This window comes from Ambystoma mexicanum, chromosome 1p (genome assembly GCF_040938575.1).
Source record: "Ambystoma mexicanum isolate Mex_15411 chromosome 1p, UKY_AmexF1_1, whole genome shotgun sequence".
Lineage (NCBI taxonomy): Eukaryota > Metazoa > Chordata > Amphibia > Caudata > Ambystomatidae > Ambystoma > Ambystoma mexicanum.
Window position 1 is genome coordinate 1,007,738,628 of NC_090921.1, and position 896,500 is coordinate 1,008,635,127.

The 896,500-nt window shown below is 47.3% G+C and overlaps 1 protein-coding gene across 1 annotated transcript; it reads left to right on the plus strand.

The window, feature by feature from the left end:
- The first annotated feature begins 121,372 nt into the window (after positions 1 to 121,372).
- Positions 121,373 to 873,243, plus strand: AARS1 (alanyl-tRNA synthetase 1). The gene is made up of 21 exons (XM_069655037.1): positions 121,373 to 121,495; positions 176,652 to 176,816; positions 244,401 to 244,589; positions 246,914 to 247,059; positions 315,155 to 315,346; positions 343,793 to 343,937; positions 361,471 to 361,616; positions 470,576 to 470,684; positions 523,521 to 523,671; positions 535,226 to 535,350; positions 599,816 to 599,960; positions 642,837 to 643,015; positions 644,129 to 644,242; positions 736,856 to 737,062; positions 776,237 to 776,421; positions 811,543 to 811,651; positions 812,370 to 812,483; positions 830,890 to 831,009; positions 831,580 to 831,666; positions 864,803 to 864,916; positions 872,102 to 873,243. Exons 2-21 carry the CDS (start codon positions 176,673 to 176,675, stop codon positions 872,285 to 872,287), a joined length of 2,907 nt encoding a protein of 968 aa, XP_069511138.1. The 5' UTR covers positions 121,373 to 121,495; positions 176,652 to 176,672; the 3' UTR covers positions 872,288 to 873,243.
- Positions 873,244 to 896,500: the final 23,257 nt, after the last annotated feature.

An 896,500-nucleotide genomic window follows, 5' to 3' on the forward strand; every position in this document is an offset into this window, starting at 1 on the left:
GAGACATACTGTAAAGCGACCATCTCGCATGGTGGCACAACCACACGGAAGCTGTGGTGGGCCTGGGCCTGTTAACTGATGCTGAGACCAGACCGCAGCGGAGATACCAGATCTCTGCAGGAGAAGTGCATTAGCTGCTGAGTCAGGCAGCGGAGGGGAAGCAAATGCTCTCATGGAGGGAACACTGCTGGGCGGGGCGAGCAAAGGTGTCGGAGACAGGGAATGCTACAAGGGTTATGGGAGACAAGAAAACCCAAACTGGCAGTTTCTCCACTGAGGCCCTGCTAAAGTAAACCTGTTAGAGGGCCAGATGACTTTGGGCAGCCCAGGAGACACAAAACATAACGAGCGGAACTGGTCACAGCAGAATCGGGAGAGTTCCAGAGCTTAAAAACAAAATGACACTTTCGATCACCATGTCAGAAATGGTAGAATTGTGTTAAGAATACTTTCTTCCTGTAAAGAGGGGACCTTATGGAATATATTTAAGGACTTAGGATTTGGCATATAGAACCTACAGAGGCTGAGGACTGTACTGTGAGTAACTGATGATGGTGTGTTTTTTAAAAATGTTTATTTATTTACAAGCCTGTTTACAAAACTGATCCAAGTAATTGGGCCAAGCAAGCTCAAGAACAGAGGCTATTGCTCCGGCCCCCTTTTTGTCATTTCTTCCTGTAGGGCCAATTAACTATTTAGATTATGACTAAGGACTATTTCTTTTGGACTTGTGATGAGCACCCTTAACTTTAAGTTTTTTAGGCAGTGAATCCCTATCATAGCGGTAGGGCTAGATGGGTGTTTTTCTTATATTATTGAAATAAATACTCATGAACACGTCACCACTTAGTCCAACTCTTTCTTCTGGTCGCCACAGTGCCTTAAGTACATGTGAGTTTTTTTTTTTTTCTGCTTTTGCATTCAGAGGCCGCAGCAAATTTTCTCAAAGAAAACAAATATACATGGGACGTAGAGATGGATATTCATTGGGATTTTGATGCGTCCTAGGGTTCATTTTCCAGAACCAGTTTGTATACATGAGACTTCAATTTGGCTAGTTTCAAGTTTGTTATTAAAGTAGCATTTATTATTTATGTTCTTGTCGCATCATCTTTGGGCTGAAGGGTGTCTGGGACACAGGATTGGTTTGTATTCTGACTACCGAGGTCTGACCTGTGCAGTAGGTTTGTTTATCTTAAGATGTCTGCCTTCAGAAGCTGTTTCATAAGTAGCGGGAAGCAGGACTCCTCAAAATTCCTTTTGTTCTTTGCTTTGTGCTTTATCCTCCTGCAAGGAATCTCAACTCTGGTTGCTCTAAGTCTAGGTCTAAAAACTCTTCTAGGGAAGAGTTGCTCATAGCTTCGATCCTTTATAGAACTGTAGCCTGGAGCATTGTTCCCAAGGGAAGCCTAGTTTTCTGTTACACACAAAGTCACTGAAGAAACCTTGACCGAATTCTGAAGCAGCTAGAGGGAACACATCCTCAAACCAACACATTCTTATGAAGAAAGATGGGCAAAAGGGGTTTAATCAAGAAACATTTAATATTTGGCTTACCAGAACGCAGTTTAGGGTAGTCCATTTTAGAGGGACAGCAACATGTAATCTGTTTTAATGTAAGCAACTTCTTTTTTCAAGGACAACATGGGCTCACGTGGCTGCTCATAAACTAAGATAACATGTTCTTGCTGGCTGACTGCCTCAGTAGGTCAATGGGGACTACAACTCACATGATCCTTCATAATGGACTATGCTTACACGGGCTAATGGGCGTTGTAGTTCAAAACATCTGGAGAGCCAAAGGTTTCAGAACCCTAATATGGGTAAACCTAGACTTTTCCAAACCCATGCCTCACACTGCAGCCTGCTATGCCACCTCTGTTATCTGAAAACAGCAGCTGCATTGGGATTGCACGGTCATTCATTGATGTTGGGTACAACCAAGAAGAATGCTGTACATGGTGTACTTTGGCTACAGTTCTTGAATTATTTTGCTGTATTACAGATTTGACCTCACCATGCATAGCAAGTTGCGTACCTGTGCCAACAATTACTAAAAGTAGATCATTATGTCACAAGATCTTTCGGATTGTGTCTTAAATTTAGTAGGGGCGTTTAGAGGTCTGTGTGCCTTGTTGGCTGTTGATGACATTATCTTGCATTCCTGGTACTTGTAGTCCTACATTTACAAATGGGAAATTAGCAATACAAGTACATTAAGGGCATGCTAAGAGGCAGGACCTGCAACAAAACTGCATGTATTCATGAGCTCTTTCAGCATTTTTTTTAATAGCTGTGAAATAAGCAAGGAATGATATTAATTAACAAAAGTGGGAATTGGCTTTCAACATTCATGTTTATTGGGCTACCACGTTTTCTCCCCTGTTGCATACATCTTTTGATTGACCACACAAAGCATGCAACACTGCCATGCCAATAGCGTGAATTTATCACAAGGGTCCAGTAACATTACCCTCCACCCCCATTCACTAAAACGGGCAGTATTGCATTGCTGTGGTTGTGTCCTCTGACATCACTTTCTGCAACGTTATTGTACATTACATATTCTAATTAATCCCGCCCCCACTTAGTGGTGTTGGACATGTGCCCTCCTTCCTCAAAGACGTGCATACATAAAGACTGCAGCTTTCATCCTGCTCCTAAACTTAAGCCAATGGGACTATGGCCAGGTGGACTCTGTGACCATGGGTACGGGGTAGAGGGATCCGTTTTTCCCCTGTGATGCTTGTAGGTCAGCAGGGGTCTTTTGTATTGTCTGTGAAAGGAGATTTTGGATATGTGAATGACCCATAACCATGTTGAAGCCTTGTGGCATTAATGCTCATATGGAGGTCGCGTCGCGCTAATTCAAACAATTTGTGTGACTGCAAGTCTCGTGTGGTTGGCTGGCATTTTAAGACTGTTTGTGCAAACAGTTTCAATGGAAAGTTAATTTCCACCCAAAATCTAGGAGAACACAATTTATAGGTAACTGGTGCAAACTGTAATACACCAATCAACACTTACTCTGTATAGTGGTGACAAAATCCTAAAACGTGAAGGCACTAAACTGTTTCTTTTATCCTATAATTAATAAATGTTTTCTCCAATATCTTTAAGATAAAACTGGTTGGAGTCTGGAAAAAGGGGCATGGTCAAATATGCTGAGGTGACAGTCCTACAAATGGTCCCACCTAGGGCAGAAGAAAGCCTAAACACATCACTGGTTGTGCTTTTTACAGAGTAAGATTGATGTACATATTATGGTCTAGATACCCCAATCTTTCATACTGGTTATGAAATCGGCACATTTCGCGGTGGACGAATCTGAGGACCTTATTTGAAGATTATTTTATTGCCCAAATATGAACATTTTGCCGTTATCAACTGCAGCAGCCTTGATTTGCATAAATCCCCTTTGCACCACCTCTAAACCATTAGTGTGTCATTAAAAGGCTACCAATGGACCCACTTGGGCCATCTGAAACTTTAAATGTCACCTGCAACATCAGCAAGTTTATCCTTTTTTTAATTTTTATTATTTTTTTTCTTCTTTTTCTTTTATCCGACTAAGTGACTTTTCTGAAGAACATACTTTTATTTACACGAGGGTCTTGGATTATGTATGGAATCATGGTCCTATTTGAAATCTCTTATCTAGAGTAAAAACTATTTGCAATATATCACCTCCAGACTGATGGTCTTGTAGATGGATTGAACAGAAACTTGTGGAAGATGGTACAAGCCAGTGCAAAGAACTTGCAAGGTGCTATTCATGGTGCACTCTCCCTTAGGGCTAGTGTGGCTGCGGGCCTTGGGATATGTTGAATATATTAAGGGAAACTGTGAGGATGCAAGCAACTATGCACAAAACGTGGTCAGTTATCTTTACAACAACCCGCGAGAATTTATCATGGCCATACTGATTTTGAAAAACACCTTTTGTGTTGCCCAACAGAAGAAGTGTAATCTTGTAACTGAAAATGAGCTTTTCCAGTTCTACAGTTGTTTTTTTTTTAAAGAATCAAACGTGAGAGCGATACCTGTTGCTGTCCTTTTTGTTCTGCAGTCGGTGGCAATATCTTTGAGAAAAAACAGTGTAATCTATTGACTACTCCACTCTGCAAGCAGGAGCATAGTCAGTTCGTTTTCATTTCAATGCAAAGAAATAACCAGACTAGTACGCTAGTCTGAAAAAGTGAAACCCAGGGAAAACAAAGCAGCCGCCCTTTCGTACTTTTTGGTACCTTTCAAGAAGATTTCATATCTTTGCTGATGTAAATAACTGTGTACATTTTTTTTTTATTGGTGGAGACCACAGTCTCCCGCTTACCCATCCTTGCTTCATCTGGTCACATGATAAAAATTACTTGATACTCTGTTCCCCATGTAGTGCTTTATGGGCCCTGCTTCTTCTAGTCTCAAAGCCTCGCAGCTTGCCAGCGGCATCAGACCTGGCTTCCTGCATAATGTGGTATAAATGGCTGTTCATGTGACATTCTGCTTCCACAAACACCCTGCATTTTGGGCCTTGGGCACAACCATCAATCAATTCACATCAAATGTCCTTATTTTACAGTGTTTACAACGTTGTTATTCTGTGATTGACGGGGTCAATGCGGGCCGCCCTACACACTGTTTTGCTAACACAATCCTAAATGGTTCTGTTCATCAATACATGAATTTCATCTTTAATGGCTGTATATATTTTTTGTTATCATGGAAGTTTTTCATTTTTTTATATTCGGGATGTTTTGCATTAGTCTAGCTACGCACATAGTTCAGTCTGTCAGTGTGCAACAACAATACAGCACAAAAAAGAACAAATGTTTCTGGGAAGTGTTTTTTGTGCCCCTTTGTCTCATTCACCTGCTGCTCACATTTAGCTTGGTGTGCACCGGTCAGGCCCTATGACTAACCGTGCAGGGAATGTGTGCCTCTTTTATTTTGTTACAGTAGAGCACACCCCACCTTCAGTGACATGCTGCAGGAACACATTGTCTCTTTTACTATTCTTTAAGGAACATCCCAGTTACTTTTTCGATTGTGTACTTCATAGGTCGGTGGCATAGAAAGTGTTTGTTTTTCTTTGTCTTTTTTTACCACAGTGATTCATTTTCGACTGCCTGATACTGAAAATGCCCATTCTTCATTGTACAAGAACTCGTTTTGTCTCCTCTTTAGGAGCCATCTGCCTTCTCGGGTTGGAAATTGACAAATTAGGGCATGCAATTTTATGGCATTCCAGTTTTGGGCTGCCTGTAGTACCCAAAGTATGTCCTGTTTCTGAGCAGATTGAGGCGTCAGGCTGTCCCTGATTGATTAGACAGCATTCACCTGTTTGTAAGTTGTAGTTCGAGGGGATTGGGTCCTCCGACGTATTCCATATCTATGACAGGTAATCACCACAGCTGTGCTGCTTCGGAAACTTTTTTCGGCATCTGCGTCCTGCGTCGATGACGTCGCTGCGCCGTCGTCGAGGACCTCCTCCGACGTCATCCGATGTGATAAGTAGGACGCACGACGCCCGTAGCCTCAGTTCCGTTTTTTCCACAAACGTGTTGCTTCGTGAATCTCGGTTAACGCCTCGACTCTTTGGAGTTCTGTTCTTCTCGGTTCTTCGAACCTGTTTGTTTTTGTGAGAAAATCCTTCGTGTGAAGATGTCTTCTACTTCGTCTTCGACCCCGCGTCCGGGCTTCAAGAAGTGTGGAGAGTGTGGGTCCAAGATGTCGGTGACGGACTCGCACGACGCCTGCCTCTGGTGCCTCGGGGAGGCCCACGACACGGATGACTGTATTGACTGCCAGTCGCTCATGTCCAAAGCCTTACGTGAACGTAAGAAGAAGTTGTCGGTAGGTCGGGTGTCCAAGCCCCGGAAGTTGAAGTCTGCGGGGCTTTCGACGGATGATTCTAGAGGTGACTCTCCGCGTCATCGTCGGAAGTCTCGTGGGTCTCCTTCTAGGAGTCGGTCTCGCCACTCCTCGGCCTCTTCGAGGCATTCTCGGAAGCGCCAACAGCGGTCGTCTTCCAGGTCCTCTTCTGAGGACTCTGCCCGGCACGTCGCTTACCCCTCCAGCCGTGTGACGCCGGAGGAATGGGCTTCCTTCGGGAAGAAAATGCTGGCGATTCTCGAGTCGCAGGGTACTAAGCCATCCGCGCCCCCGAGTGGGGTCGGCCGTGAGAGGTCGAGAAACACTGCTCGCAAGAGTCACGGGAGAGGTCCCGTTCGGACAAGGGGACTCGTTCTCGACGTCCCCGTTCCAGGTCCCGGTCCTCGACGCGTTCGAGACCGTGTGCACCTGTGATGTCTTCGAGGAAGACATCAACGTCTGAGGCGTCAAGGGTGTCGACAGGCTTTCTCGAGGCTCCGGCTCCGAGGAAGTCGTCGAAGCCGTCGACGCTCAGGTCGTCGAAGGACACGCTCGGAGCTCCGGCTTTGAGGACTGTGTCGATGCTGGCGGCGCTGCATCTGACGTCGACGCCGATCCTCTCTGCGCCGATGCCTGTTCTCTCGACGCCGATTCACTCAACGCCTTTCGAGGCCGGGGTGTCAGAGGTACCCCCTAGGAAGGCTCTGGTTAAGAGCAAGCACTCTCGGGTGCCTTCTTTTCGCCACCTGGAATATATTTCGGAGGTGGATGAGGATTCTGATGGCCTGGTTCCTAGTCAGGTTCCAGATGAAATGGTCTCGGGCCATGGTCAGTTTGACGATTTGAGGCAGTCACTGCATGATGCCAGTGGACTGGACACCTCTCCGGAGGTGGAGTTTTGTAGGCCTGAGCTTGGCTCTCATGCAGATTCCTCGTACCGGCGCCTTATGGCTAGGGTTTCCGAGTACTTGGGATGGTCTGCTCCCCCAGGGGAGTTTGTGCAGGATGATCTCACGGACATCCTTGATGTTGGTTCCCCGACTGACCTGGTACTGCCGTTTCATATGGCTCTACAGAGAAGGGTGGCGGCGGCTTGGACTGCTCCGGAGAGTCTTCAGGCGGTGGGCAGGTCCTTGTCGCGAAAATACCATCTGCCAGTAGCGACCCCTGCTACTTGACCAGGCACCCCACTCCGGAGAGTTTGGTGGTGCAGGCGGCCACGGCCCCGGCAAAGCAGGCGTCGTACCCTCCCATCCCGCCTGGCTGGGCGAAGAAAGTGTTTTCTTCTGGTGTGGCGTTTCAGGCGGCCAACTCAATTTGTGCCTTGTCTCGTTTCACACACACTCTGTGGAACTGTGTTGCGTTAGCGGCTGAACATATTCCCGAAGGGGACGAACGGGATGGTTTCCTTGCTATGGTCCAGGATGGTAAGGATGCCATGTGTGAGTCCGTTCAGTCGGGTTTGGACATAGCTGAATGCGTCAGCAGATCCATGGCGGCAAGCACCGTGATACGCAGGTTTGTGTGGTTGCGGAAGTCAGGGTTTGCTCCTGATGTGCAGTCGCGGCTCCTCAAAATGCCCTTTCATGGTGAACACCTTTTTGGCAGCAAGGCTGACGAGAGCCTTGAGAGGTTGCAGACCTCCAAAGCTGCAGCAAAGTCGTTGGGCGCTGCAGTTCGCCAACCTCCGCCTTTTCGTCCTAGGGGACAGCAATGGAGGGGTGGTTCCTTTCGCTATTACTCGTCCTTCAGTAAAGCGAGAGGAGCTGGCAGTCAAAGAGGCCAACGCAGGGGTACCAGAGGTGGACGACAGGGTACCCGTGGTGCCAAGGCCGCTCGGGCAGTTGCCTCTTTGCCCTCAGGTAACGCCACAGCTGCTACCTCTCAGTCATGAGGCCATGTCCCATGGTTCGCCGGTTGGGGGAAGGCTGGCGCAGCATCTTGTAGAGTGGCGTGCCATTACTTCAGATGTGTGGGTTCTGGAGATCATAACCCACGGCTACTGTCTTCCCTTTCGGCAGAGGCTTCACGACAATCCACCGGGGAACCTCTCTTTGCAGAGTCCGGATCCGCTCCTTGCGCAGGAAATTCAAGCCCTGCTGGAGAAAGGCGCCATAGAACTAGTGCCTGTAGCGGAGAGGAACAAGGGATGGTATTCCCCTTATTATTTGATTTCAAAGAAAGACGGGGGATTGAGACCCATCATGGACTTGCGCGGTTTGAACAAACTCCTCAGGAAGGACAAGTTCAAGATGGTTACTCTCTCTCAAGTCCTCCAGGCCCTTCAGCTTCAGGACTGGTTGGTGTCTCTCGACCTCAAGGATGCCTACTTCATGTGCCGATCCATCCCAAGCACAAGAAGTACCTGAGGTTTGCGGTTGGCGACTCGCACTTTCAGTTTCGGGTCCTGCCGTTCGGATTGACCTCCACCCGAGGGTTTTCACCAAGCTCATGGTGGTGGTGGCAGCGCATCTCTGGCAAGGGGGATTTACGTCTACCCCTACCTGGACGATTGGTTGGTCAGGGGGAGCTCTCCCGAGCAAGTCCTGGATCATCTGTCCGTCACCTGCCACTCCCTTCACAGGCTGGGCTTCTCCCTCAATTTAAAGAAGTCCCATTTGACGCCAACACAGCGGCTCCAGTACATCGGAACAGTGCTCGACACTTCCCTGGGGCAGTGTTTTCCTCCCCAGGTGAGGGCTCTTCACATTCAGCAGATGGTGCACAAGTTTCAGTATGCCCAGACGCTCCCAGCGTTCGAGTTCTTGAGGTTGCTCGGCCTCATGGCATCCTGCATTCTTCTGGTGCCAGAGGCTCGCCTGCGGATGAGATCTTTGCAGTGGTCACTCAAGACGCAATGGTTGCAGTCCTCCGGCAGGATGTCGGACCCGGTTCAGGTGCCGCCCTCGGTTGCCCGGGACCTTCTGTGGTGGGCCGTCGAAGGCAACTTGATGAAGGGGGCTCCATTTTGGCTTCCCTGGCCGGAGGTGACGATCGTGACGGATGCATCCCTCACGGGATGGGGAGCTCATGCCAACGAGCTGACAGTCAGCGGTCGTTGGTCTCCGTCAGAGTCCAGACTCCATATCAATCTGCTGGAGCTGAGGGCCGTCAGGCTATCCCTGAAGGCTTTTCTGCCGACTGCGAGGAAAGAATGTCCTGATCCTGACAGACAACACAGTGGCCATGCACTACCTCAACAAAAAGGGGGGGCAGGGTCACTTCCTCTGTGCAGGGAGGCGATGCAGCTCGAGTTCTGAGCCATCCAGCAGGAAGTTTCGATCTCGGCAGTTCATCTGGCCAGAGACGAAAACGTGACGGCGGATGCTCTGAGCAGGCAGAGCACGATCTCTCATGAGTGGGAGTTGGCTCAGGGGATTCTCCTGGAGATTATCGCCCTTTGGGGGACCCCCTCAAGTGGATCTCTTCGCCTCCAGTGTCAACCGGAAGTGCGAGAGGTTCTGCTCGCGGGAATTTCCTCCAAAAGGAGCCTTAGGAGACGCGTTCGTGGTGGAGTGGTCATTCCCGCTGCTGTACGCGTTTCCTCCAGTCCCCGTCATCCCGCAAGTGCTGCAGAGGTTACGGAAGTTCGGTTCCCGGATGATCCTCATTGCTCCGGCGTGGGCTCGGAGGACGTGGTACCCGGACCTTCTCGACTTGTCCATCTGCCCTCCACGTCGTCTTCCCTACCTAGACGATCTGCTCTCACGGGAGGGGGGGTCAGGTTCTCCATCCAGAGGTCAGATCCCTCAACCTTCACGCTTGGCTTCTGAAAGGTTGAGGTATAAGGATTTGGACCTCCCTGAAGACGTGATGGAGGTGTTGCTCTCGGCCCGACGGCCAGCAACAAAGTCTCTGTACCGTTGCCGTAAATTCTGCAACTGGTGCAGAGTTCGGAATGTGGATCCTTTTGCATGTGACATCCCCATGGTTCTGTCCTTTTTACTTTTTTTTGGTCCACAGGGGCTTGCAAGTGGGTACCATTAAAGGTTACCTGGCGGCGCTGTCCATCTTTAAGCGCTCGTCTGAAGAGTGTTCTTACTTTAAAATCCCTTTGATTTCACAGTTTCTGAAAGGACTCACTAATGTGTTCCCTCCGTCACCTTTCCTGGTGCCCGGTTGGGATTTAAACCTTGTTCTTAAGTTTCTTATGGGTGCTCCGTTTGAGCCTTTGCATTCTTGTCCTTTGAGGCTGTTAACTCTGAAAACTGTGTTTTTGGTTGTGGTTACTAGTTACAGGCACTTTCGGTTAAGCCACCCTTCTCTGTATTTCACAAGGACAGGGTTGTCCTTAGAGTTCGTCCTTCTTTTCTTCCGAAGGTGGTTTCAGAATTTAATTTGGCCCAGAAGGTTGTTCTTCCGGCATTCTATCCTCCTCCGCATCCTGGTAAGGAAGAGGAGAGGCTCCATAGGCTTGATCCTAGGAGAGCTTTAAGCTTTTATGTTTCACGCATGTCCGGGATCAGAGTGGACGATCAACTCTTTATTGATTACGCTGGAAAGCATTTGGGACAGGCTGTGACGAAACAGACTTTGTCTCGCTGGATTATTTTGGCCATCTCGGAGTGTTACCGCTTGGCGGGTAAGGAACCGCCGGCTGGCTTGCGGGTCCATTCTACCAGGGGTATGGCTGCATCTACTGCCCTGCAGAGGGGTGTTCCTATTCGCAACATCTGTGATGCAGCCACCTGGGCTTCTGTACATACATTTGTACGTCACTATTCCCTCGATTCCATCCGAGGACAGGATCTTGCCTTTGGCAAGGCGGTCCTTTGCTCTGCTATTTGATTGGCTATTCTAAATTTTGTTTCTAAATTCTTTCCCTCCTCCTTTCTCTGGTACTGCTTTGGGAGTCTGTCATAGATATGGAATACATCGGAGGACCCAATCCCCTCGAAGAACAAGTTACTTTCTTACCTGGTAACGTTCTTTCGATGGGATGGTCCGACGACGTATTCCATATCGCTCCCTCCCTGCCTTCCCCGCTGCAGAATTTCTTTTGCGATTGCAGCTTACGTTCCCGCAAGGCTTTGTGTCTGACTGGCAGTTGACTAATGTCCCACGTTCTGGGGGAAAAAACTACAACTGAGGCTATGGACGTCGTGCGTCCTACTTATCACATCGGATGACGTCGGACGTCGGAGGAGGTCCTCGATGACGGCGCATCAACGTCATCGACGCAGGGCGCAGACGCTGAAAAAAGTTTCCGAAGCAGCACCGCTGTGGTGATTACCTGTCATAGATATGGAATACGTCGTCGGACCATCCCATCGAAAGAACGTTAACAGGTAAGAAAGTAACTTGTTCGTCTCCTTCATAGGTGGGCTGCAGCAGCACACTACCCAACAAGATGCAAGTGTATATGAAGCCAAAGGACAGGACTTCCTGAGACACGCCGGAGGACTGCTTCAGTAACCAGCATTGGGCAAGCCAACTGGTGGAACTAACCAACCAGTCTGAAGCCCTATTCTGCATCCATCACTATACCAGGGTTGTCATCACCCGACTAAAGCTGGACTGCAGCTTTGCATGGACCCCCTAACTGCCTGATCACAGGGCAATCCTCCGCTCTGGCGGGACCTTTCAAACCTGCTGTTGCCATCCCACACCACAAGAAAGAGCCTGAAGAAAACGGAAGTCTCACTATGCTGCTCCTGAGGATCGCTGACCTGGTCCTGGATCACACCAGCATCCAAAACAGTATGTGGTTACTGAAGCCTCCTCTGCTGCTGGATCTGAATTTGAGTTGTTTTTGCTCTCTCCTGGTGTCTGCCTTAACCATTGCTGTAAATCCTGCTTTGCAAGACCTTGCTTAATAAGCATACCTGCTTGTAATAGACTGATCTATCACAAAGTGATCTCTTGACTTCTAAACTGTTGCTCTTATTGCTAAATTATGTATAGACCACTCAAGTCTTTTGCAACTGTTCTTAACCTTTTTCCCCTACTTTAGTCTTATTCAGTGTATATTGCCTATTAAATGAGTTGTGATCTAAAGTGGTAGGTAAGCCATTTTGGTGTTCCCAAACTGTGGTGTATATGCTTGATAGTGAATGTACTTCCCAGTAGTGTTCAGGTTTTGCTTATTGCTTGTATCTAGTAAATATTCTATTTTGAATGTACTTGTTTGGACCTCTGTTCTTCAACAAACCTTTTCTTGATAAATGTGCTTCACGCCAAGCCTGCTGCCTCCTAAGTCTAGGCCTTACTTCTCAGCTATGTGTAGAAAACATTAAACACTGGTCTTGAATGTTTGCAGAGGTTAATTTGTTAACTCTTTACTAGTGCTGGAGGGTGAACACAGGAACAGAGAGCCCACAATCCCCAAGCCACCCTTTAACAACTTCTTTAGGTTTTTGACACACTAGCTCCAATGGAAAGGATAACATATTCTAGGGCATATAATGCCTTCCAATGGACTTCATTGAGGAGGTCTTCCACAGACATTCTTATTGTCTTCAAGAGCTAACAAGACCAATGTGTATTCATAATACAATTAAAACTCAATATTTCTTGTAATTTGTTTGAAGCTACTCGGTTAGTAATCCACGTATGTACTTTTGGAAGGTAATGAATAAACGTGCAAAGGCAGCAGAAAGATGGCATGTGACTACTGCTTGTGTCACAAGTTAATTTGCTCCATGCTGGCTGCTAGCATATCATTCAAAATGGAATTTCTCTAATCTACGCTATGCTTGGGTGCTTAATATAGGGACATAGTCTCGCTTGGCTAAGTATACGCTTCTAATTTGTATTTGGTTTCACCTACAATGACATTTCACATCTACATTTTTTAGGCAGTCGTTTAAATGTATTTGCACCTTTATTCCACATGAATCCCCACTATAAGCCTCACACTTGTAAGCACTTTGAATGATAACACCAGAAACCAGAATCATTCTAAAGCACATACTCCATTTATTCATCAGGAGGGGCCTTTCTGGAACTTTCATAGCATTAACAATTTTCTTCAAACATTTGAAAAACGTATTTTTCAACAAATATATGCCATGAATTCACAAAAGGATAGCAGAAATCGGGATCCCATTGATTAAGACAACATAATAGGTTAGCCAGGACAAAAAGGGACCACCCTGTGTATGTATTCTCCTTTTGTAATTTCTAATGTGGGTAACCATGTCAGTAAGGTTATCTCCATAGTCTCAGATAAATGGCACATCATTATGATGCCACAAGAGCACACCCCTCTCCCTTTCATGATACACTAGTGTCTAAAGTCATTCACTTCTGCCAAATCAGAGTGCGTAACCTGACTGTGAGTAACCCATGAAAGGGAAATGGAGGTGTCACTTGCCAGCAGCAGGTATAATGGTCTCAGTAACTATTCCAGGTATTAAATAGCCCATGTCCTCAGTACATTTCTCAATCAGATTCTTTTGTTTCTTGGAGGTGTAGGGAGTTTAGGAATACCTAATAGGTGTCGTAAATCTCCCCCCGTCTCACCTGGGATCGCTTCTTGCTCTGTTCCGTGGGAGGATTCCTCTTGTGTTCGATCGGGTCTTGTATAGGCTCGCTCGAGTCTCGTCCGGCTGCAGAGCGTGTTCAGAGTTCCGGGAAGGCCGCTGTTCCAGGATGTCCAGGAAAAAGGTAGCGGTCGCTAGGAATGAGGATTCCGGGAGTAGATTAGAGGGAAGGGGTGAAAGGAAGGGAGGAGGAACCAGGAACTAGGAATAGTGGATTCGCTGAACAGCACACACACACACACGCACGTCAAGTCACTACCTAATGATAGCGTTGAGACGCGCGGGGCCGCGGGGGTGTGGCCAATTTATAGAACGTGCCGTGTGCGACGTGAAGGCTGGTGCGAGGCAAGGTGCTTGGCGCAGCCATGTTGGGAGTGACAAAGAATACAAGCCTCGTCGCGATAAGGACCAGGAAGTCCAGAAGGGGCAAGTTCTATGGGTCATGACAGCATGCCTCCTCTGAAGACCTGTTCCACCAGGTTTGCCCGGGTGTATGAGATGGAATCTTCTAAGCAATCGAGGGGTATTTAAGTTAGAAACTGGTTCCCAGGTTCTCTCGCTAGGAGGATATCCCTTCCATTCAACCAGGTATTGAAGTCGACCCCGTTTATACCTGGAATCACATATTCTGGACACTTCATATTCCAGCTGATCGTCCACAACAACAGGACTGGGTCTGCAGGATTTTCGGGTGGATTTGATGTAAGGTTTCAATAGGGAAGTGTGAAAGACTGGGTGTATTTTCTTCCAGGAATCAGGTAGCTTGAGTTGAAATGAGACAGGATTGATGATCTCCTTTATGGAAAATGGTCCATAGTAGCGAGGGGCCAATTTGTTTGGCCGTAGATGTCGTGGTAATAGTTTCGAGGACAACCAGACTTGATCACCAACAGAATAGGAAGGCGCTGGTCTTCTTTTGGAATCCGCATAAAGCTTAGTGCGTGTTTGGGCCTCTTTCAATTGTTCTTTGGCTTCCTTGTGTATGTTGATGAGAGTCTGTATCCATGAGTCGAGAGTAGGTACTGGAGTGGGATGTGGAAGAACAGAAGGTAAAACGGACGGGTGAAAACCTTGACTGCAATAGAAAGGGCTGACCTTGAGTGCTGAGTGATCGGAATTGTTACAGGCAAACTCGGCCAGGGGTATGAGGAGAGACCAGTCATCCTGAACCTTGGTGGCAAAACAACAAAGATATTGCTCCAGAGTTTGATTTACACGTTCCGTAGCTCCTTTGGTTTGTGGGTGATAACCTGATGAGGGAGCACGTTGGATCCCTAGAATACGACACAGATGTTTCCAGAATTGTGAGACGTATTGAGGTCCTCGGTCCGATATAATCTTGGAAGGAAGTCCAAGAAGACGGAAAATATGTTCCAGGAAGATTCCAGCAAGTTCTGAGGAGGATGGTAGTTTATACAAGGTTGTAAAATGAGCCATGTGAGTGAACAAGTCTATGGTTACCATGATGGTTGTGTATCCTCGGGAAGGTGGTAATTCCACAATGAAGTCTGTAGCAATAAACTCCCATGGTCTTGTTGGCAGAGATGGTTGCAGTAGAAGACCCGCCAGTCTCTTGTTATCATGTTTGTTTTGACTGCAGATAGCACAAGCCTTGACGTACTATTGTACGTCAGTCTTCATTCGAGGCCACCAAAACTGTCTTTGTATAAGACGGAGGGTGTTAGTTATACCACGATGACCGGAGTGAAGGGTATCCTGGCAGAGGTTTATTATCCTTTGTTGTAATTTCTGCTTAGGAATGACCAGTGCATTGTCCTTGAATAGATATTCTTCCTTAACTGTTAGATTCCATGGATTCTTCCGTGAAATATCCTTCCAGAGGTCAGAGGACTGGGTTTGCACTCGGATTTCTTCCAGGAGGTTGATTGCTTGAGCTACAAAGATAGTGTGGGGAAACATCTTAGGATAGGCCTTGTCCTCAGTGGTTAAGTAGTCAGGACGTCGAGATAGGGCGTCAGCAATCATGTTTTGTGATCCGGGAACATGAGTGAGCTGGAATTGGTACTGGGCAAGGAAGTAGGCCCAACGCACCTGACGACTGTTCCTGCACTCCAACGACTGTAGAATTTGGAGATTCCGATGGTCTGTGCGGACCTGAACTGGATATCTAGCACCCAGAAGTAGGTGTCGCCATTCAGAGAAGGCTTTGCGGATGGCCAGCAGTTCCTTCTCCAGGACGGAATAGTGTGTCTCCCTGGGAGTCAGGGTTTGTGAAAGGTAAGCAATGGGGTGTTCCAGTCCATCCTCAAGTTCCTGTTTCAAGACCGCCCCTATGGCGTAGTTGGAGGCATCCGTTTCCACTAGGAATGGGCCATTTATGTCGGGCAGGGTCAAGATGGGGTCTTGCGTGAACTCTGTCTTCAATCGTTGGAATGCTTTATCTTGCGGCGTAGACCAGATAAAGGGGGTGTCCTCCATCAATAGAGCAACGATCGGCTGAACGATCTCGGAAAAGGTAGAAATAAACTTCCGGTAGAAGTTGGCGAGCCCCAGGAAGGATTGAACTTGTTTCACAGATGTGGGAGCGGGCCAAGCCAGTATGGCCTTTACCTTTTTGAAGGGTCCATACCAATTCCTTCTGGGCTAAGGATGAATCCTAGGTAGTGAACAGAAGTAACGTGAAACAAGCATTTTTCGGGTTTGGCTAACAGTTAGTGTTCACGAAGTCGTTGTAGTACTGCCTTTACATGTTCTTCATGTTTTAGAGGATTCTTGGAAAAAAATCAATATATCATCCAAATAGACAATGACGAAGAGGAGCAACATATCAGAGAACACCCTATCCATAAAACGCTGAAAGTCCAAAGGGCATGACTAGGTATTCATAGTGACCAAAGGGTGTTCTAAAGGCTGTTTTCCACTCGTCTCCTTCCCGGACACGGATTAAGTGGTAGGCACCCCGGAGATCCAACTTCGTGAATATTACGGCGCCTCTCACAGCTTCCAGGATATCCGAGATCAGGGGCAGTGGATACCAATCTTTGAGGGTGCATTGATTTAAGCCTCGATAGTCGAGGCAAGGTCAGAGTTCCTTGGTATCCGTCTTGGGAACGAAGAACAATGAAGCACCTGCTGGAGATTTCGAGGGTCTTATGGTGCCGTTTTCAAGATTAGTGTCTAGGTATTCCCGAAGGGTCTTTTTCTCAGGTTTGGAAAGAATGAACATTCTGCTGAAGGGAATTACAGCTGAGGGATATGTATCTATGGCACAGTCTTCGGGCCTGTGAGGGGGTAAGGCTTGGACTATGGCAGTAGAAAATACATCAGCATATCCCTGATAGGCCTCTGGAACTTGTATGATATTGGAAACCATGAGTGGTTTTTCTTGGTCTCTTGGTGGTTCTTTAGGAGTTATCGAGGAGGGATCCAGGGATAGACAGTGGGACATACAGAACTCTAAGCCCAGGAATAATGATCCTGCTGTCCAATTGATATATGGATTGTGCTTTTGTAACCAGGGCATACCCAAAACCATGGGGTAATGGGCTGACTTAATGATGTCGAATGTAATCCGCTCTTGATGATGGTTTATGGAAAGTTGGATCTCTTTAGTCTGCTGGCTTATGGGTCCTGAAGAGAGGGGTCTTCCGTCAATTGCTTCCACCGGCTGCATGGTGTTTCGTGCCTCGTACGGAATATGATGACTAACAACCCAGTCTTGATCAATGAAAATTCCCATAGCTCCGCAGTCCACCAAGGCCAGAATGGGATAGGTCTTGTCTTTGGAGGGCGACAGGAAGGCCTGTAGTATCACCAAACTGTTTTGTCCAGGAGAGTTCAAGGATGGAATTGATGTGGAGCAAACATCTCTCTCCCGACACCTCGCTCCATCTAGGATCGGGAGCTGGCGTTTCCCGAACGCCGTGGAGGGGCTAGAGGGCATTCTCTAACAAGGTGTTTATCCGAGGCACAATACATGCACAGGCCTGTGTGGATCCTTCTCATCCTTTCTTGAGGGGAAATAGGCCCACGGAAGGCTCCTATTGCATGGGTTCCGGATCTATGTCAGGGGTTGGGGCAGAATCGGTGTTAACAGAGGTCTCATGGGAATTCTTTTGAAAGGGTGTCTTGGTCTTTCTTCTTTCAGCCTTTCTTTCCTGGATTCGGAAGTCTATTTGCATGGCTAAATCCATAAGAGCCTGGAATGAACTAGGACGAGCCACCCTGGCTAATTCATCCTTAATGTCCTTGTTTAGACCCCTGCGAAATAGAGTGAAACTTGCTTCTGAGGACCAATTCGCTTCCTTGGCCAGTTGTTTAAATCTAGTAACGTACGTTAGCATATCCTGAGTACCCTGTCGGAAATCAAGTAACCGTTCCTGAGCACTAAAAACCTGTTCTTGGCTGTTGAACATAGTCTTGAGTGCCTGAATGAATCCATCATAATCATCCAAGAGGGCATCCCCTGAGTTGACTAAGGCAGTGGCCCAGGTCAATGCGTTCCCTGTGAGGTGCGAGATTATGAAGCCCACCTTCGCCCTAGAAGTTGAAAAATAATAGGGCTTGAAAGTAAAATGCACCAAGCAGGAATCCAGGAATCCACGTAAGGATTTTGCCGAGCCATCATATTTGTCTACCACTCCACCTAGTAACACACTGTCCTTGTTAGCGGGGTCGCGAGACAAAACAAGCTGCCTTAACGCAGCATTCTCCGCCTTTAAGTTCTGTACTTCAGTTGTGAGCTCTTGCATGGCACATATAAGTTCCTGGACTGCTTTCTCCATAGCAGTATCAGTGTCGGTCGTTTGGTGTCTCAAACTGTCGTAAATCTCCCCCCGTCTCACCTGGGATCGCTTCTTGCTCTGTTCCGCGGGAGGATTACTCTTGTGGACGGATCAGGTCTTGTATAGGCTCGCTCGAGTCTCGTCCGGCTGCAGAGCGTGTTCAGAGTTCCGGGAAGGCCGCTGTTCCAGGATGTCCAGGAAAAAGGTAGCAGTCGCTAGGAATGAGGATTCCGGGAGTAGATCAGAGGGAAGGGGTGAAAGGAAGGAAGAAGGAACCAGGAACTAGGAATAGTGGATTCGCCGAACAGAACACACACGTCAAGTCACTACCTAATGATAGCGTTGAGACGCGCGGGGCCGCGGCCAATTTATAGAACGTGCCGTGTGCGACGTGAAGGCTGGTGCGAGGCAAGTCGCTTGGCGCAGCCATGTTTGGAGTGAAAAAGAATACAAGCCTCGTCACGATAAGGACCAGGAAGTCCAGAAGGGGCAAGTTCTATGGGTCATGACAATAGGCAAACAAAATCCCATATAACAACTTAGACGACAATCCTTAAGTAACCACCTGTATGCTGAGACGCCACAGATAAAATAGGTCCCATGTTAGGTGGCATAACCAGAGTTCGCAAAATAAAACCCTTTATCAGAAGAGAATCTGACATTGTTTATAATAAAACTAGTGTTGGTGCATAGAATATCTGCGTCTACTTCTTCCTATTAACAGGGAACCATGCTTAGTGTGGCAGAAAAGGCCTGTAACAGGGTAATAATTTAGTATGTGATATTTGTATTTTTATTTGATGTGTATATAGCGCCTAACACCTATGCACTTTACAAAGAAGTCAAAACGGTACAAAAGAAATGTATAATTGTTAAGTTGACCGCTAAGCAGAAAGAAAATGATCCTTAAAATGAGATTGAAAAAGGGAGAATGAGGATAGAGACTGCAAGAAAAGAGGGAGAACATTTCAGAGCTTAGGTGCAAGTAGAAAAAAGGAACAAAAATGAGAAGCAGCGTAAGGAGACCAGGGAACAGCTAAGAGAAAGAGGGACCAAGACCGAGGAGTGTGAGAAGGGGAATGGAAAAAAACGAGAAAACAAAGCTAATGAGGTGCTAAGCCATGAAGGCATTTGAGAACGAGACAGAGAAAAATATCCAGGCTTCAAAGGATAGCCACTGCAGTGAACGTAAAGCCGAAATGATGGCCACACAGGGAAAGAATACACAGAACACGAATTAAGGAATGATAGATTGAACAAAGGGGAGTGAGCTGATAGGAGAAAGACTAGCAATAGAACACGCGTGACAAGACGAAGGAGGAGATCAGAACCTTAGAGGCATCAAAAGAGTCGATGGGCCTTGTGAATATTGAAAAGTTGAAAGTGACCGGACCGAGAGATGATAGAAATGTGAGAGGTGAATGAGCGAGCGGTCATGAAGGTAACACCCAGATTATGGCTGGAAGTAGAGCTAGGAAGAAAAGCCAGGGGAATAAGATGGGAGGGGGGCAAAGGAGAAGGAATAGTAGAAACGTGAACACGTGAAAAAGAACCTCCGTCTTGGATGGATTAAGGTGTAAGTAGTGGGATGGCATCCAGGATTGGATAGAAAGCAAACAGGCTGAGAGAGCAGAATGAACAGTCAGAGAAAGAAGAAAACGAAAAAAGAATGAGATTCATCGGTGTAGAGGGGATCTGAGGAGCAGAAAGAAGAAATACCAGAAGCAAGAGGAGTAATGTAGAGAGAGAACAGTAAAGGGCCCAAGAGAGAACCTTGTAGTACCCTGTGAGATGGAGAGGGAGAACAGGAGATGAGTGGCAGGCCCAGGAGATGGAAAAAGTAGAATTACAAAGATGCAAGTGGAACTAGTCGAGCACAGAATCCTGAAAACCAGTTGAGAGAGGAAAGAAGGATTGAATGGTCGACTGTGTAAAACGGGGGTAACAAGTCAAGGAGAGCAAACAGGGAAGATCGATTAGAATAACGACAAGAATCAAAAATGGCAGGAAGGGCTGTTGTAGTTGAGTGGCGTGCACGATGGCTTGCTTCAATAAGTGCCCGGAACAATGACAACCCTGAGCAGTTGCTTGAGATGAGCACAAGCAAGGTTAAAACAATCAGTAGAAACGTAACAGGATCTTCACGTATTTTAGGAAATATTTGCACAATATTGAATAGGTCAACGGAGCGTCATGGTGCACATACAGTCACTACTGTATTACCTGCTCCAGGAAAATGTCTTGAAGGGTATGCTGCAGCATCGGCTTGATGGGATGTTCTAGTGAACACGTCAAAGAAAGCAGATACATGTATGCTACCAAAGAAATGGTCTGGAAGCAACTGTGATGTAGAGCGTCTCAGTGATTGTATAGGTGTAGATGGACTATGTGCCGGCCGTTAACAGAGAGATACATTTGGGCTTTGTAATTGAACCTTCCCACCGGGTGGGGATGTTGATTGGGGTTGATCTTGCACCTGATGAGGGTCAGTGTTCGATATATCAGGATTATACAAATGTCAAATCTTCTGGATTGCCTTTCGCTGGTGGTACTATTTGAAGTGCTAGATAGTCTACTGCAATCATTTCTATTTCTAGGGACCACCACATATGCTTGCTTGCTTTCAGTTTTTTTTAAGTGCTCTTGGAGATTCCCCTGGGCCTCGTTTTTACAGCTTTGTTCTTGGCTCTGAAAATACTTAATGGCCAGTCAAAGAAATAATCCCATTGCTTTTGATGAACCTTCTATCCCAGGGTCTGTAGAGTTCCTCTTACGCAATCCTAATAAGATCAAATGTACATTCTTCATGAAATGGCTTCATAGCATTACTATATATTAAATGGTGCCATTTGTCCAAACATGTACAAGTCTTGGGTGAATCATTTGTGTACATGACATAAGCTAGACTTCACTTACAGGGAAGTGGCACTTGCTTTGATTGGCCAGTTCCCATGCGCACAGAGATGAGAAAGATTGTCGGTCTGTGGCACTCTCCTCAATGCCCTGTGCTAAAGCGATGAGACGCGGCTGGACCCCACACTGCTCAGGCCTGACCACTCGGTAACCACATCTGGGACACTGTTTATATCCACCATTATTATTAATGCCATTTGCAGTGCAGAGGTGGGGTAGGGGACGAGGCGAGGTTACATGTGCATAAGTGTGGCAGTATAAGCCTCACCAAACTTCCTAACGGGGATAGAAAGAGCAGAGGTAAGTTCTCCCGAAAGCCACATTTGCCAGAGCCACAGGTCTTTGGCAGGACAAATTCGGGTCGTGCATGGACTGACAAAACACCTTCACACAGTCCCCTTTCTGCACCCATACGATATTCTCTGCCATTGGTCCCATGTCAAACTAGTTCCAGTTATGATGCCTGGCGGGATGACCAGTTTTGAATTGTGTGTGGACCTTTTTTAAAAAACGTTTTATATTCACGAGCCATTCAAACAAGAATACGGACTCCCTATGCTTAAGATTACCGCTTCTTGGACAGTGCATGGAAGCAAGTGCTTTTATGGGTCTGGGCAGGCTGTTCCCTGACCAGATGTGGTTTTTTGAGTGCTCTCTTTTTAACAGACCCAGAAAAACAGTTACCAGATACAAACACAAAAAACAAATGCAAACAAGAAAACAATTATAGTTTCAGATCTTTACTAAAATATCCTCTGAATAAACCGGCGTTCTTCCTGTGGTTAAAAAAAGCGAATTGGACCATGGGCTCTCCCCTCTGCAAGATCCCCCATTAATACAAAGTGTCCTAGCTGCGTCAGTGGGCCCAAGGTTTCACCAAGGAGTTTGTCCATGACTCCTCTGGTGTGCAATCTTGCCCAATTAATCTGAGGCCAAAGTCCCCACTAACTGTAAAAGAAATCGAAGGCTGGACTAGAACCTTTGATGAGGTTATTCCAGTAGATCTTTAATAGCAGCGGCCCTGCAGGGTACACACTGAAATGGACAGCACAGAATGCCAACACTTTTGGCCAGCCCCATAACCATAACATTATATGTTTTCGGCACAATAACTTCAATGTAACAGTTGGAACATCCTGCGACTTCACTGAGGAGGATACACCCCTTCCAGTTGGCACAATCTACTTCTAAGAAGAGACCGGCAATGTGAGGAAGGTTGTGAATAAACGTGCAAAGGCAAGAGAAAGCTAGTGTGTAAGCAAATACTGCTTCAATGTAGCAAGTTTCTTTTTTCCATTCCGACTGCAGGCATATAATTCGGAATTCAGTTTCTCTAAACCACATACACTAGGCCTCGGCGCTGAATATAGAGTCCTGGTATCTCTTTAATCGGTATACTCGTCTCATTTTCCTCTATAATTACATTTCCCACCTACGTTTATGAGGCAATCATTTACATATATCTGCATTTTTCTTCCATTCAGAGTTTGGTCTAGAATGTGTGTACGTAAATTGGCTTCCCAAAACACCCCGCTAGAACATGCTCTGAAAAATATTAGTAATGACACATTCATCGGCCAACGCCGAGGCTGACCGAGGGCTTTAGCTACAAAACACAGTATGTCAGTTTGCATAGGGTGCTAGTTTGGAATGCCGTCTGGAAAGCATGTTTCTCTGAGTAATATGTAGTTCGTTGCATATTTTGGAAATGCTGGATTACTAAGGCATGGAATGTTAAAGCTTATACTTGTCTATATTTTTTAGATTTAAAGAGCTCAGTAAATTGTGTGCTCTTTAAATTAGCTGTTCAGTTATTGATATTGATATTTTATTTCTATCGCGCTCGTACACAAGTGTTTTAGAGCGCGACAAGGCAAGGGAGCAGAACAGGGGAGAACAAAACATCGATCTTACTAGGCCCAGTGACATTGAGAATGCGCAAGTGCATTCCCCTCTCTTGCAGGTGCAAGAGAGGGGAAGGGGGGAAAGTGCATGGAAGGGGGGGAGAAGTGGAAAGTGCGAAGCAAAGGACAAACAGATAAATAACAATAAATAATAAAGGCAACAAGCATTTTTAGTGCAGCCAGCAATTTGCAAGTGCTAGGTTTAAAGCAGCAGACAGGGTAGGTCTGATAAGTGCAGGAATAAAAAGGGGTGGGGGGGCTGTATGGGTACAGATAGAGACCCAGTGCAAGGGGTGGCCCGGAGGCAGTGCAGGAGGATGGCAGGGTGAGCAGGTACCTGGGCCCGGAGGACAGAGGGTGGCCAGGTGCACGGTGCCAAGAGAGAACAGATCAGCAGGGGAGAGGGGGAGCGAAGGCAGAAGAAAAGAGGAAGGTCTTGAGGTGCTTCCGGAACCAGAGATGGGTCTCCTCAAGTTTTAGAGTGGCAGGGAGGCTGTTCCAGAGGGAGGCCCCAGCCGAAGACCGAGATCTACCCCCAGCTCGTTTCTTTGAAAAAACGACTGACCCTGAGGGAGTTGGGGGTAGAGGAACGAAGAGCTCGAGAGGGGAGGGATAGCTGAAGGTATTTTGGACCCAGACCCCAGAAAGCCTTGTGGACAATGCAGAGGGTTTTGAATTTAATCCTTGCATCCACTGGGCGCCAATGGAGAGATTCCAGAGCTGGAGAGATAAGATCCCAGGGCTTGAGGCCAAGGACAAGTCTCGCAGTCCTGTTCTGGATTAGTTGCAGAGGGCGGAGAGTAGAGGCAGGTATATTTAGAAAGAGGCTGTTACAATAGTCCAAGCTAGAGAGAACCAGAGCTTGGGATACCATGAGCTTCTGGGGGAAGGAGAGGAAAGGCATACTACTTCTGGGGAGGTGCAGTCGAAAATCTGACTTTTTAGAGACCTCAGAGATGTGGGCGGAGAAGGAAAGGGTGGAGTCAAAGATGACCCTGAGGTTCTTGGCCCTCCTCCTACCCTCGCCTGCGAGGCTAAGGGAGGCCGGCCAGAGAGTGAGGGGAAAGGATGGTGAAGGTGTGCCGATGAGGAGGATCTCTGCCTTGCTGACATTCAGGCAAAGATCATTGGCGGCACACCAATCTTGAATAGCAGTTAGGCAATCAGAGATGAGAGAGGGAGAGGCGGTGGCAGAGGGCAGCCTGAAAATGAGGTGTCTCATCAGCGTAGCACTGGAAATTTGAGCAGAAAGTGGCAATACAGTGGGCAAGAGTTGCCAGGTATTGGTTGAAAAGCCAGGGCGAGAGGTTAGACCCCTGGGGAACACCACAGGTAGAAAGGAAGATAGATGAAAGGAAGGACTGAAGTTGGACCTGGGAGGGTCAATCTGAGAGGAAAGAGGTCAGCTAGGCCAGAGCCTGATTAGTGATACCCAGGTTTTCACGGAGACGGTTGAGCAGGATGGTATGGCTGACCGTGTTGAAGGCAGAAGAGAGATCGAGGAGGATGAGGACAGAGGGAATGTTAGAGTCAAGGTTGGAGAGCAGATCTTCACGGATGTTCAGGAGAGCAGTTTCCGTGCTTCTGGCAGCTCTGAAGCCAGACTGGTGGTCATGGAGACAGCCAACAGATTTGGAATGAAGGTTAAGCTGAGAGATGGCCAACTTTGCCAAGAGTTTGCCAAGAAAGGGAGTAATGGAAATTGGGCGATAGTTAGCTGGACAAGAAGGATCAGCTGTGGGTTTCTTGAGAAGAGGATGCACAAAGGAGTGCTTCAGAGGGGAGTGGAAGGATCCCGAGGCAAAGGAGTGGTTTCAAAAATCAGCAAGGGCTGAAGCGAGGGTGTCAATGTGGTCCTTGATGGTTTTAGAGGAACAGGGATGAACCTGTTTTGACGAGGCTTTTATAGATCGGACCTGTCTAGCGACCTCGTCAGGGGAGAAAAGAGGAAAGGACGAGAAGGATGGTGGGGGGTGGCTAAAGGAGGGTCAGCAAGCACAGATGGGGAGGGGAGAGGAGTGGTGTGGGTGGAGAGGGTGGACAGGATGTCCTGGGTTTTTGAAATTAGGTGAGAGGCAAAGGCATTGCAAAGAGCCTGGGGGGCAACAGGAAGGGTAGAGACTGCAGCAGGGTTGGCCAGCTCCTTGCAGATTTTAAAGAGTTCGGCCGAGTTGTTAGATGCCGCAGAGACACAAGCTTGAATGTTGACTCTCTTCTTGGTGAGGACAGAGTCGGTATTGCCTTTGTAGCAGGCGACAGGCCAGTTTGTCAGAGGATGAACAGGAAGTCCTCCATTTCCTCTCAGCCACCCTACACTTACGTTTAAGTGTAGCTAGGGCAGAGTCATACCAGGAATTGCACTTGGCTTTGGATTTCAAACAGATCCTCATGACCGGGGCAAGAGCATCAAGCGTATCAGAAATTGAAGAGTAGAGCAGAGACAGGGCTGTGTCAGGATGTGAGACAGCCAAAGGTGGAGGTGGGGGGGAGAGAAAGTGGCGGCAAAAGCCTCAACTGATACACGCTTCATGGGCCGGATGTCCGAGAAGGTAGGTGGTGGTGTTGGGGTAGGCTTGGCTTAGGGGGAAGAGAGGGAGAGATAAAAGGAGAGGAGGGATTGATCACTCCAGGAGAGAGGAGTGGTCAGAGGGATGGAGAGGGGGAGGTCAGAGGAGATCAAGACATCGAGTGTGTGCCCTGCAGAGTGAGTCGGGCCAGAGGGGAGGATGGACAGGGAGAGGGAGTCGCAGAGGTCACGGAAGAATACAGAGGAGGAGCAAGGAGAGTCTAAATGTATATTGAGGTCACCAAGGAGGAGGAGGTGAGTGGTAGAGGCCAGGAGGGAGGAGGAGAGGTCTGCCCACTCAGAGAGAAATTAGGTGATTTGACCAGGAGGCCGGTAGATTGTAACTACAGTAAGAGAATGGGCAGGCGAGAGAGAAAGCCTACATACAAGGAATTCAAACGAGGAGTTGGTCTGAGTGGGAATGATAGAGGCAGGAATCCTTTGAAATACATGTGGTGTATAATGGTACCATTTACCGATATTCAGCTAGCGTTTGCACTGAATCCTTCCTTTCCATAGAATGAGAAACCCCTGCTTAGACCTTCCCATTGAACGTTCCTATCTAACCTAGACTAACTTAATCGTGCATTGCAACTGTGGAGGTTACAATCCCATCCGTTCCCTAGAGCTAACCTGACATCAGGACTTATCCTTCGGGCAATTCTGTTAATCTGTCTTGGTCCTCCAGGAGTCTTTACATCCCAACCACCACATTGAATGCCCCATTCCCATAGATATCCTGCCCAGAAGCCTGGTGGTAAGTGGGACCCACACCTGATTGAACTGCTCCATAAGCATCAAATGAGCATTGCATACTTGCACTGCCATCCAGACAACTTCTGGAGGGACTGATATTTATTTATTTTGCATTTTTAAAGCACTCACACAGCACGCAGGCATCGAGGCGCTGTTACAGAAATTTTGTTAGTTGCGTAATTGTTTTTTTCTTTCTTTCAGTTGCGTATTTATAACGCGCTTAAATACCCAGAGGTTTCTAAGAACGGACACTGGGATCGAACCTGTGATGCTTCGTGTCGTCTTGCTTCCACGGCGAACACGTTGCCGCTGAGCTATCCTCCAGGGGAATGACATCTCTTCCACTGGTGTCTCCAGCACAACTCCCATTTTGCAACCAAAAGAATACCTCCCTTCTCCTGGCATTGCTTGGCACAGTTCACAACAAGGCCAGGGAGAATGACTCCCGTCCCCTCGTGTCTTTAACACAACTCCTGGTTCACTTACAGGAGAATGATTCTCTTCTCCTGGTATTGTTTGGCACAGTTCTATCTTACTGCTTTCAGCTTGATGTACACTTTGCCACTTGGGTTTGTTATTAGCAAAGTCTTGTTTTAGGGGAGTGTGTGTACGTGTGTGTGTGTGTGTGTGTACACATATAAGGAAGATTTCCTCTTGTGCTCTCAGTATATGCTTTCAGGTCCCAGTTCTCTGGTTATACCAAGTAGCAGGCTTCGCACAGCGTCATAAACCAGCCTACCGTCTACCAGTTTGTCCGCTCCAGGTCTCTTGTACCTCCCATTGCCTTGATTGCTGTGTGTGAGATTGTGGTACGTCACCGTGGGAGTGTGGGTTTTTTTCTCTGGATCTGCTGGTTCAGTGCATTGACTCAGTTGGCTGTGCGGTGGTATTTTTGTCTGTTCCACAGCTACACTTTCTTGCTTGGTCTGCTGCCTGGGTTTGCACCTGCAGAAGCCGTGGGGGACTCCCATGGCACTTCACTTGTGTCCTCTTAAACTCTTACCTATGGACCTTCGGCAACGGATGGATCTCTCGCGCTGGATTGCCTCCACACCTGTTACCAGACCCAGTGGGGTTTGACACGGCTGTGATTGACACATTTGATAGTCCTTTGTTCCTTTTTATACATTGGATCCAGTTTTTCCTACGCGGATTGTAAAAGTCCTTCAAATCTGTTAACTTACTCCCCATGCCTCTTCAGGGCCACCTTGTACCAATACCTTTGGGTTTATCTCTTACTTTATAACGATACACAGGTTTGTTTTTAATGTAGTGGTTCTGAACAGTGGGGAGGTCTAGTGAATGTTGGGGAGTGACAACATTCAATGGGCTGTGCCTCAATTGATCGTCCTTGTCCAAAGAGGCACGAGTACCTCCCCATGAGGTCCTCCCACATTAAACCACCCCAACCAGGGACTATTAGGCTAGTGGGTGCACCTCCCTACCCTCATGGACAAGATCTCCCCCTTGGGGAGAAGTGATGATACCTTGTGAATCATCACAATACCCTTTCAGCAGAAGTGTCATTGTGTATTGGGTGTTACCAAAAAAAAAAAAAATCCCACACCTTCATCAGTTCCCCAATAACCAAGGACAGCTACCATATCCACGCATTCAATGACGAGAGTGGAAAGCGTAGTTTCTCTTGGCAGTGTTACTCTAGTTATGACAAAAACATTTCTTTCTACTGTACCACATGCCCCATTTCAACCAACGCTGCTACTGGTAAAGTAATAGTAAAATATAACATCAAGTGAGAGGGCCTAGGCAACCGTATTTAATCCGTGCAAACTATAGCAGTGTAAAGGTGTTAGTAGATGGGATGGACTTAAGCGGATTAAGTGCGATTTCAGAAAGCCTTTTTTAATGTGCATCAGAAACCCAATGGGGTGGGACATGTAGCATTCCAGGGGAATCTGTCCAAAACCACACACAGTTGCACCAAGAAGAAACTTCATATAATACGGTACGTCTCAATACATCAAAGCATTCCTAAAGTTATCATCTTGCCAAACAACTACTTTTTTGTTTTTGTTTAAGGTGTGTCCTTGCTCCTTGTAACACCATTTTAAAATAGTCACCTGCATTGTCCTCCAGTCACTTCACTTGGTCTAATGATGAAAAATAATTAAACAATATGCCCTGAGCGGCAGGGGCATTACCAACTCAGGTAATGCCCCGGGGCCCATAGTTATAGGCCTCAGGGCATTACCAGAGTCGATAATGCCCCCGCTGCGAGGGGCATATAGCTATTAGTACCCCGGCCCACAAGATCTGCGTGACTGGGGCACTAAAAGCATTTTTTTTGTCCCGAAACGCTGCAGCGTTTCGAGACAGGAAAAAAAAAACTATCAAGAAAATGGCCGCCCGGAAAGGGAAAACGGAGTCCGTTTTCCCCTTTCCGTGGTGGCCATCGGGAGCGGATGCACTGGGAACAGAAGCGTTCCCAGCGCGCCCGCTCCCGAAAAAAAAAAGAAGGTAAGTGGGGTTGGGAGGGCGGAAGGGGGGGGAACATACCTGAGTCCTGGCGGGGGGCAAAGGCAGCTACTCAGCCGTGGCGAGGCTCGGGGCAGGGATGGCCCCGCTTCGAGCATCATCATTGGCTGAGGGGCTGCCGTGCCCCCAACCGGGACAATGGCCGTGGAATCCCGGCCGGGTAATGCCTCGGCGAGGGCCAATCAGAATGGTTCTTTCATTTTGATTACTCCCTCGCCGGGTAATAATTATGCAAACAAAACAGTAGTGTAACGAATGTGGACGATTCGTCGCTTCTCCCCAGTGGGGAGCCTCCCCCCTTTTGAGGCTAGGGAGGTGAGACCGCTAAGCAAGAGCCTCTATAGTACAAGGAGTCCCATGCCTGTAAGGAACTCCCTGTCCAGAGTACATTGTCTGCCTACATAGGAATTGGACAGACTGTTTTGTACTCCCAAATAGTGACATTTCTTCAGTCTCTTTTGGCTTCAGGTAATGCTGATTCTAGCCCAGGTAATGCTGGATCTCGCCTGAACTCCACAGTCAAAGAGGAGCAACACACCCTTTTTGTTTGTGATGTACATAAAATTAACTTGCAATGGAGAATCCTACGCAGAGGCGAACCTCTGATGGGAGGATGTCCTGAAGGGGCACAGCCACGCTAGACCGTGGAGCCGGTGGTAGCGTGAGGAACGAGCTGATCGCTAGCAAGAGGCCAGAAGGCTGGTGTCCGTGGGTGGCAACCAAGGAGAAGTCGAGAGAGAGAGACTGAGATTGTGAAGAGATCGTCACGGATGGTGGTGCCTTGGGCCCATTTACAGATGCTGAGACAGACCGCAGCTGAGAGATCAGATCCCTAATTTCCACAGGGGAAGTGCACCAGCTGCCTAGTAGAGCCGAGCAAGGGAAGGGAGCGCTCTAGAAAGGAAGTAATGCTGCTGAGGGGGGCAAACAGCTGTATCCAAGGCTGGGAAAGTCTGAAAGGTTACGGGAGTCAGGAAAACCCGAACAGGCAGACACCCCACTAAAGTAAGCCGACCAGAGAGCCAAAGGACTTTGGGGAGTCCTAGAAAGAGAAACATTGTTATCGAAGGCTGGAAAAATCTGAACGGTTATGGGAGCCATAAAAACCCGAACAGGCAAACGCCCAACAAAGACCCTGCTAAAGCAGACCTAATTGAGGACCAGAGGGCTTTTGGGAGTCCTGGAAAGCTAAAATAAGACTGGGAACCGAGAGGACCAGGAGGGTTCACGTGCCCAAACCAAAGAAAAAAACATTTTCCAATATCAAGCCTGAATTTGTGGCATTGAAGTAAGGAGACCTTGTTTTCCAGGCAAAGAAGGGATTGTGGCAAATCTGTATAAAGATTTAAGACTGGACGTTTAAAGCCTCGAAGAGTGGCTGCAAGACCGCATTGTGAGAAATGTAAGACCTTTTAAAACCATCTCTTGGAAAGAGATCCCAGTAGCAGGGCTGAGCACAGCCCAAGGATAGAGGCTATTGCTCTGGTTCATATTTTTGGTATGTTTTTCTAAGTGGTAGGGCCCTATGGTATGTAGGATTTGGACTAAGGACTATTACATTTGTTTTTACATTTGATGAGCACCATTAGTTTTAGTTTGTTACGTAGAGAAGATGCCTCATAGTGGTAGGGCTAGATGGGTGTTTTCCCCCCATATTTTTAGAATAAACATCCTTGAATATGTTGCATCTTAGTTCGACTCCTCCTGGTTTATTACAGTAGTCAGAAAGTGGAGCATCCTTCAGATCCTCTGTTCTCTTGCATTGTGATGCAAGTATCCATGATGGTAGTCCTTAGCACTTGCAGCAGTGTTCATGGTCAGCAGAACCTAGAAGGGACACTTCCAGGGTGCTGGGGCAGTCTTTTTGATGATGCACATTTACACACACACCATGTCCAGGCTCTTTGTGACGCATGTTTATTCTGGGTTCTCCGGTAGCACTTGCGTGACCTATGAATTGATAGATTGATGATATAATGCTGAATTATTGCCAATGTGTCAGTTACGCAGGCCTCCCTGTTGCTCCCTGCTCTGCTCCACTGGTCCCTTTATACACCTGCAGCCCTTTGACAAGCTGCAGGTGTGTATCTCTAATGAGACTTGCCTAACCATCATTAAAGGGACATGCCTGACCCTCATGGCTCCTTGTAGGCATCTTCCTCATCCCAGTACTAGAGTGGAGGAAAGGGGTTAGTGTTCCTTATTCTTAGTTGCTTATTCTTTGTCCCAGTACTGCCAAGTGTCATGTGGGGAAATCAGCTTTATAATAACCACTAAAGGCCTGGGAAGGATCTGGTTGATTCTCAACAGGATTAGGGGGGATACTGTGTCTCTCTTAAGGGTACCACACTTTTAGTTACCCACCACCCAGGTGATCCTCCCTCGATTCCCAACCCCCAGGGTCAGGATCCAAGTGTGATGGCCTTTCCCTGGCCACCTGAGAAGAGGATACAGGCGTCCTAGGACTGAGAATACCCTCAGGTTTCTCACAATTCTTTAACCCTTCCATGCAGGCAAGGCACTCTTCTTCTGAACATTCACCTTCCAGAAGGACGGCCTCTTTGCCACTTTTGTCTTTCTGCCACAGCAGCAATCAAATGCCTTTAAGGATGCAATTCCAACTTTCCTCCTTTATGCTTTGGCAATGTGAGTTTTTATACCAGCTTCAATTCTCAAGCAACAATCACAACCAACAAGCTTTATCTTTGAAAATATTACTCTGCCCCTTCTCTTCCTGTTAGCCACAGTAGCTTAATTTTATTCTTTGCTGTTAGTCACTTTTGGCAATACTTGTACAACTTTGGACAATGCTCGCACCACTATTGGCTATGGGTAATGCTCGTTTGTTCCCAGGACCTCACAATCATTAAAGTTCAGTCGCTTCAATTCAATGCTACAATGTTGTCTTCTGCTTTAAAAATTATTCTTCAATTAGCCTTCACTTTAGAATCTTTTTTAGGTATAAACGATTAGAATTTCAGCTGTTTTCTTCAACTTAATATCCAAGGAGTATTATTCAAGCAACTCCTACGCGAGAGCTACTTTGTTAGTCATTGTCTGACAATCAATGGTGGGGTTTACAGCAATTTCACTCGAACGCAAGTGATTCTTCTTTGATAATATTGCGTGCCTTTGTCACATGCAAGGGATTAGAACACTCAGTAACACTCACCGGCTTCTGTCTTTGATCCCTCCACGTGCTGCAAGACTTCCACTGCTTTGGCTTCTTTCGAACTGACTCACTTTCTCACTTCCTCACTGAAGGTGCCTTTGTTCCTGCCAATTAAGTACAGAGCTCGGCTTACTCCCAAGACCCTCTTGTGCATACCAGCCCCAGCCACGATCTCCTGTACGTTACCTGCTGTGCAGTCTCTGCAATTCAGTTCACTTGGGGGAAAGCATTCTTCCTTCACGCTTTCTGCTGCGCAACATCTGTGCTTCAGATTTATGGGGAAAAGGACACTCGAGACCGGCAGCTGGAATCTGTCCTGCAGTGGTCCCGGCCCCCTCTCTTTCCTCCATATTCTGCTTGGACTGCCAACCACAGGCCTGTTGCTGCCATTACACATCCAACTCCAACTAATGGCCTTCACCTGAGGGGGGCCTTTAAAACCTCTGTGCCTCACTCAGGTCTGGGTCAATTCCCTTAACAAGCTGACCACTCCTGTGGTATAACTCTTGAGCCCTCTTCCTTGTTCCAGTGCTTAGGGAATTATGGGACTTGAAGTCCCCAACAACGGAATTAGGCTTTCTTCTTGTATTCTACAATAAGCCATTAGACATCTGGGATTTTGGGGAAAATCAAACAACGAGGTTTCCCAGTCTGCCTCACCTGCCCCTGCCCCAAATTCCCCTCCATGTGATCCTTCCGCAGAACACCACCTCTAGGGTCAGGAAGCATCTGCCCTTTCCTGGCCACATGAAAAGGGTCCCAGGCCAGGTTTTCTTGGGGAATCATCACTGATTCATCACATACCCTTTCGCTAATGGTGCTGGGCTTCTCAGGCTCTGGGGGAATTGAGAAAGGAAATCAACATTACTTTGTTCTTTATCTTGCCGATGTTCCACCGAGAAACGATAGGGCTTATATCTAAAAAAAACTGCACGTGACTCTAGCATTGGTATCCTTTCTTAAATTTACCATTTTAGAGGAGCATGATCAGTAATTAATATGAACGTACTACCTGTTAAATAGTATTTCAAGTATGTTACAGCCCATTTGGTGACGAGGGCTTCCAACTCTAGAATAGCAGAGCTGCTTTCCTGATTAAACAGTTTCCTACTAATAGAGGATAGGATGTTCTGTACCATCATGAGGTTGAGACAATACTGCCTCAAGTCCGATATGTGAAGCATCTGTTTGCAAAAGAAATGGTCTGTTGAAATCTGCCACCTTCAGAACCTGCTCGTTACACAATATATGTATCAATTTAACAAAACATTTCTGATCTTCTGGCTGCCATTTAAGTTTTTGTGGTGCTACATTCTTAAGTTTATCCGTAAAAGGGGCAGAAATAGAGGAAAAATGTGCAATAAATCTTCGATAATAACTCACAAAGCCCAAAAAAGCTTGTAATTTTTTGTTTGGTTTTTGGAGATGATGTTTTCATTACAGCTTTACCTTTGTCAGGTTGAACCAATCCATTCCCTACAAAGAATCCCAAATACGTTACTGCACATCTAGCCGATTGTTCCATGAGAATTGAAGCTGGTATAAAAACTCACATTGCCATGTTTGGGGTTGTGAATCTTTCAACCAATCCATCAGTCTGCGGAAGATAAATAGAAGTTCTTAGGGTTTTAATCTGAAGAATATCCTTCACCTCAGCCATGAGTTTACTCATAAAGGTAGACTCTTTATCAGTCAAAATGTATGGAAACCAAATTCTGGAAACAAATGGAAGTAAATGTTTCAAAATCTGTTGTGAAGTATTGTTCCGTAAGGCAAAGGCTTCAGGGTAACAGGTTGCATAATCCAGAATGACCAATATATACCTATTACCCAATTTTGATGTTTCTAATGGTTCTACTTTACACATCCTAATTTGGGAAAAAGGAATATCAACAACAGTTAACAGTTGTAAGGGAGCGGTAGGTGGCATTTTAGAACTGGACTTCTGACATAAATCACACATGCTTACGAATTTCTTGATATCAACATAAATACTTGGCCAATAGAATCTATTCTCAATTTGAGGTTGTGTTTTAGCTGTTCCTAAATTACCCTTGGTCAAATGAACATGGGTCGTTTCCAGTACAATATTTGTATGACTCCTTGGTATCACAACCTGTGTTCTTCATTTACCTGATGGCTACACAACCCCTTTATACAACAACCCATTCTTTTGGAGAGAAAGGGGCCACTTTTTCTCCTTCTCTCTTCCTCACGTGTTACCCGATTAAAGGTTTCTGCTAGCAAAGGATCATTATGCTGTGCAAAAGCTAAATCGGGGAAAATCTCTTCTTCTCGTTCTATATGACCTGGGACTTTTGGGTCAATATCGGCCTCTCCAAAACCCTGAGTTCCTCTTCCAGTTTGCTCACAATTCTTAACCTCTTCTGGTTTCAGAAACATAGTTTGTTCCAAAATTCGTTGTGCTACCCTTTCCCCAGCAAAAATTTGGTATACCTTCTTATCATTATTTTGCATTAACACCTTAACATTTTCTCTATAGTCCGGGTCAATCATTCCTGCCAACACATCCAGACCATAATGCCAGGCTAGACCTGACTTGGAGGCAAGGCAGACATAAGTACCCTTAGGGGGAATCAGAATCAAATCTATTGATTTCAAACCTCTTTTCCCCCGGTTGAATTAATTCTCCCCTACTGCTATATATATCAAACCCAACTGATTGTTCAGTAGCTATAGTGGGAGTAGAGGCTCTTTTGCTAAGTTTCTCAAACTTCAGGGCTCCCCAATTTGTATCAATTGATTTGGATCCCACCTCTGACACCATATGTGCGGGGTCAGAAATGTGAGGTTGACAACTTTTAGATGATTTCTCAATAAATCCCATTTTATTCAATCATGTGTTTCAATAAACGCCTCACTATCCCTATCTTGGTGAGGATTTCCATGCCTAAAACAAACTAAAGTAAACACTCAAAGGATATCTGGCCCTATAACTTGTACATAAAATACACAAGCAAAAATATATGGCCATTCACAACAACAATAACCACATAAGTAATGTTCAGTCTCTATAACCTGGATGAACTTCCCTGCCCGAGGTTTTAAGTTGGTCTCCATTCCAATGTTCAACAAAAAGAAACAAGGAAATCCCAGTTTGTAACACAGTTCTTTGCACCTTCAATTTGTCAAAAGAAAGTTCCAATACTTCAATGTCCAACAAAAGAGAGATTCCTCTTCTTCCTTGAATAGATATTTTTAGTCTATCAAATAGCATCAATCCATCAAATAGCATCCATGATATTCTTGGTCTGGATGATTTGCCACAACTTATAAGATTCAAAGAAACACAGCTCCTTGATATTAGCGTGCCTTTCAACACCATAAATCACAGTTTATAACTTTGTTAGGATAACTTCACAGCACTTCCACCTACTCTCATACCAGGCATGCTTCTACAAGGAAAGCAGTTTGCAGCTTTATGACTTTCAAAAACTGTTCAGAAAAGACAAGATTCACATTAGTGCTCTTTAACACTTCCATGCAGGCAAGTGTGGGACAGACATGGTATCAAGAGAGGCACAGACTCAAAAGCAACATTTCGAAAACATTTATTGAAGAACTTTGTTGGGTTGGTTTAATGCCCAACTGGTCCTAACTCTAAGGGGGTTGTTCCCTCAAGTGATGTTTCTAAGGGCTGTCGATGTTTGTAAATCCAAAACCAAAATCAGTGTGTCACAACCTATGCTTGCCCGCACTCTTAGACAAAATGTGTTCTAGGGTCTTCTTAAAGAAAAATGGTGACTCAAAAAGAAATGTAAATCGCTATTGGTTTCAGGTGGCCTTACCATTAGGTGTAGTTCTGCCAGTTTAAAAAAAAGATAGTTCAACACAAACAGGGTTGCCCTTGGTACCTTCCACGTAGGGCTCTTGCAGCAAATAAAGTTCACAAAGTCTTTGGGTCACCCAGGCTTCCCTTCCCCAAGCTTTACTCCTTCCAGAGTTCCAAATGAAAATAACACAGTTCTGGTCAGGCCTCTCAAGGTTCCCTTTCCCAAGTTTCGGCCTCTCCTACAAATGTTTAAAATGTCTCTGCGGGCCTCTTAGGCTTCCCTTCCCAAGCATAGGCTCCTCTGCTCTCAAACAAAAGGTCACACCGTTTTTTTTAAATAAAAACACTTTATTGGCATTTAATAGGCAAAACACAAACCTACATGTCTTCAATAAAGCTCAAATACATTCCATCGGGAGTTGACAAACAACATACTGTCCCACTTCTAGTGTACATTTCTCTCCCCTCCCCTCACCTCACACACCAGTCACTTCCTAAATTTCTCAGGTGGTATGCAATCTGCATGGACCTCAAGCCATGTCATGTCCCCCATCTTCCACGCCTCCAGTCATGTGTCCTAGGCCATCACTCGTCTCCATCAAGGACCTTCGTCTGACCCTGGGCCAGCAATTGCGTCTGCTGCAGCTGAGTTGTCCAAAGTGTCCAACAATCACTTCTCATTTCCCCCCTCAACAAACCTCCCTGCCCAGTCTTCCTCCTTTCTCTCCTCCCACTGTCTGTTCAGATGTCTACCAATATGTGCAGCCGTTATCACTAGATTAAGGAGGCAGTGCATCCGAGGGAGGAATCATCGCCTGAACCGATGCATCCCATGCAGTCACATCTGCACTCCCTTCCCTTGTTCCACTTTGCACTGCCCTACGTAAGGCTTCCGACTTGGCCAGGGTCCACTTGTTTAAATTCTCCTGCCATGCATCAATCCTTGGCCCCTCAGGTACCTTCCAGGCCATTGCAATCCTTTGCTTAGCTAAGATAAATATGAGGTCCTTCATTCAATTGATATGTTTTGTGTGTTGCCTGCTTCTAGGGTATAGACCCAGCAAGCATGCCTCAGGGGGCCAAGTTCGTAGAAATATCATTCCTCCAGCAGCACATGTCCCCACCTGCTGCCAAAATTGTCTGATAACCAGGCAGGACCAAAACATAAGAAAACAATCTGCGGTCTCTTTATTACATCTAGGCCAATTTAGAACTCCTGTGCTCTTACATTTTGAAACTTTGTGAGGGGTCAAGTAGGCATATATAATGCATACAGCTGGATCCGCTTAAACATGGAATTTCTTGACACCTGCTTGGTGTAACCCATTGCTCTCTGCCACTCCACATCAGTGAGCTCCTACCCAATATCTATCCCCAAGCTCTTGCGCACTTTACCTCCCAATGGCCCACGTGCAGACAGCAGTGCTTTGTATTTTCTGGAGACCGCATGTCCTCTCTCTGCACCATCATACAACGTACCCAACAATTGGTCTTCCTCCATGCCTTCCCTGAAATCTACCCACATCCTTTGTGCACTCCTGATCAGAGTTTGGTGCATTAGGAACTGTCCCCTGTGTATGCCAGACAAAGGTTCACACAGTACCTTCCATGGGGCAGTGTCAGAGACTTTCGAAAATGCCAGGTTTTTGCTCCATCACTGTGCGGCCATGCTGACTTCTAACCCCTCTCTTCTCATTTTGTATCTTTTATTCCGTCTTGTTCACTTCTTTCATTCCTTTCCACTGTGCAGTTAACTCCTACACCGTATTTCTCTTTACTGTGCTTCTTGCCCACTCCTCTTGCTGGTGGTCAGTGATAATCTCGAAAATAAAATGTCAAAAGACAAAAATGTCGAAAAAAAAAATGTCGAAAAAAAAAATGTCGAATTATTTTTTTTTCTATATTTTTTTTGGCTCTAGTATATATATAAAAAATAGGTAAAAACAAAAAAAAACAAAAAAGGGGGGGTTGGGGCGAACCCCCCCCATTTTCAAACAAAAAACGTCATAAAAAGAAATTCGACATTTTTTTTCCGACATTTTGACTTTCGAGATTTTGCCATTCGAGATTATCACTATGAACCCCTCTTGCTTTATTGTGCCCTTGGCACGCTCTTTCCACTTTACTGTGCAGCCTTGCACCACTCTTTCCACTTTGCCGTGCAGCCTTGCACCTTCTTTTATTACTTTCGCGACGCTCGCAGCTTCGCTTCTGCTTTCGGGTTGGTAGCAACCTCTCTCTGCTTCCTTTAACTTTCAAGTACACTTGTTCTGTCCTTCTTGTCGCTCGCAGCCTCTATTCTGCTTTCAGGTTGCTCGCTCCCTCTCTGCGGTCTTTTCCTCTCTTTGCGCACCTTGTTCTCCCTGCTTTCCTTTTCCCATGCCACTTTCCGTTTTCACATCTCTGCTCCTGTTCTAGCCACACGCACACCACTGGGTTTTTCTCTCTCCGCTGCTACAAAACTCACCCAGATAGCGCGGTACTTTCAAGCAGCTTCTTGGGATCTGTGGGCCGAGGTCAGGGTCTCACCACCTGCCCCTCAGACGGCCCTGGGACCGGCACACATCCCAGGGGAACAAGCACTGGCCTGGATACAGACAATAATTTGCAACTCGCCTCACACCAGCTCCATTGAAACATAGCTCCCTCGCCACACAGAGTCAGCGTCCCGTTCTCCTACGGACTACCAAGGATTCTTGTGCTGCAGCCTCCATGTACCAACCAGCAACCCCAGCGTGCTCATCTTCTCTAGCAGGGCAGAACCACACCTTTTATACCCTAACTGAGGGTTAAGCAGAGTCATGTGTGAATGGTTATGGTAAACTACCTGACCTTGCCTGACTCTATTAGTGGGACAGCCTAGTAGTGTAATGTGGTCGGCCTCTCTCTGCTTCTCACTGTTATGTCTATGGGTAATCTTCACTGCTTCCGGTTGCCTCTTCTTTGTCTCAGTACATGTTGCAAATGCGGAGGGAGGAGACAGGACAAGACAGGAACGGACATTTAGAGGTTGACATTTGATGAGTTGATCAGCAGAGGAGAGAGGGGAATCCCCTGGGCCTGTTATACAACAGGGTTGATTCCCCTTTTGTTAGGTTACTCCATATCTAACACATCCTACCATGAAAGCACTGGTCTTGATAATGCCCCCTCTGATCTGGACCAGGGGCAGACACAAATCTAGTTAGAGCCAAGTTCTTGTCTCATCTGGCCCTCCTCCTTGCCTGGTTTTGTTCTGGCCTCATATTTCCACCTTCTTCTTGGATCTGAACCGGGGCAATGGGACCTGCATATCCCATGAAGGCTTCCGGGACTTCTTCCTCCTTACCTTCTGTCATATTTGGATACCGCGTCTCACCTGTGCTATTCCCATGACGATGACCCCGGTCTCCCCAACCCAGGTGATCCTCCCCTTGCTCGTCCACCCCCAGTGTTGGGATCCAAAAGTAATGGCCCACCCCTGGCCACCTGAATAGAGGATTCTTGGGGTTTACATGAGAGAATACCCCATAGGTATCCTCACACAAGGCACTCTTCTTCTGAACATTCACCTTCCGGAAGGGCAGCCTCTTTGCCATTTTTGTCTTTCTGCTACAGCAGCAACCAAATACTTTTAAGGATGTAATTCTAATTTTCCTTCTTTTGGCTTTGGTAATGTGTGTTTTGATACCAGCTTCAATTCTTATGGAAAAATCACAATCAACAAGCTTCAATTTGAAAATATTGCACCTGCCCCTTCTCTTCTTTTTAGTCACAGTAGCTTAATTCTATGCCTTGCTGTTAGTCTCTTTGGCAATGCTTGTATAACTCTGGACTTTGCGCAATGTGTGTCCCGCTCCTGACTTTGGACAATGATTACACCACTCTTGGCTTGGGCAATGCGTGTTTGTTCCCTGGAACTCACAATCCTTAAAGTTCAGTCACTTAAATTTGATGCTGCAATGTTGTCTGCTGCATTACAAATGATTCTTCAATTAGCCTTCGTTTGTTACAGTCATTGTCCAACAATCAACAGTTGGGTTTACAGCAATTGTAAGCAAGTGATTCTTCTTAGCTACTGTTACCTGCCTTTTGTACGCGGAAGGGATTAGAATGCAATATTCACCGGTTTCTGTCTTTGATCCCTTCATGTGCTAAAGAACTTCCACTGCTTTGCCCTCTTCCGAACAGACACATGTCCTCGCAGAAGTTGCTTTCTTCCCAGCCAATTAAGTACAGAGCTCTGCTTTGTCCTGAGACCCTCTGCTGCATACCAACCCCCAGCCACGTTCTCCAGCATGTTTCCTGTTGGGCAGTCTCTGCAATTCCGTTCGCATGGGGGAAAGCCTTCTTCCTTCACGCTTCCTGCTGCGCAACCTCTGCACTTCAGATTTATGGGAGAAAGGACCCTCTCAGGACTGGCAGCCGGAATCTGCCCTGCAGTGGTCCCAACACACTCTTTCCTCCAACTTCTGATTGGACTGCCAACAACGAGCCTGCTGCTGCACTCTCCTTCTGCTACTGCTGCTACTCCATCTCCAACTAATGGGCAGCACCTAAGCCTCTCTGCCTCCCTCGGTTGTGGGTCATTTACCTTAACAAGCTGACGACTCCTGTGGTATAACTCTTGAACCCTCTTCCTCATCCCAGTACTTGAGGAATTATGAAACTTGAAGTACCCAACAACAGAATTAAGTTTCCATACTACTTCTATTCTCCAATAAGCCATTAGAAGTGCAGGAATTTGGGGGAAATTAAACAAGCGTGTATCCCAGTCTTCCTGGCCTGTAAGCTACCCCTACCCACCCCATGTGATCCTCATGCTGAACACCACCCCTAGGGTTGGGATCAGGAAGCGTCTGCTCTTTCCTGGCCACATGAAAAGGGTCACAGGCCAGGTGTTCAGGGGGAAATCATTACTGATTCATCACACGATGCAGGTAATAATTTCCATTGTTTGACTATCCTTCTTTGGGAAAATGATATCCGCTTTGTTTTATAGGTGTACCTCTTTGGCTTTGGTAATACTGGTTATCTTGTTTTCTGATTGTTTTTTTTTCCTTTCATATAAATCATAGTTACTTTGTTCAGTTATTATCCCCTTTAAGGCTTGGGCAATGTGTGTTAAAATATTCTTCTGCTCGATCTCTCCCTTCAGGGAAATTGCCTTCACTTTACATTAGTTTAAAGGTTCGGAATTCAAAGCGTGCATTTCTGCCCAGCTGTCTATGTCGGAGCGCCCCGGGGTTACCTCTATTAGTCCAACTCAACGGTGTTTCCTGGCGCCTCCTCTGGATCCGCTGCTTATGTCTCTTAGCTCTTCAGGACTTCCCTTGTGTGTAACAGCTCCAGTCAGCTTCCTGCTGCTTGTGCTGTCTAGCAATGGAGCTCATGCTGCTCCGCCCAAAATCTGCTGTAGTCATCACAATGGAGTGAGATGCAGGACACGGAGAGCGTTTCTCTGCTTCAGGACAGCTGGCCTCAACACTGCTTCCCGCTCTGCGTCCTCTGCATCTCCTGGGCACTACGACCTCCGCCACTTTCTCTGAATGGCTTCCCACTATTGGCAAAGCTGCATCTATTTTCTCCTGCTGCCTCTTCCCCATGGCCCGCACCTGAAGGGCCTTTAAATGTGTACATGTGGCCCAGAACATCTTTATTATTTGTTCCTTCATTGGGCCAAGCCTTGTACATCCCAGCGACCCACTCTTTGTGATATTTCATAATTTTCTCCCTATACAGCGGGAGCGCTGTACACATGTGTTCAAGTGGGGTAAAGGGAATTCAAAATTACGTCAAATTCATACTTACAACAGTCTTTCGCTTCCTAGACACTAATCCAGTTGCACCAGTCTCCCTGCCCCCTCCCTCTTCGCCACACACAGCACACACTTACCAAAACACACCTCTATCCAGACAATTCCATCACCATCACTCCACGCGACAATAACTACCAAAAACACCTTAAATCACAAATCAATACAATCTCAATTCATATACATAATGGTTTAGATCATTCCACAGTCTTCTCTTCAAAATCAGGGAATTTACCTCCTTATGCCCAGACCCGCCATATGATGGGCCCATACAACAAAATCACATTTATTTACAAATGGTGTAGACGCTTCCTCTATCCGCTTGCCTCAGGATGAGTGTATTTATCTCCTCACACTCCCTTTTGCCGAGTGGAGGTATTCTAGGTCCTCCATATACTGAACTGCACCTCTCATTTAATTCTGCAGCGCTCCCTTTACACCTGTTAAGGATTTCAATCAGGCACACATGAAATAACCACAGGGAAAAATAATCCAAAAAGTCAAATAAGGACTGCACCTCGTTGCAAGGGAAAACAAGGTTTGTTACATGCAAAAGGTCTCAGGCGGTCCTGTAGAACCGAACTGACAAGAGCTTTCTGATTTATTCAAAGTTTACATATTTTAAAGGCTGATAAGCCATAATTAACAATACCAATATAATAATGAGATACAGCATTAACCCTCCAACTTCATTGACTGCCACTTATATAACCTGCTAATGTCCCCCTATTTTCCTTGGATCGATTGGCCACATCTAATCTAATCCCATTCTGATGTACACATGGTCCCCTACATCGTCCCTTACAAATTCAGGTATGGGTTTGGTGGCTTAACCTTATTGATATATTCATGAATATTCATTGGAGGGTTAATGCAAGGTGGACAACTGTTTGATGATTTATCAAAACATGCCCTTTTATTCTCAAAATAAATGTAGTAAAATGCCTAAATATACCTACACTGATGAGGATTTCCCTGCCTAACCAAACATAAGGGAACACACTCTAACACGGGATATCTGGCCCTCACACTAAGCAACAAATACACAAAGAAAATGTATGACAATACAAAATAACATAACCAACATCCCACAGTATCTGAATAACCTTCCGGTGTCCTGTGTGCATTCCTTTCCCCAGGATTCAAGGTAAACTCTGCTAATGTTCAACCAAAGAAAGCAATGTCTCAGGTCAGTTCTTGATGTTTCAAAGTCAATCTAAGTTTGTTAACCAAAGTTCCAACAATAGCAAATCTCTTCTTCTTGGTGAAATAGCCACTTTCCACTTCCACCAAATAGCACCAATGGTAATCCCAACTACCAAGATTTGTCACCTCTTCAAGAAAACTTGCCACAGTTCAAAGGAAATGCAATATCCACAACTGTCAGTGATACACAGTTCTTGGTTAACAGTTAATATTTCCTTAGTTACCGGTTTTGAATTCTCAATGGCATATTTGTCAGGATGACTTCTCAGTGCTGCGGCTTCCACTTCAACAACTTCATGTCTACTTGATTCACTATGAGAAGAGACACCTTTGTCCCACAGTACTCTGCTTTGTTTAGGCTACTACAAAGCTGCATCTACGGACAACCAGACATACCACCACAGCCTCAGCACTTTGGACTACTACCACAACTTCAGTGATTTGTACTTCTAGATAGGCTTCAACAAGATGCACTTTAAAGTACTTCAACACCTTCAAGTAGGCAAGGCACTCTTCCTCTGAATATTTCTCTTCAAAAGGGGCAGCCTCTTTGCCCCGCTTGTCTGTCTGCCACAATAAGAACCTGTGTTTGACTTTAAGACTCACTTCTTTCTGTCTTCCACAGTCTTTGGCACTACCGGTTGTCTCAACTTCAAAATAGTCTTTACAAGCAGAATGTTTCCCTTCCCCAACTTTATCAGGCCAGGTAATTAGGCAGAAGCCAGGGTGCCACTCTCTTAGCTTCACCTAATGCTTGCACACATGTATCCCCTCCCAGGTCCAACTTAGGTCCTTCCTCTCTGCTATCTTTTTCTCAACCTGTGGTGTCCCCCAGGGGTCTAACCTCTCTCCCTGGCTGTTCAACCAATACCTGGCACTTCTTGCCCACCGCATTGCTGCTCTCTGCCCCAACTTTCAGTGCTATGCGGATGACACTCAGCTCATTTTCATGCTACCTTTGGCCACCTCTTCTCCGTCTCTCATCACTGATTGTCTGTCTGCTATTGTCACGGCCTTTGACCGCTGGCGGTTGTGGAGGAGGTGGAGGTTGGGCCACCATTAGACCGTGCCGCCACGTATTTCGTTACGTGTAGGCAGCGGTCTAGTGTTGCTTCCAAGATGGCCGCCGCCGGATAGTATTTACTATACGGCGGTAGGGCGGCTTGACGCGTTGCAACGAATTGTTTCCTCTCCGTTGCTTGCGCTCCTTAGTGCTCTCTCTGGGCGTCTGTTTTCACCTGTTTGCTTTCTTGCCTTCCTTTTGTTCCTCCCCGTTGGATTCTTTTCTTCCATTTCTTCCCCGCTTGCCCTTTCGTTTTTTTGGGTATTTTTGTTTCTGCTCCTATTCCCGCCTTCCTTGCTCCTCCTCCTTTCATTCTGCCTCTTCGGCACTCGAGGGGTTATTTTCACCGTTTGTCCTTGCCTGGGTTCTGTACCCTTAGTCTGCTCTCAGCTGCACACGGAGTATCTTGGAGTCCTTCGATGCTATTTCCTTCCGGTCCCGACCAGCCAGCATCCTTCTCATCAGTCATCGGTCTCTTCAGCAGTGTTTTCTGCGACCATTTCCATTCCAACCAGGGGTTTTTTCTGCCAAAGGCTTTTTCCCCCTGCTGGCTGTCACGGAGGAGGGTCACGGTGAGTCCCAGACTCTGGGTCACGGTGGCTTCTTTCCGATGCAGACCGTATCTGCATGAAAAGAAAAAGCCCACCTCCCAAAAACTTCAAAGAAGGAAGTCGGACATACCCACGTCACCAGGTGAGGAGGAGGAGGTGGAGGAAAGGTCGGGGGGATTGCTACATTCTAGCATTGAAGACGTTAGCACTGAAAGCCAGCTACCTAGCATTGATAGTTATCCAGGAGTGGTGTGCTGCCAATGACCTCTGCCTTAATGCCAGTAAGACTGAGATTCTCCTCATCAGCACACCCGCTCCCACCTTTCCTGTCGCTCTCTTGCCGGCCTCTCTTGGCCCTCTTCCTGTTCCCACCTGCAAGGCTAAAAACCTTGGGGTCATCTTCGACTCCACACTCTCCCCCTCTCCTCACATTTCTGACGTCTCTAAGAGGTCACACTACCAGCTGCACCTCCTCATGGGTATTCTTCCTTTCTTCTCCTTCCCCCAGAAGCTCACTGTCTCCAGAGCTCTGGTTCTCTCTAGGCTGGACTATGGCAACAGCCTCTTTCTAAATCTGCCTGCCTCTACTCTCTGCCCTCTGTTACTCATCCAGAACAGGACTGCGAGACTTGTCCTTGGCCTCAAGCCCAGGGATCGTATCTCTCCAGGACTGAAATCTCTGCACTGGCTCCCAGTGGCTGCGAGGATTAAGTTCAAAACCCTTTGCATTGTCAAAAAGGCCTTCTGGGGCCTGGGGCCTCCATACCTCCAACTCCCTCAGGTCAGTCGCTTCTCCAAGCAACGAGTTGGTGGTATATCTTTCTTCAGCTGGGGCCTCCCTCTGGAACAGCCTTCCTGCCTCCCTGAAACTTGAGGAGAACCATCTCCGGTTCCGGAAGCACCTCAAAACCTTTCTCTTTGCTTCTGCTTTTTCTCCTCCTCTCCCTTGCTGACCTCCTGGCTGAAACTGAAACTGCACTGGTTACCTTGCCACCCTCTGATCTCGGGCCCAGGTCCCTGCCCCGCCAGTCACACACACCTGCATTGCCTGTCTGGCAACCCCCGCACTTAGAGACTGTTTCTGTATCCCTACTGTCCCACTACCAGCACTTGACACCTGATGTCTGCACTTACCTTTGCACTTGCCACCTGTGGCCGTTACTTTTATTTATTGTTATTATTCTATTCCCTTGTACTGCACTGCCCCTTCCCCCTGACCCCCGCACTTACCCTCTTGCCCCATCCCATGCACTTGCACGATCTGAATGATACCTGTCCTAGTAGGATTGTTGTCTGTCCTCCCTTTGTCCCCCCTTGCCTCGTCGTGCCTTGAAACACTTGTGTATAGGTGCGTTATAAATGCCATGTCATATCGTAGGCCAGTCGAACAGTTATTAACTTTACAGTTACAGTTCGATTGCTTTTTAACGCTGAGAAATTCACTATGAATATAGGGAGGTTCTTGGCTTGGGCAATGCGTGGTCTCTTCTTCAATAGTAGATTGAGAAACCTGCGCCCCTTTCTGTCATCACCCAACTGCTCCTCGGTTGCTGGTGCTGTGATTCTATCTAGATTAGATTACGGCATTGCAGTGTTAGTCGGAGCCAATAAAAAAAAAACATTCAAGCTCTGCAAATCTTTCAAAATGATGCAGTCTGCATTATTGCGAAGAAATCTAGAGAGCATATCTTGGATAGCTGGTGAGATCATCATTGGCTCCATGTTACTGCTCATCTAGAATTCAAGGCTGCTGCAATAACCCACAGAGCGCTATTTGGCACTGCTCCAATCCATATTAAGGACCTGGTCTCTCTTTATGAGCCACCGATGAAACTACGCTCAACCACCTTGGCGTTGGTAAAAACTCCTAAATTCTCTCATGCCATTTGCTTGGGAAGAGCTTTCCCTATCAGGACTGCTAAAATCTGGAATGCCCTGCCCCTGGAGCTTAGGCTGATAAAGGAATACGATATCTTTTGTCGGAAAGTGAAGACTGCTCTATTCATCTAAAATCTTTTAAGTTCTACCTTGAACTAATGCTGTTTCCTTGACCCGCTAGTTCTTCCTGCGCTTTTGTCCTGTGCCTTTGTTTGTCCCCTGTGTTTTTGTTTGTGCACCCTGATGCCTGCGGGCTTCGGCGCCCTATAAATAAATATACACTTTAACTTCATATATATGAAAAGGAAAGCCACGTTAAAGTAAAGAATAGAGTTCAGTCTTTCTTTAGGAATCGCAATTAGGCACATGTGACCACTTTTTGATATAGTTTTCACAAGTTAAAGACTTCAACAATAGTTTTATCAAGGTTAGGTATTTGATAATGGCCTTGGGAACATTCGCTCTTCTTAATTAGTGACACGCGACCACTCCTTCAGGTAAATACAGTCTGTTAATGGTTTAACAATGGGTTTAAGCAGAGTTTGCTCTCATCTCGAGTAAAGGGACTGTTTGAATATATTAATAATAGGTACATTTACTTATCCCTAAGCAAATACATTTTATTGCGATCAAAAACACGTTTTCTTGCTATGTTCAAAAAGGGCTGCATTTGTCAAATTTGAAATGTATTCATGAACTTTTCCTTTAGTCATTACAAAAACATGTTATTGTGGGAAAAACTGGACTTGTGCAAAGGAATGTTTCAGTTTCTTGGCCTTTGCTGAGACAACGTACGTTAAATAAGATTAAAAGCAGTGCTCCCCATTTAGCAGAGGAGTGAAAACCTGTTTCAATATAGCCTCATTCTGTTGGTTAAGGCTGACAGCACTGAGCGAAGGTTAATTACACATTGAATCCCAGTTCTCAGCCTTTTCGTTCTTATCAGCCCATAAAAGGTCTCTTTGAAAGCTTGCTTAAATAGGATTACCATTGTTGGAACTACGGGCATACTGGGTTATGTTTAATGATATCAAACAAAAGTCATCGACCGTGAACTGGAGGAAAAAGTATACGATTGAGCCATAAGCAAAGTAAAGACTCTTGACATAGCAAGAACATCTGCCGAACACACCATTTGTCCTACACACTTGAGATTAGATAAGGATTGGTTGAATTATTGTGTATATAGTTTAAACATATTTGCATTATCTTTTGAAAAGGAATAACAAATGACCTATGCTGGTGCAGGCTCAGTTTTGTATAAAAGGTGACACCATGAACCATTCAGGTACTTCACTTCTCCACTCTCCATGAAATACTGGTCGTGGTTGAACCTGAAGCCCGCTCGAGTGTATTGTATGTGTATATTAAAATGTGCCTTGCAATACTGAAACTCTATCTCAGATGCTCTATTTTTGTTTGAATTATAGTGCTTATAAGTCTCAGGACTTTCCTAATATACCCAAGTGCTACTTTTCAATTGTTCATATATTATAACTTCAACAAAAAACTTCAACTTGCTTTAAATCACACGCGAGTAAATAGGAAACTGGACACTGCTGCCGGTAATGCTTGTGCAAGGTATTAGAATGCCAGGCTTCACTCATCCGCTTCTTTATCACTTGCTCTGCGGATCACACCACTTCCATGATTTCTGCCACAACTTCTACTGCTTCTGGCTTCTTGGGGACTTGCACCCTTCCTCTCTTAAGGTGCCTTCTGTCCGGCCACACGTTTATGGAGCCCCTCTCGCTGTGAGACCTATGGCTTGACAACTGTTTGCCGCCATGGTCTCCAACACGTTTGATTCACAGCAATCATGCTCACATGGGGAAAGACAGCTCTCCTGCGCGCTTTCCACTACGCAGCCTCTGCACTTCAGAGTTTTGGGGAACAGGACCCTGTCAGAACAAGCATGTGAAATCTGCTGTCTCCATGTTCCGATGTCCCTCTGCTTCTCCCACCTTTGCTTGGTTTGCCAGCTTTGTGTCTTCTTTCGGCTATAACTCACACTCCAGTCACAGTTCCAGCTCCTTCCAATTGCCAGCACCTGAGTGGTCTTTTATGCCTCTAAGGTTCCTTCAGGTGTGGGACGTTAAGCTTAATTGCCTTTCTACTGAAACTGCATGCCTCTTCAGCCCTCCTCCTCGTCCCAGTACTCCTGGCATTATGAGATATGTAGTCCCCTTCAACAAAGTTAAGTTCTTTTAACAATTGAGTTAATTTTAAGGGTAGATGCATTTCCCTTAAACTCATTAAAAGATGGACTCATAGAAGGTGTGGTTACAGAGGAAGATATTTGACGTAAGGCATTTTTGCCTGATCCATTTGCCTTATACCTTTGGGAGTAAGGAGGGTGTTCATCCTGAAACGCTTTAAAAGATCTTTCTTTTAAAAAAGCTTGTTCAGATTTAACAGACCTTCTACCCCAGGTCACAGATCTTATATGAGGGTCAGGGACATTATAATGACAATAGGGCATTACCTGTTTTGGCAACCGAGAAAGGCACTTCCTTTCAGAGGGCAAATACTGTGCCTCATCCCAAGGGATGTCCCCACCAACCTGGGTCCTGGCTCCTCCCAGGTGATCCTCCCGCAGTACACCACCCCCAAGGTCAGGATCAGGAAGAGTCTGCCTTTCCCTGGCCACCTGGGGGAGACTTTAGGCAGGGTTTCAGTGAGGGATCAATAGGATTCTTCACAACCCTCATGTGATGTGCACACCTCCGTTGCAGGCGAGATCCAAGTAAACTGGTGAGACCAACTCTGCTTTGATAAGACAAGAGACCTTCTCATTATACCACAAGTATGGCGCACACAAGTTGCCTCCCCGACTTTGTTCTTAATTTATTGGCATCACCTCTGCTCCTCCTATCCTAAATCACAGAACGTTCCATCCACGGCTTCCCCCCTTATCTCCTTGGAACCCCAGGTGCCTAGTAATGATGTGATTAGGGCACCGCTCTTGAGTCTGAATTTTAGAGCTATATTTGCTTTTGGTTGTGTGTCTAATTGTAAATCATATGGGACTAGAAGGTGTACACATGCTTTGCATGGAAATTCCTACTTCAATCCTAGTTTGAGGTTTATTTAATGAACTAAACCAATGCTTCTTTGTAGACAATATTGCTAGTCTTTCCTGTAGGAGCTAGTGTGAACAAATTAACTTGTTTCCAACTCTGGAGCAAGCCACATAAAGCTGACCATGAGAAAAGCATGAATCCCGTAAATTGGTTCCAGCTACTTTGAGTTGGAGCGTTGAGTTGTGCAGAAACGTTATTGGTGTCCCGATCTAGAGCCGAGGCAGCAACGACCTCAGCATAAATGCTGTACGTGTAGGGTTGAAGTATGTACTCTTAAAGTGCCGTGCATGTATGTGTGCGGCTGAAGCATGTAAGCTTCATACTGTTGAGATGGTATACATTCATCAACTTCAGTTGGAAATGAAGTTTCTGTAATGATCATGAGAGATTTGCCACAGTGTGATGGGCAATGGTGTTGCGGACACTATTGAAGAGACATGCACAGTTTCCTGTAAACCGCATCACTTCAAATGCACTGTATTGTGTCACCTGCATTACTTCAAAAGTGAGTGTCGTTAATGTCAGCTAGAATGCTGATAGTGTGGAAAATTTAGGAGCGATGAACGTAGAACTACGACAGAATTACGGCACAAAGAGCCATATGGCAGGGGTAAGCATTGCAGACTGCTTAAAAAATAAATAATCCAAAAAAGCTATATTTTATAATTGTAACATTTTTACCCACATGCCAAATATCAGGTTTGTAGCATGTTGGGAAGTATGCTGAATATTTCAAACAGACAGACAGACAGACAGACAGACAGACACACACACATACATATATATATATATAGATCCAAGCATTGCAGACCGCTTAAAGAAAACACTTAAAAAAAGAATTTGGACTGGCCACCAGGGGGCGCACGGACGATGTCAGCCTCCGTGTGAGCTCCCAAACCACGGGCCCCTAAAAGTGAATTGAGCCCCCACTTTGGCCCCCCCGAACCCAACAACGACAGACTGACCCACAAGAAACGCCTCCCCACCCCCTGAGCGAAAACCCGATCGAAATCGGACCCCTGGTCCCCGAGAAAACCACGAGAGGAATCGACCTCCCCCCGCCGGTGGAGACGCGGACACGGGAGAAGGCCGCGGCCAGCGGCGCCGGACTCCGCCCCCGGCCACCATCGAGGAATACCAGCGCGAGACCCGGGCTCCGGGGAGAGAGGCAGCGGTCCGCTCCGGATCGCGTGGGGGTCGGCCCCCCCCCCCGCGCTGCCGAAGAGCGGACCCTTCAAGCAACCGGCCCCACGCCACAAGGAATCGAAGTCGCGGAGGTAGGTGCCCAGCTGGGAGTGGGGGCCTCGGTCTGCGCCACCCCAGCGGGGGCTCGCTCCGCCCCCCCGGCCTGGAATAACCGAGTCACCAGGACTCCCCCCGCACCAGCAGGGGACCCGAATCTCCTGCAAACAAAGGAGACCTCCCAGGAGCCTGCCCCCCACGGCGCCCCCCCCTGACTGGAGCACAAAATCACCCGGAGGCCCTGGGTTGGTGGGGGTGCCGCAACCCCGGCGCAGCTCCCGCCGGCCGCACCAGCAGGCGAGAAAGGAAACTCCTGACACGCTGGGTGACCCATAACCGCAATCTACGGTCTCCCCCCACGCAGCGAATTTACTAAGCACCCGAAAGGGGAGGCGGAAGGTTGGGCCCCCACTCCTGGGGCGTGTGCCCTCTTCTGAAAAGGCCACAAGCAGAACGGAGACAGAACAAGAGACCCCACAAATTGAGGACAGTGCAGTACACAGTGACCCGCGGCCCCCCTCCAAGCATCTGCATCTTAAACCCTCGTCCTGAGACCTGCGCCCACACACCTCCAGCAGGGCCTGGCTACAGGACGCTATCGACACCTAATACCCCCCGAAAAGGCGTTGAATCCGACGAAGGACATAAGTGCGGAGGGTAGAGCCCCTGGAGACAGGGCGTGTGCCTCCTCCCACTCCCGCCAAAAGAACCCCCGCCACGAGGACAACCCCCCACGGACTCTTCAACACACTGGTTCCGAGGGTAAGGCCCCCGATCCAGGGGCGTGTGCCTCCTCGTTGGATACCCATCCATGAACATACCGAACAAGCTTGCCAAATACGCCTACAAACCAGCAGCTCTAGCTCCTGACCCTGGACCAACAATGTCGACAGAAACCACCGAAACGGGTGCAACTGCCACCAAGGGAGATATCGCCGCCCTTTTAGCCGAAATCCGAAATATGGGCGCCGATCTCGGTGGCAAAATGGATAAGATGACCCAAAGGATTGACAACATCGAGGAGAGACTGGAAGGGGTTGAGACTAACCAAGCCTCCATCGACACTCTAGAGGCCCAAATGGAGCTCAGAATACGAAACATAGAAAAGAAGGAGGATGAGATTCGCCTGAAGATAGACGATTTGGAAAATAGAGAGAGAAGAAATAACCTACGGTTTTTTGGAATTCCGGAGAAAGAAGGGGAGACAGAGGAAGACCTCAAGCAGACTATACGCGACATCGTCAAAATCCTAACTGCGGACGAGGACATCGATGAGCTCAGGACCGAGAGAATTCATAGAGCCGGTGGCCCCCCAGGAGGCCCGAGATCGGTCCTTGCCAGATTCCATAGGTATCAGGACAGAACAAAGATACTCGCCAAGGCCAGGTCTGGAGGCACTCTTACCCTCGGGGGAGCCCAGATTACTATTTACCAGGACCTCTCATCACTGACACTGGCATTGCGTCGCTTATGCGGCCCCCTCACGAGATGGCTAAAAGAGCAGGGCACGAGATACAGGTGGGGATACCCCTTCTCCCTCGCGTTTGAACATGGAACCAGAAAGTTCCTACTACGATCTGAAGAGGAAATTCGAGAATGTATTGCCGACCTCCTCGGACAGACCCCGGAGGGGGGCACTCAGGGAACACTAACGCAGGACAGATCACGCTGGGAACTTCAGGGCCAGAGAAGAAAACGGGTGAAAGGCTCCAGAAAGTACAGGCGGCCCAACGACACACCTGAACACAACTAATGACATAGTCGCTTCAAACTCTATATTCTGTCGACTCAGGATTTCATGATCCTGGCAGGGAACCCACTTACACAATGGATCATGGCACCCCCTAGTCCGCGGTTCCACCACACGAGATGGGAACTGCCAGTCCACCAAAAGGAGATACCGAGGAAGGATCATTCCCGAAACCGCATGTATCATAAAATATGTTACCTTGAAGTGGGAATCCTTGTTGTTTGACACACTGTTGTTTGATAAGTGATTTCACGAGCAGGGGGGCGGGGGCTCAAAAATGTTACCTTGATACTATTAGTTTACGGGGTCGTACGGTTACGACCCTCACTGGTGGTCCGACAGAAGACTGGTTGCTCACATCCGGTCCAACTCGGACGCCACCACGGACAATCACAAACCCTCATCACAGAATTAAAGATCGACGCGATAGTCCAGAGGGTGATGGGTATGCAGTCTAATACCCTATGGGGATGGGAGGGGGGAGGGAAACGGGGAATGACACAGTCTCAGATCAAGCCTCTGTCAGTTAGAGGCACACACAATGCTACTTCCAATATGGCAATTTCGTATAATGGGCTCCACGACGTTGCGAAGAAACCCCACGGACGCACTGATGTCACACAGACATGACAAACCAAATGACACGCAGGGTAACCTCAAAATTGGCACGCTCAATGTTAAGGGCCTTAATTCCCCCACCAAAAGGTCACTCGTGCTGAGAGAATTCAAGAGGGCTGAACTAGACATTCTTTTCTTACAAGAAACTCGATATAGCAGAGGGGAGGAGAGGAAGATTCTCTACGCTAAGCTAGGATCGGAACATTGGGGCTCTGGACCGCTGAAGAAGGCAGGAGTTGGCGTGCTAATCAACAGAAAAATCCAATTTGAACTCTTAAAGTCGTGGATGGACGTCAGTGGTAGAGCAATAGCCCTGGTGGGCAGCATACAGGGCACGGTTGTTACCCTTGTGGCAATATACGCCCCCAATACAGGCCAAGATAGATTCCTCCAGAGGATAATACCCAAAATCATGTGCGAAGCAGAAGGCGAAGTAATTATTGGAGGTGATCTAAACATGTGGATGGACCCGGAACAAGATAGACAATCAGGCCGCCTCACTACATCTCCACTCCCTGGTCCCAGACGCCCACTAGCTGCAGACATGATGACTGCCTACAACCTCACCGATGCATGGAGACATGCCAACCCCAACCGTACTGGCTTTACCTTTTTCTCAGCACCACATGCAACCTTCTCCAGAATAGACTATGTGTACCTGACCACAGACCTCATCACGGCGATGACTGAAGCTGTCATAAACCCGATCTCCTGGTCGGACCATGATATGGTCACGGTCACTCTCGACCAAATGGCCCTGCCCCGAAGATGCTCCAAATGGCGCTGTAATGAAACCCTCTTTAAGGATCCCACCTTTCGTGAGGAACTGGAACAGGACATTACCCGATACTTTGAGATCAACAATACAGGGGAAACTTCTATGAACACAGTTTGGGAGGCAGGCAAGGCAACCTGGAGAGGACTACTTATCCGAGAAGGAGCAGCCAAAAAAAGAGAGAGACAACTAATTGAGAACAAGATCCGGAATGAAATCACACAACTGGACCACATGGCACAAACGGCAGATCAGGATAGACCACAAAAGATTAGAGAGGCCAACGATAAGAGAGAGGAACTAAGACAACTAGAGGCGGGAAGCGTAGCGCGTAAACTACAGCACCTGAAGCAGAAGCATTATGAACATGGGGACAAAGCGGGCGCCCTCCTCGCCGCAAGACTACGAGGCCAACGCCAAGAGAGGTGGGTCCCCACGATTCAAACAGAAAAGAACTCTGACGAGCCAACTTCTCCCAATGTCCCGGAAGCTTTTGCCGAATTTTACGAAAAATTATATTCAGCGCGCCCCCCCTTGCACACGGAAGCCATAAATGAATACCTAGAGCGAGCACCCTTGCCCACCCTCCCAACGGACAGCGCACTCACACTGGAAGCCCCCATAACAGGAGAGGAAATTGAAGAAGCTATCAAAAGGCTCCCAACAGGGAAAGCCCCCGGAAACGATGGATACACGGCAGGGTTCTATAAAACTTTTAAAGATGCCCTTCTCCCATTCATGGTTCTCCTATTCAACAACATCCTAAACTCCGGAGAGGCACCCGACTCCTTCTCCGAGGCGCTGATAACAGTCATCCCCAAGGAGGGTAAGGACCCGAAACTGTGCGCCTCCTACCGCCCTATATCCCTATTAAACATTGACGCCAAAATCTACACGAGAATCCTGGCTGCAAGACTGGAATCATACATGCCGGCAATAATCCACAATGACCAGGTAGGCTTCATTTTAGGCAGACAAGGAGCAGACTCCACCCGGAAAACCCTACACTTAATCCATGAGGCCCAAACGTCACAGAACAATCCAACGCTGCTCTCAATTGATGCCGAGAAGGCATTCGATAGAGTAGACTGGCACTTCCTCGAGGCCACATTGCAAAAGATAGGCATAGGCCCCACACTCCGACGAGGAATTAAGGCAATCTATAAGTCTTCAAGAGCATCGGTCTCGGCGAACGCCCAATTTTCCCGATGGTTCCCCCTCAACAGGGGTACAAGACAAGGTTGCCCCCTATCGGCGATACTGTTCGCACTGTCCTTGGAACCTCTCGCCGTGATGCTACGAGCTGACCCCACAGTGGAGGGAATCCGGGTGAATGATAAAGAATATAAACTAGCCTTATATGCGGACGACATTCTGCTCCACCTGTCGAACCCAACGTCTTCCGTTCCGAGAGCGATCCAGCTAATAGAGGAGTACGGCGCGCTCTCAGGATTTAAAATCAACAAATCCAAATCTACTCTTTTTCCACTCCATGAACCATCGGCGGAACACCGGAACACCCTGGCGCAACTCGGGCTGATCGTCGGAGGCCCGACATTAAGATACTTGGGAATCAACTTGACACGACACCTCGACGGCCTCTACGAAGCCAACTTTCCTCACCTCCTCGAGGCTCTCAAGGCCGATCTTAAGAAATGGAAATCGCTAACGATATCCTGGATGGGACGCCTGAATGCGATCAAAATGGTGTCCCTCCCACGGTTTCTCTACCCCTTTCAGGTCCTGCCTATCACAATTCCGGATCACTTTTTCAAGCAAGTCAGAAAAGCCATCCTACACTTCTTGTGGAACGGAAAGAAACCCAGAATCTCCTATGAGGTCCTAATACTACCAAAAGAGCTAGGCGGGGTTGGCTTACCGGACATAGAACGCTATTATCAGGCCACACAGCTCAGGATCTTAATCCCACATCTCCGAGAAAGGAAAGACCTCCAATGGGTCCACCTAGACAACAACGTTCTATACAACGTGACTCTGGCAGAGTGGTTGTGGGTCCCCAGATCAAAGCTATCGAGGAAACTGCGCAGCCACCCAATACTGAGCACGCTGTGGAACATATGGAGGAAGGGAAGAGCAATGTCAGGAGTTACCACGTGGCCTTCACCACTAAGCCATCTTTGGTCCCCTGGAATCAGAGAGGAAATCCCGGAACATGCCAGATACCAATCTTGGTTTGATGCCGGCCTTGAGAGGGTCGGACAGCTGTGGAGAAAGGGGAAATTCATTTCGATAACGGAACTCGAGGAGGCCCTCCAAATCCGCCCGATACCAGTTTTCCTGTATCTACGTCTGAAAGGCGTCATATCCAGAAAAGAATGGAAGGAAACCACGCAGAGAGAACTAACACCCTTTGAGGCGATCCTAGACACAACTACTACCTCCAAATGCCTCATAGCGAGGATGTACAGAGCCCTAATTACCAAAGACAATGCACCCAACCATCGTCTAAAAGCAAAATGGGAACGAGACTTTGCTAGAGAGTTCGACCAGCAAGCCTGGAATAAAATATGTGAAACACCATCCAAAATATCAATTGCGGCCCAATATAAACTGCACGCCATAAAATTACTACATAGATGGCAATACGACCCACAAAGACTGTCCAAAATGTTCCAGACCTCCAGCCCGCGATGCTGGCGACAATGTGGGATGAACGCCGATTATTGGCACATGTGGTGGGCCTGCCCCAAGGTCCGCATCTACTGGCAGGAGGTCCTGGGATGGATCAAACAGCTGGAAGGCATAGATAGAGAACTGTCGCCCCTCCTGATCCTGTTTAGCCTCGAAGAAGAAGAGGACGAAATGACAAGAGTGAAAGGTCTGATATCCCCCCTCTTGCTTGCGGCAAGAGCTGCCCTTGTGATAAAATGGAAAGCTCCCCGCCTACCCAATAAGAGGGACTGGATACAGATCGCTAAAAACATTTACACTATGGAGAAAATAACAGCAATATTACATAACAGGGCTGTGCGACAGGAAGAACTCTGGTTCGATTTCATAACTAAATACATCTCGAGCCCGACCATGGAAAACTCAACTCAGCAGGGAAACTCCTCCCGATCCATGCTACCAACCACTGAAAGACCCCATGCTGACAACCCTTGCGTGTCATAAACCACACAGGAGAACAATGATCGTTGGATGCTCCAAGAAGCGCGTCACGTAGCCCACTACGACTTAGAATGCCAATGCCCTGAAGGAAGCGGACATGAGACATGGGGATAGGGAGAGGGGTGGGAAGGGGGGAGGGGAGGGGGGTTTTTCTTTTCTCTTCTTTATTCTCTTTTTCTTTCTTTTTTCTGCCTTCTCCTGGAATATGGAACGTTAATGTTGATAACTGTTGTTAAGATGGACATGGAGTTTCTACTGAAGTAGTTTGCTATGCACAATGTATATCCACCTGTATGTTCATATTCATTGTTAAAAACAATAAAAGCCAAATTTAAAAAAAAAAAAAAAAAAAAAAGAATTTGAAAAATGTATACGTTATACTTTTTCCATTGTCTACACCATGTAAACCTACCCACATGTCAGGTTTCAGGTTTGTGGCATGCTGGGAAGTATGCTGAACATTTTGAACAGATAGACACACACACACATATCCACACATTTCCCTTTTATATATAGAGAGATGACTACGCTTTGGGGAGGCCAGTGGTGCTCTAAATCTTCGTCTTGCCCACTGGCATCACAAATCCTTATGCCCTGTTCTCATGAGTTTGTCCTTCCAAGGGCACATCCCTACCAATTCTCCCTGCAGCTCACATTCTGTTCCAACTGTGATGAATCCGAGAGAATTCCCCCAGAAACTCAAACATAGGACCCCACTCATGTGGCCAGGGAAAGGCAGATGCTTCCTGATCCTGAGCTTGGGATTGGTCTACTGCAGGAGGATCACCAGGAAGGAGACAGTGCCCAGGGTGGTCAGGAGATTCTGTGGGATCAGACACAGTATTTTTCCTCTGGAAGGAAGAATCTTCCCAAAGTACCTAAAGCGGTCATGGCTTATTGTAATTATAATGTCCCTAACTCTCATGTTAGATCTCAAGTTGTGGACCTTAATGTTGTAGGATCTGAGCAATCTTTACCAAAAGAAAGATCCTTTTTGGTATCCCAAACTAAAGACCTTCCTCAAACCCAAGGGTACACTACAAAGGAATGTGGAAATGTTGTCTTCAATAAAGTAGCTTCCTCTGTGAAAGACTAATCATCATAGCCCCTCTCTTAATAACTTTAAGGGAATTAAAGTTACCCTTAAAGTAATTCAAATATGCTAAATTCTTACTTTGTTAATAGAAACGACCAGTTCCACAATCGTAGAGGGACTATGACATGGAAGAGGACTGAGGAGGCATGTAGTTGTCAAAGTCAGGCAATTAAGCATAGTAGCCATTGCAGTAGTCAGCAGTTGAGAGTAATAGCTGACACCTGAAAATGATCACTGAACCTGGGAGGCTAAAAGGCTCCTTCAGGGAGAGAAAGGAGGAAGGAGTGGAAGGAGCTGGAACTTTGGCTGGAGTGCAGGCTGTGGCTGTGGAAGCAGAAGGAAGACACAAGGCTGGTAAACCAAGCAGAGGTGGGAGAACAAGAGGGACACCGAACTGAGGAAACAGCAGATTTCACCTGTCCTGTCTTCCCAAACTGAAGAGCAGAGGCTGCACAGCGGAAGACATGTTGGAGAATTAGCTTTCCCCATGTGAGCCTGATAGCTGTGGTTGCCGAGCTGCTGGCAAATTGAACACTGAGGCAAGAAGCTATTGCCAAGTCGAATGTCTCAGGAGTAGAGAAAACTCCCAAGACTTGTGGCTGGAACAGCGACACCTGTTCAGGAGAAGGGTGTGGGTAGTGAGCCAGCCAGAAACAGTAGAAGTTGTAGTAGATGTCCGGAAAGCTAAGCGACCAGCAGAGAAAAAGCTTCAGAAGCCGATGAGTGAAGCACTGCGTTCTAAACATTGCGCAAGCCATTCCGGTAACAGTAACCAGCTCCTTTGCCACTCACATAAGATTATCAGCGAGTAGAAGTGGACCGATGTATTAAAAGATTCTATGAACAATGGAAATGTAATACAGACGCATTGAGGAAATGGATTCTTGCTCACGTAGGAGCTAACTCTGTTACAGCACTTGTTTAACTAATTAAAGACTATTAAGGTTCAAGGAGTGGTCACTTGTCCCTAGTTAAGAAAAGGGAATGCTGTAAAGACCATTGCAGAACACTTAACAGTGACAGTTTCCAAGTTACAACCTTTATTGTGGGAAAACTCAATTAACGAATGGTTACGCATGCCTTATTGTGATTCAGCAAGGAGGCCTGAACTCTATCCTTTAGTTCTATGGGAATGGAATTACACAACTACCATTAAAGCTTGGAAATTACATCAAAGAGTGGTCGCGTGTCCCTAATTGTGGTTTCTCCTGAAAGACTGAACCTTATACTTTGTATACAAGTGGCATACCTTTCATTTACAATAAAAGAAAAGACTGAAGAAGAAAACAATTGTGCCTAAGCCAAGAGGTACCTCATACTAAGAGTGAAACTGAACCAGACACGAAAGCAATCCAGCTGTATGGTGAAGTTACTAACAATCAAAAGGCCTGTGATACAAGGGCCCATGTATAACCTGAAGCTAAGAGAGTGGCACCAAGGCTTCTGGGTAGTTGTATGGGCTGATAGCTGGGAGAAAGACAAAGCTGAAGTTGGGAAAGAGGAATTGGCAGCTTGTAAACAATTATCCTGAAGCAGACTTAACCTGTAATGCCCAAGAAACTCACGGCCAGAGAAAAGTGAGTCCAGTCTGCCCTGTTTACCTGCTGTGCTTCCTGGTGAAATTGTGTTGTGGTCCTTGGATTTGCACTGTGCCTTTAACTGAAAGAACTTCCTACAAAAAGAACGCGTGGTGTGTAGAATCTGGCAGTGAGTCCAGTGTGCCCTGCTTACCTGCTGTGCTTCCTGGTGAAATTGTGCTGTGGTCCTTGGATTTGCACTGTGCCTTAAACTGAAAGAACTTCCTACAAAAAGAACACATGGTGCGTAGAGTCTGACAGTGAGTGCAATCTGCCCCAGTCAGCCCGAGCGACCGTGTGGGCAAGAAGTAGGTTTTGTTTGTTGGGTTCACAGGTTTGTGGAATCTTAACACCCTTTTTGTTCTGCCGCCTCTGTGCTGAGAAGCTGAGGCCATGCCGGACGTGACAGGACTATTAACACAGCAGCAACTGCTGCAGTGTCGCCTGGATGACGGCCCCTCGAGAAACTCGAGCAGGCGAGGTAAGTGATGTGATGGTGGTCGAGACAGTGATGTTTGGAAGTGACTGTATCTCTCTGGAAATTCTGGTACCCCCTCCCACCTCCTTATTAATTCCAACGCCCACTTCAAGCTCCCTTAAAACACCTGCTTTCCTGAAATCGCACGCACCCAGCACTGCACATATGAAACAGAGAGTCCCAACGCAGTGCAGTCTGCCTCTCAGAGCCAGAAATATGAATAGACAGTTGATATCACTGATGCAGAATTACTGGAAGCTGGGTTATCCAGTGATGGTGTAATGGAACCGGATAACTTGCCTGCTGACACACATGAAAACATCCCGCTGTCAGCAGGCAAAGCCCTATTGCTGGAGAAAGAGCCAGACATTGTTGGTGAGGCTGTAAATAATGCAGTAGATGCCGCAACACATATGTCCAACACAGAGAAAGGAACTGAACCGTTACAGAATACGCTACAGATCATGACTCCAAATTCCACTCTCAGGGAGCCGAAGTAGAGAATAAAAGTCAAAGTAAAAGACAGAAACAGCTCACTGACCAATGCAAGTAAACCCAGCGTGGATCCATCAAAGAACTTAATGCTGGTGGCGGGCGACCGTACCGTTGTTGTAGCTCAGCCTGGAAACAACAAACCTCACCCCACAAACTCAAGAGTGGGCAAGACTTAGAGCAATCAACGTTTCCCATAAAATCTTATCAGGACCTGGTTGGGAGAGAGGCCCGCTTAGCCGACAGTCTTAAGTTAGACTTTCAAAAGCTAAGAGAGAGACTAAACGAAAGTTGCAAAATTCCAAAATTCTGTGAGGAACCCAGGCTCAACTACGGTGCACCCATGCTGACATCAGGCACGAGTACTACTGACTTGATAGTGATGAAAGGAAGACGGTCCGATGAACAACGGCTACACAAGAAAATTACGAGTACCCCTGTAAATGGAAATAAGCCACAGTCAGCCTTAAATGGCAGAGAAGCCTTGCATCAGCTAAATTGTGACAATGACGCTCTAAGCAACGTAAATGGTGTGAAGCAAAAGAAAGCACGTACTCCATGCCTAGATTCTCCCTGTCGATCGAATGTGCCCAGCAGAATCTGACGAACCAGCATTAAATAACGAAAGTCAGCTCTCTATCACAGCGGGGACGCAGATTCATAATAATGTGATGGCAGCCACAAACATTTTGATGCCTCCATTTGTTTGTTTGCATGTTCATTTTATTTGTATGGCACACCAAACCCAGGGTAACTGGGTTCAAGCAGCAAGCAAGACACAAGAAAACTTTAGGCTTAGGTTACATAGTACAGGTGACAATGTAGGCATTTACAGAATTATATGATACATACGAGATAAATAGTACATAGATACAATCAGGGAGGTTATCGTCAGATAGTGATTCTGTTACATGTTACTAGAAAGATACAAAAGGTAAGATTGTTATCTAGTGCATATTGCAATATATAACGAAGTAATAAAAAGCAGCAACGTTAAATATCATTAGTTCTCAGCCAGTTCACAATGTTAAATTTTGAATGACACCCTGAAAGATCACGGAAAACGTCTTGCCGTGATAAACTCAAAACTCATATTCTTGGAAACATTCACGGAACAAATTCAAAGGAGGCTAGATGAAGAAGCCGAAACATCTGCAAAATGGCACAGTAGGCTAAGTGATCAGGCAAGAAAGGAGATGGCAGAAAACAGATCTAATGGAAGCAGTAATTGACTGTACCAAATGGATGTGTCACAACATCCACAAATTGATCCCCAATGCAGAGGCAAAAGACTGCCATTGCCAGTGCGCAAATAAGGGTGACAAGAAAGTGGCAGAGCGGAAGGGAGACTCCATCACAATCATAAAGGAGCCTATCAACCTGAGTGTCGACTCACCAGAGGAAAGTAGAGGTAAGACTCTGGCCAAGGCACTTGTTAAGTAAGGTCCTTAATCCTAGTCGTCCATCTGCTATGGTGAACGATCCATCAAAAAGAGTAGTACTGGACGGGACTAAAGTCAAAGCGTGACGACAATCCCTTAAGGAAGTGTAATGAAACCTCTACCAATGCGAGTGGCTTCGCTCCCAGTGCTGTAGCAACGAAACAAGTAGCAATTGCTGGAAACCGCAGTGATGACAGTAGACTACCTCAAATTCCTCCCCCCTCAAAGGCTATAAACGACACCCCGATCCTTGACATTTTCTCCAAGTCAGTAAAGTTCGGGTCAATGTGAGTGGCGAGCAAGAGGAACCATATTCAACATGAAACTGTTGTAAAAGGAAAGGAGGGCATGGCATGAGCGCTAAAGAAAGGGAAATCCAGTGGCTCGAGAGCCTTCATCAGAAATTTAACAACTCCACCTGCAGCAGTATTGTTCGAGCGTGTAGCACAAAAAAAAAACAAGACACGAAAAATCAGTCGCCGGTAAGTGGTAACTCACAGTATGATTCTCCAGAGTTGATGACCAATGTCAAAAAAAGGCTGAGAGTGGAACTTGAAGATCGAGAAGAAAGCCAGACAAATACCATACATGATCTGGCGAACTTATCAACTTACTCATAAATGACGAGGAATGGTACAACTCTCTACATGATCAAACACTGGACGAGGAGCCCGAAGGTATATCCAGGGAGAATCGATTTGGCAAAAAAAGAAACTAGAGAAGGTAAAAACACACCCTCATGGAAGAGTTGCTGGGAAAAGCAATCAAACTCTGAGATCAACAAATGGGTAAGAATCACGGGTTAAGCGCAGAAATTGAGCATGAAGGTGAAGGAGCGATCAAGTCTGTCCTCAAATTAGATCCAAAATTTACAGCGGCGCAAGTCCAAAAGGAAAGGCGAGAAACAGACAAATGTTAGTTCCTCAAGAATAGACAAAGCCTGCCCAGGAAATTACAACTGGAGAACATTTTATGTAAGGAAAATGAAGTCAAATTGAACAGATGAAACATAATGAAGTTCCTACATTGTGTGTCGTCTCTAAGAACAATAACATCGGAAGATATTGATATCGTGGAGTACGTGACAAAATCTCATTCTGATTGGGTAATCCTACACGTGTCCTCTAAACTGATAGAAAGTACCTTATTAAAAGCTGTTGGTGAATTACTCTCATGTGGATACGAGTTAAACAATCATCACCACCATGATAGCAAATATGGGGCGAAAGAACAAAACACAAAGTTAAACGAGAGGCACTTGATGGCTGTTAATACGGAGCTCTGAACTCTGACCTGGTGGGCAGAGGTTCAAAAGGCCAGCCTAGTTTCGTGGAACAGGGTAACCTTCTGGACAAGCCAGGCCAATCAAGGTAGCATTGGCGGCGGTCAAGACTAGGCCTCAGGAGGGGTGAGGGTGACTGAAAGACCTCAATGAGCACGCAGAGTAAAGAACACTTACAAATCACTCCCAGTCAGGTGTATATATTGTTATAATTTGGTTAACTTGGTAACAACAATTAATCTCAAAAGGGTCACTAACCTGATCTTACAGCGACTTCCCATAAAGATGCAAATGCAGAAATGAAAGTTCCCCCGGATAGCTCTACCCTCCCCTCTCTGGAAATGATAATATGCCAGAGCGGGAAGGAGCAAAACCCCCCAGGGAAACCCTCTGGGGAAGAAAACCCTGCACGATGTTGCTCGCGGGGAATCGGGGCGAGGTCTTCAGAGTAGCTGTCACTTGAATCGAAGATGAAGTCTGGGAGTTAGACACAAAACAGGTAAGAATTCAATAGAGAGGATTAGACTGAAATATTGTAGAAGGAGCAGTAGGCTGACACATACTGGAGGAGGTTTGATCAAGAAGGCCAGTTTCCAGTATTTAGGTCCAGAAAGTAGTTCCAGCCCACCTTTGGATGGGAATGTCGAGAGTGAGGCCAGCCAAAGTGGAAGTTGGAAGCGGGAGACTTGCCGAGGAAATACGGGATTCTGACCGAAACCGAGATGCAAGAGAAGAGGAGAGTCTGGATAGAAAGGAGAGCAAATAAGCAGAGATATTGCAGAAATAAGAATTCACATAGGTCAGAGAAGGGCAACCTAGTAGCGAAACTTACGGAGCGCCGGAATCAGCAGTAGCGAAGCGGCGGGTAGGCGTACTTCCTTCCCTAAATGGGATCACGTGAACAGCCATCTGCGTCTCTGGGGAACGTGCATAGTCTATCCCGTTGTCTGCAGTTACGGTGCGGACATCCACGGCCATCTTGGACAGGCTGGAGCATATAACTCCGCACAATCGGCGGCGCTGCCAAAGAGACCAGCGCCGTAACGGCGTGACATATATATATATATTAAAAATACAAATACACTTATTTCAAGGTCTTTGAGTTTCAACACACAAAATCACAGTAATACTTCTAAGCCAACACAATCCTATCAATATACATATATACAAGACCAATTGGGTCTAAAGGGTTAATGCACGAAATGGGTCCACAACCTAAAAGGGGAAGAAAACAGGCAGTGCAAATAGTCTTTAGTCCCTTCTGCATCAAACACAATCCTAACTGAAAGGCAGTCCAATCCCTAAGAAGAATGGAGCCTATTGCTCAAATGTACTTGCAATGCTGGCGAACACGGTAATGCAGATGGGCAAAATGTGGTCTCTTCAGGGGTCTATACCAGCTGAGGTCGGTGAGGTGATGGAGAATAGGTTCCCACTATTCGTTGAGGGTCTCCCAAACAGGGCAGAGCAGGTTCCAGAGTTCGGGAATAGTTTGCTAGTTCGCACTAGCAGTGGAAAGGAGAGGGGCCCTCAGGGGCCACTCATGTGGAAAAATTGATGGATGCGCTAGGGGCCACCGGTTAGGGTTGCAATTACTCACCGACCCCCGGTGCACTCCGGACCAAACTTCGGCAGTCGAGTCCACTTCAGTTGCAGGTTCAAATGCGGCAATCTCGCGGCTCTGCGGCTTTCAGCAACAAAGTTACAATGTTGATTCCCAAACGGGACAGTGGCGATTTCTCTGCTCCTGGTGGATGGATCAGGCCAGTTCCGCTGTAGCAGGCTTCAGGGCACAGGGGACCATAGCAAAGTTTGTCACCACGGCTGGGCGACACGGTAACCGCATGTACTCCGGTTCGGGCGCACTCACTTTACTCCAGACCTGGGAACGCCAAGTCTACGAAATTCGGTGTGAGAATGCTGTGAACACAGAGTTTATGGGGTACCAAGTTTCAAGGGCATCCTCAAAACAGCAGCGGTGACAGAGCAAAGGGCCTGCGTAAGCTGGTCAGCCCACTGGTTGGCCCAGGGACATCCGAGAAGGCTTACTTGCAGGTTCTGATGAAGGTGCCGAGAATAATTGGTCCCACTATTCCAATGGGTCGAAGCAGCTTCGCAGACCTTCTAAGACGACCAGATGCAGAGGAGTCCCTCGGGACAGCAGGGTCAGGGTGCCAAACCTTCCAGCGGGTCACCAGCGGTTCCTCAACTGGGCTTTGTAGTTTCAGGATACTTGGATCCTATCCTTCGTTCATGGTATGGTTGTTTAGAGCCTTCTCTTATCCAAAATCTCCTTTGCGCCAAAACAAAGAGGACCCAATGGGAGATCTGCTCACATACAGGCATACCATACGTGGACCAATCATGGACCATGGTGGTCCCAGGCATTCACAGCACACCAGACTATCTGGCACCCACAATGTGTATTGGAACTAGACAGTCCAGCCCACATCCTGGAAGCACACACACACACGATGCAGAAGCCTGTGAAAGCTTGGTGTTTCGTGTGAGAATGCATGCCCAAATAAGGACTGACCCCGGTCTGCTCGACCTGGGGAAGGTGAAGGGGCAAGATGGCTAAAGGACAGAACCAAGAACCTCATGGCATGGCCATTTTGGGAGCCAGGCCACCTATCCGTGCAAAACGCGGTAACCGTGGTTTACCTGGCAGGAAAGGGTTAAGAATACATGAAGACAAGCTGCCGCCAGCCCTGTCCAAGGCACATCTGCACTTCTCCTCAAAGATCCTTTGAGAGTATCTAGGGCCTTTAGAAATGACAGGAAGACCCAAGTGCACTGTACTGTAAGGTACTTTGTGCACTTGCAACATGTTGCAGAAAAGTTGCAACACTGACAAGGCCTAAGGGAAACAAAATCTCCCAGTACTGACTGCCTTTAAGGGCATGTCAGTTTCAACATAAGAAGTGAGAGAAAAGCCCACGGGAGTGCAGCGGAATGCTGTGCTCCTCTGGTAAAATCAGACTATGGTAATTAAACAAAGCAAAAATGTGGGGGTACACAACTGGAGGGAAAATTACACATGAAATGGAAATCTTTCATAACAAGGGCAATTGAACAAAGGAGAGAAACCCTTAAAGAAAGATGGGAAGGAAGAGAAATTGGTAGAGTCTCCAAAAAGAACCATGAAGATTCAATTAAACAAGGGATGGAATTGAAGGCAAGACGTTAGGACCAATATTAGCAAACAAACTTTAAATCACAAGACAAATGTTCATCAATATCTTGGAACACACAAGGTTTTATGCACTTGTTTCAGGAGGTGGGGTTAAACAAGGAGCATCACTCTGTAGTGTGTCTACAAGAAACGTGGTTTTTGTGAGGCACCTGTGTGTGATGGCTACTCTATTCTGCCCAATGCTGCAGGGAAGAATAGGTCCTGTCGACCCTTCTTGGGACTACTAACAATGGTCAAAAAAAATGTAGGCTGGAAATTTGTAAAAACAACAAACGCAAATTTATTCATCCAAGGAGCAACTCTATGGAACGCTTATGATAACAAAAACAATGTGGAATACCTGATGATAATCAATAACTATTGGAACCCAGCAATGATCTCTTCAGAGAAATTAATCTCTTCAGTAATGAAGATGATTGATGAGTGTGTCTTAGAATTTAAGAACCCACACATTATCGCCTGCGGAGATCTGAACATGTCAATGTTTGACACCCTCGGGAACATCAAAGAGGTGTCAGCAATTCAATCAGATCCAAAAGTTCAGCGTGGTAAACGTTGGACACAGGAGCTGGACCTAAGAAACTGCAAAATGTTAAATGGCCAGACCAGAGGAGACATTCCTGCGAATCCAACATGGTACAGGAATGGGTGCCAGAAGTCTCTAGACTACATTTGGTCATCAAAGAACTTTATGCACACCATCATAAATTTAAAAGTGAACAGGATGCAAAACAGCGATCATGATGCCTTAAACTTGACGTGGCAGAAGGAAACAAAATCACTCAGCGATCGATACATGAGCGATCTAAGAATAAAGCAAGGCCAAAACCAATTGAAAATAACCTGGAGAGAGAGATCAATGATCTGCCAAAGAAATTCAAATCTCTGAATCAACATGGGTTTGGAATTCTAAATTATGTACCTCTCCTATCAGGGTTTAAAACAATAAAATCCGGTTTTAGGTTTGACCATATGCAAACCAAATACCCATTTAGCCAGAAGGTGTCTGAGGAAAAGAGAAAAATTAGGAAAGATATGAAAGCCCTAAAGTCTCATGACATTTTGGAGTGGAGACTGGCAAAAAAGAAGCGGCGGCAAAGATACTGCAATTGGATTATCTCTTTTAAGTTGATCCGCGACCAAGAGCGAGCAGAAGCTATGTTAAAATTCATCTATGGCCATCATGGAAGAGACACATGGGCGATCATAAATGAAGGCTCACTAACTCAAAAAGCCAATCTGAGTAATAGTGTAAATGCAGATGAATGGGTGAAACACTTTTCAGAGGTCTTCACCAATTCCGCGCCATCCGCAGATGAAATATGGGTTGACCTAGATGTACCATAGGAGACATGTATCAACAAAGAGGAGCTCGAAGTCGCCATCTCAAAATTAAAGAATTTGGGTGCCGCTGGCCCCGACGGACTGTCTAATATTACTCTAAAAAAACAAAACAAAGATAAAATTGGTGGTAGTTGTTCCGATCTTTAAAAAAGGCGTCAGGGCTGACCCGAACATCTATCGTCCGATCGCTCTATTGGATGTCATCGGCAAATTGTTTACATCATTCTTGCAAAAGAGACTGTCCAAATGGGCTGAAGACTCAGGAATTCTAGATGTGAGGCAATCTGGTTTTACCAAAGGGGTGGGGACAGAATTAAACCTCCTATTTCTAAATTTGTTAAAGCTGGAAACGCTAAAAGGCAAAAGAAATCTGTTCTTGCCATTTATCGGCTTACGCCAGCCGTTCAACAGCATTAATAGAGCAAAAATTTTGAAGAAACTGATGAGGTGGAACTGTCCGGACCTATTACAAGCTATCAGAACTTCAATCCGAATCAGACTTAACATCAAAGGTGACCTCACAAATAAAGTAATGACAGAAAAAGGTGTCAAGCAAGGCTGCCCTTTAGCCGCCTTAATTTTCCAACTTCATTTAGCAAACTAACCAGCAGCTTTAACAAATCGAGACACCTTTCCGCCAAGAATAAATGGCCATCAGATAGCATGGGCGATATACGCCGATGACTTGGTGCTTCTGGACACAACTCAAATAGGCCTACAGAGACTGATTAATCACCTGGAAGAGTACTTGCAAAAACAAAAACGATCTGTTGATAAATGTAAAAAGTCCAAAATCATGACCTTTGGTTCAAACCTTGGGAAGAGAGGTAGACATTTCAAATGGAATGTAGCCAGTGAACAACTCAAAAGTATTGATTCGATCCGTTACTTGGGCATCCTCCTTAATAAATCTATTAGCGAATGTCAGTGGACACAAGATCTAAAAGTATGAATGAAATGTCTAGTTCTGCAAGGGGCAAAATTACATGCAGATTACATCAAATTTACTCTCAACCCAGTAATTGTGTTTTACAGGCAAAAGGTGACAGCCACTATAAGGTTTGGAAGCAAAGCTGGCCTAAATATAAGTCGGTCTATATGGGAGGTTCTGACGGGCTATTTTTGGCGTAAGGTTCTCCATCTGCCAAGATTTGTTTCAATCGTTGCAATCCATTATGAACTTGCGCTGCAGTCACTATATGCAAAGTTTCTCTGGAAATCGTTGGCTTTGCTGCGAAAAATGATAATGACTTTATCATATCCTGAATTCTTCTTCAGGTAAACATTATACTGGCCTGCTAAACGAATGGGACAGGAAGATCTGTGAACAATTGACTCATGCAGAGATTGCATTGGACACACTTATAAATAAATAATCCCTGTGCGGCAAAGAGAAAGCTCTCCTACTGCGATTGGATTGAAACACTCCGCCAAAGAGCCAAACTTGTCACCTTATTAGATCTGGGTTGTGAAGCGAGGGCAATCAACAACATCCCAAAATATTTGGAAAGGTTCCCGAGCCGATACCACCGAGATCATTTCCTGCAGCTATGCCTAAACCTATACCCAATTAAGGAAATGCTGTACATGAGACATCAAGTAGATACAGTGGATAACCATGGCCGATTCTGCAACAATGCTGTGGAGTCTTCGAAACACTTGGTAATTGAATGCACAGCATTAAACATTCAAAGAAGTTTCTTCTTAGAGAGACATGCACTGAAAACTGGGAACATGGAAGAGTGGTGGCAGGGAATTCTGTCTGGCAAGAATTACATGACTATCTGTGCAACGATAGACTATCTTAACAACATTTTGACTATCTCTGTGTGATGATGTAAGACGGAGACCAATTTTAATCATGCCGGCTAGCTACAGAAGTTGTTGATGCCGGGAATTACGGACCCCATGATGAGCATGTAAGTGAGAGAAATAAAATGTTAAAGTTTGTAATAAAGTAAATTTACAATAAAATAAAAAATGTAATAAGGTAAACCCAGGTTGTGGTCGTGGCAGTTAGACAAGAGAGGCAGAGAGGCTGCCCCTTTGAAGAAAGCTATTCAAAGGAAGAGTGGCTTGTCTACCTGAGGAGGTTGAAACATTTTGAAAATGCATCTTCTCGAAGTCTGTCTAAAAATCATTGAAGTTGTAGCAGTTTGTCTAAAAGTCATTGAAGCTGTGGCAGAAGTCCAAAGCCCTGGAACTAAAGAGGTATATCTGGTTGCCAGTAGATGCTGCATTGCAGTTGTTGAAGCCAAGGTGAAATACTGTGGGACAAGAGGTGTCTGTTCTCATCGTACAGTAAGTAAAAGAATCATTGTTGAAGTAGAAGCAATATTAAGAATACATCCTGATAAGCATACCCTTCTGAATGTCAAAAATATAATTCAGGAAGTCCTAATTGTTAAAAACTGTGTAACATGAACAGTGTGGACTTTGTCATTTTCTTTGAACTGTGGCAAATCTACCTTTGGCAGTGATAAAGCATTGTGGCCAAGATTACCATTGTGGCTATTTTTTCAAGAAGTGAAAAGTGGATGCCACTACCCAAATCAGGAGATTTGTTACCATTGAAACCTTTTGTTGATGGACTTTTGTTTTGACTTTAATAATCATCAAGAACTAACCTAAGACATTTATTTTCTTTCGATGATTAAACAGTTTTCATGAAGTGACTGGGGAAGGAAGATCACCCAGGACATAAGAAGGTGCTTGAATATTATTAATGTCCTGTTGAATTGCCATACTTTTTATTTGTATTTTGTTGTTTAGTATGAGGGCCAGTTATCCTATGTTGGAGTGTGTTCCTCTAGCTTTTAGAATAGGCAGGGAATTCCTCAATAGAGTAGGGAAAGTGAGGCATGTTGATACATTTTATTTTCAAATAAAATGCCATATTTTGAAAGATCTTAAAACAGTTGTCCGCCTCGCATTACTGACTCCTCACACCTTGTTGCTTTTGTATGTTTTCACAGTCTCTTGGCTTCTGGCAATGTGAGATATAAGCTTTCCCAAAAGTATATCTCTTATGAAGGGATTTATACCTTGGTTGCTTTATTGAGGCTGCCTCACAACTTCTTGGCTGATGGTAATGCTGGTTATGAGTGTTTCCCAGTCGTAGCCTTAGTAAGAGGCTTTCTTCACTGGTAGTTTTCTTAAAGTCTTGGCTGTGCATAATGCTGCTCATGCATTTTCCCCTCTATTAGTCCCTTATAAGGGAACTTTCTTCTTTGCCACTTTTTCTCAGCTTCTTTACTTATTTGATATTCAGGAAATGATTCCCGCTTCAATTCATTAATGGATCAGAATTCAATATTGTTATATTGTAGCAGTGTTCTTGTATAGAGCGCTCTGTGTTTAGCATTCACATTCAGCCAACTCACTGGTTCTCCTTGCCGGCTCCTTCTCGCTCTCAGGCTTTGCGGAGGACCTCCAGTGTTCAGCCTGCTCTCTCGCTAGCTTCTGTGAACCTCCGGTAGGCTGCGTGGTTCTCTTCTGTAGCTCTGGCAGCTCAATTGATCTTCTGCTGCTTCACTTGTCTGCTGTACGCTGCTTGGGGCTTACTTCTCCTCTTCAGCTGGGCTTCTTGTTCGTGCGTTGGCTGTGCATACTCTGCAATTCTGCTCACCTCCTCCCTTCGTGGTGGCCTCTGCTGGTGGGCCTCTTTCCGTGGCTGCTCCTGCACCTCGGATACCTTCAGCACGGCATTCAATAGTTCCTTGGCCTTCTTCCTCTGCTTCACCTAAATTCCACAGCTGTGCCTCATCTCAGGATTTAAATATCCCGGTCAAGTGCATTGGTCTGCAGCAACTAGACTGCACCTTTGATTATAAATCATTCTGAGTCCTGTAAAGGCATCATGAAGCAAGACACAGACAACAGATTCAATAGTCAACAAAAAGGTTTTATTAACTTAAATGTCAGGATGGTGTAAGGCCTAACTTGCCCTATACCAAGGTGGGTGTTCCCTACCTAAATAAAACTAAGGAAAGTCTGAGTAAAAGAGTTCAACTGAAGAATGTGTCTGTGTCCAAAACCTATACTTAGCCTCACAATTAATCTATACAATGTGTAGGGATGTCAGCAATCAAAAAATACAGTGCCGAACATAAAGTTCTGAGCCTCTTCCAGCTCACAGCTTCCTTTCAGCTCCCTTCCCCAAGTATAAAACAGTTGCAGCTACAAAATCTTAAATGTACCTCTCTTGAGTTGAGGTTGACACAGTTTTAACCAATACTCATGGTTCCCTTCCCCAAGTTCCAAGTAACACAGTTCCAAGCACCAAAGAGCCTTGAGATTCTGGTCTCAAGTCAATAAAAGTCTCAAGTCCTAGGGTTCCCTTTCCCAAGACATAATCCCAGTAGCACAAAAGGATCTCTTATTCTTTTAGAGTTCTTTGCCACTCTTGTATTTTCTTTTTATGGTAAGTATTCCATGCGCAAATTGTGACTGTGTTGGAATAATTTTCAAAGTTCAAGTAAATTCTGCTCTCCATGTAATTTCCTGTTAGATGCAGTTTTCATGTAGTCTGGTATTCAATATAACTGTCTTTGTTTCAATATTTAAAGTTCCATTTACTTTAGAATACAGCAGATATTGGTTTCACTTGATTGTAAAGTGTCATTCATTTTAGTATGCAGCATTTGATGGTTTATTCGAATTTTAAGTTCCCTTTTACTTCTTAACTTAGTATGTAACAGTTCTGCTCTTTTGGGAGGCTTTCCCTCAGTTCGATATATTCAAGAAACATGGGTTGTACTCAGTTCAGTATTCAATAAGCACGGGTTGCACTTGTTAAGTTTTTCATTCAAGTTCAGTATTCAAGAAACATGATTTGTACTCGGAACACCTTTCATTCAACCCGCGGAGTAATATTTCCTTAATTGTCTTTAAACGGAATGTACAACCTTCAGAGACTTTAGAAAATGTGTTTTCTCGCACACGCGACCACGCCAATACAAAGTATTCCAAGTCGTTCAATATTGGACAATGGATTGGATCGGAGACCTTAGAAAACGTGTTTCCTCAAACACACGACCACTCCAATACAAAGTATTCCTCGAACAACCAAGTTTAAACGCTTGTGGACCGGGTTTCCCAATGGCAAGAAACGCACTGGTAATTTTCAAAGGCTTCACAGTAGCATGGATCGTACAGCCTTCTGCTCCTTACTTCAGGGGTTCCAATCCTGCCTCTCAGGCACCCCTGTGTCGACGACCCAACACAGGGAACAAGCACCTTGAAAGCATATTAAAGGGACCGCCCCTCCACACTGCTTCGTTCTTAACATTTGCTTTGCTCCACGGAGCCCCAGCTCTCATGACACTCTTGCACCAGCCTTCCTGTTGCTGCTCCTGTCATTCCTCCTCGCACAGGTTTCCCTGATGCCTCTCCTGCTGCTAGGCTGGTCTGCTTTTACACACCTGTAGCCCCTTGACCGGATGCAGGTGTGGATAACCAATCGGCCCTGCCTGACCACAATCAACGGGACATGTCTGACCTTTACAGATATTAGCAGGCAAGTACAAGAGTTGTAAAAGTGTGTGGCCTTCATTGTTCTTAGTTGCCTCTTCTTCGTCCCAGTTCTGTCAAGTGTCAAATGGGGAAAAATGAGGGGAACTGGCTTATAACAGCCCATGAAAATCGGGGAAGGGTTGGGTTGGTCACTAATAGGGAAAGGGGGGTACCATGTCTCGTCCGAGGGCACCCCACTTCCAGTCCACAAGGACCCTCCACCCAGGTGATCCTCTCTCACTTCTCCACCCCCAAGGTCAGATCCAATAGCGATGGCCTTTCCCTGGACACCTGCATAGATGATCTAAGGGGTTTAGGAGTGAAAATACCCTCAGGTTTCTCACAGTCATCATTGCCTGTGAGCCCTTCTTCCTTGTTCCAGTACCTCTAGCATTATGGGAACTGAGGTCCATAGACAATTGTGTGACATTAGTTTGTCCTATGTTACTTTCAGCTAATTCAGACTGCTTTATGTACTGAGAGTTTTTAGAGTAAGGGGTTTTGTAACAAAGAGTTTGTAATTCCACATTAGATTGAGGATTTCTAATTAAGGCAGAATTATGACAATTCAAGGTTCTTACTTTCAATTCCTGAAGGCATCAACCGTATTCTGTTTAGACAACTTTTCATGATAGGTTCTTTGGGTATTTAGATGGGAGGGACTGTTACATCGATAACATGCCATTAAGTATTTGGGAATGATTTCACTTCCATCCTCAGAGGAAGGTGAATACTTGTTGTATGTTTATTTGTATAAGGCGTCAAACCCTCAGGATCTGGCCGCATTATTCCACTTACATTTGTACAAGATATAGATGCAGGTTACAAGGAAATTAGGTAAGAAACATTGAGAACAAATTTACAACATAGGCATTTTACAAGGGCAGGAAATAATACAAGACATTATGTACAAGCAGGAAGGGAAACGGCAAGTGGAACCTTTGTATTTAGTAGGTTTCACAGGTGGCAAGCCATTTTTAGCGCTTGTCCTGAATTGGGGGAGAGGAGGTACAGTTCTTATGGCAGTAGGTAAAGAGTTTCAAAGTTTGGAAGCTAATTCAGGGAAGCTGGTGCCTCCAGATTTCTGGCGGTTATACCTGGGGACTTGAAGGCAATGTAGTTGGGCCGATCTAGTGGGCCTGGTCAATTGGTTTTTGGTAAATCTGCAGATCAAGTAGTTTGGTGCTGAGTTTGTAAGGCACATATGTGTAAGGGTTAATGTTTTCAGAGAAATTCTGTTATTGATGGGCGGCCAGCGTGCGTTACACCTCATTTCAGATATGTGGTGGGATCGGGGTATGTTAAAGGCTGCTCTGATAGCGTTGTTTTGGAGGACCTGAAGTTTGTTTAGATTTCTTTTGCTAGTTCTGTGGTAGAGTGCCCTACAATAATCCAATTTGGATCGGATCAGCTAAGGTAGAACAGCTTGTGAGAGAGATAAATGGTCTGCAGGCATTTATTAATTTACAAGTATAGGCTGTGGCGGAGGCTACTGCGTTCACTTGTTTTGTCAGCGTTAGGGAGGAGTCAAGACAGACGGCTAAGGTCTTGACAACTTTGGAGACTGGGATGTTAATGCAGACAATGCAGAAGGAGTTGAAGGTGGTATCAGGTTTGTTTAGTTTGGCTTGTGAGCCGGTCAATAGGAGTTCCATCTTCTCATCACTGAGGCAGAGGCCATATGTGGCCATCCATGCATGAATGATGAGGTAGATTTTATTTAGTAATTTAGAGTAGGTGTCATGATTACCAGAAATTGGGATGAGGACTTGGGTGTCATCTGCATAAATAGTGTAGGTGACACCCAAGTGGTCTAGATCATCAAATAATGGCTTGGTGAATGTTATATAGTGTTGGTGACACGCAGGGATAGGGACAAGAACATTCTCGTCGTTCTGTTTTCTAAGAAGGATTGAATACACTCAGTGGCTTCTTCAGAGAAGTGGGCTGAAGAGGAGAGGTGGTTGTAGAGGACTTCGTGACTGACCATATCAAATGAGGCTGATAGATCTAGGAGAAGGAGGAGTGTTATATTACCTTTGTCTATTTGCTCATCAATATGTGTTTTTAGATCTATTAGCGCTGTTTGCATGCCGTGTCTGGGCCAGAATCCAGATTGCTGCAGGCCTAGAAGGATGTTTGTTTCCAAATAGGTCTGTATTTGGAGAAAGGCTGACCTATTGAGAATTTTCAATAGGAATTGCACTGTGGTGATAGGCCTATAGTTGGTAGGGACATTTGGATCAAGGTTGTTTTCTTTAGGAGGGGGATTACCCAGGCATCTTTCAAGTTAGTAGGCATGGTTTTTGATTCAAAGGGCGAGTTGATGAAGGCTGTGAAGGCCGGTGCCAGATCTTTTGCTGCTTCAATACTGTGTCTCCCTTAACAGAGTTACCACTTCCCCCTGATACCATCTCCTCCCATGTGATCTTTCCCCCCTGATACCACCCCCAGGGTTAGGATCAGGTAGCGGCTGCCTTCTCCTGGCCCTATGGGTGGAGACTTTAGGCTGGGGTTTGGTGATGACTCTGCAGGATTGATCACAGCTGCTTATCTGCTTATCTCCTCTCTTATCTTTTCGCGTCTCTTCCACTGCTGCTGCCTCCTCTTTGGACTCCCGGTCTCACATTTTGGTCCCGTAAGTCTCTTTTTAACTCTATCCATCTCCTGTCTTCTCTCTCCCCTTGGGACTCCATCCCTCCCGCTCTTTCTTCTCTTCAATTGTTACCTTTCTACTCCTGTCCGAATTTCAACTTTCTTTGCCTCGTCTTCAAATCCCTCTATAATCTTGCCACCCACTTATCTCTCTTTCTTGGTATCATTCTATTCTCCCTCCTGTACCCTTTGCTCCCAGTCTCTATTCCTCATAACAGTTCCCTGCCCACCTTTTACTCAGTCCAACTGCCATTTGTTTTCTCTCTTGGCTCCTCTTCATTGGAACATACTCCTGCTTTCTCTTTGCTCCATCTCTTCCTACCCCCTTTTCCACTCTGGCCTCAAAGACCTTTTGCTCTCTGTTTAATTTTGGTTCTGGATGTCATTATCCTTTTCATTTGTATTGTGTTGTAATAATATGCTCAGAGCTTTGGCATAAAGTGCTTCATAAATACAAATAAAATACAAAAAAATACAAATAAATACATCAGAGGTGGGGACTACATTAGAGAGGTTGTATGACTGCATCAATTCGGAGGAGGTGTCACAAACAACATTTGGAAACAGGAGAAGAACCAAGCAGTTAATTATTTTTCAAGATATTGGCAGTGTAGCCCACGTGTATTGGGTCACATTTACCCAGGTTGGGTGCCCCTGAAGTTTAACTTCACAATTTGATACTAGTAACACTTGTAGTGTGCCATCTTGAAACCAAAGCTGGCTTTCTCTTATGTATCTTCACAAGAACCAGATTGCCTGGTTGCAGTGAATGTCTGGGTACCAGTGGTTCTTTGAGCAATGCTACCAGTGGTTCTTTGAGCAATGCTGTCTTAACATGGTTGTGAACAGAACTGGCAGAAGAGATTAAGGACTTCACATACCCTACACATCTATCCTCACTCAGGTGTAGGTTGACCTGTAAAGCTTCACAGGTGGGGACAATTGTAAGTGCATAGGTCTGCACCTCATAGGGGCAGAAGCCTGTTTTTTCTGTTTACTGCGCATGCTAAATAGTATGAGGAGAAGGGCTTTGTGCCATCTCAACCCAGTCTCTTGGAAGAGTTTAGCCAATGTATTCTTGATTGCTCCATAACGTCTTTCCACCACTCCTGCTGATTAAGTATGGTTTGGGCAGTGCAAATTATGCTGTATATTAATGGTGGACAATATTTATTTCACCACACTGTTTTTACGAAATGCTATGCTGATCGCTGTTGATGCTAGCCGGCACTCCAAATCTGGGCACAAAGTCTCCCACAAGTATTTTCACAACTGTCACAGCATTGGCTCTTCTGAAGGGGTAAGTCTCCAGTCACCCAGAAAATACATCTAGGATAACAGCGAGATGTTGGGGCTCATTACGAGTTTGGCGGTGTGGGTAAAAAGTGGAGGTAATTCAGTTTACCTCCATTTTTGCTGCACTGCCAAACTACAGGTTTGCCAGTATTACCATTCCTTCTCTACCTACATGGGCGTGGCCATGGTACATCCTAACAAGATGCAATAGCAGTATTTTTTTTGCCACTAAGCAAACTTTATGAATCCTACACAGAACGTCATCATCTAATCGACAGACCTTTCTGATCCAATTGTCTTTCTCACTCGAGGGAGCATTTTCTTGCATCCGGGCCAAATCTTCTAGAGTCTGGTATGGGGAGGGGATGAAATGGTCTTGACAGGAAGGACTTATTCCTTTCCTGTGTGTAAGCTATTTTGGCAGTTGTAACGGCCATTGAAGCAACTGATCTTGTCATCTAAGGGTTAATGTGTGGGATACTTGATAATGGCTATTCATTCAGGTAACATGATAGCATCTAAAAGGGCCATCACATATTGGCTGGTTTAAATATGGGATTCTGTCAATGTCAAGAATCCCCTCTGCTTCCAGAGTTGACCAAAGTCGTGGGCTACCTGAAAGGCTGTAATGGGAGTCGATGTATATATGTTGGCAGATTGTTGTGCAGCTATATTGCATGCTCTCAGTGCTATGAGCTCTGCCAACTGTGTGGAGGTGTCCTGAAGCTACTTTCCATTGCATGTGACCCCAATCAATCTCCCATTCTGATCCCAGTTACAAGACCCATCAACAAAATGGGTCAGATCTACCTCAGGCAGGGTTACTTGGTCTAACAGTGCCAAGGGGAGCAGTGGGGATGTAAACTTGATCCTGTAGCCCAAACTAACCAGCTGGTTGGCCCAGGCTTTGCCAGAAAGCGGGTCAACTGGATCCAGAAGTGTCTCAGGCGACCCCCAACAAACCTGGCATCAGGATCTCTGCTGCCGGGGTGGCGACGATCATCTGTAGTGCCACTTTTGCCCCATCACAAGCCTCCACCGATGGCCAGGCCTTGCACCCCGGGATCTAATAGACTGTTGAGGCGGAGAGAGGCCCAGAGCCTGGCATCCAGTTTCCCTGCAGCTTCCCTACATGTTTGTCTGCCTTAAACATTTGGTGAACCTAATCTTCTAGGGAATCTCCAAACAGCATGCTTCCCACAAAAGGAATCTTCAAATCTGTGATCTTTTGGTGGGAGTCTGTTCTCCAACCCCTAATATGCAGGTGCCTTCGTCCAGCGATCACAGAGCCAATGGACATAGCTGCTGCTTTCACCCCATCATAAACAAGATCTGACATGAACTCTACTTGTAACCTCACAGCATGTAGCACTGGAATCTGATCTGAACCCCCTTTAGCCGCTTTGATAGCCGACTTTCTCCCCCCTAGTGCCGGCCTCTACAGTGTAGGAGGAGTAGGTGGCAGATCTAAGGGCTAGCTGTGCAGCACTGTATGCCTTCTTCACCTTCTTTTTTGTGAGGTCTGTGATGGTGTCCTCTACTGACATAGATGACCTCCCTGCCAGGCTCGGGAGGATCTCATCCACCTGGACTACTTGCGGCATCAAAGCCTCCTCTCCCCACAAAGGATACAGCTTCACCAAGAACCTGGGCACCAATGTCTTGTCTGGCTCAGTCCATTCTCTCAGGATTCCATGCTTCAACTCCATGAGGAGGGAAGACCAGTTTTCAACGTGCGCTTCAACTGGAGAAGAGGGCATCTCCTGGTGCCAGGGTGCACCGTAGGGGGCTCATAGTCTGGAAACCCCATGTAGTGGGCCACCTGGATAAGGACATTAGCAGTAGCTTCTTTATGAAGGTACTTCCCCTTGAAGCCCTTGCTCTGAAATGAGGGTGAGTCATCAGAGCTAGAGGACTCAGATGGCAAAGAGGGCAGTTGACACCCTGCCACTTTGGTGACCCCTGATGCCTTCCTTCTGGGCTCTTCTGAAGATCACCAGGAGCCTGTCCTCAGAGACCTTATCTCACCGTCTCCTCCTGGGTGGTTGAGATGGAGAAGAGGAGGAGGGTGTGGGAGGCCCAAGTTTCACGTGGTGCCTCTTTTCAGCATGCTTCCCCATGTGTCAAGTGCCGGAGCCTGCTCCGGCATCCGCTGCGCATCACAGGTAACTGGAAATTATATCTGTCATGCCTGCTGGACATATGTCTGGACCAGGAACGACCTCTCCATACAAATTAAGTTACGCCCATAGAACCACTAGACCATTCTATTCGAAATGGAGGTTGTTCGATGCATTGCCCGGAAAACGACGTCTGCATTTTTCACGTTGTTAAAATTCACGTGACTTAGTTCCGTCACGTGTATCACGGCAGTTCGTACATAAGCAGTGTGGAAACGTCGATCGCTGCTTCTGATTAATTCATTTTTGGCGTTTTGTAGCTGACCTCCGGACCTGCGTCCTCGCATTCCCTCCAGCAACATCTTTGGCCTTTTTTGAGCGTGTTTTCCTCCACACGCTAATTCCTGGAGCCGTGTATCCTGTTCGCGTGTCAAATCTCCACGCGGACGCTGTCTGCAAGCGCAGCTGTCCTGAGCTGTGTGTATCCTGGTTGTGTACCAAATCTCCACGCGGACGCTGTCTGCAAGAGCGGCTGTCCTGAGCTGCGTGTATCCTGGTTGCATACCAAATCTCCACGCGGACGCTGTCTGCAAGCGCGGCTGTCCTGAGCTGCGTGTATCCTGTTCATGTGCCAAATCTCCACGCGGACGCTGTCTGCAAGCGCGGCTGTCCTGAGCTGCGTGTATCCTGTTCGCGTGCCAAATCTTTACACGCGGACGCTGTCTGCAAGCGCGGCTGTCCTGAGCTGCGTGTATCCTGTTCGCGTACCAAATCTCTACACGCAGACGCTGTTTTCAAGCGCAGCTGTCCTGGGCTGCGTGTATCCTGTTCGCGTGCCAAATCTCCACACGCGGACGCTGTTTTCAAGCGCGGCTGTCCTGGGCTGCATGTATCCTGTTCACTTGCTAAATCTCCACGCAGAAACACTGTCTCCAAGCGCGGCTGGCCTGGCTGCGTGTACGCTGTCGCGTGCAATCCTGCACGTGGTTTTCTGAACTACTTTGAACCTTTGGTGCCTGTGACAGTTAACAGGTGAAAATCTAATTTTGTTCTTCGTGGGAAAGGAAGTATTTCATGAACTATTGGAAGGTGATTGTGCACAGTACTTTGGACGCTATCCTGTGGTGCACCAACCCGGTAAATAGCGTGAGCCTCGTGCCGTTCGGGATAAGTCTCCCTTACCAATCTTCCCCTCCTTTATCGTTGTTTCAACTCCTGGTTTTCTTCAAGAGACTTTCGTTGAATTCTTCAGTTTTGCCATAAGGTCAGTGTTTTGAATTAATGCTAATACTGTGCTATCATAGTGATTTGAGTTTGGGACAGTTTCTTATGATACTTTATCTATCCTAGGCATACTTACAATACAATACCCACGCCCTTTCCAGTGATCCATCTCTCTGCCTGTTTTATCAGTCAGAGAGTTGCATCATTTGGAAGGTCTAATTTGACCTACCTACAATCAAGTCGTCTGAAAACGGATCCGGAAGAGCCCTACCAATTGTATCCTTTTTTGGTTACTGTATCCTTTTCAATTGATACATTGGTGATTTATGACAGAATCAGAAGCCATGGAGGGTACGGATCCTTTAACTGTTTTGACTCAGTTAATCACTGACTTGAGAAATGAAATGATTACGGCACAGGACATGCTTCAGCATCGAATGGATGTTATGCAAGATGCCATGCATGCCACTCCTCAGGGAGCACAGGTTCCAGTAGCCACTGCATCTGGATCTGGGACTACGACACCATCATTATCACAGAAAACTCTTAAAGTGGTTATGCCCACACAGTTTCCCTTGGCTCCCCCGGAAAGGTTCACAGGTGATCCTAAAACCTATGGAACTTTTGTTAATCAGTGCCGACTTCATTTTCTTTGCCGGCCTAATTCGTTTCCCGATCTAACTACTACAGCAGCATTCGTGCTTTCCCATTTGGGGGGTACAGCTGCTGCTTGGGCAAATCCTTTATTGGAATCAAATAGCCCCTTGTTGTACGATTGCGATGATCTTCTGGCTGCTATGAACAAAGTGTTTGATATGTGCTACGCTACTCAAGCCACAGATCTGGAGTTGCTGAATCTACAACAAGGCACTCAACCTCTGTTGGCTTACATCGCACGATTCAACCAATTAACAGCCGAAACCCAATGGCCGGTTGTCTAGAGCAGAAAGAGAGAACCGAAGAAAAAATAATGTATGTATGTATTGCGGTTCATCTGAGCATTTACTGGCGGCATGTCCTAAAAAACCAGTTAAGCCTTCGGGAAACGCCAAAACTCGACAGTAGCAGGAGTCCCTGTGTCGAGTGTTACATCGGACTCCATTACATTTCCAGCGCACGCACCTATAGCTGTTGAGATTACTTTACATTTTGATGATCAAGAATTGGTTTCCAAGGCTATGGTTGATTCTGGAGCCACTAATAATTACATCGATATCACATATGCCAAGAAATGTTCTATACCCCTTGTAGACAAGAACAAACCTGAAACTGTTAATACTGTGGATGGATTGGTCTTGATTTCCAGTATGGTAACTCAGGAGAATGTACCTATTCAGATGACTTTATTAAATGGTCATTCGGAGGAAATAGTCTTCGATGTCATTGCGGCTCCTCAGTACAAAATATTACTTGGAGTTACTTGGTTGACTCTTCATAATCCCGCCATTGACTGGGTTACGGGATTGATTCAATATCCTTCCGTTTTTTGCTATGAACATTGCTTTACCAGTCAGGTGGTGTCAAATAAATCACATATTTTGGCCTCTATGGAGGGAATTCTCACTATTAGTGTGGTACATCAGAGCGGTACACATATACCAAGTGAATATACAGATTTTGCTGATGTGTTTGACAAAGGTCAGGCAGAACAGCTGCCTCCACATAGGCAGTATGATTGTCCAATTGAACTAATTCCTGGAGCTAAAATTCCTACTGGTCGAGTCTATTCTTTAACTCCCAAAGAAAATGTTTTCTTGAAAGAATACATCGATAAAGCTCTTGATATGGGATTTATACGGCCATCTCAATCGCCGGCTGCCTCTCCTTTATTCTTTGTTCCAAAGAAAGAAGGAGATCTAAGGCCTTGCATTGATTACATGGCTATTAATGACATCACCATAAAGAATCAGTACCCTTTACCACTGATTAATGTTCTGTTAGATCAATTAGGAACTTCCAAGTACTTCTCTAAATTGGACTTGCGCGGTGCTTACAATTTGGTTCGCATTCGCGAAGGAGACGAATGGAAGACCGCTTTTAAGACGCGGTATGGCCTTTATGAATATTTAGTGATGCCTTTTGGTCTTTGTAACGCTCCCGCCACATTTCAGTTCTTCATGAACGATATCTTCAGAGATATGATGGACCAATTCGTGGTGATTTACTTGGATGACATTTTGATATATTCATCGTCTTTTCCAGAACATGTTAAACACGTGTTAGCTGTCTTACAAAGACTGAGAGAGAACAAGCTTTTTGTTAAAGCCGAAAAATGTGTCTTTCATACACAAGAAGTGGAATTTCTGGGTTACGACATTACCAATCAAGGTGTTCGAATGAGTTGTTCCAAAGTGAAGGCCATATTGAATTGGCCTGTTCCACACAATGTCAAGTCATTATAGTCATTCCTAGTTTTTGCGAATTTTTATCGCAGATTTATTCGTTCTTTCTCCAAAACAGTGGCCCCATTGACAGCTTTAACTAGTTCCAAAGTTCCATTCTGTTGGAACCAGAATGCCCAAGCTTCTTTTGAGATGTTAAAGGAAGCATTTACCACTGCACCTGTACTTCAACATCCTGATCCGGATTGTCAGTTTATCGTTGAAGCAGATGCTTCCAGTGTCGCTACAGGAGCTGTACTTTCGCAAGTTTGTGCAGAAACCAAGGAGGAGCATCCAGTTGCTTTCTTCTCACGTAATCTTACTTCATATGAACAAAACTATACTGTCACTGAGCGTGAATTACTTGCAATCAAGGATGCTTTCCGAGAATGGCGACATCATCTTCTTGGGGCCAAACATCAGGTGCTGGTGTACTCGGATCATAGAAATCTTCAGGCATTCAAAACTATGAAATGTCTTACAGCTAGACAGGCCAGATGGCATGTCTTTTTTGCTCAATACGATTTCCGAATTACTTATCGCCCTGCCAGACAACATGTCAAGTCGGATGCTTTGTCTTGCATCGGTGAAGAGGTGAAGGAAGAACCATCGGTGCAAAATAAGTTGTTGGCAGATCACGTGATATGTAGTTGTTCTGCACAACCTTCCCTAAAAAACGAGTTACAGGAGTGGAGGAAACTAAATCCACAATTGATTCAGGAATTGAATATTCATATATACAATGGTTTGCCTTTCAAACAAGGAGTACTCTATCTACCAACTGGTACCACTCAGAACAAGGCCCTCAGTTGGGGTCATGATTCCTTGATTGCCGCCCATCCTGGACAGAAGAAGACCCTAGAGTTGCTGAAAAGATGGTGTTGGTGGCCGTCTATAACACAAGATGTTATAAATTATGTTTCAACATGTTCTGTATGCAGTCAATGCAAGAACACTCCTGGCAAACCAGTGGGTTTACTCCAGTCCCTACCTGTTCCTAAAAAACCATGGGACATGATATCAATGGATTTTGTGGTAGAACTTCCAAGAAATAAAGGCTACGATACCATATGGGTTCTGGTGGACTACTTTACAAAATTGGCGCTTTTTATCCCCTGTATTGGTGTACCAACAGCTGCTGGTCTGGCTGATCTATTCATCTGGCAAATATTCCAGTTTTTTGGCCTACCTTCAGTGATAATCACTGACAGGGGCTCACAATTTGCGTCACGTTTTTGGAGAGCACTAAATCCGGCATTACTAATTGATGATAGGTTGTCTAGTGCTTATCACCCTCAAACGGATGGACAGACAGAGAGTCAATAGCACTATGGAACAATATCTGTGATGTTTGTGCCTGCAGTTTCAGTCAGATTGGCTCAATGTCCTGCCGGCAGCGGAGTTCGCCTATAATAATTCCTACCATAGTGCGATAGGTACTTCGCCTTTCTATGCTCTGTATGGGCAACACCCCCGATCCATTCCTTTGGATTCCAGTTTGTCTTTGGATACTCCTGCAGCAGGACGTAATATTAGAGATCTAAAGAGTCTACAGACGAAAGTTAAGCAGCAATTGGAGCAAGCTAAAAAACGAGATAAGACCTATGCCGATGCTCATAGAATCCCTGCACCTGTCTACAAAGCAGGTATGAAGGTATGGCTGTCCACAAAAAACTTGAGGATACCCGGTAAAAAGAAATTGTTGCCTAAATACATCGGGCCATATGAAGTGCTCCACGTTATAAATCCGGCTGCTGTCCGTCTGGCATTGCCACAACGGTGGCGAGTGCATCCTGTATTCCACGTGTCACTCATCAAACCATGCTCTGATGCTACTAGATTGCCTATACGGCCTGTTGCTATTTCTGTGAAAGGGTCAGACGAATATGAAGTACAGGACATACTGGACATGAGGCTACGGTCTGGAAAACCGTATTATCTGGTGGATTGGAAAGGTTATGGTCCCGAGGATAGATCCTGGAAACCTGTGTATCCTGTTCGCGTGCCAAATCTCCACGCGGACGCTGTCTGCAAGCGTGGCTGTCCTGAGCTGCGTGTATCCTGTTCGCGTACCAAATCTTTACACGTGGACGCTGTCTACAAGCGCGGCTGTCCTGAGCTGCGTGTATCCGGTTCGCGTACCAAATCTCTACACGCGGACGCTGTTTTCAAGCACGGCTGTCCTGGGCTGCGTGTATCCTGTTCGCGTGCCAAATCTCCACACGCGGACGCTGTTTTCAAGCACGGCTGTCCTGGGCTGTGTGTATCCTGTTCGCTTGCTAAATCTCCACGCAGAAACGCTGTCTCCAAGCGCGGCTGGCCTGGCTGCATGTACGCTGTCGCGTGCAATCCTGCACGTGGTTTTCTGAACTACTTTGAACCTTTGGTGCCTGTGACAGTTAACAGGTGAAAATCTAATTTTGTTCTTCATGGGAAAGGAAGTATTTCATGAACTATTGGAAGGTGATTGTGCACAGTACTTTTGACGCTAACCTGTGGTGCACCAACCAGGTATCTAGCGTGAGCCTCGTGCCGTTCAGGATAAGTCTCCCTTACTAATCTTCCCCTCCTTTATCATTGTTTCAACTCCTGGTTTTCTTCAAGAGACTTTCGTTGAATTCTTCAGTTTTGCCATAAGGTCAGTGTTTTGAATTAATGCTAATAATAGTGGTATTAGCAAGATAAAAGAGTTACCTACAAATGTAACTCCATCAGAGATCCCCCAGGGACTGGTTCCCGTTGTGATAGAGCCCAACATTGTAAAGTCAGGTCTAAAAGATCCCGCCTCTATTATTGAAGGTGTAACTACTATAAGTGATGATGATAATGGAGCGTTCATTGAAAAAATATCGAAAAAAAAGGAGAAAAAAAATAGAAAAAAACAGGCAAAACAAGCGAAGGCTAGCCTCACCACATCTCGTAAATTTATGAGAACTCTTGATATACGAGAGGCTTGGCTAGATAAGAAAGATAATAATAACATTATTACAGTGGTGGCTGATAACAACACAGCAGAACCATCTCCCCCAGTACCATCAGTTAAACTGGCAGCCCCTCCACCGGTCGGTACACCAAATCCAGATAAATCAGAGTATACAGAAGGTACCTCTATGCTATCAGCGGTACTTAAAAACAAAATTACTTCTGAAAGGATTGATAGCAATCTCCGTGCCCTAGAAAGGGGGGTTCAAGACATTTTTGACATCTTTACGAATCCAAATGCCTTATCTAGACCAAATACTCCTACAATTATGGATTATACCCCCATTGCTTGCTCTACATCCCCAGTAGCACAAGCTAAAGAAATTATAATGGGTCATCAAATTGACAATGGGGGTGGTGGGGTCACCTCACGTGGTAATCCTAAAGAGAGCATGCTAAAGAATAAGTATCCCAGTCCCATTGTAAAAGATAAAACTCCTGAGTTCCCCCAAATAAAAAATGTTGAAAATATTACATCAAAAATGGACAAAACTATGAATCAGAATACAGGTACTATTGAAAACCCTAATTTATCTAGGGAAGTAGTCAGTAGCATTGTTGAAGATATTCTGAACCATAAATTAAGTGAAGCAAAAAAACTCCTCCCAAATTTAGCAGGCCTCTCCACAAGTAAACACGATAATCTCACTATGGAAAGTGGCGGAAGTAGAAACAACTGGTTGCCTGATGTTTAAAGACACACAGGAACGCTATCAAATTCAAGAATCTGATTATAATAGCAACAAGAGAAATGAGTCCCGTTACCTAAGACGTCCTGTGTATCCAAATGAACCAAGTTTGGTGCTTTATTATGTATTTGACGATGGTGGACCTTCGTCGTTAAATAGGCAGTACATTCTAAGTTTATTTAACGACATTGATGAATTACGACTAATAACATCTTCAGACATACAACTTGTAGATTTTGTCCATGAAGAGAGAAATGATTATGTCAGATTAATAATCAACTCTCCTTTGGTCAGATCACTCATATTAAAAGAAGCGGGTGCTCTCCAAAAAAGAGGATTTGATGTGATGGAATTTCAGGAGTCATATAATATCGACGGAAATCTGGGTTTAAATGCTGCCTACATGAAACATCCTTCTAATCAAGGTATTTATACACAAGAGGCTAGATGCTCCACCGATAAAGAAGGTGACAAACCAGTAATATTGGAAATTACACCTCAACTATCCGATATGCAAGAATGGAGATGGCTAGCCCTATCTCTTAGGGAATCCATAGATAAGTTGAAAACATTGAAGGATCCTCTTTAGCATAGATACAGCTTTTAACCTTGCATCATGGAATACTAGGGGATGCTCACATCTGACTGCTAATGCAAAAATTGTTGAAATGTTAACGTGCTATGACTTTGTTTTGTTGCAAGAGACCTGGGCCACAGGTAACCTATTATGGGATGGCTATGGTATAATTAACTTGAAGGCTTCTAAAGGTCTGCACGGCCGTCCTAGTGGTGGCCTTATATTGGCGTATCGTTCAGAGACTAATATAAAGATGGTTTCTGAACAGCAGGTCATGGACTGTGCAATTGTTGGAACTTTTAGTCTAGCTACAGATAAAGGCAATTTCTTCATCATGTTGTTAAATGTATACTGGAACTCCGCCTCACACACAAATACAGAGCTCCTAAAGCTATTTGCAATGCTTAATCAAATACTACATGACAGGCTGGATTCATACATGGGTAGTGCCTTGCTGCTTGCAGGAGATCTGAATGCAGATTGCAGCATGGATTATGAAGATGCAACCTGGATTCTCGCATCCACTGATTTGGAGGCTTTGGGGGCCCGTAACAAAGTGTACAGAGGTAGTATGTGGGTGGTTTTCATGTATAGTTGGGGAATGCATCCTCTGTTTAATACCACTCCAACATGGCAAGCACGGGGCCTTAGTTCCATATTGGATTACATCTTTGTAAGCAATAATTTTCAAAACTACTTTTGTTCATTAAAGGTGACTTGTCTGCTGGAAAGTGACCATGCAATGTTATCAACAGTTTTACCTTGGAGGAAGGCAAATATAGATGTAGTGCAAAATATGGGGAACATTAAAGTTAATGTTGCTGGTACTAAGGTAAAATGGACCCCTGTAAATATAACCAAGTTAAACACCTTGATGTTACATGATTACTTATCTTCGTCAATTGAGTGGAAACATGCAACTTATTCAGGAGACTGTTTCAAAATATATGTAGCACACATGCTGGTAAAAGGCAATATCATAAAACCAACTTCACAAATATCCAACACCAAATGTCTACATGTATTTGATATTGAAGTTCGAAATAGGAAGGCTTTGTTAAGAAAAGAACTACGTATATTAAAAAAGGTAACACCAAATCAGACAGATCGGATCTGCAAAACAAAACAGATCAAGCAGAAATATAAAAACTGGCTACTGTCTCACAGAGCAAATATGGCACAAAAGGATGGGGAAGCGATGATTAATGCCATAGATTATGGCGATTCTAGGGATATATGGTCTATAATCAATGGTACTGAAGTGTCTCAGCAACAACTGACAACAAATCCAATTGCTGGGCATATCTGGGTAGACCACTTTGAGAAGTTGTACCAACAATCAGATACCCAATTTTCAATCCAATATATTAATGACCGGTCATGGTCACTGAACATATCATTAAATAACATCTCTAGGCACATAAATAAAGTCAAATCTACATGCACCCCCGGTCCTAACAATCTTTCTTACATTACACTGAAAAATAATGTAAAACTATGGGCAGGTTTATTGAACTGTATGTTTAGTTCCATTATATACGAGAGGAAAATTCCTAAATCCTGGAAGTTGTCATATGTTATATTGATACACAAAAAGGGTAACCGCTTAAGTCCCTTGAATTATCGGCCAATCATGTTATCAGATGTAGAATCTAAGATTTTTGCAGCAATTGTTTTGGATGAGTTGAATCTATGGATAAAAAATAAGAACATATTAGATATAAAACAAATAGGTTTCAGAGAGGGGATGGGTACAGACTTGGGTGGATCAATAGTTGCTAATCTGTTGAGTACGGCTAAAATAAAAGACAAGCCGTCATTATACTTCGCTTCCATGGACTTATCCATGGCTTTCGACATGGTCGATAGGAAAACACTATGGACAACCTTACTTGATCTCGGCATTGAAAAAAATCTGTTAGATGTTATAATAGCCCTTTACTCGAATACTGTGCTTAGAGTGAGACTCAACAACAGTGGCCTACTATCTGATCAAATTTCTACCCATAATGGTCTAAAACAAGGCTGCAGACTGGCAGCAACACTGTTCAATCTTTACGTCTCAAAAGCAGGGAGCTTTTTAGATGATAGCAGTTTAGTCTCACCTAAATTAGGCAAAATAAGAATAAACTGGTTGGCTTATGCGGATGACTTTTTGTTGTTTGATGGGACTAAGGTGGGTTTGCAAAGGTTGATTGTAGCATTTGAGAAATTTATTTTGGATAGAAAGCTACTGATAAACCCTAATAAAACAATAATTTTCTACACTGGTGCGAAAAATATAAAACAGGACTCTTTTTCAATTATGTGTGGTGGTCTAAAATTAAAAAACAAATCAATGCTAAAATACCTAGGTTATATATACACATCTACTCATTCGATGGGATTTATAAAAAGACATCTTGGCTATTGCCAAACAGATATTAGCTGTGGAGAGAAGATATGGCAGGTTTACAATGATGCCCTGTATTATGTTTTATCGGTCTAAAGCTATCCCTCGATTGACATATGGTCTTGAGTTCTACTCTGAAGAACTGGTAGCTTATTTGAAAACAGTCGAAGCACAAGTATGGCGAAGGGTCTTAAGATATCTACCGAAATGTTTGCCTATGGAACTCCTCCGTTATGAGTTAGGTTTGTCCTCCTTAAAGTGTACAGTACATTGGAAAAAATTATCTTTATTACGTAAGTACATGATGTCCGAAGATAATACACTGTACTACTTCATGGGTGTAGATTTGACTGGAGTTTTCATTTGTGAGTTAAAAAAAGACTGTGTGAAAATTCTAAGCGATTTAGGCCTTACAATAGAAAACCTAAAGAGGAATCCTCTTAAAGTTAAAGAATTATTAAAAGCCTCTGACTGGTTGGAGAATAATGTGATAATCCTAAACTCCCCGATATATTCACAAGCTATTTCATTCTGGAAATGGAAATCTTGTCCTGAGAAATATCTAGAAAAATATCCATCCAGAGAATACAGAAACCAATTCATGAGATTTCGTTTTAATGTTTTAAATACTCATGAAATCCAGAATATAAGGTGCAGGAATGAGACAAAGAAATTCTGCAGACATTGTGCTGGTACTAGGGTTAACGAATCACTAATGCATTTGCTGTTGGTTTGTCCTGCCTTACTGAAACAAAGAATAGAATACTTTGCAATGTTTGTCCATGATACATCAAATGTAAATAGATGCAACTTGTGGTTTGAAATGCTTCATGGTAACTCGACGGTTTTAAAAATACGTATTAATGAATTTTTGAGAATTATTTGTGAATTAACATGAAAACCATTTAAATGTCTAAATACTCAGGAAGTTTTTAAGAAACAATGAGTTGAAACAATAGTCTATTAATAATGTTGTTAACTAGCAATAATTATGTATATAGAGAAGCATTAGACTTAAAGTGTTTTATATGAATTATCCGTTTTTAGCTGTCTTATGTATTGTTGGTTCGGTTTTGTATTAGACAAATGTCTTTTAAAAAGTGTAGTATAGTCTATTGGATCTTCCTCTTTTTTATGATGTATCTTTACGTAAACTTTTTCTACTATTCGATTGTATTATGAAAAGAATTTATTTTGTAAAGGTTTGTATAAACCAAAAACAATAAAGATAATAATAATAATAATTAATGCTAATACTGTGCTATCATAGTGATTTGAGTTTGGGACAGTTTCTTATGATACTTTATCTATCCTAGGCATACTTACGATACAATACCCACGCCCTTTCCAGTGATCCATCTCTCTGCCTGTTTTATCAGTCAGAGAGTTGTATCATTTGGAAGGTCTAATTTGACCTACCTACTATCAAGTCGTGTGAAAAAGGATCCGGAAGAGCCCTACCAATTGTATCCTTTTTTTGGTTACTGTATCCTTTTCAATTGATACATTGGTGATTTATGACAATATCCCTGCTGGCACTGGCACACATGTGTGGTACCCAGAGGGGGTCGTCACTATCACCTGTGGGAGTCTGGCCGTGCTCCCTCCTCCAAGGCATTGCTGACTGCCGCTGACTCTGGAATCACGGGGCAGACTTCCAATACGCCTGGTTCTCCATGCAGCAAGGTGCCGCCATCTATCTCACCATTCTCCTCTGACGGCATTGCGCTGCAGCGTAGCCCGTGACACAGGATTGGATCATTGGGGCTACGTTGCTTAGCAACGACCACAACAATACCTTGTTTTCACACACGGATATAGAACTCTGGGGAAAAAAACATTCAGTGTGGCTCAACGCTCTTGTTGCCATACACTCCATCTTGCTCCTCTGTTCTCTGTGTATCTCTGCTGGATGTTTCTTGCCTTATTGATTCATACCAGGCCCTGTGAACTTTTAATCTTATTTTTCCTTTATCTCGGTTTTCTTAACTCTGCCTAACCTGTACCCTTATTCTTGCTTGACTACAAAGCGTACTGTCACAATTTGCTTCCTTTCCCACCAATTGGGAGCCTGATTTGGGGTTTAGTTTCCTTCTGAACCTTATGCGACAGTGCTGTGGTGAATTGGGAGCGCAACATCCTTATTTTCCGTGTTACTTCCCTTCCGGATCCATTCCAGGTTTCTGTTTAATTAAAAAACTGTGCTTCACAGAATGCCTGGCTCACTGCTTCATCTCCACCCTTAACGGACAAGGTTGGGTGAAGGATAGGCAGCACCTGTGGCTGGCAGGTGCAGCAAGCAGCACACCTATGGTGTGTGCTCGTTAGCCAGCTTTAAACACCTCAGTTTGGTTCAGTTCAGTGCTGGTCATTGATTCAGTGTTCCTGTTTGTGACTGGTCCCTTGTTCCTGGTTCTTAGCTTAGTATATAGATCCTAGTTTCTAACTTCTTGTTCCCTTTTCCCTGGATTTAGAATTTAGTGTGCTTATTAGTCATTTCTGCTTCCTGGCTTCCCTTTTTGTCTGCCTCTCTTTTGCAGTCTGCACTTCTCAGTGCTTTCCTTTTTCTGTGCAGCCCAGTTTGTCTGTGTTTTGTATTCCTTTGACTTTGCCAAATTCAGCAGTGAAGCCATAGTCCTTTAGTCACTCCTCATCTATACAGTTAGTATTTTGTCCCAGTTTGCCTTTCCTTCCCTGGGTGGGTAGGGGTAGGTTTTGCCCTTGTAATTTACTTTTCCCTGCTCCTGTTCCTTTACTTTCTCTTGGAGTCTGTTCCAGGTTTTCCCTTGCACTTCTCCCTTTGTTCCCTATTGATTGTTAGGTGTAGTGCGCTGTTGTAGCCAGCTCCTGTGTGAATGCCTTTGTTCTCCTCACTATTCTGTAATCACTATTCCTACTTGTCCCTTGTCAGGAGTCTGATATATTAAGTTATCTTCCCTTTGCTGTTATAGCCTTACTGGGTCCCTGTTTGATCAACAGGGTTTATGGGCTTCGCTGACACTTCAGGTGGTATTTCTCGTCCTTATGAGTATTGTCCTTAAGTTACCATACACAATACCATCAAGAGTGTTAGCTCACAGATACTGGTGTTGCTTGGCCTGTATGTGGCCTTAGCGCTGACAGTACCTGTAACAGCAACTGTGGGTAAGGAACTTGCTGACTTGGTAAACATAATGAGCTTCTTAGTACTTAACCCACATCCTTTTACATATATTTGTAGTCTTATCACGCTCTACTTGCACATCCTGAGTTTAGTGTACATGTTTCTTGGTTCCTGAGTGCATGTTGTTTGACACAAAGCTATTCACTGTGTGATCTTGTGCACATTTCCCTTGCCATATTCACTGCCTTTGTCCTATCATGAAACGTAGTGCCCCAGTTTGGTGTTCCACACCATCCTTGTACCACGTTAATCTGGGGTACCTTCGTGTAGTACAGGGAGACCAGTCCTATATACTTTCCCCAAAGGATTACTTGTTCAAGGAACAGAGGTAGAGTGGTATTCTCATGTCACACTTACATCATACCCAGTGTTGAAGAGGACTTCAGGACTACACCGTGGCGTTCCCCACCAAGCGGCTTTCCACATCAGGGACACAACCATCATGATCTTCTGTTCTTGACACCCTGGCAGACTAAGAATTGGAGAGGACAGGTACAGGAGGCAGGCGACGCAATGGACTGATGTCATTTGCAGGCTGCACTGCAGTTAAGAGAATCCCCCTGCCCCACAGGGAGAGCAAGGTATCCCGGTTGCTAGCAACACCTGCATTCTTGCAGCCCCACTCGTGTCGGTGGGGCAACAGGCATGTTTATTTTTAATCCACTTTACCTGGGCATGGGGCACGACAGCCCTGGGTTGCTGCAGCTTCACCGACGCTCCGCTGTATGGTCCCGGGGGAGCAGCGTCCTCCCCTGGCCAAGAAGACCACCTCAACCGGTGCTATGCATGGGTGACGGGAGTCCCATGAACCTCAGGCCCTATACTCAACTGGGAACCCCTGCTCGGCTGGGATTCCAGCAGCAGCAACCGTGGGAAAGAGGTTGACTGTCCAGGAGGGGCATCCAGCCCGCAGTACATGGCCCCTCTGGCGGGCAAGACAGCGGCACCACCCAAGGAGTCCTTCCCAAAGGCAGGAACAGAAAAAACTGGAGCATTCAGGGGATGCGGATTGTTATGCCCATAGTGTGGGAGGAGGGGGCCAAAACAATAGAAATAAAAAAGGGGTTCCTGGTGGGAGGTGGGGAATCTCGCGTATTAATACTGGGACGAGGAAGAGGGTCATGGAGGTACTGCCTGTTATCTTACACAGTTACTACCAGTTCATTTGTTGCAATGTTTCCTTTGTTGGATGTTGGTCTTGATCTCTAAACTTACCACTTGTATCTCTGATCAAGCCGTTTGTCAACCGCTGATGCACAATTTGAAATTGCACTTTTTCGTAACTTCTATTGTCAATAAAATGAATACATTTGAAAACAATACAAAATGGCTACCCACTAATGCTGTGGCTGTATACATATTCACAAAAAATGAATAGATATAATTGCCAAAATAACTTGACCGAAATCCCCTCTGAACACTGTATAAAGTGATATGTAAAATTCTATGTCAAGACTCGGAGGCTCAGATTATGCTCACTCTTCTGTTTAATAAGTTGAGCAGCAATTCAAACAACAAACATGAAAAACAAATCACCAATAAGAACTACAAATCCCAACAAAACCATTGCTTTGTAGTCCATTTTTCATAGGTTGTTCCCAATCACGTGATTTCCTCATCCAATACACTTCTCCTGTCCTGTATAACACTAACTGCCCCCCTAGTCCTTCCTCTTTCTTTGCTGCTCGAGCAGCCGAGATAAGTGCTTTATTTATATCTTATACGTTTATGGTATATGTCAATGATTAATGTTCACATTATATGTGCGTGCGAGGTTAGGGTGCACAAGGCACGCAGCGCGTTAGGATTAGCTGGCGGAGCATATCCGCGGTAAGGGGACGCATCAGGACTTTGTTCAGGCGTAATTTCGCCTTTTTAGGAGGCACTACAGTAACGGATATTCGCAACGGCGCGTCAGGACTCTGTGGGTTCCGGCGCTGTTGCGAACTTAGAGTGTGAGGGTAGAGCAGCATTTTGTGTGCGTGGAAGAAGGAGCAGATTACCGATCCGTGTAATCTAGCAAACAGCAGCATTCTAACATTGCATTTTCAGAGAGAGGAGCGAGTAGCTCTGCTGGAGGAGCTGTGGGCGCCATCTAGTGGTGGAAAGTGATACCGCAGGCTGGAATAGACTGCCATAAAGAACGGGCCCAGCCCAGGTAAAGTGCAGTAGACCCCTCATTTTTCTGCCTGCTGGGGAGGAGGCATTAAGGAGATTGTTATTATCTCATTGACAGGCTCAGTCCCAAGTAAAACTGTGAATATATACCGAGACTCGCCAAGCTACAGTGAAGTATATATATATATTTTTTTTTTTTCCACGGGGGCAGCTGCAGATATATTAGAAGGCACTGCAAAAGATGAGTGATTACTGCGTATGAGCGAGGCAGTCCAAAGAATGGAGAGTGGCGAGAGGCCCCGTGGAGAGACGGGCATATTACGAGACCTGGTTGCCTTGTCGCAAGGCAAGGCACACAGGAAAAGAGGGGGAAGTAAACATAAAACCCGCAGGGACCGTAGCGCCCAGACCCCACCGGGTTCACCTCGCAGATCCAGAGCGGGGAAAAGGAAGGCGAGGTCTCGTGAGAGGCAAGTCACAAGCTCAAGTGAGTCTGATGACGAATACTGCAGGAGCAGTTCAAGTTCTGAGGAATTCAGTTCATCGGAACCTCAGACCTCCCCAGAAGAGGATGAAGGGCAGCCTAAAAGCAAAAGAGGCAGGAGGGAAGAGGAGGACCCACTCAAAGATGAGTTTGACCCTGACGACCTTGTGCATCCAAGGTCCAATGAGTGGGACCGTCCGGAAAAAATTGCGGAATACATCAGGAGACAGTTGAGGGCACCGCTGAGTAAGCAAGCAGGAAGAAAACTGAAAGCGGAGTGCCCGAGACCGATGGTTCCGGACTGGGTAGCTGAGACCCCTGAGTTCGATGACAGTATCCTCACGTTCCTGGGCAGATATGGCAGGGACGTGAAGAGGGGCATTGACAGGTCTTGGAGGTCCTGTCAAGATAAATTGCTGGACATGTTGGGGCCGATTACAAGAATCTGGCAGCTGGCAGAAGAGGCAAAAGCTAAGAAGGAGCGCATTGATCCGGACATTGTAGCTGGTTGGGCACAGAGGATCATCTGCCTGTTGGGTAATGCTAATACAGCGTTAGTCACTGAGAGGAGGAGGTCCATTCAAATGAAATTGGACACCAGGCTGGGTGAGATGGCGACATCAGAACAGGCGATGGCAGCAAAAGGCAAGCTGTTTGGGGACCTGTTTATTAAGGACATGGCGAAGTTCACCAGTACATATGTATCTATGGACAGAGCTCAATCTTCCTTGAAGAAAATATTTGGCCAAAAGGTTTTTGACAGGGCTGGAGGATGTAAGGGCCGCTCGTCCAGCCGTGGCAAGTATAGAGGCTCCTATAGAGACAGATCTAATTGGAAACAAGAAGATCAAAGATCCAACCCCTTCCTCCCTTCTAGGGGAAGAGGCAGGGGTAGAGGTTGGAGGAGCAATAACAGACAACAACACCAGAATAATTCAGGTGAGAGAAGTAAGAACAATAGAAAGGATGGTTTAGAGCATGGGTACACAACATACGGCCCGCGGGCCAGTTGCGGCCCGCCATGCTCTTTTGTCCGGCCCGCGAGGCACAAAAACTTTCCTAATGGAGGGCGGCCGTGGGCCGCCCTCCATTAGGAAAGTCTTTGTTGTCTTCTGGGCGGACAAAACACTGGCCCTCATTGGCTCAGCATACACACCCACCACGTCGCTCCTACGAGCCACGTAATGCGTGTGTGCTGCACCAATGGAGGGCCAGCACTACGGCTGGCGTGGTCCATAAGGCTTGATGCCGGAAGGCATTTCAGCCTTGGACCACGCCAGCCGTAGTACGATTCCAGCGTTCCAGCTTACCTGCCTTCCAGCACGTCTCCGGTAAGTGCTCTGTTTGTGTTTGTGTGTCGGGTTTGTTTTGCTTTATGTTTGTGTGTGTATGTTGAGATGCGGGGGTGGGGGGGTGTGTCAGATGTGTATGAATGTTTGAATTTGAATGTATTTTGTGTGTATGTTGAGATGCGGGGGTGGGGGGTGTGTTGGATGTGTATGAATGTTTGTATTTGAATGTATTTTGTGTGTATGTTGAGATGCGGGGGTGGGGGGTGTGTCGGATGTGTATGAATGTTTGTATTTGAATGTATTTTGTGTGTATGTTGAGATGCGGGGGGTGGGGGGGTGTCGGATGTGTATGAATGTTTGTATTTGAATGTATTTTGTGTGTATGTTGAGATGAAGGGGTGGGCGGTGTCGGATGTGTATGAATGTTTGCATTTGAATGTATTTTGTGTGTATGTTGAGATGCGGGGGTGGGGGGCGTGTGTCGGATGTGTATGAATGTTTGTATTTGAATGTATTTTGTGTGTATGTTGAGATGCGGGGGTGGGGGGGTGTCGGATGTGTATGAATGTTTGTATTTGAATGTATTTTGTGTGTATGTTGAGATGCGGGGGTGGGGGGTGTGTCGGATGTGTATGAATGTTTGTATTTGAATGTATTTTGTGTGTATGTTGAGATGCGGGGTGGGGGGGTGTCGGATGTGTATGAATGTTTGTATTTGAATGTATTTTGTGTGTATGTTGAGATGTGGGGGTGGGGGGGTGTCGGATGTGTATGAATGTTTGTATTTGAATGTATTTTGTGTGTATGTTGAGATGCAGGGGTGGGGGGTGTGTCGGATGTGTATGAATGTTTGTATTTGAATGTATTTTGTGTGTATGTTGAGATGCGGGGATGGGGTGGTGTTGGATGTGTATGAATGTTTGGATTTGAATGTTTTTTGTGTGTATGTTGAGATGCGAGGGTGGGGGGGTTGTCGGGTGTATATGAATGTTTGGATTTGAATGTTTTTTGTGTGCTGAGTTGGGGGGGGTTCGGGTCTGTATGGGTGCATGTTTGTGTGTGTGCTGAGTTGGGGGTAGGGGGTTCGGGTCTGTATGGGTGCATGCTTGAGAGTGTGTGCTGAGTTGGGGGGTGGGGGGTTTGGAGTTGGGGGGTGGGGGGTTCGGGTCTTTATGGGTGCATGTTTGTGTGTGTGCTGAGTTGGGGGGTGGGGGTTTGGGTCTGTATGGGTGCTTGTTTGAGAGTGTGCTGATTTGGGGGGTGGGGGGTTCGGGTCTGTATGGGTGCATGTTTGTGTGTGTGCTGAGTTTGGGGGTGGGGGGTTCGGGTCTGTATGGGTGCATGCTTGAAAGTGTGTGCTGAGTTGGGGAGTGGGGGTTTGGAGTTGGGGTGGGGGGTTCGGGTCTTTATGGGTGCATGTTTGTGTGTGTGCTGAGTTGGGGGGTGGGGGTTCGGGTCTGTATGGGTGCTTGTTTGAGAGTGTGCTGATTTGGGGGTTTGGGGTGTTCGGGTCTGTATGGGTGCATGTTTGTGTGTGTGCTGAGTTGGGGGGTGGGGGGTTCGGGCCTGTATGGGTGCATGCTTGAGAGTGTGTGTGCTGAGTTGGGGGGTGGGGGGTTTGGAGTTGGGGGGGTGGGGGGTTCGGGTCTTTATGGGTGCATGTTTGTGTGTGTGCTGAGTTGGGGGGTGGGGGTTCGGGTCTGTATTAGTGCTGGTTTGTGTGTGCTGATTTGGGGGGTGGGGGTTTGGTTGGGGGTGAGGGGGCCATGGGGTGGGGGGTTTGGTTGGGGGTGAGGAGGCCATGGGGCATAGTGTTTGGTTGGGGTGAGGGGGCCATGGGGCATAGTGTTTGGTTGGGAGTGAGGGGCACGGGGCATAGTGTTTGGTTGGGGGTGAGGGGGCCATGGGGCATAGTGTTTGGTTGGGGGTGAGGGGGCCATAGGGCATTGTGTTTGGTTTGGGTGTAAGGGGGCCATAGGGCATAGTGTTTGGTTGGGGGTGAGGGACATGGGGCATTGTGTTTGGTTGGGTGTAAGGGGGCCATGGGGCATAGTGTTTGGTTGGAGGTGAGGGGCATGGGGCATAGTGTTTGGTTGGGGGTGAGGGGGACATGGGGCATAGTGTTTGGTTGGGGGTGAGTGACATGGGGCATAGTGTTTGGTTGGGGGTGAGGGGGACGTGGGGCATAGTGTTTGGTTGGGGGTGAGTGACATGGGGCATAGTGTTTGGTTGGGGTGAGGGGGCCATGGGGCATAGTGTTTGGTTGGGGGTAAGGGGGCCCTGAGGCATAGTGTTTGGTTGGGGGTGAGGGGGCCATGGGGCATAGTGTTGCACTCCAAGAGTGAACCCAATAATAAAGCTAAAACAGGCACAGTTAGGAGATGTTCATCTTTGGCTTTTTGAGGAAACCTGACTCAACGAAGGCCATACTCCTCTTGGGCAACCCAAATAGCAAACTGTAGCAGTCCAAAATAACGGCATGTCCAATCTAGGGTCAATAAAATATATATAAGTTAATTAAACAGGCGAGATACAATAACTAAATAGAAATAGATTATAACAATGGAAAATGTGTAGTACAAAATGTAAGTTTGAAATGCAAATAAAAATTGTTACCCCTCAAAAACATTCTTTTTCCATGTGTTTAGTACAACTTGGGTGTTTAAAAAGCCTCCTGCCACGCCCCGCCTACCACCCCGCCCACATTTACTTTTCGGCCCACTATAGCCCTCATGTAAGGTACTTTCGGCCCTCTGTCAAAATCAGTTGTGCACCCCTGGATTAGAGTATTCCTCCATTAGGAGGGAGAGTGAAGCTGCATGTAGGAAAATGGGAGGAGTTGTCCTCAGATGCATGGGTGAGACAGACTGTGCAAGGTTTTCAGTTGGAGTTCTGGCGGGAACCATATCAGGTGATGATGCTGAGGCAAATAAGGTTCAGCAAAGAAGACGAGGAGCTTTTAGACAGAGAGGTAGAGTTACTTAGGGCAAAGAACGCAATAGGTCCAGCCTCAGAAGGTCTGGGAGGTTTTGTAAGCAATCTATTTTTAGTGAAAAGGAAAAATAAGGTAAGACCGGTGATAAACCTGAAGGGTTTGAATTACTTCCTAGTGTACAGGCACTTCAAGATGGAAGGGATTCATCTTTTAAGAGATGTCCTCCAGAAGGGAGATTGGTTGACAAGGATAGATCTCAGAGATGCATACTTAATGATTCCGATTCAGAGAGATCAGAGGAGGCTACTACAGTTCGTATGGAAAGGACAGAAGTGGTAGTTCAAATGTCTTCCGTTTGGACTGGCGTCAGCGCCATGGTGTTTCAACAAGCTATTGAAACCTGTGGTAAGATATCTGAGAGAGCAGGGGATCAGGATGATCATTTATCTGGACGATATCTGCCTGCTGTGTCAGGACAGGGAGATTCTAGTAGAACAGGTTTGGAAAACCACTGTTTTGTTGCAACAACTGGGGTTTTTGATAAACTGGGAGAAATCAGAATTAGAAACAAAGAAAAAAGAGAGAGAAAGCACAACCTTTCTTATATACGTTCTGTACAGAATAGTCAAATATATTATTTAATTTAGAGCTCCACTGGCTCTTACAATTTTTTTTGTTTTTATTGGGTGCCGGGGAGAAAGAGAACTGACTCCGCTATCAATAAGTCAACAAAGATATGAGAAAAACAAAGTTCCAATAGGTAATAGGAACTCCCGTCCCCTGCACACCATTCAATAGTGGAAAAGTGACTTTCCAAACAAATCTCAATATTTTTGCTAATTCAATATGTTTGCAATTTCTGAATATCAAAGTTTTTTTAGCTCGATTAGGAGTTCACAAAAACCAATTGCAGAAATTCATTCAAATTATTCAAAGTATTTTACTGATAATATTTTTCAGTGTTTTACAAAATAAACTTGTTTACATTAATTCCTTGAGTTCCATTCACTCAATAGATAAATTCAACTTCACAGATAAAAGTAACACTCTAAAACAGATATGTCCCCAAGGTTTTTCTTATTATATTGTAACAAACATTCCGTTGTGAAATCATGGAAACGTCATCTATTCTCGTGATCATAAGTTCATTGGTGGTGATCTGTGGATAATATGATATATGTGTTAGCAATATAGTGGACCAATGCATTTTCTGTTGTTTCTATCTCCCATGAGTTCAAAACTGTACCTGTATATTCATGTATTCATCAGTCTGAATAAGTATCCTGTTCCGAATGTCATAAGGGATTTCCAATCTATGGAGTCTTGGAAGTGGGTGGCCTAGAAAGGTAAGTATTCACAATATAGTTATCCGTGTTTCATGAACTTATATTAATCAATAGAAAAACTATCAGAAGAAGTCACCAATTGGCGCTTGGCATGGAGTCACTATCAGAATTTGAAAGTTTTTACCATGGTTGTTTCGAGATTTCCCCCTGTATCAATGATCATTTATATTAGCGCAATATTCTAAACTTTTTTCAGTCTTTGGTAAGTGTTAATATATACATTCTGCATTACCTGTATATTATAACGCTGCGACCGCTAGCGTATCTCTCCTACTTCTTGTTTTCTCGTGTAGCACGAGGTCACAATCAATGTGTGGAAGTTTGTTAAAGGTATCTCCCTATATCAATGTTAGTAGGTATTAGCGCGGTACTCTATGCTATTTGTGACTTTTAATTAATAAAAGAAGCATCACGCATTACCTGTGTGTAAAAGTGCGTCGACCGCAAACGTGTCTCTCCTCCTTCCTGTTTTCTCCTAGTAAACCCGTTTCCTAGCAACCTTGCAATATATAATCACGTGGTCTTGTCACGTGATATCTTAGGATTCTGGGAATCGTAGTTCCAATCCGTTAACTCACTGATTTACCATGTTCTCGTAAAGTTCTGACGTTATAGGAGTCAGAGTTCAAATTTTAACTAGTGTATTATTTCTCCGCCTGAATAACCCATATTGTATTGGCTTAAAGAAATTCACTTAGATGTTATTAACTGAATTAACTCAACCGTCATAGTAATGGAAACAGAAGCTATGCCAATCCATATTGTTTTCATGGTTTCTACACTATGTACAGATAATTCCATTATAACCCTATCATACTCTTGAATCAGATATTATTTACCCTAGTATGAAGAAATGCTCAGGTGGTAATGTGCCTATTGTTTTGATATATATGAAAAATTATTATATCAGTGTAGATCATCTTTCCATCAAGTCACAATGCAATTTACATTTACAATTGATTTAACAAAACATCCTTTTTTGCAAATGGTAAATGCATCTTTTGGTTAACACAGTTTGTACCTGTATGTTGAGTTAACAATCTTTAGCCCACTGATCCCCCTTTTCATAAAAATGCACTCAAACCGAATTCTTTGTTCATTCCTCTAGGCTCCAGAGCATCTAGCTTATGGACCCAAAACATCTCTCTGCGTGTTAATATCTGTTCTAGATTGCCTCCTCGTGCTGGTCGTGTTATTATCTCCAGAATCACACATTTTAATTGTGAAATTGTATGATGTTGCTCTTTAAAATGTCTAGTAACTTGCGATTTCATATTACCAGTTCTGATGTTAGATTTGTGTTCTGAGATACGATCTTTTGCACGTCTGATTGTTTGGACAACATAGTATTTGCCAGATGGACAAATCAGTCCATATATTACACATTTGCTGTCACATGTAGCATAATGTTGTAAATTAATTTTTTGGCCTGTGTACGGATGTCTAATCATTGGGCCTTTCTGTACATTGTTACATTGACTACAATTCAGGCAAGGGAAAGTTCCCTTTTTTGGCTTTGAAAGAAATCGTTGTTGCACTACGCTCATTCTTTCTACTTTCACTAGTGAATCACGTATGTTCCTTCCTCTATTATAGGCCATCAGTGGTGGTTTTGGAAAAAGGGTACAGAGTTGCGGGTCCAATCTTGTAATTTTGCAATTTTTCTGTAGTGACCTTTTGATCTGTGCACTTTTCGTAGAGTATTGTGATAAGTAAATCAACGGAGGGTTAGCTCTATCTTCTCTTGGTTGTTGTATTAGAAGTTCAGTCCTTTTCTTCAACTGACATTTTTCCTGGGCTTGAGATAAGATGGATTCTGGAAATCCTCTCTCTTGAAATCGTGCAATTTGTTCCTTCTCCATGTCCTTGTATGTATCCTCCTTAGAAATAATTTGTTTGATCCTTTGTAATTGACTCAATGGTAAATTATTTTTTAAGTGATGTGGGTGATGACTAGTAAAAAACAAACTGTTGTTAACATCCGTGGGTTTCCTAAAGACATTTGTATGTAATTTGCCTTGTTCCGGATAAATCTTCACATCTAAAAAATTGACCGAAGGGCTTCCTAGTTCTAAAGTGAACTTTATGCGGTTGTTGCATCCATTTAAGCATTCCAGCTCATGCTTGGTTCCTTTCCAAATTGCAAAAATGTCATCTATACAACGTCTCCACATGTCGAATTCTCCAGTATGTACAGAGTTTCAAAATGGAACATAAAATGTACCTGACGTCTGTAGGTAATATTTACCTTGAAACCTGAAGTAATTATTACAAAGTATAATTTTTGCTAATTCGATATTTTGTTGGACGGAAAAAATTCTTGTTTCAATAATATCCACTCAAGAGCTTCCAAACCTTCTTCATGTGGTATGGACGTGTAAAGCGATTGCACGTCTAATGTGAAGAGAATCCAGTTTTCCTCAATTTGATTGATTGTGCTGAGAACATTCAAAAAGTGTGTAGTGTCTCTTAAGTAAGTGCAAGTCGATTGAACAATTGGCTGGATTAATTTGTCTAAGTATCTTGAGAGCGGGTCAAAAACACTATACGTGGCTGCTACAATCGGCCTGAATGGAGGAATTCGTAAGATTTGTATGGACTTTTGGAAGCCCATAAAATTCTGGTAACATTGGATTTTTGTTAATTAGAAATTCTTTAGTCTTGTCCGTTATCCAGCCTTCGACTGCAGCGTTGTTCATTAGTTCTTCAATCATCATTTGGGTTTGGTTAGTTGAATCATGGTCTAGGAAGGATCATGTATGTGTTAGTATCTTCTAGCAGAGATAGGCAGCCTTGTTTGTATAGGTTCGAGTCCATTATAACGACTGCTCCTCCTTCATCTGCAGGCTTAATTCCAATCGTTCTATCCTCTGCTAGTTCTTTCAAAATTCTTTGTTGACAAACAAGGCTGCCTATCTCTGCTAGAAGATACTAACACATACCATCTCAGGAGAGGTCTATCTCGCGAACAGAAGGTAGTTATATCGCGGAAGGCGAAATCGGAACTGGAATGGTGGTACTACCACGTGGAGGCATGGAATGGCAGGGCGATATTTGGCTCATCCCCGACCTGGTTATAGAGTCGGATGCCAGTCGGTGGGGATGGGGAGCCAGATGTGGAGACCAATCGACAGGGGGGAGATGCTCGAGCGAGGAGTTGGGTCTGCACATCAATTGCTTGGAGCTTCTGGCGGGATCCTTCGCAGTCCGGTGTTGGACCCGGGAAGGAGTGAAAGGTGTGATTCTGTTGAAGATGGACAATGTTTCGGCAGTCAGATATATAAATCGACTGGGCGGAATGAGATCGAAGAGGCCGATGGAGATGGCCAAAGGGTTTTGGCAGATATGCCTCCAAAAAGGAATAAGCGTGAGAGCGGAGCATCTGCCAGGGGATCTCAATCTGGTAGCAGATTGGAATTCGAGATACTTGAGGGACTCCAGCGATTGGCAGCTTGACAACTCAGTATTTCAGGAGATAATGCATTGCAGGGGTCCGTGTCAGACAGATCTGTTTGCGTCCAGACTGAAAAGGAAGATCTCCAGGTTTTACAGCTGGAGACCGGATTTGGAAGCGACAGCGACAGATGCATTTCTCCAGGTCTGGGGACCAGCAAGAGAATACGCTTTCCCTCTGTTCGCCATGATAGCGCGTTCAGTGGCGCAAGTCAGGCAACAAGAAGCCACAGTGGTTCTAATAACACCAGACTGGAGAGGTCAGGCTTGGTTTCCAGACCGTCTGGAGTTGTTTTACGAGGCTCCAATTCGGTTACCAAGCAGAGAGGATATATTGTTAAATCCAGCAGAAGACACTCACCCTTTGGTGAGGTCGGGGAATCTGAACCTCATAGCTTGGGCGATTTCAGGAAAAATTGGTCTAAGCCAGGAATTTCACGGATGGCTCAAGAGTTTATTAGAGAGTCATGGGCCCCAGCTACAGGGTAGGCCTATAGAGTGGCATGGAGTAAGTGGAGTTATTGGTGTATGGAGAGATCGGTTGATCCCGTACGAACAGATGTAGTTCACATAGTGAATTTTTTAGCAGCACAAGCGGCGCAAGGCAAAGGCTTACAGGACTATTTATAATTATAGATCGGCAATATCGGCAGGTCATGTGTACATTGAGAGTAAGCCGGTAGGTGAGCACCCTCTGGTATGTAGGCTCCTGAAAGGGATCAGATGCATGAGACCACCCACACCTAAATATTCTCATTTGTGGGATGTGAGTGTGGTATTAAAGATGTTTGAGACTTAGCCAGACAATGAGTATTTGTCGTTACTGTTAGGCAGAAACCTGTGCAGTTCCCTCTGGGACCACTGCAAAAGATTTAGGACTACAGGTGTATGGCAGTAAACCCACTTGGTAGCAGTCTGTACCACACAGATTCACTTGGTAGCTGTGGTTGAGCAGTCAGACTTCCCTCAAGAAGAGTTAGGCAGTATACAGAGCATTCACAATAGGTCACAAGAACACAGTAGGACAAGTAAACACTGACCAGAGCTTGGTGTAAAAGAGATATAATTATTTATTTAAAACCACATCTAGAAAAACACACAGGCACTAATAGTAAGCAATTCAAAAACACGGTCACTAAAAGATATACACTCCCTTAAAAGAATATTAGACAAGTCTTAAGTAAAGCCCCACTTATTTTCAGACAGCGGTGAGCGCTTAACGTGGATGGCACTCTAATAATTCGTTTTAAAAAGGGAGAGAAAAGCAGAGAATCAATTGAAACAGATCCCAACACTTTTTCACGAACACAACAAGAGAGGCAGGCAAAGTAACACCGTGAATTAAGAGTCAGTAGGTCGGACCCGCTTTAAGAGGATCAAAATGAAATGTGTCCAAGGTCACATGGTTGCAGTGCACAAAAGTCCTGTAACGGTTCAAAAAGGAGTTGGACCAAAGAAAGGGACCAGTTAGAGGGTCAAGGCAGCCAGCCCAGACCAGAAGGTTAAGGGGTTATTATTACCTTGTAGCAATCTTTAGAAAGGGAGGCCTGGCGGACACAGTACCTTAAAGTGGTGAGAATACTCCAGCGGGGGCAGTTGTTCCTGGCAAAGGATGCAAGTCGGTGCTTCGTCCGGGGAAAGAGAGGATCTCGTCTGGGAGGAAGACAGGAGTCCGTTGCACTGCCAGGGAAGAAACCAGCCGCGGAGTTTCTCAGGTACAAGGAGCAGTCCGTTGGTTCGCGGTCCAGTGGTAAGTGGCTATCCGGCTGCCGGGGTGTTTGGCACGGGAATTTCTCCCACAGACCGGTCTGATGTGCGAAGAGAAGAAGGTAAACTGGTTGTGCCCACCAGTCAGGGGAAGAAGCCTCTCCAGCCGGGAGATCTTCTCTGTAGTCGGGAAGTGGTGAGTCGGTTCCGCAGGGCTCCACCAGTGGTGTCATCGTGTAGGTCGGCTCAGCTTCTCCCTCATTGGATTCTCAGGTCCTGTGGCGACTTCTGAAGTTCCAGTCCCCAAAGCCCTGCATTTATGCAGCATACCCCCATTCACTCAGCCTAGCTGTCAATCAAACATGCTACGTGGTGAGCCGGCCGGCTCCCAACTTGGGCCAATCACACAAGAGTGCGACTTGAGTTACCAGGGCAACTCAGTCCCGGGTGCCTAAACCCCCTCCCACACCCCCTGTGGTACCCAGACAGAGTGGCACCACTTTTGGAGGCTTCTGTGGAGAAGCCCGCCAAAAAGTGGAACAAAGGGCTCGACTTGGGTTGGAGTCACAGAAGAGAACACAAACACCATTTTAGAATCGAGTCCTGGCAAAAAAATACCAACCGGTGAATTAATATTAATTAAATAAACCAGCGGTATGTTCGAGGCTATGAGAATTAAATAATTAAAGTTGGTAGCCTCGAACAATGGGAAAATCCCATAGGAATATATTTGCGGTCGAATATAAAAAGTAGTATCCACTGCCCCCAGCCAAAACTCGATCAGGGGGGACGGAGACGTGCCCCCTCGACTAACAGACCCCGGGGCAATCGAATTGCCTCGACCAGTACGTCCACAATATGATGGTTTGTACTGATGTCTGTTAATAATTTGGGACTAGTAAAGCCAATGGTGACTTTACATGCCCTGGGAGACAGTAGTCAGTCCCAGGGTATGGAGTCTATGGTGGGGGGGTCACTATGACACCCCTGTGTTACTGCACGGAGGGTGCTGTGTAACACACATAGTAAAAACACATGTGTCCCTATGGAGTTAAGGACCCCATAGCCCATAAAACACATTAACAGTCAAAGGAACACCATAAATCATGTCCAAGAGTGGGAGAAAAAGAGTCTCACTCTTGGCAGGAAAAGAAAACGAACTCCAGAAATCCAGCAAAGCTGCTGGGGGACTCACTAGGTTAGGAAATTCAGCCTAAAGAGAGAATTCTCCCTAACACTCACCCCCCCCAGACTAAGGGACAGGAGGATTTAATCCACTCCTGGATGAATCTCATACCTCTAGTCAATGACATACATCCTAGAGAGACCATCAGCATTTTGGTGGTGACACCCTGACCTGTGCTCAATGGTGAAATCAAACCCTTGCAGGCAGATTGACCATCTCAATAGTTTTGGGTTTTCCCCTTTCATTTGCATTAACCATCTCAAGGGTTGGTGGTCAGTCTGAATGACAAAAGTAGAACCATACAGGTATGGCCTAAACTTCTTCAGAGCCCACACAATAACAAAACACTCTTGTTCAATGGTTGCCCACCTTGTTTCAGGATCCTTCAGTTTTCTACTGCTGAAGCAAATGGGGTGCTCCCTACCTTTCCCATCCAGTTGACTGAGGACTGCACCTATTCCTACATTTGAAGCATCTGTTTGCACAATGAAAGTTTGGTGATAGTCAGGAGCTCTTAGTACTGGGGCTTGGCAAAGAGCCTTTTTCAGGGTTTCAAAGGCCTGATTGCATTCCTCATTCCACCTAACCGTTTTAGGGAATTTAGGAGAGGAGATGACATTCAGTGGAGAAGCTATGGACCCATAGTTCTCAATGAAATTCCTGTAGTACCCAGTGAGGCCTAAGAAGGCTCTCACCTGGGTCTGAGTAGTAGGTGTTGTCCAATTTTGCACAGCTTCAATCTTACTGGGCAAAGGCCTGATTTCTCCACCTCCTACCTCATGTCCAAGGTAGACCACTCTACTCTGTCCAATCTGGCATTTACTTGTCTTTATGATCAGATTGGCCTTTCCAAGAGCCTGCAAAACATATCTCAGGTGGTCCACATGTTCTTCCCAGGAATTGCTGAACACTGCTATGTCATCCAAGTATGCCATGCAGAAGTCCCCCATCCCATTCAGAACCTGGTTTACCATCCTTTGAAAAGTAGCAGGTGCATTTTTCAATCCAAAAGGCATAACCTTAAACTGGTATAAGCCAACTGGGGTAGAAAATGCAGTTTTCTACTTGGCATGGTCTGTAAGGGCTATTTGCCAATAGCCTGACGTCAAGTCAAATGTGCTGAGGAACTTGGCTGCACCAAGTCTATCCACCAACTCATCTGTCCTTGGCAAAGGGTGGGCATCAGTCTTAGTGACTGCATTAAGAGCTCTGTAATCCACACAGAATCTAAGTTCTTTAGATCCTGCCTTTGGTACTAACACAACTGGGCTAGACCATGGACTAGTAGAGGGCTCTATTACCCCGAGATCAAGGATCTTGTTGACCTCACCTTTGATGTGGGTTCTTACATTTTCTGACATTGGATATCCCCTGCTTTTGACTGGCAGACAGTCACCAGTGAGTATGTCATGCTGTCCCCAAGGGGTCAAGCCTGGTGAAAGTGAGAACAGAGAGGCAAACTGATTTAACATAGACTTGCACTCTTCCTGTTGCTCAAGTGTCAGATTTGAAGAGAGATTTACTCCTTCAATTTTTTCGTCTAAAGGTAAGCCTCTGAGGGGATCAGGAAGAGCTTCACTCTCTTCTTCTTCCTCTGATGATGCTCGAAGCAAAGCTCCTACATCAGGTCTGGAGACATACGCTTTTAGTCTGTTGGTGAGGAAGACTGTTGGAGCCTCCTTGGGATTGCCCAAGTCCACCAGATAGTTGACCTCTCCAAGTTTACCCACAACTTTAAAGGGTCCCATCCATTTGTCTTGCAAGGCCCTCTGCCTTGTGGGGATCATAACGAGAGCTAGCTGGTCCTGAGTAAACTCAACCATGTTAGCCTTTTGGTCATGCCAGTGCTTGACCAATGCTTGTCCAGCTTTCAAGTTATCACTTGCTTCTGCCTTCATTTGTGACATTCTCCTTTGGAGACCTATCACGTAGTCAGTCACTCTGACTGGCTTGGGGGAAGGAGCACTCTCCAACCCCTCCTTGATCAGGGCCAATGGACTTCTGACCGGATGACCATAAAGAAGTTCAAAGGGAGAATAACCTACTCCCTCCTGAGGGACTTCTCTATAAGCAAAGAGAAGGCATGGCAGTAGAAGGTCCCACTTTCTTTTAAGGGGGTCCTCTAAAGCACCTATTATGCTCTTCATGGTTCTGTTGAACCTTTCAACCAGCCCATTTGTCTGAGGGTGGTATGCGGTTGAGAACTTGTAAGTAACTCCGCAGGTTTTCCACATGGCTTTCATGTAGTGGGACATAAAATTCGACCCCCTGTCAGAGATTACTTCCTTAGGAAACCCAACCCTGGTAAAAATACCAAGGAGGGCCTTAGCTACAGCCGGAGCTGTAACAGTCCTCATAGGAATTGCCCCAGGGTATCTAGTAGCATGGTCTACTACAACAAGTATAAACCTGTTGCCTGAGGAGGTTGGAGGATCAAGGGGACCAACAATGTCAATCCCTACTCTCTCAAATGGGACTCCCACTACAGGGAGAGGCACTAAAGGTGCCACATTCTTGGAGCCAACCTTACCAGAAGTCTGGCAGGTGTGGAAGCTCCTGCAGTATTTATCTACTTCAGCCCCCATCTTTGGCCAATAAAAGTAGAGTGAGAGCCTTTCTTTAGTCTTCTTGAAACTCAAGTGACCAGCCAAAGGAATCTCATGGGCTAACTGCAAGAACTGTGGTCTGTTCTCTTGGGGTACTACAAGTCGTTTGTTGTCCCCAGGTGCAGACTCTGTTGGTTCACTGTAGAAGAGGCCATCTTCCCAGTGCAACCTATACTTCCCAGGCTCTTGCCCTTCAGCCTGAGCATCTGCCTGGTGGCGAAGACCTTCCAGAGTTGGACATTCTCTCTGTCCCTTACTGAAGTCTGCCCTGTTGGGTCCACCTTCTGCCAGTAAAGACTGCAGCTCAGGATGGTCAACAGGATCCAGATCCCCAATGAGTTCCTGGCCTTCCACTAGCTCTTCTTCAGAGTCTAGTTCAACCGCACAGGGTTGTACCTCCCTCTCAGCCTCAGCTGGAGGGGGAGTTACTGGTGTAACTTTGGACAACCTAGGGGAAGTCCTTGTTGGCTGCACCGGGGTGCTGACTACTGGTTTCTTGTTAGAAGTCTTAGGTTTCCCCTTTGCTTCTTGTGGTTTAGAGACAGCAGCTGACATCTCCAGTGGAGCAGGAGTGATCTCTTTCTTCATCATCCCCTTGGGAGTACCTCTCATGGTTCTCTTCCTTGCAGGTCTGGTGAGCTCCTGTAACCTTTTACTAGGAGGTCTGGGGGTATGTGACACTACTCCAAGAGTTTCCAAATTATTACCCAGCAGAACCCTTCCTGGCACCTCACTTTGTATGCTGACAGGTATCTTCACAGTCATGTCATTGCACTGGATGAGAACTGGTAATTGGGGAAGCATCTGCACAGGCCCTCCAGCTAACTTGGTGAGGCGTTTGGGTGCCTTAGCAACATCCTCAGCCTGAAAAAACGATTTGTCCACCACAGTTATGCTGGCCCCAGTGTCCCGAATGGCAGGAGTCTCCTGACCATTCACCTGGACACTGTCCTTATAATGCTCTTTAGTATTATCTGGGATCGAATTATAGATATCTAAGTTCTGTTGTTCCCACAAACCCAGAGACACTAAAGAAACACTGGCTGAGACTCCAATGGGTTCATTAGCCAGTAATAGAAGGTTTCCACTTGCCATTTGTACTTCCTCCTCTAGAGCAAAGGCTAAGGAGACAAGCTGGACCCCTGAAGGTGTACCCTTACATCTGGGATCTCGTTTCACATGGTCAGTAGAGCCACAGACAAAGCATTTACCAAATGCTTTCTGGAATGGTGGCTTGTTCTGACCTCCTTCTGGTTTGGCACCAGGAGGTACACTAGCCTGATTTGGTTTCCCTTGTGGCTTACCCTTTTGGTTTGGTTTGGGGCCCTCTTTGGAATTCAAATTATTAGAATTCTCTTTGGAGTCCTTTTTTGGCTGTTTTCCCTCATCCTTTTTCTGAGTAGCCCCAGAATCCTTGTGAGTGGCCTGTTGGCAACCCACAAGTCAGCAGCCTTAGCTAACTTCCTGGAATCTAATTCCTTTGAATCAGCCAAGTGCTGTCTGAGCTCAGGAGAGCAGGCATCAGAAATTGACTCCAACATTACAAGATTCTTCATTCCGTCATAAGTGTTAACTCTGTAACCCTTAATCCATCCCTCTAAGTTTTTCAAACTTTCACTCACCCAGGTAGCCCAAGGGGTACCATCATGCTTTTTGAGGGTCCTAAACCTCTTAAGGTACTGGGAAGGGGTCTTCCCAAATCTAGCTATCAAAGCTAGTTTCACACATTCATAATCCTTCTTATCCACCTCCCCCAACTCCATTACCACATCAGTTGCAACAGGGGGAAGCCTAGAGAACAACCAGGGAAGTAACTCACTCCCTGTGATCTCCTGGAGCCCATGATTATATTCAAACATTTTCAACCAATCCAAACCATCCAACTTAGGTTCATACATACCCACTAATTCCTTAGGCATCTGGGTCTTTTGGGACTGGAACTCCTAGAAGAACCAGAGGAGAGAGAAGCATTTTCCACAGACAACTTTTTCATTTCTAGTTCATGATTAAGCTCTATTTTTCTCAGTCTTAACTCAGCTTGCTTCTGCTCAGCCTGGGCATTCATTCTTCTGAACTCTAGCTCTTGGTTTCTTTCAGATTGAGCAATAAAACGTTTGTACTCTAATTCAAGCTTCATTTTTTCAAGTTCAAAATAGGCATGGTTACATGTAGGACCTGGGATAGGCCCAGTAGGTACAGTAGGTAAGGCAGACAGAGGCTCAGAGTGGCTAACTTCATTAGGTTCACTTTCCTCTTCTGACTCATTATCAAGACTTTGATTCAGATCAATACCATATCTGTTTTCTACATTTGCTGGGGGGTAGATTCCTCAGTACCCCCAAGACTTTGGTTTTCTAACAATCTTTCTATAAGTTCCATTTTCTTGCCCTTCTCAGAGAGATTCTTATGTCTACACAATACTTTCAAGCAATCAGCAGTTTTGGCAGACAATGATTCTAGGGTATAACTCTCCATAGCAGACATAGTTAGAAAATCAGCTTTTTAGTGCTAAGCTCTGTGGTTAGTTGTCCTAAAGTGTTCAAAAAGCACTCTAAGGTGTATACTCAATACAAATCCCACCACTGCCACCAGTGTTAGGCAGAAACCTGTGCAGTTCCCTCTGGGACCACTGCAAAAGATTTAGGACTACAGGTGTTTGGCAGTAAACCCACTTGGTAGCAGTCTGTGCCACACAGATTCACTTGGTAGCTGTGGTTGAGCAGTCAGACTTCCCTCCCTCAAGAAGAGTTGAGCAGTATACAGAGTATTCACAATAGGTCATAAGAACACAGTAGGACAAGTAAACACTGACCAGAGCTTGGTGTAAAAGAGATATAATTATTTATTTAAAACCACATCTAGAAAAACACACAGGCACTAATAGTAAGCAATTCAAAAACACGGTCACTAAAAGATATACACTCCCTTAAAAGAATACTAGACAAGTCTTAAGTAAAGCCCCACTTATTTTCAGACAGCGGTGAGCGCTTAACGTAGATGGCACTCTAATTATTCGTTTTAAAAAGGGAGAGAAAAGCAGAGAATCAATTGAAACAGATCCCAACATTTTTTCACGAACACAACAAGAGAGGAAGGCAAAGTAACACCGTGAATTCAGAGTCAGTAGGCCGGACCCGCTTTAAGAGGATCAAAACGAAATGTGTCCAAGGTCACACGGTTGCAGTGCACAAAAGTCTTGTAACGGTTCAAAAAGGAGTTGGACCAAAGAAAGGGACCAGTTAGAGGGTCAAGGCGGCCAGCCCAGTCCAGAAGGTTAAGGGGTTATTATTACCTTGTAGCAATCTTTAGAAAGGGAGGCCTGGCGGACACGGTACCTTAAAGTGGCGAGAATACTCCAGCGGGGGCAGTTGTTCCTGGCAACGGATGCAAGTCGGTGCTTCGTCCGGGGGAAGAGAGGATCTCGTTGGGGAGGAAGACAGGAGTCCGTTGCACTGCCAGGGAAGAAACCAGCCGCGGAGTTTCTCAGGTACAAGGAGCGGTCTGTTGGTTCGCGGTCCAGTGGTAAGTGGCTATCCGGCTGCCGGGGTGCTTGGCACGGCAATTCGACCACAGACCGGTCTGGGGTGCGAAGAGAAGAAGGTAAACTGGTTGTGCCCACCAGTCAGGGGAAGAGGCCTCTCCAGCCGGGAGATCTTCTCTGTCGTCGGGAAGTGGTGAGTCGGTTCCGCAGGGCTCCACCGGTGGTGTCGTCGTGGTAGGTCGGCTCAGCTTCTCCCTCGTCGGATTCTCATGTCCTGTGGCGACTTCTGAAGTTCCAGTCCCCAAAGCCCTGCTTTTATGCAGCATACCCCCATTCACTCAGCCTAGCTGTCAATCAAACATGCTAAGTGGTGAGCCGGCCGGCTCACAACTTGGGCCAATCACACAAGAGTGCGACTTGAGTTACCTGGGCAACTCAGTCCAGGGTGCCTAAACCCCCTCCCACACCCGCTGTGGTACCCAGACAGAGTGGCACCACTTTTGGAGGCTTCTGTGGAGAATCCCGCCAAAAAGTGGAACAAAGGGCTCGACTTGGGTTGGAGTCACAGAAGAGAACACAAACACCATTTTAGAATCGAGTCCTGGCAAAAAAATACCAACCGGCAAATTAATATTAATTAAATAAACCGGCGGTATGTTCGAGGCTATGAGAATTAAGTAATTGAAGTTGGTAGCCTCGAACAATGGGAAAATCCCATAGGAATATATTCGCGGTCGAATATAAAAAGTAGTATCCACTGCCACCAGCCAAAACTCGATCAGGGGGGATGGAGACGTGCCCCCTCGACTAACAGACCCCGGGGCAATCGAATTGTCCTGACCAGTACGTACACAATATGATGGTTTGTACTGATGTCTGTTAATAATTTGGGACTAGTAAAGCCAATGGTGACTTTACATGCCCTGGGAGACAGTAGTCAGTCCCAGGGTATGGAGTCTATGGTGGGGGGGTCACTATGACACCCCTGTGTTACTGCACGGAGGGTGCTGTGTAACACACGTAGTAAAAACACATGAGACCCTATGGAGTAAAGGACCCCATAGCCCATAAAACACATTAACAGTAAAAGGAACACCATAAATCTTGTCCAAGAGTGGGAGAAGAAGAGTCTCACTCTTGGCAGGAGAAAAAAACAAACTCCAGAAATCCAGCAAAGCTGCTGGGGGACTCACTAGGATAGGAAATTCAGCCTAAAGAGAGAATTCTCCCTAACAGTTACAGAAAGTCATGATTCTATTAAAGACTCGGAGGGGAAAGATTATTCTACCCAATTTCAATCGCTACAATGATATGTGTATACATGACATTTGGAAATTAATGTGATGTAGTTGATATGGTGATGTTCTTGTTATGCGATTGCCCACTGTTATAATCTTAAAAGGTCCACTCCTTGATATGTATAATCACGTATCTTTATTGTAAGACCCCACAGCCTCCTCCTCAGCTCCGACCTCCAACCGCCACTCTGTGGAATGTTGATTCCCACGCATCAACATTCCACCAGTGTGCCTATGCACGAGCCCGTGCATATTACAACATATCCTCTTCCCTTGTATAACAATGTTAATACAACTCTGAACAATGAAACAATGAACAATAGAACAATGAACAAATGTTACGTGACTTGTTATAATCCACATGCATCCAGATATAAACAAAATTTAGTGCAATTTAATATGGTTGTACTTTTAACAAATATAGTCTCTAAATCTTATGGGAGGACCACAGCTTCTACCCACACGAACCCTGTTTTGTCTCTCATCATGTTGCTGATCCATAACATCCTGACATTCCACATCTACCTCTTGACCAACAGGATTTGGCATTGAAACAAACTCTTCTTGTTTAATCCTTATTCTTTGTGAATCCACAGGATCATAATCTAGTACTGTTTCTTGCAATTCCAAATTGGATCCCACACCTGGCCTAACCTTATTTTTACAGCCACTCACCACCACTCTTCTCTTACTCCAAACAGAGCCATCCTCCAAGTGCACATGTCCCTTTCCCACCTTGATAACTCTCCTTAGGGGCATGAAAGAACTGTGACCTTTGTAAACCATCCTAGGATTCTTAATGTACACTTCATCCCCGGGTTTAACATTCAACTCCTTCCTAGTTTTTTGTGAAGACATTATAGTCTGCTGACGCTCCAAAACACTGCGATGCACAGCTCGCAAATCCATATCGCATGGCCCACCACCCCCCATTACCAAGGTTCTCAATGTTGTACCTGCTTTCCTACCCCTCATCAGTTCAAATGGAGATCTTCCCGTCAGTATAGCAGGTGTTCTCCGATATGCAGCCAGGTATTGTGTTAACACATCCTTCCAATTCAACCCATTGGCCAAAGCCAATTGTATGGCTGCCTTAATAGTACCATTTGCTCTCTCAACCAATCCATTCGCAGACGGATTATATAAAGCTGTCCTACAATGTGAAATGGCATGCTGCTCCAAAAATTCCCTCATTGCTCTAGAAGTGAACTGCACCCCATTGTCAGTCACCAAAGTCGCAGGTAATCCTTCACGATCAAAAACTTTCCTTAAAAAATCAATAACAGAATTCGTTGTAACATTAGCACATGCCGCCACCTCAATCCACCTGGACGTATAGTCCACCAATACCAACATATATCTGGACTCAGGCTCTAAACAGTCAAATGGACCCATGATATCCAAAGCCAATTTCGACCATACCTGCTCTGGCACCTCTACAGGGTGTATAGGTTGTGGATGCAGTACCTTGCTCTTATCACTTACAGAACATGCCACACAATCTTTCACTACTTGCTCAACATCCTTGTCCATAGATGGCCACCAGTACTCTTCTCTCAATCTCCTTTTAGTTAAAGATCGTCCCAAATGACCGACATGTGCCAATTCCACTATTCTTCCCCTCAAACTTACAGGAGGTATCAATTTGTAACCCCTAGACACACCCCATGGACCCTCAGCCAATTCATCAATAACTTGAACATAAGCTTTCCCTTCCAACCTGTCCTTAACGGTGTGCCACCCCTTAAGCAAACCTTCCCTAATCCACCTCAACTCAAGATCCGTCTCGGACTCCCGATCCCACTCCGACTTCTCCACAGCTGAAGTCACCAAAGCAACCTGACAATCCTGTAAATCATCCTCTTGCACTATTCCTGCCTCACCCTCACCCTGTCCCACTGGCAAACGGGACAAACAGTCCGCAACAACATTCAACTTTCCTGGAAAATACTGCAAGGAAAAATTATAATCCTGCAATTGTACTGACCACTTTGCAATCCTTGGAGACACTGCCATGACCCCTTTGGTAGAAAATACCTGCACCAATGGTTTGTGGTCCGTTCTGACAATATACGGTATACCCCACAAAAATGACCTAAAGTGTTTTGAAGCCCATAACACTGCCAAGGTCTCTCTCTCAATTACAGAGTACCTCATTTCCACCTCTCTCAAGGTCCTTGAAGCAAAAGCCACTGGTACCCATTCATCTTTTATCCATTGCTCTAGCACTGCCCCCAGACCCACCTCACTTGCATCCACTGTCAAAACAGTTTTATTTTTCAGGTCAAATGACTTCAATGAAGGAGCATTCTCTACTTCCTTCTTGACCAACTCAAATTCTGCCGCACACTCCGCGGACCATACAAACCTTGCACACTTCTTCATGAGAGCTCTCATGGCCACCGTTTTTTCAGCATAATTAGGAACAAATTTAACATAATACTCCGCTAGACCAAGAAAAGCCCTTAGCTGATCCTTATTGCCCGGAGCTGGCGTATTTCTCAACATTTGTACCAACTCCTTTTTTGGACTCACACCTCGTGAACTCAAAGTGTGTCCCAAATGTGTGACCTCCTGCACACCCACCTGACACTTGGTCAACTTTACCGTCAAACCTCTCTCTTTAAGAATATGCATGACCTTCCTTACTCTGACATCATGTTGTTCCTTGCTGCTGCCCCAAACTAAAATGTCATCTTGAAAATAACTGACACCCTTCACACCACCAAACAACTGCTGCATCAACCGCTGAAACACAGCCGAAGCCGAAGCCAAACCAAAAGGCATGCGACAAAACCTGAAAGCCCCAAACGGAGTTACAAATGACGTAAGAGGTCTGGAATCCACATGCAGGTCAATTTGATGATAAGCGGTTGACAAATCAAACGTTGAAAAGTATTTAGCTTCCCCCAACGTCAACAACAACTCATTTATATTTGGCAAAGGATGCCGATCCACCCATATGTTGGAATTTAATTCTCGGAGGTCTACACACATTCTTATGTTGCCATCACTCTTCTTAACTAAAACTACCGGAAACAACCACTCCGAACACTCAATAGGCTCAATTATTCCTGCTGACTGTAACTTAGTCAGTTCCGCTTTAAATGCCTCCCTGGCTGCAACAGGCACTCCCCTCACCTTATGCACTCTCGGAATCGCCCCCTTCTTCAACACAATGCGATGTGTAAAACCTTTAAGTTTGCCAAGGGTATCTGAAAATACCTCAGGAAACTCACTCATGAGGAGTGTGGAAGTAACCGTTATGTTATTCTCTTCCCCTCCCTCCATGACACTTAAAACTGGTTCCTTTTCACCTGGATGAATTTGTATTTTTAGTGCAGCCTGCTCATCCCAACCCAATACGCTTGTGCCCTTTGAAGCCACATACAATTTACCCATAGTTTGCCTCCCCTTAAAAGAGAAATTTGACCAATTATAACCAAGCAGGTCAATGGATTGCTGTCCATAAGCATATGGTCTTATGTCCGGGGGCAACAAAGTAGACATTTCTTTACCCAGCACATCATGATATATTTCCGGAGACACCAAGGTATAAGGTGACCCCGAATCCACCAACATATCCATAGGATTCTGGTCCACTAATACCGACACCCATGGACCCTTCCGCCCACAACCCTCAACATGTAAAATGACACTCTGATCAGGGACACTCTGATTAGAACCACCACCCGATGCCCCGTCTAGTCCCATGGTGGCATCCTCTGTAATTACACTAGCAACCACCTGCCCCTTACACATACGTGCAAAATGACCCATACGTTTGCATTTCCTGCACTCAACATTGTTAGCAGGACATAACTTTGAACCAACATTGTGACTCAACCAGCCACAATTTTTGCATCCCTCTTTGACCCTAGATGCTCTATTGCCTTGTGTCACCATTTTATCACCAGCTTTTCTACTCCTTGGCACCACAGCATGTACCATCTCCCTATTCCCGTCCCTTTCAGTAACCACTTGTACACTCGCCTTTGACGCTTCAATTGCTCTGGCAATCTCCAAAACCTTATCAAGAGAAGGATTGTTCTCAATCCACAATCTCTCTCTAACTTTTTGATTGGATGTCTTCATCATGATCTGATCCCTTATGTGTTCCTCTCCATTCCCCGGGAACCCACACGTAGCCATGAGTGCCCGTAAAGCTGTAACATATGCATCTATGCTTTCCATAGAACCTTGTGCTCTCGAGAAAAACTTATATCGCTCTAAAACCACATTAATTCTTTTACCAAAACGTATTTGCAATTTTTTTAAAGCAGTCTCATATGCACTTACCACCATTTCCCCTTCACCTCCCCCTTGAACCATCACATTCTCTCCCGGCAAATGACGAAAAACCCTCAACCCCTCAGTACCAATGCAATTCAGTAAAGCAGCCTCCTTTTCATCATCATTAAACTTTGCCCCACCTGCAGCCCTCAAATATACCTTAAATGCATCTACCCACTGCTCCCAAGGAGCAACCGGCTCTCCCGGATTCGGGAGAAACGCAGGTGGAGGCCTAGCAGCTGTATGCAACATAGTTGTGTATGCACCCCTGTTTCTTATGTCCCCAAAAATAACTTGCTACCTAGAAGCAGCTAATCATTGATACTTTGTGCAGCTACTCCCCAAAAATACATACAGCCCCAAAGTGTTGTCACTGGTAATTCACCAACGATAAAAAAAACAGATCAGTATCTTCCACTGTTGCCTTGGTTACGTGCACCCACACGTAATGCAGTACAGCCCGATATGGTACTGGGTGAGTCTCAACTGCTGCTTAGAACACTTGCACCCACACTCATTGCAGTACAGCCATGTTCTGGCACTGGGTGAGTCTCCACAGTTAATCCAGCATTCCTTGACAGCCAATCCAGCCCAAGCAAATCCACTAACCTCCTGTTGTCGGCGCTTCAGATCTTCCCACCTTACCATCAACCACCTTTACCAGTAATTTGCAGCCCTTTCCACTTGCAAAGCTTCCGTTGTACTCCAGTACACCCACATTGGCTGTGAGTGCTGCTGCAGCCCCTCCTACGGCAACCCGGCACTGTGCACAGCCTTCGATCAAGACGCTGACGAGGGCGGGGCCAGCGGCCGGCACTTTATTACAGAGTGCCACCACAGCCCCCTCCTTCCCGGAGACTTACAGTCCCCGAAACACAGCGTAGGAAGCAGACGCTGCTGGAGGCGGGGCACTACGCCGGCCTCTGCTATACGCGCACACTCTCACGTGCGCCGGCCACCGTACAGATCCGCGGCAGCACTTCCTGCCAGCCCCCAACAGACTCCGAACTGCCCTCGATGGCCGGGCTAAAGCAGCCGACCCGTGAACTTCCTGGGTCTCCGCTGCCCACCGCAGAGCGGACACGCTGGCCTGTGCGGTGCCCCGACTGGACACGCTGGCCTGCGCGGTGCCCCGACTGGACACCCGAACCGCTCCTCCCTGCTCAACCAAGCAGACGCAGCCCGGCCCGTAACCGTGCCCGGGTAGGCACCCGGACAGCTCCTCCGCTTCACCACCAGGGCGCCAAAACACTCCTCCTTGCTCCCCGAACCAGCGCGGCCCGGCCCGCAACAATGCTCCGGCAGGGCAGCACCCTGACAGCTCCTGCGCTTGACCTCCGAATCCCCGACAACACCGAAGGTAAGGTGTAAGCCCGGACAGCTGCTCCGCGCACACGTTGCACACGTGGGATGGGGTCTCACACGTCCTCGTCGCCAATGTTATAATCTTAAAAGGTCCACTCCTTGATATGTATAATCACGTATCTTTATTGTAAGACCCCACAGCCTCCTCCTCAGCTCCGACCTCCAACCGCCACTCTGTGGAATGTTGATTCCCACGCATCAACATTCTACCAGTGTGCCTATGCACGAGCCCGTGCATATTACAACACCCACCCGTTCATGATGAGATTGGCAATGGTGTATATTTGTTTCAGGGACGGAGCAGAGAACAACGCCTTGAGAACGAAACCAGGGGAAGTTAAGTCGTCTACCGGTTGGGGCGCAAGTTTGGATTTCGTTCAGCAAAAGAAAGAGGAAGGACTATGGGGACAGTTAGTGTTATACAGGACAGGAGAAGTGTATTGGATGAGGAAATCACATGATTGGGACAACCTATGAAAACAGACTACGAATGCAATGGTTTTGTTGGGATTTGTAGTTCTTATTGGTGATTTGTTTTTCATGTTTGTTGTTTGAATTGCTGCTCGAGTTAGTAAAGATAAGAATGAGCATAATCTTTCACCTCCTAGTCTTTAATAGAATCATGACTTTCTGTAACAAATGTGTGGAAAATATGTATTGTATCAATTACTCAAAATGTAACATACCTAATGAAGTTTAAAATGCACTTAAGTATTCAAAACTGGTATATGAATGCAGGAGGTGGTGTATTCAAACACGTTTACGACAAGGGTGAACAGGAGAACCATAAATCGAACTCTTGTCTGGCAATATGGTCTACCCGACTGCTGCAGATCCTCGACCCTAATCCCTAGCAAGATTATTCATTCTGGAGGTTCGCCGAGATGCTTGCTGCTTTCTGCCCTGTGGCTTGTACAACTGATACTCGTGGTTGCTGCCGCCTTATTGGCGTGTGTCTCCGCCCCTTCACTTCTTTGGTTTTGGTGTTTCAGCACTCTGGAAACCAACATGGCCACCCCCATCACTCCCTGCCTCTACCTGTCACGTGACAATGGTTTCCACGGTGTTGCATCAGCCTTGTGGAGCCGTCGCAGCGAACTTGACAAACAGCAACGTGCACCAATCGCAAGCTCGAAGACAGACTTGTGACACAGTCAGCTTGTGAAGGGCGTTTCCAAAGCTGTGTAGAATTCTTTCTGTCAAGTTCCGTGCACGCGCTGCGGACCGGCAAAGGCAAGGTAAGGGTGCCGTGTGGAACTAGTGTAGGAGAGGGCGCATTTGGAGCATATTTGATTCTCGAGAAAGTTATAGAGCAGATTATTAGTTCTGGAAGTTCTGGACCAAGGCTTGATCGGAATGGAAATGTTGGTTTATAATTATGTTTTGGACGGAGTCAGCGGGAAACGTGCCATTTTTTTTTTTACTTACAAATTAGTGTGATGCGCAGGTTGGACCCACCAGGCGAGGGCACGTTGAGAGTTGGGTCAGAGGCAGCTGGGTCTAGGTTGTTGAAGAAAGAGTATTTGGGATAAAGAGTCTGTAAACCTAAAGTGTCCTGGTTAGTGGAGTTACTTTGCTGAAAATGTTGGGGGGGGACATGACATCCGAAGAAAAAATGCCCCAGCAAAATGAATGGGGACAAAATGGTGTGCCATTAAAGTGGGAGTGGGGGACACACCCACCTGCCCTCCTCCACCCCCTACAATTACGCCCATGGTCCCGGTTTAAAAAGAAAACCTCGTTCAGTTTCCAGTCGCACATTTCTGCTCGACCAACACCACTACTAGATACCGGAAACTTTTATGGACCGGGTCCGTACATTTGCACCTCCTAAGCACTCCAACCAAACAATATTAATGTGATCCCCTCCCCTCCTGTACACGCCATATGCCATTCGGAACATGCACCACCGTACCGTTCTATTTTTGCTTTGTATTCTGGGACTTTGCTTTGCCCTTTATAAAGCCAAGACTACAAGTCCCAGAATTCAAAGAAAAAGCAGGACTACGTGAGCATCTCCCTAATGACATGAGGTATGTATGCACTACTTCTCACGTGTTAAATATCTCCTCCCATCCTTTGCCTCCTTAAAATATTTCCTCACTTACATTTTGAATACTCTGCTATTCCATGTCTATTTACCCCTTCACTTTTTAACTCCTTCCTCTGCAGGTTATTTCGCCCCACCCCTCAGTTTTCGTTTGGCTGCAAATGTCTGCACCTCCATTTCATTCTTCTCACTTGGTCTTGATGGTACTAAAGACCCATAATCAACTGGGTCATCAGTAGAGCGACCTAAGAGCTGACTGAGGGGCTGATTCTGAGGTTTTGTTTTGTTTGATATTTATTATGCGCGCCAGACCTTAAGGTATCAGGGCGCAGGCAGAAGTAGGCGGTCATACAGCTTGGTACATATGTTACATTGGTTACAAAAGTATCAGAAAAACATCAGTGGTAGAGAGTATACAATAGTGGAGAATGTATAGACAATCTATATACAGGAAAATGTACAGTTATTTACAACTATGGTCACATTCTGCAGATTCATTTATCATTCTCTAGGAGCCATGTGATCAGATTTTGCCTACATTTGGTAAACGTATGGTCCATTCTAAGTGTGGTAGGTAGTGAGTTCCACAGTTGGGCTGCGTTGACTGGGAAACTGGTGCCCCCAATCTTTCTACCTTTCTATTAGATATCGTGGTGCTTTATTGTTTAGGCATTTATGGATGAGGGATACTGTTGATTTTCTCATGTGTGGATAGCCACTTGTACTTCCTTTTTGTTTCAGAAATATGATACTAAGTGCGGCTCTGAGGGCATTATTTTGGAATATCTGTATTTTGTTGATAATGTGTTTGGTCGCTTCAATATATAGGGCATTGCAATAATCTAGCTTGGATATAATGAGGGCTCTGCTCTGGCTACGATCATGCAACTGTTGAATGAGAGAAATTGTTTGCCAGCTCTAATTAATTTGCATGTATATGGTGTAGAGGAGGCTAGGGTGTTTACCTGTTTGGTGATTGTTAGGGTGGAATCTAAAGGTTTTTACTTCCTTGGCAACCTTAAAGTGCGTCCAAACGTAAGTGTTCTTCCATGAAGGAGGAACACTTTACCTACAAACACCATATTCATATAAAGAACATGTGGTACAGAGACATAACCGCCTTAGCTTTTGCATGTGCCTGACTTATCATCCCTATCATCCACCAGGAATACGGGGCAGCCACGTGGAGTGGATTCTCCTGGGAATGGACAAAAATATTGAATCTAAAATGCTGAATGCACGTTTAGTGTGCTTTCGGCATAGTAGATTAGATCGAAGCCCATAATACTGAACAGGGGAGTGGGGGTTGCAGGGGTGTCCCCCGCTCCTCCAGTTAGGTATTATGGGCTGCAGGGGTGTCCCCCACATACATTAAAGGCTGTGCGGGGAAAAAACAGGCGAAATCCCAAAAGATCGAATTACAAAATGCGGGCAAGTGGGCTTCGTAATTTTGTAATTCGATCTTTTGGAATGCTTTCTTTTAACGTACATCCGATTCTTCTCCCAGCAGCACTGGTTTAGCACGACGAGTTTTAAATACGGCCCATTTCAGGTGCCGTTAAACTCCACTGCACACTTTGTCACTTTATAAATAAGGCTTCCAGTTTTATGTTATTTATTTTTCTGCCATTTCCGGCTGTATTTATTCATATTTATTTTGTGGGCCTTTTTCTGTATTCATCCACATTTATTTTTTGTCATATAAAAAGATAATTCGCAACCAGTATTTTTCTGAATTTATTCTAATTAAAAATGTATTTATTAAAGCACACATGCAGCCATAATGAAAAGCAATGCAAGCTCATTTTTTAACAAACGGTTGCTCCTCTGATTGCTGCTGTCTGGATATATGATTTCAGCAATTTAAAGAACTGTAATGCTGTTTTAATACAGCTGGTACTCTCCATGCTGGCAATCTGCAATGCGATTGGCCTGCAATGTATGAGTGACATCATAAAGAGCCAGACAGAAAGACCTGTTTTTCCGTTTTTATGAACACAGACAGAAAGCAGATTGATTTCCGTCTGTATTTATGTGTAAAAACAGAAAACTGGAAGCCTTATTCATAAATCTAGCATTTCTTAGACTGCAGCACGACTTTTCTAGTTTAATGAAAGTTTAAGAAAATTCTTAAATTAGAAAAGTGGCAGTCTTTTAAGATATGCTTGCAATGCAACTGGAGCCACATGGGTTTTCCCCCACGTGTGATTTTAGCAGCTTTTACTGTTGGAAAGCATATCTCGCCTCCAATACTTCCACCCACTTCAGAATGATGGTGCTGGAATCTGGAGGGAAGAATGTCGTATTTCCACACTCTTTTCATCATGAGTTTAGAATCAGCCCCTGAGTGGAGTATAAGGTGCAAGGAGAGCTTCTTTTGTGTACATTGATCAAGCAGACGGAGCACTGTAATCTGTCTGTGAAGAGGTACGTTTTTTCAGTGATCTGGAGACCTGAAGATCAGCAAGAAATCCTGCAGACTAAGGCAAAAACGTGAGATTGGGCAGTTGCGATGTTAGGTACAGTAGGAGAGATGGTCTGTATGGTTATCTGTTGGAGGCATATACTATAATGGAAATAATATGATTTGTAGGCGGCTCTGTAAGGAACTTGTAGTCCGTAGAGGGAGTTGTAAGGGGTTTGCTGAGTAAGTTATCTAAAACTTCTTCTGTCGCACTGTTCTTATGGGCACCTCGGATGAAGCATTCCGATGGGCATGGTACCATTTTTTTTCTGGAGTTGGGTTTCAACGTTTTTTGGCACCTTCCCCTGACAATTTGGTCTGAGAAGCACGGTGCCTTTTTCTGGTGTCCCCCTGCTCTGTCCGCTCGGGTCATGACACATTTCCTATTGGCCCAGCAGTCTGGTGGAGGGTACTGTCCTTTCCCTTGTGTTGTGTTCAGAGGGTGCTGATTAGCCAAAAGAATTGTGGGTATTGGTTATGGATTCGTTTTTCCCCAATATGCTATATGGTGTGCCCATCTAAAACGGGAGAGTGCAGAGAGTTGGGAGCCAGCACTTTATTGTGTTTTTAATATCAACGGTAGCTGTATTTACTATGATTGCAGTGTCTTCAGCGAACTTGTTCTACTGCCCTACGTTTGCTGGATGCATCTGTCTCATCCCTTCTTGCATACCATACAATGTATCTTTTGCACTCTCAAATACCCCTTCACCAATCCTACACACACGTAGTAAGTATCCTTTATTTAATTGAATCTGTCAGGAGATTACAATGGCTCGCAATTGTTGTAGCCATGATTTAAATATGAGAAGCGTCAGCCTGTATCGTGCACTAAATCCAGGGGTAAAAATGTCAAGCTGCAAGCCAGGGTTAAAAAGCCACGACTTGCCCCCTCCATTCTCTATATGCACATCGTTTATTAGACATTAAGAGTCAATTATGACTTGCCAGTGGTTATTGGCGAGCACACATTTTGCAGCCTGCTAATTTCAGTCAATATTACCATTGTATCCATGGTAACACTAGAGTCTGTTAAACTATGCACAAGTGAGTAACTTTTTGTATTGCTGACTTAAATTATTTTTTCACAGTGATAACATTGTCAGCTATTTAGACACTGAAGACACAGTGGTGTAAAGTATTTACCCACAGTCACATCCGTTACGTTTTTCAAGAGTACAAGCTGGAACTTTAGCCCACGTTTCCTGGTTCTGCCGTTTTCCCTATACAGCTCCTCCTATCCCACCTTTAGGGTTAGATCCACATACGTTACTTTTTCCATAGCGTTCCTTCAAAAACGACACTAGAACCGTGTTCGCTAAGCATAACCACATGGTAAATAACATACTATAATCAAAACGTCTGAGCACGCGGAAAGTGCAGAAGGTAACAGAGAGAAAAGGCAACCCAGCAAAGTACATAGATTAAAATAATTCTGATTTTCTCCACGAAGCAAGGAAGGGAAATACTTTGTATAAGTGACCTACACCAGCTGAAGAGTTTCTAGACCTGGTGTAAAAGCCATACTTCCACATATCATTTAGTATTTGATTAGTGATGTTGTGTGTTAAGATGAATACAACCGTATATATCTTAACATGCAAAACAGTGAAAGCACCATAGCCCAGCCCTGCGAGACATGTCAGGGTGTAGCCATGATCTCCAAGTCATGGATTTGATTCTTGGCAGGGCAGACCTGGTGTTTTATCCTTCTGAGGTTAATACAGCAATTATCCGTCATACAACCATGCCGCTGTACCATACTCGTGCAAAAAGCTTACTTTACACAGAATTCTGTCTACTGGGCCAGTTCCCCTTTTGATCATGGGGAAACAAAGTAGGGGAGATCCCAGTCTACTGGGCTGCTTACGGCATATCCTAGCTAGATATGTTATGAGGGCGGTAGGTAGGAGGAGATTGCCCAACTTGCAATGAAAGTTTTACGTGCTTGTTATGTTGACACACTAATGGCAACCTTTTGTCATCTAACTTTTTAGTCTAATTTCTGAAAATATGCTGAACCAGATTTACTGTGTTGAAGTATAGCACATAAGAGCTTTTTCTGGCAGGCCTGTGTGTGATTTGTTTTTTTAATGTATTTTTAAATATATATATATATATATTTTTTTTTTTTAGCTCATGCCATTTTGCTTTCATACACAATAGTGGTTCATTTTTCCCAAGTATAAATGCAAATCTATAACTACTAGACTTGCAGGGTGATGCCAGAACTGGCGGAGTTTGTAACACTTGCCATTGGACAACCTAATCAATTGTTCCAATAAATAGTATTGCTAAGTGCCTCCATTTATGAAGTCTTACAAATTCATCTAGCCCTGGCTATTCGGTAAACAGTAGTTTGCATTCTCCAACCACTACGTAGATATTCTGTACTGCAATACTTTACTGTATTTAGTGGTTGGAGGATGGAGATATTTGCTCACACCATTTCCCTGCCTTGTTTCTTTACCTGTGCTGTATGCTCTTTCCTTTATGGGTCCAGAGCTACAGGCAACGGAATGCAAAGGAAACGGGCAACGTGGACTGCTGTTATTGACATTGAAGCCATTTGGTGGTGTCTGTATAATTTGCACATTAAGGTGCAGAGCACAATTAAAACGATGTGTGCATGTTTGAATAACTTGATTTGTGACTGCGGTGCCCCAAACAATGTTCTGAATTGAGAGTATTTTACACCGTTTTTGTAAACATTGGCAGTAAAACGAGTTTTTAGGGTTTAAAAATGTAAGTCCAATGCCTAATGGCACTACTTGATAAGTGAGTAGAAATATGTTTTAACTTGTAAAACAGAAGTGTTTCGTAACAAATATTTCTTTGCACCCTCCACAAAGATACATTTTTACCTCTTCAGATGAGGCAGCAATAATAGTTTCTTCCCGTGACACTACAGGTCCAAATCTATCCATGGAGCTGTCCAAACACATCTATGTGTCCATTTCTTATTTTTTGTTGGGAGTTTTTTTTACTTCCTATTTTTATTTTTGGGGAATATTTGTGCCTATTTTGTGGGAATGAAGTGGCTGACACCCCTCATCTTCAGTACTGTGTGTAAGCCACTAATTGCTCCATAGTCTCGAGATCTGAACCAGAAATCTAACTATGCTCTGACGGGTGCGAGTGGTGCACTCTTCGCTGTGTTTCTCTACATTCTGGTACTCCTAGTTTACTTTACAATAATGTGAAGCTGCAAGCGATGGAATACAATAAAAGGGGACAGGGTAGGTTGCGGTAGTCGCATGTTACACTGGGACAATGTCAGACAACTGTTTAGTCTGCTGTGGGTTGGTTCCATTATCAATCAAGATCACTGTTTTATTATTTGACACCTGCAGTTTGAAAAGTGTTTTTATTTTTGTTTTTTTTGTCTTTTTTTGCCTTTTTAAATGGACGTTAAAATGTTTAGTTTATATTTTCTTTCAGATATCAACTAATCAGCTATATGAGCTGTGGTAGGTACTTGGCTTTTCATATGGCCCATCATAGTTGCTAATTCCTGAATTGGCACGTTTCCTGAAGATTTTGAAGTTTTTATTTGAAAGGGTAGCCACCTGCACCCATGTGCCATTAATTGCTGCCTGCTGGGCAACCCTTAACTGGCAATAGGTTCTTAAATAACCGGTCCAGCGATTATCTGCCCTATCTTTGATCGAATGGGGCAGGCACAATTAAAAATAACCAGCACACAATATATTTTAAGTTAAGCCATAGTCAAGCCTCCAATCAAAAATGTCTTCCAACTTAATGGTTAGTCCTCAAATTTCACGTTTTGTGAATTTTATATGGAAACTCATGGGTAACAATTTTGTGTTTCCTTCAAATTTGCTCTATTTGCATATAGGTTAATTGGCTTATGCTGATGACCTAATCCTCTAGGAATCCACCCTTGTTGGTTTGCAAAGGAGCTTGGCTAGCTTCGGTGGATATGCTGCCTGCAATAATTGAAATTTAAATTCCATTGAAACAAAGGTTATCCATTTTAAAAGGGATAAAAAAGTAAGGATTTCCTGTGGTCTACCGTTCCTTATTAGAGTAAGTAAACCAAGTGACCTACTACTGGTTTTTAGTTGCCAATAAACATGTTCTGCTAATAAAAAATAAAAGAAATAAGCTGAGACTGAAAGTGGGATCTCTTCCAGCCCAAATCAAAATAATCAACCACAAATTTGGCCCATATTCAGTGAAGCCAGTGTTTGACTTTTTATAAGGCTGAAGTCAGTCTCCTTTATGTTTTAGAGGGATTGATTTTAAAAAAACTGGAATTGGTTAATCGCTTTGGAGGGTCTGGTGTAAATAGAATACGTTTAACCTTTTATATGAAGATTTGTTCTGCAACAGAACCTCATTTATCTGCAGAATTAAAAGGAATTGAGGGAACAGTCAAGTGCAGATGATGTTCATCACTTCATGAATCAGTGTGAGGATTATTTTAGGGAACTAAATCTTGACAGGAGAACAATTTATGAAAGAAAAGAGTTATGGCAGTTATATCTAACTTTGTAAAACATTCCAGCTCTCAGTGAGAAGTCTTGAGTGAACATGTTAAATATCCGCACTGATTAATTCTCATATGGTTTACTTGAGCAAATGTCCATGTCCCTCTCATAGGAATTGGTTTTTGAGATCTTGTTTTAACCATTTAGATACTTAGAAGTTGTGGGCCCAAGTAGGAATTTGAAACATGGTCAGCGGCTTTCTGGGATTTGTAACAATTATCCATAGACATTGAGACACGTGATTCTCTAGTTCGAGGGCACTCTGGGGAATAAGGCAAAGGTACGTTATGTCAATTTTATAGCCTCAGGTATTTTTTGCAGTAGGCTAATGTATGCTGAAAAAAAAAATGCTTTTACTTTAGTTTTACTTCAGTGCATTTTGGCCAGTTGGCCATGCTGCAACTCCCAGAATGCAATTTGTAGGGAAATGAAAGCCTAAGACTGGAGCATGGTGTCCCTATTATATGTGATAATCTGGCAATATATTTGTTTGTTTTTTTAAATTTATTTGAATGATTTTTTAAGTATACATTAGGAAGTCATTCTAGAACAAACCTATAACATGTCAACAGTTGTGCATTGTGGCATATTGTAAACTTTACTTAAACATTTTAACAGTCCGTTATCTATTCCCTCTCACTCCCACCCTCTCGTCTTGCCTGCTACATTTCTATCTCATAAGTGCTCCATCTATCAAACGGATGCTCCATACATGCTCGTCAAGGTCAATTCACCTCCGTATCATCTATAACTTACTTAGTGAACAGGGTTTGTCGCAAGACGTCCCATTGTGTCCTCTTCCTGGCCACGCCGCCCTTTTCCATGCCACATATTCCGCCTCCCCCCCCACCTATGCAAATCCTTCCACCTTTCCTCTACTCCCAGGCCCTTGGGTGATTTCCATGCCATGGCAATTCTTCGTTTTGCCAGGATATACGCCAGATCCTTTTAGTTTTCTGGCCTTTCGGGCGCGAAAAGCGGCTCAACAGGAAAGCCACCGGGGAAAGCGCATCCAATTCCACCCCCACATTTTGAAGTCTATTCGCCACCTCCCGCCACTATGACCCTGCTACTGGGCATGGCCAGAACATCTGTAGCATCCCTGAATTTGTCACCTTGCACTTGTGACAGTCCTGCACCGTTGGGCCCAGAAAACTGCAAAATCAATTAAGGCATCATATAAGCTCTATGTGTCACTAGTTGTATAAGCTGCAATTGCGCATTTCGCGACACTTGTGGTATCCCAGGATCCCCTCCCATTGTGCTTTGGTAAAGGCTGCCCCCATATCTTCTTCCCATTTGTTCCTCAACAACGAGAGGAGAGGCAGGCACATTAGACAGTAGGAGATCATATATTCGCGATATAGCATGTCCGCCCTCTGCAATATCATATAGGAATATATGAGCGCAGGCCTCCGGCATATGATCTCTCACTTAATAATAATGTGCAATATATATTGGCCTGAGTGGATGCCCGTCTGTTCGGTCAGTTCTGAGAAGGGTATGTATACGGTATCCTGTAGCAAATCTCCTATGGGGGCCACCCCGCTGGCCTCCTAGTACATGCAAACACCCACCCTTGCCTGCGTCAGGTGTGATACCACGGAGACCAGAGGAATCTATGTCGAGATTGGGTTAGTTAGCCCCATCACTGCCATGGCTCTGTCCCACACGGTCACTCCTAAGGACACTAGGTGTGACCATCTTCCTCCGCCACAGTAACTCTTTCAGATAGTGACTTTGCCCAGCGGGTTGCAACATTGTGTCTGGGATAGGGTCATCTGCAAGCCAATCCATATTACTATCTTGATATGGACCCAATCAGTGATGTAGTGTCTGGAAAGACTTGGGGGCACTTTGGTTGGGGGCGTACGTGTTAACCAGACATGTATCTACCTGTTCCATGGGCCTTGGACAAGCACCATGCCCTCGTTGTCTTACTTTACATGAGTGACCTTGAAGGGTACTGTGGGTGCTATCAGTACTCTGTGGACATATGCACAGTACGTGGAACCGAATACTTGCCCCAAGCATCTTCCTGCCAATAATGCATGTTTTTCATCTGTGAGGCGTGTTTCCTGAAGCATAGCAATGTCTTATAACGTGTATACTCTCTTCCTCTTTACATAGGCGTTCAAACCCCTTACATTCCAGGTAAGCACGCTTATAGTACCCGCCATTTACGTCTCTCTGTGTAAGCCTTCAGCTACCCCTGGCACCACTCCCGGCTTACCGTTCCTATCCCTTTGTAGCTCCACCCTGAATGACGAGCTGCTTTCTACTCCAAACATGCATGCAGGCGAATCAACCCCTACCCCCAGTGCTCCAGATAAGATTTTGAGGTGGGAGTATTTTACGCATGATTTTTCAAATAAGAGAGTAAATACAATTTCAAGAGAGTAAAAATGAGTTTTCTCCTCTGCAAGAGAGTAAAACTTATCCAACATACACCCAATGCATAGGTAAAATCAGACCCGTAAAATCGGACCCCTAGACCAAAAGAGTTGTATATCAAAGTTGTCTGGCTTGCCTTTGACCATTTTATTACACTTGTGGAAAATATTCTGCCATAAAATAACTTGTAAGTACGTGCTACATACACAGCTTCATTTTCAAAATTCGGGACGCTAGAAACTCTAAGTACTACTATAGATATAGACTAATGTATTGCTTCGAGAGGGAGTGCGAGTAAGCAAGTGTTAGCATATGATTTACTTACAGGAACTTGCACACATAATCTCAGCAACAGTCACAACCTGCTAAACTACCTTCCCTGCTGTCTGCTACAGGAAATTAATGTGGATCCCCAAATTGTGTACAAAACCAAAAACATGATTCTGGCAATTACAGTTGGGAAGAAATGCAGACAAGTGCATAAATTGCAGACTGGTCCCAAATCCCTGCTTCAACGCTAAAGTGTGTGATCCTGGGCAACTAATTTTGCCACTGTGCCTTTTTTGCAAAAACAGAAATGTCTAGATTTATTGCCAACTAGTTGCTACTCAAAAAAGCCTGACTGACCCCTTTTCCACTGTTTGAACTATACCATTAATAGTAGTGACAATTTATATAATGCACATGACAAAGGGCCTAATTCATTGAGCGTTTTCCAATGGGCTGTTGCCATTATAAAAGGTTTCTGTGAATTAGGCCCAAAGTGTATATGTCTCGTGGCTTACTCATTGCTGCTTCTTTAATATAAATTCACATTAACTCCTCGAGCATTAATAACTCGCCTGCACCTTCCCCCATCTTCTACTTCCATCATAGGTGAGCAGTCTTGATTGCCCAATTGGTTTCTTCCAAGATAGTCAAGAATCTGCATCTCTGGCATGACATGCATCACAGCCAATTTAGCCCGTAATTGCTAATCCCATCAGGGGGATTAAAGAGTGGTGGAAGTGGAAAAAAGGAACTACTGGTACTCTGGCTGCATCCAAAAAGGATGGAGTGGGGTGGCCAGACAGATGGGGCGGGTAGGCAAGGGGGGAGTGTGGGACGGGACCAGGATCACAAACCTTGCCTGAACTGTGTAGCAGGGATTTTAATCCACTCTGCAAATTTGACCACATAGCTTCCAAGGTTTACTTTGTACAAATAGTTTGGATTTCAAGGCCAACAGTAATGATGTCTTGTAGAGTTTACTTACAAAAAACACAAATTGCATAATAACGCCACATGACAACATGTAAATCCTTACAGCTACGTGTAAAGCCAAAAGAATATCGTTGTGGCTTTAATGTTCACGTCCTGAATGGTATACTCAGTGCGCCAGATAAGATTTTAAGGTGGGAGTATGTTACTCCCTGTATTCATAATTGAAGAGTAAATGCAATTTGAAGGGAGTAAAAATACATTTTCTCTTCCGCAAGCGAGTACAAATCATGTGACATGCATTGAACGCGTGTGTTAGGTTAAAAACATACAACAGATTCAAGATGGCCGCCGGCAGCGAGTAGACGTGCCGACGGCTGCTCCCGCATCCTGAGGCCCTCGATCGGGACCCACCACCCCCCGAGGGCACTCGGTAGCTGCAGAGGAATGGTGCTGCGCTGGGTGAGGCCGTGCGGCGTGAGACACCAGGTGCCGCGGACCCGGATCCCTTATAGCGGCGGCGGAGTGTGTCGGCTGCCGCGAGCGAGTGTCCCCGCCCGCGGCGAGGAGAGCCGGTGACCCGTCCTCGGTGGGCGAGAGGGCTCCCGGCGTGGGAGGAGAGGCGGGCCCGCCCTGATGTCTGCCCCCCCGGAGGGCGGTAGCGGCGACTGGAGGCGTCCCTGCGCGGGCAGAGCAGCCCGGCGCGGTCCCGGGGCCCGGGAGCACTCATTGGAGAGAGTGGGCTGCCTGAGACCCGGTCCACCATACGGAGAGGAGGGCTGCCGGATTCCCCGGCGGCTCAGAGGAACAGCGGCGAGGAGAGGCGCCGGAGTGGAGTACCAGGCGCCCGGGCAGGTGGGGAGCGGGCGAGCCTTCGGGGGGGGAGGATTGGAGGTGATTTCCCCCCCCCTTGCCTGCTCCAGACGGCAGGGGGCGGCCTGACAGGCTCGGCTGCCCTCAGGAAAGAACACAAGGTGGGAGAACAGACTTCTGGAGGCCCTGACCCGGTGTGAGAACTGAGGGGGGGGTGGCCCCGGGAGAGCTGCATGCCGGGCCCCTTCCCCACCCTGATGGCTGTGGAGTTCCCCTGGGGGATAGCGGCTCTGGCGGAGGAATTGTGCTGGGGTCTGGGATCCCCTGGCTGGGACTGCCGTTGGAGGGGGGGGGACCCTATTGATGCCGCTTGCAATAATTACTGGGGAGTTGGCTGTGGAGGTGAGTCTCTCACAGCGTCCTGAGAAGGACTTGTGGGGGAGGGGGGGGGTGTGCAGCGATCTGCTTGGGAGGGGGCGGACTTCCTTCTCCCACGTCGACGGGCCTCCAGGAGTGCGAAGGAGCTGATGCCCTCCAAGCCTAGGAGTAGAGCGCTGCGCTCCCCTCCATGTGGTCGGCGATGGAAGGCACAGGTAATGATGGAGTGGCTAATGGGCATCACAACATGCACACGGCTCATGAAGAGGCCGGGAGCCGGGAACCTCTGATGAGGGGGGACTTCAAGGGTGAGATGCATGCCCTAAGCGAGACTTTAGCTAAAACCTTCCAGGATCAGTTCCAGTTGCTGCGATCCGATCTGAATATGGCTCTGGGGGAGCTGAAACAGGAGGTGGCCCACTTGGGTGAAAGAACGGACACACTGGAGAGGGGCCTGCAGGAAGTGGAAAAGGATGGTACGGCCAACGGGGAGGCTATCGACCGCCTGGACCTATCGACTCGCAACCTAGAAATCCAACTGGAGGACCCTGAAAATAGGTCGAGACGGGTCAATGTTAGAGTTAAACTCTTGCCGGAGTCGGTAGCGGACAGGGACTTGAAGGGAGAAGTTCAGAGAATTTTCATGGACTTGCTGGGCGAAGAGGACCCTGAGGCAATAGAGCTGGATAGGGTGCACAGAGTGGGCCGGCTCATTCGCGGCCCTGACGCTAGACCCGGGATGGCTGCGTTTGCGCGGTACGCCCAAAAGGAGGCGATGCTGCGAGCTGCAAGGCGCCGTGAACCGGTCCAATAGAAGGGCCAGGAGATCACTCTGTTTCAGGATCTGGCAAATAGTACCCTACTTAAAAGGAGGGCCATGCGACCTGTCCTCAGAACTCGCTAGGAAAAACGTCAGGTACAGGTGGACTTTCCCGTTTGGGCTGGTGTTCGAGTGGGAGGGTGTTCAAAGGAGGGCCACTTCTCTGCAGGAGGCGGCTTCTGTCATCCACCTTGATCTTGAGGGAGAGGGGCGGCGCGGGGGGAGCCCACTCGACCCAGTCGATTCAAGGAGACCGGGTCAGACCTTGGGCTTGGTTGACGGTAGGGGATAAAGCAAGGAAGAAAATGGCCCAAAGGCATCCGCAGGAGGGAGGAGGGGAAGAGGAGAGGGAGCCCGGCCTAGGATGATTCTGGAGATATGAACTAGGATGGAATATTAAAAGGGGGCAGTGGGATGTTGGCTATTAGTGGAGATGAGATGGGAGGGGAGCGGAGGAGCATCTCTTGGATCATGCAAGGACAATTGAGTCCGGAGGAATGTGGGGGGGGGGCTTTCGGTCCGCCCTCCAAGTTGGGAGGGCGAAGGGTTGGGAAGGGGAAGGGTATTCTTTGGGCGAATGGGGAGGGGGGGGTACGAGGGTGGGGGAGTTTTGAACGGTGGTCACAGCACCCAACAGGGAAGCGATGCCCAGCAGTACCGGTAGCGGGGGAGTGGGCGAGTGTGGGGGAGGGACCGGGGTCCCGTTTAAGACCGAAAGGGGGGGGATAGTGGCCGGATGCCTTCCTGAGCCTCTGGAAGGTCGGCCGGTAACGGCACAATATGCCCGCTTGATACCTTTAAGTGGCAAACACATAATGTGAGGGGGCTCGACTCCCCCCTTAAGCGCACGAAGCTGGAACAATTTGTTAGGTCTCACAAACCAGATGTGTTGGCGCTGCAGGAGACTCACCTGAGGCGGCAGGATCAGGCTCGGCTGCGTCTTAAGGGTTATCCCCTGATATGGTTCGCGTCTGGCCCTATGAAGAGGGGGGGGGGGAGTAGCCCTCGCATTTGGAAGGAGTATGGACTTTAAGCCGCAGGAGGTTCTCAGAGATAGTAATGGGAGATACGTGGTAGTAAGGGGGACTATAATGGATTCTTGCTCCACCGTTGCGTCTATATACGCACCGAATGTGGGTCAAGACCAGTTCTTACGAGATACCCTGAGCACCATCGAGAATTTCGCCAGGGGCCAGGTGATTTTGATGGGGGACTTTAATTTGGCCTGGGATAGGGCTGGAGACCGCTCTGGACGCGAGAGAGGGGTGGGGGGGGGCAGTGTGGCCTCCCCCCCCCCCCAATTGAGGGAAAGATGGGCAGGGGCTGGCCTCCGCGACGTTTGGCGTTCACTGCGGGGAGGCGAGGAGGGCTTCACATTCCTGTCTGATGTTCACAAGACACAATCCCAAATTGATTATATTTGGATTTCTGCCAGTCTAATGGGAGGGGTGGAGTCGGTGGAGGTGGGCCCTCTAGGAATTGCCGATCACAGGGTGGTACAAATGAACCTGAGACTGGGGAGGCGCAGGCCCAGGGTGTGGGGGTGGAAATTCCCGGGGGAGCTTTTAAGGGAGCCGGTGATATGCAAAGAGCTGGACGACAAGATTCAGGGTTTCGTTGTGCGGAACACAGCCACGGACACGAGTTTGAGCACTAGGTGGGATGCTTTCAAGGCTACTCTGAGAGGCGACCTCATCGCCTTGAAGGCGGAGAGGAATAAAAGGTTGAGGGAACTGGAGATCCAGCTTGAGCGGGAGGTGGAGGCGGCTAGAGCCCAACTGCGGGAAACCCCCACGAGGAAGGTCTTTAAGGCGTATAGGCTGGCAGAGGGTCAACTAGGGATTTTGAGAAATGAGAAGGCGGAAGAAGCCATGCTGAGGGTGAGGCAAACCTTTTACGCTAAAGCTAATAAAGCAGGCTCTCTCCTAGCCCGCCTCTTGAGGGGACAAAGGGAACAGAGGGTAATCATGGCCCTTAGAGACCAAGGGGGTGGGCGACTTACTCGTGCTGAAGAGATAAAGGAGAGAGTAGTGGAGTTTTACGAGGCCCTTTACTCCTCTCAGGGACCGGCCCCTCTCCCGCAGAGGGAGTTCTTGGGGAACGTGCCCCTTCCGCGGGTTTCCAGGGAAGTGGCAGAGGAGCTGGGCCGTCCTATCACTGAGGATGAAGTGAGATCAATTATTGTCGCTCTCCCCCGGAATAAGGCTCAGGGCCCGGATGGCTACCCCGCCTCTTTTTATAAAGCATTTTCCCACCTTTTGGTCCCGCAACTGACGCAGTTATTCAACTCGTTTTGCACCGAGGGCGGAATCACACAGACGATGGAGGAGGCTAAGATCACCCTTATTCATAAGGTTGGGAAAGATCCGGAGGAATGCACCTCGTATCGCCCTCATCAATACAGAGGCAAAAATCTTCACAAAGATCTTGGCGAGGTGGTTAGAGAGGCACCTTCCCTTTCTGATCCACCAAGATCAGTCGGGTTTTGTAGTGGGACGGCAATCCGCTGATAACATTAGGAGGCTGGCTCATTTAGTAGAGAAGTCCCGTAAGACAGTCACCCCGGCGATCCTCTTGGCGCTAGACGCCGAGAAGGGGTTCGACCAGGTGGAGTGGTCGTTCCTATTCCAGGTGATGGAGAAAATGGTGCTTGGGGAGGGATTCATTAACCTGGTTGCTGCAAACTATAAAAATCCCGCATCCTAATTAATGGGGAGATGTCCCGGTCTTTTAGGCTTCGGAGGGTGACAAAACAGGGGTGCCCCCTTTCCCCGTTACTCTACGCCATCTACTTAGAACCACTTCTGTTGACGATACGCCAGTCAGCGGAAATCACTGGGATCCCCTTCGGAGGGGGGCAACATAAAGTAGCAGCTTTCGCCGAAGATATGCTGCTTACATTAACCAAGCCAAGAGAATCTCTCCCAGCTTGCGTAGCGCTGCTAACTACTTTTGGAGAAGTTTCGGGTTTGCCGGTTAACTTTCAGAAGTCTGAGCTGATGAATCTCTCTCTGGGTGGAGGGGAGGCGAGGGAGATAAAGGAGATGTCCCCATTCAAGTGGAGCCCCTCTGGGTTGCGGTACATGGGAGTGAGGATCACCCCCTCACTGGCCGGCTGGTACGGCGCAAATTACGAGCCGATGCTCTTAACCATTAAAAAGGATCTACAGAGGTGGGGTGCTTGCCCTATTTCATGACTGGGTAGGGGGGCTGTTCTTAGGCTGGTGATACTCCCCCGGTTGCTCTACCTTTTCCAGGCCATCCCGTTGAGGGTCCCGGAGAGCTTCTTTAAGAGGCTGGATAGGTTGACTAGGGTTTTTGTTTGGGGGGGGAGGGTATCGCGATTATCCAGACAGCTTCTAATGACCTCCAGGGAGAGAGGGGGCCTGGCCTTCCCGATTTTCGTCTCTACCATGACGCGGCACAGCTCAGGATAATGAAAGAATGGTTTTCGAAAGATTACCTGAAGCATTGGGTGAAGATGGATAGAGCAGTGGCTCGGCATCATCTGGGGGAGGTTCTCTGGCTCCCGCGACAGTTGCGACCTCCACACCTCTATCTGAGCGATATTACGAAAAGCGTAGCGGGTAGCTGGGATCGGGCTGCAGGGAGGTGGGGGACCACGACTTTTCCATCGCCGTTCACCCCTATTTTTCAGAATGGGGACTTCACTCCGGGAATGGAGGGTGGAGCGTTTCTGGTCTGGGAGGAGGGGGGATGTAAGACCTTGAGGGACATGTTCATTGGAGATAGAGTGAAAACATTTGAGGAATGCAAAAAAGAGTTCAGTTTGGGAGAGAGGGAGAGGCATCGGTATTTTCAAATTGGGCATTGGGTGATGTCTCCGGTCATAAGGCGGGCGGCGACTAGGGATCTAACCCACTTTGAAAAGTTCTTAACATCCCATGAGGGCTCTAAGGGGCTTATCTCAGACTTGTACAAGCAGTTAGCGAAAGGTCGTCCGTGCACTGGTTGGGCTTATATGGCGGACTGGGAGCAGCATTCGGGGGTCCGAATGGAGCAGACTGACTGGGAGAGACTGTGGGCACGGATCACCAGGATCGCAAAGGCCATCCAGGTGCGGGAGGTTTGGTATAAGTGCGTGATGGGATGGCATTACACCCCCGCCCGTCTTCATGCAATGTACCCTGCTACCCCGGGGGAGTGTTGGAGGGGGTGCGGGGAGAGGGGTACGGCCTCACATATCTGGTGGGATTGTCCCATCATTCTGGGACGGAATCAAACGGGCCACAGCCCAGGCTCTGGGGGGGGGGGTGCCATTCGGGATCCTCGGGAGATTTTGCTGGGGAAGAGTGGGCTGGAGGAGGAGGGCGTAGGAAACGGGCGCACCAAGGCGTCAGTGATATTCACTTTGGCGGCGATGTCCCTCATTGCGCAGAGGTGGAAGGGGCCACGATCCCCATGGAGCAAGATTGGCTGAGGAAAATGTGGGATATCGTTTCGCTAGAGTGGGCCACATATGCTGCGGATAATAAACTGGAGTCTTTCCGCGCAGACTGGGGAGAGACCTTGGAATACTTAAAGGGGGACTTCCGAAAACAATGGTGCCCGCAAAGACTTAAACTCCTGGACATCTTTGGTTGAGAACTGAATGGGGAAAGGCGGCTGCGAACTGAGGCCCTTGGGTGCTGTGTCACGGGGGGGTGGGGGGGGGTGGTTCGACTTATTTCCTTTTCTTCATGTTTATGTTCTCGTCAGTGTTGACTTGTACTTGTTTTTTCGTAGTTAACGCAATAATAATAAAAAAGAAGTTTAAAAAAAAAAACCCTACAACAACAAAACAGAGGTGTATATCAAAACCTGGCTCAAAACAAGGTGTGTAAATATAAAGAAGAGACAGATTAATACAATCTCCATAACAATATCATTATATGTTAAGGCTTCTCTCTCATCCTACTGCATAGTCCTAAAAAAATGGATTAGACTTTAATAAACTCATAATCCAATTTACTTTGTCAATATGACATATACCACAAAACCTATAATGCTGGTAAAAATTGTTAAGAACACCCAAAGAAATCATTAACCAATGAACAAAACCAAAAAGAAACAATACAATTATACGTTGCTTACAATACAACCCTTTTAACACTTCATCACAAAGACACAATGGGACAGAAATGACATTTCATTCCAAATAGTGTGTCTGAATTTCGTGATCCCAGCATGTTTCTGTCCTTAGCACCACGTCAGGGGATGTCCTAATTTGTTGATAATTTCTGGTACTTATGTTTTGGGTGAACTTTACATAAAATCATTCACTGCGCTGATTGAATACTGCTATTTACGCATGATGCACTCCTTCATAATTGTAGAAATATTTCCACGATTCTATTGACTTAGAACCAAACTTCGAACAAACATCCAACTGGTCTCTGAGCATCACTTCTTTAGACCCACAAGTGACCGCTACCAATCACATAATTTCTTCAAAAATGTCAAATTCCACTTCAAGTTCTGTGAGTTATTTCATAAACGCACTTTCAACCATGAAAGTGCATGCAGACAGCAGAGATGGATTGATCTCCGTAGGGGTCCATCTTGGGGTAGTGTTTGTTACCTGTATTATATATTCAAAACAAGGTGTAACGTGTGTTAAACATTTACCTACATAAGAACTTGCATACCACAAAGCTTCATCTTCATCTATGAAAGTAGCTGGATCCAAGTAGATGGGAGGGTGGGGGGGGGGGAGAAAGATGGCACCTTTGTGCCCTCCTGTTCCGCAACTGTTAGATTAATGTCTCTCCTGGTTGGGCTGGCAGAACATTGGATATTCTTGTTCTGTTCGTTATTACCACATATGTATACAGGCCAGGCCTCATTGCTAAAGAGAGAGGTCTATGTGGTGGCCTAAACTGGACATGACAAGTAAGACCTTTTCTTAGTTTAGTCTCAAACTCCATCTGAGTCACTGACTGCTATCAAAAATGACCCACAAGTTAGCATTGATTAATAAAAGAGCACACTACAGAGCTATCCAGAATTTAGCAGGCCTAGATTAAGGTCAAAGGAATGGTCAATCACCTTCAGAAAAAGGTCATTTTGTGACAGATCAATGGGCATTGGTATTTAATCAGTGACCTTGCACACCATCCTAGAACACCCACACCATTTATACCCGATGATCTGATAGCAGCTTTCTTGGTTACCTCCCCTGTTGACACTGTCTGTGCCTGCCTCACTGAATCCCAGCATGTCTGCTCTGTCTGTGTGTTATTAGAGAGATATAACCCTGTTTTACACTGTAACAGCATGCAGTAATGTGTATGCTACAGCACCATCTGAAACGCGTGCACACCCACCCATTAGTTGTCAAAAGCCTGAATTTACCTAAGATTTAATGACCTATTGCAGCCACTTTTCTTTACTCACATGAAGCCAGTAATAGCAAATGGGTGCACCCATGCATCAGTGGCTTACCCTGCTTACTGAAATAAAACATTTTTTGTGTCCTACATATCTCCAGGCCTACTTCTATTCTTCCCAGGCACCCACCACATCCCCTCCGCTCCCCTATGGGTCAGTAAGTTCTTCTCTGCAGCATGACCGCTCCTTGTTAATGCAGAGCTGTTGCTTTTGGAGTTCATGGTTTCCTGGTTTCCAGGTCCAATCTAAAATTGCCCCACAGCTCCAATAGTACATGGCCCTCTCCCGCCATGGGTCAACTTGCCCCCCCTCCCACCCCCCAAGCCAAGGATAAAATATTAAACCTAGCTCACGAAAATAGAGGGTACCAAGATGTGTGATGGCCTTCATCCATACAGTCCATTCATTTCTTAAACAAATGCTTAGATTACACTATTGCTCTTTGCCTTAGGCAGTTCTTTTCCCACATCTTCATGTGTGTCCGTTGGCGGTGAAGCAGCCAGAGAAGTAATTGGCGGAGCTATTCATGAGCATCTGACTTAACTCCAGAGGTCAAACCAGGGAAGTGCCAGCAGAATACCCATGCCTGAATGATTAGCAACACTAACCAAGCACAACCAATACCCTAAGGCGTCTTTGGGTGCTAACCACATTTTAGGCTGTAGGATGCTTTTCTTGGGTGTAGGACAGGAGGTGTGCATGCCTGGTATACTGCCTCCCCAGCTCCTATAGTATAAATGCCACGATATGTTCCAAGTAGAAGACCTTGTAAAGTGAAATAAAATGATTTTAAAGGATGCAAAACTTTAGTTAAGAGGTGAAGCCAGGAAATCGGCCCGTTTTGGACCGTAGACACTTGACCTCATATCTAGTTGGTACAAATGTATGTTACTGTTTGGCTTTAAATTTCTAAAATAACACGCTGTTCCATAGGGAAAACTTGAATAGTGGACAAATTACACTGTAGACCCATCTATTAATACACATTTAGCCAGTACGATAGCACAGTGAGTAGAGCGCGCGCTTTGACATCTGTGCAGAGATTGCTGATGCAGGTTCGAATCCCAGGAGGGCCAAACTCAGCCTTTCATCCTTCCGAGGTCGATAAATAAGCCCCACACACCGTGGGTATTAATAAGCTCAAATGCGTGAGGGTTTGTAGCAGTATATAAATGCCAATTATTATTATTTAACAAAAAAAGAATGATTGTATTTCTTCGTTTTCTCTCTGGAAAAGAAAACCGCAAGTACCAGAATGTAAAGTAATGTTAGTCACCCTTGACACAACGTTTCATTTTAGAAATCCAGATTCATGCTGATGACATTCAGCTAGTGGTTTGCATTGAATGCATTGTGGAGAGCCATTCTACCAACGGATCCCATGCACAGCTGTCTTGAGATATGCCCAAAGCTGGATGAAAAAAAAATTGGACTGCCCATAAGTAGGGAGACCCTAGGTACATGGTCACAGTGCACCTGGGAAATCATGTTCACCAGGCTAGAATTCTTTGCGGTGCCACCCATTGCAGTGATGCCTTCCTGCTCCATGTGCTTAACTGCTCTTGCTTCCTGCAACAGATTGGGAGGCATGCTGTGCTTGAAAAGATATGGTTAGCTCAAGAGCAACATGCTTGTCCCATTAAGGGTCCCAATCCCCAGTCGGGCCAACTCAGCCCTAAATCCAAGGTAGGTAAATCAAACACCATCAATAGGTACCATGACAAATAATTACAGTGCTTGTATGCAGTAAATGTACCTGAAGCGCTTTGTAATTCACCAACTTATAATTCTTTTTATAGGCTGTCAAAAAGGCAGGGATCTAGTGCACTGGTGCTTCTACATGAGGTGGGAGCACAGTTCCATCCTAGGCACACAGCTATGGAGGCAGCACTGTTATCTGATGACCATTCATCCTCTGATTTAGCTATCACACCATTGGGGACTATTTCAGAAATCGTACATAATAATTGCGCATGAAAATCAGCAAGATCGAATTTCCAAACAAACACATTAATTACTTTACCATCCCACCGCCCCTTTGAATGCACCTAAGATGAAAGCAAGTAGTCCCAAATAAAACCCAGGAGAAAACATTCAGTAACCTTACCCAGGAGCAGGCATGCCATTTTATTAAACTTTACAATGAGCAATGCAAGCAGTTTAACACTCTGGAGTCAAAGTGGAAGCAGGCAGGCACTTTAAATGAACAAACCGTGCAGATTTCAAGATAAAGGACGCTGATGTCTTTTTTTGGGCTTGTGATTTTAAAGCTAAAAAACCATGTGACTAAGTGCTGCCTGAAACTGCATATGTTGGGGTTTTGTGGCATGCTGATAGTACCAAGGCTGCTCAGGTCTTCTACACCTACCCATATGTATTCAACTCCGGCAGTCGTGCAACAGTCGGCAAAAGGCTTTGAATAAAACCTCAAGTTCCACGTCCTGGAGTGCTGCCCCCAGAGGCCGAAAGAGGTACAGGCTTCAAATCAAATGAGGCCTGCCTGCGTAAAGAATACACAGAAAGAAAAAACATGTGGCGTTTTTACAGCATTTCCATGCGTAAAAAGGGCAGATACGTCGCTTATCTGGAGGGCTGCCTGCCCCCTTGAACTTCCCCAACCAAAAACAGCCCAGCTTTGTTGCCCTTGCTCAGGCATGTCTGCTTCTCGCATCTGCCCCAAGCCGTCCTGCCTGGGGCCAGTGCCCAGCGGATGGGCAAACAAACCCCCAAGAAAATAAACTGTGAAGGTAGTGGCGGTCAGAGCCGTAAGCACTGTCTCCTCTTCTTTGTTATAAAACATGACTGTTAATAAAACCTGCCATATATAAAGAAAAAACATATCCAAGCGTCTTTGAACTGAGGTGTGGTAGATCAGCATATATTTCCATCCGGCTACATTGAGCCTACTCTTAGCCGCTGCAAACTGTGCTCTGTTCTGTATTTGGAAGGTATCATCTGGGTAGACCGCCAGGTCTGCTGAGGCTCTTTTCAGTTGTCCAACTTGCGTGGAACAGGCCAGTATTTTCTCCCTGACTTTGTAATTAAGAACTTTGGCAATAATTGGTCTTGGGGGGCGCTCTGGGGGACAAGGGGGAGGTGCCTAGCTAACGTTCTATGCTCCCTCTCGATCGTAAAGCCCTGTGTGAGGTTTCCGGGCCCAATTTCCAAGGTCAAGGGAACTTCCCTCCTTGCGATCCCCTGCTGTTTTGCTGTCTGTCTTCTCTCATTCAGCTGCTGTCTCGAAAATGCTGTGTCCTTGTGTGCTTTGCTCTCTGAGTGCGCTCTCGTGCTCCACCTTTTATTTGTGTGGGGAAGTGTAATGGAAGTCCGGTGTCAGTAATTGCCAGCAATTGCCTGACCATTGTATTGGGACACGTCAGGTATACTGCTCGGATGTTGGTCTGTTTTCTCCCATAGCGGGCTGTCCTTGTGAAGTGTTTGTGTTTTAAAAGGGGGCAGAGGGCGGTCGAGTACCTAAATATCCTACTTGGTAAGATGGGGTAAAGGTGCTATAGGGAAGGTGGTACCGCGTCCCACCATACAGTGTCATACTATCACTCCCCGAAGACCCCTCACACAGGTGATCCTCCTGCACTAGTCCACCCCCAGGGACTGGATCCAAAAGCGATGGCCGTGTCCTGGCCACCTGGATGACAGATTCCTGGGGACTAGTGGGTGAGACGCCTTCTGGTTTCTCACAATGGGTTCGAATGATTTTCATCAGTGGGCACATGTAGATATTGAAAAGCAGAGGAGAGAGGCTGGATCCCAGTGGGACTCGGCAGGTTATATTTCTGGTTTTTGAGGTGAATGGTGGTAGGTAGCCTGGGTTAAGAATGTTAACTAGCAGTCTATACAAAGATTTTACTGGGGGAAATATACCTTTTCATAATGGGCAAAATGCCACATTAAAAAAGAATAATAGTCTAATCACAATTGGTCCAAACTATTTTGGCTCAGAGCGTGATCATCAGCTATTCGTTTTTACCATCACACGTTTTGCTAGTATGGTTACCCAGATCATCGTAAGGTGGAATACAGCAACCAACACTTGCAGACATTTTGGATGGGTTTATGTGAGGCATGGCTTATGTGAGTCAATCTAGTACTCAATAACACAGCTCAAGCTTCGGTGTGCACTGGGCATTGTCTAGTGATAATTTCACTTTGTGCATAAGAAATGGTAGGCTAGATTTGTGGAGAATGGAGCAACGTTTTGGGCCTGGTTAATAGCTTAAAACCTGAACATTTTACACCTGATATAGTGAAAGAGGACTAACTTGTAATACAGGTATGCCTTCATCCACTCTCACTTGATAATGACTTTTGGAAGAACAGGTTTGCTGGCTCAAGGCGTGTTTCGTATATGAAAGCTGGCTGGAGAAATGCTGGAAATGCCCAAGATGCAACCTTTAAGAAATATGAACTGACCTATTAGATCATGAGCATATTAGCCTCTGTGATCCTATAGACAAAAGATTTTCCGCTATAGCAAAGGCGCCACCTCATACGCACAGTGGACAACCGACCCAGTATAGTGAGCATGCAGCAAACTGTCACCTTGAGTGTCTACATGAGATGGCAACAGCACTTTTGTCTCAACCAGCATTAAAAAAAAACTTGGATCATAGTGAGCACAGATCAGATGAACAGCCTTTAAAAAAAAAAGGTCAATGGCAAGATGAGAAAAAAACCCTCCTACTTGTACACCGGCAGTAACAATCAACTGCAAATGTATTTGCCTAAATCATACTTTTTAAAACCTTTTATTTTATTTGGTTTTATAGCTATAAAAATGACATTTTGACCAAAAATAAAGTTAAACAAGCCAACATATATAAAATACATCAAAGAAAATGTTCACCATGGAATACATTAAGTCCCTAAAGTTCAACCATTAGAAGATTCATCAGTAATGAGACAATTCGACCAATACATCCACATATATAATCAGTGCTGAGAAGAGGTACAATTAAAATACTATTAAAAATGCGCTCACAAGTTGTTGCACAGATAAAACCCATTACACAAATAAAGCGTCAAGATCCAAACTGTCTAAGAAGCCAACAAATGCAATTACTATCATCTAAGCAGGACCTCCAGACATCTAACCCCCAAACATCATAAAAATGTAGGTCCACCTAATATTTCTGAAAGAAGCAATACCATTTCACTTTCCAACGATGGGCAAAAAAAACAATGTCTAAGAGTTTCCAGAGGGCCATTTGGGCCATAAAAACAACAAAACAAATTGTCGGTAGAATCTTTTTGATAGTGAAGAAGCACCTCTTTTGTCAAAAACAGGTTAAATTTGAACTTCAAGAAATATCTCCTATAATGTAATGATGGTTTGGATGTCTCAAAAGGTAAGGAGCAACATCTCCTAATTTTGTATGCTTCTCAATCAAATGAGAAAGGGAGTAATGGGAGTGAAATTCGTCAGTAGTGCAAGACCAATCGTATCTGAACAATATTTATTTTTTACACGCCCCGGGTTCTGAATCAGATCACATTCAAACAAGTGCATTTTATGCAGGACTTCTGAACTGAAATTCGCCCAAGTTTTCCAAATATGGGATGTTCCGCAAAATCCTAATTTGACTCAGATCACAGAATAACAAGTCTTTTGGGGGGTCAATAATCTTTCGACAAAAAAGTTTGTCTCCACTGTGCCTCATCTTCAATTCAAACCTAACTCATATATAATTACAGAGATGGGAACAGATTTTTGAATGCACAATACTTTTTTCAAAATGAACCTTCCAACTTTTCAAAATTTGACAAATAATAAAAGCAAGGTTTCAATGCTATGTAAAAGCCTGAATATTAACTTTTCCTCAAACTTAATTAAGGATTTTGCGGATAACTTCCCATATTTAGAGTCAATCCTCTTTATTTCATTCAACATGGCAGCCCAATCCTTCATTTTCATCATACTTGGTTTCGCATAGATCGGAAAGCCCAATTAAACCAAGCTCTCCACCCTTACCAAGGCTGTCCACCCTTACCAAGGCTGTTCCACCCATTGCCCATGTATAAGCGGAAGCACAACATTTTAAGGTGCACTGCATAACCTTAGTTTTTTGAGAATTTATAACAAGGGGATTCTGTTTAGCGTAGCTGTTGAAAGCATTACGCAGATATTGTAGTCCTCGTTCAGTGCAGTCAAATTTCAAAAAGTCATCAGCATATCTGAGCCACGACACCTTGAGGTAGGCCACTTTAGGAGAGGAAAAGTCTACGTTTTGCAAATACTCACCAATGTCAGATGTGTATAGGTTGAAAAGACATGGGGTGAGAATTCAGCCTTGGCTTACCCCAACCCCACCCCCCGATTTACCTTAATCTGACGCCCCCTCCAGATTCAGTCAGACTTGCATCACTGAGTTCTCATGCAAGCTGATCAGCATCCCCAGCAAACAAGATGGCATACCCCAACCCTGTAATTTCCTCCACAATAATTCCCAGTTCACACTATCAAAAGCGACAGTAAGATCAATTGTCGTTATGCATATAGATCTTGGCCCATACAGATGGTTGAAGAAATTTCAATACGAAACCATTTAAAGTTGTGCCCGTGAGTTTCCTAAAGCCGATTTGCCACTCATGATGCAACAGTAAGGCAGCAAACCCTTTACTGTTGGCATCAAGAATCCAGATAGGGCGATCATTCTTTGGGTCGGATTTAGGGCCTGTTTATAAATTGGAATTACATAGGCAGTCTGCCCAGTGTCAGGGAAACAATTTGAGTCCATAATATTCTGAAATAAATAAGCCAAGATTTTAGCCGACATTACCAGGTCTCCACAAAATAATAAATTCAAGTTATTCGGTCCAGGAGCTCGCGATGTGCTTAATTTAATCAGAATATTAAAGATGGTTCCTTTGTCCACTTCCAATTACCAGAGCACTCAATCGGCAATAAACTCTTTTTTGGAATATCGCAAGTAAAAACCCTTTCAAAATGCGAAACCCATTCTGGTTCTGAGACTGCATTTAATTGCTTAAGAGGTTGCGGATGTAACCTACTATTGATAATACGCCGGAACGTGCTCCTTAAGACCTCCAGCATGTTATCGCAGTCTTGCTGAAAAAGGTGAAATAGTCTTCCTCTGATCCAGTTGCTAAATTTTATGCAATTTCTTAATCGCCAGGGCCACCGTACAAGGCTTTCCCCAATAGAGGTGTCATTTCAGCACAAAGTCTCTTTTTGCGGGCAGCCACATCATGATCGTATTTATGTAGAGGGTCGGGACCAGACGATTTGTCGCACCAATGTCGGAAGACTTTGGACAGGATGCTGTTGACGAACGGATTAAAAGATTCAACAGTTAAGGTACTAGCAATCCAGTCTCCAGCCGTAGTGTTGCAACATTCTTCGGAGACCACACTGGCGACTTTGAGCAGATTCCAGAAAACACGATTACAGGAGCCCCTAAATTCGATTCACCGCAGACCGCCTCCTATCGAGTTGCCCCATGTCAAATCATCTTTTAACAAGATTATGGATTGAATTGAGGCAATTGACAACCTGGTCGGTGCCCAGTTTGGTTTTAGGGAAGGGCTTGGGAGACCTTTCCAATGCCTTAATCTGTATTCAGCAGCTTCCAAATAAAGTACAGGGACGTGGGAACTCGCACCATCTAGCGTTCATGGCCTGTTAACAGCCTTTGTTGACTAGTGTCGTCTGTGGGAAATTATCCAATCTGGGTATGCCAAATGGAATTGCTGATTTATTGATCTTCACATGAACACCTCAGCCAGGGTCCGATATGGCCATCATGGAAAGTTATCTTCTAGTTTGTTTGTTCCAGCAGAGACATTCCCAAGGATTGTCCTAGCCCTTGTTAATTGTTTATTATTTATATTGCGCACAAAACCCAAAGGTATCAGGGCGCAAATATACGTGTTACATACATAGGTTACAATACGGCAAGGAGAGTTGATGATATCCATTACAGTGGACAAGGATTACAGCTCGTCAAATGTTAGATAGTTTCACCTCTTGGCATTGTAGTTAAGGCAACTTGTAGTAAGGTTGACCTATTCTTGAGTTACATATAATTGATAGTACAGATGCATATGCTGTGTGTGGCCAGGAGCTAATCCAAAAACATATTACGTTGTGGTAGGCCAAGCTTGGGTGTACAGGATTAAGGAGGTCAAGGTATCCGCAAGGTTTAATTCTGAGGCGTGGGTAACTCTTGCTCAGTTAGCCAGGATCTAAGTTTCTTACGAAAGGGCAGGTAGGCTGCCTCAACTCTGATGTCTGTGAGCAGTCCGTTCCACATTTTGGCTGCCAGGACTGTGAAACTCTTTCCCCCTGATTTTTCTAGTTTGTATCTTGGGATAGAGAGTTGATTCATTTGGGTGGATCTGGTGGGTCTCTCGGAGTGTTTGTTTTGTGAATTTACAGTTCAGATATTCTGGGGCAGAATAGCTAGGCACTTGTGTGTCAAGGAAAAGGTTTTGTAACCGATTCTGTCTTTTATAGCAAGCCAATGGAAGCCTTGTCGTGTGGCAGAAATATGATTGTCTTAGGGAATGTTCAGGGCTGCTCTGAGGGCGTTGTTTTGTAATACTTGAAGTTTGTTGAGGTTGCTCAGACTGGTTCCGTTGTAGAGGGTGTTGCAATAATCAAGCTTAGATAGGATAAGTGCTCTGGCCAGGATGATGCAACTGTTGGGTGAGAGGCATGGTTTGCAGGCGGTTATTAGTTTGGCTGTGTAAGCCATTGAGGAGGCCGTGGTGTTGATTTGTTTGGTGAGGCTGAGATTGCAGTCAAGGTATCTTCCAAGTGTTTCAACTGCTTTGCCGACTTGAATGTTGTCAATGGTGAAGGATTGGAACTCTGAGGGTAGTTTGTTTAGACGGTTTTGTGCTCCAATTAGAATGAGTTCGGTTTTGTCGTCATTCAAGCAGAGGCCATGTATGGCCATCCATGCTTTAATGACTTGGTAAATTTTGTTCAACAGTAAGGAGTCTGAGTGGTAGGAGCCTGAGAGGCAGGATGAGAATTTGGCTATCATCTGCATACTTGGTGTAGGTGATACCTAAACTGTTTTAAGTGATCGAACAGAGGCTTTGTAAAGATGGTATACAAAGTTGGGGAGACGCAGGACCCTTGTGGAACACCCCAGAGGACTGCTGCTGGGTCGGCAGTTGCTGAGGTGGAGAAGACTCTCATGGGCCTGTTGGAGGGGAAGGATTGAATCCAGGCGGTGGCTTCATTATGCATTAATTCTCTTGCAGCAACACTGGAAGATGTTATAACCAATGTTCCTCGTATAGGGCACTCTAGGCTCACTTTTCATATTTATGGTAATAACATGTTCCTGGTGGCTAGAACAGCATCAGCCTGAATGAAGCTGCTGACATCCTAATTAAATTGCATTCTGAAGGGTCTCGGCTCAAACATCTGCAAGTCCTTTGTAATACACCTGGGCAGGTTTTCACAAGCAGTGAGATGCATGCGTATAAAGGGTGTTCCCAAAGACCAATACCAAAATATTATTTATTAAGGTTTTCAAAGAACTTAGGTGGGCCTTACATATGTCTAGACCATCTGTGTTCAGGTCTCAAACTAATAGAGCATTCATGCATTGTGTATGGGGAAATTTGCTTTCCTAATAGAGTACTTTTTTTGTTATTTATTGTGGTACTGGTTTTTCATGCTCCAATTTACACAAAGTTAAACATGTCAGTGAATAAGCATATCAAATACATATATGCAAAGCAAATTCCCTATGAAACCAAGTTTAAAGACAGTTTAAAATTAAAGAAAAAAGAGAATGAAAGATTGCAAAATAAAAACATTACATCTTTCTGATGATGACATAGCATGTTTATCACAAACAATACTTAAAACATATAACAAATATATATTATCACCTTAACTTTATCAGACCTGCCTTGTGCAGGATTTTAATGACCACAGTGTTGCCCGTGGGTTCCTCACCACTAGAAATGTGTTCAACAAAGGCATTAAACAATACAAAATTATGTATGCCTCACCCCAATCATATAGTTCTAATTATTCCCAAGGCGGGGCACTTCAAAACAATATGCTCTGTGTTTTGTAGCACCTCTTGATCCTTGCATAGAACACAGCCAGTACCAATCTCCCTATTCTGAGATCTTATCTGACAGTTCTCACCAGTAGGGAGTAGGGTCAGTCTGTATCTCAAAATCTGGCTAGCCCAGCAAGAATTCTTGAATGTTTTGAAAATGTATACTGCAAAGGTGGTAACAATTGGCACCAACAGAATTGTGTATTGACATTCAGACAGGGAAAGAAAATACTTTTTTGATGTAATGGCTGGGTTCAATTCAATAACAACTAATAAAAAGCAGTTAATTTCCCTCAGGAGGGAGTATGATGCCAATTACAATCCCTCCTTTGCGAGAGTTAGTCCTCAGTGAAATCATGTTTACCGTTTGTCTGAGGTACTGAGACAAAGCATATTATTCCACTACTAGGGAAACGCAGATGTAAACTAAATCCTGCTTTGCCCTTTTCTTCTAATATTATTTAATGCTTTCACTTGTGTTTAATTGAGCAATCTCTGAAGCAGGCATTGTTGAGAAGGTCAAAAAAGCAATGTGCAAAGCTATAACTCGTGACGAATTGCAGATATTCGTCCCTGAGGCCGCTCCGCAAGATCCTCCCTACAGTTTGAAGCAAGTGGGACCTCACCGGGAGAGACTTCCCCTTTGGGGACAATGACTCTTGTTCCTGTGAAGATCTCCTTAAGTCAGCTACCATGGCTGCATATATAGTACTGTCTTCTGTGATGAAAAGTAGTATGGCAACTTTGTTTGGCTGGAGACAGCGCGAAAAGAAACATGTGGACGAAAAAGGGAAGATGTTTCTTTAACCAGAGAAGTGTATTTAACTGCGATGAGTCGGAGCAGAAAGAGAAAATGAGGGTTCTATGCACGGGGTAAGCCGCTGACAATACGCTGTGTGAAAGTGGAGTCAATCCAGGCCACGGAGCTGTGACTTTCAAAGAGCGAGAGAAACACAGTGGGAGATTCTCAAGGCCCGGCGTTTGTAACTGCAAAGGAAGCAGTACGAGAAGGAACTGAGAGTGGCTGGCGTTACTACGCTTGTAAACAGGTGGGCAGAGTGCCAAGGAACAGCCGAGAGACTGGAAGCCTGAATGGCATCCGATCGTCATCGTCTTTGGAAGGCCAACACCCAACGAGGAAATGGTAACCCGAGAAGATAGAGAAGCAGTACCTGAGCGTGATCCGAGCCCTGCAACCATTCCTCACACAACAAAAGGTACTGGGGTAATCTGGAATAGCGGGAGGCTGCCGCGGAATCCTTGCATGCAAGAAGAAACTTGTCCCAACAAAAATATGACATTGAATGAGTGGAACTATAAAAACATGAGCAAACAAATAACCCGGTCGGGGAAGACGGGTGTCGCTTGGAGAGAGACTCATTCTAGTTCTAAGGATGCAATAGCTCAAGAAAGTCATCCCAGTCCTGAGGATGAGATGGCATGGAAGAAAGTAGTTCACAAGGGATGTGACCCATGCATAAAGTTGATCAACTCTGCAGATCTAGGGTGGTTTTCCTTCCTCCCAGGGTTTTAGTTCCCAGTCTGTTGGCTCCCCGCCTGGTTTGAAGGCAGGAGAAAGGGCAACCCAAATACACATAACGAGAAAGTCGAGAGAAAGCTTGCTAGTGAACAAGATAAATGAGCAGACATATCTTGAATCTTGACCAGGAAAGCCTGAAGGGGAATCCAGGCAACTCCAGTTGGGAAAGCCTGAGCAAAGGGACTGTGAAAAACCTATGTGATACCAGAGTGTGAGGCGCTAATGGAAGGAGACTTGCTCCAAAGCTAGCGCCACAGAAAGCACAAGACCCAAGAGTCATTTTGATGAACTTCAAGACTTGATCAGAGAGTGTATCAAAGGAGAACGCTGAACATTATATAAGCCAACAAGAAACCTATATTTAAAATAAAGACTTTCCAAGAAGCAGAAAAAAACAGGGGAAGAAGAGACCTTCTCTTGACCTATTTACATTAGTTATGTTTAGTGGTAGGGTTTAGATTGTCAGTTTGGACAGAAGACCTATTTACTTTAGACTTTTATACATCTGATGAGCACTTTTTATTTTTATTTTGTTTTTTTATTTTTTTTAGTTCATTTAGTTAGGCAGGGTATTCCCTTTTAGCAGTAGGGGGGGAGAGGGAGGCATTATTCTTATAATTTACATTGACGTGAGCACAAAGTGTCTTCGAGTCCGACTCCTTCCAACTCACCACACACAGCTCTCATCAAATGTTTGAAGTAAGGGTGTGCGGCCTGGGCAAACTATAATTGGTTAGTTACCTTTAGTTATTGTTAGGTTTTCAGACTAATGATCTATGCTAATGTTAGGATTGTTATTTGATAGCTATGCACTGCATGTCAGCTATGCCGGTGATGGGGTAATATAAATGCTTATTTACATAAGATTTTTCGGTTTCAGTGGGTAATTATTTCTAATTATTTGTGTGTGAAATACTATTGTAACCAGAAGTAAAGATACATTTTTCTCTTTGTGTGGGCAGCTGCAATGTAGGATAACGCCTTTGCCACTCTGTGCTCCCAGTTGAGCTGGTTTGACCCTCTGATCATCGTGGGCCTTTTGAAATCTTGGGCCGTGATCTTGGTTGCCCCCAGGCCCTGCGTGCTGCCTCACTTCCCCGGCTCCTGATTATTCGCGTGTGCCCTCTATTATAGTACTGCGATTATTAGCCTGCACTTTGTAGGATAATACTGTGATTATTAGCTTGCGGTCTGTAGGATAATACTGTGATTATTAGCTTGTGACCTCTAAAATAATACTGTGATTATCAGCTTGCACCTCCTAGGATAGTACTGTGATTATTTGCTTGTTCCTTAGGATAATACTGTGATTGTTAGACTGCGCACTACCCTTAGAGATTAGCACACGTTGACCAGATTCACATCTAGAAAGCACCACTATCGAATAGCACTCTGATTATTAGCTTGTGCCCTCTAGGATAGTCCTGTGATTATTAGCTTGCACCTTCAAGGATGGTATTGTGATTATTGGTTTGTTCCTTAGGATAATAAGACGATTAGACTATGCCCGCCCTTAGAGTTCACCACTTACTGACTTGAACCACATCCAGAAAGCTTCACAATAGAATAATACTATGATGATTATTAGCCTCTGCCTTCTATGATAGTACTGTTATTATTAGACTGCGCCGCATCCTTTGAGTCTACCACTTAATAACTTAAATTGCACCTAGAAAGCAACACAATCAAGTAGTACTACAATTGACTTGTGCCTTCTAGGATAGTACTGTGATTATTGGCTTGTTCCTTTGGGATAGTACTGAGACTATTAGCTTGTGCCCTCTAGGATAGTACTGTGATTATCAGTCTGCACCCCACCCATAGTGATGAGCACTTATTGACCTGAATCATATATAGAATAGTACTGTGGTTATTGGCTTACTTTCTGTGATAGTACTGTCTATTAGCTTGAGCCTTCTGGACGTTACTTTGACTATTAGACTGCGCTGCACTCTTGGAGTCTACCACATACTGACTTGAATCACATCTAGAAAGCACTGCAACAGAATAGTAATGTGATTATTGGCTTTTTTGCCTTCCTAAGAAAATACTGTGATTATAAACACCGGGATAGTACCATGACTATTAGCCTGGACCACACTGGGATAGCTCTGTGAATACTGGCCTACGTCACACCACACCACTAGAGAACTGGCAAGAAAGCCTTTAAACCAGTTCTAGAGGGTGCTACATGGGGACACAGTTGTGAGTATTAGCCCTAGCGTGCCAAGATGGCACTGTGATCATTGGCCCTGACATTCTGAGATGGTGCTGTGAACAGTACCCTGCCTCACACCACAGAGATTTGTTTGTTGCTGTAAGTCTCTTCCACTGAGAGCCACATTAGAGACAGCCTTTGGAATACCCTAGCGATATAACCCTAGTAGACCTCCCCAACCAGACAACCCAAACTTGAGACAGCGACTGAACTACCCCAGCAATATCACCTGCCTAGACCACTCCAACAGACAGAGCCCAAGCTTGTATCTGACATCACCCCTTCCCCCCCACACCCAGTCCAACACCACAAAACCGCCAGACCAAAAGCACAAAGACCAACTCTACAACAGCGAACCGAAGGAAAAACCAACCAAAAGAACGCTCCAAAATGCCACACAAACTAATTGGACCAAAGGAAAGACAGAGGAGAAAGAACAAACCCAACTGAAACACCACCGAAGACTCGCAACTGCAGATCACACTTCCACAAACAAGAACGACAACTGAGCCAGTGCAGAGAGAAGAGAGAAATGCCTTTACCTAACTCCATACCTCGCAAATAACCACTCACGAGAGCGAGCCAACCCAACGTACAAATCAAGAACGACCAAACACAGCCACGCAGAAGAACGGACAAAGCTAGGAATAAAAAGAACATAATCGACGCCCTAACTCCTTACATCACTAAAACCCTCCGCTAGACAGCCACAAAATTTAGAAGAGAAGTCTGAAAACCAAAACCCAAGACTGAACCTAGAAGAGCTTTTCGACGAGACACAACTGTACCAACACCTCAACTAGAGATCGACCTGGAAGGAAACCTTAACACCAGTCGGAAGATAACGCCGACAATACCATACCTTTTTTAAAATCCACTGCAACCTAGTCATCGCAAGATCCATGTCAAAACACTCAAATGAGATCTTCAACCTTCTCAGCGACAACATCCTTTTTATCACAGAAACATGGCTGAATGACAACTACAAAATCACACTCCAAAGCTTCCTCCCCACTAACTTCAAATGCCTTCAGTTAAACATTAAAAATAAAAAAGGAGGCCTCGCAATAGCATTCAAAGAACACCTGAAACTAAAAACAGGCAAACCTCTTAACATAATCAACTGCAAAACCATGGTCATACACCTATCGGCGAATCCAAAAACAAACATCAAATTCATACTGGTTTACAGACCACCGACATACGATGCAACCTTCGTGGACAACTTGCATAGAAGCCATCACCAACATAGCCATCGAACACTAACATCTAATAATCCTGGGGGACTTCAACATTTGGGTTGAAGGAAAAACAAGACAACTCACTAATTGGGCAGCTAACGACCATAAAACTACAACAGTTGGTCAAAGGGGCAACACACTCAGCAGGACACACCCTTAACGCAATCTTTGCCAAAAAAAACTAATCACCACGGTACCACTGATACAAATACTTTGGAGCAACCATCTCATCATTCCATTTGTGATCACACTACCACCTCAAGTCGGCATCCAGCCCCTCAAGATCCCAACCACCACAAAAAGAAACTGGAAAACCGTCAAGGCAAGCAACCACAACTGGAGACGACCTGACCTTCAACAGCAGAACTGGAGAAGGCAGACCTAGATGGGGAAAGTGGAGCTACTCCACAAATGGATTACTGATCCAATCGAAAACCTTTTACCCGCTCAAGAAAAAGAGCAATGGCAAAATGGTTCACCCCACTACTAAGCACCATGAAAAAGAACAACCAGCTGGAATTGGAATTGAGGAAGGAATACAACCAAGATAAGAAAACACAGTTCCAGAATCAAATCCGATCATAAAAGAAGGAAATTCAAAAGGCAAAGAGATGGCATTATGATGCATGAATCACCAATGCCACCAACACACAAAAAGAAATGTTTAACCTTTTAACTGCCATGGCGCCCCCCCCCCCCTCCAGTGCCAAAGCCTTTTTTGGTGATTTTGGTATTTCACCATTCAGTGCCTTCTAACGTTTTCTGTTTGAAGGTATCTCGTCCTTGGCAACATAGAGGTAATCCCAAGGACGAGATGGCACTTAAGGGGTTAACATCATAAAATAAATGAGAAACCCACCAGGTTGCGACAACACTCCAACCCCCTCAGAGAAACTATGCAATGACTTGGCAGACCATTTCAAAAACAAAATCAACAACATCCGACAAATCATGCAAAACAGACCAGCCAACCCTAACACTCAACCAATTGGACCTGACCAGGAGCCACAGCACAAACTCCAAAACTTCCCGGAAATATCAGTAGAGCCATTCATTAAGCTGGTAAAAGACAACAAGAAAGCGGGATCACCCATGGATCGCTGCCCCCCTGACATCTACAAATCAATCCTAGCACAAGGAACACAATCGGAATACTACAGAAACCTCTTAAATCTGTCGCTCACAACAGGAACTGTACCACAATCCTTCGAATCCGCATACATTAAGCCACTTTTTAAAAAACACAAGTGGTGACGTGGAAGACCTCTCCAACTACAGACCCATCTCAAACATTCGCTAGCCGGCAAAACTCCTAGAAACATACGTATGCAAATGAACCCGAGAACATGTAGAAAAACACCACTTGCTAGACCACGCACAAGTCGGCTTCAGACCTGCAAGAGGAACAGAATCAGCACTACTATTCATCTGGGACGACCTAAAAACAAACGCAGACTCTAACACAACCTCGGCTCTGAATTTGCTCGACCTGTCCGCAGCCTTCGACACAGTAAGCCATGATACCTAATCAAAAGATTGAAAGATATAGGTATAACGGACATGGCACTACTCTGGATTAAATCATTCCTAGCAGACAGAACAGACTGTATGGATAAAACCCTTCAAATCTACTCCACAAGTTACCGACTGTGGATTACCACAACGATCCTCACTATCACCACTTTACTTCAACATCTACCAGACTCCAGTAATCAGGATTTTCAAAAAATACATTACATGCTACAACAACACAGACGACACTCAAATCATCTACAAAATCGAAGATACTCGAGCAAATTACTCAACCCTGATAGGATGTCTAAAAAGTATTTGACTGGATGAACGCCAACAACTTGACAATCAACCCAGGAAAGACAGAAATCATGATTACATCCAAAAACCAACACCTACATTCCCTGGCCTACGGAAATGGTAACCGCACCCACACCATCTAAGGTTGTAAAAAACCTGCGAGTCCTAATGGACAACGCCCTAACCTTAGGACCACAAGTAAACACAATAATTAAGAAATGCTTCTTCCTCCTTCACACAACAAGAAGAATCCTACCTTTCCTCTCCTTCACCCACAAAACGCTGACAATAGTTGCCCTCATCATGTCAAGTATCGACTACGCAAACAGCCTCTACCTCGGGATGCCAGAACAACTCCACCTCCATGTCCATGCTCAAACTCTTAGTGTCCTACAGGCAGTTTGGTACAGTGCTTGCACTTATTCAGTTGGATCCACCCAAGACCAATCACTCACACTCTCACCTTGCCCTCTTCTCGGCCTCCCCTCCCTGGACTCCTCCCCAACAACCTTTTGTCGCTCCACCTTCCTCTTTCCTCCACCTTTTCATATTCACATTCACTTTTCTTCTGCTCCCACTCTACTAATACCCCTCCTCCTACACTACTACTACTACCACTCACTGCTATTCTCATCCTCTCCCACATTTTTCACAACTACTCTTCTCCTTCCACTAAGCTCCTCCCAGTGCCCTAACGTTCCCTCCTGCACTCTACTTTGATACCACTACATGCATTGGGTATACCATTTGCGGGGATACGTATTGACATTGTTGGTCCCCTTAACCCTCTTACATCCTCTAGCATTAGGTGTGTCCTTGTAGTTGATTATGCCACTTGAAATCCAGAAGCCATCCATCGAAGGACAATAACTTTACCAGGGTTGGTTTTCCTAAAGAAGTTGTTGGACAGAGGCACAAACTTGATGTCCGATTTTATATGCAGGCGATGTGGAAGGAATGTGGGGTTTCTGACATGTTTTCTTTGGCACACCACCCACAAATTGTGGTCAGGACGCTCCTTGTTTCCTGACAACGCTGGAAGCTTCATTCACAGAAGCTGCTGACCTGTTGGCTCTCCTTAAGATCTGAAAACAGAAAAATTACTCTTCTGAGCCCTGGTTCTCTGATGAATTTAGGGCTGCAAAATTGTTAAGCAGACAAGCGGAGAGATGGTGGCGACCAAGCTATTCTCTTTAAGCAAAATCTGTTTTCCGCCACTCTGTCAGCTTATCAGAAAGCAATCATCCGTGCCATGACGACGCTTTACAGCTTAGGTTACACGCATCTATATAAGTATTGCACATTTGATTTAAGTATTAGAATATTAAAACTCATCAAAAATATATTTTTATTTTAAAACTGCTAACCCACATGTGTAGAACGCTCCTAGTGCGCAGTCAGGTGGAGCAGATCCAATATTTCAATTTTTGTAATGTTTTCATGTGCCCAGATGCGTGAGGGTTAGGTGCGCAATACAAATTTAATAATAAATAATCTTGTATCCAGTAGAAGCAATAATTATAGTGACCATTTTTGGTGGACAGTAGGCTGTTTAATAAAACTAGGAATGTTACCTAGCTCAATATCGTCAAGATTTAAAGTGAGTTTCACCCCTACAGCTGGTAGAAATGTTTGTGTTCTGCATGGTATGGGGGATATTCCAGGTCCTCCTCAAAGGTTTACTAGTATAGACTTTGTATCCAAGTGAATTCTGTTCGGTCATTAGCACATAACTGATGAGACCTCAAACTGTATTGTGTATGACTAACCAATAACTGCCGTTCTTTGTATGTTCAAGTGGATGCTGCAGTTTTGACAATTCTTCTTGGTCGTTTATTTCTCACTTTTGTCGTCATTGATTTTAAAATCTGATGCGCACCAAATAATATATCCTAAACACAACCTTATTTGGTTCTCTAGTGTGAGAGCCTTTTGGTTTCCAGAACATGTTTTGCAGGGTTGACTTGCATATAGATATATGTAATTTAGATTGTAATAAGCTCCAGGATACCAAGAGGCAGGATCTATATGTGCTTGTTTGGCAGAGTGAAGGATTTGCTGTCACATGTTAACATTTGTTTATCTTACCCAACTGGACCGTTTTGTAATAGATGAATCCTTGATTCTGCGTGTCTCCTTAAATGAGACTCGTGAGAACTTGTTAATATATGAATTTGTAGGATCTTAAAGAATCATTGTACATTTCTTTTTTTTTCTTTTCTTTTTTTTTTTAATTAAATGAGTCTGGCAGAACGTGCATACATACTTTGGTTTCCAGTACTCAAAACCTGCCCTGTCTCCATTCTGTGTTCTTTCCAAACCTGTCTAGTTGCACCTAACTTGGCATCATCCTCATCATTGCATGTTTTGTTGCTGCTATAAATTGCTTTACAAAAACGGCATATTCCTAAAAATAAAAATAGCGCAGAGTACAATTTTTCAATTGCTTCCTTATCAAGTAATCTTTAAGTTAAAACAATGCACTGTAATGCTACTTTCCTCCTACAAATTCCTCATCTTTTGACATGTTAGTTAATCTCAGACTGGTTCAAGATATATTTTTTACAAACAGTATTTCACAATGTGGCTTGTGGATACCGCCCACTTTAGTCATATAACATTGTTCCCGGCAGACTGCCATTGCATAACGGCAACCTGACTAGAATGAGCTCATGCGCTTATTGTACTTTTAAGGAGCAGGGTTCTGTAAGTAGTGCATAGGAATCCCAGGTAAGATGAGGGACCAGGGGTGACATAAGAGTGCTGTCGCGCTCTGAAACACTTGTGTACGAGCAAGATCGAAATAAAATATCAATAAGGGGGTGCGAGGCGGAAAAACAGCAAGGGGAAAGACCAGGAGAACAGTTGTAGCCGGGGTGTCGCCCACAGAGCGATACACAATGTATGGGGGGAGGAGAAGAGGGGGTACGCCCAGAAATATATTTTCCGGCATTGCTGAAACCAGCCTGGGAAAACTGGCTTTAGCAAAATCGCCCTGCAAGAACATCATAGACCCTCTCCGTGCCATGTGTCCTATCACCATCTCCAATTCAGAGGCTTCAAGACCTGTAAGGACTGCAGGAGGCAGATGTAGGTCTCGGCACCTTTGCTGTCAGTGTGTGGTGATTTGTCTAGGGCCACTATACAAAACTACTGGCTGTCTCCGAATTGGTCTTGCAAAAGCACTGTTCGGCTCCAAATGACCCAGTGTTCCTGTATTCTCGCCTTGCCTCACTCTGGAGAGCCTGAAGATGCAGACATTGACTTCAGGAGCCTATTTATGGAATTTCCCACCGACTTTTCTGATGGCAATTGAAATTGGATGCATGCAGCATAAGGCTTTTGTCTGTGTCCTTCTGTCAGTGCCACCTGAATAATAGCCCGTTCTACCCACATTTTGAGATGTGGCTAGTGAGGCGGCAAGGCATCGCCCACTGAACATATATGATCCCTTCCTTCGAATGGTTTGTGATGCGAAAGCTGTACCTGGGTTAGCAACACAGAACTTGTGGTTAGGTCCATTGCGTTTGTGGCTGTAATTGGGTGCCATTCCTGGATGTTTTGCCTGGGATGTGTGGGCAAAACTATTGTCTGTGACGTTTGATGGGACTAATCTCTCAGGGCCATGGTGAAACCTCTTGGCCTGTCTGCTCCCGCTACCTTTTGCTTCCTCTGGTATGGGTTGCTGCTGTTCATACTCTTTGTTTCCATGCGTCATTGGCTCAACCCAGGAGTGAGGTGAGGTGGAGTGCGGGAGGGGGGCAGAGGGGCAGGGCAGGTGCTACAGCAACAGAAGGAGGTGTTTTTTTTTTTTTTTGATTCCCTCCTGGAGAAAGTCCCCTTTCTCCATCCCAAAAGCACACCGACCACAAAACCTCTTTAAATGACCCTTTTTTAAACTCCTTTGGGGGCGAAGGGGGTGGTTTCATGTTCCCTGTAACACTGTGGGCCCTTCACCTGGCATTGTGTTCTTTCTTGCCATCAATTTGAGGGAAAACTCTCCAGGTGCTAATGGACAATATCACTGCCATGCATTATTTTTATATATATATTTCTGATGTTTGTTAATCTGCTTAGAATCACATGCTGTGCATAGTCCGACATCCAGTGGTCACTGCGGAGTATTGCATTTTGTTTTTTGTAGTGGAAAAGGGGACGTCGACAAGGCGTGTCTGTAACACTATCCCTATAGTGACGTGCAGTGTACCCACAATCCCTCACGCGTCGAGGTCCCTCAGATTGTTTTTTTCCACCCAGAGATTGGTCGCCTTTACGCTGAGCTCCTCGAGAGACATTACAAAAACTTTATTCGACCTTTGGTCGTTCTTAACTTATATTATTACTTACATCCCTCCTTCGGCGTCGTAGCTGTGAAGCTGTTCACCGCCGATCAAGATCTCCGACGGCGGTGCCTTCGACGGAGGAGGTTTTTCGGCGTTCGCCGAACACATGGCCTGGCCTTGACCTGCCAAATACAGTAGGGAGAGTGGGGTTGTGGGACATTTATTGTTTCTCTTTGAGAATGCCTTTCCCTTTCCTTCGGGGTTGTTGTCACATACAATCGGTTCCTCAGATATGGAGAGGACACCCTTTAGGTTTTGCCCGCGTTGCAAAGGCAAGTTTACCTGGAAAGACCAGCATAAACGGTGTAACCGTTGCTTGCCCCTCGACCACAAGGAAGACGGCTGTGCGGCTTGTGAGCTCCTTAAGCCGAAGACTTTAAAAGACCGCAGGGTCAAAAGGTGGGCAGCCTACGCCATGTCTAGGTCTGATTCATCACCCGCTGCCGCCGAAAGTGACGAGGAATGTGACAACCCGACTTCCGTTTCGGAAGTCGTAGACCTCTCTAAGGCGCGTTCACGCTCCTCGTCTGTCCCTGGCCCCGACAAGCTCGGCTCACGCCCTGCTTATGGGGATGAACACCCCAGCGACAAGGACACACACAGAAAACACTACCATAAACGCACGACCCACGGCTCTTCCTCTTCGAAGACGAAGAGAGCATTAGCGCCAACAGAGACGCAGGTCCTACCGGCAGCCTCCTCAGAACGTAAGAGTCTTAAGCCCCCCTCGCAACAGCAAACGCGACTAGCGACTGGGCTACCCCCAGATAAGGATGCTATCACTAAACCGCCAGACGATGCGCACCGTCAGAGAGCTCCCGTCGCCGTAGAGCAAGCGACGCCTGTAACGTCGACGCCGGAGGTACCCTCGACAGACAGTTTAGTTGTCGAGCCTGGTGCAGATTATTTCCACCGATAGCCAGAGACGGACGGCGAAAGAAACGTCTATCACTGCTCATAAGGCCCGGGAGATGCCGGAAAGGTCAGAAGGAAGGCAGGACCCGCCCCCTCCGACGAGAGGGACTCCTAGCCTACCAGAAAGTGAGGGGAACCTTTCTTCAACGTTATGGGATAGGTCAAAGCGTTTTCTAACGGAAGGCCCTCAAAACCCCCCCCCCCGACCGCTCTGGGGTACCTCACGAGACCCTAGAGAGACTCCAGTTCTGTACGGACAAAATGGAGAGGTTTATGGAGACTCAGAACAGTCCAACACCCAAGAGATCTAGAGAGGGACCTCAGGAGGATCCCATGGCCAAGTACCCTAGACTGTTTGATCCCCCCCCCCAAGAGGATGTAGATTTATATGACCTCACTGGTGAGGACCCCCACTTTCAGGAGGATGAATTCTTAGGCAATGAAGGGGAACAAAACCTAGAAGAGGAAGGTTTTGAAGAAAACCCGGATATGGGTGATCGGGCTTCGGCGAAGACCTAGAAGAAGGTGCTTCACAGCCCTGGCAGTCCCCATCAGCGTTTTCAGACCCTGACGCCATAAACCTGTCCCCACCCAAAGACTCAACGTATTAGGAATACGTCACCTATAGACAATCAACCTACCTTTTAATGCACTACTACGCAAGGCAGCAGCGCATTTCGAGATCGAGACCGGGAAAACTTCTCCTGACATCGACTTTGTAGAAAAGATCATTAAGGAGAAACCCCCTGTCAGCCAAACCATTCCCCTTCTCTGTATCGGGTAATATTTTCGCTAGCAAAAATCGCCATACATATGGTTGTCGGGAACGGCAATAGGTGATATTTTTGGTGGCGAAAATATTAAGTGCGGGGGTTGCGGGGGTGTCCCCTGCACATAAAAAAATGATGCGGAGGTGTCCCCGCAGGGTCCATGTGTTATTTTCGGCGCAAAAATATGGCGATATTTTTGCATCGCAATATTTTTGCGGCGATGGAACCCCCTTCTCGCCTCAGTAAAGAGACAATTATTCCTTCACTATCCACTCCCGCGTTGATCAGAGGGGTCAATCCGAGGATGGAAAAATGATTTAGTCCTTCTCCACCGGACCCGTTATACATCAGGGGCCACTCTGTACCAGACTCCTTAGTGGTGACAAATACTAGGAAGAGAGCAGACGTCCCGCTGTCAACTAGCGAGGCACCACCAGATAAAGAGGGTAAAGAATTGTATGCCCTAGGAAAGTTACGCAGATGCACAATGGAGCAAACTACGTAAGGACACTGAGGAGGTACCGGAACCCCTACGTACTCGGCTTCTAGCCACGGTGACTGAAGGGACCTTAGTCAAGCAAAGCATCATTAAAAATACTCTGGATGCTGCAGAAATTGCTGGCCGTTCCCTAGTCCAAGGAATCCTCCTCAAACGCCATGTTTGGCTACGTAATTCAGGCTTTAAACCTGAAACACAAGCATCTCTAATTAACAAACCTATAGAAGATGCAAACCTCTTTGGTAAGGCGGTGGATGAGGTACTAGAGACCACAAAGAAGGCATTTGACACCATCAAAACCCTAGACCAAATTTCAACGCCTCCCAACAAACGTGGTTATGGCAACAAACGCTTTTTTCGAGGCCAACACCAGCAGCAACAACAGCAGCAGCAATACTCTGCAGGTAACTGGTCCTCTAACCAAGGCATCAGTGGACAATACAACCAAAAAGGACAACGTTGTGGAAAGGGAAGAGGTCGGGGTCCCACCCCTAGAGGTTCCCAAGCCACCAACGCCAAATGACTCAAAGATTCGGGTCCCCTCCCATGCATCGCCGGTCGGGGGCCGGTTAACATCCTTTCTTTCAGCATGGGAGGGTATAACATCAGACCGCTGGGTACTATCAACCATAGCCCGCGGTTATTGTATAGAATTCAACAGTTCCCCTACGTACAGACCCCCAAGGGGACGACGCATGTCACCAGAACACCTCGCCATCCTTCTTCAAGAAGTGGACCAACTACTAGAAAAAAGGAGCTATAGAGGTTGTGCCTCTATCACAGGTAACGGAAGGTATTTATTCAGTGTACTTCCCTGTACCCAAAAAGGACTTAACCATGCACCCTGTACTAGATCTGCGCCCAGCGAACACATCCGTCAAACCTCAAAAGTTTCGTATGGTGACTCTACAGGAGGTAATCCCCCTGCTTTCACAGGGAGATTACATGACAACACTGGACATGAAAGATGCATACTTTCATATTTTAATGTTGCCAGCGCACAGGAAATACCTCAGGTTCATGATAGAGGGCAAACACTACCAGTTCAGAGTGCTACCCTTCGGCATAGCATCAGCGCCAAGAGTGTTCACGAAGGTACTGGCAGTGGCAGCGGCCCACCTGTGCAGGTTGTCCATCCCAGTATACCCTTACCTCGACAATTGGCTCATAACCGGGGATTCTTACGAAACATGCTTCTCAAATACCCAAAAGACTGTAGACCTTTTGTTTCAACTGGGCTTCTCCATCAACGAGAAGTAGTCCAGTTTAGACCCCAGCCAGATCAAACAATTCCTAGGGGCTCTAATTCGAACAAAGGACGGCCTTGTCTTCCCCTCCAACGAGAAGGTCCAAAACATGCTGTTTCGGATCCCTCAATATGTGGCCGGTCGAGAGGTGACGGTACGCAAAGCAATGCGCTTACTAGGAATGATGGCGTCATGTATTTATTTGGTACCTCACCTGCGCATGCGCCCAATGCAAGAGTGGCTCAACAGCCAGTGGTGTCAGGCCAGCGGACAATGGGATGATCTAGTGGTGTTCTCGCAGGCCTTGGTTCTCGCAGGCCACGGTGGTGGTCGAAGGAAAACCTGGTAATAGGGATACCATTTGCCAGGCCCGCAGTGGAAGCCACTCTAACCACAGACGCATCCCTCACAGGATGGGGGGCTCGCCTATCCCATCAGACTGCTCACGGAGTTTGGACTCCGAGCGTAGCATCCAATCACATAAACTTACTGGAGCTACTAGCTGTGTTCAAGGCACTGAAAGCCTTCCAGGCACACCTGCGAGGGAAGACAGTGATGGTCCTCACGGACAGCACCACAGCCATGTACTACCTCAAAAAGCAAAGGGGCACTCGCTCTCCAGGACTGTCCAAGCTGTCCCAGAACATCTGGAAGTGGGCTCTCAAACACATGTTCCTACTGTCACAACATGTACCAGGGGAACTCAATCTGCTAGCAGACGAACTCAGCAGAGACTTCCCTCTGCCCTCAGAGTACGAATGGCGGTTACACGAAGACATTGTCTTCGACGTCTTCACACAATGGGGATTCCCAGAAATAGATCTGTTCGCAACTCTGGAGATCTCCCAATGCCAAGATTACGCCTCCAGGTACCCCCAGAACCAATCCAAGGGGAACGGTCTATCAATACCATGGTCGGGGAAATTTGTTTACGCTTTTCCCCCGACTCCCCTTCTCAACAAGATAGTGTACAAGATGCACCAGGAACAAGTTGCCATGATACTGGTGGCCCCTATGTGGTGCCTTTGTTCGCTCACTTGATGGAGATGTCCCAATCTCCTCCAGTGAAACTTCCCTGCCCGTACAACATGCTGTCACAGGACAAGCAGGACACTACATCCATGACCATGAACTTAGCAGCCTGGCTCCTGAGATCATAGAATTTGGACATTTACAACTCCCGCAGAGATGCATGGACATTCGCAGGGAGGCTAGAAAGCCTAACACTTGTCACTGTTATTTTAGCAAATGGAAGATATTTGTCATCTGGTGTAGGGGAAGGAGCATCAACCCGGTTGACTGCTCTCCCACACAAATTGTTCTGTACCTGACTCACTTACTAGACTCAGGCTTGGTGTTTAACTCTATTAAAGTCCATTTAGCTGCACTTTCCGCATACACCACTTCCCAACTTAGTGTCATGGTGGAAAGTCCCAGTTATTAAAGCCTTCATGGAAGGAGTGAAGAGGATCCACCCTCCCATAGCTAATCCCGCTCCCGGATGGGACCTAAATGTGGTACTACCCAGGCTCATGGGGTCTCCCTTTTGAACCCATGCACAAAGCAACACTTAAAGACCTCACTCTTAAGACTGCTTTTCTAATAGCTATCACCTCCATTAGGAGAGTAAGTGAACTACAAGAACTCTCTGTATTAGACCCCTTTGTAACCGTTCACAAGGATAAGGTGGTTCTACGCACACATCCTAGGTTTGCACCAAAATGTATCTCTAAATTCCATGTCAACCAGTCTATAGAACTACCAACGTTCTTTCAAAATCCTTCAAACTTGGGTGAGAAGAGCCTGCATACACTGCATGTTCGCAGAGCCGTGATGTTTTATATGGAAAGAACTAGACCATTGAGAAAGACTAATCAGTTCTTTTGTCTCGGTGGCAGCAGGAAGAGAAGGAGATGCAGTTTCAAAATCCACTGTTTCTAGATGGATTGTACAATGCATCACTCTGTTACACTCTTGCAAAGAGAACTACCCTTCAAGCCAAGAGCACACTCCACTCGGGCACCGGGGCTTCCATAGCTTTCATTGCAAATGTCCCTCTTGAGTCCATTTGCAAGGTGGCAACCTGGAGTTCTGTTCACACCTTTACAAAACACTACTGTCTATATGCCCACTCTAGAGCTGATTCCCAGGTGGGACAAGCAGTATGAAGACCTCTTTTATTTCTACTGTTCCTTCTCACAACCCACCTCCAACTCCGGGTACTACTCGCTAGTCTATGCACAGCATGTGATTCTAAGCAGATTAACAAACATCAGAAGACAATGCATTACTTACTTATCTGATGGTTGTATCTGCTTAGATTCACATGCGCTGTTAGGTAAGATTTCCACAGGGCTGGTAAATCTTCCTTGCCTGGTTCAACTCCAGAACTTTTTGCTTTTCTAGTGAGATATTTTCCATTAATACCTCAGTGAGTGGGAACCTTTTTCCACACTCACCTGTCTTTAACTTTTTTTATGGGTGTCATTTTTAAGACTCTCCATAGTGTCTTTTTAAAGTTATCATGTCTAACAACTTATTGGCAATAAGTGCCTGTTGTTGCTGGGTTGCCCTAGGGGCTCCCCCTTTAACTTTCTTGTGCTAACCTTGAGTGAACTACAGTTCCCAAGGGTAGAAAGGATCTTCAGATCCCTTTTACATTTTATTCTGTGAAACCAGCACACCCCACCTTATGTGGAGTGCTGGGGAGATACAATGTATCCCCTTTCACATTTAAACTGTAACAATTCTGTTACAGTGACAAGCTTACCTTTAATGGCTGGTGGCAGTGATACCTTTTACTAATTTGGTGCACCTTTACCGCGTGCTGTACTCACAGCTGCAGTAAAGGCACCTAAGGGTGCTCATTTTTACCAAAATGGCCCCTGTCTTCTTTTTCTGCCATTTTAGTGTTTCTTGTCGTTTCTTGTTCCTTCCCCTGACATCCAGGGCGGGAAAATCCTTTGTTTGAGTTTTGTCTTTGGCGGGAGTCCCCTGGACACCCCGCCCAGGCTCCAGTCAGTCTGTAAGCACAGGAAGTGGGGGAGGGGTCCCAAACTTCCCCCTCCTTTGTCTTAGGTCTTCCTTCAACTGGGCCAAATCCCAGTGGGGGGTTGGCTGTCCTGATTGGACAGCCAGACGCCCCTTTCTTGTAAAATGCGGGGAGAGAATGCAGAGGTTGTGTTGCAGTTCCTGATAAATACTGGAAACCTGGAAGCTGAAGTCATGTCGACCACTGGAACCGAAAACCGAAGAGGATGACGAAGGAAAAGCGGCGGGAATGATTTCCAGCGGCCGGAGAGCCTGCTTTGTAACCGGAGCCTGCTGCAGCCCTTCCTTCCGATCGACCTGGGGTCTCCGAAAACGACGACCCGAACCCAGAGCCTGGTGAGACCCACTAGACTCAAGACGACCTGCATTTTGAGCTATCCCACGGGTTGCTGCGACCTTGCGTTCTTGCAATACCCCAATACCCTGGGACCTCCTGCCACTGTGCGGTGCACGGTCTTCCGAATTCCGAATCTCGCTGAAACTTCGTGGGCATCCTTGTCTATCTCCAGAGACACGAATCGAGTCCAAAAAGTCCCCTCACAAGAGTGCTGGACCTTTTAAACGACGAGAATTCAACCGCGATTTTCTGTCTTCTTCTGTGCTCCTTGAAAAGGCGCCAAACCCGCAGAACCGAGTTCAGCCGCGAGAGAAATCTTGCCTAGAGCGTTCTTCATCGATCCCTACTGCAAAGTCCCTTCTGAAGTCTTGTGTTCAGTCTCCAGGACAAGGAATCCAGTGACCGGGTATTTGGCTGCAGTCCCTGAAGTTCTCCTGCTACAATCTCTTCTTCATTGCTGAGGTACTGTGTTGGCTTGGGTATATACTTACCGTAAGCCTGTTGGGATTTCTGTGTAGTCCTGGGGTGTTTTCTGTGATTGGGAGGTCCCTCGTCCAGTACACCCAGTCCCACTGCTAGAATCCTGCTGGGGTGTCTTCTGTGAAGCCCCTGGACCCTCTTCTAACCCTAGAAGTAAAAGTACTCACTTGTTTGCCAGTTTTCCTCAGGAAACTGACTTTTGCTACTAAAGAACTTATTCTAACACTGCCTGTTGGTCACTAGTCCTTGTGACCCCCCCTTCTGCCACTGAGAACACTCATGCTCTAAGGGAAAAGACTTTGAAGGGATTGGGACTTCTGCCTAGAAAAGAAATCAAGTGTGTTTACTTACTTGTAAAGAGTTGGTTGGTAACTGTAATTCTAAGAGTGAACAGTTACAAAAGTTCTTACTGATCTTGGATATGTGATGCACTATTCTTAAAAGTATGGTTAACATCTTTCCTTCCTTAGCCACTGTTTTGCCAGTCTAAAAGAAAGTAGATGTGAAGGTATTTTACTCTCCTGTGATTAGGTTGTGCCTCTTTACAAAAGTAATGTGTTGGTTTCACCAGATTATTCCTGAAGGGTAATTGTATGAGTGTCCTCCAACTGTTGGTATCACCAGGTTAGGCCTGTTAGGATAACTGTATGAGTGTCCCCCAACTGGGTCTTGCTTCCCCTGACTTGCTGCTAGCCTGTCTTTAATAAGTCTACATTAGGTTGTTGCCAACCTAGAATATCTATTCAGTAAAGTGTGACATTGGGTTTTACTTTCCCCTTCATTGTGAAGTTAAAGTAAGTGGGTTTTACTTACCTTGTGTTAGCTGTGTGCCATCCAAAACAAGTTACAAGAGTTATTGCTTACCTCAATCTGGGGTTCCCTGATTTCCAAAGCATCTGTAATTGTACATTACATCCATAGGTATTACTCACCTGGTATAACTGTGTTATGACAAAAGTAGTTATAGGTTTTTACTGCACCTAGAATAAGTGTTTCACTATTCACCAAAAGTATATTGTCCAGTTGACTGCTTATGTGATTTGTTCCAAGAGTCACTGTACAACTGGAAGGGCCTACTGTCCTTGTATTACCAAAAGTAATCTAAAAGTAACCATTGGTCTTTTACTCCCAAAGAATAGGCTTGGCCTATACTAAATGTGTATAACAAGGTTTTGACTTCCCTAGAACTACTGTTAGGTGTTCCAAATAAGGTCTATACTTGGGTCTGTGTACTTTCAAGTATAGTGTTGTGTTTTATATTGTGATTTCATATAATGTTTCAGTATTTACTTAACCCCTAGATTTATCTGGGCCTACTTGTATTTAAATAAATCCTTTATTTTTATAATACATAGTGTTTCAGTGTTTCTTTGGATCAATTGTATTACAATTTTCACTTGTACTGTATCTACTGCCCTCTCTCCCTCCTAAGATAAGCCTGGCTGCTCTGCCTACGCTACCATGTACTCAGGTGGTACAGTCTTATACTAAGAGTGGAGTCTTGTACTGCCTCAGTTGAATGGTTTTACTAGGCCCTTAACTGGACTTCAGAAAAACTGTCCTAACATGCGCCCACCCTTCTTCCCCGCTCGGATGGAAGGAACATAGACTCACTCTATATCTCTCTTTTCTGTACTCACTCACGTCTAATAGGCTCCCTCAGGGCGGAAAAAATACAAACAGAGGGACCTCGATGCGTGAGGGATTGTGGGTACACTGCACGTCACTATAGGGATAGTGTTACAGACACGCCTTGTTGACGTCCCTTTTTCGACTACGAAAAACAAAATGCAATACTCCGCAGTGACCACTGGATGTCGGACTATGCACAGCATGTGAATCTAAGCAGATACAACCATCAGAAATGCTTTTAGGGTAAGTAATGCATTGTCATCTATCGCAGAAAGAGAGCGACGCACACGTAGGGCAACCATGTGCCCCTATTATGGGACAGAGACAACAAAGTGTCTATAACAGCAGCCTGATTGGTATGTAGTTGGATTCAATCAGCTGGTTTCTCCAGATTGGGGAATTCCCTAGTTCCACCTGATCGCTACCAGCTTAAATGAGAAGTGAGACTTTTTCCCCCAGGGGATGCCTTGTAGAGGTGGTCTGATGGATCCACTGGTGATGCCTTGGGAGTTTAGTTTGGTGCACGTATTCCTAGCATTCACGCTGTCCTTTGTTAAGGAATTTGATTTAGTAGAGGACAATGATGATCTTAATTGCTTGGGACTAAGCAGAGGGAGCTTGGTACTCTGCTCTATTGGGCAAACATTTGTGCCCTTTGTGCCCTTTGTGGTAGATCAATTATACAGAGACTGACAAGGTGGCATTGTGGTTACACCATACTTTATTCTAGATTGCATGCAAACTATACTGTCCCTAACGTTAAGATTCTTGGCCTTACTCTTTAACGGAAAATATAAAAAGGTGCTCATCAGGATGTCTGTTACAAAGTCCTCCGTCCAGAATCTTAAGCTTACATTAGGTCTGCCCCTACACTATAAACAAAACACATACATTTAACAAAAGTACAGTTTGGCCTTGATAACTGACTGGTGGTTGGCATTTGACCCCCAGCTTCTCAAAAGGGCCATCTGTCCTCGTGTGCAGTCTAAGCCGGTGAGCTGAATGACTCTCTCAGCTACTCTTGTGTGCATTTGTCATATTTGTCCCAATAATGTCTCTGCTTCTGTCCCTGGGGAAAGGGTTTGTTAACAACTGGCCTGTGCTTCCCCACCCTGACTATTATCCTGGTAGTCTCTCTCCCAAGAAAGATACTGGAGTTCATCGCCCCCTAGATGGTCTTGGTCCTTATCCCACTTTGGTATTTGGCTCCCACCCCCTTGGAGGGGGTTTTGTTTCTCTTACCCTGCCTTGGTGTCTTGGGTCTCTCCGCCAGCGTTGTGGCTTGGTTTCTCTCTTGCCTTGGGGACTCTTACCCCGAGATCCCAAGGCCAGGGATCTCTTCCCTGTCCTTGGGATCTCGGGGTATCTCTGCCCTGGCCTTGGGATCTCGGGGTATCTCTGCCCTGGCCTTGGGATCTCGGGGTATCTCTGCCCTGGCCTTGGGATCTCGGGCCTCTCCTTCTGCCTTGTGGTTTAGTTTTGCGTACCTCCCCTAGGGGATGTTTCTTGTACCCCACCTTGGGGTCTTGTGTCTCTCACTCCCCCTTGGACGTTTGTTGCTCGCTGTTCCCTTCCTTGGGGCCCTCCCATCTCACGGTTCCCTGGAGTGACTGCGTACCTCAGTGCGGTGCTCCTCCTGGTTAGGCGTTCCAGTAGGCCAACGCGGCTTCTCCCTTCCGGCTTCTTAACAGTGTTCCATGAATGGTGTAGCTGGTGCTCCCTTTCCACTATCTTCCTGCTGGGCTTTGGTGTCTCTTCCTTGTTGAGCTGCTTGTTCGCCTCTTGGGTGCTTTACACTGCTTGAGAGCTCCCGAACTAGGCTTCTCCGGTTCGTGCCTCGGCACGGTTCGATCCGCCATCCTTCCTTTTTGCAACACACCAGGAGGAGGGCTTACGGACTGCTCTCTTCCAATGCTGATTGGGTCTTTATCCTCCACACTGCTAGGGGGTGGGGCCTATCCCTCGCTCTCCTTTCTTGGATGTGGACGATCCCGAAAAAAGGATCATAAACCATAACAGTCAGTCTTACAGGAAGTTTAAAGTCCTCTTAAAACTTCAGTCTGTTCTTGCCAACAAAAACATTGGGATTTTGGGATTAGGGAGGAATACTGATATCCTCAGGGACAGGGAATCTGTTAAGCTTACCGGGGCCCCCAACCAGCGGGGGCACTGCAGGAGAACCCACTTAATGCACTAAAAAAACTTTTTTTTTAATTTGCACTACAATTAGTAGGCAGCCTTTTGCACCATTTGTGGATGCACAACTGTGCCCTGTGTGTGTTTTTAAAAAATAAAATAAAAAAATCTTTTGTGTTTGGCTGTCTTCCTCCCTTGTCAGGTAGGAAGTGGTCCTATTTGGTCATGGATTTTTGCAGGCTCCTTGCAAGAAGCATGAAAAGATGAGCACTGTGTTTGGAACTGGGTAGAGGGCTGCCTCTCCCCAATTAACCAGGTTGATGGTAATGTTGGGGCTTCTGGCTTTCTAAGATTGGACACCACCCCGTTTGAATGTTTCAGGACCTTGCATTGGTGGGCTACGATTTAACCCCACACATCCCACCCCTGAAATTATGATATTGGGAGTATCTTGAGTGATATATTTGGTCGCCCACAAGGGCCAAATATCCAAGACGGAGACTAAGAGGTATGCTCTGTTACTGGTGCTGAAACCTACATTGGCCAACCCAGTCTACCACTCTGCGAACCTCTCTGAATCTCCTACAACCCGGAAGGACCTCTAACTGGTGCTTTCCTCTTTGACTAGTGCAACCTACTAGTTGTAGGTCCTGCACTCCTGTCCTCCCCTACTGTAAGAGTTGCTGGATCCATGTCTGGTCTTCATCCACCAGAGAGGGGGCATCCTCCTTGTACAGCTGTCGGGTAACTTTGTGGGTACCTCCGTTATGGTACTGAATCTGCCTGATGCTGGTGCTTCATCATCCCCAAAGAGAGGAAGCCCCTTGCAGCAGGAGTTCACCGGCCCTGCCACATCGTGCCAGCTGGCCCTTGCCCAGAGTTCCTTCAACTTTATCCTTTGTCTGCTGCATTCTTAAAGTAGTGTCTCGCCACATAGATCTTTCTACGTTGGAATGCTGAGGTCCTGCCTGGTAGTACATCCAATAATCCGTTAATGTGACATTTGCAATGCCACACAGCGAGACCCAAACGTGGCACTAAAAGTGACCCCCTACAGTTGTGACATGGGGACCTGATCCGCCACTACAATGTGGGGACAGTTTCCCGTACTGCCCTTGCTTACGTCGTGTTGTTGGTTTCTTCATTCGTAGTATGATGCCCTGGGGTGCATAACTGTGCTGGTAGCCCCTGGTCTGGGTTGTCCTCTTTACACTACTGTCCACTTCTTCATCTGCATGGGCCTGACTGTTGGTGGTGATACTGTACTGTCGGCATCCCTCCCAGATTACCCTTGGTGCATTCAGAAAGGCAGATACCCCTTCTCTTCACAGGAAACCTACCTTCACTTAGTCTCTGGGACTGAGTCTAGCACGATTACTTGAATACAGCCCCTTTCTTTTTTGGAGCAGAGTAAGCACTGCTACCAAGTATCCTTTGTCTAACTTACCTTAAACTTTGGTGACCTTGAACCTAGGTTTGGATTGTACCAAGGTTGATTCCAACGTTTCGGTTTGCACTGTAAACCCTGTGTAAATTTGTAACTTCTTGTATGACCATTTCTTGATTTCTATAAGGAGAATCTTCTTTCTTTTTAATTGTCTTACCTCGCTCACCCTGTATCTTTTTGCTCCCGCTTCTTCCCCCCCCCTAAACTAACCCCCTGGATAGCCCCAACCCAGAAGAAACAGCACCAGCATTCTTGTGTTGAAGGCCACCCTCAAGCTTTATCTGCTCTCCCTGTAACGCCTGCGCTATCCTAGCTTATTTCCTCCCTCCTCACTCGCATCCATGTAAAATACATTTTGACTATCCATCTTGTCCCTATGGACTACCCCACTGTAGATGCTTCTTTTCTTTGGCCCTCTGCATCATTCCAATTGCTTGTTCCAACTGACTACCCTCCATGAACCCGCCCAAACTGGTTGAGTCCAAAAATTCGATCTACTGTAAGGTACCCACTGGTGGGTACTGCTCAGATCTTTTTAATGCAAAGCTTTACTATGTTGTACACATTGTGATTGAAACACCACAATTTTATTTTTTTCCGGCGCCTGGGAATGGGGAACTACCAGGGCATTACAGGAAAAAAGAAAATCCCCCATCCCATCGAGTCCTATTGGACACAATGGGGAGGACCCATGCACAGGCAATGTGTGCAACAGTGTCGCTGCATCCGTCAAGGTCTGCGAGCGGGTTCCGGTCCGCCCGCCAGTTCACACCTTTTGGGCTGAAAGGTACCTGCTCGCAGAACTCGTGGTTTGCTGGTCTGGATACAACGGTACCGGCATGCTTACCGGTACAGTTGTTTCCAGACCGGCAAACTCGTAATGAGGCCCCATGTCTTTCTGATAAAATACAATAAATAATTAATTTGAGGGTTGGAGCTTTCTTCCTTCAAATGGTCTCATTTTACTTTGAGGGAAAAAAAAAAATCTTCTAGTTTAACCTCATACATTGATGCCAGGTTTTCATAGGTGGAACCTCACAGGTCCTTATTTTCTGTGGTGTTTGTGTGCTGTGTTGCCAGACCAAGGGGTATTGTCTCAAACAATGAAATTGTTAGGTTTGCTGATCCTTTAACTGTAGGATTTAGAGCTGGATCGTCTTAATCAAAACCTGCTGTGAGTTGAGGGTCTCAAGCCAAAGCTGCCTACATTCGATACTTTATTTGACACCAATATCCATCATGTTTGGATTTTATCTGGTACAGCACTATGGCTTCAGCCCCCATAACAAAAGTGAGGTTGCGTTTGGTTGCTCTTTCTCAGAACCTGGTTGCTGTATTTGTTTTTTTAAATGAGGCGGAACCAGTTAGATTGATAACATGCTATTAAGTTGTAAGCCTGACAAATTAAAGCTAAAAGTAGCGCCTACGTATTCAGCATCCCTAAAAAGGACTTATCCCTGGGGAACAAGGAGCAAATGCATGGCAAGGTGTGTGTCTCTCTGTGTGTCTGTGTCTGTGTGTGTGTGTCTGTCTGTCTCTTAAGATTTTCACAGGGGCCACTCCTGTTTCAGGCTGGGTATAGAGTTGTCTTGTGTGAAGCCTAATCCTTGGTTTGTTTTTATCTCCCCTTTAGCACTGTACACGGTTTTTAACAATGGAGTCCGTACTCACAGCCAGCCAGATCCGACAGAAGTTTATTGATTTCTTCAAAGACAATGGCCACACTTATGTCCACTCTTCGGCAACCGTCCCCCTGGATGACCCCACTCTGCTTTTTGCCAATGCTGGAATGAACCAGGTACGGGTGACCTTTTTTTCTTCATATCCCAATACTCCCTCGTGTGTAGTTTGCGCTTTGCATTCATAGCAATAAAGCAAACCTGAGAATTTGTCAACCTAATATGATAGCCTTTACTGTGTACATGGCATTCAGGTTGGATCTTCATGGTTGTACAGTAAATCCATAGGACATGAAGACTCCAAAGTGAGACAGATAAGTGTAGATACAGGAGTATTTTCCGTTGCAGAGTAGCTCACCTACAAGTGCTGCAAATCTTAATCGAATCATGAAGTCTGTCCCTGTTTTTCGGTTGTGGGCTTTCCGGTAAGAAAAACGTTTTCTGATTTTAAAAACTTGGCCACACGCATGCTAATGGACATTCCACTTGACATGGAACAAGAGTAAGGGTACAAGCGCCTCCCCCAGCCTTTTATATGCCAGTGATATATTTTTTCTTTTTGTTAGTATGTTTTCATATAAAACCTTTCACATGGTCCAAAAACGTAGAATCAAGATGTCATAGTTTTCAGTGAATTTTACAACACAAGTTTAAATATCAAAACAAACGCGGCAGAGAAAGAGACGTGGAAGGACGGATAATTTTCAGGAGGGATTTAACCAGTGAAAGAGGTTTTCAATACAAAGGCCATAACATGAGAATTTAGAATGGTGCCCTGATTTGAAAAAGGAAATGTGTTTGCCGAAACACGTGTAATCGCAAAGGGCTAATACATATTAAACACGAATTGGCACAATCTTAATTTGGGAATCAGAACAGATCTTTATTTCTGGCGCATGTTTATATGTGGAGACAAGTTGCAATTGTATCAGACGGAGCTGAGGAACCTTTGTCTCCTGTCAATTCTTCATACATGCGACAACACTTTCAGACCTGGAGGCTATAAGGGCGTAGGGTTCATAAAATTGGTGTCCCCTAAGTAGTTCCTCAAAACTTTATCACAAGTTTAAATATCCATTTCAACACTTGAAATGATGTACTGTTTATGTTAGTAAGTCATTTTCTATAATACTGTTGACCTGATCATGGCTTCAAACCAGACCAAGCAGTTCTTACACTGGATGCCAGAAGCCAGTAACTGGTAAAGTTGGAAGCAATTGCCTACGATGCATCATACGATTCGAAGTCTGCTCTTTAACCTGGGTAAGATCATGTAGAAATCTGTTATATTCAGTGTGATGGGGTACATGCAACAAAGTCTGTTTTTTTTAATGTAAAAAAGTTTACCTTTTACAGTCGACATGTTGGTCTTTTGCAGTGCCCCATCTCATTTCAGTGCCTCCATAAACTTTAAACAGATTTTTACAAAATAACATGAGCAACCCTTCTGGATTTATCTTGGAAGAATTTAACATATGGGTGTATTTGCTTATACATGTAGGCAGTGTTATTTGCGTGACCTACAGAAAGTCGGTACCCATAACGGACCAGCCAAGGCTGAGCGCAAGGGGCGGGTGGGGAGATACTGGGTAAATTTAGACTGAAGGTACTCTGCCCATACAGCACCCGATGTACAATGCAGAGTGCCTTAAACGTGATCCGCTGCGTGACAGGAAGCCAATGAAGAGTACGCAACACAGGAGAGCTATGAGCCCCATATGGAGATCCTGTGGCCACCCGGGTGGCCAAGTTTTGAAGGCGTTGGATCATGCCTTTGGGCTATGCGAGATACAAGGAGTTACAGCACCAAGGCGGCAACCACCGGGGGGGATGAAGAGTAACCGGTAATATAGGAAGCACCTACTTTAATGTTTTGAGGTGAAAATGACCTGCTTTAGATACTGCAGACACTTGGTCATTCATAGAAAGAGAGAGGCTGAAAGTATTACTCTGAGATTCTTCACCTTGGTCACAGGAATAGGAAGAGCGCCAAGGTATGAAGGCCAGAAGGAAGATAACCAAAGAGTGGGGTGAGGAGGGGCTCCTACCACCATAACCTCTGTCTTGTCCCCATTCAACCTCAACCAATTGCGACTCATCCACAGCAGTCAGGCACTGATGAAGGCACGACGATACCTCAGTCCGATCAGGATCTGAGTGTCGTCAGCATAGAAATGGCACCTGACGCCGGGGGAGCGGATGAGACGGATCAAAGGCCAGATGTAAATGTTGACGAGAATGTGTGACAAGACGGAACTCCACAGGTAAGGTGGCATGCCGGCAGGAGTCCGAAAGTAAGCAATGGAAAGCACCTCAGTGCGATCGGCCAAAAAAGAGAAGAGAACCAGGCTAAAACCTGAAACGAGATGCCAATCTGAGTCAGGCGAGTAAGTAGGGTGGGGTGGTCTATGGTGTCGAACGCAGCGCACAGATCCAAAAGAATCAGGGTGCCCACCCCACCTGCATCAACCAATCTGGCCATGTCATCTAGGACCGAAACAAGTACACTTTCGGTGCCCCAACCAGGCCTAAAACCTGATTGGGCAGAATCAAGAAGTTTGGAGGATTCCAGAAAGGAAGACCGAAGAGGAGGGTGACCAAAGATTCCAACAACTTCATAGAAAAAGGAAGTGAAGAAATAGGACGGAAGTCGGAGAGAAGCAGTGGGTTCAATGAGGGTTTTTTCAGAAGGGGAATAATAGTGGCGATCTTCAATTCCGACGGAATAACCCCCGACTGTCATGAGGCATTTCTGGCCGATGTAAATTCCGTTAGAAGATCCCAGGAGATCTTTCATAATTACTAATGGTACCGCATCAAGAGGAGAGCCTGACTTGATGCGTTGTATGGCAGTAAATACCATATCCTCAGTGAAGAGTGGAAAGGAAGACCATTTTTCCAGTGTAGCTAGGTTACGCCTATCTGTTTCCTCTCAGGAGCAAATACTGACACTGATGCAAGAATATTATCTTGTATGGCTTTAATTTTAGACACAAAAAACGGAGTCACGTGTCTATTTCTCGAATTCATATATCCACTTCCCCGGCCCAGCTGGTTGTTAAAGGCGGGAGCGCTTTAAAATTATTTACATCCATTTGTGCCCAAGACACATACTGCGCCCTACCCACGTCCTTGTGTATCGGAAGCATTAGTTGAGCCCCTTCTCTTCCCCTGCTTTCTGGTACTTCCCTTTTTCCTTGCTACTGCCGTTCTGCCAAATTTGCTCTGTATTCCTTTGCCCCACAAACTAGCCACATAAGGTGTTATTTCAGGTGCCTGTTGTGCTGCCTCCTCCTCAGCATCATCCACCAATTCATCGACGGTACTCTACCTATCATCCCTCCTCCCCCCCACCCCCCCCGATCCATCTCTGGACCTCTATTGGACCTCACTGTCCCGTAACCAGCGCTGCCTGCCTTCCCTCGCCATCCTTCCTTCTCAGTATGCACATCCTTCATTGCTGTGCTGTCCAATCTAAACAAAATGTGTCCCGCCCTTCATTCGTCTAACCTGCCCCCACTGTGCTTTCCCTTCGCTCTGTGCTGCTTGTAGCCGCAGCAACCCTACCTGTGCTGATTCTAGTGCTACCTCTTACTCCTTCTGCCCTTTGCAATCTTGGGGCGGGGCGGTTACTGGGGTGGGTATGTATGGGGGTGCGGGGCTGTGGCTGGGGTAGGCACACAGGTTGAGTTAGTGTACTGGGCGAGCTTCCAATGGATATACTCCTATATTCTGTCCCGCCCCTCTGCCGGTGTATCCCCTTCATGGGTATTCCGCCCCCTCCCCGAATTGGTGTCTTCTACATCCTCAACCATTTACCACAACTCTACAGCTACTTGCTGCTAAGAATGTTGTCCTATGCTCCAAAATTCCATTACTATGGTTGCCCTGCTCTGGCCAGGTGCGGGGCATCCCCACCTCTTGTTTCTACCACCCACTGCTTATGGTATTTATCTTCACCCGCTACAAGGGCAAGGCCTTGTACATGTATTCTAGAGGGGTCTCTCCTCCCGTTATAGCAATGTGTGCACTCTAAAACGCAACTGATCGCGCGCTGGGCACATTGCAATTGTCAGTCAAAAAATCAGTCCACGATCTCCTCCTCCCTGTTAGCCCAAGTCAATTTTCCTTCCCTCCTTTTCACGCACACTTAATGTCACACAACACTCGCTCCAAAAAAACACCCCTCCTCTGGCCTTCACTGTATCCAAAAATAGTAACTCGTTTCAGCTTGTTATCTTAGCAACAACCACTAGTGTATCCAAGCCCCATTAAATATGCAGGGCTTCTACTCCTTTCAATTTCTTCTCTGTTACACAACACAACATAAGTGGTACCACCTTCTCCCCTCACTCGGGGAGGCTCCCTACACCCCTATTTTACTTTCTGTAATCTCATCCGGAGAAAAACAATAATAATGAAAATAAAAACCACAGCTACACCATACACAAACCCTACACCCCACACTTTTCCCCATATACTATTCCCGTACTTGCCATCACTTGCAAGGGTATACTCACATCTGCGTGTTCTCTCGAACTCCTCCGTTATGGGGTCCCAATACTAGCATGCACTCTTCCCCTGTGCTGCGCACCCACTCCAAAGAGCAGACAGGAATTCTGCTGCACACCACTTGGTAGTACGCGTTTCTTGGGACTGGTCACTGCAGGTGGGCGCGGCCCCTCCGGAGAAGCGTCCCGGAAGCCTCCGTGGGCACGGGCGTTGCTGGGATCACGTCTGGGTCACCAAATGAAGGTACGCCCCTGCACGCTCACACCAGAAAATATGCAACCCGCTCGGGGAAAAGGCCCAAGTCACCGTCTGCAAGGAGAACATGTATGTATTTCTACAAAATGAAAGTGCAGCACATTATAAGCACAACGGCATCACTGATGACGTAATTACATACAGTAAAATTGTACAACTTGGAGGAGTCATATACATGTCGTGCCTGCTCCATATGGGATGCCAGGCCATTGGTCCATCTCAATCTGTTTATCTTTCTCCACTTGGTTACTACTGGGCTCGTCATCCGCGGTTAGGATGGCCTAACAATTAGCTATTTGGAAAAAAAATGTTTTATTGTTGTAGCAGTGCACCTGGCAGTCAGATATGTCGACGATAGTTTTCCTTACCCCTGGAGACGCGCAGAGGGTCACATCGTATAATATCAGAGTGTTAAAGTGACATTTGTTTGATTATTATTTGAGATGGTAACACTGTTATCTTATGGTCCCAACGTATGCGAGTATGATGAATGTCTGTGTGAGTTATGAATGAATAGATTGTGGAGGGGTATTGCTTTGTGCATTGAGCCCATTTTATGAATTTCTGTGACTGTTTTCCGTATTTGTATAATAAATATGATGTTTTATTATTAGTTGAGAAAAAGTTAATCTGTCATCTTTGGTCTAGTTGGTCCACCCCTCTCTTTTTCTAATAGTCACAGAGATGGGCCCGGAGGAGAGCCGAGGTCACGCTAACTCGCACACTTCACTCACTCCCAGAAAAGTCTGCAAAATTCCAAGGTCTTCCACCTTCTTTTTAGGCTATAATTTGAAACCACCCTGCACCTCGCTGCACAAATCATGTGACCCACCTGTGAAGGCAAGATGGCCTTTCTTTCTGATCTTGGTGATTGATCGAGGGGTGTAACAGTTTTATGGTTGGTGGTCTGGGTTTGGATGGTATGGTGGTAAGTGGGAGTCTTAGGATAAAAGCATTGTTAAGGTGTATTTCTTGTGTGGGGGTCGTTTGGGGCAGGAGGACCTTGCTATGTGTTCCGTGGGATGGTAACTGCCAAGAGGCGCTCCGCCCCCTTCTCATGACCTTGCAGAGCACATTCTTCCCAGAGCATGAAGGCCTGTAACTCGTAAGACAATGAAGGGTTTATGAATCTGAGAAAATGGCAGCCACTAACTAAGATGGCGTTCACACTCGCATCTACTATGTAGCCTCCAAAGCATGCACCACTGTGATTGTGCACCGCCTTTCATGTGCACTCCCTACTCCCTCCATGTGCTCTCTAGCTTCTTTTTCTTGTTGGGTATCGCCTAGGGGAGTGGGAAGAACCTCTCTCCTTCCCAACAGTAATAATTTGAGTGCCAGCGGAACTGTCTACCATACCCTGTATTACTTCTCACCCATATCAGACCTTTGCTGCCTTCATTTTTGTTTCTCAAATATTCGTTTTACTGCCTCTGAGAGATTGCATATGTGCCATATTAATTTTGAATCAGGGTGGTGTTTAAAGAGTTGTCCGCTCTAAGTTTTGACCTCCTTATTTGTGCACAACTGGATTTAGAAGGTTCCTTGATGGAATGTCTCCTGTCTACAAGCCTTTTCTTTGTAACCCTCGTCATTGTTTTTAATGTACCGGTGGAAATGAGACGCCACGTAACTCACACAGATGAATCAATTTTGTTCTTAAATGCCTGCTCGTCCAAAAAGGTGTACTGATGAAGCATTTACACTGGTGTACTCGTTGAAAAGTAACTTGTATCTTTAGGCAAAACATTATCTAGAAGTGAGGCATCCAAGTTATTAAAAGGCACTACCAAGCATGCCTTCTTTGCAACCTTGATATGTTTCAGTGCCCCCTGACTTCAATACACATTTTTTAAATTGAAATATTTTGTTATATAGGGCTTTATGCCAGACTCCTCCAGTTTCTAAGTGTTGTAATAAAACCTATTGTTATCATCACCTTTTGAATGGTACTTGATTTATTGACCTTGGAAGGAAGAAAGGTTGTCACCGTTTGGGCCTTCAATGGAAAAATGCAATGTAAAAAGCATGTGTTTTGTAGACTATGTAAATGTGTTCTCTGAACACCCACACTACTAAATAACAATTTTTAAAACCCATTTATTACGTTTGGGCCATCCTGCTTTTTTAAAATTCAAATAAATCTGTAAACTAATACATTTGAGTTTGCTTTCTTGGTTTAAGTCTTTTTTTCTGGTTATGTTACTTTCAGTATAAAATTGGTATTTGTACCTTCATTTAAGTCTGGTTATTATTAACCATGTTATTATTCAATTATTAGATTAGCCCTATTGCCTGCTGGTGGGTTGACGTACATGCTTAATATTGATTTCAATCTTGTTTAAGTGGTGTCCTCCAATGTTTCAAAAATGTAAGGGATGAAGTTTTCCATGAAGGGGATCTCTGCACCTAGAGAAGTCCCACACACTAAACACTAGGAATCTTGGATGGTATTGCTCATACGAGTCGAGCAAGATTTTCATATTTCTCCAGCATGGGGTCTGACATGGATTCACATGTTCATGAATATTCCCCGTCGTCAGGCTGGGAACCCTCGGTAAAGAAAAAAAAAAATCGGTATCAGTTTCGTTTCTGATCTGTCTTTCTTAGTAGTATCCAATCACTGATCTCTGGGTCATACTGCCCCCAGCCAATGACTGACCTCTCCCTAAGCCCCTCCCCTGGCAGCCATCCTCAGATTTTTACCACACGTTCAAGTGTTGGGAGTCCTTGTGCTATAGCTCTCAAGCTTTTGCTGCGTTTTTGCGCTTTTTCAAGGAGATTTTCTAATTTTTCGGTTAAATCGAGCCTCGAGCTCCACCGTTTCTTCTTCCGATCAACGGGGACCCGTTTCATAATTTCCTACGCCCCTCAAGGGTGAAGTTTTCGTCGAGTGACGCTTCTTGGAGGATTCCAGAAGATCTGAGGCCTACCATGGACGCGGCCCAGGACAAGGGTAGCTCGACGCCCGGATCCAAGCTGTTCAGGAACTGCCCTGGATGCGGGTTACAGAATGTTTCAAGGAGGACGAGCATTCGAGATGTCTCTACTGCCTTCATGAGGACAAGACACACGTGGAGAAGGACTGTGCGTTCTGCAAGAACCTATTGGAACGGACCATGAAGGATCGTCGTTCCCGCCTCGTCAGCTGGCTGGAGAAGGGCCTAGCAGGTGAGAAGAAGAAAAGGTCAGAGCGGTCTTCTAAGTCCTGTGAGGGCGCCGCGGCGACGGGGGCCGAACAGAAGTCTTAAGCACTGCAAGTCTGCGGGCACCGGGAGCGCCGAACGGTCGGGCTCTTCGGCTGCCAGGCAGGGCGCACCTTCCCCGGCACCATCAACCACAAGCCAATGCTCTGTTTCGGGGAAGAGGAAATCCGAGAACCCGGGTAAGCTTCTGGAGAGGCCCAGGTCGATCTCGAAGGATTCAGCCATGGGGGAGCGAGGCGGTGACCCAACCCCCCCCCACCCTCCCCAAGGTGAAGGCATCAAGCACGCCCAAGGTGGTGAAGGCCTTGATTCACCCGGCTAAGGCCTCTATCGAGGGAGTCGCGGCGACCCTGGCGAAGCCTGTGGAGGCTACACCAGTGGAGGCGAACTCGGGGCCCAGAGTTTCCCTGCCACCGCGGAGGGAATCCTCTTTCCAGCCCATCGACAAGACCACGGTGGAAAAAGAGGGGGGGGCGGTGGCCATTACGGACATGGATTCAGCCTCTGAGGAGGAGCTGGTAGAGGCCATGAAGAGCCTCAACGAGAGGTTCGAGAAGGTACGATCCCACGGGAGAGATCCCGAAGAGGTGGTCGAAGATAGCGACGGTGGCGCCGACGAGGCCCCAGTGGAGGAGCAGCCAGCCCTCCCGTCGCAGCCATTGCCCGAGCCTCAGGACAACTCTGCGGCCATTTTGATGGCGATCCAAACCTTAAGCACGGAGATGAGGACGAGATTACCACGAACCCCCACGGATGATCCAGAACCGGGCCCGTCAGGAAGCCCTCTGAACAAGCGGAGGAGAGTTCACCCCACACCCCCCCCCCCCCCGCCCTTCATGCCCTCGCAGCCCGTGGAGCATTCATCCCCCTCTCCGGATCCCAGGGATGACACGCCGACGGACACGACGACGACGGATACGGATGACGAAGGTGGTGACGACAGGATGGATCTTCCATCACCACCCCCTTGGGCTTCCCCGCCCAATGAAATTGGTTCCTTTCACGCCATGATCACCAGGGCGTCCGAGCTATTCCAGCTCTGCCCTGAGGAACAGAAGGAAGGTTTTCTCTATCAACGGCGAGAGGCCAAGAGAAAGACGGTCCTCGCGGTACCGTTACTTGACGATATCTAGGACGAGGGACTTGCGTTCCTGAAGAACCCATCCACGACGCCTGCCAAGAGGGATCGGTACGAGAAGAAGTACCGGGTCCCCGACGCCGCCCCCTTGTGCCTCAGGGCTCAGCCGACGCCGGATTCGGTCGTCTCAGCATCGGCCATGAAGAAGGCGGCGGGGGCGACAGCTTCAACCTCCACTTCCCCACCTGACAGCGAGGGAAAGAAATTGGACGCCATGGGGCGACGGGTCATCTCGTCAGCGGCAATGACAATTAAAGCGGCCAACGCCTTAGCGATTGTGGCCCGTTACGACAGGGAGCTATGGTACAAGATAGCTTCCCTACTGGACTTCCTACCAGACAAGAGGGCGGGGGCCCTAGAGATTCTGCAGGAAGGTGAGGTGGCGTTGGACCACGCCATATCGGTGGCAACAGACATTGTCGACACCGGGTTTCGCCAGTTAGGCAACAGTGTTTGCCTTCAACGACGAGGCTGGCTCAGGACGACAGACTTCCGTCAGGACGTGCAGACCAGAGTGTTGGACATGCCGTTCGACGGCAACAACCTGTTTGGGAAAATGGTGGATGAGTTGCTGCAGGCCATCAAGGCCGACAAAGTGACGGCCGGAGCCCTGGGAGTCCTTCAGCAAAGACGGCCCTTTCGGAGCGCCGGAGGCAGACAGGGGGCCTCCAAGGGATCAGGCGGTGGTTCCTCTACGTACCGCCAGGCGGCCTGCTCCTTGTCCCAGGAGGCCTACAGAGGTTGCAGCAAATGAGGATGATCTCGGCACCAAGGCCGCCTCCAAGCAAGATTGAACCGGCTGTAGCGTCGGGCCCCCACCGAAGCACCCCGGTGGGAGGCCGGCTGGCGAAGTTCATCAGCGTGTGGGAGTCCATCTCCACCGACCGTTGGGTGCTGGATGCCCTGGCCCACAGGCGCACACTCGAATTCCAAAAGGAGTGTCCCGCGTTCCTCGACGCCCGCTGGATGCAAGCGGCGGGCAGCTTCGAAGACAAGATCCCGCTCAACAAGGTTTTCTGTCGGGCGATTCCGGGGTGGGGCACCCGTGCGCACCTCACGCCGGGCACATCAGGAGATGGTGACGACGGACGCCTCCCTGGAGGGATGGGGTGCGCACAGCGGAGATCTCCACGCAAGAGGCCTTTGGCTCCCGGAGGAGAGGTCTCTCCACATCAACATCTTGGAGCTCCGCGCCGTGTTCTGGAAGCTCAAGTCGTTCCTCCTGTCCCTCAAGGGCAAGGTCGTGAGGATCTTCACCGACAACACCACCACGATGTTATACATCCGGAAGCAGGAAGGCACCAGATCCCCAGCCCTCTCCGAGGAGGCCCAGGATCTATGGCACTGGGCCGTCGCCCAATGGGATGTTTCTGGTTCCCTTCCATTTGGCAGGAATAAAAAACACCATTGCCGACTCACTCAGCAGGGAGCTGCACTCGTGCCACGAGTGGGAACTACGCCAGGATCAAGTGGATCGGCTCTTCCAACGATGGGGCAAACCCCACATCGACGAACTCCAAGTGCCGGAGGTTCGCCAGCAGGTTTCCCCAGCCGAGGAGCATGGGCGATGCGTTCTCGTTCCCCTGGGACGGCCTGTTCTTGTATGCGTTTCCTCCGTTGCCACTGCTGCTTCGACTCATCAGCCAGCTCAAGAGGTCCCAGTGCAGGATGATCCTCGTCGCACCGGCGTGGCCGAGACAGATCTGGTTCCCAGACCTTCTGGACCTTTCAGCGTCCCCACCAGTCAAGCTGTCGACGGACGCAGATCTTCTCTCCTTAGAGGGAGGCGCCATTCTTCATCACGACCCGGAGTCACTGAACTTGCAGGCCTGGCTCCTGCAGCACTAGAGTTTGGAGGGTACGATATCCCGGCTGACTGCAGAGAGGTTCTTGCAAAGGCCAAGGCGTCTTCAACTCTCAAGTGCTACGGACATAAGTGGAAGAGGTTCTCTGTCTGGTGCCGTGCACACAAGATCAACCCTCTACGGATTACGGCACCTCAAGTGCTACCATACCTACTGTCGCTGGCCAAAGCTGGACTAGCTCACGCTTTCATCAAGATACATCTGGCAGCAATCTCCCGATACACCAGAACTACAGGACGGCCGTCCTTGTGGTCTCATCGACTGGTGAAGAAATTTATGAAGGGACTGTTCCGATCGTTCCCGCGGGTGAAGGCTCCAGCCCCGGCATGGGAACTCAACGTGGTGCTGACCAGGCTCATGGGGCTGCCATTCGAGCCTTTGCATTCGGCTCCGTTGAAGTTCCTGTCGTGGAAGACAGAATTCCTTGTGGCCATCACCTCCGCACGACTCATGGGAGAGCTTCAGGCCCTATCCTGCAAGCCTCCATACTTTTCACGATACAAGGGTGGTGCTGAGGACGCACCCCTCTTTCATGCCCAAGGTGCCGTCGGGCTTCCATTTTAACGAGCCCTTGGTGTTGCCAGTTTTCTTTCTGTCGCCTTTGTCGCCGGCCTAGCTGGCTGTAGCTAGAGTGCTTAAGTTCTACGTGGACCGAAGTTTTCGGAGGACATCACAGCTGTTTGCGAACTTTGGACCTGTGAACCAAGGGGAGGCTCTCTCGAAGGCTTACATTTCCAGATGGCTCTCCGGCTGCATCATGCACGGTCATCGGTTGGCCAACCAACCTTTGCCCGGCCGTCCGAGAGCCCATTCGACCAGAGCCATCGCTGCTACCACAGCGTTCTTGTCTGGTGTGCCCCTGCTGGACATCTGCAGGGCTGCTACGTGGAGGTCGACTCACACCTTCACGAGATTCTACTGCGTCGACCAGGATTCCAGGGAGGAGTCCAGAGTCGGCCAAGCAGTGCTGCGCAACCTGTTCGCCTGAAGGTGGGCCTGGTGAGGAGGTTAAAGTTGCTTAATGTTGAGTTTATGTAATGCTTCATGTTGAGCCTTTTGCCACCTCCCGTGGTTGTGCATGTGTACTGCTATTTATTCTTATATTCATGAGCATGTGAATCCATGCCAGACCCCATGCTGGAGAAGGAACAAGTTACTTACCTGTAACTGTTGTTCTCCAGCATGGGTCTGGCATGGATTCACATGCGAACCCACCCTCCTTCCCCTCTGCGGCTCTTCACTTGGTCATACTGCCACTTTACGTGCTACCAAATCTGAGGATCGCTGCCACCGGAGGGTCTTAGGGAGAGGGCAGTATGACCCAGAGATCAGCGATTGGTTACTATTAAGAAAGACAGATCAGAAACGAAACTGATACTGATTTTATTTTTTTATTTTTTCTTTACCGAGGATTCCCAGCCTGACGACGGGGAATATTCATGAGCATGTGAATCCATGCCAGACCCATGCTGGAGAACAGCAGTTACAGGTAAGTAACTTGTTCCTTATACAGGGAGGAACAATGTTCTTTTGATCACAATAGAACATACAATAGATAAGAAATCCAATTTGACAGAAAGCAGTGAGCTTCTTACAATGGGGTGAGGTTGAGTAACATTCTGACCTGGCTGGGGGAGTGATGCGAGTGGGAGTAAATGGAACAGTCGGTTTTATGTGATTTTACCAATGTGAGAACACCGAATTGTATATTTAACGGGACTGAAATAATTCCAATATTGACTACCCCTCCCCCTCACCCAAAAGCACAATATCTGCATGCAATCCGGATCTATAGGGCCCTTCTACTCATTTGAATCGTTTTTATTTTTGTGAAATGTTATCCCAATAACCAAAAATACATTCTACCTTCAATAGCCTAACAAATGCCTTTTTAATGGGGGATACCCTGCGAACCCAGTGGACTCTTCTACCCCTGTAGCCTCTATTTCCAACTCCCATGTATACATGATGCCGAAGCAATGATGTGGTTAGCACAGAGAAACCCAAGAGACTTTTGGGCTGCAATTAATGATCTAGAAAAACCGCAGGAGGCGAGTTTATGCAATATGGTTCTAGAGGCACATTGGATAGCCCATTTTACTAGATTATTCAACAAAACAGAATATGATATGTCCAACGACATATCCTGCCAATCGCCCTGGAACTTGATTATGGAGGATATTCTTGCTAGTATAAAGAAATTGAGCACCTCCCGCACACCTGGGCTGGATGGCTTGACTAATTACATCCTAAAACAAAACCCAGAAGAATGGGCTGACTGATACTAAGTGAGGGAAGAATTCCAAAAACATAGAAAAGAGCTATAATTGTTCCCATTTTCAAGAAGGGGTCTAGATTAGAACCAAACAACTATAGACCCATCGCACTCCTAGACATGGTGGGGAAGCTGTTTGCCACTCTTGCTGAACCAATTAACATCGTGGATAAAAACGTTGGAGTGGCGGACGCAAGGCAAACTGGCTTCTCAAGGGGAGTAGGCTCTAGCCTTGATTTGTTTATCTTGAATACCTTGAACATGGAAGCCATTAGGAATTGTTTTTCAATCTACATCGCATTCATCGATTTGGCTCATGCCTTCGATGGAGTTGACAGAGATGCTGTGGAGGAAAATGTCACCCAAAGGATGCCCATCCAGCTTAACTCTAGCAATTAAGGCCCTTTACACAAAGACTTCTGTACAAGTCCGTCTAGATCAAAAAGGGCACTTAACAGCTCCCATATATACTACGCGTGTGGTCAAGCAGGGCTGCCCCCTGGGAGCTACTCTCTTCAACTTTATCTCCGATGTTGGAGAAGCTGTGGATAATGTCAGTTCATTCCCTCCTAAGATCAACGGAGAACATATCAACATAATTCTCTACGCAGATGACATCTCAATCTTCGATTTGACACCAGTTGGTCTTCAAAGGAAGCTTACTGCCCTGAAGGACTATATTGGTGATAACAAACTTGTGATCAACATCCAGAAAACTGTGATTCTCATATTAAAGAACCTGCAAGGCTCTCGTAAGCAAACAAGGTGCCAAAAATTCAACTGGAAGTTGGGAAATGAAATTCTTAAAGTAGTCCCAGAAGCTAAATATATGGGTATCACAATAAGTGCAAGCATTTGCGATGAACCGATTGTGAAAGGGCTGGTCTCGAAATGTAATCAACTTGCTGCACAAGCTTCTAAACTGCAAACAAAGTACTGCAAATTTTCTATGCTTCCAGTCGTACGTTTTTATAGGCATAAAATCATTCCTGCTCTCATATATGGCACAGAGACTCTGGAATTTAACATGAATTCTGGACTAGATGTGAAAATGTAATATTGCGAAGGCTGCTCCAACTACCAAAGGGTTTCCCAACTGCCTGTACGAGGTACGAGCTAAGCCTATCATCGCTGAATGCAATTGTTCTATGGAACTCGTTAACCTTATACAGGAAAATCGATGGAGTGGGTGATATTGAACAATTCTAGCAAAAATCAAAGAAGGCTCAAACAAAGATCTCCTGAGCCATTGGAGAGCATCTTGTGAAATTAATTTTAGTTCAGCTAAGTACTGATAAGGATACTCTCCTGCAGAATCCAAATGCAGTGAATAAAAAGCTACTCGAACAGGATTGAATCGATACATTTGATAAAGAATGACACGCATGCATGAAAAACGCCCCTATGGAAGCAAAGAAATTGAATGAGCTCCCTAAGTATCTGACTAGATTCCCGTGCAATTGGAGGAGATTACTCTTTATTTACTTTAGATTAAATGCTTGGGATACTAAAGAGACATCGTATTGAGCCGATGGGAGCTGTTGGAAAGATTATTCTTGTTGCCCCTGCAATAGCGTTGATGAATCGCTGAACACTTAGTCCTATTCTGCCCAACGATGAAAACTTCAATAATTCGATGTTTGTGTGAGGAGATGGCTAAATACACCACACGGATGGTTGAAGAATGGTGGACCTTGATGCACAATGGTGCAAATAATAAAATAATATTTACACTGACTGCGTTTCTAGACATTATAGCCAATAGCCTGAAAGATGAGAACAATGTTCTGGAAAAGGAATGCAAATACCTCAATCTGAACAATCTTGCAGTGATCAAATGCAATTCACTCTACCCAATCAGTCCGTAGGATTGAATCTGATGAAATCCTCGTTTATAACTTTAAATATGCGATGCCTTTTTTCTGATGTGAAGGATGATGATCATGTTTCTTCTTTTTTTAAAGTTTGTAATAAACTTAAAAAAATAAATTAAAAAAACATTTCTTTTTTACTTTCCATATTATGCTTTGTTAAATTAATAAAACGTACACCTTTTAGTTCAATATTCCTTCCTGCAATTCGACAGTCATACCCCAAGTTGACATTTTATACCCTCTTTATTTACAAACATATTTTTCTTTGTTCTCTTGATGTTTTTTCCAGCAACAATATCACTGGCCACCAGAACAGTCACCGGGGACAATACACTGGAGGACATACATAGATAAAGGACAACCAACATTAGACATTTTAAGTGCAGGTAGGCCAGCTGTGTTAGGGATGTGACCATGATCGGTGGAGTGCTAGAGCAGAGGCACTACAAAGTGAGGGACATGGCAGAAGCAATGGCTTTTAGTTTGGGTTTGAACAAATCATTATGGACTGTTTCTCGGATGACTGGGGGAAGAGAATTCCATGTAAGTGGAGAAAGAAGAGGGAGAGGGCGCAAGCAAAGGTAGGGCAAGGTATTCCAGGAGGCAGAAGTTATGCGAAGGCCTGTGGAGTTGGGTAGAGGAGGATAGCTATGGTGGTGCTTTTCCGTGGATAGACTTGTGAACCAGAGCAGAAATGTAAATCTGGCCTGGTTTTACATAGTCAGCCATACAGCCTGGTGACGGTACAAGGAAGTAGGTATGAAGTGAGGGAGTTCAGAGAGTCATGGCAGCAAAGTTAATTATCTTGTCGAGATGATAAAGCATAGTTTGGGAGAACAAAGAGGATGCTGGCACAGTAGTCCAGTTTAGAAAAGACAAGAGTGGTTAAAAGATGTATAGCGGTGTTGAAAGGAAGGAGCTGCCTGATTTTCCTAATCTTTAGGAGGGTGAGGTGCCGTGCCGTTGCAGTTTTGGAGATGAAAGAGAAGGTGTGAGAAGGGTCATAGATGACACTGAGGTTTCTAGCTGAAGAAGAGTAGGGGGAGAGTTTCAGGTGGGAACTGGATAGGCAGGGGAAGAGGGGGCGAGTATTTTTCAGGGAAGAAGAGCACCTCTATATTGGTAGAGTTGAACATCCAAGAGTGCGAAGCTATCCAATATTTAATGGCAGAGAGACGGTTTGACATTTTGATAGATCAGAGCCGAGTTCTGGAAAAGAGAAGATGATTTGGATGTCATCCGTGAAGAGTTGGTGCGTAAATCCAAAGGAGGAGATTAGTGACCCAAGAGCAGAGTTTTAGAATGTAAAGAGCAGAGGAGCCAAGACACAGCCCTGTGGAACATCAACTATAGTAGGTTGACCTACTATCCCAGCACGAAGGACAAACAGTGCATCTTCAACCGAGCTCGATGAACTTGGCAGCATGGCTCCCGAAGTCATAATTTGGCCATCTCAATCTACCACAGAGATGCATGGATATCCTAAAAGAATCAAGGAAACCAAACATAAAACACTGTTACTTTGATGAATGGAAGAGATTTGTTATTTGGTGCCAGAATCAACAAATCAACCCGGTTGATTGCACTCCTTCCAATATTGTCACCTACATGCTCCACCTGCTGGACGCAGGGTTGGTATTTAATTCACTCAAGGTACACCTGGCGGCGCTGTCAGCCTACACCACCTCCCATAATAAGGTATCGTGGTGGAAAGTACCAGTGGTTAAGGCTTTTATGGAAGAGGTAAAGAGACTCCACCCTCCAATTTTGAACCCACCACCAGGATGGGACCTTAATGTGGTGCCTGCTAAACTCATGGGCTCCCCCTTTGAACCCATGCATTAAGCTAGTCTCAAACACCTGACTTATAAAACTGCCTTCTTAGTAGCCATTACGTCTATAAGAAGGGTCAGTGAAATTCAGGCTCTGTCAGTGCAGGATCCTTTCTTTACTGTTCATAAGGATAAACTGGTTCTACGAACTCACCCTAGGTTCTCACCGAAGTTAATTTCAAAATTCCATGTTAACCAGTCTATTGAGCTACCGGCCTTCTTCCAAGAACCCAAAAGCTCTGCTGAGGTGAAACTACACACACTAGATGTGCGAAGAGCGGTCCTCTACTACGTAGACAAGACCAGACCGCTAAGAAAGACAGATCAACTGTTCGTATCCGTAGCTACAGGCAGAGAAGGAGATCGCGTCTCTAAAGGTGCCATCTCTAAATGGATAGTCAAATGTATCCAGCTGTTACTCCCTTTCAGAAAAAAACACTACCCTTTTTTTTTTCTTTTTTTTGGTCATGTAAAAACGACCTTTCAACATTTACAGAAAGAAATAAATTACATTAATTTCAAAACAATTAGACTAAAAATAAAAAATTCATTACATTCATTTCTATCAATTCCATTTCATGTTTAAAACTATAAAATACAGATGATTATATATTTAACAATACTTCACCAGAGCCTTTTCATTTCCCTTTCAAATCTAAATGGTATAATAAGTTGAGTATTGCATACCGAACACTTTTCTTTGTTGCATGAAAAAGCAAAAACCACAATTTATCACTCGTTAAAATACATTGACCTTCAAACAAGGGTTTGAGGTGCAAAATTCTTTATGTACTTGTCATAACGCATTCTGTACATAGATGCTTAAGAGTTTCTGGAGCAGTATGACAAAACCGACATTGCACCTCATTAAATTCAATCAATTTTCTTTTTTCTTTAAAATTTCTCTGGTAGGCCACAAATTGAGTCTAAAGCGTAAAAAATCATTGCGAAGAAGTGAATTGGGAAATTTCATTAAATAACTTTCGGTGATATTGTAACGCTTTAAATCAAAAGGATTTCCAATACATTTTTTATAACGAGTGCATGCAGCCCTCGTTTTGATCCAATCATAGTTCCATAATTTCAATTTCGCTTTGTTGGGGTTTTCTAGTAGTAAGTCTACAGAAATATCTGATCCCTCAATCACCTTCTGGGCTCTTTGTCGCCAACTCTTAGGAAAAGGGTCAATAGAATTTAAGTAACCAGAGATGATAATCAATAAACCTATTGGTGTTTTACTTAATATGAATTTGCGGTAAAGTGAGCAGAGCTTCCATTTTGCCATGGTGCGCAGTGAAAAACACTGCCTTTTACGCCAAGGGCCCACTCTACAAGAGGCACGGGGGCCACTCTGGCTTTCATTGCAAATGTACCCCTTGACACCATTTGCAAAGCAGCTACACGGAGCTCTATTCACACCTTTACTCAGCACTACTGCATTGACACTCATTCCAAGACAGATACTCAAGTGGGACAAGCGGTTCTAAGACCTTTATTTGCTCATGACCCTACATCTCACCTCCTCCTTCTAACACTGCTCGCTAATCTATGCACAGCATGTGATCTAAGCAGATTCCACAAGCCTCAGAAGGGATACATTACTCACCGTAATCGTATTTCTGATGCTTGTATCTGCTTACATTCACATGCGCCCGCCCTACCTCCCCTCTGAGAGAAGGCACATGGATGCTTGTAGACTTATCTATCTTATCTGCTTGGATACTCTGTACTCGCGCTACTCCTCATGCTACCTCATGTCAGAAAAAATACAATCTGAGGGAGGGATCATGGGCACAGTGGACGTCGCACTAGGGATAGTATTACTGGCACGCCCTAGGTCGACGCCCATTTTCGAGTTTCGAAAAACCAAACTCTAATACTCTGCAGGTTCCACTAGATGTCGGCCTATGCACAGCATGTGAATCTAAGCAGATACAAGCATCAGAAATACGATTACGGTGATATTTTATTATTTTATTATTTTAAATGGGAACACATCGGGTGTTCGCTTTTAGTTCACCTGCATGCTTTTTTTTCTAGGAGGGTGGTACGTGGATATCTGAAAACAGAAATGGGCAGGGTGTATTCAGCAGGAATCCTCTTTAAAAAAAAAAGAGACATAGAAACTGGATTTCAAAGCGTTACTTAACTGGAAGCCAGTGATGTCGTGATAGATAAGATGAGATGTTGGAAGTAGGAGGAAGACCAAAAAGGCTTACTACAGAATCTAGGATAGATCGCAACAGAAGAATATCATGGTAACTTCCTCATCGCAACAGATGGAGGTACCGATTCCAAGTAATGTCGCTGACTCCCTGATGACACTGGCACTGGAAGAGCTGCTGGATATCAGACCAGTCTCTCCATTATTGGCTGAGTAATCCGGGCATGCTGTGTGGCTTAAGTCCTTCCAAGCTCATGCATGTGTAATATCTCAACAAGATGCCGATATTGTGAGCCTTTGCCATCTTGCTGTGTTTTAGTCTATGAAGCAGTCTTGCCAAGCCTCCTCAGTCTCAACTTCCAAACGGGACTTCTACATCCCTGCAATAAGTGTTTTATAGCTGAAGGGGTTTGCCATGATTTCTGTTCCGTTGTTGCTGATTTGGCCATAGTGGTCTGCAGGATTGGACTCTGCTGAGCCTGTGAAAGAGCTCCTCTTGTGGCTGCTGCAGGTGGCTAACGACGGGTTCGCAGGGCTGGGGCTGTTGACCCCTTCCTGATATCGGAGCCCTTTTTTTCCTCCCCTCTCTCTGGGTCTCCGGATTTGAGATTTTCCCTGATGTTTTTATTTTAATAAGCATGGGGAACCTGTTTAAAATTCTGCACCCAGCCTCTGCAGTTGTGCATTGGGCCATTCAGCAAAACCTCCTCCCCTCGCTTCTCGCCTCCTGGGTAAACTGAGCTCCTGAGTGAGCTACTACTGTACGAGGTGGAGAGAAGGACTTGCAGATGGACCTGAGGGTGCTTGCATGGGATTTGTTATGCATAGGTGTCACTGTATGATCCCAGATACTGTTCATTTTCAAATTGCTCAGAGGTCTACAGTATCTTCCCCTTTTCGAGAAGGCATCCCTGGCGCATGGATTAGTGAGAATGGATTTGGATCATCTTTTTTTTTCACCTTGCACAGAAGGTAAATTGGTAGGAACATCAGTTTAAACTGTGTAGTACATTTTTAGTTTTCGACTGTTCTAGGTGGTACTTCAGTGCTGTGCTGCCAGTGTCGGGCACAATGAATTTTATGCATGTGTGTAGATGGGGGGGTGGCATGTCTGGAGCCAATGTTTGGCTGCACGTCTTTGTGTCTTGGTTAGCAGCTGTTTTAGGATGTGTTTGTTCGTACTGGGGTCTTTTTTTTTTTTTGAGTGGGGTAGTGTGCCTGCCCTTGGTCAAGCTCCATCCCCAACCATAGGTTGCCATCCTTGCCCATTTCCAACCATCGCCTAGCAATGTCTTATTCGTTTTGGCTCAAAGGCGGTGCCTTAGAGACGCAATTTGTTTTGCAGCACATTGTTGCCACAATTTGTTGTGGCTCAAACGTTGCGCTTTAGCTTCTACTAAGGGTACACAGCTTTGGCACGTGCTTTAGCTCCACTATTGGTTTCTGCTCTCACAAGCAGTCACAGCAAGGGGTTTCCAGGGACTTTATCAGTGCATGGAACGTGCCATACAAAAAAACGAGACTCCACCCTGAAAATCACCAGGTCGGCAGTTTGGCTTGGGAGATTAATATGTTTCACTCCTCCCTTGGCGTTGCTCTATCCATTTAGGCGCCCAAGAATCTCCTAGTCTATTTGAAAGTCCTGGCATTGAGCAGCAAACTCTGAAATCCTTTAAGTGGTTAACGTTGTGAAGCCCTGTAGCAGCAGTTGGCTACCTCCCATCTAAACTGTCAGAAGCGTCAGCATTTGAGGTAAGATTTTCAGGCAATTGGTAGAATGTTCCAGAAAAACAGAAACCCACACTTTCAACCTCTACCAAAGAGTGATCAGAACAATGGATACTCTGCTCTTCAGCTAGAGTGTGTGCAATGTATGAATGTTGGGATGAGGGGAACACTAGCCCCCATCTGAGCAGGGTCCTGCACTTCTCTAACAGAAGCTTCTCCGAAAGTATGTGGGTTGCTGCGGTGGGGCTTGAATTGTGTGTGGTCATGCACAATCATTCAAGCTGAAACTTTGCTAAGCTCTGCAGCCGCACACCCCTACCTGCATCATGTTCTGGGCAGCAATGCACAGTCTGGTATCTTGCCCAGGGCTTTCGCTGCATAATTACCTGCATTCGTCACTTTGCTTCCCATGGTTAGGCCAAAAAGGACTTGTAGAGACTTGGACCTTACTGCGTGGTTAATTACATCTGAAAACAGATTGTTTTATCTATAAAATCTCTGAGGACTCTATATAACTTCCAAGGCTACTTCCGGATACTTAGTCTTCTGGCTATCAATAATAATCAAGGAGGACACTAGTCTCCTGCATGTGATCCCTGTACTTATCGTCCTGTTCTTGGCTGTACCAATCTGTGCTACGTGACCTTGTTTGACCGTAGTATACCCATCTGTCTGAATTTAGCGGACTGAGACAGCCCTGGGTTAAGAGAGTGGCTGAAGGATCATAGGCAGACTAGACAGACCGCTGTATCCTTTGAAATAATGCACACAAGTAGCTGTACACTAATACTGTAGTTCCCAGGGGCAAAATGATACTGACACTGTAGATGAAAATTCAAAAGGCAAGCATACTCGATGTGTCTAGCAATATGTGATGGATCTTTATCAGAACAGAAATCCATGAAGGTGTCCTGACTTCTTCCTGTATACCCTGTTCTCCCTAAAAGCATATGCTCACCACAGAACATTTGATTTCGCCATTCAAAACTCAACCCATTTATGCCCCTGTCTGATTTTAAAGCTGGTGGGAGTGCTTTGGCTGCCAATGGAGCTTTTAGACCAGGCTTGGATTGTGTGCTTGGATTTACGTGTTACTTCTGCATCCTTGTCCAAAACTAATCAGAATTATACTGAAGGTACACTGTCTACGGAAACGCTAATGGAGGTTGTCCCCCCCCCCCCCCCCACCAGACCCCTCTCGCAATTATCACATACTTGAAAAATGAGCCATTGAATTGTCTGTTAAAGAATGTTGATCTTTGTTTCTCACAATCATGTTTGCCAGGTAATGCTGTCCCTGCCAGATTTGTAAAAGGTTGCATGCACATTGTGCAAACATGTCCACCAAACTTCCTTTGAAGTTCATGCTTTGAGTCCGACTTATAAGTGATGATTTGTTGTTTAGGGACACCTTACTTACTAGAACGTGCGTGTTTGTACATGTTACTTGATTAATGGGTTTCGCTAAGATATTTCAATATGAGATTTGCATATGCGTATTTGATTTTTGTCTTGATTCTGGAGTGACCTCTCTGGGCTTTCAGGTGATTAAGTTAAATGTTACCTGTTGGACTGCAATGTGTATATTTGTGTGTAGGTGAGATAGGCAGATTTTGTTTTCCACCTTTGCGTTCAATAGAAGGTTGTAACACATGTAACATGAGTCCTATTACAATTTCAGTTGAAATGGGGACAAAGGCTTGCAGCTCCCAAACTAAACTCTACAGAAGTGCAAAGTCCTCTTGGAATCAAAAGGACAGCTCACAACTTTGAGAACTGGGTGGTAGTGGAGCTCAGGCCGGACATTCTGTCCAAGTTTGTTTCGATGTGTAATCCGTAAATAAATAGACTAACCTCTGATTGAGAAATGTATTGAGGCAGGGAATAGAGGTCAAGCTGACATTATCCCTGGTAAGAAGCTGGGACTAATGTCAAAGTTTTGACGTTGCCCAATTCTCTATTGAAGTTGGTTTCATTTGTATAGCCAGTACGTTGTTTGTGTGTCTGCTTAGTTGACGGGAGCAGTCTGTATTATCGCACTATGGTGCAGATCCTGTATGATGTCAACAGTCAGTGTAGCATTCTTTTTGTTTGTACTGTTAACTTTAAACGTGGCAAGCACTTTGCCGGTTATTCGCGTATTCTGTCCCACGTCTCATTACTGCAGATGTTTTGACCTACACTCACGAAACGGATGCATATTACTGTTGCCAAGATCCACTTTTGCCCCGTGTGGCACATCCTTTGTAATAATGCTTCAGATTGTCCACTGAAGCCTCTATTGAGCAGGAAACGTGCATTATGGTGCTTGGCAATTAAAATGGGAGCCTAATCGCATGGCCGACTCCTCTGCTGAGCTCTTAAGTTTAATTGTTCTATCTCATTGTGTTACTCTACTTGTTTTTCTGTTATCCAATTTAATCCCATGAGAAGGTCCGAAAATTCAATATGGTGCAAACTGTATTTAAAAGGAAGCAATCTGCTTTAATATTTAATGATGGACAAAATGACCGGATAGTTATTAATATAAATAAACCAAGCCAATTTTTGTGTGCAGGATCTGGGAATACCATATAAAATATACATGTAAATAATGGATGATCTTGCGCTACAGTTAAAAATTACAATATTTGTTCTGTTTTTTATTTCTTCCCTAATCATCTATTGGTTACTTCCACAAATTTATTTTTTGTCTGGGTGGGGGAGGATGGGCAGTGTTTTGAAACATGGAGGCTGGCTACCCCTCCCTTACTTTCATGAAGGGCACTGAATGCTTATCCTTCCCCGATTGCCTAACTATCACTCGCCTATTATTTCTCTTTCTGGTTTATCAGAAAGAGTAGCTCATATAACTCATTTGTTATTTGTTACAGAAACAGTTTTATTTGTAGGAAACATAAAAAAGCCTAAGAAACCGCTTTATCACTCAGTCAAAAAAAGGATATACAAAACAACGTGGACATTTCAAATGTTTTGACAACAGAAATGCTGAATAATACAACACAGCGTTTGTGCAGCAGAAAACATTTTCACATACAGAGAAAAGTTGTGACTGGGTGTTAGTATCAGTGGTATTTCTACTATTTTGTCAGCACGCATTGGTATACATGGTGTCTTTTCGGTATTACCCAAATTGTTCGTTTACATTTGTTCGAATGAACAATTGACCAAATTTAAAGGGTTACAATTGACCTTTTCATAATTGACCATATATATATATGTTTTGGGGGGTTTGGCGTTGGGTGGGGGGGTTTCCCCCCACATATGTTACAATTGACCTTCACAATTCGGTCAATTGTGAAAAGGTCAATTGTGATTCGAACAGTTGTAAAACGAACAATTCGTATACAACCGTCTTTTCTATTCTGAAGAGCACAGAATAAGTCAAATTGTCTTATTCAAGTTGTTGACACGTGTTTCAGCCTATGTTACACTGTACTCGTGTGCACACAGTTGATAAGTTAGGGATCCATCTTCAGGATATATAATTCATTTTAGTCCAGCAATAGTCAGAAACAACTTCCCTGTTGCTTATGCAACCTGTAATACAAAATGTAAAAACACGTGTTTGTCTAAAGTGTCTTAAAAACATCCGGTTTGGCTTTTTTATGTGTTAAGGCAAAACCAAGGAAGGAGACTACCTGCCAACAAGGCAGACGTGGTAGGGAGATATGTGGTGATTTCCAGTCCTAGCTACTCCGATGCCCAATTTCTTCTGAGTAAGTGCAACTGTGTCTTGCTACTGTACAGGGAGCAAAATAGACACATGAGTGGGGTTTCTCCCTTGTATTAATACTTTTGTGCGTGATTAAATACGTGTATTCCCGTAAATTCATACTTGTACCCGGAGGGGATTGTTACATCAAGTGGGTCCAGATCAGAAGAAATTTGGCATCGGAGTACCTAGGACCTGCCTTTTTGCAAGGTAGTCTCCCTTAACACATAAAAAAGCCAAACCTGATGTTTTTAAGAAACTGTAGACAAACACTAGTTTTTAATTTTTGTATTACAGGTTGCATAAGCAACGGGGGAAGTTGTTTCTGACTATTGCTGCACTAAAATGAATTGTATGTCCTGAAGATTGCCCCCTAACTTACCAACTGTGTACGCACTAGTACCGTGTAACATGGGGTGCATGGTCTTTACATCGAATCCCAACCATCGATAAGCAAATCCATCGAAAGAAATACAACGAAAATAAATGCCATCGAAACCTGTTCATCGAATATAGGAATGGACAAGGTTCGATTTATTTATTTTTTTTTAAACAATTTGTATTATTTCAAAAAACAAACATTACAACCTTTTAGGACGTTCATATTCCGTATCACATATCATATTACACAGAGATATTTACTGTCATCCCCCTCCCTCCCTCTAAACTCGAGCCATCACATCTGTGCCATCTACATGAGCATCTTCGGGAATCTTAGTGCTCGTCGACTCCGAGTCTACTGTTCCGTGATTGTCCTGGTGAGGGATCACCATTGAGGTCACCAATTGCCTCCAGGCTATCGGGGGGGGGGGGGGGGGCCTACTTCCTCCTCTCCTGGTAAGGTTCGATTGATATGTACTTTTAAATGTAAAAGATATCATTTCGATGCGTTTATTATTAATGTTAAAATATTACTTGGAGCTGTCCAGTCCTGAAATCTTTAAAGTATTTCGGCACTAGGCAGCTTCATGTAACATTTTCTTTATTGGGGGGTTCCCCCCCAAGCCCCAAGGGAACCCCCTAACCCCAACCCTAATCAAAATCCAACAACATATATTCAATGAAAGTGCATTTCGATGGAAATGACTTTCAATGAATACATTTCGTTGGATTTCAATTCGATGAATCCATTTTCGATGGATAGTCCAGATACCGTAACATAGACTGAGAGCTGAAACACATGTCGACAACTTGAATAAGACAATTTGACTTATTCTGTGCTCTTCAGAATAGAAAAGACACCATGTATACCAATGTGTCCTGACAAAATAAATCACTATGATACTAACACCCAGTCACAACTTTTTTCTGTATGTGAAAGTTTTCCGCTGCACAAATGCTGTGTTGTATTCAGCATTTCCGTTGTCAAAACATTTGAAACGTCTGTTTTCTATATCCTTTCTTTGAGTGATAAAGCTGTTTCTTAGGCTTTTTTATGTTTCCTACAAATAAAACTGTTTCTGTAACAAATAACAAATGAGTTATATGAGATACTCTTTCTGATAAACCAGAAGCAGAAATAATAGCTTATGGTTGGGCAACCGGGGAAGGATAAAGCATTCAGTGACCTTTATGTGAAAGTAAGGGAGAGGTAACCAGCCTCCACGTTTTTTGAACTTTAACTTCTTTTTTACCCTTACAACTAAATAAACAAGATCCACCACTACTTGAAAGGGATGCGATTTACAAATACTTCTCAAACTCTTGTTGATGTTTAGATGTATGTTTGTTGGCTAACAAAAACAGTTTAAAGTTTCAAAAAGAATGAAAAGGTTTTTTCCCCCAGTATCCAAACATGAAAACAATGCTTTACACAATCTTGTGTATATATGGGAAATTTGTGGATATGAGTGCGTGTGTGTTCGAAATGTTCAGCATACTTCCCAACATGCTACAAACCTGAAATTTGGCATGTGGGTAGGCTCCATGGTGTAGACAATGTAATCTAATTTCTTTTTTAAAACATTTTTAGTAGCAAATACCGTGCGAAGCACAGGTACAACTGCTAGTGTCTAATAAAGATCTCATCAAGCTATCTTATCAGGGTGTCAAGGTAGATTACCTGAAGAGTGGAGAAATGCATCTAACTTTGTTATACTAAAGTAGAACCTACTGAAGTACCTCCAATTCCAGACTTAGTTACTAAAACAATCTCATATTGGTATGGTGAAGGATTAATTATTAAAAAGGTTCGAGACCAATTAATAGGAAAGTATCCAATTACACTGTAAAGACTGGAGGGGGTATCGTATTTCTGCCCTCTATATGGCAGAGTAGAGGCACAGGGCACCCCCAGCCAAGGTTCTCTATGTGGTAGCTGTGGACAAGCCACCAAGGCCTAAGCTCTCAGGAGGTGATGCAGGCTGGTTCTTAAGTACAGTGCGTCCCCAAGTCCCCACAAAGGAATGTCCACACACTGTTATGTGCCACACAGTTCTTTATATAAAAATAAGGTTCAAGAGATATACACAATTCAATAACACACTTTGTACTCTGGTATTTCTAATATGGCAAATATATACAGTCTCTATGTGGTACCACACTTGGCTTTAGATTCCTTTAACATGCATCAACTGCTGAGCGTTAATATGTAGCATACAAATCATGCAGCAAGGTGTATCAACATAGGTCATAAGGAATGAAGGAAGGAAGGGAGGAAGGCAGGTTAGGGTTAAACAATAGCAGAATGCTTTCTCTAGCTACTGAGACACAATTATCAGTGAGGAACCCCCAACTGGGCAACCTGTAATAAAAGCATTAACAAGCCAAGTCCATAAATGTTTAATAAGTCTTGCTTCCTGGTCAAAAAGTTCAACCACCCAAATGTACCGGAGATGGAAGAGTTTCTTCGATGGTTCGTCGACGATGCCCTCGAGGGTGGACTCCCTTTAAAGCAGGAGCCACAGGGCGTTGAGATCCTTAAACGAAAAGTGGAACACTAGTGTCGATGTTGCAGCTATGACCTTCGCAGTGCTCTTCGACGATGGATTGGAAGTCCTGTGAAGATGAGGCGTGTGGTAACCTTAATGCAAAGTTTTCAGAACCGCAAAGAAGACTCTGTGATGGATGCAGGCTCAGCAGCGGGCATAGTGTGTCAGGAATCTCGTTCGGCAGTCCTCTGGCCTCTGTGTGCTGCAGCCGCAGTACGTACCTCGGGATAGCTTTGGCGATCAAGACCCTACCACGGGCTGGTCCTTGGATGTTCACTCAGTCAGTGTCCTCGGGACGCCTTTGTCCTTCTGGTGGCGGGAAACCCACCGGCTGACTTTCTGCGGTAGCCAGCGACCTGTACTTTCACCGGCGGGACAAAGTGGTCGACGGTGATGGCAAGGGAGCCCTTGTTCTTAGGTGATGCAGAGCTTTTCGGCTCCAGGTGTCGAGCAGCACAAATGTCCCAGCTTCTGGGCGACATGACTTGACTGGCCTCCAGTGGTCATGGAAATCTTGCAAACCCCGGTCGACAGCCATGCACTTCGATGTCCCGGTGCGTCTCTTCAGGATTCTCGGCGGACCCCTTCTCCGGACGTCGGACTCGCAGAACTGGCTTCCAGGGTGCTTCGATGAAGAATAGCTGTTTTTGCACGATGGCCCCTCTTAGCTCGGGAAGAGGTATCCTAGCCAGGTTATCTCTCCGTTCAGTGCTCGACAGATTCGACAGCTTTTAGATTTGATCGAAGGAAATGCAGCAGCAATCTACTTCTTCCAGCTGGGCTTCAAGGATGAGCTTCAGGTTTCAACCTTAGCTTCTGAACAAATTGTTAAGTGAGAGGTCCTCAGATATAAACATCTGTCCCTCATTCACACTTGCTGAACCAAGCTCAGTCAGCCAATCGCACAGAAGGGCATTCATGCAGGCAGGCAGCCAATCGGGCTCACAGGCATTCAGGCCATTCACTTCCACCCAGACACCCATAACAAGGAATGTGGATTGGGGCGAGCACCCAGCCTTTCAGCACACCACACTCCATGTCAGCTTCAGGCAGGGCTATCTCATTCATTGTCACACACAGAAACCAGACACCCATAACATAGAATGCATATTGGTCACACATTCAATTCACACAGGTCCCACCCCAAGGGTGTACCCATAACATACAATCACTGGGAAGGCTCCAGCCAGTCTGGCTGGACTAACCCTGCGATACCGTATATGGTGACCATAGTCGAACAATGTCTCCATGGGCAGGCTCCTGCCTCCCTGAAAGATCTCATTTCCCCTTATATACATGGCCGATCGTTGAGATCTGAATCTAGGGGGTCAGATTGCTTGCACAGCGTTTAAACGCTCAAGCGGTCTAGATGGATCCTTTCTGGTAAAAGCAGCCCAAGCATGGAATGGACTGCCGACTGTAGTCTGACTAGAGAGCAATTACCTGGCTTTTTGGAAGGCCCTGAAGACTGCCACCTTTAAATAGACATAGCAGATTCCTCTAGGTTGGACTAAGTAGCATCCGCTTGTCTCGTTACTTTGTATATTGTTCCTTGTCTAAATGTAGGCACCCTGATTCCCGCGGGCTTTGGCGCAATATAAACTAATACATACAAAATAAATGGTTCTTCCCAACAGCCAGTCGGGGAAGGGACAAAGTCGGGGCTTGGCAGGACTTTTGGAAAACAAGAAACCAATAGGCCAATAGGCCCCAGGGGCCATCTTGCCTTCTATCAGGAATTCGCTGATTCCTATGGCAAGGCCTGCGAATCCCAAAATGGAGGATACTCTGAGCTCCTGTCACATCCGCATGAAGCTGCCACCAGCCCATACCCTGCTCTGTGGGCAACATACAGGTGCCCAAAAACATACACTCTGGGTACAGGGTTGCACCCCCACCCATGGGTGCCTTAAGGGTATCCCAAGGGCCTCTGTTCACCACAACCAAAAAAGAGGAAGAGCTGCACTGCCAGGGGTCCCAACTGGACTCCTGTGCAGATAATAACAGATAAGGGATTACAGGACAAGGACATGGAGGCCTTGTCCCACCAATGAATTTCCAGCATCACATACACCTACGATATACTTTTTACCTAGTATTAAAAAATTGACCACTCTGTGTTTACACTCCGAGTACTAAACAGTTTACCAGCTGATATAGTAATATAAAGCCTAAAAAGGGTGAAATCAAGAATAGTAAAACGGGAAAATACTGATCTACTGATAAGTCATCACATTGCGTGTGAAACAAATTTTGAAAAGTTTATAACATCAATTTTTGAAGGGTAGCTGGTAAATGCGAACTAAAGGAAGATACAGATACTGCACACAGTCTCTTATGTTATGGCCCTGAAGTGTTTACATATTGTATCTATTATTCTGTAGTACAATTTTTCGGAAACCTGTGTTGGCCAGATAATGCAATGTAACCCTAAGGATAGTATAGTCCATTCATGCATTGTATTTTGAGTTATAAGTTAAAATAGATTTTTTTCTTTTTTTTTTTTTAAAAACCTTTTTGTTGGCCGAGATAACCAGACACCCATGAGAGTTTCAGCATTGGCTCTGGAAATATATAACTAAGGGAGCTCTTTTCAAAATAAAAGCCCAGCTGTCGTTGCTGTTTTTGTTTTTTAGTTCTACAATTTGCCAAACCATGTTAACCGTGCAAAATGCAGTGCAATCATAACCAGTTCCTGTTTCTATTTTGTCGTATAAGCACCTCCCACCAGAGCCTCTGCTTTCTTTGTCTGTTGTAGAAGCGTTTTCTTGTCTTCACCACCATAGCTTTTTTAAAACATTTTTTGTAAGTGGTGAAGATTAAAATAAACAGTTTTCTTTTTCCTCTCAGAATTTCCCCTCCTTTACTCCTCAGCCACTATGCCAGCACTTAGTTTGATAACCGTGCCAACTGTGGCACAAAATGTCAAGGATTGGTAACCATAAGCATACATTGCCTGTCTTCCTGTCAGTCGTCATACTCTTGGTTTGTCACGTATGTCAAAAATACTATAAAGAAGGATGGAAGACCGAGTAGAGAGCTACTTCCTGGAAAAGCCAAACAAAGGGCCAGGAGTGATCCTGTCACTTTTTTGGCCCCATTAGTCACTAAGAACACCACCGGCAACGCAAATGGCACAGAAACTTTTAGCATCCGCTTATCGCTAGGGTCAGTTCTCTCAATGTCTGTTTCTGTTATGATATGCTAAGGATTCCTGATGCTTTGAACAATACGTTCAGCCCAAGGCCAATATCAGAATGTGATTTTCAACATCACTTGTAGCTGCTGTGAAATGAGGGCCATGTGTCTTCTGACCCAAAGAAACCTAGTGGGACAAGCTCAAATCTGATTAAAACCAAATCTAATGGTTCAATCCCTCACTTTCTCAAGAAATATTGCTCCACTGATGTGGCTCACTCTACTAAGGGACAAGGGTGTATATTCCTGGGCATCGCCAGCATCCGTTGCATTGAGAGTTTCAACTCGGAAAACTTAATAACATTTACAAATGTGCATTAAGGTTGTAAGTTGCAAATGGCATGTCGGCATTGTTAATAACTTAAATACCTGGTAACCAAACAGGTGACTAGAAACACCTAGAGGGAAATCAGGTATATCTATAGGTTTAAAGGGAGCAAACCTGACACATCTCATTAGAAAACAAAGAACAAAGAGGCTCCCGTACCTAATAAAGGTTTGGCCACTCAATTCACTGGCTGGTTGGAATTTGTCACACTAGAACACAATTCAGGACAGTGACACATAGAAGTTCATGGAAAATACAACCTGACTTCATTGCTAAATCTGTTAAAATCAAATTTTAATACAAGGCATACAAAGTTAAACATGCGCATACAATCTAATAAGTAAAAAACTCACAAAGTGACCAGTGCTTCCAAAAAAGTTCTGTGTGCTAGTCACCAATTTGCTAATAAAGTGCAAAATACACAATTGAACTGTATCTCACTTTTGGATACATGATAGACTCCAAGTGTACATGTACTTATTTACAGAATTTGTGTAAAAACTTCAAGAAAATTCAACCTTTTGACTTGTTTTAGTAAACAAAAACCACATAAAATAACACCAATTGAGACCTTTCCTCATTCAATGTCTCTAAACACGGTGCCTTAGTCAGAGTATACCTAAAGTACACCATAGGGGATTTAATCCTTATTCCGGTACTTCATGTTAGTATCTGTAGTAGCCCTACATGTTTCGTTCCTGTAGTCCTTGGGATTGGTTTTAGGAACTTCTTCAGGGGAGTGTGGAGGCTGGGACAAGACCAGACCACAGCCTAAGTCGAGATGGTAGCTTGGCAGAACTTAACTCGTCGAAACTGTTGCGGCAGTGTAGAGTCCTTGATCGTATTCCTAGTGGGTAATTCTAAATGACCACAAACTCTTGTTCTTAGTACAAGGGGATAGAACTAGGCCAAACCGTCTCTTTAATATTGGTAAGTAATTCTTAGGTACTGCAAGGATTCTTAGTGTCACAGTCCTCAGAGTGGTCCTTCAGACATCATGTTAAAGCGGGTTGGTACTTCCTTAGTCTTGTAGTATAATAGTGATTTCAATGCAGTTAATGGATAGCTGAATTTGTAGTCTTACTCTGGGGTTCAGGATCGGAAAGGCTCCATGGCGGCAATGCTGCTCCTTCGTTCTGCGCAACAGTAAACTGACAGGTGACACCTGAGGTACTGGTTCGGTACGGAGCAATTTTTGGTTATGAAAACCCCTCTTCCAGACTCTAAGCATCTGTGTTAAAGAAGACATTTCCATCATCCTTGTTGTAGCATCATCAGTTTGCACAGATAGTGTAGTTGGATGGCTGTATGGAGGGGGATAGAATGTGTGCGCTATGTTTGGCAACATTAAGAGCTGGAAATGGAACTACTTTATAGGCAGTCATCTCTTGGGAGAATTTTAGGAGCCTGTAGAATACAAGTGATGGGAGAAGCCCTTCTTGGAGGAGCTAAAATAAAGACGAGTGGTTTCTAACTTTTATATCTTTATTCTATTGTGATGTGCCACATGCATAAAATACTTTAGGAGTGCAGTAGGCTAAGGGGGAGAGGGGTTGGTAGCGAAGAAAGAAGAATAAAAAGTTAAACAAGTCTAAGGTCTTGAACCAACAAAGAAGCGGCACTCTACCATATTAGTGAGATGACACATACTAAAGAAACCTGTGTTTCACACAACAGCTTTATCAAGGCATAGATCTTTACAGGGCTGCTTACAAAATAGCTAGATCACACCTTTAGTAAACGTGATCTTTCCTGATTTTGGGGCCGGGGTGAAAGATGGCGAGTGAGAGGGCGAACATAAATTACTGAATAAGTGCAGTAACAACGATTTATTTTGAGTGCATGCGAGGGCAATATGGCTGCTTCTGGAAAAGCATTTGTGAAACTGGGGCAGTAACGGGACCTACGAACGTTAACCCTGGTTAGACTCTTCAATCGAATGGTAAGGAAAGTCTCTAGGTCCAGACATGCCATTGCGGGGCACTGAATCTTTAGAGAAAGCTATCTGGAACAGCAAGCAGGTTATCTGGTTATCTGTGTAGCAAAGGATGTTGCAGAGTTTCCAGGCAGTGCCTTTGAGAAGATACTTCTGTGTTACTTGCAACAAAAGATCTTGGCACCCCACGCGTTCAGGGTTGGGGTGGGGGAAATGCGTCAGGAAGACTGGGAAGCCCCCTTGATTAACTTTCTCCGCAATCCTACACTTCTAATGGCTTATTGCCACACCAAGGAAATGAGAAAACCTAATTTTGCTGTTTGGGACTTTAATCCCATAAGTACTGGGACAAGGAAGAGCATTGAAGACCATTGTTGCAGAAGTAGTCGGGCAATTAAGCCCAACAACCAACACTTAAAGCAAGCTGGCATCCTTAAAAGCCCCCCTCAGGTGCATGCCATTAGATGGAGCTGTAGCTGGAGTTAGTGAAGCAGCAGTGGTAGCAGAAAGATTAGAGCAGAAGTGGGTGAACAGAAGAGACACCAGGACTTTGAACAAGCAGATTTCAGCTGCCTGACTTGAGGGGCTTGTTCCCCCAGACTGAGGTGCAGAGGGTGCGCAGTGGAAGGCGTGCTGAAGACCAAGCCTGAGGAGAGTTTTGCAGCCGAGGGTCCTAAGAGCAAGAGAAGCTTTGGGACTGCATGGCAGGGTCAGAGGCATCTTTACAGAAGAAGATTGTATTCCCCAGAGAAGCCTGAAGCAATTGGAGCCTTGCGTGACGTGAAGGGAGTAACACAGAAGCCGGTGAGTGAAACGGAGCGTTCTGAACCCTTGCACGAATACATACATGCAGGCAATAGTAGCCAGTAACGAACACTCTTGTATGAGTGAAAGCTGTTGTAACACGAACTTTGATGACTGAACAATGGGAAAGAGTGAAAAGTAGCACTTGCATGCAAGTAAAACTTTATTCCCTTTTCTCGCGGAAAAGTATAATGCGGAGAGAGACTTTAATTGAAAGCTTAAATGTTGGAAAACAGATGAAGGATTAGGAGGTAAAGGTTAGCCTCTGAGTCAATAAAGTAGTTGAAACAAAGTGAATAAAACACTAATAATTGTTGAGAAGAACCAGCATTGTGGCGATCGGTCGATACTAAGGCTGTAAGCACCCAAATAGTCAACGACTGTGCTTCTCAGAGGCCATTATCTCTAAAATCTCTCTCCCAATAATTTCTGACCGCTGCAGATCTATATGCCCCTCTTAAATTAATTCAAGGCCGTAGACCACTCCCTCAACCCTGCTTTACTGACCAGCTTAAATCTGCTCGTCTGAAACTCAGACAACTGGAGCGGAAGTGGCGCAACAGCTATAACCCAGTGCTTAGAGACTCCTACAAACTTGGACTCTCTAATTATCTGGCCGAGGTTAAGCTGGCTAAATCCTCCTTTTTTTTTTTTCTCAGAAAATTGAAGATGCTCTATGCCAGCCCAATGCCCTGTTCTCAATTGTACATTCATTCGCCTCCTCTGAGGCCCTTACTTCCAGGGTCAATCCCTCTCAAACGCTACGTGACGACCTTGCCTCTTTCTTTATCACCAAATTGAAGTGATTCGCTCAAATATCACAAAATCCTTTGCAACAATGACACCAGATGCTACTACACCTGGAACTGCCCCCCCCCCCCCCCCCCATTGACCAGTCAGCCAGCTGGTCCACTTTCCCCTTTTCAATGAGGAAGAGGTCTTAGCTGCCATCTTGAAAATGAAATCTTCGTCTCCTGAGGATGCTATTCCCGTCACTATTATAAAGAAGATTGCCCCAGATCTAATAACAGACATTACCGCGGCCATAAATGATTCATGCCAATCGGGCCTGGTTCTTCTTGGAGCTTAAATTGGCAAGGGTTATTCCCCTTCTTAAGCCCAGACTTGACCCCAGGGAACCTGCTAATTTTCATCCAATTTCCTTACTCCCCTTTCTGTCTAAGCTTTTGGAGTCTCCCATCACTCCCCTCCTGTCTTTTTTTTTTTTTTTTTTTTTGGAATCTTCCAAAATTCTTAACTCTGCTCAGGCTGGCTTTAGACCAGGGAGAGGTACGGAAAGTGTACTGGTGTCGGTACAAGACGATATGCCAGACTAGTTGACGCAGTTGGAGTAGGTGCCTTGATTCTGCTGGAACTGTCAGCCGCTTTCGATACGGTTGACCATCCAATTCTGCTCCCATGTCTGGCTCAGATTGGGATATCTGGGCAAGTTCTTGCTTGGTTTACTTCTCATCTTTCAGATCGCACCCAAACTGTGGCCATGCCCCCCTTCTCCCTGCTCTCTTACCTGTGGTGTCCCGCAGGGATCTTCACTTTCACCAATTTTGTTTAACATATACATTCGGGCACTGGTCTGCCTCATCCACTCTTACGGCCTCAATTGCTATTCTTATGCGGACGATACCCAAATCCTGATCCGCTTAGATCAAGACCAGGGTAGGGTTTTGTCATGTCTTCATGATTGCTTGAGAGCTGTAGGGGACTGGATGGACCAGAACTGGCTTAAACTTAATGGCGACAAAACCGAGCTAATGGTGGTGGGCTGCCCCCCGGACTCCTCACTGTGGACCTCAGCCTTTTGGCCCTCCTCTTTCTGCCCACTTCCGAGCCCAGTCGACAAAGTGAGCAATCTGGGCGGCATACTCTCCGCTACCCTCTCCATGTCCAATCAAGTGGCGGCTGTGTGCCAAGCCGCCCATCACCAGATTAGGCTCTTTAAGAGGGCCCTACCTATGATACCAGAAGCCTTCCCCCCCCTGTGGTGGCTGCGTTAGTGCTTTCACGTTTAGACTATTGTAACTCCGTGTTTGTCGCAGCCAATTGGTCTAATACAGCGACTACAGCGTATGCAAATCCTGGCGGCTAGGCTAGCCACGGGCACCCCTTATGGCGCCCACATTTCCCCAGTACTTTGCCAACTGCATTGGCTTCCGGTGGGCTAGCGGGTTCTTTTTGAGTCCTGTGTATTGTGCACAAGGCGGTCCATGGCCAAGGAGTTTTTGCAAGCGAAATGTACTCGCTATGTCGCTATACGGGCTCTGCGCTCCTCGACCACCAACCTCCGAGTTGTCTTTAAGTTCAACCGCGAAAGGATCGGGGGCAGAGCCTTTTCTATCGCTGCGGCTAGACTTTGGAACAACCTCCCCCCGACACTAAGAAGTGCCTCTAATCATCTTGGGTTCAGAAGAGCTCTTACGACCATCCTGTTCTAATTTTTCTCTTCCTGACCACCTTCTGTGGGACCAGCTCTACCTCCTCAGCGCCATGATGCCTCGGCGACCGTGCGCTTTATAAGCTTAATTAACATAACATTGTCCAAGCCAAGAATAAAGAATACCTTTCCCAAAGATGAGTTGTGCAAGCAATGTCCTAGGTTAAGAAGAATGCATGCACTGTCCAAGCCAAGAGTGTACCAGCATTCCCTAAGGCCAAAAGAGACTGACAAGTTCTATGACTAGACTACGCTGGTTGGAAAGTTACCAAGAGGCAAAGACAAGGTTGGGAAGAGGGAGGTTTACTGCTTGTGATTGTTCTGTACACATTGATATAACTCACTTTGCCAAAGCCAAGAGGTGAAGGGGTGAATTTCATTCTAAAGGCATTTTGGTTGTTGCAAGAGTGGCAAAGAGGCTGCCTTTCTGGAAAGGTAATGTCAGAAGAAGAGAGCCTTGCTTACTTTAAGGTGTTGTGGTGCCCCAAAGTGGATCTTGTCTTATCTGTTTAAAGTCACAAATTGTTGAAGCTGTGGTATTACTCTTGGTTGCCAGCGGAATTAAAACTTCAGAAGCACAGTAGAATGTGGAGCTCTAAGGGGCAGGCAAGTAGACCCACATAGTGAAATCTTAAAGTTAACCCGACATGAGACTTTAGAAGTGCTGTGAAGTCATCCTGACAAAGATATAAACTGTGTTTCAATAACCTAGCTTGCAGCTGTGTTTCATGAGCCTAACTTGAAGTAGTTTATCAAAACCTAATAAGGAACTGTGTTTGTTCTTTGACATGTTTAAGTTGCGACAAAGCAGCTTTGCCTGAAATGACATCGATGCTATTTGATGAATTGGACATTCATTGTTCAAGGAAGAAGTGACTTCCTTTCCCTAACCCTCCCCTCCTAACCTTGCTACACCTCATTTCCCCCATCCCCTCTCCTTCCCCTATGACCTTAAATTGGTAACAAATACTACTTAAGGGCAATGAGGACAACAGATCACTCCCCCTTCCCTTCCCCCTCCCTCAAATCCTACACCGTAAATCCCTTCACCTACCCCCTCCTCTACCCTCCCTCCTCCACACTCTTCCCCCCACTTGTAAATAGTTCTTATTATTCTAATGACCTGTTCATGTTTGTAAAGAAAGAAGTATCCACAAAATAAGTCTGGATGTTATGGCCGGGGTTTCCCTTCCCCATGTTTAAGCACAGGACAAGGCGGGACTCTTGAGTACAGCACACTCCTGGGCTTCTCCAGCACAGGGCTACAGTTCCTTGCAGGGATATCGGGACCTTTGGTGGTCAAGTCTTTTCTCTAAACAAAAAGTCTCTTGCTTCCGAGGGCCTGATGTGTCAGAATAGCCAAACTAAGTTCCTTTTCATATTCTTTTCTGTAGGGTGAGGACTCTTCACCCCTGGATCCCCCTCAACCGGGCTCTGATCCTCTCGTATGTTCACTACGGCCTTCCACTCAGAATAATTTCACTTTTCGTATTCACAAGTCTCAATGTCTTTTTAAGCAAACTCTCACCGTGGACATCCCTCAGCCGGGTTCACTCTTGTCAACACAATGTTTACAGGGTTATCGTGCTTTGCCCGGCTTTGCAGGTATCCGTCAGCCGGGTTCACATTTGCCAGCGACACAATTCACTTTGCTTTATCACAATGCAGGATTCACTTCTCTTAGCTTTTCTCTTGGTTTACGATAGCCTCCCTCGATCGGGCTCAGACCATCAAGTCACTGTGGACATCCCTCGGTCGGGTTCACGCTTTCCACAGTTCACGTTTCCTAAATCCCATCAGAAAGCGGGGGTTTCTTCCCTTAGCTTTGTCTTGGCATCCCTCCGTTGGGTTCACATTTGCCACAAAATCATTCTAGACCCCTTAGATTCTTCCTTTCATCTAGGTCCGGGTCTCAGCCCCCAGTCAGGCTTCTCTAAAGCCCCCAGTCAGGCTTTGCACAGTTCATTCACCACAATGTATGCGCAAGTGTCCCTCAGTCCGGTTCACATCTGCCTCCACAACGTGGCTAAACTTCTACAACATGTCAAGGACTTTCGGTTGTACAAGGGTTTTGGCTTGACCCTTGTATAACCACCTTGACACCTCACGCCAGCCTTTCTTATGGCCTCTTGGTACTCGTTTTTTCTCCTGGTTTGGGAGAGGGGGTACCAGCCAGAGACCTTTCATGGAGCGTCTATGTGGCGCCGGACCACTCCATCTTTGGTGCCAGTTTTCTTTCACAATGTTCTCAAGGGACTCCCTGTGCCGGGCTCGGACTCCCCTCACAAAGTTCACAATCTTCAAAAAGGGTTTTGGGACTTCCAGTCCCAGAAGGCACTGTCAAGATTTTGCTCCCACTTCTCAACTCCCAAAAACGCAATTTGCCATCGGAAGCTGCAGGAGCTAAAAGAGGATATTGTTGTCGGGTCGGGTCAGGTTCTCTTCTGCTGACCCTCAGAGACCTGGGTTTGCCTGACTGGCACAGGGGAGGAGTGTTGCTGTGGGTACTGCCAGGCTGCCCCTGGACTTGCCTTCTGGAGGTACAGCTCCCTCTGCATAGTGCAGTCTTCTCTGGACTCTCGGGGCGGTGTTCTCCTCCTCCAGGTCTCCGAAGCGCTTCTGGTCTAACCTGGGAGTGATGATTTGGTTCAGGTGTGTCTAGTTATAAGGGAATACCTGACTTCGCCTGTCCTAGTTAGCGGGACAAAATGGTGGTCGTACATAGGAGTCAATAGTCTAGGGATTCCTATGGGTAATCCTCATTCCACCTTGTTGCTTCCTCTTTGCAGTATTTGAAAGGCGGGATGAATAAAAGGGATTCTGGGAAATGGAGTGAGTTGCAGTTTTTGGAAGAAAGTTGACTGAATAATTATTGAAAGATTTGTCAACAGGAAAACTGGGATTATGGAGTTTGTAGTGTTCCACTGAAGAGGAGGGAAGGTTTATTGTCAGAAAGGGGGTGGGGGGGGCAAATGTGTCATAGTGGATAAAGGTGTTTTATCCTGCCTTTTAGTACTGGGGTAGGGTGGGACTGTGGTGGCAATATCCTATAAAGACGGAGTTGTTGCTTGGTAAGGGTGTATCGCAGGAAAGGGGATATTGCGTCTCGCCCGAGGGTGTTCCTTCCGCAGTTGCCAAGGGCCCTTGCCCAGGTGATTCTCCCTCGCTTGTCTGCCCTCAGGGTCGGGATCCCAGCACAATGGCCCTCCCCTGGCCACCTGAACAAAGGATCCCTGGGGTCTACCAGTGAGCACACCCTTGCGTTTCTCACAATAGTCATATATTCTTTGTGTATTTTATGTTTAAATGTGAGGGCCAGATATCCTGTATTAGTGTTTTCCTTTAGTTTTAATAGGAAGGGAAATCCTTGTCAGAGTAGGGATAGTGAGGCGTTTGATCAAACGTATGATTTAATAAAAAGGCGTATTTTGAGAGATCATCCAAAAGTTGCCACCTTACATTTCTGACCCCTCACACAAGACAGACTACAAATAACAGAAACCATCAGACTGATGGGACATCCCACTGAATGGGGCCTGTTGCATAGCAGCACAGAAGACCCGGCATGCTTGACATTGTAGTGAATGGCTGTGTTATCAGGTTCAACAATTCCCCACAAATGATCCTCCAAGAAAGGTGCACGATAGACAATTCTTGGACCGGCTGGTTTGATTTCTGTGTACTCATGAGTTGTGCTTTAGAGAGTTGCCATGTCCCAACTCGGCATGGTGATTTATTCCCACATCTTAATGTGAAAAAGTATGGATCATCAGTTCTAACACTTGAAGATGGCAAACAAGTGGATTGACCATTTTGCTGTCTTAGAACCTATATCTAGTCACATCACATCCTTTTAGCTTCTTTAAATTACTGAAGTCCCGGCAGTGAAAGGAAAAACTGGGAATCCTGGCATTCATATTATTGCACACCTGCCAGACGTAAGTGCATTATAGATGCCCATGATGCATACTTGTACTTCAGTTGTCAGAAGACAGTTTAACTTCCTGGAATTTATCATTACAGGTACGTGTGTGTGTGTGTTGTTGAGAGACTATGTATAATACCCATTGCCCCTCTTGCGCTGCAACCCGTAGAATACAGCAGAGGCCCAAGAAAAATGTGGTCCAGCTGTCACATAGCCACTGACATAGCAGCCAGACATAGCAACCATCTCTGCGCCTGAACACAATGCTCTGCATGATTTTTATAATGTTTTAAACCAGTCATCTCTGCTAGTATTTGAATAGTCACCTAATTCTATTTGCTATTCGCATGCAATGAAATGCTCATTTCCATGCTCGAGCACAGCCTGTGGTCTTCTGGCAGGCCTTCCACCCCACAGCGCTTCAAAGTCATAACCATGGCGGTAGGTGCTATACAAATAACACTTGTTTACCAAGTGCTGGAAATCTGAATTGGGAACAATAGCTTTTATTCGCCTTTATTTGCTCATGCTAGCCTAATAGAACCGACTCTTTCCAGAATGTGCACCAGTATTTTCAGTTTTCCTCTTGCGTTCTACTCAGCTTGGCACTCCAAGTGAACTTTGCCAAGTCAACACTCCATCAGTCGAAGCAAATCAATTCTTAGGTGGGAATCTTAAGACACAAAAAAATTCTAAAGTATATCTTCAGGAAAGATAATGCTGACTGTTTGCTTCTCTTAGGCGCAATAATGTCTGGCATCTTCATTATAGCTCATGAATGTCCACATATGAGGCCTGTCCAAGCTCCTTGTGGCCAAATGACTACTGCTCCGCAGGAGTGCAAGGATGAGTAGTGGCTAAGGCGCCTTCTTATCCCCACACTACTACTGAACTAGCAGTGATTCCAATCATAAAGGTGAAACGGGCGCATCCTGACATATATGCCTCTTTTGACTCTTTTGGTAATGAGGGCTGGCCGTACTCTTCAGGAGGAGTCGAGCTGATACAGTTTCATAACAATAAAAAATAGCAAGGTGGTACCAAAATATAATAATGTCCAACCAAGATTCTTTTAAAAAAAAAGGAACTTTAATTAAGAGTAACCATGCACTCCTTAAAAACCCTAAAGACCAACCCCTTCAAAGGAAACACAGAGAATGCAGTCTTTCAGAGCAAAGGTGACACTGAGTGAAGATGGGGGGTGTAGGCAATGTATCTAAACAGCAAAATTTACTTACGTACTTAAATGTCATGAAGGCAGAGTAGGGGGTTTGGTTACTAGGACCCTTTAAGGCAGACCAGGTGAGTACAGGGGTAGGATCACTGCAAATACCTTCTTCTTTCTCTCCTTGTTTTGTGCTTTTCTGTAGTCTAGACTGTCTAGTCTCATTAGTGGCCAGTTGGTGTTGAGTCGAGTTTGAGACGGGGTCTTTGTGTGAGGATGTTTTTTTTTTTGTCAGGACTCTGTGAAGCACTGGTTCCTGGTGGAAGGTTTCTGCCTTTGTCCGGGGGGGACAGCTTCCTGGCACTGTCACATGTGGTTGTTGGGGTAGACACCCAGGCTAGATGGCTAATGCACACTAGTCTTGTCATGACCGAGTCCACTCGCTAAGATGGCACTAAGCATTTTCAAATGCTGTGATTATTTAATTGCGTGATCCCAGTAGCCACCATGTCATAAGAAGAGATGGCTTATATTTATGGTTTAATGTGCCACCAGGCTGACTGAACACAGTTTACAAAATAGTGGTGCAGAAGGTTAAAAGGACACCCCTGCGTGTTGGAAATTTTGCAGCAGCTGTCAAGAATGCACATGTGACTTTTGAAACTGCCCTGCAGGGCAGTTGCTGGAGATGTCAGAAGACTATAACCGCAAAGGCACAGGAGTGTTATGATTTTGGTAAGGAGCATTATGAAAGGGGGGTCAGATTAGAAATCTTCGCTATACATGCATCATTTTATTTATGAATAATCTAAAGTTTAGTTTATCCCACCCTCACCAGATGGCATTCGGTCACACCCCTAAAACCGTTGGTTTTTGCCGAAATCTGATTCCTGGCACATTAAAGTGCATCTGTCTTAGACGCAGCTCTGTAGAAACCTATTGCAAAGATGTCTATTTTACAAACCACTTCTACCCCAGATGCTGCTCACATATGTTTCTATTGATGGGGCAAACTCATGATGGTGTGGTGATCAATGTACTAGGCATAGTAAATGTTTCGCTGAATACACGGACAGCCATGGCCATAAAAAACTAATTTGGTATGGGTGTTAAACCACCCACAAGCAAGGAGGCATGGCTTCGAGTCAGGCACACAGCAGCAGTCATATCTTCCAATTCAAATGTTTCAGAACCTGTAGAGTCGACACCGAGTTGTTTCCTGGTGATGACGTCCAACAAGCAATGGGGAACAAAGACAGACCTGAAGAAGCCTGTAAACTACATACCCCCGAGTTCTAGGTAGCTCCACTGGCATTTTCAAGTTATTTCTGGCTATTTAAGCCCTGCCTTACCCCCAGCACATGCTCAGCGTCTGCTTGAACTGACGTTTACCTCCTTGTACAGCAGCTCCAGTGATTTTTGTCTCTGCTTAAGTTCAAACCCATTGAGGATCCCATGTTTTGGATTTCAACTTTGCACTCGCCAAGGAACACTGCTCTACAAGAGAAGACAGGCCAGGTGCCGTTATGCAAACCCATCGAAGTATGTTTGGCTACTTCCTTGGCGCTATCTGTCATTTCTAGTCCATGCAATGCATTTGCCAGCTAGTGCAATGAAAGAAGACCTCCAACAAAGTTTAGAAACATACGAACTTCGGTTTCACCAATTACAGACTCAAGAACCTGCATACGGTCAGAGCAAACTTAACTTCTCTGCCTCCAAACGAGATCAGCCTCTTGGCTCCATGTAGCTGAGTTTTTCTCTAATAAAGACAGAACGAAGGAAGCAGCTGTCAATGGCCTTTGCCATGGGACAGAAACCAAACTTTTGACTAATCCACACTCAGCCTGCTCATTTGGGAATCCGCTGCAGCTGGACTACGCTGCTACGTCTGTGGTTAACTGATCTATGTTGTTCCCAATGTCTCCCATGCAACACAAGGTAAGACACTGGGTTAGGAAAGGAAATGGGAAATCTGCATACGTCGCAACTGTTCATCATGCAGCTTCTGAGGTTTTGTCATCCTGTTACAAGTAGCTATATTCCAAGTAGAATGGCCTTTCGGTGAACTGGCAAGACATTTATTTTCTACCGATGCAGCTCTGTTCGGAATGTGATGTTAAAACCGAGGTAGTTAAAGGCCATTATGGCCTATAGAGCTAGCCTCTCCAGTGATGCCTATCCATGCCTTGACCTGTCGCAAGAGCCAAACTGGAAATGGCCCAGCAGATTATAACTTTGCAGTTAAATTTAGCTAAGGCACACTGATGCCAGTAGTTTATCCTGGACCTGCAATTTGGACATCAGAAGCTGCTTCTGGACTTCATGAACATTTGGAAGGAAGCAAAAACTCATTTTTTAATTTTTTTTTATTTCTAGCACGAGATGAGCGTAATACATTTTTCCTAGCCAGATTAATGGAAATCTGTCACCTCGGGTAAAGCCATCCTTGGGTATTATACATTGTCCTGGTAAAGTTGATGGGTACATGGTTAAAGCCAATGCTTACATCTAACATGCATCACATCTCTTGGAATGTAGCTTTCCTAATGTCCTTTACGTGGACTAGGAGAGTGAGCAAGGTCCTTTGTGCCTTTTGTTATGGAACGTTGTGAAAATCCAAAACTGTGGTCTTTCTGCTGCATCCCACTTTTCTGGCAAAGATTACTCCTATTCCATCCAAACCGTTTTTAACTATTCTTTCCCAGTCCATCCTCTCCTGTTGATCACCGAGGAACACTCAAGTCTGAAAAACTAAGCCAATGCTTAATAACTAGCCGCAAATGTTTCCCTCGTAAAAACCATCCATTAACTAGTTTGCTGAATGAAGTTACCGAAAGGCTAGCAATGCGCTCAGGCTAACCTGAAGCTCACTTCACAGTGTAGAAGTTGGCTACAGGCTCTTTTCTTAGGGATGTGTCCCTATCTGAAATCAGGCTATACATTTTCCAATCTAAACGCCTCGGATTCCAGAGCGAGTGCTCAAGTAGGGCAATCCGACTCTCAAAATGCATTGGCTTGCTTTTCATATTCTTCAGCTTTTTACTTTGCATGGGACGGGCTTGCTTTTCCATTTATGGTTTGTGACTATTAATGAAGATGCCGCAATGAAGTGGTATGCATAATCCAGTTTCTAGAATTATGTATTTTCAACCACTGCTATCCCTATGGTGAGCATTCAAAGCTGGCTCTCAAGCGGGCAGCAGGGTAGACTGAATACACAGTAAACGAGCCTTACTTTCATAGAAGAATGTCGCACACAGGTTTTTGCAAAATAAACCTTTGTTTTCAATTGCAGCCATACTTATATGCAAGTAATCTGTAATTTGAAAGTCTCCAATCTAAATGGAGTGTTCTTTTCCCTGTTGGCTAACGTCCAGCGCAAGGTCAACTCGGGCCTGAGAATAAGAAGTTAAATATCTGGTGGTCTACTGAAGGACCTGCGCCTATTCAACCATTGGCAAGTTACGCATATGGAATGGTTAGAGAGGGAAAGGCTTTTTTGGTGAAGGAGGTGACTGGTCATCATGCTGTACACTTACCCAATCTGGATTATCCAGCCAACTTCACAATCAGTCTGGCACCTTTCAGAAGATGAGCACAGTTGATGTAGCCTTGTGGTCTGGCATGTTCTGCAGTATGTGATAATGCACTGGTGCAGAATAGGTCTACTTTCAGTTCCTGGCATTCTATTTGACCAGTGGTGGCATTGTAGCAGCTTTTGGAGGCAAGACCTGCCTTTACATCAATGCTATGCCATCGCTATGTCTCAGGATCAGTGTAAAGGCATGGGATATTTCTGTGTTCTTTTTTTATATCTATTTCTTTGGCCCAAAAAACAAATTGGAATGCAGGATAGTAAAATAAGAAGGAAGAGGTTAACAAACTGTGGTGGGGTGGTCCTCCCCTTCATTTACAAAAAAAAGACAATGTCTATGCACACATGTACAGTACTTGTTGATCCACATTTGTAATCTTGGCCAACACGCAATGTGCCCTTTGCTGCGATAGGATTGGTCCATATCACTCTCAAATCACTTGCTCTTAGTTTTCTCCATACGGAATGAGCTTCTACTTGTGGTGCAGTGATGGTCATCTTTGAATGGCAATTGCAGCCACTAGAACAGGGGTCTGCAACCTTTGGCTCTCCAGATGTTTTTGACTACAATATCCATCAGTCCTAGCCAGTATTGTCAATGGCGTGGGATCATGGGAGCTGTAGTCCAAAACATCTGGAGAGCCAAAAGTTGCAGACCCCTGCACTAGAACTAATGTTTTGTACATGCATCATATGCTGGAGTAATTCCTATCATCATTAACCAATTCCCTGATCATATGCACAATTATAACGTTTTGATATTGTCTGTGGTGTTTTGTTTTGTTATAATATATTGTGTATACATGTACAAGTGTTATAGTAAATATTTTGTTACTTCGAATAGAGTGCAGGCACGTGTTAATTCACTAAGTTTCTGAACATTTTTATGAATGAACCCAGATGTTTTTTTCTTTTCTAATTTCTCTATACTCTGCAATTGGATGTTGGCCTTCATGACGAGGGGCACTATAGTTCTGTACTTGATCATGGCTGTAATTGTCTTGGACATTTTTTGTCTGAAAATTCTCATCTTGACAAGCATTTTCGGAGTGGACAGGGATGGGTCTAGTGGGGTTAATGGTATATGTCTGAATGTTGCTCCAACACACAGTAATCTCATTAAAACCTCTGAGGTGCGTCAATCAGACCAGACCGCTGTGGTGCCACAAGAAGAGCTGCCATTTTTTAACGTTTGGAGTCCCATGCCTGTGCTTTCTCCTGCGTCTTAATTTATGTTTGAATCACAGTTACCATTTACAAGCTAGCCATAGTGGGTAGGGACACCCTTGGATCCAGCTGGTTGACACCTCCAGAAACTCAGCAAAGCTGCTGCCAACCACAAGAGCCTACAAAGATGGCCAGAAAACGGTGGCAGCTGGGTTCATGGACAATCCTGACCCTACAGTACTGAATAGTTTGTTGGAGGCACATAACGTTTCCATTTCTGAACTGGAATGCCTCGTGAAAATGGTGGAGAACAAAGAGTGTACACAGCTATCTGTGACTATATTTTCATTTTGATGCAAGAACAGCAAGCCTTCTAGAACGCCCTACTCTGACTGTGTACGTAAGGCCCTATTAAAAAAGTGATTTTATGCAAGGGTATTACATATTCTGTTTGCAGCAATCGGTTAGTAAGGAACTATTCTGAAGACTTGGATGTGCAGCAGAATTGTCCACGTACATAAGCAGGGTTCATGTACAGAGCCTAAAAATGATCACCTACTGGCAAGGCTTGATACCCAGCTAACGTTTTTACCAATGTATTACAAACGGAATTGACTTCATGGGTTACACAATTGCACATCTTTCCATTTAATCACAGGCATCTGGAATGGTTACTCTACGACTGAATTTAATGGCACTAATTACTGCAATTGAGCAGGCGAAGTGCACCTACAGTAGACTGGTCTATGCTACTTTTATGGATTACCTTGCAGTATTTGACAAAGTCAGACCTGGAGGCAAAAGTTGTACACCTGGGCTATACTGGCTAAAAACGATAATGGCACTGTATGACAGTACTTATGTAGGCCTTTGATTGGATAACACTGGGTGCTTTTGTAACCATATACACTTATTATTCTCAAACCAGGATGTCTAGTGCCCCCCTTCTTCCTTTTTTAACTTGTTCCTGGTTGACATTTCTCAGTTATTCAATATAAAAATTGGACTTCATCCACTTTTGGGATCCAGAAAGTTAGTGCAGGGCTTCAGCAATGTCTCCACTTTCCTGCAGTTTTCCAATCTGCATGGCCCTAAATAATTCAGATTTACAGGCCGAGAAAGTAAACAAGTATGTGTAGGTGGGTTTTGTCTTACAGATGGTAGGCTAACATGTAAAACGCACATTAATTCTCTGCTTATGAAAGCCTCACAATTGGTATATATCATCAAACTATTTTTGTGCCATTTTGGAGGTTTCAGCTTAAGACTCCTGATAGAAGTATATAAACTTAAGCTAGCAGCAGTTTTTTTTATGGCAGTGAGGTTTGGAGTGCCATGAATTTAGCAAGTCAATAAATTGGAGCGTACATGTTTGCAATCTCTCCTTGACTCACTGAGAAGCTTGCCTGTGGAAGTTCTGAGAGCTGAGCTGGGTCTTGAGATCCTTGAGATTTAGGGTGATGCAACAAATGGTCACATTTGACATCAAAGACTCTCGGGCTGTGAAGGGTACATTACTCTATCTGTTTTATTCAGGAGACGGTCACTTTGAAAGCAATGACGATTTCGAATAAAACCATGAAAATGTATCTGATGAATTGTGACCGCTTGATTACATCTTTAAACGCAATGCCACCTGGTGTCGCATTGAGGACCTAAAACGCCTAGTTTGGGAGTTAAGTTACTGGAGCTAAATCAAAAACCGAATCTAGAGAAGTTCCTTGGAATACATTTTCCGTCTCCATAGAGCAGGGAAACCTAGCTGTTTCTTAGGAATTGCAGACGATTATAGAAGCTAGTCATTATATGCATTAGTTCAGATTGCGGAGGAGAATGGTGTATTGTCTTTTCCACTGTACCTCGCCCTCAAAGCTATCTAGGGTTAAAAACAAAAGTGGCTGTTGGTGGTTGTAGGTCTGCAGGCAACACACTAAACACCTTTCCAGATGTTTTCTACTCTGCAGAAAGAATCTTTTAATTTACCTTTGTCCATAGCACTGACATGTGCATGGCATGGCTGAAATGTACAAATCTGTTGGCACCTGTTGCACATTACTTCACTCAGTCCGAAGTTGTGTTACTTGGAACCTACAGTAACCTCTCCAAAACCTACTGCCATTTTGTGCTATGCAGGGTTGGTATTTGGTGCTCTCACTGCGACTCGTGTAGTTTGAGTTTCACAGATTAGAATCTGAGCTGGATACCCAATTACAGGGGACCAGATTCAGCCACGAATATAATTCAGGAAGGGGTATTACTCAGTCGTTTGCTGCGCTGTGTTTCATTTGTGTGTTCTTTAAAACATTTCTTTTTCATTTGTTTATTGGTTTTACAAACACATAAAGCTCCACTTAAGAGTGTCTGAGAAAAGGAAGAGAAAATGCAGTTACAATAAAAGAAATAGCCCACAAACTGGTTTTATACATTCATCTATAAGCTTGGAACCATAGACCGTCAGAGGGCACTAGAGGGCCGACCAAGATGGCCGCTCTCCCGTGAGCTCCCGGCTGCCTCCCGCATGAATCCTGATTAATCGTGGGAATCCTGTGGCAAAACCACTAAATCTGCAAGAAATAATATATCCTAGCACGGCATCTCATCCCTGTCGAAAATTCGGAGTGAATCGAACTCGCCTTCCGTGAGAAACTCGCTGCGTAGTGCGGCCTGCACAACCACGACCTGCGTGTGGCCTAGGAGACCCGACCCGCCTGTCCAAAATCCTTCGTAGACGGACAAGAGCCACCCGTGGGACCTGCCGCGGCCACCTCCAGTAGAAAGCGGCACAGGGGGAATCGCTCGGAGTCGGGGCGCCCACAGCCAGCACTGGGACGGTGGCGGAGCGAGACACCTGCAGGTGGGGAGCGGGAGGCGCGCGGAGACCCACAGAAGCACACAAAACAGGCGAGATAGCGAGTCTACGCTTCGCCAGCAAATCGGGGTCGCTCCGCGGCGTCCCCGCCATTTTGGCCCCTAGCGTCAACCCACGCATCTGGGTCTCGGCCCCTCGCATGGCATCAAGCGGCCAAATCTGATCGCCTCGCCGGCGCCTTGGCTACACCCCAAAACCAGACGCTCCGACACCGTAGCCAAGTTCAGGATGAGGAAGCCGGAAAAGTCCCAGAAACGACTCAATTTTGATGCAGGCCCAGCACCTAAAACACCCAGGCCGGAACACCGCCCAGAATCCCCAAACAACCAGTCGGAGGCAGAGCTGCAGCAACAAACTGACATTAGGGAAATCTTGATGGAATTAAAAGCTGGGATAGGCGGCCTGGACAGCAAGATGGACTCGCTCTCGTCCAAGGTGGACCTGTTACAGCACGGGCTCGACAAACACAGCGACAGACTCGACTCTGTCGAACAGAGTGTCAGATCTGGACGACGGCACATCAGCACTCACTTCCCGGGTCTCCACGCTTGAGGGGCAAATAAACTGTACTCGCCAAAAACGAGGACTTGGAAGGCCGCTCCAGACGAAATAACATCAGGATAGTCGGAATCTGAGAAAGACAACTACCAGTCAGAATGGAAGAACACATCGAAAAATTATGCACAGAGCTTTTTGGTCCCACAGTCCTATCGCAATTGTTCGTAGTGGAAAGAGCTCACAGAATCCCTGCAACAAGACCGGCTCCGGGAGCCCCTGCCCGCCCGATCATTGCCACGCTTCTAAGATACAAGGACAGGGACTCCATCCTCAGAATGGCAAGGGAAAAGGGCAAACTACACTTCGACAGGGACGATATCCAGTTTTACTCAGACTTTTCGCCGTCAGTCCAAGCCCAAAGGAGATCGTTCACCCAGGTGAAACACAGACTACGCGCCAACCAGATTACGTACTCAATGCTCTTCCCGGCGAGGCTTCACATTCAACTGGAGGGAAATACCCACTTCTTCAACACCCCAGAAGAAGCCACACTATACCTCGACCGGCCCGGATGTAAATCCGCAAACCAAATGCCCGGAGCCTCAAACAGAGAAAGAGCAGAGAGAGTCCTGCCATGACAAACGCCTGCGCCACTGATCCAAAGCAAGCAGGAATCAAGCCATCAGGACAATCTTTGCAAACGGGAGGTTGGGGACTAAGCCTAGGAAGGCCACCTGCGCACAGCACGCATTATGTTCCAGTTGGGGGGGGGGTTCCAAACGGACGAGTTGGGGGTTGTCCGTGTAAGGAAATTTGTTTTATTGTTGTTGTTGTTGTTCGAAATGCGCTCAATGCGCCACCTCCTAACCGCGAGCCTCGCCCAGAGCCCCTCCGCCGCTCCTCTCGAGCCCTCCCGCCTGACGCTGCTCCCATGCAATCCAGCCGTCCCATGTGTCGGGACTCAGACTCCGATCTTTATGCAATCAGGTGTCATATAAAGCTTCACTGGTACATTCAAAGTAGCTACCTGGAACATTAGAGGGGGCAACATCCCGGGTAAGACACGCAAGATCCTGCAATTACTTAGATGCCACAAGGTCGAGGTGGCAATGATTCAGGAAACCCACCTTTTGCTGCAAAATGAGCACCTGTGGGCCCGCGGCTGGGGATGCCATCGCTACTTCTCTTCATATTCATCCTATGCCAGGGGAGTCGCTATTCTTCTTCACTCTTCACTGGGGTTTCGCCTGATCCAAACAGAAAGATAACGAGGCAAGGGCTCTTTTGGTTCGGGGCATAGTGGCGGGAGAGGAGGTGGTGTTTGTCAACTCCTACGCCCCCAACACAGAGAGCGCAAACAACTTTGACTGGGTGCTATCCCGCCTCTCGCAAGTGCGAAACCCTACCATAATCTGGGGAGGCGACCTGAATACTCATCTCGACCCACAAAAAGATAAATCAAAGTTAACAGCACACCCGTCCAAAGCCAGCCTACAAGTGCAGGAGATCTGCAGAGCTTTTGACCTATCGGACATTTGGAGGACCCAGAATTGGGAAGCCAGAGACTACACATACCACTCAAGTGTTCATAATACGAACTCTCGCATTGATTATCTGCTAGTCTCCGCTCACAGCAACTTGCAATGAGGCGCATGTCAAATACTCCCCAAAACCTTCTCAGACCACGCCACGGTAACACTCGAATGCCACCTGCCGACCACCAGGCCACGACCTCCACAATGGCGCTTCAAACCCAGATCCCTCGCTGATCTGACATTCGCCACCGAGCTAAGCGAGGAAATCAACACCTTTCTTGACATTAACCAAGGCACCGTCAACTCTGCCGGAGTGCTATGGGTATCTCTCAAATGCTACGTAAGGGGCATCTGCCTAGCCAAGGAAAATGGAATCCTGAAACTTATCAGACGCAAACTAGAGACCTGTGAAACGCACCTGAAGGAATTGGAAAAGCAGCAAGCCGCACACAATTCAGACCAAATCCAGGCGAGGTTGAAAGAAGAACTTCTGAACTTTAGAAAACTGGCTGAACGGGAGATTAAATTTCTGGGTCACAATCACAGAATTGGACAATACGGCGAAGGCCAGAAGCGTGGAGCCCTTCTTGCTCGTTTTATAGCAGCAGACAGGAGGCCGACAAGGGTGGACAGAATCCGGACACCGCAGGGAAATATGCTGCACAAAGAAGACATAGTCGAGGTATTCGGGGCTTTCTTCCAAGATCTATACAGCGCCGGGGGCCGAGCAGACTCTGATGCGATCCGGAACTACCTCAACGACACAGACCTTTACTGGGTGGAGGGGGAACTCCGTGAGCCACTGAATGCGCCCATAACGCTGGAAGAGATCCAAGAAGCCATCAAAAGTCTACTGCCTTCCAAAGCCCCGGGGCCCGACGGGCTAACTGGTGAGTTTTATAAACACTTCGCCCCTCTCATTGCCCCTCTCCTGCTAAATGTCTTTGAAGAAGCAATCAAATCCGGCATTCTCCCACAGACACTAAGAGAAGCCAACGTAATACTACTACACAAAAAAAGACAAGCCTCCCGAAGATTGTAAGTCCTACCGCCCCATATCATTAATCTGGACAACAAAATCCTGGCCAAGATCTTCGCTAATAGGCTTCTCCCATTAATGCCTGCACTGGTACTCGCCGACCAAGCGGGATTCGTACCTGGCCGAAACACCACATTCGGGATATGCAGAATGTTCGGGGTTCTGGCAGCACTTGACCCTGATCAGCAGGCAGTGGCGGTGCTGCTGGATGCCGAAAAGGCATTCGACTCTGTTGAGTGGCCCTTTATGTTCGCCGTGCTACAGCAGCTCGGACTTGGGAAACAGTTCAAGCTGGTCTCACTCCTCTATAATCAGCCCCTATCAGCAATCACGCTCGGGCCGACTCGCTCGGCACATATCAACCGCCAGCGTGGCACTAGGCAGGGATGCCCACTATCCGCCATGATATTCGCCCTTGTGATGGAGCCCTTAGCAGCGGGCCTAAGGGAACGTCATATCCAGAGTGGTCTTAAAATAGGACCTCACCGGCTAATATCACTCTATGCCGACGACATATTACTGTTCATGCAAAAACCCAGAGAAAATCTTAACACTATCATGCGAGAAATAATTAAGTTTAGGTTGGTATCAGGCTTGAAAATTAACCAATCTAAATCAATCGTCTTTCCCTTAAACACAAAAACCAAAATAGTCCAAGACGATTTTAACTTCCAGTGGGAGACGGCCCACGTCCGATATGTAGGAATTAGAAACCACCAAGACATATTCAAAGACAATTTACAAAAGCACACTGAAATCATTAAGAGACAAGGTAAACCGGTGGAAATCGCTACCGCTCACTCTCTGGGGGAGAGCCTCATTGGTAAAAATGGTAATCTTACCCAAACTCCTGTATCTTTTCGCCAACATCCCCATCCTGCTGTCCCAGCGCTTCCTGGGTAATCTGAGAAGCCTAGTTCTGGACCTCATATGGTCGGGCAAACCTGAAAGGGTGGCATACTCATCCCTCGTGCTTCCTGTCAATAAGGGTGGCCTAGCTCTACCCGATCTAGAAACGTACTACTGGGCGGCACAAGCTCAGTTTCTCAGTCACTGGTACGAACCCCAATTCGTAAGACCGCATGTACAGGTCGAACGGGCACTAGCCTCACCCAACTTGCTAAGGGCCGTGATTATCAGCAATCCAGCTGTGCCACACACAACGCTGAACATGGTGCAATCCACATTCGCAATATGGCGGAAAATGGCCCAAAAGTACAAGATTCAGCTTAGATACTCTCCTTCTACTAATGAAATTCATTCCCGGGATCCCACTCACCGCCGGGAAAGTGGATCTGATCTGATCTGGGCGGACAAGTGCAAAATAAAAACATTTGGCGACGTCTTCATACAAGACACCTTCATAACGCCCCAGCAGGCGAGGGAAAAGGGGGGGCACGTCCTCCCTTGCATCTTTTTGTACTTCAGAGTGCGGTACACCTTGCAGGCCCTCATCCCAACATTCCCACAACAACCTCCCACCTGGGAGCTACTGCATGGGACCATTTAGGCACAAGGGGAGGGCAAACTAGCCTCATCCATCTACAAAACCCTGCTCACGGACACTCTTCCCTCGAACCCCAAAACAAAGACAAGATGGGAAACCACGCTTCAAATCCCCATTCTTGATGAAGGAATGGAGCTATATCTTACAACAGACTCAAAGTGGCACTCAATTCCCGCTTCAAACAAATCCACTTTAACTATCTGCACCAAACCTATTCTACCCCTAAAAAGAGAAACCGACACCACCCTGGGTCCAATGCATCTTGCGACCGTTGCGGGTCCCCGGACGCTGACTTCCTGCACCTAGCGTGGAGCTGCCCACCAGTGTCTAAATTCTGGTCAGATGTGCTCGACGAAACTGATGCAATAATCGGCGAGAGAGTGGGACACTCGACACTGGTGGCGCTCCTCGGCCTAACGAGACCCCTGTCCTCACATGTCGGGAAACTGGCAAGCATGCTATTGGTTTTGGCACGTAGAAGAGTAGCCATGGCGTGGGGACGAGGCACACCCCCCCACTCTTGCGAACTGGAAGAGGGACATCACATACTGCCAAGAAACGGAAACAGAATTTATAAAGACACCTCCCCACCACGCAAGACCCCCAGATATATGGGGCCCGTACATCTCGCACCTCCCCTCTAGCGCAGCACCAACCGAGACAACTGATCAGCCACCACAGACTTCTCCTGTGTAAATGTAAATGCGTTATCTGCCTGTTGTGTGATGGGACTGTCGGAGGGTGGGAAGGTGGGCGTAGGGGGGGGCAACAGCGGCATGTTAGTAGCCCACTCTTTGGGCTTGTTGGTACACATGTTTACTAAAATGCAAAAATAAAGTTTAAAAAAAAAGCTTGGAACCATAGACAGGTCAATGCTAAATGAACAAAGTCCGTCGATCAGGCTTTACATCTTGTACAGTCCTTGGGGTCTTCGGATAGTATTTGTGTAGCTTGGCCAGAGTGTAGTATGTCTGATGCATAAGGTAGTGATTCATTTTGTACCCAGTATTAAGGGAGACTGCCTTGGTCTGACCCATCACATAGGCACATTCCTCCTCCCGTATTTCAGTGCCAAGTTCATTCTCCCACCTTCGTCTGGGGATATCACCCTTCCGAGGAATGTAGACATTAATCTATTATAGATCAGGGAGACCAGGTGACCCTCACCATGGGCCGATGTGATGTTGTGTAAGAGAGAGAATGTGGGAGGTTGTTACGGAAAGGAGGGGAAATCTAGCCCTAAAAGCATCCCTGATCCAGAAATACATTAATAGATCTAGATGCAAAGATCCACCTTTTTGCTTGAATGCCTCCAAGGTCACGAACAAACTGTCCACATAGTAATCCTCCATTGTAATTATGCCCATTTTTAGATGCCAGTTGGATGTAGACCTTTTCATTTGTTATTGCCAATCTGAGAACATATCTAACTAGTATGGATGGAGAATACAAAAATCAATCCTCAACTGCCCTGCTATCTCGTGCCACACCAAGCAGGTAGCAGTGACAACATTACTCCCTTTTGACACACATTTAGGATGTTCAAATATCACTGTCTGCAGAAGAGCAGTGGCAGCCAACGCCTTGCCTTCTCTATCTGTATATGCTTTCAGACAGACCTAGTTGCACAAGGCATACATTTGTTTTCAAAAACTGATTAGCAGTTTGCTAATTACATTTTTTGTGATTGGAAAACAAACCTCAGGCCACCAGGGGGCGCAGGCAAGATGGCCCCCTTAGCCGGGAGCTCCACACACAGCCCCAGAACTTCGGAGGGGAATCAACGGAGAAAGGGTTCCATCTTGCCAATGGAGGTGAAATGATGCTTTAGAAACCAACGACTTGCCACAAGAAGCAATCCCGAGGCGCAGAGGTGCCCCCCACACCTAGATACGCTGCCGAGTCTTTGGGGCCCTCCTCCCCCAGGGCCTCGCTCCATGCAGCAGAGAAAGATGGCAAGGCCACCCATCTCCCAGGCCTGACTGGAGGAGCGGAGTCAAGCCAAACCAGCGGAGCAGCGGAACGCCCGCATCCGGGACACGCAAGCAGAGGAGAGCGCTCGGCTTGGCGGGGCCGTCGTGCCCGAGGGACGCCTCTCCTTCTCGGGCGTGCCCCGTAAAACCGGTGGGAGGCAGCAAGGCCTCTTGCCCCGCGGCCTCACACGGACAAGCCATGAAGACCTGGGAGCTGTGGGGGAGAGGTACAACACCAGAGGTGTCCCCACCGCTTCCCCCCCCCCCCCACTGAGGAGAGCCCCCTGCGGATGCGGATGCAGTTGCCTGGGCTGACGCGGGAGCGCGCCCACACTGCTCCACATAGGAGCTGCCGCCTGAAGTGCTACATGCGAGGTGAGGAGGGGGCTGAGAGGACCCCCAGGAGGAGATTGGATAACCGTGGTCCCCACAGCCAACACGTGGGGGCCGACTAGACCACAAGTGGGCGGCTTCCACCCAGGGGAAGAGGAGCACGCCTGGAGCATTCGGGAACACCACAACCAAAAACCTGCACAGGGGGCCGCTGAGGACATGTCTGGGTCTGGGCCCTCAACCTTGGGGACCCCCGACACCCGCTCCTCACTGGCCGTGGGGCAGCTGAGCGGGCCCATCAACATTAACAGACCCTATATCCCCAGCAAAGTTCCATCGCGGGATGGTGCCCTTACTGTTGCTGGCTGGGGGAGCACAACCTGGGCCATACTCCGGGTGGGAAGGGCCTTCCAACAAGTCAGAACCCAACAAATAAACGCCTCTGGATTGGACCCAAAAGGGTGCGCCGTCTCGATTGAGGACAACCTCGCCCCAAGGTGCACTGTGGACTGCACCCCCTCCCACCTTGGTCGGAGCCCCCAACACCCATACCTGAGAATCCACTCTCGGAGTGAACACCCACAGGTGTGGCGTCCTAACTTCCAACACCACCGAAGCACCACCGAGGAGACGACCACAAACATGCAGGTGCCACTCTCGTCACCGGACACAGGGTAGTAATCTCACCTGACCTCGGCACGACTCCCATAAATTGGAAGGAAGCCCTCTCCAAATACCTGTTCCATGCCTCTGAGGGCGAGATGGCCTCCGGGGGCCTGCCCACCCCGCCCCCATATCTTGTTGCCATCCAGAATAACATCTAGATGATCCTAGAAGAAATACGGGGGATAAGAACGGACATGGGAGGTAAGTTGGCAGACCTCACAACGAAAGTGACCACCCTAGAAGACCGCATGGAGGGAGTCTAAAACAACCAACTCTCCACAGCACTCCTGGAAACTCAGATGGAGGCGAGGTTCATGGAGGTGCAACGCCGCGAGGAGGAACTACGATTCAAGGTAGACGACCTGGAAAACAGGGAGAGGAGAAATAACTTGCGCATCTTTGGCCTGGTGTAATCAGATGGTGAGAGCCCGCTTGGCCTAGAGGGCAAGGTACACGACATCAGACGGATTGTTTTGGAGGCAGATTCTGGGGAGATCAAATTGGACAGAGTTCACTGAGTTGGAGGGGGTGGCAAGGGCCCTCGCTCAGAATTGGCACGACTACACTATTATAGGGACAACGCCAAGATCCTGGAGAGGGCCAAGAGTCTGGGGAACATGCAATACGGGGATTCTAAGGTGGCCATTTTTCAGGACCTTTCGGCCCTCACCCTACTGATTAGAAAAGTGTGGCAATCTCACCAGATGGCTCCAGGAGAAGGGGGTCAGGTATCGCTGGGGTTACCCCTTCTACCTGGCCTTCGAGTGGAAGGGGGAGAAGCAATCATCTCGTGTCGAGGAAGATATTCAGAGGGTCACGGAGGACCTGTTGAGCAATCGGGCCGGCTTCTCAGGCGGCTGTGAGGGAGAGGCCCGGGTCACCATCCGCGGCCCAAGTAGCACAGACACACTCGGAGGAAAAGCAAAGGTGAAAGGGTCCCACAAGTTCCAAAAAACTAGACACCCCTCTTTGGCCTCTGATGGACCATTAAAGTGACTCTGAAATTATCTTCTAAGAATGGGGGCATTGTTGCTTTTGATTCGATGGCCCCGCACGAGTGCATCAAAGAATCTGAGGCCCCTAGGCACTGTGGGCAAACGCCATGTTGGCGACAGTTTCGCTCCTACGGTTGAGGAGCCAGTTGTTGATTCTAAATGGTTATCAAGGTGTTGAAGGACTCATGGCCCGGTTGGTATTCTGAATGAGGGCGGAGGGCTTGGGGGAAACCTGGGAGATCTTGTTTTGGGCTCCACTGACAAATCTAGAGCGAGTAGGATCCCGGCGTAAAGCTTGAGATAGGAACCCCGATAATTGAACAACCCGGGGCTGGGGGAGAGTCCCTGGTGGTTTGTTGAATAACCCCTGCGAGTGTTGGGGGGGATGAAGATGAACACCTTGAAAAGAGGGAAGGGAGGCAGGGAATTTGAAAGGGGGAGGGGGCGGGGGGAAGGGGAGACATTGGTTAGGATGGTGGGGTGGGAACAGCCAGATCGAGCCATGGCCCTATGCTCCACAACAGGCTCTGGATTGGAAACACATAGAGGTGTACAAAGAGAATGAGATCAGCGATGACAATGGTTGAAGGAAGGATAGGCACACTCAATGTCAAAGGCTTAGACTCTCAGAACAAGCGATCTTTGACTAGCAACATGTTCCGCAAGCAACAGTTAATGGTCCTTTTCCTACAAGAAACCCACTATAAACGGGGGAAGGAATCGATGATAAAGGGAAAGGAAATTGGAAGCAATTATTGGGCCTCACACAGAAGCACTAAGAAGGAAGGGGTGGGCATTCTCTTGAGCAAAGCTCTCCACCTCACGGAACTGGAGACCAAGAGGGGTTTCGGGGGATGATTCTTGGGGGGGGGGGGGGTTAAGGGCACCTGCAAGGGTGAACAGATTACACTGGCCACCCTATACGCACCCAACTCAGGCCAGATACGGTTTCTGACCCAGATCTTTAGGGTAATGGATGAATGGGCAGACGGAGCCATGATACTCGGTGGAGATTTTGACCTTATAATGGACCCCCAATTCAATTGGACCGGTGGTCAGCGAAGGGTGCGGGGACAAAGGGATGCATTAAAGACAACGTAGCCCTTCAGACTCTCCTAAGTGAACACTACTGGGTGGATGTATGGCGCAGAGCGTGGCCAGGTCCGGGAGGTTACACTTTCTTCCCGACCCCCCCCCCCCCACACGCACTATACGTACACGAGGATTGACCTGCTACTGATATCGGAGGAAGGGGGGGGGAGGGATGGCTGAGCTCCCAAGGGTGGAATCAGTAACGTGGTCCGATCATGAGCTATTAGTGGCAAACTGGTCGCTACCCGTGTCCCTGAGATCCTCCCGATGGAGCTGTAATGATACGCTCCTAAGGGACCCGGTCTTTAAGGATTTCCTAAGGAAGGAAATGATAGCCTATTTTGAAATTAATGACAACGGGGAAACTGACATGGTGATGGCGTGGGAAGCCTCGAAAGCCACCTTCCGGGGTCTCCTGATAGCCAAGGGCTCCATGCGGGAGCGGGGTCTCATTGAAAGTAGGATCCGAGAAGAACTGAGGGCCCTGCGTGCTAGACTCAGCCTCGACGGGGAGGACCGGGAAGCCCTCCTGGTGGAAATGCAAGAAAAAAAGACAGGCATTACATACGCTCCTCATAGGGGGAAGTGGTTAAGAAGTTGAGGTACACGTGTCAAAGATATTATGAACAGGGGGACAAAGTGGGGACTCTTCTGGCACGCAGGGCTAGGGGGATGCAGAACAGAAAGGATGTTGGGGCTCATTAGAGATGAAGGGAACAATGCATGTAATAAGAGGGAGCAAATAGTGAAATGCTTCACCTACTTCTGCAGGGAACTCTACACCTAACAAGGGGATGAATCTCTAGAAAAGATTCAGGCGAACTTGGCCGAACACCCTCCACCCCGACTGACTGAGCCAGAGCGTGAGGGCCTTGAGGGGGAAATATCGAAGGAAGAGGTGAACTGCGCCATCAAGAGGTTAAAAGCTGGAAAAGCCCCAGGGGGAGACGGGTACACAGCGTATTTCTATAAACGGTGCCAATCCATTTTGACGAAACCACTGGCTAAATTGTTCAACCAAATTAGAAATCAAGACCCCATCCCGCCGACGTTCCTGCAGGCCCTAATTACTGTAATACCCAAGCTGGGCAAGGACCAGGCAGATTGTGGCTCATATAGGCCTACGTCCCTTCTGAACCTAGATGCTCAGATCTTCGCCAGAATCCTGGCGACTCGGCTGGAGAGATGCCTCCCCCGCCTGATCCACCCAGATCAGGCGGGATTCGTCCTGAACAGACAAGGCTCCGATAACATGCGAAAGACCCATGTGCTGAACTCGAGGGTGGTCTGTGAGGAGGGAGCCCTCCTGCTGGCTCTCGATGCAGAAAAAGCCTTTGACAGGGTCAGCTAGGCTTTTATGGGGGAGGTTTTCTCTTCTCTGGGAATGGGACCAAGGTGGCTAGGTTGGATGTCGGCGTTCTATTCCACTCCCACTGCTAAGGTGGTTGTAAATGGGACGGAATCAAGGCCATGGAGAGGGGCACAAGGCAGGGGGTATCCCCTATGCCCCCTAATATATGCACTGATCATGGAGCCTTGGGCGATCTCTGTCCGAAAAGACGAGGCAATTAGTGGGTTACGGGTAGGAGACTCGCATTGCAAGATAGAGCAGTGCATCCTGGGCAAATATGCCTATCAAAAAACCATGCCAGACGGTCCCCCGGGTGCTTCAGGGCCTAACACGCTATGGAGAACTCTCCGGATTCAAGCTGAATCTGGAGAAATCGGTGGCGTTCATAGGGGGAAACCTGACAGACGCAGAGGTAGAATACGTGGGAGGGTTCCCCTTCCGGCTTCAGAGGGACAGGTTTCGCTATCTGGGTGTTCAAGTGACCTGCAATCCCGACGACCTCTTCCCCCGATAGCTTCCTCCCTCTCTGGTCAGAAGTCAAGAGGGATATAGAAAGATGGGCAAGGTCGGGACTCTCATGGATGGCGCATCTCAACCTGGTGAAAATGGGGATTCTCCCCAAATTCCTATTCCTGTTCCAAATGCTCCCTGTGCTGGTACCCAAGACTTTCCTAACGGAAGTAAAACAAGTCCTCCTGAGATTCCTCTGGGCGGGCAAGAAACGCAGGATCTCCTATGAGATACTGACCAGGCCCAAGGAAGATGGTGGGGACAGAAAAGCACTGAGTAGCGCTGGACAACAAGGTCCTTGCCCCGGTTACGTTGGATGAATGGCTATGTGTCCCCAGATACCGCATCTCCAGAGGGGTCTTGCACCATCCGGGGGGGGGGTTCTTGTGGTTGGTGTGGAGGGAAGGTGGTTACTATAGATGGCTTACAACCTGGCCTTCCCCATTGAGTTGCATCTGGGCCCCCCTGTTCATAGACAAGATAGCCGAACCAGCCGCATTCCAACAATGGTACGAGACCAGCGTTAGCAGGGCAGCCCAGCTCTGGGTGGAGGGCTCTTTTATACCCCTGAAAGATCTGGAGGAGGCTCTGGGGTTGGGCAGCCTGTCCCTGTTCTTTGAGCTGGAGATAGCAGGAGTACTTACCGAACCCTCATGGGGAGACACCCTCAGGAGGGACCTGACGGAATACGAGAGACTGCTTATCTCAATCCGGAGCTCCAAGGGAGTGATATCCCGTCTCTACAAACTACTCCTACTTTCGGGCCCCAGGGGATCCCCCGCCAGCGCGGACACAATGGCAAAGGGACCTAGGAGGGGTAATTGACGATAAAAGATGGTCCAAAAATGTGCACACGAGTCAACCGCTCCACGGCCTTGCTCCAATACCGACACCATGCTTTGAAGGTACTCCATAGGTGGCACTATCTCCCGCAGAGGATTGCAAGGATGAGGGTGGGATATGACCCGCACTGTTGGAAATGTCGGACGGTAAAAGGTGACTATATACACATGTGGTGGAGGTGCCCAGTGGTCCAGACATATTTGGGAGAGGTCTTATCCTGGCTTAAAGGGGTCGACAGAGTGGTGAGGGCCCTGTGCCCTTGGCTCCTCCTCTTGAGGGGGATGACCATGAGGGAACCCAAGGTCATATGATACAGATCATGCTGGTGGCGGCTATGTCTTGTCTGGCCCAGAAATGGAAAAGTCTGCATATGCCAGGAGAAAAAGAATGGGTCACTAAAGTCCGGGCTATTTACGATATGGAGTTCCTAACACAACTTATTGATGAATCCAAATCGAACATGGAGGAACTGTGGCTCCCCTTTTTCGAAAAGTATGGACGCCTAGGCTAAAGTGACAGCACCACACATGGGAACTACCTGTTGGGCAGAATCCTCTGCAGTTGTCTTAGGGAGCACTACAGAAGATTAAGACTATATGTGTGAGCAATAAATCCCCTTTGGTATCAGTCTGTACCACAAAGATTTAGTTGGTAGCTGTGGCTAAGCAGTCAGAGTTACCTCAAGAGGGAGATGAGCAGTATTCAGGGTTTACACAATAGGACTACAGTACTATGGTACAAGGAAACACTGACCAAAGCTTTGTATTAAAAAGAATATATTTTTATTTTGCACACTTCTAGTTAGATACATCAATCACAGTTCTTAAAGCAAGTTTAAATAAGTCAGAAAAAGTATACACAACTCCCTAGTAAATTGTAGACAAGTTTGAGCAAGAGTGAAAACTGAGCAAAACGGCACAGTGAAAACCAAACACAAATGGCACTCTTATCAATTTCTCACAAGGGAGGGAAAGAACAAGTTATATAGAAATATCCTCTTAGTCACCCTAGCAACACTTCCCAATAAGATTGTGAACAAGTTTAGGCAAGGCAGTACTTTAGCATGTAAACTTAGGTGAAAACCAAGCAAAATGGCATTTCACAAGTTTCAAAAGTGGGAAGGAAAAGTGGTTATAAGAGTTGGGTGCACCAACACATTTCTAGGTGAGAAACAATCCAGAGTCAATAGGCCTGTGCCAGTGTCAATGGTACAGGGCAGAGTGCCCAGGAGCAAAATGTTCTTGTAGCTGCAGTCAAGTCTTTGTTAAACGATTCGAAAAGGTGGTTGCAGAAGGTGAAGGACAATGTTAGAGTATGGGGGCGGCCAACCGAACGGGTAGGTAATGGATTTAAAACACCTTTAGTGCTACCAAACGAAGAGAGGCCTGGAGGAACACAGTACCTTTTTAAAATGTAGAAGAGGCTCCTGCGGTGGCAGTTGTTCCTGCAGTTCGGGAGAACCAGCAGAGGAAGAGAGGCTCTCATCGTGGAGGAAGGTTCGAATTACTGCACTGCCCAGGGATGAAAAATAAACCGGCGGTATGTTAGAGGCTGTCAGTAAATGTGGCAGCCTCGAACAATGGGAAAATCCCATAGGAAAATATTTGTGGTTGAATATTTTTGGTAGTAACCACTGCCACCAGCCAGAAACTTTTGAGAGAGGCACTGTATGGTACCCTCTCAAAATTGAACATAAGGGAAAACTATTAACCCTTTCCAGTACCTTCATAGTAACATGGGTCGGGCTGGTTTTGTTCATATAGAGTGACTTGTAAAGTCAATGGGGACTTTACATGCCCTGGGAGACAGTAGTCAGTCCCAGGGTATGGAGTCTGTTTGGGGGTCGCTACGACACCCCTGTGTCACTGCACAGAGGGTGCTGTGTAACACATGAGTAAAGATGGTTCCTATGAGCGTGAGAAAAACCCCATAGACATTAAACACAAAAAATAGCCTAGAATACACACAGCAAACCTGTCTAAGAGTGGGAAAAAAGTCTCACTCTTAGCAGGAGAAAAAAACAAACCCTTCAAATCCAGCAAAGCTGCTGGGGTACTCTGTAGGTAATGAGAATTAACCATAGAATGAGAATTCTCCCTAACACTACCCAAACATGAAAGCCCACCAGGAATGGCACTGTGCATAAATGGTGTGATACACGAGAGGTCTCATAGGGCCAACAAAGCTGAGCCCAAGACTCCAGTGTGCAAGGAAATTACTGATTATACCTTGAAATGTTCTCGGAGAGCTCGCTAGATGAACTGGATACCTGTGCTCGATCTATGGCAGGGGGTGGGGTGGGGTGGGGTGGGGTGGGGAAGGGTTATTGTTATAATTGTGTTAAGGAGAACAATGTCGATGTATAATGCTTGATGTTATAACCTAAAATGCCAATAAATCACGATTTTCAAAAAAGAAAACAAACCTATTTGATTAGCAATGTTGTACTAATGTTTTTAATATCACGAGAAGTTATTTGTACCCAAGATATGGTAATTAACTTCGGGTGGACAAAATGTTGTTTGCCTTTCATTGATATCAACTGTTTTCATTATAGCGTTAACTACCACTTTTATTGGAGGGCAGGGTAACACCCCTCCAGCCCGAACCAGGTAGGCACAAGTGCAGCATTACAGCCCTGCATGGCCATGGAAGTGGTATTTATTGTTATGAGCACTAGGAGTCCCCATCTGTGGTGCAGATACCTTTTTTTTTGTTTGTTTTAAGGGAACCAGGATATGCGCAATTCACGTTTCCCCTTCAATAGAAATTACACATGTTTGCGATTGGCAATAACTATTTCCAGGACCTGAATAAGAGCCAGGAGGTGCACAGGTAGAGTCGAGGTGTCGCACACCAGTGGGGATTCGGCCGGAGGCACTACCTCCATGGACAGGGAGATGGCTGGAGAGAGAGGCTCAGGGGGCCGGCATGAAAGGTGGGTGGCTGCTTGTAGCTTCTGGATTGGCCAGCTCTCTCCCGCAGGTGCTAAAATATAATGCAATCAATCGTAGAGCAAAGCAAGGTCTCGAGGCGAACTTCAGTGTATGATATTGCAGTAGATCTATAGATGTACAGACTGGATGAAAGTATTGATCACTACTTTGTGTAAAAATCTAGTTAGGTTTGTGTATTCATTATGTAAGAGGAAAGAAAGGAAGAGACTAAGCATAGTGGATGGCGTAGCAGACAGTGACCTGGTCAAACCAGATGGGATATTGTAATTTATGGCAATCTCGCTTTCAGAGTAGCTGGTATAAAGCAAGAGGGTGATAACATAAAATGTCAAGGAGTTGTATGATTCATGGAACCAGCAGGTCACAGAATTGTTTGCCATCAAAAGCATTTGGCGGTGCGATCATGTACATTTTCAAAAGTGTTCACTCGTCAATATGATGGATGCATTTACCCCAACAAAATGAAATCTAGTTGATACTGAGATTTTAGGCCCTCATTATGAATGAACCGGTCCGGAAAAAAGTGCAGGTAACAAGTCTATGGCACCTTTTCCAGACCGGGTCACTCCGCCTGCCGGTAGGGGCTGTGAACTACCAGCTGGTCTGACCTGCCGGTAATTAATGCACCTACCGGCAGACCATTCACTGAAGCATCAGCACCAACGTTGCCAGTGCTTCAGTGATTGCATTGACATGGAGTTTTATGGGATACCACGGGAATTGTAATTTACCGTTCTGCCGGCGCCTGTACTATCCCGGTATTATCGAAATATCAGGCAGTGGAAACGATAAGCCGAGGCTGCCGATAGGCCACCAGTAGTACCGACGGCCTACCGGCAACCTCGTAATGAGGGCATGAGATTCGATAACCTAACCTTTACTGAAAAACATGGAGAAAATGCAACCTTTTAGAGTAGCAGTAGTTTAATTGTGCATTGCAACAACTTACGTTGTGAAGAATGGAGTTGGAGTACTATCTTTAAAAAAAAAAAAAAGTTAACCCATACTGGTCTTTGTCAAAAAGCATTTAGATTGCTTAATAAAAGTATCATCCTGATTAATTCTGGTTTTCAACAGACTTTTCTTTTATTGCCTTTGGCACTTTTGGAATTGGAGGAGACGATTATTGCTTCACTCTTTAAACTTTCAGTGAACCGAGAAAGGAAGGTGGAGAGAGCCCTGAGGAATGCAGTGTGGTGTGCTTTCATTGAACAGGACCATTTAAACAGCTTGCTGTGCTGCACAAGGGCCAATTTAAGTAGCAAACCTACAGAATTCTTTAGCAAATTGCTATGCAACACTGCTTATTTTATGCCTCGTTGCATGCCAAAGGCTATAAAGTGAGCCTGGGCGGCCAGTTGTATCTTTCAAGGATGGGTGTGCCAGACCTCCATTCACGTAGGGCTGTGACAACGTGGCCCACTGTACCCTGGGCTGCTTTCTAGCCCAAAGGAATTCCAACAGGATGCTGTGAAAATGCACAAAAACTTATGCTGGCAGGAAGGTCAGGATATTCAAGAATAGATAAAGGAATCTAGGCACTATAGCCATCTTCATGACTGCCACACGACCTATCAGGGAGAATGGTAGATCCTGCCACCTCTACACCGTTCTTTAAGGGCGTCTATCGCTCTGCCATAGTTTTCACGGAAAGCTATATCCGGAACCTTCTCAATTTCAACTCTGAGGTACCTAGTATGTTCCCACTCGCATTTAAAACCAAAGTCCTCTGAAAAGGTTTGAGTGACCTGTCATGGGGATCAACCACTGATTTCCCATGGTTCATTTTCAAGCGTGAGAATTCCCCAAACCAAGGTACCTGTCTCCACAGGATTTTAGATTGTCCAGTGGTTCCTTTATAAATAATGCTATATCAGCTGCCTAGAGCGAAATAATAGATTTATGCGCATATAATTGTATCCCTCCAATGTAGGTGTTGCTCTCATAACAGGGCCGCTACCGGCTGCATGGCCACGACAAACATTAATGGGCGGGAAAAGGCACCCCCGCCTAGTCGTCCTCACCCATCTTCAGGGATTAAGATAGCTGCCCATTAATGGCTGTCCTGGCGATTGGAGCGTTATACAAAAGAGCCACTGCAGCAATAAAAGGTGACCCAGACCCATCTTTCTGAGCAGCAGAAACATGAAGGACCACTCGACCGGAGTCGCTGTGTATTTAAGATGTTTTATTTCTGTAGAGCAGAGGCTGTTCGGATGCGGAAGAGGAAGAGTGGGGGAAGGACTGGGATGCGAGAGAAATGGAGCACACTATAGGTGGTGTAGAACACCCTATTGAAAGCTTGGGGAAGATTTCAATTTCCATTCTACCTCTTGAGGCACTGGGTTTATCTGCGACACATCTCATTCTCCATAATTGCAATTGATCTTCATTCACCAGAAATTGTTCAGGTACCTGATGGTCACTTTTGTTTTTATCCCATGAACTCTGTCTCCAAGGCGTGTCTTTGGGATCCTCTTTCAACCACTGCGCAACATAATACCTCCTGAGAATTCTTGATGAAAGCCCGAAGGTGATATGCTGCTGCATAAGGAATAGGACGAAATATCTGTGGAAAAAAATTACCAACTCCACCAAAAGACCTAAAACACACACCACGAAATGTTCTAACTAGCAAAAGTTCAGACTTTGATGTGTTTAGGTGTTTTGGTGGGTTTGGTATGAAAACCTTTTTTTTTTTTTTTTTAAAGGCTGCAGGGGGCTGGGAGGGGGGGTGGTGCCCCCCCGCAACACCCCGTTCACTATAGTATACAGTATAGTGAACGGGGTGTTGCGGGAGACACCCCCACAGCACACCCGACAAAAGGGAAAAAAAACGAAAATGCAAATAAAAAAGAAGGGGGGGGGGTGGCTGCGCGGGTGTCCCCTGCAACACCCCGCTCATTAGACTACACAGTATACCTTTCAATATACTAGGAATATCCAGAGCACCATTTGGGTCTCTCAGAAAGCTGTGCAATAAATAAATCCACATGTAATTTATTTACATCCTATCCATTCTTGTGCTCGCAGATTTCTTTCCACTTCTGCTTTCCTCCTTTCCCTTCCTATCCTTTGTCTCATTCTTTGTTTTGCTATCCTTTCCTATTTGCCTTGTTTGTCTTTGTTTTCCTCCAGCAGACTATGATCTGGTGATCTTGAGCTGGGGGCACCATATGCCCTAAAGCTCAGACATGGGTAGAGGCCTTGAGGCCACTATGGTGGTGATTCAGCTCAATATAAAAGCTCATGAAAGCAAATAAAACTTGATTTGCCAGAGTAACAGACCTAGCAAATGCAACCTAAAACCCTGGTTATTGTAGTTCCGTGAAAAATGAACTCGCAGGTCCTGAATTTAGTAGATGCACTGGTTAGGAGTCTTTCGCAACACAGTAAATTCTAGGCATGCAGATGCAGATCAATAGGTTTTCCTTGATTGTCAGATGTGTTTTTTAATGTCTCCCTCAGTTCAAGCCTATTTTCCTGAACACAATCGACCCTTCTCATCCCATGGCCAAATTGACCCGTGCCGCTAACACCCAGAAGTGCATCCGTGCGGGAGGCAAGCACAATGATTTAGACGATGTGGGCAAAGACGTCTACCACCACACCTTCTTCGAGATGCTGGGATCATGGTCGTTCGGAGACTATTTCAAGGTGAGCATGGAAATAGTGCTGTCCTCATACAAATGTCTGAGGGAGACTGTTGAATGTACCATGGTGCTGGATACCTTGACCCCCAGGTCTTCCATTTTGGCACTAGCTGCCACCCCTGGGTTCAATCAATATCCAGGGTTTGATGTATTTAATGTTAGCTGCTGGCCCCACTGGTGGTTTCTGGTGCTGTACTGTGGTAGTTAAGAGGCATGATGTTGGCACTGATTGCAGCCATATGTGGGGCTCAGTATTCACGGTGGTACTGTACACTGTGAGTTCAACGGCTTGATGTTGGTGATATGCTGTCCTAGCCTTACAGCTGGTTGTTGGGATGTATACTGCTAGCCCTAAGATTGATGGTTGGCATTGCCCTTTAGACTAGATATTGACACTGTACAATACCACTCCACTAGAATGCTAGATCGTTGTTCTATGTTGCCATTGTTTACATGTAGCTCCAATTATGGATGTTGGTGCTCTGCTGCCTATTCTCCTGTGCTTGCTCGGCATATTTGTAGATTCAGTGCCTGTTTATGGCTTTGCAAGCTGTAGATTTCATGGTTCGATGTTGGCACTGTATACTGCCTATGTGTCCAGTGTTGCTGCTCATAACATCTCCAATTTCGTTGCAGGCCAAAATAATATGATGGCCTATTTAAATGGTCCACTCCACTTACATTTTGCCTTTTTGTAATGAGCACGTCTTGTTCAGCAGCTTTTGCCCTTCTGTTCCCACTTGAAAGCACTGAAGGTGGGGGGAGGTGGAAGCTAGGAGCCATAATCAAGATCATGTGTAGGTTTTTTCATTAGAGCCTTCATTTCAGCAATGCCACTTCAAAGCGCTCAAGGGGGAGTAGATAAAGGAAAAGGTGTGAAAGCATGACTGCAACAGGAATGTTTGGATGAACGTGGCAGAGAAACCTGCGGTGATAATGAAAGCAAGGATGTGGGAGACCCTCTAGTGAGAACGAACATGGATCAAATACCCAGTTCTATGGAATTTCTACCACTCGGGAGGCTCTACAAACACGTTTTTGCTCACTGCCACTTTCACAAAGGCAAAATAATAATTTGCATATCAGTTTGGTCCCACGCATAAGGACAGTCCAGCACCGAAATGCTAGGCAATTCTCCTCTGAAGCGCCATCAGCAACCCCAGACACGTATTTCGGCGTTGTTGGACCGCCTCAGTGAGGTAAAGCTGAGCCGCTGTCTGGCACAGTGAGCAAGGAGTCCATTTCTGGATTACCCTGGGTTACCTGGGTGAAACCCCAAGTTTTACAAATTTGCTTGACCTCACTGAGGAGGCCCAACCAGGCCGAAACGCGCGTCTGGGTTGTCTGATTGTACTCTTGTTCAGAGGAGAATTTCCTAGCATTTTGGTGCTGGACTACCTTTGTGGGTGGGACCAAACTGATATGCAAATGGGTATGTCTCCTCTGTGAATGGTGCAGTGAGCTAAAACCTAGTTGTATACCCCGAGTGAGAGAAATTCCATACAACAGGATATTTCACCCATGCAAGTTCTCAGTAGAGGGGCTCCCACACCTATGTTTGATCATTGAAGCAGACCAGGCCTGATGGTGAGTTGGAAATTAGGAAGCACAGTGAAGGAGGTATCGAGCCAAAGTGCTCCTAGGCAAACAAAGCGCTTGAATGCACTTTCACCCTCCTACTATTTGCCGATCAACCCTTTACCCCTCTGCACCACCCCCATGTGTTCTATTTAATACATTTGCATGAAAATCTCAGAGGTAAATTAAAGGTTGAAAACAGGCAGAGCCAGGGGACTGCCGGGAGACACACTGGCTAATGTCCCTGAACACAGAGCTTCTTGTAGGCTACAGGCACCCAGGATTTGGGGGATGCACTCGCTCTGCGCTGTGTGGGTATAATCTCTGCCAGTAACATAACCTGATATGTCCCTGTTTAGGCTTGCTAAGCTCCGGCCCCGATTTCCCGTTTCGTTTGAGAGTGTTTGTGATTTGTGGTGGGATCCAGGAAGTAATTTTTACCTATTCATTCTTTGTAGAACAGGTGGCAGAAGCAGCATGCCTCCAAATGCAATGGGGTTAAGAGTTTCAAGTGTTACTGAATCTGGCGGGGATAACTGCTGATGAGGTGGAAGTGGGAGATTACTTCTACCTTATTCAAGCTCACAGGTGCCAGTGGGATGTTCTTCTAGAGGCATGTACTTCAGTTGTTCAAGATGGACCTCTAGTATATGGGGATCTGCCCCACAGGTTTCTAGGATGAGAATCGTGCCTTTGACATTAACCCTTTTTGCTTGGTGCTTGTAAATGATATAACTGGTTATTTTGCAGGAACTGGCCTGTAAACTGGCTCTGGATCTGCTCACCAAGGAGTTCGGCATCGACATTGACAGGCTGTACGTCACCTACTTTGGAGGAAACGAGTCAGCAGGTCTGGAGCCCGATCTAGAGTGCAAACAAATCTGGCTTAATCTGGGGTAAGGACAGGTTTTATACATTAGTTTAAATATGCCATTAAGTGCTGTATCCACCCCTGCACCTTGCAATTGTTAATGTACTAAGCATGAGCTCCACGTACATGGCAGTCGTGAAATTGGAAGGCTATACAAGACCACTTTACATTACTACTTCATTACTACTGTATCCAAATATCCACCTTTCTCTGAGGCTCTGTTGTATGCGTATGGCACCCTACCTTAGTTATTAGTGTCTGTCTTCTCCTTTCTTGGCAGGTGCTACTGTGCACTACCAGCCCACTCCATCACAGATTCTACCTTATCCTAGTAGAAGTCATGTTCTTCCAAGTACTGCTGCATCCTGCTCGCTCTCTAGCGTGCAGTTATGGCCAAACCCTGCTACCAAACCGGTACTGCTGAGCCCTTCCAAGCCTCTTGGAGGTATTGCTCACCATTGCAGGCGTTCTTGCAGGTCTCCTTGATGGATCCTCTTGTTTACTGGAGGGTGGCTACCTCTCGCACATGAATGTGCTTTGCCTTCTCCCTCTCGCAAGCATGTCTCTTCCTTGCCAACCATCTACATCCATACACCACTTTGCCTTGGTGATCCTATGTTTTCATGTTGCTGCCCCGTCTCTCTCTCTCCCCCGCCCCCTCCCATTGGTGTAATTCCTTGCCTTTCTGTGGGGGACAGGTAGTACAGTGAGGGCATCATGATTTGCTTTATGACAGAAATCCTCCACATTTGGGTGCCCCTGTTATGTAAGGGTGTTGACGAAGGATGCTGACAGAGGTGTCATGGTCTTGGTTATAGACTTTCCTTTTTAAACAAAAATTATCCTTACTATCCCAAACTTCTAAGATGGGGTTTCCCTGCCTCGAAACTAATTCTAAAAGGCTGTCGAAACGTCTGTCAAAATAAATTCCACCATCCTGTGTCGAAAACCTCTGTCCCTCTCACTAGAACTAAAAAGGTAACTAACAGAACCTTTCTTCTTTTAGAATAATGGATCCCTTCCCCTGCTTCTTGGATGGGATTCTCCTCTTGACCACTGACACTAGTAAGAATCCCTTGTGAGTTTTTCTTCAGTCATGTTGGGGTCCCAGACCCTTCTGTTGTAACTAGTGGACTTCTCTCCTTCATTATAGTGAAAAAGACCTCCTCTATGCTTTGGTTTATTGTATAGGCTCCGGACCCTTCTTGTATGGCCAGTGGTCCCCTCTTTGCCACTGGTATGGTCAGGGTTCCGGACCCTTCCTTGGTGGCCAATGGGTTTACCTCTGCCACTGTCAGGAGGGTGACTCCCTCCAGAAATGTGCTTGGTGCTAGTTTGGGACCCAGACCCTTTTCTTGCTTGGATGCCAAACCCTCATCTCTCTCTCTCTCTCCCTCCCTCCCTCTTGTGCAAGTCCCACTTGGTTCACTCTCTTGCCAAGTGCTGCCATGAAGGAGATTACTAGCATCTTCCTAACTCGTTATTTCCATTTAACTTGCATTCATTCACCAATTGTATACCCCCTACCTGTTCCTGCGTTGCACCAGCTACCTTCATTGGCTCCAGGACGCTCTGTGGTTCTTCCTGGGATTGTGCTTCGCTTGGGAGTGTTGTGCAGGATTTCTTTGTCTCTGCGTGCCTCGTTACTGGTCTTTTGGCCAGCGGTGTAGGCGCAGCAGGACCACACGGTCCACCTTTCCTTTCAGAGGTCACGCCACCCTTCCCAGCCTCAAGCCACGTTCTCGACCAGCTCCAAACAACTGGGTCAAGGAGTCCAGCTGGCTGCTTCCTGTCTCCAGCAAAATGACTGCCTTCAGCTTCTTTGCGTCTCCTTTGGTTTTCCCAGGCCCTGCTGTCTCCCATGCTGCTTTCCTTCACTTGTCCAATCCAGTCCTTCTGTTTTTGTTAGTCAAGTGAACACTCCCCTGCGAAGCACTATAATGCTATAATGTTTCTTCCAGTTCCCTGGGCCACCTCTTCCCAGTATTTGCATTGGGAGTGATCTTGATGTCTCGGATGATCATCTTCGAAATTGACGTGATGTTACAAGAGCATGGATGTATCGGTCAGAGGGGATGAGGGGGGGGTGAAAGGGTTGATGTTCAGGCAGGTTTGGGTTCGGGTGTTGTGCTACCCATATGTGTTTAGCGATCACTTGTGGTGTTTTGTGGCCAGATCCACATGCTGATTTAAGCTGTAGTTGGTGTAGGATCTTTAGATACACCACCAGGAGACGCTTTGTAATGAAACCAATGGCTAGCCTTTTCCTGTGAACTTATTCTGCCAAGTAAAATCCATCCTGTTACACCCACCCCCTCACCATCATCGTGAACTGATCATGCTTCAAATGGAACTTGTATGTGCACTAAAAATGGCATGTCTTGCCAACCCAACAACTCCCCACCATCTTTTTTTTAAAAACAATTTTATTTGTTTTTCAAACAAACAATACAAACCAAACATGCAGTGCATTTGTCAACAATCCAATTATACTACATGTTGTACTGAACACTGCTCCCCTTATCCCGCCCCCCCATTCCAAGCCTATTACTTGCCGCCTTCCATTCCTGCATCTCGTGGTGGGGTCTCCCCTTCCATGGGTTCTGCCGGGTCTTGTATTGACCCAAACAATTCCGCTATTAAAAATGTCCAAGCCATCAGAGACTCTGTCTCCTCCTCCTCCCCTGCGCTGTTCACTTCTTGCCATACTATAGTTTCTGCATCCGCCCATTTCTGCAAGTCTTTCCACCACACCTCCACTCTTGGTTTGTGGCATGTCTTCCACCCCATAGCAATTCTCCTCTTTGCAAGCACATATGCTATGTCTTTTAGTTTATTCACATTCTGCGATCTAGGGACCCCCCCCCCCCGCCCCCAACAAACAAGCCCATACTGTATCCACCACAATCCTAACCCCCTTCTCTGCTAGTTTTTGTGCCACTTCGCTCCAGAAGCGCTCAATAACCGGGCATGACCAAAACATGTGCACCATACCAGCTTCCTCCTCATCACCTTTAGGGCATGCTTGCCATTCTGCGTTTGCAAACCTAGATATCCTCCGGGGTGTCATATACGCTCTATGTGTGATATACAGTTGTATCTGTTTCCACCAACGTCATTCTGTTCTTCCTTTTTCTTGTCTTCTTTATTTGGTTAATCTAGCCAGCGCCTTTGGATGCTAACCTAGATCTAACAGCTCCTTCCTATCTCTAAAAGTGTAAAAGAGTCTCCTGAAGACTTCGTCTACATAGACACAAAAGTCTTGAAACTGCCATATTTCCCGTCATTTGATAAATAAGAAAATTAGGTAAGGGCCTATCGACTTAACCTACCCATACATACAACACATTTCTTGCATAGCTGATAGACCATTATGGAAATAGTTCAGCATTACTCTTCGCCAAGGAGTACAGCAACTCAAACAAAATGTTGCTGCTTTTGCATTTGTCTTCTTTAATCCCTAATGTGCAATTAATCATATAGAATTGCAACATCTAGAGCAGTTTTCTCCACGCTCCACATTTGGAGTTGCCTTTTTCAGTCCATTATGGCACGGAGAGGGATGCAAACTGGCTTTCCTGCCAAGAGTAGGCAAACGACAGATGCTACTTGTTGGCATCAATATCTAACTAAATACATAAGCAAGATGCTTGCACCCCTAACTCTACGCAGCACAAACCAAACGCTAGTTATGGCAAAGGCAGCGAGTTTCACCAATGGCAATCTTGCACTTTATGCTCACTTTTTCATTATGAATCTGACTGTAGCACAATTTGATTTTTAAACTGACCTAAAATACTTTGATGTGGGGGGAGAAGTCTGACCTCAAATCCCTAAGTACTTGCACCTTTGGCACCTTTAGCAGCATTCCTCCAAAAAACAAGGCCACCACCACATCTAGGCGTACTTGGACAACTGACTGGTTTGAGGTTTCACCTATCAACAAGCCTTGTCTTCTCTTAGACAAACGCTGCTCCAACAATTGGGCTTTACAATAAATTATACAAAATCCTGCACTGTTCCCTCAAGGAATTTGGTTTTCCTCCACGCTCAATTCCTTATGGACCAGAGTCTTGTCAGTCCCTCATCGGAAAGAATGAAGAAATTAATAAAACTAGCGAACTCGTTAACGGAAAACAAGCTAGTCACGGTCCGCACATGCACGGCTCTCCTAGGGACCATGTTCTCCTGCAATTCCCCACTGCAGGCTGTACATGCGGCCAGTGCAATCATTTTTAGCTACCAGATGGTCTCAAATCTGGGGTTTCTTGTCAGACAGTTACCATCACTCGGACTCTATCGAACACACTGAAATATTGGACATACCCCTGGAACATCGCGAAGGAATGCCCCTGGTGGAACCAAATTACCATCTCACGATTGTGACCTATGCTTCCCATGTGGGATGGGGGGGGGGGCTAATTTGGACAAGCACCAAGTCAAAGGCCAATGGACCCCGAGGAAGCCGTCCTCCACATATATTTGCTGGAATTACGGGCAGTGCATTGGGCTCCAAAATACTTCCTCGCACTAATCAAGAATTGGTGGTTCGAGTCCTCACGGACAACACGAGCACAATGTTTTATCTGCAGAAAAAAGGGAGAACGCGGTCAAGCACCGTGTCCTAAGAAGCACAGACCATCTGGCATTGGGCCATCCAACATAATATTCTACTTCCAATCTTCCACTTGCTGGGGATACAGAGCAAGCAAGCACACACCCTCAGCAGGGATTCCTCGCAGTCCTACGAATGGCAACTGCACAACATCCAGATATCCAAGATGTTCTCAATGTGGGGTCACCCCTCCTCTAGACCTTTTTGCCACATCTGACAACAAGCCGTGCAAGAAATTTGCGAGCAGGATTCCTCATCCTGAGTCTCAAGGGGACGCATTCTCGTTCCCATGGAGCGACATGTTCGAATGCGCGTTCCCTGGATTTCCTTTCATCAGGAAAACGATACAGATGATACGCAAAGGTCACTGCAGAATTATCTTGGTAGCTCCGTACTGGCCCAGGCAGACCTGGTTCTCGGACCTCATACAGCTGACAGCAGACGATCCAATCCGTCTAGGATCTCATGACAATCTTCTATCCCAGAACAATGGGATGATTCTTCATCACGATCCAGGCTCAAGTTAACAGCGCGACTCCTGACCACGCCGACTTTGGTCATTTGAACATCCATCAGACTGTCGGCGCATTCTAGCAGCTGCTAGAGCCCCTTCTACCAACATTTCCTACAGCCAAAAAAGGAAAAGGGGAAAAAAAGCCGAAAAAGGAGAACACGTCATCAGATCCTTCCTTACCTGCTAAAGTCGGTCTAGAGATTTCTTCCATTAAAGTGCACTTATCAGCAATTTCTAGATTTACACGGAAAAGATTGTCCTTTGTCTGCAACACACATCAAATTTCTCATGTGGAAGGTGGCTTTCATAATTGCCATTACGTCGTCTAGACTCATTTCGGAGCTGCAAGCTTCAGTTGGTGGTACTTTCCCCTAATCCTCATTTCATCCCAAAAGTTCCATCAGAGTTTCATAAAAATGCAACCATAACGCTGCCCACATTCTTTCAAAATGCCACTTCACCAGCGGATAAAGCCCTTCTGACGTGAAAAGGGTATTGAAATACTATCTAGACCGGACAAAATCTTTCAGATCGACTAAGCAGCTGTTTGTCGCCTTTGGTCTATCTAACAAGGGAAAAACCATATCAAAACAGGGCATCTCAATATGGATTTCTTCTACAATCTCCTTCTGCCACTCGAAGGCTAATCGGCCATTGCAAACGGTGCGCAGAGCACACTCTACAAGCGCTACGGCTGCCTCTGCGGCTCTCTGTTCTGGAGTACCCATCAGAGACATTTGCCAGGCAGCAAAATGGGCAGTGCCCCATACATTTACCAGGCACTGCTGCTTACATCAGCAGCACACTGAAGACGTGCAGATGGGACGAGCAGTACTAAGGTATAAGCCCTGCAGCTTCCAGGTATGTTTCCATTATATACTTGCGTGTGTATTCTTCTCGCGTTCATGCAGAAAATTGGAAAGTGTCTAATCTGTGTTTGCCTGGTTTATCACCTCCTAACATGTATACTGTTATAACATCTATTCACAGCATGTGAATCCATGAAAGATCCAATGATGGCGAATGGAGTAGTTTCTTACCTGTAACTCCATTTCTCCAGAGTTTGTATCTTTCATGGTTTCACATGAGCCCTCAGCCATCCCCCTAAAGGCAAACATCCTCTGCAGGGGGATATCCTCTAGCTGGAGTGGTTAAAATCTGAGGGGAAGCTGCTGGGCGGAGCTATACACAACGTCACATTGGTGGGGACCAAAAGCACCCACAACGTCGTCTATGGGACACTCAAGGTGACCAGTTTTTCCATAGGGAAATTACTTAAGCAATATGCCCCGAGCCGCAGGGGCATTAGAGTCGGGTAATGCCCCGGGGCCCATAGTTAACGTTCATGTGAATCCATGAAAAATACCAACGCTGGCGAAATGGAGTTACAGGTAAGAAACTACTCCCTTCTAACAGTTCTCCTTGAATTCTGTCACTCTTCCCTTTTATGTCTCACATTGATATTCACATTTTTTAGGTCTGTTATGCCTTTATCTGAATTAGGGACCCCCTCTCCTGGGGTTTCTCTACAGGATTCCTTTTCTGGTTATTTGGTTTACTTGGTAGTCTTATTTCACAACACTTGTTACACTTTCTTAGGGAGTGTTCTCCCCATTCTTCAACAATTATTGCTGTTGGCTTTTTCTCCCCTTCCCAGGGTATTCGTTTGCACTTTGTTTCACATTTAACCTCATCACATTCTTTACTTGTTCCTCAGATATCAAGTGATGTTGGGTTACCGTTCGAATGTCGCCCTCATGGCTTTCACAAGTTTCTCTCTTCATAACACATTGTCCAGGTGGCCTCCAGCTTTTCCTTTTCACCCTGGTACCTTCGTTTGTTGAGGGAGAGCTCATGGTACTGCCGTGTGCATGCCACCACATCGGACAGTTCTCATTCTGTCCTTCCAATTGTTTCTCTGTCTGCTTTGCCGGGCCTCCGGCATCCCAGACTGGTGTTCTCCGACCTTCGAATTGCCACGAGCTCTGTGGCTTCTCTGTTGCACCTCTTTAAGTCATAATTTCGTCCGGGGACAGCCCCTGAAAACGGTACTCTTGCTCTATAGTCCACTTATGCTCTATAGCAGAGACTTCCCTTACCCATACAAATTTCTCGTTAAAGAGATCTTCCCTTTTACTGCAGATGGCGTGTTTGAAGCCAAAAAGGAGAAGGGGACAGTTTTCATTCTAGAAGGCAGTCCCATATAAACAGATAAGGTGGTTGGCTGAGGGAGATGCTTGTGGTAATGAGTCCTTGTCCCTTAAGGGGTAGTCTCTCCAAGTGGGGTCCTGCTTGCCCAGAACCCCAGGTAGGGTCCTGCGAAGTGGGTTCACCTCCCGAGCCTCAAAGGGGCGGCTCCCCCTTGAGGAGAAGGGACAAATACCCTTGATTCGTCACAGCTGTCAAGCAGGTTACTTGAATCGCTTATGCATTTCATTCACGCTCTGAAGTGACAAAACATGACCTGTAGCACAGTGCAAAGTCCAGTCAATAAATCAATATAAACCTATAAACCCGCCAGCTGGTGGTCTCCTCTCCTTATTTTAAGTCATTAAGACTATTGAAACGCACTACTCAAGGCTCAACCTATGTCTTTTGCATCGGGTCCAATTACTGCAAAATTCTGCGGCACGCTTGGCCACTAATACCTCTTGTGGGGCCCATATTTCCACGGTTTTGCGGACTCTCCACTGGCTGCCAGTGCAAAAACTGATTCTCTTTCAGTCCCTCTGCATTGTTCCCCGGGTCTGTTATGGCCAGGGAGCCGAAAATTTGGAGGAAAAATTCCGGCCTTATGTCCCGGCTCGCTCTCTTTAATATCCAGTCAAGCTTGTCTGCGGACTGTGCCTTGTGTTACTTTTGCCTGACTAGGTGGCCACTCGTTCTCTGTGGTGGTGGCCAGAATGTAGAATACCCTCCTGTTTGCCCTTTGGGCTACTGAAAAGTCATCTCAAGTTTTGGCAACTCTTGAAGAACCACCTGTTTTAGCCGTTTGTTCATCCTGTTGTATCCTTAGCACCATGATGCCTTTTTTTTGGCAACCGTTCTCTTGATAATAATTATAAAGACAGAACAGCGAGATTTTTAAAAAAGTATATATATTCTGCAGACCGGTTGTCCATTAATGTTTGTGGTTGATCAACACTCTTAACTCGGGGCACAAAATGTGCACTCACCTCTATCAATTGGCTAGTGATGATCGAATCTCGACGCGCAAATAATGGTGAGCGGTCTATGTGTAGAATTGAGGTGGTGAGTGACTATTTTATGGCTGGATTGTAGCTTCCAACTTGAAATTATGCACCCAGCTGTAACTTATAATGCACTAAAATAAACTTCCATTGCCTTTGCAAGAAATCCGGTCTGTGTCTCAAGGTATTGTAGTTGAGCCGTCTGAGATGTTGTCTCTTGACAACAGTGGCACCGTAAATCCCGCATTGACATACCAACAGACAAAATAATGCGTAATGTGACGAGGCCAATAACTGGGTGTCAAAGGGTGGGACAGGAACATTGTTTGTTTTTCCTGAACCACGATATTTCCTGCATGGCAAACCCACAAGGAGAAAGTGGGTGGGGCTAAGACCTGCATTTTTAGCATTTCTTCACATATACATGCCTGTGGGACGGGAAGGAGATTGGTTAGGGGCAGCTGGCGACCCTCATCAGGGAGGGATATACTAGCAAGGGGCAGGAAACTGGGTCTATACGGTGAGGTCAGAGGTGGAGGGTTACCATGAGACCAGTAGCATTTTGTAGCGAGTGTGGCACTGCCTTAGAAGTGATAGTAGTTCTGTAGTGTGAGTGTGCATGGTTGTGAGATGTCTGCCGAAAGGACAGTGTAAGGTGTGAATGTGAGAAGACCGGTACTGGGTGAAAGGAACATCACTGAGTATTAGTGTGGAGGAGGAGTACTGTAGGGGGATGAGTAGTAGGGGTAGTGTGAGAGGAGTGGTGTGGGTGGGTGGAGGAGGGAGGAAAGGAGTGCTGGGGGTGGGAGGAGGAGTAGTAGGAGTGGTAGTGGTTCGGGAGTAGTAGTGGTTTGGGTGGATGTAGCCGCAGCAGCAGGAGAAAAAAGGTTAACATAAGAGTGGAGGCAGGAGAGGGGCGTGGTGAAACATCGAAGGGGCAGGAACTTGGTGAATTTGTATTTTATTTTAAATTATAGAGTGCCTTTGCCAAGGCACTTAACAAAAGTGGTACAACAAATAAGGCAGTGATAGAATTATAAATTCACTGGAAACAATTTCACAACAAGAGTTAAGGAAGTGATAGCAAAGAAAGGAATCTGCGTGATTTTTCCATGACTGAAAGGTTTGCATGGGAAATGTACGCACCACCAAAGGTTTGTACATTTCCCATGCGAACAAATACTGCAAATCACTACATACCCACACCCCCAACATAAACAAACCCTACTTACCTTTTCTTCACGCTGTGTCCCTGCAGCGCCAGTTCCCTTTCACTTCCCTGATCGGGAACCATGCCGCAGGGTCATTTTTTTTTTTTTTAAATGGGCAACTGCCGGGGTTTTCCCCGCTCACTATACCACACCATAGTGAGCAGGGTGTTAAGGGGGACACCCCCGCAGCCCCCAGTTTTGTTTCTTTTCTTTTTTTTTTTTTTTTACTTACCTACTTGCCATCTAAGGTTTGAACTCTTGGTGTTCGGACCTTTGATGGTATGCATTTTCAGATTTTTTTTAGTCTGACCTTTTTTTTTCAGTCCGATCGTACAAAGATGCGCTTTTATACAGGAGTGAAGTATGTGAAGGAAGGTGGATGCATGGAAATCGGGTGGAAGAGCATTCCAAGACTTGGGAGGGGATTGGGGGGCAAGAAGGGAGAGAGCAAAAACGTGAGGAACACAGGTTTTAGGAATGGTGAGAAGATGCAGGTGTTAAGAGCAGAGAGCGCGTGTAGTAGAATATGGTGAGCTAAGAGAAGCGAAATAGAGGAGCAAGGCCATGGTAGCACTTGAAACCTACAAAGGAAATGAGAGGAGGCGAGAGTCATAAAGAAGGATAGAGGCAGAGCTAAGAGATGACCGAATAGAAGATCGATGACTAAGTAGAAAGAAGCAGATAACTGTGTTAAATACAGATCAAAGGAGTCCGATGTGAGGAGGGTAAACCAAAGAGTAAAGCAGAACAGTAGTCAAGTCGGGGGATGAGGGAGGAAATCGAGGAAGTAATACGTTTAGGAGCATGAATGTAAAGTGGGGGGCACCTTTTACATACATTACATTGAAGTAATGGACTGCTGTGGGCAGTCAGATGTATGTGAGGCAAAGGATAGTGAGAAGTTAATTGACCCCAAGATTGTGGGCAGAAGAGTGGAAAGCAGATACCAGAAGGAGATCTGGGGGGAGTGGGAGGGATGGGGAAAAATAGAGGATCTTTGTTTTTAAGGAGTTGAGATGAAAGTGGGAGTGCATCCAAGACAGAGGAATGAAGAGAATCAGAAAATATCAAGGTGAAAAAGATATGCCTAATTGCATGCATAGAAATGAGAGCAAAGTTTGAACGGTTCAATCCTAGAGAATAACAGCATAGTTTAGATAGTGTCATGATGCCTACTCCCAGGGACCCAGACCACGTCCAGCAACCCCGGAAGTAGGCATCAAGTTATCCTAAGCAAGCCCAACAACCCCTGCTAGGGGCTATTTGGGTCCAATCCTGGCGCCTATGGTGCCAGGCTCATATGGAGAGTCAGTCCTGGCGCCTATGGCGCCAGGCTCATAGTTTAAAACTCAACTGATGCAGACCATGCTGCAAACTTACTTGATGCAGACCATGCTGCAAGAGGTCCAAGCCAAAAGAGGCTTGGAAGGGACTACTTTACTTGGGGACTACTTTTTACTCTGGCTGAGCTGGGGAGGAATACTTACCTGGGACTACTTTTGGAGGCTATTTAAACCACGCCCGAAGAGCAGCACACACTTCGTGTTATTCTGCATCCAGCAGCGTAACGCTCACCGTGCCTGCAAGTCTGCATCCAGCCTTCTGCCACGCCTGCCTCGAGTTTGGAGCTTCTAGAAAAAGGGAGAAAGAAGGAGAAAAGGTTAGAACAAGAGCAATACCTTTTAATCCTTACCTGAATTCCCGATCCATCGCGCCTTCGAGCTGGAAGAAAGAAGTTATTTTATGGGCGTCGCCTCGCCTGCTGCAGCGCTGCGCTGAACTCACCGGCCTTCGCAGCATCTTCACATTCCACCGCATCCTCCTGTATGTTCCCGCCGCACTCCGGCACCTAAGGAGAAGACAAGAACAGCAAGGTGAGCCAAGGGAATACACAGAGGAATATTAGTTACCCTCCCATAGACTTACCTGATTTTACCACCAGGGGTACTATTCCTCTTCACGAGTCGGCGCAGCTTCCACTGCATCTTCGCCGAACCCCGGCCCCTAAGGGGAAACAAAAGGACAGCAAGGTGAAACAAAGGGACTAACAAGGGGAACCCTCCTCACCACAATAGACTTACCTGATTTTACCGCCAGAGGTATTATTCCCCAAGACTTTATACTTTCTCTCAGCGCCTGAATAAGGGAGAAAGCAACAGGTTACATATTGACATTATTTTATCGAACTGTGTTGGAAAATACAAATCCTTACCAGATTACTACCGGTTGCCACGAGGAACTCTTCATTAGGATCAAGCTGCAACCTGCAAGGAATAGGACAAGAGTGAAAGTCAGGCGTTTGAACTCTTACGAACTTTATACTTACGGCGTCTTGCCGGGAATCTCAGAGTCAATATTGTTCTGGAACTCACCAATTCCTTCGAGCCAGTGAAGCAACTGGTTATTAACGCGCCCCTGCGCTCAATGCAAGATGGAGAGCTCATCTTTTCAAACCATCAGAAGAATATTCCTACGGGCCAAGCAAACGAAGCTAGGTGGGCCAGTTCAGTCCGTCATCTCGGCCCTATGCGCCACATTGGTGGAGACCGCAGCTGTCCAGTTCCGATCGACGCCTCTGTGGGAGCCAGGTGAGCATAACATAGAGAGAATTAAATGATCCAGCAACGAACCTTGAGGGACAGCGTATTGGAGATGCTGGGGAAGGGAGGTTGCCCGCCCCAGGATACAGAGACGGAACTGTTGGAAAAAGAAGATCGAAACCATGGAATGAGAAGTAGACAGACCTAGTAAGGAAAGTAAAGTGGGGTGGTCAACCATATTAAAGGCAAAGGCTGCAGACAGGTCGAACGTTGCGATTAGATGAGGATTTAGTGTGGCTTGCAGAGAGGAGGGCATTAGCGGCATGGAGAGCTGTTTCAGTTGAATGGGCATGGCGGAAACCAGATGGGGTCACAGGAAGAAGAGAAGGAAGATTAAGATAGGCAGAGATTTGTGAGTATCCCGTACAATGACTTTTCGGAGGCAGGGAAGAAGTGAGATTGGGCGAGCGATGAGTTCAAAGAAGGCTTTTTCAGTTTAGGAAGAGTGCTTGAAAGGGGACGGAAAGGTGGGAGAGGAGAGCGACAGATTGAAAAGAGATGTTAAGGTATAATCAGAGGATAAACGGCAGGAAGAGGGAGGAGCGGCAATGGGGGAGAGCACTGTCAGTGAATAAGCTGTGTCTGAGTCAGTGAGAGGGGAAAAAAATAAGGTAAGAGCCGGGAGAGTTGGATGAGTCGATACAGGTGGGAGTGTAGGTTGTGAGGGTAGATGAGCGAGTGGTGAGTATAGGGTAGAGAACTTGGAAACAAGAATTTGGAAAAGTCAGAAGATGAGATGAAAGGATCAAAAGCAGTCGGACAGAGCATCTTGTTAATAACCTGGAAAAGGCGATGAGGGCAATGTGAGAGGGAGGAAGAAGAACAATTCTGCTTTTTAGCAGCAAGAACAGATGCATCCTAGGGAGAGGCCAGAAAGGGGCACAGGTTTTTTTTTCCAGAGGCCTTCTGCCTTCCGAAGGGCAGAATGGAGGCCAGGAGTCAGCCAGGGTTCTGGAGGCTTCAGAGAAAGGGAGAATGGGCTAAAGTAGGTAAAGAGTCGACGAAAGAGGTGTGAGGAGTAGTTGAAGCAGTGTCGATGGGAAGAGAGGAAAGAAGGGAGGTTTGAGAAAAAGCAAAGGTTGCGACGAGAAAAAAGTAGTAGTAAGAGGGCTTGGAAAAAGAGAAGGATAACAGATAATGATCAGTGGAGTATATTGGATATGATGAAATGGAGAGGTCAGCTGAGAGTGAAGAAACAATTTTAAGTAGAGCTGAAACTTCGAATAGGATTCAAGAAGTGGGATAAAGGGGGATGACTGATGAGTTGGTGAACGATGAAGGTTAAAATCACTTAGAAGAAACAAAAGGAGAATTAAAAGGAAGAAGAAAGGAAAGTAGTCAGTTTTCCTAAAAAGAGTGAGTAGCGCCAGGGAGACAGTAAGAAAACATTATGCGATTTGGAGAATGCCGAAAGATGATAGTCAAAGGGTAGATGGGGAGATTACCAAGAGGAGCTGAAAGAGTCCAGGAAGAGTGAAAAGGAGTTACCAGTGCCACCTCCATGACCAGTGGGGTGTGGCGAGTGTGTACACTTTGTGGAAGGAGTAGAAAGGGAGGCAGGCATTGGAAGTGTTATATGGCGCGAGCCATGTTTTGGTCAAACAGAGAAATTGTAAATTAAGCCTAACAAAATAGGTTGAGAATCGTGTGGGACTCGTTGCAGATCGAACAGGTGTTCAAGAGACTAACAGTGAGAATAGGAGCAGCAGAGGAGGATAGATTGGGATAAAACGTATTAGAAGGGAGTCTATAGTGGGAATGGACATGAGGAAAGCCTATGGATGATCTGAACAGGATGGGAAAAGACATGAGGAGAAGCTAAGAGAAGAACAGAGATGCTGGTCATCATTCATTCACGCCTGGAAGGTGATCACATCAGACCAGTGCGTGTTGACCATTACCCACGGCTACTTCATAGTTTCACGGACCACTTCGATACCACCCACTGAAAAGCAGACACCTATCACCAGATCACCAGCGCATCCTGCTGGAAGAGGTTCAAGTTCTTCTGGAAAAGGGCGCCATCTAAGTCGTCCCCATTTACCAGGTAAACAAGGATATTAAGTGAACTTCATTGTACCCAAAAAGGATCTCACCATGCGCCCTGTGTTAGACCTGCACCCAGCGAACAAGTATGTCAAACCTCAAAAATTCAGAATGACAACACTGCAGGAAGTAATCCCACTGCTGCTGCAGGGGGCTTACATGGCCTCATTGGATATGAAAGATGCATACTTTCATATTTCAATGTTGCCAGCTCACAGAAAGTACCTCCGGTTCATGATAGAAGAAACCCACTATCAGTTCAAGGTTCTCCCCTTCGGCATTGCCTCAGCTCCACAGGTGTTCACGAATGTACTGGCGGTAGTAGCTGCTCACCTGCGCAGGCAGCCCATCCCAGTTTATCCTTACCTCGATGACTGGCTCATAACCGGGGATTCGTACGGAACATGCCAAAAAAATACCCAGAAGACGGTAGATCTCTTCAACCTAGGTTTCTCGATGAACGAGAAAAAGTCCAGTCTAAACCCCAGACAAGTCAAACAGTTTCTGGGGGCTCTAATTTGGACCAAAGATGACCTCGTCTTTCCCTCCAACACGAGGGTTCTAAACATGCTGTTCCAGATCCCTCGCTATGTAGCCAGTCACAAAGTGACCGTATGCAAAGCCATGCGACTTTTAGGGATGATGGCCTCCTGCATCTACCCTTGTTCCATACGCTCGCGGTGGCCCATGCAAGAACGGCTCTCGATCAAATGGTGTAAAGCCAGTGGGATGATCTAGTGGTTGTCTCGGCCCTTGTTCAGTCTCTGCAGTGGTGGTCGGGGGGGGGAAAACCTTTACCACCCCGCAGTAGAAGCCACTCTCACCACAGACTCGTCTCTGACGGGGTGGGGCTCACCTCCTTCATCAGACGGCGCACGGACTGTGGTCCCCAGTGGTAGCATCCAATCACATAAACTTGTTGGAACTGCTAGCAATGTTCAGTGCCCTGAAGGCATTTCAAACACACCTCCAGGGGAAGACCGTTCTAGTGCTCACAGACAGTATTACGGCCATGTATTACTTAAACAAGGGGGTACTCGCACTCTAGGGCTGTCGAAACTGTCCCAGAACATATGAAAGTGGCCTCTCAAGCACAAGATGTTCCTTCTATCACATGTTCCAGGGGAACTCTATCTTCTGGCGGACGTACTCAGCAGAGACTTCCCTTTACCCATAGAGCACGAGTGGCGACTACAGGAGGACATTGTACTCCACGTCTTCACAGACTGGGACTTCCCAGAGGTTGACTTGTTCGCCACTCTGGGGTACGCCCAAAGTCCAGATTACGGTTCCAGGTACCCTCGGAACCACTCCAGGGCGAATGGTCTTGGGATAACATGGTCAGGGAAATTTGTCTACGCTCTTCCCCCTCCCCACCCCCCTGCACCCTGATTCCCCTGCTCAACACAATAGTACACAATATGCACAAAGAGCCAGTCCGGAAGTTTCTGATGGCCCCGATGTGGGCCCGCCAGCCTTGGTTCTCCCATCTCATGGCAATGTCAGTCTCCCCACCCAGGAAGCTACCATGTCCATACAGACATGCTTTCTCAAGTCCAGGGGGGGGAGCACTACATCCATGCCCTCAAACTCTCAATTTAGCAGCCTGGCTCCAGAGGTCATAGAGTTCGGGCACCTACAACTCCTTCAAAGATGTACGGACATGCTCAGTGAAGCACGGAAACCTAACAGGCATTGCTACTCCAGAAAATGGAAGCACTTTGTCATTTGGTGTAATGCCAAGGGCATCAATCCTTTTGAATGCACACCTAAACGTATTGTCCTGTTAGATTCAGGTCTGGTTTTCAATTCTCTAAAGGTACACTTAGCTGCGCTTTCGGCGTACACCACGTCCCAGAGCAAGGTTTCGTGGTGCAAGATTGCAGTAATTAAAGCATTTATGGAAGGGATATAGAGACTTCATCCCCAGATTTCTAACCAAGCTCCCGGATGGAACCAGAATGTTGTTTTTATCAGACTAATGGTGACTTAAACACTCGCCTACAAGACCGCCTTCCTGGTGGTGATCACCTCCATAAGGAGAGTTAGTGAACTGCAGGCCCTTTCAGTTCAGGACCCATTAGTCACCATTCACAAAGATAAGGTGGTTTTGCGCACACACCCATGCTTTGTGCCTAAATTTATCTCAAGGTTCTATGTAAACCAATCCATAGAACTACCCACCTTTTTCCAGAACTTAACTAACGTGGCGGAAAGAAGCCTCCCCACACTGGATGTGAGGAGAGTGGTTATTTACTATCTGGAAAAAACAAAGCCACTAAGGAAAACAAACCAGTTCTTGGTTTCAGTGGCAGCTGGCAGAGAAGGCACCCTGTCTCTAAATCTGCTATCTCAAAGTGGATCGTAAACTGCATCACACTGTGTTAGTCTTGCCAAGAGAGATCTACCATTCACGCCTAGAGTACACTCTACTCGGGGGCACAAGAGCTACAATAGCATTAATTGCAAATGTTCCTCTTGAGTCCATTTGCAAAGCAGCAACCTGGAGTTCTGTACACATCTTTACACAACACTACTGCCTAGACACACTTTAGGTCTGATTCTCAGGTGAGACAAGCAGAGCTAAAACATCTAGTTGGTACTGCTTGCTAGTCTATGCACAGCATGTGATTCTAAGCAGATTCACACGCACCAGAAGATATGCATTACTCACCGTAATTGCATTTCTGAGGATTGCATCTGCTTAGATTCACATGCGCCTCCCCTTGCTCCCCTAGTGGAGTAGAAGAAGCATAGGCCTCTTACACCTCTCTTCGGTACTCGCTCACGCTGACTATAAGGCTCCCTTGCGGTAGAAAAAAAACACAACCGACGGGATCTCGACGCGTTAGTGATTTTGAGTACACTGCAAGTCACGTTTGGGATAGTGTTACAGTCTCACCTATGTCGACGTCCCCTTTTGATCTTTGTAAGAAAGATGCAATACTCTGCGATTACCACTAGATGTCGGACTATATGCACAGCTTGTGAATCTAAGCAGATACAATCATCAGAAATGCTATTACGGTGATTAATGCATGTCATACTTTTCAGAGTGGCAACAAGCAACTCTGAGACCAGCAAGAACTCTGTGAAACTATTTTAGAAGAGCACTAAAGCAATTCAGGGAAAGCACAACCGAGTGTTCCAAGTTTTAGAAAGATGCAATATATTCCAAGGTAAGTCATTTAACCTTGTATACTTTTGAGAAGGGACTACAAGCAACTCAAAGACAAGTATTAACTCTAAGACTGTTTTAGAAATGCACTAAAGCAGATCGGGGAAAGCAAAACACAATAAACATTTCGAAGAGCACACCGCTAATCAAGATGGGTAAAGCCTATTTGAAGGCTTTTACACATTTATTTTAGAAATGATAAATGTATACCAATTCTTACTTTATAGAATTGTGAACCACAATTCAAAGCTAGTAAAATAACTTCTATACTTTTTAAAGGAGCAACAAGCAACTTAAAGGTAAGTATTAACTTTTAAACCCTTTGTGATTTATTCTGTTACATAGATAGTTACAACATGAACTAATTTACAAGTAAGTTCCTTTACATCAGTTATAATTTCCTTCCCTAGTCTCTAGCATGAGTTTTCTCAGAGGCGGAATAGGGCCCCAAGTGGTCTAGGAGCCTGCTGTAGGCAGGTCAGTCTAGGGTTCAGGTACATGAAAGCCAGAATTCCAGAGGATATCTTCAACAAGTATGTTTTAGCTTCAGAGTTAGTTAAGTGTTCAGGCACTTCACAGAAGACTCCCTATATGAGTACCAGCATTAGGCCTGGGCAATGGTATGGGCAAACTCCCAAACACCCAAATCACACATTCCGCCTCACATGATTCACGCAAGACTTAAAGGAAGTATTACCCAAGCCAACACAGTACCTCAGCAGAAAAAAAGAGCTTCTGAGTGAATGCCTTCAGGATGCAGCGGCACATGATCTGGTCCTCGGGTTCTTGGTCTGGTCTGGAGACAAAAAACTGGACACTGAAGGGAAACTGGTGGGGTACGCTTCCAACAAAAGATTCTTTGCAGCTTATCGTGGCTCCGTGGATTTGGTGCTCTTTTACAGGTACCTGATGAAGAACTAATATCGCTGGTCGTATTCTTTTCACTCTCTAGATCCTGCACTCTGGTCAGGTGATTTCAGGGTTTCGAATCATGTCTCTGGCTGTTCAGCAGGAGTCCACCAATGTTTCTGATGGAATCTGACTTCGGAAGACTGTGCACTGCAGTCAGGCTCATGGTCCCCTGGTATTGGTGTTTTGCAGCCCAGGAAGGTCACAGCATGTCGAGGGATGGCTCCTTTTGCAGGTCTTATGGAAACTAGCTCTCGCCAGCCTCTGGGTAGTAGTCGCATTTGGGACCCCAGGTCGATTTGAAGGAATGGTTACATCAGGCTCTGGTTACACATCCAGCTCTCCAGTTGCTGGAAATGGTTAAAGCCGTTGCTTCTTTATCTTCATCTTTGGATTTGGTTCCAGTGGTCGACTTCAGCAGCCTCCAGAATCAGGGTATTTATCAGGAACTACAGCACAACTTCTGCAAACTCTCCCTGCAGTTTAAAGAAGGGGTTGGCCTTGCTGTTCAATCGGGATAGCCAGCCCAACAGTGGGAACAGGTTCCTTTCAGGCAAGGTGAAAGACAAAGTGCTGCACTTTTTTGGACTCCTTCCTGCCTTCTCAAACTTTCTGGAACTTTGCGGGAATACAAAGGATTCCCACTGAAGACAAAACTTCTACCAAGAGCTTTCCCGCCTAGAAAGGCAGAAGACCTCAAACAACAAGCAATTGAGAAATGGTGAAAAAAGTAGGAGCCCACTATTCTAGAAGAATGGCGACCCTTGTGTGCATTACCGTGGTTGTCTGCTAATAATGATGAAGTCATAAAAGTAGCTTCACTGCCACCAGCCATTCAAGCTAACTTGTAACAAAAATGTTACCAGGTAAGTGAGAAAGGGGATACAGTGTATCTCCCCAGCACTCCGCATAAAGTGGGTGTGCTGGCTCACTATATAAAATGTAAAGGGGATTTAAATCCCACTTTACCCCTTAGGGACAGTAGTTCACCAAGGCAAATTCGAAGGGAAGCCCAAATGGGCAACCCAGCCGAAGCACAAAAGTTATAGGAAACTAAAACTCCAATCACACAATATGGAGAGACCTAAAAAGGTTGCCCAAAAAAAAAATTGTAGAAGACTAGGTGAGAGGGGTAAAAGATTCCCCTTCATCTAGGGACAAGTAAAATAATTACCAAGCCCACGAAAAATGTTCTGGGGTTGACACCGGTAAGGAAGATTATTCAAATGTATGAAAGTCTTACCCAACGGTCCCTGAGGGAGTTGGCGAACCTTCATTTCTCCAGCATGGGGTCTGGCATGGATTCACATGCTCATGAATATTCCCCGACGTCAGGCTGGGAATCCTCGGTAAAGAAAAAACCAGTATCAGTTTCGTTTCTGATCTGTCTTTCGTAGTAATAACCAATCACTGGTCTCTGCGTCATACTGACCACAGCCAATGACTGCCCTCTACCTAAGCACCGCCTCTGGCAGCCATCTTCAGATTTTTACCGCACGTTCATGTGTTGGGATCCTCGTGCTATTGCTCTCGAGCGTTAGTGCTATTTTTTCGCGCTTTTTACAAAAAACTTCGATTCTTTCGGTCAAAAGAGCCTCAAGCTCCACCGATCCTACATCCGATCAACGGGGACCCGTGTCGGATTCATCTGTGCCCCTCAAGGGTGAAGATTTCGTCGAGCTACACTTCGGAGGACTCCAGAAGCTTCTCAGGCCCTGTCTCGGAGATGGCCCAGGAGAAGGGAAGCTCGACGCCCGGAAAGCTGTTCAGGGTCTGCCCTGGATGCCAGCTGCAGAACGTCTTCAAGGAGGACGAACACTCTTTCTGCCTTTACTGCCTTCATGAGGACAAAACGCACGTGGAGAAGGACTGTGCGTTTTGCGGCAACATGTCGGAACGGACCATGAAGGACCGCCATCAACGTCTCGCCAACTGGCTGGAGGGTAAGAGCCCGTCTGGCGAGAAGAAGAAGAAATCCGAGCGGTCTTCTAAGACCTTTGAGGGCGCCCCGGCGACGGGGGCCCAACATAAGGCCAAGCACCGCGAGTCCGCTGGCACCGGGAGCGCCGAACGGTCGGGCTCTACGGGCGCCAGGCAGGGCGCACCCTCCCCGGCACCATCAACCACGAGCCAACGCTCTGGGTCGGGTAAGAGGAAGGCCGAGCACCCGGCGAAGCTCCTGGAGAGGCCCCGGTCGAGCTCTAAGGCAGAGGAGGAGCGTGGCAGTGCCCCCTCCCTCAAGGATAAGGCGGTGAGCGCACCTAAGGTGGTGAAGGCCTTGATCCATCCGACCAAGCCCTCTATCGAAACGGTCGCGGCGGCCCTGGCTCAGCCTGTGGTGGCTGCACCAGTGGTGGCGACCTCAGGGCCCAGAATCTCCCTGCCTCCTCGGAGGGAGTCTTCCTTTGTGCCCATCGATAGGACCCCCGTGAAACCCTCCGTGGGGAAGAAGGGGGGGCAGGGCGTCGTCGTAGAGTCGGCCTCAACCTCAGAAGAGGAGCTGATCGAGGTCTTAAGCCACGGCCTAGGCGTGGAAGAAGGCCAGCCCGTCGGAATGGACCCCGACGCAGGTGACGACGACGACATCGTCGAGGATACCGACGGGGCCCCTGCTCGCCCGTCGGATTCCCCTCGGCCAGCGCCGCAAGACAACTCGGCGGCCATTTTGTTGGCCATACAGTCCTTATGCTCCGAGATAAGGACGAGGCTACCGTTACCGACGGAGGAACCTCTCCCGTCGGGGGATCCAGAACCGGGACCTTCTGGTGTTCCCCCTACCAAGAAAAGAAGGATCCATCCACCACCTCCTTTTCAACCGTCGCGCCCCTTCCAGCCCTCCTCCCCGTCCACCCGAGGGGATGATACGGGGACTGACACGGCAGCGACGGGTACGGACGACGAGGCATACGACGAGGATTTTCCGTCGTCGCCTCCCACCAGGGCCTCTCCGCCCGACGAGATCGGATCTTTCCACTCCATGATCTCCAGGGCTTCCGAGCTTTTCCAACTCTGCCCTGAGGAGAAGAAAAAGGAAGGCTTCCTTTATCAGCGGCGCGAGGCCAAGAGGAAGACGGTCCTCGCAGTGCCTCTGTTGGACGACATTTGGGATGAGGGCCTTTCCCTCCTCAAGAACCCTTCCACGACGCCAGCTAGAAGAGACCGGTACGAGAAAAAGTACCGGGTCCCGGACACGGCCCCCCTATGCCTCCGGGCGCAGCCTACCCCGGACTCCGTCGTCTCCGCGGCAGCCAGGAAGAAAGCGGGGGGGGGGTGCGGCCTCCACATCGACTTCCCCGCCGGACGGCGAGGGAAAGAAATTGGATACTATGGGGCGTAGAGTCATCTCGTCGGCAGCGACGACGATTAAAGCGGCCAACGCCTTGGCTATCGTGGCCCGCTACGACAGGGAGCTCTGGTACAAGATGGCTCCCCTGCTGGATTTTCTGCCGGACGACAAGAGGGCGGAGGCCCTTGAGATCCTACAGGAAGGTGAGGTGGCCTCGGACCACGCCATCACCGTGGCGACGGACATCGCCGACACTGGATTCCGCCAGCTGGGCAACGGTGTTTGCCTTCGACGTCGTGGATGGCTCAAAGCTACGGACTTCCGGCAGGACGTCCAGACCAGAGTCCTGGACATGCCCTTCGACGGGAACAACCTGTTTGGGAAGACAGTGGACGATTCCCTTCAGGCCATCAAGGCGGATACTGAGACGGCCCGGGCCCTTGGAGTCCTGCAACGACGGACGCCCTTTCGGAGCGGCGGAGGCAAGGGCGCCTCCAAAGGTTCCGGCGGCGGTTTCGCTTCCTACCGTCAAGCGGCCCGCTCGTCGTCGCAAGAGGCCTACAGAGGACGAGGCAAGTCTAGCGGACCCCGCCGTCGTCGCCAAGGAGGTCAAGGCGGCAAGGCCGCGTCCAAGCAGGATTGAACCGGCCGTGGGGTCGGGCCCCCACCGAAGCACCCCGGTGGGAGGCCGGCTGGCGGGCTTCGTCAGCGTGTGGGAGTCCATCTCCACCGACCGTTGGGTGCTGGACGCCCTGGCCCGGGGCCACGCGCTCGAGTTTCAAAGAAGGTGCCCGCGCGTCCCCCCCGTGGCCAGGAAAGAACTTCACGTCCCTCAACTTCTCCTGGAGGTAAAGGCGATGCTCAGAAAGGGCGCCATCGAACTCGTCCCAAAGAGGCTTCGGGGCTCCGGAGTCTACTCGAGATACTTCCTCGTGAAGAAGAAGACGGGAGGATGGCGCCCCATCCTGGACCTGCGACGTCTGAACAAGTTCATCAAGGCGCAGAAGTTCCGGATGGTCACCCTCCAGCACGTCCTGGGTCAGCTGGAGGAAGGAGACTTCCTATCGTCGTTGGATTTGGAGGATGCCTACTTCCACATTCCCATCCTAAAGGGGCACCGCAAATTCCTCAGATTCGTGGTCCAAGGGCGTCATTACCAGTTCAAAGCCCTTCCCTTCGGACTACGGTCGGCACCCAGGGTATTCACCAAGTGCCTTGCACCGGTAGCGGCGCAGCTGCGCCGCGAGGGGATCCACGTCTACCCCTACCTGGACGACTGGCTCATCCGCGCCAAGACGAGGGAGCTCGCCGTGGTCCACACGGCAAGGACCGTCCAACTCCTCACGGACCTGGGATTCTCCGTGAACTACGCCAAATCCCACCTGGTGCCCGCGCAAGTCGCACTGTTTCTGGGAGCGAGGCTCGACACAGTGTCCCTTCTGGCCTCCCCGTCGGAGGAGAGGACCAGGACCATCTTGGGCAAGGTGCAACGGATGTTGGTGGCCGACGCGGCCAAAGTGAGGTCCATCAAGTCCCTCCTCGGGATGATGTCTTCCTGCATCTACCTCATTCCCATGTGCAGGCTCCGGATGCGCCCGTTGCAAGAATTCCTGGATGCGCGCTGGATCCAGACGACGGGCAGCTTCGAGGAAAGGATCAAGCTCGACGAGAGTTTCCGACGAGCGATACGGTGGTGGGGCACCCGCGCGCATCTGACGGCGGGCATGGACTTCCAGACCCCAGCCCACCAGGAGACTGTGACCACGGATGCCTCCCTGGAAGGGTGGGGAGCGCACACCGAAAATCTGCACGCAAGGGGACTCTGGCTCCCGACGGAGAAGTCCCTACATATCAACGTCCTGGAGCTCCGTGCAGTGTTTTGGGCCCTCAGGTCCTTCCTTCCGTCCCTCAAGGGCAAGGTGGTGAGGATCTTCACCGACAACACCACCACCATGTTTTACATCAGGAAACAGGGCGGAACCAGGTCCCCAGCGCTGTCCAAGGAGGCGCAGGACCTGTGGCATTGGGCCGTCGCCCAAGGGATTTTTCTGGTGCCGTTTCATCTGGCAGGGATAAAAAACACCATCGCCGACTCACTCAGCAGGGAGCTGCGCTCGTGCCACGAGTGGGAACTACGGCAGGATCTGGTGGACCGCCTCTTCCGACGGTGGGGCACACCCCAGATCGACCTGTTCGCGACGGCGACGAACACCAAGTGCCGGAGGTTCGCCAGCAGGTTTCCCCAGACGAGGAGCATGGGCGATGCTTTCTCGTTCCCCTGGGAGGGCCTGTTGCTCTACGCGTTCCCTCCCTTGCCTCTGCTAATCCGGCTCGTCAACCAGCTCAAGAGGTCACGGTGCAGGATGATCCTCGTCGCACCTGCGTGGCCGAGGCAGATATGGTTCCCGGACCTTCTGGACTTGTCAGCGTCCCCGCCGATCAAGCTGCCGGCGGACGCGGATCTACTCTCCAGGGAAGGAGGCGCCATCCTCCACCACGACCCGAAGTCGCTGAACTTGCAGGCCTGGCTCCTGCAGCACTAGAGTTTGGAGGATACGACATACCGGCCGATTGCAGAGAGGTTCTTGCAAAGGCCAGGGCGTCCTCGTCTCTTAAATGCTACGGACACAAATGGAAGAGGTTCTCTGTCTGGTGCCACGCACAGAAGATTAACCCTCTACGGATTACGGCTCCCCAAGTACTGCCGTACCTGCTGACGCTGGCCAAAGCTGGTCTGGCACATGCGTCCATCAAGATTCATCTTGCTGCGATCTCCCGATACACCAGAACCACGGGCCGGACGTCCTTGTGGTCTCATTGTCTGGTGAAAGAGTTCATGAAGGGACTGTTCAGATCGTTCCCGCCGGTGAAGGCTCCGGCCCCGGCGTGGGAGCTCAACGTGGTGCTGACCAAGCTCATGGGACCTCCGTTCGAGCCTCTGCACTCGGCCCCGTTGAAGTTTCTATCGTGGAAAACAGCTTTTCTTGTGGCCATCACCTCCGCACGACGAGTGGGAGAGATCCAGGCCCTTTCCTGCAAGGCCCCGTACTTGACTTTCCACGACACGAGGGTAGTGCTCAGGACGCACCCCTCCTTCATGCCCAAGGTACCGTCGGACTTCCATCTCAACGAACCCTTGGTGTTACCTGTGTTCTTCCCGTCGCCTTCGTCGCCGGCTGAGAGGACTTTGCACTCGCTGGATGTAGCTAGAGCGCTGAAGTTCTACGTGGACCGCACGAAGGGTTTTCGGAAGACGTCACAACTCTTTGTGAACTTTGGACCTGTCAATCAGGGGAAGGCTCTCTCGAAGGCTTCCATCTCCAGATGGCTCTCCGGCTGTATCATGTGCTGTCACCGGTTGGCAAACCGACCGCTGCCTGGCCGTCCGAGAGCCCATTCCACCAGAGCGATCGCAGCTACCACGGCGTTCCTATCTGGTGTGCCCCTGCTGGACATATGCAGGGCTGCTACGTGGAGGTCAACGCACACCTTCACGAAATTCTACTGCGTCGACCGGGATTCCAGGGAGGAGTCCAGGGTCGGCCAAGCAGTGCTGCGCAACCTGTTCGCCTGAGGTGAGCCTGGTGAGGAGGTAAGATGCTTAATGTTGAGTTGATGTGATGCTTAATGTTGAGCCTTTGCCACCTCCCGTGGTTGTGCATGTGTGTACTGCTATGTATTCTTTATTCATGAGCATGTGAATCCATGCCAGACCCCATGCTGGAGAAGGAACAAGTTACTTACCTGTAACTGTTGTTCTCCAGCATGGGTCTGGCATGGATTCACATGCGAACCCTCCCGCCTACCCCTCTGCGGCTCTTCACTTGGTCATACTGCCACTTCACGTGCTTCCAAATCTGAAGATGGCTGCCAGAGGCGGTGCTTAGGTAGAGGGCAGTCATTGGCTGTGGTCAGTATGACGCAGAGACCAGTGATTGGTTATTACTACGAAAGACAGATCAGAAACGAAACTGATACTGGTTTTTTCTTTACCGAGGATTCCCAGCCTGACGACGGGGAATATTCATGAGCATGTGAATCCATGCCAGACCCATGCTGGAGAACAACAGTTACAGGTAAGTAACTTGTTCCTTATGAGGGCACCTTTAGTATAAGGCAACTAACTATTGGACAGTAGAGGTCAGCAATTGGTAGAACTAACCAGCGGTTACGGATGGGTGCAGGGGAAGGACTAATATTCATGAGAGAAAATAAACTTTCTTTAACTACATCACCACTTGAAAGGTTTTTTGTGGTTTTTCTTTGCACTTCCTACCTTTCTAATTCTGACCTTGGTAACCAAAGATTTGGGTTTTGCAAAGTTGTATAGGGGTCTTACTGTGACCTTTTTATTAGAGGTTTTTTCTGCCATTATGGGGAAAGGTTTCTCCATCATGGGATCATCGTTAAATGTATAAAGGCTTATGAGCCAATTCACGAATATTTGGGATTGCAGAAAGGGGGGAAATGCAGAGTAAACTGCACCCATGTCGCTGCAGAAAATCAGGCTACTTGTACAAAAGAAGTTGGAGGCAACTTGCTTGCAGGAGGTGGTATTTGTTGAAGGCCCAACTTGAGCTGCAGCTTGCATTTCCGTTCAAGTATTGGCTTTGTTCAAGTAACTTGAACATGAGTTGGCCATCTGAAACGAAGGAGATTGAGGACTGGGGTGGGGAGCTTGAGGGGGGGGGGGTCTTAGCCTCCCCCCATGTAGGTGCATTGACTGAATTTGCAATCGCCGGCTTTATAGAACCCACTATGCAGATGCATTTTTAGTGTTTTTACACAGTGTCATTGTAAAAAATTGTATCCACTATGGTATGGGGAAATGGATGCAGAGACTGACATATCTCCAAATCTCAAAGTGCATCTGCAATGTGGTTTGAGATTGTGCAGCCCACTCTTGTAGCAAGGCCCTGCTTACAAAGTCTGCAGGTAGGTAGAAGTTGTTTTGTGGACTTCAGGTATTTCTCCTACAGTGTGTGATATTGGTCTTGCCTTTTGTGCACAATTGGTATGCACAAGCTGAGAAAGGTTTCTGGTTTGGACCCCGAATATCTGTGATCTAAGAACATTTTGGAGATTGCTGCATGGATCGGGTCTCCTATCCACTATGAATAGCGGAATGTGTGATCAGTTTGCCATTGTCAAACTTAACTGCATGGCACTTGAAGTCCTGCAGAATCGATGCTTCAATGCGTCCATAATAAGACTATCCAGAAAGAGGCAAGAATAACTTGGATCTTCCTTTGTTAGGAAAGGCTGTTCCTTTTTATTGTATTTTATACTCCATTTTGTGATCTCTTTCCCCAGCTTATATTTATGTGGGTTTTTTGTTTATTTATTTTTTCTTCGGCCTTTTGGCAAATTATATTTTTCCGCCCCATGGATCACTGCATCACAAGCACTGGTCTGGCTCAGACTGCTTGGGGTATGTAGGCACCCTGCCTTCCATTTCTACCTTTTTAGTGTAGCACTATTACCTCCCTTAAGAATACTAGTCCCCCCCCTTTCTCTTTTTTTTTTCAAGTGTATTTCTCACTTTTTGTTAGTGTGTCTCTGACAGGCTGGTGGCATATCTTCAAGCATCAACTTTTATACAATCCACTAGCCATTGGCAAGTGATTAACTTTTGGTGAGTAAGAAAGCATGTCCTGTGTTCATGTGACAAATTGAGGGGGTGGGGGAGTAGTGATTTATTAAGCATGACTAGTAGCTTGCAAGTTGACAATTTTACAACAGTATCTTCTTAAAATTATATATTTTACGGATTCAGTTATGTCCCTTTTTATTTTTATAGTAAAGGCACCTTTTGGCTTTTACTGCAATGGACATAGTTGTTAACCTAGCTGTTTAAGCACTGTTTTTGTACCACTGCCTTTGTTGGAATTCTACCTCCTGTTCAAGGGTAGGAAATTACCATATATTATGCCTGTTTTTGTGCACTGTTAAGAGCTCAAAGTCCAGCTGTATGCTTGGTACTAGTGCACACTGGGTTTAGGTCCAGACACCTTAGTCCACATCCTTCACTTGGTTGACATCAGGAGTGCCTCTGAGCTGGTTATCCAGGATTTCATAAACTGATTTTGAAGGGTGCATGGCCCTTTTTCAGCCAACCACTGGAACTTGTTTCCAGAGCACTTAGCGGTACTTGAAGGGACCAGATTGCTGTTGAAGCAAACATTGGACAAGCCTTCTCCTGTAAGGCGAAGCTCTGCATCTTTTGCCTCCTTTGATCAAGAGTCAATCGGGACAATTGTTTCTTATCTGTACCCTTTGTTTGGTGAGCTCCTGTGTTTCAAAGACACTGCTCTACTCAGTACAGGATATCGTCACATCTTTAGGTGACCTATCCTGAATCAGAATTCGGAACCGCTGTACCTATGGCTGCCTGTGCTGTTAGACCTCAACAAGCCACATCTTCATTGCTCTTCTGCAGCTTGTGGCCTCCATTAGATGAAGGGGGTCGTCTACCCACAGGAACTGAGGACTATATACTAAACGCGCAACTGTTCCTGTTACCATAAATGCATACAATTGTAAACTTAAAAACAGGTCCCACAAAGGACATCATCTGACAGAATAACACCTATAATGTTCCTTTATAACCATGTGTGAATAAGGTGCAAAGGCTAATCATTGAATCACATGACGTTCTACACAGAATTCTTTTGTCTGTATTGTTTTTTCAGTGTTTGAGAATGTTTTAATAAACCAGTCTTTCAAGCACGATTGCTGCTTTTATTACTTTCAATCATGCTAATAACAATTTGAAAGCGCATCTGACACTTTTACCGTGCAGTCCCTTTGCTTTTCAGGCTCCCTAATGTCAACGTAAGTATAATTATTAGTTTATTTCATTAGGTGCAATGTTTTGTTGTTTAACCTGCTGTTTTCTGGACCAAAATGTTCATGAACATCTAGCTATTTCACATAGAACAACTTGCTCTTTCTATTGTCTATGCAGATGGCTGCCCTCTGCAATTCACTGTGCTGAGAAGCATATTCGGGAAGTTTGCTAATGAGAATTTCAGATATTTCTCACAGACAAGGGCGAGTTCGGACACCACAATTTCATTACATAATGACAGGAAGCCTTATTCTTTATTAAATTAAACTAGCATATATCAAACCCGTATGTATTCCTTTCATTTATAGAATGGAATCTCTAAAAGGGAAAGGCAGAGGAAGAGAGTCCATATATGGCCATGGCTCTATGGTGCTTGGAGTTCCAGGTCTCCATCTGTGGCATAACCTTATTGGACTAGTTTGTGCATGGTGTATGGATTCTGCCCTGAATCCATGTCCACTGTTTGCCCAGGAAGAAACCTTGTGAGTTTGTGTGGTGGCTACCACAATGTTTAAATTAAGGGAGTGTTTGACTTGGGGCATGTGTCCCTTAACGGCACCAGTCCCAGTTCCTCATAAATGTAGAGTGTCTTCTTCAGCTAACTAGACCTTTTCGGGAGGGTTCCTGACCACATAAGACCTTGACCCGACTGTCCGATGCTAGGATACCCTGTGGCAGCTAGCTTCATTACAAGAACCTTTTTGATTTCTACCGCGCTGCCCAGTGACTGTAGAAAATTGAGTGAGCCCGAGGAGCATCCACCCCTTCCTTGACTTGGTTTGGTGGGGCCTTCCTTGTTGCTTTAAACCTTCTGCACTCAAAGCTTTGCTCTTCTGCTCCCTGTCCTGTCCTGACCTGATGCCGAAGAGGTGAGAACATCGTACCCAAACATTGGACATGTGCTATAGCCACAGGTCATCTGAACCAACACCCAAATTATCTGCACTTGGAAGAGTGTCCTTCCTTACCTGAATACAGTGGCTTGAGGCCTCTTGCACTCTTCTTGCCACTAGAGCTAAACCATCTCAAGACAAACATCCACCAGCTCTGGAACTATCCAGTGTGCGAGAAACCAGAAGGTGTCTCACCCGCTAATCTCTGTGGATCTCTCTCTCTCTCAGGTGGCCAGGGCATGGCCATCTCCTTTGGATTCAGACCCTGGGGTGGACCATTGCAGAAAACGTGGCATCTCTCTCTCTTCCCTGCAACACCTTTGCCCTCATCCTACCTGATGGGATATTTAGAAACTCAATTCCACCCCACCTCCTCCTTTCCTGCACAAACTCTTTTACATGGACAGCCTGCTCTGGGAGAAAACAGACTCACGCCTGAGCCGTGTACCTGACATATCCCAATACTATGGTCTGGCAATTGGCAATCACTCACACCTGACTTCCATTACACTTCCCCACACGGATGAGAGCACACTCTGAGCGAGGGAAAACACATGAAGGTACAGCAGTTTTGTGTCAGCAGTTGAACGAAAAGTGAAAGAAGGCCAGACACGAGAGGGTTGTGAGAGGGGCAACAGCCTTGACCTTTTTGGCAGGAAGCCATTACTCTCAAGAAACCTTCAAGGTAGAAAACGTAAGACCAGTAAACCAGGCTAAAGAATCCTGCATTGTGTGTCAGATGCAAGGTTCCTCCTGCGTAACTGACCAAAACGGGGAGGAGCAGCAGCAGACGCTGTGGTATCGTCCTTGGCAACAAGAAAAAGAAGCGACGGAGATCAACACAGCTGGTGAGTTGAAGAGACGGATGCCAGAACGGTCTGTTAAGGTTGCAAGCGGCAACATTGTGAAAACTAACATTATCAAACGTGTGTGATGAAAGACTCGGAGTGAAGCTAAATTGCTGGTGAATATTTGAACATTAAGAGATATGATACCGTTGACAGTGGTCCAGCACTGTGAATGTGCGGAGTTGAAAGTCTCTGTACTGTATCATGACAAGAGAAACGAAAGTAGAAGATTGATGTGAAGTGTAAATTATGTGAAGTGAAATATGTGGTCCTGCGACGAATTAAGAAAAACCCACCACGCATTTGAAAATTTTAGATTCTGGTATCAAAGGGGGTCTGAGCCCGAACGAGGAGGATCAATGGTCGGAGCCTAAAGGAGGGAGACCAATCTTGAAATTGTGAGAAAGAAAACCCTGACAAACGAAAGGGACTTTTGTGTTTTGTTTGTTACATCAGGCCCTCTGCAATACGAGACTGTCATTATGAGAGAGACTTTGGTGGAAGGCCCTGATGCTTATAGGTTGAACTGTTACTTCGTGGCCAAGAAGCCAAAATATGTTCAAAGCTTCCACAAGCCGCCTTGCCCCGTGCTGAAACGTGGGGAAGGGAAGTGTTGGAAAGGAAACCCAAGCGCTTTAGAGTTAGGCAAGACCTCTTTAAGGCGCTATAATGGTCTAGGGAGGAGGAGGGGCACTTGGAAGGCTCTCTCATGCAAACATCACAGACATGGGCAAGCACTGAAGGTAGTTATTGTCTAAATATAAGGCACAATTAACTATTAGTTGGATAGATTTGTAATGTCAGATCCCCTAGACATTTTAAAAGCTTAGCTAGTGCTGTAGATGAGTCAAACTCCCCCTCCTTCCTAGAAGGAATGTGGCCTGTGGGATTCAAAATAGACCACAAGCTTAGTGTGCAGTGTTCGTCAACATGGCCAGCAAGAACTGACTCAACAGGTGTCTACTGTCCATCAAGAGTACATGCGCGTTAAAAATGGGACTACCATGTTTTGTACGATAAAGGGCATTTAGAAATAAAAATTACGTCTAAATTGTGGAGGAAACTACAGGACCGAGATAAACGTGATCAGGATGAGTGGAATATGGGTAGAAGGACTGGAAAGTGTTTGAACATGGATAACAATATTTAGTTTTTCCTTGGGCTAGGCCTCAAGGGTTGTAAAAGTCTGCAGATCTGCAGTGTTTTTGCATAGTTAGCAAAATGGAGGAACGCATGAGCTACAGTGTGATTTGCATAGCTAGCAAAATGAAGAACAGCATGCTCTGAAAACACAGCTGACAATGAAGAAAGGCGGCTTTGGAGCATCCCTATTATGGAAAAAGGAAGGATTGGGATGAAGCCATGATCCAGCTCCAGTGACATCACCAGGGCAAGATAGGACTATATAAACCCCTGCTTGAAATCATTTTATCAGGAAGGAACTGGGAGAGGGACAGGAGAAGACCATTCAGGCAGTAGAGTCCTTTGCTACCATCATCATTTGTAAAGATTAAACTTGTTATCCCTACAAGATCGCCTTTTTGCCTTATTTCCCTAGAGGGGTGTATTGATTCTGGTGTGAACGTAATTAGGGACACCCTTACAAGTGGTTACTATCCCGAAAGTGATCTCAGTTCTCCCCGTACTTTGCAGAAGGCTCCAGGCCACTTCTTCAGGAAAAAGAGCCACGCCCACCTACAGCGACCGGACCCCCAAATAAAAAAAACACGCGTTTCCTGAGCGGTTTTAGGAGCCATTTTAATAGAAATCCTCTCTGCTCTCTGAAGCTGGGTGTGGCTCCGGAGAGGAGAGGAGAGGACAGGCCAGTATTCGACCCCGTAACGGAGGAAACTCTGGTGAACATGCACGTGTAAGTAGACTCTTGTAAGAGATAACAAGAAGGGGACGTGTGTGTGTGTGTGTGTGTGTGTGTGTGTGTGTGTGTGTGTGTGTGTTTGTGTATATAACAGTATGTGAGGTGTGAATGGATGAATTACGAGGTCAATGACATAAAGTGGATATGACTTTTGGCAATGTGTTACGGTATAGATTGAATAGGACCTTTGATGTGTTACGGTATAGATTGGATTTCAGGTGATGTGTTGAGGTATCGATTGGATAGGAGGTGGGTTATGTATTGACATTGTCGCGTTTTTCTACTTTTTATAACGGAAAAATGGAGCCTCAGCATGTAAAGACTGGGAAGAAAGGGAGCCTCAGCGTATAAAGACTGGGAGGTAATAGGCTGAGAAGGTAGTGCCACGCAGAATTATTTTATGACGATAAAAGCAATGGGATCTTCAGCACGTAAAAAAAGCTGAGAAGGTGGTACTACGAGGATATAAGGAAAAAAGTAGTGGCTCGGTATAAGGAATGGGCCTGGATTTTAGTCTATTATTTTAGTATTTTTTCTCTGTCTTTTGTGGTAAGAAGGAAGGTGGACGAGTCGCTGTGTGTGTGTGGGAAAACAAAGTGGGGAAAAAAGGGTGGGGAAAAAAGGGGGTTGATCTGTATTTTTGTGTAACAAGCAACAGCATTGCAGCATAGTCAAAGTAAAGCATAAGGGACACGCACAATATTATGGGGAAGAAACCCCAATAAGACACATGCACAGGGCTCTGCCACTGTACTGTGAAAGTATAGAAAAAATATCATAGACAATGGGTGTTGGAAACAAAGGATGGGTGGATGTCCTGCTCCTGACCAGAGCATGGCTCCCATAACAGAAACGCGCTAGAAAAAATGTCCATCTTTTTAGCAGCAAAATATAAGGGAAAGATTCCAAGATGGCCGCCGGGGTGACAAGTCGCAAATGAGTTGCGCTCCGCCTGGACCGTCAGACAATTCAGCATATTGAAGAAGCGGTTGTTGGCAGATATGGTGGATTGACCTCGTCGCCACTACAGTCCTCCCCCCCCCCCCCAGCGACAGCACCACCCACCCGACCCGCCGCTCGTGGAAACACCGGAGCGGAGGTACTACGAGAGCGGCTCATCCCCCGTGGCGGGAAACCGAACCCGGCAAGGAGAGAGCGGGGGGTAACGGGGGAGAGTGGAGGCACTGAAAGGGGTGCATGGACCCGGGTACCCCCTCCACCACCCCCACCAAGAGCACAAGAATCAGTGAGCCCCGCAATCCGGGGACAGCGCGGGCTCCGGCGCCCCTCCCCCTCCGTCAAGAGCTGCAGACGGCAGGAAGAGAGGAGTGTGGACCGCCCGTAATTGAGGCCGGGGGCGAGGAGGGCCCGCACAGGAAAGAGACGTAAGCCGACGGCAGGCGGGGCGGACCGCTTTAATCTTGGAGCGGGTGCCGCTCTGTATCCACCACAAGCACACACGAAGGAGGTGAGTCGGGTCGGGTGGAGTCTCAGAGCAGTCCCGGCGGAGGTGGAGGAGGGGCGTAGAGAACAGACGAGGCGGGCCCCCGGTGGGCTCCAATGCACCCAACCCCGAGGGGGGGGGAATCGCGCAAGAAGTTAATCAAGGTACACTATATAAAGCATGACAACCCTGGCCAACTCGCTGCATAAAGATCACTAGGGAAGACGGTCCATGCATCGAGGGTGGTGGGGGAACAGACGCACAAGCTGGGTGGCTCGCTACGAAATCAGATAACCCACCCCAATAACATAACAGGCAAGGAGGAACTCCGGAGTCGGGAGGATGAGCCCCCTCCCCCCACCCCCTCGGGAAAAGCACGATCAGGAACACCCCAGCGTATGCAGGCCTAAAAGATACGAGAAGACAAGTTGAAGTCCGAAAGGTCATGATTTGCAACCTGGGACTCCTAAGGGGGATAGGAAAGAACACCTCGCCCCGAGGGAACAAAACAGCGGACAGTTAATAAGTACCCACTGGTCAGCAGAAGGACCGGAAAACCCACGGGACGCCACAGACAGGCATTGAAATATGTGAAGAGCCAAGGGGAAAAGCAACGTCACGCAGCAAACATCAGTCCATTAAACAAGACGCAAATATCCTACAAATGTGGTCGACGGAAGGAGCGGCACAACATAAAGGAAGATCACAAGAGGACTCCCAAAGAGAGGGTGAAGAGCCCACCCACCACCAACAGCCTCTAACGAGAGAAGATATGCAGACATGGTTTCAGGACCTGCAGGAAAAGTTAATGTCCACGGTGCAGGAACAATTCACAACGATGAAGAATGACATGAAGCAGGCGGTGCAGGATATCAAAATAGACATGGCCAAGCTAGAGGAAAGAACGGATATTGTTGAGAGGACAATTCAGCAGGTCGAGGAAGAGGCGCTGCAGACTAGTGAAACACAAGAACACCTAGTGAGACTTATCCAAAACCTGGAAATACAATGTGAAGATCTAGAAAACCGCTCCAGACGGTCCAACATTCGCATTAAAAATATGGCAGAATCCGTTCTTGATAAAGACCTGAAGCAGGCAGTGAAGGAGGTCTTTAGAGATGTCCTGGGTGCTCAAGAGACGGAGGAAATTGGAATCGACAGGGTACATAGGGTAGGACCAAAAAGGACAGGAGCACCGGGAGAAAGACCAAGGGATGTCCTGGCGGCTCTCATATCCACAGAAAGAACAGATTCTGAGGAGGGCAAGAGAAATGGAGCACATCAGAATGAATGGACAAGCTATACAGCTCTATCAGGACCTGGCGCTGGTGACCCTACAAACGAGAAGAGCAATGGCCCCTCTGGTCAAAGCCCTGGTAGCGAAACAAATCCGCTATAAGTGGACCTTCCCATTTGGGCTGTTATTCACCTGGGAAGGAAAGCAGAGAAGGGTTACCACGTGGGAAGGCGGCCTCAGTACGATGGGACTACAAGAAGAGGAAGTGGACTCGGAGGAAGCTAATGCAAGGGGAGACCAATCGAGAAAGCTGATAGGCTGGGAAACGGTCAGACCGAGAAGAACAAAAGCAGGAAGGGAAGATCGTAGGAAACACTGATGACGGAATGTGATGTAAAGGACTAGAATGGACAAATATACATGAGGGCAATTCACGGTACCCGTAGAAGGTGAGCGGAGAGATACAGATCAGCCGCACACTACTTATTGATGGCGGTCCGGGAGGGATCCACCATCTTGGAATCGAGCAAGAAAGAATGGTAATGTGGGGTTTAGGATTCCCTACAAATTCTACCCCCGAGGGTAAAATGGGCAGGGAGCGACAGGCGCAACGCCCTAGCGACAATAGGAACCCTCGCCCAGCTCGGGGGCAAGTTGTTTGGTTTAATGTTTTTGGTTGGGGGGGGGGCGGACAGTTAATGAGGAGGAGAGGGAGGGATAGGGGCAGGAACCATACGTTCGGGGCAACCAGGGAGACTCGAAAGCTGTGCATGAACACGTAACAAATGGGAAAGATACGTATTCTGAGCTATAACATAAGGGGCATGAACCATCCAACGAAAAGGGTGAAGCTGGAGAAGCAGCTTAAAAGGGAGAAGGCAGATGTACTATTGCTTCAAGAAACCCATATTAGGACAAGGGGCAAGCAGAAAACACGCATCAGAGGGTATAAAATATGGGCACAGGCAACCTCAACAGAGAAAAAAGGGGGGGTGCTGATGGCAATACGGGAGGGGAGTGGGGCCAACCTGGTAGAGGCATGTACGGATCAAGAAGGGAGATACGCATTCATTAATGCAGAGTTTGCGGGATATCGCATTACCCTCGCATCGTTATATGCATCAAATTTGGGACAAGACGGCTTCCTCAGAGATGCATTGGGGAAACTTGAAAGCTTCGCTAAGGGGGAGTTGATGCTTGGAGGCGATCTCAACATGACTTGGAATCCTTTACTAGACAGAAGTGCAGGCAACGCCCAGGGCCAGGGTGCACCATCTAAACGCCTCAGACAACAGATGGATCACATGGCCCTTAATGATGTGTGGAGGGAACTGAAAGGGGAACAAAGGGGTTATACATACTTCTCGCAGGTTCATAATTCTATGTCAAGAATAGATTATTTCTGGGCATCAGTGGGCCTGTTGCGAAAGATTCAAGGGATACAACTGGGAACGATAGCGCTTTCAGACCATGGACTGCTTTGGCTTGATCTAACCCTACGGGGGAAAATAAACAATCTGTAGAGATGGAGATTACCCCTGGACGTAATCCAAGACCCGATTACAGGGGAGACCATAAAAGAAATGATGGAAGAATATTTCGCGCAAAACGATACTGGGGAGGTTTCCATGGCTACGATATGGGATGCTTTTAAAGCAGTTATGAGAGGGAAGATCATAGCATTAAAAATCACGAAGGAAAAACAAAGATATATGTGGGAAAAGGAACTGGAAAAATCTATAACAGAATTGCACGAGAAAATCTTGGCCCACCCCACTAAGGCATTAAAAAAAGCACTGAATAACACACAGGGCCAACTGGAGCTGTTACGCACAAAAGGAGCAGAAAGGAACTTGCTCTACCTCAGGCAGAGATATTACATAAAAGCAAATAAGGCGGACAGACCCCTAGTGAGACAACTCCGCTCAAAGCAGAAAGATATAACGATTAAGGCCATGCGAAACTCGAAAGGGGAATTACAGACGGGCACACAAGAGATGGGGGAGTCATTTGGAGAATACTACCAAAAGCTATACACCTCGGCCCTCCCAGATGTAGTAGCACAAGACACATATCTGAATGCCCTCCCCATCCCACGAATATCAGAAGAAGATGGACAAACCCTAGAGAACCCGATTAGGGAAGAGGAAGTTAAAAAAGCAATCGCAGAACTCCCGGTAAATAAAGCACCTGGGCCAGATGGCTTCACAGCCCCTTTCTGTAACAAGGATGCAGATCAGATAATCCCACCTCTCTCAAGGCTTCTAAATTCATTCAAAGATAGCGGCAACGTGACTCTTAGTCTTTCCTAAAGCAGGGAAGGATCCAACACTCCCTGAGGCATATAGGCCTATTTCCCTGATCAATTTGGATGCAAAAATATATACAAAGATCCTAGCAGCAAGACTATCCCCGCTCCTCCCAAAGCTAATTCACTTAGATCAATCAGGCTTCATCCCGGGAAGACAAACCCACGACAATCTTAGAAGGCTCATCCACTTAGTGGAAAAAATAGGTATAACACTCACCGCTGCGCTATTACTCTCAGTGGACACCGAGAAAGCGTTTGACCGGGTAGAATGGTCAATACTATTTAAAGTCCTACCTTGCATGGGATTTTGGGAACAATATATAGCCAGGATCGGGGCGAACTATAACTCCCCCTCTAGCAGGGTGGCCATCAATGGAGAAGTCAGACAAGATAACAATTTCCAGGGGTACGAAACAGGGTTTCCCGCTCTCCCCAATTTTGTACGCTATCTTTTTGGAACCTTTTTTAATAAAAATGAGGGAGGCTACCCACATTAAGGAGATCGAAATGGCAGGCACAAAGTAGTAGCGTACGCAGACGATATGCTGATAACCTTAGAAAACCCGGAGTCATCTCTACAGATGGGGGTTAGGGAATTAGAAGAGTTTGGGACCAGATCAGGACTGAAAATCAATAGGAAAAAGTCAGAAATTCTAATCCTGGCGGGCGATAGGGGACAGATAGAAAGGATAGCTAGTCTACTGGATTTTAAAATTGGTGGGAAGGGCATTAAATACCTGGGAATAAGAATAACCCAAAGGATAGAGCAGCTGTATGGGGGGAATTATCCGCAACTCTTAGCAGACGTACGTAAAGACCTAGAAAGATGGAACCCACTACTGATCTCCTGTTGGGGTAGAATACAATTGGTCAAGATGACCATTCTCCCAAAAGTTCTATATTTTTTCCAGACTCTCCCGGTGGGTGTCCCCCACACCTTCTTTAAAAAGTTATCTAAAACGATTTCCTCATTTATCTGGAGAGGAAAGACCCTGAGAATTGCTAGGGCTACCCTCACAGCTCCAACCAGGGAAGGGGGGATGGCGCTCCCCCATTTTAAGAAGTATTCCCAGGCGGCGCAACTCAAGGTCCTGCGGGAATGGATGGGGGAAGATCCACAGCCGATCTGGGCGAAACAAGATCGTGCAGTGGCAAGGACACCTTTGGTGGAACTACTCTGGAAACAGAAACAACATAGACACCCTAATATAGGCATAAGCGAAATTATGAGGACCACGTTGGAGGCATGGGACTCCCAAATATGGACAGGCATAATGACCACGGCGCTAGGCCCCTTCACACCCATATGCCGAAATCCCCAATTCCCACCAGGTATGGCGCAAGGGGCATATGAGAAATGGGAAGAGGCGGGCATAACGAAAATAGGGGAAATGTTTATAGACAATGAAATTAGATCACATGACTCATGCTATTCAACTGCATCTCGCTCCCGACGAGATAAATACAAATATGAGCAACTTAAACATTGGCTGAAATCCCCGGATATTACCAAAGCGGCAACGAGGGACCTCACGCCTTTTGAGACCTATGTTATCTCCAACACGGGGGCAAAAAAGTAGGTATCAACACTCTATTCATTTATAAACTCACAAGAGGAGGAAATAAAGTGGTCGTACATGATCAGATGGGGCAGAACGCTGGGGGACGAACCTACAAAATCCCAATGGGAGGACCTATGGAAATTAATCCCCAAGTTGACTCGCTCTGCACAGACTAGAGAAATGTGGACCACAATAGTAGTACAGTGGCACTACACTCCAGAATTGCAAACCATGTTCCCCAAAACGTCAAACAAATGCTGGAGAGGATGTGAGGAGGTGGGATCTTAGAGGCACATTTGGTGGGATTGTAAAGGAATAAAACCATTCTGGGAAGAAGTAAAGGGAGCGATGGGAAAGATGTTTCTGAATGTGGTGCTATTGGGAGATGGGGTGTGGCTATGCGGCATGAGATACCATACTGCAAAAAAAAAAATTCAAAAGCGCAGTGGAGAGGCTTCATGGGGCTCCTCATAGCGGCATGGGCAACCATCGCCCAGAATTGGAAAAATAAGGACACCCCATTGACTTTCACATGGTTGCAAAAGGTATGGGCCCAACTAACGATGGAAAAAGTCACCCACACGATTCAGGGCACGAGAGACATATTCGTAAAGGAATGGGAAGGGGTACTTGAATATCTCCAGTCGGACTTCATGGAACAATGGGGCCCCCAGAACATAAAAGTATTGTACATTTTCAATGCATAAAGCCCCCAAAAATTGGACATAAACGCCCCGATGGGGAGGGGGGGGGTGTTACTGTTCGTTTATGTTGATGTTTGACATGGAAATTTAATAAAAACAAGTTTAAAAAAAAAAAAAAAAAAAAATATATATATATATATATATATATATATATATATATGAAAGAAGTTGCAAAAAATAAACGATTTTAGTTCTCTGGCGATTATTCGAGGATATGGAAGATAAGAGAGCCAATGTAAGGAGATCTACCCTGTAATGCCTAAACCTGTAGTAGGGTATACAAATCCAGTCTATAAGCCTCCAGTGGTAGAGAAATTGTCGACAACAGTATAAGGATCAGCTCGGGGGACTCGAGAGCTTTTGCACCTCCCTCTCCATATAAGCCATCCACAAGCACTGACATGCCCATAGCATCAGTGTACCCAGGGGGTTCACAAGCAGATATGAACAGCGAGTTGAGAGCATTGCGGAAAAGGTTGGTCAGGTTAAAAGAACCCGGAGAAGTTCCACCAGAAATAAAGGTACCGGTGCAGAAAATAGGCGATTGAAAGTCAGGGGATTTTTTTTGGTTGGATTCAACTATAGGGCCATAAGAAATGTTTGTGTTGAAAAAGATGGGGAGAGGGTATGGACGGTTCTGGGGACAAGTCAAACCAGCAAGAGACAATGAATGGGAAGATCAAGCTGGCAGAAATAATGAAGAGGCATGGATTGAGGAGAATGTTAGGGAGAATTCTGTTTAGGCTGAATTTCCTAACCTAGTGAGTCCCCCAGCAGCTTTGCTGGATTTTTGGGGTTTATTTTTTTCTCCTGCCAAGAGTGAGACTCTTTTACCCTCACGCTTGGGCTTGATTTGAGTGTGTTTCTTTGACTCTAGATGTGTTTAATGGGCTATGGGGTCTTTTACTCCATAGGGCTTCATGTGTTTTTGTGTTGTGTGTTACACAGCACCCTCAGTGCAGTAACACAGGGGTGTCATAGTGACTCCCCAGTATAGACTCCGTACCCTGGGACTGACTACTGTCTCCCAGGGCATGTAAAGTCACCATTGACTTTACTAGTCTTGAATTCTGAACAGAACCAGTACAAACCATCATATTCGATTGCCCCGGGGTCTGTTATTCGAGGGGGCACGTCTCCGTCCCCCCCTGATTGAGTTTTGGCTGGTGGCAATGGATACTACTTTTTATATTCAACCGCAAATATTTCCCTATGGGATTTTCCCATTGTTCGAGGCTACTATCTTTATTTATTTAATTACGATAGCCTCGAACATACCGCCGGTTTATTTAATTATTATTAATTATCCGGTTGGTATTTTTTGCCAAAACTCTGTTCTAAAATGGCGTTTGTGTTCTTTTCTGTGACTCCAACCCAAGTCGAGCCCTTTGTTCCACTTCTTGGCGGGCTTCTCCACAGAAGCCCTCCAAAGTGGTGCCACTCTGTCTGGGGTACTTAGGAGGGGTGGAGGGGGATTTAGGCACCCTGGACTAAGTTGCCTAGGCAACTCAAGTCGCACTCCGTCCTGATTGGCCCAAGTGGTGAGCCGGCCAACTCACCACCTAGCATGTTTGAGTGACAGCTAGGCTGAGTGAATGTGGGTTTTCTGCATAAAAGCAGGGCTTTGGGGACTGGAACTTCAGAAGTCGCCACAGGACCTAAGAATCCGAAGAGGGAGAAGCTGAGCCGACCTGCCACGACGACACCACCGGTGGAGCCCTGCTGGACCCTCTCGCCACTTTTCCCAACGACAGAGGAGATCTCCCGCCGGAGAGTCTTCTTCCTTTGACTGGTGGGGATAACCAGTTACACCGTCTTTTCACCTTCCCGACGCATCTCGTGGCCGCCTTGCCTGTGCCAAGCACCCCGGCAACCGGAATACCACGTTTTACCACGACCGCGAAATAAAGGGTAATACCTTTAACCGGAAAACTCTGCGGCTGGTTTCTTCCCTGGCAGTGCAACGATCTTCATCTTTCCTCCAAGTCGAGATCTTCTCTTCCCCTGGACGACGACGAGACTTGCACCCGCTGCCAAGAACAACTGCCACCGCTGGAGGATCCTTCCCACTTAAGGTACCGTGTCCCGCCTGGCTTCCCTTGCCACCGACTGTACGGGGTAGATTTAGCCCCCGGATTTTGAACCTGGGTTAGCCTGGGACACCCTGGCTAAACTTTTCTGAGCGCCTCTAAACTCTTTTCGAACTCTCTGCAAGACTTTCTAAGCCTAGTGTAACTGTGTGATCTTGGGCACATTTGTGCTCTGCTTTCTCTAAGAGTGGGCCCAGCCTATGTACTTTGGCTCACAAGTGACTTTTGCTCTTCTGCCTTGATAATAGTGTTCCTAAATCTTAGAGTGGTGTATCTCTCCATATTCTGTCTTTTTCCCTCCCTTCTTCATGAACTTATTGGAGTGCCATCTATAGTTAAGCGCTCACCTCTGTATGAAAATAAGTGGGGTTAACTAATACTTATCTGATAAGGAATAAGGGTTGTATATATTATATAGTAACTGTGTTTAGAGTGTTTTACAATAAGAGTGCTGGAGTGTTTCAAACTGTTTTAAAATAAATAATTATATACTTTGATACCAAAGCTCTGGTCAGTGTTTGCTTGCGTTATTGTATCCGAGTGCCTATTTTGTATAGTTTGCATACTGCCTAACTCTTCTTGAGGAAAGTCTCACTGCTCAGCCACAGCTACCAGGTAAATCTGGGTGGTACAGACTGCTACCAAGTGGGTTTACTGCTAACACCTGTAGTCCTAAAACTTTTGCAGTGTTCCCAAAGGGAACTGCACAGGTTTCTGCCTAACAGAGAGCAAGCAGCTAGAAACCCATTCCCGCCACAGGAGGCAGTGGGAAGGACTGCGAAATCGACCAGATTTAATGGTGGTAGTAAAATAACAAAATAGACATGCAGATGCCCCTAATGCATAAAGGAGTAGGGATAACGCAGTATGGCACAAATGGACAAAAATAATTTGATAAAAGCTCTCCCCAGCTTAGAGTCGGAGCCAGTAAATGGATCTATGCATTTGAGAAACAAACGGCAGCGGTAGCCTTAGCACTAGGTGATTTTAAGAGGTTACTGGTCGCCATAGTTGGAGACTAACCTGGGGAGATATGGGTAAGGGCTGGGTACCCTGGGATAATTTTTGCAAATAACGAACATGATGGAGCAGCCTTTAATGAAGTAAGGGTAAGGGATGCCCTGCGAACAATGTACGCAGATACCCCTGGCGTGCATTCTTAAATGCAGTGCACAGCGGGTGATGATGAGGACCCAGTTAGGTTTATTCTTAAGTTACAGGACATGTGGAGAGTTGAGACAGGAGGGCAATGGGATCCTTCGGTACAATTTTTCTACTTTATCGTAAAGCGGGGATTACCAAAAGAGGTCCAGAAGGCACTAGATGAAATTGTGGGAGTTGAAGCCAAAGGGTGGGCGGAGATACAAAGTATAATAGTCTACCATGGTAAGAGAATCAAGGAGCGAGACGGGGAGACGGCCCAGAAGTGGCAGACAGACAAGGCAAAACTAGTGGAAAATAAAATAAATAAGTTTGTCGTCCAAGTAACAGGGGGGAAAGGACAGGAGATGCTGAACAGATTGCCACAATTGCGGCACTATGGGCCAAAGGATGGGGACAGTGGGGTGAGGGGGACAGTACCCCAACCCACAGTGGCAGTATGAAGGAGCACCATGGGGGTGAGGGGGATTTCGTTGAGCAAGAGCAGGCGGCTTTGGGGGGGGGGGATAGGGCCCCGGGGAGGAGGATTGGGAACATCACAGTGCTGATATTGCTGTAGATGGGGGCATTTTGCAAGAGAATGCAGGAACAGGCCTGGGATGGGATTTAATTGTGGCCCATCACCTCCAGGGCAGGGATTCCAAGGGCCTCAAGGAATGGGACACCTGCAATTTCGGCGAGGGGGGGGGGGGTTAAAATCAGTTCCCTTATGGGGCTGACAGGCAAGGGTGAGGGAACACAGTTTAACATGATGGCAGGGGGAACGGGCGCCCCGTTCCAAAGATTTACATTAGCGGGGTGGCTGCCCTTTTTCATTCCCTGGGAAAAATACATATTCTGATAAAGACAGCCCTCAGAGAGCACTTGCGTGTCCAATCCTATTGCCAACCGCACACCCTAAAGAGGAGCTCTTGGTGGAGGCAGAAATAGGAAACAAGCTATTTAATATTTATGGTAGATTCAGTGCAACTAAATCATGCATTATGGAGGGGATCTTTCCATTATCAGGTACAACTCTTGACATACAGGGATTCTCTGGGGCTATTTGTATGGTTCCATACACTGAGGAGCTGGATATAAAAGAGGGAGGAAAGGTAGTACGAGCCCCCTTCTTATATTCAGAGAGTTCCCCTGTTAACTTGTTGGGTAGGGATCTGCTCAGTAAACTAAATGTGACTATATCCTTCATAGATCAAGGGGTATGATAGGATATTTTATTTATATTGCGCTCATACACAGGTATTTCAGAGCGCGGCAAGGGAGGGGGAACAGGGGAGAACAAAACAACAATCTTACTAGGCCCAGAGACATTGAGAACGTGCAAGTGCATAGGAGAGGGGGAGGGGAAAAGTGCATGGAGGGGAGGGAGAAAGTGTAAAGTGCAGAGCAAAGGAGAGACGAGATAAATTATGATAAAAATAAATAATAAAATCAGCAAAAGTGGTAGTGCAGCAAAGTGGCAAGTGCTGGTTTAAGGCAGCAGATAAGGTGGCTCTGAAAAGTGCAGGAGGGGCAAAAAAAGACCCCAGTGCAAGGAGTAGCTCGGAGGCAGTGCGGTAGGGTGTCAGGGTGAGCAGGAACCTGGAACCAGAGGACAGGGTGTCCAGAAGCACGATGCCGAGAGAGAGCAGATTAGCAGGGGAGAGGAGCGGTGAAAGCAGAAGCAAAGCGGAAGGTCTTGAGGTGCTTCCGGAACCTGCGATGGTTTTTCTCAAGGTAATGTGTTCCAGTCCGGAGATGTGTGTAGCTTGAGCAATGGTAATAATCAATGCAATGGCAAGGGAGTCAGTAGTCCGTGGAGTTCCTGTGGTCCCAGACATATTTGTCTATGGCATCAAGGTACTGGCAAAAGAAGTGCCTCAGATTGCGACAAAATGTTGGCAAGTGCCCACAGACTTTATTTTCCGGCTGATGGTGCCACCTGAGGTGGTGGCGGGGACAATATTGGCATTAGATTTGCAAGAACTAGTAATGTCAGACAAGAGTAGTCCTGATTGGAACAGATCAGAACGGGTGCGAATGGCACACGGTACTATATGTGGACCCTGCAGTACAATTGAAGGAAATGACTATTGAGGAGTTATTTGGAGACCGTGAGCAAAATGGGGAGATCATTTTGGAAGTCTGCATCCCCTGTGATATCATGGTGCAGTATCGGAAGGTACAGTGCCCGCTGATGGCAATGATGACCCTGTCTTTATTTGTTGAGGAGATGCAATATGTGCCAGCACAATTATGGACTGTTAATCCGTATGATGTTTGGTTACTGAGAGATGTGACCCCAGTACAGAATACGTTTAAGTCAGGAGCAGTGCTCTCTAGGGTGCTGCAGTACCCGTTGTCAAGGGAAGCGGAGGAACCATCTGCAGATGTGCGACTCCAAATTACTTGAATCTGACAGTCCTTCTGGAGAAGCTCTAATGACCTTCCTAAGTGCCGAATTCTTGGCCGTTTTTGAGTAGCCAGTGCAGTCCCAACGCAAGTGATAGCTTTCCCTTTTTAACCTCGCAGAACTTGGAGCATATTGCGCTCCACCAATAAAGATACTTCTCTCCTCCCCAGCTTTATGCAAAGTGAGGCCTTCATTGTGGTAGAACAGATATTTTATATTCTGTTTTTAATCCTCATTAACCCTCTTTTCAGAATGGTGCATATACCAAGTGCGTGTACCAAGCCATAGTAAATCTTAGCCAAAGGTAAGCCTAAAGTTGATCAAATCCATTCAGACTTGTACTACCCAACGCTTCCACTGAAAGAAGCATTATGTTCTTGAGTTTACTATGCAATACTGTGGTAACTATTTGCCTATTTTGAACAGGATTCAATATATATGAAATCTACTTTTTAGTCCTTTTTAACTACCCAGTTACCTTCTCCCTTGGACTTCACTGCAACTTCAATAGTTGAGCCAAAGGAAGCCATCAAACCCATCTCCCTACCTTACTGTTGCCTGCTCTTGGCATGCGGGTGGGCTCCTGGAAAAGCTTCCGACAGGACCAAAGTATTGCTTACTGGTGCAAGATGCTGAAATCTCACTTCTATGTGCACTCTAAACCATATATGCGGAAGTGGTTCTGTTCGTACGGAGAAACCTTTGCAGACAATTGCAAATATATATGAAAATTCAATAAGAAATGTTGAGCTTGAATATTTTGATCAGGGACCCTGTCCTTTTTCAAGATTCTGGATATCCTTAAGGGGCGGCAAAGGAGGGACATTACCCTGTTAGAGCTTGAGGTGGTAACGAGTCCTGCAAACCTCTTTGTAGGATTCTAGATGCACTGAGTATGCTCCTTTTTGATGTCTTAAGGATGCTGACATGGGCGCTGTCTTGACTCACTGGGATGACATCTCTCGTCTGGAAAAAGAGGGCCTTCGCTTCTGAACAGAAGTTGCAGTTTACACAGAACGGCGGCAGGTATATGACCAAGAAGTGAGGTGAACGGCCTGGGGGTTCTCTCCACACTCTGTACTTATTGATTTTCCATAGCGCCTTACGCCAAGACGCTTTACAAAATGAATGAGTTGGTACAATAAATGTAAAGGTGACCACTTAATAACGGATGTAAGAAAAGAGAAGCAAAGAACAAAACACCAAAAAAGTGGGGAAAAAACATTGGTCGACCAGAACTGTAGAAAGAACATCAAGCAACTTAATGAAAAGGTTGCAAGACAAACAGGCCTCCCTCCACCACAATAATATTGGAGATAAGCCAAAAAAGTTCAAAGTCAAAATAAAACAAGGTCTTAAGTAAGACCTCGCACAAGTCAACACTGGCTGGCATAAAGTGTCAAACATAGTCCGCAAGATAGATGGAGAACAGGCAGGACGTCAACTAGGAAATTCTATGCTCACTGAAATGCAGTGCAGGGAAAGGGCCGGAACAATACGGAGCAGCGCTCCAGCAAAAAATGTCTTGCCTGAGGGCCGGTCCATCCCCTAGACCCAGAGGCCAACAAGTGACTCTCCCAGGTCCTGCGCCTCAACGAGCAGACCACTTTGAGAATACTCTGCACAAAGCGGTCTGCTCGTTACAATGCACACACGAGTAACCTGTTTTTCAACAAGCTTTCAGAAGACTCAGCACTGCAGGCAGAAACTGCCAAAGCCTCACTTAGTTTTGCAGTTGTCCAAACTAGTATATATGTCGTGCAATTTACAGACCCCTCTTTGTTAGTGTAAACATTGTGACCGATCAAAACAGAGGCCATTATTCATTTAAAAAGGCTCCTTACTGAATCACTATGACATGTTTAAAATTGTGGACATTTCTTTGCTTTCATGCAAATCGCTAGGATTGGGTTCGCTGAAGAATTACTGTGTTGCACAACCTGGCTGGGGGCCACGTCCCTTGGCCCTGCCCCCTCCTTCCCACAGCCCGTGACAGTTTGCCCAATCTATTTTTTTCATTTCCAGCACTGCTGCAATGAAAAAATACAGCAAAAACCACACATCAAGTTACCATGGCCACGCGCCACCTGACAAACCAGGCATAGCCCAACAGTTCAGTGGCCAATAATGACAAAGTCCGCACAGGACCAGACTGCATCCAAGCAGGACCCTGCACCGCCATGAAGCAAAAAGTTCCACCCAGCACACTGCCTGTTCAGCCAGCATTAAGGGATCCAGGCCAGACCCAACAATCCCTCGATCGCCTCACTCACTGCGTTCTATGCCATCTCAGAATAGCATAGCTGCGCTGGACCTACAACCTCACCCTGCCTACATCCACAGCAAGGGCACACAGACCGCCAGCAGCTCCAGTGTCCCCACCAGCAGACCCGGGCTGCACCACCAGACCAGACGAGCAGGTCACAATGCTTGCACGCACTCCATGCGCAATGTGGCTGCATAGAGGAAAGGACCAGACCATGTGCAAGCTCAGTGTACTGAACAGGGTTGTACACGTATTTCACTTCATGGGGGGGAAAAGATCAAAAGATAGATTCCTTCTTTCACTTTGGGAAAAGTCATGCCCCCATTGGATCTACTTTCGGACCTTTGCACCGGTGCCATGCTCCTTCACCTCTCCCTTACCATCGATCCAGGATCTTCTGCAATCTACTGGTTCTGAGGTATTCCTTCACTTTCAGGTCTACCTCTTGCAAAAGATTTCCAGTGCAGGTACAGCACAAGCTAGTGACAGTCCGAATGGCTCAGTTCAGTCTTCATGCAGGTATAACTCATGAAGGACCTGCAGGTGTGGCAGAATTTCATTGGGGTTTTTGAGTAATTCTCCTCTTTGCCCTTGTTAAGTTGTTAGTACATCGTACACTGCTCATTGGAGAAAGTACAGCTGAACAATATTTTAAGGTGTTGTCACTCCAGCAGGGTGACACCTTTTTGCATGTAGCAGGTAACCCTGCCAGGTAATCCATCCTAAATTGATTGAGGGCTCGATGGCCCTGAAGACTTTTATTTGTAATAATGTTTTTTAAACCCGAGATGCAAAACTTTAATAATTCCTTCTTCCTTTATACTATGTCACCCTATAGTAGATTACATGTGCAGTGCACATTTCACAGATACTGCAGCACACAATTGGAGACCACAGCTGAAACACACTCTCCACTTTAAAACAGCTTTCAAAGCACAGTGGTGCGTTTTACCCTGCCCTTACCTCATCCAAAACATGAATGCCCTTATTTTAACAATGATGTTGAACCCAATTGGGGGGGGGTTTACTTGTGTGCACGTGGGACTAGGATGGGCTCAGGCCATAAAATGGCCTTATAGACCAACTGCCATATCTTCTGTCAACAATGGACCCGCCTAAACATCCTGTCCACCCAACCCCTTCTTTAATTTACAGTTCCATAGGAAGGGGTTTCACAAATTTGACATCTTAGATAAATAGGAAGGCCTAATCTGAACTGTTTAAGACCTCTTAGACGGTACACATGCCCTGAAGGGGGTGCTGCAGAGGGTCATTCGCTATCAGGGGCCCTTCCTCAAGTCTCTTTGAGGTCTCCTTTCCCTTTCTGCTCCCATTGCAGAGGGTTCATGTTGCCACCTTTGCTGAGTGGTCGGCGGTCACCTCCAATGCATGGGTTTTGCAACTGCTTCAGAACACCTACTGCCTCTGCTTTCTACAGAAACCACCAGAGAGATCTCATTTGCTTCTTTTCTGCGATCTGCAGCCAGCATTGCTTTAACCCCAGGATACTGTGGAGATGGTTCCTACATCGGAGGAGGGATTGGTGTGGTACTCTCGGAATTTCCTGCTTCTGAAAAAGATGAGACCTGCTTCTCCAGCATGGGGTCTGGCATGGATTCACATGCACATGAATATTCCCGGTTGTTAGGCCAGGAATCCTTGGTAAAAGAAAAAAGTTTCACTTTCATTTATAAACAGTCTTTCTCCTATAAACCAATCACTGAGCTCTGGGTCATACTGCCCCAGCCAATGACTGCCCTCTCCCTAAGCCCCTCCTCTGGCAGCCATCTTCAGATTTTTACCCCACGTTCAAGTGTTGGAAGTCCGCGTGTTTCGCTCTTAGAGCTTTCTGCGTTTTTCTTGCTTTTTTGGCTACGAAGACCCTAGTTTTGTTCAGTCGAGCCAGTGTGCTCCATTGTTTCTTCATCCGATAAACAGGGATCCATTTTTTTTTTTTTTTTTTTTGGCATCTCATCGGATTCGTCAAGTGTTTGTTCTTCTCCAGATGGCCATCAGGCCTACACTGCGCCGGATCATGTCAGAGGAGAAGGACGTTGCTTCTATCTTCAAGCTCTACACCAGCTGCGGTTTGCGGAATGTTTTCATGGACGGCAAACATTCCCATTGCCTTTGCTTTCACCCGACGCACAAGGAAGAGGATTGCGAGATCTGTTGTGGCTTCTCAAAACGCACTATGAAGGAGTGGCACGTCAGACTGGCTGCGCGCCTCAAAGCCAAGGCTCCTGCCCCGTGTGGTTCACAGGGGCATGCCTCCTCCGGATCCAGCCAGCCAGAGCAGGCTTCTAAGTCCTTTGAGTGCGCTCCATCCATGGGGGTCCAAGACAAGGCCAAGCACTGCAAGTCTGGTTCCGTCAGGGTCGCCGCACAAATGGATCCCGCGTCGGCCAGGGCACGTTCATCTCCAGTGGCCTCAATCTCAAGCCATTGTTCCAACTCTTCGCCGAAGCGAAAGTCGGCTACGGGAGAAACTGGAGAAGACCAAGCAACATGAAAAGGTTGCTGACCTGCCATTGGAGGCCCTGGTGATACAGGCAAGTCGTCCACATCTATAGAGCTGGTGACAGCCTCCCTTTCGAAGGTGAAAGGGGCTGACCCGGTCCAGGGTACCCCTACGGCGGCCAGGGTGGCTCTTCCTCCCAGGCGGGAGGCTTCAGCTAAGCCAGTAGAAAAGACCCCAGTGAAAGAGGATGCCGTCTCTGAGCCCAAAGCCGACCCTTCAGGACCAAAAGAGTGGGTGTAGGGGGAAGTGGAAGAACTCCAGGGCACGGATCTCTCTTCTGACGTGGAGGACGAGGGTTCCGTCCACACCATCCCGAAGGATGTTGGAGACGACGACGGAAACGTTGAGGCGTTGCACACTGGAGGCGATGACCCGCCGGAGGCGGCTACCCAGGCACCTCAGAGATCTGTCTCCTGATACCCCCGCTCCACCGGCGACGACCCTGTTGACACCGGGGGCCACCACCACCGAAGAAGAGGCAGAGGCTCCCTACACCTCTGCTCCAACCGATGATGCCCACTTTCCCCTCGCCCCTTCCCCCCCCTAGGGATATGGGACGGACCAGGCAACGGCTCACACCGATGACAACTGCTTTGGCTATCCTGGCTAGGTATGACCGGGAGCTTTGGTACAAGATGGCTCAGATCCTGGATTTCCTCCCCGAGGACAAGCAGGGCGAGGCGATGGTGATCCTTCAGGAAGGCGGGTGGCGTCGGACCACGCCATTACCGTGGCCCTGGACATTGCGGACACAGGGTTCCGCCAGATGGGCAACAGGGTTTGCCTCCGTCGTCGTGGCTGGCTGAAATGCCATTCGACGGAGACAATCTCTCGGAAAAAGGCCATTGACCAATCTCTTCAGGCCATCAAGACCGACGCGGAAACGGCCCGTGACCTGGGCACGCTGCAACAGCTCCATCCTTTTGTTCCTTAGGAAGGGTTTCAGAGAATTTCGGCAGAGGATCGTCCTCTTACTGGCAACTCTCCTGTTCCATGACCCAGGAAGCCTACAGGGGTCGTTCCAAGGCTTTCGGAGGTGGTAGTTATCAAGGCTCCCTGGGCAGCGTGCCGGCCTCCAAGCAGGACTCAATCGGCCAAGACGTCGTGCCACTGCCCCTGGTGGGAGGCCAGCTGGCAACGTCAGCATGTGGGAAAACTTCTCCACTGATGATCGATGGGTGCTGGACGCTCTCGTCCACAGACACACTTTGGAGTTTCAGCGAGTGTCCCCAGATACCACTGGTGGCCCGGCAGGAACAACGCATCCCTCAGTGGCTGCAGGAGGTTCGGGCCATGTTAAATAGAGCTAGTTCTGAAGCGACTCCGGGGCTTTTGAGTTTACTCAAGATACTTTCTAGTAAGAAAGAATACCGGGGGCTGGAGGCCCATTCTCTATCTACGATCGCCAGAGCCATCCGAGAGACCTCTGCTGCTCCAGCCTTCTTTGCCAAGTGACGGGAAGCTTTACGGGATGGCTTTCTCCCTTAGACTGGTGGGACCAATCAGTCTAAAGACAACCTGCATTTTGGACCATCCCCCAACAAGCTGCGACATTCGGCTGCAATTCGCCAATGCCCTGGGACGTGTGACCACTGCGAGGTGCATCGTCTTCCGAAGATCGAATCCTCCCAAAACTTTGGAATCATTCCGGACCTCCAGAGGAAAGATTCCACTCACTGAAGTCCCCTTTTTGAAGTGCTGGATCAAGAGAGCAAGTTGAATGGACCGAGCGGTAACTGTTCTTCAATGGTGATTTTAAAAAGGGTGTAAAAAGCACAGAACCGAGAAGAATCTGTTGCCGAGAGCCTCTGAACTGGACAGCTGCTGCGAGGTCCATCCAGTGTCCCTTGTTCAGTCTGCCTGACCAAGAATCCAGTGACCGGGTCTGCTGCATCGTGGGGAGTGCTGCAACCTCTTCATGTTTAAGGTACTGTGAGGCTCTTGGTAAAACGTACCTAGAGTTGCTGAGCTTCTCATGTGTTGCTGGAGTGATGTTTTGTGTGTTTGGAAGTTTGACCATACACATTAGCCAGGCCTATCACCTGTGTGCCTACAGTGAGCCTTCTCTGAAGTCCCTGAATCCTCTTACCCTACAAAGAAGGGCACTTACTTGCTGCAAGTCTTCTTCTGGAAATCTGGACTACTGATGGTGCCTTGCTTATTTTGCTCCCCAATCTGACTCTTGAGACACTCAATCCTAGATGGGGATGGACTTCTGAAGCCCAAGGCCACTGTAATTTGAATCCAACTTGTTAGGGAGAATTCTCTGTAAAGGCTAATTTCCCAAACCTAGTGAGTCCCCCAGCAGCTTTGCTGGATTTTTGTGGTTTATTTTTTTCTCCTGCTAAGAGTGGGACTCTCTTCCTCCCACTCTTAGACATGATTTGAGGTGTACCTTTGACTTTGTATGTGTTTTATGGGCTATGGGGTCCTTTACCCCATGGGGCTTCATGTGTTTTTGGTATGTGGGTTACACAGCACCCTCTGTGCCGTAACCCAGGGGTGTTGCAGCGACCCCCAAACATAGACTCCATACCCTGGGACTGACTACTGTTCCCAGGGCATGTAAAGTCACCATTGGCTTTACTAGTCTCAAATTGTGAACAGAACCAGTTTAAACCAACCTATTGTAGACGTACTGGTCGGGGCAATTCCATTGCCCCGGGGTCTGTTGTTCGAGGGGGCACTGTCCAGTCTCCCCCGACCGAGTTTTGGCTGGTGGCAGTGGATACTACTTTTTATATTCGACCGCGAATATATTCCTATGGGATGTTCCCATTGTTCGAGGCTACCAACTTTATTTAATTCCTATAGCCTCGAACATACCGCCGGTTTATTTATTTAATATTAATTCTCCGGTTGGTATTGTTTGCCAGAACTCGGTTCTAAAATGGCGTTTGTGTTCGCTTCTGTGACGCCAACCCAAGTTGAGCCCTTTGTTCCACTTTTTGGCGGGCTTCTCCACAGAAGCCCTCCAAAGTGGTGCCACGCTGTCTGGGGTACTTAGGAGGGGTGGAGGGGGATTTAGGTACCCTGGACTGAGTTGCCTAGGCAACTCAAGTCGCACTCCGTCCTGATTGGCCCAAGTGGTGAGCCGGCCGGTTCACCACTTAGCATGTTTGAGTGACAGCTAGGCTGAGTGAATGGGGGTTTTCTGCATAAAAGCAGGGCTTTGGGGACTGTAACTTCAGAGGTCGCCACAGGACCTAAGAATCCGACGAGGGAGAAGCTGAGCCGACCTGCTATGACAACACCACCGGTGGAGCCCTGCTGAACCGTCTCACCACTTTTCGCAATGACAGAGATCTCCAGCCCGGAGAGTCTTCCTCCTTCGACTGGTGGGGATAACCAGTCTGCTTCCTTTTTCGCTTCCTGGAGCATCTCGTGGCCGCCTTGCCTGTGCCAAGCACCCCGGCAACCGCGATACCACGTTTTACCACTACCGCAAATCAAAGGGTAGTACCTTTAACCGGAAAACTCTGCGGATGGTTTCTTCCCTGGCAGTGCAACGACCTTCATCTTTCCTCCACATCGAGGTCTTCTCTTCCTCTGGACGACGCCGCGTTTTGCACCCCCTGCCAGGAACTGACCCGCTGGAGGATCCTTTCCACATAAGGTACCATGTTCCACCTGGCTTCCTTTGCAACCAACTGTACGGGGTAGATTGAGCCCCGGCTTGTTAGCCTGGGACACCCTGGCTAAACTTTTCTGAGCCTAACTAAAACCTTTCCGAACTCCCTGCAAGACTTGTTAAGCCTGTTGGCATTGTGTGATCTTGGGTGCATTTGTGCCCTGCTCTCTCCAAGAGTGGGCACGGCCTATGGTCTTTGGCTCACAAGTAACTTTTGACTTTCCTGCCTTGCTTAAGAGTTCCTAAGTATTAGTGTGGTGTATTTTCCTACATTCTGTCTTTTTCCCTCCCTTTTTCGTTAACTTATTGGAGTACCATCTATAGTTAAGCGCTCACCTCTGTCTGGAAATGTGGTGTTACCTAAGACTTGTCTGATAAGGAATAAGGCGTGTACATATAATAATAGTAACTGTGAGAGTGATTTACAATAATAGTGCTGGAGTGTTTCAATAAGTGTGTTTTTAAATAAATAATTATATACCTTGATACCAAAGCTCTGGTCAGTGTTTGCTTGTCCGATTGGATCTGAGTACCTATTGTGTATACTTTGCATACTGCCTAACTCTTCTTGAGGGAAGTCTGACTGCTCAGCCACAGCTACCAGGTACATCTGGGTGGTAGACTGCTACCAAGTGGGTTTACTGCCAACACCTGTAGTCCTAAATCTTTTGCAGTTGTCCCCAAGGGAACTGCACAGGTGTCTGCCTAACAAAGACTGTTCAAACAAGTAAGTAGTTCACTTTAAAGTTAGCTATGGTCCAGGGACTTCAGAGAAGACACCGTATGAGGATTCCAGCAGTGGGTCTGGTGGCACTCGATGAGTGGCCTCCTAATCACAGAAAACACCCCAAAAGCTTCACAGAAATCTCAAAGTATTAAGGTAAGTAAATAACCCAGCCAGCACTGTGCCTCAGCACAGAAGAAGAGTTGAAGCAAGAAGACTTCAGAATCTGCAGCTAAAAAACCAGTTGATGGATTCCTTTGTCAAGAAGACAGAAGACAGGATTTTGGAAGGTCTTTTGCAGCAGGGATCACGGGAGAAGGCTCCCTCGCAGCTGGATGCAGCTCTGTAGTTTTGGCACCCTTTTCAGGAGCCTGAAGAAGACCAAATATCGCTGGTCGGATTCCCGTAGTTTGCAAGGTCCAGCCCTCTGGTGAGGGGACTTTTTGGACTCTATTCACATCTCTGGAGGTCCAGCAGGATGCCCACAAAGTTTCAGTAGGATTCAGAATTCAAGACTGTGCACCGCCCAATTTTATTTATTTGGATTTATCAAGCGCCCAGTGGCCCGGAGGCATCGTGGCGCCGTTACAGAATATTCATCTTAGCATAAATTGGCAACAATGGCTCGAGGTCCTGTGGTATTGCATCTCTGCAAGGTTGCGGCATGACATGGGATGGCTCAAAATGCCAGTATTCTTGAGTCTAGTGAATGTCACCAGGCTCTGGGTTGGGTTCGTCATTTTCGGATTCCCCGGGTCTCTTAAAAGGAAGGGTAACATCACGCTACGGTTGCACAGCATGCTCTCCGGTCACTGGAAATCATCTCAGCCATGGTTTCTTCATCTTACTCTTTGGATTTGGTTCCAGTGGTCGACTACCTCTTGAGTTTCCAGGATCGGGCTTGCAGGAACACAGCCAATTAAAGAGCCATGCAACATTCAAACTTGAGGGGGGAGGGGCTGGCCCTCCTTTCAGTTTGAACTAGATTCTCGCAGTCAGGCTGGAAGACAAAGGGCTGCAGAGCTTTGGACTCCCTCGCTTCCTGCCTTCACAGACACTCTGGAGTCGAGGCGGGAGTGACCGAGGTCACAAAGGACTTTCCGAACCTGGAGATTAGTGAAAGGGACAAGAAAGGACAAGAAACACTGAAATGGGGAAAAAAAGACCTGGCCATTTTGATAAAATGAGCCCCCCTGGGTGACTTTACCAGTGCTGTGAAAACAACCTGCGGTAAAGGTGCACCTAATTTACTTAAAAGGTTCACTGCCATCAGCCATTAATGGTAAGCTTGTCCCTGTAACAGAAATGTTAGAATGACAAAGGGGATATCTTGTATCTCCCAGCACTCCCCATAAGGTGTGGGCCGGGTGGGGTGCTGGTCTCGCCTAATAAAATGTAAGAGGTATCCAGAGATCCTTTCTACCCTTGAACTGCAGTTCCCACAAGGTTAGCCAGAGAAAGTTAAAGGGCGAGCCCTAAGTGCAACCCAGCAACAATAGGCAGTAGGTGCCAAAAGTTGTCGGAGGATAACATTAAAAATCATTATGGAGAGTCTTAAGAACGACCCCCATACAAAAAGTAAAAGACTTTGCGAGTGTGGTAAAAGGTTCCCACTCACTGAGGTATATGGAAAAATAATCTAGTCCAGCAAAATGGTTTGGGGCTGACACAGGTTAGGAAGATTTATCATTGCCATGAAAATCTTACCTAACTGTGTTGCGCCCAAGCCCAGAGTCTTTCGGCCATCATGACTGGCAGTTGAGACGATTACATATGATGGCTGGGAGCTCAACGATGAGGTCATGAAGATGTTGCTGTATGCACGCAAGCCTGGTACAAGGTCTTTTTTTAATGCAGGCATGCAAAGAATGTTCATAGGATGGTGCAGGAGTTAAGACCCTTTGGCTTGCCACACCTCTTCGGTTTTGGAGTTTTTGGTGCTCCCTGGGGAGTTTGGGACTGTGAAGGGGTTACCTTGCCGCCATTTCCATTTTTAGGTGTGTCCAGCGCAAGGTGGTTTTTACAGTCCCCTTTGTTGCCCATTTTTTTTAAAGCGCTTGAAGAGTGTTTACACCAACGCAATGTGTGCTTCTTTCTTGGGACCCTGATTTGGTCCTTTCTCTTCTGATGACTTCTCCTGTGAAACCCATGCACTCGTGTTCTTTTGCTTCTTATGCTGAAACCTTTATGGTGGCTATCTGGGCGCATAATTCAAATATTCTTAAGCAGGTAAGTACTTTTGAACCCCCCGCCCCCAAATGCAAAGTAAATTAACCCTTTCCCAGCTAAATAAGTTATAGGATGTGTGATTTTTGTTGAGGGATAGTTAACGCATAAAGTCAGAGGTTAGAGTCTTAAAGGGAGTCAAGACAGCCAGTGTCAATTGGGCAAAGTCTAGGGGAGCTGAAGCACTTCTTGAAGGTAAGTAAAAAGTCTTGCACAATGTTTTGCAAGTCTTTGTAGAAAATGAAATCACTGTTGGGCCACACGCTGGGAGGCTTGTGAGGGGCAAAGCTGCAGGCAACTCTCCAAGAGCGACCAAGACTAGTCTCAACGGAGAGCTCGCAAGGCTACACGACAAGAAGCAAGTACCCCTTAGTTTACAGTAGCTTAGGTGTGAAGAAATTGGTTCCAGCTGGCTTCTGTGCCTGTTGTAGGTCCTGCAGATCCTGTTGTTCCTGGGCCTCGGTCGTCGGGACAAGAGGGAGGACATCCGAGTACTCTTGCACTAAGGTTTAAAGATCGGCAGCAGCAATGGGCAAACTTCAGATCAGCAGCACTTCGCAGTTTCATCTTCTTGCGAATAGCACCACTGCGGTTATTCGGGTACTTTATGGACTTTCCTCACATCTGGGGTCCAGCAATCTATTGAGGTGGCTCAGGCTTGGTCAGTCCTGCTTTATGGGACTCTGGAGGATCTTCCTGGAGCTCAGGTCCGACTTAAAGACAACACACTCGATTCTAGTGTTCCTCTCCCTGGCAATCTGTTCTTGCTGTAGCAGTGGAAGTACAGCCAGCTCCGAGAGGATTTCCAGAAGAATTTGCGTTGCGGTCGATTTGGTCCCACCAACCCAAAAGGACAAGTCGTCCTTTACAGGGCTTCTCTAGTCGAGGCGAATTCGAAGTTTCAGAAATGCAGCAGGGCTTCACCGGGCAAACTAACGGTCCAGGAGTTACATCGAGCGTCTCTTCCAAGTTCTTCTTTGGATTCCTTCATCCAGTGGTCGACTCTGCCTTCCAAGCAAAAGACCGACTTTTATGCAGGTTTCTCCCATTCATTCGTAGCCGTAGCATAGCCTAGCTGTCAATAACACAGCAGGGTGGCGGTCCTCCAAGGACAGCAAGCCGACCAATCACCCTTTGGGTGCATTCCTGTAACCAAGGAGACTAAGCATAGAGAGTTTCGGGCACCTCCTTTGCTTCCTGACGTGCCAGGCACGCTGGAGCCAGAGGCGGGCTTCACTGGTGAATCCCGCCAAAGACAAAACGAACAAAGGGACGAAACCTGGTTTGGAGCGCAGAGTAAATCTCAAGAAGGACCTTTCCAACAAGAAATGGCGAAAAACAAAGACTGTCCATTTTGACAAAATGGGCACCCATGGGTGCTTTACTGCAGCTGCAATTGCAGCCCAGGGTAGAAACGCACAATGGTTGGAAAATCTAAACCACTGCCACCATCCATTGATCGTAGAAAGGGAAACATAACAAATGTTACATGATAACCTAGACAAAGGGGATACTATGTAACCCCTCCAGCACTCTATTGTAAGATAGGGTGTGTTGGGTCTAGAAAGTTACAAATGTAAGTAAAGCCAATTTCACTTCACTGCTCTTGGAAACGGTAGATAAGAGAAGGTTTTTAAACCTTGGGGAAATCTGGAAGACTTCCCTGTGCCACTGCTATTAAGATGCTGTGTCACAGTGTAAAACGATGATGCCTATGGAGTTTGTCAGACTCAAACAGTGTTCAAAGCATTGAAAAATACATGAGTGAGTGGGATAAAAAGGTCTCACTATCTCCAGGATAGAACTGAAAAGTCCTAAAGTCGAACAAAAAGCTGGGGGGGTCTCTAAGGTAAAAGGGAATTGGCACATTTCTGCGAATTCTCCCTAACAGCAAGTAAGAAGTGGTGTGCTCTGTACGCATATAATTGAAGTAACTTTTAAGGCTGGCTTGTAGCTTGCAACTTTATTTTTTGCCCTCTAGTAGCTATTACGTCTGCATTAGGAGCTAATGAGTTGAAGGTCTTTTCATGCTACCTGCCTTTTCTTCACTTTGCGAAAAAGAAAGTCCATCTTCGAGTCAGGCCCTTGTTTGTACCAAAAGTTATATTGGAATTTCATGTTAACCAGAAAATTCAGTTACTAAACATTTTTCCTCATCCTCCCAAGGGTGAAGCGGAGGAGAGGTTGCGCAGGTTTGATCCCAAAAGTGTGATTTTGTGTGGCCAGGACAGCCCCCTTCTGTGAACACTTAACTTTTAGTTTCCTTCTTCCAGGCCTGGATGGCACAAAACAGACCCTGTCGCATTGGGTAGTGAGCTGTATTCTGGAATTCCATTTTTATTTTGTTAATGTGCGGACGTAGCTCGATGCAGCAGGGCGCTGTACAAGGATTGCATAGCCAACGTTTGGGATGGCATCGAACAGTAGCGCTTTCTTTGCATCCATTGGGATTACTCCACAAATAGGTGCTGTTGAAAAAGCCACCTTTTGAGAGATTTGCAAAATTGGAGATTGTGGGGGCATGTCGAGCGGATACCTGAAACCCGAATAGAGTTCCAGAGGCGTGGGTGCGTCGCAGGCGAAGGATTGTTTGCATGTCCTCTTTGCAGACTAGTTGTGATTCGAGCTGGTTGGTCGATTTGCTGCGCAAGGAGTGTTTCACCCGCTCTTTGGAGGCTAGCTCCCAGGTACGCTGGTGTGCTACTTGTGACTGCTTTGTAGATGATCCATACAGTCTTGAACATGATCCTGTCCTGGAGAGGACGTAGAGACACTTGACATCTAGGACTGAATGATGGTTTGATAATTGCAAAGACTGATGTCCTGTGGTTTTTTTTATACTAGTGTACAATGGAGTATCGTTGGCGTATTGGGGAATGGCTGTTTTGAAGGGATTGTGTCCTCCGACGTATTCCTTATCTTAGATAATTCGTCTCCAGCTTGCTGGCCTTGGAAATTTTTGCTCTGTAGAGGGCGCAGCACGTCGACGTCCGCCGAGTTGGTGTCCCTCGACAGCCACCGTATCGGCGCCAACGTCACCATGCCCATAAATGGCCACGCGTTGCGTCTGTTGCTCAGTTTCGTTTTTCCGCGCTTCGTGTGGCTTCGGAATATCGTTGCTCAGTTCAGTCAGATAAACCTCTTATATTTCCTCGATAAAACCAACTCGTACTCTATGGCTTCCTCATCTGAACCGACGACTCCGCGGTGCGGCTTAAAAAAATGTCTAGACTGCGGAAAGAAAATGTCGCTAACGGATCCTCACAGGATCTGTTTGTGGTGCTTGGGAGCCGAGCACCATTGTTCAGAGTGTGAGGACTGCATGTCCATGACGGCAAAAGCCTTGAAGGAGCGCAAAGGGAAGCTCGAGAGAGGTAAGTCGGTCAAAACCTCCTCGAAAGTTTCTTCGGTCGAGGCATTCGTCTCCTCGCCGTCAAAAGCATTCCCATTCTAGGTCTCGAAGTAGCTCCCACCACTCGTCGAGATCTAGACACTCAAAAAATAGACGTTGAAGATCTCCTTCCTCGTCATCTTCTGTTTCCCCAGAAAGGGTCTCCTGTCCCACAAAACACAGCTCTCGGGCTGAGTGGGAGGAATTCAGGAAAAAGATGCTAAGCGTCTTCGAGAAAGCGGCCTGGACCCCCTCGAAGACAGCTGAGGGTGAGACCCTGGGTGAAAAACCTAAAAAATCGAAACGCTGCGAGTCGTTGCACCCGGCGAAAGAGTCCACCGGAGAGCGCCACGGGTCATCGGGTAGGAAGGCATCATCTTCGACGCCGTCGTCAAAAAGTCCCTGCGACTCATGGATCGGCGCCATCAACGCTGTTATCGAAGGGTTCTTCGACGCATTGGTCGATCGAATCGACGCCATCGTCGACGCCAACATTGACGCCGATAAAAGAAAAAAACACGGCTACTTCACAGCCAACGGTTATACCCAGAGCCTCCAGCACGACGCTGAGAACGTCGTCGACATCCTCGAGCAGGATCCCAATCCTCTCGAGTTCTTCGAGGCCTCTTCCAGTTTTCTCGACGCCTTTCTCTGCGCCTTCGAAGCCTTTTACATCGGCGTCGACGACATCGACTTTTTCTCGGTCATTAATGACAAGTACCCCAGATTATCTTCAGTCTATGAAGAAGGGGAGGATTCTGATCAAGAAAGACCCTTCGGGCTGCAGAGGACCACACCACCTGTTTCAGAGGATTTTACCTCCTGAAGAAAGAAGGTTGAAAGACCTACAGGAATCATTACATGAGGCAAGTGGGTTGGACACTTCCCCAGAACTGGAATTTGTCAAACCAGACCCAGGGGAACATGCCGAAACCATCTATAGAACCCTGATGGCAAGAATTATTGAATTCATGGGTTGGTCTGCGCCGTCACCTGTTTTTCAACAGGATGACCTTACAGACATACTAGATAAAGGTCCACAGGAGGATCCTGTGGTCCCTTTCCATACAGCTTTACAAAGGAAGATTTCATCAAATTGGGGAAACTCCTGAGGTTATCCCTGCAGTCAATAAAAAATTGTCAGCCAAGTATAGGGTAGCTGTGGCTGACCCTGAATATTTATCAAAACACCCGACTCCAGAAAGCCTGGTGGTTCAAGCGGCAACTTCATCAAGCAGCAGATCCGCTTATCCTACTGTCCCACAGGGCAGAGATGGCAAAAGGTACGATTCTATGGCAAAAAAAAGTCTTTTCTGCTTGTAGTATGGCGTTGAAGTCCATCAACGCCACTTGTACGCTCGCCAGATTCAGTCACACACTGTGGGAGTGTGCTTCATCAGTGGCTGACTGCATACCGGAAGGAGATGAAAGGGAAGGCTTCCTTAACATCATTAAAGATGGCAAAGATGTCATGTGCGAATCTCTTGAAACTGGCATCGATTCCGCTGACAGTATCAGCAGGGCCGTGGTGGCAAGTACTACAATCCGCAGGCATGCGTGGTTACGAAAGTCTGGCTTTGCTCCAGATGTACAGGCCAGACTTTTGAATATGCCCTTTGGCGGCTCTTCTTTATTCGGTAAAAAGGCTGATGACAGTCTGGAAAAGTTGCAAACATCTAAAGCAGCAGCAAAATCTTTAGGAGCTGCAATCCACCAAACTCCTTTCCGCCCCTCAGGAACCTCTGGGAGAGGAAAGTCCTTTTGCTATTCTTCCGCATTCGGGAAAGGCAGAGGACAGCCGGCTCAAAGAGGCCAAAGGAGATCCACCCGAGGTGGACGGGTCAAAAGTACTAAGGCCGCAGCAGCAGCAGGTGCCTCTTTACCCTCGGCATCTGCATCAGCCGCCCCCAAACCACTCTGAGGTCTTTCCACACAAAACACTTGTAGGGGGCAGGTTAACTCGCCATCTGACGGAATGGCAGGCTATTACATCAGATGCTTGGGCATTGGAGACAGTGCCCAAGGTTACTGCCTACTCTTTCTACGCATCCCTCCGTCATCCACCGGGGCACAGCTCTCTAAAAGTTCCAGATCTGCTCCTCTTGCAGGAAATTGTAGACCTGCTAGAGAAAGGTGCCATAGAACCGGTACCTGTAGCGGAGAGGAACAAGGGCTGGTACTCCCCCTACTTTCTCATACCGAAGAAGGACGGAGGACTGAGACCCATCTTGGATTACCAGAATTGAACAAGTTCCTCAGGAAGGACAAGTTCAAGATGGTAACTCTCTCTCAGATCTTTCAGGCCCTCCAGATCCAGGACTGGCTGGTATCTCTGGACCTCCAGGATGCTTATTTCCATGTGCCAATCCATCTCAAACACAGGAGATACCTGAGGTTCGCAATTGGCGGCTCTCATTATCAATTTCGAGTTCTGCCATTTGGGCTGACCGCCCGAGGGTCTTCACCAAGCTAATGTCCGTAGTGGCTGCAAGTTTAAGGAGTTAAGGGATCCACGTCTACCCCTACCTGGACGATTGGCTAATCGGAGCTGTATCTTCGGAACAAGCTCAGATCCAGCTAGATTATGTCTGCCACTTCCATCACAAACTGGGCTTCTCCCTCAATTTAAAGAAGTCACAGATGATACCATCACAGAGACTCTAGTTCATCGGAGCGGTCCTGGACACTTCCCTGGGAAAAGCCTCGCCACCAGAGGTGAGGGCTCAAAATATTCTGCAGATGGTCAACAAGTTTCAAAATGCCCAACATCTCCCAGCCTTCGACTTTTTGCGATTGCTAGGCCTCATGACATCCTGCATCTTCCTTGTGCCAGAGGCTCGCCTGAGAATGAGATCTCTCCAGTGGGCACTAAGAACCCAGTGGTCACAATACTCAGGAAGAATGACAGATCTCCTCCGGATTCCGGACAAGGTAGCATGCGACCTTCAATGGTGGGCCTATCCAGAGAGCATCTTGAAAGGAGAACTGTTTTGGCAACCATGGCCGGAGATAACAGTAGTCGGACGCCTCACTCGCGGGGTGGGGAGCCCATGCCAACGACTTGACCATCAGCGGTCGTTGGTCCTCCATCGGAGTACAGACTACACATCAACCAATTAGAGCTGAGAGCGATCAGACTAGCGCTGAAAGCTTTCCTGCCATCAGTACAAGGGAGAAATGTCCTGATAATGACGGACAACACTGTGGCCATGCACTACCTCAACAAAAGAGGAGGCTTAGGCTCACTGCCACTGTGCAGAGAGGCAATGTAGCTCTGGTTCTGGGCAATTCAGGAAGGAATCTCTCTATCGGCAGTCCACCTAGCCGGAGAGAAGAACTTGACAGCGGACGCTCTGAGCAGGCAGAGCAGTCTCCCACGAGTGGGAGCTAGCTCAGGAAGTCCTTCAAGAGATCGCACTTTGGGGAACCCCTCAGGTGGATCTGTTCGCCACCAGCACCAACAGGAAGTGCGATCTGTTCTGTTCAAGGGAATTTCCCCTGAGAGGAGCTCTAGGGGACGCGTTCGTAGTGGACTGGGAGTTTCCACTCCTTTACGCGTTTCCACCAGTCCCTGTTATTCCTCAAATGATCAGGAGGTTGAGAAGATTCCGGAAAACCATGATCCTAATTGCCCCGGACTGGGCCAGGAGAACGTGGTACCCGGACCTTCTGGATATGTCCATCTGCCCTCCGATCCGTCTTCCACTCAAAGAGAATCTTCTCTCGCAGAAGGGAGGTCAGGTTCTCTATCCAGACATAAGAACCCTCAACCTTCACGCTTGGCTTCTGAAAGGTTGAGGTACAAGGATTGGGACCTTCCTGATGACGTCATGGAGGTGTTGCTTTCGGCCAGAAGGCCAGCAACCAAGTCTTTATACCGCTGCCGTTGGAACAAATTTTGCAGCTGGTGTAGAGAGGACAATATCGACCCTTTTTTCATGCAGTACACCAACGGTGTTATCTTTTCTACTCTACTTGCAAACTCAGGCTTTCAAGTTGGCACTGTAAAAGGCTATCTCGCGGCGCTATCAATCTTCAAGCGCACTGCGGTGGAACCATCGTATTTCAAACTACCCTTAGTAATACAATTTATCAAGGGATTAACTAATGTTTATCCTCCAAGACCATTCCAAGTTCCCTTATAGGACTTAAATTTAGTCTTACATTTCCCAATGGGTACTCCCTTCGAACCACTCCACTCTTGTTCGCTGAGATTTCTCACTCTTAAAACTGTCCTATTAGTAGCACTAACATCTGCTAGGTGGGTGCACGAATTACAAGCTCTATCTTGTAAACCCCCCCCCCCCATACAATTTTGCATAAGGACAAAGTTGCCCTACAGGTGAAGCCTAAGTTCCTCCCAAAGGTGGTTTCTGAATTTCACATCACTCAGAAAATTACCTTACCTTCGTTCTACCCTCCTCCCCATCCAGGGAAAGAGGAAGAAAGGCTACATAGGCTGGACCCAAGGCGAGCTCTAAACTTTTACCTCAGCAGACTGGCTAGGATTAGGCAAGCAGACCAACTGTTTGTAGGCTACTCAGGTCGCAAGTTGGGACTACCCATAACAAAACAGACCATTTCCAGGTGGATTATTTTGGCCATTCTGAAATGTTACAAACTGGCAGGGAAAGAGCCCCCCCAGAATCTTAGGGCTCATTCAACCAGGGGTATCGCAGCATCTTCGGCCCTCCAAAGAGGGGTACCGGTCCGAGACACATGTGCGGCTGCCACATGGTCGTCTGCACATACATTCACAAGATTTTACAACCTGGATTCCTCCGCTAGTCAAGAGACCATATTTGGCAAAGCCGTATTACATTCGGTTAATTCCTAAAAGGGATACATGACATTCTTACTCCCACCTCCAATTACATGCCACTGCTATGGGAGTCTATCTACGATAAGGAATACGTCGAAAGACACAATCACTTCGAAGAACAAGTTACTTCTTACCTGGTAACGTTCTTTCGATGGGATGTTCCTCCGACGTATTCCTTATCGCCCCTCCCATCCATCCCCGCAGTAATACTTCCCTTGTGGTTGCAGCTCACGCTTCTTCAAGGTCAATAGCCAATTCATGCAAGTCTTATCTTATGCTACAAAACGGAGCTAGCAACGGACGCCGCGCGTGGCTATTTATGGGCATGATGACGTCGGCGCCGATACAGTGGCTGTTGAAGGCGGACGTCGACGCACAGCGCCCTCTACAGAGAAAAAATTTCCGAGGCCAGCAAGCTGGAGACGAATTACCTAAGATGAGGAATACGTCGGAGGAACATCCCCTCGAAAGAACGTTACCAGGTAAGAAGTAACTTGTTCATCTGTATCGTTGAGACGTGTACCCTGATGCTCTATGTAAAGGTTTTAAAGGATCAGTGAAAGGATGGAGCCTTGGGGACTACGCTAGAGACTGGGATCTGTTACAATGCAACATGTTCATCTGCAAGGCCTTGTGTCTGCCTGGAAGTTAGGTTGTTAATCAATTCAGGACGTGTTGGAGAATCCCATCCTGTCGGCGAGGAGGGAGTGGAGGATGTATTGATCAACTGTGTCAAATGTAGTCGAAAGGTCAAGGATGCCGAGGAGGCATGAGTCGACCATATCTAGGATTTGGAGGGCATCATCCACCACCTGAATGGCAGCCGTTTCAATGCTACACTTGGGACGGAACCTCCCACTAATAATAGTTTAGAAGGTGTAGTTGATTCTGGCAAGTAGTTTTGTAGCGATTTTATGACCATGCGGTGCTGCCGCGTGTCACAATTCAGAGGAGTAGCAGCTTTATCTGTGCTGCAGAGGTGGTTGCCTCTGGTAGAGATTTGTGAAGGCACGCCCCTGCATGCTCACACCAGAAAAAATACAACCTGCCAGGGAAAAAGGCCCAAGTCGCCGCTTGCAAGGATAATTATTCATACACAAAAGAAGTGCATCAGCAAAGAACTCTGCTGCCGCTGAATGTTCTGGCAAATTGGGGATGTGCAGCAAGTTAAAAGGATGCCATTACATACAGTGAAAACCCACAAGGCTGGGTGGGGCGACGCTATACATGGGCGGCCCACTCCATGGGGGATGCTAGGCCAGTGATCCCAGCCTTCTCGTCCACCGTCGTCCACGTGGGTGCTGCTGGGCTCGTCATCCGCAGAAAAACAGGGCCGAACAAGCAAATAGTTACTTTGAAAACAATGCTACACTATCACTGTAATGGTGCACCTGGCCGACACAGAGATGGGCCCAGCGGGAGAGCCAACTTGCATACTTAACTCCCAGATGCGCCAGCAGCCTCCAAGATCCTCCACCCTCGTTCGAGCTATAATTTCATCCCTGGCACCTCGCAGCACAAATCACGTTAACCAAATGTGAAGGCAAGATAGCCTTGCTTTGTGATCTTTTTGATCGATTGTGGTCTTACAGCTTTATGGTTGGTGGTTTGGGCCTGGCTGGCACTGTGGTGGAGGTCTTAGGATAAAAGCATAGGAGTGCTGTAGTTCTGATGCAGAAGGGCTGTTGGGGCTAAGGGCCATGCTATCTGTATTGTGGAATGATGACTGCCAAGAGGCGCTCTGCCCTCTTCTCGTGGCATTGCAGAGCACATTCTTCCCGTGACGCAAAGATCTACAGCCTTTGAGACAATGAAAGGCTTTTAATTCTCTGAAGCTCACTTGTGGTGTGAATTAGGTGTGTCAATAATACAAGCCTAATACTAACACGTTTGGTGCTTTCACAGCGCTTGAGCCCATGTTCCAAAATGGCTGTCAATAACTAAGATGGCGTTTACACTCTCCTCTACTATGTAGCTCCAAATGTGTGCACTATGCAATTGTGCACTCCCTCCTCCACCCTGCTCTCTTGACTTGCGTTTTTCTTTTCTCATTCGAGATCGCCTGGGGAGGGAGGGAGGGAGGGAGGGGGCAGGGTTGGGAAGACCCTCTCCTTCCCAACATTTGCTAGGTGGCAGCTTGGCCCTCCCTCCATACATTTTCCAAACAGTACTGCTGTCTGGACATTTTAACTGGTAGAAGGCCCACTTTGGTTGAGTGGTCTTGCATTTTCTGCTATAGATGATACATTTTCAGCCCTCCTCAATCTTTGTAAAACTGTGGGAGTATATCTATAGAGAAGTTGGTGGCAGGATGCAATGCATTTAGAGGGAACATCACTTGCCAGTAACACCTTTCTATAGAGAATCTCACACACATTCCTCTTTGAGTGCAAAGAAAACCAGCCTCTCACTCTTCTGAAAGTACCATAAAAGGTGTGTTGGCAATGCTTTGCGTTTTGGGACTTTTTCACAAATGCTCTAAATTTTCCCTATGATTCTGATGACGGGGAGAAAAAAGGAAAACCATGTAATGGGGCGGCTCAGCATGCTCTATAAACCGGGTCGGACTGGGACAAGAAATAGGTCCGGTCATCCAAAAAAAAGTGGCCCACCCCTTGCCTCATGACCCTTGACCTCTGATGACATCACCGGAAGTGATGTCATTTGACACCAACCCAAAGTGACATCCCGGGAAGCGATAAAACATGACTTTTCATCCCTTGACAAAACTGGAAGTGGCATCAAAAACCATTGTTCCTAAGTACACTACAAAAAATATGGTTATGATTTCACTAATGTGATATAAATTTCATACAAGAATGGATCACCACATCTATCATTAATATCTGTGTGTATAGATCCATGGTGTCAAATTACTGTGAATGCAAGCAGACGTCCAAGGCCAAATGATAATATCTTCTACACTAACAAATATGCATACAATATGTGTTGGTATTAATTTATCGACCTAAGAAGGATGAAAGGCTTTTTGAAAAAAGACATTTGAAAAAGAAAATATTTTTTCTCCGTTTTTTTTTTTCAACCCGGCCCAGGCGTGGCCAGAAACTGGCCCCTACTTCCCAGGGCTGGGCCGAAAGGCCAATCCAGCCCTGTCTATAAATGCAGTGGTTACTTCATGTGTGCGGTCTAGGAAACTGAACATCTGAGATGGTGGTTGCCGAACTACGCTATTTCCTCATATGAAGGTTTCGGAGAACCGGTGGTGCTGGAGAACATCAAATTAGATGGGGTCTTTCTGGGAAGGGAATTTATGTAAGATTACTGGTTAGTAGTTTTCCCTTTTTCAACATGGTAAATCCTACAGCTCCATGGCATTTGTGTTTTATAAATTAATATTTCATTGTGTTCTGTGTAGGAGAAACATATATACTTTGGTTCTCATTCAGCCCTCACTTATTCGTGCAGGTGGCTGTGTGATATTTGGGAAATTCCTAGTCTGAAGAAACCAAATGAGAGTACAGGGGAGTTAAGTTATGAATTTAGATCTGATGAAAAGTAGCTGGTTGTGCATTCGCTGTACTGTGCGGGATGCACTAACCAACACAACTGCATTTAATGCATCTCAACTGTGCCCATGTTTTTGTGCTGATGCTTCTACAGGTTACCCGAGAGCAGAATCCTTCCTGGCAGCATGAAAGACAATTTCTGGGAAATGGGCGACACTGGTCCATGTGGGCCCTGCAGTGAGATGCACTTTGACCGGATTGGGGGCAGGGATGCAGCACACCTAGTCAACATGGATGATCCAAATGTGCTGGAGATATGGAATCTTGTGTTCATTCAGTACAACCGGTAAGCTGTTGTTCAATGTCGGGTTTTGTTCATAGCTGTCAGTCAACACATTTCCACATCACCACATAATTAATTGCGCAAAACCTGTTAATTCTGTGATGCTACCGTTGAGTTGCCCTGTCACACTGTTTCTGGTCAGCGTGATTGCTTGTTATGGAATCACCGTTAATGTGCATGGCTGAAGCATGTGATTGAGGGAGTTAATACTGGAAATGCATTATAAGGATTATTCTACCGCCTACTGAACTTTCAACCCTTCCTGCACCTCCATTTTGTAGTATGCAGTATTGTCACTTGTCACTGCAAATTGCTGCTGCTTGCTGTTATGACATGTTAAAATATATCTAGATTATTCCATTTTTGCCTGCTGTCATAGGTAGTATTGTTTGAAGAAGAGACCGTTTTTAAGTATTTGCTAACTAATGTCCTCCAGAACATTTTACTGCAGTGGGTAGCACACTGCACTGTTAGTGTTTTAAGACCCGAAATATGCACCCAACATTCAAGAAATGATAAAAATGATAATAAGCAGGCATTTATCATGTTTTATGATTCTTGAAAGAAAGTAGTAACTTGTTGCTTTCCATAAACATGCTCATTCATTGGCAAGGTGAATGGTCAATATGTATGACCTTTAATTACATTTTTGCCCACTCTGACCCAGTGGGGCTGTTACGTGGCTGGAGGAAAACATGGTTATCTGCCAACAGCTGAGTTAAAGCAGTGCTTCAGGAGATATTTGGTGAGGCCTGAATGTTCTGTAGGACTATAAACATTGATGAAATGCTAGGCTTTGAAAGATTCAAGCATTCAATGACTGGTGAATTTGCTCTTGATGAGTTGACATTTGAGCATTGTTGTGAAGATTTCAGCACAGCCTAATATTAAGGTTCCATTAATTTATTTTAGGCTACATGAACATAACATCCTTGTTTTTCACTTGCTTGTGCTTAAGGCTGTTCGTCTAGCTGTGAATGGCACACTTGTATCTTCTGAAGCAAGTTCAGTTTGATGAAGAGGTGAGGTGTAATTTCACAATTGTTTGTGTTGAAGTTGCGAGAAACCAGAAGGTGTCTCACCCACTTTTCCCCGGGGATCTGTCATCCAGGTGACCAGGACAGGTCCATCGCTTTTGGATCCAGCTCCTGGGTGTGGACCAGTGTGGGAGGATCACCTGGGTGAGGCATCTTTGGGGAGCGGGGCACCGGATGGTGAGACGTGATATCCCCTTCCTTGTAACACCTTTACCCCATCCTGCCTGGTAGGGTATTTAGGAACTCTTCCCTCTTGCCCCCTTTTACAACACAGACATTTACTCACTGACAGCCTGCTACAAGGGAAAACAGACTAACGCCTGAGCCGTGTACATGACATGTCCCAATACAATGCTAAGGCAATTATCGACAGTCACTCACACCTGACTTCCATTACACTTCCCCACACGGATAAAAGGCCGAGCATGAGAGCACACTCTGAGCGAGGCAAAACAAATGAGGAAACATCAGTTCCCAGATGGCAGTTTAGCGAGAGTAGGACGTCGAAACAGAAAGGGAAGGAACCGTTGCTTTAATGAGTCCTCGAGATTGGAAAACATAAGACCAGGAAAACCGGCTGAAGAATCCTGCATTGTATGTCTGAGATACCCGGAGCCCTTGTGCACCAATAATCAAGGTGGGGAGAAACACCAGCCACCGTGGTACTGTCCTTGGCTCCCAGAACAAAGCAGCGTCAGTGAAATCAACACAGCCGGTGAGTTGGGGAGAACGATACAAGACAGGTCTATGTTGAAGCCAAGGTGTCAAGCAGCACCATTGTATGGCGAGCGGTGGAACGAACATTGTTAAAACTCATGTGATAAGAGACGCGAGTGAAGTTAAACTGCTGATGAGTGATTGAACTTTAAAGCAAGCTACAACACCTTTGACAGAGTGGTCCGGCACCACGTGGGAGTTCAATCGAAGGTATCCAGCCGAGGAGTAACGGAAATAGATAAATTTGATCAGACGCCGACAGAGGGAGAATATTTGAAAGTGAATGAATAATTGGTCCAGTGACGGGATAAGCAAAATCCTGCGACAGTCGAAAGTCTTCGATTTTGATGAAATAGAGAAAGTTTGGAAAAATGCATGAATCTGGTCTGAGCCTGGTAGCGGGAGACCTGGGGTGAACCGTTAATCGCCCAAGAATGTTTTGTGTTAAAGTGGGTCTGAGTCCGGCCAAGGGGGCCCCGGGGTGAATCCAATCACCCAAGAAGTTGTACACGAGAATCCTGAGGAGAAAGGAACTTTTGAATGATTGTTTGTCGTATCAGGCCCTCTGAAGTAAAAGACTTTGAATGGCAAAGAGACTTTGGTACAGAAGGCCCTGATACTGAGATTTGAACTGCATCCTTGTGCTAGAGAAGACGGAGACTGTGCTAAGCGCGAGTGTGCCGCCTTGTCCCGTGCTGAAAACGTGGGCAAGGAAAGCCAACAGCTTGAATATCCTGACATATCATGAGCACTTCTTTTACATAATTTTGTTTCCCACACTATTTGTATTTAGAAGTAAGGATTGGCAATAGGTTTATTAGTATAGGCTCTTTTATTTTGACAAGACACCACTAGGACTGCGTTATTTATTGATGGCCGTAGCTTGCTCCCATTTTTAGATATAGGATTAGAAGGGTGTTTTTCAAACCCAGTTGAAGTTCAATAAACACCCTTGAACTGTGATCACTTGTGTCTGTCTTACTGTTTGATAGCATGCCTTCCTTACATAGTATAGTAGAAAGAATGCAGAAGTAAAAAATCAAATAAGAGCAATTGTAGATGGGGAAACAGTAAAACATTTAGGAGTGGGCAGAGCATTGAGACACTTTACTAAGAAAATATTGAAAAAGGAAGTGAATAATGGAATGCAGACTGTTGAGGTCCGATTTGAAATGAGGAGTTCAGCTACTCAGTATGCCGCTAACAAATTTGGTAGAGGCTGTCGCAGTGACAACTGTTCCACTTTTAAAGTGGTGGGGCATAAATACTGTTCTGAATCACACAAAATAAGCAGGACCTATTACGCTGCCTCTTCCTTACTGAGTTTTGCATTCAATTTCCAACCCAAAGGAAATATTGACATCTATACAGGAAGGGGGAGCTCACACATAGAATTTTATTTCACAATTTTCCAACAAATCTGGTCAAACAGTATGACTTTTAAAGGCAATTCTGAAAGGAAATTAATGAAATATTCCTTGACACCAAGGTCTGCCACGTGATATCTGCCCTCCCCAAAGAGACATTGGCCTGTAAGGCTTAGCTTTTGAAGGCTCTTTTGGAATGACTTGCATTCTATCACAATTCTGAATGTCAAGCAGTCCCACACCTACTCCTTCCTGCCATCAAAATCCTGTGCGAGCCTGTCTCAAGGTGTCGTTTCCCTGTGCGGCTGTTTCTAAAACACATACTTTAAAACAACACTGCCATTATCTCCCTGTAAGCCGATCACTGCCTCTGGGCATTGTCTTTACATTAGTCTCTCTACTGGCCCTCCTATCTTTGTATCCTACTTGCCCTTTGTTCCTTACTATACATTGTGCTCCCTTAGTCAACTTCCACCCCAACCCATATTGTTATTGACCAATGTTGAAATTCTCACAAACAGCAGGTATTTTATAGTTGGTTTATTCATGTACTATAGCTGCTGCCACCTCCTTCCCTTCTGTTCCCTCTCAATAACTGATTCACAATAACTTTTCAGCTATACTTGATCCCTCCACCAACATTCTACCTGCCTCTCACGGCAGGTTGCAACATTTCTTACCATTCACCGGACTGAAAATCTAAGGACCTGTAAAGAACAGTAACCAAAAACCGATCAATAATCACTGCACCTCTTTGCAAGGGAAAACGAGATTTATTACATGCTAAAGGTCTGACGATACCGTAGAACCGAACTGACCCGCAGATTGTCACACATTAGGAAGTTACAGGTTATAGTGCAGAGAATTGTGATTATGCATAATTACGTTACAAAGTCATCCCTCCAACCTTATTGACTACCACATATATAACATGCTAATGTCCCCCAATAGTCCCTTGACCGATTGACCACACAATTTCTAAGCTTATTCCCTTAGACCCGTTGTCTTCTACTTCTAAATTTGTTAAATTTAGGTATGGGATTGACAATTAAGCCTATTGACATATTAATGAATCCTGCCCCTCGCATGATGTGTACCCCTCTGATCCAGACACGTTCGAAGTAACTGGGGAGGCCAACTCTACTTGATAAGACAATGGGCCTTCTCATTATACCAGACGCTGTGGTGCACACATGCTGCACCACGGACCTTGTACTACATTTATTGGCTTCACCTCCACTCCTCCTATCCTAAATCACAGGTCGTTCCAGACACGGCGCCTCCCTTCTCTCCTTCAGACCTCAGATGGCCAGGATGACACAACTATGGCACCGCTCTGGAGACTGAATTTCAGGGATTTATTTCCTTTGGTTATGCATTTACTTGTTGTTCATATGGGATGACCGTTTTTTGCGTGAGGGCAGTAGTGCTCTAAATCTTCGCCTGGCCTCTTGATATCACAAAACCATATGCCCTATTTCCATGAATTGTCCTTCAAAGGGCACATCTCTACCTTCCCACCACACAACTAACATTCCGTTTCCACCACGTTCAATCCCTGCAGCTGGATACAATCAGCGGCTCTCTGCACACTGCAGGGTGCCCCTGACCTCGACTTTTCTCATGGGGAATTGGAAAGGGACTAAGCTAAACGGAGCGGCACACCACAACAGGGCCTGTGTTCTCTTCTATTCATTTTGTACTAGAGTTTGACATCCAATATGGTGACACTCCTGTTATGTTAAAATGCTGACCTCACTTCTACTACAGTACCTATCTGACTCCATCTTCTGCCTATTTCAGCTTATACTTAACATCTTTTGGAGCCAAAATGGCTTATACTATTTTTAAACACAGGCCTATATATATCACACTGCCTTATCTATAACCTCTGCATTGTGGCGTCAAAGCGTTTTTCATAGGTCCGACATCCAGTGGTCACTGCGGAGTATTGCATTTTGTTTTTCGTAGTCGAAAAGGGGATGTCGACAAGGCGTGTCTGTAACACTATCCCTATAGTGACGTGCGGTGTACCCACAATCCCTCACGCGTCGAGGACCCTCTGTTTGTATTTTTTCTGCCCTGAGGGAGCCTTCTAGACGTGAGTGAGTACAAAAAAGAGAGAGATATAAAAGGATGTCTATGTTCCTTCCATCCGAGCGGGGAGGAAGGGTAGGCGCATGTGAATCTAAGCAGATGCAACCATCAGAAATGCTTTTATGGTAAGTAATGCATTGTCTTCTGATGTTTGTTAATCTGCTTAGAATCACATGCTGTGCATAGCCTAGCGAGCAGTACCCGGATTTGGAGGTGGGTTGTGAGAAGGAACAGTAGAGAAAAGGTGTCTTAATACTGCTTGTCCCACCTGGGAATCGGCTCTAGAGTGGGCATCTTGTAAAGGTGTGTACAGAAAAGGTGTGTACAGAACTCCGGGTTGCCGCTTTGCAGATGGACTCAAGGGGAAAATTTGCAATGAATGCTATGGATGCCACAGTGCCACGAGTAGAGTGTGCTCTTGGCTTGAAGGGTAGTTCTCTCTTGCTAAGAGTATAACAGAGAGTGATGCATTGAACAATCCATCTAGATATAGTGGACTTTGATACTGCATCTCCTTCTCTTCCTGCTGCCACCGAGACAAAGAACTGATTAGTCTTTCTCAGTGGTCTAGTTCTTTCCATATAAAACATGACCGCTCGGCACACATTGTGTATGCAGGCTCTTTTCTCCTAGATTTGAGGGATTTTGAAAGAACGTTGGTAGTTCTATTGACTGGTTGACATGGAATTTCGAGATGAATTTCGGTGCAAACCTTGGGTGTGTGCGTAGAACCACCTTATCTCTGTGAACCGTTCCAAAGGGGTCTAGTACAGAAAGAGCTCAAAATCAACTACCAAAGACTTAATCACCACCATAGACCTAGATAAAACTCCTTCACTAACGCCTATACTCACTAACACTACGGAAAGGCCGTTTCTGGATCGAGAAAAGTGTGCCAGACAAACGGAGGGGCAAGAGGCAACGTTGGCACAAGGGGACAACAACGAAAATACACTCGTAGACATTGATAAAGATCCTCTGGAAAATGTGCAAAACAAGTTGGAGCAAAACTCAAAATTCAAGCATCGTTACTGACTAAATTGTCTCTTTTGGAAGCCTACATTATCGTGCAGGAAAACACCAAAGTAAGTGAAGCCCAAGCAAGGGCTTTGGGTTCAGTGGGGGCTCGGCCAGACCAGTACCCTAAAAGACCATCTAGCAAAGAAGCTGGTACCCAAACAGCACTCACTATTGATCTAACTGAGAGGTCTAATGTGCCGCCGAAAGCAGCAAAGGCCAATCCCAAATGGGAGCCAAAGTCTGAGACGAGTAAAATTACATCAACATTAGAGCCAGTATTTGTGCTAAACAAAACGAATAAAGGGACGTCAAAAGAAAATGAAAAGCCGAGAAACAAGCTAGGAAAAAAAACACCCTCGGTGGCACCAGCAGAAATAGCAATGACAATTGAAGTCGCGAGGACAAACAAGTCACCAAAGACAACAGAAGAATTCTTGCAGTCCGACGACTTGATAAACTTGAGTACTTACTCCGACGATGAAGTCCCGCAGAAAATAAGAGCTGAAAAAACAAGAAAGGGGTCAGTGACTGTAACTCCCCGACATCTAGAAAACCAAAGCCAACTCAACAAAAAAGAAGAAAAAGTTCTCGAAGTCCTGGAAAAAAGAAGAGCTGAGAAATCAAGAGAGGAGCCAATAACTACAACTCTTCGACATATAGAAACCTTAAGTAAACCCAATAAAGAAGTGGAAAAAGCTCATAGAGCGGAGAGTGGACACGAAAACAACAGACACGGAAATCGAAAAGGGCCTACAAACTCTACAAAATCAGAAAATGACACGATTACTCTGCGGAAGCAACACAAGAGGCCCGACAGATCATCTTCCCCCCAGAGAGCAACTAAAAGACACAAAACATCGCCAGAGCAAAGGGAAACATCAGACGGGCCTTTTAAACTCCACTATGTTTCTAAAACGGCAAAGTACAACAAAGTAAACATAAAAAAAAGACCATAAGATGGATTATGAAACTAGAACAGATCGAGGGCAACGACGACGAAATTACGTTAAACCCTGGGTCAGTGCTCGCTTTGTTCAGTTACATTCCGTCATTACACCAAATAAGGTCTGAAGACTTAATAATTGTTGACCCGAGTCACAAACGGGGAAAGGCATTGGCGTACTTGTACATTGCTTCCAAGAACATCAAAAGCCAGCTGGAAAAAGACTCCCAACAAACTGCTCAAAATGGGGTATGACCTAACAGTCAACAAGAGAGATTACTTCAAGGTCCGGTGCAGCTCCGCCTTTACGTAAGCGCGCCCCGAGCCAGAAACGAGACAGAGGCCACAAACCATTTTCAAGACCGAAGGGGGAAATCTAAGGACCACTTTAAGGAAATCATACACTACAGTCGAGCTGAAAACAGCCGATTGAAGAAATCTCCAGAGCGAGCGTCGGAAGAGCACTACCACAGGACACCGATGAGGAACAGAAAGTGCCATGAAAGAGATCACTCAGCCTCAGGGAGACCCTCCGTCAAGCCTCACCATGACTCGCTGAGGTTAAAAACTTGTGGACGAGAAGTGAAATCAGCCAAGACTGTGGCTTTCCCCAGCAATTCTCCGGCAAGAAACTTGTGGGCATGGCTCCTTAAAATGCAACAAAAACAACATAAAAGTTAGCAATCCTTGATCCCGGAGCAAGCCGACCAACTTCAACGTGACACAAAGCCAGCTACAGGCGGACTAAAGCTTTGCTCCTGGAACACAAGAGGCCACGGTCATCTCACGGCACCTAGTGATGTAAAACTAACAGAATCTGACGTCCTCTGTTTCCAGGAGACTTGGCTAACAGAGTCGCCATCCCTTGACGGGCACGAAATTTTTCTGGCCCCCGCCAAAAAAGGCCCGCTGGGGCGTCCTTCATCGGGAATCTTGACAGCGATTCGACATAACTGGTCTGTCCCATGCAAAAGTGTTGAGAAGCAATCAATTTTTACTTATGATCAGTGCAAAGCTGGCTGAGTCTAATACAAATGAAGCAAAAAACGCAAAATCGACAATAGTCATAATGAACATTTACTGGAATCCATCCGCCGTTGAAGCCAGTAACTTTTTGAGATCGATCGAACAAGCCATTGACACGGCTACCGCCACACATGCTGCTTCACACCTATTGCTGTGTGGTGACATCAACGCTTCTTGTGGTCAAGAAAAACAAAAAACACTCAGCTCAAAAAGCTTCATCTACAGTCTCAAGAGGGATGGCATGGACAAAACTGATGTCATCTAGAGAACTACATAACATGAGCGAGGTCCTACCTAAAGAAACCTTCTTCCCCACATGGGGAAAAAGGTTCAGCCAGCGCAACGATTGACTATATTTACGTATCCGACAGCCTGGCCAGATTAATCACGGAATTCGGGGTGACACGGACTAGCAAAAGCGATCATAATCTGTTGTATGTCACCTGGCCGATAAATCTGAGTCTAACTTCAAAGTCAACCACGCTCTTGGAAGCAAACACCAGAGGAACAAAAATAAAACTGTCGGCCAAAGCAATAATCGACCTCAAACAAAAGTACTGTGCACAAAACTCCGGCACTCTAGTAAACGAGATTGACTACCTGCCACTCCTAGAGATCTACAAAAAGAAGAGGGGACCTAACAACAACGTAGAATCCAGAAAGCATGTGTACGACAAACGTTTGGTGGAAAAAAGGAAAGTTCTAAGAAAAGTGAAGAGGACAGCCCTAGCCCGAGGCCCCATAAAAACAAACAAGACAGTTCTAGAGGCCACCAGGGTTTACAAATCATGGCTCAAACACCATCGGGCAACACTATACCAGTAAGACGCCGAGGAAATCCAAACAGCTATACGAGGGAACAAAAGCTGTGAATTCTGGTCGCTCTTAAATTCAACTACACCACAAGAGACATCAACCATAATCAACAATGTAGGAGAATCTGTCTGGGTGAACTTCTTCAGAACCCTCTTCGCCCCGCCAAAAACAACAAAGGCAACTAAGCAGAACACTGAACCAGCACAATGGATCACTCTGGATGGTCGCGAAGACATAAGCCGCCAGATCAGGTCACTCAAGAACTCCAGAGCTCCCGGCCCAGACGGGATCACTAACGTGGACCTAAAGACACACCCCGAAGAATGGACAGCGCTCCTGTGTGAAATCTTCCGCAGATGTGCCCAATCAAAATCAATCCCGCCTTCATGGAAATCAGCGACGGTGGTCCCCATCTTCAAAAAAGGGAACAAGAGTGATCTGGCAAACTATCGCCCAATCGCCTTGCTAGACTGCATAGGCAAAGTGTTTGGGTCCCGCCTTTTAAATGAATTTAAAGCGTGGGCAAAAACGGCTGCGAGGATCATTTACAATCAGGGTTTAAGAAAAACTTTGGTACATCGGCAAACATCCTGATAATGAACACCATGAAACAAAGTGCTCGAGGGAGGTCCTAGGATCTTCATCGTCTTTGTCGACCTTACCCAGGCCTTTGACCGTATAGACAGGGCACTGCTATGGGACAAGCTTGAGGCATGGAACTGTCCTATCTTAGAGCCTATCAAAGCGCTGTACTCGGACACCAACATGAGGGTGCGCTTGGTTCAACAAGGATCTTTATCCACTCTGATCCCCACGCAAAGGGGTGTTAAACAAGGATGCCCTCTGGCTCCGGCACTGTTCTTGGCATTCCTTGGAGACATCAAAATCATCTGAAGAAACCGTTCGTAGTTTTGCACCAAAAATCGGAAAATCACATGTGGGAAGGCTCCTGTACGCAGACAACGTGATACTCCTAGATTATACACCAATAGGACTAACGTCAGCTGAGCAACCTTCAGATATACATGGAAAGAAACAACCTGGAGATTAACGACAAGAAAACCAAACTTATGTCCTTGTCCAAAAACGCCAAAATCGACGCAAAAACGAAACTAGTGCTGAACAAGAACCAGATTGAAAATGTGGCGGAATTTAAATATCTGGGCGTTATCCTGGACAACTCCAAAAATGAGATAGCAATGCAAAATCTCCTAAAAGACAAAGCAAGAAAACACACGGCACAAGGCAAAGCCATTGATGGAAAGATTGGGCGATTTTCCTTGATCCCGGTGATCAATTTTTACAAAATGAAGGTGGTCCCAACCCTAGTTTACGGAGCAGACGCTATGCCCAACATTCCTTCATCGCTTTGGCCTACCCTAGAGGCAACGTTTTGGCTGGCTATCCTGGGGCTTCCAAAATGCGTGCCTATAGCTTGTATAAGACGACAACTCAGTTTACTTTCCCTCGAGGGATCAGTAAGATGCAACTCTATAATGCTGTACCGCAAATGCTAACTTGCGGAAAACCCTTCAGTATACCATCTGATCCTACAAGAAATAAATGACCAAAATTGCAAGATGTTAAACAGCTGGTCAAATCGGATCAAGGAAATCCTCCAAGAAGTTTCATCTGACGTAGAGACTCTCAATAAAAACCCAGTAAAAGTACTGAATAGAGTGAAGGAACTCGACTGGATTAAAACAGCTGAGAAAGCAGCCTCAAACAAGCTAACGAGACACTTGCCGGTGACCATTCACAAACTGAACGAGCTTCAACCGTTCATCAAACAGTTCCCATCCAAGCAAGTAAGGTCCCTGCTACTAAGAGCAAAATTGAACTTGTTACATACAAACGAGATCCTATTCATACGGGGGCGCGCAACAACTAACGCCTGCAGATTTTGTGGACAATCGGAAGTAACGGAAACTATCCGCCACTTGCTGCTGTCTTGTTCTGGAACCTCCAAGTTAAGATCACCTTATCTGAGACATATTTTCTCGGACTTCGTGCTGCAGGATGAAGCACTTTGCTGGGCAAGGCTAATAGCGGGTGACAAGACCCCATGGCTATTGGCAGCCTACAACATCTTACGCAGCTTACAAGAAACCTTTCAGGCCTCAACAGACTTAGTGGCGTCTTGTACCTTACCAACTTCCTTACCACAATAAACAAACTGCTCCGCTGACAGCTCCATAGAGACTCAAAGGAAGATAGACAAATACAGATAAACATAAAATCACCCTTTGTAAAAAATCTTAAAGATTAAAATACAAAAAAAAAATGTATCCCTTTTTTCGACTCTCTAGTAACATTTTGGATATTGTGATAGCTATATCTGTTTTAGGCTGGTGGCAGCGCTCCTTTTACACAACATTTTGTGAACGATCATGGCAGACTGTCTATGCAGCTGCAGTAGGGGATACAGGGGCACAATTTTCCCAAAAGGGTGGCTGTTCTTTTTAAATCCCTAAATCAGATGGCCTGCCCTTTCTTATGGTTTCTACCGGGCAAGCTGGGGTTTTTTTTTTTTTGGTCCCTTTGTCTTTGCTGGAAAGGACCCTTTGAGTGACTGGCAGGACAGGAAGTGGGGGAGGTAAACCAACCCCTAGCCCACCCCTCCCCCCCTGTCCTTTGTCCTGCATTGTGCCCGAGAGAAACCAGTTCAAACTGCAGACTGGCTGTGCCCATTGGAGCGCCATCCCCAAGTTTGAATGGTGCATGGGATACGATTGGTGGACTCAGCCAGGTTTCCTGCATAAATCCTGAGGTCCTGGAACTGAAACCCAGAGTAAACCACTGGAACAGAGGAATCCGAAGGACGACACCAGCAACTTCCAGCGACCACTGAGGAACTGCTTCAGTCCCGACCTCAACTAAGCGACAGCAAAGATCCGAAGACAACGACTTCCTGCTTGTACTGGTGGGCTTAACCAGTCCCAAGATGAACTGCATTTTGCGCCATTCCTTGAAGCGCTGCAGCCCCTACGGCCTGCAATTCGCCAATACCCTGGGACCTTGGCTGAATCACTGTGCATAGTCTCCTGAAGCACTGTTTCACCTGAAAGCCTGCAGTGACCTGATCAGCTCGCAAAGGTCCCCTCACCCGAGAAGAGGACAGAGAAACCAAGAGGAATTGCCTGCTGCGACAACCACCCTTCAGCCGAGCATGTAAAGGCACCAACAAGCCAGAACTGAGAAGACCCTTTGCTGGGCATCTGTCTGCATGAGAGCGGTCCCCACATCCACTGAGGTACTGTCCTACCCCTGGTACAAATTAACAGTGGGTTGCTTGCTTGATTCTGTGATCCTGGGTGCTGCAGATAGCTTTATCTTGCACCCCTCCTGGTCTCCCATGGTTACATTGGGGTGGGCCACTCATTGTACTCTAACCTTGCCTTAGAACACTTTATCCTTGGGGCAAACATACAAGGGAACACCCTGATTACTAACTTGACTTACCTGCAATACTAAAGACTCGTGTCAGACTCTGCCATACTGAACCTTTCACCCTGCTTTCCCTCCTTTCCTACTCCATCCCTGGCCACTGGTGGCGCAATGACCCATTTGAACTCTGAGAGACTCGCATAAGATGGGGTTGGTCTCTTTAAGACAGGCTGGGATACAAAAGTTATAAAAGTTTGGAACAGTTTGTATATATGTTTCAGATGGTTTTACTAAGTCATTTGTTACTACCAATGCTATGCTGAAGTTACTACAACTATGGTTTATTATCTAAAGAATACTCCAAAATGATTTTGTAGTATTTTACTGTTTTACAATAATCACCTCTGCATTAGTGTATATAATAAATGACAATTTTGTTATATAACTCAAGTTTATTAGACTATGTGTATGCTCACTACAGCCCTCCTCCTTACTTTGAACAAGCCTGGCTGCCACCATTCTACCAAACCATTGTGTCATTCAGGCCTAAACTAAGAATTGTAACCCTGTTCACCTACGGCAGACTTGCAACACCCCAACACCACGTGTTGTAATAGGAAATGTATATCGTGCATACCTCACACAGAGTAGTTCAGAGGAGACTTGTATCTGTGCACAGATATGACATTAAATGTCTTGAAAAAAGACTCCCTGAAAAAGGTTTTTGGCTGCTTTCTGAACACTAAAAGGTGATCTGTAGTACAAAGGTCCTGTGGAAGTTGGTTCCAGAGTTTAAGGCCTGCCACTTCAGTCTGTCTCCCCAAGAGTAAAATCGGGTATGAGGTACCACAAAAGATTCTTGTCCTCCGATCGAAGGAGTCTTGCCGGATGATGTTGCAAAACTTTCTTGCATAGATAACAGGGTGCAAGGTCTTGCAAGCTCTTAAACGTATATGGGAGAGTAATTTAAATGTAAACCTCTGTTTGACCAGCAGCCAATGAAGTTCTCTTCCATAAATAGAAAGATTTATGAACTTGGGAAGTTTTAAAAATTAGTGTTCATTGCTGGATTTTGAACACTCTGCAGCCAATATGACTCGTCTCTAGCAATATCCCGGAGTAGTGGGTAGGGTATGGTTTGATGAACGACCCCACCACCCGAGCATGTAAATCTGCTGGGACAAATTGGATAGTCATTTGAGTATCTACAGTCGATAAAAGGATGCACTGGCAACTTACATCTAGGAGAAGAGGTGATGGTGGGAATCTCTGTGGATCTTTAAGAAGATGGGCCTGGGGTGGACATTGCAGCATTACACCAGTTTTTGGAGGGTACTTTCATGTACAGCTGCATATCTGCATACACATGAAAATTTGTCTTATTGCTCTGCAGGATGGTCATCAAAAGCTGTTCATGAGCATTAGAGCAGGGGCGAGAGGGGAGAACCGTGTGGTACCCCCCAATTGGTGGGCAGCAATCCTGATGGTAATGGCCCATCTTTTGCCGTTTGCCTGCAAGAACATTTTTGAACCATGCTAGTTTGGACTCTTGCATCACCTTCAGGGATTCTAACCATGAGATGAAGATTGCATGGTTTACAGTATTGAAAGCCTCTGCCGACAGATCTATAATAATTACCAACATGGTGAGTTGGCCAGCATCAGATCTGCTCAAGGTATCCTCCCAAACCATTACCAGAGCAGACTCTGTCCCTTTATTTGAACGAAAGACTGATTGCATTTTGCCAAGAATACCATTGTTCTTCTCAGTAGGATCTTTTCAGGTCCAAGACTTCTGTATTTTCAGCACTTTGCCGAGCCATTGTGCCTGCACTGTAGGACGATAGTTATTTATAAGAGTATGATTGAGGGTTTTTTCAATAGAGGAGACATTAGTACAGCTTTCAAAAGTACAAAGTTCATGACCAAATCAGAGAGCGCGCTCAGCTATGAAGTCCTGGCAAAATGGCTGGGCAGCTATCAGTAGTTCGGTGGGTTTATATGCGACCAACCACTGTCGCCACATCAGAGGTGACCATAGAAAGTTTAAAATTCGCCTACATACTGATCAATGGGTCACTACAGCGTGAAGTCGGTCACTTCTTTTTGGAAATTATTCTGAATGATCGCTACTTTGACCAAAAAAAGTATTGAAATAATTTGCCAAGTGGTGGGTAGGAACCAAAGTTTGCCAAACACATTCCATGACATCAAGTTTTTAATTATCTTGGCATCTCTAGCGGTAAGTATTAGATTATGCAGGTATCCAGCTTTGGCTTTGAAAATCGTCTCTTTGTATACATTTTTCGACTGTTGAATATATAAGTGCTGGGCCGTATGGATATTTTCTTTGAAACCAACTTTTTTTGGTCTTTTCATACATCTTTTTTTAATTACTAAAAATTAGGGGAGTACCAATGTTTGGATTTATCTTTAGGAGTTACGTGTGGGGCAGAATGATCTGCAAGCAATTGATTTAGATAGAGGTCCCAATTAATCTCCCATGCAGGTTTGGGGAACACTGAATGCAGATGCTGTAGTGGAATATGGCATTTATGCCATGGCAGGGGGGTGGACATGGCCGGTAAGGTATCTGGTCAATCCATAGAACACCAAAGCATCTAATACCAAACCATTGAAATATATTCAACGAAATTCCATTCCATTGAGTAGCCATTTTGTTGAATATAAATTGATGGATCCATCGAAATTAGTGGGGTTAGATTAGGGTTAGGATTGGGGCTAGGGTGGGTTAGATTAAGGGTTACATTTGGGTTGGGGCTAGGGTTAGATTAAGGGTTACATTGGGGTTGGGGCTAGGGTTGGGGCTAGGGATAGGGTTGGGGCTAGGGTTAGATTAAGGGTTACATTGGGGGTGGGGCTAGATTTAGGGGTGGGGCTTGGGTTAGATTAAGGGTTACATTGGGGGTGGGGCTAGATTTAGGGGTGGGGCTTGGGTTAGATTAAGGTTTACGTTAGGGTTGGGGCTAGGGTTAGATTATGGGTTACAGTGGGGTTGGGGCTAGGGTTAGATTATGGGTTACAGTGGGGTTAGGGTTGGGGATAGGGTTAGGGTTGGGGCTAGTGTTAGGGTTGGGACTAGGGTTAGATTAAGGGTTACGTTAGGGTTGGGGCTAGGGTTAGATTATGGGTTACATTGGGGTTAGGGATAGGGTTAGGGCTAGTGTTAGATTAAGGGTTACGTTAGGGTTGGGGCTAGGGTTAGATTAAGGGTTACATTGGGGTTGGAGGGTTGGGGCTAGATTTTGGGTTGGGGCTAGGGTTAGATTAAGGGTTACATTGGGGCTGGGGCTAGGGCTAGATTAAGAGTTACATTGGGGCTAGGGTTGGGGGTTGGGGCTAGGGCTAGGGTTGGGGCTAGGGCTAGATTAAGGGTTACATTGGGGTTGGGGCTAGGCTTAGATTAAGGGTTACATTGGGGTTGGGGGCTAGGGTTAGGGTTATGGTTTGGGCTGGCGTTAGTTTATGGGTTATGTTGGAGTTAGGAGCGGTGTCCGTGGCGTTGGGGTTGGTGAGAACCCCCAGGTCCCAATATACATTTTTTTTTTTTTTTTTGCGAAATTTCAGCACTGGACAGTCCCATGTAAGGATTTAAAGTTACAAAAAAAGCATTGAAATGCTATCTTTTACATGTAAAAGTGCATTTCTATTGAAACCAGTCCATTTATATTTTCGATGGACTGGTTTAGATGTAAAGGCATTTTTCCATGTTAAAGATAGACTGTCGATGCTTTGGCATATGATGCATTTTTTTTTAGGTGCTTTGGTATGTCGATCCTTTTTTTTTTTTTTCGACAGAATGACCATAAACTGCCGGTAATGGCCCGATAGCGCGAGCAGGCCTGAGCGAAAGCCGGTCGTGAAAGCCATTTGCACCCCGAGGTTCATCTGGAGTGCGAATGGCTTTCCTTATAGGTTTTTTGTTTGGGGGTTGGGAAGCAAGAGAGGAGGCTCCCCGGTGCCTCCTCACATTAAAAGAACCAAAACAAATGGAGCCACCCAATGAAGGACCTTGGGTGACTGTAACAGCAGGCAGAGAACATATATTCTTGTCTGCTGTTCCCCACCTGATGGGCCAATGGCCCCTCCCCTGGCGCTAATACTTAATAGGGCTATCTTTGATCCGGTTTTAAAGGAATGGTTCGGTCAGAAATGTTTGTCCCTACGGGTCGGCCATGTGTTTTTAAGCCTAAATCGGTCGATATTAGAAAAATTTCCTATGGACCTTACCCGAGTTTTCGTCCATTAAACACACGCGAAAACAGGCAGAGTGCCGCCATTTTGTAATAATCTTATCACTTGCCGCATCGCCCTGTGTGACCTGCTTTTGCGGCACTAAATCATATCCCCCGCCCCTAAGCCTGTCATCAGAAGACTTGTACCGCCCATTTCACTACGCCAAAGCACATCTCATGTCAACATTCGCTGCGCTTCAGCTAATGACGTGTCGCCATGGAAATGGCAGGACGCCTCTTTACTTAATAAGTATAAACAGACCGTTTGACAACACACAGCAGCAGATTTTCAATTCCATTCCTCTCTGTTACTTTGAGTATTCTGTGACTCGTTTCTGTGCTCTGGTCAGCTACCTTCGCTGCTTGTACCCGTGTGAACAGATACCAGTACCATGGCTATAAATTATTTTAGTTTGTTTACCACACAATGGCTACAATAATGCCCTACATGTACGAGCCCGAGTATACAGAGGAGGAACTACTGCAAAGGGAAACATGCGAAAATGATGGGGCTTCGGACGGCAGTTGGCAGGACGAATCAACGGATGAAGACACTGGACCTAATCGGATGGACGGTGTTTCCACCTGGTGCACATGCAATTGGTGCAAGCTAATGCCAACCGAGGACGAGAACTGCTGCTGCTGCTGTGAAAACTCTGGATGCGTGGCCTACATTTCGGAAGTCGAGCCACAGGCGCAATGCATCACTAAGCTGCCAGACTTCAGGGCAGCCTGCCTCACACGGTCGCGCAACTGTTCGTCCTCGTAATCCGAGTAACGAGTAAGTATAATCTGCTTGTGATGCCACTACTATTTCATGGTCGTCTCCTATATCCAAAATTACATCTACATATCATTGTAACGCATGAAAGTTCACTAGTGTGCAGTGTCTAGATAGCATTTGTCCGAGCAGAATGCCATTAGTTACAAGAATTGTCATTGACAACAAAGGTTTAATAAACTTATCTTGGTCATTTAAAAACAGTTTGTATCATTCTTTTTCACAGGTGGTACAGGCTGGTGGCCTATCGTTCTTTTACATGGTGGCTTCACGGGAGGCTTGGACACCGCGTTCGAAGAGTAATACCCGCCTGTGCCGTTCGTGCCATAAAACAGTTTCCCCAGTGGCTGCGGTCAGTACAGGGGATTTTCCCTCGCTGTGCTGCAACCTGACCTTTACAATGTGTAAAGTTTTGTATTTTTGTGCCATCAAAATAAGAAACAAAATAAAACTCCACATATATTTTAACAACGGTTGTTTTTGATTTTTTAAATGAATCAAGAGTGTCTCCATTCAAGTCTTCCTGTGCCTTGTCTGCACGCCCCAGGCCCATCCATCCCACCCCCCTCTATCGAAGGCGGTTCGCATCATTGGATGCACGCTGCCATGGGGGATGTCGGCGGTGCAAACGGCCAAGGTATCCCACGCCCACGGGCCATTGCTCACATGGCCTCCTCAGCCCCCGTGTCTCCGGCCAGGATCACCCCCCCCCCAAGCTGGCCGTCCCCCGGCAAACCACGTAATACCACAACATATACATGTCATTCATTCACAAACACACCCCTGTTTCTAATACTTTATAAACCACTTGATATGTCTCATGAGAACATCTTTATGCTTTGCAAGTTAACTCCTGAACGTGCTACCTGAGAACCACTGAGATCGATGCTAATCTGCTCGTCGTCGTGCTATCTGTGAACTTCTGTGACCGCTTCGAGCAAACTCGTCAGTGTGCTAGCTGTGGCCATCTACCTGTTGTCCTGCCACAAACTACTGGGCTTGCTGAATCTAACTGTTTGTTGGTCAAGGTAAGGCCATGTATCGGTCATATTTCAGTCATTTTTTAATTTCTATCTATTTGCGAGTAGAGTACTCAATAGTGCTATGTTCATTGGTCTCATTGCTATTGACTGGAGTTTCAATTGTTATGCTATCAATAGATCTATTTATTTTCATCTGTCAATTTTCATCGAATTGCATCCTTCGCGGGTCCTTTCTATAATGTAAGCATGTTTCCTTCTCATGCAAGACAGTACATCCAAGGGACGAGTCACATGTTCAGAATTTAGTTCCATCATTTTTTAATTTGTGAAAGTAATGCAAATACTAAGCTGCACTTGATGAACTGGTATAGTTTCGGCGACCAAAACAAACCTTGCATTGAACATTGTATGGTTCATTTACTTTTTTATGACATTTTTATTCATCAAGATTTTATAATAATCTTGATATTTACTTTTCAGAATTTTCAACAATGCCTACCTGTTCGATTAGCGGTTGCCCTTCGAAGACCCATGCTAAATCTGAAGGCACTACAATGCATGTATTCTCTAAAACTGTTGATCGAATAAGAGAATGGGTCAGACATTGCGGATATCCACTGGAAGAGCTTGAAAGTAGAATCCAACAAGTCTTTGAGGACAAGAGGGGTGATCGAAACCGCATTTGCAGCCGGCACATTCCCTCGAACATGTACGCCACATCTTGGGTAACAAAGAAGAATAAATGGCGAACGACACAAAAATTGCTCGCAAACGCTATTCCCGCTCTATTCGTCCACATTCCGCCACTGGTGAGTCAAGTGTCCGGATTTAGCTTTTTGAATAATGACATTTATCAATAAATTATTTTTCGATTTTATAACCCTCAAAGGAAATCTATTTATGGGCACAGGGAACTGTGCTGTATTGCTAATTTTCAATAGCATTATTCTCAAGTATTCTGTTGCCTTATATGGCAATTTTTAATATTGGCATTTCATTATCAAACAATTTACCTTTACAACTGCTTGATTATCCACTGAATCTGAAGCAAGAACATTCTACATCCGTGACGTGCCCACAGTTATTGACCACTTCTAGCGCGTATCATGTAATCTTACTTGGCTATTACGCTACAGACTTGTTTAATGCATGTCAAGTAATAGTTTTTATGCATGTGTAATTATTTTACTGAATGTTTGGTTAGTGCTTTCCAATTGATATACACCTTAGTTGTCGCCCCCTGGTGTTTGTTTTCAGTTATAATTAGTGTTATCCATACTAATGCAAGTACTGTCTTTCAGGGAGATGCTGAAGGGTCCACCACATTGACAACATCCCTAGATGTTCTTCAGCAGCACGAGGTATGGATACTGACAGTGCCATCGAACGAGATCATCAGATCGTGTTTACTTGTAGCATGATTGTTCTACACAATGTTTCATTCGTGGTTAGCCATTGATATGTACCTGTGTGGTCGATCCCAAGTGTGTGTTATGTTTTCAGTATTGTAATCCTTACTAATACAAGTACTATGTTTCAGGCGGTAGATGGAGCGTCAACCCCTGCACTTGATGCGGAGCCTGACATTCAAGTAATTCCAGGGGATTTGGAAGCGGGACCATGCGTATACTATTCGGTGCAACAGCTTTCGGAAGTGTGCACTACATTTACAACATCCATAGATATTCTTCGGCAGCACGAGGTATGGATACTGACGGTTCCATCGAGCGTGTTCATATAACGTGATTCCATCAGAGCTCGAATACTTGTCGTTTGATTGTTCTACACAATGTTTAATTCGTGTTTAGCTATTGAGATGTACCTGTGTGGTCGTCCTCACGTGTGTTTTATGTTTTCAATATTGTGATACATAGTAATGAAAGTACTATATTTCAGGGAGTCGATGGAGCATCATTCTGTGCTGTCTATGCGGATCCAGAAAATATAGTCGTTGCAGCGCAAGAGGAAGGGAAGACATGCGGAAACGAATCGGAGCAACAGCGTGCAGATGTTGAAGTTCGAGTCAAGAAAGTTGCAAAGAAAAGAAACAAAAATAAGGTTAGTTACAAACAGTTCATATTTCTAGAAATTGTTTTGTGCTGGGGACTATGTTTTTTTTTGTCAATTGTATTATACTTTATCTTGTGTTTAAACTGATCATCCCTTTTCCAATCTGTCCTCTAGTTACCCGTGGGTGTACGAACTATACATAGACAGACAGTGAAGCAAATGAGAGATGTTGCTTGCCAGACCATTTACACTATGGAGGAACTATTAATTCAGGCATGGCGTGTTCAGACTCGAGATACGATTGTCCAATGGCCAGAACATGAATTGAATGTGTCCGGAGAATCCAGCAAAGTTTTATTGGACCATTGCTACAGTGCGACTGCACCACCACAAGAAGATGATACTGGATGTATTCACGATAGCTCTGAGGTAGTCGCAGATCAATTGACACAATCTACACCAGCAAAAAAAATGCCACCCAAAAAGATGTCGCCATTGTTGTGTTCTCCCATCAATGTTCAAGTAACAGATGTTGAAATGACAGAGAATGAACCAGCAGCACTATTCACTGATGCATCAGAACATGATATCAGCGATATTAGTTTCAATTCTGGTGATATGTACACAACGATACAGTCTGAAACAACTGTGATGCAGGATGACAGTCAAATGCAAGAGTGCAAATTCATAGTATTCGACAGTTGTTTGATGGATATTATAAGTATGCTGAAATGTGGGCATTCAGTTAGAGGGGTAGTATGTGGGAAGACATTGATTCATGTGACTCGTCAAACACAAGGCAGTAACGTCAAAATACATGCCGCCTGTACATTACATCATACGTTCTCATGGTCTGCACAACCGATGCTGGGGAAACTGCCAGCAGGCAAACTACTGTGTGCAGCTGCCTCACTTTTTAGTGGGTCCAGTTTTAAAAAGTTAGTCTTTCTTTCAGTTTGTGGGACTCCATTTCATTTCTAAAGCGCAATACTACAAATTCCAACATGATTATCTATTTCCGGCCATTAGTGATGTTTGGGAAATTGAACAATTGTCTCTAGAAAGTACATTCGAAGGCAAACGATTCAGGCTAGCCGGCGATGGACAGTGCGACAGCCCTGGATTTTCTGCCAAGTACTGCACCTACCACTTTCAGGACATGGATAGTAAGGAAATTGTGAGTTTGGTGGTCGTGCAGGTGTCCCAATTTAAATCCTCAGTGGCCATGGAGAAACTAGGATTTATAAAATGATTGGAATATCTACAATCGAGGGGGAATGCACATCGACCTCATAGCCACGGACAGACACGTTTCAATAGCCAAGACAATGAGAGAGCAGTTCCCACATATTAAACCTCAATTTGACGTATGGCATCTTGCTAAATCAATCAATAAGAAAATCTCGGCTGCAGGGAAAATAAAAAGGTTTGGAAAGTATTTCACAGTGGTCCCAGTCTATCAGCAACCATCTGTGGTGGAGCTCCAAAACTTGTGAAGGGTCAGTGGAAATCCTACTTGAAAAATGGCGTTCACTGATGCAACACTGTACCAACGTTCACTGCTGGACAGAAAACCAACATTTCCACCATTGTGAACATGGCCCTTTCTCCCCAGAGGAGGCACGGAAGAAGTGGTTGATTCCATCTTCACCTACACACAAAGCCATTGAGAAGATTGTTTTTGATAAAACTCTATCAAGAGATTTGAGGGGACTGACAGAATTCTGTCACACAGGAGGTTTGTAGGTGTTCCACAATATGTGCCTAAAGTACAGGCCAAAGCGATTGCATTTCGGCATACAGGGCTGAAACATAGGACTCTATTAGCGGTCTTGGCCCATAACGAGAATGTATGCCGTGAACAATCTAGGACTACAGAAAATGTAAGGATGCTTCGCTACACTACGGCCTTTGCAAAAAGAAGAAAGAAATGGCTGGTCAAACCAGTATATGAGGAAATGGAGTGCGACTTTGTTAAAGGTCTTATTGTTAATGTACTAGAGAAGCACACACATGGAATTTTGAGCGTTTCTGTGCAGAGCACAGATACATTGCCACCAAACATTGCCGCTGTGCCATGTCCACCCAAAGAAGAGCTTGTTGAGAAGTACAAATCCCGGTTTAAATCATTATAATCAGATTGTCTTGTTGAAAAAAATGTTATTGTACAGTGTACATACAAAGTATGCTAACCCCTCCCTTCACCATCCTGGGTGGTGAACAACCTGGGTGTCATCTTTGACTTCTCTCTCTATTCACCTCATATCGCTGACCTTGTCAATATGTGTATGTATATATTTTTGTTGTTGAAACTACGTTTCGCAATCTCATGTAAATGCTGCGCACTGTTACCTGAGGGGAGGCTTGCGCATTACAAATAATAAAACAAACAATAAATCTCACTTTCAACTCAACTCCTCGGGTACTTTATACTTTTCCTCACCTTCCCCCAAAAAGTCAATGTCTCCATAGTTATGGTTCTCTAGGGCTGCAAATCTTGTGGACAACAAGGACAAATTTGGGGGGGCCTTGGAACGCGCCAAGTGAGGCGTTGGAGATGGGAGAGAAGCCAGTTTGCATTAGCACAGTGAGGCCTAGTACAAAGATGGAGTCGAAAATTCAAGTTCTCACAGATGGCTTTACACGGGATGTTGCAAAGTAAGAATGTATGCTCATGCAGAGTGAAGGTCAGCAGCTTTGATTTTTTTTTTTGCTGGCAGGCTGGAGAGTCCCACGAATCTCACTGGTAGTATAAGGTTCTATTGTTTTTTGATCTTGAGAGATGGGGACCATGCCGAAAGGACTTCATTTGAAGGAGGGGTGCAATAACGTAAGAGTCGATAAGGCTGAAAATTCTGAAACTACACTGAGTTTCATGTTAGTTCAGTATATGAAAAATCGTTGCCACAAACAGAGTGGGATTTACGGACTGCATTACGCAGAGACAATGGAAATGGCAAATATAATGGCCCTCATTACACAGAATGTGGTAAGGGTTTACCGGTACCGGTAAGGGCACCAGTACCGGTAAACCCTTACCGCCTTATTACGAGGTCCCTTTGCGGGACCCGACCTCAACGGCTGATTTTACCAGCCCTTAAGGAACGGGCCCGCAAAGGGACCTTGGTGCTAATTACGGTACCGCAATTTGCGGTACCGTAATTAGCTCCTTCCCCATTCCCCTTGAGCCTTATGGGGGCAAAAATGGGAATGGGGAAGTGCCTTGGTGAATGGGGAATTACCGCCCCCGCTCACCTTGGAGTAGGGCGCTAATTCCACCATCCACCAAGGCAGACACAGTAAAATACCGGCGGCAACCATGGCGCTAATAGCGCCATGGTTACCGCATACCGTGTAATGAGGCCCAATGTAAGCAACTTTTTAGACGATTTTATACCGGAATATAACAATAGCGTTCAGTTAAAGATAGGTTAAGTTGTACTTGTTCGTTCTGTGTGGCATATTACAATGAAGAGCAAGTAAAACATTTGTGGGATCGTCTGTCTACCGGGCACATGGGCATGCATTTGCCCATTCGACACGCTTGTAGACAAACAATCGTTTCTCAGTGGTTCAACGTTAATAAATCATTACATTGTGTGTTAACCTCGATTTCTTTAGTCAGTTTTCGCATTGCTTTTAGAGCCGAACATACTCCATTGCACTATCCTCGCAGGCAAAAATTTTCACCTCGGCCTAATAAATAAAATGAATAATAGTAATAAAGATCGGCTGGAGAGACTAATTTCAATTTTTATGTTTTCAAAACAGGTACATCCTACCGTACTGCGACTGCCACCTATTCCAGACCCTGGACGACGGATTCTTCAATCGTCAGCTGCAGCTTCTTATAAACGACTGCACTACCTTGACTATTTTATGGGACGATCGCCAAGGGCCCATATGCCCTTACACAGTACTAGCGGCTAGAAGCAACATATCAACCTTCACGGTGGCCTAGTGCCTAGTTGATGGAACAACCTTGTGATTCACCGTGCGACCAAAGTGCTTCTTTTAACAAAAACCAACACCTGTACCATAAAAGAACAGCACGTGACTCACGATAAACTTTAGCGGATTTGCGGATCGAGAGCAAAGAAAAAAAATTCCTTTCCGATTTAATATGGCAATTGCTGAATATTCTCTAAACATTTAATGTCAAATAAATGTACTTTGCAGGAAGCAAAAATGAGTGGGCACCACTGGAACATTAATCTCCTCAATGTCCTTAATACTTGGTAAATGAAGTCTCTGATGTATAGTTCTCAATAGCAGGGTAGTTTACTATGTGCAGGAGCCGGCTGTAAAAGACTTGGAGACACCCAAGTCAAAAAAATAACAGTAGAAGCAAGAGACTAGGTGCAATACCCAGTCATACAGCCGCTCTCTGAATCCCAATCCGGGTTTTAATTTGTTGCAGTCTCAGACTCTCTCTGGGCTTCTGAGTCAGAACTGGAGGTATTATCTGATGCGTATTTAAACAGTTTCTTAGGTGCTACTGGACCATATCTGTCCATCCAGGTATATACCTCATCATTAATGTAGTCGTAAGTGTCGCGTTTGAATTTCTTAACCTTCTTCTGTTCGAGTTCCGACTTGTAATCTTCCAAGTTTTGTGTTAATTTCTACTAGTATGGAATCGTATTTTCCCTTCCAAAGCGTACTAACCAACTCCTTTTCTATCTCCTCAATTTCTGTACTGAGGGCTGTCAAGTTCTTAGATAATGCTTGGATAGTTAATACGATGAGATCCAATGAACATTTAAGAATGGCCTCCCATCTACGAACAAACTCTTTACTCTCCTTGCAAAGGGTTGCTCCGAGGCAGCGCGGTCAGTCTGCTACCGGCAGACGTAGAGAGAACCGCTCCGCTATACTCTCTGACGGTAAGCTTATTCTATACACTTTACCACGAACGTTGCGAATTGCAACGTTGTGAATCTCGTGGGATTCTAAACAATATGTGTCTATGTTTACAGAGACTGCTCTACATTGGATTCGGGGAGCGGTTCATTTTTCTGACGATTTCAGCCCCTTAATTGAGTTGCCACATTACATTTACTTTATTCAGGTAATTGACAACATTCCGTTTTATATGGCTATACTTTATAAAGGCATGACTTTTCACTGATTTATTGCTTTTATTCTTTTTTCAATTTCCGGTCCACCTTCTACTTCTACATACATTATTGCTGGGTATGTATTTTATTTTCATATGCTATTTAACTGGATGCTTATTCCAGTTCGACATATTTTCACGCATGTTTCACATAATTGTCATATCCTTGGATTTGTTTTATAATATTTACGGGACTGTTACTTTCAAATATATATGATATGATTATGTTGTTCAGACTTGCCCTGATGAAGGAATTTGTATTCCGAAATGCATTGGCACAATTTGATTCTGTTGAAAGAGTGACTTGTGGAAGAACTCTTCCTCACTAAAAATTATTAGTGACTACGCATTATTATTTTTTGCAATATGAACCTTGATTGGATAGATAAAATCATCACTGAAAAACAACACTACTTTTGAGTTTTTTCTAATCATTTTTATCTCTACATTAAGTGTTTACCAACATTGTAACGAATTAAAACCCGGAATGGGATTCAGAGAGCGGCTGTATGACTGGGTATTGCACCTAGTCTCTTGCTTCTACTAAATAAATGTACTTTACCAAATGTACAATCTTGCTGTTTGATTTTAAAGTACAGTTTCATATTCCGAATTGTGGTTGGCTGGGTTGTGAGTTGATCTGTGTTGGTTTCCGGGTTCTGTGTGAAGTCGCGTAGAGGATGACTGGGCGCGTTTGCCTACACAGCACAGTAACGTCATGGAGAGAGGCAGGGAATATGAATGTTTTGATAATGTCAGGCTCAGGGGCGGGGGTTGTGATTTAGTGCCGCAAAAGCAGGTCACACAGGGTGATGCGGCAAGTGATAAGATTATCACAAAATGGCGGCACCCTACTGCCTGTTTTCGCGTGTGTTTAATGGACGAAAACGTGGGTAAGGTCCATAGGAAATTTTTCTAATATCGACTGACTTAGGCTTAAAAACACATGGCCGACCCGTAGGGACAATAAAAATTTCTGATCGAATCATTCCTTTAACTTCTCTTGATGCTTTCAGAGTCCTGGATTTTACTGGCGGAGACACTGAATAACCTAACAAAACGATCATTCCACTTCACTGACTGTGCCATCACTCCATGAACCCTTAGCTATCTCAGGAGGTTAATCAGATCTAGTTAGTGTCCTACTTGATGTGAGGGGGTGGAGGCAGCGGAAGGGAGTTCATGACTGTGTAGTATATCCCAGGGCTGGACTTATTAAGTAATGGTGAACTGCTCTAGTGTTCTAAAGTGTTTCTGCTTTGATTGCTGCATCTGACTACTTGCATGTTTTGCACTGGTTTTGAATCCTAACAAGAATGAAGGTAGATGTGTATTTTGTAGTTAGTTTGACAATATTTGCCTAGAGGTTCCATAGCTTAGTGTGCATTTTAAAGATTTGTTTTACTTGATCGTCTAACTGGAATCATTGTGTTGCTTTGTGTGGACTCATTGTAGCCCTAGACAACTCTCACACTTCGCCCGAGTCTAGGCCTTGATGCTCTTCTACCTACATTGACTGGATTTGGCTATGCTTCAGTGTCTCTCCTCTTCACCATAATACATTGGCCTCCGGTGGATTTTGAAAATCCATCTTAACACTGAGTGAGACCATCATGACTCATCCAGTTGCACAACAAATTCATTAACCATTTCCGGGCCACACGTCACTCTGGGCTCCCTACTTCTGGACAGGGCCTTCCAGGGTGCACTGCATGTTTGGCTGTAAGGGCGCAGCGCTGGTTTCAAGCTTTGAAGCGGGACCAGAAGAGTCCGCCACCTGCCATATTTTGACTTTCCTCACTGGGTCATCGCTGCCCCATTCTCAAGGAGCTCCGGAGTGGCGCTTGGCCAGAGCACAGGCAGGGGAGTCATTCAGATGCTGTTCCATGGATTAGTTGTCATGCAATCAACCAACCCCCTACACACACACACACACACTTTGGTATATGTTCACTTTCTGCCAATCGGGGGGTGGGGAGGGCTTTGTGCTTGCAGCCGGGGCAGGTTTAATCTTTGGGGGGGGGGCTGTCGGCAACACCTCTTCCATTGGCTTACTGTGTTTTTGCTGGGTCCCAGCATAACCTACTGATGCTGCTGGAGTGGCACATGGCCACCATGAGTTATCTGATGGGGATCACTTGCAATGTTTTTTTCATAGCCGGTCCGATAGCACAGCGAGTAGAGCGCTCGCTTTGACATCTGTGCAGAACCTGCTGACGCAGGTTCGAATCACGGCAGGACCAAACTCAGCCTTTCATCCTTCTGAGGTTTATAAATGAGCACCACACACCGTGGGTAATAAGCAGCAAAGGGTTTGTAGTGCTATATAAATGCTAAATTATTAATTTTTTTATTATTATTATAATGTTGGTTAGCAATGAAACTCTTTAACCTGTGACCCTCAAGTTGCAAGTCTAGATTCCCCTTGCTGTCCCAAGTGTACTACAGGTTTGAGTTAGATGTGGTGTTTAGAGTGGGTTTGAATATTGATGGCTGCATATTTCAGAAGTCGAAAACTTGGGTAATTCATGTACTGCACAGGACGCAGACATACATGTTGTAACGTCATCTGCTAGAATTGCAGGCCTGCAATGTTGCAGTTTCTACTTTTTCAGTTTAGCCGGTCAGATAGCACAGTGAGCTAAGCGCTCGCCCCTGATATCTGTTCGCAGCCTGCTACAGCAGGCTCGAATCCCGACAGGGTCAACTGAAACTTTCATCTTTCCAAGATCGATAAATTGAGTACTACTCAATGGGATAATAATGTCTTGTGTTATTTCAGCGTTCTGAGACCTATGGGTGTGTTGTGCTATATAACTTATGATTATTACTACTACTACTAGAACTGTTAAAAACCATGTTTATTTAATCCTTCGTTTTCTGTTTACAGTGAGACAGATGGCACTTTGAAGCCCCTCCCCAAGAAGAGCATTGATACAGGGATGGGCCTGGAGCGGTTGGTCTCTGTCCTTCAGACCAAGATGTCTAATTATGACACTGACCTTTTCATTCCTTACTTTGAGGCCATTCAAAAGGTGAGGTTCTGCTGTGCTGCCTTCTCTCGCAGTGAATGGTGCTTTGAACAGCCCTTTATAGTAGCCACGCTCTTTCCTTACTGTAGCTTGCCTTTTGTCCTTCACATTACTGGTTTGAGCTGAACAATTAGAGGGCACTTCTAACGGTTCACTTTTTTGACTTTTTGACTTCAGGGAGCCATGAATGTCTGTCGGGTTTATGACCTTTTATTCTGTCTCCACGTAAGCTTGCTATCAATGAATTTCATTTTGTGTTTCTAATTTAGAATGCATCCGTTGCTTTCTCAAGTGATACTTTTTATTGACAACTATGGTTTGTTCTTGCCACATTTTATTCATTTTCGTTGTCTTGGTTGTCACCCTTACCTGGGTGCAACAAGTAGGTGGGTTCTGAATTACAGTTTCCAACTCTTTAACTCAGAGTTTTTTTTTATGTCTGGAGTCTAAACTTGGCCACCTCTGCCAGGAGGAATCACCTGAGGCCTCTGGTCAGGTCCCAACCTCACCACCCTGATCTAAGAAAGCCCTTTCATTTGATCGGGTCTTCACCAGTTGAATTGGACAGAAGCTGCTGAACTTCACAAAGTTCTGCACACAGCATATTTCGCACTTGATGCATTCATAACGTCATGAGGGTAAAAAGGATAAGTGGACAAAATAAAAAAATCTCTCGTCTCCCATGGAGGAGTCTGAGAACAATGATGAGGTCTTCCCTTGTACCTGGTTTTCTTCCCCCCCCGCCCCCGTCATTCAACCCATAGCTTGGTTCCTTCACGATTGGCATTCTTTAGATTGAGGACTAGAATCTGGTGCCTCTTGACCTATTCAGATCTTGTTTGTTATTATCTTGGCAAATGAACCAGTCTTTTCAGGTAGATTGGTAAGCAACTTCAATGGCAGTCAGCAAAGCAGCATACAGATGATCCACAAGACTGGGCACAAAACCAACAATAGAACTGTATACGGCGCTGCAACCCCCCCTTACCGAGCTTACAGGGTTTTGCTACGGGAAGGTACACGTTTCCTTTCATGGAAGGGCATGGCACATTAATCGTACAGTGGCAATGGTATACAGTATTTCACCATGCAAAACAAGCTGCTCACCATAGGGTATGCAGACACTTCATGTGCTTCTCACACCTTGGAGCATAAACGCTGCAACATGCAGCTGGGTTTGTTGCATTTCTCACAGCCCAGCAGTTTCTACTATGCCCACGGTTCTCATATGGCTCAGGCAGTGCCTGTCTGCCTAATGTTGCCAATTGTTCCTGCTGGAGCCGCCACGCCCAGTGAGGCGGTGAACTAAAACACACTTGCTAGTGCCAAACAGGAATTACGTCGGAAGAAAGTAATGTACTAGCGAGTTACATCTAGCAGAGCACTTGGGAGATATTTCAGTTAAGACCTGCTCCCAATGACATGCGACAATGCAATTGTAGGAAATAAGGCGCAGGATAACATGGCAGCCGCCTTTGCCTTCATAAGGGAAAGTTGGAGGAGTACATAAACTGATGCCCAAATTCAATTCTTGCCACCGCATTATATATATATCACAGATTACCCGAATACTCAGACTCTCCAGGAAAGTTCAAGAGTTTTTAATGCACCGATAACTGGTTTGGCATTTTTGGTAGGCTGAGGTGGGGGAAACTTTAAGGCAGTGGTCTTCAAACTATTTTATGCCATGCCCCCCCTTGAGTAAAAATATTGCTGCTGGGACCCCTCAGAGGCCATTTCTGCCTATATCTTCTATTGAAAGTAGTCACAGTGCGCCCTTTTGGAAGAGTGTTGCGCCCCCACTCCACCAGACACCCTTCTGGCCCCCTGGGGGGGGGGTGGGGGGGCGAGCCAATGCTTCCCTAATCCTCAGGGGTGACTAAACTTGAGATAGGTTACAACTACTATGCAAAAAACATGCTGACTAACGGTGAAGGCCTAAGGCAGAAGTCTTAGCTATATTTATCCCTCACAGACGGCCAAAGGATTCCCTAAACTTTCCTCAAATGTAAATGGAATTGTACGAATAACAGATGCCCTGGTCCGTTCTAGACTCATTCGCATTCTTCCACTTTCCCTGATCTTACTATTCTTCTTGCCTCCCTTTGCTTTCCTCCTTCCTGATGTTTTGCACCTTTCCTCTCTCCGCCTAGCACCTCTAGTCTCACCCCTCCTACACTCACTCACACTATTCTCAAACCTCACTTGCACTCTTCTCCGAATAAGCCTCAGTCTCCATGGCGTAGGCCGCCCACCTTTTTGTGCATTGATCTTTTAACATCTTTGGACGAAACAGTTTGCACGCTTGCCACAGACCTTTGCATGGTCTTGAGGGAGACAGTCGTGGCACATGTTATGTGGGTCTTTCCACAGAAATTTTCAGTTGCACGGGGGGGGGGGGGGAGGAGAGTTTAGTTTTCTCCACAACTGAGAATAAGGGCATCTAGATGGTAAGTATGAAAGTGAAGGGTATACAGAGACTTTCTTTAAGAGTAAGGCCGAAGCCAGGTGTAGGCTGAGGCCTGTGAAGAGATGTCGAATGCATTCTTTTATGAAAACTGCCTCCGAAGGCTGCTGAAACCGTTGAATGTTATCAATGCACTATGAAAAGATCATATATCTATAGATAATATCAAGCTAGCTGTAAAGCTATGGACTCCATGAAATGTGACCACCTATGATGGCGGAAGAAATCTGAGGACTTTGACTCGTTAAGGGACCATGGGTACAGTACACCTCATGCTATGGATAGTGTTACAGACAAGCCCTGTCGACGTCCCTTTTTAAAATTCGAAAACAAGCCATGCAATACTCTGCACCAACCAATAGATGTCGGCCTATGCAAAGCATGTGAATCTAAGCAGATACAAACATCAGAAAGACAATTAAAGGTTTTAATATGTGTCATATACATTCACCATTAGGATAATGAAACTGCATATGAATCCTTTACCAGTGCAATACCAGTGAGTAGTCTGATGGAAGGAGATATATGCAGAAATGTTATAAATCAACACCAGAACAGCTCCCTTCAGAAGTCTAACTGAAGATGGTTTGTGGCTTTGTGCCCAAAAGTCACCAGTTGCAAAGTATAACTTCTCCAGCATGGGGTCTGGCATGGATTCACATGCTCATGAATATTCCCCGTCGTCAGGCTGGGAATCCTCGGTAAAGAAAAAATCAGTTTCATTTTCGTTTCTGAACTGTCTTTCTACTAATAACCAATCACTGGTCTCTGGGTCATACTGCCCTCAGCCAATGACTGCCCTCTACCTAAGCCCCTCCACTGGCAGCCATCTTCAGATTTTTACCGCACGTTCAAGTGTTGGGAGTCCTCGTGCTATAGCTCTCGAGCTTTTACTGCATTTTGACTTTTAAGTTTTCTCTTATTTTTCGGTCAATTCGAGCCTCAAGCTCCACCGATTCTCTTTCTGATCAACGGGGACCTGTTTTGGAATTTTTCTACGCCCTTAATTTCCGTCGAGTTTCTCTTCTTGGAGGATCCCGGAAGATCTTTGAGGCCTACTCTGCGTGGACATGGCCCAGGACAAAGGAGACACAACGCCTACTGGATCCAAGCTGTTTAGGAACTGCCCTATATGTGGATTGCAGAACGTCTTTAAGGAGGATGAGCAGTCCCGGTGCCTCTACTGCCTTCATGACGACAAGTCCCACGTGGAGGAGGACTGCCCGTTCTGTAAGAACATTTCTGCCCAGACATTGAAGGACCGTCAGACTCGACTCACCAACTGGCTGGAAGGGAAGAGCCCAGCAGCAGGTGAGAAGTCTGAGCGGTCTTCTAAGACCTTTGAGGGCGCTCCGGCAATGGGGGCCCAACATAAGGCAAAGCACTGTGAGTCCGCGGGCACCAGGAGCGCCGTTGGTTCGGGTTCCTCGGTTCCTCGGATGCCGGGCAGGGCGCGAGGTCCCCGACGCCATCAACCAAGAGCCAAAGCTCTGGCTCGGGGGGAAAGGGAAGTCTGAGAAACCGGTAAGCTTTGGGAGAAGCCCTGGTCGATCCCGACGGAGAAAGCCAAGGAGGGGGCGAGGCGGTGACCCTCTCCCTAAGGTGGAGGCCGCAGACGCGGCCAAGGTCGTGAAGGCCCTGATTCACCCGGCGAAGGCCTCGATTGAAGGAGTCGTGGCAGCCCTGGCGAAGCCTGTGGAGGCTACCCCAGTGGAATTGACTTCTGGGCCTAGGGTTTCCCTGCCTCCCCGGAGGGAATAGTCTTTTCAACCCATCGAAGACCCCTGTGAAACCCCAGGACGAGAAAGAGGTGGGACTCGGATACCACCTCCAAAGATGAGCTGGCTAGCGTCAAAAAGATCCTGGATAAGAAGTTCGAGGAAGTCCGGTCATACAGGAGGGATCCCGATGGGGTGGACGTGGAGAACAATGTTGGAGCCGACGAGGAGCTGCGGGCCGTGGAGGAGCCGGAGGATCCCACGCCCTAGCCGTTGCTCCCGTCGCAACCGGTGCCTATGTCACAGGACAATTCAGGAGCGATCCAGACCCTGTGTACGGAGATGAGGACAAGATTGCCCTTACCCCCCAGCGGACGATCCAGTGGCGCCTGGACCGTCGGGGGGGCCCACCAAACAAGCAGAGGCAAATCCATCCTCCCCCTCCTTTCCAGCCTTCTCCTCCTTCCCCTCTACCGATGGATGACACGGGAACTGAGACGTTGGTGACGACGGGATGGATCTCCCATCACCCCCTGCCCGGACCTCCCCTCCCAACGAAATTGGCTCCTTTCATGCCATGATCGCCAGGGCATCAGAACTTTTCCAACTTTATCCAGAAGAACAGAAGGAGGGTTTACTCTACCAACGACGGGAGGCCAAGAGGAAGACAGTCCTCTCAGTCTTGTTACTGGACGACATCTGGGACGAAGGAATATCGCTTCTCAAGAACCCTTCCACAGCTTCTGCGAAGAGCGACCGGTATGAGAAGTAGTACCAGGTCACAGATTCCGCCCCGATGTGCCTCAGAGCTCAGCCGTCCCTGGATTCAGTGGTCTCCGCGGCACCCAAGAAGAAAACGGCAGCGGCGATGGCATCAACTTCCACTTCCCCACCGGACGTCGAGGGGAAGAAGCTGGACGCCATGGGACGACTAGTCATCTCGTCGGCGGTGACGACCATCAAAGCGGCCAACGCCCTTGCGATCGTGGCACGCTACGACAGGGAGCTGTGGTTCAAGATTGCTCCCCTCCTCGATTTCCTGCCAGACGACAAGAGAGCAGAGGCCCTTGAAATCCTACAGGAAGGCAAGGTGGTGTCCGAGCACGCCATCATGGTGGCCACAGACATCGCCGACACCGGTTTTTGCCAGATGGGCAACAGCGTTTGCCTTCGCCGGTGCGGTTGGCTCAAGGCCACTGACTTCAGTCAGGATGTTCAGACCAGGGTACTGGACATGCCCTTCGACGGGAACAACCTGGTCGGCAAGGCAGTGGACGTATCACTGCAGGCCATCAAGGCAGACACCGAGATGGCCCGTGCCTTGGGCTCTCCAACGACTGCCGCCTTTTCGGACCCCAGGAAGCAAGTCTCAAGGTGCATCCAAAGGATTTGGTGGCGGTTCTGCGTCGTACCGCCAAGTGGCCCGCCGCTCATCGTCGCAGAAGGCCTACAGAGGTCGCAGCAAGGCCGGAGGACATCAGCATCGTCGCCAAGGAGGCCAAGGTGGCAAGGCCTCGGCGAAGCAAGATTGAACCGCCCGTGACGTCTGGCCCCCACCCACGCACCCCGGTGGGAGGCCGGCTGGCGAAATTAGTCAGCGTGTGGGAGTCCATCTCCACTGACCGTTGGGTGCTAGATGCTCTGTCCCACGGGCACACTCTGGAATTCCAAAGAAAGTGTCCCCGTCTACCACCTGTGGCCAGGAAGGAAAACCATGTGTCACAGCTACTTCTAGAGGTACGATCAATGCTAAAAAAGGGTGCGATAGAACTCATCCCGAAGAGGCTCCGGGGCTCTGGAGTATACTCTCGGTACTTGCTCGTCCGAAAGAAGACCAGCGGTTGGCGACCCATCCTGGACCTTCTCCCCCTCAACAAATACATCTAGTCCAAGAAGTTCCGGATGGTCGCCCTTCAGCACGTGCTGGGACAGCTGGAGGAGGGCGACTTACTATCGTCGCTGGACTTGGAGGATGCCTACTTCCACATCGCAATACACAAAGGACATAGAAAATTCCTACGATTCGTAGTCCAAGGGCGACACTAGCAGTTAAAGACCCTACCCTTCGGTTTGAAGTCTGCGCTGAGGGTCTTCACCAAGTGTCTGGCACTGGTGCGGCTGCGCCTACAGGGGATCCACGTATACCCCTACCTGGACGATTGGCTCATCTCAGTAAAGTCAAGAGAACTCGCCGTCGATCACATGGCAAAGACCATCCAACTGCTCACCGATCTGGGATTCTTGCTCAACTTTGCGAAATCCCACTTGGTACCGTCTCAAGACGCCCTGTTCGTGGGAGCCAGACTCGACAGTGGCGCAATTGGCTTCACTGTCGGAGGAAAGGACGAAGGCCATCCTGGGCAAGGTACAACGGCTGGTGACCATGGACGTGGCCAGGGTGAGGTCCATCAAGTCCCTACTCGGCATGATGTCGTCTTGCATCTATCTCATGCGTCTATGCAGATTGCGGATGCTACCACTGCAGGAGTTCCTCGACGCCCGCTGGATGCAAGCAGCGGGCAGTTTCGAAGACGAGATTCCCCTCAACGAGCCGTTCCGCAAAGCGATCCGGTGGATATTTATGAACTTCCACACCCGACACATCAGGAAACGGTGACGACAGATGCCTCCCTGGAAGGATGGGGAGCGCACACTGGAGATCTCCACACAAGAGGCCTTTGGCTCCCGGAGGAGAGGTCACTGCACATCAACGTCCTGGAACTCCGAGCCGTGTTCTGGGCCCTCAGGTTGTTCCTCCCGTCCCTCAAGGGCAAGGTGGTGAGGGTCTTCACAGACAACACCACCATGATGTTCTATATACGGACGCAAGGGGACACCAGAACCCCAGCGTATCCAAGGAAGCGCAGGATCTGTGGCACCAGGGCGTTGACCAGGGGATTTTCCTGGTACCCTTCCACCTGGCAGGGGTAAAGAACACTGTTGCTGACTCACTCAGCAGGGAGCTGCGCTCGTGCCACAAGTGGGAACTCCGGCAGGATCAAGTGGATCTGCTATTCCGACGATGGGGCAATCCCCAGATAGATCTCTTTGCGACGGCAACAAACGCCAAGTGCCAGAGGTTTGCCAGCAGGTTTCCTCAGCCGGGGAGCATGGACGATGCATTCTCCTTCCCCTGGGACGGCCTGTTCCTATATGCGTTGCCATTGCTTCTGCGACTCATCAGTCAACTCAGACGGTCCTGGTGCAGGATGATCCTCGTCGCACCGGCGTGGCCGAGGCAGATATGGTTCCTGGACCTTCTGGACTGGTCAGCGTCCCCCGTCCCCAGTCAAACTGCCAACGGACGCAGATCTTCTCGCCAGGGAAGGAGGCGTAATCCTACATCACGACCCAGGATCACTGAACCTGCAGGCCTGGCTCCTGCAGCACTGGAGTTCGGAGGCTACGATATCCCGGTGGACTGCAAGGAGGTCCTTGCAAAGGCCAGGGCGTCCTCTGGGCATAAATGGAAGAGGTTCTCTGTCTGGTGCCGTGCACAGAAGATCAACCGTCTATGGATTACGGCCCCTCAAGTGCTGCCGTGTCGCTGGCCAAGGCGGGGCTGGCACATGCCTCCATCTGGTGACTATCTCCCGCTGCACCAGAACTCTGGGGCGGTCGTCGCTGTGGACTCCCCACCTGGTGAAGGAGTTCATGAAAGGGCTGTTCTTCTCGTTTCCGCCGGTGAAGGCTCCGGTCCCAGCGTGGGAGCTCACCGTGGTGCTGACCAGGCTCCTGGGGCTGCCATTCGAGCCTCTGCATTCGGCGCCACTGAAGTTCCTATCGTGGAAGACAGCGTTTCTTGTGACCATCACCTCCACACGACGAGTGGGAGAGATCCAGGCCCTCTCCTGTAAACCTCCATATCTGACATTCCACGAGACAAGGGTGGTGCTGAGGACGCACTCCTCCTTCATGCCTAAGGTGCCGTCTGACTTCCATCTCAACGAGCCCTTGGTGTTACCTATTTTCTTCCCGTCGCCTTTCGTCGCCGGCTGAGAGGACTTTGCACTCGTTGGATGTGGCTAGAGCGCTGAAGTTCTACGTGGACCGCATGAAGAGTTTTCAGAAGAAATCACAGCTGTTTGTGAACTTTGGACCTGTGAACCAAGGGAAGGCCCTCTCGAAGGCTTCCATTTCCAGATGGCTCTCCGGCTGCACTGTCACCGGTTGGCAAACTGACTGTCGCCCGGCCGTCCGAGAGCCCATTCGACCAGAGCGATCGCTGCTACTATGGCGTTCCTGTCTGGTGTGCCCCTGCTGGACATCTGCAGGGCAGCTACGTGGAGGTCGACACACACTTGACAAGATTCTACTGCATCGACCGGGATTCCAGGGAGGAGTCCAGAGTCGGCCAGGCAGTGCTGCGCAACCTGTTCGCTTGAAGGTGAGCCTGGTGAGGAGCTAAGAGATGCTTAATGTTGAGTTGTTGTAATGCTTAACGTTGAGCCTTGCCACCTCCCGTGGTTGTACATGTGTGTACTGCTATGTATTCTTGTATTCATGAGCATGTGAATCCATGCCAAACCCCATTCTGGAGAAGGAACAAGTTACTTAACTGTAGCTGTTGTTCTCCAGCATGGGTCTGGCATGGATTTGCATGCGAACCCTCAATCCGACCCCGCTGCAGCCGTTTCTTGGTCCTACTGTCACTTTATGTGCTACCAAATCTGAAGATGGCTGCCAGAGGAGGGGCTTAGGCAGAGGGCAGTCATTGGCTGGGGGCAGTATGACCCAGAGACCAGTGATTGGTCATTAGTAGAAAGACAGTTCAGAAACGAAACTGAAACTGATTTTCTTTTTCTTTACCGAGGATTCCCAGCCTGACGGGGAATATTCATAAGCATGTGAATTCATGCCAGACCCATGCTGGAGAACAGTTACAGGTAAGTAACTTGTTCCTCCTTTAGATACGTTTATATAGCAAAGAATGCAGTGAGAGGTGGTGGTGATTATAGCAGGTTCTCAAAGTTGCATCAAAGTTCTAAAGTACTCTGCTCAATCCAGCACACTGGGATAGACCTACAGAAGAAACTTCAAGGTCAAGATATCTCAAAAATGTTAAAGTTGAAAAAATATTGCCATTAATAAAAAATGACTTTAAAAAAATAAAATGATGTAAAATAAGTAGTAAAACTGCTGCAAGTCCTGCTTTTAGAGGACATTTTGTATGCAGAAACAGTATAATCTGTTTCTTTATTTCAATGCTCTCGCTGCAGTAATCAAGGCTAACCCTTCACTACTTGACCACACAACTCCCTTTGAAAGAGCAAGGCAAACGCGCCATCCTAAATAAACAAGACATTTCGAAGGGATTGTGTCCTCCGACGTATTCCTCATCTTAGATATCTCCTTCCAGCTCTGCTGGCCTCGGAATTTTTTTTTCTCTAGAGGGCGCTGCGCGTCGAAGTCCTCCGAGTCGACGTCCTTCGACAGCCGCCGTATCGACGTCGACGTCATCCTGCCTATAAAGGCCGCGCGCAGCGTCCGTTGCTCAGTTCCGTTTTTCCGCGCTTACTCAGTGCCTCGGAATACCGTTGCTCAGTTCTTAGTCAGATTAATCCTATTTACCTCGAGTTATTCGATCCGTACTCGATGGCTTCCTCGTCGGAACCGACAACTCCTCGATCCGGCTTCAAGAAATGTCGAGATTGTGGGAAAAAGATGTCGTTGACTGATCCTCACAGAATTTGTCTGTGGTGTTTGGGAGCTGAACACCATTGTTCGGAGTGCGAGGACTGTATGTCCATGACAGATAAGGCCCTGAAGGAGCGTAGGGGGAAGCTGGAGAAAGGTAAGACTTTTAAAGCTTCTTCTTCGTCGACGAAGTCGAGACATTCGTCTCCTCGTCACCAATCGCGCTCCAGGTCTCGGAGTGGGTCTCATCACTCCTCGAGATTGAAGCACTCGAAGAGGAGACGTCGAAGATCCCCTTCTCCGTCTTCCTCTTCCTCTGTTTCGCCAAGAAGAATCCCTTGCCCCACGAAACATAGTTCCCGGGCTGAATGGGAGGAATTCCGAAAAAATATGATGAGCGTCTTCGAGAAAGCGGCCTCGACCACCTCGAAGACTGCCGAGAGCGATGTTCTGGTCGAAAGACCCGAAGGTCAAAAACGCCGCGAGTCGCAGTACCCGGCGAAAGAAACCTCTCGAGCGCGTCTCGAACCCTCGAGCAGGACTATGACCTCCAAACCTTCCTCGAAGGTGCCGTCGACGTCGAGGTCGATGTCTTCGACGCCGTTGTCGAAGGGACCTTCGACACACGGGTCTGTCGACTTGACGCCGGCGTCGACGCCAAGAAAAGTCACGGTTACCACACATCCAGTGACTATCCCCAGGCCCTCGACGTCGATGGCTTCGATATTGTCGAGTAGAATTCCAATTCTGTCGGTCTTCGAGGCCTCCGCCTCTGTTTTCGACGCCACGCTCGAAGCCTTCGGCGTCGACGACATCGACGTTTTCAAGGCCAATAATGACAAGTTCGGCACCCTCTGCCTTGGAAATGGGATTTACTCCCTTTATGAGTTCAGAACAATTGAGCACTATATCCTCAATTTTAGAAGAGGGTGATTTGTCTGAACAGGAAGACACATTTGAGTTACAGGGACCTGTAACCCCAGTTAGAGAGGAATTTTCCTCTGAAGAGCGCAGATTAAAGGATCTTCATGATTCTTTACATGAGGCAAGTGGGTTAGACACTTCCCCTGAGGTGGAGTTTGCTAAACCAGACCCGGGGGATCATGCTGAAACCCCCTACAGAGCCTTAATGGCCAGGATTACAGAGTTCATGGGGTGGTCTGCACCTTCACAATCTTTCCAACAAGATGACCTCACGGATATTCTTGACAAAGGCCCACAGGAGGATCCTGTGGTGCCTTTTCATAAAGCTCTTCAGAGAAAGATCATGACAAACTGGGAAACCCCAGATGTAGTACCAGCAGTAAATAAAAAACTGTCTGCAAAGTACAGGGTATCTTCTACAGACCCAGAGTTTTTGTCTAAACACCCATCCCCAGAAAGTCTGGTGGTACAGGCAGCATCCTCTACCGATGTCAAGACGGCTTATCCTACCGTCCCACAGGACAGGGACGATAAAAAATATGATGCTATGGCAAAGAAAGTCTTTTCAGCATGTAGCATGGCGTTAAAATCTGTTAATACTACTTGCACCCTTGCTAGGTTCAGCCATACACTTTGGGAGTGTGCTTCTACAGCGGCTGACTGCATCCCGGAGGGAGAAGAAAGGGATGCGTTCCTGAATATTATACAGGACGGTAAAGACGCTATGTGCGAATCCCTCCAGACGGGCATTGATACGGCTGACAGTATCAGCAGAGCAATGGCGGCAAGTACATCAACCAGGAGATTCGCTTGGTTGAGAAAGTCGGGTTTTGCCCCAGATGTGCAAACCAGGCTCTTGAACATGCCATTCGATGGCTCTTCTTTGTTCGGGAAAAAGGCAGATGACAGTTTAGAGAAACTGCAAATTTCAAAAGCAGCAGCAAAATCCCTAGGAGCTGCAATCCGTCAGACTCCTTTTCGTCCCACAGGAACCTCTGCGAGGGGCAAGTCCTTTCGCTTCTACTCCGCATTCTGAAGAGGTAGAGGACGACCGGGTCAAAGAAGAACTACCCGAGGTGGACGGGGTAGATATTCAAAAGCCGCAGCAACAGCAGGTGCCTCTTTACCATCGGCATCTGCATCAGCCGCCCCAAAACCACTCTGAGGACTTCCCTCACAGGACACCTGTAGGAGGCAGGTTGACTCAACATCTGACGGTATGGCAGGCTATCACGTCAGATGCTTGGGCATTGGAAACAGTTGCCCAAGGTTACTGCCTGCCTTTCCTACGTATACCTCAGAGTCATCCACCGGGGATCAGCTCTCAGAAAGCTCCAGATCCGCTCCTCTTGCAGGAAATTTGGGACCTGCTAGAGAAAGGTGCCATAGAACCGGTACCTGTAGCGGAGAGGAACAAGGGCTGGTACTCCCCTTACTTTCTCATTCCAAAGAAAGACGGAGGAATGAGACCCATCTTGGACTTGCGGGAATTGAACAAATTCCTCAGAAAAGACAAATTCAAGATGGTCACTCTTTCTCAGATCCTCCAGGCCCTTCAGTTCCAGGACTGGTTGGTATCTCTGGACCTTCAGGACGCTTATTTCCATGTGCCTATCCATCTCAAACACAGGAAATACCTGAGGTTCGCAATTGGCAACTCTCACTATCAATTTCGAGTGCTGCCATTTGGGCTGACCTCCGCCCCGAGGGTCTTCACCAAGGTAATGTCGGTAGTGGCTGCAAGTCTATGGAGGGAAGGGATTCACGTCTACCCCTACCTGGACGATTGGTTGGCCAGGGCTGTTTCTCCGGAACAAGCTCAGATCCAGCTAAATCACGTGTGCCACTTCCTTCACAGACTGGGCTTCTCCCTCAATTTAAAGAAGTCACAAATGATACCATCGCAGAGACTCCAGTTCATAGGAGCGATCCTGGATACTTCCCTGGGAAAAGCCTCGCCACCAGAGGTGAGGGCTCAAGATATTCTACAGATGGTTACCAAGTTCCAGCATGCCCAACGTCTCCCAGCCTTCGACTTTTTGAGGTTGCTAGGCCTCATGGCATCCTGCATTTTCCTAGTGCCAGAGGCTCGTCTGAGAATGAGATCCCTCCAGTGGGCACTGAGGACTCAGTGGTCACAATTCTCAGGGAGAATGACAGATCTTCTTCAGGTTCCCGGCAGGGTGGCTCTAGACCTTCAGTGGTGGGCCTGTCAGGAGAACATTCTGAAAGGAGAACAGTTTTGGCAACCCTGGCCGGAGATAACAGTAGTCACGGATGCCTCACTCACGGGGTGGGGAGCCCACGCCAACGACTTGACCATCAGCGGTCGTTGGTCTCCATCGGAGTCCAGACTACACATCAACCTGTTAGAGCTGAGAGCCATCAGACTTGCGCTGAAGGCGTTCCTGCCAGCTGTACAAGGGAAGAACGTCCTGATAATGACAGACAACACGGTGGCCATGCATTACCTCAACAAAAGAGGAGGCGTAGGATCACTACCCCTGTGCAGAGAGGCGATGCAGCTCTGGTTTTGGGCAATCCAAGAAGGAATCTCTCTATCGGCAGTTCACCTAGCCGGAGAGAAGAACTTGACAGCGGACGCTCTGAGCAGGCAGAACACAGTCTCCCACGAGTGGGAGCTAGCTCAGGAAGTCCTTCAAGAGATCTTCGCCCTTTGGGGAACCCCTCAGGTAGATCTGTTTGCCACCAGCCTAAACAGGAAATGCGACCTGTTCAGCTCAAGGGAATTTCCCCCGAGAGGAGCTCTGGGAGACGCGTTCATAGTGGACTGGGAGTTTCCGCTTCTGTACGCGTTCCCACCGGTCCCTGTCATTCCTCAAATGATCAGGAGGTTGAGAAGATTCCGGCGAACCATGATCCTAATTGCCCCGGATTGGGCCAGGAGAACGTGGTACCCGGACCTCCTAGACTTGTCCATCTGCCCTCCAATTCGACTTCCACTCAGAGAGAACCTACTCTCACAGAAGGGAGGTCAGGTTCTCCATCCAGACATCAAAACCCTCAACCTTCACGCTTGGCTTCTGAAAGGCTGAGGTACAAAGATTGATGATGATGTTATGGAGGTGTTGCTTTCGGCAAGGAGGCCAGCAACAAAGTCTTTATACCGCTGCCGTTGGAACAGATTTTGCAGCTGGTGTAGAGAACAGAATATCGACCCTTTTTCATGTGGTACACCAATGGTTTTGTCCTTCCTACTATATTTGGCAAATTCAGGCCTTCAAGTTGGCACCATTAAGGGCTATCTCGCAGCGCTATCCATCTTTAAGCGTACTGCGGAAGAACCATCCTATTTCAAATTACCCTTGGTAATACAGTTTCTAAAGGGGTTAACCAATGTTTACCCCCGAAGACCATTCCAAGTTCCCCTATGGGATTTAAACTTAGTACTAACTTTCCTGATGGGTACACCTTTCGAACCTCTCCATTCTTGTTCGTTAAGATTCCTTACCCTTAAAACTGTTTTATTGACAGTACTTACATCTGCTAGAAGGGTGAGCGAATTACAAGCTCTTTCTTGTAAACCCCCTCACACAATATTTCCCAAAGACAAAGTTGTCCTGCAAGTGAAGCCTAATTTCCTCCCAAAGGTGGTTTCTGAATTCCATATCACTCAGAAGATTACCCTACCATCTTTCTATCCTCCTCCTCACCCGGGGAAAGAGGAAGAGAGGTTACACAGGCTAGACCCTAGGAGGGCTTTAAGTTTTTACATTAGTAGACTAGCCAGGATAAGACGGGCAGACCAGCTGTTTGTAGGTTACGCAGGTCACAAGCTGGGGTTACCAATAACTAAGCAGACCATTTCCAGATGGACCATTCTAGCCATTCTGGAATGTTATAAACTGGCAGGGAAGGAGCCCCCTCAAAACCTTAGGGCTCACTCGACTAGAGGTATTGCAGCTTCATCGGCCCTCAAAAGAGGCATGCCGGTTAAAGACATATGTGCGGCCGCTACATGGTCGTCTGTCCATACCTTTACACGTTTTTACAATCTGGATTCCTCCTCCAGTCAAGAGACTAGGTTTGGAAGGGCTGTACTGCATTCTATTCATCAATAGAAGACAGCGTGAAGTCGGTACTCCCTCCTCCGATAATAGAATACTGCTATGGGAGCCTATCTAAGATGAGGAATACGTCGGAGGACACAATCCCTTCGAAGAACAAGTTACTTCTTACCTTGTAACGTTCTTTCGACGGGATGTTCCTCCGACGTATTCCTCATCGACCCTCCCATCCATCCCCGCAGTTCTACTTCCCTTGTTGCAGCTTACGCTCCTTCAGGGTGATTCGTTAGTCCAGAAAGTATTATTGTGGGCTACAAAACGGAACTGAGCAACGGACGCTGCGCGCGGCCTTTATAGGCAGGATGACGTCGACGTCGATACGGCGGCTGTCGAAGGACATCGACTCGGAGGACGTCGACGCGCAGCGCCCTCTAGAGAAAAATCTTTTCCGAGGCCAGCAGAGCTGGAAGGAGATATCTAAGATGAGGAATACGTCGGAGGAACATCCCGTTGAAAGAACGTTACAAGGTAAGAAGTAACTTGTTCGTTTTCCTTGTTTGCTCTTTCATAGGACAGACTGTCCTATGAAAGCCCATCTTGATGCAGCAAACAAGCCCTTTTCGGCAAAATAATTCTGCATTTTTTTTTACTGTATTAGGATGGCATTCATAGAACTGCCTGTCCTGTGAAAGAGCGAACAAGGCAAACATGTCTTGTTTATTTAAGATGACATGTTGCTTTTTCAAAGGGATTTATGTGGTCCAGTAGTGAAGGGTTAGCCCCTTCAACCACTCGACCCAAGTTCGCATTCCAGCCTGCCTTTTTATTTAATTTTTTCTGGTGCATCAAATATTGTTTTTAAAACCAAATTTGATGCCCCAGAAAAGGACATGCTGGGATTCTAACTCTGGTCGAGTCTGGCTGAATGGGCTAACCTTTCACCACTGGACCACACAAGTATATATGAAAAGAGCAAGGCAAATGCGCCCTCTTATACAAACGGAATGTGTTTGCTTTGTTCACAGGACAGACAGACTTACAAATGCCATCCTAATAAAGTAAACACATGCTTTTCAGCCAAATTGTTTTGCTTGCTGTATTAGGATTGACATTCATAGGACTGCCTGTCCTGTGAACTTGTTTGAATTCTCTGCTCTCCGGCAGTAACCTCCTAGTAGGGGCTCCTGCTTTATTACTCCCGTTAGAGCATTGAATTCAAGAAACTGATTATACTGTTTCTGCATACAAAATGGGTGTCTCCAAGTCCATTAGACGTTAAAGCAGATTTGTTACCTATTTAACTTGGCAATTTTCTTTTTTTAAAGTCTATTTTTTCTTATGATACATTTTTGTAAATGTTAAATATTTTTAAAGAACTTCTCCTTTAACCCAGGTTCCACCACCAAATGGAAGGCTCCGTTCCGAGGCAGTGAGTAAGGGAGCTGAGAATTTGGGAAAACCAAGTGTTGTGCGAGTCTGGGACCTACACCCATAATCACATATGGTGAAAAGAATTTTCAAGGAAGCCTGATACCCTTTGAGAGTTTGTCCTGGCAGGAAAGTATACCAGGCGTTCTGCGAGTCAGAGATCCATAAGTTTAATAGTTGAAGTATACTATCTCAAGGAAGAACTATATCTTTAGAGATATTGTCCTGGCAGGGGAGTATACCAGGATGTATGAGTGAAATGGACATGGAAGCGCCTGGCAGAGTACATCACATGCTTTGCGAGGCTGGGCCCGCACACACATTGTATCAAGAAACTAGTGGTCATGTAAAGTTCCTAATGCTGTCCCTCTGACCTCCATGGATTCATACTCATTGGGAAGCTTTAAGAACTTTTATATGGACGATGGACAGTCCAGTTACTCAGTCACTCTATCAATGCAGTGTACTAAAACTTCTGATGCTCATTCAATCTCGCTGTTTATTTCCCTGGCCCCCACCTGCCTTCCCGCACTCCCAAATTTTGTATCTGGTCAAAACTGCCACCATGCTTGTGGCTGCTATGTTGCAGTGCAGCACAGTCACCTGAACACCTTTTGAAGGAGTAAGAGTTGTTGCTCCCTGCCTCTTTGCTCTCACTGAGAGTATCATTTGGAGGCGAGGACAGACCATAGTTTACATAACCATTTATTTTCTCTGTTGCACTTAGATTTCAGTTTTCATTTTCTTTTAATCCATGCCTCACTAGGGATGATATTTAGGGCATGAGAGTATTGTACAGCTCCATGCCCATTTAGTTGTTGACCTTTACAATGCAGCAACTCTTCCGAAGGGGGGGACTGAAGACAATACTGAATTAGTCCATACTTCTATCTTGCTTTGTATTACACTTTCACCTTTAGGGGTGAAACAGCCTATTCAGTCCATGGTCCTGTCTGGAAGGAGCAGTTCGCCCTGAGAATGGAGTTTAGTCTCATATCAGTTCATGACTTTGATAATCTTGCAATCCTATTCTTGTAGCCACTTGTAGATTTGTTTACAAGACTTGCTGGGTTGCCAAGGTCAAGAGTTGGGTAGAGGATGCAGAAAGACTGGTTCAGGGTACTTTTTGTTATGCTTTCAACCCCAATGCCTTCCATGTTTCAGAGCAACGTAATGAATTAATTGTACAAAATAAGTGGAACAATTTTTGACAGTTTATTTATTTTTCTTCGTTTTTGTTATTCGTTTTTTTAGTAGTAGCTGTTCTAGGACATGTTCTGTTATTTGTAACCGATTTACATACAAGGCTGAACACTACTTCCTTTGGCTTGCAGGGCACTGGTGCCAGGCCGTACACTGGAAAGGTGGGCGCTGAGGATGTTGATGGAATAGATATGGCTTACAGAGTGCTTGCCGACCATGCCCGCACCATCACAGTTGCGCTCTCTGACGGTGGGCGGCCCGACAACACCGGAAGAGGGTAAGTAGTCTTTGCATATTAAAGTAAGATGTGACGCGAGAGTTCCTCTTAACAAGACTTGAGAAGGCTTTGTAATGTTCTTTCTGTTTACATATAATTGTACTGTCCATTGGCAGTCTTTATGTTCACAGAACCTTATACAGTGGAAACCTTACACTTGATGGTTTTGAAATGCTTTACAAAGTGTGAGATATAAGTACAGTTCAGGTTAACATGCGAAAATTAATCCAGTTTGTGGTGTTTTAAAAGTAGGTGGATTTTAAAAGGCCTCTCCGCTTAGGTAGGTGTGGGGTATCCCAATCTCAATGTTTGCGAGGCCCAGCGAAAGAGGAGAACCTTTTATTCTTATTTTTTGTGATTTTAGCACCGTTTTTGGATCTGGCCAAGCCCATGGCTCGTCCTGTTTTTGTACTATATGCTTGTGCAGCATATTTTTCTAAATGTACCTCACACGTAGAGCTTGCACAATGGATTACTTTTTATCACCTCTTCAAAACATTGAATTAGTTTCCCAGTGCCTATTAAGTAAAACTAATAGCTGTTTTAACTGAAAAAAGACTGTTCTGCAAATGTGAAATGGTTTTATAAATAGTGTGGAACTATAAAAAAAACAAAATAATAATTCTATTAGTTCCTACGCACTTTGACCTCTGGTTAAACACCAACTCTAGTGTGGCTGGGCTTTCATGTCCCAATGCTGCAACCGCTTAACCGATTCATAAAAACTGCATCTCTCCGTATATGTGCTGGATTTCTGTGTGCTTTAACTGAGGTATAACGTATTTCTTGGCTTGACCAGTGTTAGGCAGAATCCTGTGCAGTGCCCTTAGGGACCACTAGACACAATTAAGACTACAAGTTGTAATACAAGTTTTACCTTTGGTACAAGCCTGTACTACTATGTTAAAGTGGTAGCAGTAGCGGAGCAGCTAGGCTTATCTCAAGAGTATATGAGCAGTAGCAGAGATTACACAAAGGGACCACAATTACTGTGACTCAAGCAAACACTGACTCAAGGTTTCAGGTAGAAAATATAAGTACATTTATTTTTAAACCATCAGTAAAACACAACACTTGTATAAATTCAAAAACCATACGTAAAATACACTACACACAACCGATTCTCTTGGCACAGAATATCCCAAGGTAAGTACCTTATGTTTTGGCGGACCGGTGTTGTGAAACAAAAGATGTTACTGGGAATGCATATGCGATCACTTTTTGACAGCTCGGTCGTATTAAAGAAACGCGTATCCGCGGTAAGAAATGTTACCGGGGCAAAAACACACTTAGCACCTGGGCTAACCAGAGAGAGTTGGGGGCAAAAATCATAGGCAATACTTTTGTCAAGGCAGACGGAATCAGAGAACACTCGTTGACGTAAATACAAAAGTCAATAGGCCGGGGCCGGTGTCAAGTGGAACCGGGTTCCTGTTCACACAGTCAGACAGTTCAAGATTCAACGTTCCCAGGAGTACTTGAATATTGTCAAAAGAGGAAGCAAAAGTTATAAGAAGGAGGGAAGACAAGGGCAAGCCTTGGATGAGGAAAAAAGGGATTCACCCTAGTTCCTCGAAGCAGAACACAGTACCTTATTCAAGGAGGAAGCTGGTGCCACGGCAGTTGTTCCTGGAAGTTTCCAGCAGACCCACGGTTCCTGGTGCTTCGGTCGTAGAGTTGAGAAGGACGTCTGAAGGGGTCTGCACCACACAGGGATGAAGCCAGCAGCAGCGACGGTGAATAAAAGGTGCGCTCCTTTAAAACAGGAGAGGCTCTTCAGATGGCTATCCGGACCACTACAGCAGTGTGCAGCGATTTCAACCACGAAGAGGATCCTCTGTGGAAGATGAGCTGGTTGACCCCACCAGGCTCAAGGGAAGAAGACTCCAGACTGGATCTTCTCTGGTCGTCGAAGGGTAGATAGCTCAGGACTACAGCAGGGCTTCACCGGGACGGGGTAGTTGCAGCAGTCATCTTCTCCACTTCTCTTCGGTTCCTTGTAGTTCCAGTGGCTACTTTGACTTCCAGCCCAAGATTCCTGCCTTTTATGCAAAAATCCCCCATTCACACAGCCTGGCTGTCAATCACGCAGCAGGGGGGTTGTCTGGCTCGGACAACCGGTATGACGACGTCATTTCATCGCCGGATGTTTTTTCGCTGGGTTTTTTACCACAGTTTCTTTTCCGAAAAAAATCATTGAATTTTTTCAGGGGGTTAAAATTATATAAATTGGGTGTGGGTGTACAGGATATAAAAAAATAAAGGGGATTGGGGATTTGGGGGGTCACCCCAAAAATAAAAAAGTAAAAAATGCGCTGATTTTTTTTCGGAAAAAAATCTGTGGTAAAAAACTCCATGAAAAAACATCCTGCGATAAAATGACATGGAACAGGACAACCACCTCACCCAATCATGACAAAGTGGGACTTGGGTTTCCTAGGATACCCTGTGCAGGGGGTGACTACACCCCTCCCTCACATTCAGTCCACCTAGACACGCAGGTGCCCAGAGGAGGGCTTCTTGGCAGAAGCCTGCCAAAAGACTGTGAACAAAGAAGGCAGACCTGGTTTGCCGTGCAAAGTAAAACACAAGAAGGACTTTAACAAAAAGAAATGGCGAATAACCTCGACCGGAGCCAAAAGAAAGGGTATTTGGTCCAGCGGGTTTATGTTCGAGGCTAATATAATAGCCTAAAACAATACCACATTTATATAGTATAATCGCGGTAGAAAAGTTAGGGTAGATACCACTGCCACCAGCCAAGTCTAAATGTTAAAAGAGCAAAACAATGCTCCAGGAGGGACAGAGACAAAGGGCAAAGGATTAACCCTTTCCAATACTCCATGTAAGATGGGGTCTACTGGATCTGTGGTTATTTGACTATGTAAAGTTCTTGGCAACTTTACCTGTTTCTGGGGGACAGTAGTCAGCCCCAGAAAAAGGAGTCATTGGGAAATCTTTGAGACAACCCTGTGTTACTGCACTGAAAGCTGCTGTGTAACACACACAAGAAGTTGGGCTCATGGAGTGGTGTGCTCCAGAGCCCAAGATCACACAAGTAGAAATGCACATGACAAAACGCAGGTAAGAGTGGGGGAAAAAGAGGCACAATCTTACCAATAACTGGAAAAAAATAAACTCCAGAAATCCAGCAAAGCTGCTGGGGGGACTCACTAGGTGAGGGAAATTAGCCATAGAATGAGAATCCTCCCCAACAACCAGACTACTTAAAAAACGAAAAACATATAGCAATTATTTGTCAGTTTTATAATAGTTTTTTTTTGCAAATAAAGAACCACCTCAATACAACTGGTTTAGCATTAATGCACAAACCCAACTAACCAAAGTAGTGAACCTAATAAGCATTTATGTTGTGAGCTTAGCACTATGCCAATGAATGTAATTGAAGTACTAATTAACTCCCTAGTGACATATTTCTGTGGAATGGTATGGAAGGAAACCACTTAAGTGCCCTCTCTGTACTACAACACAAACTACATCCTTCATTTCGAGTAAGCAGGTGTTGGGTGGGTGGGGGAATGAGGAGGGTGCAAAGAGAGGGGGACAAAAGGCTCTACTTGCCTGTGGAACAAACCAAAGATATTGTCTAAAACCCTTTGCTTAGTTGCATAACCATCAACCACCAGATGAACAGTATTAAGTCTCAGCAATCACTCATTCTGGCGCACACCCAGACCAGAGTTTAGCTATGAACCCTTTGAAATCTTCCCTCAATATGGAACCCAGAGTTTAATACACCAGCACCTGAACCCCACCATATCCAACAACTGCTTTTTGAAAGCCTCTAGCTCACAGTACATTTCTGAGAAGAAAGATATGCCACTCATAAACTGTTTTGACCTTGGAGGCGCAAAGAACCCTGCATTCTCGAGTCTCTGCTACTACCCCCATGAAATAACTGTACAGTGAAAAGTACATGCTGACCAGGGGAACTTTTTGTTTGTTGAACTTCGTAAAGAGGGGCCTAGACTTGGATAAGGGAACCCTGAGAGGCTTAACAGGAACTGTCTTTTTTTTTTGTTTATTTTTTTTGTTTTTTTTTTGGGAACTGGTAATCCCAAGAGACCTTGAACTCATAGACTTATGGCAAGTGGAAGGCTCCAAGGGCAACCCTTTTGAGTTGTACTATTTTCAACTGGCAGAACTACACCTATTGTTAAGACTACCTGAAACCATCTGTGGTTTATATTTCCTTTTTTTGAGTCTCCATTAAAATCCCCTATCACATCTGGCTTACGAGTGAGGGCAAGCATTGGTGTGGACACAGACAAACTTTGGTTTTAGACTTAGGACATCGACCCTAAGAAGCATCAGTTGAGGGAACATTCCCCTTAGTTAGGGCCAGGTAGGTATTACACCAACCCCACAAAGTGTGATCACGGTTTTCAAACTGCTACTTTTGAGTCCGTACTTCTTGATACCATGCCGGTCTCACATATGGTGTTAAGAGTGGGATGCAATTCAACCGAACATGTTGGGGGACCCTGAAATATAAGACATTTTGGAGAGCCTCCAAACCCACAGTGGCCACTAAAAAGGCTCTGTTGGGTTTGATCTTTTCTAGTAGCCGGTCAGAAACCATCCCACAAAAAAAGCCCCGAACCTATGTTAGGGAGAATTCTCAGAAATGTGCTAATTCCCCTTCTACCTTAGAGACCCCCAGCTCTTTTTGCTGGACTTTAGGACTTTTAATTTCCTTTCTTTTTTTAACTTTATTTATTCATTAACAGTCACGTCAGTGCTTGTACAATACAACAATACTTTCTGTGTTACAATACAGATGTAGAAGTATACATTTATACATATTGGAAGATCAAGGTATAGATGCTGGGGATAAATTATCTGATATCCTCTCACATAGATACCCTCTGAATGGAGCCCATATACCTTTGGGCGGTTCGTTACTGCCATTGATGACACATATTGCTCTTCACTCTCATTCACGAATGTCAATTTACAGAGGAAGTAGTTTCTCTGGGGGGCCTATGCGGCCTTCCAGCACTTTAGTATGCATCGTTTCGCTACAACACAGGATACATTAAATAATCTTCTAGTGGTTTGAACCACTTTGCCAATGTCCCCAAATAAATATCACAAGGGGGTAGGGGAGACCAGGATTTGTGTTATTTGTTCATGATTCTCATCAACATTGTTCCAAAACACAGCAATCTGCGGACATGTCCAATGCATGTGATAAGCATTTGCCTGCATGTCCCCACATTTCAAGCATTCCCCTGAACAGTGCTCTGTGAATTTGGCCATTTTGAACGGGGTGTAATGGAGTTGGTTTCATATTTTGAACTGGATCAGGCATAGTCCATCATTCAGCGATATTTTTTTTATAATCACTGTCATACCCAGGTCAGATTCCGAGGTTGTTTTAATATTGTTTAGGGACTTGGAATGTTTCTTTTTCAAGGCATACAAGTTGGAGACCCCCCCCCCCCCAATCTCCAGCAGATATGGCATGTATACATTTGTGTGTGGGATGTGCTTCTGTAAATATTAGCCATCGAGCATTGAAAGCTGCCCTCATGCAGTGATATTGGAGAAATTTTAGTGCCCCCCCCCTCACACTCATCCCCCCCCCCCCCCGTTAATATCTACAAACTCATCCAGGGTCACATATTTGCCCTCTGGGAACATGTCCCTCATCTTCAATATTTTGTCTGGATCCTTTGTTTTCTGTAAAGCGGCATCGAATATGGGGGAGATTCAGGGTAAGCGCCAGAGCGGGGCCTCAGGGTCGTAAGGTATCTTTACATTTATCCTCCTGTACTCCTGTATATCCTGGATCATGCATGGACTGTGATGCTTACTGGTCCCATCTACAGGAGTCCTTATAGCGGGTACTCCGTATTACCGATCTGAGATCAGTGGGAGATGCTGCATATCTTTATATAGGGATATGTGTGGCGGTATCTTCTGGGTCATGCCAGTGTTTGGCGAATTGGGCTTGTGCTGTCAAATAATAGAGCTCGAAATCCGGTGCACGAATAAGGTTCAATTAGTTTGTTCCATTTTATCCTTGCAGCTCCCCCACCCCATATGAACGTGGTAATGAGGGATTGCAGCCTATTGAAGAAACCTCTACCGGGCCTTAGGGTAATATTGCCAAAATAATATAGTACATTTGGGAGAACCACCATTTTCAGAAGTGCTATCCGGCCATATAGGGATCTAGGTAGTTTAGCCCACAGTTGAAGTTTCACAGCTAGCAGCTGTAGGTATGGCTCGTGGTTATCGGGGTATAGGGTTTGTCCTTAATAATGCCCAAGTAGCAGACCTGAACCGGAGCCCATTTGAATCCACTAGCATTTAATGGGCATTCAGTAGCTGGTGTAAGCGGAAATAGCTGATTTTTGCCCCATTAATTTTATACCCAGAGTACTGTGCAAACTCATTTGTCTTTCATGATAGGTACAAGATTTACCTCGGGTCTCGAATATAAAGGACGGTATCGTCTGCATAGAGCGAAATTATTTGAGGACGGCCAGTCATTCTGATGCCCCTATGTCCAAGGTACTTTCGAACATTGGTTCGATTGTTAGGGCAAACAATATAGGAGAGAAGGGGCACCCCTTTCTGGTACTCCTACCAAGGGGAAACCATGCAGACAGAGTGTGGTTAGTAAGGACTTTCGCCCCAGGGTTGGAGTAATACATTTTATAAAGTACAGACCTAGCCCGAAGCATTCAAGCACTGAGAACAGATGCACCAAGGAGACAGTCAAATGCCTTCTCAGTATCCAATGCAGCCACTGCTGCTTTTGTCTTCGGACTTATCTTTACCACTACCCCAAGCAGCCTACAGAGGTTAAGGGCAGTGGATTGAATTGGAATGAATCCAGATTGATCCGGATGTATTCATGTGGGGTAGAAGCCTGGTTGCAAAAATCCTGCCAAATATTTTCGCATCTACATTAATTAGGGAGAGAGGTCTGTATGAGGACATACCATGAGCAGGGCTTCAGGCTTTCAGTAGAACCTAGTCTGTAAGGGTGCCTCTATTCATGGCCTCCTCCCACGCTTCAAGCAAAATGGGGGCGAGCTTATGGTATTCTTCGTATAATTCAATCCACAGGCCGCCCGAAACAGCGGCCTTCCCCTATGCCAGAGTTTTAATGGAATTAGTTATTGGCACATCTAGCAAGGTTTTAGCCTCATTGGTTGGGGCAGGTTTGGGAGGAGAAGTGTCGGGGAGTCCGAGGTTACACGAATATTCAGACTTCAGACGTTTCCGCACCTGTTTTTACATTGCGGTTGGCGTATAGCTCTGTCGAATTGTGTAAATGCAGCGTTTACCTCCACCCCTCATTTACATCAGCTCCCCATTTGTTGCTTGTCTACTGGCAATGGGGGTTCGGTAGTTTTTTCAGCTTTCAACATGTTAGCCAATGATTTCTCTGCTTTGTCTCCCTCTCAATATCTACGTACCCTCACGGGGCCTCTATTTATTGTACCTCTTTGTCGACTAATTTATGAAATTCACTTAACAGTTTGTTAATATCAGTCAAGGTGCTCTGGCTGTGCGTTGTACTATAGCTTCTTTTGTGCTCCCTCAGGCGGGCTTCCACCAGATTCAATTCCCTCCTAACTTATTTAAGCAGGCCAGCGGTTTTAGCCATAATGATACCCCATATCCATACCTTAAAGGTTTCCCAAAGTATGGCTGGGCTGTCTATAGAGCCTTTGTTAATAAAGAATTCCTCAATCTCAATGTGTAGGGATTCAGAGACATTGGGATCCTTAAGGAGTGCAGATGGCATCCTCCAGCGCTGAACGCGCAGGGGTGTGTCACGTAGCTCGAGGCATAGGGAAACCGGGGAGTGGTCCGACAGTGTGCGCGAGTGAATGTCACAGCCTATCACTGCATCTGATAGCGACGCAGTCAGGAGCCAGTAGTCAATGCGAGACTCAGTTGTGCACCGAAGAATAATATGAATACTGTTTATCTAGCAGATGGAGTGTTCTCCAGGCATCTATGAGAGGTGCCTGTAACATTATCTGGTGAAGGGTAGTAGCTGCTCGGGGAGCATTCAGTGATCTGTCCAGTATGGTATTAAGCATCTTGGCCGGAAAAATCAATGCATATTTGATATGCCGAAGTTGCTTCTTGACTTGTTCATAAGACCTTCTATGGGCCTGTACTCCTGCCTTTAAATCAGGATAGATGTGTATGTTGTTGCCCTCGTATTGCAGTTATCCCACTTCCCTGGCCATCCAAAGTATCAAGTTTCTGTCTCTATAGTTGAGCAGTTTAGCGATTATGGTGCAGGGTGGAGCCCCGGGTTTAGGCACTGGTGCTAAGGTTCGGTGAGCTCTTTCGACCAGGAAATGGTCAGAGAACGCTGTCTCACCAAGTAGCGTTTCCAGGAGAGCCTCGACGTTCGCTTCCATGGGCCCCTTGCCAAAGGATTCTGCTACACCAACTATGCGGATGTTTTTCCTCCTGGACCTGGATTCCAGGTCGTTGCACTTGCTACGCATCGTGGCAACTTCACCCCTAGGTTGTGCAATGTTCGGCCATCGTGCCCAATTGTATCTTCGTTGGTGCTTATTCTGGCCTCGGCCTCCATCACTCTAGCACTTTTTGTCCAATCGGGCCTTAAGCGACCCTATAGTGGAAACAATATCATTGAGTTTTACATTCACGGATAGGAATCTATTTTGCATGGTAACGAGAAGATGATAGTCTCTAGGGTTGGCTGCGGATGTTGACAGGGCCTCGCCAGTCGCAGGCATTGGTGACGCTGCTGCCGGGGTCTGGGTGTTAGTAAAGGAGTCCATCGGGCCCTTGTTTTTTGCCCCAACGCCTTTTGTCATTGTCAACCGTTGCTTATGGTGAGGCTGCTCTACAGATCAATTGACAGGATATGGCAAATAGTATTATTGATTGGACTCTGCTATTCAATCAGTAGTTTTGTAAAATACATTTTTGCTGAATTGTATAGCTGGGACTCTCGCCGCTCTTTTGATGGATCTGGCTTGTTCACGGCAGATTACGTTGTCAATGACTGCGTGTTCAAGCGCTTGGCGGCCGCAGGCGTTATGTCTCTTGTGTTGCCGTGTCGCTCTGCGACGCAAAGCGCGACTCTCAGTCGAAGGTTGTGGATAGTTGCCACTAATGAGGTGGTACCCGGCCTGCACTGTCACAGTATATACCAAGTTGATATGAACCTTGTGTTCCGGCAAGGCCATTATGCAAGATTCAAGAAACCAATAAAGCTTGCCTCGGGGAGAGTATTGCAATGTTTCTTTCCATCCAGTTCAGGCTGGGTCAGTTACACAGCCTGTGGCGTATTGAAGCTTGCAGTTGTATGTCCGAGTAGCGGTTAGCCCCAGTTCACCAGGATATTCACAATGCAGCGCCCTTTGGTTGGCCGGATGGGTTGCGGTCTCCCACGTCTTGGGTGCGCTGTTTACTTCGTCGCGTGGGTGCTTCACAGCAATATTCCTGTATTATATGTTAGGATAATGTTCATTTGCGTTTCAGCACGTGAGGCACCCACCGTGCCGCAGCCTCCTCCACTCAGTCAGCAGCAACCCTTGTGGCTCAATTGCCCTAGTTCAAGCAGGTAATGTCAGCCGCGTGCGTTGTGTAAAATGCAGGTCTGGCTATCATTGGTTATGTGGCCAGGGCCTCGGAGCAGGGCACCAGTGTATTCAGCAGGCCCGGTTTCACTGTCTACTCGCAGCATTCTTAGCATTTGAAAGGGTCTCATGGGTGGTTTGCCTTGCTTTGATGTCTCAGCCTCAGTACCAATCCAGGGCCTCTGTTATGCTTCACCCCAGCCGTTTGGACTCGTTGCTGGAAGGATCATGTTATCAAGCTTCGGTGTTTAGGAAATATTCCTGGTACCCTCACTGTGGTATCACGGAGTGCTTCTTGGTGTTTCCGGCTTGGACTACGGAATGGATTGTATTCTCCCACGTTTCAGGAATTTGTGGTTATTGCGTCGGGTGTTCCATTTAAATATGGGCGTACTGTCCCATAGCAGCTCCCGTTTTCAGCAGTACTTATGACAAGTCTCCCTTTCAATCACCAGCGGATATACTCCTGTGCGGGTAGCAATGTTCTGGTAGGTTGTGTGAGCAGGGGGGTCGGCTACGATCGGTTACTCGAGCCACCGCTGTGGGCGTAGGGTGGGATGCAAGCGGTGCAGCTCTCGCTACATAGCCAGCTCCATACTTGCCTGTTAGTTGTCCGGTCCGTATATAAGGGTGAAAGTACAGCCTGGGGGGAGAGCGTCGCTCCTTGCTCATTGTGGCAGCAGGATTTGACTATACGGGGTTCAGTGAGCGGCCTTCTCTGTAGGGCATGGCTGCCGGACGGGGTCAGTGTTTTTCCGAGTGCTTAACGCCGTGTTGGCCTCCCACTGTGCACACTGTCTCGCCTTACTCTGTTCTCCGGTTCGGACGAGACAGTGGTGTTAGGCAAAGTTTGTATGCAGCGCCCTCTGGGACCACTACACACAACTCTGACTATAGGTATAGGAAACCCAACCTTTTGGTATAAGCTTGTACTACACAGTTTTGGTAGCATGTTGAGCAGCCAGGCTCATCTCAAGAGGGGTCAGTGTGAGCTGTAGTGGAGTTACACAGAGATTTACAGTTACAAATCTTCAAATAAACTCTTACACTCAAGGTTTCTGGTATAAACAATTATACATTTATCAGTCAGTTGGACTGTCTTCTTCAGAAGGGAGCAATATAATAACACTAAAATACACTCTTAATATCTCTAAATCAGTAGATACCCTTTCGGGATGGCCCACAGACACTACCTACACCCTCGAGTGACTTCAATTGCTAGGGTGCTGGGGACATTAATATATCTCTGTTGCATTTAGAATCGGATAGTAATAAGTCAAAGGAAAAGATTTAGAACATGCAAGAGACTACAAATCTTCTCAAGCGGGCAAATACTTTTGGATCCGCCCCAGAGAGAGTCATTCAGTACAATAGGTTAAGCAATAGTCAATGGGCCAAAGTCTTAAATGGGATGAAGCACCTCTGGTAGGTAAATGGAAAAGTCTTTGCACAAGTTCTTAGGAGTCTTTGATGAAAAGAAGAATCAAATGTAAGGCCACAAGCCGATTATACTTGAGTAGTAGAAGATGCAAGCAACTCTGCGGCAAGAAGTACGTTCTCTCAGACTATGTACAGTACTTTTAAAGATGAAGAAAAGATGGAGCAGATGACTCCTGTTCTCCAGCATGGGGTCTGGCATGGATTCACATGCTCATGAATATTCCCCGTCGTCAGGCTGGGAATCCTCGGTAAAGAAAAAATCAGTATCAGTTTCGTTTCTGATCTGTCTTTCTTAGTAGTAACCAATCACTGATCTCTGGGTCATACTGCCCCCAGCCAATGACTGCCCTCTCCCTAAGCTCCGCTTCTGGAAGCCATACTCAGATTTTTACCGCACGCTCAAGTGTTGGGAGTCCTCGTGTTTAGCTCTTGAGTTTTTTACCGCGTTTTCACGTTATTTGAGGAGATTTTCTAATTTTTTCGGTTTAATCGAGCCTCAAGCTCCACCGTTTCTACTTCAGAGAACGGGGACCCATTTCGGAATTCTTCTACGCCCCTCAAGGGTGAAGTTTTCGTCGAGTTTATACTTCTTGGAGGTTTCTGGAAGATCTGCGGCCTACCTCAGCGGACATGGCCCAGGACAAGGGAAGCTCGACGCCCGGATCCAAGCTGTTCAGGAGCTGCTCTGGATGCGGATTACAGAACGTTTTCAAGGAGGACGAGCATTTGCGATGTCTCTACTGCCTCCATGAGGACAAGACGCACGTGGAGAAAGACTGTGCGTTCTGCAAGAACCTTTCGGAACGGACCAAACAAGATCGTCGTTTCCGCCTTGCCGCCTGGCTGGAGAAGGGCACAGCAGGTGAGAAGGCGAGGAGGAAGTCTGGGCGGGCTTCTAAGTCCTCTGAGGGCGCCCCGGCGATGGGGGCCCAACAGAAGGCCAAGCACCGCGAGTCCGCGGGCACCGGGAGCGCCGAAAGGTCGGGCTCTTTGGTTGCCAAGCAGGGCGCTACTTCCGCGGCACGTTCGACCACGAGCCAGCGCTCTGGTTCGGGGAAGAGGAAGTCCGAGAACCCGGGTAGGCCGCTGGACCGGACCCGGTCGATCTCGAAGGGGGAGCAAGGCGCTGACCCTCCCCCCAAGGCGAAGGCCCAGGACGAACCTAAGGTGGTGAGGGCTTTGATCCACCCGGCAAAGGCCTCTACCGAAGTGGTCGCTGTGACCCTAGCGAAGCCAGCTGAGACTACGCCTGTGGAAACGCCTGCCGGGCCCAGAGTATCCCTACCACCGCGGAGGGATTCCTCTTTCCAGCCCATCGCTAAGACCCCCGTGAAGCCCCCGGATGAAAAAGAGGGGGGGGGGGCGGTGGCCATTACAGACTCGGAATCAGCCTCTGAGGAGGAACTAGTGGAAACCGAGAAGGGCCTCAGCGAGAGGTCCTTAGGCCTCAGCGAGAGGTTCATAGGCCTCAACGAGAGGTTCGAGAAGGTTCGATCCCAGGGGGCGGTCCCTGCTGACGTGATCGAAGATAGCAACGACGAACAGGGCCCAGTGGAACGGCCATCCCGTCCGTCGCAGCCATTTCCCGAGCCCCAGGATAGCTCGGCGGCCATTTTGTTGGCAATCCAATCCTTATGCACTGAGATAAGGACGAGATTACCACGGACCCCGACAGAGGATCCAGAACCAGGCCCGTCGGGGAAGCCCTCCGAACAAGCGGAGGAGAGTCCACCCCGCTCCGCCCTTCGTGCCTGCGAGACCAGTGGACCCCGCATCCCCCTCGCCGGACCCTAGAGAGGATACAGTGACAGATACGGGGATGGACGATGACGGCGGGGATGACACAGCAGACATCCCGTCGACACCCCCAGCCCCCTGCCCCCCCCGCCCCCCCCCCGCAGGCATTGACGAAATTGGCTCTTTCCACGCCATGATAACCAGGGCATCCGAGCTCTTCCAGCTCTGTCCTGAAGAACAGAAAAAGGAGGGGTTTCTGTACCAACGACGAGAGGCCAAGAGGAAGACTGTCCTCGCGGTGCCTTTACTCAACGACATCTGGGAGGAGGGGCTTGCTGTCCTCAAGAACCCTTCCACAACACCAGCCAAGAGGGACGGGTACGAGAAGAAGTACCGAGTCCCCGATGCCGCCCCCTTGTGCCTCAGGGCCCAGCCGAAGCCGGACTCTGTCGTCTCGGCAGCGGCTAAGAAGAAGGCAGCGGGTGCGGCGGCTTCAACTTCCACCTCCCCGCCGGACAGCGAGGGCAAGAAGTTGGACTCTATGGGACGACGAGGCATCTCGTCGGTGGCGGCGACGACGATTAAGGCGGCCAATGCCTTAGCGATCGTGGCCCGCTACGACAGGGAGCTCTGGTTCAAGATAGCTCCCCTGCTAGACTTCCTGCCTGATGACAAAAGGGCGGAGGCCCTACAAATTCTGCAGGAAGGCGAGGTGGCGTCGGATCACCACATAACGTTGGCAACGGACATTGCTGATACCAGATTTCGCCAACTGGGCAACAGACTTTGCCTCCGAGGACGAGGATGGCTCAAGGCGACAGACTTTTGCCAGGACGTCCAGACCAGGGTGTTGGACATGCCGTTCGATGGCAACAACCTTTTTGGTAAGGCGGTGGATGAGTCCCTACAGGCCATCAAGACTGACTCGGAGACGGCCCGGGCCCTGGGGGTACTTCAACAGCGGCGACCCTTTCGGAGCTCCGGAGGCAGACGGGGTGCCTCCAAAGGATCCAGCGGTGGCCCCTCCACTTACCGCCAGGCGGCCCGCTCCTCTTCCCAGGAGGCCTACAGAGGTTGCGGCAAGCAAGGGGGATCCCGCCGTCGTCGCCAGGGAGGCCAAGGCGGCAAGGCCGCCTCCAAGCAAGACTGACCCGGCTGTGTTGTCGGGCCCCCACCGAAGCACCCCGGTGGGAGGCCGGCTGACGAAGTTCGTCAGCGCGTGGGAGTCCATCTCCACCGACCGTTGGGTGTTGGACACCCTGGCCAACAGACACTCGCTGGAATTCCAAAAGAAGTGCCCTCGCATTCCTCCCGTGGCCAGGAAGGAGAATCGCGTCCCTTAGCTACTGTTGGAGGTAAAGGCGATGCTCAAGAAAGGTGCCATCGAGCTCGTCCCCAGAGGGCTCCGGGGCTCCGGAGTGTACTCAAGGTACTTCCTCGTCAAGAAGAAGACAGGCGGTTGGCGCCCCATCCTGGACCTGCGTCGCTTAAACAAGTACATCAAGGCGCAGAAATTCAGGATGGTCACCCTCCAGCACGTGCTGGGACAGCTGGAGGAAGGCGACTTCCTATCGTCTTTGGACCTGGAGGATGCTTACTTCCATAACCCTATTCTGAAAAGGCACAGGACGTTCCTCAGGTTTGTGGTTCAGGGATGCCACTACCAATTCAGGGCCCTACCGTTCGGATTAAAGTCGGCACCCAGGATTTTCACCAAGTGCCTGGCACCAGTGGCTGTGCGGCTGCGTCTGCAGGGGATCCACGTTTACCTCTACCTGGACGACTGGCTAATCCGGGCAAGGACAAGGGAACTCGCCGTTTAACACACGGTGAGGACCGTCTGGTTGCTCACGGAGCTGGGGTTCGCCATCAACTACCCCAAATCCCACCTGGTTCCATCGCAGATAGCACTGTTTCTGGGAGCGAAGCTCGATACAGTGGGACAATTGGCCTCCCCTTCAGAGGAGAGGACCAAGACCATCCTGGGCAAGGTGCGGCGCCTGCTGGCCACAGACGTGGCCAGGGTGAGGTCCATCAAGTCCCACCTCGGGATGATGTCCTCATGCATCTACCTTGTACCCCTTTGCAGACTTGGGATGCGTCCGCTACAGGAGTTTCTCGACGCCCGCTGGCTCCAAGTGAGGGGCTGTTTCGAGGACAGGATCCCTCTCGACGAGGAGTTCCGTCGGGGGATCTTATGGTGGGGCATCCGTGCTCACCTCATGACAGGCACGGAATTTCAAATCCCAGCGTTTCAGGAGACGGTGACAACGGACGCCTCTCTGGAGGGTTTGGGGGGGGGCCCACACCGGAGACCTCCACGCAAGAGGCCTTTGGCTCCCGGAGGAGAGGTCTCTCCACATCAACATTCTGTAGCTCCGAGCAGTGTTCTGGGCTCTCAAGTCGTTCCTTCCGTCCCTCAATGGCAAAGTGGTGAGGATCTTCACCGACAACACCACCACAATGTTCTATATACGGAAGCAAGGAGGCACCAGATCCCCAGCCCTATCCAAGGAGGCCCAGGATCTGTGGCAGTGAGGAAGCACTACACAGAAAGGTGCGTGGGTGAGCGAAAGTAAAAAATAGACTGCAATCCCGAGCGCGAGCATCGGGATGCAGCTGGAGCCCAGGCAACCTCCACCGAAGCCGGCTACAAGGAAACAACAAAGGCCAGATGTTAGGGAGAATTGTCTGTTAAGGCTAATTTCCCAAACCTAGTGAGTCCCCCGGCATCTTTGCTGGATTTTTGGGGTTTATTTTTTCTCCTGCTAAGAGTGAGACTCTTTTTCTCCCACTCTTAGACATGATTTGAGATATCCTTTGACTTTGTAATGTGTTTTATGGGCTATGGGGTATTTTACTCCATAGGGTTTCATGTGGTTTTTGGTAAGTGTTACACAGCACCCTCAGTGCAGTAACACAGGGGTGGTGGTTACCATGCGAAATATTCCTTAGGAATATTTACTATGGGATTTTTCCCATTCATTTTAAACGCACGCTTTTTGGTGCAATGTTAAAGATACCGCCCGGTTATTTATTTAATATTTATTCCCTGGTTGGGTCTTTTCGCCACGACTCGGTTTTTAAAATGGCGTTTGTGTTCGCCTCTGTAACTCCAGCCCAAGTCGAGCCCTTTGTTCCACTTTTTGGCAGGCTTCTACACAGAAGCCTCCAAAAGTGTTGCCACTCTGTCTGGGTCTACAGGATGTGTGGGAGTGGGGGGGGGGTTTAGGCACCATGGACTGATTTGCCTCAGCAACTCAAGTCGCACTCTTGTGTGATTGGCCTATTGGTGAGCCGCGCGGCTCACCACTTAGCATGTTTGAGTGACAGCTAGGACTGAGTGAATGGGGGTTTTCTGCATAAAAGCAGGGCTTTGGGGACTGGGACTTCAGGCGTCGCCACAGGACCAAAGAATCCGAAGAGGGAGAAGCTGAGCAGACCTGCAACGACGACACCAGCGGTGGAGCCCTGCTGAACCGACTCACCACTTCTTCCAACGACAGAGGAGATCTTCATCCCGAAGAGTCTTCTTCCTTTGACTGGTGGGGATAACCAGTTTGCCCTCCTTTTCGCCTTCCCGGATCATCTCGTGGCCGCCTTGCCTGTGCCAAGCAACCCGGCAACCAGGACAACACGTTTTACCACTACCGTGAATAAAAGGGTAGTACCTTTTAAACGGAGAACTCTGCAGCTGGTTTCTTCCCTGGCAGTGCAACGACCTTCAGTTTTCCTCAACGTCGAGATCTTCTCTTCCTCTGGACGACGTAGCGACTTGCACCCACTGCCAGGAACAACTGCCCCCGCTGGAGGATTCTCTCAACTTTCAAGGTACTCTGTCCGCCTGGCCTCCCTCGCAACGGTCTGTGTGGGGTGTCTCGCAAATCCTCAACTTACCACTTGGGTTGGCCCTAGGCTGGCTAACTGAACTTTTCTGAGCTGAACTAATTCCTTTTTAAACTCTCTGCAAGACTTTTCAAGCCTTTTAAACTGTGATCTTGGGCGCATTGGTGTTCTACTCTCTCTAAGAGGGAGCCGGGCCTCTGAACCTTTTGCTCACAACTAGACTTTGACTTTCCTGCCTTGCTGAGTGCTTCTAAAGTATTGTGTTGTGTGCTTTTCTAATTTCTGCCTTTTCCCTCCCTTTTTTGATAACTTATTGGAGTGCCATCTTTAGTTAAGCGCTCACCTGTCTGAAAATAAGTGGTGTTAACTAAGACTTGTCTAATAAGGGATGTATATATATATTAATAGTGACTGTTTTGAACTTGCTTACAATAATAGTGCTGGAGTGTGTCTAAGTGTGTCTTTAAATAATTATATACTTGATACCAAAGCTCTGGTCAGTGTTTGCTTGTGCTACTGTATTTTGGTACCTATCTTGTATACTCTATATACTGTCTAACTCTACTTGAGAGACGTCTGGCTGCTCAGCCACAGCTACCAGGTAAATCTGGGTGGTACAGACTGCTACCAATTGGGTTTACTGCCAACACCTGTAGTCCTAAGCCTTTTGCAGTGGTCCCCAAGGGAACTGCACAGGTTTCTGCCTAACACCAGACAAATGATAGGTGAAAATAAAACAAACATGTTTAAAATATATTAGCTACGCCCAACGCCTTGCCACAGTGTTATCTTGTTTCATAGGGGAAGAGTTGAATAATAACACTCAATTCCCTTTGATATTACTAACGCTCAACAACAAAATCTCCCTGAGTTGCTAGAACAATTCCCAGATGTTTTCTGTGAAGAGCCTGGCAGGCTGGCAGTAATATACCTTCATATCTAAAATTTGTACATTTTAAACCAGATGGACTACCTGAGGCCCATAGAAATATTGTCATCAAAGAGATGGCGCGAATGCTCCAGGCCAACATAATTGAACCATCTACCAGTCCCGGGTCCTTTCCCATTGTGCCAGTGGACAAACCAGACAAAGTTGGAGGTTCTGTATAGACTTCCGAAAAGGTGAACATCATCATAGCCTTCGACACCTACCCATCATAGCCTTCGACACCTACCCAATGCCTCCCATTGACAAGCTTATCGATTTAATTGTCTAATACAGTATATTTGTCCACCCTAGACTTAACCAAGGGTTATTGGCAAGTCCCACTACAAGGATTGGATAAAGAAAAGGCAGCCTTTGCCACCCTGATCGGTGTATAGCAGTTTAAATTCTTAACCTTCAGGTTATATGGTGCCCCAGCAACTTTCCAAAGGTGGATGGATAAGATTCTTCAGCCTTATTTTTGCGTGTCATACATTGACGACCTTGTAATCCACAAATCAACCTGGGAAGACCATTTATATACTGTAAAGAGCCTTAAGAAAAGCAGGATTAACAACCAACCCAAGAAAATGCAAGTTGGCCCAACCTGCTGTTAGACACACAGGGGTTTTTGTCAGAAACAGAAGCATTCAAAAGAGAAAAAGGTTAGAGCTGTCTTGGAGTCCCCTACACCCAAAACTAAAAAGAATTTAAGATCTTTCTTGGGGTTAATTTGGTATTCTCGTAGATTCATACCTAACTTCTCCAGTAAAACTGCCAGACTGACCAATTAACTACGAAACCCAGAAACGTAAATGGGATGAAGAGGACGAAGTATGCTATTGAGCCCTCAAACAAACAGTATGTCAAAGTCCTATTCTCAAGGTAGAGAACATTTCTAAAGACTTCATATTACAGTCTGACGCTTCTTTCACTGGTTTAGGTGCATTATTAGCTCAGAACCATGACTGGCTAGAACATCCAATTCTATATGCTAGTCAAACTGTTTCCCAGGGAAAAGAACTATTCAGTGATCGAATTAGAAGCTTTAGCGATCAAGTGGGCCATTATACATCTCAAATATTACTTATTATGCAGAAAGTTTAGATTGATCACTAACCACTCCCACCTAATATGGATCAGTCAAATGAAGGAGCCTAACCCAAGGGTTATGCAGTGGTTCTTGGAGTTGCAAACCTATTGCTTCTCAGTGGAACATCGGAAGGGCCGAGAACAAGGAAACGTGATTTCCTTTTGAGATTCCCATGTGAAGCGGTTCAGTCCAAATCGCATAGGGGAAGTGTTTGTGAGAAACTGGACGGTATTCTCCCACCTTCTGCCTGGGGATCTTCCATTCTGGTGGCCAGGGAAGGGTCTACCCGGGGGTGGACAAGCGAGGGAGGATCACCTGTGTGGAGGGTCGCTGGGGTTTGGGATGAGAATATCCAAGGGCGAGACATGGTATTTCCCCTTTCCCAATTATACACCAACCCACTCTCCCTCCACTTTAATGGGGTATTTCCAATCACACTCCATTTCCCCTCCCCATTTCCAATAAGTACTGGGACGAAGGAGAGGCGATCGGGAGCAATGCGGATTACCCATAGAAACTGAGGAATTCAAAGTGAGGCCTAACATGTAACACCTTTGAATTGTCCCACTAATAGTCGGGCACTTTTTCCCAACTGTGCACACCTGGCTCCAATTGACTTTCACCTGCAGTATAAAATGGGTGGTTCTGCCAGAATTAGAGCGAGCTGGGGATGCCGACTGGATCAGAGGAGCTAAGAAGCGGGGAGCTGCAGGAAGAGAAGCCTGGAGGATCCGGAGGAGAACGATGTGCCGAGAGGCTGGCCCCGGTGTTCGTGAGGGGCTGCAGCATGGCTAGGGAGCCGTGTCTCCAGAGAGCCAGAGCGAGGCCGCCGGTATCCTGCAGGTGGGGTTCAGGGAAATGCTTGTTCCCTTGGGATGTGTGCCGGTCCCAAGGGTATCTGAGGGGCAGATGGTGAGACCCTGACCTCGACCCAAACCCATTTGACCTGCTCACCCGGCGCCACGCTACTGTTGGTGAGTTTCATGAGACTGAGAGAAACTCTGTAGCTTGTGGATGACTGGATCGGGAGCAGGAGCGTTGTTGAAAGAGCCCAGTGAGCGAAAGCGGGATGAAAGCAATCGAAAGCTGGATAGCGGTGAAAGAAAGCAAAGGGGCGAAGCAAGAGAGCACAGTGAGAAACTTACGGTGAAAGAGTGCACAGTGAAAAGTAAGAAGCAGTGTTCAAGAGGCACAGAAAGGTGGAAAGAAGATGCAAATGTGTACAACAGAAAAAGGTGCACAGGAAGCACAGTAATGTGGAAAAAGATAGAGTGAAAGAGGCACAGAAGAGGAAAAGGTGCCGGAGAATAAGGAGAGGGGTTAGAGGTCAGAGTGGTCTGGGGAGGAGCAAAGAACCTGGTGTTCTCGTCTCTGATCTGATACTACCACCATGAAAGAACTGTACAGTGAAAATTACATCCTGAGAAGTTGAATTTTCTGTTTGTTTGAACTTCGTAGAGGGGCTTATGCTTGGGGAAGGGAACCCAAAGAGGCCCAATGAAGACATTGTTGAACTTTGTGAAGAGAGGCCTAGACTTGGGAAGGGTGGGAGGGGGGGACCCTGAGAGGCTTCTTTTTGTTTAGAACTGGAAGCATCGAAGCTCGGGGAAGGGGAACCCCAAGTGACCAGAGACATTTTGTGAACTCTATTGACTTATGGCAAGAGCCCTACATGGAAGGCTCCAAGGGCAACCTTTTTGAGTTGTACTATTTTGAACTGGCAGACGAACTACACCCATTGTTAAGACTACCTGAAACCCGCTGTGGTTTATATTTCCTTTTTTGAGTGGCCTTTTTTCATTTAAGAAAATACCCCATCACATTTGGTTTAAGAGTGAGGGCAAGCATAGGTCTGGACACAGACTAACTTGGTTTTGGACTTAAGAACATAGATGGCCAAAAGAAGCATCAGTTATTTTTTTGTAACTTTCTTTATTAATTTTACAACAATGAAATAGTGAGACATTACAAGACCGTGCACAAGACCCTTTATCCCCCCTCCCTCCCTCGGAACGATCCCCGCTTAATGTGGGGTTCAGTTTCATATCAGTTCTAGTGTTGTTGTTGTTCGGCACTCATGGCTGCTATTGAAGTGTCCGGTTGCTCGTAACAGTTTTGTATTGGAGGTGAAGACTGCGAACTCGAGTCATCATCTGCATTTAACAGGTATGCAATGTAGAGGCCCCAGATATCGGGGGGGGGGGGCGTGCGTGGAGGGGCAGAGTTCGTAAGTAGTTTGTTTCGGTATCCTGACAGTAGGTGGCATCTTGGAGCCATTGCTTTAGTTTGGGTGGCGCTCCTCTGCCCCAGTTGCAAGCTATTCGTCTGCGTGCCAGGACTAAAAGTAGGTTCGCCAGTTTTCTGGTATGTTCTGGTAGTTCGTTGGTTAGACCCAGCATGTTCTGGTAGTTGGTTGGTTAGACCCAGCATGGTCAGTGTTGGGTCAGGTTCTAGTTGCACTCCAATTATAGCTGAGGTTTTCTCTAGGACTGCTGTCCAGAACGCTCCTATTCGAAGGGATTGTGTCCTCTGACGTATTCCTTATCTTTGATAATACGTTTCCAGCTTGCTGGCCTCAGACTTTTTTTCTGTAGAGGGCGCTGCGCGTCGACGTCCGCCGAGTCGATGTCCCTCGACGGCCACCGTATCGGCGCCGACGTCACCATGCCCATAAATAGCCACGCGCAGCGTCTGTTGCTTCAGTTCTGTTTTTCCGCGCTTCGTGGGGCCTCGGAACATCGTTGCTCAGTTCATCTCAGATAATCTAATCTAATCTACATCTACTCGAAATATACCAGCTCGTCTCGATGGCATCTTCATCGAAACCGACAACGCCGCGATCCTGCTTCAAAAAATGTCGAGACTGCGGTAAAAATATTTCGATAACGGATCCACACAGGATCTGCCTGTGGTACTTGGGAGCCGAGCACCATTGTTCGGAGTGTGAGGACTGCATGTCAATGACGGCGAAAGCCTTGAAGGAGCGCAAGGGGAAGCTCGAGAGAGGTAAGTCAGTCAAAGCCTCCTCGAAAGTTTCTTCGGCCGAAGCATTCGTCTCCTCACCGTCAAACATTCCCATTCTAGATCTCGAAGTAGCTCCCACCATTCGTCGAGATCAAGACACTCAAAGAAGAGACGTCGAAGATCCCCTTCCTCGTCTTCTGTTTCCCCAGAAAGGGTCTCCTGCCCCACAAAACACAGCTCTCAGGCTTAGTGGGAGGAATTCAGGAAGAAAATGTTAAGCGTCTTCGAGAAAGCGGCCTCGTCCCCCTCGAAGACAGCTGAGGGTGATGCTCCGGGTGAAAAACCCAAAAAATCAAAACGCTGCGAGTCGCAGCACCCGGCAAAACATTCCACCCGAGAGCACCACGGGCCATCGGGTAAGAAGGCACCGTCTTCGCCGTCGTCGAAGATTCCTTCGACGCATGGATCGGCGCCATTGACAAAGGATTCTTCGACGCATCGATCGACTCGACGCCATCGTCGACATCGACGCCGATGAAGGAGAAGACCACGGCTACTCCACAGCCAATGGTGATTCCAAGAGCCTCCGGCACGATGCCGAGACCGTCGATGTCCTCGAGTAGGATCCCGATCCTCTCGAGTTCTTCGAGGCCTCTTCCGGTTTTCTCGACGCCGTTTTCGGCGCCTTCGAAGCCTGTCACATCGGCGTCGACTACATCAACGTTTTCTCGCCCAATAATGACAAATTTGGCTCCTTCTGCCTTAGAAATGGGTTTTATACCATTTCAAAGGTCAGAGTACCCTGGATTATCTTCAAGTTGTGAAGAAGGGGAAGATTCTGACCAGGAAACCTTCGAGTTGCAGAGGACCACACTACCTGTTTCAGAGGATTTCATCTCTGAGGAAAGAAGGTTGAAAGACCTACAGGAGTCATTACATGATGCAAGTGGGCTGGACATTCCCCAGAAGTGGATTCTGTTAAGCCAGACCCAGGGGAACATGCCGAAACACCCTATAGAACCCTGATGGCAAGAATTATTGAATTCATGGGTTGGTCTGCGCCTTCGCCTGTTTGTCAACAGGATGACCTGACAGACATATTAGACAAAGGTCCCCAGGAGGATCCTGTGGTCCCCTTCCATACAGCCTCAAAAAGAAAAATTGCATCTAACTGGGAAACTCCTGAAGTTATCCCTGCTGTCAACAAAAGATTATCAGCCAAGTATAGGGTAGCTGCTGCTGACCCTGAATACTTATCGAAACACCTGACTCCAGAGAGTCTGGTGGTCCAAGCGGAAACTTCATCAAGCAGCAGGACCGCTTACCCTACTGTCCCACAGGATAGAGATGACAAGAGGTACGATTCTATGGCAAAGAAAGTCTTCTCTGCTTGTAGTATGGCGTTGAAGTCCATCAACGCCACCTGTACGCTCGCCAGGTTCAGTCACACACTGTGGGAGTGTGCTTCATCAGCGACTGACTGCATACCCGAAGGAGAGGAAAAGGAAGCCTTCCTTAACATTATTAAAGATGGCAAGGATGCCATGTGCGAGTTACTCCAAACTGGCATCGATTCCGTTGACAGTATCAGCAGGGCCATGGCGGCAAGTACAACAATTCGCAGGCATGCATGGTTGTGAAAGTCTGGCTTTGCTCCAGATGTACAGGCCAGACTTTTGAACATGCCCTTTGACGGCTCCTCATTATTCGGAAAAAAGACTGATGACAGTCTGGAAAAGTTGCAGACATCTAAAGCAGCAGCAAAATCTTTAGGAGCTGCTATCCGCCAAACTCCTTTTCGCCCCTCAGGAACCTCTGGGAGAGGAAAATCCTTTCGCTATTATTCCGCATTCGGGAAAGGCAGAGGACAGCCGGCTCAAAGAGGCCAAAGGAGATCCCCCCCCCACCCCCCCGCCCCCCAAGGTGGACGGGTCAAAGGTACTAAGGCCGCAGCAGCAGCAGGTGCCTCTTTACCCTCGGCATCTGTATCAGCCACCCCCAAACCACTCTGAGGTCTTTCCACACAAGACACATGTAGGGGGCAGGTTAACTCACCATCTGACGGAATGGCAGGCTATAACGTCAGATGCTTGGGCATTGGAGACAGTTGTCCAGGGTTACTGCCTACCCTTTCTACACATTCCTCAGTCATCCACCGGGGAACAGCTCTCTAAGAGTTCCAGATCCGCTCCTCTTGCAGGAAATTATAGACCTGCTAGAGAAAGGTGCCATAGAACCGGTACCTGTAGCGGACAGGAACAAGGGCTGTTACTCTCCCCTACTTTCTCATACCAAAGAAGGACAGAGGACTGAGACCCATCCTGGACTTACAAGAATTGAACAAGTTCCTCAGGAAGGACAAGTTCAAGATGGTAACTCTCTCTCGGATCCTTCAGGCCCTCCTGCTCCAGGACTGGCTGGTATCTCTGGACCTTCAGGATGCTTATTTCCATGTTCCAATCCATCCCAAACACAGGAAATACCTGAGGTTCGCAATTGGCGACTCTCATTATCAATTTCGAGTTCTGCCATTTGGGCTGACCTCCGCCCGAGGGTCTTCACCAAGCTAATGTCGGTAGTGGCTGCGAGTCTAAGGAGTCAAGGGATCCACGTCTACCCCTACCTAGACGATTGGCTGATCAGGGCTGCATCTTCGGAACAAGCTCAGACCCAGCTAGATTATGTCTGCCACTCCCTTCACAAACTGGGCTTCTCCCTCAATTTAAAGAAGTCACAGATGATACCATCACAGAGACTCCAGTTCATTGGAGCGGTCCTGGACACTTCACTGGGAAAAGCCTCGCCACCAGAGGTGAGGGCTCAAGATATTCTGCAGATGGTCAACAAGTTTCAAAATGCCCAACGCCTCCCATCCTTCGACTTTTTGAGGTTGCTAGGCCTTATGGCATCCTGCATCTTCCTTGTGCCAGAGGCTCGCCTGAGAATGAGATCTCTTCAGTGGGCACTGAGAACTCAGTGGTCGCAATTCTCAGGGAGAATGACAGATCTCCTCCGGATTCCTGACAAAGTAGCCCACGACCTTCAATGGTGGGCCTATCCAGAGAACCTCTTAAAAGGAGAACTGTTTTGGCAACCATGGCCGGAGATGACAGTAGTCACAGACGCCTCACTCACGGGGTGGGGAGCCCATGCCAACGGCTTGACCATTATCGGTCGTTGTCTCCATCGGAGTCCAGACTACACATCAACCTATTGGAGCTGCGAGCGATCAGACTAGCGCTGAAAGCTTTCCTGCCATCAGTACAGGGGAGAAATGTCATGATAATGACGGACAACACGGTGGCCATGCACTACCTCAACAAAAGAGGAGGCGTAGGGTCACTGCCACTGTGCAAAGAGGCAATACAGCTCTGGTTTTAGGCAATTCGCGAAGGAATCTCTCTATCGGCAGTTCACCTAGCCGGAGAGAAGAACTTGACAGCGGACGCTCTGAGCAGGCACAGCACAGTCTCCCACGAGTGGGAGCTAGCTCAGGAAGTCCTTCAAGAGATCTTCGCCCTTTGGGGAACCCCTCAGGTGGATCTGTTTGCCACAAGCACCAACAGGAAGTGCGATCTGTTCTGTTCAAGGGAATTTCCCCCGAGAGGAGTTCTAGGGGACGCGTTCATAGTGGACTGGGAGTTTCCACTCCTTTACGCGTTTCCACCAGTCCCTGTTATTCCTCAAATGATCAGGAAGTTGAGAAGATTCCGGAACACGATGATCCTAATTGCCCCGGACTGGGCCAGGAGAACGTGGTACCTGGACCTTCTAGATATGTCCATCTGCCCTCCAATCCGTCTTCCACTCAAAGAGAATCTTCTTTCGCAGAAGGGAGGTCCGGTTCTCCATCCAGACATCAGAACCCTCAACCTTCACTCTTGGCTTCTGAAAGGGTGAGGTACAAGGATTGGGATCTCCCTGATGACGTCATGGAGGTGTTGCTTTCAGCTAGAAGGCCAGCAACAAAGTCTTTATACCGCTGCCGTTGGAACAAATTTTGCAGCTGGTGTAGAGAAGGGAATATCGACCCTTTTTCATGTGGTACACCAACGGTGTTATCCTTTCTACTCTACTTGGCAAACTCAGGCCTTCAAGTTGGCATTGTAAAAGGCTATCTAGCAGCGCTTTCAATCTTCAAGCGTACTGCGGAGGAACCATCATATTTCAAACTACCTCTAGTGATACAATTTCTCAAGGGATTAACTAATGTTTATCCTCCAAAACCATTCCAAGTTCCCTTATGGGACTTAAATTTAGTCTTAAACTTCCTAATGGGCACTCCATTCGAACCACTTCACTCTTGTTCGCTGAGATTTCTCACGCTTAAAACTGTCCTATTGGTAGCACTAACATCTGCTAGGAGGGTGAGCGAGCTACAAGCTCTCTCCTGTAAACCCCCACATACAATTTTCCACAAGGACAAAGTTGTCCTACAGGTGAAGCCTAATTTCCTCCCAAAGGTGGTTTCTGAATTTCATATTACTCAGAAAATTACCTTACCTTTGTTCTACCCTCCTCCCCATCCGGGGAAAGAGGAAGAGAGGCTACATAGACTGGACCCAAGGCGAGCTCTCAGCTTTTACATCAGCAGAATGGCTAGGATCAGGCAAGCAGACCAACTGTTTGTAGGATACTCAGGTCACAAGTTGGGACTACCCATAACAAAACAGACCATTTCCAGGTGGATTATTTTGGCCATTCTGGAATGTTACAAACTGGCAGGGAAAGAGCTACCCCAAAATCTAAGGGCTCATTCAACCAGGGGTATCGCAGCCTCTTCGGCTCTCCTAAGAGGGGTACCGGTCAGACATATGTGCGGCTGCCACATGGTCGTCCGCACATACATTCACAAAATTTTACAACCTGGATTCCTGCACTAGTCAAGAGACCAGATTTGGCAAGGCCGTATTACATTTGGTCCATCCCTAAAGGGATACATAACATTCTTACTCCCACCTCCAATTGCATGCCACTGCTATGGGAGTCTATCAAAGATAAGGAATACGTCGGAGGACACAATCCCTTCGAAGAACAAGTTACTTCTTACCTTGTAACGTTCTTTCGACGAGATGTTCCTCCGACATATTCCTTATCGCCCTTCCCATCCATCCCTGCAGTAATACTTCCCTTGTGGTTGCAGCTTACGCTCCTTCAAGGTCAATAACCAATTCAGGCATGACTTTTCTTATGCTACAAAACGGAACTGAGCAACGGACGCCGTGCGTGGCTATTTATGGGCATGGTGACGTCGGCGCCGATACGGTGGTCGTCGAGGGAAATCGACTCGGCGGACGTCGACACGCAGCGCCCTCTACAGAAAAAAATTCCGAGGCCAGCAAGCTGGAAACGTATTATCAAAGATAAGGAATACGTCGGAGGAACATCCCATCGAAAGAACATTACAAGGTAAGAAGTAACTTGTTCTTTCGGGGCACGACCATGCCAGGTGGACAAAGTCGGCTTCCGAGTGCCCACAGCGAGAGCAGGAGGCGGATATTGTCGTCCTCTGGGTGTGCAGTCTTGCTGGAGTGTGGTAGACCTGATGGACAAAGTTGAAGTGAATTTGTTTGTACCTTGTGTTTATTGCCACTTTCTTTGTGAGTCGTAGTATGTATGACCAGTCTTCGTCGAGTATCGTAGTGTTCAGAGCTTTTTCCCACCTTGTTTGGGCTTTTAAGCAGCGAGTGAGTTTTTCTGTTAGCAAGGCTTTATAGATATTTGACACCAGGCGGCCATCACCTTGGGCTTGAATCACTCCATGGAGCAGTGGCCAGGTCGGTGGTTGGAGCGGGAACGTGGCAAAGCTGGACTGCATGTTGTGTCGAGTTCGGTAGTACATGAAAACGTCGAAGGCGTTGTTTCCACCTTTTGTCTCGAGCTTCCTGAATCGAGAGGAACGAACCGTTCAGAAACAGGTCGCCCAATGAGTGGATTTGCAGTTTCTTGGTCCAGAGCTGGAAAACCTTTTCAGATGTTATGGGTATCCCAGGAATACTTCTCACCGGAAGGAGGGGAGAATATCTGGTTTGGATTCCATTTCTTTTGGCGATTTTCTTTTTTTCCAAATCGTGTGCGTCGTGACCATTGTGTTCATCGGCGTTGAGGGTGTCGGTGGTTCGTTAAGTATGACTGCGCGGAGAAGATAGGGTGTTGCCAGAGCTCTTTCGATTTGCACATGTGGCTGGATGAAGTCTGTTGCATACCAATGGCTCAGGAACTGTGCTTGCGCTGCCCAGTAGTAACTTTCTATATCAGGTAAAGCCAGTCCGCCTTGCGTTATGGGCAGGATCATAATGCTGTGTGCTATTCGGGCAACCTTGCCAGCCCAGATAAGGTCAAGAAGGTTGGACTTGATTCGCCGTAGGAATTTTTGCGTGAGTAGTAGGGGGATGTTTGTAAAGAGAGTGAGTGAGTAATTTAGGGAGGATCACCATTTTCGCTAGGGACACTCTGCCCCAAAGTGTGAGGGGAAGCGTTTCCATCTGTTCACTTTTGTTTGGATAGTGTCAAGTGTCTTCTCGTAGTTGTCTTGCATGATGTCGGTGCTGGTTCTGGACATGAGGATCCCCAGTTCTCCAGCATGGGGTCTGACATGGATTCACATGCTCATGAATATTCCCCGTCAGGCTGGGAATCCTCGGTAAAGAAAAAATCAGTATCAGTTTCGTTTCTGATCTGTCTTTCGTAGTAGGGGCCAGAAACTCTGCCCTTACCAATCCAGAGCCACCATGAGCAGGAGTTCCTTCCATCTACTGCTGGAGCTGCTGACACCAGGTATGTCACGAGTCCCTAGCTACAGCACGAGCGCGCATCTTGAAGGCAACACGCGGCAAATTATTTAGCAATATCCGCACTGCTCCTGCGTTGCCCAGTGCGGCCCCTCCTGCCAGGATCTGCCCCATTAATGCACTATAAGTGCATCCAGCCACCTATTGAAGCCCTGAGGTTCACACCATTTAAAGATGGCTGCCCGCCGCATCTTCACCCCTCCATCCGGCCCTGCTACCCTGCAAACATCGTGATTGGCCCCTCTCCTCTATTGGGAGCCAACCACAAGCCAGTAGGTTCCGAACCGGCCCACCTCGAAGGCACTGTGCACTGTGCCTATCTCTAGCCTGTACACACCACCGAGCATAGGGCTAGATCCCCCGCCCTTCTCCTTTGGGGTAACATACCGCCCCTTACTGCAACCTTTTTTCAACTGTTCCAGCCAGCAACCTGAACTGTTTCTAGCCTTCACTGAACCCTGTTCTCGCAGTACGGTATAACACAGACTACTGCTCACACTGGGTAGTGCCTTATGGTCGCTTAGAGACTACTGCGACATTGTGTAGTGCCTTATGGTCGCGTAGAGACCACTGTGACCACTTGTGTAGTGCATTATGGTCGCTTAGAGACCACTATAACATTGTGTAGTGCCTTATGGTCGCTTAGAGACCACTGTAACATTGTGTAGTGCCTTATGGTCGCTTAGAGACCACTGTAACATTGGGTAGTGCCTTATGGTCGCGTAGAGACCACTGTGACCACTTGTGTAGTGCATTATGGTCGCTTAGAGACCACTATAACATTGTGTAGTGCCTTATGGTCGCTTAGAGACTACTGTGACATTGTGTAGTGCCTTATGGTCGCTTAGAGACCACTATGACATTGAGTAGTGCCTTATGGTCGCTTAGAGACTACTGTGACACTGTGTAGTGCCTTATGGTCGCCTAGATTACACTGCGTATTAGTATTGAGTATCAGCACTGTGCACTAGCATTTCTCCGATTCTCTGCGCTAGTACCCGCACTGCAGCACCATTGCGTACCAACATTGCGCACTAGCTTCTCTCTGACGATTTTGTGCGTCAGTTCCCTCTAAACTCAGAAATGATAACCTGGACCTTCCTCATTATGTTCCCATTCTGCCTGGTCCCCCATGACACCCCTTGTACAGGGTCACACTTTCGCTTACACCCCAACGGCCTCAGCAGACTAGCCTGCCCCAGACATTATCCCATACCCTGCCCCACCCCCTTCCTACCTAACATCAACCCCTTCCAGCCTACCTCCTCCATTGACTCTCATCGCATAGCAGACACCCCCAGCCCCCAAGAAGCATCACAAACTACTCCCATCGGCCAACCCACTATCACGAACCTTACTATCAGCAGATCCTATCCCTGCTCAGGATTATCGAGATTCACCCGACTCAGATCCAGAACACACACACCCGCATCCTTCCCCAATCTAGGCAACAAACAAAACATAACCTTTACCAAATCTGCCCCTCACAGCACACGCCCTACACCCCCGACAGACCAGATATCACACGGCCTGATCGCACCCTCCCCCCGCACCCACATCAAAAAATCATGCATCACCACCGAAATCATTAAAGGTGCACTCATCAATGCGAGATCTGTAGTCGCCCATGCCTTAGACATTGCAGACATTATCACCGCTAATGATCTCGACTTCATAGCTATTACAGAGACCTGGCTCCACCCAGCATCTGGCCCCTCTCTATCACTTGCTATACCCAATGACTATACCATCTATCGTGCAGACAGACAAACAGCTAAAGGTGGTGGAGTAGCCGTTATTGCAAAAAGTTCCATCAACATTAGACACATACAAAACCAATCACCGACATCAGCGGAATTACTCACCCTCAAACTATCCACAACGCACACAAGCACTATCACCATCCACCTCATCTACAGACCGCCAGGCCCCATACTATCCTTTAATGACGACATAGCCCTTCTACTCTCTAACAATATCAAACCTAACTCTCGACTACTCATCCTAGGAGACTTTAATCTAGGTCTCAATGATGAGAAAGATGACAAAGCTCACACTATCGCCAACACTATTTCAGAATTAGGACTCACCCACCATATCGCACAACCCACACATAACAAAGGACGCATCCTTGACTGGATAGCTGACCTCAATTGCAACACTACCATCCTCTCCAACACTCCATGCGCCTGGACCGATCACCACCTTATTACCTTCACCATCAACAAAGGCACTCAAACACCAGGGCCCTCCTTCAATGCCCCACCCACACTCACAAGAAACAACAAAAATATCACACTAGAGAAACTCCTCCCGTTACTCCAACCCATTATCGACTTCTCACCCACCATGACCAACCCTAATGAATTAGTAGATCTATACAACACAACTATCCTTAAGGCCATAAATACCATAGCACCACTCAAGCTTCGGAAAGCCAAACCAAGAGCACACCTCAACTCCTGGTTCACCCCCAAACTAAAAACACTCCGCAAAGCCAAAAGACAAGCTGAATTAGCATGGAAACAGTCACCATCCACCATTAACAAGACATCCTACGCACTAGCATCGAACATCTATAAAACAGCCATCATCCAGTCTAAAAAAAACATGTACAATGAAAGAATCAGCAACGCCAAATCTAATACCAAAGAGCTCTTCAATATCCTGAGAGAACTCGAATCACCCTCCCCCATTCCAGACACCTGCAACAAAGACATCCACTGGTGCACGAACATCCAGGAAGCACTCCTAGGCAAAATTGCCACGCTACAAGCCAAAATCTTGACAAAGAAAGAAAGCCTCACCCTCTCCGATAACATCACCCCCTCTACACACACCCACACCACCCCCCAAAATGATGACAATAACCTCTTTGAGTTTTCCACCATAACCATTAAAGAGGTTGAAGAAATAATCTACTCCCTTAAACCGTCCAAATGCCAAGGCGACACTTGCCCAGCCCCTATCATTAAAGATGCTGCCAAACAACTTGCTCCCTTCATCACCACCCTCATCAACGCATCTTTCACCTCCAACATAGTGCCCAACAACCTCAAGGACTCCTGGGTTCTTCCTTTACTCAAGAAGCCCACCCTTGACCCTAATGTCCCCACCAACTACAGACCCATAACGACTGTACCCTTCCTACTAAAAATCCTCGACAGAGCTGCCTATCTCCAGATACAGAACCACCTCGAGAAAAATAACTTACTAGGACTCAGACAATCAGGATTCCGCCCCAAACATGGCACTGAGACCGCCCTGATTGACCTTAAGACACAGATGGACAACATTAAAGACAATGGTAAACTAGCCCTCCTTCTCCTCCTTGACTTATCGGCCGCCTTCGACCTGGTCAACCACGACATCCTCTGCAAACATCTATCCTCAGCAGCCAAATTCTCAGATAACGCCAACGCATGGATCCATTCCTTCCTTAACAACAGATCCATGAGAGTCTTCGCACCCACAGCCTCTGCCATCCCAGCCCCAGTCACTTGCGGTGTCCCCCAGGGCTCCTGCGTCTCCCCCACTCTATACAATGTATTCACGAAACCCCTCTTTGACATACTGGACCGCTTGGGTGTCATCTACACCAACTACGCAGATGACACCCAAATACTGATCCCTTTAACAGGCGTCTACTCCACCGACCTCACTGCTCTCAACAACATTTATTCCATTATACAAGAATGGATGGCCAAGCATGGCCTATGCCTTAATGACGACAAGACCGAGCTTCTCCTCCTAGGTTCCCAACCCAGACTTAATAAACTCGACAAACTCTATCAAGCATTCACCATAGACGGCAATAACATCACCGTCTCTAACAGCGTCAAAACCCTAGGAATCTACCTCGACTCCTCCCTCACACTGACAAGACAGATCAACTCCATCTCTTCAGCCACTGCTTACACTTGTAAACTTATCAATGCCAGCAGACCTTACCTCTCACCATCCAACTGCATCACCTTAGCCAGAGCGCTAGTCCTTTCCAAAGTTGACTACTGCAATGCGCTATACTTGGGAACCAGTCAGAAAAACATCAACAAACTACAAGTCATACAAAACAACGCCTTGCGAGCAGCCCTGAACATACCCAAACAAGAACACATCTCGGACGCCAGACGCACCTGCCATTGGTTATCCATACCACAAAGAATTGAATATAAAACCATCTCACTCACACACAAATGCCTAGCTAACCAAGCACCCAGATACCTATCCGACAACCTCAAGCACCACACCCCAGCGCGCCCTACCAGATCAGCTCAAACACACTGCTTAAATATCCCAAGATTTAAGCTCCAAAAAGCAGGTGGCTCCAGCTTCCCCGTGCTTGCCTCCAAACTTTGGAATTCACTTCCACTCGAGCTGAGATCAGAACCGTCCTTTCACAGATTTAGACACAACACCAAAACTTGGCTTCTATCCAAAGAAACTGCCTAGCCCTACCGCACTAACATGCACCAAGACTGTAAATTTGTAAATATGTAATCGATTTGTACATCTCTGCTGCATTATTCTTGTTGTATTCATTATTCTTGTTGTATTCATCGCAAGCGCCTGGATGCCCTAGGGCCAGGCGGCGCTATACAAATAATAAACTAAACTAAACTAAACTAGTAACCAATCACTGATCTCTGCGTCATACTGACCACAGCCAATGACTGCCCTTTACCTAAGCCCCGCCTCAGGCAGCCATCTTCAGATTTTTAAGTGTTGGGAGTCCTTGTGCTTAGCTCTCGAGCTTTTACTGCGTGTTTCGCGCTTTTTCAGGTGAATTTTCACATTTGTTCGGTTAATCGAGCCTCAAGCTCCACCGTTTCTACTCCCGTTAACGGCTACCCGTTACGGGATTTTCCTACGCCGCTCAAGGGTGAAGATTTCGTCAAATCAACTTCTTGGAGGATTCCAGAAGATTTGCGGCCTACTTCGAGATGGCCCAGGACGCGAGTTCGTCGCCCGGACCCAAGCTGTTTCGCAGCTGCCCTGGATGCGGGCTGTAGAATGTGTTTAAGGAAGACGAACATTTGCGATGCCTCTACTGTCTTCATGGGGACAAGACTCATGTAGGGAAGGACTGCCAGTTCTGCAAGAACTTGTCCTAGCGGACCATGAGGGACGGTCGATCCCGTCTCGCCAGCTGGTTGGAGAAGGGCTCAACGGGTGAGAAGAAGAAGAAAGGGTCCGAGAGGGCGCCCTGGCGACGGGGGCCCAACACCAGACCAAGCGCCGCGAGTCCGCTGGCTCCGGGAGCGCCGAAAGGTCGGGCTCTTCGGTCGCCAGGCAGGGCGCACCTTCCCCGGCACCGTCAACCACGAGCCAGCGCTCCGGTTCGGGGAAGAGGAAGTCCGAGACCCCGGGTAAGCTTCGGGAGAAGCCCCGTCCGATCTCGGAAGAGGGGGAGCGAGGCGTCGCCCCTCCCCCGAAGGAGAAGGCCCGGGAGGAACCTAAGGTGGTGAAGGCCCCTACCCAGCAGGCAAAGGCCTCTATCGAGGCGATCCCGGCGACTCTGGCCAAGCCGGCAGAGACCCCGCCAGCGGAGACTGCCTCCAGGACTAGAGTTTCCCTGCCGCCAAGGAGGGAATCCTCTTTTCAGCCCATCGTCGTGGCCACCATGATGGAAGAAGCGAGGGGGGGCACAGTAGCCTCCTCGAAGCTCCGAGTCAGCCTCGGAGGAGGAACTGACCGAGGCCGTGAGGAACCTCGAAGTCCAATTCGAGAAGGTTCGATCCCGTAAGGAAGATCTTCGGGAGATAACCGAGGAAGACGACGATGGCGAGGGAGAGCAGCCTTCCCTTCCGGCGCAGCCGGAACCTAGGCCTCAGGATGGCTCGGCGGCCATTTTGTCTGCAATCCAGTCCTTATGCTCTGAGATAAGGACTAGATTCCCATGGCCCAGGCCGGAGGACCCACAACCTGGCCCGTGGGGAAGTCCTCAGAACAAACGACGGAGGACCCAACCCTCTCCACTCGTCCCCGTAAGGCCTACAGTTCCCTCCTCATCCTCCCACGAGTCGGGAGATGAAGGTGCGATGGGCTCGACGACGGGTTCTGAGGGCGACGACGACGGAACGGGTCTCCCGTCGCACGGGCCTCGCCGCCCGACGACGGCTCATTCCACGCCATGATCGCCAGGGCATCCGATTTGTTCCAGCTCTGCCCGGAGGAGCAGAAAAAGGAGGGTTTCCTCTATCAGCGCCGGGAGGCCAAGAGGAAGACTGTCATTGCGGTGCCTCTAATCGATGACATCTGGGAGGAGGGCCTGTCGGTTCTCAAGAACCCCTCCACGGCACCAGCCAAACGGGACCGGTACGAGAAGTACCGGGTCCCCGAAACCACTCCCCTGTGCCTCAGGGCCCAGCCAACGCCAGACTCGGTCGTCTCGGCGGCGGCGAAGAAGAAAGCGGCGGGGTCAGGAGCCTCGACGTCGAATTCCCCGCCGGATGGCGAGGGAAAGAAGTTGGATGCCATGGGGCGGCGGGTCATTTCGTCGGCGGCGACGACGATCAAAGCGGCCAACGCCCTGGCGATCGGGGCCCGTTACGACGGGGAGCTCTGGTTTAAGCTGGCCCCCATATTGGACTTCCTGCCGGACGAGAAGAGGTCCGAGGCCCTGGAAATACTTCAAGAAGGAGAGGTGGCGTCAGACCACGCCATAACGGTGGCAACCGATATTGCCGATACCGGGTTCCGCCAGCTGGGCAACGGTGTTTGCCTACGACGGGGTTGGCTCCGGGCGACCGACTTCCATCAGGACGTCCAGACCAGGGTGTTGGACATGCTGTTCGACGGCAGCAACTTGTTCGGGACGGCGGTGGACGAATCCCTCCAAGCCATAAAAACGGAGACGGCCCGTGCCCTAGGAGCCCTTCAGCAACGACGGCCCTTTCGGAGCTCCAGAGGCAGACAGGGTGCCTCCAAGGGATCCAGCGGTGGATCGTCCTACCGCCAGGCGGCACGCTCCTCGTCTCAGGAGGCCTACAGGGGTCGCAGCAAGCAGGGAGCGCCTCGCTGCCGCCGGCAAGGTGGCCAGGGCGGCAAGGCCACCATCTCCAAGCAGGACTGAACCGGCCGTGGTCTCAGGCCCCCACTGAAGCACCCCGGTGGGAGGCCGGCTGACGAATTTTGTTGGCGTGTGGAAGTCTATCTCCACCGACCGTTGGGTGCTGGATACCCTGGCAAGAGGACACTCTTATCGAATTCCTAAAGAAGTGCCCTCACGTTCCACCTGTGGCCAGGAAGGAAAATCACGTCCCGCAACTGCTGTTGGAAGTACGGGCGATGCTCGGGAAAGGCGCCATCAAGCTTGTCCCGAAGAGGCTCCGGGGCTCTGGGGTGTACTCAAGGTACTTCCTCGTCAGGAAGAAGACGGGCGGCTGGCGCCCCATCCTGGACCTTCGTCGTTTGAACAAATACATCAGGTCACAAAAGTTCAGGATGGTCACCCTCCAGCACGTACTGGGGCAGCTGGAGGAAGGCGACTTTCTATCGTCGTTGGACCTGGAGGATGCATACTTCCACGTTCCCATCCTCAAAAGTCACCGAAAGTTCCTCAGGTTCGTCGTCCAGGAACGCCACTACCAATTCAGAGCACTGCCGTTCGGATTGAAGTCGGCCCCCAGGGTCTTTACCAAGTGCCTAGCACCTGTGGCGGCGCGGCTGCGCCTACAGGGGATTCACGTCTACCCCTACCTGGACGACTGGCTCATCCGCTCAAGGACGAGGGAACTCGCCATCGAACACACTGCGAGGACCGCCCAGCTACTCACAGACCTGGGATTCGCCATAAACTACCCAAAGTCCCACCTGGTGCCGTCGCAGATGGCCCTGTTTCTGGGAGCGAAGCTCGATACAGTGAGGCGCCTGGCGGCCCCGTCGTAAGAACGGACGAAGACCATTCTAGGCAAAGTGCACCGCCTGCTAGCCACGGACGTGGCCAGGGTGAGGTCCATCAAGTCCCTCCTAGGGATGATGTCCTCTTGCATCTACCTGGTGCGTCACTGCAGGCTACGGATGCGCCCTCTTCAAGAATTTCTCGACGCCCGTTGGATGCAGGCGACGGGCACCTTCGAAGACAGGGTCCCCTTCAACAAGGTGTTCCGGCGGGCGATTCAGTGGTGGTGCGTTCGAGCGCACCTCACGGCGGGCAAGGACTTTCAGACGCCGGCGTACCAGGAGACTGTGACGACGGACGCCTCCCTGGAAGGTTGGGGCGCCCACACCGGAGATCTCCACGCAAGAGGCCTCTGGCTCCCGGAGGAGAAGCTCCTGCACATCAACATCCTGGAACTCCGAGCCGTGTTCTGGGCTCTCAAATCGTTCCTCCCGTCGCTCAAGGGCAAGGTGGTGCGGATCTTCACGGACAACACCACGACAATGTTTTACATACGGAAGCCGGGAGGCACCAGATCCCCAGCCCTATCCAAGGAGGCACAGGATCTGTGGCACTGGGCGGTCGCCCAGGGGATGTTCCTGGTTCCCTTCCACCTGGCAGGAGAAAGAAACACCATCGCCGACTCGCTCAGCAGGGAGCTGCGCGCGAGTCACGAGTGGGAACTTCGCCAGGATCAGGTGGATCAACTCTTCCGACGATGGGGCAAACCCCAAATCGACCTGTTCGCAACAGCGACGAACTCGAAGTGCAAGAGGTTCGCCAGCAGGTTTCCCCAGCCGAGAAGCATGGGCGATGCGTTCTCGTTCCCCTGGGACGGCCTATACCTGTATGCGTTCCCTCCGTTGCTGCTTCGACTCATCAGCCAGCTCAAGAGGTCCCGGCGCAGGATGATCCTCGTCGCACCGGCGTGGCCGAGGCAGATCTGGTTCCCGGACCTTCTGGACTTGTCAACTTCCCCTCCCATCAAGCTGTCGGCGGACACGGACCTTCTCTCCAGAGAAGGAGGCGCCATCTGCCACCACGACCCGGCGTCGCTGAACCTGCAGGCTTGGCTCCTGCAGCGCTGGAGTTTGGAGGCTACGATATACCGGCCGATTACAGAGAGGTTCTTGCAAAGGCCAGGGCCTCCTCGACTCTCAAATGCTACGGTCATAAGTGGAAGAGGTTCTCTATCTGGTGCCGAGCACAGATCAACCCCCTACGGATTACGGCCCCTCAAGTGCTGCCGTACCTGCTGTCGCTGGCAAAGGTTGGGCTAGCCCATGCCTCCATTAAGATTCATCTGGCGGCGATCTCCAGATATACCAGAACCACAGGACGGACGTCCCTGTAGTCCCATCGCCTGTTAAGAGTTTATGAAAGGACTGTTCCGGTCGTTCCCGCCGGTGAAGGCCCCGGCCCCGGCGTGGGAACTTAACGTGGTGCTGACCAGGCTCATGGGGCCCCCATTCGAGCCGATGCACTCCGCACCGATGAAGTTTGTGTCGTGGAAGACTGCATTCCTGGTGGCCATTACCTCCACACGACGAGTGGGAGAGATCCAGGCCCTATCCTGCAAAGCACCGTACTTGACTTTCCATGCCTCAAGGGTGGTGCTTAGGACGCACCCCTCCTTTATGCCCAAGGTGCCGTCAGACTTCCATCTTAACAAGCCCTTGGTGTTACCTGTTTTCTTCCCGTCTCCTTCGTCGCCGGCGGAGAGGACTTTGCACTCGCTGGATGTGGCTAGAGCGCTGAAGTTCTACGTGGACCGCACGAAGAGTTTCCGGTGGACATCACAGCTGTTCGTGAACTTTGGACCTGTGAATCAAGGGAAGGCTCTCTCGAAGTCTTCTATTTCCAGATGGCTCTCCGGCTGCATCATGCACTGCCACCGGTTGGCTAACCGACCGCTGCCAGGCCGTCCGAGAGCCCATTCGACCAGAGCGATCACTGCTACTACGGCGTTCTTATCTGGTGTGCCCCTGCTGGACATCTGCAGGGCTGCTACGTGGAGGTCGACGCACACCTTCACGAGATTCTACTGCGTCGATCGTGATTCCAGGGAGGAGTCCGGGGTCAGCCAAGCAGTGCTGCGCAACCTGTTCGCTTAAGGTGAGCCTGGTGAGGAGGTAAGAGATGCTTAATGTTGAGTTTTTTGTATTGCTTAATGTTGAGCCTTTTGCCACCCCCCGTGGTTGTGCATGTGTGTACTCCTATTTATTCTTATATTCATGAGCATGTGAATCCATGCCAGACCCCATGCTGGAGAAGGAACAAGCTACTTTACCTGTAACTGTTGTTCTCCAGCATGGGTCTGGCATGGATTCACATGCAAACCCTCCCGCCTACCCCTCTGCGGCTCTTCACTTGGTCATACTGCCAGTTCACGTGCTACCAAATCTGAAGATGGCTGCCAGAGGCGGGGCTTAGGTAGAGGGCAGTCATTGGCTGTGGTCAGTATGACACAGAGATCAGTGATTGGTTGCTACTAAGAAAGACAGATCAGAAACGAAACTGATACTGATTTTTTCTTTACCGAGGATTCCCAGCCTGATGACGGGGAATATTCATGAGCATGTGAATCCATGCCAGACCCATGCTGGAGAACAACAGTTACAGGTAAGTAACTTGTTCCATATCGGACCTTCGAGTATTGCCAGTCGAAGCCGAAGTCGTCCTGAAATTCTTTGGTTGATTCTGTGAGAGGGAAAATTATCGATTTTGCATTATTGATTTTTAGTCCTGAAAAGTTGCCGAATTTAAGGACTGCTTGCATCACCGAATTCAGGTTGTCATACGGGTCGCGAAGGAAGAGTGCTATGTCGTCGGCGTAAAGTGAAACCACCATTTTGTGTGGGCCGAAGGCGAGACCTCTGTGCAGATGATAAAGCCTTAGGTCGGACGCAAGGGGTTCCATGACCAGGGCGAAGAGCAATGCTGACAGTGGACAGCCCTGTCTGGTCCCTCTGCGTAAGAGGATTTCGGAGGAGCATTTGTTTCCGAGTTTGATTTTAGATGTCGGGTATTTGTAGAGAAGGCCTATCATTTGGATGAATTGTTTGCCGAGGCCCATTTGTTCTAATATATTGCAAATAGGAAGGACCATTCCACAGAATCAAATGCCTTCTCGGCGTCGAGGTACTGCTACCGCTTGATTTTCTGGGTTGAGAGCCTCCATCGCTCCAAACATTATTCTGAGGCCGAATGATGTATTTCTACCTGGAACGAATCCTGCTTGATCCGCCAGAACCATTGCAGGCATGAGTGGCATCAACCTCAGTCAGGATCTTTGCAAAAATGTTGTTATCCAGATTAATTAGCGATATGGGCCTGTAGGAGGCGCAATCGTCCTTGGGTTTACCTGTTTTGTGTAGGAGAATGATATTCGCTGTGTAAAGAGTTGGTGGAAGTTGGTCTTTAGCTATGGCTTCGTCGAAGACTTGGAGCAGGAGTGGGGCAAGAATGTCTGCGAAAAATTTGTAAAATTCACCTGTTAGCCCGTCCGGTCCTGGGGCTTTGGTGCTCGGTAATTCTTTAATGACTTCTAGGATCTCCGCTGAGGTGATGGGTGCGTTCAACGGTTCGCGTAGCTCGGCACTCGTCCAATATAGTTCGGTTGTATTTAGGTATTCTGTTATTTCGGCGGGCTCACTGGAATAATTGGAGTTATCTAAATTTTGGTAAAATTTGCAGAATGTTTCCAGTATGTCGTCGTCAGAGTATACGAGGGTTCCCGACGTGTCCCGCACTGCCTCGACTGTTGTGGGTTTTTGTTCTGCGGTGATTAGTCTTGCAAGTAACGCACCGGGTCGTTGCCCCTCGCCATACTGGCGGATTTTGTGGTGGCTTGCTAGGAATTTGGCTTCTCTATCTGCTAGTGATCTGAAGGATTCCAATTCTGCCTTGAGAGCGGCTAGCGAGCCGGGAGTATTTGTGACTGTAGCTGATTGCTCAGGAGTTTTGAGGCGATTTTCGCATGTGTTTAGTTCTTCCATTAACCTGTTTAGGATTCCATTTTCTTTTGCTAGGCACACTCCTCTGATAAAACATTTCAGTGTCTCCCAGAGTGTTCCCGGCGAAGCTACCGTACCTTGGTTTGTCTCAAGAAATGCGCTCAGTTCGGAACGTAGTTCTTCGGCAAAGAGTTGATCTTGGAGGGCTCTGGGCTTGAATCTTCATTGGGACCTGGTGAAGTCGCTCCGAGATGTCGTGCGCACTAAGGTGACCGCTGAGTGGTCTGAGATGGACCTGGGTAGGATTTGGCATTCGCCCCATTGGAGTCTGCTATGTGCCGACACTAAGATGTAATGAAGTCTCAAGCTGGATTTGTGTACCCAGGAGTAAAAGGTGAACTCTTGAGTCAGTGTTTGCTTCTCCATATGTCGATGAGATCGTGTGCTTTGCATATTTCGGATATTTGCATACTCGCCTTGGAGCGAGGGGCGGTTGTTGTGTGTTTTGCCTGTACGAGGATCGAGCGGGGTGTTCTGATCGCCACTCCATATTATTGTGGCTTCCCTGTTTGATGCAATGTGGGTCTGGACCCAGTCGAAATTGTTGGAGCCATCGATGTTGGGGCCGTAGGAGTCGATCATGATTATTTCTTCCCCGTCTATGGTTCCGTGGACGAGCAGTGTTCTCCCTTCGGAGTCGCTCTGGGTCCGAATTAGTCTGAAGTTTGTTGATTTGCTGATGAGTATGGAGACTCCCCTTGCGTATGATAACGAGGCGAAGTATCTGTGGCATCCCCATGTTTTCGCCCAGTGTTTTCTGAGTTCGGTCGTAGATGCGTCTCTTGTATGAGAGCCACATCAATGTTGTGACGTTGGCGGTAGTGTAGCAACTTCCTAGTTTTGGAGGGCTGGTTGCCTCCTTTAATGTTCCATGTAGCTAGTTTGAATTTGCTTAGAGTTGCTGCGTTGTTTCTGCTGCTCTCACTGTTTGGTGGTTTTGAGTGCTTAAGGCCGCTTTTTTGAAGTGCATGTTGATCCGACAAGGATATTCGTATGTCCGAGGTGGAGACATTGTTCTCGGTCGGGTTCGGGTGGGGCTGGTTTTGGCCCCAGTCTGTGCACGTCTAAAACTCTTGGCTTGTTTCTTCTGGGAACACTTTCCCCAACGTGTGTCCCATCTCCCCTTTTTCCCCTCCCTGTCGGGCAACCCCCAACCCGCTCGAATGTGACCCCACCCCAAGTAACATTGTGAACAGTGCTGTGCACGGGGCGCTGGTGCCCTCCAAGAACACCCATCCCGAGGTGTATATAACTGACTTTTGCTCATTTCCTGATCTCCTAAATCGACCTGAATGTGGAGTGCTTTTCAGGGCAGATCGCCCCCGTTCCTCACTCTCCCTCGTGGTCTAGGCATTTCACGTAATGGGCGACATCCAATATTATCAAGAAAGATGTTGGCTTCTTCTGGTGACGTGAAGAATTGCGTTTTTTCAGCATGGAGGATGCGTAATTTGGCTGGGAAAAGCATTGAATTTTGAATTTGCTCCTCTCGGAGGCGACGTTTAACTCCACCAAAGGCTCTCCGGGACACTTGCACTGCTGGTGAAAAATCGGGATTTTGTCACCATTGAATTGAATGTCGCCTTTGTCCCTGGCTAACATGAGTATTAGATCGCGGTCTCTGAAATTCAGCAGTTTGGCGATTATGGGGCGAGGTGCCGTTCCTGGAATTGGGCGGTTGGTTGGGATCCTGTGAGCTCTTTCAACCACAAATAGTGGCGAGAAGGTGGTTGTTCCAAAGATTTCTTTGCATAGTCATTCCACGAAGTCTTCCATTTTTGCAGGATTTTATTGCTCTCTGATCCCCACCAGTCTAATGTTGTTGCGGCGGCTGCGCCCTTCTAAGTCTTCGTTTTTGGCGACAATTTCTTTTACTTGGCGCTCTAATGATGACACTTTGGAGGACAGGGACGTGGTGTTGTCTTCCAGATCGGAGACCCTCTGTTCACCGGTGTCGAGCCTCTCGCTGTGTTTATCAAGGCGGTGTTGTATTTGTTCGACTTTGGATGAGAGGGTGTCAATTTTGGCATCGAGGTTGCCTATGCCTGTTTTGAGATCGAGCAGTATTTCTCGTATGTCGAGAGATTGGGGGGGCATCGACTCGGTTTCCTGTTCCATGCTTGGTGATGGCGCTATCTCTCGATTCGACTGCTTGGGAGTTTTAGCTATGGCCCCGGTTTCAAACATCAATTTTCGTTGCGATTTGTCCATTTTACCCATGCTGGTATGGATTCCCGACTTTGTTGGGTGTTGCGGCAAAGGGCCCACTCGTCTGGCTTGGGTGACGGTTGCGTGGCGCTGTGGTCGTCGTGTCCCGTTGTCGGGTTTCAGAGTAACAGTAGAGGCCTTCCACGAGGTTGTCGCAGTGCGGTGTGGGCCCCACCGGCGAGTTTTCCCGCTATGTTCTTTGGTCGCTTCACCGTGCTCGGGGGCCCCCGCCGGCAGGGCGTTTTGGAGATGGTGGGGCCCAGGCTGTGTAGATTTAGGAGGCTGGAGAGTTCGTGAGTTTTAAAGTTCTTCCACGGCTGGGCCCGGAAGGCTCGGATGGGGCAGCCGCGAAGGCCTCTCGCCTGATCGTTCGCTGGAGATGGGGATGTGGTTGGGGCCGTTAGTATTTCAAGGAGTCGGAGGCCTGTGGAACGTCTCTCCCGCGGGATCGGGCAGCCGTGCGGGGATCTGTAGGCCGGGGATGAGACCCGGGGCGGCCGAGGCCAGGGGGGCGTCTCTCCTACCTGGTGCCGTTGGTGCATTCAGATACGTTCCGGCTGGGTCTGGAGGGCTCTGTAGGCTGGAGGCGAGCGGCAGCGCCCCGACCGACCGGAAGGCCGATGGCGCAGGTGGGCCGGGCGGGTTCTCGGCCGCCCCTGCTGTTCTCGGGCCGTGGATTTCTGGCCTGCCGTGGGCACCACCTCCAGGGGGCCCGGGCGCCGCTCACCCCGCCCGGCCCCCCGCTCCCTGATTGAATCTGGGGGTGGTCGCTCGGGTGAGGACGACGCTGGAGGGTCGAACACCCCGCTGCCGAAGCACCTGGCCTCCGCGGCCTCGCCCCTGCCGCTGCTGCGTTGACCAGGATAATGGCGGACGGCGATGAAATTGGTATCCGCCAGACGTTAGAGACTTGGGGTATGATATCGAGACCGATGGGGGGGGGGGGGATTCAGGGGAGAATTAAGCTATTTTATCAGGATCTTTCTCGGGATCGGTGCGGAGCTCTCTAGTGAGCAGCCATCTTGGACGGCTCTCTAGCGCCCTCTCAAAAGAAGCATCAGTTGAGGGAACAATCCCCTTAGAGTTAGGGCCAGGTAAGCTACACCAACCACAAAGTTTTTGATAACGGTTTTCAAACTGTAACTTTTGAGTCTGTGTCTCTCTTGATACCATGCATGTCTCACAACTCATGTGAGCTACCTAATTATGATCATTCTCATGATGGGGACCAGTGCTTTAACACCTCTTGGGTTGATTTGAAATCCGATAACATCTGAGACCACTCTTTTACTCCTGTTCAGTGTGGTAACACTTCCAGCTGTTGCAAGACTTTCAAGTCGCTCTTGGAGAGTCGAACCAATGGCACGCTCCTGAAAACATCAGAACCTGCCCTGAAATTCTTCCCCTGTTTTTCAATTTAGTGTGCACTGTCCTGCATTTTCATTCAAGCATTCAATGCCTGTTTAGCATTAGGAACTAATTAACTAAATTCCACCAGCTTGACTTTCAGTGCAGTAATCATATTGTCCAGCTCGTCCATTTTATGTGCAGTTCATTTATTCATTCATTGCTATCTGAGCACTTTCTTCTTTTTTAAGGCCCCACTGGTTCACCTTCCTCTGAGTCTCCAGCTTGGGTATTCTAAATAATTCTTCCCTGCCGTTAGGGGCATAATCTTCCATTCCTGCTCATTATCCCCCCACATATATTACACCCCCAGGCATTTTGCCTGTATCTCCTAGTAACTAATCTGTGCCGTGCCTCTGGACCTTTTAAAGGGAACACATGCATGGTTTCTGTAATCTGCTAAATGGGTTTACTGGTATACGCTTACCAGGACAACAATACATTCTTCAACCCTCCTCAATATCTACCTGTTGATAGAGTGGGAGAGCCGTTACTCTGCATGCCAGCCTTTAGCTCCCAGGATCCTGTGTATGGGCACACAGCTGTAAGGAGACCTCTTCTGGTTCTGGGTTTACCGTCGGCAACATGTTAATCTGCATCTTCATGAGCTTCATAATGCAACTAAGAGAAGCAGAACCAGGAACAATTCTCACCCACTTCACTGACCCCAGACTGAGCACCTCACTTTGCAAAGGATGGAAAAATAATCTTCTCTAGTTCAGAGTTTCTGGGCACATGCTATTCAGGGCGCAGAGTTAAGTGCAGCCTTTATTTGCGTGCTTTTGGCACCCAAAGCTGGCTGCCAAACTGGCCTCTGTCATAAGCAGTGTGCCTCTGCCATCTAGTAGTCCACTCTGCTGCTTTTTATCCAGGTTTAGGGGTGGGAACACTGAGGGTATTTGTTAGGAAAGATTGCTCTTTTTGCAATATTCCCTCCATAAAACACCCATTATTTTTGCTTGGTTATTAAATGTGTTCTGACTTTTTGAAGGGGAGTAAAGCCTTCAGCTTGGGGAAACTGATCAGTCCTTCAGACTATCAGTACTGGGAAACATTTCCCTTTTTAACTCTTGAACTTTTTCACACAGCACCTTGCAGCGCAATGGGGGTACTTTTGAATCACCCCAGCTTTTTACAAATGGGGTTTTGGTTACTTTTATATGTGCCTAAAGACACGCTGGTGGTAGCTGATGCATATTTTTTTTAACAATTTTTGCATTATTTTTAGTGTGCACATTCGCGTTTACCGCCTATGGCTATTAAATGGGGCTAGTGCCCTAAAATGGCTGTGCAACGAGATTTTCACTGGCTTCTTTGGCCATATTGTTGTTTGGCCTTCTTCCTGCCTTGCCAGGTCGGGAAAGTCCTTATAAGGTCATTGAATTGGCCGGGAAAGCTGCTGTTTTCGCAAGCTAGTGATTCTTGTGTGTGGCCTACGAAGGGATTTGGAACTGTCTAGTCCCACTCCACATCTCTGGTGCCAAGTCTAGGTGTGGCGCAAAAGTGAAACCAGTAATGCTTCCTAATTGGACAACTCCTCTTCCGTTAAGTCACGGAATAAATGTGCACAGTTATGCTTGCGCTGTAACCCTAGCAAGCTCTACCACTGCGATCTACTGCTACATTTTATGTTATGTTCACTCTCAAGTCTGCTGTAACAGCGCCACAATGCCTCAGGGTAGTTCTGCGCGCTTTATAAATGTAAATAAATAAACTACTGGCTGCTTAAATGGTGCAGATACTTGCCTCTGGTGGGCTTGGTCTTGGTTCCAGCTCTGATTTTGGATGGGAAGAGGACCTCTGCTGCCATTTCTTTCGATCATCGTTGAAACCAAGAATCCCTCAAAGAACAGCCTGCTGAAGATCTGAAGTTCCCCAGCATCCCTTCCTGTGATTTGATTACTTGCTTATAAAGTGCTGAAAGCCTGCAGGCATCGGGGCGCCTAAGATAAAACATGCAACATATATATTGAACCAGACGTATATACTCTGGCCTACACTAATTAGCAGAAACAAGAATCTAAAACAAAATTTCTAATTGAAGAGAAGGGTTTTAAGATTCTTTTTAACGGCAAGATAACATGGCGCCAGTCACAAGGTCAGGGGTAGATGGTTCCAGCATATGGCTGCCTTTACTGGGAAAGCTTCCAGTAGCTCGCTTGGATGGTGGCACTATAATCTTAGTAAATCTCAAAAAAGGAAAAGGGTATACATAAAATAACACACATTTCATATATACCAACAGAGATAAAGTGGGTACCTTGACACATTTTCCTTTGAAAATAAATTTTAGGGTGAATGTCTACAACTATCTTTCATATCAAGTTTAATCGAATATATTTTAAAGCAACAATATCATGACTTCATTCTAAAAAAAACATATAAAAGCATATGCACATGTTACAATACACAATACAAAACGCATAAAAATGTTTCACTTACAAACCCATACACAATTATTAGCACAGGAGGGAAACATAACAGAAAAAATTGTTGTTAGTTAACATGAATCCCATAATAGCCCGACTTATATAAGTTTCTGTCCTAGATGTATTCAATGACTGGACATTCCTCAGGGGCAGTCATGTATCTTGTGCTTAACCCTGGATGATTCTTTTCCACTTCTGATTCTAATTCTTTTACTTCCAATTTCAAAAAGGTACTCCAATATCTGTTGATAAACAAATATAAAAATGCATCTCACTATGCAGGCGTCAAAGGTTTAATAAAACCTCACCTCGCCAAGACCCCCAATACCAAAAGGGTAAGACAGATAGGAGAAAATAAATAATCTCTACCTGTATCGACAAATCCAAAGATATGAATATCTTCAGCAGTATTACAGTTGTAATTCTTGGTTGGATGTACGCAGATCATCATACCACACATATTCCATCAAGTCTATCTGCGCAGAAACAGAACAACACAAGCACATAGTCGTAAAGAAAGACAAATGCCACCTGATCCACACCGGGCACAAATCAACTATGATAAGTGCCACCAAGGAACACCAATGTGAGAAATAAAATAAAATGAACCTCACCTCAACAACAAAGAATCTCTATTCAAAATGTGAGAATAGGGCTGGCAATACAACTTCAAAAGTCCGGTAGTCTCCACCACTTTCAACAGTCTGCGTGTTGTATCACCCCAAAACAAAGGGATACGCTAAGGGTAGTATTCAGCAACTGTAGAAATCTGAATAGCAGAAACAAATATTCAGGCACTATAAGATAATGTAACACGGGTACCAGACAAACTTAGCCACCCGCATTATCCTTTAATACAAAGCGTTCAATTACCTTGATTCAATCACAGGTCCCGAAGCACCCAGTACTCGGCCAACAATATGATGCCGAAACGCCATGCAAAAGGAGTTGGATTCACAACAAAACGCTGTACAAACGGCCGAACATCGTCGGCGTCAATCACGTGACGTCCTCACGTGATCTTACAGTACGTCTCTGTTATTACGCGACTGCTCCCGCCTGTAGAAAACAGTCTGAAAACAAAATCACGTGGAGTCCTCACGTGCTCTTCCCACAAATCTCTGTTGCTACGCGACTGCACACGCCTATAAGAAACAGACTGTAACCACGTCACGAGCGGTAACTCTATGTATCGAATACCAGGTATTCTCAAAAACCTATGCGCATTGACCAGCCACGATCTTCTCACCACCTCAAATTACTGCGTGGATTTACTACATGATCAATAACACGGGGTGTATAACAAATGTAAAAAATGTACATCTAGATTCTACTGAGACTCGCACCATAGAGGTGGAAGGCCTACCAATCACACACGCCATACCCTAAACCATAATAAATGGCCCCGGAGGCGCAAACAACACAAAGTTAAAAAGAAAAAAGCAACACAGGCCACATATGCCCTGAGGTACAAACCAAAAAATTAAAAAAATTAAAAAAAATTAGCCCAACATCAAAGAAGTCCACGTGTATAAATACAATGATTACATATAACTGCAACCCATCATTGGAAGAAGCAATTTTCACGAAGTATCTTTCTTTGACAAGAACATCCATCTATATATGTGCATATTCCAGCAATTGCATAAATGATGCCCAATATATATATATATATATATATATATATATATATATATGATTCACAGCAGGAAGTGTACCGTCTAAGGCACTTAAAGAAGATTTATCTAACATTGTGCCATTCAATATTTTCATTCAGGCCTACAATATGGCTGTTTGTCAGGAAAATGAGTTTCTGTTCCAGATTCAATAATTTGATATTGATCAATTCTTGACACTTTCCTTTGACCTTTTTTAGAATGCACCATTCAAAATCATTTTCACCATGTCCCAAATCTCTGAAATGAGCTACCAAAGGAGCTTTATCGGTATGATTCCTCAGGCAGCTCCCGTGTTCGATCATGCAGGTTTTACACATCCTGCTCGTCTTCCCAATATACATACGGGCACATGGACATTTGATCATATAAATCACATTAGTTGCATTACAATTGGTATGTTCTTTCAAAATCCAATCATGGTTCAATCCCAAATTCAACACAGATACTTTTTTTCTTAAGGGGCACATAACAGTTTCCACACGGATGGTGGCCCGCAACTTGGGGTAGCCCCCATAAGGTGCTTTGTGTACAGCTCAAAACCTCTGTTCGTTGGACATCTTTTTTATCACCAAATTTCTGATATTGGTACTCTTCTTAAATGCTACCACAGGTGGAGGAGTATGCATACATTTTCTCCAATTCTTACAAATTATACCCTTCACTTTATAGGATAGATTGCTAAAAGTATTGACCAGTATCTTTACTCTTTTTCTCGAAGAGAGACTCATGATTATTATTAAAGGCCCGCTTTGCGGCTTGTTTAACAACCCTTACAGGATATCCTCGATTATTCAATTTTTTGATTAAGACATTAGCTCCTTCCTCATAATCCTCATTAGTACTACTATTGCGTTTTATCCGCAAAAATTGCCCAAACGGTAAATTGTCTCTAACATGTTTAGCATGATGGCTTTTATAGTGAAGGAGAGCATGTTTATCAGTGTCCTTCACATAGGGCTTGACCCGTAGTTTGTGGTCGCTATGATAGATAGTAAGATCCAAGTAGTTGACTTCTAGCACGCTGAAAGCAGCCGTGAATGTTAACTAACAACAATTTTTTTCTGTTATGTTTCCCTCCTGTGCTAAAAATTGTGTATGGGTTTGTAAGTGAAACATTTTTATGCGTTTTGTATTGTGTATTGTAACATGTGCATATGCTTATGTTTTTTTAGAATGAAGTCATGATATTGTTGCTTTAAAATATATTTGATTAAACTTGATATGAAAGATAGTTGTAGACATTCACCCTAAAATTTATTTTCAAAGGATGATGTGTCAAGGTACCCACTTTATCTCTGTTGGCATATATGAAATTTGTGTTATTTTATGTATACCCTTTTCCTTTTTTGAGATTTACTAATATTGTATCCCCACTTAGTACCTGTTGTGTGGGTGTTTACCCTATTTTGAAGATTGGGCACTATAATCTTACCTTGGATATCTTAAGATATGTTGGAGCGGTATCATATAGGCACCTGTGCACCAGTGTGAGAGCTTGAAAGAGGACCCTGGCTTCAATTTTGAGCCAGTGCAAAGCTCTCTGTTCCATGGGGACATGGTCACTTTTCTTCAGGCCCCTAATAATACTTACAGCATTGTTCTCCATAATCTGGCATCTCTCTATGCAATTTTTTGAAGCCCTGAAGCCCCGAGCATAAGAGTTGGCATAGTCCAGACAGGACAGTTGCCCTGGCAATAGTTGTCATTTTCCTCTCACTAAGAAAAGGGTGAATAGATCTTAATGAGTGGAGATGGTATGAATTATTTTTGTGAAGATAGAGAACCTGTGTGTCTGCTCCCAGGGATGCCTCCATAGTCATCCCCAGGGTTTTAACCTGCTCTGTCACCTGGATACGAGTGTCCTTGAGCTGGACATACTCGTAGTCTGACCCTAACTTAACTCTTGCTTGACGGCTACCAAAAATCATCAATTCAGTTGTTTTGCTGTTGAGGCACATCCAATTGCTCTCCATCCAGCGTTCGATGATATCGTATAGGGTTGCAATTTTGGCGCTGTCCTTACTGTAGTCTCCCTCCATTTCTACCACCAACTGGGTATCGTCAATGTAATTTGTAAAATAAAAAGGCACCAACGCTTTCCAGTAAATCGCACAGATCCCGCATGTACACATTGAAGAGGAGGGGGGATAGGCTGGCTCCTTGAGGAACCCCATATCTTATGTGCTCTGTCTTGGAAAATGTCCCTCCACCCCAATGGATTTTAGCCTCTCGATCGGACGGGAAAAATGTCAACCATGCCAATGCTTCCTTAGAGAAACCGGTCATTTTGTCCAGGACCTGTTGAAGTAATTTATGGTCTACCAAGTGAAATGCCGCACTCAAATCCAGAAGCGTCAGTACCCCCGTTTTGCCCTTGTCCAGAATGCTAAGCATTTGTGTCTGCAAGTCCAACATAGCAGTCTCCGTGCTGTGTACCACAGGGAATCCAGATTGTTAGTCATGCAAGATGGAGTTGGATTCAACATTCTTCTGGAGTTGGATGGTAGCCATTGTATCCAGGACCTTAAGAATAAAATTGCAATTTGGGATGGGATGCACGTTCCCGGGATCCTTAGGGTCTAGGCCTGGCTTCTTAACAAGGTGAGTAATGGTGACAGCTTTTATGCCTTTAGGCACTATTCCATCAATAACATACATTGGGGGTCATTCCGAGTAGGGCGGTAAGGGTTAACGGTCACCGGTAACGAGACCGGTGCCGTTAAACCCTTACCGCCCTATTCAGAGTTCCCTTTGCGGGTTGGTACTTAACGCCTGCTTTTTGCAGGCGTTAAAAAACCAACCCTCAAAGGGACCTAGGAGCTAATTACGGCACCGTAATTTACGGTGCCTTAATTAGCGCCTTCCCCATTCCCATTGAGCCCTATGGGGCAAAAATGGGAATGGGGAAGGGCCCATGGTGAATGGGGAATTACCGCCCCCGCCAACCTTGGAATGGGGCGGTAATTACGCCATTCACCATGGCGGAGTCGGAAAAATACTGGCGTCAACCAAGACGCTAACAGCGCCTTGGTTAATGCCAGGGGAATTGAATGAGGCCCATTGACTATTTTAGTCAGAACTGGGGCAAAAAGTTCCTTCTGTTCTAGTATAATCTTAGAAGGCATTATGTTCTTTGGGCAGGAGGCGGGCTTCATAGAGGCCAAAACTCGAACCTTCTCATTAAATGTGGGGTGGAAATGGAAGCTGGCTACTTCAGTCTGCCTCTGTTCCCCTACCGGTATGAAACCCCCCACCCCCTCCCTCCTTCTCTGCCTTTCCCCTTTTGTCTGCTGACGAGGTTTCTAGACGAGTCCGATCTATGAAAGTCTTGTCGAAACAGGTTCACCTCTGTTCCTCCAGCTATCGAGGACCATATGGACTCCCTGGCCCCCCTGCCCTGGCTGATTTCTGCAATCACTCCTTCGCCACTGGAGTCTTCCCATCCCCCTTGAAGCACTCCCTTGTGCACCCCCTCCTTAAGAAACCCTCTGCCGACCCTGCCTGGCTAACTATCGTCCCAATTTCCATTACTCCCTTCCTGGGCAAGCTCTTTGAGAAACTGGCCATCTCCCAGCTGAATCTCCACACAGAATCTGTTGGTTGTCTTCACGACCATCAGTCTGGCTTCAGAGTTGCCAGAAGCACTGAAACTGCTCTCCTGAACATCCCTGAAGACCTGCTCTCCAACACCCCATGTGTCCTCATCTTGCTTGATCTCTCTTCCACCTTCGATACGGTCAACCATGCCATCCTGCTCAACCGGCTCAGTGATAACCTGGGTATCACTGGCCAGGCTCTGGCGTGGCTGACCTCGTTCCTCTCCGAGAGGAAGGACCCCAGGTCCAACTGGGGCCTTCCTCGCTATCTTTTTTCTCTACCTGTGGTGTCCCCCAGGGATCTAACCCCACTCCCTGGCTGTTCAACCAATACCTGGCACTCCTAGCCCACCGCATCGCTGCTCTCTGCCCTAATTTTCAGTGCTATGCGGATGACACCGAGCTCATCTTCAGGCTACCCTTGGCCTCCTCCTCTCCTTCCCTCATCTCTGAATGTCTGTCTGCTATCCAGGAGTGGTGCGTCACCAATGACCTCTGCCTTAAAGCCAGTAAGACTGAGATTTTACTCATTGGCACACCCACTCCCTCCTTCCCTGCAGCTCTCTGGCCGGCCTCCCTTGGCCCTCTTCCTGCTCCCACCTGCAAGGCAAAAAACCTTGGTCACCTTCGACTCCACAATCTCCTTCTCTCCTCACATCTCCAACGTCTCTAAGTCGTCACACTACCAGCTACACCTCCTCAGAGGTATTTTTCCCTTCCTCTCCTTCCCCCAGAAGCTCACCGTCTCCAGAGCTCTGGTTCTCTCTAGACTGGACTATTGTAACAGCCTATATCTAAATCTGCCTGCCTCCACTCTCCGTCCTCTGCAACTTATCCAGAACAGGACTGCGAGACTTGTCCTTGGCCTCAAGCCCAGGGATCGTATCTCTCCAGGACTGAAATCTCTGCACTGGCTCCCAGTGGCTACAAGGATTAAGTTCAAAACCCTTTGCATTGTCCACAAGGCTTTCTGGGGCCTGGGGCCGCAATACCTTCAACACTCTCTTCCCAAATATCTCCCTATTCGAGCTCTTCGCTCATAAGCCTCCAACTCCCTCAGGGTCAGTCGTTTCTCCAAGAAACGAGTTGGTGGTAGATCTCTCTTCGGCAGGGGCCTCCCTCTGGAACAGCCTTCCTGCCTCCCTGACACTTGAGGAGAACCATCTCCGGTTCCGGAAGCACCTCAAAACCTTCCTCTTTGCTTCTGCTTTCTCTCCCTTCTCCCTTGCTGAATTCCTGTCTTAATTGCAAGAACAGAACAGTGGCTACCTGGCCACCCTTTCTGACTTCGGGCCCTGGCCCTGCCTTTTGCACACCTGCACTGCCTCCCTGGCAACCCCCGCCCCTGGGGACTGTTGCTCTGCATCCCCGCAGCCCCCTACCAGCACTTATGTCTGCTCTTACCTGCACTTGCCTTCATCCGGCCGTTCTATCATCTTATTCATTCTACTTTCCCATGTACTGCACTTTCCCTTCCCCCTTTCCCCCGCACTTATCCCTCTCCCCTTCCCATGCACTTGCGCGATCTAAATGACACCTGACCTAGTAGGATCGTTGTCTGTCCTCCTTCTCTCCCCCCTCCCTTGCCTCGTCGCGCCTTGAAACACTTGTGTATAGGCGAGTTACAAATGCCGTATCATATAGGCCTATTGGGTAGTTCTCTCGCCACAATAATTGTCTCTCTAGCCTTCTGTATTTTAGAAACAAAGGCTTTTTGTACCATCTCACAATCCTCCTGTGTAGGTTCAAACAGAGGCGATAGAACTTTTGGTTTCTCAATGGATTTGAGGATTTCAAATAATTTGCCTGTGTAATTGGGTACAGCCGCAATCAATTCATTAAAATAATTTGTCTTTGCTTCTCTGATACCCTTCCTGTAAAGTGACATACAGCTTTTCCATTTTTCTTTAGAGTCTGCTGTTGCGAGTTTAAGCAATTTTCTTTCCAATTCTCTTTTCTTTTTTGAGTTCAGATAACTCGCTATGAAACCATTTCTGGTGGTTGCTATTTTTCTTACCAGCTTAGATTTGAGAGGTGCATGATGTTCCACCAATTCTATGATGGAGTCAGAGTACTGCTGTATCATATCCTCACATGAGTCCCCTTCCTGAAAGTTATTCAATATCTTTTTTAAACATTGTTCTAATTGGATGGGCCCTAGGGAAACTTTCTACTTGGCACCTTTTCCTGAGGATTGATGGCTTTTTCCAGAGGATGGTTTTTTGAATCTCGAAGATGACCTTGAAATGGTTCGACCAGATACAAAGCAGTGTTGCAACCATGTATGCCTTGAGATTTTGTGTTACAATCCAGTCAAGCTGGTTACCCTTTGCTGTAGTTGGTTCATTATTTAATACCTTGAAATCCAAGTTTTTCTAAGAGCAGAGCCTCCTTATCTTGTGGATTTCCTCGCCACCTATTAAAATCACTGACTAGCAAAAATGCTGTTAGTTGATTTTAGATCACTTAACTGCTGTTAGTTGCTTACAGAAGTCTGAGCTAAGGGATGGTGTTCTGTAGATACTTAAAACATTTATACATTGGTTTTGTGTTGGTAAAAATTTAAGGAGTAATGTTTCACTTCGCCAGCATGGGGTCTGGAATGGATTCACATGCTCATGAATATTCCCTGACCTCAGGGTGGGAGTCCTCGGTAAATGACTGCCCTCTACCTAAGCCCCTCCTCTGGCAGCCATCTTCCGATTTTTACTGCACGTTCAAGTGTCCTTGTGCTATAGCTCTCGAGCTTTACTGCGTTTTGCAATTTTTTTTTCTTTTTTCTTTTTTCTAAGAGTTCTATTCTATTTTTGCAGTCAATCGAGCCTCATGCTCCATCATTGGGGTTTTTGGATTCTTCAGTGCCCCTTAAGCGCGGATTTGCATCGAGTTTTCTTCTTGGAGGATTCCAAAAGCTTCTTCGAGGCCTACACTGCGTGCCATGGTGGAGAGAAGAAGGATTTGACGCCTCTCTTCAAGGTTTGCCCCGGCTGCAACCTACGGAACGTCTTTTCGGACGATGTACATTGCCTGTGCCTCTACTGCCTGCATTCGGACCAGTCACATGTGGAGGACGAATGCGTGGCTTGTGGGGAAATGGTGCCACGCACGCGGGCTGACCGACGCAAGCGCCTCAATGAGTGGCTGCTGGCCAAGGCCCCTGCTCGGGGTGAGTCCTGGCAGCATGCCTCCCCTGCCCAGAAGAAGAAAGCTGAGCAGTCTTTTAAGACCTTTGAGGTCGTCCCTCCCGCGGGGGCCCAACATAAGGCTAAGCACCGCAAGTCCACTGCCTCCGGGAGCACCGTTGCGATGGGCTCCTCGGCGGCAAGGGCAAGTTCAGCGTCTCCAGCACCTTAGACCACGAGCCAACGCTCAAGTTCATCAAAGAGGAAGTCGGACCACCCGGGTAAGCTTCTGGAGAAGACCCAGACCGGCCCGACGGAGAAGGCCAAGGGGGAGTGGGGCCCCAACCCCCCCCCCACTCCCCTCCCCCAAGGTGAAGAAGGCTGCATACTCAGTCTTCGACTAGTCAATCAACTCAGACGGTCCCGGTGCAGGATGATCCTCGTCGCACCGGCGTGGCCGAGACAGATATGGTACCCGGACCTTCTGGACATGTCGGCGTCCCCTCCAGTCAAGCTTCCAGTGGTCGCAGATCATCTCGCCAGGGAAGGAGGCACGATTCTGCACCACGACTCAGGATCGCTGAACCTGAAGGCCTGGCTCGTACAGCACTAGAGTTTGGAGGCTACGATCTCACGGCAGATTGTAAGGAAGTGCTCGCCAAGGCCAGAGCTTTGTCTACTCTCAAATGCTATGGGCACAAGTGGAAGAGGTTTGCCGTTTGGTACCGTAATCAGAAGATCGACCCTCTACGAGTCACTGCTCCGCCGGTGCTCCCGTATTTGTTGTCGTTGGCCAAGGCAGGACTGGCCCATGCTTCCATCAAAGTTCATCTGGCGGCTATTTCCCGTTACACCAGATCTCCTGGACAATCATCTTTATGGTTGCATCGTTTGGTCAAGGAATTCGTCAAAGGACTATTTTGCTCGTTCCCGCCGGTGAAGTCTCCGGCCCTGGCGTGGGAGCTCAGTGTGGTGCTTACTAGGCTCATAGGTCCTCAGTTCGAGCCTATGCATTCAGCGCCACTGAAATGTTGGTTGTGGAAAACAGCTTTCCTTGTGTCCATCACCTCCGCACGACGAGTGGGAGAGATCCAGGCCTTTTCGGACGCACCCCTCCTTCATGCCCAAAGTGCTGTTGGACTTTCATCTAAATGAGCCCTTGGTGTTACCTGTATTCTTCCTGTTGCCTTCATCGCCAACTGAGCTCTTGGGATGTTGCCCTGGGGATAAAAGGGTATCTACACTACAGCTTGTTCTTTCAGTCTCCTTCATAACCATATTCTGAACAGAGACTATATGATGGTTGCCATCGTCACTGTCTGGCTCGGCTGGTACCGCTTCTCCTGTTCCAGCCTGGTGAAACCTTTTTTGACTACCTGATCTCCGAATGCCCCGAGTGGTGCTTCAGCCCTTGTGCTAGTGGGACCAACTAGTCTTAATATATTCTTGACTATCCTGCCCTTCGGAAGTGTCCCTGGACTGCCCGGTTGACTGACTAGCTCTCTCATGGGCTACCTCGCCAGAATTGTTTTGCATTCCATCCCGGAACTTCGGGGGTCGCCAACTAATGCCACAAGTTGCCTTCTCCCTGAATTTCAGTGTCCCAGTATCAAGGGATCCTGTCCTGTAGCAGCTTATGTGACTGTGGACTGCGGGTGTAAGGACTTCTGCCGCTTACTGTGTGCGAAGACCATTTTTGGAACTTTATGAAGTGACTTGAAGAGGTCTGCATCAATGTTTATTGCATTTCTTCAACAGAGGTTGCATCTTGCAGCTGCATCCGATGGGAAGAATCCTCAAACCCACAACTCCTTGGCACCTCTCACTGGAACCAATGGCAGAAAGGCGAGCCCCCAGACGATACATTAATTCATCTGGGAAATGGGTTGGATAATTAAACACAGTGCATCTGTCACCTGTTGTCCCATTTGTCCCCCCTCAACCCCTGCTCCCAAACCCCTTACTCGGTGTTATTGGGAAGAAGTGCCTTTGTCTCCTAAATTCCATTCCACTCCACTTTTGTTCAACGATCTTGGGTAGAGTAGCGTGACATAGAAGTAAACATTTACTTACTTACCTTTAGTGAAATTGTTGAACTTTAACTTTTCACCAACACAAGTAATTTACAAATTACCTGCAGCGTCACCATTCTGGTGAGAAACATTGTGGCTCCTGTGACTTTTGGGCACAGGGGCCATTCTTCTAAGGGTTTGGGCTGCTTAAATTAGGTTATTGACATGATTGGTGATCTGGCTCCATCCTTTATTGAATCTAATCTACTTGCCTGCTTTGCTGAATAAGTCATTTGATGTATATTTAAACCTATGATGAATGTATATATTTGTAACCTAGAGTATTGTGCAATAATACTACCTATTAGATTGATGTTCCAGGGTGTTCAAAAGGCCTAGAATAAATGACTTGCAGGAGAGGGTGCAAGAGGGCACAGTCGGTGGCAGTCGCTGAGCGGACCTTTTGCTTTTCTAGTGTATGTTGCTGGAGGAGCAGTTTTTATAATTGACACTCCTGTCTACAAAATCGGCTCCTAGCGCGCACCGCAGGAGAGGGTGCAAGAGAGCGCATTCAGTGGGAATCTGTGAGGAAGGCTTTGTGGCAGTTGTTTGATATCCGGCCGGTTGCCCTGACATGAACGGACCCCTGCTAGTGGTGAGACATATTTGTTTTTGTTCAAACTTTCTTTGAAATGTGTTTCTTACGGAGTCGCGTGTGGGAGCACCGGAGGGAAATGATACACCGCCCATTTTGTCTGCGAAATCCCAGGAGGTCTTGTGTGCTTTCAGAGAGTGTTTGAGGAGGGGACTCCACTTACTGTTTTGCACATATCACTGGACTGGAATTTGGAGGTAATTCAAAATCCGACTTTGTTTGTCCAAAGAGTGTAAGTATAGGAGACTTGCCTGCTGATCTTGAGTTGGGAATTCACCTCCCTCTTTTGGAAACCTAATTCTAAGTACTCGCAAGACGAGGAGGGTGGTAGGTTAGTAGAATTAAGGCAACAGCCACATGAGACGGATTTTGTGACTGAGATGAATAACTCTGTGGTTCACCTACGCTATCATTGCACCCCCTCATTATTTCAAGCAAAAAGCCCAGTGCCAGCTCCTCGCTGTAGTTTCTCCGGGCATTACAAAACAAGGAAGAGGAGGTGAATACACTGGCGATCTTACCTTTTTCAAATGAAAAGGTCCTTCCTGCAGTAAGATATTGGTCAAGAGGCCCAGACTGGCTGTACATAAAATACAGTAAAAAAGGGTAAAAAAAAACTATTGAAACAGGTCTAATGTTGAGAGTGGAAGCGAGTCCTGATCGAATGTCAGATGAAACCATGAAGGAAGTGGATTGTAGGGAGGACCAGAAATCTGGGACGGCTTCTGTTAGTCAATGTTAACAGAATGATTGGTGATGAAGGGGTTGCTTGTGCTTGCCAAACGGAGTCTCACTTAAGCGGTTGGGATGATCTATTTTCTGTAGTAGCCCCCTTGTCATGGTAAGAGAACACATGCTAAACACCTTTTGGACAAATTGAGTTATGATGGATTTGGACCCCTGGTCCAACTGGTCCTCTTAGTCATCATTCCACATAAACTGTCTACATCTCGCGCCCCCGCCCCCCACCCCCACCCCCATTTAGGTGGATTCAGTGTGGACCAGGTGTTAAGTCTGGAAGGTCGGTGTCAATGCCTACTGTGCAAGGACATGAGAGGGGCTCTGATTGGTACCGGCTGCCCGGAATGTTGTTTGAAGGGATCTCTAGTAGGGGAGTCTGTAGACTCTGATTTTAGCAGGCCAGATCTATGGCAGGTTAGTATCATGGAACTCTAGAGTATTACCCCACCTGTTACATAATGTTGCCCTCTGTAATTAAGTAAGGGATTTTGACCTAATTTGCCTTTCAGAAAAACTATTAAAGGACAAATTGTTCATGGATGGATATTATAGTACTACTCATCTGTGGAGGAACTGATCAGAGACCCGGGGTGGGGGTCAGATATTAATAGTAGTGAAATCATTGTGGGCACAAAATGTATATAACTTCGGTGGAATTACGGGAAGGTCTTCTAGTGGTACATTTGATACTGAAAGGAACAGATCAAAACCTGTTGGTCATCAATCAATATGCAATGGAAGGGGTTAAGTCCTTAGTTTTATTCAGTGTTTAATGAATGTCCTTTTTAAAATTGCAGGACTTATTTCTGGGGGAAGATGTTGTTTTAATGGGGGATCTGTTATGTGTGAAAGGAGGGAGTCACACACACGCTTGATGAGGAACTTGTCTTTTATTCACTGGTTTCCATCAAGGTTAGACAAGCTCAGTCACAGCTACCCCCAGACAGTGCGCCTCCCCTCCAGCTGACAGGCTGGAACCTGGAACCCTCCACTAGGCAAAGCCCCAGGTTGTTCTTGAGAAGACAGCAGCCTTTCACACTGGCAAGGGACCTATAACTATTTACATGTGAACAATGCCAGGTCATCAGGCGATCTAACCTCTAAAAACTATTTACATGGGGACAGTGCTTGCTCATGAAGCACTCCTAACAGGATCTAAATGCGAATTTTTCAGGGGATTGTAGTTTCTCTGTTGAAAAAACCCAGTTGGCAGCTAACTATTGGCTGCAGCAGAAACACAAGGGAGCAAGATGGAGGTGTTTAAGTCGAAAGAGGTTTCAATATTCTATCAATGGGAATGTTCAAGGGGATTTAGATGCCAAGTTTACATGGCAGAGAGGCTCTCAAAAATGCCTTATTGATTATGTTTTCACTACGCAGATTTTATTTGTTATTTCAGCATTTAGAAATTATTTCAGGAGAACCGAGTGATCATAATATGCTTGTAGCCAGCTTCACAGGAAGGATCAGTATCCCCATTCAGACTATGCCCTTTGAAGTAATGGCGACTTCAAAAAAGCATAGTTACTTGGCATCCGAGAAATGTTATTTTTTTTTATTTTTATATACTACTTTTTTTTTATTTGAGTAAAAAGATAAACAAAGAAAATAATATCAGTAGTTTTAATAAGATAAAGGCACGTCTGGGAGCCTCAACTTTGGATGGAAAAAGAATTGCTCTCCGCATCATTTTCCTGGTTTGTTAAGAGTTATAAAGGGGGTTCTGGGAGTCTCTCTACCAGCACGAACACAGCCCATTGACCTGTTCTTGGGTGGATGGCCCCTGGGAGAGACTCAACCAAGTCTTTAGCTCACTGTCCCTTTCACAGAGAATAAATATCCCTGCATATCATTTGCTGTTGGTACTCTTGTTCAGAGAGTTCAAGAACAGGTCAATGGGCTGTGTTCGTGCTGGTAGAGGGACTCCCAGAACCCCCCTTGTTTTGCATATTATGTAACTTTGGGTCTCACCCTTTAAGAGTTATATTGATGCGTGCCTCCATTTATAAGAAAGTGAGATCATTGGGGTCTCTATTGGTAATTAAAGCGTGTAAAACAAGCAAAAGGGATTAGTATTAAATGCATCTGTATTAATGAAGCGGATGCTAGTGTGATAAAAGAGAAGGGTAGAGGGATTAAACAAGGATATCAAAATAGGATTAAAGCTATTAAATCAAGTTGTTTCAAATGGAGGGAGATAAAATGCGACATTTTATTATTCAAATGGGGGATGCCAATTCTTGTGGCTTGGTTAAGAATCTGTGCAAATCTTCCCCAGTTGAGATGAGTGTATTGGACTGGACGGAGAGATTGAGCGGAAACATATATCACCCCTTTTATAAAGCATTGAGTTTTAACAACAGTACAACTAAATGTGCTTATGGAGTGATAGGTGAAGGATCTGGGAGAATTGGAGGAGGAGGAGGAATGGGGGGGGGGCATTACAATACCAAAGGAAAGGAGCAATCGCAGCCCGCCCGAGTATGATATAACTTAAATACCTTCATAGAATCTATCATTACAGAGATAGGTTAAATAGAATAGGGATGGGGGAGGATGATACTTGTCCTAAATGCAAAACCCACAGAGGGACGTAGATCCACATGATATGGCAATGCCCGAAGTTAGAGGTACTGGAGGGGCGGGGGGCGGGTGGGTACAACACGAAATAGAAGGTACCTCGGAGAGACCAATACGCTTGAACCCCCAGGGAAGCACTGCTTGGGATATGGTGGACAGATATGATGAGATCTTCCTTAACACAGCATGTATAGTGGTTAAATGTGCCATTGAAGAGAAGTGGATGAGCCCAGATGGCAAGACAATCGCAGCATGGAGGTCAGAAATGGATGTGATGGAGGTTGGACCATGTAGTGTACAAACACAGAGACTGGCCGTAGATGCATGGGTAGATCTGGGCAAAGTGGGGGTGAGTGGGGAAAGGGATAGGACAGGGTGGATTGGACGAGGACAGGGTAATAAAGTGGGGTTGGAGGGAAGAAGGCAACAAGCAATTAATTGCAATCAGGATGGGATAGAGTGGGGGGGAGAAGGGAGATGATGGAAGTCGAGGAATACATTTGTTGGTGCTTTGATGTTGAACTGATTGTTGCTGTTTTTTGATAAACCCATCTTTTTGCAAATACTAATAAAATAGTTTTTAAAAAGAATCTAGGTGAATCGCAAATATCCAAGAAAATCCCATTTTGGAGGATACATGGATCTCCAATTTCACTACTTTATTCGTATTAAAGGGGCAAGTTATGAATTGGGGAAGTGGAGTATATCCCTGGGAGTTGGACTTGGATATGGAATATTTTATATTGGCTATTAAGAATAGTTCAAATTCTCATGCCCCTGACCCTAATGGCCTGAGCTATTGTGGCTTAAAGCTAATCCACAAATGTAGGTGGTATATTTATCTGTTCTGTTTAAGGACATTTTAATAGGAAAGCTTATTCGGAGCTCATGGAAGTGCTCCCATATTGTACTTCTTTTCAATAAAGGGGCCAAGTTTAATCCTCGAATTACCGCCCCATCGATCTTTTGGACGTGTGCGCGAAGATCTTTAGTCCACTAGTTTTATGAGCTCTTACCTGGTGTGCTAATGAGAGGGACAGAATTCAGAAAGGGTTGTGGTTCCATTCTTCCAGGGGCCATTCTGGATTGCTTTCAACATTCAGTAGGGAATATGGGTGCCTCTCATGCTGTTGCGAGTATTGACCTATCGTTGACTTTCGATATGGTTAATAGGAACATTCTGTAGGGAAAATTGAAATCTTGGGGAATCCCAGCACGGCTTCTGGATATCCCGATTGGTTTGTATTCGGATTCAATGCCAAAAATCAGACTCAACCTGAAAGGCCAGCTCTCGCAACCAATCGGAACATACGGGGGCCTAAGGCAGGGTTGCTTTTTTGCCCCTCTTCTTTTTGATTTGTACTTGTCCGACTGACCTGCATGACTACTTGGCACCTGCTTCTTTGGTGTCTCCAAGTTTGTTTGGTAGAACGCTTTTTGGCTTACATATGCAGACAACCTCCTTCTCTTAGATCGTGCGAAAGTGGGTCTGCAAAGGCTATTAAATACTTTAAGTGAATATGATCTGATTATTAATGAGAACTAGTTTAGATTTACTAGAAGTAATAAACAGATTGGTAGGCATTGCTGATTGAATGTTCAGAGATTGGAGTTGGTTAGGGAACTCAAATTCTTGGGATTTACTATTTTTAGAGAGACCCAACAAAAAGAGGATGGTGGAGTTGATGCAACATAAAGCTAACTGTCTCGGTCATCAATTGAGGCCCTTTTTGACGCAGTATGGGACATTTTCTTTTATGCCAGCCATAAAAGTTTACAATAGTAAAGTTGTATGTACCTGTGCTATTATTGTATGGGCTGGAGACATCTCTTTCTGAGTTTGATTTAACTTCAGTTGAAGGTTTGGCGTGGAAATCTGTTTTGTGTTTGCAAAAGTCCTTCCCAACCCTGGTAAGTGGCTTTGAGCTTGGGCTAATCTTCCTAAATGCAAGACTGTTATGGAAGAGGATATTGATTTGTAAAAGGTTTGTGGTGCGACCTACAAATGAACCTAAAAGTTCAGAGAATGAGTTTGTAATATTTTTAAACAAGTTTAAAACGATGTAATTTAGTTTGTTTGAAGAATTATGAAACATGTTTGCCCTTCACACTTTAGATTGATGTGATACGTGCCAACTTTTAACAAAATACAAACTAACAGTAGACATAGCTGCATTTGCTAATAAAGTGGGTCAGATCCCCCTTTATTTGCAGCAATTTCCTTCTGAGGTCTAGTGTGATGCGCTTCCGCTTCAATCTTTTAAAAATGATGGATAACCTACAAATGTGGGGGAAATTGGGAAATTGTAACGTGCAGTGTCAGTTCTGTGAGGCAGAGCATGAATCTCTAAAGCATTTGGTATTATTTTGTCAATTGCTTTGAATATTACTTTGATAGAATTTGAATGGCTGATGGGATAGTGGGCTTAGTTTATGAATTCTTTTTTAGAACTGCATGTTGAATATTTTATGCTAGAAGATTATGGAGAACTTATTGTTTTATGGATTATGGTTTTAAGATGTTTGATGAAACCTAGTGTAACCTTTGTTTAGGATTAATTAAATCATTGTATAGTTTTCATGAGTTTAGGAATTTGCGTTTATGTACTTTTAATTTTAGTTTTAGTTCGAATTTGTGTAAAGTTTAATTTGAATAAATAACTGTTTCATACTTGCTGTTAAAATTGAACTATTCTGTGCCATAATAATCTGTAGACTCATTGAGGGCCACTAGCCCCACTCATTCTCTACTAAGAATAAGCCTCTACTGCTCATCCACGTACCTTGATGGGAGTTTTGGCTAACATCTCATAGTTCCCTGTTCACTATAACTAAGATGGCCTCCTAAAATCTATCTACTATGCCATATTCTAGAAATCCATCTCAACAGTATGGGATATGGGGCAACCCAAAGTAAAATATCAATCTGATACAGCGCAGTTGCCTGCTCTTTCCTGTCACCTCCTTTGTCTGCAAATCCAATCCCATCATGAGCCTGCACAGGTGAAGCCAGAGCATGGACAAATGGCAATTTATGGGCTCACTGACTGCCTCATAGAAGTCTATTGCATTAATTGGAAGGAGTGCCATCAGCCATACAGATAAGGGGTGTATCGGCCACTTTTACTCCCCATAAATATGCAAATACTCCCCAATTATTTTTATTGGGAGTGAATATTTACCCTCCCCAATGGGAAATGAACACATGACCTTGTGTCCCCGCTTCCACTCCCACAGCTACATAATTATGTTTGGACAAGCAGTGCACTTAGTACCACAGGATGAGACTGCTATTATTACTGCACGATCAGAAGTAAACCTGTACCGTTTTAATGTGTATGCAGAATTAGCTGCAAAGACATAATGATTACAAAAAGATTTCTGTTTCCCAGTTAAAGTTTTACCCGCTTATAAAATACTCACATTGGGAATTCGACTTACATTTTTACTCCCTAAAAAATTGGGAGTAAAATACTCCCACTTCAAAATCTTATCTGGAGCACTGTGCAATCCTCCCTAGTGAAGTCCTAAAATGTTCCCTCCCTTGCATTAGAATCGGTCTATCAACAAACCTTTCTGATGCTTGGTGATCTATTTAGAATCACATGCTGTGCATAGTCTGACATCTAGTGGTAATCGCTGAGTATTGCATCTTTCTTTCGAGGATCGAAAGGGGACGTTGACATGGGCGTGCCTGTAACACTATCCCTAACGTGACGTGTAGTGTACCCAAAATCCCTCACGCGTCCTGGTCCCTCAGATCGTTTTTTTCCACCCAACTAGTTGGTCACCCTATGTGGAGCTTAAGAGTTCTATTGCAAATTCATAATTTCTTTGTCCCACGACCGGTTGTCGTCTAGTCTTCAACTTTCATCTTCGACAGCTGCTTTATGAACCCCTTTGCTGAAGAAGTCTACGGCTTTTGGCGACTGGTGCTGTCATGGTCATGAAGTCAGGGGCACAGGCATGCAGGGTCGCACGCACAGGAGACCTGGGTGGACACTGTCCTGGCGCCTTTGGCACCAGGCTCATGAACAAAAGTAAACAAGAACATCCATTTGACCCCAAAAAGCTTTTATTATGGACATAGCACTTCAGATGCATTAACCTTAAACATTCCATTGATTAAGCAGCCCCAAGTGTATTCTTGGGTGTGGCTGCTAATGGATTCACAGCTATACAAGCTGCCCTGATCCTCAAGACAGACGCTTCGCGTTATTCTGCACTTACCAGCAGCGTAACGCTCACCGTCGCCTGAGGTCAGACCTGCTTACCTTTTGAAGACCCTGCTTCCAGGACATCCTGCTTCCTGCCAGTTTACTTACCAACTGGGGGAAGCTGTTCTTACCTGTACATTTCTTTGGTGAACCGAGCATTCATCTTTACACTTTGCGGAACGTCGAAATCTTCATCTTGGCACCGCAGCATGACACGCTCCATCGTCGACAGCAGCGCCTGCAAGGAAAAACAGAAGACCAGGTTAGACATTGAAAAAACAAGTTAGTTTAAGGTCGTGCTTCGCCATACTTCACGCTTTTCCTTAAACCATCAGTTACCTGCTGTCGAACGTTGCGGTAGCATCATTCTTCCATCCGGCCGCATCTCACAGCTGCATTGAGGCCACATTTCTATCTAAGGGAAAAAAACAGAAGAGACATTATTGCGGACATAAGGAGCAAAATATAAAGACATTAAACAGAATGAACAGAAGCTCAAGAGACACTTACCAATCATAAGGAGAAGCATAGTCGCAGCTGGACTGGACTAATCCTTATCAGGGATCAGTGAAGGAACTAGATCCCATTCAGTGCGCCCCTGTCAGAAGTAGGACGGAGAGCTTACCTTCCATATTTCACAGGTGAGCTTTAAGGGCTGGCGTATGCTCACAGAAACCGTACTTTGGGGTGAAGGATCCGTGAGGTACAACAATCACAGATTGGCGCACTCACACAGTTATATCCACGCAGTAGCAGTATCACCACGTACCACCGCTCTTCTACTGGGGGAGAGGCCTGAAAGGGGGTGAGTCAATTTCAGGGAGGGCTGCAACTGTGCCCCAACGCCTCCGCAGATACCAGGTGAGCGTAACAGAACGCAAAACCTCAAAAACTCTCTGCCTGGGTGTTATGGAAACTTCACAAACAAATCCGTTAGCCCTCTTACTAGGGGAATTACGGGCTGAAGTACATGCTTCAAGACAGGAAACCAATGCTTTATGGAGGGATCTTATTGTAACCTGAGAAAGAACTGATGAATTGGCAAGACAAATGCTAAAAGCACAATCGGGACTGGTTCCACTGCCTGGAGTAACACATTCTTCTCATTCTTCCACACCACAGCAATCAACAACGGTTTAGGTGGCTCTTCCTGGAGCAGTGCCTCTAGCCCCTCCTGAACGCTTCGTTGACACAAACAAGTTCGCTATATTTATGAACCAATGTCGCCTTAATTTCTTGTGCAGACCAGGAGCCTTTCCTAATGACCAAGCCAAAGTGGCGTTTGTACTCTCGTATTTAGGAGGTAGTGCGGTGGACTGGTCTATACCTTTGGTAAACCAAGATGACCCTTTACTCCGGAACTTTGGGAATTTCCAACATGAGATGGAGAAATCGTTTGCCCGTCATACTCGAGGACGAGCTCTGGATAACAAGTTGTTGTCACTCAGACAAGGGAGTCAAGATCTATTAACCTATATTGCAACCTTCAATCGTCTCGTAGCCCAGACCAACTGGCCAGAGGAGAAGAGGCCTACACTTTTTTACCAAGGGTTACGTGGAGAATTAAGGATGTGCTGGCGCAAGTGGTGAATCCCCCTGAGAGGTGTGCGGACTACATAGACTTGACGGTGCAACTTGATCATAGGTTGCAGAGTCGGAAAATGGATCGAGCTAGATCAGAGGGGCGGTCAGTTTACGTACGACCTCGTGAGAATCAGACTAAACCACATGAACAGTCTGAGCCAATGCAAATTGTGGATTATGAAGTCCCCTTATCAAAGCAGAAAGGTTAAAAAGAAGACAATAGCTTTGCTTATATTGTGGACAAGCAGGTCACTTCCTCCATGACTGCCCGGTAAAACCACCCAAGAAAACGGTTGGGGCAACAGACAAAACTGATGATGATGAAGAAGAAGAACAGAACTCGGGGAAACGCCAATGCCCGGCAAGTGTAGGGGTCCGCTTGTCGAGCATGAAAAAGGAATCTCTGCAGACCTCACATCTAGTCCTTCCAGTGCTTTTGGTGAATCACAAGCAACCATCAGAAATACATGCCTTGGAGGCATATATTGATCGTGGAGCTGTGGGTAAGTAACTACATTGACCAAGATTTGGCTCTCCGAATAGGCCTTCCTCTCTGACAGAAGCAGAAATTGTAAAATGTCACTGCTGTGGATGGTCCTCAGCTATCATCCGGCCCAGTGACACAATACACCGAGAAGGTCAAGCTTCTATGTCAGGACGGGCATCAAGAGGACACTACTTTCGATCTCATTGGTGCTCCTCAGTTCCAGGTGATGAATGCCCTGGCTGGGGACCCACAATCCTAGGATCGACTGGCAGAAACAAGTTCTGACATTTCATCATGATTGTGCCGACACATGTTACAAAAAAGATGACACCAATCTGAAACCGAAGAAAGGAATCGTGTTGGGCCTCATCAGCTCCTCACTGCTTGAATACCAAGATTACCAGGATGTCTTCAAAAAAGAGCAAGCCAACGTTCTGCCCCCGCACAGATCCTACGATTGTCAAATAATTTATCGTATACCCAGAGCCCAGATCCCTTGCAGCCGAATTTACGCTCTAACAGAACAGGAAAACCAGCATCTTAGAACTTATCTGGATCAGTACCTGGCCAACGGTTTCATTCGCCTGTCCAAGTCACCTGCCTCCTCGCCCTTATTCTTTGTGCCTAAAAAGGAGGGGGACTTAAGAACTTGCATCGACTATAGAGCCATCAATCAGATCCCTTACCACTTATACCAGAGCTCCTGGATCAAGTGAAACATGCTCAAATCTACACAAAACTGGATTTGAGAGGAGCGTACCATCTTGTAAGAGTAAAAGAAGACAAGTGGAAAACGGCCTTCCGCACGAAGTACGGCCTCTTTGAATATCAGGTCATGCCCTTCGGGCTATGTAATGCCCCCGTGGCGTTCTAAGTCTTTATGAACAATGTACTCTGTGAACTATTGGACGTTTGCGCTCTTGTTTACATTGACAACATTCTTATCTACTCAAATTCCATGGAAGAACATGTGGGCCATGTCCGGGCAGTCTCAGAGAAGCTTCGACAACACCAATTGTATGCCAAGTTGGAAAAATGTTTTTTCCATGTAACCGAGGTCGAGTTTCTCGGTTTCATGCTCACATCACAAGGCGTACATATGGACACACGAAAGGTGGATGCAATCCTCCAATGGACCTCACCAACTTCCACGAAAGGAGTTCAAAGTGTACTCTGATTCGCCAACCTTTACTGTCGGTTTATACCTGGGTTTTCACAAATTGTACATCCAATTACCTCCTTGTTAAAGAAAAATCAAAAGTTCCATTGGACGACAGAAGCTGAAGAGGCCTTCCAGAAGTTGAAACTAGCATTCACTACAGCACCAGTCCTTCGACACCCACAACCAGACCTACCTTACATAGTTGAGACAGATGCTTCAAAGCTAGCCATTGGAGCAGTCTTGTCACAATGAGACCCTGAAACAGGACAATTACACCCGTCGCATTCTGGTCCCGCACATTTTCAGCCCCCCGAGTTGAGCTATGCAATCACAGATGAGGAATTACTGGCGATTAAAGCAACATTCAAGGCCTGGAGACATTACCTTCTTGGGGCGAGACATACGGTCACTGTCATCACGGACCACCATAACTTGCAATACTTGAAAACCGCCAAAGTACAATCCTCGCGTCAACTTCGTTGGGCCCTCTTTTTCGCGGAATATGATTTCATGATCACTTATTGACCTGGAGTACGCAATGGGAAGGTAGATGCTCTACCACGCATGAGTGAAGAAAAAGAGGCTTTTAAAGCATGCAACCCCATGGCCGTAATTCCTGAGGAAAGGATTCAAACCAGAATAGCTGCCACCACGTGTGTGGATGACCAAAGAACCAGTTTGCAATCCCGATAGATCAATCAACACAACAGGAATGGCTTTTAATGGGTGACAAGTATATCATCGAAGACAATCGACCGTATTTCCAAGGACGATTATATGTCCAAGACCAATAACTGCAAAAGCAAATCATCACAAATTGCCACGATTCGTTAGTGGAAGGACACCCAGGAATAGCCAAAACTCAGGCTAATGTAAAACAAAACTACTGGTGGCCAACCTGGCGAAAAGACATTGCCCAATTTATTGAAACCTGCAGAGTCTGTGCACAACACAAGTCTCAGAAACAGAACCCCGCTGGCTTACTACATCCCCTAACAGTACCACCAGCACCTTGGCATACCTTATCGATTGACTTAATCACAGATCTTCCACCCTGCAATGGATACAACACCATATTAGTCGTTGTGGATTTATTCTCCAAAATGGCCAATTTCATCCCTCTGAAGGGACTCCTAACTGCGTCAACTCTCGCTTCTGTGTTCCTAGAGCAAATTGTTCGATTGCATGGATTTCCATCAATATTAGTATCTGATCGCGAAACTCAATTTGTTTATGCCTTTTGGAGAAAGTATTGTACGATTGCCAAAATCGAACTCCGGTTGTCCACAAGCCATCACGCTCTAACTGATGGGCAAACTGAACGAACCAACCAAACTTTAGAACAATATCTCATGTGTATGTTGCAACAGTCCGAGGATTCTTGGAAAAATATTCTGATTAGCTGAGTATGCATACAACAACTCAGTTCACACAAGCACAGGACAAACTCCATTCTACACTGTGCACGGAAGACATCCGAGGACATCAGTATTTGATCCGCCCGATACCCTGCAAATGCCAGCCATAAAAAAACTTTTATAAAACCATCACTCAGGTTCTTAAGGAGGCGACGGAGCATCTGACCAAACTGTTTGCTGATCGGCATCGGAAGGAAGCTCCCGCCTACCAGATTGGAGAAAAGGTGTGATTAGCATCCAAATATATTCCCCTGAAGGGGCCAAGAGCTTTCCGCCCAAGATACCTCGGCTCCTAAACTATAAAGTCCATAATCCTGTCACCATGAAATTGGAGTTACCATCTCACATGAAAATTCACCCCGTATTTCATGTCTCTCTGCTCAGACCACTGAAATCCAATACACGGGTTAGTTCTCCAACAGAGCCCGAAGTAATAGATGGAGAACCAGAATATGAAGTTAAATCCATCCTGGACTCCAAGGTTGTTCGATCAAAATTGTGTTACCTAATTGACTGGAAAGGTTACAGACCTCAAGACCGAACATGGGAACCCAGTGAACATGTCCATGAGACAGTTCCCTCGCAATAATCCCACCAAACCAGGACTGGGAGGAGAACCACCCTTGAGAGGGGCCTTGAGGGGGAGTGCTGTCATGGTCATGAAGTCAGGAGCACAGGCATGCAGGGGTCGCACGCACAGGAGACCTGGGTGGACACTGTCCTGGCGACTTTGGCGCCAGGCTCATGAACAAAAGTAAACAAGAACATCCATTTAACACCAAAAAGCTTTTATTCTGGACATAGCACTTCAGATGCATTAACCCTGACCATTCCATCCATTAAGCAGCCCCAAGTGTATTCTTGGGTGTGGCCGCTAATGGATTCACAGCTATATAAGCTGCCCTGATCCTCACAACAGACGCTTTGCGTTATTCTGCACTTACCAGCAGCATAATGCTCACTGTCGCCTGAGGTCGGACCTGCTAACCTTTTTGAAGACCCTGCTTCCTGGACATCCTGCTTCCTGCCAGCATACTTACCAACTGGGGGAAGCTGTTCTTACCTGTACATCTCTTCGGCGAACCGAGCATTCATCTTTACACTTTCCAGAACGCTGAAATCTTCATCTTGGCACCGCAGCACGACACGCTCCATCGCTGACAGCAGCGCCTGCAAGGAAAAACAGAAGACAAGGTTAGACATCGAAAAAAGTCAGTTTAAGGTTGCGCTTCACCATACTTCGTGCTTTTCCTTAAACCATCACTTACCTGCTGTCAAATGTTGCGGTAGTATTAATCTTCCATCCGGCCGCGTCTCACAGCTGCAATGAGGCCGCATTTCCATCTAAGGGAAGAAAACAGAAGAGAGATTATTGTGGGCATAAGGAGCAACATATAAAGACATTAAACAGAACAAACAGAATCACAAGAGCTCAAGAAAGACTTACCAATCATAAGGAGAAGCACAGTCGCAACTGGACTAATCCTTATCAGGGATCAGTGAAGGAACTAGATTCCATTCAACGCGCCCCTGACAGAAGTAGCAGGACGGACAGCTTACCTTACATAATTCACAGGTGCTTTATGGGTCGGTGTATGCTCACAGAAACCGTACTTTAGGGAGAAGGGTTCGAGAGTTACAACAATCACAGATTGGCGCACTCACACACTTATCTCCACGCAGGAGCAGAATCACCACGTACCACCGCTCACTGCTTTTCTACCAAGGGAGAGGCCTGAAAGGGGGTGAGCCAAGTTCAGGGAGGGCTGTAACCATGCCCCAACGCCTCCGCAGAGACCAGGTGAGCGTAACGGGTGCATCGGTCGAGGCTGTCGACCGCGTGGCCTCGGCCCTACAGCCATGCCTATACAGTAGGGAGAGTGGGGTACTGGGGTTTGATTATCTGAGAACGCATTTCCTTTTCCCCCTCTTTCCCTTTCTGGTCTGGCTGCTGCCGCCTACCTCTGCTATGGAGAGGACTACTTTTAAATGTTGTCTTTCTTATAACGGAAAATACCCTTGGAAGTACATTCATCGCAAGTGCAATAGTTGCTTACCTCACGATCATGAGAAGTATGCAAGTCTTGCAAATTTTTCTGTCCAAAGACGCTAAAGGATAGGCGGACAAGACGGTGGGTGGCCTGCGCAATGCAGGCTGAGTGTGGTTCCCCCGTAGGCGCCGTCACAGACAGCAAGGATTCTAGCCGGAGCCATGGCTCCGATGTGGAGGCCATAAACCTTTCCGCCGAGCCGTCCGGTTCCCAGTTGCCTGTCCCAGACAGGCAGGCAGGCTGCCGGCACTGCTTTGGGAAGATCACACCTCGGTGACAGGGGCCTGCCTGCACCATCGAAGGATGAGCATTCAACCCCACGGGCTCCCTCGACAGATATGTTGAGGAAGCATCAGACGACAGGAGGAACATCTTGTGTTTGAGAACCCATTTCCATATGTTCTGTGACAGTTTGGATTGCCCTGGAGAGTGCGTGCCCCCTTGCTTGTTCAGGTAATACATGGCCGTGGTACTGTCTGTGAGGACTAGGACTGTCTTTCCCTGGAGGTGTTTGAAAAGCCGTCAGCGCCTTGAACACTTCTAGCAGTTTTTTATGTGGTTGGATGCCACTGTAGGGGAACAAATGCTGTGCAGTCTGGTGAAGGAGTTGAGCCTCCTACCCCATCAGAGATGCGTCCGTGGTGAGAGTGGCTTCTACTGCGGGAGTGTTAAGTCTTCCCCTGCAAGGGGTTTTCCCTTGACCACTGTTAGGCAAGATTGTATGCAGTACCCTTTGGGTGCACTACAACAACCCTGACCTCCTGGCAATAGGAACCCAACCTTTGGTATAAGTCAGTACTACACAGGTTGGTATTGTGATTGAGCAGCCAGGCTCATCTCAAGGGGGGGTCAATGTGAGCTGTAAGTGAGTTACACAGAGATTCACAGTGACAAGTATTAAAATAAACTCTTACACACAAGGTTTCTTGAATAAACCATTATTCATTTATCAGTCAGAGTAAGCCTTCTTCAAAAGGGAGCAATATAACAGTAACACTCAAATATACCTCACAAAATACACACTCCTAATATCTCTAAATCAGTGAGTACCCTTTGGACATGGCCCACAGACACAAACTACTCCCTCAGGTGACTTCAATAGCTAGGGTGCTGGGGACTTTAATATATCACTGTTGCATTTAGATTAATTTTGGAGTAAGTCAAAGGAAAAGGTTATTAGAACATAGAAGAGACAACAAATATTCTTAAGCAGGCAAATACTTTCAGATCCACCGATAAGAGTCATTCAGTGGAACAGGCTAAGCCAAAGTCAATGGGCAAAAGTCTATATGAGCTCAAGCACTTCTTTGCAGGAGTAAGAAAAGTATTTGCACAATGTTTTAAAAAAGTCTTGAAGAACAAGAAGAATCAATGTAGGGCTACAAGCTGTTAGACTTGTGAGTAGTAGAAGATGCAAGCAACTCTACAGCAAGTTTCCTCAGACTTTTACAGTGCCTTTTTGTATTGAAGAAAAAGTGCAGCAGATGACTTATGTTCCTGAGCAGTTCTCCAGATCTCACTGTTCCTGGGCCTCAGTCGTGGGGACAAGAGGGAGGACTTCTGGGAACTCCTGCACTGCAATGGGACGGTCACCGCTCGCAGCCGGAAATCTTCAAACAAGTGGCTGTTTGGTGTTTCAGCTCCTCGCGTCTACCGCAAATAGCAACACCACGGTTCCTGGCTGTCGAGATGGGCTTTCCTTGCTTCTGGGGTCCCACACTCTGTTGAGGGGGCTCAGGCTCGGTCAGTCCTGCTCCTTGGGAGTTCGGAGGATCTTCCTGGAGCTCTTGGCCAGCTTAAAAGCTATGCACACAATCTGGTGTTCCTCTCCCTGGCAGTTCGGTTTCCAGCAGCAACTCTGTGGAAAGTCAACCAGCTCGGAGAGAATGTCCAGGTGGGTTACTTTGGAGTTGATTGGTCACACCAACCCAAGGGAAGAAGTCGTCCTTGCAGGGCTTCTCTGTCAATACGAATTTGGAGTTTCAGCACAGCAGCAGGGCTTCACCGGGCAAACCAACGGTACAGGTGTTGCAGCAAGCGTCCTCTTCAAGCTCTTCTTCTTCGGTTCCTTCATCCAGTGGTTGATTCTGCCTTCCAAGCCAAATGCCTGGCCTTTAATTCAGTTCTCTCCCATTCATTCCAGCCTAGCTGTCAGTCACCCACCAGGGTGCATTTGGGTCTCCTAGGAGACTAAGCACAGGGAGTTTCGGGCACCTCCCTCACTTCCTGCTCACCCCAGACACCTTGTAGCCAGAGGCGGGTTTCACTCGTGAAGCCCCCCAAAGACAAAACAAAGGGACCAAACTGGGTTTGGCGCGCAGAGTAAATCTCCACAAAGAAATGGCGAAAAAAGAAGACCGGGGCCATTTTGACAAAAATGGCATCCATGGGTGTTTTACCATGGCTGCGAACGCAGCCTGCTGTAAAATCACATAATGGTAGTAAAACGTAAACCACTGCCACCAGCCATTCATTGAGGAAAGGGTAACATTAAAATGCTACATGCGAAGCTAGACAAGGGGGATAGTAGATGACCCCTCCAGCACCCTATTGTAAAATAGTGTGTGCTGGGCTTAGAAAGTTACATATGTAAGTAAAGTCAATTTCACTTTACTACTCTGGGAAACAGTAGTTTATCCCAGAGAAGGTATTTAAATCTTGGCAAATCTGAAAGACTTCCCTGTGTCACTGCACTGAAGGTGCTGGGTGACGCAATGTAAAAGATGATGCATGCGTTTGTCAGACTCCACCTAAAAGAGAAACAGTGTACAAAATCACATTAAAATACATGAGGGAGTGGGGGAAAAAAGGGTCTCTCTCTCCAGGTTAAAAAAAAAATCAAGTCCTCAATCCAGAAAAGTTGCTGGGGGTCTTGAATTGAATTGGTAGAGGGAATTGGCACATTTCTGAGAATTCTCCCTGAGAGCCACTACTGCAGAGAGAGAATGAGGGCTGCTTGGACAACCCCTAGATCGTCCCATTGTCCGCTGGCCTGACACCACTGGCTCGAGAGCCACTCTTGCATGGAGTGCATGCGTAAACGTGCGTGTTGGACTAGATAAATGCAAGGTGCCATAATCCCTAATAGTGGCTTGGCTTTGTGTACGGTCACCTCGCAATTGGCTACATAGTGAGGGAACTGGAACAGCATGTTTTGAACCCTCTTGTTGGAGGGGAACACAATCCAGTCTTTGGTACAAATTAGAGCCCCCAGAAATTGTTGATTTGGCTGGGGGTCTAGGCTGGACTTTTTCTCGTTGATCGAGAATCGCAGACTGAAGAGATCTTCTGTCTTCTGGGTATTTGATAGGCCTGTGCCGTACTAATCACGTTATTAGCCAGTTGCCGAGGTAAGGATAGACTGGAATGGACCGCCTGCGCAGGTGAGCCGCTACTACCGCCAGTACCTTCGTAAACACCCTTGCGGCGGAGACAATGCCGAAGGGGGGAACCTTGAACTGATAGTGATTGTTCTCGATCATGAACCTTAGGTACTTTCTGTGCGCTGGCAACATTCAAATATGAAAGTATGCATCGTTCATATTTAGTGTTGTCATGTAATCCCCCCTCCGTCAGAGGGATTACTTCCTGCAATGTTGTATTTCGGAACTTTGTGGCTTGACAAATATTTTGCTGGTTGCAAGTCTAACAGCGGGCGGATGGTGAGATCCTTTTTAGGTACAAGGAAGTACACTGAATAAATGCCCTTGTTTACCTGATGAATGGGACGACTTCTATGGCGATAGGCGTCTTCGTCTTTGTGGATGGTATCAAAGTGGCTGGTGGAACTCAATACAATAACTGTGGGCGACGATCTTGAGCACCCACTGGTCTGAAGTGACCCCCTCCCATGCATTAAGAAAAGATGTTAACCGTTCCCCGACCGGGGAGGCCGGAGGCCGGGGAGCCTCTAGGGGTGGAATTTCTGCCCCTATCCTTGCCTCTTCGTTGTCCCCTCTGCTGGTATTGGCTGGTGCCAGCTGTGTTTGTGCAGAGGACCATGAGGTACCTCCTGTCCCATACTGGTTGTGTGGCGATCGAGAAAGACTGGCACCGAAAGGAACAGCGAGAGTTTACTCCCTGTTGTTGATAAGGTCTATCGGTGATCTGATTAAGAGACTGAAGAGTCTTGTGCTCTTTCTTCGCCATCTCCCAGGCATCAACAGCCTTGCCAAACAAATTTGTGCCTTCCACTGGTTTGTTTATTAAGGAGGTCTGCTTCTCCAGCTTAAACCTTGTGTTCTTAAGCCAGACGTGCCTTTTGAGAAGAGTGCCTTGGGCTAGAGTTCGCCCTGCTGTCTCTGCTGCATCCAATGCATTTTATTAGGATGTTGTGGGTTACCTGTTTCCCTTCGGAGACATTTGCCAGTAGGCGTGATTGCACCGTTTCAGGGACTACTTGAAGGCCTTCCTGAAGCAGGATCCACTGCACATCACCATAACTCGCAAGAAGGGTTGAATTATTAGAAATTCTTGTCGAATATGTTGCCGAAGTGGTGATGCAGTTGCCAAGGGCGTAACATTTTTTGTGGTCTGTCGGGGGGGTGCTTCTGCAGTATATAGTGGCACCCCAGCCCTCTTCCTGGTGGTAGTGACAACCAGGGAGTCTGGAGTGCCATGCCCTCAGATGTACAACGGGTCTGAACGAGAGGGGCTTAACAATTTCTCCACCCGAGGGTTGACGGCCCTTGTAAGTGAAGGGGACAGCAAAGATGGTGCGAGGCATTTTTTGATTGAATATAACAAGTGAATTGCCTGACTTGTGGGGGGTTTCTCCTTCAGAATGTCCTCAACCAAGTCAGTGTCTTGAACAGCTTCCTGCGTGGCAATTTGGAAATGGTCTGCATCCCTTTTCAGGATTGCATTAAAAGCCATCCGATTGTCAATAGGCGATGCCTGCCTCTGTGGAGGCGAGGAGGGAAGATCCAGACAAATGGTGTCTGGGTCAGGAGTATGAGTGGGGGAAAGCCAAGGTGCTTCCACTACAGGCTGATCTCGACCCCAATCTGGGCACTGGTCGGGTGTGTCCTGGCCAAAAGGATCGTCTTCCTGGTCATAGGGATCCTCAGACCTCTTCAGGTTCCCAGAGTTCAAATACTTCTTCGTGTGGAGTATGACTTAAAAGCTTCTGCACCTTTGGTAAACTAGGGCAGGTATCTTCTTCCCTAGGTCTCTTAGGGGTTATAAACCTTTCTGAGAAGTAAAAAACAGTGAACACGTTCCAGGGGAACTCCATCTTCTGGCGGACGTGCTCAGCAGAGACTTCCCACTACCCGGAGAGTACGAATGTCAATTACATGAAGACATTGTTCTTAACATCTTCGCAGACTGGTGCTTCCCAGAGATCAACTTGTTTGTAACGCTGCAGAACGCACAATGTCCAGATTACGCTCCAAAGGTACCCGCAGAACCGCTCCAATGGGAACGGTCTCTGGATAACATGGTCTGGGAGGTATCTAGATCCCGCCCCACCCCACCCCCCGACTCCACTACTCACCAAGATAGTTCACATAATATTATTATTATTTTTATTATCAGGAACCGGTCACGATGATTCTGGTGGCCATGATGTGGGCGCACCAACCCTGGTTCTCATCTGATGGCAATGTCAGTCTCACCTGCGAGTAAGCTGCCATGCCTGTACAACATGCTGTCGCAAGACTGGGGGGTGAGGGAGGACACTTCATCCTTGCCCGCAAACACTCAACTTGGCAGCCTGGCTCCTGAGGTCATAGTTCAGACACCTCCAACTTCCTCAAAGATGCATGGACATACTTAAAGAAGCACGGAAACCTAACACCAGACATCGCTACTCCAACAAATGGAAACACTTTGTCATCTGCTGCTGTACCAGGAGCATCAATGCTATTAACTGCTCACCAACACATATTGTCCTGTACCTAACTCCCCTACTAGATTCTGGCCTGGTTTTCAATTCATTGAAGGTCCACTTAGCTGCACTTTCTGCTTACACCACGTCCAAGAAGGTTTCGTGGTGGAAAATTCCAGGGATCATAGCTTTTATTGAAGGGGTTAAAATACTTAATTCACCTATCTCCAACACTGCTCCCGGATGGGACCTGAATGTTGTACTGACTAGACTAATGGGACCTCCCTTTGAACCTATGCATAAGGCTAGCCTTAAAGCATTCACTTACAAGACTGCCTTGCTGGTGAAAGCTAAATCAATAAGGAGAGTTAGTGAACTGCAGTCCCTTTCAGTTCAAGACCCATTTGTCACGATTCACAAGGATAAGGTGGTCCTGTGCACTCACCCACAGTTTGCGCCTACATTTATTTCAAAGTTCCATGTGAACCAATCAATAGAACTACCCACCTTTTTCCAGAACCCCACTAACGTGGCAGAAAGAAGCCTGCTCACCCTTGGATGTGAGGAGAGCAGTGATATATTACCTGGAGAAAACAAAACCACTAAACCAAACCTTGTCTCGGGAGGATTGCTCAGGGGCAATGTGCTCGCCTTGGAAACAAGACGACACGGAGCAACACGGATTCGATCTCCGTGTTTGTGCTTCATGGCAGAAAAAACACAATCGGAGGGACCGTGACACGTGGGGAATTTTGGGTACACTACACGTCATGTTAGGGATAGTTTTACATGCACACTCATCTCAAAGTCCCCTTTCATCCTCGAAAGAAAGATGCAATACTCTGCGATTACCAGTAGATATTGGACTATATGCACAGCATGTGAATCTAAGCAGATACAATCGTCAGAAATGCTATTCTGGTAAGTAATGCATGTCATATATACAAGTTGGTGGATAATGCCGGGGGAATGTAATGTTGGTATAGTTTGGGGAATGTATACTGTCTGCATCTGATAATGTACACAATTGATCAGTGCGTCCCGAATATACAACACTCTAGTGACTCTGACGGGTTTAATACAATTTTTTACTTATGAAGAATTCGCAGAAGAAATTAGTCATAACGAAATACATTGCCTAATACAAAAGGTTATCTTAGTTTCGGACAGTGGTCTAAATTTGATATTATCACAGGACAAAACCTATATATGATCTGGTGGGATCGGCAAAGACATCAATGCACAAATGGGAAAGAACAAAACATTTTTTACATAAGATGTTGTACAAAACAGGTAGGTTCCATTTAATTTATTGGCAGTTTAAATCGGCTAATGTAACTATTTTAACAGCTTCTAAATGACAGTGTTGACGTGCAGCGCTACTATTAAAAGATTTGCTGAACTAACCTCACCCAAGATTCAAGTCCAGAATTGTTTTTATTCTACATTAGTGACACTTGGTTAATTTACTGAAACCTTTGAGTAGGGGAGCATTTGTAAGCTTGTGGCAGTTTTAATGAAGACAAGATGGGACTTGTCCTTAGTACTAGTAGATGACTAATTTCCATGGTATTGTTCTATGCTGTGTCGGATTGATACATCATGGCAGACAACGAAGTTGAAATCACCAATATTTTTGGACTGATTTTAAGGTCTTATTTGAAAGATATATTTTTGGGCCTAAAAAGAGATCCTTGCAAAACATAATCTGATATTAATGGTGCCTTTTTAAAAAGGTTCAGGTTATGAAACCTCATGTCTTCATTCAACTGAATGTTTTACATGAATTAAAACCTATCAGTAGGAATTTGGAGCAATTGCTACTTTATTGTGGAATATGATTCAATACCGGGACTGAACAGTTGAACTTGCTAACCGTGAGATAACCTCATCGAATAACCTCCTTTAGTAGATCACTAATTGTGATCAACCTCATGTTTGCTGAAATCATATTTACTGTCGGTGTGCGAAGTTTGGCACAGGGTGAGAATCCTTTTTCACATGGTTTCCTCCACAGTCACAACTGTCTATAGAAAATGTATTTATAAAAGATTATCAACACAATGCAACACTCGTTTAGCTCACTTGTGTGTGTACAGTCATGTTAGTCTTCCTAGTGCTATAGCAACCCAATAACAGTATTGTTGCAAACAAATTTCTCCTGAGCCTAGCACTTTACACAGAATCTGTTGTTCATCCTTTTCAAGTTGCCCTGCACACTGTCTGCATAGAAACCATTTAATGATCCTGCAATTTCTACTTACTCTGTAGCTTACAGTGCTTATAGGGCACCCCTTATCTCTACACTGTTACGCTCACCTGGTATCCACGGGGACGCCACCCAGCCCTGGTTGGATGATTTGCACTCTCGAACCCTCTCCCGGTCCCTTGGTAAGGCCTCTGGTTAAAGATGGGTCTGCAATATAGGAGAGCTGGATTCAATACCAGATTGTCTTTGTTTCCCACCTCCCTTGGCCTCAACTCCTTCCTCCCACTTGGGCCCTCTCCTCACCTTAATATTGTAGAAGGTGTATTCTCCGTCCTGCTCCTCGTGGCAGAGGCGCGTAGATGTGGGGGGCGAGCAGCGACCAAGTTACTTCACTGGTGCAAGCCCCCCCTGTGGGAATCCAGGCCTGCTGCGACTCCGTAGGTTTGCTGCTTTACAGTCTTTATATGCAGTTCTTCTGTTCCTCTTAGTTCGAATAATAATGTGTTGCTTCTTTCCTTTTAGGTATGGAAAGGTATTTTGGAGTTGGCATGCAGTTTGAAGATGAGCATGGGTCGGTAGGCGAAAGCGTGGTGTACGCGATGCTGCTGGTGAGTAATGCGCGATGTGCAGCGCTGTTTTGGCTTTTATATTGCTAACCTGTGTCTTTTCTCTCTTTGCAGTTTGCGATGTTTCACGCCGAGCGCCATAATGTTCCAGCAATTATACTGACCAGGAGATGACTACCCAGGTAAGAATTGTGTGGCTTTCTTCATTTCGGAAGGAAAGGTGAGCAAACGCTTACTAAGGCTGTCTTTCTTTCTCCTCTTTCCAGGTTATGGTATTCCAGGATGAATGCGGTGCTGGATGATGGAGTTCGTATCTTCAGGTGAGTGGAACTGAAGTCGACGATGGATTGAAGATAGGATACTGTTCCAGGTAAGTTTCGTAGTGTTCTTTCTCCCTCTGCAGGTCCTAAGTTTCAGGTAAACTGGCATCAAAGAACTTGACACGGTGAGCGTTACACTGCCCACAGCAGAATAACGCAAAGCATGTTCTACTGTTTGGGTGTGGTTTAAATAGTCTTGGGTAAAGTAGTCCAGGTAAAATAGTCCCAGGCCTGCCACACCCAAAAGACTAGACCGCAAAGCTCAGTTCCTTGTAACTGAGCTGTGTGCCTCCATGTTGGCTGAACCGCCCCACTCCCCCCCCCCCCCCCAAGTTAAATAGTCCCAAGTAAATAGTCCCATTCTAATGTTGGTCTTCATGATTTCATGATGGTTATGAGCCTGGCGCCAAAGGCGCCCGGACTGACTCCAAGAGAGTCTTGGATGAGGTTTTAAGGCCTTTGACCTGGCCCTAACTGGAAGGCTGACTTGCCAGTGAGGGCCAGGGGCAAGGGTCATGACATACAAACTCTTGTCTCGGTTCAGCAACATCTGTCCACCGCTTCCCTCCAGATTAACTTTTTGCATGTTTTTCACGCCCCAATTATCGGCAATCTCTTTGCCATTGCCGTGCATATTAATAATTTACCTTATATGGGCAGGAGTCTCACCCCACAAATGCACATGCTTAGGGGTCCTTTCCAGTAGTCGAATGAGCGTCCTTGTGATTATTTTGAATACTTTTCTCCAGTAGTCTTGTCCTAATCCCACAATAAATTATAGGATTCAGTCTCCACCCCACATTGAAGACCTGCAGGATTGGCAAGCCGAACGTTAGGTCAACGTTGGGTCAAAACTCCCTCAAGTAGTAAACCTTAAGTAGTTTTTTAATTGAGTGAATCGGATTTTACTAGAAATATCTGCTTCCCTTTTGGACGCTAAGGTGTCCATTATTCTTCCTCAACTAAACCACCTAAATCGGACTCGCACTTAGTTGTTAATCTCAGAGGGGAAGGTGGAGAAGCAATAGTTGTAAAAACGTTTAAAAAAAATAAATGTATTGATATAGTAGTGACAGCATCAGGTGCCGTTACATTCCTGCAAATGCATTCGGTTTCACAGTATATCAAACATTACTAAAGTACTAAACATTCCAAGTCATACTCTGTGCGTAAACTATTCAACATACACCTTAAATGTTCTAGTCCATGGTGTGGCATTGAAGTATTTACACCTGTTCACTCCATGGGTGCATGCAGCCAGATTAATGGCAGTAATACAGATCAACGCCTCTGTATTTAGTCTAATTCCTACTGGGGACTAGCATCTGGTATTCAGCAAACCAATTCCCATGCAGTTCCCATCACGGTGGCCGTTAAGTCTGGAGTATTCATCATTTTGTTTAACATTTGTCCCCAATCCATACTACTATCCACGTCTGCCGGGGTCTGATCCCTGAGTAACTCCATCTCTGCCATCCCCCATCAATCTGCATCCTTCAGCCATAACTGAATCGATGGGCCCTTCGGGTTTTTCCAAGAGATCGCAATCCTACGTTTGGCTAGCATGAGTAAAAAAGCCACTATTTCCCTCTGGTGTGTCCACCTAGTTGGAAACTGTTTGCAGTTGGGTTGCTGTGTAATATACCTCATAATTTGGCAAAGTAAGTCATCACCCCACCCCCCTCTGTATGTGACCTTCACTGAGTGGTTAACGCCACCCTCCTCCTATTTGACCCCCAGAGCAGTTCCCCTATGTAGGTATCCAGCATTTTAAAGAATACTTTCTTGATCTTCTACGGGATGTTGATAAAATAACAGTAACCTGGCTAATTTCACCATCTTGCACAGGGCTATCTTCCCCATCACTGGGATCGGTAGGGATTTCCAGATATGGAGTCCCCTATGTTGGATAGTGCTCTCCCCGTGTTAAACTCTAAAGTCTCCACCAATTCATGGAAAATTGTGATTCCTAGGTAGCAGAAGGATTCCCGTTCCCAGCAAATCCCCCCCCATTGCTGAAATGATTCCACAGGTTGTGTGTGCATTGTTCCTAGAGGAAACACCAAGGATTTTTCCTCATTCACGCTATAGCCTGAAATTGGCTAGTACCTCTAATATTATCGGGACATTAACCCTGGGATTGCTCACATATATTAGCGCGTCTCATGCGTACAATGATCTAGTGTGCGTTATACCACAGACTCTAATCTCTGTCTCCTGAATATAATGCCTAAAGTATCCTGCCTGAGGTTTTAGTGCTAGGGAGAATAGTATCGGAGATGCCGGGCATCCTTGCCGGGTGCCCCTCTCTAGCGTTTATTTCCCAGATATCCAGTCGCACGTTTTGACCCTTGCCTGTGGGTTGGCGTCAGTAGTTGAATCCACTGTAGCATTTGGGGTCCCATCACTATCTTTCAAGACCTTAAATAGCCATTTCCACTCCACAGAATCAAAGGCCTTTGTTGCGTCTAAGGCCATCAAGGCTAGTTCCTCTTCTGAGTGTTGGACCTGCACCATTATAAAATGCAATCTCCTGATGTTCAGGGAGGTATTCCGCCCCGCCTATAAAGCCGCATGGGTCCGGGTGTACGATGTTAATGACGGTTTTCTCCAGTCTTAGTGCTATAATCTTCCCCCAATATTTTCGTATCGACATTTAAAAGCAATATGGGTCTGTATGAGCCGCAGTGAGCAGGGTCTTTTTGGGGGGTTTCAGAATAACTAATCGGTGCTTCTCTCATCAATTCGAGGAGAACCTCCTGAGTGAAGGCCTCCATAGACTCTCTGTAACATTGGAAGCAATATATCAGAATATTCTAAGTAGTATTCTACTGCAGGGCAGTCTGTCCCTGGGGATTTACCTTTGTGCATTGTTTTTAATGTCCACTCAATTTCCTCACCCTCTGTGGGTACTTCCAGCATTTCCCTCTGAGGTGCCGTCAATTTGGGCATGTGTACTATTTCTAGCCGATCTGAAGCCTCTTCTTCCGAGTATGTTCCCTTGCTCGAGTACAGGGACATGTAATATTCCTGGAAAACCCTGTTGATCTGTTACTGTGTGGCTACTCTGGATCCCCTGCTATCATTGACTTGCGTGATTGCTCCTCTTTGGTGCTCTTTCCGGATCAGCCACCCTAGTAGCAGACACGCTTTGTCCCCTTCACCAAGTATCCTTTTGGTGTAGTGGTTCCTGTCAAATTTGGATCGGGGCTTCTTGGTGTGAAGTTCGGGTTGTGATAGTCTTAGCCAGATCCTGCCCACCTTTTTCCCTTCCCCAAGTCGATCTCCAGACCCCTAATTACACTCAGTGGGGCATGGTCGGAGAGCACCTTCCATAGGTATTCTGTTTAAGAAAATCTGTGTGCGTCGTCTGCGCCCGTGAATAAGTAATCCAGGCAACAGTGTGTCCCGTGCACCAGTGAGTAGAATTAATATTTCCCTATTATCCCACTGTGAACCCCTCCATAATTCCCGTAAATCCAGTTCTTGCATCGTTCTATTAAAGGATAGTTGTAAGAACTTGATGCCGTTTAGAGGTGGGTATACTCACTATCTTCTCCGACATCATATCGACTTCCAGAGGGTTGCGATTTAGTAGATCTAATGCCCCTCCAATCTAAGACTTGATGGCTTGCCAGGATCTACGGTACAACTAAAAATCTCTATTCAAATCAGAACTTCTCTCTCAATTCCTGGAAAGGTAGCAGTTACCCATCTTCTATTACCCCTGCCACCATTATCCCAATTCCATGTTTGACTCAGTGTTGTATTGGACCTAGCTTCCTGATTTCTGGAGTGTCTGTGTTGACCCATTTTGGTGATGCATGGGTATCCCCTTCTCCCCCTGCGAACCCATGGACTTTGACACCCCATCTCACCTGTATGACCCTGATAGCTGCCTGGTAGCAGGTCTGATCACTTGGTCCTTCGTATAGAACCTGTTAGTGAAGTCATGCGTATTAGGGCAAGTATCAGGGTAAAATGTAGTATACCCTAATCTCTGTGTAGCCATTCATTTGCCACTCCAAGGTGAGAGGCCCAATAATACTTGTGAATTCCTGGGAGACTAATGCCACCTTCCCACACTGATCGTACAAGGTCCCTAATACCATCCAGGTTACTTTATCACCCTAGATTTTCCTCTGCATTCCTTGCATTTGATTAAATGCGACTCTTGGTATTTCCACCAGTGTATTCTGAAGAACATATCTGAAAGTCTTGGTAGGGACATGGTTTTAAATAGAGAAACCTGCCCTAGCCCTAGCCCTAGCCCTATCATTGATAGTGGGAGAGTAGACCAGTGGCTCGTAGTGTCCTACAATCTGTAAAGAACAGGGTCCAGATATTTCTCTCTGAACCCCATCTTCCCAGTGTTACATTTTTTTTTGGAAGGGAGGGGAATTCTGTAGGTCCTTAGTCCCCTTAATATTTTATTTGCCCCCCTTCCTTTTTCTTTGCATCGCGGACCTATTTTTGGTGGTCTGGGGGACTTCTAAGCCAGGGACTTTAGTAGCTGTTCCCTCGGCCACTGCAAACCTTTGGACGCACAGTATATAGTTCCATTGGTATCCAACGGGCACTTTGGGGGAGGGGGCTTTTTAAGCACCCAATTTTGGCCTTATGATGACTATCACCCTACATTGGTTTAAGGGACTAGGCTGGCAGATCTGTAATTTTAGTTTTGGTTTCACCAGTGCTAAAAGAAAATATTACCACATTGGTAGCTCAATGTAGCCTATTGGTAGCCATTTAAGTCCTTTTCTCGTCCATTGTTTTAGGGGGCTTCCTTTGGTCAGTGAAACCAGTAGGTAGGCCTAAAACGGCCATTGTGCACAATTGAATCTTTGGGGTGGTCTGAGGAGATTGGTGGATTTAGGGGCCAACCTGATTGGATGGCCACCTAACCCTTGCCTTTTAACCCATGAGTGTGATTGGCCGGTTTGCTTAGGCCAGCCCCTTTGTGTATGGGTATAGTTAAAGGAGGCACTGTGCCTGGACTTATTTATGCTGGCTTTTTCCTGGAAGGCAGGTAATGCCACCATTTCTGGGCCACTTCTATATTTTTAGGACCAGATCTGGACATACTGATTGGACCCAGTTTCCTGGGCTTATTACATTTTCCCATTTTTTGGCTGCTATTTGTCCTTCCTTCCATCCTCCTACAGTCCTCCCTCATTTCTGCTCCCGGCCCTCTGTATTCAGACAGTCACCTTGGTCGTTCCTCCTTAGTTTTGAAAGCTGCTGTCACCTAGAAGGGTATTGAAATCCAAATGCCCGGTCATCTTCTACTCTAGAAGGTCCATGTCTCAGCCACCTTAGTATTGTTCATAGGACTGATGCTGATGGGCACACTCCCTCTGCTTGTCAAATGTTGTCTTTTTTTTTTTTTTTTTTGCAGGGAGGGGATTCATCACCTTGCATGCCTAACTCTGGGCCCCAGGGGTGGTGAGTTATTTGTGATAATTACACCCAGTTCTCCCCGTGGCCTAAGCTTTTCGCAGGCAGTATTTAACTGCATTTCCTGTTAACTTGCATTGGGGCTGATCATACTGTTCTGCATCTCTTCAGAGTTGCTGGTTTTCAAACCTCCCTTTGGATCTCTTACTTAGGGTCTCCTCTGGCGTCCCTGGGGCTGGGCCACCAAATGTGCACCTGAGCAGCAGGTAGAAATATCGCACAATACCATATAAAAATAATCTATACATTCACCAGTAGGTTCACTTGCAATACATCGCTTAAAAACTAACCAGGTAAAACAAGTAAGCACTCAGCTGTAGGTACAATGATTGGAACCAGTCACTAGTACAATACCCTATACTTTTGAGGTCCAACCCTAAGATGTATAGAGCCTACTGGCCAAAATCATAGACTCTAACATAAGGTTTATCATAACTGTTTCAAACTATTTCAAAGTTCAGCAACATTTAGTCAGAAGGCTGGTCATCTCTCCTCTCTCTTCCAGACCTAAGGCTAATATAGGGGCAGGATACTTCAAGGCTTAAAATAAGCAGTGTCGCATAGCAACTTGATATGCAATACTTTAGGTTTGCTAATCAAATTGAAACTTGTCTAGCAAACCTAGCTATTTAATTGACCCTGTTCTATGAAAGCACAGCTCACTCTGCATTCCTCTTACCAATACGGCTCTCTCCCCATCTTTGCTCTGATCACTACAAGTTCAAAGGGGCTAATGGAGAGAGAGTGCAGCAGTAATCATCTCCTTCACTCTTAAGTGTCAAACACATCTGCAGGAGTGCTAGCACTATTTTGTTTTCTTTTTTGTTACTATTATTATTGTTATTTTGCATTTATATAGCGCCTTATATACCATTGGTATGGTCTGAAGGCATTGGTAGGTTGAACACCCTTGGGAACCGAAGTTCATATCAGTAGAGAGAGTCAAAAAAAGGGTGCGTGTGAGCACCGGGTATGTGTGCAGCTCGTGCAGTATCCGTGTAATAGCTGCTTTATAGCGGTAGGTGTGTTGGTTGGGAGGTCAGGAGTATGTGTTCGTTCTGGCAGGATTTATCCAGATCGGATGTGGCTGCGTTAGGCCTGAGGAGAACGCCTGGGTGGGGGTTTGAAACCAGCAGTGATTACTTAGAATGATGTGGAGTGAGCGGCGAGTTTTGGTATGAGAACAGTTATACCGAATGGTGTCATAGTATCACTATAATTGCAAACCAGAAGAAAATCGAGAATACTTTTATTAATCCAACTGTATCCTATCTGACCATTGTGTTAACTTGATCTACTTTTTTAAAAGACAGTCATGCAATTCCATTCCTAAAAATGCAAGTTGTTTTATAACGCATAATTACAGTATTGCTACTGTAAAACACTACATTGTCTTTGTTTTCCAGTAAAATTTAGGTTGGTGTAGCTAAATGTCATAGTGTGAAATATATTTCATGTTGCTGGGGAAGATGCATCCTATTGACGAGGGAACACTTTTAAAATGTACATAATCACACAGCCAAATGTCTTTCATGTCAAACCTAGTTCTGTAACCTGCTGGTTCATATATCTGTGAAACTGGTGATCAACCCATTCTATCATCATCCTGTAGCTTTATTTCTCCAGCATGGGGTCTGGCATGGATTCACATGCTCATGAATATTCCCCGTCGTCAGGCTGGGAATCCTCGGTAAAGAAAAAACCAGTATCAGTTTCGTTTCTGATCTGTCTTTCGTAGTAATAACCAATCACTGGTCTCTGCGTCATACTGACCACAGCCAATGACTGCCCTCCACCTAAGCACCGCCTCTGGCAGCCATCTTCAGATTTTTACCGCACGTTCATGTGTTGGGATCCTCGTGCTATTGCTCTCGAGCGTTAGTGCTATTTTTTCGCGCTTTTCACAAAAAACTTCGATTCTTTCGGTCAAAAGAGCCTCAAGCTCCACCGATCCTACATCCGATCAACGGGGACCCGTGTCGGATTCATCTGTGCCCCTCAAGGGTGAAGATTTCGTCGAGCTACACTTCGGAGGACTCCAGAAGCTTCTCAGGCCCGGTCTCGGAGATGGCCCAGGAGAAGGGAAGCTCGACGCCCGGAAAGCTGTTCAGGGTCTGCCCTGGATGCCAGCTGCAGAACGTCTTCAAGGAGGACGAACACTCTTTCTGCCTTTACTGCCTTCATGAGGACAAGACGCACGTGGAGAAGGACTGTGCGTTTTGCGGCACCATGTCGGAACGGACCATGAAGGACCGCCATCAACGTCTCGCCAACTGGCTGGAGGGTAAGAGCCCGTCTGGCGAGAAGAAGAAGAAATCCGAGCGGTCTTCTAAGACCTTTGAGGGCGCCCCGGCGACGGGGGCCCAACATAAGGCCAAGCACTGCGAGTCCGCTGGCACCGGGAGCGCCGAACGGTCGGGCTCTAGGGGCGCCAGGCAGGGCGCACCCTCCCCGGCACCATCAACCACGAGCCAACGCTCTGGGTCGGGTAAGAGGAAGGCCGAGCACCCGGCGAAGCTCCTGGAGAGGCCCCGGTCGAGCTCTAAGGCAGAGGAGGAGCGTGGCAGTGCCCCCTCCCTCAAGGATAAGGCGGTGAGCGCACCTAAGGTGGTGAAGGCCTTGATCCATCCGACCAAGCCCTCTATCGAAACGGTCGCGGCGGCCCTGGCTCAGCCTGTGGTGGCTGCACCAGTGGTGGCGACCTCAGGGCCCAGAATCTCCCTGCCTCCTCGGAGGGAGTCTTCCTTTGTGCCCATCGATAGGACCCCCGTGAAACCCTCCGTGGGGAAGAAGAAGGGGGGGCAGGGCGTCGTCGTAGAGTCGGCCTCAACCTCAGAAGAGGAGCTGATCGAGGTCTTAAGCCACGGCCTAGGCGTGGAAGAAGGCCAGCCCGTCGGAATGGACCCCGACGCAGGTGACGACAACGACATCGTCGAGGATACCGACGGGGCCCCTGCTCGCCCGTCGGATTCCCCTCTGCCAGCGCCGCAAGACAACTCGGCGGCCATTTTGTTGGCCATACAGTCCTTATGCTCCGAGATAAGGACGAGGCTACCGTTACCGACGGAGGAACCTCTCCCGTCGGGGGATCCAGAACCGGGACCTTCTGGTGTTTCCCCTACCAAGAAAAGAAGGATCCATCCACCACCTCCTTTTCAACCGTCGCGCCCCTTCCAGCCCTCCTCCCCGTCCACCCGAGGGGATGATACGGGGACTGACACGGCAGCGACGGGTACGGACGACGAGGCATACGACGAGGATTTTCCGTCGTCGCCTCCCACCAGGGCCTCTCCGCCCGACGAGATCGGATCTTTCCACTCCATGATCTCCAGGGCTTCCGAGCTTTTCCAACTCTGCCCTGAGGAGAAGAAAAAGGAAGGCTTCCTTTATCAGCGGCGCGAGGCCAAGAGGAAGACGGTCCTCGCAGTGCCTCTGTTGGACGACATTTGGGATGAGGGCCTTTCCCTCCTCAAGAACCCTTCCTTTCAGCTAGAAGAGACCGGTACGAGAAAAAGTACCGGGTCCCGGACACGGCCCCCCTATGCCTCCGGGCGCAGCCTACCCCGGACTCCGTCGTCTCCGCGGCAGCCAGGAAGAAAGCGGGGGGGGGGGTGCGGCCGCCACATCGACTTCCCCGCCGGACGGCGAGGGAAAGAAATTGGATACTATGGGACGTAGAGTCATCTCGTCGGCAGCGACGACGATTAAAGCGGCCAACGCCTTGGCTATCGTGGCCCGCTACGAAAGGGAGCTCTGGTACAAGATAGCTCCCCTGCTGGATTTTCTGCCGGACGACAAGAGGGCGGAGGCCCTTGAGATCCTGCAGGAAGGTGAGGTGGCCTCGGACCACGCCATCACCGTGGCGACGGACATCGCCGACACTGGGTTCCGCCAGCTGGGCAACGGCGTTTGCCTTCGACGTCGTGGATGGCTCAAAGCTACGGACTTCCGGCAGGACGTCCAGACCAGAGTCCTGGACATGCCCTTAGACGGGAACAACCTGTTTGGGAAGACAGTGGACGATTCCCTTCAGGCCATCAAGGCGGATACTGAGACGGCCCGGGCCCTTGGAGTCCTGCAACGACGGACGCCCTTTCGGAGCGGCGGAGGCAAGGGCGCCTCCAAAGGTTCCGGCGGCGGTTTCGCTTCCTACCGTCAAGCGGCCCGCTCGTCGTCGCAAGAGGCCTACAGAGGACGAGGCAAGTCTAGCGGACCCCGCCGTCGTCGCCAAGGAGGTCAAGGCGGCAAGGCCGCGTCCAAGCAGGATTGAACCGGCCGTGGGGTCGGGCCCCCACCGAAGCACCCCGGTGGGAGGCCGGCTGGCGGGCTTCGTCAGCGTGTGGGAGTCCATCTCCACCGACCGTTGGGTGCTGGACGCCCTGGCCCGGGGCCACGCGCTCGAGTTTCAAAGAAGGTGCCCGCGCGTCCCCCCCGTGGCCATGAAAGAACTTCACGTCCCTCAACTTCTCCTGGAGGTAAAGGCGATGCTCAGAAAGGGCGCCATCGAACTCGTCCCAAAGAGGCTTCGGGGCTCCGGAGTCTACTCGAGATACTTCCTCGTGAAGAAGAAGACGGGAGGATGGCGCCCCATCCTAGACCTGCGACGTCTGAACAAGTTCATCAAGGCGCAGAAGTTCCGGATGGTCACCCTCCAGCACGTCCTGGGTCAGCTGGAGGAAGGAGACTTCCTATCGTCGTTGGATTTGGAGGATGCCTACTTCCACATTCCCATCCTAAAGGGGCACCGCAAATTCCTCAGATTCGTGGTCCAAGGGCGTCATTACCAGTTCAAAGCCCTTCCCTTCGGACTACGGTCGGCACCCAGGGTATTCACCAAGTGCCTCGCACCGGTGGCGGCGCAGCTGCGCCGCGAGGGGATTCACGTCTACCCCTACCTGGACGACTGGCTCATCCGCGCCAAGACGAGGGAGCTCGCCGTGGTCCACACGGCAAGGACCGTCCAACTCCTCACGGACCTGGGATTCTCCGTGAACTACGCCAAATCCCACCTGGTGCCCGCGCAAGTCGCACTGTTTCTGGGAGCGAGGCTCGACACAGTGTCCCTTCTGGCCTCCCCGTCGGAGGAGAGGACCAGGACCATCTTGGGCAAGGTGCAACGGATGTTGGTGGCCGACGCGGCCAAAGTGAGGTCCATCAAGTCCCTCCTCGGGATGATGTCTTCCTGCATCTACCTCATTCCCATGTGCAGGCTCCGGATGCGCCCGTTGCAAGAATTCCTGGATGCGCGCTGGATCCAGACGACGGGCAGCTTCGAGGAAAGGATCAAGCTCGACGAGAGTTTCCGACGAGCGATACGGTGGTGGGGCACCCGCGCGCATCTGACGGCGGGCATGGACTTCCAGACCCCAGCCCACCAGGAGACTGTGACCACGGATGCCTCCCTGGAAGGGTGGGGAGCGCACACCGAAAATCTGCACGCAAGGGGACTCTGGCTCCCGACGGAGAAGTCCCTGCATATCAACGTCCTGGAGCTCCGTGCAGTGTTTTGGGCCCTCAGGTCCTTCCTTCCGTCCCTCAAGGGCAAGGTGGTGAGGATCTTCACCGACAACACCACCACCATGTTTTACATCAGGAAACAGGGCGGAACCAGGTCCCCAGCGCTGTCCAAGGAGGCGCAGGACCTGTGGCATTGGGCCGTCGCCCAAGGGATTTTTCTGGTGCCGTTTCATCTGGCAGGGATAAAAAACACCATCGCCGACTCACTCAGCAGGGAGCTGCGCTCGTGCCACGAGTGGGAACTACGGCAGGATCTGGTGGATCGCCTCTTCCGACGGTGGGGCACACCCCAGATCGACCTGTTCGCGACGGCGACGAACACCAAGTGCCGGAGGTTCGCCAGCAGGTTTCCCCAGACGAGGAGCATGGGCGATGCTTTCTCGTTCCCCTGGGAGGGCCTGTTCCTCTACGCGTTCCCTCCCTTGCCTCTGCTAATCCGGCTCGTCAACCAGCTCAAGAGGTCACGGTGCAGGATGATCCTCGTCGCACCTGCGTGGCCGAGGCAGATATGGTTCCCGGACCTTCTGGACTTGTCAGCGTCCCCGCCGATCAAGCTGCCGGCGGACGCGGATCTACTCTCCAGGGAAGGAGGCGCCATCCTCCACCACGACCCGAAGTCGCTGAACTTGCAGGCCTGGCTCCTGCAGCGCTAGAGTTTGGAGGATACGACATACCGGCCGATTGCAGAGAGGTTCTTGCAAAGGCCAGGGCGTCCTCGACTCTTAAATGCTACGGACACAAATGGAAGAGGTTCTCTGTCTGGTGCCACGCACAGAAGATTAACCCTCTACGGATTACGGCTCCCCAAGTACTGCCGTACCTGCTGACGCTGGCAAAGCTGGTCTGGCACACGCGTCCATCAAGATTCATCTTGCTGCGATCTCCCGATACACCAGAACCACGGGGCGGACGTCCTTGTGGTCTCATCGTCTGGTGAAAGAGTTCATGAAGGGACTGTTCAGATCGTTCCCGCCGGTGAAGGCTCCGGCCCCGGCGTGGGAGCTCAACGTGGTGCTGACCAAGCTCATGGGACCTCCGTTCGAGCCTCTGCACTCGGCCCCGTTGAAGTTTCTATCGTGGAAAACAGCTTTTCTTGTGGCCATCACCTCCGCACGACGAGTGGGAGAGATCCAGGCCCTTTCCTGCAAGGCCCCGTACTTGACTTTCCACGACACGAGGGTAGTGCTCAGGACGCACCCCTCCTTCATGCCCAAGGTACCGTCGGACTTCCATCTCAACGAACCCTTGGTGTTACCTGTGTTCTTCCCGTCGCCTTCGTCGCCAGCTGAGAGGACTTTGCACTCGCTGGATGTAGCTAGAGCGCTGAAGTTCTACGTGGACCGCACGAAGGGTTTTCGGAAGACGTCACAACTCTTTGTGAACTTTGGACCTGTCAATCAGGGGAAGGCTCTCTCGAAGGCTTCCATCTCCAGATGGCTCTCCGGCTGTATCATGTGCTGTCACCGGTTGGCAAACCGACCGCTGCCTGGCCGTCCGAGAGCCCATTCCACCAGAGCGATCGCAGCTACCACGGCGTTCCTATCTGGTGTGCCCCTGCTGGACATATGCAGGGCTGCTACGTGGAGGTCGACGCACACCTTCACGAAATTCTACTGCGTCGACCGGGATTCCAGGGAGGAGTCCAGGGTCGGCCAAGCAGTGCTGCGCAACCTGTTCGCCTGAGGTGAGCCTGGTGAGGAGGTAAGATGCTTAATGTTGAGTTGATGTGATGCTTAATGTTGAGCCTTTGCCACCTCCCGTGGTTGTGCATGTGTGTACTGCTATGTATTCTTTATTCATGAGCATGTGAATCCATGCCAGACCCCATGCTGGAGAAGGAACAAGTTACTTACCTGTAACTGTTGTTCTCCAGCATGGGTCTGGCATGGATTCACATGCGAACCCTCCCGCCTACCCCTCTGCGGCTCTTCACTTGGTCATACTGCCACTTCACGTGCTTCCAAATCTGAAGATGGCTGCCAGAGGCGGTGCTTAGGTAGAGGGCAGTCATTGGCTGTGGTCAGTATGACGCAGAGACCAGTGATTGGTTATTACTACGAAAGACAGATCAGAAACGAAACTGATACTGGTTTTTTCTTTACCGAGGATTCCCAGCCTGACGACGGGGAATATTCATGAGCATGTGAATCCATGCCAGACCCATGCTGGAGAACAACAGTTACAGGTAAGTAACTTGTTCCATCCACTACCCTGAAAGTAAGATGGACACAAACTACAATATTCTACCTAGTTTGCCCAGTTCACTGCCGGCTACGCCATCCACTCTGCTTATTCTCTTACTTTCTTTCCTCTTACTGCAATACCATACACTGTAGTTAGCCCCCAGAGCTCACTTTGCTCTGTGATTATGATTACATTCTATATTTGCACCTGCAGAGAGAGCTGGTCAAACTGTTTTCAGAGCCTTTTTTAATCCTATCTGTGTCCCCATTCATGCAGCTAACCTTTTATATTTTGCAGACGCTCATCCAGGGCTTGCAAAGTTTACTCGCCGACTTTCATTGTCAGGCAGAATTTATGTAGGGCGAGTACCATTTGCAGGCGATGTTTGAACTTTTAACCTTTACTTTGTTTTCAGTAAATGTCAAATAAAAGTTTCACTCTGCGTGGTTGGCCTTTGGGTTGCAGCAGTGTGCCAACCAAAGTGGGTATGTGGTGATATGCACCATTTTACAGAAAGCGCCTTTGCATTTTTTCATCCATTACCATGGGTCAATTGCATTTCTCTTAGGTGGAGTAGGTAAACTAAGTTACTCAACCTGCAGGTCTAGCAGAATTTGAAAGAATCTGTAAAGCCTGACTCCTCTCACCAATGTCTTATTTCAGGGGTGCACAAAAATCATGTCTTTCTCATTTTATGACTTGGGTACAAGTAACTTCTTATGACATTCAAAATATTAGTACAACATTGCTAATCAAATTGGTCTGTTTGCTAATCAAGAACATTTGAATTAGCGAACTCTGCTAATCAATTTCAAAGAACCAATCTATGCCTTGTACTTGACCCAGGTTCGACGCTTAAAGGATGATACTTGACCCAGGTTCGATGACCAAAAGGGAGATGTTAGACAAAGGGCTTTGCATCCAATGCTATTGTATGGAGGACAGGCCCAGGTATGCCTGCCTATGCCCCTGACTTGATTTGTCCAGCAATCACAATGGATTGTCGGGGTCGCTAGGAGCATGGTCTTCTGTCCTTAGTTCGGTTGAGAGGTGCCCTGGTGTGGCAGGTTTGAATGCTCTTACGGTCTGGTGCAACTACAGGATGCAAGCCCAGTCAATGAAGAAATGCAGCCTTTTGTGATGCAGACCCCTTCAGGACACATCATGGGATGGAGGAAGGTGAGTTTCAGTGACAGTGACAGATTGCAGGTGACGGCGGCATCCTTCCAGATGTGCTCAAAGATGCCGCTCCAGGACAGGGTTCCCTTGATGATGGGAAGCTGAAATTCATGAGTAGGCGACTTATGGCACAAGATGGTGACCACCAAAGTTCCGGGCTCGAATGCAGTCCGGCGACTATTCTGGTGAGGTAGCCCATGAGGGAGCTGGTCAGTCCAATGTGTAGTCAAGTGACACTTCCTAAGGCTCTTGGGGCATGTAACCTCGAGGGGTTGGGACTAATTGGTCCCACTAGTCCAAGGGCTGAAGCACTGACGATTGTCTTCGGAGATCAGGCAAAGCAGCAAGGCTTCACCGGGCCAATCACTGGAGGGGATGATGGCCCACTGCAGAAGTCGTCCTCTGGTGATCAATAGTCTGCTCTTCTTTTAAGGATTCTTGGTCTCAACATAGATCTGAGGAATGGCTGCAGGAGTCCTGCTCTTATCTGAAACTGGAGCTAAAAGCATGTCCAAGCCCACCAATGGAAAGGATCTGCACCTTTCAAACGGCCTGTAGTTTTCCAACCTGGGACAACTACAGGTTTCACATCTGCCCCAGAAGCACACTTTCTTGCACCCGGGATGTGGACTGGGACTAGACGGTCCTAGCCCCCTTCATGGGGCCACACCCACACACGTGTACACATACAAACGCAGCTGCTTTCCTGGGCAAGTGCATGGCATTCTAAGGGATTTCATGTCCTGGGAAAGCAGGAAGAGGGCCAAACTACAATATGCTCAAAATCTTGTGGCACAGCAATTTAGGGCACTAGCCCCGTTTAGTAGTCATACACTGTGTGTGGATGTGCGCATAAAAAGAAGGCAAAAACAGTGAAAATGTAACTGCGGCCACCAGTTTGCCTTTAGGCACCTAGAAAGGTAACCACAAATCTAATTTTTAAAAAGTACCCACAATGCACTGTAAGGTGCTGTCTGCAATGTAAACATACAATAATTCAAAAAGTAAATAAGTTTCCCAGTAGTGACAGTTTGAAGGACTAGTCGGTTTCCCCATAACAAATGAGGAAATGGGAAGTCGGATCAGAATCAAAAACAAAGCAAAAGGAATAAACTATATAGGGGAAAGTTTCAAAAACAAAAATCTTTCTTAACACCTTGTATTAAGTCGGCATTAGCTAGTACGTTGTACAGTCTCCTGAGGTTTATTCATGTTGCTCTACCAGAGATAAAGCAGCATTGGTACATAGGTAACACAGCTGTGATTACTGTAAGCAGCCAGTCTGCCTAAATATAGCCAAGAATCTTGGATTCCCGTTGAGGGTTGCTTATCTGGTGGTATTAGAAGCCTGGCTCGTGTCTCTCTTTTGTGACTGATTGTTGCCCACTTTTCCCTACTGGCATTATTCATGTTTAACAGGTTCATACTAATTTTCTGTCCCGATTAAGTTCAAATGGGTGGCCATTGGCACACAATAGCCCTTCTGTGCTTCTAGTGGCAGCACATATTAAGAGGAAAAGAGACTTGATCAGCAGACCTCAGCTGGTCCAATCTGAGCAAACAGTAAGGTGAGAGGGGCTTTTTGTCTTTCTTTTTTTGGTAGCTGGCTTAAGATGCTCTGTGAAACCTATTTAAAATGTGAAAGAAACTAAAAAGGGACAATATCAAGGCAAGTTAAGGCATGCAAAGAAATCAATTCCTTGAATGCCTGAGCTTTGCAAGTACATCCTTTGAGCAGGTCTTTCCGCTTGCATGTTTCTGTGAGTGTGTTTGTGATCGGAGTGAATGGGTGCATGTATTTTGTTTGGCATATAGTAGGGGCACACCAGTATAGAGAACATGAAATATAGTGGCAAGATTGTGACCACAGCTCCATGAAAATGGTGTAAATGCTGTTGTATATTGTGGATACAACATCAACAAAATGCTTTGCAATGGCAATGCAGGCATGTTGGGCACATCTCCTGTGTTATGTTGTTCTGAGAACAGATTGTAAATTGTGGGGCTTCTTACCCCAATTTTTCAATCCTAGCTTCTGCGGGTACGGTGGAGAGGAGTTTACACTTCTACTGAATGTTCAGCAGTCGCTGCTGCAGTTCGTGCCAGTGCTGCGCAGGAGGCACCAGCAGCATCCTCTTTTCTACAACCCCAAAAGCTGCCTCTCCCATGGGAATTGCCAGCCGTTTTCTTTTCTGGACTACCCTAGACAGTCTAAAATTCCAGAAACCGTTTACTTGTAGAAATACTCGCACTCGGATTGTGGAAATTAGGTGGTTGCAATGGTAATTCTATCACCCATACCTCTCCTTCCTTCCGGCTAGTCCTGTTTGGCTGCAGTCAATAGCGTCTGTGAATGAAAGGACACAAGATTCATCGACCTCTGACATGCATTTGAGGTACGGCACTTTGGGCAAAGAGGAGCTTTTATTTTGTTCAAATGTGATGGCAGTCTCTCAAGTGCATTTCTGAAGAATGTAAACAATTGTCGTTTATGGAACTGGATGTATGAACTCATTGGGGGTGGGGGCTTACAGAGAATGTTTCTGATAACTGCACAAACCTTTGGATTCTTAAACTTTAAACAGGTTTCAGTACCCTCTGTTTAATGGTTGGCCTTGCTGCAACCATCTGTTGGAAATAAAGTGTAAACAAACTTTCTTTGTTCTCTTGGGTTGTACTTATGGTATTAAGCCAGCATGTGTCTATTTTGCTTTTATTGGGGGGAGGAGGCAAGGTGGAGGGTGGAGGTGAAATTGATTTCCTTTTTTGGGTATGTCTCAAGCACCATATCACTTCCCCCAAATGAAAGGTGGCTTTAAATCCATCGGGCTAAAAGGTGAGCTACACAATAAAATGGCATTGGGTTATGGATTGTGAAGTGCTTGCTTCAATCATGGTGCTGAATAGTGTGTAGTTATGGTCCTTCACAGTAATTTGGCATCAATCTATTCCTATTACATTTTGTTTCTGGAAGCCATTTGTCTTTTCTAGATGTAGATTGTTAAATTGCAGAACATGAGTTCATGTTGATTATAATCCAGGCTTAGTTTACTTCAATTTAATGTTGAAATCAATGCGTAACTTCAGGGACCAAGTGTTAATGAATTGTGGCTTCAAATAAATTGATTATCCAATCAAATGGCTGGTATTGGATAGTGTAGCTAATCTGCTTTTTTTTAATTCTTTTTTATTTGTTCATGGTTTAACAAAACTGTTACAAAATGCTACGTATATACAATATTTGATACTTCTAAAACACAAGAAAAACAATACAACAATCTCTTTATATGTTCAGTTTAGGGAAATATAAAATTAAGTTAATTACATATAAATGCAAATATAAACAGTCTGGTTTACAATGTAGTCAATTCACAGGATATCAACCAAGTTATTGGCTGAGGAGTAAACAAGAATGCACATTACAACAGAACCTATATGTACTTGACAAACCCTAGGAAGGCCGTGACGGCACGCAACAGGATTTTTATATTTTTGTAACTCAGTAGTCATACTTTATCAATTGCTTTAATAATCTTACCAATGCAAATATCAAAGGTTTGTTTACCCAGCATCATCCTATTACATAGGAATTCAAGAGAATCCTCAATCAATTTTGACAAATCGCATTAATAGGATTGTTCTGGCAACCTAAATTGTGTGCATTCCAGCACAAAGTGCTTTAATGTTTCGCACCCCGCGAAATGACAGTTAACCTCTTGTTCGTTGCGCCTTTCTACATCCCAGTGCCTGATCCTTTCTTTGGTATAAAATTGATTCAATTTAAAACGTATAGTATGTGCGAGTGAAGTTAAAAGGAAACATAGCTACATAAGTATACAACAAAACCTTTTTTTGCGTTTACTTTGCGTATTCAGTGTACGTAGAGTAACTCTTGACTCCATCCAATGTGCGAATCCCATCTCTTTCAAATAACATTTTTTAACATATGCAGGTCTAAGACATAAATCAGTGGGCGTAACCTCCAATTCGTCTAGAATACCCTGCATCCTCCTATCGTACTGCATAATAGAACCTGTACCATTGCCCAGTAATATTGCATGATGAGAATTCCTGGGAGGATCAAGCATTTTAGCATAATTCGATAAAGCACGCCATTCCCCTCTCCACGACAATGACACTAGGCCAAACTCGTGCCTAATTATACAGTTATGAATGGCTAGAGAGAGATGCAGTGCTGATTTCACTAGACTCCCCTGCAATATATCAAGCTGTTTGTTAAAGTTATACAAGCACATATCTAGTGCATACAAGATCACTGGTTTTGCCTTAAGGTTTAAAAATTCCAACAACGGTACCAATGAGATTTTGCAATACTTAGAGAACATAACCTTCGTTTTGCACAGTAGAGATCTTGTTTTCAGATTCAGTAGATGAATCATTGGTCACAAAGTAGCCAAGATATAGTCTCGACAGATGGTGCAATCGAGACGCCATTAAGATTCCAACTTTCCTGCTTTAATTTTTTGCCTGAATTGAAGACCATCATCGTGGTCTTGGTCGCATTAGGCCTAAGGTTATGTGCGTATAGAAAATTCTCAAATAAGTGTAACTTCGTTTGTAACACCGACGGTGTGAGATCAAAAAGGATGATGTCAGCAAATGCTAACCAGTACAACCTCAAAGTACCAAATTGCACTGCGAACGCCCTTGAGTCTTTCCACTGGTCATATAAATCGCATAAAGATTAAATAAGGCTGCTGCTAGATTGCAGCCCTGCTTTAATCCAAGATGCGTTCTCACTGGTTTCATCATCGCGCCTTCTATTGTTAGTCTAACCCCATATGCAGTGTTTGTATGAAGCAGAGCAATCCAAAAAATCAACAACGCCGGGATGCCATCAGCATCTTACCCCGGTATCAAATGAATTAGACATATCAATACATGCCATATAGACAGGGCATGCTCCTTTAAGTTTAGTACCGGCTAGTATATGTGCTATGGAGGTAGCATTCAGCGCAGTACTCATCCCTCTTTGAAATCATGTTTGAAATTTGGAATAGACGTTATGAAGTGAGATGTGATTTTTCCATATCGTCCAAGATCAGATGGCAAAGACTTTTGCAGCTGCGTCATAAGAGAGAGAGGACGATAATTGTCAGGATGTACAGGATCACCTTTTTTGTAAATTGGTACAATTATAGATGTAACCCAAGTCTAAGGTATATTAAGTGTCTGCAGAATTAAGTAAAATTTTATTTTAAGGATTCCTGCCCATAGCGATGGATCGGCCTTATATGCACAGGGCGGAATGTCATCAGGTTCTGCTGCTTTGGAGTGGTTCAACCTACCAATAGCCCACTCTATATCCTGTGTTGACCAATTAAGTGCATGCATGTCAAGGCCTATGGGTCACTGATAGATACAATCTATGAAACGTGCTGGAAGTTGATACCTGTTTGCAATATGCGATTCCCAAACCTCTGTAGGAATTATATTTGCAGAGAAATCTTTAGTACGAGAGTCCGGCTGCCTAATTATTGACCAGATACGTCTCATGTCGTGCTTACAGATCGATCTTATGAGATCATTACTGAGAATTGCTTAGTTGGTCAGTTTTTAATATTCTCAAGGCCCTATTCCTTGCTCGTTTCAATAACTTAACGTTGTGGTCAGACGTATGCGTCGATACTTGCTGCCATGGTTTCTGCTTGGCAATCAGATGGGATAGAGCTGTGTTAACAATATTCAATACAATCGCCTCCTTCCGAGGGAAGGGAAGACCAGGATGTGAGATTAACTTGTCAACCTCCTCCAATTCACAGTAGACATGACTTTCTACGGGATTCCATCTAAGGGATATATTCGCCCCCGAGCAATTTCGAGTAATTGAAGTAGCTCATCCACTACATGCTCAGTAAGCGGAATTCCGATGGTGATATCTGTGATCCTAATGAGCTTTCAGTCAAACAAGACTTGTGTAATTATTTCAAGAGTAAACCAGGGTATAAATGATGTGAAATCTGTACCATAACAGTTAATTGTTTGTTCTCTTCATACCCTAGTTTTCAATTTGCTCTTTGGTCACAATGTATAATACCTAATGTGATAAAATCCTTAAATTCTAGTTTAAAGATGTTGGGGCTCGTTATGAATATGCCAGTAAATGGTAAAAGTGGTGGTAATTCCGGTTACCACCACTTTTACCGTACTGGCGAATCACGAGTCGTTAATACCTGCACAGGTGATACTTGGTGCTCAAGTCCTAAAATGGGATATCCGCCGACTGTATCACCAGTGCCGGTATTACCAGTGCATTTGAGATGGGAAATTACTATAATACCGGCAAAAGCAAGTCGGAGATGCCTCCACCTAAAAACGGGAGGTAAATCCATACCGGTGAGCCACAGGTGCACCCAATGCACTCATGAAGGGTACAAATGGGCCACACCTTCCCCAACCACACATCACAACACCACCATGCTGCCACTGGTGTGGGTGTGCGCATAGTCCTGCAGCTGCTCCAGCTGAACATTGAGCTGCAGTGGCTGGAGGACCAACACTGGGAACGTGTAGATGAGGAGGAGGAGGAGGAGAAGGTGGGTGAGGAGGAGACATCATGAAAGACAGGCGTCCATACCCCACGATGAGGGCTTCAACATGGACCCTAACAAAAAAGCCAGATACTCACCCTGTACAGACTGAACAGGGAGACAATCGCTGAGCTGCTGACCCTGATCCAGGAGGCAATTGGAAACTGGATCCACATCAGAACAGCCATACCACCGCTGGTGAAGCTGGTGTCTGTCCTGCACTTCCTTGCGATTGGCACATTGCAGCGCACTGTGGCCACACTGCATGGTATCTCCCAGCCTACATTGTCGAATGTGCTGTCACGTTCTGGAAGCATTCCTGTGCCATGAGTCACTGCATATTGCCCTTCCCACGACCCCAGCATGGGTGAAAGCTACAAAGGCACGGTTTAAACCTTGGCACACATGCCCAATATGCTAGCAGCCCTGGACTGTGTACCCATGTAGAGTTGGTGTTAGTGTAGTTTTCCTAAAGTCCCGCTTAAAGATTAGACTTTATTAAGCTATCCCAGTGGTCTGTAGATCCCCAACTCTTAGTATCAGTCTGTACTACTCAAGGACCTTTGTAGAGCAGTCAGGCTGATCTTAAGAGGAAGATGTGAGCTGTAGGTAAGTACACTGCATCTAGCTAGCAATGCACATCAAAAAACACTTACACATAAATGTATAATAAATATTGATTTATTATATGTAAACAAGAGTCACTGTTAAATACTTAGCACAATAAACCAACACACATAGGTATGTTTTACAATACTTTCAAGAGGTAATTTCTTAGTTGGTGGTTGTTGAACACATATAATTTTTACAGGAGTTTGACAGTTCTATCAGTAATAACGCGCACCCACAAAGTAATTTAGTCTGCATACAGAAATAATATAGTGATTATTGGGAAGGAAAATAATTGGTTAGTGTTATCCTATTGGAGCTTCAGATTCTAGAGGTGGTTTCTCTGCACAGCAAGTCTTTTAAAATCCAAAATGCAACCCTAGCTAAAAGGCAGTTCCGAGAGGCTTAAAGTCTTGAAAAAGCAGCAGAAGTCAAGTTCCTGTGATACTTTCTACTCTCTAACAAGAAAGATGCAAGAAAACATAACCAGGGTTGGAGACCCCATTAAAGGACTTGCTAAAGGGACACAAGCAGCGGCCTGGGTCAGAGGTAAGAGGGGGTTGCCCAGGACACCTCTAGGGGCACTCAAATCCACTGGAGTGACTTTCTGGAATCAGGTAAGCAATACATATTTGCCCACACTACCTTGGATTTGAAGAAAACGTTTGTGGTGGAGGCTCCAAGATGTTGTAGCTCTGGACCCGACCTCTAGATTCCTTGGTCTGATGATGAAAGGCAGGACTATGGGTGGGTTCTCTCGCCAGCAGTCTCGATGGAAGATCTCTGGCACGGCTTTCCTCAACTTCTTTGGTCACTCTGCATTTTTGGTGCCTTTTTTGCAGCACCAACAAAGGACGCACTTTGCCCGGTCAATCTTCTTCACTCTTACAGTCCCACACTCTGCTGAGGGGGTCTGTGCAATTTGGATCAGATCTCTGGAGTGTCCTTGAGGGCTCAGTAAAGATTTGGACGGATCCAGCCTTTCCACGACAATGCTCTTGAAATGGGCTGCAGTTCTCTTGGTATTGGGGTTCCGCAGCTCAGGAAACTCCCAGGACCTCGGGAGATGGATCAAAACAAAGTTCATCTTGGGACTGGTTGTACCCACCAGTTAAAGGGAAGGAATCGTTCACACAGAAAATGGGGTCCGGACAGCAGTGGTCTCTTCACGGTGTTGCAAAGAGTATGCAGGTGTCTCTGCTCGTCTTTTGTTAATTCACCTTCCAGTGGTCAACTTGCTTTTCACTCCAGGAGCCTCGCCTTTTTTACAGTTCCAGCACACACACACTCAGCAATTTACAGACTGGGGCGTTTAGCTGTCCAAACAAGACACCCAGATGCACCGTTTGAGCTGGTTTTAATCCGGCATTCTGGCAGACAAAGGCCGGGTGGGGGGGACGGGACTCCTCCCCTATATCCTGCCTGGTCAAACACTCTGGAGCCTAAGCAGGGACACCCAATGGTTCCCGACAAAGGCAAAATGCACACAGGCCTCCCCTTACCAGAATGGTACAAGAAGGATTAACCAAGAACAACCATGCTAGTAATGGCAAAAAAAGAAGGGAGGCCCCAAGTTGGTACTTGGTTGCCCCTATTGTACACTACTGAGGCTATGGACATAGCCTGCGGTACAGAAATTACCCAATAGTTGGTAGAACGCATCCACTGCCACCAGCCATAACTAGGAGATTGTCTGTGACTAAAAAGTCATAGGAGCAGAGAGAAGTGGGATACTAGGTATCCCTTTGGCACCCCACATAAGGTGTTTTGAGCCAATCTCTCGGACTATAATGTTTTTGGAAATACCAAGTACCTCTCCTTAAGAACTTTAGTTACTCTAAAATAAAGAAAAGAATCTCAAAGGAGGACGCTATGGGTCCCCAGCAACACCGCCCATAAGGAGCTGTGTGCTGCAATAGTAAAATACAGATGCCTTTAAGTATTATGGAGGAAAATATACTCCATTGTACAGGTAAAGTACAAAGAATAGAGTTCCAAAAGGCAGAGCCCTTAAGAATGAATGAGTGGAAAAAGGTTACACTCATTCAGGGTTTCAGGAAAAGTTGCAGAAATCCAGCAAAAAGTGCTGGTGGGTCTCGCTAGGAGAGGGGATGAAGCATAAAAATGATCAATCTCCCTAACAAGTGGCACCCGAGGCATCAGAGGTCTACCAGAATCGCAAGCAGTTCCACTCGCTCAATGTCCAGGTCACCTGTGATCCAGACCTCAGTCACTTGCTGCTGTGCCCGCTTCCCAGGATCGACCCATGCCGCCATGGTCCTGCGGAGCAGCACGCTGGCGGCATACATGGAGGGGCACAAAGGCCAATGGGCCTGGATATTGGGTGCATACAAGTACTGTCACACTAATCTTGCAGTACAGGTGACATGCAAGGTGAGGGGCATGGGGGTAACGCACATGGAGATCCTGTACATGCAGGATTCGCCCACACATGATAGACAGCAACCCACACTAGTAGGACATGACTTATGGTGCAGCAGTAAATGGCCAACAGGCCAGCTTCCCACACTGGACTACAGGTACCACAATGCAACATCACACATCCCACAACATATATGGGCTGTCCCACCTAGGGGTTTTCACAGTATTTCTGGAGGGGGTGGGCAAGATTCATGGAAAAAGGGCAAAGGCCACAGTTGGCAAAATCACCAATGACAAGATAACCGTCCAATCAAAGTAAAACCACACAGTGCAATATTACACAAGGAGAGTAGTTGCCCCAGCGACTCTGCAATTCTGAATAGCATAGCCACCCCCAGACTCCCTTGGTGCGTCCTGAGGGGGGCAGTGAATGACTAGGTGCCTGGCCCACACGCACCAATCAAGCTCATGGTGTGTCCGTCTTGTAAAGGTGTGGAGATCACTGGCATGCATGGAATGAGTGCAAATAAGCGAAAAAACACTGACAGTTGACATGCACTCAGGTCACCATGTATATGAATACATCATGGAATCCACACAGACAACCTGCAAATGTAACCCAGACTCCCATCAGGAATACTGCATAGGAGCAATGCACAGACCCTAACCACACACAATGGCATGCTACTTTGTCAATCACAGACCATGAAAGCAACACAGTTTGGCTATGAGGAGTGTGCAAGACATAGCATGACAGACTACTACTCCCCACCCCCACCCTCTGAGTAGTTGGCTCCACATCCAATGACTGGAATGTGAAATTGTGTTCTGCAATGAAACATATGCCATGCATGCAGAGACTGTATCGAGATGCTGTTGGAGGCAACGCATCCACAGATCATCCTGATTGGTTCCTTTGCCCTTGCAGGTGACTCTGGATACACTCACCTTCTGTCGCTAATGACTCCACTGAGGAATCCCCAGACGCCACAGAAGGTCGCATACATCCGGGCACACGTACGGAATAGGGTGTGTCAAGCTCACCTCTGGCCTGTTGAAGGCTCACTTGTGCTGTTTACACCTCTCGGGAGAGGCCCTTATGTATAGGCCCAATTCGGTGGGGACAGATTCTCCTTGCATCCGCAATGTTGCACTAAATCTGCATACAGTGGAATCTTCCCCTGCCCCCAGATGTGGATATGCCGCCCCCTGAGGAGGACGATACAGTGCCTGAGTGCTGTGCATGCACTCAATGAGCAGGTAGAGGCCTGTGGGTGTGGCGGTGCTTGGCTCGCCAGGAATTGATAGACTAATTGTTTCTGAGCACCATCTCATAGCACTTCCCTTGCACCTTTGTCAATTGTCAGTTCTCACATTAAAAACTTGCACCCAATAAGGAATGTCCTAGCATTGTTTGTGAAAATATTTTTATGTAAGAACATGAAACGTGTAACGACCTTCACCATAACAGCACCCCTCTCCCCAACTGTCCCCCTCGCCATCTGTCCAACTGTCACTTTTGGTGCCTCTTGGGCATGGAGCTCTTCACCGGCTCTTTGCCATTGAGGAGACGCTGTGAGTGGCACCTTGGGGTACCAGATAGCAAGCCCTCTATGGGGGGATCACAGAGATGGAGGGCTCTGTCTGACACCTGGGCTTGCATGAACTGCAGGCTAAGCTGCATACATTGGTGGAGGCGGCGGTATACTCTGTGTGCTCCTGCACACTCTGTCCCATTGCGGTCATGGCGGCGGTGGCATGCAGGAGTTACCGGGACATCCTGTGACTGCTACCCTGCATGCACTCGCGCATGGCCTGCATTTCCTGAAGCTGCTGGCCTGCCAGAGCCTTGATGGAACCCTGCTGCTCTTCAGTTGCGTGCACATATGGACAACACATTGGGCACGGGCAGAGGTGATGGGCTGTTTGTAGGGCCAGGGCTGAAGCATCGAGATGCACCTCCCATTTCGTGTTCCTGCTCATCACCCCCTCCTCCTCTGTGGTGTCCACATGGGCCCTGCCACGGTGGGCCAGTGGCTGCACTGTTCTTGATAGCGAGGACGACGTGCTGGAACCCCAGCATTTTCCGGGCACAGCAGAGAGCAGCATTGTCCCATGACAGCTACTGTCTGTGGCATAGTGGTGGCAGCTTTAGTGACAGCCGTGTCACGTGCCTGGCCGGTGTAGTGGCCACCGAGCGCTGCCATGGGGATTGTGTCATCCTCAGGACTTGCCAGTGTGGAGGTGGTGGCATTGATGTCCCGGCAGCCCTGCTCTGCTGTTTGCTCCCACTGGCAAGGGGTCGGGTCTATGCATGGGTGGGGGCAGATCTGCCTGCATTGGGGAGGGGGGGGGGCGTTCAGCCTTGACACTGTGTGTAGAATGTGTTCCCTGTGGGGAAAAGAATGACATGCTGTTAGTCATCTAGCGGATATGTCTGCGGGTTTGTATGACACTCATGGAACATTGTGCGTCTCCCAGAGATGCATATTTCATGTGCATGAGTGCTACTACTAGGTGGTGGTGGTAGACTGCTGAGGGTGTACATGGTGCATGCATGTGCACATTGCCAGTTGGCCTTCCAATGTGCCTTGTTGGTGCAGTGGGGCTTCATTTTCTGCCATGGACTATCTTGGCGCCCATGGGTGCTTATGTGTCCATGTGTTGGCATGCAGGTTTCAACCACAGTGTATGTGCATTGCTATGTTTACCTGCCTCCCCTGGTACGTGTGTGTGTGTGTGTGTGTGTGTGTGTGTGTGTGTGTGTGTGTGTGTATACACGCTCAGTGGCCATTTGCTGTGACTGCCATGTGTTTAACCATGCTCGTGCCCATTTTGTGCATCTCTGCTGGGTGACACATGCTTTTGGACACTGCATTCACATGTAAATGGTGTCAGATGTACTTACTGCAATTTCTGTGGGTCCCTGCTGCATCTTCCGTGCTCCCTATGCCTTCCATGTGCAGAAACCGAGCTGGCCATCTCCTCCCAGGGCGTGATTTGGAGGGGTTCCACTGTGTCTCCTTCTGTGCCGACACGCTCCCTCCTGTGACTGGCTATGAGGCTGCAGACCCTCGCCTTCAAGTCGTCCAAGGGTTTTTGGCAGTCCTTGGCGCTACGAGGTATGGTGCACACTGCCGTCATCCTTGCCGTTATGTCAGCCCATATGACAGTCTCTCTGTGCAGAGGTGTTTCTGTCTGCTGCTGAATAACACTTCAGCATGCTCCACCACTGCATCTGCCAATGCAGTTAGCTCATCTTCTGTGAATTTTGGCTTCCGGAGCCAGAGGTCTGGTAGACCGCCTTTCTGTTCTGTGCCATAATGTTGCCACAACTATGGGAACTGGATGCCAGCAGGAAATGGGTGATTTGGCGTGGATTGAGTTAGTAAAGATAGCTGCCACTGAGCTTCCCGTACCTGCGATCCCAATTCCAGGAACAGTAATACCAGCCTGTATGGTGACGGAAACATTACTGACTTGATTTGGCGGTATTACTGGCCGCTGCCACTGGAAATACTGCAAGCCGGTATTACCGTTTCTGCATGGGGGTGAGCATGCGTCCGATGAGTCGTAATACGGCGGTAATTCTGCTGGTCATCTCAGCGGTACAGTAATACCGTTGGGGCGAAAATACAGCCATATTACCAGGGTTCTCGTAATGACCTCCATTAACAGTAACAAGTCTTCAATATAAAAATACTTTTCCAATGCCATTTAAGAGTGGATTCAGAATATTAAAATGGTGCTACAGGTTTCGAAATTTAGGGGAACTGGGAGCTATTTAGCTCCTGCTGAAAGCCAACTGCTACCATTAGCTACGTTTCGCTCCCCGGGCCAAGTGACGTTGAACAAACACACCTATATGAATTTAACTCTGTGCCTGGGACAATATGTAAATAACCATTATGACACATCTATACAATATTTAAACCACAAGGGGTCATAAATAACGGGCAAAATGATATGTTTGCATCTTATGTGAAAGTTGGATTTGTGCAACGCTATGTACTAGCTCCTTGTCCCCCAGTGGTAGCTCCCGGTCACTGGTTAATGCTGGTTACGCAGAAGTTGCATTTAGTTTATCCAATCTTAATCCCTGCGCTAATCTGGTCTTCAAGATTAGTTTAAAATCCTGTTCAAATACAGTATGTTTTGTGAAATATGTTATGATGGATGGGATTCTGGTGTAATTTTACAGAGAATTAGTTGGGTATTGTATTAGCAGTGTTTGTTTTGGAAAACAATGAAATGATAGCTTCTAATTTGCTCAGTATTGCCTTTTTCAAAAAACATGGCTTCATACAGTCGTATACGACCACACTTTAAATCTCCGTAAACATTACATATAGTTTAAAAGTATAAGATGTGATGCCACCCATTCAAACTATTGGGCTTAAAACTACAAGATCCCTGAATGTATACTGGCAGCCCCCCTTTGATGTGAGGCATATATTAAGTACATTTAAATTTGGTTAATTCTTTTCTGTTCTGTGCAGCTACGTCTTGAGGAGGATCCTGAGGCGGGCAGTGCGATATTCCCATGAAAAGTTGAATGCTTCAAAAGGCTTCTTTGCCACCCTTGTCGATGTGGTGGTAAAGTCACTGGTATGTAATCCGCCTACCCGTTATGTTTTGAAGAATTGAGGCTTCTAGCTTTACATATTTTAATAGCTTCTAAAGGATCTGCATTAGGAGGGCACTTCTAATGGTTGTGTTATTAGAGGGCATGTTTAATTGTCGCATATATAGCAGGAATCCTGTAGGATGAAGATAGCTTCCCCTGAGGCTGTACTTAACAGTTTCAACTAGAAGGGAATTTGAAGTGGGATACGCGACTGGAGATCCAAGTAAAACTGCAAGCTGATGTGGTTGGACCCCTTCCCTTGTTTTTCTTTAGTGTGCCTCCATGTTTGTTTTCGTCGTTGTGCCAACTACAGATAGAGAATTCCCACATTAAGCACACTTTTTAATTCAACTGTGTTCCACCTTGTTTCACTTTTTGAAGATTTTCGGTATATACACTGCATGAATCTTTTTTTACACGCTTAATACCGGAAACTGGTCTCTAAGCGTGGATCGGTATGCAAACCTTTTACTCTGTGTTGCTTCCAGGATAAACACGTTGCCCCTGAGCTATCCTCACTGCCCTAAGGAGCCGCTTCCCCAAGATGCAAAAACCATCTGGAATGCCAGGTGATGGTAGGCCTAATTATCAACCGCAAAGGTTTTCTTTCTTTTTTTTTTTCTTAATCAGAACACAACAACTGGAGCAGGACGGACACTACCACAGGCTAGAAGGTTTAATAGTGAAAGGGTTAGTTAATGCCTCAGGTACTCCTCCCTTCCCCTTAAGAATCTTTAATCCGGCTAAAGCACTGATGCTAGCTTCTGTGAGTACTTTTGAAAAGGCAGGAGAGTGGCAATGTGTAGGGTTGACATACTGTAACTTTTTTGCTTCAGGTTCCAATACAAGGGATTCTGGTACTCTAGCATAGGTAGTGTGATGAATCTGGCGATGTCCCCACTTCTTTCTCTTGGAGGGGGCGCAGAGGGGCCTTCCCAATGTGGCCATGGGACGGCAGTCGCTACCTGATCCTAACCCTGGGGCGTGGCTATATGTGGGAGGACCACATGGGGGGTGGGGGGGTGACCCTCACGGGGATAACACGGCATCGTCAGACGAAGGCACATACCCCCCTTTCGATGTGCCTTTTTAGGGATGTGCTCTCTGTATCCCAAGCTTTCATGGCTTATTGTAAAAGTTCCCTTCCATTTCCGACAACCTGCTTAAGACCTCTTCCAGTAACATGTAGAAAGTAAACCTTGAAGCACTATATTTCCATACATATAAAAATGACCCGAGGTTCTTGGGTGGAATATGCATAGTTCCAGTTCATTCAAAATCAAAACCATGAAAGAAGGGGTCTAAAGGAACTATGATATAATCTTATTTCAAGAACCATGGTCATTAGAATGCTTAAAGCTCAATGGTTTATTAACTCTAGACCATGTAGCCATTAGAGGAGAACTTGGTCGGCCAGCAGGCAGGCTCTTAATTTCAGTACAAGCAACTACTGCAGCATCGCTAGAACTAATTCCCACCACCAAGCAAAGCCTGTTAGCCTCCCTTTTAACTTTTAAAAGGTTAAATTGTCCACAATTACTCATTGTTATCAATGTTTACTGGAACCCTGCCTACTCCATCGTAACCGATTTTTATTGACTCACTGTTCGATCTACTAGTAAGAGCGACCACTATGTACCCCGCAGCTGGGCTATTATTATCAAGTGATCTCAATTCACAATGTACTCATTTATTGACCCAACCCTTGCAACCTTTGGTCAAACAAGTAACTGCAAATGGGTAAGCTTCTTGCACAGCTGGAATCTAAAAATGCTTAATGGGAATGTAAAAGGAGACATTCCAGCAGCGTCCACTTGGTCTTGCGGATCATCCAGCTCTATTTTAGATGACCTCTTTCTTTATGATGACTTATCTATGTCTTGTAAATTTCTTCAGGTTCTAGACAATGGTTTGAGTGACCACGACAGACTTTCAGCTATAAGTACTTTAACAAGCTGTTCCAACAAACCTTATGAGAACTCCAATTTGTATGTCAATAACAAAGAACCCCCTGGTCAAATTAAAAAACGTCACTCTTAAATAAGGAATTAGTAATTAAGATGAATATGTCAGAAGATGCTTTGGTTGATCAATGCAGTCCTTTAAGTTTTGTGAACGTTTTATGGGAATTGTATCATCCCTCCCCAACTAATCTTATTAGAAAAAAGGCACATCCATTCTTTTGATGAAGAAACCTGGTTAAAACAAGGGCACATGACGAAAGCTATCGGACGTTTAAAGTCTAAAGTGAAAAATCAACATGAGTATGAGACGGAATCAAAAATACTGAGTAATAATTATAGTAATTGGTGACGTGCCCATCTCCGACACCAGAGGGGCGGAGAAATTATGCTGAAGGCATTAGTCACTAAACATTTATGGAAGCTAATTAACAATCAAAACGTGCCACAGATTAAGCTACAAAGCAATGTGATTTCTGATTCCGTCTTTTGCAAATATTTTGAAACAACATACTGCTATCCATCCTCCTCAAGAATCTAGCAATTTGGATGTAGAATGGCACATGACTTAAGACCAAGAAATGCTAGTAAATCTTTTAAGAAAAATCATCAAGAGCAGCAGGTCCAAATGGCCTCACCAATTCGATATTAAAATAGAATGCTGACCACTGGGCATCTCTTTTGAAGGTCGTTTTCGCAGAAGTCTTGAAATCATCCATAGTTCCTCCCTCCTGGAAGTCCGCTATTGCAATACTTATCTAGCAAAGGGGTGATCGGCTGATCCTGTTACTATCTCCTGATCGCCCGCTTAGATGTGGATGGAAAGATATTCGCAGAAGCAGTATTAAAAAATGTGGAAGATTGAATGATAAAAATCCAAATTGCAAATAGGTTTCCGAAGAGGCCTCTCTACCTCCCTTAATGGCCTAGTTATGTCAATTCTTTCACAGTCGGCAGCAAAAAAAGAGGGCTGCATACTTTACAGAGCTTGGCTTGATCTCTCCAGAGCCTTTGACATTAACAGCGAGTGGCTCTGACTTAAATTACACCTCTGGGGAATCCTGAGTGGCCTCTTAGCCATATTAACAGGCCTGAACACGGACACAAATCTCTTAGATTAAACATTCAAGGCGATTCGTCTGGAGCGGTGCCCACTAAAAGAGGCGTCACACAATAACATCATAAAAATGTATATGAGCATAAACCATTCTAAAAGCAGACCTTTAGTGCACTGTCAGGCATAGAAAATGCCATATTTGTGTCAAAGGCAGTGCTCACAGGGCAATAGATAAATGCTGATATAAAGTGATAAAGTGCTTAGTGCCGACTACAGGTATCTTGACCACATTTTTCAATTGTGAACACCAAGATATCTTTATTCAATGTAGTATCGACGAAAGTAGAAATCTAGTTCGTTCACAAGAACTGATAATAGTCTTCCTCAGGACACAGAAAATGGCTTCAAATGTTAGACAACCAAGTGAAAAAAATGCATGTAAACATAGCGTGTCATGAAGGTTTCATATATCACATTTCATGATTTTCCTGCTTGATTGAAGACCTAACCATCTGTGGAAATTGCACAAAAAAGGAAAAAACATAAAACATTAATTTTTTATTAATTAAAAACCTGCTGAGCCCATCAAACAGCACATGGAGTTCAAATTATGTGGACTACCAAATTCAAGTAGCAATGTTAACCTTGAAGGGTCCAAAAAGGGCGCGAGAGGCAATTTCTTCATGCTCACAGCCCAGTAGCACACAGATGGCAAAGAATATATCTGCAGAGACCAAGGTGAACTGGAATTAATACTATCCTTAGTTCTAACTAAAAACACAGAACCCTGAGCATAGGCGTACAAGAAGCCCCAACAAACCAGGAAAGGAAAGAACCAACCTCCTCAAAATGAAGCTCTAGAGTGTTCGACCCGGTAATGCTGCCACCCAGCTGCCTGTCAAATGTCACTGGCAGATAAACTCCAGTCACAAATTATTCAATATCAGTGGTCCCAAAAATGAAGAGAGAGAGAAGGATCACTTGAATGTAAAACATATTAAAAGAAAGGAAGAAGTAGAATGTCAGTAGTACTTAAGCTGTTACAAATAGGACGCTAACAATGTATTAAGCCCATAAAGAGGTAATGTGAAGATGCCCAAACACGTTAACCAATGTGGAGTACTATTAGTTCCTAGGTGTATGCACCAAGCACCCAAAATAATGTGCAGTAACAAAAGTGTTGAATAGCCAGTGCTGTAATGTATAGCTATGGGCTGAAGTATGCAGATTGGCAATACGGATATAAAGCCCATCGAAAGGTACTGCGAATTTGCCCAACAGTGCTAACCAATATGGAATACTGTTGGTTCCTAAGTGTATACAGCAAGCGCACAAAACAATGTAGAGCAACAGAAGTGTTGCCTAGCCTGCACTGTGATCTCTAGTAAACGTGCGTGCATAAATGCCGACCAGAGATAAAAAATGAATGAAACCAAACTGAGGAAGCATTTACCCGACGTAAATGGAAACACTAGCGAAGCGGGGAAACCGCACGACCTCAGCGTTCCCATCTGCAATGCTGCCGAATTCGAAAAAGCGTTGCATTTTCAATGCGGAAGCAAAGGTATACTTCCGTCATGTTGAAATGATGTGAAGTCTCATGGATATAGAAATGGGACTAATAGCAAACAGAAGCAAATGCTTGGATTAAACCCTGAATTGGGGCAAGACAATAAGGAAACGGATATGATAGTGAAAATATTCAATAGATGTAAAAACAAAATTTAAAAAATGCAAAATCAAATCGGTAACGTAACTGGCCCAAAGGGAAAAAAAGGGATTGAAGGGGACCACAAAAATGGCCGGAAGAAAAATAAGCGCAAAAGGGCACCCGATGGTGGATGTACATCACTGTGCCTCATGGGACACACCATTCCTCTTGTTGGTTAAGACCTACACAGAAGCTATGGGTGTTGTACATCCACCATTGTTCTCGTTGTGCCAATCTGGATGCTATATTGTTAGTCTACTCCTTTAACTCGTTCAAGAGCCCACCATTTGATATCATTACAACTATAGTGGTTCTCCCAAAAATGGGATGCCAACGGAGATGTTAAGACTTTAGTGCAGATTTTAGATTTGTGTTCACCAATTCTCAACTTTAAAGGTCTCAATGTTTTACCAATATATGATTTAAGGCAAGGGCAGATCATTACATAAATTACATTTTTAGTATTACATGTCGTATGTTGTTTAAGCTGCCAACTTTTACCATTAATGATAACTGATGTACAAGCAGTTGTAGATGCACATTGGCTGCAAAAACCACATGGAAAATGTCCAGTGATGGGTTTAGTGCCCTTGTTGCTAACTACTCTCCCAGGGGACTACAACGTCGTTAGGTAGAATTCTCAGAAATGTGCTAATTCCCTTCTACCTTAGAGACCCCCAGCTCTTTTGCTGGACTTTGACTTTTTAATTTTTATCCTGGAGAGAGCGAGACCTTTTTCCCTCTCATGTATTTTTATTTGATTTGAACCCTGTGTTTCTTTTGGTTTTGGAGTCTGACAAATTCCATAGGCATCATCTTTTTACATTGTGACACACAGCACCCTCATGAGAAATCCTTTGCATTTCAATTAAGGGTTTAAATACCTTCTCTTGGATAAACTGTTATCAAGAGTAGTAAAATGATGTTGACTTTAGTTGCCTTTTTCACTTTGTACACACAGCACACACTATCTTACATAGAGTGCTGGCGGGGTTACTTAGTATCCCCTTTGTCTACCTTCTCATGTAACATTTTTATGTTACCCTTTCTACAATTAATGGCTGATGGCAGTGGTTTACTTTTTCCTACCATTGTGCGTTTTTACCGCAGGATGCAGCTGCAGTATTACACCCATGGGTGCCCATTTTGTCACAATTGCCCGGTTTTCTTTTTTTGCCGTTTCTTGTTGGAAATTTCTTTCTTGAGATTTACTCTGTGCGCAAAACCAGGTTTTGTCCCTTTGGTCCCTTTGTTCGTTTTGTCTTTGGCGGGCTTCAGTGCTGAAACCCGCTTCTGGCTCCAGCGTGTCTGGCAGGGCAGGAAGTGAGGGAGGTCCCCGAAACTCCCTGTGCTTAGTCTCTTTGGTTACAGGAATGCACTCAAAAGTGATTGGCTGGCGGGCTGTCCTTGGAGGGCAGCCACCCTGCTGTGTGAGCGACAGCTAGGCTGCGAATGAATGGGAGAAACTTGTGTAAAAGGCGAGGTCTTTTGCAAGGAAGGCATAATCGACCACTGGACGAAGGAACTGAAGAAGAAACCGAAGAAGCTTGTTGTAATTTCCTGGACCGTTGGTTTGGCCGGTGAAGCTGTGCTGCATTGCTGAAGCGCTGAATTTCTAATCGACTAGAGAAGCCCTGCAAGGACGACTTCTCCCCTTGGGTTGGTGGGACCAATCGGCCCCAAGACAAACTCGACTGGCACCCCTCCCTTTGCTGGCTGTACTTCATTGCTGCTGCAGGAACCGAGTGCCAGGGGACAGGAACACCAGAATCGAGTGCATCGTTTTTAAGTCGGACCTGAGCTCCTGGAAGATCCTTCGGACTCCCTCTAAGCAGGACTAACCAAGCCTGAGCTACCTCAACAGTGCTGGACGCCAGAAGCAAAGAAAGTCCACAAGGTGTCCAAGAAACGCAGTGCTGCTATTTGCAAGTAGCTGAAACCGCAAAGTGCCGCTGATCTGAATTGCGCCCATTGCTGCTGCCTGTGATGCTGGAAATGTATCGGAGGGACAGGGCCTCCGTATCCTTGTCCTTTACTGCTTTTTATCGTGTGTTCTGTCGTGTTTTCCGCACAGGAGTTCATGTGGGACTCCTGGCGGTGCAGCTCTCTTTTGGTTTGGTGAATATACCCGTGGGATACTCTTATGGCACCCATGGGTGGGGGTACAACCCTGTGCCCCTAGTGTATGTTTTTGGGCACCTGTGGGTGGCCCACAGAGCAGGGTAGGGGCTGGTGGCAGCTCCATGCTGAATTCGACAGGTGCGCGGAGTATCCTCCATTTTGGGATAACCCGGCCCTGCCATTGGGATCAGTTGATTCCTGATGGAAAACAAGATGGCCTCTGTGGCCTCTTGCTTTCTATTACCCATTAACTTGTTTTCCCAAAGTCCTGGGAAGCCCTGACTCTGTCCCTTCCCCCTGACTGGCTGTTGGATGGAAATGCTATATATGGTGAAGGCCCGGTCAGACTAGCTGGAGCCTTCCCGGTGATGTATGTTGTGGGTACCGCCTGTGGGTGGGACCTGGGTGAATAGTGTGTGACTACTATGCATTCTGTGTTGTGGGTGTCTAGTATCTGGTGGTTGACACAATGACTGAGACAACCCTGCCCGAAACCGGTATGAATGCGGCTTGGAGTGTTGAATGGCTCGGTACTTGTCCCAATACACATAACTTGTTGTGAGTGTCTGGAGAGAAGTGAATGGCCTGAATACTTTGTGTGCCTGATTGCCTGCCTGCATGAATGCCCGTAGGCGTGATTGGATGCTTGAGTGTGACCCTGCGGAATGAATGGGAGATCAACAGTATATGTGGGGACCTCTTGCTGCTAGGAATCGTGTTCAGAAGCTAAAGTCCACTACGACGAGTAACTGGATTAACTGACGCTTGACCTTGAAGCCCTGCTGGACGAGAAGAATTGCTGTTGCTCTCCTTCACAATCTGAAAGCTGCTGTGTTTCCAAGGACTGACCCAGAGAGGACCTGGTAAGGCGCCCTCTTCCCGAGCTACGAGGGACCATCGTGCACAGCTGATCTTTGCCAAAGCTCCCTGGTAGACAGACCTTCAACAGGCTGCCGACCCGAGACGGGGACTGCTGCGGAACTCCAAGGAGAAGCACTCGGACTGTTGTCTGCCACTGTCGACAACCGCCGTCGCCGACCGGAGCCGCCGTGCTCCCGTTTGCCTAAGAACTTCAATTGATCAGCGGACGCTCTCGCCTGCATCGCCATCCTCTTTTCTCCTGCTGGAGAAGGCCCGACCGTCGACCCGCCGAGGAGCATCCACCGGTGGGTTTCCCGCCACCTAAAGACCACAGACGCCAACGACTCGACGCCCTTGCTGGACCACAGTTCTTCATCTCTTTGCGGTCCAGAACTATCGTCACTGAGGTGCCCCGCACGCCTCTTCCTTGCAGGACGCCTACACTCTGTCGTCGCCTAGCACCGCTAGGAAGGAAGCTGCCACTTCACGGCCGTAGTTCACGGACGTTCGACGACCTGTGACTCCCGCCTTAAAGGGAGGGCACTCGAGAAGGGCCATCGATTACCCGACACCGAACGCCAAGTTCCCCGACACCTCTCGACGATCCGTGGCTCCCGCCTGAAAGGGAGGCACTCAAGAAGGATTGGTCGACGCATCGTCAGAGAACTCTACTCCACCAGGTACATTGGGGGGGGGGGGGGTAAAACCTTAGTAGGAAGAAGTGAGACTATTGAACATATGGACTGGGCTTGTGCGATATATCCTTATTTTACAGGTTGCCCAGGTGGGGGGGGGATCTCCACACAAAACTGTGTCTAGGTAACGGGGCCAGCATTCTGCCTATTGTTTCAACCATTTTACGTTCCTGCCTATCTCTATTGCTGGTTTACTCGTTATTAATCTGTGTGACATTTTAACCGTACAGTTGATGCACTTTAATGAGATTCGATAACATTAGTGGTACCACTTTAGAATTGTATATATTTATCATTATTGACGTCTGAGTACAAAGTGCGTTATTGTGATCGTGTACATACCTTTGAATATTAATTATATAAAGACTGTTTTCAGTAATAATGTGTGGACATTCCTTTGTGGGGGTTCGGGGACTACACTGTAATTGAGAACCAGCCCGCATCACCTCCTGAGAAGCTAGGCCTTGATTGCTCGTCCATTGCTACCTTATAGAGAATCTTGGCTGGGGTCTCCTGTGCCTCTCCTCTACCATATAGAGAGCAGAAGTACAGACACCCCCTACCAGTCTTTACACCGCCGACCTTCGAATCGTAGTGCAGGAGTGTTACGAAGTGACTCCCAGCCTTCTTAGGTTGACTTGCCAGGTTTATCAGCTTCATAAGTATCTTTGTAGGCAGTCGTTTAAGTTACTTATAAGTTACATTAAGGACATATAAAACACTGGCAGCCCATCACCCAGGCAGGGGGCAGACCAACTGACCAGGTTAGAACATTCACCCATGCATTCCATCACTCAGGCATAAACACTCCACATGACATCACAACATTCCTTGTGCAAAGCCAAGCCATACACAACACATCTCCTCCCCTTACATTGCACATCACACACAGCAAAGCGTTACACAACACATCTCCTCTCTTTCGACAACAACGCAAAACATTACACAACACACCACCACACACACCAACATAAGACAATCGCACTGACTCACATCATCGGGGCTAGCACACGTCGCATGCTCTGACACTTTCACTCACCTCGTACCCGATACACTGGCCAGGCACACCAGGTCCAACACCTAATCTCATTGTCACACACCGGACCTTGATGAGGGTGAAAAGCGTCATGGAAGCGCACACAGTACAGCTAAACAGCCGCACGGCATGTGCAAGCAAATAGTAAGAGATCAAATTATTTGTGATAAGTAAACCACAAAGTCGGGGTAATGTTTGACCATGCTATGCCTAATACTACAGACATGCCCATACCAAAACCGGGGGCGCTACTACCCGTACTCACATACCCGTATACCTGCTGGGGGCGCCACCACCCAGATACCAACCAATCACTTTGCATGACTAACCTCAGTCACACTCCGACAATAGGTGGCGCTACCACCTCATACAGCATACGTGGAATAACCATGCACAACCCAGTTACAGTTACGCCCCGACAGAACTAGTGGAGCTACCACCGTTAACCCACATACACTGTTGAACCATGCACGCCCCTACCACAGACGCGCCCATACCTCACTGAATACATTGCTGAAAGTACCATCCAGCAACCGCATTTGGTAGGTCAAACATGCCAACGAGGCACACTCGCCATTAGCCAAACCACACTCATATCATCTATGTGGGCACCATCCACAACCAGGAATGAAGGCACTCATAACCCACCCATCCCCACCGGACCAAACCGTACATCATATAACACAATATGCAGTTCACATTGCAATGTTCTATACATCTGCGTATCCATGTACTATTTTTAAACACCATATATAATAAATATGGATGATGCCTTTCAATTGCATGAATTTATGTATACTAAAGTGTCATATTCACCATGAGACAATAGAAGACATAAGACCCTATCCAAGTCCCATCCTAAAAGTCCATGCCGCTATTTAGCGACCTAAATAATGCAAATGCTCAAAAGATTAATCCTAGACTGATCATCAATAGATGTCTTGAGCACATTTCCAAGTCCAATCCTAAAAGTCCATGTCGCTATAAAGAAACCTAAATGCTGAAAATCCTCAAAAGGTTACATCTAGTCTCTTGAACATTAGATGCCATGAACCTGACCCAAATCCAATTCTAAGAGTTCTTGTCCCAATTGAGCGACCTAAATGCTGAAATTCCTCCAAGAAGTCAAAAACTAGATACATCACGCATTAATATCCTGGGCAGCATACCTCTACTCATACCCATCCAGATCCATACCAGTATCACAACCACTCTTACATGCCCAAATGCTATGCGGTTAACACACTCCAAAACGCATCCCTGTTAGAATTCCTGCGAGTAATACAATCTTAAATCCCCAACAACACATTCCAATACTGCAATGCATACATATAAATGCCCAATCAGAAAATGGATACAATTGCACAATCACCAATATGCAGGCCCAACTTGTAAACCTCACTAGCACAACAAATAGGAAGCATTTATAGGTGCCGCTCCACATGATACACCAATGAGCAGTGACTGAGTTCTCACCAAAAACAGTGCGCTCTACGATGTTGCTAATAACGCACAGTACGCAGAATGCCGTACACTTTCTGATTGCGTGGAGACGTTTATGTGGTCCTTTATTCAAACCCAGCGACTGCGCCTTCCCCATCCAACGGACACCCACTGGACAGAGCGGGACGCATTCTACGCCTGGTGAGGAACAGTTGTGACGCTCGCCGCGAACGCCATAAAGTTAAAGCACTTGGAATTCACAGGCATTCCACCTATTCATCAACTCCCTTTGCAGGAATATGACATCACCACTCTTGCGGTATGAGCCTAACCGTTCATAGCTCCCCCTGCCCAAGCGTTGCTTCTGCCTGAAACAGCTGCCGTGCTGCCTCTTCTCAAATGCACAAACGCCTGAAATATCCAGCATGGGGCGACATCACCAGTTATATATATATATATATATATATACCACATACAAGGCGCATGTTGTCCTCGCCGCTAGGGCTAACCTCCAGCCCACGTATACCAGTGCATTGCTTATAGCAGTCCTGGATCCCTTCCATTTCTCTCCTCATGGGGAAACTTCACCCTTCACTTTGCACAGAGCATCCTTCATAATAAAGGTCTGCTTATGTCCACCCACTGGCCTCACTTGTTTCTCCAGCCAGCCAGCCCGTCTGCCTGGAACCAGCCCTGCCTCCAGGAAACTCCTTCTGAAAGGGGCTCTCTCCTCCCCCCCTTCCCCAGCCTGTGCCCTGGGTGATGGGCCTTACTTCATATGGGGGAAGTGTTATCCTTCTCGTCCTGCACCCCCCCGCAGCAGGCTCAACAGCTTTACCTCTGATTCTTGTGTAGGTTCTTGTTTAAATGACCAGCTCGTCACCAATGTTACGAAGTAACTCCCAGCCGTCTTAGGTTGACTTGCCAGGGTTATCAGCAGCTTCATAAGTATCTTTACAGGTAGTCGTTTAAGGTACTTTTAAGTTACATTAAGGACATATACCACACTGGCAGCCCATCACCTGGCAGGGGGCAGACCATCAGACCAGGTTAGAACATTCACCCATGCATTCCATCACTCAGGAATAAACACTCCACATGACATCACAACATTCCTTGTGCAAAGTCAAGCCATACACAAGGAGTCCCCAAACGTCCTCCCTCTTGTCCCCACGACTGAGGTCCAGGAACAACAGGATCTCCAGGGACTACAACAGGAACAGAAGCCAGCTGGAACCATTTCTTCAGACTTAAGGTACTGTGAACTAAGGGGTACCCAGCAAGTACATCAAGTACTGTTTGCTGTCTCGAAGGACTTCGTGGGTCTGCGCTGCGGTTTCCTGATTCACTTCCATTGGAGTACATTGGAGCTTGGAGCGTTGCGTTCGCCCACCGTGCTGCTGTTTGTCCACAAGGAGTACGTCTTTAACAGCAACACTCGATTGCCTGGCTCATAGAAACTGAAAAAGGTGACTGTTTAACTCTAACATGAGCTGCTAACACCGGTGGTTCTCACGAGCTGCTAACGAGAGTTGTGTAGTTGTGTTGGGCACATTGTCAACAGCGGGTTGTGAGGGGGTGTTACAAGCAAACTATCTGACAGTACGTAACACTTCCTTCTCTCTTGCTGTTTAAAGGTACTAACCCGCTGGCCCCGCCTCCTTGGCGCGCACACCACCAAATAAAATCACCTGCATTAGCGCACCCGCGTGCGCACCCAGCAAGTACATCAAGTGATGTTTGCTGTTCGCGGTGCGGGGTGCGGCCTGCGAGGTCTCTGAAAATAAGTGTGGTATCAAAGGTCAGACAATTATTTGATGCCTGCAATGATGGAGGTATGAATTGTAAATTGCAAATGTTAAGGTGCTAAGTGTCGAAAATAAGGCTGATTTGACTCATAAGCGGGAAATTGTATAAGGAGACTGTTGAGTGGCTGGGGGGACCATAACATACGATACCCACAGCATCACTGGAAAGCGTGGCGTTTAATTGATTGGGTGCGTACTTCGCAATATCTGCAATATCTGCAATTAATAGGTAGTTGCGATTTGAGGCGGTATAGCATGGTTAAAAAGTTAAACGAAAAAGGTGTCTTAACGGGTCTCCTATGCTAAGCGAAGGAAACATGTCAGAGGATGAGTTATCTCAGGACACTATAAATCAAACAAAGAAAAAAGGGAGAAGCACTAGTAAGACTTCAAGCGACAAGGAACTAGCCTCCATGCCTTCAAATATACCCACTTTAAATTTACCAGCGTTTGATCTGGCAAATTCCAATGACGCACCAAACAAAATAGATACACTTGCTCAAATACACATGGAGAATACGGATGGACTTACATATCCACCAAATCCTATATGTAATATACCCATCACTGATAACTCGTTGCTGGGTGCGGTAAGCGATGGACATAGCTTGTCTACTGATGATACTTCATTAGTAGCACCAGTGGTTCTGGCAGAACTACACAGCAGAACCGGTCTATCAAATGGTCCCTCGACCCCCGCAGCAAGCTCTCGGGGTTTGAGAGAACAAGTACACTTTCATGCAGCAATTGCGGCCAATCTCAATCAATTAAAAGAAACAAGAAAAAACGAGATGGCTTGGGGGGGGGGGGGAAAGAGAAAAAACAAAATGCAAGCTCACCTGCCCATGATTTGGTGAGCAATCCATCTGATCTAATGTATCCACAATCACCTGTGTTAGGGTCTGACCCACTTCTAGCTAAAAGACTCTGATTCAATACGCCAACCAAATTCATCACTACCACTCTTCCCACTTGAAGATACACTGGTTGATCTCAATCAACAGGAGCTACAAAATGTTCCTGTGTTGGCAAGGATCCTAAACTTGCTGGATAAGGGTCACGAGTATACCCACGGAGCAATTGGTGCCCTTAGCACAGCAACTTATGATATTGCCTCTAGATTGAGTAGAATTGAAGGCTATATGAAGGCACAGGAAAAATGCCATACATTCTGGGCTGAACAACTTCTTAGACGCACTACAAGAAATGACATCAATGTATTGGAAACGATAGGAGCGGTAAACAACTGTATTGACCATATGTTAAAATCACAATCTACCCAAACTAATTTGGGGAACACGACCAATACCTGGGTAGTAAATATAGACTCTTGCTCACTTGATAAAAACACAAACCAGCGCCCTCCGTATGCAGAAATTGCAAAACTCCAACATGAGAGAATTTTTGGTATTGGAACAAATTGTCCTAGTGGCAAATCTAGTTCCTGTTGCAGTTCCCTGTGGAGGTCTGGTTGTACATGGTGATAACTGTTTCTCTATCCCATAGAGGTCCCGATAGCCCTTCGGCTCTCACGGATCTGATTGTCTTAAATGAAGGAGCAAATATGAAGGCACACTGTCTTAAATGAAGGAGCAAATATGAAGGCACACGATCCTACTAAAATCGTATCTGAAGAGTCTAATGAACACCAAACACCATACTTTGTCTCGTAAAGCAAAAAAACTTCACGCTAGAACGAAAAAGAGACGAGCACAGACAGGAATACAAAATGGTAAAACACAAGTGGGGCTTACCCTGACGGAAAAAAATGGGAACAAAAAACAAAAAAAAATGTTGATGCTAGGAGAGACCTTTAAAAAAAAAATGTAAATAAAACAAAGGATGAAATGATCATTGACTTAACCCAATTAAACATGGAAAGCCAGGCACTTTTGGAGGTCAATGATTGTAATATAAAGGAGAAGTCTGTATCTGCATCTGTAAAGGGGTCTAATAAAACACCAGAACTGAGGTGTAGTGAAGACAACTTGGTAGTTGCTTAAGATGCTGCCAATATATCTTCACATCTACTCATACAAACACAGCTCCAACGTTTCTTTGAAAAGATGGATAAAAAAATTGATTTTCTAACTCAACCATCTCATGGTACTGTGATTAATACGGAAGACACGGCTCAGACCTTAGATGCATCGAATAGTAATGATACTAGTCATGCACAAAACGAGAAAAAAGAAATGGGGTTAACTAAGGCACCTGGGCCTGGTAATTCACAGGCACCTGGGCCTGGTAATTCACAGGCAAATACGAGACCACTAGATGCCCATGTCAAAGAGAAACCCAATATAGATACTACGACACAGGATGGACACGATCAAAATGGTATGAACAATCACAAACAAGTGTCACCTGAGATGAAATTGGTGATGGGCTGGACGGTAGACCCGTCAAAGGTCGATAAACCAAACTTAAATCGGGCTTCTCTGATGAAAGTGTTTCACCAAATTCCAAACTTGCGTAACCTCGTATCAAATGATATTGATTGGATTAGGCTACCATATGTTCCCAATGTTGTGTAAATATCAAAACATAATTGCTTCTTTAATATGGCAACATGTAAACGATTTTGAAATGCTGGGTTATGAACTATCGATGTATTACTCAATGGAAGATGCAAGTAATTTTGTTGAATATCAGGTGCCAATGTGCCAAAATGAACCTAATGCTAAGGTGAGAGAGAACGAATTTGTAAGCATGCATGAAAAAATAAGAGTACAATCCGAGGCAGTGGCTCAAATTGTCACAAGCCTTGCATGGCTTGAACCATTAATGAAAACTCTAATTGGGGAGTTGCCAGGAAAAGTAAATTTATAAAATGATGCATTGTTTATAAATTAATGGAATTGCTGTGGCCTGAAGAACTTGAATGCATGGTTCCAGAAACTACAACATTGTAAATTGCCTGCTATAATTATAGTACAGGAAACCATGGCACTCTAGATATTTATCTAGAAGGCTACATGGCATTTTGTGCACACGCAGTGAGAGGCGCAACTGGGCGTCCATCTGGTGGACTTGCAATTTTTGTAAAACATATATACTCGGTTAAGGCACGGCAAGTCCTTAGATCTGCTGACATACTCTCAATAGAAATTACATCAAGCACTATAATGTACCCACATATATTACTAATTTCTCTATATTGGAATCCAATGGCAACCACTCTAGATACTATAATGGAAAAACTAAATAATGTAATGACTGCAGCTGTAGAAGACCTAATGTCATGATCATTATAGGTGGTGACTTTAACTGCAATCTTTCCGCAAGTATTGTGGTCCGAGCAACATCTAACTATGGTTATGTTGCATCCTCCTTTGAAAGGGGACAAATATGGTCAAATTATTTTGATCAATGGGATATGCAAATAATACCATATCTAGATAAAGATCCATTATTCACTTGGTCTCGTGGTCTCAAAAATTCTACTATTGACTACATTGTGATGTCTGGACCTCTATCTAATACTGCATCTGTGTGTAATATCATAAACTCACATCTAAGTGATCACTGCATATTGGAGAGTTCTTTTGAATGCCATTGTGATCCCTATACACAAAAAAGGTCCACTTAACGATCCAGCAAACTTTAGACCGGTAGCTCTTATAGATGCAATAGAAAAAGTATTTGCTGCCCTAATCTTAAAAGATCTAAACACCTTTATTGTAAAACCGGAGATCCTCTCCCGATTCCAAACTGGTTTCAGGAAAGGACTGGGCACGTTACCATACTGGCTCATCTATTAAAGCTAATTAGGATGAAAGATCATGGACCGATTTATATGGCTCTGCTGGATATATCTGGAGCATTTGACTCAGTAATAAGACAAATTCTCTGGAGAAGAATGCAAGAGCTTAATATACCACCTCAAATTATAGCAATGATTGTACTACTTCATACCAACACGAACTACAGGATAAAAATAGATCGAAACGGTTCTCTTACTTCCCCAATTGACACATATATAGGACTTAAGCAGCGTTGCAACCTTGCAGCTACACTATTTAACCTGTATTTAACAGAGATTGGTGCAATATGGTCAAGTTGTAATTCCTTCGCGGTCAAATTGGGGGTATTGCGTCTGGATTGGATGGCCTTTGCGGACAATCTAATACTATTCGATCTTATTCCATTCGGACTGCAAAACAAATTGACATGTCTGGTTGAATTCTGTGACAATCACAACTTGAACCTAAATACAAAGAAATCGAATATTATGGTTCTTACCAACAAGAAAAAGATAATGCATTACAAATAGAATATCAAAGGGCTATCTATTCCACGGGCACTGGGCTTGATATATTTAGGGTACAACTTAACAAATGCTGATTCACTTGCGAAATGGCAGCTGGAAATTATTACTAAAGCTTCTCCACTAATTTCTCAAATTAAATTAATACATAAGAAGCTCTGTCAATTCTCACTAATTCCACTAATTGAATACTATACGCTTAAAGTGGAACCGATAATCATCTATGGGCTAGACTTATGTTCTCTTGAAATTGGTATAATTCTTAACAAAGTGCAAGGCAAAATATGGAAGCAAGTCTTGCATTTACCCATGTCACTGACAAATTCAATAATTATTCATGAATTGGGACTCACCTCGCTGGCTACGAAATATTTGTGGCGCAAAATGGCCAGTTATGCAAAAATGCTAGACCCAGTTTCAAACTCATTGTATGAAGATCTTGGAGACATGTTAAAACAGGGAACACCAAAATCTGTATATGATGCTGGACAACAATGATTGGGCAGTCACAACAGACACAATTGGGTCCTATACACTGTATAGGGAATATGCCAAATTTCGTCATAGTCAATAACCAGTACTTGAATAATTCAAGCAGGTACCCTGTCAAAAGATCCGCGAATTATATATTCGGTTTAAATTCAACATTTTCAGAACAGCAGCTTGGATCAAAAATTGGCAGCATAGCCTACTAATATGTGTAGAAGGTTGCAGATTTTGTAAATCATCACTAAATGAGACTATGAAACATCTGGTAATATACTGTCCCTTCTTTGCAAAAGATAGGCAAATTCATCTTGGTAAATATGTGGATGAAATTGCTATCTATGATTTTGAATCTCTGTGGCTACAATGTATGTGGGGACATAGGAAATCATTGATTATTGACCTGCATTATTTTTTAATTATTATTGAAAGCAAGATGGAAAAAGATCAATAATCATGGATTACCATTGAGAATGTGATGAAGCGACCAACAAAAGCTAAATTGTGACTGAATGGGATGCTCTAAAATCCATCTTGATATACAGGTTAAGGTTTGATCATGTAGTCGATAGATATGTCATAATTATGACTTAATGCTGTTTTGATACCTATCTTTATTTTCCTTTGTTATTATGTTTAGTACTACGAAATTATTGTAAACTGAGTAAGGAAAAGAAATAAGAATACTGGTTTTATGTTGTTTTTATGTTGATTTTTTAAAAATGTGTTAGTTGTAAAGATCTAATCGAAAAACAACAATAATAAAAAATAAAACTAAGGGGTACTTGCCTCTTGTTGTATGTAGCTTGCTTGCTCTCACTGGGGGCTTGCATTTGTTGCCCTTTGCAGAATTGCTTGCAGCTTTGCCCTTCACAAGCCTCCCAGCTTTTGACCCAACAGTGATTTCTTTTTACAACAAAACTCTTAACATTGTGCAAGATTTTTGCCTATCTTCAAGAAGTTCCTCAGCTCCCCTAGACTTTGCTAAATTGACATCGGCTGACCTGGCTCCCTGAAGACTCTTCTTAACCTCTGACCTTGTGTTGAACTGTCCCTCCAAAAAGTCATACATACCTTACTTGTATAGCTGGGAAAGGTTTAACCTACATTGTATTGGGGGGATTCTAAAGTGCTTACCTGTTTGAGAAGCTTGTTAACCATGGTTTCCTTCCCTAACCTTTTCCTTTTTGCCAGAACTTTAATATTACCATTTAAGTGTGAAAAGTGATGTCCACAGTGTCCTAACTATTGAAGTCACCCCTAGGTCTAGGAAGTCTGTGTGCCATCCCAAAAGGGTATCTACTTTATTGAACTGAAGGAGTGTGTTGTTTTGAAGTGTATTTTAAGTGTTGCATATTGCTCCCTTCTAAAGAAGGCTTATTTTAAAACTGACAAATTAAACAATTATTTTATCAAGAAACCTTGAACATAAGTGTTATTTGAATACTTGTCACTGTGAAACTCTATGTTGCAACCCTACAGCTCATAACGACAGCCTGGCTGTTCAGCCACTCTACCAACTAGTGTAGTATAGGCCTATACCAAAGGTTGGGTTACCTATTGCCAAGAGGACAGGGCGGGTGCAGTCTCCCACAGGGTTATTACATACAATCTTGCCTAACAAACGTCTCCTCTCAGCCTTTGGTACTTATGCAGAAGCCAATGATTTAACAGTGAATCACACCAAATCAAAAATGTGGTCTTTCAGGAGACCCTGTAAGAGTTCTATACCTTTTAAGTGCTTCCTCCAAGATCAGATTGTGCCCGTGGCCATGGAACTCGCTTACCTGGGGATTAAACTACGCTCAATTCACACAAAAAAAGTCTTTAGAACAAGATCTCGATCTCAAGATAATTACCCTCTTCCCACAGATGAAAAAGATCTGTAGCACCTTCTGTACATTTTCCATATGCCCGTTAATAAGTCTACAAAGCAAAGGTTATCCCAGCTTTGCTGTACGTCTTGGACACACTGCCCTTTTCTCAAACACTAAATTGGACCTGTCTCGAGGGTAGAATCTGGAAAACTATTTTCCATCTATCCCACACCATCATTGAGGTACAAACTGGGGCTGCACTCCTAAAACGTACCTCGACTGGAAGATATTAACACTCTGCAGGTCAATATGCACACCAGGTAAAGATTCCCTTTACACAGACATTGCAGCTGAGCTCAAAAGAGGAACTAGCCAGTTTCTTCAAGATTATTCACGCAGGCAAGACAAATGTTGGAACAATGTGATCGCTCCATTGACGATCTTTTCCAAAATCCCACTGGCGTGAAATGAGCTCTGCTACGAATGGACTGGATCCATACCATTGAGCAGATGCGCGATCAAACAACATTCTGCTCATTGTCCAGTTTTGACAAACCAAGTGGACATCTGCCAAACTACTTGGCAAGCTTTCCAAGCTCCAAACTCGGAACTGAATTCCTTAGAGTGAGACTCAACCTGGTTAGAACAGGAGAGATCCAGTCAATTTATGACAATGTCATACCCAAACCAGCAATTTGTTCCTTTTGTAAAGAAAATGTTTTACAGACCCTGCACCATCTATTCACGAGCTGTGATGGAACCAGGAACGCGCAGGAAAAACGTTTGGGTTGCTTTGTCGATGAAAAGAACTGGATCTCTACAAACTGTTTCTGGGAAAGATTAATAGCGGGCAATGAAAGTTATTTAACCATTGCCATCTTGAAGGCTCTGGGAAAAATTAGGTCTCATTGCATTGAAGTCATGTATTTACTTTGAATTGTTTTAAGTGTTTTATATTAATGCTCTTTACTGATTGTATTCCTTTTTCCCACAATTTGTGGCTAAAACGCACCAAAAAATGAAATATTGAGCTACTCCTTACTGATGAGGCCCAACAAGTTTGAAACCTAATTGGGAATTCTTGTGCAGAAGCTATGTGAGTAAGCAGTTCCAGATGGTGTGAAAAACCGAAGGGTATTCTCCCACTAGAACCTCAGGAATCCCTTATTCAGGTGGCCAGGACACCGCCATCGCTGTTGGATTCAGTTCCTGGGTGTGGACTAGTGGGGGATGATCACCTGGGTAGGGGAAATCCAGGGTTATGGTATGGGGAATGCCCAAGGGGAGACGCTGTATGTTACGGGGGAAGAGAACGAGGCAGTGAAATCCCTGAGACCTTTGTGGGCTATATCACATCTGGCCCCCTTTCGTCCATGAAATCTCCCGTATCAAAAGCTACACAGCAACCCCCCCGCTGCCTCCAACCTTTCGGTAAAACACCTAGGAGCACGAACCCTATTCGATTGGAAAATAACATCTCCCAGGACCCCTGTTCTCCCTCTGCTTTCTATCCGATCGCTTACAACCATTAGTCCATCCAATTATTCTTTTACGAACCCTCAATGCTCTGGTTCTTCATCCAAGAGAAAGTCTGATAACCAGGGTAAGCTGAGTGAGAACCCGGAGAAGGCCAAGCAGGGTACGGTGTCGGGCGTCCCCGCGACCGAGAAGGCCAAGGGAGACAAAGGGTCTGAATCGGCCCGAAGGAGAAGGCCTAACAGGACCAGGCTTCTGACACGGACGTGAAGGACAAAGCCAAGAAAGACCACGGGCACGGCCTATCCGTGAAGGCCCAGGTGCACCAGGCAAAATCGTCACCCTCCCTCGAGGTGGTGGTGGCGTCTCTTTCAAAGGCCGTAGCGGCGGACCCGCAGGGTGCCCCGGAGACGGCAAAAAGTGACCCTTCTTCCCAGGAGGGAGGCTTCAAACAAACCCGTTGAGAAGACCCCGGAGAAGAGGATGCTGGACCTCAGCCTGAGACCGACCCCTCTGGACCCGAAGAAGGGGAGGGGGGGGCTGTTGAAGGCCTTCAGGGAACTGACATTTCTTTGGCTGAGGATGAGATCATTTCTTTCCATGACGAGGGAGACACCAGGGTCTCGCCGCCAATGACTGAGATACCGTCGATGGAGGCGACAACTAGGGGCCACAGGAAGACTAGGGCCCAGGCCCTACCCCTATGCCCCAGATGCCACCTAGAGACCTGTCACTGGACATCCTCTCGTCCCTTCACACGCTGGTGTCTGAGATGCAGAGGAGGAGGCCGGCGACCCCGCTACCCATGCCTCCCTCGACGCCAGTGATGGTCGCCGCATTGACACCAGGGGAACCACCGGCTAAGAAGAGGAGGAGGCACCTGGTGCCAACATGCCCCCTTTTGTGCGTCCATCTCCACCGCTCCTCTCCCCACACCCCCAAGGGATACGGAATCGGACACTGCAACGACAGGCATGGATAACAATGGCGGGATGGGGGACCTCCCGTTGCCTCTGCCAAGAGCCTCACCTCCGAACGAGATAGGATCTTTCCATGCAACAATTGCCCAAGCATCGGATTTTCCAGTTCACACCGGAGGAAAAGAAGGAAGGCTTCTTATATCAGCGCCGGGAGGCGAAGAGGAGGACCATCCTTTCGGTCCCGCTCCTGGATGATGTTTGGGATGATGGGTGGCTCTGATGAAGAACCCCTCTACAGCCCCAGTGAAGAGTGACTGGCTGGAAAAGAAGTACAGGGTGCCAGACTCTGCACCGAGTGCTTGCGGTCTTAACTGTCACCGGACTCTGGTCTCAGTGGCTGCTAGGAAGAAATCATTGAGTTTGATGTCTTCTGCGTTGTCCACCCCTCCGGACAACGAGGGGAAGAAATTGGATTAAATGGGTAGAAAGGTTTTCTACTCAGTAGCGATGGTCAAGGCTGCCAACGCCCTCGCTATCGTGGCCAGATACGACGAGAGCTGTGGTTTAAGCTGGCTCCTGGACTTCCTCCCCGATGACAAGCGGGCATAGGCTTTGGAGATCCTTCAAGAACGCAAGGTGGCGTCGGACCAAGCCATCACGGTGGCCATGGACATTGTAGACGCGGGGTTCCGCCATATTGGAAACTGTGCCTGCTTTCGGCGTCGTGGCTGGCTCAAGACCACCAACCATGGGCAGGAGGCCTAGACAAGGGTTTTGGACATGCCCTTTGATGGGGACAACCTGTTCAGGAAAGCTGTAGATGAATCCCTCCAGGTAATCAAAACTGACAGACGGCACGTGCCCTAGGCATGCTAAAACGAAGGCCGTCCTTTCGTTCCTCAGGAGGGAAGTCTAGCGGCTCTTTGAGGGGTTTCGGTGGGGGCTCCTCCTCTTACCAGCAGCACTCACGCTCCTTGACCCAGGAAGCTAACAGGAGTGGCTCCAAGGCCTTCGGGTGCGGACATAGTCGGTGTCGGGAACCGCAAGGTAGCCCGTTGACCTCCAAGCAAGATTGATTGGTGGGAGGCCGGCTGGCGAACCTCGGCGTGTGGCAGAACATCTCCTTCGACCGTTGGGTGCGGACGCTCTCGCTAAGACACTCATTCCAACGGGTCCCCAAATACCACTGATGGCCCGGCAGGAAAACCACATCCCTCAGCTGCTGCTGGAGGTTCAGGCCATGTTAAAGAAAGGGGCGATAGAGCTAGTTCCAAAGCGGCTCCGGGGCTTCGGAGTTTATTCAAGGCACTTCTTCGTACAAAAGAAGGCCCGGGGGGATGGAGGCCCATTTTCGGCAAACTATGACTGAACAAATATATAAAGTCCCAGAAGTTCAGAATGGTCACGCATCAACACGTGCTCGGCCAGCTGTCAGGAGGGGCGTAAGGGTAGAGGCGTGCCCACTAAGCCAAAGGGAGAAAGGGCACCCAAGAAGCTGGACTACAAGGAGTCCTGTAGACAAGAAAGGATAGGCAACAGAGGCTGTGAACAAAAAGGGGCAGGGAATACAAAGATACAAACACGCTGGGTTCCCTCTTTGGGTGTACGCAGAAATGGGAAAGAGTATTCCACGGACCTTGGAAAACTCCAGCCTTCTGCACAGATTGCTATTACAGGGGCCCACTCTGAATGCTCATGGCTGCGAGCAACAGCAGTTAGGTGTCTGTACCTGAACCCTAAGGCACGAACAAGGTAACAGTACTCACAAGACTGAAGCCTTTACGGGTCCAGCAGGAAACTAACAATGACACGAAGTACAACACTGAAAACGCAACAAGGAAAGGGGCAGAGATTGCCTGCTGGGATCCAACAGTCAAACTCTGTACAAAGGATTTACATAAAACAAAAGTGAAGACAACCAATATCCAGGAAAAGGAAGTCGGAGAGCAAGGTTCAGAACCGAGATCCGGAAGAAAGGAAGGGCAGAACCTAGTATCTAAAAGCAGGGAATGGTCACCGGAAACTGTACACTGGAATAAAGAACAGTAACTCAGGGCTTGAAAGACAAGTTAAAGCTAGCAGAAGGAAATAAAGGAAACAGTATAACTGAAGTGGATAACCAAAGGGGAGGACTGAAGATTCAAGGATGACAAGGACAGGAATCATGAACAGAGGCTGCAGGCAAGGGTGAGAGCAAGGGAGCAGTAGCCAGGAAACCGAGGGCTTTAAATAAGAAAGGGAGCAAGGGGGCGGTAGCCAGGGAACAGAGGGCTGCAAACAAGGAAGCAGGGCTGCAGAGTGGAAGGCACAAAGGTGCAGGCAAAAGGCAGGGGAGAGAGGGCTGAGAAGTAGGGCACCAAGGCAGGAAGCACAGGGCTCTGGAACAAGAGCAGGAACTGGAAGCCACAGGACACAGCAAATATCCAAGGAACAGGGCAACAAAGGGCTGGTAGAAGGCTCAATGCAAGAGGCCTGTGCTCCTGCAGGCAGCTGCTTAAATACTGAGCTGCTCTATGCTGAAATAGGCTAATTAGCAGCCCCTGGGGCAGCACACCTGAATGTAATTGGCCTCTGCCCTTTCTAGTCCTGGGAAAGTGAAAGATGCACTGTTCTCTAAGGCTTCTCGGGATTGTAGTGCTAGAACTGCTGTATAGGAATAGCCAGGAAATGGGAACTGCCACAGGTGCATTATGGGACATGTAGTTTGTAAAAGTAAATACGAAAGTTCCAAAGCCTTGTAAATAGAAAATAAAGACAATAATATTAATAGGTGTTGTCCAGGGAGTATTACGGAAACAATTGAGTCCCAAATAGTCCACGATGGGTGCCAATTGGTGCGCCAGTGGCACAATCGTGACACCAGCTGGAGGAGAGAGACTTTGTCGTCGTTGGACCTAGAGGATTCTTACTTCCCCATCCCCAAAGGAAAACGCAGGTTTCTGTGCTTCGTCGTTCAAGGGAAGCATTACCAGTTCAAGGCTCTCCCCTTCGGGCTGAAGTCGGCACCCAGAGTCTTCACCAAGTTCCTGGAGCCGGTGGCGGCCCATCTACGACTGCCAGGGATCCACGTGTACCCTTACCTGGGCGACTGGCTCATCTGGGCCAGATCGAAGGACATTGCAGTCGACCACACGAGGACCGGCCGGCTGCTGGCCGAACTGGGGTTCTCTGTGAATTATGCAAAGTCCTGCTTGACACCATCGCAGCACACACTGTTCCTGGGTTCCAGACTTGACACAGTGTCCTGCCTGGTGTCTCCGTCGGAGGAGAGGATATTGGCCATCCTAGGCAAAGTGCAACGTCTGTTGGCACTCAGTCGCCACAGTGAGGACAGTAAAGTCTCTACTCGGCATGTTGTCGTCCTGCATATACCTGATCCGGCTCTGCAGGTTGCGGATGCGCCCTCTACAGGAGTTTCTCGACGGCCATTGGGTCCAGGTGTCCGGAGGCTTCCAGGACAGGATCGTGCTCAAAGAGGAGTACCGTCGAGCGATAAGGTGGTGGGGCCTGCGCTCCAACATCGCCGGAGGCATGGACTTCCAAAGCCCCCGGTACCAGGAGACGGTCACGACAGACGCTTCCCTGGAAAGATGAGGAGCCCACACCGGATGTCTTCATGCCAGAGGCATGTGGCTATCTGAGGAGAAGACTCTTCACATCCATGTCCTGGAGCTACGGCAGTGTTTTGGGCCCCTCAAGTCATTCCTGCCGTCCTTCAAGGGCAAGTGGACAACCTTTTCCTCAATTGGGGCAGTCACTGGATCAATCTATTTGTGACGGCGAAGAACACCAAGTGCCAGAGGTTCGCCAGCAGATTTCCCCCAGCCGGGAAGCATGGCGGACGCATTCTCATTCCCTTGGGAAGGCCTGTTTCTGTATGCGTTCCATCCGTTGCCGTTACTACTTCAAGTCATCAATCAACTCAAACAGTACCGGTGCAGGATGATCCTCGTTGCACCAGCGTGGCCGAGGCAGATCTGGTACCCGGACTTTCTCAACAAGTCGACGTCCCCTCCAGTCAAGCTGCCAGTGGTTGCAGATCTTCTCGCCAGGAAAGGAGGCGCTTTTCTGCACCACAACTCGGGGTCGCTGAACCTGAAGGCCTGGCTCCAGTAGCGTTAGAATTTGGTGACTACGATCTTCCGGCGGACTACAAAGAGATTCTCGCCAAGGCCAGGGCATCTTCTACCTTCCGTCCTACCTCCTGTCACATGCAGTCCTAGGCACTAAAAGGAGTCTTTTTGAGCGACTTTAAAAAGTAAAGTGTGAAAATGGTAACGTTCGAGTAGACTAGGCATTTGACGGGATATGCAGGATGATTCAGGCTCCACTATGATGACATCCTTATAGACTCATATGTGCAGGATGAGGATGCCTCTTTTGGGGACAATTACAATGTGCATGACCAGGCACTTGAACAGGCAGATCCTATGGACAATCGGGAAGACAGCGGCCAGGTTGATGCTGAACCTTGGGAGTCCCCTACGCCCACCCCAGAACCTGATGCCCTGTGCATGGATTCCCCCCTCCCCTCTCCTCCACTCCAGTCCGCCAAGCCTGCCCTGTGGAGGATCAAATGGCATTTAACACCATCTTGAAAATGCGGATGACCATTTTCAGATTGCCACACAAGAGGCCTTGCCAGATACTGATTTGGTTGAGGACATCCTCAAGGAAAAACCTCTGGCCAGTCATTCCATCCCTTTGTTGAACTCTATCAAGCGGAGAGTGGCACCTTCTTTGACGCCATCTCAAAACAGGGTAGTGAACACTAGGGTGGAGAAGTTGTTTCGTCCTTCTCCGACCTACCCTGCCTACATCAAGGGCCACTCTAGATTCTTTAGTAGTTACCACTACTAGGAAACAGGCTGGTGTCCCCCTGTCTACTTGAGAGGCACCATCCGATAGTCCCAATGAATGTATGCACTGGGGAAATGGATCACAACTGCTGCAGCATTCTCCACACGAATAGCCAATAACACCACACTATTGGCAAGCTATGCAGACGTCCAGTGGAACCCGCTGCAAGAAGGCCTTAAGGAAGCACCAGAACCTATGCTGGCTAAGTTGCTTGCCATTGTATCAGAAGGCAAGCAGGTCAATCAGAATGTGCTTAAGAACACACTACATGCTGCTGAGACAGCGGGAAGAACCTTGGCACAAGGTACCCTGCTCAAGCGACATGCCTGGCTGAGGAACTCCAGGTTGAAGCCGGAGACCCAGGCAGCCTTAATAAACAAACCCGTTGAGGAAACCAACTTGTTTGGCAAGGCAGTGGACGAAGCACTTGAAACAGCCAAGAAAGAGCATGAGACACTAAAGTCCCTTCAACAGAACACTCCACCTGAGCAGGATCTCACTGGTGGTGTCTGCGCTGCAGGAGCAGCTCTGAGTGCGTCGTCCCTTTGAGGATGGCAAGGTACGCTTGTAGGCACAATTACAGAGTGCCATCAAGCCCCTTCCCAGCACCCCCGATCCGACAGCTGTATATTCCAATTTCGTCACAATTATTGACAAGATCTCCTATGTGCATACTTGCATGCAATGCGATCCACAGACCTTGACATATTCTGTTTACAACAGCGATTCCATTTATGCAACAAAGCGTGTGCTTGTTGGAAAATGGCTGCCGCTTTGCACCGTGTTTAGCCTTTTACAGCCACAACCCCAGCCAAATGCCTGGAGTCCTCGGATTGGCTGCTGCATATTTCTTTGCCCAATCAACCTGCGCTGGTAGGCGAGCGCCGGCCTTCCGAAGTAAGGCCCCGAAAGAAGGCTCCTGTCCTGAGCCTGTCCAGAGTCGACAGAGGCCAGGGACAGGAACTCTGCCTGTTTACATTCACACAGATGCCTCACCTCCACATTGTTGAGGTTTACCTACTTATGCCCTTCCTGCTACTTGGTAAGCGACTTATCCGTGCACAAACATACGCGTGAACGATTAACTTGACTTTAATTTACTCCACCTACCGATACTTTGAAGTCCTAGCATCTTGCCGATTTCTACCCTTCAGTTTGCAAACCTTCTTCCAACCCTTCCACCTCTGGCCAGCATCCGCACCGCGCAGCCTAGTAGATCCGGCCTGTTGTCTAGGTATTTTACCCCTTTTGTATAATCACATTATGTCTACCAATATTAGCTACTTTACGTACCTCTATTAACATGCATCAGCATTTTATCTGCCCGTATTGTTGGCTGCTACCACTACTGCATGATTGCGTCTTGCACTTTTTCCCAGGCGTGATTAGGCTCATTGTGATTTAGACTTCATGAAGGCTTAGTTGATCAGCGTTCCATGGTTTCACGCTCCCTTTCCTTACAATCTGCTGCGCTCAGCCCTGGAGATTAAGCGCTGTTTAATGCCGTCCAACTCTCTACAGCGCTCATGTTTCACTTAGCACCCACTCCTAGTTTCCAATTTTAGAACTATGACGCTGCGCCTAGCACGATTTATTATTGCCACTACGCTGAAACATGTCTTTGTCACTGTTGCCACGGCACCAATCCGAATAGTCTTAACTGATTGATCGTACTTACGGTGCTATGTGTGCTATCTGAACAGACTCATCCGATTGTTACCTATGTTGCTATGCCAGCCTATAATTGCTTTGTATACCAGCCTATAATTGCTTGTCATACCTACCATAAAATACTATTGCGCCTTTAGTCAGTATCTCCCAGTTGTTACCAGCTTGCCTTCTGCGCTCTAGCAGACATCCCAGCACCCTTGGACTACCAAAATTGTATGTGCACTTCGCAATTGATGCCTCTTGTGATAATTGCATTGCGTTTTGACACCAACTGTCTTGCCCTACTGCATTGACTGCACCTCAGTATTTTCATGCATTACCTATCACGCCGCTCTATTCTGCTACTTTACAAGATAATATCCCTGGCATGGATATTCACCTACGACCACAGCGCCCTACCATGCCAGCCCACCTCCCCTGAGATACTTAACTTCACTATGTCGCATCCAGCCAGCTACTCAAGTTATTACTTGCCTTTATACCAGAGAGCACCCACTCCCAATCCTGTCTTTTCTCCTGGTCGGCAGCATAGCAGCAGCACCTTGTTGACTTCCACGACACCACCCACCAACACCTACCTGAACTCCCCCGCCCTATGGTTGGAACACTTTGCCACCAAACCCACCCCTAATCAACCATGCTCTCTGCACCTAAGGAACCTCAGACTTGGTTCCATATTCCCTCGCGCAGCCTGCCGTTCACACAACTTCAACATTACATCGAAATCGCCACCATCTCCGGTCACCTCTACATTCAGTCAGTTATCTTCTGGTACTAAAAATACCTCCCCCTCAGTCACTCCTAACCTCAATACGAGTACTTCTCACATCCCCAAAGAAAACTCGATTAAGGGTGCCTTGGTTAATGCTAGGTCCCTCCCTGCGCATTCGCTGGGCATCGCTGATTTCATCACAACTCCAGATCTAGACTTCCTTGCCATAACAGAGACTTGGTTACATGCAGCCTCTGGTCCACTACTCTCCCTCGCCATTCCCAGTGGCTATACTATCATTAGATGCGACCGTAACACAAATCAATTGAAAGGCGGTTTATTCACAAAAGCTCCATCGGCCTTAGTCATTCCCAATCAACAGATGCCATCAGCAGAGTTATTGTCAGTGAACCTACCCTTCTCATCTAACCAAACCACCACCTTGCATCTCATCTACAGGCCATCATGACCTGTCACCACCTTCGCCGACGACATTAGGGCCATCCTAGTAGATAAAACTAAGACTAAATCTCAAATTATCCTGCTTGGTGACTTCAACCTTGGCTCTTGGAAACCTAACAACCCTAATGCACTGGACATTGCCAGCATTCTAACTGACCTAGGCTTCTCCCATCGTATCCAGGAACCTACCCATAACAAGGGGAGAACACTTGATTGGTTGGCCGATTTTTAAAATGTAGCGTCAATCTACAGTCTAACCTACCTTGCGCTTTGTCAGACCACCATACAATCACCTTCAACATTAAAGCCAACGACCAATGCTCCAGACAGGATATTGCTCCCTCAATTTGCACGAGAAACAAGAGGGACATAACGAGTGAAAAAATGCTCCCCTCATCCTACCCATCTTAGACAAAGTCTCAACATCATGCACAGACCCCACAGTCCTAGTTGATGTTGATACTTTCAACCATACCATGCTCAAAGCAATGAATTCCATTGCCCCAATCAAATCAAGGAAACCCACACCGCATGCACACCTTAACTCGTGATTCATGCCACACTTGAGAGTGCTAGGTAAAGAAAAGCGAACCACGGAGCCTGCTGGAAAAGCCATCCCTCTGACGCTAACACGGACAGCCTCATTATAGCTTCCCTCAATTATAAAGAGGCCATCTTTTAAGCGATAAAAAGATACCTATAACAAGCACATTCTGCAAGCAGAATCTAATACAAAGAGCTTTTCAAGATACTGAAAGAACTTGAATCTCCTGCAACCCCTCCAGACACATGTAGCAAAGACAGCACATGGTGCTCGAATATACAAAAAGCGCTCCTTGACAAAATCTCTACACTCCAATCCAAAATCAATGCCAAAAAAAGTAGCCTACAGATTGAGCCGCAGCTCAATTCTCACACTGACAAAACTGTCCCCATCTCACATACCCATAAACCCTTTAGTTTCTCACCACTAACTATCTCGGAGGTTGAAGGCATCATCAACAAACTCAAACCCTCCAACTGCCAGGGCGACACGTGCCCAGCTCCTATTCTTAAGGAGGCCACACACAAATTAGCTCTTTATAAAGGCAGTGATTAAAACTTGTCCTTCAACTCCGGCATCGCCCCTGATAACCTTAAGGATGCTTGGGTCATCCCCCTTCTCAAAAAAACCTCCCTAGATCCGAGCATACCCACTAACTACCGGCCCATCACCACCATTCCTTTTCTGCTTAGAATATTGGACCAAGCTGCTTATCTGTAGATCCAGGATTACCTGGAATCTAATAAACTCCTTGGTTTAGACAATCTGACTTCCGGCCTAGGCACGAAACAAACTGCCCTCATTGATTTCAAAACTCAAATTGAGGATATGAAAGACAACGGGAAGCTGGCCCTTCTACTATTACTAGACGTATCGGCAGCTTTTGATTTGGTTAACCACCAAATCCTCTGCCGGCATCTCAATTCGGCTGCACATTTATCTGACAGTCACCACCTGGATCTGATCCTTCCTGGATAATAGGTCTATGCCGATCTTCTCCCCCTCTGCTTCCACTGAACCCTCACCGGTCCAGTGCGGTGTCCCACAAGGTTCTTGCGTTTCACCGACACTGTTCACGAAACCGCTCTTTGATATTCTCGACTATCTGGGTGTCACCTACACTAACTACGCCAATGACACCCAGATACTCATCCCAATCACTGGAAACCATACAGTGGACACGAAATCCTTTAATGTTGTCTAACAGATCATTCAGGCCTGGATGGCACAACATGAGCTCTGTCTCAATGATGACAAGACGGAGCTTCTCATCTTAGGTTCCCATCATCGACTTAATAGACTTGATCCTTCATTCAAATCGTTCATCGATGGCACTACCATCAAGGTATCCAACAATACTAAAACCTTAGGCATCTATCTTGACTCCACTTTATCACTCGCCAGACAAACTAATGCTATAATCTCCGCATCCGCCTACATGTGCAAACGTTTCACAGCCTGCCAACTTTTCCTTACTATTGCTAACTGCACCATCCTTGCCAGAACCCTTATTATGTCACAAATTGACTATTGTAATGCCCTCTACTTAGGAACAAGCCAACGAAACCTACGTAAGCTACAGGTCACCCAGAACCACGCCATCAGGACAGCTCTAAATTTTCTCAGGAATCAGCACATTTCTGACACCAGATGCAACTTACGTTGGCTCTCAGCCCAAAGAGTCTCCCTTAAAACCCTCGCCCTCATCCACAAATGTCTGACCAATCAGGCTCCATCTACTTGGCAAGCCGATTGACACCTCACGCCATCCGCAGAGAATAGCCCAAGCTCACTGTCTCTCCCTTCCTAGGTTCAAGCTTCAGAAAGCTGGCAGGGTTAGCTTCCCGGTCCTAGCCTCTAAACTGTGGAACTCACTTCCCAACCCTCTCAGATCGGAACCCTCCTGCTACTCCAAGAGCAAAGCCAAACTGCGGCTTATTGCTCAAGACACCCTTTAACTCCCACCTGCTATTTCGGCTATAAATCCTCCTTCAGAATGACCATGTACCATTGTTGCTGCCATTGTCCGGAGTGCACCCTGATTGTAAATACTTTATTTAGCCTGTAAGTAATTATTGATTGTATATATATTCTGTATCTTGTCCTACTGTTTTTGTTGTATATTGGGTCACTGTAACTGAAGGTATGCGCCCAGATGCCTTTGGGCCAGGCGCGCTATACAAATAAACAAATACAAAGAAACACTCTCCACAGAAAGGGGGCGGCTCTCGCTGGTCCTTTCGAGGGCAATCTCGTTTTCTCCAAAACCAGTATGGTGCTGGGAACAACTGGAATTCGGGACAAGTGCCTAATGCCTCCACCTCCTATCCACCCAGAGGACAGCAACATGGAAAGGGTAGAGGCTGAGGTTCCACCCTCGGAGGCGCCCTGGCCTCTGGTCAGAAATGACCTTCAGATTCAGGTCCTCACCCATGCCACCCCGGTCGGGGGGCGTATAACATCTTTCCTTACGGTATGGGAGGGGATTACTACAGACCAGTAGGTACTCCAGTCAGTCGCCCACGAGTCCTGCATAGACTTTTGCCGACCACCTAAATTCAGACTGCCAAAATCAAGACGCCTGACTCCGGAACACCTACGTATCCTACTGCAAGAGGTGGAGATCCTTCTAGGAAAGGGCACCATAGAAGTCGTCCCGATTCTACAGGTAAACAAGGGTATTTATTCAGTGTACTTCCTTGTACCCAAAAAGGATCTCACCATGCGCCCTGTGCTAGACTTGCGCCCAGCGAACAAGTTTGTCAAACCCCAAATGTTTCGTATGGTCACTTCACAGGAAGTAATCCCGCTGTTGAAACGGGGGGATTACATGGCAACACTGGACACGAAAGATGCATACTTTCATATTTGAATGTTGCCAACGCACAGAAAATACCCAAGGTTCATGAAGGAGGACAAGCACCATCAGTTCAAAGTACTCCCCTTCGGCATTGCCTCTCCAAGGACGTTTACGAAGGTACAGGCAGTAGCGGCAGCGCACCTGCGAAGACTCTCCGTCCCGTTTACCCATACCTCGATGACTGGCTCATAACAGGGGAGTCCTACGGAACATGCCTATTGAACACTCGGAAGACAATAGACCTTCAGTCTGGGATTCTCCAACAACGAGAAGAAATCCAGCTTAGACCCCAGTCAAGTCAAACAATTTCTAGGGGCTCTAATTCGGACAAAAGACGGCCTTGTCTTCCCCTCTAACGAGAGGGTTCAGAACATGCTGTTACAGATCCCTCAGTATGTAGCCAGTCGGGAAGTGACGGTATGCAAGGCCATGCGACTGTTAGGAATGATGGCATCCCGTATTTACTTAGTTCCTAACGCGCGTCTGCACATGCGTCCCATGCCAGAGTGGCTCAACAGCCCGTGGTGTCAGGCCAGCGGACAATGGGAAGATCTAGTAGTTGTCTCGCCAGCCCTCATTCTCTCTCTGCAGTGGTGATCGAGGGTAAACCTCTTGAAGGGGGAAGACCTTCACCACCCCCGCAGTAGAAGCCACTCTCACGACAGATGCATCTCTCACGTGGTGGGGGGGCTCACCTGCTTTAGCAGACAACGCACAGCGTGTGGTCCCAACAAGTAGCATCCAACCACATAAATCTGTTAGAGCTATTAGCAGTATTCAAAGCGCTGAAAGCCTTTCAGACAGTTACAGGGGAAGACAGTCCTATCTTGACAGACAGCACCACAGCCATGTATTACCTGAACAAACAAGGGGGCCCACGCTCTCCAGGGCTATCCAAGCTGTCCCAAAACATTTGGATATGGGCTCTCAAACACAAGATGTTCCTGTTGTCCCAACACGTTCCAGTGAAACTCCATTTTCTCACGGACGTGCTCAGCAGAGTCTTCCCACTGCCCGTAAAGTACGAATGGCGGCTACAAGAAGACATAATCTCCAACGTCTTTGCGCGATGGGGCTTTCTAGAGATCGACTTCGTCGCAACGCTGAAGAACGCCAAGATTACGCCTCCAGTTACCCCCAGAACATCTCCAAGGGGAACTGTCTCTAGATGGCATGGTCAGGGAAATTTGTTTACGCTTTTCCCCCCGACTCCCCTGCACACCAAGATTGTGCACAAGATGCACCAGGAAACAGTCCCCATGATATTGGTGGCCCCCATGTGGGCCCGCCAACCCTGGTTCTCTCACCTGATGGAGATGTCACTCGCTCCTCCTATGAAACCTGCCCTGCTCGTGCAACATGTTATCTCAGGACAGGGGAGAAACACTTCACCCATGCCCGCAAACTCTGAACCTAGCAGCCTGGCTCCTGAGGTCATAGAGTTCGGACACCTTCAACTTCCTCAGAGATGTATTGACATACTCAGGGAAGCAAGGAAACCCAACACCTGATACTGCTATTCCAGTAAATGGAAACGCTTTATCTGGTGTAATACCAAGGGTGTCCATCCCATTGACTGCTCTCCAACTCACATTGTATTGTATCAGACTTACTAGACTCGGGCCTGGTTTTTAATTCTCTGAAGATTCACTTACCTGCTCTCTCAGCCTACACTACCTCAGAACAAAAGGTGTTGTGGTGGAAAATACCAGTAATCAAGGCTTTCATGGAAGGGGTTAAGAGGATTCACCCCCCCCATTTCAAACCCGGCTTCCGGATGGGACCTAAATGTGGTTTTGACTAGACTGATGGGTCTCCCTTTGAACCTATGCATAAAGCAAGTCTCAAAGACCTTACCTATAAGACAGCCTTACTAGTGGCTATCACTTCTATAAGAAGGGTTGGTGAACTACAGGCCCTTTCAGTTCTAGGCGCTTTTGTTACATTTCAGAGATAAGGTGGTTCTGCGCACTCCCCCCTCGATTTGCACCCATATTTATTTCTAAGTTCCATGTGAACCAATCAATAGAACTGCCTACTTTCTTCCAGAACCCCACTAACGTGGCCGAAAGAAGCCTACACACATTAGATGTCCGCAGGGCAGTCTTTTTTTTACCTGGAAAGAACTAAACCACTGAGAAAGACTAACCAATTTTTCGTTTCATTGGCAGCTGGTAGAGAAGGGGATCCTGTCTCTAAATCAGCAATCTCAAGGTGGGTAGTCAAATGCATCACTCTCTGTTTCTCTCTTGCTAAGAGAGAACTGCCCTTCAAGCCTATAGCACATTCTACTCGAGGCACTTGGGCTTCCATAGCATTCATTGCAAATGTTCCCCTAGAGTCCATTTGCAAGGCGGCAACCTGGAGTTCTGTACACACCTTTACAAAACACTATTGCCTAGACACTCATTCTAGATCTGATTCCCAGGTGGGACAAGCAGTATTAAGACATCTTTTCACGACTGTTCCTTCTCACAACTCACCTCCTCTGGGTACTGCTTGCTAGTCTATGCATAGGATGTGATTTCTAAGCAGATCAACAAGCATCAGAAGACATGCATTACTCACCGTAATAGAATTTCTGATGGTTGTATCTGCTTAGATTCACATGTGCCCACCCTTCCTCCCCGCTCGAGTGGAAGGAACATCCCGCTCGAGTGGAAGGAACATGGACATCTTACTACTTTCTCTCTTTTATGTATTCGCTCACGATAGTCATTGGGCTCCCTAATGGCAGAAAAAATACAATCTGAGGGACCTCGGCGCGTGAGGGATTTTGGGTACACTACACGTCACTATAGGGATAGTGTTACAGACACGCCTATGCTGACGTCCCTTTCGAGCCTTGAAAGACAAGATACAATACTCTGCGGTTACCACTGGATGTCGGACCATATGCACAGCATGTGCATCCAAGCAGATGCAACCATCAGAAATGCTATTACGGTGAGTAATGCATGTCTTCCCCCACTGTTTGGCGGAATTAGGTCGTACCGCGGGTTGTTTGAGGTAACTCCGCTGGGCAGAATTACCGTTAACGCCATTGGCATGTATGCACGTCACCGCCAGGTCGTAATTAGGCAGAAATTCTACAGCAAAACACAGCAGTAATGCTAATTCCACCACGGCGGAGTTACCCCCAGAATACCACCATACTCTTAATAAGGCCCAATGTATTGTAAAAATAATGCTTTATTATAAATACATGTAGGCCAAGATAAATCTTGGGAAAGGTAAGTACTATTATTTTGCTTTGTATACATTATATCTAATCCAATAAGCAGTCGAGGTGAGTCAAAAACCTCATGTAACACCTTCAGAATGGCATAAAGCTATTCTTGGGGAGTAAAACCAAAATAGTTAACATTATAGAATTCCATAAATAATTCATGGGCAGCAGACCCTATTGGTCATAACATACAGAACATGTAGTATTATTCAACACCAATGTTACTTTTAAGAACACAGTTCAGCAGGATTAACTTAACTTTTGTATACTTTCTAGAGGGGCCTTGGGCTACTCATGGACAATTAAGAACCTAGTGAAACTATCTTAGAAGTTCACTAAAGTAATTTTGGGCAAGCCCAACACAATTACAGTTTTTAGAAGAGTGGATGCTATGCAAGGTCAGTAAACTCTATTGGTATATACACCTATCACACTATTTATATTATAGGAATAGACAGTTTAACGAAATCTACTCTTCAGGAGTGTATAACACAGTACTCTTAAGTCCCGTCCACTTTCCTACATACTGTATGGGCGTCCCTCGCAAGGGACGGGGGACTGAACCTTTTTCACCAGAAAAATCTTCTTTCCTTTTAAATTTCGAGGTGCGCGGGGCGTAGCCTTGGGAGCATGCGCTCTCCTGACTTTGCCCACCGGCGCCCCTCCTCAGTCCCCTTTTCCGCGTCGACGGGCTGAGGCGCTCTTCCCTTTATATTCTTCTATCTTTGTCTTTTCCTTTTCAATAGGTTCTTGGTCCTCTGACGCCACGCTCCTCCCTGGCGCATGTTAACTTCAGTGGGCTTCAGCAGGTGTCCAGCCTGCGAGGGTCTCTTCCCCACGTCCGAACCCCACACCCTTTGCCTCCGCTGCCTTGGCCCCGACCACGGCTGGAAAGGTTGCTCCGCGTGTGACGCGCTGACTCCACTTGCACTGAAGAACAGGCTAGTTAGGTGGAGGGAACTCATCCAGAGGTCACCTCCAGAGGACCTAAAGCACTTCGTCAAACATCGCTCAAGGCCAAAGGCAAGACCTCTATTTACCATCGCACCCTGTAAGGGCGACTCCTTTCCAAGGAAACACCCGGCCAGGTGGGAGGAACCTCTCGAGTTCTCATACCAGTTCTCATACCAGCACATGTACCGAGACTAGTCCAGCTACCGGCCTTAAGGCCGAGGGGGTCTCTGGATCCTTCCACTGCTAGTGCTGAGGGACCGCAAGGTTCTTTTACCGAGGTTATTCCTGAGGGGCAGTGCCCTACTACTGGCATGTCCGAGGGGGTTGCCTTCACGCAGCACTACCAGCAATTCAGCCGAGGGCAATATGCCTTCCAGGTCTAGGCCTGAGGCGCAAGATAGGCCTTATGTTCCAACACCAAGCGTCTACGGGGCTGGGTCCGATGAGCCAGGCACCACGACTTGGGCACGCAGCTCGACAAAATGGCAGAGTGGGTGGAAGAACGAGTCACAAGGTGGGACTGGTGTCAACTAGGTACGTGGCCTACAGTTTATCCATCAGCAGCGCAGGGCAGGTTTGCCCTGCAACCCAGACAGAGCATGCCCCAGCTCCAGCCACTCGCAGCCACCCCTTCAATATCACCTACCACCTCTTCAGCCTCTGAAGACAGGTTCTTCGAAAGGTTCCTAGAGCTGATGCGAAGCCCCCAGATGGGGGTCATCCTTCGGGATATTATCAGGGACATGCTCCCGCCGGCCCTCCCACTGGCACCCATAGTCATTCCTACATTGGCTCCTGTGCCTCGGGCCCCAGCGCATTTCACGCAGCCCTTGCAGGCTCCTCCGATTCAGGCACCCGGCAGGCAGTTCCACAACATTCCCCTCAGCAGCCACCGGCTCCATTCTCCACACCGCAGCCCAAGGCACCTGTACTCCTCCACCTGATCCGGATCCTCCAAGCACTCAGGTGGACACATACTAGGAGGAGGACTCGACACGCCATCTTCAGTCAAAGCCTTCCACGAAAGCCTGGCAGTGCTGGCAGAGTATTTGGGCCTTCCTCAGCCCAGGGTCAAACAGCCCGAGGAGCGGGTCTTGGCAGAAGTCCTCACCCTAAGACCCCCCCCTACCAAGACGGGGATCCCGATGCCGAAGGACGTCGTTGCCCTGGCCAAGAAGGGGTGGTTCAAGCCGCACTCGGCCCAGCCTGTCAATTGGCGCCTCGACGCCAAGTACAGGCAGATTGAATGGGATACACTCTTCTTGCTTTCGGCGCACCCTCAACCACATTCTTCAGTGATCGCTGCGGCGTCCCTCTACTCTAGGCTTCAGTCATCCTCAGCTTCCTCGTCCTTGACACTGCTAGGCTAGGAGGAGATGATCTTGGAGGCATATGGAAAAAGCTGTACTGCAACGCCTCCTTGCACCTGAGTCAAGCCAATGCTGATGCCGTGCTGGCAGCCATTAGTCAAAGGCTCTGGCGGGAAATTGCAGACTTCCTCCCAGAACTTCCGGCACGCAGCCAAGCTCGCTTCAAGGTGGGACTAGAAGCCAGGCTGGTAGTGCAGGACATCATGGAGTCCACAGTGGCCCATATCGAAACCTCTGGCTGGGCCATTTTAAAAAAAAAAGCTATCTTGCTTGAGCTCTCATTAAAGGTGAGAAATCGTAAAAAGTTGAATCTCCCGGATCTCACTGATTGGACCTCTACTCTTAATAGGAAGATTTGTATCAGACAATCTAGAAGAAATCTCCACTACATTCATGAATTCTCTAGGCGCAGCTACAGAGAAGTTTACGCCAGTCAAAAGTAAAATACAATTTTCTATGGCACGCAATCCTTGGTTCAATGAGGACCTTAAGGAACTTAAATCTAAAAAGATTCAACTCTTTTATGCTTGGCGCCAACTTAGAGAACCGTTTAGTCTCACAGCTTACAAAAAAGTATCAGCAGAATACAAATTGGCCATATATACTGCCAAAAAGAGTCTTTTAGTACAAGAATAATGAATGCCAAATCTGACAGTAGAGAACTCTTTAAAATCCTAAAGGAGCAATCTCATACACCTGGCCCTACGCAAGACATTCTTAAAAATTAGTCATGGTGCACGGAAGTTCAGCATGCCCTGTCTAATAAGCTGGAAAAAATTCGAGAGGTGAATGAGGAAAAAAAACTTGCCATGCCGAAACAAGTCCTGGAGGTTAATCTACACACTTCTGCAAATAATGTTGAGGACCAACCCACCTTCAGCATTCAGCCAATTTCAGAACAAGAATTGGCTAAGGTTATTACCCAGTTAAAAAGTACAAGCTGTAAAGGGGATCCTTGTTCATCCATCATTATAAAAGAATGTTCTCCCATTCTTATTCCCGCCTTGACTAAATTTGTCAACTCTTCTTTTGTCCTTAATAAGGTTCCAGACAATATTAAAAATGTGTGGATTAATCCACTTCTTAAGAAGCCTAATCTTTGTCCTCAGAATGCATCGAACTATAGACCGATCACAAATGCCACCTTCTTGTTGAAGATTTTGGACAGAGTAGCATACAACCAGATTTCTATCTTTCCGGAGCAGAATCATATTTTTCATGATTATCAGTCGGGTTTCAGAATGATCCATGCAACCGAGACTGCTTTGCTGGCTCTAAAGACCCATCTACTTCACAGGATGGATGGGGGTCACATGTCGCTTTTTATGATTCTCGACCTGTCGGCAGCTTTTGACCTGGTCGACCATTCCATCTTGTCCACCAGGTTAAAGAATAATGCACATTTCTCCCAAGCAGCCATGGACTGGACCACCTCCTTTCTGGAGGGGAGGCAAGTCAGAGTGACTAATGACAGCGCAGAAGCAAAACCCACCACTCTTATGTACGGCGTCCCACAGGGAGCCTGTGTGTCGTCCCGCTTTTACAACATCTTTATGATCCCTTTTTTCAGATGTTGGAAAAGGAAGGGATCATATTTGGAAAATATACGGACGACACTCCGTATATTTCATCAAACCATTCAGCACTGGATGGTGGCTAATGGCTTAGCCATTAATAGCTCCAAAACCGAGCTTCTATAAATTGGGTCAGAGACCAAACTTGAAAAGCTGGGACCCAGCTATAAGAATTTCATTATAGACAACTGTAAAATTGATGTCATGAGTAAAGTGAAAACCATGGGCATCTATTTAGATATAAATTTGAATATGAAAGCCCAGTTCAATAGCCTGATTTCCTTGGCATCTTATTTTATTAAATTGTTTCGCTGTCTCAGACCGTTTCTATCTGAAAACAATTCAGAAACCCTGGCAAGGACTATTATATGCTCCAAAATAGATAATTGTTGTAGCCTTCTGGTAGACCTGCCCCTATCAGATTTTCATCGTCTCTAGGTCATACAAAATGGAGCCGTAAGAGTTGTTAAACGTCTTACGAAAAGAGACCACCAGTTGGAAGCATGTAGAAGCCTGCATTGGCTTCTTATTCAGGTCAGTCTCTCCTTCAGGCTACTTCTTATTACACATAAATGTGTACAGGGAGTAATGCCTGCCTATCTTAAAGAAGTTATCAGCCTAAAGAAAAACACTAGAACTCTTAGATCAGATGAGTCGAATCTTCTTGCTATTCTCCGTTTTAAGACCAAGAAGTACAGGGATGCTGCCTTTGCATCCGCAGCTCCCCAGGCATGGAACACCCGTATGCCTCTGCTGAGGATTATTGCATCTACTGAGGTCTTTAAGAAAAAGTTGAAAACTGTTCTCTTTTCTTAATTTCTGTTCTTGCCTACCAATTTCATGGTCCTTCCGCCGGAGACTCTATGTTCCGCCACTTATTCCTTATTTCATTTGTATGTCTTTTTTTTCAGTATGATGTTTTTATGTTCGTGCCCTTCAGCCTTCGGGTACCTGGCGCGCTATATAAATAAAAAAATAAATAAAACATATTGGACATTCAATTCGAGAGTAGTGACCTTTTCCACTCCACCACGGATGAAGAATTAGATAAAAAGAACATCTCACAAACCGCAAAGTCTTGATCTATTCTTAAGAAGGCCTCGCCCAAGGCGTACGCCCAGTCACATCAACGCTTCAACAAGGGGCGGACATCTGGAGGGTTCCGGGGCTTCCAAGAACGGAGGTCCAGACAACCTGGCCGTTCCCTGAGTCAGCATGGGAGGAAACAACAAAAGGGGGGGGGCAAGGGCTCTTTCCAATCCCCCTCCTCCACAACAGCCTCAGAGGGAAAAGAGGCATGACAAGCCCCTTCGGGTACCCATTTCTCCAGTGGGTGGCAGGCTTGCCCTCCACGTGCAATTTGGGCGCCAAAGGTTTTCGGACCCCTGGATCCTCTCAGTAGTATCCACGGGGGTACCGCCTGCCTGACCCTTCCTCTCCTCCCTCTTTCTCTCCTCTCCAGATTGGGACAACAACTCTGTTGGCGGAGGTCTGCTCGCTCTTCGAGAGCCAGGCAGTGAAGGAAGTGCCAGCATCCCAGCAAGGTTTGGGCTTCTATTCCAGGATTTTCACCATACAGAAGAAGAACCAGGTTGGCCTGAGAGTTGTTGGACCTTTCCACCCTCAACCTCTCCCTTCCTCTACAAAAATTCAAGCTGGTTATGCCAGCACTCATTGCGGAGACACTGAACAGGGGAGACTGGATGTGCTCCCTGGATCTGAAGGACGCGTATCTACATATCCCTATTTAGCAGCCACATCGGTCCTTTCTGCGGTTCAGGATCATGGGCTGCTATTTCCAATACAAGGTGCTACCCTTCGGCCTCAACTCAGGCTCCAGGGTATTTACCAGGTTAATGAATGCAGTGGCAGCCCTCCTCTGGACCCAGGGCCACGACGTGTACCTATACCTGGACGACTGGCTTGTCCGGGCTTCAACGCAGGAGAGTGTTTTCCACACCTCCTCCGCACTTATGAGCACACTCCACGACTTGGGGTTTACGATCAATCTCAAGAAGTCTCAGCTGCAACCCACGCAGAGCCTAACCTTCCTGGGCCTCATCTGGGACACCAGCTCCGAGAGTGTCTTTCCGTCGGAGGACAAGATCACAGCTATCAAGAGAGCCGCTACTCACGTCCTCTCTAGGACAGTGACATCTGTCTGGTGGTTCCAGCACATGCTGGGTATTATGGCAGCAGTCCTGTTGGCCGTACCCCACACAAGACTCGAGATGAGGCTAGTACAGCTGCACTTCGCAGCCTCATGGAATCAGGAGAGGGGCTCACAAGCGGAGCCTGTCTACATTCCTGCATCTCTCCACCCAGACCTCACGTGGTCGTCTGCGGATTGCAACCTGCGGCAGGGAAAACCCTTCCGGCAGCCTCTCCTGCAGGTCACCGTCACTACGTACTCCTCCCTAGAAGGCTGGGGAGCCACGCTGGGTAGTCACATCGTCCATGGTGTCTGGGCTTGGCAGGAACAGGAGTCCCACATCAACTGGCTGGAATTGAGGGCCATATGGGTGGCCCATAGGGCCTTCCTCCCTCTAATAGAGGGCAAGATAGTACAACTCCACCAGTATGTACTTTAGCAATAAGCAGGGGGGTACCAGCATGTGGGAATGGGCTCTGGAGAACAACATCGTACTCGCTGCTGTCCTCCCGGGGGAATCCAACTGGTGGCGGACAGGCTCAGCAGGCTGGTGCCTGACAATTACGAGTGGCATTTGAACAACCGGGTCCTCATGGAGATCTTCATCAGGTGTGGGGGAACCCCATGTGGATCTGTTTGCTTCCTGGAAGAGGAAATGCCAACAATTTGCCTCTTGGCAGGGACAGGGCTTGGGCTCCCCTGGGCGATGCATTCCAGATACAATGGAACTACATGACGGCATACACCTTCCCTCCCACACCCCTGGTACAGAGGGTGATCTGCAGCATAAAGGAATCTGGTCACCTCAGCATCATTCTGATAGCTCCCTGGTGGCCGGCGAGAGCGTGGTTCTCCGAGCTGCTCAGCCTGTTGGACAGGCCCCCCATTCACCTACCACTGGGTCCAGCTCCGCTCCTGTCCCATCAGGGTGGCAGTGTACTCCACCCAGCTCCTCTCAAGCGATCCCTGGCAGCGTGGTTCCTGAGCAGGTCATACTGAAACACTTGCGCCTATCTCAGTCTAACGTGGAGCTCATCCAGGGCAGCAGAAGCAAAGCTACCAGGAGCAATATAGGAGCCAATGGTCCAGATTCTGTCATTAGGCCGACTGAGATCGACCCCCTTAAGTGCACGTTGAACAACATACTCTCCTTCTCGGCACACCTCGCCCACTCCAGAGAGCAGGTGGACACAAATGCCGCACCTATCTGGCAGCCATAGTAGCCTACAGAAATTTGGAGGAGGGCTTTTTTGTCCAGTAACCCGGTGGTCAAACGGCATCTGGCAGGCCTCCACAGGCTCTACACGCCTATAAAGAAGCTAAACCCTGTGTGGGACCTCAATGTTGTCCTGGGCACCTTGGCTCACAAAACGTTCAAGCCAATGGTGTCCGCGGACATCAGGCTGGTCACCCTAAAGACTGTGCTGCTCGTAGGCCTCACCTCCGCTCGTAGAGTTGGCGAAATCCAGGCTCTCGTGGAACCAGAGCCCTACACTACCTTTAAGGACAAGGTGGTCTTCCGGACGCACCCTGCGTTCCTACCCAAGATGACGTCCTCCTTCCATCTGAACAAGGAAAGTCTTTCCCACCTTCTTCGCCAACCCCAAGGATGACTCACAGAGGGTCTTGCACCGTCTGGATGTCAGACGCATGCCAAAATACTACCTTGACAGGACCAAGGATTTGCCCTCTTCATCACCTTTGGTGGTTCAAGGACCGGCTATCAGGCCTCCAAGGCCTCTGTAGCAAGGTGGATGGTCGCGGCCATCAAGGAGGCCTATGAGGGGCAGCACAAACCAGTGCCGGCGAATTTGCATGCCCATGCGGTCAGAGCCAAAGCCACGGCCATCGCGTTTCAACGGCATGTGCCGTGGCAGGTCATCAGCAGGGCGGCTACCTGGGCCACCCCTTTGGCTTCCTGTAAGCACTTCTGTCTGGACACCGCCTCCAGATCAGACGCAGCGTTTGGGCAGGCGGTTCTGAGAAACCTGTTTGCTTAAGGAGGGTCTCTCCTGGGGCTACGTTCAGTTGTAATCGCTCATACAGTATGGAGGAATGGGGACGGTACGTAAGAGTAATTAATAGTTACTCACCGTAGTGACTAACGTATTTAGTCCCTTTCCTCCATAAATCCCACCATCCCCCAATAATACTGGTGTCATTAGGCAATGCTAAATATTGTTGACGCGTCAATGGGGACTGAGGAGGGGCACCAGTGGGCAGAGTCAGGTGAGCGCATGCTCCCAGGGCTGCGTGCCACTCTAAATTTAAAGGGAAAGAAGATTTTTCTGGTGCAAAAGGTTCTGTCTCCCGTTCCCCGGCTAAGTACGTTAGTCACTACAGTGAGTAACAATTCATTTCTAAGGTAAGAACTCTTAGCAGATGTTTAAGAAGGCAATCAGCAATTTAACGTAAGTAAGAAACTATATACTTTTCAGAGGGGCTACAAGCAACTCAAAGATACTTCAAGACTGTTTTAGTAATGTATTGAAGCAGATCGGGGAAAGCAAAACCCAGTGGTACAGTTTAAGAAGAACAGTTATTCAAGGTAGGTAAACCCTATTGGTAAGCTTTTACACTCTTTCAGTTAAGAATAATATAACCGTACCAACACAATTACTTTTAAGAAGAGTGGAACACTATTCCAAGTAAGTAAACCAACTAATATACTTTTTAGAGGGGCAGAATGCAACTCCAACGTTAAGTAATAACTTTAAGACACTTTGTAACCTATTCAATTACAGAGATAGTTACAACACGAACTCATTCACAAGTAAGTACTTGTTATATTTTCAAGGCAAGCCTTATGTTTTATAGTCCTGCCCTATTCTATTGCATGATTTTTCTCAAAGGCAGAACAGGGACCCCAGCGGTCTAGCAGCCAGCTGTAGGCAGGTCAGGATAGTGTTCAGGCGCAGCAAAGTCAGAGTTCCAGAGGATATCTCTTCAAACAAGTATTAGCTTCAGAGTTGAAAGTGTTCAGGGGCTTCACAGAAGACTCTAGGAGTTCAGCGTTAGGCCAGGGCGAAGGGTATGGGCAAACTCGCAAACACCCCACTCAACCTCACAAGATCGACAAAAGACTGGAGTTTAGTATTACCCAAGCAAACGGCAGTACCTTAGCAGAAAAGAAGAACTCCTGGGTGGATGGCTTCACGCTGCAGCAGCACAGGACCTGGAATCTTGGTCTGGTGATGAAAGAAACTGGCACTAGATTGGAACTTACAGCGACAGTTGTCAGAAAAGGCCTCCAACAAGGATTCATCCAAGCTTCTTGCTGCTCTGTAGATTTGGCGCCCTATTAAAGGAAACCCATGAGGAACAAATATCACTGGTCGGATTCTCTTCACGCTCTCGGCCCAGCACTCCGGTGAGTGGGCTTCAGGGATTTGAATCGTGTCGCTGGAGGTCACGCAGGAATCCGCCAACGTTTGAGCAGGATTCGGACTTTGAAAGACATGGCACTGCACTTGGGCCCGAGGTCCCCTGGTATTGGTGGTTTGTAGCCCAGCAGGGTCACAGCACGTTGAGGGATGGCTTGTTTTGCATGTCTTCTTGAGACTGGTGGGTCTCGCAAGCCTCTGGTTAGGACCCGTCGTTTTTGGGACCCCTCAGGTCGGATTTAAGGAAAGGGTTACATCAGGCTCCGATTACAGAGTAGGCTCTCTGGTCGCTGGAAATAATTACAGCTGCCATGTCTTAATCTTCCTCCCCGGATTAAGCTCCAGTGGTTGATGTGTCAGCAGCTTCCAGGATCAGTCTCTATCAGTAACTATAGCATAACTTCTGCAAACTCTCCCTGCATTTTACAGAAAAGAGGTTGATGGCTATCCAATCGGAACAGCCAGCTCCCGAGTAGGAAATGGTTCCTTTCAGCCAAGGTGAAAGACAAAGGGCTACAGAGTTTTGGACTCCTCCCTTGCTTCCTGCCTTCAGACACTCTGGAGCCTCGCGTGTAACACAACGGACTCCTGCCGAAGACAAAACTACAACCAAGGTCTTTTCCGCCTAGGACGGTAGATGAAGACCTAAGAAAGAAGGATACTAAAAAATGGCAGAAAAGAAAGCGCCCATCATTCTAGCAGAATGGTGCCCTTCCTGTGCATTACTGCGGCTGATTTGACAGCCTGCGAGTAATGACTAAAACAACTGCAACCTGCCATTCAAGTTAACTTGTAATTGTAGCAAAAATGTTACCAGGTTAGTAAGCAAGGGAATACATTCGATCTCCCCAGCACTCCACATAAGATGGGTTGTGCTGGCTCACTAAAATAAATGTAACTGGGATGGGAATCCCACTTTACTTCTTGGGAACAGTAGTTCACCTGAGAAATAAGATAATTAAAAAGGGTTGCCCAAAGTGGCAACCCAGCCGAAGTCCAAAATGTATAGGGAACTCTAACTCCAATCCCACACTAACGAGAGACATAAGAAGGTCACCCATAAAAATAATAGAATACTAGTTGAGAGGGGGGAAAAGATTACCACTCACCTAGGGACAAGGGAAAATAATCACCAAGTCCAAGCAAATAGTTATGGGGTTGACACTGGTCAGGAAGATGTATCACTAATATTAAAATCTTACCTAACCTCGTTCTGTGGTTTAGAGGCAAAGCTGCCTTATGTGAGATGGTTTTGCAATTGCTGTCACAGCAGTGGTTCCGGTATCGTCCTAGATGCTGTCGGTGCTATGGAGTTCGTTTCCGGTGGTCAATTAATGCAGCATTTAAACAAAGTTGTTATCCAATCCTGGATATCCAGCTTACATGCATCTATGAGATCATTCAGTATATGGATGTTGTGAGAAACCTGAAGGTCTCACTCGCTAATCCCCAGGGAATCTGTCGTCCAAGTCGCCAAGACACGGCCATCGCTTTTGGATCCAGTTCCTGGAGGTGGACCAGTGCGGGAGGATCACCTGGATGGGGGGTCTTCGGGGAGTGTGGGACACTGGATGGTGAGACGCAGTATCCCCTTCCCTGTAACAACTTTGCCCCATCCTACCAGGTAGGAAACATAGGAACTCAAACCCTCCCCCCCCGCCCCTCGCCCCTGCCTGACCTACACCTACCTTTCCTGACACAAACACTTTCTCGCGACAGGTCACTGTGAGACAAAAACGGACTACACCCTAGCAGTATACCTGACATGTCCCAACACAATGGTCAGGCAGACTCTGGCAATTACTGATCATTACACTTTCCATCACACTTCCCCACACGGATAAAAGGCGGTGCATGAAAGCACATTCTGAGCAAGGCAAAGCCCATGAGAAAGCAGCAGTTCCAAGATGAGAAAGACTGCAAGAACAGAGAGGGTTGCAAGGAGGGAAGTGCCCTTGACCTTTTCAGAGAAACTTACTTTCACAAGCCTTCGAGAACAAGAAACATAAGACCTGGAATTGAAGCTGAATAAACCTGCATTGTGTGTCAGAGGTACCCAGGGCTTTCCTGCGTCGATAGCCAATGCGGGGAGGACCATTCGCTGCTGTGGTACTGTCCTTGGCTCCTACAAAAAAGCGCCAGTAAAGTGAGCACAGCCAATAAGTCGGGGAGACTGATAGCAGACCGGTCTGTGTTAGACCCAGGTTGCAAGTGCCAACATTGTATGGAGAAATCTGCAGAAAACAGTGTGTGAAGAGTATGTGACGAGAGATGAGCAAATAGGTGCGACTGATATTTTGAAGCCAAAATAGATACCGTATATAGAGTGGTCCGGCACCACGTGGTTGCTGGTTTGACGGTCTGTTAGGTATCCACCTGAGAGGCGGCAAATGTAAAAAGGATTTGTGAAATCAAAGTGGTCCTGCAGCGGGTCAAGCTAAACCCTGTGCACATTGAAAAGTCAAAACTGAAATTGGTCCGAGCCCGGCTGAGGGAGACCAATTGTGTAAGAGGAAGGATCTGAGCCCTGTTGAGGGGGATCCGAGGTGAACCGTGAGTCACCCGAGAACGAGTATTCTCTGAACATTTGAAAAAGGGATCGGAGCCCGGAAGAGGTGGTATCCAAAGTAACGAAAGTTGTATACAAGGGATGTGAGCCCGGCTGGGTGAGATCCAGGGTGAAGAGTGAATCACCGGATAGGAGTACTTGTAAGGGAAAGGTACTTTTTTGTTTGTTTCGGTACATCAGGCCCTCTGAATCAAGAGACTTTGAAAGGTAAAGAGACTTGGGTACAGAAAGCCCTGATATCAGAAATTGAACTGTATCCTCGTGTCGAAGAAGCCATAATGTGCTATCCTTGAGTGAACCGCCCTGTCCTGTGCTGAAAACCTGGCGAAGGGAGGCCAGTGGCCTGAACATCCTGACATGTCATTATTCTGAGCGTGTCTGTTTTTCATAAACACTACCCCACATTATTTGTATTTACAGGTAAGGATTGGCAATATTTTGTTTAAGTATAGGCCCTTTTATTTTGACAACACTACACTAGGACTGCTTTCTTATTATTTGATGGTCGTAGCTTGCTCCCATTTGTAGATTTAGGATTAGATAGGAGTTTATCACACTCTTGTTGAAGTTCAATAAACGGTTCCATGTCATTTTACTGACATCCGTTTTTACGAAGGTTGTTTTGCTGCGGGAGTTTTTCCACAAAAAAAACCCCTTCCTTGAACTATATTCCCCCCAACCATTTATTGCCGTCCCCCCCCCTCCCTGAAAAATGTCAATGGAGTTTTTCGGAAAAACTACTGCGGCATAACACCTGTTGTAAAAGCAGGTGTTGGTGAAAGGACATTATACCCAATAAACACCCTTGAACTGTGGTCACTTGTCTGGCTTACTGTTGATACCCTCCCTTCCTTAAAATCTGGATTAGGGCTTCTGGGAGCTCTATCCCATCGAAACCAGCTCCAAGCACACAGCTGCCCTTCCCTAGTCTTGTACAGATCCTGCAAAGCGGTAAGAACATATATGGCGGTCCTACTTTCTGAACAGGAAGCAAATGGCTAAACCATGCCAGGGGATCACAAAGGGGGGTTTACGCACAAGGTAAACATGTTGTCCACTGTGCTGGATAAAAGGCAGTCTTGCGACAAAAGTACAAAGTAGTGGACCTAGAATATAACACCTGTCCGGAACACACTGCAGAAAAAGAGATGTTGGTATAGGCCCCCTGTGCTAATGGCCATAGGGACCAGTAGTGCTATAAAGAAATGAAATCTGAGACAGTCACCCTGTGCCGACAGCCAAAAGGACTCTACAGTGTTGCCTAAAGAGTTGTAGTGACAAGTGTAGTAGAGCAAGCAATTTGCTTGTTAAAATGTCAGGAAAACAAATGAGTCAGTGTTGGGGAATGATTTTCTTTTTGCAACTTTCCCTCCATAGTTTCCTATGGAATGCCATTCTTGTTGCTATGTTTTTATCCTGACTTTTTGAAGCGAAGTAGAGCCTTCTGCTTCACTCCTGTTCAGTACTTCAGACCATCGGTAATGGGAAGACTTTATATGTTTACATTGGACAAAGCACCTTATAGCGCAGTGCAATGGATATATTTGTATCACCCTAGCATTTTTCAGAGAAGATTTTCGGTTACTTTTATATGTGCTAGGCGGGTTCAGAAGAACACTGACTCTGATTTTCCATCTCACTGCTGATATTTATTACGTGAAAAGTGCAAACTCCTATCTTTCTGTGATGCTGGAAATGCCTTTTGGAGGGACAGGTCCTTGTCCTACCATTTCTCTGTGTGTTTTCCTTATTATTTCTGCCACTGAGATACAGTGTGTGGACATTCCTTTGTGCAATAGCAGGAGCCACCATTCTTGGAATGCTTTCTTGATTGCCAACAAATCTTTTTCCAATACAGTGTAGTTTATTTTGGATGAAGAGAGCATGGTGGAAAGATGGGCTATGGGGGAAACTACCTTTTTCATCCTCTTGCTACAGGACAGCTCCAATGGCGCTATTGGAGGCATCAGTCTCTACAATGAACAACTTCTTTTTATCGGGTATGTGCAAAATGTGTGCGGTAGTGAAGGCTGTCTTCAAGGTATTAAAGGCTTTCTGAGCTTCCAAATTCCATACAAATCGTTCACCTTTCTTCAGAAGTGCCTTGGCTGGGGTGCTTTGTGCCCCTGTGTCAGTACATGGATGGCTTGATGGAAATGGGGTCTGCCACAGTAGGGTGTAATTGTTGAAAACTCGACTAGAGACAGTGCTTCTGAGGCTCAAATTAGAATGAGCAGAAACACTCTTTACTGTCTGGTCCACAACTGCATGATGTTGTTTCTAGAGGCTCCTGGTATGCAGGGTTGGTAAAATCAAGTTGAAATATATGACACAAGCATATGTATAAGAAGTGTGTTTTGGTAAACTTCCCTCCCTCCTTTCCCTTTTGATGGACAACCCCCAGTGGTTCTACTTATAATATGCAGTGTGAACCTAGCTGTGAAGCATCTTTGTATATAGCAGAGGCGGGTATAGCAGGTCAAGCAAAGGGAACATGAAATGGAGTTGGGTAAGGTATCTCGCTACAAGTCCTCTCGTAGGTCTGCATAAACTTTCCCTAACTAAATAACTTACTTGGTTTGCAGAAGCGTGGGGCGGGGTCACATGATACCGGCTTCCGAGGCAGTTGATCGGACACTTGTTCGTGTTGGGGAGATTTATCATTATGCTTCATCGCCTCTCCTAATGAGACTCCCAGCTCTTCAAGGCATCTGTATTCTCCTAATGTAGCACACAGCTCCTTATGGGCAATGTTGCTGGGGACCCTTTGGGGTCCTCCTTTTAGATGTGTTTCTATAACCTCAAGTAACTACAGTTGATACTTAGTATCTCTCCCAAAACTCCATAGCCTGAGAAATTGGCACACGCCACCTAATGTGGAGTGCCAAAGGGATCCCTAGGAACCCCCTTCTCTCTGCTCCTGTGACTTTTAAGTCACATAGACAATCTCCTAGTTATGGCTGGTGGCAGTGGACTGGTTCTAACAACTATTGTGTAATGTGTGTACCGCAGGCTATGTCCATAGCCTCATTAGTGCACAATAGGGTCATCCAAGTACCAACTTGGGGCCTCCCTTCTTTTTTCGCCATTACTAGCGTGGTTGTTCTCTGTTAGCCCTTCTTCTACCAACCTGCATGGGGCGGTCAGTGTGTGTGTTTTGCCTTTAGCGGAAACCCTTGGGTGTCCCCGCCTAGGCTCCAAGTGTCTGGGCAGGCAGGAAGTGGGGGAGGAGTTTTACACCCCCAGTCATCTGTCTGCCAGAAGGCCTGAACAGGACCAGCTCCCACTGGGGGGCTGGCTGTCATGATTGGACAGCCTAGCGCCCCTTTCTGTAAAATGCTGTAAAATGCTGAGAGAGATTACAGAGGCGTGTGTGCTGGAACTGTATAAAAGGTGAGGCTTCTGGAGTGAAAGGCAAGTCGACCACTGGAAGCTGAAGTAACTGAAGAAAACGACGACCAGAGTCGCATGCAGACCCTTTGCAAGACCTTGAAGCAACCACTGCTGTCCTGACCCAGTTTTCTGTGTGACAGGAGTCACCAAGAGGACTCCTACTTCCCTTTGGTTGGTGGGAACTTTGAATTGAGCCATCTCCCGAGGTCCTAGGAGTTTCCAGAGCTGCAGAACCCAGCTCTAGCAGGATACCAGGAGACCTGCTGTCCATTTCAAGTACATTGTTGTGGAAAGGCTGAATCCGTCCAAATCTTTGCTGAACCCGTAAGGACGCTCCAGAGATCCGATTCAACTCGCCCAGACCTCCTCACCAGAGTGTGGGACAGCAGGAAGCGAAGAAGATTGACTGTGCGATCCGTGTCCTTTGTTTGTGCTGCAGAAGAGGCACGAAAACCGCAGAGTGAACCAAGAAGTTGCTGAAAGTCATGCCCCAGGTCCTCCCTCGAGACTGCTGCTGAGGGATCCAGCCCATTGTCCTGCCTTCAGTCATCGGACCAAGGAATCCGGAGGTTGGATCCAGAGCTCCAACACCATGGAGCATCCAGCACAAACATTTTCTTGTAACCTAAGGTACTGTAGGGAGAAAGGTATTGCTTACCTGATTCCAGAAAGTCGTTCCAGAGCGTTGGAGTGCACGTAGAGGTGTCCAGGGTGACCCCCTCTTACCTCGGACTCAAGCCGCTGCTTGTGTTCCTTCATCGAGTCCTTAATAGGGTCGCCTTCGTTTTTTGTTAACTTGCTGCTTCTATGACACTAGAGACTTGAAGAAATCCACAGGAACTCTTCGTATTCTGCTGTTTATGAAGACTTTGAGCCCTCTCTGAACTGCCTTTCTGCCTCTCTCGCACGCGCTCTGCACCTCTTTCTTTTGGAGCATGGGATGCTACTTTTACTTGGCCTTCTCTGGGGTTTCTCAGCATCACTCCGTAGTGGCCTGAAAATAAAGACAAACACTGACCACTATACGGCTCATGAGGCAAGGCTGGAGGTAAGGGTCTGAAATGCAGCTATGGGGCTTGAGGGGGGGGGGGGAGTTGGGAATTGGGGCCCTTTCCTGTGTTTTTCCTTAGAGCCAGGGCTGGCTATGAACTCCCCCTTCATCTCCCGCAGAGAGGGGCTTTTAACTATTTTTGACAAGGTAAAGTCCCAGTAAGCAATTAGACTAAACCTATTTGAGCAGGTATCTCAAAGATGTGCTTCGAAGAGCAATAGAGGCAAAGATTCCAAACTTTTCGTCTGTATTGATGTCCTAATCAGGAGTGTTTTAGGGACTCTTTTCCAATGTCTTTATTTTCATGCATCACTCTAATGTTTTAAATGTTTACCCTTTTCATTAATCTCCTCCATATGTTTCCATTTCAGGGTGATGCATTTCCCGAATTGAAGAAGGACCCTGAAATGGTAAAGGACATCATTAATGAGGAGGAGACACAGTTTCTGAAAACCCTTACAAGAGGGCGCCGCATCTTGGATCGGAAGATCCAGAGCCTGGGAGATTGCAAAATTATTCCAGGTGAGGAGAAAAGGCATTGGTTTCTGGCCTCTTGGTAGTGATGAGGAGCTAGCAAACTAACAAACTAATCTGAGATGTTAAGTTATAGTTGTGACACATTAAAGAACTCAACTTGGTGGATAAATGCTGTGCTGTGTCATGACAGGTGTTAGGAAAGTTTTCTCTTGGAGCAACTTTTCCTTCATATTTTATGGACCCCCAAACATTTTGCTTTTGTTTTTTTCTCCTGTGATGAATCTAGCGATTTCGTCACTCCTTTCCCAGGGAAAGTGTCTTGTGATATACCCCAGGAAAGGCAGAAGCTACTTAATCCTGATCCTGGTGGACTCTATCTGAGGGAGGACCACATGAGGGGGAGACAACCCTCATGAGAGTGGGATAGACACGCTAGATCAAACATGGCATCCCACTGTTTCATTAGGACCTAACAACACGCCTTCACCTTCCCATTGTTGTATATCATATTGTAGAGTGGATAAAGAATCTGTCGTTTACTGATCACCAACCTTATATGCATACCTCCCCCTTTAATGCTGAGACGAGAAAGAGAGATGGAGGAACTAAGATCACTAGAAGCGGCATGCCCACACTGCGTTCCAGTCGGGGTAGGATGTTAACAAGTACTGGGACTTATGTACATTCCACCTCCTTTTATAGGACTGAGACGAGGAAGAGGGGATGTAGTGATGAAGATCACTAGAAGTGGCAAACCAATGCTGCATTCTAGTCATTGGAAGATGTTAACAGGTGCCGGGACATTCAAATATGGAACACTCAACAGAACAGGAGAATCTGCCCTCCCAATGCTGGTTGGGACTCCGGAGGAAAGGTCTCAGACTAGAGCGAAAATGCTGCCATCCCGAGGAGCAGGAGCTGCAGACCGAAGGAGGCGGCTATGTGGGAACAGAGAAGCCGACGAGACATGCTCCAAGGAAGCAGACAGACAGCGGTGGAAACTGTGAGGGACGCCGAAGCTGCCAGAGAAGACCGGTAAGCCCGGAGAAGGAGATTGGCACTTCAGGGTGGATGCCATGTCCCGTTAGTAAAAAGCAAAAACCCACAAAAGGGAGCTGAGACATTTAACACAGTTGAATGGTCGGTGGTCTGTGGCCCGTGGTCTGAAATAGGAAAGATAATTACCTGGATACAGAAGCGAGTGAAGGCTAATGGAGTGTGAACCTGGGATTTGCGTTTGAGTATTGAGGACTCAAAATGCCCTTGCAGGCGAGTAAATCAGTGATTGGAAAAACTGGGCAGAGACCCCCCCCCAGGAAGTGCTGAGAAAACAGGGGAAGAAACCCTCCCTCCCTTTTGAATTGTGGACCAAAAGTGAAGAACCATACCCCTTTTTTGAAAAAGGTAGCCTGTGTGCAGAGAAAGAACTGTTAAGTGTTGTGTAAATGGAGAACACTCGAGGGAAGAGCCATCCCCACTGGGATTGTGGAATATATGAGGTGACATTTTGAATAACCAGAAAGGTCCCTTCTTTATTGAAACTTTATTCATTTTTCTTTTCTGCACCTTAGAGGCTTGATATTTGGAACTTTGGAAGGAAGCTGCAGGTGTTCAGCCAAGAGACATCCCCCATTTCACGTTATATTAGTTTAGTGTGTGAGGGTCGGCTTTGGAATTTGGACACCGGACAGAGAATTCTTTTGCTTTAGACATCCTGACACACGTTCCTTAGTTTTGTTTAGTCAGGGAAACCCCTCAGAATTTGGGGATAGATAGTATTTCCCTTTTTTTATTTTGATAAGTCTTTATTCAATACAAAACACGTTACTGTGTCCGAGTCTTACTCTTGATCCCGCAAAGTCCTGAGTTTATGCAATGAAGTGAAGCCTTCAGCTTCACTCCACTTGCCTTTTGCTCAAATGTTATGGGGAAACCGACTAGTTCTTCAGACTTCCAATGCAGTGCAAAGGGGTTTCTTTTGTATGACTAGGTTACACTCAAAGGGATTTTTGTTTACTTTCAAATGTGCCTAAAGAAAAGGTGTTGGTAGCAGTTACTTTTTCACTATTTGTACTGTATTTTGTTTTAGCTTCATCACGTTTACCCGATTTGGCTACTAACTGTGGCTAGTGTTGTAACATGATATGGTATTTATAACGCGCCAGTACACAGTGTAGGGCCTGCAATGAGGTTTTTCACTTTTTGTTAGCCGATTTTGTCTTTCTGCCACCTTCTTGTTCTCTCAGGTCAGCAAAATCCTTTAATGGTCATGCCTTTGCCCAGGAAAGCCTTGTTTTTCGCAGGCTAGTGCATGTCATGCGTGTTTGGAAGCCAGGAAGTGGGTTGGAACTGGCTGGTCACAGGTCACAAACTGGTTTCATTATGTCTGGAGTGTAAACATCTGTTTCACCAACCGTGATCCTGATTGGACCACTGCTAGGGTGTGTGAGGGGCAGATCTTCATTGGTTGGGCTGAGTGTCTGTGGTCACCTGAGTTTTTTCATATGAAGAGCAGTCCTGCAGCCATTCCCCAGAGCTCCTGTGACGAGCCAAGTATCCTGCATAGCCGTGAATACTTCAGAAGACCTGTGGACCGATCCTGAGAAGGCCTTGCAACCAACTTTTGCTGCAGTCCCGGTGGAGCCCTGTCAGGCTAGTGATCTTACAAGACCTTCATCAGTGCTTCGACCAGTAGCAGTGGTGGGGACAACCATTCCCAACGACTTTGTATCTGTCGAACTTAGTCTTCAGAAGCGTTCCAGGGCCAGCGAAATTTCCGCGTCGTAGCATTGACATGGCCCGATATAGAGGGACGACTTCAACCAAGACATCTGTGTCCCCTTCCGTCACCGTGCATCAGTGACCGTGCCTGAAACCGGCGGGAAAGCTAGTAGACTGTGACTAAGCTCCCAGAGTTACCCTGTTTACTATAACTAGGTTGGCCTCCTAAACATCTGTCCACCAGGCCAGAGTTTAGAAATCCAGTCTAACAGGTTCAAAGTTTAGATTCTTATGCATTCTTGGAGCTGTTTTTGGGGCTCAGTACTGAATAGGTAACACTACTGAAGATCTGGATTCAGGGGCACTTATGGGGTCTCTTAGGGTGCTGGTACCAAAATGATCAGGTTTTTTGTCTGTTGGGCATAAAATGCATTGTCATAGCTTGTAGCAGGTCTGTAGAGTACATATACTGGAATGCTTGAAGGGTCTACAAGTGTAAGATGTAGTTACACGCTGTGATGAATCTGAGATGATTCCCATGTGGCCAGGGAAAGGCAGACGCTTCCTGATCCTGGGGATGGTGTTCTGTGGGAGGATCACAGGATGACCGGGGGGGCTTAGGTCTGGGAAAGGACCGGTGGAATGGGAAACTCCCATTAATAACTTTCCCAGAGACCCTACAAACTTAATGGCCTATTGTAAAGTTGAGACTGTAGAAGGAAAAGGTAATTTGAATATTGGCGACAAGTCCCACAATGCCCAAAGTACTGGGACGAAGAAGCGGGATTTAGAGTCATTAGACTGCAAGGTGCAGTCTAGTGAATCTAATGACCCACACTTGAGAGGTTCTGGTGAGTATAAAGGGCCCCTTAGGTGCACGCCATTAGAAGAAGCAGAAGGTGGAGTAATTGACGAGACTCCATGCTGCAGTGACAGAAGTTGAAGGGAAGCCGAGATGCCAAAGCCACTGCCATTTGTGAAGCGGATGCCTGTTTCGTGAGGATCTCTATTGACACTGTATGCAGAGGTTGCGCGGTGGGTAGTGTTCCAGAAAGCCTTCCCCATTGTGGCATTGTATACAGAGATTGCGTGGTGGGAGGCGTTAATGTAAGAAGTTTTCCCAAAGTAACTTGTATTCCGGTGGCAGGCGAGCAGGCTGCAGAAGCAGAAATAAGTAGCTTGCCGTGCAGCAGGAAGCAGAAGTGGCAGCAAAGCGAGCAGACGTGTATGCAGCACCCAGTAAGTACATTAGTATTGTGACCCCGGAACGCTCCTTAATCGCCCGCTGCCCACTATTGGAAATATTGAATACCAAACTAATGTAAAGAGACTACAGTGGCAGACGAAGACATATCAATCTGATACCAAACAGCTAAAGGGGCAGAATAAGAACCTTGGGAACAGACAAGAAGGTTATAATTGTAATAACAAAGGTTGGAGTAATTGCCAAAACCTAAAGAGAGCAATTTCAAAAGAAGGCAAAAAAACTACCATTGCCAAAGCCAAGAGGGAGCAATTAAGAAGCAAGCAATATTTAACCTCTGTTGCCAAAGAGAAGAGGCAATAGTTGATGGATCCAAACAAGCATTGTCTAAGACAAAGAAGAGCAAGTGTGACAAAAAGCCATTTTCAACAGTTGGTTGATGTAAGACTGGAAAATAAAGAGTGGCAGAACAGCTGCCCTCATGACATAAAGCATTCAGGAGGAGAGGAGCATAATCTGCATTGCATGTGGCATAAATGGCATCAATATGGCTCATGCCTTTTCAGAAGAAGTATGTATTGCTGATGTTGAAAGTCAAAAGACTTTGCTAAGTTGTTTGAAGTGAACTTTACCAAAAAAGTACTTGTCGTAGTGTTGGAAGCTTTTAGTCCTTGCAGGCGAGTATACCAGGGCAAGGTACTTTGCAGTGGTAGACCTGGCAGGTGAGTGGACCACGTAGAAGTTGTTGAAGTACTATGTTGACGTTTAAGCCCGTGAAGTAGTGGCCAAGACCACCACATTATCTTGTGAAATCATCCTGACAAAACATTGCTGTTGCTACAGATGAACGGTGGAAGTGTTTTTATTTCCTAAGAGGTTGTGTTGAACTCTTTGCTACAAGTGGAGAAACAGTTGTCATTTCTTTTAAACTGTTGGAAAGTCCAAGTGGCAGACTTTTGGAGCAAGAAGAACCTTATCACCAGAACGCGGTTGTAGAATGGATGTTTAATAATTTTGAACTGTTGATGCACATTCCTGATTTGAATCTGGGGAAGGGGACATTACCCAGGTTATAAGGAGAAACGGTTATTAAGTTGAGGTTGGCCAAGGGTGTAACTTTAGTTATATTTGAATTGCTATATATTACCTTCATATGCTTGTATGTATAAGTGTGAGTGGCAGATTCCTTTTGTTAGTGTTTCCTTTAGTTTATTTTGATAGGCAGGAAAATCGTCCTCGGGGTAGGCATAGTGAGGCGTTTAACAAACTCTTAAGTTAATAAAATTGCATCTTATGGAAAGCATTTACAAAGTTGTCCGCCTCACATTTCTGACCCCTCCCAAGGGTCTCAAGATTCCATGATTTATATGCAATGTTACAGCTGCCTAGTGTTCGATTAGCTTGCACTGCCATGTGACATGGCAAGTGTCATTGACTGAGAGCTCACTTTAAGCAAGTAAGGCGAAAGATTGATGTACCCATCGGCATTTCCTTTTGTTAAAAGTATTGTATTTCGAAGGGATTGTGTCCTCCGACGTATTCCTCATCTTAGATATCTCCTTCCAGCTCTGCTGGCCTCGGAAATATTTTTTCTCTAGAGGGCGCTGCGCGTCGACGTCCTCCGAGTCGATGTCCCTCGACAGCCGCCGTGTCGACGTCATCCTGCCTATAAAGGCCGCGCGCAGCGTCCGTTGCTCAGTTCCGTTTTTCCGCGCTTACTCAGTGCCTCGGAATAATGTTGCTCAGTTTTTGTCAGATTAAACCTATTTACCTCGAGTTATTCGATCCGTACTAATGCTGAGATTGTGGAAAAAAGATGTCGCTGACTGACCCTCACAGAGTGTCTGTGGTGTCTGGGAGCTGAACACCATTGTTCGGAGTGCGAGGACTGTATGTCTATGACAGCTAAGGCCCTGAAGGAGCGTAGGGGGAAGCTGGAGAAAGGTAAAACTTTTAAAGCTTCTTCTTCGTCGACGAAGTCGAGACATTCGTCTCCTCGTCGCCATTCGCGCTCCAGGTCTCGGAGTGGGTCCCATCACTCCTCGAGATCGAAGCACTCGAAGAGGAGACGTCGAAGATCCCCTTCTCCGTCTTCCTCTTCCTCTGTTTCGCCAAAAAGAATCCCTTGCCCCACGAAACATAGTTCCCGGGCTGAATGGGAGGAATTCCGCAAAAATATGATGAGCGTCGAAGACTGCCGAGAGCGATGCTCTGGTCGAAAGACCCGAAGGTCAAAAACGCCGCGAGTCGCAGTACCCGGCGAAGGAAACCTCTCGAGCGCGTCTCGAACCCTCGAGTAGGACTATGACCTCCAAACCTTCCTCGAAGGTACCGTCGACGAAGGTTCCGTCGACGCCGAGGTCGGTGTCTTCGACGCCGTTGTCGAAGGGACCTTCGACACACGGGTCTGTCGACTCGACGCCAGCTTCGACACCGGCATCGACGCCAAGAAAAGTCACGGTCACGACACACCCAGTGACTATCCCCAGGTCCTCGATGACGATGGCTTTGAGATTGTCGAGTAGAATCCCAATTCTGTCGAGGTCATCGAGGCCTCCGCCTTTGTTTTCGACGCCACGCTCGAAGCCTTCGTCGGCGTCGACGACATCGACATTTTCGAGGCCGATTATGACAAGTTCGGCACCCTCTGCCTTGGAAATGGGATTTACACCCTTTATGAGTTCAGAACAATTGAGAACTATGTCCTCAATTTTGGAAGAGGGTGAATTGTCTGAACAGGAAGACACATTTGAGTTGCAGGGACCTGTAACACCAATTAGAGAGGAATTTTCCTCTGAAGAACGCAGGTTAAAGGATCTTCATGATTCCTTACATGAGGCAAGTGGGTTAGACACTTCCCCTGAGGTGGAGTTTGCTAGGCCAGACCCGGGGGAGCATGCTGAAACCCCCTATAGAGCCTTAATGGCCAGGATCACAGAGTTTATGGGTTGGTCTGCACCTTCTCAATCTTTCCAACAAGATGACCTCACGGATATTCTTGATAAAGGCCTACAGGAGGATCCGGTGGTGCCTTTTCATAAAGCTCTTCAGAGGAAGATTATGACGAACTGGGAAACCCCAGATGTCGTCCCGGCAGTAAATAAAAAACTGTCTACAAAATACAGGGTATCCTCTACACACCCGGAGTTTTTGTCAAAACACCCATCCCCAGAAAGTCTGGTGGTACAGGCAGCATCTTCTACCGATGTCAAGGCGGCTTATCCTACCGTCCCACAGGACAGGGACGATAAAAAATATGATGCTGTGGCAAAGAAAGTTTTTTCAGCATGTAGCATGGCGTTAAAATCTGTGAATGCTACTTGCACCCTTGCTAGATTCAGCCATACACTTTGGGAGTGTGCTTCTACAGCGGCTGACTGCATCCCAGAGGGAGAAGAAAGGGAGGCGTTCCTGAATATCATACAGGACGGTAAAGACGCTATGTGCGAATCCCTCCAGACGGGCATTGATTCGGCTGACAGTATCAGCAGAGCAATGGCGGCAAGTACAACAACCAGGAGATTTGCTTGGTTGAGAAAGTCTGGTTTTGCCCCTGATGTGCAAGCCAGGCTCTTGAACATGCCATTCCATGGCTTTTCTTTGTTCGGGAAAAAGGCGGATGACAGTTTAGAGAAACTGCAAACTTCAAAAGCAGCAGCAAAATCCCTAGGCGCTGCAATCCGTCAGACACCTTCGTCCCACAGGAACCTCTGTGAGGGGCAAGTCCTTTCGCTTCTGCTCCGCATTCTGAAGAGGTAGAGGACGACCGGCTCAAAGGGGACAAAGAAGAACTACCCGAGGTGGAAGGGGTAGATATTCAAAAGCCGCAGCAACAGCAGGTGCCTCTTTACCATCAGCATCCGCATCAGCCGCCCCAAAACCACTCTGAGGACTTCCCTCACAGGACACCTGTAGGAGGCAGGTTGACTCAACATCTGGCGGAATGGCAGGCTATCGCGTCAGATGCTTGGGCATTGGAAACAGTTGCCCAAGGTTACTGCCTGCCTCTCCTACGCATACCTCAGTCATCCACCGGGGATCAGCTCTCAGAAAGCTCCAGATCCGCTCCTCTTGCAGGAAATTTTGGACCTGCTAGAGAAAGGTGCCACAGAACCGGTACCTGTAGCGGAGGGGAACAAGGGCTGGTACTCCCCTTATTTTCTCATTCCAAAGAAAGACGGAGGACTGAGACCCATCTTGGACTTGCGAGAATTGAACAAATTCCTCAGGAAAGACAAATTCAAGATGGTCACTCTTTCTCAGATCCTCCAGGCCCTTCAGTTTCAGGACTGGTTGGTATCTCTGGAGCTTCAGGACGCTTATTTCCATGTGCCTATCCATCTCAAACACAGGAAATACCGGAGGTTCGCAATTGGCAACTCTCACTATCAATTTCGAGTGCTGCCATTTGGGCTGACCTCCGCCCGAGGGTCTTCACCAAGTTAATGTCGGTAGTGGCGGCAAGTCTAAGGAGGGAAGGGATTCACGTCTACCCCTACCTGGACGATTGGTTGATCAGGGCTGTCTCTTTGGAACAAGCTCAGATCCAGCTAAATCACATGTGCCACTCCCTTCACAGACTGGGCTTCTCCCTCAATTTAAAGAAGTCACAAATGATACCATCGCAGAGACTCCAGTTCATAGGAGCGATCCTGGACACTTCCCTGGGAAAAGCCTCGCCACCAGAGGTGAGGGCTCAAGATATTCTACAGATGGTTACCAAGTTCCAAGATGCCCAACGTCTCCCAGCCTTCGACTTTTTGAGGTTGCTAGGCCTCATGGCATCCTGCATTTTCCTAGTGCCAGAGGCTCGCCTGAGAATGAGATCCCTCCAGTGGGCACTGAGGACTCAGTGGTCACAATTCTCAGGGAGAATGACAGATCTTCTTCAGGTTCCCGACAGGGTGGCTCGAGACCTTCAGTAGTGGGCCTGTCAGGAGAACATTCTGAAAGGAGAACATTTTTGGCAACCCTGGCTGGAGATAACAGTAGTCACGGATGCCTCACTCACGGGGTGGGGAGCCCACTCCAACGACTTGACCATCAGCGGTCGTTGGTCTCCATCGGAGTCCAGACTACATATCAACCTGTTAGAGCTGAGAGCCATCAGTCTTGCGCTGAAGACGTTCCTGCCAGCTGTTCAAGGGAAGAACGTCCTGATAATGACGGACAACATAGTGGCCATGCATTACCTCAACAAAAGAGGAGGCGTAGGATCACTACCCCTGTGCAGAGAGGCGATGCAGCTCTGGTTTTGGGCAATCCAAGAAGGAATCTCTCTATCGGCAGTTCACCTAGCCGGAGAGAAGAACTTGACAGCGGACGCTCTGAGCAGGCAGAGCACAGTCTCCCACGAGTGGGAACTAGCTCAGAAAGTCCTTCAAGAGATCTTCACCCTTTGGGGAACCCCTCAGGTGGATCTGTTTGCCACCAGCGTCAACAGGAAATGCGATCTGTTCTGCTCAAGGGAATTTCCCCCGAGAGGAGCTCTGGGAGACGCGTTCATAGTGGACTGGGAGTTTCCACTTCTGTACGCGTTCCCACCGGTCCCTGTCATTCCTCAAATGATCAGGCGGTTGAGAAGATTCCGGAGAACCATGATCCTAATTGCCCCGGATTGGGCCAGGAGAACGTGGTACCCGGGCCTTCTAGACTTGTCCATCTGCCCTACAATTCGACTTCCACTCAGAGAGAACCTACTCTCACAGAAGGGAGGTCAGGTTCTCCATCCAGACATCAAAACCCTCAACCTTCACGCTTGGCTTCTGAAAGGTTGAGGTACAAGGATTGGGACCTCCCTGATGATGTTATGGAGGTGTTGCTTTCGTCAAGGAGGCCAGCAAAAAAGTCTTCATACCGCTGCCGTTGGAACAGATTTTGCAGCTGGTGTAGAGAACAGAATATCGACCCTTTTTCATGTGGTACACCAATGGTTTTGTCCTTCCTTCTATATTTGGAGAATTCAGGCCTTCAAGTTGGCACCATTAAGGGCTATCTCGCAGCGCTATCCATCTTTAAGTGCACTGCGGAAGAACCATCCTATTTCAAATTACCCTTGGTAATATAGTTTCTAAAGGGGTTAACCAATGTTTATCCCCCAAGACCATTCCAAGTTCCCCTATGGGATTTAAACTTAGTACTAACTTTCCTGATGGGAACACCTTTCGAACCACTCCATTCTTGTTCGTTAAGATTCCTTACCCTTAAAACTGTTTTATTAATAGCACTTACATCTGCTAGAAGGGTGAGCGAATTACAAGCTCTTTCTTGTAAACCCCCTCACACAATATTTCCCAAAGACAAAGTTGTCCTGCAAGTGAAGCCTAATTTCCTCCCAAAGGTGGTTTCTGAATTCCATATCACTCAGAAGATTACCCTACCATCTTTCTATTCTCCTCCTCACCCGGGGAAAGAGGAAGAGAGGTTACACAGGCTAGACCCTAGAAGGGCTTTAAGTTTTTACATCAGTCGACTAGCCAGGATAAGACAGGCAGACCAGCTGTTTGTAGGTTACACAGGTCACAAGCTGGGGTTACCAATAACTAAGCAGACCATTTCCAGATGGTTCATTCTAGCCATTCTGGAATGTTATAAACTGGCAGGGAAAGAGCCCCCTCAAAACCTTAGGGCTCATTCGACCAGAGGTATTGCAGCTTCATCGGCCCTCAAAAGAGGCATGCCGGTTAAAGACATCTGTGCGGCCGCTACATGGTCGTCTGTCCATACCTTTACACGTTTTTACAATTTGGATTCCTCCTCCAGTCAAGAGACTAGGTTTGGAAGGGCTGTACTGCATTCTATTCATCAATAGAAGACAGCGTGAAGTCAGTACTCCCTCCTCCAATAATAGAATACTGCTATGGGAGCCTATCTAAGATGAGGAATACGTCGGAGGACACAATCCCTTCGAAGAACAAGTTACTAATTACCTTGTAACGTTCTTTCGACGGGATGTTCCTCCGACGTATTCCTCATCGACCCTCGCATCCATCCCCGCAGTTCTACTTCCCGTGTTGTTGCAGCTTACGCTCCTTCAGGGTGATTAGTCTAGTCCAGAAAGTATTATTGTGGGCTACAAAACGGAACTGAGCAACGGACGCTGCGCGCGGCCTTTATAGGCAGGATGACGTCGACACGGTGGCTGTCGAGGGACATCGACTCGGAGGACGTCGACGCGCTGCGCCCTCTAAAGAAAAAATTTTCCGAGGCCAGCAGAGCTGGAAGGAGATATCTAAGATGAGGAATACGTCGGAGGAACATCCCGTCGAAAGAACGTTACAAGGTAAGAAGTAACTTGTTCTTCTCTTTGAAATACAAATCGAGCAGACACATTTACAATGATATTAATACACTCAAGAGTCCATAATGCAAATTCCTGTGACTGGTTTTAAATAAATTGGGCCGAGGGAACACAAAATGACAAAAATATATTGGTTTTGGAGGGATTTAAATTGACCAGTTTAACGTGATTTGGAGGTCATCATTATTTGTAATTGCTTTTTAGTTGCCTGCTTTGTAACGTAATGTGCCTGTACCTCTTTTGTAAGGGGTTGCTGCATGCTGGGAAAGGTAGCCCTATTCTGTGTACTTGTGCATTGATTCTGCTGCACCTGATCAATTCTTTAAAACTGCTTTGCCTCTGACAACAAACGACATTTTGTTTTTGATCTCAAGGTGACACAGCTTGGTTGCTGTATGACACGTATGGGTTTCCTGTAGACCTGACTGGTCTGATCGCCGAAGAGCGAGGGCTTGTGGTAGACATGGAGAGCTTTGAGGACGAGCGAAAAGCAGCTCAGGTACCATCAGATGTAATGTGACTGTAGTGAATTTGAAAGACTATAAATTGATGAAACGTAGTTCACATTTAAAAGCTTGCTGTTCAGACCACTCACTAAACAGGGTCTAGTAAATATCCTTGTAGCCTCTCGTAGGTCTATTTTATCTCAAGCCATAATGTTATTTCCTCATTACTTGGGCTGGGCCTTGCCATAACCCACACAATGAGCACTCCACTGCTCCTTCAAACACTTGAAATGTGTTCTCTTTGGAAGCCCAACAATGTTCCTTTACATAACTAGGTGGGCTCTACCTGATGCGAGTGCTAAGTATTTGGGCCATGAGACCGCACAGATGACTAAATTCGCCGGCCCTTGATAACCACTCACTGTTTTGCTGAGCCCTTCTCAGCCCCTGAGCTGCCCACCTATTGGCCAGGCCACCTCTACTTCACCCAACCAGGTGTGCCAGCTGGCAGTAGCCGGCCCACACCCATAGGCCCACCCCAAACCCCTGTCTGTTCCCTGTCCACTGGTTGGACGCTTCTGGGTATATAGCTGCCCCACCTGTTGTATGCATGTGTCTAAACCCTGTATCTAGCTTCCCCTGCCTGTTGTATGCATGTGCCTGAACCCTGTATGTAGCTGCCCCCCGATGTATGCACATGCCTGAACCCTGTATCTCGCTGCTGCCCCTGTTGTATGCATGTGCCTGAACCCTGTAACTAGCTGTCCCCCTCCCGCCCCCCTGTTCCCGCTTGTCTTCACTGCATCTTTCTGTCTCAGCCGCCCTGCAACATGGGGTTAGGCCCCTCGAACGTGCCCACCTGGACCCTACTGCAACCTGTGACGTAGCCGCCTTGCAACATGGGCCTAGGCTACTCCACTGTGCCTCTCAATTGCACTTTTGGTATGTTATTACATCCTGTTTGTTTCTTCCTGTAACCTAACCCCTATAACCACCTTAACTTTAATTCTCTCCTCTGTGATGTTAATACTTCTAGTTCTTTCTTGCCTGTAACCATAAGCACTTTAGCCAATTTCTTAAGCATAAACGTCTAGCTACCACCGGGTTTTGCGTGCTTTATAAATAAATAAACCAATCATTCTCCCACTGCCGTGCAAATATTAGAGCAGTGTTTGGTCTGGTAAAAAGGCATTTATGACATTGCAATGGTTTACGCTTTTGGTCTTGTTTCCCCTTCCAAGCCCCACACCCCCTCCTACATGTTTTGTTGTGTCTTTATTGTCAAACGTGAACTGAGGGAACCCCAAAGTACATCTATACGAAGACTGTTTGAGAACATTTCACATCACAAGAGAAATGGGTCCCCAATACATTTTCATACATAGTTTGAAAGTCAGTTTATGTACACAATCAATTTTCTATCAAACTTGAATTTGAAGAAATTATATTATGTATATTGTGGCAGTATCTATTCTCTGGGAAAGTGCACTGCTGTGTTTTTGTTGTATAAAATCAGTTTGTATTGTGCAGTACATTTCTCAGGATAGAAATTCCCCTTTTGATTGTTTCGGCTCGCTTTTAAAGCACCATAGTAGTTCTTCTGACATGATTGATTGCATGAATCTTTTTGCCTAGCTGAATGTTTTTGGAGAATTAAAATTATGCGGACCTGACACTCCTGGCTTTAAGCTGTGCTGCTTTACTCCTCATCCTCTGAAGGTGTAGCTCGGTTTTGCAATGACTAGAAGAATTCAGTTTCAGTTGATTCTTCCCCTTGAACCAGCAGGAACAGATTGATACTGCAGCCTCTTTTTTTAAAAAAAAAATAATAATTTTTTGGAAACTTTATTTCAATTTCAAAAAATGACATAACAATCAAAGAATAACACCACAAAATGAAATAAAGCGAATCCCCACCCCAAAATTCCAACCTTAAAGCAGTCATATATTCTGGAGCCATCATATAAAACAAACAAGGTGTAAGTACTTTGCATTCAAGTCAGTGCACACCTATCCCCCGTGATGTGCTCAACCCTTATCCGAAGTTTCCTGGTTCTATTCGGCCTACCATCCTCCCCTCAAAGTGGGTTCCAGATTTTAATCTAGTACATTCTAGCTCTCATCCCCCTACATTCTATTCCCGAAGACACTCCAGGGCCTCCCAACACAGGCTATTTGCTCCTTTCCCTCCCCTCTTAGGACCTTACTTCTCACCATTTGGCTATGAATGGCCCCCATTCTTCCCTATGGGAGCCTATGTGGTCATTCACTATAGTGGTTAGCTTTTCCTTTATGAAAATATCCCACAGTTTCTGAATGCACTCATCCCTATTCGGGATCTTTGCATTATTCCAATTCAGGCTACTGCAAGTCTTTCTGCTCGAAACGTTGCTTCGCACATTCTCAGACATCTGTATCTATCACTATTTCTTGGGGGAATGCCTAATAACAGCCGTAGAGGATCTAGTGCAATCTGAGTACCAATTGCTACTTTCATCCAACTCGCCACCGGCCCAAATGATCTGGATTTTAGGGCAGAACCACCACATATGGGCAAGTGAACTTACTTGCACAAACGAGGACACATTAGGGACATGCCACTGTACATCTTTGAGCGCTTTAGGGGGTCATTGTGCCACCCGTGTAGTATTTTGAAATTGTGTTCCATCACCACCATGAATAAGTTGCCATGGAGCATAACCATGTAAACCTTTTCCCAGGTCTCCTCCAATATCTCATCCCAGCGAGATCTGTCCAATAGATTTTAAAACTAACTGCCCGAGATGTCAGTAATGATTAATGTTTTGTGCAATCTCGAGAGAATGCCTTGCCTCGAGTCAGCTGCGTTTAGGACTTTTTCAAATGGAGTGAGATCTTGTCCAGTGCGTACCCCATTTTGGGTCGGTAACTGATCATTTTCAAAAACAGATCTAGCTTCCTGCCCCAGCATCCCACGCGCTACTTCATATTCTTTAAAATCTCCTTCTGCAAACAAATGCCCCACCCTTTCTAGACCTCTGTCGGACCACCTTTGAGATTCATGGAAGCCTGCTCTCGTAAGGTCCAGGGGTGGTCCCCATAGCGAGTTCATTGGGGAAGGACAAGAAGTAAGTCTGTCATTCAAGCTCCCTTTCTGCCAAAGCAATTACAGTACCTCTAGGGTTGGGTGTTTCCTAATGTGTGGAGGAATTAGTTTGGGCAGAGACCAAAGCGTGACCCTCACATTTTTAGGGTGAGTTGCCATATCTTCGAAGTAAGACCCCGTGAGTTGCCATATCTTCGAAGTAAGACCCCATGTCATGTGTTTTAAGAAGACCCTCAACTGGGCGGTCTTGTAATAGTGTTGGAAATCTGGAAATCCTAATCCCCTGCATTTCTTCGGCAGGGTAAATTTCGATTTAAAAAATAAATAAAATAATTTTATTTTTTTTATTCTGTCTTTTGCGTTGCCATATACATGTATTCACCCTACAATTTAAGTCCTTAAATTAGTCCTGAAAGTTTAGCCGGGATAGCCCAGAACAGGTAGAGTAGGTGGAAGAGGACATTCATCTTCACCAAGCTTATCCTACTGTACCTTGAGAGGATGAGCTTGTCCCACCTCAAATCAGAACTGTTTCCATCTGGGGGGTGGGGGGGGGGATAAAAATAGTAACTAACAATACTAGTCATGTCTCTAGGTATTCAATGCCCAGATATGTAATTGCATTCTTGTTCACTGTCATACCCAGTCTCTCCTTCAGGTGGTCAAATTTAGGGTTGTGGCTGCATACTGGCATAATGCTGGCTTTAGCTATATTGATTTTCAAACCAGACAAGCATCCAAAACTAGCAATCGCCTCAGAAGTACAGAGAGGGACTGCCTGGAGTCTAACTTGTAGGCCTGGATATACTCTGCAAAGAGGGATAACTTAAAGTTTAACCCTCCACATCGTATACCTCTTCTTTCCGGATCCACTCACCGCTATCGCAAAGGGTTCCAACGCCATTGCATACAGCAGTGGCGACAGTTGCCAGCCCTGCTTAGTCCCAGTAGATGGTGGAAAAGGCAAAAATATTGCTTCATTGACCTGGACTCTAGTTGAAGGTCTTTTATATAATGCTGCAATCTATTTTCAGCAGTTCTCCCCGGAACCCATTATCTCAATTAGTTTGCTCATATATCTCCATTCCACCCAGTCGAAAACCTTCTCAGCAGGGGCGTCTCATCCATAATGGGTGAGGTTGGGTTGACCCACTGGGTCTTGGCCCCCTTCTAACCCATTATGGAGGAGCCAGCCCACTGAAATACGAGCACTCTCTCAGCTGTTTTTTTCAGCTGAGGGAGTGCTCTTAACTGTCAAAGGGAAACACTGTTTCTCTTTAACAAAGTTCCCTAGCCATGCAAGTTCAACGAGCCATGCAAGGCGTAGGGCATTTGCTTCCCCAGCCTTGCATGGTTAATTGGAAATGCTGGCTGGGGATCTGCGTGTTTTTATGTGCAAGAGGGCGCTCCTGCGCCTCCTCGCACATAAAGACAGCGCAGGCTGGACTGGGGCGTCCCGTCACCCACGGTCAGGCCCCTCTATGCATGAGCAGAAACCAGGAAGCCTCCTGATTCCTGTTCATGCTAGCAGGGGCCCGAGCGCTGGTGAGGAAAGACCTGTGGCAGAAGGTACGCTTGTTCTATTTGTTATTAATTTAAATTATGTGTATGGATGCGTGCATGCTTATGTGAATGTATGATGATCAATGCTGGTGTGCATGAGAGGTTGAATGCTGTGTGCATGTTGTCTAAATGTGTGCGTTTGTATGTTCATTTATTTAAATGTGTATGGATGCGCATCTGCTTGTGTTATGAGTGAGTGCATGATGGTGGTTCGTGACTGTGATTGAGACAGCAATATTTTGGCGAGTGGGGGTAGAAGGTTTGTACAAGAAAGGCATTTTAGAAATGCCTATGTAGCACAACCCACAACCCCTCCCCCCCTTGCCAAAATTAGCTCTCCGTCTGAGGTGCTGTGGGGCACAGGGATGGTATTTTCTTACTGGACATCTGATAGATTTCTAGTAAAATAAAATGCCATACCTGACCCCCAGTGCCTTGCATACTCGCATAATCACAATGCTTGTGTGTGTTTGGCGCTGTAGGGCCAAGGGGACAGGCATGGTATTTATTTACTGGATATCTATGATAGATGACCAGTAAAAAAAATACCATCCCCTCCTCCTGCATCCCCAGTGCCAGGCATGCACACATAACCACATTGATTGTGTGCATGTGTGAGGAGCTCGGGACACAGATGGCAGGCGTCCTTTTTTTCTACTGGGCATCTGAGAGATGTCCAATAAAAATAATCCTGCTTTACCTCAGTGTCCCCCTGCGCCTCGCATACACACAATCACATTCATTGTGTGCATGCGAAGCACTGCGGCCCAGGGGGCAGGAATGGCATTCTTTACTGAGTATGCACAGTAAAGAATGCCAAACCCATTCGGCTGGGATGCCTAGCGCCTCAGATGCAATGTAAAGCCTGACTACTAAGCCCCCCAGCGCCTCGCATGTACACACGATTGAATATCTGTGTATATGAGGTGCTGGAGTACAATGAGGGAAGGAATGGCATTTATTAATGGACTTCTGATAGATGCCCAGTAATACCATGGCTGGGCCCTCTATCACCTCGCATGCACACAATGAATGTGTGTCTGTCAGGCACTTAGGGCCTCGGGGTGGGCATGCAGATTTTCCTTGGCATCTATGCCCAATACAAAATGCCATGACTGTACCCTGGGACCCCAGCTCCTGACAGGCATGGTCCGCCAGCACCCAGCAATCACACATAATCACATTCATCATTAATGTGATTGTCTGACTGGGTTCCTAGTGATAGTTTCGAATAACATAGTTCCGAATGTCAGTGTCGAATAAAAATGAGTCGAAAAAAGGCATTTAAAAAAAAAGTTATGCGATGTGTCCCCCCCCCCCCAACCCCTGTTTATTTTTACCCATTAACCCCCATTTTCTATTACAAAAAAAAAACCTTTACCTTCAAAACAAATGCATTTTTTCGATGCATTTTTTTTCGAAACTGTTTTCAAAACAATGCCTGGATACCGTCTGACTGCACAGCGCTGGCATGCCATGGAGCAGGCATGGCATTTTTTACTGTGCATGGTTGATAAAGCAAGCATGATGAGTGTTATTATGTAGCTAGACTTTAATGTTAATGCAGCCAGTCTAGCAATTTCTTATTGTGGTATGACATTTTGTATTTGGCATCTTTGGTGAAGCAAGCATGATAAATGTTGTTAGGAAGCAAGACTGGCATTTCGTATGCAACCAGCCTGGCCATTTCTTACTGAGGCATGACATTTTGTATTGGGCATCTTTAGTAAAACCAGCATAAATGTTGGTATGTAGCTAGACTGGCATTTCAATGCTGCCAGTTTGGACATGTTTTCATACTTTGGCATGCATTTTTAATGGTAAAGCCAATTGGCGTATGTTCTTACGTGGGGATACTGCCATATATTTCCCGAACAATATGGGAATAATAGGGTATAATGGTCCAGTAGACATAGAAATATATGGAGATAGCCAGTGTGAAAATGTTTTATATTGGCACATATTTTTGGAAAAGGAATCATGAAATTGTGTTGGAGAAATTCTTGGATTTCTTTTCATGTGTTACCCTACAAAACCCAATTACAAACTGTTTGGCTTTTTACCCAATTTTTCTAAAAAGTGTGCTATAAAATGCACAATTTTCACCCATTATTTTAAAACAATTCTCCTGGGGGAGAACCTCCCTCAAGCCCCTGAGTGGTGCGGGCTCCCTCGCTATGGTCGGTCACTCTGGCATACATGGGACAAATATACGCCCCTCCAGTTAAAGAATTCACCAGCTGCCACTGCTTCAGAGTCCAGGGAGACCAGGCAGGTGTCTATATAGAGACCCTGAGTGTAATTAATCAAATCAGTGGTCTTTCGAATGTCATCTGAGCCTTGCCAACCCCTAATGAATCTCACCTAGTCCTCATGGACTAGCGTTTGAAGGATCCCCTCCACTCTCCCACCCAGTAATTTCGCTTAGATTTTTATGTCCGTGTTGAGAAGGGAGATCGGCCTAGAGGAGGAGCAGGAAGTGGGGTCTCGTCCCTCTTTAGGGATCACTACAATTATTTCCCCCAACATAGTCAGGCAAGTCAGCACCTGTCAGAACTACATTGAATACTCTAGCCAGGTGAGGTGCCAGTGAGGCTAGATACATTTTATAAAATCGTACCAAAAACCCATCGTCCCCTGGGGTGGCCCCCCCCCCCGGGTGGTCCCCCCTTTTATCTGTTTGATCATTTGAATGATTTCCTCATCTATTAAGGGGGAATCCAGGGTATCGGCCACCTCCCTTGAGATGCCTGGTATTGTAAATCCGTCTAGAAATTGTGTAATCTGGGAGCCATACCCCTCGTAGTCAGCCGTGAATTCCCCCCTATCGCATCAGTATTGTATATCCTCTGGCCTTTGTCCGTGCCCTTTTAGATGTACTATTTTCCCTTAACTGGCCTTCTCCACTTTCTCATGATATTTCTGTTTAAAAAAGAGTAGCTTCTCGGTATCCTTTCAGTAAATCCTTGTTTCCTAGCAGTGGATGGTGTGACATAGGTGTTCGAAGATCTGCCCGGCTCTATAGACTAATTTTGTTCCTAAGTGCTGCTTCCTGTTTTTGTCTTTCCCATTTTTCTGTGAGCTTATCCTAATCAACTCCCCTCTGATCATTTCTTTGAACGCTTCTCAGAATGGGGATCCCCACCGCACTATTGTCCTTCATCTCGAAGTATTCCTTAATGTTAGTGACCTTGCACAATTTCCTTGTCCTTCAACAGAAAATCGTTGGACCTCCATCTACTCCTTTGGGTTTCCCTGGCCCAGTCTCCCATCTTCACCAGCACCATATCATGATCTGACCATGGAACAGGAAACACGCCCATTTCCGCAACCCGTCCCTTTAAACCCACATCTCTCAGATGAGATCTATTTTGGAGAATGGCATGTGAATAAAATGTAAAGGGTTGGTAACCTCTCCCTGTATTGATATATGAGTCGGTCACCCCCATATTGTGGTTCATCTCTAAAGGGATGTGAATTTGCGTCTCTGGGAAGTGGGCTATTGTGTTCCTCTAGTCTTTCAGGGGATGAAGTACCATATTGGAGTGTCCCCCAATGACCACGGAAACAAAGTTTCAATTTCTCTGCAACTGACTCCCAAAAAGCACCTTGTGCAGAGTTTGGGCAATACACCAATCCTAGAGTTATTTTACCCGTTGCAACTACCCTTCAGAATTTCTTTTTCTACCTTTGTGATGATTGAATTCTTGTTCGACCACCAAACCCAGGCGTTCAGCTATAACAATCGCCACCCCTCTCTTTTTTGTGGGACTTGATGAGAGATAAACTGATTCCACAGGCTTGCATCTCAAAGGAGGCTCACTGCCCTGTAACCAGTGGGTTTCCCGCAAAAATAACAAATCCAAGTAGTTAAATTCTCAGAGGGCAAGAGTGTCAGGTCCTGGGGTAAGTGAAGGTGTCAGTTTAGGAATCATTACTAATTTTGTAGTTGTTTGTTTGGAAAAGACATTTCCACAATCTGATCATATCAGCCTGTAACAATTGCCCCAACACTTGGACTGGGACTACCTGATGCAGTTTGGAACCTCAGGAGAGGTTCTAAACTGCCTTTCATTCAAGATCTGTTCAAGGATGGTCACAGCGCTTAAGAGCTCCTGAAAAGCAGAAGAAACCTAAAGAAGAAAATGGGAAAATACCTGTAACCAATCATCTGAAAGAGCCTGAGTTGTGAAAGTTCAGATAAGTGACTGAAGTGATCACAAAAGCAAAGTTTAAAGAAAGTGTTTTCATGTTATCATATCATTTAAATCAAGCTCTGTCTGGAAAGTTTAGTTGCAGGCACTAAAGAAAAGTCAAAGACTATGTTCCAGCAACCAATGTAATTGAGATGTAGTGATGAGTAAAAACATTAGTGCAAATATAAATGAACGTTGTTCTTTGTGCGCGCGCCTGCATTGAGGCAGTGATTGCAATCGGCTTGCACGCGACTCTAGAAGGCTCTGCCGTGTAAGTAAAACTGTTTAGGAAAGCATCGCGTTTTGGCCGCGTTCGAGGAAAGTACCTAGTAGCGTGAGGCGGCGCGTCAAGGAAGTCATTTGCAGCCGCGTATCATGGATTCTGGTCGGATCGCTGAGCAGTGTCAGAGAGCAGCTGTGTGGGAAGAAGCAGCGGTCGCCTCAATCTGCACGATCCAGCGAAGGAGTGCACATTCGGGTAGTGTGAGTGTGCGAGTTCTAGTATAGTGAAAATAAGTTCAGCAACGTTCAAAGAAAAAATAATGTGCATGTAAATAGTTTCTAAAAAGATGTAAAGCATCCTAGTTTCAAGTTGCGTTCTGACAAGTCAACAGAGTACTATTAAGCACAGAGAGACTATGAAGATTCACCAGAGGAGAGTTTGTTGGTAAACCCAAGGTAAGACAATAGAACTTCAAGAGAGCACAGCAAGAGCTATATAGAATAAGCTGCGTTTAGTCCTATTTCATGTAAGCAGTTGAAGCATCACTAGATAAGGATAATAACCATACAGCTGAGTTCTGCAAGCACTCACTTGATGTTCAAGCGTTCTTATTTACAGAAGTAGTCCCGCAACGCACAAGTTATCCAGATAACCTAAGAGGAGTTTGAAGTCATTGAGAATTCTACAGAGAAAAGCAAAAGTAAACAATAAGGACAAAAACCTTTTCAAGAGTCTCTCAGTAAAGAAACAGAGGCTGTCTGGAACTAAAGGTGCAGGGAAGGTACATATTGGGAATGATTAGTGGGTTCCAGTAGAGAAGCTAACTATTGCTGTGTCATTTGCAGGTATCCTGAGTTCCAAGGCGTCTAGAAGTGAAGAACTCCAGTGTTATCCTGACCGTTTGTTAATTTCTCCACTTACCCTTTTTCCCTGGTCTGGTCAACTCAACTAGTAGTATAATTTACAGTTGGGTGCACCGGTTTGGGAGATCTGGAGGGCTATTCATCTGCTCCCGCAGGATTCCCGCAAAGATAACAAAGGCAAGTAGTTAAATTCTCAGAGGGCAGGAGACCTTAGTCAGGGAATTCAAATCCCTCACATTGAGGGAACCCACGGTCAGCTGCTCACCCCCATTGCCCATGTACCATATTAGTGTGAGGCTTCTGGGTCACACCGGGTATTGACTTCCTAAAATGAAACCTTTCAGCACTTGTACCTGTTAAATGTACCATCGGTTGCTCGAATAAATCCTGAAGAAAGATGACTGCAGAACTTCCTAAAAACCATTCCCCAGACCCCAACTTCCCCGCAAACCCGCCCCTCCCCCAGCGTCCATGTCCTTTGTAATTGTTGTAGCCAGCCCACAGGCCATTCTTCCATATTCTTGAGTCCCCTTGTACCACAACTATTTCCCCCGCTGCCATTTATCTCACCACTGCACATCCCCTCCTTTAGGCTAACAGTTGATTGCCCGTTTTCTTAAAGAGCCCCCTGTCTCTCGTTATCTCATAACACTTCAGTAGTAACCTACGCAAGGGCTAATGGCCACTGTCCCAATTAATTTACCCCTTAACTCCAGGTCTATCTCTACGATATGACATTGTAGTACAAGCCTTGAATCCACCTCCATGGTGATCACTTCATTCGGATCTATGTGATCACTGAGACCCCCATAATTCCGACGGCTGAAAATGCAGACTTTTTTTTTTAAACCCCTTTACACCACATATATATGCAGGGAGAGACAGCCCGCAGCCCCCCATATTACTATAATACCACATACCCCCCACATATATATATATATATGTATGTGTGGTGTAAAGGGGGGTGTTAAAAATAAAAAATCGGAATTTCGGCTGTCGGAATTATGAGGGCGACATTTTGGCCATTACCCTTCAGTCGAGTATTCATTCTCTTGAATTTTCTGGAGCCTGTAACTTGGTTTCTGATGATTGTTAATCTGCTTAGAATCGCATGCTGTGCATATAGTCCGACATCTAATGGTAACCGCCGAGTATTGCATCTTGTCTTTCGAGGATCGAAAGGGGACGCCGGTATGGGCGTGCCTGTAACACTATACCTAACGTGATGTGTAGTGTACCCAAAATCCCTCACGCAACAAGGTCCCTCAGATAGTTTTTTCCGCCCAGCTAGCTGGTTGCCTCTTCATAAAAATTGCGATGTTATTAATTCCTCGACCTCGGGTCGTTCTTTCCCTATTATCAGCCCATTCTCGATGGTTGATTCGTACCGCCGCCGAAGACTGGTAACAGACCTTCAACAGTTTGGATCCAGTCGGCGCTGCCGACCATGTGGCTGGGCCTTCTGGCCAGCCTCTACAGTAGACCGAGTGGGGTCTGGGTGGTCATATGTTTTTCAAGAATGTCTCCTTTTCCCCTCTTTGTTCCCTTGGTTTTGTCCCCACCGTCACATTCCTGAGCTATGGACAGGACTCATTTAGATTTTGTCCTTCCTGTAAGGCAAAATTCCTGTGGAAAGACAATCGCCGTCGGTGCAATAGGTGTCTTCCCCTCGGTCACAAAGAGGCTTCCTGTGTGGCCTGTAAGCTCCTATGTCCTAAGACTGTCAAGGAGTGTCGTTTAAAGGACATTAGTGACGACCAAGGCTCCACTTCGGAAGCCATTGACTTGAGTCCTGCTATGGGGACTGTACACCCCGGCAACAGGGACACACACAATCCCCACACAAAGCACACAACCCCCGGTTCTGCTTCGGCAGGTCAGTCGAAGCACTCCAAAGCGCCAATGGGTACGTCCGATAGTTTGGCGGTGCCCGCCGTTCCTGCGATTCGGCAGCCCTCCCCCCCAATCGCATCTGTGGCATGCGTCCAGACAGTCCAAGAATAAGGGCGCTAACACCAAAAGCCACACAGACAGCGAGACGCCTCAGAAGAAAGCGCCGACGCCGCACAAGGCCCCGGTTGCGCCGAAAACTACTGTGCAACTTTCTACACCATCTAAACACTTCCCTGTGACTCCGAGCATCGGCGATGGTATTGTGAAGATCGTTTCGGCGGTGAAACAGAAAGACACGTCGGAAGACAGGTCGAAACAGGCAGAAAAGGCTAAGGATGCTTCAAAAGACACGTCGGAAAGACAGAGATTACTCTGAGAGTCCTCAGTCTTTATCAAAGACTCTAGGGGAGAAATCTCGACCCTCTAGGGAAGAGGATCATCAGGAAGACACCTTTCCTCCTCTAGGCCCTTCTGGTTCCTCATGGACCAGAGAGATGTTTGAGGGGTGCATGAACAGACTAGAGTAGTTTTTTGGGTTTTCAGAAAGGGATGCTCCTAAAAGGCCTGGGGAAGAGAGCCCTTATACACCTGTGGCCAAGTTCCAGAGAACTTTTGATACTCCCTAGGATGAGGACGTTTATGACCTTACTGATGATGAAATCCCTATGAACCCATATTCACAGGATATTTATCCCTTTGATGACCCTACCGATCTTACGGATCCCATGAATGGGTAGCAAGACAACCCACTGGTTGATAACCAACCTTCGACGTTCCCTACCCCTTCCCCTGACACCTTAGGTATGGACTCCCCTCCCTCACCACCAGTCCGTCCGGCATCACCTGTTGACGACCAGATGGCGTTTAATGCTATTTTAAAGAAGGCAGCCGAACCCTTCCAAATTGCCACAAAGGAGGCAGTGCCAGATTCAGATTTTGTCGAAGACATATTAAAGGAAAAGCCTCCTGCCAGTCAGCCTATCCCCTTGTTGAATTCTATAAAGAGACGCCTTACTCCTTCATTGTTAACGCCGGCTCAGACCAGGGCTGTTAATCCAAGTGTGGAAAATCTTTTAATTACCTTCCCCCGCTGAACCCCTCTACATTAGGGGGCACGAACCAGGAAGAGGGCAGGTGTACCCCTGTCCACAGGTGAGGCACCACCTGATAAAGAATGTAAAAAGCTGTACGCAGTGAGAGGGCCCCAACTGCTGCGGCATACTCCACTCGCATAGCCAACAACACCACTCTGTTGGCTAGATACTTGGATGTTCAATGGAACCTGCTGCAGGAGGGTCTTCAAGAGGTCCCTGAAACTGTGCGGGCTCGCCTGCTTACGATTGTATCTGAGGGCAAGCAGGTGACCCACAACATTCTTAAAAATACTTTTAATGCTGCTGAAACAGCGGGAAGGACTTTAGCCCAGGGTACCCTGCTAAAACGGCACACCTGGCTCAGAAACTCTGGGTTCAAGCCAGAAACCCAGGCATCATTAATCAACAAGCAGGTGGAGGACTCCAACTTGTTCGGCAGTGCTGTGGACGAGGCACTAGAGACAGCAAAAAAGGAACACAAGACTCTCAAGACCTTGAACCAAATTACTCAAAGGCCTTCTCAACAGAGAGGGAGAGGGGGAGGGTGTTGCTGCTCCTTTCGCGGCCAGTCCTACAATCGCTCCCCTCACAACCAATATGGTTCGGGAAACAATTGGTCAGGGATCTACCTCAACCATCAGGACCCTCATAGAGGACAAGACCTTGGGAAGGGAAGGGGTCATAACTCCACCCCCAGAGGCCCCCCAGCCTCAGGTCAGAAATGACCTTCAGATCCAGGTCCCCACCCATGCCTCCCCGATCGGGGGACGTCTAACATCATTCCTGCATGCATGGGAGGGGATAACAGACCAGTGGGTGCTCAAGACCATCGACCACGGGTACTGCATCGAGTTCTGCCGACCACCTCGATTCAGACATCCGAGATCAAGGCGCCTCACACCAGAAAACCTACGTATCCTGCTGCAAGAGGTCGAGATCCTGCACGAAAAGGGTTGCTATAGAAGTCGTCCCTCTTCTAGAGGTAAATAAGGGTATGTATTCAGTGTACTTCCTTGTATCCAGAAATGATCTCACCATGCGGCCTGTGCTAGACTTGCGCCCAGCGAACAAATTTACAAAACCTCAGAAGTTTTGTATGGTCACACTGCAAGAAGTAATTCCGCTGCTGATACAGGGGGATTACATGGCAACATTGGACATGAAAGATGCATACTTTCATATTTCAATGTTGACGGCACACAGAAAATACCTAAAGTTCATGATGGAGAACAATCGCTATAAGTTCAAAGTACTTCCCTTTGGCATTGCCTCAGCACCAAGGGTATTTACAAAGGTACTGGCAGTTACAGCAGCACATCTGCGCCGGCAATCCATTCCAGTTTATCCTTACCTCGACGACTGGCTCATAACAGCAGACTCCTACGGAACATGCCCGTCGAACACTCAAAGGACGATGGACCCCTTTTTCAGTCTAGGATTCTCCATAAACGAGAAGAAATCCAGCTTAGACCCTAGTCAGGTCAAGCAGTTTCTGGGAGCTCTAATTCGGCCTCATCTTCCCCTAAAACGAGAGGCTTCAAAACATTCTATTTCAGATCCCTCAGTATGAAGCCATTCGAGTGGTGACAGTACGCAAGGCCATGCGACTGTTAGGAATTATGGCGTCCTGCATTTATTTGGTTCCCCATGCACGGTTGCGCATGCGTCCCATGCAAGAGTGGCTCAACAGCCAGTGGTGTCAGGCCAGCGGGCAATGGGACGATCTAGTGGTGGTCTCGGCAGTCCTCGTTCTCTCTCTGCAGTGGAAATCCCTTGAAGGGGAAATCCTTCAGCACCCCGCAGTAGAAGCCACTCTCAAGACAGACTCATATCTCACGGGGTTGGGGGCTCACCTGCTTCAGCAGACAGAGCACAGCGTTTGGTCTCCAGCAGTAGTATCCAGCCACATAAATCTCTTGGAGCTGTTAGTCGTATTCAAAGCACTAAGAGCATTTTAATGCCAAGATTACGTCTCCAGGTACCCCCAGAACCAATCTAAGGGGAACGGTCTCTGGATACAATGGTCAGGGAAATTTGTTTACGCTTCCCCCCCATTGCCCCTCCCCCGACTCCCCTACTCAACAAGATCGTGCACAAGATACACCAGGAACCAGTCACCATGATATTGGTGGCCCCAATGTGGGCCCGCCAGCCCTGGTTCTCATCTGATGGAGATGTCTCTCTCTCCTCCAATGAAACTGCCTTGCCCATGCAACATGTTCTCTCAGGACAAGGGAGAAACATTTCACCCATGCCCGGAAACTCTGAACTTGGCGGCCTGGCTCCTGAAGTCATAGAGGTCGGGCATCTGCAACTTAACTTCCTCAGAGATGCATGGACATACTTAGGGAGGCGAGAAAACCAAACGCCCGATATCGCTACTCTAGTAAATGGAAGCACTTTGTCATCTGGTGCAATTCCAAGAGCATCAATCCTATTGATTGCTCACCTACTCATATTGTGTTGTACCTGACTCACTCACTAGATTCAGGTTAGGTCTTTAACTCCCTGAAGGTTCACTTAGCTGCACTCTCAGCCTACACCACGTCCCAACAGAAGGTGTTGTGCTGGAAAATACCAGTTATTAAGGCTTTTATGGAATTGGTTAAAAGGATTCATCCCCCATTTGTAACCCGGCTCCCGGATGGGACCTAAATGTGGTATTGACTAGACTTATGGGGTCTCCTTTTAAGCCTATGCATACAGCGAGTCTCAAGGCTCTTATCTACAAGACTGCCTTCCTAGTCGCTATTACATCAATCAGAAGAGTCGGCGAACTGCAGGCCCTCTCAGTTCTAGACCCTTTTGTTAAAGTTAAGAGATAAGGTCGTTCTGCGCACTCACCCTCGATTTGCACCTAAATTCTTTTCAAAGTTCCTTGTGATCCAGTCTATAGAACTGCCAACTTTCTTCCAGAACCCCACTAACATGGTGGAAAGAAGCCTACACACACTAGATGTGCGCAGGGCAGTCATGTATTACCTGGAAGGAACTAAACCACTAAAAGACTAACAAGTTTTTCGTTTCTGTGGCAGCTGGTAGAGAAGGTGGTCCCGTCTCTAAATCGGCTACGTCAAGGTGGATTGTTCACTGCATCATAATCTGTTGCACCCTTGCTAAGAGAACTGCCCTTCAAGCCTAGAGCACACTCTACTCGAGGCACTGGGGCTTCCATAGCATTCATTGCAAATGTACCCCTCAAGTCCATTTGCAAAGCGGCAACTTGGAGTTCTGTACACACCTTTACATAACACTATTGCCTAGACACTCATTCTAGCTCTGATTTATCAGGTGGGACAAGCAGTACTAAGACATCTTTTCACGACTGTTCCTTCTCACATCCCACCTCCAACTCCGGGTACTGCTCGCTAGTCTATGCACAGCATATGGTTCTAAGCAGATTAACAAGCCTCAGAAAACATGCATTACTCACCGTAAAAGCATTTCTGATGATTGTTTCAGCTTAGTTTCGCATGTGCCCACCCCTCCTCCCCGCTCGGATGGAAGGAACATAGACGTCTTACTACTTTCTCTCTTATGTACTCACTCAAGGTAGTCCTAAGGCTCCCTCACGGCAGAAAAAATACAATCGGAGGGACCTCGACGCGTGAGGGATTTTGGATACACTGCACGTCACGTTAGGGATCGTGTTGGTCCCCTTTCGATCCTCGAAACACCAGATGCAATACTCTGTGGTTACCACTAGATGTCGGACTATATCCACAGCATGTGAATCTAAGCAGATACAATCCTCAGAAATGCTTTTACTGTAAGTAATGCATGTCCTCTTTAGATTTCTCCCTCCCCACAGGTTCCCTGCAAGCAATGCTGGGATCATGGTCCTTGGCCGGTCTCTTCCCCCATCAGTTCCATATAAACTCTCTGGATATCCTCTGTTACCAGCTTATTTTATTCTGTCCTCTTGGAAAGAGATTGAAAAAGGAAACCACCCAGCGGTATCTCACTCCTTTTTCATTAAGCCATTGCGTGAGGTGGAAGCACAGGCAACGCCTTGTCAGGGTGAATCTGGAGACGTTGACAGATTTCTAAAAGTCTCCATGTTCTACTTGCCCTTCCTTCCTGGCTTTCTCAAGTGTTGTGATTTTCTACGTGTAGTAGTGAAACCTTGTTTAACACAGACCTCTGGCCCCTCTGGCTCTGTGTGCCCGATCACTGGTACATTCCATGGTGTTACTGTTTCCAAACAGATTCTTGATGACCTTTTGAATGCCCTTAATGTCCAATGAGGATTGGTTGGCTTCCAATCCCTGCAATCGATCATCTATAGCCTCCACCTTTCTGTCTAGACCATCAAGTCTGTGACTGTCTGTTCTAATGCCCCGTTTTTCCACTAACAACGCCTCTGTCCTGTTTGAGACTGTTTCACTGGGCAATTCCTCTGGTAGATGTCCCATGGCACCCTGGTCCGATGGCGTTGCTGTCGGATTATTGAATTTCTGGAGTGATTCGATCCATTTCATCAGGGGATCTTTCTCAATGTATCACCAGGTATGTTATTGTAATGGTAACTCTTATGCCTCTTGATGCCTTAGTTTATCAGAGAGAATGTATCAGCCCCTGGTGGATTACAACAGCAAGAGTTCAAAATGCAGGGGTCCCGCCAGTGAGACATAATTTCGGACACTATCTCATTGTATCCCATCACATGGATCTGTGCGACCACATTCAATGTACGTCTGCTCTACTACCAGCCCATCTTGACCTTATTATTACTTGAATGTTGGGCCCCTGTCATAAGGAGGGTGTCCCGTGGTCACTTCTCCCCTCAGGGGCTGACTCAGATTGTTGTCTCAGGTTAAATGGTCAAGAGTAGGGTCCAGTGGGTGAGGGGGAGGGGTGAATGTCTCCCACCTGCGTTGTCGCTGGGGTCTCCCAATAGCCTGGAGGTGGGACCATGTTATGGCTCTGGACATGCTGGTGCCCAAAAAAAGGGGGGTATATACCAGTTTCTTCCCCCAGCTCACCTACAATGAGCCAATCTGGTTCGAGGAGGCCTAACCCTTCAGGTGCAACGTGGGTAACGCAACCCCATAATTGGAATGCAAAAATAACAATTGGTGTGCCAACTCTCTGATCGATAAGTCTTCAGTGGGGAGCACCCCGCCAGCAGCACTGCTCGTCGGTTGGTGCGGAGCTCACCTCAATGTCAGCCGTGCCCGGTTCCGCAATGCGTGGCACCAGTATGCCGATCGCTCCGTTCAAATGTTTTTTTCGGGTATTGCATGTCCCTGGCAGCAAGGATGGCACAATTGTTGGAGGGTGTGGGCCAGTACTCTCTCCTCTGGGGCTCGCCCGGTGGGGCGTGTGGGCCACAAGGTCTAAGATGTCTGCCGTCGCCAAACCCCTAGGACAGGTCATCCCCCTGTGGAGGTCACGCTGGGCTTGCTGCTGTCCTTGAGAGCACCAAATGTTTGGCTGCCCGTATGGTCCCAATGACTGTGCGTGTCAAACCTTCCCACGGAGGGTCAGCTTGTCATGAGGAGCCACCTATCCTCGACTCACACTGCCACAGAGGGAGAACAGGGGCGCAAGTCCTGTTAATAATCAGTTGGCTGTGTAGGGGATGCATGGTACCATAATGATGGCACTGATACAATGGGTATAATTTGTTAACCATTTTTTGAAAATGGTCGGGGTTGGAGAAACTCTGAATCTGCCCTATAACTAAGATGGGAGTAGTCTCGACAATCCAATAATAAATATTGCAGTCCAAGTGGAGTGTCAAAAAAAATGGCCAATGCTAACAAAATCTAATGCCTGCCCTGTCTCTTGTACAAAAAAGCGTAAAAAGGAGAAATGTATGCAGAAGGAAAAACCAGTGTTAAAAATGAATTAGTGTGGTTGACCCAGCTCTCCTCTCCACGTTAGACCTCTCGGGGCAAGGTTGTCCCTGTAGGTAGGATGACCCACTCTGGCTCAGCTTCCGACACAATAGAAAGTTCATCACGTACATTTAGGCCCGCCTGGCCGTCCACCTTTAATTCTCCTTTCTTGTACTTCAAAAGCAATGTTCCATCATGACAGTTTGCAAAAGGTCCCCCTCTCTCGGGCTCAGACCTTGTAGGACACAGTTCCCGTAGGTCCCCCTCTGCCAGGATCAGACCTCTCGAAATTAACATAAACAAGCAAAGGGGCTCCCTTCCCCAAGCTTATCTCAATTCGGTTCTCCCTCTACCGGGCTCAGACCACTTTCGGATGTCAAAGACTTTCGAATGTGCGCTGTATCCTTCGCAGACCACTTTGACTAAATGTTCACAGTTCAATATTCACTTTTCTCTTTCTCTGGGAGAACTTCTTTGCTTCACTTTCACATGCTTTATTGCTTTAAACAATTCACTTTTCATGCAGACTTTTGAGTGGGCTATTTCCTTTTACCGGTCCACTCTGTTACTTATTATTGCTGTCTTTGCAGCCGTCCTTTTACTTCAAAGCTCATTCAAGGGTCTGCTTTTCCTTGCGTTTCAATTACAGATGTGCAACCTCCACTTGTGATATACTGTTGCTACTTTAAAACTGTTAATACTCACTAGGCTTTCAAATCACTTTCCCACCTGCTGTGTGCGTCTCTTTACAATTCACAGTTCACAAGTCAAGGTTAGTACCACAGGCTTGACCTCTCCTCCCCAACTCTGCTGTTCACCGGGGAGGTTTGCTGGCTGTTGGGGAGAAATCTCAGAAATGTGCTAATTCCCTCCACCTTAGAGACCCCCAGGAATTGTGCTGGATTTTGAGGACTTGATTTTTTAACCTGGAGAGAGTGAGACCCTTTTCCCCACTCTCTCATGTATTTTAAAGTGATTTTGAACTCTATTTCTTTTGGTTGTGGAGTCTGACAAACTCCATAGGCATCATCTTTTACATTGTGTCACACAGCACCTTCAGTGCAGTGACGCAGGCAAGTCTTTCAGATTTCCCAAAGGTTTAAACACCTTCTCTTGGATAAACTACTGTTTCCAAGAGCAGTAAAGTGAAATTGACTTTGCTTACATTTGTAACTTTCTAGAACCAGCACACACTAGCTTACAATAGGGTGCTAGAGGGGTTACCTAGTATCACCTTGGTCTAGCTTCTCATGTAACATTGTTTATGTTACCCTTTTCTCACTGAATGGCTGGTGGCAGTGGTTTTATTTTAACTACCGTGGTGTGCATTTACCGCGGGCTGCGTTCGCAGCTGCAGTAAAGCACCCAAGTGTGCCATTTTTGTCAAAAGGGCCCCAGTCTTCCTTTTTCGCCATTGCTTTGTGGAAAGGTCCTTCTTGAGATTTACTCTGCGCGCCAAACCAGGTTTGGTCCCATTGTTTGCTTTGCCTTTGGCGGGGTTCACAAGTATAGCCCGCCTCTGGCTCCAGGTTGTCTGGGATAGGCAGGAAGTGAGGGAGATGCCCGAAACTCCCTGTGCTCAGTCTCCTAGGAGACCCAAATGCACTCTGTAGTGATTGGCCGGCTGACTGTCCGCCAAGGATAGCAACCCTGCTGGGTGACTGACAGCTAGGCTGGAATGAATGGGAGAGAACTGAATAAAAGGCAAGGCTTTTGGCTTGGAAGACGGTTGACCACTGGACGAAGGAACTGAAGAACAACTTGAAGAGGATGCCTGCTGCAACTTCTGGACCGTTGGTTTGCCCGGTGAAGCCCTGCTGCTGTCCTGAAACTCCAAATTCGTATCGACAGAGAAGTCCCTGCAATGACAACCTCTCCCCTTGAGTTGGTGGGACCAATCAACTCCAAAGTAAGCCACCTTCTCAGAGCTGGTTGAATTTGTAGAGTTGCTGCTGGAAACCGTATAACCAGTGAGAGGAGCACCAGATTGTGTGTTACTTTTAAGTTGACCAAGAGCTCCAGGAAGATCCTCTGAACTCCTAGGAAGCAGGAGTGACCGAGCCTGAGCCCCCTCAACAGAGTGCGGTACCCCAGAAGTGAGGAAAGTCCATCTCGACAGCCAGAAACCGCGCTGTTGCCATTTGCGGTAGTTCTGAGGAGCTGAAACACCGAAGTGCCACTTTTTGGAAAGATTGCTTGTTGCCAGTGGTGACCGTCCCCTTGCAGAGCAGGAGTCCCCCGAAGTCCTCCCTCTTGTCTCCACGACTGAGGCCCAGGAACAGTGAGATCTGCAGAGCTGCACAGGAACAGAAGTCATCTGCAGCACTTTTTTCTTCAATACAAAGGTACTGTAAAGTCTGAGAGAACTTGCCTCTCATTGTAGAGTTGCTTTCGTCTTCTACTGCTCACAAGTCTAATCAGCGTGTGGCCTTACATTTGATTCCTCTTTTCTTCAAAGACTTCTAAAACATTGTGCCAAGACTTTTCTACTTACCTACCAGAAGTGCTTCATCCTATATAAGACTTTTGCCCATTGACTTTGGCTTGGCCTGTTGTATTGAATGACTCTTCTTAGGGGAATCCAAAAGTATTTGCCTGCTTAAGAATATTTGTGGTCTCTTGTTGTTCTAATAACCTTTTCCTTTTACCAACTTATAACATTATTCTAAATGCTAGCAGTAAGATATCAATGTATGTCCCCAGCACCCTAGCTATTGAAGACACCTGAGGGTGTAGGTTGTCTGTGGGCCATCCCAAAAGGGTCTTCACTGATTTTAGAATATTAAGAGTGTGTGTTTTGAAGTATATTGGAGTTACTTTTATATTGCTTCCTTCTGAAGAAGGCTTATTCTAACTGACTGATAAATACATTAATAATAGTTTATTCAAGAAACCTTGTGTGTAAGAGTTTATTTGAATACTTCTCACTGTGAATCTGTGTAACTCCCATACAGCTCACATTGACCCCTCTTGAGATAAGCCTGGCTGCTCAACATGCTACCAAAACTGTGTAGTACAAGCTTATACCAAAGGTTGGGTTTCCTATACCTGTAGTCGGAGTTGTTTGTAGTGTTGCCAGAGGGTTCTTCATACAAACTTTGTCTAACATTGGCATCCTTGGCACACAATGCAATCTTCACTTGTGGGATCTGACCTTGGAAACGACCTCCAGTAAGTAACGCTTGAGGTTTCCAACCGGCTGCTCTCGTACCTTGGTCCATTTGTCAGTTGCTCTGCTCCAATAGGTTTGCCTTCTTCCCAGAAGCCTTGCTCTTTTTCGTGTTCTGCCTTTCTCAGTGTGTCTTTAGTTTCTGCCTTTTATCTGTGTGTGAGCTAATTGGTATCGGGTGTATGCAACTAGAGTTAAGTACCTGACTTTGTCTGACCCGATTAACGGGTCATGGCCAGTACAATGTATGTAAGTGAATGTTACTCTTGTCACCCTCTTCCTTGGCCCAGTGTTTGCGTAAAAAGAGGGTTTGGTGGGGGAGTTGGGACCTCGTAGCATCTTAAAACATAGTATGGGTTGGATAGACAAAATAAGGGGGAATACAGCGTCTCGCCATCAGCGGCCTCACCCCCACTCCCCGAAGACCTCCTCACCCAGGTGATCCTCCTGCACTGGTCCACTCCCAGGAGCTGGATCCAAAAGTGATGGCCGTGTCCTGGCCACCTGGTTGGCAAGTCCCTGAGGACTAGCGGGTGCGACACCCGTTGGTTTCTCACAACTGGGAGCCTGTAGATTAAGTTTCATTGCCTTTCCTCCCAGCAGTGGGATGTAGTAGTTTCTAACATTGCAACCTCAGCCTTATTTTACCTTCTTTCTAAGCAAAAGCCACGTCAGCAATTGTGCAAACATCCGTTTGATTATAATCTTAAAATGCTGAAACGAACAAAGAATAGGGATATGAGAACTCTTAAAATTGATCATTTATATAAATCCCAGTACCTCTATCTGAGAAAACGTAATTTATAAGAACAAAGGGAGAGGTATCAGGATCCTGACTTATAACAAAGTGAACTGCGATATGATTAGATCTGTCAACGTGACACTAGATCGATCTGGTTAGTAATTAAGCGGCCAGATTCTCGCAGTAGCGATAACTCTACTAATAGGATTCCGGCGGATGTTTGGAAAATACATATTGCAAAGAAGTACCAGCTTCCTGAAAGCTTTATCAGCTAACCCAAAGCTTTGCTATGCAATCCCTCAAGTGGTCCACCCAAGTTATTGAGTGGGCCATTAGTAGGCTGACCCATTCTAGAGCAGCTGGACCGGACAGCATCCCGCTGTGCGTTTATAAGGCTGATCCCTCGTTATGGGCTACCATTCTTAAGAACAAATTTGATCTAATCTTCTCGACCTTTTCTTTTCCGGAAACTTGGGTTACCTCCATTATAGTACAGATTTATAAAAAAGTTGATCCTGCAATCTCGGATAACTATCGTCCAATTTCTCTAATGGATGCTTCCGGGAAAGTCTTTTCCATTTTGATCTTACATGACCTAGAGAAACACATAGCTCTACACAATATATATTCCAAATATCAAACTGGATTCCGTAGAGGCCAGAGTACTGTGCTAAATGCAACTATTTTGGCACATATCCTAGCTGGTACTATAATAAAAGGCTCCACTGCAGTGTATATGGCCTTCATTGACATATCTGCTGCATTTGATACTATACTAAGGAACCTTTTATGGAATAAAATGGCAAACTTGGGTATCCCATCAGTTTTGATATATTGGATCGCATTGCTACACAGGAATACTGCTTACAGGGTCAGAATCACACGGGATGGTGCGTTGACGGAATCCGTGTTCACGTATCTTGTATTAAAGCAGCGCTATAATCTAGCAGCAACGCTGTTTTAACTTGTACTTATGCGATCTTTAGCACCAGTGGAAGGATTCAAACACTTTTGCCGTCAAACCTGGCGTTTTGCGTCTGCACTGGTTAGCATTTGCAGACGATGTAATTTTATTAGCTTTACTCCCTCTGGTCTCCAAAGGAAGCTACAACCATTTGGAAAATGTGCCTATTTGCACAAGCTTGGACTTCTACCAAGACCATGATGATGGTTTTTGATGCAGGTAAAAAGTTTAAACATTACAGACTGGAAATTGAGGGAGCTTTGATTTCCCAATGTTCAGATTTTATTTACCTTGGTTATCATATGAGCAATGCCTTGTCTATTAAACTCTGTAATAATAGGCTTAACCTGAAATCAAGACATTTGTTGTGCCAAATGAAGGTGATTTATTTCTAAGTTTTTCAAATTCTCTTTGGTCCCGTTGTTGGAATTATTTACACTGAAGGTGGAATGTGTTCTCTTATATACTCTTGACATGTGCTTGTTCGATCTTAATACGCACCTTAATATTGTGCAGGGGTGTTTGTTGAAAACCGCATTGCACCTTCCTTTATTTCAAACTGCGTGATACAACATGAGCTAGGTCCAATCTCATTGTCCTGTAGATGGGAATGACGAGTCTTGTCCAGTTATGCCAAAATTCTTGATCCACTTAGACTCTGTTTACCAAGATTTTCATGAAATGATATTGGGTAGTAGTTCCGGTTCCTTTATCCAATATCATAGGAGGATGCGAACATTACAAAGAACATGAGGTTACGACAAGCGAATTATGCTCTCCAGCTTACGTTAAAAAGAAGTTATTTGAAAGGGACTGGATTCTCACGATTGAGGCACTCAATAAGTACAGTACTTATAAGGAATATGCGAAGCACATCCGTAAAAAAGATGCGCGTTGGTCCTATTTAATTATGTTTCCTTGTAATTTTACCTGAATGTATTACATGCGCTTTAAATTTAATCAATTCTACACACGAGAGAGGATTAGGCATTGGGGAAGTGGAAAAGGCTGAACCTAAGGAATCACTTAAGCACTTAATACTTGAATGCCCACAATTTAAAGTGGTGAGAACTAACCTACTAATGAGATTTATTAGTATTGAATGTGAAGATTCCCTTGCCCTTGACTTTCTCTGGACTAGATTGATGTGGGGTAATCGCAAACCTCTCATCTTTGCATTGGTACAATTATTGAAGGTAATCAAAGCTGAATTTATTGAGTCACAAACTTATTACCCCATAATTAGGTCTTGATTTTCCTATGTGTTCGTTCATCAATATATCTGACAGCAATTCGTCCCATAGCCTTTTTCATTTTTTAATTATTCTCAATTGTCTTGGAGTTTTTTATACCCTGAATGATTGATGAAGTGTTTTAACTGTTCTTATTGTTTGTGTAATTTACGATTGTAATTTGTTAGTGGTCTCAGTCCCTTATTTTAACGGCACATTGCACTTTGAGGTGAAATACACAAAGTTAAGCTGAATGCTGATTCTACCTTAGTACAAATGGAATACACCTTATCAGATGGACTATATGGCATGTGCACTATCTTTTATCCTGCATTTAATTAATTTGTATAGTATCTTGTAATAGGTCTGATTGGTATATTTTATAATGCATTGTTTACATTGTTGATGTATATTTTGTTACTTTGTTTGAAGAATTTGGCTCAATGTTCTAAATTTAGCTGCCTTATATCAATCATGTTAATTCTATTTTATAGATGTCTTATATTTGAATCGTTTGTATTTTTATACGTAATTGTTTATTATATGTATAATGTTTTGTAAAGGTTTTCAATGAAACCATAAATTAATAAAACATTTTTAAAAAATGAAGCTTCCCTCATCCACGCACCCCCTGGTGGCCTCCCTCTGCAGCCTCTTATGTGCTCCTTCACTGAAGCTCTTGGAATGAGAAACTTCTCACGAAGGACCCCCCCTGTTGCCACCTGGATATTCAACAGCAGTTTATGTGCTGTTTTCGATTGCTGTTCTTTGGGCTCATTTATTCAAGGGATAGTTATTTATGTTTTCTATTGAAATGTTTCCTGCCAGAGCAGATCTGTACAGAAAGGGCAGCGTTGTGGATTGACCTGCAGGGCTTATATGAGGTGTCCAGCCAATTGGGGAGTTTGGAATCGAGGATTTACCTCATGGTATTGCCTGTTTTCTAAGCTCCCAAGCAACAAGAGTCTACCTACTTGCCTCCTGAGTCAAATCCCTAACGTTGATTGCCCCACTCCCTCTTTACCACATTAAACTCCTCCTAAACCCCCTACAAACCTCTCACTTAACTGCAGCCGCAGTGACCTCTCAACTATCGTTTCCCTTCCCCCTCAATGTCGATGGCCGTCATGAAAAGGGTGAAGGAACTATGTGGGGTTCCCTTCTCCCTTGTCCATGGCAACCATCTTGTTTTGTATTATTTTTTTAAGTTGACAAAATTGCAAGCTTTTTAACTTAAAAGCTATAAGCACCCCAAACTGCTACCATGTCCCACCAGGGTCAGGGGCAACTCTTGAATGGTTCTCCAATCTGGCATACCTTCTTTGTCCTGGTCTTCCAACTCTTGAAATGCTTCCTGCAGTCCTTCACCAGAACTGCATCTGCAAACTTTGTAAACTAGACACCGGAACCAGCCCCTGTAACAGGGTCCTTTGGGCTCCCTTCAACTGCCTCCAGGGTCCCGGTCACCATCTTGGAGGTCTTAATCTTCAAAATGTGCCGCTGGTGGCTATGTTCTGTACTTGTGGACTCTGTTTGCAGACCATCTTTACAGCTATCGCCACCGCAACTTAAAGGCCTCTTTTCTTGCATTGACTTCTGCTGCCTTATACCGTTTTTAAAAACCTGTGGTCGTTAAACATAGGCCAGGGCTTTCTTGCCGGTCGTTTCCAATCTTTGCAGGCTGAATGCTATCACCTCTGCTGCTCCCAAAAGACACTAGTAAAGTTTACCTACTTTTTGCCTATGTGATCAACCCATGGGCTTTGGCTTTTTAATACTGTAACAGAAGTAAGTAGACATGTACTTTTGTGAAATTGTTACTGTTCCGCATTGAGGTGTACTGTGGCATGAGGTTCTTGGGCAATGTTTTCTGGAGTGATACATTTCTTTCAGTGGGTTGAAAATGACTCTGAGGGAGATGGTTGGATTCCTAACACAAAATGGAGCGAGCATTTGCGGTGCCACCCTAGTCCAATGGTGAAGTGGAGAGATCACCCTGCTTTGTGGTGAAGATGGCCAATGTGTTTGCGGTTGATTTGGAACATGAAGTCCAGCACAGGATAGAAATGGTACTGCCTAGTGACCCCTTCGCTGATGGGGCTATCCCCCTTTTGAAGTTCTTTGGAAGAGAAAACTGTGTACTCAAGCTTGCTTTGGGTGGATGGGGTGTTCCCAAGTGGCCGAGTGGGAAGGTGCGCGGTTCAGCACGCAGGTAGACCGTAAGCGTTAGGCTTCCTAGGGGATGTGTGTTGGATGTTTGTCCTATAGTTTTCTTTCACTATTAAACAGCAATATACCTTTTAATTTATGCTCAATGTTATCTGCCCAGGGTGGCAAGTGCTGATGTTACTGTGCTCTCTCTGACCTTGGTGAAATCACTGTGTTTTTGCCACTAACCTTGTGAACCCTGATGTGGTGGTTTGGAACATGAAGTGGCCATGGTGGTGACAGTCGGTGAGCCAGTGTTGTCTCGTGGGAGGCGGGGAGAGGCCTCTGCATTTTCGTCATATCTTTAACTTCTACTAAATCATGGTCATTTTGTGGGGAAAGCACACACTATATACCTAAAGGTTGGCTTAATTACTGCCATGACCAGTTATTAAGATGGATTTCCAAAATCGACCCTGGGGGTGGATTTTGGGAGGCGAACCGATTATGGTAAACAGGAAAGACACTGAAGTATAGCGAAACCCCAATCAAGGCAGGTCGCAGAATAGCAAGGCTTAGACTCAGGAGGGGGTGTGAGAATGGTCTAGGGCTACTGGGAGCACTGCAATAATTCCAGTTAGACAGAGAAATACAAATAATTACAATGTTTTTTAGGCCTTTACACTAAGTAATGAAACCTCTAGGCAAATATCAACTGCTATGAAATAAATATGCATTCACTCTTTTTTAGAAGATAGAAAAGCATTTGATTCAAAACCAGTTCAATACATGTAAGTAATCAGATGGCTAAAACACAGTAAAACAATTATGTGCAACCTGAGAATAGTTCCCTACCACTTATGGGGCCTAGTGCCCCAGAGTCAAGCGTTTCAGAATATATACCTTTCAGGTAGGTTTACTATTTGATTTGACAATACCAGTGGTTGCGATTCAGAGTTCCAAAACTTAGGAAAAGTTCAGTTAAGTAGCTCTGTCCCATTACACAAAGTAAGGCTTGGGAGGGGATCCTAGACTAGACCACCACTGATCTGTGTCAGGCATGAGAGATAGAGCCAGGACTTGGCGGAGGGGGCGGACATGTATGTTAACTTACTCCACTGGCTCCTATTTCTCCAGAGAAAACTGCTGAGGTTCATTGATCAGTTGGAGACACAATCTTCTGTGCTTGGCCTGGTCGAGGAAGGCCCAGGGGTCGCTGCTGCAGAGGTCACTGTTGGGCACAGACAAAAAGGAGCCGGCCTGCCGGCTTCATTTGATTCCAAAAAAAAGGAGCCACTCTACCAAATAAGCACACTAAGGAAAGCAGTCTGGTTCAACCCACCTACAAAGATAACCTCCTGCTGTGTCCAATCAGTTCTATGCAGCTTCTCCACTGTGAATCTCTCAGCCAAGCTGGCATGCACAATCAACACCACCGTCTACTTCAACCTCATTTACCACCCTCCAGGCCCCATTCTCAATTTTGAAGACAACCTCAACCAACTCATATCCGCTTCTACATTAGCCAAATCCACATCAGCCTTAGGCTGCACCCAACACCTCCTCCAACCCCGACAAGACTACTAGCTGCGATTCCGTTGCCACCTATTTAGCTCGCAGCACCCGAAACCTCACCAGTGCCCTTGTCCACCCCTGCTCAGCCACCCTCTACCTACTATACAGGAGGTAGACACATTGGTTGACCACTACAATACCATCCTTACCGACGCTACCAACACTGTGGCTCCCCTCAAATCCTACAAGTCTATACCAACCAAACACCAGAATTCCTGGTACACCTCTGATCTCTGTGCCCTACGCACACTGAAAAGAGCATCTGAAACTGCCTGGCGGAAAATGCTGTCCACAACGAACAAAGCCTTGTTTACAGAAGTTGCAACGAATTACAGATGAAACATCCACGCTGCTAAAGCTGCTAGTTACAGCAATAGGATAGCCAATGCTGCCTCTACACTCGAACTATTAATCCTAAGGGAACTAGAAACTCCCATCCTCTAAAGTAACTAAAGACAACGCCTGGTGTGACACCGTCCAGAACACCCGCACAGGAGAAATCAGTCGGCTCCAAAATAAGATGAACACTAAGCATTCACTTGTAACAGCTCCCCTGTCACCGCCCACGTATACTGAACCATGCCTAGACATCCCACGCTTTCAATTCGAACCACAGACCTAAAGATTATCCTCGCCGGTCTTAAATAATCCTGCTGCAAAGGGGACACCGGCTAGCCTCCTTTGTCAAAGACTGTGCAGAACGACTACCCCCACTCATTACAGCCATCACAAAGTCATCCTTCACCACCTGTTCTGTGTCCACCGCCCTTAAAGATTCCTGGATCTCCCCTCTGCTAAATAAACCTGCCTTAGACCACACCATCCCCACTAACTAACGGCCCATCACAACTGTCCCCTTCCTGCTGAAAATCATTGACAGTTGCCTACCTCCAGATCCGGGACTTCCTAGAATCTCAAAACATCCTGGGCGCCAATCATGGCACTGAGGCAGCCCTCTGTGACTTAAGAAATCAATTGGACGACGCCATCGACACAGGCAAGCTCTCGCTCCTCCTCTTACTTGACCTATCGGCAGCGTTTGACTTGGTTGACCAAATCACCCTTTGCCATCACCTCACCACTTCAGCACACTTCTCCCCCGAAGCCACAAATGGATTGCATCTCTCCTGTCCAAGAGAACATCGAGTCTTTGTGGTGACGCACTAAACACTCCCACCCCTTGCTGTATACCCCAAGGCTTGTGTCTCTCTCACCTTGTATAATATTTATACGATGCCACTCTTCAACCTCCTCGGCACCTCTTACACAAATTACACTGACAACACCCAAATCCTCACCATCCCCCCCCCCCCCCCTATCTGGCAACCACTCCCAAGACACAGCCAAGGTAAGTGTCATCTACGAGACAGTTCAAATGTGGATGTCAATGCATAGCCTCTGTCTTTTAATCGTTCAAACAGAAATTTTGCTCATTAGCTAACCAGCACGTCTCGCCAAGCATGACAAGTCCTTCGACTCCTTCTCTATTGATGGCCACAACATCCCTGTTATAATCTGCTGTAAAAAATGTGGGGATCTACCTTGATTCCTCCCTCCTTGTTGTGGCAGGTGAATCACATTGCATCCACTTCTGCCTACGCTACTAAGCTGGTCAACACCAGCAAACCATTCCTTTCCTCCGATAACTGCACCAACCTCGCCTGCGCTCTCATTGGACCTAAATTGGACGACTGGACCTCCCTACTTTGTGGCACCTGTTAGGTAGAATTTTCATTTTGACCCGTCATGAGAGGAAATGGAGAGTTTCTTCGTCATCCTCTGACAAACTGGACTGCCGCCTGCTCCAAAGACAATACCGACTCTCTGGCCAAATTAAGAAGAGAGCCCACATCCAAGCCCGTGTCTCTGCAGCATCTAACAACTCGGCCAAACTCTTCAAAATCTGCAAGGAACTGGCCAACCCTGCATGTAGTCTCTACCTCTCCTGTCGCCTCCCAGGCCCTTTGCACAGCTCTTGCCTCTCACTTCATTTAAAAAAACCATGATATCCTGTCCGTCCTCTCGCCACTTCTCCCTTCTCCTTATGTGAACTTTGGCCCTCCTGCAGCCTCCCCTCACCCTCTTTCTCTTACTTTCCTCTTTTCTCCCCTGACCAGGTCTCTAGACAAGTCCGATCTATGAAAGTCTCGTCGAAACAGGTTCCTCCCTGTTCCTCCAAAACCATCAAGGACCACGTTGATGCACTTGCTCCTGCCCTGTTCGTTTTCGGCAACCTCTCCTTTGCCTCAGGAGCCTTCCCCTCCCCTCTGAAGCACTCTTGTGCACCCTCTTCTCAAGAAACCCACAGTGGACCCTTCTTGCCCGGCAAACTATCGCCCAATATCCATCACTCCTTTCCTGGGCAAACTCCTGGAAAAGTTGGCCATCTTGCAGCTTAACCTTCACTCTGATTCTGTGGTTTGTCTCCACGACCATCAGTCCGGCTTCTGAGCACCCAGAAGCACGGAAACTGCTCTCCTGAACATCCATGAAGATCTGCTCTCCAACCTTGACTCTAACATCCCCTCTGTCCTCATTCTACTAGATCTCTCTTCTGCCTTCGACACGGTCAACCATACCATCCTGCTCAACTGTCTCTGTGACAACCTGGGTATCACTAATTAGGCTCTGGCCTGGCGGACCTCTTTCCTCTTATCGACCCTCCCAGGTCCAACTTGGGTCCTTCCTTTCCTCCATCTCGCTTTCTACCTGCAGTGTTCCCAAGGGGTCTAACCGCTCACCCTGGCTTTTCAACGAATACCTGGCAACTCTCGCTCACCGCATTGCCGTTTTCTGCTCCAATTGTCAGTGCTATGCTAATGACGCACAACTCATCTTCAGTCTTTCCTCTGCCACCACTTCTCTTTCTCTCATCTGATTGCCTGTCTGCTATTCAGGAGTGGTGTGCCGCCAATGATCTCTGCCTGAATGCCAGCAAGACTGAGATCCTCCTCATTGGCACACCTTCACCCTCCTTGCCTGTCACTCTCTGGCTGTCCTCCCTTGGCTCTCCACGTACCTAAGAACTTCTGGGTCATCTTCCACTCCACGCTTTCCTTTTCTGCCCACATCTCTGTCTCTAAAAAGTCAAACTTCCAACTGCACCTCCTCAGAGGTATTCTACCTTTCCTCTCCTTCCCCCAGAAGCTTACTGTCTCTCAAGCCCTGGCTCTCTCTGTTGGATTATTGCAACAGCCTCTTTCTTAATCTACCTGCTTCTACTCTCCGCCCTTTGCAACTCATCCAGAACAGGACTGCGAGACTTGTCTTTGGCCTCAAGCCCTGGGATCATATCTCTTCAGCCCTGCAATCTCTTCATTGTCTCCCACTGGCTGCAAGGATTAAATTCCAGACCCTTTGCATTGTCCACAAGGCTTTCTGGGGCTTGGGTCCAACATACCTTCAACTCTCCCTCCGTAAAAACCTTCCGTCTCGAGCTCTTCGCTCCTACACCTCCTTCAGGGTCAGTCTTTTCTCAAAGAAACGAGTTGGGGGTAGATCGTTCTTCGGCTGGGGCCTCCCTATGGAACAGCCTCCCTGCCACTCTGAAACTTGAGGAGAACCATATCCGGTTCCGGAAACTCCTCAAGACCTTCCTCTTTGCGTCTGTCTTTGCTCCTCCTCTCCCCTGCTGATCTTTTCTGCTTCGGCATTGTGCACCTGTTTACCCTCTCATTTCGGACCCAGGTACTTGCTCACCCTCCCACGCACCCACCCTGCCTCCTGGCAACCCTTGCACTTGGGTCTGTATCTGTAACCCTACAGTAACCCACCCCCCCTCCGATGGTCCCCTTTTCTGCACTTACCAGACACCTAGCACTTACCACTTGCTGGCTGCACTACCACTGTTGTTTTTATTCCTTTGCTCAGCACTTTCCATCTCTTCCCTCTCCCCCCTGCACTTTCTCCCTTCCCTCTCCCCTGCACTTGCGCATTCTCAATGTCACTGGGCCTTGTAAGTTCGTTGTTTTTGTTCTCCCTTGTGCCCCTCCCTTGCCTAGTCACGCTCTGAAACACATGTGTATGAGCGTGATAAAAATAAAATATCAATATTTTAGTGCTAAATCTCCCTCACTTTTGAGACCCGCTCTCACCCCCTGAGAACTTTCTGCTGGACTTGTGGATTAGTTTCACCTGTTCCTTAGTGAGTGGGACTCTTTTCCGCCACTCACTTTCTTTTTATGGGTAATTTATTTGACTCCCCATAGTGTATTTTGATTTTATAGACTTTTTGCTAACTTTTTGGCATCCACATTTTATTTTTGCAGTACACAGCACTTTGGGTGCTGGGTTGCTCTTTGTGCTCCCCTTTTTAATTTTCTCTGGCTTTTCTTGTGTGAACAACTGTTCCCCAGGGTAGAAAGAATAATGTTTTCTGATGTTTGTTAATCTGCTTAGAATCACATGCTGTGCATAGGTCCGACATCCAGTGGTCACTGCGGAGTATTGCATTTTGTTTTTCGTAGTCGAAAAGGGGACGTCGACAAGGCGTGTCTGTAACACTATCCCTATAGTGACGTGCGTTGTACCCACAATCCCTCACGCGTCGAGGTCCCTCAGATTGTTTTTTTCCGCCCAGCTTCTGGTCGCCTTACGCGGAGCTCCTAGAGAGAGATTGCAAAATACTTACTACGGACCTCGGTCCTTAATTATACTTATTATATTGTTCAAGATCCCTCCACTCGACGTTAGCTGGGAAGCTGTTTCTCCGCCGAGCAAGTTTTGGACGGAGGGGAAGAGACGGAGGGGATCCTTCGGCGCTGCCGAACACGTGGCCTGGCCTCGCCGGCCAACATACAGTAGGGAGAGTGGGGGTTTGAACTTTTATCTTCTCTTTGAGAATGTCTTTCTTTCTCCCCTATCTTTCCCTTGGGGTTGTTATCACCAGTTATTATTGCCTCAGCTATGGAGAGGACACCTTTTAGGTTTTGCCCACGCGGTAGGGGCAAATACACTTGGAAGGATAAACACAAGCTCTATAATCGTTGCTTGCCCCTCGATCATAAGGAGGACAGCTGCGCGGCCTGTAAGCTCTTGAAACCAAGAACTCTTAAAGAACGGAAAGTTAAGAGGTGGGCACACTACGCTATGTCGAAGTCAGTTTCCTCACCCGCCGCCGCTGTTACAGAAAGTGACGAGGAGGGTGATAACTCGACGTCTTATGGAAGTCATTAACCCCCAAAAGGAGCGCTCGCGCTCCTCGACGTCCGTCCCCGGCCCGACGGGCTCGGCTCACGCCCTGCTTATGGGGATGAACACCCCGGCGACAAGGACGCACATAGACCCCATAGGCCTAAGCACACAACCCACGGCTCTTCTTCGTCGAAGACGAAGGATCCATCAGCGCCGAAGGGGACGCAGGGCACTCCGACGTCTACCTCAGACCGTAAGGGTCTCAAGCCCCACCCGCAAACGCAGCCGCGACCAGCGATTGGGCTTTCATCAAACACGGGCGCTACCTCAAAAACATCCGACGTAACGCTCCATAGAGCGGCCGTCGAGAAACAACGCGTAACGCAGGCAACGTCGACACCAGAGCCCTCTACTGACGAACTCGTTGTCGAGAGCCTGGCGAGAATTGTTTCCGAAGACAAACGTAAGCGGACGACGAAACAGACGTCGAATACCGCACCAAAAGCTATAGAAACGCCGAAAGAGCACAAGAGTAGCCAGGAACTGCCCCCTTCATCTAAGGGCACTTCTGAACTACCGGAGGGCTTTTCTGAGGGCGACGGAAACCTTTCTTCGACTTTGTGGGAGCGTTTTGAAGGTGAAGACACTGATTTCCCCCCTCTAGACTATTCAGGGGTCCCCCATGAGACCCTTGAAAGACTCCATTCTTGTATGGAGAAAATGGAAAGGTTTTTGGGAAGCCAAAACCCACCCACACCCAAAAGTCCAAGAGAATGGCCCTAGGGTCAAGATTCCTAGGCTGTTTCCCCCTTCTACAGACGTATATGACCTCACTGAAGAGGAGCTATACCTCCAGGAAGATGAGGAGGGTTTGGGTGGAGAGGAAGAGCATGAATAAGAGGGGTTTGAAGAAGATCCTTACACTAGTGCAGGAGTTTTTGAAGAAGATACAGCTACAATGGGCAATCCCCATCTGTGCACTCAGACCCTGATGCCTTTCACCCTTCTCCTCCCAAGGATTCACCTATTGGAAACACCTCTCCCATAGATGACCAACCTTCACTTAATGCACTATTGCGCAAGGCAGCAGCGCATTTTGAAATAGACACAGGGGAAACTCTTCCTGACATAGATTTTGTAGAAAAAGTTATTAAAGAAAAAGCCCCTGTTAGTCAGTCTATTCCGCTTCTGGCTTCTATAAAGAGGAGAATAACTCCTTCCCTTTCCAATCCTGCATTAGTCAGAGGGTCAACCCTCGGATAGAAAAGCTCTTCAACCCTTCGTCCTCTGACCCCTTGTACATCAGAGGACATTCTATTCCGGACTCCCTTGTAGTTACTAATACAAGAAAAAGAGCGGGGGTACCACTATCCACTAGTGAGGCACCACCTGAAAAAGAGGGCAAGAAGCTCTATGCACTTGGGAAGAGAATCACGACCTCCGCAGCCTTCTCAACTAGGATTGCAAATAACAATTCCCTACTAGCTAGCTACGCAGATGCACAGTGGAGCAAGCTGCGCAGCGAAGCAGAGGACGCACCAGAACCCCTGCGTTCACGCCTGTTAGCTATCATCTCAGAGGGAACTCTTGTAAACCAGGGCATCGTAAAGAACTCCTTAGATGCCGCAGAGACGGCTGGCCGTTCCCTGGTTCAGGGAATACTTCTCAAACGCCATGTCTGGGTGCGCAATTCGGGATTTAAGCCGGAAACCCAGGCTTCCCTGATAAATAAGCCCATAGAACAAACACATCTGTTTGGGAAAGCAGTTGATGAGGCCCTAGAACATGCGAAGAAGGAGTTTGATACCATCAAGACTCTTGACCAAATTTCTAGGCCCCCTAACAGACGCGGCTATGGCAATAGACGCTCCTTTCGTGGCCAACGCCAGCAAAACCAACAGCAATTTTACTCTGCTACCAACTGGCCCTCTAACCAGGGTAACAACCAGTTCAGTCAAAGAGGCCAACGCCGTGGCAAAGGACGAGGTAGCGGCACCAGCCCCAAAGGTTCCACGCCCAATACCAACAAATGTCCCAAAGATTCGGGTCCCCTCCCATGCATCACCGGTCAGGGGCCGGCTAACATCGTTCCTATCAGCATGGGAGGAAATATCGTCAGACCGCTGGGTTTTATCCACCATAGCCCACGGATACTGCATCGAATTCAACGGTTCCCCGAAGTACGGTTCCCCACGGAACCAACGCACGACACCGGAACACCTCACCATTCTTCTTCAAAAAGTAGAAGAGCTACTGAAAAAAGAAGCTATAGAGGCTGTCCCCCTATCTCAGGTAACAGAAGGTATTTATTCAGTGTACTTCCTTGTACCCAAAAAGGACTTAACCATGCACCCTGTATTAGATCTGCGCCCAGCGAACAAGTTTGTCAAACCCCAAAAGTTTCGTATGGTGACCTTGCAGGAAGTAATCCCACTGTTATCACAAGGGGATTACATGACAACACTAGACATGAAAGATGCATACTTTCATATTTTAATGTTGCCAGCGCACAGAAAATACCTCAGGTTCAAGATAGAGAACAAGCATTACCAGTTCAGAGTACTAACCTTCGGGATAGCATCTGCACCAAGGGTATTCACGAAAGTACTGGCAGTGGCAGCGGCCCACCTACGCAGGTTATCCATCCCGGTATACCCTTACCTCGATGACTGGCTCATAACAGGGGATTCTTACGAAACCTGCTTCTCCAATACCCAAAAGACCGTAGACCTTTTGTCCCAACTGGGCTTCTCCATCAACGAAAAGGAGTCCATCTTAGACCCCAGCCAAATCAAACAATTCCTAGGGGCTCTAATTCGAACAAAAGACAGCCTCGTCTTCCCCTCCAACGAGAGGGTCCAAAACATGCTGTTTCAGATCCCCCATAATGTGGCAGGTCGAGAGGTGACGGTACGCAAAGCAATGCGCTTGCTAGGGATGATGGCGTCATGTATTTATTTGGTACCTCACGCGCGCCTGCGCATGCGCCCAATGCAAGAGTGGCTCTACAGCCAGTGGTGTCAGGCCAGCGGACAATGGGACGATCTAGTGGTGGTCTCGCAGGCCTTGGTTCTCTCGCTACGGTGGTGGACAAAAGAAAACCTGTTATTAGGGAAAACTTTTGCCACACCCGCAGTGGAAGCCACTCTAACCACAGACGCATCCCTTACAGGATGGGGGGCTCACCTATCCCATCAGACTGCTCACGGAGCGTGGACTCCGAGCTTAGCATCCAAGCATATAAACCTGCTGGAACTACTAGCGGTGTTCAAAGCACTGAAAGCCTTTCAGGAACACCTACAAGGAAAGACAGTGATGGTCCTCACAGACAGCACCACAGCCATGTACTACCTCAACAAGCAAGGGGGCACTCACTCTCCAGGACTGTCCAAGCTGTCCTAGAATATATGGAAGTGGGCTCTCAAACACTATCCTATCACAACATGTACCACGGGAACTCAATCTGCTAGCAGACAAACTCAGCAGAGACTTCCCCCTGCCCGAAGAGTACGAATGGCAATTGCACGAAGACATTGTCTTAGACGTCTTCACGCAATGGGGGTTCCCGGAAATAGACCTGTTCGCAACTCTGGAGAACTCACAATGCCAAAGTTACGCCTCCAGGTACCCCCAGAACCAGTCCAAGGGGAACGGTCTGTCGATTCAATGGTCAGGGAAATTTGTTTACGCCTTTCCCCCGACTCCCCTTCTCAACAAAGTGGTGCACAAGATGCACCAGGAGCAGGTTACCATGATACTAGTGGCCCCAATGTGGGCCCGGCAGCCATGGTTCGCTCACTTCATGGAGATGTCCCTATCTCCCCCAGTGAAACTTCCCTGGCCGTACAACATGCTGTCACAGGACAAGGGCAGGACACTGCATCCATGCCCTCAGACCATGAACTTAGCAGCCTGGCTCCTGAGATCATAGAATTTGGACATTTACAACTCCCGCAGAGATGTATGGACATCCTCAGGGAAGCCAGAAAACCTAATACTCGCCACTGCTATTCTAGCAAGTGGAAAAGATTTGTCATCTGGTGTACAGGTAAGAGCATCAACCCGGTTGACTGCTCTCCCACTAACATTGTTCTGTACTTGACCCATTTACTGGATTCAGGTCTAGTCTTCAATTCCATTAAAGTCCACCTAGCGGCACTTTCTGCATACACCACTTCCCAACTTAGTGTTGTGGTGGAAGATACCTGTTATCAAGGCCTTCATGGAGGGGGTAAAGAGAATACACCCTCCGATAGCTAACCCAGCTCCCGGATGGGACTTAAATGTGGTACTTTCTAGACTCATGGGCCTTCCTTTCGAACCCATGCATAAGGCAACTCTTAAAGACCTCACTCTTAAGACTGCTTTCCTAATAGCTATCACCTCCATTAGGAGAGTAAGTGAACTACAGGCTCTTTCTGTACTAGACCCCTTCGTAACAGTTCACAAGGATAAGGTGGTTCTACGCACACACCCAAGGTTTGCACCAAAATTCATCTCGAAATTTCATGTAAACCAGTCAATAGAACTACCAACGTTCTTTCAAAACCCTTCCAGCTTGGGAGAAAAAAGTCTGCATACACTAGATGTACGCAGAGCTGTCATGTTCTACATGGAAAGAACCAGACCACTGAGAAAGACTAATCAGTTATTTGTCTCTGTGGCAGCAGGAAGAGAAGGAGATGCAGTTTCAAAGTCCACTATATCCAGATGGATTGTTCAATGCATCACTCTCTGTTACACTCTTGCTAAGAGAAAACTACCCTTCAAGCCAAGAGCACATTCCACTCGAAGCACTGGGGCTTCCATAGCGTTCATTGCAAATGTTCCCCTTGAGTCCATCTGCAAAGCGGCTACCTGGAGTTCTGTGCACACCTTTACAAAACACTACTGTCTAGATGCACACTCTAGATCTGACTCCCAGGTGGGACAGGCAGTATTAAGACATCTTTTCTCTACTGTTCCTTCTCTTAACCCACCGCCAACTCCGGGTACTGCTCGCTAGTCTATGCACAGCATGTGATTCTAAGCAGATTAACAAACATCAGAAGACAATGCATTACTTACCGTAAAAGCATTTCTGATGGTTGTATCTGCTTAGATTCACATGCGCCCACCCTTCCTCCCCGCTCGGATGGAAGGAACATAGACATCCTTTTCTATATTTCTCTTTTCTGTACTCACTCACGTCTAGAAGGCTCCCTCAGGGCAGAAAAATACAAACAGAGGGACCTCGACGCGTGAGGGATTGTGGGTACAACGCACGTCACTATAGGGATAGTGTTACAGACACGCCTTGTCGACGTCCCCTTTTCCACTACGAAAAACAAAATGCAATACTCCGCAGTGACCACTGGATGTCGCACCTATGCACAGCATGTGAATCTAAGCAGATACAACCATCAGAAATGCTTTTACGGTAAGTAATGCATTGTCATCCTCTTTATTTTATATTGTGAGACCAGCACACCCCACCTATTGTGGAGTGCTGGAGAGATGTATTGTATCCCCTTTCTCACTGCTCCTGTAAGATTTCCGTTACATGGTGGAAGTTAATTCTTTTTTCCCAATTCTGTGCAACTTGCTCGCAGGCTGTTTCCACAGCTGCGGTAAGGCACCATTGGGTGCATGTTTTCCCAAAATGGCCCTTATCTTTATTTTGAAATTTTTCGTTTGCTTGTTCTTTCTTGGTCCTTCCCCTACCGTTCGGAAAGGCCTTTGTGTGATTTTTGTCTTCGGCGGGAGACCTTGGGCAAGCGTACCCAGTGTCCAGAGTGTCAAGAAGACAGGAAATGTGGGAGGACTCAAACTCTTCAGGCCTTTTGTCTTCTGGCATGCCTGCCTGGAACCGCGTGCAGCCTTGAAGAAACTCTTGCCTGGAGTCTTCCCCATTGATCCCTGCTGCAAGTTCCCATCCAGTTTCCTATAGTCACCACCACCAGGAATCCAAGGGCCGGGTCCTCTACTGTTATATCTTTAAGACGCCCATCTGCATACTACTCTTCTCTGCTGACGTACTGTGTCGGGTTGGCTATTACTTATCTTAAGCCTTGTGCAATTCCTGTGAAGCATTGGGGGTGATTCGTGTGACTGGGAGTTCACTCCAGTTTGCCATGGCTTAATGCTGGAATCCCTCTACGGTGTCTTCTCTGAAGTCCCTGGGCCCTTTCTGCCACTCTGAAGTAAAGTACTGACTTGTTTGAAGAGCTTTCCTCAGGAAATCTGACCTTTCCTGCATCTGTGCCTATCCTGACCTGCTTGTTGGCCACTAGACCACCAGTGACCCCCTTCTGCCACGGAGAACACTCATGCTCCAAGATTAGGGAAGAACGTACAATGTCTGTGCCTTTGCCCGGAAATTCATAACAGCAGGTGAATATTAACGAAAAAGAATGATGGATCTTGACTACTTTATGTACATATAGAGTAAGGTTCCGTATGGATTTTCACAATAAGTTTCTGATGCTTGTGAAAATATTATTTTATATAAAAAAATATATCGGGTGTTACCGCATTTTTTAGAGCAATTGTAAATGTTGATTTATAAGTGGGATAAGGAGTTACTATGTAACCCCCAGCAATCCACATAGGGTGGTGTGTGCTGGATCCACAAAATAAAAAGGTAAATAAGACAAAAGTCCTCTTAATATTCTTGGGAACAGTAGTTCACAAAAGAAAAAGTATTTAAACAAGCGACTTCTCAGTGGCACTGCATAAAAGGTGCTGTGTGTCACATGCAAAAAACCAGATGCCTATGCTATGGAGTTTACCAGACGCTATTAAAAAGTAAGAAACCAAACATCCTAGTCAGAATAACACATGGGGGAATGGGGGATAAAGTCCCACTCACTCGGAGTGAAAATTAAAAAGCCAGGAGTCTAGCGAAAGAGCTGGGGGTCTCTAATGTTAAAGGGAATTTGCACAGAAATGAACGTTCTCCCGAACACGCCCCCCCCCCCTACCCTCCTCCTAGATTAAGGCACAGGAGGAATTAATCCACTCCTGCATGAATCCCTTGTTCCAGTCGTTCATACTTCTGGAGAGGCAATCAGCATTTTGGTGAATGCATCCTGACCTATGCTCAATGGTAAAATAAAACCCTTGCAGGCTGCTGGACCATCTAAGTAATTTAGTATTTTCACCCTTCATTTGCATTAACCATCTCAAGGGGTTGGTGGTCTGTTTGAATGAGGAAAGTAGAACCTTACAAGTATGGCCTAAATTTCTTCAACGACCACACAATGGCAAAACACTCAAGCTTTGATTGGCCACCTTGTTTCGCTGTCTTTCAGGCAAATAGGGTGCTCCCTGCTTCGCTCATCCAGTTGGCCTAAGACTGTACCTATTCCTGTATTTGAAGCATCTGTCTGTACAATAAAGGATTGGGTATAATAACGAGCTCTTAAGACTGAAGCTTTGCAGTGGGACTTTTTCAGCCTTTCAAAGGCCTTGGCACACTCCTCATTCCATCTGAACTTCTTAGTAAATTTGGGAGAGGAGATGACATTTAAGGGTGAAGCTATGCTCCCATAATTTTCAAGGAAATTCCGGTAGTACCCAGTGAGACCTAGAAAGGCTCTCACCTGGGTTTGAGTAGTGGGGGTGTGCCAGTCCTGTACAAGGGCCTAATCTCACCTCCTGCCACCTCATGGCCAAGGTAGACCACTTTGCTCTGATCAATACTCCTACGTCCCATCCGCTTTCCTCCATACTGTATGTGCGTCCCTCGCTAAGGACGGGAGTCGGAACCTTTTTCACCAGAAAACTCATCTTCCCCTTTAAATTTAGAGGCACGCTGGGGCGCGGCCCTGGGTGCATGCGTTCCCCTGACTCTGCCCAGCGCCGCTACTCCCCAATCCTCTTTTCCACGTGGACGGGAACAGACCGCTTTCACCAGCGCTCCTGGGTTAGGCCTCTGGCCTAGTAATTCCATGTGCTCTTTCCCGGAGAAGTATTCTTGTCGTCTTTTCAATAATTAGGTACTGCTTTGCCCTCGGGTGCCACGTTCTTCCCCGGCGCATGTCGACTGCGGGCTTAAAGCAGGTGTCCAGCCTGCGAGGGTCCCTTCCCAACAGACCCCCCTCCCGCCCCCCACACCCTCTGCCTTCGGTGCCTTGGCCCAGGCCACGGCTGGGACAGCTGTACCGCGTGCAACGCCTTGACTCCGCGTGTGCTCAAGAACCAACTAGCCAGGTGAGGGGGGAGCTCTTCGGAAGATCCCCTCCAGAGGACCTCAAAGCATTTGTGGGGCAGAAGGCCAGGCCCAAGGTAGGTGTCCTATTCTACTCCGCACCCCGCAGCGGTCACGCCTTCCCAAGGAAGCGCCCGAGCTGCAGGGACCTATCGATTCCTAAGACCAGCAACGACGCTGCGGCTTCCCCAGTTACCGGCCACCAGGCCGAGGGGGGTCGCAAGATCCTATCGGTGCTACCGCAAGGCTCTATTACCGGGTCCCAACCCGAGGGGCTACACCTTAACCCCGGTCCCATGTCTGAGGGGGCGCCTGCATGCAGCACTACCGGCACCACAGCCATGGGCACTCCGCCTACCAGGCCCCGATCTGATGTGCAGAGTAGGCCTCAACCACCACCACCGCTCCTCGTACTGGTGGAAGCCATTCCCAGCTCGGCAAGCTCCATGACGCAGGCACGGTCCATGGAGCAAAACAAAATGGCCGCCTGGTCAGACAAAATGGCAGCTCACCCGACGCCTTTTCCCTTTGGAGACCAGGCAGAGGAAAGAGCTTCCACGTGGATTGGTCAACACCTGTCACTTGGTCCACATCCTATCCATCCACTACACAGGGCAGGTATACTTCGACCTATGCAGCGAGACAGGGCACACCCAGTAGACAGCAGCCTCAGCGCCCAACCCCTATGCCTATAATACTAATAATAATAATTTAGCATTTATATAGCGCTATGAACCCTCGGGTATCTGAGCGCTGCTTATTACCCGCGGGGTGTGGTGCTCATTTATCGACCTCAGAAGGATGAAAGGCTGAGTTTGACCCTGCCGGGATTCGAACCTGCATCAGCAGGCTCTGCACAGATGTCAAAGCGAGCGCTCTACTCGCTGTGCTATCGGACCGGCATACGATCATACCATACCATCAGGCACTCCTCTGGCCTGTGAAGGCAGGTTCTTCGAGAAGTTCCTCACACTCATGAGATCACTGCAGATGGGTACTATCTTCAGGGACGTGATCAGAGACATGCTCCCGCCTGCTCAGCCGCAAGCACCCATGGCCACACTGCCACTGGGTCCAGCTCAGCCCGCCGGCTCCTATGCCCGTACCAGTCAAGGCAGCCCTGGCCCCCATCTGTACCAGTCAAGGTAGCTCCACCTCTGCCACCTCAAGCACTGATAATCAGCACACCACAGCTGCCTGTACCCAGCACTCCTCTGGCTACCCAGGAACTCGCAGGACACAACAGTGGACACAGACGAGGGGGAGGGCCTGGACACTCAACAGTCAGCCAAAGCTTTTCACGAGTGGCTGGCAGGCCTGGCTGAGTACCTAGGAATCCCGCAGCCACAGGTGGAACAACCTGAGGCGGGGGTACTGGCTGAAGTTCTCACGCTACCCCTTATTGCTAGAACGGGAATCCCACTTCAGAAAAACATAGTAGCGCTTGCCAAAAAGGGTGGCTCAAGCCACACACTACCCAGCATACCAACAGGCATGTCGACACTAAATACAGGCAAAAGGAACGGGACCCCCCCCTCTTATTGTCGGTGCACCCCCAACCACATTCCTCTGTGATAGCGGCAGCATCACTGTACTCCAAGCCACAATCTTCTTTGGCGACTTCTGCCTTGGCACTCCTGGACAAGGAGGAAAAGATTTTGGAGGCGTTTGGGAAGAAAATGTAGTCCAGCGCCACTCTTAATCTGCGCTAGGCCAATGCGGATGCGATGTTGGTGGCTGTCAACTAGAAGTTATGGCGCAAGATTGCAGATTTTCTCCCCGAGTTCCCTACCCACAGCCAGGCTCGATTCAAATCTGGGCTGGCTGAGGCCAAAATCGTGGCACAAGACGTAATGTAGTTCACGGTGGCCCACATTAACACTTCAGGTCAGGCCATTTGCATTGCCATGGACATGAGAAGAATGGCTTGGCTAAGGGAGACAAAATTCAATCCAGATGTGCAGGAACGCATACTAGACCTGCCTTTTGAGAGGGGTGGGGGGGGCCTGTTCCATTCGCTAACTGATGAGGAACTCTATAAGATAGCTCGCGGACAGCGAAATCTTTATCGATCCTCACCAAGTCCACTCCTAAGACCTACATCCAAAAGCACCAACGCTCGGACAAGGGTCGGTACTTCGGAGGCTTCAGAGGCTTTCAGGAGAGATGGTCCAGGCAACCGGACAGATCCCTTAGCCAGCACAAGGCAGCAAACGAGGGGGTTTTTCCAGTCCCACTCCTCAGCCTCAGAAATGGTGACGGGCCCATCCGGATCCACAAGTCTCTGGTGGGGGGGGACAGTCTTGCCCTTCCCACACACCGCTGGCAGACAAGGTTCACGGACCTGTGGATCTTCTCGGTGGTATCCATGGGCTTCTGGCTCCCCATTCCTCCTTTTCCTCCTTCCTCCCCTCCCACAGATTGGTACAACATCTCTGTTGGCGGAAATGCACTTGCTAGTTGTGAGCCAGGCTATGGAGGAAGGCCCAGCCTCACAGCGGGGCACAGGCCTCTAGTCACAGATTTTCGCCATACACAAAAAGAACAAGGCTCCCCCTAGAGTTGTTAGACCTTTACACCTTGAACCTTTCCCTTGCCCTCCAAAAGTTCAAGATGGCTACCTCAGCCTTAGTAGTGGAGATATTGTGTGCGGCAGACTGCATGTGCTCCCTGGATCTGAAGGATGCCTACCTACATGTCCTAATTTGGGAACCCCATCGGTCCTTCCTGAGGTTCTGGATCATGGGTTTTCACTTTCAATAGAGGGTTCTACCCTTTTGACTCAATTCAGCCCCCAGGGTCTTTACAAGGCTAATGAACGCAGTGGCAGCCTTACTCAGGGCGCAGGGCCATCATACCTACCCATATCTAGACGACTGGCTAGTCAGGGTGAGATCTCCGGAGGCGGTCCAACATACGGCATCCGCCCTCCTGGATACACTATACGGCCTGGGATTTTCCATCAATCTCAAAAAGTCAGAGTTGGGGCCCACGCAGAGCCTCACCTTCCTGGGCCTTATCTGGGACACAAACTCCAAGAGGATCTTCCCCTCTGAGGACAAGATCACGGCCATCAAGAAGGCCACTGGGCATTTTCTCAGCAGAGCAGCGACCTCGGCATGGTGGTACTAACACCTGTTAGGAGTTATGGCCGAATGCCTTCTTGCAGTGCCACATACGAGGCTCAAAATGAGGCGGCTGCAGCTATATTTCTCAGCCTCCTGGAACCAGGAGAAGGGTTTGCAGGCGGAGCAGGTCAGCATACCACAACATCCCCACCAGGATCTGGTCTGGTGGGGTACGGACAGCAACCTGCTGATGGGCAGGCCCTTCCGGCAACCAACACCTCAGGTCCCCATTACCACAGACTCATTCCCAGAGGGATGAGGAGCTACCCTGGGCAGCCACAGCGTCCATGGAGTATGGTCCCGGCAGGAGCAGCTGGCGCTCATTAACTGGCTCGAGATGATGGCCATCTGGCTTGCTCTCAAAGCCTTTCTACCTATAATCACTGGCAAGGCGATTCTCATTTAAACAGACAGCTCCACCTGCATGTATTTCATCAACAAGCATTGTGGCACCCGCTCCCTTTCCCTCTGCAGACGACATTTGGGAGTGGGCTCTGGTTAACAACATGCACCTACCTAACACTAAATACCTAGAACGTAAATGGCGAAAGACAAAACCCAGGAGAGAAGGGCCACCTTGGCCCGACACCTTTATCAGTACAAGGCCGAAATCCGGAAAGCAAAAAAAGCCCACTACAACTCCCGAATCCTAAACTGCTAAAACCCAAGCAAAGAACTCCACAAAATCATCTCCGAATTAACCAAACCGGCTTGCACCACGACCGTCCCGACCCCCTCACAATCACTGTGCAACTCTTTCTCCCTCCACTTTTACACCTCGGCTCTCGAAAGAACAAATACTCTAGCCACCAAACTGGCTCTTACATCCACCAGGCAATTCTCCCCCCATACCGGCCAGCCCACCAGCTGCGACCACTACGCAACCAACGTTCGAATCCTTTAGTCTAATATCACCAGAGCAATTTCTCAAACTTCTATCTGCCCGCAAACCATCTGGCTCGCCGCTGGACCCTTGCCCAGCCGCAACCCTCAAAGAAATGTTTGCTTCCACCTGCGCAGGAGAACACGCAAGATCCATCATAAATGCCTCCCTTTCCTCTGGATCTTTCCCGACGCATTCAAAATAGTTCATGTCAAACCTCTAATTAAAAAACCTTCCCTCGAGCCCAAAAACTACCGCCCCATCTCCAACACCAGGTCCCCTGCCAAACTCATTGACCGAACCGCCTACTCCCAGCTAAATGCCTTTGTCGAAGCCAACAATCTCCTAGACCCCACCCAATCAGGTTTCAGAGCCCGTCACGGAACTGAAACCACCCTAACCTCAATCTGGGATGACCTTAAAATGACGGCAGACTCCGCGGGATGCGCCGCACTAATCCTTCTTGACGTATCCGCCGCCTTTGACATAATCAATCACGCAATCCTCCTAGACCGCCTCCACTCCCTAGGAATTTGTGGAACCGCTCTTAAATGGATAGCTTCATTCCTCAAAGACAGGTACCAAATAACGATACTCTCCACCTATACCTCCCAAGCCCGACCAGTCGACACGGGAGTCCCACAAGGAGCATGCCTATCCGCCCTCCTGTTCAATCTCTACTTGATCGCCCTCCCACCAATAATTCCTTCACACAACATCCTGTGTTACAACTACGCCGATGACACTCAACTAATTCTAAAACTCCTGAACTCAAAACCCAACTCCCGTCCTGACCTGGCCTCCTGCCTCCTTTACTTAGAACTCTGAATGACCCAAAGCCACCTCCTGTTAAGCCCCTCCAAAACAGAAATCGTGGTATGTGGCAACTCCAAACTTCTTCCACACCCGCTACCCTGGCCATCCGCCATGGACAACTCACAGACCCCCCCCTCCCCCCCTCCAACTCAGTGAAAAATCTTGGATGCACCCTTGACTCTGACCTAACACTCTCACGCCAAGTCAACAACGTCTCAAAGTCCGGCCACTACCACCTTAAAACCCTTAGGCAGATCTTTCCATATCTCTCCTTTCGCAACAGACTCTCCGCGGTGCAATCAATCGTTACATCAAGACTGGACTACACAAACCCTCTATACCTCGGACTCCACGCGTACCAACTGAATAAACTCCAAAGGGCACAAAACGCGGCAGCCAAAATGCTACTTGTGCTCGGCCCAAGAGACCACATCTCCCCAGCCCTTAAGACGCTGCACTGGCTTACAGTAGCCCAAAGGGTGACTTTCAAAACCTTATGCATCTCCCATCGAGCACTGCATAAAACCGGACCTCAATATCTTCAAGACAAGCTAAAACCCTATCACCCCCCCACGCACCCTAAGATCAAGCTCAGCCGGCCCCCTAGTCATACCGAAGACAAACTCAGTCAGGTTAGGCAGATCATCATTCTCAGCCTTGGCCCCCACACTATGGAACTCGCTCCCTCCCCACAGCCACCTAACTGAGGATTTAACGTCTTTCCGCAAACTGCTGAAAACCTGGCTCTTCCCCTGAAACCAACCCTTACCAAACTAACCCAAACAGACTAACAGCATCTCAATGACACAAATCCAACAAACTACCTGATGCAAGAAATTGACAGCTAATAACCCCTAATATAAACTAGAAGGACAAACAGAATTAAACAAGTAAAGTAGATCAAAGCAGTGAAGTGGTTAATAAGAGTAAATCATACAGAAACAGTAAAGGGATTTAAACTCCTGAAATGGGCATAATGCATGAGGAGTGAACGAAGTGAATGGTGTGGATGAAATAGTTAGAATGGATGAAGCGTGTGGAACAGATGAATGCACTGAGTGTAAGAATGCATGAGTGGAAGAACAGATGACTATATAGATCGAATGAGTGTGTAAATCGAATGAGTATGTAGATCGGATTAGTGTATAGAATGGATGAACATGTTGAGCGGCTGGGTGTGTAGAACGAACGAGCGTGTAGAGCGGATGAGCGTGTAGAGCGGATGAGTGCGTAAATACAGAGAAGCGAGTAGAACGCAGGAGTGCGTAGAACAGATGAATGTGCAGAACGGATGAGCGTAGAGCGCATGAGTGTGTAGAGCGCATGAGTGTGTAGAGCGCATGAGTACGGAAGTGCGGAGAGTGTAGATCGCTGGAGCAGATGAATGTGCAGACCTGGCGAGTGTACAGAGCGGATGAGTGGACAGCAGATGAATATATAGAATAGGATTACTGCGTATTAGCAAATGACTTCATAAGGCTGATGGGTGCATATTGCTGTTGAATGCGTGGAAAGCACGAGTGCATAAAGCGGTTGAGTGCGGGGAGCTGGTGAAGATGTAGTGCATGCGAGGGGATAAATCGGACAAATGCCTAGAGCGGATGAGATACATAGAGTGCGGGGAACAGATGGATGAGCGGAGCGGGATGGATGAGCTGAGCAGAAGAATGTGTAGAGTGGAGGACTGCATAGAACAGACTAGTGAGTAGGGCCGGCAAGTATATAGAGCAGACGAGTGCATATGAAAAAAGGGGTGCGTAGACGGGATGAGTGAGCAAAACAGATGAATGCATAGTACGTGTGAGGGCATAAAGCAAATGAGTGCCTGGAGCTGAACAGACGTGTTGCGTAGAGCGGATGAGTACATAGAACTGCTGAATGCGTAGAGCAGACGGAACGAGTGAAGTATGTAAATGGAGTCTATATGGATAGAACAAATTATATATGTGAATGGAATTGATCATATATATGGATGGAACGTGTGACGTACGTTGATGGAACGCCTGACATATGTGGATAGATCGGGTGCCGTATGTGGATGGATCGGGTGCCGTATGTGGATGAAACTGGTGACTTGATGAAACGTGTGAAATAGGTGGATGGAAAGGATGAAGGATGAAGTATGAAGATGTTACGGGCGAAATATGTGGACGGAGTGCATAAAACAACTTAGAATACACAGAATGGTACAGGTGAAATATGTGGATGGAATGCATAAAACAACTTAGAATACACAAAACGGATTGGAGTAAATGGAGCGCATTTGAGTGCGTGTGGCGGACAGGAGTGTGTGCGTGTGGCGGACAGGAGTGTGTGCGTGTGGCGGACAGGAGTGTGTGCGTGTGGCGGACAGGAGTGTGTGCGTGTGGCGGACAGGAGTGTGTGCGTGTGGCGGACAGGAGTGCATGAGTGCGTCGAGCGGACCGGAGTGTGTGGAGCAGACTGGGGTGCATGGAGTGGATAGGAGTGCATGGAACGGACTGGAGCGCATAGAATTGCGTGACGTATATAGTATGGTTTGGAATGCAGAGAACGTTTGAAAGAGCATATAACCCATCTTATCACACAACCACGCTTACTCTCTCCTTTACACCACCACTCAACTAGAACACAGAGATACTATGACACCATTCGGTATAACTGTTCTCATACCATCATCCGCCGCACACTCCACATCATTCTAAGTAAACACTGCTGGTTACACACCCCCCAGCCAGGCGTTCTCCTCAGGCCTAACGCAGCCACATTCGGTCTGGATAAATCCTGCCAGAACGAACACATACTCCTGATCTCTCAACCACCACACCTACCGCTAAGAAGCAGCTATTACACGAATACCGCACCAGCTGCACACATACCCGGTGCTCACATGCACCTTTGACTCCCTCTACTGATCTGAACTTCGGTTCCCAAGGGCGTTCAACCTACCAGCGCCTTCAGACCATACCAATGGTATATAAGGCGCTATATAAATGCAAAATAACGTAACGTAACATAACACCTGTCAGCAGTCCACCTCCCAGGGGAGTCCAACCTAGAGGCGGACATGCTGAGCAGGCTGGGCGCGGATAACTACGAATGGCTGTTGAACAAGTAGGTCCTTCAGGGGGATCTTCAACAGGTGGGGTCATCTGCAGGTGGATCTCTTCGCCACTAGTACCAACAGGAGGTGCCTCCAGTTTGTCTCCTAGCAGGGGCAAGGCAGGGGTTTGCTGGGCAATGCAATGCAGATCCCATGGAACATGACCGCTTACGCTACCCCCCTCCCCGCCACTCCCCTGGTTCACAGGGTCCATATGCAGGTTCAGGGAGTCAAGGGCCTTCGGATCATCCGGATAGCACCATGGTGGCCAGCAAGACCCTGGTTCTCGGAACTGCTCAGCCTGTTGGACCAGGCCCCTGTGCACCTCCTGCTGGGCACAGCACACCTTTTCTCTCAGCAGGGGGGCCCAGTCATTCACCCCTCCCCACAGAAGTTAGCCGTTGCAGCGTGGTTCCTGAATAGTTCTCCCTGATGCGTCTGCACCTGTCACAGGCTAACCTATCCATTATACAAGGGGCTAGGAGTGACGCCACCAGGAGCCAGTACAAAAGCAAGTGGACCAGGTTACGTCACTGGGCAGACTCAAAAGGAATTGTTCCTATGATGTGCACATTGGACGACGTGCTATTCTTCTCTGCACACCTCGCACACTCAGCCGTGCAAGTAGACACACGCTGCACTTTTCTGGCAGCCATTGGAGCTTACAAGAACTCTCCGGAGAATGTATTCTCATCCTCGAATCCGGTGGTTAAGTGGCACTTAGCGGGCCTGACTAGACTATATCGCCTATCAAAAAACTGCACCCAGTCTGGGACCTCAATGGGGTTGTGGGCGCCCTGGCGCATAAACTATCCAAGCACATGGCGTCCGCGGACATGAGGCTAGTAACCATTAAGACGGCCCTCCTAGTGGGCCTTATCTCGGCACGCCGAATCGGTGAGATCCAGGCGCAAGTGGCTTCAGAGCCTTTTACTACATTTCAAGAAGAAGGTGGTGCTCAGAACACACCCTGCATTCTTACCTAAGGTCGTCTCCTCTTTTCACCTTAATGAGGAGATGGTGTTACCAACTTTCTCTGCGGACCCTCGTCGTTAGGCAGAATCCTGTGCAGTTCCCTTGGGGAACACTGCAAAAAGATTAAGACTACAGGAGTAAGCGGTAAACCCAATTGGTAGCAATCTGCACCACCCAGATTTACCTGGTAGATGTGGCTGAGCAGTCAGACTTCCCTCAAGAAGAGTAAGGCAGTATGTAAGAGTATAAACAATAGGGCTAAAAACACAGTAGAGCAAACAAACACTGACCAGAGCTTTGTATAAAAAGTATATAATTTATTTAAAACACTTTAGGCAATATACTAGCACTCTAAATCAAAAGCAAGATAAAACAGTCAGGTAAAGTATACACACCTCCCTTAATAACTATTAGACAATTCAGAGTTGAAACACCACGATTTGTTAAACAGATGTGAGCGCATAACCTGATGGCACTCCAATAGTTCAGTTAAAGGGAGAGAAAAAGGCAGAGCATAGAAATAAAACAGGTCCCAACACTTTCAGGAGTTCTCAGCAAGGGAATAAAAGGCGGTATATACTGTAGAGCCAAAGTTCATAGGCCAGGCCCACTTTAAATGGAGCAAAGCAAAATGTGCCCAGGATCACACGGTTTAAAATGCACTAAAAGTCTTTGCAGAATGTTCAAAAGAGGTTGGGGCGATTCAAGAAGGTAAAGTTAGAAGGTCTAGGGCCAACCCAGTTGGAAAGCCAAGGATTTAAAGGTCAGCTTGGGCAAACCGAAGAAAGGGAGGTCAGGCAGGACACAGTACCTTAAAGAGAGAGGAAGCTCCAGCTGTGGCAGTTGTTCCTGGCAGTGGTTACAGTTTGTTGTTTCGACCAGGGGAAGAGAGGATCTCGTTGAGGAGGGATGAAACCAGCCGCGGAGTTAGTCTATAAAAGGTGCGTTCCTTTTATTTGCGGTCAAAGTGGTGAAGCTTGGCTTTCTGGCCGCCGGGGTGCATGGCATGGGTGATTCGACCAAGAGACATCTTTGGAAGGTGAAAAGGGTGAACTGGTTGGTCCCACCAGCTCAGAGGAAGAAGACTCTTCCAGCAGAAGATCTCTTGTCGGGAAAGTGGTGAGGTCGTTGCAGCAGGGCTCCACCGGTGGTGTCGTCGTTGCAGATGGCTCAGCTTCTTCTCTCTTCGGATTCTTAGGTCCTGTGGCGACTTCTGAAGTTCCAGTCCCAAAGGCCCAGCTTTTATGCAGAAAAAACCCCATTCAACAGCCTAGCTGTCACTCAGACATGCTAATTGGTGAGCCGGGCGGCTCACCACTGGCCCAATAGGAACAGAGTGCGACTTGAGTTGCTGAGGCAACGCAGTTCAGGGTGCCAATTCCCCTCCCCACCCATCCTGTGGAACCCAGACAGAGTGGCACCGTTTGGAGGGTTTCTGTGGAGAAGCCTGCGAAAAAGTGGAACAAAGGGCTCGACCTTGGTCAGAGTTACAGAGACGGACACAAACGCCATTTTAGAAAAGAGTTCTGGAAAAAAGACCCAACGGTTGGTTTAATATTAAATAAATAAACCAGCGGTATCTTTAACATTGCACCAAAAAGTGGTGTGTTTAAAATCAATGGGAAAATCCCATATAGAATATTCCAGTGGAATATTTTGCGTGGTAACCACTGCCACCAGCCAGAAACTCGACAAGGGGGGACTGGACAGTGCCCCCTTGAAAACAGACCCAGGGGCAATATAATTGACCCCTCCCAGTACTTCCACAATATGATGGTTTGTACTGGTTCTGTTCATAATTTAAGACTAGTAAAGTCAATGGTGACTTTACATGCCCTGGGAGACAGTAGTCCGTCCCAGGGTTATGGAGTTGTTTGGGAGTCACTATGACACCGCTGTGTTACTGCACTGAGGGTGCTGTGTAACACATACACAAAAGACAGATGATACCCTATGGAGTAAAAGACCCCATGGCCCAAAAGCACATAAATAGTCAAGAGACATATTTCAAATCATGCCTAAGAATGGGAGTAAAAGAGTCTCCCTCTTAGCAGGAGAAAAAAACAAATCCCAAAAATCCAGCAACGCTGCTGGGGGGTTTGGGAAAATAGCCTTATAAGAGAATTCTCCGTGACACTAGTGATGACGCTCTGAGGGTACTACACTGACGTCAGACGGGCGCTAAGGTTCTACCTGGACAGAGCCAAGAGCTTCCGCACATTCGTCACCTTTGGGGGATCAAATCCAGGCTGTCGGGCCTCCAAGGCTTCCATAGCAAGGTGGATGGTTATGGCCATCAAGGAGGCGTATGAGGGGCAGTACAGGCCATTGCCAGCAAACATGCATGCCCGCGCCATCAGAGCTAAAGCCACAGTGGCAGCTTTCCAAAGGCACGTTCCGTGTCAGGTTATCAGCAAAGCTGCTGTGTGGGCTACTCCCTCAGACTTCTGCAAGCACTACTGTTTGGATGCCAGCGCCAAGTCGGACGCGGTATTTGATCAGGCAGTGTTAAGGAACTTGTCTTCTTAAGAGGGGCAACTATCCACCCTGGGCTACATTCAGTTGTAATCGCCCATACAGTATGGAGGGAAGGCCCGGGACGTAGCAGTAATTATAAGTTACTCACCATAGTGACTAACGAACTCCTAGTCCATAGCCCCCTTTCCGCCATACGTCCGACCATCCGCCCATCTAATAAAACTGGTGTCATTAGGCAATGTTAATATTGTCGATGCGTCAAGGGGGACTGAGGAGTGGCGCTGATGGGCGGCGTCAAGGGAGCACATGCTCCTAGGGCCGATGAAAAGGGTTCGGTCTCCTGTCCCTAGGTATGGATGCCCATACATTATGGAGGAAAGGGGACTATGGACTAGGAGTACTTTAGTCAGTACAGTGAGTCATTTTTAATTTTGACACTTACTTGCCTTTATGGTCAGATGGGCCAGTTCAAGAGCCTGCAGTACATATCCTAGGTGGTAAAGATGTTCTTCCCAAGTGGGGCTGAACACTGCAATGTCATCCAAGTATGCCATGCAGAAGTCCTCTAACCCGTTTAGGACCACGTTCACCATCCTTTGGAATGTAGCAGGGGCATTCTTTAGTCTGAAAGGCATAACCCTGAACTGGTATAAGCCTCATGGGAAGGAAAATGCATTTTTCTGCTTGGCATAGTGTCTCAGTGCTATTCGCCAATAGCCTAAGGTCAAGTCAAATGTACAGAGGAACTTGGCAGCTCCTAGTTTATCCACCAGCTCATCTGTTCTTGGTAACGGATGGGCATCAGTCTTGGTGACTGCATTCAGAGCCCTATAGTCCACACAGAACCATAACTCACTGATTCCTGCTTTGGGTACTTGCCCAACTGGACTAGCCCAGGGACTGGTAGATGGCTCTATAACCCCAAGTTCAAGCATCCTGTTGACCTTTTTCTTTATGCGAGTTCTGACATGATCAGACATTCTGTAGCCCCTGCTTTTGATGGACTGTCACCAGTGAGTATATCATGCTGGCCCAAAGGGGTCAAGCCTGGTGTCTGTGAGAACAGGGAGGCAAACTGAGTCAACGGAGCATTGCACTCCTTCTGTTGCTGCAGAGTCAAATCTGAAGAGAGTTCAACTCCTTCAATTGTCTCATCTGAAGGGTATCCCCTGAGAAAAGGGAGATGCTTGCGTTCCTCCTCCTGATCAGAGGCCAGAAGCAAAGCTCCTAGTTCTGGTCTAGAGACATAGGCTTTCAAACGATTGGTGTGAAAGGCCCTACAGGCCTTCTTGGGGTTACCCAAGTCCACCAAATAATTAACCTCTCCATGTTTGCCTACAACTTTGAAGGGTCCAATCCATTTGTCCTATAAGGCTCTCTGCCTTGCAGGAACCATAGCTAGTACTAACTGGTCTGGAGTAAGCTGCACCATGTTTGACAAGACCCCGACCAGCTTTCAAGTTTTCAGATGCTTCAATCATCAAGAGTGCCATCCTCCTCCTGAGGCATAGTACATAGTCAGTGACACGGACTGACCTTAGGGATGGAACACTCTCCAAACCCTCTTTGATCAGGGCCAAACTGCCTCTGACAGGATGACTATAGAGGAGCTCAAAGGGGCTGAAACCCACTCCAGCTTGAGGCGCTGATCTATAAGCACATGGAAGGCATGGCAGTAGAAGGTCCAACTTTCTTCTCAGGGGTTCCTCTAAGGCACCTTTCATGCTCTTCATGGTCCAGTTAAACCTCTCTACCAGCCCATTTATTTGTGGGTGATAGGCAGTTGAGCACTTGTAAGTTACTCCACAGTTTCTCCACATGGTCTGCATGTAGCGGGACATAAAATGTTACCCCCTGTCAGAGTTAACTTCCTTAGGTAGCACAACCCTGGTAAAAATACCAAGTAGGGTTGTAGCCACTGCTTGGGCAGTAACAGTTCTCATAGCTATTGCCTCAGGATATCTGGTAGCATGGTATACCACAACCAGTATAAATCGGTTGCCTAAGGAGTTTGGAGGGTCTAGGGAACCAACAATGTCAATCCCCGCCCTCTCAAAAGGAACTCCCACCACTGGAAGGGGCACTAAAGGTGCCACATTCTTGGAATCTATTTTGCCAGAGGTGTGGCAGCTCCTACAATGTTTATCAACATCTGCACCTATCTTGGGCCAGTAATAGTACAGAGAAAGCCTCTCTTTGGTCTTCTCTGAGCTCATGTGATCAGCCAGAGGGATCTCCTGCCTGTGCTAGTTGTAGGGGCTTGACGTCTAACCTCCTGGGGAACTATCAGTCGCATGAAGTCCCCTGGGGTAGATTCTGTAGGTTCACTATAGAGTAGACCATGCTCCCAGTAGAGCCTATGCTTCCCTGGCTCTTGGCCTTCCAGCTGGGAAGCGGTCTTCGGTCTAAGACCTTCTAGAGAGGGACACTCTTTGTCCTCTGCTGAAATATGCCCTCGAGGGTCCACCGTCTGCAAGCAAAGTCTGCAGCTCAGGATGGTCTCTAGGATCCAGATATTCCAAGCAGGGAAGGACCTCCTCCAGCTCTGTTTCACCAGTAGCTAGCTCTCAGGAGTTGGTTCATCCACCCACTCAGCCTCAGTTGGGGATGGGGTCACTGGGGTGACCTGGGACTGTCCTCTGGAAGTCCTAGTTTTCAGAGCAGGTTTGGGTTCAAGACCCTTTTTCTTACCAGAGACTCTGGATTTCTCCTTGGTCTTTCTTCTTTTTGGAAGTGGAAGGTGGTTGGTCTGCCTGTTGGTTTGAAATTCTGGATTCCTCCTTGATCTCAAACTGAGAGTCTCGCAAGGTTGCCTCTCTGGCCAATCTTCTCAGCTCCTGTTTCTTTTTGCTCGGAGGCCTGGGGGTACATGAAACTACTGAGTTTTTAAGTCACTATTTATTTATGCATTTGTTGCAGCGCACAAAATCCTTGGGTTTCTCGGCACTAGTTACATTGGGGCGCATTGGTTAAGTATATTAGTTACACTGGGTTGTAAGGTTACAGGTTATATTATGTGAAAAGAGGTGCATTCCATGACTGGGAAGCTCTTGCCCCCTACTGGGAGGTGGTTGAACTTGGAGGTCTTCAGGGGGTGAGAGTTGGAAGATCTCGGAGAGCGGGTGGGGGTTTTTCTCTGCACATCGTGACAGGTAGGTCAGGCAGTGTTCGAGACAACGGTGGACCAGGGATAATGTTTTGAATTTAATCAATTCCCGGACGGGCAGCCAATGTTCAGCTCGCCTGTCTTCCGAGATGTGGCCCGATTTGGAGAGGACAATGGCCGCTCGAAGGGCATTGTTCTGGATCGTCTGGAGTTTACTTGGGTTGCATTCGGATGTGCTGGTAAATAAGCGTTATAAGAATCGAGCTTGGCTCCAGTGATAGCTCTTGCTATTGTAAGGTTAGGAGTGCAGAGAAAGGGCCTGCTGGCATGAAGCAGTTTGGCTGGGTAGGCCGCCGCTGAGGCGAGTTCACCTGCTGTGAGAAGTTGAAGTTGGCATCCAGGTAAACCCCCAGAGTTTTGGCAGTGGTGACGGTGGTGATGCGGTTACCATCGATGGTGAATTCTTTGTAAACTGGATCAATTTTACGCAGTGTGGGGTTTGAGCCGACGATGATGTCCGTTTTGTCATCGTTGAGACAAAGTTGGTAGTAGGCCATCCAATTTTGAATTAGCTCATAGACTGCGTTTATGGTTGCGGAGTCCTGGGCGTAGGATCCCGAGAGTGGGATAAGGAGCTGCGTATCGACAGCATAGTTTGTATATAAGATGCCTAGTAGGTCAAGGTGGTTGAAGAGGAGTTTAGTGTAAATATTGTAGAGAGTAGGGGAGAGACAGGAGCCTTGGGGGACTCCACAAGTGCCTGGAGTAGGTTTGGCAGAGAAGTTGTTCATGAAGACATGGGAGGATCTGTCGGCTAAGATGGATCTCACCCGGTTGGAGGCTGCTGGCAAGAAGTTAGTAGTTGAAGTAAGTTGAGATCACAGGATTTGGTGGTTTATCAAATCGAATGCTGCGGAGAGGTCTAGTATCATCAGGAGGGCCGGTTTGCCAGTTTCTTTGATGTCATCTATTTGTATTTTCAGATCTAGTAGGGCATTTTCAGTTCCATACTTGGGGCGGAATCCTGATTGGCGAGTGCCCAGAATATGGTTTTCCTGTAGATGCTGTTAGAGCTGGATGTAGGCAGCACGATCTCGGATCTTCAGGAGGTAGGGAACTGTGGTAATGGGGTGGTAGCTGGTTGGGATGGATGGGTCTAGGGAGGGTTTTTGAAGGAGCGGTAGGACCCATGCTTCGTTCAGGGAAGTTGGCACTGAGTTGGTGGAGAAGGATGCATTGATGATGGCTGTGAATAGTGGTTCCGAGTGTCTAGGCGCAGTCTTTGATGATGGGTGCTGGACAGGAGTCTCCTTTACAGTGTGATGGTTTGAGACGCTTGAGGATCCTGGAGACGTCCATGTCTGAGACGAGGTGGAAGCTGAACAGGGTGCTGGAGTGGGACACTGATGAGATCTATGCTGTGGGCGGTGGTGGTTTGGTGAGCATGGTCAGTTGCTTGGCAGTGATTTTTTTCTTTGAGGGAAATGACCTTTGCAGTTATGGAGTCTTGGACCTTTTCACACCAGGTACTGTCAAGTCTGGCTGGGGTGGTGGTGGAGGAGGTCGAGATTCTAGTTCTCTGAGGATGGTGAACAGTTTCCAGGCGTTGGGTGAGGCATTACTAATTCTAGAAGTGTAGCTGTTTTCATTGGCGGCGTGGACTTCCTTTTTGTAGTTATTGGCAAGGGAGTGGAAAAGGGCTTTGGAAGCAGGGGAGGATTATTTTATCCATGCTACCTCGGCGGCTCGCTTCTTGGCACGGATTTCAAGGCGCTAAGGAGTAAACCAGGTGTTTTTTAGAGAGGGTTTGGGTTTCCTGAGTTTAAGAGGGGCGAGCGTGTTGACTGCTTGTGACAGATAGCATGTAGAGGTCAACCAGTGTTACTCGGTCCGTTACGGAAGGCGATGGGTGCGCTAAGGTAGCAAGTAGCAGTGCAATGTTGTTCATGTTGAGGTTTTCGGTGCACCAGGCCATGCATTCAGGTTTGGCAGGGTGAGCTGGTCTGGGGCGTTCTGAGTGGGGGTTTTCGAATGCTATGATGCGTTGGTCCTACCATGGGCAGGGGGAGGTGACTGGGGTGGGGATGTTGCAGTTGAGGTTGCTTAACCAATCTAAGGTGCGGCCTTGGTCATGGGTGGGCTCGAGAGAGCGTTGTGCGAAGCCGTCATGGTTAAGTGCCAAGGTTCCGTTGGTGGCCATGGTGTCAGCTGGGAGCTTGAGGCCTAGGTTGAGGTACCTAAGGATTATGATTTTGGACTTGGGTTTGATGGAGGTGAAGATACTCTGCATTAAGTGGTCTTCAAAGGTGGGGCTGGGGCCAGGTGGACGATGGACAAGGAGCAGTGGGATGGAGTCCGTAGGTGACATGGAGATCTTAGTGAGTAGGGATTCACAATTGGGGATGAAATTAGTTTGCGTGACTCTGATGGTGAGGGTGTTTTTAAAGATGAGGTTGACGGCGCTTGCTCTTTTTGAGGATCTTATCACATCCTGGGGTGGTAAAACCGGCGGGGGGGGGGGGTGGCAATGGAAAGGGCTGGGCCAGCAGCGGGATGGAGCCACGTTTCCGTGATGGCAACCAGGTCAAAGTCGTTGAATGTTATGAGGTCAAGGATATCTACGGTGTGGGCCGGGACTGATCTTGCGTTGATGAGCGCGCAGTTAATGGCTTTGCAGTTGGGACTGGCGGGATTGCATTTTTGCAGATTTCCCAGTGCTCGGGCAGTGTGGAGAGGGAAGCGTGGGATGAACTGGGTGCGTAATCTGAGGATTCTGTTCCTTGTGAAAGTCGGAGGGGGGCGAGGTGGTAGTCGTGTTAGTGATTTCGGGTAGCGTCGGGCCTAGTCCGTGGATTTGAGGTGGGCTGATTGATTGCAATGCAAGGTGTGGTACGCGTGTAGAGTTTAGTGGGCAGCCTGAGGAGGCTGTTCCTCGTAGTGATCGGTGGGTGCCTTGCAATGGCTGAGTCGAGGAGTTTGGGTTGTGAGGGGTCAGGACTGAGTTTTTGCATCTGGCAGAATGATTGCGTTGCGCGGTGTGGTACACATGTAGAGTATAGTGTACAGCCTGAGGAGGCTGTTCCTTGTACGGATTCGGGGGAGAATGATGATGGCGGAGACAGGGGTGTCAAGCTGATGGAGGAGTGGGAGGGTTGGCCTTGGGGATCGTGAGAGAACATACCCTGCCAGGTACTTCGGATTGCACACTAACAGACATTCTCAGTCATGTTATTGTACTGGATAAGGGCTTGCAAAATGGGGACCATTTGGATAGGCTGTCCAGCAAGTTTAGTGGGACCTTTGGGTGCCTGAGCCACATCCTTGGGTTTGAAGAAACTTTCATTAACCACTGTAATGCTGGCCCCTGTGTTTCTGATGGCAGGAGTCTCATGGCCATCTACAAGTACACTGTCCTTGTAATAGTCTGTGTTTTCAGGTATGGTATCATACACATCTATATTCTGTTGTTCCCACAGACCCAGGAACACTAAAGAAACACTAGCTTGAACTCCAATGGGTTCTTCAGCTAGTAGGTGAAGTGAGCACTTGTCGTTGGAGCTTCATTCTCAGGAGCGGAGGCTAAGGAGACAGTGTGGACGCCTGAAGGTTTACCCTTGCATCTGGCATCCCTTTTCACATGGTCGCTAGACCAACAAACCACACATTTACCAAAGCTTTTCTGGAATGGGGGTTTCTGGTAACCACCCTCTGGTTTGGCCCCAGAGGTTTCACTAGACCTGTATGGCGTCCCTTGGTATTTATCCTTATGTTTTGTGTGGCCCTCTTATGGTGGGGGAAAATTTAGAATTTTCATTACGATCTTTCTTGTGCTTCTTCCTTATGAGTGACCCTGTTGGTTAACCATGAATCAGCAGCTTGAGCTAGCCGCTTGGGATCAAGTTCCTTTGAGTCAGCCAGGGCTGTCTCAGCTCATGGGAGCAGGCATCAACAATATTCTCTAGTAAAAATAAATTTCTCATTCGTTCAGAGGAGTTCACTTTGTAACCCTTAACCCAACCATCTAAGATTTTCAGGCCTTCACACACCCAAGCAGCCCAAGGGGTACCATCCTTCTTTTTATGGTCTCTGAATTGTTAAAGGGATTGAGAAGGAGTCCTGCTCCATGCAACAAAATCATTCCCACAAATATTCTGCAAACCATAGGTGAATTCAAATGTACCAATCCAACACATGAAGCTTAAGATCATACATACTTACAGCCTCTTTTGGTAGGCGAGGTCCCTTTTAACTAGTAGACCGAGAAGACTCTGTAAAGGAAGCAGAATCAAGGGACATCTTTTTCATAGCATACTCATGCTGCATTTCCCTTTCTCTGAGCCTTCTCTACTTGTCTTTGTCCTCCTGATTGCACTGCATGTTTCTTGAATTCTAGTTCCAGTCCAATTCTTTCAAGTGAGAGATATTCCGGGCTGACATTGTGACCCACATGGGTCATGATAGGATGTTGTTGTGGTACAGGAGAAGGCTGTGGGGGGGTGGGGGGGGTTGCTCATCCCTTGAGGATCCTCCTCTCTTTATTACTGATTTGGCAGATTGGAACTAAGCTCTGAACTATCATTCTTCTCAATTTCCTCCAATTGAATGTTGGAAGTAGGGGTTATGGGCCTACTTCCAGGATTTTGGTGATTTAACTACTTTGTAATCAACACATTTTTTCTTCCCTTTAAACACCGTCCCCTAGTTCTACATACATATTGCAATTGTTCCATTGTAAGTGCAGTAAAGGACTGCTCATTAAAATAACAATTTCTTGCATTTTTGTTACAAGTTATCTTACTTTTTGGTGGAGCAAGCCTTGTGCATGGTTTATTTGGGCACCAGTACAACCAATCACTGTAATCCACTCAACACCAATCCCACCGCCTGCCACCCGTATTGGGTAAGAATCTGTAGAGTCCAACTGCTGTGGGACTTTGCAAGACTGATCTCTTGGTATTAGGTAACCCACCTTTTAAGGTAGGCCTGTAATAACACAAGTTGGTAGTGTGACTTACCAGCCAGACTTATCTTAAGAGGGGTAATGTGAGCTGTAGAGCTGTCCAATGAAATTATTAAATGCAGGTATCCTGCTTTGAGTCTAGGGAGGTGAGCCCACTAAGCAAGACCTCCTTAGGGGGTCAGGGAAAGCGGGACCTCACTGGAAATGACACCCCTATAGGGAACAAGGACTCCCATTGCTACAAGGAACCCCTTATGAAGAGTGCTCTGTCTGCATATATGGGTATGGAAGAGACTGATGTTGCTTCTGTTTTACATCCAACAAATACTGACATTGCGTATAGCATTGGCTCAAGTTAATATTGGCATTCCCTTAAACACAGCAATTGTTGAAAAACAACATGCGCCTTTGAAGAACGGCGGCGAGAATAAAGGGACAAGGCACCTTGAAAGGAGGAGGAGCATGTGAGACCTACAGCCGTCTTGGAGGTGCAGAGCTGCGCTATACTGCAGTGGTGTGAAGAGATGGCAGAGATGCCAGAAGGCTGGCGCCAAGAAAGGCGATACATCCAAGTAAGAGACTGGGACAGAAGGACCGTTTTACCTGGTGGCGTGGCAACACTGCAGACGTGGTGGGACTGGGAAACTATGGCGAGGCCAGGACAGAATCGGTGGAACGACTCCTCCCATTGGAACATATGGGCCACAGAGACTGACAAAGCAGGTAGAAGTAGAGATGCAAGAGACTGAGATGTAAGGCTTGTTTTACCTGGTGGCGTTGCCACGCTGCAGCTGTGGTGAGTCCTAGGAACTGGAGAAATAAAAAGAAATTAGGCCAGGACCGACCAGCGGGACGAATCCTCCACTTGGCACGCGAGGACCATGGAGACTGACAAATCGGGCAGAGGAGAAGCTGACACTTATGTGCTGGCGATGCTGTGTGAAGGGCAACATCCCCGCTAGGACACCACACCTCTGGAACACCCCCGAAAGCATAATTATAATTGTTCTTTTATAACACACTTAATACCAATGAGTGGTTTCTAAGTGCCAGAATGGGATTCAAACCTGTGTTGTGCTGCGTTGTCTTCCTTCCAAGACAAAGCTGTTGCTCCTGGGCTATCCTTCCGCACAAGGTACCATGGTTGCCCACGGTGGAGGGAGACTAGTGGAAACACACAGAGAAAAAAAATTGACAAGGTTCACGCGAGCCCAAGAAACAGTATTGAATAATAATAATAAGCCAAGAAGTACATGTACAACCAGAGAGGTGAAGGAAACTTGAAAGCCAGAGGGGCCTTGAGATTCCTCGAGAAATAAGTAACGTTGATAATGTAAGGAAGGCATCAATGGCAGACAGACACAATGGATATAAGTTTTGAAAACCTTTATTTGGCCATTTGGTTGGGTTTGGTAGAAATCCTAACTAGCCCTAACTCTAGAATGGGAGTAATCGCGACCATTAAATAAATAACACAGTCCCAGTCAGTCTAGTCGTCATAAAATGTCCTATACTAAGAAACCCTAACCTTGCCCTCCTTCTCAAAATGACAAACATGTTTAGGGAATTCAAACAGAAAATAGTGTCTCAAAAGAAATGTCAGAATGGCTTTAAATAACTCCCTTCCCCATGTTCAGCACCACAGGGTCTAGAGTTTCCTAAAAAGTATAGGTGGATGGCACAGTTCTTGTTATTATTTCACTCCTGCACACTTTGGCTTAGTGATACAATTTAGCAGTTCATGCTTGAGCCTCAAGCTTCTGGTAGTTCATTCACTTCCTTAGGCTTCGTCCGCCTTGTCATAAATAAACAGTTCCACTTTTGACCTTTACTGCACAGGCTTCTCTCTGCCAGGTTGGAGCCATTATTTCAGCTTTCACTTCATGGGGGTTCCCTTCCCCACATTTTGACTCTGGTATCTTTTCACTGTCGAAGACTTTTGTTCGAAACTCCAAGGATTTCACATAGACCCCTGCATAACCACTTCTTCCTCTCTTTCGATCTCTTTCAATAATTCTACAATCCATAATCTTCCTCCTCCTTACAACACCAATGCCTCTTGGTACTTCTAGTTTTCTATTCTCTTCGGTTTGCCTTGTTGGCGTTTTTCAAAATTCATATGTAACTCTAATACTTCTTGGTATTTGTAGTTTTTTAGTTTGCCTTCTTGGCCTCTTTCAAAGTTCAGATATTTTGCCCTTTTTGGCACACATACTTTGCCTTTCATTCCATTTTCTTTCGGGATCGTGATTGCTTTCTTGCCTTTTATTCCCAATCAACTCAGAACACTTCAGAACCTTTTGGATGTGAGATTTCCCCTGACAGGACCACTGTGTTATTTTGTATCCATTCCTCTCTCAATTCAACAATTGTCCTTTCCATTATGCGTTTCATCGGCGTACGCACAACCTTCAACTTTGGAGTTAGTTACTTTTGCTTTCAACACAAACAGGACTTTTGTTGCCTTCGATAACTCACCGGTTGTGTTCATCAGCCTTCTCGCATCAACGCTGTTCATGCCACAGTCCAGGCCTTTTCCAACACCTCAACTGCTCCTCCCCAACTCTGTCGTTCATCCGTTAAGGTTGCAGGCTGCTTTGAAGTACCTTGAATGTTTCTTTCTTTTGCTCACTCGTTTTCAGTCTTGAAATGCTTACGGCTTCCCCAAAGTGGGAGATTCTCACCTGGCTCTCTCGATCTTTGTAACTGCAGTTCAGCCCCTTGGCGTTCCGACTTCATTGCCTAGTTCGCATCAGCCCTGAAAGGGCTGTTCCTTCTCGTACCCAGCCTCGCTCAGTGTGCCTCAGTGCCCCACCTTTTATTCACCTGAACGTGAGTGTTAAACAGTGGCAGGTGTATATAGTTAGAATTATGTGCCTGACTCTGCCTGGCCTCATTACAGGGACATAGTCCGTGAAAGACAGGGGAGGTAATCTGCCTGACCTTATTTCTCATCTTCCTCGGCTCAGTAGTGTTGCCAATGTAACGTGGGGCAGAATTATGGGAGTTGTAGTTCCCCATAAAATGAGCAGCAATAGGGTGTGATGGTTTGTGGAAATAGGCGCATAACATGACTCGCCATCAGGTGTTGCTCCCCCACTCACTGCATGTTCTTTGTAATGTAGATATGTGGTGCTAAAGCAATGATTTATATCTGTTTTGTTTTCTGTTGCCAGCTGAAATCTCATGGAAAGGGTGCCGGTGGTGAGGACTCGCTCATGCTGGATATATACGCCATTGAAGAGCTGCGTGCCCGCGGATTCGAAGCTACTGATGATTCTCCCAAGTACAACTACAAGTCTGATGGCCATGGCAATTATGGTATTTTTATAGACTTCATTTGTGCTGGGCAACTTGACAATTTAAGTGCATTAAAATCTTGTAGTGCTTTCTTTTTTTTAATGCTTTTATTTTCATTTTTATACTACTAACCAAATGAAGTGAAGCTTCTTGCGGAGAGCCCTTAAATTTCAAATGGAAAAGAAAAAAAACATGTATACAGCAATCTAGCAGGCTAAATGATTTCAAGTGAGGAAGGAATTTGGATAGGTCATATCTGTGATCTAAATGATTGCATTGGTATGTTATTGTCCTAAGTTCATTCAGCATACAAAGCACTTTACTTCCTTGCCTCAGGAGTGGTGATCAGTATGATAGAAAATAAAATCATATCTGTCCGAGTTCAGTCCTGAAACCTGCTTAAATGCTATAAATTTGTCCAAACTGTTACCCATTTGGGAAATTGATATGTGATTAAAGCAGTGATATGCTTCATTGCTTCAAAGTTTCACAGATGATCTCACCAGCTGTTAATAGTCCCCTGTGGGGATTTTCAATCTTCAATGGGAATGAAGTGGACTGGGCTATATAGATTTGCTGAGAGTTGGTCTATTTTATTTTGTTTCTGGTGAGGAATTCTTTACAATATGCTTATGCTTGAGGGCAGAGCTGCCACTTGTGCATTCGACCCATTCTATTCACAGTCCCTCCGATGTAACAGGGTGCTATCTGTTTAAATTCTAACCTATAGCCAGTGTGTACGTTCTCAGTGAAAGCGTGTTGGCATTTTGTTAAGGAGATTTGTCTTCGGTTCTATTTCCAGGTCGCAGATGTACCAACCTACAAGGCTTGTAGGGTGTTAGAATTATCCTGTGTGACCGATTCACCTCCTGTGAGACCATAAGGGCAGTGCACTCTGAGGTCCAAGGGAAGCCACTCACCTAGTGATGCAACCCCTGGAGAAGGTATATAGAGGTTCCTCCAGAGCTCCCTCATTCTTCCTGCACGCCTGCCTGCAGCCATCTTCACAAGTAAAGCTCCCTAGAGTAACCCCATCTCCCACCAGGAGATGTATTTTGTGAGAATGAGGAAATGTGCCCGCTAGTCTCACATTCAGAACACGTGTATATATATTTCTGGGGCTTGTGGATCTGCTTAGATCACATACTATGCATAGGCCGACATCTAGTGGTAGCTGCAGAGTATTACATTTTTTCTTTTCGAAACTCAAAGGGGCATCGACAGAGCGTGCCAGTAATATTACCCTAGTGTGATGTCTCCTGTACCCATGGCCCTTCGCACGTCGAGGTCCCTCAGATCATTTCTTTCCACCATCATAGTCCAACGCAAGTTGTGGCGTTCCTTATTCTGTCAAATGGCGTTACTTATACGAAGTTTAAATTTAGACTTTCTCTCTATCTTTTTGAAGGCCGTACACCGCAAGATCTCTGGCGACAGCTTTCGAGGACACGACCATTTGTCGATGACAACGACTCAACCGTCTCGACGAACTTGGTCTGCGGCCTACCTAGGCCCCAACGTGCCTCGCCCTGCACAGTAGGGAGAGGGGGGGGTGGGAGGTCATAATTAATCTCATTTAGAGAATTCCCATTTCTCCAGCATTGGATCTTTCATGGATTTACATGCTGTGAATATTTCCCGTCAGGCTGGGAAACCTCGATAACTTTAACATAGCGTTTTCCTATGGAAAACATTGACACTTGGTGTCCTATCGACATCTTTTTGTGTGCTTTAGCCTCCACCAATAGGACGTCTGGTATAAATAGCCCCCCACCTGCGGCTTCCCTTCAGATTTCAACCGTCTCCAAACTGTTGGGATCACCTAGTTTTTGCTCTCAAGTGCATTACTCTTTGTGTTCTACATGTACTTTCGATTCTGGGCCATCATGTCCTCTGTGTGCCAGAAAAAAATCGTTCTTTAGGCCTTGAGACCTGCAGACTGAAGAACGTCTACGAAGGGGATGGGCATGCGGATTGTCTGTATTGCCTCTATCCCAATCATTCCGCAGACAACTGTTCCATCTGTCAAGGCTTTTCGTAGAAAACGCTGAAGGACCGTAACTGCCGGTTGATCTGTTGGTTCAACGAAGGTACTTACCCAGGTTTAGAGGTGGGTTTGACCTGTGGGAGAAAGTCCTCTGCTACGGCGGTGAAAGTGTCGTCTTCGCACTCCAGGTCCCAGTCGGCGGAACCTCCCAAGAATCCGCGCACAGGGGTGCCTACGTCGGAGGTGCGAGGAGGCAGTGGGGCCTCTGGATCCAGGTTGCATCAGTCTAAAGGGGCGGGTGGCTCCTCTCTGGATAAGCCAACATTACCGGACAAGTCAAAGGATGCGAGTGCTAGGCCCGAGAAGATCGCCATTGGTCATCCTCAGGCCATGAGTCTTCTAAACATTGTTCCGTCACTTCGCTCAAGAGGTCTGCTTCGCAGGAGAAGGCCTGGCCGGTGATTGCTTTGGTTCCGTCTACGAAGGGTTTGTTGACGGAAGTGCCTCTGTCGACGGTAGTGGTGCTGACTTCTGTTCCTTCATCGGCGGTTGTGACGTCGGCTCTGTCGACGGCCGTCGCTGGTGATGATCTGTGCCTACGGTGGTGCCGTGGCAGTTCGGGGGCAGACTTTGGGCCTTTACTCCCACTGGATATTCTTCAGCGGGACCAGACGCCATAACCTGTGGACTCCAGTCCGGAAGATGAACATGTGCCGGTGTTCGATCTGTCTGTGTTGGAACTGCAGCCGGCACGGCAGTCTACGCCGGAGGGGGTTGGGGCTGGCCCGCCACAGTATCCAATGGTCGATCCACATTCTATGCTGTCCATGCAGGTGCTCAGCACACTATATAGTCGCTGTTGGGACAATTGGATGCAAGGCTTCCTGTGGCTCTGGGCGTGGTGCCTCGACCCAAAGAAGGGGTGGATGCCCCTCGGCCTGGAATCCCGAGGAGGTCGCAAGTTCGGCCGCTGGTGCTGTCGCCGGTTGGTCTCGATCCTCCCAGCAGCCACCCGGAGGAAGGGGAACTTGTTGATTCCGATCCTGATAGCGTTCCTCGGAACACGCTGTCGACAATGTCCTCGTCGCCCAGCAGGCCTGATACGTGGGATACAGACCCTGAAGTGGATCCTCCTAGTGGCCTGGCACAGCCGTCTCCGCCGGATGATGTCGGTACCCTTCACGCGATGACTAAGGCTTGTCAAGAATTTGGCATTGCCCCTGAAGAACGAAAGGACTGTTTTCTCTTTGATCACATGGGGAAGCGACGGAAGGTGTTCTTCTCCGTCCCGATATTGGACCACGTGTGGCAGGAGAGTCTGCACACGATGCGCCATTCTTTCTCGCAACCAGCGGTGAAAGGGTGCCTGGATAAGAAGTTTAAAGCGCCGGAATCTTCCCCCAAATGCCTCACGTTGCAACCCACGCCAGGGTCGTTGGTGTCTGCGGCGGCTGGTCGGAAGTCAAGAAGTCAGCACAAATGTGCTATGTCCCCAGAAAGTGAAGGCCGGAAACGGGATGCGTTCGGCAAGAAGGTGCTTGCAGTGGGCGCTACGACAGTCAAGGCAACTTACTCTTTGACCATTATGGCCTGCAATGAGAGGGCGATGTGGCACCGGTTGGCTCCACTCTTGGACCATCTCCCTGAGCAGCAACGCAAGGAGGCTATGCTGCAGGTTCGGGAGGGGGAGGAAGCCTCCGACCACAGCATTAGCATTGCTGTGTACCTGGCGGAATCCAGATTCGAACAAATCAACAATGGAGTGGTGCTCCGGAGGCAGGCATGGCTGCGCTGCACTGACTTTCGACCAGAGGTCCAACTTAAAGTGGTCGATATGCCATGTGAAGGTGAGCAGTTGTTTGGCGAAATAATGACGAGGCATTGAAGGGGATGACGGAGGACTACAGCAAGGTCCTTGGGTACGCTGCAGAGTGGCTGTTCTTTTCGGCCCTTTTCGCAGGGCCTCTGGAAATGCCAGGTTTGCTGCTTCCCGAGACAAGGGTTACGGTCACCCCAGTTATTCATCCCAAGGGTTGCGGCTTTCGTTCCAATCCACGCAAAAGAACACGGACTATCAGGTGCAGCGGAAGAGGGGTCCAGCCACCTCAGATGCTCGAGGCCGGCAGTCCAAGCATCAGCAATGACTGCCATATGGGCACTCATCTAGGGGGAAGGGTGGCGCAATACGTCGATGAGTGGCGTTTAATTACAACATACCGTTGGTTGCTGGATGCAGTGCAACATGGCCACTCATTAGTGTTGTCCGCAACTCCCTATTCCTCCTGTAAAGGTGGCACAGCCGCATCTCCAAATCTTGCGGCAAGAGTTCTCATGCTGGCGAAAGGGGCGATAGAACAAGTCCTGGTTTCGGAACGAAGCGAGGGGGTGAGGGGCGATAGAACCAGGCCAGGTTTCGGAACGAGGTCAGGGGGGGTATACTTCCTTTTTTTTTTAATTTTATTTTTTATCAAAAAGCCAAATGGAAAGTGGTGTCCTATTCCCGACCTTCGGCCGTTGAACAAGAATCTGCAATGCCTGAAGTTCAAGATGCTCACGTTGCAGGACGTCATTCTCTCTGTGCAACAGGGGGAATTCTTGGCATCATTGGACCTAGAGGGCGCTTACTTCCACATCCCGATGCTGCAAAAACATTGCAAGTTCTTGTGCTTTGTGGTTGGCTACAAGCATTTCCAGTTTCGGGTGCTCCCTTTTGGGCTCAAGTCGGCTCCAAGCACGTTCACCAAGTGCCTGGCTCCAGTGGCTGCTTTCCTCCACAGGGAAGGGCATCATGTGTATTTGTACCAGGACGACTGGTTGGTCAGGGGAACGTCTCCACAAAGGACATCGGAATCTCTCAGACATCAATACTCCTGTTATAATGGTTGGGCTTTGCCGTCAACTTCGCCAAATCCTGTCTGACTCCATCCAGGGATTTGGTTTTTCTCAGCGATCAGTTTCATACGCAGAGAAATCTGGTGCAGCCGTCTGTCGAAAGAGTGTGGAAGTTGCCATCCAAGGTTGACGAGTGGGGCCCGGGAACTACGGTCTTGGTCCGGAGTTACATGTCTCTTCTCAGGTCCATGGCGTCCTGCATTCCGCTCATCCCCAATTGTCGACTGTTCATGAGGCCCGTGCAGGAGTTTCTAGCATCCAGGTGGTCTTAGTCGGGGATCGGTGGTCGGACAAGGTGGTCATCTCCCGGGTTCTGGTGGAGGCCCCGAGTTGATGGACGTGCTCAGAGAACCTTGTGCGGGGCATGCCCCTGGTGGAGCAAGACTTTCAGTTCATGATGGGGGTGGACACTTCCCAGGTAGGTTGGGGGGTGTGCCTCGACCAATTTCAGGTTCAGGACCTATGGTCCCTACAAGAAGCATTGTTGCACATCAACATGTTGGAGTTGAGGGTGGTGCATTGGGCTCTGAAGTCTTTTATACCCCTCATTCAGGGTGCAGTGGTTCGTATTTTGGTTCGTATTTTGACAGACAACACCACCACAATGTTTTATCTGTGCAAGCAAGGTGGCACACACTGCGGGCCACTGTCTCGAGAAGCTCAGGCGGTCTGGCATTGGGCCATTGCTTCTGGGATTCAGATCACTGCATTCCATTTACCAGGGGTTCAGATTGTGCAGACGGATGCTCTCAGCAGAGACACAGGTCAGTTGCACGAATGAAAGCTGAAGGAGGCGCATGTGGCACGGATCTTCAAGAAATGGATGGGTGGGGGGCTCAACTGCTGGACTTTTTCGCCATGCTGGACAACAAGCAGTACCCTCTCTTTGCCAGCAGGGTGGCTCATCCGGAATCAAAAGGGGATGCCTTTTCGTTCCCATGGACGGGCCTGTTCACGTACGTGTTTCCTCCTTTTCCTCTGATTCGGAGAACAATCCAGTTGGTGTGCAAGTACCAGTGCAGAATGAACCTGGTGGCCCCTGTCTGGCACAGGCAGACTTGGTTGTCGGATCTACTTCACCTCGCAGTGGAAGGACTGCTTCATCTGGGGTCTGAGCCGGATCAGCTATCACTGGATGACGGAAAGGTGTGGCATCACGACCCAGCGTCACTCAGCCTGGCAACGTGGCTTCTGACCACTCCGAGTTTGGACATCTAGGAATCCCACAGGATTGTCGTCTGATCCTAGTGGAGGCAAGGGCGCCATCTATCAATGTCTTACAGTAGAAAATGGTCCAGGTTCTGTGCCTAGTCCAAGGAGCAGCCGGACATACATCCGTTGGAGGCGTCTCCAGCCCAGATTCTCCTGTATCTTCTGCTACTGGCGAAGGGGGGGGCCTGCCGTTGTCGTCGATCAAGGTGCCTTTGGCTGCCATCTCCAAGTTCACGAGAAGGCGCAACTCTACTCCTTTGTTAGTGACCGGTTGGTCAAACATTTCCTTAAAGGACTTTTTAGGACATTTCCACCAGAGAAGAGGTTCGCTTCAGTATGGAGTCTCAATGTGGTACTCTCAGCTCTCATGAAGCCGCCGTTTGAACCTATGTCGACGGCGTTGTTGAAGATCCTCTCATGAAAAGTCGCTTTTCTTGTGACTATTACTTCTGCCAGGAGGATGTCGGAACTTCATGCTCTGGTCATTGACCCGCCGTATCTGCGATTCATGAGGGACAAAGTTCTCCTGTCTACTAATCCTCACTTTATCCCTAAAGTTCCGTCAGAGTTTCACAAAAATTCTACTATTGCCTTGACCACTTTCTTCACTAAGGCTACCACTCCAGCGGAAAGAGCGCTACATTGCTTGGACGTCAAGAGAACGTTGAAGTTTTATCTCGACCGTACTCAAGTCTTAAGGATGTCGAGACAGCTGTTTGTGGCTTTTGGTCCCTCCAACAAGGGGCATTCCATTTCCAAGCAAGGACTTTTCCCGTGGGTCTCTGCTACAATTTCCTTTTGCCACGGGAAGGCTGACAAGCCTTTGAGGGGCACTCCTAAGGCCCACTCTACGAGATCCACAGCGTCGTCTGCGGCGCTGTGGGCCGGTATACCGCTCGGTGACATTTGCCAAGCTGCATCTTGGGCGGTGCTGCATACCATCACCAGACACTGTCTGGGACAGCAGCTTGTGGAAGATGTGCAGGTGGGACGGGCGGTCCTCCAACGCCTGTTTCAATAAGGTAGGTCCCGCAGCTTCTGGGTATTTTTTTGCTCTCTCATGCTGGTTTTGTTATCATGCATATTGTTGGATGATGATCATTGTGTTACTGATTGTGGCCTGGAGCAGGGGGTTGGTTTGCCTGTCATGCACCTCCAGGTTGTCATACTGCTATGTGATCTATTCACAGCATGTGAATCCATAAAAGATCCAATGTTGGAGAAGGGAGTAGTTTCTTAACTGTAACTCCATTTCTCCAGTGTTGGCATCTTTCATGGATTCACATGCGCCCGCTGGCCGCCCCTGCAGGCAAACCTTGGTTCGGGTTTCCTCTACTTTTGATGAGAACATCTGAAGGGAAGCTGTGGGGGTGGGGTTATTTGGACGTCCTATTGATGTGGGCTAAAGCACCCAAAAAGACATCGATAGGACACTAAGTGTCAAAGTTTTCCATAGGAAAACGCTATGTTAAAGTTACTGAGGTTTCCCAACCTGACTGGAAATATTCACAGCATTTGAATCCATGAAAGATACCAACGCTGGAGAAATGGAGTTACAGGTAAGCAACTACTCCCTTCCCTATTCTTCCTTTTACATTGCCAAGTTGCTATCTCTTCATGCTATGGAAAACACACCATTTGTATGCTGTCCTCCCTGGAAGGATTCACACAGGGTGTGTAATCTCTGCCCTCCTAGGGACCATTCTTAAAAAAACAGTGCAAGTCCTGCAAACTGTTTCGTCCCAAGACACTAAGGACCAGAAGACTAAACGCTGGGCCCACCACGTCCTGCAGGGTGAGGCTGCCATGGATGTTGAGGGAGTCTCCAGTGATGGCAGCATTGTGACGCTGAGGGCATCGGGACCCGACGGATTCCCACATGCGAGCCTCCCGACTCCAACAGGCAGTCGGCGGCTCGAACACCCACACTGCACGCCACACTAAACACCCCCTCCGCCCCCGTGGCGGACAGTTGACTGAGTCGTCGACCGATAAGCCACACGCGGTGTCAAAGGGAAGGTCCGAAAAATCCCTGTCCTCGGTTCACCACATGACAGGCCCCTAAAACCGACACTGGCACCACAATCAAATCAGTCAAGTCCTCGGGTACCAACAGCCCTTGCTAATAATTCAAAAATGAGAACTCTAAGACACATCCCAGACACTCTCCTCAAATCCAAATCTTCGCCCCTAACCTCAAAATCGCTGGTTACAAAGGATAAAGAACACTGCCCCTAGTCACACCCTCTCAGGAGCACTGCACCACAAACGGCCCCCTGCACCAGAGCCTTTCCCTACCCCTGATCCCACAGTTTTACCAAGCTCCACTTAATGGACCCCGGAATAGTTTGATAGATTAATGAGGCGAATGTCTCGCTTTAACATTTCTGATCAACACCATGATCAACTTAACAACCTCCAGGGGCTCTCTCAAGGCGAAGCAGCTAATAAGCAGCCTGACGCCAAAAGACCCCCCACCTAGCCGTGACACAGCCTAGTACCTCTACCTATCAAAACATATCTGACGACCTATACTATTTTGACACTACAGGTTCGCAGGACTCTGGCTCAATAGCAGATCAATGGGACATGGAGAATAAAGACCAATATGATGATGATGATGATGTATACATCATTCAATCTCCAGACCATATTGACCACCCTGTGGCTGATTTCCCCTCTGGATAACCAGCGGCAGTATAATCTTCATTTAAAAACTGCAGAACATTTTAAAATAGGTAACCAGGAAGCAGCTGCCTTCTAACCAAGCTCACAGCAAATGCAGGCTTTCACTGTGGTCTGGAAGTGAATGTCAAAATGGGCGTGCATCGGCGCCATGTTTTAGCTCCTTTTTTCGAACGAGCACTACAATCCACCCTTGGACATTTTGCTTCCGTAGCCCAGCGAAACCAATGATGGTTTCTGCACCAGGCGGAACCTCAATAATAAATTAAGAATACACGAAATGATACAACCGCAAACAATCAATAATAAAAATGCAAACAAAAACATAACGCAATGCATCAGGAATCTAAGAAAATAATTGATCCCACCAGCTCCCGCTTTGATCCTGAGTGATTTGTGAAATTGGGTCATTTAAATTGCAAATATCCTCTTCAATAGAACGGGAACGTCACGCAGGTCAAAACACATCCCTTCCCCCAGCATTGCACCATAAATTATGCTTCAGAAGCAAATAATCAACAGCCGCTTTATACTGCAAAAGAGCCTTTTGTACATTTCTGCTATCTAAAAGCAATTCTGATAAAGCCTGAGAGGTTTCATTAAGCCCCTTAACAACCAAATAAGCTAATCTAATCAAAGTTCTATAACCACCAAACTCCACACCCCCACTAAGGAAAATGCAAGTGCTAACACCTCGGGTTCAGATAACAAATGCACATGAGTCACAGTCTGCTGAAAGGCCAATATGATCGACAGAATTAACGTTTAACTCGAGGAATCGCAGTCCAAGCTGCGTCAAAGCACACAGTTAACCAGAAATGTTAGCAGGAATGTAGGTGTATGTAATGTTCCCACAGGAGAATAGCCAACCCCTCGGAAGCTTCACATGTCTAAGATGGCTGCCCGATATCACAGTAAAATTACAGGCCATCCTATTCGAACCATCAGTACATGCGCTATTTGATTGCGCACACAAGGGTTTTTTCAAAACCTGTTTCATTCCTCTCCATCGTCAAGTTCAATTGTTGACACTTGCCATTGCGACAAGGATCACAAGTCATTTCAAAGCACACGTCAGCAGGCACAATATTGTAGGTGACAATCTGCATCATATTTCTCCATTTGCGATCAGTTTCATGACCGACTCTGCAATACTCGTAAACATAAAAAGAACTCCTCACGTCCGAGTACACAACCATGGAATCATTATGCAGGATTCCAAAAACGTGTCCCAGCACAGGAGCTGGCGTCGGCATGGCCACAAGACGCGTGGATATCCGATTAGACGCATCATGAATGTCAGCTAAGCAAGTGTGAAATATTCAACACACGGCGGGGCAATAAAAGCCCACATGTTCAGATTGCATAACAATAGATGAATAACCATGTCGAAGAAAAGAAACATCCGTTGCAGAAGATATCACGCCCATGTCCACAACGTCTCCTCAAACGTTTGGTATCGCGCTGCTGCCCTGCTCCTGAGCAATGTTGTGACGTCATAGCCACTGGTCATCATCCGGATCGCCGGAGTCAGTCACTCAAAAGAGACAATTGCCACTTTTCTTAGCATGTCCCCGAACCCTCCCGAACTGACTCGTACAACCCCACAAATGCACCAACCGCACAGAGGGTCTGGAAATGTAGTTATCTTTTTTTCTCAGAAAAAAGATTTACGCTACCCTATCACCTTTTGTAAATTGGCCACATTTTGTCACTATTGATTAAAATTACTTTAATCTCTCCTTGGTAGTCTGCATCCACTATACCTCCCAGCACCTGGATCCCCTTTAATGCTTACCCAGATCTAGGGGCAATCAATCCCATATGCTCTGATGGAATTTGCACTCCAATTCCTTTGTCAATAACACTGATCCCTCTAGGATCAAGCCTGATCTCTTCATTAGAATGCACATCTAGTCCTCCTGCTTCTGGGGTCGTTCGATAAGGAGCTAGAGCCCCAGGCAATTTTTCCCAGTACAATAAAGTGTCTACTGCAATGTTTGGGTTCAGTTGTAAAGCTAGTGTTACCATACGCATCAGAGGCGTCTCGTTGTTAGTGATTGGTCTGTTGTTCAACACTTTCACTGCATCAAGAATGTGTTCACACCACCCTTTCTTACCCTCTTCTGTCTTTCACAACTGTGTTTCAACAATCCATTAATTCTCTCAATCAACCCCGAAGCCTCGGGATAAGGTACATTAAATATTCACTCAATGCCCTTTTCCTGACAATATTACTGAATCAATGAGACCCATTGTCGCTCTGAATTTGTAAAGGTACTCTGTAGTACACTGCAACTAGATTTAACACTTTACTGGTGTTCACTTGTGTATCTCTTTTGCATGGTAACACCATCAGGTATCCTGAATGTGTCCACCATCGTACATGCATATTCAGCTCCTTTTCTGATTGGCATCGGACTAATATAATCGATCTGCCAAATTTGCCCTGGTAATTTACCTCTCTTCAATGTGCTCTGAACTACATGTGGAATCGATCTATGTCTCTGATGTTGACACACTGGACATTGTAAAATTACTATTTTCACTACCTCTAAAGGAACATTAATTCCCCGAGCTTGTGCCCACCTGACAGGAGCTTTTTCTCTGAGATGCCCACTCTTCTGGTGTGCCCACATTGCAAGCCCTTCCAGATAATCTTCCTCAGCCCTCGTGTCCACAGACGAAGTCTTATGTTCGAGGGGATTGGGTCTTCTGACGTATTCCATATCTATGACAGGTAATCACCACAGCTGTGCTGCTTCAGAAATGTTTCTGCGTCGATGACGTCGATACACTGTCCTCGAGGGCCTCCGTCGAGCCGACGTCACTGGATGTTATAAGTAGGACGCACGACGCCCGTAGCCTCCAGTTCCGTTTTTTCCACTAACGTGTTTGCTTCGGAGATCTCAGCGTGCCTCGGTTCTTCTGAGTCCTGTTCTTTCGGTTCCTCGAACCTGTTCGTTTGTGAAGATTATCCATGATTTCTTCGTCTTCTACCCCGCGGCCGGGTTTTAAGAAGTGTCAGGACTGCGGGTCCAAGATGTCGTTGACTGACTCGCACGACGCCTGCCTCTGGGGCCTCGGTGAGGACCACGACACGGATGTCTGTGTAGACTGCCAGTCGCTTACGTCGAAGGCCTTGCGGGAGTGTAAGAAGAAGCTTTCTCTAGGTAAGGTGGCCAAGCCCCGGAAGTCGAAATCCACTGGGCTTTCGACTGACGATTTGAGGGCCGACTCTCCGCATCGTCGGCGTAAATCTGGGGGGGGGGGGGGTTCGGTCCCGGAGTAGGTCCCGTCATTCCTCTGCCTCTTCGAGGCACTCACAGAAGCGCCGTCACCGGTCACCTTCCCGTCCTCATCCGAGGACTCCGCCCGTTGGCGGGTTGCTTGTCCCAACAAGCTTTCCACTCCTGCGGAATGGGATTAATTTCGTAAGGAGATGATGCTGATTTTTCAGTCGCAGGGCTCTGCTCCATCCGTGCTGTCGAAAGACGCCGGTAGGGACCGTGCTAGTGACACCGTTGGCACGCCTTTGGGCTCGAGCGGTCGTCTCGATCACCGGGTGCCTTCGAGGTCCCGGTCGGACAGGGATGGTCACTCTAGCCATGCCCGTTCCAGGTCCTGTTCCTCAACGCCCTCAAGACCATCTGAGCCTGTGAGGTCTTCGAAGAAGACATCGGCGGCGAGGCCGTCGAAGGACTCTCTTGAGGCTCTGCCTCTGAGGAAGCCGTCGACGCCATTGGCGCCCAGGCTGTTGGACACGCTCGGGGCTCTGCCCTCGAGGCCTGTGTCGAAGCTATCTGCGCCTTGATCGACATCGATACCGATTCCATCGACGCCTTTCGAGGAGGCTTTATCGGAAGTGCCCCAGAGACCGGTGGAAACCCCGAAGAAGGCCCTGCAGAAGTCAGCTAGGCCTGTTTTTTAGCCTTTTTCTTTGCCCTCTTCCAGGGATTTATTACAGCCTCTTCAGTATATTTCTGAGGTGGATAAAGGGTCTGAGTAAGGTATGGTTCGTGATGGAGTTCCTGACGAACTCATGTCTGGTCATGTTCATGGTGGGGTTCCTGACAAACTCATGGCTGGTCATAGCCAGCTAGAAGACCTGCGTCAGTCTTTGCACGACGCCAGTGGTCTGGACACCTCTCCGGAGGTCGAGTTCGGTAGGCCTGACCCTGGCACGCACGCCGAGTCCTCGTACCGGCGCCTTATGTCGAGGGTGACGGACTACTTGGGGTGGTCTGCGCCACCAGTGGATTTTCTGCAGGATGACCTGACGGATATCCTTGACCAAGGTCCACCAACTGACCCGGTACTGCCATTCCATATGGCCTTGCGAAGAAGGGTGGCAGTGGCTGGGACTGCTCCGGAGAGTCTCCCGGCAGTGAGCAAGTCTTTGCCGCGAAAAAACCGCCCAGCCAGTAGCAACCCCTGCTACCTGATCATGCAACCTAGTCCGGAGACTTTGGTGGTGCAGGCGGCTATGGCCCCAGCAAAGCAGGCGTCGTACCCTACCATCCCTCCTGATAGGGACGACAAGCGTTTTGATGGCTGGGCAAAGAAAGTGTTTTCTTCAGGGGTATGGCTGTACAGGCAGCCAACTCCGTGTGTGCCTTGTCATGCTTCACACACACTCTGTGGAACTGTATTTCGTTAGCAGCTGAACATATTCCCGAAGGGGAGGAATGGGATGGTTTTCTTGCTATTGTGCAGGATGGCAAGGATGCCATGTGAGCCTGTTCAGTCGGGTCTGGACATTGCAGATTGTGTCAGCCGGTCCATGGCGGCGAGCACCGTAATGCGCAGGTTTGCGTGGTTGCGGAAGTCGGGGTTTGCTCCTGATGTGCAAGCCCGGCTCCTCAGCATGCCCTTTGATGGTGAACATCTTTTTGGCAGCAAGGCTTGAGAGGTTGCAGACCTCCAAAGCTGCAACAAAGTCGTTGAGCGCTGCAGTTTGCCAACCTCCGCCTTTTCATCCTAGGGGACAGCAATGGAGCTGAGGTTCCTTTCGATATTACTCATCCTTTGGTAGATCGAGAGGAGCTGCAAGTCAAGGGGGCCACCGTAGGAGTACCAGAGGTGGAAACAAGGTACTCGAGGTGCCAAGGCCGCTCGGGCAGTTGCCTCTTTGCCCTCAGGCACTGCCGCTTCAGCTCAGTCATCATGGTTCGCCGGTTGGGGGAAGGCTGGCGCAGCATCTTGTAGAATGGCGTGCCATTACTTCAGATGTGTGGGTTCTGGAGATCATAGCCCACGGCTACTGTCTTCCTTTCCGGCAGAAGCCTCACGACAATCCACCAGGGGACCTCTTTGAAGAGTCCGGATCCGCTCCTTGCGCAGGAAATTCAATCCTTGCTGGAGAAAGGCGCCATAGAACTGGGGTGCCTGTAGCGGAGAGGAACAAGGGATGGTATTCCCCTTATTTTTTGATTTCGAAGAAAGATGGAGGAGTGAGACCCATCATGGACTTGCGCGGTTTGAACAAGCTCCTCAGGAAGGACAAGTTCAAGATGGTTACTCTTTCTCAAGTCCTCCAGGCCCTTCAACTGCAGGACTGGTTGGTGTCTCTCGACCTCAAGGACGCTTACTTTCATGTGCGGATCCATCTCAAGCACAAGAAGTACCTGAGGTTCGCGGTTGGCGACTCGCACTTTCAGTTTCGGGTCCTGCCGTTCGGATTGACCTCCGCCCCGAGGGTTTTCACCAAGCTCATGGTGGTGGTGGCAGCATATCTCAGGAAAGGGGATTCATGTCTACCCCTACCTGGACGATTGGTTGGATTAGCATATGGGGTGTTGGGAGGCTCTTACCCCAGTTGCCCAGTCTTGAACATTGCCCACCTGTTTTCCAGGCAGAACGTCTCTGCTGATTATACCTGGGAGCGGCTGAGAAGGGTACCAGAGTCCCCACAGCTAGGTGACGTCCCCGTGGATCCCAGGTGAGCATAACAAATCCACTGGGTATGCTCTCTTTGAAACGTCCAGATCTGCTCCTTGTGCAAGAAATCCTATTCCTGCTGGAGAAAGGCACCATAGAACTGGTGCCTGTAGCGGAGAGGAACAAGGTATTCCCCTTATTTTTTGATCCCGAAAAAGGACGGGGGATTGAGACCCATCATGGACTTGCGTTGGTTGAACAAGCTCCTCAGGAAGCACAAGTTTAAGATGGTCACTCTTTCTCAAGTCCTCCAGGCCCTTCAACTTCAGGATTGGTTGGTGTCTCTCGACCTCAACGATGCTTACTTTCATGTGCCGATCCATCCCAAGCACAGGAAGTACCTGAGGTTCGCGGTTGGCCACTTGCATTTTCAGTTTCCGGTCCTGCCGTTTGGATTGACCTCCGCCCAAGGGTCTCACCAAGCTGATGGTGATGGTGGCAGCATATCTCAGGAAAGGGGGGATTCACGTCTACCCCTACCTGGACGATTGGTTGATCAGGGCGCGCTCTCCCAAGCAAATCCTGGATCATCTGTCCGTCACCTGCCACTCCCTTCACAAGCTGGGCTTCTCCCTCAACTTGAAGAAGTCCCACTTGATCGTGATGGACGCATCCCTCAGGGGATGGGGAGCTCATGCCAATGAGTTGACAGCGGTCGTTGGTCTCTGTTGGAGTCCTGACTCCATATCAATCTGTTGGAGCTGAGGGCCGTCAGGCTTGCCCTGAAGGCTTTTCTGCCGACTGTGCGAGGCAAAAATGTCCTCATTCTGACGGACAACACAGTGGCCATGCACTACCTCAACAAAAAAGGGGGGGCAGGGTCACTTCCTCTGTGCAGGGAGGCGATGCAGCTCTGGTTCTGGGCCATCAAGCAAAAAATGTCGATCCCTGCAGTTTATCTAGCCGGAGACGAAAACGAGACGGCGGGCGCTCTGAGCAAGCAGAGTGCGATCTCTCCCGAGTGGGAGCTGGCTCAGGAGATTCTCCTGGAGATCTTCGCCCTTTGGGGGACCCCACAAGTGGATATCTTCGCCTCCAGTGTCAACCGGAAGTGCGAAAGGTTCTGCTTGTGGGAATTTCCTCCAAGAGGAGCCTTAGGGGATGCGTTAGTGGTGGAGTGGTCCTTCCGACTGCTGTACGCGTTTCCTCCAGTCCCCGTCATCCCGCAAGTGTTGCGGAGGTTACAGAGGTTCGGTTCCCGGATGATCCTCATTGCTCCCGCATGGGCCCGGAGGACGTGGTACCCGGACCTTCTCGACTTGTCCATCTGCCCTACACGTAGTCTTCCCTACCGAGACGATCTGCTCTCACGGGAGGGGTGTCCGGTTCTCCATCCAGTGGTCAGATACCTCAACCTTCACGCTTGGCTTCTGAAAGGTTGAGCTATAAGGATTGGGATCTCCCTGAAGACGTGATGGAGGTGGAGGTGTTGCTTTCGGCCAGACGGCCTGCAACAAAGTCCCTGTACCGTTGCCCTTGGAGAAAGTTCTGCGATTGCTACAGGGTTAAGAATGTGGATCCTTTTTCATGTGACATTCCTGTGGTTCTGTATTTTTTGCTTTCTTTAGCCCACAAGGGCCTGCAAGTGGGTACCATTAACGGTTACCTGGTGGCACTGTCCATATTTAAGCGCTCTTCTGAGGAGTGTTCTTATTTCAAAATTGGGATTTGAACCTTGTTCTAAAATTCCTAACGGGTGCTCCATTTGAGCCTTTACATTCTTGTCCTTTGAGACTGTTAACCCTTAAAACTGTATTTTTAGTTGCAGTTACTTCCGCTCGCAGAGTGAGTGAGTTGCAGGCCCTTTTTGTTAAACCACCCTTCACTGTGTTTCATAAGGACAGGGTTGTCCTTCGGGTTCGTCCTTCATTTCTTCCGAAAGTGGCGTCGGAATTTCATTTAAGCCAGGTCATTCTTCCGTCATCCTATCCTCCTCTGCATCCTGGTGCCTTTTTTCGCCCCCTGGATCGTCTCGTGGTCGAATCGCCTGTGCCAAGCACCCCGGCAGCCGGATAGCCACGCTTCACCCCTACCGCGAATAAAAGGGTAGTACCTTTTAACCGGGAAACTCTGCGGCTGGTTTCTTCCCTGGCAGTGCAAAGACCTCCAGCTTTCCTCCACGTCGAGATCTTCTCTTCCCCTGGACGAAGCCCCAACTTGCACCCGCTGCCAGGAACAACTGCCCCCGCTGGAGCTTTCTCACCATTTCAGGTACTGTGTCCCGCCTGGTCTCCCTTGCAACACACTGTCCAAGGTGTCCAGTAAATCCTTGACTCTCTATCCTGGGGTGACCTCAGACCTGTTAACATTACCTTTCTAACTTGTTCGAACCTCTTTTTGACTTTCCTGCAAAGACTTTGAGTGCATTTCCACTGTGTGATCTTGGGCACATTCCGCCTTGCTCTCCAAGGGCCTGGCCTATGAACTATTTGCTCTACAGTAGACCCTGCCTTTCTTGACTTGCTGTGGTTTCTTAAGTGTCGGTACTGTGTGATTTTCCTATTGTGCCTTTTCTCTCCTTTTTTTAACAAATCATTGGAGTGGCATCTATGGTTACGCGCTCACCTCTGTTTTGCTAAATAAGTGGTGTCTTAACCTAGACTTGTCAAATAATTAATTGGGGAGGTGTATATATTTCTAGTGACTGTGTTTGAACTTGCTTGACATATTAGTGCCAGTGTATTTTTACAAGTGTGTTTTTTTTCAACTCTTTATTTCTCCTTTTCAACAATATTCAACAAGCAGTATCATCATCATCATAAGTCATTGTTTTTAAATGAATAATTATATACTTTTATACAAAAGTGTAACGCTCACCTGATTCCCGTAGAGGCGCCGGTCTTGACTGGGCGTATACCGTATCTGCAAAGGTGATGTGTAACACACGGCTGGCTCTTTGGGCTGGACCTCTGTGCACTGTATGTCTGACTCAAAGGGTAAGATGTCTGCAGATAGAAAATATGGGATTAAGGAACTGGGTTATTGAATGTCTCTCTCTTCTTCCCTTTCTCTTCTCCTGTAGAACCCCAAAGGTTAACGCTCTCACCTTAGGTAAGTGAACGCCGTGCCCTCCATCTGCCTCGGGGCAGGGTGCTGTAACCAGTTTCTTCACTGGATAAGGGGAGCAGGCCTCTTGACTTCAGAGGACTGCTGTCCGTCGTTTACTGCACGAACGGTAAGTTTTGAGTAATTCTAATGTCTTTAAAGTCTTTAGTAATGATGTTTCTTGTTTTGCAGGGTTCCGGCGATGGCGGATGACGGGCTGAAGTGAGTTGAAGATGGAGCCCGTGTGATGAATAGAAGCGCCTGGAAGCACGTAAGTAAGCGCTTGTTGCCTGCTTCACGATGCGCTCTAACTGTCTTTTTATTTTGCAGGTACAAGTTCGGAGCGGCTGCAGGGTGCCGGAATACCCACTGGGTTAGATGTGGAAAGGAGTAATGGCACGTGAGTATTAAAGTTCCCCAATGTCTTTAAACGCACCTTGTTTTGTCTTTCAGATGCGGGATGCAGCGCCGAAGGCCTCCGGAGCGTGCGAAGAGTTGGTAAGCTTTTGTCTTTCAGATGCCGGAATGCAGCGCGAGGCGTTGGTGACAGCCGATGGACCAGGTAAGTGAAGAGCTGTCACTGAAGACCGTAATGCTAACCTGTTCTTTCTTGTCTTTATAGGTGTTGCTGAAGACTGGATTCAGGATGGTAAGCCTTTTTCCTTAGGCCCAGGATCAGATGCAGAAGACACGATGAGCGTTCTGCTGCAGAGGATGCAGAATAACGCAAAGCAAGATTCATCCATCGGGTGCGGTTTAAATAGCCTCCTGTAGTGCTTAGGTGTCTCCTTCCACAGCCACGCCTAGGTAAGAAAAGAGTTCCTGCTTTCCAGAAGAGTTCCAGTGTTCTGAATCTAGGGAGTGGCTCCTGCCCCACCCAACAGGAAAAGTAGTTCCAAAAAGAAGAGGATCAGAGGCTCAACTGGCAGGCAAGTAAGCAGCATGGTCTGCTGCAGGTAAGTCCACCCAAGCATTATGAGCCCGGCGCTTCCAGCACTGGGACTGGGCATATTTATGAGCCTGGTGCCACTGGCGCCAGGACTGGGTCCAAAAGGTCCCAATTGGGACTGGTTGGCACTCGGAACCTGGGTTATGGATCTGCTTCCAAGGGAGTTGGGAAAACCCTGACCTTTTGGAAGCAGAGATCATGACAAAAAGCTCTGGTCAGTGTTTGCTTGTACTACTGTATTTTTGGCCCTATGGTGTATACTCTATATACTGCCTAACTCTTCTTGAGAGAAGTCTGACTGCTCAGCCACAGCTACCAGGTAAATCTGGGTGGTGTAGACTGCTACCAATTGGGTTTACTGCTAACACCTGTAGTCTTAAACTTTTTGCAGTGGTCCCTAAGGGAACTGCACAGGTTTCTGCCGAACACCCCTCGAAGAACAAGTTACTCTCTTACCTGGTAACGTTCTTTCGATGGGATGGTCCGACGACGTATTCCATATCGCTCCCTCCCTACCTGCCCCGCTGCAGAATTTCTTATACGATTGCAGCTTACGTTTCCGCAAGGCTTTCTGTGGTCATACTGGCAGAAGATTGGTGCCACACATTCTGGGGGAAAAAACTACAACTGAGGCTACGGGTTTTGTGCGTCCTACTTACGACATCCGGGGATGTCGGCTCGACGGAGGTCCTCGAGGACAGCGTATCGACATCGACGCCAAAACATTTCCGAAGCAGCACAGCTGTGGTGATTACCTGTCATAGATCTGGAATACGTCATCGGACCATCCCATCGAAAGAACGTTACCAAGTAAGAGAGTAACTTCTTCTTCATCTGCAACATGATTGAACCAACGTTCTAATGAGTCTGTCGCACAATGTGCGTCTACATAAGTCACTTCACTGTGCACCAACATTTCTGCAATATCTTCCCACAGTTCTTTTCCCCACAATTCTTTTGCATGAATTTTCCACCCATTTTTCTGCCATGTCGGCAGCCAAACAGCTAGTCCATTGGCCACAGACCACTAGTATGTGCACACATGACATTGACCAGGCGATTCTTGTTTTAATGCCTGACAAACTGCATACAGTCCTGCAAACTGACTGCTCTTTCATTTCCCTAATGTTGCCAGACTTGTCTTTGTTTTAGGATTATGACACTTGTTAGGGAGAATTCTCAGAAATGTGCCAATTCCCTCTACCTTAGAGACCCCCAGCAACTTTGTTGGATTTTGAGGACTTGATTTTTTGAACCTGGAGAGAGTGAGACCCTTTTTCCTACTCTCTCATGTATTTTAAATGTGATTTAGAACACTTTCTTTTGGTTGTGGAGTCTGACAAACTCCATAGGCATCATCTTTTGCATTGTGTCACACTGCACCTTCGGTGCAGTGACACGTGGAAGTCTTTCAGATTTCCCAACGGTTTAAATACCTTCTCTGGGATAAACTACTGTTTCCCAGAGCAGTAAAGTGAAATTGACTTTACTTACATTTGTATCTTTCTAGACAGAGCACACACTATTTTACAATAGGGTGCTGGTGGGGTTCTCCAGCATGGGGTCTGGCATGGGTTCACATGCTCATGAATATTCCTCGTCGGCAGGCTGGGAATCCTCGGTAAAGAAAAAACCAGTATCAGTTTCGTTTCTGATCTGTCTTTCGTAGTAGTAACCAATCACTGATCTCTGCGTCATACTGACCACAGCCAATGACTGCCCTCTACCTAAGCCCCGCCTCTGGCAGCCATCTTCAGAGTTTTACCGCACGTTCAAGTGTTGGGATCCTCGTGCTATTGCTCTCGAGCGTTAGTGCTATTTTTCACGTTTTTTTTTTTTCTCAAAAACTTCGATTTTTCGGTCAAAAGAGCCTCAAGCTCCACTGTCTCTTCATCCGATCAACGGGGACCCGTGTCGGATTTGTCTACGCCCCTCAAGGGTGAAGATTTCGTCGAGCCACGCTTTTGGAGGACTCCAGAAGTTTCTCAGGCCCATCTCGGACATGGCCCAGGAGAAGGGAAGCTCGACGCCCGGAAAGCTGTTCAGGGTCTGCCCTGGATGCCAGCTTCAGAATGTCTTTAAGGAGGATGAACACTCCTTTTGTCTGTACTGCCTACATGAGGACAAGACTCACGTGGAGAAGGACTGTGCGTTTTGCGGCAATATGTCGGAGCGGACCATGAAGGACCGCCATCAACGTCTCGCCAACTGGCTGGAAGGGAAGAGCCCGTCCGGCGAGAAGAAGAAGGAATCCGAGCAGTCTTCTAAGACCTTTGAGGACGCCCTGGCGACGGGGGTCCAACACAAGGCCAAGCACTGCGAGTCCGCTGGCACCGGGAGCGCCGAACGGTCGGGCTCTACGGGCGCCAGGCAGGGAAGAGCGAGGCAGTGACCCTCCCCCCAAGGAGAAGGCGGTGAGCGCACCTAAGGTGGTGAAAGCCTTAATCCATCCGGCCAAGGCCTCTATCGAGACAGTCGCTGCGGCCCTGGCTCAGCCTGTGGAGGTTACACCAGTGGTGGCGACCTCGGGGCTCAGTCTACCTGCCACCGCGGAGGGAGTCCTCTTTTATGCCCATCGACAGGACCCCCGTGAAACCTCCGACGGAGAAGAAAAAGGGGGGGCAGGAGGTCGTCATGGATTAGGCCTCAACTTCTGAGTAGGAGCTGATCGAAGTCTTAAGCCACAGCATTGGCGTGGAAGAAGACCAGCCCGTCGGGAAGGACCCCGACGTGGGAGATGACGATAACGTCGAGGGTGCCGACGGGGCCCCCTGACCGCCCGTCGGAATCCCCTCAACCAGTGCCGCAAGACAACTCGGCGGCCATTTTGTTGGCTATACAGTCCTTATGCTCAGAGATAAGGACGAGACTGCCGTTACCACCAGCGGAGGAACCGTTCCCGTCGGGGGACCCGGAGCCAGGCCCTTCTGGGAGCCCTCCCCCTAAGAGAAGGAGGATTCATCCTCCACCTCCTTTTCAGCCATCGCGCCCTGTTCAGCCCTCCTCCCTGTCCACGACTCGTGGGGATGATACGGGGACTGACACGGCCGCAACGGGTACGGATGACAAGGTTGACGACGAAGATCTGCCGTCGTCACCTCCCACCCGGGCTTCCCCGCCCGACGAGATTGGATCGTTTCACTCCATGATCGCCAGGGCATCCGAGCTTTTCCAGCTCTGCCCGGAAGAGAAGGAGGAAGGTTTCCTTTATCAACGGCGCGAGGCCAAGAGGAAGACGGTCCTCTCCGTACCTCTACTGGATGATATTTGGGATGAGGGCCTCGCCCTCCTCAAGAACCCATCCACGACGCCGGCTAGAAGGGATCGGTACGAGAAGAAGTACCGGGTCCCGGATGCGGCCCCCTTGTGCCTTCGGGCACAGCCGGCCCCGGACTCGGTCGTCTCCGCGGCAGCCAGGAAGAAAGCGGGGGGGTGCGGCCTCTACGTCGACCTCCCCGCCGGACGGCGAGGGAAAGAAATTGGATACGATGGGACGCAGGGTCATCTCGTCTACGGCGACGACGATTAAGGCGGCCAATGCCTTGGCTATCGTAGCCCGCTACGACAGGGAGTTGTGGTACAAACTGGCCCCCCTGCTGGACTTCCTACCGGACGACAAGAGGGCGGATGCCCTAGAGATCTTGCAGGAAGGAGAGGTGGCGTCGGACCACGCCATTACGATTGCGACGGACATCGCTGACACTGGATTTTGCCAGTTGGGCAACGACGTGTGCCTTAGGCGGCGTGGATGGCTCAAGGCTACTGACTTCCGTCTGGACATGCCGTTCGACGGAAACAACCTGTTTGGGAAAAAAGTGGACGATTTCCTTCAAGCCATCAAGGCAGACACGGAGACGGCCCGGGCTCTTGGGGTTCTCCAGCAACGGCTGCCGCCCTTTCGGGGCGGCAGAGGCAAACGGGGTTCCTCCAAAGGTTCCGGCGGCGGATTTTCCACCTACCGTCAAGCGGCCCGTTCGTCGTCACAGGAAGCGTACAGGGGACGAGGCAAGTCAGGTGGACCCCGCCGTCGTCGCCAAGGAGGTCAAGGCGGCAAAGCCTCGTCGAAGCAGGACTGAACCGGCCGTGGGGTTGGGCCCCCACCGAAGCACCCCGGTGGGAGGCCGGCTGGCGAGCTTCGTCAGCGTGTGGGAGTCCATCTCCACCGACCGTTGGGTGCTGGATGCCCTAGCCCAGGGTCACGCGCTCGAGTTTCTAAAGAGGTGCCCGCGCGCCCACCCTGTGGCCAGGAAAGAACATCACGTTCCTCAACTTCTCTTGGACGTAAAGGCGATGCTCAGGAAGGGCGCCATCGAGCTCGTCCCAAAGAGGCTTCGGGGCTCCGGAGTTTACTCAAGATACTTCCTCGTGAAGAAGAAGACTGGAGGATGGCGTCCCATCCTGGACCTACGACGACTGAACAAGTTCATCAAGGCGCAGAAGTTCCGGATGGTCACCCTCCAACACGTCCTGGATCAGCTGGAGGAGGGTGATTTCCTGTCGTCGTTGGATTTGGAGGATGCCTACTTCCATATTCCCATCCTAAAGGGACACCGAAAGTTTCTCAGGTTCGTGGTCCAAGGGCGTCACTATCAGTTCAGAGCCCTTCCCTTCGGACTGAGGTCGGCACCCAGGGTGTTCACCAAGTGCCTCGCACCGGTGGCGGCGCAGCTGCGCCGAGAGGGGATCCACGTCTACCCCTACCTGGATGACTGGCTCATCCGAGCGAAGATGAAGGAGCTCGCCGTGGAGCACACGGCAAGGACCGTCCAAATTCTCACAGACCTGGGATTCTCCATAAACTACGCCAAGTCCCACCTGGTGCCCGCGCAAGACGCACTGTTTCTGGGAGCGAAGCTCGACACAGTGTCGCTTCTGGCCTGTCCGTCGGAGGAAAGGACGAAGGCCATTTTGGGCAAGGTGCAGCGGATGCTGGTTGCGGACGCGGCCAGAGTGAGGTCCATCAAGTCCCTCCTCGGAATGATGTCTTCTTGCATTTACCTCATCCCCCTGTGCAGGCTCCGGGTGCGCCCGTTGCAGGAGTTCCTGGACGCGCGCTGGATCCAGACGACGGGCAGGTTCGAGGAGAGGATCACACTCGACGAGAGTTTCCGACGAGCAATCCGGTGGTGGGGCTCCCGCGCGCATCTGACGGGCATGGACTTCCAGACCCCCGGCCACCAGGAGACAGTGACCACGGATGCCTCCCTGGAAGGGTGGGGAGCGCATACCGAAAATCTGCACGCGAGAGGCCTTTGGCTCCCGACGGAGAAGTCCCTCCATATCAACGTCCTGGAGCTCCGTGCAGTGTTTTGGGCCCTCAGGTCCTTCCTTCCGTCCCTCAAGGGCAAGGTGGTGAGGATCTTCACCGACAAAACCACCACCATGTTCTACATCAGGAAACAGGGCGGAACCAGGTCCCCAGCCCTTTCCAGGGAGGCGCAGGATCTGTGGCATTGGGCCGTCGCCCAAGGGATGTTTCTGGTGCCGTTTCATCTGGCAGGGATAAAAAACACCATTGCCGACTCACTCAGCAGGGAGCTGCGCTCGTGCCACGAGTGGGAACTACGACAGGATCTAGTGGATCGCCTCTTCCGACGGTGGGGCACACCCCAGATCGATCTGTTCGCGACGGCGACGAACTCCAAGTGCCCGAGGTTCGACAGCAGGTTTCCCCAGCCGAGGAGCATGGGCGATGCTTTCTCGTTCCCCTGGGAGGGCCTGTTCCTATGTGTTCCCTCCATTGCCGCTGCTGATCCGGCTCATCAACCAGCTCAAGAGGTCACGGTGCAGGATGATCCTCGTCGCACCTGCGTGGCCGAGGCAGATATGGTTCCCGGACCTTCTGGACTTGTCAGCGTCCCCGTCAATCAAGCTGCCAGTGGACGCGGATCTTCTCTCCAGGGAAGGAGGCGCCATCCTCCATCACAACCCGAAGTCGCTGAACTTGCAGGCCTGGCTCCTGCAGCGCTAGAGTTTGGAGGCTACGACATACCAGCCGACTGCAGAGAGGTTCTTGCAAAGGCCAGGGCGTCCTCAACTTTTAAATGCTACGGACACAAATGGAAGAGGTTCTCTGTCTGGTGCCACGCACAGAAGATTAACCCTCTACGGATTATGGCTCCTCAAGTACTGCCGTACCTGCTGACGCTGGCCAAGGCTGGACTGGTGCACGCTTCCATCAAGATTCATCTTGCTGCGATCTCCCGATACACCAGAACCACGGGACGGACGTCTTTGTGGTCTCATCGTCTGGTGAAAGAATTCATGAAGGGACTGTTCAGATCGTTCCCGCCGGTGAAGGCTCCGGCCCCGGCGTGGGAGCTCAACGTGGTGCTGACCAAGCTCATGGGACCTCCGTTCGAGCCTCTGCACTCAGCTCCATTGAAGTTCTTGTCGTGGAAAACAGCGTTTCTTGTGGCCATCACCTCCGCACAACGGGTGGGAGAGATCTAGGCCCTTTCCTGCAAGCCCCCGTACTCGACTTTTCACGACACGAGGGTAGTGCTCGGGATGCACCCCTCCTTCATGCCCAAGGTGCCGTCAGACTTCCACCTCAACGAACCCTTGGTGTTGCCTGTTTTCTTCCCGTCGCCGGCTGAAAGGACTTTGCACTCGCTGGATGTGGCTAGAGCGCTGAAGTTCTACGTGGACCGCACGAAGAGTTTTCGGAAGACGTCACAACTTTTTGTGAACTTTGGACCTGTCAATCAGGGGAAGGCTCTCTCGAAGGCTTCCATTTCCAGATGGCTCTCCGGCTGTATCATGTACTGTCATCAGTTGGCAAACCGACCGCTGCCTGGCCGTCCGAGAGCCCATTCCACCAGAGCGATCGCAGTTACCACGGCGTTCCTATCTGGTGTGCCCGTGCTGGACATCTGCAGGGCTGCTACGTGGAGGTCGACGCACACCTTCACGAAATTCTACTGCGTCGACCGGGATTCCAGGGAGGAGTCCAGGGTCGGCCAAGCAGTGCTGCGCAACCTGTTCGCCTAAGGTGAGCCTGGTGAGGAGGTAAGCATTGCATAATGTTGAGTTTTGGATGTAATGCTTAATGTTGAGCCTTTGCCACCTCCCGTGGTTGTGCATGTGTGTACTGCTATGTATTCTTTTATTCATGAGCATGTGAATCCATGCCAGACCCCATGCTGGAGAAGGAACAAGTTACTTACCTGTAACTGTTGTTCTCCAGCACGGGTCTGGCATGGATTCACATGCAAACCCTCCCGCCTACCCCTCTGCGGCTCTTCACTTGGTCATACTGCCACTTCACGTGCTACCAAATCTGAAGATGGCTGCCAGAGGCGGGGCTTAGGGAGATGGCAGTCATTGGCTGTGGTCAGTATGACGCAGAGATCAGTGATTGGTTACTACTACGAAAGACAGATACTGATTTTTCTTTACCGAGGATTCCCAGCCTGACGACGGGGAATATTCATGAGCATGTGAATCCATGCCAGACCCATGCTGGAGAACAACAGTTACAGGTAAGTAACTTGTTCCTTCCATTTGATAATGCTGGCCTCTTGAGCATGTCCTATTCAATGTGTCTCGAGAGCTCAGTACGCATTGCATGATCGGAATTTCTGGTCTGATCCATACATCATAACCCACTGTCATTTGCTCGGTATCCACAAGAGCCCAATAGCATGCCAACAACTGCTTTTCAAATGGAGTGCAGCTGTCGCCAGCTTTGGGTAACGATCGACTCCAAAATCCCAAAGGCACACATTTTCTGTCTTGCTTTTGCCACAAACTCCAATTGGCATAATTCTCATGTACTGACGCATTTAATTTGACTTCACCTGCCCTCAACGGTCATAAATCAAGCACATGTTGTATCTTTCACTAATTTAAATGCTTTCTCTTGCTAATCACCGCATTCAAAGTCACATTTCTTTTGTGTAACTTTGTAGAGGGGAGGAGGGGGCAGAATTTGTCCCAAATGTGGTATATGCTGTCTCCAAAACCCAAACAACCCTATGAACTGCTGAGCTTGTTTTTTATTCAGGGGTGTGGTAAACGCAAGAGTCTTTTGTTTAGCTTTCGGCACCATCTCACGGTGACCATTATGCCACTGAATTCCTCAAAAGATCAGTCTCCGCTGGACATTGAATTTTAGTCTCATCTCCCAACTTTCCTTTCTCAGCCCTTCAGTGATTGCTTTCGGGTACATTCGCACACTTGCTCATCTTTTCCCTGTATCGAAATGTAATCAATATAGTGCGAAATCTGTACATCAAGTTTGCATGGTAGCTTGTCTAAATGTTCTGCCACCAGCCGGTGACAAATAGTCAGACTGTGCACATATCCCATAGGCAGACGCTGAAACGTATACTGCCGTCCATTCCACGAAAATGCAAACTGCTCTTGACACTCTTGGCATGGTGAAAAATGCATTTGCCTAATCTATCACTGCATACCAAGTTTCGTCAAACATCTGCACATTCTTTATCAGAGTAAAGGCATCTGGAACTGCAGGTATTAGCGGAGGAGTGTACTTATTAAACTTGCGATAATCCACAGTCATTCTGTAACTTCAATCTGTTTTTTTTAATCGGCCAGACCGGATAGTTCCAGGCCGTAGTCACAGGACATAACATGCCTGCTTCAACATATCCCTCGATAGTGTCTTGAGATTTCCTTATGCCCCTCAGGAATGCAAAATTGTTTCATCTACACACGTTTCATGGCCAAAGGAACCTGCACTGGGGACATTTTCAATTTTCCCACAATGACGGGTGTACGTGTCAATGCACTCACCCCAAACTGATAAGTCATACCTCCAAGTCCTAGAGTCAACCCTTCCAAGATCTCAAAAACGATTAATATATTCAGATATTGGAACAATTAACACTTGATATTTGTGTCTTTTCAAATTATCTATTTTCATGTCAACTTTAGAACTGCAGGTGTCTTTCCCTCCCAGTCCAGTAACCGTAAAATGTCTGTCACTAAATCTCGAAGGATTCTCATGAATCAATGAGGCCTCTGCCCCGGTATCTATCAAAGGCAGAGATGTACAGGTGCACTGATAAGGGTTGCTGATTGCCAAGAAAGTTCACATTTACATGAGGCCATCTGTCTACTTTAAGCCGGGCAGATGCTACCGGAGTTTGACCACAATCCTATACATAGTTTGAATGCGTGTATTTGGACTCTGTCTTCAACATCGCACTCACCGCTTTTCTCTAATCAGCACAAGACTACTGATATGGTAAAGTCATCCCCATGGATCCCTCATCCACCTGTTCAGGCGGCGCAGAAAGGGAAGTATCCCCAGCTTGCTTATTCACATCCTGTCTTTTCACTTGCTTGTACCTTTCCATCCCATCAATTTCTTCCCACAGCACTCCATCTTTTAGTAGCGCCAAAAACATGTCCTTTCTCGACATGCGAGAATCCCTACTATCATTCCTCTTTCCCGGGGTTCTTTTGTCACTACGCCCCTTTCTCTCCCTCTCTCTGGGTTTTTCTTCAATTTTGTCCCATTCTCCCAGGTCTGCTAATTGTCTGATTGCATCTACCACTTCATCCGTTAATTTGCTTGTCATCCCCACCAGCAATGTCATGATTACATTTTGGTATGCCGGCGGAGTAGTTTGAATGATTGCATTTCGGGCCAAAAGTGATAACGCGACCACCCCGTATGTTCTGGGTCATCAATATGGATGGCTTCTTTCATAGCATGCTCCCCAAGTCTTTGATTTTCCTCTTGCAAAGTATACCACCTCTTCTCCTCACCAGGCCAATCTGACGTAATCGTATTTCTGATGCCTGTTAATCTGCTTAGAATCACATGCTGTGCATATGGTCCGTTACCAATGGTAACCGCAGAATATTGCATCTTGTCTTTCGGGACCGAAAAGGGGACGTCTGCAAAGGCGCGTCTATAACACTATCCCTATCATGACGTGTAGTGTACCCAAAATCCGTCACGTGCCGAGGTCCCTCAGATTGTTTTTTTCGTCCAGATAACTGGCCCTATTGCGGAGCTCTTTCATAAGAGACATTGTTATATCCTTGTTTAGCGATTTTGTCGATTATCCCCCGGAAAATCACTTTGACACTGCTTCCTGTACTCACCGAAGACTGCGGTGGATTTCGATGCCTAAGATCCGGCAGCGGAGCCGTCCACATGGCCGGGCCCTCTGGCCGGCCTACACAGTAGGGAGAGTGGGGTCGGGGTGGCCATATCCTTTCAGCTATGTCTCTCCTCTTTCCCTCTCTTTGCCCTCTAGGTCTGGTCATCGCTTTTATTGCCTTTCGCTATGGAAAGGACACCATTTCGGTTTTGCCCCTCTTGCAGGGCCAGATACCCTTGGAAGGACGAGCATGATAACTGCAATAATTGTCTACCCCTTGACCACGACAAAGCGCAGTGCGCGGCCCGTAGACTCCTGCGCCCTAAAGCGCTTAAGGGTACCAGTGATGGCTAGGCATCCGTGTCGGATGTCATCTACCTCACGACAGACTCCTTTAGGTCCGCCACGCCCATGCCCGACCCTGCTAGGCCTGACGGGAGTCACGCTATGGGGAAATCGCCCGTCGACAAGGGCGTACAAGATCGCTACACTAAACACACAGCCCTGGCCCCAGTTTTGACGGTACCACCGAAATGGGTGAAAGCGCCAACGGAACTGCCGAAAATTTCGACGGGATCCTCGGGATCAATGGCCTTACCCGCATCCGCAGCAGCGTCTTGCGACTTGGCCTTCTAAACCGAAGGGCGTTACTCCCAAAACACTTTTGGCCGTCGAAGCACGCTTAGTTGATGCTTCGACGCCCCGTAAGGCCCCGGTAGGAGGAAAATCTACCGCTAGGCCTGTAAGTCAACTGGCACATCGCCCTGCTTCGCCGAACATTTGACAGCATCCCTAGGATTGCTTTGGCAGTGGGGCTGAAGGAGAGGTCTAAAGACACGTCCAAATGCACAGTGAGGCCTGCGGACGCGCTGAAAGACGCACCACAGGATCCCTATGCTCGCGAGGACTACGTGCAAAGTCCCGTGCCTTTGTCTAGCTCTATGGGAGACACATTTCAATGCCATAGGGAGGAGGATGAAAATGATCCACCCTTGGACCCTTCCAGTTCGTCTAGATGGACTAGAGAAAGATTTGAAGGGTGTATGGATAGGCTGGAGAAGTTTCTCACTTTCAGAGCAACCTACCCCCAAGAGAACTCGGGAGGACCCTCCCTCTGTGCCTGCTTCTAAGTTTCAAAGAATTCTTGAACCTTCTGAGGAAAATTACACTTCTATCCTCCCTGAAGACGAGATCCAGATGGACAGGTATCAGGACATTTATGATCAGGAAGAGGATTCCACCTTCCTACAAGACTTTACTGGGGATGACCAGGCAAATCCCACGGAAGACTGGGAGGATAGTCACCAGGTTGAAGCAGAGCCATGGGCACTCACCACTCATGACCAGGACCATGATGTCGATATCCTATGTTTGGATTCCCCTCCCTCCACGCCGGCCCGCCAGGCCTCCCCAGTAGATGACCAGATGGCCTTCAATGCCATCTTAAGAAAGGCGTCGGATCATTTTCAGGTCGCCACCCAGGAGGCCCTACCTGAACAAGATTTTGTGGAGGATATTCTCAAAGAAAAGCCCCCCTCCAGACAAGCCATCCCTCTCCTGAATTCCATTAAAAGGAGACTGGCTCCTTCCTTGGTCACACCAGCCCAGACTAGGGCAGTAAACCCGAGGGTGGAGAAATTGTTTCGCCCATCGCCTACTGACCCTGCATATATTAAGGCCACGCCACCCCCGATTCCCTAGTGGTTACCACCACCCGGAAACGTGCAGGAGTGCCCCTTGCTACGGGAGAGGCACCTCCCGATAAAGAGTCAGAGGCTGTACGCCTTGAGAACACGAATCACCACGGCAGCTGCTTTTACCATGCGCATAGCAAACACTATGTTGCTTGCCAGTTATGCCGATGTACAGTGGAACCTAATGCAGGAAAGTCTCCAGGAAGTGCATGAACCCGCAAGAGCCAAATTATTCGCCATCGTGGCCGAGGGCAGGCAGGTCAACCAAAATGTAGTGAAAAACATTCTGGATACTGCAGAGACGGCAGGGAGATCCCTAGCTCAGGGCACCCTGCTCAAACGGCACGCTTGGCTCTGAAACTCTGGTTTCAAGCCACAGACCCAAGCAACTCTTATTAATAAACCTATCGAGGAGTCGAATCTCTTTGGTAAAGGAGTCGATGATGCCCTTGAGACTGCCAAAAAGGAGCATGAGACTATAAAGTCCATTCAGCAAATCACCCAAAAGCCCTCTCCCCAGAGGGTGAGCGGGTCCCGCCTGTCCTTTCGGGGCTTATCCCGTTCTACACAAAACAGTACGGGGAAATACCTGGAACTCAAATCGAACTTCCAGCACTGCCGCCAACTATCCACCCAGGGGACAGCAGCGCGGGAAGAACTGGACAGAGGTCCCAACTACAGGGGAGCCACAGTCTCCAGTCGACCTACGGATCCAGTTCCCCTCCCATGTTACCCCGGTCAGGAGGCGCTTAACATCTTTCCGTTTGGCATGGCAGGGGAGAACTTCAGACCAGTGGGTCATAAAGATGGTCGCCTACGGGTACTTCGTGGAATTCGCCCGACCACCACAGTTCAGACCACCCAAAGCACAACGCCAGACCACCTGTGAATCCTGATACAAGAGGTGGAAGCACTTCTGGGAAAGGACGCCATAGAAGCCGTCCCTATTCTTCAGGTAAACAAGAGTATTTATTCAGTGTACTTCCTTGTACCCAAAAAGGACCTCACCATGCACCCTGTACTTAGTTGCGCCCAGCTAACAAATTTGTCAAACCTCAAAAGTTTTGTAGGGTAACTCTGCAGGAAGTAAAGCCACTGTTGAAACAGGGGGATTACATGGCAACATTGGACATGAAAGATGCATACTTTCATATTTCAATTTTGACAGCGCACAGAAAATATCTAAGGTTCATGATAGAGGACAGGCACCATCAATTCAAAGTCCTCCCCTTTGGCATTGCCTCAGGGCCAAGCGTGTTTACAAAGGTCCTGGCAGTAGCGGCAGCACACCTGCGCAGACTATCCGTCCCGGTTTACACTTACCTCGCCGACTGGCTCATAACAGGGGACTCTTACGAAACATGACTATTGAATACTTTGAAGACAATAGACCTCCTGTTCATTCTGGGATTCTCCATCAACGAGAATAAATCCAGCTTAGACCCAAGTCAATTTCTAGGGGCTCTAATTCGGACAAAAGATGTCCTCATCTTCCCCTCCAACGAGTGGGTTCAGAACATGCTTTCTCAGAGCCCTCAATATGTAGCCAGTTGGGAAGTGACGGTACGCAAGGCCATGCGCTTGCTAGGTATGATGGCGTCATGCATTTACTTAGTTCCCCACGCGCGGCTGCGTGTGTGTCCCATGCAAGAGTGGCTCAACAGCCAGTAGTGCCAGGCCAGCGGACAATGGGAAGATCTAGTAGTTGTCTCGCCAGCCCTCTACTCTCTCTACAGTGGTGGTCGAGGGAAGACCTCTTGAAGGGGAAAACCTTCACCACCCCTGTATTAGAAGCCACTCTAACGACAGACGCATCTCTCACAGGGTGGGGGGGATCCTTACCTGCTTCAGCAGACAGCGCATGGAGCGTGGTCCCCACAAGTAGCATCCAACCATATAAATATGTTAGAGCTGCTAGCGGTATTCAAAGCACTGAAGGCCTTTCAGACACAGCTACACACAGTTCTGGTTTTGACAGACCGCACCACAGCCATGTATTACCTAAACAAACAAGGGCGCACACACACTCCAGGGCTATCCAAGCTGTCCCAGAACATTTGGATGTGGGCTCTCAAACACAAGATGTTCCTACTGTCTCAACACGTTCCAGGAGAACTCAACCTTCTAGCGGATGTGCTCAGCAGAGATTTCCCACTGCCCTTGGAATACAAATGGCATCTGCACGAAGACATCGTCTCCAACATTTTTGCAGAATGGGGATACCCAGAGATCGGCCTGTTCGCAACTCGGGAGAACGCCCAATGCCAAGACTACACCTCCAGGTATCCCCAGAACCGCTCCAAGGGGAACGGACTCTGGATAACATGGTCAGGGAAATTTGTCTACACTAGCCCTCCCCACTCTCCTGACTCCACTACTCAACAAGATAGTGCACAAGATGCACGAGGAACCAGTTACCATGATTCCAGTTACCATGATCTTGGTGGCCCCCATGTGGGCCCGCCAACCCTGGTTCGCTCATCTAATGGAAATGTCCACCTGCACCCCCCCCCCCCCCCCCGCACCTCTCTGTGAGACTACCCTGCCTGTACAACATGTTGTCTCAGGACAGAGGAGGGAAAACACTACACCCATGCATGTAAACCCTGAGCTTAGCGGGCTGAAGTCATAGTTTGGACACCTTCAACTCCCTCAGATGCATGGACATACTCGGGAGAGCTAGAAAACACTAGTTATTGCTATTCCAGTAAGTGGAAACGCTTTGTCATCTGGTGTAAAACCAAAGGTGTCAATACCATTGACTGCTTGTCTACCCACATTGTGTTGTACCTAACTCATTTGTTAGACTCAGGATTGGTTTTAATTGCCTAAAGGTTAATCTAGCTGCTCTATCAGCCTACACTACGTCACAACAGAAAGTGTTGTGGTGGTAAATACCTGTTATTAAGGCTTTTATGGAAGGGGTTAAGATAATTTATCCCCCCATTTCTAACCTAGCTTCCGGATGGGATCTAATTGGGGTTTTGACCAGACTCATGGGGTCTCCCTTTGAACCAATGCTTAAAGCAAATCTAAAAGACCTTACTGATAAGACTGCCTTCCTATTGGTGATCACTTCTATTAGAAGGGTTAGCGAACTACAGGCCCTTTCAGTTCTAGACCCTTTTGTTATCCACAGGGATAAGGTGGTTCTGCGCACTCATCACAGATTTGCGCCTAAATTCATTTCGAAGTTCCATGTGAACCAATCAATCGAACTACCCACTTTCTTCCAGAATCCGACTAGCATGGCCGAAAAAAGCCTACACACACTAGATGTGCGCAGTGCAGTCATGTTTTACCTGGAAAGAGCAAAACTACTGAGGAAAACAAGCCAGTTTTCCGTTTCGGTGGCTGCTGGTAGAGATGGGGATCCTGTGGGGATCAAGGTGGATTGTCAAATGCATCACACTATGCTACACTCTTCCTAGGAGAGAACTGCCCTTCAAGCCTAGAGCACACTCTACTCGAGGCACTGGTGCTTCCATAGCATTCTTTGCAAATGTTTCCATAGAGTCCAATTGCAAAGCGGCAACCTGGAGTTCTGTACACACCTTTACAAACACTATTTAAAGGTGCAGTAAAGAGAAATCTTGCCTAGCGCTGCCTAAATTCATTTCTAAGTTCATGTGAATCAATCCATCGAACTTCCAACTTTCTTTCAAAATCCCACCAATTCTGCTGAAAGAAGCCTCCATACACTAGATGTTAGGAGAGCTTTGGTATATTACCTTGAACAAATTAAACTACTAAAAGACAAACCAATTCTTTGTGTCTCATTACGAAGTGGGCGAAATGGGTTAAACAGCGCTGGTACCGGTAAACCCATTGCGCCCTGTTACGAGGTTCCCTTGTGGGACCCGCTCTGAACGTCTGGTCAGATCAGACATCCTTTGTGGGTCCCGCAAGGGTACCAGGGAGCTAATAACGGGCCCGCTAATAACAAGCCTGTTTTTAGCTCCCTCCCCATTCTCTGTGAGCACTATAGGGGCTCAAATGGAAATGGGGATGGGTTTTTTGAATGAGGAATTACCGGGTCCTCCAAGGATGGAATGACTCGGTAATTCCTCATTCAAGGGCATGGCTACCTTCAACCTCGTAATGAGGCCCTTTGTCTCTGTTGCCGCTGGTAAATAAGGGAACCCTGTTTCCAAGTCGGCGAGTTCTAAATGGTCTGTTAAATGCATTACTGTTTCTCTCTTGTGAAGAGAGATTTACCCTTTACGCTTCGAGTTTGCGCTACTCGTGGCACAGCAGCTACTATAGCCTTTATTGCAAATGTTCCTCTTGATGCAATTTGCAAGGCACCTACCTGGAGTTCCGTTCACACTTTCACTCAACGTTACTGCTTAGACTCACACTCCATTCTGATTCTCAGGTGGCACAGTCGGTGCTAAGACATTTCTTTGCTGCTGTTCCTTCACACATCCCACCACCATCTCCTAGTACTGCTCACTACACACATGCATGTCATTCTAAGCAAATTCGCAAGCATCAGAAGACCTACATTATGCACCGTAATTGTATTTCTGATGATCGTATCTGCTTAAATTCACATATGCCCACCCTTCCTCTGCTCTTGGAGCAGAAGGAACATAGACATCTTAAAGTTTTTTATTCTGTACTCCCTGAACACATTCTGTACGATTCCCTCATGGCAGAACGAAAACAACCGGTGGGACCGAGACACGTGAAGGATTTGGGGTACACTACACGTCACATTAGGCATAGTGTAACAGTCACGCCCATATCGATGTCCCTTATCGATTTTCGAAAGAAAGATGCAATACTCTGCTATTACCACTAGATATCGGACTATATGCACAGAATGGAATCTAGATGCAATCATCCGATATACGGTTACAGTGAGTAATGTATGGGCCTCGTTCCGACCCAGGCGGTAAGGGGTTTACGGCAGCGTAAACAGCGCCGACCCTTACCGCCTGATTCCAAGGTCCCTTAGCGCCATGGAGGTTTTAACACCTGCTTTTAGCAGGTGTGTGCAAATAGTTTTCGGATAGTTGAGCAATTACAGTGCAGTACATAACTCAAAGTTAGCAGGCAAGAAGGCTTTTAGAATATACCTCACTAGCTGGGTTCGAATTAAGCGTGATAGTACATGGTTACGGATAGTTCGTCAGTTGCAAAGAAGTACATGAGCAATGATACTATTAGTTTCGCCAAGCGCGCGCTGGGAAAGCCTCGCCCATGTTACGGGGGGGGCTACACCAGCAGTGCAGGTGGCGAGTTGACTCATTGAGATATGGTATTCCGGGGGCGATGGCAGTAACTGGGTGTGCCATAGCGGTACAGTTGCTTTTAATACAGGAAATGTGAATCTTGGGGCAACCCCTGGGAGGGCGCGAAGGTTGCCAGTAAAGAACAGGCAAAACAGCACGTTGTTTTGTGCCGTTGATCGAGGGCCGTAAGGTAGCAGTAGACGGGAGTGGGTGCATACCTTGGTGAAGGGACGCCTGCCAGGCCACAACGGTCACAGACAGGGATGCAGGGCCTTAGGAGTGGGCCTGCCGGCTCCCTATGAGCAGCTCACTTTGAGGCAGCGCCAGCATATCCGCAGCAAGCGGAGGTGGGCCTGTGGCTGACGGAAGCCCTTTGAAGGAACAGGAGGGGAGGTTATACAGGCTGGATCCCAGAAGTGCTTTGGGTGTTTCTGTAACTAAGACCGCTTCTCTCTGTAGGGTTGACCAGCTTTTTGTGTCCTCTCAGGCTCAGATAGACGAGGCTGTGACAAAACACTCTTTCGTGCAGAGTAGTGCTTTGTATTTAAGAATGTTTTGAGAAAGCGGGCCAAGAGGGGTAGTTGGGGCTTAGGGCGCCCTCAACCAGCAGAGAGGCAGCTATGGTTGGCCTTGCAGATGGTGTGTCCCTTATGGATATTTTCCAGGCTACTACTTGGTCCTTCCTGCATACATTTCCCTAGCACTACTGTCATTTGCTGGTCAAGATGCACATTTTGGTGGTGCGGTCTTGCAGATTTTTCAGTTATGAGTTTTACACTTGCTTGCATCCTGCTTTCTGTACTGCTTTGGGAGTGTATGAAGGCGAGGAATATGTAGGAGGATGCAATCCATCAGGAAAGAATTACTTACTGGTAATAATTATTTGCATAGTCTTCGTCTGGTTAAACTTATATCACGGCTTGTTGCTGCTCTAAATGCTCTCTCTCAATAATCATATTTATATATAATATTCCGTCAACTGCTGAGTGATGGGAGGTTGGGTAGGGATAATTGAGGTAATGGGGTTTGGTGTGCTCCATTTATACATGTATGAAGTTAAGGAATCCAATTGTCTAAGGTGGACCTTGTCTGGCTACACTATGCCCTGTGAGGATATTTTCCAGAGGACAACTTGCACTGGTAGATATTTATCTAGATGAGGAATCAATGGGAGGAGAATCCATAGAAAGTACATTACTCTTGTGATTTTCCTTTCAATCTATTTTTATACGTTTCTTTTGGACAGAAATCCCATTTGAAACCCTCCTGTAGTTTCAGGCTGGGGTGCTTCGGTTGCTCTCTTGCGCTTAAACTAAACGCTTTATCAATCCACAGTCTGCCCTTGTATTTTATTCCACTTTAAAGTTTCATAGATGCAATGGTGCGGCCTGTGAGAGGAGGTTTTCAATCCAAATCGTCACCCTGTCAGATTCAGTTTGACACCTCCGTTTTAAGAATATGGTTAAGATATTAGAGAGAATTTGAATTTCTTGTGCCAATTCCCCTCAACTGAGAACCCTGGCACTTTTGCTTGACTATGGGATTTTTTGATCTGTTCTCTTGAGTGAGTGGATCTTTCTCCCACTCCCTCATTCTTTTTGCTCTGACATGGGAGCCCTTAGCCTGTCCCCGGTGCATGTCGGCCGCGGCTGGCTTCAGTAGGTGCCCGTCGTGCAACGCTTCCTTTCCCACCCTGTATACGCATGCGCTCATGCTCTGGTTCCTTGGGGTGGAAGACCACAGATGGGAAGGCTGCTCGGCGTGCAATGCTCTCACGCCCCATTCCTCAGAAACCGGCTTGCGTGGTGGAGAGTTATTCTCCAGGATTCCGCCGCAGAGCATTAAGGAATAAGTATGCAGGAAGACCAAGAAGGTAGGAATACTCTTCTCAAAAGCCCCCCACAGGGCCGACTCCTGCCCAGGGAAGTCTGTTTACGGGAGGCGTTAATCGGACCCTCGGACCTGCAGGAAGGACACTGAGGCTCTTGTAGCTACCTGCTTAATGGCCGAGGGGTCTAAGGGCCCTACCGGTTCTGCCTCCGAACAGCCTACTGGCTATGGTACCAGGACACATCCCAAGGTGCTCAGCTCTTTTACGCGGCACACGCCAGAAGGGGCGCCTACACGCAGTGCAGACAGCACTAACGGCCCCATGGCTGAGGGCCAACAGCCTACCAGGCCCATGCCTGAGGTGCAGGGATGGGCAGAGCCGATGCGTTCAGGCATGCAGGCCGAGCCCAGGCCATCCACGGTCCCGTGTGCGGAAGGCACAGACAAGATGTCGGCGCATGCAGACAAGATGGCGACCAGGCCGGACCCCCAAAGGCGGGACACAATCCTGACCAGGAGAGAAGCCTGGCATCAGGGCGAACCACAAAGGTGCAAGGCTATGGCCAGGGCGGATTGGGTTCCTATGACTCCGGTTAAGTGGACCACTTCGTACCCCACCTTCACGGGCAAGCACGGTACCATGAGGGCATGTACTCGCAAGCTGTGGGCAGACATCAGACCTTTACTCCAACACAGTCTGCGCAGGTGCAGGATCGCACCCAGCCTGCTTGCAAGGATCGGTTTTTCGACAGGTATTTGACCCTTATGCGGTCTCCGCAGATGGGGAACATACTTAAAGGCATAATTCAGGAGATGCTGCCGCCACACTGCCACCTTGGCCGGTGTCTGTGCAGCCTGTACCTCGACCACCACCACTTCCCATGCCTCTGGTACTTCCAGTCTCAGCGCCTACACCTCCAGTTCGGCGCCTGGACCAACTTCAGCAGCCTCCCTAATACCTGCAGACCCAGGGGCCTCTTCTAACTCAGGTGACCAGCAAGGGACTGCTGGAGTCGGGGGTACTGGTGGAAGTATCCCGTTGCAGAAGGATGTGGCGGCTCTGGCGAAGAAGGGTTTGTTTGAAGCCCCATTCCACTTGGCCGATAAATGGCTAGATGCGAAATTCAGGCAAGTGGAGGACGACATTCTGTTCTTGTCAATTACCCCCAGCCACTGTCGTCAGTCATTGCGGCGGCGTCTATGAACGCCAAGCCTCAGACCTCTACCACGTGCACCTCAACTTCAGCACTACTGGGCAAGGAAGAACAAATGATCGATGCCTATGGGAAGAAGGTGTACTCGAATGCAGGACTCCACCTCAGACAGGCCGATGCAACACTGGCCGCTGCTAATCAACAGCTGTGGAGAGAAATTACGGACTTACTCCCAGACATTCCAACCAACAACCAAGCCTCTTTCAAGGCTGGACTTGCCGAAGCGAAACTTATGGCACAGGACATCATGGAAGCCACAGTGGCGCACATAGATACTGCTAGCAGGGCAATCTGTGTGGCGACTGACATGCGAAGGACCGCATGGCTCAAGGTGACCAGATTCAACCCTGATGTTCAGGACAGAATCCTAGACCTGCCTTTCGAGGGTGGGAACTTGTTCAACTCCACCACCACTGACGAGGAACTTGATAAGAAGAAGAGCAGCTCATAGGCAGCCAAATCCCTGGCCATTATCTCACCAAACCAGCAGCCAAAACCTTTGCATAGGGCCACTCTCACTCAGACAGAGGGAGGTCCTTTGACATTTTCTGTGGTTTTCAGGACCGCTAGGCCAGGCAACTAGACCTACGGCTCAGCCAACACAGGCAAAAAAAACAGTAGTCTTTGCACAAGGGAAGGGCTTTTTTCGGTCCCTCCCCCAGTCATCTGCCTCCGACCCAAAGAAGCAATGACGTCTCATTTCAGATCCACAGCACCCCATTCGGGGGCAGGTTGGCCCTGCACAGTCAAGCTTGGCGCTCATGTTTTAAGGATTCATTGGCGATTTCGGTAGTCTTCCCCCGGCTTCCGGCGTCCCCTAACATCCCCTCCCCCACAGATCGGGACTCCTTCACTCTTAGCAGAGATACGTTCCCTTGTGGAGAAGGAGGTAGTGGGGGAGGTTCCTCTCTTCCTTAGCTGGGGCGGGGCATTTACTCCTACATCTTTGCTATTCAACAAAGTACCAGGAGGGCCTGCGAGTGGGCCTAGATCTTTCCTTCCTGAATCTTTACCTACCTCTGCAGAAGCTCAAAATGGTGACACCAGCTCTTATAGCGGAGACGCTATGTGGGGGGGACTGGACATGCTCCCTGGATCTGAAAGACTCATCTTTACACGTCCGCATAGTGCAGCCTCATCTGTCCTTCCTCTGGTTCCTGGTCATGGGTTTGCACTTTCAAAATAAGGTGTTGCCATTCGGCCTGAACTCGGCGCCAAGGGTGTTCACAAGACTGATGAACGCAGTGGCGGCCCTACTCAGGTCAGAGGGCCTCCATGTGTATATCCTTACCTCGACAAGTGGTTAGTCCGGGGGGAGAGGGGGAGTCCCCGGAGCAGGTCAGATGCTCAGCGGGCAGACTCGTGACTACACTCTACAAACTGGGGTTCTCAATGAATTTCCGGAAGTCAACTCTACCCGACACAAACACTGGTGTTTTGGGGTCTGCTGTGGGATACTCTGAAGCAGAAAGTGTTCCCCACGGGAGAGAAGGTGTCAGCGATCAAATCTTCCATTCCTCACTTCCTCAGCAGAACAAGAACTACTTCCTGGTGGTACCAGCATCTGCTGGGAGTACTTGCAGCATGTCTCCTGGCCGTCCCTTACACCAGGCTGCGAATGAGGGGGATGCAGCTGCATTTTCCAGCATCCTGGGACCAGGAGTCGGGTCATCAAGGAGCCCCGGTCACTATTCCCGCTCACCTACAGCAGGACCTCAATTCGTGGGGGCAGGATGAAAACATTGTTGTGGGCAGAACATTCAGGCGGCCTCTGGCGGATCATACTATAACTAAGGATTCCTCACTCCACGGGTGGGGCGCTACCAAGTGGACACATTCAGTGCATGGTCTGTGGTCCCAGACCGACCAAAAAAATCGCATCAACTGGCTGGAAATTATGGCCATTTGGCTCGCACTCGAGGCATTCCTCCCATTGATCAGGAGCAGTGCAGTTTGCATTCGGACGGACGACTCGAACTGCATGTACTACCTCAACAAGCAGGGGGGCACCGGATCTCCCCCCCCCCCCGACCTCCAATGCAGGGTGGCCCTTAGCATCTGGGAGTGGGTGATTGCGCAGGACATCTGGATCCCAACGGTGCATCTGCCAGGAGATTCGAACTAGGAGGCAGACAGATTCAGTTGGTTGGGCTCCGACGACTGAGTGCAACTGAACGAGAGAGTCCTTCAAGACATTTTCAACAGGTGGGGTCATCCAGTCACAGATCTGTTTGCGATGGAGAGCAACCAAACCTGTCTGCAGTTTGTGTCCTGTGGGTGAAGAGGGTGCAGCTCCCTCTGAGGCACGCTTCAGATCCCCTGGGACGGGATGTGGGCATGTACATTTCCTCCTTACCCTTCTCATCCACAATGTTTGCAAGATAAGGCAGACCCAGCGGCTGTGTCTCATTCTCGTAGCGCCTCAGTGGCCTGCCAGGCCATGGTTCCCAGAACTTCAACAGCTGTCAGTCCAGCCTGAAGTTCCTCTTCCGTTGGGGAAGGGCCCGCCCCATGGTGCTGCGGGCAGCTGAGGAGGGGGATGGGGTGGAGGGGCGGTCCCTCACTCCGGCCGGGAGAGGCTAGCCCTAGCAGCTTGGTACCTGAGCAGGTGACTCTTCAACATCTCAGTCTGTCTTGGGACAACCTGGAAATCACCCAGGGAGCCAGGAGTCGGGCTACTCGAAAACAGTACAAAAGCAAAGCGACCCGTTTCTGCTTCTGGTCCAAGGAAAAAGGAGTGGACCCACTATCTTGCACACTGGACCAGGTGTTGGCTTTCTCAGCATATCTATCCAGATCAGGGGTCCACGTCGACACCTGCTGGACGTACCTAGCGGCAATTAGTGAACACAGGAACTAAGACAGGTTTACCTTCTCTTCGTCCAACCCAGTAGTGAAGAGGCATCTAGCAGGGTTAACCAGGCTGTACCCGCCTGTCAGATGCATGCACCCAGTCTGGGATCTCAACGTTGTTCTTACCGCCCTCGCTCACAAACCATTCGAGCCCATGGCCACAGTGGACATCAAATTGGTCACGCTCAAGACAGCGCTACTAGTGGGCCTTACTTCAGCTCGCAGAGTTAGCAAGATTCAGGCTCTGGTGGCTTTTGAGACCTACACAATGTTTAATCGGGACAAGGTCATGCCCCGCACTCACCCCGGGTTCCTACCAAAGGTGATCTCCTCCTTGCACATTAACGAAGAAATTGTGCTCCCACTTTCTTTCCAAACCCCAAGGAAGACTCCAAGAAGGCTCTTTACTGTTTGGATGTCAGAAAAACACTGAAATTCTATCTTGACAAAACCAAGGACTTTCGCAAGACGGACGCCTTATTTGTCACATTTGGTGGGGGCAAGACCTGGACAGCAGGCGTCCAAAGCTTCAATAGCTAGATGGATGACTGAAGCCATCCAGGATGAATAAAAGACTCGGTGCAAAGAATCACCATGGGGCATGCACGCTCATGGCATCAAGGCCAAGGCAGCGGCTGTTGCCTTTCAGCATCTCGTACCGTGGCCAGTGATTAGCAGGGCGGTGACATGGGCCACCCCATCGGCCTTCTGCAAGCACTACTGTCTGGATCCCAGTGCCAGGGCTGACTCAGCATTTGGCCAGGCTGTCCTTCGTAATCTGTTTGCCTAGAGTGTTAAGATCTCCTCCCCAGGGTGGTTGTATCAGTTGTAGTCACCCATACAGGATGGAGGAAAGGGGACCTGACATAGGAGTAATGGTTATTCACCGGAATGACTAACGTACTCCTAGTCCATAGCCCCCTTTCCTCCATACATCCCACCATCCTTCCCCCTAAAAAAGTGAGGTTGAGCAGTTTAATACAGCCAACCCGTCAAAGGGGACTGTGGTGTGGCGCCGTAGTCTGGGTTAGGGGAGCGCGTATACATTTAAAGGCAGTGTTCTTTTTCTGGTGAAAAAGGTTCCGTTCCCGTCCCTAGCGAGGGACGACCGTACAGGATGGAGGATAGGGGACTGTGGACTAGGAGTACGTTGGTCAATCCGGTGAGTAACACTTAATTTATAACCGCATGAATTTGGCATCAATTGAGACACATTGTTTTGCGGTGTTTGGGTTTTTTAAACCTGCCCTTTGCTTTCTTTCGATTTCATGCAGAGTTTGAAGGTGTGGTAGCCACTGTGAGAGCTCTACGCAGGGAAAAGGCGTTTGTGGATGAGGTGACAACTGGACAGGAGTGTGGGATTGTGCTTGACAAAACATGCTTCTATGCTGAGCAGGGAGGACAGACCTATGACGAGGGCTACCTGGTGAAGGAGGATGACAACAGTGAGGATGTAAGTTCTGCAGATCTGTTCATTGCTCTTTGATAGCTGGTAATTCTCTAATTTGACTGAGATTGAGGCAGTTCAATAGACCATTAGATGTAGTATTTTCTCAGCAACACTGCTTAACCCAGGGCAGGTTTCTGCATTTCAGAGCTTTTTTTGATGATTTTATTTAAACCGTAATAAAAGTAGGATGGCATGATATTCTGAAGCCTTTTAGTGAGCAGCAGACTGTCTCCGTCCCGTCTATGGGATAGGCTAGGAGGCCCCTAACGAGTGGGGAGGGAGAGGAGGGGAGGTGGAGGTATAAAAAGTTAATCTGCGTTAAGAGCTCTTTTTTAGTGATCACTTATATATGGCCAACTGTTCTTAAGGCAACGTAAACTCTAAGAAGCCATGCAAGCGTTAAAAGGGCTGATGGCTGGAAGTCCTTTGTAGCACGGATAATTAGTTGTCTGTTTGTAGATTCACAGAGGAGAACTTTGCTATTTGAATCATCAGAGTGCTGTTTAATCAGTAGTAACAATAAGAACTGTAAGCATATGTTTAATCGGTTCTATGTTTAGAATAGCTACAGTTGTGTTTGTTTTATTTTTTAATTTTTTTTAAACAAAAAAAATCTCTTGTTTTCCTCTGATTTTTGGCTAGTTATCATTTCAAATTAGGTTTGTTGCGATTAGTAGAGATAATTGATAGGTTTTTCTTATTTATTCTGTACTATTTGTATCAACTTGTATAATGCTTTTTTCGTTTTATTTGTCGTTTTCTTGTTATCATAATTGTTGTTTTGGAATGATATGTATTTCTTTTGGTAAATCTTTAAAAAAAATAGTGACAGTTTGTGGTCTGCTAGTTCGACGTCAATTTTTTTTTTTTCTTGTATGGGAGATCCCGGACCCTAACCCTACCCGCACCCCTCTCATCAATGACCCTGCCCTAGCCCCTCCCCATGCCATTGCTACACACACACCTTTAAATAAAAAGTCGACTTTCGAGAGTCAAGCTAGCATACCACAAACTGTGGTTGTTCTGATCACTATGAACAGTTTAATCATGCCAAGGTAAATGTGTCAAAGGCAGTGCTTGACACGCCTTCTAAATGTGCCTTTGTCTTCCTTCCAGAAAACTGAATTCTCCGTGAAAAATGCCCAGGTTCGTGGTGGCTATGTGCTCCATATTGGAACTATGTATGGAACCTTGCGTGTGGGTGACAGAGTTCACCTGTTTATCGATGAGGTGAGTTATGTACTTCAGAAACTTGCAGTGATACATGCTGTGTATAGCATGGCCTTAGATTTTAGTGTGGACTATGTTAACTTATCTCTCATCCGTCATTCGAGTTTACTGCTTTAACCTTTGTACTTCAAGAACCTGTTTATAACCTCCATGTCATTTTGGGACCAACCACAGCCTGCTATTGTCTTTTCTTTTCCGACAGGTTCCTGAGGAGAGAAGGTGGCTAAAGACTGTTTTGAGCAGTTTTCTTTCAGGGTTTTTTTTGTGCAACTTTCTTCCATTGACTTCATGGAACCAAAGGCATATATCTTGTTTGTGTCTGGGTTGTGACTGATTTTTGGGATGAGTGGGGCCCTTTTGCCTCAATCAACTGTGGTTCTCATTTCATTCTGGGTGCACTGGTCCATCCCTATGGCTTCCAGTGCAGAAAAAGTCTTCATTTGTTTTTGTTGCATTTTTTTTATAGTGTAGTTTGAGAAACCTGAAAGGGTCTCCCTGACTAGTCCCCCGCGGATCTGTCATCCAGGTGGCCAGGACACCACCATCGCTATTGGAGCCAGTTAATGGGGGTGGACCAGTGAGGGAGGATCACCTGGATGGGGGGGGGGTCCTCGGGGAGTGGGACACCGGCGGGTGTGACGCGGTATCTCCCTTCCTTTAACACCTTTTCCCCCATCCTCTCACGTAGGACATTCGAAAACACTGCCCCCCCCCCCTTTTTCCGACAAGGACACTTTCACACAATACGAAAGACAACAGACTAACACCAGAGCCATTTACCTGACATGGTCCCAATACAAGGGTCAGGCAAAGTCAGGCAATTGACCAGAACCACACACACCGGACAGCCCTTTCCCTCCCCCAAAGGGATAAAAGGTGGAGCAAGACAGCACAGTACAAGCAAGAGAGCCTGCACAACAAGACAGCTATCCAGGCCCAGGTATTCAAGAGGAGGAGAAAGGCGGTGAATATTGAGAGGCTGACAAGGAGAGATATGACCTTGCCCCTTTTGACGCAAACCTGCGTAAACTCTGCAGAAGAAATCGGTAGACCGAGGACAATAGCCCAAGTGTGTTGCAGCAGACGGTACCCGGACCGTGTCTACGCCGATAAGCAGGAGCAAGGGAGACTCCTGCTACCGTGGTACTGACCTTGACTCAATATACATGAGAAGCCAAACGGTTCATCACAGCCGGTGAGTCGAAGGGAAAACTGATAAGAACCGGACTGTGTTGAATGAAAGTTTCAAAGTGGCGCATTGAGAGAAGTTCAAAGAACTGTAAAATTGTTAAGGGAAGACCAGCTGCAGAATGAACCTGCACCATGTGGGTGCTAACTCGAGAGACTCTGGTTGACCCAAATGTTGATGGAAACTACAGATACCAGAAGGCTGTAGGAGAGCCGCCAAGATAGGTCAAAGTGGTCATGCAGGAGGTCTAGCAAAATCCCCATACAGTCGATAGGCTTTGACCTACAAACTGTTGAAAAAGCAAGGCAAGTGAATCACGCATCGAGAGAAAGCAAGGGAAGTGAATCCTGCAAACTTTGAAAGAAGAAGAAGGAATTGTAAAGTGGCAAGAGTGAACCCCGCACAGGGATGCCAGTAAAGAGGGGCGAAGTCTGAGGTCCAGAGAAACAGTGTGTTGACAAACGTGAACCCGGCAGAGGGACGTCCACGGAAAACTGTTTAAAAAGACATTAAGATGTCTAAAAACCAGAAAAGCCATAGTGAACCCGGCGGAGGGAAGCTGAAAGATTCGAGAGGGGTCAGCGCCCAGAAGAGGGGGATCTAGCGGTGAAGATCACCCTAAGTAAAATTTCAACAGAAACGATACTTGCTCATCAACGGCCCTGATAGCTGAAGCGGAACAGTCGTCTTGTGCTGAGGAAGAGAGAATACTGTGCTCCAAGATCCCACGTTACCCTGTGCTCAAAACGTGGGGAAGGGAGACCCAGGCTACCGCATCCGGACATATTATTTGAGAACACTTTCTTTTCTTGAAAACTATACCACACTCTCTTGTATTAGTTGTGAGGATTGCCAATGGGTTTTTCTTAGTATAGGCCCTTTTATTAGACACAAGGCCACTAAGACTGCCTTATTTTTTATTTGATGGTCTACGCTTGCTCCCATTTTAGGTTTAGATTAGGCGTTTTTCCAACCTGCATACAGTTAAATAAACACGTTTGAACTGTGATCACTTATGTCTTTCTTTACGGTTGCACCATGAGTTCCTTACGGTAGATCATGAGACCTTCATTGGAGTACTTATGGGATAGATACCTGGTGTAGTTTATTTTTGAAGTAACATCAGTTACTTTCGTGCTATGTATTTCAATGGATTGCATTCCCCACAATTCTTAATCTTGATAGATAATCCCCTCCTTTTCAGCTATTTGGAAAATGTTGACATGGGGCGTAGTATGGCTCAGCGTCTCACTGACTCCCTCGTGCCTCGACCGCATCATTCCTTCATGGTGTCACTACATAATTGTAGCATGTAGTACATCTTGCATCGCTGTTCCTTTTTCCGCACGCTTCCAGTTTCAAGTGCTGCTGTGACTGCAGCTCCAAAATGTCCATCACTGGCACGCACAACATTTGTGTGCGGTGTCTAAGGGTGTAGCATTACACTGAGCAGTGCAGCTCCTGCCAGTCAATGAATCAGCCTTGAGAGAGCATGCTGTCAAACTGGCACTAGGTAGGACCCCCTTCCAAGTCCATTAAATCCTTGGGAGCATACACTGAGGGACCGACAGAGCAGGTAGGTGACCTAAAAGATCAGAAAAGGTCTCACTTTCGCAGTGAGTCACACCACTATGTCATCCTCCCATAAGATGTGATTCAGATTCGTCTGAGGAGATGGGAATTTCTTACCCCTGCAAGGGTAGTGCCGAGCGAGGAGTGGAAGGATTTTAAGCAACACATGTTAGTTTGAGAAAGTTGCTGTGGGTATGTCTTCGGCCTAGAGAGCGTGGATATATGGAACGCCATATTGTCTACATATAACAGAGCGCATCTTCCCCCCTGTTTGCTTATCAGGGTCTGTTTTAGCAGCTGGGCGAGTGGCTCAATCACACACATAAATAGAATCGGGTTTAACCGACGTCTATCTAGTGCCTTTGGTAAGCTCAACTTTTCGATGTTCGAGATATCGATGTTAGTTGTGATACGGACTGTTTTAGATGTATAAAGTATTTGTATCTTGCGCACAAATACAGCTTGGAAATCTAATTTAAGCATGGCTTTCCATATAAATGTCCATTTGACACAGTTGAATACTTTCCCAATATCTAGTAGTGCAAGTACCGCATTATGTTTGGGGGAAGTGCTGATATAGCCTTCGCAGATTCAGCTGAGGTCCTACATGGTAGAACTGGTATGTGCAGAGTATTTGATTCGCTGGTATTTTAGCTATAATTATGTAGTGTGTGCTGAGCATGGATAGTGAGCAGTATGTGCTTTGATTTATCATGTGTATGCGTCATCCCCTCTCCTAGTGAGACCCCCAGCACTTTTTGCTGTACTTCTGGACCTTTTTCTTTCTATGCTGAATGAGTGGGGCCTTTTTCCACTCATTCATTCTTATGGGCTCTACCTTTTGGAACTCTGTTCTGTTTTTCACTTTTTCTATGGAACTACCTTCCTCCATATCTCTAAAGGCATATGTATTTTACTTTTGCAACATAGTTCCTTTTGCTGGGAGCACTTTGGGTTCTCCTGTGAGATTATTTTATTATCTTTGCTTTCTACTTTTCTTTAGGATGGAGAGACTCCAAAAACTTTATATTCTGAGAGATTTGGACACACCACCTTATGTGGAGTGCCAAAGGGTGGGGTGGGGGACTTAGTATCCCCCTTCTATCTGCTCCTGTGACTTTTTAGTCACTTAAACAACCCAATAGGTATGACTGGTGGCAGTGGACGTGTTCAACCAACTACTGCGTAATTTACTACAGCAGACTGTACTCACAGATCCGGTTAGGCACAATAGGGTCACCCATGTACTAACATGGTGGCTCCTTTATTTTTTCACCATTTCTTTCATTGTAGTTCTTTGTTAGCCCTTCTACCATTCTGGAAGGGGAGGCCGGTGATGTGTGTGTGTGTTTTGCCTTCTGTGGAAACCACTGGGTGTCCCCGCCTAGGCTCCAGTGTGTCTGGGCAGGCAGAAAGTCGGCGAGGAGTTTTCACTTCCCTGTCCTTAGCCTGAATGGGACCAGCTCCCACTGGGAGTCTGACTGTACGGATTGGACATCCATATGCCCTTTCTGTAAACTGCTGAGAGAGATTGCAGAGTAGTTGTGTGCTGGAACTGTATAAAAGATGAGGCTCCTGAGGTGAAGTAACCGAAGAAGATGACGACCAGAGACGCCTGCAGACCCTTTGCAACACCATGAAGTGACCATTGCTGTCCTAACCCTGTTATCTCTCTCTCTCTCTCTCTCTCTCTCTCTCTCTCTCTCTCTCTCTCTCTCTCTCTCTCTCTCTCTCTCTCTCTCTCTCTCTCTCTCATTTTCTCTCTTTTTCTCTCTCTTTCTCTTTCTCTTTGTCTCTTTCTCTCTCTCTCTCTCTCTCTCTCTCTCTCTCTCTCTCTCTGTCTCTCTCTTTCTTTCTCTCTCTCTTTCTCTTTTAATCAGACCAAAGAATCCCTAGATCAGTTCCAGTGCTGCCACATCGAGGAGAATCCTGCCACAAAAATGTCTTCAAACCAATGGTACTGTGGTTAAAAGGGTATTGCTTACCTTAATCTTAAAAGTCGCTCCAGAGTGTGGTTAAAAGGGTATTGCTTACCTTAATCTGAAAAGTCTCTCCAGAGTGTTGCACGTAGAGGTGTCCAGGACAACCCCCTCTTAACTCCGACCCAAACCGCTGCTTGTGTCCTTTTAGCGAGTCCTTTAACAGGGTTTCCAACATTGGGTGGATCTTCAGGCATGTTAGAGACTAGAAAATATCTACAGGAGTTTGCATAGTTCTGCTGCTTGTCAAGACTTTGAGCCTCTCCGAACAGCCTTTAAGCTAGGGTTGTGTTTTGGACTTTAAATGCCTTCCTGAGTGAAGGCACTGCCTCTAAAACATTAAGCTCTACTAGCATTACACTAACCAACTGTTTTCCTTCCCAAAAGATTAGTGTATATTTTTGTTTGTGTGTGAGTGCACGTTAATGCCGATAGTACGGTAGTACTATACTATGGTACTATACACCAACTATAGGCCCATCACTACTGTCCCTTTCCTCCTGAAGATAATTGACAGAGTGGCCTATCTCCAAATCCAAAAATACCTGGAGACCAACCAACTCCTCGGCACTCGTCGATCGGACTTCAGACCGCAACACGGCACTGAGACCGCCCTTATAGATCTCAAAGCCCAAATTGACGAGCTCAACGATAAAGGAAACACAGCTATGCTACTCCTCCTTGATCTATCAGCGGCTTTTCCCAATCCAGACAACATGTGGAGTCCCACAGGGCTCTTGTGTCTCGCCAACGATATATAATATCTTTACTAAACCTCTATTCGACAAATTTGACAGACTGGGTGTCACCTACACAAATTATGCAGACGACACCCAGATCCTTATCCCCCTTTCGGGCAATTTTACTACGGATACAGCTTTAGTAAACAAAATGTACACCCTCATTCAGGCATGAATGGCAACCCATGGCCTCTGCCTGAATGTCGAAAAAACAGAGATCCTCATTCTAGGGTCACCCAACAACCTAAAAAAAACTCTATTCCACCTACAGCTCCTTCAATATCAATGGCAATATAATCCCTGTCGGCAATATAATCCCTCGGTTTCTATTTGGAGTCCACTTTGTCCCTAAGGAAACAAGTGAACTCCCTGGCCTCATCCACAGCCTATACCGGTAAAATTATTAAAGCATGCAGACCCTTCCTCTCACCAGCTAGCTGCATTATCCTAGCCAATGCACTAATCCTCTCAAAACTGGATTACTCCAATGCACTTTATGCAGGCACAAATAAATACATCATCAATAAACTTAAAATCTTACAAAACCACGCGCTCAGAGCGGCCCTGAACCTCCCAGCTAGAGAGCATATCTCGAATGTGCAGAGAAAATACAACTGGCTAAAAATTAGTGATAGGATCACCTTCAAAATTGTTACACTAACATTCAAATGTCTGAGCAATGCAGCCCCCCCATACCTTAGGGGTAGAATAATAGGAAAAACCACTGCACGACCAACCAGAACAGCCAACACTTTCTGCCTCCAAACCCCTAGATTCTGACTAAATAAAACAGGAGGTAATAGCTTCCCTGTGCAAGCAGCCCAGTACTGGAACGCCCTACCAGTTGAACTAGGAAGGGACCAGCCCTACAACAGCTTCAGGCACCATACCCGCACCTGGCTTCGACGCAACGACCTCTGAAACCGGTGACCCTGAGCATTGTGATCTGATGGCACACGTACCCCTCCACTCTTACATGTAAAATGTACATAATGTATTGACTGTATATAATTTGTTACCTTTCCACTCTTACATGTATAGAATGTACATAATGTAATTACTGTATACAATTTATGTTACCAACAACCTGTAATATGCAACCTGTAACCAAGCTCTAAGAATTCTTGATATTCTCTGCGCCCAGCTACCCAAGGGTTTTCTGGCGCCCTATAAATGAACAAACTGTTAGTGTCAAACGCTGTAACAAATGTAACCGCAAGCAACTACCAACTAGACGGTGGCTTTTGAAAAGTATCTGTTATTATAAGTGTTTTGGTTTAATTTACTGAATATTTAAAAGTGATTCTTGCATATATATAATCTTTCTCATGCTTGTTCACATGCTGTGCATATAGTCTGACATCTAGTGGTAATTGCAAAGTATTGCATATTTCTTTCGAAGATCAAGAGGGGGCGTCGACTTGGGTGTGACTCTAACACTATCCGTGACGTGTAGTGTACCCAAAATCCTTCGCGCGTCGAGGTACCTCAGATTGTTTTTTCCTCCCAACTAGTTGGTCGCCTTATGCAGAGCTTGCAAGTTTATATTGCTTACTTTGTCCCGTGACCTACGGTTTAGTCTTGCCACTACTCTTCAACGACTGCCTCTTGGGCTTCCTACCACCGAAGACACCGTTAACTGCTCAATGACTGTCGACCGCATGGCCTCGGCCCTTTGACCAGGCTCTTACAGTAAGGAGTGTGGGGCCCTGGGTTTATTTTTCAAGAATTCAAGAATATTTCCTTTTCGCTTCTCTTTCTCTAGTTGGTCTGGGTGCCATCACCCTTGGCTATGGAGAGGACGCCCTTTAAATTTTGCCCGTCGTGTAACAGCAAGTTTCCGTGGAAGGAAACCCATCACCGTTGCAAACAGTGTCTACCTTGAGACCACGACGAGCGCTCAAGTCCTGCAAGCTCTTTTGACCCAAAACGTTGGAAGGTCAGGCGGACTAAACGGTGGACGGCTTACGCAATGCAGGCCAAGTGTCTTTCCCCCATTGGCGCGGTCGCTTCGGACGACGAGGAATCAATCTGCAGCAATGGCTCCGAATTTAAACCATAGACCTCGGTGGAACCTTCAGGTTCCCAGATGCCCGACAGACAGGCCACCGGCTCTGTTATGGGGAGTTCACATCCCGGCGACACGGGCACACAAGCATCACAGACTCCTAAACACAACCCCTAAGGCCTCCTCGACGGATACACCGATAAAGCTCGTAACGCCAACAGGGACGCCGAAGACTTTGATGCGCCTGCCGAACCTCTGCAACTGTTTTAGCGACATGCGACTGGGCTTTCCTCTAGTAAGGGCGTTCACCACAAAAAACGTACGGTCGGTGACACACCGTCCAAAGGTGTGCAAGCAAGCCCGTAAGGCTTCGGTAGAATCGTCGACCATGACGGTGCCTACAGGCACATCGAGGCCTTCCATTCATCCGCTGAAACTACGCGTAAGCCTCGCAGCTATTATTTCGACAGCTACCGAATATAAGGGCGCCCCCTCTCGTCGAGAGGAGTACACTGAAGCTCCTCTCAAAGGCCTTATCAGGTAACACTCCCTGCCCCCCTTTCAGGGCTACCTTTCTGCAGGGCTACCCTTCTGCATCTTCCCTATGGACTATGGAGACATTTGAAAATGATATTGACACAATAGGCCAATTTATTGACTTCTCAGATAAATCACTCCCGAAAGACCCAAGGAAGAGGACTCCTGCCCCATCCCACAAAAAAGTGCAAATCTTTCCCATCTCTACACGAAGCCACCAAGAGGATATCTCGGGTGTCCCAGAGCAGGAAGATTTCTATGAGGACACTAATCTGTTTGCTCAGGACACAGCTGACCAAGACTGGGATGTGGATCAGTCAAGGGATCAGGACCTTGGCTGTCACCATCACACACCCCCTGACCCAGACGTCATTTGTGGAGATCCCATTCTTCGCCTCCACAAAGGGAGTCTTCGCCTGTGGATGATCAGATGGCATTCAACGCCATTTTAAGGAGTGGCCTATCATTTTGCTATCGCAACACACGAGACAGCCCCTGACTCTGACTCTGCCTCTGTTGAGGTTATGCTTACAGAGACACTGCCAACTAGTCAGGCCATACCCTTACTTAATTCCATAAAGAAGCGCTCATCTCCTTCTTTATTGTCGTCATCCCTCCCACGGGTGAGTTGAAAAATTATTTCGCCCATCTTCTTCTGACTCACTGTGCATACAGGGTCATGCCACACCAAACTCCCTGGCGGTTACAACCACTATGAAGAGGGCAGGGGTTCCACTGTCCATGGCGGAAGCCTCTCCAGATAAGGACTGGAGCAACTCTCCTAGCTAACTACAGCGACGTCCAATGGGGCCTAGTCCAGGATGGCCTTCAAGAGGTCCCAGAGCCCACCCAATCACACCTGCTGGCAGTCGTGGCTGAGGGCAGACGGGTTACCCACAATATTCCAAAAAATACTCTGGACTCTGCTGAGACCGCTGGACGCACTCTAGCCCAGGGAACTTTACTTAAGAGACACACCTGGCTGAAGAATCTCTGGTTTTAAACTACAAACTCAGGCCTCTTTGATTAATAAACCGGTTGAACACTCCAACCTTTTCAGGAAAGCTGTTGATGATGCCCTGGAAACTGCCAAGAAGGAGCACGAAATGCTGAAATCTCTCAGCCAGATCACGCCCAAGCACTTCCACCAATGTGGAGGCTCTAGCTCCTGCCGTTCCTTTCTTGGACAATCCTTTGCTCGGTCTCCCCATGGACAATATGACTCAGGAAGTACCCCCTGGACCTCCGGCCAATGTGTTTCCGGTAACAGTTAGTACCAGCAAAGAGGTCCTCCTAGACGCAAGGGTAGAGGCAGGAACTCTAGAGGCTCCCCAGCCTCCATCTCAAAGTGACTTGCCGTTTCGTGTCCCCTCCCGTGCCTCCCCGGTTGGTGTAGTTTTTTTTAAAAAATGTTTTAATTTTTTTTATTGTATATGGTTTACAAGAAACCTTTACAAACAAAATTTCAAAAAAGAAATTAAAACACTCGTAACATTCAAATTTTTGGTATACAAACATATTAAAAAACATATTAAAAACATAGATCCAATTTCCAGATAGTAAGGACACATTTAAAAGATTCAATGCAGTAACAATTCGACACAGAAATTTGAGATATCGAAAATACACAATAGAACTTCAAATAACAAAACAGGAATAGAAATTTCATGTAGACAGGCATGGTCATGAAAGCGGGGCATACAAATCTAGAACTTTAATAAAACCTGCCACAGCCAGTCCATCCTTGATATTAGTAATAGCAAGACACTGTGACCAGATAAGATTATGAGCCCCCAATTGACCCATTATGTTGAATGTAGCTAAATATTTGTCCCTTAGAGTTGTCGGAGCAGTACATTCTAAAAAGAGATGGCGAAGTCTCACTCACCCCCAAAATTTTACAGAAGCGACAGGTGGGATCCAATTCAGAAAACTCCTTCCTTTTATGTAAGACTTCCAAGGTGGGAAGGAGATTCCATCTGAGTTTGAGGAGAAGTGAAAGATAATATCGGTTAGGGAATTGAGTCAGAATAAAAGACAACAGACCTCTTTTCTTATGGTCAAATTGTAGGTCTCTAAGAGAGGGATAAGAGTGCATTTTTTCGATGGTATTACTCCAATCATGACTAAAAAGACACTCCTTAACCTTATTGGGATTCGTTAGCAGGGTGTCCCTATCCAAGGAAATATCTGACGGGGTCTTATCACAGAGATCACTGAATGCGTTAAGATAGAGATTACGATCCAGAGGTCCCTGGGAAAGAGTCGTATGACCCACATCAGCATAGAGGGTATCAGGTTTCGGAGAGAGTAGGACTGAAAAGAGTGAGGACCCTCCAAAGAATCCTGGCTCGCAATGAGACTAGCCCTAGTTCATATTTTATGGCTACTATTGTAATAGAATTTGGCAATTTCAAAATTTTCCTCCAAAAAATACCCTCAAGAGAGTCCCAAAAAGTCAAAAGTGCCGAATAGTGGAGTTCCATTCCATAAAGTAGCTTTGGGGTGACCATACCCTTGAAGTCTACTACAGGTTTGAGAGAGAACATGCAATATTTGTTGTCTAGTCTTATGGATTGGGAGATAAGTGGGAGCAGTTTGTGTCTAAGAAATCGTCTAAGTTCAATCGCCGATGGTTGAGCCAGAATAAGAAATCCAAGATAGACGATTTCATCCGCTCTGAGGATATTTTCACCACCTATTTTCCATACTTTGTTATTCCATTTTCTCCCCTTGGGAAAGACCATAGTACGGGTTTTGCTCAGATTGATCTTCAACCCATTTAGAGTAGCAAATGCTTCAAATTTACAGATAAGCCTCTGAAGTCCAACTTTAGTGTGATCGAAGAGAAGAAAATCATCGGCATATGCCAACCATGAGAGCCTCAGATCCCCGAGTTTAGCGCTTACCATGCCAGTATTTCCCAAAAAGTGGCCCAGATCTGCCATATAATGGATAAAAAACAGGGAGCTAGCGAGCAAACCCTGTCTCACCCCAATACGGGTCCTTGTCCTTCTAGAAAGGGTTCCTGCCAAGTCGAGCCTAATATGAACCCCCAGATTTTCATACATTGCCATGATAAGAGTAAGAAGGCCAGCGGGAATACCCCATTTGGTTAACTTTTCCCAGTGTCTTGACCTAATTATCAAATCAAAGGCATTTGACAGATCAATTGAAGCAACGTAGAGACAGCCGTCATATTTGCCCCAGGTAGAACTTTGTAGGGCAGTAATGATGAGACCATTAAGATTAGTTGAGTGGCCCGCCCTAAACCTGTTTGTTGTTTCGGGAGAATATGATTATCCTTAATCCAGACGTTAAGGTGGGACAAAAGCAGAGGCAAAAAGCTTGCAGTCCGCATCGATAAGAGAAATAGGTCTATAATTTTTGACCAAAGTACGTAAACCTCTCTTAAAGATGGGCACAATATGAGCGGTTTGCCAGCTAATGGGTACATTCCCAGAATTAACGACGTCTTGGAAAAGTAAGGAAAGAAGGTTGGCCCAAAGATGTGGTTCAGCTTTAAATGTATTGTTAATTAGGCCATTAGGCCCCAGAGCCCTAGATTTCTTGGCTTTAGAAATAAGTTCAAAAACTATCTCGGAATCAATTACAGGCTTTCAGGAGTCCTTAGGACAAGATTCTAATCCCTCGGCCCCTGTATCGAACAATTCAGTGTAGTGCGCTACCCACTGAACCTCTGGGGTGACATTCAACTGGTCAGCCTCCGCCATATCGTCTAGGCTAGACGGAGTAACCCAGAATGCTCTCAAATCTCGTTTGATAAGTACTGCAAGCATATGTTCCGCATCATTTTGTAGCATAATAGCTTTTCTTGACTTACAGTAATTTTTATATTTTTGGCGGATGGCTTTAATTTTTATTTTTTTATCGACCAACTCTGTCTAGAGCTTGTACACCTCTGATAAGTTTCCGAGTGAGGGCCTTTACATTAGCCAACTCTTGATCGAATCTATGAGGGTGAGATGTTTTGAGGACGGTCTTCCTAAACTGGCCATGAATACTACTGTGAAGAGCATTAAGAAAACTATCAAAATAAACTGTATTGAAAACTGCTAATTTCCAAGTGAAAGAAGTAAGATTAAAAGAAGATATCAGTTTGCGGTTAAGGAGACTGATGTTAATAGGTAACCAACGTACCCGTGTCCCTTGTCCCACAGTTTGGAGTTGGCTTGGACCCCCAGCAGGCAGAAACTTAATGTGAAAAGGACAGACAAATGAGACCCGGAGAATACCATGATCACTCCATGAGTTAAGAGACCTCGACTTCGGACGAGAGAGGAGACGGAGAATGATCTACATAGACATAGTCTAGAGTAGATGTTGATAAGGATCTACGCCATGTAGGGCGAGGTAAGTTAATGGCATCATAATAGCCGTTAAGACAGGTTAGACCGACTGAGTCCAAAGCGAAATTCCAGAGACGACCCCGCACAAATTTCAGACCTAGGTGAATCATCCTCCATAGCCAATCCCAAGTCGTCATATTTGGATTCAGAAAAAATGGAACAGTCCAAGTTGAGATCACCTGCAAGAATCACTTTCCCTCTAGGGTGCAGAGATCTCCAGGAAAGAAGCATATCCGTTAACCTTTGTAGAAACGGCTCAAGTGCAGAGATTCCCTTGTGCCAATATACATTAATGAGGAGGAGACAAACCATTAAATCAAGGGAAGTCACCTCCAGGGCCAAGATGCCAAAAGGCATATCGGGAAGAACGTTATTCCTAAAACCAAAGGAGGTTCTAATTCCTATAAGAAGACCCCCAGAGGCCCTCCCTGTTAAACTAGGTTTAGCATTTTGAGAAAAGATATCAAATCCATCTAGAACGGGGATAGAGAGCATCCAGGTTTCCTGCAAAAAAAAGTGTGAAGCCCTAATCATGGATACAGTGTCCAGATTCGTAAATAGATGGGAATTACCTCTGGAGTTCCAGGATAGAAACGCAAAGCTATTCAAGGGGGAAACCTTTGTAGAAAGTTCCGATGAGTCGGATGAAACTCATTTCCACAGACCTGCGGTAACCTGGGCCCAGTTACGAGAGTTTCCATTAAATCTGGGCGTAAATTGCCTCCGTTGGGGCTGTGGAGCTCTTTCCGGGTGATATACCATAGTGAGGTTTCCCCTTTAGTCTGCACCCACTCCCTTGTTACTGGGAAATTGAGTGGATTCTAATAGGTTTGCTGCAAAACCAAGTTGCTTTAACCCTTCCCTATGCCCCATAATCAATTCCAGGACCACTCTTGATTTAAGAACGATATTACTAACATCTACCCGACCCTGAATAGGGAAGAAAATACTATCCATGTCATAACTAGAGATGAGAGAGAGCGAGGGTAATTGGTGAAAAATCTATAAAATATTTCCGCGATTAAGACAAAATGACATGTCTTGACCCCAGAGACTTGAAAGCTGAAGAATATCAAGCAGATCTTTCACTTCTGCTGATTGAGGTAGAGAATCAATGAACTGAGTTAAAGAGTCAGCCTCCGAGTCGGGGCCCCTTGCTCCCCTTAATATAGACCTATTTTGGATTGTGTTAGGACCCACAGGGTATCTTTCACATGAGATGAAAGAATTACTGTAATGGGCAAAATCGGGCCCAGGGCGATCACCTTCATTGCCCATGGCGGGGCCAACACTAGACCTACTTGGATGAGCTGAATTAAAAGAGTTAGGTGCGAAAGGACCCCCCACTGATCGTAGTCCCATACCACGGTCCCTCATTATAGGCTCGGTATTGACAGGATGGCCCTCAGTAACAGCAGGGAGAAGGGGGTCCAAAGGTAAAAAAGGAGAAGATGGAGCCCCATCCTGTGAAGGGATTATAATTGAATTAGGCACTGCCCCACTAACAATTTTAGGAGCATGTAGCTCCTGGAATAGATGTTTAACCATGTCAATATTAACCAGGTTTGTCGTGATCAACGCGATGGTGGTCTCTGGATGATGAGAATCCTCCCCAGGTATGGGATTAGATGGAATAGTTAGGATATCAACATTTGCGGCAGAGTCCTGCGGCTTAGTAATAGAATTGGGGGATAATTCAGCTGAAGCGTTGGTGGACGTAGGTTCTGGTAGAGCTGAAACTATTATAGCAGGGCTGGGGACCGTAATGTCCACAACCCCCTCAGTATTAGGCCCCGCTATTAAAGGAACAGTGTTGATGGTAGTAGGGGCATCTACCAAGGCGTCAGATGAACTGGATAGTGCTAATGTAGTGGGAAGTGAATTAACTGTGGCCTGAGTGGCCACCATATTAGGAATTGAGGTCACAGAAACTGCAGGTACAGCAGGATTCCCAGTCCCCTTGGGAACAAGAGAAGGGGTTGTAGAAGCTAAAGTGTTTGCCAGAAAAAGATTTTTAAAAAATTGATTAGTATATGAATTGATGTTTTTCAAATTCTTCTGATTTTTAGTTTTCTTCAATTTCTTAGTAAATTTTTTTTTCCTTCCTATACAAGGAGAACCTTAGTATCATTTCTTTAGTGCGGTCAATAGGATCAGATATCTTTTCTACAGTTGGAATGTATAGCGGGACCACAGACGAGGCGATGTGGACTCCCTTAGGTGGCTCGGCCTGTTCTACAGTCCTCCCTACACGGGGAAGAACTTGAACAGTAGAATTAAGAGGCTAGCCCGGGGACTCCACTTGGACTTTCTCCTCCATTAGTTCCGTAATGACTTTGGTGTGAGGGGTAGGGAGTTTTACCTCCATACCCGAAACCTCTCGCACACCCTCAAATGTCATTGGCGGGATCATCAGGGGATGATCACAGATAACCTGATCCGAGCATCGGGGAACAGTGATACCCGAACCCATATCTGAAGCTACCCCTTGTGTAGTCAACTTTTTTGAAAAGAGCCCTTGATTTACCATTTGGGCATCAACAATTAACTGTTTAGAGAGGGTGGGCTCAGAGCCATGTGTAGGCATTACAAAGTGGTCTTCCTTGATAATTTTAACTAACTCTTCAAATCTATCAAGGCCCTCTAACCTGGAATAAATTTCAGAGAGAAGTGAATGTGATCTAACTTCTGACCAGATGTTATCATACAGGCAGGCTCACAAAGGAGCTCAGAACCATGTTCAGAGCCGAAAGGGTTGGTTGATAAAGTTTAATTCTGCCATCCGCCTCTTTAAGAGTATGATGCAGAATGGACTCGCTGCCATGATCCTTTTTAGAGTCAGGGAGTAAACCCCTTTCTCGCATCCAATTTTGTTTTTCTATATACTCATCAATAAAATTGATGAGATCAGAGGGAGAGCCCACATAAGAATCGTCACACATTTGCTGGGTGACATTATTTGTATTGTTAGAGTTGAGACCCAGATGGCTATCAGCGATTGTCCTATCTGCACATTCAATTATGCTAATATCATCAATATCCTGAGCTTGAGGGTCTTCGATCACTAGTTTCTTAGCTACATCGACTAAATGAGAATGTTCCAATGTGGCCACTATAGGAAGTGAGTGTAGAGATTTGACCAGAGTACTAGTTGCAGTCCTCTTTACAAAAAAGTTAGATTTTTTTTCCCTTGGGTAGATTTCCCTTGGGTACCCAAATTAGATTTTATTTTAGGGGTGAGATTATGGGATTTGTTAAGTGGAGTTTTAAACACAGTGGGTTTCACTATAGGAGTATTGGGAGTTCCAACTAGGTTGTAAGAAAGATTAACATGAATAGAGAAGGTATGATTTACACCCCTAACAGAGGAATAACCCTCCGGCCAATGTTTAGTGGAGGGGATAGCATCTTTCCCATTGGCCGCAGGAGGGGAAAGGCGATCAGCAGCCTCTTTTGTCAACACTGAAGAGTCTGTGGCATTAGCTACAGAGTCATCCACAATACCAGGCATTGTTGGCGTCCTAGGGAATAATTGAGCAGAGGTTGAAAGAACACTATTTACCATGTTGTTGTTAGAATGGTCCATATGGCCCCTAGCCTTTGGAAAACTAAGGCCTTCCTCCAGATTAGAGGCTATAGTGGCAACTAGGCGCTCTTCCTGTGTGTCCATGGAAATGTCTTGCTTCCCAATATAAATGCAACTGTTATAGGCTGTTGTACATGGAATAATACCCATAGCATTAAATACCTCAGACCTATCTCTAGCATGGATTTGGGCCTGAGCCAGGGTTTTTAGGGGAGAGGAATCGGGGGGGGGGAACAGCTACTGGTACATGATGTGAATTAGCCAAAGCAGCAGGGATGGAAACATCTGAAGCAATAGTGACTGGCGAAGCATAAAGGAGATTTTCTGTAACAGAAGGAGTAGAGACAAAAGAAGCCTCCATAGCTGACAGACTTCGAAGTCCCTTACGTGTCATTCAGGCAAAACCAGTACCCTGGAGTGAAATGGACGGAGTAGAGAGATGATAATAAAGAATTTAAACTAAGTTTAAGTATATAACAGTTCGGATAAAGATAACCCCAAAAATAGTCTATAAAACAGTCAATAGAATAGTGAACACTAATATGTGGAATTTTGCACTAAAACCAGAAGCAACATAAAACAGGTCTAAAACTGCCCCGAAAGCTCTTTTAAAAATAGACAATAGAAATGGATCTATGCATGTCGAAATAAAAAATTATGAATACAAATATAGTTTAAATTGTATTAGAAAAAATGTCCTTTTATCAGAACAAGAGATAATTTAGAAATAACTTAATTCAGCCATAGAACCCGGAGAGGCACACAGTCTCAGGGTAGGGAACGCTCGACAGTTTATGGAGCTGCCAGAGTCCGACTCTCCACCCCTAACCCTGAAGACTGGAGAAGCTGATGTAAATGTGTTTGCAGCTCTCGAGCCCGGACCGAATTACTCACCTGTCACAGCCTAACAGCACAACAGCGGCTCCAGTCCTTACTGCCTCCAGGGTTTAACGCCGCAAGGGTGGATATCCCTGCAATTTATGCTGGAATGGAGTCACGTGACCACTCGCGTGTGCACGATAGGCCCCGCCTCCTCCAGGAAGCAGGGAGAGCAGCAAGAGCTCGGCTCGCAGTGCTGCTGGGCTGAAAGTCAGTTGCGGGCAAAATCAAACGCTTGCTACGTGAAACGCACCTTCCAGTCAAACAAAAACAGTTGGGTGTAGTTTGTCATTCATTGACGCCTGGGAGGGGGTGGTCACATCGGACCAGTGGGTGTTGAAGACTGTCACCCACGGCTACTGCATCGAGTTTCACCAACCTCCTCTATACCACCCACCGAAGAGCAGATGCTCATCACCAGAACACCTGCACATCCTGCTGAAAGAGACTCAAGTCCTTCTGGAAAAGGGTGCCATAGAAGTCGTCCCCATTCACCAGGTAAACAAAGGTATTTATTCAGGATACTTTCTTGTACCCAAAAAGGATCTCACTATGCGCCCTGTGCTAGGCCCGAGCCCAGCGAACAAGTATGTCAAACCTCAAAAATTCAGAATGACAACGCTGCAGGAAGTAATCCCTCTGCTGCTGCAGGGGGATTACATGGCCACATTGGATATGAAAGATGCATACTTTCAAATTTCAATGTTGCCAGTGCACAGAAAGTACCTCAAATTCACAATAGAGAATGCCCACTATCAGTTCAAAGTCCTCCCCATTGCCTCGGCTCCACCGGTGTTCACAAAGGTACTGGCGGTAGTAGCTGCTCACCTGCGCAGACAGTCCATCCCAGTCTATCCTTACCTCGATGACTGGTTCATAACCGGGGATTCGTATGGAACATGCCAAACAAATACCCAGAAGACGGTAGATCTCCTCTTCAGCCTAAGGTTCTCGATCGAGAAAAAGTCCAGTCTAAACCCCAGCCAAGGCAAACAATTTCTCGGGACTCTAATTCTGACCAAAGATGGCCTCGTCTTTCCCTCTAATGAAAGGGTTCAAAACATGCTGTTCCATAGCGCTCACTATGTAGCCAGTCACAAAAGTAACCGTACGCAAAGCCATGCGACGGTTAGGGATGGTGGCCTCCTGCATCTACCTACTGCCACGCGCTCGCCTGCGCCCCATGCAAGAGTGTTTCTCGAGACAATGGTGTCAGGCCAGCGGGACGATCTAGTAGTTGTCTCGGCAGCCCTCGTTCAGTCTCTGCAGTGGTGGTCAAGGGGAAAACCTTCTGCGGGGGAAAACCTTCACCCCCGCAGTAGAAGCCACTCTCACCACAGATGCATCTCTGGCAGGGTGGGGGCGGGGGCAATCACCTCCATCAGGCGGCACACGGTGTGTGGTCCCCAGCGGTAGCATTCAATCCCATAAACTTGTTGGAACTGCTAGCAGTGTTCAAGTCCCTGAAGGCCTTCCAAACACACCTTCAGGGGAAGACAGTTCTAGTCCTCACGGACAGTACTACAGCCGTGTATTACTTAAAGAAAACGAGGGGGCATTCACTCTCTAGGACTGTCCAAACTGTTCCAGAACATATGGAAGTGGGCTCTCAAACACAAGATGTTCCTCCTGTCACATGTTCCAGGGGAACTCAATCTTCTGGCGGATGTACTCAGCAGAGACTCCCCTCTACCCGTAGAGCACCAGTGGCGGCTACAAGAGGGCATTGTACTCAACGTCTTCGCAGAATGGGGCTTCCCAGCGATAGACTTGTACGGCACTCTACGGAACGCCCAATGCCCAGATTACGCCTCCAGATACCCTCAGAACCACTCCAAGTGGAACGGTCTCTGGATAACATGGTCAGGGAAACTTGTCTATGCCTCAACCCCCCCCCCCTCCCCACCCCCACCCTGATTCCCCTGCTCAACAGAATAGCGCACAAGATGCACCAAGAGCCAGTCAGGATGATTCTAGTAGCTCTGGTGTGGGCCCACCAGCCTTGCTTCTCCCATCTCATGGCAATGTCAGTCTCCCCTTCCAGGAAGCTGCCATGCCCATACAACATGCTGATTCGAGACCAGTTGGAAACACTACATCCATGCCCTCAAACTCTCAATCAAGCAGCCTGGCTCCTGAGGTCAGAGTTTGGGCACCTGCAACTCCCTCAAAGATGTATGGACATACTCGGAGAAGCACGGAAACCTAACACCAGTCATTGCTACTCCAGCAAATGGAAGTGCTTTGTCATCTGGTGTAATGGCAAGGGCATCAATCCTATTGAATGCACACCTAAACATATTGTCCTGTACCTAACCCACCTGTGAGATTCAGGTCTGGCTTTCAATTCTCTAAAGGTCCACTTAGCTGCACTTTCGGCATACACCACGTTCCAAAGCAGAGTTTCTTGGTGGAAAATTCCAGTAATTAAAGCATTTATGGAAGGGGTAAAGAGGTTTCATCCCCCTATTACCAACCCAGCTCCTGGGTGGGACCTGAATGTTCTTTCCAGACTAATGGGGGCCTCCCTTTGAACCAATCCACAAGGCTAGCCTTAAAGCACTCGTCTACAAGACCGCCTTCCTAGTGGCGATCACTTCTATAAGGAGAGTTCGTGAACTGCAGGCCGTTTCAGTTCAGGACCCATTTGATAAGATTCACAAAGATAAGATGGTTTTGCATACACACCCACCATTTACGTCTACATTTATCTCAAAGTTCCATGTAAACCAATCCATAGAACTACCCAGCTTTTTCCAAAACCCCACTAACGTGGCTGAAAGAAGCCTCCACACACTGGATGTGAGGAGAGCCGTTATCTATTATCTGGAAAAGGCAAAGCCACTAAGGAAAACAAACCAGTTCTTCATTTCAGTGGCAGCTGGTAGAGAAGGGGACCCTGTCTCTAAATCATCTATCTCAAAGTGGATCATAAATTGCATCACACTATGTTATACTCTCACCAAGAGAGATTTACCCTTCACGCCTAGAGCGCACACTACCATGGGCACAGGGGCAACCTTAGCATTTATTGCAAATGTTCCTCTTGAGTCCATTTGCAAAGCAGCAACCTGGAGTTCTGTACACAATATTACACAACACTACTGCCTAGATACACACTCTAGGTCTGATTCTCAGGTGGGACAAGCAGTGCTAAGACATCTCTTTGCTACTGTTCCTTCACACTTCCCACCACCATCTCTGGGTACTGCTTGCTAGTTTATGCAGAGCATGTGATTCTAAGCAGATTTGCAAGCATCAGAAGACTTGCATTACTCACTGTAATAGCATTTTTGATGATTGTATCGGCTTAGATTCACATGCGCCCACCCTGCTTCCCCTCGTGGAGTAGAAGGAACATAGACCTCTTACACCTTTTCTCTTTCGTACTCGCTCATGCCAACTACAAGGCTCCCACACGGCAGAAAAAAAACAACCGGAGGGACCTCGACGCGTGAGGGATTTTGGATACACTACATGTCATGTTTGGGATATTGTTAGTCACGCACGGGTCGACATCCCTTTTCGATCTTCGAAAGAAAGATGCAATACTCTGCGATTACCACTAGACGTCGGTATATATGCACAGCATGTGAATCTAAGCAGATACAATCATCGGAACTGCTATTATGGTGAGTAATGCATGTCATATTTTAATATACATTTAATGAGTGTTTCTTTGATTTGCATTGCTAGCTACGTTTGGTGTACTTGCCTACAGCTCAGATCTTCCTTTTATGATAAGCCTGACTGCTCTGCCAGTCTAACAATGTTCCATTAGTAGTACAGACTGATACTAAGAGTTGGGGATCTACAAACCACTGGGATTGTTTTATGAAGTCTTACTCCAAAGTGGGAATTTAGGACAACTCCCCCAACTGTATGACTCGCACTTCGCAGGGGGTTTCCCATGTTTTAAGAGTATTATAATTGCTGTAAATGACATAGGAAACTGCCCTTGCTATAGGACTCCTGATCCATATTCAGAAGGTGGGGGCCTATAACTCCAATATATTCTGTGTAGAAGTCTGAGGGGAGACAGTCTGGACAATGTGTTTTATTATTAGGCATACTTTGAACAGCTTCCTTAATCTCCTCGGTTGTTTACATAACTTTCTCATAACACTCTCCGCACTATCAGATGACCATGTAGACACGCTTACTGAGTCAATAAGTATTTTTCTAGTTGGTCATATGTGAATTTATTGCAAGGGTGGGGTTCAGCTGTTTATAAAAGGATTCAAAACCTTTATTGAGCTCTGTTGATTGTACGAGTGACAGGGATTGACATAGATGTTCTCTTCAGTGCTCATAGTAGCATTCTACTGGGTATGTTTATCTCTATACTTGCTTGCTAACTGCAGTCTTTCCATAGAGGTGTTTTAATGTGAGAGTGTTCATCTTTACTTGTCTATCATGTAATGTCTTTAATTTAACATCTTATTTTTCCAGCCTGTTGCTTCTTTAGATAAAGATGTCCCTCATATATACCCTAAATGGCTCTAACCGGCTGCATGCTGTTTACTCAACTCTGGATGAAGCATCCTCCCTGAACACTTGTTTTGTCAGGGAGCTCAGTTTAAATCTCCAGTGTCGTATCCTGTCTTTATTTCGTGGCCATTCCTGGACTATAATCGGAGAGCCAGCTGAGGAGCATTGTACCTTCTTTTACCTCTAAACCTGTATTGCAGTAAAAAAAATGTTTTGTCCAGCTTGGCTGATGAGTCACGAGGGCCAGAGTAGTGTATATTATTAGTTCTACAATTGTTTGTTTGTGTTGAATAGTTCATCGGTTGTAGATATCCCAAGTTACTATCAAGTAACTTGTTTCCTAATAATAATAAAAGTTGCTTGCCCATTCAGTATCATCTCAGTCATATTGCAGTACGCCTGTTGTTGTCTCCAAAAATTCTGTTGAAGCATCGATGGGGCATACATGTTTTGGATTTGGATTAGATAGTTCCCTATGGATCCCATCACATACACATACCTACTGTCTGTGTCTTTAATTGTGTATTTACAGATGAAGTTCAGTTCCCTTGTGTATTTATTGTTCGAGGGGATTGGATCCTCCAACGTATTCCATATCTGTGACAGGTAATCACCACAGCTTTGCTGCTTCAAAAAATTTTCTGCATCCTGCGTTGATACGCTGTCCTCGAGGGCCTCTGTCGAGCCAACTTCACCGGATGTTATAAGTAGGACGCATGACACCCATAGCCTCAGTTCCGTTTTTTCCAGGAACGTGTTCGCTTCGGAGATCTCGGCACGCCTTGGTTATTCTGAGTTCTTTCGGTTCTTCAAACCCATTTGTTTGTGAAGATTTCCATGATGTCTTTTTCTTCTACCCCGCGGCTGGGTTTTAAGAAGTGTCGGGACTGCGGTTCCAAGATTTTGCTGACGGACCCGTACAACGCCTGCCTCTGCTGCCTCAGTGAGGACCACGCCACAGACGATTGTGACGAGTGCCAGTCGTTAACATCGAAGGCCTTGCGGGAGCGTAAGAAGAAGCTTCTGTCGGTAAGGTGTCCAAGCCCCAGAAATTGAAATCCGCAGGGCTTTCGACTGACAATTCGAGGGGCGACTCTCTGCATCGTCGGCGTAAGTCCAGGGGGGGTCTCGGTCCCGGAGTGGGTCCCGCCATTCCTCTGCCTCTTCGAGGCACTCACGGAAGCGCCGTCACCGGTCGGCTTCCTCGTCCGAGGCCTCCGCCCGTCGGCGGGTTGCTTGTCCCAACAAGCATTCCACTCCTGAGGAATGGGATTCATTCTGTAAGGAGATGTTGGCGATTTTTCAGTTACAGGGCTCTGTTCCGTCCGCGCCGTCGAAAGACGCCGGCAAGGGGCGTGCTAGAGCCACCGTTCGCACGCCTTCGTGCTCGAGCAGTCGGCGCAATCACCGGGTACCTTCGGGGTCTCAGTCGGACAAGGTGGATCACTCTAGCCATGCCCGCTCCAGGTCCCGGTGACCGTCGGAGCCTGTGAGGTCTTCGAAGAAGACATCGGCGCTGAGGCCATCGAAGGACTCTCTCGAGGCTCCGCCTCCGAGGAAGCCATCGGAGCCGAGGCTATTGAAGGACACGCTCGACGCCGATTCCCTCGACTCCTTTTGAGGTGGCTTTATCGGAGGTGCCCCGGAGACTGGTGGAAACTCTGAGAAAGGCCCTGCAGAAGTTAGTTATGCCTGTTTTTGAACCTTTTTCTGTGCCCTCATCCAGGGATTTATTCCAGCCTATGAATTGCATCTAGGAGGTGGATGAAGGATCTGAGGAAGGTATGGTTCCTGAAGAGGTTCCAGACGAACTCCTGTCTGGTCATAGCCAGCTAGAAGACCTGCGTCAGTCTTTACACGACGCCAGTGGTCTGGACACCTCTCCGGAGGTTGAGTCCGGTAGGCCTGAGCCTGGCACGCACGCCAAGTCCTCGTACCGGGGCCTTATGTTGAGGGTGACTGAATACTTGGGGTGGTCTGCGCCACCAGTGGATTTTCTGCAGGATGACCTGACTGATATCCTCGACCAATGTCCACCAACTGATGCGGTACTGCCAATCCATATGGCCTTGCAAAGAAGGGTGGCAGCGGCTTGGACTGCTCCGGAGAGTCTCCCGGCAGTGAGCAAGTACCACCCAGCCAGTAGCAACCCCTGCTGCTTAACCACGCACCCCACTACGGAGAGTTTGGTGGTGCAGGTGGCTACGGCCCCAGCAAAGCCCCCAAAGCAGGCCTCGTGCTAGGGACGACAAGCGTTTTGATGGCTGGGAGAAGGAAGTGTTTTCTTCAGGGGGTATGGCGGCCAACTCCGTGAGTGCCTTGTCACGTTTCACGCACTCTGTGGAACTGGATTTCATTAGCGGCTGAACATATTCCCGAAGGGGGGGGAACGGGATGGTTTTCTTGCTATCGTGCAGGATGGCAAGGATGCCATGTGCGAGTCTGTTCAGTCGGGTCTGGACATGGCAGATTGTGTCAGCCGGTCAATGGCGGCGAGCACTGTAATGCACAGGTTTGTGTGGTTGTGGAAGTCGGGGTTTGCTCCTGATGTGCAAGCCCGGCTTCTCAACATGCCCTTTGATGGTGAACATCTTTTTGGCAGCAAGGCTGACGAGAGCCTTGAGAGGTTGCAGACCTCCAAAGCTGCAGCAAAGTCGTTGAGAGCTGCAGTTCGCCAACCTCTGCCTTTTCATCCTAGGGGACAGCAATGGAGGGGAGGCTCCTTTCGATATTACTCTTCCTTTGGTAGATAGGAGCTGCAAATCAAAGGGGCCACCGTAGGAGTACCAGAGTTGGAAAACAAGGTACTCGAGGTGCCAAGGCTGCTCGGGCAGTTGCCTCTTTCTCCTAAGGCACTGCCGCAGCCGCTTCAGCTCAGTCATGAGGCCATGTCCCATGGTTCGCCGGTTGGGGGAAGGCTGGCGCAGCATCTTGTAGAGTGGCGTGCCATTAATTCAGATGTGTGGGTTCTGGAGATCATATCCCACGGCTACTGTCTTCCTTTCCGGCAGAGGCCTCATAACAATCCACCAGGGAATCTCTCTTTGAAGAGTCCAGATCCGCTCCTTGCGCAGGAAATCAAATCCCTGCTGGAGAAAGGCACCATAGAACTGCTGCCTGTAGCGGAGAGTAACAAAGGATGGTAGTCCCCATATTTTTTGGTCCCGAAAAAGGACGGGTGATTGAGACCCATCATGGACTTGCGTGGTTTGAACAAGCTCCTCAGGAAGGACAAGTTCAAGAAGGTTACTCTTTCTGAAGTCCTCCAGGCCCTTCAACTTCAGGACTGGCTGGTGTCTCTCGACCTCAAGGATGCTTATTTTCATGTGCCGATTCATCCCAAGCACAAGAAGTACCTGAGGTTCACGGTTGGCGACTCGCATTCAGTTTCGGGTCCTGCCGTTCGGGTTGACCTCCGCCCCGAGGGTCTTCACCAAGCTCATGGTGGTGGTGGCAGCGTATCTCAGGAAAGGGGATTCACGTCTACCCCTACCTGGATGATTGGTTGATAAGGGCACGCTCTCCCGAGCAAGCCCCTGATCATCTGTCAGTCACCTGCCACTCCCTTCACAGGCTGGGCATCTCCCTCAATTTAAAGAAGTCCCATTTGACGCCAACCCAGCGGCTCCAGTACATCGGAGCATTGCTCGACACATCCCTGGGGCAGGGTTTCCCTCCCCAGGTGAGGGCTCATCACATTCTGCAGATGGTGCACAAGTTTCATCATGCCCAGAGTCTCCCGACGTTAGCGTTCGTGAGGTTGCTCGGCCTCATGGCATCCTGCTTTCTTCTGGTGCCAGAGGCCAACCTGCGGATGAGATCTCTGCAGTGGGCTCTCAAGATGCAGTGGTCACAATCCTCCGGCAGGATGTCTGACCCGTTCAGGTGCCGCCCTCGGTTGCCCACGATCTTCTGTGGTGAGCCGTCGAAGGCAATCTGATGAAGGGGGCTCCATTTTGGCTACCCTAGCCGGAGGTCACAATCGTGACGGACGCATCCCTCACGGGATGGGGAGCTCATGCCAACGAGTTGAGTCAGCGGTCGTTGGTCTCTGTCGGAGTCCAGACTCCATATCAATTTGTTGGAGCTGAGGGCCATCGGGCTTGCCCTGAAGGCTTTTCTGCCGGCTGTGCGAGGGGAGAATGTCCTGATTCTGACGGACAACACGGTGGCCATGCATTACCTCAAAGAAAAAGGGTGGGGGCAGGGTCACTTCCTCTTTGCAGGGAGGCGATGCAGCTCTGGTTCTGGGCCATCCAGCAGGAAATTTCGATCTCGGCAGTTCATCTGGCCGGAGACTAAAATGAGACGTCGGATGCTCTGAGCAGGCAGAGCACGATCTCTCACGAATGGGAGCTGGCTCAGGAGATTCTCCTGGAGATCTTCGCCCTTTGGGGGACCCCACAAGTGTATCTCTTCGCCTCCAGTATCAACCGGAAGTGCGAAAGGTTCTGCTTGCGGGAATTTCCTCCAAGAGGAGCCTTAGGGGATGCGTTCGTGGTGGAGTGGTCCTTCCCACTGCTGTACGCGTTTCCTCCAGTCCCCGTCACCCTGAAGTGCTCCGGAGGTTACGGAGGTTCGGTTCCCGGATGATCCCCATTGCTCCGTCATGGGCCTGGAGAACGTGGTACACGGACCTTCTCGACTTGTCCATCTGCCCTCCACATCGTCTTCCCTACCGAGACGATCTGCTCTCACGGGAGGGGGGGTCAGGTTCTCCATCAAGAGGTCAGATCCCTCAACCTTCACGGTTGGCTTCTGAAAGGTTGAAGTATTAGGATTTGGACCTCCCTGAAGACGTGATGGAGGTGTTGTTTTCGGCCAGACGGCCTGCAACAAAGTCCTTGTACCGTTGCCGTTGGAGAAAGTTCTGCGACTGGTGCAGGGTTAAGAATGTGGATCCTTTTTCATGTGACGTTGCTGTGGTTCTGTCTTTTTTGCTTTCTTTAGCCTTCAAGGGCCTGCAAGTGGGTACCATTATAGGTTACCTGGCGGCACTGTCCATCTTTAAGCGCTCGTCTGAGGAGTGTTATAATTACAAAATTCCTTTAATTTCTCAGTTTCTGAAAGGGCTCACTAATGTGTTTCCACTGTCACCTTTCCAGGTGCCAGGTTGGGATTTGAACCTTGTTCTGAAATTCCTAATGGGGGCTCCATTTGAGCCTTTACATTCTTGTCCTTTGAGACTGTTAACCCTTAAAACTGTATTTTTAGTTGCTGTTACTTCCGCTCACAGAGTGAGTGAGTTGCAGGCACTTTCTGTTAAGCCACCCTTCGCGGTGTTTCATAAGGACAGGGTTGTCCTTAGGGTTCATCCTTCCTTTCTTCCGTAAGTGGTGTCGGAATTTCATTTAAGCCAGAAGGTCATTCTTCCAGCATTTTATCCTCCTCTGCATCCTGGTAAGGAAGAGGAGAGGCTCCATAGGTTGGATCCTAGGAGAGCTTTAAGTTTCTACATTTCCTGCATGTCCCAGGTCAGAGTGGATGATCGGCTCTTTATTGGATACGCTGGAAGGCGTTCGTGACAAGCTGTTACTAAGCAGACTTTGTCTAGATGGATTATCTTGGCAATTTCTGAATGTTACCGCTTGGTAGGCTTACGGGCCCATTCTACTAGGGGTATGGCTGCCTCTACTGCCCTCAAGAGGGGTGTTCCTATTCGTAACATCTGTGAAGCAGCCACATGGGCTTCGGTCCATACTTTTGTAAGACACTACTCCCTAGATTCTATCCATGGGCAGGATCTGGCCTTTGGTAAGCTGGTACTCTATTCTGCAATTTGATTGGGCATTCTAAATTTCTCTGTTTTAAATTCCTTTCCCTCCTCCATATGGTGGTACTGCTTTGGGAGTCTGTCATAGATATGGAATACGTCGGAGGACCCAATCCCCTCTAAGAACAAGTTACTTTCTTAGCTGGTAACGTTCTTTCGATGGGATGGTCCGACGACATATTCCATATCGCTCCCTCCCTACCTGCCCCGCTACAGAATTTCTTATGCGATTGCAGCATACATTTCCGCAAGGCTTTCTGTGGTCATACTGGCAGAAGATTGGTGCCACACGTTCTGGGGAAAAACTACAACTGAGGCTACGGGCGTCGTGCATCCTACTTATAACATCCGATGACGTCGGCTCGACGGAGGCCCTCGAGAACAGCGTATCGACGTCATCGACGCAGGATGCAGACGTGGAAAATTTTCCAAAGCAGCACAGCTGTGGTGATTACCTGTCGTAGATATGCAATACGTCGTCGGACCATCCCATCGAAAAAACGTTACCAGGTAAGAAAGTAACTTGTTCTTCTGTGTCTTTAGCATATGAGGAGTAATTGGAGAAGAACTTTGTGCACCCTCTGTCCTTGGGCTATTCCCTTAACTTTTTTGTGTTGTCTTGTCTTGTTGGGTTCCTGCAGGCATAGAATCCTAATCGCATGTCGCCTTGCATATGCCAGGGCCCTGGTTGTCTGTTGATTGGTTACGCCCTATATATTCCATATTGCTGGTTTAATTTGTTAATGCTTTTAGGGCACCTATATAGTCTATTGATGATCATGTCCAGATAAATGTTCACATCTTCCTGCGTCTGTCCTTGGTTTGTTCAATGATATGATATGGCATTTATAACATTTTGTTCAACCATGTGTATGCAGCATTTGCCTTCTTATCCACCCCACCTGACTGCCCCAACATGTCACAGGATCACCCGTAGACCATAGTAAACAATTATTAACTAACACCAAACTTTTTAATTGGAATCGCATGTATGCATTTGGAGATCTACCCCCACCCCAGCTCCGCGCAACCACCTTAATGATCTTTTTCTGCCTTAGTTCTGTTATAGTTGCAAGCATCTTGTGTCTTGTAGGTATTTAATGAACTGCAAGCTCTTTCATTGACCCACCAATTGATAACTTGAGGGGCGTGAGCAATTCGCTTTCGCTCAACTGGGCTGAGAATGATTGCATCTCTTTCACCCCCAGTATCTTTGTAGCATCAAATGTTCCCCTGACTCGAAGGACCGCTGAGGCTAAAGTCTGGGTACAATTGTGGTGTTCATTCTCAAAGCAGGCTTTTTTTTTCTCTGGCTGCACGCAATGTAGTGTTTAAGGATTATTTAGGACTTTCATGATGGATGGATTGGGGGGTGCCACATGTATAGGCACAGAGATATGTCGGCACACTCCTCCACAAATTGGAGAATTTGGCATCTGGAAATAGCATTTGAATAAGTGACTCGATGTAATCTCTAGCTTCATGGGTTGTGCACCTTCTCGTAGACCAAGAATCTTGATGTTGACTTGTGAATGGCCTTCTATCACCTCTACTTTATTTACAAGCTGCTTGACATTTTGATGCATCGGTTTCAAGTCCTTAGTTGTTTTGGTCATGTCTGCCTCAGTGGTGTCCATACGCTTCTCCATCATTTTGGTGCCGGTGTTGAGTTGTGCGAGTTTAATTTGTATTTTGGGTTACCTTCGGGTCTTGGCTTTTCACAAATGTAAAAAATAAATTGTCCACTCTGACACCCCAGTAATCAGTATGGACGATTTAATGTGCCTGGACCTCACTTCTTTTAGGATCTCCACAGGAGTAACAATATAATCCTCCTCTGCCACTTATTCCATGTGGGTGCTCATACCATTTCTTCTGGTTTAAAGACAGACCGATGTAGTTAATGAACTGCAGACAGTCTTATTGATTTTTGTCTTGACCTTTAAGTGGAGAGGTCTGGGTAAGTGTCACTCTAAACCTAGTTTGCACAATGTCAGCATACACAACCTCATCTGTCTCTAGAGATGTGCTGCAAATTATTCACATCCCTTGTATGGGCTAGACGTTGATAATGATGCTGCTTCTCCCTGGTTGAGGCAGTATCACCGCCAAGGAGCATGAGCGCTCGCTCGGATAGTTGAGCTCTGTCTCCTTCTTGCGCCTGATCTTTTGTGGGGCCAACTGTGGCCATGCTGCAGCAACAGCTCACTGTAGGTGACCTTAATGGGCCATTTTCTGCACTGCAGCCAAGGCGCTTTTCCCACAAAAGACCCCATCCTGCGCCAGCCAGCCTTGCCTTCATCACTGTAAGAATGGATTTGTGAACTCTGGCCTGGTGGACAGATGTTTAGGGGGCCACCCTTGTAGTAGTAAACAGTAGTAGTAAACTTCTGGGAGTTAGCCAAACGAGTCAAGGTAGCATGGAGTGAGGCCAAGGCTAAATCTCAGGAGAGGCGAGCGGAGTCTGAAGTCCACAATGAGTCCACACAGTGAAACACCAAGGATTACAACTGAACAGTTCTAAAAATACTAGAAAACAGTATGAAAAATGACTAATGGGAGGTTATAATATCAGACATATTAAAGGTTAAGACAACAATCAGTAGGACTGCCTGCAGTTCTGAGCTTCCTGGAAAACCACAATCTCCTGGGCCTGCGCCAATCTGGCTTCCGTTCAAGCTATGACACTGAATCTGCCCTGCTGGATTGAAAGATCCAACTAGATGAGATTAAAGACCCCCAGAAAGTCAGCCCTCCTGGCCACAGCTTCACATCTCAACAGATGCCATCTCTTGGATTTCATCATTCCTTTCCAGTAGAACCATGAGTGTGTTCTCAACCAGTGCTGCAGCCCCTGTTATGTGCAGCGTTGTTAAGGATTTTAAAGGGGCGTCACACTCCAGACCAGGACCCTTGATACTGGCCCGGGATGCAGCACACAATCAAAACGCTTTTAGATTTATGAATTTGGATTCAACTTTGAGAAGGCAGCTAACCTGTGTCACACCCCCCTTAACGTACACCCCGTGTCGCAATGGACCATGAACCAGGCCGGTGTGTAATAATGAAATATTTATTTATTTTAATTTTGAATAAAATCAAACCCATCCAATATAGGGCAGAAATCACCAGTGTGGTTATAATTACACAGGAAAATGATAGAATACACTTAGTTTAACCTTCTAGCACAGGAGACACAATGCACAATTGAAAGAAAGCAAAATTACTTTTGGGGTAGTGCTTTTAAATGGCACCACAGTTAAGCATTCCCCCTGCAACACTCCCTCAAGCAAGGAGTAGCAAGGAGTCAGGTATGCTATGCAAACATCGGATTGAAAATCTGACATACCACCCCTGAATGGAAGGCAAAAATCAGATGGAGGTCCATTGAAAAATGAGTAAAATGGCACTCAGAATTACTAAACAGTTGTTTTACGTGTGGTTGAATACATGAGGCAAGAATGTGTGTGGCTGTACTAACGAGGCAGAAAAATTCACAAGCTACAAGGCAATGTACTAACAGGCATACAGTTTAGAAAATCGACTTTGAAATGAAAGACAGCGGAGCAAGAATCACACATGGCAAAATTGCAATGTCTATGTTTCACAGGTTTAAATAGCAAAACGGCTGGGAAAATGAGCTAAGCAGATAAAATCGGAATGCGGTTTTAATGCTAAGGTACAAACGCACATAACAGATATGATATGAAGGAGAAAGGATAACTCTGGATGGATGATAGTATGGAATTCTTAAAGGGAAAGGAAACTCGGTTTTTAAACGGGAACAATTTCACGGGACAACTCGGTTTTGTTAGTAAAGTGATTTCTTTTACTGAAAAAATATTTTAGTGACTCAATGGTTAAAGAAAGACACGGTATGTGAGGAGGTTACTTGCAATGGCAACCTATCCACGCTGTGTTCAGATCTAAATGGGCATTAATTAAATTATTCAAACTAGTACTGGGGACTACAACGGACTGAAATGATTAGGAAAGAATGGCACTAACACATGGATCAACACAGATTTTCCCAAGGACAGGATACACAGAGGATTCTGACAATTTAAGAATTTACTAGGGTATTTATGATATTTCTTATAGGGTTTCTTATAGTGTTTGACAAATGGCAAGGTAACAGAGCAAGGGTTGCAGCTTTTTTTGGTTACTGGGGAAGGGAAATACTTATAAAGAGCCTTGAATGGTGTAGTTTGGACAGCAAACAGGGTTTCTGGACAGCGAGGCAATATCTGGTCCTGTGCACCGGCGGGCTCTCCCGGAGGAGACATCTGGGCCTAGTCTGGTCACTGAAGACGGCGAGGTGCATCAGCTGGGCAAAACAGGTAGGGTGGCAAAAGCCAGTCTGGTCTCTGGGTAATCCCAAAAAGGGTTCCACCGCCTTTCCCCCTGAATTATTTGGATTTTTGTAGGGTTTAATTCTGAATTAGTGGTTCAGCCAGGGTAAGAGGTTCTGCCTGGATCTGCTCTCAGCTACCCCTGGCCTGGCACTGGAATCTTGCAGGGTGAATGTGGAATGTCTGGATCCTTGGATGTTTTATGAATGCTGGATTTTCTAGAATCTTAGATTTTTGAATGTCTTGACTCCCCCCCCCCCCCCCTAAACTTCCTCCTTATATAGGCTGGATGACATCAGAAGATTTTTACGATGTGGGCAGAACTAAGCTAGACCTACCTCTAAAAATCGGATAGGTCAGCCTGTGGATGTCGGTGCCTCCTTGTCAGCAGATTGAACTGAAGGAGGTGACTGAATTTTAGTGGGTGTGTTTTTTACAATGTGCTTTGTTCTACCAAAGTTACTCTTGCCAAAATCAGTTATGGAGCAAAACACTTATATTTACAAATGTCATCAGGAAAATTAGATGGGCATTCCATATTTCACAAGGGACATTTCTGCCCAAACGCCAATTTTGTGCGATATTGTTTAGTCATTTTGGCAATCATTCGATCTTTCGCCATTTCCAGGGTGTAAACATTTCCCCTAAAATTCTACAATTGTCTACATATATACATATTATCACTGGGCATGTTATCATTCATTTTCAAAACCGTACCATATACGCTCTCCCCAGGAATGACATTCTACTGGCGTTTGAGTCCACCACATGTCAGAAGAACCTACAATGTCTTATTTTAATGGTGCAAAAATGACATTTAAACGGTCATAATTTCACATTACTGTTTCTTTAGGTTACTGAAATAAATATTTTCATATCAAAAAGTCCATTAAATCAAATGGATGGCATCTGTCACTGGAGGGCGGTCCTTAAGATTTCCCCAGTCATCCTGTGTCCGCTCTGGGCAGCAAGGCTACCATAGCAACCTTTCATTCTGGCAGATGCAGCTGAAGAGAGGTGTCACCAGGAATTCACACTTGCCCGTGACAAGGCCAGTTCCCCTGATACATTGTTCTTGGCTGGAGAAACGCCAGGACGAGGTTGCCACATCCCACACCTGGGTCCCTTTCATGTGCTCAGCGGCTAGTCCACTTGGGGAAGGTCATTCTGTTCCCATGGGAGGCAGGGCCCTTTGAAGCCAGTGCCTGCCAAACCCGTTCTGCTGGTCTCAAAGTAATTTTATTATATATATATTTTTTTTCTTTAAACAGAAACCAAGTCTTTTTGGGAATACATATCATGTATATTTTAAAGCAAACCCCCATCTTCCATCACATTTCTCTGCAAGCACGGAGCTTCATTTTAAATTTTCACTTTCAAAAGGCATTTTCCTGCTTGGCAAAAGCACCATTTTACACGTGGGTTAATTTTTCTTGGATGTCACTTTACAAATGCGGTTCTTCGCAACTTTATACTGAACATTTCTATAGCCCTAGTCAATTTCTAATACACAGGAATCTGTTCAACACAAGGGTTCTTTGAAACTGACATAAGTAAAGGGAGGGAGAGAGAGGTTCTTGTGAAGAGTTTGCCTATGTTATTTTGTTGCAAAAGGAAAATGCTTGCTGTATGGCCTGGAGTGAGTTTCTCTGCTATTTCCCAGATTTTACTTGACACATAATGCCTTTCAGGGAGGACTGCCCTCCTTTGCTGGTGTGCAACCTGAATATGGATGAACATAGATGTATCTTACTGGAACCAAACTGTATAATGTTGAAAAAAATGGAGATGGCATCAGTGTGCAGTCATTTTAAACACAGAATATTTTCTTTTTCAGTGGGAGGTTTTGAGCTGGCAGCATAGTAGCGCTGCCTTTGAATTCTTTTCTTTGGTGCACATGAAGAAAACACTTGCAGTCATTCTCGGAGTGTTCCAGGTTCCATCTCGCCCCATATGTGTACGTTTTGATGCAAGGGAATAGTGCTCCGCAGAGCCAGCGCAGCCATTCTTCTTTTAACTGCTGAAAATGTAGTTTTGTGATGTAGGGGAAGTTCTGCTGGGCTGGTAAATGTACCGCACAGATTCCTGCAACGTTTGTGTTTTTCCCCTGCTCTCTACAACATAATCACAGAGCCACTATTTGACCTGCTTGATGATAAAGGAATTGCCTACACGAACTATGCAGATGAGCAGCAGATCCTGCTCCCTCTCACTGGAAAATATGCCACAGACTGTCTATCACACCATCCAGGCATGGATGGTCTCCCACCATCTTTATCTCAATGACGAGAAGACAGAAATCTTATTGGTCGGTTTAGGTAAGATTTTCATATTTATGATAAATCTTCCTGACCTGTCAACCCCAGAACTTTTTTGGTTGGACTTGGTAACTACTTTACCTTGTACTTAGGTGAAGGGGAATCTTTTTCCCATCACCTAGTCTTTTTCTCTTTTTCTGGGTGATCTTTTTATGTCTCTCCATAGTGTATGGTTGAAGTTATAGTTTCCTACAACTTTTGGGCTCAGGCCAGGTTGCCCCTTTGGACTCGCCTGTTAATTTCTTTCATATACTTGGGTAAACTACTGTTCACAAGTAGTGAAGAGGGATTTTCATGCCCTTTACATTTTGTGTACGTGAGCCAGCAACACCCCACCTTATGTGGAGTGCTTGGGGGAAACAATATATCCCCTTTCTTACCTGGCAATATTTTGTTATAATTGCGAGTTGACATGAATGGCTGGTGGCAGTGGTTACCTTCATGACTTTTAGTCTTTATTAACCGGAGGCTGTTAATTCAGCCACGGTAATGCACAGAAGGGCAACCATTTTGCTAAAATGGTGGGCGCCCTCTTTTTTTGCTATTTCTTGTGTGCTTGTTGTTTCTGAGGTCTTCCCCAGCCATTCTAGGCAGGAAGGTTTTGTCTTTGGCAGGAGTCATTTGGATTCTCCGCCCAGGTTCCAGAGTGTATGAGAAGGCAGGAAGCGAGGGAGGAGTCCAAAGCTGTGTAGCCCTTTGCCTTCCACCTTGCCTGAAAGGAACTAACTCCCATTGCGGGGGCCGCCTATCCTGATTGGACATCTAGACCTCCCTTGCTGTAAAATACAGGGAGAGAATGCAGAAGTTGTGCTGGAATTCCTGTTAAATACTTCGAATCTGGAAGCTGCTGACAAGTCGACCACTGGAGCTGAAACCCAAGACGAAGATGAAGGAATGATGGGCGTAGCGATTTCCAGCAAACAGAGATTCTGCCGTGTAACCAGAAGCTTCTGTAACCCTTCCAATTGACCGAATGTGACGACTCTTATCCAGAGGCTGGTGAGATCCACTAGTCTCAAGAAGACCTGCATTTTGAGCCATCCCACAATGTGATGTGACCTTGCTGTGCTGCAGTTCCCCAATACCCTGGGACCTCGAGACATTGTGCAGTGCATGGTCGGGCGAAGTCTGAATCCGTCCAAAACTTTAGTGGCCTCCTCCAGGCTCTCCAGAGGCAGTTTGAATCCCAGAATTCCCCTCACCAGAGTCCAGGACCGAGAGAGTGATGAGAATCTGACCAGCAATATTCGTTCATCTGGCTGCTGAAAAGGGGCACCAAAACAGAGCCCCTACCAGCTGCGGAAAAACCCTTGCCTGGAGCCTTCTACGTTAATCCATGCTGCCAAATCCCTTTGTGTCCTGTCTTCAGTCTTCGCGACAAGGAATTCATCGACCGGGTTTTTGGCTGCAGATCCTGAAGACCTCCTGCTGCAAACTCTTCTTCTGTGCTCAGGTACTGTTTTGGCTGGGGCATTACTTAACTTAAGCCTTTTGTGATTCCTGTGAAGCTTTGGGGGTTATTCATGTGATTGGGAGTCCTCTCCAGTTCGCTTTAATCCAATGCTGTTATCCCTCTAGGATGTCTTCTCTGAAGTCCCTGGAACCTAACTAACTCTAAAGTGAACTACTTGTTTTGAAGAGACTTGTGCAGGAACTCTGCCTTTTCCTGAAAACTAAACCCTTTCTCACCCTGCCTACAGCTGGCACGTAGACCACTAGGGTCCCCCTTCTGCCTCTGAGAGAATGTATGCAATAGACTAGGGAAGGGCTGGATTGGATAAGGAAAGGATTCTGTCTTGGAAAAAAAGTGTTAAAAATGTACTTACTTGTGAAAGAGTTTTTGGTAACTGTCCCTCTGAAATATGAACAGTTAAAAGTTCTTACTATCCTTTGAATGTGTTTTGCCATTCTGAAAAGAATATATAAGGTTATTGTACTCAGATCTGGGTTGTCTGCCCTCAAATCGCTTTGTTTGCGGGTGGACTACCCGCAGGGTAACTGCTTGGGTGCCTGTTTTGACTGTTAATTAAAAACGGGGGCCCGAGCAATTTTTGTCCCCCGCCGCCAATGTCAAGAATTTGGGGGACACCCCGGCAACCCAGAGGCCGAAGATAGCAAACATTGGTAGCGGGGACACCCCCAGAACCACCACTCTTCCTGTTTGGTATTTTCGAGTTCAAATTGATTGCAACAATTGGACCTATTGATAGTGACCAAATTCTGTCAGATCTACCATTCGTTCAAATATTTTCGATCAATTTAGGTAATACTGTCTGCTTTATACAGATTCTAAAACAGTCTTCGGTTTATACATATCTTTAGGTTTCTGGTAGTTCCTTTAAAAGTATTTACATCTTACTCCCCTTGATTAGCTGCTGCTCATCTAAACATGTAGCCCTGGGTTGTGCCTCCCCTGAAACTGCCTAGAGCATTTTCAGAATAGTCATAGGGTCCATTAAGTACCTTGGATCTAAGTGTAATTGGGTTTTACTCACCTTGAATAGCTGTATGCAATTCTTAATATGTGTATTGTGGGGTTTTACTCTGCCTTGTGCCATCCTAAAATAAGTTAGTTATTGCTTACCTCAATCTGTGTTCCACTGATCTGAAAAGCAACTGTAATAGTTTATTACAACATTCGGTATTACTCACCTGGTATAACTGAGTCATCATAAATGTAGTTATAGGTTCATACTGTTCCATGGAGTTGTCTTCCACTATTCAGAAAAGTATCCTGGTAACAGGGTTGGTTTACTAGGTGGTTCCTTAACTAAGTCACCACATAACTGACATGGTCTACTACCCTTGAATTACTGACTGTATTCAAAAGGTATATGTAACCTGGTTTTACACCCCAAGAATACCAGATTGCATTCTGAATGTGTTCTAGGTTTACCTCACCTTGAACTGCTGACTACTATTCTTAATAAGGTAATACTTTGGGTTGTATCCCTTTAAGTATTGAGTTGGTTTTTATAATTGTTTTTTGAGGCTTGTGGATCTGCTTAGATCACATGCTCTGCATAGTCTGACATCTAGTGGTAGTCACATACTATTACAAGATTTGACGTTGAGAGGGCGTGTTAGTAATACTATCCCTAATGTGACGTATACTGTACCCATGGTCCTTCACACGTGGCAGTACCTTAGATTGTTCACTTTCAACCATCGTGGTCGGTTGCAGAGTTCCTTTCCAGGCTGATGCCTTTCACTCGTTGAGAGTTTATTCGTAGTCTTCTCTTACTTTCTTTCTTTGTCTGCTTTTGCCGCAGTGTCATCCAACTGCTCGACTGCCTTCGACGGGACAACCCCTTTGTCAACGACTTGACTGAATCAACGACCAGACGCGGGCTTCGGCTCTTACAGCAGGGAGAGAGGTTGGAGGTTTTTCATACAGACTTCTTAGGGAATGCTTATTCTTCCGCCCCTTTTCCCCTTTTTCTCGCCTAACTACCCTTTCCATTTATAATGGACAAAACACCTTTTAAATGTTGCCCTACCTGCCATAGAAAATTCCTGTGGAAAGACACGCACTGAATGTGCAATTACTGTCTCCCTAGGGATCGCCCTGAAAAGCTTTGCAAGTACTGCAAACTTTTCTGCCCTAAAACTCTCAAAGATCCTCACATTAAGCGCTGGGCCATCCCCACAATGCAGGCCGAAGCCTCCATTGACTTGACGGAATACTCCAGCGAGGACAGTATCAGTGTCCTTAGTTGCGCTGCAGGTGACCGGGGGTCGTTGGGACCCCATGTGCAGATTCCCGACTCCAATAAGCAGGCTGGAGACTCTGTGACAGAGATGATGCCCGCGGCAATAGCGCACACATGTCCAACGATCTATCCCACGGCCGACACTCGAAATCGGCGAGCGTCGAGGCCCACGCTGTGTCAGCGGAAAACATCCTCTAGATTTTCTGTGTCCACTTGGCTATTGCTTACGCTTCACGGCATGCCTCTGAAACTGGCTCCTAACGTCGGTTTGGACACAACGCCCAAAAACGCCCTCCTTTTATTTTTTTAATTCACACAGATTTTACGGTTTCCCAAGATTTTTTTTAAACCTTTAACCTGTTACCAAGACCGTTTTCCATAGTTTGTCAACTGTCTAATGTACGTCATATGGCTCACGGGTCTGATGAATGTTTCGGGCCCTACCACAGGATTTTGGTCTAGACTTCATCATGGCGGAGGCCCTCAAGTTTATTTAGTATTAAAATCACCAGTCTTATGAGCGCTATGTTGATCTTCATTATTTCTCCTTCGACAAGAACCCTCCACCAATCTTCCATGCTCCTTGTCACATAGGTTCTCAGGGCGTCCCCCAAGAGCTGTTCCCGGGCTTCCCTTAGTCCGGCGCAATAAAGTGTAAGGTGTATCAAGGTTTCTTTCTCTCCTTGGGTCTTACACATTCTGCATCCTACTTCTCTGTCATGAGTTTCCTCCTTTGTAGTATTTCTCCCGTCGGTAAAATGTTCAATCTGAATCTCAGAAAGAGTTTGAAAGTACCAGTTCGGGAATAAGGTCAGGTAGCTCGGTATCTGGTTCAATTTACGTGGTTGTGCCCAGAAGTCATTGTAGCCTTTATATTTGCGGTTGTTTTCCTGAGTTTCTATCCAGTCTGCTGTATATAGTTTTTTCTTTGTCTGGGTTAGTCCATGGGTCTTCCTCTGATTCGTTTAGATTCGCTAGGGTCGCTCGACATGCTCTTTGCCACTCTGTTAGTATTACATCAGTTTGTTCTTTTAAGGCTTTGTTCAACACACTAAAGCCTCCGGTTGCATTTTCTTCTAGACATTTTCGGTAGAAGCTTAGCGTTTTCCATATCACTATGGTGTTCAATGAGGTTAATGCCAGCTCTCTCCTTATCTGCTGTATTGGTACCTATTTGGGGAGCTGTAGTACTTTCCGCCAAAAGTGGCCCTCCAAAAGTGATCAAATTTCGGTCGGTATGGGTGTTGGCGATTCCGCTCCATATGTCAATGTGGGCACCACTTTCATCCTATAGAAAGTTACCAAAGGTGTTAAAGTAAATCTGCAGTATCTTTTAGGTAAAAAGTTTCCCTTGAGAAGCTAGGTTGTTTACTTTCCGTTTTAACCCCTCAATTCTTGGCGCTTCACTTTTCATGTTATTAATGCAAACTCCCAGGTATGTAAAGGCCTCGACTTCCAAGATTTTTTTTGCTTTTCAATGACCAGCCTGGATTTCTGGGTTTGTTTTTTTCTCCCTCCTGGGCACAACTTTAAAATCCTTGATTATTCTGGGTTTATTACCAAGTCGTTTGCGTCCACGTACAGTTGCAACGCTATCAGCTGTCGTTGCAGGCCGATTTGGGTCTGGTCCATCAGGACGATGTCTGCATATAGCAGTCTAATCAATGCAATCTTAGGTGGAAAGCAACGTATGAGTTCAAAGGATTCCTCAATATCTGATGTGTACAAGTTGTAGAGTTCTGGCGTCAGTGGGCACCCTTGTTTTAGGACCGTTCTTATAAAGATTTGATCTTTCAGTGTTCCTGGTGTGTCCAGCCTGACTCTGATGCTTGTATCTGTGTACAGGTCTTTGATGTTCTCTACCTGTATCTGTGGGCATTCCCAGGTCTCCAGTTTCTCCCACAGCTTGGCTCTTTTTATTGTGTCAAAAGCTTTTGACAGGTCGATGAAAGCTATGTAGGTTTCTTGGTTTTTATTCATTATTGTTCACGCTTTCATCAACTTAATCAAAAAGATATTAAGTGCAGTACCTCTCCCCCTCACGAAGCCGGACTGCCAGGGGTCGCTTCGACCGCTCTGCTGTACCCAGATGGTCAGGGCCTTTAGCAATGTTATTGGCGAAGACCTTCCCCACCACATCCAGCAGTGCGATCGGTCTATAGTTATCTGCTGATGTTCTTAGACCTTTTTTAAAAATCGGCACCACTAGCGCTGTCCTCAGGAGTCTGGAATGTTTTCAGTATCCAGAATATATTTAAACAGGTAATGCATAAACTTTGCCCACTCCGTTATGTTGTTTTTTAGTATTGCGTTTGTCAGCCCGTCTGGGCCCGGGGCTCTAGACTCTTTTAGTTTCCTTAGGATGGTTTCAATTGCCTCGATGCTGATATCTATTACGTCTTCCTTGTTTAGCAGTTGTTTTCGCTTTGGTGATTTGTAGTTTTCCCCTTGTAGCTGCGTATAGTATTCACACCAAAAGGTGTTATTGGATTCGTTCGACTTGTCTCCTGGGGATTCTCTGCATCGTTAATAATGGCCCATATTTCTGCAGTGTTTTTAGTTCTTATTTTTTCTAGCATACTTTCTGCATCCTGGTTTAACAAGGTCTTCTTATGTAGATGCAGCCAGTTACGGTAGCTCTGTTTTAGCTTCTTTATCTCCTTATTGGAGTTGCTGAATTTATTCTTTCTCCAGCATGGGGTCTGGCATGGATTCACATGCTCATGAATATTCCCCGTCGTCAGGCTGGGAATCCTCGGTAAAGAAAAATCAGTATCAGTTTCGTTTCTGATCTGTCTTTCGTAGTAATCACTGATCTCTGCGTCATACTGACCACAGCCAATGACTTCCCTCTCCCTAAGCCCCGCCTCTGGCAGCCATCTTCAGATTTTTACCGCACGTTCAAGTGTTGGGATCCTCATGCTATTGCTCTCGAGCGTTGGTGCTTTTTTCGCGCTTTTTCTTAGGAAAATTGGCTCTTTTTCGGTCAAAAGAGCCTCAAGCTCCACCGTTTCTTTATCCGATCAACGGGGAGCATGAAGACAAGACGCACGTGGAGAAGGACTGTGCGTTTTGCGGCAAAATGACCATGAAGGACCGCCATCAGCGTCTCGCCAACTGGCTGGAAGGAAAGAGCCCGTCAGGCGAGAAGAAGTCCAAGCGGTCTTCTAAAACCTTTGAGGGCGCCCCAGCGATGGGGGTCCAACAGAAGGCCAAGCACCGCGAGTCCGCTGGCACCGGGAGTGCCGAACGGTCGGGCTCAACGGGCACCAGGCAGGGCGCATCCTCCCCGGCGCCATCAACCACGAGCCAACGCTCTGGCTCGGGTAAGAGGAAGGCCGAGCACCCGGCAAAGCTCCTGGAGAGACCCCGGTCGTGCTCGAAGGCCCCATCGGAGGGGGAGCGAGGTGGTGACCCTCCCCCCAAGGAGAAGGCGGTGAGCGCACCTAAGGTGGTGAAAGCCTTGATCCATCCGGCCAAGGCCTCTATCAAGACAGTTGTGGCGGCCCTGGCTCAGCCTGTGGAGGCTACACCAGTGGTGGTGACCTCGGGGCCCAGAATCTCCCTGCCACCGCGGAGGGAGTCCTCTTTCATGCCCATCGACAGGGCCCCCGTGAAACCTCCGACGGGGAAGAAAAAGGGGGGGAAGGAGGTCGTCGTGGATTCGGCCTCAACCTCTGAGGAGGAGCTGATCCGAAGTCTTAGGCCACGGCGCTGGCGTGGAAGAAGACCATCCTGTCGGGAGGGACCCCGACTTGGGAGACGACGAGAACGTCGAGGGTGCCGACGGGGCTCCTGATCGCCCGTCGGAACCCCCTCAACCAGTGCCGCAAGACAACTCGGCGGCCATTTTGTTGGCTATACAGTCCTTATGCTCGGAGATAAGGACGAGACTGCCGTTACCACCAACGGAGGAACCGCTCCCGGCGGGGGACCCGGAGCCAGGCCCTTCTGGGAGCCCTCCTCTTAAGAGAAGAAGGATTCATCCTCCACCTCCTTTTCAACCTTCGCACCCTGCTCAGCCCTCCTCCCCGTCCACGACACGTGGGGATGATACAGGGACTGACACGGCCGCGACGGGTACTGACGACGAGGTTTACGACGAGGATCTCCCTTCGTCACCTCCCACCCGGGCTTCCCCGCCCGACGAGATTGGATCGTTTCACGCCATGATCGCCAGGGCATCCGAGCTTTTCCAGCTCTGCCCGAAGAGAAGAAGGAAGGTTTCCTTTATCAACGGCGCGAGACCAAGAGGAAGACGGTCCTCGCTGTACCTCTACTGGACGATATCTGGGATGAGGGTCTCGCCCTCCTCAAGAACCCATCCACAACGCCGGCTAGAAGGGATCGGTACGAGAAGAAGTACCGGGTCCCGGACGCGGCCCCCTGGTGCTTTCGGGCACAGCCGACCCCGGACTCGGTCGTCTCTGCGGTGGCCAGGAAGAAAGCGGGGGGGCGCGGCATCCACGTCAACCTCCCCGCCGGACGGCGAGGGAAAGAAATTGGACACAATGGGACGCAGAGTCATCTCATCGGCAGCGGCGACGATTAAGGCTGCCAACGCCTTGGCTATCGTAGCCCCCTACGACAGGGAATTGTGGTACAAACTCGCCCCCCTGCTGGACTTCCTACCAGACAAGAGGGCGCAGGCCCTAGAGATCTTGCAGGAAGGAGAAGTGGCGTCGGACCACGCCATTACGATAGCGACGGACATCGCGGACGCTGGATTTCGTCAGTTGGGCAATGGCGTGTGCCTTAGGCGGCGTGGATGGCTCAAGGCTACTGACTTCCGTCAGGACGTGCAGACCAGAGTCTTGGACATGCCGTTCGACGGGAGCAACCTGTTTGGGAAAACAGTGGACGATTCCCTACAAGCCATCAAGGCGGACACAGAGACGGCCCGGGCTCTTGGTGTTCTCCAGCAACGACGGCCGCCCTTTGGAGCGGCGGAGGCAAACAGGGTGCCTCCAAAGGTTCCAGCGGCGGATTTTCCACCTATCGTCAAGCGGCCCGTTCATCGTCACAGGAAGCCTACAGGGGACGAGGCAAGTCGGGCGGACCCCGCCGTCGTCGCCAAGGAGGACAAGGCGGCAAAACCTCATCGAAGCAGGACTGAACCGGCCGTGGGGTCGGGCCCCCACCGAAGCACCCAGTGGGAGGCCGGCTGGCGAGCTTCGTCAGCGTGTGGGAGTCCATCTCCACCGACGGTTGGGTGCTGGACGCCCTGGCTCAGGGTCACGCGCTCGAGTTTCTAAAGAGGTGCCCGCGCGTCCCCCCTGTGGCCAGGAAGGAACATCACGTCCCTCAACTTCTCTTGGAGGTAAGGGCGATGCTCAGGAAGGGCGCCATCGAGCTCGTCCCAAAGAGGCTTCGGGGCTCCGGAGTTTACTCAAGATACTTCCTCGTGAAGAAGAAGACGGGAGGATGGCATCCCATCCTGGACCTACGACGACTGAACAAATTCATCAAGGCACAGAAGTTCAGGATGGTCACCCTCCAAAACGTCCTGGGTCAACTGGAGGAGGGCGATTTCCTGTCGTCGTTGGATTTGGAGGATGCCTACTTCCATATCCCCATCCTAAAGGGACACCGAAGGTTTCTCAGATTCGTGGTCCAAGGGCGTCACTACCAGTTCAGAGCCCTTCCCTTCGGATTGAGGTCAGCACCTAGGGTGTTCACCAAGTGCCTCGCACCGGTGGCGGCGCGGCTGCGCCTAGAGGGGATCCACGTCTACCCCTACCTGGACGACTGGCTCATCAGAGCGAAGATGAAGGAGCTTGCCGTGGAGCACACGGCAAGGACAGTCCAACTACTCACGGACCTGGGATTCTCCATAAAATACGCCAAGTCCCACCTGGTGCCCGCGCAAGACGCACTGTTTCTGGGAGCGAAGCTCGACAGTGTCGCTTCTCTCCTCTCCGTCGGAGGAAAGGACGAGGGCCATCTTGGGCAAGGTGCAGCGGATGCTGGTTGCGGACGCAGCCAGGGTGAGGTCCATCAAGTCCCTCCTCGGAATGATGTCTTCTTGCATTTATCTCATCCGCCTGTGCAGGCTCCGGATGCGCCCGTTGCAGGAGTTCCTGGACGCGCGCTGGATCCAGACGGGCAGCTTCGAGGAGAGGATCACACTCAACGAGAGTTTCCGACGAGCGATCCGGTGGTGGGGCACCCGCGCACATCTGACGGCGGGCATGGACTTCCAGACCCCCGGCCACCAGAAGAGTGACCACGGATGCCTCCCTGGAAGGGTGGGGAGCGCACACCGAAAATCTGCACGCGAGAGGACTTTGGCTTCCGACGGAGAAGTCCCTCCATATCAACGTCCTGGAGCTCCGTGCAGTGTTTTGGGCCCTCAGGTCCTTTCTTCCGTCCCTCAAGGGCAAGGTGGTGAGGATCTTCACCGACAACACCATCACCATGTTCTACATCAGGAAGCAGGACGGTACCAGATCCCCAGCCCTGTCCAAGGAGGCACAGGATCTGTGGCATTGGGCCGTCGCCCAAGGGATGTTTCTGGTGCCGTTTCATCTGGCAGGAATAAAAAACACCATCGCCGACTCGCTCAGCAGAGAGCTGCGCTCGTGCCACAAGTGGGAACTATGACAGGATCTAGTGGACCGCCTCTTCCGACCGTGGGGCACACCCCAGATCGATCTGTTCGCGACGGCGACAAACTCCAAGTGCCGGAGGTTCGCCAGCAGGTTTCCCCAGCCGAGGAGCATGGGCGATGCTTTCTCGTTCCCCTGGGAGGGCCTGTTTCTATACGCGTTCCCTCCATTGCCGTTGCTGATCCGGCTCATCAACCAGCTCAAGAGGTCACGGTGCAGGATGATCCTCGTCGCACCTGCGTGGCTGAGGCAGATATGGTTCCCGGACCTTCTGGACTTGTCAGCGTCCCCGTCAATCAAGCTGCCAGTGGACGCAGATCTTCTCTCCAGGGAATGAGGCGGCATCCTCCATCACGACCCAAAGTCGCTGAACTTGCAGGCCTGGCTCCTGCAGCGTTGAGTTTGGAGGCTACGACATACCGGCCGACTGCAGAGAGGTTCTTGCAAAGGCCAGGGCGTCCTCAACTCTTAAATGCTATGGACACAAATGGAAGCGGTTCTTTGTCTGGTGCCACGCACAGACGTTTAACCCTCTACGGATTACGGCTCCCTAAGTACTGCTGTACCTACTGACGCTGGCCAAGGCTGGACTGGCGCACGCGTCCATCAAGATTCATCTTGCTGTGATCTCCCGATACACCAGAACCACGGGACGGACGTCTTTGTGGTCTCATCGTCTGGTGAAAGAATTCATGAAGGGACTGTTCAGATCGTTCCCGCCGGTGAAGGCTCCGGCCCCGGCGTGGGAGCTCAATGTGGTGCTGACCAAGCTCATGGGACCTCCGTTCGAGCCTCTGCACTCGGCTCCGTTGAAGTTCTTGTCGTGGAAAACAGCGTTTCTTGTGGCCATCACCTCCTCACGACGGGTGGGAGAGATCCAGGCCCTTTCCTGCAAGCCCCGTACTTGACTTTTCACGACACGAGGGTAGTGCTCAAGACGCACCCCTCCTTCATGCCCAAGGTGCCGTCGGACTTCCACCTCAACGAACCCTTGGTGTTGCCTGTTTTCTTCCCGTCGCCTTCGTCGCCGGCTGAAAGGACTTTGCACTCGCTGGATGTGGCTAGAGCGCTGAAGTTCTACGTTTTTTCGGAAGACGTCACAACTTTTTGTGAACTTTGGACCTGTCAATCAGGGGAAGGCTCTCTCGAAGGCCTCCATTTCCAGATGGCTCTCTGGCTGTATCATGTACTGTCATCGGTTGGCAAACCGACCGCTGCCTGGCCGTCCGAGAGCCCATTCCACCAGAGCGATCGCAGCTACAACGGCGTTCCTATATGGTGTGCCCTTGCTGGACATCTGCAGGGCTGCTACGTGGAGGTCGACGCACACCTTCACGAAATTCTACTGCGTCGATCGGGATTCCAGGGAGGAGTCCAGGGTCAGCCAAGCATTGCTGCGCAACCTTGTTCGCCTAAGGTGAGCCTGGTGAGGAGGTAAGAATTGCTTAATGTTGAGTTTTGGATATAATGCTTAATGTTGAGCCTTTGCCACCTCCCGTGGTTGTGCATGTATGTATGCTATGTATTCTTTTATTCATGAGCATGTGAATCCATGCCAGACCCCATGCTGGAGAAGGAACAAGTTACTTACCTGTAACTGTTGTTCGCCAGCATGGGTCTGGCATGGATTCACATGCGAACCCTCCCGCCTACCCCTCTGCGGCTCTTCACTTGGTCATACTGCCACTTCACGTGCTACCAAATCTGAAGATGGCTGCCAGAGGCGGGGCTTAGGGAGAGGGCAGTCATTGGCTGTGGTCAGTATGACGCAGAGATCAGTGATTGGTTACTACTACGAAAGACAGATCAGAAACGAAACTGATACTGATTTTTCTTTACCGAGGATTCCCAGCCTGACGACGGGGAATATTCATGAGCATGTGAATCCATGCCAGACCCATGCTGGAGAACAACAGTTACAGGTAAGTAACTTGTTCCTTTTTAGTCGTCTGATGTTTCTCCTTAGTTCTTTTTTCATTTCCCGTATCCTGCTGTTGTACAAATGTTGATGGTTCTTTGTTAGGTGATTACTTCCGGTTTTCCCTTCTATAACGAAGGCTCTGAAGAGAGCGTATAGTCAATCCTTTGTTTCTTGTTCCATTTCGAGCGACAGGATCATCTCTTTTAGTTTGTGGTTTAGTTCTTTCATTTTTTCTGGTCTTATCCTTAGTTTCGTTCCTCGTTGGACTGTGGCTATCTCCTGGTTATAAGTCCTCAGTTTGTTATTGCTGATGCTTTTGCATGTCAGTTTCATCAGGTTATGATCACTTTCTGTTGATATTACTGCCAAAGTCTGGATGTTCTCTGATAAATTACTCGAGATGCAGATATAGTCCAGGATCTCAACTCATTGCACGCCCTTCCTAGTTGGATGGGCTGGCACGTCACCTTCCACTTTTTCGTTTAGTATAACAGTCTCTCGATTGCAACATATTGTTCCCCCTTTTTCCTCTTTTTTCCTTCCCTGTGGCGTTTATTGCATCGTGCTCGGTTTGGTTATCTTTGTTCACGCAGGTACAGTTTAGGTCCCCGGCCAGTATGTAAAACGGGTGTGCCCTCTTCTCTCTATGCTCATCCATTAGTTTAGCTATTTCCTCAGGGAGCTTTTCATGTAAAATGGTGGCTGGGTTCCAGTATATGTTGATCAAGATCAATACTCTCACGGCGTCTTTATCTAACTGTATCACTACCATCTGGATAAATGGGTTTAAATTGGTCGTCTCCAGCACTTTCCAGTTCAGATCGTTCTTGATGGCTACTAGGAGGCCCGACATGGGTCTTCCTCTAAGGCCTTTTATGGCTGGATTTAACAGTACCACGTATCCTTCCAACATGGGTGGTTGCAGCAGCCACGTTTCTTGTAAGCACAACACTTTCAGATTCTCCTTTTGTAGGACTCCATTAGTAAAAAGGTGGGTGGAGCCTCTTGTATTCCAGCTTCCCAGGCTCCATGAACACCCACTTTTTACTGTTTTATGTTATTTACTGTTTGTTTTGTCGTCAATAAGATTTTTCAACCATTTCCATCTCGCTGCCTCGTTTTCTTCTCCTTGTCTTTTGTTTCTGTTTGGGCTTCGAGAACTCTGGTTGTCACTTTTCCCTGATGTCACTCTGTTAGTCTGGAAGCTACTAGGTTCTCTATCTGTTGTGTTTGACTGTCTCAGCGAGTGTTTCTCTACCCCCTCTTGCGTTTTTAGGATTTCATCACTTTCTTGGAGGTTGAAGCCCATCTGAGGCGCTTCTTCCAAGAACAGTTGTCTCACCAGGTTTGACTTTGTGTGTCGAATTACTTTGTCGGTGCAGTCCTCATCGACAAACTCCACAATTGCTAGGTCGTCCGTGGTGGTTAGTCTTAATGCAGGGATATGATGTAAGAGTCTTATTACGTTGGTTCTGTTTAGGATTAGCCCGTCGTCATAATGGATGATTCGTTCCAACACAAGTCCTGGTTGCTTGTTTGTGTCTACGGTACTTGCTTTATGTACTTGTCGCTGTTGATGTTCTTTTTCCTTCTCCTTTATGGTCGTCCGGCCTCTTCTATCCTCCATCACAGATCTGTTACTGTTTCTCTTTTCCCTGTTCGCCCTGTTTCCAGTTTTTAGTTTCTCAGATGTATGTCTTTTATCAGTTATTGTATCCCAGATGCTCTTTGTCTTTGAATGTTTGTTCTTCCTCTTTCTTTTCGTTTGTCTTGTTCAATGGATGTTACCGTTACAATTGAGATGTCGTTCTCAGTGTCGTCTATGCTCTCCTCTTGCGTTCGGTCATATTCCACTATATTTGTGTCTTCGTTTTCTCTTACCCCCTGTTTCTCTTCTGCTTCTGACATTGTATATGTCGAGAAGTCCAATAGGTCGACTTCGGAGCATTCGTCGTCTCCAAATTCAGGTGTTGCAAATTCTTTAATATTCTGTTCTGGTCTGACCTGGTCCTTGTTGTTAATTAGCTGTTCCATTATACTTGGCTGTTCTTTGGGTATTTTCAGATTTTTGATAAATGCCCGGCTTTTGCTAATGCTTGGTTTCTTCGGTGGTGGTTGATTTTTTTGGGGGGTTTTTTATGACGCCGCTCGTCCAGTTCCTTCCTGTTTTGCTGTCTGCGTTCCCTGCTTTCTTCAATTTTGTCCAACTTTCCTGTGTATTATTTCCTGTGATTGTCTCTTTTTAAAAAAAAATCTCACAAACACTCCCGTTTTTCTTTTCTTTCTCCACGGGCTTGTCCATGTTTTTAGGTTAGTCTGTTCCAGTTATTGTCTGTTTATTTGTTGCCACCTGCGTCTGTCTCGTGTTAGTTTGACAGTCGCAGGCGGTTCCATTTGTGGGTATTTCCCGAACCAGATTCTCTGAAGTCCTGACTGTTTCTGTTCCAGTGTACACGGCCTTAGGTTGTTTCTGCAATTCTTCTCCCACTACTCTCTTGATGTTTGTTTCTTCTGTTGCTTGCATTCTTTTTTCACTCTGTTTTTCCCCAGCCGTTTCTTCACTTGGGCTGACAGTCTTCTTCATCGGAGTTTGGCTCTGTGATTCACTGTTTTCTTGCATTCTTACCAGAGATGGTGGCCATCCCTCACCATTTTGTTCTGGCATTTTTGTTTTCACACTGTTTACGTCTACTACTTCAGTGGCTACTATTTTTGTATTCGATGTATTATGTTCTTTGCGTATGGGGTCCTTTCCTCTGGAGTTCATCCTCCCTAGTTGTCTCTCTTTTAATATTGGTTCTATTATATCGTGCAAAAGTTGAGTAGCGTTTGCTGTGCTGTTATCCAGGTTACTTTGAATTGCTGTGATAAACTCTTCCACAAATATTGTTTTCGTATGGACCATTGCAGGCATTGTGGAATTATCTCTTAGAGTGTCTGTGTCCTCATACAGTTTCATGAAAGGGGCTAAGATTCCTGACAGTATTGTTACCAGTAGGAAGTTTTCTTCCTCAGACCGACCTGGCCTCGTTAAGTTCTCGTTTTCCACTAAGTTTATGAACCTATCTTCGGCTTTCTTCGGCCTTGTAGGGTTTTTGTTGTTTTCATTCCCGCTCTCTGTAGTCTTCATCGTTTGAACTTTGTTAGCTATGTTACAGATCGTTTCTCTTAAGTTATCCTCTTGTGTAATTCCTATGATCTGTCCTCTTATGGCGTTCTTTATATATGTTGATGTCTCCAGCAATACTGCGTCTGATATTTCGGCTCCAGTTCTTCTTTTTATCAGGGGTGAGCCATCCAGTCTTCCGTTGCCCTAACACCAACCGGTCCGGCGGTATTACCGCCGGATCATGGGTTGGGTGTTAACGGTAAATCCCCATTCGTTCCATTGGATTCAATGGGGCATTTTCAGCGCTTATTATGCGGGCTAATACAGCCGAAAACAGGGGATTTTCACCTCCAGAGAAAGGCTGGAGGTAAAACAGCCCATTTAGCGCCCAACTCGTGATAGGGCCAGCCCTTAAATGCGTCAGTAATACCGTTACCACCGCATTTAAGGGCTACAGCCCAACTCGTGATGAGGCCCAAAGTTACTGAAAAAATCAAAATCCGAGACGCCTTTGTCCTCCAAAAGCACTCTGGTTATGGATTCTTCCTCTCCTGTAGACAAACTTTCAGGGGCTATGCATCACAAGGACCAGGCACCCTCCCAAGCCACACCTACCCCTTCAGGCTTCCCACCCTCATGTGACTACCCTGAACAATTTAACAGAATTATAAAGAGGATGTCCTGCTTTGTTGACTTTATAGACAAGCCTTCAGAAGAACAAACGTCCCTTAGAGATGCTTCACAGCCAAGGGGTACAAAACATCACCCCCCTGCCAAAAGCCCTGGTCTTGACCCACAGCCAAGCACTTCAGCCCTAGGCCCCCTGGCCTCCACCTACCAAGACCCTTCTCGGGACATGTATGGTGTGGAACTCTCTTTGCACAAGACCCTGACTCTCAAGGGGACCAACAGTCCGGACGGATACTACGATGACATCTGTCATCCAATCACCGGACCACCAAGATCAACCTGTAGTAGATTCTCCTGTAGCTATTCAACTCCAGTACAATGAACTGCTGCAGAAGGCTGCCCAACACTGTAGTATTGACACCCAGGAAGCACAGGTAGACAAGGACTTTGTGGAGGACATTCTTGGTGACAGGAAATCAGCCACCCAGTTTATCCCACTGTTAGTCTATACAAAGACGTATACAGCCCTCCTTACTTGCACCTAACCTCACAAGGGCGGTGCACCCTAGAATCCAAAAATTTAGGCCAGCGCCCACAGACCCCCTGTGCATTAGGGAACAGCTAAAACCTGATTCACTGTTCACCACCACTACCAGAAAGAAGGCTGGCACTCCTGTGGCATTGGCTGAAGCCCCGCCAGACAAAGAAAGCGAAACAATCTGCACTTTCGGAAGGAAGGTTGCTTCCTCAGCGGCGTATCAAGCTAGAATTGCAAATAACACTACACTCCTAGCTAGTTATGGCTGCCACAAGTGGGATGACTTGGAACACCAGGTTGAAGCGGTTTCAGAACCCCTAAAATCTCAATTATTAAGCACCATCGCAGAGGGCAAGCAGGTATCAAGCTGCATCCTGAACAATGATCTTGATGCAGCAGATCGTGCAGGCTGCATCGTCGCAGAGGGCACTCTAATCAAGTGCCACATCTGGCTCAGCCGGTCTGGTTTTAAGTTAGAAACTCACTCTCCTTAACATGCTGGTGGAACCCAATGTACTTTCCGGTAAAGCTGTCGAAGACGCCCTAAAGAGCACAAAGGAAGAGTCTGACGCTCTTAAATCCCTCGGCCAATTAACAAACAAGCCCTCTGTACAACAGAGCTCAAACTCCATAAGGTTTCAGGGTCAGGATTCACAACGCTCCTCCGGATACACTCAGGGCGGACAGTCAACCTGGGGCCCATCGCACGGAGAATCTTCCTCTTCTGGCTTTCAAAGAGGAAATCAAAAATCCAGAGGATCCGAGGCAGAACCTCGCCTGGGAGAGGCTCCACCCCTCTCAAACAAAGACACATTGCTGCAGGTCCCCTCCCATTCCACCCCGGTAGGAGGCCGAATTTCACACTTCACTCACGCAAGGCAGAGGATAACGTTTGACAAGTGTGTGTTGTCCACCGTGGCAGGCGGGTATTGCAACAAACTGTTAGAAAAGGCACACAACCGCCTGCCAAAACACAAAGATGACTCCAGAAGAGCGGCGCATACTGTTAGAAGAAGTAAAGACACTGCTGGGAAAGGACGCCATAGAGTTTGTCTCAGCAAAACAGGTAAACTAGGTTATTTATTCAACATTCTTCCTTCTGCCAAAGAATGACCTTTCCATGCACCCAGTACTTGATCTGCACCCTGCAAACAAATATTTGAAGCCCCAAAAGTTTTGCATGACCATGCTTCAAGAGGTAATCCCCCTCTTAAAATGAGGAGACTACATGGCAACATTGGATATGAAAGATGCATACTTGCATATTTCAATACTCCGTGCACACAAGAAATTTCTGTAGTTCAAGATGGCAGGAGTTCAAGGTACCCCCCTTTGACATTGTCTCAGCGCCAAGAGTATTCACAAAGGTGCTTGCAGTAGTATCAGAACAATTGTGCAGAGAGCCAATCCCTGTATACCCCTTTCTGGACGACTGGCTAATCACCAGGGAATTACCTCAAATTTGCAAACAAAATACACAAAAGACAATAGACCTTCTTTTCAATTTGGGCTTCTCCATCAACAAAAAGAAATCAAGTGTAGTCCCCAGCCAAATGAAACAATTTCTGGGAGCAATTCTAAAGACAAGAGGAGCTGGCTTTCCCGTCAAACGACGGAGTTCAAAGCATGCTGTTGCAAGTAACTCACTACAAGGCCAGCTGCCAGATAACTGTACGCACAGTGATCTGCTTGCTCGGGATGATGGCCTCATGCATTCACTTGGTTCCACACATGCGCCTGCGTATGCGCCCAATGCAGGAATGGTTAGCGAAGCAATAGTCTCAGGCAAGCGGTCAGTAGGGCAATCTAGTGGTTGTTTTGCTAACCCTGGTACAGGCCCTTCGCTGGTGGTCCAGAGACAACCCGCTGAAAGGAAAACCCTTCTGCGTTCCACCAGCACAAGCAATCCTAATTACAGACGACTCACTCACCGGATGGGGGGGTGTAAAGACTAGTAGGGGGTGTCTGTACTTCCGCTCTCTATATGGTAGAGGAGAGGCACAGAGGACCCCAGCCAAGATTCTCTATTGGGTAGCAATGGACGAGCAATCGAGGCCTAGCTTCTCAGGAGGTGATACGGGCTGGTTCTTAAGTACAGTGTAGTCCCCGAACCCCCACAAAGGAATGTCCACACACTGTATTACTGAAAACAGTCTTTATATCATTAATATTCAAAGGTATGTACATGATCACAATAACGCACTTTTTACTCGGACGTCAATAATGATGAATATATACAATTCTAAAGTGGTACCACCAATCTTATCTAATCTCATTAAAGTGCATCAACTGTACGGTTAAAATGTCACACAGATAAATAACGAGGAAACCAGCAGTAGAGATAGGAAGGAACGCAAGATGGTTGAAACAATAGGCAGAGTGCTGACCCCTACCGCTAGGCACAGTTCTGTGTGGAGATCCCCCCCCCACCTGGGCAACCTGTAAATAAAGATATATAGCACAAGCCCAGTCCATGTAATGTTCAATAGTCTTATTTCCTCCTATTAAGGTTTTACCCCCCCCAATGTACCTGGTGAAGTAGAGTTCTCCGAAGAGGCGGCGACCGATCCTTCTTGAGTGACTCCCTTTAATAAAGCAGTAGCCACGGATCGTCAAGAGGCGTCGAACTCTGCGTTCGGTGTCGGGGGAATCGACGGCCCTTCTTGAGTGCCCTCCCTTTAAGGCAGGAGTCACGGGTCGTCAAACGTCCGACGGTGAACAGGTTGAACTACGGCAGTGAAGTGGCAGCTTCGTTCCTAGCGGTGCTTGTCTACGACACAGCGTTGGCGTCCTGCAAGGAAGAGGCGTGCGGGGCACCTTGGTGATGATAGTTCTGGACCGCAAAGAGATGATGAAGAACTGTGGCCCAGCAAGGGCATCGAGTCGTCGGCGTCTCTGTGGTCCTTAGGTGGCGGGAAACCCACCGGCGGATGCTCCTCGGCGCGTCAACGGTCGGGCCTTCTCCAGCGGGATAAAGCGGGCGACGATGCAGATGAGAGCGTCGGATGATCAATGAAGTTCTTAGGCAAACGGGAGCATGGCGGCTCCGGTCGGCGACGGCGGTTGTCGACAGTGGCGGACAACAGTCCGAGTGCTTCTCTTTGAGATTCCGCAGCAGTCCCCGTCTCGGGTCGACAGCCTGTCGTAGGTCTGTCTACCAGGGAGCCTTCGCAAAGATCAGCTGTGCACAATGGTCCCTCGTAGCTCGGGAAGAGGGCGCCTAACCAGGTCCTCTCTGGGTCAGTCCTTGCAGGCACAGCAGCTTTCAGATTGTGAAGGAGAGCAACAGCAATTCTTCTCGTCCAGCAGGGCTTCAAGGTCAAGCTTCAGTTTCTCGTTGTAGTGGATTTCAGCTTCTGAACACGATTCCTAGCAGTGAGAGGTCCCCACATATACTGTTAATCTCCCATTCATTCTGCCGGGTCACACTCAAGCATCCAATCACGACTAAGGGCATGCAGGCAGGCAGCCAATCAGGCACACAAGGTATTCAGGCCATTTACTTCTCTCCAGACACTCACAAGTTATGTGTATTGGGACAAGTACCGAGCCATTCAACATTTCAAGCTGCATTCATACCGGTTTCGGGCAGGGCTGTCTTAGTCATTGTGTCAACCACCAGATACTAGACATCCACAACACAGAATGCATATTCGTCACACACTATTCACCCAGGTCCCACCCACAGGAGGTACCCACAACATACATCACCGGGAAGGCTCCAACTAGTCTGGCCGGGCCTTCACAACAACACCATATATGACATTTCCACCCAACAGCCAGTCAGGGGGAGGGGACAGAGTCAGGGCTTCCCAGGACTTTGGGAAAACAAGGTAATGGGTAATAGAAAGCAAGAGGCCACAGGGGCCATCTTGTTTTCCATCAGGAATCAACTGATCCCAATGGCAGGGCCGGGGTATCCCAAAATGGAGGATACTCCGCGCACCTGTCAATTTCAGCATGGAGCTGCTACCAGCCCATACCCTGCTCTGCGGGCCACCCACAGGTGCCCAAAAACATACACTAGGGGCACAGGGCTGTACCCCCACCCATGGGTGCCATAAGGGTATCCCACGGGTCCGTCACCAAACCAAAAGAGAGAGGGCTGCACCGCCAGGAGTCCCACATGAACCTCTATGTGGAAAACACGACAGAACACACGATAAACAGCAGTAAAGGACAAAGGATACGGAGACCCTGTCCCTCCGATGCATTTCCAGCATCACAGGTGGGGGGGGGGGGGGGCTCACTTCCTGCATACCCAAGCCAACACAGTACCTCAGCATCGAAGATTTTGCAGCAGGAGGACTTCAGGGTCTGCAGCCAAAATACCCGGTCAGTGGATTTCTTGTTGTCTTGACTGAAACCAAGACCTCAGAAGAGACTTTGCAGCAGGGATCAATGAAGTAGGTTCTGGGCAAGGTTTCCCTCACGGCTGAATGCGGTTCTGCGGATTTGGCGCCTTTTCAAGGAGCACAGAAGAAGACAGAAAATCGCGGTTGAATTCTAGTCATTACAAAGGTACAGCACTCTGTTGAGGGGACTTTTCGGACTCGATTCATGTCTCTGGCGATCCACCAGGATGCCCACAAAGGTTCAACGAGATTCGGAATTAGGAAGACTGTGCACCGCACAATGGCTTTAGGTCCCATGGTATTGGGACATTGCAACAAAGCAACGTCGCAGCAAAGCGTGGGTTAGCTCAAAATGCAGGTGGTCTTGGGTCCAGTTGGTCTCACCAGGCTCCGGGTTGGCATTATCTTTCCCGGAGTCCCCAGGTCGATTAGAAGGAAGGGCTACAGCAGGCTCTGGTTACACAGGAGGCTCTCTGGTCGCTGGAAATTGTTTCTGCCGCTTTTCCGTCGTCATCCTCTTCGGTTCCAGTGGTCGACTTTTCTTCAGCTTCCAGGTTCGCAGTATTTATCAGGATTTGCAACACAACCTCTGCATTCTCTCCCCGCATTTTACTAGAAGGGGCGGTCTGATTGTCCAATCCGGACAGCCATCGCCCCACTGGGATTTGTCCTCATTCAAGCACGGCTAAAGACCACGGCTGTGGAGATTTTGACTGCTCCCTCACTTCATGCCCTCAGACAGACTGGAGCCTGGGCGGGGAGTCCAGGGGACTCCCGCCGAAGATAAAAATTACACAAAGGAATTTCCCACCCTGGAAGTCAGGGGAAGGAACAAGAAATGCCAAACACTAAAATGCTGAAAAAAGAAGACGGGGGGGGGGGGGGGGGGGCCATTTTGGTAAAATGAGCAGGTGCCTTTACTGCAGCTGTGAACACAGCCCACAGTAAAGGTGCACCAAATTAATACAAGGTATCACTGCCACCAGCCATTGAAGGTAAGCTTGTCCCTGTAACAGAATTGTTAGTGTTAGTGTGAAAGGGGATACATTATATCTCCCTAGCATTCCACATAAGGTGGGTGTGCTGGCTTCACAGAGTAAAATGTAAAAGGGATCCAAATATTCTTTCTACCCTTGGGAACTGTAGTTCACCCAAGGTTAGCAAAAGCAAGTTAAAAGGGGAGCCCCTAGGGCAACCCAGCAACCACAGGCACTTATTGCCAATAAGTTGTTAAAGAGGCTAACTTTAAAAATACACTATGAAGAGTCTTAAAAATTACACCCATAAAAAGAGTTAAAGATTATCACTCACTGAGGTATTAAGGAAAAATATCCCACTAATAAAGCAAAAAGTTCTGGGGTTGACCCAGGTCAGGAAGATTTACCAGTTCTGTGAAAATCTTACCTAACATCGTAGATGGAATAATCTCACAATGGGGTCATCCCCCATTAGACTTGTTCGCCACAAGCCTAAACGAGCTATGCCCAGACTTCGCATCCAGGTTTCCCCAACCAGGGTAAAAGGGGAATGCCCTGTGTATGTGCTGGTGGTCAGGGAAATTTGCCTACGCTTCCAACCCGCCTCCCCCCTGAATTCTCTCCCCCCTCCATCTGCTCAAACTGGAGATAGGTGACTAAATCAAGCTCTCATGCCCGTACAACATGGCAACACAACACAAAGGAGCATCCCTCCACCCTCTGCCTCAATCCATGAGCTTGGCAGCCTGGCTCCTGAAGTCATAGAATTTGGCCACTTAAATCTTCCACAATGGTGTATGGATATCCTAAAGGAGGCACGGAAACCCAACATCAGACACTGCTATTTCAACAAGTGGAAGGGATTTGTGATATGGTGCAGGTCACAAACCTTAAACCCAATCGAATGTTCACCAGCTAAAATTGTACATCACATCGTTTACCTACTAGATTGTGGCCTAATATTCAACTCCATCAAAGTACACTTGGCGGCTCTGTCAGCTTGCATTACTTCACAGAACAAAGTGTCCTGGTGGAAAGTTTGTCATTAAAGCATTCATGGAAGGAGTAAAGAGGCTATACCCTCCCATTTCTAATCCTCCACCAGGTTGGGATCTTAATGTCGAGCTCCCCAAACTCATGGGTCCGCCCTTTGAGCCTATGCACAAAGCCAGCCTAAAACATTTGACTTTCAAAACTGTATTCCTAGTAGCCATCACCTCTCTAAGACGAGTTAGTAAGCTACAAGCTTTATCCGTACAAGACCTTTTCACGAAGACAAGGTTGTACTCCGAACACATCCTAGGTTTTCACCCAAGCTCATTTCAAAGTTCCAAGTTAATCAATCCATAGAACTTCCCACATTCTTTCAAAATCCATCCAACTCAGCTGAGAGAAGCCTCCATACACTTTATGTACGGAGGGCGGTCTTGTACTATGTGAACAAAACTGAACCCTAAGGAAAACAGACCAGCTCTTTGTTTCCATAGCTCTTGGGCGAGAGGGTGATCACACCATCTCCAAATGGATAGTCGAGTGCATACAGCTCTGCTATTCCTTATCCAAAAGAGTTTTACCTTTCACTCCCAGGGCTCACTGTACCAAAGGTACCGTAGCTACCTTAGCCTTCATTGCAAACGTCCCTCTAGACGCCATTTGCAAAGCTGCTACATGGAGTTCTATTCATACTTTCACACAGCATTATTGCATTGACACTCTAAAGCAGATTCACAGGTGGGACAAGCGGTTCTCAAGCATCTATTTGCCGCTGTACCTTCTCACATCCCACCTCCTTCTCCAGATATTGCTCATTAATCTATGCAGAGCATGTGATCTAAGCAGATTCACAAGCCTCAGAAGGGATTCATTACTCACCGTAATAGTAATTCTGATGCTTGTATCTGCTTAGATTCACATGCGCCTGTTAGGGAGAATTTTCATTTCGAAGGGATTGTGTCCTCCGACGTATTCCTTATCTTAGATAGAAATCCTTCAGCTTTGCTGGCCTCGGAAAATTTTTTTTTCGCCAGAGGGCGCTGCGCGTCGATGATCGCCGAGTCGATGACCCTCGACGGCCTCCGTGCCGACGTCGACGTCATCCTGCCTATAAAGGCCGCGCGCAGCGTCCGTTGCTCAGTTCCGTTTTTCCGCGCTTCGTTGTGCCTCGGAACACCGTTGCTCAGTTCTCGTCAAGATAACGTATATAATAACTACTATTTACCTCGATATCGATGGCATCCTCCTCCGACCCGACGACCCCTCGGTCCGGTTTCAAAAAGTGCCGAGACTGCGGGAAGAAAATGTCGTTGACGGACCCTCACAGGGTCTGTTTGTGGTGTCTGGGAATCACGCACCAGAGTTCGGAGTGTGAGGAATGCCTTTCCATGACGGCGAAAGCCTTGAAGGAGCGTAGGGGGAAGCTCGAGAGAGGTAGGTCAACTTTAACTTCCTCGAAAGCTTCTTCGGTAGAGTCGAGACGTTCGTCTCCTCACCATAAAAAACACTCTCGATCTAGATCACGAAGTGGCTCCCACCACTCGTCGACATCGAGACACTCGAAGAAGAGACGTAGGAGATCCCCTTCGTCATCTTCGTCGAGTTCTCCTGAGAGAGTTCATTGCCCCACAAAACGCAGCTCGCAAGCTGAGTGGGAGGAATTCAGGAAAAAGATGCTAAGCGTCTTCGAGAAAGCGGCCTCGTCCCCCTCGAAGACAGCTGAGGGTGATACCCCGGGTAAAAAACCCAAAAAATCTAAACGCCGCGAGTCGCAGTACCCGGCGGAAAAGTCAACCCGAAAGCGCCTCGAGCCATCGGGAGATAAAGCATCATCGACGCCATCGTCGAAAACTCCTTCGAAACAGAGGTCGGCGCCATCGACGCCGTTGTCGAAGGATTCATCGGCGCATCAGTCGATCGAGTCGACGCCGACGTCGACGCCGATATCGACGCCGGTGAAGGAAAGAACCACGGCTACTCCACAGCCAACGGTTAGACAAAAGACCTCCGACTCGACGCCGAGAACGTCGACGTCGTTCTCGAGCAAGACTCCGATCCTTTCGAGTTCTTCGAGGCCTAGTACACATTTCTCGACGCTTTTCACGGCGCCTTCGAGTACTTTCACGTCGGTGTCGACGACATCGACGTTTTCAAGGCCTGTGATGATGGCTCCTTCTGCATTGGAAATGGGGTTTATACCATTCCAAAAACCAATGTATCCCCCTTTAACCTCGATTTTTGAGGAAAGGGAGGATTCAGACCAAGATATTGATTTACAGAGGACCACATCACCAGAGCCAGAGACTTTCGCCTCTGAGGAAGGAAGATTAAAAAATCTTCAGGATGCACTTCAGGAAGCTAGTGGCTTGGACACTTCTCCTGAAGCAGAATTTATCAAACCAGACCCAGGAGAACATGCGGAGACTCCATATAGAGCTCTGATGTCTAGAATCATAGAATTTATGGGTTGGTCTGCACCTTCTCCTGCCTTTCAGCAGGATGACCTCACTGACATACTGGACAAGGGCCCACAGGAGGATCCTGTGGTTCCATTTCACTCTGCTCTACAGAGAAGGATTTTGACAAACTGGGAAACGCCAGAAATTATCCCGGCAGTAAATAAAAAACTGTCAACAAAATACAGGGTGGCTAGTTCTGACCCTGAATATTTGTCAAAACACCCTACTCCTGAGAGCTTGGTTGTACAGGCTGCAACCTCATCAGGCAGCACATCTGCATACCCCACTGCTCCGCAGGATAGGGATGACAAAAAATATGATGCCATGGCTAAGAAGGTTTTTTCTGCCTGTAGCATGGCGTTAAAGTCTATTAACGCGACCTGTACGCTCGCTAGGTTCAGCCACACCCTTTGGGAGTGCGCTTCATCAGCGGCTGACTGCCTCCAAGAAGGAGAGGAAAGGGACGCATTTTTAAACATCATCAGGGATGGTAAAGATGCGATGTGCGAGACCCTACAAACTGGCCTAGATTCTGCTGACAGTATCAGCAGGGCCATGGCGGCAAGTACCACAATCCGCAGGCATGCGTGGTTGAGGAAGTCTGGTTTTGCCTCTGACGTGCAGACCAGGCTTTTGAATATGCCCTTTGACGGTTCTACCCTCTTTGGAAAGAAGGCGGATGACAGTTTGGAGAAACTGCAAACGTCCAAGGCAGCAGCCAAGTCATTGGGAGCTGCTATCCGTCAGAATACCTTTCGTCCTTCGGGATCATCGTGGAGAGGACGGTCCTTTCGTTACTATTCCTCATATGGAAGGGGCAGGGGACGACCGGCTCAAAGAGGCCAAGGAAGATTTACCCGTGGTGGACGGGGTAGGGGAAAGAAAGCCGCACCCGCAGGAGCAGGAGCCACTTTACCTTCGGCAACTGCATCAGCCGCTTCAAAACCACTCTGAGGTCTCCCCTCACAGAACACCAGTAGGGGGCAGGTTAACTCACCATCTGACGGAATGGCAGGCTATTACGTCAGATGCTTGGGCTCTGGAGACAGTAGCCCAAGGTTACTGCCCGCCCTTCCTACATATCCCTCAGAGTCATCCACCGGGGAACAACCCTTTGAAGCTTCCAGATCCGCTCCTCTTGCAGGAGGTTTTAGACCTGCTAGAGAAAGGTGCCATAGAACTGGTACCTGTAGCGGAAAGGAACAAGGGTTGGTACTCCCCCTACTTCATAATACCGAAGAAGGACGGAGGACTGAGACCCATCTTAGACTTACGGGAATTGAACAAATTCCTCCGAAAGGACAAGTTCAAGATGGTGACTCTCTCTCAGATCCTTCAGGCCCTCCAGCTTCAGGACTGGTTGGTATCTCTAGACCTCCAGGACGCTTATTTCCATGTGCCGATCCATCCCAGGCACAGGAGATACCTGAGGTTCGCAATTGGCAGCTCTCATTATCAATTTCGAGTTCTGCCATTTGGGCTAACCTCCGCCCCGAGGGTCTTTACCAAGCTAATGTCGGTTGTGGCTGCAAGTCTAAGGAGGGAAGGGATTCATGTCTACCCTTACCTAGACGATTGGTTGATCAGAGCTGTATCTTCGGAACAGGCTCAGAGACAACTAGATTATGTTTGCCACTTCCTTCACAAGCTGGGCTTCTCCCTCAATTTAAAGAAGTCACAGATGATACCATCACAGAGACTCCAATTCATTGGAGCAGTCCTGGACACTTCCCTGGGAAAAGCCTTGCCACCAGAGGTGAGGGCTCGAGATATTCTGCAGATGGTCATCAGATTTCAGAATGCCCAATATCTCCCAGCCTACGACTTTCTGAGGTTGCTAGGCCTCATGGCATCCTGCATATTCCTCGTGCCGGAGGCTCGCCTGAGAATGAGATCCCTCCAGTGGGCACTGAGAACTCAGTGGTCACAGTTCTCAGGAAGGATGACAGATCTCCTTCGGATCCCGGTCAAAGTAGCCCGAGACCTTCAGTGGTGGGCCTGTCGGGAGAACATCCTGAAAGGAGAAATGTTTTGGCAACCATGGCCGGAGATAACAGTAGTCACGGATGCCTCACTCACGGGGTGGGGAGCTCACGCCAACGACTTGACCATCAGCGGTCGTTGGTCTCCATCGGAGTCCAGACTACATATCAACCTGTTGGAGCTGAGAGCCATCAGACTAGCGCTGAAGGCTTTTCTGCCGTCTGTACGGGGAAGAAACGTCCTAATAATGACGGACAATACAGTGGCCATGCACTACCTCAACAAAAGAGGAGGCGTAGGCTCACTACCACTGTGCAGAGAGGCGATGCAGCTCTGGTTTTGGGCAATTCAGGAAGGAATCTCTCTATCGGCAATTCACCTAGCCGGAGAGAAGAACTTGACAGCGGACGCTCTGAGCAGGCAGAGCACAGTCTCTCACGAGTGGGAGATAGCTCAGGAAGTCCTTCAAGAGATCTTCGCCCTTTGGGGAACCCCTCAAGTGGATCTGTTCGCCACCAGTATCAACAGGAAGTGCGACAGATTTTGCTCAAGGGAATTTCCCCCGAGAGGAGCTCTAGGAGATGCGTTCGTAGTGGACTGGGAGTTCCCACTTCTGTACGCGTTCCCTCCGGTCCCTGTCATTCCTCAAATGATCAGGAGGTTGAGAAGGTTTCGGAAGACCATGATCCTAATTGCCCCGGATTGGGCCAGGAGAACGTGGTACCCGGACCTTCTAGACATGTCCATCTGCCCTCCAATTCGACTGCCATACAGAGAGGATCTTCTCTCGCAGAAGGAAGGTCAGGTTCTCCATCCAGCCATCAAGACCCTCAACCTTCACGCTTGGTGTCTGAAAGGTTGAGGTACAAGGATTGGGACCTTCCGGATGATGTTATGGAGGTGTTGCTTTCGGCCAGAAGGCCGGCAACTAAAACTCTATACCGCTGCCGTTGGAACAAATTTTGCAGCTGGTGCAGAGAAAAGAATATTGAACCCTTTTCTTGTGGTACACCTATGGTGTTGTCATTCTTACTTTACCTGGCTAATTCAGGCCTTCAGGTTGGCACAATTAAGGGCTATCTCGCAGCGCTATCAATCTTTAAGCGCACTGCAGAGGAGCCTTCATACTTCAAAATTCCATTGGTAATACAATACCTAAAAGGATTAACTAATGTTTATCCCCCGAAACCTTTTCAAGTTCCCTTATGGGATTTAAACCTAATTTTAAACTTCCTAAAGGGTGCCCCTTTTGAACCACTACACTCTTGTTCATTGAAGCTTCTCACCCTCAAAACTGTTTTGCTAATAGCATTGACATCTGCTAGAAGGGTTAGCGAGTTGCAAGCCTTATCGTGTAAACCTCCACATACAATCTTTTACAAGGACAAAGTTGTTCTTCAGGTGAAGCCTAACTTCCTCCCGAAGGTAGTCTCGGAGTTTCACATCACTCAGAAGATTATATTACCTTCTTTCTACCCTCCTCCTCATCCGGGGAAGGAGGAAGAGAGACTGCACAGGCTGGACCCTAAGCGAGCCTTGAGCTTCTATATCAGCAGATTGGCTAAGATCAGACAAGCAGACCAACTCTTTGTAGGTTATGCAGGACATAAGTTGGGCCTTCCAATAACAAAACAAACCATCTCCAGATGGATTATTTTAGCCATTCTGGAGTGCTACAAATTGGCAGGAAAGGAGCCTCCTCAAAATCTAAGGGCTCATTCTACCAGGGGTATCGCAACATCCTCAGCCCTTCAAAGAGGGGTGCCAATTCGAGATATATGTGCGGCTGCCACATGGTCGTCCGCACATACATTTACCAAATTCTATAGCCTGGATTCCTCCTCTAGTCAAGAAACTAGATTCGGCAAGGCTGTGTTACACTCTGTCCATTCTGGAAGGGTAACATAACTTTTATTACTCCCGCCTCCAGTCACAATACCACTGCTATGGGAGTCTATCTAAGATAAGGAATACGTCGGAGGACACAATCCCTTCGAAGAACTAGTTACTCTTACCTTGTAACGTTCTTTCGATGGGATGTTCCTCCGACGTATTCCTTATCGACCCTCCCATCCATCCCCGCAGTATGACTTCCTGTGGGTTTGCAGCCTATGCTCCTTCAAGGTGATTAGTCTAATCCAAAAACATTACTGGGGACTACAAAACGGAACTGAGCAACGGACGCTGCGCGCGGCCTTTATAGGCAGGATGACGTCGACGTCGGCACGGAGGCCGTCGAGGGTCATCGACTCGGCGATCATCGACGCGCAGCGCCCTCTGGCGAAAAAAAAATTTTCCGAGGCCAGCAAAGCTGAAGGATTTCTATCTAAGATAAGGAATACGTCGGAGGAACATCCCATCGAAAGAACGTTACAAGGTAAGAGTAACTAGTTCTTCTGTGCCAATTCCCTTTAACCTTGGAGACCCCCAGCTCTTTTGCTGGACTCAGGGATTTTTAATTTTAACTCCTGAGTGAGTTGGTCTTTTTTCTCACTGTGTTTTTCTGACTAGGATTTTCAGTGTTTTACTGTTTTATGGAGTCTGGTACACTCCATAGGCATCTGCTTTTTGCATTGTGACACACAGCACCTTTTTTGTAGTGCCACTGAGAAGTCCCTTGCACTTCTCTTAATGTTTAACTACATTTTCTCGGGTGAACTACTGTTCCCAAGAATAGTATGATGACCCCTGTGTTACAGCACACACCACTCTATGTGGAGTGCTGTGGAGTTGCATAGTACCTCCTTTAACCCATTCCTCATGTAACATTTTGTTACAATAACTAATTCAATGGCTGGTGGCAGTAGTTTATTTTTTACCACCTGGTGATCTGGATCTGCAGGCTGATACCTCAGCTGCACTACAGTACCCCCAAGTGTGCCCATTTTCACAAAATGGCCCTGTCTGGTTTTTTCATTTCTTGTTAGTTTCTTCTGGGCTTTTACTCTGTTATTTGAATCAGGTTTGAGTCCTTTGTGTGTTTTGCCTTTGGCAGGCTTCAGCCCTGAAGCCCGCCCAGGCTCCAGTGTGTCTAGAAAGGCAGGAAGTGAGTAAGGGTCCCGAAACATCCCAGTATTTTTAGTGTCCCTGAGTGAAACCAGTTCCAATTGGCTAGCTGGCTGTCATGAAGGACAGCCACCCTGCTGTGTGATTGACAGCCTAGGGCTGTGAATGAATGGGAACTTAAAGCGAGGTGATTGGGACTAGAGGCAAAGTCGACCACTGGAGGACAACAGCCAAAAAAGACGTAAGAAGATGCCAGCAGCACCCTCCTGGACCGCTGAGTGCCTGGTGAAGCCGCGCAGCTGTGCTGACGCCATTTTTTAATCGACTGGGAAGACCCGTGCAAGACTTCTTCCTCCGTTAGGCTGGTGGGACCAACTAGCCTCAAGACAAACAATACTTTGGCACAACCCCTGACTTGCTGCGCCTTTCTAAGGCTGCAGAATCCCAATACCCGGGGTACCTCGACCATCTGTGAGTGCATTGTCTTCCTAAGTGTGAATCCGGCCAAAACTTTGTGGACATCCAGTGGACCCTACAGAAGCAGGAAATCTGTGTCCAGAGTCCAGGACCGAGGGATCAAGGAACTTCCAACCGGAGCTGTTCGTTCTTCGTTGGCGCTGGGAAAAAGGTGCCAAAACTACAAAGAGCCGCTGAAGGCCGAGGAATCCATTGCTGCTGAGTCCCCCTTTCGAGTGCTGCCGCAGTAGCCTGCCAGACGTCCTCCCTTTCGTCACCACGACCAAGGATCAGGAACAACGGTCTGCTGCACTGCAACCAGAAGGCATCCAGCTGGAACAAGTTCTTCAATTCAAAGGAACTGTGGGGCTTAGGGTACAATATCCTTTTGCTATTTGGGGTGCTTACTGCCTTGCGGAGCGCGATTTAACCCTACTCCGAGTGATCCCAACTCACTTGCACTGGTCTTTCAGCTTGTGCTTTCTCAAGGCGACTCCTCTTGAGTTGCTGTGATTTCTTTTTGAACTACTAACTATTTAAGAACATTTTCTAAGAAGATGAGCAGCAGAACTTTGCCCATTGACTGACTGTCCTGGCTCCCTTCTGAACCTATTGGCTTTGGCAGTGTATGTTCCCTTACATGTTCTAATTGTTGAACACTCTTAATGCTGGGATAAAAGACTTCCTGCATCCCTTTGGGAGAATCTAACTGTTTTTATCGAATACCAGTATGTTCTGATCTAACCCTAACCTTTCCCTCCTTTATAACTCAATAATGCAAAGGTGATACTTGTGAGATTCCATCACCTTCTGTGAATTGTGTGCCTGGCTGCATGTGAGGTTAGTCTACTCACTTTAAAAGCAGCATTTGGCTTTGTGCACTCTGCTTGACCTACTTGGCCACGGAAACTACATTTCCCAGCAGCCCCAGGCTCCTCAAATCAGTTGATCTGGCGCACCTGCGCCGGTGCTACCTGAGACAAGCCCAGTCATCGCCGGAATCGACGCGTCTGCGTCTTCCTCCCGTTAACCCTGCCCTTCAGGTATTCTATGCTTTGTAGGTATTTCAAATAACGTACTATAGATCAGGTTGGTTGCGCCAATGTCGAAATGTAATGATCTAGATCGATTAAAGCTTATGATAGTTTTGTTGCAGGTTAGATAATTGGTGAATTCTTTTTCCTGCGTATCTTTCTAATTCAAACATTCTCAATAGTGGATTCTTTAATTCAATAGATTCAAATAGTCAATGAAATGAGCATCCTCTTAGGGAATTTAGCATTGATGGTCTCTTTTATTTAGTCATAGAGGTGAGTTTGTTAACTTATGTTGATTGTCCTTCCTCGATTGTTTTGTCAGAGGTATTTGTTTAGCAATCAGAAAAAATGTCCTCGAGTATCCTTAGTTTGCTAACTTCTGGTTATGGTTCGCCTCTAATTGTCTTGTCATGATAAGTTGTCCATAAGTTATTATAAAATTTCGCCAAACATGTAAAGTTTCACAAAAGAAGTCATCGACACGTGTTTCCCTGCTCTGTATCACAGCGGTTCTTCAGGAGGATATTGTCTTGGTATGACATCAATTATTGATCATTTGATGGTGAAGTTTTATCCTAGTCACAATTCCGAATAGGAATAGTTAATCTCAATGTGTCGATGGTTCTGTCAATTTTAGGGTGAATTCCTTAAATTTTAATGCAGTTTGGTTAAATTTTCCCAACAGCATTCGTGGCATGTTTACCGTAGGTATTTATATTGCAGCTTTGCGCCTCACTTACAGCAAGGTTTGCCCTACGCAGACACTATTGTTTGAACTGTATCCATAGCATTTTACTGTTGAACTGAGTTCTTGTGTGCCTGCAGTCAATCCTTCTGTGTGCGCCGCGTGCCTGTTAAGGAGATTGGACTGAACCAGTGTGGAACAAGCAGTGTAATCCGCTTTTGGGAATTGTTTTATTGGGGTAAACGCAGAGAGAAAAGCACTCTCAGGAGTTAACAGAGTGAGCTCCGTGTGGGAACTGTACTCCCCACAAACCTCCTTGCCACATATCTAGAAACGTCAGGTGCTTCAGCGTCAGCGCTTCTGGGACAGGCCGGTCTTCGCCGGTCCTCGACATGCTTTGGCGTCTAGGCAGCAGTCTTTCGCCAAACAGGTAACCCCTTTATTATTGTAACGCAACCACACTTTGTCCCAAAGAATAATGGGTTATGTTAGGGAGAATTCGCATTTCTGTGCTAATTCCCTTCAAGCCTTAGAGACCCCCAGCTCTTTTAATGGACTTTAGGATTTTTAATTTCTATCCTAGAGTGAGACCTTTTTCTCACTCTCTCGTATTTTTGATCTGATTTGGATTCTGTATTCTTTGTTTTTGGAGTCTGACAAACTCCATAGGCATCTACTTTTGTATTGTGACACACAGCACCTTCATTGCAGTGCCACAGAGAAGTCCCTTGGATTTCTCATAAGGTTTAAATACCTTCTCTTTGATAAACTACTGTTTCCAAGAGTAGTAAAGTGAAATTGACTTTACTTAACTTTTCTCTCTGTAGACCCAGCAAATATCTTATGTGGAGTGCTTGGGGGTTATTACTAACCCCTTGGTCTACTTACTCATGTAACATTTTTTATGTTACCCTCACGATGTTTAATGGCTGGTGGCAGTGGTTTAATTTTCCTACCATTGTGTGTTTTTACAGCAGGCTGAATCCTCAGCTGCAGTATTGCACCCATAGGTGCCCATTTTGTCAAAATGGCCCCGGTCTTTTTTTTCTCGCCATTTCTTGCTTGTGAGGTCTTTCTTGGGTTTTACTCTGCATGCCAAACCAGGTTTAACCCTTTTGTTCGTTTTGCCTTTGGCGGGCGTCAGTGCTGAAACCCGCCTCTGGCTCCAGTGTGTCTGTCCAGGCAGGAAGCAAGGGAGGTGCCTGAAAACCCCTGTCCTTAGTCTCTCTGGTTACCTGAATGCACCCAATGCTGATTGGCTGGCTGTCCTTGCAGGACAGCCACCCTGCTGTGCGAGTGACAGCTAGGCTGTGTATGAATGGGAGAAACCTGCATAAAAGGCAAGGTCTCTTGAACAGAAGGGAAAGACGACCACTCGAAGAAACATCCGATGAAAGAAACTGGAAGAGAAGCTTGCTGTAACCTCCCGGACCGTTGAACTGCTCGGTGAAGCCCTGCTGCAGTGCTGAAGCTCCAATTTCGTATCGACTAGAGAAGCCGGAAACTGATTACTTCTTCCATTGGCTTGGTGGGACCAACTAACCCCACGATTAACTTTGCTGGAAAACCTCGCCCTGCTGGCTGTACTTCTTCAACTCTGCTGGAACCGAGTTCCAGGGGTCAGGAAAACCAGAATCAAATGCATCTTCTTTAAACTGGACCAAAACTCCAGGAAGATCCCGAGGACCCTCCTGAAGCAGGGCGACCGAAGCCCGAGTCACCTCACCAGAGTGCTGGACTCCAGAAGCGAGGGAAGCCCATCAAGTGTCCAAGATCCGCTTTGGTGTTATTGACCGGTAACTGAAACCGCAAAGTGCCGCTGAATTGAAAACCGCAAGGTGGGAGTCCCCAGATGTCTTGTCACCACGACTGAGGTCCCGGAACCCAGGATCTGCACAACTGCAACAGGAACAGAAGCCAGCTGGATCCTCTTCTTCCAACCTAAGGTACTGTCTTGACTAAGGTGTACTTACCTCTTGTGTCTGTAACTTGCTTGCTCTCACTTGAGACTTGCAGTAGCTGCTTTTCGCAGAGTTGATTCTAGCTCTGCCCTTCACAAGCCTTACAGCTTGTGGCCCAACAGTGATTCTTTTTGCTACAAACTCTCTAATAACATGTGCAACACTTTTGCGCTATCTGAAAAGGTGCCTCAGCTCCATAGACATTGCTCAAATTGACTTTGACTTTGGCTTTCCTGGCTCCCTGCAGACTCTTCTAACCCATTGACTTTGGTTCTAACTGTCCCTCATAGCTGGTACATACGTTTAACTTGTATTGCTGGGAAAGATCTAATCTAGACTTCATTGGGAGATTGAAAAGTATTCACATGCTCTGAGAATCTGTTAACCTTTTCCTTCCCTAACCGTTTCCTTTTCCACAACCTCAGCATTTCCAACCGTGATATATTAATGCCAAACATTGTCCTAGCAATTGAAGTCACCTCAGGGTGTAGGAAGTGTGTGTGAGGCATCCCAAAAGGGTATCTACTTTTTGATTTTCAATCTGACATGTCAGAAAGTGTATTTTCATTGTTGCATATTGCCCTTTTAAAAGAAGGCTTATTTAAAACTGACTGTTACATAAATAATTGTTTTTCTAGAAAACCTTGTTATTTGAATACTTGTAACTGTCAAATTCGGTGTCTTCCCTCTACAGCTCACATTTACCCCTCTTGAGATAAGTGTGGCTGCTGAGTCACTCTACCAACTTGTATAGTACAGACATATACCAATAGGTGGGTTACCTTTTACCAAGAGGACATGGCTGGTGTAGTCTACCACAGGGTTACTGCATCCAATCTTGCCCAACATGTTACCTCTCAGGATGCTCAATCATACAGGCAGCGCAGCGAGCAGCCCGGCTGGCTTACATCAATAAGCTTAAGAACCCAAAACTAGATGTACCATCCGCCCTAAATCTAGCAGCAACTGGTTTCGCTGAGGAGACCAGCTCCTTGGAACTGGAAGATGTACCGGGTGTTTCTCAACCTCCCCTAACAACCGTCTCGCCCCATCCTGCCCTCCGTACTCCCGGGTGAAGCGGCCCACACTCCCAGCTCCGAAAGAAAAGAAGTACTCTCAGCATCCACTACTAACTCCCACTCTGGAAAACCAACCCACAACCCACCTAAAGCAAAAGACTTTCCGTTGCCTACGTTTAAGGCCTTGGAGTCTCCAGGACAAACATTGAAATCGGCTCTCCTCAACACCAGATCGTTAGATGAGCACGCTCAGGACATTCACGATCTTATCAAAATTAATGATTTGGACATACTTTTGCTTACAGAAACTTGGGTCTCAGAGACCAGCGGTCCTGAGATGGACCTTGCTGTTCCCAAAGGTTATTTGATCCTTTGCAGGAATAGTCAGGACATGGCAGGGGTGGGGTGGGGTAGCAATTATTGCTAGGAACACATTTAATCTTTTTTCCGCTCCTTGTTCATGTCAGCGGTGTGAGATTGTTCTTGCAAAAAATATGCTCTCACCACTTCTGCCTTAATTTCATACTTATTACTTCTACGTCCTGTCCCCTTTTCTCCATACTGTATAGGCGTCCCTCGCTAGGGACGGCAGACGGAACCTTTTTCACCAGAAAAAATCTTCTCCCCTTTAAATTTAGAGGCATGCCGGGGTGCTGCCCTGGGAGCATGGGCTCCCCTAACTCCGCCCACCGGTGCCACTCCCCAGTCCTCTTTTCCTAATCAACAGCAAGAGACCACTTTCATCAGCACTCCTGGATTTGACTTCAGCCTTGTAATTCCACACACTCTTCCTCGGATTCTGTCTTTTTGTCTTCTGTCTTAAATCAGGTACTCGGTCCTCTGGCGCTAAGCTCCTCCCGATGCATGTCGACATTCTTGGGCTTCAGCATGTGTCCAGAAGGGCTCTTCCCCACATCCGACCCCCACATACTTTGTCTCTGCTGTCTTAGCCGTGACCAAGTTGGGACGGCTGTACAGTGTGCAACACGCTTACCCTGCACGCTCTGAAGAACAGGTTAGCTCAGTGGAGGGAGCTCTTCGAACGATCGCCTCCAGAGGACTTGAAGAACTTCATCAGACACAAGTCACGACCCAAGGTAGGGTCTCTCTTTTCATCAGCACCTCGCAAGGGCGATCCCTTTCCGAGAAAACGTCCGAGCGGGAGGGACCGTCCAAGTTCTAGCACCAGCAATGGTACTGAGGCTCTGTCAGCTACCGGCCGCCAGGCCGAGGGGTCACTGAACGCTAGTGGTGAGGTCGCTGAGGCACTGTAAGGTTATTTTACCGGGTCTCGACCCTAGGGGCTACGCCCTACTACCGGACAAATGTCTGAGGGGGCGCCTGTACGCAGCACTACCGGCAACAAAGCCAAGGGCAGGATGCCTACCATTCCTCAGCCTGAGGTGCAGGGTATGCCTCAAGCTCCATCGCCAAGAGTCCTAGAGGAGGCTGGACCCAACGTGGCAAGCACCACGACACAGGCACGTGGCATGCAGCCATTCAAGATGGCTGCTGATCCAACGCCACCACCCTTCACGGAGCAGGTGGACGAACAAATGTCAAGGTGGGACTGGTCTTCACCAGGTCCGTGGCGTACTGTATATCCTTCAGGACAGGTTTTTTTTTTTAAAGTTCCTCATACTTATGCGATCCCCGCAAATGGGAGCCATCCTTCGGGATGCAATCAAGGACATGCTGCCTCCGCTTCCTCCGCCAGTTCCCACAGTCACCCTGCCTGTGGCTCTGGCACCTCATGCCCCTGCGCAGCACGAGCTGCCTGCTCCAGAAGCCAGTAGTGCTCCCCAGGCGGCTCCACTCTAGCCTCCTCAGCCTCAGGTCAGCACACTTCAGCTCTCCGCACCCAGTATTCCTGCACTCGCTCCGGACCAGCAGGACACCTTGGTGGACACGGTTGAGGAGGAGGACCCTGACACTATATCATCTGCCAAAGCATTCCATGACCGGCTCGCAAGCTTAGCCGAGTACTTGGGCCTTTCACAACCGGAGGTTGAACAGCCGGAGGCTGGAGTCCTGGCAGAGGTCCTCACTCTACCCCCCGCGGCGGGAACGGGTATTCCGATGCAAAAGGATGTTGTATCCTTGGCCAAGAAGGGGTGGCTGAAACCTCATTCAGCGCAGCCCACAGACTGGCGCCTCGATGCCAAGTACAGGCAGCTGGAGGGGGATACTCTCTTGCTCTTGGCGCACCCTCAACCACACTCCTCAGTGATTGCCGCAGCCTCTTTCTACTCGAAGCCGCAGTCGTCTGCGTCCACCTCGTCCTCAGCGCTGCTAGGCAAGGAGAAGTGGATCTTGAAGGCTTATGGCAAAAAGGTGTACTCCAGCGCCTCACTGCACCTTTGGCAGTCTAATGCAGATGCCATGCTCGCAGCCGTTGACCAGAGGCTTTGGGCTTTGGTGGGAAATGGTCGACTTCCTTCTGGAACTTCTGGTGCACAGTTGAGCAAGTTTCAAGGCGGGGCTGGCAGAATCAAAGATGGTGGCTCAAGACATCATGGAGTCCACTGTGGCGCATATAGACACCTCAGGCCGTGCCATTGGTATCGCCAAAGACATGAGAAGCATCGCCTGGCTACGGACTACCAAATTCAACCCGGACGTCCAGGAACGCATATTGGACCTTCCATTGGAGGGTAGTGACCTCTTTCATTCCACCACGGATGAAGAGCTTGATAAGAAAAGCAGTTCCCAGACTGCGAAATCCTAATCTATCCCCACAAAGTCCACGCCCAAGGTATACAGCCAGACGCACCTGCGTTACAACAAAAGGCGGGCCTTTGGCAGGTTCCAGGGCTTCCAGGAATGACTGTCCAGGCAGCCGGACCGGTCTCCTAGTCAACACTGCTGCAAACAGCACAAGGCGGGGAATAAGGGCTTCTTTCAGTCCCCCTCCTCGACCCCAGCATCAGTGAAAAAAAAAGTGACACTCCCCTCCGGGTCTACGTGTCTCTGGTGGGGATGTGGGCAGGCTTGCTCTCCACGCTCAGCATTGGCGCGCAAAGTTCACGCATCCCTGAATCCGATCAGTAGTGTCCACGTGCTACCGCCTACCGGACTCTTCCTTCCCTCCCTCCCTTCCTTCCTCTCCACCACTCCCACAGATTGGGACATCAACTCTATCTGCAGAGATTTGCTTACTTGTCCAGAGTCAGGCAGTGGAAGAAGTCCCAGCCTCCCAGTGGGGCATGGGCTTCTACTCCAGAGTTTTCACCATACATAAGAAGAACCAGGCTGGCCTGAGAGTTGTGTTGGACCTATCCACCCTGAACCTTTCCCTCCAGCTTCAAAGGTTCAAGGTGATTACCTCAGCGCTTATTGCAGAGACACTGTGCAGGGGAGATTGGATGTGCTCCCTGGATCTGAAGGACGCTTATCTACACGTCCCGATTTGGCAGCCTGAGGCTCAGGATCATGGGCTTCCACTTCCAATACAAGGTTTTACCATTTTTCCTCAATTGAGCCCATCAGGGTCTTTACCAGGCTCATGAATGCAGTGGCAGCTCTCCTCAGGGTTCAGGGGCACCATGTCTATCCATATAGGGCAAGATCCCCTCAGGCGGTCCAGCACACCTCCGCCCCCATGAATCTGCTACATGAACAGCGATTTTCCATCAATCTCAAGAAGTCTCGGCTGGAGCCGATGCAGAGTCTGCTATTCCTGGGCCTCAAGTGGGATACGATCCCCGAGAGTCTTTCCCCCAGAGGACAAGATAATAGCCATCAAGAGGGCCATGAGTAATTTTCCCGCAATACAAAACCTCTTTTTCACGTCTTTAAAAACAGTCGAGGTTTAACACTCTCCTCTCCACCCTTCTCTTGTATTTTCTCCAAACAGCACCCGACATGCTGTAAGAACCTAAAACAACGCGACTCCGTGAAAACACATGTTGGCTCAGGTTTAAATATGACAGACGCCCGTCCAGCCCGAATATGCACGCATCTACTACATGCCCGCCTTGACATCCCTGGTTATGCACATGCAATAGACCAATATCTTCCTTAGGAGGTAACCCACTTCCCTGGTATTCCTTTATTCACAGCCCCGGACAAATGTCAGTTCCAACTTCTATGTGCATCATTGAAGTTTTCGACCTGCTGAGTTATCTGAACATACTCTTTTGAACCACCACCCTCCTTTTACACTTTTACACTAGAGCAACCCATTGGTTTTGTTTAACCTATGCCAGCAATAATTCCATTTACAACATAGGTTTATTTCCTTCTTTCTCCCTTTCTTCTCTCTTCCTCTGTGTTCCTCGTCCCTGCCTCCTAGTGAAATTCGCTCCTCAGTGAGCCAGAGCCCTGGCCATGACTCTTTGGTGATCCAAAACAACTGATGTCAGTCTGAATAGTGTGGAGATCCCAAGATTTCTGGATAAGCACCACAGACTCCTCTTGTCCCTGATATCTATACAGATCGAGTAGTCTGCGGACCCCAATTTCGATCAGCAGCATGATCATTTTTTTTAACCTGAGAACACGCCTAGTAGTGTGCTTTTAGTTCACTAGTGTTCCATTTTCTGCCCCCCTACAGGGTGACCCATCACACCTGCCCTGAGAAAGGCTCTACCACGGATGCCACGAAAGCTGGCCTGTCGAAATGTGTTTCTATGTTGTCTAGGATCAGCATTGCTAACTGCTTTTCGATTACTCTCACACGTAGGCAGATAACAAAAATCATGCATACTAATCAATTATGCTTGATACCCTTTACCAACCTACTAGGGTAATTTTTAATACACCCTGGTAGTTCTCTCAGCAGCAGTAATTTGTCTCCTGCAGGCCTATCAAATCAATATGGCTAAAACCATTTCAATTGTTTTACAAGGATGGTTGATTTCTGTTCTTTTATGATTCATGTATATAATGTGACTGTTAGTTCTTATGTTTTTTTTTTTCTCAATACCGTTTTCAAATTCATGTTAAAAAAAGTTTCATACTTTCGAAGAATTTAAACAAAATAACACTTTTCTTCTTTGTATTAAATTTAGCTTTCACTCTACAGACTTTTTTCTTTGGTTTTTACGTGAATCTTGAAGCACATTTTTCTTTCCCTTTGAAAATAATTGAAATTGATGGCAAGAGTGATATTTGCCATAAACGTGGGTACTTCTTTCTTTGAATAACAAGTAATTTTCTCAACAGAGAGGAGACATCAGTGTGGTGGTACCAGCACCTCCTGGGTATCATGGCGGCATGGCTAAAAATGAGGAGATTACAGCTGCACTTGGCAGCCTCATGGAGTCAGTAGCAGGGTTCCCAAGCGGAACTTGACATCATTCCTCCCCTTCTCCACCAGGACCTTGTCTGGTGAAGCACAGACTGCAACTTGAGGATAGGCAGGCCCTTCTGTCAACCAGCACCACAGGTTACCATCACCACTTACTCGACCTTGGAGGGTTGGGGAGCTACCCTGGACAAGCACAGCGTCCACTAAGTTTGGTCTCTTCAGGAACAGGAGGCCCATATCAATTGGCTAGAGCTGAAGGCCAGCTGGCTCACCCTCAAGGCCTTCTTGCCCCTCATCAGTGGCAAGTCGATCCTCATCCAAATGGACAATTCCACTAGCATGTATTACATCAACAAGCAGGGTGGCACCAGGTCTCCTCTATGCACCCTGGCAGTCAGCATCTGGGAATGGGCTCTTGCGAACGACATATACTTGACAGCGATCCGCCTCCCGAAGGAGTCGAACCTGGAGGTGGACAGGCTCAGCAGCCTGGGGGTGGCCAATTACGAATGGCAATTGGAACGATCAGGACCTGCAGGGGATCTTCATCACATGGGGTCATCCTCAGGTGGGCCTCTTCGCCACCTGGTACAGCAGGAAGTGCTTGCAGTTCGCATCCTGACAGGGTCCAGGCTCTCTGGGCGACGCGTTATAGGTACCGTGGAAAAACATGAATGTCTATGCCTTCCCTCCCACTCCCCTGGTACACAGGGTGATCTGCAAGATAAGGGAGTCCCTGCACCTCAGTCTCATTCTGATAGACCCGTGGTGGCCAGCGAGGACCTGCCTCCGATGCACCTTCCACTGGGCCCAGCTCATCTACTATCGCAACAGGGGTCCCGGTCATCAACCCCGCACCGCAGAAGTTGGCCCTCGTAGCATGGTTCCGGAACAGGTCACATTGAAGCATCTGCGCCATTCGCAGACTAACCTTGGCATCATTCAGGGTGCTAGGAGCAATGCTACTAGGAGCCAGTACAAAAGGAAGTAGACTAGGTTTTGCCACTGGGCTGAGTCGAAGCAAGTCGATCCTCTTACTTGCACATTGGACGGTGTGCTCTATTTCTTCGGCACACCTCGCACACTCAGGTGTGCAAATAGACACATGCCGCACCTATCTGGCGGCCATCGGAGCCTACCGGAACTCGGAGGAGGAGGTTTTCTCATCAGCCAATCCGGTGGTTGACATCTGACGGGCCTCACCAGGCGCTCTACACGCCCATCAAGAGGCCACACCCTGTGTGGGACCTCAGCATAGTGTTGGGCGCCTTGGCGCATAAACACTTTGAGCCAGTGGCATCCGCGGACATCAGGCTGGTCACCATTAAGACACCCCTTTTGGTGGGTCTTCAGTCTGCCCGTCGTGTCGGTGAAATCCAAGCTCTGGTGGCTTCTGAGCCATACACTACCTTTCATAAGGACAAGGTGGTCCTCAGAACGCATCCCGCGTTCTTGCCTAAAGTAGCCTCTTTGTTACACTTAAATGAGGAGATAGTACTACTGACTTTCTTTGCAGACCCCAAGGATGATGCTCAGAGGGTACTGCACTGTCTAGATGTTAGACGCACGCTAAAGTTCTCCCTGGACAGAACCAAAAGCTTCCGTAAATCTGAGGCTCTATTTGTCACCTTCGGTGGGTCAAAGCCAGGATATCAGGCTTCCAAGCTCTCCATTGCAAGGTGGATGGTTTCGACCATTCATTGGGCCTATGAGGGGCAGCACAAACCACTTCCGGTAAATATGCATGCCCACACTGTTAGAGCCAAGGCCACTGCTGTCGTGTTCCAGAGGCACGTCCCGTGGCAGATCAGCAGCAGGGCGGCTACGTGGGCCACTCCCTCTGCTCTCTGCAAGCACTACTGTTTGGATGCCGGCTCCAGGTCAAACGCAGCATTCGGCAGGCAATATCAAGGAACTTGTTTTCTTAAAAAGGGTCACCTCTCCACCGTGGGGCTACATTCTGTTGTAATTGCCCATACAGTATGGAGGAAAGGGGAAGGGACGTAGGAGTAATTATAAGTTACTCATCGTAGTGACTAACATACTCCTAGTCCATAGTCCCCTTTCCTCCATACGTCCCACCATTCTCCCCCCTAATAAAACTGGTGTCATTAGGCAATGGTAATATTTTCGACGCGTCACTGGGGACTGAGGAATGGGGCTGGTGGGCGGAGTCAGGGAGCGCATTCTCCCAGGGCCGCACCCCTGCGCGCCTCTAAATGTAAAGGGAAGGTGATTTTTTTTTCTGGGGAAAAATGTTCTGTCTCGTGTCCCTAGCGAGGGTCGCCCATATAGTATGGAGGACAGGGGACTATGGTAGGTTGTTACCCCGCCAGCGGTTCGAAACTCATAGGAGTGTCATACAGTTTGGACCATCAAGGTTATATAAGATTTGAATTATTTCATCATTGAAATCAGGCATGTTATTAGGTAGTCAGTAAATTATAAGTTACTCACTGTAGTGACTAACGTACACCTATCAAGGAGCGGAGGTGAGATAATTCCCAGTTAGAGTGGCAAGATCCTGGAACTCTTTGTCTCGTGCCCTTCGACTTCAAGAAAATCTGGGTCCGTTCCGGAAATTCATGAAAACCTTCCTGTTAAAGTAGGTCCTACCCGCGCATTTTTCTTTGAATCCGCTACCTTGCTTGTCCTGTCTTTAATGGCTGTTCTCTGCGTGTAATTGTGCGCCCCAATGGCCACAGGCTACCGGCGCGGTATGAATAAATACAATAAATGATACAAAATAAGTGTTCTACAGACCTCAAATGACATCACCCTTGGTGCTGGAAAATGTGTAACATATGAAAAATTACTTGCCTGCTTTATTGTTCACTTTTTTAATTGAATCCTAATTTGGGATTAATATTGCAACTAATTACTGATTTTTAAAGAATGCTTTAAATATCTGAGTATAAATAAATATTTGTTATATTACTTTAAGTGTGTAACTGTTTACTTGGATACCTGTATTTACTGATTTCATTGTACAGCTCTACAGCTCACATTACCCCTCTTAAGCAGTGGTCGAAGTGTAGGAAAAGAAGTAGTGGAACTATGTTCCCTACTGGCCTGTCCCGCTCCCCACAGACCCCATCGCCAAGCCCTCTCCCATACACTATAAAACCCCCAAAACACATGTGCCTGCTGTTTAAGTGAACTGCCTGTGCAGTGCACTGAAAGTACAAGTTTCAACTTCACTACACTTTTATTTTAAAACAAAACCATTCCAGAACGGTTTCTTTTTAAAATAAAAGTATAGGAACGGTAAAACTAAATTAAAAGAAGTACAGGAGCACTGCTCCCGACCGCTCCCGTCCACTTGGTCCACTGCTCTTAAGATAAGCCTGGTTGCTCAGTGACACTAACAACCTGTGTAGTACAGGCCTAGATTAAAAGATAGGTTACCAAAACCTAGAGATGGGTCTTGTGTAGTCCCACACCAGTTGGACTGCACTAATACTTGCCAAACAGCGCCCACCCTTCCTTCCCGACTGGAGTCGAAGGCGCACAAATGTGTTTCTGGTTTCACTGTTTCTGCTTTATCGCATCTGTACTCATGCCCTAGACTTCATGCAACCTCTTGTCAGAAACAAACATCTGAGGGACCTCGACGCGTGAAGGACCATGGGTACAGTGCACGTCGCTCTAGCCATAGTATTACTAACGCGCCCTGTCGACGTCAGTTTTCAAGTTCGAAAACGAATCTTGTAATATTCTGTGACTACCACTAGATGTCAGACTATGCAGAGCATGTGAATCTAAGCAGATACAGGCATCAGAAATACGATTACGGTGAGTAATGTAATCCATGTTTAATGTGATGATACTTATTTACCGAAGATTCACCTTGGCCTATTTGTATTTAAGTAAACCCTTTATTTTTTTACAATACATAGGGCCTCATTACGAGTCTGTCGGTCCGCAAATAACGGTGGCGGTAAACCCGCCGCCACTGTTGTTTCCAGACCGGCTGATCTCGAGTTCTGCAGGCGGGAGGTTTCATTCCCGCCAGGTCTTACCTGGCGGGTTTAACACCACCCGCCTGCAGGCGGACATGGAAACACCGGCACCATCACGAGATTTACCGAATTCCACCTCCGGAATGCCCCGGTGATTCCGGGAATCACGGAGGCAGAATGGTAATACGAGTTCCGCAGTAACCTGCCGGTTTTTCCGGCTCGGTTACCGCCTGACTCGTAATGAGGCCCAAAGAGTTTCTTTGGACCATAAGTATGCTACAATGTCTTTGTACCAAGGCACAGCACTCTTTCCCTCCTAAGATAAGCCTGGCTGCTCTGTCTACGCTAACATATACTAGGGTGGTACAGCCTTATATTAAGAGTGGAGTTTTGTACTCTCAGTTGTATGGTTCTACTAAGCCCTTTGTTGGACTTCAGAAAAACTGCCCTAACAGTCTGCTCACACTTCCCTCAACACTCTTAGCCAATCCTCCAAATATTTAATTATTAAGGGCATCACTAGCCAGGTTTCCAGCAATGTCAAGACCATGGGTGTCTACCTGGATGCTAGCCTGTCCCTTTCAAGGCAGTACAGCTCAATCTGCTGCCCACATCTCTAAACAAATCAACGCGTGCAAACCTCTGAATGCTGTCACCAATGCTAGAGCCCTCATAGGTTCGAGACTGGACTACTACAATGCCCTATTTTCAGGGATCTCTTCGTGCAATATAAACTGTAAATCGTTCCGAATAATGCCCTCATAGCTGCACTCAACATCCCAAAGCGTGAGCATATCGCAGCAGCAAGAAGAAATGCTCACTGGCTACATATCCGGGTGCGCATTTATCTTTAAATCCTTAGCCATCACTCACAAATGTCTCTCTAACACAGCGTCATGGCATTTCTCTGTAAAACTATCCATATCGCAATCCACTAGACCCACCCGTTCCTCCACGTACTCCCACCGCTGACTGTCCCTAGATTCAGGAGAAAGAGATCTGTGGGGGGTTGAGGTGGACAGCTTTCCGGTAACTGCCGCCAAGAACTGAACGCTCTACCTTTGCATATAAAATGAAATGATATTTTATTTCTATCGTGCTCGTACTCCAGTGTTTCAGAGCGCGACCAGGCAAAAGGAAGGGGAACAAAAAAAACCCAGCTATCTTACCAGGCCCAGTGACATTAAGATGGAGGGGGGGGGAGTGGAGTGGAAAGTGCGGAACAGAGGGGAGAGCCTAATAAATACTAAATAAATGAATAAGGGTGATAAGCCATGGTAGTTCAGCCAGCATGTGGCAGGTGAAAGTTAGTCAGATAAGGTATATCTGATAAGTGCAGAGGAAAAGTGGGAGGAGGACTGTATGGGTACAGATGGATAACCCCAATGCAGGGGGGTGGCCTGGAGGCAGTGCAGGAGGGTGGCAGCCTGAGCAGATACCTGGGCCAGAATGACAGAGGGTGGCCAGGTACACGATGCCAAGAGAAGAAACAGATCAACAGGCGAGAAGGGGGGGCAAAGGCAGAGGCAAAGAGGAAGGGCTTGAGGTGCTTCCAAAACGGTAGACGGTTTCCTCAAGTTTCAAGGTGGGCGGGAGGCTGTTTCAAACGGAGGCCCCAGCCGAAGACAAAGATCTACCCCCAGCTCGTTTCTTTGCAAAACGACTAACCCGGAGGGAGTTAGAAGTAGAGGAGCAAAGGGCTCGAGAGGGGAGGTATTTACAGAGGGATAGTTGAAGGTATTTTGGACCCAGGTCCCAGAAAGCCTTGTGGACAATGCATAGGGTTTTAAATTGAATCCTTGCATCCACTGGGAGCCAATGAAGGGATTTCAGTGCTGGAGAGATACGAACCCAGGGCTTGAGGCCAAGGACCAGTCTCGTAGTCCTGTTCTGGATTAGTTGTAGAGGGCGGCGAGTGGAGGAAGGTAGATTTAGAGAGGCTGTTACAGTAGCCAAGTCTGGCGAGAACCAGAGCTTGGGAGACAATGGGCTTTTGAGGGAAGGAGAGGAAAGCCAGAGTACCTCTAAGGAGGTGCCATAAAAAATGTGCCTTTTTCGAGACGTCAGAGATATGTGAGAAAAAGTAAAGTGTGGAGTCAAAGATAACACTGAGGTTCTTAGGTGCGCAGGTGGAGGTAGGAGGCCGGCCAGAGAGTGAGAGGAAAGGATGGAGATGGTGTACCAATAAGGAGGATCTCAGTCTTGTTGGCATTTAGACAAAGATCGTTAGCGGCACACCAATTGTGAATGGCGATTAGACAATCAGAGATGTGGGAAGAGGAGAGGAGGCTGAAGGAAGCCTGAAAATGAGTTTGGTGTTGTCAGCATAGCACTGAAAAGTTGAGCAGAAAATGGAGATGCAGTAGGTGAGAGTTGCCAGGTATTGGTTGAAAAGCCAGGGCGAGAGGCTAGACCCCCGGGGGACACCACAGGTGGAGAGGGAGATAGAAGATAGGAAGGACCCAAGTTGTACCTGGGAGGGTCAATCAAAGAAAAGAGGTTAGCCATACCCAGGTTGTCACAGAGACGATTGAGCAGGGTGGTGTGGTTGACTGTGTCGAACACAAAGGAGAGATGAAGTAGGATAAGGGCAGAAGGAATGTTAGAATCGAGGTTGGAGAGCAGGTCTTCATGGATGTTCAGGAGAGCAGTTTCCATGCTTACGGCAGCGCTGAAGCCAGATTGGTGGTCATGGAGGGAGCCAACAGAGTCTGAATGAAGATTAAGCTGAGATGGCCAGCTTTTCCAGGAGCTTACCCAAAAAGGAGCAATGGAAATAGGACGATAGTTTGCCAGACATGATGGATCAGCTCTGGTTTTCTTGAGGAGAAGATGTACAAGGGAGTGCTTAAGAGTGGGGGGGAGAGCCAGAGGCAAAGGAGAGGTTGCAGAAATCGGCAAGGGCCGGAGCTAGGGTATCGATGTGGCCCTTAATGGTTTTGGACGATTGGGGATGGACCTGTTTTGATGAGGTTTCCATAGAGATCAGACTTGTCTAGCTACCTCATCAGGGGAGAAAAGAGGAAAGGGGGGTAGTTGTAGGGGGGTCAGCAAGCCGAGAAGGAGAGGGAGGAGAGGGGGGGGGGGCGGAGGAGAGGGTGGACAGGATGTCCTCCGTTTTAGAGAGAAAGTGAGAGGCAAGGGCATTGCAAAGAGCCTGGGAGGCGAGAGGAAGGGGAGAGACTGCAGCAGGGTTGGCCAGCTCCTTGCAGATTTTGAAAAGTTCGGCCGATTATGCCGCAGAGATGCAGGCTTGTATGTGGACTCTCTTCTTGGTGTGGACAGCGAGTCGGTATTGCCTTTGGAGCAGGCGGCAGGCGAGTTTGTCAGAGGATGAGCAAGAAGCCCTCCGTTTCCTCCTCGCCGCCCTACACTTTATCTTTAAGTGTAAGTAGGTCAGAGTCATACCAAGAGTTGCACTTGGCCTTGGACTTCAAACGGATCCTCATGACAGGGCCAAGAGTATCAAGAGTAGCAGAAATAGGAGTAGAGAAGACAGAGGGCTGTATCAGGGTGTGAGTCAGCCTGGGGTGGAGGAGGGGGGGGGGGGAAGGTTGCAGCGAAGGTCTCAACTGACGCAAGTATAATGGGCCGGATATCCGAGCAGGTGGGTGGAAGTCTAGGAGTGGGCTTGGCTTGTGGGGAGGAGATGGAGAGATGAGCGGAGAGGAGGCAGTGATCCCTCCAGGAGAGAGGAGTGGTAAGTGGGGTAGAGAGGGGGAGGCCAGAGGAGATCAAGACATCAGGTGTGTGACCAGCAGAGTAATTTGGGCCGGAGGGAAGGATAGAGAGGGAGAGTGAATTGCAGAGGTCGCGAAAGAGTGCAGATGAACAGGTAGAATCAAAATGGATGTTGAGGTCACCAAGGAGGAGGAGGAGGAGGAGTTGAGGCCAAGAGGGAGGAGGAGAGGTCAGCCCACTCGGAGAGAAAAGAGGTGATTTGACCAGGGCGCCAGTAGATAGCAGCAACAGTAAGCGAGTGGCTAGGAGAAAGAGAGGGCCTGCAGACTAGGCATTCAAAAGAGGAGTAAGCCTGAGTGGGAATGAGAGAGGCAGGAATCCACTTGGAAGATTAGGGCTACACCCCCTCCAGGCCGGTTGGATCTGGGGGCTCGGAGGATCTTATAGTAGTCGGGGAGGAGAGTGTCAAAACTTGTGATAGAGCTGGACGTGAACCACGTCTCGTGAGACAGAGGACATCAAGGTCAAGTTCTTCTAGGAGGTGACAAATGTCAGGAGTGTTTAACAACCGAGCGAGAGTTGAGAGTGGCAAGATGGAGAAGGTTGCAAGCCTTAAAGACCTTCCGGGAAGGGGTACAAATCAGAGGTATGCCTTGCCAAGTTGTGTAAGGAGCCTGAGATGGGGCAGAGGAGGAAGTGGAGGAGGGCAAGGTAGTCAGGGGAAGAGAGTAGGGGACAGCTGGAGATGAGAGGAAGTTGATGAGGCAAGGGAACAGCCTATGAAAAAGGAGATTAGCCTGAGGGCTTTGCACCATGACACTACCGTTTAGATGGACATTAATGAAGACTCTGGAGGAGTCAGAGATCCATATGGACTTCCCAGCGGGCGCCGCCAATAATGGGAGAGGAGGAGAAAGGACAGAGGATAGATATCATATGAGGGGTCCAGCGATCTGGTGAGGAAACGAAAAAGAGGATGTCAGTGAGGGTTTGTCTGGCAGAGGCGCTGGAATAGGTATCAGCAATGGGGAGACCTGGGTTGGAAGCCAGGATAACCTTTTTTAAATTTCTTCTTACCATACTTAGTGAGAAGGGAAGGATAGTTAATGGAGAAACAGTTGGAATAGATAGGAGAAACCGATAACACCATGGACGGGAAGAGAGGAGGCAGTAGGACAAATATACAAGAACCGAGTTATGGAGCAGTCACTGGGCTAGCAGTTTACAATGGAGGGCCAAGTAAAGTGAAAAACACACCCGAATGTGACTTTCCCAAACACACCCGAATGTGACTTTCCCAAACACACCCGAATGTGACTTTCCCAAACACACCCGAATGTGACTTTCCCAAACACACCCGAATGTGACTTTCCCAAACACACCCGAATGCGACTTTCAAGGCAATTGCAAAGAGACCTAAAGGTTCGAAGAAATGAGTGAGGATTATAGGTGAGTGCTGAGACAAGAGCATAGAGAGAAGACCAGTTGTTTGGGAATAAGGTAGAATGAAGGTCCATGAAGGGAAATCGAAAAGGTAGGCAGAAAGGAGGGAACTAACCAATAGAAAGGGAAGTAAGAGAGTCTTGATAGTCCAGTTTCATAGCTGAGTGAGCTGGCAGCCCCAGGGAGGGTCAGGCTGTGGTAGTAGTAGCGTCATGTAGCGTCCCGGTAAGCGGACAGGGAAGCAGACCAGGGCCTTTGTTGTGGGCCTTAGACGAACAGGCCGAGATGCCAGGCAAGCCCCTCGAGCCTCAGAAGTAAAGAACAGCCATCTTAAAATGTCAGATTGACCAATGCTGCCAAGCGAGAAAAAGTCAACAAATGAAATGCAGGACAGAAAAACAGTGGCAGCAGGCAGGGGAATAATTACTTCCTGCAAACCGCCGGCGGATGAAATACCGAAAATATAAATTTCCGTCATACTTTTTCCCTTTTTTTCTTTTTTTTTTTTCTTTTAAAAGAGAATTGCAGATGACTGGAGAAATGCGCACACGTGCGCAGGGGAAGTCACCGAAAGTGCGAATGGCTTACCCAGCAGTGTAGGTTGAAAAAGCAGTGTTGATCCAGAAGCTGCAAGGCAGGGCAGTGTCTCCAGTGGAGGGAGATAGATGCAGGCCAACAAGTCGGGGAAAATGAATCAGAAATTGAGATCTGAACAATCATACTGGACCTTCAAGAAACATCTCAAGACCTTATTCTTCTCTAACGTGCCGCTCGTCTGAGCCATCGGAGCAATGCCTGTACTATGAGCCAACTGATTGCTACAGTTTCCTTTCATATGAACTTCCTCTCTACTGAACTTGTAACAAGTGCTTTGATGCCTTTGGGTTTAGTGCGCTTAACAAATGAAAAAATAAAAGAAAAACTATAAAATAGGTATACAGCCACTGTAGTTGATCCAAAATAAACAATTCACCCCCGGCCCCCTCCAAATACCTGCAAAGGAAGGTAAGTGGTTAGTTGAGCACCAACTGTCCCCAGGAATTGCACTCCTAATTTATGAAGTCCAACTCTAAGTTGTATGGGGCCTTTTGGGGGCGCTGGGTCCTCGGGACTAGAGTCTGAAAGTCAGAAGAGGATGCATTCAAGGGAACAAGACTGTTTACAGCTTTTGGAGTGTGTTCAGCAAAAAGCTTTACCAAAAGTTATTCAAATTTTTGAAGGGGGGAGGTAAGTATCGCTACAATTTACCACCCGTACTCCGCTTTCTCCTCAGACTTGGTGGATTGTTGGAGGCTCGTATGAGGTAGGTGTTCACGCCTTTGGTTCCGGTCGCTGGTTCCCAGGAGCTGCGGTGCAAGAATAGTTCTGGTCGAGTAGAGGAGCTTGGTGCAACCTCTTCTCAATGAACAATGCAAGAAACACAGACGCAGGCATCTTCTAGGCACTCGACTAGATGAGGGAAAGCTGCTTTCAGAGAAGGTCACCATTGCATAGAGACCGCAGGAGTCGGTTGTCCCGGTCGAAGAAGACCTATCTCCGGAATTGTCGATGGCAGGGAGCTGACTTTTTTGCAGGCGGGTCTACTGTTCGACAAGCTGAAGAGACCCCCTGGAACCTAGAATGACCGCGCTTCTGCAGTAGCCCAAACTAGAGCTGATCAGCCCACTGGATGGTCCAGGGACACTTCCGAAGACTCTAACTTGCTGGAGCACTAGAAGACTCCAGGACCAGTTATTCCAACCGGTCCAGAGTGTTAAAGCGCTGACGAGGGTCTTCGGATATCAGTAGCCAGGCAGGGCTACATCAGGAGTGCAGCAAGAATTGGTTGCCAGGCCTCTTCAGGGCTCTTCCACGGTCCTCTCAGCTTTGACTGGATACTTGGCTCCTCTTCGCATCTGCTGGAATGGCTGCAGGACACCTCCTTATGCCCAAGTCATTTGAGTGATCAGACTCAGCCCTCCAATGGCAAGATCTTCCCATAGATGCACACCAGCAGTCGTTCAATCGGGGACCAATGTGGGTCTGACTCAAACATGCACACCGGCTGCACTCAGGCCCTGTTAGGGGAGTTTTCCTGAAGTCCTACTGGTAGTAAGACTTTAGTAAGCTATCCCAGTGGTTTGTAGATCTCCAACTCTTTGCATCAGTCTGTACTAACTCAGGACCTTGGTAGAGTGGCAGAGCAGTCAGGTTTATCTTCAGAGGAAGATGTGAGCTGTTGGTAAGTACACTGAACCTTAGTTAGACATGCACACCAAAGAAACTCTTTCACTTATAATTGATATAAAATTATATATAGACATCAGAATTACTTTAAATATTTTAGACGTGTACACTAGAATACTTGAGAATACACTTCAAAGGACACTTTTGTGTTTGCTCGCGGTTATATTTGTAGCAACGTTGGACAGGGAAAAGACAATGTTTTCGTATTATCGGTTATTATGCGCACCTGCAATTTTTAACAGTTCAAACAGTAATATATTTACTCTGCAAACACATACAGTAAAGTCACTTTAAGGGAGGAAAATGGTTCGTTGGTGCAACATTAGCCTGGTTCACGGTTCAAGAGATGGTTTCTTCGCACAGCAAGTCTTTTGTCAAAAAACACAACCCTAGCTAAAGGCAGTTTGGAGAGTGCTCAAAGTTTTAACAAACAGCAGAATATGTAGAGTTTCAGAGGATTTCTTCCAGTCTCTAGTGTTGTAGAAGCAGCAAGTTAACTAACAAGGGCGACCTGTAAAAGGACTCGAAGGGACAAAAGCAGCGGCTTGAGTTGGAGGTAAGAGGGGCTGACCCTGGATACCTCTAAGTGCACTCGCAACGCTCTGGAGCAACTTCTTGGAATCAGGTAGGCAATACCTTTTTCCCCACAGTACCTTAGGTTAGAACAAAATGTTTGTGCTGGATGCTCTGCGATGTTGCAGGTCTGGACCCGACCTCAGAGTTCCTTGGTCTGATGACTGAAGGCAGGACAATGGACGGGATCTCTCAGCAGCAGTCTCGAGGGAGGACCTGGGGCATGACTTTCAGCTACTTCTTGGTTCACTCTGCGGTAATGGCGCCTTTTCTGCAGTACCAACAGGACACGGATCACCCGGTTAATCATCTTCGCTTCCTGTAGTCTCACGCTCTGATAAGGGTGTCTGGGCAAGTTGCATCAGATCTCTGAAGTGTCCTTACAGGTTAAGCAAAGATTTGCACAGATTCGGCCTTTCCACTACGATGCACTCGAAATGGGCAGCAGGTCTCCTGGTATTTGGGTTTCCGCAGCTCTGAAAACTCGTAGGACCTTGGGAGATGGCTCAAATTAAAGTTAGTCGTGGGATCGGTTGTTCCCACCAGCCAAAGGGAAGTCGTCCTCTTCACAGCTCCTCTGTCACACGGAAAAATGGGTCAGCACAGCAAAGGTCGTGTCACGGTATTGCCAAAGGATCTGCCGGCATCTCTGGTCATCTTCTTCGGTTACTTCAGCTTCCAGTGGTCAACTTGCTTTTCACTCCAGAAGCCTCGCCTTTTATACAGTTCCAGCAAACACTCCTCTGCAATCTCTCTCAGCATTTTTCAGAAAGGGGTGTTTGGCTGTCCAATTAGGACAGCCAGACACCCCTGTGGGATCTGGTCCTATTCAGGCATTCTGGCAGATAAAGGACAGGACGTGGAAGACTCCTCCCCCACTTCCTGCCTGCCCAGACACTCTGGAGCCCAGGCGGGGACACCCACGGGTTCCTGCCGAAGGCAAAACACACCCACTGACCTCCCCCTCCCAGAATGGTAGCAGAAGGGCTAACGTAGGACAACCACGCTAGTAATGGTGAAAAATGAAGGGAGGCCCCAAGTTGGTACTTGGGTGCCCCTATTGTGCACTACCGAGGCTATGGGCATAGCCTGTGGTATAAAAATTATGCAATAGTTGGTAGCACACTTCCACTGTCACCAGCCATAACTAGGAGATTGTCTGAGACTAAAAAGTCACAGGAGCAGAGAGAAGGGGGATACTAGGGTATCCCTTTGGCACTCCACTGAAGGTGGTGTGTGCCAATCTGTGACTAGAGTTTTGGTAGAGAATTATCTCTATCCTTAAGTACTGTAGTTACTCAAGGATATAGAAAAGAATCTTGAAGGGGGACCCTAAGGATCCCCAGCAACACTGCCCATAAGGAGCTATGTGCTGCAGTAGTATAAACACAGATGCCTTTGAGAGCTATGGAGCAGACAGACCCCATAGTATAGGTAGAATACCAAGAATAGAATAGAGTTCCAAAAGACGGAGCTCACAAGAATGAATGAGTGGAAAAAGCTCCACTCGTTCAGGATTGAAAGAAAAAGGTCCAGAAGTCCAGCAAAAAGTGCTGGGGGTCTCACTAGGAGAGGGGATGAAGCATAAAAATGACAAATCTCCCTAACAGGCACTGGTATGTGGATTGGGACCAGACAGTCCTGTTGGGTAAGATTTTCATATTTGTGATAAATCTTTCTGACCGGTGTCAACTCAAACTTTTTGCTTAGACTTGGGGATTATTTCTCCCTGTCCTTAGGTGAGTGGGAATCTTTTTCCCTTCTCACCTAGCCTTTCACTTTTTTTATGGATGACCTTTTTATGTCTTTCTGTAGTATATGGTTGGCGTTATAGTTTCCTATATCTTTTGGGCTTATGGTGGGTTGCCCCTTTTGACTTCCCTGTTAATTTCTCTTTAATGTACTTGGGTGAACTACTGGTCCCAAGGGGTAAAGAGGGATTTTCATTCCGTTTTGACATTTTATATAATGAGCCATCACACCCCACCTTATGTGGAGGGCTGGGGGATACAATGTATCCCCTTCCTTACTTATCTGGTAAATGTTTTGTTAGAATTGCAAGTTTACCTGACTGGGTGGCGGCAGTGTAACTATGTTTATGACTTTTAATCATTATTACTCGCAGGCTGTTAAATCAGCCTCGGTAATGCACAGAAGGGCCACCATTCTGTTAGAATGGTGGGCTCCTTCTTTTTTCGCCTCTCATATGCTTGTTTCTGAGGTCTTACACTGCCATTCTAGGTAGGAACGACCTCAGTGAAAGTTGTGCTCGACGAGAATCCTTTGTATTCCGTGCCCAGGCTCCAGAGTCTGAGAAGACAGTAAGCAAGGGAGGAGTCCAAATCTCTGCAGCCCTTTCACCGTGCCTGGAAGGAGCCAAGTCTCAATGGGGTGCTGGCTGTCCTGATTGGGCAGCCAGACTGCCCCTTTCTGTAAAATGCAGAGCGAGATTGCAGAGGTTGTGCTGTAGTTCCTTATAAATACTCCGAACCTGGAAGCTGCTAACATGTCTGCCACTGGAGCTGAATCCGAAGATGAAGAAAATACCTCTGTAGTGATGTCCATTGACCGGAGAGCCTGCTGTGCAACCGGAACCTGATGCAACCCTTCCTTTCAATCAAACTCGGAGTACCAAATTGCGATGACTCCTACCCAGAGGCCGGTGAGATTCACTAGTCTCAAAAAGACCTGCATTTTGAGCCATGCCACAACGTGCTGTGACTTTGCTGGGCCGCAAAATGCGAATACCCTGCAACCTCGAGCCGGTGTGGCGTGTCGTCTTCGGAAGTCAGAATCCATTCGAGACTTTGGTGAACTTGTGCTGGATCTCCAGAGACAAGCTTCGAATCCCTGAAATCCCCTCACCCGAGTGCAGGACCAAGATTGAAGAGAATCCGACTAGTGATATTCATTCTTCATCTGGCTGCTCTAAAATTGCGCCAGATCACAGAGCTGAGAGAATCCGTGAAGAAACCTTTGCTGGAAGCGTCCTCTGATGACTGCTGACCAACAATCCAGGGGCTGGCCCTGTGCTGCTGCATCCTGAAGGCATCCACTCCAAAGCGCTTCTTTTCTCCTGAGGAACTGTGTGGGCTTGGTTAATCCTTACCTTAACTCTGGTATGATCATGTGAGGCTGAGTGGGTGATTTGTGTGGGTGGGAGTTCTCATACCACTTGACCAGGCCTAATGCTGGAACACATATAGGGAGCCTTCTGTGAAGTTCCTGAACACTTTAACTCTGAAAGTAAATACTAAATTGTTTAAGAATATCTCCTATGGAACTTTGACTTTCCTGCAACTATCCTATCTCAACCGGCCTACAACTGGCACCAAGACCACTAGAGTCCCTCTTCTGCTTCTGATAGAACTCATGTAATAGACTAGGGAAGGGCTGAATAAGAAAAGGTTTCTGCCCAGAAAGTATAACAAGTGTAAAGGTACTTACTTGCTAAAGAAGTTAGTGTGGTAACTGTAACTCTGTGAACGAAGATGTTGCAAAGTGTCATTACTTTTATGCTTACCTTGGAGTTGCATTCTGCCCCTCTAAAAAGTGTATGTAATTTTGAATGGTGTTCCCCCCCCTTTCTAAAAAGTAATAAGTGTTGGTACTGTTTTATCATTGCTTAACTGAATGAGTGTAAAAGCTTACCAATAGGGTTTACCTACCTTGAAATACATTGTGTCTTTCTTAAAGTGCACCTAGCTTTTAAGTAGCTGGAGGCTCCTTTAAAAAGCATATAGGTCTTACCTTAATTAGCTGCTGCTCTTCTAAACTTGTAACACTGGGTTGTGCGTCTCTGAATTGCGTTGGTGCTATTCTAAAATAGTTCCATGAAGTTCTTACTTACCTTAGGAACTGTATTCTACACTTCTTAAAAGTATACTGGGTATAACTGCCTATTAGATATGTGCCAATAGGTGAATTACTTGATTTGAAATACATTGGGACCAATTCATGGAGCGTTTGCCAATTGGATTGCTCCATTCTAAAATGCTTTTGTGAATCAGGCCCATTGTGTCTTTCTGAAAGTATAATAGGGTTTTGCCTTCCCAGATTTGCTTAGTGCATTCACAGATAGTTGAGTGTTCATACTTTTCATTGAGTAGCTTAAAGCCCCTCCAGAAAGTATGAGTTGATTTCTAGCTCTGAACTGAGTTCTAAAACATAATGTTGCAAGGTATATACTTGTAACAGGGTTGGTTTATTATGTGATTTCATATGTGTGTCACTGCATGACTGACAGGGTCAACTACCCTCGAATTACTGATTGTATTCCTAAATGTATATCTAACCTGGTCCTATTCCCCATGAATAGTATGACTAACCTGAATGTATAACCTTAGGTTTGACTCACCTTGACTTGCTTCTTGCTCCTCTAAATACGGTTATACCTTGGTTTGCATGGTATCACTACATATTATCCCCACCAAAAATATCGCTGTATATATAGTCATCTGGGGGGGATAATTTTGGGTATTTTTGGGAGCGGGAGTTCCGGGGGTGTCCCCCTGCTCCGTTAAAAATAATGTGGGGGTGTCCCCCGCAGGTTCCATGCCTTAATATCGCCACAAAAATATGGTGATATGTTTGTATGGCGATATTTTTGCAGGGATATTAACACATGGAACCAGTTTGCAAACCATAGATATTGAGTTTGTTTTTATGATTGTGTTTATATGACATTACAGTACTTACTTACCGATTAATTATTTTGGTCTACTTGTATTTAAATAAACCTTTTATTTTTTACAATACATAGTGTTTCATTGTTTCTTTGGACCATATGTATGCTACAATTTCTTTGTACCAAGCTACAGCCCTCTCTCTCTCCCAAGATAATCCTGGCTGCTCTGACCATGCAACCACATTCTGAAGTGGTACAGCCATATACTAAGAGTGGAGCTTATGTACTGCCTCAGATGTATGGTTTTATGAAGCCTTTAGTTGTACTTCAGAAAAACTGTCCTAACAAGTCCAAACCCACTTTCCTGGACCCTACACACATGATATGCACTAGCCTGCGAAAAGCAAAGCTTTCCTGAGCAAGTGCATGACCGTAACATGAAATTCCTGACCTGGAAGGGCAGGAAGGCGAAAGGTCAAGCTGGCCAAGGAACAAACAAATTTGTGGCACAACCATGTTGGTATACTAGCCACTGTTAGTATCCAAATGTGGTAAACGCGGTAAGGCTAGCAAATTACAGTAAAAAGTATGAATAGGTAATTGCTGCCACCATTTCGTCTGTCCTTAGGGACACCTTAGGTAACCAAAAAATCCCTTTGAGTGTAGTCTAGGGTCATACAAAAAAGCACCATTGAACAGAATTGGAAGATGCCCCAAAAGGCAACAAAGTCCAAAGACTAAGGGAAACCTAGTTTCTCGGTACTGACAGCCTGAAGGACTAGTGGATTTCCCCGTAACATGTGAGCACATGTCCAGTTGAGTGAAGCTGAAGGCTTCACTTCACTGTAAATATTCAGGACATGGTGGGAACCAAAAGCATCAAGTTTGGGGGTCCATAGAATATGGAGGGAAAGTTGCTCAAAAGAGAACTTTTCTAACAGTCACTGTGCGAGCTCGCTCGTCAGGGTTTGGGCGTTGGGAGAATGGGTGGGGGGCCATCAAGGAAAGCTCAATTCTGTAATGGTTCCGAGCAGGTTGCTGCAGTCTTGTCACAGGCTTTCCTCAGGCCTCCCACAGATGTGGCTGAGATAGCTGCAGCTCTTAAACCAGTCAGTAATTCCTATCTTTAATGTTTGTCAGCGTTCAAGTAAAACAAGAGATGCGTGCAATCCTTCGTGTGTCTGTCATAGTCTCCTCCCATCACATGACTGATAACACTGATTGGTGAGGGAAAAGCCTTTAAGGTTACGAGCAGAAAGAACAAGGCTTGCAGTCATATATTTATAGTTAGCCACTGATCTAGAAAAAAGTTAAATCAATGTTACAAATACAATCTTAATCAAGAGCTTAAAACATACTGGCTATGTCCCTTAAAATCAAGCATGTATCCTGTCCTGCATGCTAAACTTCTTTCTCTTCGATATTTAAATCCCTGTGAATGTGTATTGTGAAATTAATGCATTTACTACCCTGAATGTGTTTGTAATATGAAGCGCAAGCGGGAAACGACTCCTGTTAATAAGTTCCTTGCCACCTAAGTAAAGTGTTGCATGCCTTTGTATGACTTGCTGCCCAAATGTGGTGATATTTTCTTTCTCTACCTCAGCCCCGGCGCCGCCCGATAATGAGCAACCACACATCCACCCACATCCTGAACTTTGCCTTGCGTGCTGTGCTTGGGGAGGCCGATCAGAGGGGTTCATTGGTAGCTCCAGACAGATTGCGCTTCGACTTCACTGCCAAAGGTGCTATGACTACTGCCGAAATAAAGAAGACTGAGGAGATTGCCAATGAAGTCATCCGGGAGGCCAAGGTATGCCAGCTTTGTTAAACACTTCAGAAACATTGCTCTTGCAAATTAACGTATACTTTGTTGGCCACGCTGTGCCCTCTTGCTACCTAGAGTGTAGGGCAACATGCAGCGTTGTACACAGAGGGCAAGTGGGTGAAGTAGATTTAGTTTGGATACATACTATACAATTTGTTTTATGCTGATTAAAATAACTTTTTTAGAAAGACTGAGTCCTTAACTGTTACCTGCTGCATTAGCATTTGGAACAATTTCAACCTACTTATCCAGTACTGCTACATCCAGAATTCCCGGTGGCGACTGTGGGGCAGAGCCCTTTGAGCTTGCCGATTTCAGGGAGAATAAAGTCGCAAAGTGCATCGCCATCACACATGAAGGTGAGGAGGTAGATGGGAGTTTCAACGGCAGCTAAAGGAGTGGTCGGTAGTCAAGATATGCTGAACATTTGGAGACTGGGATGAAGCTACGGTTAGTGTGTTAGGGAGAAGTCTAAAAAATTTGCTAATTCCCTTCACCTTAGAGACCCCCAGCAACTTTGCTGGATTTTGAGGACTTGATTTTTTTACCTGGAGAGTGTGTGACCCTTTTTCCCACTCTCTCATGTATTTTGATATGCGTTTTTCCTCTGTGTTTTATTTGGTTATGGAATCTAACTCCATAGGCATCATCGTTTCATTTATCACATAGCACCCTCAGTGCAGTGGCACAGGGAAGCCTTTTCAGGCTTTCCCAAGGTTTAAATACCTTCTCTGGGATAAACTACTGTTTCCCAGAGTAAGCAAAGTGAAACTGACTTTACTAGTCTTTTAAATTCCTAGACCCAGCACACCCTATCTTACAGTAGAGTGCTGGAGGGGTTACTTAGTATCCCCTGTGTCTAGATACTCATGTAGCAGTCAAATGCTACTCTTTCCTCTCAGAATGGCTGGTGGCAGTGGTTTTACAACGAACTACCATGATTTTTCCCGACCGCAAACTATTCGTAGCTCCAGTACTATAAATCGCGAGAGCCATGTTATTCAAGATGGCATCTGAGCCCCCTTAGTTAAAACAGGTCCCGGTCTTCTTTTTTCACCATTTCTTTTTGGAAAGGTCCTTCTAGAGTTTTTCTCTGTGCGCCAAACCAGGTCTGGTCTTTGTTCATTCGCCTTTGGCGGGCTTCAGGAATGAAGACCGCATCTGGCGCAAGAGTGTCTGGGGTAGGCAGGAAGTGAGGGAGGTGCCCGAAACTCGCCTCGGGAGGATAGCTCAGCGGCAACGTGTTCGCCTTGCAAGCAAGACGACACGAAGCAACACAGGTTTGATCCCCGGGGCCGCGCTTAGAAACCTCTGGGTATTTAAGCATGTTATAAATAAGCAACTAAGACAAACAAAAAAAAAAAACAATTACGCAAACAAAACAATGTAACAGCGCTTCGATGCCCACGGGCTGTGTGAGCGCTTTAAAAATGCAAATAAATAAACTCCCTGTGCTTAGTCTCCTAGGAGACCCAAATGCACTCTGTGGTGATTGGCTGGCTGACGGTCCGGCAAGGACAGCCACCCTGCTGGGTAAATGACAGTTAGGCTGGAATGAATTCCAGAGAACGGAATAATAGGCAAGTCTCTTGGCTTGGAAGGCAGAGTTGACCACTGGAACGAAGGAACCGAAGAAGAGCTTGAAGCGGACAGCTGCTGCAACTCCTGGACTGTTGATTTGCCCGTTGAGGCCCTGCTGCAGGTCCGAATCGCCAAGTTCGCATCGACAGAGAAGCCCCTGCAAGGACGACTTCTCCCTTTGAGTTGGTGGGACCAAGCAACTCGACAGTAAGCCACTTGGACACCCATCTCAGAGCTGGTTGAATTTCCTCAGAGTTGCTGCAGGAAACTGTAGAACCAGGGAGAGGGACACCAGTTTGTGTGCTTTACTTACAGCCACCAAAATTGAAGTTTGCCAGTTGCGAGCTTTTGACTGTCCCAGTGCAGTGCAGGAGTCCCCCGACGTCCTCCCTCTTGTCCCCACGACTGACGCCCAGGAACAGCGAGATCTGAAGGAACTGCCAGGAACAGAAGTCATCCGCTGCCTCTTTTTCTTAATTTGTAAGGTACTGTAAAACCAGACTGAGAGTACTTGCCTCTCGTGGTGAAAGTGCTTGAAACTTTCACAACTCGCAGGCCTACACAGCTTGTGACCCAACATATGATTCTTCTTGCTACAAACTACTCCTAAGAACTTGTGCAGAGACTTTTCTTTTTACCTACCAGAACTGCTTTATCCTATCCAAGACTATAGCCCATTGACTCTGGCCTAGCCTATTGAATTGACTCGTCTGGTGAACTCAAAATATTTGTTCTGTTTAAGAAATATTGTAACCTTTCATGTTCTAATAATCTTTGCCTTTTACTCCTCTTGGAAAGTGTTCTGAATGCCATTAGTAAGATATGCATGTCCCCAACACCTTGTTACTAAAGTTACCTTTGATTGTAGGTTGTGTCTGTGGGCCATCCCAAAAGGGTCTTATCTGATTCAGAATCTTAGAGTGTATAGTATTGAAGTATATGTGTTTGTGTTATATATGATTGCCACCTTTTAATGAATGTTTTATAACTGACTGGTTAATAAATGAATTGGTATTTAACCAAGAAGAAACCTTGAGTGTAAGAGTTTATTTGACCACCTGTGATTGTAGATCTCTGTGTAACATCATTACAGCTCACATTTCCCTTCTTGAGATAAGCCTAGCTGCTCAACACGCTAACAAAACTGTGTAGTACAGACTTATACCAAAGGCTGGTTTGCTTACACCTGTAGTCATAGTTGCTTGTAGTGTTCCCAGAGTGTACTGCATTCAAACTTTGACTAACATAGTGCAGTTCAATATTCCTTGGAAACTGGTTGCCATTATCTTTTTCGTCACCCACGCAAATGCCCCGCAAAAACAATAGTAGCTCCTGGGTAGCTGGATACCGAGAAAGGTGTCACTACAGCCTTAAAGAAGAAGGGCGTAAATAAGATCACAAACTTCTTTGCAATCTCGGAAAAGCTTACACAGAGAATGGAACCGGAGGAAGTGTTGTACTTTACAACGTCTTTGGCACGTTTGGGTACGAAACTAACTCGAAGTACTAACAATATATTGAAATTACCGGAAGATGGAAAAAATTATAAATTGGGTAGTAGCTTGTTAATTAATGTCTTGTCCTTATTGGAGGGTAGTGATGACGGTATTCAGCCTAGGCATATTGATGGGGCAATTACTATCGCGAACAAATTCAGGCTGATGTAATTAATGAAAAGCTTGAACATTTGTTAACCTAGAGACTGAAATAACTGACCAAAAGTCAGTTGAAGCTACTTCTATTAAGACCAGAGTGGGCGTGCATAGAAATAGTCATCCATGATTTGAATATACTGGGGTGGCTAATCCCTTGTTAAACTCATTGTTTAAGAATGATAATTTAGAGTCCATTGTAGTTGACCATCTTGAACCTGAAGGGTCAGAGGCTGCAAGTGGTAATCCGGAAAAATACCCCACTACTTTTCCATGTTGATAGAAATGAGGTTGTCTAGCTGTAGTCTGATCGAAGAGCAACATATACCTGATGGATCAGTCTATAGTGCATGCAAGAGTGATACTTCTGTGATTTATATATGTCTCTAGAACAGGTAATAGTGGTCATAGAGAAATGTGAAACATTGGAGAATAAGCTTGATAGTGAAATTAGCACCTGTAATGAATTGAGAGAAAAATGTCATACTGGAAAATAAAATTGAAACACAGATTGCATCGTTGGAAAGTATTACCCAGGTGTGTATGCGGAGTAAATAACCTATTCAGAATATTGAAACTTGGTTTAAGAATATGGATTTGGAACATGTTGTCAAAACAAGTATTGAAAGTATGGGATTAACAACCAAAAGTGGTGTGGGTAGGCATGAATTGCGTCCAGTGTATCGAGTTGTAATGTATGGTAAAAAGAAGGCCGGGAGCTCTAAAAAAAAAAAAAAAAAAGTTATACCATCTCTTTCGGAACAGATGACACTGGTTAAAAGGGATTATGGAACCTTTGATCTTGAAGCAGCCTCCACTGAAGAGCAAGAGGTGGGCATACTTTCTGGGGAATTAGGCAATTAAAGGAGTGGCTTCAACAATAATAAAAATGTATTAATGCAATAGTGTCGGAATGTTGCTCTATAGATATTTTAAGTACACAAGACTACACAATCCTGAGGAAAGATAAGGGCAAAGACAGTAGAGCCTACCTGAAACCTGAAACGGAAACACCAGATGGACTGTATAACATCTAGGGAAGCTGTACCTTCAAAAGAGTGTAATGATCAGGAACAATTGAATGGGAACGAGGTACGAAATAGTACGCTTGTTAAAGAGGATGTGTTGCTGAATTGAAAGGTCTCCTAAGGTAAATTTTTGGAGCTCAGTAAAGGAAGTACACAGTCTCCATATGAACTATGACTAGTAAACGAACGGTAAACAGCTGAAGAACATAAGGCACTTTTAATGAGCTTTGTACTTGCAATTAGCAACCACCCTCATATAAATAATAGAGTTCAGATACATACCTTTTCTAGGATAATTCCACTGAGTAGTTACGAGTGACAATATTTATATAGTAGACAAAGTAGAAAATGGTAACGTGCCTAGTTCAAATGTTCTATTTAAGTCCTCGGATATCCTTGAATTTGTGCTAATGCACAATCTATTTAGAAGGGGGTATAGCTGTTCGCAAGTGACAATCCCCAAGATAAGAGAGGTCTGACAGGCAGAAGGGGAAGAGCAAATTATCATCCCCTCTGAAAGTAGTTAGAAAGGAGCATGCAGTAAAGCATTAATCGATCAGAGGAGGATGAACAGGAGCGCGTGGATAGGTGGTGAGAATTCTGTCACAGTTGGATACTGACAGTGGCTTCCCAAAGCATTCCAGGATTATTTCACGGAAGAACCGTGAGGACTATTGGTTGCTATGTTCTTGGAATACTTGTGTTGGGCCACTATTGGTACGAAGAGGGTCTAGGTGATTTGTAACATTTTTACAATATTACTATTGCAAGAAACTTGGATGGTTGACCAACAGGCTTTTGAAGGAAGCTGCCGCTATAAAAGGCCCTAGAGGTAAGCCCAAAAGTGTCCTACATATTTCAGTTGATAACGCGTAGACTATACGTAAGTTGACCCAAAGTACAGATAATGCACTGGGTGGAAATCATGGAAAGCATTGGGGAAATAAGTATTTATAATTAACATCATGACTCACCATAACTGAAGCAACATAATATTAGTAAAAAAGATTGTGAAGTTGATGTTAAATTTAATAGAAGAAAATGTAATGGTGATTATAGGGGGTGATTTCAACTTTAACATTACGAATATATCGGATTATAGTATATGCCAAAATCGACATCTTTGGAAGAAAAATAAGATAGTAAGGGTTTAGCTTAGCCAAATCTTTTACAGCTACATGGATTCAAAAGGCTTAATGACTATTGTACGGGGGACAGGCATAGAGACTACACTTTTGTTGGCGGGAGGTGTGCGTCTAATATTGACTATATTAACTCCCCATATTTCGATAGGGTAGTAGATATGGCGATTGTTCTATGGGAGGAAATCGATCATCTACCCTTGTGTGCCTTACTGCGAAATGAGAAACCGGCTCTAGAGACTATAATATGCAATGATTTAGATGTGAACCAAGGCTCTAACCGAATCACTTGGAATAAAGGCAGTCAAGATGAGGTCAATAGGGCTGTGTAGAAATGTCAGATTTTCTAACACAATGTGACATCCTAGATAGTGAGGAGAAGGGTGATGAAGTGATCAAAGCCTTTAAGCACACCAAAATCGGTCCACTTTCAGGGTAATGTATTAAGAATGGAGGCCAATTTAGACCATAGAATCTGGCTGTTAGTCAAGATTGTATGCAGTACCCTTTGGGTGCACTACAATAACCCTGACCTCCTGGCAATAGGGACCCAACCTTTGGTACAAGTCTGAACTACACAAGTTGTTAGTGTGGCTGAGCAGCCAGGCTTATCTCAAGTGGGGTCAATGTGAGCAGTAATGTTGTGACACAGTTTCACAGTACTAGTTATTCAAATAAACATTTACACTCAAGGTTTCTTGATAAAACAATTATTTATTTCACAGTCAGTTTTATAAGCCTTCTTCAGAAGGGACCAATATATGTAACACTTATAATACACATCAAAACACACTGTTTCTCTAAATCAGGTGGCACCCATTGGGGATGGCACACACACTTCCTACACCCTCAGGTGACTTAAATAGCAATGACACTGGGGACATTGATTTATCACTGGTACATTTAGAGCAATACTGAGTTTGGTGTTAAAGTTAGATAGGGGAAGTACTTTTGAACTATCCAATGCAGAGTAAATGAACCCTTTCCTGGGGGAAAGGCCAAAGCACAAAGTCAGAGTTAAAGAAGAGTCTCTCAAGGAGCTAGGACAGCCAATATCTTCTTTGCGGGTAGGTAAAAAGTCTTGCATAATGTTTTTAGAAATGTTTGTAGAAAATAGAACACTTGAAACGCCACAAGCTGTGAGGCGTGTGAGGGGCACAGCTATAGCAACTCTGCAAGGTAACCAAGGCTGGCCTCAACTGAGAGCAAGCAAGGCTACGCAACAAGAGGCAAGTGCTCTTAGACTTTACAGAACCTCTGTTTAGAAGAAATGGTTCCAGCTGGCTTCTGTTCCTGTACAGCTCTGCAGATCCTGTTGTTCCTAAGCCTCAGTCGTGGGGACAAGAGGGAGGACTTCTGGGGACTCCTGCTCTCCAATGGAAGGTCAGCGGCAGCAATGGGCAAACTTCGATTCAGCGGTCCTTCGATGTTTCCTCTTCTCGCGTCTGACAGCAAATAGCAACACTGCGGTTCTCGGATACCACTCTGGACTTTCCTCGCATCTCGGGTCCGGCACTCCGGTGGCTCAGGCTTGGTCAGTCATGCTTCAGGGAAAGTCCAGAAGATCTTCCTCGCGCTTGGGTCTGATTTAAAAGCAATGCACACAATCTGGTGTTACTCTCCCTGGCACTTCCGTTCCAGCAGCGGTGGAAGTACAGCCAGCTCCAAGAGTATGTCCAGATGGACTTACTTTGGAGTAGATTGGTCCCACCAACTCAAAAGGAGAAGTCGTCCTTGCAGGGCTTCTCTAGTCGAGGCAAATTCGGCGCTTCAGCACAGCAGCCGGGCTTCACAGACCAACGGTTCAGGAGTTGCAGCAGGCGTCTCTTCCAAGCTTCGGATTCCTGCGTCCAGTGGTTGACTAAAAGCCTCGCCTTTTATGCATGTTCCTCCCATTCATTCCAGCCTAGCTGTCAATCACACAGCAGGGTGGCTGTCCTTGCAGGCCAGTCACCTTTGGATGCATTCCTGTAACCAAGGGGATTAATCACAGGGAGTTTTGGGCACCTCCCTCACTTCCTGCCCCTGTCAGACATACTGGAGCCAGAGGCGGGTTTCACTCGTGGATCCTGCCAAAGACAAAACGAACATCTTCAATCTTCGATCTTTTCGCTACTACTCCTTATTTGGAAGGGCGAGAGGAATGGCCAGTCAAAGAGGCCAATGTACATTTCCTCGTGGTGGACGAGTTCGAGGTGCCAAGCCAGCTCAAGCAGCAGCCTCTTTGCCATCAGCCTCTGCTACAGCCACTTCAAAAGCGCTCTGAAGGCTTGAGTCACAACTAGTCGTGGGGGTGGGGTAGACTTTCTCAGCATCTAGAAGGCTGGCGAGTCATTACTTGCTACAATGCTTGGGCTCTGGAAACAATAGCCCATGGTTACGGCCTTCCTTTTCTAAAAAAAAAAGCCTCAGACCAATCCACCGGGGAAACACTCTGAGGATTCCGGATCCGCTCCTTGTGCAGGAAATCTTGACCCTGCTGCAAAAAGACGCTATAGAACCAGTGCCTGTAGCGGAGATGAACAAGATTGGTATTCCCCTTATTTTTTTATTCCCAAAAGGGACGGGGGGGGGGACTGAGACGCATCTTGGACTTGAGATACTTGATCAAGTTCCTCAGGAAGGGCAAATTCAAGATGGTCACTCTTTCTCAGATCCTTCAGGCCCTCCAACTTAAGGATTGGTTGGTGTCATTGGACCTTCAGGAGGCTTATTTTCATGTGCCAATCCATCTCCAGCACAGGAAATTCCTGAGGTTCACAGTTGGCGGCTCGCACAGTTTCTGGTCCTGCAATTCGGGTTGACCTCCGCCCCAAGGGTCTTCACCAAACTGGTGGTGGTGGCAGCGCATCACAGGAGAGGGGGGATTCATGTCTACCCTTACCTGGACGACTGGCTGATCAGAGCGCGTTCTCCCGAACAAGCCTTGGATCATCTCAACGTTACCTGCCACTCCCTTCAAAAACTGGGCTTCCCCCTCAACTTCAAGAAATCCCATATGACTCCTTCCCAGCAGCTCCAGTTACATCGGGGCTGTGTTAGACACTTCCTTGGGAAAGTGCTTGCCACCCAAGGTGAGGGCTCAAGACATTCTCCAGATGGTGACGAAATTCCAGAGTCTTCCGGTCTTCGAATTCTTGAGGTTGCTCAGCCTCGTGGCATCCTGCAATTTTCTGGTGCCAGAGGCCCGCCTGAGAATGAGATCCCTTCAGTGGGCTCTCTGGACTCAATGGTCCCAGTTCTCCGGAAAGATGTCGGACCACCTTCAGATTCCAGCCAGAGACTCCCAGGATCTTCTGTAGTGGGCCTGCGAAGTAAATGTTCTGAAGGGAGAACCTTTTTGGCAACCATGGCCTGAGATCACTGTAGTGACGGATGCCTCACGCACGGGGTGGGGAGCTCACACCAACGGTCTGAATGTAAGCAGTCCTTGGTCTCTGTCGGAGTCCAGACTACACATCAGTCTTTTGGAGCTGCGAGCAATCAGACTAGCGCTGAAGGCTTTTCTGCCATCTGTGCGGGGAAAGAATGCCCTGATAATGACGGACAACACAGTGGCCATGCACTACCTCAACAAGAGACGAGGCATAGGGTCACTACCACTGCAGAGAGGCAATGAAGCTCTGGTACTGGGCTATACAAGAAGGAATCTCCCTATCGGCAGTTCACCTGGCTGAGGAGGAAAACACAGCATTGGACTCTCTGAGCCGGCAAGTCGCAGTCTCCCACGAATGGGAACTAGCTCAGGAAGTCCTTCAAGAGATCTTCGCCCTTTGGGGAACCCCTCAAGTGGATCTGTTTGCGACCAGTGTCAACCGGAAGTGCGAGCTGTACTGTTCAAGAGAATTTTCTCCAAGAGGAGCTCTAGGAGACGTGTCTGTGGTAGAATGGGAATTCCCTACTACTGTAGGAGTTTACTCCAGTCCCCGTCCTTCCTCAAGTACTCAGGAGGTTGAGACGATTCGGGACCCACATAATCCTCATTGCGCCGGATTGGGCCAGGAGAACATGCTACCCAGACCTTCTGGACATGTCCATCTGTCCTCCGATACGTCCCCCACAAAGAGAGGATATTCTCTCGCGAGAGAAAGTCCGGTTCTCCATCCAGAGGTCAAGACTCTCAATCTTCACACTTGGTTTCTGAAAGATTGAGGTACAAGGATTGGGACCTCCTGGATGACATTGGAGGTATTGCTTTCAGCCAGGCGGCCAGCAACAAAGTCTCTCTACAGTTGCCATTGCAACAAGTTTTGTGACCGGTGCAGAGAAAATAATGTTGATCCTTTTCAGCGTGCAACTCAGGATGTTCTATCCTTTTTGCTTTCATTAGAACATAAGGGTCTTCAGGTTGGAACCATTAAGGGATACCTAGCTACGCTTTCAATCTTTAAGCGCTCTTCCGAGGAATGCTTGTATTTCAAGATTCTATTGTTCAAACATTTTCTTGAAGGGCTCACAAATGTGTTCCAGGCCTCTACTTTTCAGGTTCCGGTTTGGGACCTCAACCCGGTTTTAAAATTTCTGATGTGTGCCCCTTTTGAACCTTGCACACATGTCCGTTGCGGTTCTTAACCTTGAAGACATTTCTATTGTTTGCTATTACCTGCCTATAGAGTGAGCTAGTTGTAGGCAATTTCTTCCAAGCCACCCTTTACTATATTCCACAAGGACAGGGTGGTGTTGAGGGTGAAACCCTCTTTTCTGCCTAAGGTAGTTTTGGATTTTCACTTAAGTCAGACAATTGTGCTACCAGCCTTCTATCCTCCTCCGCATCCTGTTGGGGAAGAGGAAAGGCTCCATAGATTGGACCCTATGGAGCTTTAAGCTTTTATGTTTCCAGAATGTCCAAATTTTGAGTGGACAAGCAGCTATTTGTAGGGTATGCAGGACACAAACTGGGCCAGGCTGTTTCTGAACGAACCTTGTCTAGGTGGATCATCCTCACTATTGCTGAATGCTCTAGACTGGCGGGCAATGACCCTCCCGAGGGCTTGCATGCTCATTCCACCAGGGGCATGGCCACATCAACGGCCCTGCAAAAAGGATGTCCCCGTTAAAAACATCTGTGATGCTGCAACGTGGTCATCAATGCACACGTTTACAAAGCATTATTCTCTGGATACTTCCCATGGTCAGGATGTAGCTTTTGGTAAGGCAGGCTTTCGCTATGTCCTTAAATGTTTTGCTTTGGGAGTCTGTCAAAGATGAGGAATACGTTTGAGGACACAATCCATTCGAAGAAAGTTACTTACCCCTGGTAACGTTCTTTCGACTGGATGTTCCTCCAACGTATTCCTCATCGCCCTCCCAACATACCCCTCTGTAGAATTTCCCATGCTATTACAGCTTTCGCTCCAACAAGGCTGAGTACTGTCTGACCCATTTTATGGGCACAGACAAGGAGGGGAAAAACAGAACTGAGGCAAACGGGCGCCGTGCGTGCTACTTGTAACATCCAATGACCTCACCCTCGAAGGAGGCCTACAAGGGACATTGACTCGACACAGGGCGCTCTCTGCAAATAAATTTTGCCAAAGCTGGACAATACATGTCAAAGATGAGAATACGGAATACGTTGGAGGAACATCCAGTCGAAAGAACATTACCGTAGGTAAGTAACTTCAACTATCTAGCTTCAATTAGTCCCTACGGAGTGTAATCAACCAAGATTAAATTGTCGGTGAACACCAGCATTGGTGAGGGACATACTCTGAACTTTACTGGAAAGGACTTCCTGTAGATCCGATGGGTACAAGCAGGGGGCCAAAATGTTCCAACTTGGGTTCCCTCTTCTGGAGGGAGCTGGAGTCCCAATGAGAGAGATCTGTCTTACTGGCATTAAGGCAGAGATTGCTAACGGAGCACCATGCCTGAATAGCAGACAGTCGGGAAGAGGAGGAGGAGGAGGAGGAGGAGGAGGAGGAAGAGGGAAGCATGAAGGAAAGTTGAGGGTCGTCTGCATAATACTGGAAGTTCGGCGCGAAGGCAGAGATCAAGTAGGCTAGTGGGGCAAGGTAGATATTGAAAAGCCACAGTGAGAGAATAGAGCCCTGAGGGACACTACATGTGGAGAGTGAGATGGAGGAGAGAAAGGGGCCCCATTGTATCTGGGAAGGTCGTTCAGAGAGGAAGGGGATCAGCCTGTCCAGAGCCAGGTCCGTGATGCCAAGGGTATCACTGAGCCGCTTTATAAGGGTGGCATAATTGACTGTATCAAGCGGAGAGGAAAGGTCAAGAAGGATGAGAATGGAAGGAGAGTTGGAATTGAGATTGAGCACATCATGGGTGTTCGGGGGTGCAGTTTCCGTGCCTATGGCAGCTCTGAAGCCAGACTGGTGGTCATGGAGACAGACGGGTCGGCAGAAGGCTTTGAGGAGAGGGTGCACAAGGGAGTGCTTGAGGAATGATGGGAAGGATCCAGTAGCAAAGGAGTGATTGCAAAAATCAGCCAAGGCTGGAGCAAGGGAGGCAATGTTGTCCTTGATAGTTCTGGAGGAGCAGGGGAGCACCTGTTTGGGTGACAATTTCATAGAGTGGAAGAAACCTCATCAGGTGATATGGGAGAGAAAGAGGAGTAGGAGGGAGGGGGCGGTCAAGGAAGGCCTGAAAGCAGGGTGAGGGAGAAGGGTGTGGCGTAGAGGTGAGCGAGGACAGGATGGCCTGAGTTTTAGTAATGAAGTGAGAGGGCAAAGAAAAGCAGAGGGCCAGGGAAGGCAGAGGAGAAATGGAGACTGCAGTAGGATTGGCGAGTTCCTTGCAGATTCTGAAAGGTTCATCCATGTTAGTGGCCCCAGAGATGAAGACTTGGATATAGGCCCTCTTCTTCAAGCAGATGCAGAGCCTGCATTTTCTTTGGAGCTGGAGGCAGGCTAGTATGTCAGAGGATGTGCTTGAAGCCTGCCACTTGTGTGCAGCTGCTCTGCACTTGCATTTCAGAGAGGCCAGGTCGGAGTCATACCAGGAGTTGCACTTTGAGGCAGGTTTCATGCAGATCCTTATGAGGGGGGCAAGGATATCCAGGGTGTTGGGCGATAGAGAGATGAAGGTTAGTAAGGACTAAGTCACAGTGAGTAAGTAGCACGAGGGGGAATGAAGGTGGTGGCAAAAGCAGCAACTGATACTCGCTTCATAGGTCGAATGACGCAGAAGGAGACTGGCAGTGCAGATGGGTGCTTAGCCGGGGGACACGAGATCCAGGTGAGAGGACAGGGGAGCATGGTCAGACCAGGAGAGAGGAGTAATGAGAGGGTTGGATATGGGGATGCCTGGAGAGATTAAAGCATCCAAGGTTTGTCCTACTTAGTGCGTCGGACCGAAGGAAAGAATGGAGATGGAAAGAGTCTGAGGTTGCGGAAAAGTCCAGAGGCCGCATCAGGGGAGTCTAGATGAATATAGAAGTTGCTGAGGAGTAGTAGCTTGGATGTGGAAGCCAGGAGAGAAGAAGTGAGGTCAGCCCACTCTGAGAGGGAGACTTGGCCAGGGGGCCTGTAAATAGTGGTCAAAGTTAGAGAGAGGACAGGAGAGACACCAAGCCTGCAGACAAGGCATTCTAAATAGGAGCCTGCCTGAATGGGTATGATAGTAGCTGGGACCCACTCGGGGAAGATCAGGGCCACTCTCCCCGCAGACGGGTTAAACCTAGGCTTAGAGAGGATCTTGTAGCCCTCAGGGAGGAGTGTGTCATAACTTGTGACAGAGCTGTGAGTGAACCATGTCTCGGTGAGAGCCAGGATCTCAAGGTCTTCAAGGAGGTGGCAGATGTCAGAGGAGTTTTTGACTGCACAGAGTTTAGGGAAGCTAAGTGGAGCAGGTTGCAACTTTTGAAGGTCTTCCAAGGAGGGGTATATGAGTGTGGTACACCCATCTGAGGTGGCAGAGGGGCCAGAGGAGTTGATGAAAGGGGGGGGGTGGCAGGAGAAGGGAGGAGGTTGATGAGAGACGGAAGACTCCTATCAAGGAGGATGAGGTGGGGCTGAGAGCCCTGCACCATGACAGTGCCATTTAGGTAGACATTAATGATGTCCCTAGAGGACAGGAAGGATGCCAAGAGTACTTGCCAACAGGTGCCACCATTAATGGGAAAGGAAGAGAAGGGGGAGAGCACTGCGACCATATGGGGAATCCAAAGGTCCAGAGAGGGGACTACAAAGTGGATGCCAGTGAAAGTCTGCCTGGAAGAAGCATTGACATAGGTGTCAGAGATGGGCAGGCCTAGATTGGAGACCAGGACATCCTTCTTGATCTTTTTCCTTCCAGACTTCGGCCGAGGGATAGGATAGGTGATAGAAAAAAGCCACCTAGACGTGGGTTTTCAGGAAAAGGGAAAATCCTAGATAGAGGGGGGCTGGGGTGGGAGCCTAAGTTTGAAACGCGACCGCCAATGTTAAAATACACAGGTTCCACTTTCATAGCGTGTAAGCCCCAAACGGCTAACAGAAATTAACTAGTGCCAGAAATGGATAACCTAAACTGTGACGTTCAGCAGACTGCAGACTTAGCTAATAGCAGTAATAAGAGAGGTGGTCTGTAATGGCTGTTCCCCTCCCCTGCCCCATCTTTCTTATCTTGTCAGTTGCTGCTGGTTGACGGCTGCGCTGCATGCTCCCATGGCAAACACAGGCAAACAAACCGGAGCTGCTACTGTGGCAGCTGCCCTTTGCATTGCGGTCCTTAGCCTAGGGGGCTGCAAAGGGCAGTGGGGTTACCCTGCTAGGATCTCTTCAGTGGAGCCGGATGCCCAATCAGGAGTCAGGAGCGGGTAGGGAAGAAAGGAAACCAGGAACAAAGTGTCCCCCACGCTGCGATTCGGCAGTTTGCAGACGATGTTACAGACATCAAAAATGTACTATGAAAGCAGAGCGGGAACTCTGTGGGTGGTTGCCCACATTCACTGCAGTCCTCCTGGAGAGGTTGTTAGTAAGGGTTCCTTAACTATATTCTGCTTTTGGGTGGTGTTGCAAACATTATGGTTGACTGTTCATCAAATCAGTGTAGGATGGGAGCAAATTCTTAAGCAGCAGAAAAGGCAACGTTGCATTAAATGAAAGATTTTTATAGGATAACACAGTTAATAAGGGCCCCTGCAAAGGACTCCCTAAAAACACACTAGTTAACCCTGGCAAGAGGTATGGGTGCACACCCAAACACCTGGTATCATACTCAAGTCACACTGGAGCGACTATTTGGCTCGAGATAAGTTCTATATTGAGCCCCACAGTACCTTAGGGTGGTTGAAGAAAATGCAGCTGGATTCTTTCTGTGCAGCAGCGATGGACCCAGTCTCCTGATTCCTCGGTCTGGTAAAGAAGGGAAGGACTCTGAATGGGATGTCACAGTAGCAGTCACTAGAAAGGACCCTCAACAAGGATTTCTTTGGTCTCGCACGTCGGTCTGCTGCTTTGGCGCCTTTTTATCAGCTCCAACAGTGAACAGTTACCGCCCGGTGGAACTTCCTCGATTCTGCAGTCCTGCACTCTGGTGAAGGGACTTGGATGAGTGGGATCGTGAGTCTCAAGGTCCAACTGGAGCTCACCAAAGTTCTGGGAGGATTAGTTGACATGCAAAGACGTTGCACTGCAATTGGGTTGGAGATCCCCCTTGTATTCACGGTTTGCAGCCCTGGAAGGTCGCAGCACATCTGGGGATGGCTCGAGCGGCAGTTTGTCTTAGGGCTAGTTGGTCCACCAGCCAAAGGTAAGTAGTTGCCCTCTTCGGAGCTCCTCTGTCGATAGGAAAATGGGGTCAGGACTGCAGGGGTCGCTTCAGTTATTGGGTCTGCCGGGATCTCTGTTCAGCTTCAGATCTTGTGTTCCAGTGGTCGACTTGCCTTCTGGCTCAGGAAACTCACCTTTTATTCAGAATTTCCATTAATTCCTCCCTGCAGTTCACAGAAGGGGGGGTAGCTGTTCAATTAGGACATTCAGCCCCCCATCGGGAACTGGTTTCATTCAGGCACAATACAGCAGCAGACAAAGGACAGGGGCGTGTCAAACTCCTCCCCTGCTTCCTGTCCTCACAGACACACTGGAGCCTAGGCGAGCCACACATAGGGTTCCTGTCAAAGGCAAAACCCACATTCAGACCTCCCAATCCCAGAATGATAGAAGAGCTAACGCAGGACAACCACACAAGAAATGGGGGGGGGATAAAGGGGGAAAGAAAGGAGCCACCATGTTAGAACATAGGTGACCTTTTTGTGCATGACAGAGGCTGTGAATACAGTCTGCAGTGACAAATGGCAAACAATTTGGTAGAACATATCCACTGCCACCAGCCATAACTATAGGGTTGTCACTGTGACCAGAAAGTCACAGGAGCAGAGAGAAGGGGGATACTAGGTATATGTTGTGTCTTGTCGGTCCTTGCTCTAGCCCTGTGTGGATGCTTGCTTGATGTAATACCTGGTGGAATGTTAGCTGTGGAATCTTGTGGTGCGAGTGCCCGTGTCTGTTTCATGAATGTTGGTGAGCTGCCTGTCAAATATACTTTAAAATTACTTATCAGAATCAAAACAAGTTAGTGGATAATCCTTAGATATGCTTCATACACAATTCCTACACCCTGGGGTGACTTCAATCACAAGGACAGTAATGTCATTTATATATCGCACTAGTTAAACTTTGCAGATTCTATGGTTGCAGAAACGAAAGGTTAGGGAAATAAAATCTTCCAATGAAGTCTAGACAAGCCTTTCCCAGCAGTACCAGTATACAACAAGCTACCACCTATGAAAGACAAACCATATCAAAGTCAATGGACTAGAGGAATGTCTTCAGGGAGCCAGGAAAACCAGAGTCATTTGAGACAGTCTATGGATCTGATGCACTTCTTGGCTCAAAGTCTTGCACAATGTTAGAGAATTTCAGACAATCACTTGTAGGGTCACAAGCTGTTAAGCCTGTGAGAAGGGAGTTGGAATCAACTGGAAAAGGGTAAGCAAATGCAAGTCCCAAGTGAGAAAAGCACAGCTAAAGGCAATAAGGTAAGTACCCCAAACGTAAACAGTACTTCTGGTTTGAAGAATAGTGGTCCAGCTGGATTCTGTCTTGCTACAGCGGTGCAGACCCTGCCCCCGGGTTTCTGAGCCTCAGTTGTGGGGACTTGCAGGAGGACATCTGGAGAGCTCCTGCAGCGGTACTTGGGAGGTCATCGGCAGCTACAGGCTCTTTCCGGTTCAGCGGAACTTCGCGGTTTGAGCACTTTACAAACAGCAATGCAGCAGTTGTTGGTTGGACTCTTTGCTCCCTCGATCCTGCACTCTGGTGAGGGGACTCTGGATCTGGAGGTCCTGCTTCGGGATGGTCCTTAGGAGTCTCCTGGAGCTTCTAGCCGCATTCTTTTCTGCGACAGACATTGCACTCTGCTACGGACACTCGACCCCTGGCATTGGGCTCACAGCAACAGAGAAGCACAGCAAGTCGGGGATGGTGGTCCAGTGGAGTTCATCTCGGGGTTAGTTTGTCCCACTAACCCAAGGGGAGAAGTCGTTCCTGAGTAGCTTCTCTGTCGAGGTGAAAAAGGAGGTCAGCACAGCAGCAGGGCTTCACCGGGCAATTCAAAGGTCCAGGAGGTTGCAGCAATCTTCGTTCATGGTTTCTTCTTCGGATGTTCTTACAGTTGTTTGCTCTGCCTGTAGTCCCAAAACCCTTGCCTTCTAAGCAGGCTTCTCCCATTCATGCACAGCCTAGGCTGTCAATCACACAGCAGGGTGGCTGTCCTGAAAGAACAGCCAGCCAGCCAATAGGGACTAGTTGCATTCAGGCATTCCTAGAAACAAAGGACCCTCCCTCACATCCTGTCCTTCCAGACACACTGGAGTCGGGCCGGGCTTCAGAGCTGAAGCCTGCCAAAGGCATGACAAAGGGCTCAAACCTGTCTCAACGCACAGAGTAAAAGCCAAGAAAGACCTCACAAACTGAAACTGGCGAATAAAGACGACTGGGGCCATTTTGACAAAATGGTTCCCCATGGGTGCTGTACTGCAGCTGAGGATTCAGCCTGCAGTAGAAAAGCACAATGGTAGGAAACATTAAACTACTGCCACTAACCATTTAAAGTGGCGGAGGTTAACATAAAAATGTTACATGAGAAAGTAGGATAAGGGGCTACTAAGTAACCCACATACGATGGTGTGAGTTGGACCTACCTACAAAAGATAAAAGAAGTCAATTTCACTTTACTATTCTTGGGAACGATAGTTCACACAAGAAAAGGTATTTAAACCTTAAGAGATATCTAAAGGATTTATCAGTGACACTGCACTGAAGGTGCTGTGTGTCACCATACAAAAAGCAGATGCCTATGAAGTTTGTCAGACTCCAAGAACAGTGAAAACATCAGGTAAAACACATGAAGTGAGGGAAAAGGTCTGTCTCACTCCAGGGTTAAAATGTAAAAAGTCCTAAGTCCAGCAAAAGCGCTGGAGGCCTCCAAGGTCGGAGGAATTTAGCACTAAAATTAACATTCTCCCTAACACTAATCTCTCACGTTTAAGTTTCAGAAAGGGTACAAAGTATCCCTCTTTCCTTAAGAACAGTAGTTCTTAGGGAAAATGAAAGAATATAAAAAGGAGAACCCAAAGGGTTCCAAGCAACACTGCACATAGGGTGCTGTGCGCCGCAAAAGTGTAACACAGAGGCCCTTAAAAGCAATGGAGAAAATCAAGACTCCATAAGATAAGGTAAAACATAAAGAACAGAGTGGTTGGAGCATACAAGAATGAATGAGTGGAAAAAGGCTCCCTTCATTCCGGAGAACCAGAAAAGGGCACAGAAGTCCTGCAGAAAGGAAAGTGCTGAGGGTCTCACTAGGAGAGGGGATTAAGCATAAAACTGATAAATCTCCCTAACACTTCACTTCCCGGAAAGAAGGTAATCTGGTGAACGACAGGTACAGGGAGACGCCAGCCAATCAATGTTATACAGCCAACTCGTCCAGTGTAAAAAACCAAAGAAAATTGGCTTTCACCATAAGTCAATACAAAGACTGTACATCCAAGTGCAAGTTATTGTAATACACAGCCACCAGGTCACAGTGGCAGATATGAAATAGATTTAACTGTGAGAACAAATTAACACCAAGAGAGTAAATAGTTATCACGAGGAGTACGAGCAGATTTATGACCAAAAGCCTAAGCCAACCAAGAGAAAGCCACCAGGGAACCAAGTTGAAGAAAGAAAGTGCAACAACCTCTTAGGGGAATTAAAGAGACTAATACAAAAAGTCACAAGAGACTGTTTGCAAATTGTATACTAAAGACAAGTACTAGCAGTGTCATCAGGAGAAGGGAGTCGGTCTCCTAACCTTAGTTTTCTTAGTGGTAAGATCAGTTAGGCTAGTTTTGGACAGCAGACTTGCTTCTTTGTGGACAGTCATGACTGACAGACAAGCACCATGGGTATCTAAATAGACAAGTACCACCCATAGACATAGCTATGCATGGATCTCCATGTTGCCCCTCTACAAATTAAAGAAATTGGCACCCCTGCCAGTAGAGCTCTCGTAGATGATGCAGCTTGTGTGGTGTGTGTCTTAGGCCACCCAGGAAGCAGTCTAACTGCCTTCGCATGACAAAAGGCAATGCATGATTATGATGGTGTTGGGGAGGAGCCAGGACCTTCCTGCACTAACCCCCCTCACCTCCACCCTCCCATGCACGTTACAATTGGGCAAGACTTCTCTAAGCACTATAGCACTGAGAACGCCTTTTTCATGCAAATATAATCACGCAGGTGTGGCCAGCCACTAAATGAAGATAGTATTTAAATATAAGGTGCAGATAACCATTAGTTGAATACCCTTGTAAATGTTATTTTGTTGTTCTATGCAGTTTTAAAATCTCAAAGCACGGTGAATGCAGCCTGTGCTAAAAATAGACTACAGGCATTGCCTGGTGTCGGCTACCTCTGGCAGAGCACACGCTGGTTCTGTCCATCAAAAAACCCACGCAGACTAAAAACTCAATTCACGACATAGAGTATGATGAGGAACAAGGGTTTTAAGCAGAATTACTGGACCAGATCAAATCTGAGTATATTGAGTGAAGTGTGGAGAGTATGGTGGGAAGGTGTTTTATTTATAGATGTTTGCAATCAAGCAAAATATGATAAATAGGAGCTACAATGTATTCTTGCCTAGGCAGTAGTAGGCTAAGTAGTTTAGTCCTAAATATAAACACAGCCATGCAAGAAGGAAGACTGCTGCGTCCCTTGTAAGGAAGGACCGTTTTGGATGAGCTATGCCAGTATCCAGTGACCAAGTCAGTCAGTATATAAGGCGCCTGCTTAGCACCAGTCTGGAGGATCCGTCCACGGAAGGACGACAGAATGCTGGTTGGGGACCAGAGTCCTTTGCACCCCCACACCCATCCTCATCTTTGTACAGATTACATTTGTTATCCTTGCAAGATAGACTCTTGGCCGTAATACCCTAGAGGGGTGAACTATTAATCTGGTGTGAGCGTGATTGGGGGTACCCATATTTAAGGGGTACCCATGTAAGTATGGACTACCTTTCAGTCATGATCCCTTTATGTGACCTCAGTTTCACCCCTGTATTTTGCAAAGCGTTAGGCCAGTCACCAGGAAAAGACTCGCGGCCATCTATAATTGGTCCCCTTAATCAAAACCCCATGTATATTGAATGACTTTAGTTGGAGCCATTTTAAAAGAAATCCTCTCCGCTCACTGAAGCAGGGCATGGCTCTAGAAAGACAGGCCAGCTTCGTAACAGAGGAAACAGAGGAAACTCGAGTGAACAATGGCCACGTGCGTATAATCTTGCAAGTGATAACATGGGAACATGTATGTATGATATTGGTGATGTGAATGATACTATGGTGATGCGACTGATGTACAAGGTCAATGGAATAGATGGAATAGGACTTTTGGTGATGTATTATGGAATAGGACTTTCGGTGATGTGTTCAGGAGTAGATCGGATAGGAGGTGGGTTGTGTATTGAAATTGTTGCGTATTTCTGTTTTTCTACTTTTTATAATGGAAAAAGGGAGCCCCAGCTTATAAGGACTCGGGAGTAAGAAATCCTCAGCCATAACAGGTTGAGAAGGTATTACCATGCATTATTCTTTTATGACGGTAAAAGCAATGGGATCTTGAGCATGTTAAAACATGCTGGGAAGGTGGTATTACAAAGGATATAAGGAAAAACAGTAGTGGCTGGGTATAAGGAATGGGCCTGGATTTTAGTCAATTGTTTTTTATATTTTCTCTTGCTATCTTTTGTGGTATAAAAGGAAGAAAGGTGGATGAGTCGCAGTGTGTGTGTGTGCGTGCGAAATCAAAGTGGAAAATGTGTGAAATCAAAGTGGAAAAAGTGTAAAGGGGTGGGGGGAAAGAGTGGGTTGATCTGCATCTTTGTGTAAAAAACTGAAGCATGCAATAAGGTCTAAATGAAGTATTAGGGATGCGCGCAACATTATGGAGGTTGAAACTCCAATAAAACACATGCATAGAGTTCAGAATAATGTGACAGAATAAATAAACAGTGGATAGTAGAAACAAAGGAAGGGGGGGACGTCAGGAGCAGGGCTCCCATAACAGAAGGATGCTAGAAAAATGTCCATCTTTGTAGTAGCAAAATATAAAGGGAACAAGTCCCAAAAAATTTTAGATCTCTGGGAATTATCCAAGGATATGGAAGATCAGGAAGGTGAAGAAGAGATCCAATGTAAGGGGATATACCCTGTAACGCCTAAACCTGCAGTAGGGTATACAAACCCAGTCTATAAGTCTCCAGTGTTAGAGAGAGTGTCAACAGGATTGGCAACTGTGGGGGGGACTCGAGAGCTTTTGCACCCCCATATAACCCATCCACAAGTGCTGATATGCCCATAGCATTGGTGTACCCAGAGGGTCCACAAGTAGACATAGACAGTGAGTTAAGAGCATTGCGGGAAAGGTTGGTCAGGTTACACGAACCTGAAGAAGTATCACCAGAAATAACGGTAGCAGTGCAGAAAATCGGGGATTGGAAATCAGGAGATTGTTTGGATAGATTAAACCCTGAAGCAATAAGTAATGTTAAAAAGGAAGATGGGCAGAGGGTATGGACGGTACTGGGATAACGTGTAGAATAAGCAAGGGTAAATGGAGGTGAAGGTCAAAGTGGTAGAAATAATGAAGAGGCAGGGCAAGAAGGAGATCAAGGAGAGGAGGTAGTGAGAAACCCGTCCCTGCCACAAGAGGCAGTGAGGAGGGACAGACCAAGAAATAGACCAGATTTAACGGTGGTAGTACAAGATCAGAAGAAAAAAGGGGTAGAAGACAAAATAGATATGCAGATGCCCCTTATACATAAAGGAGTAGGGATAACACGGTTTATGGTCTTTCCAGCTAATGCCATTGCATCTAATGCTATTCCATAGAATCTCTTCCATCTAAAAACATTGCATCTAATGCTTTGTTTGGGGGGGTCCCCAATCCCCGTTTTTTTACCTTTTATGATGCACCTAAACAGAAATGAACCCTTTCCCACCCTCAAAAAATGCATTCGATGCAAGTTTTTAGATGGAAAAAATTTGATGCAGTGGCATTAGATGGAAAGACCAGATACCGATAATGCAGTATGCGCCATGGCCTCAAATGGAAACATTTTTTTTTTTTAATTAAAGCTCTCCCCAGCTTCTAGCCGGAGCTAGTAAATGGATCTATGAATTTGAAAAACAAATAGCAGGGGGAGCTTTAGCACTAGGATATTTTAAGAGTCTACTGGTCGCCATAGTTTGGGACCAGGCTGGGGACATATGGGCAATGGCGGGGTACTCTGGGATAAGTCCTGCAGATAATGAACGTGATGGAGCTGCCTTTGATGAGGTAAGGGCAAGGTTATGGGATGCCCTACAAAGAATGTACCCAGATACCCCTGACGTGCATTCTTTAATGCAGTGCACAATGGGTGATGATGAGGACCCAGTTAGGTTCATTCTTAAGTTACAGGAAATGTGGAGAGTTGAGACAGTACCATTTTTCTATTTTATTGTAAATAGGGGACTACCAAAATAGGTTCAGAAGGCACTAGATAAAGTTGTAAGAATTGAAGCCAAAGGGTGGGCAGAGATACAAAGTATAAAAGTCCACAATTGTAAGAGAATCAAGGAGCGGGACAGGGAGACATCCCAGAAGCAGCAAACGGACGAGGCAAAGCGAGTGGAAAAGAAACTAAAGGTTGTCGTCCAAGCACCAGTGACTGCACTGGCTCAGGGGGAAAGGGCAGGAGACACTCAACAAATCGGTAATGCCATAATTGCGGCACTATGGGGTGAAGGAGGACCGGGACAATGGGGTGAGGGGGCAGTACCACAACCCACGGTGGCAGTATGAAGGAGCACCAAGGGGAAGAGGAGGATTTTGAGGAGCAAGAGCAGGAGGCTATGGCAGGATAGGGCCACGGGGATGAGGATTGGGACCATTCCAGTGCTGGTATTGTGGGAAATGGGTGCATTTTGCAAGGGAATGCAGGAACAGGTTTAGTTTTAGCAAGGGTGGAGTTAATTGTGGCGGGACTCCCTTTCTCCTGCGCACCTCCTCTTTTCTTGTTTCCGAATCTGAACAGCAGCCTGGATCCTGGTTTGTCGAGGAACCAACTCCGGGGTTCCCATTTATTTGTGAGAATTGTGGGGATGACAAACTCTGGATCAGTTGGGCGCTGGTAGGGTATGGTGGTCCAATGGTCGCTGTTAAGCGATTTGGTCAATTATATGGTCCAGTCAGGTCATAGTCATTAATTTGTTTATTTTTGGTTAGTTAGCACCAAAGAAAACCTCATTGTAGAAATGAATGACAAGTTTTTGACATGGTAACTCGCTATACAGCCGACGCGCGTTTCAACCTAAGTCTTTTTCAAGGCTGTGATTTAGTGATGTTGTGATGTGTACTGTGAAGTGACATAGTGCTACCCATTGTTATTTATGACATATATATTCCATTCAATATGCATGTATTTAATAAATAGTTTCAGTAATGAGGAACGGAAGCACATTGTGGCAGCAGATTGGTAATTAGCAAAACCCGTGATCGTGAGTGGTGGTGACGGGGTGAATAACATGGCAGAACATATAACAATTGGTAGTTACATTTAGGCATGACGAGGTGTATAGTTACAGTTCAAGTAAAATTGAGACAGAGACAATGTACCAAGGGAGACAAAGGAAAAGGAGAGTCAGTTGAGTCAAGGGCCAAAAGAATTTGGTATGACAGCTTTGTTGAAAGAATGTAGAAGAAACAGAGTCTTACCCAATTGAGTTAAAGGGTGGACTTCAAAATGCTGTAAGCTGGTCCTCCCAGATAAGGGCGCCAGGGGGGCTGGATAGCCGATCTGAAAAGTAGATAGATGGGGGTTCTCAGCAGGGATGGGACCCATGGACGAGTGTCCGATGTTAGATAGATATCAAGCGGGAGGCGTAAAGGTGCCAGGTTGTGGCAATTGGGCACGAGGCCGGTGAGGGACATCTCTGGGGGGGCCTCTGGTGGGGGGCTTACTGTTGGCCGGGTCCGGTGAGTTCGTTGCGTGCAAGCATTCTCGGAAATCCGTGTGCTGTGGATCAGCCCTACTATCGGGAATTTATAAGAGCATGGTGCGGATTGGTTGATTCATCGAGCGGTGTGATTGCTCTAAAAAGGCTGCCCCACGGGTTGGGAAACTGTCATGGTTTACGTCACAGGGGTGAGGTTAGAAAAATATGTAATATATAGGGGAATTTGCCCAGACGAGCCTGATCAGGATAGGTGCATGGAAGGAAGTTACATCAATTGCCTCCATAATGCATGTGTAGGCAGACAACTCTCACGGGTTTATGTTCGACTGGTTACAGGAAAACATGGAAATCATGGTCAGTATTTAGTCCAAAAGTAACGGCGCGATATTTGCATATCAGCTTTGCTTCTTTCTGGCGTAGTTGGAGTTCTCCAGCATTGGATCTTTCATGGATTCACATGCTTAGAATATTCCCCGTCGTCAGACTGGGACCCCTCGGTACACATATATAGCCTTTTCCAAAGGAAAGCTTTCGACACTTTTGTGTCCTATCTACGTCCTTCTAGGACCCGCCTACGCATGCTCTGCAGGCCGTGCTAGTATAAGAGGCCCGCCCCCGCGGCTCCCCTTCAGATTTCAACCGTCTCCAAAGTAGTGGGATCTCCTCGTGTTGTCTTACTGTTTTGTACTAGGTTGCGTTATTGGATTTCGAGTACAATATAATGTCCTCTGTATCAGGAAAAGCGCTGTTCCGTCCATGCGCGACATGCGGCTTAAAAAAGGTTTACGAGGGGGACGGACATATGGACTGCATATATTGCCTCCACCCTCACCATTCGGCGGATACCTGCGACATATGCAAGGGTTTTTCTCAAAAAACCCTCAAAGACCGGGACCGACGCCTGGTGGCATGGCTGAATGATGGAGCGGGGGCATACCCCCCCTCGAAGGTGGGCTCCACACAGACGGCGAAAACATCACGCCGCGCGGCCTCGTCGGAACCACCGGTGAAGAAATCTAGACCGTCGGAAAAAGAGTCGTCTGGAAGTCACTCCACTAGAGACTCCTCAGCAAAGAAATCATCCTCATCAAAGCATGAGAAGGAAAGGAAATCCTCCTCTGGCGATCATCACAGATCGACCACGAGTCGAGAGTCGAGTAAAAGCGGGCACAGTGTGGAGAAGGCCGGACCGCCAAAACCACCTGCAAAGTCTACGTCGTCGACGGCGGTCCAGTCATCGGCCGCCTCCCTGCCACTTGCACAGGGGGCATCCACCGTCCCGTCGACAATGGCGTCGACGGGGTTCCTACAGGAGGCCTGGAGGCCTGAAGTCTTTGACCCGACCCCCCCGGAGGCTTTGCTACAAGAACAAGCTATGTTGCTGTCCTCGGAGGACGAGAACGAGAGAGTTGCTGGCCCAGCAGACCTAGGGCTACGAGCGGCTGACAAGTCGTCGACGAGGGCATCCGTTACACCGGTATCTGCCCCTCTCCTCAATCGGTTTTGTCGTTGGATATTCTGTCCACGCTTCAGTCCTTGTTACGGTCGTTGGACCAGCGACTACCCCAGGCAAGCCTGCCACAGTCACCCGTCGACGAGCCGGGCCCGTCCCGTCAACTGACGCACCCACGCACGCCAATCTCAACACTGGCACAGGAGGAAGGTGAGCTGCCAGATTCGGAGTCTGACAGGGGAGCCATGTCGGATATCTCATTATCCCCCTCCAGGGATCCTACCTGGGAGTCAGAGGCGGAGTTGGAAAACCCCAGAAGCCCAGCTCACCTGTCCCCTCCGGACGACATTGCGTCATTCCATTCTATGATGGAGAAGGCATGCAAAGAATTTGGTCTGTCCCAGGAAGAACAGAAAAAGGTCTGTTTTTTGTTCGACCACATGGGCAAGAGAAGGAGGTCGGTGTTCTCGATACCAATACTAGACCATGTATGGAAAGAGGGGTTGCAGACAATGAGACACCCATTCTCAGAACCAGCAGTGAAAGGACGCCTAGAAAAAAAGTTTAAGGCTCCAGAGTCTACCCCCAAGTGTTTATCCTCTCAACCAACACCAGACTTGGTGGTGTCTGCGGCAGCAGCGAGGAAGGCAAAGGCACAGCACAAGTGCACGACTCCTCCTGAGAACGAAGCGAGACGCCAAGATGCCTTTGGCAAGAAAGTGCTCTCCGTGGGAGCGACCACAGTAAAGGCTGCAAACTCTGGCAATTGTGGCCAGATACGATAGGGAGATGTGGCACAGACTAGCTCCGCTGCTTGATCATCTTCCAGAAGAACAGAGGAAGGCGGCGATGCTACTGGTCCGAGAGGGTGAGGAAGCCTCAAATCACGCAATAAACATCGCGGGGATCTCGCTGAGTCAGGCTTCAAGCAAGTCAACAATGGGGTGGTATTGCGTCGACAGTCATGGCTTAAGTGTACCTACTTCAGGCCAGAAGTGCAATACAAGGTCTTAGATATGCCCTTTGAGGGAGACCTTCTTTTCGGTGAGAAGGTGGACGAGGCCCTAAAAGGAATGAAAGAAGATTCGGACACGGCACGTTCATTGGGTGCCCTCCAGAGTGGCAGAAGTTACAAGTCTTTTCGTCCCTTTAGAGGGGCTTCAGGTAATTCAAGATTCTCTTCTGGAGACAGATCCTTTGCCAGATCGGCTTACCCCTCCCAGGGATACCGACGTGCCTCACAATCGGCTAACGTCGACGAAACTTCCAGTCTTCCAGGAAACGACCATCATACCCATCGTCGTTGAGAGACAAGCAAAATAAAGATCAGCAGTGACATACCACAAACCGTTCTGGGGTGAAGAGTTTCAGCATATGCCGACGAATGGGAAAGGATAACGACGGACCAATGGATGTTAGACACTATAAGAAACGGACACTCTCTGCAATTCAAACACAACCCTCCGCAAATTCCACCTGCGTTCACCGCTCAGTCCCATATGAAGGTACTTCAACAAGAGGTTACACTCATGTTAGCGAAGGGCGTGATAGAATTAGTTCCAACATCACAGAGAGGTCAAGGAGTCTACTCAAGATACTTCGTCGTAAAAAAGCTGAATGGCAAATGGCGTCCCATTCTAGACTTACGCGATCTCAACAAGTCCTTAAAGAGCCTGAAATTCAAGATGCTCACTCTGCAGGAAGTGATCCGCGCAGTTCAAAAGGGAGATTTCCTGGCGTCCCTGGATTTACAGGACGCGTATTTCCATATTCCAATGTGTCGGAAACACAGGAAATTCCTACTTTTTGTAATAGGGCAAACTCACTACCAATTCACGGTTCTTCCTTTCGGGCTCAAGACCTCCCCCAGAACGTTCACAAAATGCCTGGCTCCAGTGGCTGCCTGGCTAAGGAAGCAAAGCCACCATGTATACCCATACCTCGACGACTGGCTGGTAAGGGGATCCTCCCCAGCGTCGACCAACACAAGTCTGCAAGCCACCATGCAGCTTCTACAACGGCTAGGATTCGCCATAAACTTCGAGAAATCCTCTCTGCGGCCATCGAGAACGCTGGTATTCTTGGGGGCACAGTTCGAGACTCAGTTAGGGCTGGTGAAACCTTCTCTCGACAGGACCTCAAGACTCATTCAACAAGCGGCCCGGCTACGGCGAAACACCAGGATCTCAGTGAGAAAGTATGTTTCGGTCCTAGGGGCCATGGCATCCTGCATCCATCTGGTGAGAAACTGTCGACTATTCATGAGGCCAGTCCAAGAATTCCTCGCGGACCGATGGACACAGGCTCAGGGATCGTGGTCGGACAGGATAACCATTGACGACGACAAGCTACGTCGGACCCTTCAGTGGTGGCAGAGTTCCCACAATCTGAACAACGGTGTGCCCCTACAGGAGCCGGAGTTTCAGAGCACCATAGTTACGGATGCGTCCCTAACCGGATGGGGAGCGCACATGGGTGCTCTCCAAACGCAAGGTCGCTGGTCTCCAACGGAGTTACTCCTACACATAAACGTACTGCAACTCAGAGCGGTACGATGGGCTTTGAAGGCGTTCCTACCACACATCAAGAGTTTGCGAGTGCGGATACTGACCGACAATACAACAGCCATGTTTTATCTGAGGAAACAAGGAGGGACACGATCAAGGACTCTTTCCATAGAAGCCCAGAAAACATGGCATTGGGCATCGAAGCACGAAATTTCCCTCGTGGCTCATCACCTTCCAGGAGTGAGGAACTGCCAAGCCGACTCCCTCAGCAGAAGCATGGCCCAGATACACGAGTGGGAAATGGACACGGGTCACTTGAGGAAAGTGTTCAAGAAATGGGGTCACCCCCCTCTGGACGCCTTTGCGACCAAAGACAACAAGAAATGCGAGCAATTTGCAAGCAGATGGCCCCAAGAGGGTTCGGTGGGGGAGGCGTTCTCCTTCCCATGGACGGACATGTTCCTCTATGCTTTTCCCCCGTTTCCCCTCATACGGAAAACAATACAGTGGATACGCAGATACAATTGCCGGGTGATCCTAGTGACACCATACTGGCCGAGGCAACTGTGGTTCTCAGACCTCCTCCATCTATCGCTGGAACATCCCATAGCGTTTCCGAAAGTCCTGTACCTTCTATCCCGGGACAGAGGCACGGTGTGGCATCACGACCCGGACAGTCTCAACCTTACGTCCTGGCTCCTGACTTCCCGGAGTTCGGTGCTTAAGACATTTCAGAGGATTGCCAAAAAATTCTACAGGCGGCTAGAGCCCCTTCTACTAACAAATCTTACTCCTATAAGTGGCGGAGATTCTGTGAATGGTGTAGAGGACAACGGGGCCTACAACCATTGTTGGTGACGCCGGAACAAGTTCTACCTTACCTGCTCCTCTTGGCAGAAAAGGGATTGTCCCCCCCATCGATAAAGGTACACCTGGCAGCGATCTCGAGGTTCACAAGGAAGAGGCAGTTGTCTCCTCTATTCAGTGACAGACTGGTAAAACACTTCATGCGGGGTTTATTTCGAGCTTTTCCCCCGGTGAAACGTTTCCCCCGACGTGGAGCCTCAACACAGTGTTGGCAGGCTTGATGAAACCGCCTTTCGAGCCTATGGCCACGTCCGACATAAAATTAATTTCGTGGAAGTTGGCATTCTTGATAGCTATCACATCAGCCAGAGGTATCTCGGAACTACAAGCGCTGGTCGTGTACCCGCCCTACCTAAGATTCTTTAAGGACAAGGTAGTCCTGGCAACTAACCCTATGTTCGTCCCGAAGGTTCCGACGGTATATCACAAACACTCATCCGTGGTTCTGCCTACTTTCTTCGCCACTCCATCATCGGCAGCAGAAAAAACTCTTCATACCCTGGACGTTAAGAGGGCTCTGAAATTCTACCTACATCGTACACAAGACATCAGGGCTACTCGGCAACTGTTCGTCGCATATGGTCCGTCGACGAGAGGAAAAGCAATCTCTAAACAGGGATTGGCTAGATGGGTCTCGTCGACGATTGCTTTTTGTCACTCTAAGGCCGGAAGCCACTGCAAGGACATCCTAGAGCTCATTCTACAAGGTCGATGTCCTCCTCAACAGCGTTATGGGCTGGAATTCCGCTGACGGACATATGCCAAGCTGCGGCATGGTCAGTGCCCCACACGTTTACCCGCCACTACTGCCTTGCCAGGCAGCATGCAGACGAGGTGCAGATGGGAAGAGCTGTCCTGCGCCATCTGTTTCAGTAAGGTAAGCTCCTACCTGTGGAGATTCTGTTGTCTACCCTCTTAAGGGCGATATACTTTATGTGGGCAACGTTATATGACTTAACTTATCCCTACGGTAGATATGCATTGTGTAGTAGGGTGAGGATATATATTGTTACATTACATTCTCACCGCCGTCTCAAGTGTTACTGCTATACAATCTATTCTAAGCATGTGAATCCATGAAAGATCCAATGCTGGAGAAGGGAATAGTTTCTTACCTGTAACTCCATTTCTCCAGCATTGGTATCTTTCATGGATTCACATGCTCAAGCCAACCTCCCCGTATGTAATGTGTGTGATAAATGTAACCCTTCCTACTTTGGAGGGGCCGAAATCTGAAGGGGAGCCGCGGGGGTGGGCCTCTTATACTAGCACGGCCTGCGGAGCATGCGTAGGCAGGTCCTAGAAGGACGTAGATAGGACACAAAAGTGTCGAAAGCTTTCCTTTGGAAAAGGCTATATATGTGTACCGAGGGGTCCCAGTCTGACGACGGGGAATATTCTAAGCATGTGAATCCATGAAAGATACCAATGCTGGAGAAATGGAGTTACAGGTAAGAAACTATTCCCTTCTCTATCCCCGCCCCTTATGTTGGTTGATATTTTCTCCAGTCCCACGAAGGTGATGTCTTCCTTGTTGTCCCACTGGTGTTCTTCATGCCAGTGGATATCTGGTGTCCTGGGAATTTAGGGAATTGAGATGTTCCCTGATCCTTGTTCTGAGTTCTCTTTTGGTACTCCCAATATATTTTGCGATTACATACAGTTAATAGCACAAACCACAAATTTGGATCTACAGTTGATGTATTCTCTGATCGTATGTGTCTCATTGGTACTAAAAGTCAAAGTCTTGGTCGTTGTAGCGAATTTGCACATGGAGCAGTTTCCACACTTGTAGAAGCCGACTGGTTTGTTGCTGGTGAGCCAGTTGTCATCAGTTTTTGGAATAGGCGCCATGAATGATGGACTGAGGATGTTTTTGAGTGTTCTGGCCTTGGTATAGGTTAGGATTGGCTTGTCTGGGATCCATGCCTTGATATCTTCATCAATTGATGAGATATGCCAATGTCTCTTCAGAATCTTCTGTACTTGATGGCTATCACTGCAGAATTGGCTAATGCATCTTATTGGGCTGTCATTTGTTACCCGTTTACTGGTGGGTACCTTGGGAGTCAAGAGAGAGCTGCGTTCACTAGTGTTAACCATAGCTATGGCTGCTTGTATTGATTGGTCCGGGTATCGTCTCTCATGAAAGCGTCTAAGTGTTGCACATTCGTTTCCATATGATGTCCGGGTGCTGCAGTTCCTTTTGGCTCGGAGGAATTCACCTTTGGGGATATTATTGATTACAGATCTTTTGAGGCAGCTGGATGCGTGCAAGACTGAGTTGACTTCTGTCGGTTTCCTATGAGTTGAGGTCATTAGCTCTGTGCCAGCTGGCGTGATAGTGATATCCAGGAAGTCGATGCTCACCTTACTCGAGGTCCCCGTTAGTTCAATCCCAAAATTATTCTCATTCAAAAAGTGTTTGAATGACTCAAGTTCTTCATCTGTACCACACCAGATCCTCAGGATGTCGTCGATGTAACTCATCCAAGTGTGGATCAGTTTGTTGAAGTCGTGGTTGGTGAAGGCGTGTACTTGTTCATAATGGTGCATAAATAGGTTGGCCATTGAGGGTGCATATCTCTACATTCTTTCAACAAAGCTGTCATACCAAATTCTTTTGGCCCTTGACTCAACTAACTGACTCTCCTTTTCCCTTGTCTCCCTTGGTACATTGTCTCTTACTCGGTCTCAATTTTACTTGAACTGTAACTATACACCTCGTCATGCCTAAATGTAACTACCAATTGTTATATGTTCTGCCATGTTATTCACCCCATCACCACCACTCACGATCACGGGTTTTGCTAATTACCAATATGCTGCCACAATGTGCTTCCATTCCTCATTACTGAAACTATTTATTAAATACATGCATATTGAATGGAATATATATGTCATAAATAACAATGGGTATCACTATGTCACTTCACGGTACACATCACAACATCACTAAATCACAGCCTTGAAAAAGACTTGGGTTGAAACGCGCGTCGGCTGTGTAGCGAGTTACCATGTCAAAAACGTGTCATTCATTTCTACAATGATGTTTTCTTTGGTGCTAACTAACCAAAAATAAACAAATTAATGACTATGACCTGACTGGACCATATAATTGACCAAATCGCTCAACAGCGACCATTGGACCACCATACCCTACCAGCGCCCAACTGATCCAGAGTTTATCATCCCCACAATGAATGCAGGAACAGGCCTGGGATGGGATTTAATTATGGGGCCATCACCTCCAGAGCAGGGATTCCAAGGGCCTCAAGGAATGGAACAGAAATGTGGGCGAGGGGATAAAAATCTGTTCCCTTATGGGACTGACAGGCATGGGCAACAACTACAGCAGGGGGAGGGAACACAGTTTAACAAGATAACAGGGGGAACAGGCACCCCACTCCGAGGATTTGCAATGACGGGGCGGCCCTTTTCATTCCCCGGGGCAAATACATATTCTGATTAGGACAGCCCACATAGAGCACTCGCATGTCCAATCCTATTGATAACCGCACACCCTGAAGAGGAGCCCTTGGTGGAAGAGGAAATGGGAAACAGGCAATTTATATTTATGGTAGATTCAGGGGCAACTAAACCATGCATCATGGAGGGGAACTTTACGTTATCGGGTAAAACTCTTTAAATTCAGGGAATCTCTGGGGCTATTTCTATGGTTCCATACACTGAGGAGCTGGATATAAAAGTGGGAGGGGAGGTAGTACAAGCCTCCTTGTTATATTCCGAGAGTTCCCCTGTGAACTTGTTGGGTAGGGATCTGCTCAGTAAACAAAATATATAACTATATCATTTACAGACCAAGGGGTAGTGTGTTCCACTCCAGAGATGTGTGTAGTTCGAGCAATGGTAATAATCAATGCAATAGAAAGGGAGTCAGTAGTCCATAGGGTTCCTGTGGTCCTAGATATATTTATTTTAATGGTATTAAGGTATTCGTAAAAGCAGTGCCTCCAATTGCGACAAAAGGTTGGCAAGTGCCTACAGATTTTATTTTCCAACCCATGGTGCCACTCGAGATAGTGGCGGGGACAATATTGTCATTCGATTTATAAGGACTAGTCGTATCAGACAAAAGAGTAGTCCTGATTGGAACAGACCAGGACGAGTGCGAGTGGCGCACAGTTATAGTTGTGTAACCCACAGTACAATTGAAGAAAATGACTGATGAGAAGTTATTTGAGTACAGTAAGCAAAATGGGGAGATTCATTTGGAAATCTGCATCCCCTGTGATATCATGGAGCAGTAAAGGAAGGTATAGTACCCCCTGATAGCAGTGGTGACCCAGTATTTATTTTTTTGAAGAGGACCTGCAATATGTGTCAGCACAAGTAGGGACTGTTGTTAGGGAGAATTCTCTGTAAAGGCTAATTTCCCACACCTAGTGAGTGCCCCAGCAGCTTTGCTGGATTTTTGGGGTTTAATTTCTTTCTCCTGCTAAGAGTGAGACTCTTTTTTCTCCCACTCTTAGGCATGATTTGAGAAGGTCCTTTGACTATGTAATGTGTTTTATGGGCTATGGGGTCTTTTACTCCATAGGGCTTCATGTGTTTTGGTATATGTTACACAGCACCATCAGTGCAGTAACACAGGGGTGTCATAGTGACCCCCAAACATAGACTCCATACCCTGGGACTGACTACTGTCTCCCAGGGCATGTAGTCACCAGTGGCTTAACTAGTCTTAAATTGGGAACAGAACCAGTACAAACCATCATATTGTGGAAGTACTGGTAGGGGTAATTCGATTGCCCCTGGGTCTGTTTTCCAAGGGGGCACCGTCCAGTCCCCCTTGTCGAGTTTCTGGCTGGTGGCAGTGGGTACCACACAAAATATTCCACCAGATTATTTCCTATGGGATTTTCCCATTAATTTTAAACGCACCACTTTTTGGTGCAATGTTAAAAATACCGCCGGGTTATTTATTTAATATTTATTCCCCAGTTGGGTCTTTTTGCCAGGACTCCGTTTTAAAATGGCGTTTGTGTTCGCCTTTGAAACCCTAACCCAAGTCGAGCCCTTTGTTCCACTTTTGGCGGGCTTCTGCACAGAAGCCTCCAAAAGTGGTGCCACTCTGTCTGGGTCTACAGGATGTGTGGGAGGGGGAAATAGGCACCCTAGACTGAGTTGCCTTGGCAGCTCAAGTTGCACTCTTGTGTGATTGGCCCAGTGGTGAGCCGCCCGGCTCACCACTTAGCGTGTTTGATTGACAGCTAGGCTGATGAATGGGGGTTTCCTGCATCAAAGCAGGGCTCTGGGGACTGGAACCTCAGAAGTCGCCACAGGACCTAAAGAATCCGAAGAGGGGAGAAGCTGAGGCATCTACAACGACGACGACACCAGTGGAGCCCTGCTGTACGAAACGCACCACTTTCCCAACGACAGAGAAGATCTTCTTTCCTTTGAGCTGGTGGGACCAACCAGTTCGCCTTTTTCGCCTTCCTGGATCGTCTCGTGGACGAATCGCCCGTGCCAAGCACCCCGGGGGCCAGATAGCCACGCTACACCAATACCGCAAATAAAAGGGTAGTACCTTTTTAACCGGGAAACTCTGCAGCTGGTTTCTTCCCTGGCAGTGCAACGACCTCCAGCTTTCCTCCACGTCGAGATCTTCTCTTCCCCTGGACGAAGCCCCGACTTGCACCCACTGCCAGGAACAACTGCCCCTGCTGGAGCTTTCTCACCATTTCAGGTACTGTGTCCCGCCTGGTCTCCCTTGCAACAGACTGTCCAAGGTGTCCCGTAAATCCTCGACTCTCTATCCTGGGGTGACCTCGGACCTGTTAACATTACCTTTCTAACTTGATTGAACCTCTTTTTGACTTTCCTGCAAAGACTTTGAGTGCATTTCCACTGTGTGATCTTGGGCACATTCCGCCTTGCTCTCCAAGGGCCTGACCTATGAACTTTTTGCTCTACAGTAGACCCTGCCTTTCTTGACTTGCTGTGGGTTCTTAAGTGTTGGTACTGTGTGATTTTCCTATTCTGCCTTTTCTCTCCCTTTTTAAACAAATTATTGGAGTGCCATCTATGGTTACGCGCTCACCTCTGTTTTGCTAAATAAGTGGTGTCTTAACCTAAGACTTGACAAATAATTAATTAGGGAGTTGTATATATTTCTAGTGACTGTGTTTGAACTTTCTTGACATATTGGTGCCAGTGAATTTTTAAAAGTGTGTTTTTAAATAAATAATTATATACTTTTATACCAAAGCTCTGGTCAGTGTTTGCTTGTGCTACTGTATTTCTAGCCCTATTGTGTATACTCTATATACTACCTAACTCTTCTTGAGAGAAGTCTGACTGCTCAGCCACAGCTACCAGGTAAATCTGGGCGGTACAGACTGCTACCAATTGGGTTTACTGCTAACACCTGTAGTCTTAAACTTTTTGGAGTGGTCCCTAAGGGAACTGCCTAGCAACTGTTAATGTACATAATGATGGGTTACTGAGAGATGTGACCCCAGTACAAGATTACATTGAAGTCAGGTGCTTAGCACAATCATCCAGTATGTGGAGGATCGGTTGGTATGTAGTGAAAATGAACATCAGTGCAGGAGGGATTCTGTTGATTAATTGCAGTTGCTGGCTCACAAAGGGTACAAGACAGATAAAAATAAGGTATAATACAGCCAACAGGAGGTACTATACTTGGGACAACTCATTTATGCAATGGGAAAAAAATATTACCAGATATGGCAGCGACAGTACGTGCTGCCCCTAGGCCCAGTACTGTGACGGAAATGTAGCAGGTTTTTGGGCTTATGCAATTATTGTAGGGCATGGATCCTAGACTATGCAGTCTACACAGTGCCACTGTTACAAAGTCTCAGGGAAAGGCAGAGGGCTTAAAAGTACATTATGTAAATATCTCCCTAAGGGTAGCTCTAATTGCAAGCTGATATTTTAACGCTCTCTGTTTGAACTGGCCTTTTCCTTGTTTTCCTGCTTACTGACCTCCCTCGGGTACCACCTTAGTTATGTGGCATACACTTTTACGGTTGTTGGCGATGGTGCTGCTTCTCTCATAGTGCATTCTGCTTTCCCCTGCATGTTTTATGTTCTTTATATTTTTATGTGGTCTGTTTGAACGCGCCATCATGCATCCGGGTCCATTGTGCGCTATATAAATGTAATAAATGTAAATGTAAAAAATAAATGGACTGACAAAATGACTAGACAATTTGAGGACTTAAGCTATTTGCATGGCCCCTATTTTAGCAACTCTGAATTACATACAGGAGTTTTACTTATTTTCCCACTGATGAACGGCTCATGCATTGACGGAAGGAGATATATTATATCTTGATGGGTCGTAAATAATTGACCTGGGGGTGTGGGGGCATAGGGGCGGTAGTGGCGTGCGATAAAGTGGGGGAGAAATAGTGACCACCCCTGTAGAAAGCAAGACCACAGTTCCATACACAGCATTGTCCATATTACAACTTGGCCATGGGGAACTGATCAGCCCCAAGCTCTATCAACAAAGTGAGGACACAGCTGAAGGCCCTGGTGGAAAAGGGGTCTCTCTCCCTCACCCTTTCCCTTCTCCCACTCTTTCTGTCTCTCTCTCTTCCATTTCTTTCTTCCTCTCTCTCTCTCTTTCTTGATGACATTTTTTCTCCTCTCCAGGAATAAGCAAAGATGGCTGAACAACCTCTCTGTTATGTAGGGATAAGATTAAGACAAAGGTAATTTGTTCTAGGACTGCCAGCCACCCATACAAGTTTTCTTAGACGAATGAAATGGGAAGTATGAATGACGTATGATTTATATAAGGGGATGGGCTTCGACGTCATTTCTGATATTGAATCCTCCAATAACTGGTACTCTGATATGTGCATTGCAGGAAGGAATATAATCAATGAAAGTTGTTACGTGTGTGCACTTATCCCGCACGCATCAGGGGCTCCAAAGGTTTTAATTCAACATCCAGTCCCAATTACCATGGCACAATACCTGGTACATCTTGCACTATTGGGGGATAAAGGGCACATTCCAGGCACACAGCATGCAGTTGAGGAGCAGCAATCTATACCCAGAGTTATGCGATGGCAACACGAAATACTGCCACTGTCGACAAGGACCATATTTTTCCTTGTGAGGTTACTCAAATGGCAGGGCACCACAGTGATGTGCCCGACAGATGGACTGATCGAGTACAGTGGAGAAGCAATATCCCAAATGGAGACTGTGTGCGCAAATATAATCCAACCAAATCACAAGGCCGACAGATTGCAACAATGAAGAAGCCAGAGAATACATAGGGCCGCAGAGTCAATGAAGGAACAGTTCCTGTTGGCGCAAACTAACAGTGCAACCACACTCTTGTGATCCCTGATATGGCGAAAGGTACGACGGCAGTGATGGATTACTACTGGGTTTGTGGCCAACAAGCCTACTTGCACCTCCCAGTCTCATGGAGGGGCAAGCGTTCATTGGTCACCCTGCACTCAGTGCTACTAGTAATCCTGGAAGAACACCTGTAGGGAGAAGAAATGCCTGTTGAGGTGCCAACAGCCACTCTAGCACATAAAGAAGCAGAAATAAGCTTGCAGATCACACAAGAATTTGGTATGCTGCCAGAAAAAGGACGATTTCAACAGCAGGGAAGAAAGAAGAGAACAAACTGTCTCAAAAGACTGTTCCGCACTGCTCCGAGGAATACCTGACGAGTATTAGCCTTTTAGCTTGGCAGAGACTTTCTTTTTCATCTTTTTTGGCTCCTGGGGTACAAGCAGCTGCTGCACTTTTATACCCTTGGAGGATGCTGAGAATGGGTCACTATCCCACATCATCAAGGCAGTGCACAATCTAGGTGTTCAAATGAAGAAAGAAGTTCAGAACACGGATTGGCTATTACGTGCCTTTGATTGGGTCCGGTCATGACTGAAGGCAGCAGTAAAAATACTGGTCCTGTTGTTGTATTCTTAGACTATCTATCGTAGACCCAATTAGCACGTTTCAATTGAGTTTCCGATATTGTGTTCATATAATCCCTAATAGTGCATAGATGATGGTATCAATTGGGGGATCTAAAACGCCTTGCCATACAATAAACAGCAAAATTCAAACTAATATTTCTGCAGTTGTAGATATGTTGGGTGGGGATGAGTTTGTTACTTTAGAAGTAATTAAAGGGGGGAATGTTGGGGAGGAGCCTTCCTGCACCCCCCAAGTGCTTTACAATTAGGCAGGACTTTTATAAGCACTATAGCACTGAGAAAGCCTTTTTCATGCCAAAATAATCACACACAGGCGTGGCCAGGCACTAAATGAGATAGTTAGTATTTTAAGATAAGGTTCAAATAACCATTAGTTTAATACACTTGTACATGTTGTTCTGTTATTCTATGTAGTTTTAAAATCTCAAAGCACTGTGAATGCAGCCTGTGCTAAATATATACTACAGGCATTGCCTGGTGTCAGCTAGCTCTGGCAGAGCACAGGAAGTGGCTGAGCAGCTCTTTCTGTCCATCAAAATCCCATGCAGACTAAAAACTCAATGAACGACATACAGAGTAAGCTGAAGAACAAGGGTTTTAAGCGGAATTACTGTACCAGATAAAATATGAGTATATTAAGTGAAGTGTGGGGAGTATGGCTGGATGGTGTGTTTATATATACATGTTTATAATATAGCAAAATATAGGAGCTACAAAATAATCGTTTTGACCTAAATGGAAACCCGCCCATGCAAGTTGGAAGACTGCAGCATCCCTTGTAAGGAAGGATAGTTTTGGATGAGCTATGCCAGTATCCAATGACCAAGTCAAACAAGTTTATAAGGCGATGGTTTAGCACTGGAGGAGCCGGCCATGGATGGACAGAATACCTTTCGGGGAGCAGAGTCCTTTGCCCCCCCCCCCTTTCCTCCTCATCTTTGTTCAGATAAAATGTGTTATCCTTGCAAGATAGACTGTTGGCCTTAATTCCATAGAGGGGTGAACTATTAATCTGGTATAAGCGTGATTAGGGGTACTCATTTTAAAGGGGTTCCCCTGTAAGTATGGGCTACCTTTCACATGCCCACCTATTGCTTTTTTTACTTTTACAAGTGTAGGATTGCTTACTCAAGTTCTCCTTTTTTTGGCAGTGGAATTCTTTTTAAATTGGAGCGAGGGCATGTGAATCCGTGAAAGCCAGACAGAAATTAAATGACTCCCAGTTGATACATTTATTGAAAATGATAATGATAAAAGAACTTGCTCGACAAATTACCTTTTCTTCTGTTGGTCTATTTAGAATGTCAGTTCAGGTTACGGGTGGCTGGTTTCGTGGATACTGGCCTTGTAAATAAAGCTAGGTGATTTTTAGCAATGTGAAAATTAGATTAGACTTTAGGATTGAAATGTGGAACACATCTAGTGATGGAATGCTTGCCCAGTATCATTGTGTGTGTTTTCTGTTCACAGACAGTGTATGCCAAGGATTGCCCCCTTGCAGCTGCAAAAGCCATCCAGGGTCTGCGAGCTGTGTTTGACGAGACGTACCCGGATCCTGTGCGTGTCGTCTCTGTTGGCATCTCTGTGGAGGACATGCTGGCTGACCCCTCTGGGCCTGCTGGCTCTGTTGCCTCAGTTGAATTCTGTGGTGGAACGTGAGTATTTCATCTTTGGGCAGAGTTGGAATTCAGCCTTTTGGGGGTGGGAGGGTTGCATCAGTTTGACATCTCAAACAATTTTTTTTTTGGGGGGGGTTTATTGCTCCACAATGTGCCACTTGAATGCCCAATAAGTGTGCATCTCCAAAAGTCTACAAGATGATGAAATTAGACATTTAAAGCCATTTCACTTGTAACATGATCTAACACGCAAAAGAAAGGTTTTAGCATTGCACTGAGAAACTATCTGGAATAATCCATACTTTCATAATAGCTATTTGTGAGGGCTCCCAACCAAAATGGATGTCTGACCATGCACCTGATGTCTGCACTTACCCTTGCACTTGCCACCAGCTGGCCGTACTTCTCTTATTGTTTGTTTATTCTATTTATCCCATGCACTGCACTGGCCCCTAACCCCTCCCGCCTGCACATTTCCCCTTCCGCTCTCCCCTGCAATTAGGCGATCTGAATGACACCTGGCCTAGTAGAATCTTTGTCTCTGTCTTCCCTATGCCCCCCCCAACCCCATTACTGTGGCGTGCTTTGAAACACTTGTGTATAGGCGTGTTATAAATGCCATATCATATCATATACCAATGTTGGTGTTGTCTAAGGCCAAGAAACTACAGACCCAAGGTAGTGTGTATGTGCATCAGAGAAATGCATAGGGTCGCCAAGGCAGCGTTTGAACCCCATCCATTGAGGCATAAATTGGAAATAGATTTGAGGTGAAGCTGGTGAACAGCATGGAGATACAACCATCCTCCCGTTGAGCAAAGTCTAAATATTTGGAGCAAGAATTGCATTGCAAAAAGCCCCTCAGCTCTGCAAAATCATATGGTTTAGCAGCGAGAAGGGACTGATGTGTGTAAGCTGGCGTGGGCATAAGAAACAAAGTTAATTGTAATCCCAGTTGTCCTTCATTGAAATCATAAACTATACCCCATCTCCTCATTGAATCCAAGACCAGGGATAAGGAATAGTCTAATATTGGGAGATAAACATTCTCCTTTTATCACAGAAAAATGTAATTATTGCCAACTGTCACTACGCTGCATTAACTATTGTTCACCCTTGTTACCAAAAAGCGACAGCTGTCTTTTTATCCTCTTTTTCATATATACCTGCTTAAATTTTCTTGTAAAGGGATTTTCTTTTTCTTACATTGTCTGTTTTTTAAGAACACTATCTTTCGCTGCAGTGAATTGCAGTAGTAACTGTGTCTAAAACTTAACTTATGTTTTTCGAGGCCTCTGGCTATGTTTTAGAATTGGTTTCCACCCTCTAGCACTACGATGTGTACTTGTTTGTACTTTTCACCTACTAACAGTGCCAGAATTAATGTGGATTTTTGGTATTGGCCTTATGGAATTGGTTGACTTTCTTTTTTCCTATATTTAAAAATCTGTGGTTTCCTTTTCTTCCCACTCATTGTCTGTTTACTGCTAGGTCTAGCATATATTACAAGAGTGTGTTGTTGGACAGAACTATATGTTGTGGTAATGTTTAACTGTTGGAATATATGGTTCCCTCCTGCCTCTTGTGACTATATCATGTCAATTAATGTAGCTGTTGGACCCATATGCAAGTATTGCTGCGAGGAAAGTGCTCAAAGAAATATGTTTTTCTAGTATACTCTGTATTTGTATACTTTTTGTATTATGTGCAAATATTAATTTGTCCAGATGGTTGTATCAGTGTAACTTGAAAGTATATATTTTCAGCATATCCGTGTGGTGTTCTTTTCTATGGATAAGTGTGTGGACTAATTTTACTGTTGGGTCCGCCTGCTACCCCTTCTTGTGAATTAAGTCTCACTGCTCTGCCACTCTACCTCCCTTTTAGAAGGCCTGGCATTTTTTTTGTCTGCTTTTTTCCAACCTTAGTGTGTTTGTTCAAAAAGTGCCTTAACATAAATAGGCGCAACACACAAGATTGCACCAGATTGACCCGTTTAAACAAACATTTTACAGCACAAATTGCAGGGAAATTGGATATACCACCACAATTCTGTATTAGATTATATTAAATATTCTAATACTTCAAATCAAAGATACAAACAATACACATGAGCATTTCACTGCAACAAATCGTAGATATGCCCATCAGAGAATTATGTGCCCCATAGAAACATTGGATGCACAGTATATAATCATATATTTATACATCCCCATCACTGAAACCCTTCTTGATCATTGCCACCACCACAATGATGGGTGAGGGGGAAAGACGGTCGTTAAATAATATTCCGGTAGAAGCACTACGTGGTGGATTGGAATTTTCCACTTACACGTTCCCATAATTTCTCATGTGCCCAGGAGGTAAAGAAGGTTAGAGCAACCACAACCCAGATTGCGCTAGAAGGTCATGGTAACCGGACCTTCTGGACATTTCCATTTGCGATTCATGGCGTTTTCTGAAAAAAGACGATTTACTCTGTGGAGAAGGGGTTCCTGGTTCTCCACCAGAGCGTCCACACCCTCAATCGCCATGCTTGATTACTGAGAGTTTAAGGTATAAGGCATGGGATCTTCTCAAAGACATCATGGAGGTGTTGCTTTGGCCAGAAGGCCAGTGACCACAATTATTTACTGCTACTGATGGAAGAAATGTTGCAGCTGGTGCAGAGCCAAAGACTTAGACCCTTTCTTGTGCAATACTGCAGCAGTACTTTCCTTCCGGCTGCCCCTAGCCCACTAAGGGTTACAGGTGGCTACAGTTGAGGGAAACCTAGCAGCATTTTCATTTTTAAGGGCACGCCTGAGCAAGGTTCCTATTTTTCCATGCCTGTTGTACTACAATTGAAATGGCTGGTGACACAATTCCCCCAGCCCGCTTTGTGGTGCCGACTTGGGATCTAAATTAGTCCTGACTTTCTTGGTTGGAAGCTTGTTTGAGCCAATGCATTCCTGTCCACTCCAATGCTTTACTTGGAAAACCATTTTTCTGATGGTGATGATCTCTCCTCACAGAGTGTGTAAATTACAAGCACTATTGTAAACCACCCTTCACAGTTTTCACAAGGGACAAAGTGATGCTGAGATTGCAACCTTCTTTCCTTCCTATGTGGTGTCCAAAATTCATCGTGCTCAGAAAATGTGCTTGCTAAGATTCAACTCCCATCGTCATCCCTCGAAAGGAGGAGGAAAGATTTCATAGGATTGATCCCAAGAGGCCTTTAAGCTTTCATATTCCTAGGATGAACAAGTTCAGGACAGAAGACCATCTGTTTGTAGGTTATACCAACCCAAGACCTAGGTTAAGATGTGTCCAAGCAAACGCTGTCAAGCTGAATTGTTTTGGCCGTATCAGAATGTTACATTTTGGCAGCCAAAGACATTCTGGAAGGGTTGAGGGCCTGCTCCACCAGAGGGGTAGCTGCCTCTTCAGCACTCCAGAGAGGAGTTCCTTATCTGGACATATGCAAAGCTGTGACATGGTCATTGCTGCATACATTTGCGAAACACTGTCTAGACACGTTAGTCAATAATGGCTGCTTTGGTAGGGCAGTCTTGCAAAATATTTTGGTTGGAGTTCGCTTGAGTATGCTTTTTTTTTTTTTAACCCTCCTCCGACAAAGAGTGTACTACTATAGGACTTTATCTCAAGAGTGTAAGGAAAGATTTCTGATTTTGGACGTGAAGTGAAGCCTTCCTTTTTGCCTTTTGCTCATTTTTTATGGGGAAACTGATCAGTCCTTCAGACTATCAATACTGGGGGAAACTGTTTCTCTTTTGCATGTTGTGACTTGTAAAATTGCACACATCTTTCAATGCAGTGCAATGGGGATACTTTTGTATCATCCTAGCTTTTTGCACTTGGATTTTTGGTTACTTTTATGTGTGCCTAAGGACAAGCTGGTGGCAGCAGATACATTTTAACAATGTTTGCATTCTTTTTAGTGTATACATTCATGTTTACCGCGTGGTTACTCTTCGGCCTAAATTCATACCGAAAGTTGTTGATATCCTTGTTTCTCAGCATCGAGTTGCCGGTGTTTTTTCTGATTTAACATCCAACTAAGAAAGAGGAAGAGGCTCCATAGGCTAGATCTAGAAATGGCACTGAGTTTCTATGTAGCTTGGACACCTGCCTTTTCACAGGGACGATAAGCTGTTTATCGCATTCTCGCGCTCGAGATTAGGTCGTGACCAAGCAAACTATCCTGTTGGATCATTCTTTTTATAGCAGAATGCCATTAGAGGGCAGGAAAGGAGATTCTGTCTGGTTCTCTGGGCCAATTCTATGATTGGGTGGCTGTTCTGCCTTGCAAAGTGGCGTGCCGGTGAGCGGTCTGCCAAGCTGCCACATGGTCTTTACATTTTTTCTCAAAACATTAGTCTGGATCTGGCTTGGGGCAAGGATGCCCGTTTTGGCTGGGCAATATCCCAGAGTGTCTTGGTCTAAAGCTTTCAGCTCTCCTGTGCATGAGGTTACTGCTGTGGGAATCGATCAAGATGAGGAATCGGTGGGAGAATTCAAACCATTGAAGGGAAAAAAAAGGCTTTTCTATCGTCTTCACCAACAGATTGCTAATCACCCTCCCTTCCCCGCTTCTGTAGGCTTCTTGTGGGCGAGTGATAATAGGAGTTGGGTGCATGCTTTGTGCTAATTGGACCATGTTTTTTGCTTGACCTCTTTGTTGGTGTGTTTTTTAAAGTGAAAAACACATTTTAGTTCCTCACACAAAGGTTTTTGTTTCTGCATGTTTCTTTGATATGTAATAATTGGATAACGCTGGAAATAATACCAAGAAACATTTTAAATATAAAAAATGCTAGAGAAACCCAAAGCGTTAGCCATAGCTCGAGGAAAAAATGAGCTAAACACTGACTCTTCTCCGAGGAAATGTGATCCACATACTGATTCACGGAGTAATCACTGAGCTACGTCACATCCCACTGAATTTTCTTTCAAATCCATCTCAGTAAAGAAAAAGCTGGACTTAACTCAAATGATGCTAAGAACTTTAGACCAATAACTTACACTTTTTTCCTTATTGAAAATAATCGACAAAGTGGCTACAGCCCAGCTTCATTAACATCTAGACTCTTGCCTCCAAGTTACATACTTGGCAATCTGGTTTTTGGCTGGGTCACAGTACTGAAAAGGCCTTGCTAGGTCTCCAGACGCAGATGTTTGACATCCTGGATAAAGGTGAATCGGGGCTTCTGGTGTTACTGGATTGATCAGTGGCGTTCGATATCCTGGACCCACGAGCAGCTTCCCAACACTGTTGTATCAGTAGGCAACTGTCCACAGAACACTGCTGGATCTGTTTGTTTTTAAGTAATCGGAGGTCCTCGGTTCGTTGGGGGTGATTCCACCTCAGACTCCGCCCCTATATCTTGCAGAGTTCCTCAAGGCGTTCGTGTTCGCCTGTAGCCAACATCATTTAACACCTATATTAAGCCACTGTGTGACCGCCTAACCGACATGCGTGTATTTGACGATACGGAGCTGTTACTTGAGATTAGTGGCCATTATGCAAGCAATGCTGTCAATCTTGCTAGCATCTATAAAACTGTCCAGGCACTGGATGTGCCTCAACAGCTCGAAAACGTAGCTCTTAATCTTTTGGTTCTTCCCAAGCACGTGCTAAATTAGACCCAGGGTGGTATGCTAGCTGGACCGTCGCGGGCTGCAACGTACAAACACTCCCACAAGTGAAAGCTTTAGGTGCCTATCTGGAACCTTCTCTTGGTGCAGAGGCATATATCAGTCAAATAGTTAAGTTGTAAATACCACCTCAGACTTCTCAGGCACATTAGACCTTTTGTGTCCAAAAGGATCTGTATTACATTAGCCTGTGCTGTTATCCTGCAAAGGATCAATTCTTGCAATGCACTTCTAGCTGTTGTAAGTAAAACTTAGAAAATTATGCAATTCGCATTGTGAAGGATGTCCCTTACAACTCTCACATGTCCAGCATCAGGACAGATATGCATTGGCTGCCGTATGCCGGCTGAATACAGTTCAAGGTAGCTAACCTAGTACACAAATGTCTTCACGGCAAATCTACGGTTTATCTTCAGGAACAGCTGGTCAAATATGAACCGAAGAGGGTACTACATTCTTGCAACAATAATCTTGTGTGTTGTCCTTTAAATGGACTAAAGGAAAAGGTAGATCCTTCCCAGTCCAGGCAGGACACATTTGTAATGCCCTACCTCTGATTATATGGCAGGAGCAGAATTTTCCCTTCCGCAAACTGTTGAGAGCTTCCATGTTCATTTAAACTGTCTATTCTGCTCACATAATAACCTTCACTTCTTCTGTCTTGACTTTGATGTTTTTGTCCTCAAAACCCATGTGTGCCCCGATGCCTGTGGGCTTCAGCCCATTATAAATACATAAATAAACAAATATGGGAACTGAGTCCCAAGGAGAAAAAGGGAGGGATACTGAGGTAGGTGGCATAGTGCATGCTATAAGGACTTCTGACGTTGAGGCATGCAAGAGCCGGTGGGATGGAGTTGAACCACACTACGTCCCAGTCGAGATTTTCCAGGAGCAGCTAGCGCTGGAGGATATCCATCTTGATATGGAATATGTGGGAGAAGATTCCATAGAAGGAACATTACTGTGAAGTAATTTTTCCTCCTGAATCATCCTTGTATCTAAACTAGTCAATCTAGGTCCCTGTTGCCCGGTTGACTTTGGCCTACTCCGGAAAGATCCTGTCTGGTAGCATTAAACACCAAAGACACTTCAAGAACTCCATTTTGGTACAATAGCGCCTCTGTGAACTGCATTTTCTTTTTTTACCTGCAGAAGTATTTTCACTATTGTATTGGCTGAACATTGTCAAATAAAATGTTACACTGCACCCCCACCTAAGGCTTTATCCTTGCCACTCAACCATGCTTACCACTGGTAGAGTCGGGTAACTTGAGAGAACCCCATTTCCTCCTTTGTGGATAGTTCTTCCTCGCACACTTAACAAAATTCCTGAAAACCCCCCAAACAGCATCTGTTGTAGATTTGCCTGCAGATTAACTAAACTAATGTTTTGTGAATGCTTGACAAAAAATCTGAAGCGGTTGCTTACTTGAGGTACATTTTGGCGTTAAACTCAATGTCCTTTGAAGAATCTAATCTGACAACTCAGTTTTACATCTTTTATATATATTTTTTTCTAATACTTGTTAAGCTGCTTACAATCGCATGCTGTGCATGTAGTCCGACATTGAGTGGTAACCGCAGAGAATTGCATCCTGTCTTTCGAGGATCAAAAGGGGACATCGGCATTGGCATGTCTGTAACACTATCCCTAACATGACGTGTAGTGTACCCAGAAATCCTCACGCGTCGAGGTCCCACAGATTGTTTTTTCCGCCCAGCTAGCTGATCGTCTTATGCAGAGTTCTACCTAAATTGCAAATTTGTTAAATTCCCGACCTTTGGTCATGTATACAACATTCGTCCCCTCTTCAATGATTACTGAACTGCCCCCAAAGACAGAACAGACTTCAACGCCTTCTGGCCGGCCTACACAGTAGGGAGAGTGGGTTCTGGGGGTTTCCTTTCTTTTAAGAATGTCTTTCCTTCTCCCCTCTTTGCCCCTATGGTATTGTCGCTTTTGTTTACCTAACGGATGGTATTGACCTTACAATGGAGAAGACTTGTTCCAAGACGTCCGTCCCCGGCCTGATGGCCACAACGCAAGGCCTGGTATTGGAAAGATGCACCCCGACGACGAGGACGCACCCACATCACATGGGACTAAATACACAACCCCTGATACAGCCGCAAACTCTCAGTCGATTTGCAGTATCGGCAGCCCTCCCCGCAACCGCGCCAGCAGCATGCCTTCCAGGCACTCTGTAAGTAAGGGTGCCAGCACCAAATCCCTCAAGGCCGTCGACAGGCCCTCCAAGAGCGCGTCAACGCTTAAAGCTCTGGTTGCGCCGAAGGTTTCGACGCAACCGCCCTCCCAGCCTCAACATCTTCCTGTAACGCCAAGCATCAGCGAAAGCCTTGCGCAGATTATCTCGGTGGCTGGTAAGCCAAGAGATAGTCGAAAGACAAATCAGGACGCCCAGAAGGGTGGGATAGGCCCAAGAAAATGTCGACAGACACCAGAAGGCCCCAAAGAGCGGCAGGACTTTACAGACAGTCCCCAGCCTTTGTCTAAGACTCTCAGTGACAAATCTCAATGTTCTAGGCTGCAGGATCCTATAGAGGAACCCTTTCCCTCTTTAGACACCTGGGTCATCTATATGGACTAGGGAGAGATTTGAGGATTGTATGAACAGGCTAGAAAAACTAGATTTTTCAGAGAGGTTCACTCCAAAAAAGCCTTGTGAGGAGATCCCTTATGATGTACCCACAACAACTAAATACCAGAGGACCCGAGACCCTCTCCATGTGGATGTCTTCGACCTTTCAGATCCTGAAGAAGTTCATCTTGAATCTTATACACAAGGGGTTGACCCTTATGCACAGGGGGATGATCTGTTTGATGATCCTCATGATCACACCCCGGATTGGGGAGATGACCAACCACTAAATGAGAACCCATCTTGGCTATACCCTACCCCAGATCCAGATGCCGTTTGCCTTGACTCTCCCTTGTCTCCTCTGCGTCAAGCCTCTCCTGTGGACGACAAAATGGTGTTTAATGCCATTCTTAGGAAGGCGGCTGAGCACTTCCAAATAGCCACACGGGAGGCAGTGGTAGACTCATATTTTGTGGAGGACATTTTAAAAGAAAAGCCTCCGGCTAGCCAAGCTATTCCCCTTCTCAATTCCATCAAGAGGCGCATCGCCCCCTCTTTATTGACACCCTCTCAAACCAGAGCTGTTAATCCTAGAGTGGAAAAACTTTTTTGGCCCTCCCCAACCAATCCCCTATATATTAGGGGTCATGCCACACCAGACTCTCTGGTGGTCACAACAACAAGGAAGAGGGCAGGGGGTCCCCTTGTCTACAGGCGAGTCGCCACCAGACAAAGAGTATAAAAAGTTTTATGCTTTGGGAAAAAGAATCGCCACTGCTGCGGCTTACTCCACGCGTATAGCCAATAATACCACACACTTGGCTAGTTATTCAGATGTCCAGTGGAAACTACTGCAAGAGGGTCTGCAGGAAGTCTCAGAACCAGTGCGCTCCCGCCTACTAGCAATAGTGTCAGAGGGCAAACAAGTCAATCGCAACATCCTCAAGAATACCTTGGATGATGCCGAAACAGCTGGTCGTACCCTGGCACAAGGTACCCTTTCAAAACACCATGCCTGGTTGGGGTACTCCAGGTTCAAACCCGAAACTCAAGCGTCATTGATTAACAAACCTGTGGAAGATTCCAATCTGTTTGTAAAGGCAGTTGAAGAAGCGCTAGAGACCTCCAAGAAGGAACAGGAGACCCTCAGATCTTTGAACCAGATTACTCAAAAGACCAACAAAGAGGGGGGGCGGGGGGGAGGTTCTCGCCGCTCCTTTCGCAAGCAATCCTATCAACGTTCCCCATATAATCAGTATGGCTCAGCGAACAATTGGTCTTCGGGACAATGTTCTAACACCCCCAGTACTTACCCTCCCCGAGGACAATGTTGAGGAAAGGGAAGGGGTTGTAATGCCACCCCTACAGGCTCCCCGGCCTGTGGTAAAAAATGACACTCGAATCTGGGTCCCCTCCCATGCCTCCGGCGCTTATTATCATTGCTGCATGCATGGGAGGGGGATTAACTCAGACCAGTGGGTGCTCAAGACCGTCACCCACGGGTACTGTATCGAGTTCAGCCAGCCACCTCGGTACAGACCTCCAAGATCCAGGCGCCTGACACCGGAACACCTCTAGATCCTGCTACAAGAGGTCAAGATCCTGCTGGAAAGTGGCGCTATCCAGGTTGTCCCCGTTCTACAGGTAAACAAGGGTATTCAGTGTACTTCCTTGTACCCAAAATGGATCTAACCATGCGCCCTGTCCTAGACTTGCGCCCAGCGAACACGTTTGTCAAACCCCAAAAGTTTTGTATGGTGACGCTGTGTCATGCCACTCACCTGGGGTATGGGGCGCGGTGCGGGACGCATCTGCAGGTCCCGGCGCTTCCCATCCTGGCGCATCTACCCCCGATATAGGTTGGGGGGCCCTCGGTCATTTGCGGCTCATGCCGCTTCTGGGTTTTCCCATTTGCATGGTTCGCGCAGGCGCGGAAGGCCGTCTTTCGCCCTCCGCGCATGCGCAGTCCACAGAGCGCTTGGGAAGTTGCAGGCTTGCTTCCCAAGCCTCGTTCTGGGCGCGTCAGCACCCGGGGACGGCGCAGATTGCGTTCCAAGCCTCCCGGGTGCTGCCTGCCCTATATTAAGGGCCAGTTTGTTGGAACAAACCGCGTCTCAACGCGGTTTGTTTACGGATCGCGTCCTCGCCCGTGTTACTCTTTAGTAACACCTTGTCCAGTCTTCTAGTCCTTGCTCCTCGTCCTTCCCTGTTAGTTCCTTCCTGTTCCTGTTGGTCCCCCGGTTCCTTGTCCTGCCCCTGGGGTCCAAACCTTTCCAGCCCCCTTTTGCCTGTCCGCTCCTCTCCTTGTTCAGCTCTGGAGCCTGATCCTTCCTTTTCCCTTGCTTGTTAGTTCGGTTTCTTGCCTCCTGCCTTCCTGTGTTCTCCGCCTCTTCCACCTGCTTCCTCCCTTGCCATTTTCATTCCATCGGACTACTGCTACTACTGGAGCATTCCTTTTGCTACTATCCGTGGATCCATCCAGTCAAGACCCGCCTTCCCTGTCAGTGCTTGCACTGTCCCGACGCCACGCAAATCAGGGAAGTGCGCATCCGTGGCGTTGGGAGCCGGCACACCGCTAACCTTGTTTGATTCAGGGTTGGTGTTGCGCTGGTTCCTCGCGTCACACATTCAACAACCATCAGTCGGACAGCCTGGCTACTTCACCACGACCATCAACTGGAAGTTCAGGTACTCAGCGCCCACGAGACGCTTTCCTTAACAGATTGAGACGCCTGCCTTCTGATTTTGAGATGGATGAATCCCAGGAACTCAGGGAAGAGATGCGGGCCCTTCGAGCCGAGATGACTGCACTCCATCAAGAGAACATTGGTCTGAGACAGTTGGTGGCACAAGGTACCGGGACTACACCTCAGGGGGAAGGTGCAATGGCTCATACTGCACCAATCAAATTCGATGGTGATTCAAGACGTGTGGTCGAGTTTTGTAATCATTGTAGGATACACTTCCTCTTCAGGTCCACTTACTTCAACTCTGACAAAGCCAAGATCGGGTATATTCTGGGTAATTTGACTGGGAACGCACTTGCTTGGGCAACGCCTTTGGTGGCTGCCAATAGTCCCATTCTCAACGATTTTGCAGCGTTTGAAAAAGCATTTCTAGAGGTTTTTCAATCACCCAATCTGGCCTCTGCGGCTCAGAATCAATTGATGGACCTCAAGCAGGGAGCCATGGACATAATAGCTTATATTGGCCGCTTTCGGCAATTGGCCACCGATTCCCAGTGGCCTGAAGTAACCCAAAAGACTCTGTTTCGTCGGGGATTGAGAGAAGAATATAAAGACGAATTATTACACATTCCTGAGCCCGACACCCTTCAACAACTTGTGGAACAAGTTTTGCGGATCGATCACAGACTAGCAGAACGAAGAGGAGAGAGACGTCGAACCGAGAGGTTGTTTTCCAGACCCACAAACACGTCTACTGGGATTCCTGGGTCTTCGGAATCCGGTCCAGAACCCATGCAGTTGGGGGCTGTTAGGGGTCCGTTATCCGAAGCAGAACGGAAACGCCGAAGGTCTCTAAGACTATGTTTGTACTGTGGAGCCGCTGGGCATTACTTGGGTACCTGCCCTTCACGCCCTCAAAGGAAGTCGGAAAACTAAAAGACCTGTCGTCTATTGGAAAGGCAACGACAGGTCTCTCTTCGCCTCCAGTCCTTTCCGGCCTCTGCTCCTTGCTTCAGCCCATGCAACCTGCTGTTTTATTAGTTCTGGAGATCAAATTGACATGGTTAAGCAAAGAGGTGAATGTTCTCGGCTTATTGGACTGTGGAGCTTCTGGTAATTACATCGATGAGAACTTCGCAGCAAGGCATGGTATACCTTTGTTTTCCCGGAAGAATGTTCTGCCAGTGGAGGTGATTGATGGGACTCCTTTATCTTCGGGGCCTATACGTCAACATACCATGGGTCTATTTGTCCAGATTAAGGAACATGGTGAGAGAATCGCCCTGGACGTCATCAAATCACCATCATATTCAGTAGTTTTGGGTTTACCGTGGCTGCTATGCCACAATCCCACCATCGATTGGGAACCACGCACTTTGGTTTTTGCTTCCGCTCATTGCCTTCAGAATTGTTGTTCGCCTGGCAGGTCTCAGAACATCGTCATCTCCACACCTCTTGCTAGAAGCAGTAGTCCACCTGGTCTTTGCTCATTGCTGCCCATTCCTCAAGAGTACGATGACTTTAGGATGGTCTTTTCCGAGCCTGGGGATATACCTCTACCTCCTCACAGAACATTCGATTGTTCTATTGATTTGATACCAGGTTCGGTAATACCTCATGGGAAGATTTACGCCTTGTCCCTAAACGAGAAACAAGTCTTACAGGAATATCTGGATGACTGCATCAAAAAAGGATACATAACACCTTCGAAATCTCCTGCTGGTTTTCCTTTATTCTTTGTGAAGAAGAAAGAAGGTACTTTACGTCCTTGTATTGACTACCGCCAATTGAATGATATTACACGAAAAGACAGATACCCACTGCCATTGATCCGGAATATCATGGAATCACTTCGAACAGCTAAAGTCTTCACCAAGTTAGATCTCCGTGGAGCTTATCATCTGATCCGGATAAAGGAAGGCGATGAATGGAAGACGGCCTTTAAAACACCATCCGGGCATTACGAATACCGGGTAATGCCATTCGGTTTATGTAATGCCCCGGCGGTCTTCCAGCGCTTTATGGACCACGTATTTAGTGACCTGATCGGCATCTCAGTTTGGGTATACCTGGATGATATCCTCGTTTTCTCTGTTTCCCAAGAACAACACGTGGAACACGTACGAGAGGTCCTTCGACGGTTGTCCCAGAATCAACTGTACGCAAAAGCAGAGAAGTGCTCTTTTCACAAGGGAAGCATGGAGTTCTTGGGCTATGTAATCAGTGGATCAGGCGTCTTCATGGATCCCGCTAAGATACGATCCATTCAGGAATGGAACCAACCTCTCGATCTGAAATCTCTGCAACGATTTTTAGGGTTCGCCAACTTTTATCGACAGTTCATACCCCATTTCTCACAGCTTACGACTCCTTTAACTCGATTAACCAGCAGCAAAGTACCTTTTCTTTGGGATTTGCAGGCTACCATGGCCTTCGACACCTTGAAAAAATCCTTCAGCACAGCACCCATTCTGTGTCATCCCAATGACGTGACACCATACATCGTAGAAGCAGACGCTTCCGATTTCGCTATTGGTGCTGTTCTCCTGCAGAAGCAATCCGAATCTGGCATGGAACATCCTGTGGCATATTTCTCCCGTAAACTCACTCCCAGTGAACGGAACTATGCCGTGATAGAGAAGGAGCTGTTAGCCATAAAAGCAGCATTTGAAGAATGGAGGCATCATCTCCTCGGAGGACGACATACGGTGGAAGTTCGTACCGACCATCGCAATTTACAGTATTTACGTTCTCTTCAGTGCCGTACCTCTCGCCAAGCCCGATGGGCCTTCTTTTTCTCTCACTATGACTTCCACATAACCTACATTCCTTGTGCTCAGAACTTGAAGGCAGATGCCTTATCCCGTTCCATGGAAGGAGACGTTAAGAGCGACTGTAATAACAAGCCATTGATCTCTCCGAAGCATTTTCTACTTACGCTCACCCCTCATCTCCAGACAATAGTACAAGACACCCGAATAGATCCAGCTCAGTCGAGTCTCTTGAAACGACCACAGATCACCGAACGCAATGGGTTGCTTTTTTATCGGAACAGATTATACATACCCACTGTCTCTCTTCGGACTCTTGTACTTCACGGGTTCCATGGTTCCCGAGTGGGTGGACATCGTGGCATAAAAGCCACTCAAGAACTAATTTCCAGGCAATTCTGGTGGCCAGGCTGGGCCGAAGAAATCGAGCGGTATGTCAAGAGTTGTCCTATGTGTGCCCAGACCAAGGTTCCAAGAAAAAAGCCATTAGGGTTACTTCATCCCACAGAGATACCTCCATACCCATGGCATACCATTGCCGCAGATTTCATCGTGGACCTTCCTCCGTCTGATGGATATACCTGCATTATGGTGGTAGTAGACTGCTTTACCAAGACTGCCCATTTTGTCCCATTCCCCAGGATACCCACGGCGTCCCAGATGGCTTTAGCGTTCTTCCAAGAAATTTATAGGTTGCATGGACTACCAGAGAAAATCATATCCGACCGTGGATCCCAGTTTCTGTCCTCTTTCTGGAGTCAGTTGTGCAATCATCTAGGCATTCACAGAGCCTTGAGTTCGGGTTATCATCCACACACCAACGGCCAGACTGAAAGAACTAATCAAACATTGGAACACTACCTTCGGTGCTTTGCTAATGCCACTCAGACCAATTGGAAAACACATCTGGTTCTTGCCGAAGCCTCTTACAACAATACAAAACATTCCGCTACCGGATTTAGTCCGTTTTTCTGTTCTTTTGGTCAGCATCCTAAATTGGTGCCTTTTCATCCTGTACCACCCAGTGCAGTTCCATCTGCTGATCATCTGGTTGTTACTCTCCAGAAGCAACATTCGTTGGCACGCAGAACTCTTGCAGAGGCACAGGAACGCATGAAACAACAAGCTGATAGGCGGCGCACTCCTGAACCCATACTCCATGTGGGTGATTTAGTATGGTTGTCCTCCAAAAATCTACCAGTGCGTAATCTTCCTACCAAATTGGCTCCCCGTTATTTTGGCCCATTCAAGGTTACCAAGCGTTTGTCCTCTGTAGCATATCGCCTACAATTGCCCCAGGCCTGGCGGGTTCATCCTGTCTTTCATGTCTCCCTTTTGAAGCCTTACGTGGTTGACACTTTCCAGCGATCCTTTTCCCGTCCTGCCTCTGTTGATGTCAGCGGAGTACCTGAATTTGAGGTACAAGAGATCTGTGATTCGCGCATACGACGGGGTGTACTTCAGTACTTGGTAGACTGGAAGGGTTACCCTGCCTGTGATCGCACCTGGGAACCTTTCAGTCATGTGCATGCACCCCGTCTGGTGCGCGAGTTCCATCTCCGATTCCCTTGGAAACCTGGGTCCCCTGGCCTTTCTGGGAGGGGACATAGTGTCATGCCACTCACCTGGGGTATGGGGCGCGGTGCGGGACGCATCTGCAGGTCCCGGCGCTTCCCATCCTGGCGCATCTACCCCCGATATAGGTTGGGGGGCCCTCGGTCATTTGCGGCTCATGCCGCTTCTGGGTTTTCCCATTTGCATGGTTCGCGCAGGCGCGGAAGGCCGTCTTTCGCCCTCCGCGCATGCGCAGTCCACAGAGCGCTTGGGAAGTTGCAGGCTTGCTTCCCAAGCCTCGTTCTGGGCGCGTCAGCACCCGGGGACGGCGCAGATTGCGTTCCAAGCCTCCCGGGTGCTGCCTGCCCTATATTAAGGGCCAGTTTGTTGGAACAAACCGCGTCTCAACGCGGTTTGTTTTCGGATCGCGTCCTCGCCCGTGTTACTCTTTAGTAACACCTTGTCCAGTCTTCTAGTCCTTGCTCCTCATCCTTCCCTGTTAGTTCCTTCCTGTTCCTGTTGGTCCCCCGGTTCCTTGTCCTGCCCCTGGGGTCCAAACCTTTCCAGCCCCCTTTTGCCTGTCCGCTCCTCTCCTTGTTCAGCTCTGGAGCCTGATCCTTCCTTTTCCCTTGCTTGTTAGTTCGGTTTCTTGCCTCCTGCCTTCCTGTGTTCTCCGCCTCTTCCACCTGCTTCCTCCCTTGCCATTTTCATTCCATCGGACTACTGCTACTACTGGAGCATTCCTTTTGCTACTATCCGTGGATCCATCCAGTCAAGACCCGCCTTCCCTGTCAGTGCTTGCACTGTCCCGACGCCACGCAAATCAGGGAAGTGCGCATCCGTGGCGTTGGGAGCCGGCACACCGCTAACCTTGTTTGATTCAGGGTTGGTGTTGCGCTGGTTCCTCGCGTCACACATTCAACAACCATCAGTCGGACAGCCTGGCTACTTCACCACGACCATCAACTGGAAGTTCAGGTACTCAGCGCCCACGAGACGCTTTCCTTAACACGCTGCAAGAAGTAATTCCTCTTTGAGAGGATTGTGTCCTCGACATATTCCACATCTATGACAGGTAATGACCACAGCTGTGCTGCTTCAGAAAATTTTCAGCAGAGGGCATCCTGCGTCGATACGTTGTTCCTCGAGGGCCTCCATCGAGGGTCGACGTCACCAGATGTTATATGTAGGCCGCATGGCGTCCGTAGCCTCAGTTCCGTTTTTTCCGCAAACGTGTTTGCTTCGGAATCTCGGCGCGCTCGATTCTTCTCTTTGATAGCGATGTCTTCTACTACCCCGAAGTCGGGCTTTAAAAAATGTCTTTAAGGTTTAAGGATTAAGGTTCGAAAATGTCCATCACGGACCCGTACAACATCGGAAAGGCATGCCACTGACGACTGCGATGATTGCCTGTCCCTGACGTCTAAGGCCTTGCAGGAACGTAAGAATAAATTAAAGGTAGGTAGGGTGTCTAAGCCCCATAAATCGAAATTCGTTGGTCTTTTGACTGATGACTCGAGGGGCGACTCTCTGCGTCGACGAAAAATCCAGGGGTCTCGGAGTGGTTCCCACCATTCCTCTGCCTCTTCAAGGCAATCTAGGAATGACATCACCGGTCACCTTCCCCGTCCTCATCGGAGGACTCTGCCAGACGGTTGACTTGTCCCACCAAGTCTTTGTCGCGGGCCGAATGGGATGCATTCCACCAGCAGATGATGGCGATTTTCGAGTCGCAAGGCACAGTTCCGGACGCGCCTTTGAAAGAAGCCGGCAGGGAACGGGCTCGGTCCACCACTCATACGCCTTCGGGCTCGGGCGGTCGGCACGATCATCAAGAGCCGTTGAGGTCCCGATCGGACAAGGAAGATCGCCGTGCCAGATCCAGGTCCCGGTCCTCGATGCCATAGAGACCGTCGGAACCTGTGAAGCCTTCGAGGAAGGCGTCGATGCCATCAGCGCCGTGTCTGTGGCTTCGACGCCATCAGCGCCGTGTCTTTTGAGGGATACTCTCGGGGCTCAGCCCTCGAAGTTGTCGACACCGTCGGCGCCTCGGTCTACACAGATTCCCTCGGCGCGGTTTGTGGAGGCTTTGCCGGAGGTGCCCCGAAGGGCTGTGGAACCTCAGAGGAAGGCTCTCAGTAAGTCTGGGAGGCCTTTTTTTTTTAGCCTTACTCTGTTCCTCCTCCCAGATTGAATTTGTTCCAAACGTTGGATTATATTTCAGAGATGGAGGAAGGGTCTGATGAGAAGATGGTTGTGCCTCCTGATCTCCCTGATGACCTTTTGTCTGGGCAAAGTCAGATGGAGGAACTCCGTCAGCCCTTCCATGACGCCAGTGGTCTTGACACCTCTCCAGAGGTTGAGTTTGGCAGGCCTGAGCCTGGGACGCATGCCGAATCCTCCAATAGGCATCTCATGTCAAGGGTGACTGATTACTTGGGGTGGTCTACTCTACCTGTTGATTTTGAGCAGGATGATCTGACGGACATCCTGGACCAAGGTCCACCCACTGACCCGGTGTTGCCATTTCACATGGCATTGCAAAGAAGGGTGGCGGCGGCTTGGACTGCTCCGGAGAGTCTCCCGGCAGTGAATAAATTGCTTCAGAAAAATTCCCGCCCAGCCAGTAGTGACCCCTGCTACTTGTCGATGCACCCTACTCTGAAGAGTTTGGTGGTGCAGGCAGCTACGGCCCCCACGAAGCAGGCTGCGTACCCTACCATCCCTCCTGATAGGGACGATAAGTGCTTTGATGTTTGGGCGAAGAAGGTATTTTCATCTGGGGGTATGGCTTTGAAGGTAGCCAACCCTGCTTGTGCCTTGGCCAGATTCACTCACACTCTGTGGAATTGTACATCTTCCCGAAGGGGCATAACGGGATGGTTTTCTAGCCCTCGTGCAAGACAGCAAGGATGCCATGTGAGAATCGGTTCAGTCGGGTTTGGACACAGCAGACTGTGTCAGCCGGTCCATGGCTGCGAGCACCGTGATATGCAGGTTTGCGTGGTTGCGGAAGTCTGGGCTTGCTCCTGATGTGCAATCCCGGCTTCTCAACATGCCCTTTGATGGTGTCCATCTTGTTTGGCAGCAAGGCTGACGAGAGCCTTGAGAGGTTGCAGACCTCCAAAGCTGAAGCAAAGTTTTTGAACGCTGCAGTACGTCAACCTATGCCTTTTCGTCCTAGGGGACAGCAATGGAGGGGAGGTTCCTTTCGGTACTACTCTACCTTTGGTAGATCGAAAGGATTCAAAGGGGCCACCCTAGGAGCACCAGAGGTGGAAAGCAAGGTACTCGAGGTGCCAAGCCGCTCGGGCAGTTGCCTTTTTGCCTTCTGGCACTGCTGCAGCCACGTCCGCTCAGTCATGAGGCAATGTCCCATGGTTCGCCGGTTGGGGGCAGACTTGCGAAGCATCTTGGAGAATGGTGAGCCATTACTTCAGATGTGTGGGTTCTGGAGATCATAGCCCACGGCTACTGTCTTACCTTCGGGTAGAGGCCTCACGACAATCCTGTCACGATCCACTTCCTGAAATCCCCCGGCAGGTCCATGGGCCAGGAGGGGTCTCGGCTCGGGCCCCCAACAAGCTTAGGCATCCTTTGCCTCGGCCCTCTTGGGGCCAGTCCTGGCGCCTTTGGCGCCAGGCTCATACTTAATGAAGACTTGTGCTTGGGAACTACTTCATTTCAGTGCCAGTCAACATGGAGGCATCCACATAGCTTGGCTCCTTGGAACCAAGCTATGCGGTATAGTGTTTTGGGTGTGGTAGCCTAGGTACTATTTTACCTGGACTACTTTCTTGATGCTATTTAAACCACACCCAAATTGGAGAGCATGCTTCGCGTTACTTTGCAATCCTGCAACGTGACGCTCATCATGTTCAGCTGCATCTGCGAACCTCGGAAGAACAGCATCTGAAAAACAAAAGGACATCGTTAATAGCAGCAGCTTACCTGTGATTCCACCGCTAGCTGCCCTCTGCTCCTGCAAACAGCATCCAAGGAACAGCAAGCCTCCCGGACCGTCGGATCTGCAAAAAGGAGAGAAACGGGACATTAGACATTTTACAATTGTGCCGGCAGCTTACCTCACGAGTCGCCCATCGACTAGTATCGCCTTGGGACGACTTGCTCCGGGTGAGCACCGCAACCTACGGGGACAAAAGACAACAGGTTAGCAAAGGCAAAGCATCATAGCGCTGCGCATAGCGCCTACTTACCGCATCAAGGTGCTCTTGAAGCACCATCACCTGCCGGCAAGTCCCAACTCAGCCAACGTTCCATAGCCAACTTCCGCGCACCTAAGGAGAGAGAAAAGACATTATTTAAATCCAAGAAAGGCATACAAGTATAACAGGAATAAGACCTACCTGAAAGACTCTAAAGGGCCTGCATCAGTGAAGTAACTAGATCGCACTCTCCCACAAAGGACAACGCGCCCCTGCCAAGAAGGCAGGACGGAGAGCACGCCAAAACCCATAACAAGGTGAGGAAAGGTCCGGGGAGGGGCTGCGGGCATACGGGGTGTTGGGAGGCTCTTACCCCAGTTGCCCAGTCTTGAACATTGCCCACCTGTTTTCCAGGCAGAACTTCTCCGCTGATTATACCTGGGAGCGGCTGAGAAGGGTACTAGAGTCCCCACAGCTAGGTGGCGTCCCCGTGAATCCCAGGTGAGCATAACAAATCCACTGGGTATTCTCTCTTTGAAGCGTCCGGATCCGCTCCTTGTGCAGGAAATCCTATTCCTGCTGGAGAAAGGCACCATAGAACTGGTGCCTGTAGCGGAGAGGAACAAGGTATTCCCCTTATTTTTTGATCCCGAAAAAGGACGGGGGATTGAGACCCATCATGGACTTGCGTTGGTTGAACAAGCTCCTCAGGAAGCACAAGTTTAAGATGGTCACTCTTTCTCAAGTCCTCCAGGCCCTTCAACTTCAGGATTGGTTGGTGTCTCTCGACCTCAACGATGCTTACTTTCATGTGCCGTTTCATCCCAAGCACAGGAAGTACCTGAGGTTCGCGGTTGGCGACTTGCATTTTCAGTTTCCGGTCCTGCCGTTTGGATTGACCTCTGCCCCGAGGGTCTCACCAAGCTGATGATGATGGTGGCAGCATATCTCAGGAAAGGGGGGATTCACGTCTACCCCTACCTGGACAATTGGTTGATCAGGGCGCGCTCTCCAGAGCAAGCCCTGGATCATCTGTCCGTCACCTGCCACTCCATTCACAAGCTGGGCTTCTCTCTCAATTTAAAGAAGTCCCAGTTGACCCCGACCCAGCGTCTCCAGTATATCGGAGCAGTGCTCGACACATCCCCGGGGCAGTGTTCGCCTCCCCAGGTGAGGGCTCATCACATTCTGCAGATGGACAAATTTCAACGTGCCCAGAGTATCCCGGCGTTTGAGTTTTTGAGGTTGCTCGGCCTCATGGCATCCTGCATTTTCCTGGTGCCAGAGGCCAGGCTGCGGATGAGATCTCTGCAGTGGGCTCTCAAGATGCAGTGGTCGCAGTTCTCTGGCAGGATGTCGTATCCCGTGCAGATTCCGCCCTCGGTCGCACAGCATCTTCTATGGTGGGCCGTCAAAGGCAATCTGATGAAGGGAGCTCCATTTTGACAACCTTGGCCGGAGGTGGCGATCGTGACGGACGCATCCCTCACGGGTTGGGGAGCTCATGCCAACGAGTTGACAGCCAGCGGCCGTTGGTCTCCGTCGGAGTCCAGACTCCATCAATCTGTTAGACCTGCGAGCCGTCAGGCTTGCCCTGAAGGCTTTTCTGATGTCTGTGCGGGTGAAGAATGTCCTGATTATGACGGACAATACGGTGGCCATGCAGTACCTCAACAAAAAAGGGGGGGCAGGGTCACTGCCGTTGTGCAGGGAGGCGATACAGCTCTGGTTCTGGGCCATCCAGCAGGAAATTTTGATATTGGCCGTTCATCTGGCCGGAGACGAAAACGTGGCGGCGGACACTCTGAGCTGGCTCAGGAAGTTCTGTTGGAGATCTTCGCCCTTTGGGGAACCCCACAAGTGGATCTCTTCGCCACCAGTGTCAACCGGAAGTGCGAAAGATTCTGCTTGCGGGAATTTCCTCCAAGAGGAGCCTCGGGGGACGCGTTCATAGTGGAGTGGTCCTTCCCACTGCTGTACGCGTTTCCTCCAGTCCCCGTCATTCTGCAAGTGTTGCGGAGGTTACGGAGGTTCGGTTCCCGGATGATCCTCATTTCTCCGGCATGGGCCAGAAGAGCGTCATACCTGGACCTTCTAGACATGCCCATCTGCTCTCCATGCCGTCTTCCCTACCGAGACGATCTGCTGTCACGGGAGGGGGGTCGGGTTCTCCATCCAGAGGTCAAGTCTCTCAGCCTTCATGCTTGGTATCTGAAAGGTTGAGGTATAAGGATTGGGACCCCCCTGAAGACGTGATGGAGGTGCTGCTTTCGGCCAGGAGGCCCGCAACGAAATCCCTGTAGCGTTGCCGTTGGGGAAAGTTCTGTGACTGGTGCAGGGTACAGAATGTGGATCCTTTCCACTGTTCCATTCCTTTTGGTTTTGTCTTTTTTGCTTTCTTTAGCCCACAAGGGCCTGCAAGTGAGTACCATTAAGGGTTACCTGGCGGCGCTGTCCATATTTAAGCGCTGTCTGAGGAATGTTCTTATTTTAAGATCCCTTTGATTTCTCAGTTTCTAAAATGGCTAACTAATGTCGCCTTTCCAGGTGCCGGGATGGTATTTGAATTTGGTGTTAAAATTCCTAATGGGAGCTCCGTTTGAGCCCTTACATTCTTGTCCGTTGAGACTGTTGTCTTTTAAAACTGTGTTTTTGGTTGTGGTTACTTCCGCACGAAGAGTGAGTCAGTTGCAGGCACTTTCCGCCAAGCCACCCTTTACTGTTTTCCATAAGGACTGGGTTGTCCTGCGAGTGCGACCTTCTTTTCTTCCGAAGGTTGTGTCGGAATTCCATTTGAGCCAGAAGGTAACTCTTCCGGCGTTTTATACTCCTCCATAGCCTGGTAAGGAAGAGGAGAGGCTCCATAGGTTGGATCCTAGGAGAGATTTGAGTTTCTATCTCTCACGGATGTCCCGGGTCAGCGTGGACGATCAGCTCTTTGTTGGTTATGCTGGAAGACGCCTGGGTAAGGCTGTTTCCAAGCAGACCTTGTCCAGATGGATCATTTTGACTATCTCCGAGTGTTACCGTTTGGTGGGAAAGGACCCTCCAGTGGTCTTACGGGCTCACTCTACTAGGGATGTGGCTGCTTCCAGTGCTCTGCAGAGGAGTGTTCCTATTCGCAAAATTTGCGAAGCAGCCACATGGGCCTCTGTCCATACTTTTGTGAGACACTATTCCTTGGACTCCATCCCTGGGCAGGATTTGGCCTTTGGTAAGGCAGTCCTCTATTCAGCCATTTGATTGGGCATTCTAAAATTCTACATTTATTTCCCACCTCCATACGTTGGTACTGCTTTGGGAGTCTGTCATAGATGTGGAATACATCGGAGGACACAATCCCCTCGAAGAAAAATGTACTTACCTTATCTGGTAACGTTCTTTCGATGGGATGTTCCTCTGACGTATTCCACATAGCACCCTCCCAGCCTGCCTCTCTACAGATTTTCTTATGGGATTGCAGCTTACGTTTCTGCAAGGCTTTCTGCAGTCATACTGGCAGTAGATTGGTGCCACACGTTCTGGGGGGAAAAACTAAAACTGAGGCTACATGTGCCGTGCGTCCTATGTATAACATCCAGTGACGTTGACCCTCGACGCAGGCCCTCGAGGAACAACGAATCAATGTCATCGACGCAGGACGCCCTCTATTGAAAATTTTCTGAAGAAGCCCACCTGTGGTCATTTCCTGTCATAGATGTGGAATAAGTCGGAGGAACATCCCATCGAAAGAACGTTACCATATAAGGTAAGTAACTTTTTCTTCTCATGAAGGGGGATTACATGACAACAATGGACATGAAAGATGGATACTTTCATATTTCAATGTTGCCGGCACACAGAAAGGACCTAAGGTTCATGATAGAGGGCAAGCACTATCAATTCAAAGTCCTTCCCTTCGGCATTGCCTCAGCCCAAGGGTATTTACAAAGGTAGTGGCAGTGGCTCACCTGCACAGGCAATCTATCCCAGTTTATCCTTCCATCGATGACTGGCTCATAACAGGGGACTCCTACGAAACATGCGTAGCAAATACTCAATGGATGGTCGACCTTTTATTCAGTCTGGGCTTCTCCATAAACGAGAAGAAATCCAGCCTCGACCCCAGCCACGTCCAGCAGTTTCTAGGGGCTCTTAGTCAGACAGAAGATAGTCTCGTCGTCCCCTCCAACGAGAGGGTTCAAAACATGCGCTTTCAAATCCCTCAGTATGTAGCAGGTCACAAGGTCATGCTACTGTTAGGTATGATGGCGTCCTCCATTTACTTGGTTCCTCACGTGCGTTTGCGCATGTGCCCTATGCAAGAGTGTCTAAACAGTCAATGGTGTCAATCCAGCGGACTATGGGACGATCTAGTGGTTCTCTCGATAGCCCTAGTTTTCTCTCTGAGGTGGTGGTCGAGGGAAAATCTTCACCACCCTTGCAGTAGAAGCCACTCTCAGGACAGACGCATCCCTCACGGGGTGCGGGCTCACCTTCTTCAACAGACTACACACAGGGTTTGGCCCCAGTGGTAGCTTCCAACCACATAAAACTGTTGGAGCTACTAGCGGTGTTCAAAGCACTGAAGGCCCTTCAGACGCAGCTACAGGGAAAAACAGTACTGGTCCTTACTGACAGCACCACAGCCATGTACTACCTGAACAATCAAGGGGCACTCATTCTCCAAGGCTGTCCAAACTATCTCAGAACATTGGGAAGTGGGCTGTCAAACACAAAATGTTCTATTGTCGCAACACGTTCCAGGGGAACTCAATCTTCTGGCAGACGTGCTCAGCCGAGACTTCCCACTGACCTTAGCGTACGAATGGCAACTACACAAAGACATAGTCTCCAACGTTTCCGCAGAATGGGGTTTCCCAGAGATCGACTTGTTCGCAACTCTGGAAAACTCCATGCCCAGATTACACCTCCAGGTACCCCCAGAACCAATCCAAGGGGAACAGTCTCTGGATAACATGGTCAGGGAGGGTTGTTTACACGTTTCCCCCAACTCCCCTACCCAACAAGATTGTGCAGAATATGCACCAGGAACCAGATACCATGATTTTGGTGGCCCCATTAAGAGCATGCCAGCCATGGTTCTCCCATCTGATGGAAATGTCTCTTTCCTCTGATGAAACTGTCTTGCCCTTACAACATGTTGTTTCAGGACGGGGGAAACTCTCCATCCATGCCCGCAAACTCTCAATTTAACGGCCTATCTCCTGAAATTATAGAGTTTGGATATCTCCAGCTTCCTCAGAGATGCATGGATATACTTAAAGAAGCAAGGAAACCTAACACCAGACATTGCTACGCCAATAAATGGAAGCACTTTGTCATATGGTGTAATCCCAAGGGCATCAATCCCATTGAATGTTCTACACATATTGTGTTATACCCGACTCACCTGCTGGACTCGGGTCTTGTATCCAGCTGCACTTTCAGCCTACACTACGTCGAAGCAGAAAGTGTCATGGTAGAAGATCCCAGTAATTAAGGCTTTTATGGAAGGGGTTAAGAGAATGTACCCTCCCATTTCCAACCCAGCTGCCGAATGGGACCTAAATGGGGTATTAACCAGACTTTTGGGGTCTCCCTTTGAACCGATGCACAAAGCAAGCCTTAATGCATTCACCTACAAGACAGCCTTCCTAATGGCAGTCACTTCTATACAAAGAAGTGAACTACAGGCCCTTTCTATTCTAGACCCTTTTGTTACAATTCAGAGTACACGTAGTTCTGCGCACTCACCCAAGGTTTGCGCTTAAATTCATTTCAATGGTCCATGTGAGCCAGTCTATAGAACTACCTACATTCTTCCAGAACCCTACCAACGTGGCAGAGAGAAGCCTACACACACTGGATGTGCGCAGGGCAGTCATGTAATAACAGCAGGTGTCCACAATGTTGTGGATCACTCCCGTCCCCTGCACACCCTAATGTTGTAATCACAACCAAAAACTCAAATATTCTTGTGCGTTGGTTGTGCGGCAATCAAGATGGCCGCCTAACTTTCGAGCTCCGGACAAGCAGAGCGCTCGATCCTGCTTTGCTCTGCCCGACGCCACTTGAAGTCCTGCTATCTTCGCCCGATCCTTCGGGAGCTCCGCTGCCGCGGCTGGGTGCAGCCTGGTGCCGCTGTGAGCCCCGAATACGGGGCTGTGTCTCTCTCTCTCTCCTGCGGCTACGGCCTCCCGCCCTCCCCGCGGCTCCGGCGGCGTCAGTCCTCCTCTGACCTGAGGCCGCGGCGCTGCGGGCCGCGCTGGGGGAGGGGCACCCGCCCGGCGAGGCGCGCCGGATCACTGCGGCCAGCCGGCCTCTCCTCATCCCTCGGCGCCGTTCGGCCGGGACCTCAGCTGACTGCTGGCCTCTTCTTCTTCCTGGTGCGGCTTGCTGGTGCTGACCGGCCCCGGGCCCTTGGTCCTTGCCCCGAGTGGCCCCATCGACTCCGGAGCACCTTAGAGGTAGGGGGCGCGCGGGGGGGACTGTGCCGGGCTGCTGTGGCCCCGGCTTGATCGCTTGCGCCCATTCCACCCTCCGGGTGTCCCCCCTGTGCTGGGGCTGGCGCCGCTGCTGGCCTGGTGCGGCGCGGACCCCCCCACCCCCCCTGCCTCTCTTCCGACGCCGCTGACTTCTGCTGGAGACCTGCTGGGCTGACCTGGACACTGTGACCCGCTGGGCCGCGCTTCATTTCCCCTTGGGCTGCCTGTGCCCTGGGACTGCGGAGCTGGGGTACATACCACGCAATTGCCCCCACAGGATTCTCTGGAGCTGCGCACCTGCCACTGTGTACCATACTGCCTGGGCGCACTCGGGCCTATTACACCAATCTCGGTGACATCTACCCTCCAGCTCTAGAGGGATCATAACTTCTTCTTCTCTTCACCCCTCCGGACTCCGGGTGAGCCCACTGGTTGCTCCTCGCCTACATTGCCCTGGTACACGCATCGGCCCCGGTGTCCCGGAGGACATTCTTCGGCACTAGTATCTAGCTCTCAGTTCGCCCCCTTCTCCCTCCCTGATTCGCGTAATGGCCGGGATGACCAAGGGGGGCGCGAGGAAGCAGAGCTCCATCAATATGTTTGCGAAGGCTGCGGGGAAACCACCTGAGGAAGCCACGGAGCGGGCCTCTACCGCCCCCCCCGATGCAACCCCGGAATCCCGTAATATGATGGATTTCATACTTGAGGGTTTCACTGCTCTTCACTCTAAACTAGACGACATGAACGGCACCATATCTTCTATTAAGGCCCACATTGAGAGGACGGACAGCCGTGTATTGGAGGTCGAGACGCGGGTCGGCTCTGCGGAGGATGCGCTGGGGGCTATGCGCACCGAGGTCGTCGCTCTCTCCAACCGAGTCCTCGAGGAGGAAAAGAAAAATGAAGATTTGGAATCCCGCTCGAGGCGCAATAACCTCCGCATCATCTGGGTCCCCGAGGATGAAATTCACGAGCCAATGGAGGACTTTGTTCAGCGCACACTTCTGTCGCTCCTTGGCGAGCCCGGGCTCTCTCCACACTTCGCAATTGAACGGGCACATCGCGCCCTGGTGGCGAAACCTAGGCCTGGTGCCCCTCCTCGGCCCATCATAGCCCGTGTATTAAACTACCGTGACCGTGACGCCCTTCTCAGGGCTGCAAGACTCAAAGGTGAGCTACTTCTGGGCGGTGCAAGGATCCATCTGTCCCCCGACTTCTCAACGGCGGTCCAGCGGGAACGCAAGACCTTCCAGGCAGTGAAACGCAGGCTACGAGACCACTCAATCAAATATGCTATGCTTTATCCCGCCAAGTTTCGCATAGAGCACGCCAATCAGGTGTTGTTCTTCACGATTCCAGAGGAGGCCTCCAAATTCATTGATGAACACTTCCCTGGCTGATCCCTCTCCCCTGATCTCGGTACAGCGGTGATCCTTGGTCCCCGACGGGAGGCGCATAGTTCCTCCCGCCCCTCCTGTACTGGGGCCACGGCGATCCTCCATCCCGCAATCTGCTTGCTCAGTTCAACCTGCAGGATCCGCCCGTATTGCTTCTGGCGCGAACTTTGCTCAATCTACATTCCTCATCCATCACGGGCTTCACATGTACTATTTGCTCTGCTGCAACCCGGAGCGATACGGCCAGTTGGGCCTTCAGACCCCCAGGCGATGATGCCTCTGCTTTGGTTTTGTTTACAAGGGAATGGGCTGGTCATCCCTCTGTTTGGGAGGGGAATGTGGGTGGGTTATGTTGGGGTTTTTGTTATTGGAAAATTAGCGCTGGCAGCGAAGGCGGACTGTGCTGAGGCACCTTGGCACTGTTGTCGTAGGACTGCTAATTTGACCCCCCGGTCACTGACATTCTGCTTTATTTCAAACACCGACACACTGTGATTGAGAGTGCCCTGACCTTTATGAGCTGGAATGTACGGGGACTGGGGAACTATAGAAAGATGAGACAACTCCAGCTGCAGGCCGAGCGCCATGGATCCAAGATTCTCTTCCTTCAAGGGACTCATGCCCGTTCTGTACACTGCATGCGTTTCGCCAAGTCTAGGGGTCCCCATAGGTTTTTCACTGATTATTCTTCCCAGAGCCGGGGAGTCATGACCCTCATCCATAGGAGCCTTCAATTCTCCCTCATCTCCTCAACAATCGATCCCCAGGGTAGATATGTATTGCTTCATGCCATGCTGCACCACAAGGAAGTGATTCTCCTGAACATCTATGGCCCTAACCTTGATGACCCGGAATTTTATGTGCAGGTCACCTCCCTTCTAGATGGTTTCCCCCTTATTCCAATCCTCTGGGGTGGGGACTTCAACACGATCTTCGACATAGCTCTGAATAGATCAGGCTCCAGGCCCCGCCACCTCTCCAGGGCGGCTTATGCCGCACTGTCCTCCCTTCCCCGTCTGGCCATGGTGGACGCGTGGAGGTTCTTCTACCCGGACTCCCGCATCTACTCCTTTTACTCCTCTGTTCACGACTCCTATTCTCGTATCGATAGGTGGGTGATTTCTAACGTACTGGTCAAGAGTGTAACACAGCTAATGATCCTTCCGAGAACCCTTTCTGACCACTCTCCTGTCACCATTACAGTAGATTGGGGCCCCGATCCCGCCCGCACCCGACACTGGAAACTGAAACCCCTTTCCCTACTGGACCCGGAGTTCTGCTCCGAGCTTGAGTTGTCGATTGAAGAGTTCTTCGAGACCAACACGGGCTCGGTAACGTCCCATGCCACCTTATGGGAGTCATTCAAGGCTTACATTAGAGGGATTGCACTGTCCAAGCAGAATTGGGTTCTTAAATCGATCCGCAGGGACCTCGTCTCCAGCGAATCAAGACTTTCGTCTCTGGAGGCAACATGCTCACTACACTCTACCCCTGGTAACCTCGCTAACATCGGGGAGGAACTGGACAAATTCCGCTCCCTTGCGGACCGCGAGCAGAGGTTCCTCGATAACCCTGGCATGGCGAGGAGGTATGGAGAGGGGGAGCGCCCCGGCCGCTTTCTAGCTAGGTTGATCCGGCACGAGACGGGATCCCCGCACATTCTCGGGGTTGAGAGATCTGATGGCTCTATGGCGGTCTCTTCACAGGAGGTCAATAGGGAATTTTTCACCTTCTACGAATCCCTGTATTCCAACGCTGATGAGATCTCGTTGGCGGAGATTGACTCCTTTCTCGAGGCCCTCCCTCTATCTACTCTGTCTCCGGAGACCGCAGGTTCCCTTGACTCCCCACTCACACGGGAGGAGCTGTCGGCCGCAATTGATTCCCTATTCTCGGGTCGCACACCTGGCTCGGACGGTATCCCAGTCGAGTTCTATAAACGCTTCAAATCACAACTGCTCCCTCACTTGCTGGATCTCTGGGAGGAGTCCGTTGAGGCTGGAGTGCTCCCTCCTTCTCTCCGAGAAGCCACGATCGCAGTACTACTTAAATCCGGCAAACCCCCTTCGCAGTGCGGTTCGTATCGCCCACTATCTCTCATAAACTGCGATGTCAAGATATTTGCCAAGGCCCTGGCTCTCCGGCTGGCTCCCTTCTTACCATCTATTATCCACCCGGACCAGGCCGGTTTTATCCCGGGTCGCTCTACCTCCCTGAATTTGAGGCGGCTATTCAACATTATTGATAGAATCAGTCCCGACACACACGCTGTAGCTGTTGCCCTTGACATGCAGAAGGCATTTGACTCGGTTTCATGGAGGTATCTGGCAGGTCCTCGAGTGCTGTAAATTCGGCCCCTCTTTTATTTCCTGGGTCAGACTGCTTTACTCTGAGCCGGTTGCCAGGGTTAGCACTGGTGACCGCTACTCTCCCCTTTTCAAGATCGCCAGGGGAACGAGACAGGGGTGCCCCTTCTCTCCTCTGGTCTTTGCGATAGCAATCGAGCCTTTCGCCGACATGCTCCGCCAACTCCATGCTCACAGGGGTCTCCGCTCTGCGGGGCACACGGACATAGTGTCCCTCTATGCAGATGACGCGTTGCTGTTTGTACGCTCTCCTTCGACCAACTTACCCCCTATACTGGCGGACATTATCCGCTTCGGCCAAGTCTCGGGCCTTAAAGTGAATTGCTCGAAATCCACTCTTTCCTCTCACGGAATGTACCTCCCCCCCTCCCGACTCCTTCGGTTTCACATGGGCCCAAAACACATTTACCTACCTTGGGACGGTGGTGGCTCGCCAACGCGAGCTGACCTTCCATGAAAACTATCAGGAATATCTCACACACTTGACGGCTAAGATCCGGGTCTGGGACAAGCTCCCAATATCTCTGGCTGGCAGAATTGGTCTGCTGAAGATGGTGGTATTGCCCCAGCTGCTCTATAGGTTCTCTAACGTTCCCTTATGGCCGGGAGCAGGCTTCTTTCGCGACTTGACCCGCACCGTGAACTCCTTTCTCTGGCACTCGGGCGCGGTCCGCCTTAAAATCGGGACCCTCTCCACTCCCATGTTTTACTGGGGCTTCGGTGCCCCTAACTTTCTTAAATACTGGCTGGCGTCACAAATCCAATATACCTCCTATTGGTTCGACACCGCGGATCCTGCCCCGCACGTCCGACTTGAGAGGCTCTCAGTGATTGACCGAGACATTCGCTCCCTGGTGTTGCAACCCGCCCCCTTGGCTCGGGACTCGCAGAATCCAGTCGCCTGCACAGCCGCTGCACTAGCAAAAATGTGGAATCTGTTGGGGATTACCTATGCCTTCCATGGCAATCTTCCACTTTGGAATTTTCTCCCTGGGGTCCCGCGGGTTCCATTGGGTGCGGCGCGCCGATGGGCAGACGCGGGCTTCGAGCTGTTACGCAACGTGTTTGACCAGGGTATATTCGTCGAGTGGCCCGATCTCCCCTTATCTCTGAGAAGAGACCGGAGTGTATGGCTTCAATACGCATCCCTCCGAAAGACCCTTAAACGACATTACCAAACATTCCCGGCATTACCGCCTGACGACCCCGCAATTGAGGAGCTCACCTCCCCCAGCCCTATGAGGGGTATGATCTCTAGGTTATATACCATGCTGCAGTCCAGATCGATCCCAGACTTTGCTAAACTGAAACGCGCTTGGGAGGCGGACCTCGGGGATGAGATGTCCGATGACCGCTGGACCCACCTATGCGAACGCACGCAACGGGTCTCCCTCAACTCCCGGTTCAAACTTATCCAATTCAAAGTGCTTCACAGATTCCACCATACCCCGATCAGACTACACCGTATGTCCATCGACCATCCTGCCAGCTGCCCCAGATGCGGTCAGGATGAGGCCGACTACATCCATATGATCTGGTCCTGCCCCCGCCTCGCTCAGTTCTGGGAGGCCGTTTGCTCGACGATGTCCGCTGTAATTGACCACCCCATTGCTCTCTCCCCGCTGGTATGTCTCTTTCACGATCTCCCAGGCCTCCCCCGAGATTCCAAGAAACTAGCTGGTCTTTGCCTAGTTCTCGCGGTGCGCTCTATCTTGCTCTGTTGGCTTCGCCCCTCACCTCCCACACATGCCCAATGGCTGAGAGCGGTCACGTGGGCCTCTGATACGGAAGAGACCTGGTCCCACCTACAACCCATGCATTCCAGACCTAGAAACATTTGGCTCAGGTTCCGCTCATATATGTCTGACCTAGTTGAGACTCAGAACACCCCCTCCTCCCCCGTTTCCCCCCACCAGCCTGGGTCCTCGGCCCTGTCATAGCTCCCTGATGTCCCTTTTCACGATGTGACTGTATTTTGCTCTTCGATTGCTCATTATGTGTAGTAGCTCCTAGATACCTACGCTATGTACGCTATTCTTTTACACTGTTTCTGCCTGATGCTGTTTGCCTGTGTTTTGCTGCCAGGCTTATAATAAAAAGAAGTTTAAAAAAAAAAATATTCTTGTGCGTTAAAAATATAAATTTATGTAGTGATGAACTTGGCATCAAAGAAGTTAAGAAAAAAGATTATTCAAAAAACTATTTTACATGTGTAACCAATGATAATTATACAAAATGATTATTATGAAGCGATAAGCACAAAATTATTCCTATTCCATCATGATCTGATTTCACAGCTAATCCTTCAATATTCAATTGTATATCTCAGGTAAACATTTGCGTGCTGCGGATCCATATAAAACATATGATTGTTCGTGATTATTAGCCATACATGATCCAACTGTTCTCATATGCAATCCACTTAACACGTTTCGGGGAAAGCGAATCCCCTTCTTCAGAAGATGTCTACCAATGATTTCCTTTCTCTCTATATCTATAAAATATAGTAAATACACATTTTTAGTAATCTTTACATTTATACATTTAATCATATATCTCTGTCATAACTGAATGACTCGTAACTTATAATCACCTGAATGTGTCATTCGCTGCTTATGGCCTTTGTCCGTTAGGGCATCTTAATCACTTCTTAGTTTGTTTAATAATGCCAATCCTAAAGAATATAAGAGACTGTGATGAGTCCCAAGCGATAGTAAAGCAAATCTACCTCTTAAGCCCTTAGATAGAAAGTAAAACCCGTATTTACCTGTATTCCAGGTTATTTTTGCCCTTAAATGCTATATAATAGGGACTTTATCAACTCCTATGGTCAAGGTGAGTACATGCGGTCTGTCTTGACATGCGTTCACATGAGAGTATGTCTCTCTGAAGAGATTTTCTCTGCAATAATATTCCTGTGGATAGAAAAAGATTCACTGTAGCTATTTAAATTCTGATAAATCTGTAATCAACTAGAGCAAATTAAGGAATCAGTGTGTGAATATAATCCTCACATAGCCAATAATTCTTACCATGCTTTCATGGTGATACCCTGTGAGTCGCCAATATCTCTGATTTTCAGATTCAGTCATGCAAGGACATAATCCTTCAACACCCTCCTAAAAAAATGTTTAAACAAATTTCAGTAGTGGCATTATACTAAAAGTGTAAATAAGTCTCGCTATGGTTTATGATCTCTTTATATATTAGCTAGAGGCTGTTCATTATATTCAAGTAATCTTAGCTTACCTGTGTGGGGGACACTCCAGTATCGGCTCTTTGTTCCGACAACCCTAAAGATGGGGTTTTCAAAATGGTTGATATATTTTTTGTACACCCACTGCATCCAATGTTTAATACATATGGTACCCCATACCGCACCTGAAATTAAATTCAGATGGATAATATTAGAATCTATTGAGGTCTGTGAGATAATCTCACTAAGGTTTAAATGCTCCTGCGAGCAACCAGGTGTTTTATTTTGTTATATGTAGTCTTGCTTACCTTAAAAGGGGACACTCTTGCACGGGCTCCCTGTTCAGACAACCGTAAAACGGCATATTCAAAATGGCTGTTTTTATTTCACGTAGCGTAATGACGTCACCACGTAAAAGTGTGTTGATGTCACATTTGTTTACTTTTCTCCGTGGCCTTTTTTGAAGAGGGTCTAGAGGATAATGCTTACCATAGTACTATCCTCAATTGTACAAAAATACCCCATGATTAATATATGGAAGTAGCCAAGTACGAGTGCTTTGAAGAATCCTATCCAGATTAACATTAAATCTTGACGTTCTGCTTTGTTATGACTAATTTCAATTCAAAAGGCTGTACTTAAGGCGTTTAAATCGTGATAACATCCAGCAATTATAAAGGTCAACAGTATGCTCACAGTCTGATATGTAGATGTATAGATATATCTGGGACACATTTGCACAGTACTACATTCACAATGTAAATACATTCAGCAATAATTGATCAACCATATGTTCACAATCTGATATGTAGATGTATCTGGTACACATGTGCTCAATAGTAAATTAACAAGATGGATACTTCGATATTGATGTAATCTATATTTAAATAGCGTAATTTCCCATATATATGTAGTGTAACTGATAATCCTTCTAGAGGAAGGCGCTCAAATTGTACTCCTCATTCATTCCATTGGGGGATAAGCTGTTCAGTGCAGGGCAGTCATGTACTATCTGGAATGAACTAAACCACTAAGGAAAACAAACCTGTTTTTCGTTTCAGTGGCAGCTGGTAGAGAAGGGGGCCTGGTCTCTAAATCGGCCATGTCTAAATGGATTGTCAATTGCATCACACTCTGCTACACTCTTGCCAAGAGAGAACTGTCCTTCAAGCCTACAGCACACTGTACTCGGGGCACAGGGGCTTCCATAGCGTTAATTGCAAAAGTTCCTCTTGAGTCCATTTGCAAAGCGGCAACCTGGAGTTCTGTACACACCTTTATGAAACACTATTGCCTAGACACTTACTCTAGGTCTGATCCTCAAGTGGTACAAGCAGTACTAAGACATCTTTTCACTACTGTTCCTTCTCACATCCCACCTCCAACTCCGGGTACTGCCCGCTAGTCTATGCACAGCATGTGATTCTAAGCAGATTAACAAGGATCAGAAGACATGCATTACTTACCGTAATAGCATTTCTGATGATTGTATCTGCTTAGATTCACATGTGCCCACCCTTCCTCCCTGCTCGGATGGAAGGAACATAGATGTCTTACTACTTCTCTTTCTGTACCCACTCACGATAGTCTTAAGGCTCCCTCACGGCAGACAAAATACAATCAGAGGGACCTCGACGCGTGAGGATTCCTGAGTACACTACACATCACGTTAGGGATAGTGTTACAGACACGCCTATGCCGACGTCCACTTTCAATCCTCGAAAGCCAAGATGCAATACTCTGCGGTTACAACTATATTTATTTATTTTGCATTTTTAAAGCGCGCACACAGCCTGCGGGCATCGAGGTGCTGTTACAGGAAGTGTTTGTTTTTTAGTTGCGTAATTATTTTTTGTCTTAGTTGTGTATATATATATATATAACACGCTTAAATATCCAGAAGTTTCTAAGCGCGGACTCGGGTATCGAACCAGTGTTGCTTCGTGTCTTGCTTCCAAGGCAAGCACGTTGCTGCTGAGCTATCCTCCGGGGACATATATATGTCGGACTATATGCACAACGTGTGAATCTAAGCAGATACAATCATCAGAAATGCTATTACATTAAGTAATGCATGTCTTTCTTAAACATTTTAAAGTAGTTAGTCAAACCAACCACTAGATATGCTGGGCCATGCACAGTGTGTCAATGTTGAAGTGAAATTAGATGCAAAATTATGGTTCTAGATAATTGTTTCCTTCTGAGTCTTCTGTTAAAATTTGAAAATGTCAAATTGCCCAACTTTTGATTCCAGATCAGTTGTTTAATGAGGCAATTGTTTATTTCCAGTCACTTGCAGAACTCCAGCCATGCCGGCCCATTTGTCATAGTCTCAGAAGAAGCCATTGCTAAAGGAATTCGGCGAATCGTAGCAATCACTGGCCCTGAAGCGCAGAAGGTAAGTGCAGAGGCCAGGTAGCTCGAAAAATGTGCTTGCTAGCTCTGGGAAGCTTAGCTCATCATGAGATGAGATGAGATGTGGTGGGATAAAAAGACAATAATTAAGGGTGGTGCACAGTTTTGCAGACCATTGCTGTAGGATTGTTTCCCACTACCCTTTGTAAATGGCTGAAAAACCATGCAAGCTTAATTTCTTGAAGTGCACTTGGTTCTAGGGGCCATGCTGATTACCACTGATGATGCACACACACCATTTCTGTCCTCTAGCCTTACTGCTATGTATTGCTGGTAGTGAAGTTCAACAACCTTAACTTTCTACAGCTTTTTCTGTAGTGATAGCAATACTATGTGAGACACCTGGGTGGAGACGAGGAACTTTTCCGAGCATTGGAACAAATGACTCAGTTCTTGCTCTATACTGATTCTGGTCTCATGTGCATAGCGCATAATCGTCTGCCAGTTTTTTTACTGCTTTTCAATAATATTGATCCTTTTTTTTTGCAACTTGTAAAGTGTGGTGGATTGAGAAAGCCACAAAAAAGGGTGTGGGGCTAAGGGATGTGTCAGGTGAGTGTATATCAGCACATGCGCAATTAAGGCATACATTTATATCTACTGGTGCAAAATGAACATAGCCTGTTTGGGTGCTCACAGGAGCTTTCAGAGTTATGCATACCATAGTTAAGCAGTTTTTTAGACTAAATCTTCTTTTTTAGGCACTGCGTAAAGTTGACAGCCTGAATCGGTGTCTCTCTGACCTTGCTGCTAAAGTGAAAATGCAGACCTCTCCCAACAAAGAAATACAGAAGGAAATTGCTGATCTTGGCGAGGTAAGTTCTTGCATTTCGAGAATTGTAACGTTTCTTATTCTATAGTAAATGGTTTGATAGATTATAGTTCTCCAGTATGGGGTCTTGCATGGATTTACATGCTCATGAATATTCCCTGTCGTCAGGCTGGGAACCCTTGGTAAAAAGAAAGCAGTTTAGCTTTAAACTGCTTGTCTCCTCTATAGTCTATAATGTCCCTTGGGTCATACTGCCCTCAGCCAATGACATTCATTCTCCTAAGCTCCACCTCTGGACGGCATTTTCGGATTTTACTGCACTTTTGTAGGGATTCATAGTCGTTGTGCTTCGCTCCTGGAAATTCGTATGTTTTGTCTTGGTTTTTGCTGTTTTTTCTGAGAAATCTTGCACCTTGTCTTTGTTAACCGGCACGCATAGACTACTGACAGCAGGCATTCGTTGTCTGCGAAGACCTTCAGTCCATCGTCCGATCTTCAACCCGTGGTGCCAACAAGCATAGGCTTGGGCCTACACCGAGTCACCTCGACCATGGCTGATGCCACGAAGAAAAGCATCTTCAGGGCCTGTGAAAGCTGACCACTCCTGCTCCACACTTTCTGCAGGAACCTGTGTGCTCCCTTGTCCTGCCTTCTATGGCTCCGGATTGGTCGCTAGTGGCTACTATAGTCCAGGAAGTGGCAGGTTAAGCCGACCCCAAACACCCCCCCACCTAACCCCTTCCAAAGCACCACCACTAAGGGCTTGTGTCCCCTGTCAGGCCATGGAAGGCCGATCGGACCATCTACAAAAAGAGCTGTCTAGGTATGTCTTCACACGCACCTCTGGCAAGACTGTTTACCTGAAAATGTCTCCCCTCCTCCCATGCGCCAGATGGATTTCCCCCCTCCTTCGACCTCCATCATTGTGCCTGTTCCGATTTCCAGTACATCACTACAGAAACACCAGCACAACCCAAACATTGCACCATATTAAGCATTCCGCCCTGCTCCGGTGCCAGACCTACTTTTCTCTGCCTCGGCGAAAACAGGTGTACTCTCCCTGCTAGACGCACCTCTTGGTTCTATTCGCCCAGCTACAGCCCGAAAAGACGGTGCCGCCTTATTGCCTTCACGCCAGCCTGGTCAGCCAAGACTACCCCTCACCCAACCACCCAGCAAGTCACTATGAGAGGCTCTATCCAACCACCCCTTCACACTTTCATGCCATCTACCATGTCGGTCCTAACAGCGGCCAATGCTTGACCCCTTCACCCCGACCTAACCTCCTGACTAAAGGAATGGCACGTGGCTGCCCACCACTCAGCCCCAGCAGCACAGCAATATCTGGTATCTCGACAGTGAAGATTCCTGCTGTGAAGCCCCCTGCCTTGACAATCACCCCGAAAAATAGTAGAAACCTCCACTAGCCCGATCTCGGTTAGAAATGCAGTGAGCACCAACAAAGCTTCCACACATCGGAACCCCTTTGTGTGACTAAGCATATTGTAGTCACACTGATGCCTTACACCAGCACTACTGCTAACTCCGCAGAGCACCTACCAAGCAGCATCACTGCCCAGCAACCTCTGTTCCCAAACAACCCTCCTGTACGTTCTCCACCTATGTTACTAAAAGGAGCACTCGTCAACGTCAGATTTCTGCCAGCCCATGCACTTGACATCATAGACCTCATCACATCTAATGACCTAGACATGCTGGCCATCACAGAAATGTGGCTGCATGCCGCCTCAGGCCCAGCCTTTTCACTGGCCATTCCCATGAAATGCACCATCTATCGGAAAGACGTAGTGTACATCAGGAGTGGAGAGGTGGTCCTCATTGACGGAGACTCCCTCACCATCAGAGAAATCGCCAATACCTCACTCCCCACTGGTGAACCACTTGCAACAAAATTTACTGTGACGCACACCACAACAATAACTCTACTTGATTTATCATGCTCCAGGCCACCACTCACATTCGAAGAGGATATTGCGCAACTGCTGTCAGTCAACACTAAACCCTCTTTCACACAGAAGATCGCGGTCTGGGATTCTCAGACCCCACAGACACTAACGCCATATCCATTTCCATTTCCAGTTCCATTGAAGCACTAGGCTTTAAACAAAGGAACCTCAATCCCACACACTCAAAAGGTCGCACTTTAGACTGGATGGTCAACCTGAATTGCAACCTCGCAATCTCTTCCAACTTGCCTTGCACTTGCCCCGACCATAACATCGCCTTTGCCCTTCCAGTGCCGGTCCCTCCACCAAAATCAGGCAGAACCCTGCCTCCGATTGCTACGAGAAGCTGCTGCAATATCTCAGCCTCGAACATTCTACCTTCACTTAATGATCTCACCACCTCACAAGCCTCCACGAATGACCCTGCCACCCTGGTTGACATCTACAACCAGACCCACACTCAAGCTGTCCATGCTGTGGCAGTGGAAAAAGGCTCCATTAGAATCCAACAAAGCTCTTTGACCAGGCAGCCAAGGCCTATAAACTTGCAATCCCTCAAGCTAAATGCTCCATGTACGACTACAATTGCCAACGCCAGCTCAAGCCCTTGTGAGCTTTTCTCTATTCTATGAGAGCTTGAAACCCCCCGCTCCTCTACCAGACAACTGCACCAAAGACAGATCTTTGTACCTTGTCATCCAGAATGCACTGATTAGTCATTTTCTGTAGCATCACAATTTATCAATCTATAAAATTCCATCCTGTGTAAAGACAGATACGTCCCATCTGACCGCTCACTCTCAGCTGGCTCCCCGAATCCTTTAATCTTCAAACTGGTCTCCCGAACAAAGGTCACTCTAATCATCAAAGGGCTCGGGCCTCTAGATGCCAAGGGGACATCTGCCCTGCTACAATCATTAAGGATTGTGCTACAGAGTTGGTCCTTTAATCTCCAGCCTCATTAACTCTGCATTCACATCCAACGCAGTGCCAACTAACCTAAAAGACGCTTGGGTCCCCCCCTTCTTCCCCCCTGCAAAAAAACTGTTTAAGACCCAGACATCCCTTCAAACTACCACCCCATCACTGCAGTCCCATTCCTCCTTAAAATATTGGATCGAGCAACATACCTCCAGTTTCAAACATACCTGGGATACAACAATCTCCTGAGCCTCTGCCAGCCTGGCATTCGTCCTGGCCACGGGATATAAACAGCATGCTCGATTTAAAAAGTCAACTGAATTACATTAAAAACTTGCTGCCCTCCTCCTCGGTTTGGATTGGTGGGTGGCCCTTGACCTGGTTCACCATCAAATCTTGTGCCAAAACCTCAACACTACTGCCCACTTCTCTGCAGAAGTGACCACATGGATGTCTTCCTTTCTATCTAACAGAACTATGATGGTCTTCTAAGACAGTCGCTACCCCGTCTGCCCCTGTCTCCTGCGGGTTTCGTCCAGGATCCTGTCTCGCCTACACTATACAATATTTTCACCAATCCCCTCTTCAACCTCCTTGATGATCTAGGCATTTCCTGCACAAATTATGCTAACACTAAACTCCTCCTCCCCTTAACTGGCAACTACTCTGCGGACTCTAAATCACTGCTCTCAATCTTCCAAACCATCCAAGCTTGGATGGCTACAAACATGTCTAAACGTTGACAAGACGGAAATTCTCCTGGTCCGCTCACAATCCATTCTTACTCAACTTGATCCAGTTTACAACGCTTTTGTCATTGATGGCATCACCATCCCTGTGACAGACGCGGTCAAGACCATTGGCGTTTACCTTGACTCCACCCTGTCGCTAACAAGACAGGTCAGTGCTATTGCATCGTCAGCCACCCACACCACTAAGCTGATCAATGGCTGTAGGCCCTTTCTCTCAACAAACTGCCTCACCGTTGCACAGGCCCTAATAGGCTCAAGGCTTGACTACTGCCACATGCTATTTGTTGGAACCTCAGGCTGAAATATTAGCAGACTGCAGGTCATCCAAAACAATGCCGTAAGGGCAGCGCTGAACATCTCCAAGCGAGAGCATATCACCTTGGTCAGAAGAAATACACACTGGCTCCGGATCCACAAAAGCATCACCTTTTAAAGCACTTGCAAATGCTTCTCAAACGTTGCTCCGAAATACCTAGCACAAAAGATTATCTTGGCACAGTCAACCCGACCCAGCGGCACCATCAACTCCCACCGTCTGATCCTGCTAAGATTCAGATTAATGCGATGGGAGGGTTGAGCTTTCCAGTGATTGCCGCCCTACCACACGACTTAAGATAGGAACACTCATACTGGGATTTCTGAAAAAAACTTGACTCTTCTATTCTCACTGGAGGCAAGCCTGAACTGTTTCCTTTGATGCTTTTACACCCACATTCTCCTATGTAACCAGTGACTCAATGCCAGCAGGTTGTTGTGCGCGTTACAAATTAAACAAACCTCTTCATCAAGGACTGGCACCTCAAGGGCCTTTGTCTCCACCCCGACCATGACACGGGTGGGTGTTCCATCTGCCAATCCTTTTCGTCGAAGACCAAGAAGGATCGCTACCGGAGGTTAGTGGCTTGGATCGAGGAAGTGACGGCCTCTGACACAGCCTCTGGGCACACTCATGCCTCTTCCAGGACCTGCAGGTCCCATGAGCCGATGAAATCCCATGCTCAATCAGTACCCTCGTCGATGGTCTCCGCAGCTGCGGGACCAAGTTCTGGAAAGTCTGTTATCGGCTCTGTCGATGATTAGCCTACCAGCTGGTGGGTTACTCCCATCTGCAAGGAAATCGCTGACGCCATCCTAGCACAAATCGTCGAAGACCGACTCCATCATTGACGGGGTTCCCTTTGGCGACAACCTCATCCACCAAGTACAGCTCCCCACTCTGAAGGCAAAAACAAGTCTTTCTTCAGAGGCATCAAGTTCGTCAACTACTGTCATCTTTACCTACCTCGTCAACGGTCACCATGGCCAGGGTCTCGCTGCCTCCCGGACCTCAGTCAACTGTGCCAATGACAATCCCTTCAACGATGGCTCCTATTCTGGATCTGCAGGCTCCTGTCACAGCCTCTTTTCCGATGGGCTCTCACCTCGTGAAAGACATGCCGCCGGCTCTGGATTTCCTGCCCAGACCCAGAAGGCCCCAAACAATCTACACCAGCTCTGAGGAGGACCAGCCAGAAGACATTTATTTGGATGAGGCCCATGAGGAACTTGACCCTTTTCTGCCTATGCCTCAGCGACCTTCCAATGGGCTCAAGCCTGCTTCCTGCTGCTCCTGCACCGGTTACAACAGCTCTTGCACCAAGAGAATGTCACTGGGAATCCTAACCACCCTGCATATGTTGGCGGCTGAGATGCAGCAGCCTCTGCTTCTGTGCCTGATCCAGCCAAGAGTCCTTCAAATTCTCCTCGGCATCAGCCGGCACCGCCTCATAAGGAACCTGTTGCCAGTCGAGCAGTGATAGGGGCCCTGCCCCCTGTGCTGGAAGAACCAGTTCACACTGACATTGGCGCGGGCTCCGACACCGCCAGCACTCACATTAATGAGTTTCACTGCGTTCCCGCGAATGGGGAACCCCTGGATGTTGTTGAGCCCTCCAGGGCCTCTCTAATGGCCATAAAGCTGACGCACCTACAGGGTTAGTCGTTTGGCAAAGAACTAAGCTGGGGGTAGATCTATCTTCAGCTGGTGCCTCCCTTTTGGACCAGCCACCTTGAAACTTGAGGATAACCATCTCCAGTTCCGGAAGCATCTCAAGACCTTCCTCTTTGCCTCTGCCTTTGCCCCCCTTCTCCCCTCTTGATCCGTTTCTTCTGTTGACATCGTGCACCTGGCCACCCTCTGTCATTCAGGCCCGGGTACCTGCTCACCCTGCCACCCTTCTGCACTGCCTCCAGGCCTCCCTCCTGCACTGCCTCCAGGCCTCCCTCAGCACTAGGGTTATATATCTGTACTCATACAGTCCCCATCCCACTTTTCTTCTGCACTTATCAGATGTACCTTATCTGACTAACTTTCCCATGCCACTTGCTGGGTGCACTACCATGGTTTTTATTTAATTTAATATTTATTTCTGTTTTCTCTCCTCTGCTCCTCCCTTTCCACTCCCCCCCCCCCTTTCCATGCACTTCCCCCGTTTTCCATGCACTTGCGCTTTCTTGAATGTCACTGGGCCTAGTAAGATCGCCTTTTTCTTTTGTTCGCCCTCCCTTTTTGCCTGGTCGCACTCTGAAACACGTGTGTACCAGCACAATATATAAATGTAATATCATTATTATTACTACTATTGCCTGTCTGGCCAGTGAGTTTTTATTAGTGAGCTGACCCAACGATTTTAATGTATCGTATTCCTCTTTAGCCGTTTTCAGGGCGTCTTCAACGGCCTTTCCAAAGAGGACGTTGGGCTCAATGGGCATATTTAGCAGAGTAACTTGCGTCTCTTGCTGGAAGTCGGACTGTCGTAACCAAGCATGACGCCTAATAATTGTCCCCTCTACAATAATCCTGCCCGCATTGTCCGCGGCGTCCAGATTACTTTTTAAAATGCAGCTTGAAACTGCCCTGCCTTCTGCAGCCACATAGGGTTCAGGGGCTGATGACAAACAAAGCTGATACCTCATCCCATTCATGGCAGTTATAACTAGCCAGAAGGGTGGTATTATTAGCTATTCCGGCTTGAAAAGCAGCCGAGGAGGCCACTTTCCTCCCCATTGTGTACAGCTTCTTACTCTCCTTATCCGGAGGAGCCTCAGAAGAGGGTGTTCCTGCTCTTTTCCTTGTTGTAACTACAAGAGAGTCAGGTTTAAGCTGTCCACCGATATAGAGAGGGTCTGATGGAGCAGGGCGGAAGAGCTTCTCGATGCAGAGATTAACTGCACGCGTCTGGTTAGGAGTTTCCAACGAGGGTTGTATCTTCCGCTGAATAGACTGCAGGAGGGAAATGAACTGAGTGACAGCCTTCTTATCCCCTAAAATGTTGTCAAAGTCCTTGTCTTGTTGAGTTTCCTGTGTCTTTATCTGGAAGTGCATGTCGTTATGTGGTGGCTGGTTATCTATAGGCGAATCTGCCACAGAAGGAACCTGGTTGACTGGAAAGTCCATGTTACACATGTCTGGCTCTTCATCATCACCATAGTAAGGGTCTGCGGCCTTTTGAGTTACATAGAGGTCCTCACTGTCAGTATCCGGGTCATACAGGTCAATGACTGAGGGGGGGGGCTCCTGCTGTGGTGGAATAGCTAGGGTATCAGGCGAGACCTTTTTGAAGGGGGTTGAGAAACAGTGGCTGATACAGGGACCTGAGAACTAGACTAGAGGCCACCTTTATGGGTGGGGTGGTCTGAAAAAAGTCTGCCATGAAGCTTGTGCTCCTCATGACCCTATCAATATCCTCACATGTCCATTGGGTAGAGCTAGGAATGGACATAGGGTCCAATGGAAACCCCTGATCCTGAGGAGTGACTGGCTTGTGGTGAAGGCTGTCCCTTTTTCTTTAAAGCTGTAGTAAGGGAATCCTGTTAATGTGAATCCTTACCCTTGTGTGGGGGCCTATCCTTATGGGACCTTTCCCTATGAGTGTTCTTATAAGACTTCTTCTTGGACTTCTTCCCCTTCATTAGGATGTCAAAATTAGGCTACGGAATGATCCGAAGTCTTGTCTACTGACGTGCAACGTTCGGAAATAGATTTAGTCACAATGTCTGTTCTGTCATTCGATAATCGGGGCCTGTCATGTGGCGATCGGGACCTAGAATGCCCAGAGGACAGGGATTCTACGTACCTCTTCCTAGACGTCGTGCATGGTCCTTTGTTCGACAAATGTGTTTCGAGTCTCAGCCCTGGGCTGTGTGCTTAGTGGAAGGGGCTGTGAGAGCGCCAATGCCGCCGGGTGTCGTCCCCGTAACAAGGCCGCCGGCCTGTCTGATGGGGTTGGAGGCCTGCGCTTGAGAAACCGAAGTATCCCCATTGCCTTCGGATAATGCGGCATTGCTGCCGTCGCTGAAAGTCCCCCCTCACCCCCCACGTCCATGGTGGCCTCGACCTGCATGCCATGGTCGGCCTAGCGCTTGGTTAGACGGTCCTTTAAAGTCTTAGGTTTAAAGCGCTTACAGGCTCGACAGGTCCCTTCGACGTGATCCAGAGGGAGACAAAAGTTGCACACCAGGTACTTCTTGATCCAAGGGAATTTTTTGTTGCATTTAGGGCAGAACTTGAAAGGGGTCCTATCCATAATGGAATGACACAGCAGCTAGACGAGAATAATGTACGAAAAGAGGTAAATACATTCTCAAATGTCCTTCCCCCTCGCCGAAGCAGCCCTCCTAGGCCGGACGCATTCGTAGATGGGAGCCTTCGACGTTTGTTTTCTTCACCGCTGTCGGATGTTTTCGATAGTCGGTGATGTAGAATATAAAGGATAGGGCGAGAAACTCTCTAATTTGTATAAATCAATGGCGTTATGCCAAAAGGAGAACTCCACGAAATAGCGTCTGTCTACGATGGCGGGAAAAAAACAATCTGAGGGACCTCGACGCGTGAAGGACCGTGGGTACAGTGGACACCACACTAGGGATAGTATTACTGGCACGCCCTGTCGATGTCCCTTTTCGAATATCCCTTTCAAGATATCCATACATCTCTGTGGCAGAATAAGATGTCCGAACGCTACGAGTTCATTGAGTGAGGTTGAGGGTGCACTGTTAGTCCCCCGTGCTGAGTCAGCAGATTGTACGGGCACGGGAGTCTGATGGGATCGCACACCGCCGGTTTGCGCAGGATTCCAGGGTTGTCTTGCCCACATGGGAGCAACTAGGATGAACGTCATCTGTTCCTTGTGGATCTTGTTCACCACCTTCCTCATGAGAGGTGTTGAGGGATGGGGGGGGGGGGGTGTATGCAAATTTCCTTGATCAGTTCTTCCATGGGGTGTTCCCCTTTGAGCCTACTGGGGAAACCTGGACACAAAGTCTTGGCATTGACTATTTTCACCTGTAGCAAACAAGTCTATTGTGGGGAAACCCCAATGAGAGAAGGTGTTCTACGACCCCTGCGTGTAGTTGCCATTCGTGTTTCTCTGGTAAGGGATCTCTGCTCAGTGAGCCTGCTAGAGAGTCGTGCTGTGACGATGGGAATATCTTCCGTTTGAGTGCCCATCTCCAAATTTGCTGCGCAAGCCTGGACAGATTTGGAGAACGTGTGCCCCCTTGTTTGTTGATGTAAAACATTGCTGTAGTGCTGTCTGTCAGGACTTGCACGGATAAGTTCGCTAGGTGAGACTCAAATGCCTGAAGGGCTTTGAATACTGCTAGCAGTTCTAGCAGATAGATGTGGTGCTGAGCTGTAATCCCACTATGCTGGCTCAGACCCTGGGCCCCCACACATTCACAGTGGTTGGCTTCCGTGACCTGGACCTCAGATACTGGGGAGGCTTGGGTGACTCAGCTACCCAAGATGTCGAAACCCAGAAATGTCTGGTCCCTGTTCCGCTCTTACCTCTCTTCTATATCAGCAAGTGATGTTGATGGAGCGTCAGAGTCCTCTTATTCCATTAACAGCTCCACTTGAATAGTATACGAATTGCTGTTTATTTGTATGCTCTTTGTGACCAGATGCATTGTCATTTACATGATCATTGTTGCTGTACACCAAATATTTGTATTTCATTGTGACTGCCGTGTGCGGCCTCATGCTCATCCTTCCTTGTGCTATAAATAAAGTTTTAAAAAAGAATGTAAAAGTCCTACAGTCCAACAAAAGTGCTGGGGGTCTCTAAGGTAGAGCGGAATTAGCACATTTCTGAGAATTCTCCCTAACACTTGCGCTTTCTCCCCACCTGCCCCCCCTCCCTGACTCCTCTCATGAACAAGTTGGTGAACAAGAGCCACAAGGAACAAGTGACACCCATCCTAGTTGCTCCTATGTGGGCAAATCAACCATGGTATCCACATCTGCGCAAAGTGGCGATGTGCGATCTCATCAAGCTCCCGTGCCAGACCAACCTACTCACTCCACACGGGGGATTAACATTGCACCCTCAACCTCACTCAATGAACTTAGCAGCGTGGCTCCTGAAGTCATAGAATTCGGACATCTTAACCTACCACTGAGGTGAATGGATATCCTCAAAGAGGCACGGAAGCCTAATACTGGACACCGTTATTTCGACAAGTGGAGGAGATTTGTAATTTGGTGCCAGTCTAAACAAATTAACCCCATATAATGTACCCCATCCCACATTCTAAATTATATGGTCCACTTGCTAGACTCAGGGTTAGTATTTAACTCTTTAAAGGTCCACCTGCCGGCTTTCTCATCCTTACCACCTCTCACAACAAGGTATCATGGTGGAAGGTGCCGGTCATCAAGGCATTCATGGAGGGAGTAAAGAGACTCCACCCTCCGATTTCAAACCTGCCGCCAGGATGAGATCTCAATGTAGTACTTGCCAAGCTCATGGGACCTCCTTTTGAGCCGATGCATAAGTCAACTCTTAAACACCTGATTTACAAGACTGCCTTCTTAGTGGCTATTACTTCCATAAGAAGAGTTAAGTGAATTGCAAGCATTGTCAGTGCAGGATCCTTTTTTTGTCATACACAAGGATAAAGTGGTTTTATGTACTCATCCTAGGTTCTTTCCTAAATTCATCTAAATATTTAATGTGAACCAGTCCATTGAGCTTTCGGCTTTCTTCCAGAACCCAGAAAGCTCAGCTGAGGTAAAACTCCTCACACTAGATAGGAGGGCGGTCCTTTACAATGTAGACTAGACCAGACCGCTAAGGAAAACAGACCAACTTGTTTGTCTCCGTAGCACCAGGCAGAGAAGGAGACCGCATTTCTAAGAATGCCATCTCCAGGTGGATAGTCAGATGTATACAATTGTGCTATTCCCTATCAAACACGACACTGCCTTTTACGCCCAGGGCTCACTCCACAAGGAGCACAGGAGCCACTCTGGCCTTTATTGCAAATGTCGCTCTAGACAGCATTTGCAAAGCAGCTACATGTAGCTCAATGCATACTTTCAATCAGCATTACTGCATGGACACTCATTCCAAGACAGATGCACAGGTGGGACAACCGGTTCTAAAACCTCTTTTCGCACGTGAACCTTCTAACATCCCACCACCTTCTCCTAACACTGCTCGCTAATCTATGCACAGCATGTGATCTAAGCCTCAGAAGGCATACATTACTCACCGTAATTGTATTTCTGATGCTTGTATCTGCTTAGATTCACATGCGCCCACCCTTCCTCCCCTCGGAGAGAAGGTGCATGGATGCATATGAGCTTGTCTGATACGTATCTGCTTGGATACTTCTGTACTCACGCTACACTTCATGCTACCTCATGTCATAACAATAACACTGAGGGACCTCGATGCTTGAAGGACCATGGGTGCAGTGGACGTCACACAAGGGATAGTATTACTGGCACGCCCTGTCGACGTCCCTTTTCGAATTTCAACTGTAATACTCTGCAACGTCAACTAGATGTCGGCCTACGCACAGCATGTGTGAATCTAAGCAGATACAAGCATCAGAAATAAGAATACAGTGAGTAATGTATCCCATATTAGTATAGTTCAGTGGCAGCACGCTCGTCTTGGAAGCAAGACGACTCAGATGAGCAATAGGTTTGAATCCGGGTCCGCGCTTGGAAACCTCTTGGGTTTTAAGCATGTTATAAAAAAATTATATATATATTTCTGAGGCTTGTGGAATCTGCTTAGATCACATGCTGCGCATAGGCCGACATCTAGTGGAAGTTGCGGAGTATTAGTTTGTTTTTCGAAACTCAAAAATGGGCGTCGACACAGGGCGTGCCAGTAATACTATCCCTAGTGTGACGTCCACTGTACCCATGATCCCTCACGCGTCTAGGACCCTCAGATTATTTTTTTCCGCCATACTGGTCGGAAGCATTCAGCGGAGTTCCCTGTCATTAGCCATACTTTGAAAATGATTGTTATATTTACCCTTTTTCTCCACCCTAACGTCGAGTCACCGAAATTCGACACTCGACGCCGAACCGGAAAAGAAAGCGACCGTCGAGAGCTTCACGACAGAGTGGGCCTAGGAAGGCCTCTGGCCTCGGCCCGGGCCTTGGAAGGCCTCTGGCCTCGGCCCTACAAGTAAGGAGTGTGGGAGGTGGACATACTCTACACTCTTATATACTTTCTTATATATTCCTACACTTACCAGCCCGCTGCCCCAAGGTGCGTATAGAGGGTACCCCTTTCCAATTTTGCCCAAAGTGCAACCGCAAGTATCCTTGGGTTGACGGACACGCCACGTGCAATCTCTGCTTGCCAAGGGATCACCCTGAGGCAAATTGCAGAGCGTGTAGTAGGTTCAAACCTAAAACACTAAAAGACCATTCCACCAAGCATTGGGCCCACCACGCCAGGCGTCAAGAGGCCATGGCCGCGGAGGGGGCCTTCAGCGACGGCAGCGACGCCGTACTTTCGGACGGCGAGGGCAACACGGCATTGAAAGACAGCCAGGCGCAGGTCCCCGACCTCGGAAGGTCGTCCGGCAGGGCGGCTATGGGGAAGACCCCCGGCGACGTAAGCGCAACCCACAGCCCTTCCAAACACACGAAGTCCCACCGAGACTCGACTCGCACGTCGAGCTCTCGGAAAGAGGCACATGGGGAACGGTCCGAATCGGCATCCTCTGGGCGTTCTCGATCTAGATCGCCGCATGACTCCAGGCAATCATCCACTATTGCCAAGAGTGCCTTGCTCCCCAAAGTAACCGAGGTTCGATCGTCTGATGATGAAGCCGACCTCGATCCCCAGACCGCACTCCAGGAGTCGGTGTCTACAGCCCAAGTAATGCCTATTCCCGAATCCCAACCTACACGGTCGAAGGATAGTACCACCACTACCGAAGCTCCGAAGGCCCAAAGAAGCAGGGTAAACACTCTTCCAGCCACGGGGAGGTTGGAAAACAGAGGAAGCAGTCTCAGCCTACTTCCACACCGCAGAAACATTCCACTCCACTCAAACAGACAGGTCTCACATCTCGATTATAGATGAGACAGGGAAACTCCCCCCAGGCAGAGTCATTCCCAGTTCAAGAGAGTGCTCTAGTGAGGACATAGTCATGTCAAGAATGTCATCATTGGCAGATTTCTCTTCCAAAAACCCTGAACATTTTCTCACTTATAACCTCGATGGGTCAGCACCCTCAGGCTCCAAAGATCCAATCCCCCCCAAGTAAAAAATCCCGGTTCGAAACAACACGGTCACATTCACCCTTATTCTCAAGAAGATCATTCCCTTTGTGAGGATACAGATTTGGGCATGTTGGAAGAACAGACTGGGACAGGCTACTATGGGGACGATGAGGAAGAGGACGACCCAGAAACATACAGGGTAGATTCCCCAGTAGATAAGGAACCACCGGTTACCGACTCCCCTGTCGACAACCAGCCCCTCCTAAATGAAGTCCTATCTCGAGCAACCGAAGAGTTGGTGGGAGAAAGGAGACCTGTTGCACAAGCCATCCCTATCCTTAGATCGATCCAAAGAAGAATAGACCCTTCACTGTTAAACCCCAACCTCACCAGGGCAGTCAACCCCAGGATTGAGAAGCTTTTCAGGGCAGCCCAATCAGACCCACTGTATATAAGGGGGCATCTGAAACCGGACTCCCTAGTCGTTACAAACACCCGCAAGAGGGCAGGAACAACCTTGTCGTCATCAGAAGCTCCTCCCGACAAGGAGAGCAAGAAAATGTATGGGTTCGGCAGAAAGGTTGCCTCCACTTCCGCCTACCAAGCAAGAATCGCCAACTCCACCACCCTGCTGGCGAGTTATAACTGCCACCAATGGGAGGAAGTCGCGGCACTCATAGATTCCGCCCCAGAACCCCTAAAGAGCCAAATGGCACGAGTCTCAGCGGAAGGTAGAGCCGTATCCGGTTGCATTTTAAAGGCAACCTTTGATGCCGCAGATAACGCTGGGAGATTGATAGCAGAGGGTACTGTTATCAAGAGACATGCTTGCTTACGGCAGTCTGGATTCAAGGCCGAAACCCAAGCATCCTTGTTAGACAAACCGGTGGAGCCAGATCTATTGTTCGTTAAGGCGGTCGAGGACGCGCTGAAAAATGCCAAGGACGAGTATGAAACACTCAAGTCCCTAGGTCAACTAACCACTAAGCCCCCAAATCAAAGGGGTAATGGCAATTTTTGCCGCACACGCGGACAAAATTCCCAAAGAGGGTCAAGCTATTCCCAGGGCCAGGGTACGCAGTGGAACAATAACCAACAGTCTACCCAAGGTTATAGCAGGGGGAATAAGAGAGGACGGGGTAAAGGTAGAGGCAGCCCCAGTAGAGGCGGCGGCACGCCTCCACCAAAACAGTGACGCTCCACTCATGGTCCCTTCTCACGCATCCCGAGTAGGAGGACGCATTTCCAACTTCACCCAGGCTTGGGAAGGGATCACATCAGACAGATGGGTGCTGTCCACAGTGTCCGCAGGACACTGCATAGAACTGTTAGAGCGTCCCCGAAACCACCCTCCACGACAAAGAACACATTCTTTGGACCACCAAAAAATCCTCCTCGAGGAAATCGTCAATCTGCTAGCAAAGGACGCGATCGAGCTCGTCCCAGGACACCAGGTAAACAAGGGTATTTATTCAACCTACTTCCTTGTACCAAAGAAAGATTTAACAATGCGCCCAGTATTGGACTTACGGTCTGCAAACAAATATGTCAAGCCCCAAATGTTTCGCATGACAACTCTCCAAGAGGTAAGCCCCCTCCTAAAAAAGAGGGTCTACATGGCAACATTGGATATGAAAGATGCCTATTTTCATATTTCCATGTTCCCAGCGCACAGAAAGTACTTGCGGTTCAAGGTGGACAGTCGGCACTACCAGTTCAAAGTACTGCCCTTCGGGATAGCTTCAGCTCCAAGGGTATTTACCAAGGTACTGGCGGTGGCGGCAGCACACCTACGCAGGGAGGCAATCCCGGTGTACCCTTACCTAGACGACTGGCTCATCACGGGGGAAACCCCAGCGATTTGCAGAACAAACATTCAAAGAACAGTCGACCTCCTCTTCGAATTGGGTTTCTCAATAAACAAGAAAAATTCAAGTCTGGTGCCAAGCACCTCCAAACAGTTCCTAGGAGCTATCCTAGACACACAAGAGGGGTTGGAATGGTTGGCGAAACAGTGGTCTCAGGCAAGTGGTCAGTGGGAGGATCTAGTGGTCGTTTCGCCAACACTGGTACAAAGCCTTCACTGGTGGACAAGAGAAAATCTGTCCAAGGGGAAACCCTTTTACGGTCCCGAGATACAGGCGGTAGTCACAACCGATGCATGCCTGACAGGGTGGGGAGCTCACCTCCTCCACCACACAACTCGGGGTCTCTGGTCTCACTCGGTGGCCAAGAATCACATCAACCTGCTAGAGCTTCTGGCAGTATTCAGAGCGCTTCAAGCGTTCAAGCCCTACCTGCTGAATCTGTCAGTGCAGATCCGGACGGACAGCACTACAGCCATGTTTTACATGAACAAGCAGGGAGGGACTCGTCCGCCAAATCTGTCCAAACTTGCCCAGAGAATTTGGATATGGGCACTCAAACGGAACATCTTCCCATCATCGCAACATGTTCCAGGGGATCTCAATTCTCTAGCAGATGCACTAAGCAGAGATCCCCTCCCAGAGGAGCACGAATGGTGTCTACACAGAGAAATCTTAGAAGATCGCTTCCCTCAGTGGGGTTCTCCCACCATAGACCTATTCGCCACAAGCGAAAACAGACAATGCCCAAGATTCGCGTCCAGATTCCCACAACCAGGCTCCCAGGGGAACGCCCTGTGGATGAACTGGTCAGGAATGTTTGCATACGCTTTTCCACCAACTCCTCATCAGGAAGGTGGTGAACAAGATGAACAGGGAATCGATGACGCTCGTCCTAGTTGCTCCCATGTGGGCAAGACAACCGTGGTTCCCACACTTACGCAGACTAGCGATGTGTGAACCCATCAAACTCCCGGGCTGGTACAACCTACTGTCCCAGCATCAAGGTCAAACAGTACATCCTCTACCCAACTCAATGAACCTAGCAGCATGGCTCCTGAGGTCATAGAGTTTGGATATCTCAATTTACCTCAAAGATGTATGGACATCCTAAAAGAATCTAGAAAGCCTAACACGAGGCACTGCTACTTTGACAAATGGAAGAGATTCGTTATCTGGTGCCAGAATAGACAAATCAACCCAGTTGATTGCACTCCTTCAACTATTGTTACATACATGCTCCACCTGCTGGATGCAGGACTGTTTAACTCACTGAAGGTGCATCTGGCAGCTCTGTCAGCATACACCACCTCCCATAACAAGATGTTGTGGTGAAAAGTTCCAGTGGTTAAATCCTTCATGGAAGGAGTAAAGAGACTTCACCCTCCTATTTCACACCCACCACCAGGGTGGGACCTTAATGTGGTGCTAGCTAAACTCATGGGCCCCCCATTCGAACCCATGCATAAAAGTAGTCTCAAACAGCCGACTTATAAGACAGCCTTCTTAGTAGCTATTACATCCATAAGAAGGGTTAGTGAAATTCAGGCTCTGCCAGTGCCGGATCCTTTCTTTACAGTCTACAAGGATGAACTGGTTTTGCGTACACACCCTAGGTTCTTACCTAAGTTTATTTCCAAATTCCACGTGAACCAGTCCATCGAGCTTCCGGCTTTCTTCCAAAACCCACAAAGCTCGGCTGGGGTGAAACTACACACCATAGATGTGCGTAGGGCGGTCCTCTACTATGTAAACAAGACCAGACCGCTGAGGAAAACAGACCAGCTGTTTCTCTGTAGCTACAGGCAGAGAGGGGGATTGCGTCTCTAAAGGTGCCATCTCTAAGTGGATTGTTAGCTGTATCCAGCTGTGTTACTCTCTTTCTGAGAAAACTCTGCCTTTCACACCAAGAGCCGCCTCTACAAGAGGCATCAGGGCCTCTCTGGCTTTCATTACAAATGTACCCCTAGACACCATTTGCAAAGCAGCTACTTGGAGCTCTATTCACACTTACTCAGCACTACTGCATTGACACCCATTCCAAGACAGATATTCAAGTGGGACAAGCGGTTCTAAGACATTTATTTGTTCATGAGCCTCCTCATATCCCACCTCCTTATTCTAACACTGCTCGCTAATCTATGCACAGCATGTGATCTAAGCAGATTCCACAAGCCTCAGAAGAGATGCATTACTCACCGTAATCGTATTTCTGATGCTTGTATCTGCTTAGATTCACATGCAACCCACCCTTCCTCCCCTCTGAGAGAAGGCGCATGGATGCCTGTAGTCTTATCTTCTATCTATCTACTTGGATTATCTGTACTCGCGCTACTCCTCATGCTACCTCATGTCACAAAGAAAAAACACAATCTGAGGGTCAAAGACGCATGAGGGATCATGGGTACAGTGGACGTTACACTAGGGATAGTATTACTGGCACGCCCTGTGTCGACGCCCATTTTCGAGTTTCGAAAAACAAACTGCAATACTCCGCAACTTCCACTAGATGTCGGCCTATGCACAGCATGTGAATCTAAGCAGATACGAGCATCAGAAATACGATTACGGTGAGTAATGTATCTCATATATATATATTGAAATGGGGCTCTCGAAATTTGGTATTTTCGGCCACGTAATGATGGGCTGCAGTATTTCGGTATGGTACGGTAACCATCCTGTGGGCTGAGTAGCTTAGTCCAAGGCATCTGCAGTGCATTGGTCTCCATTCTGGGCCCGCTTGGAACTCTGCAGGACGTCAACGTGTGGTCCAAGACAAGTCTTCCAGCAGCTGCTGCTCTGCTGCATGAAGATGGGCCTTTTTGGAGCAGTGTCTTTTTGTCGGCATGAGTGCTGCCTGCCGCGCTCTGATCAGGGTGGTCTTCTGGGCTGTCAGTCGTGTTCTGAAGGTCTGATGTCCTGTTACCTGCTCTGCCTGGTATCTTGTAGTGCCTGGACCTTTGTGCTTCAAGACATCTAGAACCACCGTGTAGCCAGACTCTTATTCCCCATTCCCACCAAATGCCCCTCTTTCTCCCCATCTCGGGGTCGCCTGTGTGTGGATTCCGCTCCCTCGCTCCTGCTACCGGTACTTAAACTGGAACTGTGATTTTTATTTTAGACACTAGGCTTGATTTCCTATCAGGAAAGGACTTAAGTGATAGGAGCTTTTTACCTATTAGGCACGGTATGTTTCACTTTACTGCCCTCCATTTTTTATGGTGGTTCATTGCAGAACTGTTTTACTGTTTATTAGTGTAAAGTGTGGCTGATCTCCATTTGAGAACACAAACTGAGTTTGTTTTATGCGTTTTAGGAATAGATACTTAGAAACCATTGCTGGGATTTGCATTTTAAAATCTGCTATAATACAGTCCAATTAATTATCTAGTGTAATCGCCAATATTTCTGCTTTTGATTTAAGACTTTTGCCACTGCTGTGGTTGCTCAATGGCAGAAGGATGAATTGAGAGAGGCCCTTAAAGCTCTGAAAAAGACTATGGATGACCTGGACCGTGCAAGCAAAGCTGATGTTCAGAAACGAGTGAGTACCTAAAACACTGATTAAGGGCAATCACACTGCTCTCAGCAGTTGGGAAAGTGTACCGGCTTTGTCTCTGCACAGATTTTTGACTTTCAAGTTACCTCCAACCACAGAAAATCCTTTGGGATGTGTGCCCTGTTTTAAGGTCAGAAGGTGTTTGAGAAAGATATTTAACATTCTGATACAGGATTGGAGGAGGGTTAGGGCAATTGGAGGGGCGGGGGGCGTAAATACATGGACTGCCAAAAAAGAATGGATGTGTTTGATGGCAGACTCCTGACCAGTGAAAGCGTATGCACTGCCTGGTAGCTGGAAATTAGATTTTGTTGCAGGATACTGCAGAGGGCATAGAGCTTGCGCTACAAGAATATGTGGCATGTTGATGGATTTTGTTAAATGTTAGTGGTTGTTGTAGAGGCCGGTGTACATTCATTGAGGAAACTGGCGAGGTTGAAGCATGTAATGGGGAGTGTAAGGTGGCTGAGTGACAAGTCGCCTATGGCCTGTATTGCTGCAACCTCTGTTTCATGTCTACAATGTCAATTTTAAATTCTCTTCTATGGCCACTAGGTGCTTGAAAAGACCAAGCAGGTGATTGATGAACACCCCAACCAACCTGTGGTAATCCTGGAAATGGAGACTGGTGCCTCTGCAAAGGTGGGCTTCTTTTCTCTGTATTGGATATGAAATGCAAGTTGAAGGAGCTTACAATCGCAGAACTCCAATGTTATGTAGGCTGCTTAATCCTAGAAAATACACAGTGCCCTTTGGTGCCTTTTTTTTTCCTCCCCCTTTTATGCGCAGGTTTACGATAATATTTTGCATTTAGTTGGGAAATTGATTAACTCTGAAATGTTATTCTGGTTGTAAACAGATGTTCTCTAATATGCGATATTCATTACAATAAAAAATAGTTGAAGATCTATACAAGTTAGCTAGATCCCATAACACTTTTTATAAAGGGAAACACATTTTCCAATGGTTCGAGGTCTTGTCCCTTTTTCTTTGTTTTAGGGGAACAGAACTGAAGCATTATGCGGAGAAGCATAATCACGCAGAGTGTCATGATTGCAGGGCATGCACAGTCACTCCCTGTGCGGCCCCTTCCTTGCACATGTCCTAGACCCAACCACCAGTATTTTGTCCATTTGGACGTGGTTGCTGCAGAGGTGCACTTAACATGCTAAATTTCTTTCATATTCGGTTCTATTTCCTTATTTATGCTTTGGATATTGAGGTTCAAGACGTGCCTTTTGCCTTCACAAACCCACATTCCCTGTACTTTGTGTAGCTTGTGCCTGGTCCGCCTGCACATTGTGACGCGCTATCGCATTTTTCCTTTGTCTTCACCTGATGCCTACTAATCATTTATCAGCAGGACGGGGGGGGGGGGGGGGGAGTACAAAACCTTTTTCATAGGCTCCCTGACATGAGTACACATAACCAGTTTTACTTGTACAGCACTCCATTGCATCCTTGCTGGGTTTGCCCGATTTAGACCCAAGTACAAATAGAAATCCCAAATGTTTCCTGAACTCAAGGCGGTTGGTTCCTCAGGTGGTCCTCCAGAGTTTTCTGAGGTGCCATGCAGGCCTTATTCCGGGTCTCGATGTGAGGGTCTGTCTAGACTAGACTTAAAAGTGGGGTTTATCCAAGGTACTACTTGAAGGAGGCTGATCTCAGCTGAGGTGTTTGAATCTTGAAACACAGTGCACATGGGGCATGCCCAGAAGGTGTTAAGCGTCCTCTTTATAGCACTGGAAAAAGGGTCAATCCAAGGCCATAGAGACTAATGAATAGACCCTAACGGATTAAGCTCACCCTCTGCACTAACCAAACTGCTTTTCTGCTGCCCCTCATGTCAGGGTGTACAAGATATTGGAAGCACACTGTTGGGAAAGATTTCTCTTTAGGCAGCTTTCCCGTCCATCTTCTATGGACCCCCAAACTTTTTCGTTTGTGAACCTGTCCCGACTTTTTACGGGGAAATGAAGCCTTCAGCTTCACTCCCCTGGCCTTTTGCTCCTTTGTAATGGGGAAACTGATCAGTCCTTCACACTGTCAGTACTGGGAAACTGTTTCTCTGTTGTCTTTTTACTTTTTAGGGGAACTTTTTAACAAAGCGCACACAGCATCTGCAGTGTGGATACTTTTGTATTACCCTAATCTTTTACACTTGGGATTTTTGGTTACTTTTATATGTGCCTAAAGAGAAGCTGGTGGCAGCAGATGCATTTATACAATTTTGGCATTTTTTTTCAGTGTGCACACTCGGTTTACCGCATCTGGCTACTAAAAGTAGCTAATGCCCTAAAATGGCCATGCCATGAGATATACTCCTACGTCCTGTTGCCTGACACCGCCCACCGGCGCCACTCCCCAGTCCCCTTTTCTGCGTCGACGGGAACGGGTCGATTTCACCAGCTCTCCTGGGTTTGGCTTCGGCCATGTAATTCCACACGCTCTTCCCCGGATATTCTTCTGTCTTTTCTTTATCATTTAGATACTTGGCCCTCCGACGCCACGCTCCTTCCCGGTGCATGTCGACTTCAGCCGGTGTCCAGCCTGCGAGGGGCACTTCCCTATGTCCGACCCTACGCCCTTTGCCTCTGCTGCCTTTGCCCCGACCATGGCTGGGAAGGTTGTTCCATGTGCAAGGCCCTGACCCTCGGGCACTGAAGAACAGGCTAGCTAGGTGGAGAGAGCTCTTCCACAAGTCACTACCGGAGGACCTGAAAGACTTTGTCAAACATCACTCGAGGCCAAAGGCAAGGCCTCTATTCTCCATCGCACTCCATAAGGGCGACTCCTTTCCAAGGAAGCGCCCGACCGGGAGGAACCTATCGGTTCTAGCACCAGGGCACGTACCGCAGCTGTTCCAGCTCCCGGCCTCATGGCCGAGGGTTCTCCGGATCCTTCCGGTACCAGTGCGGAGGGACTGCAAGTTTATTTTACCAGGTTACTCCAGAGAGGCAATGCCCTAATACCGGCATCATGTCCGAGGGGGTGCCCTTTACACAGCACTACCTGTAAATCTGCTGAGGGCAGTACGCCTTCCATGCCCCGGCCTGAGGTGCGGGATAGGCATTACGTTCCAACACCAGGCATCTTGGACGGGGCTGGTTCATGCAAGCCAGGAACCACGCCTTCGGCACATGGCACGCAGCTTGACAAAATGCCCGCCATGCCAGACAAAATGGCCGTTCGTCCAATAGCTCCTCTGAGTGGGTGGAGGAATGAGTCACAAGGTGGGAATGATGTCAACAAGCTTATCCTACAGCTTATCCATCAGCTGCACAGGGCAAGTTCCCCCTGCACCCCAGGCAGAGTGTGCCCTGGCCCCAGCTGCCGTTAGCCACTCCGTCTATATCACCTGACACAAGACAGGTTCTTCGAAAGGTTCCTAACGGCGCCCAGTACCCCTCTGCCAGTTCTGGACCCTCCGAGCACTCAGGTGGACACAGACGAGGAGGAGGTCCCCGTCATGCCTTCTTCAGTGAAGGCCTTCCACGAACGCCTTGCAGCCCTGGCAGAATACCTGGGCCTTCCTCAGCCCGAGGTCGAACAGCCCGAGGAGGGTGTCTTGGCAGAATTCCTCACCCTAAGGCCCCCCTCCAAGACGGGGATCCAGATGCAGAAGGACGTTGTTGCCCTGGCCAAAAAGGGGTGGCTCAAGCTGCCCTCGCCCCAGCCTGTCAACTGCCGCCTCAATGCCAAGTACAGGCAGTTGAAGGGGGATACACTCTTGCTTTCGGCCCAGCCTCAGCCACACTCCCCAGTGATTGCTACGGTATCACTCTATTCTAAGCCTGTCGTCCTCGGTGCAGCTAGGCAAGGAGGAGAAGATCTTGGAGGTGTATGGGAAAAAGCTGTACTCCAATGCCTCCCTGCATCAAGCCAACGCTGATGCCATGCTGGTGGCCGCTAACCAAAGGCTCTGGCGGGAAATTGCGGACTTTCTCCTGGAACGTCCGCCACAAAGCCAGGCTTGCTTCAAAGGGGGATTTGGAGAAGCCAGGCTGATATCGCAGGACATCATGGAGTCCACAGTGGCCCATAGCGACACCTCTCGCTGGGCCATCTGCATCGCCACGGACATGAGAAGGACGGCCTGGCTCCGGGCTACCAAGTTTAACCCCGACGTCCAGGAACGCATATTGCACCTTCCATTCGAGGGTAGTGACCTCTTCGACTCCACCCTGGATGAAGAATTGGATAAAAAAAACAGCTCACAAACCGCCAAGTCTTTATTCTTACGAAGACCACGCCCAAGGCGTACACCTAGTCACAGCAACGCTCAGACCAGCAGGTGTCTAGAGGGTTCCGAGGCTTCCAAGAACAGAGGTCAAGACAACCTGACCGTTTCCCCAGTCAGCATCGGAGGAAACAACAAAAGGGGGGGGGCAAGGGCTTTTCCAATCACCCTCCTCCGCAACAGCCTCAGAGGGAAAGAAGGCATGACACGCCCCTCCGGGCCAATATTTCTCAGACCGCTGGATCCTCTGTAGCTTCCATGTGGTACCGTCTACCGGCTTCTTCCTCTCCTCCCTTCTCCCCTCCTCTCCCATGGATTGGGACAGCAACTCTGTTGGCGGAGAGCCGGTCGCTTGTCGAGAGCCAAGCAGTGGAAGAAGTCCCAGCCTCCCAGAGAGGATTGGGCTTCTATTCCAGGATTTTCGCCATACAGAAGAACCACCAGGCTGGCCTGAGAGGAGTTGGACCTTTCCACCCTCAACCTCTCCCTTCCATTACAAAAGTTCAAGATGGTTCCGCCAGCTCTCATTGCGGAGATGCTGAACAGGGGAGACTGGATGCGTTTCCTGGACCTGAAGGACGCGTACTTGCACGTCCCTATCTGGTTCAGGATCATGGGCTGTCACTTTCAATACAAGGTGCTACCCTTTGGCCTCAATTCGGCCCCCAGGGTGTTTACCAGACTGATGAACGCAGTGGCGGCTCTCCTCAAGACCCAGAGCCACCACGTCTACCCATACCTCATCTCTGGAGGCGGTTCTCCATACCTTCTCCGCACTTATGAACACACTCCACGACCTGGGGGTTTACTATCAATCTCAGGAAGTCTCCGCTGCAACCCACTCTGAACCTGACCTTCCTGGGCCTCATCTGGGACACTGGCTCCGAGAGGGTTTTCCCTTCGGCGGACAACATCATGACCATCAAGAGAGCCACTACTCGCTTACTCTCCAGGACTATGACCTCGGCTGATGGTTCCAACACCTACTGGGTATTATGGCGGCGGTCCTTTTAACCGTACCCCACACAAGACTCAGGATGAGGAGACTGCAGCTGCACTTCGCAGCCTCGTGGAATCAGGAGAGGGGCTCACAATCGGAACCAGTGGAGATTCCCATGTCTCTCCACCCGGACCTCACATGGTGGTCTGCGGACTTCAACCTACGGCGGGGCAAGCCCTTCAGGCAACCTCTCCCTTAGGTCACCGTCACAATGGACAACCACAGCGTCCATGGAGTCGGAACCCAGCAGGAGTCCCACATCAACTGGGAAGAGTTGAAGGCCATATGGCTGGCCCTCAAGGCCTTCCTCCCTCTCGGATGGCAAGACAATACTTATACAGACGGAGAACTCCACCAGCATGTACTATGTCAACAAGCAGGGGGGTAGCAGGTCCCCTCCTCTATGCAAACTCGCAGTCAGCATGTGGGAATGGGCTCTGGAGAACAGCATCTACCTCACCGCCGTCAACCTCCTAGGAAGTCCAACCTGGAGGCGGACAGACTCGGCAGACTGGGGTCGAACAATAAGAGTGATAATTGAACGACCTGGTACTTAAAGATATCTTCCTCAAGTGGGGGCATCCCCAAGTGGATCTGTTTGCCTCTCAGGACAGCAGGAAATACCAGTAGTTCACCTCCTGGCAGGGGCAGGGCCCCGGCTCCCTGGGCAATGCATTCCAGATACAATGGAACTACATGTCGGCTTACGCCTTCCCGCCCACATCCCTGGTCCACTGGGTGATCTGCAGGATAAAACAATCGAGTCACCTCAGCATCATTTTGATAGCTACCTGGTGGCCGGCGAGACCGTGGTTCTCGGAGCTGCTTAGCCTATCGGACAGGCCTCCCATTCACCTTGCGTTGGGCACAGCTCCACTCCTGGCCCAGCAGGGGGGCAGGGTACTGTACCCGGCTATGCACAAACTAGCCCTTGCAGCGTGGTTCCTGAGCAAAAACTCTCAAAAACCTGAGCAAAGGTCACTCTCAAACACTTGAACCTATCTCAGGCTAAACTGGAGCTCATCCAGTGTGCCAGAAGCAAGTCTACCAGAAGCCAATATAAGAGCAAATGGTCTAGAGTCTGTCATTGGTCCAGCTCTAAGGAGATTGCCCCCCTTAAGTGCTCATTGGAGGATGTACTCTCATTCTCAGCCCAGCTCGCCCACTCCGGAGTACAAGTTGCCACATGTTGCACCTATCTGCCAGCCATAGGAGCTTACAAGAATTCAGAGAGGGTCTTTTTTCCTCCTCTAACCTGGTGGTCAAGCGACATCTGGCGGGCCTCCACAGACTCTACCCGCCTATAAAGTAGCCACACCCTGTGTGGGACCTCAATGTAGTGTTGGGCGCCTTGGCGCACGACCCATTCGAGCCAATGGCATCCGCGGACCTCAGGCTTGTCACCCTAAAAACAGCTCTGCTCGTGGTCCTCCCCTCCACTTGCAGTGTCAGCGAGATACAGGCTCTGGTGGCATCAGAGCCCTACACCACTTTTCACAAGGATAAGGTGGTCCTCCAGACTCATCCTGCGTTCCTACCCAAGGTGTCATCCTCTTTCCACCTAAACGAGGCGATAGTCTTACCCACCTTCTTCCCCGACCTTAAGGATGAGCCTCAGAGGGTTCTGCGCCATCTGAATGTCCGATGCGTGCTGAAGTTTGTTTGTTTTATTTATAATGCTCAGCATACCCTAAGGTAACAGGGCACAGCAGTTACATAATTATGCAAAGATTATTTACAATAGAGTTAATAGTTACTTAATTACATAAGGTATTATTATATACATGGGTATATACAAATGGAGCATTCATTAGGCAGATGCTTGAATAGTAAAGAACTAAATGAAACATACAACATATTTACAACACCAATATATGCAGGTGTAGGCAATGGTAAGGTGAATGTAAGTCAATGTGGAAAGGGCAGAAAGGCAGGGTAGTGGTAGCTCCTTACAAAGATTCCCGATTACTTACTACGTTTAGTGGTCATTAGCTTTCAGCCACAGGATAGTGTTGGTCCTAAAGTTGTGGTAGGAGAGGTCGGATCTCAGTGTGGGTGGTACAGAGTTCCACAGTTTAGCTGCTTTCACTGGGAAGCCGTTACCGCCGATAGTGGAGCGATTGAAATTAGTAATGGAAAGGCAGTCTTCATAAGCAGTTCTGGAGGGTCTCAGGGAGATATGTCTATGAAATCTGTAGATCAAGTAAATGGGCGCCGCATTATTGAGCGATTTGTATGTAAGTGATAAAGTTTTTAGGAGGATTTTATCATTGGTAGTGAGCCAATTGATTTGTCGGCTGCTCTGAGATGTGGTCTCTTCTGGAGATACCTAATGCCGCTCTAGGAGCATTATTTTGTAGCGTTTGTATTTTTCTAATGGTAGCTTTGGATGACCCAATGTTAGGCAGAAACCTGTGCAGTTCCCTCTGGGACCACTGCAAAAGATTTAGGACTGTGTTTGGCAGTAAACCCACTTGGTAGCAGTCTGTACCACACAGATTTACTTGGTAGCTGTGGCTGAGCCGTCAAACTTCCCTCAAGAAGAGTTAGGCAGTATACAGAGTATTCACAATAGGTTAGGAGAACACAGTAGAACAAGTAAACACTGACCAGGGCTTGGTGTAAAAGAGATATAATTATTTATTTAAAACCACATCTAGAAAAACACAGGCACTAATAGTAAGCAATTCAAAAACACGGTCACTAAAAGATATGCACTCCCTTAAAAGAATATTAGACAAGTCTTAAGTAAAGCCCCACTTACTTTCAGACAACGGTGAGCGCTTAACGTAGATGGCACTCTAATCATTTGTTTAAAAAGGGAGAGAAGAGCAGAGAACAAGTTGAAACAGATTCCAACACTTTTTCACGAACATAACAAGAGAGGAAGGCAAAGTAAAACCGTGAAGTTAGAGTTCAAGAGGCCAGACCCACTTTCATAGGATCCAAACGAAATGTGTCCAAGGTCACACGGTTGCAGTGCACAAGTCTTGTAAAGGTTCAAAAAGGAGTTGGACCAAAGAAAGGGACCAGTTAGAGGGTCAAGGCGGCCAGCCCAGTCCAGAAGGTTAAGGAGTTATTATTACCTTGTAGCAATCTTTAGAAAGGGAGGCCTGGCGGACACAGTACCTTAAAGTGGTGAGAACGCTCCAGCGGGGGCAGTTGTTCCTGGCAGCGGGTGCAAGTCGGTGCTTCGTCCGGGGGAAGAGAGGATCTCGTCGTGGAGGAAGACAGGAGTCCGTTGCACTGCCAGGGGAGAAACCAGCCGCAGAGTTTCTCAGGTACAAGGAGCGGTCCGGTGATTCGCAGTTCAGTGGTGAGTGGCTATCCGGCTGCCGGGGTGCTTGGCACGGGCAGTTCGACCACAAACCGGGCTGGGGTGCGAAGAAAGAAAGCCAAACTGGTTGTGCCCACCAGTCAGGGGAAGAAGCCTCTCCAGCCGGGAGATCTTCTCTGTCATCGGGAAGTGGTGAGTCAGTTCTGCAGGGCTCCACCGGTGGTGTCGTGGTAGGTAGGCTCAGCTTCTCCCTCGTCGGATTCTCAGGTCCTGTGGCAACCTCTGAAGTTCCAGTCCCCAAAGCCCTGCTTTTATGCAGAAAACCCCCATTCACTCAGCCTAGCTGTCACTCAAACATGCTAAGTGGTGAGCCAGCCGGCTCACCACTTGGGCCAATCACACAAGAGTGCGACTTGAGTTACCAAGGTAACTCAGTCCAGGGTGCATAAACCCCCTCCCACACACACCCCCTGTGGTACCCAGACAGAGTGGCACCACTTTTGGAGGCTTCTGTGGAGAAGCCCGCCAAAAAGTGGATAAAGGGCTCGACTTGGGTTGGAGTCACAGAAGAGAACACAAACGCCATTTTAGAATCGAGTCTTGGCAAAAAATACCAACCGGGGAATTAATATTAAATAAACCGGTGGTATGTTCGGGGCTATGAGAATTAAATAATTAAAGTTGGTAGCCTCGAACAATGGGAAAATCCCATAGGAAAATATAAAGTAGTTTCCACTGCCACCAGCCAAAACTCGATCAGGGGGGACGGAGACGTGCCCCCTCGACTAACAGACCCCGGGGCAATCGAATTGCCCTGACCAGTACGTCCACAATATGATGTTTTGTACTGGTTTCTGTTAATAATTTGGGACTAGTAAAGCCAATGGTGACTTTACATGCCCTGGGAGATGGTAGTCAGTCCCAGGGTATGAAGTCTATGGTGGGGTGTCACTATGACACCCGTGTTACTGCACGGAGGGTGCTGTGTAACACACACGGGAGAAACACGTGAGACTCTATGGAGTAAAGGACCCCATAGCTCATAAAACACATTACCAGTCAAAGGAATACCATAAATCATGTCCAAGAGTGGGAGAAAGAGTCTAACTCTTGGCAGGAGGAAAAAAACAAACTCCAGAAATCCAGCAAAGCTGCTGGGGGACTCACTAGGTTAGGAAATTCAGCCTAAAGAGAGAATTCTCCCTAACACCCAAGATAGAGGGTGTTGCAATAGTCCAGGCGAGACAGGATGAGAGCTCTGGCCAAGGTGGTGCAACTAGTGTCGGAGAGAAATGGTTTGGCAGTGCGGATGAGTTTGCAAGTGTAGGCAGTGAAGGACGCTAGAGAATTAACTTGTTTGGCAAATGAGAGGTTGGCATCAAGGTAAAAGCCTAGTGTTTTACCTCATGTCCCACCTTGATGCTGTTACCATCGATAATGAACGAAGAGTAGACGGGTCCTAATTTGTTTAGGCTAGGGGCAGTGCCCAGGATGATGAGTTCAGTTTTATCATTCAGGCATAGGCCATGTGTGGCCATCTATGCCTGGATGATGATATACACTCTGTTAACCAAGGCCAAATCCGTTCCATAATCTCCAGAAAGCGGGAGGAGGATCTGGGTATCATCTGCATAGTTGGTGTAGGTGATACCCAGATGATCCAGATCATCGAAAAGGGGCTTGGTAAAAATGTTGTAGAGTGTAGGCGAGACACAAGAACCCAGGGGCACCCCGCAGGTGATTGGAATGGGGTCGGCAGCAGCGGTAGGCAAAAAGTAGTACTACCTAGACAGGACCAAGGAATTCCACAAGTCGGATGCCCTTTTTGTAACCTTTGGTGGTTCAAGGCCAGGTTATCAAGCTTCCAAGGCCTCCATTGCAAGGTGGATAGTCGCGGCCATCAAGGAGGCCTATGAGGGACAGCACAGGCCACTTCTGGCTAATTTGCATGCCCATGCGGTCAGAGGCAAAGCCACGGCCATTGCTTTCCAACGGCATGTACCTGTGCAGGTCACCTGGGCCACCCCCTCAGCTTTCTGCAAGCACTACTGTCTGGATGCTGCCTCTAGGTCAGACGCGGTTTACGGGCAGGCAGTTATAAGAAACCGATTTGCTTAAGGAGGGTCTCCTCTCCACCCTGGGGCTACATTCAGTTGTAATCGCCCCTACAGTATGGAGGAAAGGGGACGGGACGAAAGAGTAATTAATAGTTACTCACTGTAGTGACTAACGTACTTAGTCCCTAGTCCCCTTTCCTCCATACGTTCCACCATCCTCCCCCTAATAATACTTGTGTAATTAGGCAATGTTAAATATTGTCAATGTCAATGGGGACTGAGGGGTGGTGCCGGTGGGTGGAGTCAGCCGAGCACATGCTCCCAGGGCCGCGGTCCCACGAGCCTCTACTTTTAAAGGGGAAGAAGATTTTTCTGGTGAAAGGTTCCGTCTCCCGTCGCTTGCAAGGGACGCCCATACAGTGTGGAGGAAAGGGGACTATGGACTAAGAGTATGTTGGTCACTACGATGAGTAACTATTAATTTCTACTGCATTACCACACTAAGTGCTAGTGTTACCCATTGTGGGTTTCCTGTGCTCAGGAAAGACTACCTCGTCCTTTAATCGTCGAGTGTAAGCACCTCAGAGCCATGACAGAGCCAGTGGAAAGATCTTTCAAGAGGTCTTCCCTGTTCAAGGACTGCAGTAGGTGCAAGAACGTGGTTTGGATGAGGGATCCATATGAACAGTGTATTTACTGTTTATACCCTCATGATATCCAGGATTGTGAGATCTGCAAAACAAACAAAACCTTACAGGACAGATACAGGAGGCTCCTGCTACATTTGGAAACCAAATGTCAGTGAGGAATCTGCAATGACAGCCCCTGTCGCTTCTCATAGAAGTACTGAGAATAAAGTTTACAAAAGAAGAGCTTCTTCAGTAGAAAGGGGAGGCTCCCCACCTCTTAAAAGCTGATGTCTTCCATAGACACTAAAAGCCTAAAGAGCCATCGCCATGGAGAATAAAATGCCTTCTAAAGGTAAAGAACCTGCCCCTAAAAGTTCTTCTGCGATGCGGTCATCAACGGGCTCACGGTCGACTGGTTCGCCACCCATAAGTGGTACTCGGTCCACGAGCGACTGTACGCCCAGGACAGAGTGTGCCAGTGGTAGGTAAGATTTTCATATTAATGATAAATCTTCCTTACCTGTGTCTACCCCAGAACCTTTTGCTTTACTGGTGGATTCTTTTTCCTTATACCTCTGTGAGTGGAAACCTTTTTTCACACTCACAGAACTCTTTTTATGTGTGTCATTTTTTAGACTTTCCATAGTGTCTCTTAAAAGTTATCACTTTGACAACTTGTTTGGCGATAAGTGCCTGTTGTTTCTGGGTTGCCCTTGGGGTTCCCCTTTTTACTTTCTCTGGCTAACCTTAAGAAAACTACAGTTCCCAAGGGTAGAAAGGATCTTTGGATTCCTTTTACATTTTATTTGGTGAAACCAGCACACCCTGCCTTGTTTGGAGTGCTGGGGAGATGCAATGTATCCCCTTTCACACTAAAACTGTAACTATTCTGTTACGGGACAAGCTTACCTTTAATGGCTGGTGGCAGCAATACCTTTTACTAATTCTTTGCACCTTTACCATGTGCTGTGTTCACTACTCCAGTAAAGGCACCCAAAGGTGTTCATTTTACCAAAATGGCCCATGTCTTGTTTTTCTTGTCATTTTAGTGTTCCTTGTCCTTCTGTCTTCCTTCCCCTGACATCCAGGGCGGGAAATTCCTTTGTGTGATTTTCTTTTTTTGGCGGGAGTCCCCTGGACACACCCGCCCAGGCTCCAGTCTGTCTGTGAAGGCAGGAAGCAGCAGAGGAGTCCAAAACTCCACAGCCCTTTGTCTTCCTCCTTGCCTGAATGTGGACATATCCCAGTGGGGGGGGGCAGTCTGTCCTGATTGGACAACCAGACCGCCCCTTGTTGTAAAATGCAGGGAGAGAATGCAGAAGTTGTGCTGTAGTTCCTGTTAAATACTCTGAACCTGGAAGCTGAAGACAAGTCGACCACTGGAAAGAAAACCGAAGAGGATGATGAATGAAAAGCGGCGAAGTCGATTTCCAGCGACCGGAGAGCCTGCTGTGTAACCAGAGCCTGCTATAGCCCTTCCTTCCAATAGACCTGGGGACTCCGAAAAAACACAAAACCCCAACCCAGAGCCTGGTAAAACCCACTAGACTCGAGAGGACCTGCATTTTGAGCCATCCCATGCCGTGCTGCGACCTTGTGGCCTGCAATACCCCAATCCCCTGGGACTTCGAGCCTTTGTGCGGTACACGGTCTTCCAAATCTCGCTGAAACTTTGTGGGCATCCTACTGGATCTCCAGAGACACGAATCAAGTCTGAAAAGTCCCCTCACCAGAGTGCTGGACCTTTGTAACAATGAGAATCCGACCTGCGATATTCTGTCTTCTGTGCTCCTGAAAAAGGCACCAAATCAACAGAGCCGCATCAAACTGTGAGGAAAACCTTGCCTAGAGCCTTCCCCATTGATCTCTGCTGCACAATCCCTTCCATGGTCCTGTTTTCAGTCACCTCGACAAGGAATCCACCGACCTGGTTTTTGGCTGCAGATCCTGAAGTAGTCCTGCTGCAAAATCATCTTCTGTGCTGGGTTGGGTATTTACTTAGCTTAAGTCTCTTGTGATTCTTGTGTAGTTCTGGGGTGTTTTCTGTGATTGGGAGCACTTTCGTCCAGTGCACCCAGGCCCACTGCTGGAATCCTCCTAGGGTGTCTTCTGTGAAGCCCCTGGACCCTCAACTAACTCTTAAAGTAAAATACTCACCTGTTCGAACAGTCTTCCTTAGGAACTCCGACTTTTGCTACTTAAGAACCTATCCTGACACTGCCTGTCCGACACTAGACGCTACTGACCCACCTTCTGCCACTGAACACTCATGCTCCAAGAATAACGGAAAGACTTTTAAAGGATTGGGCCTTTTGCCTAGAAAAGAGAATAAGTGTTTTACAAGTTACTTACCTACCAACTTCTTTTGCAAGTAACTAACTCTAAGAGTGAACAGTTGCACAAGTTATTACTTGGAATTGTACGATCGGGCTGAAACAAAAGTCAGACTGTACAAAAAGTCTGAAAAATGCTACCACCAAAGGTTTGAATACCAATAGTTCGAACCTTTGGTGGTAGCATTGTAGGTAAGTATAAATAAAGACTGCTGGGGTGTCTCCCGCAACACCCCGCTCACTATACTGTGTGGTTTAGTGAGCAGGGGTTGCGAGGGACACCCCTGCAGCTCCCGAAAAAAAAAAAGCAAGAAAAGGGCCCTGCGGCGCCAGTTCCCGATCACGGAATTGAAAGGGAGCTGGCGCTGCAGGGACTCTGCGTGTAAAAAAAGGTAAGTAGGGTTTGTTTATGTTGAGGTGTGGTTGGGGGTGTGGGTATGTAGGGGTTTTGAATGCATGTTTGCATGGGAAATGTGCAAACCTTGTGTGGTTCGCACATTTCTCATGCAAACTTTTACATTGCAGACTTGTCCGCGATGGAAAGATCACGCTGATCCTATTACTTAACTTAGAAATGTTCTGCCATTCTGAAAAGTATATATAATGTTGTTTTACTTACCATAGAAATGTTGTGCTATTCTGAAAAGTAGATGTAACATCTTTCTTTCCTTAGAAACTGTTACGCCATTCTAACAGAAAGTAGATATAAGGGTATATTACTCGCCTGTGATTTGGCTGTGCCTATTCCCAAAAGTAATGTTGTTGGTTTCACTTCACTATTCCTGTTAGGATAAATGTCTGATTGTTTCCCAACTGGGTCTTGCTTCCCCTGACTTGCTGTTAGCCTGTCCAAAATAAGTCTGCCTTAGGTTGTAACTTCCTAGAATAACCTTGAGTCATTCATAAAGTGTAACAATGTGCTTTGCTTTCCCTGGTCTGTTGTAGACAGACAGAAAGAGTCTTGGGTTTATACCTGCCTTTAAGTTGCTTATAGCTCCTGTAAAAAGTGTATAGTTTTTACTTACCTTGAGTATAACTGTGTTATCCTAAAATAAGTTAGTTATTGCTTCCCTTAGTCTGTGAACTGAAAGCAACTGCAATTGAATATTACACCCCAGGTTCCAACTCCCCTAGAATAACTATTATCCTGAATCGGAGTTATAGGTTTATACTGTTCCTAGTATCTGTGTTTCATTGGATCAGAAAAGTATATTGTCCAGTTGTTATGACTGTGATTTCTTGCTGAACGTGGCAGTACAACTGATAGGGTCTACTACCCTGGTATTACTGAAAGTAATCTAAAAGTAACTATTGGTTTTGACTCCCCTAGACCTCCTGTTAGGTATTCCAAATAAGGTTGTATGCTTTGGTCTGTAACTTCAAGCATAGTGTTGTGTTTTTATAATTGTGGTTATATATAATGTGATGGTCCCCCAAGATTTATCTGGGCCTGCTTGTATACGCCATTTATTTGTATAATAAATGTTTCAGTGTTTTTTTGGACCATTTGTATTACAATTTAATTTGTACTGATTGTACAGCCTTTTCTCCCCCTACAATAAGCCTGGCTGCTTGTCTACACTACCCTGAACTCAGGTGGTACAGCCTTATACTAAGAGTAGAGTCTTGTACTGCCTCAGTTGAATGGTTTTACTAAGCCCTTAGTTGGACTTCAGAAAAACTGTCCTAACAGCTGTCGGCACCTAAGCTGTCCTCAGATGGCCGTCCGTCCATGTTAGGGAGATTTCAGTTTTATGCTTAATCCCCTCTCCTAGTGAGACCCCCCAGCACTTATTACTGGACTTCTGGACCTTTTTCTTCTCCTGAATGAGTGGAGCCTCTGTGCCTCCCTTCGACACCCCACCTCCCCCAATCTTTGCTCTAACCATGGGAACTTTGTTCTTTATGTTTTACCTTATTTTATGGAGTCTTGCTTTACTCAATTTCTCTTAAAGGCACCTGTGTTACATGTTTGCAGCACACAGCACCCTAAGTGCAGTGTTGCTGGGAACCCTTTGGGTTCTCCCTTTACATTCTTTAATTTTCCCTAAGAACTATGGTTCTTATCAAAGAGGGATACTTTGTATCCTTCCCAAAACTTTAACTTCTCATAGATTAGCACACCCCGCCCTATATGGAGTGCTAAGGGGATACCTATTATCCCCATTCTCTCTGCTCCTGTGAGTTTTTTGGTCACAGTGTCAACCCTAAAGTTATGGCTGGTGGCAGTAGACGTGTTCTACCAACCTTTGTGTTATTTGCTACCGCAGGCTGTATTCACAGCCTAAGTTATGCACAAAAGGATTACCTATGTTCTAACATGGTGGCTCCTTCCTTTTTTCGCCACATCTTGTGTGGTTGTCCTTTGTTAGCCCTTCTACCATTCTGGGAGGGGGAGGTCTGAATGTGACTTTTTGTGTTCCTGTGTAGGCTCCAATGCATCTGAGGACAGGAAGCAGGGGAGGAGTTGACACTCCCCTGGACTTGGTCTGCTGATGTGCCTGAATGGAACCAGTTCTCATTGGGGGGTGGAGAGGTGCTCTGGCTGTCCTGATTGGACAGCTACCCACCCCGTTCTGTCAACTGTGGGGAGAGTTTGCAGAGGAGTGAATTGGAAATCCCAATAAAAGGTGAGGTTCCTGAGGAAGAAGGCATATCGAGCACTAGAACAGAAGATCTGAAGCTGAAACGACCGGAGACGCTGGCAGACCCTTCCATTAACAGACTGAGGCTACCACTGCTGTCCTGATCCTGTTTTCTTATAGTCAGTGGAGCTCTTCGAAGAGGACTCCTTCCCTTTGGCTGGTGGGACCAACCAGCCCCAAGACAAGCTGCAGATTGAGCCATCTCACGCGGTGCTGTGACTGACCTTCCAGGACTGCAAACCGCGAATACCAGGGGACTTCCGACCCATTTGCAGTGCAACGTCTTTGTGTGAACGAATCCTCCTAGAACTTTGTTGAGCTCCAGTTTTAAAAAATTAGGAATTTAAAAAGACTAGTAAAGTCAATTTAACCATACATTCTCTGGGAAACAGTAGTTTATCCCAGAGAAGGTATTTAAACCTTTTGACAGCCTAAAAATCTTCTGTGTCACTGCACTGAGGGTGCTGTGTGACACACATGAAAAGATGATGCCTATGGAGTTAACTAAAACCCCCATCATCAAAGAACACACGAGTAAAATGCACATCAAAATACATGAGAGAGTGGGGGAAAAAGGCTCACGCTCGCTCCAGGTAAAAAAAATCAAGTCCTCAAAATACAGCAAAGTTGCTGGGGGGTCTCTAAGGTGAAGGGAATTAGCACATTTATGAGAATTCTCCCTAACATCAATCTAAACGAAATTGACTACCCACCTGCACGCCCCCCACATTACACCCCTGTGGGAGGATGGATAAGCCAACACTTGCATACATTATTGACAAAAAATAACATCCGACAAGTCGATGTTACAATTTGTACGAATCGGACACCCTATCGAATTTGTGGGCTACCCTAAAAATCAAAGGGTCCACCTGCTGAAACATCTATAAGTAGAAGTACACAAACTGCTACGGAAAGCGGCCATAGAACCTGTGCCACAGGGCCAAAAAGCAAGTGTTCTGTTCTCAGGTCTTTCTCATCAAAAAGAAAAAATCAGTGGCGCCCATTATTAGACCTAAGGGCCCAAAACAAATTCCTCAGATGCATCAAATTCCAAATGGTTTCCCCTCAAAATGTGCTCCTGTTAGGGAGAATTCGCAGAAATGTGCTAATTCCTCCTCTCTACTTTAGAGACACCAAGCCCTTTTGCTGGACTCTGGCACTTTTTCATTTTTACCTGGAGAGAGCGAGACCCTTTTTGAAATTGACCTTACTTACATTGTAACTCTCCAGACCCAGCACGCGCTACCATAGAGTGCTGGAAGGGATACTTAGTAGCCCCTTTGTCTAGCTTCTCATGTAACATTTTTATGTTACCCTTTACATAATAAATGGCTTGTGGCAGTGGTTACTTTTGACTACCGTGTTGAGTTTTTACTGCGGGCTGCGTTCGCAGCCACAGTAAGCACCCATAGGTGCCCGGCTTCACCGGGCAATCCAACGGTCCAGGAGTTGCAGCAGGCGCCTCTTGCAAGTTCTTCTTCGAATTCCTTCGTCCAGTGCTTTCCAAGCCAAAAAGCCTCGCCTTTTATGCAGGTTTCTGCCATTGTAACGCTCAACTGGTTCCCATGGAGGCGCTGGTCTAGTCTGGATTGCTGTGGCCTCTTCTAGCGTGATGCGCAGGACCCGGAACACCGATTGGACAGGACCTCCAAATCGTGCTTGCCTGGCCCGTAGGAATATCCTTCTGCAGATGAGAAAGGGGATTAACAGTCTGCAGAATAGTGTGCTAGCTCCCCCCTTCCCGCCTCTCTAACTTCCTCCAAACCCCGGTTTAAGCTCACCTTATGGTTTGGAAGGATGAACTCTCCATCCTGCTTCTGGTGCAGGGGCGCGTGTTCGTCCAGTTACTTCACTGGTTTTCAGAATGGCGCTTGCAAAATCCACTTGACTTTCCTGAGCGATGCGCCGTAAGTATGAAAGTTCAAGTGAGGCCCCCTTTATGTTGTCTTTCTAACCTGTGATCTGTCCTTTATTTCAGGTGCAGAATGAAGGCGATGCGTCGAGGGGTTAAACTGCCGAGGTGAGTAGTGATCAGGGCGATCCCTCTAAATGTCCTTATCATTCCCCAGAAATGTCTCTTGTCCTTTCCCCATAGGGGCCGGGGTACGGTACCTGCCAACGGGGCGGCGCCGACCCGAAATGTGGAAGAAAAGCCGGTAAGTATTATGGCTGTTAATCAGGCTTTCCTTCTGTGTTCCTTCTGCTCACCTTTTGTTTCTTCCTCTCTCCCCTAGGTGCAGAGATGTGGCGTCCGATGCTGACAGCCGCGATGGAGCCGGGAGATGTCTCGAGGACAGGTGAGTGAAGCGTGGCGCTGCAGCGAGCAACGCAATGCTTTTAAATGGAAGTCTTTCTTCAGGGATGCTGGCGAGAAGATTCCGGATGCAGGTAAGAAGTTTGAAATAGTCCTTGGTTTTCAGCTTTCTCTTCTCTTCCTTCCTTGCAGGTCTTCCAGGTTCGAGGCGGGCGTGGCTGGAGACCAGGAGCAGGAGCAGACACGGTGAGCGTTAAGCTGCAGGAAGCAGAACAACGCGAAGCATGAGCTGCTGTCTGGGCGTGGCTTAAATAGCCTCCAAAGAAGTCCCAGGTATGTATCCTTCCCCAACTAGGTATGTATCCTTCCCTGGCCACGCCCGAGTGAAAAAATAGTCCCTTTCAGGTCTCAGGGAGGCCTGAAGCGTGCAGCATGGTCTGCATCAGGTAAGTGCACAAAACACCTCCCTTTATGAGCCTGGCGCCTATGGCGCCAGGACTGATGTCCAACATGAGCCTGGCGCCAAAGGCGCCAGGACTGAGTCCAAAGAGCCCCTATAAGGGGCCGCTGGGCTTTTACCCGAGGGCATGATGCCTGCTTCCGGGGGTGCTGGGCCTGGCCTGGTGCTCTGGGGGTAGGCATCATGACAGCCATTCATTCCAGCCTAGCTGCCAGTCAAACAGCAGGGTGGCTGTCCTTGCCGGACAGCAGCTGGCAAATCACCTTTGGGTGCATTCCACCAAGGGGATTAAGCACAGGGAGTTTCGGGCACCTTCCTCACCTCCTGCCCCTGCCAGACACTCTGGAGCCAGAGATGGGCTTCACTTGTGAATCCTACCAAAGACAAAACAAACAGAGACCAAACCTGGTTTGGCGCGCAGAGTAAATCTCAAGAAGGACCTTTCCACAGAAAATTGGCGAAAAAAGACCACCAGTGCCATTTTGACAAAAATAGCAACCAAGGGTGCTTTACTGCAGCTGCGAATGCAGCCCGCGGTAAAGACACACCATGGTAGTAAAAAATAAACCACTGCCACCAGCCATTAATCGTAGAAAGGGTAACATGAAAATGTTACATGAGAAGCTAGACAAAGGGGATACGAAGTAACCCCTCCAGCACCCTATTGTAAGGTAGTGTGTGCTGGGTCTAGAAAGTTACAAATGTAAGTAAAGTCAATTTCACTTTACTGTTCTTGGAAACAGTATTTTATCCAAGAGAAGGTATTTAAACTTTGGGGAATCTGATAGTTCTCTGAGCCACTGCACTGAAGGTGCTGTGTGTCGCAATGTAAAAAGATGCCTATGGAGTTTGTCAGACTCCTAAAACTAAAAGAAACACAGAAAACATAATGGATTAAAAGTACAAATTCCCAAAGTTCAGCAAAAGAGATGGGGGTCTCTAAGATAGACAGGAATTAGCACATTTCTGAGAATTCTCCCTAACACCAACCAACATGGAGGCACGAGGTCAGCAATCCTCTCGATGGAGGCACAGAAGCGGTGGAGGTAGATCCTCAAACACAAGGTTCAGATAAGGTTCAAATAAGAGCAGAGCACCTGCCGGGCGAAAGACAATGTCCTAGCAGACGAGCTAAGCAGGGATTAGACAAGGAAGTAAATTGGATTTTCCATAGATGGGGTCAACCGGATATTGATCTATTTGCAACCAGCAGCAACGTAAAATGCCCCCTCTTTGTCTCCAGGTACCCAGAAACAGTCCCTGGAGGACACGTTTTCCCTGACCTTGACCGTGCGGTTCCTCTACGGATGCACTCCAGCACCATTGCTAGCATGAATTCTGCAGTGGATGAAGGACCAACCATGCCAAATGATTATCATAGCACCAGTGTGGGCAGCCAAGTTTTGGTATACGACCCTCCTACGCCTGCTTCAAAAGATACCCATTCACCTCAGGTCGTATCAGCACATATTAACCCAACAAAGGGGCAAAGTTCTTCATCACAACCCGGAGAGCCTGACACTCAAAACCTGGTTCCTGAGCAGCGAAAGTTGGCAAACCTTGCACTGTTCGCAGAATGCTGGGACGTTATCAGAGCATCCAGGGCGCAGTGCACCAGTTTGACTTTCGCCACAGTGGACCCGCTTCACCACATGGTGTGCGACGTTACAAATGGCGCCACTAACCGTATCTGTAGACCCAAGTGTTGCCTTACTTGTTCAATCTGGCTATGAGCGGATCATCCATTAAAGTGCATCTCCCTGCCATCTGAGCCTATGCCACAGCCCTGCATCAAGCCTCACTAATCACTGACCCAGCAGTCAAGGTTTTTCTCAAAGGCTTACTGCACACTTTTCCTCCAACTCCCAATCCGTTACCATCTTGGAGCTTAAACACTGTCTTGTCTGCACTCATGGCGGCACAGTTATGAACCCATCCATAGATATGACTTACGTTTCTTATCTTGGAAGGTCACTTTTAGTGACCATAACATCAGCTAGGTGGATTAGTGAGCTTTAAGCCATCTCAACAGAGCCGCCTTTCACGATTTTTTATAAAGGATAGCATTATTCTCAGACCGCATCCCAAATTCATCCCTAGGGTTGTCTCTGAGATGACAATCAGAGCGTATCGTCCCAAAGTTTTTCAGTAACCGCTCATCAGCAGCGGAACGCACACTACACTCCTTGGATCTCGGCAGGTCGCTAAAATTCTACATACAATGAACTAAACAGTTTCATACCTCTACCAGACTTTTCGTGGCATTCACAGGTCTCACTAAAGGGCAGTGCTTATCAAAGCAATGCCTTTCACGCTGGGTGGCCAATTGCATCAGCCACTGCCACCAATCCAAAGGTGACCCACTTCCTGGCACCCTCCACCAGAGGGAGAGCAGTGTCAGTAGCTTTTCAAGCGGGAGTGGCGATCAGACACATGTAGAGCGGTCGCTTGGAGCACGCTCCATACATTTGCCAAGCATTACTGCTTAACAGAAGACATCAGAAGGAAGTCGGCAGTCGGACAGGCAGTCCTCCACCTGTTCACATAGGAGCAGCCCACGTTCTACCCTCCCTCCCATCATGGTTATCTATCATGCATACAAGTTAAGGGCTCTGCTTAATGCTAATGTTTAGCCGTAAACTTATTTTACCAATACATGGAATTTCAATGGATTGCTTATCTTCCGCAGATTCCTCGTCTGATAGCTCATTCAGCTTTGGAAACATTTTTGACAGGGGGCGTAGTGGACCTCGACTCGGCCCTCGATCGTCGATACATCTTGCCCAGTACTCAATCGTCTGCTCCGGACGGGACATCGAGCGTCGTATATAAACTCTAGCAATATGCCCCGTACCTCCGTTCCTTTTTGCTGTACGCCTGTCATGCTACTTGGGAACACAGTCGAAACTTCGACTTAATCGACGTTTTCGTCAGAAATCGTTAGAAAAAAGAATTGAATTCCTCAACACGAGATGTCCGTTGCATGGGTTTTGGGTTTCAAGCAGTGTACCGATTGTCACACCAAGATGGTCATCACTCACCCACATGAGTTGCACTCCTGGTGCCTCGGCACTGGTCCTCAGATGCTGAAACCGAGGGGCATACCCCCGAGAAAGAACATCGGCGGAAAAAGAATTTCACATTGGGCATTATGGCCCTTAAAGCTATAAATGTGGCTAGTGGCCTTGTAAAATATTCATTTGGTCTTTGGACGGCAGTGGAGAATGCTGCGCAGTACATCCCTGAGGGAGAAATGCGCAAGGGCTTCCTACAGCTGTTGGAAGATGGGAAGGAGGTGGCCAGGCTGTCGCTGCTAATGGGCCTGAACATCACTGACTGCATGGGCCAATTTATGGCGTCGGCTATAACGATGAGGAGGCAGGCCTACTTAAAATCTTCAGGCTTTTTGTCTACTGCCCAGAGCAAATGACTGGACATGCCCTTCGAGGGCGATTTCCTGTTCGGTCAAAAGACTGATGAATCCTTGGAGAAATGTAAGGAATCAAAAATCGCTGCTAGATCACTGGGCCTGGCTGCGCAGCCAGCCATGCCTGCCTTCAACTTCGCCTCTAGGGCAAGGGGCTACAGGCGATATACGCCTTACGGCAAGAAAAGCGCAGCTCTCACCGGCCAGGCAAGGGCAGAAGTGTTTTTCTCACTCTGGAAGGGGCAGTGGGGCTTCTAAGGACCAGCAAGCAGCGGCAGGGGCGACCCAGCCTCCTAAGCCGCTTTGATTTCCTCTCCCTCAACTTAGCAGTTGGCGAACGGTTGACGGAACACTGGTTCCAGTGGCAGGGAATTACTTCTGATGCCTCGGCTCTGCATCTCTTTCGGTGGTGATATTGTCTGCCCTTAAGAAAACCACTGAACAGACTCCCACAACCTTTGATTCAACCGGGACAGGAGCTCCAGGAGGAACTGCAAGCCCTGTCGAGGGGTGCCGTGTTAAGAGGTACCTCCCAAACAGAGGATCGGGTTGGTATATCCTGGTACCCAAGAAGGGAGGAGGTCTCCGTCCCATTCTGGACTTCAGGGCCTTGAACAAGTTCCTGAGGAAAGACTAATTCAGGATTTTGACGTTGAAAGACATTCTTCACGCTCTCGAGCTACAGGACTGGCTGCTCTCAATAGATCTGCAGGGCGCTTATTTCCATTTTCCAATGCATCGAAAGCACAGGAAGTTCCTGAGGATGATCATCAGGAACAAGCACTATCAGTTCAAAATGTTCCCCTCTGGTCTGACCTCCGCTGCAAAGGTCTTCCCCAAGCTCATGGCGGTGGTCTCTGCTCACCTCAGGAGATCCCGGGTCCATGTATTCCCATACCTGGACGACTGGCTGATCCGAGGGAAGTCACCTGGGCAGGTTGTCTCACCTGGAGGACACCTGTCTGCTACTGCACATGCTGGTCTTCTCCCTGTGCCATGTGACACAATTCCAAAGGCTCCAGTTCATCGGAGCAGTCCTAGACACCCGGGTCGGGAAGGCTTTCCCTCCCGAGGAGAGAGTCAACAGCATGGTCGACTTGTTCCGGAACCACACCACACCACTCTACTAGCGACTTCCTTCCTCCACCTCTTAGGACTCATGGCTTCCTGTATTTTTCTATTGCCAGAAACCAGGCTGCGCATGAGATCCCTACAGTGGCTTCTAAGGGGTCAGTGGTCACAGCACCTTGGAGTTCTCTCGGATTCCCTCAAGGTATCCAGACATGTGGTCAACAACCTAATCTCGTGGACAGACCGCAGCAATATCATGGCGGGGGAGCCCATTTGGCCTCCCTTTTGGCCCGAGTGGTCACGGGTGCGTCTCTGAAGGGTTGGGACGCTGACTGTGGGGACCTGCAGGTGAGCGGCCTATGGTCCGCAGTGGAAGCCAGATGGCACATCAACAGGCTGGAGCTGCGGCCATCAAGTTAGCCCTGAAGGCGTTCGTTCTGTCTCTGGAGAGGAAGCATGTCCCTATTCTGACAGAGAATACAGTGGCTATGCACTGCCTAAACAAGCATGGTGGCGTGCACTTCCTCCCCTCTTCAGAGATGTGATGCCGCTGTGTTTCATCTTGCAAGAACAGCAGAAACAAATGTACGTCTACCCTGGTGCGGGATAGCCTAATGAATGCGTAGAAACAATGCAGGGTGAGATACACATTCAAATGGAGGTAAGCGTGAGATGGTGCAGTTTTGTAGGCCGCAGTAATGGCTTCATCCCGCATCAATCTTACTGCATTCCCCCTTCGCACCTATGCCACCTTAACTATGTGTCTCCCAATGCGCAGCGGCCAAGCACACTGATATCAAAAATGACACACTTATGACATTATAAATTCTATCAATTAGGACATGTCAGATGCCATCCGTGATGGTCTCATATGAAAAATCAGCGAGGACACCACCTCAACCCCCCACCGCCCCCCTCAATGACCTTACTGATGTGTACCAGCCATTGGGAAACATTTTGGGCTGTGTTTGAAGATATAGCACAGATGCAACATACATTGTCTTTTATTAAGGCCGGAAAACATTTGTTTACAATTGTAAATGATGGTTGGGGGAACTACAGCCGGTCATGCACGTAGCAGTCTACAATTTCAGATCCAGTACAGCAGGAGTCTGCAATCTTTGGATCTCCAGAGGTTGTATATTACAACTTCCACTAGCCCTGCCCAGCATAGGCAATGGTGAGGAATTGTGGCAGTCCTGGTCCAAAACATGTAGTGGAATGGCGGCTTCAAACCCTGGGACTAAAACAATGACAACTTTCTTCCATCCAGTACATTAGCTACTTTACTCCTGATAACCATGTGTCCTCACAACATGAAAGTGTTACTTAACATTGTTGATCCTTGTAGGCCACCTGCACTAACCTTTAACATTTGGCATGATCAAGCCTACCTTTTGATTTGTTATGCTGACATTGAGTAGTTTGATATATGAAGATAAAATGCTTTCGGAAACTTTTCCTTCTTATGTATGTTGTTTTCTTTGCAGAGTGATAAAAGTACTAGAGTATCTCACCATGTTAAATGCTCATTCAATACAGAGTAGCTTTGGTGTGTAAGTATACCAGGGTTGTAACTACATAATTTACACACTCCAGGTTGCTATCGGATTCTGAAAACTAACCAGAGACAGGAAGCTGTATCTGAATTTAATGAATATATCTCGAAATGGTATAGCCAGCGTCTGCTTACAGACTTGGAGAAGGGAATATTTGATTGTGAAAGAGCCCACTGTTAGGGCGAATTCTCATTTCTGTGCGAATTCCCTTCAACCTTAGAGACCCCAGCTCTTTTGCTGGACTTTAAGACTTTTGATTTTTATCCTGGAGCGAGTGAGACCTTTTTTCTTACTCCTTCATCTGATTTGGACTCTGTGTTTTCTTTGTTTTTCGAGTCTAACAAACTCATCTACCTTTTTCGACACACAGCACCTTCAGTGAGGTGTCACAGAGAAGTCCTTTGGATTTCTCATACGGTTTAAATACCTTTTCTTGGGTGAACTACTGTTCCCAAGAATAGTAAAGTGAAATTAACTTTACTTACCCTTTCTCTTTGTAGGTCCAGCACACCCCATCATATGGTGGAGTGCTGGGGGGGTTACTTGGTAGCCCCTTTTCCTACTCGGGTAATATTTTTATGTTACCGTCACTATTTTAAATGGCTGGTGACAGTGGTTTAATTTTGCTACCATTGTGCTTTTCAACCACAGGCTGAATACTCAGCTGCAGTAGTGCACCCATGGGTGCCCATTTTGTCAAAATGGCCCCGGTCTTCTTTTTTTCTTGTTTGTGAGGTCTTTCTTGGGTTTTACTCTGCCCGCCAAACCAGGTTTGACCCTTTTGTTAGTTTTGCCTTTGGCGAGCTACAGTACTGAAACCTGCCTCTGGCTCCAGTGTGTCTGGCAGGGCAGGAAGCGAGGGAGGTGCCCAAAACTCCCTGTCCTCGGTCTCCTTGGTAACCTGAATGCACCCAGTCTTGCTTGACTAGCTGGCTGTCCTTGCAGGACAGCCACCCTACTGTGTGAGTGACAGCTAGGCTGTGCATGAATGGGAGAAACCTGCCTGAAAGGACTGAAGGCAGAGTTGACCACTGGACGAAACATGCGATGAAGGAATCGTGAAGAAAAGCTTGCTGCATCCTCCTGGACTGTTGTACTGCCCAGTGAAGCCCTGCTGCTACATATGCACAAGCATTGGCAAATCTATTTATGGGCCAGTTTGAGGACTCACATGTGTATGCAAATCAAAGCTTCAAAGACCATGTAATAACATGACAAAGATACATAGACCATATCTTCATAGTATCGAAAGGCAAATGTAATGATTTAAAAGCATTTGTAGGCAGGTTTAAGATTAACAAATTTGGTATTAAATTTGCATGCAATAGTCACTACAGCAAAATTTACTTTCTTGACTTGATCATTTACATAGATTTACAAACCTCAAAACAAGCACATATAGGAATGAAACAGAGGGCAACTCAACACTGTATGCCACGAGCTGTCACCATAAAACAGTAATTAACAATATACCCATTGGGGAATTTATAAGGGCCTGATGCAATTGCAAAGATCAAGATGTGTTTGAGAAAGAATGCAACCTCCTTAAGAGCAGATTCCGAGAAAGAGGAGAAAGTACTGGGGCTGGCGAGAGATGCAACTCTTGCCCATAAGATACGAGATGCAAAAAAAAAACACAGAACTAAATTTATAACTACATTTTGTAAAGATAGCAATGTAACAACAATCCTGAGGAAACTTTGGCACTTATTACATTTGGATAAATCTCTTAAAAGCTGTCTGGATGAGACACTGCAGATTATATTTACAAGGGCACCCACATTGAGGAATAAACTGAGCCCTTTGTTCCGCCCATGTACAGACACAAAACCTGGTATAAGTTGACTGCAACCAACAAGAACCGGATTCTTAAAGTGTGGAACATGCTCCATGTGCAAATATGCATATGCTAACACACAAGAATTTAGCAGCACACAAGTGATCAAAGTCAAAATTAAAGACAAGATGAACTGCAGATCAAAAATTGTCATATACCAAAACATCTGTATTAGCAGAACAATAAGGGAATCAAGCCTACGTATTTGTGAACACATAACTACTATTAAAATCCAAGATCCACAATTTACTTTGGCCTCACATTGGCAGAACATGCATCAAATGGACGATAAGAGAACTGAGATTTATCGCACTGAAGAAAGTTACTCTTGGCAAGAGGGAGGGAGATAACATGCTCAGACTGAGACATATGGAATCCAAACTTATAGGAAAAATGCATTCAACAGTTTGATCTCAACACTGACCATAAGATGGGGTCTTCTCTATGATAATACAATGAACATTGCATATTCTGTTGTTTATTGATGAGTAGCTCTGACTCAGCACTTAGCACTGACATGCACAAAGACACAGCAATGTATATGATGGGAAGAGGGACAATGGATGTGCATTGATTACCCAAAACGGCGCAGCCAGAGCTCTGCTTGGCTTGCCAAGGCATCATTCGATCAATGAAGCCCGGAAAAAATTGCACTGGCTTCCCATGGGTTTATTTTAAGATACTAACACTTACATTTAAACGCCTGAACGACACTGCACCCAGCTACCTTGCACAACGTATTCAACGTTAGGTTGCAGGTCGATCACGGAGGTTGATCAATCGAGCAGGTCAGGCTCCGTCAGCCTCGCTTTCGCCTAGCTAAATTCAGAGGCCTGCGGGCGATTTGGCCCTCTATTAAGAATTGAAATAAATGTGCATTGCACCAATAGATATAAAACACACCACATGATAATGATATGGAATACTTTTGCAATACCTCCAATAACTTATATTGACCTGTGCCTTCTATGTTTCTTTCTTCAACAACCCTCCCTACCCCAACCCTATGTTTCCCACACGTAATTTTTTTAATTATTTTTCATTTTTTCATTCAAACAATGCATTTTTCCTTATTTGAATTTGTAAATCATTTTTATTTTGAATGATATGGACTGTGATGTATGTATAATAATAGTCCAATAAGAATAGTGTGGATGTGACAGCTTGTTTGAAGATTGATGTGTCTGACATCAGTGTTAATCAATATAAAACTATGTATATGAATAGATGGAAAGAGCACAGTCTTGAAGAAAACCGAAGTACAGTCGAAACACGTGTCAACATATGGGCATTTAAGATCAATAAAGATAAATGGGCACACAAGTTTGCCTTTATTTTAATAATTAAGAACTTGGGTTCAGTTACTTTTCTATGGACTAGCGCCACATTTTGGTGCCAAAGCAGAACATGGTAAGTGGACAGTATTTATAAATGCAAACTCCAATCCAGTTTTGCACTTGAATCCACCCTTATATGCAGAAACACACGTTTGAAATCTCTCACTTGCACGTGTGATCTGCTGTACCATTGATGATTCCTTAAGTGTTGCCATTTGTGATGTCATCAGTGTAATTAGGGGCTGTGCAATGGGGGCCTCATATTTAAGGTAGTGTAGCTGCCAACACTAGCTGAATTTCAGAGGTTTTGTAGCATTAAATGGCCACCTTCAAGTCACTTGAACTAAAGTTTTTTTTTTCACTGAATATTAATAAATACCCATCTATCCTTAGTCCTAATGGACTCCTTACTCCCACGGATTCTTCATTTATGATATCCATCTCCCAGCGCAAGCTGCTCTTCGGAAACATTTCCGACACTGCGTTATTTCCACCTGGCTCCTCTACGCACCCTGTGCCAGATGTGACATTGGGGCCAGTATATATAGAGGCCCCGTGACCTTTTTTCTGCACACACTGCTCGCTACTAGGAATACTACTCTTGGTGATTTATTCATTTTTACGAAAGTCTTGCTTCATCTCTCGAATTTGTTTTGATGCCGAATCTGACAGTCTTTTGGGTTCAAATGCTGCACGGATTGCGGGCGCCAAATGTCTGTGTCGGATCTGTACCATGTATGCCTTTGCGGCCTTGGTGTAGGCCACGACGTGCAGGACTGCACGTCATGCCAGTCAAAACACACTCAAAGGCACTCCGAGAACTCAAAGCTGTTTACTTTTTTCCACAAGGGAAGGGGATAAGCAGACCTGCTTGATGTCACGGGCATGGCACCTTGCACCAGTCCCCCATTCGATAGGACAAAAAGCACTACCACAAAAGGTTGATGTCAACCTGCCGTTCTTCCCAGAATCACTCGTCCTCGTAGAACAGTTGCCACCACTTCAAGAAAGCCTAGGAGGAAGCGGCCCGCAGCTATCTTTTCTGACCAAATCCTCTTAGCCAGAGTAATGGGAGGCTTTCCATTTGAAGATGCTCGACGTCTGGCTTTCCATTTGAAGATGCTCGACGTCTTCGCCAAGGTGCCGGCAGCTTCGGCCCCAGTGTCGATGGCTTTGGCTTCAGCCAAACGGATGGATCCCACCTGGCTTGGTGGAGCCAGCAGGGAGTCTGCAGGACAGCTCAACAAGCTTGTGAAAAAGGGGTGCACTGTTCCATTTTCGGACATCGGTCCCACTCTCCTTTGGTCCCTGTCCAATGGTGCTGACGGTGCCGGGGTCGCTAAAAAGTTCCTTCCACTCCCAAGAAGGGCGTATGATATATTTCAAGGACACTTATGGCAAAGAGTGTGATGTCCCTTTTGGTCTGGAGCCCTGCCGCGGGATCCAGAAAGCAGTATCTTATCTTGTAACGGGAAGTGGAGGAAGCAGAAGGCAGCGAAGCGAGCGGACATGTATGCAGTACCCGTTGAGTTCACTAGTTGTATGTGACCCTGGAACGCTTCGTAATCACCCGCTAACCTGTGTTAACAATATTGAATACCGAACTAATGTAAAGAAGCAGCATTGGCAGACTAAGAATAACTTTGTATATCAAGCAGATGTGTAACGGTTAAAGTGGCAGAATAAGAACATTGCGGTCAACTGTAATGTTAAAGGGAACACAAACTACCATTGCCAACGCCCAGAGAGGACAATATTAAAAAACAATCCCAAAAGCCATTATTGCCAAAACCTGAAGAGGGCATTTGAGAAGCAGACCAATTGCAAACCCTATTGTCACAGAGAAAAAGCAATAGGTAATAAAGACCCAAACAAGCATTGTCTGAGCCAAAGAAGAGCAGGTGTGAATAAAAGCCATCAGCATTTGATTGATGTAGGAGTGGGAAAACAAGAGTGTCAAAATAGCTGCCCTCCTGATGGCCAGCATTCAGGAGGAGAGGAGCATAATCTGCATTGCAGGTATCAATCCGAAGGGTGGAAAAAACAACCTCACTGTGTTTTATGTTTTCCCAGAAGAATTAGCGCATACTGAAGTTGTTCATACTGATATTGTTGAAAACAAAAAGACTGTTGTGGCAGAAGAGATACCCTCCTGATGGCTAACATTCAGGAGGAGAGGGCATATTCTGCATTTCATGTGGCATAAACAGCACCAACGTCTTTCTAGAAGAAGTGTTCATTACTGAAGTTGTGAAAGTCAAAAGACTTGACCAAGTTTTTTTAAACAAATATTACCACAAAGGTACTTGCAATAGAGTTACAAACTTTTAGTCCTGGCAGGCGAGTACACCAGGGAAAGGGACTTGTAGTGATAGACTTGGCGGGTGCGTGGACCAGGTAAAAGATAGTGGTGAAGTACTGTGTTTGTGGCTAAAGACTGTGAAGAAGAGGTGGCAAGGCCGCTACATGATTTTGTCAATCATTGTGGAATCATCCTGACAAACTATTTCTGTTGCTATTAATGGCCAAGGAGTCCTGTGTATAGATGCCTGACAACTCGAGGGCGACCTGAGTGTCATCGGCATAGTTTGTGTACTGTACCCCCAGGTCATCCAAGAGAGAAATGTTAAACTGTGGGAGAAATGCAGGACCCCTGTGGGACACCACAGGTGATGGCAGCTGGTAAGGAACTGGTGTCGTCCATAGCAACACTTGCATTCCGCAGCCCCAGGAAGGATGCTATCCATTGTGTTGCCATGCTAGATACTGTAACCTTGTTACCAACAAAGAGTAGTCGACAAGGTCAAAGGCCACTTAGAGGTCCAGCGGCATGAGAGCTGGTTGACCTTTGTCCACAATGCTGGCGAGATTGGACTTAAGATCAAGCATGGCAGTCTAAGTGCCATGCCTAGCTCTGACACCGGACTGCTGTGGCCGAGGATGTCATTGCTTTCAATGAACTCCTGTAGCTGGATGTATGCCACACGGTCCATGATCTTCAAGAGAAAGGGTCCATTTGTTATTGGGCGGTAGTGTTTAGCTTTTGAATGGTCAAGGTTGTACTTCAATAGGGGCACAATCCATGCTTCCTTTAATAGAAGAGGGACATTATCTTTGGTGAAGGAAAGATTAATCAGTTTAGTTACCATGGGGCCAGGACATCTATGCAGTCCTTGAAGACACTGGACGGGCATTTGTTGCTGAGACAGGAGGTATGTTTAATTGCAACTGTCATTTTATGAATTTCGGCTTCAGTGCATTGTTAAACTCACATTTTACAGGTGCTTTCTTGTCTCAGGCGCTGGGAGGCCAGAAGGGGGAAGATGAGGGTTCCCAGTGTTTAAGATAGTCCCATTTTGGGCAAGGATTGCTTGTCTGTGACCTGTGACTTTGGAGGAGAATTTGTAATGGACCATCTTGCACCAAGCAGAATATTTAATGGGTGCTGATTTGCCTTCAAATTCCTTCAGGATTGACAAAAGTGCCCTAGAACTGGATTTGGCAAGGGCAATCCTATTATTGAAACATGTTGATTTTGCTTCAGCAATGGCTACCTTAAATGTATTTACTGATGGCTTATATAAAAGGAGGGTGTGGTGGGAGGGGTGTTTGCGCCATTCCCTCTATGCAGCCCTCTTTGAATGTCTAAGTAGCCAGATGGTTTTCGTTGAACCTTTAGTTTTAGGGGTGGAGGGTGGGGGGGATAGCGGATGGGGTTGATGCATGTGATTATTGCATGCTGGCAATTTCAAATGTTCTGCTACGAAATAATCACGTAGATCCCTGCACGCAAACATCCACAGCCTGAATCTTCATGCCTGGCTGGAAGGTTCACTTATCGAGAGTAAGATTTGTCAGGACGTTCTAGACATACACATCTGCTCGAAAACCCGCCACCAAATTGATTTATGCCTGCAGGTGGAGGTTTTTGGGGTGGTGCAGGGAAAGGGGTCTGGGCTCCTTTTACACGATCCTCATGGTTCTTCAATTCCTGGAGGGTCTTTCCAATATGTTTTCCAGCGCAACATTGAGAGTTGGACCCTTCTTCCTTCCAAATGTGGTTTCTGGTTTCCATCTCGCTCTAAAGATCCATCTAACAGTCTTCTTTGCTCTGCCTCACCCTTCCAAGGCAGAGGAACGGTTCCATTAGTTAGGTCCGGTGTGGACTCTCTGGTTCCACGCCGCTCTGGAAAAGAGGACTGATGACCCACTTTTTGTTTATGCAGTTGCAGACCCTGTCTTGTTGGATCATTCACTTCATCTCGTAATGCTACGATCTGGCTGGCAAAGCGTTCACTCCACCAGCAGTTTGGCTGCCACCTCAGCAATGTGGTGTGCCTGTACTGGATATTTGCCAAGCAGCCACGTGGGCTTCCTTGAACACGTTTGCTAACATTACTCTTGGACTGAATGTCTGGTCAGGATGCTTGTTTTGGCAGGGCTGTCCTTTATTGTTTTTGGTTTAGATGGTGTCCTTGTTATCCTCCAGGTTGTTGTACTGCTCTGGGAGCCTATCATAGATGAGGATTCCGTGGGAGGAAGAAGTCCATTAGAAGAAGAAATTACTTGCCTCAATAATGTTTTTTCTGATCCCATGAATTCCTCATCGCCCTACCTACCTGCCCCTGTTGGGGTAGCTAGTACACCTTAGTTCTGCGGTCCCTCAGCGTCAAATGTGCTAGAGGAAAGGGTGGATCTGGGGTTACTGGATGAGGCGCCTCTATATATGCTGGCCCCGATATGTCCAGTGCGTAGAGGCGTTGGTCAGAACTGACAGGGAGCCGCGCTGCACGACCTGGTGGTGGAAAGGTTTCTGAAGAGCAGCTAGACCTGGGAAGATATCGTAGATGAGGAATCCCTGGCAGGAACGTCCATCAGAAAAACCATTACCAAGAGGTAAGTAATTTGTTCTTTACACACGGGCATACAGTTATCAATCTGAGGTTGTTGACTTTGAGGAGTATTGTTGGTAGCCAGTATTTGTAGTTTAGGGGTAATGTAAAATGAATGCCACCACCCGTGCCTCAATTTTGGTAAAGAAGTTGCAATACTCTGGCCAAACGACTAGATGATGGACTATGTATTACTTACGACTCTAAAACATATGCATGTACCAGAGACTATTACTGAAAATGTTTGCTCTCTATTTGTTATGTGGACATTCATGTATTGTTACTCCATACCCTTTTTCCCCCCTTGCTTCCCTCTTTAGATTGTCTTTACTACTCTTAAATCTACTCCTGGTAGATGGGCATATTCGGAGAAGCCATGCAACCTAGATTTGGATTGACCTCTTGCACCTTAAACATATAGGGTATAAGAATATTCTTTGTCCTTTAACCACCCAACTCCCCTCCTGACAGTGCTGTTTTTGCTGTAATGCCACAATTTACCAATTTGAGGGTCAGGTAGACTTGAGTAACCCTGCTTTCAACATGTGGGTTGACTCTTACACCCTGATTAGAGGCAGAGAGGGAAGTTCCTAACAGCTATATTAATATGGATTTATGATTTAGAATTGGCATAAATAACTTGTGATTCAACATATAGATTTTGTCAGATTTTGTTCTCAACATTTGGTGGAATCTCACAAAAGCGGCGACTGGCTAATAAAGCACTTGTTTTTGTTGTTGTTACTTTGTCACATAGGCTCTGAATGAATCCTTGAAGCTACTGAAGACTCATTCACCTCAAACTGCTGCCATGCTCTTCAGTGTTGACACTGAAGCAGGGAAAATCACCTGCTTATGCCAAGTACCACAGGTAAAGTCTTCCATGCGGCTGATGTGCTGTCATATCAATCCATTGTTTAGTAGTTCTTTACCATCTTGCACTGTTAATCCAGCTACTGTTTCTATCTCACCCATGATAAACTTGTGCACTGACATGTAACTCACCTGTTCTTCGACTTGGGATGTTATAACTTTCCTACTGAAAATAGATGGTGTCTTTGACCCCACCTATTTCTGCCAGTTAACCACGAGCTTAGTAGTCTGTCTACTTAGCCCTCCATCTCAAAACTGGCCGGTTGTACAAGGCGCTAGTCCAGAACGAAGATTTATCCTGGCAGCGTTATGGAGACTAGGGACATTAAAATCCACAACTTGGTCCTTTCAAAACATTTCAGTGCTGACTAGCTGTGTCTTAAAAGGCCTCTCCATTAAACCAGGGGCTTTGTACAGCTTCAGAGGAGCAATGAGGCAAAAAGTAAATGTGCCATATACATAACATGGCAACACCACAAATTACTCTAGTTCTCCAGCATGGGGTCTGGCATGGATTCACATGCTCATGAATATTCCCTTTCGTCAGGCTGGGGATCCTCTGTAAAAGAACAGTTTCACCTTTGTTTACAAACTGTCTTTCTCCTATAAACCAATCACTGAGCTCTGGTTCATGCTGCCCCCAGCCAATGACTGCCTTTTCCCTAAGCCCCTCCTCTTGCAGCCATATCCAGATTTTTACTGTACGTTCAAGTGTTGGGAGGCCTCGTGTTTCGCTCTTAGAGCTTTCTGCGTTTTCCACGGTATTTTGGTTGGAAACCCCTATATTTGTTCAATTGAGCCAGTGGGCTCCATCGTTTGTTCATCCGATTAATGGGGACCCTTTTTTCGGCATCTTTCATCGCCCCTTAAGGGCGAAATCATTGAGTGGTTTCTTCTTGGAAGTTTCCAGAAGACTATCGGGCCTACACTGCACTGGATCATGTCAGAGGAGAAGGGCGGGGTGTCCCTCTTCAAGCTCTGCACCAGCTGCGGTTTGCAGAATGTTTACACGGACGACAAGCATTCCCAGTGCCTTTTATTGTCTTCACCCGACGCACAAGGAGGAATATTAGGTCTGCTGTGGCTTTTACAAGTGCATGATGAAAGATAGGCATGTCCGACTCGTGGCGTGGCTCAAAGCCAGGGCCTCCACCCCGTATGGTCCACAGGGGCATGCCTCCTTCGGATCCAGCCAGAGTGGGCTTCTAAGTCCTTTGAGGGCGCTCCATCCGTGGGGGCCCAAGACAAGGTCAAGCACTGCAAGTCCACTTCCGTTGGGGTCCCCGCGCAATCGGGTCCTGTGACAGTCGGGGTGCGTTCATCGTCTCCATCAGCCTCAGTGTCCAGCCATTGTTCCAGCTCTTCGTCAAAGAGAAAGTCAGCTACCCCGGGGAAGCTGCATGAGAACCCAGAGATAGCCAAACAGGACAAGGTATCCGACCTGCCAGTTCAGACCCAGGTGATCCAGGTCAAGTTGTCCTCTTCTATCGAGATGGTTGCTGCCGCTCTTTCAAAGCCAACAGGGGCTGACCTGGTCCAGGGCACCCTGGTGGCAGTCAGAGTGGTTCTTCCTCCCAGGCGGGAGGCTTCGGCCAAACCAGTCGAGGAGACGCTAGAAAAGAAAAGAGGCTACCGGACCTTAGCCCGATGCCGACCCATCAGGACCCAAAGAGAGGGGGCGGAGGGCCTGGAAGAGCTCCAGCGCACTGATATTTCTTTGCCCGACAAGAAAAACATAGTTTCCATCCACACCATCCCGTAGAAGGGTGCTGACTACGTCGGGGAGATGCCTGCCAGAGCTGACGTTGGCGGGGGCGACGACATAGGTGCTGGGTCCAGCGACCCTGTTCTAGAAGACGTGTACTTCCACTTCATCATACAATACAAGGGAAGCGCTACCAGTTCAAGGCTCTCCCCTTCGGACTGAAGTCGGTGCCTGGAGTCTTTACGAAGTGTCTAGATCCGGTAGCGGCCCATCTTTTGACTACAGGGAATTCATGTGTACCCATACCTCGACGACTGGCTCATCCGGGCCAAGTCAAGGGACACCGCCGTCGATCACACAGAGAGGACCATCCAGCTGCTGACGGATCTGGGGTTCTCAGTGAACTATGCAAAATCCTGCCTGACTCCATTTCACAACACGCCTGTCCTGGGGTCCTGGCTCAACACGGTATCCTGCCTGGCGGCTCTGTCGGAGGAGAGGATAGCGGCCATTTTGGGCAAGGTGCAACGGCTGTTGGCACTGAAGATCACAGGGAGTATCATCAAGCCACTGCTCGGCATGATGTCGTCATGTATCTTCTTGATCCGGCTTTTCAGGTTGCGGATGCACCTTCTCCGGGAATTCATGGACTCCCGTTGGATCCAGGTGTCCTGAAGCTTCAAGGACAGGATCGTGCTCAACGAGTTCTGTCGATTGATAAGGTGGTAAAGTGCACACTCCAACATTGCCAGAGGCACGAGCCTGTCATGATGCCTACCCCCGGGGACCCAGACCACGTCCAGCAACCCCGGAAGCAGGCATCAAGTTGTCCTAAGCAAGCCCAACAACCCCTGCTATGGCGCTAGGCTCATATGGAGAGTCAGTCCTGACGTCATAGGCGCCAGGCTCATAGATGAAAACGTACCTGATGCAGACCATGCTGCAAACTTACGTGATGCAGACCATGCTGCAAGAGCTCCAAGCCAAAGGGGTCTTGGAAGGGACTACTTTACTTAGGGACTATTTTTTACTCAGGCGGGGCTGGGTAGGAATACTTACCTGGGACGACTTTGGAGGCTATTTAAACCACGCCCGAAGAGCAGCACATGCTTTGCGTAATTCTGCACCCAGCAGCCTAACGCTCACCGTGCCTGCAAGTCTGCATCCAGCCTTCTGCCACGCCCACCTCGAGTTTAGAGATCCTAGAAAAAGGGAGAAAGAAGGAGAGAAGGTTAGAACAAGGGCAATACCTTTAATCCTTACCTGAATTCCCGATCCATCGCGCTTTCGAGCTGGAAAAAAGAAGTTATTTTATGCGCGTCGCCTCGCCTGCTGCAGCGCCGCGCTGAACTCACCGGCCTTCGCAGCATCTTCACATTCCGCTGCATCCTCCTGCATGTTCCCGCCGCACTCCGGCACCTAAGGAGAAGACAAGAACAGCAAGGTGAGCCAAGGGAATACACAGAGGAATATTAGTTACCCCCCATAGACTTACCTGATTTTACCACTGGGGGTACTATTCCTCTTCACGGGTCGGCGCAGCTTCCACTGCATCTTCGCCGAACCCCGGCCCCTAAGGGGAAACAAAAGGACAGCAAGGTGAAACAAAGGGACTAACAAGGGGAACCCTCCTCACCACAATAGACTTACCTGATTTTACCGCCAGAGGTATTATTCCCCAAGACTTCATACTTTCTCTCAGTGCCTGAATAAGGGAGAAAGCAGCATGTTACATATTGACATTATTTTATCGAACTGTGTTGGAAAATACAAATCCTTACCAGAATACTATCGGTTGCCACAAGGAACTCTTCATTAGGGTCAAGCTGCAACCTGCAAGGAATCGGACAAGAGTGAAAGTCGGGCATTTGAACTCTTACAAACTTTATACTTAAGGCGTCTTGCTGGGAATCTCAGAGTCAATATTGTTCTGGAACTCGCCGATTCCTTCGAGCCAGTGAAGCAACTGGTTATCAACACGCCCCTGCGCTCAATGCAAACCATCAGGTGAGACTATAAGAGGGGACATCAAAGGCGATCAGTGGGGAAAACAGCAGGGGTGGGGTAATTTACGCTCAACTCCACGGGTGGTTAATTCCCTTTCTCCATTTTCAGAAGAATATTCCTACGGGCCAAGCAAACGAAGCTAGGTGGCCCAGTACAGTCCATCATCTCGGCCCTACACATAACATTGGTGGAGACCGCAGCTGCCCAGTTCCGATCGACGCCTCTGTGGGAGCCAGGTGAGCGTAACACGAACTTCCGGAGTCCCCCGTACCTGGAGGGGTGGAGAGCATACGCCGGTCGTCTCCACGCCAGAGGCCTGTGGCTGCCAGGGTAGAAGGCACTACATATCAACATCCTGGAACTACAGGCTGTGTTTTGTGCCCTGAAGTCATTTCTGCCGTCCCTCAAGGGCAATGTGGAGAGGGTCTTCACGGACAATACCACCATGGTGTTTTACATCAGGAAGCAGGGGGGGAACCAGATCCCCGGCGCTCTCATGGGAGGCGCATGAGTTGTGGCCCTGGGCCATCCCCTAGGGTATTTTCCTCATTCCTTTTCACCTGGCAGGAGTCAAAAACACTGACACCAACTCTCTCAGCAGGTAGCTGCGCTGTTGCCACAAATAGGTGGTTCGGCAGGATCAAGTGGACAACCTTTTCCTCAGATGGGGCAGTCCCCAGATCAATCTGTTTGCGAGGTCGACGAACACCAAGTGCTAGAGGTTCGCCAGGAGGTTCCCTCAGCCGGGGAGCATGGGGGGGACGCATTCTCCTTCTCTTGGGAAGTCCTGTTCCTGTACACGTTCCCTCCGTTGCCACTGCTATTATCAGTCATCAGTCAACTTAGACGGTGCCGGATGATCCTGGTCCTGCCCATGTGGCAGAGGCAAATCTCGTACCTGGACCTTTTCAGCCGGTCAGTGTCCCCTCCAGTCAAGCTACCAGTGGTCGCTGATCTTCTCGCCAGGGAAGGAGGCGCGATCCTGCACCACGACCCAGGATCACTGAACCTGAAGGCTTGGCTCCTGCAGCATTAGAGTTCGGTGGGTATGAGCTGCCTACGAAGAAGTGTTACGGACACAAATGAAAGCGTTTCGCGACTTGGTGCCGGTCTCAAAAGATTAACCCTTTGAGGGTCACAGCCCACCAAGTCCTTCCGTACTTGTTGGCGTTGGCTAAGTTGGGGCTGGCGCACGCCTCCATCAAGGTGCATCTGGCGGCTATCTCCCGCTACATCAGGTCTCCGGGATGGTCTTCTCTTTGGTCGCACCGTCTAGTGATGGAGTTCATCAAAGGACTGTTCCGTTCGTTCCCGCCAGTGGAGGCGCCTCCCCCGGCGTAGGAACTCAACGTGGTACTGACTCGGCTCATGGGTCCCCCATTTGAGCCGATGCAGCAAGCTCTGCTTAAGTTCCTGTCTTGGAAGACCACTTTCCTTGTGGCCATCACTTTTGCCAGAAGAGTAGGTGAGATCCATGCCATGTCCTGCAAGTGGCCTTACTTGACTTTGTACGAGACATGGGTGGTGCTGCGGACGCATCCCTTTTTCATGCCCATGATTCTGTTGGAATTTCATCTCACCGAGCCCTTGGTGTTACCTGTGTTTTTTCCGACACCTTTGTCGCCGGCTGAAAGGACTTTGCACTCGCCAGATGTGGCTTGAGCACTGACGTTTTATGTGGCCCGCACAAAGACTTCTCAACTTTTCGTGATCTTTGGTCCTGGAACCATGGGAAGGCTTTGTCCAAGGCTTCCATCTCCAGATGGCTCTCCGTCTGCATCACTCATTGCTACCAAATCTGAAGATGGCTGCCAGAGGAGGGGCTTAGGGAGAGTGCAGTCATTGGCTGGGGGCAGTATGACCCAGAGCTCAGTGTTTGGTTAAGAGGAGAAATACAGTTTATAAACGAAAATGATTTTTTTTTTCTTTTACCAAGGATTCCCAGCCTGACGACAGGGAATATTCATGAGCATGTGAATCCATGCCAGACCCATGCTGGAGAACAACAGTTATAGGTAAGTAACTTGTTCCTTTTAGCGATCTGGGAAGAAGACTACTTGAAATTAATGTATGACTATGCAGACTTATGAGTACAGAACCCGATAAAAAGCTACAGAGAAATGTTTTTGGGGCAGGAGGCTGGATTCAGAATAATACATTTTATGTAAACATGATAGTTAAAACTAAACCTCTGATTCGACTCCCAACTTACTTAACTAAATTTCCTAATGCAGTGCTCGGAACAATTTTCTTTTAAGAGCACGTTTTAATTTGCTGCCAATTCAGAAAGTTGTGGGCATTGTGCTAAATTAAGTCTGAGTCTCATCTGTTGGTACTGCAAGGTTTCATCGGAGAAAGAAAATCTAAAACACCTGCTGATTAAATGCCCGAATTTTGCAGTGCAAAGGGGATTATTTTTAGGTATATTCATAAAACATCAAGTATTCTCCTTGGATGAATGGTGGATCATAAGTGGAAATTCAGTTGCACTATTCCTGGCGATAGCTAAATTTGGAAATCCTTTGAAGTTTATTGTGTATACTTTGTTGAATTGTATTTAAAGAGAATTGTATTTTGTAAACTTTTAACAATGTGCATGATAAGAGAAAAATTAGTGTTTTAAATTTTTGTAGATATTTTGGCTGAAGATTTGCTTGCGCAAGTCAAACGCTTAATAATAAAACACAAAAGACAGTAATTTCCTCTATGCTCTCGACCACTTGTTCCCCGTGTAATTAACATGCCGAAAAAGAGCATGGGGGGGGGATGCACAGTAATGTCACTTTTTCTGGGATAGCCTAAAGCATTTTGGTACACATCTGGTGCTGAGCACCCCATCCCTCTTCCATCCAAAAGTCTGTCTGGGGTGCATGAGCCCAGATGGCCATGGCACGCAGGCCCAGGGTCTCACTTGAGGTACATTCACATGAGTATAGGTTTAGCTGCCTTAGTGCCCCAGCCTCTGTCGTGCTGTTAACCTGCGCACCAGCATCTGTTTCCAACTACTGTATGGCTTTTTTATGTTGGCCACTAGGTTACAGAGGCTATAGTCACGATCTCTTTAAAGAATGGTTGAAAGACAGTTTAGCTAAACAGAAAATGTTGCAGTTGGCTGGGGCTACTGACTGCTGTCTCAAGTCATGCACAAACACTTCACTGGCATTGGAATAGAAACCTTCCCTATTAAAGCTACACAAATACTGGTGCACCATGCTACTGCCATTCCATGTAATTTCTGACCTGTGAAATCTGTTAATAAATCAGTGTCTGTTTGCTATACTACTAGGATTACCACTCCGTTCTTTGATTCACCTGCCACTAATCCAAAGATGTGATCCCGCACAGTAGCATTAATGTGTCCCTGCCCTGCCAAATGTTCCATTGTTTTGTGAGGATAAACACTCATTGGGTAGTGCTAATCGCTCTAACTAAACCGATTTATAACTTTGTCTTTATTAACATTCATTTCAGGAGACTGCAAGCAAGGGGCTGAAAGCCAGTGAGTGGGTCCAGGAAGTGTCTGAGTTGATGGACGGCAAGGGAGGAGGAAAAGAACTCTCAGCCCAGGCGACGGGCAGAAATGTAGACTGCTTACAGGAGGCGCTGCGGCTGGCCACTGATTTCGCTAAGCTGAAGCTTGGGGACTTGAAGAACTGAGTCTTTTCCATGAAGTTAACTTTCTGCACCGAATTAACACACATAAGGGAATTAGTCTTGCCATCCAGTCATTTAGAGTTTGGGATAGTTTGCATTGTTGGGAATAGGATTTCACCAGATGGAGATTGCCATACCAGGCACCATTTTGAAATTGTTCTTTATAAGGACTTTCGTTGCTTATTTGGCATCTACTTAAAAGGAGTATATGTAATTTGTTTTCTGTGGCTTGAAACAGCCAAGAAATGTCTTGTAAATTGTTGGACTCCTATTTGGTGTATGAGCCAGGGCAGGGCTTTTCACATACATGGTAGCAATATAATGGTAGGGATTCTGAGCCAGGAATCGGGGGCAATACTGGAATTGCATGGTTCAAGTGTCTAACCAACCCCCCTTTGTACCCTCCTTAAATGTTAAGTTTCTTCCTTCCTAAATGTCTTACCTTGTCAAAGTTGTATACTCTTATACGAAGACCCTGAACTTTGGATTCAAGTGCCTGATGGGCAGGGCTTGCAAGTGCTCTCCCCCTAGCACAGTTTGGCAGTGCACTGAGTTGCTAGACTAACTGCTTGGATGACGCCCCTGAATTTATCTCCTGTGCTCGATCCTTCAAGCCATTCCTTGGCCAAGATTATTCACAAACTAACATGCAGCCGTGGACTAATCATGTTACATTCATTTACCTCAAGTCGTATGGGAACCATTTGTGGGGCAGCGGAATGCTTCCTATGAATGTGCTTAACTAGGAAACATTGGGACAGTGCTGCTAGAAACATATGCTCCCAGATCCATCTTTCTAATATACGTCTGCCATATGCAAAGTTTGTTTCATTAGTAACATTAATAAATGTCATACTAGCTCAAAATGAATTGCTGTTATGGATTGTTTATTGGTTCTAATAGTAGAAAGTATTAGTCATCACTAAATAAAGCAGATGCAACATGTTGGTTCTTTTGAATCTTTGCAAAAGACTGCTTATTTAATCTTCCATCTTCAGGCGTTGATCAACCACGGAACAACAGCTGCCCATAGACCATTTACATCTAGCTTTCTCTATCCAGTAAGGTCTTACGTTGAACTCCCCTGAATCTCACCTTGTACTGTCCCACAGTTTGACTTTTATCCTTTGAAAAGGTCTTTCCTTACTCCTTAGTTTGTAGTTGGCCCAGATATTTGTTTAGACTTGTCGCTCACCACTCTAAGTGGGCTCTCTGTGTATTCCCATCTGTGCCTAGTTTTTTCTTGGAGGGCTAATTTTATTTTTGTTTATTTCATGCCATCCTCGTACTCTTTAGCTTTTCTTTTGTGCAGTCACCTGTCTTTAACAATTATTCTTTCATCCATCTGCGCGTAAAAGATTTTATGGTTGGGTTGGTTTAAACTCCAGCCCAGAAAGAATGGAGCTGTGGAGTTGAACGTTTTTTCTTTTTGCCGCTTTCCTTACATTGATATCAATGGTACCTCCCAGCTTTGTCTGCTTTAGAACAGTGGCTAACTTTTAAGTAAAGCCTTTTTAGCCTTTTACCTGCTCTACTCCTTTATTTTGGGGTACTGCTATGCTGGGAGCCTGTTTCTCCCTTTCTTGTTTTCCTGTTTTTTCGTTTTGTAACACACACCACCTTATATGGAGTGTTGCATGGGTAATTTGTATCCCTATTTGACTTTTGACGGGCAATATTTTATGCATTTCTGATTCAAGAACAGGCTTGGTGCAGCACACAACCACCTTATATGGAGTGTTACATGGGTACTTTGTATCCCTATTTGACTTTTGACAGGCAATATTTTATGCATTTTTGATGTGTCAAGAACAGGCTTGTTGCAGCAAACTGTTTTACTTATTTAGCAGATGCAATACCATGCCCCTTTTTCTTTTTCCTTTTTATTTTTTTATTTTTACTACAGAATGCAAATTTGAGTACTGTTTATTCAAACTGGCTTACACATGTGGTCTAAGTCCTGTTCTTTGACCATCTTGCTTTTTAGCTCTCCATTGCTCTTGGGTCGGAAACTACAATAAAAGGGCTTTATCTTTTGCAGGTTCTGACCTGGATTAAGTGCTTTGTGTGACGGACTGTCTGAAAGTGGGCTTGGGACCATCTCTGGAGTGCCCAACATACGTCCCGCAGGCCAAATGCGGCCCTCCATTCCGTGATATGCGGCCCGCCAAGAGTGTTTACTTTTGTAATGAGATACGTACGGCCCATTTGAAGCAGTTGGCCGCATTTCATTACATAAGTAAACTGTTTGCCCAGGACTTTCTGCACCTCTATTGGAGCGGCTATTAACCTGATCTTTATCTCCATTACAATGTATGCTCCCCCCTCCTTTGCTTAGAATGAAAAGCAGTTTGAGCGATCCCTGGGGGGGTGGGAGCGAATACATTATAATGGAGATAAAGATAAGGTTAATAGTCGCAAATTATCAGGTGACGGCGAGCCATCAGTCTCCCTTGTATATTATTAATTGTGCGGATCATTCTTTTGCAGTAAAGCACCTGGGCCATTTCTTTTCTGGCGTACAGGTAGCCAAATCTTCAATAACGTGTCAGCATTTCATTACACTATGCGCGGCCAGATGAAAAATGACAGAGTGTAAATCATTTTTGGAAGGCTAAATTGGGGCGGCTGGCGTTTAGCTCGCTGCTCAAACACCATTGCAGTGCGTGCAGAGTGTTTAACACCAATAACGGCGCTCATGGAGGATTGAGGCCGTTCTGGCGCAATCCCCAGGTTACCAATTACACAAAGCTTACTGTACTGCATCAAGAGAGAGAACTCTGCAACAGCCCAGGGAGGGCTGCATACGAGGTCCAGAGTTGCACTAACCAATAGGGCAATGCCCAATAGGCCCTCACACCAGGCCATCGTAGACCGGTTTTGGGGCCTACGTAGGCCACTTTACATATGCAGTCCAGTTCGCTGTTGGTGGTTTCAAAGAATATTGCTGGCTTAATGTGTTTATTTTATTTTAGTAAAATGGCCTCATGTGATAAAAAATAAATTGGGATTTCTGATTGTGTGCCAACCTTATGTATGACTGCCTGGGCTAGAGTCAGCTGGCAGCCACTTGCTTACAATGGAGGATTCACTGCTACTCAGAAGGCAGCTGAAACACTGAATTCCCGCTGAGTACCAATGAAACCTTCTTTGTAAGAAAGTGGCTGGCATGGAGGAACCATTGTTGAATGGCAACGAGGTGGCACTTCTGTTTTCCCCAATGGAAGTGACAGCTGGACGGGCTCAGTCAACGCAGCTTGTAAGGCGAGCGCTGCAAAGTGCACACTGTAAGCCCCAGATCGTAACGAATATATTGCTCTGTTATTAGACTGCTGACTGGCAATATTGGGGAAGTTGCTTTGGGCTCCCCTTCTAAGTGAACCGCCGCCTGCATCCATTCTGGACTTTGTGGTCCCTGACCCATAGAGGACTGAATTCCGTGATCCTTCCAACATGGCCGTTTGGTGCGGAACGCAGCTTGCCAGTCTTTGCGCACTACATACAACTTCCTACAAAACAGTGACGCCCCTGCGGCTCTGCGCGTCTCAACGCTACTGCTCAGTGTAGACTGACGTGTGTCGACTGAGTTCGCTCGGGGTTTCCTTCCGAGTCCTGTTTCCCGATTCCTTTGAATTATCTTCCTTCCCTTTTCCTTCCTCAAACTTCCTTCGTGCTTCTTCCTTTTATCCTCGCCTGCGCTCGGGTCACGGTGTTCTGTGCCTCCGAGCTCGACATTGTTTCCTTCCTGGTTCCCGGTCCTGGACTTCTGAACGCCTCCTGGTGTAGGACTGCTATCCTCACGCTGGAACCCAAAGACCAGCACACAGCTCTGTACAAATCCCGGACCGTGAGAAGGAAATCATCCAAGAAGGTCGCAAGCAAGGAAAAATGGGTGAGAAGGGGAGAGACTTGTGACACCTTGAGGCTCGAGGCCCCTTTCATTTGAAAGGTATGGGTACCGTCCCTGTCGGTAAGGACCCTTACCCTGTCGACAGATCTTTAAGTTCCAAAGTCATTTTTCGCACATGTCGGTGGCTAACGGATACATAGCGTTTTGGCAATAAAAGCAACAAAAACTTCTTGCCATTTTCACAACATATAGTGCTACATTCCAGGAACTTCCCGGACAGCATTTCTTTTTTTCTTAAGCATAAATAACTGCTTTTGTTGCATTACATTGATGCATTTAATTTGTTGCATGAACCTATTTTGCTGCACATGTTAGACTAACACTCATGCTAATACATAAGTAGGTTTATATGTACTTGCATGGCAATAGCTCCTCTTTTGGGTCGGTCCAAAAGGAATGACCCATGAGGCCTGGGTGTCAGGTGTGTGAAGAAAAGTTTCACCAATTTATTATTCCACTTTAAATTGTGCTGTCAGGCATAAAGCTCCCAGACTCCAGCTACATAGTAGAGAGGGCCGGTTGAAGAGAGTAGAAGTCATGTGGTGGTCGTACGAAGCAGACCAGCCTTGCAGGGCAGTGGCGCCCAGGAGGGTGTGCATGAGCCTCTGCAGACCTGCCACATGTTGAAGAAACTCACGGGGGAAAATGGGAGAAAATAGAGGACTGCAAGGGTGTGCGGGTGGCACCGCGGCCCTTCAAGCAGAATGTGCCCTGATCCCCTCGCCATAGCAATGTGTGTGAGAGAGGGAAAGGGTGATAATGTGAGATTGGACAGTGTGGGCGTAAGTGAGATACAGAAAAGGACGCCAGAGATGGGGAGAGTTAAGGGGAAGTGACAGAGAGGGAAGATGGAGATGAAGAAAGACCGACATGAGTGAGCAGGTGGTACAGAGAAGACCAGGGAGAGAGAATGAGACGGATATAGTAACATGGGGAGAGAGAGAAAGAGGAATAGTGGAGAGAAAGACAAAAAGAGAAATGGTAACATAGGGAGAGACAAAGGAATATGGGAGAGAAAGAAAGACAGAGAAAGAGATCAACAGAAATAATAACCGAGGGGTAGAGGGAGACAGAGGAAGAATCGAAGAGATAGAAAGACAGAAAAAGAGAGAGACACAAATGGTAACATGGAGAGCGAAAAAGAGAGAAAGAGGGGCAAGAAAGAAAGTGAGATGGAGAGAGACGGTGAGTACTGTTTTTTCTCATCACAGTATTTACTCTCTGAGGCCCCGTCTTCATGACCAGGATGCTTTTTCTATTTCCGTTTCATTTTCCTTGCTTCACACCGCAATCCCCGCTTAGCCACACATTAGTAGTCTGGCCCACTGTACGCGGCGTCAAAGGTACATTTGGCCCTCCAGGAAAACAAGTTGTGCATTCTTGGCTGTAATCCCATTCAACACTTTATCCAGGAGATGTCTGTTGCTGGGCAGATGTGAGTTGATGGCTGTCAATGATTGGAAAGGATCTAAGTGATCCGACCGTGGCTGATTTTGCCACGGTCGGAACGTTCGCATGAGAAAGGTGCGAACTACCAAAAGTTTGCACCTTTCTCATGCGAACACACGTACATACTACGGGGGCAGCAGGGGTTTCCCCCGCAACCTCCGCTCACTATATTGTGAAGTATAGTGAGAGGTGTGTTGCGGGGGACGCCCCCGCAGTCACTTGTTTTATTTTTTAAACTTACCTGCAATGCTACCACCAAAGGTTCGCATTCAGCAAAAAAAAAGGAAGCCACACTGTTGTGGCTATGGTTGTGCCCAGGGGCTATTGCACCAGTGAAAGGGCAGAAGAACTAAGATTAAACACAAGGTACTGATGCAGGCATATAATGGCCTGAGAGGAGGTGTAATTAAATCAAAATCCTACCTCTGGCCTAAACCTATGTGAACTCATTAGGGTAATACCATCTACATGTAGTTGATATACATCCTATTCCAAAACATCAAAGAGAGAAGTCATACAAATTTGTATGTGTGAAAGAAAAGTTTTTTATTGGGAAATCGTGTATCAAATAGAGGCAGTGCCCAAAAGAACATATGAGCGTAAACAATCAATAAAACATTTTTTGTATGTAGTTCAAAACATTTTTTACTAAACAATATATTGAAGAAATCAACGTGCAATAAAACTAGACAAAAGATCAAAGTTTCAAAAGAGAAAAGAACACAAAACACAATCATTGAAACATGGTAAAAAATACATATCATTTGTACTTTGGTATTGTGACATCCAAAAGATCGTCCGAGACAAAAAAGGTTAACAAGTACTTTTTTGTGTAGTCATAGTGAGTACCGAGAGAAAAAATTCCAAATGTAAATGTTTTTATACAACTTTTGGTGTTCGAACCTTTGGTGGTAGCATTTTTAGAACTTTTGGTCCTTGCGGACCTTTATTGTCAGTAAAAAGGTACAATCCCATTGGAAAGCCCTTAACCTGTTTGAATGATGCAGATCCTTTCTTTTAGTGGGCTTTAGGAACCCTCAAGTCTGTATTTTGGATAACAGCCCTCCGGCCATTCTAGAGGTTGCATAGTGGAGCCAATAAACTGTACAAAAGACTGCACTGAAGACCCATATGACTGTTGCTATGAACAACCAGCATTGCCAAAGCAATCTACTGGTGAAGTCCTACTGCCTCTACTTTAACCAGTGAAGACCATTGACTGTGCTTTCCTCCTGGATTAGTGAGATCAGTCAGTTCTGCATCCTACACCAGAATCCTGCTATCTGTGTCTGTCAAAAGTGACCTGGGACCATCCTATGGGCCTAAGAACAATGCACTTGCTGCTGCTCTCCCGCATGAAGAGAGACACATCTCGAGAGGTAATGCACTCCATGAGTTGGGTGCCAAAAGTTGAAAGGGAGGAGAATCGGACATTGCACAAGGTCGATGTTTAACTCAAAGTAAGCATAAAGAAGTGAACCATAATTGGCAAGAAGACTAGTATAGAGCAATTAGACCAACAAGATAATTCAGCACAGGGTCAAGTACACATTGAAGTACAATACATACAAAATTATATTCAAACCTATATCAAATAGGAAACCAATCTGAGGTGAGCTAGGAATGATGAAATGCATGAAGAATATTTTAAACCAGGGGTGCACAACTTAGTTTGCCAGAGGGCTGAATGTACCTTGCATGCTGGCTATAGTGAACAGAAAATTAAAGGTGGGGGGTGGTAGTCGGGCGTAACAGGAGGCTTTTTTTAGATCCCCCCCCCAAATGTAATTAAACACCTGGAAAAAGAAGTATTTAGTGGTTTAATTGACATTATTTATGTATCCTATGTCCCTTGAAACCCCACCAAACAGCATGGCCGTGGTCCACCTCTATCCCGCTTACCCGCACAAGTGGCATGGCCCATGTCCCCCTGTTCCCCCCCCACCAAACAGTATAACACTGGTCCCATTTTTTCCTCCTTGCCCCCCAAATGGAATAGCCATGGTCCCCGTATTGCCCCCTGAACCAAACAGCATAGCCCTGGTCTACCACTGTCCCCCCCAATCAACATTGCCCTTGCCCACTTCCCTACCAAACGGCATGTCCTATGCCCCACCACACCAAACAGCATGGCCTATGCCCCCAACCCACCAAACTGCATGGCCCTGGTTCCCCCTCAATCCCCTCCGACGGCATAGCCCTGGCCCCTCCCTACCCCCCTCTTGCAATGGCATGAGCCTGGTCCCTCTATCCCCCCAAAATGATAGATGTCCGTATCTGATCCGCATCAGATTTGCCTCTACTGCTTGGGCGAGGAGCATGACACCCAGGATTGCAGGTTGTCAGTCCATCAGGAATGAACAGCAAATAACTTCACCTGCGTCCATAAGACGAAGGGTGAAGTTGCGCCATCACGTTTGAAGCCGCAAAGCACGGAACAACGAGCCAAAGATTGGTCGCCTCCCCTCAAGGAAAAGAACCTTGCAAGAGACCCCGCTCTCCAAGAGAACCTCACACCAACATTCTTCCTCTTCAAAGAAGAGCTACCGCTCCAGAGCCGGCAGCTCGGGTACTTTTTTATGACCCTTTGTTCCTGAGGAATGGCAACAGTTGTGCCTTAAAATGCTATTGCCCAGGCACCGGTGGCATCAGCACAATTGGCTCTGGCGATGGTGCCATTTGCCTCAGGCTGGACTCGTTTCACTGCATCTTCTCAGACCGGCAGGGTACCCAGTGGGGATCATTCCCTCATGCCTGAACCCAAAGAGGGACGAGATTGAGAATGCGTTGAGACCTTTCCGCCGGTTCCGATTTAGTCATCGGTGTTGCGGGCGCCAGGTCTTTCTGGAATATGATCCTCTTCCTTTCAAACCCTTCACAATCAAGATGTTTGACATTTATGGCAAAGAGGGAGACCAGGTGGCACTTGGGTTGGAACCTTTGATCTCCAGAAATGAGACTTCCAGAGGAGTTCTATGAAAAAGATGAAGACATCCATGGACTGGCCTCGGATCTGGTCTAGATACCTCTTGGATGGATATTTTTCCAGCCCCCACCGCTGGTAGGCTTCAGGCATCTTTTCAGAGGCTAATAAATAAGGCAGCCGAGTCCCTAGGCTTCTTGGTCCATCAAGGCACAAGAATCAATTTGAATTGACGGACATCCTGAAGACCCCAAGATGGAAGCACTGCTACCCTTCAATGTGTCTGTGGAAGCCTCCGTACTAGAGGTGTAGGAAAGGCCCACCTCTGCACCTGCTTTTGAGAGGGAGCTGGCTAAAAAGCATCATTCTGCCCTCTCAGATTCAGCGTTCTTGTCAACTCATGCCTGTCCTGAGAGTTTAGTGGTACAGGGCATGACTGCAAACGTGAACTCATCCACCTTTAATTCTCTTCCACCTGACTGGGAGGATAAAAGGCTGGATGCTTGCAGGAAGGTTTTTACATCGAGCAGGCTTGCCTTATGTGCAATTAATGCTTCTTGTACCTTCGAAGTTCTCTTTCGTTCTGCAGTCGCAAGTGGTCAATGTGGCTCAACACATCCCCGCGGGGGAGATGCGGGACGGCTTCCTATTTAGGGTCACAGATGGCAGGGAAGTTTCTCGCCAGATGCTGCAGTCATAACTGAACACTGCTGACCAGCAGATCCATATCAATGAGTATGGTGGTCAAGCATTGCTCTTGGATGACGATGGCTGCCTTCGCACCATGTCCAGGCTAAACTTCTGAACATGCCTTTTGATGGATGGATGGAACCAAAAGCTGATTATGCCCTCCAGACATTTCACTCATCAAAGTTTATGGCAAAGTCATTGGGTCTAGCCGTACAACACTCTGCGCCTTCGGCAAGCGGTTGAGGCCATGCACTACTGGGAAGAATGCAAGGAATAAGATTCCCAAGAGGAGGAGTGCCTGCAGCTACCGCCCTCACTGCACCACAAAACCTCTGAGATTTATCTGCCACAAATCACCTGTGGTGGGGGGGGTTGGATATTCCCTGTTCAGCTCAGAATGATCGAAGACCACGTCAAATGACCTGCAAGGCCCAAGTATTGAGCAGGGCTATTGCGTCCTCCAGACCATAGCCCTCACTCCACTCTTTGCCTCTGGATCACGTCCTCTTGGAGGAGGTATGCCCGCCTCCCTGAGTGCGATAGAACTGGTATGCTCGGAACAAAGCAAGGGGTGGTATTCTACCTACTTTCTGGTGCCGAAGGAGGATGGGTTTTGCATCAGATATTGAATCTGCAGTTGTTGAATGTGTTCCTTTGCAAGGACAAATTCAAGATGGTTACTCTAGCCCAGATCCTGCAAGCCCTCCATCTGGAGGACTGGTTGGTATCACTGGACCTTCAGGATGCCTACTTCCATGAGACTATTCATCAGAAAACATAGGTTTGTAGTGGCCCAACATCATTACCAGTTCACAGTCCTGCTGTTCAGTCTTTCTTCGGCTCCAAGGGTTTTCACCAAGTTGCTAGCAGTGGTGGCGGCCAAGTTGCTAGCAGTGGTGGCGGCTCTCCTCAGGAGGGAGATTATTCATGTCTTTCCCTACCTGGATGACTGGTTCATCGGAGCTCGCTCGTCCGACTTAGCATCGGAGCACCTGCTCTGCACATGCAGTCTGTTGCACAGCTTGGACTTTTCCCTGAACTTTAAAAAGTCTAAGGTTTCGCCATCCCAGTCCTTCTGGTTTATCGGAGCAGTCTTGGACAGTCGCCTGGGCAGGGCATCCCTGCATGAGGACCAGGTTTCAAACATCTCACAGATGGTCAATGTCCTCCAATCTCAAGGGCAAGTCCCTGCCTCAGGCTTTCTGCCCTTACTTGGCCTCAAGGCCTCCTGCATCCTAATGGTTCCGGAGGCAAGGCTGCTCATGAGATCGATTCAGTGGCCTCTACGTTGCCAATGGTCGCAATTTCAAGGCCATATGTCAGACCTGCAGGTTTCAGACCAGATAGCTTGGGATCTTGCATGGTTGGCCATGAGACAACTTTCAGAGAGGTGAGCTGTTTCGTCAACCCTGGCTCCGAGTGATGGTAGTCAGTGATGCATCCGACCGGATGGGGCACTCCTCTGTCAGACCTGACAGTGAGCGGGCTGCAGTCTCCCTTAGAGTCTCGGGAACATATCCGTTTGCTGTGGCTGTGAGTGATCAGACTGGCCCTGGTCACCTTCCTCCCCTCTGTGGGGCGCAAGACTGTGCTGATCTTGACTGACGACCCAGTAGCCATGCACCACTTCAACGGGGTGGTGTGGGGTCCTTGCCGATGGGCAGAGAAGCAATGCGACTGTGGTTCTAGGCTCTAGAAAACAGTGTATGGTGGCTGCCCATCTTGCTAGAAGGGAGAATGTCACAGTGGATGCCTTGACCAGACAGATGTTGGAACTCTGTCAGGAAGGTCTGGAGGAGATCTTCTCCTTTTGGGGAACATAGTGCGAGTTATGCTCCTGGGATTGCTCTAGTAAGTGAGCTCTGGGGGACGCACCGACGGTCGAGTATATATTCAACCTTCTTTATGCGTTCCCACCGATCCTGGTTAAAATAGATTTCTAAAACCTGGCCTTGTGGGCAGATTTCAGGAGGCCACCCTAGTTATATTGAGCAGGGTAAGTCTGAGAGTTTACCCAAACCCAATCAAGGCAAGCGTGGAGAGTGGTGAAGGCTTAGTCGTGAGTGAGTGAGCGCGGTCAGGGGTCCACACACACAGTGAAGCACACAATGGGCCTCATTACAAGTTTGCCAGTCCGGTAACTATGGTACCGGTAAGCTTGCCGGTACTGTAGTTACCGGACCGGAAAACCACGAGTTCTGCTGACCTGGCGGGCGTACCGGCACCCGCGAGCAGACACTGCCGGTAGCACCGGCACCATTCTGAATGGTGCCGGTGCTACCGGCCTCCCCATTCCCATTGAGCCCTCTGGGGCTCAAATGGGAATGGGGAGTAAAAGTTTCCAGCCCCTGGCAATGGGGAAATACAGGGTCCGGCAGCGTCGTAATGGCCCTGTATTTCCCCATTGCCAGAGGCAGGAAAACTTCACAGGTTTGGCAGCAGCCTGCCGGTTCTACCGGCAGGGCTACCGCCAAACTTATAATGAGGCCCAATAATTCTGCTCAGACCGGCAAGCACAAAAATACACTATATTCCCAAATCACACTAGAAAAATGAATCAAGCAGGTAATCCTATCACACAATACTGTTATTAAACATATTTCTGATGCTTGTTAATCTGCTTAAAATCACATGCTGTGCATATGGTCCAACATCCAGTGGTAACCGCGGAGTATTGCATCTCGTCTTTCGGGGACCGAAAGGGGACGTCTGCATAGGCGTGTCTGTAACACTATCCCTATCGTGACGTGTAGTGCACCCAAAATCCCTCACGGGCCAAGGTCCCTCAGATTGTTTTTTTCCCCCCAGATAACTGGTCGCCCTATAGCGGAGCTCTTACATAAGAGACATTGTTTATCCTAAACCGACTTGTCGGTTATTCCCCGTTAAGTCATTTCGACGGCAAGAACAACTTCAACTAAGACTGCGGGGAACTTGTGTACGGCGGTGGATTTCGGCGCCTAAGATCCGGCGGCTGAAGCATCCACGTGGCCGGGCCTTCTGGGTGGCCTTCACAGTAGGGAGAGTGGGGTTGGGGTGGCCACATTTCCCTTATGTCTTTCCTCTTTCCCCCTCTAGGTCTGGTCATCTTTCCCTTTATCTATGGAAAGGACTTCTTTTAGTTCTGCCTGAAGTGTAGGGTCAGATACTCGAGGTGGAGGACTAGCCATCATCGTCAAAACTAAACTCCAGATGAGACTCACCCCCTCACCAACCATTGAATCTTGTGAGATAATGTCCACCAAGACACCTACAGCTAACTCACAAACCCTTAACCTTCACTTGATATACAGACCTCCAGGTCCAATCAAGAATTTCATAGAAGACTTAACTACCATCCTATCAGAAAACCTTAAAGATACTACTCAATCAATATTACTAGGCGACCTCAATATTGGCTTTAATGATATCAACGACTTACAAGCCACAGCAGCCTCCAACACCCTAACAGAACTGGGTTACACACAAAGAGTGCTTGAGCCCACCCATATCAAAGGGAGAACCCTTGATTGGATTGCTGACCACAACTGCATTATAGCCACTCTCACCATCTCACCCCAAATCTGGTCAGATCACCATCTAATCTCATTCTCCTTGGACACTGCCACCCCCAAACTGCAACAACCGTGTGCACCTCCTGCACTTACCAGAAACAAAAAAAACATGACACTAGACAAACTACTCCCCGGCATCATGCCCACTTTGGACGCTCTACCTGACAACCTTAACCCTAACAGCCTAGTGGAAGAATTTAACAATATCATGAACAAAACTCTTGACAACATCGCACCACTCAAGCTCAGAAACAGCAAGCCAAAGAACCACCTGAACAACTGGTTCACCCCTCTCTTAAAAAATCTGAGATTAGAAAAAAGGAAATGGGAAAATACATGGAAGATTAACCCCAGCCCAGAAAATAAACTGAAATTAGCTAAAATCTCTTCTCATTACAAAAAAGAAATCATCTTAGCTAAACAAGAGACCTACAATAACAGAATCACACAAGCCAAATCAAGTACTAAAGAACTTTTCACCATACTCAGAGAACTGGAAAACCCAATAACACCTCAAGACAACTGTCTTAAAGATAAAAAGTGGTGCTCCGAAATCCAGCAAGCCCTCTCTAACAAAGTCCGAAACCTCCAAAAGAAAATAGAACTAAAACGTGAGACCCTAGCACCCAATATATTACCGCCTATCAAGACACTTCCTAACTCCAAACCCACTACGCAATTCCACTTCTCCAAAGTCTCCATACTAGAAGTAGAGAAAGTAATACTCGGTCTAAAACCGTCCAACTGCAAAGGAGACTTATGTCCAGCACAACTCATCAAAGATGCCGCACGAGATCTAGCACCATTTATCACCAAGTTAATTAATGCCTCCTTTACCACAGGCATTATCCCCAGTAACTTAAAAGAGTCCTGGGTGCTCCCACTCTTAAAAAAGGCTACTCTAGACCCCACTATACCCACTAACTATAGACCTATTACTACGGTACCGTTCCTTCTGAAGATACTGGACAAGGTGGCATATATACAAATCCAGAGCTTCCTGGAACAAAACCAACTACTAGGCTCCCGACAATCTGGCTTCCGCCCTCTTCACGGTACAGAAACTGCATTGATTGACCTGAAAGCCCAAATAGACAAAGTAAGAGATTCTGGAAAACCAGCACTCCTCCTGCTACTAGACCTATCGGCCGCTTTTGATTTAGTGGACCATAAAGTCCTATGTAACCACCTAGATTCAGCAGCACACTTCTCCACTGAGGCTATAGCATGGATACAATCCTTCCTCAGTGACCGCACCATGAGGGTTTTCTCACCTATAGCAGCTGCAGACCCCATCCCTATTACCTGCGGTGTGCCACAGGGATCATGCGTTTCACCAACGCTATATAACATATTCACTAAGCCCCTGTTTGATGATCTGGACCATCTGGGTATCAGGTATACCAACTACGCTGACGATACCCAGATCCTCCTCCCACTCACAGGGGTTTACGAAAAAGATCTAGCAATGGTGAACAAAATATACAGCATCGTTCAGGCATGGATGGCAACCCATGGCCTATGCCTGAACGATGATAAAACTGAGCTTCTTATCCTAGGCACCGCACCCCTCATCAAAAAACTAAGCTCAAACTACTCTTCCTTCATCATAGATGGGAACTGCATACAAGTTGCCAAAGAAGTTAAAACATTAGGCATCTACCTTGATTCTACCCTATCATTCTCCAAACAGGTAAACTCCCTAGCTTCCTCGACAGCCTACACATGTAAGCTCATTAGAGCAGGAAAACAATTCCTTTCCCAGCACAGTTGTCTAACATTAGCCAGAGCCCTTATCATCTCTAAACTAGATTATTGTAACGCACTGTACATAGGAGCTACTAAATCTATCATAAACAAAATCCAGATACAGCAAAACAAGGCCCTCCGAGCGGCATTGAACATCCCCAGGAGAGAACACATTACAGTAATAAGAAGGAAACACAAATGGCTCTCCACCCATGAGAAAATCAGACTCAAAACTGCATCTCTCACATACAAATCCCTACACAACAAAGCCCCCCAATATCTTAAGGACAGATTCACCAGAACACACCCCACAAGACAAACCAGACTTGCTTACACCAATCGCTTACAAGTACCACGCTTTAAACTGACCACCATAGGCGGAGCTAGCTTCCCAGTCAAAGCTGCTCAATTGTGGAACGAATTACCCACTACTGCGAGGCTAGAACACTCCTTTTCCAAATTCAGGCAAATTGTAATCAACTGGCTAACGACAGCAACTGCTAATTGAACCCATGATAATGCTCACGCCTGTTTGCTACACAGTATCTGCACCATACGATTGTAAACTTGTATTGTAAACTTGCACCTGTAACTGGTAATGTCTGTAACTGGTAATGTCTGTAACTTGTAACTGTAACCTGTAACTTATGCTCTAAGCTGTACATATTCTTACTTTCTGCGCCCTTATACCCCAGGGTCCGGTGCGCACAATAAATTCTAAACAAACAAACAAACCCTTGGAAGGATGAACACAGGACGTGCAACTCCTGTCTCCCCTTTGATCACGACGAGAAGCGGTGTGCGGCTTGTAAACTCCTTGGACCTATGACCCTTAAGGAGCGCTGTGTAAAGCGGTGGTCCACGTACGGTATGTCGCGGGTGGAACCCTCTTCCCCACCGCCGAAAGTAACGGGGACACCTCCGATGACCAAACATCCATTGCGGATGTGATAGAACTCGAGGCGGACACTTCTAGGTCCGCCACGCCCGTCCCCGACCCTTCAAGGCCTGACTCTGATCTCGCTTCAGGGACAACACCCGGCGACAGGGGCGTACCTGCACATTACACTAAACACACAACCCCTACACCTATTTCGACGGATTCCTCTGATCGTTCAGATCAACAGCCTTCCCGCATCCTCAGCAGCGTTTTACGACTGGGCATTCCAAAACAAACAAGGGCGCTACCCCTAAATCAGGTTTACACGTCAAGGCGCGGAAATCCGACGGTCCCAAAAGGCCCGGTAGGCCCAAAAATTACGACTAGGCCTCAAGGCGAACAACCGACCGCTAGGCCTTATAACGCCGCGGTAGGCGGTAAGTCTACTGATAAACCTTCGGACCCATTAACTCACGCTGATTCAGCAGTAATAGAACATAGTATCGCAAGAATTACTTTGGCGGTTGGGCTTATTCCTGTTCCGTCGAAAAACATGGGGCAGGGCCCGGACAAATCTTTAGATATGTCATGGTGCCCCGATTCTCGTGATACCTATGAGGACAGTCAAGAGCCTCTTCAACACCCTGAGAGACAATTTTCAGCGCCAAAGGACGGAAGACAACGCTTTTCCTCCCGTAGGCCCTGCTGGTCCCCCTAAATGGACAAGGGAGAAATTTGAAGGGTGTATGGACCGTCTTGAAAAAATTATCAATTTTTCAGAACACCCTTCCCCGAAAAGATCTTATGGAGAACCAATCTTCAATCTGCTTCACATTGCCAAGAAGATCAGCCCTCTGTCCCCGTCCATCATGAAGACATTGTGCAGATGGATATTTATCAGGACATTTACAGTGAAGATGAAGACCCTTCCTTCCTGCAGGGCTACAATGAGGACCAGGCGGATGCCACGGACAATTGGGAAGAAAGCCAGCAAGTGGGGATGGACCCATGGACGCTCCCCCAACAAGATCAGGACACTGATGTATTGTTCCTGGATTCCCATCCATCCACCCCGGCTCGCCAGGCCTCGCCTGTGGACGACCAAATGGCCTTCAATACCATGTTAAGGAAGGCAGCTGAGCATTTTCAAATCACTACTCAATAGTCGGTTCCTGAGAAGGACTTTGTATAAGATATTCTTAAGGAGAAACCACCCTCTAGCCAGGCTATTCCCCTCCTTAATTCAGTTAAGAGAAGATTGGCTCCCTCCCTGGTGTCACCAGCTCAAACCCGGGCAGTGATCCCAAGAGTAGAAAAGTTATTTTGGCCAGCTCCTTCGGACCCTCAATACATTAAAGGGCACACCACCCCCGATTCCCTGGTAGTGACTACTACCTGGAAATGGGCAGGGGTACCCCTTGCTACGGGGGAGGCGCCCCCAGATAGAGAATCCAAGAGGTTATATGCCCTGGGTAAACGGGTTACCTCGGCTGCCGCATGTACTACACGCTTAGCGAATAACACTACGCTGCTGGTGAGTTATGCTGACGCTCAATGGAACCTAGTACAGGAAGGTCTCCAAGAGGTCCCAGAGCCCATCTGGTCGAAGCTTCTCACTATTGTGGCCGAAGGCAGGCAAGTGAACCAGAATGTAATAAAAAAACACTCTGGACATGGCTGAAACAAAAGGCAGGTTTCTGGCCCAGGGAACCTTACTTAAAAGGCATGCTTGGCTTCGTACCTCAGGGTTTAAGCCTGAGACACAGGCCTCTCTCATCAATAAACCAATTGAAGAACCTAACCTCTTAAGAAAGGCGGTCGATGAAGCCCTAGAAACAGCCAAAAAAGAGCATGAGACTCTTGCAACAAATTACTCAAATACCTTCCCGTCCTGCCCTCCCCCACCCCCCAGAGAGGAAGTAATTCTCAGCGGTCCTTTCAAGGGCAGTACCGTGTAAGTCAGAACTACTATGGCACAGGAAACTTTAATGCTGGACAAACATCCGGAAGCCCTGCATACTACCCACCAAGGGGTCAGCGACGTGGCAAAGCCAGAGGTGTAGAGGCCCCAATCCCAGAGGAGCCGCAGCCTCTGATCAGTAATGACCATCAGATCCAGGTCCCCTCCCATGTCACCCCGGTCGGGGGGCGCTTAACCTCTTTCCTCGCGGCATGGGAGGGGATAACTTCAGACCAGTGGGTCATACAGATGGTCGCCCATGGGTACTGCGTGGAATTTGCCCGACCTCCACAATTCAGACCACCGCGCTCACGGCGCCTCTCACCGGAACATCGGCAGATCCTGGATCAAGAGGTGGAAGCGCTGCTGGGAAAGGACACCATAGAAGCAGTCCCTATTCTTCAGGTAAACAAAGGTATTTATTCAGTGTACTTCCTTGTACCCAAAAAGGACCTCACCATGCGCCCTGTTCTAGACCTGCGCCCAGCGAACAAGTTCATAAAACCTCAAGTTTTGCATGGTAACGCTACAGGAGCTGATCCGACTGTTGAAACAGGGGGACTAGATGGCAACATTGGACATGAAAGATGCATACTTTCATATTTCAATGTTGTCCGCGCACAGGAAATATCTAAGGTTCATGATAGAGGACAGGCATTACCAATTCAAGGTCCTCCCATTCGGCATCGCCTCGGCGCCAAGGGTGTTTACGAAGGTCCTGGCAGTAGCTGCAGCACACCTGTGCAGGTTATCCATCCCGGTTTACCCTTAACTCGACGACTGGCTCATAACAGGGGACTCGTACGACACATGTTTTTTAGACGCCCAAAATATCGTAGATCTTCCGTTCAGTCTGGGGGTTCTCTATCAATGAGAAAAAATCCAGTCTAGTCCCCAGTCAAATAAAACAATTTCTGGGAGCTCTAATCCGGACGAAAGACGGCCTCGTCTTCCCCTCCAACGAGAGGGTTCAGAACATGCTTTTTCAGATCCCTGAATATGTAGCCAGTCGGCAGGTGACGGTGCGCCAAGCGATGCGTTTGCTAGGAATTATGGCATTGTGCATATACTTGGTTTCCCACGCGCGGCTGCGCATGCGTCCCATGCAAGAGTGGCTCAACAGCCAGTGGTGTCAGGCCAGCGAACAATGAGAAGATCTGGTAGTTGTCTCGCCAGCCCTCATTCTCTCTCTGCAGTGGTGGTCAAGAGAAAACCTCTTGAAGGGGAAAACCTTCATCACCCCTGCGGTGCAAGCCACTCTCACGACAGACTCATCTCTCTCGGGTTTGGGGGCCTCACCTGCTTCAGCAGACAGTACATGGAGTGTGGTCCCCACAAGTAGAGATCAACCATATCAATTTACTGGAGCTATTAGCGGTGTTCATGGCTCTAAAGGCCTTTCAGATGCAACTACAAGGGAAGACAATGCTGATTCTAACATACAGCACTACAGCCATGTATTACCTGAACATCCAGGGGGGGTACTGACTTTCCAGAGCTATCCAAGCTGTCCCAAAACATTTGGATATGGGCTCTCAAACACAAGATGTTTCTGTTGTCCCAACATGTTCCAGGGGAACGCGATCTTCTGGCAGACATGCTCAGCAGAGATTTTCCTCTGCCCGTAGAATACGAATGGCGTCTGCACGAAGACATCGTGTTCAACGTCTTCACAGAATGGGGCTTCCCAGAGATCGACCTGTTCGCAACTCAGGACAACGCCCAATGCCAAGACTACGCCTTCAGGTACCCCCAGAACCGCTCCTAGGGGAACGGTCTCTGGATAACATGGTCATGGAAATTTGTTTATCCTCCCCCCGACTCCACTTTTCAACCGGATAGTGCACAAGATGCACCAGAAACCAGTTACCATGATACTGGTGGGCCCGCCAACCCTGGTTCGCGCATCTAATGGAAATGTCCCTCTCCCCACCAGTAAAACTACCCTGCTCGTACAACATGTTGTCTCAGGACAGGGGGGAGACCCTACACCCATGCCCACAAACTCTGAACTTAGCAGCTTGGCTCCTGAGGTCATAGTTTGGACACCTACAGCTCCCTCAGAGGTGCATGGACTTACTCAGGGAAGCTAGAAAACCTAACGCACGTTATTGCTATGCCAGCAAATGGAAGCGTTTTGTCATTTGGTGTAATTCCAAGGGCGTCAATCCCATCGATTGCTCACCCACACACATTGTGCTGTACCTAACCCATCTGTTGGACACGGAGTTGGTCTTCAAATCCCGAACGGTTCATCTGGCTGCTCTTTCAGCCTACACCACAGCACAACAAAAGGTGTTATGGTGGAAGATACCAGTGATTAAGGCCTTTATGGAAGGGGTTAAGAGGATTTATCCTCCCATTTCTCACCCAGCTCCTGGCTGGGATCTAAATGTGGTTTTATCCAGGCTCATGGGATCTCCCTTTGAGCCAATGCATAAAGCAAGTCTTAAAGACCTGACTTATAAGACGGCCTTCCTAGTGGCTACCGCTTCTATTAGCACTTTCTGTTCTAGACCCCTTTGTTACAGTCCACAGGGATAAGGTAGTTCTGCGCACTCACCCCAGATTTGCGCCTAAATTCATCTTGAAATTCTAGGTAAACCAATCGATTGAACTACCAACCTTTTTCCAGAAAGCCACTAGCGTGGTCAAATGAAGACTATATACACTAGGTGTGCGCAGGGCAGTCATGTTCTACCTGGAAAGAACTAAACGACTGAGGAAAACAAACCAATGTTTTTGTTTCAGTGGCGGCTGGTAGAGAAGGGGATCCTGTCTCTAAATCAGCTATCTCAAGGTGGATTGTTAAATGCATCACACTATGTTACACTCTTGCTAAGAGAGAACTGCCCTTCAAGCCTAGAGCACATTCTACTCGGGGCACTGGGGCATCCATAGCAAATGTTCCCCTAGAGTCCATTTGCAAAGCGGCAACCTGGAGTTCTGTACACACCTTTACAAAACCCTATTGCCTAGACACTCATTCTAGGTCTGATTCTCATGTGGGATAAGCAGTACTAAGGCATTTTTTTCTCTACTGTTCCTTATCACAACCCACCTCCAACTCCGGGTACTGCTCGCTAGTTTATGCACAGCATGTGATTCTAACAGATTAACAAGCATCAGAAGACATGTATTACTTACCGTAATAGCATTTCTGATGATTGTATCTGCTTAGATTCACATGCACCCTCCCTAACTCCCTGCTTGGGGTGGAAGGAACATAGACGTCTTACTACTTTCTCTCTTTATGTACTCACTCACTATAGCCTTGGGCTCCCTCATGGGAGAAAAAATACAATCGGAGGGACCTCAGCGCGTGAGGGATTTTGGGTACACCACATGTCACGATAGGGATAGTGTTACAGACACGCCTATGCCGACGTCCCCGTTCGGTCTGCAAAAGACCAGATGCAATATCTGCGGTTACCACTGGATGTCGGACCATATGTACAGCATGTGAATTTAAGCAGATAAAATTATCAGAAATGCTATTACGGTAAGTAATGCTTGTCATTTCTCTGTCCTGGCTCTCCCTCCTTCAGAACTGATTGGGAATGCCTGCATTCGCAGGTGGGCTGGAAAAGCTGGCCTACTGGGCGGGTCGGAATGTTTTTGCTGCGCTGCGACTCCCTTTTTTTGGGCATTCTTTTGGCTGCCCATCCCTTCTTTCCTAGTGATTGGTTCTTTATTTAATTTTTTGTATTTGTGGTACCTTCCTCTACGCATGCCGTGTATGACAGGCTTCAAGCGGTGCAACCGTTGCCGGAAGCATTTTTCAGTGGCCAATCCCCACCATGCCTGTGTCTGCTGTTTGGGTATGCATCACCCAGTGAGTACCTGCATATTTTGCTGTGGAATTCACCCCAAGGTCTCTGCGGTCTCCATGTCCGAGCTGGGACCGGTACCGAAGGCGACCGAGGACTTAGTTTGGATCAGAAGGGAGGCTGATATCGGTAAGAGGGGGGACTATACCTTCAGGTGAGGTACTAGTTTCAGCACTGACTGTCGGTACCCAAGGGAAGACTGCCTCCACAGTTCTGGAGTTTTCACTGGACCATCCAGGGGGAAACCCCCGTTCTCCCCCACCCCCAGCCCATTCACCAGAAAGTACCTCTGGGTGGGAAAGCACTAGTACCTCCAGGTGGGAAAGGGTCACAGAAGACACACTTGGTACCAGAAGAGCCATTTACTCTGGATAAAATAATGGTACTGGAAAAAAACTTTATTGCCTCGGTACACCGAACAGGCAAGGGTGCGTGCAAAGAGGCACGTGCCTCCCGGGGTTGATTCGGTCCTTTCCGCTTCCCCTGTACCAAACAAAGCCAAGTCGGCTTCTGCACATAAAACTTATGGTACTTCGGTACCGAAAATAAAGATTTTACCCTCAACTACCTCAGTTCAGCTTCCAAGCTCCTCGGTATCGAGGAAATCTCATAAGTCCTCTCATAAGAGGCATAAACTCTCTCATTCAAAAGCTAGCCCAGTAGCAAATTCTCTGCAAAAACACAAACGGAAAAAATCTCCCTCTGTCTCGGGCTCAGTACCGGAGAACCAGAAAAACAATTCTACTTTAATTTCTGACTCGGAAAACTTTGAAGCTTCAAAATGTTTTACTGTTCCACCAGAACAATTGTTCAGCACTCCTGTGAGAGCTCAGACTCCTCACATTTTGGCTCAATTTTCTCCTTTGTCTTAGGACAATTTGGGCCAACCTGCTCTGGTGCCATCACAACCTGCACCCCAACTGGTTCTAACCAACATTCGGGTACCTAGACCGGTGGTGTTGAACATTTTCAATCCTAGCCAACCACTTGATATTGTCGATTCTTCTACTATCACATTTGAGGAACCTTTACCTAGCCCTTCCCAAATGGCAAACAACATCACTAACACTGTGCTGGAAACTATGCTTTCTGAGCCTTTCCTTGAAGTCTTGGCTCAACACATCAAGGACAAAATGTCACTAGTACTACCGCAGGGATCGGTTCCAGTTGACCCTACTCCCGACCCTTTACCGGTACCAGTGGATAATGTGGACCCTCCTCCTCCACCCCAAAAAACAGAAAATGTCAAAGGACACTGACTCAGATTCAGAGGACGACACCACTCATTCACCCTCTAAAGTGTTCCATGACATTCACTAAAGCAATGCAGGCTCTTGAAATCCTCCCAAAGGATAAGCCTGAAACAGCTTGTGTTTTTGGGAAACTGCCATCACAGCAGTCTAACGTTCCTCTGCCCATGGAATTGTCCATCATGGACCAAGCTCTAGCTCAGTGGGGAAAACCTCATTCCGACATTCCGATCCCCACATCTCCAAGGCCCTAGATAATAAATACAAGGTGCCCAAGGATGAACCCTTCATTCTCATGGAAAATCTTCCAGGTTAATCAACAGTAGTCTCTGCTGCCCTGGGCACAAAGGGTAAAGGCCCTTCTCCAGCTTCAGTGCTGGACAAAAATGCAACAGCATGGAAGCCCCAAGGTAAGAGGTCTGACACCACCTCTACCTTACAACTTAGGCAGATTAACACTGCTACAGTTCTGGCGGGATTTAATATCCTTGACTGGGAGAATTTAGAGCGCTTCACTGACATGCTACCTCAGGAAGCCAGAGACAATTTTTCTTTCTGGATCTCTGGAGGCAGAGAAGCTGCTATGCAACAGCTTCAAGTCGTTAAAGATCTAACTGACACAACTGCTAGGGCAGTTACTACTGCAGTCTGCATGCGGAGACACGCATATCTATCTACCTCTTCCCTTCACCAAGATATCCAGGAGAAGGTGGTTGACCTTCCATTCGATGGCAAAACGTTGTTTGACCCATCCACAGATGAGGTCCTGCAGAAATGTAAGGTCAGTGTCACAGCACCTAAAACTCTCAGCTCCATCTCGGTGAAACAACCATATCACCAAATCTTCAAGGCATCTAAACCACATACACAGGGCAACAGTGGTTCCTCCATTTCTGCTAAATTGTACTACTCTTCCAAAAAGAGATAATATAGACCCAAGAATAAATACCCCCACCTCTGCCTCAAATTCTGTTCAGGAGCAGTAGTAGTATATTTGGCTTTCCCATGGGCATGTACTTGCCTTCCGCTCCAACAATCATCAAAGAGCATACATCCCCGGTAGCAGGAAGGCTTTCCAACTTCCTCCCTTTTTGGAAAACCGTTACTCAAGAGGAGTGGGTTCTAAATATTTAACATGGGTACCACCTTGCCCTTTCGGCTACTCCACCTTCCTCTCCTCCAAATCTCCAAAAATCATCCCCGTAGCGCTTGAAAGAGATTCAAAAACTCCTTCTAGGGGCGATAGAATGTATTCCCCAAAAGGAAATAGATCAGGGATTTTACTCATGTTACATCCTTATCCCAAAGAAATCAGACAGGATCCGTCCAATTCTGGACCTTTCAGACCTCAACCAATTTCTGTCTCTGGATACTTTCCATATGCTAACCATTCCTCAGATTCTGGCTTCCATACATCCAAATGATTGGATGGCATTGGTAGACCTACAGGATGCGTATTTTCACATCCCCATCTACAAACTCCACTGTCAGTTTCTGAGATTCACATTAGGAAAGTCTCATTACCCTTCGGGCTAAATTCTGCCCCCAGTTTTTTCACAAAGGTTCTGGGGTCAGTGGCAGCCTTCCTTCGGTTGCAGACAGTCCATCTATATCCCTCCATAGACGACTGCTTCTGAAAGCCCAGTCTCCAGCGGTATTGCTTCAGAAGTTGCAAATTACTTGCCATACTCTGTTCAACCTGGGGTTCTCCATGAATGTGATAAAATCCCAACTCAGTCCCTCGCAAAGGATCCATTTCTTAGGAGCTTTCCAACCTTGGAAATAGTGGAAGCCATTCAACAAACCATCGTTTAGTTCTCAACTCAGCAGTCACTAACAGTTTGGTTGTTTCAGAGGCTCTTAGGCCTCATGCATAAACCTAGTTCCCTTTGCAAGGCTCCATATGAGAACGACCCAGTGGCATCTTGCTCTCAAGTGGAATTAGCTCTCTCGGAACCCCAGGAAACAAAGATCCAAATTCCAGGCCAAGTCCAAGACACTCTGTGCTGGTGGAACTCCCC

Excerpts from the sequence above, each read along its gene's own strand:
- AARS1 (XM_069655037.1), top strand. The coding sequence starts at position 176,673 with ATGGAGTCCGTACTCACAGCCAGCCAGATCCGACAGAAGTTTATTGAT. Across the intron at positions 247,060-315,154 it reads CAAATCTGGCTTAATCTGGG|GTTACCCGAGAGCAGAATCC; the intron begins GTAAGGACAGGT and ends ATGCTTCTACAG. Across the intron at positions 599,961-642,836 it reads TGATGGCCATGGCAATTATG|AGTTTGAAGGTGTGGTAGCC; the intron begins GTATTTTTATAG and ends GATTTCATGCAG.